The 1,153,433-nt window shown below is 42.1% G+C and overlaps 2 protein-coding genes across 4 annotated transcripts; one reads left to right on the forward strand and one right to left on the reverse strand.

Annotated features, from left to right (window-relative positions):
• Window positions 1-39,596: 39,596 nt before the first annotated feature.
• LYRM4 (LYR motif containing 4) lies at window positions 39,597-260,363 on the reverse strand. Of its 2 annotated transcripts, XM_073630999.1 has the most exons (5): window positions 260,206-260,361; window positions 258,599-258,768; window positions 255,929-256,074; window positions 216,520-216,640; window positions 39,597-42,509 (listed from the first exon to the last, which is right to left on the reverse strand). In XM_073630999.1, the coding sequence occupies exons 2-5, from the start codon at window positions 258,617-258,619 to the stop codon at window positions 42,447-42,449; spliced, it is 351 nt and encodes a 116-aa protein (XP_073487100.1). In that variant the 5' UTR covers window positions 258,620-258,768; window positions 260,206-260,361; the 3' UTR covers window positions 39,597-42,446. The 2 variants fall into 2 exon arrangements, with proteins under 2 accessions (XP_073487100.1, XP_073487101.1); XM_073631000.1 differs by lacking the exon at window positions 258,599-258,768 and having other exon boundaries at window positions 260,206-260,363.
• Window positions 260,364-260,737: 374 nt separating this feature from the next.
• On the forward strand, window positions 260,738-909,918 carry FARS2 (phenylalanyl-tRNA synthetase 2, mitochondrial). Of its 2 annotated transcripts, none has more exons than XM_073631001.1 (8): window positions 260,738-260,832; window positions 268,168-268,256; window positions 398,606-399,207; window positions 446,404-446,563; window positions 491,902-492,033; window positions 693,512-693,672; window positions 770,536-770,687; window positions 909,704-909,918. In XM_073631001.1, exons 1-8 carry the CDS (start codon window positions 260,810-260,812, stop codon window positions 909,840-909,842), a joined length of 1,458 nt encoding a protein of 485 aa, XP_073487102.1. In that variant the 5' UTR covers window positions 260,738-260,809; the 3' UTR covers window positions 909,843-909,918. The 2 variants fall into 2 exon arrangements, with proteins under 2 accessions (XP_073487102.1, XP_073487103.1); XM_073631002.1 differs by having other exon boundaries at window positions 260,795-260,832; window positions 268,171-268,256.
• The last annotated feature ends 243,515 nt before the right edge of the window (window positions 909,919-1,153,433 follow it).

Below are 1,153,433 nucleotides of genomic sequence, written 5' to 3' on the forward strand. Positions count from 1 at the left end.
GCATGGGGTCCCCTTTGACATTAGTACCAAAGATATGAGTCAGATATATGTTATTAGACTCTCATCCAAGTTATACAGGGAATCCCCAGTTGTTCATTTACAAACAAAAGTAAAGCGGCCGAAGCTGTGATTTTGTAATTTTTAAATGGTATTTTTTTTTGTCTGCAAGTGTCAGTTTTGTTGTAGTAGATGTGTACAGTGCCTTGAAAAAGTATTCATACCCCTTTACATTTTCTACATTTTGTCATGTTACAACCAAAAACATAAATGTATTTTATTGGGATTTTATGTGATAGACCAACACAAAGTGACATATAATTGTGAAGTGGAAGGAAAATGATAAATGATTTTCTAAAATTTTTACATATGTGAAAAGTGTGGCGTGCATTTGTATTCAGCCACCCTGAGTCAATACTTTGTATAATTACCTTTTGTTGTAATTACAGCTGCAAGCCTTTTTGGGTATGTCTCTATCAGCTTTGTACATCTAGAGAGTGACAATTGTCAGACTGGATGGAGAGCGTCTGAACAGCAATTTTCAAGTCTTGCCACAGATTCTCAATTGGATTTAAGACTGGACTTTGACTGGGCAATTCTAACACATGAATATGCTTTGATCTAAAACATTCCATTGTAGCTCTGGCTGTATGTTTAGAGTCCTTGTCCTGCTGGAAGGTGAACCACCTCCCCAGTCTCAAGTCTTTTGCAGACTTTAACAGGTTTTCTTCTAAGATTGCTCTGTATTTGGCTCCATCCATCTTCCAATCAATTCTGACCAGCTTCCCTGTCCCTGCTGAAGAAAAGCATCCCCACAACATGATGCTGCTGCCGCCATGTTTCACGGTGGGGATGTGTTCAGGGTGATGTGCAGTATTCGTTTTCCACCACACATAGCGTTTTGCTTTTAGGCCAAAAAGTTCAATGTTGGACTCATCTGGCCAGAGCACCTTCTTCTACATGTTTGCTGTGTCCCCCACATGGCTTTTCGCAAATTTCCTATGGCTTTCTTTCAACAATGACTTTCTTCTTGCCACTCTTCCATAAAGGCCAGATTTGTGGAGTGCACAATTAATAGTTGTCCTGTGGATAGATTCTCCCACCTGAGCTGTGGATCGCTGCGGCTCCCCCAGAGTTACCATGGGCCGCTTGGCTGCTTCTCTGATTAATGTTCTCCTTGCCCGGCTTATCAGTTTAGGTGGACAGCCATGTCTTGGTAGGTTTGCAGTTGTGCCATACTCTTTCCATTTTCGGATGATGGCTTAAACAGTGCTCCGTGAGATGTTCAAAGCTTGGGATGTTTTTTTTATAACCTAACCCTGCTTTAAACTTCTCCAAAACATTATCCCTGATTTGTCTGGTGTGTTCCTTGGCCTTCATGATGCTGTTTGTTCACAAAGGTTCTCTAACAAACCTGATTTGATTGTAGCCGTATTAGTCCAATTGTGACAGAGAAAATTGAGTACTGTCCGTGATACTTTTTTTATTTGCACTAACATACAATTTTTCACGACAAGCTTTCAGGGTATGTCCCCTTCTTCAAGGTCCAAGCAGTACTGATTCACAAATTTTTAGGCAGCATGTTAAAGAAAAAAAAAAAAAAAGGGAAAGCCAAACACATACAAATCAATGGTAATAAAGATAGCAGCAGAGTTAGTGAGATAAGACAGAGGGAGAGAGAGCTATAGAATGCAGAGGGGGATACTAGTAAAGAGGGGGTCGTAAAACTTTAGCATAATGTGTCAGGAAACCAATATCTAAATTCAGGCCGTTATTTTTCGTGTCAAAAAGAAGTATCATTCTTAGTTCAAACGTTTTCCTTTCCTGGATAGTTCTGAAATTCCCTTTAAGAACTAAAACATTGAGGTCTTCTAAAGTGTGGTCCGGCTGTGAGAAATGATGTCCCACAGGTGTGCAGAAACTGTCTTCTTTATGTTCTTTGATGGTATGTCTGTGCAAATTCATCCTCGCTTGCAACTTCTGTCCTGTTTCACCAACATAAGATCCTTTGCTGCACCTTTTGCATTGGATGAGGTACACAACATTACTGGAGGTACAGCAGTAAGATCCCATGATATTAAAGGTCCCATTTGTGTGTGTAACACTATTGGATGGATTGATCTGGCTGCATAGTTTGCAGCGTTTTTTATTGCAGGGTTTGCTTCCATTATTTGTGACTTCATAATCAGAGTGAAGTTTCCTGCTGATTAGTTTGTGTCTGAGGTTGGGTGGTTGTCTGAAAGCCAATAATGGGGGTTGTTGGAATATTCCTTTTAGAGTTTCATCCTCTGTTATAATGGGTTGTAAATCTTTGATTATCTTTTTGATCCCTTCTAGTGCTGGGTTGCATGTGGTGACTAGAGGTACTCGGTTATTTGTTTTTTTTCTCTGTGTATTGGAGGAGATTTTCTCTTCGGGTTTTCAAGGCTGTGTTTATGCTGTTGTTGATGGTTTTTTCTTTGTAACCTTTCTTATGGAAGGAGTCTGCCAGTGTTCTGAGATGTTTATCTCTGTCTTCTGGGTCTGAACAAATTCGGTGGTATCTGATAGCCTGGCTGTGTATGATGGCCCGTTTAGTGTGTTGGGGGTGAAAACTGGAACTATGAAGATAGCTGCATCGGTCAGTCGGTTTTCTGTATATCGACGTGTGAAGCTTGTCATCCCTGATGTATACTGTAGTGTCCAGGAAGTTGACATGTGTTTCCGAATAGTCCATTTTTAGTTTGATAGATGGGTGAAAAGTGTTGATAAATGAGAAGAATTGGTTTAGATTTTCTTCACCTTCAGTCCATATCATGAATATATCATCAATATAGCGATAATATCTGTATGGCTTTTGTTGTATGCTGTTCAGGAATTTGTCCTCCAGGTCAGCCATAAATAAATTTGCATATTGGGGTGCCATTTTGCTTCCCATAGCAGTACCCATACACTGGAGATAGATGTCATTATTGAAAGTGAAGTAGTTGTGTGTAAGAATGAATTCAATGAGCCGTGTCACATCCTCAGCAGTGTATTTGTGGTTTGGTGAGGATGATAAGAATCTGTGACATGACACCAACCCATCCTTGTGAGGGATGTTACTGTACAGAGATTCTACATCCATAGTGACTAGAAGTGTATTTGGTGGTAATTGTTGTATATTGTTAAGCTTGTTCAGAAAATCAGTGGTGTCTTGCAGGAAACTCGCAGTGTTCATGACTAAAGGTTTTAACATGTTTTCTACGAGGCCTGAGATATGTTCGGTAAGTGTATTCATACCTGTTATAATGGGTCTGCCTGGATTTCCTGGCTTGTGAATCTTGGGCAGCATGTAGAAGTCTCCAATTTCTGGATTATCCGGAATCTTATTGACGAGTTCTGAATGTAGGTGGCTTGGTATTGTCGCAATGAGACCTTTTAATTGTTTAGTAAAATCCTGGGTTGGATCAGAATCCAGTTTTTTGTAGTAAGTAGTATTTTCAAGCTGCCTCTGGCCCTCTTGTATATATTTGTCTGTATCCATCACAACGACTGCTCCCCCTTTATCTGCTGGTTTGATGGTTATGGTCTGATTATTGTGCAGATCATGTACAGCTCTTCGCTCCAGTGGTGAAAGGTTGTATAATATTTTCTTTTGCTGGGTGGATATCAGGGATGTAACTCGCAGCCTGAAGCTGTCAATATAGGTATCCAAAAATTATGAGTCTCCCCCGGCTCGGTCTTTTAAACGGGGGTGGTGGCAGTTAAAGGGTTAATTGTGTAATTAGCCCAGTGACAATCACTTTCAGGTTGCTCGCACCTAGATTGTGGTCCCGCAGGCTGGAAAATCTTTGTGCTGGGCGCAGCTGAGAGTGGCATTGTTACGTAAGTGACAGCGTGGTGTGAGGTTGGCCGGTCCTTTGTCGCAAGTTAGCGAGGAGGGCGGGGATCTGACACCCGCGTTCGTCACCAATCTGTCACGAATTCCCACGCCCATGGTGACTAACTAACCGTGACGTGCGTTCCGTGACCGGTGTATATGAGGAACTAAGGGAATAAGGGGGAACTTATACTGAGCATGTAAGACCGGCTGTGTTCCTTTCACAGCCTGCACTACCTTTGGCCACCACTAGAGGGAGACTCCACTCCAATCCAGCTAGCTGACCACACACAGGCAGATACGAATCTTACATACAATCTGGTGCACTCTAAGGGTTGGGGAGCAATCTAGCAATTACTACACACTTCTAGGATTCCTCCAGCTATCCTGCAAGCTTGAACCCTGGTGTTAATCACTCTTCCCACTGTCCCCACCCCCACACACCGGACACACAATAAACGATAGCCTGCCACCACCCAACAGTTTGTCCGCAGACTGGTCTGCTGAGCCACCACACACACAGATCTCTGTCTGGAAGATCTGTTAGCTTACAATCTGCATGCAATCTGCCAACACACAGTGCAATTGCATACCGATTGGTACGTAACTTAAACCGAGTACTTAGGCACTAAAATACAACAACCTCTCCAGAGATATGAGTCTTAGCTTAGTACACAGAAGTCACTTATTAATTTTATCATTTAATATCCCGAAAGTGGGCAGTGCATATAAGATATACAAAGAAAAAGGATTTACCAAAAAAGATACAAAAAATGCAGAAAGACACACAATTGGCAATTTGCTATGAAAATAAAAAGGGATAAAAACAGAAATAAACTTTACCCAAGTCTATTTGTTAGTAGAAGCATACTGGAACATGTGGGAACTCCCCAGTTTCGAACTGGCTTCGTGGAAGAACAAACCTCTAAGGGCTTCACATACCAGATGTATTTATACTGAGATTAAATTACACACAGGTGGACTCTATTTACTAATTACTGTAGGTGACTTCTGAAGGCAATTGGTTCTACTAGATTTTAGTTAGGGATATCGAAGTAAAGGGGGCTGAATACAAATGCACACCACACTTTTCACATATTGTTTTGTAAAAAAATGTTGAAAACCATTTATCATTTTTCTTCAGCTTCACAATTATATGCCACTTTGTCTTAGTCTATCACATAAAATCCCAATAAAATATATTTACGTTTCTGGTTTCAAGGCACTGTACATCGAACAAATGCACCACTTCAGAGGCAGGTTCATTTTTCTTTGTTTCATTTTTTTTTTTTTTTTTTACATCAGGTTATTTGATGGGCAATATGTTGGTGTCTTTTCTGTTGCCTTTTTAACTTTTGAAATGTTTTTAACATATCAGTGGAGATGTTTTCATGTATGCATTAGCTGCTCTTTTGGTGCAGGTGTTTTTGGATGTGCCCTAATTTAGGGTAGTGCCTTAAATAGCCTGCCTAGGATATCAGTTTGATGTTGTGATCAAGCAAGATACACTCTTGTGAAATGCGTCAACTGCATTCCCTGTCATTTGTCTGGCTTTGACAATAAAGTATTCATCAAGCAATCTAAGATGCTACTATTTCGTTTGGTGTTCTATTTTCTGTGGACGGTGGTGAGCCGTGGTGTGCACCTGGTACTTGTTTGCACCCGTGGTCAGCCTGGAGCAGTGTGTTCTCTCACTGTTTGGCTATAGCAGAGCAGATGCTTTGGAGGTCCCTCGGTTTACAGCCAACCATTAGGGATGAGCTTCGAGTTCGAGTCAAACTCATGTTCGACTCGAACATTGGCTGTTCGCAAGTTCACCGAACAGCGAACAATTTGGGGTGTTCGCGGCAAATTCGAATGCCGCGGAACACCCTTTAAAAGTCTATGGGAGAAATCAAAAGTGCTAATTTTAAAGGCTAATATGCAAGTTATTGTCATAAAAAGTGTTTGGGGACCTGGGTCCTGCCCCAGGGGACATGGATCAATGCAAAAAAAAGTTTTAAAAACGGCCGTTTTTTCAGGAGCAGTGATTTTAATAATGCTTAAAGTCAATCAATAAAAGTGTAATATCCCTTTAAATTTCGTACCTGGGGGGTGTCTATAGTGTGCCTGTAAAGGGGCGCATGTTTCCTGTGTTTAGAACAGTCTGACAGCAAAATGACATTTTGAAGGAAAAAACTCATTTAAAACTACTCGCGGCTATTGCATTGCCGACAATACACATAGAAGTTCATTGATAAAAACGGCATGGGAATTCCCCAAAGGGGAACCCCGAACCAAAATTAAAAAAAAAAAATGACGTGGGAGTCCCCCTAAATTCCATACCAGGCCCTTCAGGTCTGGTATGGATATTAAGGGGAACCCCGGCCAAAATTTAAAAAAAAAAATGACGTGGGGTTCCCCCTAAATTCCATACCAGACCCTTCAGGTCTGGTATGGATTTTAAGGGGAACCCCGCGCCAAAAAAAAAAAAAAAACGGCGTGGGGTCCCCCCAAAAATCCATACCAGACCCTTATCCGAGCACGCAACCTGGCAGGCCGCAGGAAAAGAGGGGGGGACGAGAGTGCGGCCCCCCCTCCCTCCTGAACCGTACCAGGCCACATGCCCTCAACATTGGGAGGGTGCTTTGGGGTAGCCCCCCAAAACACCTTGTCCCCATGTTGATGAGGACAAGGGCCTCATCCCCACAACCCTGGCCGGTGGTTGTGGGGGTCTGCGGGCGGAGGGCTTATCGGAATCTGGAAGCCCCCTTTAACAAGGTGACCCCCAGATCCCGGCCCCCCCCCTGTGTGAAATGGTAAGGGGGTACATAAGTACCCCTACCATTTCACGAAGAAAGTGTCAAAAATGTTAAAAATGACAAGAGACAGTTTTTGACAATTCCTTTATTTAAATGCTTCTTCTTTCTTCTATCTTCCTTCATCTTCTGGTTCTTCTGGTTCTTCTGGCTCTTCTGGTTCTTCCTCCGGCGTTCTCGTCCAGCATCTCCTCCGCGGCGTCTTCTATCTTCTTCTCCTCGGGCCGCTCCGCACCCATGGCATGGGGGGGAGGCTCCCGCTCTTCTCTTCTTCTTTTCTTCTCTTCTTCTCTTCTTCTTTTCTTCTTTTCTTCTCCGGGCCGCTCCGCAATCCATGCTGGCATGGAGGGAGGCTCCCGCTGTGTGACGGCGCTCCTCGTCTGACAGTTCTTAAATAACGGGGGGGGGCGGGGCCACCCGGTGACCCCGCCCCCCTCTGACGCACGGTGACTTGACGGGACTTCCCTGTGACGTCACGGGGAATGCCACAGGGAAGTCCCGTCAAGTCACCGTGCGTCAGAGGGGGGCGGGGTCACCGGGTGGCCCCGCCCCCCCCGTTATTTAAGAACTGTCAGACGAGGAGCGCCGTCACACAGCGGGAGCCTCCCTCCATGCCAGCATGGATTGCGGAGCGGCCCGGAGAAGAAAAGAAGAAGAGAAGAAGAGAAGAAGAGAAGAGCGGGAGCCTCCCCCCCATGCCATGGGTGCGGAGCGGCCCGAGGAGAAGAAGACAGAAGACGCCGCGGAGGAGATGCTGGACGAGAACGCCGGAGGAAGAACCAGAAGAGCCAGAAGAACCAGAAGAACCAGAAGATGAAGGAAGATAGAAGAAAGAAGAAGCATTTAAATAAAGGAATTGTCAAAAACTGTCTCTTGTCATTTTTAACATTTTTGACACTTTCTTCGTGAAATGGTAGGGGTACTTATGTACCCCCTTACCATTTCACACAGGGGGGGGCCGGGATCTGGGGGTCACCTTGTTAAAGGGGGCTTCCAGATTCCGATAAGCCCCCCGCCCGCAGACCCCCACAACCACCGGCCAGGGTTGTGGGGATGAGGCCCTTGTCCTCATCAACATGGGGACAAGGTGTTTTGGGGGGCTACCCCAAAGCACCCTCCCAATGTTGAGGGCATGTGGCCTGGTACGGTTCAGGAGGGAGGGGGGGCCGCACTCTCGTCCCCCCCTCTTTTCCTGCGGCCTGCCAGGTTGCGTGCTCGGATAAGGGTCTGGTATGGATTTTTGGGGGGACCCCACGCCGTTTTTTTTTTTTTTTTTTGGCGCGGGGTTCCCCTTAAAATCCATACCAGACCTGAAGGGTCTGGTATGGAATTTAGGGGGAACCCCACGTCATTTTTTTTTTTTAATTTTGGCCGGGGTTCCCCTTAATATCCATACCAGACCTGAAGGGCCTGGTATGGAATTTAGGAGGACTCCCACGTCATTTTTTTTTTTTAATTTTGGTTCGGGGTTCCCCTTTGGGGAATTCCCATGCCGTTTTTTATCAATGAACTTCTATGTGTATTGTCGGCAATGCAATAGTCGCGAGTAGTTTTAAATGAGTTTTTTCCTTCAAAATGTCATTTTGCTGTCAGACTGTTCTAAACACAGGAAACATGCACCCCTTTACAGGCATACTATAGACACCCCCCAGGTACGAAATTTAAAGGGATATTACACTTTTATTGTTTGACTTTAAGCATTATTAAAATCACTGCTCCTGAAAAAACGGCCGTTTTTAAAACTTTTTTTTGCATTGATCCATGTCCCCTGGGGCAGGACCCAGGTCCCCAAACACTTTTTATGACAATAACTTTCATATAAGCCTTTAAAATTAGCACTTTTGATTATTCATGTTCGTGTCCCATAGACTTTAACGGTGTTCGCATGTTCGAACGAACTTTTTTCCTGTTCGCATGTTCTGGTGCGAACCGAACAGGGGGGTGTTCGGCTCATCCCTACCAACCATATTGCTATTATGTGCTAAGAGTGAACATTTTTCTTGAAGCTAGTTCAATATATATGTGGAGTATTGTACCTCTTAGTACAAAATGGAGATTGCTATAACTGTTGCATATTGTCAGACTCCTCTAGATGGGGGAGAGAGAGAGGAGACAGAAATTATATTTGTCAGATATATCACACGGCCAGAGACTGTTGTTTTTATCCTCTGCATGATTATATGCCTGGACTTGGTCAGCATAACAGCATTTCCCAATCAGGGTATATTGCAATCATGAGCAACACAGGCAGTGTTACACAGTGATAAACATCCCCAGGATGGACATACACATACAGATAGCTGGCTGACATTAGATCTCTTAAAGTGGATGTAAACCCGGAAATTTTTTTTTTTTTTTTTATCATACTGTAGAGTATAAGATTTCCTATCATTTGAGCCCAGTCTTGCCACACAGAGTTAATCCATCTCTGAGCAATCCCCTTTTATTGTTCAGTGAGAAAAATCTTGACAAAGTGAGAAAAACTTTGTCAAATACTCCCCCTTGCTGTGAGTGACAGCCTAAGTGCCGGTTCACACTAGACGCGGCAACCGAGGCGACCTGCACACGACTGCCGGGGCGACTTGCAAGATGACTTCTGTATAGAAGTCTATGCAAGTCGCCCCCAAAGTAGTACAGGAACCTTTCTTCTAAGTCGGAGCGACTTGTGTCGCTCCGATTAGAATGGTTCCATTGTACAGAACGGGAGGCGACTTGTCAGGCGGCTAGGTCGCCTGACAAGTCACCCCCGTGTGAACCGGCTCTAAGACACATGCAGTATTTTTTTAATTCCCTCCCCCACTCCTTTCTTCAGCAGCTCTGCAAGGATTGGCTGTTCCACACCTCAGCATGATTTGGCATGCTGAAGTCATGTGGTTACTTTCCTGTCTTTTCACTGGATGTTAGAGATCATAGCAGACGTTCAGTGTTAGAAATATACAGGGGAGTGTAGAGGTGGGCGGGGAGTCTACTGACATCACAACTCCACCCACCGAGCTCCAGACAACAGACCCACCCACACAATCTGCAGTCTTTCGGCTCTCATAACAGACAGAGGGGAGACATTTGACAGGTAAAGATACATGCAGGAGGCATGTATATCCTTCTAGATAACCCCTATGGCAGTAGTTTAGAAAGGATCACATTGGGTTTACATCCACTTTAAGAGCACCTCCAGCTAGTTGAGGTCAATCAGCTGCTAAGTGCTATATTGGTACCCAAGCTATATCTGCATGGCAGGCTGGACCCAATAGGGCTGCGTAGGAGCTGAATAGGAGATATAAGTTTATAGGCCAACAGCCTGGTATGGTATGTTAGGTCCCCTGTCTGTGAGAGGACATATTTGGGGATTTTCACTTCACTTTGCTCAACTTGAGCCACCAAACATGCTCACTCTGAAATACAAGTGAGGACACTCATCACATATATCTAGTCAATAGTCACAGATACTGCACGTATCACTTTGGAAAATGCCGCTGCTTGCTTTTGTAGTCCAATAGCTGCTCTCAAAACCTATGTGTGATACACTGAATTAGTTGGCTGGACACAGCAGGTTTCGCAGGTGATTAGACCAGGTGATCGAGCAGCTTCATCCATCACCGGTACAAGGCTCATATATACAGGTGCATCTCAAAATATGTAAATATCATCAAAAAGTTTATTTCAGTAATTCAATTCAAAAAGTAAAACTCATATATTACAGTGCCTTGCAAAAGTATTCACCCCCTTGGCATTTTTCGTGTTTTGTTGCCTCACAACCTGGAATTAACATGGATTGTTTGAGGATTTGCATCATTTAACTTACAGCACATGCCCACGACTTTGAAGATTTTTTTTTTTTTATTGTGAAGCAAACAACAAATAGGACAAAATAACTGAAAAAGTCAATGTGCATAACTATTCACCCCCCTAAAGTCAAAGTTTCCCAGTCCCGACTGCTGAAAAACATCCCCACAGCATGATGCTTCCACCACCATGTTTCACTGTGGGGATGGTGTTCTTTGGGTGATGTGATGCGTTGGGTTTGCGCCAGACAGTGTTTTCTTTGATGGCCAAAAAGTTCAATTTTAGTCTCATCAGACCAGAGCACCTTCCTCCATACATTTTGGGAGTCTCCCACATACCTTTCTGCAAACTCAAAATGTGCGATTTTATTTTTTTGCTGAAAGTAATGGCTTTCTTCTTGCCACTCTGCCATAAAGCCCAACTCTATGGAGCGTACGGCTTATTGTCGTCCTATGTAGAGATACTCCAGTCTCTGCTGTGGAACTCTGCAGCTCCTCCAGGGTTACATTAGGTCTATGTGCTGCCTCTCTGATTAATGCCCTCTTTCCCCGGTCTGTGAGTTTTGGTGTACGGCCGTCTCTTGGCAGGTTTGCTGTTGTGCCATGTTCTTTCCATTTGGTTATGATAGATTTGATGGTGCTCCTAGGGATCATCAAAGATTTGGATTTTTTTTTTATAACCCAACCCTGACTTGTACTTCTCAACAACATTGTCCCTTACTTGTTTGGAGAGTTCCTTGGTCTTCATGGCAGTGTTTGGTTAGTGGTGCCTCTTGCTTATGTGTTGCAGCCTCTGGAGCCTTTCAAAAAGGTGCGTATATGTAATGACAGATCATGTGACACTTAGATTGCACACAGGTGGACATCATTTCACTAATTATGTGACTTCTGAAGGTAATTGGTTGCACCAGAGCTTTTTATGGGCTTCATAATAGGGGGTGAATACATACTACGCACATGCCAATTATCAGTTTTTTTTTATTTCTGAAAATAGTTTTATGTATATATTTTTCTAATTTTACTTCCCCCACTTAGACTATTGTGTTCTGATCCAGCACATATAATTCAGATTAAAAAAAAAACATTGAACTAAAGGCTGTAATGTAACAAAATAGGTAAAAAGCCAAGGGGGTGAATACTTTTGCAACGCACTGTATATAGATTCATTAAACACAGAGTGATATATTTCAAGGATTTCTTTCTTTTAATTTTGATGATTATGGCTTACAGCTAGTGAAAAGCCAAAATTCAGAATCTCAGAAAATTTGAATATTGTAAAAAAGTTAAATGTTGTAGAGTGTGAATTGAAAAAGAGTCCTGTCAGTTTTCTGAGCAGTGAGGTTTGGCTAAGGTGTGAATTCCGGCCCATTGACATCTATGGGAATGCTTCTGAATCGCACATATTCAGTTGTGAACAGGATAAAATCTTGACCTGATCCTGATGCAATCCTGACCTGATCCTGATGCAATCCTGACCTGATCCTGATGCAATCCTGTCCTGATGCAATCCTGACCTGATCCTGATTAAAGACTGACCTGAAACGCTGAACAACTACTTTGTCAATTAGCTGTGAAAACGGAGCTTCAATTTGCACTGCACATGTATGACTCCTGGGGCTGCATCCATTAACACAGACAGCAGGACTCGGCCCCGCCCCTGTGTCACTGGATTTGATTGACAGCAGCGGGAGCCAATGACTCCTGCTACTATCAATCTGTCCAATGAGGACCCGAGACAGCGGCTGGAGCTGCTGTGCTTATCCCCATTGCTGGAACGATCGGGTTCAGGTAAGTAAAAGGGGGGGCTCTGGGGGCCTGCTGCACTACCCACTTGCCGACCAGTCGCCACAGTTGTACTGCAGCAGAATGGCACGGCTGGGCGAAATGACGTTATGTAACGTCGCTTCGCCCTGTGGCCACATAAAATCTATGTAATAAAATTCTATATATATATATTTTTTTTTTTTGTAAATTTTGCTTTTGATTGATCTTTCTGCACCTTAGAACTCCAATTTTGTGCTCTTTGGGCATTTATCGTTTTGTCATATTTAAAGGAGGTGGTGCATTTATTAGAGTCTCCCAGCTCCAATACCAATCTGTTAATAAATAAACTTTTTTTTTTTTTTTTTTTTAATTGGTAGCTTTTGTAGGTGACGTTTCCTTTGTGAAGTTTGTGTATGGTATATTTTTGGAAGCATCTCTCCTTTTATTTAGGGTATAGGGCACCATTTCAAAATATCCATTCCCAGGATTCAAACAATTATGCGGGGGTTAGTTTTAAAGTTAGAGCAGCCTGAATCTGATCACCCCAAGATCTTTTGCATTTGATCCCTACAGCTACCCGAGCCTGCTAAGGTTTTTCATGTCCACTTGCTCTTAGAGCCTGTTCTATATGATAAATGGTCTTGCCCTGAAAATCTATTTACTCCTCCCAAAATGTTTTTCTGAGCAATGTTCTTAACTAGACATTTTCAGTCCCTGTAGGGATATTCTCGTGAATAAAAGGGGCCCTCTTTAAAGTGGTTGTAAAGGCTCAAGGTTTTTTACCTTCATGCAATGCATGAAGGTAAAAAACCTGTGTGCAGCAGCCTCCCCAGACCCCACTTAATACTTACCTGAGCCCCATCTCGAGAAATACAGGCAGATACTTATCTATTATGCCATACCATCAGGGAGGAGTGTGATTTGCCCCAAATTTATTCTGCAGGAGGGCAATGATCCCAAGCATACAGCCAATGTCATTAAGAACTATCTTCAGAGTAAAAAACAAGGAGTCCTGAAAGTAATGATTTGGCCCTGATAGAGCGCCCCGATCTTAACATCACCAAGTTTGTATAGGATTACATGAAGAGACAGAAGGATTCGAGGCAGCCTACATCTTCAGAAGATTGGTGGTTAGTTCTCCAAGGTGTTTGGAACAACCTACCTTCCAAGTTCCTTCAAAAACTTGCAAGTGTATATAGAAGAATTGATGCTGTTTTGAAAGCAAAGGGTGATCACGTCAAATATTGATTTGATTTGGATTTTTTTTGTTCAATTACTTAACATTTTGAAAATTAACAAAATGGAATAAAAAACAAACTATTAACACTTCTATTATTGAAAGTATTCTTAAAGCGGGATTCCGGCCACCTAAAAAAACATTTTAAAGTCAGCAGCTACAAACACTGTAGCTGCTGACTTTAAATAAGTAGACTTACCTGTCCTGGGTGCCCGCGATGTCGGCCGCCCGGGCCGACCCATCCCTCGGCTCTCGGGTCCCGGCACCGCCATGCTAGGTAAGGGAAACAGGCAGTGGAGCCTTGCGGCTTCACTGCCAGTTTCCTACTGCGCACGCGTGAGCGGCGTGGCGATCTTTGAATGGCCCCGTGGTGTTCTGGGAACACACACAGTTCCCAGAAGACAACGGGGCCACTCACCGAGGAGAAGAACATGCTGCGGAATAGGAAGAGGCAGATTAGGAAGACTGCCTAGCAACAAGGGTTTAGGTAAGTATAAATTTTTTTTTTTTTTTTCCAAATGTTTTTTTTTTTTTTAGGATTTTTGGTGGCATTTTTTTTCCAGGGTGGCCCTCCACTTTAACTTACAGCATTTTTTCACAACTGCCTAAAACTTTTGCACAGTACTGTATATCAAGAAGATCACAGGGGGTAAGAATACTCTTTCTCCCCAGAGAAAGAGGGTCCATGCTTCTACAAGTAGATCTTTTACTACTTCTGAGGTTAAGAAAGGTTCCTTTTGTCTCTCTCAGCCCTACCACTCCAAGCCAATGTCTGGAACAAACTTTCACAGAAGATGTGCTCCTCCAAAGCCACAAAGATGTGGAAAATTATGCCATCTTGTTGGGTAGAGGAGGAGTCCTAGATGTTCTTTGGGTGCAGAAACTTGGTCGCCGGAGCCCAGTTTCCCATCAACAGTTCCCTGGAAATTGGGGTGATCCAATTGTCCCTCTATCGCTGGAGTGCTCATTCAATATGAATCCAGTGGGACAATTCCATGGCTGTGGCTTGCAGCAATCATCAAGGAGGGACCAGAAGTTGCACCGCTCAAAGGGTAGTGAACTTGAGTCTCTTAGGCAGAACTAATCTAGGCACTGTCTAGACCTTCTGTCCCAAGGGCTGGTCCGCCAACCTGCTTCTTAGTCACTTTGCTGTTGAAGCCCAGGTCCCGAGGGACGGGCTTATTGGAGTCGGTCATCCCCGAATGGCTAGGAAATCAGCTTCTCAGAAAGTCTGAGAAGCTGACTTCCTTCCAAATGCAGCACCTCAAAAGCCTCTTTTGAGTGGTGCAAGGCTAAAAATTTCTGTCCTAGGAAGTACTCCATGAGAAGCATCTTGTTCTTTGTATGGTCTGGTCTAGATCAGCATCTGGCGTTATGTACCATCAAGGAACCAATCTTGGCCTTCGCTATTTTGTTTCAGAGACTGTTGGCTTCTCCTTTCTTAGTTAATGCATTTGTTCAGGGTGTTGCACACATCTCCCAAACACTCCCATGCATTCTCATGTAACTCTGTGGGACCTTAACCAGATTCCTTTGACCCTTCGGAGGCCACCATTTGAACTTATAGCATATACAATGGAGACACAAGCCATATTGACATTGAATTCTATAAAAAAAATTACCTTTTGTTTTCATTCTGCAGCGCTGTCATTTTCTGTAAAATTCAATACAATATGGTATCCTGGAGGCGCTTTGTACACAGCTCGTACACAGTTGGAGCGTTCCAAATACCAGAAGTGACGTGGCATCGACGATGGCATCTGAAATGTACGTTGTGCAAATCTGCCCGCAATTCAAAACGCCCAGGTGTGAATGCAGCCTCATGCACACTGGTTTCTTGTAAATGCTGTTTATCCTGGCAGGAGAAAATCGGCGTTATAAACTCACCAAAGCTGCATTATTTCAAACCAGTTTAGGTGAGCTTATCAGAGTTTAGCAGTGTTTGGAGTTTATTTCATTGACCAGAATTATAACTTATTTGCGTCTAGTGTTTGAGCGTTTATGCACGTTTAACAGTGTTCAGTGTTTTTTTGGTCAAAATTTCCTTTCCTGAGCACGATTTTAAGGCATTCAGAAAACATCCTCTAAACCAGTGTTTCTCATCTCCAGTCCTCAAGGCACCCCAACAGGTCATGTTTTCAGACTTTCCATTATTTTGCACAGATGATTTGATCAGTTTCATTGCCTTAGTAATTCCCACAGCTGTTTCATCTGAGGAAAATCCTGAAAACATGACCTGTTGGGGCGCCTTGAGGAGTGGAGTTGAGAAACACTGCTCTAAACTTCCCTGCTACTACGCTGCTAAAAATGTCCATGTGTGCATGTACACATACGATAATGTTAGGGGAGTTAAAGGGCAGAAAAAAATAAAGCCTAAACTCACAAAAACTTGAGTTTCACAGCAGCAGTGTGCATTAGGCCTTATACTACCGAGAGTTATACCTGTATTAACTTACAGGCGGTAGTCCCCACTGGTTTCCCCATTGTAGATAGCCATTTAAGGACTAAAAAAATGTTGATCCAGGTTGTGTGGATGCTGAGCTATTTACAATAAAGTTTAAACCTAATTATAAAAAATCCATTGTAAAACGTTCCACAAAGGAACTAGCCTTGCTGGAGGTGAATGTTTTTTTGCATGTGTGCGCTGTAAAATTTTCTTCTACTGTATGGTCTTATGGCTGCACCAGCTTTAATGAGAGGGTGTGCCCCCCTAATATCTTGTTTGATTATTGTATGGATTCTGACCAAATCCTTTTGGGATAGGAGCACCCCACTCCCTCATTAAGTACCTCTCATTAGTGTCCACTTGTGTCATAGGTGGAGTCCTCAAGATTCTCCCATTTAGAAGAGTGTAGCTCTCATGGTTCAGAGAAGCAGGATCTCCCAAATCTATGGATAGTGTAGGACCCACTAATCATGGGGTACTTTGTCGCAGTAAGTGGGCTTAGCACCATATAGCAATATGGTGTGACCAAATCCACATATTTTTGATAATGTATTTTTGAAAATGTTTAGGTGTTTTTAAACTAGCCTTGCTGGAGGTGAATGTTTTTTTGCATGTGTGCGCTGTAAAAAATGTTTCTACTGTATGGTCTTATGGCTGCACCAGCTTTAATGAGAGGGTGTGCCCCCCAAATATCTTGTTTGCTTATCATTACAAGGTCTTTGATGAGGAGTCCTGGATCAGAGGAGAGACTGTGGGGAATTGTGTCAAATCGATGTGGCCTGAGGGCGCAGGATTTGCAAGCTGGGCTAGCTGGGAACAGTAGTCCACCGCTCAACATTTGCTTTTAAACTACTAGGCCTCCAGGGAGAGGTGCTGCAGGCCTCTGGCCTAGTAGCAGCGAGCAGCCAAAGCCAGCTTGAGGAACTATTCAGAGTGGGTCCTTCTAGAAGATGTGACATACTTTATACTCACAACTACAGGATAAGTTTGTGCAGGAGGAGAGGGTTTCTGGGAACATCACCCTTACGCGGTCAAGAGTGATGTCCTCATCCTTATGAATGAAAGACTTGTATATCGCTGCAAATGCGAACTGAATCGCCTCAAGGCGATTACACGGTAATGGGTGAGGAAATTCTGGAAGCAATAGTCTGCGGGAGTTACACAGGGGAAGAGCAATAGTCTGCATGGTGATGCAGGAGAAAGATCATAGCTGTCAAAACATGCACATCTTTTCTTCTGGCTCAAACTATGTGCTAATCTGTAAAGCGACAAAAATATGATGGCGAAATGAGTTACTGTATGGGCATCCCATATACCCCTTTCCCCAACCAAGTTGTACCCCCCAATAAACAAAAACAAAACCAGCAAAGGACTGTTCATTGTCTCTGCTAGTGATATATGGGGGTCTGGTAGCAGGGTGAATTTTGTTACTAGCCGCAACTACACCGCTACACTACATTCCCACAGAAATAAAAAAGTTACTGACTGCAGTTTTAAAGATGTTAAGCCTCATTTTTTTCTGGAAGACTGGTTTTACTAAACATTTGAATGGTATAATGGCTTAGTGAGTATTACAGTAACTGCAGTTGAGCAGGAAATAGTCTCTATAGACCTGAAGTCATTTGGAGCCTGCCCAGTATTCAATATATATCAAAGTAAGATAGCAAGAGTTTTCTGTGAAGATCTTGCTGAAACCACAACTACATTAAAGCCTGATAGAAATGGTGGTCAGTGCCAGGTTTTTATTTACACGTTTTTATACGTAGAACAAAGTATAAATTGTATATTTTAAAATGTATTTTTATTGTTTTTAAAAAAGTAAAAAACTGTTTTTCTAGAGAGAGTGAAATATCGCTCCAGGTGAGTCTCCATCGTTTCCAATGTGAAGAAAGTCTGTCTGGCCGCACTTCCATAAAACCACCTTTATTGATGCAGAAAATTCACAATGACAATCCACAATGTACTAATGAGAGGTATAGCATACAGCTAACACATGTCACGCCATTCTTGGTGCTTAATCATGGAGCTATGATTAAGTGTCAAAAATGTCGTGACATGTGTTGGCTATCCCTCATTTGTACATTTGTGTATTGTCGTCGTGAATTTTCTGCATCAATAAAGGTGATTTTATGGAAGTCTGGCCAGACTTTCTTCACATTGAAATAGGTTTTTCTAGTCCTTCTGAGTGCTGAAAAGAAGTTCATAATTCATAATGACTCTTTAAATAGATGCAAGTACCAAGCAACAAGATGATTATGTTTAATAAAGCATATCTGTTGAAAAATATAGAACCGCATGGTAACAAGGCCATACGTGGTAAATTTTCATCTATCTATCCCATGATGTGCAGTGGTCAATTGTGTTCATAGATCGTGAACACCACCCTGCTTTTCCGGTCCTTCCCCCCAGCCTCTGCTGTTCTCCTCTTTACTGCAAAGGGGAAAGTGCGAGGCAGCACAGTACTGGATGGAGGATGGGAGCTGCCCCAGTTCACCTTTCAAGTTAACCAGCAGGTAATTGGTTGCTAGGATGCCGGGCAGTCCTAGCAAGGGGAGCAGAGGACACTGCTTTGGGGGGACCGAGAACAATGCCATTGGGGCAGAGGACACTACAGTGGGGGGGAGGTGATGTGAAGGGGCGGGGGACCCTACGGGGGGGAGTGATATGAACGTGGCAGGGCACACTACTGTGGGGGGGGGGGTAGATGGGAGCTGACCCAGTTCACCTTTCAAGTTAACCAGCAGGTAATTTGTTGCTAGGATGCCGGGCAGTCCTAGCAAGGGGAGCAGAGGACACTGATTTGGGGGGACCGAGAACAATGCCATTGGGGCAGAGGACACTACAGTGGGGGGAGGTGATGTGAAGGGGGCAGGGGACCCTACAGGGGGGAGTGATATGAAGGGAAGGGGGCAGGGGACATTACTGTAGGGGGGGTAGATGGGAGCTGCCCCAGTTCACCTTTCCAGATAACCAGCAGGTGATCCTAGCAACCAACCACCAGCTTGGTAATGTAAAAAGCTATCCCCATCTAGTACTGAGTCCTGCTCTGCACTCTGCAGTACACCTGTGTAAGGTGGGAGAGTGCTACCTACTCACCGGTGTGTTTGTGGAGGGGGTGTGTGATGTGAAGGGGACACTGCTATAGGGGTGGAGATGTGAAGGGGACACTACTGTGGGGGTCTGAGGACACTCCATGGTGGGTTGTGAAGGGGGCAGATGACACTACGGTGGGGATGATGTGAAGGGGCAGAGGGCACTGCTTTGGGGGCCTGCGATACTGCTATGGGGGGCAGAGGACGCTACAGTGGGGGTGATGTGAAGGGGGGGCAGAGGACACTACTGTGAGGTAGGAGGGAGAGAACAATGCTATTGGGGCAGAGAACATTATAGTGGAGGGGGGTGATGTGAAGGGGGCAAGGGACACTACTGTGTGTGGGGGCAGATAATGTGAAGGGGAGCAGAGGACACTACTGTAGGGGAGGAGGGAGAGGACAATGCGATTGGGGCAGAGAACATTATAGTGGAGGGGGTGATGTGAAGGGGGCAAGGGACACTACTGTGTGTGGGGGCAGATAATGTGAAGGGGAGCAGAGGACACTACTGTGGGTGGGGCTCAGGACACTACTGGGGAGGTGATGTGAAGGGGAGCAGAGGACACTACTGGGGAGGTGATGTGAAGGGGAGCACTACTGGGACACACTATGTGTTCTTCATGCGGTTTAATTATTGGGGGCTTCATAGTTTTTTTTTATAAAGAGCACCCCCCCCTCAGGGATTTTTTTATTTCCTCTATGCTGTCAAGGTAGATTTCAACCTCTGAAAGGTTGCCTACCCCTGACATATAGAATATGAATCATTATTATGTTAATGGGTCAGTCATCCTGAACCTGATTTTAGTTTTGGGAGGATATTAGAAAGTTCACTGATCAGTGTCATTAATTTCTTTGTGCTGCAGTGCATTATTAAAAAACAGCCTGCAGGAACTTTACTGTATCAGCATTTGTTTTTTGGTCAATAGAAATGCTATTATTCAGTAAAACATACTAAATTTACTATAGTCTATCATTTGATTAACAAACGTTATTTTTTTACTTTTTGTTTTCATATCAACATCCAAAATGATTGCAAGAAAGTAGCTAAACATAAATCAACCCACAAAACTCATGCCATAGTGCATGTTTTCACAATATAAAATGGGAATCCAGCCTGACAGTTTACCAAAAACTTTTGGGAAATCCAGCGCCAATGTTTTAGTGCTTGCAATGAGGTCCCCCTACCTGCCCTGGCTGTAATTGGTTAGTTTAGGAAAGGTCAATTCCCCAAGCTAAAGAAACAAACAGTGGAGACAAAACCTCTGCTCAGAACTCACTGCTGGAGTCCTGGAGGGGTTTAAAAGGCCAATGGAGGTTTCAGCCCACCACGGTGTTCACAAAATCAAACTATTCATTTTGGGTGAAAGGTAAAACAAGCAATGCTTGCCATGCTACCGGTGTGGCACTAGGCCCAGAGCAATTTCTCTGCCCAGGTGTTTACTCAGACCTTATCAGTGTGTGCCCTAGAATAGGAAAATAATTCTCAGGCCTCCTCTGTAGCTCTGTATCCCAGAAGCTGAGAAAACCTAAGAATGCACCACCCTCTTCACTTTGAGTTCCACTCTGATGAGATCAAAGACAGGGCTCACCATAGCACCATAAGCCAACTACAAGAACTGCTTCATTGCACTGTGGTACTTACACAACCAGAACCAGGAGTCAGGCTGGTGAAAGAAAAACATTAATTAAACTGGTTTCTTCTTGTTGAACCAACTCCTTTATTTATTTCACGTTTTCCTTTGCTGTTCATTAAAAAGCACATTCTCCTCTGCCAGTGACTATTTAATGAACTGTGTATTCAAAACAAGTGACTATATATACACAATAAGCAAAAAACAAAAAAGAAATAACCAGATATTGAGGTTTAGATACACTATATTACCAAAAGTATTGGGACACCTACTTTTATACGCACATTAACTTTAACCGCTTGCCGATCGGCTCACGCGATATACGGCGGCAGAAGGGCACATACAGGCATATTAACGTACCTGTACGTTGCTCTTTAAGAAGCGGTTTGCGGGCACGTGCCCACCGCGAGCTCCATGAACACGGGTCCCGCAGACTCGATGTCCGCGGGGATACCCGCGATTGTCTCACGGAGCGGAAGAACGGGGAAATGCTGATGTAAACAAGCATTTCCCCGTTCTGCCTAGTGACAGGACACTGATCGCCGCTCCCTGTAATCGGGAGCAGCGATCAGTGTCATGTCACACATAGCCCCTCCCCCCCACAGTTAGACTCACTCCCTAGGACACTTAACCCCTTCACTGCCAGTCACATTTACACAGTAATCAATGCATTTTTAATCGCACTGATCACTGTATAAATGTGAATGGCCCCAAAACAGTGCCAAAAGTGTCCGATCTGTCCGGCATAATGCCGCAGTCACGATAAAAATCGCAGATTGCTGCCATTACTAGTAAAAAAAAAAAAAAAATTATTAATAAAAATGCCATAAAACTATCCCCTATTTTGTAGACGCTATAACTTTTGCGCAAACCAATCAATAAACGCTTATTGCGATTTTTTTTTTTACCAAAAATATGTAGAAGAATACATATCGGCCTAAACTGAGGGAAAAAAATGTTTTTTTATATATTTTATGGGGATATTTATTATAGCAAAAAGTAAAAAATAATGTTTTTTTTTCAAAATTTTCGCTATTTTTTTGTTTATAGCGCAAAAAATAAAAACCGCAGAGATGATCAAATACCACCAAAAGAAATCTCTATTTGTGGGGAAAAAAGTGCATCAATTTTGTTTGGGAGCCACGTTGCACGACTGCACAATTGTCAGTTAAAGCGACGCAGTGCCGAATCACAAAAAGTGCTCTGGTCTTTGGCCAGCCAAAAGGTCCGGGGCTAAAGTGGTTAATGGCATCCCAGTCTCAGTCCATAGTATTCAATACTGAGTTGGCCCACACTTTGCAGCTATAACAGCTTCAACTCTTCTGGGAAGGCTGTCCACAAGGTTTAGACCATTCTTCCAGAAGCGCATTTGTGAGGTCAGGCACTGATGTGCATGAAAAGGCCTGGCTCGTAGCCTCCGCTCTAATTCATCCCAAAGATGTTCTATTGGGTTGAAGTCATGACATGTGCAGGCCAGTCAAGTTCCTCCACCCCAAACGCGCTCATCCATGTCTTTATGGACCTTGCTTTGTGCACTGGTCCAAATCATTTAGTGGAGGGGGGATTATGGTGTGGGGTTGTTTTTCAGGGGTTGGGCTTGGCCCCTTAGTTCCAGTCAAAGGAAATCTGAAGGCGTCAGCATGCTAATACATTTAGGACAATTTCATGTTCCAAACTTTGTGGGAACAGTTTGGGGATGGCCCCTTCCTGTTCCAACATGACTGCGCTTCAGAGCACAATGGTGAATAAATAAAAGCTGATCATTTTAATCACCCCTGCCAGTATTAAATTATTTGAGTCATCCATGTAAACTGATACATTCCGCTGGAGAGCTTGTACTTTTGAAAAACAACAGACATGCTGGCTGGATCACCAGGAAAATAGAGGAAAGAAAGCCTAAAAAAGGAAACGAATACAGCCATCACATCTAAGAATTGGCAGGCTACAATATAATAAAGGTTTGCTTTTGTGTTTAATACCACTTTAAGCCTACCATAAGGCAAGGTTGCACCTGCTGTGCTGTTTCTTAGGAAACCCATAGTGCTCTGGAAATCCTTGGTGTTTTAATTGTTGCTTTGTAAAACAAAGAATTACTGTAAACACATAGTAAAAAGATATAAAAAAATAGTTTATAGACTGAGTAAAACAAGATCAAATAAAATAGACCCACAACTGTTATAGTTTCCCTTTTATGTAATGTCAATCATAGCACACTTAGAAAATCAAGAAAGAGGAGAAATAAACCTTTTAAGTTCTCTCTTGTATAAATATGGCAGCTAAAAATGTTTTTGGTCTCTGTTGGCACAATAACTGCTGCATTAACTTGCATTATTGAATCACATGGAAGCATTCCAGAAGGCACCTTATAAAACAGTATTATAGACAACTGAAATCGAATTATATAGTACTGTACATTAGTGCAGTTTATTGTTACAGTGGGGCACAAGTTGGAAAGCTTGATGCACTTCATTGGTTGTTGCTAAAATTTAAATGCACTTAGAAAAAAGGAAGGAGTGCCCGGTGTCCAGAGAACTGTATCTTCTAAAGTACATGTCAAAAACAAGGCCCGCAGGCCAAATGCAGCCAACCAGACCATTTCATGAGGCCCTTGCATCTCTCCTGCAGCTGCGGAACCCCCCCTGGTCTCCGCCCCACCTTGTCTCAGCAGTTGGCAGCAAAGAGGACACAACTCCACGAGATTTTTAACCTCTCTGTGCAACCACAGCACCCCCTCGTCTCTGCCTCCCCTAGTCTCAGCATTCAGCAAACTCTGGCAGCTGACTCCAGCCCTACTTTGGTCCTCCTCCAAATCCTGCACTTTCTACTTCCCACCAGCTTCTTCCCAGCAGTGGGACAGGTTAAGGGGGTACAGTGTGATGTAAGGGAAGGTGGGGGACACTTGATTTCTAATGGTAGGGGGCTCTTGACATCTTTTGTAAGAGGGGGGGTTCTCTGGACAGATATAACTGGCCCTTTGAGGGCAACCATAATGCTGATACGGCCCGCAATGAAATGGAATATCTTTTGGACTCCCAAATATATATTACCAATACAACAAAAGTTCCACTGCAAATTGATGTTTACATTTTTTGTTGAAATGAAGTAAAGTTCAATCACAAATATTCACAGATGTTTGAACCTCCAATCTAGTCTTGGCTGTAAAGGGGAAGCTCCTGTTGTTATTTGGCTTACATGAGTTCTCTGGATATTCTTATAAAGAATGATTAAAATAACAACCAATGTGGGGAGTGGTCAAGCTGGCGACCTGAGCGGACGCGTGTAATCGGAGCTCCGCATCTACCTGCTTCATTTATCCGGCTATATCAGGATCTACCTCTGCTTGACCACTGTTTTTTCTGCCCGGTGTCTACCCGCTACTTTGCCTCCCAATGGCTTGACACTTGGCCTGGTGAAGGTAAATATACCTGCATACCTACACTTTTCTCCTCCAGTCGTCCTCCCCTCTAGGATGTGTTCTGCTCTACTCTCCCGCCATATTGAGGCCTAAAACCTGCACGTGGCTTACTTGACCCCCTAACTTTTTGACTATGGTTACTCATACTCTATGACTTGCCTTAACCACTTGCCTGACCGCCTCACGATGATATACGTCGGCAGAATGGCACGGGCAGGCAGAATCACGTACCTGTACCACTGTATCACTCTTCACTGCCTATCACAGTTTCGGAGACCATGGAATGCCCAGGTGGCACAAAACCACCCCAAATGACCCTATTTTGGAAAGTAGACACCCCAAACTATTTGCTGAGAGGTATAGTGAGTATTTTGCAGACCTCGCTTTTTGTCACAAAGTTTTAAAAATTGAAAAAAGAAAAAAAACATTTTTTTTTCTTGTCTTTCATTTTCAAAAACAAATGAGAGCTGCAAAATACTCACCATGCCTCTGAGCAAATAGCTCTTCAAGGTTATAGCTGTTAAGAGTAACTAAGATTGTGCCCTTAGCTTGTACTAGGTGTTTTTATATTTTTCATATTGCGTAGTCCCAAAACATAGTTACATAGTTACATAGTAGGTGAGGTTGAAAAAAGACACAAGTCCATCAAGTCCAACCTATGTGTGTGATTATGTGTCAGTATTACATTACATATCCCTGTATGTTGCGGTCATTCAGGTGATTATCTAATAGTTTCTTGCAGCTATCAATGCTCCCCGCTGAGACCACCGCCTGTGGAAGGGAATTCCACATCCTTGCCGCTCTTACAGTAAAGAAACCTCTTTTCTTCTAATTGTAATGAGTGGCCACGAGTCTTATTAAACTCTCTTCTGCGAAAAAGTTTTATCCCTATTGTGGGGTCACCAGTACAGTATTTGTAAATTGAAATCATATCCCCTCTCAAGCGTCTCTTCTCCAGAGAGAATAAGTTCAGCGCTTGCAACCTTTCCTCATAACTAAGATCCTCCAGACCCTTTATTAGCTTTGTTGCCCTTCTTTGTATTTGCTCCATTTCCAGTACATCCCTCCTGAGGACTGGTGCCCAGAACTGGACAGCATACTCCAGGTGCGGCCGGACCAGAGCCTTGTAGAGCGGGAGAATTATCGTTTTATCTCTGGAGTTGATCCCCCTTTTAATGCATGCCAATATTCTGTTTGCTTTATTAGCAGCAGCTTGGCATTGCATGCCATTGCTGAGCCTATCATCTACTAGGACCCCCAGGTCCTTTTCCATCCTAGATTCCCCCAGAGGTTCTCCCCCCAGTGTACAGATTGCATTCATATTTTTGCCACCCAAATGCATTATTTTACATTTTTCTACATTGAACCTCATTTGCCATGTAGTCGCCCACCCCATTAATTTGTTCAGGTCTTTTTGCAAGGTTTCCACATCCTGCGGAGAAGTTATTGCCCTGCTTAGCTTAGTATCGTCTGCAAATACAGAGATTGAACTGTTTATCCCATCCTCCAGGTTGTTTATAAACAAATTAAATAGGATTGGTCCCAGCACAGAACCCTGGGGAACCCCACTACCCACCCCTGACCATTCCGAGTACTCCCCATTTACCACCACCCTCTGAACACGCCCTTGTAGCCAGTTTTCAATCCATGTACTCACCCTATGGTCCATGCCAACGGACCTTATTTTGTACAGTAAACGTTTATGGGGAACTGTGTCAAATGCTTTTGCAAAATCCAGATACACCACGTCTACGGGCCTTCCTTTATCTAGATGGCAATTCACCTCCTCATAGAAGGTTAATAGATTGGTTTGGCAAGAACGATTCTTCATGAATCCATGCTGATTACTGCTAATGATATCGTTCTTATTACTAAAATCTTGTATATAGTCCCTTATCATCCCCTCGAAGAGTTTACATACTATTGATGTTAGGCTAACTGGTCTGTAATTCCCAGGGATGTTTTTTGGGCCCTTTTTAAATATTGGTGCTACATTGGCTTTTCTCCAATCAGCTGGTACCATTCCAGTCAATAGACTGTCTGTAAAAATTAGGAACAACGGTCTGGCAATCACCTGACTGAGTTCCCTAAGTACCCTCGGATGCAAGCCATCTGGTCCCGGTGATTTATTAATGTTAAGTTTCTCAAGTCTAATTTTAATTCCGTCCTCTGTTAACCATGGAGGTGCTTCCTGTGTTGTGTCATGAGGAAAACTCCTTCTGCTTTCTATAGTAATAGGGATGGAGGCACAATTGACTGGTTGGTCTGGATTCATTTGTTACTTTTTGATCAATTCATACTGGTGTATGATTTGGATGTTACTATACATTTTGTCCGCATATGCTGTTTTTTATTACTTCTACTGAGTCTAGTTTTTGGAATACACACATCCTTTATTCTATATTTAGTGAGTTTCTATTTTGTGGTTTTTGCCAGTCGGGCTGCGTATCTGTCTGTATACCCAGGAGCTGAGATGCATGTCAGGTGCCCTCCCTCTCTGCTGTGTTTCACATGGAGGGCGGGCGGGTTTCCTGATGTGCATCGGCTCCACAGCCTGCTCCATGTGTTGTGTGTCCTGTCAGATGTCATGATGCCAACGCGTTAAGCATCTAGCTAGTAAACGAGGGGAGTGGTTGGGTGCCATCAGCGGACGGTGTTGCCGCTGTGGCGAGGCCCTCTCTCTTCAATCTTCCATGCTTAGCGTGACGTTAGGAGGGCCCCGGGGAGTGTCGGGCGTTACTTACACCCCCCCTTGGGAGTCTTGTTCACACTCTGGTTTTCTCCTCACACATGCACATCATGTGTCAGAGCACATCTCTGTGCAATGTCACCAGGTAACTATCCTTGCAATTTTCCTTTTTATCACCTTTATCGCACACCTTTTTGTTTTTCCTCACCCTTCCTCTTTTTAGGAAACTGCATGATCTTCATGCGATTTTTCACCTTTTTATTCTCTTTTGTGGTATGTTTTCTTTCACTTTGTATCCACTATACTTTTTACTTTTCCAGGCAACAATGGGTGTTGGTTTCTTAACCATGATTATGTATTGGAGGAGGCCAGGGAGTGTCAGGTGTTACTTATACACTCACTGGGAGTCTTGTTCACACTCTGGCTTTTCTCCTCACACATGCACATCATGTCTCAGAGCGTGTCTCTTGCAATATCACCAGGTAACTTACCCTGTGATTTCCTCTCTATCACCAAGACTGCACACCTCCTTGTTTTTCTTCACCCTTTCCCCTTTGGGGTATTGCATGATTTTTCATGCGATTTTTCACTTTTTATTTTCTTTTCTCTTTATGTGATATATTATTCCCTTCACTTGGTATCTACTACGCTTTTCACTTCTTCAGGCAAAAATGGGTGTTGGTTTATAGTTCATGAATACTGTATGTATATACTGGTACAATTCACACATATTGGTCCAATATCATTTACTCTACAGACATATTTGGAATTTTTTCACCCTTGCCCGTGCTCCTGGGGTGTGTCGGTGCGCTCGCTTCTTCCTTGGGCTCATTCCCTCAGCTCATGAGACAGACTTGCCTCGCAGATCCTGACTTGCAACACTGCTTATCTAAAACAATTTATACATATGCTATGCGTTTGCTCCTGATGAGTGGCGACTGGCCACGAAACGTGTCGAGCCTATCAATGTCATTATGTTCCCAACACATAGCTTGACCTCAACTGTGATTAATTTGTGTCTTGTAACCCATTTGTATCCATTACTCTATAAGCATTTGTCTTTTTATGCTAAATACTTCCATGGGATACAATGTGATTTCAGATGCGTGCATGTGTGTGTGTGTGTATATATATATAATTTTTTGTATGCCATCGCCTTGTACATACAGTTGTGCTTATAAGTTTACATACCCTGGCAGAATTTATGATTTCTTGGCCATTTTTCAGAGAATATGAATGGTAACACAAAAACATTTCTTATACTCATGGTTAGTGTTTGGCTGATGCCATTTATTATTAATCAACTGTGGTTACTCTTTTTAAATCATAATCACAACAGAAACTACCCAAATGACCCTGATCAAAAGTTTACATATTCTGGTGATTTTGGCCTGATAACATGCACACAAGTTGACACAAAGGGGTTTGAATGGCTATTAAAGGTAACCATACTCACCTGTGATCTGTTTGCTTGCAATTAGTGTGTGTATAAAAGATCAATGCGTTTCTGGACTCATGACAGACCCTTGCATCTTTCATCCAGTGCTGCACTGACATTTCTGGATTCTGAGTCATGGGGAAAGCAAAAGAATTTTCAAAGGATCTACGGGAAAAGGTAGTTGAACTGTATAAAAGGAAAAGGAAAGGGACATAAAAAAGGGACAAAGGGACATAAAAAGATATCCAAGAAATTGAGAATGCCAATCAGCAGTGTTCAAACTAATCAAGAAGTGGAAAATGAGGAGTTCTGTTGAAACCAAACTACGGTCAGGTAGACCAACTAAAATTTCAGCCACAACTGCCAGGAAAATTGTTCGGGATGCAACTAAAAATCCACAAATAAACTTTAGGTGAAATACAGGACTCTCTGAAAACATGTGGTGTGGCTGTTTCAAGATGCAAAATAAGGAGGCACTTGAAGAAAGATGGGCTGCATGGTCGAGTCGCCAGAAGAAAGTCATTACTACGCAAATGCCACAAAGCATCCTGCTTACAATACGCCAAACAGTACTGAGACAAGCCTCAAACCTTCTGGCACAAAGTCATTTGGAGTGATGAGACCAAAATTGAGCCTTTTGGCCACAACCATAAACGCTACATTTGGAGAGGAGAAAACAAGGCCTATGATTAAAGGTACGGAGGTGGATCCTTGATGTTTTGGGGATGTGTGAGCTACAAAAGGCACAGGAAATTTGTTCAAAATTGTTGGCAAGATGAATGCAGTATGTTATAAAAAAATACTGGAGGAACATTTGCATTCATCAGCCAGTAAGCTGCGCCAAGTATGTCCACACATACTTGGACATTCCAACATGATAATGATCCAAAACACAAGGCCAAGTTGACCTGTCATTGGCTACAGCAGAATAAAGTGAAGGTTCTGGAGTGGCCCTCTCAGTCTTCTGACCTCAATATCATTAAGCCACTCTGGGGAGATCTCAAACGTGCAGATCATGCAAAACAGCCCAAGAATTTACAGGAACTGGAGGCTTTTTGCCAAGAGGAATGGGCAGCTTTACCATCTGAGAAGATAAAGAGCCTCATCCACAAATACCACAAAATACTTCAAGCTGTCATTGATGTTAAAGGGGGCACTACACGGTATTAGGAACTGGGTTATGTGCTTTTTTTTCAGGGTCATTTGGGTAGTTTCTGTTGCCAATGCCATTATGATTTAAAAACAGTAAACACAGTTGATTGATAATAAATGGTTTCAGCCAAAGAATAACCATGAGTGAAAAAAGTTTTTGTGTTATTCATATTCTCTGAAAAATGGCCAAGAAATCATAAATTCTGCCAGGGTATGTAAACTTATGAGCATAACTGTAGATAAAAATACTCATGTTTCATATGTTTATATGCCAATTAAACAATTTTACAGTTACTCCTACCACGTGTCTTGCGCTTCACTCAAAGTCCCACAAACCCCTTTCTTTTTTCATATTGCATAGATCCCTTCCATTTAAAAGTACTCTAGCTGTTGTCTGGGGACTGAACTGATCACATAATCCAGATATATGTTCAGTGCTTGCTAACTTTTCCACTTGCTCCCATAAGAGATTTTCCTATTGTGTGGGGTTTGTTAATTTTTGGTTTTGGGATTAAGCACTCCAAGTTCCCTATTGGCGTGCGGGGTGGAATGGGATGGGGATATATGTTTTTATATTTTTAGTTGGTTAAAGTGCAATACAGTGGTCTTCATTTTTGGAGGTGTAGCTTGCCCAAAGCACTGGTTGGTAGCTGAGTGACGAACGGAATCACTCGAGTTATGCATATACGGGATAATATGTGCCTATTCCGGGTTATAAGGACTGTTTCTCCCGTGGTGGTTCTACTTTGCAAATTCTATACGGCCCCCCATAAGATTCATGTCCTGGAATGTCAGGGGTTTAAACAACAAGATTAAGAGATTCTTGGTTTTTGCATACCTTTAAACATATAGCCTTCATGTGTATATATTACAGGAGACTCACCTGGTGGGTAGTAGGGTCCTCAGCCTAAAAAAGCCATGGGTAGGGCATTACCATCATGCTACATACTCTGAGTATGCCTGGGGGGTTAGTATATTGATCCACAAATCCCTAGTTTATGATCTGTTAGCTGTTAAAATTGACCCGGAGGGTAGGTATGTATTATTACACGTGGTTATTGATGCAGTTGAAATGTTGATTCTTGGATTATATATACCTCCACCTGCCACAGTTTCCTTGTTAAAATACTTGACCTGTCTCCTCTCTGAATTTGCAACTGATAATATCATTATTGCTAGAGACTTTAAAATGCTTCCGAACCCGTCTCTAGAGGCCGTCTCCTGGGGTCGCTACGGACTCTGCACTATCCCGGCGGGCATTTCTCTATGGCCTGAAGGATGTTTGGAGGTGGAAGCACCCTACTGAACGTGCTTTCACTTGCCACCCCGTCTCCTTTAAACATGCTGTCCTGTATTGATTTGTTCTATGCTAGTGGTGGTTTACTCCTTAGGGTACTCAAGGTTACAATGCTCCCACGATCATGCACCTATGCTTTGCTGTCTGCAAACTGTGACAACCCCTTCAGAGAGATTGTGGCAGCTGTCTCGCTACTGGATCTCTGATGTTACAATAGAATTTGAAATATCCAAGCTCATATCTGAAATCGGGTCTGTAAATGCTGGTTCTGCCTCCTGATACTGTATGGGATGCCTTCAAAGCATATATCAGAGGATGTTATTAATCCTCTATTTCCCGAGCCGGGCTGAAGGCTTATTTGTTTCAGTTTAAAAGTGAGTGCAACTATTGAAGTGTGCTTGGAGTGATTTTAATAAATTTGTTAAAACAGGATCACGCTATGTGGAGCACTTTATTCATTTGTCTTTCACATATGGAGCCGGCTTGATTGCAGTCACGGTTCATCATATGCAACCCAGGTGTGGCTCAATTGCTGTTTTGCCAAACACGAGAGTGGGAGGCTATACATTCTGGTGAGTGCGCTCTTCAGAGGGAGTGGTGTCACTATCACAGTGGTGTGGTGGAAGAGTAGAAGATCTATCACATAGGGAGATTGAAAAACTACTGTCGTGCTGGATTTTTTTCATGTGAACTTTTTCCATGGACTTTTCACAGTTTATGATTTTTGTATTGTTTTTATTTTTATACTGACACTTTTCACGGGGTGTTATATTTCTATCTTTATTACTGTTTTTTGTATAGAATCAGAGTGTCACCGGTATCATGCTGTTTTGACTCATATCTTTACAAATATATATTAGCACCCCAAGGAAATTGCTGAGAGGCATGTTGAGCCCATTGAATATTTCATTTTTTTGTCCCAAGTGATTGAATAATGACAAAAAAAAAAAAAAAAGTTGTCACTAAATGATATACTGCTCACACATGCCATGGTTATATGTGGAATTGAACCCCAAAATACATTTTGCTGCTTCTCCTGAGCACGGGGATACCACATGTGTGGGACTTTTTGGGAGCCTAGCCATGTACAGGGCCCCGAAAACCAATCACCGCCTTCAAAAATGTATGCCCTTAGAAATCCTGATTTCCCTCCTCACTACCTATCACAGTTTTGAAGGCCATAAAATGCCAAGATGGCAACCCCCCCCCCCCCCCAAATTACCCCATTTTGGAAAGTAGACACCCCAAGCTATTTGCTGAGAGGCATGTTGAGTCCATGGAATATTTTATATTTTGCCACAAGTTGCGGGAAAATGACAAACTTTTTTTTTTTTTTTGTTGTCACTAAATGATATATTGCTCACACATGCCATGGGCATATGTGGAATTACACCCCAAAATACATTTTGCTGTTTCTCGTGAGTAAGGGGATACCACATATGTGGGACTTTTTGGGAGCCTAGCCGCGTACGGGGCCCTGAAAGCCATGCACCGCCTTCAGGATTTCTAAGGGCGTAAATTTTTGATTTCACTCCTCACTACTTATCATAGTTTTGAAGGCCATAAAATGCCAAGATGGCACAACCCCCCCCCCCCCCCCAAATGACCCCATTTTGAAAAGTAGACACCCCAAGCAATATGCTGAGAGGCATGTGGAGTCCATGGAATATTTTATATTTTGCCACAAGTTGCGGGAAAATAACAAACTTTTTTTTTTTTTGCACAAAGTTGTTACTAAATGATATATTGCTCAAACATGCCTTGGGCATATGTGGAATTACACCCCAAAATACATTCTGCTGCATCTCCCGAGTATGGGGATACCACATGTGGGACTTTTTGGGAGCCTAGCCGCGTACGGGGCCCCGAAAACCAATCACCGATTTCTAAGGGTGTAAATTTTTGATTTCACTCCTCACTACCTATCAGAGTTTCGAAGGACATAAAATGCTAAGATAGCACAAACACCCCCCCTCCCCCCCAAATGACCCCATTTTGGAAAGTAGACACCCCAAGCTATTTGCTGAGAGGCATGGTGAGCATCTTGCAGCTCTCATTTGTGTTTGAAAATGAAGAAAGAAAAGAAAAATGTATTTTTTCTTTTTTTAATTTTCAAAACTTTGTGACAAAAAGCGAGGTCTGCAAAATACTCACCATACCTCTCAGCAAATATCTTGGGGCGTCTACTCTCCAAAATGGGTCATTTGGGTGGGGGGGGGGGGGTTGTGCCGTCTGGGCATTCCATGGCCTCCGAAACTGTGATAGGCAGTGAGGAGTGAAATAAAAAATTTACACCCTTAGAAAGCCTGAGGGCGGTGCTTGGTTTTTGGGGTCCCGTACGCGGCTAGGCTCCCAAAAAGTTTCACACATGTGGTATCCCTGTACTCAGGAGAAGCAACAGAATGTATTTTCGGGTGTAATTTCACATATGTCCATGGCATGTTTGAGCAATATATCATTTAGTGACAACCTTGTGCAAAAAAAAAAAAAATAAAAAATTGTCTTTTTCCCGCAACTTGTGTCAAAATATAAAATATTCCATGGACTCGACATGCCTCTCAGCAAATAGCTTGGGATGTCTACTTTCCAAAATGGAGTCATTTGGGGGGGAGGGGGGGTGTTTGTGCCATCTGGGTATTCCATGGCCTCCGAAACTGTGATAGACAGTGAGGAGTGAAATCAAAAATGTACATCCTTAGAAAGCCTGAAGGCGGTGCTTGGTTTTCGGGGTCCCGTACGCAGCTAGGCTCCCAAAAAGTCTCACATATGTGGTATTCCCGTACTCAGGAGAAGCAACAGAATGTATTTTGGGGTGTAATTTCACATATGCCCATGGCATGTTTGAGCAATATATCATTTAGTGACAACTTTGTGCAAGAAAAAAAAATTTTCTTTTTCCCGCAACTGTCAAAATATAAAATATTCCATGGACTTAACATGCCTCTCAGCAAATAGCTTGGGGTGTCTACTTTCCAAAATGGGGTCATTTGGGAGGGGGGGGGGGGGTGGAACTATCCTGGCATTTTATGCAAAACATTTAGAAGTTTATGTTGCACATCACCCACTCTTCTAACCACTTGAAGACAAAGCCCTTTCTGACACTTTGTTTACATGAAAAAATTATTTTTTTTTGCAAGAAAATTACTTTGAACCCCCAAACATTATATATATTTTTTTAAAGCAAAGGCCCTGCAGATTAAAATGGTGGGTGTTTCATTTTTTTTCACAGAGTATTTGCGCAGCGATTTTTCAAAACTTTTTTTTGGAAAGAACACACTTTTTTAAATTTTAATGCACTAAATAACTATATCGCCCAAATGTTTGATGAAATAAAAAAGATGATCTTAGGCCGAGTACATGGATACCAAACACGACATGCTTTAAAATTGCACACAAACGTGCAGCGGCGACAAACTACATACATTTTTTAAAAGCCTTTACAGGTTACCACTTTTGATTTACAGAGGAGTTCTACTGCTAAAATTACTGCCCTCGATCTGACCTTCGTGGTGATACCTCACTTTAAACTGTTCCTTTCATTTTTTTTATCATTTTTATTGTTAACTCAGGGAATGTAAATATCCCCTATGATAGCAATAGGTAGTGACAGGTACTCTTTTTTTGAAAAAATTGGGGTCTATTAGACCCTAGATCTCTCCTCTGCCCTCAAAGCATCTGACCACACCTAGATCGGTGTGATAAAATGCTTTCCCAATGGCACTGTTTACATCTGGCGGAATCTAAGTCATGAAATGCTCGTAGCTTCTGGTTTCTTAGGCCACAGAGATGATTGGAGCCGTTCTGGTCTCTGATCGGCTCTATGGTCAACTGGCGGAACCACCGGCTGCATTCTCAGGTTCCCTGTTGGGACAGGAGAGCCAGTGAAAACCATGGAAGATGGTGGTGGTGGGGCATTCCCTCCCACTGCTTGTAAAAGCAGTCTAGCGGGTAATTAGGATTGCTTTTACATGAAAGCCGACTGCTGGCTGAAATAAATGATACCAAGATGATACCTAAACCCGCAAACATCATTCTGGTATAACCACTTAAAGTCCAGCAACATACCAGTACGTTGCTGGTCCTTGTTGGGCATATATTGCAATCTTTTTTTTTTCATGCAGCCTGTGGGCTGAACGAAAAAAAGAGATTGATCGGTGGGTATGCCCACCATTAGAATACCTCCCTTCATCCACCCACTTCTAATGATGGGCATACATGCACCATTTTGTTTTTAACTGTGGTGGTGAAATCACCTCCTACAGCGCTGGAGTCACGGGCTTTATGTATCGTGGGAGCAAACAATGTTGCTGTCAAGATAAATAAATCCGTGCTGCAGCTGAATGGCCTAAAAAATATAGGCCGAAGCATGGGGGCATCCGCCCCAAAAGTTAGGAGCAAATTGCTCCTCCACCCCTGCTGCTCCCATACTTCGGCATATATGCTCTTTTTTTAAACTGTGGTGGTGAAAATAAATCCGCGCTGCAACTGAATGGCGTACCTGCTAAGCAAATGATGGTTAACAATAAAACAAAGTAACATTACAGTATAACAGTAAGACATACCATACCTGCAAAGCAAATACAAAAAAAAACAGTAAAAAATAAAACACTTTTTAATGCAATCTGTGCCTAAAATATATATACCAAAACATGGGGGCATCCGCCCCAAAAGTTAGGAGCAAATCACTCCTCCACCCCTGCTGCCCCCATGCTTCAGCATATATGCTCATTTTTTTTAACTGTGATGGTGAAATCACCTCCTACAGCGCTGGAGTCACAGCTTTATGTATCGTGGGAGCAAACACTGTTGCTGTCAAGATAGATAAATCTGCACTGCAGCTGAATGGCGTACCTGAAAACAAAAAAATGGTTAACAATAAAACACAGTAAACAGTAAAGTATAAAAAAAATTACATACCTGAAAAGCAAACATGATAAAACATAATAACAATAAAACATTGCAGAATATAATACAGTAAAAAACAGCAGAACAATAGAGAGACAATAGAGAGAAAGAGAACAATAAAACAACTGTTTTTGCTTTTTTTAATTTTATATATTTTTTGTATTTTTTTTTTTTGTTGTAACTGTAACGGTTCCAGGTTTGGGTCTCTCAAAATGCGATGGCATCTTGGGAGACTCTGTGAAAGTGTGTCCTCTGTGCAGTGCTATACCCTATGCTAATACTCAACTAGTGTATGGTAGCGTTCAAAACATTCACCAATGTAAAGGCCAGGATTGTTAGGACAGGAGGGACAATAATAGCGAGTGTCACGCCTATATCAGCGCTTGCTGCAGACACAACATCTTCTTTGAGGGGCTCATTGGGTAGGGGTACTCGGAAGGACATATGAAAAATGCCTCTCATGCAGCTGACTTACTGCATTTCGATTGGGAAGGTGAGGTGGAGCACCGTCTGGAAACAGAAGGGCTCTGACAATCTCTTCCTGGAATTTAAGGAAGGATCCAGTCTGTCCTGAAGCTCTGTATAGCACATGAGCGTTCAGCAAAGCCAATTGAAATAAACAGTCACTTTTTTGTACCAGCGCCTGGCCTTACGGGCAAATAGGTATGGCGCCAACAACTGGTCGTTGAGGTCTACCCCTCCCATATTTTGGTTATATTTGTGGACACAGAGGGGTTTCTCCACAACACCAGTCGCCGTAGGAATTTGGACCGTCGTGTCTGCATGAAGGGAGAAAAGAATGAAAACATTCTTATTATCCCTCCACTTCATAGCGAACAAGTTATTACACTTCAAGCAGGCTCTCTCCCCCAGCCTAAGACAGGAATCTACAAGCCGCTGGGGAAAGCCCAAGCGATCTGAAGATCAAACAAGTGACTAAAAAGTGGCACGCTCGTGTTATAATTGTCCACATACAAACGGTACCCCTTTCCGACTAAGGATGACCCCAAGTCCCACCCAATCTTTCCAGCGCTCCCTGTGTAATCTGGGCAGTTCGGCGGCTCTACTATCTCTTCCCTCATAAACCATAAAACTACATGTATAGCCTGTGGCCCTGTCACAGAGCTTATACATCTTGCCCCCATATCTGGCACGCTTGCTGGGAAGATACTGTTTGAAATACAAGTGGCCAGAAAACTTAATCAGGGACTCATCTACGCAGACAACTTGATGAGGAGTAAACAAGTCTGCAAAACGTTGGTTGAAGTGGTTTACGAGGAGCCGAATTTTGTAGAGCTGATCGTATCCAGGGTCTCCACGAGGATGACAGAGTTCATTGTTGTTGAAATGCATGAACCGCAAGATCTGCTCGTATCGTGCCCTGGTCATGGAGGCAGAGAACACGGGCATATGGTAAATTGGGTCAGGGGACCAATATGATCGCAACATACTCATTTTAACTATGCCCATGTCGAGGGATAGGCCCAGAAAGGTCTTAAATTCGGAAACTGTAATTGGTTTCCAATCTCTGGCAAGGGAGGACTGGGGATTAGCAGCGATGTATTGACCAGCATACAAACTACTTTGGTCCACAATAGATCTTCGGTGAAAAACAGCGAATAAAAATCAAGTGATGTAAAATCAACTGTTTACACGTGAATGCCGGGTTGCCAGTGAATAGGGGAAGTATGGGTGCTACAGAAGTGGTAGGTTCCCAATTAGGATTGCGAATGCAGCAGGAAGGGCACTATGGGCTCAAGGGACCTGTCTTTGTCTTCTTGGTGGCAGCGGGACACTACTTGTGCTTGCTACCTCGCCAGCTTGAACTGCACTTATGGGACTCGCCACGTCACCATGTGTTACTGCAGTGCTGGTTTGACTACGACCAGGGTGTACTAGGCCGCTGGTGCTTGCCAGTTCACCAGAAGAATGAGCGGCACTAGTACTTCTCTGCTCCATACGAGAGCCCTGCGGTTCTTGCACCTCAACAGCAGAAGAAGATCGGGGTCTGGTACGCCTGACCTTGGCAGGGACCACAACTCCGTCGTCAGAGCTATCTCTCATGGAGCCGCTGTCATCTACAGGATCGTATTCTGAGCCTGAATCTGACAGGCAAGTGACTTCCTCTTCACTATCTCTCATGCTCAGAAATGTGTAGGCTTCTTCACTAGTGTACCTTCGATTTGCCGTTTTGGGCTCTAAATTTACTGGTACACTAGTAAGACTCACAGGTAAAAAAAAGCTCCTAGGCTGTCAACAACTGTAACAAATGCTACCCAAAAAACTGTTAGCGATCGCAGGGATCAGGCCTGACTCTGCAAACGCTACAGTTATGTGTGTTGTGTTTTGTAAGTGACAGTGATCAATTGATACTGCACTTGGGTGGGCTGGGCGGAGGGGCAAAACGCAGGTGCTAGCAGGTATCTGGGCTGATCCCGCTAACACTGCGTTTTTTGGAACCCTAAACTGCTGGGGACGCTAGTATAGGTCTGATCAGATCAGATCAGATATTGATCCGCTCAGATACTATACCACTAAGGGAGGGAGGTGTATGCTGCGTGCGTGGGTGTTAGCGGTACTGGCACTAATCTGACGCTGCCTGGGGCGACGCAGACCCTAACTGACCCTGAAACCTAACTGATATCACCCGCCGGGCAATCAGGGGGTTAAACCTCTATTGGGTAATGAACGGCGGATATAAAAAAAACAAACTAACCGGCGTCACCCGTAACACTTTATAGGGTGATCACTGGTGAAAGGGTTAACTAGGGGGCAATCAGGGGGTTAAAACCTTTATTAGGTAGTATAGGGGGGTACCTGACGCTATAAAAAGCTGACAGTGAACCTAAATACCTACCTGGCTAACTAGCGTCACCTGTGACACTAATACGGCGATCAGAAAAAAGATCGCTTAGTGACACTGGCGACAGGATGAAAGGGTTAACTGAGGGGTGATCAAGAGTTTAAACCTTTATTAAGGCGGGTTAGGGGGTACCCTAGACCTAAAGGGGCCTACCACTAACTGCCCTAACACTTATAACAGTCACAAATGACACCAATGCAGTAATCAGTAAAAAAATAAAAACTGCTATTGGTGTCACTGTGATGGGGTGAAAGGGGGTGCGGGGGTTATGTGCCTATGTGTGCTAGTGTAGTGTTGGTGCAGACTCGCTGTGATGTCTTCTCTCCTCGGAAGCCGGAACGAAAAGGCTCCACGAGGAGAGATGACATCACTGTTAACAGTTCAGAAGCAGAGGAAGCTTCTCATTTTGCCAGGAGCGATCGTGAGGGAGAGGCCTCAGGATAGATCGCTCCTGGAATGATGGGGGGGCACCGGGGGGGGTGCGATAGTGCCCCCCCTCCCGCGGGAGGGGAGTAACGTACCCATACGTTACTCTGCCTGCCCGTGCCATTCTGCCAACCTATATCGTCCTGAGGTGGTCAGCAAGTGGTTAATGGGGCCCTTGTGGTTGACCCGAAAACTAAAGCTATTAATGCCAGTTTTGCCTCTTATTACAATACTCTATACTCTTCCAGGGCAACCTACTCAGGAGAAGAGCTGGACTCCTTCCCTAATCAGATCGCCCCATCGGCTCATGAACATCTAGACAGCCCTATTACTCTGGAGGAGGTGCAGCAAGCACTAAGCACCCAGCAGTCGGGGAAGACACCAGGGGTGGACGGCCTCCCTACATGACTTTTATAACTTTTTTTGATGATATTATTATTATTTTTGTTCTGATTAAGGTAATCCATATTTGACCGAAGTGAATGTACCACTGCCATGTGTTTATCTGTATTGAAACATGAATAAACTTTATGTTAAAAAAAAAAAAAAAAACCCCAAAAAAACCACAAAAGAGCTCAACCTCTCCTACCTCTAGAGTGCTAAATGCTGGGGGCTCCAGCCAGCAGTAATGATGTTTTGTGAAGACTCGTTCTTTACTTTAATGGATAATAAGGACTTCACAAAAGTGAATGTGGGTCACTGTTTGAGATCATGATCCTGAGGATGCAGAGATCATTGTTAATCTACAGCAAATTTCACTGTGCACTGTATAAACAAAATAATGGTCTGCAACAAAATAACATGAACAACATATAGTTAACAATTTTTAATTCATCATAGTTTATTATTATAACAAAAAGTATATAAATGCGATCAAAGTGCATTTTGAAACAGATATAAGGAAAAATAAAAGTAAAACTCTCCATATAATGATAAATGATTATCTAAAGAACAAGTGATTTAAGGCCATCTGTGGTTGATGATTTGATACACTATGTTGCTTTCTGAACTGACACATAAGGGCTCATTCACATAGGTGCTCAGCCCTGTGAAGCGCAGTTTATTTACTTTTTTTTTTTTTTTACTACCCCTAGGTGGCTAGCAGGCAACCCATAGAAAGTGAATAGGTACACATTGGCTGTAAAGACTTAAGGCAGTATTAAACTCAAAATCTAATATATTGCAATTACTAATCAGATGTGGTAGCTGCATTAGTTCTCTTTTTTTTAGTCTTTTTTCCCTCTGTTTTCACCTGGCGATCTGGCCAGTAGCACACCTTCTGTATTAGAGTGCCCCGACTGATGAAAGAACACAGGGGCAATATGGATAGAGGAATCGTCCCACTATTTTATTGTATTCTGACATCGGAGACTCCGTCACTGTCAGAATGCACAGATTAGTGCTGCAGACAATTGCCTTCAACACTGATCAAACCAAAATTTGGACAGCAGCATTGTTAGTCTGGGGGGGAAGGGAGTGTTAGAAACCAAACTCCACCTAGTACTTTGTAAGCAGTTACAGCAGTTTTTTTTCCTTTCAGGATAAAGGTTTTACATATATAAATAAAAGCTGATCATTGTAGGCACCCCTTCCAGTGTTAAATGGTTTGTCTCATCCCTGTAAACTGATACATCTGGAGGTAGAAGAGCTTGTTCTTTTAAAAAACAGACTTACTGGCCAGATCACCAAATGGAAAAAAAAAGCAAACCTGAAAAAGAAAATGAATGATGCAGCCATCACTGAGAATTGGTAAGCTGCAAAATGATAAAATGTTTGCTTTTGGGCTTAATACCTTAAATGCTTTAAGTTGCCCATAGATGGATCTGGCCAGTTCTGCAGGGACTGTCTGAATTTGAATCCATCTATGGCCGTTCCTGCTCATGAGAAGTTGATCTAATGATCAATTTCTCAGTCTTATTGGAAAATTTTGGTTTGATCAGCGTTGAAGGCAATTGTCTGCAGCACTAATCTGTGCATTCTGACAGTGACGGAGTCTCCGATGTCAGAATACAATAACATAGTGGGGACGATTCCTCTATCCATATTGCTTGTGCACATGGGGGAAGCAAATTGACCCATGTATGCCAAACTTCACCCACTTGACAGATAAACAGTGATGGGTGTATGTACCTGGAGGTAGAGCAGGTGTACCCTGTGTACCTGTCAAACTTAGCTGTGTGGGTAAGTGCATACATCCAATGAACACCAATTCACTTTCTATGGGTTGTATTCATGTAGGTCAACAGTATTTAAAAAAAAAAAAAAAGTAAACAAAACAGATCTGCATGCTCTAAGGGCCCATTTAAATGACCCCCAAAATGTAGGTGTTGTAAAGTTACTACTGTCTTGTAGTTAAAATAACATTTCAATTTCAAAAATGTTTTTTAAATTTTTTGTTTTTGAAGGATTTGAATTTCTCGGGTTGTTACTGTTGTCAGTGTCCCTGCTGGAGAGATTCACCGTTTTGATCTACTCCAGAACTAAAAGTGAGGGAAAATCTAAAATTTTGAGTTGTTGCCGGAACAAAAATAGAGGGGAGATCTTGCTGAGGTGACGTCTGACTGGGAGAGTCTTCCTAACCTTAAAGATAGATAGATAGATAGATAGATAGATAGATAGATAGATAGATAGATAGATAGATAGATAGATAGATAATATCACAAAAAGTATTGGGACACCTGCCTTTACACGCACATGAAATTTATTGGCATCCCAGTCTTAGTCCGTAGGGTTCAGTATTGAGTTTGCCCACCCATTGCAGCTATAACAGCTTCAACTCTTCTGGGAAGGCTGTCCACAAGGTTTAAGAGTGTGTCTATGGGAATGTTTGACCATTTTCCTCTCAAATTAATCAGCAAGGTCCATAAAGACATGAATGAGCGAGTTTGGGGTGGAGGAACTTGACTGGACTGCACAGAGTCCTGACCTCACCCCGATAGAACACCTTTGGGATGATTTAGAGCGGAGACTACGAGCCAGGCCTTCTCGTCCACATCAGTGCCTGACCTCAAAAATGCACTTATTTAAGAATGGTCAAACAATCCCATAGACACACTCCTAAACCTTGTGGACAGCCTTCCCAGAAGAGTTTAAGCTGCAAAGGGTGGGCCAACTCAACATTGAACCCTACGGACTAAGACTGGGATGTCATTAAAGTTCATTTGCGTGTAAAGGTAGGCGTCCCAATACTTTTGGTAATACAGTGTAGATAAGATAGATGGTTTTTACTATATGGAATACCTGCAACAGTCAGGAAACAGCCAATGTGAGATTTATAGAAACAGACCACTGGAGCGGTAAGCATACGCACTTTTCTTTTACAGATGTACAAAGTATACTTTAATGTCCATCAGCTTTTATTTTGACAGGAAGTAAGCTTTGCCTAGCACTTATATAGTCCTAATGTTATTTTACGCCAGTGAGCACATGAAGGACTGCATGTCATGTTTTTTGGATGCCCGAGTTGCCATCTGAATGTACAAGACCGTAAAGATGGGCTCTTGTTTGTTTAAACATTAGTACAAAGTAGCATTTCTCCCACCAAAAGTAGATTAGTTCAAATATAGCAGCTAGCAAAACAAGAGTCTCATTATACAATGTGAAGATTTGAGAAGACGCGGGCAGACACAACGGTTATTCAATACAGAAGTTCAAAGAACGATGAGAATTGGCATCACTGGCTTTCTGATGATTCAATGACCAACTTCTGATTGGCATATAGGTGTCCAATTGAAGTCTGCAATTACACAGAAAAAAAAGCATATCACAAAAAAAATCTAAAACTAAGCTTATTGACAACTACATAGACAAAGGATTAAATAGCAAGCATAAACATATCTATATAAACATAATTATAGTTTTCAAATACTATGCTGAGTTTTAAGGTAATATGGGAAAAAAATTGACACACAATGTAATGCAGCCATTTTCAACCTGGGTGCCTTCAGGTTTCTTCAAGGGTGACTTGGCAAAATACAAAAAATTGCCCAAAACTTGTATACAAGCCAGCGGGTGGATCAAGCCTGCCCAGGAGGACGTCGGGTGCCTGCCCAGTATCCCTGTCTGCCCTTCTCTATTAGCTCTGGGGTCACATTAACTGAGTGAGAGAAACTGAGGGAGAAGAGAAACACTGGAATACTAATCAGTACCAGTGTGCAAAGAAGTATTTGCTTTGGAAGAATAAATCACCTCTAACGTTGGGTGTATCCAATGTGCATGGATGTTGCTGCAATGTATGGGGGCGGCACAGTGGTGTAGTGGATAGCACTTTCGCCTAGCAGTAAAAAGGGTCGCTGGTTCGAATCCCAACCACTCCTGACAATACCTGCCTGGAGTTTGCATGTTCTCCCTGTGCCTGTGTGGGTTTCCTCCCACACTCCAAAAACATGTTGGTAGGTTAATTGGCTTCTGTCTAAATTGTCCCTAGTATATGAATGTGAGTTAGGGACATTAGATTGTAAGATCCTTGAGGGTAGGGACTGATGTGAATGTACAATATATGTGTAAAGCGCTGCGTAAATTGACGGCGCTATACAAGAAAAAAAAAGTGCTTTTTGTAAGCAGTCAGAACACTGTACTGTACACAAAGCTGATGAGAAAAAAATAAAGGGCTGATAAAAAAAATAAAGCAGAAACATTCATCATGCAGCAGCATGAATGGGCTGTAACACATCTCAGGTCAAGACGGTGCGCTGTTTAAGGATGCTAATGGGGGACATGTGGAGTCAGCTCTTGAAAAGCTCTCGCTGCCTCTGTATTCCATTTCACCACGATGGATTTGGTTTCTTTGGTGAGATGTGTAAGATGAGCTGCTGCGGTCACAAATTTAAGCACAAGCATCTGGTACCCTTTCATCCCTAGAAAGGCTTTTTTAAAAAAAAAAACAAAAAAAAAAACACTTGCTTGGGTGAACTTTTAGGCTGCATTCACACCGGAGCACATCATTTTCAAGTGTTTTTTTAGGGCATTTTTTTCAGGCGTTTTTGTACAGGCTTTTTGAGGTCACGAATGTAAAAAGCAGTAAAACGTCTGTAACCTGCCTAAAAAGAAGCTCATGTAATTTTTTGAGTTTCAGGCATTTTGCTTCAGCATCGACTCTCCTTCCTCATTGGCTGAGACAGCAGCGGGAGCCATTGGAAAACACAAACATTACACACATATTATATATATTATTATACGATATATTATCATATTATTATAATTAGATAGATAGATAGATAGATAGATAGATAGATAGATAGATAGATAGATAGATAGATAGATAGATAGATAGATAGATAGATAATATCACAAAAAGTATTGGGACACCTGCCTTTACACGCACATGAAATTTATTGGCATCCCAGTCTTAGTCCGTAGGGTTCAGTATTGAGTTTACCCACCCATTGCAGCTATAACAGCTTCAACTCTTCTGGGAAGGCTGTCCACAAGGTTTAAGAGTGTGTCTATGATAGATAGATAGATAGATAGATAGATAGATAGATAGATAGATAGATAGATAGATAGATAGATAGATAGATAGATAGATAGATAGATAGATAGATAGATAGATAGATAGATAGATAGATAGATAGATAGATAAGAATGACCCCCTTTTAAAATAATCACACTTTGTTGTAGAAGAAGACAGACAGTTTTTGTTTTATCCAGCTGTATTTACTCTGTGCAACTTATAGCATCCAAATGAAAAATATAACACCAACATGCCAGAATTTTTTTGTTTTCAAAAACAGAATCACTGAGTTGGAAAAAGAATCACCCCCGCCTAAAAATGACTCAATCAGGTGTAGCTAATCACCTTCTCATTGGCACACAAAGCCATTTGACTTTCAACTGTGATCAGCTGTGGTTTATGTGTATGTTTAGAAGAGTGGTGCAAGCATTGCGCTTGCACCACTCTTTTTGTTAATTCCCTCCCAAAGGGTCTTTTCTGTGTTAGACTGTAGTTACCCACACTTGCAATATACCCTATGAGCCTAATTAAAAGAAACACCACAAAAGTGGGTCAGAAAAATATAAAACCCTCGAGCCCCTCCCCATTTGTATGTGTAAAAACACACACATTTTTTAAAATATATACATATATAAATATAAAGAATCTTTCTAGTGAATCTGTGATTACGCACAGTCACTTATGTCAATGTTTTGGTGTTGAAGCAGCCACAAACAATATGCATTATGTGCCTAACAAAAATGGGTCGGGAAAGTTTATAAAATAAGAGTTTTGCCGCGTACACACGACCGGACTTTACGGCATACTTTGCCCGGCGGACTTTTCGGTGGGCTTTACGACGGACTTTCCGAATGAACGGACTTGCCTACACACGATCAACCAAAGTCCGACGGATTCATACGTGATGACGTACGACTGGACTAAAACAAGGAAGTTCATAGCCAGTAGCCAATAGCTGCCTTAGCGTCGTTTTTTGTCCGTCGGACTAGCATACAGACGAGCGGACTTTTCGACCGGACTCGAGTCCGTCGGATAGATTTGAAACATGTTTCAAATCTAAGTCCGTCAAACTTTTGAGAAAACAAAGTCCTCTGGAGCCCACACACGATCGAATTGTCCGACGAAATCTGGTACGCCGGACCAAGTATGCCGTAAAGTCCGATCGTGTGTACGCGGCATTTCTCTTTCACATGATTGGATTTTTCATAGATTAAACTCTACATGTTATTAGCAACAGACACAGATAGACCTAATTTATTCAAATACACACAAAGGCGTTTTAAAGCAGAACACTCAAAAAGTGAAGTCTTGCTGGTTTGTTCCATCACCCCTTTACAAGCCTCAAGCTGAAATTTCTCTTTCTATACAATCAATGTCTTCTTAAATATGTTCACTATCACGTATGAGTTATTTTAACCACATTCTCACAATAATTTTCTAATGAGAATGAACCATTGAAAATAATCTAATAGTGGAATCAGTATATTTTATTTTTCACAAGAATACAACTGTGTATATATAATCTTTTTATTTTTATACCACAGACATCCTTTATATCTCCTCGGTCAGCATTTTATCTTATAAATCTACATTTTACCTCAATCTCTGACTTCTTTTTCAGCTCTCCTCAATAAACACCTCATGTGACCATCACCACACTGATGCTAGTGTTATTTTAAATGGTAAGTACACATTCATGAAAAGTACACATACCGGACCTACATTAATGTACCCTTGCTGACACAACTGCAAACTTACCTACATTTTGCAAACTTGGCCCCCACATGGTTTACATCCTACTGTACTGAGTCTACTTCTACCCAATGCCCTTGGTCCCTACAGACCTCGCAGTGGTCATCAACCCTGTCCTCAGGGCCCACTAACAGGCCAGGTTTGCAAGATAACTGAAATACATCACAGGTGATATCATTTGCTGCTCAGTGATTGCAGTATTCTAGTCTGCATCTCCCCAAGGTAATACATTAAACCTGGCCTGTTAGTGGGCCCTGAGGACAGGGTTGATGACCACTGCTCTATGGAACTGTTTCCTGAGGCTGGAGACACTCAGAAGATGGTCCCATATAAATTGCACCCAGTGGTTGGCCCAAAGTATTGCAACCGGAGATGACATAACCAGCATTTTCAAGAGGCAACGGAGGCCTCCGTGTTTCATTACAGATTTCCTTTAGAGCAGGATTATGTCCAAAAAATAAAAAATAGATGTTGCAGTCTGTCACTAGCATTTACAAGGCAACTGTAACATAGATTTATTACATGTAGATCTGTGGATTTTCCACTTCATGTAACAGGGTGACGATATTGTTAGTCCTACAGTGAAATTACACAGCAGCATTGTCATCCTATGGACAGGGTTGTTGCAGGCCTCATGCAAACTGCAGCAAAAAATGCTGCTTTTAAGAATGTTTGACTTTTTATGTTCAGGCTCTAAACGCCCCTCTATGTTAGCCTATGTGACTATGCACACATAGGGTGTTTACAGGTATATTAAAGAGGAGGCTGAGGCTATCTGTAAACGCGTCTAAATGCACTTAAATGCTAGGAGCATTCAGTGTCTGAGCGTCCATTTATTTCAAAGGCCAGAATAAATTAATATTCTGGCCAATGGAATGAATGAACGCCTAAACACGTGTGCAAAACACGGCTTTAAGCGCATTTTTTTAAGCTGCTTTTCTCCTTCCTTCTTAGGTATGCAGGGATAGGTGCACAGCCCTAAAACACACACAACCTGCATACTCTACCAGTAGAGCTGCACAATTCTGGCCAAAATGAGAATCACAATTTTTTTGCTCAGAATAAAGATCACGATTCTCTCAAGATTCCTGCGGCGTAACATCATCTTTCACATTACACAAAAAAATTGGGCTAACTTTACGGTTTAGTTTTTTTTCAAAAATGTAAGTGTATTTTTTCCCCAAAAAAATGTGTTTGAAAGACCGCTGCGCAAATACAGTGTGCCATAAAATATTGCAACAACCATCATTTTATTCTCTAGAGTCTCTCTCTTTTCTAGCAAAAAATACAAATTTAAACTTGTAAGCAACAAGTGTCAGAAAAAGGTTAATGCCGCGTACACAGGAGCGGACTTTGCGGCAGACTTGGTCTGGCGTACTGGATTTCTTCGGACAATTCGATCGTGTGTGGGCTCCAGCGGACTTTGTTTGCTCAAAAGTTGGACGGACTTAGATTTGAAACATGTTTTAAATCAATCCGTCGAAATCGAGTCCGGTCGAAAAGTCCGCTCGTCTGTATGCTAGTTTGACGGACAAAAAGCCACGCTAGGGCAGCTATTGGCTACTGGCTATGAACTTCCTTGTTTTAGTCCGGTCATACGTCATCACATACGAATTTGACAGACTTTGGTGGATTGTGTGTAGGCAAGTCCGTTCATTCAGAAAGTCCGTTGTAAAGTACGTCGAAAAGTCTGCCGTAAAGTCCGCTCGTGTGTACGCGGCATTAGTCTTTAAAGTGGTTGTAAACTCTGTTACACGACTTTTACCTACAGGTAAGCCTATAACAAGGCTTACCTGTAGATACCTTGAATATCTCCCAAACTTGCACAGTTTAGGAGATATTCAGTATATGCGCTGCAGCCGATATCATCGGCACATGAGCACTAAAGAAACTTCTCACTGGTGCCATTTATTCAGGACTCGTGCCGTGACCGGCTCCCCCGCACGCATTCGCGGAAGTGACTTAATGACAGCGGCGGAGCCGCGACCCTGGAAGTAACTCCGGTGGAATATGTTGGCTGTGCTGACACCGATTCAGGACATTGTTCTGAGGTAAGTATTTTATAATGAGCTAGTATGCAATGCATACTAGCTCATTATGCCTGTGTCTTGCAGGGTTTTTTTTTTTTTTTTTGAGGTTTACAACCTCTTTAAGTGGTTAAACTGACCTCATTTACAGACCGAAGTTCATCTTAGAACAACAGGTTGCAATGTTTCTTTTTATCTCTATGAACTTGGCAGGCTGCCTGGATTTTTTTTTTTTGTCAGCTGTCAGAAGTGAATTCTCTGCACTTGTTATATAGAATTGGGGAAATGCTGTTTTAAGATTGGGAGGGGAGTAGAATAGCGATTTTGATTCTTTAATGATTAATCGTGCAGCTCTACCTACCATGTGAGTCTGTACAGCTGCTGTTTCTCCATTCCGTTATATAGGCTGCCTCCACACTACTCCAGCAGGATAAGCCATGATCGCGTGCCCTGGGGGGCGGCATGTCAGTCTGACACACTGCATTACGATCTCGGTAAAGAGCCTCTGACGGAGGCTCTTGACCACGCGATCAGCCGTGTTCAATCACGGTTGATCACAGTGTAAACAGGAAGAGCCATTTATCGGCTTTTCCTCACTTACGTCTGACAGAAGCGAGTAGAGGAGAGCCGATTGGCGGCTCTGACAGGGGGGTCTGCGCTAATTGTTTATCAGTGCAGCCTCCCCACAGATGCCCGCCCAGGACCACCAGGGATGCCCACCTGGTATACCACCCTGGACCACCAGGGATATGCCAATCAGTGCCCATCAGCAATGTCTGCCAGTGCCATCAGCGATGCCCATCAATGCCATCTATCAGTGCCACCCATAAGTACCCATCAGTGCAGCCTTTCAGTGCCCAGTGTCGTCTATCAGTGCCCACCAGTGCCACCTATGAGTGCCCATCAGTGCCGCCTATCAGTGCCACCTCATCGGTGCTCGTCAGTGCAGCCTCATCAGTGCCCATCAGTGAAGGAGAAAACTTACTTATTTACAAAATTTTCTAACAGAAACAATGAAAAATTTTTTTTTTCAAAATTTTTGGTCTTTTTTTATTTGTTTAGCAAAAAATAAAAACCGCAGAAGTGATCAAATACCACCAAAAGAAAGCTATATTTGTGGGAACAATATGATACAAATTTTGTTTGGGTACAGTGTAGCATGACCACGCAATTGTAATTTAAAAAGTGACAGCGCTGAAAGCTGGAAATTGGCTTGGGCAGGAAGGTTAAACAGTATAAACACAATATGACAACTTTGAAACACTGACAATACCCATAACAAATAATTTTCCTGGTTTACACTTAAAAAGTCAACATGACACGTCAAATTATCAGCACTTGATATTTACAGACAGTTGTAAAAATCACTGATATTTACAAACTGTCAGTAAATTTACTGACGGTTGGCAACCCTGGTCTAGTATGCCTCCTGCTGAGTCAGACCTATAGCTCACCAATCAGCAACTCTGTTTGCTTCCACTGCTGACCTGAAAAGGTAGATTGAAGCGGTCTTTAGCTCCATAATTTATTACACACCAATGACAAGCACACAGATCAGGAAAGCCAGAGTGAAGTCATTTGGGCTATTTACTAAAGAAGTTGATAATATTCACAAACTAAATGTTGTAAGTGATCAATTCAATTATCTAATCATGTCAAAAGCAAATCCCTCGTCACCTTGCATACTGAATCATGTGCAGATGAAATAAGTAAACAGGAGTTTGCTTTTCACATGAGTGGATAATCAAAGTAAAAATGTACACAATTTATTGAGTGAAGATTGTCAACTCTTTTAGCAAATCAGCCTCATTTGACTCAGAAATTACACTAGTTTTTAAATTAGCATAACAACCATTTTCAGATGGAGATGCCTTTAACCTATCACTAGATTGATTTCAATGTGCTGCAAAAAAAAAAAAAATGTAATTGAAGAGACAAACAGAATCTGAATAAATAAATACATAAATAAATAAATAATGACTTTCTTCCATGAGGCTAAACAGTTGTATGTATGTTTATAAATGAGAATAGCATCATATTTGGTTGGCTGCCATGTGACAGAGATCAAAGTTTGAACATTTCCATCACAGTTCAGTTGAAAACAAACTCTGCCTTGAAAATGTAACAAGTGAGTGTGTAGATGACATCTAGTGGCTGAAGTAACATATTACAGTCAAGTATTTGGCTATTGAAGCCAGCATCTTTAGCTCCTCCTTGCTCTGAGGAAGTTAGCTGTTATTGGCTAACGAAATGCGTCAGCACGTTCGTGACAACAGAAGGATCGTAGCGTCAACACGAACAGCACACTGAGGCAGTGGCGATGGAACAGCCAGAAGTTTGTTGGAAGCGGGGATGACACTCGATCCAGCATCTGGATTATTTCTCTGAGGTGTGAGCCCGGTAACCTTGAGAGTGGAGCTCGGCCCGGAGGGGTTAGACGGAGGTATGAGGAGACACATGCACGGGTGAGAGTACTTTGTATTGCTTTTGCTACTATTGAATTGAGCCTACTGATCAGCTGTGGGCTGATAACTGCAACTCCACCTACTGTGCTCCTCCATCCCCGCCCTACATCAGACGGATCAGTGAACTTCTGAAGTATACCTCCTAAGAAGTCTTTACCCCCGCTTACTTATCGGATACTGTCTGCATTTTAAGCCACTTTTTGCGTATTGTAGGTAAATGAGAGCCCCTAGTCTCAAGTATCTCAGATGAACTCTGGACTGTCAACTTCAATTTGGACCCAGGACATAGGATGACCCATGTAATACCTACCTGTTCTAACCTATACATCTACAGTTCAATCAGTTAACAGTTATATATCCTTCAAGGGGTAGCTACAATTCATTGCTCAATTAGGAAGTAGGATGGTAGTTTATTTAGTCTATTGCCAACCAATATTTAAACTATCCTTATGCTTGGAGCTGGTTGTATGTCTGGTTGAATGTGTGGATGTGTGCGCAGCTGCGATCTCTCCCTCTTTTTAATGACAACGTTGTCTTTTTAACTATCTTGGAAGGTAATTCTCAGACTGATTTTTTCTTGGCATTGTTGCTATATTTGATACTATGGTGTGTTTTTTCTATAATAAAATTTAATCTAATCAACCGTAGTGTCCTATTACTGTGACCCCCTTGGAAGGCCTTTTCCTTCCCCTTTTCTCATTGAAAATGTAACTAGACCAAGGAAGACCAAGGAAGGTAAAATCATTGCCCCAGCATTGATAATACTTATGTATATATTTTCAAAAATCATGCCTAAAAAATGTATTTGTCCTTTTTGTTTAAAGCAGAGCTCTGGCACAATGCAGCATTCCCCACACTGTAAGGGCACACACTAGCTTTGGTGTCTGAAAAACTATCTGTATTCGGATTGCTCTTCAGAGAGCATTTGACAGGTGGTGAGGAGGCATTGCATCACCTCCTCACTGCCTGCTTTAACCCTTTGATTTCTGTGCTAGTGGCCCGCAACCACAGGCATTGCATTGCAGTCTCACCTCCATTCACTTGAATGGGTTGCATTTGGCAGGCGCCAGGGGTAGAATTTTTGCCACAACCGCAAAGAAAAGCATTGTGACCATGGCATGTCTCTGCGGCCAAAGGGATTAGCAATTAAGGGGCTGTAAAAGTGAGGCTGAATTGTGGGCTTTTACCTCAAATGCGCTCTAAGGCCCATTTCACACACAGTGGATTCCGTTGTAATCATCAAGGGTTCTGTGAGCTGATTCCCTGCTGTTCAGAGTAGAGTGGGCAGAGGATACATCTGTGTCCGCTCAGTATCTACAGAGCAGACGGGAATAAATGGACTCCACTGTCTGTTTACACCTGTACCTCCTTTCTTGGGGCCCTAATCAGACCCAGAGGTAAACGGACACAAATCAGTTTATACACACCCATCCATACGGATGCATGGATCTTCCAATCAGGTCCACCTGAAAAACTGACAGGTGGACCTGATCAGAATGTTCGTCTGAAAGGGGCCTAAGGCTCATTAGCTCAGTCACAAACTGATGAATACTGATTCAAGTTACATCAGTTTGCACACTTGTCTTCAGTTCAGTTTGCAATCAGTTCAGTTCAATTGACATCATTCTATATCTGTTTTTGCATGCATCTATAGGGACAAAAATATTCCTGGCAATCCATGGAACAGACACTGATTGGCTGCCGCTGACTGGGAAGCGGTACCCGCTATTGACAAAGTCAGAAATAGCAAGGACTATCACACTGGTCCTGGGCAAGTAAATGACCACCTGCGTCTGTAAACCCTCAGTTCCTCTGTCTTTTCTGACACAATACAAATATGCAAATGCGATTAAAATCACCCCCCTCCAAAAAAAAACCTCTAAAATATCCATTTTCAACCAGGGTTCTGTGAAAACCTAGGGTTGCTCCAGAGCTTGTTAGGGGTTCCTAGTGCTGTGGCTGAATGACCTCTGATCTGATGGTGCCTGTAAAGATCCTAGTCTAAAAGCAATTGGCAGAGGCAGCAAAATGACAGCAATGAGCCTGATAGCTGTCTGTAAAGGCAAAAGAAATTTTTGACTACCACTGTAAGTGGTGCATTCTTCACACTGACCACCACTGTAAGGGACATTTCTCCAAAGATCAATTTCACAGGTTCCTCTGGGGCAATAATGATGAGAAAGGCTGCTCTAGAAAATGCTTTTTATCAATAGTATTTTGGGCACTCCTGCTCTTTTAGGCTAGCCATACACAGTGCAAATTTCTTTCCTGCATTTACACGATTCTCTCATCAACACAGACAGTGCTGACAGGGGAATCAGCAACAGTCTTCTCCCGGTGGGGGAGCGGGAGGGGAAGCCGTTCCTGCCGGGAGAAGCGGCTATAGCAAGAGATCCAGCAGGCTGGTTGTACCCAAGTTGATCAATGAACTTGGTACATTCAGCCTACCCATTAACGTTTCGAATCTCAGCCGGTTCAGCAGTAACCAGCCAAAATTTGAACCCTGTATGGCCGGCCTAACTCTGCAGGGTTCAGAGCGGCAAGCTTTACTACGCTGCAGTGCAACATATTGGTATGATGTGCTCAATGCAAGACCCGCTGTCAATCATGGTCCTAGAATAAATAGCAGACAAGCCTAGTTGAGACGTGATGCAGACATACTTACAGTAGGGTCAAAGAATTGTGTAAGCATGGCTTTTGGGATATCAATAACGGGAGTGTGCAACAACATTCAACAGGGAAAGTGCCTGTAGGTATTGTAGTCACACTGATGCAGAAAGATTCAAAAATTGATAGGATCAATGTGTATTTTATACTTTTAGTCCATGTATTTTGAAAAGCAAAAGGGAAAAATACAGTGAAGAATTTTAAATGGAGCCAATAGTACATATTTGTGTTTTGGGTGAGAGGTGGATATAAAGTCATGTGGCTTTAAGACTATATAACAAAGTAATACATAAATATGAAATACAATTAAAAGGAGTCAGCACAGCTCACATTTTTTAATCGAGGTATTATTCTTCAAATATTGCGTTAATGTCAAATTTACAGGCAAACTGTCCTTGAATTTCAGGTTATTTGTTCATGTTTGGCATGAATCAGATAACTTATTAACACACCCTTGTGTAAAATGTATGTGACACACCTGTGAAGTCTACATCACTATTACACTGCAGTTTAAGAAAAGGTTTGTAACCCTCTAGAAATGTTCTGGATTTCTGCATGAATGGTTTCAAATGTACAATCAGATCGTTATCCAAGTCAAAATAATGAGGTCTTGTTTAACAAACACACACATCTTTCTGATGTAAAATATCTTTATTGATCAAATGATTTGTACATTTAAGGTCATCTGCAATGGTTTTATTTCGTTTTTTTTTAGAAGAACTGCAAACAAATAGCGTGGATCATAGCATAACCAGTTTAGTTATGTAAGGGGGTTAACTGGGGGATTGGATGAGGAAACATGATGAGTAATGTAAATATTTCCTATTTGTAGGATAGATGTCGACATGTTTTCGGTACACTAGAATGAACTTGATATGTATCGGTGTTATAGGGAGAAAAGAGATGTAGAATGTATGGTATGTGGATGGTGAAAAGAGCTGGAAATGGGGATCGGACATGGTGAAATAAAGATGGGTAAGCTAAGATGCGGAAAGGGCCTCCTGGGGGTCCTTTGGGATTTAGAAAACAAGTTCTGCAGCATAGCTGTGAGCGTAACTTGCATAGAGCAGTGGTGATCAACTTAAAAATTAGAGAGGGCTTCAAGTGCTGCCCATAACACTTTCAAAGGGGGGCACAATAGCAGCTTAATGGACTATAACACACCTCAATGCCCCAACATTTGGCTCCTGCTGTATTTTTTTTACAGCATATCGCAAGCACACTGAAGAATGTAGAGTACAATAACCCCCCATTGTTGGGGTCAGGAATAATACCCCCCAGCATTGGTGTCAGTAAGTACAATAATAAATCCCAGCACTGGTGTCAGTGGATGCAATAATAAGGCGCAGCATTGATGTCAGTGAGTGCAATAATAGCCCCCAACATTGGTGTCAGTGGACCCAATAATAACCCCCAGCATTGGTGTCTGTAGATGCAAAAATAACCTCCAACCTTGATGTCAGTGGATGCAATAATAACTCAACACTGGTGTCAGTGAGTGCCATTACAATGACCAACATAGTTGTCAGTGGCCACAATATTAACCCCCAACATTGGTTTCAGTGGCTGCAATAATAACCCCCAGCATTGGTGTCAATAAATGCAATTATAACCCCCAACACTGGTGTCAGTGAAAGCAATAACCCCCAACATTGGTGTCACTGGCCACAATAATAGGTGTCAGGGAGTAAAATAACAACCCCCAACATTGGTGTCAGTGGATGCATTAATAACCCCCCAACATTAGTGTCGCAACAATAGTCCCCAGAACTGGTGTCAGTGGCAATAATATCCCCTAACAATTATGTCAGTGGCTACAATAATAGCCCCCTGCATAAGGTCTCAGAAATGTAATACACCCCCCCTCCCAGTTGGGCACCAGGGATGCACATGGTCCCACTAGTGGTTTGGGACAAAGTCCTTTAAGTGATTGTAGAGGCTCAAGGTTTTTTTTTCCCTTTTCTTTTTTTTTTTTTTTTAAACAAGGACAAAAAAACTTAAATGAACAATCTTTCCATAGCTTAACATTCCATTCCTGTGCATATACAGCACAAAATACAATAAATCAATACATTCGATTCCCTTTATACTCTATGGCTCAAGGTTTTTTTATACCTTCATGCATTATATGCATTTATAAGAGGCCCGGCTGTAAAGAGCTCGCTTCTTTCCTCTCCTCTGCCTCTCTCACGCAGCCAGCCCGCCTGCCACAGCAGCCGCAACCCGCTGGTTAGGCAGGGACCCTGCGGCAAGAGACTCTGGGCTATGGGCCCCAGATTCGAGGCTATAGCCGCAATAGCCACCCCCTAGCAATGCCCCTGCTAAGATGTATCACCAACTGGTTTCATATAATTGTCAGGGAATCTGGTGACAAGGCACCTGAGTTCACCAAATTTGTCTGTTTGCATAAAACCATTGCAAGAGATCTCCCTTTTCCCTGCTGAATGTTTCATTCACATTAAAATGGTTGTAAACCCTGTTACACCACTTGTACCTACAGGTAAGCCTATAATAAGAATTACCTGTAGGTACTACTACATACGCTTGCACTGTCGTGCCGTTTCATCACTAGCAAATGCCATGACTGATGGCTCCCGCGGCCCCAGAAGGAAGAGGGGGGAAGAATGATGCAGCCACCAGTGGGGACATGTGGGCTTCATTTGCATATAAGTGCCACATAATGGGCTAGTATGTGATGCATACTAGCCCATATTGCTTTTACTTTGCAGGGGAAAAAAGGGAAGTAAACCCCATTGTGGTTGGTCTTTGAAACACTTTTGAAAAGTACTATAAGCATTCCCTGACTAGGCCTTAAAAATTCTTACATAACTTCTTAACCACTTCAGCCCCGGAAGGATTTACCCCCTTCCTGACCAGAGCACTTTTTGCAATACAGCACTGCGTCGCTTTAACTGACAATTGCGCGGTCGTGCGATGTTGCATGCAAACAAAATTGATGTCTTTTTTCCCACAAATAGAGCTTTCTTTTGGTGGTATTTGATCACCTCTGCGGTTTTTATTTTTTGCGCTATAAACAAAAAAGGGCAACAATTTTGAAAAAAAGCAATATTTTTTACTTTTTGCTATAATAAATATCCCCAAAAAATATAAAAAATTTTTTTTTTTCTCAGTTTAGGTAGATATATATTCTTCTACATATTTTTGGTAAAAAATATTGCAATAAGCGTATTATACCAATATTGATTGGTTTGCACAAAAGTTATAGCGCCTACAAAATAGGGGATAGATTTATAGCATTATTATTATTATTTTTTTTTTTTATTAGTAATGGCGGTGATCTGCGATTTTTAGCATAACTGCGACATTATGGTGGACAGATCGGACACTTCTGACACCATTTTGGGACCATTGTCATTTATACAGCGACCAGTGCTATAAAAATGCACCGATTACTGTGTAAATGACAATAGCAGGTTAAATACTAGGGGGCGATCAAGGGTTAAGTGTGTCCTAGGGAGGTGTTTTAACTGTGGGGGGGATGGGCTTCCACTGACATGAGAGATCACTGCTCTCGATAACAGGGAGCAGTAGATCCCTGTCATGTCACTAGGCAGAACAGGGAAATGCCTTGTTTACAAAGGCATCGCCATCTCCCCGTTTTTCCGCTCCGTGACACGATCGCAGGCCCCTGGCGGACATCAAGTCTGCGGGACCCACGGGCACAGAGCACGCGGCGGGCGCTTGCATGCCCACAATGCTGTGATTGCCGTACCTGTACGCCCATTTGCCCAGCCGTGCCATTGTGCCGACGTACATCGTCGTGCGCTGGTCGGCTAGTGGTTACCTTACACAAATTTCACTCGCAAGAGTATCAACATCCAAGGAGGAAGGTCACAAGTTTTGCTCTTGCCTTTAACACTTTGACCCTAAAGGACATTAAAGAACATTACGCATCATGGCAGTTTAAACCGATTTTGAAAAAAATGAGCATGAGCATGGCCTGATCGTTGACTGCAAAAATAATCTTAAACAAACAAACACTTTTACACACTTAAAGAGGAACTGCAGTCTGCTCACATAACTTGTAAAAAAACATCTTTGCCATTCTGAAGCTTCCCTCCAACCACTTTGCATATTATTTTATATATATTGTGTACTTGCCAAATATGCTGCAGAAATCTCCCTCCACTGAGTATGGCTGCAACCATTTTTACTGTGGGCAGCTGTGGCTGCTGCCTGTTCAGTTCCTGGATTTAAACAGAGGCACACCTCCAGCTCTGCAGCTCTCATGGGCCCTCTTCTGACTCATCCTCCCTCCCTTCTTGGAAAACTCTTACCAGAGTGAGAGAGAGCTGTGCATGGTGTCATAAGCCTAGGCTTTTTACCAGACAAGAAACAGGAAGTGGGCTGTATAAGGTATTTACTGGCAGAAAAAAAAAGTTTTACTATCCAAAGTTAAAACAACACGGGCAGAAGATTTAATAGATGGAAAGATGAAAACATGACTGAAGGTCCGCTTTAACAAAAGGGAAACCCCCTACACCTCACCACTGGATGTCGGCACAAGAGGGAGATGAGTGAACAAAGCTCTCATATTTGCCAATCATGCTTTGGCTGTTAACCCATCTGGAGCACTTTGTGTCCTCATGACGCTGGGGAAATATAATAAAATAAAATAAATTCCTGCAAACACATAACGTACATAGGACAACACAAACATAAGAACCCCTTTTCATTACACATTTTAGGTATACATACACGGTGGTTTAAGAATCATTTTAGGGACATAATTCTAAGTATTAAATTAAATAGATTTGTATTTGTGTGCGCTAACAACGTTTTTATTATATTTTTGCGATAATGAAAAAATAGTTGATGAACACCCGCACATTTATCGTGGGAGGTGCAAATTCAACGTTAACATATTTTCATTCTATAGCTCCTGCGGTATTAGAAAATATTTGGTTTGTGGTCTTTTTCAAACTTTAACCCACTCATTTTTATGTGGAAAATAGCAAAATGATCCAGCCATCTGAGGTGAAAACTGGGAAGCAGTGGCCGGTAGTAAAGGGTTAACTCCCAAATGCCCATTAAGTTTTTAAGGCGTTAAAATCTTTTCGAGAAGCTCCACATCTCTAGTGGTTTTCAGATTTATGTGTCTTTATCAATGGCAAAAATAGAACAACTCCTCCTTGATAATGCCCCGATAATTGTGTTAGATTTGGAGCATGATCTGTTTGCAGAAGGAGTGTCATATTGTACACTTTCCATTAAAAAAACCTTGCTCCTATTTAATGGAGTCTGCTTCCAAGCATTTGCGGTGATATTCATTTGTACTAAGTAAATGTCACAGCCAATTTCATCATTCCTAATCTACTGAATGAACAGTTGGTTCTTCTGTCTTGTTCTGTTTGTAGGCTTATAGGGATACAATTCAGCGCACCCAAAATTGACTTTCATATTTTTTTTTTATCAGGTATTCCAGCAGTTACCCCCATAATGTTGTCTCACCCTTTCTAATGCACAAAGGAGAGTTTTATGTCTCCTATTGAAGTGTCTTTAACCAGTTGCTGACCAGCCGGCATCGTTTGACGGTGGCAGGTTGGCTCCCCTGTGCAAATTGCCATAGCTGTACGGCGGGAGCTTTGAGGGGTATAAGGGGGGCGCACGCGCCGCCGTGTGACGACCGCCAGGCACCCGCGTTCGCTCCTTACTGAGACAGAACGGAGATCTGTCAATGTCAACAGACAGATCTCCGTTCTGTCAGGGGTGAGGAGACAGATCTGTTGTTCCTAATGCTTAGGAACAGCGTTTGGTCACCTCCTCCAGGCAGTCCCCTCCCCCCACAGTTAGAAACACTCCCTAGGGAACACATTTAACCCCTTGATCGCCCCCTAGTGTTAACCCCTTCTCTGCCAATGACATTTATACAGTAACCAGTGGCTATTTTTTAGCTCTGATCACTGTATAAGTGTCAATGGTCCCAAAAAAGTGTCAAGTGTCCGATCTGTCCGCCGTAATGTCGCAGTCACTCTAAAAGTCACAGATCGCCGCCATTACTAGTAAAAAAATTATAAAAATGCCATAAATCTATCCCCTATTTTGTAGACGCTATAACTTTTGCGCAAACCAATAAATATTCGCTTAGTGCATTTTTTTTTTTAACCAAAAATATGTAGAAGAATACATATTGGCCTAAACTGATTTTTTGGGGGTATTTATTATAGCAAAAAGTAAAAAATGATGTCTTTTTTGTTTATAGCGCAAAAAGTAAAAACCACAGAGTTGATCAAATACCACTAAAAGACAGCTCTATTTGTGGGGAAAAAAAGGACATAAATTTTGTTTGTGTACAATGTCGCACGACCGCGCAATTGTCAGTTAAAGAGATGCAGTACTGTATCGCAAAATATGAATTCGTCAGGAAGTGGATAAATCCTTCCAGGGCTGAGGTGGTTAAAGGATTTCTAAAGGTTTTTTTTTTTTTTTTAAACAAACATGTCATGCTTACCACCTCTGTGCAGTTAGTTTTGCACAGAGTGGCCCCGATCCTCCTCTTCTGGGGTCCTGGATCCTCCCCTTCCCAATTCCCCCGTTGGAGAGCTGCTCTCCCTCGGGGCACTCATGCGGGCGTGCCCTTTAGTCCTGCTGCTGCATCTATTGACACAGACAGCAGTGCTCTGCCCTGCTCCCTGGCGTCCACGTCACTGGATTTGATTGACAGCAGCAGGAGCCAATGGCTGCACTGCTATCAATCTATCCATTCAGGACCTGAGACACCAGCTAGGGCTGGTGTGCTCGTCCCAGTCGCTGGAAAGACCGGGTTCAGGAGGTTTTTCACCTTAATGCATAGAATGCATTAAGGTGAAAAACTTTGAGGGTTTACAATCCCTTTAAAGAGTAAGTAAACCCTGATGCAGCCTTCTATTGTCAAACACTGCGTTTGCCAGTCCAACACACTTTTGTATTCGATTATCAAGTGCAGCGTTTCACAAGAATGTCTGTTGACATAAATGCTTTATCTATTTAGAGCAGTCACAAAAATAAAAAATGATTGCTTGCTGCAGTTGAAGGCACTTTGTACATTACAGAAATAATAGTCTTGTTGAGTTTGTTGTGAATGAAATTGTTTCCATCCACAAATGTATATGCAGCGATTATACGTATGGATATCTATGAATTATATGCAGTCTCAGTAAAACCTAGAAATGATTGGAACACAAAAAGAGGAACTAGCCTGAGATGTGAGCTCACAGTAGATGTTTCTACATTACTTCCTCTAATTCTTGCTTCTGTTTTAATTGGAAAGGATGTAGCTTATATTTTCAACCTTGAATTAAAACCTACTTTTGTTTTATGATAAACAGGAATTTGTGGTATAATGTGTGATGACTAGTTTAAGATTTAGAGTGGATCTTTACTGCATCTGAGCACCACAAACCAAAAACACTATTTGATTCATTTTTAACATTCAAAGCAAAATCCCCCATCCATCATCCATCCATGTATCTATGCTTTCTTTTAATTCGCTTTGAAAAACACCCACCTAGCATTTCAGGCTTTAGCCAACTTTATTAAGGGCAAATGATTCATGTAGCATTTATTTGCTGGAATCCATCTGCCCTTAGCTCAAGCATGCATGTAGGAGAGTGTGCTTTATTGATTATTTTTAATCCTCATGCTGCTAGCATTAGTAAAGTTCCACTTTAACGTGTATGTAAACCCTTATAAATCACTCTAGGCATACAACTAGAGAAAACTAATCATAAACAATCCAACCATAAACTGCAGCAATCAAAAAAGAAAAGCACAATTAATAGTGTTGATGTGGTTTTGGCTCTGTGACTATAGCTGTCCAGTTTTGGTCTATGAGACTGTGTGATCCTTGAGGAATAAGGACCTGTTGCAGGATATTTCCCTCCACCATCCAGATTACTATCCTCAATTTTCCCCAACCACCAATACAATCTTATCTCACTGTACATTCTGAGAGTGCATAGTCACACCATCAGAATTTACCTGCAGCTCAAATCACCTCACAAAAATGTAATGCAAAGCAGGTTAAAAGCAGCCTCTGAACTGCCATTTGTACTCCTCAATTAAAGTGCATGTATAGCCAAAGCTATTTTTAGGGAAGAGTTTAAAACCAATGCCGGTTTATTCTTTACGTCTTCCCCCTTCTGTCCCAGAGGCCCAACAGAAAGTTAGTGGAAATCTCCCAAAGTGAGGGCAAATTCCCCTTTTAGACAGTTGGCACCCAGAACAAGTGTGACTGTCACCTCTTTTTTTCTGGGGACAGCTCTTAACATTTTGCATTTCCTCTTTTTTGGGGGACACAGACGGCTAAAACTTGAGTGTCTAACCTTTCCCCAATCTATCTGCCTCACAGGGATTGCCCAAGCCTACAAGTTTAGGCTTATGTGTAAGAAGGCCTTTTTTTCAGCGGTAACGTGTGTGTGTGTGTGTGGGGGGGGGGGGGACATGTGGTTCTGGCACCTCCAGCACTGAATGTATGTAATGGTAAGGGGTGCCGGGGTGTGCTGGAGGGTCTATTGATGCTGGCTGCTGGGAGATCTATTATTGCTGGCGGGGTCTATTGTTGCTGGGGTGGATCTACAGTTGCTGGGGGGTATATTGTTGGGGTTCTATTGTTGCTGGGGATCAATCGTTGCTGCCTGCAGGGGATCCATTTTACGGCTTTTCTTGTTATTATTAACAAATCCCATACAAATTACTTTAAGGGGAGCTCCACCCAAAAGTGGAACTTCCGCTCATTTGTTTCCTCCCCCCCTCCGCTGCCACAATTGGCAGCTTTCGGGGGGGGGAAAGAGAAGATACTTGTCTTAGAAAGGTATCCTGTTCCCACTTTCAGGAGTCTGGGCCGCGGCCGTGTGACATCACCGCGGGGCTCCCTCCTCCTCTCCCTGTGGCCGGGCCAGTAGGAGGGAGGAGCGGGGCCTCGGGCATGCGCAGTAGGGTTCCTGGCGTGAAGCCGTAAGGCTACACTGCCGGGTACCCTTTCCCGCAATGGCAGCGGCAGCACCCGACAGCTGATGGTGCTGACATTGCGGGACTCCGGGACAGGTAAGTGTCCTATTATTAAAAGCCAGCAGCTGCAGTATGTATAGCTGCTGGCTTTAAATTGGTATTTTTTTACCGGAACACCGCTTTAAGACCACAAAATGATACTTGGTTCTCTATTCTCTAAAAGTATTGGACAGCAGGTACGGAATGGAACCAAGGGACAGTACTCAGAGGTGGGTAGGGGGGGCGGAGACAAGGGGTGACTCGGAAGGAGGGAGTACTTGCACCTAATCTCGAAGAAAAAAAACCTTGTGTGTAAGCCATTGAAAAGTCACACCATTCCTAGTTCTGGTTTATGCTTGAACATGCCAACAAAATCTGGCCTGGAAATTCCAAACTGGTTGACCGGTTGTTCATTAATGCCACATACACGCGATCGGAAATTCGGCCAGCAAAAGACTGATGAGAGCTTTTGGTCGGAAAATGCATCTGTGTGTATGCTCCATCGGACTTTTGCTGGCCAAATTCCAGCCAGCAAAAAACTGAGAGCATGTTCTCAATTTTTCGGTCGGAAAAAGTTCCTACCCGAAAATGCGATCGCCTGTAGCAGTTCCGACGTGCAAAATTCCTACACGTGCTCGTGAAACAATTCGACGTATGCTCGGAAGCATTGAACTTAATTTTCTCGGCTCATCGTAGTACGTCACCGCGTTCTTGACGGTCGAAAGTTCAGCAAACTTTTATGTGACGGTGTGTATGCAAGGCAAGCTTGAGCGGAATCCCGTCGGAAAAGCCATCATATCTTTTTCCAACCAAAATACCAATCGTGTATACGCGGCATAAGAGAAGTCTGGTGAAATCTCAGTGGTCACCACTGTTTCTCATTTGGCTGTAACCAGCCAGAATGGCTGACAATCATTTTATTTCTATGGCACCATGATGATTAGAACCAGTAGCACTCTACAAATATATGTACAGGACCCATATGTCATAGCCTTTTTCACTGAGTGAAAAACAGAAGGAAAAAAAAGGAATTGCAAAGGTAATTCTGCAGAAATTATTGGCATCAAAATTGCAAACATGATGATGATGCTAGAAGGCGAGGGGCAGCTGAAGAACTCGGTGAAAAGACAACACATCTTATTACCTGTATATACTTGCATACAAAGGGTTCTCAGAACCTCATTTTTTTTTTACAAAGTGCAGCAAACCTTGTGTTAACCCTATTACCCAAATATCACAAGCAGAATAATACCAATAGATTAACCTAATACCTTTAACCACTTGAAGACCAGGTTTTCTTTTTTTTTTTAAGTTTAAATCAGTATTTTGTGCTAGAAAATTACTTACAACCCTCAAACATTATATATCTTTTTTTTAGCAGAGACCCTAGAGAATAAAATGGGGATCATTGCAATATTTTATGTCACAGTATTTGCGCAGTGGTCTTACAAACACAATTTTTGGGGAAAAAATACACTTAATTTAAAAAACAAAACACAACATTTACCCCATTTTTTTGGTATAATGTGAAAAATGATGTAACGCTGAGTACATAGATACCTAACATGTCATGCTTTAAAATTGCACACTCTCGTGGAATAGCGACAAACTACAGTACTTAAAAATCTCCATAGGCAACGCTTTAAACATTTTTACAGGTTACCAGTTTAGAGTTACAGAGATCTTGCACTAAAATTATTGCTCTCACCCTAGTGTTCGTGGCAATACCTCACATGTGTGCTTTGAACACCATTTACATATGCTTGTCCAACTTACGTATGCATTCGCATCTGCACTTTTTTACACTCTCCTGTTATTTATTTTTTTTATCACTTTTATTTCTATCACAAGGAATGTAAACATCCCTTGTAATAGAAATACAAGGGAAGACAGGTCCTCTTTATTGAGAGATCTGGGGTCAAAAAGATCCCCAATTTCTAATTTACCTTTAACCACTTCAGCCCTGGAAGGATTTACCCCCTTAATTGCCAGGCAATTTCTTGCAATACGGAACTGCGTCGCTTTAACTGCCAATTGTGCAGTCGTGTGACGCTATACCCAAACATAATTGATGTGCTTTTTTCACGCAAATAGAGCTTTCTTTTGGTGGAATTTGATCACTTCTGCGGGTTTTATTTCTTGCGCTATAAACAAAAAAGGCAGACAATTTTGAAAAAAAAAAAATATTTTTTACTTTTTGCTATAATAGATATCCAAAAAAAATGTAAACAAACAAATTTCTTCATTGATTTTGTCAATATGTATTCTGCTGCATATTTTTGCTAAAAAAAAAATAGAAATCACAATAAGCGTATATTGATTGGTTTGCACAAAAGTTATAGCGTCTACAAAATAGGGGATAGATTTATGGCCTTTATTTTTTTTTTACTAGCGATTTTTAGTGGGACTGCGACATTGCGGCGGACAGATCGGACACTTATACAGCGATCAGTGCTATAAAAATGCACTGATTATTGTGTAAATGACACTGGCAGGGAAAGGGTTAACATTAGGGGGCGATCAAGATTTTAAGTGTGTCCTAGGGAGGTGTTTCTAACTGTGGGGGGGGGGGGGGGTGGAGAGAGAGATCGTTGTTCCTGATCACTAGGAACAGATGATCACACTGTACTCCCCTGACAGAGCGGGGATCTTGGTTTACACTGGCAGATCCCCATTCTACCTCTCTGTTGAGCAATCGCGGGTGGCCGGCGGACAGCGCAGCTGCCAGCCACGCACATCCGGGGCGCCCACTGTATATACTACACGAAATGCCATACCGTTACAGCGATTCGCACAATAGGGCCGCCCTACCACAGTATAACGGCGGCTGGACACCAAGTGGTTAAAAAAAACTTTTGCTTAAAAAAAAAAAAAAAAAAAATTATTATGGCCCGGGAACCGGAAGTGACATTAGACGTCACTCTGGACTTCCAGGAGCATAGAGACTCACTTGTCTCCGTACCCAGCTAACAGCTGCATCCAATTGTTTCCGGGCTTCACTGGTGGGTCAGATAAGCCCGGGAACGACCAGGAAGCGCCGTTGGGTGGGGGCGGGGGGTGCACCCCTCCCGCCACTTCTAAAAGTGATCCTGAATCCGCCCGCGGGACCACTTTTATTTAACTCAGAATCGGCCATAGTAAAGAAAAAATAAAAATACCAGGGTTATGGCAGCTGCTGACAGAACACCGGTATTTAACAACAAAGTAATGATGTATTTTTACTGTGGGCTGGTCGTCAAGTGGTTAATTAAATCTAATGTACTTTAAGTGACAGTTTCGTATTCTAATGGCAGATTTTATATACGTAAATACTGTAGCTCCTCTCCTTTCATAATGTTAATATGAATTTGATTATATTGTGGCTTATCTTTCTTCTTTGTGAAACAATTGGGTTAAAAGTTGCAGTCATAAATCAGACACTGTACTCTTCCTCGTGCCTTGTACAAATTACGGGATCAAGACCGGTGATGTGTAACAATGTACACATGACAATAGAGACAAAAATGTAATATCAGACCCCCCCCCCCCCCCCCGACACATTTATCAGTCACATCCTGACTCCTTGCCTTCACAATGGACTGAATGAGTCATCTCTTAGAACGCTGAGAATTAAAAATCAACAGTGAAATCTGCTCCAACACAATTTAACTTTCAATAGAAAAGGCTACGCTCTAAAATGCCAAGGTCACTTAATTCCTTGTGCAATTACAGGGCTAGAATTGGATTTTTATGCAAACAGGGTAAGCGATGGAATGACCTGAATTCTTGGCTACAGCAAGTCCTCTGCAACCTCTAGATGACATTTTCCCACTTTCTAAAGGTACAAAATGTGTGCATTCCACTTACAAATAGTTCTAATATAGATTAATAGTACAGTAGAATTTTAGAATATAGCATAAGACTTTCATTTGGATTCCAACACTAGACAAAAGTGTATATTTTTGGATGGAGCAAGGAAGATTCTTCCTATTGCTGTCTGCATTCCCTTTCAAGGGGAAGTCTCCTCTCTTTCTGTTAGTACAGGAAGTGAAAGAAAAAGCAAACACACATTTTTAGTAGAGTAGAGAAGGATTCGGACTTTTGAACATGTTCGTTCTTTTTGTGTCTACATATCCAGTGATAACTGCCCCCCATTGGATCTAGGAGTGTCACAGGCACTGGAAGTAGAGGCAATTCCCCAGTGGGGTCACAGAGAGAAATAAAATAATAACATTTTGGGGAGAGAAAAAAAAACTGTGGAAGCTGTACCTTAAAGCGGAGGTCCGCCAAAAAAAATATAATAGTATAAAAGCCAGCAGCTACACATACTGCAGCTGCTGGCTTTTAGTAATAAGACACTTACCTGTCCTGGAGTCCAGCGTCACCACAGCTAATGTTTCCATCAGCTGTCGGGTGCTGCCGCTGCCATTGCAGGTAAGGGAACCTGGCAGTGTAGCCTTACGGCTTCAGCCCGGGAACCCTACTGCGCATGCGCGAGGCCCCGCTCCTCTCTCCTACTGGCCTGGCGACAGGGGGAGGAGGAGGGAGCCCCGCGGTGACGTCAAGGGCCGCGAGGCGAACTCCCGGAAGTGGGAACAGGACATCTGTCAAAGACAGTATTGTCTGTTGTCTCTCTGAAGCTGATCCTTTCCCCATGGATGACTTACCATGTCACGTCAATGTGTGAAGGCAGCCAACTTAGTAAAGGCAGTTCTTTGCTTCCTCATGTCATAGCTGTTCTCCAATGATTGATGAAGTAATACTCAAGAAAGCAACAGAAGAGGAACAGGAAGCACAGAAACTCAGCATGAATGACACATAAGCAGATCCTTGCACTGAAAGTCCTTAACCACTTTGCATTCCCGCCAATTCTGACAATTTGCTCCTACATGTGAAAATCTACTTTTTTTGCTAGAAAGTAACTTAGAACCGGATATAGGTAGCTTGAGAAAGGAGCGTGCACCTTGTGTATTCCCCTGGTGCGCATGCTCAGAAACGCGTTGCTTTAAGGCAGTACAGTCACTCTACTGAACTCTGCACTCCAGCCCCCTCTGTGACCCTTCAGCTGCGCTCCAGGCCTCGCTTTGGATTCCGCCCGAATACCGGAAGTCTCCTGTGGAACAGGACGCCGGCTGCATGGATAGACAGAGCACACCACCATCCCGATTGCAGAGACTAGGTATCACTATACTGGACCCCCTGTGCCTGATAACAGATACCTACATGTGAGTGTTTTAATGCATTTTGCTATTCAATTCTAAACAGTCTTACTAAGAGGCGCCTGTTGCTTTGTTTTTTCTATCTACATATTTGGAGTGGCTTCAACTCCCTTCACAAGGCAGCCCTATTAAAATAGATTGCACATCTCACACAGAGTTGTATATGCTCAAAGGACTACTATATGAACTGCACTGCTTATCATTGCTTATCATCCTTCTACAACCTGTGCTACTACCCATTGTTGTTTTTTTCTATTAAGATAAGGCAATGACAATCATTGATAATCATTGAAAAGGACCAGTGGTCTAGTGGGTAGCACTCTCGCCTAGCAGTAAGAAGGGTCGCTGGTTTGAATCCCAACCACGACACTACCTGCCTGGAGTTTGCATGTTCTCCCTGTGCCTGTGTGGGTTTCCTCCGGGTACTCCGGTTTCCTCCCACACTCCAAAGACATGCTGGTAGGTTAATTGGATTCTGTCTAAATTGACCCTAGTATGTATGACTGAGTTAGGGACCTTAGATTGTAAGCTCATTGAGGGTAGGGACTGATGTGAATGTACAATGAATATGTAAAGCGCTGTGTAAATTGACGGCGCTATATAAGTACCAGAAATAAAAAAAATAAAAAATAAAATAAAGTTGTTAAACCATTGTTTCCCTTTGATTTCCTATGCAATTTTGTAGAAACTTGACAACATCTCTGTTAAAATATATCTAAAGTCACAACTTCTTTTTTTATAGTAGGGGAGGGTTAATGGTTGTCATTTGGTTTTTGTTATCTGTATCTAATTAGGGAGATTTCCCTTTGATTCCTGTCCTGCAGACTCAACATGAAGTGAGAGGATATTCCAAATTCAGGGAAATTCCCTCTTAGAGAGTTGTCACCAAAACAGGTGTCTTCATTCGAAGATTTCCCCTCCTTTTCTGGTGGCAACTCCAAACTATGGATTTACCCTTAATTACTGGTGATATAGGCAATTGTAATCAGAACTAAAAAAAACAGTGAATCCCTCTGATAAAAACATAGACAGCAATAAAAACCTGACAGTGGTTCTAACCCCTCACCACCCTATCCAAAAAGAAATAGGTGTGCTTTTAACTAGCAAAGTATATTAAATGTCACTTCAGGTGGCTATGGCTCAACAATATGCAGACTAAAATCCCAGACCTAACTGTAACTGTTTGCTTGAAAACTGCAATGGATTTGTAGAAGATGGCTATTTCCTGTCCTTTTTTCACAATTCATTTTGAGCAGAATTGCTTTATTTTTCAGGTCTAGCATAACTCTTATCTCTGGAACTGTTTGTTGTCTGTGTTTGCACAGTCTGCAAAACATTTTGCTCACTATGGTTATCCTGTATACACACTTCATATGTTTGTCAAGCACACAACCATTTATTTCAAAGACCAACCACTTTCACAAACTAACTGATTAAAAGTACACCAGTAAGGAACGTCTACAAAGCATTCACCAGCATCCAAATATTCAGAGTATAACCAATGAGTTTACAGTGCCCTAGGTAAAGTCCATTATCTGTAAACTGGTAGCCTTAATACAGTGCAGATATTTTCAGGTACCTGAAAGTGTCTTTTGAGGAAATCAAGGGCTGCCCTCTTCCTATAACTCTCTATTGGTCATTACCACAGCCCAACTGCTGTTGCGTTAAGCCTGCCACTTTAAGAGTACTACAACTCATAGCACAAACCAGTGTTTCTTAAACTTTTGGGTAGCAGCCATATTTGTACAGGTTCACCATTCGACTTTGTGTCCAAAAATGAAATCAGAGTATCACTGGCAAGTGACACGCATGGGGAGCCGAGTCTTTAGAACTTTAAAATTTTAGGCAGAATCAGTTTATAAGACAGTAGCTGTGGGTAGTTATCTAGCAAGCATAGCACCAGTTTAGACAATGTTCTTCAGGGGTTCTTATCTGCAGTTCATGCCACTCCCCCCAAACCCAAGAAGAATTATGAATACATATGCTACTTAACTTTGATGCTCATTTATCCAGGATATACATACTTACAAGCCCAGCGAATCCTACGTTGTCATTTTCTTCCCCAACCTTTTTCCACTGCATGTCCCATCCTGCACCGTCATCTTTGTTTTCTTCTTCATCAGCTGGCAGTCTTTTCTGGTTTTTGAAGCCAGGCCCCTGATAATGGGGTGCTAAATGCATCTTTCTGTGCTGTGGGGAAACCAATGCATCCTGAAATATGTGACATCAGTATCCCAGGAGGCCGCAGGAGAAGGCTGACAAGTCATCCTCGCCTAGGAGAACTGAGGCAGAAGAGTAGTTCGGGGGAAAAAAAAAAGGAATTTTGACTTACCTGTAAATTATTTATCTTGGAGTACACTACAGGACACAGGCTTGATATTCATAGACACAGAGTTATAGGCTGGTACCTACAGGTGATTTAAAAGGCCCCCTGGGCATCCCCTATAACCCTATCCCACTCTGAGTTCTCAGTTTTTAACAAGCACTGCAGAGTAGTACAGAAACAGAGGAGGGGGGGTGTCTTGTGTCTTAATCATGCAGTATAAGACACAGGTTTGATATTCAACAAGCCATAACTGTGTCAACAGGCTCAACAATAACATGAGTTAGTAGAGCCAACTCAGACTGCTGCTGCAAGAACCTTTCAGCCAAATGCTGCATTCACAGGGGATTGGATGTCCACCCGGTAGAACTTGGAAAAGGTATGAACAGAAAACCAGGGGATAGCCTTACAAAGCCAGGCAACAGGATTGATGCCTACCAACCTTGTTGACTGAGTGCATATTAGTGCTGGATGTGCTTTGTCCTTTAGAGTGCTTTAAAGTTCTTACAAGGAGTTGTCTTATCCAAGCGATGGAGGATACTGAAGCAGGATGTCCCTTGCAAGGTTCTGAGGGTATGAAAAATAGGGAGCCGACTTCCTGATAGAAGATGTAGCTTTTAGGTAAACTTTGATGGCTCAGACCACACTGAAGAACAATCTTCTTACGGTGCTTAGGAGAAGGGCACAAAGAAGGAATAAATGTGTCTTCATAGAGGTGGAAGGCTGACACCACTTTAGGGACACCACTTTAGGGAAAAAAAAAAAAAAAAGAGGGTCTTGGGCACAAAACTACTCTGTCATTGTGAAGAATGAGACACGGTTCCTTACAAGAGAGAGCCGCCGCTAACTCAGAGGCATGTCTGACTGACATGGTAGCAGCCATGTGTTAGCACCATAGCAGCTATCATGCAGTAGAAATCATCCAAGTGAAGTTTGATGGGTTCAAAAGTTGGCTTCTGCAGTGCAGGGAGAACTAAACTGAAGTTCTAAGAAAGCACAGGGTGCTACAATGGAGGTATGATCCAAGAAACACTTTGAATAAAGGGTTTTTTTTTTTACAAGTGAAAGCTAAGCCAGAGGTTTTTGGAAAAGAATGGAGAAGGTTGAAACCTGCCCCTTAAGAGTACTTAAAGTGGGAGTCCGGTGACCAATCTTTTTTTTTTTTTTTTTTTTAGGTCATTGAGACACTTTGCTAATCCCAAAATAATACTCACAGTTTGGGTGTAATATTTCCGCCTCTGTCTGTTTTCGTACTGAAGAATAACTTTAAAACTGTGATGCTGGCTGTTTCCATCTTGCTTGTGGGCATGTGAAGCCCACAAGCATTGATTTCCTGGATGCGGTGAATGCTGTTCATTCACAGCTTGTTCACAAGCATGATCATTGTTCCCGCACTGAATCTTGGGAAGCCTGACACTAAGCTCCCAGGAGACAGTGCGGCGCTGGGGAAAGGCAATAAACACGCCTACTCCCATGGGAGGAGAGACAGGAAGTGCCACAATAAAGTACAATATAAAGGTAATTGCAGCGATAAAAAAAATTTTCGTGCAGCATTTGAACATCTATGCAATTAACTGAAGGGGGTAAGATTAAGTTAAAAATTTGAGTGGAACCCCGCTTTAAGGCCCAATTGTAGGAAGGCCAGAAAGCAAGGCACAGAGTAATCTCTGGGTTTGAAGTGTTTGTGTTCACACCAGGCAAAGAAGGATTTACAGGTACAATAATAAATCTTTATGGAAGTGACCTTCCTTGCTTCTAGCAATGTGGAAATATCAAAATCTGACACCCCTCTGTCCCACAAGACCTGGGCTTCGCTGGACATGTCATAACGCCAGTGACAGAAGTAGGTTGGAACAAGAACATAAGACAGCAAGTCTAGCCTGCTTGGAAGAGATCAAGGGTTGTCTCCTAGAAGTCTGAATAGGTCTACATACCAGGTTGTTTTGGACCAGTTTGGTGCAATGGGAATCACTGGTTTCTTCTCATGTTCTATTTTGTGGCACAGACAAGGTAGCATTCACACTGGGGGAATGCCAAAACTAGCCTGAATTGAGTCCAGGGAATTATCAGAGCATCTATTACCATTGTTTGAGGGTCCTTGACTCTGTCCACAAACAAGTAATTTGTTGTACTTGGAGGGCAGGATATCAATGTCTGGCGTCCCCCATCTCAGACACATCAGGGTGAAGATTTTGGGGTGAAGGAGCCATTCCCCTTGGTCCAGACAGTGACAAGCAAGGTAATTCACCTTCTATAATATAATAGTGTTGGCGCAATACTAGTAAACTCCAATGTGATGTGACCAAAGAGGAGTATAAATATAGGGATAAAACAGGGGAGGGGTGAACACTAGAGATCAATGAAGGATAATAAAAGTGTCCATAAGTGGTAATAATATAGTCCATCCACAAATGGCAACTTCCTGGTTTGGAACCTGAAACAGGTTCCGGCAGCAGCTATAGATACAAGAGAAAGAAGTATTACCACCTTAATAGATTAATAACAATAATTGAAAACTCACATAGCAACTAAAACAATAGGCACATCAGAAGGTAGGCATCCTGTATGTGTAGCTGCTGACTTTTAATTTTTCCATGGGGTGCTGAAGCACCGCTTTAAAAAAAAAAAAAAAAAAAAAAAAACGACGTAGACCGTCATTGCTATTAAAAATCTGTAATCTTCATACACAAACTCTGTATGACTAAAGAATCTTCCACAGGGCTTGCGAACATTGTGAAGTGCATATGGCTATCCTAAGTAGAAATTCAAAGGAGTGTTGGAACAATAAAGTCAGATCATAGAACTGCACTGACGTCAGTCAGATAGCAGTTGATTCACCACCAAAAGCGGAGGCTTTTACATTTACATACTCCTGTATACACAGTCTGGAACACATTCTGTCTAACTAAAACTGCTGCATTGTGCTACAGTTTCTGAATTAAATCGTCATTCAACGTTACCAAGGAACAATCTGTACAATATGAGTGTTAGCTTAAAGGACCCACAGCCAGGATTATGACATTTGGGCACAGGCTTTCCGTGCAAGACTAACAGGAATTTCACTTTGAATGCTTATGCCACCCCAAATTATTACCTACCCCTAATATTCACTGGCTACCTAACACTTAATTTGTCCCTTTAAATGAAAGTGCATGTAAACCCTAACAACTTATTTTCTCCCTTTTGGTCAATAAATACCAATAAAAGCTGTTCACACCAGAGAACTGCACTGAATGCAGCGCCGCTAGTGTGTGCTCAGACAACAGTGCCGATATGCCAATCCTGGTGCATTGCATGGTTTAAATTTTTTCACATTTCAATACAGTTTTAGTCACTACAGCACCGTTTGTATCGCAACACGATGTGCTGAACATACTGCAATGCTGTAGTGTAAAAGACACCATAGAAAGCAAGGCATTTTGCCTTGCCTATGCACTGTGGTTGCAACGGAAATTGCTGCCAGTGCAGCCGCCACATTTGGCAGGAATAGTCCCTAAAAGTGCTATATGAGTTTGATAGGTGAAAAAAAAAAACTGTCGATTTTACCAGAAATTCAATATGTTCCTGATCTGACAACACAGTGGCAATAACATTGCCAGAGGTCTTTACAATGGTTAGCTTTAATTCATATTGTTAAAAAGATAATGCAACTGTAACTGCTTAAAAAGAGATAGCTGGGGTTTTATTTGTCTTAATGAAAGTCTGCTTAAAAATGCTGGCCATACACGCATCATATTTCAGGCGATCTTGGCCATGCCAAATCAGCCAAAATTGACCCTGTGGGTGGCACTGTTAGCAAAACTCAGATGGACAAGTTGATTTTGGAGCAGGTGAAAAAAAATCGGCAGCTAAACAGCACCTGAATCCAATCAAATGCCGGCATCCTTTGAGTATGCTGACAGCCGGTGGTGCCAGCTGTCAAAATGCAACATGAGATTCGTCCGTCTGTGCTGTTAGCAGCCTGAACGAAAGAAATCTATACATGCAAGACCACTGTTCTGTTTCAAGCTCCACTTTATGCATTGATACCTCGGTCCAACCGGTCAGTATGATCACCTGCTGAATAAGCACCCTCCACAGATAGCTCAACTTTCCAAAAAGACAGCAGTTTAATCCAATGTCGTTTTACTTGTGAAAATGCAGTACAGTACACCGGTCATTTACAAATGTAAATGGACAATGACCTTCTACATCTTGTGCCCACTATGAAGGCTGGAAACTAACTGAGGGAACAAGAAGAGGGGAACGTTCTAAGGACTGAACCAACTAATCCAAACATGCAGGAATACTTGTACCACCTTACAGGTATTAAAGCAGTATTAATCCCAAAGCATTTATTATTTTGCAGCTTACCAATTCTTAGATGTGATCAATGCATTTGTTTTCTTTTTTAGACATTCGTTCTTCTATTTTCATCTGGTAATCTGGCCAAGTCTGTTTTTCAAAAGAACAAGTCCTCTTCCAGATGTATCAGTTAACAGAGGTGAGACAAACCATTTAACGTGGATAGTTTATCTATTAATGTAAATCCTTTGCTGTAACATATTATAAAGTGTGAGCTGGAGTTTGGCGTCAATGTCTTAGTGTATTTAAATCTACTATTATATTTAACACTACCCTCCCCCAGACTGACCATGTTGCTGTCTGCTGTGTCCCCTGTGCTTATTCATCAAGATTGGGAGGGCTCTAATACAGAAGGTGTGTTACTGGCCAGATTACCATGTGAAAACAGAGGGGAAAAAAGCCTAAAAAAAAAAAAAAGAAAAGGAATGCAGCCACCACATCTAATGATTAGTAAGCTGCAATACAATGTTAGGTTTCTGTGATGTAAAAAACTTAGACAAAGATAAATAATTTCAGAACTTTTTCCACCTTTAATGTGACTTATAAACTGTACAACTCAGTTAAACATCAAACTGAAATCTTTTAGGTGGAGGGAAGTAAAAATAAAAAAATAAAATAATATGGTTGCATAAGTGTGCACACCCTTAAAATACTTTGTTAAAGCCCTTTTTTTATAGCACTCAGCCTTTTTGGGTATGAGTCTATCAGCATGGCACATCTTGACTTGGCAATATTTGCCCACTCTACTTTGCAAAAAAAAGAAAAAAAAAAAACTCCAAATCTGTCAGATTGTGAGGGCATCTCCTGTGCACAGCACTCTTCAGATCACCCCACATATTTTCAATGGGATTCAGGTCTGGGCTCTGGCTGGGCATTCCAAAACTTGAATCTTCTGGTGAAGCCATTCCTTTGTGATTTGGATGTATGCTTTGGGTCTTTGTCATGCTGAAAGATGAAGTTCCTCTTCATGTTCAGCTTTCTAGCAGGAGCCTGAAGGTTTTGTGCCAATATTTACTTGTATTTGCAACTGTTCATAATTCCTTCTACCTTGACTAAGACCCCTGTTCCAGGTGAAGAAAAACAGCCCCAAACCATGATGCTGCCACCACCACGTTTCACTGTGGGTATGGTTTTCTTTTGGTGATGTGCAGTGTTTTTGCGCCAAACATATCTTTTGGAATTATGGCCAAAAAGTTGAACCTTGGTTTAATCAGACCATAACACATTTTCCCACATGCTTTTGGGAGACTTCAGATGTGTTTTTGCAAAATTTAGCCAGGCTTGGATGTTTTTCTTCATAAGAAAAGGTTTCCGTCTTGCCACTCTACCCCATAGCCCAGACATATGAAGAATATGGGAGATTGTTGTCACATGTACCACACAGCCAGTACTTGCCAGATATTCCTGCAGCTCCTTTAATGTTGCTGTAGGCCTCTTGGCAGCCTCCCTGACCAGTTTTCTTCTCGTCTTTTTGAGGGGACGTCCAGTTCTTGGTAATGCTTTGGAAGTTCTCTGTGGACCATGGCTTTTGCTGTAGGATGTGACTAAGAAAATATCAGGAAAGACCTACTAGAACAGCTGAGCTTTATTTGGGGTTAATCAGAGGCACTTTAAATGATGACAGGTGTGTACTGACTCCTATTTAACATGAGTTTGAATGTGATTGATTAATTCTGAACATGGCTACATCCCCAGTTATAAGAGAATGTGCACATGCAAACATGTATTACTTCCCCCCCCCCCCCCCTAAACTATTTCAGTTTGTTTTTCAATTGAGTTGTACAGCTTATAGGTCACAATAAAGGTGTAAAAAGTTCTGAAACGATTTATCTTTGTGTCATTTTTTTTCCCATCACAGAAACCTGACATTTTAACAGGGGTGTATAGACTTTTTATATCCACTGTATATTACATTTTTGGGTTTAGCACTGCTTTAAATTTCAAGCTGTAGTTACACTGTGACTAGGTGTCAGCACAATGGTATTTATGCACAACATAAAGAATCAAATGTAAAGTGATAGTACATGAAAAGTGTTCCAGAACAAACATCCTGTTCCACAGGGTGACAATACTATGTGTATTTTCTGTGCAGAGTGAATAGCATTGTCACCTTAATAAAACAAGTGGAAAAATACCAGATCTACTGCCCAGATCAACAGGTGGTAAAAGCATGTTAGAGGGAGACTGAGAAGAAAAACCTGCTACATTATTGCAAGTGACAGATTGCATCATACATGGCATTTTTATTTATTTTTTTGCCCACAGTTTTAATCTCTCACTCCAGCTCTGCTGTACAGGGACTTCATGATACTAGGTCATATTTGGGTATTTTCACTGTTCGCATTAAAAAAAAAAAAAAAACACATTAAAGGATGTATTACTGATCACAAAGCTGCATTTGTTTGTGTCTTTTACATCTGCCCAGAGTTTAGCTTTAATCCCAAAACCTAAAGTCTAGGTATAATCTTTATTGCATAGTTACATTGGTACATACAGCTTGAACCAAGTATGCATATTCTCCTATCTCCTCATAATATACCTCAGGGAATGCTCTGAAAGGTAACAAGCACTGTCGTAGTCTTCGCTATTACAATGATCTTTTCAATCTTTTAGATCCTGTGCCGAGCGGCTTCCCTTCTGCAGAGCGACCACAGGGGGTCACTTGCTCAGCATTGCCATCATTCACAAAATGCCTTGCATCATTTCAATGAATACAAGGCATTTTCTGATTGGACAAGGTGAAAAATGTGACGTCAACACCCGCCTCTCCATTTCATCCAATCAGGGAATTTCAGTAAAAAAATCCAGGTTGTTTGGTGAATGGTGGCAGTGCCAAGCAAACAACCCCCCTGTGGTCACTATGGAGTTGATTTACTAAAACTGGAGTGTGCACAAGCTAGTACAGCTGTGCATGGTAGCCAATCAGCTTGTTCAATTAACCCCTTCCCGCCCTATAGCTGAAAGACAGCTACAGTGTGGGCTTAATTTGCCGGGAGGGCGTACACGGACGTCCTCCCGTGATCACGTGGGCGGAACGCTCTGTTCTTTGGGCTCAGCTGATCACAGACCAGGGTAAAGGGCCAATGACAGCTGATCACGGAAGTAGACACAAGCCGATTATTGGCTTTTTTTCCCTCATGCTGACAGCGTGAGGAGAGAAAAAAAGAGCTGATAACCGGCTTGTGTTAAAAGGGACATTGACATGATTATCAGTGCAGACCCACCAGTGCTGCAAATCATTGTCCACCAGTGCTGCCAATCAGTGCTCATCAATGCTGCTAATCAGTGCTGCCAATCAGTGCCTCCTCATCAGTGTCACCTACCAGTGCTTCCTCATCAGTGTCACCTATTGGTGCTTCCTCATCAGTGTCACCTATCAGTGCCGCCTCATCAACACACATCAGTGAAGGAGAAAAATTACCTGTTTGCAAAATTTTATGACAAACTGAAAAACAAATATTGTTTTTCAAAATGTTTGGTCTTTTTTCATTTGTTTAGCAAAAAAAATAAAAAAACCAGCAGAGATTAAATGCCACCAAAAGTAAGCTCTATTTGTGTGGAAAAAAAGGATAAAAATTGCATATGGGTACAGTGTTGCATGACCGCACGTGTCATTCAAAGTGTGACAGCGATAAAAGTGCCCAGTAGGCAGGTGCTTAAAGCCGAATTCCGAAAGAATTTTCTTTTGAAAATCGTAACTAAGAATTTTCGTTTGAATCTCGCACCATTAGTGGGCCGCAGCAATGGCCGAATTTCATGTGGCCATTGAATTTGAGTGATCGGCCATGTTGGAAATTTTGGGAAAAATGAAGGAATTTCTATTCAATGATGGGAAAATTGTGCAAGAAATATAATCGCAAAAGAAAGCGCATGAGGTGTGACTTGGAAAGAAAAGAAGACTCCCAGCCACAAAATGTCTTTTCTGTAGCAACAGGAGGTGAAATTAAAGGCTTGGTTGGTTGAATTTCCAAATCAATGGTGGCATCATCATATTACAAAACAGACAAAATTTCTGACTTTCAAAAGAAAATAATGTTCAGAATTCGACCCACATATGGCTTGCATAAGCTCTGACAAAAAAATAAAAATAAATAAATACTGGAAACTGATTGGTTACCATGCAGAGATGCACCAGATTTTGCACTCTCAGCAAATCAACCTCTATGAATCAAAGAGGCCGCTGAGCAAAGAATCCAAAGATTGCAGTCATCACTGTAGTAGTAGTGGTGACTACTACAGTGATCGTCATCTTTCATGGTGGTACCTCAGGTTTTAAATATGCATACTTACATTGGTCCAAGCTGCACCAACTTAACTATGCAATAAAAATCATACGTAGACTCCTTATTTCCCTCCCTTCCTTTACTCTAAACAATTGACCTGATCACCTAACACCTGACTGTAAACAAAACTAACTAAAAAGGTACATAAAGAGCAATTCCAGGCAATAAATAAAGGTGTTCATCTTAGTCAGATACTAATGTGTTCCAAAAATGCTGCAGTTGTTCTAATATTTCAGCAAAGGCAAGGGGGTAGGGACTTTAAGGACATCTGGCCTGGGGAGGCTGATAGTCCATCCCTTGGGACTTTAATTGCAGTTGTTCTAATGTCAGAAAGTTCACTCAATTTTCTTTAGTCCCAGTTTTGTGTAAGTCGCTGAGGAAGTCCTGCCCACTGAGAGGATACACGTGTGGGAGGACTCCGTGACGTCATCTGCAGCCACCTTTTATTTCATTGTCTTGCTGAGATGCCTATTGAATGCTTTGAATACAGACACTGGATCATCAGTGCCTTACTTGTAAGTGTAATTTTATTCAATAAATTATGTTCTTAGTCAATCAGAGAGCACCACGTATTTCTTATAGCTTTTGCATGGTGCAATGATTCCATCTGGCATTTATTGAGTGTGCTATCCAGCTGGTGATATGGAGTGGAAGGATTCCATTAATTGGATCCCCACAGAGGCAACGATCATCCATTATACCCATTTGGGAAGGCTTGTTTGACCTGTCTGTTAAGTCAGAGGTCCACAGTTTGTGGTGAGCGGCCCGCATTGTCTAAGGTGGAGGCACTGATACATATGCACATAGAAGATTCATTTCTGAGCACCCTAGTCACAACTCTGGAGGAACATACTTTCTGTCTGGTGTTCTGCTTCCGTGTGTTTTCTTCATTTCTTGAATTGATTACAAATCTCATATATGAGCTTGGACTCATGTCTATGGTTTCCTTGGCCATAGGAATTTTTATATAAATTTTTTAGCGCTGCACTGACTACTTATGATTTTATACCTAGGTAAAGATATATTGACCTTGAGTGCTTAGCTGCTTATGCTATTTTAGTGTCTGTTTTGCGCTGATTGAACCCCCCTTTTATTTTCTGATTGTGTAATTCCTGACCGAACAAACACTTAGCTCTATACAGGGTCACCAGAAGTAGTCTTCTGCAGTCATCAATCACACCCAAGCTCCCAAGTCAGGTTTTATCTGACAGGAGGATGTGAGAAACGCTTACAGCGGCTTTTTAATGTTTCTGGAGCAGCAAGAAAGGTGTTCCAGTATCATTGACAGGCATGTCCAGAATCACCGCATTACAAGTAAAAAGTAAGTGGGGTGGTCTGGTACAGTGCAGAGATATCTGGGTGTAAAATGGAACTACCCAGATTTGGTAATATATTCTACATGCTTCTTGTATGCATCTCAAAGTTTAAATTTCAATCGTTTTTAACCGGGAAAATGGAAGTATCACACTTTTATTTATTTCAGATACTTCTATAGCTTTGTCAGTTTAAGCAGTGCTTTACATATATATATATTGTACATTCACATCAATCCCTGCCCTGCAGGAACTTACAGTCTAAGGTCCCAAACTCATATTTATCCCCTTCCCGCCGACCGTACGCAGATATGCGTACTCGGCTTTCCGGGGTTATACCGGGATGATGCCCGCAGCTGCAGGCATCATCCCGGTACCGTTGTTTACAGCGGGCGATCGGCTACCCGTGTATAACAACCGATGCGGCTAAAAGCCGCTCGGCTGTTATACCGGAGGAGCGGGAGGGGACATCCCCCCCCCTCCCGCCGCTGTTACCGGGCCTCCCGTGCGATCGGGAGGCCCGGTGTCCGTTCGGCTGCCTTCGGCGGCTGGGGGCGGGCTGGAACGAAGCTGCGAGCGGCTTCGTTCCAGCCTTCTTGTTGTAAACGCGGAAGCGACGTCATGACGTCACTTCCCGTTTACTCGGCTGCCAATGGTGCCGAATTTTAAAAAGTACACAGTATTCAGAATCGCCGTTTTCGGCGATCTGAATACTTTGAAGTGTAAAGGAGGGATCGGGGGTCTTTTAGACCCCCGATCCCTCCATAAAGAGTACCTGTCACCACATATTACTGTCACAAGGGATGTTTACATTGCTTGTGACAGCAATAAAAGTAAAAAAAAAAAAAAAAAAATTTAAACACAATTTATAAAGTACAAAAATAAATAAAATAAATAAAAAAAAAATTTTTTTTAAAGTGCCCCTGTCCCCGCCAGCTCGCGCAGCGAAGAAAACGCATATGGAAGTCGCGCCCGCATATGTAAACGGTGTTCAAACCACACATGTGAGGTATCGCCGCGATCGTCAGAGCGAGAGCAATAATTCTAGCCCTAGACCTCCTCTGTAGCTCAAACCTGGTAACCGTAAAAAATTTTTAAAGCGTCACCTATGGAAATTCAAAGGTACCGTAGTTCGTCGCCATTCCACGAGTGCGTGCAATTATAAAGGGTGACATGTTTGGTATCTATTTACTCGGCGTAACATCATCTTTCACATTATACAAAAAAATTGGGGTAACTTTACTGTTTGGATTTTTTAAAATTCATGAAAGTGTCACTTTTCCAAAAATTTGCGTTTAAAACACCGCTGCACAAATACCGTGTGATAAAAAATATTGCAACAATCGCCATTTTATTCTCTAGATTCTCTGCTAAAAATATATATATATATATATAATGTTTGGGGGTTCTAAGTAATTTTCTAGCAAAAAATACGGATTTTAACTTGTAAACACCAAATTTCAAAAATAGGCTTAGTCATGAAAGGGATAACATCCACATACTAGGGCCAGTTTAGACCGGAGCCAATTCACTTACCTTTGGAGCATGGGAGGAAACTGAAGTAGCACACATACACAAGGAGAACATGCAAACTTTGTGCAGGTAGTGCCGTGGTTGGGATTCTAACCGACGATTCTTTACTTACCTTATAGGCAGATAGGATTGGTGTCCAAAATACCAGTGTTCCATCAAGTAGTATTAGCACTGAAGTCAAGGTGCCTATACTGTATAACTAACTCCTTGAATACCAAAAGTCACTAATGCCTGCCAAATATTTTATATTTGGTATACATACATTTAGTTTTGAAACAAAAATCCTACATACATATACTAAAATTAGCAAAATGATGAAAACAGTAGATTTGGTAATTTAATAAAAAAAAAATGTAAAGATGCATTAAAATTGTATTTATTTTTTAAGTATTATCCCATTTACACGGACCCCAAATATAAATCTGCTTTTGATCAAATAAATACTGGTATCTTGGTATGGTAAGAAAGAAAAAAAAACTGGCCATGTACCAATTCTTAAAAAAAGAAACTAAATGTATTTACACTTCTTGTTTGCTTTTGTGTGTTTTTTTTTTTTTTTTGGTGCTCTGCGTTAGGTGAGCCTTTTCATTTCCAATGGGCCCTGGAAACACATCTACAGTGAAAACAAACTTGGGAATAAAAAAAAAAAAAAAAACCTCCCTTTTTTTACAAATAGTTCACACTTCATATGTGGGATGCCAATGGTGAGCTGGTATTAAAGATGACTCTACTAGTTTACGGTATAGAAACGCCACTAAGCAAAAAAGGTCTGATTTTTGCACAGCTGGGGTTTATAAGAAAATAAAAATGAACCTTTCCACCTTTGCAATCAGTAAAAGCTATGTATTTTTCATGTAATTTACAACACAATTTATTCTATATAGAGCATTACACAAACCCCTCATTCAAACAGAGAAGCTTTATAAATTATTAAAATGCCCAAGGTCCACCAATATGTACAATATTTCATCTTTATGCATATTTATAATTACACTTCTGTGGCTTTAAAGTGAAAAAGGTATAATGAAATACCTGCATTGGATTTTTTTTATTTCTTTTATGCATTTTAACATATGACCACTAGATGGCAGTGGATTACCAAATGTAAGAGTATTATTCCAGTTAATACATGAAACTTTAGTAATCTACTAACGTGGATGACAAAAATTACCCTTTTTTCCAATTGTCTTGCAAAAATGACTTGAGATAACAAAGAAATACTTTTTTTTTTTCCAGGTACAAAATTAGGCTTTCTCCTGGAAATATTGTTTTGTAAAATTATTTTATTTTCGATGTAATCTATAGACAAAAATGAAAATAAAGCTTTTTTTTCTATTTTGACCAGTTAATGAAAAAAGTTGTAAATAAAAAGTATGCATGTTATTCTATAATCAGTCTCTAAAATGATGTTCTGGTACAAAACATGACAAAGTGATTTGAAAAAAAAATGTTGCACTTTTTTTTTTTTATACAACACTAAAAGATAAACTGAATGAGGACAAAAAGTGTAAATAATAATAGTTAAAAAACAAACAAAAAAACCCACTACAATTTAATAAATAATTAATAAAAATATTAATTAAATACATTAATAAAATATATTAAAGAGGAGCTCCAGGCTCCTTCAGAAAAAAATTAAAAGTCAGCAGCTTGCCTGTCCAGGGATCCTGCAATGTCCTCACCCAAGCTGATTCTTCAATCGGCTTTGGATGCAGGTGCAGAAATCTCTAGTAAAAATGTACATATTTGCCAGCACACCACGGATCGTCAACTACATCCAAATCTTTATTGAAGAATGATCACATCACAGAAGACATAGTGCAACATTTCAGAGCCTTGCAGGACCCCTTTGTCAGGCATATGATTAAAACTCTAGTAAGGGAAACAGGAAGTGATGCCTTGCGGCTTCACATCCTGTTTCCTATGGTTCATGCACGAGTCACGCTGCAACTTGTGAATGGTCCCGCAGTCTTCTGGGACCTGTGATGTGTCCCAGAAAACTGCGGAGGAGGGGGGCAAAGTTTGGGCTCAGTTCGCCGCAGCAATCTGAGACAAAAGTGGGAGCGGGTACCTGTCAAAACCAGTTACCTGCCCCCCCCGCTAAAAAGTGCCAAATGTGGCAGTAGAGGGGGGTTACAAACAAACAGAGCATCCCCTTTTAAGTGGAGCTCCGCTTTAAAAAAAAATCAAACTTTTAATTAACAAATTAAATTCATTAATAGATTCAATTAATAAATACATAAAAATAAATTGCTAGAAATTAATAAAAGCAAAATAATAAAAAAATTATAAAAAAGCTGAAAAAATACTGTAGGAGAAGGGAGTCAATAAAGGCTGATTAACTAATGAGTTAAAGGGTTAACTAATTAACTAATGAGTTAAAGGGTTAGTTTACTAAAAAAACTGCCTATGCATTCAAGGGGCACCTGTAGATAAAGGCAAACTGAAGCTCTGACTGTTGGATAATGCCCTTGCTATAGTTGAAGAATATTTACGTACTTACTGAAGCCTGACTGAAAAATTACCAGGATACTGCCTTTTTTGCTATGTGAAGTCTAGTCTTTACTGCTCATCTCTCCCATCACAGCAGTAAGCTTTTTCTCACCTTCCTTGAGTCCTTTTTATTATAGTCATCAGTAATGACCATCCTACCACAGGAGGACAAAAAACAAGGACAGACTCCCAAATGGAGATGAGGTTATCTTACGGGCTTATGGGAACTGCAAGATGGTCCTTCTCTCACTACAGACCAGATTTTTTTTTTCTTTTGCCTCATCCTGTCATGTGATTTCCACATCTGTGAATCTGTGGCTTTGGATTTTTCCAAATATCAATAGATTGAGAAAAGTTGAGTAGAATGAGAAAATGTATTACTCTTTTTTTTTTTTTTTTTTTTTACCGGAGATCAGATTTAACACCTTACACTTTTGCTCCACAGCGCACTGGTTAAATAGGATCAAGGGCAAGTTGTTTTCATAAACCAAAGTAAAATGATGATTTAATTATCATGTTAATAAAACACTCCTGTTACATTAAAGAGAGAGGCCAGTCCTCTATTGTTGTTTACAAGGAAAGGGATAAATGGGGATGTAAACTACAATGCAGCGCAATGCTCCGTCTTCCCTAGCCACCCTTTAAGTAAAGCTTCTAGATGGTGTAGTGGGCCAGCGTACAATAGTCCTTTCCATTCTATGCACGTACATTAGCTTGCTAACCACCTGTTCCAAAAATCCTTTGTGCTTTTATTAGAATTAGACCTGTGGCAAGGAAAGGGAGAGCAGAATTCATCTGCAATGACTTTTATTATTAGTAAAATGGTACTTCTATTAGAAATTCCAGCGCTATTAGATATTTAAAGGTGACCCATTCATTTCAGACTATCAGTAATCAGAGAGATGGAAGTAATTACATTTCTACTCCTTTACGTGGCTATTTTCAGAGCGATCATTTTTATCATAGGAACAGCTGGCATCATTCAGCTAAAAGTCTGGCCTACGATGTGTATTTTGGGACATCCCACTCACATGACATTTCACTCTTTTTCAGTCAGTGTGATGAATACATTGAACAATGTCAAGAGAGGAAAGAAGTGACTAAGCAGTAGTAGATGAGAAGCAGAAGGAAGTGGCTTTGCTAGCAAGGGACCTGGTAAAGAAGACTGATGATTGACACCAGAACACAGTACGTGAAAGGCGCATTCTGTGCGTGTTCCCTGCACTGCGCCCAAAAGCCACTGCCTTTTTTGCTGCAGGTGCTAATGTATTATTAACAATAAAGTGGTTGTAAATGTAATTTATTTTTATATTTTTTAAATAAACATCTCTATACTTACCTGCTTTGTGCAATAGAATTGCACAGATCAGCCCCTAACCTCCTCTTCTTGGCGCTCCTGGCTCCTCCTCTATGTCCAATGCCCCCACGGGAAGCCGCTTCCTATTGGAGCACTTGTGCGTGCTTCGCTCTTGAGCCCCGCTGCTGCATCCATTGACACAGACACCGAGACTTGGCCCTGCCTCCTCGTCACTGGCTTTGATTGACAGCAGTGGAAGCCAATGGCTCCAGGTGCCCAAGCAAAGCCAATGAGATCCGCAAGTGAGGCGAGGGGAGAGAAGAGCTGCAGACATGCACAAAGCTCAGGTAAGTAAATGGGGGTGGGGGGGGGAGTGAGAGGGGATACTGATGCCTAAATATTTTGTTACCTTAATACAAGGAATGCATTAAGGTAAAAGATGTTTAGGCTTTAGAACCACTGTAACATCCCAAATGCAGATCGCAAACACAGTGCGTTTGCAGACACCAAATCGCATTGGTACGCAATGTCGTGCGGTTTCATGTGGCACCTTTTTTAAAAATAGTGAATGGACTTTTTCCACATCCTGGTGCAACTTGCAGCCCATTTAAATGAACTTGCTGCTAAATTGCAAAACAGAAGAACCCGCTTTAATTTCACAGGAACATGTGCCACGTTCCTGTGCGATTCAGGTGTGAACTGGCTCCTAAAGAGGACACCATGTGCCTTTTTACTCTCAGCCAAATCCTACATCAACTGCTTGTAAGGCTGTAATGGCGCATTTGAAAAAAAACATTTTTTTATACTAGCTTAAAACAATCCAGCTCAATAGGGGACAGCTGACATTCTTGACTGCTCCTTCTTAAAATGCTAGTCGCTTGCCCGTCACGGTGCTCCAATGGTTTCAATAGGTACTAAAGTACTGACCTGACAAGTATGCAAATCAACAGTTCTAACTTCCACGCAAACATTTTGATCTGCATGCATACAGGCCAAGTACTCAGAAATGCTTGAAACCACACAAACTAGTATTTTTAGGGGCGAGTACTTAACAAAAGAGATGGCTGCCTTGAGTGTTTCAACGTGGGAAAGGGGGCTCAAAGAGGGCAGGAACTGCAACCTATGCTGCTGAAGAAGTTCACAGCTCATGAAGTGCATAGGCAGGCCTTTTCATGTGCTAAGGGACCTTGTCCTGACATTGTTAAGATGGGTAGCCAACTATCGGCAAAATAGATTTTTGGGGATATTTTCACCTAAGTTAAAATATGGTGAAAATAGGAGCACAAAATGTCCAAAACACCTTTATAAATTGGTGACACTATTGGGGATAATATTTCAAATGACACTATTGGCAAAATCACAATTTCTGGCTTTATAAATGGGCTACATAACAGGCTACTGAAAAACTTTCTTCAAAACAAATAGGTCTGTTTAAGGTGAAATCATTAGCCTGGTCAACAGAAATGTATAATTATTTAGGATGTTCCTCAGAACACTTTTTCCTCCAGCACACTACTTTACTGTCCAAGTCTAGTAATCCTGTCATGCCATCAGAACATGACTAGGCCTCACTCTGAGTAAGTCCCAGTGTATTTACTTGATGACCCTTTATGGGCTGGGGCCTGCAGTACCCCTTTTGTGGCAGCAACCGATTTACTTTAGAAGAATATATGGTGATGGACAACTGATCCCAGCAAGTCCGACTTACAAATCATGCCGCCCTCATGGCTGCATCGATTTGACACAAAACTCCCAGTGTCTCTCATTTTGGCTCTACATCCAGCTTCCCTGGCATGTCTCTTCCAGATCACTCCACTGTGCTCTCCACTCACCGACACCTGCCCTGGATCCTTCCTGAATGACTTTACTACGGACATGTGGATCAACTGTCTCCTCCAGCTCCTGTTCCAGGACACATCTCCATGACCGTGTAAGGAGAGGCTCCCTCCCAGCTTCCAAGCTCCCCGCCTGAGGTACACCCCCCAGAAAGGGTTCCATCCAGGTCACCCAGCTGACAACTGCTCCCCCAGCAGGCTGACCATGGGTATATGTAGGAGGCCTTCCCCCTGCCAATCCTAGTTGGAGATTGGTCAGAGCTCCTCACATGCACCCCATGTCACTCCAGCTCTCAGCCCTGCCCCTTTTCTAGAACATTCTCCCTGGAAAAAGAGGAGGCAACCAAGAGCTGAAGTACAGGCCAGTCACCTACTGCTATACTAAACCACTCCCCTGCCCCAGATCAAAACAAACATGTCCAGCTCACAGCATAGGCCTGCTTAAATGTACCTGTGCTGGCAGCTTACACAAAAATCCTTACACTTAGCACCTACCTAAGGTAGAGGGTGCTACACTTTTATGTTGTTTGCATCAAATTCTGACCCTACCATCTGAATGTCACAGCTGAAATCGAGACTCATCAGACCAGTCAACGTTTTTCCAATCTTCTATTGTCCAATTTTGGGGAGCCTGTGCGAATTGTAGCCTCAGTTTCCTGTTCTTAGCTGCAGGAATGGCACCCGGTGTGGTCTTCTGCTGCTGTTGTCCATTTGCTTCAAGGTTCGATGTGTTATGCATTCAAAGATAGTATTCTGCATACCTTGGTTGTAACTAGTGGTTATTTGAGTTCCTGTTGCCTTTCTATCATCTCAAACCAGTCTGCCCATTCTCTCCTCTGACCTCCTCTCACCTGAGATGGTTGTGCTTGAAAATCCCAGTATATCAGCAGTTTTTGAAATACTCAGACAGCCCGTCTGGCACCAACAACCATGCCATGTTCAAAGTCACTTACATTTCCCTTTCTTCCCCATCCTGAGGCGGTCTTCTGCACATCTAGATGCCTAAATGCATTGAGTTGCTGCTGTGATTGGCTGATTAACAATTTCTGTTACCAAGCAAATGAACAGGTGTATCTAATAAAGTGGCTGGTGAATGTATAGAGAAAGCAGCAGGAAATTTAAGAAGCTAACATGATTGATCAAGCCAGTGTACACCGAAAACTAAAAAAAAAAAAAATGGACTTGCCCCTTACAGGTAATAATAGCCATCTTATATTTTGTGTGTTGTTAAATTACAAGTGTATTACAAACGTGTTTTTAATTTCATCCTTGAATGAAAAATGAAGCCAGTGCTTCTACCTTTGTTCTTAGTCTCTCATTTTTCAAGATTCTAGCTATAACCGATGATTCAGGTCTTGTGCCATTTATCTAGCACGCCCTGATGTCAATCTCACATTCAGCTACAATTTTCTGTAACATCAACTTCATTTCTTCTTTGCTGATGTTAAATGATACTCTAAGTATAGAAGAAATAAGTCACAGTCGGTTTGTGTTAAACCATATTTCTGTGCTCAGCTCAGAGATGGGTACCAAAACAAGTATATTTTCTGCAAGTATTTTAAAATACCTGTGAAACCTGTTCTTGTGATTTCCCGTGGACCAAACTGAATTCTCAGAAAAGCTTTCTCAGATATCCTCCGAATTACAAAACTTTGTTCCTGCTTCTAATGATGAGAATGGGAGATATCTGTCATCCCAAGGTCAGTCAGGGAGCAGACTATGGGGTCCACAGATACAGTGCACTACATGTTCCCCTATGACAGGAAATGTGTTACTGGCAGAATCCCTAGGAGAAAATAAAGGGGAAAAATGAAAAATGAAATGAACGCAACCACTACATCTACAGTGGTAAGCTGCAATGTATTACTTTTCTGTTTTTGGGTTTAGATACACTTTAAATTTAAGCAAACCCAATTATATCCCTAGCTTGATGGCTTTAGACCAGGGGTCTCAAACTGGTGGCCCTCCAGCTGCTGCAGAACTACAAGTACCATCATGCCTTTGCCTGAGGGAGTCATGATTGTAACTGTCAGCCTTGCAAGGCCTCATGGGACTTGGACAGTTTTCCTGCTGAACAGGGAAAGCAAATAAGGCTACTTATAGGAAAAAGAAGCATGTAGACAGATCCAGGGAAACCATTATAAACCATAGGGCCCTGTAAAGCTCACATGACAAGGCCATTGATCACCTTCTGGAGAGCCCCTTCTTACCCCTAAACTATCCCACTCCGACAGGCTGTTTTTTGTTAGCTCAATTGTCCCACTGTTATTGGCTCTCATTGGACAGATACCATTTAGGATCACCCATTCTGTGTCAGCTCCTGGAGAGCAGCAGCTAACGCATTGTCATAGTGTAGGCACAGCCCAGTCCTACTGCTGACCTGATGGGGCTCAGGCCCACTATGGAAGAGTTGGCTTTACCCCCCTATTGATGACCTTGGTCCAAACAGAATCAAGTCCTAACCTTAAATGATAGCTAAGAGGTTTTATTATTTTTACTAGTAATATTCAATTGTGTGTTTACTTTGTTATTTCCTCAAATGAGAATTATGCGGATTTCAATTACACATCATTAAACAAAACAAAAACATTAAAATAATGAATTACAGACACTTCCTGGAACAAATCACACATCAATTCAAACGTTAAGTTATTTTTCTTGAATAGATTCTCCAGAATGCCTAAAACTCAATTAAACCAACCGTTTAAGAATAAATACATTCCAGGTGCATCAATAAAAAGCTGCTCAATGTCTAAGTTTGCTTTCTTTCTAAAGCAGCCACAGACTGAGTAGAAAGGTCTGTCACCTGCCAGAAGCTGCAGAGTAGGACCCTTGCTCTTTTTGGGGTACAATTGGTCTCACTGCAGAGGTTCGGCGCACCTCCTACTAAGTCAGACTAATATATTTCAGCAATCAGCAAAACATGCCTCCTGTTGATTGGAGAGCTCCGGCTCTGACTTAGCAGGAGGTGTGTTGGAAATCAGCATTGAGATGGCTGCTTCCACACAGAGGGCAATGGTCTCATTCTGCAGCATGCTTGTTGGAAACTGTGTTCCTACTCAGGCTGCGGCTGATTTTTAAAGAAAACAAACTTCAACTCCTTATAGACCTTTTGCTTTGTGGCAATTGAAATGCATTTAGCTGGTTTAAGCTTAAGATTCAATTAGGCTTTAAAATATAAATGCCAAGAACATTTGCTTTATGTAACTTATCCATAAATGTTAAACTATCCGATGATCACTAGGTATGACTGGATCAGCACAAATGCATTGCATGTGGCTGGCCCAAGTTTTCTATATTTTCTTTTTTGACAATCTTCAATTCAAAATAGAGAAAAATGCAGTGTAAGCTACCAAATAATACAACTCTATGTAAACTCTGATGATGAAATGGCATTCAGTTATTTCGTAACTGCTGTGCTAGCTGACATTCAATGATGCAATTTGGCTGTTTTGCTGCTCCAAATGAGCATTTCACAAAGTAATAAGAAAAACTAAAGCAAAAAAGTACAAACAACAGTTTATTCAATATAATGTGATTAGAAAAGGTCACCACCAAGGTATTACAAAGCACAGCACACGGCTTCACAAAGTCACCGACTGCTAGTTAAAACAACCACCCTTCAGCTATTGTACAGTTTGATTGACCATATATACCTCGGTGCAACACATTCCAACAAATGCATGATAGCATTTAAAGGTCTTCTAGCAGTCATAAAAAATTCATCTTAGGTCAGCACAATTTACTCTAGTCATATAAAGATTGCCCTTGCAGGAAAAGAATGACAGAGAGGAAGTAATGCTGTGGTTACATTCATTTGCTGGATGATCAGGGTAATAACAGCTGTCAATATTTCTCTCATTTACCTGCTGCAGAAAATATATACACATCATTTATCAAGTTCAACTGTTATGAGACATTTGTGTAAAAAAAATAAATAAATAAACAGACAGATTTAAGTGTGTTTTTGCTAAGAATTACAGGCCTACAATATAAAGTGCCAAGTTTCTATGCAAAACAATTGTACCGCTTTGAGACGCAAAAATCTGACATAATCATACCGCCAGGGTGGCTACCTTAGGTACAATTCGCCTGTTGGATTTTACATCCAATTATCGCCATTGGCTATTATAGCCACTAGCAGTAATCATCACTGTGTTCTCCCGTGGGAGGGATTCCCCCATCAACACTAACTGTGTAACTAACCCACAACCCGCTACATCTATGGCTGGCTTAACCGGTTCCCGACCAGCGCACGCCGATGTACGTCGGCAGAATGGCACGGCTGGGCAAATGGACTTACAGGTACGTCCATTTGAATTCCCCGCCGTGCCACTGCGTGCTCGCCGCCGCGCGCACGCGCCGGCCGGGAGCTCCGTGAGTCGGGTTGCGGGTTCTTGCGGACTCGATCGCCGTGGGGATACCCGCGATCGCCTCACGGAGAGAACGAACGGGGAGATGCTGATGTAAACAGCATCTCCCCGTTCTGCCTAGTGAAAGTGTCACTCGATCTCTGCTCCCTGTCATCGGAGCAGAGATCAGTGACGTCACACACACAGCCCATCCCCCTACAGTTAGAAATCACTCCCCTAGGGCATACTTAACCCCTCCCCACCCCCTAGTGGTTAACCCCTTCACTGCCAGTGTCATTTACACAGTAATCAGTGCATTTTTAATCGCACTGATCGCTGTATAAATGACAATGGTCCCAAAAATGTGTCAAAAACGTCCGACATGTCCGCTATAACGTCGCAGTCACAATAAAAATCGCTGATCGCCGCCATTACTAGCAAAAAAAAAAAGTTATTTATAAAAATGCCATAAAACTATCCCCTATTTAGTAAACACTATAACTTTTGCGCAAACCAAACGCTTATCGCGATTTTTTTTACCAAAAATATGTAGAAGAATACGATCAGCCTAAACTAAGGGAAAAAAATGTTTTTATATATTTTTGGGGGATATTTATTATAGCAAAATGTAAAAAATAATGCGTTTTTTTCAAAATTGTTGCTCTTATTTTGTTTATAGCGCAAAAAATAAAAATCGCAGAGGCGATCAAATACCGCCAAAAGAAAGCTCTATTTGCGGGAAAAAAAGGACGTCAAATTTGTTTGGGAGCCACGTCGCATGACCGCGCAATTGTCAGTTAAATCGACGCAGTGCCGAATCGCAAAAAACGCTCTGGCCAGGAAGGGGGTAAAATCTTCCGGGGCTGAAGCGGTTAAGCAAGTAGTGATGACATTAAATGTTTTCCTATAAAGTTTTGTCGAAACAGTTATAAATCACTCCTTTTCACCTAAAAAAAAAGAAAAGGCTGTGCTCCACCTTCAAACTGTGTAATGAAAGACACTGATGCTCTGGCTGGGGTTTCTGTGAACCACTTGCCGACCGCCTCACGTCTATATACATCAACAGAGCGGCACGGGCAGGCAAAATCACGTACCTGATACGTGATGCCTTCCCGCGGGCGGGGGGTCCAATCGGACCCCCCCCGGTGCCGTAGGCGGTCGGCTCTTGTTCGTGGGCGATGAGAGGTCAGGGGGAGGCCATCCATTGATGGCCACCCCCTCCCGATCTCTCCCAGCGAATCAAATGCTTCCTCTCCCTCTGTAATGTAAACAGAGGGAGAGGAAGTGATGTCATCCCTCCTCGAGCCGGTCTTTTTGATCCGGCGCCGAGGAGAGAAGACATCCAAGTAAGTGCACCAACACTACACTTCCAGTAGAACACGCAGGCACACTTTTCACCCCCCTGTCACCCCTCGATCACCCCCCTGTACCCCCTGTCACTCTGACACCAATAGCAGTGTTTTTTTTTTTTGCATTGGTGTCAGTTTGTGACAGTTATAAGTGTTAGGGCAGTTAGGTTAGCCCCCTTTAGGTCTAGGGTACCCCCCTTTAGGTCCAGGGTACCCCCCTAACCCCCCCTAATAAAGGTTAACCCCGTGATCACCCCCCGTCACCAGTGTCGCTAAGCGATCGTTTTTCTGATCGCTGTATTAGTGACACAGGTGACGCTAGTTTAGGGAGGTAAGTATATAGGTTCGCTGTCAGTGTTTTATAGCGACAGGGACCCCCATATACTACCTGCTAAAGGTTTTAACCCCCTGATTGCCCCCTAGTTAAACCTTTCACCAGCGATCACCGTATAAGTGTTACGGGTGACGCTGGTTAGATAGTTTGTTTTTTGTAGTTTATTATAGTTTATTATAGTTTTAGGGCACCCGCCGTTTATTACCTTATAAAGGTTTAACCCCCTAATTGCCCGGCGGTGATAGAAGTTAAGTTTTTAGGATCAGATAAGGTCTGCGTCGCCCCAGGCAGCGTCAGGTTAGCGCCAGTACCGCTAAAACCCACGCACGCAGCATACACCTCCCTTAGTGCTATAGTATCTGAACGGATCGATATCTGATCCGATCAGATCTATACTCCCCAGCAGTTTAGGGTTCCCTGAAACGCAGTGTTAGCGGGATCAGCCCAGATACCTGCTAGCACCTGCGTTTTGCTCCTCGGCCCAGCCCAGCCCAGCCCACCCAAGTGCAGTATCGATCGATAACTGTCACTTACAAAACACTAAGCACACATAACTGCAGCGTTCGCAGAGTCAGGCCTGATCCCTGCGATCGCTAACAGTTTTTTGGTAGCGTTTTGAATCAGTCGCTGACAGTCAGGAGCTTTTTTGCCTGTGAGTCTCACTAGTGTACCCCTAAATTTAGAGCCCAAAATGGCAAATCGAAGGTACACTAGTGAAGAGGCCTACAGGTTTCTGAGCATGACAGATAGTGAAGAGGAAGTCACTCATCTGTCAGATTCAGGCTCAGAATACGATCCTGTAGAGGACAGCGGCTCCATGACAGATAGCTCTGACGACGGAGTTGTGGTCCCTGCTAAGGTCAGGCGTACCAGACCCCGAACTTATTCTGTCCTTGAAGTGCAAGAACCGCAGGGCTCTCGTATGGAGCAGAGAAGTACTAGTGCCGCTATTCCTTCTGGTGAACTGGCAAGCACCAGCGGCCTAATACACCCTGGTCGTACATCCAGCACTGCAGTAACACTTGGTGACGTGGCGAGTCCCATAAGTGCAGTTCAAGCTGGCGAGGTGGCAAGCACAAGTAGTGTCCCGCTGCCACCAAGAAGACGAACACAGGCCCGTCGTGCCCATAGTGCCCTTCCTGCTGCATTCGCCAATCCGAATTGGGTACCCACCACTTCTGCAGCACCCGTACTTCCCACTTTCACTGGCCAACCCGGAATTCAGGTGGAAACAGTTGACTTTACGCCACTGGATTTTTATTCGCTGTTTTTCACCGAAGATCTCTATAGATCTATTGTGGACCAAAGCAATTTGTACGCTGGTCAACACATCGCCACTATTCCCCAGTCCTCCCTTGCCAGAGATTGGAAACCAATTACGGTTTCCGAATTTAAGATCTTTCTGGGCCTTTCCCTCCTCATGGGGTTGAATAAAAAGAGTGAGTTGCGGTCATATTGGTCCACTGACCCAATTTACCATTAGCCCTTGTTCTCTGCCTCCATGGCCAGGGCACGATACGAGCAGATTTTGCGGTTCATGCACTTCAACGACAATGAACTCTGTCGTCCTCGTGGAGACCCTGCATACGATCGGCTCTACAAAATTCGGTCCCTCGTAAACCACTTCAACCAACGTTTTGCAGACTTGTTTACTCCCCATCAAGTTGTCTGCGTTGATGAGTCCCTGGTTAAATTTTCTGGCCGCTTGTCATTCAAACAGTACCTTCCCAGCAAGCGTGCCAGATACGTCAAGATGTATAAGCTCTGTGACAGGGCCACAGGCTATACATGTAGTTTTATGGTTTACGAGGGCAAAGATAGTCACGTAGAGCCGACAAACTGCCCTGACTACATAGGAAGCGCTGGCAAGATAGTGTGGGACTTGTGTTTTATGTTTTATTATGTTTTTATCATGTTTGCTTTATAGGTATGCAATTTTTTTATACTTTGTTTTTTTATTGTTAACCACTTTTTTGTTTTCAGGTACGCCATTCAGCTGCAGAGCGGATTTATTTATCTTGACAGCAACAGCGTTTGCTCCCACGATACATAAAGCCGTGACTCCAGCGCTGTCGGAGGTGATTTCACCACCACAGTTACATACTTCAGCATATATGCCGAAGCGTGGGGGCAGCAGTGGGTGGAGGAGCGATTTGCTCCTGCCTTTTGCGGGAGGATGCCCCCATGCTTCGGCATATATATATTTTAGGTAGGCACAGGTTGCGTTAAATGTTTTATTTTTTACTATGTTTTTTTTGTATTTTGCTTTGCAGGTATGGTAAGTATTACTGTTATACTGTAATGTTACTTTGTTTTTTTGTTAACCATCATTTGCTTAGCAGGTACGCCATTCAGTTGCAGCACGGATTTATTTATCTTGACAGCAACAGCGTTTGCTCCCACGATACATAAAGCCGTGACTCCAGTGCTGTCGGAGGTGATTTCACCACCACAGTTACATACTTCAGCATATATGCCGAAGCGTGGGGGCAGCAGTGGGTGGAGGAGCGATTTGCTCCTGCCTTTTGCGGGAGGATGCCCCCATGCTTCGGCATATATATACGGTGCATGTATGCCCATCATTAGAAGTGGGTGGATGAAGGGAGGTATTCTAATGGTGGGCATACCCACCGATCAATATCTTTTTTTCGTTCAGCCCACAGGCTGCATGAAAAAAAAGTTTACAATGTATGCCCAACAAGGACCAGCAACGTACTGGTATGTTGCTGGACTTTGAGTGGTTATACCAGAATGATGCCTGCAGGTTTAGGTATCATCTTGGTATCATTCTTTTCAGCCAGTGGTCGGCTTTCATGTAAAAGCAATCCTAGCGGCTAATTAGCCTCTAGACTGCTTTTACAAGCAGTGGGAGGGAATGCCCCCCCCCCCACCACCGTCTTCCATGTTTTTCTCTGGCTCTCCTGTCCCAACAGGGAACTTGAGAATGCAGCCGGTGATTCAGCCAGCTGACCATAGAGCTGATCAGAGACCAGAATGGCTCCAAACATCTCTATGGCCTAAGAAACCAGAAGCTACGAGCATTTCATGACTTAGATTTCGCCGGATGTAAACAGCGCCATTGGGAAATTGGGAAAGCATTTTATCACACCGATCTTGGTGTGGTCAGATGCTTTGAGGGCAGAGGAGAGATCTAGGGTCTAATAGACCCCAATTTTTTCTAAAAAGAGTACCTGTCACTACCTATTGCTATCATAGGGGATATTTACATTCCCTGAGATAACAATAAAAATGATTAAAAAAAAAATAAAAATGAAAGGAACAGTTGAAAAATAAGATAAAAAAGCAAAAAAAAAAAAAAAAAAAAAAAGCACCCCTGCCCCCCCTGCTCTCGCACAAAGGCGAACGCAAGCGTCGGTCTGGCGTCAAATGTAAACAGCAATTGCACCATGCATGTGAGGTATCACCGCGAAGGTCAGATCGAGGGCAGTAATTTTAGCAGTAGACCTCCTCTGTAAATCTAAAGTGGTAACCTGTAAAGGCTTTTAAATATGTATTTAGTTTGTCGCCACTGCACGTTTGTGCGCAATTTTAAAGCATGTCATGTTTGGTATCCATGTACTCGGCCTAAGATCATCTTTTTTATTCCATCAAACATTTTGACAAAATAGTGTGTTTTAGTGTATTAAAATTTTAAAAAAGTGTGTTTTTTTCCCAAAAAATGCGTTTGAAAAATCGCTGCGCAAATACTGTGTGAAAAAAAAAAATTAAAACACCCACCATTTTAATCTGTAGGGCATTTGCTTTAAAAAAATATATAATGTTTGGGGGTTCAAAGTAATTTTTTTGCAAAAAAAAATAATTTTTTCATGTAAACAAAAAGTGTCAGAAAGGGCTTTGTCTTCAAGTGGTTAGAAGAGTGGGTGATGTGTGACATAAGCTTCTAAATGTTGTGCATAAAATGCCAGGACAGTTCAAAACCCCCCCCAAATGACCCCATTTTGGAAAGTAGACACCCCAAGCTATTTGCTGAGAGGCATGTCGAGTCCATGGAATATTTTATATTGTGACACAAATTGCGGGAAAAAGACAAATTTTTTTTTTTTTTTGCACAAAGTTGTCACTAAATGATATATTGCTCAAACATGCCATGGGAATATGTGAAATTACACCCCAAAATACATTCTGTTGCTTCTCCTGAGTACGGGGATACCACATGTGTGAGACTTTTTGGGAGCCTAGCCGCGTACGGGACCCCGAAAACCAAGCCCCGCCTTCAGGCTTTCTAAGGGCGTAAATTTTTGATTTCACTCTTCACTGCCTATCACAGTTTCGGAGGCCATGGAATGCCCAGATGGCACAAACCCCCCCCAAATGACCCCATTTTGGAAAATAGACACCCAAAGCTATTTGCTGAGAGGTATAGTGAGTATTTTGCAGACCTCACTTTTTGTCACAAACTTTTGAAAATTGAAAAAAGAAAAAAAAAAATACGTTTTTCTTGTCTTTCTTCATTTTCAAAAACAAATGAGAGCTGCAAAATACTCACCATGCCTCTCAGCAAATAGCTTGGGGTGTCTACTTTCCAAAATGGGGTCATTTGGGGGGGTTTTGTGCCATCTTGGCATTTTATGGCCTTCAAAACTGTGATAGGTAGTGAGGAGTGAAATCAAAAATGTATGCCCTTAGAAATCCTGAAGGCGGTGCTTGGTTTTCGGGGCCCCGTACGCGGCTAGGCTCCCAAAAAGTCCCACACATGTGGTATCCCGTACTCAGGAGAAGCAGCAGAATGTATTTTGGGGTGTAATTCCACATATGCCCATGGCATGTTTGAACAATATATCATTTAGTGACAACTTTGTGCAAAAAAAAAAAAAAAAATTGTCACTTTCCCGCAACTTGTGTCAAAATATAAAATATTCCATGGACTCAACATGCCTCTCAGCAAATAGCTTGGGGTGTCTACTTTCCAAAATGGGGTCAATTGGGGGGGGTTTGTGCCATCTGGGCATTTTATGGCCTTCAAAAATGTGATAGGTAGTGAGGAGTGAAATCACAACTTTACGCCCTTAGAAATCCTGAAGGCGGTGCTGGGTTTTCGGGGCCCCGTACGCAGCTAGGCTCCCAAAAAGTCCCACACATGTGGTATCCCCGTCCTCAGGAGAATCAGCAGAATGTATTTTGGGGTACAATTCCACATATGCCCATGGCCTGTGTGAGCAATATATCATTTAGTGGAAACTTTTTGTAAATTTTTTATTTTTTTATTTTTTTGTCATTATTCAATCACCTAGGACAAAAAAAATAAATATTCAATGGGTTCAACATGCCTCTCAGCAATTTCCTTGGGGTGTCTACTTTCCAAAATGGGGTCATTTGGGGGGGGTTTGTACTGCCCTGCCATTTTAGCACCTCAAGAAATGACATAGGCAGTCATAAACTAAAAGCTGTGTAAATTCCAGAAAATGTACCCTAGTTTGTAGACGCTATAACTTTTGCGCAAACCAATAAATATACGCTTATGGACATTTTTTTTACCAAAGACATGTGGCCGAATACATTTTGGCCTAAATGTATGACTAAAATTGAGTTTATTGGATTTTTTTTATAACAAAAAGTAGAAAATATCATTTTTTTTCAAAATTTTCGGTCTTTTTCCGTTTATAGCGCAAAAAATAAAAATGGCAGAGGTGATCAAATACCATCAAAAGAAAGCTCTATTTGTGGGAAGAAAAGGACGCAAATTTCGTTTGGGTACAGCATTGCATGACCGCACAATTAGCAGTTAAAGCGACGCAGTGCCAAATTGTAAAAAGTGCTCTGGTCAGGAAGGGGGTAAATCCTTCCGGGGCTGAAGTGGTTAAACTGTGCAACAATTAGGTCAACCACCTAACTAGGAAAATACATCACTACTTTGCAATTTAATACCAGGTTTATGGCTTCAGCTAGATACCATAACACCAGTAATAAAATTCTTTGGCAGTCGCAGCTCTTTCTGATAAAAGTGATCCGAGTAGCTGATTAGACCCTGGATCACTTTTAAATGTGGTGCTCCCCCCCGTTTTTCTGTGGTTCTCGGGAAGCCCGAGAACCAATCCGGCGGTTGTGGCTGCTGGCCTTAGAGATCAGCAGAGGAAAGGTGGCCTCTGCTCATCTCTATGATCTAGGAGACCCCGGAGCGACGTCACTTTTGGTTCACAGCCGATGTAAACAAGGCCATTTTTTTTTTTTTTTTTTTTTTTATACATTAGGTCAATGATTTCTTTTTTTTTTTTTGATCTGATGCTTTCCATTGTAGAGGAGAGATGTGGGGGTTTATTGACCCCAGATCTCTCCATAGAGAGGACCTGTCATGCCTTATTTCTATTTGTGATAGGAAGAAAAGTGATAAAAACAGGGACAGTGTAAAAATAGAAAAAAGTAATCAAATAAAATAATAAAATTTTATTTTTCAAGCATCTCCTTCCCCCCGCATAGTGGTAAACTCATACGTAGGTCACGTCCACATCAATGTTAATTTTGTTGACTAAAACATTTTAGTCGACTAAATTAATATTATTTTAGTCAACTAAAATACGACTAAAACTAAAACAATTGAGATGACTAAAACTAAAATGGCATTTCAGTGAAAAGACTAAAATGGGACTAAAACTAAAATGTAATTTTAGTCAAAAGACTAAGACCAAAACTAAATTGAAATTTGACTTCAAAATTAACACTGGTCTGTAGTGCATGTTCATACCTCAATAACATATAAGATTTTTCACTCCAGCAGTATATAATGAGTTTGGAAATTGTAGAGAAATGTTAACTAATGCATTACAATTTAATTACACCCATTAGATTTTAGATGACTAAAATTAGATTTAGTCGACTAAAATGTACTGGAGATTTAGTCGACGAAATACGACTAAAACTAAAATAATTGCAGAAGACTAAAATGGGACTAAAACTAAAATGCCATTTTAGTCCTAAGACTAAATCGAAATTTGCTGCCAAAATTAACACTGGTCCACATATGTAAACGGTGTTAATGCCACGCATGTGAAGTATCACTGTGAACGTCAGAGCGAGAGCAATAATTCTAGCACTAGATCTCCTCTGTAACTCTGAACTGGTAACCTGCAAAAAATTTTAAAGGGTAGCCTATGGAGATCTTTAACTTCTTCAGATCCAAATGACGGCTACAGTGCGGATCTACTTTGCCAGGGAGGCCGTCAAACGTCCTCCCCTTTGCACGCTCCCCGTGCGCACCCTGATCACCGAGTTAATGAGATCCTGGCCCCTTACCAAGTAATCAGCTGCCAATGACAGCTGATCACGTGATGTAAACAGAAAATCGGTAATAATTTTTTTTTCTCCTCACGATCACCGGCTTCAGTGCAAGGGAAATCAGTCCCGAAGAGGAAGAGGCGATGCCGCCTCATCTGTGCCCACCATTACCGCCTGCCAGTGCCCACAAAGTGCCACGAATCAGTGTCCACCAGTGCATAAGTGCCAGCAATCAGTGTCACTTATCAATGCCCACAAGTGCCACCTATTAATGCCAACCAGTGGTGCCAATCAGTGCCACCTAGCAGTGCTGCCTAGCAGTGTCACCTACTAGTGCCGATCAGTGCCCATTACTGCCACCCATCAGTGCCAGCTGTCAGTGCCACCCATTAATGCCAGCTGTCAGTGCCACCCATTAATGCTAGCTATCAGTGCCACCCATCAATGCCACCCATCAGTGCCCACCAATGCCACCTATCAGTGCCCATCAGTGTAGCCTATTAGTGCCAATCAGAGCCGCCTTATCAGTGCCCATCAGTGCAGCCTATCGGTGCAGCCTCATTAGTGTACATCAATGAAGGAGAATAATTACCTGTTTGCAAAAATTTTTTAACAAAATCTAAAACGGTTTTGTATTTTTTTTTTTTTTTTTTTTTTTAAATATTTGGTCTTTTTTCATTTTTTTAACAAAAATAAAAAACCCAGAGGTGATCAAAGACCACCAAAAGAAAGCTCTATTTGTGGGGGAAAAAAATGCTAAAATTTTATTTGGGTACAGTGTTGTATGACTGCAAAATTGTCGTTCAAAGAGTGACAGCGCTATAAGCTGAAAATTGGTCTGGGCAGGAGGGGGTTTAGGTGCCCAGTAAGCAAGTGGTTAACCGCTTCAGCTCCGGAAGATTTTACCCCCTTCCTGACCAGAGCACTTTTTGCGATTCTGCACTGCGTCGCTTTAACTGACAATTGTGCGGTTGTGCGACGTGGCTCTCAAACAAAATTGACGTCCTTTTTTCCCCCACAAATAGAGCTTTCTTTTGGTGGTATTTGATCACCTCTGCGATTTTTATTTTTTGCGCTATAAACAAAATAAGACCAACAATTTTGAAAAAAAAACCGCATGATTTTTTTCATTTTGCTTTAATAAATATCCCCCAAAAATAGGGGATAAACAGTTTAGGCCGATCGTATTCTTCTACATATTTTTGGTAAAAAAAAAAAATCGCAATAAGCGTTTATTGATTGGTTTGCGTTTACAAAACAGGGGATAGTTTTATGGCATTTTTATTAATAATTTTTTTTTTTACTAGTAATGGCGGCGATCAGCGATTTTTATTGTGACTGCGACGTTATGGCGGACATGTTGGACATTTTTGACACCATTGTCATTTTTACAGCGATCAGTGCGATTAAAAATGCACTGATTACTGTGTAAATGACACTGGCAGTGAAGGGGTTAACCACTAGGGGGTGGGGAGGGGTTAAGTATGTCCTAGGGGAGTGATTCTAACTGTAGGGGGGATGGGTTGTGTGTGTCAATACGCTGATCACTGCTCCCGATGACAGGGAGCAGTGATCAGTGACACTAGGCAGAACGGGGAGATGTTATTTACATCAGCATCTCCCCGTTCGTCCTCTCCGTGAGGCGATCGCGGGTATCGCCGCGGCGATCGAGTCCGCGGGACCCGCCTCAAGGAGCAATGGCACGGTGGGGAATTCAAATGGACGTACCTGTAAGTCCATTTGCCCAGCCGTGCCATTCTGCCGACGTACATCGGCGTGCACCAGTTGGGAAGTGGTTAAGTACCACAGTCTGGTGCCATTCCACAAGCGTATGCAATTTTAAAGCATGGCCTGTTAGGTATCTATTACTTGGCGTAACATCATATTTAAAAAAATAAAATGTGTTATATATTGTTTCTTTTTTTTTAAATGTAAACGCTATTTTATTCTCTAAGGGCCTCTGCTGAAAAAAATTATAATAAACATATAATGTTTGGGGGTTCTAAGTAATTTTCTAGCAAAAAAAAAAAAATCCCTGATTTTTACTTGTAAACAAAAAGTGTCAGAATAGGCCTTGTTCTTACACGGTTAAATGATGAAGCGAGTCAGCAACTCGCTATAATATTCTGTATCACATACTATTGGAACATGATTGATCAATAAATAGATATTTGTTAGAGGTGGATTCGCTTTCGGTTCAAGAGGAGAAGCTGTTAGCCATTTTTTCAGGAAGCCATTTTAACATATTTTAGAAACAGACAGATTTACTTTAACCGGTTCCCGACTGGCTCACGCAGATTTACTGCGGCCCAATGGCTCTCCTGGGGCGAAATCCCGTACATATACGGGTTTTCCTTTAACCTCCCTGGCGGTATGATTATGTCAGATTTTTGTGTCTCAAAGGGGTACATATGTTTTGCATAGAAATTTGGCACTTTATATTGTAGGCCTGTAATTTTTAGCAAAAACACACTTAAATCTGCCCAAACAAGAGTCTAGTAGACATCCCGAGTATGATAAAGTTTGAAACACAAAATCATAAAATTATAATATAATAAATAACTATAAATAATTATAAAAAATAATAATATAATAATAATAAAATGAATTTCCCCACGATTTACTATCGGTCAATTCTGCAAGTGTTCTAATTTTCTATCGCTGTTTTCTAGCTGGTCTAAAACCACTTTTGACGTAAAGGGACACTTTTTGGTTGCTATGGACAATCTCAAGTTTCCAGGCAGAAAGAACAGTATATATAATATAAAACTGCATGCAGGGCACTGGACAAACCACTAGGGACAAAAGGGTTGTGAAATAATTTCATACAGTAATGTAATCTGTAAGATTACACTGTACTGTATGCATTATAAATTTTCAACTTTTTGAATTTGCCGCCAGGCACCGCCCCTGTGTGCCGCAACGCTTGCAGGGAACAGAACCCGGCACAGAGGCATCGGGCGGAGGACACAGCAGGGGGACATTGCAGGATGCTGGGGACAAGGTAAGTACACTGCACCAGGATCCTGCAATGCAATCCTGAGTGTGGCTCGGGGGTTACTGCTAATGGCACTGAAATTTAACTCTGAGCCACACTCAGGAAAACCGCCAGGGAGGTTAAGAGCTGCCAGAGGGCACGCGCCCGCTGCACGGCGGGGGAACTGATGCGAGTGGCCACCGGCCATGCTCGATCGTGTGCATGAGTGCCAGCACGAGGATTTGTGTGTGTAAACACACAAATCCCTGTGCTGTCAGGGCAGAGAAGACATGTCGTTTGTTCCTACTAAGTAGGAACGACGATATGTCTCCTCCCCTAGTAAGTCACATCCCCATACAGTTAGAACACGTGGGAACACATATTTAACCCCTTCCCTGCCAGTGACATTTACACAGTAATCAGTGCATTTTTATATCACTGATCGCTGTATAAATGTCAATGGTCCCAAAAATGTGTCAAAAGTATCCAATCTGTCCGCCGCAATACTGATAAAAATCGCAGATCACCGCCATTACTACTAAAAAAAAAAATAATAATGCCATAAATCTTTCCCATAGTTTGTGGACGCTATAACTTTTGCGCAAACCAATCAATATACGCTTATTGCGATTTTTTTTTTACCAAAAATATGTAGAAGAATATATATCGGCCTAAACTGATGAAGACTTTTTTTTTCTTTTTTTAAATTTGTGGATATTTATTATAGCAAAAAGTAAAAAATAGGTTTTTTTCCCAAAAAATGTCGCTTTTTTTGTTTATAGCGCAAAAAATAAAAACCGCAGAGGTGATCAAATACCACCAAAACAAAGCTCTATTTGTGGGAAAAAAGGATGCAAATTTTGTTTGGGTGCAGCATTACATGACCGCGCAATTGTCAGTTAAAGCTACGCAGTGCCAAATTGTAAAAAGTGCTCTGGTCAGGAAGGGGGTAAAAACTTCCAGGGCTGAAGTGGTTAAATGGGTCCTGAAACGTAACAGAATTTTTACTCTGCTAAAGCCACTTAAAGAGAAAAAAAAAAAAAATTAAATGTCAGCAGCTACAAATACAGCAGCTGCTGATTTTTAAAATAAGGACACTTACCTGTCTCAGGGTCCAGCGATGTCGGCACCCGAGGCCGAACCGTCGCTCGGCTCTCGGGTGCTGCCACCGCCATCTTCTGTAAGGGAATCAGGAAATGAAGCCTTGTGGCTTCACTTCCCGGGTTCCCTACTGCGCATGCGCGAGTCGCGCTGCGCAATCAGAACGGTCCCTGCTGTCTCTGGGACCCGTGTGTGTCCCAGCAGACAGCGCGGGGGGACAGGAAGTGGTGTAGACTCCCATGGGAGTCTACGCCCGGAAGTGGGTGCAAATACCTGTATTAGACAGGTATCTGCACCCCCCTCCCCCCTGAAAGGTGCCAAATGTGACACCGGAGGGGGGGAGGGTTGTTTTGGAGCAGGATCCCCTGGAGTTTCAATGGTCGCTGCTTCGCTTTCTGTTTTGTGTGAAACAAAGGCTTTGATTGGCTGTTCAGACAGAGGCACATAATCTGAACCTCCACCCAAACAGATCTGATCTTCAGCTTTAAATTGGCAATAAATGAAATCCCCTTTTCAATAATCCACACACATCCACCACATAATGGTCCTGTAATCCATTTTTCATCAAATAATTTCTTATACCCTGTACACACGATCGGACTTTCAAACGGAAAATGTGCGATCAGAGTTGTCGAAAATTCCGACCATGTGTAGGCTCCATCGGACTTTTTCCATCAGAATTTCTGACACACAAAGTTTGAGAGCTGGATCTAAAATTTTCCGACAACAAAATCTGTTGCCGGAAATTCCGATCGTGTGTACACAATTCCGACACACAAAGTGCCACGCATGCTCATGATCAAGCAGAAGAGCAGCATTGGCTATTGAACTTCATTTTTCTCGGCTCGTCGTACGTGTTGTACGTCACAGCGTTCTTGTAGTTCGGAATTTCCCACCAACTTTGTGTGGCCGTGTGCATACAAGACAAGTTTGTGCAACTTGCGTCGGGAAAAATCTGATGGATTTTGTTGTTGGAATGTCCGATCGCGTGTACAGGGCATTACTGTGTTTTTCTGCCTGCTTGTAAATCTACAATTGATCTGCCAAGTAATGGTCAGACAATTCTGGCTGAATTATTATAGGGCAAGAATCCATCAGCTGAGCTGTATTTTCCCAGATGATAGCTATTGTTATCTTCCCCAAGGTAAGATGGTTCCAGGAGTATCTTTTTGCTCTCACCACCCTTTGCATAAGACAAAATCATGCACGACTGGCTGATATGATCATACATGTTGATGGAAACTGCTTTAATGGACATTTGTGATAGCAATGGTTTTGGGTTCTCATGCATAAAATGATATTTCTATTTATTTGCAGTCATTACTACCTGGTAATACAGGACCATTGATTGTGTTGTATTTCAGGCTACTTCTCCCTAGTCTATGCAGCAAAATAAAAACAAGTAATGAGCCTAGGGATGCACACACCAAGAACTCCCACTATGATTAGCCTTGTGTCTTGCCTTCTGCATCTGTTTGCAGTATATTTTTGTGGAGACATATAAAAGTAGTAAACATACTATATAATAATTGGGTATATAGTTACTGGGTAATGCAGCTGAAACCAAATATACCGATTCATAGTCTTCAGCCTTAATGATAGATAGTAACTTGGTTTAGCCACTCTAATGACATTTTGGTTGACATAATGATAAAGGGATATCTGAGAAAATGCCCTGGTCCACACTGCATTGTTATTGTGCATTATCTTTAACACTGCAATGTGGGAATCAACTTGGCGAGAATGCATTCACAAAAGAAATCATTTTAACCAATTCTATTAACTAATTTTAAAACAAAGCATTAAACATTTATAGGCCACCTGTTTTCTCATTTCTCACAATCTGCTGCTCAAATGGCAAAATATATAGCCAAGGGAAACAGTTACTTTAATTCTGGATGGATCCAATCTATTATCATATTTAATTCAATCGTAAAACAATGTAGTTACAATTTTTTTATACATGTTCCTCAGATCTTTTAGGAGATGGCCGTTAAAAATGTAAAACATTTTTGTGAAGTGAACCTCTGCTATAAAGCTGTGGAAAAAATTATGCGCTGAAGAAGGTTACCAGCCAATGTAGTAAGCCATGTTAAGATGATTTTTAAAAAATGGATGCCTTTGGATCTATGTGTCAACCAGCTTCTCTTGGATGAACAAAGTATTTTGGTGACAGTGGACGAGGAGTCACTGTACACCAACATACGACAAATGGATGCCATGAATGCAGTTACATGGGCATTAAATAAATATACCAACTTAAAATTAAAACAAAAACGGTTTATAGCGAATAGTTTAAAGTTGGCCATGACCAATGACTTATTTTGGTATGGAGGGCAACACTATAACCAAATATAAGGGAGTGTCTATGGGGGCTAAATATGTCCCCAGTGTTGATAACATCTTCCTTAACAAATGGGAGATTGAAGCAACACATGAAAAACATAGCCGCACCTTTGATTATATCGAAGGCATACAGACGATATTTTAATAATTTGGCAGGGAAAAGAAAGCACTCTTAATAACTTCATTGGCCATATTAATAACAAAGAATATGGTATAAAATTTACAGTTAATGCACATAAACAAATTGACTTTTTGGATTTAAATATCTTCAAGGATGGAGACAGACTTGACACCAAAACACACTTCAAAAGCACTGACAGGAATGGGTACATCTCTGTCAGAAGCTGTCACCATCCGAAGTGGAAGTTGGACATTCCAAAGGGTCAGTTTATGCGCATAAAAAAGAATGACTACATGGAACAAACTGATGTATTGATTAAAAGATTCACAAACAAAGGATACTCCAATGACAACCTACAAATGGTAAGAAAAACAGTAGGAGAAATGGACAGGAAAAAACTCTTGGAAGATAAAGTCAGAGAACAAAAATCTTATGATATGTCATTCATTACAGGTTTTATTAAACAGTTAAAGTATTTAGAAAAAAAAGTATTAGGAAACATTGGCCAATTTTAAAAAGAGACCCCACTTTGAGGGATCTCTTACCCGATAATCCTTTCTTTTATTTATCACAGGGCACCAGGATTAAGAACCAAAATGGTTCATAATATGAACCCCCCCAATCAAAACATTCCCTGCATCTATTACCTTTTGTACCACCACCCCTCCCTTTAGAATGTAAGCTCTACAAGCAGGGCCCTTCTGTATTGAATTGTACTGTAATTGTGCTGTCCTCCCTCTACATTGTAAAGCACTGCGCAAACTGTTGGCGCTATATAAATCGTGTATAATAATAATAATGTCCCTGACCTTCCAAAAAAGGAAAACAACCATGTTTGATTTTAAAGGCTTTTATCGTTGTGGCAGATGTGGTCCCTGTAGAAGTACTAAACCAGCACCCAGGAAGAGAACCACATTTTTCTCCCACCAGACATTCAAACAATACCCCATTAAAAATGTGGAACAGTACACATGTCATGGGATGTACCTGCGGGTACCAATATGTTGGAAGAACGTCCAGAACCCTGAGTAAACTAATTAGTGAGCACATAACGAATAGACGTAAATGGTTCCCAAAACATAGTGTCTCTAACCATTTTAGATAGACATAAAAAAACCCCTGCTGATATGACTTTTTACTCTATTGACAGTGTTAAAGGACACTGGAGGCAAGTGGTAAATTACGGTGATAGATTTATCTGCAGCTATTGGCGAATTTCACATTCGCTGCTTTTTAAATTACCCTTAAATTATATATTTGCAAGGTACTATGTAAATGATTATTAAGTAACTGATAATATCAATGAAAAGTCTCTTGCTGGTCCAGAAGCTTTAAAATGTTTTTTTCCTTTGAAATCCATTTACAGTAAATTACACTAAGAGGAGAAATCTTTTGAATCATTAATAGTTTGAAATCTTATGCGCCGTACACACGGTCGGAATTTCCGACAGAAAGAGTCTGATGTGGGCCTTTCATCGTATATTCCGACCGTGTGTATGCCCCATGAGACTTTTTCCGTCGAAAATTCAGACGGACTTAGATAGAGAACATGTTCTATATTTTTCCGACGGAAAAAAATACTATCGGTAAAACCGCTCGTCTGTATGCTGTTCCAACGCACCAAAAACGACGCATGCTCTGAAGCAAGTACAAGACAGAAGCGCTCGGTCTGGTAAAACTAGTGTTCGTAATGGAGATAGCACATTCCTCACGCTGCAAATTCTTCGATCTTTTAATGCGGACAAGAACGAACTGAAAAACAGATACGAACTGACTACACGCACTGAAGAAAAACTACAAAACCCACAAGCACAAACTGAAGAACAGTAACGGACTGAATAGCATGAAAGCTGAAAAGCGCAAATCGTCTCTCACCAAACTTCTACTAACAGGAGATAAACCCGAAATTAGCAAAAGGAGCCCAAAGGGTGGCGCACTGGCTATAGAACTTCCGTTTTCTAGTCCCGTCGTATGTGTACGTCACCGCGTTCTGGACGGACGAAATTTGGTGTGACCATGTGTATGCAAGACAGCTTGAGCGGAATTCCGTCAGAACTCCGTCGGAAAAACCTTCAGAGTTTATTCCGACGGGAAAACCGGTCGTGTGTACAGGGCATTAGGATGTATTTTGTCTCCTTGACATGCATTGTTCTTATTGTCCTGAAGGCTATAATTACATTCTTTTGGTCAATATTTAAAAAAAACAAAAACTTTTTTGGCAATAAAATTCTGTCCCTGTACTCTTAAAAATATATGTACATTTTTTCTTGTTCAATCTTTTTTTAAATTTTATTTAGGAATACAGAAGCTGTGGAGGTAAATCATAGAAAGTTTAAACAAGAGTAATGTAATGACAAATATTAATGCGTACATAAGGTCCACATGGGATATTGGGTAGCTCATTAAGTACAGGCAATTAAAGCAGAGACCAAAGTAGGAGAAAGAGGAGGGATAGGTAAAGGGGAGGGAAGTAGTGGGAGGAGATAAAAGGACAGGGTAAGGATGGGGGAGGGTGGGAAACTGACCAGGGCAGATTCTTGACTTCCATGCATGAAAGTAAAGCAGGTTACCAGCTTGGAAAGAAATTCAAGTCTTGAATAAGAATGAGCTCCGGCGTGTTCGCACAGCCCACGTGCAGAGCCCGCCAGGAAGTCGGCACTGCGCTGTGCTAATCACAGGCAGTGAGACATTGTCCCGATGCGCGGCTGCAGAGATCAGGAAATGTCTCACTGCCTGTGATTAGTGCAGCACAGTGCCGACTTCCTGGCAGGCTCTGCACGTGAGCTGTGCGCGCACGCCTGAGCTCATCCTTATTCAAGACCCATAGTTCCCAGATCTTAGAAAACTCAGACACGGTGTCTGGTAGTTTTGCTATTAGCTTCTTACAGAGTAACATCCAGAGTAGTCTAGATTTAACCTTAAAGATGGAGTTGCACCCAAAAATGGAACTTCCACTTTTTGGAGTCCTCCCGCCCTCCGGTGTCACATTTGGCACCTTTCAGGGGGGAGGAGGGAGCAGATACCTGTCTAATACAGGTATTTGCTCCCACTTCCTGGCATAGATCACCGCGGAGCTTGCGGTGACCTACGCCACTTCCGGCTCCTACGCTCTCCTCCACCGCTGTGTTCTGTGAGACACAGAACACAGCAGGGACCAGAGAGGACGTGCAGCGCGACTCGCGCATGCGCAGTAGGGAACCAGGAAGTGAAGCCACATGGCTTCACTTCCTTATTCCCTTACCGAGGATGGCGGTGGCAGCAGCCGAGAACCGAAGGACGGATCGGCTTCGGCTGCCGACATCGCGGGCTCCCTGGACAGGTAAGTGTCCATGTATTAAAAGTCAGCAGCTGCAGTATTTGTAGCTGCTGGCTTTTAATATTTTTTTTTTAGCGAACCTCCGCTTTAAATACATACAGAATGTCTGAAAGTCATACTTTAACTATTGTCTGTTTTGTGGCTGTCAGAAAAGGGGTAATGAGTGAAAACTGATACCTGAAAATAACAGTAGGCTTTAGATTAAGGAGCACTTTTACATGGTTTCCTAGGAGTAACTGGAAAAGAATACATAAAATCCTCTAGACCTGCGACCATAGCCTTTGAACAACAGGACAGATCCTTAAGGTGCGGAAAAATAGATCTGGTTCTGCCAAACAACTAGGTACCATATACCACCGAAATAACACTTTATAAATCATTTCTATTCTTAGGCATTTTATAATCATGGTTTGGTCTTTTTCTACATTTGAATCCATGCATCTTGTTGCAATTCAGTCCCTCGGACCTATTTCATACAAAATTCAAAGTCAATTGAGTGTAATTACACAGCAAAGTGCACTAAGAAAGGGAAATTAGCCCAGGGAAGTGTGGGTCATCTTTGCATTTGGATTCCAATGCACAAAATGCCAATCTATCACCAGGTAGATGAGCATGAGCTTTGGTTATTCCTGAGCCAATCCAACTCTTAAAAGGTGCCTGTTGAGTGGTGTCCCAATGGAATGAGGGGTTGCAGAGAATACACAAAAGGAGTATGTGTGGGGAGAGCAGGCTACCAAAGTATTTAGGTTCATCCCATAATCAGAGAGAGTATTGGGTAATAGGGTTAGTCAAAGAGTTCCTGTCCTTTAAGTGAAGCCAAAGCTAATTGTATGTAGACAGTGGATCATATTCAATTGCTTCCAGAGTAACCCAAAGTGGGTTCTCAATAGTGGCATGGTATTTTGGAAGTTAGGCTAACTGAATCACCTGGTAGTACTGTAACAATTACGAAACAGCTAGAACCCCTTTACGTTTAGTTTGAGTCATAATGTGTTGGGAAAGTCTCAGTTTATGATTCTGCCAGACAAAAACTTATTACCTGGGTCTGAAGTGTGCGCAGAGCCTAAGGTGGAATAGGAACCGGTAGGACATGAAACAGGTATAGAAGCTTATGGAGATGCTGTATGTCATCTTCACAGCGGAATTGCTTTTTAGCCATGAGAGAGTAAATTGACAAGGTTTGTAGAAGGCGTTTATGTTTTTGGAGGGGTAATTTGCTTGGTAAAATGTAGAATAAGAACCAGTAATATTATTATTAATTATATATATATATATATATATATATATATATATATATATATATATAATTTATTTAGGCAGGGAAGTTGCCTCTGCCATTGGTAGCTAAATATGCATTGTGGGAATTGGAGGGGGCTTTGTAGGTCAGAAGGGAAATATTAAGAGCTTTAGATTTCAAAGGATTTACATGTAATCCACTGTAGATATGTACCTGGCATATATGATAAAATACTGGTTCTTGATTTCATGCGGTTAGCTCACACAGTAGACAGATTGAAAGCATAATGCAATCACAAATTACATTGTGCTTTATTAAACAGTAAACACAAACGTCGTCATCCATAGTTGCCTTTTGTCAAGCTTACATGTGGTACGACGCTATTATACATGTGGTCTAATCTTTCAACAGATTGACTAATATCTCCCACTGGTTTATTGTTGGCGGTGCTTGGGGAAGCACTATGTAATTGCTGGTGGAAAATGCTACATATTCAAAACCATAGGGACTCTTGTTAAGGCAAGAAATGGCTAGGTCAATCAAGAAATACTGTACGCTGCATATATGATCAATATGTATATACACAAGAATGCTAATGCACCCAAATATGCCAACCTCCATGTAGGCACAAGTCACACTTGTCAGAAGTCCATGATGGGTGGGCTCTCACTGGTATTCCTTTCAGTTTCTGTGGGTGGTGCATATTGTGGACAGTATAGCAACGAATATAGCAACGAACTGTTGTTGCCTGTGGCAGGGTGTCAGATATATACCATGTACACCATGGATGACAGAGGCGGAAGGGGGCAGTATGTTTACATTTTCACAGGGCACAGAGCTACTCTGATTGGCTTACTGCATTTTGTCTGATCAAGCATAGTGCACTGGCCACCCATGCGTGTTTTCTGCAGCTCTATTTATAAATCTACGGAAAGCAAGTAAGGTGTTTGCACAAGCAATTTAGCAGACTGGACTAATGTTTCAAAATCATTCAACCACTGGTCATTTTTTAAACAGCATTTTGGAGTATAATATGTTCATATGAACATTCAATGTAGAAGATTTCTTATTCAAACTACACGTGTGCTAACGTGAAGCAAGAGATTTTATTATGTGTAACCACATTTCACAATACTTATGTGAAGGCTGTATGTTTGCAAACTCAGAAGTTAAGCCACTTAAATAGCATATCTGGAATGTTCAGGAAGGTATCAGTTTCACAAAAACAATGTCTGAAGAAGCGATCCGGCAGTCAGCTCTTTCTGTTACGTCTTTGGTACCTTCAGTGTTTAGTCAGTATTTATATTTATAAAAGATTCTCAGCTGCGGTTTTCCCACTTTGTTGATTCAATCTGCCATTGACACATTTATGTGCTACATTACAACCCTAAAAAAAAAATCTGTGTATTTGATATGTAAAAAAAACAAACAAAAAACCCATCAGGTATATACATGGAGGCACATACTTACCAAACACAAAAAATAAACTTAAGAATGAGAAATAAGATGAAATAAGATGAAAATTTGTTAATACCTTTGTAGCACCCTGATGTTTGGGCAGGGGGGCTATTAAATTTATCTGCCAAGTGATAGTTGCCTTGGCCAATTGATAGGAGGTCAATTGATTTCACCCCAATTATGGAATTGCTGCACTTCTCTTTTCTGTCACTAGATGGCCGGGTATCTGGTGGCATTAGATAAGACAAGGGCATTGCAAGGACAGATTAGGAATGAATGGGGTGTCTTAGCCAATGGGCAGGGATTTACTTGTGTCCCTTGGCCTGCTGGGAGAGCCTATTTATTTGGGTGGAGTCAGGTGACCGGGGTTCTGTGTCATCTGGACAGCAGACTTCTCGCCAGCCGGGGACAGGGAAGAAGTGGAAAAAATTTATCGGCAAGTGCCAAGTCAGGGACCCAGCGGGACAGCAGAGGCAACGCTTGTGGAGTGCCAAGCCAGGGACATAACGTGTCAGCAAGAGTGAAGCTTGAGGAGTATCTGTGAGTGCCAAGCCAAGGACTCAGCGGTGAAGCAGGGGTGATGCTTGAAGAAGATACTGAGTGCTAGATTGGAAGAGCTCAGGGGATCCAGTGGCAGTGGATCAGTAAATCTAGTGAAAGACTGAGGGCTCAGTGGAAGTGAAGTTCTAGAATAGGAGATTGTAGAAGAAGTGAAAGAGTTCATTGCAACCTGTTAGAAACTGTTACAAGACTGTTGCCATAGGAGACTGCGTTCCTACACATGCAGATGTGGTGTCTGGCTAGATCCCTTTCCCTGCATGGCTGTCTACCTATAGAAGTCTCAGAATCTGCCAATTAACATTGCATCTACTCAAGGGTGTTCTGGCCCCAACCCTCTCTCCCACTGTTCTGTTTAAGAGACAATAAATTTCTGCATTCAAGAAGTGTCTGGCGCCCATCAATCTACTTTGCATTACACCCACCATGCCTTGTACCCCACTCTACACAGAAAGATGTCGGCTGTCCCTAACTCTGTAGGTCACCATTAGGCCTAGAGAGGCCCGGGACTTAGCTACACCTTACATACGTCATTAAGTATGCAATCTCAACTCTCCCAAACTAGAAACCTCTTACAAATATATGACAAGGTGAACCCCTTCTATTAGATTCTCAGATGAGGAGTTACATATCTGCATGACTAAATGTAGTTGCAGTTGTGTCAGATAAACATCCATCTTGGAGAGGACAATCACACAAGTTAGGAAATCATTGGGTGACTGCATACTGAAATGCATTATGGTGAGCCTATCCAAACATAGCCTAATGCATGCTGAGTTAAACAGTGAAGCGAATGTCTTAGTGCCGGTTCACACAGGGGCGGCACGACTTGCAGGTCGCCTCAGCGAGGCGACCTGCAAACGACTTCTGAGGCGACTTGCAAAACGACTTCTGTATAGAAGTCTATGCAAGTCGCCCCAAGTCGCCCCCAAAGTAGTACAGGAACCTTTTTCTAAGTCGGAGCGACTTGCGTCGCTCCTATTAGAACGGTTCCGTAGCACAGAACGGGAGGCGACTTGTCAGGCGACTAGGTCGCCTGACAAGTCGCCCCTATGTGAACCGAGCCTAAGGGCTGAACTAAACCCGAGAGAACATTGGGAAGTAAATATGCCCTGGCTTAAAAATGTAACAAAAGTATTTAAAGTCTAGGTATAGCCAAATCAGTCCCATGAGTTTATTTTTTGCTTTCGCTATCCTTGTAGGGCGATTTCCTTTTTACCTTTGGCTCTGGTGACAACTCTAAATTATAAAAGATTATTAGAATACCAGTACAGAGAGGGTGATTCTCCCCACCAGGGATTATGCAAAAAATAAATAAATCTAAGAGGGGTTCTATAATCCTTTGTTCTCTGTCCAAACAATATAAAAAGTATTGGCTATACTTTCATTATATGTAAAAGCATCAGGTTAGTTTTCAAACTGATCACTAAAATCAAGTGTCCTCTCACTCTGCCATACTGTTGTCAGTAGGACGACTTAAAAAAAAAAAAAAAAAAAAAAAAGCCGCAGCCTTAGAGGTTAGTGGGAACCTCCTGTGTTGATGGTCAGTAAAAAAAACACCCCTGCTTCCGTTGTCAGTGAAATAAAAAACATGGCTTCTCTTCAATTCAAACTTATGCACTTATCCCTGTTAGCCCAATTTGGCCAGTTGAACTTCTAGCACTTGACAGATGACAGTCTTGATGAAACTTTATAAACGGTGGAGTGAGTCGTAATCTTGGCTTGATGGGAAATCATTTGTACAAACCTAGCAGACAAAAGGCTCCACAAGATACAAAGACTTATTATTTGCAAGTCAAGATTTATTTGGATGCAACAAAACATTCCTAAATTAACTTTTGTTTCCTAGGCACCTTGTTATGCCAAAACAGTATACCTGGCTTAATGCAATACCACTTTCATTAAAACTGTTATTGTTGATAAGGAAAGCAAGAATTTTCTGCCATAGTCTCTTTACGGAGCACTGTCAAACAAAAACAACGATAAAGGTGCTAAAGAAAAGTGCAGCGCTGGATATAAACAAACATTAAATAAAAGGAAAACCACAGTGCACAATGATTCACTAGTGACGAATTAAATCAAAATCATATATATTAACCATACATGTAATAACAAACTGGGGTGTTGAAAAAATTCCTGAGACCCATTCACTGAGGGGACAACATCCAAAGTGGAGGTTTTTCATGCCTTTTGTTAAGGGCTGTCTGGTAAGCCTTTAATCTTCGTATGGTGACGGGTCTATTGCGGTGGAAGTCACGGATTTACCTAAACAGGGATTCACTTATTTGTATCTATGGACACTATATGAATACTAAGCACGATATATTTAGTGTGACAGAGTTTTGCGGTGGGGATAGCCGCGCATCTATTTTCATAGGAATTTTTTCAACACCCCAGTTTGTTATTACATGTATGGTTAATATGTATGATTTTGATTTAATTCGTCACTAGTGAATCTTTGTGCACTGTGGTTTTCCTTTTATTTAATGTTTGTTTATATCCAGCGCTGCACTTTTCTTTACATATATTTAGTGTCGCCCCCTATCAGGGTTATAGTGTCCAGCTGCAGGATACCTTCCTCATAGGTTCTATTCACATTTTTATCTTTGCATACCTAGCGCATATTTTTTCCTTTAGAAACGATAAAGGTGCGAACAACCATGCAGTGAAGACTATGGTTATTCTATTAATGTGATTTAATATATTTTAGACAGTTCGGATTTGGCAACACTTCTATCAGATGGGTGCAACTACTCTATCTGAAGCTCACTGCTAGACTAAGAGTGAACGCAGCCATGTCTGATCCCTTTCTGATAAAGAGAGGCACTAGACAGGGATGTCCCCCATCGCCGCTGCTGTTTGCACTGGCGATAGAACCCCTGGCGGCGCTGATAAGATCCAGAGGGGAGGTTGTGGGACTGACGATTGGGGGTCTGGAGGAAAAGGTGTCTCTATACGCAGATGGCATGTTGATTTACTTGTCGGATCCTCAATCATCTCTCCCAGCCCTGCTGGAAATTATTCAGAGGTTTGGTCACTTCTCTGGGTTCCAGGGCAACTGGGACAAATCCCTTCTATTGTGATATGATAGACCAAGCAACATCGATAGTGCTACCTCCATCTTGTCCCCTACAAATAGTCAGCTCCTTCTAATATTTGGGGGTTATGATGCAACAACCAATCTACTCCTATATCAAAATTACCTAGATCCTCTTATTGGAAGACTGAGAACCACATTAAAGACGTGGACCAACCTCCCTCTAACATTACTAGGTAGGATAAATATTTTTAAAATGATCTTTTTACCACGATTTTTGTATATCCTGAGTAATTCACCGGTATATGTCACTAAGGTCAAATTTAAGGAAATAGATTCAATCCTTACCACTTTCATTTGGAAGGGGGCAGCAGTTAGGATTGCTAAAAACACCCTACAGTTGCCAGTAAGGGAGGGCGGGCTGGCTTTACCCTGCCTTCAAACCTATTATATCGCCTCGCAGTTGGCCCACGCGCACTGGTTGTTTTATCCTGAAGCCAACAATGCAGAAACTGCCCTGGAGGCAGCTATACTTACCTCCTATGAGTCCCTTCAAAACTAGATTCATCGTATCTCCCTTAGAGGGAGAGAGAGTACAACTATACTAACAATGACCTTACGGATTTTTAGGCTCACTAAAATGCTGTCATCCAATGAACGCAATATATACTCACCAAATACCCCACTATGGGGAAATCTGAATTTACAGGAATTCTCCCACAGAACTGATGGGGGATTCTGGTCTAAACGGGTGATGAAAACAATCATGCATCTATTTTCGGATAATATGTTTTGCCCTTTTGAGGAATTTCGCCTGGAATATAATCTACCAAGTACGGCCTACTTCCTATATTTGCAGATACGTCACACTGCAGCAACGCAGTTTGGCCTTCGTAACATAGTTGTTCAACTCTCTCTGCTAGAATGATTGCTGACTGACTCCTCTCACACCAAACTAGTTTCATCGTATTATAGATCCCTCTTGCATTCTACAACTCATAGGCTCAGCAGTACGGCCAATAAATGGAGTGCTGACATCCCCGAATTGACGGAGGACATCTGGCAGGAAGTTCTTCCCCTCCAGGTTCCCTCTGTCATTTCTTCCCGTGACAAGGTGATACAGACAAAATTACTGTATGAATTAAATAGATTACCCTCTGCATTATGCTCTCGATGCGGCACGGCTGATGGCATATTCTTTCATCTGATGTGGGAGTGCACTCCAATTAGGAAGTTCTGGTCGGAGGTCACGGCCTTCATCAGCTCCTTAATTCAGATACCCAATATCTGCAATCCTATACGGTGTTTACTGGGATATATTGATGATGAAGGTATATCTAAAAATGTACAAACCTTTATGTGCATAGTATTGTTCTATGCTTAAAAAAAAAAAAAAAAAAAAAAAAAAAATCGATAACCATCCATTGGAAGTCTCAATCCTCGCCCACTATAGCCTTTTGGCTCACTACCATTAATCATGCTATACCGTTATATAAGTTGACGTATGAAGCCAGAGGATGCCCGAAAAAATTCCTAAAGATTTGGGTTTCTTGGGTCAGCTCCGAAAGTACCATACCACCTGCTCCTTGAAAGACTAAATGAAGCCCCTGATCATTGATTGGTTCCAACTAAGCTAAATAGATATGTGACCTTTAGGTTGTTACGTATCCACTAAATATATACCAATTTACCAGATTTTGTAATGGTTAGAGCGATGCTCGCTCCATATACAGTTTTGTTTTCTTTGTTGTTTGTTGTGTATGGAAAATAAATAAATTTTACTTAAAAAAAATATTTTAGACAGTTCTTAAAGCAGCTGGATGGTTCAAAATCTAAATAACCCCAAGAAATGTACATAATAGTTTCCTCATCTGTGCAGAATTTTAATACCCTATATACTCAAGTATAAGCCGAGTTTTTCAGCACATTTTTTGTGCTGAAAGTGCCCCCCTCGGCTTATACTCGAGTCAAGCACTTTTCTGGTGCAAAGAATGACATTTTCCGAACGACATTGGGGCCCCCGTATCTCGGGACCACTTGGTGCTAGGAACCCCAAATTTGGTGTGCAAACCCAGTGGGACTAGCACTACAACATATAGCTGGGGTTCCTAGCACCAAGTGGCCTGAGATATGCGGCCCCAAATTCAGTTCAGAAAATGTCATTCTCTGCTGCAGAAAAGTGCTTGACATTTTACGAACTGACTTTGGGGCCCCGTATCTCTAAGCCACTTAGAGCTTGGAACCCCAGCTTTGGATATGTTGTAGTACTAGTTCCACTGGGTTTGCACACCAAATTTGGGGTTCCTAGCACAAAGTGGCCCTGAGATACGGGGCCCCAAATTCGGTCAACTGTGTCCATCTGCAGCAATGTCATTTCGGGACCCTTTGGGTCCAGAGACCCCAAATTTTGGCTTCACCTAGGGGGCATCCAGGAACCCTTAACTACCAAGTTTGAAGTTCGGGGGACCTATGGCTGCTAATGGGCACAGTGAGGCTGCAAATGGGCATTGTTGACCCTCTTTTCCACTTACAGTAGCTGCGCATTTCTCATCCTAGGCTTATACTCAAGTCAATAAGTTTTCCCAGTTTTTTGTGGTAAAATTAGGTGCCTCGGCTTATATTCGGGTTGGCTTATACTCGAGTATATACGGTAACTAGAAAAAAACGAAAGATAAACAGGCTCAAATTAAAAGATAAAAACACATGCAACAAGAGTTAAATATGGATTACACAGGCCCCAAAACTTGTTTGGTGAATATAAAAAGGCTTGTTTTAAAGCCTTAATGATCTGCTGAACATGCAGCAAAAAAACTAAAAAAAAAAAAAAATTGTTAACTAAAGTGATGTGCCTATAAATTCAATCCCAAGAATAAAAAATATTATATATATATATATATATATATATATATATATATATATATATATATATATATATATATATATATATATATATATATGGGACTGTTGTCGTCATATAGCTTACAACATCATATAGCGTGAATAAACACACATTTCATAAAATATAAATGATACAAAAGTGATCCATAAAGTGCTCGGGTGCATATAGGTCTGTGATACTCTGACCATCCAGGGTCAGTTTTCAGCGTCCTTAATCTAAAGATAATAAACGTGACTTGATAGGTGACTGTGAAAATAGCGATCTTCAATAGTGATTACACTCAGGTGCCCCCCACCCGAAGGTAATGGCCGCTCACCTCAGAGCGTGTGACCTCACAATTAAGTTTGGTCAGTACAGGCTTTTGAATCATCAAAACGGATTCCAGGTCAGGTTGCAAGGTCCAAATGCTGCTCAAAGATGTGGCATCCTCATATATAAATATCAAAAAGAGACTTCCATAGTGTAAAAAAGTTTTAAAAGATTTTATTTAACAAACAAAGCCATATTATAGGGTACTCACATGGGTGAACAATTCTTTAAATCGCAAAATTTTATAACAGGAACGAAGAAAAACACGTTTTTTTGTTTACATTTTGAGTCTTTTTTGTTTATTTAGCAAATAATTAAAAACTCAGTAGTGATTAAATACCACCAAAAGAAAGCACTATTCGTGTGAACAAAATTTAAAAAATTTAGTTTGGGTACAGTGTTGCATGACTGCGCAATTGTCAAAGTCCAACAGCTCTAAAAGCTGAAAATTGGCCTGGGGAAGGAAGGGGATAAAATTGCCCAGTAAGTGATTCAAAGAATAAAATATGAAGCTTTACAATCACTATTATGTCCATAGTCTAAACACAGATGCACTTTAAGGCACTGCTTTCTCTATTTAATAAGTGTATGTACAGTATATGTTTTGGACAAGTAAAAGTACAATTTTATGGAATCCTCCACAGTGCCACCTTTTCCTCTAGTAAAAAGATGGATTACATGACAGTAATTTTTTTATGTGCCAAAGCAGCGCATACAGTGTTAAAGAAGGAAGTATAATTAAGGTTTTCACGGTGTGCCTGGCATGTATTGCATGGGCTTATAGCTTCCGGGGACAAATACAAATTAACAAATAACTATGACAAATATCAATCACTGTAAGTGCATTATATGCTTTATGTTAAACACATATCGCAAGTCACTGAGCTGCAATATCTATTAAAGGAATGCTGTTTCAAACACACCAAATTTAGATACTGCTGTACGCAGTCATTTCTTCTAACAATTTTTTTTTTTTTTTTTTTAGAGTGGCTTTCTTTATAAATTGGGAGTGAGGTGCCAGAGCATACAGTATATGGAAAAATATAAACAGGCACGCACCTGCTCAAAAATAAATAAATACACACGTTACACAGTACTATATGGGCCCGTGGTATTTTAATAAAGATTAGTCAAATAATTTTTTTTTTTCTGCTACCCTTCACTCTCTTTTGTCACTAAAGTTTTCTACAAATTATAAAAGTAAGAAATGCAAGGATGCAATACCAAAGGGAAGTGAAAACAAAATGGAAAACCCACAACATTTTTAAGGAACCATAATAAACCTGAGAAAAAAAACCTCAGGCGCCATCTCAAAGAAGGTTCTATATCCTGCTTCCTTACATAAAAAATAATGGATTAAAGCACTGTGTAATGTAAAAAATTGCACTTGCAGTTGTAAAAGGGGTAAAAATGTAACGTCACTTTTTCCGAAGTATGCAAAATGTGGTTTTAGGTTTTCTGTACATTTTTTAAGTCTATTAAGGATGAGTATACAGGTACACTGGATTATGCTGCTGTCTTCAAGAGATTGGACACTGGCAAACAAAGCTGTAAGGACCACCCAGTATAATCCCTCCTATTCTCAGCTTACCCCAGTTTTGTCAACAGGCAATAGGAGTGGATGGTAAGAACAAAACACAGGGGAGGGACCTGTGCTCTGTAATGTGCTCCAATAAAAGAATTTTGCAGTGAGTAAAAAGTACACATCCAGGTACATTGGGATATCCAAGAGCAGTCCAAGGGGTGGGCAACAGAGAAAATAAAGATAAGAGGTCAACAAAAAAACAACAGTTTAACAGAGGTGGCTCAAAAGAGCCTACAGAGCCACTTGAAGAACCCTACGAACAAAGCTGCCATCAGCTGAGGTCTGAACAATCACTTGGTAAAACTTAAAAAAAACGTGTGCACAGAAGACCAGGTGTCAGTCTTCATGAAGCAATAAATGATCTAATGGAGTGTGCTTTGAATGGGAAAGGGGTAAACTTGCACCCTTGAGGTCATAAGCTTGAATGAGAAGCTGTCTAATCCACTTAGTGGAATCAGAAGCAGCCTGTAATTTAAATGGGATGACATCCAGACAATGGAGGAAAGTCTAGTTTGAATGTTTAGAAGCAGGACAGAGAGATTGTAGAACAATGTCCCAGTTACGGTTAAGGGAAGAAACCACCTCAGGAAGAAAAGAGGCACTGGACCCCAAAACAACTTTGTCCTTGTGTAGTACAAGAAGAGCTTCTTCGGGCCACCAACTCTGAAACTAACCGAAGTGATGGCGGCAAGAAGGGTAATCTTGCTAGTAAGGATAGACATATCCTCCCGCTGATGGAGATTTGTATACTAGGTTTGCTTGAAAATATTGTTCCAACCATAGCCAAACGCACGTTGACCAGTTTATTACTCTTCTATGCCAGGAAGTGCATCGCAATACAGTGGAAAAAACCTAACCCCCCATCAATCACACAGTGGAAACGTTTGGTCAATGAGAACCTCCCGCTATACAAAGACACATATGCTAACAGAGGTTGCCCTTTGAAATTCAACAGGGTCTGGTGCAAATGGATGGAGGTTCTGAATATCTCACATTGAACACAGATTCACAATAGTCCTTAGGTTAACAAACTGATTAAAATACTATGTCTTTGGGCCTCGATGTTTGAAATCTCAGGCGTAATTTGTTATGATACCTAACTAATTCAATTCCCTCTGAAGAGAACCTTATACATACCTTGATTGCTATCAATTAACCTGGCAACTCACGCTGTCATATGTCCTACCAAATGTTTTACTTATTCTGACACTGCCCTGATGTACTGTAGCAGCCATGTGTTATAGTGTTGTTTGTTGTTTGTCTTAAAATCTTAATAAAAATATTTGTAAAAAAAAAAAAAAAAAAAGGATAGACATATCCTCAATATACCCAATAGTTTCTAAAGGTGGTTCTTGAAGGGTTGACAGAAGCAGGTTGGGACTAACGCCGAGTTTTGACCCTTGATGGTATTTCAGGCCAAAAACTGATTCAGACCAGACTGGAGAAAAGACTGGATTTGTACAAAGGTGAACTTCCTGGGATGGGATTTACTTGTCTCACACCAATAAAAATATGCTTTACAAGTGCAATAGCACACTTTGAAGAAGGTGCAGCTTTTAATATCACAGGAAAGAACAAATCCATTAGACCATCTGTCCCTCAGAACCTAGGCTTCAACAGCCAAGCTGTTAAAGCCTGCAATTGTCATGTGCCTGGGATCAAACTTGTCTTTGGGCTGCGGCTCTGTTCGCTCTGCCATTGGGGAACCTGAGTCTTGCAGTATACACCTTGCAAAGCACCTCTGCTCCTAATACTCTCTAGCCCCACCTGTCTTTCAGCTGCAATCAATCCACAATCGGATCAGCTTAAATTGTAGAACTTCCTGTGGACTGTGCCTGTTTTTTTTTTCCCTGGTTTGTGATATACTGCTGATCTACTGAACTTCTGGACTTTGACTTCTGTTTGCTGGATTACTCTCTTTGCTTGACAAATCTACATTACTCTGCCAGCTTGTGTATGACCTTGCCTGCCTCTGCGCATGGTTTTGGATTCTGAATTTGTAACTTGCCACCGGTTGACCCGGTCTCCCTGACTATGCTAGATGCATCAAACCCCAGCCAAAGCTCCACTCTGGAGAAATTGAGAAGCAGGGTGGCAAACTAGCTCTTGGGACAGAAGATCCAGAAGGTCCCACAGAGAGTCTGCCAGGAGTCTGACAAGGTCTGGTCACCACATTATTTTGGGCCACTTTGGTGCAATGAGAATCACTAAAATGCCCTCCGCTTAGGAGAAGTAGAAGTGTAGATCAGGCAGAATCTGATCCCACTGAGTCACCAGAGCATCCACTGTGAATGCTATAGGATTCCAGGATCTGGAGGAAAACTATTTTCACAGGCAAAACTTAAAGTAGCCTGGGGTCCTTGGGGCTGGACCATGAGCTGAAGCTTTGTGCCTGTGAAGACCTCATCGGTGTGCAGCTTATCCTTTGCATTATAGTGACCTATGTGTGGAGGAGTTACAGGCTTCAAACCAAAGCAGAGAGAGAACAGGGGCTAGCACCTTTGTAAAGACCAGATTTGCAGTGGACAGGCCACATGAAAGGGCAACAAATTGGTAATGTTGCATGCCCACAGCAAAATGCAGGTAGCATTGAAGTGCTGAGAAGCTGGGGTCTTTAATGTCCACAGAGGGCAAAAGGTCTCCTGGATTGATAAAAGCAGTGACAGAATGAACGGAATCCATACAGAATTTTTATACTCAGGGGAAAGTGTCGAGAGCAGTGTGAAGGTCTGTCAATCTGTGGGGATGTTGGCAAGCTTGACAACACAAAGTGGGGTAGAGGCAGAGACTGAAAATCTGGTTTGTAACCCCTGAATACAGCAATTTGGATTCAAACACCTGAAATATACTGCGACCAGATGGACGTAAAGGCCAACAGACTACCTTCCACTATGTGGCGGTGCACCCTCATTGTGAAGAGGACTTTCTTGCAAAATTGGGGGTGCAGGGCATATTGTGGAACCTAATTAATCTCCTTTAGATCTACCAACCATCTATCACGCAGTGCAAGGACTTGCCTGGTTGGATCATTTTAGGTAGGTGTTCAAAATACAATGATTAGGTTTATTTAAAGTTGATTGTACAAAGAGTGTACAGTCAGACTGTAACATATATGATGATCCTAAGAGTAATGAAACGAAACTTGCTTTAACTTCAGGTGCAGAGGGTTTCCCAGATAGAGCTTTTTACCTTATTTTTCTGGGGCAAGGGGTACCCTTTCTCCTGGTAATTTTCTTAATTAGGTTGTCCAGAGAAATGCAAAAGAGGTATTTTTAATCAAAAGCTATATGCAAGAGGCTTTTCTAGCACTTATACTCCGCAGGCCAATGGGATGCTTTGCATAAGTAGTGAAAAGGAGGCCCTTAAAAGCCTTAAAAAAGGGGTAGTTATAGCCAGAAACATGTAGCAACGCTCCCCATGCTGTTACCCCCCTAGGTGTGACGTTACAGTCCTGCGCAGTCTTTGCACTCCAAGGTGGCTCCAGGAACTCCGTTTTTGTTTCTGGTGTCCTACATAGCTCCTGACAGCGGCACCTGCTTCCTGGCTCCTGAAGACACACCGAGGCTAAACAACAAACTGCACTGGGTGGATTACATGCTCTTATCTTTGTGCATCTTGGAAGTTGCAACTTGTGATTTTTAATAAAGTATTTTCCTATATAGTCCACTTAGTTGGCGTCCTCTGATGTTTCCTTTATAATGTGCAGAAGCAAGTGCAGTCTTAGGAAATTAGAGATGGACTCTGGAAGTGACAAATTAGCTGAGAATTCTTCCCTAACCAATATCTAGGAAGGGTTAATCCTGGAAAGGAAGACTCCACCAGGCTAGTACTGTGCCCCGTAATAGTTTTTACACTTATTTTAGTTCTGACTATAATTTAATAAAAAATACGTATAAACCTACCACCAAATATTCCCTTTTAAACTTAAAAGCAATCACAATTGTTTTAATATCTCTCCTGGCATCCATTCTTGAAAAGATATTCAATATTTTTTTAAGACACATTTCACATTTCCCAAATATCAGCAATCAAATGAATCTACAGGAACATGCAGAAAAATAATTTAAAGATATTTTCAGCTGTCTGTCCCCTTCCCCTCTTCAACAATATGAATTTGCAGGTATTAAAAATATAACACATTGTGCCATTTGCCACTACACATTCATAAATACTAACCTACTGTATAATTTAGGGGGTTGTAAACCCTTGAGGTTTTTCACCTTAATGCATTCTATGCATTAAGGTGAAAAACCCTTTTGTAGTGCAGCTGCCCCCCCAGAGCCCCCTTTAACTTACCTGAACCCGATTGTTCTAGTGACAGGGAGGAGCACAGCAGCTCCAGCCTCTGTCTCGGGTCCTCATTGGCTAGATTGATAGCAGCAGGAGCCATTGGCTCCCGCTGCTGTCAATCAAATCCAGTGACACAGAGGGCAGGGCTGAGTACTGCTGTCTGTGTCAATGGACACAGCAGCAGGACTAGGGAGCGCACCCACATGAGTGCCCTCATGGAATGCGGGTCTCCATGGGGGCACTCGAGAAGAGGAGAAGCCAGGAGCGCCGGTGAGGGACCACAGAAGAGGAGGATCAGGGCCACTCTGTGCAAAACCCTTGCACAGAGGAGGTAAGTATAACATGTTTGTGATTTAAAAAAAAAAAAAACCTTTAACCTATCATGAGAGTCACACTTTTTTTTTTTACCTCATAACCAAAAGAATATTTCTTTGCAATCTAAACCTCCATGTACAGGCTAACGAGAAAAAAAAAAGTGCCAAGCTAAAAACTGTACAATGAAAAGGCAAGTGGATGTGAACATTTTTATGTCCAGATACACCGGCAATTCAATTTGTATGTTAATCCAGAGCAGGGCTAAATCTAATCCCAAAACCCATCAGGGAGGTATTAAAATGAGGGGTTTTAAGTTCTTTAATTATTAGGCGGCATCCATGCTATTTCAGGGTGTTAATCTCCGTGTTAAACTCCTACAAAGTTACACTATGGTGGCAAGTCTGCTGCTAACCCTATTTGCAGTTAAATAGTAATAATTGAAGAGTACACTTAATTATATTTATTTGTTTACAAAAGCTTCATTGAAAAGGATTCAGTTACATGAAGATATACAACAGCAACATATATCCACATTGGGAGCAGTATACATAAGTAAGAACATACAAGGGACAGGGGGCGTGACTGGATGGGCGGGTGTGTGTGCGGTACTGTGTGATGGAGTGAGGAGGGACGCTGTGTTGCTCTCCCCACCCCCTGCTCTACTCCTCCGTGTAGCTTGGCGTGTACCTTGTTAGCGTTCCCCGACCTGGATGGAAGCTAACGGAAGCCTCGGGCACCCGGCTATCTTCTCCTCCTCCCCCTAGCCCCCCTGCTCCTGGCGGGCAGCGCAAAGGGAGGATGTCTGCCCTTCAGCTACAGGGTAAAGCTCGGGACCATCTGGAAATACAGAGCGGGGATGCTAGAGGCGTTCGGCCATACTCGGAACCATGCAGGTATCCTCAGCTGAGCACATCAGAAGATCAATACCCGGAGAACTACAGGTGGAGGGGTATAGTAAGTAGCCCAGAACATACAAACCCACGCTGCATACCAGGTAATATAAAGGCAAATAGGGGAAAAAACGGATTGTCAGCGGTGCTGCTCTGTATTTTTTTTTTTTTTTTTGCACCTTATATAAAGTTAAGAAGATTGTATTCTCTACGGCTATAGGAGGGGAAAAAAGGACTCTGTACTAAGCTACATGGCACAATAAGGAGGTCGGTGGACTGTGAGATTGTGGGCTTATATGTAGGGCCGTTTGGAGGGATGTTCAGTAACACTGGTATGCTGGTAGGCCTGGCCATCAGGGTGAAAATACCCCCCACGTAACATCCATGTTGAACTTGTAGCCCTATATTTCCATAGACCTCCCTCAGAGGACTCATTTATATCATGGCATCATTTACATCATAGCTATACTGCTCAAGGAAGGCTCGGTAGATTGGGGGACAGTAGGTGGACACGGCGGGTTGTTCAGTGATTCAGTGTTAACAGTATCAATAGGGCGCCCAGCCTATCAGGCAATAGATACCCCCCGTTGCAAATCCTGGAGTCCATGCTAACTGGGGAGAAAACTGCCTGGCGGAAACATCGTGTCACCGAGTAGGGGGCATATTGTGTGTGGCCCCACTCAGTGTAAATAGCGGAGCATATTGAGGAAATATTATTATTGAGGAAATAATATATAATACATATAGTACTTGCATCTTGGTTTCTTTTCTCCTTTGCACTCCACCTTCGAATAAGTGCGGGGTAGGTGCTTAGGCACAAGGTTAAGAAGCGCACAATGCAGAACCTGCGATCTGCTAAAGGCAAAAACCCACAACTCTCAGCAGCAGCGTCAGCAGCTGCAAAGCTAGAGCAATATGCTCATGCCTCAGCTGTGACTCCTCCAAAAAAGGGGACACAGTCAAAAACACATCAGGGGGGGGCCCCCGACAGGAAAGGCCAAGGTCAGCAACAAGCTACGTCATTAGGTGGGCCGCAGGCGACTCAACTATCCAAAACCCATAACCCAAAAGGATCAGGGTTAAATGACCAAAATATGAATACGGAGACTAGTACTGACGCAACATTGCCCACAGAGAAAGAACCAACCCTTACAGATGTATTTATGGCAGTAGGGGTGTGTAACTCCTCGCTTAAGGAACTCTGTGACCAGATGAGGGGAGTAAAAGCAGATCTTTTACTGGTCAGGCAAGACCTTCAAAAAACCGCCGAGAGAACAACAGCCCTGGAAGAAAGAGTAGGCCTGCTGGAGGATGATTTACATCCCTAGATCAAAGAAATGAAACTATTGAGGGAGCAGTTATCAAGACAAGCCTCCAAATTAGATGAAATGGAGAACAGGAGCCGAAGGGATAATGTGAGATTGGTGGGACTTCCGGAAAAAAGCGAGGGTTCTGACCCGTCTGAGTTTGTTGAAAAGTGGCTGGCGGATTTATTTGGGAGAGAAGTTTGCTTGAAAAAATTAACACAGAAAATCTACACACTGGTGGAAAACACCTGGGTTGGAACCAGGGATTCATATTTAGATATACACTTAGACACAATGACAGGAAACTGGCTCTTAAAAGTATCTTCACACATGTTTAAAGTTCACAATGTTATTAAGTTGGAATTATTATGGTTTTTTGGTTTTTATATGCGATACGCAATGTGCAAAACACACTTAATAGTAATTAAGTTAAATCCTGGTAGTGGGTTTTATATGGGCTATTTCCTGGTCCTCCATTACATCTTTTCAAATAATGGCGGATGCAGGCTAAAATGGTGAAAGTCGGTTCCTGGAATGTTAGGAGACTAGGGACCCCTCTTAAAAATAAGATGGAACTATTATGGTGTTATTTTTTGAACCTATGGGTAGTATGCACGGTGTGAAACTCACTAAATAGTAATTAAGTTTAGTCCTGGCAATAGGAAATGTATGGGTTGCTCTCAGTCCCTCCATCCTATTTCCTTAGTTAGCGATGGGTACAGGCTGAAATGTTGACAGTCGGTTCCTGGAATGTTAGAGGATTAGGGACCCCCCTTAAAAAACTGGAAGTGCTATCAGTGATGGAGAATTACGGGGTAGACCTGGTCTGCCTGCAGGAAACCCACCTCACCAGAGATACAATACAACTTTTACAGATGCATACATTTCAACATCAATACCACGCGATCCACTCCTCCTATAGTAGAGGGGTGAGTATTCTTGTGAGAACTGGGGTTAAATTTTCGTGCAGGCAAACCAGGATCGATGAAATGGGTCGATTCATTTTCTTATTTTGCTCTATTAAAAGCGCCATGTATGTTCTGGCAAATATATATATCCCCCCTCCCTTTAATCTAGATGTCATGCTCAAGTTGAATGAATTTTTGATAGATAAAAAGGAAGTCCCTATCATAGTAGTGGGAGACTTTAATGAAGTGTTAGACAGAAAATTGGACCGCTTCCCGTTGAGAACTGTATCGGAGTATACCGCTAAAAGCCGTCTGAGTCAGTTTATAGAGGAAGTGGGGCTGGTGGATCTATGGCGGGTGCGGAATCCGGGGGTGCTTCAATACTCCTGTAGTTCAGCATCACACTCAACCCTCTCGAGGATAGACATGGCCATGGGTAATGATAGAACATTCCAGTTAATAGGTGAGATTATCTATGGGCCAAGAGGGGTCTCAGACCATTCTCCCATAGTGATTTCACTGAAGGTAGGGGGGCATAGTCCACGAAAGGAATGGAGAATAAGTCCGCATTGGCTTGAGGTAATTAGAAAGGGGGACGGAATTTCATCTACACTGAGGGAGTTCGTTAGCTTTAACCAGGGAACAGTGTCACCTGTAGTACTTTGGGATACGTGCAAAGCCTTCCTTAGGGGGGTTTTAATACAACAGATGGCTAAATTCAATAAAGAAGAGAAATGGGAGGTAGAGAACTCATTAAGGGACGTAATGGAGGCTGAAAACAATTTTATAAGAGATCCAACCCCTGAAAAGGAAAAGATCTGGCAAGAGAAACAACGGGGCTATAAACAGATTACTATGCAGAAGGCTGAGACCAGGCGGCTCCTCCAGTGTCAGGTATCTTTAGTGGAGGGTGAGAGAGTGGGAAGAGTGCTAGCCCAGTTGGTGAAATCCAATAAGGCTCCTTCAATGGTCCTTGCTATTAGAGCGCAAGATGGAGAGATTCTCTCAAGCTCCCCAAAAATAGTGCAAACTTTTAGAGACTACTATAAAAAGCTGTACACTTCTCAGAAAAAAGGTAAAGAGACAGAGATGGAGGATTTTTTGGGGAAGCTATCAATTCCGTCCCTACCGCAGAAGGAAAGGGATTGGTTGGAATCCCCAATAACAATTACAGAATTACAACAAGCAATTAAAAGTATGGCATGTCTTAAATCGCCAGGCCCCGATGGAATACCAATCGAGGTCTACAGGCACTATGGGGAGGTGCTAGTCCCAGAACTACTGAAGGCCTTGGGGGATGCGTACAAGGGGGGGTGTCTGCCTGTATCAATGCTAGACGCAACAATCATAGTCCTGCAGAAAGAGGGGAAAGACCCCCTCGACATGGCGGCTTATAGGCCAATTTCCCTAATATGTACAGATGCTAAAATCCTGGCCAAGGTCCTGGCTGCCAGATTGAGCAGAGTCATACATAAATTAATACACAAGGACCAGGCGGGATATATGGCCAATAGATCCACAAGCTTAAACATTAGAAGGGCTTTCTTGAACTTGCAGTCTCCCACGGAGAATGAGAGTTCAAGAGCCCTGTTGACTTTGGATATTTCCAAAGCCTTCGACAGTGTGGAGTGGGAGTATATGTGGCACGTGTTGGGAAAGTTTGGTTCCGGTCCATCATTTACTGGATGGATTAAGATGCTCTATAATAGCCCTAAGGCAAGAGTAAAAATAAATAATGAATTTTCAGAATGGTTCCTATTAGAGAGGGGGACAAGACAGGGGTGTCCACTGTCCCCTCTGCTTTTTGCTCTGGTAATGGAGCCCCTGGCTATGTCCATTAGAGCGAGCCATGAGATACAGGGATTCCAGAGGGGGTTGATTGAGGAAAGAATTGCGTTATATGCAGACGACATCTTGCTGTTCTTAGATGATAATAAGAGCTCAGTGACAGGTGTAATGAGAATAGTGGAGGAATTTGGCAACTTTTCCGGTTTGGAAATAAACTGGGAGAAATCCGAGCTCCTACCGCTAGTCCCCTTGGGAGTACCAACTGTACCTGGATTACCCCAGGTGGCAATTGTGGAAGCGCTGAAGTACTTGGGGATTGTTTTAACGAAGGACCCCAACCAATATGCTAGTAAGAATTTAGCACCTCTCCTAGCTAAATTTAAACAAAAGACAAGCATATGGAGACGCCTCCCCTTGTCAGTAGCGGGAAGATGTAGTCTGATAAAAATGGTCTGGATGCCCCAACTGCTGTACATCTTACACAACTCCCCAGTTTGGATCAGTAAGAGCTGGTTTAGGAAAATAGAGACCCTATTTAGGGACTTGATATGGAAAGGGGGGCAGGCTAGGCTTCGGCTGCAAGTACTCCAGCTCCCTAATAAAGAGGGGGGGTTTGCTCTCCCTCATCCGGAGCGTTATTTCCTCGCATCCCAATTACAGCACTTAATGGGCTGTGGAGTATTGGTGGGTGGCACCCCGAATGGCAAGTTAATCCTGTTAAATGCTCGATATAGCATGCTTATTGAGGCTTTGGAGGCAGATATGTTCTACCATGAATTCCCGACATTCAGGCTGCTAATTAAGCTTTGGAAATCTGTTAAGAAATTAATGGGGTATGAGGGCTTTACAGAATACACCCCTATTTGGAATAACCGGAATCTACAGGAAGTTCTAAAAATTGGAAAGAGTAGAGGGTGGGAGGCTGGCGGTATTAAGATGCTGAGACAGCTCTACTCAGGTAACACTCTTAAAGAATTTCCTGAGTTGGTTAGGGAATTCAAGATCCCTCAGAGTTCCCTTTTTTTCTACAGACAGATAAAACATGCTCTTAGGGCCCAATTTGGTGATCAGACCCCGGGCTGGGTGGAAATGCCCTTAGCTCGCCAGTTGTTACAAGTAGTTCCCACTAGGGGGCTGATAACCAAAATTTATGAACAACTAAGCAACTCAGAGAATAGAATGAGGACACTTCAGAAGGTAAGAGCTAAATGGGAGGAGGAACTGGGGGTTATCTCTGAGGAACAATGGAGGAGAATATTTGAGATGGCGTCTCTAGTCTCAGTATCCCCTCCACAGAAGATTTCCCATCTGATGCTGCTTAATAGGGCCTACTATACCCCAAAGCGGCTCTTTAGGTTTGGTAGAAGGCATAATGATAGATGCCCTAGGTGCCAGGAGTCTGAGGATCTTATCCATTTACTTTGGAGATGCCCCAAGCTTTTCCGATATTGGGAGGGAGTAATTAGCACTCTGGGTGATATTTATTGTACGACAGTAAAAAGGGAAGCGGTGGAATGTATTTTGGGTTATAGAAGGGTAAGGGAAGAGAGGAGATGTATTACTCAAGCAATTCTGAGAAGCTTATTTCAGGCTAGAAAAATGATAATGCTAAGGTGGCAATCAAAGGACCCCCCGACAATGTACGACTGGATAGCTACATTGGACGCCTCTGTTGGTAGAGAGAGATTGGAGTACATTAAAAGGGGGAACCTCCAGGAATTTGAAAAAATGTGGAAGCCATGGCTGGATAGGGTGGTCGGATTAAGGGGTAAACTTGGAGTGTAAGGGACTAGATTAAAAACTCAGATATACACGCACTAGAGGAATATAGAACTGGTTGGATACACGAAGAAAATTAGAATCATCAGTGGTTAGAGGTAGTTAGGATTAAAAGGAATACTAAACGTTGTAGATGGGTAGGATTCTGCATGGGAAGATTATGGGAATGGAGGGGGGAGGGTGCAGGGGAAGGGGAAGGGGTGGGGGATTATTATAATATATTATAAAATACTTAACAGTCCACTACTAGCACTAACAAGGGGCTATGGGGGTGGGGACCCCATAAGCCCAGCTCCTTATAAGCGGTCTTCTGCTAGCTCTCTTTCTTTTGTTTTTTCTTGTTATTCCTTTTCCTTTATATGCAGGGCTGCGAGTGTGGATGCACCTTGGGTATCCCGGGGTGAGAGGAACAGGATCTATACAACCTGTTTGGCTTAAGGGGGGCTTTTTAAGTAGCTCGAGGATAATTAGGTTAAGAGCTACTTTGGGAGAGTACTCAATAAAGCTCTATATGTCTATTTGTGTAACAGTTGATAAAAGCAACAGGAAAAAAAAAAAAAAAGGGGGAAGAAAACCACAATGATAAAATCCAAGTCAGCGACAATAAATGATCATCACGCTGATTAGGCCAGGTGGCGGCGATTGCTGAAGTGGAAAAAAAAAAAATACATAAGTAAGAATACTGTAGATACTAACATTCCGCATAATGGAATGTTGAACTTCAAACTTATATAAGGAGCACCCACAGTTTTCAAGTTCTTGGAGTGCTGTAGATTTACTTTGTAACAAAGAACTAAAATAAATAAACTAAAAGAAATAAGTAAAACAACTTTTAAAATAATATTACATACTGCTACTGGTGCGACTGGTACCATATCATACTCGTCTTGTATCTCACATGTACAGGACATCAGCATACATTTCTGTAAAGTCATGGTACGATAGGTTCAAAATTGCAATGTACACAATCCTTGAATTGGACCCTCCTTTTGAGTCAAAAATATATTCTGAAACCCGTGGGATTAACAATCGCCCCGAGCCAGCTAGGAAGCTGGCCAGGAGTTCCATTTTCTTTCAAATATTCCCATAGTATCCCCAAGTATATGGTGAATATGTTCCATCAATTTTATAGATTCCATGCGAATAAGAACCTGGGACCATGGGACTAAGGGTTTACGCCAATTCAGGGCTATTGCCCACTGTATAGCGCTAAACAGTGTTTGGATCAGTTTTTGTTCTGAAGGAGCTACCAGTGGGAGGTCAGCAAACAGAATGCACATCTGATAAGTCAGGGTGATGCTAGATCCAGTTATTTGTAGTATTTTAGAAGCGGCCTGCTGCCAGAGAGACTCCAGAACCCTACAGCTCCAGAAAGTATGCAGGAGAGTACCCTTTTCTCCACAGTCTCTAAAACATCTGTCCGTGATTGTTGGGAACATTCTATGAATTCTAGATGGTGTATAGTACCATCTAGTATGCAGTTTTAGTACAGTTTCTTTAATAGCCACTGATCGGGTACATTTATGCATATTGGAGACCATATCGCTCCGGTCCTCTACCAAGAACTCCAGGCCTACCTCAGACTCCCAACCTAGCATTGCTTGAGATTTAGCGTCGGTGTGATGGTCGTTAAGGTACCTATATTGTAGAAATCGTCCCTCTATCTCTGGACCCCCCATGACATAGACCCTCAAAGGGTGTTCCAACTTCAGCTCCCAACTGGGAGATAGCTTTTTGGAAGAAATGGCGAATCTGTAAATATTTGTACAGATCCGAGTTGGGTATGGCAAAGTTTTGGGTTAAGTGTTCAAAAGAACAAAATGTGTTGCCTTGTAGCAGGGAGTGCAGCGTCACCAATCCTTGCGAGGACCAGTTTGCGAAATCTATTTCAGCATGAAACGCTGCAGGAAATTTAGGGTCACCCAAAAAGGATGCCAGACGAGAGGGCTTATTAAAAAGCTCAAATTTTTCATTATATAGGGTCCAGAGATATAGGGACTGCCCAACTATTTCGTTGAGCTGGGAGATACATCTATAGTTCACTGCATTTGTCCATAGAAGGCCCGGGAGATAATAGGGTCTAACGGAAGCTCTCTCGAATTGTAACCACGTAATGTGAGTCGGGGAGGAGTGCCATCGGGCCAATTGCACCATTCTTGCAGATAAATAGTACTTCCATATGTCTGGGCATCCCAGTCCCCCCCTATCTCGGGACCTAAACATCAATGACCTACCCATGCGTGGGTGTTTACCCTGCCAGATAAATTTTAACAAGGCATCCTGAATGTTTTGGATAGTAGATCTGGATACATATAGAGGTAGGGCTCTGAAATAAAACAGTAATTTTGGAAGGGCCGACATTTTCACCGCTTGTATGCGGCCTAAAAATGAGATCTGATATAGGGACCATTGGGCCAATAATTTCGTAATATTTGAGAACACCTGGGGGTAATTTTGAGTGTATATTTTTTTAAGGGAAGGTGCTGAACGTATTCCCAGGTATTGTAGAGAGTCCATATTCCAGGAGATATCAAAGCTACCCTTTAAGGAAGATATTAAGGAATGTGGTAAGTTAATGGGCATAGCCACACATTTGGAGGGGTTGACACCCAGACCTGACACCAGGGCAAAGTTATCTAATGCTGAAAATAGGTTGGGCAAGGAGATTAAGGGATCCGAAAGAAACATAAGGACATCATTGGCGTAGAGACTCAGTTTAATTTCTTGACTATTACTGATATATCCTTTAATATTGGGGTTGCTATTAATATGTCTAGCGAGGGGCTCTATCGCAAGGGCGAATAAGAGAGGGGAAAGAGGGCAGCCCTGCCTAGTACCTCTCCCCAGGGGAAAATATTCGGAGGAGCATCCTGGTAGTTTAATTCTGGTTTGAGGTAGATGGTAGAGAGCATGGAAACCATTAACAAACCCTCCCTAAATCCTGAATTTGGAAAGGATTGTGTCTAGATAAGGCCAGAGGACACTATCAAAGGCCTTGTTGATGTCAAGACTCATCGACAAGACCTTTCGGGAGTACAAGTCAGCGTTCTGTATAATATTAGTCGCAAGACGTATGTTATCTGTTATTTGCCTGGTGGGGATAAATCCCGTTTGGTCTGGGGCGATTAGTGTAGTGATAGTAGATGCTAGGCGATCTGCTAATATGCGGCTAAATATTTTTAAATCTTTATTGATGACTGAAATAGGTCTAAAGTTTTGAGGGAGAGAATGATCTTTTCCTGGCTTTGGGATCAGTGACATGTTAGCCATAAGCATATCCGTGGGGAATGAATCTCCAGCAAAACTTTGTTAAAAAATCTAGTTAATTTTGGGGCTAATAGACCTGAGAACTTTTTATAATACAGGGCTGTAAAGCCATCGGGTCCTGGGGCCTTGGAGGGTTTCAGGGTGGAAATAATTGAGGCCACCTCTTCTTCTGTGCAGGGAGCATTAAGGGCCTGCTGCTGTTCCTCAGACAGCTTAGGAAGGGGAATGACTTCCAACCAGGATTGTGCCGATGGGTTTCCAGGAACCCGTGGGTCAGCTAGCAGTGTTTGGTAGTATGTGGAAAAAAGTTGCAGCACTTCCTTAGGGTGGGAAGAGAGGTGGGCCTGCCTTATCCCGCAGTCTATATGTGTGTGTGGGTTGTAGTGATTGTTTCAATTTCCTTGCGAACATTGTCGAAGCCAAATTGCTATGAAGTAAGAAACGAGCCCATGACCATCGGAGAGCTTTTTCCGTATGCTCCGATACAAGAGTATCTAGTGCTTTCCTCTTCTGATTTATTTGTTCTAGCAATTCTTGCGTAGGGGTCCGACAATGTTGGTGATATAGTTTATCTAGGTCCGCCGATAAGGAGGTGATGTCTATGAGTTTTTGTCTTTTACGTTCCGAGCCTAGCTGCATAAGTCTTCCCCTCGGTACAGCCTTGTGTGCTGCCCACAAGGACGCCGGGAAAATCTCCCCAACATCATTGTGTGCAAAATATTCCGTAATGTAGCCTGTTATCTGGGATAGTGCTATAGGGTCTGTGAGCATGGAGTCATTAAGCCTCCAGGCCCCTACATCCCTGGAAAGACCAATGTGAGAAAAGACATGACAAAATATGATGGTCGGACCACGGACATACATGAATTCTAGCAGTGGTGGAGTTAGCAGTCAACACCGCTGTGGAGAATATGTAGTCCAGCCTGGAGTAGCTGTTGTGGGGGTGGGAGTAGAAAGTGTACTCCCTGACCCCCACATTATGAGCTCTCCAAGTGTCCAAAAGTTGGTGGGTTTTCAGTTGGTATTGTAGCGATTTTGGAAAGACACTTAATTATATTTAAATAACTATCATCTTCTATTTTGAAAAAGAAATAACCATTTTTTTTTTAACTTTCTCTACAGCCTGAATCATTAAAGGAGTTGTAAAGTCAGAAGGTGCATTAAGATAAAAAGCCTTCTGTGTGCAGCAGCCCCCCTAATATTTACCGGAGCCCCCTCTCTGTCAAGCGATGTCCACGAGTGTCTCATCTATCCGAGACTCTCCCTCCTGATTGGCCGAAACACAGCAGCGGCGCCATTGGCTCCCACTGCTGTCAATCAAAGTCAGTTAGCCAATCAGGGGAGAGAGGGAACGGGGCTTGGTCATGGCTCCGTGTCTGAATGGACACAGGGAGCTGTGTGACTCGGCTTGATTACCCCCCTAGCAAGCTGCTTGCTGTGGGGGCACGCAACAGGAGAAAGGGGCCAGGAGCACAGAAGAGGGACCCGAGAAGAGGAGGATTGGGGCTGCTCTGTGCAAAACCCCTGCACAGAGCAGGTAAGTATAATATGTTTGTTATTCTTATACAAAAAACAAAACAAGACTTTACAATCACTTTAAGGCTCCATGCACACTAGCGTTTTTTTAGGTTCCTAGAAGCTATTATGAGAATTTTTTCTGCTCCTAGAAGCTAACAAGGTTATCCTATGTGTCCATGCACACTATTTTATGCTAGTAGCACTAAGGAGCAGAAAGAAAATTGTTTTTGTAGAGTTTTTGTGAGTGTTTTCCCAGGAGAAAAACACTCCTAAAAGCTTCTAAACGCTAAAACACTAACGCTCCTAACAGCTTTTTTTTTAGTGTTTTTTTTTTTTCTTTGTGTACTGTAAAAACGCTAAAACGCTAACGCTCCTGAAAGCTACTACAAGCCGGCACAAAAAAACGCTATCATCAGCATTTTTTATCCAGCGTTTTTTGAGTTTATAAAAAAATGCTAGTGTGCATGGAACCTAAATACACTTAGATAAACATAGTGGGTACATCTGCCTGTTTCCCCACACTGATAATTAAATTGCCTCTTGTTTCCTGGGAAGAAACACTATATGCAGCTATGTATACTTATTCTCGCCCTGAAAAGCAAATAACAGTACTCACCCATCATGCAAGAACCATAAAGTCTGCCACTGTAAAAGTGGAGTTCCACACAAAAATGGAACTTCCGCTTTACGGAACCCTCCCCCCTTCGGTGTCACATTTGGCACCTTTCAGGGGGGTGCAGATACCTGTCTCAGACAGCTATTTGCACCCACTTCCTGGGGTAGTATCCCACGGGAGTCTTTGCCACTTCCCGTACCCCCGCGCTGTCTCCTGGGAAACACACAGCGACTCGCACATGCACAGTAGGGACCGGGAAGTGAAGCCGCAACGCTTCACTTCCCGATTCCCCCTCCTAGGATGGCAGCGGCAGCTATGGAGAGTCCAGCGAGTGATCGGCGTCAGCTGCCGACATCGCTGGACCCTGGGACATGTAAGTGTCCATTTATTAAAAGTCAGCAGCTGCAGTATTTGTAGCTGCTGGCTTTTAATATTTTTTTTTTTTTTTTTTTTAGGTGGACTCCCGCTTTAACCTTGCTTTCCAAAAATATTCCATGATTGGGCTGTCAAGCTTACCATTTGGCTTCAACACTGTTGAGTCACTAAGGGGGAGATTTACTAGAACTGGAGTGTACAAAATCTGGTGTAGCTCTTCACTGAAACTAATCAACTTCCAGGTTTTATTGTCAAAGCTTAATGGAACAAGCTGAAGTTAAAAGCTGATTGTCTACCATGCACAGCTGCACCAGAATCCTCCATTTTTAGTAAATCAACCCTTAAGTCTCAACAAGAATGCAAAATAAGGACTTCTGTATGTTTTCACCTACTTTCTTCTAAGCATACTAGTTTCGGGAACCCAGTTGGTCTGCACAACAGCAAGATTAGTTTAGTGGAAAGTATTTTAGTACAATTAGTATAATTAGTATTTGGAAAGTACTCAATGCTCAATGGCAGCTGCCATTCTTTTCTTATGACAGGTTTATTTTAAGTGGTAAAACCACAAAAAGGAATCACTGTGGGTTGGACGGCATCTGGGTCATAATGGTAAATTGGACTTTCAAGAACAAGCCCATGCTTCAGGTAATCTGCTTAACAACCAATGATTGAACATTGCTATTTATTTTGTACTAACAGTACAGGGTGCTACTTCTGGGAACACCGTTACACCGATTAAGAGTGGTTCTCAACCCTGTCCTCAAGTACCCCCCCAACAGGCTATGTTTGCAGGTTTTTCTTCATCTTGCACAGTTGCTTTAAATCAGAGTCAATAGCTTGGTATTTTGGACAGCTATTTTATCTAAGAGAAATTCCCAAAGCATGTTGGGGGTACTTGAGGACAGGGTTGAGAACCACTGATAAGTGATGCCTTTTTTTACTTTGCAACTTACTTGAACATCATAGGTAAGAACAATAAATGACAACTTATCATACTGTCAGACAAAGATGTTAACAATCAGGTCCTAAAACAATTCATAGTTTGCCTCATTTATGAAGATATATCAAAGTATAAAATGTCAATTAGGCCTAGTTTATACAGGCTTCAGCTTGTATAAGAGAAATGTTAAAAAAAAAATTGCACAAAGCATTTGCAGGGCTTTCAGCAAGCTTTGTTAAGGAAATCAATACAAGAACCTGCGCTATACCAATACCTCTTCCACCCCCACCCCCACAGCAGCTGGAACAATTCGTATCCCCCTGGATAGAAAAAACTAAAAATTCACTGTGTACCAGTGCTAAAGTCCCCAAAAAATACACAAATAAATCTAATAAATATACACTAATAAATCATGCACAAAACAAAAACATACAAAAAACAAATATAAATCAATAAAGTGTAGTATAATTAATGTCTTCCATACATGTAAAATGACATACAGTAGCTGCGCATATACAAAAAATCCACAAAAACTGCAATATGATCAATAGTAATGGATAATATAAATTGACACTAGTCCCACATTGGGTGTAAGAACTAATAGGTCCACATGTAATACAGTCCACTGTGCTCCAAAATAATAATAGTGCAGATTCTATAATTCCTTCTCCCTTAGGTACCACCTCATAGTCCAAAAATAGTGTGCACATCAGACTCTCACTGAATATACAGAATATAACCCCTTATTTCTAAGCAGGTCATATAAGCCAGAAGTGATATACAGGATGACCACCAAGAATCGTTATCCTCCAATCCAGGATCTCCAGATCCTCCATTCTACAAAAAAAAAAAAAAAAAAAAAAAAGCACAGTATCTGTAATATCTATAGTATATGACCTGCTTAGAAATAAGGGGATATATACTGTATATCTGGTGTGGACACTGGGGTGAGAAGGAATGATCAAAGCTACATTAGAAGTGAATCTAAGCTTTGTTGAAGCTTTTAATGTACTATTCATCTCCACTTTGGGAGCGTAAAACAGAGATCTTAAAAGTGCTCTCACTATAAACAAGCTGCTAGCAGGCTTCATTGTTACTTGTGTATTTGTGGGGAATTTAGCCCTGGTACACAACAAATTTAATTTGGGAATGATAAACACAGATCCTAAAGTGCTGTCATTTTAAACAAGCTGCTAACAGGCTTCAGCGCTACTTGAAGCTTGCTGAAAACCTGCTAGCAGCTTGTTAAAATCAAGAGTCAGCACTATAATTTAGACCTGTGTTTAACATTTCCAAACTGGACATAAAGGATACTTTAAAGGCTTCAAGAAAGCTGCTCGAAGCTTGCACTTCACACGGCTCTTATAAAACCTGAAGCATGTGTGATCTAGGCCTAAGTAATTCAAATCAGTTAAATACTCAATTTCAATTTTGAATCCAGTAAGGCACAACTATCTCATCCTTCCAACTTCGTGTGTTACAAAATTTTGGGCAGAATTCACAATGTGTAGAGAGATAGCAGAGAAAGCCACTACTCTCGTGCACATTGTTGGACTAAGATTGGGCTAAGGTAAGTACAAGAGGGGGAAGCACATAGTTTTTTTTACCTTAATGCAGAGAATGCTTTAGAACTACTTGCTGACCGCCCTATAGCAGTTTTACTGCTACAGGGAGGCATCCCTGCACAGGATCAGACCGCCAATGGGTTGCTTCTGCTGTGATTATTCACAGCAGAAGCAAATCTGGGGGTGGCGAGCACTCATTGTCCTCCTGGCACCCGCCGATCGTCGGTAAGCAACACAGAATGGGGATCTGCTTATGTAAACAAAGCAGATCTCCGTTTTGACAGGGGGAAGGAATGAATTCTGTGTTCCTGTAAAGCAGGGACTATAATCCATCTTTTCCCCTAGTAAAGGCAGCACATACAGTACACAAAAACACTGGCTAGGCACACAGTTAGCTTGAGGAAGGAGCGCGCCTGTCTTACACAGTACACATGCTCCGAAACGTTGTCGCATTGATAGTGACGTCACCGTGCCGGATGCCTGTGGTTCCAAGCTGAACAGAGCCAAGCCTTGGTCTCAGCTTCCTTAGAGACTGAATGAGGAAATCCTGCTAGACGGGATCCCCCACTCTCTCTCATGGATCGATCTTCCCCTCACAGGATAACTACGCTGGGTAGAAGCCACTAAAAAGAGGACTATCTGTGCTGTAATTCATCTTTATCACATGTAAGTGGATGTAATACACAAGGTTTCTGGTCTACTTGCTCAATATATTTTACTCCCTCCTCTCTTTGTTACAATATCATATGATTATTTTCCCAAGTGGACAGTTATATTTAATCTCTCTTAATTCAGCAACAGCACCACTAACCTCTGTTTTAGGCACACAGTTATCCCTTTGATCAACCTAGATGATTAACCCCCTCCCAGGCAGTGTCATTATTACAGTGACAGTGCATAGGGACCAGATAAGAGGAGGATCCAGGCTGCTCTGTGCAAATCCACTACACAGAGCAGGTAAGTATAACATGTTTGTTATTTTTATAGGAAACTTTACAATCACTTTAACCACTTCAGCCCGGAAGGATTTACCCCCACGCGCGCCCACAATGCAGCGATTTAAAGGGGACATACCTGTACGCCCATTTGCCCAGCCGTGCCATTGTGCCAACGTATACAGTCGTGCACTGGTGGGCATGTGGTTAAAATGGTTCTCTAGTCCTCCCCTGTCCGCCCCCCCCTCCCTAAATATTAAAAGTCAGCAGCTACAAATACTGTAGCTGCTAGCTATTAACCATTTTCCGCCATTGTACATCATATGACGTCCTGGACTTTGAGTGGGGATACCTGAATGATGCCTGCAGCTATCATCATTTTCCGCCAGCAAGTCCCCGCATCGTAAAAACAATCATAACGGCTGTTCGGAACATCCCCTCCCGCCGCCCTTCAGTGCTTCTACCAGCGAATCCGCCAGCAGCGGCAGTTCACCATACAGAATACCATGGACCAGATGGTCCCCAGCAGTCTCTATGACCTTCAAAGGTCAGGCGCAACATTGCAAACACTGCCGTGTATTCGACTGGAAAGGCTGAGATTTTTACATGTAGGAGAGGAGTGCCAGTTCCCCCCAAGTCCCAGTTCCCCCATCCCAAACAGTGCTAAATGTTAAAGAGGAGGGGAGGATGCAAAAAAGCAGAACTTCCAATATTGGGTAAAGTTCTGCTTTAATGCCCCTCCCTGTTTTTTGACAGTCAAATTGACATTTTATATATAAATACTATTGCGCAACTGCGAGTTAAGCTTTTCGCTTGGGTTTGGGGCTCGGCTTCATTCACTGGAATGAGTTGCATTTGATGCCGGTACTGCCTGTCAAAAGCAAGAGGGGGTATAATTTTTGCCACACTCGCAGTATGTGTACAGCCCTGAGAGGCTACATGCTCCTTCTTTGGGTGGGTGGAAAAACTGTGGTTCAACTGCCTGTTTTTACCACCCCCAGGCCACCAACGTGAATGAGGCCTAATACACTAGGGTCTATGCATAAAACTTTTCTTATGCAGCTGTGACAACACATGACCCCCAACAAATAATGAAAGCCTTTGAAACCTCAGTTCACATTAAGGGCTTGTTCACAACTGTGGCATCACTTACAACACCCCTGAAAAGCAATCAGTGGCGGATCATTTTTCAGAGGGCGGTGGAGCAGTGGCTTTTTTTTAAATTAATTAATTTTGTTACAGCTGAATGGACATTTTGTATTGAAATACCGTGGTGCCACCGTGAGCCAATTGTTTGAGTGGGTCTCATTTGGCAACAGTACTGCCCACTGAACATCACGTCACAATATAAGTTTTGCAGAGGGCATTGAAGCTGCAGCTCCACTGGCTGTGTTTACCTTCCCCAGCCAAATGGTGTAAACAAGGACTAAAAGGTGTTCATTTAAGCCCTGTACACACGGGCCGAATGTCAGGCAGCATTGACCAGTTCAATAGAAATCGGCTGACATTCGGCCCGTGTTTACTGCAGCCAGTCTGACAGAAACCGGCCGCTCGCCTGGTTTCTGTTGAAGGGGCATGACCAAAAAAGGTCTACCGACTGGCTCCCACTCAGCGTTTTCAGTCAATCACTGAGAACGGTGACCGGAGCGTTCTGGCAGGGAAGGGGGCGTCCCCCTGTCAAAACACAATAGAGTGTGTGTTGGGGTAGCTGTACTAACATCGGATTGTTAGTACAGCGGCTCCGACCTGAGCTGGCAGGTTTTTTTGTTCAGCCTGCTGGTTTAAATGAAAAAAAAAAAACTAGCAGTGTGTGTTAGGCTTTAATGAAACCGTAAATACAATTATAAACGCCAATATATTTAAATAGAATCAAACATAATCCAGTTTAGCAGCAAATCATATTTATTCAGCTATTTCAATGAAAAATTGAAATGTTCAAGCTTGTGGTTAAAATAACCAAAATAAAGGTGTCAGTTTGAAAAATAATATATTTTATGTAACATAGTAATTAACTTATGTGAAGTGTAAATTAACAAACATATGGCTCTATAACAGGGTGCGGGTTAAATTAACACCGTTTCCTTATATTCCAACCTTGGAATGCTTTCATTTTTTTTAATTTTACACAGGAACCTAACCTGACATTCTGCTTCTCACATAAAATGTAGCCATCTTAATTTCTTTTAAAACTGCATTTTAGAGCCAATAAAATTGTATCGTGTCAGCTGCAACAATATCAAGTAAATCTGTATATTGACTTAACTACTGAATAAACAGGAAATATACTATTATTTTTACATTAATTTAGTGAAACACCTGAAGTGGTTCTAAAGTTAAACTGTGTGTGTCTATGGATGCACAACGCCTGGCTCAAGAGTGCGCTCACACATACAGTAGCACGTCTTGTTAAAGCGGTTAAAGCGGACCTTCAGTCTCTTTTACAACTTGGATTTATCTGAATGGTCTCCCCCTCCTTTAACAGAAATAGAATTTAAAAAAAAAATGTAATATTTCTAAACTTAAATACCTTGTTTTTGTAGTTCCGCTGTTCATCCAAAGTCATTCGCCTAGGCGAATGATGTAGAATACTCCAGTTCCGTTGATACCTGGGATACTTCTGTCAGAGTTTTCTGTGTTTTTTTTTTTCCCCTCTTGTCAGTAAGAACAGAGTTTGAGGAGGGTGGCGGGAGCAGGAGGAGGGCTGGAGGGCGGAGAGTGTCGTGGAGGTTAGAGAGGCATGTGTCCTCAAAGCGCACTGCCTGCACCCTCATGCGCAGGTGTATAACCACACGGAACAACCGCTTCAGCTTTTATAATGGCAAACTTCGCACATGCGCAGTAGTAACGCCAAGCCACACGAATGCCATTATAGAAAGCGAAGGTGCAGCAAAAAGACCAGACCATTCCAGGCTACTTTTTGCATATGAAAAGAGCAGATTCTGCTATTTTAAGGGAATAAAAATCATAACTAACATTTTTCTATTCTGCTAGTATGTTTTCCAAAATGTATAAAGTTTAACTGAAGTTCCTCTCTAAAGTGGATGTAAACCCTCACATATACCCAGTGAAGTGAACAGCTTCAGATGATACACAGGGATGAAACAAATCTCCCTACATACGTTTTACAAGTATATCTGCTGTCTTCAGCTTTATATATTCTTTAGAAACTTTAGATCGTGTTAGGAGATTTTCTCTTCCTGTTTAGCACTGCAGTGAAGCCTGGGCATACAGCCAAGACAGCTGATTGGAGGAAAGGTATACACCCCCTCTCCTCATAGGTAGAGACTTTCAGAACTGTTCGTGGAATAGTTCAGCATGCTGCTAATCTATTTATAGCATCCTCCCCAACACAAAACTCCAGCTTCTTTTATCTCAGTTGACGGAGAACTTGTCAGAAGTTATAAGGCTGGTAACAAAAGAACGGAGCAGGAGAAAGTGACAGGACATAGGGCTTTGAAAAGAGATAAAGATAAGGATAAGAAAACACTGCAGATATATGTGCCCAGCTCAAATTTTATGAATCAGATTTACAACCATGTTAAAGGTGGCAGGGAAAAGTGGACAGCGCTGGTGGGGGACTTCCAGAAGAGGAGGTAAGGGTCCACTTGGTGCAATACCAATATCATTGCACAGAGCAGGTAAACATAACCACTTTTTTAAAATTTTAATGCAAAATAATTTAAGCCTTTAATACCTCTTAAAGGGTAACTTAACCCAAGAACAAAAATGCAATATACAGTCAGGTCCATAAATATTGGGACATCGACACAATTCTAATCTTCTTGGGTCTATAAACCACCACAATGGATTTGAAATGAAATGAACAAGATGTGCTTTAACTGCAGACTTTCAGCTTTAATTTGAGAGTATTTACATCCAAATCAGGTGAACGGTGTAGGAATTACAAGAGTTTGTATATGTGCCCCACACTTTTTTAAGGGACCAAAAGTAATGGGACAGATTAACAATCACCCATCAAACTTTCACTTTTTTCACTTTGCTTCTTCCCATCACTCTGGTACAAGTTGATCTTGGTCTCATCTGTCCATAGGATGTTGTTCCAGAACTGTGAAGGCTTTTTTAGATGATGTTTGGCAAACTCTAATCTGGCCTTCCTGTTTTTGAGGCTCACCAATGGTTTACATCTTGTGGTGAACCCTCTGTATTCACTCTGGTGAAGTCTTCTCTTGATTGTTGACTTTGACACACATACACCTACCTCCTGGAGAGTGTTCTTGATCTGGCCAACTGTTGTGAAGGGTGTTTTCTTCACCAGGGAAAGAATTCTTCGGTCATCCACCACAGTTGTTTTCCGTGGTCTCCCGGGTCTTTTGGTGCTGCTGAGCTCACCGGTGCATTCTTTCTTTTTAAGGATGTTCCAAACAGTTGATTTGGCCACACGTAATGTTTTTGCTATCTCTTTGATGGGTTTGTTTTGTTTTGTCAGCCTAATGATGGCTTGCTTCACTGATAGTGACAGTTCTTTGGATCTCATATTGAGAGTTGACAGCAACAGATAACAAATGCAAATAGCACACTTGAAATGAACTCTGGACCTTTTATCTGCTCCTTGTAAATGGGATAATGAGGGAATACCACACACCTGGCCATGGAACAGCTGAGCAGCCAATTGTCCCATTACTTTTGGTCCCTTAAAAAGTGGGAGGCACATATACAAACTCTTGTAATTCCTACACCGTTCACCTGATTTGGATGTAAATACCCTCAAATTAAAGCTGAAAGTCAAAGCAGTTAAAGCACATCTTGTTCGTTTCATTTCAAATCCATTGTGGTGGTGTATGGAGCCAAAAAGATTAGACTGGTGTCGATGTCCCAATATTTATGGACCTGACTGTATATCAGCTTAAAGTCCTTTCATGCGCTGGCTGACTTAGCTTTAAAAAAAGAAAAAAGAAAAAAAAAAGAAGAACATATTTAGCAAATTCAGAAAATACCTGCTGACCTTGCCAGATATGCAGTGTGCTTGTCCCTTCCTGTGAGCTAAAGCACAGAATATCTTCCTTCCTAGCTATCTTCGCTAAACCACTAAATACAGGTTCATCTCAAAAAATTGATTTCAGTAATTCAATTCAAAAAGTGAAACTCATATTATATAGATTCATTGCATACACAGAGTGATATATTTCGAAAAGGTCTTTCTTTTAGTTTTGATGATTATGGCTTATAGCTAGTGAAAACCCAAAATTCAGTATCTCTCTGAAATTTAGAATATTAGATAAGACCAAAAAAAAGGATTTTAGAATACAGAAATGGTGGCTCACTGAAAAGTATGTACAGTATAGTATGCACTCAATACTTGCCTGTGGCACTGCTGAGGTGTTATGGAAGCCCAGGTTGCTTTGACAGCGGCCTTCAGCTCGTCTGCATTGTTGGGTCTGGTGTCTCATCCTTCTCTTGACAATACCCCACAGATTCTCTATGGGGCTTAGGTCAGGCGAGTTTGCTGGCCAATCAAGCACAGTGATACCATGATCATTAAACCAGGTATTGGTACTTTTGGCAGTGTGGGCAGGTGCCAAGTCCTGCTGGAAAATTAAATCAGCATCTCCATAAAGCTGGTCAGCGAAGGGAAGCATGAAGTGCTCTAGAATTTCCTTGAAGAGGGCTGCGCTGACTTTGGACTTGATAAAACACAGTGGACCAACACCAGCAGATGACATGGCTCCCCAAATCATCACTGACTGTGGAAACTTCACATTGGACCTCATGCAACTTAGATTCTGTGCCACTCTTTCTCCAGACTCTGGGATCTTGATTTCCAAATTAATAGCAAAATTTACTTTCATCTGAAAAGAGGACTTTGGACCACTGAGCAACAGCCCAATTATTTTTTTCCTTAGCCCAGGTTGGACGCTTCTGAGGTCTCTGGTTAAGGAGTGGCTTGACACAAGGAATGTGACAGTTGTAGCCCATGTCCTGGATATGTCTGTGTGTGGTGGCTCTTGAAGCACTGACACCACTCCTTGTGAATTTCCCCCAAATTCTTCAATGGTCTTTGCTTCACAATCCTCTCAAAGCTGCGGTTACCCCTGTTTGTGCACCTTTTTCCTTCCACTCAACTTTCCATTGATATGCTTGGATATAGCACTCTGAACAGCCAGCTTCTTTAGCAATAACCTTTAGCAGTGACTTACCCTCCTTGTGGTGGGTGTCAATGACTGTCTTCTGGCCAACTGTCAAGTCAGCAGTCTTCCTCATGATTGTGTAACCTACTGAACCAGAAACCATTTAAAGGCTCAGGAAATCTTTACAGGTGTTTTGAGTTAATTAGTTGATTAGAGTGTGACACCATGAGACTGCAATATTGAATTTTTTCAAAATATTATAATTTTCTGAGATACAGAATTTTGGGTTTTCACTAGCTGTAAGCCATAATCAAAATTAAAAGAAAAAATGCTTGAAATATATCACTCTGTGTGTAATGAATCTTTATAATATATGAGTTTAACTTTTTGAATTGAATTACTGAAATAAACAAACTTTTTGATGATATTCACATTTTTTCAAACACACCTGTAGTTCTGACCCCAGCAACAGAAAGTGTGTTATTTGCAGGACTACCTGGAAAAAAACAAGGCACCAGACCAAGGACTAGTAAACTTCAACATATTACATTTTTGCTTTTGGATTTAGATACACTTTACAGCACAAGCTGTATGAAAACATAATATACAGAAAGTGCAGTATCTTATAAGCATTCTCCTGGTGGTGGGGAGTCAATAGGACTAATAACTATTCATAGTTCAAAAACAAAATAGAAGATCACATCACCCATAATGTGCAGAATTTTATAAGGCAATAAATCTTGACTGCAGTCCCTAAAACCAGGTAGCATTTGTTTTCAATGGAATCAGCAGTTTGCAAAACAAGCTTTGAAATCCAAGTCCAAATGATGTTAAATATTCATAGTCATGTACATTTATACTATTTTATAGCACCACCAACATGTTTTAGGTAGTTCTTAAGCTTCTTAATAAGACATTAATAATTAAGACCCCTTCCATAAAAGCACTCATACCAGTTCAACCGCAGACCATTATGACCTGGTTGTCTAGATCTTAGCATGTTTATCACTTGGCTCACCATCATTAAAGTGGACTTGCAACAAAACACACTACTAAAGCACACACTAATCCCACCGTTTGGAAATTTCGGTCTATAAAATGTGGAGAGGAGATGTTGCTGTTGTCAAGCATGAAACGACAAACCTCCATGGGGACTTTTTAGGTAACAACTATTCACAGAATTTCATAAAATGTGTATTTTTATATCATAAAAATAATCACAGTTAAAACCACATAGCTGACGACATATATTTTACATCACAACTTCTTTCATATTGTACACATTATGTACTATACACAAAGTTAACCCAGAAGGAACCGTGCATAGATTGCTATAATGCTTGATGTAACAGAATATCCCCAATCGCGTTTCCTAAAAAGTCCTCGTGGAGATTGTGATGTACAGTGCCTTGCAAAAGTATTCACCCCCTTGGCATTTTTCATGTTTTATTGCCTCACAACCTGGAATTAACATGGATTGTTTGAGGATTTGCATAATTTAATTTACAAAACATGCCCACAACTTTGAAGATGTTTTTTTTTGTATTATTGTGAAGCAAATAACAAATAGGACAAAATAACAGAAAAAGTCAATTTGCATAACTATTCACCCCCCTAAAGTCAATACTTTGTAAAGCCACCTTTTGCGGCTATCATAGCTCCAAGTCACTTTGGATAAGTCTATGAGCTTGCCACATCTTACCACTGGGACTGGGTCAGCGACAGGGTACTGTACATCTCGCGCTGGCTGCAATAGGAAAAACACATTTTCCTATTGCAGCGAGCATGAGAGGGAATTCCCCTCCAAGAGCATACCAGGCCCCTAGGTCTAGTATGGATTTTAAGGGGAACCCCCTACGCTGAAAAAACGGCGTGGGGGTCACCCCCAAAATCCTTACCAGACCCTTATCCGAGCACGCAGCCTGGCCGGTCAGGAAAGGGAGTGGGGACGAGCGAGTGCCCTCACCCCCGAACCGTACCAGGCTGCATGCCGTCAACATGGGGGGTGGGCGCTTTGGGGCAGGGGGGGAGCCCTGCGGCCCCCCACCCCAAAGCACCTTGTCCTCATGTTGATGAGGACAAGGGCCTCTTCCCGACAACCCTGGCCGCTGGTTGTCGGGGTCTGCGGGCGGAGGGCTTATCGAAATCCGGGAGCCCCCTTTAATAAGGGGGGCCCCCAGATCCCGGCCCCCCACCCTATGTGAATGAGTATGGGGTACATCGTACTCCTACTCATTCACCTGGGGAAATAAAGTGTCAATAAAAAAACACTAGACAGGTTTTTAAAGTAATTAGGCAGCTCCGGGGGTCTTCTTCCAATTTCGGGGGTCTCTTCCGACTTCTCCGCTCCCTCCGGTTCTTTTGCCGGGCTTCTCCGCTATCTTCTGCTCTTTTGCTAGAGATGGCCCGTCTTCTCTGTTGTCTTGTTCCCTCTTCTCTTCTTCTGATGTTGACACGAAGCTCTCCCCCGCTGTAATGCCGTGTGCGAGGTGCGCAATGACTTATATAGGCATGGGGCGTGGTCACCGATTGATGTCACCCGGTGACCCCGCCCCTTATGACGTGACAGTCCTGGGGCATGACAGGACTGTGACGTCATAAGGGGCGGGGTCACATCACCCAGTGACCACGCCCCCTGCCTATATAAGTCGTTGCGCACTGCGCACACAGCATTACAGCGGGAGAGAGCGTCGTGTCTAGATTGGAAGAAGAGAAGAGGGAAGAAGACGACGGTGAAGACCGGGCCACCACTAGCAAAAGAGCAGAAGATAGCGGAGGAACCCGGCAGAAGAAGCAGAGAGCGGGAGAAGAACCGGACACCGGGAGAAGAGGCCGGAAAGAGCGGAGAAGTCGGAAGAGACCCCTGGAGCTGCCTAATAAATTACTTTAAAAACCTGTCTAGTGTTTTTTATTGACACTTTTTTTCTCCAGGTGAATGAGCAGGGGTACGATGTACCCCTACTCATTCACATAGGGTGGGGGGCCGGGATCTGGGGGCCCCCTTAATAAAGGGGGCTCCCGGATTCTGATAAGCCCTCCGCCCGCAGACCCGACAACCAACCGCCAGGGTTGTCGGGAAGAGGCCCTTGTCCTCATGAACATGGGGACAAGGTGCTTTGGGGTGGGGAGGCCGCAGGGCGCCCCCCTGCCCCAAAGCGCCCACCCTCCATGTTGAGGGCATGCGGCCTGGTACGATTCGGTGGGGGGCGCTCGCTCGTCCCCACCCCCTTTCCTGACCGGCCGGGCTGCGTGCTTGGATAAGGGTCTGGTATGGACTTTGGGGGGACCCCCACGCAGTTTTTTCGGTGTAGGGGGTTCCCCTTAAAATCCATACCAGACCTAAGGGCCTGGTATGCTCTTTGAGGGGAACCCATGCTGGTTTATTTATAATTTGGTGTGGAATTCCCCCTCATGATTCATACCAAACACCTGTTGGCAATGCTTGTCGCTCATCGCGAAAGGAAAAAACACATTTTTCCTTTCCTGATGAGTGAGCCAGCTCGGCGCTGGCTCCCGCGACGGGGCTCGCAGGTGTCAAATCTTGCTGATAACAGCGGCGAGATTGGCACAATATCACGGTCACCTACTGTACAAACACGCATGCTCAGAACCAATGCAAAAAAATCAGACAACAATACAGAAGTTGACCAAAGGGTGGCTGTAAAGAGCTGAAAAACCACGTGATTTGGTGAAAGTTGGCTGAAAAAGTCCTGCCGTGGTTATGCTTAGTTTACGGTCAACGCCCTTTATACAAAAATCCACGGGAAAGTTTGTACAAAGTCCTAACATATGTATGAGGCTTTAGATTGCACCCAGGTGAACATCATTTCACTAATTATGTGACTTGTGAATGTAATTGGTTGCACCAGAGCTTTTTATGGGCTTCATAACAAAGGGGGTGAATACATACGCACATGCCAATTATCAGTTTTTTATTTCTGAAAAATAGTTTTATGTATATATTTTTCTAATTTTACTTCACCAACTTAGACTATTGTGTTCTGATCCATCACATATAATTCAGATTAAAAAACATTGAACTAAAGGCTGTAATGTAACAAAATAGGTAAAAAGCCAAGGGGCATGAATACTTTTGCAAGGCATTGTATGTTTGGTATGTATAGGGATGCTGGCAATGTTCAGTCCTGCACCTCCAACATATACCTCTCTATACCAATGGAAATAGTGGCATAATAAATGCCCAGTCCAACCTCATAACTACACATAGGAAGCACCTAGCAATATTATTCCATGGGGGCCAGAATAGTAGGAAAAGAAGATTTTTATGATGTATATTTAACAAGCACTGGAAAAGAACATCTGAATGTTTGGTTGCTTCTAGCAATATACAGAAAATTATAGAATATAAGCTATCTACCTTTCTGGCAGTGATTTAATTGGGCTATCAAACCAAGACACAGATACACTGCAACCTATGTCTATTATGGCAGCTCTTTCTTCTAGACATTTTTAAAAGTGTGTGTGATTGGGGTGAGGGGGAGACTACAAGGAAACCTATATTTAGAGAAATGGGGGGCCACCATTACCAACCATGTTCTGAAAATGCTATCTGTGTGGTGTGGCTGTCTTGCTGCTCCAATGACTTAAAGAGGTTATATACCCTCCTGTATACATTGTACCTATAGTTAAACCTAGAATAAGGCTTACCTATAGGTACTGTAAACATCTCCTAAAGCGTGCGCAGTTTAGGAGATATTTACTGTATACTGTGCCGATGATGTCATCCGCGCATGCGTTTTGCAGGAATGGCAGACCGTGGAGCGTGTGCCATGACCGGCGGCTCGCGTGTGAATGCGCGGGAGTGACAAACAAGATATTTTTTGAAAATGTTTAGGTGTTTTAAATAGCCTTACAGGAGGTAAATGTCTTTTTTTCATGTGTGCGCTGTAATATTTTGTTCTGTTTTATGGTCTTATGGCTGCACCATCTTTAATGCATCTTTTAGGGTGTGCCCCCCAAACATCTTGTTTGTCTATTGTATGGATTCTGACCAAATCCTTGTGGGCAGGAGCACCCCACTCCCTCATCATTGCCTCTCATTAGTGTCCACCTGTATCATAGGTTGAGTCCTTTAGTTCTCCCATGGTTCAGAGAAGCAGGATCTCTCATTGTATGGATAGTGTAGGACCCACTAACTATGGGGTACTTTGTCGCAGTAAGCGTGCTTAAGCACCATATAAAAATACGGTGTGACCAAATCCCCATATTTTTTGAAAATGTTTAGGTGTTTTAAATAGCCTTGCAGGAGGTAAATGTCTTTTTTGCATGTGTGCGCTGTAATATTTTCTTCTGCATGGGAGTGACGTCACGCGGCTCTGGCCAGTCACATAACCGGCGTCCAGGGCCCTGGAACGAAGATGGGTGAAGATAGATGCGACCCGCAGTGGGGACGATGCAGGCTTCGTTTGCAGGTAGGTGTTACATAATGTGCTAGTATGCGATGCATACTAGCACATTGAGTCTTTAATTTGTAGGGATGGTTAAAAAAATTGTTTTTGCAGAGTTTACTTGCACTTTAAATACTTTACGGGTCAGGTTTATTAGGGCCGGATAAATAAGCTTTTGTATTTTTGGATATCGCACAGCTTATTAAATTGTAGCCCATCATTTTTATTTTATATAGAACAGTAGCTGTTCTTTATAATCCTTTGCTAGACTGCAGGGGAAAAAAAAATAGCCTGCCATTTACCATTTGGAGACTGCAACATGTGCATACTAGAAAAATCCTGGCCCTAGTTTAGAAGCTTTATATATCCGAATGCTTTATAAACATAACAAAAAAACTGGCATACATTTGGATTTAATTCTGTTACAGGCCCAATGGAAGTTGGCTCCTGCAAAAATAATTTGATTGTGCAGCAGTGTCACTCGTGTCCCTTGGGAAGGAGTGAGGTCGGCAGTATGTTCTTCATGCTCAAAGCTGGCAAATGTGGTTGGAATAGGAAAAAGTGGCAGCTGTTGTATGGGCTAAAAACAATGTGTAGCAAACAAGTTTGGAAATGTCAGGTTGGTGTATACCTAGAACCAATTAACTGGAAAAATCTCTGAAAACATTATGATAAGCTTCAGCTTTACACTGACTGATCAAATATACATCACACACACAGGCACAGTAAACAAACCAAAATTAAGTAATTAAGACAGATTCTTTTCTATATACCACATAGCGTATCGGTGTTAATCATCTATAACCACAATTTTACAGTGGAACTTTGCAACAGGAGGTCAGGGGAAATCTTTCAATGGAAACACTTGTTCTGGTTACAACCATCTAAGGCTAGCCATAGATGAAACGATTTCAGGAAAGAAAATTGCTTGGTTCCCCCATCAACTCAGTCAGTGTTGATGGAGGAATTCCTCCCACAGAGCCATTGTGTTCTCCTGGCTGGGGGGGTGGGGAAGGAGGAGAACGCAGTGATTATTGCTGCCGCTAGCAATAATCGCAGGCAAAATCTGCCAGGCTTGTTGTTCTGTCAATCAACTTGGGTAGACTCAGTCTGCCCATACATGGTTCAAATCTCTGCCGCTTTAGCAGGATTCAAACCTTCTATGGCCGGCTTAGGCTGCATTCACACCTGAGCGTTTTCAGGTCATAAAACGCTCGAAAAAAAGGCTGAAAAACGGCCAACAAGCGAAATCCCATTTATTTCAATGGCACCTGTTCACATCTGAGCGTTTTGTGACCTGAAGCAAAATGTCTGAAAAACGACTTAAGCTCAAAAAAGAACATGAGCTTCTTTGGGGCAGATTACAAATGTTTTTCAGCTTTTTACATTGGTGACCTGTACAAAATCGTGGCAAAAACACAGTAAAAAAGCGCGACTTTGAAATGCTCAGGTGTGAATGCAGCCTCAAGAGGGGTGTTCTCACTTTGCAGAGATCTTATCCTACTTTCTATTGTTAGAAAATCGCTCAAATCCCTCACGCAGAGACATTGTGTTCTCCCGGGGGGGGGAAGCCATGCTCGCCAGAAGAACACAGTGATTATTGCTAACAGCTATAACAGCCGCTAGCAATAATCACATGTAAAATCTGAAAGGCTGGTTATACCTAAGTTGATAGATATATTCAGCCTGCTGAGCCGGCTGAAATTCAAAACATCTATGGCCGGCTTAAAGTGATATTAAAAGTAAAAAAAATAAAATAACAAACAAGACAATGGTTTTGCACAGAGTAGCCCCGATCCTCCTCTTCTGGGTTCCCCCGCCAGCACCTGGCCCTTCCCTCCTACCCCCAGAGCAAACAGCTTGCTGTGAGGGCTCCCAAGCCGCTGCTCTGCGTGTCTGTTCAGACACAGAGCCACAGCTCAGGCCCGCCCCCACTCTATTCTCGTTGGCTCACTGGCTGTGACTGACATCAGCGGGAGCCAATGAGGAGGAAGAGTCCCCGGAGAGCTGGGGCTCTCGTGCGCATCACTGGATTGAGATGGGGCTCAGGTAAGTATTAGGGAGGCTGCTGCACACAGAAGGTTTTTTACCTTCCTGCATAGGATGCAGGAACATAAAAAATACCTTTAGCCTTTAGCAGCACTTTAAGAGTAAGAGAAAGTGAAAAACAAAAACAAAAAACAAAAACTATTTAACTATTCACCAACTAATCCAAAACTAAAAGAAAAAGGATTTGCCTATGGATACACCTAACGGTAAGGGGAAATACACAATTAATTTAACCATTTCTTTTGTTTTTTAGGTTTGTTCATTTTTTTTTTTTTTTTTTTTTTTTTACAAATCTTGAGTCATGCTGTTACTGTTGCTGTTAGCACTGGCAGCAACTGTGTCACTTTAAGGCTTAATGTACACGGGATGTTTTGAAACCTCTCCTGAACGATTTAACTTGATAGATAGTAACCGACGTTTAAAGACATCTGTTTTGCCATGTTTACATGCCGCGTCTGCATTTAGAAGCGTTTTTTTTTCCTCTCAAATAGTCAAAAATGTATCTCAAGTAAAAATGCCTGTAAACGAAACATGGCTAAACGCGAGTGACCGCATTTACAAGCTGTTACAGGCATTTGGCGTTTCCGTCCTGAACGCATTTTTGTGCTTTACAAATAATGCTTCTAAGCAACTGCATAGAAACGACCCTGTGTATTGTGTACTGATAAGATAACAGAGGAGAGTTCAGGGGCAGCTGAAAAAAACACCCAACTGCTCCCAAACATCCGTTTACCAGCAGCAGTGTACATGAGGCCTAAAGCAGAACTCCGGGATCTGCAAAAAAAATCCCCCATTAGTACACCCCCCTACACAAAACACTAAACAGTTAATACATTTGTGAAATTCCTTGCCATTGAAGAGAAAAGTCTAATTGAATTTTCAGGAAGTCAGCTCTGTAATTTAAAAAATGCATCATGTATTCTGCTAAGGAGGAGGTGTTACACACCAGGGATTACATCATATCTTCTCCTCCCTCTCTACACTTTAATGAAACTACACTTCCCATCATGCTTTGGGAATGTGGGAGGGTACACTAGGCCTGTACATGTTGAATGTGATCATGCCAAATGAAAGGCACTCACTCCCCAGCAGCTATGGGGTTAAGTATGTACAGCTGCCCAGTTCCTTCCCCCTTCTCCTCGGCTTATACAGAAAGACTATAAAACTCTTCATCTCTCCCCTATGCGTCTTGGGTAAAGGGTGTAGTTAATACCGATCTCTGACGTCTGGGCTGTCACAGTGCCTTCTTAATGTCACTAGTGAGATCTGTACCACCTGCCTGCCTGTGTGATTGCCTGGCATGTATGGAGTTAAATGGTTTGAGGGAACTTGTCAGCTCCAACTGGGCTTGTGATGGGAGGAGAGGAACACTGCCTCGGTGGGAGGTTCAGACCGGGTATCTCAGACTTGCTGGTCCACCCACTGGAGTGAGCGGGAAATGTTGGCTGAACTAAAACTACAGGAGGGATGTAAGTAGAAGAGAACAAGAAGACCTGGACAGCCGCACACCGGAATGGATAAATCCGTCTTTTTATGCAAAATACAGGATCATGGGGTACACAAACAGGACTGTGGGGTGGTACAAGAATAGCTGACGCGTTTCAGACTTACACCAAGTGCTTACTTATCACTAGCTATGAGTAAGCACTTGGTGTAAGTGCGAAACATGTCAGGTATTCTTGTACCCCTCCACAGTCGTGTTTTGTGTACCCCATGATCCTGTATTTTGAATAAAAAGACGGATTTATCCATTCCGGGGTGCGGCTGTCCAGGTCTTCTTGTTCTCTTCTACTTGCATCAGCATTTAGCCAGCATCTGAGGCTCTTCTCTTCCTGGAGGTAATGAGACACAAGCACTCTGGTTTAAGCCCCTCTTTGAGCGGAGGATCCCACATCATCTCGTTTAATTACAGGAAGGATGTGACAAGACCAGTGGAATTGCAAGGCATAGCAGCCTGTGGTCTTGCAAACAGGAAACCACAGGGAATCAACCGCATTATTTTAAAAAATGCACAGGCGGTTTCTCAAAAACTACACAGTGACCTTAAGAAGATGGACAACATATTCTAGAAAGGTAGGAAAGCAGCATTAAAACTATGAAAAAAAGTTTTTTGCCCGAAGTTCTGCTTTAGGTGGAAATATAGTTGAAATCTTAAAAAATAGCTAGCAGCAGGGAATTTAGGGGCAAAAAAAAAAAGTCCTAGGGCCCTTATGCACGCTGGACCTTTTGCTGACTCTCCTAGACTCCTTTCCTCCTGGCAGCAGAGTCTTGGCATAAAAAAAACTCTTGAATCTTGTAAACGCGGGTAACTGAGCTGAGACTACCACACCCCAAAGAAGAGGAAAAGAGCACCAGTGACAAGCGAATGACATATTTACACATTATGGAAAGTACAGCTCCAAGGGGACCTTAAAAGTTCAGCTCCATTTAAAAAAAAAAATCCAATAAAAGCCTGCATCAGTGAATACCACTTTACTAAAAATGAATCCTCTACTGAAATCTCTCCCCTAAAATCGGACACTTCTGGGAATGTTGTTTTCCTACCTCCCCTGCTGAATTTTGGTTGCTCTCACTGACAGGAAAAAATAGAGATGCAGGGATCACTGGAAGGAACCACTTAATGCAGCAGGGGACACAGGAAAATGTCAGTTTTGAAAGTGTTAGTTTGAAAACAGACTTCAAAAGAGGATTTCTCTTCAATGGAACAGCAACAGTTGATTAAAAGCACTATACCTATGCCAGATTATTCAACAAAAGTTTAATGTTTGGTAGAAAAAAGTTCCTGAAGTGAAAACATGTGAAGACTTCCATGGCCTGACACACACTTTGATCTCTACCATCTGTTACTTGGATAACTGTGGTAATTCTAGAGCAAATACATGCCGATGAGCACTGACCTCCAGGGATGCATGCATTTATCAAAACAAAACCAATCCGGAGGCCTGGGGCCCCGGCCCCTTCCCAGGCAGCTTTGGTGACTCTAGATAACTTTGGGATGATTGCACGTCCCCGTGATGGCGACGATACATTCGGATGTCTGCCCTATCAACTTTGGATGGTACTTTCTGAGCCTACCATGGTGACCACAGGTAATGGGGAATCAGGGTTGGATTCCAGAGAGGAAGCCTGAGAAACGGCTACCACATCCAAGGAAGGCAGCAGGCGCACAAATTACCCACTCCTGAAGTAGCAATGAAAAAATAACAACATGTTGGAAAAAATATATACAGACAAATGCCAGTTATTTCCTTTTCAATAAATCTACATCTTCTATAATCTTGGAGAGATGCCTCTACATCCATTATACAGGTGCTTATACATATCTAAGTGTCTTTGGGCATAAATATCACCAAGCAAGTGCAGAAACACAATGACTTGACACAACTAAATGTCATCTTTATTCCTGTGGAGGTGGTAGAGCAGGAGGCGAGCAGGCAGATGCTGCCAGTGCAACTCATCAAAGGTGGGAACGCTAACTGTCGGGACAGGTTGTCAAAGCTGGTTGATCAATTATTCCACCCAGAGCTGTCATACTGCATTCAGCTGTGGGATCATAGACATGGGATTGTTGAAGGGAGGCCAGATCAAGAAACTGTTATCCCATGCCAATGGGCAGCTTAAATCTAATGATAGAGTCAAATAAATATTATAATTAATAATATAAATAATAATAAAAGAATCAATTGTTCAGTTAAAGTTCTCATCATTTTAAAGGTGAGAGATGCCTTTAAAAAGAGGAAGTAAACCCTAATGGGTTAACTTCTTTGTTTCCCTGCAAAGGTAAAGCATAATGGGCTTCTATGCATCGCATAGAAGCCCATTATGTGTCACTTACCTGACACAGGAGCCTGCAAAGTCCCTGCTGTCCCCTCTTACACGAAGCGTCCATCTTCCTTCCGGGTATCGCTGCCCAGTGCTGTGAGTGGCCGGAGCAGCGATGACGTCACTCCGGCGCATGCGCGTGGGAGTCGTCAGTGACGGCATGTTAGCCTTCACTAACGGCATGCTCAGTGCGCTTGCGCCATTGTCTACGGTGTGCCTGCGCCGTAGACATCGGTGCCCCTTTTTAGGAAAATATCTCCTTAACCGTGTAGGTTAAGGATATATTTCTTGCACCTACAGGTAAGCCTTAATCTAGGCTTACCTGTAGGTTAAAGTGGTCTGTAAGGGTTTACAATCACTTTAAAGTTCATTTACAAACACACACACACAGTATGTATATATACATACAGTGGATATAAAAAGTCTACACACCCCTGTTAAAATGTCAGGTTTCTGTGATGTAAAAAAATAAGACAAAGATAAATAATTTCAGAACTTTTTCCACCTTAAATGTGACCTATAAACTGTACAACTCAGTTGAACAACAAACTAAACTCTTTTAGGTGAAGGGAAGTAAAAATAAAAAATAAAATATGGTTGCATAAGTGTGCACACCCTTAAATTAATACTGTGTTGAAGCACCTTTTGATTTTATTACAGCACACGGTCTTTTTGGGTATGAATCTATCAGCATGGCACATCTTGACTTGGCAATATTTGCCCACTCTTCTTTGCAAAAACACTCTGAATCTGTTAGATTGTGAGGGCATCTCCTGTGCACAGCCCTCTTCAGATCACCCCACAGATTTTCAATCAAATTTAGGTCTGGGCTCTGGCTGGGCCATTCCAAAACTTTAATCTTCTTCTGGTGAAGCCATTCCTTTGTTGATTTGGATGTATGCTTTGGGTCGTTGTCATGCTGAAAGATAAAGTTACTCTTCATGTTCAGCTTTCTAGCAGAAGCCTGAAGGTTTTGTGCCAATATGGACTGGTATTTGGAACTGTTCATAATTCCCTCCACCTTGACTAAGGCCCCTGTTCCAGTTGAAGAAAAACAGCTCCTAAGCATGATGCTGCCATCACCATGCTTCACTGTGGGTATGGTTTTCTTTTGGTAATGTGCAGTGTTTTTGCACCAAACACATCTTTTGGACTTATGGCCAAAAAGTTCAACCTTGGTTTTATCAGACCACAACACATTGTCCCACATGCTTTTGGGAGACTTCAGATGTGTTTTTGCAAAATGTAGCCGGGCTGTGGATGTTTTGCTCTGTAAGAAAAGGCTTCCATCTTGCCACTCTACCCCATAGCTCAGACACATGAAGATTGTTGTCACATGTACCACACAGCCAGTACTTGCCAGATATTCCTGCAGCTCCTTTAATGTTGCTGTAGGCCTCTTGGCAGCCTCCCTTATCAGTTTTCTTTTCGTCTTTTCATCAATTTTTGGTTGATGTTAAGTTCTTGGTTGTGCCATATTTTCTCCACTTGATGACTGTCCTCACTGTGTTCCATGGTATATCTAATGCCTTGGAAATTCTTTTGTACCCTTCTCCTGGCTGATACTTTTTAACAATGAGATCCCTCAGATGCTTTGGAAGTTCTCTGTGGACCATGGCTTTTGCTGTAGGATGCGACTATAAAAATGTCAGGAAGGACCTACTAGAACAGCTGAACTTTATTTGGGGTTAATCAGAGGCACTTTAAATGATGGCAGGTGTGTACTGACTCCTATTTAACATGAGTTTGAATGTGATTGCTTAATTCTGAACACAGCTACAGCCCCCGTTATAAGAGGGTGTGCAACCACATTATTTTAGTTTATTTTTACCCCCCCCCAAAAAGATTTCAATTTGTTTTTCAACTGTGTTGTACAGTTTATAGGTCACATTAGGTGGAAAACGTTCTGAAATGATTTATCTTTGTCTAATTTTTTTACATCACAGAAACCTGACATTTTAGCAGGGGTGTGTAGACTTTTTATATCCACTGTACATATACACACTGGAGATCATTTACTAAACCTGGAGAGTGCAGAATCTGGTGCAGCTGTGCATGGGAGCCAATCAGCTTCTAACATCAGCTTTATCAATGAAGCTTTGATGATAAAACCTGGAAGCTGATTGGTTTCTTTGCAGAGCTGCACCAGATTTTGCACTCTCCAGTTTTAGTAAATAATCCCCACTGTGTGCACAATTATTAGGCAAGTTGTATTTTTGAGGGTTAATTTCATTATTGAACAAATACAGTGCTCTCGGTCAATCCAAAATGTTAATAAACCTCAAACCTAAATATTTAAGAAAGTAAAAGTTAGGTTTTGGCTTGCTTAGGAGAATATCTATTTGTGCACAATTATTGGGCAACTATCAGTGTGCAGAATTATTCTGCAACTAAATGAAATACAAACATTTTCCCATTTTACTTGTTTATTTGCATCTGTTAAAGTGAGAATAATAAACAAACAACTCAACATTTACAAATAAACATTTCTGACATTTAAAAAATAAAAATAAATCAGTGACCAATATGGCTACCCTTCTTTTAGTCATAAGCCTTCCATACATGGAGTCTGTCAGTTTATTGATCTGTTATCGATCAACTTTTTGTGCAGCAGCAACCACAGCCTCCCAGCCACTGTTCAGAGAGGTGTACGGTTTTCCTTCTACATAAATCTCCTGTTTAAAAAGGGCCCACAAGTTCTCAATAGGGTTTAGGTAAGGTGAGGAAGGGGGTCATGTCATTATTGTTTCATCTTTAAGGCCTTTACGGGCTAGCCACACAGTGGAGTACTTTGATGCATGTTATGGAGCATTGTCCTGCATAGATATCTAGGTCTTCTTGAAAGATGTAGCCTTTTTCCTGTACCCCTGCTTGAAGAAAATGTCTTCTAAAAACTGGCAGTAGGTTGGGAGTTGAGTCCATCTTTAACCTAAAAAGGTCCAACTAGCTCATCTTTAAATAATAGCAGCCCCAACCAGTACCCCACCTCAATCTTGTAGGCGTCTAAGTCGAAATGGAGCTCTGTGCCCATTACTGATCCAGTCACAGGCCCATCCATCAAGAGTCACTCTCATCTCATCAGTCCATAAAACCTTTGAAAAATCTGTAATCAGATATTTTTTGGCCCAGTCTTGATGTTTCAACCTATGTGTCTTGTTTAGTGGTGATCAGGTTTCAGCCGTCCTTACCTTGGCCATGTCTCTGCACACTGAACACCTAGTAGTTCTCAGCACTCCAGGTAGGTTACAGTTCTGGAATATTACAGCACTGGAGGATAATGTTTTCCTGGGAGCTTCACGTTTATTTCTTCTCAAATCTTTGGCAGTTAATTTGCGACTTTTTTTCTCAACGTTTGATGGTTTGATGGTTCTGCGATCACGTCTCCAAATCTTAGCAATTACAAGAGTGCTGCATCCCTCTGAAAGACTTTTTAAAATTTTTGACTTTTCAGAGTCTATTAAATTTCTTTTTGCCCATTTTGCCTGAGGAAAAGAAGCTGCCTAATTATTATGCACACCTTGACATAGGGTGCTAATCTCCTTAGGCCACACCCTCCCTCATTACGCAAATACACATCATCTGATATGCCTAAATCCCATAAGGCATTCAAGTTTATACAGCTTGGAGTTGGACAATATGCAGAAAAATGAGGATTTGGTCAAATTACTCAGTTGCCTAATAATTGTGCACACAGTGTATATTCTATATATATATATAAAACTTTTCATTAAACGTGAAATCTCATGTTTATTTCAGAAGATTGAAAACTAACATGTCTGTACCCTTCTCAGCAGCTCAAACTCTGCTTCCAATTTGAGATCCATGTGGATCTTAAAAACGCAGACAGTGTGAGTTCAGGGCATGCACCCACACCCAATTAGATTTCAAATTGAGAGCAACAGCTGTGTCCGTGCAACTGCTGCGACCCAAATAACATGAATGGGACTGCCTGCATGAGGATGCAAGGGACACCTATGCATCCAATGCAAGCAGAAGATGGCCACCACATGGGTGTATATTTAACCACTTCCGGACCAGATGACTGGGCAAATCGACATTACCTTACGTCGCTTTTCCTCTTGGCCACTAGGGGTGCACGCACACCCGCAGCGTGTGCCCGGGGCTGATGCGAGTGCCTGGCAGGCGCGATGACCACCGAGCACCAGCGATCACTCGTGATAGAGCGAGAAACGGTATCTGTGTGTACAAACACACAAATCCCTGTTCTTTCAGAGGAGTAGACACAGATCGTGTGTTCATACTAAGTATGAAAAACAATCTCTCTCTCTTCCTAGGCCGTCCCATCACCCTACAGATAGAACACAGTGAGGGAACACAGTTAACCCCTTGATCGCCCCCTAGTGTTAACCCCTTCCCTACCAGTGACATTTATACAGTAATCAGTGCATTTTTATAGCACTGATCGCTGTATAATTGTCAATGGTCCCAAAAATGTGTCAAAAGTGCCCAATTTGTCCACCGCAATATCGCAGTCCCGATAAAAATCGCAGATTGCCGCCATTACTAGTAAAAAAAATAATAAAAATGCCATAAATCTATCCCCTATTTTGTAGACGCTATAACTTTTGCGCAAACCAATCAATATAAGCTTATTGCGATTTTTTTACCAAAAATATGTAGAAGAATACATACCGGCCTAAACTGATGAAAAAATTATTATTTTTTTTTTTTTTAATGTGGGATATTTATTATAGCAAAAAGTAAAAGATATTCTGTTTTTTTCAAAATTGTCGCTCTTTTGTTTATAGCGCAAAAAACCCCCCAAAAAAACGCAGAGGTAAACAAATACCACCAAAAGAAAGCTCTATTTGTGGGAAAAAAGGATGTCAATTTTGTTTGAGTACAGCATCGCACGACCGCGCAATTGTCAGTTAAAGCGACACAGTGCCGTATCGCAAAAAATGGCCTGGTCATTGAGCAGCCAAATCTTCCGGGGCTGAAGTGGTTAAGTATGCCCCTGTGAACGAGCCCCATTTCTTTATTGTAATACAGAAAATGGGGTAACATGATAATTACAAAAGATTTACCACTATATTTTTTACTGTAATGAAGAAAATAATGTCAATCAGGTAAAACAGTTCACATAAAGGTCTTTCAACTGTGTATATAGCTGCTTGGCCAGAGATCAGCTGCAAGTATAGCAAACACGTTTACATCCTCCTACAACAGATGACTAAGCATATTTTAAAAAGGTAGTGCAGCTGAAAATATACCTACACCGCATTTACAGTTAAACTTGTGTGCTCCAAGAAAATACGTTTTTTTTTTTTTTTTTAAAGAAATAAGAGTGTACAAATAAGACTTTAATACTAAGAATAAAGTAGGGCCAGTGATTGAAATTTTGGCATTCAACCCATGATCTTACCACTTCATTGTGAGGATCCATTACTGTAAAAAGAGCTGAAGAGAAAAGCACTTGGCATTTATAAAGCCTTTCACTGCTGACTTTGTGGAGCAGACAGAAGGAAGGGGAGAAGAATAAAAGAACAGTGGCTGGCACTTCTGTGCTGTATTATTGCCAGCCTGCTGAGAGCAATTACCATAGCACAGACATCACTACCTTTATTGAGCTTTATTGAATTAAGCATGAAGGAAAAATGTGTTCAGTTCAGCGGGGAATTTATTAAGAAATTATAATGTAAAATGTAGATTGCTTCGAAAGCTTTCAATGTCACTCGTATATTTACACACTAGGAACACAAGTCGTGCCATTACTGAAAATTAATTGAGGTCCTTTTGTTTTTTTTTATTATAGTATAAAGCTACAAGTCATAATCAAAGGTCACTTAATGATGCGGATTTAAAAAGAAGGGAGCGTAGAGGTGTTGCCCCCAGCAACAAGATACCAGTTGCCTTTTGTTATGGGCAATCTTCTGTTTCCTTGTAACTGTTATTTATGAACTAGCTTGTTGTACTTGCAGGTTTTAAAGCAAAAAGAAGTTTCATAAAACAAAATATGCGTGTGGAATTACTGAAAAAAGAGAACTCCACGTTCATGGCACTGTTTACTTGAAATGTCCATAGTTCACACAAATACAAAAAAAAAAAATATAATATAGTTAACTGTTTAATTCAAAAGACAGAGGATATCTGCAGCTGTGGCATCACCCCGGTACCATTTTTTAGAGCCGATGGTCGGCTTTCTTGTAAGAACAACCGATGCAGCTAAGCAGCCGCTCAGCTGTTATTACAAGCAGCAGGCTGTCCCCCCCTCCACCCCCGCCACCTTCTACTGCACGCCCGGGCTCTCCCGAGACCTGTGCAACCAGCTAGCCGGAAACCCGAACAAAGCCGCAATCAGCTTCGATCGGGTGTCAGATATGGTAACCCAGAAGCAATGTCATGACATCACTTCCTGTTTACTGGAAACTTAACCACTTGTCGCCTGCCATATAGCAAAATGACTTCGGCAAAGTGGTTTCGTTATCCGGATCGGATGTCATATGATGTGATCAGGATAACTAGCCGGCAAGTGCCCGCGGGGGCACGCAGTGTTGCAATCTGTGGTGCGGCGTGTCAGTCTGACACACCGCAACTCCGATCTAGGTAAAGAGCCTCTGACGGAGACTCATTACCACGTGATCAGCTGTGTCCAATCACAGATAATCACGGTAATGCTGTGTATCGGCTTTTCCTTACTCGCGTCTGTTAGATGTGAGTAGAGGAGAGCCAATCGGCTGCTCCTCTGACGGGGGGGTCTGCGCTGATTGATCATCAGTGCAGCCCCCCCCGAGGATGCCCACCCAGGACCACCAGGGATGCCACCAGGACCACCAGGTATGCCCACCACTTGTGATCACCAGGTATGCCAATCAGTGCCAGTTTAGAAAAAAAAATTAAAGTATTAAAAAACGCTGATCTTGGCGTTTTGAATGATTTCAAGTGCAAAGGAGGGATTTATAGACCTCAGATTCCTCCATAAAGAGTACCTGTCATGTGCCTACTGCTGTCACGGGATGTTTACATTCAAGGTGACAGTAATAAAAGTGCTCTCGTCCCCCGTGCTAGCGCACAAAGGTGAACAACGCAGGCAAACACATGTGAGGTATCACCGCAAACATCAGATCATGAGCAGTAATTCCAGCACTAGACCTTCTTCCAATCTAAATTGGTAACCTGTAAAGGCTTTTAAAGCGTCGTCATTGTGCGAATGTGTGCAATTTTAAAGCATGACATGTTTGGTATCTATTTACTCGGTGTAAAAGATATTCTGCGCTGTCAGAAATACCTATGCTAAGGGACACTGCTGCAACACCTATGTGGCTGATCCAGACAAAAAAAAAAAAAAAGTGAAAAGTGAGTGATGGTTGCGCTGTGTTAAGGGTGGGTGGGGTGGGGGGGCAGCTGACTGATCGATGGAGAGGTGAAAACCACTTAGAATGAGTGTAGTCACATACACACTAAGTATTAATATACTAAAGGAACAAAGATGCTTGGCATATAAAAAAAAGTAGTACAGATGGCAAAATCAGTGTAGGTGAAATAATGAACAATATAAAAAATTATAAGTAGTGAATTAAAAGTCCACGTGTGTAAAAGCTAGTGTCCTACTAGCACAGAAGTGAAAATATAAGTAATAGCAGAAAAAAGTCCAAATGCATGGGAGCTAGTATCATACTAGCACATAAGTGGCAACTCAGCAAAATAATAAAAAAATAATAAAAAAGTGACTCCAGATAAATGAATAATTGACAGTCCCACCACCTAATACAGAGTATCGTCACGTCAGAGAATGAAGTCACGTGAGGTGACGATACGCGTCAGGAGCACGGGAAACTGTCACAGACTGACGGTCGGATACGAGCTCGGCGCTCATGGATGTTTTATACCACAGCTTTCTGTTAAATGTAAGTGTATCATGTTGTTTTTAATTTAATAGATTGACCTGTATATGGGATTACGCTATGTGCACTCTCTTTCAACATTCCACATATACTTATCCCATTGTGACGAGCATTTGAGGAACAGGGACGGATTGAAGACACCCTTTTGAGGTATACGAACTCGGCGTTCGTGGATTGACGCCCACACTCACTTTTATAAATGTGAGTGCATCTCTCTTTTGTGTCTTGTCCCCATTCCACTCTGGCCGCCACGGATTTATACCATTTATTGTCTGCTTATGTTTTTTATATACTACCCTGCATATTCACCACCGGAATCGCCTGAACTATTGGACTGGACCTATGCCTGCTAGTGAATTGTATTGAAATACAAGCTGTTATCTCACAGCAGTAGGGTGAGCTGCTTGCGAGCACAGAGGTGTCCCCACTGAAGACTTTTCTCTGAGCCTTTTGGAGTTATCTTTGTGGAACTGCTTACTCATTGTTTGAGCGCTCTGTATTAATTAGGTGGTGGGACTGTCAATTATTCATTTATCTGGAGTCACTTATTATTTTGCTGAGTTGCCACTTATGTGCTAGTATGATACTAGCTCCCATGCATTTGGACTTTTTTCTGCTATTACTTATATTTTCACTTCTGTGCTAGTAGGACACTAGCTTTTACACACGTGGACTTTTAATTCACTACTTATAATTTTTTATATTGTTCATTATTTCACCTACACTGATTTTGCCATCTGTTCTACTGTTTTGTATATGCCAAGCATCTGTCTTCCTTTAGCATATTAATACTTAGTGTGTATGTGACTACACTCATTCTAAGTGGTTTTCACCTCTCCATCGATCAGAGTCAGCTGCCCCCCCCCCCCCCCCCCCTTATCACAGCGCAACCACCACTCACTTTTCACTTATTTACTCTGTGTGACGTCATCTTTTATATTTTACAAAAAAAAAAAATGGGTTAAGCATTGTGTTTTCTTGCATTCAAACTTAAAAAAGTGTAACCACTGCACAAATACCGTGTGACATAAAAAATTGCAAAGCACACCAATTTATTTTCTAGGGCCTCTGCTTTAAAAAAATATATAATGTTTGGGGTTTCTAATTTTCTAGCAAAAAAAAAAAAAAAATGATTTTCACATGTAAATGAAAAGTGCTAGAAAACATCTGGTCTTCAACTGGTTAAAGGGTGGTGCAGGTATAAAGCTTGTGCTGCTTTCTAAACTGAGACAACAGATAAGATCCTGCTCCCAAATAACAAAGGAAGTTCAAGTGATCTGCCTGATTTCTTATACCATGTCTGTGCTTGACACGGGATAGAGAGCAGAAAAGTGGAGCTGTTTGCTATCTCAGAAAGGAATTTGATTTGTTAAAGTGGCGCACGCCACTCGGAATTATAATGGCACAGGAGGCTTTGATAATACCCACCACTGTTTGCACGTTCATAAACATATTACCTAGTGTCAATCTGAAAAGACCACCTAGTATAACCTCAGATGTGGTCTTAGCTAAGCAAAGATGGTGAAATAGTTGTGGTTTTGACCAAAAGTGGGTACATCTGAGGCGGGCTTGTGTAGACCATATACTTTAACGGATAAGTTCACCTTTTGTAACATGTTACACCCATATTCAGGGTGTAACATGTAACATTTTACAGATGCACCAACCCCTGCTACCCCGTTCTGAGAGCTAGCAGCCGCATCATCCATTCACAATGTTCTGTGAATGAAAAAACTACAAGGTCTGACAGCATTTGCGGCTGTTAGCTTGTAGTTTTTAATGAGCTACCATGGCGCTGTGGAGCGCCATGGTAGTTCATTCTCTCTTCCTGTCAGATTATATCTGCTTGCCCATACAGGATGTACGGGTAAGCAGATACACTGGTAGATTTGCTGGAGACCTGCATGGCACCAGCGATCTACTTTACATGCTCCAAAAAAAAAAAAAAAAAAGTGCATTTATTATTTTTTCCTAAAAAGTGGACTTATCCTTTAACCGCTTCAATACCGGGCCAATTCTGACACTTTGCTCCTACATGTAAAAATAATCATTTTTTTGCTAGAAAATTACATAGAACCCCCAAACATTATATATGTTTTTTTAGCAAAGACCCTAGAGAATACAATGGCGGTTGTTGCAACTTTTTATCTCACACAGTATTTGCGCAGGAATTTTTCGAACGCGTTTTTTTTAGGAAAAAAACTGTTTTGTGTTTAAAAAAAAAACCAAAACAGTAAAGTTAGCCCAATGTTTTTGCATTTTGTGAAAGATGAAGTTACGCCGAGTAAATAGATACCTAACATGTCACGCTTCAAAATTGCACACGCTCGTGGAATGGCGCCAATGTCCGGTATTTAAAAATCCCCATAGGCGACGCTTGAAATTTTTTTACTGGTTACATGTTTTGAGTTAGAGGAGGTCTAGTGCCAAAATTATTGCTCTCGCTCCAACGTTCGCATGTATGGTTTGAACACCGTTTTCATATGTGGGCGGGACTTACGTATGCGTTCGCTTCTGCGTGCGAGCACACAGGGACAGCGGCGCTTTAAAAAAAAAATTTTTTTTTTTTATTGTTAATTATATTTTTTTTTTTATTTTGACACTTTTTTGAAAAAAAAAAAAAATTGATCACTTTTATTCCTATTACAAGGAATGTAAACATCCCTTGTAATAGCAATATGACATGACAGGTCCTCTTAATAGTGAGATATGGGGTCAATAAGACCCCATATCTCACCACTAGGCTGGGAAGCCTGAAATAAAAAAAAAAAAATAAAACGATCGCCGCTTCCAAGCCGAAGCGGCGCCGTTTTTTTGAATGGAGAGGCCGGGCGTGACGTCATAACATCGCGCCCGGCCTCCGACGATCATAGAGACTCCGGGGACCATCTGGTCCGCCGGAAATCTCTATGATCTACATCCAGCGCCGACGGATCCACTCTCCGCCTCACCGATCGTAACGGTGAGTCGGAGCAGGCACCGGAGGGTGGCGGGAGGGGGGGTTGTCCCCTCTCGCCTCCCATAGGAACGATCAAGCGGCGGAACGGCCGCTATGATTGTTCCCATGGTGTAGAGATTCGCCGGCTGAAACCGGCAATATCTGAATGATATCTGTAACTACAGGCATCATTCAGATATACCTGCTCAAAGCCAAGGACGTCATATGACGTCCTTGGTATTGAAGTGGTTAAGTGCAACTGTGGTAAAGCTATGGACAATCAATATTCTTAACAAAAAGTCAATTAGCTTGAAACAAGTTATCTCTTACCCTTGTAGCTTCAGGTACTTTGGAGAATTTTATTCTCAAAATTCACATCAGTAGCACTAAAAGATGGCCATATATGACTTTTTTTTTATCAACCAGCAGGCTCATTAAAAATAAAAACAAATGGATTCCTCTGTCCACATAAATGAAGTGGATGGAGGAATCCTCCCCCCAGACATTTTATTCTGACAGCAGGATTCTTCCGCTGTCAGAACACACTGATTAGCTGCTGCAGCCACTGATTGGGAAGAGTTTTCCAACATTCCCGATCAACTTCTGTTGGCTGGCGACAGCCACACAAATCAAAATTTGGCCGGTCTCTGCTGAACCGGCCAAATTTCGATCCATCTATGGAAAGTCCTTATCCAAGCTCACCCAACTCCTCCATTCCAGTGATGCCTTGTCAGCCTTCTAGTCTCTAATGTAAACACAGCTCTGGGAGGATGAAAGCTGAACTGGTCCAGAGTGCCTACAGCAAAGAGTTTGTTTAAAATATGTACATATTATTATTATTATACAGGATTTCTATAGCGCCAACAGTTTGAGCACCCCATTGAAACACGAGGGCAGACTGTACAGTTGTAATGCAATTCATTTCAAAACAGGAGGAATCAGAGGTCCCTGCTCGTTAGAGCTTACACTCTAGGAGATTGTAATATATATGAATAGTGTGGCCAAAGGTTGACTTGAAAGCAAGTCTATACTATACTGAAAACAGAACCCATGTAATCATGAACAGAATTGTTGCCACTTCCTAAAACTAGAATGAATTAAATTGCCCTTTGTATTCTTCAGCATTCCTAAACTGATTGTAAAGTGTATTTTTTATTTAAATAACAAACATGTTATACTTACCTGCTATAGAATTGCACAGAGTGGCTCTAATCCTCCTGTTCTGGGGTCCCCCCGTCGGCACTCCTCCTCTTGTCAGCGTGTCACCATTCATAGAAAGCCGCTTCCTATTGTAGCACACCTGTGGGCTCAATCCCAAGCCGCGCTGCCTGCGTCCACACACAACATGGCTCGAACCCGATAACCCCCCCCCCCCACCTCAGCAAAACCAGGAAGTGAGGGGAGAGAATAGCTGCAGATGGGTAGAGCACTGGATTAAATGAGGGCTTAGGTGAGTATAAAAGAGGGAATGAGGGGGTAATACTAATACCTAAACATGTATAGGTTTAAGAACCACTTAAACTACTTCCCTAGTCCTGCTTAGACTTTGCTTTTTGTTTAAAGGAGGGCAGGGACATCACAAAACAGAGGATGAAGGGTGGGACTGAGAGGAGCTGCGATGATTTATGCAGCAAATGCTCTACTCCTTTTCCAGAGAGCCACGTATCCTGATGTACACAGAGCATGGTGGAGAAAGGCTCATGATCTCTATACTGGGAAGCCAGAAAAGATCAAAGCAGAGATCGGAGAAATTCAAGGTCCTGCCGCTGTACCTGCACACCACCTAGAACACATATACATGCAGCCACTGGGATAACACTTTTGTAAGAAAGCAGGAATGTACAATTCTTTCTTAGCAATTTAAAGTAGAACTATAGGCTCCTATATGACAGTCCAAACTAGTCCCAAATTCAGTTACCATGGGGCACAAAATCCTTACAAACTAAAATTTACTTTACCTTCCCTGATTGAAACAAATTCTCCTTATTTTGTGTCCCATATGCTCCCAGACAATGCAACTCACAGTAGGAAGGTTTCAGCAACAGGAGCAGTGCTGTTAATTCAGGGCAGGACTAGGTGTGGCCAGGTACTGACAGATAAGTTACAGGCTTGTGAATCTGCAGTGACAATCCTGATAGACATGCAACATTCTTTCAAGCCACTATAGCACAAGAAGGCACAGCCTATATGAGAGTGGCAACTCTGCTCTGACTTCAGGGGCAGTGCAGCATCATTGCCACACTATCACAGGAAGCTGAATTAGGTGGACTTCACTGACTGGCTCAGCCGCTATTTGCGAGACTTCACAGAGGGACTAAGAGAAAACTGTACACACACAGGCACTCATAATTAGGTGCTGGAGTACATTTTGTTTAATAGAAGACCATAGTTCAAATTTGAATGCATAATCCTCACTGCATAATGTGAGGCTACATTTGCACTTTAAAGTGGATGTAAACCCAATTAATGAAATTTGACCTAGGCACATATAGTGGGGACAGAAAGTATTCAGACCCCCTTACATTTTTCACTCTTTGTTATATTGCAGCCATTTGCTAAAATCATTTAAGTTCATTTTTTTCCTCATTAATGTACACACAGCGCCCCATATTGACAGAAAAACACAGAATTGTTGCCATTTTTGCAGATTTATTAAAAAAGAAAAACTGAAATATCACATGGTCCTAAGTATTCAGACCCTTTGCTGTGACACCCATATATTTAACTCAGGTGCTGTCCATTTCTTCTGATCATCCTTGAGATGGTTCTACACCTTCTTTTGAGTCCAGCTGTGTTTGATTATACTGATTGGACTTGATTAGGAAAGCCACACACCTGTCTATATAAGACCTTACAGCTCACAGTGCATGTCAGAGCAAATGAGAATCATGAGGTCAAAGGAACTGCCTGAAGAGCTCAGAGACAGAATTGTGGCAAGGCACTGATCTGGCCAAGGTTACAAAAAAATTTCTGCTGCACTTAAGGTTCCTAAGAGCACAGTGGCCTCCATAATCCTTAAATGGAAGACGTTTGGGACGACCAGAACGCTTCCTAGAGCTGGCCGTCCGGCCAAACTGAGCTATCGGGGGAGAAGACCCTTGGTGAGAGAGGTAAAGAAGAACCCAAAGATCACTGTAGCTGAGCTCCAGAGATGCAGTCGGGAGATGGAAGAAAGTTGTAGAAAGTCAACCATCACTGCAGCCCTCCACCAGTCTCTCTCCTCTCGCCTCTCCTCAGTGCAAAACACATGAAAGCCCGCATGGAGTTTTGCTAAAAAAAAAAAAAAAAACACAAGATAGAACTTTTTGGCCTTAATTCTAGACGGTATGTGTGGAGAAAACCAGGCACTGCTCATCACCCATCCAATACAGTCCCAACAGTGAAGCATGGTGGTGGCAGCATCATGCTGTGGGGGTGTTTTTCAGCTGCAGGGACAGGACGACTGGTTGCAATCGAGGAAAAGATGAATGCGGCCAAGTACATGGATATCCTGGACGAAAACCTTCTCCAGAGTGCTCAGGACCTCAGACTGGGCTGAAGGTTTACCTTCCAACAAGACAATGACCCTAAGCACACAGCTAAAACAATGAAGGAGTGGCTTCACAACAACTCCATGACTGTTCTTGAATGGCCCAGCCAGAGCCCTGACTTAAACCCAATTGAGCATCTCTGGAGAGACCTAAAAATGGCTGTCCACCAACGTTTACCATCCAACCTGACAGAACTGGAGAGGATCTGCAAGGAGGAATGGCAGAGGATCTCCAAATCCAGGTGTGAAAAACTTGTTGCATCTTTCATAAAAAAACTCATGGCTGTATTCATCAAAAGGGTGCTTCTACTAAACACTGAGCAAAGGGTCTGACTACTTAGGACCATGTGATATTTCAGTTTTTCTTTTTTAATAAATCTGCAAAAATGTCAACAATTCTGTGTTTTTCTGTCAATATGGGGTGCTGTGTGTACATTAATGAGGAAAAAAATGAACTTACATGATTTTAGCAAATGGCTGCAATATAACAAAGAGTGAAGAATTTAAGGGGGTCTGAACACTTTCCGTCCCCACTATATATCTGTAGTGTTTTCTTATCTCTGCAAAGCACTAAGTCCCGTGTATTTCTGCTGTTTCGTTCCTCTGTTATCAACATGTTAACTCTTCACAAGTTCTCCGAGACAGGAGATAAAAGCAGCTGAGAATGTGTGTCGGGGCAGGTGCTATTAATAGATTAGCAGAGAGCCTGTCTTGTCGCAGCACAGTTCTGAATGTATCTTTGTTCTTCTGTCTATGTGTGTGTGGGGGGGTGAATCTCCTCCAATTAGCAGTGTAAGCCCAGACTACACTCCCAGACCAGTGCTGAATGAGGAAATGAAAATTCTAACCCGATGTAAGAACTCTAAAGAATGCAGAAAGCTGAAGACAGCAGATATACATGTAAAACTTGTGTAGGGAGATTTGTTTCATCCCTATGTCTCTTCTGATGCTATTCACTTCACTGGGTAAATGTGAGGGTTTACATCCACTTTAAATGAATGTCAAAAATGTGCTATTTTTGAGGTTTGTTGGTAACTAGCTGCACTTTAATTTTGCTATAGTATTCATTACTCATATAGACATTAGGACTATATCTGGCTAAACAAGAAGCAATGCTATGCAAGGGTTTGCCATCAGGATCTAGACATTCAGTGAGATTAGTACAGATGAGGAAAAAAAACTAAATGCATAAATATAAACACATTATGGATGCTCTCAAAAAAACCCATAGAAGAACGAGAAAAAAATTATGCAGTTTTGAAGAGATCCATATTTATTGTTACGTTATAATAAAAAAAAATTCTAGTGCTTTTCTCTATAGTGCTAAAATAATTAGAGGTCGACCGATATATCGGCCGATATTTGGCTTTTTTTACTTAAATCGGCATCGGCTGATTGTGCTGATAAAAAAAAGCCGATTATAACTTCAGGACTTGCAAATGACTTCTGTAATAGAAGTCAATTGCAAGTTGTCTGAAGGTTTCTTCTCTCCTCCTCTGGGCAGCCTGCCAAGTCTGATAAGAAGATACATTTGTATCTCTTTGGGTTCTTTTATCAATAGACTGAACTCTGTGTGTAGAAGTTCTCAGTTTAACCATTTAAAGACTAAATCTTTTTTGACATTTGTTGCTTACAAGTAAAAATTCTGTATTTTCTGCTAGAAAATCACTTGGAACCCCCAAACATTATATATATTTTTTTTAGCAGAGACCCTAGGGAATAAAATAGCGGTTGTTGCAATATTTTATGTCACACGGTATTTGCGCAGCGGTCTTTCAAACGCAATTTTTTAAAATAAAATTAAAAAAAAAAAACTAAGCAGTAAAGTTAGCCCATTTTTTTCGTCCAAAAGTTTTGATTACCTGTTTTTGTGTATTTAATATTTAAGATATAGTTATTTTTTTTTAATCTAAATTATACATACAAGTGAACTGATTGGAGGTTTGTTTTGTTCAATAAATGTTTAAATGTAAAAAATTTTCTGTATCACTTATTACTTAAGGTTGCTTTCACACTGGAGCGGGCAGGCGTTGACGGTAAAACGCTGTTAGTTTTAGCGGCGCTTTACCGTCATTTTAGCGGCGCTATTCGGCTGCTAGTGGGGCGCTTATAACCCAGCTAGCGGCTGAGGAAGGGGTTAAATGCGCCCCTGAAGTGCTGCTGCCGAAACGCTTTGCAGCCGCTTCGGCAGCGGTGCGCATTCATTTCAATGGGCAGGAGTGGTGGAGGAGCGGTATACACCACTCCAAAGACATCCTGCCAGCGCATCGCCTCAGTGTGAAAGCACTCGGGATATCACACTGAGACTGTAGGGAAGCCGTTTTACAGGCACTTTACAGGCGCTATTTTTAGCCCAAAAGCGCCTAAAAAAACGCCCCAGTGTGAAAGGGGTCTAACTGTTAGATTTTATGAGATGAAGGGGGGGAAAAAAAAAAAAAAAAAAAAAAAAAAAAAATCGGCATCACATATCGGCCATAGGCCACCGCGATTTCTAAATATCGGCATCGGCCAGAGAAAAACCCATATCGGTCGACCTCTAAAAATAATCCTATAAATGTAATGGCCCTCCACACTTCAGCATTCTTGTAGTCTGTGTGCTAACATTTCATGGTCCAGAAGAGTCAGACACTGCTGCACACATCTTTGCTCTTAACACCATTTGCCCATTCTTCACATGAACAAGTCATGTTTCCATATCTTTTCTTAAAGGAAATTTATTGTCACAGCATATACTTTCATTTTACATAACGATAGTTATACAGTATTTGACAATCCAATATAAGTTTAATTTCCTGATTGCCTTCTCTTTCCACAACTTCTTGGATTCCCTGCATGCTTTGAAGATTCTCTGCTGTTAACTTTCCATTTTTAACCACTTCGCACCCAGCTTATAGTAAATTGAAGCCTGGGCGGGCCTCTCGTTAATCCGGGTGGACGTCATATGATGTCCTCCCATACTGTGGCATGATCTGTCACTTGCTGGGTCAACCAGACACAGCCGGTGACTGATCACTGTACCGACCCACTGCCGTTACCATGTGACTGCTGTACCAATTACAGCAGTTGACATACATTGTGTACAATTGTGTTGCTAGCTGTGATTAGGCACAGTAATCACATAATAAAGACTGGGCCAATCACAGCCCATGTGATCAGCTGTGGCCAATCACAGATAATCACAACAAAATAAACTGAATAAATTAATTTCTTTCAGTAAAACGTTTGGTTATAGCAATGAAAAAAAAATACTGATTACTTCCCCAGAGTAGTACTACTATGGCAACATTATAACATGCTCTGGTCAAAGTGTATTAAAAAGAAATTGTGAAAAACAAATAAAAAAAAAAAAAAAAAAACTGGAAATAAAAAATATTACTTTTTGACAACTTCAAAAAACTAGCCATACCTCTTACTAAATAACGTGGACTTTCTACATTCCAAAAATTTGGGGGATATCTGTATTGACCTGACATTTTTGGGCCTCAAGAAATGATAGGCCGTCAGTACATAAGGACTAATCAGTTTTCAGATATATACCATACTTTGTGGACTGTATAACTTTCCTACAGGCTAAAAAATATGTACTGATTTGGGTTATTTCCACCAAAGGTAGCAGAATACGTTTTGGCCGAAATTTATGAAGAACAATTATTTATTTGCAAAATGTTATAACAGAAATGAAGAAAAACATGTTTTTTCAAACTTGTCTGTCTTTTTTCATGTATTTAGCAAAAACATAAAACGCCCAGTGTTGATTAAATACCACTAAAAGAAAGCTCTAGTTGTGTGAACAAAATGCTAAAAATGTTGTTTGGGTACAGTGTTCCATGACTGCACAATTGTCATTCAAAGTGTGACAGCGCTGAAAGCTGAAAATTGGTCTAGGCAGGAAGGGGGTAAAAGTGTCCAGTATTGAAGTGGTTAAAGCAGTACATATCCCATGGTACTTTGCTGCCTGTGTCCTGTCAAATACTGCCTCCTGTCGAAAAATGCCTCCGATGGGTCTGCGTAGTTTTGTTCATAAAATTTTATAAGTATTAGCTTACTTGGTTAGAGATAAAAAATGTTTATTACATTATTACTTTTTTTTTTTTTTTGAAAATTATTTTTATTAATTTTCTTTACCAACAAAAATAAAATACATACAAAATTATAGGTACAACCTGGTATCAGATCTCACAGTGTTAGAAACCTCATAACATAGAAAACAAACTATGTATGAATACAATATTAGAACAAAAGAACAAAAATCCCCCCTTCCCTCCCATATGTGTAACGTTCCTTGAATATATAGGATAACTAAACAAGGACTAGTAGCCCTATCATCTATGTACATCATCATCAGTGTGTAATAACCATATGAAGCAGTAAGTATCCCCTGGTTAAAACCCTACAATGCTCTCATGAGAAAAACATGTCAGCAGTAATATAGCAGCACTAAAGCCAACAATTTAGTTCAACCAAGAGTGTTAGTGTCAGAAAGCCAACACTGCCATACCTTTTAAAACTTATTTGGACAATCCCTACTCAAGTATGTGGCCCTATACATATGCAAAACCATGTTAATAATGCCCTTCCAGTATGATAGCAAAGGGGTCTCCAGTTTCTTCCAGCTCAGTAAAATGGCTTTGAAAGCATAAAAAAGTGTAAGTGAGAGAAGAGTCCTCTGTGCCCTACGGGGTGCTACCTCCTCTACTAGGCCCAGCATACAAATTGATATAGTCAAGGGAACTGGAATAGTGAGTAGATCTTGAAGAGTGCGAGTGACCCCCATCCAGAACTCCCGTATTGGCTGACAGTGCCAAAAAATATGATTAAAATCAGCCAGAGAGGCACTCCACCGGGCCCACGCCGTAAATAGCGGCTACTCTTGCTGGAGTGTAATAAGCTCTATGGTGCAGTTTGAATCGAATGCAACGGTCCCGTGCCGACACCAGAGTCCTGAACGGATGGTCCCACATATCCTCCCAATCCTCCCCTTGGAAATTAGGAATTAATAGAATCCAGCTGTCCCTGCATTTAGTAAGTGCTTTTTGCCTCTCTGCAAACAGTTCTTTATACACCTCAGATAGGGGCTTCTTCAGAGAATCATCACACAAGAGTTGCTCCAAAGAGGAAGATCTAAGCTCTGGAGTTGCCGACCCAAATTGTGTTAAGAAGGCGTGTCAAAATTGTAAGTAATTGAAGAAATACCAGTTCTAGAGGTGGTATTTAGACTTTAGCTGATCAAATGTAAGGAGTCTCCCTCCCCACACAATATCTTGTAATTGTTTGATATCAACCCAAGCTCACACAACAGGGTCCAGAATGTCACCAAAGTGAGGAAATTTGGGGTTAAACCAAAGAAGGGCAGATGGCGAGGGGACCATCAGCACCAGCTCCCTGTCCCATGCACGCAAAGTATTATGCATATACCCAGTTAACGGTAAGGCCACCTGGGTACCTCTATAGACGAAATAGAACATTTTGTAGGATCCCAGAAGTGCAGCTTCTAAGGACAGTTGCAGAATCCCCATCATCACGTAGCAACCAACAACGAGCACCCACCATTTGGCCTGCTAAAAAATCATTTTAAAAGGTCAGGCAACGCCAGGCCTCCCTGTCCCAGAGGTTCCTGCAAGGTACGAAACCCTATCCTTGGATGAGAGGAAGACCAGATAAAGGAGCTACACAGACTATTTGCACGCTTAAAATATGAACAAGGAACCCATATCTGAGAATTAGGTAAGTAAAAAGATTGGTAAGATCTTCATCTTTAAAATAGTCTCAAGTCCAATCAATGAGAGTGATAAATGTTGCCACGAATCTAGCTGGGTCTCTACCTTAGTAAGAAGGGGAAGTAGATTAAGCGACATATAATCTCCCACCCTGGGAGGGAAATACAAACGCCAAGATATTTAAATCCAGAGACCCAGAGTATGGGAACATTTTGTACAATCTGTGCCTGGGCTTCAGCATCAATAGGCATTATGCTGGATTTCCAATTTACTCTCAGGCTTGAAAAAAAAAACGCTCAAAGTTACTCGACGGCCCAGGATCCTGCAAAAAAAAAAAAAGAAGGTGGTGGTCATCCGCATATAGTGCAATGCACTCACGGATACTTCCCACCTCTAAAGCTCTAACTGCCGATGATGACCGCAAGGCAATGGCAATAGGTTCCATTGCAAGTGCAAATAGAGAGAGGGAGAAAGCGAGCACCCCTGACGAGTACCTCTACCTACAGAGAACTGGGAAGAAACCGCCGTACCAAGACGTATGGCCGCCTTTGGACTACTGTAAAGCAAAGAGATCCAGGTAAAATATTGATTGCCAAAACCCATACATCTTAAAACCATGGACATATAGGTCTAGTCCACTGAATCGAAGGCTTTTGCCATACCAAGTGAGACCACCACCCTCACCCCAGGATTAGCACGTTCCATCTGTAAGTGTGCAAATAGCCTGCGAAGATTTGTGTCTGTGGCTTTTTGGGGAATGAATTCGATTTGGTCTATGTCAACCAAGGTAGTGATGACCCGCGACAGTCTAATGGCCAATACTTTGGTTAAGATCTTAAGGTCCTGGTCAAGAAGAGCAATGGATCTGTAGGAGGAACAGTCAAGAGGATCTTTCCCCAGCTTAGATAAAAGTACAACCTGAGCTTCCATAAGGGAGTCAAGAAGAACCTTGTTCTCTAAACAAAAGAAGGGACAAGAACCTCAATGTTTAGCCTATACCATTCAACACAAAAACCATCCGGTCCAGGTGACTTGAGGAGGAAATGCCAGTATAGTTAACTGTATCTCCTCCTAAGTAATAGCCGCATCAAGACAGTCTTTATCCTCGTCAGACAGGGCAGGGATAACCAAAGAAGAGAGCAGAGCCTCCAGTTCTTGCAGATTATAAGCAGGAATAGGAGAATAAAGGGTTTTGTAATATTCCACAAACGTATCCAGAATATCTGGGTTAGATCAGTAAGTTGCAATGTCAAATGGCGGCGGGCTTCCAACAAAGATACATAGGTGGTGTCAGAGGGAGCAGAGGCATGAGCCAGCTCACAACTTCTTTCTTTATCTTGTAGTTCCTGCAGAGAAGGATTGAAATCCCTATGAGCCTTTTTTATAGCCTATATGTAGTGACCCCTCATACACGTCTTAAAGGCGTCCCAGACAACAGGGAGGGAAGCTGGAGAGGTTGTCCTCCCAGTAGCCATTAAAAACAGGAGCCACCGGGGAAGACACTGACTCTACCTCCAACCACCCAGGGATCAACCTCCAAGCACCCCCCTCCAATCCGTGATGGGAGACCAATGTTAATTGATAAAGGTGTGTGGTCAGAGAGGCCCCCAGGCCTCACCAACTATAATAATGCGTCATTAGCGAAGGGTAGATCTATCCTCGAGGAGGATCTGTGCATTTTAGATGGGTAAGAAAATCGCCTGGTATTAGGGTCCTTCCAACACCATAGCTCCATCAGAGAAGCTGTTGCCACCCAGGAGGACAATTCTACAGATGATACCCTGTTTAGATTGGAAGAATCTAAAGCTGCATTCAGAATGGCATTAAAATCCCCTGCTGCAAGGAGTGGAAGATGCATGAAGGGAGCCAATTTACCCATCAATTCATACAACACCTGAACCTGGAACGGTGGAGGAACATAAATATTAACGAGAACCATCTTATTCCTGTATACATCAGCTATAACATTCAAGTAACGACCTCTCGGATCCAAAATGACTTGATGAATGGTGCAGGGAACAGCCTTATTGATAAGTATGGACCCCCCCCTGGAATAAGTAGAGTACGTAGCATGCAAGGCATACTGAATCAAAGAGCAACGTAAGGTCAGAACCCCGCTACCATCCAAGTGCATCTCCTGTAAAAAAAACAATATGAGGTTTTAAATATTGGAATATCAAGGCCCGACAGAATCTGTCATTCAGACCTCCAACATTCCAAGACACCACATTAATCTTAGACACTGACAATGGCAGACATCAAAATATGTACTCTATAGCAGGATAAGAAGGATAACCAAGAGATACCCCATAACCCCAGTAAATTCATGCTAGCAAAGGGCGAATAGGAAATATTGCACAAAAAAACAAAAACAGTCCCCAGATTAAAGTAACTCCCTGCGGCTGTGTAAAACTTAGAACAACCTATACATGCAGCTCCCAAAACCGCATCCTAATAGGTAGAAAAGCATGTCCTCAGAACAAACCAAAAAAATAAATAAAGTCATAGTAGCCAGTATTCAAAAAAGAGAAAAAAAATGGGAAACTTTCCAAATAGGTATTAGTTATTGGTCTTCCAAAAACCTGTCCAGTCGATTGTGACCCTGTGCCACAAAGTAAAATTGAGTAGGCCCTTATCAGGAGCAAGTCCCTTTCTGCTCCTAGGCAGGGACAGCGCCAGGACATAAGGATGAGGCTACGAGCACAGCATGCGGCCCAAACGGTAAAAATCTAGCCTGTTAGGGTATTCAAGGTCGATTGTCTAAGAAGACCTTCTGACATCTCTGTCAGAAAAAAAACTGCATAAGAACTGTAGAATAACAGCAACGGAAACACCTCGTGGCTCACCAGCCGACCAGAAACTCACAGATTGTCGATCCAGTCATTGGCTTCCATCGGGGTATCAAAGAACCGAACTGTGCCCAGAAGTGGAACCCTCAGCCGACTGGGATAAAGCATGCTGTAATTGATGTTTTTGTTGCAAAGTCGACCCCTGACCTCATTAAAGGACTCAAGGCGTTTCTGCACATCAGCAGAAAAATCTGGGAAGAGCATCACTCTGGTATTTTCATATGGTAATTCAGGGTGTTTCCTTGCTTCAGCCAAGATCAGATCTCGATCCCTCAAATTCCAAAAATGTACCAGGAACATTCTAGGCGATGCACCAGGAAGGCGATTTCCAGTAGGAACTCTGTGCGCCCTATCGACAACATAGGTAAGCGGCATGTCAGGTAGAGTCAGCAGGTGTTTAAAGAATGACTCTGCAAAAACAGTAGGGCATGTGCCTTCAGCCCCTTCAGGGAGACCCACCACACAGATATTCTTATGCCTCTGTCTGTTTTCTGCATCATCAACTTTATGAACCAGGGATTTCACTAGCGCTTGAAGATCTGCCAATTGCGCTGCATGGGAGCCCTGTTGATCCTCTGCCTCTATAAGCCGACCTCTGAACGGCGGTCTGCCTATGTAAACAAGGCAGATTGCCATTCTGTCAGGAGGGAAGGCATGGATCCTGTGTTGCTGCAAAGCAGGGGCATGCATCCATGTCTTTCCCTAGTAAAAGCATCTCCCACAGCACACAAAAACACAGGCTAAGCACACAGTTAACCCTTTGATCGCCCCTGATGTTAACCCCTTTCCCTGCCAATGTCAGTAGGACAGGGAGTGCATATTTTTTAGCACTGATCAGTGTACTAGTGTTACTGGTCCCCAAAAAGTGTCAAAAGTGTCTGTCAGTGCCAGAATGTCCGCCGCAATATCGCAGTCCCACTATAAGTCGCTGATTGCCACCATTACTAGTAAAAAAAATAAATAAAAAATATCCTATAGTTTGTAGACGCTATAACTTTTACCAAAAATATGTAGAATACATATTGCCCTAAACTGATGAAGAAATTTTATTTGTTATTTTTTTTTTATTGAATAAGTTTTATAGCAGAAATTGCCAGTCTTTTTTTATTTGTTTATAGTGCAAAAAATAAAAAAACGCAGAGGTGAACAAATACCACCGAAAGAAAGCTCTATTTTTGGGGAAAAAAGGACACAACTTTCATATAGGTACAGTGTAGCACGACTGCACAAGTGTCAGTTAAATTAACGCAGTGCCGTATCTTAAAAAATGACTTGGTCATGAAAGAAGAGGGGGGGGTTAAATATTCTGGAGGTCAAGTGGTTAAAGAATAGTTTTTCCCCTGGACTTTTCCAAGATGGCATCAGCATTTTGCCTGGGTTTAGTAGCCATATATTTGGTCTCCATTATTAACCCCTGGGCTTTTTTTCCGTGGGGTCGCATATATGCAAATCTCTCAGCACAGAGAACAGGGTCTAGCCTCGGGCCCGTACTAATGATCGGGACCTAAAACTCCTGATTCCAGGTCACCTGATTGCTGTGATAGCCTGATTGGCTACCACAGTGATCAGTCACTGTGAAACCCACCCCCATGTTTTCTCTCTCTGAGAATGGAGGAGAGAGCTACATCATATGTCTCTCTTTCCTTGCAGAAAGAGAAAAAAAAAAAAAGTGTGTAAAAAAAAAAATTAAAAAAAATACCTAGATCAGGGGTTAGGGTTTGGGTCAAGGTCAGTAATTTTTTTTTTGGACAGGATTTTTTTTTTTTAAATATTAGTATCAGTGTTAATGTGTTTTAGGAAGAAAAAAAAAAAAAAAAAAAAAGCAAAATGCGCACTATTGTTTCGGGGCAGTACTACGGGCACAAACAACAACTAGCATACACATATGTGATGGTCAGGAGCAGAAGAATTTATTTTGGGTTGCTCTTTGGTGGAAGGTTATGGTAGTAGCAAAAAAAAAAAAAAATTATATACCGTATTTATCGGCGTATAACACACACCGGCGTATAACACGCACCCCAATTTAGGAGGGAATTTTAAGGAAAAAAAAACTTTTAGGAGGGAAGTTGAAGGGAAAAAAACTTACATTTAAATGCCCATCATTGCAGCCTTCTCAGTGCAGGCCTTGCCCCAGTGCAGCCTTGTCAGTGCAGCCTTCCCCAGTGCAGCCATGTCAGTGCAGCCTTGTCAGTGCAGCCTTCCCCAGTGCAGCCTTGTCAGTGCAGCCTTCCCCAGTGCAGCCTTCCCCAGTGCAGCCTTCCCCAGTGCAGCCTTCCCCAGTGCAGCCTTCCCCAGTGCAGCCTTCCCCAGTGCAGCCTTCCCCAGTGCAGCCTTCCCCAGTGCAGCCTTCCCCAGTGCAGCCTTCCCCAGTGCAGCCTTCCCCAGTGCAGCCTTGTCAGTGCAGCCTTCGCTCAACGGTCCCTGCTCCCTGTGCTTCAAAATCGCCGACCGCGATTTGAAAATGGCGCCGCCGGCGCCGAAATACACAGAGCCGGTCCTCGGCTCTTTCCGGCGGCTCTCGTTTACTTTCGGCTCCACTCGTAGTCCCGAGCGGAGCTATCCGAGTAGGTCGTTTACTTTCGGCTCCACTCGTAGTCCCGAGCGGAGCTATCCGAGTAGGTTCGGATAGCTCCGCTCGGGACTACGAGTGGAGCCGAAAGTAAACGAGAGCCGCCGGAAAGAGCCGAGGACCGGCTCTGTGTATTTCGGCGCCGGCGGCGCCATTTTCAAATCGCGGTCGGCGATTTTGAAATTTTGACAGCTCAGGATCGCAGGGTATCGGCGTATAACACGCACCTGCGACTTTCCCCTGATTTTAAGGGGAAAAAAGTGCGTGTTATACGCTGATAAATACGGTATGTTTTTTTTTTTACTATTTTGGGCCAGTTTTACTTTGATAATAAATACCATTTACCACCAAATGAAAGCCCAATCTGGATGCACAAAGTAGCTGTGATGCTATGTACGTTTTTTACTAATACATGTCAAAGTTGTAAAATTGTGGTTAGGCATTAAGATTTGTTTTACTCTTAGGCACGAAGGGGGTTAAGATGACCCTAGCCATGTGCGTAGCGTTATTAACAATATGCTGGCAAAAACATATCCCCACATATGCCTAACAACCGGTGCCATGTTTTTGGCAGTATTATATACACTTGCCCCATATACAAATGCAGACTTCATATACATTGCCACTCCCACGCTCTGCAAAGCTTTCTTCAATATGGCAGCAAAATCTGCAAATGCTTGATAGCGACGAATCTATACTGTCACTATCGTGCATTCATGGGATGCCAGTGCCATACTGCTGCCAACACAAAATAGTAGCAGTACCGGATATAAAATTTCCAAGACATGATTATCTCCACAATTTAAGTTTTTGTATTGGGTTTAACATGAAATGACTTTAAATGAATCTCTCTCTGAAAAGCTCTAGTATATTTCAGCCTACCTGTTTAACGAGTTACCCTACAAAATCCATTGTTAAAGCCTGGCAATTAGGGGTTAAAATGTCAAAGTGGGTCAAAAAGAACCAATCGTAGTATTTTTTGGCACCACCTAACTTGACCAGGTTTGAGAAACTCTTTTTGACTGCATAAAGAGGTCGCAAGGTATAGGGGGCTTTAAATGAATTGCAAGTATGACACTGAGTGGTTGCCATTTAGATAAACCATCACATATAAAGCATAGGTTCAGGTAAAACTTAGAGCTGCTGGATAGTTCCATAGTTTTTTTTTTTTTTTTTAACAAGGACAGGCAGACTATTTTATTCTATGTACCTATGCTGCCAAGAATTTTCCGGGGGGGGGGGGGTTTGACAGTGGTGCATTTTATCCTAATGCTTTATATATAAAGAATTTCATTTATCAGTTTGAAGACAAACAAACCTAAGTTGCGATTTGTTCAGGAACATTTTTTTAAACGTCTTTTTGCTCAATGGTCAGCATTTTTTAGGTTCAGTAAAGTAGAAATATGCGAAAAAACGAAATCTACAGGGACAAGCAAGACAGTTTAAGCAGCATTATTAGGTAACCAATAGAACCTGGAATATAAAGCTTACACCGTCTCTGCAATGCAGCTATTTCTATTAGGCTCTTACGCCTCACACAGGGAAGGGGTTGCCTAGCAAACAGCACTGTAATGATTGCATGAAAATACTCTTCACATTTTTTCCTCTAATAAGAATTACTGTTTGGCTTAAAAAAATGCAGCCTAGCCAAAGTTTTGCAAATCAACACACTTAACTTTATATTCCTGCCTGAGCTGTTTCACATATACTGTACATATATCTTATGCATCAGCGTGCATGCTTTCTCTGCAGCGTTCAGCCAGTTTATGATTTATGCAGTTGCTATGTTTGTACTACATTTGTGGAATCAGAAATTATTGATCTGGATATTTCAGAAATTAGAGAAAAAAAAAAACTATTTTCGCCTGCAAAGGTACATGTGCATGAGCCCTAAGGCAATGTAACCTTTTATACTAAAGATCTTATGAACTTGCAAAAGGAACATTTTTATTTGCTTTGCAGAGAGACAGCAGTCATCATTTATTACAGAAGCTTGCTCTCGGGTACTAATGGATTTACGAATGGAATCATTTCCACTTCTGGTGACATGAACCTGTGTTTGCTTCAAACAACCAATCAGCGACTGGAGAATTTTCCAATTTGTCAACTTTCATAAACATGATTAAGTGTATAAAGTAAACAGTGATTTTGTTTCCTAAATGAAAAATGACTAATTTAATTGCGCTCTATTTGTCTGTGCCGACTGACGGTACATCTATCAAAGACTACTATGATCAACTTGTGCATGGTAATCGTCTGGTAACATTGAAAGTGTGCCTAAGTTTAAACGGTGAGTTAAAACTAATGACTGGACTCCCCTTCAGAGGATCCAAATGCCTAGGTTTTCGGTCACTTGACCAGCACTGTTGAAAGCCCAAATCTTAGTTTTATTCAGAAACAAAATAATATTTCTGCTTTATATTTATTCTTTTTTTTGTATGTCAGCAGAAGTGTAAACATAGGTTTGAACTGAAAATCGAATTGTTTTGGGTCAATTTTATTTTAAGTTTTGTCAGTATTTAAGTCGATATCTAAAATTATTACGATTTCTAGAAACATCCTATTTTAAAGTAAGCATTCAATACAGGATGCGCCCATTACACTGGTGCCACGGTGTCATTGCTCCGATTCTGTGTGTGTATTTTAGGCTTAAACTACTGAGCCCTGTAAACAAGTTTTTATTATCAGTTCTGAATAAAAAAATAAACATAAAAACACCATAAATTAAGCTTAAGTGATTGGAAGTCTTGTTGAAAAAAAAAAATAGCAATAATGTTAACTTGTCTGCTCTGTGCAGTTGGTTTTGCACAGATCAGCCCAGATCTTCCTCTTTTTGGGTCCCTCTTCCCTGCTCCTGGCCCCTCCCTCCTGTTGAGTGCCCCCACAGCAAGCAGCTTGCTATGGGGGCACCCGAGACGAGTCACTGCTCCGTGTCCATTCAGACACGGAGCCCTGGCCTGCCCCCGCCCCCTCTCTCCCCTGATTGGCTAACTGACTTTGATTGACAGCCATGGGAGCCAATGGCGCCACTGCTGTCTCCGCCAATCAGGGGGAGAGTCCCAGATGGCTAAGAATCTCATGGACATCGCTGGAGAGAGATGGGGCTCAGGTAAGTATAAGTGGTGTCGGGGAGGCTGCTGCACACAGAAGGCTTTTTATCTTAATGCATACAATGCATCTCCAGAGAGAATAAGTTCAGTGCTCACAACCTTTCTTCATAACGAATATCCTCCAGACCCTTTATTAGCTTTGTTGCCCTTCTCTGTACTCACTTCATTTCCAGTACATCCTTCCTGAGGACTGGTGCCCAGAACTGGACAGCATACTCCAGGTGCACCTGGACCAGAGTTTTGTAGAGTGGGAGAATTATTGCTTTATCCCTGTAGTTAATCCCTTTTTTAATGCATGCCAATATTCTGTTTGCTTTGTTAGCAGCAGCTTGGCATTGCATGCTAAGCTGAAGCATCTTCACATTTGCTATCAATTAGATCTCATACACACTTGGGGGTAGGCATGGTTGGACAAAGAAGGCAAAAAGGGCCTGCAAACTGACACAACTTAAAACCTTGATTGGAGAATTATTTGTACATTCAGGCATTTATCCCTAAATGCACAAAGCTTTAAACGCAGGTACAGCATTCAGCCCGGTCTAGTTGCAGCCTTTCACATTTAGACAAACACTGGGGCTGGATGCCCGTCCCTCCTGGGCATACTAAAATGCAGCAGCTAGATGCTGAAGTGCTATCTGCCGGAAAGCTGTATGAATACAACAAAACCAACATTTCTAAGATTAAAACATGTTTTAGGTTATTGCCTATAAGGATTTAGAAAAAAAAGGGATCAGCATACAATAAATCATACATCTATTTAATGCAATAGACTTGCCTGCCTATATAGATCAATTTTCAAGACTTATTTAGCCCCATAGTTTAATCTTTTATTGGGTTTACCATGTAAAGACTTAAAATGAATCTCTCTCTGCAAAGCTCTAGTATATTTCAGCCTACCTGTGAAATGATTTATCCTACAAAGTCCATTGTTAAAGCCTGGCAATTAGGAGATATTGATAAATCTAAGCACATTATTGATGCCAATTAAAAAAACACAAGATTGATTATTTACCCAGCAGTATACTGGCATAAGCAATGACCATCAATAACAATGCACTGCTGACTAATAAAAAGAAACACCTACAAAACAAGATTTCAGTTTAAAAAGGATTTCTTCAAGCTGAAAGAACACAAGCTGTGCTAGGCACAAAGTACCTGCATACATGCTGCCCGTCATAGTTATGGGACTAAAGTAATGTGTGGGTGTGGGGCGCAGTGGCAAGCTCCAATACTACCTGGAAGTGTCAGCCCATTGCCTGTCAAATACATCAGAATATGATGTTTTTCAGTAAAATGATCTCATTGGTAAATACTATTTTTTAAAAATAACCGCAAATACTCAGGAATTCTCAATATAAACACGGGACCCTCAGATTAGCTATACGCAAGCTGTGCTTCCTACCTAGTAGTACTGCACAATGACTGTTTTTTTACTGTCAATGCCACCCTATGGGTCCCAACCTAATCTATCTAGCCCTGTAAAGAAAAAAAATCGCTATACTTACCAGTTCTGCAGCAACACCAGTGCGGTCCCAGGCTGAGCTGTCAGCAGCGGCTTCAGTGCGTGGGAGTGTGTAGGAGAGGCAGCCAACAACGGAAGCACCAAAGTAACTCTATGGGTGGCGTCACTTCCCAGTTATTTCCCAGCTGCACAGAGGGAACCGCTGCAGACAAGACTAGAGCGGCTGCAGAATAGGTAAGCATAGCGATTTTTTTCGTTACAAGGTTAGATAGATAAGGCTTAGAATGTGGCTGAGAGTAGTTAGTTAGGTTTTGCCTTTACTTCCACTTTAGGTCCCCTTCATATGGGTGCCTCCGCTAAGAGGAATCCGCTTGCTCAGCGGGGGGGATCTCTCCACTAATCCCCGCTGAGCAGGCAGATAACAGGACCGTGTCCGCTCCGAAGAGATACAGTCCCACTCTCCTCTATGGGGCAATCAGATGGAAATGGACCGAATGTCCATTTCCATCCAATGCAAGCCTCTTGGCTGCTACTCTGAATAATGCTCTCCTTGCCAAGCCTGTCAGTTTAGGTGGACAGCCATGTCTTGGTAGGTTTGCAGTTGTGCCATACTCTTTCCATTTTCGGATGAATTGAACAGTGATCTGTGAGATGTTCAAATCTTGGGATATTTTTTTATAACCCTAACCCTGCTTTAAACTTCACAACTTTATCCCTGAACTGTCGGGTGTGTTCCTTGGCCTTAATTATGCTCTTTGTTTTCTAAAGGTTCTCTAACAAACCTCCGAGGGCTTCACAGAACATCTGTATTAATACTGAGATTAAATTACACACAGTTGGAATCCATTTACTAATTAGGTGACTTCTGAAGACAATTGGTTCCACTAAATTTTAGTTATGGGTATCAGAGTAAAGGGGGCCTAATACAAATGCACGCCACACTTTTCAGATATTTATTTGTAAAAAAAAAATTGAAAACCATTTATCATTTATCACCAGGACCAGGCAGCAATAGAAACACATTTTCTTGTACAATACCCATTTGCTGACCACCCTAGCAGATATACTGGCATATCTCACACGTGACCAGCACTTCCAGGTAAGGGGGGTGCGCGCACCCACCTCCCTGGCTGCGCTTTGTTACAGCACAAGCCAATCAGCGGGTGCTGGCCAATGATTGATTGCTGGCACCTGCTGATCCACTCCGTCATTCAGGAAAGGGAGCTGTGTTGTAAACAACACAGAACTCTGAACACTGACAGGTGATCTTGCGTTCTTTTTTAAATCCTGCAAGGCAGGAAAAAAACCCAGCAAAATCGCTTTGTAAAAGAAGCACACAACACACACAGTAAACATTGTTAGGCACCCATTTAACCCCTCAAACGCCCCTAGATGTAAACGCCTTCCCAGACAGTGTCATCAGTATAGTGTATAGTATTAGCACTGATCACTGCATTAGTGTCACTATGGATGTCAGTGTCAATTTTTGTACCCTCCAGCCAGCGTCAGCTAGTGAGAGATTGCCCACTATAAGTTGCTGATTACCGCCACTACTAGTATTGAAAATAAAAATAAAAAAAATTTATACCAGACGCTATAACTTTCACGCAAATCAAATATACACTTATTGGGATTTTTTTTTTTACTGAAGACATGTAGTAGAATACATTTTAGCCTACATTCATGAAGAAATGTGATTTTTCACATTTTTTTTATTGGATGTTTTATAACAAAAAAAAACGTCCCTTTTTGTTTATCTCACATTAAATTAAAAACCCAGTGCTGATTACCACCAAAAACAAGCTCTGTTTGAAAAAAAATATTAAAAATTTAATTTGCCTACAGTGTTGCATGACCGAGCAATTGCCTGTTAAAGTAGCGCAGTGCCACATAGCAAAAAATGCTCTGGTCATGTAAAATCTTCCGGAGGTTAGATGGATAAGGAAGTACAATAAGGAAGGAACCCTTTTTTGCTGCCTGGGTTACAGGTCTCTGGCCAACAAGAAGAGCACACAAAGAAGACTCAGGAGAAAAGTATAGGAAAAGGGCATGCCTGATTATATCACAAACTAAACTGAATTACAATTTACAGGTATCCACATGTTATATACAAGCTGCAGCAAATTTGCTGAAGCAACTTATTTTGAAGGCTGCCATACAACACAATTACACCAACTTATCAGTATAAATCGGAGCTGACATTGCCACCAATGACAGTTTTTACGTGTGAACTGGAGCAAATATGGATCAAATGGAATTTCTGTTCTGATTTCATTTCAAGGCTGTATGTTAGAGGTGCTCTAGAGCTTGCAGTGACTGAAATTACAAAGCTGGGGGGGAAATGCTAGAATGACACCAAAACCCTCCCTGGTACACAAGGACATTGTTGCATTGCAGATGTACACTTTCTCTAAACATGTTCAACGCCATGATCAGGGAGCTCTGAGGATCTGTATTCTGATGTGCTATTAATATTCTGCTGTCACACCTTCTGTAATTACTCACAGCTTTATAGCAGAGCTGTTCAATTTGTCTGTAACAAAAAAGTCACAGGTACGCAATCAATCAAATTATCAATCTAGAATGTTTTTCTGTGCCAGCTCCGTTCAATTATTGTTACAAAACACCAGGATCTTTATCAAGCTGTCGAGCACAGGTTTGTATGTCTTTATATGTGGATGGATAATTCGGAAAGAAATGCATTTTATAGAGCACTAATCATGAACAGCTGGAGCTACTGGTGGGTCATATTAGTCTGGGGGGTATTTTGCTAAAATCTGTACCCATCTTTAGTCACATTTTAACCAATATAATCGTGTCCTGATTTTTGTGGTCAATAATCTATTCATAAAGGCTTTTGGCAAGTATAAAGATTGCTCAGTTTCAGCTGGGAACTTTTGTTGTTTCCCTATATTCAAACTTGACTGTTAGGGCTCATTAATGCCTGTGATTAATGGGGTTGGTGGAGTAAAAATAGGCAGTTGAGCAGTGTTTTGTTGCCCCTCGACTGCATTCGGTGGGTAGTACTGCCGCTGAACAGGATTTAGTCAAATAAATGGGGGCGCAATGCAACCACAAACCAAACGCTAGGTTCCCAACTGTGACATAGTATCTCCTTTGAAAAACCCTGTTCAGCTTTAAAAAAAAAAAAAAAAAAAAAAAAGGCATTTAGGAGGTGGCAGTATTGTCCCCTGAATGTCTGTTAGCAGCACATTGCTATAAAAATGAAAAAGAAGAGATGGCGCCAACCAATAAATCCATGTGCAAATTACACATACATATATATATATACACACACACACACACACACACACACACACACACATTGTGTATAGTTAGGTCCATATATCTTTGGACACAGGCACAATTTTAGTTTAGTTTTCAGGTATTTACCAAAACACATTCAAGCTTTAGTTATATAATGGTTATGGGCTGAAAGTGCACACTCTCAGGTTTAATTTGAGGGTATGTACATTCAAATCGGAGGAAGGGTTTAGGAATTACAGCTCTTAAGAATAGCCATCCCCCCTCTTTCAAGGGACCCAAAGTAATTAGACAATTGAATCAACAGCAGTTTCATGGCCATGTGTGGGCTACTCCTTCGTCATTTCCTCATCAATTAAGCAGACAAAAGGTCTGGCGTTTATTCTAAGTGTGGTATTTGCAATTGTTATCTATTGCTGTGAACCTACATCATGTGTTCAAAGGAGCTGTCCATGCAAGTGAAAAAGGCCATTGTAAGGCTTCAAAAACAAAACAAATTCATCAGAGAGATAGCAGCAACATTAGGATTGGCCAAATCAACTGTTTGGTACATTTTGGAGGAAAGCCCAGCAACATAAAAAGGCCTGGACATCCACGGAAGACAACAGTGGTGGATGATCGCATCCTTTCTATGGTAAAGAAAAAAACATTCACAACATATCCAGACAAGTGAAGGTTACTCTCCATGAGGTGGGTGTATCATTGTCAAAGTCTACAATCAAGAGAAGATTTCACAAGAGCAAATACAGAGAGTTCACCACAAGGTGCAAACCATTCATAAGCCTGAAGAATAGAAAAGCCAGATAAGACTTTGCCAAAAACACCTAAAAAAGCATTCTTTGGACAGATGAAACTAAGATTATTCTGTACCAGAATTACAGGAAGAAAAAAGTGCGGTGAAGGCTTGGAACAGCTCATGATCCAAAGCACACATCATCTGTAAATCATGATGGAGGCAGTGTGATGGCATAGGCATGCAAAGCTTCCAGTGGCACTGGGTCATTGGTGTTTAAGGATGATGCGACAGAAGACAGAAGCAGCCAGATGAATTCTGCAGTGTTTAGAGATATACTGTCAGTCCATGATTCAGCTAAATGCAGCAAAGTTGATTGGACGCTTCACAATACAGATGAACAATGAGCCAAAACACACTGCAAAAGCAACCCAGGAGCTTTGAAAAAAAAGAAGTGAAATATTCTGCATGGGCCAAGTCAGCTGATCTCAACCCTATTAAGCATGCATTTCACTTGCTGAAGGCAAAACTAAAGGCAGAAAGACCCACAAACAAGAACAACTGATGACAGCTGCAGTTAGACCCTGGCAAAGCATCAGAAAGGAGGAAACCCAGTCTTTGGTAATGTCCATGGGTTCCAGACTTCAGGCAGTCATTGCCAGTAAAGGATTACTTTAACACTTTATTTATGATTATATTGTACTAGATGTTTATGGTCAACCCCCCGAATAAAGGCTAAAAGTCTGCACTTCAAATTCATATGGATTTTTTTTTTTATTTTTATTCTGGTGGCATACGGATACACACACACACACACACTTGTGATCATAAGTTTACATACCCTGGCAGAATTTATGATTTCTTGGCCATTTTTCAGAGAATATGAATGATAACACAAAAACATTTCTTTCACTTATGGTTAGTGTTTGGCTGAAGCCATTTATTATCAATCAACCATGTTTACTCTTTTTAAATCATAATGACAACAGAAACTACCCAAATGACATTGATCAAGAGTTTACATACCCTGGTGATTTTGGCCTGATAACATGTACACAAGTTGACACAAAGGGGTTTGAATGGCTAATAAAAGGTAACCATCCGTACCTGTGATCTGTTTTCTTGTAATTGGTGTGTGTGTATAAAAGGTCAATGAGTTTCTGGACTCCTGACAGGCATCTTTCATTCAGTGCTGCACTGACGTTTCTGGATTCTGAGTCATGGGGAAAACAAAAGAATTGTCAAAGGATCTTCGGGAAAAGGTAGTTGAACTGTATAAAACAGGGGAAAGGGTTATAAAAAGATATCCAAGAGATTGCCAATCAGCAGTGTTCAAACTCTAATCAAGAAGTGGAAAATGAGAGGTTCTGTTCAAACCAAACCACGGTCAGGTAGACCAACTAAAATTTCAGCCACAACTGCCAGGAAAATTGTTCTGGATGCAAAGAAAAACCCACAAATAACTTCATGTGAAATACAGGACTCTCTGAAAACATGTAGTGTGTTTCAAGATGCACAATAAGGAGGCACTTGAAGAAAGATGGGCTGCATGGTCAAGTCACCAGAAGAAAGCCATTACTACGCAAATGCCACAAAGTATCCCACTTACAATATGCCAAACAGCACAGAGACAAGCTTCAAACCTTCTGGCACAAAGTCATTTGGAGTGATGAGAACAAAATTGAGCTTTTTGGATACAACCATAAAAACTACATTTGGAGAGGAGTCAACAAGGCCTATGATGAAAGGTACACCATTCCTACTGCAAAACAAGGAGGTGTATCACTAATGTTTTGGGGATGTGTAAGCTACAAAGGCACAGGAAACTTAGTCAAAACTGATGGCAAGATGAATGCAGTATTTTATTAAAAAATACTGGAGGAACATTTGCATTCATCATGTGCTGGGTGTTCAGTGTGAACCTGTACCTTTTAGGAGGGGTGGCTCCTTCCAGGCTCACCTGTCCACTACCTATCCATTATAAATGTATGTGCTTCCAAGGTGGAGATTTTCAGTAGTTAGGGACTGTGGGAAACCGGGTGCCTTGGCGGGGCCTGCAGCTTACGCATGTATTTGCAAATGTGTGCAAATAAACCCCTGTTCTTAACGCATATCGTTAGACAGGTCAATTCAGCTGGTCGCTGGCAGGTTGGTAAGTTTGAGCTTGGAAATCTCTTTATATCGGTTTGACATATGCCATTCCAGTGCTCCTTGCTACAAAGACCAGTTAAAGGTGGGGCAGTGTTTTTTTTACATTTGCATTCAACAGCCAGGAAGCTGCGCATGGGACGTACTTGGACATTCCAACATAACAATAAATCAAAACACGAGGCCAAGTCGACCTGCCATTGGCTATAGTAGAATAAAGTGAAGGTTCTGGAGTGGCCATCTCAGTCTCCTGACCTCAATATCATTGAGCCACTTTGGGGAGATCTCAAATGTGCAGTTCATGCAAGACAGCCCAAGAATTTACAAGAACTGGAGGCTTTTTGCCAAGAGAAATGGGTAGCTTTACCATCTGAGAAGATAAAGAGCCTCATCCACAAATAACACAAAAGACTTCAAGCTGTCATTGATGTTAAAGGGGGGCAATACACGGTATTAAGAACTGGGGTATGTAAACTTTTGATCAGGGTCATTTGTGTAGTTTCTGTTGTCATTATGATTTAAAAAGAGTAAACACAGTTTAGCAGCCTCTTTAAGTGTAGGTAAAACAATTCTAAGCTGTCAAAATAGATTTAGAAGGGCGCTCGCCTCATACACATAAATCAATAAAAATTATATAAATATCTGTGGAACAGTTTTTTGGGATGCTGAATAAAGAATGGTCACCCTCGCTTTTCTCATTCTATAGGCACTTTGATTTGGTGATTTTCACCCATTAATGGACTTATTGAATAATATCATATGAGCACTTATTGTAAATAAGTTGTAACATTTACTTTGTAATACACTTATAAATTTATTATCTTGCATAAGGATAATTTTCTACTTGATCTCAGACGATCCCTTTTTTGTGCGCATGAGGTTGCGGTTTAACACACTGTCGAGTTTGTTATTCCATTCCATTATATTTATCATATCATTTTTATTGATCTATGTGTATGGGGTAAGCACCCTTCGAAAGCTAGTTACTATAGCAGTGAGTGATCTGTTGTTGCAGGAGGAGGCAGGAAAAGGGTGGATCAGTTCTGCCCTATTTTCCGGACTGAAACAAAGTGCCCTGCTGAGACCCACCAGTCTGGTTGCCATTTTAAAACAGCACAGGGAGGAATATCTGCTGTCTCAAGCCAGAGATTCAAGTAGTTAACCACTTGGCGTCCGGGCCATAGTAAAATGACGTCCTCATTTTGGGGGGGAGGATATCCGAATGATGCCTGTAGCTTAATGCATCATTCAGATATCATTATTTTCAGCAGGCGATTCTGTGCATGATAAGAATGATCATAGCGGCACTTCCGCCGCTTGATCGTTCTTATAGCGTCGGGAGGGGACGCGCCCCCCGCCGCCATCCGGTGCTTCTCCAGGCTCTCCCGTGCCATCGGGGACCCGGAGAAAGAATCACCCGCAGCCGGATGACGAGCATAGAGATTTCCGGTGACCAGATGGTCGCCAGTCATCTCTATGACCGTCGGAGGCCCGGGCGTGTCGTTATGACGTCACGCCCAGACCCCGCATTGTAAACAAAGCCGCGATCGCGGCTGCCAGCATGAGATTGGAGAATTTTTTTTCACGATCTTATGCTTTACAGCCTGGAGGAGAGATGTGGGGTCTTATTGACCCCGCATCTCTCCATAAAGAGGACCTGTCACGATAGATTCCTATTACGAGGGATGTTTACATTCCTTGTAATAGGAATAAAAGTGATCAAAAAAAATTTCATGTTAAAAAAAGTTTAAAAAAAAAAAAAAAAATGAAGTAAAATAAAAAAATAAATTAAAAAAATAATTTTAAAACGCCCCTGTCCCCGGTAGCTCGCGCTCAGAAGCAAACGCACACGTAAGCCCCGCCCACATATGTAAACATCGTTCAAACCACACATGTGAGGTATCGCCAGGTGCATTGGAGCGAGAGCAATGATTCTAGCCCTAGACCTCCTCTGTAATTCTAAACTGGTAACCTGTAAAAATTTTCAAAGCGGCGCCTATGGAGATTTTTAAGTACCGAAGTTTGGCGCCATTCCATGAGTGCGCACAATTTTAAAGCGTGACATGTTGGGCATCTATTTACTCAGCGCAACTTCATCTTTCACATTATGCAAAAACATTGGGCTAACTTTACTGTTTTGTTTTTTTTTTAAAAAAAAAAACACATTTGAAAAATTGCTGCGCAAATACCATGCGAGATAAAATGTTGCAATGACCGCCATTGTATTCTCGAGTGTTTTTGCTAAAAAAAAAAAAAAAAAACCATATATAATGTTTGGGGGTTCTATGTAATTTTCTAGCAAAAAAAATGATGATTTTTACATGTAGGAGAGAAATGTCAGAATTGGCCTGGTAGGCAAGTGAGTAAAAAGGTTCTTCACCCTGTTTGAAAAAAAAAAAAAAAAAGAAAAGTCAGCAGATACAAATCCTTTAAAAGGACACTTGCCTATACAGGAATCCAGTCAGGGGCGGATCCAGAGCCTAGTCTCGGGAGGGGCACTGCCAGAAAATTGTGCAATTTGTCAGGACAATGGCTGGTGTTGGCGCTTCAATCATCACAGCGCCATGGTTGATATGGTGTCAGGATGATTGAAGCGCATTATTTCTATTATTACATTGTAATATATAATTAAAAAGTTCAACTCACCACAATGCAGAATCAGTGGGAGCCCCGGGCGTGTCACTTGCTACCGTCACCTGCCACCAGATGCAGCGTGTCACTTGCCACTGTTGGCTGCCACCAAATGCGGATTGTCACTTGCCACATCCCCTGCCACCAGATGTGGATTATCACTTGCCAATGCCGCCTGCCACAAGATGCGGATTGTCACTTGCCAATGTCGCCTGTCACAAGACACGGATTGTCACTTGCCAGTGGCTGTGTCCCAGAGTGAGGGTGGGCAGTGAGAGATAATGTAATCTCTCTGCTGCCCACGCCTGCACAGTGATGGCGGTGTTCTGTCAGAAGCTGAGCTGTGGTGATGCAGGGTGAGAGATGATGGCAGAAAGCCACTACTCATCAGAATATGCAACCAAAGTGATGTTGCATTGCAGCCATCTTGTTACACCCCCACTTGTCAGCAGTAAGCCTATAGTCTTGCTTTTCGCAGTTATTTTTAACAGTAAACTCAGCTTATTTAGTGAAATATAAGTTGAGTTTACTGTTAAAAATAACTGTGAAAAGCAAGCCTCTGGTGGGTGTATAAAGATGTCCGCTTGCTGACTTATAACACTAGGCTTACTGTGGGCGAGTGCGGGAGTACCAAGATGAAAAGCAAGGAGAAGGGGCGCCTCTGAATATATATAAAAAATACTGTAATAGTAAAAAGAGTATCCACTCACATGTAAGACTGAGAAGCAGAGTTCTGGCACATCTCCAAGCAGAGGAGAGAGAGGAGGACTACAGGTCACAATAGGTCCTTGTGCTGGCATCACATCATGTCCATCAGGGATGAGTGGTAGCAAGGTCTGTAAGTAGTCTGATAAATTACACACCAACAAGGATGGAGTCACACGTAGGGCCGTCAAAGGATGGTGTGGGTTCCAAGAGGAGAGTGTAGAAGGGACGCCAGGGCCGGAGCCAAAACTTCAGCTGTGCAGCAAAATCGGCAACTCCTCGTATGGCATCCGTGATGGGAAGTAACCCGGCCGCGCAGTCGGAGCCAAACCGAGGCTTGGAAAGCAAACACAGAGTGGGCGCCGAGCGGTGACGTCACTAATGTGCGACGCGTTTCTGAGTCGGCTCGCTATGGATGGAGAGGATAGCGGCACTCCTTTTTCAAGCATGCTTGAAAAAGGAGTGCCGCTATCCTCTCCATCCATAGCGAGCCGACTCAGAAACGCGTCGCACATTAGTGACGTCACCGCTCGGCGCCCACTCTGTGTTTGCTTTCCAAGCCTCGGTTTGGCTCCGACTGCGCGGCCGTGTTACTTCCCATCACGGATGCCATACGAGGAGTTGCCGATTTTGCTGCACAGCTGAAGTTTTGGCTCCGGCCCTATTTTTTGCTCTCTGTGTCCAGTTGGGGAGTTTGTCCTTCACTTCTTGTAACAGAGATGCAACAGGAAGTGAGGGGAAATTTTTACAAAGTGGGAGGAAATCTCACCAGACAGTCAGCACCAGAAAAAAAGATTCCTATTAGAAGATCTCCCCTTACCTCCTGTGACAACTGTAACATTTTCCAACACTTTCTGTCTCTGTGATAATGATCAAGACAAATAGAGAAGACGGATCCCCCTAGCCAGTGTCACAGACAACATAACACCTAAGAGAGGTTCTACACTGTCATCATTCTATTCAAAACTAAAAAAAAATGCCTTTGGGTGTGCTTTAAATAAAAAAATTGTATTTGAAATCATAAATGCTGGATCCTAGAGTTGGCTACACACAATGCAACAGTTACCAACAAGAATTGTTGAAGTATTGTTGATCTACTACAAGCATAAAGTGGATTTTCATACCGTGGCAATTTGCTATGCCATGAGAGGCATAGGAACATAAATGAAAAATAGACTCCCAAACAAATCAAGGTTCTTAACTTATATAATAAGCATTCAGGCATAGGTAAGGTATATACAATCTAGAGAGCAATACCTAAAAGAAGCTTACTGATGCAATCCTGACATCCAGAGAACGTCTGACCTGGTGTTACCTTTGTAGAAAGCATCCCTACAATACTCTGATGACACCAAAACAGCCCAACTTTCTAAACAGGACCCTATTAGGTATCTGTTTTCATGACTGCATAAGCAAATGAGAACACATTAATTCAAATAGTGTCTCTTTCCCTGGTCCTTTACCAACTAGAAATATATTAAATGGGTGTTCCAAACTCTTTCTGCAAATCAGTTTAGAACTGTAAACTAATTGTGCAGTACAAACACAGCAAATGACTCATGTTCAGACTTGACCGTGTTATTTTTAAGCATTTGGATTAATAATACATTGCTCTGTATACCACCTTAAGGTTCCCAAACATGCTCTTTTAAAAACAATTAATAAAATGCAAAGGTTAATAATACTGTGGAGAGTCAGTTTGTTTAAGAATAAACAATCAGAACTTTAGGATGGTTTGTTATTTGAGTCTTTTGACTTTATACTCCAAAAAGAAAATGTGTAACAAATTTACAAAATGATCAAACAAGAATTAAAATGAATTGCAATGCAGTCTAAAATTAAACACGCTAATTCCAAATCAGCTACATTTAAAAATACATGTGATGTAAATGTTTTCCCATCAATGCAGATGGCAAGAAGCACACCTCACAGTGTGCAGTCAATGTTTGGCAGCTGCTATTTAAAAAAAAAATAAATAAAAAACAGCCACCGCTTAAAATAAAAATATGTTATGGTGTTGGTAAGAACTAAAGCTGCTAACCAGTATACAATACATAAATACAGTGCCTTGAAAGTATTCATACCCCTTGAAATTTTCCACATTTTGTCATGTTACAACCAAAAACGTAAATGTATGTTTTGGGGATTTTATGTGATAGACCAACACAAAGTGGCACATAATTGTGAAGTGGAAGGAAAATGATAAATGGTTTTCCAACATTTTTTATAATTAAATATCTGAAAAGTGTGGCGTGCATTTGTATTCAGCCCCCTTCACTCTTATACCCCTAACTAAAATCTAGTGGACCCAATTGCCTTCAGAAGTCAGCTAATTAGTAAATAAAGCCCACCTGTGTATAATTTAATATCTGTATAAATACAGCTGTTCTGTGAAGCCCTCGGAGGTTTGTTAGAGAACCTTAGTGAACAAACAGCATCATGAAGATCAAGGAACACACCAAACAGGTCAGGGATAAAATTGTGGAGAAGTTAAAAGCTAGGTCAGGTTATAAAAAAATATCTCAAGCTTTGAACAGCTCACAGAGCACTGTTCAATCCATCATCCGAAAATGGAAAGAGTATGGCACAACTGCAAACCTACCAAGACATGTCCGTCCAACTAAAATGACAGGCCGGACAAGAAGAGCAATAATCAGAGAAGCAGCCAAGAGGACCATGGTGACTCTGGAGGAGCTGCAGAGATCCACAGCTCAGGTGGGAGAATCTGTCCACAGGACAACTATTAGTTGTGCACTCCACAAATCTGGCATTTATGTAAGTGTGGCAAGAAGAAAGCCATTGTTGAAAGAAAGCCATAAGAAATCCCATTTGCAGTTTGCAAGAAGCCATGTGGGGGACACAGCAAATATGTTACAAAAGGTGAATGAATAAATGTGGAAAAAGGTGCTCTTGGTCAGATGAGACCAGTATTGAACTTATTGACTTAAAAGCACAACGCTATGTGTGGCAGAAAACAAACACTGCACATCACCCTGAACACACAATCCCCACCATGAAACATGGTGGTGGCAGCATCATTGTGGGGATGCTTTTTCTCAGCAGGGACATGTAAGCTGGCCAGAGTTGATGGGAAGATGGATTGAGCCGAATACAGGGCAATCTTAGAAGAAAACCAGTTAGAGTCTGCAAAAGACTTGAGAATGGGGCAGAGGTTCACCTTCCAGCAGGACAACGACTTCAATGCCTCACGTACACTGCTGCTGGTAAACGGACATTCAGAGGCAGTAGGATGCTTTTTTCAACTGCCCCTGAACTCATCCAATGTTATCTTATATGTACATGTACACAGGTTTGTTTAATGTCGCTTTTAGGCAGTTGTGTTTATAGGCTTTCTTTGAAGGCAAAAAAGTTTGACGTGTCAGACGTCAAATGCCGCTAAACGCGGTAAGACGTGTTTCGTTTACAGGCGTTTTTCATTTTTGACTATTTAAAAAAACAAAAATTTTTTTCAAATGGTTCTAAATGCAAACGTGGCATGTAAACGCAGCAAAACGGACGTTTTAAGCGTGGGCTACTATCTGTCAAGTTAAATCATTCAGGAGAGGGTGTAAAAACGCCCCGTGTACATTAAGCCTAAACAAGAAGCCAGATCTACAATGCAATGGTTTAGATCAAAGAATATTCATGTGTTAGAATGGCCCAGTCAAAGTCCAGACCTAAATCCAATTGAGAATCTGTGGCAAGATTTGAAAATTGCTGTTCACAGATGCTTTCCATCCAATCTGACAGAGCTTGAGTTATTTTGCAAAGAACAATGAGCAAAAATTTCACTCTCTAGCTGTGCAAAGCTGGTAGAGACATACCCAAAAAGACTTGCAGCTGTAATTGCAGTGAAAGGTGGTTCTACAAAGTATTCACTCAGGGGGGCTGAATACAAATGCATGCCACACTTTTCATATATTTATTTGTAAAAAAAAATTGAAAACCATTTATCACTTTCCAATTATGTGCCACTTTGTGTTGGTCTATCACATAAAATTCCAATAAAATATTTATGTTTTTGGTTGTAACATGACAAAATGTGGAAAATTTCAAGGGGTGTGAATACTTTTTCAAAGCACTGTATACCACCCTCCACCACCAAACTTCAAAATTAACCACCTTGAAAAAATGCTTCCCATTACAGACCAAACTTTTTTTTGTTCTGGATAACGTTAGCTGGCTATGAAAATCTATTCAATGAGGACAAAGACACCAATTAAGGAGCTTTTTATTATAAAAATGTATGAAAGCGAGTCTGTGGTCACTGGGGAGAAGGTTTACCTTCCAACATGACAATGACCCAAAGCACACAGCAAAATAACCACACAGTGGTTGAAGGAGAAAAAGGTGAATATCCTTGCATGGCTTAGTCAAAGCCCAGACTTAAACCCCATTAAAAATCTGTGGAATGACTTGAAGACTGCAGTCCACAGTCACCAAACTTAACTGAACTTGAGCAGTTCTGCAAAAAAGAGTGGGCAAATATTGCAAAATCTAGATGTGCAAAGTTAGTAGAGACATATCCTAACAGACTAAAGGCTGGAATTAAAAGCAAAAGGTGGCTCAACAAAATACTCATACAAGAGGGTGATCCTTTTTCAAACTCAATGATTCTGTTTTTTTTTTTTCCCTGACATGTTGGTGTTGTATCTTTTACTTGGTTGACATAAGTTGCACTGGGTAAATACAGCTGGATAAAACAAAAACTGTAAGACAAGGAAAAGGAGGCGCCTCTGGGTGCAGACTTTTAAAACAATTTATTAAAAAACAGCAACAGCTGGTAATACACTCACATTTAGGTAGAAAGTATCAAGCATTAAACATGTCCCAGGGCAATCCAGGGGATCCGTGGAGTCATCTCTCGGCTGGTAGGTGTAGAATAGCTCTGGGCAGTCTAAGAACGCTGGATGTGGACGGCCGAGACACACATCCGGAGACAGGCACCAAAGAGAGGCTTGGTTAGCAGCCGATCCAGACACGGGATGATGACGTCACACGATGTGCGACGCGTTTCCTGAGCTGGCACGCCGTGAGTGGCTAGATACTTTCTACCTAAATGTGAGTGTATTACCAGCTGTTGCTGTTTTTTAATAAATTGTTTTAAAAGTCTGCACCCAGAGGCGCCTCCTTTTCCTTGTCTTACAGTGCATTGGGATAATGGCTTTTACTCCCTTCGGAAGGCTGCCCTGAATGTGGATTCTACACATTACCCCTGCCTTTTCCACCTGCAGTTCTCATCTCGGACTTACCCTCCACTCATTGTTATTATGAACTGTTAACCCTTTCATTTATTATTATTTTTCTATGTGCATCATTGTATTATTGGAATCTGCTGTCCATCGTTGCGCCGATTACTTGTTATAAAACAAAAACTGTGTCTGTCCTCAAATATGTGTACGTCTGTGCAACCACAAAAAGAGACATCAATTTTGCTATCTATAGGAGATGCTTTAAGAGCCTTTACAGGTTACTAATTTAGATTTACACAGTAATCTGGTGCTAGAATTACTGCCCATGATCTGACATTAACGGTGATACCTCACATGTGTGGGACGATCTCTGTTTGTGTGCATGCAGGACTTGATGCGTGCGTTTGCCTTTGCGCACAAGCACGGGGCACTTTATTATTTTATTTTTTTTTACACTGTCAAAAGAAAAGTAAACATCACTTGTGACAGCAATAGGCATGTAATAGAAACTCTTTATGGAGAGATCTGGGGTCTATAAGATCCAAATCCCACCTCTGCACTTAAAAGAATTTGATCACATCAAGATCGGTTAGATCAAATGCTTTTGATATTTAAAAGTGGCACTGTTTACATCCGAGTAACCCGGAAGTGATGTGATGTCATTGCTTCTGGGTTACTATATTATATAGGCTCTATGATTAGCCGGTGGAAGCTCTGGCTGATCGACTGGGACTCTCGCTGGGAAGGGAGATCTCAGTACAGCCAAGGAGGGCGGCGGGGAGATAGTGGGGAGGGGGGGCGTCCCTTCCCTCTCTTTGTTAAAGCAATCCAGTGGCTAGTTAGCCACTAGGATTGCTTTTACAAGAGAGCCAACCATTGGCTCTAAAACACGGCATCAACCCAGTATAACCACTTCAAGTCCACTGACGTACGGGTATGTTGCTGGTCGGCAAGTGGATAAGTTACAACAAAAAACTGACAGAGGCTTCTAGCCTTCCATACTTTATTCAAAAATGAAAAAAGCTCTGGGCATAGTTGGGTGTAACCCAGCTCCAGCACAGCAATTTGCTCATACAATACAGGGTACAAAAACACTCTATTATTACTTGTGCACTCTTGCCTGAAAGTAAATAGAATATGCTCTATGTTGGTATGAGCTCTGGAAGTTTACGTAATACACAGAACTGCAAATGTCATCAGCATTAACCACTTTGGCTCTCAAACTCGTTTACACCCTATGGACCAGATCATATTTCACATTCCTACTATGTGTCTGTTCATGAGTCTATAACTTTGTAATTACTTATGATAAAGTATTGATGCATATGTTATTTTTTGGGGATCAAATAGGGCTTTCTCGTAACCTGAAAGTCCTCTGAGAATTTTTTTAATTTGATTGCATTATAAGGTAAAAAAAAAAAAAAAAAAAAAAAAAAAAAAAAAAAAAGAGTAAAAATCTGAATTTAAAATTTTTTTTTAAGTTTGATGAGTAATATTAATGTGAGTACCATTAATGTGAGTAAAAGTACTAGTTACTTACCGGTAACTGTCTTTCTGGGAAATCTTCCAGGACGGCACACCTGAGAGATGAGAGGCTCCTCCCCACAGGAAACACAATCAATCAACAGCTGTTTTAAGTCCACACCCTTCCCCTTGATCCTCAGTTTGTAGAGAAGTAACTCCTGAACCTGTTTCACAAGGGAAATCATTCCTCATAGGCACTCACCTTCTAGTGTTCTAAAATTTTCCCTCCTCCAACGGGTGGGAAGTAGGCCTGCCGTCCTGGAAGATTTCCCAGAAAGACAGTTACCGGTAAGTAACTAGTACTTTTCTCAAGTCATCTTCCAGGACGGCACACCTGAGAGGATAATCAAGTACCTCAGGCCTACCTTAGGGTGGGACCACTGCAAGACTCTTGGCGAACCTCGGTTCTGCAGTAAGCTTTACCTTTACTCCATATGCTTGATGAAGGTATCTTAGCTGGATCATGCGGCTGATCTGCCGGTCTACTCCACCGGTGTCCCTGCCTTCTCTGTTTCAGATGCAGGAGCTAGGTGGAGTGGGCTCTTAATGATGGAATCAGAAAACATGTTAAACTTGTAGGTTATCAATGTTGCCTGTCACACATCTAACAATGGCCTATTCTGCCTATAGGTGCTGTTTAGAACCACTAAAAAGATTAATCGGAGACCTGTGTTGTAAGACAAGGACACTACATTGATCCATAAGGGGGCCTTTCTTAACACAACCCTGTCCAGGGAAATAAAACTGCCAAAAAAGGGGGACAACCCCTTTTTGTTCATTTTTATCTTTACGTCAGCAAAGACCGAAGGGAAACCTACTTAAGGGAAATAGATTAACAAAAACTTAATCCCTGGGTTTAAGGCATGCCCAATCTATAGTTTTACTTACGCCTGAGTGCCTACTCAGGAGATTAACATCTATAGCAGGAGAAGAACACTCATATTGCTACATCTAGTTTTGCTAGAAGGGCAAAATGAAGGCCATGCACCGAGTTTTAACCTATTTGGTCGGGTATACATCTTTATACTTCATCTTCAGGCCATAAAACTCCTCTGAACCAAACTTCCTAAGTTCTTATTAAACAGGGCGATTCATTATCGCCTTCCTCCACTGACCCATAACTCTACTGGGCTTCAACCCTAGGAAATGGCTCTGGCATCCCTGAATGTAAGGGGTCGAGGCTTTCTGACATGTGACATGTGCAGCCAGAACTCCTGGCCCTTCCACGGAAGAGAAGGCTGAAATACAAAAAGGTGATACATGTATTATTAATATCACAAATAAAAAAATCATAGATTGTGGACATAGCACAATAGATTTAGACAGAAAGGACACAAGCATAGACAACAATGTTGTGTATCTGAGTGTGACTAGCTAAACCAAAATATCAAATATGGGAAGAGACCCAAATCTGAACCTCACAGTCTGGTTTTCTGATGTGCGGCCAATATGTAAGCATTAAGACACAAACACACCTTAAATGCTGCGCATTTCTGATGTGCAGCTAGCTAGGTCATAACTGGTAAATACAGAAAGGACGGGAACCCCCTTTTACAGTGGTTTTTTACTGATGTACAGCAAAACAAGGCTATAAAGAGAAGACAGAAAGACCCAAACTTCTATGTTGCGTATTTATGACGAACCACCAAGTCAAGTTATAAGACAATCCTTTCTGTTATGCAGTTCTGTAGTGCAGTTACATAGAACCAACAGAGAAAGAACACAAGCAACCTACAGCATTGTGTTTTTCTGAAGTGCCCTAAGGTAAGGCAATATGAAACAGAAAGCACCAACAAGCTTCAATGTTGAGTACTTCTGCTGTGCAGCAACATAAAAACAAAGAAACAGACAGCCTTTACAGCTGCGATCTTTCTGGTCTACTGCAAGATAAGGCAATAACTCCACAATGAGTATTCCTGCTGCGTTGCAAAACCTGAACCAGAAGGGACAGATAAGCTTAGGGTTCCCACACCCGTGCGACCCAACCTGCCACTTGGGACTGCAAGACGCATGAGAAGTCATATACTATGGCTTTCAAAGGGTACAATTCGTGACTGTGCGACTCCAGGTCGCAGCGTCTCCAGCAGTCCCTGCTTACGGAACCACAGACCTCAAGATTACACAGGTCGCAGGAAAAGCAGTTTTCAGGTCGAACAAACAAGGGGTCCCCATACTGTGGCTCCCTGGAGGAGTGCAGCCAACAACCCCCTACTGTGTATACCTAAGAAACAGCAAGGAAGATCAATGAGAAACACCACTTACTGCTGTGCCTTTCTGATATACGGACGATAAGGCAGTAAATAAAGGACATACAGGACACAAACAATGTTCAATCTTCGTGTATGTCTGATGTGTAGCATATACCAATACTGAGCAGAGATGTCATCACCCTCAATGTGTCTTCCTGCTGAGCAGCAAAAACAAATCAGAAAAAGACAAACAACCTTGACTGTTGTGTCCTTTCTGATATGCAGCCAATAAGGCAGTAAATGAAAGACATAAAAGGACAGACAACCTTCAATCTTGTATGTGTCTGATGTGCAACAACAATCTTGAATAGAGATAGCACATCCATATTCAAGTGATTTGGCATGTGACTCAACATGTCGAATCGCATGCCTAAAATCGGCAGCCATTGCCATTAATAGCACTGTCTGAATCAGCACGGGCCACTTTGTGGTGCTGTACTGATTACCAATGGCAGTATGTGTACTACCCCTGGCACAGGTTCAATTTTGTATTTTCCAACAAAATCAGGACCATCCATCATCACTGCTGCCTTTCTGATAAGCAACCAATAAGGCAGTAATACAGGACCCACAGACAGACCCCAATCGTGTATATCTCTGATGTGCAGCAATCTAACAATTCTGAATAGAGATAGCACATCCATGTTAAAGTGATTTGGCATGCGACTCACATGTCAAATCGCATGTCTAAAATCGGCAGCTATTGCCGTTAACAGCACTGTCTGAATCAGCACGACGCCACCTTATGGTGCTGTACCGATTACCAAAAGGCAGTATATGTACTACCCCTGACACAGGTTCAATTTGTACTTCTGTTATGGAGCCCGACAAATCAGGACCATCAATCTTTCCTGCTGCCTTTCTGATAAGCAACCAATAAGGCAGTAATATAGGACACAAACCCCACAGACATACCTCAATCTTGTGTATGTTTGATGTGCAGCAATATAACAATTATGAGCAGAAATGTCATCACCAGACTCAATGATGTGCGTTTCTGGCGTGCGGCACAAAACCAGAAAGTACAGACCACCTTCCCTGTTGTATTTTCTGATCTGTAGCCAAACAAAGCAGTACCTTTAGGATATAAAGGACACCTAACAAGCTTCAGCAGAGATGTCACAAATTTCAATGTGTACTTTCGTTGTGCCACCAAACACCCCAGCAAGGACAAACCTTCACTAATGAGGTCTACTGGTGAGCAGCCAAGAAGGAGTCATGGTGTATCCCTTTATGAAATAACCAAACAGGGGCAATTAATTTCATAGGCATAGCCTGGGCTGTAGATACTAATCCTTCACCACCAGTGAAGGAACCAATCCTAAAATGGTTGGACACCTTACTATAGTAGCTGTTGTCCTACCTTACCTCCGTAGATTGAGCAAACGCTAGCCAGCTCATACACGGGCGGGGCTGATCAGTAACTAAAGTCTCAATGAGCCCAGCCCTAGAGACCAATATAAGACCTCTAAAAAGGGTGGTTACCAATTTAGCCTGGAGGTAAATAGCCACCTGCAGCCCTTTAAAGAAGCAATCATATAGCCATCTAGCTCTTGCATATGTTTGCACAGAAAATCCTTAATCAAAGGATATAGGAAAACGATTTATGGTAAATCGCTTTTAGATCTGTCACTGAGTGGACTGTAGCCCAAACCAACAAAAAGGTTTTTCTTACCCCCTGCATTAAAATATAACCACAATGTAATAGTGGAGTGGGAGGTTGGAGCTTATGAAAAGTTACCCATAGCAAGCAACCCCCAAAAGGAGGATCTGTCACAAGGGAACCCCTACTGTGCCACACAGAAGCTTGGTCCCTGCCACATTGTTGAAAGTTAGGTCAGCTTTTAAGCATCTTGGAGCAACTTTAAGCAGATTCCTAGCAGCTGGGCTAATAGGGCCAGATAACCTAGTGCACCTGCTGAGCAAAGGAGCTTACTCCTGAATCCTTCAACCATTGCACCATTAATAACTTGTTCAGTGGTATACCTGGCCAGTAAGGAACTCTTTGTTCTACCAGGTCACCCTCTTTGCTGTATTCACCCCTACTAATGTACCACAACCGGGTATGTAGGGAGAGGCTGGCAACCTACTGTTGTGATAACCACAGTGTCTCTGCTATAAGAGGAAGCTGTGGATGGTGGTTTTTAGCAGTAGCTTCTGGGCTATTTTGTTATGGAGACCCCAGGTCCTGCACTGCACCACTCAGTAAACACAGGTGGAAGGGGAAAAAAATGCCTCACCTACCTCTTTCCCATCTGAGGTGGTTTAGGCACACTCGCTCCTCTGCACCACTTGTCCACCATACAGCATCTCTGATGTAAGAGGGAGCTGTGGCTGGTGTCTTTAGCAAAAGCTTCTGGGCTATTTGAATCCAGACCCCAGGGGAGATTATCTCAAATGCCCAGAAACCATCTGGCTGGGATTGGGGATTTTTGACTCACCGTTGTCATCTTCCCCTTTTGCCACAGCCACCGGGCTTGCTTTTCCATCCTTATGGTCCACACGCAAGGAGGATAGCCGCCAAAGTGCCCCCCCCCCAACTGCTGTCCCCTTAGGGAGCTGCAAGGTTAGGCTGTGTCCTGCACTGTCCAGTCAGTATATACACATGGGGGGGGGGGGGGGCAATGCCGTACATTCCTCATTCCCATCTGAGGTGGTTTAGGCAGACATTCACCATAGTAAATTGGTGCCTCCTCGAAAGGAGGATGTGGGCGCCTGCTCCTGCTAACTCTCAGCCTTCCCTTCTGGGTAAGAACGCGGGTCGTTCAGGCGGTACCCTCCCCAGCAGCCCACGCGAGCTACCAGGGACCCAGGAGTCAGGGGATACGATCCCCATGGAAAGAACCGACGGCCAGCGCCCCCGTCTGAACGGACGTCCGGACAGGTAAGGGGGGAGACAGAATAAAGGCCCCTGAAGTTCTGGGTACACCACTGTACCCAGGGGCCTTCAGCTCTCAGGGGGGCTTTCCCAGTTTCTGCTGCCCCCCCTGAAGAAAGGATAGGGGAACCCCCCGAGAAGGATAAATATACCCTGCCAGACCCAGAGGCTTCCCAGGCATTTGGTCCGGCTCCCAGGGGGAGACCACCAGCCCCAGGCTTCGGTCATTTTGGAAAAAAAACAAACAGTTTCGCCGTGTAGGTAGAAACACAATCAAAAACTGAGGATCAAGGGGAAGGGTGTGGACTTAAAACAGCTGTTGATTGATTGTGTTTCCTGTGGGGAGGAGCCTCTCATCTCTCAGGTGTGCCGTCCTGGAAGATGACTTGAGAAAACATGCATTTTATTCTGATGCTTTTTCTATTTACTGTAACATTAACCACCTAAGGACAGGGCCTATTTTTCAGACTCTGTGTTTACAAGTTAAAATCATTTTTTTTTTTTGCTGAGCAAATTACTTAGAACCCCCAAACATTATATATTTTGTTTCTAACACCCTAGACAATAAAATGGCAGTCGTTGCAATACTTTCTGTCACACCGTATTTGGGCAGCGGTCTTACAGGCGCACTTTTTTTGGAAAAAATACACTTTTTTGAATAGAAAAATAAGACAACAGTAAAGTTAGCCCCTTTTTTTTATATTGTGAAAGATAATGTTACGCTTAATAAATTGATACCCAATGTGTCACGCTTCAAATTTGCACCCTTAAAAATCTCCTTTTTATTTTGACACTGTCCTTTAAAAAAAAAACTTTTTGGGTCACAGTCATTCCTATTATAAAGGAATGTAAACATCCCTTGTGATAGAAAAAAAGCATGACAGGACCTCTTAAATATGAGATCTGGGGTCAAAAAGACCTCAGATCTCATATATACACTAAAATGCAATGAAAATAAAAAGGTCATTTGAAAAAAAAAAAAAAAAAAATTTTTTAAGAGCATTAGGCGGAAGTGACGTTTGACGGTGCTTCTGCCAGTCAATGCTATGGAGCTGAGTGGGGGCCATCTTTCCCTCACTCGGCAGCCAGCCAAACAGAAGAGAGGATCCGATTGTCTCCGCCGCTACCGGCAGCTCCAGTAAGCGGTGGAGACCACCAGAGCGCGGCGGGAGGGGGTCCCTCTCCCGCCCCCGATAAAAGTGATCTTGCGGCGAATCCGCTGCAGAGACCACTTTTATCTCAAAGAGGACTGCCCGCTAAAGAATAGAATACCGGGGTTTTGGCAGCTAGCTGCTGCCATAACAAAGATATTCCTCTTTAAAGTGCCGCCGTATAATGACAGCGATCGGTCCGTAAGTGGTTAAAATTACATTTTTGGTACAAAGCATGTTAAAGTTATTACAAAGAAAATAACTTTTTTTTTTTTTTTGCATACATTTCAGTTTTCTCATAATGCATCAGTAAGTTATAGTTCTTACTGATTTAAAATAAAACAAATATACCCTAAACCACGTATTTTTAACAGTAAATCCTTAAAGATAACAATGTATATATGTGCTTTATAAAAAAAATGTTTCCAGTAAATAATTTAAAATAGAAATATGGAACAGGAGATGAAACTGTTAAACAGTGATTATCCTGGTTAATTAAGAAATAACTCCCTGTGCACACAATAAAAATTTTCCTCTGTCAGCTGCAGCTCTCTCACTCACAAATCTGTCTGACAGGGAATGCAGGAGATAAGATAGCTACTATGTTACTTGTCTGTCAGAGTGATCATTCAATGGGGAAGACTTCTGACTAGCTCCCAGTCACAGGATCTCACCGGCTGTGCACTGTGTAGCTGAATGAATGAATGATTTGTAAAGCGCTGCAAATGCGAACTGAATCGCCTCAAGGCGCTGAGCAGAAGGAGATAAATGAGGATAAGAAAGTGCAAGGTGTACAAGCACGTCCTGTGTACAGAGGAGGGGGTTTTACGGACGTTTGCAAGATGCCCAAGGTAGGCAACTGGTTAATGGCATATTAAAAGTGATTGTAAAGTCTTGTTTAACCAGTTCCTGACCGCCTCACGCAGATATACTGTGGCACAATGGCTCTCCTGGGTGAAGTCCTGTATGTGTACGTCCTTCCCCTTAGTGGCTGCCAGAGGGCGCGCGCGGCCCCTGCACAACGGGGAGACCTGATGCGCGTGGTCAGCAGGCGCGATCGGGTGCACGAGTGCCAGCACGGGGACTTGTGTGTGTAAACACACAAATCCCTGTGCTGTCAGGGCAGAGGAGACATGGTTGTTCCTACTAAGTAGGAACAACCATGTCTCCTCACCTAGTAAGTCACATCCCCATACAGTTGGAACACGCTGAGGGAACACACATTTAACCCTTTGATCGCCCCCTAGTGTTAACCCCTTCCCTGCCAGTGACATTTACACAGTAATCAGTGCATTTTTATAGCACTGATCACAGTATAAATGTCAATGGTCCCAAAAATGTCCGATCTGTCCGCCGCAATGTCGCAATACTGCTAAAAAATTGCAGATCACCGCCATTACTAGTAAAAAAAGACACAAACTGCCATAAATCTTTCCCATAGATTGTAGACGCTATAACTTTTGCACAAACCAATCAATATATGCTTATTGCAATTTTTTTTAACCAAAAATATGTAAAAGAAAATATGTGCATAAGAACTGCTTTTCTCTTCAATCAACTCATTGGGAATGCAAAATCAGCTTCATGCAACTAAGGATGGCAAATCCAGGTCAAAAGGAGGCCAAATACACCTATGAATAAACTCAGAAGCATCTTAAACTGATCTCAAATGCAAGCTGAATGCTTCTGAGAGCATACTGCATTTAACCATTTACACAAGCCTCTAATTAACCATCTTCACAAATCCTTTAAAGTGCAACTTTAGGCAGAAAATGAAGTCCTACTAGATCACTTCAGGCTGGCTCTTTTTGCGGGTATAGCTATGTAATACATTAAAAATAAGTGTCTACATGGTTTAAAATCCAGTAATACACTGTCTCACCCTGCTCTGCACATGCTCAGTTGCTCTCTAATTTTAGGCACTGTGCCAAATTTGTAGAGGACGATCTTCTGACTGTTTAACCACTTACCAACCGGCCCATAGCCGAATGACGGCTGCAGGGCGGTTGGATAACTCTGGGAGGGCGTACTATGACGTCCTCCCGGAATTCCCCTCTCGAGCGCCCCCTGGGGCGCGCACCCGAACACATCCGTGACTGATCGCGGCCGTTTACCACGTGATCGCGGCCGTTTACCACGTGATCGCGCCGTCTAATGACGGCGCGATCACATGTAAACAGACCGGCGTCATCTGATGACGCCGGTTCCTCTCCTCCCCTCCTGTGTACCGATCGGTACACAGTGAGCGGGGAGGGGGATGGATGGATGTCTGCAGCGCTGTGGGCTGTATGTGTAGTGCCCATAGCGCTGCACAGAGACATCCAACCATCCATCCATGCTCAGCCATCCCTCACTACTCTGCAATGGCCTGCAATGCTGTGCAATACTCTGCAATACCCCCACAATACTCTGCAATGCTGTGCAATACCCCCACAATACTCTGCAATGCTGTGCAATACTCTGCAATGCCCCCACAATACTCTGCAATGCTGTGCAATACTCTGCAATGCCCCCACAATACTCTGCAATGCTGTGCCATGCCCCCGCCATACTCTGCCATGCCCCCCGCCATACTCTGCCATGCCCCCCGCCATACTCTGCCATGCCCCCCGCCATACTCTGCCATGCCCCCCGCCATACCCTGCCATGCTGAGCCATGCTCAGCTGTACTCGCCCTCTGTATGTGGCCAGGCTGTGGAAGTCTCACACATGTGGTATCGCCGTACTCAGGAGGAGCAGGAGAATCTATTTTGGGGTGTCATTTTTGGTATGTACATGTTATGTGGTAGAAATATTGTATAAATGGACAACTTTGTGTTAAAAAAAAAAAAAAAGCGTTTTAACCACTTCCCGCCCGCCGGCCGTCATACAACGTCCTTGACTTTGTGCGGGGATATCTGAATGATGCCTGCAGCTACAGGCATCATTCAGATATCAGCTTTTTCAGCCGGCGATTCCCTACACCATAAGAATGATCATAGCGGCTGTTCCACTGCTTGATCGTTCTTACGGGAGGCGAGAGGGGATGTCCCCCCCTCCCACGCTTCTACCGACTCACCGCTACGATCGAAGCCAGGAGCGTTTTTTTTTTTTATTTCAGGCTTCCCAGCCTAGAGGTGAGATGTGAGGTCTTACTGACCGCATATCTCACTGTAAAGAGGACCTGTCATGCCATATTCCTATTACAAGGATGTTTATATTCCTTGTAATAGGAATAAAAGTGGTCAAAATTTTTTTTTTTTTTGGAAAAAAGCATCAAACTAAAAATAAATAAAGTAAAATGAACAATAAAAAAAAAAAAAAAAAAAATTTTAAAGCGCCCCTGTCCCTGCGTGCTCGCATGCAGAAGCGAACGCATACGTAAGTCCCGCCCACATATGAAAACGGTGTTCAAACCACACATGTGAGGTATCGCTGCGATTGGTAGAGCGAGAGTAATAATTTTGGCCCTAGACCTCCTCTGTAACTCAAAACATGTAACCAGTAAAAAATTTTAAAGCGTCGCCTATGGGGATTTTTGAGTAGCAAAGTTTGGCGCCAGTCCACAAGTGCGTGCAATTTTGAAAGGTGACATGTTGGGTATCTATTTACTCGGCGTAACTTCATCTTTCACATTATGCAAAAACATTAGGCTAACTTTACTGTTTTGGTTTTTGTAAAGCACAAAACAGTTTTTTTTCCAAAAAAAAAGCGTTAAAAAAATTGCTGCGCAAATACCGTGCGAGATAAAAAGTTGCAACGACCGCCATTGTATTCTCTAGGGTCTTTGCTAAAAAAACATATATAATGTTTTGGGGTTCTATGTAATTTTCTAGCTAATAAATGATGATTTTTACATGTAGGAGAGAAATGTCAGAATTGGCCTGGGTGCTCCAGAACACCTGAAGGTGCTCCCCTGCATGTTGGGCCTCTGTATGTGGCCACGCTGTGTAAAAGTCTCACACATGTGGTATCGCCGTACTTGGGAGTAATAGCAGAATGTGTTTTGGGGTGTAATTTGTGGTATGCATATGCGGTGTGTGAGAAATAACCTGCTAATATGACAATTTTGTGGGGAAAAAAAAAGTAAAAAAAAAAACACCTTGATTTTGCAAAGAATTGTGGGAAAAAATGACAACTTCAAAAAACTCACCATGCATCTTTCTAAATACCTTGGAATGTCTTCTTTCCAAAAAGGGGTCATTTGGGGGGTATTTGTACTTTTCTGGAATGTTAGGGTCTCAAGAAATTAGATAGGCCGTCAGTACTTCAGGTGTGATCAATTTTCAGATATTCGCACCATAGCTTTTGGACGCTATAACTTTCACAAAGACCAAATAATATCCACCGATTTGGGTTAATTTTACCAAAGATATGTAGCGGTATAAATTTTGGCCAAAATATATGAAGAAAAATTACTAATTTGCAAAATATTATAACAGAAATGAAGAAAAATGTATTTTTTTACAGATTTTTCGGTATTTTTTCTTTTACGGCGCAAAAAATAAAGAACCCAGCGGTGATTAAATACCACCAAAAGAAAGCTCCATTTGTGTGAAAAAAAGGACAAAAATTTCATATAGATACAGTGTTGCATGACTGAGTAATTGTCATTCAAAATGTGAGAGCACCAAAAGCTGAAAATTGGTCTGGTTAGGAAGGGGGTTTAAGTGCCCAGTTGTCAAGTGGTTAAAGATGTATTGCTGCTCAGGACTCTGGGCTTCAGCAAAATGGCAGCCTCCAGCAAGAAAAAAACAGGAGCAATGCTGGAGGCAATTTATATCACACACTAATTTTGGTAGCGTAATTATTAATGTGGAATGTAAGTTCGTTGCTAAAGAACATTATTTATCAAGTTGTTATAGGTAAAGTTCTGCTTTAAGTTCAGTGATATATTTATGCAGACTTGAAAGACTAGATTATGTTCTATATTTTATCCTAGTAACTCAGTGTTTGATCCTGTAATTTCCCAAAAAGAAACTACTAGTAGTGCAAAAAACAATGTTATATCTGAAATAATGTCAAGAATTCACTAGTTTTTCTATACCAATCTGTGCACTGGAAGACAGGCAATCACACTTTAGTACCTGTATTTTCATTTGTCATATGACATAAAACAATAGGATTACCGAAAAAATGCTGGATGCTGTTGGGAACATCTCTTGATAAATGTGTCTATTAAATGATTGGTGGGTGTGAAGAATGCCAAGTCTTACCTGTCGCCGAATAATGTCCAGGTTTTCTTTAGCCTGGTAAACTAGGGTTTGCACTTCATGAAAGTCATCAATGTTCTTCTTTTCTCTGAAAGCATCTCTTATCCTTCTGATCGCATAGGTTCTAAGAAGGAAAACGTAATGTATCATGTAACACAATAATTAATAATTATTTTAGGAAAACAAAAACAATTTTTTATATATTAAAAACTACAAAAGCATAGAGCGCACATGGGGTCCCCATGCCGACTTTAGTGAGGAGAACAAGTCTGAATATATTTTTTTAGGCTAATATGCTACAAGTCCACCATTCCCTGTGTGTTTCATAAACTGCAAAGTCACTCCTCTGGTATCTTCTAAAACAGAGCAAAACCAACAGACCAAGTGGGCAGAGGCAGCTGAAAACAGTAAGCCAAATATTGGGACACTATGGAAATCATACTGTGCATAGGATATTATATACCGTATCTAACAAAAGTGAGTACATTTTTGTAAATATTTTATTATATCTTTTCATGTGACAACACTGAAGAATTTTAATTAAAATGAGTGTGTATTTCACTAGAGGATTTGAGCGCTGATCCAGTGGCACAATATTCTAAAGCATGGACACTGGTGATATAAGGATTATCTAAATGTACTAGAAATAACATTCTTCCTGAGGATGCTGGGTTGCGGAATGCGTTGAGGCTGCTGCTCATCCGTTTCCGGTGACATCACTTCTGGCAGATGATTTCCGGTCTGTGGAACGCACACCAGCTCTGTGGTAAAGGCTGCCTATCTTGGTGCCTTCACGGCACAGATAAATATGAGTGAATACATTTTAAGTGTATTATATGTGCTATTAAATAAACATAATGCACTATGAGATCCTTCATTTTTGGCATTTGTTGTTCATTGTCCATGAGGGAGAGGCATAATTGAAGTCCATGGTGGTATTGGAAATTGCTGAACCCTTCTGCCTTCTCTGTCTCGGATAAATATAAGTGCTTGTTAGGTCATTATTGACCATATTGGTCTGAGTTTGCATTTTTAGTCCACACGGTGGTACACGGATTGGAATAAGAGAAGACACACAGTCCATCAATTTTGTAGCATGGTGTTGGGATGTTATTTATTTATTGATGGACTGTATACAGACTTATAAGTTTGATCATGTGAAATGATTTTTATTTTTATCTTACATTAATTCACTTTCTATATGCAGTAGCATTTTCTTTTTTGCACATTGTTTACTTGTTTCACCACATCACAACATACTTACCTGATATGTGGTGTAGAGCCTTACATTTTATTTTCATGACACAATTATTTAAAGTGGAGTTCCACCCACTTTTACAACTCTTCAGCATCCCTCACTAAACTGCGCACTGTAAACAAATTGGATATTTAAATTTTTTTTTCTCAGCACCTACTGTATATCTGCTGTATTCATTTTTCACTTCCTCCTCCCTGGCCGCGGCCCATCGCATCATTTCCTGTTTGCAATGCCTTCTGGGAAAGGGCGGCAACTTCCTCTGAAACTGCTGTTGCTATGGAAACCTGACCTGAAACCTATTACACTGCTTGTGCTGCACTGAGCATGTGCGAGATCTGCAAGGATGAGATCCAAGAAGAAATACAGTCTGGCTTCAGATGCCCACACTTAAGATGGCCACGGCCTGCTGTAATTTTATAAAATAACAAACTACTGCTATAAACTAACAAAACAGACCTTAGTTTACAGACTAACTTTACTAGAATACTTTAAGCTTGTGTATTATAGGGGTATTTTTATTTAAAAAGTATCATTTTGGCCGGAACACCACTTTAATGTACATTGCTGGCACTGGATTATTTTTTTCACTCATTTGCTTGATGTATAGTATTCATGCGCTATATAATTATTATTATTTTACATCATTATCCCATTAATGGATGGTTTACATATGTGGTAAAGCTTGTATGCATAGGTTTAATAACACACAATTACCACTTGTTTTACAATTTTATTTCTGATTTATTGGTAGGTTATAAGAGCAGCACATCACAAAATATTGATAAAGCAGTTGAGTGATAGCAGCAGCTTGGCACACTTTATATGAAATTGGAGTGGCAGCGCAGGAGTAATCCTATTAATATGTGCATACTCTAAACGCACTTTTTGGCTCAATGGCGATTTAAAAAAAAAATCTTTATTTAAAAAAAAGACAAAAGGCATACAAACAGTCACTTTGTTTGAGGACCAGTTTACACCAAAACTCCATGCCGCAAACCTGCATTCTGTATGCATTTCCAGCACCTCATTCAAAACGCACTAAACTTGCGATATACAGCGAGTATCCGTGTTACCTTACTGACACCCCAAACACAAGTTGCAAACGCAGCACCAGATTGTATAGTACAGTAGTACCATGCGATACAGTAGCTGTGTGTTTTTCAAAGTAGTGCATGCACTACTTTTGGTGTGATCCAGTGCTGTTTCAGTCTATTCAATTAAATCATGTGAATTGCACAGCACATTCCTGTGTGATTTATGATGTGAACTGGCCCTGAAGCACCATTTGTCTGATTGGCCTGGTCTGACCTTGGCCTGAACGGTCTGACAAAGTTCTAAAAAAAAGTTTTTTTTTTTTTTTTTTTTTTTTTTAATCAATAAAACACATATAGAGCCAAAAAAGAACAAACAAAGCTCAACCCACTGGCTCAAAAATTGAATGCAAAATATTATAACTACTTTTTTTTTTTTTTACTTTTTTCCCCCCTTCCCTACCATATTAAAGAACATTATTACAAATAAAAATCTGCTACAAATATTGTATTCATTTTGTCTTATCATCAATAAAAGCAAACCATAGTACAGTACTGCTTCCAGATGATAAAAAATAAGTTCTTGTACAGTAGTACTCTTTCGATACAAGGAGAAGCGAAGCAAGCCACTCAAACACCGTGCAATTTAGTGGGTTTCCGGCCAGCAAATTATGGCACCGGATTAAACAATTATCACAAGATTATCTATAAGAAACTGAAAATGAACAGGAAATGAGGGCATTTCACATATTCTTTAATATTTTTTAATCAGAAAATGTAGCAACTTTAAAAAAAAAAAAAAAAAATTAAACTAGCATTTGGCATGGCAGGTAATGGCTGCATATAACCTATAAAGTTCTGCTAATATAACAAATGTAAAGGGGCACTTCATATGAACTACATAATCCTAACCACTGTAGAAGAGATTTAAAACTGAAATCCAGCCTTACAGCTGTATAAACTCCTTTCCTGTATTGAAAATATGGATTTCACTGCATACTGTAAGGTTCACATAGTATGCATTAGAAGCAACAGCAAGTCAACCAGAGCTCGTTTCTGAGCAGACGCATTATCTAGCGCTTTCCTTCCCAGCCAAACTATCCCCAGCCCTACCCTTTCACTCATTGGATTTCAGTTTTTCAATCGTAGAGGCTAAGCATGCTGGGTGGACATTATAAAAGGTGGTGTGCAGGGCTGATGGCTCTTGAGAAGAATTTGAGACAGGGTGTTATTTTTAAAAAGCCAGGTACAGCCTCTCCCACCATGAGCTTCCTACGTTGCATAGAGATGCACAGAGACCAAGTGATGACAGTACTGGGTCTAAAATAAGCTATGTAATACAAAAAAGATGTTTTGTTTAAATATTTCATTGGCATATTGATGAAGGGGTGATGAAGAAAGGCAAAACACAGTATAGGCCGACTAAACTGCAGTGCTCAACAAAGGACATACTGGATAGAGGAGAGAACAGTGATAAATAGATGAGCTCATCAGTCTACTGCTACTTCTTTCACTGTCCAATCACAGGCTGGAGACTAGGAATGGGAAATAAGGCACTTGTAAAGGTTACCGAACTGCAAGAGAGAAAAATCAAGTCTCCTGCCCTGCCATACTGGGCTGTGCTGTGTGTCAAAGCTGTGTAAATCTTAGGACTGGATGGCCAGACATACAAATCCTTTGGCAGGCAAAACAGCTTTCTTCTTTGTAATAGCTTGCCTGGAGCTCAATGTGACAGTGCTGACCAATCAGAATCCACCTGGTCTGTCCTTGAAGCACTGATGAAGAAGAAGAACAGCAGAGATGTCTATTCCCTGGACCACTGGAGTGGCTGTGGGGGTGCTGATAACTCAGCAACCCCCAGAGGTAAGTAGAGTGGGTGGTGGGCAGAAAGAGTTTCCGCTGTTCACCTTTAAAAAAAAATTCTGTAAAGGTGAACTAACCCTTTAAAGTGATTGTGTCTGAGCCAATGAGGAGGGAGAGAGCCTCTGCTCTCTTGCACATTGCTGGATTGAGATCAGGAAAGTATAAGGGGGGTGGGGGGAGCTGCAAGGTATTTTACCTTCATCATAGAATGAATGAAGGTAAAAAACCTTCTGCCTTTAGAACCACTTTAAAGTGATTGCAAACCCTTGCTTTTTTTTTAAATAAAGATAACAAACATGCCTATACTTACCTGCTCTGTGCTATAGTTTGGCACAGAGCAGTCACGATCCTCTTTTTCTGGGGTGCCCCACCAGCGCTCCAAGCCCCTCTTCTAGATCGGGTGCCCCCTCGGAAAGCTGCTTTCCATGGGGGCACTCGTACAGGCTTTCTCCCGAGTCCCGCTGCTACAGCCACTGACACAGAGGGACTCGGCCCCACCCCCCATATCACAGATTTTGATTGACAGCAGTGGGAGAGCCAATGGCTCCTGCTGCTATTAACCTGTCCAATGAGGCGAGCGACAGCGGCTGGAGCCGCTGCGCTCATGCACATCACTGGATCGTGCTCAGATAAGAAAAAACGGGGTGTCGGGGGGAGCTGCAGCACAGAAGGTTTTTCACCCTAATGCATAGAATGCATTAGGGTGAAAAAGCTTAAGGCTTTACAACCACTTTAAGGAAAAGCTATCCCAGTAGCAATGGCAGTCCAAGATTAAAAGAGTCACAAACATGCGCAACTTGTCATATGTAGAATATGATTGAACAATCAGTAGACCCACAGATTTCACAATAGAAACTGGATTATACATTTAGCAGCCTTTATCTTTGGATCTGTTCATTGTTGTGACAAGCACTGGTTGTTTTCACCTAAGCTATCACTGATTATGTGCTTTTGTTACTCCTATGATCAAGGAATTGTTCAGGTTTGAGACAGGTTTACTTTAAGATGTTTCTCGATAGAGCCATAAAAAAAATACCAACTGTCAGTCTTGACAACTCTAATTGTCACAGATACAAGCAAACAATTTATTACAAAGGGACTGTCTCTAGAAAGCAGAATAACTATTTTTTTAGTGGATATAGTCACCTGGCACCCAATTTTACAAGTTAGTAAAATTATACAAGTTAGTAGTTGGGAATGTTTGGTTAAAATGTTAAATATTTCGATGGGTTATTAAAACAAAACAGAAGAAAAAAAAAAAGTACTTGGGAATATAATTTTTCATCTTTTTTGAACAGCAAATAAAAAAATTAACAAAGAGGGATGACAAAGACGAATCCTTTCCTTCAAGTTTATCCAGTCAAATTATCTTTGATCCGGTGTATTAAAATAACATCAAAGACAGTCATTTTTATCTTGTAAAAAAAAGAAAGGGGGGGGGGTGACAGATGTGCCCATTAGATGGTGCTAAACAGCCTCCAAGATGTCTTCTATGGGATCGTTGACATTTTCCACACACAGCTCATAAATAATGCATATTTAGTCCCAGGGATCGTGCTGGCTGTGGTGTGCCACCCTGCTGCCATGCACCAACAGATGGTGTGTGCTTTTAATTAGGGCCCGTTCACCTAGAATGTGACATGGGGGTGTATTGTTAATAGAATTTATTAAATATGGAAGCTTACTCATTAAACAGCTGGTACCCTAGGATGATATTTATTGTTCTTGGGACGAGAAAAATTCTTAGCATCTATTGTGAAAGGTACTGGTGGTGCTAAGGCAAGTGTATTGTCTGCCTTTAATTGAAAGAAAACTGTGCTGGTAAGGAAAGGAAACAATCACGATTGACACAGAAAATAATAATTAACTTGGCTGATGTTGATGATCCGCATCATGTATCTAAGCACCACGTAATGATTTTCACTAATCAAAGTTGCATTTATCACTTCCATAAAGAGACAAAATTATCAAATGATTCATGCAATGTAAATTGCGGTTTAGTTAAAAACAAGCCATCTTTTTATGATCACTCTCTTGATTTTTGGCAGTTCACCACTAGAAAAATACCATTCTAATAAAATAAAAGATGCCTTAGAAGCTGTGTGATGGTAAACAGAGCTAGCTGGATTTCAATCCTCTGGCTATGCAAGCAGAGGTTCTGGATTCAGAAAGTCATCCAGGCCTATGTAAAAAATCCCTGAGTTGACCTCCATGTCAAAGAAGGGGATAGATCCTCCCAAGAGAGAAGAATAAATGAGGCTGGTATACAACAGCATGGAAAATAGATTGATTGATACATTCCAGGCTAGTGCTTTGGTTAAATGAAAGAAAGGGGAGGAAAAAAAAATAAAACATATGTTGATCAGAACGGCTCAATGCACAAATATACTTGGTGAAGCATTGGTTCTGTTACACAATATAATGTATCAAGCGAACAGCAAAGCTGACTGCAATGTCTATCTTCCCCTGGCATAGCATAAAATATATGATTAAGGGGTCTGTTTATAAAACTTTTGTTGACAAATGACAGAAGCATTTGTGCAAGTTGAATGAAATGTCACTGTAATTTTTCTAAGTGATTCATTTCTGTATCCTCAGCTCCATCTAGTTAGCAAAATACGGTATAATTTTCTCATGGTATTTCAAAAAACTATACTGCATTTTGGTCACCAGATGGAGCAAACAGCAGGCATTAAAAAGTGGTTGTAAGGCTGTAGGTTTTTTACCTTAATGCATTGTATGCATAAAAGGCAGAAAACCTGTGTGCTGCTCCCCCCTAGCCCCCCCTAATACTCACCTGAGCCCCCTCTCGATCCAGCGATGTGCATGGGAGCCTCCTCTGTCCCGGGTCTCCCTCCTGATTGGCTGAGACACAGCAGTGGGAGCCATTGGCTGGGCTGAGCTGTGGCTCTATGTGTCTTTAGGATGCACAGAGTGGGGCTCGGGAGAGCGCATGCACCAGTGCCCTCATATGAAGCAGCTTGCTATTGCGGGTACTGGTCAAGGGGGTGGAGCCAGGAGCGCTGGCGGGGGGACACAAGAAGAAGATTGGGGCTGCTCTGTGCAAAACCATTGCACAGAGCAGGTAAGTATAACATGTTTGTTATTAAAAAATAAAAAAAAAAAAAAAAAAAAAAAACTTTAAAGTGGTTGCAAAGGAAGAAGGTTTTTTTTTTTTTTTTTTTTTTTTTTTTTTTTTTATCTTAATGCATTCTATGACCCCAAATCCCTCCATTGCACTTAAAAGCACTCAAAACGCCAAGTTTGGCTGTTTTGAATACTGACATTTTTTAAAATTCTGGCACCTTTAAGGCTCCAGTAAACCGGAAGTGGTGTCGCTGCTGGGTTTCTAGATCCGAGACCCAATCAAAGCTGATTCAGGCGTGACTGCAGAGCCCGGGCAGAGTGGCAGGAGGGGTGATGTCCCATCCCACTGCTTGTGATAACGATCGAGCGACTGCTTAGCCGCACTGTCGGCTCTGGAGAAACGGTACCGGGGTGATCACCCTGGTACAACAACTTGTAGCAAAATGATGTAAAGCAGGGCCCAAAACTTCAAGTCCTGAGCTACTAGCCAGGCCTTAAGGGTTACTCGCCACCAGTTGCCCCACCCAACCCCTGCCACGCCCCTAATTCCGCCCCGAAACACGCCCTCATAAATTATCTCATGAAATGACACTTAAAATGTTTTATGCAGAATTAAGCAACTTAATCTGTGCCCAACAATGCAGCCTCACCCGTGTCCACCAACGCAGCCTCTCCCGTGTCCACCAATGGCGAGACCGGTTCTAAATGGAAACGGTCCTGTTAAACCGCTGTATGGTCTTGGCCTCTGTGCTGCAGCTCAGTTTAAGGGTCCTGGCAATCTTCTTATAGCCTAGCCATCTTTAGGTAGAGCAATAATTCTTTTTTTCAGAGAGTTCTTTGCCATGAGGTGCCATGTTGAACTTCCAGTGACCAGTATGAGAGTGTGAAAGCGATAACACCAAATTTAACACACCTGCTCCCCATTCATACCTGAGACCTTGTAACACTAATGAGTCACATGACACTGGGGAGGGAAAATGGCTAATTGGGCCCAATTTGAAAACTTTCACTTAGGGGTGTACTCACTTTTGTTGCCAAAGGTTTAGACATTAAGGGCTGTGTGTTGACTTATTTTGAGGGGACAGCAAATTTACACTGTTATACAAGCTGTACACTCACTACTTTACATTGTAGCAAAGTGTCATTTCTTCAGTGTTGTCACATGAAAAGATATAAAATATTTGCAAAAATGTGAGGTGAGTACTAACTATTGTGAGATACTGTGTGTGTTATTCTGATAGATCTTTAAAGTTTTGTAAGGATATTATATCTGCTTTTCATATAAAGAGCATATTTTGTTATTTGTATTTGATTTCATAAACTTTTATAAATACCTAATAAATGTTTTAAAGTTTAAAAAAAAAAAAAAAATTAAATGGCATTTTGCTTTGTGGTGCTCAGATGCAGTGTAGTTCAGCTTTAAAGATAATAGGTAGCAAGTTTCTACAAAATGTATGTGCTTATTACAGTAAAAAATAAAGATAAAATAATGGGTTTGTGATTGTAAATATGAAATATTGTAAATATTATGTAGTCTTTTATCCAGCTAACAGGTCTCCTTTGCATATCTTTAACAAATCATAGCCTGTTATTAAACCTTTTGTTTACAGGAGCCATAGCTCAGGCAGCAATTTATATAATGAAGTGGTTGACTAATTAACAGTTACTAATCCCCTAATCAGACAAGAAAGCCTCAAAGCAGACTTCATCATATTGACCCAAAACAATTGTAGTTTCTCTTTTGAAGGCCACTTTATTAAAGTTAAATATAAACTGTTCATTTTCGCATGCACATCCAAAATAAATGTAAAAGAATATAGCTTCCATTTAAATGTATGCACTGTTCTTTCTTTAATTAGTTATTGCCACATTAAAAGCTGCCCAGACATTGATTCCTAAATACAGGCCCCATTAGGCAACATTAAAAAGCTTCAATTCCAGGAATAAGAACATTGTTTAATTATTCCAAGAAAAATGTGGGAAGATGTTACATGCAAGTCATTAGAGGCAGAAACAAAGAAAGCATTCAATCAGCCACCTATTCGAGTGGGAGGGATAGTAATGTTAAAATAATGCTGAAAAATGGCTGAAGGTGAAAGATGGAGAGGCAGATGGATTTCCAATTTGTGACACGATAATCAGAGAACGTAACAGTGATCCTCCTGAATCATCAACGTCTATTACATGAGCCAGTAAAAGAAACAAGTTAATGGCTTTACGGATCAGGGGGGAAATATAAAAGCACTGGAAGGGCAAGGGGACAAGATGTGCTGAGCAGTAATAAACAATCAAGAGCAGCAGGAGGTCTTGCTATTCAAGTGCCTGTGCTGATTTGTTAAGTGTATGTCTTGAGTACTCAGGAGCATAACAGTATATATCCTATTACAAGGGCAAAACCTTGGGTTCAACTGCTTCGTTTATCTCCAATCACCATTTTTTTTCATTTAGCTAATAAACAATTTTATTAAAAAAAAAAATTAAAAGCTAATAAATTCAGGTTGATCCAATATCCAAATACTCATTCACAAAAATGATTAGTACTCACTAAGCTTTACAGAATGAGTAAATAATTCATGGCTTATAGACAAAATTTCTCTCTTTATTCAATACTTGGCTTGCAGTACTTCTTGCTACTGCCACCAAGATCTATAAAGAGGTTATAAGGTATGTCTGAACAGCCTGGGAGTATATCAACCTCGGAGTGTGCATTTGATGAATGGTGCAGTGACGTAGATTTGTGGCAGCCCTGTTCATTCTCACAAATTAGAATGTCATCAGATTTTCCAGGAGGAAATTAAGTTCACACCCTGAAATGCTTAAAAGGCCTGTTGCCATGAGTGAGCACAGCCTGAAAATCAGAGTGGATAAAAATTAATGATTAAAAAAAAAAAAATCAGATTTTGTTTGATTTTTATCAAATTTATTTTAATAAAATGCTTTTGGAGTAAAAATCTATCTAAAGATAGTTTTCTATTTAAGATACATTAATCATTTAGTTTATTCAGCATGAAATGGACCTTAGTTATGTAGCATGAGGCTGTATATTCTGCAATATTTACATTTTTGGTAAAATCATTCAATGAATCCAAGCTCTGCAAGCAGAGATAACATGCAATGCATTGATGCATTCACACAATTTCACAGCAACCATGAAATAAAACAAAGTTCAGGAATATTCCTTTATCCCATTGTTTTGTAAATCTATGTACACTACAAACTGTATGACTGAATTGGTTCCGATATCGCTATTTTACTAACCTGACAGCTTATCATTCTAAATAGGAAACCTTCATTTTCTTAGCAAATATTAATGTTTCTAACTACCAGCAAGAATAAGTCCTTACATTTAAAGGGCACCTGTCATTTCGGTTCCATCATGGCAGAGCTGTTAGCGGGCATCCACCCACCTGCTGCCACCACATCCCTCACCTTGTGCCACTGCTGCATCACCAGCCATCGCATTAAAGTGAATGGGACTGTCTGTTAGTCAACAGCGGGTCAGAGAAGAAGCCACTGCGGGACAGAGATGACAGTTGTTCTTTAAAAATTATGATTCAAATCAAATCCACCCTGCTAAAAATATATATTTTTTTAAATTCCAAGATCAGTGGATTTTAACCACTTCAGCGCCAAAAGATTTACACCCCACCCCCCGCCCCTTCATGACCAGGCCATTTTTTGCAATATGGAACTGCGTTACTTTAAGTGACAAGTGTCATTTCTGATCTGGACCATTTCTCTTGGCACACCCTAAACAGGAAGTTGCCTCCCTATATAACCCCTCCCATACAAGGAGAACCTCAGTTTTGTAGCAAAGCAATACACGTGTAAAATAGAAAGAGGGGCGGATCTCTGTGTCCCGTGATGTACTTCAAAAGAAAAGGATTTTACAGGTAAGCTGTTATAAAAATCCTATTTTCTTTAATCGTACATCACGGGCCACAGAGCCATAGTAATCACTATGTGGGATGTCCCATAGCAATGTCAACTCAGGGGAGGGAGACACAGAATTAAGGCAACATGAGACTAGAGGAGTTATACTGCTGCCTGCAGCACACTATGCCCAAAGGCGATATCCTCATACCTTTTTACATCCACCTAATAGAATCTGGTAAATGTATGGATTGAAGATTTGAAGAAGTTGCAGCCTTGCAGATTTCAGCCATGGAGGCTTAGTGATGCACTGCCCACGGAGTACTAACAGCCCTAGGGAAGGGCGTTTTGATTTGAAAGGGTGGAATCTACCTCTTTAAACCATAAGCTTGAACGATTACTTGTCAAATTCACTTAGAAATAGTAGATTTCGATACTGCCTGTCCTCTTTTAGGACCTTCAGGCAATATGAACAGAACATCAGTTTTCAGAATCTATTCAGTCGCCTTTAAGTAGACTTTGACTGCTCTCACCACATCAAGAGAATGTGGTGATTTTTCTTCCATAGAACAGAGTTCTGGAAAAATGAAGGTAGAACAATATCCTGGTTTAGATGAAAACCTGATACTACCTTCGGTAAAAAGTTAGAATGAGGACGCAATACTACCTTATCCTTGTGAACAATAATAATATGGCTCTTTACAAGAAAGAGCAGCCAATTCTGATACCCTTCTTGCAGCAGATATGGTTACCAGAAAAAAATAGTTTCCTTGTCAAAAGGGACCAAGGGAATATGTCGTATCGGCTCAAAAAAGGCTATTTTGTAATGCCAACAAAACTAAATTCAAGTCCCAAGGGTTCAGGGGTGACCTAACTGGAGATTAAGCCGTGTTACCCCTTGAATAAAGTTACAAACCAAAGCATGCGAAGCAAGTGGTCGTTGAAATAATACCGATAAGGCAGAGACCAGTCCTTAGAAAGTACTCAAGGCCAGCTTTATTACTCACCCTATCTGCAGAAAATCAAGGATTCTACCTCTGACCTATTTCCTGGGGTGCCAATCCCTGGTTTCACACCAGGAGACATATGCTTCCCAGACTCCATAATATATAATTATGGAGGCCGGCTTCCTTGCATTAACCAAGGTAGATACCACTGAACCTGACAATCCACGATACTTCAGAGTGTGGGTCTTGTAACGATATCACGTATGGGACATGAAAAGCTGTAGCTAGCTGCCATCTTGTGTGGAAGTAGCCATGACAGTTTTGCTAACCATGTAACCTCACAGAGAACTCTGAACTCCGTCTTCCCCACCTTAGGAATTCAAAGCTTTTTAAGTTCAACAGAAAAGGTTATCTCAACAGAGAAAACAGTTCAGGCCTGTCGTAAAACTGTCACCCTCCCCATTCAGAGACCAAACAGGCCTAGGTCGTAAAGTCTTCTGAATACACCTCATAAGAATAAGTATGAAATTTCAGCATGTTTCATAACTTCTGACTTAGTAATAGCACAGACATAATCTGGACATATTTAGCTTCCTCAGATAATAGGGAACGTTTCAAGTCCAGACACCCCTATGTCAGGTCATATGGGAAACCCCTGGGACCACTTATTCCTCCAAAACAGGCTATACGTTATAGATATGGCATGTTTAGACTTGTTTTGAAGGAAATCTCAAGTTGAATAATAATATGGATATTTGGAGTCTGTAAACCCTACAGATGCAGATATATGAACATGTATTACAAAATGTACCTGGGACGTGGTCATGAGTGTAGACACCTCCCAGCAACCAACCCCTACACCAGCTGATCAGATGATTGGTTACTGGTCGCTGTCAACACCCCCTTTGATTTGACAGAAAAGAGGAGATGCCAAGACAATGGTCAGTTCTCCTTTTACCATCCAAGAAGAAACATCTGCCAAGTCGAGAACCAATTACCTAGCTCATCGATCGAACTCTGATCAACCCTTGGACATTAATTGCAAGTATTCTTTCTTCCCAATTCTACCTTATTGCTTTGTGGCTGTATATTGTCTTTATCTTTTGAAACATCTTTTTTCTGTAAATATTTTATTTGCATCAACTTTGACCTTTTCATAATAAACCCTTATGTTGAAAAGTGTTAACCTTGTCTCTAAAGCTCTTAATGCAAGCTATAAACGAACCTGCCTCTTGAAGGGCGCTACTGTTGTAGAGTAAGACTCTGAGCAGACCTGTCTGTGGTGACAGTGTGTGTGGCAGACGCTTATTCTAAAATTATAATTGGTATTGCAAAATTACGAGTCTCCCCCGGCTCGGTCTTTTAAACGGGGGTGGTGGCAGTTAAAGGGTTAATTGTGTAATTAGCCCAGTGACAATCGCTCTCAGGCTGCTCGCACCTAGATTGTGGTCCTGCAAGCTGGAAAATCTTTGTGCTGGGCGCAGCTGAGAGTGGCATTGTTACATAAGTGACAGCGTGGTGTGAGGTTGGCCGGTCCTTTGTCGCGAGTTAGCGAGGAGGGAAGGGATCTGACACCCGCGTTCGTCACAGGTCTCAATAGCCAAACCGTTAAATTTAGCTTTTGTAAGGCAAGATGGAATACCGGACCTTGCAAGAGAAGGTCTGGATGAGCTGGTAGAGTCCATGGGACCCCCACCGCCATCATTATGATCTCTGCATACCAAGATCTTCTTGGACCCCCCCCCCCCCGGGCCACAAGGATCACCAACTTCCCTTCCTGCGAAGAAGTCGTGGATGCATGCAAAAAAGGAGGGAATGCATAAATCAGTAAAAACTGATTCCATGGGAACACCAAGGCACCTGTTCCGCATGCTAGCGGATCCTGTTTTTAACATAAAGATGTCGATCTTTCTGTTGAACCTGGACGCAAACAGATCTATGTCTGGGATCCCCCACCTTTGACCTATTGTCAGAAAGATATCGGGGTGACGAAACCATTCTCCCGGTAACAACTGCTGGCGACTCAAATAGACCGCCTGCCAATTTTCTATCCCTAGAATGAAAAAAACTGCCGATAGGCAAGGTATATTGTTTTCTGCCCAAGATAGGATATGATTCACCTTTCTCTGGGCCGAACAACTTCTTGTGCCCCCTAGGTGATTGATATTGGCCACTGCTGTGGCATTGTCGGATTGGATCCTGACAGGACAGCTCCATAAATTAACAGTTGCCTCTTCCAAGACTGCTCCCCAACCTAAAAAAGAAGGTTGGCGTATTTTGTTATCACTTCCCAGGTAACTGTAGGAAGGATTTTCCCCTTTGCAGATTTTGGTTATTAACCATAAACTGAGGCTCCGGCGCACCCTTGGAGTCAGGCACATTGGAAAATCTAGAGCTTGAATGCTCTTGTTCCAAGCCGATAAGATACTGTTTTGCAGCAGTCTCGAATGAAACTAAGCATAAGGAATGAAGCCACCATCTTTCCCTCGTGCAAGCTGAATAAAAGGATTCATCTTGCTTCAACCCCTTAATTCCTTTATGGTGCTGATCTTTGCCTGGGGCAAGAATACCCTTTTCTGGGTGTATCTATGAACAGTGTGTAAAAAATTATATATGTGAATATCGCGCTGTCATAGAAAACGTGAGCAGCTAGCACAAAAAAGTGATCTAAGCCTGTGGAAAATATATTGTAAGGAGGAAGTGCAGCGCTAGAAAGTAAGTGATAACTGACATTGATTCATGATATATAATATAAATATATATCCCAAAAGTGTACATGGGTTTGGTTAATAGATATACAAAATTAACATGGTTTGCAGATATTCTTAACCACTTCAGCCCCGGAAGGATTTACCCCCTTCCTGACCAGAGCACTTTTTACAATTCGGCACTGTGTCGCTTTAACTGCTAATTGCGCGGTCATGCAATGCTGTACCCAAACGAAATTTGCGTCCTTTTCTTCCCACAAATAGAGCTTTCTTTTGATAGTATTTGATCACCTCTGCCGTTTTTATTTTTTGCGCTATACACGGAAAAAGACCGAAAATTTTGAAAAAAAATGATATTTTCTACTTTTTGTTCTAAAAAAAATCCAATAAACTCAATTTTAGTCATACATTTAGGCCAAAATGTATTCGGCCACATGTCTTTGGTAAAAAAAATGTCAATAAGTGTATATTTATTGGTTTGCGCAAAAGTTATAGCGTCTACAAACTAGGGTACATTTTCTGGAATTTACACAGCCTTTAATTTATGACTGCCTATGTCGTTTCTTGAGGTGCTAAAATGGCAGGGCAGTACAAAACCCCCACAAATGACCCCATTTTGGAAAGTAGACACCCCAAGGAATTTGCTGAGAGGCATGTTGAGCCCATTGAATATTCATTTTTTTTGTCCCAAGTGATTGAACAATGACAAAAAAAAAAAAAAAAAAAAAAAATTACAAAAAGTTGTCACTAAATGATATATTGCTCACACAGGCCATGGGCATATGTGGAATTGCACCCCAAAATACATTTAGCTGCTTCTCCTGAGTATGGGGATACCACATGTGTGGGACTTTTTGGGAGCCTAGCCGCGTACGGGGCCCCGAAAACCAATCACTGCCTTCAGGATTTCTAAGGGCGTACATTTTTGATTTTACTCCTCACTACCTATCACAGTTTTGAAGGCCATAAAATGCCCAGATGACATAAAACCCCCCCAAATGACCCCATTTTGGAAAGTAGACACCCCAAGCTATTTGCTTTGAGGCATGTTGAGTCCATGGAATATTTTATATTTTGACACAAGTTGCGGGAAAGTGACAAATTTTTTTTTTTTTTTTTTTTTTTTGCACAAAGTTGTCACTAAATGATATATTGCTCACACAGGCCATGGGCATATGTGGAATTGCACCCCAAAATACATTTAGCTGCTTCTCCTGAGTACGGGGATACCACATGTGTGGGACTTTTTGGGAGCCTAGCCGCGTACGGGGCCCCGAAAACCAATCACTGCCTTCAGGATTTCTAAGGGCGTACATTTTTAATTTTACTCCTCACTGCCTATCACAGTTTCGGAGGCCATGGAATGCCCAGGTGGCACAAACCCCCCCCAAATGACCCCATTTTGGAAAGTAGACACCCCAAGCTATTTGCTGAGAGGCATGGTGAGTATTTTGCAGCTCTCATTTGTTTTTGAAAATAAAGAAAGACGAGAAAAAACATTTTTTTTTTTTCTTTTTTCAATTTTCAAAACTTTGTGACAAAAAGTGAGGTCTGCAAAATACTCACTATACCTCTCATCAAATAGCTTGGGGTGTCTACTTTCCAAAATGGGGTCATTTGGGGTTTTTTTTTGCCACCTGGGCATTCCATGGCCTCCGAAACTGTGATAGGCAGTGAAGAGTGAAATCAAAAATTTACGGCCTTAGAAAGCCTGAAGGCAGTGATTGGTTTTCGGGGTCCCGTACGCGGCTAGGCTCCCAAAAAGTCTCACACATGTGGTATCCCCGTACTCAGGAGAAGCAGCAGAATGTATTTTGGGGTGTAATTTCACATATTCCCATGGCATGTTTGAGCAATATATCATTTAGTGACAACTTTGCGCAAAAAAAAATTAAAAAAATAAAAAATTGTCTCTTTCCCGCAACTTGTGTCACAATATAAATTATTCCATGGACTCAACATGACTCTCAGCAAATAGCTTGGGGTGTCTACTTTCCAAAATGGGGTCATTTGGGGGGGTTTTGAACTGTCCTGGCATTTTATGCACAACATCTAGAAGCTTATGTCACACATCACCCACTCTTCTAACCACTTGAAGACAAAGCCCTTTCTGACACTTATTGTTTACATAAAAAAATAATTTTTTTTTGCAAGAAAATTACTTTGAACCCCCAAACATTATATATTTTTTTTAAAGCAAATGCCCTACAGATTAAAATGGTGGGTGTTTCATTTTTTTTTTTCACACAGTATTTGCGCAGCGATTTTTCAAACGCATTTTTTGGGGAAAAAACACACTTTTTTACATTTTAATGCACTAAAACACACTATATTGCCCAAATGTTTGATGGAATAAAAAAGATGATCTTAGGCCGAGTACATGGATACCAAACATGACATGCTTTAAAATTGCGCACAAACGTGCAGTGGCGACAAACTAAATACATTTTTAAAAGCCTTTAAAAGCCTTTACAGGTTACCACTTTAGATTTACAGAGGAGGTCTACTGCTAAAAATACTGCCCTCGATCTGACCTTCGCGGCGATACCTCACATGCATGGTGCAATTGCTGTTTACATTTGACGCCAGACCGACGCTTGCGTTCGCCTTAGCGCGAGAGCAGGGGGGACAGGGGTGCTTTTTTTTTTTTTTTTTTTTTTTTCCTTTATTATTATTATTTTTTTATCTTATTTTTAAACTGTTCCTTTCATTTTTTTTTTTTTAATCATTTTTATTGTTATCTCAGGGAATGTAAATATCCCCTATCATAGCAATAGGTAGTGACAGGTACTCTTTTTTGCAAAAATTGGGGTCTATTAGACCCTAGATTTCTCCTCTGCCCTCAAAGCATCTGACCACACCAAGATCGGTGTGATAAAATGCTTTCCCAATTTCCCAATGGCGCTGTTTACATCCGGCGAAATCTAAGTCATAAAATGCTCGTAGCTTCCGGTTTCTTAGGCCATAGAGATGTTTGGAGCCACTCTGGTCTCTGATCAGCTCTATGGTCAGCTGGCTGAATCACCGGCTGCATTTTCAGGTTCCCTGTTGAGACAGGAGAGCCAGAGAAAAACACGGAAGACGTTGGGGGGGGAGGGGCATTCCCTCCCACTGCTTGTAAAAGCAGTCTAGAGGCTAATTAGCCGCTAGGATTGCTTTTACATGAAAGCCGACCGCTGGCTGAAAAGAATGATACCAAGATGATACCTAAACCTGCAGGCATCATTCTGGTATAACCACTCAAAGTCGTGAATGGCGTACCTGAAGACAAAAAAATGGTTAACAATAAAGCACAGTAAACGGTAAGGTATAAAAAATTGCATACCTGAAAAGCAAACATGATAAAACATAACAACAATAAAACATTGCAGAATAGAATACAGTAAAAAAGAACAGAACAATAGAGAGAGAGAAAGAACAATAAAACGACAACTATTTTTTTTTTTATTTTATATTTTTGTATGTGTTTTTTTTTTTTTTTTTTTTTTTACACTTTTTTTTGTAACTAACTTTTATAACTGTAACCGGTTCCAGGTTCGGGTCTCTCAAAATGCGATGGCATCTTGGGAGACCCTGTGAAAGTGTGCCTAGTCTGTGCAATGCTGTACCCTACGCTAATACTCAACTAGTGAATGGTAGTGTTCAAAACATTCACCAATGCAAAGACCAGGATTGTCAGGACAGGAGGGACAATAATAGCGGGTGTCACGCCTATATCTGCGCTTGCTGCAGACACGACATCTTTTTTGGGGGGGTTCGTTGGGTAGGGGTACTCGGGAGGACATAAAGAAAATGCCTCTCATGCAGCCGACTGCATTTGGTTGGGGATGTGAATGGGGGAAGTACGGGCGCTGCAGAAGTGGTGGGTTCCCAATTAGGATTGGCGAATGCAGCAGGAAGGGCACTATGGACACGACGGGCCTGTGTTTGTCTTCTTGGTGGCAGCGGGACACTACTTGTGCTTGTCACCTCACCAGCTTGAACTGCACTTATGGGACTCGCCACGTCACCAAGTGTTACTGCAGTGCTGGTTTGACTACAACCGGGGTGTACTAGGCCGCTGGGGCTTGCCAGTTCACCAAAACGCTACCAAAAAAACTGTTAGCGATCGCAAGGATCAGGCCTGACTCTGCGAACGCTGCAGTTATGCGTTTAGTGTTTTGTAAGTGACAGTGATCGATCGATACTGCACTTGGGTGGGCTGGGCTGGGCCGGGTGGAGGGGCAAAACGCAGGTGCTAGCAGGTATCTGGGCTGATCCCGCTAACACTGCGTTTGTGGGAACCCTAAACTGCTGGGGACGCCAGTATAGATCTGATCGGATCAGATATTGATCCGATCAGATACTATACCACTAAGGGAGGCGTATGCTGCGTGCGTGGGTGTTAGCGGTACTGGCGCTAATCTGACGCTGCCTGGGGCTGGTGCTTGCCAGTTCACCAAAACGCTACCAAAAAAACTGTTAGCGATCGCAGGGATCAGGCCTGACTATGCGAACGCTGCAGTTATGCGTTTAGTGTTTTGTAAGTGACAGTGATCGATCGATACTGCACTTGGGTGGGCCGGGCAGAGGGGCAAAACGCAGGTGCTAGCGGGTATCTGGGCTGATCCCGCTAACACTGCGTTTTCGGGAACCCTAAACTGCTGGGGACGCTAGTATAGATCTGATTGGATCAGATATTGATCCGTACAGATACTATACCACTAAGGGAGGCGTATGCTGCGTGCGTGGGTGTTAGCGGTACTGGCGCTAATCTGACGCTGCCTGGGGCGACGCATATCACCGCCGGGCGACCGGGGGGCTAAACCTTTATTCGGTAATAAACGGCGGGTGCCCTGACACTATAAAAAATAAACAAACTAACCAGCGTCACCGTAACAGTTATACGGTGATCAGTGGTGAAAGGGTTAACTAGGGGGCAATCAAGGGGTTAAAACATTTATTAGGTAGTATATGGGGGTCCCTGTCGCTATAAAACGCTGACGGCGAACCTAAATATTTACGTTCCTAACTAGCGTCACCAGCGACACTAATACAGCGATCAGAAAAATGATCGCTTAGTGACACTGGTGACAGGGGGTGATCAAGGGGTTAAAACTTTATTAGGGGGGGTTAGGGGGGTATCCTAGACCTAAAGGGGGGTAATACTACCTGCCCTAACACTGTAACTGTCACAAACTGACACTATGCAGTAATCAGAAAAAAAAAAAAAAAAAAAAAAAAAAAAAATACTGCTAATGTCAGTTTGTGACAGGGGGGGGGGGTGATTGGGGGGGGATCGGGGGTGTAAGGTATGCCTGGCATGTTCTACTGTGTGTGTGTGTGTGTTGTGTGCACTTACATGTCTTCTCTCCTCGGCGCTGGACGGAAACTGCCGAGCCGAGGAGAGATGACATCACATCCTCTGCCTGTGTGAAACTACACACAGGCAGGGGAGGATTCCTATTGGCTGGGAGCGATCGCGAGGGGGGGGCCACGATCGGATGGTCTCCCCCTCGCCTCCCGACGCTCCCAGTCAGATGCCGACCGCCGATGGCACCGGGGGGGGGTCCGATCGGACCCCCCGCCCGCGGGAGGCAGATCACGTATATATACGTGATTCTGCCTGCCCGTGCCATTCTGCCGACGTATATCTACGTTAGGCGGTCGGCAAGTGGTTAAATGACACACTTATTGAAAATTGAGTCCAGAAGACATCCACTTAAATGTGTATATAACTAACACAAACTGGTGTGGAAAAATAAGTCCATAAAACATCCGCTGAGGTGTATGTATATCTAACACCAAGAAGTGTGGAAAGGTAGTATAGTGTTGATAGAAGGTCCACCACCGTATGTAAAAGTGGGGGGCTTACCAGAGCAATTGGACACAGATGGGTGTACACCCACGGTGTCAAATAGGCTTGTATAGATGAAGATCCCAGGAGATGTAATGAAGGTAACCAGGATACTTGTAAGTAGTATGCATGACAAGGGCAAATCCAATCAGATATCCAAAGCATGTATGGAAAAAATATGAGAGCACATAGCGTGATACTGTATAAAAAATTGTCAAAGCCTATTTATGGAAGGTAAAACAATCACATTTGAGAAGATAAAAAACAGCGCTGAATGTAGATAAAATATGGCAGTGTCAGTGGTATCGGCATGCGGTCCCGACGCGTTTCGTCCTACCGGACATCATCTGGGGTGCCTCACCACTCTGCACACTGCCCCTTATATACAGTAGATGACCCCCTTGTTACAATGTGGCTCCAATCAATGATATTGTTAGTCAGAAGCTACTTCCGGGTAGATGGAAGATGGCGCCGGCCGCGTGTGTTGCACGCCTCTCTCAGGCGGGTATGATGGAGCGCAAGTGTGCGCGTCGCTATAGCAACGTATCGCACTCGCTTCGAACCCGTACGTCCTAAGCTCTCAACTTCCGGGTAAATGGAAGATGGCGCCGGCCGGGTGCGTTGCACGCCTCTCTCAGGCAGGTATGGTGGAACACAAGTGTGCGCGTCGCTATGGCAATGTATCGCACTCGCTTCGAACCCGTACGTCCCAAGCCCTCAACGTGGAGCGGCAGCGGGGCACCAATCTAAGACGTAATGACGGCACGGTGCCGCGTGTCGGACCTCGTTCTGGATAGATGGTGGAACGCACCAGAGGAGGAAGCGAGAGTGTTCCATATTAATAGTATGTTACAAATCTGAATGTATGGCAAAAAGCAACATGAGGAAAAAAGTAATCTTATGATAGAAACACATTGCGTATATTTGAATAAAATTTTGCCCATGTATATATATATATATATATATATATATATATATATATATATATATATATATATATATATATATATATATATACACACACACACACACCGCAAGTGTGGGCATAAGTTTAACTATTGGTGGTATGACCGCACAATATATCTATATATACATAACTAAAGAAGGGGATAAATACATAAAAAAGGAAGAAATAAGGAGCCACAGTCTCACATGGGGGTCTAAAATCGCACAAATCAATCTATATAATGAATACCAGTATTTGTCTCAATCTAAGCAAAAATAAACTAGCTAGGCGTATGGGACTGGATTTCGTATATCCAATACGTTTCTAATTGAGATACACCACGGGTAGAAGCCCCTCCTCGCCAAGGGGGGACGTATCGGTCAATAATGAGAAATTGTGATCCAGAGGGGTCTCAGTTGTGATGCTGTCTGTAGTGTCTAGGGACAGTATGTTTGATGTCACCCCCTAGAATTTTTGCTACATGTTCACCGACCCGGGTGGAAAACGCCCTAGTAGTACGGCCCACATAGTGCTTTCCGCATGGGCAGGTGATAAGGTAGACTACATTTTTAGTTGCACAAGTACAGAACATCTTGATTGGATATGTGTTAATGGTTACATTAGACCGAAATTCTAATGTTTTATGTCTACCGCTGATATTGTAATGACACACAGTGCATTTCTTGCATGGAAAGTATCCCACTAGTTCATGAAAAAAAGTTTGGCGTTTAGGGAGATCAATTATATTAGGAGCAACCCTACCTTGTAGTGAAGGGGCCCCTCTGTAGATGACCTTGGGTCTTTCTCACCTAATATACGGTCATTTCTCAATATCCCCCAGTGACGTTCCACAATGGTTTTGATGTCTTTATGTTGAGTCGAAAAGGAGGTAAACATGGAATATTTGTAAGTATCATTGAAGGAATGAGAAATTTTAGGGGTTAGTAATGATCTCCTATCTATTTGTGTGGCATATTGTATTTCTGATTCCAAAGTAGCTGCATCGTACCCCTTATCCGTGAATTTTTGTTTCAAGGATAAAGCCTGTATTTGAAATGCCTCGATGGTAGTGTGCGAGTGCGATACGTTGCTATAGCGACGCGCACACTTGCGCTCCATCATACCCGCCTGAGAGAGGCGTGCAACGCACGCGGCCGGTGCCATCTTCCATCTACCCGGAAGTAGCTTCTGACTAACAATATCATTGATTGGAGCCACATTGTAACAAGGGGGTCATCTACTGTATATAAGGGGCAGAGTGGTGAGGCACCCCAGATGATGTCCGGTAGGATGAAACGCGTCGGGACTGCTTGCTGATACCACTGACACTGCCATATTTTATCTACATTAAGCGCTGTTTTTTATCTTCTCAAATGTGAGTGTTTTACCTTCAATAAATAGGCTTTGCAGCTTTTTTATACAGTATCACGCTATGTGCTCTCATATTTTTTCCATACATGCTTTGGATATCTGATTGGATTTGCCCTTGTCATACATACTACTTACAAGTATCCTGGTTACCTTCATTACATCTCCTGGGATCTTCTTCTATACAAGCCTATTTGACACAGTGGGTGTACACCCATCTGTGTCCAATTGCTCTGGTAAGCCCCCCACTTTTACATACGGTGGTGGACCTTCTATCAACACTATACTACCTTTCCACACTTCTTGGTGTTAGATATACATACACCTCAGCGGATGTTTTATGGACTTATTTTTCCACATCAGTTTGTGTTAGTTATATACACATTTAAGTGGATGTCTTCTGGACTCAATTTTCAATAAGTGTGTCATTTAAGAATATCTGCAAACCATGTTAATTTTGTATATCTATCAACCAAACCCATGTAAATTTTTGGGATATATATTTATATTATATGTCATGAATCAATGTCAGTTATCACTTACTTTCTAGCGCTGCACTTCCTCCTTACAGTATCTATGAACAGACCCAAGTATTTCAACCTCCTTAATGGTTTTAAGTAAGATTTCTCTAGGTTGAGAATCCAACCTAGGCATTCCAGTTAGTTGAATGTGGTGACCAAACTTTTGGTCTAAGCGGGCTACCGACTGGTCTGTCAAGAGCCGATCGTCTAGGTAAACTATAATCGTCTTACCTTGGGCCCTTAATTCGGCTAGAGGAAGGGCCAGAACCTCTGTACACACTCAAGATGCAGTAGCTAGACTGAAAAGCAGAGCTATAAACTGAAAATGAAAATTTTCTACCTTGAAGTAGATATTACAGGTGAGCGGGGAAATATGCCACGAAGGTATGCACCCTTGACGTTGATTGAAGTCAAAAGTTCTCCTCCTTATAGGATGGAGACAACTGATTGGATTGACTCCATGCGAAAAAGAGCGGATATCCAGAAACCGGTTTAGATTCTTGAGATCCAGAATGGGTTTGACATCTCCATTCGATTTTGCCGTGAAAAAAGGTTTGAACAAAAGCTCAACCCCAGCTCTTTCATGGGGACCACATGACCACTCTTTGCCAAAGGATGGTCCAATGCTAAAAAGAGAGACCTTTTTCTCTGGATCTCTAGGAACGTCTGATCTGAGAAAAACGAGGAGACGGGAACTCTTGAAATCCCAGATTGAACTCTAGAGCTATTGAAAAGCCACCCATCTGTCTCGACATTCTTTCTGCCAGACCCTGGCAGAAAGGCAAAAGTCCCCCCCCCCCAGCAAGCAGGGGCGCCCCCTAATAAGGAGGCTTTAGTATCTTGTTTGTAGGAATCTTTTGTCCCTGGGCTTGACCCTGAGGATTACCTCTTGAACTTGACGGCGGAAGCCGTCGTGACTGCCTGGAGGCTGATGCCCCTGGCACAGGAGAAGGAGCCTGTTTAAATGAAATATATTTACTCCTTTTCTTAAATGGGAAAGGGGTACCTTTCCACCAAAAATTCTTTGGATGAATTATCCAAGGTATCCCAAGCAGCCATTTCACCGCAAAAAAGGAAAAACAGCCAGGAGTTTTTTTTTCCCCTTTCATGACGCTTTGGCTGATCAATTTTTCAACCATAGTATTCTACCATATGTACCAGCCCAGCGAAAGGCGTGAGGCCTGAAGATAGAATCTCTCATAGCGTCTATTGCCGACATAAAGCTACTAGGAGCTTGCCAGATCCTGGGCCTGCTGAACAGGGATAACCTTGAGCACCTGTTTAAACTGGTCCTTCAAGGATTTGACATATACCAATTACTGTCAGCACAGGCTGAGACACTCAACCGGTCAGGAAAACAATATATGTGATATGTGTTTTTTTAATAGGAATTCCAACTCTTTATCAGTTGGATCCCTAAGTATTTAAGCATTGAGCATTGTTTGCCGGACAAGTCAAACTTTAATCAGAAGATATAGCAGCGTCAATTGCTGGTATCTTTCACCTTTAGTACGTTCCCCCCCACCCCATAGGATAAAGTGTAAAAAAACTTTTTAGAAGGGCGATTCCACTCAGAATACATATGCTTTCCCAACAATGAATGGACAGGAAAGGCATGCACAGCTTTTAGGAGGCTTTAGCGAACCCAAAACACGAAGTGGACACTCAGTTAAGGGTAGCATAAACTGTGGAGAGGACCAATTCAGTAAGAAATTGCACCCACAAACTCAGATTGTGAAGCTGATCTTTCCGCATATGACCCCTCAGAAGAGGAGTCATCAGCCTGTTCACGGTCCCCTGAAAAGTCCTGTTTACACCTTGCTTTTGCTTTGCAAAATTATACCCCATGTCGCTTTAGTGGTGTTTCAAAGCCTCCATAGAAGTCTATGAGAAAGCTCGCTTGAAGCACCACCAAAGCGCCTACCGTTTTCAACATGTTTTTTTGGTGTGTGCTTCGGTGGGGCTTTGGTAATGCTTCGATGATGCTTTGGTGATGCTTCAAGCGAGCTTTGTCATAGACTTCTATGGAGGCTTTGAAGACGCTTTGAAGCACCACTAAAGTGACATGGGTTATAATTTTTGAAGCAAAGCCAAAGCAAGGTGTAAACAGGACTGTAAGCTAACCATTTTATTTAGTGACAGGAGCTTTAACTGGCATTCAGAGAGCTTTAACAAAGCGTGTCCGAAGCCATGTTTTGAAGCAAGTGTAAACTAGAACTTAATGTGTGTTGAAGCCAAAAGTGTAAATGAGCCCTAAGTGTGTGACCTAAGCAGAGCCTCTTACCTAAGTTACAGAGGTCCTGTCCTGGCTCTCTCCAGCCTCGCTCTGTTCTGTGTGGCAGAAAAGCAGCTCACTGTCAGAGCCACACTTCCCTGTCCCAGGCTGCTCACGATCCTCTGGGGAAAATCGGACACACATGGCTTCTCTCCAGCCAATGAGAGCGAGGGAGGGGTGTGGACTGAGGTTCAGGGAGAAGACAAACTGGAAGCTTTGGACTGGATTACAGAGCTTGGCTGGGGCCCTGGGAGACACAGATTGTGTGAAAATGCAGCATATAAAATGACAGTACAATCCAATCCCGGCCAATGAGTGATTGCCAGCCACTGATCGGCTCCATCATTCATGGAAGAGAGCTCTGTGTTGGTAAACAACACAGAGCTGTGTACACTGACAGGCAATCTTGCTGTTTTTTTAAGATCACTAAGTAAAAGCAGCACTTGATACACATTGTTAAGCACACATTTAACCCCTCGATCGCTGCTAGATATTAACCCCTTCCCAGCCTTTGTCATTAGTACAGTGACAGTGTATAGTATTAGCACTGATCACTGTATTAGTGTCACTATTGATGTCAGTGGCAGTTAGTTAGTGTACCTCCCATCAACATCAGATAGAGTGGTAGGAAATCTGACACTATCACAGTCCCACTATAAGTTACTGATTGCTACCATTACTAGTATAAAAAAAACAAAATCCAGTATATATACACCATAGTTTGTGGAAGCTATAAAACTTTCACACAAACCAAATATACACTTATTGGGATTTTTTTTTTTTTTTTTACCAAAGAAATAGCAGAATACATTTTGGCCGAAATTCATGAAGAAATTAGATATTTTAATGGCTTATTAGATATGTTTTAAAGCAGAAAGTAAAAAATATTGTTTTTTTTTTAACATTTTTAGTCTTTTTTAGTTTACATAATAAAAAATAAAAAAAAACAGTGATGATAAAACCCCAAAAAAAAAGGCTCTACTTGTGTGGAAAAAAAAAGATATAAACTTCATTTACCTACAGTGTTGCATGACTGCGCAATTGTCAGTAAAAATAGCGCAATGCTGAATTGCAAAAAATGGCCTGGTCATGAAAGTGTTAAAACCTTTCAGAGGGCAAGTAGTTAAAAACTGACATTGTGAGCACATCTCAGTTTTGACAGATGTGCAAAAGCGGGTGAATGGCCCCAAACACACACACTGTTTGTGTTCAGGGACGCCCCTGCCTGTCTGTCAAATTAGAATGTAATATATAGGCTTTCTGCATGCAGCTCTAGGCGCTCCCAGCAACATGAATGGCTCATGCATGCTGTATGAGCCCGAGCGCCCATGTGAATGAAGGCTTAAAAGGACATACTTAATGATAGAATCAATGGCTGAAAACAAAGAGAAAAAAGCCTGAAAAAAAACAAAAAAGAAAAAAAAAACCAAAAACAAAAAAAAAAACCCATCAAATACAGTGACTACATTTAAGAACCAGTAAGCTATAATGTATTTGTTTTTTAGGTTTAATGTACTATTATACAGGATAAAATGAAGTTCTCAATATGACACTTTTACTTTAATATGCATTTTCAAATTTTATATTTTAGTAAAAAATACTGTATATTTAGGTCACATTACATTACATTACATTATAGGGGAAATATTCAATTTAGTGGTTTAAGAAGAATTTTGCCAGCAGAGCTTACATTCTTGCTAATCGAATATGTTCACAAAAATGCTTACAACATATATGTTAGAAGCCAAATACCTGTAAGCAACTTCCATTAAGACAAATATAAATTACTGACCCATGCAGTACAGTCCCATTTTCTCATTTGTTGCTACCCATGACACCTTTCAACAACTTTTTTTGACAGTCATTCAACAAGTTCCCTATTCTATAAGATACAATGGGGTTTATATACTAAAGCCAGAGAGGGCAAAATTAGTCACAATTCTGCAGAGAAACCAATCAGCTTCTAACCTCAGCTTGTTTAATTAAGCCTTAGCAATAAAAACTGGAAGCTAATCTAATATGTTCGCAAAAATGCTTACAACATATATGTTAGAAGCCAAATGCCTGTAAGCAACTTCCATTAAGACAAATATAAATTATTGACCCATGCAGTACAGTCCCATTTTCTCATTTGTTGCTACCCATGACACCTTTCAACAACTTTTTTTGACAGTCATTCAACAAGTTCCCTATTCTATAAGTTAAAAAGGGGTTTATATACTAAAGCTAGAGAGGGCAAAATTAGTCACAATTCTGCAGAGAAACCAATCAGCTTCTAACCTCAGCTTGTTTAATTAAGCTTTAGCAATAAAACCTGGAAGCTGATTAGTTTCTCTGCAGAATTGTGACTCATGTTGCCCTCTCTAGCTTTAGTAAATCAATCCCATAGTAAACATATGGATAAGGTCCAGCATTACTGCAGAAAGAAGACCCCAAATCACTCTCCAATGGAAACCTGAAGCCATTGATTTTTGCAGGCCAAGTCAGGAGGATCAAAATGTTGATATACTTGTTCGAAAAAAACTTGCTTGAAAAAAAAAAAAACTTTACTATTTCAGTTGATTGTACTAGACTTTTTGCAGTATTTTAGACCTGTTTGTCGGCAGACCTTAAAATTAGGCACATTATGGCAAAGATATTTATCATATTATTTAGAGTATCCATCACTGAAGTGGAACCTTTATGATTTCTACAAAAGTCTGAAAATCTTCCTTTTAGTTTAAATCAAATCCTGCATGAATTAGAGAATAGAGTTTCTCTTTTCACCTCTATACATACAAACATATAAGGCCATGTTGTTCCTTCTGGATGTTTGTTGTTGCTTAGACTGTCTTCAAGAATCCCTCAACAACTTCACAGAAAAACATTTCTGGGTGCTCCTTTCTTGTACGTCACAGAGAAAGGTGATGTTAACTTATAGGTGCTGTAAATGTCCACACTTATTGACCAACCAAAAAGGGGTTTCACCTAACCATACCTTGTCAAATAGAAGTATGCCTAATAGTCTCACCAAGCCACTCCAAGACCCCCTCCCGACAAGCACTGCCCTGAAAACCAGGAGTAAAAATTACCCTGACTGGGAAAATACACTACACTGTTAAGAGAAAAGAAAGTCTAGTCTGTTTCTGCCTTCACAATCAGAAGGTAATTGGCTTTCTTCTCTCCTTATTTGTAAAGAGAAACCAAATCTGAAGGGTCATAAGCCAAAAAGCAAGGATCTTCATTGCAGCCCATCAGCCCAGGCTCTAGGAAGCACTGCCATGGAAAACCTTGCTTGCTGTCATCAAAAATTTCCAGGGAAGGTTTAACGAATAGAGAGAGCCTGTATTTCACTGACTCTGTGTCCTGAAAGTAACCAGAAGAACCATCTTGAATGTGATATTGGCTGATAAAGTCCACTAGAAGGTTTAGATCTCATTTCAGACGAACTGTCAACTTTTCCTCGCAGGGACCTTGAGTCATCAGACTGGCCAGGTGAGGTTCCCAGCCCCTAAATAATAGTTCCTTTTTGAAAATCAGTAAAGAGCATAGAAACACTTTAGACACTTTTATATTGGTTTTGCCATAACCAAAGGCTTCTTTTGACCTGTACGGGTATCTGGAAATGTAGGTCAAGGAACAAATAGAATGGTCCCAGGTCCTAAGAAGGAAAGGTCGAAGTCTTGTGTAATGCAGCTGACTGTACTGTGTGAATTGATAAATAAATAATAAATAAAATTAAGGTGCAGGGAGGAGTGCAAGGGGGTGATGACACTAACGTAATGCTTTATGTTGCAAACCTTTCTAGCAAACCTTTCTTAATTTTCCACATCCATTGGTTTTTAAATTGCAGTTAGTGTCTGTGTATAAATAGTTAATGAGTTTGTTAGCTCTCATGTGGATGCACTGAGCAGGCTGGATACTGAGCCATGGGGAGCAGAAAAGACCTGCGTAACAAGGTAATGGAACTTTCTAAAGCTGAAAAAGGATATATAAAGATATCCAAAGCCTTGAATATGCCAGTCAAGACTGTTCAATCACTTATTAAGAAATTAAAAATTCCTTATTCCTCAGGGTGCAGGCAGAAGAGGACAGTTAGATAATATTAGGTAAATATAATAATATTAGGTAAAGCTTGGGTGAAGAATAGGCAACGGGTAGTAAATACAATGTGTGGGTAGCTAAAATGACAACCGTGATTCCACCTGTCTGTGGTAATGTTAGTCGTGAAGTTATTTCTCTTGCTGTATGCTGAATATCCTTAGTGTACTGCATGATTTAGAAGTCATGTCTTGTGTGCAAATGTTTACCCTTTCATTTATTGTTTGATCTAATAACATGTGCCGAGTACGTGAAATGTCTTGTTTTGCTACAAGCAGGTTTTTTGTAACTTTTTGTTTTTGTTTGTTTCTTAGAAATCTGGTTAATAAAAATTACCTGATTAAAAAAAAAAAAAAAAAAAAAGAAATGGAAAATTCGGGGATCTCTTGATACCAATCCAAGGTCAGGTAGACCGAGAAAGATTGCAGCCACGACTGCCAGAAGAATTGTTTGAAATACAAAGAAATCCCCACAGGTAACCGCAGGAGAAATACAGGCTGCTCTGGAAAAAGATGGTGCGGTTGTTTCAAGGAGCACAATACCACGATACTTAAACAAAAATGAGCTGCATGGTCGAGTTGCCAGAAAGAAACCTTTACTGCGACAATGCCACAGGAAAGCCCGGTTACAATGTGCCGACAACACCTTGACACACCTCACAGCTTCTGGCACACTGTAATCTGGAGCAATCATAAGCGCTATGTTTGGAGAAAGTTCAACAAGGCCTATAGCGACAAGAATATCATTCCCACTGTGAAGCATGGTGATGGCTCACTGATGTTTTGGGGGTGTGTGATCTCTAAAGGCACGGGGAATCTTGTGAAAATTGATGGCAAGATGAATGCAGCATGCTATCAGAAAATACTGGCAGACAATTTGCATTTTTCTGTACCAAAGCTGCACATGGACTTTCCAGCACAACAATAACCCTAAGCACAAGGCCAAGCTGCTCCTCCAATGATTACAGCAGAAAAAGGTGAAAGTTCTGGAGTGGCCATCACAATCTCATGACCTTAATATCATCAAGCCACTCTGGGGAGGTCTCAAACGTGCGGTTCATGCAAGATGACCAAAGCCTTTGCATGACCTGGAGGCATTTTGCCAAGACGAATAGGTAGCTATACCACTTGCAAGAATTTGGGGTCTCAAACAATTATTACTGCACGTTGCCATTGATGCTAAAGGGGACAATACACAGTATTAAGAACTAAGGGTATGCAGACTTTTGAACAGGGGTCAATTCATTTGTTTACCTGTTGCAATATTTTGTTTTATGATTGTGCCATTCTGTTATGACCTACAGTTGAATATTAATCCCATAAGAAATAAAAGAACTGTCTACTCAGGTTTTCTTTAAACCTCTTGTCTGGCACTTTCACCCCATTTCTGCCCAGGCCAATTTTCAGATTTCAGTGCTGTCACACTTTGAATGACAATTGCACTGTCATGCAACACTGTACCGAAACAAAATTGTAATAATTTTTTTGCGACAGATAGAGCTTTCTTTTGCTGGTATTTAATCACCACTGTGTTTTTTATTTTATGCTAAACAAAAAGACAGAAAATTCAGGAAAAAAAAAGAAAAAACCTTAGTTAGACTTACAGGTAACGGTATTTCTATGAGTCTTTCAGGACAGCACCTGGAGAGAGCGCAGCTCCACCCACTTTTCCCAGGAAACACTACAGTCAGTTTTCTTTAAAGACCGGACGCTTCCACCATGGCCTCAGTTGTTCATAGAGTACCTCCAGCCATGCTGAAATTAGATAAGCAGAACATAGCAATAACACCACATTTTGTAATACAATTAGGGCAGGTCATCGGCACTGTCCTAAAAGACTCGTAGAAATACCGTTACCGGTAAGTCTAAGGTTTTCTCCCTTCGTCTTTCAGGACAGCACCTGGAGATAAGAGAGTACTTACTCTAGGGTGGGACCACCGCCTGCAGGACCTTCCTGCTAAATGATTGTTCTGATGCTGATAGCAAGTCCAACCTGTAGTGGCGGGTGAAGGTGGAGAAACTTGTCCATGTGGGCGCTTTACAGATCCGATCCGGAGAAGCTCCTGCTCTTTCCACCCAGGACGTTGCTACTGCCTGTGTTGAATGGGCCACTACCCCTGTGGGAGGATCTGCCCCTGAAGCTCTATGGGCTTCACTGATGGCCATTCACAGCCATCTACCTATAGTATTTTTAGAAGCACTATACCCTTTATGTGGTCCTGAAAACAGAATAAATAGAAAATTTGATTTTCTAAACTCTCTTGTGATTTCTAGGTAGTGTAATAAACACCTTCTCACGTCCAGGCTATGGAAAGATTTCTCCCTAGAGCTGGATGGTGTAGGACAAAAGGTAGGGAGAATTATTTCTTGTGTCCTATGAAATGCTGTTGAAACTTTTGGCAGGAAACCCGAGTCAGTTTTTAGCACTACCAAGTCTGGAAATATAAAACAGAAAGGTTCTACTATAGATAGGGCTTGCAACTCGCTTACCCTTCTAGCTGATGTAACTGCCACTAAAAGAACTAATTTGAGCGACCATAGTTTGATTGTTGCTTCCTCTGGAGGTTCAAAAGGTCTTTTGATCAAACCTTGTAAAACCAATGATAGGTCCAATTTTGGAAAAAAACTTAAAAGGTATCGGCCTAGCTCTGGCCAATGCCTTAAAAAAAAAAAAAAATCGAATAATAAGCGGCTCCTGAAATAGTTGTCTCTCAAGGAAAACCGATAAACTGGCCACTTGGACCCTGAGAGTACTGGCCGCCAACCCCATCTCCATTCCTTCATGGAGGAATTCCAGAACTGAGAGCATTTCCTGTGGTGAAAACTTTTTAGTTGTTCTCCAGGAATTAAAACGCTTCCATGTCTTAAAATAAATTGCTCTAGTAACCTTTTTTTGGCTACTTAGAAGGGTTGAGACCAGTTTGTCTGAGAAGCCTTTATTTTTTAGGATCTGCTTCCTCAGTAACCACCCCGTCAGTTTGAGTTGTTGGATATTTGGATGTTGAAGGGGTCCCTGAGTTAGGAGATCTCTCCGTAGTGGAAGAATCCAGTGAGGTTCCACTGCCATCCTCTGCACAGCTGCAAACCAAGCTCTTTTGGGCCAAATGGGAGCCACTAGAATCATACTTGTGACTTCCTTTTGTAGCTTCTTCAATACCAAAGGGATCATTTGAAAGGAGGGAAAGGCGTAGCACAAGTGGAAGTTCCACGGTTGTGCCAGCGCATCCAATCGATTCGCTTGATCTTGCCTGTTTAGTGAAAAATAGGCCTTCACCTTTGTATTGTTCTGGGATGTGAACAGATCTATTTAAGGAGTTCCCCATTTTTCTATTAACCTTTGGAATACCTCTGCGTTCAGACTCCACTCTGACGCTAGTATCCTTTCTCTGCTCAGAAAGTCTGCTGCTAGATTCAAATCTCCCTTTAGGTGCACCACTGTTAGGGACCTCAAGTTGCTTTCTGCCCAGGACAGAATCTGAAGGGCTGTAGATAGCAATACCTTGCTTCTCGTGCCACCTTGTCTTGTTACATAGGCCACTGCTGTGGCGTTGTCCGACAGAACTTGAACATGGTGACCCTGGACCAATTGGAGGATCTCCTGGCTTCCTTCTTTGTCCAATTCCCTTGAGCCATCTGTCCTTCCAGGTTGGCGCTCCAACCCCAAGAACTTGCATCCGTTGTTAGCCTCCTCTCTACAGGAAAACTCCAGAGCAGGCCCCTGTCCAGGTTTGAGTGACTCCTCCACCACCAGAGTTTCCTCTGGACCTGATGGGGGATCCTGATCAATTTCTCCAGGGACTCTCCATAGGACCAATTTCTTAGAATCGCCTGCTGGAGATCCCTTGCGTGGAGACGTGCCCATTGTACTGCTGGTATTGATGCAGTAAGGAGTCCTAAGACTGACATAGCTGCCCTGATAGAAATTGGCAGGTTTGTCTGGGTCTTTTTTACGGCATTCTGAGCCTTCTCTATCTTTTCCTCTGGGAGAAAGATTCTTTCTTGTATGGAATCGATTGTATATCCCAGGAATTTTATTGTCTGAGATGGAATCATGTTTGATTTCTCCCTGTTTATTATCCAGCCAAGACCCTCCAAGTGTCTCTTTGTCCTTTCCAGATCCTTCTCTAATAGATGCCTTGTTTTGGCAAATATTAGAAGGTCGTCCAAAATGGGTCAATGGATATTCCCTCTACTCTGAGGGGGCCTAAGGCCTCTGCTACGATCTTTGTAAATATCCTCGGAGAGGAGGACAGCCCAAAAGGAAGGGCTCCCATATTGATCGCAAATCTTAGGTGTTTTTGCGATGCTGGTGCTATAGGCACATGGAGATATGCATCTCTCAGATCTCTGGTTGCCATAAAACAGCTTGGGGTCAGGAGACCCATCACTGAAAATATTGTGACCATTCTGAATTTCTTGTATCTGATCGATCTGCTTAGTATCTTCAGATTCAGAATTAATCTGAATTTGCCCGAAGGCTTCTTTACAAGAAATATGTGCGAATAGCACCCCTGTCCTTCTTTGGAGGGAACATTTATGATCACCCTCTGTTGAATCAATTCCTGTAGGATTGATGTCATTGTCACAGATTTCTCTGTCTCAGGGAGCCTGGGTTACGTAAAAACGAACAGGTGGGTGTTGAGAGAATTCCAGTCTGTAACCCTCCATTATTGTTTAGAGGATAAACGGACTGGCTCTTAAAGTCATCCACTGTGGAAAGAAGGTTTGCAACCTTGCTCCCACAGTCGGAGGACAGTCACTGGCTTTTTGTGTTTGGGGTAGGGGGGCGAAATAGTACTCCTGACTTGCCTCTCCCTCTCTGAGCCCTCTAGGGTTTTTTGTAACCTGTCTCTTTCTTGTCCGGGGTTTTTCCAAAAGCACAAACATTTTAATTGCCCTGCGGGATCACCTTTTTCTTTACTGGGAAGGCCTTTTTCTTGTCAGCCGTTCTATCCAGTATGGCTTCAAGATCAGGGCCAAAAACCAAATCTCCTTCAAAGGGTAAACCGCATAGTTTGGTTTTTGATGCTGTATCCCCGGTCAATGTCTTAACCCATAAAGCTCTACGAGTTGAGTTTATCAAAGCTGAGGATCTGGCTGACATTTTTATTGATTCAGTTGAAACATCTGCTATGTACCCTACTGCTTTCAGCAGTACCGGCAGTGTATCCAACAGGTCTTTACGGGGAGTTCCTGCCTCGATATGTGCTTTCAACTGTTCTAGCCAGTGCTCCAAATTCCTGGCAACTACTGTTGAGGCCATAGCTGGTTTCAAGTTTGCTAGGGTTGAATCCCATGCTTTTCTTAATAGGGAGTCTGCCCTCTTTTTATAGTATCCTTTAGGATACCCATATCCTCAAACGCAAGGTCAGTGTTCCTTAAAACCTGAGAAAACGCTGCATCAAGCTTTGTTCTTTTTGTTCCAGACTTGAGAGCTATCCTCTTCAAAGGGGAACCTCCGTTTGAGGGATTTGGAAAAGAAAGGGGCCCTCTCTGGGTCCTTCCATTCTTTTTTAATAGTTTCCGAATTTATGCACTGGAAATACCCTGATTTTTAACCTCACCCATGTCTTGAAACATCTTATCATGTAATGACAACTGGGCTTTATCCTCAGTGATGTTTAGAGTAGTGTGGATAGTTTTCAAAAAGTCATCCACTTCCTCTAAGGATAAGTTATACTGAGAAGAAGAAGAAGAAGAAGAAGACGACGACTTCTTTTCTTCATCCGCTTCTTCCTTGGAGCCTGGGGAAACACTACGCTCTTCATCCTCTGAGTCACTGCCCCCTCTGGATGCAGAAACAGATGAATGAGAACGGGGTACTGAGCTGCCACTTGCAGCTGGGTGTTTGTCCAGATAGGACCGGAACGACTCAAATGTGTCAGCCAGTTCCTTCCGGAAGAGGTTTAATAATTCTCCTTGCTGAGTCGCAGGTGTAGCAGGAGTGGTTTCCTCCTTAACTAAATCTGCTATGCAGGACCTGCATAACACCTTTGTCCAGGACTCTTTTAGTACATTTTTACATGACGGACATTTCTTTTTGGTAGGAGGGGAGGAATGTTTGGTCTTTTCTTTAACTTTCTGAAATACACCAAAAAATAACCATTTTCCTCAGTTTAGCATTGTATCTAAATCATAGACAAGACATAGCATGCTGCCAAAATAGAGAAGTTAACTCTTTAACCCCTGTGTTTTGCTACCACAGCCAGCGAATCCCCCCATAGATCCACTTAAGAAGGATAATCAAACATTCTTCCTGATTACAGCACACAGGAAGAGTGATTGCAGGCTTCCAAATTCCCCCATAGAATTTAGAAGGGATTTAGTAATACATGCCCATAGAGTAAAAGACAGAGACCACTGTCCCTGCTTACCTGGGCCTGGCTGACATGTGTGGCTCCTGCTCCTGCCACCGCCGCCTGTTCTTCCTCCATCGCTGCGAGGTCTACAGCGGCGTTGGCATGCTTTTTATTTGTATTTTCCGGTCCGCTCGCCGCTGCGAGGGCCGGAAATGACGTCAGCTACAAGAGACCGCCCCCTCCTCCTGCGTTCCAGCGTCCGGAACAGGAAGCCGCGTTGCGCCGTCAGAAGTCCCGCCCCCGGCCGTAATGATGCGCTCACCATCGGAACTCGCAAGGCATGAGGCTTTGGGGATGGAGGAGACGCCTTGCCGTTCCTCCTCGCCTGTGCCGCCGGTCTATAGGAGCGGGGACCTCCAGCAGCCTGGCTCTCGCCAAGCATAAAGAGGAGGGGACGCTGGAGCATCCGCCACAGGTGAGGGAGGAAGCTGGGCTGGCCTTGAGAAAAAGACACGAAATACCGGGATGCCCCATACTCTCCCCACCTGGAGAAAGCGTAGCACACCCCTGGTTCCCTGCAGCGCTTCCACCATGGTGGAGGAAACACTACAACTGAGGCCATGGTGGAAGCGTCCGGTCTTTAAAGAAAACTGACTGCAATGTTTCCTGGGAAAAGTGGGTGGAGCTGCGCTCTCTCCAGGTGCTGTCCTGAAAGACGAAGGGAGAAAGTTTTTTTTTAGTTTCTGTTGTAATAAAATTATTAGAATAAGTAATTTTTCTCCTTCATTGATGTGCGCTGATGAGGCTGCACTGAAATGCAGCACTGATTGGCAGCACTTGTGGGCACTGTTGGGGCTGCACTGACGATCAGTGCCCTGAGTGTTGATGACCCCTGTGTGGCTTTGCCAGTTATCGTCTCTCCTCCCCTCACTCGCTGTCAAAGTGGGGAGAGGACTGCTGATAACCGGCAAATACTGTTTACACTGTGATCAGCTGTGATTGGACACAGCTGGTCACATGGTAAAGAGCCGCTGTGATTGGCTCTTTACCCCAATCAGATCCACAGGGGGGCGTGTGGGAAGCGCAATCACTGGAGGACGTCCATGAACGCCCTCCCGGCAATGTGTGCCCGCGCTGTAGCTGTCTTTCGGCTATAATGTGTGTGGCAAGTGGTTAAAAATTGTACATACTGTATATTACCAATTTTAAAAGGGTATGCAAACTTTTGAGCACAACTGTATTTTCACCTGTAATCTAGTCTGTTTTTTTTTTTCCAACTTCCAAGCTGTCCAGGAAAATTGGCAGTTAGAGTGTTGAGACAAACCACTTAACACTGACAGGGGGCTTACAATTGTCATTGTTTTTTCCTTTGTGTAAAACCTTTATCCAAAAACGAAAAAAAAAAACAAAAACTGTTGCTTTAACTGCTCAAAAATTGTTAGCTGGAGTTTGGCTTTAATTAGATAGTCAAGTACATCTAAATCTGCTAATGCATATAAAACGACCCTCTCCCCAGATTGACAATTCTGCTGTCCAAGATTGTCTTTGCTGCGTGTCCATCCAAAGGGGGGAACCCTAAGGCTCGGTTCACACGGGGGCGACTTGTCAGGCGACCTAGCCGCCTGACAAGTCGCCTCCCGTTCTGTACAATGGAACCGTTCTAATCGGAGCGACGCAGAAGTCGTCTTGCAAGTCGCCCCGGCAGTCGTGTGCAGGTCGCCTCGGTGAGGCGACCTGCAAGTCGTGCCGCGTCTAGTGTGAACCGGCACTAAGACAAAATATTTAAGTATTTGTAAACAGCAAAATATACAATTTTTGTTTTGCAGTTTAACACTGCAGTAAGCAGCTTAACTTTCCATACAGCTGATTGCTAGGCAAAACCCAAAGAATCATCCCCAGTGATTTACTACACTGTCCATGAAGAACACTGAGGGAACCGAGTGCTCACTTACTAATGACCATAACATATGCCACCCTCTGACCTGACAAATACAAAATCAGATTTCTGTTCTGAGGACTTTAAAATGATATTAAAGGCTTGGCTTTAAAAAAAACAAACATGCCATACTCACCTGCTCTGTGCAGTGGTTTTGCACAGAGCAGCCCTGATCCTCCTATTCTTGGGTCCCCGCTGGCGCTCCTGGCTCCTCCTGCCTGCCGAGTGGCACCCAAGCAGGCTCTCTCCCAAGCCGCTGCCCTGTCTGTCCATTCACACACAGAGCTGCTGTTCAGCTCCACCCCCTCTCCCTCCTCATTGGCCCACTGGCTGTGATTGGGGCTCAGGGGAGTATTAGGGGGTCTGAGGGAGCTGCTGCACACAGAAGGTTTTCTGTGGCTATCACAGAGATTACTTGTGACTGGTGTGTATATTGGAGGTTTTCTAAAGTAGTATTAAACCCTTTAGGGTTTTTAGGGTTACACATTGAACATAATAAAACTACTATTTCCCAGTAAATTATTTATTAATTATAGATTATAATTATTATACTGGCACTTGCCATTTACAATGTTCAATGCTCCTGTTCTCTCATTGCTGCAAACCTGAACTTTTAGTCTTCAAAGAAAAGAGTTATAAGAGGACAGTGCATTCTGGAGCCACTATTTGTTTGGAGAAGGAGAAGCAGGGGAGTGCCTTGTCATCCTAGGGCCTAGGCCATGGGGCTGTGTATTTCTATAGATGCACACAGTGTAGGAAGATACAGCTCTAATCTTTGCATGCCAGAGTGGCTCCATAGGATGCAGCAAGAGAAAGGTAAAAAAACCTTCTGCATGCAGCTCCCACCCTGCAAATACATACCCGAGCCCAATTTTGATCCAGCAATGTGCATGAGAGCAGAGGCTCACTCAGCTCTCTCTCTCTTCATTGGCTCAGATACAGCAGTGGGAGCCATTGACTCCTGCTTGCTATCAATCACAGCCAGAGACAAGGGAGCAGGGGTCTTATGGACACACAGAGTGGGGTTTGGGAGTGAGCATGCATGAATGTTCCCATAGCAAGCAGATTGCTATGGGCACACTCAGCAGGGGGAGAGGAGCCAGGAGAGTTGGTGGGGGACGTAAGAAGAGGAGGACCGGGGCTGCTCTGTGCATAAGCATTGCACAGAGCAGGTAAGTATGAGAATTAGAGGTGGTGGAGGAATAAGAAGTGATGTGTAATTACCTAAGGCAGACAAGAAAATGAAAGCAAACACCTGACTGGTTGCTGCAGACTGTAGCTCTTTGTTTCACATCATTCTGAACATATATAAATCCTGTATAATAATAATAACAACAATAAACATATGCCATCAAGAGCTGTAAAAAATATTCTGCCTAACTTACCTGTAGTTGTAGGAACTAAACTTCTGGCTTTCTCTTAACATTATTTTATACAGATTTAACACCTGAGTCCGACTTGAAGATGCCATTTTCAGAAAACCCTTGCGTGCTTTGTTAAAATATGAGTATATAGGATCAGCAACGCTTTTCTGCACAAATACAAAGAAAATATTTAAGGAAGCAATATTTTGCTATTGACAAAATGAACTAAAACATTAATAATGCACTTGGAAGTAGAATAAATGTTTACATTAACAATGTTGTACTATGTTAGCCATCAATCACAGCAAACTGTTTGGAGTTTAAGTGATAGCCTTTACTGACCAGCTCAAGTTTTTAAGGTGTGAGCTTGCATTCCACAGTGATCCAAGCTCTTCTTTGCGGTGTCCTCTAAATTACAGAGACCTCCTGCCAGGCGCCCTACATCACATCCTATTGGCGTAGGTGCACCACGCAGAACTACATGTGCAAAGAGCCATCAGCCTACACAAACAATGTGTCAGGGCACTTACCAATTGAGCAGGGGTGACCGGGAGGGAGAGAACTTCCCTGTCATCACTGCGACAAATCCGCAAAACGTTTTGCCATTCTTGCCAAGTTTGAGGCTGCAATACAAATCGTGAACATTTCTATAGCCTAGAGCAGTGATGGTGAACCTTGGCACCTCAGATGTTTTGGAACTACATTTCCCATGATGCTCCACTACACTGCAGAGTGCATGAGCATCATGGGAAATGTAGTTCCAAAACATCTGGGGTGCCAAGGTACGCCATCACTGGCCTAGAGTGCAGCTTTAATGTAGTCAACAACACGTTTTGCCTTCATTCTAAACTATCTGCCAATGGGTGAACTGTTATTCTAATTTATATCCATGATGGAGAAGATTTAGCAGTCATTATGTAAGGCTGTGGGGTCTATTTATAACCTAGTGTTGCTTCCCCTCGAAGCACACTGCGGGACATAGCAAGAAAAACTCCACAATGTGCTGGCATTTTACATTTTATTCATAAAATGCAGAATGCATGGTGGATCCTTCAATGTCCTGCAGTATGTTTATTGTGTAATGCTGCAGGGAACACTTACAGATATAAGGAAAGCGTTTAGTGTCACTTAGACATTACTCTAAAGTGACACTAAACGCTAGTTTAAAAAAGAAAAATTCTATTCAAGTTTGCATTCTTAAAGTGGTTGTTTAGCCACTGTGATATCTTCTAATCCTCTGTGGTTAATAACGTTAGGTGCCCCAGTTTCTGTTTCTTTATAAAAAAAAAATGCCATTCTATACTTTATTTTAGAGCGCCGCTCGGCACTCACGTGACCGACCACCTCTCCTCTCTCTTGATCTGACAGCTGCAGTGGGAGGGGCAGAGAATCCCCCACTGACGTCAGTCAGGAGGAGAGAGGTGGCTGGTCACGTGAGTGCCCCTCTGAAATCAGGTATACAACTGCATTTTGTTTTTATAAAACACAGAGACACTGGGCACCTACCATTCATTATTAACCATCAAGGATTATATAAAAAATTAAAAGTAATTTCAGCAGCGGGGGGGGGGGGGGGCAGGCACTAGCTGACAGGCAGGGATGGAGGGGGGAAGAGGACAGAGGAGAGCTGCGGATGACGGAGGTACATAAACTGACCATGGTGTCAGGGCTCAGCAGCCATGATAAACCGTGGTCAATTTACAGGGGGGAAGGCAGAACAAGGCAGGATCAGCCAGGTATTTTAGGTGATAGAAAGGGCCAAACTACACAGCACAAGCACTGTCCTGTATAACATGCTTTAAAGGAACAGGATCCATTTTTTAAACGTAACAAACGCTTTAACTCAGAAAAGTACCTTCTATTGTTCGCAATCTCCTACAAATCTCCAAATTTCTTTTTTTTAATCCAGTTTCCTGTTAGAGGGTGGCTACATTCGTTCTCCATGGTCCCACTGTATGTAGTTATGTAGCCACCCTCTATTGTCCACTGCTCAGATGATCTAGGGACTGTGGGATATGTAATGAGCATAGAGCAGTGCACGTGACTACAACAAACGTTTACTGCTCATTCCAAACAAATGGAAGTGAGGAGGGAAAAGGGGAAGTTGGAAATCTCCAGCATTATATAAGGATATTATAAGGAGGCAGAAAAACACAGTAACAAACAATATCATGAAATATAGATTACAGCTCCATCAAGTAGTGGATGTGTATGGATTCATTTTGAAGAATAAAGATATTGTTTAGTGTCACTTAAAAGAGAAGTCCAGGCTAAGCTCATTTGGCTGGGCTTCTCTCATGGGTCACCGGAGTGCAATTCATTTTGAACTGAAGTCCGCTCTCTGCTGACATCACAGTAATCAGTCCAGGCACCTCATCATCCTGACAATAAGAGTCTGGATCTGCCAGGTGCCTGGACTGACACTGGTCTCAGCCTCTCAGCGAGCCGCTGAGAAGGCCGCTCCCCACCCCTCCACAGCTCAGCGCTCCATTGAGCGTGGAGGAGCAGAGCAGAGAGATGCTGATTGACAGTCAGCAGCTCTCTGCTCATGGAGCTTTGAGAACTGAGCCATCAGCGATGTTCGATCGCTTGGTTCTCAGTGTAGAGGTGCCAGGGCACAGATGCTGCATCGGACCGATGCTGCATCCACCTAGGCAAGTATGATGGAGGAAAAAAATCCCAAACCCATACTTCTCTTTTAAAACAGGTCATATGGCATCCTTTTTCCTCCTTGATTTTTTCCCTGCATTCATTAGAAGGACTGGAATGTTGTTTGCTTTGGATACTTAGGACAAACAAAGCCTGAGCCACATTTATAATGTGGACAGCAGTACTTTTTAAATGTGCCAGGGTAAGTTTTCCTAGAAAATAAAGTATATGGTCACAGTTAGTCCATATCACTGTTTTTAAAAAAAGGGGACCTTAACAATAACTTTATTCTTTCAACAGAACTACCTATTACATTGACTTTAAAATACTACCACATATGTCTTTGAGACTGCTGAAGTACCTACTACAAAAACAGTGTAGTCTCCCCCCCAACCAGTACAATGCCTACTGTACTGTACAGGCTCAAAACGGAACTAAACCCATAAATGTAATGGTTTCATAAGACAGTTACATTTCTTACCAACTGTCACATTTACTTTTGCTCTCAACCAAACTGTCAGACCATCAAATGGCTGGTGATATAACTGATGACATTTGCAGCACCAAGGCAGTTGCAGATCAAACAAAATTTGAGATGGCAGCTTCTATGGCTGAAAAAAAAGGAGGGTTTAGTTCCGCTTCAATTTATTATTTTTTTTTTTTACAGCTTTTATGACGGAACTGATGTAAAAGGACCCTGATGCTGAAGTTAGAAGCTGATTGGTTATTAATAGTGATGAGCATTTGTATTTGAGTCAAAACCTGCCTGAGCTATCCCACCAGGAAGCTGTTAAAAGCCGACAGCCAATCACAGGCAGCGGAGGCATTGTCTGACCCCCCCAAGAGCCTCATGTATACACGCCCCTTGTTTACCTGCAGCTGCAGAGTGGGGGATGCCCGCACTGCCTACGATTGGCTGTCGGCTTTTAACAGCTTCCTGGCAGGATAGCTCAAGCGGGTTCATGTCTGAACCCCCCTGAGCTCATCCCTAGTTACTATGCACAGCTGCTCCAGTTTTAGTAAGTTCCCTTATGATTAAGGGATCCGAGTGCAGCATTTTTTTTTTTTTTATGTCCGAGAGCATGAGCACTAATATAGTGTTAAAAAATGAGCTTGTGTATCCTCCAAAGTCATTTTGTGCCCTTTTTCTAGTCCAATAAGCCAGTCTCTTTACGTGATCTGCAAGGTGGGAACGGCAGAGTTTGGCTAGGGATGAGTATTAGATTGTAAGCTCTTCTGAGCAGGGCCTCTTAATCCTCTTGTAGTTTATTGTATTATAACTGTATTGTCTCCTTTTTACATTGTAAAGCGCGGCGTAAACTGTTGGCGTTATGTAAATCCTGTATAATAATAATCAGAGGTCGCTCAAGCTCATCTCTACTGGCGAAAACAATTTCCTGTATTGTATGATTTATATATATATATATATATATATATATATATATATATATATATATATATATATATATATATCCATATATAAACACACATGGTGCAAAAGTTATATTTTCTACTAGTCATGGGTTCCAACTCCTGTCTACAAACTCTGTTGGTTATTCTAGTAGATACATTCTACAGATATTTAGTGATTCTCCCATACACTAGGAGGGGATATGAAGAGCAGCATGTGCCCCCCCCCGATCACTCACACTGCCACCCGCTCCAGGATCAGATCAGGTGAACTGTCTGCACACCCCACACTCTCACTCCTCGCCGAACAACCGCACCAATCACAAGGCTCGCCAAGGTCATCCAACTACGGAATCCCTACGAGGACAAACACGGAGACTATCAACAACCACACAAGGACGTCAAAACATTTCTGCACACTAGACTACAATTGTGAAAAAGACTTCCGTCTTTTGATGCCTCAACTATCTCCCGTAGTTATCAGTGCAATATGAGCTTCGACAAAATGGCTTCCACCTTAGCGTTTATTAGAAGCCGTAGAGAAGACAGCTAACAGGGATGTCTTTGCACAATGTTCGGCCTCTAGTAGTCAAAGGGTGTTTCATAGCTCCAATGATTTTTTTGACATTAAAATAGTTAAAATATCCCCGAAATGTAATGAACATAAAAAAATATGGCATTTTATGAATGAAAGTGTGCCTTATGGAGTAAAGTTATAGAAAATACAAGGTTTTTATGTGCGTGTGTCCCTTCCGGGTTCCCGTAGCTGGCTGACATGCACGTGAAGTGATCAGAGGAAGGGGCACGAGGAAGACAGTATAGAGGTTCATTCACACAGCAATCATGAGCCTTACTTCATATCTCCCGTGAGTGTGCAGCCTCCTGTCACCATCTACTTATGAGGAAGTGTGTCTGCCTTCTACTAGGGACAAATCACCTAGGATCCCATCATACCACTTTGTTTTATAGGCTGCTGAGCTTATTTCCAGCCTGTCTCCAGGGGAAGTAAAAATCCCCCTTTAAACTGGGGCCACCCCTGTGGTTCAAGCCCCTGACTAAAAACAGGCAGCTGAGCCGTGGTTAATGCAGGTCGTACTGCGTCCTACACCTGTGAGGGGCGCGTTTGCCTGCGCGGTGTTCCGTGCAGGTGCTGCGTCCCAATTGACATGAATAGGATGGCATGCATGGAACACGTGTGCGTTCAAGCACAGCCCTCACCTAGGTGTATGCTGTAGTACACTTGTGTGAACGAGGCCTTGAGGCTGGGTTCACATTATGTGCAGCGCGGGCACAACAGGGGGTCCGGTGTGTCCTCGTTCACTGCTTCAGGTCCGAATTAGGTCTGACTTTTTTAACCTGAATTCAGACCTGAAACAGAGCCAAAGACACACAGGACCCTTCTGCTGTGCACTGCCCCAGAGATGTGTGAAGCGGCTCCATTGAGATGTGGTCACACTCCTGTCATGTAAACTGGATGCGGGGGAAACCCACATCCAATTCGCATGAGTGTGAACCCAGCCTAAAGGATAAGAAGTTCACCTTTGTAAAAAAATAAAATAAATGCACATCTTTTTTGCAGGTAAAAATATGTGCATTTAATTTTTTTTTTTTTACTAGGAGCCTGCAAAGCATTGCACTTGCAATTGGTGGGGTGCTATGCAGCACCCCTGCAGACTGTCTGTGTAATAAGCAGTCTCCTCGTACAAGCAGACAGTTACACACTTAAAGGAAGCATCAGTACCTAGAGGGCTCAACAGTGCCCTGGTAGTTAATTGAGAATGAGGATGAGCTTGGGCGTGTTCGCACAGCCCACGTGCAGAGCCCGCCAGGAAGTCGGCAATGAGCTGCGCTAATCACAGGCAGTGAGACGTTTCCCGATCTCTGCAGCTGCACATCGGGAAAATGTCTCACTGCCTGTGATTAGCACAGCGCCGTGCCGACTTCCTGGCAGGCTCTGCACGTGGGCTGTGTGAACACGCCCGAGCTCATCCTTAATTGAGAACTACAAGCTGACAGCTGCAAAGCGTGTCGGCACTTGTAGTTCTCATATTCACAGTACTCTATGAATGAATGACGTAGGGTTTTTGTTAAATTGTGACAGTGAGTGCAGTGAGAAGGTCCCCTGCTTGCTGTCACAATGGGTGGGGGGGGGGGGCAGGGGCTGGCGCAACAGTAACATGTTATACCCTGAATATGGGTGTAACATGTTACAAAAGGTGAACTTATCCTTGAACTACTGCCCACCTAAAAAGCTAATATACAGTCTGAGATGCTGAACACATGCCACAAATGCAATGCTTTGTGCCGTTACTGAGGCAAATGTAATGCAGCTTGTTGATGGTACCACCTGTCAAACTCATCCATTCCAGTCAATGTGACTTTATAGGCAGGCATTAGTACCCACCAAAAGCAATAGGGGGTGTAATTCCTGCTGCGGCATGTGTACATCTTTGGCTGCTGCCTCAGCAGCTAAAGGAGGGTAGGGATTGAGGGCGGTAAAACCGTGACTCAACCACAGTGTTTTACCAGCCACCAACTTTATGTGTGAATGAGCCCTAAGGGTGCTGCTGGCGAATGCAACTAAGGGCTCATTCACAAGTGCAGCATGGCACTGCTGCCCCTCTAAAAAGCAATCCAAGTGTGTTTGACAGGTGGTGAGGAGGCGATATGTTGCCTCCTCACCACCTGATTCAAACTCATGATTGCTGTGCAATGCACATGATTGCAACACGGTAGTATGGCAATTAGAGGTTTAAATCAGATGTGAGGGGGCGACACTGTGCCGGTGATCTGTGACTTCTCCCATGTTGTTCAGGTAGATTTCCAGCTCTTTAAAGCACTACAGGGAGCCTTCCTCTCTGCTTAGCTAGGCAGAAAGAGGAGGTAGTTTCTCCCTCCCACTGGTAGATATCCATACTTACACTTATCAGAGGCAGTCAGCCTGATGTGCAGATCTCCGTCTGGTTAAATCAGACTAATATCTGTGCCCCATTGTAGCACAGATAATAATCTATAGGGCTCAGAAACTGAGACATTTTGCAACTTTCCCCTTTCTACCGCACATGTTGTAAGTTCTCAACATAGGTGCATTATGTTGTTTGGCGCATGTCATGTGTGCATCATATGTATTCCAAAAAATGTCAGGAAAAGAAGTAGTTTTATATATCTATCTACATATCCACCTATATATACTGTACATATATATATGTATGTGTGTGTGAATTTTTCCGCAAACGTTTACTAATAAAAAAAAGAAAATATGTCCATCAAGCAATCTTGGGTGCCACTCACACAATAATAATTTGTACACATAAAAAAGCTAGTTAATTCTCAAGGCAATCATTGATCTCCTCTTAAAGCCGAACTTCAGGCTAACCCTGAGGCTGGGTTCACACTGATGCGAATTGGATATGGGTTTCTCCATATCCAATTTGCATGACAGGAGACTGTGACCGTCTCTCAATGAAGCCAGTTCAGGCAGCTCCAGAGGGGGCAAGGAGCGCATTCCACAGGGGTCTTGTGCGTCTTTGGCTCCGTTTCAGGTCCAAATTCAGGCTAAAATTCTGATTTGTCCCTGAAACAGAGAACAGGGTTGCACCGGACCCCTGTTGTGAGCCGTGTCCGCAGACAGTGTGAACCCAGCCTTAGTCTTGCATTGTTGTACAGGTTTTTCTCCAGGACTGAAAATGCATTTTCAAATTTTAGTGCACACTGTAAGCTCCTCACAGAATGGATAAGGCCTGCTGCTCCCCTCTCCAGCCTGACTGTCCCTGGCCTGCCCCTTTCATTAATGGCTTGCCGACCGCGCTATAGCCGAATGATGGCTACAGCGCGGCTCGATAACTCTGGGAGGGTGTACATTGACGTCCTCCCAGAATCGCGCCCCCTGGGGTGCACACCTGGGAATATCCGTGACCGCCGGGTCCACAGGACCCGGTGCATCATGGATCACAGTAAATGGTCGCTGACAGCGGCTGTTTACCACGTGATCGCTCCGTCAAATGACGGAACGATCACTTGTAAACATATGCTGTACTGTACTGCCCACAGCGCTGATTTGTGACAGTTTCTGCCTCATCCAGCCATCCATCTATCCATGCTCATCCATCCTCATCAATACTCAGCCATCCATGCTCAGCCATCCATCCTCATCAATACCCAGCCATCCATGCTCAGCCATCCATCCTCAGCAATACTCATTCATCCATTAATACTCATCCATACTCAGCCATCCATCCATCCTCAGCAATACTCATCCATCCATTAATACTCATCCATACTCAGTCATCCATCCATCCTCAGCAATACTCATCCAAACATCCATCCTTAGCAATACTCATCCATCCATCCTCAGCAATACTCATCCATCCATCCTCATCAATACTCAGCCATCCATGCTCAGCCATCCATCCATCCTCAGCAATACTCATCCATCAATACTCATCCATACTCAGTCATCCGTCCATCCTCAGCAATACTCATCCGTCCATCCTCAGCAATACTCATCCATCCATCCATCCTCAGCAATACTCATCCATCATCTATACTCAGCAATACTCATCCATCCATACTCAGCAATAGTCATCCATCCATCCATGCTCAGCCATCCCATCCACCCCCATCCATACCCAGCCGTACCCGGTCCTACTCAGCCATACTCATTCATGCTCAGCCATCCCCATCCACGGCTCATCCATCCCCATTCATACTCATCCATGCCACATCCATGCCACTACAGTGTCTCAAAGTGTAATAGGTAGTCAAATTAGATTTGAAACTTATGCCCCTAGAACACTTGATGCTTCTCCCTGCATGCTAGGCCTCTGTATGTGGCCAGGCTGTATAAAAGTCTCACACATGTGTTATCGCCGTACTCAGGAGGAGTAGGAGAATCTATTTTGGGGTGTAATTTTTGGTATGTACATGCTATGTGTTAGAAATATTGTATAAATGGACAACATTGTGTAAAAAAAAAAAAAAAAAATGTGTTTTCATTTTCTTTACACATATTCCAAAAACTTGTAGAAAAAAATGACATGTTCAAAAGACTCACTATGCCTCATAGATTATACGTTGGGTTGTTTTCTTTCCAAAATGGGGTCATTTTTGGGGCGTTTCCATTGTCCTGGTGCTCCAGGGCCTTTAAAAGTGTAAGGGGTAGTCAAGAAATTATATGTGTAATTTATGATCCAAGAACGCCTGATGGCGCTCCGTGCATGTTGGGCCTCTGTATGTGGCCAGGCTGTGTAAAAGTCTCACACATGTGGTATCACCGTACTCGAGAGTAATAGCAGAATGTGTTTTGGGGTGTAATTTGTGGTATGCATATGCTGTGTGTAAGAAATAACCTGATAATATAACAATTTTGTGGAAAAAAGACAAAAAATCTTGATTTTGCAAAGAATTGTGGGGAAAAAATTAAAACTTCAAATAACTCACCATGCCTCTAACTAAATACCTTGGAATGTCTACTTTCCAAAAAGGGGTCATTTGGGGGGTATTTGTACTTTCCTGGCTTGTTAGGGTCTCAAGAAATGAGGTCAATGCATCAGGTGTGATCAATTTTCAGAGATTGGCACCATAGCTTGTGGACTCTATAACTTTCACAAAGACCAAATAATATACACCGATTTGGGTTATTTTTACCAAAGATATGTAGCAATATAAATTTTGGCCAAAATGTATTAAGAAAAATTACTAATTTGCTAAATTTTATAACAGAAATAAAGAAAATTTTTTTACAGAATTTTCAGTCTTTTTTCTTATATATCGCAAAAAATAAAAAAATCAGCGGTGATTAAATACCACCAAAACAAAGCTCTATTTGTGTGAAAAAAAGAAAAAAATTTCATAGGGGCACAGTATTGTATGACTGAGTAATTGTCATTCAAAATTTGAGAGCACCGAAAACTGAAAATTGGTCTGGTTAGGAAGAGGGTTTAAGTTCCCATTAGGTAAGTGGTTAAATATATTTCATTTTTTTCAGTTTTTACATGCAAATTCAGTCTGCCTAATAACTGACATATACCCATCAAGGTTTATTTCCCTAACTTCTTCGAAGAGCCAGCCCACTGCATTAATCAGGGTGAGGGTGCTTAAAGAGGAACTACAGTCACATAATTTGTAATAAAAAACATCTTTGCCATTCTAAAGCTTCCCTCCAACCACTTTACATATTATTTTATATATACTGTGATTCTGTACTTGCCAAATATGCTGCAGAAATCTCCCTCCACTGAGTCTGGCTGCTACCATTTTAACTGTGGGCAGCTGAAGCGTTCACTTCACTTCACTGCCTGTTCACTTCCTAGATTTACAGAGGCACACCTCCAGCTCTGCAGCCCTGCAGCTCTCATTGGCCCTCTTATGACTCTCCCCCCTCCCTTCCTGGCAAACTCTCACGAGAGTGAGAGAGAGCTGTGCATGATGTCATAAGTCAAGGCTTTTTACCAGGCAATAAACAGGAAGTGGGCTGTATAAGGTTTTTACTGGCAGAAAAAAAAAACGTTTTACTATCCAAAGTTAAAACAACAAGAGCAGAAGATTTAATAGATGGAAAGTTAAAAAAAAATTACTGAGGGTCCCCTTTAAGGCCTCATGCACACAAGACGCTGTTAACGCGTGTTCAGAGGCAGTTGGACACTTTTTTCAACTGCCCCTGAACTCATTCAGTGTTATCCTATGTGTCCATGTACACAGTCTCGTTTTTTGGCATTTTTAGGCAGTTGTGTTTAACCTCGTTTTTCCAGAAGCAAAAAAAATGGGTTCAGATGCAAAAGTTTTCCACGTTTCAGATGCCAAACGTGGCTAAACGCGGGTACCGCGTTTGCGTTTATAAGTGTTTTTAAAGGAACCCTATTATTTTGGACCAGAAAACACAGAAATATGATGGTAAACTGCAGCAGAGAATATCTTTGGGGCCCCGTATCTCTGTGCCACTTGGTGCTAGGAACCCCAAATTTGGTGTGCAAACACAGAGGAACTAGCACTACAACATATCCTACACATCCATATCGCAAAATGTCAAGTACTTTCTGCAGCAGAGAAAGACATTTTGCGACCCGACTTTGGGGCCCCGTATCTCGGGGCCACTTGGTGCTAGGTACCCTAGCACCAAGTGGCCCTGAGAAACGGGGCCCCAAAGTTGGGTTGCAAAATGTCATTCTCTGCTCTGCAGACGCTTCTAGACGCAAAGGTGGTAACACGCGGCTAAACGCAGCACGCAAACACGGCAAAACGCTTCTAAACGCCGGTTTCAGCTTTTAAAAACGTGTTCAGCAGAGTTTGCATTGGCATCTCGTGTGCATGAAGCCTAAGTAGTGTATTGCATCAGAGTGTTGGGATATTATACTTACCTGTCCCACCACCAGCACCACTAAACTCTGTCTTTAGGCGCTATGATGCCTGTAAAATCATCTCCATACAACAAACTTTCAGGATTGTTCCTGGTCCCCTGTGAGCACTATGGTTACTTCTGCTGGCCCCACTACTGCATCTCACTCCGGCAAGTGTGTCGAACAAAGAAAATTCTCTAGGCATGTTTGCTTTAGAAGCTGCAATCAGTGTCATTGTGGCAAGCCATATAAGTATATTATGTATCTCTCTACAGGTGAACCGTCTTTTACAGGAACAAGTATGCAACTAATATTCTAAATAAATATATAGTACTTGAACTTTGTGGTTCATTGTACTGTTTATTATCTAAGGGGTATATTTATAAAGAATAAATAAAACTGAGTTATTCCCCACTGTGAAACTGCATGTAAATTTGTTCTGTGGGAATCAGGGCAGAATCAAATGTTATTAGGCTTTTTTTCTCTCCATGTAGAACATTCTTCATTCATACACAATAGAATTAAGGGAAATACTGCGTTATGGCCACTAGATGGAGCAGATGATCATGAATAATGACTTATTTACCATGATAATCAGCTTCATCCAGTAGCCATAATGCGTTTTTTTCCTGATTGATTTCATGAAGAACATTCCACCTGGGGAGAAAATAGCCGTATAACACTCATTTTAGCCCCCCCATTCAAACAGAACAAATGTTCATGCAGTTTCACAAGATGAAGAGCTCTACAGTTCTTTTAAATAATAATTTCAATACTGTAAATTTAGACCTTTCTCACTGTACAGAGCTCAGAAAAATAGTTTACTTGGAGTTGCTTGGATTTAAGGTATTTGTCTTATATTTTCAGAAGATGTTCGGAAGTCAGCAGATGTATCCTGACAGGAATCCATCGGTCTCATTGGATGTGGCATCCAAGAAGGGAAGGCAGACAGTCAGGTAACCTTAAAATTTAGAATTTCAATATTTATATACTGTTAAGGGGCATTTTCATCCTGTTTAAATTTGATTTGCTTTTAACAGTAGTAGAATCTTGTGTTATCCCTTGCTTAATACAGAAAGTTTGAGTTTAGGTGATGCCTGTTATTGGCTAACTTAAGTTATTAAGGCAGCCAGCTTTCAAGACCCAGTCGGTCCCTTATTTAGGCTCTATGCAATTCTGAAGATGGATCTGAAACCCACATGATAATACACAGCGCTACAAACTCTTTGTAAGTTTATCCCATAAACACCAAACGTACTTCTAGCCAAGCCGTTTTTTGGAAAATATGCAAATTATCCTTTTCGAAATTTGTTTCCATGATGGAGTTGACAAAACTCTTCCCGTTTGTGTTGTGAAAAGGTGGCTTGAAAATGTAACTCCACTTTTGTTGAAAAATCAAATCCTCACCAGGCCAAATATACGTATACATTGCAAGGACATTAGCAGATGACACTGCAGATTCTCACCTGATTCTGCTTTATGGATACCAAAGCTGACCATTTCATCAACTTCTTTAAACTGAAAGAAGTGGGATCAGTGATGAGCCAAATAATTAAACAGGGAATACAATTACTTTGTAAATTGTATCATAGCTGTTTGAAGAGGAATATTGTTATTAACAAAAACACAAGCCCACAACAACACGAGCCTGCTACTACATTTGTCTAAGAGAGAGACAAGTGTAGTAGAGTAGCTGCCAGTATCTGTTGTTGTGGGCTTGTGTTTTTGTGAATGATGACAAACCAGCTGCTCTTATTCACAACATAAGCTGCCAGCTAGTACTGTACACTTAAAACATTTTATATTTGCTCCTGCGCATTCCCCTGCAGTGTGATTTTAGGGCTTCATGCACACTGGACATTATAAAATCGCCAGTAGCATTAGCTGTAGAATGAGTTTTTCAGCAAAACTATACTCTCACAAAAGCTTATGGCTCAAAAACACTAATAAACGCAGAATAGCCACGTTTTTAAGCTTTTTTCAGAGTTAAAGTGTTTTTACAGCTGAGAAGCTCCTCTCAAAACCCAGTAGTTTTTTCCAGCCAGAAAATGCTCCTGCTAAAATACACTAATAACAGACTATGCTGGGGAGTTTACACCTGAAGCCAAAAACAGCAGCTGTAAAAACGTCCAGTGTGCATGAAGCCTAAAGCTCATTCATTTGAACAAAAAGTTGTGAATAATGTATTGGCATCCTCAGCAGATTTCAGAGGCAGTATGTTTTGATTGCAGTGTGGGAAATACGCATGGAATGGCCTTTCCTACATTGCGTTCTTGTGTGAACCGAGCCTTAAGCTCCATACACACTATCAGATTTTCTGCTGATTTTTGTCTTCAGATTTACCAAAACCATGTAGTGCAAGGGCCTGCCTGATTGCATGCAAATTGAAACTCCTAAGGTTTGACCTCATATTATATGGTTTTGGTAAATCTGAAGGAAAAAATCAGCAGAAAATCTGATAGTGTGTATGGGGCTTTAGGGAATGATTCCATACATATTTGTATGTCAATGATAATTGAGAATTTCTGAAACAAAAAAATATGGCTTAGAAATGAGAATAGGTGTTGCACCTACTGTCACGACTACTGCCCACACAGCCCCAAAGGCCAGATAAATGAAGGGGACTGTATGTTAGGGTGTAGTAGTATAAGGGGCTGCATAATAAAGAGGACCTTGCATTTTCAGCTGTAACCAAACTCCTAACTTAAAGTGTAACTAAAGGCAAAAACTTTATTTTCATGTTGGTAGAGTAAGGCCCCTTTTCACTTGGGGACGGATCTACTCAGCGAAGTCCGCCAGCCCAGTGGGAGACCGCTCCGTTGATCTCCGCTGAGCTGGCGGATGACAGGTCCATCTGTGCTCACTGAGTGGGGAGGGACCTGTCAGAGCCCCTCTGATTCCTATGGGGAGATCGGACGAACACGGACAGCTTGTCCGTTTTCATCAGATCTCATCCGATCCGACAGACAGATGGCTGAACGTATCTTAATACGTCTGTCTTGATCGGATGACAGGCGGGTTTCAGTGGACACCTCTCTGCTGACATCTGCCTTCCCATAGGAGTCAATGGGTGGCCCGCTTGGATCTGCCTGGAAAACGGACAGGTGGATCCGACCAGGTCTATCGTGTGAAAGGGGCCTAATGAAGCGTTATATCCCCTGTCAGTTTTTTTGCCATCTGTGTCCCATTGAGGAGATTTCCCTTCACTTCCTGTTCCATAGCACAAACAGAAAGTGAGAGAAAATTCCTTCAAAGTGAAGAAATCCCAGGGTGTCTAGAGAAACTTTTTTTTTTCCCTGTTTTTTTTTCCGGAAAAAAAATTGAAGTTTTGGAAACATTGAAAAAAATTCAGTGTGGAGTAGTTTTACAAATTGAAAGTCATTCTGTTACACTGGGAAGGTGAAATACATATAAAAGTATTATGCTTAAAAAAAAAAAAAAGTACAGCTTATTCAGTAAATAAACTAAACTTGCTTTTTAAAAATTACATTTTTATTACAAATTGAATAACAAGGATTGTATATGTTGGTTTGTAACATTTACATACCTTAAAGAAGCTGCTGGTGAAGAAACAATTTGTGATGATCCAGAAGCAGCAGAGAGTGTTTCTGGAATGAGAGCTTCCATGAAATATTTGTTGATGTCTTTAGGGCACCTCTGGCATACAAGGATGTGTTTTGTCATCCTTGTAGAATTTGGAAAAGAATATTTCTTCTCACAATATTTGCAATTTGCAGCCTTGCTCTCCACAGAAATTGCACTGTGGAAATGTTTCCAAACTCTAGATGTTGGTCTCACCATTTTACTGAGAGGAGAAAAAGAAAAAAAACAATTTACTGATTAGACTATAGGGAAACATTATGTTGTGATGGTGGACGACATTAATAGGAATCATTTAAAGGTTTGCAGATAAACTAATTTGTCAGTGTTTTGGCTGCGGGTGGTTGCGGTGCAGGTACAGCTGCGATTCCCTTATCAACCACCCACAATAGTGTTAACCTAGCTTACAGACCTTACATAAAGTCTCAGAAATCTTTCATTAAGGTCTCTATGTTACCGTATATACTCGTGTATAAGTCCAATTTTTCAGCCCCTTTTTTGGGGCTGAAAGTGCCCCCCTCGACTTATACGCGAGTCACCGCCGTCTGCCTACATGATCAGCGTGTCATGCAGGCAGACGGCGGCCAGCGTGTGCTGCATACTACTCGGCAGCGGCTCTCACAGTTCAAAAGCCGCGCCTCCTCGTCTGTGATAGGCAGTCAGTGTACAGCCTATCACGGACATTCTCTCATCCTCTTCCATGGTATGAGGATGAGAGAATGCCCTTGATAGGCTGACCGCTGACTGCTGGAAAATGGAGTTTTCTGCCTATCATGGACGACGAGGAGGCGTGGCTTTTGAACAGTGAATGGCCGCCGAATAGGAATAGCACACGCTGATTGGTGCAGAGTGGCACACGGAGGCATGCACAGGACACAGGTAGGATGCACACAGACACATACACAGGACCATATACACATGACACATGCACACATACACAGGACACAGGTACATATACACATGACACATGCACATATACACAGGACACAGGTAGAGGACACATGACACATATACACAGGACACAGGTACATGACACATGCACATATACACAGGACTCAGGTACATATACACATGACACAGGTACAGGACACATGCACATATACACAGGACACAGGTACAGGACACATGCACATATACACAGACACAGGTACATGACACATGCACATATACACAGGACACAGGTACAGGACAAATGACACATGCACATATACACAGGACACAGGAACATGACACATGCACATATACACAGGACACATGACACATGCACATATACACAGGACACAGGTACATGACATATACACATGACACATGCACAGGACACATGCACAGGACACAGGGAGGTAAACAGCCGCAGATGGGCATTGTTGACCCTCTTTTTCCACTTACAGTAGCTGCTGCATTTCTCACCCTCGTCTTATACTCGGGTCAACAATTTTTTCTTATTTTTTTGTTGGTAAATTAGGGCCTCGACTTATACTCGGATCGAGTATATACGGTATATAGTTTAAACACCATGTCATAGATATATGAATTATAAATGAACATGTTCCATGCCTTCTTTTTTTTTTTTTCCTTCAATCAATCTGCAAAAACAAAAAAATGACTTTGAAAAAAAAAAAAATTTCCCCCCAATGTTTCCATTTTTTTTCCAGGCCTTCCCATCTCTAGGTGTCACCAGAACTAGTGTCCCCCTGGAAAGATTTCCCCTCTATTACTGCTCTGATGTCAACCCACATATTTTTTTTTTACTGTCACTTTCAATGTCCCTAACGGAGGAACAGACAGCAATAGCCTAATAGGTATTGTAATCCCTCTTCACTCTACCCAAAACTAAAAAAAACAAACACAAAAAATGTTTTGCCTTCAGTTACACTTTAAGACCCCTTTCACACTGAGGCATTTTTCAGGCGCTTTAGTGCTAAAAATAGCGCATGTAAAGCGCCTGAAAGAAGCCTCGGGTGCAATCCCAGTGTGAAAGCGCGATTGCTTTCACACTGGGGCGCTGCACTGGCAGGACTTCACAAAATGTCATGCCAGCAGCTTCTTTGGAGCGGTGAAGGAGCGGTGACTACACCGCTCCTCCACCGCTCTTGCCCATTGGAATCAATGGGGCAGCGCTGACATAGCGCCGGCAAAGCGCTGCGGCATTTTGCGGCGGATTTAATTCTTTTTCGGCCGCTAGCGGGGGTCAAAATCGCCCCGCTAGCGGCTGAAGAGCTTCACTAAAACTACGGCAAAGCGGAGCTAAAAATATCGCCGCTTTACCGTCGACGCCTGGGCGCTGTGACTGTGAAAGCACTCTAAAGCTGAAGTTTAGGTATAATTTTATTAGGGGCTTGGACCAATGTATGCATATCTCATATGTGACCAAATACTTTAAATCATTATAGTATTTAACCCCTAGGCACTGACAGTACGCAAATATGTGGCCTTGGCACTGAGCAGCCGCATATTTGCGTACCAATTTGCAGACAGGACTGTGCCGAGAGCGCATGGTCACATGATCATAAACCCCTGCCCCGCCTCCCGGCATCTGAAACATCTTAAAGGGCCGGGTGGCGCCAGGACAAAGGGGTTAATTTGCAGCTACTAGCAGCAGTCTTCCAGGTTCAGTGATGAGCAGCTGCTCTTCTGCACCGTAACCACAGGGGTTCACTCACTCGCCAATCAGGCAGCATTCTCTAACTGGACGAGATGGTAAGGCACGGCAGTAACAGGAAAAAAATATTTTAGTGAGGTTTCCAGTCACCAACATCATACAATTTGATAGTCTCACATGCAGTGATACTTACTGTGTATGATGCTTACAAATTATTAGTATGTTATAAATTTTTACATTTCTTTGTCTCATAATTATTAATGCACTAAGTATACCTAGTGTTCCTTATTTTTTAACAGTTATACATTATTTAAGTGTGATTGAAATTGTCACAGATAATGGCAATATAGAGTTTGCAGAGGTTGCTGAGATGGGGAATGATTATAAACATGAAGTAGCAGCTATTTGTATTCGGTACATTCATTGCCTGGCACTCTCATCTAGTGACTATTAGAGAACAGTTCAGTTATCACAAGAAGAAGAATGAAGTTCGTAGCACTCACCATTTCAGGTTCAAGTGAATTTATTTTTCAATAGTTCTCATCTATGCCCGCAGTAGAAAAGTGACAGCAAAGAAAGAACTGAAAACTTATATTAGACAATACTTTCCCGAAGTGTGATCTAAAGCCACACCTTGCGCTATAGTCAGCTTTACCACCTGAAGTGGTGAGTTTCATAGATTTCCGTTCTTAAGTGCAATCAAATTATGTGCTGGAAAACATTATACTGTATGCCTAGCATAGGGACATGCCCGACAGTGACATTCAAGTGGTTTTAAAGGCTAAAGGTTTTTTTTCCTTCTATGCATTAAAGGTAAAAAACCTTTTGAGTGCAGTTCCCCCTTCCTCCTTTATACTTACCTGAGCCAGATCTTGATCCAGCGCTGTGCACGAGAGCAGCAGCTCTTTTGGCTCTCTTCCTCCTCATTGGCTCAGAGAAAGCAGCGGGAGCCAATCACAGCAGTCAATGAGGAAGTCACGCTTTGGCTCAAGAGTGTGCCCCCATAGCAGGTGGCTTGTAATGGCGGGCACTCGTCGGGGTGGATCAGCTCAGCTCAGTGCAAAACCATTGCACAGAGCAAGCAAGTATAACTTGTTTGTTATTTAAAAAAAAAAAGTGAAGGGTTTGCAGTAACTTTAAAGCATTTGTAAACACAAGAGCATAAATTAATAGATTGCAGCTTACCAGTCCTCCTATTTGGTGCCAGCATTGTTTTTCTTTTTTAGGTTTATTTTACTTTGATTTTCCCCTGGTGGTTATGCCTGTAACATACTTCTAGGGTGTTAATGTGTTATTTCTTTGGAGGAGTTGGCCAATGGATGGGGCCATATATTGTAAAATTTTGGATCTTTGAACCTTCTTCCCTCAGCTGGAACAATGAAGATGGGTCATGGATGGGTCTACCAGCATGACAATGACCCAAAACATACTGCCAAGGCAACAAAGGAGTAGATCAAGAAAAAGTATGTTAAGGTCATGGAGTGGCCTAGCCAGTCTCCAGACCTTAATCCTATAGAAAAATTATGGAGGGAGCTGAAACTTCAAGCGAGAGACTGCCAAGAAGCCTTAGAGATTTAGAGAAGATCTGTAAAAAGAAGAGTGGACTAAAATCCCAAAATATGTGCAAACTAACTACAAGAAACGTCCTACCTCTGTGCTTGCCAACAAAGGTTTTTCCGCCAAGTACTAAGCCATGTTTTGCTTGGGGATCAAATACTTATTTTATTCACTGAACAACAACTTAATTTATAGCATTGTTTTATGTGTTTTTTACTTGACTTTTGGTTGATATTCTGTCTCTATAATTTAAAATACACCTATGATAAAAATAATAGACCCTTCATTTCTTTATAAATGGGGATACTTAAAAAATCTGCAGGGGAAGATAATAATTAAATGTAGAAGGAGAATAATGAGTTATTAAGGCTGATTAGAGTAAATTAAGGGTTAATAAGGGGTTAAACAGAACAACTTGTTAAAAACTCCCAAAAATATATATTTTTTTTACTTGACAAGGTTGCTTTAAACTGACTTAAGTTGCAGACCAAAGTTCATCCCTTCAATCTGTAAATGAATAAACAGAAGGACAGATAAGATACAATATTTCTTTTTATCTGTCTCTTTCAGGCTGAGCAATGTTGTTGATAATCATTGCCGGCTCCTTTTTTTTTGACAGCTGTGAGTAGTGGAACTGCTATGTACTTTTTACATGAATCGTGGAAATGCTGTATTAAGATTGTGTGAGCGGTTAAATTGAGATTGCAATCTTTTAACGATTAATCGTGCAGCAATAGTCCTGCCTAAGAGCAGGAACCCTTAGGACACTACAATTGGACTGAGTATACAAGGTAGGTAAGACTTTGCTGCGTCTTTGGGGGGAGTTAAAAAGTTTAGCCCTTAATAACCACATGAATCAGGGATCATTGGAGAACACAAAGAAACCTTTTTCTATACAATATATGTAATAGACAAGTTGGCATTAAATGCATAAGGAAGGGCTCCTAAAATGAGTTACACTTTATAAAGAGTAGATAATAAACAGGATGGTTTACTGTTGTGAATGGTAATTGTTTGCTCATCTCTCTTTGCAATCATAGTGTTTGCTAACCAGGAAGTTATCTTTAAATGACCACCTGCATTATTTTGCAAATTACTCTACATAAATTGACCGAAGAGGCTCATTGGTGAAAGAAACTGTTAGCTCCTCATGTTGTCTTGTGACAGTAGTGAGGGAAATTGATCACATACCTTAAATTTTCTGTTTCATTGAACAAAAATAGTGTTGTGACATTGATTTCCAATCTGAGCCTCATTAGTGTTTGACACTGTTTGTTAGCTGCTTAGTAACAGATTACGGTGTGTCATTCATATGTCTTTTGAGACCGGTGTAAATTAATTGTTCACTGTCAGAAGTTTGATAGCAAAGCAATAAAATGCGAGTGTTATATTTCAACGTGTTAATTTCATGCTAATGACAACTTCAGCAGACTGAAACAGGAGCAGGGGACATTTAGCTTACAAAATCAAGTTTTCTGATGCTTCTTTCTATGATTCCAAAGCTGTCTAATGTTACATTTCTATATGCCCATTAGATGGTGCTGGCAACAATATCATTCGTTTTCTTTCTCAGGCATTATGTAATTTGAGGAAACTTTGGCTGGGGAAAAAGATTAACTTTATTGGCTTGATGTAAATATGATGTAAATATTGCAAGTGTTTGTGATCCCTCTATTCTTACAGCTGAGTGCATCATCATTAAAAATCTATCTGTAATAGACAAATCTATCTTACCTGACGATACTTATACTCCTATTGTCAGAGTGATATTCCAAGCATCTAAATTGATTGCCCAGAAGTGGTTGTCCCACATCCCCCTACTTGGGCAGAATGGAAACCTTAAATCAACAATACTTTATCTAGAGAAAAACTGGTATACCAACATAGGAACTACCCCACACGCTTTGATAAAATGTGGGACCTGCGGCTGGCTACACTGGGTTTAGCCGCAGCTTCACGTATTTTGAATAGATTGTTGTCATGTTGACCTCTTCTCTGGGTGGTGTGCCTGGTATGCAGATGCTAGTGTAATGGTCACCACCCCTTGTGGTCTATTTGCCCGTAAACTGGATGTGTTGGTGCTGCTCCCAATAAACGCACAAGCCACCTGGGTTGATATACTTATTACTTTATTGCTATCAGTCAGTCATGGAGAGCATTGTAGTTAGTTTATTCATTATCATAGCATGACCTGTGCCCTAAGTAGATGATAGGATGACAACTGCATGGTGTTGTCCATATATTTCTCATGTTGATTGAATGGATCGCTGTTCTGTATGGCTGTTTTTTCACCATGTGAGCTACCAATGGATCCTCTTTGGCAGTTGTAAGTTGCCATAAAAAGTTGTTTTGTTTGTGTTCACTTTAAAAAATTAAACTCAATAAAAAAAGTATCTGATTAAAAAAAAAAAAAAAAAAAAAATCTGTGTTTTCCATACATGGCTGATATAGAAGTAAAAGAAGGCTTCATAACTGCATGCATATTATTTTCCATTAATTAAATGTAAAAAAGATGGGGATTTAAAAATATATATATAGCATGAACTACTGACCTTCTGTAGTCGTATGGTGTAGGTGAACTACCTAAATAATATAAATGTAATTAGGTATAAAAATTGCCTCCAGAAAATGATCATTATATATATTTCCCTTCTTCACACACTCAACCTTTTTAGCTCTGTGGTTGATGTCAGACAGGAAACTTTGTTGGCAAATTGTTGAAATCGCCTGTGGTAGGGTCGCTAAGAGGCTGTAGGTTTGTGTCTATGTAATCACTCCCTCTACAGAGCGATAAAAATTCAGCAACGTTCAATCCAGTGATTTTGAATCAGAGTCAATATCAGAAAAATGTGTTGTGGTTTGCAATAAAAATCATAAAATGGAATGCAGATGCAACCCCTTCACAATAAAAGACATCACATACCTCACATGAAAACTAACTTCATAAATGCAACTCCTAGTGTACATCATATTAGGAATACATACTGCACATTTAATTTAACCCTAAAAACACTCCAGCAGTCAAAAACCATATGGACCGCGAAAAGAAGCTGTTTTGTAGCCTGAAGGTACGAGTGGAAATACTCCTAAATCGCATGCCAGAAGGCAACACTGTAAACAAGGCATTCATAGGATGGGATTCAGAATTATTAATAAGTACCTGAATGCACCTCCCCTCCCCTGGTTCTTCAATACATGGTAAATATGACCCTTTAATACTCTTCTGTGTTGTTTTTAATACCCTCTATAAGGCATTTCTGTCATGGACCGTGCACATTTCTTGCCACAGAGAGATGTGATAAGTCAGCATACTCTCAATGTCTACCTTTTAGAAGGTAGATGACATGCACCAAAAAAGCCTGCTCTTCACAGCTTTCTCAAGAAGTACAAATTCTTACCCACGAGACGGGATATGTGCCCTGTCCATGGAAGATCCTCCCTAATTGTTGTTCCCAAGAAACTGAACTCCGGTACCCTCTTGAACCCTGCCCCATCAATCACAACTGGCTCATAACTAGTCTCTCGGTTTCTTCTAAAATCTACAATTATTTCCTTGGTCTCATCCACATTACACTCTAAATTATTGTCTCTGCACCAACACACTAGGTTTCTTTTATCCTGCCGATATGCAGCCTCGTCACCATCCCTTGCTATTATGGTGTCATTTGCACAGTTAGTTGCAACCTCAAAGTGGGAGACGCAATTTTAAGTATACAAATTAACAAAAAGGGGCCCAGGACACATCCCTGTTGCACCCCACATCTTATTGTGTCTGCTTACAGTGGAAGCAATTCCATAGGGACACATAAATAGCCTCTACCATTAGCAATTTCTCTCTAGCCGCAGTATTGCCAATTTGTCATCAACCTATCTTTCTGTCTGTCTGTTAATCTACAGTTGTCTATTGGTTTATCTGTTGAGAGTGTGGCAAAATATTGTTTTTTATTGGCTGTAGTTTAACAGTAACAGGTTTTTGCAAGATAGGTTTTTTGGTAATAAAATGACACAGCACTGCAGCAGCAGCACCACCAAACTGTGGCAATGGGCATTTGTGACAGAAAATGACCAGCTGTTACAGTGGACAAATCTAGAAAAAAAGCATGGGCAATTGTTACTCTACATGGGTAGTTGTGGCAATACACTGGCATGTGTGTCACTACATGAAAAATTTGTAACCGAACACTGGCAGTTGTGGCAATACACAGGGGATTTGGGCACTACATAGGTAGCTGTAACAATACACTGCCAGCTGTGGCATTAGAATGTAGCTATATAGATGGAGAAGACAAAGGCATTCTTCCAGCTTTCTCTTCCTCTGACGTTGACATGCTGATAGCACACTTTTTCAACCTTGTTCTATCTAGTAGTGACACTGATGTCAGTGCCCAAAGAAATAATTTCAGTGCTGATCACTACATAACTAAAAATCTGGGTACTAAAAATATGAGAACCCCATTTACTGTCTCTGGCTTAGAGGTTGCCATTTAAAATGTAAGGAATGACAGAGGGTGTGTGTATATAAATAGCTGGTACCATACCTCCAAACAGTCCCAGATTTTGTGGGACTGTCCCACTGTTTCTGCTCAGTCCCATTGTCCCACGTACAGGGGCTTTGTCCTGCAAAGACTCTTCCCCTATACATTGTGCTCTCATGCATTCATATGCAAATTACCATGTACTACACCTACGCTGCCCACTCAACTGGTTTCTGAGGTACTACTGCCTCTGATTACATTCTTTAGGAGATTTGCAGTGAAATTTGCTGATATCACTACTGTGCTGCCCACTGTTTTCTAGCTGGAGGATCTGATGTGAGAAAGCAAGTCTCTCCCTTCATCATGGTGGCTGTCTCCACATTGATTGTGCAGGTAAAGTAAGTCAGTAAATGGGAAGTGTTCAGCTGCTGGGAGACCACATGCAATTCTGGAGAATAGTCATTTGCCCTATGCTTGCCTATTTTGGGGACAGCCCTAAATATTGTGTTTCTTTTTTTCTGGTCCCTATGAATTACCAATGAAGATTTTCCCTAGTACTTGATGCTGAACTTGGAGAATTGCTAGTGCCACATACCTCCCAACTCTGAAACTTGACAAAGAGGGGCAGCCTGCAAATGAGTAGAATGTGGCGCATGTAGCGTGCCGTGACAAAGTGGGTGTGGGCAGTGGAAAGTAGTCTTGACCATACGGGTATGGTTTAAATATACACTGGCAAACCCAATTGCTCTTTTAGAAAATACAATGAAAAACACACACTGCAAACACATTTAGCAGTAAATATTTAGAAAATTTCATTAGACGTTGACTTTTCTGCGTACTGAAACACTGTTGCGTCTATTCACTGTATAAACAGCACACACATGCTACAGTGCTTCCAATACAAAGGCTTTTCTACACACCACCCATCTTAACCACTTGCTTACTGGGCACTTATACCCCCTTTCTGCCCAGGCCAATTTTCAGCTTTCAGCGCTGTCTCACTTTGAATGACAATTGCACAGTCATGCAACACTGTACCCAAACACGATTTTGGTCATTTTTTTCACACAAATTAAGCTTTCTTTTGGTGGTATTTAACCACCACTGTTTTTTTATTTTTTGCCATCATACTTGATTTGATTGTAGCCGTATCCAGGAAAGGAAAACGTTTGAACTAAGAATGATACTTCTTTTTGACACAAAAATAACGGCCTGAATTTAGATATTGGTTTCCTTACACATTATGCTAAAGTTTTACGACCCCCTCTGTGACTAGTATCCCCCCCCTGCATTCTATAGCTCTCTCCTCTGTCTTATCTCACTAACTCTGCTGCTATCTTTATTACCATTGATTTGTATGTGTTTGGTTTTCCCTTTTTTTTTTTTTTTCTTTAACATGCTGCTTAAAAATTTGTGGATCAGTACTGCTTGGACCTTGAAGAAGGGGACATACCCCGAAAGCTTGTCCTGAAAAATTGTATGTTAGTACAAATAAAAAAAGTATCACGGACAGTACTCAATTTTCTCTTTATTTTTTGCTAAAGAAACAATAAAAGACCGAAAATGGTGAAAAAAAATTGTTGCAATATTTTATGTAACACTGTATTTGCGCAGCAGTCTTTCAAACGCAATTTTTTGGGAAAAAAAATACACTCCAATGAATTAAAAAAAATACTAAACAGCAAAGTTGGCCCAATTTTTATGTATAATGGGAAAGATGATGTTACGCCACGAGAATCGTGATCGTTATTGTAAGCAAAAAAATTGTGATTCTCATTTTAGCCAGAATGGTGCAGCTCTAATTGGTAGGCGGCACTAATAGGCAGCTCTGATAGCTGGCACTGATTGGTAGCACTGATAGGAGCCGCCGGTGGGCACCGATTGGCAGCAAGGGTGGGCACTGATTAACAGCACTGGTGGACACAGATTGGGACCGATGTTCCTGTAACCGAAGCCTGTTCCCGGCTTTCTTCTTTGCTCCGATAACTAGCTTCTGCTTACTTCTGTGATCAGCTGTCATTGGCTAACAGCTGATCACGTGGTAAAGGGCCGCTGTGATTGGCCCTTTACTCTGTTTTGTGATCAGCCGAGTCCGAAGGACTCAATGATCACAGCTCGCACGGCACACAGCGCAATCTGTACCTCAGCCCTCCTGGCACTGGAAGCCCACGCTGTAGTCGTCTTTCGATAATAGCACGGGCGGAAAGTGGTTATATAATGCAGTGCAGTGGTCAGGAGTATGAAATGTACAACATAGTGTCTATTGTTCAGGGCTCAGGAGTGCATAACGTTAATTTCTAGAGTGTGTAATACAGAGTGCAGTGGTCAGGAGTGCGTGACACAGATATTGCAGGGGTTAGAAGTACGTAATGTACAGAGTACAAACAAAAATGATCCTCTCCTCCCAGTACAAATCCCTCGCCCCTTAGATGTGGTGGCTGCATTCGTTTTGATTTTCAGGCTAAGAACTTTTTCAGAAAGTACATAAAATATCTGATATTACCAAAAATGCCTTGACACTTCCTGTGAGCTGAACTGAAAGTACAAACAATGTGATCTTCCCTGTGTAAAACAACTACTTCCCTCAACCCCCATGTAATCGCAATAAAGAGAGAAAGACGTGTTTGAAATCCAGCTAATACAGCCACCACATCTACAGACTGGTAAGCTGCAATTATTTAAAATTTTAGTGTTTGGGTTTCTTTATGCAAATTTTGACACAATGGAGAAAGAACCTGCTTGGTCAAATTCGATCAGATTTTCCTTAGGGAAAACTTTTTTTTTTTTTTTTAAACCAGTAGTTTATTGGTGAATAGCACATTAAGGCCCCTTCCAGACGGGGCGGATCCATTTAGCGGAGTCTGCCAGCTCAGCAGGAGATCGCTCTGTTGATCTCCGCTAAGCCGGCGGATGACAGGTCCGTCTCTGCTCACTGATCAGGGAGAGGCCTGTCAGAGTGCCACTGATTCCTATAGGGAAATCGGACGAAAACGGACATGTCCGTTTTCATCAGATCTCAGCCGATCCGCTAAGACGGATGGCAGACGTATCGCCATATGTCTGTCTTTGGCGGAACAGATGGCATGCGGGTTTCAGTGGACAGATCGCCGCTGACATCCGCCTGCCCATAGGGGTCAATGGATGGCGCGCTCAGATCCACCTGAAAAACTGACAGGCGGATCCAAGCAGGCTTGTTGTGTGAAAGGGGCCTTAGTGCTATAAATTTTAGTCAGATATGCTTTTGCGGTCAGTTTTTTGAGTGTACATAATTAGTCGCATATCTTTTTGAGAAATTTAGCCTTAAATGACAGTCATTTTTCCAAATCTTTAGACCAAGTGTTATCACAGTGGTTACAAATGTATCAACAGAGTTGATGTATTATTGCTCATGCTTACACTGGTGTCATCTTAGCACTTCTTCATTTAGCAATTATGGCTACAGTACAGAAAAGCACCCACCCTAAAGAAAACTGAAGAAGAAGAACCCATACCTGTGAATCTGACCCTCCAGTTCATATGTAAAGAAAAATGCTTGCTGTAAAAATGCAGAACATAAATCTCTTTATTTCATTAGAAATACTCTAAGACTTGGAAGGCTGAAGGTCAAGAAAATGATTAATTAGGTGGCTACAATCTCTCTTTAAACAAATTAAAGATAGCAGTTATGCCAGGGGCAAGAAACATAACACTAAGAAGAATCCCATCAGCATATAAAACTGGTTAGATCATCAAAAAAGAAATTGAGCAAGAACTTTTAATTACAGTGAATGGCTTCAGTCAAAATGCTTATTTCTAATTGTCACTAGGCAAAAATCCACTGAGGGCATGAAATGCATATCCTTCTTGGTGTTATGGGGAATCTTACAATTGCTTACAGCTCTGTAAAGTTATTTAAATTATCTTCATCTTTTGAGTGTTAAAAATCAGTGTTTAACGCAATGTACAGTGCCTTGCAAAAGTATTCACCCCCCCCATGGCATTTTTCATGTTTTGTTGCCTCACAACCTGGAATTAACATGGATTGTTTGTTTGAGGATTTGCATTATTTAATTTAGAGAACATGCCCACAACTTTGAAGATGTTTTTTTTGTATTGTGAAGCAAACAACAAATAGGACAAAATAACAGAAAAAGTCAATGTGCATAACTATAAGTAGTTAGTACTTACTTAATACTTTGTAGAGCCATCTTTTGCGGCTATCACAGCTCCAAGTCGCTTTGGATAAGTCTCTATGAGCTTGCCACATCTTACTACTGGAATTTTTGCCCATTCCTCCTTGCAAAACTGTTCCAGCTCCTTCAAGTTGGATGGTTTGTGCTTGTGAACAGCAATCTTTAAGTCCGACCACAGAATTTCTATTGGATTGAGGTCTGGGCTTTGACTAGGCCATTCCAACACATTTGCATGTTTCCCCTTAAACCACTCAAGTGTTGCTTTAGCTGTGTGTTTGGGGTGATATGTTAGCGTTTTCTTTGATGGCCAAAATGTTCAATTTTTGTCTTATCAGACCAGAGCACCTTCCTCCATACATTTTGGGAGTCTCCCACATGCCTTTTCGCAAACTCAAAATGTGCCATTTTGTTTTTTGCTGAAAGTAATAGCTTTCTTCTGGCCACTCTGCCATAAAGCCTAACTCTGTGGAGCCTACGGCTTATTGTCATCCTATGTACAGATACTCCAGTCTCTGCTTTGGAACTCTGCAGCTCCTCCAGGGTTACCTTATGTCTCTGTGCTGTCTCTCTGATTAATGCCCTTTTGCCCGGTGAGTTTTGGTGTGCGGCCGTCTCTTGGCAGGTTTGCTGTTGTGCCATGTTCTTTCCATTTGGTTATGATAGATTTGATGGTGCTCCTAGGGATCATCAAAGATTTGGATATTTTTTTTATAACCTAACCCTGACTTGTACTTCTCAACAACATTGTCCCTTACTTGTTTGGAGAGTTCCTTGGTCTTCATAGCAGTGTTTGGTTAGTGGTGCCTCTTGGTTAGGTGTTGCAGCCTCTGGGGCCTTTCAAAAAGGTGTGTATATGTAATGAGAGATCATGTGACACTTAGATTGCACACAGGTGGACATCATTTCACTAATTATGTGACTTCTGAAGGTAATTGGTTGCACCAGAGCTTTTTATGGGCTTCATAGCAAAGGGGATGAATACATACACACATGCCAATTATCAGTTTTTAATTTCTGAAAAATTGTTTTATGTATATATTTTCCTAATTTTACTTCACCAACTTAGACTATTGTGTTCTGATCCATCACATATAATTCAGATTAAAAAAAAAACATTGAACTAAAGGCTGTAATGTAACAAAATAGGTAAAAAGCCAAGGGGGGTGAATACTTTTGCAAGGCACTGTATATTTGTTTGTATATGTATGCATATTTCCTCCGGGTACTCTGGTTTCCTCCCACACTCCAAAGACATGCTGGTAGGTTAATTGGATCCTGTCTAAAAATTGGCCCTAGTATGTATATGTATGAATGTGAGTTATGCCGTGTACACACGGGCAGACTTTTCGGCATCAAAGGTCCGACGGTCTTTCTGACGGACTTTTGACGGATATCCGACGGACTTTCGAACTAACGGACTTGCCTACACACGATCACACCAAATTTCGATGGATTCATACATGATGACGTACGACCGGACTAAAATAAGGAAGTTGATAGCCAGTAGGCAATAGCTGCCCTAGCGTTGGTTTTCATCCGTCGGATTAGCATACAGACGAGCGGATTTTTTGAACGGGACTCGAGTCTGTCGGAAAGATTTGAAACGTGTTTCGAATTTAAAGTCCGTCTGATTTTCGCCCAAAAAAGCCCGCTGCAGGTCCGATGAAGCTCACACATGGTCAGATTGTCTGGCGGATTTGTCACGTCGGACCAGTCTAGTCGAAAAGTCCGCCCGTGTGTACACGGCATTAGGGACCTTAGATTGTAAGCTTCTTGAGGGTAGGGACTTATGTGAATGGATAATATATATGTAAAGTGTGTGTGTGTAAATTGATGGCGCTATATAAGTACCTGAAATATATATATATATATATATATATTACACACACACACACACTGTATTACCAAAAGTATTGTGACGCTTGCCTTTACACACACATGAACTTTAATGGCGTCTTAGTCTGGTTTAATATGGAGTTAGCCCATCTCTTGCAGCTATAACAGCTTCAACTCTTCTGGGAAGACTGTCCACAAGGTTTAGGAGTGTGTCTGTGGGAATGTTTGACCATTCTTCCAGAAGCGCATTTGTGAAGTCAGACACTGATGTTGGACGAGTAGGCCTGGCTCACAGTCTCTGCTCTAATTCATCCCAAATGTGTTCTATTGGGTTGAGGTCAGGCAAGTTCCTCCAACCCAAACTCGCTCATCCGTGTCTTTATGGACCTTGCTTTGGGCACTGGTGCGCAGTCATGTTAGAATAGGAAGGGGCCATCCCCAAACTGTTCCCACAAAGTTGGGAGCATGAAATTGTCCAAAATGTCTTGGTATACTGATGCCTTAAGAGTTCCTTCACTGGAACTAAGGGGCCAAGCCCAACCCCTGAAAAACAACCCCACACCATAATCCCACCCTACACCAAATGATTTGGACCAGTGCACAAAGCAAGGTCCATAAAGACCTGGATGAGCGAGTCTGTAATGGAGGACCTTGCCTGACCTCAACCCAATAGAAGAACTTTGGGCGGTCACGTGAGTGGCGACACTTTGAAATAAGGTATAGAATGGCATTTTTTAATAAAGCACATTCACTGAGCACATAGCATTATGGAACACAGGGGATTGCTTAAAAATTACCAAGTTATTTTAGCAGCAGGAGGGAAGGGCACTGACGTGAGTTGACAGGCAGGGAGGGAAGGGGAGAGAAGACAGAGGAGAGACAGCGGATGACGGAGGGACGTAAACTGACCATGGTGTCAGAGCTCAGCAGCCATGATAAATGTGGTCAGTTTACAGAGGGGAGGGCAGGATCAGCCAGGTATTTTAAATGATAGAAAGGGCCAAATTACACAGCACAAGCACTGTGCTGTTAGTCATACTAAGGATCAACTTTTTTTTTTTTTTTTAGGTAACAAACGATTTAACAAATACTCAGATCCCCATTGTGTGGTCATGTCTGAATATTGTCAATTAGGGGCTTTCATTGGTATCTGTGTATTATTATTATTATTATACAGGTTTTATGTAGCGCCAACAGTTTGCGCAGCGCTTAACAAAATAAAGGCAGACACTACAGTTACATTACAATTTGGTACAAGACGAATTAGAGGGCCCTGCTCATTAGAGCTTACAATCAGATGGATAATAAAGTTAGAACATGCTTATTCCATGGAATGTGTTGCCCAGTGTTGCTATTTCATATGTGTTTTGAAAAATAGGACAAATCAGAGTCAGTGGCACTTTTGTTTTCCTCTGATGATAATGCAAGGACTGATGGAAGTGTTCTTTAGTCTTTGGACTTGTGTAAATAGACACATCCAGCCTGCTTTCAGTTTGTATTGTGATCAGCTTGAGATACGTCTGAGCTTCTGACCTACATTTGAATGCCTCAAGCTACTTTTCCAATTCCATTGTCTTCCTTGGATAGTCTTTAAAGTGGAACTTCAGTCTCCCAATCAACATTGATTATTTTTACTTTCAATATTTTTTTATTAAAGTTTTACAGAGAACAAAATGGAACAGGTAAAGGTCATAATGAAGAGTGAATTAAATCTGTTTGTACATTGTAGCAAATTACAGGTGGTCATAAAGGTGAATACAACTGTTATAACACCGTGACAAACTGGAGTGTACAGTAGCATCTGCGCTGGTAATAAATATTGTCCAAAACTTTGACTCCCCATCTGGGATCAAACTGTGTCATATTGGGGGTGGGGGGGGGGGCAGGACAACACATCTTGCTATCATCATATTTTTTTTTTCCCCCACTCTGGTGGGGTAGAAAACCTGTTGTCAGGGGTGATCACTATTAATGTAGGTAAACATAGGATTGATATTAACAGAAACACCAGAAGGAATAATAAGAGAGTCCAAGTCAGATCCAAAAAACCCGCCACAACTTTTTATATATAAACCTTGAGTCCTCTGGGGGTATTAAAGGAGAAAAGCATTAAAAGGTTAGGGAGAACGTGAGGAGCAGATATGAAAGAGAGAAGGTGGAAACATTCAGAAAGTATAGTTAGGAGATCAGGGTAGAGAGAACCAGTCTTGGAAAATGGTAAGTCAACGGCTCTACAGGAAGAGCGGTATTTTCAAATATTTTGCTCATGGTTCCCATGTCATGTCAAACTTCTCAGAGGAATTTAAAAGCTTGCTGACCATCTTCTCCAGGAGATTTTTTTCTTAGCTCTATTGAAGGAAACAAATGGTTGCTTCCATGCGCCGGTGATGGTCCGTTTAGCTCCTGTTAATACGAATAAGATGAGTCTTTGTAGGGTTTTAGTGGCAGAGGTTATTGGGAAATTGAGCAGCGCAATATGAGGGGACTTTAGGATAGGAAGGCCCGAGATCTTTCAGGGCATGTAGAAAACTTTTTTCCAAAAGCTTCTCATTTTGGGACAGTCCCACCATACATGCAACATTTATCCAATATGTCCACAGCCTCGGAGGCAGATTGAGGAGGTGGAGGGTTAGAGTTTCACTAATCTCGTGGGGACCAGGTACCATCAGCCAATGCTATATTCAAAATACCTTTAGTGGCCCTGAGCAAATTCTTATTCAATTCCTCAAGATCCCAATCTTGAGCTAAGTCTCTTTCCCAAGCTAACATGTAGGGGGTCTTAAGGCCCGTACACACGATATGAAATTTGGAAGTAAAATTTTCATCTGACGAACAATCTGAGGATTTTCAGATCGTTAGTATGGTGCTTTTAACAGCCAATTCCGATTTTTCCTATGACAAAAGCTGGATGTGCAGCGAGGCCTTAATCTGGGCTGAAGAGAGTGAGCTGTATATCACTGAAATCCCCCCCCCCCCCCGCTCCATGGCTTGACTGCACCCACTGTTCATAGAGTGTGATAGTGGGTGGGTTAGGTTCTGTATTGCAGGGTTTACGGAGAAAATGCGAAATTTGGGAGAACCTAAACTTACCGGAGGCCTGCATGTCAAGTTTGCTAGCACAATATCCTTTAGATATTGGGCCAGATGGAAGAAAAAAAAGTGACCAATTCTATATAATCCTTTATCCAGCCACCATTTAAAGGCTTGAATTTCCATACCAGGAGGGAATTGCAGGTTCCTGAAAATATGAGACAATGGCCTGAGGGAGGATACCAGTAGAATGTGAGTTCTAAGGGTGTCCCATAGGGCAAAGGAGTGAGAGAGAGTTGGGACGAGGATTGGGGGTCTTAATTTAGGAGGGCACCAGAGTAAGTAATCTAAGGTATAGCATGGAACCGCCTGCTTCTCCATACCTATCCATTCAGGGAGTCCAGAACACAGGTATACCTCAGATATTTTGGCTAACTGAGCAGCCTGGTAGTACCAGTAGAGGTTAGGCAGGCCCAGGCTACCTTGCTTGTGGGAGCAGAAGAGCACCGTGTTAGAAAAGCGGTGTCCCTTCGATCCCCAGATAAATTTGAGAATTTTAGTATGCAGGCGTCTCAGGTGATCCTTGGGTATTGGAATAGGAAAAGACCTAAAAAAATATAGAATTTGAGGGAGCAGGGTCATCTTAATCTAACCTATCCGCCCCAGCCAAGATAGTTCCAGAGGGGCTCATTGAGCAAGTTCAGATTCTAATTTTCTCATCAGGGCAGGATGATTGGCTTCGTAAAGCTGATCTATTCTGGAAGCTAGATTAACTCCTAGATATGGATTGTCGTGTCACTCCAAGAAAATCCAAATTGTCCCTGAAGGGTTGTGACCAGGGGAAGTGGTAGGTAAAGCTTGCGATTTATTGTAATTCACATAGAGGCCTGAAGCCTTGGCAAATACCTTTAAGACATGGCAAATATTGGGGAGAGAAGTCAAAGGGGAATAGTAGGAGATCGTTGGCAAATAGAGAGCACTTATGGGTTTAAGGGGCCCAACTTATTCCATGTATGTCAGGATGCTCCCTGATAGCTATGGCTAGGGATTCTATTGCAATAGCAAAAATCAATGCACACAACCTTGCCTTGTACCTCTCGAGATGCAGAAAGATCCAGGGTAATAGCCCTGGAGACGTATCTAGGCCTCCGGGGCTGAATACACAGCCCCGATGATATTCAAAAATTACTCACTAAAGCCCCAGCGTTTCAAAATGGCAAAAAAGTAAGGCCATGAGACAGAGTCAAAACCTTTCAGAAGATCTAAAGAAAGTATAAAGTCTTCCTGAGCTAGACCACCTTCCCACTGTGAGTTCAAGAGGGAGATAATGTCAACTGCCCTGTAGATCTGATCTGGCCTTTGTCTCCCAGGGATGAAACCCACCTGATCTTTATGGATAACATTGATTATTTTTAATCCTCATGCTGGTAGCATTAGTAAATAGATAGGAAAGTACAGTATATCATATTTACTGGTTTTAAACCTTTTCTTTACATTTCTTCAGTAACTTTCTGGTTTCTTGCCTAGGCAAATTATGTCATTCCAAGAGTCTTCAGGAGGGGAGGAAAGATGGAAGGGTTTTCTCAGATAAGCACCCTCTCCTGCATGCTTGAGCTAAAGGCAGATGAATTTCAGGAAGTAAATGCTACATAAATCATTTGCCTTACTCTAGATGGCCACAGCTAGGAATGCTAGGGGTCATTTTTCAAAGTGATTTCTCAACAAAATAAAGCATGGAGACATGGATGGATGGGGAAGTTTGCATTGAATATTACAAATGATTTAAATAGTGTTTTTGGTTTGTGGTTCTCAGATGAAGTGAATATCCATTTTAAGACAAAACGATTCTTACAATAGGTGAGCAAAAGTCAGTGTGCATAAGGTCTAATATGCTAGCTAAAACTGACCCTTCTGTTGACCTAACAGTGGAGCTTGCAGTAAAAAGCACAAAAATTACCTCATCAGCTACTGTTCCATCACTACCCACAAAGAGTTTTGGATTAGAATGCTGGCTTAATAGAATTTCAATTTGTTTTGCCAGATAAAGCACACATGTGTATTTCAACTTTATGTTTAGCTTTTTCATTGTCTACACTTATGCTATGACTATACATTCTGTGTACCTTATATGTGGTTAGAATTTTTTTTCTGTTAGGAAAATCAAACTTATCATTAACCCTTTTATACTAACAAAAAGCATCTCATAGCACCCTCTGGTATGCTACAGTGAGACTGTTTTCTAAAATGCAAAAAAACATATTAAAGTGAACCTGTATGAGCAGAAACATAAAAACTGCCATTGCTAACATATTTTTAAAGGTTCAGACTCCAGTACCATATCTGACTCCTGGCACTACTATCTCCAAGATAGTAGGATCCAAGATAACAGCCATATAGTATGCACCTTGAAAGTACATGTATCAGTTTTTACATGTTGTTTTATAGTCCCCAGGACAGTTTTTTATACATCATTATATTTTTGTTCATAAATGAAATATTGCTTTAATATATTTATATATATTTTAAAGTGGTTCTAAAGGCTCAGGTTTTTTTTTTTTTTTTTTTTTTTTACCTTCATGCATTCTATGTGCACCAGCCTCCAGCCCCTCTGATACTTCTAATACTTACCTGAGCCCCATCTTGATCCAGCGATGTGCACGAGTGCCTCTGGGGACTCTGCCTCCTCATTGGCTGAGGCAGCAGCAGGAGCCATTGGTGCCCGCTGCTGTCAATCACAGCCACTAAGCCAGTCAGGAGAGAGAGGGGGTGGGGCAGAGCCACAGCTCGGTGTGAGTGCTTGCTCTGAGGGTGCTCAGCAGGAGGGAGGAGCCAGGAGAGCTGTTGGGGGACGAAGAGGAGGATCAGGGCTGCTCTGTGCAGAACCACTGCACAGAACAGGAAAGTATTACATGGTTTTTATTTTTTTTAAATAAACTTTAATATCACTTTAAATGTACCTTTCTAACCAACCAGTGAAGTTCCTGAAGAGACAAAAATTTGTCTCTTCTTAGCTGTTTAAAAATATTAATGTTTACAGAGCTCAGTAGTTCAAGCTCTTATTTACACAGCTGAATGAGTCACCCCCCCCCCTTTTTTCCCCCTATCCTGACAATGTTAGAATGAATCTGACATGCATGATGCTGCAATAGATACACCTCGGGGGGGGGGGGAGCATAGATGTGAATTTAGAAGTTTATTATTATTATTATTAACAATTTATATAGCGCCAACAGTTTACGCAGCGCTTTACAATGTAGAGGACAGCACAATTACAGTACAATACAGAAGGGACAGGGGGGCCCTGCTCGTGGAGCTTACATTCTAAAGGGGGAGGGGGTGGTGGTACAAAAGGTAATAGATGCGGGCAATGATTTGATGGGGTTGTTAGGTGGGTGTGGGATAGGCTTCCCTGACAAAGTGCGTCTTCAGGGATCTCCTAAAGGTGGACAGTTTAGGGGCTGATCGGATATACAGGGGCAGGGAATTCCAGAGGATGGGAGAGGCTCTGGAGAAGTCCTGAAGATGAGCATGAGAGGAGGTAACAAGGGAGCTAGAGAGAAGGAGGTCCTGGGAGGAGCGGAGGGGACGATGTGGGCAATATCTGCAGATGAGGTTGGTGATGTAGCTAGGGGTGACGTTGTGGGTGGCCTTGTATGTTGTGGTTAGCATTTTGAATTTTGTACGGTGGGGTAGGGGAAGCCAGTGAAGGGATTGGTAGAGAGGGGCAGCAGTCATAGGTCGATTAGTGGGGTGTATTAGTCTAGCAGCAGCATTCATAATAGACTGAAGGGGGATAGCCTGCGTAAGGGTAGGCCATTAAGGAGAGAGTTGCAGTAGTCAAGGCGGGAAATAATCAAGGAGTGAATACGTTGCTTTGTGGTGTCATTAGTCAGGAAGGGTCGAATTCTGGAGATGTTGTGGAGGTTAGGGCGGCAGGATTTAGCCAGTGATTGGATCTGGGGGCTGAAGGAGAGGTCAGAGTCAAGGATGACACACAGCACCCTGGCATGTGTGGAGGGACCAATGGTTGTGCTGTTGATCTTAATGGTAAAGTCATGGGGGTGACCGGGAAGGAGGAAATATTACAAGCTCAGTTTTAGAAAGATTGAGTTTGAGAAAGTGGTGTGACATCCATACCGAGATGTCATTCAGTAAGTTTGAGATCCGTAGATCGAGGGGGTGAGTTGAGGAGTGGAGAGATAGATCTGGGTGTCATCGGTGTAGAGGTGGTATTGGAAGCCATGGGAACTGGCCCAGGGAAGAGGTATAGAGTGAGAATAGGAGGGGCCCAAGGACAAAGCCATGCATTTTTGTTTGTGTAACACAACTTTTTTTCTTTATGAAATAAAGTATTCCACTTTTTTCTTTATAAAATAAAGTATTGCACTGTTATATTGAGAAACATGTGTGGCTTAAATAAGATGCCTGCAGTAAAGGTCATCCTACTACTTCAACAAAATAGACAAGCCATTCTGTGATCCCAGAGACTCCAGAATATACCAGATAAATGCCGTGAAAAATATGCCCTTTTAAAAAAAAGTATAGGAGTTTTAAAAGCTTTGTAAATACTGTTTGGCATGCTTCAGGGGTCAAATCAAGTTTATCTTAAACATACACTGCATAATTTATAATGAATGTTGAATGTTCATGAATGAACTCAGAACTGCCTGCCTGCATCCAGACAAAATATGACTAATACGGTGTGCCTAGAGTTTATTCTGCTCATTGATTAATGATTATATAATGAAAATAAGTACAGTAACCATCACATTACATGTTGAAGAGCATACATTAGTTTCCCTCTAGCTGCCATGTCACTTCAGTGATTTAGGCTTTATATGTAAAACACTTTAAACTTACGAACAAGTTCTCTGAATGAACTACAACTCTCCTGGGTGGAGGTACCTTTGTGGGCTGTAAAAATGACTGATTAGTCAGTGCTGGATGATATTGATGTCTTTGGTTGTTTTATAGTACAGTTATTTTTAATGTTTGCATATGCATGAAGGTAAAAAAAAGAAACTTCAGCATTTACAACCACTTTAAAAATTGTTATTCAAGACAAAAAAGAAAAACGAAAAACAAAAAAAAAAGACAAGACAAACAAAAAAAAAATCTTCCAAACAGGACTAATATAAACAGTACAAATACTAATATCTTACATCCCCTGACCCCAAGAGGATATTCCCTACATTCCAAAAGGAAAAAATGTGGAATCCATCTACCTCAACATCAGAATCTGAAAAAAAAATTAAAATTCCAGGTCCAGCTCATGTTGTAGAAAGTTCTTATATGAGTGCTCCAGATGGCACATATAGCATGTATCCATCCTTAAAATGTTCTGAATAATAGTGAAATGTGATTAGATGTTAACATGAATCTATTTCTAAAAGAAATATGCCATTGCTTCTGAAAATGTTTGTTGCCTGGCTGCTACAGTAATATGTTCCTGAAAAGGATTCCTTTAAAGATGGCTTAAAATCAGTGTTCTAACGCCATATTTTAAAAGCAGTACAATCCTCCAAATTAAAGCACACCTCCAAACCTTAAAAGGCTATTGCACACAGCCATTTATCAGTACGTATGGCTGTGCAGAATAAAATACATTTCTTTTCTCGGACATCACGGGACACAGAGCCACAGTAATTACTGATGGTTATAGGGTATCACTAGGTATTGGACACTGGTCACACCCTAATCAGGAAGTTCAACCCCCTATATAACCCCTCCCCTTCCAGGGATACCTCAGTTTTTACACCAGTGTCTTAGGTGTTGGACGTGCAAAGATGTCCTGTGCTGAAGCTCCAAAAGGAATATTCTAAGATCCTATACTGGGGCAAGCCAGGCGACCGGATCCATTCAAAGTGTCTTTTCATGGCCGAATTGGATGGTACCCGGGCCTCGTGTCCGAAGAAACGAGGTTTTACCTGTAACGCTTCTCTTTTTAGAGAGCTGGACCCGCGGATCAGAAAATGGCTTTAAACTTCCTAATTTCTGGCGAGGTGCTTTACAGGCCCAGAACTGAAGGATCTCCCTACTGATGGGGGCCCAAGTCTCTGACGGTTTTTCACAAACGGAGCCCACCGTGAGAGGCGAAGGCTGGGTCTGTGTAAACTGAACCCTGCGGCCTGGATAAGGTAAGAGGAGATTCCACAGAATTTTAATTCTAGTGGCTTTTCTCCTTTAAGGTGAATGCATGCTGTGCCTATTGTGACCACCGGGGGCGGCCAAGAGCACAAACCTTCTCATGTTTGATCTGTCTCAGCGTCCGCTGCACTGGCTCTTCCTCCAGCTCCAAAGGTAGATGGTGGGGGGTTTTCTCTGCTGGGATGGTCCCCCCAGGCTAGGGAAAGGCTCAGGTATGCTGTAAGGCAGGTGAGACCGCACTGTCACAGCCGCTACCGCCGCCGCCACCGAAGCCGCATTGCGATGCAGGGCCCATCACTGCCGGCCTCCGCCTTATTCCCCCAACCCCAGCCTCCCTTCAGGATTGTCAGAAAGGGTCGGCTCGCACGGGAAGCGCTCGTTTTTCAAAAACGAGGGGGGGAAGGGGGGGGCGGGGCGTCAGCACAGCGTCAGCGTGCCCAGACGCCCACAGTGCCAGAAAGCATGGCTATTTAAAGCACACTGTACAGGTGCTCTGAGCCTTGGAGGGACACAGAGCTGACAGTCACATGTAAGGTGGGACACAGGCATTCCCCTAGGCTGCATTCACTAAAGAACACCGGATTGGGCATTTGGTAGCAAGGCTTTTAGCCAGACTACATCGCTCAGCAGTCAGTGTTCGTTTTTGATACCTCACACCTTGTTGCTTTGCACTATGGGTAGAAGAGGTTCAAGCACCCCAAGAACCAGAGGCACTAGGGGGTCTCGTTCAGGTTCTGAGGACCCCCTGTCTGCTACACCATCCCCTCCTGAGGGACCAGGGGCAGCTGGACAGGGAGAGCCATTGGGGTTAGGGGCTACATCTGCTGCCGGCACTTCAGCCCCTGTGTATATTACACAAGAAGTTTTTTCCTCAACCATTTCTGGATTAGAGAAAAAACTAATGGCCGCGATTACATCTTCACTCAGTGAAAGAAAACGCACAAGGCCTTCCTCTGCTCCCCAAGACCCTCAGTCAGAGGAGCTCTGGGATAAAGGAGATGAATCCCTTTCAGAGGATCGGGATGGGACAGATGATTCCTCTTCGGAGGATTCAGGTGGAGAGCGACCCTCTGCGACTTCCCAAGAGGAGAAAGTCTTAGTGCAGATCCTCACTGGTTTGGTCCGTTCCACATTTAAGTTGCCCATACCTGAAACTACTACAGAAACCTCTTCTGCTTTGGGGTCACTGAAACCTTTCCAAGCAGCACATGCTTTTCCTGTTCATAATTTACTTGAAAAGCTGCTTTATTCTGAGTGGGATCACCCAGATAAGTGATTTCTTCCGCCGAGAAAGTTTTCTACACTTTATCCTATGGAAGAAAAGTTTATTAAGAGGTGGGGAATACCGGCCATTGATGCGGCCATTTCCTCTGTAAATAGTAATCTGACTTGTCCTGTAGACAACGCTCAGATGCTCAAAGATCCTGTGGATAAAAAGATGGACTTCTTATTGAAAGATATGTTCTCTTTAGCAGGATCAGTGGCCCAACCTGCAGTAGCAGCGATTGGAGTCTGTCAATACTTAAGAGACCATGTTAAACAGGTCATCAAAGTATTACCTGAACAGCAGGCCCAGGGGTTTGCTAACCTTCCTGCGGCTTTATGTTATGCTGTTGACGCCATTAGAGATTCTATCGTGCAAACCTCTCGCCTCTTGCTTGGGTTGGTGCATATACGTAGAATCTTATGGTTGAAAAACTGGTCAGCCGAAGCACCATGTAAGAAGCTTCTAGCTGGGTTTCCCTTCCGTGGTGAAAGGTTGTTTGGAGAGGACTTGGATAATTATATCAAGACGATCTCCTGTGGGAAAAGCACTCTCTTACCTGATAAGAAGAAGAGTAAGCGTCCCTCTTTTAAACGGACTCTTTCCCCAGCGCCAGGGGCATCAGCCTCCAGGCAGTCACGACGGTCTCCTCCGTCTGGGGCAAGAAACAAGAGTCAACCCCAGGGACACAAGAAATCCTGGGGGAAAAGGTCTTCTAAGCAAGACACTAAGACCTCTTCATGAAGGGGCGCCCCGCTCGCTCGAGTGGGGGGAAAGACTGCTGCAGCTCTCAGGGCCCTGGCAGAAGGACTTCCAGGACAGATGGGTGATCTCCACGGTAACCTTAGGGTACAGACTGGAGTTCCAAGAATGTCCCTCTCCTCGTTTCCTCAGATCAGGTGTTCCCAGAAAGCCAGAAGAGAAGCAGTCGCTCCTTCTAACGATAAAGCGACTTTTGTCGCAAGAGGTCATTGTGGTGGTTCCCACAAAGGATCAAGGATTGAGACTCTGTTCCAATCTTTCTATGGTCCGAAAACCAAATGGGGACGACAGACCCATTTTGGATTTGAGAGATCTGAAACGATTCCCAAGGATGCAGTCCTTTCGTTTGGAATCAATTCAGACAGTAATCTCCGTCCTGCAGGGAGGAGAATTTCTGATATCAATAGGCATCAGAGATGCAGGCCTATATGTGCCCAGTTTTCCTGCTTAACTGAAGTGTCTGCAGGCAAAGATCACTGCTCTAAGGGAGCTGATTCTGACAGTCAGGGCCAAGAAGGGTCTTTCTGTCCGCCTTTATATGAGGCTGCAGGGGAAGATGGTGGCTTCATTCGAAGCAGTTCCCTATGCCCAGTTCCAAGCAGAACTGTTGCAACACAGTATTCTGTTGACCTGGAACAGGAAGGTGCAGGCATTAAACTTTCCAATGCACCTATCGCATGCGATGCGTTAGAGCCTCAGTTGATGGCTCATACCCGAAAACCTACAGAAGGGGAAATCCTTCCTACCGGTTGCCTGGGATCCTCTTGCAGGCAGGACGGATGCGTTGGTGATTCCGTGGCATCGGTTCTCACCGATTTATGCATTCCCTCCCATTCTGCTACTGCCACGGCTCCTTCGCAGACTCAGGCAAGAAGGGAAGTCGGCACTTCTGGTGGCCCCCGTTTGGTCCAGAAGAACCTGATAAGCAGAAATAGCAGGGATGATGGTGGGTTCCCGGTGGACCCTACCGATACACCCAGACCTGTTAGCTCAAGGTCTGGTGTTCCAGCCTGCCTTACAAATGCTAGATTTGACGGGTGGGCTATTGAATCCCACGTTCTGAAAAATCGTGGGCTTTCAGGTCCTGTCATATCTATCTTGATCAATGCAAGGAAGCCAGCTTCCAGAATGATTTATCATAGAGTCTGGAAAGCTTATGTATCCTGGTGTGAATCCAGGGGTTGGCATCCCAGGAAATATGTCATAGGTAGAATTCTGAATTTTCTACAATTAGGATTAGAGATGAAGCTGGCCTTGAGTACCATCAAGGGCCAGGTGTCGGCCTTATCAGTGTTGTTTCAACGGCCGCTTGCTTCGCATTCTCTGATCCGAAACTTTATACAGGGGGTGATGCGTCTTAATCCTCTGGTTAAGGCGCCCCTAAACCCCTGGGACTTGAACTTGGTTCTATCGGTGTTACAAAAACAACCTTTTGAACCAATACGTCAGATTCCTTTGGTCTTACTGACGAGGAAACTAATTTTCCTGGTAGCTATCTCTTCTGCTAGAAGAGTATCAGAAATAGCAGCTCTTTCCTGTAAAGAGCCTTACTTGATTATACACAAGGATAGAGTGGTACTGCGCCCTCATCCTAGTTTTTTACCGAAGGTGGTTTCAGATTTTCATCTAAACCAAGACATTGTGCTACCTTCCTTTTTTCCAGAACCTTGTTCTTCGGAAGAAAGGTCATTACATTCTTTGGATGTAGTAAGAGCAGTCAAGACCTATCTGGAGGCAACTGCTCAGATTCGCAAGACGGATGTCTTGTTCGTGCTGCCGGAGGGTCCCAATAGAGGACAGGCAGCGTCAAAAGCGACCATTTCTAAATGGATTCGACAGTTGATTATTCAAGCTTACGGTTTGAAACGGAAGGTTCCCCCGTTTCAGATCAAGGCACATTCCACAAGGGCTATTGGTGCTTCTTGGGCAGTGCATCACCGGGCCTCTATGGCTCAGATCTGCAAGGCCGCAACCTGGTCTTCAGTTCATACATTCACCAGATTCTATCAGGTGGATGTGAGAAGGCATGAGGATATCGCCTTTGGGCGTAGTGTGCTGCAGACAGCGGTACAAGGTCCTCAGGTCTGATAGCACCCTACTTGGTTGTGATTCCCCCCCCTCAGTTGGCATTGCTTTGGGACATCCCATCAGTAATTACTGTGGCTCTGTGTCCCGTGATGTCCGAGAAAAGAAAATAGGATTTTTTATTACAGCTTACCTGTAAAATCCTTTTCTTTCGACGGACATCACGGGACACAGAGGTCCCGCCCCTCTTCTAATACACCTATACTGCTTTGCTACAAAACTGAGGTATCCCTGGAAGGGGAGGGGTTATATAGGGGGTTGAACTTCCTGATTAGGGTGTGACCAGTGTCCAATACCTAGTGATACCCTATAACCATCAGTAATTACTGTGGCTCTGTGTCCCGTGATGTCCGTCGAAAGAAAAGGATTTTACAGGTAAGCTGTAATAAAAAATCCTATTTTGTGGTGCCCAGGTGCTACGGGTGCTACATAATTTCGCACATAGACATGCATAACAGAATACGGCGTACGTAGCTATACACACATAATCGCCAGTACTTGAAATGAATGGGCACCGCTGCCAAAGCGCCCGCAAAGCGCTACACGGGCACATTTAACCCTTTCTTCGGCCGCTAGCAGGTTTTAAAAGTACCCCGCTAGCGGCCAAATGGCACCGCTAAAACAGCTGTAAAGTGCCGCTAAAACTAGTGGCGCTTTACCACTGACGCGGCTCAGTGTGAAAGGGCTTTTAAAGATTTTGGATAAGTCTCTTGGGTGCTCTCAAACATTTACATTTGTATCTGTTTTTTTTCTATTATTTTGCTGGTGTGTTGCCAATAGTTTGATATTTTTTACTTGAACATTGCTAGTTCTGCATTTAACTTTGGACATCAGCTGAGGTGTTTAGATAAAAATACCCTTACGCATTTAAGTAGACCTGCTGTCATTTAACAACAAAAATTATATGAGAGAAACATATTCTTACTGGTCACGTGTTATATTGAACCTAAAAGAATGTTTATCCTTGTTTTATAGATTTCACAAAACATAAGTGCTTCCCCTTCAGGCTAGGTTCACACTGCTGCCGGATACAGCTCACAGCAGGGGGTCTGGTGCGTCCCTGTTCTTAGTTTCAGGGACGAATCAGGGCCAAATTTTTGCCTAAATTCGGACCTGAAATGGAGCCAAAGATGCACAGGACCCTTGTGCAAACTGCTCCACAGCCGCAACAGAGATATGTGAACCGTCTCCATAGAGAGCCAATCACAATCTCCTGTCATGTTAATTTGGATATAGGGAAAGCCGCATCCAATTCGCACTAGTGTGAACCCAGCCTTAGACAGACGGTCCCTAGCATGAAAGGGCCTCATGATAAGAAGCTATTTTCCTTTGCTGAGAATAGCTAACCTTTGCTCTCTGCATGTACTGACTTTACAATCAGCAGATCCCTAAAACCAGGATCACTGTAAAATACAAATTTCTGTCTGTGCAGAGTGATTCTGAATGGGAGGTTGTGGGTCAATATAGTCACTTGGTGCACGCTCAGTGTTCTGGTGAGAAATGTTACAGGGTCTGCATCCATTTAAATGTAATTAATCCTTAGGGAGTTTCTTTCACAGAGGGAGCCTAAAATCTGGTTTGTATCTTAGGCCCCTTTCACACTGATGGACCGAGCAGGTCCATCTGTTAGTTCTTCAGACAGACTCGGTCGGACCATTTATTACTGTCTATGGAGCGGCAGACGTCAGCAGACGTTTGTCTGCTGACCCCCCGCCGGCATCTGATCCGGTCCGCTAAAAACAGACGGATGGGGATCTGTTCCCCATCCGCCTGGCAGATTCGATGACAGTCAGATGGAGATAGAAACTTCTGGCTCAGTTTGCCGCAGCGAACTGAGCCAGAAGTGGGAGTGGGTACCTGTCAAATCCAGGTACCGCTCCCCCCCAAAAGGTGGCCAAATGTGGCAGTGGAGGGAGGGAGGAGGCAGACAAGTGAAGCGTCCCCTTTTGGGTGGATCTCTGCTTTCATGTTGATTGAGAGAGTTTTGTTCTGCTTTAAAGTCTTTAACAAGGAGGATTGGTTTTGCTAGGATCAGAAAGTTAAGCTCTGTACACCCGAGTGCCCAAAGGGAGTGCCAACTGTAAATTTTTGCCAGGCAGTAAGTGGTTTCCTAATTCTCAATACACAAAATCTTCATTGAGCTACAGTGAGTGCATTTACATTATTGTGCTCTGTAACATTTTGTTGAACTTTAACTGCACTGTTCAATGTAATCCCAGAAGTGGTCCCCACCTTGAGAGGGTTTGAGCTCACACAAATGAAAAAGAGGAGCTTTATGCATGCCTGCATTCTTATGCTTGCTTAGCCTTAGATGAGAAATGTAGATAGAACAGAAATAGGTATGTGGGGACATTATAGACCCCACTCTCATGTTAGAGTCAGACCAGCTGTTTCTACGGTAGCCCAGCAGACAACTATTTGTGGAAAACAGCTGGTAGCACATTTTAAAACATAGGCTAATAGATGATTTATAAACGGACTGATAAAAAACTACAAGTATTTTTTTTTATTATTCATTGGGATGTGCAGATCCTCCTCTTTTTATACCAGCAAATGTGCCTACAACAACTAAACAACCATGCTGCAACTAATATTTGTATATTGGGGAACCTTCCCGATTTAGAAATAAAAAATGTTCTGGTTCTTTTACTCATTGAAAGGTTGACTTGCAGTATTAACCAAAACAATGCTTACCTCGAGTGAGATTAGTTAAAAAACAGCAGAGTGAGCAGGCACGCAATTCTTTTTTTTATTCTACTTGTCAAAACTGCTAGTCCTCTTGAGCATGATTGCACAGTTTTATCACTGAGAGACTTCTGTTCAAGAGATAAAGAGCTCTGTTTTCACTGCACTTTTGGGAAATAAGAATGGCTGTTGGCAATTTCACTGTTGAAAAGCTAATGAATATAATGTGCACCACTCCTCTTCCGAATGGCTGAAGGCCAAAGCCATTTTGTTCCGAAATCATCAGCATTGGACATTTGCTGAACCAGAGAATTCTAAGTGTTAAATTCCAATGAATTACAGTAAGTCAATGCTGCAACAGAAAAAATCTTGTATATACACCATCTAAAAAGCATTCAATAATATTCAGTCAGGTGGCTTCTGTACTGTCAAATGTAATCATGCTGTCAAGATGTAAGGAAATTGCCATTGGCTCTAAGGTGGCATGTTTGTGTTTGGTCACTGCAACTGGGCCAATAGATTTTTTTTGTGTGGTTGGATTGTTTCCTAAGAACTTTCCAAAATTGTATGTCTATAGACAATAATATAGCAGCTTCAAATTGTTAAATTCACTATTGAAAAACATATATCAGAATTGTTTTATTTGCCAAAAAAAACATTTGTCAAGTATTTAATATACTGTTGTGACCTCCCCACTTTGTAGAACCTGCAGTTCTGGGGATTCAGTGCCCCTAACCTCCTTCCTACTCTGGAGGCTATTGATGAACATTCATAGAAATAAACTCTCTCAGTCAACAGTAACTAATTTTAATCCTTATGCTGCGTAAATGCTACATGGATCATCTGCCCTTAACTCAAGGTGGCTTCACCTAGAAATGCTAGGGTTTTTTTTCAAAGTGTTTCCTCAATAACATAAAGTATGGACACATAGATGGATGTGTTTGCTATGAATATTGAAAACAAATGAAATAGCATTTTCAGTTTGTAGTGCTCAGATACAGTTTAGTTACGCTTTAACTCTAATGACAGCTTTATTAAGCTTTCTTGTTGTAAAAGGCCATGTTTGTACCTCCCACTCCCATCAGCTTATATTGTTGGGACTCCCACTGCAACTTAGATTTCATCTTTCAGACATTTTGTAACAACCCAGTGTGAAGATAGATTTTAGGTAAATAAAGTAGCTCTGTTGAAAACACCCTTTTTTACTTTGGAATGAATGCTGAAACTAAGGGTCCTTTCACACGGGACGGATCCGTGATGATCCACACCGTGAACATCCGCTTGCTCTGCTGGGATCGCTTCGTTGATCCCCACTGAGCCGGCGGATGACAGGAGGTCCCTGCACACTGTGGACCGCCTGTCAGATCTCCACTCTCCCCTATGGGGGGATCGGATGAACACGGACCATCTGTCCGTGTTCATCCGATCCACTCTACAGACGGATAGAAAAATAGGATTTTCCTCCGTCTGCAGCATCAGACCATAGCGGGGATGGATGATATCAGGTGTCAGCAGATATTCATCCGCTGACACCCGCTATCCCATAGGGATGCATGTATGTCCGTATTTCATCTGAAAATGCATGGATGAAATACGGACATACTGGCCTCACGTGTGAAAGGGGCCTAACAGTGATTTTATATATTCTTGGAAAGGATAGTGCACCTGGAACCTTATACTTTAGTTTCTGGTAGATGCTAGGGAATTAAACCTCATAGTATCTCTCATCTCTTGAGGATTTCTGCACTTGAGATCCTAAATTTACATACCAGCTCCGGGCCTTTTGAGAAGTCTTCTTTTTTCCTCCATTTGAATTTTTTTATTATTTTATATTGTTCAAAAATCCAAAAAGGTGTTGCAGGAACAGACAAAAGTAGCTGGGACCACCCTAAACTTGGAAACAAAGGCAAATAAGGAAATATGAAAAAGAAGATCTTACCACTAGAGATGCCAGGTGCTTTCTTAGCTCACCAGGCTCAACCTGTAAATTAAATTTCATTATTATGCAGACTGACCTTTTAAACTAATTATATGCAGTATTTTTAAATTTTGATTTGTAAAGTTTCCAAGCCTCGTTTTTGAGATGACATTTACTTGATTATATCTAAGAACCCCGAAGAGAGTGAGCATTTCCTCTCTTGCAGCAGATGGTAGGATCCCAGCATGATTGAGCATCTCATATTTTGGTTTCCTCAGGACCCATCAACACGTTTTAAACTTATTGTGATGGAATTATTTTTCCTTGCATTGGGGAACCATGTGTAAGGCCATTTCTTTGGTTGACTGACAAGTCACAGGGATTGAGTTACTAAAGGCAAATAGGCTTTTCTCTTTCCCTTACTTAGTGAATCAGAAGAGCTGCTGACTTCCATCATCCAATCATGTGCAAGAAAAAAAAAATACTTTTTTTTTTTCATTGCATGTGATTGGGTCTTCTTTGCGGAGTGGATTTTTACCAAAGTCACTGAATTAAGGGAAAGACCCCTGCAAAGTGAACAGCCTATTTGTTTTTAGTGAAATAATCCCACGAGTCCAGTTCTGCTTTATGTAGAGAGACAGTTGCTTTAAGAATACTAAAATCTGCTCACAGGCATGGTAGGGTTACCTGCATATACCTATGGCAGTTCACTGCTTGAGCTAAGCCCCACTCCCACACATTCCTATTGGCCCATCACTTTGACTGCCTCACTGGCGAATAGAGATATACATGCTTCAACACTGTTAGAATTGGAGCTTTGCCCAATACAAATGGCCTGGTGCTTGGGGAATCAAAAGATGCTGAAAGTTGCATGCAGGTATGTACAATTACCTTTGGGTGCCTGTAGGTCATACTTGTCAGAAACGTTTAATATATTTAAAGTGACATGATATCTTTAAATTTTCTTTTTTAATTTTTCCAAACTCACAAAATGTAGAATTGCTGTTATAATATGTTCCCATAAAAATAAAAAGTAGACATTAATGATCACAAATCTCTAATCTCATTTTGCATTGAATCCTGATTAAGTTACTTCATCAGCTTTATATTTGTTTTAGATGGCCACATTTCATTTATAAGAAAGTTGTTTATTATCACCAGGTAATGTGTGCAGACATAGTTAATGTAATTTAGAATAATTTACAACTTACATCATAAAGATATGCATGCGTACATTTACTTGTTAATGTGAAAAACGAAAATTAGTCAACATATTTTCTTAGAAATTAGACACTACATTAATTCCAGCTTTACATTAATTATTTGTAAATCACCAGTTACTTAACTTTGCTTATTAAAATAACATATTTGTTTTGAAGTGTACATCTCTGTGGTAGGTTTCCAGCCTGCAATTAATGTGACTCATTGGAGTAATACATCTTAGCAATAGGGCTGTGTGATGTTTTGAATTAATTATAATATAGAAAATCATGTCTTTTCTTTTTAACCCTGAGCACTGACCACAAACTGTGTTAGCTTATTATAGGAGGACTACAATCAAAGTGAAAAAATAAATAAATATATATATATATATATATATATATATATATATATATATATATATATATATATATATGTATATATATATATATATATGTATATATATATATATATATATATATATTTGCAATATCCCGCATCTTGGCATTACTTTTACGCAGTGATGTGCATTTTCATTGCATTTCCATGCTGGGCTCTAGGGGAAAGTTTCTTTCACCATGTGTTAAATGCTGACAAATATGGATGCAAGCATGTGTTTTGTCTGCTTACGCATATTCCTGTGGGCCCTGACTTGTACTAAAAAAATGCACCTGCATGCAAAAAAATACAAATTTACAAATGTGTTAATCCATTGTTAGGGCATTGATTAAACTGGGTTTTCAGCTGTAGAGTAGAACACACGTGTTGTGCTGCACAGGTATAAAAAGAGCCTATGGAGCATATAATACTCCTCTTTAACTCAAAAACACACTTTTCTGTATCAGATTTACAATCTCTATTACCTCAAAAGTTTTGTGCTGGGGTATGGTTCATTAAGAACAGGCTAATTTGCATTGCATAGCATTACATTTTTTCCTTAGGAATAAATAATAATGAATGGGGTTTACATTCACTTTAAAGCACAACGCCACCTTTGGTAAAGTTGTTCTGTAATACCCCCCCAGCACCACTGACTTTGCAAAGAAAATCTTTAGCTGGCCCCTCTTCATACTGGACATGTGCACCAAGGCCCCATTCTTTTCTATGTAATAACTGTACTTATGGCATCTTCCAGTGATCTTGTACTGCTGTGCCATAATAAACATGCAGGTTGTTATTCAGTAAATAGAGTTACATTGCAGGTTTAAATGCAGCTAGTATAATTATCTGAATCCCATTTTATATCAGCTTCAGTTTATCTCCTGCACAACAAATCACACTGACAGAGCAAGAATAAAATTATATTAAACCCCAAAGCAAACATTTAATATATTGCAGCTTACCAATTCTTGGATGTGATGGCCACATTGGTGTTCATTTTTAGGCTTTATTTCCCTTCTTTTCACCTGGTGATCTGGACAGCAAGTCTGTTTTATTTTTTATTTTTTTCAAAAGAACAAGCTGTCCTGCAGATGTAGGAGTCAGAGAGACAAGACAAACCGTTTACCACTGACAAGGGAATTTACAATGATCAACTTTTATTTATTTGTGTGGCGTATATGGAGTTTAGCTTCAATTTGTTAGTGATGTGTAAAGCCAGCCATAAATGATGCGATTCTTTCCTGCAACCAAGGGTTTCAGGAAAGAAAATCGCTCAATTCCATCATCAACACAGTCAGTGTTAATGGGGGAAACCCCCCTGCGGCACTATTGTGTTCTCCCGGAGGGGGTGCGGGGGGAAGCCATCCCTGCCGGGAGAATACACAGTGATTATTGCTAACGGCTATAGCCACTGGTAATAATCACCCAAGTACAATCAGCCTGCCCATAGTTGGTTTGAATCTCAGCCAGTCCCTGCTGATCCGGCCGAGATTTAGACCATTTATGGCCGGCTTTTCTAAACTGCTAGTACATCTAACACTCCCCTCCCCCCAGACTGACAATGCTGCTGCCAAAAGGTGCCCCCTGTGCTCATTCATCCAGAGTGGGGGCATTCTAATACAGGAGGTCTTACTAGGCAGATATCCAGGTGAAAACAGAGGGAAAAGAGACTAAAAAGAAAGAAAAGTAATGCAGCTATCACATCTAATGATAGCTAAGCTGCACTATATTACATTTTTGCTTTTGGGTTTAAATTATATTTTAACCACTCCAGGACCGCCCTATAGCAGATTTACTGCTACAGGGAAGCCCTCCTGTGCAGAATCATATATATATATGTAATTCTGCACTTCCGCCTACAGAATGGGCGCCGCTTTTGCTGTGATTAGTCACAGCAGAAGTTGATCTGCGGTGCCGGACACTGGTTGTCCACTGGCACCAGCTAATCATAGGTAAAACACACAGAATGGAGATCTACCTATGTAAACAAGGATAAATGATAAAACTAACAAGATCACAATGATGATGGTGGCTCCTAATGAACCCCGTAATATCATTACATGCCCTGACATTGTGATCTTGTGAGTTTTATCATTTATCCTTGGAATTAAATGTACTATCATTGCTGCACTTAGATGGCGCTGCTCTTTTTCTTTTCTGCATTTCTACAGAGTCCCTTCTAGCTCTCACCAGAGCCTACAGCCATCCAAAGTCAGCAAAAAAATCCATCTCTTCCCCTATTAAAAGCAGCACATACAGTACACAAAAACACTGGCTAGGCACACAATCAACCCTTTGATTGCCCTTGTTGTTTAACCCCTTCCCATCCAGTGTCATTAGTACAGTGACAGTGCATATTTTTAGCACTGATCACTGTATTAGTGTTAAAAGTGTCAGTTAGTGTCCGGTTTTCTGCTGCAATATCACAGTCCCTCTATAAATCGCTGATCTCTGTAATTGCTAGTATTAAAAAAAAAAAAATTTCCATAAATATATAGCATAGTTTGTGGACACTACAGTATAACGTTTGCATAAACCAATCATTATATGCTTATTAGGATTTTTTTAACAAAAACATGTAGCAGAATATGTATTAATCTAAATTTATGAAGATATCAGATTTTTTAAAATTTCTTTATTGGATATGATTTTATAGCAGAAAGTAAAAAATATAGTTTTTTTCCCCCAAATTGTCGGCCTTTTTTTTATAGCGCAAAAAATAAAAAATGCAGTGGTGGGCAAATACCACCAAAGAAAGCTCTATTTGTGGGATAAAAGAGGACATACATTTTATTTGTGTACAGTGTTACATGACTGTGCAATTGTCAGTTAAAGTAACACAGTGCAGCATTGCAAAAAATGGCCTGGTCAGGAAGGGAGGTAAATCTTCCAGAGGTCAAGTGGTTAAAGCAATGTAAGTCCATCCAAATTGGAAACATTGTTTTTTTTTTTGTTTTTTTTTTAAATACAGTTCTGCATTTAAGCCTATTCTAGCAAAATATATCTTTCTATGAACAGTAAGTATCATATTTATCCCAAGTGGAATTTGACCACTGCAGTTAATTAGATGTAGGGTTTTGCTTCCAAAATTATTTTCACCAGTTTATGGCTGAAAACAATACCGCATTAACCACTTGACCTCCGGAAGGTTTACCCATTTTCATGACCAGGCCATTTTTTGCAATACGGTACTACGTTACTGCGCGGCACTATACCCAAATAAAATGTATGTAATTTTTTTCCCAGAAATAGAGCTTTCTTTTGGTGGTATTTGATCACCACTGCTTTTTATTTTTTGTGCTATAAACAAAAAAACTTGAAAATTTGGAAAAAAAAAAACAAAACAATATTTTATACTTTCTGCTATAAAACGTATTCCAATAAAAAAGAATTAAAAAAACCTTATTTCTTTATAAATTTAAGCCAATATGTATTCTGCTACATGTTTTTGGTAAAAAAAAATTCCCAATAAGCATATAGTGATTGGTTTACGTGAACGTTTATAGAATCTACAAACTAAGGGATATATTTATGGATTTTTTTTTAAACTAGTAATGGCGGCGATCAGCGACTTATAGCGTGACTGCGATATTGTGGTGGACAAACTGACACTTTTGACACTTTGCGGGAATCAGTGATACTAATACAGTGTTCAGTTCTAAAAATATGCACTGTCACTGTAATAATGACACTGGCTGGGAAGGGGTTAAACATCTACGGCGAACAAAGGGTTAACTGTGTGCCTAGCCAGTGTATTTGTGTACACCGTGTGCTGCTTTAACTAGGGGAAGTGATGAATTCTAGTCCTGGCCTTGCAGAAACACAGGATTAATCGCTTACCCCCCATGTCAGAACTGGGGTATGCCTTGTTTACATAGGCATATCTCCGTACTCTGTGTATTGCCCACAATCGGAAGGTGCCGGAGGACATCTAGTGCTCGGCACACGCAGATCGGCTTCTGCTGTGAATGATCTCAGCAGAAGCGGCCCACCGGTAGCAGCAGGGGGAAGTCCGAAATCACGTATATATACGTGAATGGCGCACAGCTGCTGCCCTGTAGCAGTAAAACTACTATGGTCAGTAAGCAGTTCATTTTTAATGCACTGGAGACATTTTAAAAAATAAAAATAATTTCACTTTCATCACTCTTTCACTGTTAATTTTATATTCTACTTAGCTTTATGGTTCAGTATCTTCTCCATTTAATAAGGATTTGCAGCTTTGATGGAAAATTGCCTCTGTAGTTTTAGTAGCAATTGCTTTATTGTTGTCGCATAAACTGATAAAATACAGGCAACATCAGACATTTTGTCTTTTGGAGAATATTTATTTGGTGCACATGTTATACAGTTAGCGCTTTTTACTTTTACAGAAAAAGTATGCTCAGCAATTTATTCATACTCGTTTCAAATAATTCTTTGTAGAATACATCTTACTCCAGATAATATAGGAGAAGCATTTTAAGCAGGTAAAGGGAAAGTTGGAATTAAAATTTTGGTAGCTTTTTTTTTTTCAAGTAACTGAACTACATCCACCTCAGGGATTTTTTAAATCTTAGATCACTAGATTCTCTTATATGAGCTGTTGCTTCAGGCCACTTGAAATTTATGTAAAGTGAGAAAGCTGTCAGCTTTATTAGCTTCTAGGCAATCAAGTTCTGGATTTGATCTTTCTGGGGGTTTTCTAAGTTACTTAGTGTTTCCAACCTACTGCAGTGTAGCTGATCTGTTTAATAGATTATTCTCTTAGTTTTCCAACAGCCAGGGTAAGTGTATCCTTGGTAATTCATCTCAATAGTAAATTATTTTATCACAGCTGCTCAGCCACCCATTGTTCCAGGTAAACAAAGTCCACACCAGATTTGTTTAGACAGATATGACTAGAATATAGGCCCATGCACAGTGGACGTTTTTTACTACTGCTTCTAGGGGTGTCTTGCGTTTTTTTTTTCCCTGCCCTTAAACGCCCCTCCATGTTAGCCATGCACACATAGGCTTTTAGGCCTAATGTACACGGGACGCTGAGGCAACCTCTTCTGAACTATTTTTTTGACAGCTTGAAACCGGCGTTTAAAGACGCCTGTGTAGCTGTGTTTGTATGCCGCGTTTAGTCGCGTTTAGTCACGTTTAGCCGCGTTTGCGCCTAGGAGCATTTATTTAAGATAACATCATAAGACCCTCCCAAAGCACAAAAAACTGTATTATTTAACTATTTCAGTGATTCTGTGAGACCAGAGTGAGTAGCAGTAGTTGAGAGAGTATCAGTGTAGTTGTATCCACCTCAATTTCGGTGCTTTTACTATGGATCTCATAATGAGCATATGTGAGGAAATGCTCCTGACGTTGCTGTTGATGAGGCTGGAAAGACGTTGGAAATTGCACGCTAGGACCAGAGTTCATCGCTTGTGGACTCATCCATTGATTGCACAGCGCATGTCTGTAGGATATTTTTCCAACATGTATGTACAGCTGCGTAGTTTCCCTGATACATTTTTTAATTTTACTCGCATGTCCATTGCCACCTTTCTTCTTGAAAAAGTTTGGCCCAGTCTGACACGCATGGACACGAACATGAGGAAGAGTGTGTGTCAGGTCACCTGAGGCCATGTGGCAGATGCATTCCATAGGAGTCAGGAGTGCACCGCTAAGGTAGTGGACCCTAGGACTGACTGCTGCGGGTTGAACCCTGGGAGGTTCAGGAAGCAGGTCTACTAGATCACTAACACAGATCCCAGTGGGAGCTAGAGCATAGATTTCCCAGGACGCGGAGTCTAAGAGCCAGCAGGTGTTCACCAATATTTTGACCTCCATTCAGGTGATAACATCAATTTATTTGTATGTTAGTATTTATTCATTTATTGATTTCACATTATTATTTATTTAATTTAGCATTTATTGATATTCTATTTTTACAGGCACTATTTTTATTCACTTTAATGATTTTTTTAACTTATTGTAGTATATCCTCTGTTTACTTTGTGAGGATATGCAATTTTTACCTCACATCACTATTTAGTTAGCGCAGCTCCTTTTTTTGCTGTATCTTTGTCTGGTGTTGTATAACATTTTGAGCCGCTGCTTCAAGGTTTTAGTTAAATAGCGCAGTTTTTGTTTTTACCACAGGTGTTCACCAGAGCCTCTAGTGGTGAGGATTTACTGTGCTGCAGTCCCCCAGGGTCTCACAGCTCACGCTCACGGTAGACTACAGGAGATAGAGGAAGGAAGCAGCAGGCTGGAACAACAGGGATAGTAAGGGGATAAGCCAAAGTCAGGGCAACTAGCATACAAAGACAACAGAGTACACGCCAAAGTTTAAGGGTCACAGGCAAACAGGGATAGTTGTGGACACGCCAAAAGGTCAGGGTCATGAGCAGATAGGAATAGTCGAGAATACGCCAAGGTCGATAACAGAGACAAACGTAGAGCACACGGCAAGCAGGAAACAGGAAGCCAAACACACAATGGTTGATCAGCAAGGTTGACCTTGCAATGCACAGGTTAATATAGTGTTCCTAATTAGAGGCTGAGGTGGAGCTATGCTGAGGGAAGATAATATATGCAGTCAGGTGAGAGTGTCTGGCCTCTAAAGGAACACATTGAGAGAGGTAAGCTGACAGACACACATTAATGTATAACCATGACAGTGTGCCATCAGAGGAACGTCGGTTGGTGACTAGAAGACTTAACATGAGGGCAAAATGGAATAAAAAAGCCAGATATTAAATTTCACGCAACTGTGTTTGATTAAGTCGGGAGTCATGCTCAATGGTGGGGTCATCTGGTTCAAATCTAACAACATATAGGTCAAATTCCAATTCTACTTTGGCTAACAGCAAAGCTAGTGGTGTATTGGATTGGATCATGGGCTCATTAGGGGTATATAACTGATCTATGAAGCAATTACAAGTTTTAATTTTTTTGTGGTTTTTCATAATTTGCTATAAATTTCAAGTTTTGTAATTTAAAAAAAAAATAAGGCACCTTTAAAAACGCTTCTAAATGAAAATGGCGTTTAGCCGCATTTGGCGTCTAAAACGTCGGAAACTTTGACGTCTGAACTCATTTTTTTGCCTTCAAAGAAAAGCCCCTAAACGCAACTGCCTAAAAATGACATTAAACGAACCTGTGTACACATAAGATAACACTGGATGAGTTCAGGGGCAGCTGAAAAAAACATCCAACTGCCTCTGAACGTCTGTTTACCAGCAGCAGTGTACATGAGGCTTTAGAGGCAGGAAAAATAAAACCCTCTGCCAGTGCATCTAGGAGCAGCAGAGTTTGAGTAAAAAAAAAAAAAAAAAAACGCTTGACGCTACTAAAAGCTGATAAATAAGCCTAAATGTTAGTGCTTGAGCATTAATTAATTTCAATGGCCAGAATAAATTATTTATTCTGGCCAATAAAATGAATCCATGCCCAAGAATTTGACACCTGCAATAGCTCCTAGAAGCTTGTAAAAGCTTTAGACACTTTTACAAGCATTGGGCATCTTTTCTGGCTGCTGGCTTCTAGGAGAGTTAAACACTTCAGCACCGGAAGATTTGGCTGCTCAATGACCAGAGCACATTTTACATTTTGGCGCTGCGCTGCTTTAACTGGTAATTGCGCGGTCATGCAATGCTGTACCCAAACGAAATTTGTGTCTTTTTTTTCCCCACAAATAGAGCTTTTTTTTGATTGCCTCTGTGATTTTTATTTTGTGCAATATAAACGGAAAAACGAAAATTTTGAAAAAAAAAATGTTATTTTCTACTTTTTGTTAAAAAAAAATTCAACAAACTCAATTTTAGTCATACATTTAGGTCAAAATGTATTCAGCCACATGTCTTTGGTAAAAAAAGTCAATAAGCATATATTTATTGGTTTACGCAAAAGTTATAGCGTCTACAAACTAGGGCACATTTTCTGAAATTTACGCAGCTTTTAGTTTATGACTGCCTATCTTATTTCTTTGAGGTGCTAAAATAGCAGGGCAACCCCCCCCCCCCCCAAATGACCCCATTTTGGAAAGTCTTGACATTTCATGGCCTCTGAAACTGTGATAGGTAGTGAGGAGTGAAATCACCATTTTACGCCCTTAGAAAGCCTGAAGGCGCTGATTGGTTTTCGGGGTCCTGTACACGGCTGGGCTTCCAAAAAGTCTCACACATGTGGTATCTCTGTACTCAGGAGAAGCAGCAGAATGTATTTTGAGGTGAAATTCCACATATGCCCATGGCATGTTTTAGCAATATATCATTTGGCAACTTTGTGCAAAAAAAAAAAAAAAAAAAAAAAAAAAAGTTTGTAATTTTCCCAAAACTTGTGGCACAATATAAAAATTTCCATGGACTGGACTCAACATGTCTATCAGAAAATAGCTTGGGGTGTCTAATTTCCAAAAATGGGTCATTAAACATCCCCATCCACTGCCTATTGCTCAACTGTGTATTGGGTCAGTGGGGAGGTAAGCTATTGCTTGATACCCATATAAAATGACATTATATGACGGATTGGGACAGAGACCTCTTGGTGGATACAGCCCTAGATTAATGGCACAAATGTTACTGATGTTCCTTTTAGGGAATTTTAAATGTTCTCTTACTGGAAGCCAATCTTAAGTTCTGACAAGGTGGTACCTTGTTCCTTCTCAGCTGGCCAAGTTATATCCTGGTTCATCATCTTTATGCTTGAGAGAATGTAATCTACAGGGCACCATGCTTCATACGTAGTGGGAATGTCCTAAAATCAGGGGGATTTGGAACTGCAGTGCCTTACTTTACAGGATTGATTACCCTACTACATCCTCAAATGGCCCCACCTAAAGCAGAGGTCCACCCATTTAAAAGTCAGCAGCTACAAAAAGTGTAGCTGCTGACTTTTAATAATCAGACACTCACCTGTCCCACGGTCCAGCAATGCGGGCGCACAAAGCCTCGCTCCTCTCCCCCTCCTCTCCGCAGGGCGGCACTCTAACTGTGGGCGCCCAGGCTGTGACATGTCCCAGAAGATTGCATGGAGGGAGAGGGGGAAAGGTGAACTTCCTTCCGGCGCTGCTCGCCAGGGGAGGAAGTGGGAGCTAGGTGCCTGTAAAAACTGGATATCCGCCCCCCCCTAAAAAAAAAAAAATGACATGCCAAATGTGGCATGTCAGGGGGTCACCAACACTTAAGCAGAAGTTCCATTTTTGGGTGGAACTCCGCTTTAACTAACCTATTCTGAATATACCACATGCCTCACAAAAACAAATCTTTTTAATTTATTGCCAGCTAAAGATAAGGTTTCTTGGATTATGGTACATGAAATAATAGCTAGCATTGTGAATGATACTAAGAACTAATTTGAAAAACAAAATGGGGCCCTTGGGCTCAATATATGCATATCCATCCTTGTTACAGTTCATTTGGGTCTTGAAGCTTGTGGAGGCCCCCAGGGCGGGCTAGAGCTCTTCTTTTCTTCTTTCCTTTTCTTATTTGTCTCCTATTTGTGATTGGTCATATAGTTACATTAACCCTAAATAATTATTCAATTTTCAGTCTATCTAATATGTTTTTGCCTGTAATCATGAGGTTCAAACACTAAGCGTTTTTCCTATAGCACAATCTTTTCACGTCTTTTACAATTCTGTATTTTGAATTTAAACTTTATGTGTCTCTGTACAAACTCTGTGAGATATTGTACTTTTGTTACTTCCTGTTCCCAAAAAAGTTAATAAACACTGAACTTGAAATATTCCTGTAGAAAAATAATAAAAACATATTTAAAAGGTGTTATAATGATCTGTAATAAACTTATTTTGTTTTAACATGAAGCAAGTTATGGGTTTTGCAGTGTGATCTGTGGCCTGTGATGTGTTTGGCACCCGTCTACTGTGTTCTCTATCTCCGATAAAACTGAGAGTATTCTTGTGCTGGCTGCTAACCTTTAGGAAGAAGTCTATTAAGCAGCAGAATTGACAGGCGAAGGAGCAGCATCTAGTTCATTCTACTGAAGTCCTAGAGCTGCTCATATGGATTTAGGCTGTTTGCTTGTCAGTTTTGGTTCTTCACAAGTTTCTTTCTACAGACTTTTTGCTGAACAGGTACCAGGAGAAATATGGAGTTAACTCTTTAACTCTGGAATGTTAGTGTGCGTCCAGAGTCCTCTTTTTGAGATTAATATGAATTTAAAAAAAGCAATAACAATAACAACCATTTACAGAAATTTTAGCTTGTTTACTATGTCATATAGAAAATATCAGATTTTTATCCATATCACATTTGTGGCTTTTTAAATCACAATTAGTGTCTGTGTATAAATAGTCAATGAGTTTGTTAGCTCTCATTTGGATGCCCTAAACAGGCTAGACACTGAGCCATGAGGAGGTAGAAAAGAACAGTCAAAAGACTTGTGTAACAAAGTATTGGAACTTTATAAAGATGGAAAAGGATATAAAAAGATACCCAAAGCCTTGAATATGCGAGTCAGTACTGTTTAATCAAGGAGTATTTAACCTTAGCAAGAAAGAACTTAACGAACAAAAGCAATTAGTTCTCAATAGAGGTCTCAAATATGCGCCACCTAAAAAGTTGGACAAATTTGGCACCTTTATAGACATACATAAATATATCTGTAAATTAAACATCCAACGCTATCTCATTTCAAACCCAACTAGGACATGTACATATGCCATTCCATCTAACACCGTTCATTACGGTCTATCCAACCCATCTCTTTTTAACCCTCCAGGTCCTACGGCTCCGGCCATTACTTTCTTCAGAGATTTAGTTCTCAAAGATTTAGACACATTGCCTTTAAAAAAAACCTTTTGGTCAAACAAAAATTAATATTGGTTTAAAATCCTTATGTGAAAGGAAGGACCTTGTTTTCCTCCTAGCAGATAAAGGGGGCGGTATTGTAGTCTTAGACAAAGAGGATTACCAGAAAGAGATGAATAAATTCTTGAGTGATCGAGATACATATAGAGAATTGGCTATAAATCCCACTTCTCTATATAAAAGAGATTTAAGTGTTATTATCGATAGAGGTTTCAATTAACATATATTAAATAAAAAAGAAAAAGCATTTTTGGTGCCACTTGCCCCCAGAATACCAACCATGTATTATTCACCAAAAATCCACAAAGACCCGATGCATCCACCAGGCCGTCCCATAGTAAGTGGAATTGATTCCATTACCTCACGTATAGGGCAATATATAGATTTATATTTTCAACCGCTTGTTAAAAAAACTCCTTACCTCAAAGATACTAAGGCCACTATTCAAGAAGATTACTTAATGACCACAGCTTATGTAGCCTCCCTCTATTGTTGCATACCCCATCATTTAGGTATCGAGGCCGTGAAGTATTTTTTGGCTAAAGATGACTCACTATCTCAACGCCAACGTAAATATATTATAGAACTCCTGAACTTTGCCACCAAACAATTATTTCTGGTTCGATGGCTAAATTTGCCCCTAGCTTGGCCAACCTTTTTATGGCCAAGTGGGAGGAGGATGTCATCTATGTCTCAAATAGTTCCAATTTGTTTTTTTGGGCCAGATACATAGATAACATCCTCCTCCTATGGAATGGTACTTCTGACTCCCTTGACCAGTTTTTTATGTCACTGAACAGCAGTGACAGAGGCATCGTACTGACACATGAGTCTAGTAGGGAGCGAATAACTTCTTGGATCTGGATATCGGTTTGATTAATCGAGAATTTAAATTCAAAACCTATTTCAAGCTGACATCACAATGGCTTCATACCTGTTGATAGTTGCCATCATAAATCGTGGCTACAATCTATACCTCGTAGTCAATTTCTACGTTTTTGTCAGAATTGTACTGACACACAGGATTTCATCCAACAGGCCTCTATAATCAGACAAAGGTTTCTTGATAAGGGCTACATCCAGGCTGATATAGACTCAGAATTACATAGAATATGCAATGTGGATAGAAGCTCACTTTTAGAGGTTAAACCTCACTAAAATAAGGATGATACCTTTAAATGGTCCATGCTTACTATATTCTCCACCCAACATAGACAGATCCAACAGATTCTAGATAAACATTGGAATGTTATTAAAAATGATCAGGTCTTAGGTCCTCTCTTGCCAGATCGGGTCAAGATTATATATAGAAGTGATCTATCCCTACAAAGTAAAATTGCCCCTAATATTTTTAATCCTCCAATTAAACCCTAATTTTTTCACAAAAAATGCAATGTTTGCTTACATAACACATGTGGTAAAGTAAAAACAAAACAATTCAAATCTAAACCACAAATCAGGTTTACGATATAAAGAAATTTTTCACCTGTGCTTCTAAACATTTTGTATACTTAATTACCTGCCCATGCGGCAAACAATATGTTGGCAGAACCATCCGCTCGTTCTCTGTACTAGTTAATGAGCATATAGCCAATATTAAAAAGGGAGTAACTAATCATAGCGTTCCTAAAAATTACCGTAAATGCCACAATCGGGATCCCAGTGGTACCCAATTTAATCATTACACACCACCTTGGCGTGGAGGGGCATTTACCAGAGGTGTTTCAAGACTTGAAACATTCTGGATTTACCAATTGCGTTCCTACTCCCCGTTCGAGATGAACATGGAGTGGGATATCATTGCTTTTATCAATCAAGCATGATCTTTATAACCCTTTAAGAATATTAGATACATGGTATAGGGGGGCCTTTTGATTTAATTTTTTTTACAACAATATATTTATATTACTGCCATTTTTTTATTCTATTCAAAAAATGTATTATCAATTTTACTGTTTATACATATTATGTCACGATTGACTGTATGGCAAAGCTAGACTTGCAGCATTGGCGTTCATTTGGCCTTGCTTCCCAGACGAGGCTTGACCCGCTTTTTTGCCGTCGCCTGCTCTGCCTGGTCTCTCCGTATAGAGGCTTGAGTAGCATTAGGCCGGTTCCTGACACTACGTGGGCTGGTCTTGGCCTTTGTTTTAAGATCGAGGCTTGGCACGCACGCTATTGCGCTACCTCTAATGTCTTTCCTTGTTTTTACATCGAGGCCTAACATGCTTGCCTCGTTTTGCCATTTCGCCATTTTGCCTGTAATCTCGTAAGTGTTTGGGCAATTAGACGCCGCGCTAAGCAGCGTGGTTATATATTTGCGAGGGTTTATTGTCTAGAAAATAAGGATGGCGGAGGCATCAGGACACCTCAGATGATGTCTGACTGAGACAAAACGTGTTGGGTCTACTGTCCTGTCTATGCCACTACAACTTGATTTTTCTATGCATCATTCAATCCATTCCTTTTGATGCTTACTGAAATGTGAGTGTTTTACTTTTATTATATTTTATTTTATATACGTTTTTACTTTATGTTGAGTCTTCTATCCTTTTTCCTTGGATCTATATCCTAATGGAGTACTGATGAGAAGATTCCAGTTTTGACTCTGAAGGGCCCTATATGTCTACACACCATATTATACTGGCTCCAGTGGCTGTTGATAATTCCTCCTAACATCATCAAGATCCATTGGAGAAGATTCCAGCAAACCATCTATACTTAGGTGTTGAGACACCACTGCCTGTTTGACACATTTGGTATAAGCTGAATAGGGTCCATATGTTCCGGTAAGCCTGTCCGGTGTCAGAAGTCTTTCACAGCGGTGATTCCTTTTGTTTTTTTGGGTGACTGATCATCACTATTTGTCATCACGAAGTTTATGGACTCACTTATATGAACTGTTTAATAGTTCTCTTATCATTGTGTTATTATTTTTTTTTAATGATTCACCATCTTTATAACCATTTTTTTTTAATCAATCTTCTTTTTATTAAATTTAAAAAAAAGACAAGTAATATACATCATACCATCTTCAAAAATACATACATTAAAAGTTCCTTTTACATAATAAAAAATCTTAATGATACCCACTTCCACCTGTTTCTATAGAATCATCTAACTAAATTCCTATTACTCATTCATACTTCAAAACATTAATTTCCTATTGCTCATACATACATCTAAACATTAAAAAAAAAAAAAAAAAAATTCCCCCTTTCTTTTTTCCTCCCCTTTCTTCCTTTCTTTTCATCCCATATCCTTACCATTCCCCTCCAATTAGAAATACTCCATCAATCTATTCGAGGACCGAAATTCCTCCCATTTTTGCCATATTTCTGGCATCTGACCCCCTACATACCCTTCTTCTCTTATCTGTTTTTCCATATATTCAATTTTGTTCATTTCACATATCCATTCCTACACAGTTGGCTTATTTGTTTTTTTTTTCAATTTCACGCTATAATTGTTCTAGCTGCAGTTGTCATGTGGTGAAGAATATCTATTTTGGTTACCCTTATTGTATCTGATGTAAGGGAGAACAACGAGGTGCTTATATTTGGACTCCTTTCTACTCCTGACACTTTCTGATATATGGCAGAACTGGCAGAAGAATTGCCCACGATACAAAGAAAAACCCACAGGTAACCTCAGGAGAAATAAAGGGTGCTCTCCAAAAAGACGGTGTGGTTGTTTTTAAGGAGCACAATTAAACGTTACTTGAACATAAAAAATTGGCAAAGCCTACGAAGCGCTGGATTCCCTTCTTATCAGTAGGGGCTGGACAATCTAAAATTGCGGACACTTTCTGAGGATCCATTCTGATTCCCTCAGTGGAAATAATTAATCCAAGAAACTGGATGCACTTTCAGGTGTTCTCGGGGGAAAAAAAATTCAGATCTAATTACCTGACTACCTATCACAATTTTGGAGGCATTGGAGCACCAGAACAGTGGAAACACCTACAAAATGATCCCATTTTGGAAAGCAAACACCACAACATATTTTCTAAGAGGCATAACGAGTCTTTTCTAAACGAAAAAAAGTGCACTGTCCCTTTAAATAACTGAATTTATGATTAAGTGCCATGAAGCAAATAATAATAATAAAAAAAAATGCTAACATATAAAGTCACAAGTAAGTACAAATAAGCAAATGTGAACAAAAACAGTGTGTATACAATGTGCAAATAAGCAAATGTGAAACAAAGTCCAAATATAAAAAATTTGTGCAATGATTATTGGTAAAATAAAATCCACCACAGGCAACATCTAATACAATAAAACATGCATATACAGTTGATGGTTAAAAAAGTGCTCAGTGTTGAAAAAAAATTCTGCTTATCGATGTTCCAGTGCTCAAAAGTGCTCCTTTAAGGAAAAGAAGGGCGGGGGGCTGCTTACCGAATGGAAATGATCTCGAATTACAGAAATCAAGAGCGTACAGGCTCCATCTCCAGGTAAAATGCTCCCATTAGCAAATTTTCATCAATGAACTACAAGATCCAGCCCTTTTGATGTCAGAAAACCACTCTCTAAAAAAACCCATGTGAGATATAAATAGGGAAGAGCCTCAGTGCAATATAGCTAAGATGTCTTTATTAATAAAAGAGTTATAATCACATTTAGGCAGTATCAAAAGGCAGCAATTGTAAAAACAAGCCAGCCGTGATGTCTCCCAACCCTCTGGCACGTGATGACATCACACAAACTCCACATGACGCATTTCCCCACAAATGGCGTCCTCTGGGATTGGAGACTTTGAATTGTCCCTTTGAATAAAAAAAAAAAAAAGGGGATTTTTTTGTTTCCACCCAATACTGTTCAGGTCAAATACCAGCCTTATGGTCCATTTATGCCAATAAGGTAGCTTGTTCCACGTCTATCCCTGGTGGTCAATATTTACATACCTCCTTGTTTCCTGGATAATGAACTGCCTAATACCCAGGACTGCAGTGCAAACTGAAAGAAATCCCGTACAAAAGTCTACATCCTGGTGCACATCGCCCATCATATGACGTCCACCTGGCCGTCATTGTGCTATAGGCCGGACAGAAACTGGTTAAAAAAAACCCCTTTACGATCACTTTAAATAACAATTAAAACAGCAACCATCTACCTGAGATGTTGGAATATTGCTTTGAATAATTCAATTGTGTTAATTTTAAGACTGATTGAAAGTAGTTAAAATTGTTAGAAATTTGCAGTGTGTATGGTCAGTATTACTTTAAAGCGGACCTTCATCTGTAATGGGAAGTTCCCCCTTCCCCCCTCCTCTCCCACTTTTGAAGGTTACCCAGTTTCGACAGGTACACACTCTCGCCTAGGAGATCTAAGCGGAAGTTTAACCCCCTCCCACCCACAATCTCCTAGGACATGTCCCATGAGGCTGTGGGTCGATTCACAAAGCGTGCCGGGACTTCTGCATATGCAGTGGGAAGCCGGCTGTGAAGCTGCAGGAAGTCAAAGACACGCAAGGAGCCTGCCTGTGTGAGAACAGCGCTGGATCCCAGGACAGGTGAGTGTTTTTTTTATTTAAAGGCAGCAGCTACAGTATTTGTAGCTCTTGACTTTAATTTTTTTTTCAGACTGAGCGCCGGTTCACATTAGAAGCGGCGCGACCTGCACACGACTGCCGCGGCGACTTGCAAGACGACTTCTGTATAGAAGTCTATGCAAGTCGCCCCCAAAGTAGTACAGGAACCTTTCTTCTAAGTCTAAGATTAGAACGGTTCCATTGTACAGAACGGGAGGCGACTTGTCAGGCGGCTAGGTCGCCTGACAAGTCGCCCCCGTGTGAACCGGCTCTTAAGAACTGTAGTTGAGATTTTAATAAAAATATTTATATATATATATATATTCTCTCCTCCTTTTCTTTTCCTTACTATGGCAAGGGTTGATTTCTTCCTGTCATTTTGTGTAAACCTGACAGTTATTGAAGCAGGGCTGTGTGAGAATTAATGTCAGATTTGAAACCTTTAACAAGGCAGAAGCTCCATGAGCATGTTCACATCACATCTTTGCAAATGCCCCGCATCTTAAAACAACTTTGAAACGTGAGGATTATGGAAAATTGTATTAAAGTGGTGTCTTCATTTAATCTTTTATTAAATTGTCTGTAAATGCATACAATATAGAAAGTTTTCCAAGACCTTTTATTTTATGTTTCTGTAGACAAATTCAGTATACTCCTCTTCCAGATTAAATATTTAAAGTTAGAAATGTAGCTACAGTTACACAGGCAAAATGTTATCCCTTGCAGGACGTATTGATTAAATGTCACTGTGATGCTTTGCCCTTCCTGTCAGCTCAACCAATATAGAGCAATTTATTTAGTAGGTGTTACGTAAAACAAGTAATAACCACATTGTTAAAGCTGAACTCCAGGCAAATGGCTAATCACACATTTGAAACTACATATAACAAATCTGAACTGCTGTACCTGCCGGGGGAATTACTGTTTAATCATTCTTGTGATCCAGGGACGTGCAGTCAGGGGAGGCAGGTGAGGCAGGGCCTCACCTGCCATAAACATAAAAAAAAAAAAAAAAGGGTCGTAGCTCAGTGACCTGAGGTCACAGAGACAAATTTGGGGGGTATGTGGCCTAAGTCATACCCCACCACTGGTAAAAAATTGGGGGCTCCTATGACCTATTGTTTCAGAGATACAGGGTTTCTTGCGCAGCCTGTCAGAAGCTAAATACAGAGCGGCCTCTTTAAATATAGGCTGCCACATTGTTTGTAGCAGACTGAGAGTTTGAGCTCACAGTGCCTCTCACTTTTGTCAGAGGCACTGAGATCAATGAACAGCTTGGAGTCTTGGACCAATGGTAAAGCACCATTGGTTCCAGCTGTTCAATAAAATTGCTGCAGTGGAGGCACGCCTCTCACTGCAGTGTCATAGAAGGGGCATGTGTCTAAAAGACAAATGCTTCCTTCCAGCCCAGCCCTCCTAACTACAAGGAAAAAACATGTGTTTATGGGTATAAGATTTACCCACAATCCCATGTTTTTCTCACACAGGTAAGAGGGAGAAACTGATTTTGTTGAATAGGTACTGTTATATTTAAGCTAAATCATATATTTATATGCTATTTGTTATAACATAATAATTTGTTATTTTTCTATTTACTGTGAAATTACTGGTTGGAAGTTATAACTTCAAACTTCAGCAATTTGTCTGTTAAGCCACCTGCTTGAGTACAGATTTTGAAAATATAGTAAATTACCTTAAAAACAAAATATAATAATTATTTGTATATTACTTATGGTAATTAACCCCTGGCCACCGAGGCCAATTGTGACACTTTTCTCCTACATATAAAAATCATAATTTTTTTGCTATAAAATTAGTCAGAAACCTCAAATATTATATATATATATATATATATATATATATATATATATATATATATATATATATATATATATACACATACACTTTTAGCAGACACCCTAGGGAATAAAATGGTGGTCGTTGCAACTTTTTATTTCACACGGTATTTGCGCAGCAATTTTTTAAAACGCATTTTTTTGGGGAAAAAAAAACTGTTTCATGAATAAAAAAAAAGAAATCATTAACGTTAGCCCGATTTTTTTAGTATAATGTGAAAGATGATGTTACGCCGAGTAAATCGATACCTAACATGTCACACTTTAAAATTGCGCACACTTGTGGAATGGCGCCAAACTTCAGTACTTTTAAATCTCCATAGGTGACGCTTTACATTTTTTTACTGGTTACATGTTTAGAGTAAGGCCCCTTTCACACGATCGGACCATTCAGGTCCACCTTTCAGTTTTGACGGCAGACCTGAACGGGCGCTCCATGTTAGCCTATGGAGCGATGGATGTCAGCGGAGACATGTCCGCTGACATCCGACCCGGTCCGATCCGCAAAAAACAGACGGATGGCCCTACGTCCAGATCCGTTGCTGGCGGATCGGATCGGGTGAGATCTGATGAAAACGGACAGCATCCGATCCCTCCATAGGCAGCAGCGGCGCCTGACAAGCCCCTCCCCGCTCAGTGAACAGAGAGGGACCTGTCATCCGCCGGCTCAGCGGAGATCAACGGAGAGATCTCCCGCTAAGCCGGCGGACCGAGGCAGACTCCGTGGAAGCGGAGTCCGCCTCGTGTGAAAGGGGCCTTACAGAGGAGGTCTAGTGCTAGAATTATTGCCCTTGCTCTAACGATTGTGGCGTATGTAACCTGTGTGTATCTGGCTCTGATACGAGGCAGTGCCTCACCAGCCACTGACCTCACCACATGTCCCTGTTGTGATCCATGCTCTCCTATCAGAGAGCAAAGCCAGGTCCTTCAGTTCTTTAGATCAGCCTTTCTCCACTAGGGTTCTGTTGAACCCTAGTGTTTTTCCAGAGGCTGATAGGGGTTTCTTGAACAATGAGCAACTTCTGCCTCTTATGCCCCATACACACGGTCGGATTTTCCGACGGAAAATGTGTGATAGGACCTTGTTGTCGGAAATTCCGACCGTGTGTAGGCTCCATCACACATTTTCCATCGGATTTTCTGACACACAAAGTTTGAGAGCAGGATATGAAATTTTCCGACAACAAAATCCGTTGTCGGAAATACCGATCGTGTGTACACAAATCCGACGGACAAAGTGCCATGCATGCTCAGAATAAATAAAGAGATGAAAGCTATTGGCCACTACCCCGTTTATAGTCCCGACGTACGTGTTTTACGTCACTGCGTTTAGAACGATCGGATTTTCCGACAACTTTGTGTGACCATGTATATGCAAGACAAGTTTGAGCCAACATCCGTCGGAAAAAATCCTAGGATTTTGTTGTCGGAATGTCCAAACAAAGTCCGACCTTGTGTACGGGGCGTTAAATGAGTCACCACTGACACCAATGATCTTTTTACTTATCTGGAAGGCTTGGTTCGCATTAGCCCAATTCTAAAGTCATGCGACTTTAAGTGCAACTTTGGAATTTGACTTTGATGTAACTTTTTACACTCTGTGGCTTTGAAGTCATATCATAGTTAGACCAAAGTAGTGCAGGAACCTTTTCTAAAGTTGGACAGACTTGTGTAGTATCAGTTAAGATGACTCTCAAAGGGAAACATTGAATTCCCATGTCATCCGACTTTGGGTCTCACAAGTCGGATCCTTTGTCGCATCAGTGTGAACCGAGCCTAAGGGAGGAATTCCTCCCACTGACCACAAATGTAAGGAACATTTTTCCATTGACCTTCCCACTAATGTACTTTGAGCTATAAATATTGAATTATTAGCAGGGGTTCCTGAGGCAGGAACGTTAGCTTAAGGGTTCTTCTATGTTGAAAAGGTTGAGAGAGGCTGCCTTAGACATTTACAGTATACAGACTACACTGTGCTAGCTTTAAAGCCTGATTTAAAACATGCCCCAGCCTGTTATTGGACAATGATGCATAAGCACACTGATGAAATCATCATTCTGCTCTCTCCTTTCTGTCAGTGTTAGTTGGATAGCAGTATGCTTCTATTTACTACTTCTCTCTGTTTCTGATTGTGCGACTGTTGAATTCAACCCCTCGGCAACAGGGCAGGGTCTGCAATTATTATTATACAGGATTTATATAGTGCCGACAGTTTGCGCATCACTTTACAACATGAGGGCAGACAGTACACTTATAATACAGTTCAATACAGGAGGAATCAGAGGGCCCTGCTCGTTAGCGATTACAATATTTGCAATATACGAATATATATCTCACAATGGGGTTGTTTTTGTTACCTTTCTCGAGTAATTGTAAGAGACCAAAAATGGAAATTACACCTTTTATTTATTTTTGCTTTGTGAGACCCTGCTGGGGAGATTTAATTTTCTGTTTGTAATGTGGCCACTGTCATAGAGACAGGAAGACTAGATACATTTGAAAAATGTGAGTTGTCAGTGCAAGAAGTGAGGGGAAATCTTCCAGGGAGGACACCTTCCTACGTCAACTTTATTAAACGGAAATTCTTTTCACTTTGGAGAGATTTCTTTACATTTACCCCCAGCAGGGCACACATAGCAACACATAACTTCCTTACGCTATCTACACTTAAACTGACAGTAAACTCTGCTTTAAAACAAACGTTTTCTTAACTTAGACAAGTACCTTCCATTGCTCTCAGCCTACAGATCTACAAATTTCTTGTTTTTGCCACTGTAATCTGACTTCCAGTTAGAGGGTGGCTATGACGGTTCTACATGGTCCCACTGCCTCTTCCCTGCACAAGATGACCCATATATTAAAATAAGACAGCCGTGATGTGTTCATATGTGAAAATGCAGCAAGTGTGTATTTTTCTGCTATTACTAAAAGGTTGACAAAATTGAAATGTTGACATTATATAGTACTACCCCTTTTGTTATATGCTGTATATAATTCGCCAACCCCCGATGGGGTCACACTTAATCATTACAACCTATGTGAGGGGATTAAGACATGGCACCCCTCCCCTTGCCCCCCCCTTCTTTTCTTTTTTTTCTCCTTTTTTCTCCCCCCCCCCCTTCTTCTGCTGCACCAAAACCATTAACTGTGCATCTACCACAATCTTACGCCTGACTGTAACCTACCTTCTCCCAAACTCCAATGTGACCTTCTTTACACATCGGCATGTCTCACCTCCCAATCTATTCTAAATGACTTATCCTCACCCTGAGAACAGCACGCCAACATACCCCTGCAGCCAGCATTTATAGGCTTATACGTGGCTCTGGCTCTCCCGACACAACCACATGTTTAGGTTTTCGTCCTTGTGGCACAAAGGTCTACACGGACCACTGCTCTTATATCAAGGATTTGGGCGACCCCCTTATCTGGTTCTCTTATATTTCTTTGTTTCAGACCTAGATTCCTTGTCCATTGAGACGGGTTCACATCCACCCTTGCTGGTTTATACATGGCCAACTTGAATATACCTGTTATGCTACTCTGTTCTCTGTACTTCATTGTACGATTACTGTTTATACTTACTGTATGCTCTACTTTTATCCAAATAAAAATGTGTTGTGGAAAAAAAAATTCACAATTTTTGTTCCTTGTATGTAACTGACACATTACTGCTTCTGATCTTCTGTATTCTGGGTATGATTTTTAGTATCTGTTTTTATTCTGTTGGAATGCTGAACAAAATAATTTCTCTTGTTGTCTATGCTTGGTGTAAATCTTTGTGCCTGTTCTAGTTCTGTATGTATGGATGCTGCACATTGGCACTTCTTTTGACCTGTATTCTGGTTAATTCTCAGTTCTTTTTATTATTATTATTATTATTATTATTAATATTATACAGGATTTTTATAGCGCCAACAGTTTGTGCATCACTTTACAACGTGAGGGCAGACAGTACATTTACAATACAATTTGGTTTGGTTGATATTTTGAGACCAGGCTAGTGATGTAGCTGAGAGCCAAGTTGTGGATGGTTTTGTAAGTTATTTTTAGTATTTTGAATTGAATTTGTTGGGTGAGTGGCAGCCATGGAGGGATTGGCAGAGAGGGGTAGCAGACACTGTGCGGTTGGTAAGGTGCATGAGTATGGCAGCGGCATTGATGATGGACAGAAGGGGGAATAGCCTAAGTAAAGGTAAGCCAATGAGGAGGGAGTTGCAGTAGTCGAGAGATAACCAGGGAGTGAATTAGGAGCTTTGTGTTGTCATTGGCTAGGAAGGGGCATATCTTGGAGATGTTGAGGAGGCAAGCATTGTAAAGTGATTGGATGTGGGACCGAAAGGAGAGTTCAAAGTCCAGGATTACACCTTGCACCTTGGCATGTGGAAACTGGTTAATAGTTGAGCTGTCGATCTTGACAGAGAAGTCAGGGGAAAGGGGACATGGGGGAGGAAATATTATGTGCTTGGTTAGATAGATAGATTGAGTATGAGGAAATGGTGTGACATCCAGACTATGTCGGTCAGTAAATTAGCGATGCATGAGGAGACTGATGATGTGAGCTGAGGGGTAGAGAGATAGATTTAAGTGTCGACAGTGTAGGAATGATATTGAAAGCCATGGGATGCTGTCAGCTGACCCAAGGAGGTAGTGTAGTTTGAGAATAGGAGAGGTCCAAGAACAGAACCTTGGGGGACCCCAATGGTGAAAAGAAGAGGAGGGGAGGAAGTAGAATTGTAAGTGACACTGAAAGGTGAGATGACATAAGTAGGATGAGAACTATCGAAGAGCACAGAGTGACTAAAGCTGGGTTCACACTAGAGCGCGGAACGCCTCACAGCAGGGGGATCGGTGCGTCTCCATTCACCGGTTCAGGACCAATTTCAGCCTAAATTTTTGCCTGAATTTGGACCTGAAACGAACCAAAAGACGCACAGGACTCCTGTGCAATTCGCACCGGAGATGAATGAACCGTCTCCATAGAAAGCCGGTCACAATCTCCCGCTATGTGAACTGGAAAAGCCGCATCCAACTCGCAATAGTGTGAACCCAGCCTTAAGGAGCAAAGTTTTTTGAGTTCTGTTCCAATGATGTATGTATAAACATTGCAGTGCAGCACTTCTCTTGTCCTGTATATTGGATACAGATCTCAATGCCTGTTTTTATTTTTTATCTATTATGCTGCACACTAGCATTTTTCTTGTTCTGTATGCTGGATGAATTTCTTAGTATTGGGGTGCTTTCACACTTCTTCGATTAAAAAATGCATGAAAAGCAAATATGCGTTTTGGTGCATTTCCGGTGAGTTTTCTAGGCGCATTGGGACTCAAAAACGGTGCATTTTTTATTTTAATGGGGAGCTGCATTTTTGGTGTGGTTTTGAAAAATGCACCAAAAATGCAGCATTCAGTACTTTTCAAAATGCACCGCACCCACAGAGCAGTGGTGTGAAGAATCCCATAGGATTAACAGGAAAATATTTTTATTGCGTTTTTCTTGCTAAAAATGCAGCAAAAAGTCCCAAGGACACTTTCTAGCTGTTTGTCCTTTTACAATGGCTAGATTCAAAAATGTCTGCTGCTCGTTTTGGTAGCTTTACTGACATGTGTGGAAGATTCAGGTAGTTCTTAAAGCCTACATTTACCAAAAATAAAAAAAAAATCAGCACAAGAGACATTACTTATATTCAGTGAGATGCATCTCTTGTGCTGCTGTGTTCTCCTCCCGCCAAAATCTTCCTCCTCTAATGCCCCTGCCTCCATCCCTCCCCCCGTTGCTGTAAGCGTCTGGTGTAGTGGGGGTTGATAGAACTAAAGGACTGTGACAACCACTAAGTACTTGACTATGCATCCCCTTTCCGTCAAACTGCTTTTTTCATAGAAGTTGCATTACAACTTTGATGAATAAAACACAATATACAGTGTATGAAAGGAGAGGGTGGACCTTTCAGTCATCCAGAGGGAATCGCTGGCTGTGCTAAAGGCAAAAATGGCTGCAGACACTGACAGCCTGTCATTGCAGTGTAGGGGCTTAGCAGCAACTGCTAAATGCACACAGCTATCAATCCCAGCAGTAAGAATCAGTAGACCCTTGCCGCCTGGATTCACCTTATGGAAAAATTCTCTCGCAAATCTTGCCTTAAAGCCTCGTACACACGATCGGATTTTTGTGAGATTTTTTTGTGTGATGACAGGCTGTTGGCGAAAAATCCGATCGTTTGTACGCTCTATCGGACAATTGTTGTCGGATTTTCCACAGGCAAATGTTGGATGACTGGCTTTAAAATTTTCCGCGGACAAATGTCTGTTGTCGGATTTTCCGAGCGTGTGTACACAAGTCCGTCGGACAAAAGTCCAAAGTACAAACACGCATGCTTGGAAGTAAGGACGAGCCAGAAGCGGTTGGTCTTGTAAACTAGCGTTCGTAATGGAGAATTAACATTTGTGATGCGACAAATTATGAAATCTCGAAATGCAGCACACAATTCTCTTCTTCTTTAATGGGATAATAATGAAGCTGCTTTTCTGGTGATACTGATAGAGTTATTGCAAACAAATTTCCAAAGGCTTTTTTTTTCTAGTGATATCAAGAATAATATTATTATGCTTGTTATTTTTATTTTTTTGTTGGTGCAAGTTACCACAACACCATTATCACATAGTTTTTAAAATCAAAGATACAACTATGTTGGTGTCCCTTGTTAATTTTACATTGTATTTTTTAAAATATAACTGCCTACTCCCAAACTGTCATTTGAAGTAAAACACATAGCCAAGTATTATTCTCCACAATTTTTTTATTGTGCATTAAAAAAAAAGAAAACAAATAAAATTAGACATGCTATCTGCCAATAGAACTTAAAGCAGAGTTCCACCCATTTTTTAGTTTAATGAAAGTCAGCAGCCAAAAAAAGCATAGCTGCTGACTTTTAATAAACCGACACTTACCTGTCCCACGGTCCAGCGATGCGGCCGCCCAGAGCCTCGCTCCTCTCCCCCTCCTCATCGCCTCCATTGATACTGTAGGCACCCGGCCGTGACAGCATACGGCTTCACGGCCGGGCGCACACTGCGCATGTGCGAGTTGCGCTGCGCTCTGCTATTGGCCAGCCAATCTTCTGGGACCTCTGTTGTGTCCCAGAAGATCGCTGGCAGGGAGGGGCTGCCTAGGGCGAGAGGAGGAGTCGCCTAAGCGGGCGAGAACAGGAAGGAGAAGTGGGACAGGAAGTCCCACTAAAAAGAGGGTACACACTCCCCCCCCCCCCAAGAAAAAAAAAATTACATGCCAAATGTGGCATGTCAGGGGGCGAGAAGTGCTTGAAGCGGAAGTACCACTTTTTGGGTGGAACTCCGCTTTAACTAAAAAAGTGCATTCTGTGCATCCAAAAATATAGAAAATATACCAAATCAAATCATTGTTCAACCAAAAAATAAAATAAAAACCTCATGCATGTGTCCTGCTTCTTAATATAAAATAAAGAAAATAGGGAGGAACCAGTGTTTGAGTTTTTCCGGTGGTCTCTGCCACATCCCATATATAAGGAAGAAAGCCAAAAGAGGGTATGTGCCCCAAGGGCAGTACCACACCAGGAAATAATTATATGGTGCAAGAATAGAATACAGTAGTATTGTTTAAAAAGATTATCACAAAGTTTTTATTGTTTACAAAATATGCAAAATATCTACAAACATAGAATCAATATAAGATCAAAGAGATGGAGGAGACAACAATCAATTGTGATCTAACTGCTATAGTGTTGTAATAGATCATCCCAGTAGACCCAAGGGTCAGCTCACTGGAGTGAAAATAAAACAGCTCAGGACACTCTACATGTTTCGGAATAACATAGAAAGACTCAGTTCTTTCTATAGTGTATGTTTCCTTCCTCAGGAGTTTCAAAGAAGCAGTTTTGATGTGTTTCTAAAAAGGAAAAAAATATATAAATGTGTATGAGTAAGTGTATGGCACCAACATATAACATAAAAAAAAAAAATAAAAAATTAATCTGAGAATTTAAGAGACTGTTAACTTCCAACAAAGCACAAGGACATCATAGAATCTCAATCTGAACAAACATGTATGTATATATATACTCACAAAACATTTGTCTCTTCATTGTAAACATTGTACATAGACGTATTGAGAGATGGGCTCCCACAGCCTTGGGTCCAAGGGGTTAATTAGGTTTTCTAGTCACTGATACAAGCAGTAATTGTTATTGGAGAAGTAAGAAGAGAGATTTTGGGTACTATGCAGAGTTTGGCTTTGGCGTTGACCCCAAAAAAGACGGCAGGCCAGGGCTCACAAGAGCCACCACTGGTGGATGGACTTAGCATGTATCTAAAAAAATCAATAAAAGAAAATACCTAATCAGGGACACTGAGCTTTCAAGATTCCTTCTTCTTAAGATAGAAAGAGAAGGGAAAGGGTTTTGGTTCAAAGGCATGTGCCATCTTTGCATGTTTAAACAAACATGTTATACTTACCTCCACTGTGCAGTTCGTTTTGCACAGAGTGGCCCCGCTCCTCATCTTCTGGGGGCCCTCGGCGGCTGTCTCGGCTCCTCCCCACAAGAGCTAACCCCCCTCTGGGAAGCTCTCTCCCAAGGGGGTTAGCTTGCGGGCGTGCTTCCGTGTGATACAGTTGGTGGCCATAGCCGCCGAGTGTATCACTTGGCCCCGCCGCGTCATTGATTTCATCGACAGCAGCGGCAGCCAGTGGCTGCGCTGCTATCAATCATCCAATGAAGAGCCCACAGGAGCTGGGGGAAAGCAACGCAGGATCGCACCCATGGAGATTCGGGGCTCAGGTAAGTAAAACGGGGGCTCGGGGGGGCCGGAGAGTGCAAGGTGTTTTTTTCACCTTAATGCATAATATGCGTTAAGGTGAAAAGACACGAAGCTTTACAACCCCTTTAAGAGTGTTGTATATGCTCCTTAGGAATTCACATGATTATGTCTGTGTGCACACTGAATGTCACCACTTCTCTTGCATCCTGTAAGTGATTCTGTTCTTGTTTGCTAAGTGCAATACAGAACTTCCAGTGTCTGTTAAACATCAAATTTTTTACCATGTACATTTATACGTTCCCCTTTTAAGCTATGTTAAGTGATGTGTAAATTGACAGTGCTATACAAGTACCTGTAATAAATAAATAAACAATTTACACCTAGTTTTTTTGCATGCCACTTCCTCATCACACTCTAAATTATTCTGTTTGGTTCACATTTAAGTAAAGCTGGGCTCACACTGTTGCAGTGTGTTGCAATATTTCCTATGTTAACATGCATTGCAAAAATGCAGCCCAATTATTTAAATATTTTAATTATTATTACCAAAAAAGGTGCATATACTATTTTTGTAACAAAGCATGGTGCATTGAACGGTAGTGCATTGGGGTGCTTCAATGCAGGTGCATTGGCAAGGCACGTTAAGGTGCCTTGCCATAGGAATGAATGGTAATGCAGTGCGCCAATGTGAAAAATGCACATTTTTTTACTTTACACAGCATATAGTTTATTGCTGTGAAATCCACTTCTACAAAATACAGTTCAGTTGTAGTCACTTTGTATGTGTGTGTTTTAATGTGTAAAATGACACAAAGAGCACCTGGCAGGTGATTTTCGTAAATTAACTATCTCTGTTATCCTATCCAAATACAGTATATATGTTAATTCTTACTGCAGTAGAACATTTATCCAACTGCTTCTGTGCTTGAGCTGAGTTATAAACCAGTGGAGGTCAGTGTTGCAGAACTTATACAGAAACAATTTAGAACAAAGTAGCTGCAGAGGTAAGTATGCAATGCACAGATCAACTATCCCTTCATATCCCACCTAAATATAATGTTTTATTTAGTGTAACGCTAACCTTTAATTGAGCCAATTGTTTTTATATTTTAATATTTGGGAATAGCACAAAATAGCAAATTGCTGGCCTATATACACTATATTTAAGTGTGTATGTGTGTGTGTAGGAAATGCATGTTTACCCTAGGTATCTGTTGTTTTTGATTGCTGTACAAACAGATTCCGACAGTCTTATCCAGGCTATTGATCATTATTTAGCAAACCTTCCTTCTCCAGGGTCAAGAATTGAACTTTAAATGGAAAGAAATCAGCAACTGCTAAAATCAATGTAATTATTTTATTCTGCTTCCAAACAAAAGACCAATTGAAGAATAAAAAGAAAAGAAGGTATACTCTTGAGAAACCACTTAGAATGCATACACTGAAGTGCAGTAAATTAAATGTCAAAAATAAATGACATAACCTTCTAGGTTTCTTTTATCTTTTTAACAGTCTGCCTTCCTTATAGTATGATTCTCTCAGATTTGTTATAATTATGTCATGAAAATTGGAATGCAAGCATCCAGGATCATTTTTTTCAATTGGTTTAATAAATGTCACAGTCATAATTGTTTTGCGGTTTGCTAACATTTTGTTTTTATTTTTATTTTTCTTTATTTTTCAGAACAAAAAAACCCCACACATACTTAGGTTCCTTTCACATGGGTGGCAAGGGGGTGTTAAAAAACTACATCTGATCTATGTTTTTACTGCCCCTCCAACCATGCCCACCTACAAGCAGACATGATGCCACTCAGATGAGTGCACATAAGTGCGGTAGTTTTAATGCTACTTGCAGAGTTTAACAGGCAGCTCCCCCTGTTAAACTCTCCTATGTAAGTGAAAGGCTCTGCTCTCCAACCACGAGCCAATTGCTTCCCCTGCTGTTGCACCACAATTGCCAATACATAAAGTTAAAAAAGGAAATGGAAAAAAAAAACAGGTATTAGTAGGTGAAAGTATCGCCTTCAAAATGCCTGCAAACCTCCTTTCCCTGTTCCCTGAAAAGTGGTAAGCATTATGATTAGTGTGAAAGGAGCCTCAGAGGTATAGATGATCGTCTCTATATGCATTAACATGCAACATAACAATAGTACTTGTCAACTCAGCTGGTTGTGTTTTTTTTTGTTAGTTTTTTTTTTTTTTTTTTTTGAGAATTATTATTATACTTACTGCCTATCACCAATATATCTTGATTGTTCGTTTTACAATTAGGTGCACGATAGATAGTCATATATATATAGTGTGCATAATAAGATAGTTGTAAAGTATAAGTCAATTAAATCTTTTACTCAATTAAACTCAATTAAAGCCAATTAAACCTTAATTTTAAATCAGCTGAATACATTCAAAATAAATAATCAAAATAAAGATGCGAGATATATTACAGTTTGTCTTCCTTAGAAAGCAGCCACAACCTAAATAGAAAAGCCTGTCTCCTGCCTGCATGCTGTAAAAAAAAGATCCTTGCATTGTGTAGAAGCAGTTGTTTCTGACACCCCCCCCCCCCACCACTGCATCGGAGCATCAGAGCAAGAGCTGTCCAATCAACAGGGGGTATGATCTTTGCCTAATGCAGAGCTATAGTTCTGACTTAAACTATTTCTATTGAGCTTTATAGTAGACATATCACAAACCTGGGCTATTTTAACTGAGCATATGGAGAAAAACAGAACACTGCAGTTTATCAGAGTTTGCTTATCATCTCCATGTCTGCTAACAATAAACATCTGCCAAGGTTATTAGCTCTTCCCACTGAGAGAATTAGGATTAGCCACCGTAAAGCTGTAAAACATTTTAATTTTGCCATGCTTGGAACCTCGGGGTAATTATACCCATTAGGAGTACATCATGGCGTGCAATAAAATGTCTTACCCAGGACTAGTTGATATCGTAAAAGCCTTTAGTCATGACTTGATCTGAAAAAGACCCCCTTCTCCCATTCACACTTTCAAAAACTACACATAATGTTTAAAATCCGACATGATCAAGCTACATTACTATTGATTATATATTTAAATGTGGAAGAAAATACTGAACGGATCAAGATCACACATGACCGGTTATCATACACAGAAGGTGGGAAAGCTGTCTTCTACCTCCTGGGTGACAGTTCTGTACAATAAAATGTGGGTTGCCAGATCATGACATGGGGTACACTTGAAATATTAATATATTTAAAAAACTGTGTCTAAGACCCCTTTCACACTGGGGCGGTTTTCAGGCGCTTTAAAAAAAAATAAAGCGCCTGAAAACTGCCTCCCCTGCGGCCCCAGTGTGAAAGCCCATGTGCTTTCACACTGGGGTTGTCCGCTTGCAGGACGGGAAAAAAAGTCCTGCAAGCAGCATCTTTGGGGCCATGCGGGAGCGGTGTATACACCACTCCCGCACTGCCCTGCCCATTGAAATCAATGGGCAGCGCTGCCGAAGCGCCTGCAAAGCGCTTCGGCAGTGGCACTTTTCGGGCACTTTTAACCCCTTTTTAACCCCTTCTGGGGAGTTAAAAGCACCCCAGTAGTGGCGGCAAAGCGCCGCTTAAACAGTGGTAGAGCGCGGCTAAAACTAAAAGTGCGTGACAGCTAAATGATCATAAAGGCTGCAACATCCTATCGGTTTTGGGTGAACTTTTACTTTAACATCAAAAAAGGAACATTAGCTAAGATCTATGAGAGCCTCTGACCCATCTTATGCTCATTGATTGGACACACACACAATCAGGACTCTGTTAAGTATGGTCGTTCTTAAAACTTTTTTCTTTTGCTGTTGCATTATTGTCCCTTTTTTCTTTTTGTATTTTTTATGTACATATTTCAGTGTGCATTGTTTTATCTTTTCTATTATTAAACAGTATTCCAAAAAGTGTTAATATTGTCTCTAATGCACTAACACAGAACTTAAAGAATCCCTCTGAGGTGTCATTATTTACATAGTGTAACCTGGGGTAGCTCTGTAATAACCAGTTTATTGAGGACAGGACATGTAAATGTGGTACTGGCCTTTTTTTTTTTTAATTCTTTATTTAATTTTACAAAATATAAATACAAAGAAACCCTTCTATTTAGGGGAACAAGAAAAACATACAACAAAATATACCTATCTCACAGGATAGTAATAAGAAACTCCCCCCAAATATCCCTCTCCAACCCACCCTAACACCCCCCCCCACCTCCCGCAGACCTTTCACTTCCAATATGGGCATGGCGAATAGAAAGTGCAACTGTGCTTAAATTACTGCGTGATAGCTTCTGCAAAGTGCTCAGATTTTTTAAAGGCTTCCCATCTACCCCATCTACCCCTCCCCTCTACTTGATCCCTTTCTAAGTGTTCTACTACCTCAGATGTCTCTAAGTTATAAATTTCATTTATTCTTGAGATCCAATCCGTAATCTTCGGCTCCTCCACTTCCTGCCATTTCTTAGGGATTACGCTCTTTGCAGAGTTGAGCAACACCAGGATTAGTGAAGTTTTATACCATCTTTTTGCGCCCTCCGACCCGTGGAACAAACAGACCCATGGGTCAAACTGGATAGCCTTGCCAGTTATCACTTCTATTAACCTGATCACCTCCCGCCAAAATATTTAAATTTTTGGGCAATCCCACCATAGGTGCGCCATAGTTCCCAGGGCCGCACACCCTCTCCAACAATTTGGAGACCTATCCGGAAGAAATTTACTAACTTTAACAGGGGTCATATACCACCTGGCCAGACACTTATAATTGCTCTCCGTCGTTTTCATATCGGCTGCAGTTCCATGCGTCGCCCCCAAGATACTCCTCACCGCACCTCTATCGCAAATTACTCCCAATTCCTCCTCCCATTTTTTAATAAATGGCAGTATTTCCAGTCCCACACTACTTAGCAAAATTTTATAAAATGCTGAAATATTCCTTTTTGCTGTGTCCCTTCAAAATAATTTCGATCTATAACCAGCTTCATCCCTTAAGGGGCCAGGTAGACTTCTAACAAAATGCCTGAGCTGGTAAACCGCCACCCGTTTACCATCATTAAATCCCCATGTGATGCTATTTCCTGAAATGTGCGGATTTTCCCTCTATTAATAATATCTTTTAATTGTGCTTTCCTATCCAAAATCCAATTTCCTCCCACCTTCTCCAACCCCGGTGGAAAATAGGTATTATCTTTTAAAAAAATTAAGGGAGAATTATACTCCCACTTATTAGTGAGGTGAATCTGATCCCATATTTTAAATGTGAGGTGCGTTATATAATGTGTGTCTGGACCAAAATTCCTGTGATGGGGAGAGTTCCAAATCATGTGATTCAAACGTGAATTACTTAAACCTAATTCTAAATTAACCCACCTTTTTTTATTACTGCCTTTTGCCCAATCCAGTGCCCGTGATAGTACAATCGCTTTATAATATTTTCTAAAATCAGGGATAGCCAACCCACCCTGTGCTTTTTCTCTACTTAACACTGTGTACGCTATCCTGGGTTTCTTGTTATCCCATACGTATCTGCTTATTAAATCTGTCAACGTTCTAAAGTAGTTTTGAGGTAGGGGAATAGGGAGCATCTGCATCTTGTAGAACACCTTATGGGCGAACACCATTTTCACTATATTAATTCGGCCTATCCATGAGACGGGCTGATATAGTATTCTCTTAATTTCTGATTTAGTAGAGAAATGAAATTCAGCTTATATAGCTTCCTAATAGAACCTGTAAGCTTGACTCCCAGGTACTTTATATTATCTCTCCAGGGGAAGTGAAACACCTCGCTGAGTCTAACCACTTCCTGTTTGTTAATATTAATTTTTAACGCTTCTGATTTCTCAAAATTAATTTTGAAGTTTGCCTACTCACTAAATTTCCTCAGTGTGGACAATAAATTAGGTATCGTAATTCTAGGTTTGGAAATAATAAAAGAGAACATCGTCAGCGAAAGCAGCCAATTTGTGTTTTTCTTTTCCCACTGAACAGCCGCTTATATCTGTCAGATCGTAGCTAATAGGGGTTCTAAAGATAAAACGAATAAAAGCGGGGACAGCGGGCATCCTTGTCTGATCCCGTTTTCCATAACGAACTGTGCTGAGGGTAGATTATTAACCTTCACAAATGCAGTTGGTTGATTATACAATATTTTAATCCATTTAAGCATTTTTGGCCCCATTCCCATTGCTTCAAGTGTTTTAAACATGAATCCCCAGTCTACTCTGTCGAATGCCTTCTCGGCATCTATCGACAGAAGTAGACCGGGGGAACCACTTGATTTAATTGCGTCCACTATGAGCAGAGACCGCACCCCATTATCTCTTCCTTCTCTCCCTGGGATAAATCCCACCTGGTCCGGATGGACCAGATAGGCCATTTTCTCCCTGAGCCGAAGTGCCAACACCTTGGCATATAATTTAGTGTCCGCATTTAAGAGCGCAATTGGCCTATAGCTCGAGCATAGGGTGCGGTCTTTCCCCTCCTTAGGAATGAGTGTCACTGATGCAGTTAATGCACCCCTGCACATTTCTCCCTGCTTCCCCAGCCCGTTCCAGACCTGACATAGCCGTGGAACCAGGGAGTCTACATTTTTTGTAGAAGCTGGTTGTAAAACCGTCCGGCCCTGGACTCTTACCCGGGGGGGATGATTTTAGGGCCCTACAAACCTCCTCTTCAGTTATCAGACTCTCTAATACAGCACAGCACAGTGGTGTAGTGGATAGCACTCTCGCCTAGCAGTAAGAAGGGTCGCTGGTTCGAATCCCAACCACGATACTACCTGCCTCGAGTTTGCATGTTCTCCCTGTGCCTGCGTGGGTTTCCTCCGGGTACTCCGGTTTCCTCCCACACTCAAAAGACATGCTGGTCGGTTAATTGGCTTCTGTGCAAAATTGGCCCTAATATATGAATGTGAGTTTGGGGACCTTGGATTGTGGGCTCCTTGAGGGTAGGGATAGTGAGTGTGTGATGTATGTGTGGAGCGATGCGTAAAATTGACGGCGCTATATGGGTACCTTAAATAAATAGGGATAATTGTAGACACGCACACTCACTCAGGTTGAACTGGATGGACTGGTGTCTTTATTCAACCTTACTAACTATGTAACTATGTAACTATGTAACTCTGTAATTCTATTATATCATTATCAGACAGAGTCGGGAGACCCGCCCCTTTTAAGAAGTCTCTCACCTTCTCCTCCTTATTTCCACCGCATTTTTCCCTCTGCCTGACTGAGTAGAGGGAGGAGAAGTACTGTCTAAATTCTTCTCCTATCTCTCTAGAAGAATGTCTCATTTCACCTTTTTTATTTTTGATCTTCTCTATAAAGTTCTCATCCTTTTTTTTCCTTATAACTGATGCCAGATGTTTCCCTACTTTATTTCCCCTCCAATGGTTATCTTTTAAATGTTTATTCCTAATTTTAAATGACTCTTTTTCTAATAAATCCCTCAACTCCTCTCTTTTAATTGTCAATTCTTGAAATACGGACCTATCGTTTCCCATGGAGGCTTTATGAAATTGTTCCAACTGATGTATTTTAGCTATGAGACCTTCCTTCCTTTTAGTTCTCTCTCTCTTCTCCCCCGTGCCGATAGATATTAAAATCCCCCTTACATATGCCTTAAAGGCCTCCCAAATAACAGCCCCCGAGATCTCTCTAGATTCGTTAATCTGGAAAAACCCATCTATTTCCTGTTGGATCTTCTCGACTATCTTATCTTTCCCGAGGAGATTGTCATTTAAACGCCAAGTGAATGGGGCCCTTTGAAGCCCTTTAATCTTTACTCTCATCATAACAGGGGCGTGATCTGACAGAGTCATAATCTCTATCTTTGATTCCTCAATATAGTTCAGTAAACTATGGTCTACCATCATATAGTCCAGCCTTGAATAGGTCCCGTGCACTGGTGAGAAAAAAGTATAATCCCTCTCCTTGGGATGCTGCACCCTCCAAACGTCTATCAGTTGACTGTCATGTAACTTTCTCCCTAGGCTCATTAACAAGTTTTTACCAGCCTCCCGTGTTCCAGATGACCTATCCAAGGCTGGATCTAAACAGAAATTAAAATCTCCTGCCAAAATCACTTCCCTCTCTTTAAATTCCATCAGGTTCCGGGAGAGGTATTTAATCGGATCTCTGTTTGGGCAATAAACATTGGCCAATGTATAGATCCTTTCCCCTAATTTTACCTTTAAAAACAAAAAACGCCCCTCTGGGTCCACCCTCCTCTCTATCAGTGTGAATTTGGTCCGTTTTGAGAATCCGATAACCACTCCCTTTGCCCGTTTAATAGGTGTATCACAGTAAATCCAGACCGGGAAATTTCTTGAGTCCAGCTTAATACCTTCCTCCTGCACCAGGTGCGTCTCCTGCAAGAAAACAATATCTGCACCATAGAGCTGTAATTCTTTTAGCACTTTGCTCCTTTTCCCCGGAGAATTTAACCCTTTTATGTTATATGACAGACATTTAACTTCCATCCACCCGGATCATCAGTAATACTCCTGTTTCAATCGCATACGCCTCAACCTTTCCCCCAGTTTGGCCCAATAACAGAGCCAAGGAAAACATAGAAAAAACATAGAAAAAATCTGCGGGAACCCCTCTCCTCCACCTTCCCCCACCTTCTCCCTTCTTTTATTACATTTAATGCTAGAGGGTATGCCCAGCTATACTTCAAATTGGCCCCCCTCAGAGAGTCCAGCAAAGGTCTCAGTTGTCTTCTCCTTGCTAAGGTTCTAGCTGATAGGTCCGAAAAAATTTGTATTTCACCATTGTTGTATTTCACAGATTGAACGCCTCTCAATTTACTCCAGATCTTTGCCTTATCTTCATATTGGTGAAACATTACAATGACGTCTCTGGGTAAATCCTCTCTTACGCTTGGGAGTTTTCTTATCCTATGGACACGGTCCAATTTTAGTTCTTCTTCTATATTTCTTCGCAGGAGTGGGTTAAATAATTCTTTCATCTTGGAGAACAAGTCCTCCCCTCTCTGTTCTGGGATAGATCTGATCCTTAAATTTTGCCTCCTGTTTTGATTTTCCTGCTCCTCCAATTTGAGTAGCAACTCCCGCTGACCTGACTGTAATTTTTTAACTTGGTTTTTTAGGTCTAAGATCGCAAGCGCTTGCTGTTCTGATACCTCCTCCACTGTTTCCACACGCTTCAGGAGGTGCCCCATATCTGTCCTTACGTTAAGGATCTCTGCCTTTAAGGCGGTCTCTAATTTAGAAAACATGTCCTGCATCTCTATTTTTGTTGGTAGTGCATCCATATTTGCTTCTGTACTTAGATCTAGGTCAACTTTCGGGAGTGTCTCACCTCTCGGGGATACCCCTAGGGCTCCTTTATGTTTTGTGGAATCCTTCTTATCTTTACTGCTTTGTTGCCTATTGTCCATAACCGGGCTTTTAGATTGTACTTCTTTTAGATATTTTTGAATAGAGCTTGAATTTAAACTGTCTCTGGGTTTTTTAGCTTCAGCTGCCTTATTTGTGCGTCCTTTCATATTCTTCACCCCCCGCTCAGCGCCTCTCCCTCAGTTCTTGCTTGCTTTAGGATCTTTAGGCCAATGCGCTACTCATCCTAAAAAGTTCTCTTTTTTTTTTTTTTTTTTCCTTTTCGGTTCTACTGAACCCCCGTGCTATTCGTCACTACAGCAATACCTCTAAATCGATGGTGATTTTTTATTTAAAGGCAGCAAAAAAACCTCTGAGGTACATTGGCATATACTATTTGAAATGGAGTTCAGCTTCTGCTGATGCTACCTGGGGCCGTCCGTTCATCAGTGCATCTTTATAGCATCTTTCAACCAGTGCTGCACTGACGTTTCTGAATTCTGAGTCATGGGGAAAGCAAAAGAATTGTCAAAGGATCTGTGGGAAAAGGTAGTTGAACTGTATAAAACAGGAAAGGGATATAAAAAGATGTCCAAGGAATTGAGAATGCCAATCAGCAGTGTTCAAACATCCCATTGACGTCAGTGCAGAACAAATTATTCTCGTTTCCATTGACTTCAATGGGAAAACTCGTTTTCATATGCGAGTACTTTGGATTACGAGCATACTAGCAATGGATTATGCTCGTAATCCGAGGTTCCACCATAGTGTGGCTGTTTCAAGATGCACAGTAAGGAGGCACTTGAAGAAAGATGGGCTGCATGGTCGAGTCGCCAGAAGAAAGCCATTACTATGCAAATGCCACAAAGTATCCCGCTTACAATACTCCAAACAGCACAGAGACAAGCCTCAAACCTTCTGGCACAAAGTCATTTGGAGTGATGAGACCAAAATTTTGCTTTTTGGCCACAACCACAAACGCTTCATTTGGAGAGGAGTCAACAAGGCCTATGATGAAAGGTACACCGTTCCTACTGTGAAACACGGGGGTGGATCGCTGATGTTTTGGGGATGTGTGAGCCACAAAGGCACAGGAAATTTGGTCAAAATTGATGGCAGTATGTTATCATAAAATACTGGAGGAACATTTGCATTCATCAGCCAGGAAGCTGCGCATGGGACGTACTTTGACATTCCAACATGAAAATGATCCAAAATACAAAGCCAAGTTGATCTGTCATTGGCTACAGCAGAATAAACTAAAGGTTCTGGAGTGGCCATCTGAGTCTCCTGACGTCAATATCATTGAGCCACTCTGGGGAGATCTCAAATGTGCAGTTCATGCAAGACAGCCCAAGAATTTAAAGAAACTGGCTTTTTACCAAGAGGAATGGGCAGCTTTACCATCTGAGAAGATAATGAGACTCATCCACCAATTCCACAAAAGACTTCAAGCTGTCATTGATGTTAAAGGGGGCAATACACCGTATTAAGAACTGGGTATGTAAACTTTTAATCAGGATCATTTGAGTAGTTTCTGTTGTGATTACGATTTAAAAAGAGTAAACATTTGATTTATAATAAATGGCTTCAGCCAAACACTAACCATGAGTGAAAGAAAAGTTTTTGTGTTATCATTCATATTCTCTGAAAAATGTCCAAGAAATCATAAATTCTGTAAACTTATGAGCACAACTGTATAAAGATTTTTCAGAAAAGTGGGTGACAAAAGCCTTGCAAAGATCAATAAAGAAGGATAGACCTCATCTACAATTTCCTTGAAATAAAAATGAAAAAACGAACAAAAAATGTTTTAGTCCTGAACACAATTAAACAGAAAATACATATAATTTGTCATATTTTCTTTAATTATACTTTTGATTTTCATAAAGGAATATAATGATTCTATTATCAGACAGTATTGCATAATATTACTAGGCAAGGATTATTATGGTGTAAATATTTGTGGCTATCTTACTGCTTAGAAAGACAAACGGAAGAAATACTGGGTTTTAGGAACCAGGCAGAATCCTATTACCTCTGAGCAAATCCAATTAACCCCCATCATCTTAAATAATTATTCCTTTACTTTTGATTTATTTAAGGTCAGCGCGATCTTGCAGAGATAAATTGCTAACATAATGACTGATTGTTGTCTTTTTTGACAAAATGCATATGAGTAGTTCTACAAATTTGCATGTTTAAGAAGAATAAGATAATTTATGCACTTGCATGGTTTGCATAGTCAAATGTGTACCTAGAAGGTCTTTTCTTACTGTACTAATCCACAGCTACATCAACGTGAATGATGGGATACCATGAATGGTAATTGGAATGTTGAATTTAAGTTCGGACCATTTTTAAAAAGGATGCATGGCCTAGGTCCAGCAACACTAATAGTCTACCATAATGACTAACCTAAGATGGATATTTCACTTTTGGGTAGACACTGGTTATCTATCAGAGATTCTGGCAAATTGGTTACACAGAACTATAATGAAAATATTTCACTAATACAACTGTACTCCCATTTAATTTACTTTATATTGTGAATTATTATTGAGGTAATGTGCTAGCAAAAAAAAAAAAAACGTAACAGGGTGACAATGCTGTTTATTTTGCAGTGAATTCACTGCATTGTCATACTGTAGACAGGGAATTCTTAGATAGGAATGGGCCTGAGGGGTCTAATTATAAATGCGTTATTGGGAAATTTCACCAATTAATCTATTACTGAGATTCTCCCAAGTGTGATTCAACTGCAATACCCATGGATTCCACAGTCACGTTCATCCAATTTACTATATAACTGAACTCAAGGTAATGCAAATATATTCCCTTGCAGTGGAGCTGTCCCTGCACTGCAAGAGTGGTCTAGGTGCTGGAAAAAACAGGTTTACTTACCCAGTCCTTCTTTACCACAGGCTTCCTCCAGGCTTTAAGACCAGTGCTAACAGCCTTTTCTTCCATACGCTCCAACGGTTGCAGGTCCTCTGACATCCAATGGAGAGCCCTTAGCCTTGCAATGGACGTAAGAAAACCCTCTATGCTGGAGCATAGAGTAGAGGAAAGCAGAGGATTGGATAAGTAAAACTGCTTTTTGCAGCCTCCAGACCTAAATGAGCATGTAACCCTTGCGATGTGAATGCATTCCCACTGCAAGGAAGGATTTTTCCTTTCCCTGGAGATGGGTTTTAAATGTGCACGAGATGAATGTGCCTATGAATAGCTATCAAATCTCACTTGTAAAGTAGACTTAAAGAATAGTTATTACCAAGTAGTCTACTTTGAGAGGGGTTTCCTCAGAAATGGGGGTCTCTTTCCTGAAACATCGGTATCCAGTGCTAAGGGGAATTGAGCTTTTAGGCCCCTTGCACACGGGCGTCATAATTTACTGTGACGCCCGTGTGCAAGTGGCCAAAAACTGTGTGTAAAGATGTGAGTGATGTTGAGTATAGGCGATTAAAAGTGTGGTAACATATAGATGAGTATAGACAAGTAAAATTATTTTTCATTACCAGTTTTGTAATATACCCACTAATAGTCACATAAACATTGACCACTTCCCGAAATGGAAGGCGCGCACACCTCGTTCATTACCAAAGATAATGTAATAAAAAAAGTTTTATATAAAAGTTGGTACTCACAGAATGCAACCGGCAAAAGGCCATAATAACAATGCATGGACATGCACAGAACACGGGGTACAGCTAACGTGTTTCGGGGGCGCACCCCCTTCCTCAGAGCTAGGCCAGTTGTTTTTCTTGTAGTTCTTTCGGATTACCCCATCTGAGGAAGGCAGCATTTGGATACCATATATACCTTTCACACCACCATTTCATCTAACAACTGTTACGACACACCTTGCAAGACCTATTAGCGCTGGAAGTGACTGGGTTTTTTGTATTAACCACTTCCCGTCTGGCCTATAGCAGAATGACGGCTGGGCGGTGGTTCTGTTATCCTAACTGGGCGTCATATGACATCCAACAGGATAAGCCACGGTCGCCTGCCCGTGGGAGGCGCGCAGCGCGACGATCGGTGTTGAGGTGTGTCACTCTGACAAACTGCAACTCCGATCTAGATAAAGTGCCTCTGACGTAGGCTCTTTACCATGTGATCTGCTGTGACCAATCACAGCTAATCAAAGGGTGTAACCAGGAAGTGCTGTTAAACGGCTTTCCTTGGTTCACACTGACAGGGAGAGCCGATCAGCGGCTCTCCTGTCAGAGGGGGGGTTAAGAACTGATAATCAGTGCATTGATTATCAGCTCAGTCCCCATCAGAGGTGCCACCACAGCTGCCAATAAGTGCTCAACTGCCAGTCAGTGCACAACAAAGTGCCAGTCAGTGCCCATCAAAGTGCCAATCATTGCCCCTCAGTAACGCCTGTCAGTGCCCATGTCAGAGGCCAATCAGTACCTCATCATCAGTGCTGCCTATCAGTGCCATCTATTAGTGTCCATCAGTGCCGCCTGTCACCACCCGTCAGTGCCCATCAGTGCTGCATATCAGTGCCACCTATCGGTGCCCATCAGTGCTGCATATCAGTGATGCCTGTCAGTTCCCGTCAGTGCAGCCTCATCAGTGCCTGTCAGTGAAGGAGAAAACTACATTTTATAACAGAATCTAAGAATTTTTTTTTTCAACAATTTCAGTCTTTTTTAGTTTGTTTAGCAAAAAATAAAACCCCAGTGGTGATCAAATACCACCAAAAGAAAGCTCTATTTGTGGGAAGAAAATTATAGAAAATTTGTTTGGGTACAGTGTTGCATGACTGCACAATTGCCATTCAAAGTGTGACAGCGCTGAAAGCTGAAAATTGTCCTGGGCAGGAAGGGGGTAAAGTGCCCTGTATTGAAGTGGTTAAACAAGTAAGCACACAAATAAATTACTGAACTCAAACTTAACCTTTTCTATTTTTGTTTTACTGCTCTGTGCTCAGGCTCCATGCAGACTAGCAGCAGAAAAAACGTCAAAGTTTTTAACTTAAGATCAAAGTACAGAAAGTTCCCCTAAGTGGACTTTAAAGGCACTCAATTGGTGTTGTGTAGTAAAAGTATATAGTAAAGTATGCGGAAATGTATAAAATTACATAAATTTTATTTATAGGAATACATTAAAAACATTTGTAAGGAGACATTGATTAAGCTATACAGTGCATATAGAATGCCATAGAAAAGTATATAACGAGACCTCCTCACAACCAACGCGTTTCGGTAAGTATATATAATCCTTCAGGGGTGTAGAAAATTAGGAGGGGTTCATCTAAGATGAAATTAAAGATATACAATCAATTAGAGGAGCCTAAGACATATAGGATCATAGAGAATTGTAAATTTAAAACATTGATATTATGGCACTTACATACAGTACGTTTGATTGATAGAATGGTTTAACAATGTTTCGTTGATTCACATAAAAGCTTGCAATTAGAGTAGCACCAAATAATTAGGGTGGTGGGATGGCTGTCTTGGGATAAACAATGGAGCATCAGAGTGGTATCTGCAAAAAGGGGGATGAATCTGTATCCTTAGGAGAGGGGGGAGGTCCCTCCTGCACTCCACAGCAGCAGTACGGCCCAAGGAATAAAGGCAAAAAGGGGATCCTGGGAGTAAAAAGAAAGTGAACTAAATGTAAGGATTTCCTTAATAAAGAATAATTGATGTGTGGTAGAGGAATAGGATTGAGTTAGATTGTAGAAAGACAGATGAGGAGGGTATATTTATCTATAGGTATAGGTATGTATAAATGTCTATTAGTTATATACATGTTCTGATAATAGTATTAGAAATAGAAATGAGATTTATAGAATAAGCTTAAGGCTAATTAGAGAGGGTACCCGGATGTACAAATATTTACATATAGGGACTATGGATTAATCTCAATATTCTTAGGTAATGGAATGTTGAATTCATATAGATAAAATAAATGGTAAGGTAAAGTAGATAACTACATGGACAAAAAATGAAATATTGCATTTTATAGCAAGTGGGAATTTAAATCTACATGTATAGAAGAATAAACGAGGAAGTAGGAAAGTATATGGGTATATAAGGGGATAAATAAATACAAAAAGGCATATATTCAGGATATAGCTCTATTTTGTTGTCAGTAAGACTTGATGAAACATTGCTTAGTCTCCTTATGAGCCAATGCTCAATATAGAGGTCAGCAGTGAGTAAATGAACAAACAGTACCTTTGTTAAAGTAGAGTAGGGACAGACCATCCACACAACCCAAATCCAGCAAAATGATGCCTGGTTTGGGAGTGGTGTGGTCAGGATATTTAAAGGGTGATTAATGAGTAATTGATCCCGGTCAGCTGGCGCGCGAGGTTCGCACAGCTGATAACCGGCATCGTTTCCAGGGAAACCTACGAAGCTGAGTAGGCACCTAGACCTTTATCGCAGATTTGAAGTATGCAGTAATTAGTTGAGTACTGATTGGGAGTACCAATCCTGTTTACATACAATTATAGTATATTGGCAAATAAGCTATGCGGTGGTAGCAGCCAGTGTCTGAAGTTTGCTCGACATGTTGCACGCCGCAGGCGCTTCTTCAAGAGCACAGACCTGAATACTGTAATAGATAGAACATTCAATAAAATAGTGTATTATACACAAATTTATCTAGGTAGATATAGTTAATAATATCATAAGTTACACAGTATTGCCAACAGTGCCCATCAGAGGGTGCTAGTCCCACAAGGTCCGGGTGTAATTCGTATACTATGGGGACGTGTGCAACATAATATGCACAAAGGTCGCCATATAATTATGTGATATATTAGTCTCCAAAGGTAAGGTTGCTCCTAACATACACAATGAAATAGGGAGAAGGAGGGGGAGGGACATTGGATAATGATTAAATACATATTGTAGATGTAGGGTGGGAGTACTATTAATAATATAGTACTAATAGTTTAAACAATAAACACACCCATTTGTAGTGTCCTGTGGGGCTAGGTATTTCTGGTATTTAACTAGTCTAATCACTAACCGTATATATTAAACCCATTAAGGTATAGCACTCATAGTTTAATCGAAGTGTGCATCTGTTTATAGTGTCACACAGGACTAGGTGAATCGCATGGGTATTATATGCATATGAATTTGAGATTTGAAAGGTATGTATACCTAGCTGGTTTAAATAAACGGTAAGTTAGCCCTATTTGGAGGGCTAACCTAAAATGACATAGGGAAATATCTGTGGATGTTAGTGGATATTATCTAAAAAGGTTCCCCCTATATATTACTGCATCTATTACATAATTAAATACAAATGTAATTGACTTACCATGATGTTTTTATTTATAATTATGTATATAGACTGTGAAGATAGAAATGAAACCAGCAGCCTCTTAACTAGATATTTAAAGCATCCAGCAATTTGCTAGGGTAGTCTCATAGGATCGTCTGTCTGAAGAGAATCCAATCTCAGTTTAACAATCAGTCAGGAGAAATGGTAAGATTGGGTAGGTCTTGCCTGTATGAGAGGTTATTGTAGATAGGTAATCAAGCTGCAGCGCCAGAGGTGTAGACCCAGAAAGAGAGGGAGATAAGTTATGGTCAGCATAAGAGTAAGTGTTTGTATATAGGAATCCTTTGTAGTTGTGGAGGTTGTATATTGGCTTACCTTTTAGGAGACCAGGCTAATAAGGGCTGGGCGTCAGCGGAGTAACTCCACACAGCCGCTCAATTCAGAGCGACTAGTTGTGTGGAATGTAACACGAGAGACGCCGCAGGCGTCTCTTGTGCGCACGCCCCGCTTGTAGTCACCAATCGGAGGAGCCGATGTGACGTCATTCAAGCCGGCCGCTGATGCGCACTGCGCATGTCCCGATCCAGTGCGTCGGCAGGACAACCGCCAACGCATCGGAGGGGGAAAGAGCAGTCGCATCTACGTATCCTGGATACCAGGATTACCATGATGCGCCAATCACCCTAGCTGAAGGCGTGGCGCTGGGCGGCCGCATAGTAACGATGATACACTCGGACGTAGTAGGTTGCACTTACCATTGTCACAGAGGCGGTGGGCTCATACAGACCATGTATGAGATGAAATGTAATATCTAAGTAGATAAATAAGGAAATATAGAAAACATAGTATTAGTATTAAAAGCGACTAATTTTTACATGACAATAATCAGGATATGGTTGTTGGCAGAATAGATAGAATGTGGTTGAGTACATGTAAACAAGCAGTGGGGGCCATCATTGATAATGAATGCCAATTATTCAAGTACATAGTTATTGAGTGACTATACAGGAGGAGGGAAGGGGGGGGGGGAAGAGAAAGGGGAGGAGAAGGGAAAAAGGGGAGGGAGGAAAGGGGGTTAACTGGAAGGGAAGAAAGGGGGGGAGAGCTCCAAGGACCAACAATAGGGGTAATGGAAAGGGGGGACTAGTATAGGAGGGAGGGAGGGGGGGGGGGGAACCTCAGAAGTCACATAATGCGTAATGCAATTCAGATATATGTCATAGAAAGGGCTTGTAGGTTTGAGTCTCGTTAATGCCAGGAAAGTGTGTGGCATTGAGGCATTCTATCCACATGGTTTCTCTTTGGCATACTTTTTTATCCCAATCTCCACCCCTGGGATCCTTGGGGACCACTGCCAAGACAATAAAAGAGATCAGGGAAGTATCAAATCTGTGATAAAGGTCTATATGCCTACTCACTGCTGTAACCATTTTTCCTTCTCCTGAATAGTATACGTGGTCTTTGATTCTGCATCGTAGGTGTCTAATGGTTTTGCCCACGTAAAAAGCGCCACATTGGCATAACATGAGGTATACTACTCCATCAGTGTCGCAGTTTGCATGAAATTTTGGGGTGAAAGTTTCTCCATTTGGTAGTATAAATGTCTTTCCTACTTTGACCCATGGGCAAAAAGGGCATTTGCCACAACGAGAAATCCCTTGTTTAGATGATTTTTGTTTTGCTGGCCTGGTCATTGAACAGCCAAATCTTCCGGGGCTGAAGTGGTTAAAATTGTAACTAATATTGTCTGTCCACTAAAATGTATTGTTTTTATTTTCTTCCATTTAGTTTATCAGAAAGCCTACTGTGTTGATGAGGTTTTGTGCTTTTAATGTGCACATTTGAACTCACTATGCATTTTTACCCTGAAATCAATGATCACCATGACTACGTCTATTCAGGCTCATCTTTCTAATCCTTGTATGCATTGTCTGTCTGTGTTTTACTACAGTAGCTGTATATGCACAGTTTATTTTTTATTTAAAAGAACAACTGTAAGAAAAAACATGAAAATGCATTTTAATTTTAATATGTATTCTTTTTAAAGTCATTTCTTTTTAACTCTACCTATAATATTATAATCTATACCATCTGAAAGTAGTCAGCTAGATAGGGATATTATATATTTTAATAGATCCACGCTTAGGTGTAGGTTAGGCTGCAGCCTCCCCAATTAAGGAGCTCCATTTGTACGTGTGAGTTAGGAGTGAGTGGCGCTGCCTGTAAATTAAAAAGTGATCTTAAAAAGTAAATTAAAAAGTGATCTTAGTGAATTACTCTTGTCATACTGTATGAGAGTGCACTCAGGTGAATTAACACCAAGTGTAAAAATTTGGTGTGCTCAAATACTCCACCTTCTAAGGATAATAGAACCTTGTGTAAAAAATGTGCATTCATCAAAATCCCATTATATATATTGACAACAAAATTGAATATTCCTAGAGTGTCCTCTTAGACATAAATTGTAAACTGATAAAAAACAGCACACTTTTAGCTACACTCAAAGTGGTAAGTGTGACCTTTTTAAAAAAACAAAAAGTTCAACTAAACACAGTGCAAAAACAAAACCAAAAAAGAAGAAATTCAATGTATATATCAATGTTAAAAGGCAGTCCAATCTTATATGATCGCTGATAACACTATTTTCAAGTGACTTGTGCAATATTCAGAGTGACTTGTGCTGGAATTTGTTTCCAATCCTTGGGCAAAGTGATGGGTGACTTTTGCGCTCTATTGAATCCCTACTCACCAGATCCCAGCACCCCTGCAGGGGTAAACCGCATGTAGTGAGTATGTGGTGGTTGCCGGACCAATCACTCCCTCCTTCCACGCGTCCTGAGAAATCCAAAGCTTCCAGCCTCTCAACGGATCATTGGAACGTTCTTTTCACCCTGGGTTAGAGTGTAGCAGTCTCCTTCCCTATACCCCTGATATTGTATCCTCATACTTCCACACTACACTCTTATCTCACCTCTCCTGTCTGCTTAGCAGTCAGGTGGGAGTGTCTCTGCAGACAGGCAGTTTAACAGCTTAACACACATGTAGGTCGTAGACAACATATAACATAAATTCAAACAACGTCCGGATGCCTGGTAGTTTGGGACCTGTTGTCTACACTCGGACAATGCCGATATTTCAACAACTACTGTATGTGGCACAAACCTGTACCAACCCCCTGGAGGCTCGAGCCATAAGGGAGGAAAATTTTGAAAATGAGAGGGCAAAGAAAAATTATATTTGCCTAAAGGGAGCTCCAATGATGGAATTATTGGTGGTCCAATATATGTAGGGTCTTCTGGTTCATGTACAGGCAACCACCAAAGTCTATAACGTTGCCTCCAAAAACAGGCTTGTGTTAAACGATTGTCCTGGGGTGAGACCTCTACATATAATTTGCCTTGTATACAGGTTGTTCGCTCTTAAAAGCAAAAATATGGAGGGCACATACGATGTCAGCATAGAACATATGTTACCATCGCTGACGGTTTATGAGTCCAGGTGAGCTTTAGCTTATCCTCTTCAGACCCTACATATATTCCAAACTACCATGTGTCCGGACGTTGTTTGAATTTATGTTATATGTTGTCTATGTCCTACATGTGTGTTAAACTGTTTGGCTTTTCCATTGAGATCAGTTATGCTGTGTACACACGACCGGACCTTCAACGGACTGAATCACGTCGGACTTTTCGACGGACTTCCGTCGAATCGGAGTTGTCTACACACAATCACACCAAAGTCCGAAGGATTCGACCGTGATGACGTACGACCAGACTAGAATAAGGAAGTTCATAGCCAGTAGCCAATAGTTGCCCTAGCATCGGTTTTCGTCCATCGGACTAGCATACAGATGAACGGATTTTTGGACCGGACTCGAGTCCCTCGGAAAGATTTGAAACATGTTCTAAATCTAAAGTCTGTCACATTTTCGACAGAAAAGGTCCGCTGCAGGTCCGATGAAGCCCACACACAGTCGAATTGTCCGTCGGACAAGTTTGGTCGAAAAGTTCGGCCGTGTGTACACGGCATTAGATTATATATTAGCAAAAAGATGGTGGGTGGTGTGTCCTAATAGATACGGCACCTCATCCCGATTGAAAGAATTCTCAAAATGGGAAAAGGGGGAGGGATTATAGCGGTGCCACCAATAAGATAGAACAATTGTTATATTTATACACTTCCCTGATGAAGCCAATGTTTTGGCGAAACTAGTTGGGAACTAAAGACTACGATCACCCTTCAACATCATTGGTGACGGTCTATTATCTGAACTGCACTTTTGTCTCTGTTTTTTGTATTTTTGTGACTTTTCTATATGTCTAATGTACCATTTTAGCTGTTTTTTGAAATAAACAAGATGATTTTATAACACAATTGTTCTATCTTACTGGTGGCACCGCAATAATCCCTTCCCCTTTTCCCATTTTGAGATATATATATATTCACAGTTCTATGTCAGTAACCTTTAGCCAAATAACCATGTTTTAATACCTATAATAAAAAGTTTATTCTTTGTTTACAAGCTACCTATTTCTGTTATTTCTATAAGCTCTCTCTCTCTTTCCCATCCTGTTTGTGAACACTTTTTCTGATACCAGAACAGTTATAGGGGGAAAATGCTCCAATGAGGATACTTATTGCACAATAATTTTATATGTTGTAGTTGCAGAGAAGTATTTGAGATCAAATGGTTAAGTTCCTAGAAGGGAATCCTAAAGTGATTGTAAACTCAACTTTTTTTTTTTTTTAAATAGAAAAAAAAAAGGTTTATACTTACATGCTCTGTGCGATGGAAGCGGGCCTGAACCTCCTTTTCTCGGGTTCCTTGCTGGTGATCCCTCTTTTTGGAGTGCCATCATAGGAAGGTGCTTCCTATCGTAGCACAGCTGCAGGCTTAATCCCGAGCGGCCCTACCTGTGTCCATAAACACTTGGCCCTTGCTCCCCCCCCAGTGGCTCCCGCTGCCACAGCAAGGCCTGTAAGAACAGAAAGTGAGAGAGCCAATGCAGATGGGCACAGTGCTGGTTTGAGAGGATCGAGGAGGTAAGTATATTTAGGGGGGTGAGGGGCAATACTTTTACCTTACACATTTTTTTATCTTAAAGCAAGGCTTCAGGCTTTAGAACCACTTTATATTTTCCATGAAACACAGTGCACAAAGTGTCATTGGGGGTAGAATATCTTGATAATACCTCACTCTGAAAGGGACTGAAGTTTGCTCCTTCTGAATTATCTGGTAAGGATATGTTCTGACTCACTAATATTTAATTCACACCTATACTGGATCCCATAACAACAACTCTTTTTGATATTGAAAAACAAAACCGATAGGGAGGCAGGAACCTCTGAGCCACTGAAGGTATATGGCCCCGGAAACACAAACTGGGGTGCCTTAGAATCATAATATACCGTTTGGTGATTTAACTATCCAATATTTGCAAAAAAATGAAATAGCAGTTTGATTGTTTTTGGGTTGTCTGATTCTTTATAGCACAAGTGAAGTCTCACAGCTTTTTATCTCTATAGTGCTGTAAACCTATAAGTTTCATAATTTGTAACTTATTTTTGCTTGGAAATACAATGCATTCTGGTACTGTCAAGTAACAGCCATATTTCTCAGCACAAGTGTCGCAGCACTGCCTTGTGTTGTGAAGATGGGGAAGGGGTTTGTCAGACTCTGGTGCCCACTGGACTGCACAATTATATGTAGATACCCTGCTCAACTGCTGTAATAGGAATGTGGTGATAAGCTTATGAAGGTTGTTATTAACATGTCTACCTGACTGCATATGTGTTGTATTTATTCATATATTGAAAGAGTAAATCCACGTTAGTTGAGAAAAAACTTCTATGTACATTGCAGGGGTTTTAACAAACTTTGTTGCAGATTCCTACATTTTGGTATTCTGTCAAAATAGCTGTTTGTTTGTCTGTGCAAAGTGAATGTGAATGGGAGTGATTTTATAAATATGAATCAGCTGCTGCACTTGCAAGGCTTCGATGAAGAAACTGACAGGGTCTGTATCCTTTTAGATGGAATTTTTACTTTGGGAGTATCTCACCAAAAATGCCATTTTTTTTGCAGGAGATACCCAAAATCTGACATATATCTTAGTGTAGACTTCTGAGAAAATCAGTAAGCCAATCACACAAGCAAGAAATTAAATTTCTGGGGGGCATTCTGCATACCATGTTTGTACAGAATGCCCCAGATTTCCATATTGCATTTCTTTTTACAGAAAATTACAGAGCCACTGATTGAAAAGTACATTTTTAATAACATTCAAGTTATCTTGAACTATTGATGATATTTAAATAAAAACATTGTATCTATTTGTCCAACTAGGTTTGAAAACCTTTAGCAGGGATCATTATCTATCTATTTATCTATCTATCTATCTATCTATCTATCTATCTATCTATCTATCTATCTATCTATCTATCTATCTATCTATCTATCTATCTATCTATCTATCTATCCCAGGATATACAATAATCGTGAATAGGATTTACTGTATGTCGCAACCAGATTTTAGCATTTCCTGAAGAATTCCCTCTGGGGTTCTGATACGTGACTAGTGGACTAAATGTAATTGATTGGAAGTGGGCTTTCTCAGCATTTAATTTGCTAAGCTGGCAGACGTGCACACGCAAAGACCTGGCTGGTTGAACACAACACACCTTTGGACGATTTTTTATGTGTTCCACACCTTTTTTATATTGCAAAAAATAGCACCTCTCAAGCCTCCCCAATGTGCTTTCACACTGGGGCGGTGCGCTTTCAGGACAGGAAAAAATGTCCTGCAAGCAGCATCTTTGTGGCGGTGCGGGAGCGGTATATACACCGCTCCCAAAACGCCCTGCCCATTAAAATGAATGGGCAGTGCTGCCGAAGTGCCTGTAAAGTGCTTCGGCAGCGCCGCAACATGGGCACTTTTAACTCTTTCTTAAAATCGCCTTGCTAGCGGCCAAAAAGCGCCACTAAAATCATGGTAAAGCACTGCTAAACTAGCGGCGCTTTAACGCCAGCACCCCCGCCCCAGTATGAAAGTACTCTTATGTTTGCCTTTTTTGATTTACTTTATGAGGGAACATTTTCTTCTATTACTATTTTTGTTATTACCACAGTGGTAAGAAACCCTTGAAAAAACCAACACATTGCCTGTGGACTTATCGCACCGTTCCTCTCTTCACATTGGGCTTGGACTGTTACCAGGACTGCTGCAATTTGATGCATATTTGACTATATAAAAATAGTTTAAATATTTGTATGCTGTATTATATTATAAACTATCCTTTTATTTAATTGCAAACAATACATACAGTATGTGAGACTTAAACAGTAAAGATCTAGCTGTGTTAGATGTTCTGTACTGTAGTGTGTTGGGATATTGAAATCTTATTTTTTGTGTGTCTCCTAAATTTTGTAATTTAAATTAAGATTTATGAGCATATTACAAATCACTGCTCGGTGTCACCCCAAATAAGGTGTGTAGCAGTATATCCCTCTTTTTAAGAGACAAATTCATTTTGACATAGCACCTTCTTGGCATTCCTCTCACAGTGTTCTTTTATCAATGAATGGATTCTTTCATGTTTTCTCTCCTTTTAAATAATGAAACATGCAGTGGCAGACAGACTCCCTCCTGATTTATAAACAAGATAGTATTTTTACCATCTCAAAATGACTATTGATGATATTCATGGCCTCATTAGACCACAGAATCAAAAGCTGACTCAGAGTGTCAGAGAGAATAGCTTAACTCCAGTTAATTTCATGAAATTCTTGATGTTGCATGTAACTGGTTTATAAATAAATAAAGTGGATAAGAAATATCTTCAAAAGTCTTAGCTGACTACCAGGCCCAGCAAGTCAAGATGCTTTTAACATCTTCCTTCTCTGCTCAGATCAGAATTGCCTTGGCATTGTATGTTCTGTTGCTGATCCCTTTGTGCAACTACTAAACTCTTCTGCATAATCTTCCTGACAAATAGTTCTCATTAATATTAAAGCCATGCTCTCATATGCTGTGGCTGTGGACTCTAGGCAGAGTGTTAGAGTTCCATTTAGATGAGAATGTTCTTAACTTTCAAATGCTTTGTCAGGACCGATGACATCTCAAGTTCACTTACATAAGTAATTGCAGAGCGGAATCCTGAATACAGACCATGTTGTATGCATTAAGATCTCTGTTTTCAATTTCTTCTGAACAAAAGTAATTTATTTTTACTTAAAGAAGAACCCAGGAAGCATTGTTAGTATCTAAACTGCCCTTGATTAAGGTTATAGGGAAACAGCCACTGTATGGAAGTACTTACTGTTTATGGGATCTACATGTCTCCAACAATCAGTGAGATGCAATCTAGTTACGAATCTAGCTTTTATTTGTGGCTTCTCCTCTATTTTGTTAAAGTGTTACTAAACCCATGACCCTGTGTTCACTAGATCTGGTCTTTCACAGTACACAGAACATGGACATGCAATTATTTTAGTAAATAAAAACTGCAGTATATAGCAGTCATATGACTTTTTATCAGTTAAAGTTGCAAGAGGAGTTTTCATTCTACTCTGATTGTTCTATGAGGCTGCAGGACGCCTGACCCTCTCTCTGGACAGCGCTGATTGGCCCTGTGCTGATCACATGCACCCTCCCAAGAAAAAAAAAAAAAAACTCTAGCAATACACACCAAACTGAGCATGCACAGAGTGTCCCGAAGGCTCTGTAGTGTCAGGAGATGGATTGGGGATAGTAAAAGAAGGAAAGAATCAAAGAAGACAGGATCAAGCAGCCTTTTTACACAATATGCAGGATTAACCCCCTTAGGTTCCACAGTGAGTATAACAAGCATGCTTTACTGCATATACAGACTGGTTTTACTTTTGTGGGTTTAGTAACACTTTAATTTCATTGTTGGCAGCTCATTAAAAAAATGTGAAAGCCTGCATCACAGTCCATATGTCCTACCTGAGTAGGATATACTTCTCCCCTGCATAAAGCAAGGATAGGATAATGTTTACAAAACATTTTTTTATGCATTCTGAGGGGATTGGTGAGCCATATCGTGATGAGGAATTATTGTGTGGTGAGTTGCAGTATATAAGGATAATAAATTATTGTGGTTGTGCAAAGGGAACTCATTTTATTTCAGGACGTAGCCTTTTCGAGCAGTATTAAACCCAAAAACAAAAAATTATATATTGCAGTATTACCAATCTTTAACCACTTAAGCCCCGGACCATTTGGCTGCCTAAAGACCAGAGCACTTTTTGCGATTCGGCACTTCGACGCTTTAACTGACAATTGCGCGATCATGTGACGTGGCTCCCAAACAAAATTGACGTCCTTTTGTCCCCACAAATAGAGCTTTCTTTTGATGGTATTTGATCACCTCTGCAGCTTTTATTTTTTGCGCTATAAATAAAAAAATAGCGTGAATTTTGAAAAAAGGGCATTATTTTTTACTTTTTTGCTATAATAAATATCCCCAAAAAAATATATATAAAAAACATTTTTTTTCCTCAGTTTAGGCCGATACGTATTCTACATATTTTTGGTAAAAAAAATCGCATTAAGCGTTTATTGATTGGTTTGCACAAAAGTTATAGCGTCTACAAAATAGGGGATAGTTTTATGGCATTTTTATTATTTTTTATTTTTTTTACTAGTAATGGCGGCGATCTGCGATTTTTTTTATCGTGACTGTGACATTATGACGGACAGATCGGACACTTTTGGCGTGATTTTGGGACCATTCACATTTATACAGCGATCAATACAATTAAAATGCATTGATTACTGTGTAAATGTGACTGGCAGTGAAGGGGTTAACCACTAGGTGGCGCTGTAGGGGTTAAGTGTGTCCTAGGGAGTGATTCTAACTGTAACTGCGGGGGGGAGGGGCTATGTGTGACATGACACTGATCACTGCTCCCGATTACAGGGAGCTGTGATCAGTGTCAGTGTCACTAGGCAGAACGGGGAAATGCTTGTTTACATTAGCATTTCCCTGTTCTTCCTCTCCGCGAGACGATCGCAGGTATCCCTGCGGACATCAAGTCTACGGGACCCACGATCACACTCACAGGGGTCGCGCGCGCTCGCAAAATGCTTCGTAAAGGGCAACGTACAGGTACGTTAATCTGCCTGTACGTGCCCTTCTGCCGACGTATATCGGCGTGAGCCGGTCGGCAAGCGGTTAATGGAGTTCTATGGACACAGCATACTCTTTCATTTTATAACATCAGAATTTGTCGTGAATAGTTTATTACTTATAAAGACTTCTTCCCACTCCTTTTTGAAAGTGTAAACTAAATTATTTTTTTATCGTTTTGTGTCTTCTCTTGTAACTAGTTGGTTTGTGATTGTCTGCAACTGAATGATTACTTTTTATTTTATTTTTTAATTTTTTTACATGTTCAAAATAAAGTAATAGCAACATAAATCAATATTTTTGACAGTCCATTATAATCTTGCTTGAAAAATGTTTTTATATATTGTGAGTTCTGCTGGTCATCTCTTTCCACAACTCCCTGAATTCCCTGCATGCTTTGCAGCTTTATAAATCATAAAAAAGGGATATGCTTGAAACAAATATAACTCATAAAAAACAGAGCTGCTAGCCTGATATTCTGGTAAAACAAACAACATCCAAACAAACTATTAAAGGCAATGCTAAATCTTCCAAATATACAATGAATGTTCAGTAACCAATCATACTGATTGTATGACAATCATAAGGGTGAACACGTAACAGTGAATATATAAACACAAAAATTTGAATAATGTACATAAACCAAAGTGCATATGCCTTTACATTCCAATAATATTTCAATTAGTGCACAGAGAAAGTCCAAAAACACTGATACAAAAGTCCAATGTGGTAATAATGTGAACCAATTATCACAGTTCACACTCAATCTTCCACCATTTCACCATGCCCCAATAATAGGTAAAAGGCTTGCCAAAACACCATTCTCCTTGAAAGATTAAATTTTTAAAATTTTGATTATAGATACTCTTTAATTGTAGTGACTGCATTTACTTTTTGTGATGATCTGGCTAGTAACACACTTCTGTTGTAGGCTGTCGCCGCTCCACTGGAGGAGAGGGTAGTGTTAAGGCCCTGTACACATGATTAGAAAATGGGATGAAAAATACAGTTTTCTAAGTGATCGTACAATAATCTGATGGTTAGTACACAGCTTTCGAGAGCTGATCACAACAGTTCATCCAGTATTATCCAAAGGAGCAAAACACTAAATTTTTTCTCGTACAATACCAGATCGTAGGATTTTCATTCAATCAGTACAGTCTTCGGCCAAAAATACATTGCAAATACTATACATGACATCACTTTTTTTTTTAATTTTTTTTATGGGATTGCAGGCAGCCAACACCCCAAACTGTAAAAACCTTCCCCCAATACAGCCATAAAGAAAGACACTTTATTGGCTTGCAATTAACATTCAAAAATCACAAATATTTTATATTTATTATTCAATCGTTTATAAAGTAAAAGTTAATATCTATAAATATATAAGCTCAGTTATTAGAACTTGAGCCATAATAAACGAAAGAACAATAAATGTCCCCACAAGCCGGTATTTGAAAAACAAAAACCAGCCTAACCCAAAACCACGGCCAACTCAATACAATTTTGCAAACCAAGATTAAAAATATAATTTTCTATATCTGAAAAGTGCACTCCATTTTGATGATATAATCCCTGAATTCCACCCTCCACATCTATATGCCTGTATGAAAAACCATTATTGAGCCGTAAAAACTTTGAAATTGCTCTATTAATTTAATTCCTAATCTTTTCACTATCCTACTATTATCAGAATATCTAGGTACTATCTCAGAAAATATGATGGCTGTAATGGGGGAAATCAACTGGAATCACTGTAGATCCCTTTTAATCAGAAAAAGCAAATCTAATGTTCTCATTCGACCCACATCATTCCCTCCTAAATGAACAATTAACTAGTCTGGTAGCGGCCAAGCTTCACATAAATGAACTAACACTTCATATAGCTGACACCACCTGAGACCTTAAATGCTTTTCCATAACACAATAAAATCATCCGGGGGCATTGATAAATCCTCCATATATGAACGTTGTGTTGCTCATTTACTTGCCCAATAGACGTAGGAATGTCCCATGATCCACAGACATTTCTTTGCCCCTAAAGAAATTAAAGGAATAGATTAGGTCGAATGTACGTCTAAAACAATCGGAACCCCACCTACCTATTTTCTTTATTTCGTCATTAGACAATCCACTCTGTGCTGCTACCGATGCCGCTCCAATCCAAAAAGAATGGGAAGTAAACTTAGATTTTTGAAAACTCAAGCAAGCAAGACATTTTTTTAAAAACAGCTTCAAACTGGAATTTTGTAAGTGGACTACCATCCACATGAATCAAAAAATTACCTGCAATCGCAGGTTGCCTGTCTACATATAGACGCAGTGTGAACACCGGGCAGATAAAACTTTTTGCAGAAGGGGATAAAATTATCCACTGACCTCTACCTAACTGGTCAGTTTTTGATCTATTTATGCAAATCCGAACCTCAATGCTATCCAACAACATGTGCTCGATCTGAAGACCAGAAACTTTTTGTTTATTGGCAGGAATTAATTCGGAAATCCTTAATGCTCCAAAGAATGCTAGCACAAAAGCTGCCCTGAAAAGTAATGCTTCATATTGAGAAAAACAAACTGAAGAGGTACTGTGACAAATACTTTCAAGCATTTCCAACAATATGGGGCCTGGTACCAGGAGTATACTTTTGTTTTCTATAACCTTTTAGAGCCTGTTTGACAGAAAAATAACTAGTTCAAGCAGGAAGGTTCTGCAGGCGAAAGAAGAAATAAATACCAAAATCTTAATGATGTGACTAGGCGCAAAACGCTGTTCCATTAATGATGCCAAAAATGATAATATATAGTCTTCCAAAGGAGCAAAGGATAACCTCCCCTTGCAAAATGTTTCCCATCTACCCCAAGCTTTGGAATATTCTTTCCAAGTTTGTGGAGTCACTGAATTCTTAATGGCTTGAACAGCTAAAGTCAGATCCGGTCAAGCATGACCTTCCAAATTGGCATTGAGTAGTAATTGACGAAAATGACTCATTTGAAATCGAGAAAGTGAGGCAGCGATGACATTATCAACACCAGGAGTAAATTTTGCTTTTAACCATATGTTCCATTTTAAGCATAAGAAAACCAAGTGACGTAGCAGCTTAAAGAGGGATTCCACCCACATTTTGAACAATATCTGTATGTATTCTCTTCCTTGCCTAGATGCTGACATGCCGTTTAAAAAAATTTAAATCGCCGTAATTACTTTTTATTTTTCTATTCTTCTTTGCACTTCCTGGTTCTCCTCCCGTGGGAGTAGGTGTGTTTCTAGCCTCTCCCAGACTCCTGGGAGCTAGTCTCAGGCTTCCCAGGATGCCACTGAGCATGTGCGGGAATGAGCGGTGAATGCTGGGAGCACAGCATTCACCACATCCAGGAAATAAATGCTTGTGGGCTTCAAATGCCCACAATGATGATGGAAACCGCCTGCAGTGAATAATATAAGTTATTCTTTCCGACGAAATCTGACACAGGCGGACATATTACACACAATATGTGAGTATGTAATGCTGAGAAGAAAAGTTTGTGAATGAACTCAAAAAAAAAAAAAAACGATAGATAGGTGGACCCCCGCTTTAATGACTGGCAATGATTTTGCAGACAGACAATTGATTGTGAAAAGCACACCCTTATTATCTGTTTGAATAAGGATACGCTTATTCACAAAAAACTGTCCCGACAACTCAATAGCAACCACTACCGGAAAGAGTTTCAGCAATACAATATTTTTGTTAAATGTGTTCACTACCCAGTGTTACAACACCAGTGTAGCTTCCAAATTGCTGCAAACCCTTTGGAACCAGCAGCGTCCATAAAAAGATGAAAATCAGCTGAAAATATAAACCTGTCTTGGAAGAAGGAACGACTGTTATATTCTTCCAGAATTCTAGCCCAGACTAATAAATCTTCCTTAAGGGACTCTATTAGTCTAATATGCGAAAAAGGTGATTTTAATCCCGCAGTAGCAAGGTTATAATCGCCTAGAAAATATACGGCCTATAGGCATAACATGTGAGGTAAATGCTAGCAGACTAAGTAATGACTGCATTTCTTCCAGCAATACTTTCTTTTTTCTTAGAAAAACATAAATCATGTTTTTTAACCTCACAAATTTTGTAACTGGTAATCTAAACTCTAATAAAGATGTATCTATAATAATACCTAAAAATTAAATCACAGTGCACGCATACACTGTTTTTTCTTTGGCTAGGGGAACCCCAAACAACTCTAACATCTCCATAAATTTATTCAACAAATCTAAACAAAATCCAGACTCTTTAGGACCAATAAATAAGAAATCATCTAAATAATGAACAATTCCCTCCCAACCCGACTGCTGTGAAATAACCCAATGTAAAAAAGTTGAAAATTCCTCAAAGTAAGCACACGAAAGGGCACATCCCATAGGGAGGCACTTATCAAAAAAATAAAATCCGTCAAAGAAAAAACCTAAAGAATTAAATGCCTCAGGGGAAATTGGTAAAAGTCTAAAAGCCGATTTAATATTGTCTTTTGCCAATAAAGCTCCCTGTCCTAAATCCCTTATTTTGTCAATAGCAGATTCAAACGAAGCATAAGATACTGAACAAAGGGAATCATCTATTTCATCATTTAAGGATTTTCCAACAGGAAAGGATAAATGATGTATAATTCGATAGGTCTTGGGTTCTTTTTTTGAGAATGGGACCTAAAGGAGACATCTTAAAATTTTCAAAAGGAGGGCCTGCTACTTGATCTTCTGCTATTTCCCAAACTATCTGGGGGGCCGTATCAACAGACTTAAGATTCGAAACTAAAGAACAACCATTATCTTGGGAAACCGGTAAGGGGAAGCCAGAAGAAAATCCTCTAATCAAAAAACTAGCTTTCTCCTTGTTTGGGTATTTGCCCAACCATTGGAGCATATTTATTAGCCTCACTGGTGTGCAGGCTTTTTGGAAAGTTATCCCCTTTGGATTGTTTTTACATATTTCTTTTATAGCATTTGACCACTGGGTTTGCATCTGTGCAAAAGGAGCATTCATGCTTGTATCTGCATTAGGGATGAGCTTCTAGTTAGAGCCGAACTCATGTTCGACTCAAACATTGGCTGTTCGCAAGTTCGCCGAACAGCGAACAATTTGGGGTGTTCGCGGCAAATTCGAAAAGCGCAGAACACCCTTTAAAAGTCTATGGGAGAAATCAAAAGTGCTAATTTTAAAGGCTTATATGCATGGTACTGTCATAAAAAGTGTTTGGGGACCTGGGTCCTGCCCCAGGGGACATGGATCAATGCAAAAAAAGTTTTAAAAACATCCGTTTTTTCGGGAGCAGTGATTTTAATAATGCTTAAAGTGAAACAATAAAAGTGTAATATTCCTTTAAATTTCGTACCTGGGTGGTGTCTATAGTATGCCTGTAAAGGGGCGCATGTTTCCCGTGTTTAGGACAGTCTGACAGCAAAATGACATTTCAAAGGAAAAAAGTCATTTAAAAGTACTCGCGGCTATAATGAATTGTCGGCCCGACAATACACATAAAAGTTAATTGATAAAAACAGCATGGGATTTCCCCACAGGGGAACCCCGAACCAAAAAAAAAATGGCGTGAGGGTCCCCCTAAATTCCATACCAGGCCCTTCAGGTCTGGTATGCATATTAAGGGGAAACCCGCGCCAAAATAAAAAAAAAAAAGGTGTGGGAGTCCCCCTCAAAATCCATACCAGACCCGATTTTAAGGGGAACCCCGCGCCAAACTTTTTTTTTTAAAAATGGCGTGGGGTCCCCCCAAAAATCCATACCAGACCCTTATCCGAGCACGCAACCTGGCAGGCTGTAGGAAAAGAGGGGGGGACGAGAGAGCACCCCCCCTCCTGAACCGTACCAGGCCACATGCCCTAAACATTGGAAGGGTGCGTTGGAGTCACCCCAAAGCACCTTGTCCCCATGTTGATGAGGACAAGGGCCTCATCCCCACAACCCTTGCCTGGTGGTTGTTGGGGTCTGCGGGCGGGGGTCTTATTGGAATCTGGAAGCCCCCTTTAACAAGGGGACCCCCAGATCCCGGCCCCCCCCCGTGTGAAATGGTAAGGGTTTTGTACCCTTACCATTTCACTAAAAAAGTATTAAAAATTTTAAAAATGACAAGAGACAGTTTTTGACAATTCCTTTATGTAAATGCTTCTTCTTTCCATCTTCTTTCTTCTGTCTTCTTTCTTCTATCTTCTATCTTCCTTCAGTTTCTTCCTCCATCTTCTTCTGCTTCCTCCGATCCTCTGCTTCTTGCTCTGCTGTTCTCGTTCGGCATCTTCCTCCGCAGCATCTTCTTCCCTTCTTCGTTCTCGGGCCGCTCCACATCTATGATTCCATTGGTTCACCGGCGTGGCGTTGGCGGCATATATCCACATTCCCCGGTGGGGTGAGCTGTCCCAGGACCGGTCTCCCTCTGGGGGTTACTGCACACCAGCGACATCAATCTGCTTTTTGTGCCTTGCTGCGGCATCAGGTTAGGTCCTTTTCTTGGCTTGAACCCTTTTTCTTTTTTCTTTTTTCTTATTTCCTTGGTGGATCAGTTGTTCAGTTTACCACTCGTTCATCTTTCTCACTTGATACCCTTATAGGTTTCTACACCGTTTTGGATCTATTACCTATCCATTACTTTATATACACACTGGTACATTCTTTGGCACCATTCGTGCCACTTGTTTCCTTCCTTGGTGGAGTTGCACTGGGTTCATTCACAAGTATCACTACGAATATATACAATATGTTATCATCAATATCATTTATACAAATACCCAATATTGTGTACCCAGATACTCTTTCTTCACGATAGCATACACCACTTCCTCTGCCTATGGAGCTCTTACTTTCATTTTTTATGCTTTTGGACTGTCTGATGTTGCATCCCTGTGCTATGCCGCCTCAGCTCCCGTGGCGAGGTTGTGTTCTCGACCGACCCTGTGCCGACTATCCCTCGTTGCATTTTATGTCCGGTTTGGTGAGTGTTGTTGGTTTACCATCTACATACATATATAATAATTTTTGAAAGTTTTTCATCTCTAGAAGTATGGTTCTACAAATCTTTTTTATATTTATATACCATAAGAATGTCTGTTCTGCTCCTGACGAATGGGAATACCCACGAAACGCGTAGAGATTTACTCGATGCCACAGTTACACCCCATACGGACTGATAGATATCTATTTACTACTATTATATTTTTACTACTATTATATTTTAGGATGTTTTTATATCATTTGGTTGGACACATGTACACCATGTGGATGCATATGCTGGTACCAGGGCATGTTATCATTGGCACGTGCACGCCATTTTTATACACATCCAGCACTTTGATCATGGGTTGTTGTGCATGTATTTTTCCATTTACCAAGCTTAGCCTTTGTGCACGTTTTCTTGTATGTATTGAAATGAACTACGCTTTTATGTCTCTAGACTTATGCCATCAAATAAACAATTTTTATTGTTATTCACCTCCACTATTCCACTGCTTCATTTAAAGTCCCAACTTCCCTCTTTTTTCTGTATACAGTACCGGGATGGAGGCACCTTAGGGTGCTTCATTCAAAGTCCCAACTCCCCTTCAATATATACGCATCCATGATGTGTGACGCTTCTTGTCTTCTGACGGTTCTTAAATAACTGAGGGCAGGCCACCCAGTGACCCCTCCCCCCTCTGACGCACGGGGACTTCCCTGCCCGCCCCCTCTGATGTCATGGGGAAAGCTTCGGGGAAGTCCCCGTGTGTCACCGGGTCCCAATGTTGAGGGCATGTGGCCTGGTACGGTTCAGGAGGGGGGGCGCTCTCTCGTCCCCCCTCTTTTCCTGCAGCCTGCCAGGTTGTGTGCTCGGATAAGAGTCTGGTATTGATTTTTGGGGGGACCCCACGCCATTTTTTAAATTTTGGCGCGGAGTTCCCCTTATGGATTTTGAGGGGGACCCCCACGCCTTTTTTAAAAAAAAAAATTTGGCGCGGGGTTCCCCTTAATATCCATACCAGACCTGAAGGGCCTGGTGTGGAATTTAGGGGGACCCCCGCGCCATTTTTTAAAACATTTTGGTTCTGGGTTCCCCTGTGGGGAAATCCCATGCCGTTTTTATCAATAAACTTTTATGTGCATTGTCGGACCGACAATTCATATAGCCACTATATGAATTGTCGGTCCGACAATACACATAAAAGTTCATTGATAAAAACGGCATGGGATTTCCCCACAGAGGAACCCCGAACCAAAATGAAAAAAAAAAATGGCGTGGGGGTCCCCCTAAATTCCACACCAGGCCCTTCAGGTCTGGTATGGATATTAAGGCCGCGCCAAAATTAAAAAAAAAAAGGCATGGGGGTCCCCCTCAAAATCCATACCAGACCCTTCAGGTCTGGTATGGATTTTAAGGGGAACCCCGCGCCAAATTTTTTTTTAAAATGGCGTAGGGTGCCCCCAAAAATCCATACCAGACCCTTATCCGAGCACGCAACCTGGCAGGCCGCAGGAAAAGAGGGGGGGACGAGAGAGTGCCCCCCCTCCTGAACCGTAACAGGCCACATGGCCTCAACATTGGGAGGGTGCTTTGGGGTAGCCCCCCAAAACACCTTGTCCCCATGTTGATGAGGACAAGGGCCTCATCCTCACAACCCTTGCCCGGTGGTTGTGGGGTTCTGCTGGCAGGAATCTGGAAGCCCCCTTTAACAAGGAGACCCCCAGATCTCCCACGTGTGAAATGGTAAGGGGGTACAAATGTAGCCCTACCATTTCACAAAAAAAGTGTCAAAAATGTTAAAAATGACAAGAGACAGTTTTTGACAATTCCTTTATTTAAATGCTTCTTCTTTCCATCTTCTTTCTTCTACCTTCTTTCTTCTATCTTCCTTCGGTTTCTTCCTCCATCATCATCTTCTTCCTCCGATCCTCTGCTTCTTGCTCTGGTGTTCTCGTCCGGCATCTTCCTCCGTTCTTCCCTTGTTCGTTCTCGGGCCGCTCCGCATCCATGATGGGAGGCTCCCGCTGTGTGACGCTTCTCGTCTTCTAATGGTTCTTAAATAACGGAGGGTGGGGCCACCCGGTGACCCGCCCCCTCTGACGCACAGGGACTTCCCCGAGGCTTTCCCCGTGACATCAGAGGGAGCGGACAGGGAAGTCCCCGTGAGTCAGAGGGGGCGGGGTCACTGGGTGGCCGCCCTCCGTTATCTAAGACCCGTCAGAAGACGAGAAGTGTCACACAGCGGGAGCCTCCCATCATGGATGCGGAGTGGCCCGAGAACGAAGAAGGGAAGAAGACGCCCTGTTTGAAGATGCCGGACGAGAACACCGGAGAAAAAAGAAGAGGATTGGAGGAAGAAGATGATGGAGGAAGAAACCGAAGGAAGATAGAAGAAAGATGATAGAAGAAAGAAGATGGAAAGAAGAAGCATTTAAATAAAGGAATTGTCAAGAACTCTCTCTTGTCATTTGTAACATTTTTGACACTTTTTTGTGAAATGGTAGGGGTCCCTTACCATTTCTCATGGGGGGGCAGGATCTGGGGGTCCCCTTGTTAAAGATCCGGTCCAGATTCCAATAAGCCCCCCCGCAGACCCCCACAACCACTGGGCAAGGTTTGTGGGGATGAGGCCCTTGTCCTCATCAACATGGGGACAAGGTGCTTTGGGGGGACCCCAAAGCACCCTCCCAATTTTGAGGGCATGTGGCCTGGTATGGTTCAGGAGGGGGAGCGCTCTCTCACCCCCCCATTTCCTGCGGCCTGCCAGGTTGCGTGCTCGGATAAGGGTCTGGTATGGATTTTTGGGGGGACCCCACGCCATTTTTTTTTTATTTTGGTGTGGGGTTCCCCTTAAAATCCAAATCAGGTCTGGTATGGATTTTGAGGGGGACCCCCACGCCTTTTTTTTTTAAATTTTGGCGCGGGGTACCCCTTAATACCCATACCAGACCTGAAGCGACTGGTATGGAATTTAGGGGGACCCCCACGCCATTTTTTTAAATTTGTTTCAGGGTTCCCCTGTGGGGAAATCCCATGCCGTTTTTATCAATGAACTTTTATGTGTATTGTCGGACCGACAATTCATATAGCCGCAAGTACTTTTAAATGACTTTTTTTCTTTTGAAATGTAATTTTGCTGTCAGACTGTTCTAAACACGGGAAACATGCGCCCCTTTACAGGCATACTATAGACACCCCCCAGGTATGAAATTTAAAGAAATATTACACTTTTATTGTTTCACTTTAAGCATTATTAAAATCACTGCTCCCGAAAAAACGGCCGTTTTTAAAACTTTTTTTTTAATTGATCCATGTCCCCTGGGGCAGGACCCAAGTCCCCAAACACTTTTTATGACAATAACTTGCATATAAGCCTTTAAAATTAGCACTTTTGATTATTCATGTTTGAGTCCCATAGACTTTAACAGTGTTCGCGTGTTTGAACAAATGTTTTGCCTGTTTGCATGTTCTGATGCGAACCGAACAGGGGGGTGTTCGGCTCATCCCTGATCTGCATGAATTATTCCATTTACACTGTGATTCATTGTAAGCAAAACAAAATCCATTTTTATAGGCTGCTGACAAATTATTAATAACATTTTGTATAGGCGTGGGAGGTTTCTGTGGAACAATTAAATTTAACCATAATCCCACGTCTTTCATCCCCCATTTAAGTGAGGGATGAATAGATCATTTTTGATGGAATGACTCGTTATACTGAAACCATTCCATAACTCCGAAATTTCTATACACTTCTAGCACCTGTTCCAAATGCTGAAATAACCCACCGCATAACTCCGGTTTCTTTTCAGCCAATACACTGGAGAATATACAGTAGGCCTGTAACCAATTAAAAAATGTTTTGGGAATATACTTACAGTCTTCAGCTTTGTCATCAGATTTTTTTATCATGCCTAAACGTAAAATTCCTTAGCGTAAGGGTGAAGGGAAAGGACGTCAATATAATCTCCTTTCCAATTTTTTTCTTTTATTACCAACGGTAAATGAAATTCTAAAGGGGAAACTTCACATGGCATGACTTCTTTAAAACATGTCTCAGGTATTGTATTTTTACCCGCCATATTCACCACAGGTACATTGGTAACTGATTGTGATTCGGAAACAGTATTAAAAGAATTGGTATTTACATGAGGCACTGTATCAGAAACAACATTATGTGAATTAAAAACTAACTGATTAACTGAAGGAGGAGAAACTAAATTTGGATTAGAAGATAACATATGAACTAAAGAAGATAAAGAACCTATTAATTTTGATAATATGTTCCCATCATTATACTCACCAGTTTTAGCAGATGCATAAATGTCAGCAGCCTTTGAGGTATTCTGAAGAACAGCGCTACTTACTGTAGGTGGCGCCAAAGCTCCTCTGCTGAAGTCCACACTCACCGCTGTTGTCTTGTGCCTCATATCTGACAAGGGAGCATCTGCTTCTGTCTGCCCAGTGACTGCCATGGGTGGAGTTGGCCTGACAGCCCGACCTTCTGGGAGGCGTAGTCTAGCCCGCCTACCTCTGCTGCTTGATTATGTAGGGGAGTGGCTTCTGCGCTTCTTCCCAGTGCGATGACTTGGTCCCGCCTCCTGCCCTTCATGAGCGTCACTCCCTGCGAGACTCTGCGTCTCTTCCTCTTGCCTCGACAACATCACATACTTCCTCTCCAGCGGCCTGCTCATCTGTCTCCGGCTAGGTCTGCTTCTTTCTTCTGTGGTGGATTCTTGAACATGCTGCCCTGGTGAATCTTCTCCCAGCATCTTTTCCGCTTCATCCATCCTTTCGGCACCATCCTCTTCTGCCAGAGCTAGCCCTCTTCTCAGCCATTCATCTCCCTTGCCGCTCTCCGCTCTTTCCAGGATCCGCCTGAGAAGGGTCTTCATGGTCAAGCCTTTAAAGAGGGGTATAGCTCTTTTGCCAGGCTTGACCAACTGCGGAATGACTGGCATCTCTTCCCTATTTATAGGGCTCCCAGGAATTCTAGAAAATTCCATTAATCCTGATTGGATAAATAATTCATCTCAGGGATTTAAAGAGACAGTAACCTATTTTAATAAACTACTAATAAATTCCTATTTAAATGAGCGGAGAGGGGCATGGCTGCCGCAAGCCCATGTAGGCGGGCCCAAATACCTGTGCCCTTCCTTTTCATTCTATCGTACAAGAATTTTCGTAAGTTTAGTAACCTCTTTATTTTCGATATGGAGACTAGTATTATTTATCCAGTCAGGATTAATGGCATTTTCTAGAATTCCTGGGAACCCTATAAATAGGGAAGAGCTCCCAGTCTTTCCAGAAAATTCCATGAATTCTGATTGGATAAATAATTCACCTCAGGGATTTAAAGAGACAGCAACCTCTTTTAATAAACTACTAATAAATTCCTATTTAAATGAGCGGAGAGGGGCGGGGCTGCCGCAAGCCCATGTAGGCAGGCCCAACTACCTGTGCCCTTCCTTTTCAATCTATCGTACGAGAATTTTCCTAACTTTAGTAACTTCTTTATTTTCGATATGGAGACTAGTATGGAAAAAAAAATGGACGGTAATCCGTCCAATAATCTCATCGTGTGTACGAGGCATTAGCAATGCTCAGATTTACATGCACTTGAAGGCTGATCTTTGTAATCACATCTCTCAGTAATAAACAATTTGTTTCAGCCCTCTAATTGCCACTTTTGTTGGAAAGCTTGGTCTATTAACCGCTTGCCGACCAGCTCATGTCATTATACTGTGGCAGATCAGTTCGTTTCCACAAATCGTTGCAGCTGTACTTCGGTCCCTTTACTAGCTTAAGCAAGAGCGCGCATGCCGCCGCACGGCGGGGGAGCTGATGCATGTGGCCAGTGGCCACCCGTGTTCGCTTCACAGAGAGCCAGAACGGGGATCTGTCAATGTAAACAAACAGATACAGAGAAGTACAGAGTGATCGTCTGTTCCTAGTGATTAGGAACAGCCTTATCTCTGTACTCCCAGTTAGAAACACCTCCCAGGGAACATATTTAACCCATTGATCACTCCCTAGTGTTAACCCTTTCTCTGCCAGTGTCATTTATACTGTATTCAGTGCATTTTATAGCACTGATCGCTGTATAAATGTCACCGGTCCCAAAAAAGTGTCTGATCTGTCTGCCGAAATAATACAGTCCCACTAAAATCGCTGATCACCGCCATTACTAGTAAAAAACGAAATTAATAATAAAAAAGCCATAAATCTATCCCCTATTTTGTAGGTGCTATAACTTTTGCACAAATCAATCAATATACGCTTATTGCAATTATTTCAATTTTTTTTTTACCAAAAATATATAGAAGAATACATATTGGCCTAAAATGATGAAGACATTCTTTTTTTTTTTTTTTATTTATTATAGCAAAAGTAAAACTTTTTTTTTTTTTTTTTTTTTTCAAAATTGTCAGTCTTTTTTTGTTTATAGCTCAAAAGATAAAAACTGCAGAGGTGATCAAATACCACGAAAAGAAAGCTCTATTTGTGGGGAAAAAAGGACGTCAATTTTGTTTGTGTGCACGACCGCGCAATTGTCAGTTAAATCGACACAGTGCTGTATTGCAAAAAATAGCCTGGTCATTAAGGGGGAAAATCTTCTGGGGCTGAAGTGGTTAAAGAAAGTTAAAAAGTAATATACTTACTGGCCAGATTATTAGGTGAAATAAAGGCAAAAACACCTTACAAAAACAAAAAAACTCCAGCAGCTCCAGCCCCTGTCTCGGGTCCTCATTGGATAGACTGATAGCAGCAGGAGCCATTGGCTCCCACTGCTGTCAATCAAATCCAGTGACATGGGAGCTGGGGGGGTGGGGCCGAGTCAATGGACACAGCAGCAGTACTCGGGAGTGCGCCTGCACAAGTGCCCCCATTGAAAGCGGCTCTCTGTGGGGGCACTCGAGAAGAGGAGGAGCCAGGACCACCACTGAGAGACCTCAGAAGAGGAGGATCGGGGCCGATCTGTGCAAAACCCTTGCACAGAGGAGGTAAGTATAACATGTTTGTTATTTAGAAAAAATAACAACCTTTACAACACCTTTAATCCAACCAGCCATTAGGTAGAGCTTTCTCATGTGTTCAAGTTTTACCTTTTGGATCTTTTTTGTAAATTTTGTAACAGAGCTCAGTAACTCAGGGTAAAATGTACACATTTTGATTTAAAACATTGATTCATCCTCACCTGTTACCCTTCATCAGTACGTCTTCATCAGAGGTTTCACTCAGAGACATAAGGAAGATAACCTATGCACTTTCTTTTTAGAAAAAAAATTTAAAAAATCAAAACCATAATGCTCTCAGAACCCTTTGTCATGAATGAAATGTTTATTTTTAAAACAGAGATTGTATACACACTAATAAATATACAAGGCATCGGTTTAAAACCATGTAAATATTTCTTTAAAAAAATAAATAAATAAAGGGGGCTTACTGGATTGGGTGACAGTTCAGCTGTGCTTATGCCTGGTACACACTACTAGTTTTTTTTTTTTTTCAACCCAGCGGGTTGAGCTGTTGTGTTCTGTAATAGCTTTCCACATTATAAACCAGTGTGGCACTTTTGATGAAGAGGGTAAAGGGGATATAGGATTTTTGCCATGTGCATGTATATGCTTCAAAGACTATGTTAGCAGACACCTCATCTTTTTCTCCACTTCTGAGCATTTTTAATGAGGGCAGATAGAAGCTGGCTACAGAGAATACATCTAGCGCCTTGAGGCGATTCAGTTCGCAATTGCAGCGCTTTACAAATCATTCATTCATTCATTCATTCATTCATTCATATCAGGGCCTCATCAAACTTGCCTCAAATATATCTTGGCTGAGCAGTCTGAAATTGTGAATTATACTTTTGTGTAAGTGCAGAAAACATGATTAAGGATAGATAATTTGGCAGGATTAAATGTCGGCTTTAGAAAATATGTTATATTTTACTTAATTAGGTTTCAAATTATATTTAAGGGTATTATATACATGTACTGTTTTGCTAGAACTAATATTCTTGGCATTTATTATACATTTGTTGTTTGATGTTTTTTTACAGTTTTCTATACCTACATAAAAATTCTAGAATTTAGAGAATGCATGGTTACCACTGACTTCCAATGAACAAAGGTACTGCCAGAGTTGTACATTGTTATTATTTACACTAAAGTAGTACTAAAGGCAAACATTTTTTTCATTATGGATCGAGTAAGGGAGGGCTTTAACTGTCAAGTTTTTTGTGCCATCTGTGTCCTATTCAGAAACTTTCACTTCCTGTCATATAGTCTAAACAGAAAGTGAGAGGAAAGACTTCCACAGTGAGGTTATCTGGTTGTCACATTGAACCTATAACCCAAAAACAAATGGACGTGGGCTCTACCCCTCCTATACTTGTTTGGGTATAATATCGCAAACAAATACCCAAAAGAGTGTGATACTTAGTCTAAAATATGCTGACAGCTCCCAATTGAAAAAACACCAATATCTGTATTCTTCATAAAATACATGAATTTATACACATATGACACTTGGACACACACAATTATATTAATAACAGCCAGCTGCCCAAACTTCAAGAATAAAGATATTGGTGTTTTTTTTTTAATTGGTAGCTGTCAGCATTTATTTTTTTCTCTCTATTTTGGGTATTTTTTGAGATATTATACAATTAAAGGAGAAGTCCAGCCTGAGGTGGTTTGGGTGGTCTTCTCCTATGGGTCACAGGAGTGCAATTTGTTTTACACTCCTGTGACTCGTTTTTAGCAGTGAGTGGTCTGAAGTCCACTCTCTGCTGACATCACTGGAATCTGTCCAGTCATCGCCACAATAAGGTCTGGATCTGCCAGGTGCCTGGACTGATATCCATCTCAGCCTCTTAGTGAGCTGCTGAGAGCCTGAGACAGCCGCTCCCTGCCCCTCCACAGCTCAGCGCTCCAGTGAGCGTGGAGGAGCAGAGCAGAGAGCTTCTGACTGACAAACAGCAGCTCTCCGATCGGGGAACTGAGAGAACCGAGCCATCAGCGATGTTTGATCGCTCAGTTCTCTGTAGAGGCGCTGGGGGACAGATGCAGCGTCGGTCTGATGCTGCATCCACCTAGGTAAGTATGATGGGTGAAAAAAAAAACCCATATTTCTTTATCGTACATCACGGGACACAGAGCCACAGTAATTACTGTATGGGTTATATGGCACCTTCAGGTGATGGATACTGGCTCACCCTAGACAGGAAGTTCAATTCCCCATATAACCCCTCCCCTTACCGGGAGTACCTCCGTTTTTTAGCCAGTGTCTTAGGTGTTGGTCACGAGTAAAGATGTGCTGTGCTGAGCTCCACTGGAGAAATCTTTGCTGGGCCAAGCCATGCAATCTGATCCATTCAAAGTGTCTTTTCAGGCCGAATTGAATGGTACCTGGGCCTTGTGGTGGAAGAAACAAGGTTTTGCCTGTAATGCTTCTCTTTTTAGAGAGCTGGACTCCGGTATCCAGTGGTTTGGTTTTTTTCAGCCATATTTCCTGGCGGGGTGCTTTACAGGTCCAGGGGTGTGGAACCCCCAATAAAAAAGGGGCCCCAGTTCCTGAAGGTTTTTTAAATGGAGCCCACCGTGAGTGGTGAAGATTGGGTCTGTCTGGTTTTACCACAGAACACTGAAGCTGGATAAGATAAGGGAGATTCCTAAGGAATTTTTTCGAAACCTTGTGGATTTCCTCCGTTAAATAAATGTTGTCATGCCTAAAGTCGCCACCGAGGGCTGTCAAGAGCACGTACCTGTTCCATGCTTGTCAGTCTCGCTCTGTGTCCATACAAGCTGCACGCTTCCTCCAGCCCAAGCCCCAGGTAGGATGTGAGAAGGGTTTTTTTTCTTTCAAATGTCCCCCAAATGGACAGAGGTACCTTTTCTTTCCAGGAAGCAGATAGAGCATGGGCCAGTCGGCGGTATGCCGCGCAGCTGCCGCCGCCATTACGGTGGTTCTCCGTCCATCAAGCTCTCCTCCCCTCTTCCACCCCCACCCTCTCCACATGCGATCCGGTTGTATCAGAGCCCGCTCGTGCGGGAAAACAATTTTTTAAAAAAAAGGGGGGGGCGTGGTGGGAAGTCTGAGAAAGGGGGCGGGGCTTAGCACAGCACTGACGCGCCTCAGACATTCACAAATGCAGTGCTGTGTCTGCTATAAAGTGCACCTTTTCTCAGATGCATTCAGCTGACAGAGGGACACAGAGCAGATGGGGGCATGTGAGTGTTGGTGACAGAGGCATTTCCAGGTCACATTTATTTAGCATCAGGCTGAGCATTAATAGCAGCGGCAGTTGCTGGACTATTTGCTCAGCAATGGGTGCATTTTTGGTAGTACCTCTGCAATTGTGCTTGACACTATGACCAGAGGGAGAGGTACAAATACCTCAAAAGACAAGGGCACAGAGGGGTCGCCCTCAGGCTTTAAGGACTCTCCCTCTGCAACACCATCTCCCCGAAAGGCCTAGGGAGGCTGGTCAGAGTGAGCCATCGGGGTCGTCAGGGGTTGCAATTGCTTCCGACAGTTCAGCCCCTGTCTATATTACTGAGGAGGTTTTTTCCTCAGCCATGATTGGATTGGAGGAAAGATTAATGGCTTTAATCGGATGTTCACAGAGTGAAAGAAAACGCATTAGGTCACCTTCTACTACCCAGGATCCTCAAACAGAGGAACTGTGGGAGAGGGAAGATGAATCCCCCACAGGGGACCGTGAAGAGGATGATGACTTCTCTTCCGAGGGCTCAAGTGGGGAAGGATCTTCTTCAGTTTCACAAGCTCAGAAATTGCTGGTGCATTCTCTTACTGAAATGGTCCGCTCCACATTTAAGCTACCCTTAACTGAGTCAGTTGAAAAGCCCACTTCTTGTTTGGGTTCACTAAAACCTCCTCAGGCTTTGCGTGCCTTTCCTGTACATTCATTGCTGGAAAAGCTTATGTATTCTGAGTGGGATCACCCAGATAAACATTTTTTCCCCCCTAAAAAGTTTTCAACACTTTATCCTATGGAGGAAAAACTTATTAAGATGTGGAGCATACAAGCAATTGACGCTGCTATATCCTCCGTGAATAAAAGTTTGACTTGTCCTGTTGACAGAGCGCAAATGCTTAGGGATCCAACTGATAAAATTGGAATTCCTGTTAAAAACATTTTTTCCTTGGCAGGTTCAGTGGCTCAACCTGCAGTGGTGGCAATTGGGGTATGTCAATCCTTGAGAGACCATTTGAAACAGGTGCTCAAGGTTCTCCCTGAACAGCAGACCCAAGATTTAGCTGAGCTGCCAGCGGCTTTGTGTTTTGCGATTGACGCAATCAGAGATTCTATTCTTCAAACCTCTCGCCTTACGCTTGGGTTGGTGCATATGCGTAGAATCTTATGGTTGAAAAGTTGGTCAGCCGAAGCACCATGCAAAAAGCTCCTGGTTGGTTTTCCTTTCTGCAGTGAAAAGCTGTTTGGGGATGATTTAGACAAATATATCCAAAAGATATCAAGTGGGAAAAGTACCCTTTTGCCAGTTAAGAAAAAGAGTAAAACTCCCTCATTTAAACGGGCTCTTTCTCCAGTGCCTCCAGGCAGTCGAGTGGGGGGAAGACTTCTGCAGTTCTCAAGGGTTTGGCAGGAGGAATTTCGAGACAGATGGGTGGTCTCCACATTAGCTCTAGGTTACAAACTAGAGTTCTGAGAATTCCCGTCTCCTCGTTTCCTCAGTTCAAATGTCCCCAAAGATCCAGAGAGAAAGAAGTCTCTCTTTCAAGCGTTAGAACGACTTTTGTTGCAAAAAGTAATCATGGTGGTCCCCATGGAAGAGCAGGGGTTGGGGTTTTATTCAAAACTTTTCACTGTGCCAAAACGAAATGGAGATGTCAGACCCATTCTAAATCTCAAAGATCTAAACTGGTTCCTGAAAATCTGGTCTTTTCGCATGGAATCAATCCGATCAGTAGTCTCCATCCTACAAAGAGGAGAACTTCTGGCATCAATCGACATCAAGAATGCATACCTGCATGTACCTATTTTCCCCGCTCACCAGAAATAATTGCGTTTCAAAGTAGAAAAACTTAATTTTCAGTTTGTAGCCTTGCCTTTCGGTCTAGCTACTGCACCTCGAGTGTTTACAAAGCTTCTGGCCCTTCCTCTGGCCAGATTAAGGACTCAAGGTATAACAATGATAGCATATCTAGACGACCTGCTCTTGATAAACCGGTCGGTAGCCGCTTGGACCAAAGCATGGTCACCACAGTCAACTACCTGGAATACCTAGGTTGGGTCCTCGACCTAGAGAAATCTTCTTTAAAGTGTAAGTAAACCCTCCTATCGTTTTCAGCCAAGGAAGGTGCCATCTTTGCCTCTGTTTAATCTACAACTGCCATGATGCTGCACATTTGATCAGTTATGACACCAGCCATTGGATGGCTTGACAGTTTGGTTGAGAGCACAACCAATGAGAGCGTTACATTTCCGGCACGTGCTGGAAATGAAACAGTTTTATGGATGGGTTTACTTCCGCTTTAAAGCCAGTAAGAAGATTAGAGTACTTGGGTCTGGCTATAGATACAGCCCAGAAGAAGGTGTTTTTACCTCAGGCAAAGATCAGCACCATAAAGGGGCTGGTTCAGGTGGTCAGGGCAAAGAAGGGTCCTTCCATTTGCCTTTGTATGAGGTTGTTGGGGAAGATGGTGGCTTCATTCGAAGCAGTTCCCTATGCTCAGTTTCATTTGAGACTGCTGCAAAACAGTATCCTGTCTGCCTGGAACAAGAAGGTCCAAGCTCTAGATTTTCCAATGCATTTGTCGCCTAAAGTGCACCAGAGCCTCAGTTGGTGGAGGATATCCGAGAATCTGAAGAAGGGGAAATCCTTCTTACCAGTTACCTGGAAGGTGGTAACAACACATGCCAGCCTTTCAGGTTTTGGAGCAGTCTTGGAAGAGGCGTCTGTCCAAGGAGAATGGTCCAGAACTGAAAGGACCTTGCCCATCAACATTCTAGAGATTCGTGCAGCACTCCTAGCCCTAAAGGCCTGGACATTCAGGTTGCAGGGTTGTCCTGTCAGGATCCAATCCAACAATGCCACAGCAGTGGCTTATATAAATCACCAAGGGGGCACCAGGAGTCGTGCAGCCCCCAGGGAGAAGTAAACCAGATCCTAACATGGGCAAAAAAGCATGTGCCATGCATATCGGCAATCTTCATTCCAGGGGTAGAGAACTGGCAGGCGGACTACTTAAGTCGCCAGCAGTTGTTCCCAGGGGAATTGTCTCTTCACCCTGACATCTTCCTGGCTAAATGCCAAAGATGGGGGATCCCATGGATGTTTGCATCCAGGTTCAACAACAAAGTCAACAACTTTATGTCAAGAACAAGGGATCCACTCGCATGCGGAACAGATGCGTTGGTATCCCCGTGGGATCAGTTCTCACTGATTTATGCATTCCCTCCTATTCTGCTGCTACCTTGACTTCTTCACAGGATCAAGCGGGAAAGGAAGTCGGTAGTTCCTGTGGCCCCAGCGTGGCCCAGAAGATCTTGGTATGCAGAAATAGTAACGATGGTGGTGGAGGCCCCTTGGACCCTACCACCATGTCCAGACCTGCTATCTTGGGACCAGTGTTCCATTCTACTTTACAAACGCCAAATTTAACTGTTTGGCTATTGAAAACCACATTCTGAACAATCGTAGGCTTTCAGGCTCAGTGATATCTACCTTGATTAATGCAAGGAAGCCAGCTTCCAGAGTCATTTATTATAGAGTCTGGAAGGCATATGTTTCCTGGTGTGAATCCAAGGGTTGGCATCCCAGAAAGTATGTCATAGGTAGAATTCTTGCCTTTCTGCAAATGGGGTTAGAGAAGAAAATGGCCTTGAGTACTATCAAGGACCAGGTCTCGGCCTTATCAGTATTGTTTCAACGTCTGCTTGCTTCGCATTCTTTGGCTTTATACAGGGGGTAGCACGGCTTAATCCACCGGTTAGAACACCCCTGAACCCTTGGGACTTGAATTTAGTTCTGTCGGCATTATAGAAACAGCCTTTTGAGCCAATACAACATATCCCTTGGTCCTTTTGACAAGGAAGCTAGTTTTTCTGGTAGCCATTTCTTCTGCAAGAAGGGTATCAGAATTGGTGGCTCTTTCTTGTAAAGAGCCATATTTAATCATTCACAAGGATAGAGTAGTATTGCGTCCTCATCCTAGCTTTCTACCAAAGGTGATTTCAGGTTTTCACCTAAACCAGGATATTGTTCTACCTTCATTTTTTCCAGAACCCTGTTCTACGGAAGAAAAGTCACTACATTCTCTGGATGTAGTGAGAGCGGTCAAAATCTATTTGAAGGTGACTGCTCAGATTCGGAAAACAGATGTTTTGTTTGTGTTGTCTGAAAAACCTAGAAAGGGACAGGCAGAGTCAAAATCTAATATTGCCAAATGGATTTGGCAAGTAATTATTCAAGCTTATGGTTTGAAGAGGAAAGTTCCACCTTTTCAAATCAAAGCGCACTCCACCAGGGCTATTAGTGCTTCATGGGTAGTGCATCACCAAGCCTCCATGGCTCAAATCTGCAAGGCCGCAACTTGGTCTTCAGTCCATACATTCACCAGATTTTATCAGGTGGATGTAAGAAGGCATGAGGATATCGCCTTTGGATGCAATGTGCTGCAGGCAACAGTGTAGGCCCTCAGGTCTGATTGCACCCTAATTTTGTTTTTGTCTCCCTCCCCTCAGATAGCGTTGCCCTGGGACATCCCATACAGTAATTACTGTGGCTCTGTGTCCCGTGATGTACGATAAAGAAAATAGGATTTTTATAACACTTTACCTGTAAGATCCTTTTCTTGGAGTACATCACGGGACACAGAGGTCCCTCCCCTCTTTCTGGTTACACATGTATTGCTTTGCTACAAAACTGAGGTACTCCCGGTAAGGGGAGGGGTTATATGGGGAATTGAATTTCCTGTCTAGGGTGTGCCAGTGTCCATCACCTGAAGTTGCCGTATAACCCATACAGTAATTATTGTGGCTCTGTGTCCCGTGATGTATTCCAAGAAAAGGATTTTACAGGTAAGTTGTTATAAAAATCCTATTTTCTCTTTTAAAGTAGAGGAGGGGTAGAGCCCACAGCCATTTGGTTTTGGGGCTCCCCCACCATACAAAAATATGTAAAATACAGACCTAGCAGAGGTTTGGGTTTGGGTTTCTTTTTCATTATCTGGTTGTCACCAGAAATAGTATCTGCTTCGGAAGATTTTTTTCTCTATGCCTGATCTGGTGACCGTTAATTTCTGGTGATGGTGGTAAACAGGACAAACACAGAAGGAGAATCTCCCCAACAGAGGCACAAACAGCAATAAAAACTGACTGGTGTTCTAATAGCCTTTAGGTAAACTTTAAAGAGTCATTAAACCGACATCATAAAAAAATATGTATACCAATAAATGCTGTATTACATACTGTTCATACTCACTGAGTCACTATGAGATTTTCTGTATTCTGCAAAAGAAAAAACTGGTTGATCCTGCTGCTCTCTATCCCCTCTTCTGTCCAAGTCCACAATACAGCTAGGGATTTTGCAGAGCAGTGTTGAAAGCTCTGCACATGCTCAGTTTTCAGTGTGTTTCTATGGTGAGCATTTCCTCCCTATCACATCTGAGCAGCCCATGTGACTTTAGAGTCACACATGTGAGTGTATAGACAGTGGTAAATGGCTCCCTCCTCCTCCTTGCCCACTAACCAGCTAAACACAAATTGGAGCGGGATATTGCATCTAGGTTGATGGAGGCTTCACCTCCCTCTTATTCTAAGACACAGGCTGGAGGGGCGTGACACAATTTAAAACCATTTATTGATATTAATTATCAATTTTTACTCTGTATGCAAATGCTGTTTTTTTTTTTTTTTGAACATGTGACCTGCAGTAGAGGACTTGAAGTTACCCTGCCTATGTTTTCCTGCAGATATACGGGGAAGACCTGGGTCATGTGAAAGCTCTATATCGATTAGGCAAAAGGTATCTAGATGGGATTTTTTAATTAAATGCCAATTAAATTAAAATTAATTTAAATGCCATCATCCATATACAGAAAGAGAAGGGACAATGTAAATTAAACAGTGTGTGTTTGTATCACTTTAACATCACTTTGTACATTACTTTCTTATTTAATAATTTTGCAGAATATTTACCTCATGGAAATTTGCTCAGTAATTGGAAGCAATAAAGAAACATATTAGACAGGTGAAATATTTGATTTTCATTTTGTTCAGTGCTTTTTGCCTTCTCTCTTCCAGTATTGTTTGATACAATTAGATATTACATTACGGAATGGTAATCAAAGAGAGTATCATAAAACTGCAGTAATACCCACATGATGGCCATCCTGTGGCATTTCCGTCTTGGCAAATTTTGTTGGCAGATTTCACCAGAGTGAGAGTAGCAGTTTGGCCATCTTGACAGTGGTAATAGTGCAATAGGGTGAACACACAGGGGTTGATTTACTGGTTACATGGTAACCAATCTATTAAGCTAACTTCAGCTTGTTCAATTAAGCTTTGACAAAAAAAACAAAAAAATCTGGAAGCTGATGGGTTTCTTTGAAAATTGACAATTTTTATTAAGTTTTTCATAATAGAACACATATAGAAAATTAAAGTACAAGGTGATACATAATAAGGTGCCATAGTCGTTTCCAGAGAAGAGCCCAGCTCTAGTAACAGTCGTAACATGGAGTAAGAGCCATTGTACATATCTTGTCTGAATGTTAGATAAGAAGAGAGAAAAATGATAACAGGTGGACTGACTCTATATTTATACCACTGGTTGTATACCTTGTACAACAGAAGAAGGGAAAAAAAAGGGAAAAAAAAGAATAAGAATTAATAGAAAAAAGTGTAGAAATAAAAATTAATGAGAAGAATTGAGAAGAAGGGGGGTTAGTGGAAAGTCCAGGGTGGGATAAGTAGAGTTGGGTAGGGAAAGTAGGAAAAGAAGATGAAAGCAGTGGGATCATACCCCACCCCAGGAGCCCAGTGCCCACTCACCAGAGGGAAAGACCAAACCTCCCGAGGCCGTCCCAAGGCATATTAAGTTATGGGGTTTTCAAAGAGGACCCATAATTCCCATATTTGGTTATGTTTTTCAAGTTTGTCGTTTAAGGAGGCCGTGAGATACTCCATCCTTTTGACCTCCCTGATCCTAGAGTGCAGTTCCGACGTCGAAGGTGGTTCCCTCTGTTTCCATTTTAATGCCACCAGACAACGTGCGGCTGTTAATATATGTGATAGAAGTTTTTTGGATCTTTTAGAGAGGGAGATTGGTGGGAGACCTAGTACGAAAACCTTCGGGTCGAAAGGCACCCCCGGACCAAGGATGGCCTCCAGGAGGGAGTGCACCAACTCCCAGTATGGTACAATCAGGGGGCATGTCCAATAAATGTGGTATAGCGTTCCCCTGTCCTTATGGCACCGCCAGCAGCGAGAGTCAGTCAATGGATACATGGAGTGGAGCAAGTCAGGGGTCCTATACCAATGGAACAAAATCTTGTATTGGTTCTCTTTATATAGCGTACACATAGAGCTTTTGGTGGCTTGAGACCAAATGAGTTGCCATATGTGGAGAGGAAGGTCTACACCCAAGGCTCGCTCCCATTTACCCATGTATGCGTGTCGGGGTCCCTCTGGTGAGAAATCACGCGTTAGGAGCTGATAAGTTTGTGAAATCATGCCTTTAGGGGATGAGCTCTCCAAGCACAGCTTTTCAAAATCAGTTAGCGGGGAGAAATGGAGGTCAGGGACTAAAGATTGTGCATAGTGTCGTATTTGTAAGTAGCTGAAGAAGGCCTGTTTGGGAATGTCAAATTCTTTTTGCAAGTCTTGAAATGTCCTTAAAACGCGGGTCTTAGGGTCTATCAGTTGGCCATAGCGGAATAGGTTCCTTTCCATCCAGAAATGGGACATCTGGGAGGTCAAACTATCCGGGATGTTGGGGGTAAATAAGAAGGACGTGACCGGTGAGGAAGGGGTGGTAAGGGGATGTGCCGATTTTGCTCGCCTCCATAGCTGACGTAGGAGGGACATTGGTCCCAGCAACTGCAAGTTTTCAGAAGCCACATCAGAACTCCACAATAGTGAGTTCGGATGTATGGGGGCTAACCATAGCTTTTCAGTTTGTGTCCAACGATTGAAGGCGTGCAAGGTACACCAAGAGGCTACAGGGCGAAGTTGAGCTGCCAGGTGATATTTGATTATATTAGGGAACGCCAAGCCTCCTTGGTTACGGGGGGCATAGAGAACCGATTTAGCAACCCGGTGTCCCTTGTAGTTCCAGAAAAAATTAATCAGGTCGCCCTGCAGTCTCTTTAGGTGTGTGGCTGGGATAGGTATCGGAAGTGTCTCAAATAAGTATAGCAGTTGAGGTAGGATCATCATTTTAAGGGTAGCCAATCGTCCAAAAAGGGACAATTTTAGGGGTTTCCATTTATTCAGTGAGGCTCTAATAGTGGTGTATATGTGGGGGAAGTTGGCTTTGTATAAGGAATCGTATGTGGTCGTGAGGTGGACTCCTAGGTATTTTAAGGAGGAAGTTTTCCAGGAGTAAGTAAATGCTTGCGCAAGGGCCGTTTGTGTTTGAGAAGGCATATTAATAGGGAGAGCCTCTGTTTTAGAGTTGTTTATCTTATATCCCGATAAGTCACTGTATCTATCTAGTTCCTTATGTAGATTCGGCAGGGAGATGTGGGGTTGCGTGAGTGTAAGGAGGACGTCATCGGTGTATAGGGAGATTTTAAAGTCTCTGGTTCGAACTGGGATGCCATGTATGTTTGAGTTTTCCCTGATGTGGGCAGCTAAGGGTTCTATGCAAAGGGCATAAAGGAGCGGTGAGAGCGGGCATCCTTGCCGCGTCCCATTTGAAATCGAAAAGGTGTTGGAAGTTGCGTGTTGAGTACGCACCATGGCGGATGGGGATGAATATAAATGATAAATGGCTCGCAAAAAGGGCCCCGTAATTCCGGCTCGCCATAGGGTAGCAGACAGGAAAGGCCAACTTAGCCTGTCAAAAGCTTTTTCTGCATCGAGGCTGAGCAGTAGTGCCTCTACTTTGGTCCTGTTTGCTACCTCTACCAGGTCAATAACCTTGCGGGTATTGTCCCCTGCTTGCCTCATGGGTATAAAGCCTACCTGGTCTTTATGGATCAGTGATGGCATGAAATTGTTTAATCTATTAGCTAATAATTTCGTAAAGATTTTAAGATCAGCGTTAAGTAGCGCAATAGGTCTATAATTTGAAGGCAAGCTGTGATCTTTGCCAGGTTTGGGGATCAGCGTGAGGTAGGAGTTTTGCATGTCTCGTGGTATGGGTGTCTCAGACAGAAATGCATTAAACAGTGTTGTCATATGGGGGAGTAGGTGCGATAAGAAAGTTTTGTAGTACTGATATGGAAGCCCATCAGGGCCTGGGGCTTTGTTGTTTGGGAGTGATTTAATTGTGTCTGTCATCTCTTCCTTTGTAATGGGGGGAGTTTAGTGTGGTCAAGGCGGAGGGGGTGAGTCTCGGTGTGTCAGACTCTTCTAAATAGGAATAGATTCTTTGGGATAGATCTTGTGGGGGAGGGTTATGTGGAACGTCCGGATTATTATACAGGGTCGAATAGTAATCATGGAAGATCTGAGCAATCTTGGTGGGATGTGTTTGGGGAGTGCCCATTCGATCGTTAAGATGGGTGATGGAGGTAGTCGCGAGTTTGTCTCGCAATTGTTTAGCTAATAGTGTATGTGGCTTGTTTGCTTTGTCATAGTAGGTTTGTCGTAATCGTATTAGCGCCGTCTCGATTTTACCCACGTCTATATCACTAAGACCGGCCCGTACCTGTACAATCTCTCTAAGGGTTTTTAAGGATGGAGAGGTGAGCAACCTTGTTTCCAGTTGTTTAAGCTTAGCCAATAGGGCTATGCGGGCCGTGTTAGCATTCCTCTTTAGTGCCGTGGATAACGAGATACATTGGCCCCTAAGGACCGCTTTGTGACCCTCCCAGAGAGTAGCGATGGAGATCTCTGGTAAACTGTTTTCCGCAAAATATAGTTTCATTGTTTTTTCCAGGTCCTCCCTGGAAGGGTCATGTTTAAGCAGGAAATCATTCAATCACAAGTGACATGTACGGAGGGTTCCCGGGGACAATGCCAGAGACAGGGATATTGGGGCATGATCCGACCATGAGATGGCCTGAATGTCTGAGTTCTCATGAGCTCTCAGGGTTGGGGCGTTTACAAAAAAATAATCTATGCGCGAGTGGGATTTATGCGGGTGGGAGTAAAAAGTGAATTGTTTAGCTGAAGGGTTTGCAGTTCTCCAACAGTCAAACAGGGCGTATTTCCTGGTCAATTGGCGGAAGAGAGAGCACCGTCTCTCGAGGGCCTTGGGGACCTGTCTCTGTCCGAGAGAGTGTCTATCTAGGCAAGAGGAGAAGGTCAGGTTAAAGTCTCCGCCAATGACCAGGTACTGATGGGGAAATGCAAATAGTCGTTTGTACACTTTAGATAGGAAGGAGGTTTGGTTAGTGTTAGGGGCGTATATATTACAAAGTGTAAGGTCAGCATTTTTCCACGTGCCTCTCAGGATGATATAGTGTCCTAGGGGGTCCGAAATTAGTGATTGTAATTTAAAAGGGGAGTCTTTTTTGAATAAAATAGCCACACCTGCTCGTTTACGGGGATTAGAAGCCAGATATATCTGGGAGTAATACTTAGTGGCGAATGCCATATTATCAGTCTTAGTGAGATGTGTTTCCTGGGTGAAAATAATGTCAGCTTTAGATCTTCTAAATTCCCTTAGGGCTAAGCTTCGTTTGGTATTGGAATTGAGACCTTTCACATTTAATGATAATATGTCAATCATTGGGTGGTAAAAATATAAGAAGCATTAGCTTACCTAGATGAGTGGAATACGCTTGGATGCAGGGGATGATAATCAAGTGGACTTTCATATAAGGTACATACCCAACCAGGAACACGCTCTTTCGGGCCAGGTCTGGGCTCCAGAGGCAGGGGGCACCCACAGTACACCAAATTACAGGGAGACAGAAAGGAGAGAAGCCAGGGGTGAAAGAATAGAAGGAGAAGTGGACGACAAAGAAGAAAAAAACAGAGGTTAGTGTAAAAACGCGTTGTAACCAAATGAAGTTTGACCCACTCAAACAGAGTGGTGGGTTGGAAACCCTCGGAGGGTCCCCCCCCACGTGGGGAATGAAAACATTACTCTCCACAGGGGTTATAGGGGAAGCCATTCGAAGGTCTCCCGGGGGAGGATAGGACAGTCCCAAAATGGCCGCTATCCCCTCCCAGATCCGCCTGCAGTTAAGTAATTATTCAGCACACCGTAATGAAGCAGCAAAATAAGGAAGAACTTTCTTTTAACAGTTAGTAAGCAGATAACCATGTGATGTAGACCAAGGCAGCAGATAAACTCAACTAATGCTGTTTATGCTCAGTGATGGGCCTACTGCCCCAATATTGAAAATGTTGGTAGGGTACAAACCCATCAGCCCTGTCCAGTAATTCTTTAGAAGCCCTGGGATGGGTAAGGGCCATTAGGTACCTATGTTAACACATTCTAGTGGGGTGAAGGATGGGAGGACAGGGAAGGGAAGGAGGGGGTGGGAAAGGGTAAGTGTGGGGTGAGGGGGGGGGGGAGGGCCAGGATAACGGGATGGAGGGAAAGGGGGAAAAGGGGAGAGGGGGAGGACCCCATCGATAATTTGTGAGAAGTGGAGCATAACCATAGCATATCAGCAATAATCCTGTACCTTAAAGTTGCATAAGTGCTAAATCTTTAACCCGTATTTCCACCTAGTGGAATTGAAAAAGTAAGAATTAGGGGCTAGCCCTCTGTGAAAAAGAAAAACAAGAAAAACAGCTTATTTCCTGAGCTTTCAGCATGCTAAGTAGTATTCGTAACATCTCTGCTAGGAACTTATCCTGATCTGGGGCTTTTTGGTCAGCAAAACGAAAAAGCAAAAAAAAGGGAAAAGGAAAGTCATCTCTGGTAAGTATTTGCCAAGGGGCTGTTGGGATGTGGCCTCTGTCGCTTTCTCCCGTTCACCTGAACCCAGGGCTCCGGACGGGGTGGTGGAGTGGGTAGGGGGTCCCACCCAGGTGTGGGGGGAACCGGAATGTCCAAGTCCTTGCAGAACGAATGGAGATCTGCCGGGTATCGCAGTGTGGTGGATCTCCCATCTTTCTTTGCTGTGAGGCTAAAGGGGAAACCCCAGTGGTAGCGAAAGTCATGTTCCTTTAGTGTTGTGAGGAGTGGCTGTAGGGAGCGTCTTTGCTGAAGGGTGATCCAGGACAAGTCCGGGTACAGCTGTATGGAGGCTCCATCAAAATCAATGGTGCGCATGTTGCGCGCTTTTCTCATTATATCTTCCTTTAGGGCATAGTTATGGACCCTGCAAATTACATCTCTTGGTCTTGGGCCTGGCCCTCGGGGGCGAAGAGCGCGATGGGCTCTGTCCAGCTTGACTCTTTGATTTTCCGGGCGACCCAGAACGTTGTTGAAGATGGCTTGCAGTGTGACTTGCAAGTCCTCGTCATGGGTCGCTTCTGGGAGGCCACGGACTCTAATGTTGTTACGTCTGCCTCTGTTGTCAAGATCCTCGAGATGGCGTTGAAACTCTCTAAGAGCTGAAACTTGCGTGGATAATCGATCGATGTATATGAGAGACTTCCATCTTTGTATCGTATGCTTCTTCTTCTATAGAATGGACTTTAGCAGACAGGTGGTGTAGATCCGTGCGGAGCATGTTGATTTCAGATCTACATGTGTCACGTACCTCTTGAATGAGCATACGAAAATCCTGTTTCGTGGGCATGCAGCGGACATAATCCCTCCAGGAGGTACATGCATCAGGTTCAGGGTCAGGGTCCATTGTGATATGGGCATGTGGATCCCTCATAGTAATGGAAGAAGTATCCAGTGGGGAAGGCCCCCTCTGTAGTGCATGTGGAGGGGTCTTGAATGTAGACTGACCCGTCGGATCCCTGGCATGTATTTGAGCTGCGTGAGCTACATGTGAATAAGCCCCCTGCAGCTCTTCAGGCCGCTGCGGTGAGGGAGGCCTTGCCGCTATATTAGCTTCCTTGTGCTGCAGGGATGAGGATGATGACTTGTCCCTTGTAGCCTGGGGTCTCTGTGGCAGGGAGTTTGGGTCCCATTCCTGGACTGAGGATTCCCACAGAGGAGAGGCTTGGCCTGCGCTCGGTGTTGGTGTAGGCCCCAGTAGGCAGGGAGGAAACGGCTGAGACAGGCTGCCTAGTGTGTCACCCATGTGGGATAGCGTAGGGCCGGCCTGGGTGTCAATAGGTGGGAGCGGTGGGCGATCGGGTATCAAGTCCCCCTCAGAGGCATACCTGTCCGTTCGCTGTCCCGGAGAATGCCGCGGAGGAGAGGAGGAGAGGGTCGCTGCATATGACGGTGGAGCCGGCGCCGGCGCCATCTTGGCCTCATGGTGTCCCGCCGGAGCTCCGAGGCCAAAGTACTCCGTAATGAGGGGCGGGGGAGCCGAAGCAGATCTTGTGGCATGTCCCCTGGGTTCCGGGTCTTTAGCCTTGCGAGGTTTACCCATGTTTTCGGTGCTTTTTAGCTGCTTTTAGCTGTTTGCAGGCGGATCTGGTCAGGAGCTCTAAGGAGACACGTCCGCTCCGGAAGCCATCCAAGCCACGCCCCCAGCTGATGGGTTTCTATGCAGAGCTGCACCAGATTTTGCACTCTCCAGTTTTAGTAAATCAATCCTATAGAGTAGCTATCCTGGAGTCTGTTTTATAAAAAAATAAGAAATGCAAATCCATGCACATAGCCCAGGAACAGACCAGAGATCAAGTATTGGAGAAAGTTTCCAGATAAGCTAAGGTCAGTGCCAAATCTATACGAGACCAGAACATAGCATGAAAAAACAGACCTAGGTTATCAATAAACTACTGGAGCTGCTGTGCTTGTCCCCGTCGCTGGAAAGATCAGGTTCAGGTAAGTAAAAGGGGGGCTCTGAGGGGGAGCTGCACTACAGAAGGTTTTTCACCTTAATGCATAGAATACATTAAGGTGAAAAACCTAGAGGGTTTACAACCCCCTTAAATAACTCATGGAACGTTCTTCGCTTATGTTTTGTCACATTGATGAAATTACCTAAGAAACATATAAGGATTAACATGTTAGAATAAACAGAGTCAGGCACTAAGGAGCATAATAGCACTGTAAAGCTTAAAAGTAATGATAGTAATAATAATTTTCAAGTATCAATATCCATATTACTCCATTCCGTTTTGTCTCATCATTTTCCAACAAAGGACATTGTGTTCCTATTTCTAGGTCAGTGTAGTGACATTGGCAGTACCTTATGAATTGGCTTAAGGGTGCTATTTCTGTGATGTGCAGACCTGTATAATACCATTTACACTGAGCTTAATTTACATACTATTTTAAGCTAAAATTTTGCAAGAAATGTCACACATCATGCACAGCTGAATTAATCAGACGTGCTGCTTTTCAGAATCTCTTAAAGCCCAGAGGAGTCAGCATTTTTGAACAAACCATACACCTAAAATAAACATATACAATAAACGCAAAGTAAATACATTTAACATTCATGCACTGTATGATGTAAAAATATGTTGACGTAAATGTTTTATTTTAGTGTTGCTATCTTAAAACAGAACTTTATAATCTCTTCTTTACAAATAAAAAGAAGGGCACCACTGACAATAATATGTAGTAATTCTAGTTTTATATTGTGCACTTAACACTGAAAAGTTCAAAATGTATGTACTCACTATTTAAGCATTGGGATGCTTATGAGGTGACTTGAATGCCACCTTAGATGTATTCGATTTGATCAATTATTGTTGAGTCATACCACAGTTTTCAAACTTTTATAGGTGTCACCCCTGGCAGGTGACATGGGCTCCCCCAAGGCACAAAGGCTAAGTGCCAGCTGATCTTCACCATAGCTCCTAATGGTGGAGATGGGCCAAGAGCCCAAGTGGCCCTGGACTACTTTGCTGGCATCCTATACCAGATGTAGTCCTGGGATTTGCCACACCATGGTTACAATGTGGAGAAAGAAGACTAGAATTTAGTCAGGATCAAGTGAGGGGTCTTGGCAGGTGGAGAGCAGGGGGTAGTCAGATAGTTGGGGTTGGCAGTGAATAGCAGTAAACTAGGTTGGAGAGGAGATAGTAGTTGTTCAGGCAGAGACCTTGGCAGGCAATGCGCAAAGAGTAGTCAGGAGATTAGGGTCAGCAGTAAAGGAGACAGTAGAAAAGGCAGAATACAAGAGAATGATGAGGACATCTGGGTCAGCAACACAGGTACTGTCTTTAGTATTATAGCTCTTGCTCATAGGTAGCTGTTTTTTTAGACACAGCACCAGCCACTTTAGAGGCTGGAGCTTAAATACCCTTTTGGTCAAAGGACACCATTTCAAGGAACTATGGATGTCCTGCCAGGGATTCTGGAAGTCTTGGCAGGGATTCTGAAAGTGTTGTAACACCAACAGTTTGCAAAGAATTTTAGAAATTAAGACTTCAGCTCAAAACTTTATGGAATGCTCCCAATATTTCTACATCATTGTGCCACTCTAGTTGTGTGTTTTTACAGAAGGCATTTTAGATGGATGTGAAGAAACAAGTTTTAGGATTTGTTCTTGTAATAGATCAATACACTACACAACTGATTAAACAATATGATGGTGTCATTTTGTAATCATGGGTTGCTGAAGATTTGCAACATGACAGTAAATAACTATATAAATGTGCCATAAATTGTGCAAATTTGTTTGTATAATACATCTGTTTTGTATAAGTACAGCCCTTTAATGCTTGATACCTAAGCAAATAGTTTTTTTTTCTGCAAGGTCTGACAATTTTTTACAGTAAAAAATCAAGTGAAACAAGTAAGGTTATCTGGAATTGTTATTAAAGTATCATAATTCATATGATACAAAATGTCAACATTGTTGATATTTTTTAACGGTAAACCATTTTGTAATCATCGCCTCCAATGTAGCTGGCTTTCAGATGCTGTTCCTGGTATCATTGTGATTAATGGTTCTCCATTGGAGTGAAAAAAACACTGTTTGAAAAATCCTTGAGCTACTTTGATAATCTTGTGAAACAACTTACTCTTTGAACTACACTGTAGCTGATATTAGCTAAGTTTTAATTAGGTAGTGAGTAATAAATCATATTAATAGTTTATTTTATGTATCAGAGTCAGCCAGTCCACTTTTATTGACGTAATGGAGTATTGTTAAAATACGTATTTTAACACTGCTTCTGTAGGTCTAGCAAGGTAGCTTGTAGATTGTTTAGTTTGTAGAGTACATATTTTGTCCCACAGATCAATTGAATATATTGTATGTGCATTAAAGAGAAGTATTGAAAAAGTTTTTTTGGTTATACATCTCTTTTGAGTCCCAGGATTACACTTACTTTTGTTCTTCTGTGACCCAGAGTTAGCATAATGCGGTCTATTATCTGCTATCAGCTGATGGGGCAAAGCTAAGCCAGGCTCTGGAAGGATCCTGACAATATTGTTGGGATCCAGCCAACTGTCTGACTGACAGCTGACTCCTCCTTTCAGATTGACAGTCTGAGTCAGCTGCTCCTGCCCCCTCCCTAACCCAGCACTCCAGTCAGTGATGGGGGAGCAGGGCAAAGAGCGGCGACAGACAGTCACTGCTTTCTTCTCAGAGCAGACCAAGAACTAAGCTATCAATCTTAGTCTTAGGCTGGCCATACATTATACAATTTTCTTATACAATTTTCCTTTAGATTTAGCAAAACCATATAATATAAAATCAAATCTAAAAATCTAAACACTTTCAATTTGTATGCAATCAGGCAGACCCTTGTACTACATAGTTGAAGGTAAATCTAAACGAAATTAAATAAGAAAATTGTATATTGTATGGCCATCCTTAGACCCCATACACACTATACAACTTTTGTTGTCTGATTTTCTTTAGATTTACCAAAACCATGTAGTGCAAGGGCCTGCCTGATTGCATACAAATTGAAACTCTTAAGGTTTGACCTAAATTATATGGTTTTGGTAAGTCTGAAGGAAAAAAAAATCTACAGAAAATTGTATAGCGTGTATGCAGCTTTAGAGTCTTAGAGCCAGAATAGATCAGCTGCATCGTGAAACTGATACTGCAATATTGAGGTAAGTAGGAAGGTTTGCTTTTTTTTTTTAACTTATCCCATACTTTTTCCATTTAAAACCATATTTTCAAAGATTACTGCATGGGTTACAGAGTTAATTTGAGGAACTGTAAATTGTCTTTTGTGATATAACTTACCATGTCATGAGGCTTACAAAGCAGCTGCTGCTAATTGCATGGTAATGGCTTTGCATTATCTGCAACAGGAAGTTCTGTTAACTGCAGGATCTCAAAATAAAGTCTGCAACAGATTAATAAAACATTATTTTCTTAAAGTGATATTAAACCTTTATTTGTTTTTAATAACAAACATGTTATACTTACCTGCTCTGTGCAATGGATTTGCACAGAGCATCCCCCATCATCCTTTTCTCGCGTCCCCTTCTGTAGCTCCTGGCTCCTCCCCCCCCTTCTGAGTACCCCCCCTAGCAAGCTGCTCCCCAAGCCCCCCTGCCTGCATCCATAGACACAGACAGCAGGGCTTTGCCTCGCTGCCTGCTTCTGTGTCACAGAATTTGATTGATAGCAGCAGGAGCCAGTGGTTCCTGCTGCTAACAATCTGCCCTGTGAGGAGGAAGAGAGCAGAGAGAACCTCTTCTCTTGTGCACATCGCTGGATCAATATCAGGGTCAGGTAAATAAAAGGGGGGTGAGGGGGGAACGGATGGGGAGAAAAAGCTGCCAATAGAGTAGTACTGTGTATTAAGTAATTACCATTAAAAACATAAGTAATGCACTCACAAGGTATCCAAGGTGACAGGCAAGGTGATTAGATGGATTTCTCTAATCCAATCCAGGGGTTCTGGTCTGTGCTGTGGCCACTGTGAAGTTGAATCCACTGCGGGAGGAGAGGCAGGGAGCCTGGGAGAACTGCTGCAATGACACGGAGCTGTTAGACCTGGGAGAAAAATGGCCAATCAGAACTCATTTCAGAGGCAGGGCCACACCTCCTTCATTAGCCACAAAAACCTTAAGTCTTTTGAACCACTTTAATAAAACTGTATGCAGTTTGTGAGACACAAACTTAGGCCCTTTTACAAGATCGGTCCACTCAGGACCCCCTGTCTGTTTTTCAGGCAGATCCAAGCGGACCACCCATTGACTTCTATGGGCAGGCGGATATCAGCGGAGATGTGTCCACTGACACCTGCCTGCCATCTGATCCGACAAGATCCGCTCAAAACAGACAGATGGGGATACATTCACCATCCATCCAGCGGATCAGACCGAATGAGATCTGATGAAAACGGATAAGGTGTCCGTTTTCATCCGATCTCACCATAGAGAAAAGCGTGGCTCTGACAGGTCCCACTCTGCACAGTGTACAGAGAGGGACCTGTCATTCGCCTGCTCAGTGGGGATCAACGGAGCTGGCGGAGTCCGTCCAGCGGATCTGCTCCATGTGAAAGGGGCCCACCGATAAATAAAATGATGTGACTAAGTAACTATTTCATGTCAAAAAAAGATTCTAAGTATTGTTTATGCTTGTTTTAAAGAGAGAATGATTGTGATAAAATATCAAATGCAGGTACATTTTCTTATGGAGAATATTGAGTTATATTAAAACAGATTTGTTATGGGTTTATAATTTATTTCTTATTATGGAACCAACCAAAACATTAATTTTAGTTAGAGTGGGGGACTTTTTGTTTCTGTCTTTGTTGGGGAGATTTGTTTTAATTTCTGTACCAGTTACCTTACAGGTAATGAGGAATCTTCCTATTAGGGACAATGATCTCATTGAAAACACAACAAAGGTTCTAATCATATTTACATTGTTACGTATATTTTCATAGTTGGTATAGTTGAATAAAGACAATAGTCCATCCAGTTCAACCTGTGTGGGTGTACTTGTGTTAATGTCAATAATTATTTCCCATATCCCTGTATGTTGTGTTCACTAAGTTACACGTCCAAGAGTCTTCTAAAAATATCAATACTCCCCTCTGATAGCACCATTTGTGGAAGAGAATTCCACATCCTGGGAACACCATTGAGGTATTTGTAAATTGTTATCATGTCCCCTCTCAAGCGTCGCTTCTCCAGCGAGAATACATTTAGAATAAATAATCCTTCCCTAATTAACTAAGGCTGCATTACCCTTCTCTTTTTTTTAAGGCAGATATTTTCCAATGTATTCAATGCATGAAGGTGGATGTTGTAGCCTGCATTGCAAAGCACTTTGCATTGTTCATCAGCGCATAAAAAAAAAACTCGTCAGTGCACATGCTGGTTACATCATGTGTTGTTATACATTTCTAATTATCTTAATAGAAACACATGTGCATTAAAAGAAAGGCGTAAATGGGCCTTTAAAGAAAATGGGCTTTTATTGCTGTCTTGAACTCCTTTAGAGGTTTCTGTCTACCTGTCCCAGCAATCAAACTGGAAGTAAGAGGAAATCTTAAACATGTGTGTGTTAACCGCTTCCGGACCAGCCGCTGCAGTTTTACTCCCCTGCACGAAACCATGTTACTGTACGTGATAACGCCGGTCACGAGTGATCGTGACCAGGAGACACAGAACAGGGACGAGTGTGTGTAAACGCACACTTCCCTGTTCTGTTCTGACAGGAGTGACAGATCATGTGTTCCTATTAGCTAGGAACCACGATCTGTCACTTCCTGTAGTTAGTCCCTCCCCCTTCAGTTAGAATCACCCCCCAGGGAACACAGTTAACCCCTTCACCGCCCCCTAGTGTTAAGCCCTTCACTGCCAGTGACATTTTTACAGTAATCAATGCATTTTTAATCGCACTGATAGCTGTATTAATGCCAGTGGTTCCAAAAATATGTCAAAATTGTCCGATTTGTCCGTCATAATGTCGCAGTCACGATAAAAATCGCAGATCACCGCCATTACTAGTAAAAAAAAAATAATAAAAGTGCTATAAATCTATCCCCTATTTTGTAGACGCTATAACTTTTGTGCAAACCAATCAATATACGCTTATTGCGATTTTTTTAACCTAAAATATGTAGAAGAATACATATCGGCCTAAACTGAGGAAAAAAATTGTTTTTTTTATATATTTTTGGGGGATATTTATTATAGCAAAAAGTAAAAAAAAATGCGTTTTTTTCAAAATTGTCGCTCTTTTTTTTGTTTATAGCGCAAAAAATAAAAAACGCAGAGGCGATCAAATACCACCAAAAGAAAGCTCTATTTGTGGGAAAAAAAGGACATCAATTTTGTTTGGGTACAGCATCGCACGACCGCGCAATTGTCAGTTAAAGCGACGCAGTGCCGAATCGCAAAAAGTGCTTTGGTCAGGAAGGGGGTAAATTCTTCATGGGCTGAAGCGGTTAATAAATGTTTGATCATTTATATTGACTGCAAATATACCTATTTAGGTTAGACTGTTTCTTATATCTTGTGATGGAAACATGGCAGTGGGTAATTTGACTATTCTAAGCATTATATTACTGAATAAGACAAACAACTGCTATGCTATAATATACATACAGTAGGTATATGCAACTTTTAACTGCTGAACCCTCAAACTTTTCCCACTTTCACCTTTTGTGTCCTTTTAATGAATGCACATTAATTTCTAAAATGTATTATTTTAACCCAGTCAATACAGAAAAGCACCCTATTGAGTGACCTCAATTGGATAGATGAACTAATGTTAATTTAATGCCTCCAAAGGTGAAGAATGAAACCGTTTCATCTGATGAGTTTTCTTCCATTATGTTCATTACAGCTCTTAATATGTTAGTATTTGTCACTTATGGTATTGCAGTTTGTAATCTGTTAGTGGCAGTAGATTATTTGTTCTTTAACCTGTTTTTGGAAATGAAATATCTAATAAGTATTTGATAATTTTAATTGTATAGTAGGTTTAAAGCACAAATACATAATTTCATTCTATAGCAGGGACTAAGTCCTTTTTTACAAACACCAGTGAGCTAAGTGTGTGTCCATAAATGTTGGCCTATTAGTACAGATATAATCAAATATGTAAAGCCATAAGATTCAGTACTAGTGCAAATTCAGATGCGACTTGAGTTGCACAGAATCGCATGACAAGGTAAATCACATTATATCCAGTGATGCCTGTTCACATCAAAAGCGACTCAACATAGAACAATTTTGAAAAAGGTTTCTGTACTACTTTGATGCAATTCCAGTGCAATTTTAGCCTCATAAAGTATAAAAAATCAAAGTTGCTTCGGAGTAATACTACAACCGCACTGAAAGTTGGACCAAAATCTTATCGCGGAGGTATGAACCTTGCCTTAATTCAAGTAATATGCAGCTTTTAAACTCAGTAAGTGTGACATGTGGAAGTAGGGTTTATAAGGATACAGAAAAAACCCTTTGTTGCAGATAAATAATATAAATTGCAAAATAAGATGTTTTTAAATTTGTAGTATAAAACATGTGTTTTTGTATATGTAGTTACAAATTGTTATATAGATAGACAATATATATTGGTTAAAACACCTAAATTATGTATAAACTGTTTCTAGTCAAAACTGATTTGAATTAGGATTTCAAGACAAGCATGGCAGTCGGTCCTTCTCGCAGTTTACTATTCACCTATGAAAGTTTAATGCCCCGTACACACGGTCGGAATTTCCGACAGAAAAAGTCCGATGGGAGCTTTTCATCGTATATGTGTGCCCCATCTGACATCGAAAATTCAGACGGACTTAAATAGAGAACATGTTCTATATTTTTCCAACGGAACTAATTACTATCGGGAAAAACGCTCGTCTGTATGCTGTTCCAACGTAGCAAAAATGACGCATGCTCTGAAGCAAGTACGAGACATCATACGTGTTGTACGTCACCGCGTTCTTGACGGTCGGAATTTGGTGTGACCGTGTGTATGCAAGACAGCTTGAGCAGAATTCCGTCGGAAAAACCTTCAGAGTTTATTCCGACGGCAAAACCGGTCATGTGTACAGGGCATTAGGGTATAAAGGATAAAGGACAGACTGTGTTCTCACTTCTGCAGCCCACAAGATAACATTTAGGTGCTTTAGTATACCAATTTCTATCTTGGTTTAATTCTAAGGTATTACTCAACTCAAAACTAGAGAGGATCAGGGTATGTTTTTTTTGTTGTTGTTTGTTTTTCAGATGCAAGCACAATATAAACTAGCAATATACTAAAAAGTGCATATTCCCCTGTGTTTTTTTTTTTTTTGTTTTGTTTTGGTTTTTTTTTTGGCAGGACTGAGCAAAACTGAAATGTGCATATTCAGGTAAAAGAAGAGGCTTGCCTCTGTATTGATTAGGATCAGTCACAAGAGGAGTTGGGGCAACAGCTGTATACTCAGGATCTGTTGGGAACAGAAAAATAGGGTTTTCAGTAAAATCATTCAGTTATTTTTTAAACTTGGTAATTTAATGAATACTATTAGAATTGAATAATTACTAACTAATTAATAATTAATTATATTATTATAATATCTGTATGGCTGAAAATATGGTTATAGTATATATTTTTGTGGGTCAGTTATTGAAACAAGGAAAGTAAATATTTAATTATTTGTATGTGTGGCATGCTGTTGTTGTGTTACCTTTGTTTGTCCATCGTATAGGTCAAGATTTGCCTTCGTAATTTTTACATCCACCCTTAAGGTAAAAGCGTGTTTAAAAGTGATCTTAAATTAAGACTTATAGATTTTTTTATTTTGTTTTTAGGCTCTGCACTGCAAATAATTCTTCAGTATTCAACATTATCAAGATATGCAGAGGCTCATAATCTTAGGATTACATCGTGTTTGAAGCATGAAAGTTTAAGATCAGTAACCTCTAGAACATCTACAGATATTCCTAGTTCAGTGGAACTCCTCGGTAGACAGTTCCCTCGAGATGATTTCACAAATATTAGTAGTAAAATCATGTCTTTGGTTGGACGGAATTTACACAACCAGAGTTATCATCCATTGTGGCTGATCAAAGAAAGAATCAAGGAACATTTTTACAAGCAGTATATAGGACGGCATCAAAACCCTCTGTTTTCTGTCTATGATAATTTATGTCCCATTGTCACAACAGAGCAAAATTTTGACAGCCTTCTTGTTCCTTTGGACCATCCAAGTAGAAAGAAAGGAGACAATTACTATTTAAACCATTCTCACATGCTTCGTGCTCATACCTCAGCTCATCAGTGGGATTTGATGCACTCTGGACTGGATGCATTCCTGGTTGCGGGAGATGTTTATCGCCGCGATGAGATTGATAGGACCCATTATCCAGTTTTTCATCAGATGGAAGGTGTCCGCCTGTTCTCATACTATGAGGTAATGATACACCATTTTTTAAATTATTTATTTATTTATTACAGTTACTTATTCAGCGCCATAAATGAATGCAACACTAGTATTGGGACGCCTGCCTTTACACACACACGAACTTTAATGGCATCCCAGTCTTAGTCCGTAGGGTTCAATATTGAGTTGGCCCACCCTTTGTAGCTATAAAAGCTTCAACTCTTCTGGGAAGGCTGTCCACAAAGTTTAGGAGTGTGTCTGTGGAAATGTTTGACCTTTCATCAGAAGCGCATTTGTCAGGTCAGGCACTGATGTGGACAAGTAGGCCTGGCTCACAGTCTCCGCTCTAGATCATCCCAAAGGTGTACTGTCAGGTTGAGGTCAGGACTCTGTGCAGGCCAGTCAAGTTCCTCCACCTCAAACTCGCTTATCCATGTCTTTATAGACCTTTTTTGTGCACTGGTGCATAGTCATGTTGGAACAGGAAGGGGTCATCCCCAAACTGTTCCCACAAAGTTGGGATCATGAAATTGTCCAAAATGTCTTGGTATGCTGATAATTTAAGAGTTCCCTTCACTGGAACTAAAGGGCCAAGCCCAATCCCTGAAAGACAACCTCACACCATAATCCCCCCTCAACCAAATGATTTGGACCAGCGCACAAAGCAAGGTCCATAAAGACATGGATGAGCGAGTTTGGGGTGGGGGAACTTGAGCGGAGATTGCGAGCCAGGCCTACTCATCCACATCAGTGCCTGACCTAACAAATGTGCTTCTGATGAAAGGTCAAACATTTCCACAGACACACTCCTAACCCTTGTGGACAGCCTTCCCAGAAGAGTTGAAGCTGTTATAGCTGCAAAGGGTGGGCTCAACTCAATATTTAACCCTAAGGACTAAGACTGGGATGCCATTAACGTTCATGTGCGTGGAAAGGCAGGTGTCACAATACTTTTGGTAATATAGTATATATATTGTACATTTACATCAATCCCTGCCCTCAAGGAGCTTAAAATCTAAGGTCCCTATCTGACATTCTACATAGCTGAAGGAAACCCATGCAGGCACAGGGAGAACATGTAAACTCCAGGCAATTGACATAGAAAATAATATTACCACTCAAATTTGCTTGCCTTAAAGTAGAACTGTGCTATGGCTCAGGACATTAAATATTTACATTTTCTTAAAAAGCAGTAAATATGCTTTAAAACAAGCCCCCGCTGGTCTCTGTAGCTCCAGGCACTATGGAGCAATTCATCCTAATGGCTCATTCACCTGGGCGCAGAAGACCATACAGCGTGTGTTTATGCTTATGTTTATACACCTCGAAGTTTGTTTATGCATCTATAGCCTGACCACAGTGCATCTGTGTCCAGGGCCATATATCTGCATCCAGGGCCATATATCTGCATCCAGGGCCATGCATCTGCCCCATATATGGATGTAAACACTCAAATGTGTGGGAAGATTCGTACAGCTGGTGGATATGGCAGCCTGTTTTTTTAATATGCTTTTGGCTGCATGGAACATATGTGCCTCTCGGGTACATAAATAAATGCTGTTATGGGCCCCTATGCCCATTTGATTGGGTCCTAAAAGTTTACAACAGAAAGCACTTTCAGTTTTACTTCCAGCAGTGATTAGCTTACTAATCTTTAAAGTGGAAATAAACTTTCTCAAGCAACATTACCAATTTTAAATTTTTATGCTGCTATCATTAGTAAATAGGTAGGAAGGTATATGATACAGTGGGGATCGGAAGTTTGGGCACCCCAGGTAAAAATGTGTATTAATGTGCATAACGAAGCCAAGGAAAGATGGAAAAATCTCCAAATGGCATCAAATTACAGATTAGACATTCTTATAATATGTCAAAAAAAGTTAGATTTTATTTCCATGATTTACACTTTCAAAATTACAGAAAACAAAAAAATGGCGTCTGCAAAAGTTTGGGCACCCTGCAGAGTTAATATCTTGTACTGCCCCCTTTGGCAAGTATCACAGCTTGTAAACGCTTTTTGTAGCCAGCCAAGAGTCTTTCAATTCTTGTTTGAGGTATCTTTGCCCATTCTTCCTTACAAAAGTCTTCCAGTTCTTTGAGATTTCTGGGCTATCTGTCACGCACTGCTCTTTTAAGGTCTATCCATAGATTTTCAATAATGTTGAGGTCAGGAGATTGTGAAGGCCATGGCAAAACCTTCAGTTTACGCTTCTTGATGTAATCCCCCGTGGATTTTGAGGTGTGTTTAGGATCATTATCCATTTGTAGAAGCCATCCTCTCTTTAACGTCAGCTTTTTCACAGATGGCATCAAGTTACAATCCAAAATTTGCTGAAATTTTATTGAATCCATTTTTCCTTCTACTCGTGAAATGTTCCCTGTGCCACTGGCTGCAATACAACCCCAAAGCATGATTGATCCACCCCCATGCTTAACAGTTGGACAGAGGTTCTTTTCATTAAATTCTGTGCCCTTTCTTCTCCAAACGTACCTTTGCTCATTCCGGCCAAAAAGTTCTATTTTAACCTCATCGGTCCACAGGACTTGTTTCCAAAATGCCTCAGGCTTGTCTATATGTTCATTTGCAAAGTTCAAACGCTGATTTTTGTGGTGAGGACGTAGAAGAGGTTTTCTTCTGATGACTCTTCCATGAAGACAATATTTGTACAAGTATCTCTTTATAGTGGAATAATGTACCACAACTCCAGTGTCTGCCAGATCTTTCTGGAGGGATCGTGCAGTCAAACGTGGGTTTTGAATTGCTTTTCTCACAATCCTGCGAGCTGTTCTGTCTGATATTTTTCTTGGTCTTCCAGATCTTGCTTTAACTTCCACTGTTCCTGATGACTGCCATTTCTTAATTACATTCCGAACAGAGGATATTGACATCTGAAAACGCTTTGCTATCTTCTTATAGTAAAGATTTTTCTCGCCTGAATGCCTAAATTTACACAGAAAGACCGCCCCCTCTAGCGGCTGAATAGCGCAGCTAAAACGACGGTAAAGCGGCGCTAAAAATAGCGCCGCTTTACCGCCGACGCCCCCCGCAGCTCGGTGTGAAAGGGCTCTAAGGGTCTGATCAGGTCCGCCTGATAAACTGACAGGCGAACCTGGTCAGACAGCCCGTGTGAAAGGGGCAAAGCAGGGAGATAACAAATACATTCATTTTAATTAAGAAAAAAATAAACAGTTTTTACTTTAAAAAAAATAAATAAATAAAAATAAAAGCTATTACGAAAAAAAAAAAAAAAAAGCTATCCCCACATTCACTTTCTTCTCTTCTCCACTCTGGGAAGGAGATAGGCGGGCAGTGAAAACAGGCAGGGAAAGCTCCATTAGCATTGCATTAGCATTGCTGGTTGTGTTGCCATACCAACGGCCACCACAAGATGGCACCCGTAATTGAGGCCGTGGCTTTGCGGCCTTCTGCAGTACTTCTGGAATCTGGCGCTAACTTGCTAGGGGCACATGGATTCCACAAAATAAATGCTACTTGAGTCATTTGCCCTTACTCAAGATGGCCACAGCTAGAACTGCTAGGGGGTGTTTTTCTAAGTGATTTCTCAACAAAACAAAGCACAAAGACATTGGTGTATGGTTAGTTTGCTTTGAATATTAAAAAATGTATTAAATAGCAATTTCAGTTTGTGGTGCTCAGATACAGTTTAATTTCACTTTAATGAGAACATTGAGCAGGTGCTCAGGAAGAGAGGAAAGCAGAGTGCTGACATCTGAAGGACTTCACTGCTTCCCTTGTAGGCTTTTAGGGGAACTTGCTTAACAGTGTCTGCAGCTACAGAGGTCAGGTGAGTCTTTGTTTTAATGTCTAATTAATATTCAAATATTTGAATGTATATAGTTGTGTAGTTACCTAGTCAATTTGTAAAAAAAAAAAAAATCCAGTCCATCTAATTAGCCTGCTCACAGTTCAACTGTAATGTACTGAATGACAATACGAGGGTGTGTGTTAAGAGCTCTGGTCGATTAGAAAGATCTCTTATACAGCGGACAACTGCTTGTTCAGACAAGGTTTAGTACAGCCGGTAATAACATGCCGGACAGCACTGGCTTCTTATATGTCTGCGTGCATAGGACTGTCATATGTATGTTTTAAATGTGCAATATCTCTTCTCTGAAAATTTGATCCCACAGAAGATTATTAATCATCATTTGAAAATCACATGAACATCCCTCTCACGTAAATGTTTGAATGATTTCAAAGTGATTGATATATTTTTGAACAAGTATTGACTAATTGTTGGCAACAATATTAATATTTTTCTGCTGCTTTTAATAAATATGAACAATATACACAGCACAAAAAAAGCTTGATCCAAAACAGTTTTTAGTTTGTTTCTTAATAGAATAGCGTAGAAAATGACTAGACTCTAATCATTTTTCTAGTGAGAGGGGTTCTCTCCAAAGTTGGGGAGGGGGAGGGGGGTCCCTTCTCAGTGATTTGTCACAGGAACCTGTTGTTCTGGAGGCAACAATAACATTTTGAATTTTCAAGAACATATGGAGAGGGTGAACCACCAATCCAGGACAGAGACAGCAATAAAAATACATGCCATCCAAAATCGAAGACAAGGTGGCAGCCAGGGCCAAGTGCGTAGGGACAGTTTCTCCAGGACAGGTGATTTATTGGGGGTGGGGGGGGGGCGTGGTGAGTTCTGTCTACTACAGGCTAACAGGAGTAGTGGCAGCAGCATCACTACTTCTGACAGCTGAGTGCTGAAGGGGTGATGGGGGTTAGAGTCAGAAGGAGGTGCAGGCTGTGCTATCTCTCCCCCTCTAGCTCTTCTTTCCTGCCAGTGCAGAGCTTCTGTATTTTTGTAAACATCACTGCTTAATACAATAGCGCTGTCAGATCGGGTTTGCTTACCCACTCCCAACTGACATCTTTCTTCTGTCATTTTACACACCTTGTTACCTTCTCTCAAGACTGCTCCTGCTACAGCAGCAGAAATTGCAGGTATGAGGGAAAGTATGCAAACCCTGCAAAGTCCAGATCTGACAGTCCTTCTGTAATAACAAGCTAGCAGCTCTGTCCCAAGTGATGTCCTGATCTAACAGCACTTATCTCCAACTCCAACTTCTCCAACAGAAACCTCTGGGGACCATTGGTATGAATGGGTTTGAAGGTAAAAAAAGTAATTCATACCAATGTGGAGACCTGAAGTGAAGGACAATAGTGACTCACCACTGTACCCACTTCAGAGATCAGAACTGCAAATGGATTTGTTTACAAACCCAAAACCATTCATATGTGTAAAATAAAAATAATATGAACACAGAAACATAAAATACCTTTTTTTTGCATTTTATTATTTAGTTTCTCCCAAATCGCCTTTCTGGACAGCCTTGGAGAAAGCACAGCTCCGCCCATTTTCCAGGAAACACTTGCAGCCGTTAAAACCTTTAAAGCAATTGACCTCTGGTCACATGACCTTAAACTTATGGTTAAGTTAATGGGTAGACTGCCAATTACAGCCTTTAGTGCAAGATTTACCTAGTTACTTAAACAATACTAAACAATTGCTCAATCTAATGTTCTAATATGACCTGGGAAGATGATAACATATGGATTACATGTGATGTGTCCAGCTTGTACTCATCTATACCACATATATTGGGACTTACAGTGGTGGAATTTTTCTTGGCCCATTACAGTAAATATATTTCTATCCATAGAGAGTACATTTTTTAATGTTTAGATTATTTACTAACTCTTTCTTTTGATTTAATAAAAAGAAAAAAACTCCAAAAAAAGTAACCTAAAATTAAAAAAAAAAAAACATCAAGACAAACATGCACCCAGTGTTAAAACTGCAAAAGCTGCTTTTTAACCATTTTTTTCCCTAATATATTAGGGAAAGGAGACCAGCAGAGGCAGAGAGCACACAGCAGGAAGGTTCCACAATGTTATTATGCACTTCCGGGGTTATGTGTAACCTGATAAGCAGATCCGAAGCAGCCCAGTAATGCTAAGACAAGCAGGTGGCTGCTGGGAATGGGATCCCAGTTGCAGAAGACAATTCATCTCACAAATGGTTCGGGGGAGTGCAGTTTAGCAACTTTGTTTTGAGAAATGGATTACCTTGTCCTTGTATTGTGGCAGCATTGCAAATCAGAAAAAAAGTTGCCTGATGCCAAAAGGCCCAAGAGCCACTCACAGATCTAGTAGCATGAGCTTAAACAATAAAGGGTAGACCTGGATCTTTGAAACCTTAAAGTGGTGTTCCACCCTAAAAAAAAAAAAAAAATGCATGAATGTGCCTAAAACAAAATTAAAAAAAAATTTGGATTTTTTTTTTTTAACTTACCTCTAAATGCCTGTTGCTAGGGGGTCCCTCGTATTCTGTCTCTTTCAGTGCCTGAGCTGGTGACATCACTTCCCCTCGGCACAGGAAGGGCTCAGCTCTGCTCCCTCCCTCTTGTCAATCATCTGGGACCCATTACAGGTCCCAGATGACTGAGCGGCTAATCACGGCACGCGGCGCCGCTCGCGCATGCGCAGTGGGTGCCTGGCTTTGAAGCCACAGCCCGGCACCCACAGTTGCAATGCTGGCGCCGCCGAACGGAGGGGGAGACGAGCGGTGCTTCGATCCCCCGCATTGCTGGACCCTGGGACAGGTAAGTGTCCAATTAAAAGTCAGCATCTGCAGTATTTGTAGCTGCTGACTTTTAATTTTTTTTTTTTTTTAAATGGGAACTCCTCTTTAAGCTTCAATAATGATTTGCCTAAGTCATGACAAAAATGGTGGAGTGAGATGCTGGTTCTGCTTTATGGGAACAAAGTCAGTCTTTCTAATGTTAGCAGCGACTGGGAAATAAACCTGCATAACATGAACTACGTCCAGACAGTGAAGGGAAATTCCATTTAGATGTACTCGAGTCAGACAGAGAGACAAAACAAAAATGTCTTGGTTGAGGTGATAGGCCAAAACTGCCTTAGGAAGAAAGGAAGCTCTAATGCAGCGTACACACGGTCAGACTTTTCAACCGGACTGGTCCGATGGACGCCGACGGACCAAATCCGGCGGACAATCCGATTGTGTGTGGGCTTCACCGGACCTTCAGCTGACTTTTCCAGTCACAAATCTGACAGACTTTAGATTTGGAACATGCTTCAAATCTTTACGTTGTAACTCCGCTGGACCCAGAAATCCGCTCGTCTGTATGCTAGTCCGACGGACAAAAACCCACGCTAGGGCAGCTATTGGCTACTGGCTATCAACTTCCTTATTTTAGTCTGGTGTACGTCATTACGTACGAATCTGTCGGACTTTGGTGTGATCGTGTGTAGGCTAATCCATTTGTTAAAAAGTCCGCCAAAAGTCTGTCGGACTTTTGTTGCTGAAAAGTCCGACCGTGTGTACACGGCATAAGTCCCATCAGCATCTTGAAAAAAGAAAAAGCGCTACTACCCAAGTTATCCAAAAATCCTCCTGAGCTGTCGGGTACAGGATAAGCAGTCGCACAGTTGCCAATACAATTAGTAGAAGAAGATGATCCGCAACTCCATACATGCTCTTAAATATCTCAGAATTTATTGATACTCAATAAAAGACAAATAGGGTACAGCAGCTGTAAATGCGTTTCAGCCATGACGGCTCTTATTTCTTTCTCTCTCTGCTTCCACTTTGTTCTGGACATGTTGTTTTATTAGTTCATCATCACTATTTTTATTTAGAATTCTTTATGTATTTTATTGATCATGATTATTGTCAGTTTTTTTGGCTTGATTTTTTGTCATCTCTCACCCCTTTGAATTGTTTAATTGTTCCATCCTGTTAACTATTAATGAGCTAATTGAAAGTTCCTGTGATGAATAGGAGGGGTAGCATTTTCATACTATATATATTGTGTTGTTTTTGTACATATCTGTTGTGAACAAGGCTGTCATGGCTGAAACGTGTTAACATCTGCTGTACGCTATTTGTCTTTTATGGAGTATCAATAAATTTGAAGATATTTAAGAGCATGTATGGAGTTGCAGATCATCTTCCTCTACCCATCAGCATCTTGTCTTGTGTATGACCAGGTAGCATTCTTTACAGGACAGGACTTCCAGTTTAGACACACGCCTCACAGAGGTGATAGCAACAAGGAAACAACCCTATGGGTGAGGGATCAAAGTGGAATGTCCGTGATAGCTTCAAAGAGTGGGCGATCTTTAAAGTTCTGGCAGAACAAGATTCAAATGCCATTAATTTACAGGTGGTTGCATGGGAGGAGAGACATGATAAACATCCTGTTAAAATGTCTTCACCTATGAAAGAGAGGTGAGCGGTCTTTGGAATAAGAGCGCAAGGGCTGAGATTTGCTCTTTGATGCTTTGATGCTTTGATGCTGATCCAGGCCTGAATGCAAAAAAGTCAGGATTCTTCCTATGGACTGTTTCCTGGGATAAAGTTTTTTTTTTTCTTGCACCAGGCTAGTTATGTCCTTCATATGCAATAGTAGACCTTGAAGGAGGTAGACTTCCTGGCTTTAAATAATGTTGGAATTAGAAGTTTAGAAAGACCCCTGTCTCTCAAGACCTTCGCTTCAACAGCTATGCCATTAAAGCCAGCAACCTTGGAGGAGGGTGGTAAACAGGTCTTTGGGATAGGAGATCTGGTTGCTCTTGGTTTCTTCCAGTGGTTTGATCAGGATCAAGTTTAATCAGGTGAGAGTATCGTATCCACCTGGGCCAGTCCAGATCTATGGGAATCACCGGAATGCCTTTCAGCTCAATCCTGCAGAGTAAAAGAGGAAGTTGGTTCATAGAAGAAAAGGTATAGATCAGGGTATACTGGTCCCATGTTGCTATCAGAGCTATGCCATCCGAGCATCCACCTCTTCCACCAGTGAATCTGAATACAAACCTTTCCAGTTTGTTGTTGAACTTGGAAGTCAGGAAGTCCACATCCAGCATCCCCCCCCCCCCCCCCCCCCGCCAATTGTTCACACCTGGAATGTAAATGACTGTCAATGCTGGAATGTAGAGTTCTGCTCAGACTAGAATAAGTTTTAAAGTTTTACTTGTCCTGCCTCAGCAAGATTTCTAGTTCCTTCTGATTATTTCCTCCATAATGATTGATGTAAGCCACTTGTGTGGTGTTGTCCAACTGAATCCTGATCCAGCATTGCAGGGAAAACTAAACTGCTTGGAGCTCCAAAATGTTGATTGAAAAACAATATTCCTTTTGAGACCCCTGTACCGAAAAGCTGGTATTTGGGCTGAAATCCATTGTTGGGACAGTCCAAGACAATGAGCTGAAAGATTTCTCCAACACCAGTGCTTGATACCTGAGCCAATGAGTTTGCTATCAAGCCCAGAACTCTGATACAGAGTCACAGAGACCAGAGAGTGCGGGAGCCCTAGTGAATAATCCTAAAGGCTCAATTGGGCGCTTTATAATCTGAGGTTCATTAATGTCCGGTAAGTGGTTTGGCTTTTTCAATGCCGGAGCTACGTGAATCCATTTATGCACAGTGGACAGTTTTGGAACTCTTCTGGAAATTGGGATATTTACTTTCGCTTCACTTTCTCCCTAGGACTATTTATATGGATATTTAAATGAACTATTCATTTTTATTTTAGGGATGCATGTATGCTTATTGCATAACAAGACCACTTACTGTTATCTCACATATATATTATTATTCTTATTATAGCCAAATTTACCACCCTAACTCCTCCCACAGTTTTTACACTACATAGACAAGTTATATACCGAAACGTGCGGATTGTTCCCGATTGGTGTGCTATTACTTTGTGGAATGTTTCGCCAAATGGTTCACGAAATATCGGCAAAATTGGTCCCATAGAATGAATGGGAAAATGTTCAAAACTAGAGTGGGAGGTGACAAAAGCTGAAAAATTAGGACGTGATTTCTAAACTGCCGCCACTCCCTCATTTTCAAGCCCACCTACACAAATCTTATATCAAAACGTTCAGCTATCCCTGCTGCCACTAAACATGTCCACGGCTAAGCCATAGTCCTGATAGTTTTCACAGTATGACCATTTGTTTGCAACCCACGCCGTCCATTGACATTCATTGAAACTACACTCTAGCCCCTTCACACTATGCATCAAAATCTAGGTCTGGGTCTTGTGATTCTCACAATATAAAGATCTTCACTGTAGGATTTATAGTTTTTAAAATACGACCATTTGAAGTACTGCATGCACAGTTATTACATCTCTCATGATCCTGTGTATTGAGCAGTGGTTTTGAAGCATAAACAGGGCATGAGCGTTGCTAGGAAACAGTGGTTGTAAACACAAGATGCTGAGACCCCCCCAAATGCATGTGGTCATACCTTCATCTGATAGGCTTGATAATGCTTGTAGACTACTGGTGGAGGCAAGAACACTTGACACAATTTCCCCAGAAATTGTAGCTTTTCTAGTATTAGTTATGGAATCACAGAGTTGGATGGCTCCTGGACTGTAGACGTTTTCCATGGAATAGAAAATGTATGTGTATAGGATAAGATACTCCGAGCAATGTGTCTGTTCCAGCGCTGATTTCTGAAGATTCAGGATGCAGCAAAATGTTTTTTTTGTTTTGTTTTTTTTTAATCAAATGGGTTTTATTGCAAAAGAAAAACAAATCAAATCAAAACATACATCACATTACACTTCAATTTGTCAGTGAAAGAACATTGACATAACCATTAGTCATTCACTTTAATACTCGAGTAGCAGTGAGTATTCAGTGTGTGGCACATATAATGTTTATATTTGTATATTGATACTCTGCGATCCCTTGTCATGGTACTGGCAGCCTCAACATCCCTGCTTTTTTCTCTACAATGTTACTTTATTTTTAAAAAAGCTAGCATTTTCCCGGGCATCCATGATGTTTATGGGCATCTGAGCAGCCTCATCTGTACCAGTTCCCTGGGACTAATTCCGGGTGTATCAAGCCATGTGGCCCATAATCTGTCAAATTTCTCAGGGTTCCCCCTATGCCGATATATGTATTTTTCCATGGTAAGGGTATTACCCATGTGCTGAATCCAGGATTTAACCGACAGCGGAGTGGCGGATTTCCAGCTCATAAGTATTGTTTTCCTAGTTGCAAAAAGTTTTTTAAGATTGGGGCTGTCTGCATAGCTTCATCGCTCAGAATTTGTGCCAACTCTTACCTCAACAGGAGATTATCTAGATATCCCACAACGAAAATATGCTGGGAGCATCGTAAGGCTAGCATGGGTGCCAATACATTGGTGAATACTGGGTGCAGAAAACAGACCAAATGATAGAACTACAAACTGATAGCTTTGACAGCCTACGGCACAATGTAGGTAGAATTGATGAACTGCAAAAGATGCTGAAATGCAAGTACATATCCTTGATGTCCACTGAGGCTAGAAAATTTCCCTGATGGATAAGAGGATATGACATACCGGTTGGAAATGCAAAACTTTTGGACTCAGATGAAGACATTTAAAACCCTCAGAATAAAGATGGGGAAAATGTCCCCTTTTGGTTTTGGAACAGTGAAAAGGTTGGAGTAAAAACATTGAAGCTCTTCACTAATTGAACAATGGGGTTCACTATTTGGTTCAAAAGATATGCAGCAGCAGCATGGTGGTGTGGAGACTTGGTTGGGTGTGGAGATCTGTGTGGAATCCTGGTTGGATAGCATGCAGTGGGATGGTAAAGAGAGTTTAACTCTAGCTTATAGCCCCTAGAAACCACACCTCTTACCCAGGCATCAGAGATGGTTGTTAATCAGGTGTCCTCAAAGGCCAACAGACACCTGCCTATGGTGGAAAGTGGGGTATCTCTTTATGTCAAAGAGGACTTATCTGCAAGCTTGAGGGATTTAAAAGCCCAAGGTTTGCGATTGAACTGTGTCCCTAGCTTAAGTCTGGCCTTGGAGATTGAAGCTTGTTCGTAATGAATTGAGCTCTTCTGGGCCTTAAGCTGGATACACACTATACAATTTTCTGTAGATGTTTTCCTTCAGATTTACCAAAACCATATAACATGAGGTCAAACCTTAACAGTTTCAATGTGTATGCAATCAGGCAGACCCTTGTACTACATGGTTTTGGTAAATCTAAAGGAAATCAGACAACAAAAGTTGTATAGTGTCTATGAGGTCTAAGAGGCGGAAGTAGTCTTCCCAGTTTAAGTCATAGGCTTCAGCTGGGGCAAATTAGCACTTTTACCCTTAGTGGCATTTTTATTAGGGTGTCCACAGAAGCACTGAAGAGATGTTTTCCATAAAAAGTTATGTGCAGCAAAGATTTCCCTGCATATTCGCAGACAGAAGAAATTTGGGAGATAAGACAATATTAACTAACCCATGTATGCATTAGTGGGGCTCACAGCATAAGATCATAAGCACTCTACAAAGAAAGGATCAGTAAAGATAGTAGCTGAATCATTTGACATACAGTATCTCAAAAAAGTGAGTACACCCCTCACATTTTTGTAAATATTTTATTATATCTTTTCATGTGTCAACACTGAAGAAATGACACTTTGCTACAATGTAAAGCAGTGAGTGTACAGCTTGTATAACAGTGTAAATTTGCTGTCCCCTCAAAATAACTCAACACACAGCCATTAATGTCTAAACTGCTGGCAACAAAAGTGATTACACCCCTAAGTGAAAATGTCCAAATTGGGCCAAATTAGTCATTTTCCCTCCCCCCGATGTCATGCGACTCATTAGTGTTACAAGCTCTCACTTTCTTATACTGGTCACTGGAAGTTCAACATGGCACCTCATGGCAAATAACTCTCTGAGGATCTGAAAAAAAGAATTGTTGCTCTACATAAAGATGGCCTAGGCTATAGGAAGCTTGCCAAGGCCATGAAACTGAGCTGCAGCACAGTGGCCAAGACCACACAGTGGTTTAACAGGACAGGTTCTACTCAGAACAGGCCTCGCCATTGTCGACCAAAGAAGTTGCGTGCACGTGCTCAGCGTCACATTCAGAGGTTGTCTTTGGTAAATAGACGTATGAGTGCTGCCAGCATTGCTACAGAGGTTGAAGGGGTGGGGGGTCAGCCTGTCAGTGCTCAGACCATACACCATACCACACACTGCATCAAATTGGTCTGCATGGCTGTCGTCCCAGAAGGAAGCCTCTTCTAAAGATGATGCACAAGAAAGCCCACAAACAGTTTTCTGAAGACAAGCAGACTAAGGACATGGATTACTGGAACCATGTCCTGTGGTCTGATGAGACCAAGATAAACTTATTTGGTTGAGATGGTGTCAAGCGTGTGTGGCGGCAACCAGGTGGGGAGTACAAAGACAAGTGTGTCTTGCCTACAGTCAAGCATGGTGGTTTGAGTGTCATGGTCTCAGGCTGCATGAGTGCTGCCGACACTGGGGAGCTACAGTTCATTGTGGGAACCATGAATGCCAGCATACTGAAGCAGAGAATGATCCCCTCCCTTCGGATTCTGGGCTGAAAGGCAGTATTCCAACATAACGACCCCAAACACACCTCCAAGACAACCACTGCCTTGCTAAAGAAGCTGAGGATAAAGGATATGGACTGGTCAAGCATGTCTCCAGACCTAAACCCTATCGAGCATCTGTGGGTCATCTTCAAATGGAAGGTGGAGGAGTGCAAGGTCTCCAACATCCAATGGTGGCCACACAAAATATTGACACTTTGGGCCCAATTTGGACATTTTCACTTAGGGGTGTGCTCACTTTTGTTGTCAGCGGTTTAGACATAATGGCTGTGTGTTGAGTTATTTTGAGGGGACAGCAAATTTACACTGTTATACAAGCTGTACACTCACTACTTGTTGTCACATGAATATAATAAAATATTTACAAAAATGCGAGGGGTGTACTCACTTTTGTGAGATATTGTACATTTAGTCTATTCCTCTAATGCAGGGATATGCAATTAGCGGACCTCCAGCTGTTGCAGAACTACAAATGCCATTAGGCATAGCCAGACTGTGACAGCCACAAGCATGACACCCAGAGGCATGATGGGACTTGTAATTTTGCAACAGCTGGAGGTCCGCTAATTGCATATCCCTGCTCTAATGCATTGGTTCTAAACTCCTGTCCTCAGGGCCCACTAACAGGCCAGGTTTGCAAGAAAACTGAAATACATCACAGGTGATATCATTTGCTACTCAGTGATTGCAGTCTTCTAGTCTGCATCTCTCCAAGGTAATACTTAAAATCTGGCCTGTTAAGCCTCGTACACACGATCAGATTTTCAGACGACCAAACGTCCGTTTTTTTTGCATGCTAGTCTCATGTCGAAAGTGAAGAGGTTACTCGCCATAAGAAAATTCTCGTATGACAGAATACAACTTCAGAAGTGACGTAATGTGTTGACTAGTTTTGTATGTATTTTTTAGTTTCTGAGCATGCATAGTCTTCCGCTTACGATTTTTTTTTCATATGAAAACCGTACAAATTAAACGAAAATCAGATGTTGAGTTCACGTATGACAAAAATGTTACAGTCTGCACATCCAGCTTTTGTCTGACAAAAGAACGGAATCGGCTGTCGAAAACACCATACTAACGATCCGAAAATCGGCAGATCGTTCGTCGGACAAAATTTTACTTCCGATTTTTGTATCGTGTATATGGGCCTTTAGTAGGTCCTGAGGACAGGAATTGAGAACCACTGCTCTAATGATTGACAGACTGACATTACAGCTATGGCAGGTTACAAAACAGGGCCTGCTGACAAAACAATGATTTGGAAAGGGTTTCTATATGTTTGTTAGTAGGAGCCTTAAACACTATTGCATCTTTAATAGGTTTGGTCAGTGTTTTATTAAAGCAGAGTTCCGCCTAATTTTTTTTTTTTTTTAAAGTCAGCAGCTACAAATACTGCAGCTGCTGACTTTTAAAATAAGGACACTTACCTGTCCAGGGCGCCGCAATGTTGGCACCCGAAGCTGACCCGTCGCTCAGCTCTGGGGTGGAGGCGCCGCCATCTTCGGTAAGGAAATCAGGAAGTGAAGCCTTGCAGCTTCACTTCCTGGTTTCCTACTGCGCATGCGCAACTCGCGCTGCGCAATCCCACTGGTTCCTGCTGTCTTCTGGGACCTGTGTGTCTCCCAGAAATCAGCGGGGGGGGGACGGAGAAGGCGCCAGAAGTGGCATAGATACCCGCAGGTGGCTCGGCTATCTATGCCCGGAAGTGGGAGCAAAATACCTGTATTAGACAGGTATCTGCTCCCCCCTCCCCCCTTAAGGGGCCAAATATGATACCGGAGGGGGGGAGGATTCCGAAAAGCGAAAGTGCCATTTTTGGGTGGAACTCCGCTTTAAGGTGGGATATCACTGGATCCACAGTGGGACTGGCCCACTTCTTGATAAAGGCCTCCTCAAACTGGCATCCCATCTGTAAAATATTTTGCTCATAAAGGCCTTCAGGTAAGACTGCGTAGGTCAAGCATTTTAATAAATAAATAAATAAATAGTAAATAGTTTATCTGGAGTTTTCCAGCCTCTGTACATAACACCTTTGAGTAAGGTACTGGAAAAAGTTTTTCTAGTCTTAGGGCCTCTCAGGGATCTCAGACAAGTGAGAGCACTAGTAGAGACTACAGGCTGTTTCTATTTTTATGGTGGCATACACCTCGTAAATAAAAACCAATATGGTATATTTAAGCATGGAGAGTATGGCCCTGCATTAACAAAATCAATTATCAAAGATTTGTGAGACTCTTTGTCAGAATGAGTTTCTGCAGCAGAACGCTCAGTGGCTTCCACAGCTGCAGGTATGTCAGAAAATGTCTCTGGAGGGAAGGAGTAAAAGTACACTTACAACATCTGCCTTCCAAATGAACAATCATAGCAGTATGGCCCATTAGATTGAGCATTGCTGTAGAGAACTCCTTGCTGGATAGGCTAGAGGAGGGGGCTGATAGAGCTAAGGGATACTCCGTGGAGCGTATGGACCCAAGCACAAGACAGTTATTTAGGCTGCCTGTGTCCGTTCCTTGACGAGGGATACTGCAGGCTCCCCCAGAACTGATAGTGAAACTTCAGCTGTAGATGACTGCTTCAGCAGAATTGTTCCCCTTGTGTAGGGATCTGACTTGTTACACTGCTTAACAGGGAGAACTTAATTGAAAACACGAAGTCAAAACCATGGGCACGCTCAAACCAGCTACTAAAAGCAGAAGAGGTTCAAATGGCCGGAGGTCACTGTAGACACCAGAAAGGACTAACCAAAGTGAAACTACATTTCTCATATTACAGACAGGTCCCACAATCTTCAACCCAGTGGGAGCCAGGTACATCCTCCAAATGTACTGCTGATGATTTGCCAATCTCTATAGCTGTATAATATAGCTTAGCAGCATGTAAATGCAGTCTTGATTGAAATAAAAACAATCTTGGAAAAAGCAATAATGTATAGTAAAATTGTTAAACTTTGCTCTAAGTGAAAAGTCACTCATCCCAGGACATCCCAGCAAAAAAGTAACAGAAACGTGCTGGGTGTGGGTTATACATGTCTGGCCACTGTTTTTTGGCAGTGTCCAAATCCTTTTGTAGGCAGCAGTATAACCCACGTGTCTCTAAATAAACTAATCTTCTGTCCTTTAATAAAGGAGAAAGAATTATATACTTTAGCTCTGCTTTTGCATGCTAGTCATATAACGAAAATTAAGAGTTTACTAAAGTGGCGAAGATTCTCCTACGGCAGAATAAAAAATTGAAAGTGATTCATTGTGTTGTAGTTTATTTGTATTGTATTTTCGAGCGACAACTATACTCAAGCCAAAATTGTTTGATCTGGTAACTTCAGAGAAAATTTTTTGTGCTTGTCCCAACGGATAATATCAGATGAGCTGTCATGATTGGCTCTCTAGGGCTGTGTACTAACAATCGAATTATCATACGATCGCTTGAAAAGTGATATTTTTCGTACGATTTTCTGATTGTGTGTACGGGCCATAAGGGACTCAGATCAGCCAATCAGCCAATGTTATCAAGTGCCTAGACCTTTAGAAATAGCATAATCAAACATTTTTTCTGTAGTTATAGTAGTAGTCGTTTTTCAGCATATTCCCCACCCCAGCAAAATCCATGATGCTGTTCGGAGAAATGTTGCAAAATATGCTTGCCTTGAAAGAAATGATAACAATTATATAAAAAGTTGTAAAATGCATCTAATGCACAATTAATCAACCTTGTTAAAAAATGCAGGAAAATATTTTCCCTTAAAATGTAGCACATTCAAATGGCACAAATTAAAAAATAAAGACATTACAGTTATACTGTTGTGCATTAAAAACACTTGTAATATGTGCATACCCTTAATGCTATTCTGAACAGAGATACAGTATTGTACTTTGTACAAGAACTGCTGTAATGTAATGTATAGTGTTCAAGTGATTGTAAAGGCTCATTTTTTTTTTACTATAAAAATAACAAACATATTATACTTACCTCCTCTGTGCAGTGGATTTGCACAGAGCAGATACAATCCTCCTCTTCTCGGGTCCCTCTTCTGTGATCCTGGCCCCTCCCTCCTGTTCAGTCCCCCCACTGCAAGCAGCTTGCTGTGGGGGCCCCTGAGCTGAGTCACAGCTCCCTGTGTCCATTCAGGCACGGAGCCCCAACCTGGTCCTGACCCCTCTCTCCCCTGATTGGCTAGCTGACTTCGATTGACAGACGCGGGAGCTGATGGTGCCACTGCTGTTTCTCAGCAAATCAGAAAGGAGAATATCGGACGGATGAACAGAAAGGGACCTCAGGTAAGTGCTGGGGGGGGGGGGGTGCGTCTGAGGGGGGCTGAAGGTTTTTTATCTTACTGCATAGAATGCATTAGGATAAAAAAACCTTCTGCCTTTACAACCCCTTTAGGCTTTTAAGCAGTGAATAAAAAGGGTAATGCACTAAGGCAAAAGGATATACGCTTATTAAGTTGCATGTAAAAAATAAAACTCTTAGGGCCTGTTGTCGACTGGCTTTTGTTTGCCTCAGAACTGCTTCTCTCCTGATGCAAGTCAATGAGAATGCAAAAGCAGCTTGAAGCAGCCCAATCTCCTATCCTAAGCTTAACATCAGTAACCTTCAGGCATATACTGCGGCCTACAGTAAGGGTCAATTCATACCAGATGCAGTTGGGTGCATTTTTGAACTGTATTTTAACTGCATAGACAGTCCAAAATGCAGGTTATCCTATGGGCAAAGTTTACACCAGTACAGTGCAGTGAAAAAAAGTACAGCAAGCTGCATTTTTTTCTGCATTTCAAAAACACAAAACATGCACAAATGCATGTAAATGCATGCAAATATGCAGCAACGCATCACAGTGCACATAAAAGCGCAAAGGAAGAAAGAAGGATGTGATCTCACAGGACAAACGCGGATGCAAATTTGCACGTCCTGCATGTAAGCGCTCATAAATCTGTGCTTTAAATGCATGCAAATGCGCAGTGGATGCATAGTTTCTGGTGTAAATGTGCCCTTATGCTGGTATGAGGCTAAACATGATTTGGCATTGCCCCTATTTTAACAATGCTTAAATATGACATATTGCACCTTAGCAAGGTATCCCTGTAGGTGTGCTTTTTGCTTACTTTACTGGTGAACCAATATGGAGGTAAGCACCATCCTCCATTCACACCAGATCTTGGCTAGGCATTGCAAGACATTGCTTTTTTGTTGTGAAACTGTTTCACTTCCTACAGTAGTTACTTAGGGCACACAGTGCAACATGTTTTGCATTATGTGATTTTGTTTTTTTCAAAAAACTGTATAAGATTAAGTAAAATAAAAACAATATTAACTCTGTTTTATTTTGAGCAAAATATGACATTGTCTCTAATTAGAATAAAACTTTGGCTACTGTAGCAGAATACCCAACAAAGGTAATGAAAACAAAAGATGTGACAGCAAGTATATAAAAGCAGAATATTTTACCACTTTTTCACATCTGTGTTGACTGTTGATTTCTGTTATAAGAGCCTTAGAAACTACTTGCAGGAATTTTGAAGAGGTTGCAACAAAGGTTTGGATATCCAGCATAAAAAAAGACTAATTAGATATGATTTGTGGTAAAGCAGTGTCTTCAGTAAGAAAAGAACATTTTCTGAAGATAATTAGTAGAGAAGAGCTTGCAAATGATGTTTTATTACTTTAATGTTCTTTCTAAATTCTTTAGCTCATTTCCCTACAATGGGATCATATACAGTTGTGCTCATAATAGTAATATAACCTGACACAGCCTAATCATAGCAGTGGCAAACCTCCATCCCTGATATATGTTAGACAAAAAAAAAGAGGAAGGAATGGGACTTTGTGTGAGGCATGTCACTGAATTAATACCTTGTTCATATTAATCACTGAATTATTTATTGATTACAAATCAAGTTAAAACCGTCTTTGTCCCCCGTCCTCCCTTGGACATAGGTTGTAACTTGATTTGTAATCAATAAATAATTCAATGATTAATATGAACAAGGTATTAATTCAGTGACATGCCTCACACAAAGTCCCATTCCTTCCTCTCTTTTTTTTGCTCATAAGTTTACATACCCTGGCAGAATTTTTTTGCATACCCTGGCAGAATATTAATGATAACACAAAAACTTTTCTTTCACTCATGGTTAGTGTTTGGCTGAAGCCATTTATTATCATTCAACTGTGTTTACTCTTTTTAAATCATAATGCCAACATAAACTACCCAAATGACCCTGATCAAAAGTTTACATACCCCAGTTCTTAATACCGTGTATTGCCCCCTTTAACATCAATGACAGCTTGAAGTCTTTTGTGGTATTTGTGGATGAGGCTCTCTATCTTCTCAGATGGTAAAGCTGCCCATTCCTCTTGGCAAATAGCCTCCAGTTCCTGTAAATTCTTGGGCTGTCTTGCATGAACTGAACTTTTGAGGTCTCCCCAGAGTGGCTCAATGATATTGAGGTCAGGAGACTGAGATGGCCACTCCAGAACCTTCACCTTATTCTGCTGTAGCCAAAGACAGGTCGACTTGGCCTTGTGTTTTGGATCATTGTCATGTTGGAATGCCTAAGTAGTCCCATGCGCAGCTTTCTGGCTGATGTTGAAATGTTCCTCCAGTATTTTTTTATAACATACTGCATTCATCTTGCCATCAATTTTGACCAAATTTCCTGTGCCTTTGTAGCTCACACATCCCCAAAACATCAGTGATCCACCTCCGTACCTTTCATCATAAGCCTTGTTGACTCCTCTCCAAATGTAGCGTTTATTGTTGTGGCCAAAAAGCTCAATTTTGGTCTCATCACTCCAAATGACTTTGTGCCAGAAGGTTTGAGACTTGTCTCTATGCTGTTTGGCATATTGTAAGCGGGATACTTTGTGGCATTTGCATAGTAATCACTTTCTTCTGGCAATTCGACCATGCAGCCCATCTTTCTTCCAGTGCCTCCTTATTGTGCATCTTGAAACAGCCACACCACATGTTTTCAGAGAGTCCTGTATTTCACCTGAAGTTATTTGTAGGTTTTTCTTTGAATCCCGAACAATTTTTCTGGCAGTTGTGACTGAAATTTGAGTTGGTCTATCTGACTGTGGTTTGGTTTCAACAGAACCCTTCATTTTCCACTTCTTGATTAGAGTTTGAACACTGCTGATTGGCATTCTCAATTCCTTGGATTTCTTTTTATATCCCTTTCCTCTTTTTTTTTTTACAGTTCAACTACCTTTTCCCGCAGATCCTTTGACAATTCTTTTGCTTTCCCCAATCCAGAAACATCAGTGCAGCACTGGATGAAAGATGCAAGGGTCTGTCAGGAGTCCATAAATGCATTGAGCTTTTATACACACACACCAATTACAAGCAAATAGATCACAGGTGAGGATGGTTACCTTTAATAGCCATTCCAACCCCTTTGTGTCAACTTGTATGCATGTTATCAGGCCAAAATCACCAGGGTATGTAAACTTTTGATCAGGGTAATTTGGGTAGTTTCTGTTGCCATTATGATTTAAAAAGAGTAAACACAGTCGATTGATAATAAATAGCTTCAGCCAAACAGTAATCATGAGTGAAAGAAATGTTTTTGTGTTATCATTCATATTCTCTGAAAAATGGCCAAGAAATCATCAATTCTGTCAGGGTATGTAAACTTATGAGCACAACTGTATATAACACCTATTAAGTGATGTATTTCATTTTAGTCTAAAATAAGTCCACACAAAATTCATGCCATCACTACATACACTAAACTTGTGACTACCAGGACCGTTGTGAATGGCCTGTGATGTCTGGTAATATTTACCTAAATGAAAAACAGACTTGAAAGACCACAATTAAGCTCATCCTAACAAATTGATGACAAAGCATAGAACACATCCTTTTAAAAGCATATCTAAAGCAGCAAGCATCTATAATGAATAAAACCAACTTCATTTGTCAGGAGCCAGATCTGAACCTGCAAACTCTGCTGTGTCTGGCGGTGCCTCTTCTTGCTGAGCCACCTGGGATGCTGGACAGCTACCTGGACAATTGAATTGAACATTGTTTCTCTTGAACCTTGAATCCTTTGCTCCTCCCATTAACTCCCTATTTTAACCATGCCTCTGCACTTCCTGTTTGCCAGATTGTTGTGCTCTCTCCAGCCAATATCTCGCTCTTGTCACTCATGCTGCCATTCGTATCTCCACTATCACTCATTAACGACCTTTGGCTTGTTACTCTTCTTCTTGATCCCAACCTGCACCCACTTAGGTAACCACTGTTACCAATCTTTGGCTTGTTTACCGACTATGCTTTGGTTTCATCCCTACCTGCCAATTTGCTCAAGCAGGGGAAAAAAATTCTTCTTGATCAGAGGCAAGAGGCAATTGGATATTCCCTGGATCACCTTTACCTATACATATTAGTATCCAGTTATATTATGTACATTCAGGAAAGAATCCAGGCCTGGTTCTTAGCTAGCCAGAACCAGCTCGTGAGGGAGTACTGTATATTCCACATTTTCACAGCTCTTACTGTGAAGTAGCCTTTTCGTATTTGGAGATGAAATTTCTTTTGCCCCAGATGTAAAGAGTGCCCCCTTGTCCCCTTATACTGATGACCTTATACCCCCCCCCCCCCACAAGTATATATAATGCATGCATATTATTAGCCCCCAACTGCATAACCTTACATTTATCAACATTAAACCTGTTAGGAATATTCTTCTCCTGTGATCAGTCAAACGCCAGATGTATTGAAAAGCATACAATTTATTTCAAATGTGTGACACAAAAGGATGGTATCTTACACGTTTGAGTGAAAATGCAGAAGTCATCCAGAATACAGGATGTAACTTTCTTTTGTGAGATCAACAAAAAGAATCCTATTGGCTAGAAGCTCACTGGTGGCTCATGACACATAACAGCTTTATTTGCCATTTCCCAGTGAGCATCTTACAATCTTATTCCCTTATATAGCAAAGTCTGTATTTTTCTGTCCTTAGGCAGTTAGTTAAAACAATAGATAAAAATACAATAGATAAAAAATAAAGCAATGTGTCCTTAGATGTTTTAGAATTATCAGTCTCCATTTTAGATAAAATAGTCACACGATAAACATTAAAACTTTTCCAACATTCCCTCCTCTTGTGCGGCTATTTTCTCTCAACACATCTCAATGATAGTCCCTGTGTTTTATGCACTTTCGGACTGTGTGTTATTAAGTTGAGCTTCAATGTCCACACAGGTCTCCTCAGAGGCAGGAAGGGCTTGATACATTGTTCTTGTAACTGCGGTTTCAATCAATTTTTGTGAAAGTCCTCGAATACAGGGAATGCAGCAGCATCCAGAAATAACCAAGATGGCTAAAGCCACTGCAATAATGATCAAACATGAGGTGATAAGTCTAGTCTATTTCCCGTACCAACCTTCAAGCCAGTTTGTGAATGGATCATTAATACCTGAGTTTTCCGCTAATTCATTTGACAGAGCAGTCAATCCTTCTAGGGCCTTGGTCACAGTCCCTCCAGGAGCTGTATTGTTAGGGATAAAAGTGCAACACATAGTACCAAATATTTTGCATACCCCTCCTCTTTCAACTAGGACCATATCTAAGGCCATTCGGTTCTGCCATGCCATTAGAGATGTGGGAGCCAAATGTTCTGCTAGGACCTTCACAGCGTTCCTAGTATAGTTTACAAATTGTTGTTGGTTATAGTGTATATAGTTAATTCAGTCAACATTTTTATTTATAGTCATCCACCAGAGAAGAGACTCAAACACAGCTGTCACCTGATTCCTGGCCTTAAACTTATCCGGCACCCGGAGCTCATCTGTGTAGACCCGAGAGTCATATGACCCCTAGGGAGAGGTGTCCCTTCGATACTGTTGATAACTCTAGTCCACGGGTGTTCTAACAGGATCCTCAGGGGCATAGCCAGCTGGACCATAGAACAATCCCCTTGGGCATTGGCCGGTATCCTAGCTTGCAGTTTCTCATCCCCACACATCCACCAGACATCATCTCTCTGAATGTCATGTTCAAGCCAGTTACCACTGCCCGTGTTAATCCTCTCCTTACAGTAGTCATCGGGTAGTGACCCAAGATCTACCCTGCTACCGTTCGAGTACAAAACAAGTAAAGTTGCCTGGATAAGTAGTAACCGCTGGAGGTACCTAAGGTCTCTGTACTGGGGGAAAGAACAAACTCAACGTCTGACAGGTAGAATTTGTTTCAGGTTTTTTTATAGCTCTGGATCTGTATTGTAATCTAGAGGAAAAGGGATCTTTGCTAAATGTGGTCTGGCGCCGGCACAAACTAAACAATTTTCTCTTTTTTAAGGTTTTAACTGTATATCTCAACCAATTCTAGCCATTCATTTTTTCTTGATATCCTTTCTCTAGGGCTATGACATCCTCTACAGTTAAGTTAGTGAATCTCACGGTTTTATTCAACATTTCTATTTTAGTGTGGCCCTCCTCTTTTTCCCTCGTGTCTACCTTCTCCTGTTGTCTAGTTTTATTAGGTGGTAATACTTCGAGGAAAAATTTGCCTGAGGGGTCAGTTCCTGACACCCATGCTCCCACAGAGTACAACCGCCGATCTTCCTTCCTCAGCTCCTTTAATGTAATCAATAACTGGTTACAGTTCTCACTATGTGTGCAGGGGGAGTTGGCCGCTTTTGTAATTGTGAGTCTTTCTTTTATTCCACTCTCTTTAATCCCTGGTAGATTATACCCCCAATCTTGATGCGCTGTGGTCCCTTAGGGCCTGATCCCATGCTTGACATCGTGCTCTATTCCAGAGCCAGAAAATGTATTTATCTGCCCTTAGAAGTCACCTAGCCCCAGCTGTATCCCCACAATCTGCAATCTAACAAAAGTCAACTAAAATGGTACTAGTTATTCCTTCTATGAAGGTTAAATTCAATGCTTTCCCTGTTCTTTCCCAATCCAAAGCTTCCTCTGCCCTTCCATAACGTATACCCCCTCTTATGGATGCCTATCCTAGAGGCACCAGTAAGCCAAGGATAATTACTGTCCCTTTCATCCTACCCAGCTACAGAATTTCCAGCGGATAGGGTAGGGGAGTTGGAAGGAGACTTCACCGGTTTGAAATAAGTCCCACCTTGTGTGAGACCTCCCTTTGTAGCCGGATTTTCTGTATCTCTTGCAGCCAACTGGCCCTACTCTGCCTGTAAAACCTTTTTGCAATGGGACTGGTGAGTCCAAGTAGACCTCTCTGCAATCCTTATAGCCGTGGGAGTGGTCAAAAGAAACTGATACGGCCCCTACCACTTGGGTGAGTGCCAGTGGTTTCTTTTTATTACTTTTACCAGACAATATTTTTCCTTTCACGTTTGTCCAGTTCAATAAAATCCATGCAAATGTGTTGGAATGGATAGTGCGGTGTGGGGAACTTCCCTTTCCGTGGCTTTATGCCTCCCTGAGCATTGTCTCTTGCACATATAATGCATTGAGAACAAAAAGCTTTTGAGTAGTTTGTGAAGCCGTAGGCTGTACATACCTTATTTAACATCTCAGTCATCCCCCTGTTTGACACATGAGTTACTCCATGTGTCAATACTGCTGCATACCTAAATAAGGATTTTAGCAATACCGGCTTTCCTTCAGGTGATGTGTAGATGTTATCTATTATTGTGCAACCTTTTGTTTTCCAATATTGTTTCTCCCCAGGGGATGCATTCTGCTGCATATCAATAAGGACTGTATGATCTATCTCTATGATTTCCTGTTCTGTCATTATTTAATGTCTTTCTTGTGCCGCTATTTTAGCTGCTTCATCTGCCCTTTTATTTCCTTCCGAGATGGGGTCTGTATGTTTTGTGTGTGCTTGACATTTGCAGATGGCAAGCTCTTTTGGTAACTGTATTGCATCTAGGAGTTCTAGAATAAAGTCCGTGTGTGAAATTGGCTTACCACTGGAGGTGACCATCCCTCTGTTTTTCCATTGTTGTGCAAAAACATGTAATGTTGAAAATGCATATTGACTGTCAGTGTATATGGTTACAGATTTTCCTTTTGATAGTATGCATGCTCTTGTCAGTGCTACAAGTTCTGCTACTTGTGCTGAATAATGTTTTGGTAATGGCCTATCTTCTAAGATGTCATGCTGTGTCACTACTGCATATCCAGTTACATTTGTGCCATCTGGATTTTTCTTACTGGAGCCATCAACAAAAAGTGTCATGTCAGGGTTAGATAACGGTACATCTTTCAAATCACTTTGTGGCAGTGCCTTTTCAGCGATGGCAGCAGTACAGTCATGTTTATGACCATCAGTAGGAAGTGGTAGTAGTGTAGATAGGTTTAATGTAGTACATCTCTGTATCGTTAAGTGATGTTATGTCAAAAGTATTGTCATCCAGGAAAGGTGTCGTGCTGGGCTCAAATTTGATATCTTTTGTTGTAAAAGGATAACAGACACTGCATGTGGTACTTTGAGTGTCAGCGGGTGATATAGCACTATACTGTAGATGCTGAGGCCTTAACTGCTTCAGCTGCAGCTACCACTGCCTGTACACAGGGTGGAAGTACTCTAGTTACACTGTCTAGTTTTGTAGAATAGTAAGCAATCAGCCTCTGACGCCCGCCATGTGACTGTGTAAGTACTGATGTCATGTGACCTTCCCTTGAGCCTACTGTTTGTTCGAAAGGTTTGTCATAGTTTGGTAAGGCTAGTACTGATGAGCTAGAAAGGACTTGTTAAGCCAGTAAAGGCTGTCTCTGTTTCCTCACTCAATTTTTTAGCATCCTGTGGGGCCATGGGGTTCCCATGTATGGCATGGACCAACGAGGCAGTCATTATTGAATACCCAGGGATCCAAGCCCTGCAAAAATTTATCATGCCCAAAAAGACATCATTTTTTTCTTTGTTTCTGGCTTCGGGACCTGGAGGAGGGCTCGAATTCTCTCCTCATCCAGATGTCGACCTTCTTTTGAGATATTATACCCTAAGTATTTGACCTGATGTTGTCACAACTGGAGTTTAGTTTTATTTACCTTATGCCCTTGGTCATGGAGGAAATACAACAGAGCCATTGTGTCAGTCCTACAAACCTCCTCTGAGGAAGACACCACTAGGATGTCGTCTACATAGAGGAGGAGCTGGCTTCCCCCTGGGGGTACAAATTGAGCCAAGTTTGAGGACATTGCCTGTGAAAAGATGGTGGTGGACTCACAATAGCCCTGGGGCAACCTGGTGAAGGTATACCTTTTTCCCCGGTAGGTGAAGGCAAACCAATATTGATGGTCGGGGTGCACCGGAATACTAAAGAAGGCGATACTGATATCAATCACAGAAAGTCATTAATTTCCTGCATCTAAGTCAATAGTGTGTGTGGATCTGGTACCACAGGAGCTCTTGGTATAACTGTCTGGTTAACAGCTTGTAAATCCTGTACCATTTTCCAACCTGTGGAAGGCGGAGCCTTCTTAACAAGAAAAGAGGGGTATTGCAGGGGCCATGCCCTCCTCTGCTTCCTTCTTAAGGGGGTATCTTCTTCATCACCTTGCACAAAAACCTTTACGTTCACATTCTTTTTTTTCTATCGTTTTCAAATACGTCTCAGAATGCTTAACATATTGCAAAACATCTAAAACCGATGATATTCGGTAAGTAACCATGTTTTTAACAATGTAATCCTTATGATCCTGTTTTAATCCATTAACAAAAGCTATCTTTAGCTGTTGCTGATATGCACTATTCATATCCTCTGCTTCGGGGAGCCCGGAGAAAACACTAAAAAAACTTCTCGTAGTTTATTCAGTTAATCACTGACACTTTCCTTGTCTTCTTGTAAAGTCATATTAATCTTTTGCCAGTCAGTTTGTTGTACCCATTGGAGATTGCATCTCTGATAGGAGGCAGTCAATCTGTCTGTCAAATCTTGGCTATCATGGGCCAGTGGTTCCCCTCTTTGTTGAGGAGGCACTGGGGCTACACAGGGGTCCCAATTTCCCTTTACTGATGCCTAATCTGATCCTAGAACCCTCCTTAAGGCCCTTTCCACTTCGACCCTGTTTAGCCTATAACTGTTCCTGAGACCTTCCATATTTTCAATGAATTCTGGGGCCCCAAACTTAGGATGTTTAATATGCTCGGTAGCCTTCTGAACGTTACTTTCAGTCCATGGTCTAAAAACAGTCATAGTTAGGGGCCGACCGTTTTGTTCACCTCTAGGGTTTGGAACTTCTATTAGGGATACCCTTCACCATCCTCCATGTCCTCCTTGCCATAATCTACAGCTTTTTCTGGGTCTCTTTGTTCCCTCGGGAACTCCCCATCCCCAGGACCATGCGTCAGTCAACATCTCTAATGAAGATCTGCTCATCGCACAGAGCTGACTGTCATCTGCGGAGATTGGGGAAAAGGGGTTGAGGTTTTGTTTAGAGGCGGTTCCTCTGACAGGGGTGGATGTCACAGGGAGGGTGGTACTCTGGGCGGTGGCCTGCACCTGAGGGGGAGGACCATTATAAGGAGGTGGTCTCTGGGTGTTACAAATGAGATCATCCTCTTTGTCCATTAGGGGCAGTTGGGCTTGGCATTTTTCTATTTTCTCCTTCCTTCTAATGGCGCATTAGGAACACAACAGCAGCATAAGGCAGAAGACATTCTTTTACAGAACCTATTCTCCATGTCTCTGTTTTTTTTTTTTTCTCTTGAGTTTAGAATACAAGACTGGTAATTCTACTCTTGAACCATGCCAAAATCTATATAAAACAGCAAAGTCTAAACTCTCCAAACAGGAAATAAACACACATAAATATATATATATATATATATATATATATATATATATATATATATACAGAGAGAGAGAGATACATACATACATACATATAAAAACAACTTATACCTTTACCTTATTTGCCACAAAGTACAGTTGGTCAAAACAAACAGTATTATTAGTCTTCTGATCAGAAATTTTTCACACACACACACACACACACACACACACACACACACACACACACACACACAAAAGAGGAAGTGCACTTAGATGTCCGTGGGGGGTGGGGAGGGTGAGTGAGTCCAGTTTTTAAACCACATGTTTACAGGCAGACAGATCATATAACTGCCTTAGCAGACAAATTCCTCACCGTTAGCATTAAGTGGGCCTTTTATCAACTTGTAAACCACCGGACTAGAACAACAAGAAAAGAAAACCTGTCTCTGCAGTACTGTTGTTCAGTGAAGTTGTAAAGTTAGCCGTAAGGTTAAACATGAGAAAGAAGAGACTAAACACCCAGAAGAAAATTAGCCTTGCGATCTTTCTGGATCACTTAGCTACTTTTAGCGCTTTTAGATCGTCAGGCAATCAACCTCTGACGTTCGGTATACCCTTCAACAAATCTTTTTGTTATCTGTCCTGGACAGCAGGGAGTCCATTTTTCTGTAGGCAACACCCCTAATGCCTCTGACTTTGACTGTTGGGACTATTGAAATGTTATACAATCAGTCCCAATGTCGGCAATTACAACTCATTTAATCAAACAGAAAGAGAAAAAGAGACTTAGAATGGAATTAAGAATATTTTAAATTGTCTTACCTCTCAAACATCTTGGAGGACTGGATCCCGCAGGTTCAGAGCCAGATGGTGGTTCCAGGTCCCGGTACCGACTAGCCCCAATTTTGCCACTAATGTTAAGTGGGGGGACTTTTATTCTCAGTGAACTTTGAAGTCCAATACTCACCGAGGTGTTGGTTGGGACCATCCGACTCGGGATGTACTCGTTGGTTCCGGCTCCAAGGACCAAAATGTTAGGAATATTCTTCTCCCGTGACCAGTCAAACTCCAGATGTATTGAAAAGCATACAATTTATTTCAATTGTATGACACAAAAGGATGGCTTCTTACACGTTTGAGTGAAAATGCAAAAGTCATCCAGAATACAGGATGTATAGTCAGGTCCATAAATATTGGGACATCGACACAATTCTAATCTTTTTGGATCTATACACCACCACAATGAATTTGAAATGAAACGAACAAGATGTGCTTTAACTGCAGAGTTTCAACTTAAATTTGAGGGTATTTACATCCAAATCAGGTGAGCGGTGTAGGAATTACAACAATTTGCATATGTGCCTTTCACTTTTTAAGGGACCAAAAGCAATGGGATAGATTAACAATCATCCATCAAACTTTCACTTTTTAATACTTGGTTGCAAATCTTTTGCCGTCAATTACAGCCTGAAGTCTGGAACGCATAGACATCACCAGACGCTGGGTTTCATCCCTGGTGATGCTCTGCCAGGCCTCTACTGCAACTGTCTTCAGTTCCTGCTTGTTCTTGGGGCATTTTCCCTTCAGTTTTGTCTTCAGCAAGTGAAATGCATGCTCAATCGGATTCAGATCGGGTGATTGACTTGGCCATTGCATAACATTCCACTTCTTTCCCTTAAAAAACTCTTAGGTTGCTTTTGCAGTATGCTTCAGGTCATTGTCCATCTGCACTGTGAAGCGCCGTCCAATGAGTTCTGAAGCATTTTGCTGAATATGAGCAGATAATATTGCCCGAAACACTTCAGAATTCATCCTGCTGCTTTTGTCAGCATTCACATCATCAATAAATACAAGAGAACCAGTTCCATTGGCAGCCATACATGCCCATGCCATGATACTACCACCACCATGCTTCACTGATGAGGTGGTATGTTTTGGATCATGAGCAGTTCCTTTCTTTCTCCATACTCTTCTCCCGTCACTCTGGTACAAGTTGATCTTGGTCTTATCTGTCCATAGGATGTTGTTCCAGAACTGTGAAGGCTTTTTTTGATGTTGTTTGGCAAACTCTAATCTGGCCTTCCTGTTTTTGAGGCTCACCAATGGTTTACATCTTGTGGTGAACCCTCTGTATTCACTCTGGTGAAGTCTTCTCTTGATTGTTGACTTTGACACACATACACCTACCTCCTGGAGAGTGTTCTTGATCTAGCTAACTGTTGTGAAGGGTGTTTTCTTCACCAGGGAAAGAATTCTTCGGTCATCCACCACAGTTGTTTTCCGTGGTCTTCCGGGTCTTTTGGTGTTGTTGAGCTCACCGGTGCATTCTTTCTTTTTAAGGATGTTCCAAACAGTTGATTTGGCCACACCTAATGTTTTGCTATCTCTCTGAAGGTTTGTTTTGTTTTTTCAGCCTAATGATGGCTTGTTTTACTGATAGTGACAGCTCTTTGGATCTCATATTGAGAGTTGACAGCAACAGATTCCAAATGCAAATAGCACACCTGAAATGAACTCTGGGACTTTTATCTGCTCCTTGTAAATGGGATAATGAGGGAATAACACACATCTGGCCATGGAACAGCTGAGCAGCCAATTGTCCCATTACTTTTGGTCCCCTAAAAAGTGGGAGGCACATATACAAACTGTTGTAATTCCTACACCGTTCACCTGATTTGGATGTAAATACCCTCTGTGGTGGTGTATAGAGCCAAAAAGATTAGAATTGTGTCAATGTCCCAATTTGTATGGACCTATCTGTAACTTTCTTTTGTGAGATCAACAAAAAGAATCCTATTGGCTAGAAGCTCACTGGTGGCTCATGACGCATAACAGCTTTATTTGCCAATTCACAGTGAGCTTTTTACAATCTTATTCTCTTATATAGCAAAGCCTGGGGTTTTCTGGTCTTAGGCAGTTAGTTAAAACAATAGATAAACAAGTTAAAGCAACGTGTCCTTAGACGCCATTTTAGAATTATTAGTCTCCATCCTAGATAAAATAGTCACACGATAAACATTAAAACTTTTCCAGCAAAACCTCATTCACCACATAGTTGCATTGAGGTTGGCTTGTAAGTTGGAGACATCCTGTGGCTGAATTAAAACAATTCTACAACGAGTGGGCCAAAATTCCTTCACAGCGATGTCAAAGAATCATTGCCAGTTATCACAAACGCTTAAATGAAGTTGTTGCTGCCAAGGTAGGCACAGCCAGTTATTAGGTTTAGGCTGCAATTACTTTTCCACATAGGGTCAGGCAGGTTTGGACAGCTTTTTTCCCTTAACAGCTTCAATACAGGGCACTTTGACCCATTGGTGTCACCTGGTGCAGTAAAACATGGTGTTGCCCTCCCCCCTCAGGCACTAAGTAGGCTAGTGCATCGGTGCGCTCTCCCCCTTAACCTGCCACAGTGGATGGAGTCGAGATGGGATTGGGGTGGTGGATAGAACCGGAAAGGGATCAGGGGATGGATGGAGCTGGAATGGGATTGGGGGGATGGATGGAGCCAGGATGGGACCCAGGGGATGGATGAAGCCGGGATGGGATCGAGGGAATTAATGAAGCTGGGATGGGAGAAATAGATAGAGCCAGGATGGGGTGGTGGATGGAACCGGGATGGGATCATTGTGGTGGATGGAGCCAGGATGGCGGGTGGATAGAGCTGGGATGGGATCGAGGGACTGGATGGAGCCAGGATGGGATTGGGGTGGTAGATGGAGCCAGGATGGGATCAGGGGAAAGGATGGACCCGGAATGTGATCGGGGTGCTGGATGGAGGCAGCATGGGATCGGGGGAATGGATGAAGCTGGGATGGGATCGGTGTAGTGGTTGAAGCCAGGCTGGGATCGGGGGAATGGATGGAGCCGGGATGGGATCGGGGGAATGGATGGAGCCCGGATGGTGGTGGAAGATGAAGCCAATATGGGATTGGGGTGGTGGATGGAGCCGGGATGGGGGAATGGATGGAGCCGGGATAGGATCGGGGAGGCAGAGGGAGCCAGGATGGGATTGGTGGAATGGATGGAGCCAGGATGGGATCAAGGGAATTGATGGATTTGGGATGGTGGATGTAGCCGGGATGGGATTGGGGGATGGATGGAGCCGGGATGGGGGAATGGGTGGAGCCGGGATAGGATCGGGGAGGCGGATGGAACCAGGATGGGATCGGGGTGGTGGATGGAGCGGGGATGGGATCAAGGGAATGGATGGAATCGGGGGAATGGATGGAGCTGGGATGCAATCGGGGGGGAATAGATGGAGCCAGGATGGTGGTGGTGGATGGAGCCAAGATGGGATCGGGGGAATGAATGGAGCCGGGATGGGAACGGGGGGATGTATGGACCTGGGACGGGATCTTTGATTTGGGGGCGGTGTTTAGAGTGTATGTGCTAAGGTGTGCTTTGGGAGGGGAGAGGAATTGTACTGGGGGGGTCAAACTTCAAATATGCCCCCCTCCTTCTACTTCTAGCACAAGTCCTTTCTAAGCCAAAACAAAGCACCTCCTAGCACATATCCTCTAACCTCCCCCCCTCCCTAAAATCACTCCTGGCAGCATAGATGTTACCTGCCAATGCTTCCACCCCCCCCCCCAATCACCAAGTCCCCCTCCTCTGCAATACTCCTGTTATTACATACCTTGGCCCCGGGCAGATGCTGTAGAGCAGTGTCCTCTTCCTCCCAGCCTGTGTACTTGAAACGTCAGAGCCGAGGAGGAAGCGGCTATAGTCCAGTCTGCAGTGAGTGCAGCCGGCGGGGATTGAGATATGATTGCGGCGTATGGGACGGTCGGACCCCGGGCACCCTCTCTGTGTCTCTGCCTTACTCCATCCCTCTTCCCCCACTCTCTCCGCACATCGCGTCCAGCTGAGGAGATCCCAGAAGGGAAAGAGGGAGCCATGGCACCGATGCCAGCCTGAGCCTGGTGTCACCCTCTGACGGGTGTCACCCGGGTGTGGGCCGCACCATCATAGCCATGGATCAAAAAAGAAAAAAATTTGCGCTAATCAACATGTGTAAGCAAGCAGCCAGCAAAGTCACATAAAAAATATATTGTGGCGCAAAAAACAGTCCAAAAAAGCCTGAAGAGTAGGAGAAGTCCAATCACCAGATAAGTGCAGATGTGAAAGGGCACTCGTCACCATGTGATAATGTAGTCTGCTTACCAGAAGGCTGTACTAATTAAGCATGTATGGATATTCCTCAGTAACATCCAGCAAGTCCAGCTCCCTGGAACCCCTCGTCATCACAAACAGCAACCTCCGTGTAACTTCCTTCACAGATCTACAACTCTCAGTAATCGCATAGAGGTGGGACTTTCCAATATGTGGTCATCAAATACCCAGGAAGAGAAATGAAGGACCCATAGTGAAGCCCGTAATAATAATAACACAACTTTATTGTAGTAACTTACAGTTAGAAGTTCAAATTTGCATGCATCAGAAAAAGGACAATCAGCTGCAGCGTTCAGCGTGCTGGTGTCAACCTGCACGGTGGAGCTGCTGGTTTAAGCGGGTCTGTTACCTTCACTTTGCTTCCCTCTGTTTCACCGGCACCGGGTCTAGGGGTTCCGTTGAGTTTACTGCTGGACGACACACGCACCAGCACTGGAGTGCATTTTCAATGCTTTATTGAACAGTCAAACTTTAGGAAGTAGCAGGAAAGAGACGGAAAAGGAAACTCCCAGGAGAAACTCAAATATCTTCTTGCAAAAATCTTAGCGACAAATGTCCCGGTAGGATTCAGATAATTATGTGGAATGTGTTCCCCTCATGGGACACACTCTTTGCTCGTCTGGATACACCTCTCTCACCAGTCTAGCAGGCAGCACGCAGCACGAATCGAAAGTCTCTGCCACAGACTTATTTGGGGGGGGTAAATCTGCACGATCCTCTGCCACAGGATTTATCAGATCTTCTGCAGTGAACAGTCAGTCACAGTGCCTGAACCTTCAAGCCGAACCGGCGACACTATGCTGTATGGTTACTTCTTTTGGATACATCCTCCAGCCGAGTCACCAGGCCCCTCTATAGACCAGCACGCTGCGTGATCTCTCCAAGACGGGTCCTCCCCTATGATCTCCTCGGCTGTCCAGCTGTCCAGCTTCGTCACACAGGACCGATAGCTCAGAACCATTCCTCGGCCACGGTGGTAGGCCCCAGACTAGCTTCTGGACCCACCCCTGCGCCGTAGCATCATGGGCCTCCCAATCGGAGGACCACGAGGTAGCTCCTTAACGCATACCTGTCGGCCAGGAGGGCCAACAGGTGGCTGCAAAAACGACCTTAGAACATGGCGTCTGTCCCATAAATACCCTCGCCCACAATGCAACTCGAAGGACCACCTCCACCGAGCTTGCCTCCGAGACAGAGGAGCATCTATACACTTCGACACATTGCCCTTCCAACACTGACTAATGGTAACAGCGACACCCACCAGTCAGCACGGAAGCACACACAACGTCAGCCAAGCTGGAACAGAGGCAAACTTTTAACCTTCCTAACACACAATTTACTAAAATGTACCTAATCTGCGGTAGATTGTAAATAACATAAGTTATCAGTTATATGTTAAATCTGGTGGTTGGATTAACTGCTTTCTTTTGTATCTTGTATGTAGATTTTTAGCTGTGAAATATCTCTGCCATGGATCTAGGCTTCTGTTTCCCACCTGACAAACATGTGTACAATGTATCACTCAGAGGAAGGAGTCCAAAACTTTCTGCTGCATCTTCCGTGTTGTAAAATGTTGTACATTTAATGAAAATGTAAACTGGCAGTGTTACAGTGAAATAATATATGGCTATGAATGGAAGATGGAAATCAAGGTACAGAGTGAAGCACTGTGGACAGCTTATCTTCTTTCTTTTCCAGACCTAACAGCTAATATTTCAGATTTTTCTTCCAGTGCTTGCTCTAGGGGTATATGGTATTCCAGCTTGACCAGTAAGGTATACAGTGCCTTGAAAAAGTATTTATACCCCTTGAAGTTTTCCACATTTTATCATGTTACAACCAAAAATGTAAATGTATTTTATTGGGATTTTATGTGATAGACCAACACAAAGTGGCACATAATTGTTAAGTGGAACGAAAATGATAAATGGTTTTCAATTTTTTTTTTACAAATAAATATATGAAAAGTGTGGCGTGCATTTGTATTTAGCCCCTTTTACTCTGAAACCCTCAACTAAAATCAAGTGGATCCAATTGCCTTCATAAGTTACCTAATTAGTAAATAGAGTCCAACGGTGTGTAATTTAATCTCAGTATAAATACAGCTGTTCTGTGAAGCTCTCAGAGGTTTGTTAGAGAACCTTAGTGAACAAACAGCATCATGAAGGCCAAGGAACTCACCAGACAGGTCAAGAATAAAGTTGTGGAGAAGTTTAAAGCAGGGTTAGGTTATAAAAAAATATCCCAAGCTTTGACCATCTCATGGAGCGCTGTTCAATCCATTATTCGAAAATGGAACACTTTTCATATATTTATTTGTAAAAAAACTTTGAAAACCATTTATCATTTTCCTTCCACTTCACAATTATGTGCCCCTTTGTGTTGGTCTATCACATAAAATCCCAATAAAATACATTAACGGTTTTGTTTGTAACATGACAAAATGTAGAAAATTTCAAGGGGTATGAATACTTTTTCAAGGCACTGTAAACACGCCATATGAGAGCTCTATCTAAAATGTTATGCCAAAGGTATTTGACAATTTTTGGGGGTGAGATGGGGCACCCAAACCTATGTTTGACGTCATATGATAGATCTAATTTAAAACTGAAATAACACCCAGGAGAACCCAACTGAATAAATATAATGGATAATAATTTAGAAATTCAACTTGTCAGATTGGTTACACAGGTTTTATACTTCTGGGCAAGATGAACTATACTAATTAAACCTAAACAACAACTGTTCTGGATTCCTGTGCTGTACGCAAGGGTGTGTAGGAAGCAGCAGCTAATACGGCCATAGGAAAATATAAATTTTGCGAAAACCCCCTTTAAGTTGTGAATAAATTATGAAAGAATGTGAAAAAATAGCGATTTCCTTTTCACTGTTTTAATATTTTCCTTGTCAAAAGAAGTTTATTGAGTATACAATGTTATAAAGATACATAAAGTAAGTTTACAAGGATCTATAAAGTAAGCTCATTGTTTTACAGTAGGGTTTATATAGGTAAATATCATGAAATTTCAAATATTAAACATTGGGTTCACGTAAACCTAAATTAAAGATATATATCATTTCCTTAGTTACTTTTGTAGGTATTTAAATGATTTATACCTACTATACATATTGTTTACAAGTAGAGTGTATATAGGTCAAATAAATTCTGATAATGAGCTTTAATCGTAAGGTGGAGAAAAGGAAAGAGAAAGAAGAAAAAGGGTTGAAAGGTAGAGGTATGGTCCACAAGGTTGTCCCGCTCGTCAGTTTATTATTCTTTTTAGTTCTCTTTGAAGCCTTAGAATGGGTGTCTCTGTAAGTCATTTAATCTGTTACCATGGCAACAGGACAGAGTCATTGAAGTTTGACAGGAACTGTTGTTTTATCCAAGGATGCCAAAGTTTTTCAAATTTTGGAATTTGATTTTGATCGATGGCTACCATCTTAGCATGGGACATTGTATTATTCATTCTGTGAATTGTTTCTGCTAGTACCAATGTAGGAGATTTCCATGCCTTGGCCACTGTTTGTTTTGCAGCCGTTATTAGTTGAATCATAAGTTTGAATTGAGAGAGTGTTAACCATTCTGGTTTTAGATTAAGTAAAGTTAAATATGGATCTGGTTGTATTATTTTTTTAAATATTTTAGATGCAATCACGAAGACTTCCTTCCAGAAGGTTTGGATTACTGGGCACGTCCACCATATGTGTAAATATGTGCCTATTTCTGGGCATCCTCGAAAACAAAGAGCTGAGGTATTAGGTGAATATTTTGCCACTCTAGCGGGTACAAGGTACCAGCGAGTTAGGACTTTATAATTTGTCTCCAGTGCTAAGATGTTGGGTGAAGATGACTTAGATGTGAGCCATATGTTAGACCAGTCCGTGTCTTCTAAAGTTCGTCCCAGGTCCTCCTCCCACCTCTGAACGTAAGAGGGTCTATTAAGATTTGCTACTCCATATAATTGATTATAAAGTGATGAAATTGTACCTTTAGCAAATGGATCTTTTGTACAGATTGATTCAAAAATGGATAATTGGGATAATGGTGTATCCCCCTTTAGGAATTGTGTATAGAAATTTTTGATTTGGAGATATCTAAATATCTCAGAGTTTGGTAGATCATATTTTTCTCTAAGCGATGGGAATGAAAGGAATGATTTAGATGCTATGAAGTCATTTAGTGTCTGAATGCCTGATGTTGTCCAAGCTTTAAAAGAATTTGGGTAGATCCATGCCGGATAAAAGGCCGGATTTCTGATAAAAGAAAGGAGAGGATTGTGTGGAGATTGTAACTGATATTTGGTTTTTAGTTTATCCCAGAGAGATAAGAAGTGTTTAGTTATGGGATTATGAATTTTAAAGCGGTCTTTAGGATCAAGCCATAATAAATTTGATATTAATAGAGGGTCATTTTCTGAAGCCTCTATAAATACCCATAATGGGATTTCCTGTTTTGCATGGTATTTGGACAGACTGGCCAAATGTGCTGCTCTGTAGTAGTTAGTAAAATTAGGGTATCCCAGGCCTCCTTTATTTTTGGGAAGATGTAGTGTGTGTATAGGTATACGTGGTTTAGAAGAGCCCCATATAAACGAAGTTGCTCTTTTTTGTACTATTCTCAAAAAATAGGAAGGAATTGGAATAGGGAGGACTCTGAATAGATAAAGCAATTTGGTTAGAATAGTCATTTTGATTGCATTAATCTTCCCTATCCAGGATAAAGGAAGTTGCGACCATTGTTTTATTAGATTTGTGATCTGTCTTAATACAGGAGGATAATTGGTTGAGAATAAGTCAGAATGAGATGCTGTTAAATGAATTCCAAGATATGGGATTGATTTTTCTGCCCATGTGAATGGGAGTGCAGCCCTAGTCGGGATCAATTCCATGTTTGTGAGTGAAATATTAAGCACTAGGCATTTCTTAGGATTAATCATAAGGCCGGATAGGGCTGCAAATCCATCAAGAGCTGGTATTAAGTTAGGACCAGAGACCTGTGGTGATGATAGAAACAGTAATATATCGTCTGCAAATATACATAATTTGTGTGTAATACCTCCTACTTCAATGCCAGTTATAGTTTGGTTTGTTCTGATGTATTGGGCCATGGGTTCGAGTATAAGGGCAAATAATAAGGGAGATAATGGGCAACCCTGTCGGGTACCTCTTTCGATATTAAAGGCTTCAGATTTGTATCCAGCATATTTTATATAGGCTTTGGGTTTATTATATAATGCTTTGATCCATGTTAAAAAGTGGGGTCCAAAACCCCATTTTTGTAATGAATATTGCATATATTGCCAGGATACTGTGTCAAATGCCCTCTTAATATCGAGAGATAGAAAACATAAAGGGATTTTCCGTTTTTTAGCAATATGTGCCAATAACACTGCCCTGCGTATATTATCGCCTGCCTGTCTATTTGGCATGAAGCCTACTTGATCTCTATGTATTAATTTTCCTATAATGCTATTGAGGCGTTTTGCTATTATTTTTGCTAATAATTTAATATCGAGGTTTAACAGAGAGATAGGCCGATAATTCACACAGGAAGTATCATCAGAAAGGGGTTTTGGGATCATACAAACAATTGCCATTAGTGTTTCTTGCCGAAAAGAATGTCCATCTAGAAGTTTGTTAAAAGTTTCAGTGAGAATGGGAGAGAGTATTTCTGAGAATGTTTTATAGTATAAAGCCGAGTAGCCGTCTGGGCCTGGTCTTTTGTTAAGTTTTAGGTCATTTATGGTGTTAGCAACTTCATCTATAGTTATAGGCTCATCCAAACTGCTTTTTTGATTCTGAGATAACTCAGGTAAGGTTATTTTTGAGAAGAAGGATTCAGCCTCTGTAGGATTAAATTCATTGTTTGTCTTGTATAAAGTTGTGAGATGTGAGTGAAATTTATGGACTATTTTAACTGGATTACAAGTGTAAACATTTTTTGATAATTTCAAACGTATTGGTTTGAAAGATTTGTTAGTTGAATTTAATGCCCGAGCCAAATATGTACCTGGTTTGTTTGTATTCATGTAGAAATTGTGTTTGGAGCGTTTGAGGGATTTATCAACTGACTCAGTGAGAAATAGATCGTATTCCAATCTAGATTTTTCCAGATGAGATTTTGTACTCTGGGATGGATTATCTTGAAATGATATGTAGGCTGCATTAAAATTGAGTTCTAGTTTTTTTGCTAGATTTTTGCGTTCCCGTTTAAATAGTGCCATTTGTCTTTGTATTGTACCACGCAAGACAGGCTTATGAGCTTCCCACAGTGTTATTGGGGAGATGTCTGTTGTATTATTAATTGATATGTATTCCTTTAAAGCTTGTTCAATGGCCATCTGATGTAGTGGGTGTTTGAGCATTATGTCCGGTAAGTACCACGTTGGGTCATGCGCTTTTGGTATGGCTGAGGCTATAGTAGTGTATACTGCATTATGGTCAGACCAAGGAATCGGAATTATATCTGATGCAATAATTTCTGGTATCATTCCTATTGTTAGAAAAATATGATCTATTCTGGTGAAGGTTTGATGAGGGTGCGAGAAATAAGTGAATTTCTTTTTCATTGGGTTACTTTCTCTCCACGAATCTACCAGATTGTATTTGGAAAGAAGTTGAGAAAAAGGTAATCTAGAGGTTATTTTGGATGGTGTAAAAGGTGATTTATCTAGAAATGGGAGGAGGACCTGGTTCGAATCCCCACACATTATCACTGTTCCTATTTTGTGTGTATTAATCACTTGTAATATATGTGAGAGGAATGGTGTAGGTTGTTTGTTAGGAGCGTAGTAGGAAATCACCGTGATTGCTGTATCCATTATATAACCCATGAGTATCAGGTATCTACCTTCTGGGTCTTTAATTTCTGATGATAAGGTGAATGGTGTGGATCGGTGAAATGTAATTAGAGTTCCCCTTTGCTTGGTACAGGCAGAAGCCGTGTAAATTTGTTGATAAAAAGGAGAAATATATTTTGGAGTAGAATCTTTGGTGAAGTGTGTTTCTTGGAGGCATACTATGTGAGCCTTCTTGTTATGGAAAGTACGGAAGGCTTTGGTCCTTTTTTGAGGGACATTTATTCCCTGAACATTCAGGGAAAGTATATTCAGTGGTGCCATGGCAATAGATCAAATAGTTTTGACTTACTTTTTGTTATGCAGAGCTGACTGCGCAGATCAACCTGTGTGGACTGAAGAGATGAATAGATAGAAAAGAAACCAGTGAATTCTGGAGTAAAGAGTAAACAAAAAACATATGAGATTAGATGATACATTGTATAAATTATTTTTTGCAAGTAATCACAATTTACCCGTGAAAGAGAATAAATATCTCTCTCAGGGGTGTTTTAATATTTTCAAGCGTTATTTTTCTCTTATGGTTTTCACATGTAAGTGGTTCTTCCTGCTGAAATCAATAGATCTGTGGTGTCACCTATATCCTTCCTGTAAACAATAGCTTCTCAAATGATCAGGATGGGGTTTTTTTTGGTTTGTGGTGTGGTGGATAAGAAAATCCCAATGCATGTCAAGTTTAATGATCTTCACTTTTGCAGAAATGACTTTTCTACATAACCTACGTGTGCCTTGCCATTATATTTCAAAAGATGTTAATACTTTATATCTTTTCTAGAACACCGTGTAAAGTTTTCACATAGTAATTATATTTGCTTAGCGCAGCAGGGAGGAAGGAATGAAGCAAGAGTGAAATATTCTGCAAGCTGATAGCAACTGTCTTTTTTTTTTTCAATGATTGTGTCTGTTAACCACTTAAGGACCAGCCTCGTTTTGCATTTTAGGTGTTTACATGTTTAAAACAGGTTTTTTTTTTTTGCTATAAAATTACTTAGAACCCTCAAACATTATATATTGTTTTTTTTCTAACACCCTGGAGAATAAAATGGCTGTCATTGCAATACTTTTTTTCACACCATATTTGCACAGCGGTCTTACAAGCGCGTTTTTTGGGGAAAAAAAATCACTTTTTTGAATAAAAAAATAAGACAACAGTAAAGTTAGCCCAATTTTTTTTATACTGTGAAAGATAATGTTACGCCGAGTAAATTGATACCCAACATGTCACGCTTCAAAATTGCGCCCGCTCGTGGAATGGCGTCAAACTTTTACCCTCAAAAATCTCCATAGGCGACGTTTAAAAAATTCTACAGGTTGCATGTTTTGCATTACAGAGGAGGTCTAGGGCTAAAATTATTGCTCTCGCTCTAACGATTGTGGCGATGCCTCACATGTGTGGTTTGACCACTGTTTTCATATGTGGGCGCTACTCACGTATGCGTTCGCTTCTGCGCGCAAGCTCGTCGGGACGGGGGGTTTTTACATTTTTTTTTTATTATTATTATTTATTTTACATGATTTTATTTTTTTTACACTGTTTAAAAAAAAAAAAAAAAGTGTCACTTTTATTCCTATTACAAGGAATGTAAACATCCCTTGTAATAGAAAAAAGCATGACAGGACCTCTTAAATATGAGATCTGGGGTCAAAAAGACCTCAGATCTCATATTTACACGAAAATGCAATAAAAAAAAAAAAGTCATTTAAAAAAATGACATTGAAAAAAATGTGCCTTTAACGTTTTGACGTCGCTTCCGCCCAGCAGTGTCATGGAGACGAGTGGGCGCCATCTTAGCCTCACTTATCTCCAGGCACAGTAGGGAGACAGACGCGATCGCCTCCGCCGCTACCGACGGCTCCAGTAAGCGGCAGAGGGCACCAGATGGCGGCGGGGGGGCGCCCCTCTCCCGCCACCGATAAAAGTGATCTCGCGGCGAATCCGCCGCAGAGACCACTTTTATCTGAAAGCCGACCGCCGCACGAAAATGGGGATACCGGGGTTATGGCAGCTAGCTGCTGCCATAACAACTATATCCGTCGACAAACGTTGGACGTACATCGGCGTGCGGGGGTCGGCAAGTGGTTAATATTGAGACAGGTACACAGAGGTAATCATCTAAATACAAGGCTGCTGATAATGATGATACTATTTGGACACGTCATAGTCACACAAGGCAAGCTGGGGTGGGGCAGAGAGGACAAAAGTTACAGTTTGCGTGCTGTGTGTTAATACATCTAGAACCGATAACTAGAAGATTGGGCAAATTGTGTCCTTGCTTTGCTAGTATATAGCTCCCAACTGTCCCCGATTTGGAACAATGTCCCTCTGTCCTCATTTGTCCCTCATTTTGGTCTGATCTGTATAGATGTATATAAAATGCACCATTCATCTTTCAAAAGTGTTTCATGGTGCTAAACCTTTCATCCAATTTCTAAATTGCTGCATTTGTAAATGTGGTTAAAAAAAGCACTTGTGGGTTTAACTAATCTTTTTTTTTTTTTTTTTTTTTTGTATAATTCTCCTTTAAGAGGGCATGACAAGGGGTGTGTCCTATACCTTCATAGTTTTGCTAATAGTTGTCTCTTGTTTCCATCTCAAAAAGTTGGGAGGTATGCTAGTAGTTTCGTTCAAGATGTATGGGTCTGGAGTGGGTGAACTGGTAGTACACAGTAATGGATACCACCAACAAAAAGGCACAATCTGTTAGGCCCCTTTCACACTGGGGCGGTTTGCAGGCGTTATTGCGCTAAAAATACCGCCTGCAAACCGCCCCAAAACAGCCTCCGCTGTTTGTTCAGTGTGAAAGCAGAAGAAAAAATCTCCTGTCAGCCGCATCTTTGGAGTGGTGAAGGAGCGGTGTATAAACCGCTCCTGCCCATTGAAATCAATGGGACAGCGCGGCTATGCCGCGCTATACGAGTGGTTTTAACCCTTTTTTGACCGCCAGCGGGGGGTTAAAACCACACCGCTAGCGGCTGAATACCGTGGTAAAACAGCGCTAAAAATAGCGCTGTTTTACCGCCGACGCCCCCTACCGCCCCAGTGTGAAAGGGGCCTTAGGATAAGGACCATGAGAACAATGCCTGATGGCACTGAGAAGCAGCCTTGAACCTCTTATTATAAAGAAGAAGGTGATAATGAGTAAAATGGTGTGTGCGTTGTCCCTAATAGCCCTGCTTCCCTAGGCTGTGGCCTATGTTGGCTATGTGGAATTCTGACCCTGATCATAATGCCACATAACCTCCAAAGTTCTGCACAATCTTGAGGCACCCCAGGAGGTGTGGCCAAGCATGCTTGTGCATTTTTGCCCTATCCCTCGTGGCACATTTTTCAATGGGCTGCCCTGTGCGTGTGAAATACGCAAAAAAGGTGGTGCCACAATTTTCCAAATCCTGCCACACCAAAAATCAAGGTATTGCGGTACCATGCATTTTAGCGGACATAAACGCATATGCATTTGCTTGATGCATGGGGGTACCATGACGAATTATGGCACCCGTGCACATCTGCAAAATGCAGCACATTTTTGTGTGGTGTGGGAAAACTCAGTTTTGCGTGCATTACCACACCACACTTGGTGTGAACAAGTGCTAAAATGTAGTCTGTGAGGCAGAGTTCAGTGGTCAGTAGGTTGTGACAGAGTTGCCCTGTACATGTAGAAATTAGTGAGCAGTATGTACTGGCAGGATAGGGTAGTATACAGTGGTAGAGCAGTCAGTGAGCAGTATGATAGTGGCAGTCAGTGAGCAGTATGTATTATCAGTCAGTGAACAGTACTGTAGTGCCAGTCAGTGAGCGGCATGTGGTGTCAGTCAGTGACAAGTATGTAGTTGCAGCCAGTGAGCAAAAGCATGGAATTCCTGATTGAGAAAGCTCTGTCCTCAGCCACTTATCGAACCACTGGAAAGGGAGACTTGCAGGGCTGCTATCTCTGCTCTTCCATCTTCTGCTGCTGGATCAGCCATAGCACCCACCTGTGTGAGAAGGAAAAAAGGTGGCCCCACCACCTCCAGATGCATCGGAAGAAGTTGGGGAAACAGAATTCCATATAAACTCTGAAAAGAGAATGTTACATCCCCCACCCTCTGCTGACAACTAACTCCCTATGAGCTGTGGAGGCGAGTGAGAGAAAACAAAGTATGCTGGATGGCCTCCCGATATGCTCCTGCGCAGTAGAGAATCCCACAGGAGGTTACATGCCAGTTTAAAAGACACACAACTGGCAGTGCAGTTTTTTACGCTTTTGCTTTGGCACCTCTGTGGACTCTATTGCAGCACATTTAATGAAGAGTGCTACATTTCCCGTGGAAAAAGTGAATAGTCTTTTATGTGTTAATGTGATTTTTCAAAATGGAAAGCCTCTGCAAATTTTACCAACTTGTGAAAAGAACTGAAACTTGCGAATTATTAGCCATGTGGGAAGGGCTGGATGCTCATATTTCTGCATGGAAATCTTGTTTTTGAGTAATTTAGCAAATTAATCACTTCAGCTCCGGAAGGTTTTACCCCCTTCCTGACCAGGCCATTTTTTACGATACGGCACTGCGTCACTTTAACTGACAATTGCGTGGCCGTGTGATGCTGTACCCAAATAAAATTGATGACCTTTTTTTCCCACAAATAGGGTTTTCTTTTGGTGGTATTTGATCACCGCTGCAGTTTTTATTTTTTGCACTATAAATAAAAAAAGACAGACAATTGTGAAAAAAACTATATTTTTTACTTTCTGCTATAAATCATATCCAATAAAAAAATTTAAAAAATCAAATTTCTTCATCAAATGTATTCTGCTACATATTTTTGGTAAAAAAAGTCGATATATTGATTGGTTTGTGCAAAAGTTATAGCGTCTACAAACTATGGGATATATTTATGGACTTTTTATTTTATTTATTGTTTTTACTAGTAATGGCGGCGTTCAGCGATTTTTAGCGGGACTGTGAAATTGCTGCAGACAAATCTGACACCAAGTGACAGTTTTTGGGGACCAGTGACACCAATACAGTGATCAGTGCTAAAAAAAATGCATTTTCACTGTATAAATACACTGGCAGGGAAGGGGTTAACATCAGGGTCGATCAAAGGGTTAAGTGTGCTCCTAGGCAGTGATTTCTGACTGTGTGGGGGTTGGACTGACTGGAGGAAGAGAGACATCACATCTGTGTTCTTGATTAGTGGGAACATAAGATCTCTCTCCCTCTCTGACAGAACAGCGGTCTGCCACGTTTACATAGGCAGCCCGCCGTTCTGCCTCTCCTACGAACGATCGGTGGGTCCCGGCGACCATCGCGGCCATCGGACCCGCTGATTGGCTCACACTGTGTCCAGTTACAGTGGGAGAGTGGCTCCATCGGCGTGCGTGCCCCAGAGCCAATCCAAAGAATCATGTACAGGTATCATGTACAGGTACGTGGGGGGGTCCTTAAGTGGTTAAAGTGTTTGTAAAGACAGAAGATTAATTGGTTAAACTAGATTGACTAGTGTCTTTTTTTCAAGCAGACTAACTATGTAACTAACCTTACTGCATTCTGAAGCCCACATGAGTGCCCTCATAGCAAGTGGCTTGCTATGGGTGAATTTGCTGAGGAGGTGGAGCCAGGAGCACTGATGGGGAATACGCAAAGAGGAGGTTCTGGGCTGCTCTGACTGTGCAAAACCATTCCACAGAGCAGGTAAGTATAACATGTTTGTTGTTTTAAGAAAGAAAGTAGCACAGGGGCTGAAGTTCTTAATGTTGAACTTAACTACTGTATATCTGAGCACCACCAACTGAAAATGCTGTTTAATTAATTTTCAATATTCAAAGCAAACTCTGCCATCCTTCCATGTCTCCATGCATTTTTTTTTAGAAATCACTTTGAAAAACACCCCCCTAACATTTCTAGCCATGGACATCTTGAGTAAGGGCAGATGATTCATATAGCATTTACTTCCTGGAATTCATCTGCCCCTAGCTCTGGCATGGAAGCAAGAAAGTGTGCCCCTGCCCCCCTCCACCCAATGAAAGAAAAAAAATGCACATTAAGACTCCTAGAATGTGTGACATCATTTTTGCCTGGGCCAAAAACCAGGAAGAAACTGAACAAATGTAAAAAAAAAAGTTTAAAGCAAGCAAGTATACACTACCTTCCTACCTATTTGCTAATTCCAGCAACATAAGGATTAAAAATAGTTAATTTTGATTTAGAGAGAGTTTAGTTTGCTTCAACTTTGCTGGCGAAAATGCTCTTTAAGGCTTCCTTTAATGCTGGCCCGGTGAAAAAGGGGAGGACCAGATCAGCCTCAGCTTGGATCCTCCTCATCAACAGAGACCACTTGCGAAGCCCCCCCCCCGCATTACTCCTTGTTTACTCATCCCAGCTAGACTTATCATAGTTTTTATGTTAAAATATGAAAATTCTATTTGGAGTTGGCCTTTATCAATATCGGCTTTAATTCTGCATAAATCAGTAGTAGTAGTAAGACCACTGAGGTTTTATCTCAAGGTTAAAGCTTAATCTTTACTCTCCAAAAGCAGCACAATTAAACACTGATTTCCTGTATATTCCCATTTGCATTTCTAACTCTAAAAGGAATGTTATGTTCCTTTTCACATGTGAATTTACAGAAAAGAGGTTGCATAAATCACTCAGCTTTTCTGTTTAAATTAGTATAACAGAATGCATTCTAATTTAAACCGCTCATACATACAAATGGGAAACATAATGGAATCTATTCAACAGTTATCTGTCACTGAGCTTTGTGGCATTAGATATAGATATATACATATATCTATATCTATCGCTTACAATTTATATATTTAAATAAGCCTATACAAATAGGACCTGTAAACCCATGAACCCATGTGTTCCTTGTTCTGGAGGATTATGATTATACTAATAAACATCTGTGCATTATTTCAGATAGCGAGTACTAGCACCAATAATTATACATAATATCTATGCTCATTTTTAGGTTAACATTTATTTACATGATTGCGCACAAGTTGTTATATCAGATCTTCCTCCTATAATGTTTCTTTTATTTTTTTAGTTGTTTGCTGAAGTAAAAAATATGGATACTTGCCAGCTGTTTGAGCAGGGAATTCGTACACCAAACAAGCAAGAAGCCCACACTTTGGAAGCTGTGAAATTGGTGGAGTTTCAGCTGAAGCAAGCCCTTTCTAAACTAATAATGCATCTTTTTGGAGAAGGTATGTGTTCTTCCACGAAAACGAACAGTGCTTATAAACAGTTGATGATGATTAAACAAAACGGGGCCTCCATCATAACAAGTGTAGAGTATGGTGGTCCCATCACTTACATAGTAGACCATAGAAAAAAGAATCCCCCTTGGATTGGGACTTTGACAGACCACCAACTCTTGGAATAAGATATGTTTTATTGATATGCTTAAAAAAGACGTGAAAGCGTCTATAACATACAGAATAAAAAATCATTCCATACAAAATTGATACAGGATCAAAACAGAGAATATATACAAGGTGAAAATGGTGGATGTACTCTCATGGGGGTAGTATACCCCAATACCTGACGCGTTTCCGGTATTCTGGTACCTTCATCAGGGGTTTGAGAGTTGTAAGTATTTTATACATGTATGGATTCCCATGGAATGACTTTGTGTTCAGGTAGCACTCATGGCCCCTAAGATCAAATAGCGTATTTTCATATGTGCCAGTCCAAGGTCATATAAGAATAGTACGTATATTATATTGCCGATATCAAGGAACAGTAAGTGAGCCAACGTTAGAACCTGTAACATGCCGGCTGCATGCCGAAAGGATCAATATCCAAAGACAGTGCCATAATGGTTGGCTCCTAAGTGTAACCCTTAGAGTATTCGGGTCCAGTGAGGGGTGCCTTCCCCTATTAGTGCTCACTAGTAATAGTAATATACGTACTATTCTTGGTCTGGTGCATATGAAAATACGCTATTTGATCTTAGGGGCTATGGGTGCTACCTGAACACAAAGTCATTCCATGGGAATCCATACATGTATAAAATACTTAAAACTCTCAAATCCCTGATGAAGGTACCAGAATACCCCCATGAGAGTACATCCACCATTTTCACCTTGTATATATTCTCTGTTTTGATTCTGTATCAATTTTGTATGGAATGATTTTTTATTCTGTATGTTATAGACGCTTTCACGTCTTTTTTAAGCATATCAATAAAACATATCTTTTATTCCAAGAGTTGGTGGTCTGTCAAAGTCCCAATCCAAGGGGGATTCTTTTTTCTATGGTCTACAGTTGATGATGATTGGACAGACTAACCGGTGTATGATTGTTCTTTCATTAGAACGTGTATATACTGTAGACCCATAAACATGCTTGCTGAATATCATATGTCTGCAGGTTAAGACACTGTACAGAGAACACCAAAATAATCAACCTTTATTCCCAAAATCTATCAGCTGATCATCTGAGTACCTGTTACAGTCTCTAGGTCCCTACGGACATTTTAGTCATCTCCCTGTCTAACCAATCACTTTATGTCTGTAAACAAGTGAGTTGTGTATACCAGTTACAGCCGACCTCTACTTAAGATCTAATTTATTAACACAATTTAATGTGGTAAAGCAATTATTTAAAAAAAATACTTTTGTAATGTTTTTACATGTGCAGAAATGCTTTGTAGCTTTTTATCAGGAATTACACTCTAAAAGTACTTTTTTAAATAATTGCTTTACCACATTAAATTGTGTTAATAAATTAGATCTTAAGTAGAGGTCAGCTGTGCCTACATTTTTATAGCATAACATAGCTTTGAGCTCTTTTTACCTCATTAAATGCCTATGATCGCTGGATAACAGTGATGGCATTATCAGGGAGTTAGGTATGGGTTGGTAACAGGTAGAGCTGCACAGCTTGTGCTTTCACTAATATCTTGGTTGCCTGACTAACTAGTCAGTTTCTTTGAGAGTTATAACAGACACTAAAATTCAATAATTCATGTCCTTATTGGCAGAGCATTAATGATAACTGCACTCTGTTGCCTGCTGACTCTAAAGATATCATGCATTGTACACACACAGGAAGTGAAGTTACTGATTTCCTGTAAACAAAGAAAATAAAGTGCACAAGGGGAATTAAGTTAGTTACCCCACAGCACACACAACTCACTGTCTAGTATCCATAGCTCTAGTCAGATCTGTGGTACATAATACTTACCTTACCCCTCCATGTGCCATCAGTTAGATCTGTGAACCAGTACACAAAACTCAATCCCTAAAATTAACACCTCCAGTAGTCACCAATTACGTTAGTTAGAGATTCTGTATGCCGGTGAGATATGTCGCCCTGTACTGTACACGCAGCTCACTGCATGGTAACAGAGGTAGAGGGTTGGTGGTAAATTTCTTAAGTTTTACCAGGTGGATGTTAAAACCTTAGCTGATGTGGGCTCTGATTGTAAAGTTCTTCAGGTGACCCTTTAAGTTCCCTTGAGTCGTCCTGTTGGTTGTTCCTTGTGGTCCTGTTAGTTTTTGCTTGCTGTTCCCAACCCCTCAGTTAGATTGCAGATAGGCATGCTGGTGGGGAGGATTTATACTGGGATGTCCTAACAGCTTTGCTTTGCCAGTGTCCAATTCTTGACAGTGTCCTAAAGGGGGTGGCAGTAAAGCCCAGTGTTTCAGGATATTATCCTGTGCCTCATAATGCACTCCAAGAAAATGATTTTTCAGTTTAGACAAACATTGTTTTTCTTTGAGTTCATTAAAGTGAATGTAAACCTTCACATATACCCAGTGAAGTGAACAGCCTCAGATGATACAGAGATGAAACAAATCTCCCTACATAAGTTTAACATGTATATCTGCTGTCTTCAGCTTTATATAGCCTTTAGAAAGTGCACATCGTGTTACAGATTTTCTCTTCCTGTTTAGCACTGGGAGTGGATTATTAGATGATAGGAGGAAAGGCACACACCCCCACTCCACATTGGCAAAGGATAGAAGTAATGTGCAGAGCTCTGCTGTGAGAAGTCAAGCTCCCTGCTAATCTATTTATAGCAACCGCCCATGACACAAACTTCAGGCTGGTTTTATCTCCTGTCTTGGAGAACTTGTCAGAAGTTATGAGGCTGATAACAGAGCTACTGAACAGAATAAACACACAGGACTTAATGCTTTGGAGAGAGATAAGAAAACACTACAGATATATGTATCCAGCTCAAATTTCATGAATCAGGTTTACATCCACTTTAAGGTACACAGGATTTAGAGACAGTTGGGTTATCTGCCTACTGAAGGAGGATTTGGACACTGACAAACAAAATAACAGTGACCAGCCTGGTGTAATTCCTCCCGTTTCCAACATGCTTTCGTTTTGTTACGAACAATACAGAGAGCAGGACTATAAACACTATAATCATAAAGATAAACACTCATCCTTGTTATAGCAATAGCCTATTGAAGTTCATTCAGACATACAAAGTTGTTGGATGTGTAAACATTAACAAAGAAAACAAAAGTGGGAGATTATTAACCCACTCTATTAGGCGTCAACATACTAAAACCTACATTCCAAAGATTTATTTCCCATCTGGTATAGTCTACAACACTAAGTGGATAAAAACAAAACAAAAAGAGGCGACTCTAAGTGCAGCATTAAAAAGACCTTAATAGTCCAAAGGGTTAAAAACAGTTACAAGACATCAGATGAAAGAGGGCTCATAATCGTAATGTATAGGGATGGTGGTCCGGCATCAGGGTGGTCCCAGTGGTGGAGGTCCCAGAAGTGGTCCAATCTGCAAAAGGGAGTCCCAACCTGGCCAGTAGAGGGAAGCCGCAGCAGTAGAAACACCAAGGGATCAGTCACGCTGCTGGGATCAGCATGGAATGCAAGACCCAGAGGTGACGTCAGCAGAAGGAGACCGACAACCAGCATGGACCGCAAACCGGAAGTGATGTAAAGGGGTTCCTTCTTCATGCCAGTAACTAGAAGCTGAAGGATGTGGCTTCTTATAGTCTGGGGGCGAGGCTGTGGGTGGGTTTGTGGGCAGGAAAGGGAGGAGGCAGCCTGAACCCAGTATTGCAATGTGCTATACCAGCACTGAGAAGGAAGACAATAGGAATTGCATGACAAAAAACATACACAGCAACAGGAGGACGGGTAAACAAATGGGAGGGAACTACAAACAGAGGCGGATCCAGAGTCTAGTCTCGGGAGGGGCACTGCCAGAAAACATATTTTTTTGGGGTACATCTATTGGGGAAATGGCTGGTGTTGGCGCTTCAATCACCACGGCACCATGGTTGTTATGGTGTCAGGATGATTGAAGCGCATTATTACTATTATTACATTGTTATAAAAAATTAAATAGTTTAACCCACCATAATGCAGAATCAGTGGGAGCCCCGAGTGTGTCACTTGCCACGTCACCTGTCACCAGATGCAGATTGTCACTTGCCACGTCGCCTGCCACATGTTGCGGATTGTCTCTTGCCACGTCGCCTGTCACCAGATGAAGATTGTCACTTGCCACCTGCTAAGGTGGTCTCTTGTGTCCCAGAGACAGGCAGCAGAGAGATGTTGTAATCCCCATTAGTATAGAATCCCCCCTCAGTGCAGAGCCCCCATTAGTATAGAATCCCCCCTCAGTGCAGAGCCCCCATTAGTATAGAATCCCCCCTCAGTACAGAGCCCCCCATTAGTATAGAATCCCCCCTCAGTACAGAGCCCTCCATTAGTATAGAATCCCCCCTCAGTGCAGAGCCCCCCATTAGTATAGAATCCCCCCTCAGTGCAGAGCCCCCATTAGCATAGAATCCCCCTCAGTGCAGAGCCCCCCATTAGTATAGAATCCCCCCTCAGTGCAGAGCCCCCATTAGTATAGAATCCCCCTCAGTGCTGAACCCCCATTAATATAGAATCCCCCTCAGTGCAGAGCCCCCCATTGGTATAGAATCCCCCTCAGTGCAGAGCCCCCATTAGTATAGAATCCCCCTCAGTGCAGAGCCCCCATTAGCATAGAATCCCCCCTCAGTGCAGAGCCCCCCATTGGTATAGAATCCCCCTCAGTGCAGAGCCCCCATTAGCATAGAATCCCCCCTCAGTGCAGAGCCCCCATTAGTATAGAATCCCCCCTCAGTACAGAGCCCCCCATTAGTATAGAATCCCCCCTCAGTACAGAGCCCCCCCATTAGTATAGAATCCCCCCTCAGTGCAGAGCCCCCATTAGCATAGAATCCCCCTCAGTGCAGAGCCCCCCATTAGTATAGAATCCCCCTCAGTGCAGAGCCCCCATTAGTATAGAATCCCCCTCAGTGCTGAACCCCCATTAATATAGAATCCCCCTCAGTGCAGAGCCCCCCATTGGTATAGAATCCACCTCAGTGCAGAGCCCCCATTAGTATAGAATCTCCCTCAGTGCAGAGCCCCCATTAGCATAGAATCCCCCCTCAGTGCAGAGCCCCCCATTGGTATAGAATCCCCCTCAGTGCAGAGCCCTCATTAGTATAGAATCCCCCCTCAGTGCAGAGCCCCCCATTGGTATAGAATCCCCCCTCAGTGCAGAGCCCCCCATTAGTATAGAATCCCCCTCAGTGCAGAGCCCCCATTAGTATAGAATCCCCCCTCAGTGCAGAGCCCCCCATTAGTATAGAATCCCCCCTGCACATGTCAACCCACATATACATAAATGTTACAGACCTCAGAACAGCGCGGACGATACACACAGCCGTGTGTGTCCCTCGGGCTCCTCCTCCTCCTGTGTGGATGTAAATAGAGAGGAGGGGGAGGCGGCTACAGCGCAAGACCTGAGGAGCAGATCAGGTCAGCGGGCGGTGTTAGCGGTGCGTGCCGCTACCTACGGGTGTCACCCCTCTGGCGGGTGTCACCGCACCCCCCCCCCGCACCCACCTAACAACGCCGCTGTCTCTCTCTCCGGAGCCGTCCGGTGGCTCTTTCACCTATGGAGCCGCCTGGCGGCTCTCTCACTTACAGAGCCGCCCGCCACCTCACTCACCCGCATTACTCGGAGGGGGCAATTGCCCTGTTGCCCCCCCTGGATCCGCCCATGACTACAAATGCCAGCATAAACACCTGGTGGGGAAGACAATGAACATGTATATAACAAATGGGTATAACAAATACATACACATATATATATATATATATATATATATATATATATATATATATATATATATATATATATATATATATATATATATATATATAAAACTACATACACATATATTTACATACACATCAAGAACACCATATTTATGAAGAATAATGTAGATTGATGCATCATATGGCAAAAATGCCTTCATGCACTTAAAAGAAGAAACAAAACAAATAAAATAATAATTATTATCTAGAGGCTAAAGAACCCACATAACCAGGTGTGGGTGACATATATACACACATATTATACACAAGCCCATACAGAGATGAACAATGCATGCCCAATCATAGAAAAACAAGTGCATATTGTTATGTTGTCCAGCAGGGGGCATCCATGAATGGAGGATGTAACAGGTGTATTAAATCTTCTGTATATGCTGGATGTGATACTATATAACATGATATATAAAGACGGGTTATACAAGCTGTACACTTACTACTTTACATTGTAGCAAAGTGTCATTTCTTCAGTGTTGTCACATGAAAAGATATATTAAAATATTTACAAAAATGTGAGGGGTGTACTCACTTTTGTGAGATACTGTAAGTATTCACAGCCCTTGCCATGACATTGAAAATTGAGCTCAGGTGCATACTGTTTACACTAATCATCCTTGAGATTTTTCTACTACTTGATTGGAGTCCGCCTGTGGTAAATTCAGTTGATTGGACATGATTTGAAAAGGCACACACACCTATCCATATAAGGTCCCACAGTTAACAGTGCATGTCAGAGCACAAACCGAGCCATGAAATTCAAGGAATTGTCTGTAGACCTCCAAGACAGGATTTTAACAAGGCACAGATCTGGGAAAGGGGACAGAAAAATTTCTGCAGCATTTAGGATCCCAATGAGCACAGTGGCCTCCATCTGTAAATGGAAGAAGTTTGGAGCCACCAGGACTCTTCCTAGAGAGGGCCGCCTGGCCAAACTGAGCGATCAGGGGAGAAGAACCTTAGTCAGGGAGGTGACCAAGAACTCAGTGGTCCCTCTGACAAACCATCCAGCATTTCTCTGTGGAGAGAGGAGAACCTTCCAGAAGAGCAACCATCTCAGCATCACTCCACCAATCAGGCCTGTATGGTAAAGTGGCCAGATGGAAGCCACTTCTCAAAGGCATGACAGCCTGTCTGGAGTTTGCCAAAAAGCACCTGAAAGACCCTCAGACCATGAGAAACAAAATTCTATTGTCTGATGAAACAAATATTGAACTCTTTGGCCTGATTGGCAAGCGTCATGTTTGGAGGAAACCAGACACCGCTCATCAACCTGGCTAATACCATGTCAACAGTGAAGCATGGTGTTGGCAGCATCATGCTGTGGGGATGTTTTTCAACGACAGGAACTGTTAGACTTGTCAGGATTGAGGTGAATGTAGATGGATGCAGTAATGTACATAGACATCCATGAGTTAAAACATGCTCCAGAGCGCTCTGAACCTCAGACTGAGGTGAAGGTTCATCTTCCAATAGGACAACGATCCTAAGCACAGAGCCAAGATATCAAAGGAGTGGTCTACAGGACAACTCTGTGAATGTCCTTGAGTGGCCCAGCAAGAGTCTGGACTTGAACACGATTGAACATCTCTGGAGAGACCTGAAAATGGCTGTGCACTAACGCTCCCCATCTGACCTGATCGAGCTTTAGAGGTCCTGCAAAGAACAAAGGGAGAAACTGCCCAAAAATAGGTGTGCCAAGCTTGTAGCATCATACTCAAAAATACTTGAGGCTGTAATTGGTGGAAAAGGTGCTTCAACAAACTATTGAGCAAAGGCTGTGAATACTTATGTACATATGATTTTTTTTTGTTTTTTATTTAATACATTTACAAAGATCTCAAAACAAAACTTCTTTCATGTTATCATTATGGGGTATTGTTTGTATAATTATGAGGAAAATAATGAATGTATTCGATTTTGGAATAAGGCTGTAACATAACAAAATGTGGAAAAAGTGAAGTGCTGTGAATACTTTCTAGATGTACTGTATAGCAAAACTTTTTTTTTTTTTTTTTGGATAGATTGGGGAAGAGTTGGAACCACTTTATTTCTCTTTATGTTTTGTTCTGGGGACAGAATTTTATCACACAGGAAGTGAGCAAAAATCTGCAAGAGAAACAGACAATAAAAAAGTGTCAAAGATCCTAGCGTTCCTCTAACTTAACATAAAAAAGAAAATTTACCATTTGTCTGTTACTCCTCACTTCCTGTCCTAGAGACAACCTTTATACTTGAGCAAAAATGGAGGAATCTCCCCGGTGGCGCTTCTGATGGCAGTCAAACCTGACAGGAGTTCTAATCTTTCCCCACTCTGTCAAAAAAACAAACAAAAGACATTTGGTTATACAGTAGATACTCTTTAAGACTGCATTGTTCTTTCATGTTTAATAAAGTGTTCTGTTTTGCACAGCTCAGAAACAGGGTGGTTGGCTCCCTGCTGTTGGTAGAAAAGGATTCAGAGACATTCTATAACTTGAAGCCACAAGACCTTTGTGGCTGCTCCGTATTCCCTGTAAATGTTGATGATCCTATTCCATCCTTGGACTGTTAATTTTTCCTATCTCAAAAAATCTGCCAGAGGATGAAATAAAAAATAGTAAATGGGATATAGCTTTAGTATAGTGAGGTAAAAAATAGATCTTCACATTTAACCTAATGTAAAAAAGAAAATAGCCCAGTGAGGCAGCTGCCAGTGAATCTCAAGTTGGGAGAAAATAATATCACGACCCTGCCAGCGGTATTCAGATTAATTCTTTGTACCCAGAATATAATAATGGTAAAAGTGTTGCTACTTCTGTATTCCAATGTGTTTATAATGAAGGACAAAATCTACAATATATTAAAAATATTCTCACCACGTACAACCAAGATACATTAATAGTGTGTAACTTAAAGTGGATGTAAACCCAAAAAAAAAATTTTTTTTTTATATCATACTGTAGAGTATACGATTTCCTATAATTTGAGCCCAGTCTTGCCACACAGAGTTAATCCATCTCTGAGCAATCCTCTTTTATTGTTCAGTGAGATAATTCTTGACAAACTGAGAAACACTTTGTCAAATCCTCCCCCTTGCTGTGAGTGACAGGTGATTTACATCTCGTGCACGAGCCTAAGACACATGCAGTATTTTTTAATTCCCTCCCCTACTCCTTTCTTCAGCAGCTCTGCAAGGATTGGCTGTTCCACACCTCAGCATGATTTGGCAAGCTGAAGTCATGTGGTTACTTTCCTGTCTTTTCACTGGATGTTAGAGATCATAGCAGAAGTTCAGTGTTAGAAATACACAGGGGAGTGTAGAGGTGGGCGGGGAGTCTACTGACATCACGACTCCACCCACCGAGCTCCAGACAACAGACCCACCCACAGAATATGCAGTTTTCAGCTCTCATAACAGACAGAGGGGAGACATTTGACAGGTAAAGATACATGCAGGAGGCATGTATATCCTTATAGATAACCCCTATGGCAGTAGTTTAGAAAGGATGACATTGGGTTTTCTTCCACTTTAATCCTATCCTTCCTATCCTATATTCCATCAGTGGCGGCCTGTCCATAAGGGGCACATGGGCAACTCCCCCCATCCATGCGTCCAGCCCCCTAATCTACATTCAGGACACTGGATGCATGGATTGCAATGGGGGGGGGGGGTTGAAGCACATGATTAGAGTCAGAGGCTCTAATAGGCTTCAAAAAAAGTGTGGGCTCGGGGCGCAGAGCACTGTGCTCTGAGCCCACCCAGTTTTGTGACAATAGCAAATTAATATTTGCTGTTGTAACACTGATTCTGCCTCCCAGCTGCCGAAGCACTGCCCATTCATTTCAATGGGCAGGAGCGGTGGAGGAGCACTGTATACACCACTCCATACCGCCCCAAAGATGCTGCTTGCAGGACTTTTTTCCTGTCCCGCAAGCGCTCTGTTCCAGTGTGAAAGCACTTGGGCTTTCACACTGGGAAGGCATGAGAGGCGCTCTACAGGCACTATTTGTAGCACTAAAATGCCTGAAAAGTGCCTCAGTTTGAAAGGGGTCTAATACGTGTGCGTTATTGTGCCAGATCACCAGGTGAAAACAGAGGGGAACCACTTGCCAACATGCCACAGTACATATGCTGTGGCGGGGTGGCACGTGCAGGCACAATCATGTATATAAAACAAAACCAGAGAAATTCCCTGCTCAGCCATTTGTTTGTACTCTTGAAATATTGGTGAGGAGATGTACTGGACACCTTTGTGCCATGATGCTGTATGCTGGGTGTCCAGTGTGTCCCTGTGCCTTTAAGGAGGGGTGGGCCCTTTCCAGGTTCACCTGCCCTCTGCCTATCAAGTATAATGCATGTGCTTCTACTATGGAGGCTCTCAAAATTAAGAGTTGGTACTACAGAAAATACCGGGGTGCCGTGACAGGGCTCTGTAGCTTACATATGGATTTGCAAATGTGTGCAGACTAAACCCCTGTTTTCAGCGCATGCTATTATGTTGCGTACACATGACCGGACTTTCCGTCAGAAAAGGTCCGACGGAATCATTCCGTCGGACATTCCGATCTTCTGTGGGCTTCATCTGACTTTTTCTTTCTAAAATTCTGACGGACCTAGAAATAGAACACGTTTCAAATCTTTCCGACAGAATCAGTTCCTATCGGGAAAACCGTTCGTCTGTATGCTATTCCGACGCACTAAAAACGACGCAAGGGCAGCTATTGACTACTGGCTATTGAACTTCCTTTTTCTAGCCCCGTCGTATATCATTGCATTCTAAACAATCAGACTTTGTTGTGATCGTGTGTAGGCAAGTCAGTTTCAGCGGAACTCCGTCGGAAAGACCGACGGAGTCTATTCTGACGGAAAGTCCGGGCATGTGTACGCGGCATTAGACAGGTTAATTTGGTTGTTTTCCAGACTGGTCAGTAAGTTGAACTGGGAATTTCTCTGGTTTTGTTTTGCAGGCGTTGCCCTTCCATGTGTCCCTTGCTGCAAAGGCCAGTTAATGGTGAGGGCAGTGGCCATTTGTTTGTACAATCATGTATATAAACGTCATGCGCCAACTCCATTTTAGCCAATAACAGATCACATCATAGTGATAACAGCTGTCATGAATGTAATCTTTTAGAGCCCTTTCACACTGAAAGCGCCCAGACTTTTTGTGACGCCCTACCAGCGCAGCGCCACAGTGTGAAAGCACTTGGGCTTTCACACTAGGATTGTAGCTGAGGCTTTTTTCAGGCGCTATTTTTAGCGCTAAAGCGCCTGAAAAACGCCTCCAGTGTGAAAGGGGCCTTCATGACAGTTGAAAACATTGCTGTTACAGTGATCTTCAAGTGTAAAAAAAAAAAAATAAAAATAAAAAAAAATAATAATAATATTTCCTTATCACCCCCTCAGAGTAGTACAGTGTTACTATGGTGATAGTAAGTATTTAAAAAAAATATATAATAAAAAATGAAAAAAAATGTTTAAAAAAAAATTATATACATATATAAATTTTTTTTTTAAACATACTGTCACCAGTCTCCAGTCTGTGCCTTTGATGACCTCCACTTCAGTCATATGCTGACATTATACTGCGCTGGTGACAGTATGTAAAAAAAAAAATGTGAAAAAAACAAAGGATGTTATTTCATTTCTTAATTTTCCCCCCAAAAATTGATAAAATTACAACTTCAAAAACTTGCCATGCCTCTTACTAAATTTTTCAGTCTACTTTCCAAAAATGGGTTATTTGGGGGGAATTCGTGCTGTTCTAGCATTTTAGGGCCTTAAGGAATGAGGCTGTCAGTACATCAGAATTGATCAATTTTTCTTGTTCAATATTTTTGATTGAAGTTTATCAGAAACAATATAAATGTGAACAGTATCTGCCATACAATAGAACATAGGAAGTAGACCTGTGTGAGTGGGTACAAATGTCAGAGCAAAATTAACCAACATGCTTAAACAATGTACCTTCTTTTAAGACCTTAATATAAGGAAAGGAGTATTGTCCGTCCGACCCCAGACACCCCTTCTGGGAACAAACCGTGTCATGAGGTGTTTTGCTTGCATCTATCTAGCAAGGTTACTCTGCGGTATAAGCAAGGAAGCTGAGATTTCTGCAGTGTGTAAATGTGCTTTTACTATACAAAGATGCTGTACATACAAAACTATTACAATATTAGGAATACAATACAAGCATTTGTTGGAGAAATCTACTCAAGCCAAAAAACTGACAGTAATCTGACCAACTCACTATTGTAATATTGTCCCATTTATCTTATGTCTGATTAATATAGAAAAATCATATTTTTAACAAACGCAACACATTCCGCCCTAGATTTTTTTTTTCCTTTCAGACTCCATACAGAAAATCACTTCTTTAATATGAAAAACTCATTTTAAACATTCATTTCCCTTGAATGCAACACCTCCCATATTTCTGTCATTGAGAAGGTGTCTAAAAAGTTCATTAGAAAGTCCATTCTAAAGTTCTTTAGAAAGTCCAGGCTTGTAATTCATCAAAGGCCTTGCTCTCCACAGCTCTTGCAATCTTCTGTCATTCTTTCCATCATATCCTATGGATCAAATCAGAGACAGCCTGTGGAGTGGAAAACAAAGCGGATTATCTGTTCCTTCTAATAATACATAAACAGTAGATCCAAGCCCTTCAGCTACAATCTCTCCTCTAAATGGCTTTTTTGCCTGGCTATCTGACTAACACTTTGCCCCCTGCCTGTACCCACTTCTGACTCTCCAAAAGAACATCAATAGGGAGGAGAGGAAATATACTGATATTTCCCAGAAGATCACTGCTGTTTATTTTGGAAGGTATGCTGTTATGTAGCCTCACTTTCCACTCTTGCTGAGAAGTATCCACTAACCAGTCAGAGTCCCACCCACTGTCTTGAAGTTCATCTGTCAATGCAAATGTAACTTCAAACCTTCCTGCCAGATTCCCTCTCATTCCTAGATAGGCTTCAGCTCCATATATACGTCACTCTTGGTTTCTATGTCATGGGAAGCAGTAACATGGTATCTGTTAAGCCCTGTTCTTTCAGGAACCTTACGTAAATACTGAACTCTGCACTCCAGCTGTGGAATCTGTGCCCCAGCCCCTACCATCCTCTCATATGGTGTGCTTTTGGCTATTGGCCTAGAATTTAACAACATGACTGCCTGTGTGAGGACCCGATCCCACCCCCTTAGTGTATGTGTGGGTGTAATTTTGCGTATATGGTCCTTCAATAGCCCGTTGTATCTTTCAATCAAACCAGCTGCCTGTGGATGGTATGGGATGTGGCACAACCAGTACACTCCAGAATCTTTGACCCACTGCTGTACTGTTGATCCAGTGAAGTGTGAGCCGTAATCACTTTGGACTTGTTTGGGACAACCATAAGCAACGACAAGTTTCTGGAGCAGTTGAAGCGTTGCGGCTGGATCTGCACGTTTGCAGGGATTAACAAGCATAAGTCCTGAATAGGTGTCCACTGCAGTGCAACAATATCTCAGTCCATTATTTCTCTGGGGCAGGGTACCAATGAAATCGATCTGCCAGATCTCTGCAGGCCTCTCACCCCTCTTAATCGACCCAGTGGAGTACTTTTGCAATGGCCATTGTTGCACTTCTCCACACACTGTACAGTTCCCTATTACAGTCTTTATCATGTCCATGGATATAGGCAGTCCTCTCTGCTGTGCCCATTTATATGTTGCTTTCTGCCCCAAATGTCCAGATTGCTTGTGGGCCCAGTTGGCCAAGTTCATCAAGACAGGATCAATTGGCACAACTGCCTTCACTTTGGCGATTTCATCTGCAACTCTGTTATAGTTTTCAAAGTCTGGGACTAGGGGAACATGTGCATCAACATGCCCCACTTTTATGGTGCGGGAGTGAGCTTCCTTCCAGATGTAGTCCCAGACCTCCTTGCCTCCCCACACCACCTTTCCATGAATCATCCATTCATTGGACTTCCACGTGGGCATCCAAGTTGTCAGTCCTTTAAAAACCGCCCAGCTGTCAGTGTAGATAGTGACATGGGAAGAAGGATCCTCCTGAAGAGTCATCACCACAGCTTTCAACTCTGCATACTGACTGGACCCTCCAATTCCAGTCTCCTGCAGGACTGTGTCTGTACTTGGGTTGAAAGCTGCTGCTGTCCATTTACGTCCAGACAAGGTGACTACGGCTGAACTATCAGTGAACTACGCTGACTCCTTCATGTCTTCTGACAAAGGCTCAAAGGGTGGAGCCTCTTGAATGGGGGATGACTGCAGTACAGGAATTTCTTCTTCTGGCCGGGTGCTGGTAAAAGTGACAAGCCCAGCCAACTGTTTTGAAATGTCTCTAACATCCCCAGCTGCAATACCCCCTCTTTCTTGAAGGTACCACTTCCATTTCATCAGTGTCTGGTTCTGGGCTACAGCTGCCCTAGTGGTCAGTCCATTATCTCTCACCCATCCTGCTATTGGCAATGCAGTATGGATGGTGACTGTGTTCTTTCCAGTAATGGTCTCTACATGTTGAAGTGCTGTGTAGGCCCCAAACAGGTACTTCTCTAGGGGCGTGTATCTCTTCTGTGCCCCTGTCAGTTGTTTGGACCAAAATCCAATGGGTATTGCTCTCAGTCCTTTCTTTTCATTTGGCTGCCACAGACTCCAAGATATGGTACCATTCTGTTCCACTACATCCAGCTGAAATGTTACTCCTTGTCTCACGGGTCCTAATCCCTGATGCTGCAAAATAGCTTCTTTAGCAGCCAGGAATGCAGTCTGCTGCTCTGAACCCCATGAGAACTCAGTTTTTTTTCTGGTGACATTATATATAGGCCTCAGAATCAGTCCAAGATGTGGGATGAACAATCTTTAGAACCCCACAACTCCAATGAACTTCTGCACCTCCTTTTTGGTAGTAGGGGGCGACAGCGCCTGGATAGTTTGCACAACTGTCTCTGTAATTTTTCTCTGCGGCCCAGTCCACATCATTCCCAGGAATTTCATTTCTGTGGCAGGTCCTTGGACTTTGTCTCTGTTGATAGCCCACCCTCTGTTCTCCAAGTGCTCTATCAGCAGGTGCAGTGCTTCGGTTACATCTTCTTTTGTCTCAGAGATCATGATGTCATCAATGTAGTGAAACATAGCGACTTTCAAATTCAGGGTACTTAAATCTCGGGCAATCAGTCCATGACAAATCATTGGAGAATGAAGATAGGCTTGCGGAAGGACAGTGAAAGTGTACTGGCGGCTGTCCCACACCATAGCAAACTGGTCTTGGCACTCTGGGTCTATTAAAATCGAAAAGAAAGCATTAGCCAGGTCTATCACAGCATGATATTCTCCTGCATTTTTAGCAATCTTCTCAACAATTGAGATCATATCTGGTACAGCTGACTTCAATGGAGGTGCCACTTTGTTTAGACCTCTGTAATCCACAGTCATTCTATATGTCCCATCAGGTTTTTTTTACTGGGAACACCAGAGACGAGAAAGGACTTACAACAGGTCTAAGGATCCCTACTCTCAACAGTTGTTGAATAATCTCCCCAATTTCTTTGTAGCCTCCAGGAAGTCTGTACTGCTTGAGACAGACTGGCTTCTCTGGTGGAGGAATGTAGACAGGCGTCCATTTCGCATGACCTCTGACCACAGCCTTCACCGCCCTAACCAGATACGTTTATCAGGATACCTGAATGTGAATGTACCTCTTTCAGTCTGAATTGACTGAACTTGAAGTACATCCATCCCAAGAATATTTTCGGGTAACCCTGATACCAAAACATTTGTCATAAATCCTGATCCCTTGACAATAGCCAATTTCACCCGTATCCTCACTGCTGGTGTGGTTTGCCCTCCCAAACCTTCTACATAAATCAATTCTCCTTTGTGATGGGAAGGATTACCTTGCAAAAGTGTAACTTCAGCTCCACTATCAACTAAAGCCATTACATGTGTAGGAGAAGATGACTTCCCCCACCATACAATGACAGGTGCATATGGGCATCTGTCTCCTGCTGTCACTGCCCTCATGGCTATTACAGGAGACTCACCTTCCCTTCATAAAGGATAAGGAACCTCCCAATCTCCTTTTCTGATTCTCTCTAATTCCTCCCCAGGATAAAGGGATTTGGGTTTGTGTTCATATTCAGTTGTGGAAATTGGTTTGGGGCTAACAGGAGGGGTCTGTTCTGTTTCCTCTAAGTCTAGGCTGTTATCTTCACTAGGAGTAGTGTTTCTAACCCTGACAGTTTTCCCTACTAAATGTTTCCACCTCTTCAGCATTTCTGCAGTAGAAATCCCATCTATCTCATCTTTAGGTACTCCTGCCTTTAATAGGTCCACTCACATTTCTTTACTAGAAATAACAAGCCTGGTTTTCTCTTCACCTCTTGTCTTCTCTACCCCATTCCCTTTCTTCTCTGTTCTTTTCTGCTTGTATTCTTCTTGTCTGGCCTTGACCTTATCTACTGCCCTGACAGGTTTTGTTTTAGTCTCCTCTAGCTCCCCCAACTGGCTTAAAAGGGTTGTGGCTTCATGAATCTTGCTGTTTAATCCCAGGTCTCCCAACAAGGACAATAATGGAGCCCTGAAATTAAATGGCGCAGACTTCATCAGCTTAGAACGCAGAGCAGATGTAAAGAGTTCCATATCTGGACCCATCCATTCTGGAAACGTATTTAATCCGGTTATACAGCCCATCTCACGTAACCTGGAAATAACCTCTCTTATTGCTCTCCATGAGTGGGTATTTTCCAGGTCAGTAGGACTAGCGTATACTCAGACTATTCCATCTCTCATGAGGTCTAACAGTGAAAAATTCACGCTAAACTCTTGGGCTTTTCGCATTGCCTGACGCCATTGTGGATCATGGGTTAACACTCCCATAGTCACTGCTTCCTTACCTGACAAAACAACACTGTCCGCCCCTTCATCCCATAATCGTAGGAGCCAGGTCAATAGGGGCTCCCAGACCTTTGTTTGTATTGTTTTGCCAGCTCATGGAGTTCAGTTTGTGTAAACCCCCGTACTTCTTCAAATTCAACATCTCTGGGGTTGCGATAATGCACCTCTCCATCTGCCATATCCTCTCTATCATGTTGCCATTTCCTATGCTTAGTAATGAGAGGTCTGGCATACTTTTTCTTTCGCACTAGCAGATCATCATGCGAAATATCAAAATCTATCCCCTCATCCTCACTATCATTTGAGGAGAGCACATCCTCACAATCCCAATTTTAGGATGTGACAATGGCACATACCCTGGCTTTACTAACAGGTTTACAGCCCTTCCTTTTCCTTAAGGCATTAATTGATTTGGTCATGAGGGCTGCAGTTGAACGCACACACTCTGAAGCAACTGCTAGCTGGTCTTTTAATACCTTAACCTCTGCCTTCTGCCTTCTCTGTGATTCAGTGTAAATAGCATTAAGGAAATACCAGCCCACTGTGGACACTGTCCTCTTCTCTTTTTTTACTTAAATCCAACCCCTTAAGGCTAAAATCTACAAAATGATCTGAGGCTTTATCACCCTAAGTCAGCTTCAAGGAAGAAGCATACGTCACAAAGTCTTTAGCAAGAGGCTCTCACTCATTGTCTCTGGCCCAGATAGGTAAGCTGCACACTTCCTTCTGGCCACCAGAACCCGCTGCAGCCTTGCTTTTCCTAAACAGCTTACGCAGCATTTTACCTAGCACAAGCTACACAACACACTACATAAAAACAGATCTGCTTCAATTGAATTATAGCACAGATCATGGCACGAGCCCCCAAATGTTTTGCTTGCGTCTGTCTAGCAAGGTTACTCTGTGGTATAAGCAGGGAAGCTGAGATTTCTGCAGTGTGTTAATGTGCTTTTACACACTTCAGATGTTGCAGCATGATGGTGTGTGTGTGTGTCTTTGTCTCTACTCACCCCTTTTATGTGTCAGGCTGTTTACCATAGTTACCAAATGACAGAAAACATACCTGTTTACTGTAGCTGTAGAAACAATGGACTGTTGAAAACTGTCAATTGAATACAAAAATGGTATCAATGTACCATTGTCTACTCAAACCAAGACAGTAATTTAACAGTCATTCTTTCAGTTTGAAAGCTGAAATAATCTCAAACAGGTAATGTCTTACTTGTTTACTGCAGCTATAGAGACAATAGCCTGTTAATTGAACTGTCAATTGAATACAACAATGATATCTACCCCCATTGTATAAAACAGCATTTGTTGGAGAAATCTACTCAAGCCAAAAAACTGACAGTAATCTGACCAACTCACTATTGTAATATTGTCCCATTTATCTTATGTCTGATTAATATAAAAAAATCATATTTTTAACAAACTATATATATATATATATATATATATATATATATATATATATATATATATATATATATATATATATATACCATAGTTTGTAGAAGCTATAACTGTCACATAAACCAATCAATATACACTTATTGGAATTTTCTTTTTCGTACATCACGGGACACAGAGCCGCAGTATTTACTGAATGGGTTATATAGGCATCTAGTTGATGGACACAGGAAGTTTAGCTCCCTTACTGGGAGTACCTCAGTTTTTTCGCCAGTGTCTTAGGTGTTGGTCACGAGTAAAGATGTGCTGTGCTGAGCTCCGCTGGAATATTCCTTGCTGAGGCAAGCCATGCAACCGGATCCATTCAAAGTGTCTTTTCCAGGCCGAATTGAATGGTACCCGGGCCTAGTGGCCGAAGAAACAAGGTTTTACCTGTAACGCTTCTCTTTTTAGAGAGCTGGACCCCAGGATCCAGTATTTGTTTTTTTCAGCCATATTCCAGGCGGGGTGCTTTTTACAGGCCCAGGGATGTGGATCCCCTGATAAAAAGGTGGCCCCAGTCCCTGAAGGTTTTTTAACGGAGCCCACCGTGAGCGGTGAAGATTGGGTCTGTTTGGTTTACCACAGAACCCTGCAGCCGGAAAATTTAAGGGAGATTCCTAAGGAAATTTTCTAATTATTGTGGGTTTTCTCCTTTAAGTAAATGTTGCTATGCCTAAAGTCGCCACCGGGGGCTGTCAAGAGCACGTACCTGTTCCATGCTTGTCAGTCTTGCTCAGTGTCACAAGCTGCATGCTTCCTCCCAGCCCAAGCTTCAGGTAGGATGTGGGAAGGGTTTTTTTTTCTTTTTTAGGAATGTCCCCGCACAGCTTCTCTTCCAAGCTAGAGGCCATGGGGCAGTCGGCAGTACCGCTCCCGCTGCCACGCCATTACGGCGGCTCCCCATCCACCTACCCTCCTCTCTACTCCGCCCCAGACCCCCCCCCCCTCCACGTGCGATCCGGTCGGAACAGAGCAGTCTTTTTTTTTTAAAAAGATGAGGGGGGGGCTGAAGGGGTGGTCGGAGGGGGGGGCAGAGCATCAGCGCGGCGTCAGCATGGTTCAGTGCCCACAAACACGGGCCATGCTTAGCTATAAAGGTGCACTTTTTGCAGGTGCACACAGCTAAAGGAGGGGACACAGAACAGATGGATGGCATGTGAGTGTGGGTGACTCAAGCATTCCCAGGCACATTTACTTAGCACCAGACTGAGCCTTGATAGCAGCGGCAGTTGCTGAACTATTTTGCTCAGCAGTGGGTGCATTTCTGGTAGTACCTCTGCATTTGTGCTTTGCACTATGGGCAGAAGGGGAGGTACAAATACCCCAAAAAATAGGGGCTCAAAGGGATCTCCCTTTGGGGCTTTGAGGACCCCCCCCTCTGCAACGCCATCTCCCCTTGAAAGACCTTGGGAGGCTGGCCAGAGTGAGCTGTCGGGGTCAGGGGCTGCAATTGATTCTGGCATTTCAGCCCCTGTATATATATATTACTCAGGAGATTTTTTCCTCATCCATAAGTGGATTAGAGGAAAGATTAGTGGCCTTAATCACATTTTCACAAAGTGGAAGAAAACGCATTAGGTCTCCTTCTACCACTCAGGACCCTCAAACAGAGGAACACTGGGAAAGGTGAGACAAAGCCCCCTCAGAGGACCGGATGAGACTGATGACTCCTCTTCTCAGGAATTAGTGAGGAAGGACCCTCTTCAGCTTCACAGGCTGAGAAATTGCTGGTGCATTCTCTTACTGAAATGGTCCGCTCCACATTTAAGTTACCTGTAACTGAGTCGGTTGAAAAGCCCACTTCTTTGGGTTCACTGAAGCCTCCTCAAGCTGTGCATGCTTTTCCTGTTCATTCATTGCTGGAAAAGCTTATTTATTCTGAGTGGGATCACCCAGATAAACATTTTTTCCTTCCTAAAAAGTTTTTAACACTATGGAGGAAAAATGTACAAAGATGTGGGGTATACCGGAAATTGACGCTGCTATATTCTCTGTAAATAAAAGTTTGACTTGTCCTGTTGACAATGCTCAAATTCTTAGGGATCCAACCGATAAAAAATTGGAATTCCTGTTAAAAAAATTTTTTTCCTTGGCAGGTTCAGCAGCTCAATCTGCAGTGGTGGCAATTGGGGTATGTCAATCCTTGAGAGATCACTTGAAACAGGTGCTCAAGGTTTTCCCTGAACATTAGGCCCAGGAGTTAGCCGAGCTGCCAGCGGCTTTGTGATTTGCAATTGAGGCAATCAGAGATTCTATCCTTCAGACCTCTCGCCTTACGCTTGAGTTGGTGCATATGCATAGAATCTTATGGTTGAAAAATTGGCCAGCTGAAGTGCCATGCAAAAAGCTCCTGGCTGTTTTTCCCTTCCGTGGTGTAAGACTGTTTGGGGATGATTTGGACAATTATATCCAAAAAATCTCAAGTGGGAAAAGTACCCTTTTGCCATTTAAGAAAAGGAGTAAACATCCCTCATTTAAACGGGCTCTTTCTCCAGTGCCAGGGGCATCAGCCTCCACCGTCAGGTTCAAGAGGTAAAACTCAGAGTCAACTCCAGGGACAAAAGAAGTCCTGAGGGAGGAAATCTATAAGACCGAATGCTAAAACCTCTTTATGAAGGGGCGCCCCCGCTCGTTCGAGTGGGGGGAAGACTGCTACAGTTCTCAAGGGTCTGGCAGGAGGATTTTCAGGACAGATGGGTGGTGTTAAGTAACCTTTTCAGTTAGCCTTGTATTAGCCTTTTGAAATTAAGGACAAAAGCATTCTCTCGCAATAGCAGGTTTACTTCAGAGTAGTTGTCATAAACATATGGATACAGGCTACAGGATTACAGTGTACATCGGTCCATGACTCAAAAGTGTGTGGCAGTTACAAATATATTTCTTCAGCTTTTTATACAGATACAGTTAAAAATGGCAGCCTATGTATGACACGTCACCAACAAACAGGTCACCTCCTACAAATCATCTTTAACTAATTATTTCTACATTACATATGGTCATACTGACCTCTAGATTATATTGTCATACTTAATCAATCTTATAGTGACACATATGGTGCTTTCCAACTAGGGCTGTTATTGCATTTTGTTCTTTCCCAGAAAAAGGGTCAATGATGTACCGCCAAGCTGTCCAGACATCACTTGGCAGGACACTGTCTTTCGCAATATTTTGCAATATTTCCTAATACACAAAAACAGTTTGGAACATATGAGAGGGGGAACTCCAGACTCCTAAGAACCAATGAAGTATATATAGTTCAATAATAAGGGGAACTCCGGACTCCAGATATTCAATATCTTAACAATCCCTCCTGAAGTTCCAACTTTTTCGGTATTAGGCTCCCTCTGTGTCTTTAAACTTCCTCTATGTCCCTCCGGGATACGAAGTATACAAGCTACCATCTCATATGCAGTCATCATGTGCGACCTTGAAGGCTCAGAAGGACGGGTATTAGTACACATTTTTGCAATTATTTTCAAACAACATTTGCACATCATTGGTGCACATTTGATTACAAGGATAATAAGTACAATAAATACCACTATATATAATATGCCATGTAATATGCCAGAAAGTCATCCAGTTGAGGGGATTGAGCCACGAGAGCCAGTTCTGTCCGTTTCCTTCATCCCAAGGGGTTTCAGTATGTTCTTTCCTAAAACCTAGTTTTAACTGTTGCACTCTTTCTATATGGGAAATGATGGCATCCTCAGCCTTTGTATCATTTCCGATGAAATTGCAACATGCTGTTCCCACTATAGCGCACATTCCACCTTGGCTGGCTGTGAGATAGTCCAACACCAAGCGGTGTTGGACTAACTCCTTTTTTATCATTCTTAGTTCAGTAGCAAGAACTACAAAGTTTCTGTCATTTAAAGCAGTAATATTATCCATCAGTTCTGCAAACTTGATGATAAAACTGAAGGATTTCTCAATGCAACGCCTGTTTACCCATGGTATAGAGAACAGAGGTTTAATTACTTTATCATGCGATGTGACATCACTTCTCTCACCATCATTAGTCTCGGGATTCTCTGGTATGTTAGTGGGTAACTGAACAACCTCCGTCTCATCATCATCTGCCACTTCGTCATCCTCACTGGTCTCCTCTACAGCGCCAGTGTCAGATTGAATAGGCAAATCTCTCTCTTTTGCTGGAAGTGTATGGGTATTTTATGTACCTGTGTTTCCTTAAATTCATTATCCTCCATGTACCACGTAGTGGGTATGACTCTACCAAAGTAACACACTCCCATTGAATTTAATGGAACCCAAGTATAAGCCTTTTTACCACAGATAAAGTAATACCCTGGTGGCACAGTACATGCTTTCTTGCAAATTATACCCTTGTAAACACAGCAGTAACTTCAAATAGTTTTGCCTGGAGTGTTGACGTTGGGTTAAATTCTGTAGTAGCTTGTATCTGTCTGTACTCAAAGCGATATCCTTTCCATCAAAGCAATATCTTATGGCAGCGTCCTCTATACAATTAGAGTTACCAATGTTCCTGGTGGTGCTTTGGAAACCTTTTTCTAGCATTTTAGTCGAGTATATTTGTGTAAAGTTAATGCATACTGCGGGGGGCTTCATAGGGACATTAGTGTATAACAGAAGAGAAATGGATCTGTCTGTTAGTGAGACACCGACATCACAGAAGTGTGCATTGTCTTCTTTGTCCTGCAACCCGCTAGGGACACCCAATAATAGCAAAGTCTGAGAGATGGGGACATGTGTGCCTGCAGGTGCATAGATACAAATGAGAAAAGGTTCAGCAAACCGCCCATTGTACTCATTTAGTTCTCTTCTTACACGATGCCCAGGGTTAGATTCAGCATATGCCATTTGTTCCAACATGGTTGTATTTACTACGAAAGTATCAAGTATCTTACCCTGTTCATCCTGTTGGATCCATTCATATGCCATAACTGTAATCCATACCACTGTTCCACCACAGAGAATGATACTCCAGAGACCTACATCAAGCCCTAGAAGATACATGCTGTCGTCTTGCCTGGGCACGGGTCAGTGGGGGTGATCTTTAAGGTAAAAGAACAGAGCAATACTTGCCCACCAAGGCCTGGACCCTATTGTCCACGGGATCTACAGTTTTTTTACAATGCGAACCATGCACCCAGTATTTGTAGTCCTTCAACTTCACTGCAGTAGGGGACACAAGGCTATCTGAAAAGGTTAACTTAACAGTGGTGTTTTGCAATATTTCCTAATACACAAAAACTGTTTGGAACATATGAGAGGGGGAACTCCAGACTCCTAAGAACCAATGAAGTATATATAGTTCAATAATAAGGGGAACTTCGGACTCCAGATATTCGATATCTTAACAGTGGTCTCCACAATAACTCTAGGTTACAAACTAGAGTTCCAAGAATTTCTGTCTACTCAGATCAAATGTTTCCAAGGACCCAGAGAAAAAGAAGTCTCTCTTTCAAGCGTTGGAGCGACTTTTGTCCAAAAAAGTAATCATGGTGGTTCCCATGGAAGAGCAGGGGTTGGGGTTTTATTCAAATCTTTTCACGTACCAAAGCCAAATGATCTAAACCGGTTCCTAAAAATTTGATATTTTCGCATGGAATCAATCCAATCAGTAATCTCCATCCTACAAGGAGATGAACTTCTGACATCAATAGACATCAAGGATGCATACCTGCATGTGCCTATTTTCCGCACTCATATGAAATATCTGCGTTTTGAAGTGGAAAGACTTAATTTTCAGTTTGTAGCTCTACCTTTCGGTCTAGCTACTGCACCTCGGGTGTTTACAAAGGTCCCGGCCCCTCCTCTGGCCAGATTAAGAGCCTAGGGTATAACGATTATAGCATACCTAGATGACCTGCTCTTAATAGACTGGTCGGTAGCCCGCTTAGACCAAAGTTTGGTCACCACAGTCAACTACCTGGAACACCTAGGTTGGGTCCTCAACCTAGAGAAGTCTTCTTTAAAACCAGTAAGAAGACTAGAATACTTGGGTCTGGTTATAGATACAACCCAGAAGAGGGTGTTTTTACCCCAGGCAAAAATCAGCGCCATAAAGGAGCTGGTTCAGGTAGTCAGGGCAAAGAAGGGTCCTTCTATTCGCCTTTGTATGAGGTTGTTGGGAAAGCTGGTGGCTTCATTCAAAGTGGTTTCCTATGCTCAGTTTCATTCGAGACTGCTGCAAAACAGTATCCTGTCTACCTGGAAAAAGACGGTCCAGGCGTTAGATTTTCTGCATTTGTCGCCAATAGTGCGTCGGAGCCTCAGTTGGTGTTTGGTACCCGAACATCTGCGAGAAGGGAAATCCTTTTTATCAGTTACCTGGAAGGTGGTAACAACAGATGCCAGACTTTCGGGTTGCGGAGCAGTTCTGGAAGAGACAACTGTCCAAGGGAAATGATCCAAAATCAAGAGGTCCTTATCCATCAACATTCTAGAGATTTGGGCAGCTTACCTAGCCCTAAAGGCCTGGACATTCAGGTTGCAGGGTTGTCCTGTCAGGATCCAATCCAACAATGCCACAGCAGTGGCTTATATCAATCACCAAGGGGGCACCAGGAGTCGTGCAGCCCAGGGAGAAGTCAACCAGATCTTAACCTGAGCAGAAAAGCATTTGCTGTGCATATCGGCAATCTTCATTCCAGGGGTAGAGAACTGGCAGGCGGATTACTTAAGTCGCCAGCAGTGATTCCCGGGGGAATGGTCTCTTCACCCTGACATCGTCCTGGCTTTATGCCAAAAATGGGGGATCCCGGACGTAGATCTGTTTGCGTCCAGGTTCAACAACAAGATCGACAACTTTGTGTCAAGAACAAGGGATCCACTCGCATGCGGAACAGATGCATTGGTGACCCCGTCGGATCAGTTCTCACTGATTTATGCATTCCCTCCTATTCTTCTGCTACCAAGACTTCTTCGCATGATCAAGCAGGAAAAGAAGTTGGTACTTCCGGTGGCCCCAGCGTGGCCCAGAAGATCTTGGTATGCAGAAATAGTAAAGATGGAGGTAATGCCCCCATGGACCCTACCACCACTTCCAGACCTGCTATCGCAGGGACCAGTGTTCCACCCTACCTTACAAACGCTAACTTTAACGGTTTGGCTATTGAAACCCACATTCTGAAAAATCACAGGCTTTCAGGCTTAGTGATATCTACCTTGATTAATGCAAGGAAGCCAGCTTCCAGAGTCATTTATTATAGAGTCTGGAAGGCATATGTTTCCTGGTGTGAATCCAGGGGTTGGCATCCCCGAAAGTATGTCATAGATAGAATGCTTGCTTTTCTGCAAATGGGGTTAGAGATAAAGCTGGCCTTGAGTACTATCAAGGGCCAGGTCTCGGCCTTATCGATATTGTTTCATTGTCCGCTTGCTTCACATACTTTGGTCCGAAGCTTTATACAGGGGGTAAAGCGACTCAATCCTCCGGTTAGAGCACCCCTGAACCCTTGGGACTTGAATTTAGATCTGTTGGCATTACAAAAACAGCCTTTTGAGCCGATACGACATATTCCCTTGGTCCTTTTGACAAGGAAGCTAGTTTTTCTGGTAGCCATTTCCTCTGCAAGAAGGATATCAGAATTGGCGGCTCTTTCATGTAAAGAGCCATATTTAATCATTCACAAGGATAGAGTAGTATTGCGCCCTCATCCTAGCTTTCTACTTAAGGTGGTTTCAGGTTTTCATCTAAACCAGGATATTGTTCTGCCTTCATTTTTTCCAGAACCCTGTTCTACGGAAGAAAAGTCACTATATTCCCTGGATGTAGTGAGAGCGGTCAAAATCTATTTGGAGGCGACTGCTCAGGTTTGGAAAACGGTTGTTTTGTTTATGTTGCCTGAAGGTCCTAGAAAAGGACAGGCAGCGTCGAAATCTACTATTGCTAAGTGGATTCGGCAAGTAATTATTCAAGCTTATGGTTTGAAGAGGAAAGTTCCACCTTTTCAAATCAAAGCGCACTCCACCAGGGCTGTTAGTGCTTCATGGGCAGTGCATCACCAGGCCTCCATGGCTCAAATCTGCAAGGCCGCAACTTGGTCTTCAGTCCATACATTCACCAGATTCTATCAGGTGGATGTGAGAAGGCATAAGGATATCGCCTTTGGGCGCAGTGTGCTGTAGGCAGCAGTATAAGGTCCTCAGGTCTGATTGTACCCTACCGTTTGTTTATGTCTACCTCCCCTCAGATAGCATTTCTCTGGGACATCCCATTCAGTAAATACTGTGGCTCTGTGTCCCGTGATGTACGAAAAAGAAAATAGGGTTTTTATAACAGCTTACCTGTAAAATCCTTTTCTTCGAGTATATCACGGGACACAGAGGTCCCTCCCCTCTTCTAATACTCTTATATTGCTTTGCCACAAAACTGAGGTACTCCCAGTAAGAGGAGGGGTTATATAGGGAGCTAAACTTCCAGTCTAGGGTGTGCCAGTGTGCATCACCTAGAGGTGCCTATATAACCCATTCAGTAAATACTGTGGCTCTGTGTCCCCTGATATACACGAAGAAAAGGATTTTACAGGTAAGCTGTTATAAAAATCCTATTTTTTTTTTACCAAAGACATGTAGCAGAATACATTTTGGCCCAAATATATGACAACATTTGGTTTTATTGGATATGTTTTATAACAAAGTATGAAATATATTTTTTTTTGTTTATATCACAAAAAATTAAAAACCCAATGGTGATCAAATGCCACCAACAGAAAGCTCTATTTGTGCAAAAAAAAAATGTCATTTGGCTATAGTACTGCATGACCGTGCAATTGCCAGTTAAAGTAGCGCAGTGCTGAATAACAAAAAATGCCTTGGTCATGAAGGAGGGTAAAGCAAGCCTTCCAGAGCTGAGGTGGTTACTGTAGTTTACAGTATTATTTTTTTTTTGTTTTGGATTTAAATAAATGTTTTAACACAGTCTGCTTTCCTTTTTTCTCAATGGATGAATATATATACATACTGGATACCAGGAAGAACCCTCAAGCTGGTCAGCATACAAGGCAGGGACCGCCAAACCCATCAATCCCAGATCACAAGTATAAGTAGATGTGGATGATATTCAGATGCATCCAACAATGCCCAGCGCAATATATCCCAGGATCAGCACCACAAAGATAATGCAGCACAAGACATCTGTACAATGCCTGTTTCCGATGGGTCCTTTAAGCTTTGGATCAAACTTCCTTGGTTCACCTTAGATGACTTCATACAATAGGAATGTCATTACGAACTGACCAACTGACCAAGCCCCTGTCGTCAGAGTATTGATATAATGTGCGGGAAGCTTCTTGTTTGCAGCATACAGCTTTATTTTTATGGAGGATATCCTCCATATAATGTGCGGATATGTCATTACGAACTGACCAAGCCCCTGTCGTCAGAGTATTGATATAATGTGCGGGAAGCTTCTTGTTTGCAGCATACAGCTTTATTTTTATGGAGGATATCCTCCATAAAAATAAAGCTGTATGCTGCAACAAGAAGCTTCCCGCACATTATATCAATTCTCTGACGACGGGGGCTTGGTCAGTTGGTCAGTTCGTAATGACATTCCTATTGTATGAAGTCATCTAAGGTGAACCAAGGAAGTGTGATCCAAAGCTTAAAGGACCCATCGGAAACAGGCATTGTACAGATGTCTTGTGCTGCATTATCTTTGTGGTGCTGATCCTGGGATATATTGCGCTGGGCATTGTTGGATGCATCTGAATATCATCCACATCTACTTATACTTGTGATCTGGGATTGATGAGTTTGGCGGTCCCTGCCTTGTATGCTGACCAGTTTGAGGGTTCTTCCTGGTATCCATTCGTTTGTCTTCTCACTGGATAAAGACCCTGGCTGGGTATAGGTCGCAAGCTCTCACAGCTTGCCGTCTGGTAAGCGAGCATTTTGTGTGTTCAGCACTGGTGGTGCGGTGGAGGATGAAAATTGAACCTTCCGATCACAATCCAAGTCCGATTTAACTGTTTGAGCACTGTTGATTTATGAAGATGGACTTTTAGTTTAATCCATTCACTTTTTCACTTATTGTTCACTATTATGTTGGTTTGTACTGTATAATTTTGGTGGGTTTAGCGCTGCTACTTCTTGGTTTATTTATTGTTGTGTGTATCTCACTTTTAGCAGCAGCTTTTTTTTGTTTTTTTGTTTTTCATCACAGCGCGGTATTTTTGTTTAATTATTTTATATATATATATATATATATATATATATATATATATATATATATATATATATACGTACACACACAGTGCCTTAAAAAAGTATTCATACCCCTTGAAATTTTCCACATTTTGTCATGTCACAACCAGAGACGTAAATGTATTTTGTTGGGATTTTATGTGATAGACCAACACAAAGTGGTACATAATTGTAAAGTGGAAGGAAAATGATTAATGGAAAATTGTGGTGTGCATTTGTATTCAGCCCCCCTGAGTCAATACTTTGTAGAACCACCTTTTGCTGCAATTACAGCTGCAAGTCTTTTTGGGTATGTCTCTACCAGCTTTGCACATCTAGAGAGTGACATTTTTGCATATTTGCAGAATAGCTCAAGCTCTGTTAGTTTGGATGGAGAGTGTCTGTGAACAGCAATTTTCAAGTCTTGCCACAGATTATCAATTGGATTTAGGTCTGGACTTTGACTGGGCCATTCTAACACATGAATTTGCTTTAAATCAGGCATGTCCAAAGTCCGGCCGGCGGGCCAACTGCAGCCTGTGTTCCGGTTTAATGTTGCCCCTCCTGGTAGTTTGGATAGATAGATAGATAGATAGATATATATATATATATATATATATATATATATATATATATATATATATATATATATCTTTTGTGGCCCTGAGGCGCTGCCTCAGAGGGGACAGGGAGGAGGCGGGACGAGTGCTGTCAGATTACATACAGGAGAATCCCGTTTACTGGGCGGCGTTTGTAATAGGAAGTCCCGTCTCCTGGGCTGGCATTGGACGACTGTTCTGTCTATCATAGGAGGTGGGACTTTGTATTAAAGAGGTTGCCGAGTAAACAGGAGATTCTCCTGTATGTAATCTGTTGGCGCTCATCCCACCCCCCTCTCTGTCCCCTCTGAGGCTGCAGATGGGCATGGATCAGGCTGCACTGATGGCAATGGTAAGGCTGCATTCATGGCAATGGTAAGACTGCATTCATTGCAATGGTGAAGCTGCATTCATAGCAATGGTAAGGCTGCTTTCATGGCAATGGTAAGGCTGCATTCATGGCAATGATAAGGCTGAATTCATGCAATGGTGATGTTGCAATCATGACAATGGTGAGACTGCATTCATGGCACTGGTGAGGCTGCATTCATGGCACTGATGAGACTGCATTCATGGCGCTGGTGAGGCTGCATTCATGGCAAAGGTGAGGATGCATTCATGGCAATGGTGAGGCTGCCTTCATGGCAATGGTGAGGCTGCAGATGGGCACTGATTAGGCTGCATTGATGGGCACTGACCCTTATTTTGCCTCACAGTTCTTTATTTAAAATTTTATTTTTTTCCTGAAACTTTCCTCTTAAAGTGAAGGTGCGTGTTATACGCCGATAAGTACAATATATCCAAATAACACGCCCGAGAATGCAGCCTCACCATTGCCATGAATGCAGCCTCACCATTGCCATGAATGCAGCCTCACCATTGCCATGAATGCAGCCTTACCATTGCCATGAATGCAGCCTTACCATTGCCATTTGCCATGAATGCAGTCTTACGATTGCCATCAGTGCAGCCTGATCCATCCAAGGCTGCATTGATTGCAATGGTGAGGCTGCATTCATGGCAATATTGAGGCTGCAGATGGGCACTGATTAGGCTGCATTGATGGGCACTGACCCTTATTTTGCCTCACAGTTCAATATTTAAAAATTAATTTTTTTCCTGAAACTCACCTGTGTGTGTTATATACCCCTGTGCGTGTTATACGCCGATAAATACGGTATATTCAAATAACACGCCCAAGCTCATCCTTTGGCCTGAGCGGTGCTCTGGGATTCGTTTGGGCCACAAAGATAGATAGATATATATATATATATATATATATATATATATATATATATATATATATATATCCAAATAACATGCCCAAGCTCATCTCTTCACCACACACAGCCACAAAGGCAAGAAAATTCTTGTTGGGCAGTGTATTAGTGCTTGGACAAACCCACTTAGACCAAATTTTAATGGTTCAAAGAATGTCAGGCAAAATGGTCGGCCCTCATGCATGTTCACTTAATCAAATCTGGCCTTCTTTGAAAAAAGTTTGGACACCCTGATCTAAACTATTCCATTGTAACTCTGGCTTTATCTTTAGGGTCATTGTCCTGCTGGAAGGTGAACCTCCCTCCCAGTCTCAAGTCTTTTGCAGACTCTAACAGGTTTTCTTCTAATGCCGCGTACACACGGTCGGACTTTTCGTCTACAAAAGTCCAACGGACGCTGACGGACTAAAGCTGGCTGGTAATCCGATCGTGTGTGGGCTTCTCCGGACTTTCAACGTACTTTTTTAGCCTCAAATCCGACGGACTTTAGATTTGAAGCATGCTTCAAATCTTTACGTCGTAACTACGACGGACCCCGAAGTCCGCTCGTCTGTATGCTAGTCCGACGGACAAAAAAACGACGCATGCTCATAAGCAAAAACTAAACGGAAGCACTCGGTCTAGTAAAACTAGTGTTCGTATTGTAGGTAGCACATTCATCACGCTGCAAAATCTGTGATCGTTGAATGCAGCGCATTTTATTTCTTCTTTACGAGTGCTCTAAAGAACGAAGGTGTTTTGCTGTTCATAATCAGAGTTCTCCCAAACTGATTTCTGGATTCTTTTTCTCTTTGATCTCATGAATGATATAGTATGCATTTTCAAAACAATGTTTCCATACTAATAATACTTTTTCCCCCTTTTTTTTTTTTTTTTTTTTAGGTTTGTAAAGTTACCACAAAGAACCCATTATTCTTTTTTTTTTATAGTGATTATTTTTTAGTTTTTAGATAAAGTTAACCCAAAGCACCGTTTTTGGTTATGTAAATTTTTTTATTTTCAAGACTTACCACTTGAACATTATTAACATTAGTAATGTATTTTTGGTGTGTTTTTTCCAAACTCAATGAGATTGTTGTCCCTTGTTAATTTAACATTGTGTGTAAAATCAATGATTTCAAAGAAAACACATAAAGTCTTTTGCTAAACTCAAAAAAGATCCATTTATTCATGGTCAAAATAAAATAAAGAGGAAGTCAACGCTGGAAAAAGTCGGTGTACCAGAAAATTGGGATCTTGCGGAGTCCATATAAGAGGGAGCACAATCTGGTCCAAGAATCCCAGAGATCAACAGCACCAGCAGATGATCTAGATGTCCCCAGACTGTGGTCCTACAACAGCCTGCGTCTTCTGTCAGACCAGACTGAACCCAGGTCATCACTTTCTTCTCTTCCCTGCAGCCTTTCCTCCACGCTGCCCTGCAGCCTTCCCTGTAGCCTTCTTTTGAGGCTGTGGCTCTGGTGTTTCAGTTGTGGCAGGAGGAGGAGGAGGAGGAGGAGGAGGAGGAGGGGGGGCTGCCTCATGTAGTTGGGTGTTTTGTGTTAGCGTGCCCTGCAGCCCCTTATGGATTGTTTCCCCAAATAGGCACTCACAAATGAGGCGCTGCTCCCAATCCATCTGAAGAAGCCTGCTGGCTAAGTAGCAGCCATAGGATTCTTCCGCTTCGGGGGGGCTCCTTAAAAAACGGGTGGCCTCTTGCATGAGGCGCAGGGATGCGTCCTGTGTGACCATCCCCTTCCTGGCCCTTTTTTTGGGAAGGTGGAGGGGAGGCACTTGGGATTCGGTCAGGCTCCTACTGGGCCCAGCCACCTCACTTGGCCCAGCCACCTCACTGGGAGCAGCCACCTCACTGGGAGCAGCCACCTCCTGCCTGACACTGGGCCCAGCCTCCTCCAGGATGATGGTGAATCCGGCCTCCTCCAGGCTGTCCATGGGCCCGGTCTCCTCCTGCCTGCCACTTTCCCCACATTCCTCCTGGATGGACTCATCCTGTGTATAAAAAAAGGACAATAGTTTGAGTATATTTTTTTGGGTTCATCAATGACACACAGTTTGCTTCTCATGAATAGCAAATTCAATGTGAATACATCTCTTTAATAAAAGAGTCTAATCAGACACCCTAATTATTTCAAGCAGGTGCCAAACATATTTAGCCACTACTGTCAATTGATATGTATACACAATTTTGAGTGCAAAATTATTTTAGACAATTATAACATCCAGTTAACATCATTAATATTAGTACAGTAAATATTTGTTAAAATAATTTACCTGACTCCAGATGGTCATATCTGGTTCATCCAGGATGGAAGACCCAGCTTGCTCCTCATCAGCCTCTGCTGGGGTGGAGGGAAGGGTGGAGGGAAGGGTGGAGGGAAGGGTTGAAAGTGATGGCCTGGCTTCATTCTGGTCATCCAGAAAACGGAGTTGATTGTAGTACCACAGCCTGGGTACATAAACATCATCTGCTGATGCTCCTGATCTCCTTGATTCCTGGATCTTCTTATGCTCCCTCTTATACATGTTCCTCAAGACCCCAGTTTTCTTGAGCAATGTCTCCATTGTTGCTTCCGGGATGGTCGCCTGGACAAAGGCCAGAAGTCTCTCCAGCGTTGACTTCCTCACATGCTTTGCATAATACTGAGGGTGTTTCACCTCCCACAAATTCCTCATCTCTCGATATTTCGAAATAAAAGCTGTAAGGAACTCTGGATCCTTAAATAGGGGATTCATTATATCTGGAAAAGATGAAGTCACAAGACAAAAAACACTTTTATTATAGGTTTCTGCTAACCCCTCATCATCTTCTCCCTATGTAGGCCTCATCAATCTATCAAGCCATATAGGCCGCTTGCTACAAAGTCATGACCATAAAACCCCAAAAAATATATATCTAAAATTACCTTCGTTTTGTAACGTCCTGGTCCACTATCACCTACCACAGAACGTACGTACGACACGTGCGCAAGGCCCCTCTTTATACACTACGCATGTGTGAAACTCCGCCTGTGTCGCCCACCCCTGACGTTCGAAATTAACTCATGTTCTCCGCCCCCTAATTCGACGCACAGAACGTACGTACGACACGTGCGCAAGGCTCTTTATACACTACGCATGTGTGAAACTCCGCCTGCGTCGCCCGCCCCTGACGTTCGAAATTAACTCATGTTCTCCGCCCCCTAATTCGACGCACAGAACGTACGTACGACACGTGCGCAAGGGCCCTCTTCATACACTACGCATGTGTGAAACTCCGCCTGCGTCGCCCGCCCCTGACGTTCGAAATTAACTCATGTTCTCCGCCCCCTAATTCGACGCACAGAACGTACGTACGACACGTGCGCAAGGCCCCTCTTTATACACTACGCATGTGTGAAACTCCGCCTGCGTCGCCCGCCCCTGACGTTCGATTTTAACTCATGTTCTCCGCCCATTTTTTGTTACAGCGCGTAGTGGAGTTAAAGAATGGCGGAGACACCTGAAATGTTGACGACCTCAGGTAGTGGAGACAGCCCGGAGGCTGGAACGTCAACTAAATCTATGAGGCCTAGATTTAAGGCCTCTAATATGAGTTTTAAAGAGATGGTGGAGATGGTGGCCATTCTTCACAAAGACGACTATGATGGGAATTATGGGCCGTACGCACGGCTAAATTTGTGCAAGGCCAAAATAATGGCGAAGGTCGTGGAGACTTTGCAGGCATCTTTTGGGGTCCAGCGCTCCAAAGATCAATTGAGAAAAAGATGGTCTGACCTGAAACTCAGGGAGCCGGATCAATACCGACGTATCCGGAAAGTTCTTAAAAAAAAGTAAGTACTTGTCGTGTTTTTCTCTTGTGTTTATTACCTTGTATACTGCTCCATGTGCTTTTCCTTCCTATACGATTTTTTGTTCATCGTTTTAAACGATCTTTTAATAAACCTCGTTACATATCTATAGATAGATCTATATATATAGATATCTATATCTATATCTATATATATAGATATCTATATCTATAGATATATCTATATCTATATCTATATCTATAGATATAGATATAGAGAGAGAGAGAGAGAGAGAGAGAGAAATATATAGAGAGAAATATAGAGATAGGTAGATAGATAGATATAGAAATGTAAAACATTCTTTTGGAATATTTTAAGTTATCTTAATTTTTTTTCTTTACATTTAGTTAGATATTTAGAGATTTTGTTCCAGATATAGAGAGAGATCAAAAGATTATTAACTATATTTTGAGATATTGATATCTATCTATCCGATATGTCTTTATAATTTTAAATATTGAGGTAAAATAGGAACTCTACACAAACCACTTCACTACAAATGTTGCAAAATTACTATGTACTAAAATATCTGTGTGCTAAGTAGATTAATAATTTTTTGTTTCACATAGGGGAAAAATCACTCAGCCAACAAGAAGACAGTCCACCCCAAGCAAAACCTGATTGGGAAATCAGCCCAAGTCCCACTGAGGATGTGGAGGAAGGAGAGGTGGGCGACATGGGCACCCCACCAGGTGAGTGTCTGACACACCAGCTTACGTTAATCTATGCATGGCTGCCTTTTGTTTAATGTAATTTGTCTACTCTATTTTAGGGGATCTGGTTGTGCTTCATTCAAGCAACAGTGCCACCCCCGAGGATGTGGAGGAATTAGGCTACATGGGCACCCCACCAGGTCAGTGTCTGAGACAACAGCTTTATTTATGGTAAGGTAAACTATGTATGTGTGCATATTTCTAAAGACATTTTTTGGTTTCATTCCACTTTAGGTACAACAAGAAGTGACTATTTCACCTCTGAAAGTGCCCAACGGCTAATTGGTCAAATAATGGCCTGGAATAAAGACATCGATGAAATGCGTAATCGGCTGGATCGTATGCAGCAGGAAATGAAGGACATGATTGATGTTTTGGGTCGAATCTAAATGCCCTTTTTTAAACCCCAAAACATCAATCATGTCCTTCATTTCCTGTTTTACTGACCCCATTCTGGGCCTTCTCTTTCTTTTTTTGGCAGAACATAAATGGCTGTTTAACCTAATGTAAAAAAGGAGGGCTGTTTCTCGTAAATACCTCAAAAATCCACAAAAAAATAAAACTTGATTTTCTCAAAAACCCAAAAAAAAAATAAATAATTGATTTTAAAAAACCAAAAAAAACTAAAAAAACTTGATTTTAAAAAACCAAAAAAAACTAAAAAAATAGATTTTAAAAAACCAAAAAAAACTAAAAAAAAACTTGATTTTAAAAAACCAAAAAAAAACTAAAAAAACTTGATTTTAAAAAACCAAAAAAAACTAAAAAAACTTGATTTTAAAAAACCAAAAAAAACTAAAAAAAAACTTGATTTTAAAAAACCAAAAAAAACTAAAAAAACTTGATTTTAAAAAACCTAAAAAAACTAAAAAAACTTGATTTTAAAAAACCAAAAAAAACTAAAAAAAACTTGATTTTATAAAACCAAAAAAAACTAAAAAAACTTGATTTTAAAAAAACAAAAAAAACTAAAAAAATAGATTTTAAAAAACCAAAAAAAACTAAAAAAAACTTGATTTTAAAAAACCAAAAAAAACTAAAAAAACTTGATTTTAAAAAACCAAAAAAAACTAAAAAAATAGATTTTAAAAAACCAAAAAAAACTAAAAAAAACTAGATTTTAAAAAACCAAAAAAAACTAAAAAAAACTTGATTAAAAAAAAAAAAAAAAAAAAATAACAAAACTTGATTTTCAAAAAAAATAAATAAAAAAGCCTGTTTGCGAAAATCAAAAAGCCAAAAATATTTTTTTGTGGATTAGGTAGAAATATTTAAATATAATTATATTTTTCTACATTATTAAGATATCATTATATTTTTGTCTATGAACATTTTATACTAAATGCAGAACTGAATGCATAACAACCATTAATAAAAACATCTCCTTATAGGAATTAAATAAATGTGTGGTTTGTTATTTCAAGGCTCAGTATCAGTTTGGTTATAATTGTAAAAAAGTTGTTTACAGTGGCAATTGAGCTTATTTAGACATTTAAAATTAAAATACAGTTGGCACTACAACTGCTCGACCATAACCTAGGAGACAGCCCAAAAGAAAGGCAAGCAATAAATATAATGCAAGATTTCCTCAATATTTTTTTATTGTAAAAAATTATATATCCTGGCCCATTGCAATGGCCCCCCTACCCATAAAATAATTAACATATTGCTGTCTAACTTGACGGGCACTTTGGGGGGCCAAGCCAGTACGGACAGTATCCAGGCCTGTAAGGTTGGCTTCTATTTGTCCGGCCTCAGGCCCAACTGTGCCTATATAATTGGGAGAATGCTTGTTTAAAAAGTTGTGCAGAATGCAGCACGATAAAATGATAAAATTAAGTTTGTATTCCGCCAAATTAATGGCTGTTTGAAACAGGCGGAACCGGCTGGCCAGAATTCCAAACGCATTCTCAACCACTCTTCTAGCTCTGGCCAGCCGGTAATTAAAAACCCTCCTCTCCGGGGTGAGGGTTCTTTGGGGGAATGGCCTCATGAGGTGCTTGCTGAGAGCGAAGGCTTCATCGGCAATGAAGACAAAGGGGAGTCCTTCCACGTTATCCTCATCAGGTGGCAATCCCAGGCCACCACTCTGGAGACGCTGGCAGAACTCCGTCTGGGCAAATACTCCTCCATCCGACATCCGGCCATTCTTCCCCACGTCCACATATAAAAAAATCATAGTGTGCCGACACCACCGCCATTAAAACAATACTGTGGAACCCCTTATAATTAAAATAATATGACCCCGAATGGGGTGGTGGCACAATGTGGACATGTTTCCCATCTATAGCCCCTCCACAATTGGGAAAGTCCCAACGGCTGGCAAAATGGGATGCCACAGTCTGCTATTCCTGTGGCGTTGAAGGAAACTGGGGAATCAAACAAGAAAACCAAAATCAATTAATTTGGAAGCTAACATTGCAAGAAAATTAGACAATTAAAAACATTATTCCCCAGCATCAGTATAACATTAAATAATTTAATTCTTCTGGAATAACTAATATGGAAAGGCACACTTATCAGATTGCTCACCCCCTCTGATGGAACATTGATTACATTTTAGGGGGTTGTGAAATCCCTAAAAAAGATTACTTTTAGGACACGCAGGAATTTAGGGACTAAAAAGGCTACAAGACTGCAGTTGTCGCACTCTGCAGGTGCAGTTGCTAACCAGCTTACAGTAAATGAGGTAATGTAAAAAGGCATTCATGTTGCAAGGAGTACACAATCACAGGCAAGGGCAATTAATGAAAACACTTTGAGGCTTGCATATGATTTGATGATGGAAATCAGCAGAGCTTCTGCTCATTTACTAAAGCACTGGAACAAATGCACTTGTAGAGTGCACATGCATTTTGCAAACTGCAACATATATTTGCTTTAGACAAATCAACACCACAGAACATTCAAGCAAATTTTAACGAGGGGGGGGGGGGGGGGGTTGTGAAATCTAGATAATTGCTCATTAGCAGCACACTATTTGGAGTGAGTTTAAGTGGGGGGGGGGTGGGGGGGTTGTGAAATCTAGATAATTGCTCATTAGCAGCACACTATTTGGAGTGAGTTTAGGTGGGGGGGGTGGGGGGGTTGTGAAATCTAGATAATTGCTCATTAGCAGCACACTATTTGGAGTGAGTTTAGGTGGGGGGGGTGGGGGGGTGTGAAATCTAGATAATTGCTCATTAGCAGCACACTATTTGGAGTGAGTTTAGGTGGGGGGGTGGGGGGGTTGTGAAATCTAGATAATTGCTCATTAGCAGCACACTATTTGGAGTGAGTTTAGGTGGGGGGGTGGGGGGGGTTGTGAAATCTAGATAATTGCTCATTAGCAGCACACTATTTGGAGTGAGTTTAGGTGGGGGGGGTTGTGAAATCTAGATAATTGCTCATTAGCAGCACACTATTTGGAGTGAGTTTAGGTGGGGGGGGTGGGGGGGTTGTGAAATCTAGATAATTGCTCATTAGCAGCACACTATTTGGAGTGAGTTTAGGTGGGGGGGTGGGGGAGTTGTGAAATCTAGATAATTGCTAATTATAAGCACACTAAATACACTCAAACAAAATACATTCAAAATGAGTAGACTAGGTGGATATGTTCCCATCACTTCATGCTGGGAAGGTTATTGAAGGAAAATATACATGCATGACAAAAAATAACAGGAAAAAATTCCAGCATGTGTGAGGATAAAAAGGGGACATTCACACTATATTGCAATGATGGTAAGTAGTGTTTGAAGCAAGAAATACATTACATTATCAAAGATTACATAAAAGAACATGTGATGCTAATAAAAGAAAAATATCTTACCTTAATATAGTCCTTCTGCAGGACCTGTATGATGGCAGAACAGGTCTCTGGGATAATGATCCCCAGAGCCTGGGGGGAGATGCCTGTCGAGAACTTAAGGTCCTGCAGGCTTCTCCCTGTGGCCAAATACCGCAAGGTAGCGACCAGCCTCTGCTCCGGAGTGATGGCTTGCCTCATGCAGGTATCCTGCCTGCTGATATAGGGGGTCAGCAAAGCCAACAAACGGTCAAAAACGGGGTCCGTCATCCGGAGAAAGTTCCTGAAATCCTCAGGATTATTCTCACGGATCTCACGGAGCAAAGGCATGTGACAGAACTGGTCACGCTGAAGCAACCAATTCTTGGTCCATGAACTCCTCCTCGCCCTGTTCATGGACTGGTCTTGGGCTGAAGAATAAACTACAGCACCAAGCACATACAATGCACGAGCTCTACGACGAGTACGTACAGGTAACATGGCTTCAAAACGGTCGGCTGGTCAGAACGCACTAAACAGAACGCACTGAAGAACAGCAAGGCCTGTGAAGAACGACCTGAAAATCAGGAACGAGCGGCCAATAAAACAAAGATTTCTCAATGCCAACTGACCAAACGCACTGAAAAGCAGATACAAACCTCACAAGCACAGACTGAACAACAGTTAAAACGAACTGAAAAATACGAGTCTCACAAGCGCGAATCGTCTCTCACCAAACTTCTACTAACACGAGATAAACACGAGATTAGCAGAAGGAGCCCAAAGGGTGTCGTACGGGCTATTGAACTTCCGTTTTATAGTCTCGTCGGACTTGGTGTACGTCACCGCGTACTAGGCTGTCGTACTTTTGTGTGGTCGTGTGTAGGCAAGTCCGTTCGTAAGAAAGTCTGCCGCAAGTCCGCCGAAGGTACGTCGGAAGTATGTCGGACAGGCTGTCGGACTTTTGTAGACGAAAAGTCCGACCGTGTGTACGCGGCATAAGATTTCCCTGTATTTGGCTCCATCTATCTTCCCATCAACTCTGAACAGCTTCTTAATTAGGTAACTTCTGAAGGCAATTGGTTCCACTGGATTTTAATTAGGGGTATCGGAGTAATGGGGGCTGAATACAAATGCACGCTGCACTTTTCAGATATTTATCTGTAAAACATTTTGAAAACCATTTATCATTTTCCTTTCACTTCATACATATGTGCCACTTTGTGTTGGTCTATCACATAAAATAAATGGTTGTAACATTGCAAAATGTGGAAAATTTAAAAAAATGAATACTTTTTATGTCAGAGTTATAGTGTATAGGAAGCCCGCCCCCTCCTATATTCCAAGCGCTGTGCTAATGGAAATAAAGCCTGATACTGAGCTGCTGCTTACAGTGTATATAACTATATGTGCAAAAAAATTAGATTCACCAAAAACTAGCCCCAACCAATAGTGAATTCAAATAGCAGTGCTAAATCAATTTAACTCAATAAACTGGTGAAAATAATAAAAATTGAAAAATAATATTTCACAATCCAGTGCATCAAAACAATGTGAACTATATCCACAAAAATGTGAGCATAATCAATTAAGTGAATAAAACATCTGTGCAAACTGAAAAAAAATATATAATAAAGACTTTTAAATAAACAAATAAAAAAAGTCCAAAGGTATGTGATAAATTAATATCCAATAATGTTAATCCGTGACGTGATACAGTGTAGATCTTCACTCAATCAATCTTCCACCGCACCCCTGTGAATCCACTCCCCTTAGGTAAACAAACTCACCAGCTCCTCTTGCCTCACACTCTCATGTTAGGCTTTAAAGCTTTATCCCACACAGAAGGGGGAAAATAGTGGCCTCCAATGATTCAACTTTACACATCCAGAGTATTATAATGAGGTGCTCTCTCCACATGAAAAAAAGAAAGTGATCCAATAGTGCAATAACGTAATGAAATTTAGTAAAATAACACTCTCCTCCTCCACTGAACTTACATCTTAAAAATCACTTCAAGCAAAGAAGCACAGCACAGCAGACTATCACAGCAATAACTCCAAACAGTAGAACCAGCGTATGGTGGTCACGGTGGACCCAGGTACTGCACCCTCTGATGACAGTCTCACCCGTCCCCTAGTATTCCCTGGAGCCGCTTCCCCACTTCCTCGTATGGCGCTCTCCGTCACAGCGTCCTAAGTCATACATATTCGATTGCCGTATAGCCACGCCCCGACATGGTTTATCACGAGGACTTAATCATGGGATTGGCTATAGGGCTCGGCAATCATCCCTTTATACCCTCCGCTCGTATTCCGGGCAGAATAGACATTACTGTGCCTGCGCCCTCCCTGTGTCCCCGCTCGCACCATACACCAGTGTTACACTGTAGTCGAACGCTTTAGACCCAGATAACCATAATGGCAATATATATATATCAAAACATTTATTCAAAAAACAATAATCTGTCATATATTGGAGATTTCTCCCCCAAAATAATTAAAAAGCGGGCATAACTCCCTCATGAAAAATAAAAAATGATTTAAAACTACAAGATGTCACTCTCTTAAAACAAGTGGTTGGATATAAATAAAATTCAAGAAATAGCTAACATATCGCAAGATAAATCTACATCATCAGCCCAATGAATGATACTAAAACGAGACTGCAAAAAATACAGAAGCCAAAAAAATTTTTTCTTCTATAATCAAGGAGAAGAAAATTTTATGGTCCCTAATATCAAACATTAATATCTTTATAAATAGATTATAGATTCTCTTCAATTATAAGAATTCATTATTAGATTAATTTGACTATTTCTAAATGAAAATTTACCTGAATACTTAGGGGGTATGGACAGTGGCGTGTCACTGAACGTGTTATAAATGACTATGTCCACATCCTGATTTCATCACCTTCTCCTACTCAATACATCAAAATCACAGGACATCCTACTTTTGATCACTCACCAAAGACCAATTCATCTTAATCCTTTTATTAGGAGGTTATTATAGAATAGGACTCCACTGCATACCTAAGGGGGGGGGGGGTTAATAGTTATTAATAAAGCAGTTAAGGTCCAACTCTATATTTAAGCCTCTTGGAAAAAGACATTCCTTCCTGCAGAAGGGATACTCGGAAAATTTCTTGAATGAAGTTATAGAGCAGGTGGCCAATATCCCAAGGGAGGAATGTTTAAAGAAAAAAGAAATCATCACCTCCAATGAACAACACCAGTGGGGATTTATTTCGAGCTACCATTGTCAGTATAAAGAGATTGAGGATATCTTCAAGAAATATTGGTATATCCTCTGTAGGGATCGACATTTGGGTGAAGTTTTGCCAGAACTCCCCAAATTCATTTATAGAAGAGCTCCTAGTTTTGGAGACAGGGTGGTGAAAAAGATCCTTGACCCACCTGGTCGCCCCTCAATAAAAATAGATCTAAACGTTTTTTTTTTCCGTGCAGGAAGTGTGTATGCTGTAGAACAGTGAGGACCAGCAATAGAGGCATGAATAGCATCACTAACTATGAAAATGAAACCTTTGAAATAAGAGAGCACATCACCTGCAATTCATCGTATGTGGTGTATCTGATGTGGTGCCCCTGCGGTCTATTTTATGTGGGGCGCACCAAGCGACTTCTAAAGATGCACATTTCTGAACATATATCCAATATCAAAAGTGGATTCAAACACCACAGTGTGTCCCTCCATTTTAAAGAAAAACACGATCAGGACCCTAGTCTTCTCCAGTTTTGTGGTATTAATATTGTATATCCGACCTGGAGGGGCTCAAATCGGGTGAGAGACTTATCCCAACGAGAGACTCAATGGATTTTTCTGTTAAAATGTCTTTTTCCGAGAGGCTTAAATATAGAGTTGGACCTTAACTGCTTTATTAGTAACTATTAACCCCCCCCCCCCCCCCCCCCTTAGGTATGCAGTGGAGTCCTATTCTATAATAACCTCCTAATAAAAGGATTAAGATGAATTGGTCTTTGGTGAGTGATCAAAAGTAGGATGTCCTGTGATTTTGATGTATTGAGTAGGAGAAGGTGATGAAATTGCGATATGTTAGCTATTTCTTGAATTTTATTTATATCCAACAACTTGTTTTAAGAGAGTGACATCTCGTAGTTTTAAATCATTTTTTATTTTTCATGAGGGAGTTATGCCTGCTTTTTAATTATTTTGGGGGAGTAATCTCCAATATATGACAGATTATTGTTTTTTGAATAAATGTTTCAATATATATATTGCCATTATGGTTATCTGGGTCTAAAGCATTCGACTACAGTGTAACACTGGTGTATGGTGCGAGCGGGGACACAGGGAAGTGCGCAGGCGCAATAATGTCAATTCTGCCTGGAATACGAGCGGAGAGTATAAAGGGATGATTGCCGAGCCGTATAGCCAATCCCATGATTAAGTCCTCGTGACGAAACATGTCGGGGCGTGGCTATACGGCAATCGAATACGTATGACTGTCATCAGAGAGTGCAGTACCTGGGTCCGCCGAGACCACCATACGCTGGTTCTACTGTTTGGAGTTATTGCTGTGATAGTCTGCTGTGCTGTGCTTCTTTGTTTGAAGTGATTTTTAAGATGTGAGTTCAATGGTGGAGGAGAGTGTTATTTTAATAAATTTCATTACTTTGTTGCACTATTGGATCACTTTCTTTTTTTCATGTGAAGAGAGCACCTCATTATAATACTCTGGATGTGTAAAGTTGAACCATTGGAGGCCACTATTTTCCCCCTTCTGTGTGGGATAAAGCTTTAAAGCCTAACACGAGAGTGTGAGGCAAGAGGAGCTGGTGAGTTTATTTACCTAAGGGGAGTGGATTCACAGTCACAGGGGTGCGGTGGAAGATTGATTGAGTGAAGATCTACATTGTATCACGTCACGGATTAACATTATTGGATATTGATTTATCACATATCTTTGGACTTTTTTTATTTGTTTATTTAAAAGTCTTTATTATATATTTTTTCAGTTTGCACAGATGTTTTATTCACTTAATTGATTATGCTCACATTTTTGTGGATATAGTTCATATTTTTAATATTTTCACCAGTTTATTGAGTTAAATTGATTTAGGGCTGCTATTTGAATTCACTATTGGTTGGGGCTAGTTTTTGGTGAATCAAATTTTTTTTGCACATATGAATACTTTTTGTATATATCGAGTAAAATAGGTATTGAACACGTAACCATATTACTAGCACCACATTAACATAATATCTATGCTTATTTTTAGATTAACATTTATTTAAATGATTTTGCACAAGTTGTTATATCAGACCATCCTCCTATAATGTTTCTTTTATTTTTTAGCTGTTTGCTCAAGTACAAAAAATGTATACTTGCCAGCTGTTTGAGCAGGGGATTTGTACCAAGTATTAAATAAATTTCAGCATGTTCAATACTTTATTCCTGTGTCATTCCATTTTATTACACATAACTTAATTTATGAACTTATTTATTTTGGTTTCTTTGTATGTATGGATTGCATGAGATGTTACCGACGTGTGATGAAAATTTCATGTCAATAGCATCATATCGGATAAACTGTTGTGATCAGCTCTCGAAAGCTCTGTACTAACGATCCGATTATTGTTCGATCGCTTCGAAAGCGTTATTTTTCGTCCGATTTTTCAGAACGTGTGTACAGCCCATTAGGCTGTGCTCACATTAGAGATCACAGTGGCTCACAGCAGGAGTCCAGTGTGTCTCCATTCACCATTTCAGGTTCGGTTTCAATTTGGGCTGAATTCGGACCTGAAACGGACCAAAAAACGCACAGGACTCCTGTGCAATTCACGCCGGAGCCACTGCGGAGATGTGTGAACCGGCTCCATTGAGAGCCCATCACAATCTCTTGCTATGCGAATTGGATGTGGGGAAAACCGCATCCACTTCGCAATATTGTGAACCCAGCCTCAGAAATATATTTACCTAGAAAAATGGTGACATGTTCAATACTTATTTTACTCGCTGTATGCGATATATATAATTTTTTTTTTGCATAATCTAAATTCAAAAGATGAGCACATATATAGTGAAGGGATTGTATATTTATTTATCTTCACTAAGACAGACTGATGCTTTCATTACTTTCGACAATTATATTTATTTGTAAACTGAATATATATATATATATGTTTTTGTACCCTCGCTTCAAGTATAATATTGATGCAGAATAAGAAGCAGTATATATTTGGTTATTTCTGTGGTTTCAAAGAATGCTGTAGATGCACAATGACATTTTAGACAACTGTGTTTTTATTAAGAATGACTTAGTTATCCTGATACCAAAGTATGGAGCATAATAAATGCCTACAGTGCAGGTAAAGTCTGTAAAGACAGCATATTCTGTCATGTGCAGCTCTAAATACAAGAATACTCTTAGTGGTTACCAGTCGTTCCCATTTACTGAGAATGACAGAACTTCCTGCTATCTTCATGATCTTTCCTTATTTTCCACCCTGTCTGGTAGCTGCAAAAACCTGACACATGATTGATTTGCTTCCACAGACTGTCTGCATTTCATAAAATGTTTTTCCGATTACAGTAGACTGGGGCATTTTTTCATGTATCAAGAATTATCAGCTAGGAAAAAAAGCGATTAAACTTTTATGCTGTTTGTTTTCTTAGATATCCCATGTTGGAGAAAAACCTTTAAATAATGGATTTTATATTCTTCCTTAGGACTGGAGATTAGATGGGTAGACTGCTACTTCCCATTTACACACCCATCTTTCGAGATGGAGATCAAGTTTCAGGGGAAATGGATGGAAGTTCTAGGATGTGGTGTCATGGAACAGAAGCTGGTGAATTCAGGTAACAAAAAAAAAAAAAAATATATATATATATATTTCTAAATAATCACTTTAAGCTTAATACACAGCTGAAATACATATGATTCAGGGTCAGGCTGATGAATAGGCTGTAAAGGCAACCTGCTTCCTATGCTGCTGAGGACGTTTTTAGCTCGTGTTATCCTATAGCCATTCAACAAGAGAAAGCAGGACTGCACACTGAGTATCAGCCTAATAAGTCATGTGTCTCTATGATTAAGCTAAACTAAAGGGAAGGGGAAACTGGAACAAGTTACACCTGGGTGTGGTCAAATAATTAAGTGACCTACTAATGGTAATTAAATATAGTACCTGTTACTGTAACCATAATCAGCATATAAGAAAGAGAGGGCACCCAGTTATAGATGTCCGGGTAAGAGGTTACTATAGCAACAATATTAGTTGGTGGTTTTCAAGAATGCTGACTGTATTACCAAAAAGTATAAATCTATTTATTATTTCATAATGATACAATTAATCACAAATAGAACAACAACCTTAGATAAAAATGTGAGGTAAATTAAAGCTGGTTCGGTCCAGTAGAACCCAATTATTGCATGCATTAAAATGACAATATGATTAAACCCGTGGGAGGGTGAAAGGCATCAGCGGGAATGGCATATGGGAGGAGACTAGCTGAAGTCAATCCCCACATGACTTATTAGGCTGATACACCGTGTGCGACTCCACTTTTTGTTGTTGGATGGCTGTGCTATGGAGGCTCATCTTGGAGTACCAGTGATTGGTTATAGTTTTGGAGTCCAGGTTGATATATATAGTGGCTTTGAGCGGTACATTTTTTGTATGGGATTATATTATCCAGTGTTTTACACTTACTAGCCAACAAACAATTCAGTCTGCAGCCCGTAACCAGCTTTAAATGTCCACAGTGTGTAGCGCTGCATTGTTTACTATTAATATGTTTCTATGTTAAATTTGAAATTTGGGGTATAAAAAATCATGCTCACCTCTGTGCTGCATCATTGATGTGATTCTGCAGCTTTCCTATGTCGGCTCTAAGAGCGAGAACTGAGCGATCACATGAATGCTGATCACCTAGTTCTCTGTCTTTTTGGAACGGAGAGCTGTGACTGTCAGTCACTGCTCTCTACTCTGCTCCTCCAGTGATCACTGGAGCTCTGGGCTAAGAAGAGGCGGACGCTGCTGGCTTTGGCTCTCAACGATTCACTGAGCGGTTACTAGGTCCTTATACCCAGCCTAAACATTGCAGTAATTCTCAGATGCACAACATTGCTCCAAACCTACACCTCTTAACGTCCACAGACCATCTGGGAGCCAGCTCCTGTAGCCTGTCTCCACCCTAACTTGAATAAATAGGAGTTAGCTAATTTTTTGATACTTTATTCTGTTAACGATAAAGTGGCTGCATAGATATAGTTGCTACCCAAAATAAAAACTCACTCCCTATACACGTTTCACCCAGTGGGCTTGCTCAGAAGGATATCCTTGGAGCTGAGTGTGATTCTCATCTTATATTACAAGAGCTTTATTAAAGATGTGGATCTTTGGATTATGGATGACTGCCAGGTCCATTGGAGGATGGCACAAGAAGTATGCTCTACTCAAGAAAGAAGAATGAAAGCACATTGCAAAGCAAGAGTCCTAAATGACTCAGAGCCATGCCCCTCTGTCTCCCTCAAAGGCCTGCTGTTTAGATGGGCTTTTGCACTGCAAGATTCAGAAATAAAACGCTTTATTGGTTGCTCTTTTAAAAATTGGTATTTGTGTAACATCTGTCAGAAAGAATTTTTTCTGAGTCACTTAAAATGGGAAAGTGGTGCGGAATCCATTCAGCAAATATATTTGCAGGCCTTTTGGATTTTTTATGGGGATTTGTGCAAAAAAAACATAATTTAAAGACTTAATATACTTTTTTACTAGTGTACAAATTTTTAAATAATCATGGTCCTCCAAATATCATACTGGCAGCTTCATTTACATTCACACAAAGTTAACATACTGTAAATGTGTGTACTCATGTTGATGGTCATGATTGTGGCATATACCTTTTTCTTGGGGGTAGCGACTGATGTAGTTTTATATTGTTTGTAAAAACTTCTACAGAGAAGTGTCAGTACTGTATAAATGCCTGTAATAAAATAATATAGTAATGGAAACAGCATGTTTACCAGAGCAAAAAATCATTAAAAACTCACAATAAATCAGAACTCCAGCTATTTACTATTTATTTTTGGAAGTGGGTGTTAAAAAATAAATTATTTAATTAAACATGAAGTTCTACTTTAATTGGATCCAAGAATTCTTGTAAACAAGTTTTTTTTTTCTACGCAGTGAATTAAGGTGTCACTTTGACCTGCAATGCAATGTTGCCCAATGAAAAGGGATTTCAGTGAATCCCTGAACAGCAGTGTTTGAAGTTTATTCAATGTTAATGAAGATACATTCTGAAAACTTTGGCCTACAACATATTTCAGTTCACAGACAGGCAGATAGTTTTCAAAGGGAAGAAAGGAATTGGAATTAAAGCTGTTTCTATTTACATTACCTCTCCTACAGCAATACAATGTCCACAAACTTAGTCGCCAGTGCCATTCATTTTTCCTTGTTTTCTTCCGGGTTCAGCATCTTTGGCCATCTTGTTTGGCTGGCCTGGCATGGCATAACTCTCGCTCATCTACATGGGAGTCAATTCATATCATCACTGAGGCACCCCAGAGTGTTTGTCAGTGATGCAGAAGCTAGGCTAGTGTAACCTGTAAGCTGCAGGAGCCGCACAGTCAAACATTGTATAATGATACATCAGTTCTGGCCAGGCCTTGGGAAAGTGGGCAATGTTAGGAGGGAGGGACTTTTGAGGCAGCTTCAGCTGCCCATTGGCTGAGGCAGCAGGGGATGGTGCATCACCTCCCGCTGCCTCTTCGGCCAACAGGTACAAACAATGCACTGTCCATTGCTGCAAATAGATCTTTAGGGACTTCCTGTCAGTGCGGGTGAGGGATGGAGTGGCAGCTCTGATGCAAGAGGAAGCCTGCCCACAAGCTCATGAACTGAATGCAGTGAAGGTGAGGGAGGAGAGAGCAAGAAAGGGTTTTACCTCCGTGAAGGAAAAATGGGGAACTGTTGAATGTACAACCTGTACATTGCATGACCTGTGCCACCCTTTAAAGGAGAAGTCCAGCCAAAGCTCAGTTGGCTAGGCTTCTCCTATGGATCACAGAAGTGCAATTCATTATGCACTCCTGTGACCCGTTTTTAGTAGAGAGCGGGCTAAATTCTGCTCTCTACTGACGTCATAGAAATCAGTCCAGGCACCGCAACATTGCGACAATAAAGGCTGTATCGGCCTGGTGCCTGGACTGACACCCCAGCCACTGAGAGCCTGAGATGGCTGCTCTGCCCCCTCCACAGCTCAGCGCTCCAATGAGTGCGGAAGGGAGAAGAGCAGAGAACTGTGACTGACAGTCTGCAGCTCTCTGCTCATGAAGCTCTGAAAACTGAGCTCGGTTTTCAGTTTAGAGGCTCCGGGGGACAGATGCAGCATCTGACCCATGCTGCATCCACCTAGGTAAGTATGAATGTGCAAAAAAAGCATACTTCTCTTTTAATAACACTCATAATGCCACTCATATTCCTGTCTTTTTTAACAGGGTGACATCCACCTGATACCTTTGCACTGTACTACATAGGTGTCAGCTTACTGTCACAATGTTAAAAGGACAGAATTATGGGTGGCATTACAATGAGTGTCATTAGGCTGTGTTCACACTAGCCAAAGCTCTGAAAAGCGATCTGCGGTGGATTGCAGGAGTGCAGCTAAGCGGTTGCTGTAAGTTGTTCAGGAGGCCAAATGGAAGTTTATAATGGTGTTAATGCACCACAACCATGAGTCAAATGTTTGGCTTATAGTTGTAGTGCGATGCAATTGACTTGAATGGCTGAGTTTGATAGATAACTCAAAATGCCAGTTTTCTGTGGTCGTGAAGTCAAGTGCCATGGCATGTGAACAACCTCCTCCAGTTGTATTTTAGATTTTAGGTGGGTGGTTACTTCCATAAAAACACCTTTTCATAAAATATCAAAAGATCCAGAAATATATGCATTTAATCCATATCATAAGCAGTAAAACTGAGATTGGCCTGCCCCAATACTGTCTCCTCCCTAGTAGTCTTTTAATGGGATTGGCATTTTCACAGGTCTACAGGAAGGCTCAGTAAATGTAAACGTTGATTTTTGCATAAAACTTCATCTGTTTCTGAGAATCTTTACAATGTATGTAAAGCTTCAACTTTTTGGGGGATAGAGTTGGGAAAGGTTAACTGTTTTGTCAGTTTTTGGTTGCTATCCGTGTCCCTCCTTGGAAGAAGAATCACTGTTTCTATCTGTCCAATATCTTCATGGCTAATAGTAAAATTTTAAGTTTTTACCAGAATGGGAATTCAGGGGAAGTTTCCAATGGGGACCTTTGCTCCAGTGACAAATGTCTAAGAGGGGATTTCCCTCACCTCAGATGGCAAAAACATAGTATTTATAGTTCATAAATCCAGTCCTATCTTTGAAGGGATAACTACTTTGGACCCTGATGTCTGACCAGGTGCTATCTCTAGACATACTGACATAGGCACACAATTAGATAATAGCACCTTTACCAGTTCTAGTTCACTTGTTTCACAATTGATTTAGAATCATAAAGGATTAAAAATACCAATTAAAATTTTAATCAGTCTAATGCATTTACACAGTTCTTGACTTTCCAACAGTTTTGTGCGGTTTATTGTCCATAATAAATGTCACCATGTGCCTTTATCTGTGTTTGCTTATGAAAGGTACTGATTGATCTCAAACATGGACATATAAGCTTTGTAGTTCTAACATTTTCTGTGGATCATGTCATGATTTGCATTAAATGCTGGGACAACTAATCGTCCAGGTGTTTCGTAGGCACAGATTTACTCTTTAATATATGCAAATATTTAAATGAAATATAAGTTGTGGGTTTGAAATTGACTTTACAATTTATGAAGTATACATATGCATGTGCACATATCTTTTTTTTCTTCTAAACAGAATAAACTGTTGAACAGATGGTGATAGGAAATTATTTGTATATTTTTGCCATACCTAAAAAAATGCACTGTATGCCATTTCATTTTATTCTGTGGCCAAACTATGCTACTGCTTAAGTTCACGATCACCCTGCAGTCAAAAAAAATGATCTCATGTCTTATTCATGTTGTGACCCAAGTCAGTGTGGGATACCATCTATTTCCACTTGCCTTGACCTGTAGAGGTTCCCTGTTTTCACACCTGGCTACTACTTCTGGTTGGCATCATTCTCCTTCAACCAGAAAGCCAAAACAGTAAATGCAACAGAGACAAGCTGCAGGATCATCAAATGCTAAGTATAAATTCTACTTAACGTGGGAGTAAACTCCCATGCACAATTCTAACCTATAGGTAAGCCTATGTTAAGGCTTGGCTATAGGTGCTGTAAATATCTCCTAAACATGCACCATTTAGGAGATATTTACTGTACACACAGCCGGTGACATCACTGCCGCATGTGCTCTGAAGGAACGGCATGCCCGTGCCGTTCCTTCAGAGTCCTGCACTGTAAATGGCAAGTCCGCAAACCCGGAAGGAAGACCAGGTGAAGATGCAAGTGCAATTAGTGCTGACAGCGCGTCGCTGGAGGGCTTCGTTCTAAGGTAAGTTTTACATAATGTGCTAGTATGCAATGCATACTAGCACATTATGCCATTGCCTTTGCAGGTTAAAAAAACAAAACAGTTTACTACCGCCTAAATGCAGTGGGACAATACCTAATCAAAAATTATTTCTCCATGTCCATTTTGGCAGTTTAGTATTTGATCTGTAACAAGTATATTTCTTACTCATGTTTGTGTTCTTAATATTACCAGCCTGTTTTGCTTCATTCTGGTTGTTTGCTGCCAGCCCTGATTTTTGTCTGTGCTTTAATTTAATTTGCCCTGACCATTGTTAGTTTAATGCAATATGTTTCTGCATATTGACTGTTGCTCTTAACAATGGGACAAAGAATAAGGCCATGAATTGGGAACATCAAACAGAAATCCATACCTCCTTGCAGTTTCCTGATAAAAGCTGGCTTTTCCTTGTGCTCAGCACTTCAGGGCAAACCAAGTTTATCATTGTTAGTACATAGAGTCCATGCTATAGCTATGACAGTCATGCTGCTTTGCCCTATTTAGCACTTTTATCATGTTAACACTTTTTTATAGCCTCCTATTGTCTAAAGTACCTGGAAACTGGTATTATTCCTTCCACTCTTCTGCTATAATACATCATGTATTTGCATTAAAACAAAGCTGTCGTAAAATACTACTATACAATTTATCTTATCCTCCAAAATTAACTGCCTTTCTAAAGTCTTTGCTGCCTTTGATGGAGTTTATAGAATACCAGTCTATCTTAACCACTTATTCATTACTAAGGTGTACTTGAAATATTTGTTTTTAAAGGGCTGTTCTTATTTTGTCTGCACCATCTATTTCTGGGGGCACTTTTAGTTCTATTTTATGTTTAGTTTATTCTTTTTAGGACTATAACTTTTTTTTTCAATTTTTCCTCCTCTGCATGGGTGACATGCTGTGTACATCTAGTCTCTACGTTAGAGTTGTTATCTTAATGCTTTCCTGTAACTCATACTGCTTTAAAAAAAAATAGTAGGCCACATAAATAATTATCTAAACTGAAATGTACTAACATGTCCTGTTACCACCATCTCTTTTGTGATCTCCGTTCTATTTTATTCTCTTATTATTGCATATTAACCACTTGCCGACCGCCTAACGTAGATATACGTCAGCAGAATGGCACGGGCAGGCAGAATCACGTACCTGTACGTGATCTGCCTCCCGCGGGCGGGGGGTCAGATCGGACCCCCCCCCGGTGCCAGCAGCGGTCGGCATTTCACTGGGAGCGTTGGGAGGCGAGGGGGAGACCATCCGATCGTGGCCCCCCCCCTCGCGATCGCTCCCAGCCAATCGGAAGAGGATGTGATGTCATCTCTCCTCGGCTTGGCAGTTTCCGTTCCAGCGCCGAGGAGAGAAGACATGTGAGTGCACAAAACACTACACAAACACAGTAGAACATGCCAGGCACATAAAACACCCCCGTCCCCCCCCCCCCCCGATCGCCCCTGATCCCCCCCAACCACCCCCCCCCCCCCCCCCCCGTCACAAACTGATACCAAGCAGTATTTTTTTTTTTTTTTTCTGATTACTGATTGGTGTCAGTTTGTGACAGTTACAGTGTTAGGGCAGTGAGTGGTAGCCCCCTTTAGGTCTAGGGTACCCCCCTAACCCCCCCTAATAAAGTTTTAACCCCTTGATCACCCCCTGTCACCAGTGTCACTAAGCGATCATTTTTCTGATCGCTGTATTAGTGTCGCTGGTGACGCTAGTTAGGGAGGTAAATATTTAGCTTCGCCGTCAGCATTTTATAGCGTCAGGGACCCCCATATACTACCTAATAAATGTTTTAACCCCTTGATTGCCCCCTAGTTAACCCTTTCACCACTGATCACCGTATAAGTGTTACGGGTGACGCTGGTTAGTTCGTTTATTTTTTATAGTGTCAGGGCACCCGCCGTTTATTACCAAATAAAGGTTTAGCCCCCTGATCGCCCGGCGGTGATATGCGTCGCCCCAGGCAGCGTCAGATTAGCGCCAGTACCGCTAACACCCACGCACGCAGCATACGCCTCCCTTAGTGGTATAGTATCTGATCGGATCAATATCTGATCCGATCAGATCTATACTAGCGTCCCCAGCAGTTTAGTGTTCCCAAAAACGCAGTGTTAGCGGGATCAGCCCAGATATCCGCTAGCACCTGCGTTTTTTCCCTCCGCCCGGCCCAGCCCAGCCCACCCAAGTGCAGTATCGATCGATCACTGTCACTTACAAAACACTAAACAAATAACTGCAGCGTTCGCAGAGTCAGGCCTGATCCCTGCCATCGCTAACAATTTTCTTGGTAGCGTTTTGGTGAACTGGCAAGCACCAGCCCCAGGCAGCGTCAGGTTAGCGCCAGTACCGCTAACACCCAAGCACGCACCGTACACCTCCCTTAGTGGTATAGTATCTGAACGGTTTAATATCTGATCCGATCAGATCTATACTAGCGTCCCCAGCAGTTTAGGGTTCCCAAACACGCAGTGTTAGCGGGATCAGCCCAGATACCTGTTAGCACCTGCGTTTTGCCCCTCCGCCCAGCCCAGCCCAGCCCACCCAAGTGCAGTATCAATAGATCACTGTCACTTACAAAACACTAAACGCATAACTGCAGCGTTCGCAGAGTCAGGCCTGATCCCTGCGATCGCTAACAGTTTTTTTGGTAGCGTTTTGGTGAACTGGCAAGCACCAGCCCCAGGCAGCGTCAGGTTAGCGCCAGTACCGCTAACACCCACGCACGCACCGTACACCTCCCTTGGTGGTATAGTATCTGATCGGATCAATATCTGATCTGATCAGATCTATACTAGCATCCCCAGCAGTTTAGGGTTCCCACAAACGCAGTGTTAGTGGGATCAGCCCAGATACCTGCTAGCACCTGCGTTTTGCCCCTCCGCCCGGCCCAGCCCAGCCCACCCAAGTGCAGTATCGATCGATCACTGACACTTACAAAACACTAAACGCATAACTGCAGCGTTCGCAGAGTCAGGCCTGATCCCTGTGATCGCTAACAGTTTTTTTTGTAGCGTTTTGGTGAACTGGCAAGCACCAGCGGCCTAGTACACCCCGGTCGTAGTCAAACCCGCACTGCAGTAACACTTGGTGACGTGGCGAGTCCCATAAGTGCAGTTCAAGCTGGTGAGGTGGCAAGCACAAGTAGTGTCCCGCTGCCACCAAAAAGACAAACACAGGCCCGTCGTGCCCATAATGCCCTTCCTGCTGCATTCGCCAATCCTAATTGGGAACCCACCACTTCTGCAGCGCCCCAGGCAGCGTCAGATTAGCGCCAGTACCGCTAACACCCATGCACGCAGCATACGCCTCCCTTAGTGGTATAGTATCTGAACGGTTCAATATCTGATCCGATCAGATCTATACTAGCGTCCCCAGCAGTTTAGGGTTCCCAAACACGCAGTGCTAGCGGGATCAGCCCAGATACCTGTTAGCACCTGCGTTTTGCCCCTCCGCCCGGCCCAGCCCAGCCCACCCAAGTGCAGTATCAATCGATCACTGTCACTTACAAAACACTAAACGCATAACTGCAGCGTTCGCAGAGTCAGGCCTGATCCCTGCGATCGCTAACAGTTTTTTTGGTAGCGTTTTGGTGAACTGGCAAGCACCAGCCCCAGGCAGCGTCAGGTTAGCGCCAGTACCGCTAACACCCACGCACGCACCGTACACCTCCCTTGGTGGTATAGTATCTGATCGGATCAATATCTGATCTGATCAGATCTATACTAGCGTCCCCAGCAGTTTAGGGTTCCCACAAACGCAGTGTTAGTGGGATCAGCCCAGATACCTGCTAGCACCTGCATTTTGCCCCTCCGCCCGGCCCAGCCCAGCCCACCCAAGTGCAGTATCGATCGATCACTGACACCTACAAAACACTAAACGCATAACTGCAGCGTTCGCAGAGTCAGGCCTGATCCCTGCGATCGCTAACAGTTTTTTTTGTAGCGTTTTGGTGAACTGGCAAGCACCAGCGGCCTAGTACACCCCGGTCGTAGTCAAACCCGCACTGCAGTAACACTTGGTGACGTGGCGAGTCCCATAAGTGCAGTTCATGCTGGTGAGGTGGCAAGCACAAGTAGTGTCCCGCTGCCACCAAAAAGACAAACACAGGCCCGTCGTGCCCATAATGCCCTTCCTGCTGCATTCGCCAATCCTAATTGGGAACCCACCACTTCTGCAGCGCCCCAGGCAGCGTCAGATTAGCGCCAGTACCGCTAACACCCACGCACGCAGCATACGCCTCCCTTAGTGGTATAGTATCTGTACGGATCAATATCTGATCCGATCAGATCTATACTAGCGTCCCCAGCAGTTTAGGGTTCCCAAAAACGCAGTGTTAGCGGGATCAGCCCAGATACCTGCTAGCACCTGCGTTTTTCCCCTCCGCCCGGCCCAGCCCAGCCCACCCAAGTGCAGTATCGATCGATCACTGTCACTTACAAAACACTAAACAAATAACTGCAGCGTTCGCAGAGTCAGGCCTGATCCCTGCCATCGCTAACAGTTTTCTTGGTAGCGTTTTGGTGAACTGGCAAGCACCAGCCCCAGGCAGCGTCAGGTTAGCGCCAGTACCGCTAACACCCAAGCACGCACCGTACACCTCCCTTAGTGGTATAGTATCTGAACGGTTCAATATCTGATCCGATCAGATCTATACTAGCGTCCCCAGCAGTTTAGGGTTCCCAAACACGCAGTGCTAGCGGGATCAGCCCAGATACCTGTTAGCACCTGCGTTTTGCCCCTCCGCCCGGCCCAGCCCAGCCCACCCAAGTGCAGTATCAATCGATCACTGTCACTTACAAAACACTAAACGCATAACTGCAGCGTTCGCAGAGTCAGGCCTGATCCCTGCGATCGCTAACAGTTTTTTTGGTAGCGTTTTGGTGAACTGGCAAGCACCAGCCCCAGGCAGCGTCAGGTTAGCGCCAGTACCGCTAACACCCACGCACGCACCGTACACCTCCCTTGGTGGTATAGTATCTGATCGGATCAATATCTGATCTGATCAGATCTATACTAGCGTCCCCAGCAGTTTAGGGTTCCCACAAACGCAGTGTTAGTGGGATCAGCCCAGATACCTGCTAGCACCTGCATTTTGCCCCTCCGCCCGGCCCAGCCCAGCCCACCCAAGTGCAGTATCGATCGATCACTGACACCTACAAAACACTAAACGCATAACTGCAGCGTTCGCAGAGTCAGGCCTGATCCCTGCGATCGCTAACAGTTTTTTTTGTAGCGTTTTGGTGAACTGGCAAGCACCAGCGGCCTAGTACACCCCGGTCGTAGTCAAACCAGCACTGCAGTAACACTTGGTGACGTGGCGAGTCCCATAAGTGCAGTTCATGCTGGTGAGGTGGCAAGCACAAGTAGTGTCCCACTGCCACCAAGAAGACAAACACAGGCCCATCGTGCCCATAGTGCCCTTCCTGCTGCATTCGCCAATCCTAATTGGGAACCCACCACTTCTGCAGCGCCCGTACTTCCCCCATTCACATCCCCAACCAAATGCAGTCGGCTGCATGAGAGGCATTTTCTTTATGTCTTCCCGAGTACCCCTACCCAACGAACCCCCCCAAAAAAGATGTCGTGTCTGCAGCAAGCGCGGATATAGGCGTGACACCCGCTATTATTGTCTCTCCTGTCCTGACAATCCTGGTCTTTGCATTGGTGAATGTTTTGAACGCTACCATTTACTAGTTGAGTATTAGCGTAGGGTACAGCATTGTACAGACTAGGCACACTTTCACAGGGTCTCCCAAGATGCCATCGCATTTTGAGAGACCCGAACCTGGAACCGGTTACAGTTATAAAAGTTAGTTACAAAAAAAAGTGTAAAAAAAAAAAAAAAACCACAAACAAAAATATAAAATAAAAAATAATAGTTGTCGTTTTATTGTTCTTTCTCTCTCTATTCTCTCTATTGTTCTGCTCTTTTTTACTGTATTCTATTCTGCAATGTTTTAGTGTTATTATGTTTTATCATGTTTGCTTTTCAGGTATGCAATTTTTTATACTTTACCGTTTACTGTGCTTTATTGTTAACCATTTTTTTGTCTTCAGGTACGCCATTCACGACTTTGAATGGTTATACCAGAATGATGCCTGCATGTTTAGGTATCATCTTGGTATCATTCTTTTCAGCCAGCGGTCGGCTTTCATGTAAAAGCAATCCTAGCGGCTAATTAGCCTCTAGACTGCTTTTACAAGCAGTGGGAGGGAATGCCCCCCCCCCCCAACGTCTTCCGTGTTTTTCTCTGGCTCTCCTGTCTCAACAGGGAACCTGAGAATGCAGCCGGTGATTCAGCCAGCTGACCATAGAGCTGATCAGAGACCAGAGTGGCTCCAATCATCTCTATGGCCTAAGAAACCGGAAGCTACGAGCATTTTATGACTTAGATTTCGCCGGATGTAAACAGCGCCATTGGGAAATTGGGAAAGCATTTTATCACACCGATCTTGGTGTGGTCAGATGCTTTGAGGGCAGAGGAGAAATCTAGGGTCTAATAGACCCCAATTTTTTCAAAAAAGAGTACCTGTCACTACCTATTGCTATGATAGGGGATATTTACATTCCCTGAGATAACAATAAAAATGATTTAAAAAAAAAAAAAATGAAAGGAACAGTTTTAAAATAAGATAAAAAAAATAATAATAATAAAGAAAAAAAAAAAAAAAAAAAAAAAAAAGCACCCCTGTCCCCCCTGCTCTCGCGCTAAGGCGAACGCAAGCGTCGGTCTGGCGTCAAATGTAAACAGCAATTGCACCATGCATGTGAGGTATCACCGCGAATGTCAGATCGAGGGCAGTAATTTTAGCAGTAGACCTCCTCTGTAAATCTAAAGTGGTAACCTGTAAAGGCTTTTAAAGGCTTTTAAAAATGTATTTCGTTTGTCGCCACTGCATGTTTGTGCACAATTTTAAAGCACGTCATGTTTGGTATCCATGTACTCGGCCTAAGATCATCTTTTTTATTTCATCAAACATTTGGGCAATATAGTGTGTTTTAGTGCATTAAAATTTTAAAAAGTGTGTTTTTTTCCCAAAAAATGCGTTTGAAAAATCGCTGCGCAAATACTGTGTGAAAAAAAAAAATGAAACACCCACCATTTTAATCTGTAGGGCATTTGCTTTAAAAAATATATATAATGTTTGGGGGTTCAAAGTAATTTTCTTGTAAAAAAAAATTATTTTTTTATGTAATCAAAAAGTGTCAGAAAGGGCTTTGTCTTCAAGTGGTTAGAAGAGTGGGTGATGTGTGACATAAGCTTCTAAATGTTGTGCATAAAATGCCAGGACAGTTCAAAACCCCCCCAAATGACCCCATTTTGGAAAGTAGACACCCCAAGCTATTTGCTGAGAGGCATGTCGAGTCCATGGAATATTTTATATTGTGACACAAGTTGCGGGAAAGAGACAATTTTTTATTTTTTTTATTTTTTTTTGCGCAAAGTTGTCACTAAATGATATATTGCTCAAACATGCCATGGGAATATGTGAAATTACACCCCAAAATGCATTCTGTTGCTTCTCCTGAGTACGGGGATACCACATGTGTGAGACTTTTTGGGAGCCTAGCCGCGTACGGGACCCCAAAAACCAAGCACCGCCTTCAGGCTTTCTAAGGCCGTAAATTTTTGATTTCACTCTTCACTGCCTATCACAGTTTCGAAGGCCATGGAATGCCCAGGTGGCAAAAAACCCCCCCAAATGACCCCATTTTGGAAAGTAGACACCCCAAGCTATTTGATGAGAGGTATAGTGAGTATTTTGCAGGCCTCACTTTTTGTCACAAAGTTTTGAAAATTGAAAAAAGAAAAAAAAAAATGTTTTTATCTCGTCTTTCTTTATTTTCAAAAACAAATGAGAGCTGCAAAATACTCACCATGCCTCTCAGCAAATAGCTTGGGGTGTCTACTTTCCAAAATGGGGTCATTTGGGGGGGGTTTGTGCCACCTGGGCATTCCATGGCCTCCGAAACTGTGATAGGCAGTGAAGAGTGAAATCAAAAATTTACACCCTTAGAAATCCTGAAGGCGGTGATTGGTTTTCGGGGCCCCGTACGCGGCTAGGCTCCCAAAAAGTCCCACACATGTGGTATCCCCGTACTCAGGAGAAGTAGCTAAATGTATTTTGGGGTGCAATTCCACATATGCCCATGGCCTGTGTGAGCAATATATCATTTAGTGACAACTTTGTGCAAAAAAAAAAAAAATAAAAAATTTGTCACTTTCCCGCAACTTGTGTCAAAATATAAAACATTCCATGGACTCAACATGCCTCAAAGCAAATAGCTTGGGGTGTCTACTTATCAAAATGGGGTCATTTGGGGGGGTTTTATGCCATCTGGGCATTTTATGGCCTTCAAAACTGTGATAGGTAGTGAGGAGTAAAATCAAAAATGTACGCCCTTAGAAATCCTGAAGGCAGTGATTGGTTTTCGGGGCCCCGTACGCGGCTAGGCTCCCAAAAAGTCCCACACATGTGGTATCCCCGTACTCAGGAGAAGCAGCTAAATGTATTTTGGGGTGCAATTCCACATATGCCCATGGCCTGTGTGAGCAATATATCATTTAGTGACAACTTTTTATAATTTTTTTTTTTTGTCATTATTCAATCACTTGGGACAAAAAAAATGAATATTCAATGGGCTCAACATGCCTCTCAGCAATTTCCTTGGGGTGTCTACTTTCCAAAATGGGGTCATTTGTGGGGGTTTTGTACTGCCCTGCCATTTTAGCACCTCAAGAAACGACATAAGCAGTCATAAATTAAAGGCTGTGTAAATTCCAGAAAATGTACCCTAGTTTGTAGGCGCTATAACTTTTGCACAAACCAATAAATATACACTTATTGACATTTTTTTTACCAAAGACATGTGGCCGAATACATTTTGGCCTAAATGTATGACTAAAATTGAGTTTATTGGATTTTTTTTATAACAAAAAGTAGAAAATATCATTTTTTTTCATAATTTTCGGTCTTTTTCCGTCTATAGCGCAAAAAATAAAAACGGCAAAGGTGATCAAATACCATCAAAAGAAAGCTCTATTTGTGGGAAGAAAAGGACGCAAATTTCTTTTGGGTACAGCATTGCATGACCGCGCAATTAGCAGTTAAAGCGACGCAGTGCCGAATTGTAAAAAGTGCTCTGGTCAGGAAGGGGGTAAAACCTTCCGGGGCTGAAGTGGTTAAAGGCTAAATGAAGAATATGTAAGAAACAAAGCCCAGTTTTGTCTTTGTGTCAGACATCTGTGGTAGTGAGCCATTGTAGATCACCAACTCGGGGTTCCCCAGGGCACGGAGTCTAAAGCCGCATACACACGATCTGATTTTCTGACGGGAATTGTGTGATGATAGGCTGTTACCGAAAAATCCAACTGTTTGTATGCTCCATCGGACAATTGTTGTCGGATTTTACGCGGACAAATGGTGGATGGCAGGCTTTAAAATTTTCTGCAGACAAATGTCTGTTGTCGGATTTTCCGGGCGTGTGTACGCAAGTCCGTCGGACAAAAGTTTAAAGTACAAACATGCATGCTCGGAAGCAGAAGCGGTCGGTCTTTGACTTTTGTACCGTTTGTATGCAACACAAAATCCAGGCACGCCACTTTGGACAAAAGTCCGAGGTTTTGTCTGCAGAAAATCTGATCGTGTGTATGAGGCTTAAGCCCCAGCCTGCTTATTTAACAGAGCCCCTGATGGCGGGGATAGACTTGCAGTGAGCTGGAACCAGGTCATGGCCCCCAGGTACGCTCAGCTGAGGATGTGGAGACCAACCGCATGTGTAAAGACAATCCGAGGTCAGGGCGGGTAGCAAACAAGCACAGTCGGTAAACAAAGCCGGGGTTAGTACATGGGTAGCCAGATACAGTATAACAAGTGACACGCAATGGGAGCTTAGAGAATTGTGAAGTTGCTCAGGCAATCCGGGTTACACTGAGCATGTCTTATATAAACAAGCAAACTAGGAGGTGGGCCAGGAAGTGATGGAAGGGAAGGAAATGAAAGCCCATAGGTGAGCACAGCCAAACCACACATTTGAAAGGAAACAGGGTAGAGAAGCACGGAGGTAAGAGTACACAAGTAGGAAACTGCAGGCTAACTTGTGACACTTTGTATAAGCTGGATCAACCCTTAGTCCATAAAGCTTCATGTACAAAGGGTCTAATTTATAAAGAGGCAGTATGAACTTGCCATGGCAATACTATTGCTTAAAAAAATGGTACTTTTATAAACCACAGTGATATGCTTTATAGATGTTCTTAGTGTTCCACAATATTTGGGACTCTAAAGTGGTAAATGGAGAATGGGAATGAAAAAAGTGGTAAATGGAGTGAAAAAAGCGAAAAGGAGAGCCAAGAGAGAGGCTAGTCACTTGACCTAAGTCTCATAACCAGCTTTCCTTAAATTCTCCTATGAATTATGTTAGCAGAGAGAACCCTATTGGGTATACATAAGACAGTTTCTCAATGTGCAGGCTGCGGTAAGTAGTAATCCTGTGAATTACATTTTCATCATAAATGAGCACCTTAAGTGTCATACACTATATGTTAGGCTATATCCCTGCTCTATAAATCATGCCTAATATAATGTCCACCACACACACTGGGGCACATCACTCCACGCTAAGACTGCAATTCATATTTTATTTAGAAAATGCCTGTGGTGTGTTCCCTGTATATCACTGCACAAAAAACTCTCAGATAGGAGGAGAACCATATCATGTGACCTGTCAAAGTTATGTAGGAGATTTCTTCCTACTAGCATTTTTTTCCCCTTTTCAATAAAAAAGGGGAAAAAATGGGGCTTGGCTTCTTTTCGTTTAGGCTAGGTTCACACCTAGTGTATTTTGAACACATATTTTCTAGCTCTTTTTTTGTGTGCACTTTTGTGCCATATGCACTATGCCCTATATGTCCATTTTTGATAGGCTGCCTTATGCATGATAACCATGCCAAAGAAGCTCATGTACCTTTTTGGGCATCAAGCGGTCCAAAAAATTTTAACTACGCACTTTAGTGCATCTATCATGCATTAAAACGCACGTCTGCATGCTGCATTTGGGGTGTCATAAACAATGATGTGTTCTGTGAATGCACACAAAAATTTGGAATTTTTCATGCATTCTTGGAACATTGAGATGTGAATGGAACTTAAGAGTAGTGGAGTAAAGGAAGCTTAGGGCAAATTTGTAAAATGGACATCCATGCTTTTTATATGGCAGAGTTTTTTATAAATCAGATTTACAGTTTACAGAATGCATGTGAGCCAGCTTTGTCACCGTGTGTAGGATCACGGTTCTCAAAGGGATGCTGGAACTGATACTTGGAAGGTAATAGCCCAGCTTGTTTATCAGCCAGTTTAAATTGCTTACCTTCCCTCATTTGGAGTGATTGTTTCTCATTAGTAACAATAAAAGCCTCCCTTCCCTTTTCCCCTCAGTTGTCCCACTTTTTGGACAGATGTGTAGGCCTCTATAGTACTTAACTACAAAAAGTGTTACAACATTCATCTAAATCCTTTTATTACCACATTTGTTATTTTAGAAAAGCCAGTTTAAAGGAAACATAATACGTTTTGCATTTCTATGTTGTAAAATTAATAAAGGTTACATAACTTCTGAAGTCCAAGACTTGGTAAATACTCCAGAAGCCTGCTTCAAGTTCTACTTTGTTTTCTGTAATTTAATGGAAAAGTAAAATGATTGGTTTTGTTTTACTTTCGTGCCAGGTAGAAGGCTACATTCTCATGATACTAAGCCTTGCAGTTAATGCAGGAAATTACAGCCCCCCCCTTTCACAGTCACCTAAGTGTTATAACTAATTGTGATGCCATAACTGTTCAGCTCTCATGAAAGACATTGTTTTACTTTAACTCTATATTAACTTCCTTTCATGGTATGTACGTCAAAATAGATGCTAAATGTTGATCACATGGCTCGGGGCAGTTTGTGACTAGGAGGAGCATCTTTACACCCCTGGTACTTTCCTTGTGAATTACAGAAAATCACATTCAGTAAGACATAATGTAGATTCAGCTAAATTGCTGAATGTACAGCTTCTACTAGGCAAAGTGAAAGTCAATTGAGCTTATTGCCTTTAAAGTGGAAGTCCAAGTTCTAACTAATTAAGCTTAAATCCCCCCCCACCCCCTTTTCTAACCCCTATTCGAACTACTCTGTAGAGGGAAGATGCTTATACTTACCTATTCTCAGAGTGCTCTGGTCTTGGCGCTTGATTGGCTCCCAACGGGGGCCTCAGGGGATAGTAGGAACAGTAGGGACAGCCAACAACAGATTTTGGAAGGCAGACGCGCTGACGTCATTGTTTCTATCCCACTGTGAACGGGTGCATGCAGGCCGGCCGGCTGTTATACAATACATGCTGTTTTATTCCATACTTCTATGTAAGTGTGCTACTTTTACTTTTATTTATTAAATTGTTTATGCGGATTCACACTATGGAGGATGTGTCTTTCATTTCCCTGGGTTCCTTTTGCTGAGTTTTGGCCTCTATGACGGAGAGTTCCGGGTGATCCTCCCTCTATGCTGAGACCGATGGTGGTATCCCCGCAGAGTGGATTTCAAACATAAGCTTTAATAAAGCTTACCTCTGGTAAGCGTACATCATTATAGGTGGTGGATCCTTCTCACGAGGTGTTTTTGTTCATTAAGCCTTCAATCACTACTGGTGGAATTATCTACATTAAGGACTGTTTCCATTTGAAGTCACTATCAGTCACAGACTCATTTTTTCTTTTTTTATCACTTCTTATTTTTTAATACAGTCACAATATTCATTAACTATTTAATTAATCACAATCATGTTGTGTTGATATTTGGGTTTAGAATATAATATGTTGTTTTGATTATAACACAATATTTGATATTTGGTTGATGGGAATTTTACTTATTATAGATTTTTAGCGCGGTTCTGTTAATTGTTCAGCCAACAACAGATGCCCCATGGTAAGCCTAGGGTTACATCACCGCCCAGGCATTCCATTTTTTTTCAGTGCTCTCTCCTCTTTCTAGAAGCTGGCCATTGGGAAGATCACATGACTGGACCAGAATAGGTTCCTTCTACACGGTAGTTAGAATAGGAGTTAGAAGGGGAGTGGGAGCCATTTTAGGCTTAGTTAGTGCCTGGAATTCCACTTTAAATGAGAAGTACAGCTAAAGCTTGTTTGGCTGTACTTCTCCTGTGGATCACAGCAGTGCTGCCCCTTCTCCACTACTGTGGAGCATTTTCAGCAGACAGTGGGCTGAAGCCCACAGGCGGCTGACGTCACAGAGCTGTTCTAGAATGGGTAAAGATCGTGACTGTATGCTTGGGATCCACCCAGATGCCTGGACCAGCACCCAGCTCAGCCATTTCCCAACCCCTCCATAGCCCAGCTCTCCAGTGAGCACTGGAGGGGTAGAGCTTAGAGCCGGTGACTGATGGTCACCACCTCTCTGCTCACGGAGAACTGAGAACAGAGTGGTCAGCGGTGTTTGATCGCTCAGTTCTCAGTCTTAGAGCCAGCGGAGGCATCCCAGTTTTAGTCCGTAGGGTTCGATGTTGAGTTGGCCCGCTCTTTGCAGCTATAACAGCTTCAACTTTTCTGGGAAGGATGTCCACAAGGTTTAGGAATGTGTCTATGGAAATGTTTGACTATTCTTCCAAAAGTGCATTTGTGAGCTCGGACACTGATGTGGACGAGAAGGCCCGGCTCACCAGTCTCCGCTCTAATTCATCCCAAAGGTGTTCTATCGGGTTGAGGTCAGGACTGGTCCAAATCATTTGGGGTTGGGCTTGACCCCTCAGTTCCAATGAAGGAAAAACTTAAGGCGTCAGCATACCAAGACATTTTGGACAATTTTATGCTCCCAACTATGTGGGAATAGTTTGGGGATAGTCCCTTCCTGTTCCAACATGACTGTGCACCAGTGCACAAAGCAAGGTCGATAAAGACGTGGATGAGTGAGTTTGGGGTGGAGGAACTTGACTGGCCTGACCTCAACCCGATAGAACAAATTTGGGATGAATTAGAGCAGAGAATGCAAGCCAAGCCTTCTCGTCCACATCAGTGTCTGACCTCAGAAATGCTCTTCCTTAGAAAGAATGGTCCAAAATTCCCATAAACACACTCCTAAACTTTGTGGACAGCCTTCCCAGAAGAGTTGAACCCTACGGACTAAGACTGGGATGCCATTAAAGTTCATGTGTGTGTAAAGGCAGGTGTCCCAATACTTTTGAAAATATAGTGTGTGTGTATGTATGTATGTATATATATATATATATATATATATATATATATATATATATATATATATATATATATATATATATATATTGTATATATAAAATGTTTGGGGGTTCTAAGTAATAAAAAAATACAGATTTTTACTTGTAAACAAAAAAGAAGAAGGCCTGGTCTTTAAGTGGTGAGAGCATGGAATAAACATGGAACACATTTCGAATGAGAGCTCTGTTTCTTAGTGTTGGATACAGTAGAGAAGGGATGCAACATTTGTTTTTTATTGCTGTCTGTGTCCCTGCTGGAGACATTCACCTGAGAGGGGATTGTCCTCACTTTGGAGAGATTTCCTCTCACTTCCTGTTGTCTTTAGGGCTGGAAGTTAAGATAAATCTCCCAAAAATATTACTTGTCCAACTTTTTATATATTTTCGGTTTAATCTTTTAGTGATTTTGGCTACTTCATAGAACTTAAAGCAGAGCTAAACTTACCTTTCCTTCAACGGTCCCTGTCCCTGGCCAGCGTCAGCATCTTTTCCTGGGTGCTGGTTTTTGGCCATCTTCAGTGGCTGGCTTGGGATGATGTCACTACCGTGCATGCACAAGACACTGCCAACCCAGCACACAGGGACCGTGTCAGTGATGTATGCTGAGCTGTGCATGCGCAACTCCATTTACATTTTATTGCAGAATAGACATTGCATAGCTCTTCTGCAATAGGAAACCCTGCCTGCTGGCTGTTTGTAACAGTGGAACTTTAGTTTGCTTTAATTGTACTACTAACACTTATTGATTCTGACTCTCAACACTACAAGCATACTGCAATTGTGTTTCTGATGGAGGTGGTAAGAAGTTAATGAGGATACATAAAGGAAGTCCACATTGTAAACAAGGTGAATGAATAAATTAAAGCTGTCAAAGTTATGTGAATATTTATTTGAGAATATTCTTTCTCATGCATAACAGCTAACGGCAATACATAATTAATAGTCTTTGATGTGATGTCTCATTTTTTATGAACTCTTCAGACACAATTAGGTTATGAGAAGACATGTTTATATAAGACAGCGGTAAACTCTACTTAAAGAATTTCACACAATAATTTAAATGTTAAACAGAATTTGTTTATAAAAAGACCACATTCTACAACATTGCATTGTTATTTTCTTGCGCTGTGCATTTTATTTGTAGTAGTTTACCTTCAATAATTACATTATCAACTGTGATCCATCTGACAACAGATTTTTTTCAAATGAAAACATATCTGAATAAAATGATTGGCTAAGCTTTTTTATCACTATATTACCATTACACTGACTTTTTAAAATAATAACGTGATAGTAAAAAAGGTTTGTGTGAAAAGTTTAGTGTAGCGTGACACTTTTGGTAATTAAAGTGTAAAGCTACATTCACACCGGTGTTTTTGGCGGTGTGAATTGTATCGGCAAGAATATGATGATTCCTGCTGCGGCTCTGAGCAGCTAGGTGCGGCCGCTGACCTCATTCATTATAATTGCAGCAGCAGGTATTTGTGGCTGTTCTCACGAATACCTGCAGCTATGTGCTGGACGTACACAGAGTAGCGATCACCGCAGGTAATCGATGAATGTGCAGAGAGCCATGAATAGCTTTCAGTGTAAATGTGAAAAGGTTCTTGCTTTTTCAATCTGACTATTTAGACTGCTGCAGGATTTATCACATATCAGTTACTTACACACTATTGCCCCGTACACATGGTCGGACATTGATCGGACATTCCGACAACAAAATCCTAGGATTTTTTCTGACGGATGTTGGCTCAAACTTGTCTTGCATACACACGGTCACACAAAGTTGTCGGAAAATCCGATCATTCTGAGCGCGGTGACGTAAAACACGTACGTCGGGACTATAAACGGGGCAGTAGCCAATAGCTTTCATCTCTTCATTTATTCTGAGCATGCGTGGCACTTTGTGCGTCAGATTTGTGTACACACGATCGGAAATTCCAGCAACGGATTTTGTTGTCGGAAAATTTTATAGCCTGCTCTCAAACTTTGTGTGTGGGAAAATCCGATGGAAAATGTGTGATGGAGCCTACACCTTGTTTTCCGAAACAAGGTCCTATCACACATTTTCCGTCGGAAAATCCGACCGTGTGTACAGGGCATTAGGCTTAGGGAATGAGCAGATAGATATACTAGTAGCTGGTTAGCCAAGTGCCTGCACAAGAGCAGCCACTCTTTAGCCTTAGATAAATGTAAGTGATGGTAGGACAACCCAATACCACAGAAAATAAATGGGACTTTAATTATGCCTCTAGTAATGAAAACAACAAGCCATTTAAAATTATACACAATTTTTATTACTAGTTTCCATGTTTAAAAAGCCCATAAAAACACAATGAGTTCAATATACTGGTCGACATGTTTCACAGGATTTCCCGGTTCATCGGGACCCTTAGAAATCTGTTCATATTGCTTTGTGAAGATGTGTATTGGACTGTAAGAGGACAGAAAAATTAACGTAGCAGTCATAGTGATAAATAAAATACTCATTACATACAAGGTGTAACACATGACAGTTAAAAAAAAATAATGTGTATGTCAATTACCTCCCTTTAGTTCACCCAGCGACATGTGCACATTCCAATGCTTGGGGGTAAATATCAGTTCCCACCCCACCCATTGGAGGAACCCTCAGACACATCACATATAAACTAAAAAGAGAAAAAAGGAACAAAGAGGACAAGGGAATAGGAAAAAGAGACAGAAATGAAGAAAAGGGGAAGGCATGATAAGGATACTAAATGAATAAATGAATATACCATTGAACTCCCCAACATTCCTCCCCTTCTTCCACCCAGCACCCTTAGCCACTTCCCTACCGTGTATAGTCATATGACGGTGGCAGGAACCCTTTGTCCCTCTGGGCCGCCGTCATATGACGTCTTTTCTTCCTGAGCCTCTTCTGCTGTGTCACTAGGCACCCGATGAGCGTGCCTGGCAGCCACGATTTCCGCCGGGCACTTGCGATGGCCCGTGAACATAGCAGGACCGTGGATCTTTGTGTGTAAACACACAGATCCACGTCCTGTCAGAGGAGAGGAGACCGATGGTGTGTTCCCAGTACAGAGGAACACCGATCGGTCTCCTCCCCTTGTGAGTCCCCGCCCCCTACAGTTAGAATCACTTCCTAGGAAACATAATTAACCCCTCGGTCACCCCCTAGTGTTAACCCCTTCCCTGCCAGTCACATTTACACAGTAATCAGTGCATTTTTTATAGCACTGATCGCTGCATAAATGTGAATGGTCCCATAATAGTGTCAAAAGTGTCTGAAGTGTCCGCCGCAATATCGCAGTCACAATAAAAATCACAGATCCCTGCCATTACTAGTTAAAAAAAAAAAAAAAAACAATAAAAATGCCATAAATTTATCCCCTATTTTGTAGACACGTTTTTTTTTTTACCAAAAATATGTATAAGAATACGTATTGGCCTAAACTGAGGAAAAAAAAAATTTTTTTTTAATGGGATATTTATTATAGCAAACAGTAAAAAATATAGTTTTTTTTCAAAATTGTCGCTCTTTTTTTGTTTATAGCGCAAAAAATAAAAACCGCAAAGGTGATCAAATACCACCAAAAGAAAGCTCTATTTGTGTGGAAAAAAATTATCAAAATGTCATATGGGTACAGTATTGCATTACCGCGCAATTGTCATTCAAATTGTAACAGCGCTGAAAGCTGAAAATTGGTCTGGGCAGTAAGGGGGTGAAAATGCCCTTTATTGAAGTGGTTAAACTTAGCAAAAAAAGACAATATATGTATCTACCTTGTCCTCCTGATTAAACCACAACGTAACAATAGTAAAACTGTATTTCAATGACCCAAAGTATAAGAACTCTAGAAACAGTAGCAAAGAATGAATATAAGATTGAGGGTGAACAACTGTTTTTTCCAGAGACAGGGCAAGTGAAGAAGATCACAAGCACTGCAATTTCAGCACCCGTTGAGTTACTGTGGTCCAGTGGCTTAGACCCCTGTGAGTACAAGTTCCCGCCATTGTGTTGTCAACAACTTTGATACAATGATGAGAAGCTAGAGAATTCAGAGGTGGACCCTTAGCAAATGAAATGGACCCTTTCAGAGCTGAAAGACAATAAAATGTATGTTTCCAAAGCTGTGCACTGTCGTCTGGACACCTTTTAATGGACTTCATATTAAGACAGATCTGTTAGGGAGTGTAGGAATCTGAACCTGAAGTTCCTGAAGAGGTGGGGTGAAACGTGTAGAACGCAGGTTCCATTGATGTAACATATGACCCACGGATCGCACGCTGCGGCAGCATTTCCGGGTCTAGAGTCTGATACTGATTTGGTTCACTGGACAACAAGTGAGTGCAATTTTAATGACGTGTTTTTTTAATAAACCATACACTATATCAAGTCCTTGATGATGGTACGGTTGATTGAAGGTGGAAGCCAAGTACATGGAGTTAGAACCAGAGGAGAGTTCCAGGAGGACCCATGAGGTGTAGCACACAAAGCTGTTGGGACTCTTAAAGCTGTATAGCTATACAAGTCAAAACTCTCTGGTGATTGGGGAGGCACTTCAGGGGGGCACAATCCTCCAGTGTAAAAAGGTATGAAGAGAAAGCGGTGGATCCGTAGAAGCCACAGTTTTACACACAGAGCACGTTATATATTATATGAATGATTTGAGATTGTTTTCACAAGGACTGGACTTTATATGTATTGAGTATTTCTGGTGAAAGTGCAAAGCGGAATGGGATGATCCCCTAGGACACTTGTTTGAATACACAGCACTTTATGCTTCATGAATAATAATTATTGGTGCACAGATTTTACTTACATATATTCACTTATATATTTATGCACATAAGCGTGAGGACATCGCTGTTTCAGTTGAAAAATTATGTTTTACATTTAATAACAGCAGCAGTCCCATTTATGTATGTTATACATAGCGTGGGTTTTCTTGTAATAGTTATTGAAGTACATTGCCTGGGCAAAATGGTTTCCTGCTATTTGTGATTTTCAGTATGATGATCTGTGATTTCTGCGTTGTTACAAGTCACAACCCCAGCCTATGTTCTAGATTCCACTGTTCACTTGTCTTCTCCTTGCCCTTACTTTTGGCTTTGTCTGATTGTTGCCTATGATGAAACATGTGTTGCATTTTTTCTCTAACCACAGATTGTTTATAGACTATACACTTTACTTCCAGTTTGGTACTTTGCTTTGGTTATATGTTTGCACATCAGCTGCTGCCACTAGGACAAACAGAAAACTCCAATTTGGAAACATTATGTAAGTGAACCCAAGCCTCCTAAATTCCAAGGGGAGGATGTTTTCTGCACCTTTGCATTGTGAAGAGTAACCATTCATATAATAAAATGTGTTATGTTGCATTGTTCTAGTTTAGAAACAGTTTAGTTTAGTCTAGAAACAGGAATATATAAAAAACACAACAGTGTGGATAGTATACAATTATACACAACTGAAAATGCAGAACAATAGCTTAGCGCTGATATAATCTAAAAAGTTGTTAGATGGAAAATTGTTAGACGAACAGCGACTGTATCCAATCAGAAGTAGTTACTGTTGGGTCATTCAGACTACCTCTGATGCTGTGGCTGTCTGAATACAATCAGCCAGCTTAATTGAGTTTTTTCTAAGTGATTGTTTCTAATTAGGTTTTTAATGACTGGCATAGTAACAAGGGATTGGGGTAAAATACATTTGGTACCTTCAGTTCCTCTGCATGGAAAATATTTGAGGGTGTTGTAAGACACCACATACAAGACAGTTTTATAAAAAGTAAATACATAAAGTATAGCCAGCATGAATTTATAATTGACAGATGTTGTAAAATTATGCATATGCTGTTGTGACGGAACCGTCCCACACTCCGCTTGAGTACTTCCGTCATTATACCGCTTCCTTCAGTCAGAACATAGATATCAGATATAGCCGCATATTACAACCAGGAACTAGACGGGACTAGCTCAGCTGCAAAACTGGAACTGTTTATTGAACAAGAATACAGGCTTTTTATACCCTTGAAAAGTAGGTTAGTCCCCACATGATCAATAACCCAAATATTTACCCAAAACATCAGACAATGGTTTAGATAATGAGGTAGGGCTGACTCATGGCTAATCCCCCTCTAGCAACTACTAGCTGACAATGATATATTTAACATGCTAATTAACTCAGCACTTGCCCAGACTGCCCAGCAACAAGGCTAAAACAAAGTACATTACACATTATCCTAAATATAAACACAGAACACCTTATTAAACAGACAATAGCAGAAGACCCCAGTTGCAGACTGTCTGACTCCTACATTGGATGTTTCTTGAGGGATATTGTTGATAAATATTACTGTCCCATTTGAAGTAATCCAAACCACATTTTTGCATCCATTAACCGCCTGCCGACCACCGGCCGTCAATTGACGGCCAGGCGGCGCAGCTCTCGTTGCGGGAGGGCGTCATATGACGTCCTCGCTTTCTTAGGCCACCAGGGGGCGCACGCGCGCCGTGTCACTAGGCACCCGGTGCGCGTGCCCGGCGGCCGCGATGTCCGCCGGGCACCCGCGATTACCGGTATCACAGCAGGACCGTGGATCTGTGTGTGTAAACACACAGATCCACGGTCCTGTTAGAGGAGAGGAGACCGATGGTATGTTCCCAGTACAGCGGAACACCGATCGGTCTCCTCCCCTAGTGAGTCCCCGCCCCCTACAGTTAGAATCACTCCCTAGCAACACAGTTAACCCCTCGATCACCACCTAGTGTTAACCCCTTCCCTGCCTGTCACATTTATACAGTAATCAATGCATTTTTATAGCACGGATCGCTGTATAAATGTGAATGGTCCCAAATATGTGTCAAAAGTGTCCGATGTGTCCGCCATAATGTCGCAGTCACGATAAAAATCGCAGATCGCCGCCATTACTAGTAAAAAAATAAAAAAAAAATAAAAATGTTATAAAACTATCCCCTATTTTGTAGACGCTATAACTTTTGCGCAAACCAATCTATATACGCTTATTGCGATTTTTTTTTTTAACAAAAATATGTACAAGAATACATATCGGCCTAAACTGAGAGAAAATTTGTTTTAAAGAAAAAAAAATTGGATATTTATTATCGCAAAAGGTAAAAATTATTGTGTTTTTTTTTAAAACTTGTCACTCTTCTTTTGTTTATAGCGCAAAAAGTAAAAACCGCAGAGGTGATCAAATACCACTAAAAGAAAGCTCTATTTGTGGGGAAAAATTATAACAATTTCATTTGGGTACAGTCTTGTATGACCGCGCAATTGTCATTCAAAGTGCGACAGCGCTGAAAGCTGAAAAATGGCTTGGGCAGGAAGGGGGCGAAAATGCCCAGTATTGAGGTGGTTAAGTAGTTGTTCATTATTTGCTCGGTCACCCTGTGCCCCTAATAGAAACAGGGTAAGTTACACATAAGAGGGGTATGGGGAGCCAAGACAGGGGCTTCTCAACCCCTCTAAGCCCCCCCCCCCCGCCCAAAGTGAATCCCGTCACAGTGGTCGATGCGCTTTTGGGGCCTGTTTTCCAGTGTGTTTTTATCATTTTTTCATGCATGTTTTTAATGCGTTTTGGGATATGTTAATGTTGCTAGGATGATAAGCTGTGAATATGTAGAATGCAGCTTCTACACACTACACCTTGTATAAATTCCACCTGTGTAAAAAATTAAAAAGATCCTCAAACATAAAGAAATAGGGGATTTCCAAGAATATTGAAAACATGAGGCTGCGAGCAAACACAATAAATATATATATATATATATATATATAATTTTTTAAAAAAATCTATTAGATTTTTAATTTACTATATTACACACATATAACAATATTTGCTAAGAAAAAGGGAAATTGTTTTTAGTATACGGTGAAAAAAAAAGGACTCAAAGGTTTCATGTACATATAGCTTACTTTAACCGCCGGCCGTGGGAAAATGCAAAATGCGGCAAAAACTTTCCTATCCTGAATGTGATTCTTCCGTGTTCAGGAGAGGAAGGTTTAAGCTCCCCTAACCGCAGCAGCTCCTAAACTCTGCTAAAAGCCTATTTGTACATGGACTCATAAGCTTTTATGGACTTGAATTTAGGAGCTTTGGCAAAAAAACACCAAAAGCTGCTAAACTCAAGTTTAGGAGTGTTAGTGTACACAAGCCCTTAGCATAACTGATCTGTCTAATTCCTGGTAATGCTGCAAAAAAGAAAGATGATGAACAGACTGCAATAGCCACAACGGCCTCCGGATCGAGCATTCACATTTTACCCTTTATTAGACTTAAAGTGTTTGTTAACCCTAGAAAAAAAAAAAAACAGATCCTGTTCCCTTAAAGCATGTTATACAGCATAGTGCTTGTGCTGTGTCATTTGGCCCCCTGTGTACCCTAAAAAACCTGTCTGATCCTGCCTGGCTATACCATCCCTTCTGCAAACAGACCACGGTAATCATGGCTGCTGAGTCTTGACATTGTGGTCCGTTTGCGTGCCTCCGTCATCTGCAGGCCTTCTATCTGCAGCTCTCCTGTGTCTGTCTCCTCTGTCCTCCTCCCTCATCTCCTCTACCTGCGCCTGCACCCCCCCTCTTCTGCTCCTCTCGTATCTATCATAAATCTTCTTATCCGCTCTGTATCATGTGTCCCTGTCCCTGTGTAATGTAAAAACTCTGCCAATCCTTACCCGTAGAAACGGCTCCCGGCACCCAGCTTATTGCCGGCGCTCTCTCTCTTTTCTCTCTCCCTCCTCCCCAGCTGATGTCAGCTGGACTGCTCGGCCCCACCCACTGCAGCTGTGAGCTGGAGAAACAAGGGCGCTGACATGTCAGCTGAGCGCCTGGAGCGCAGCTTATACAGGTACAGATCGGCAGATTTTTTACATTACACAGGCACAGGGACACATGTTATGATACAGAGGAGATAAGAAGATTTTATTACAGTGGGTTAACAACCACTTTAACAACACCCTTGACCTTGTATTCTCCTACCTATGCACTCCATGCAACTTCTCAAACAATCCTTTTCCTCTCTCCGACCACCACCTTATTAGTTTCTCTCTCCCCCTGTCTTCCACCACCTTTCCCTCCAATCGCCTAACCATCACCCGTAGAAACTTTCGCAACTTCAACTCCTGTCTCCTCTATTCTGCTACTGACCACCTCTATGACAAAATCTCTCCCCTGTCCTGCCCCAACCAAGCCATGTCCATCTACAATAAATCTCTGTCCTCCACCCTGGACAAGCTCGCTCCCCTCACTACAAGCAGAATCAGGCCTCGACCCCTACAACCCTGGCAAACAGATGACACTAAAACTCTCAAAAAACGTAGTTGCGCTCTTGAGCGTCTGTGGCACAAGACTAAGTCTCTCAAAGACTTCAACCAATACAAATCTGCCCTCCAAATATACTATTCTTTCCTCCACACTGCCAAGCAAACCTATTTTACAACTCTTATTAACACTTTCTCATCCAATCCCCGTAAACTCTTCTCTACCTTCAACTCTCTACTTTGTCCTCCACCCACTGACTTACTCACTGCCCAGGAAATCGCTAATCACTTCAAAAACAAGATTGATACAATCCGTGATGAAATCTCCATTCTACAGGTATCTCCCCCAGCTAAGACCCCATGTCAACAGGTACAACTGACACTCCCCCTATTCAAATCTACTACTACAGATGAAGTTGCTAAACTCCTTTCTATCGCCCACCTAACCACCTGTCCCCTGGACCCTATTCCCTCTCAAATGCTATGGTCACCCTCTGACCCCATCCTACACTCTCTAACCCACATCTTCAATCTCTCCCTCACCTCTGGCATCTTCCCCGATGCTCTAAAACATGCACTGGTCACCCCCATACTCAAAAAGCCGTCCTTGGACCCTACCAATCTTAACAACCTACGCCCAATCTCCTTGCTCCCCTTTTCCTCTAAACTCCTTGAACGCCTGGTTTACAACCAACTGAGTGACCACCTCATTAAAAACAACCTTCTTGATCCCCTTCAATCTGGATTTCGCCCTCAACACTCCACAGAAACTGCTCTTTTAAAACTCACAAATGACCTACTAACTGCAAAAACCAACGGACACTATTCTGTACTCCTACTTCTGGATCTTTCAGCTGCCTTTGACACGGTTGACCACCCCCTCATCCTCAAAAAACTTTACTCTCTCGGTCTCCGTGACTGTGCTCTTCAGTGGCTCTCATCCTACCTATCCCAACGCACCTTCAGTGTCACTTACAATTCTACTTCCTCCACTCCTCTTCCCTTCTCTGTCGGGGTCCCCCAAGGTTCTGTTCTTGGACCTCTTTTATTTTCAATCTACACCTCTTCCCTGGGTCAGCCTCTCACGGCTTTCAATATAATTTCTATGCTGATGACACACAAATCTATCTCTCCACCCCTCAACTCACTCCATCAGTCTCCTCACGCATCACTAACTTACTAACCGACATATCTGTATGGATGTCACACCACTTCCTCAAACTCAACTTGTCCAAAACCGAGCTTATAATATTTCCTCCCCCACGTTCCTCTTCCCCCGACTTCTCTGTCAAGAGCAATGGCAAAACCATCCACCCGTCCCCACATGTCAGGGTACTAGGTGTTATCCTGGACTCTGAACTCTCCTTTCAGCCCCACATCCAATCACTTTCCAAAGCTTGCCGCCTCAACCTCCGCAACATCTCTAAACTACGTCCCTTTCTAACCAATGAAACCACAAAGCTCCTGATTCACTCCCTGGTTATCTCTCGCCTTGACTACTGCAACTCACTCCTCATTGGCTTACCTTTAAACAGATTATCCCCCCTTCAGTCCATCATGAATGCTGCTGCCAGACTCATCCACCTTTACAAACCGCTCAGTGTCTGCTACCCCTCTCTGCCAATCCCTCCATTGGCTACCACTCGCCCAACGAATTAAATTCAAAATACTAACAATAAGTTACAAAGCCATCCACAACTCTGCCCCCAGCTACATCACTAACCTAGTCTCAAAATACCAACCTAATCGCCATCTCCGTTCCTCCCAAGACCTCCTGCTCTCTAGCTCCCTCATCACCTCCTCCCATATCCGCCTCCAGGACTTCTCCCGAGCCTCACCCATCCTCTGGAATTCCCTACCCCAATCTGTCAGACTGTCTCCAACTTTATCCACTTTTAGGCGATCCCTGAAAACTTTCCTCTTCAGAGAAGCCTATCCTGCCTCCATCTAACAACTGCACTATTTTCTCCATTAGCTCATTCCCCACAGCTATTACCCTTTGTATAACTTGACCCTCCCTCCTAGATTGTAAGCTCTAACGAGCAGGGCCCTCTGATTCCTCCTGTATTGAATTGTATTGTACTTGTACTGTCTGCCCTAATGTTGTAAAGCGCTGGGTAAACTGTCGGCGCTATATAAATCCTGTATAATAATAATAATAATAATAATTACAGTGGGTTAACAACCACTTTAATGTTTTAGGAAGAATGAAAGATGATGGCCTAAGCAAGCTCACAATAAAGATCAAAAAAATCCAGTTTAGTCTGCAGCTATGCATTTAATGAGTATATTTATGCACCTAATGCTACGAAAATGGATTAAAGTATTGTTTTGAATATGATTGCACTGTTCTGTTTGTGATGTGATCTTTCTTCAATAAAAAAAACATTTGGACTTATTCTGAAGATCCGTCGTATGCTGGCAATTATTTACACTGGACCAGTAGGAACCAAGGTTCCACCATTTGAGACTGGAAGATCCTGTTCGCATAGATGGATGTATTTTTATCCCAGTCCCTCACATGTCATGACAGACTACCTAAAATGCAGTATATTGGTGGAGATTAGGTAATTAGCTCCTAGATACAGTTTGGGTAGTTGAAGATTTTGCAAGGCAGTTCTAGGTCACTCGCCTTTCCATATGAAAGAGGAGAAAGCCATGTGGAGTCTTTGAATATCCTTATGTCTCAATAGAATTGGAACAGTCTGTAAAGGGTAAAGGAATTTATAAAAACATATTTTAATTATGTGGTGCCTTCCTAACACCCATATGGGAAGGTCGCTTCGGGACTGTAATTCAATGTAAACTGCAAGTAAATACATATATATTATCTATGTTCTTAGGTATAAGAAGCCGATATGGTCCTGCCTATTCAAGTTCTGCCAAAGGATGAGGGGGTGGGGTGTTTAGGTTAAAAATAGGTTTACCCTTATCTAGGTTTATGGGAATACCAGAAACAATTTCTAAGTTGTTCTATATGCTTCAATATTGTTAGGTCTTGGTTCCTGGGGCTAGATAGAAACAGAACAATGTCATCAACAAACACAGGTAAACTTTTTTCGCACTGGCCCACCCCCAGACCCCAAAACAGGGTTGAGGATTCAGGGGAATGAACCAGTGGCTCTATGGATAACTTAAGAATAGAGGAGATTAGGGTACTTCTTGTTGTGTCCCGTTTTGTACTGTAGTCTAAAAGGAGAAAACAGGGATCCGCTCATATACAGTGGGGCAAAAAAGTATTTAGTCAGCAACCAATTGTGCAACAGAGGCCTGTAATTGTCATCATAGGTATACCTCAACTATGAGAGACAAAATGTGGAAATAAATCCAGACAATCACATTGTCTGATATTTGAAAGAATTTATTTGCAAATTATGGTGGAATAAGGAAAATTGTTGTCCATACTTACCGTAATTTTACTTTCCTGGATCCTCCCCATGTCAGCCTACTACGGGTCAGCTCCACCCCCTCTGACCCCTCCAGGACCACCTCTTTTCTAGCCCATAAAAGGGCCCACACCAGTGTTCAAAAAAACCCCACCTTGCGACGGATAAACGGGTGGGAATCCTCCGGCTGACATGGGGGGGATCGAGGAAGGGAAAATTACGGTAAGTATGGACAACAATTTTCCTTATTCCTGGACCTCCCCATGTCAGCCTACTATGGGATGTACCAAGCAATATTAAGAAGGGAGGGAAGACAAAAAATAAAAAAATAAGCCAAACCCTCAATGCAATGCTACTCAAAATTTTTAATGGGCAACACCCACCGTAATACTGTAGAGCCAAATGTTTCCTCAGGCGGACAAGCCATATTAAGCTTGTAATGCCTAATAAAAAGGTGTTGGGCACGCTCCAGCTTGCTGCTCTGCAAACTACCTCAGGGGCGACCTTCGCATATGCCCAGGATGCTGCCATACCCCTCGTTGAATGTGCTTTGATCTCTGAAGGATGAGGAAGGCCCAGCGTTTTGTATGCAATATGCATGGTCTTGACAACCAGGAAGACCCAACTCTGGATGTTGCTGGCATACCCTTTTTAGGCTCCATTGGGAAAACCTACAGCTGATCTTGTTTGCCAAAGCTTTTAGTCCATTTCAGGTAGGTTGAAACCGCAGAGACCAGGTCTAACCTACTCCACTCATCATCAGCTGTATCCGCCGGAAAGGCTGGGAGAATGACCTCCCAGTTCATACGAAATTATGTGGCCACCTTAGGTAGATAGCTCGGTATCGGCCTAAGGACTATCTTGTCTGGGAGCACCAAACAATATGGTTCTTTAGATGAGAAGGCGCACAACTAAGAGTCTCTTCTGGCCGAGGCCACGGCTAGTAAAAAACCAAACTGTTAAAAGAAATAATGAACAAGAGAAAGCTTGATCAAATGGAGGAACCAGCAATGTTCCCAAGACTAGTGTTAAGTCCTCTTTTGGAAAAAACGATTTCAATGGAGGTCTGATATCTATGGCTGCCCCTAAAAAATCAGATCACCAACGGATGTAGAGCATATCTTGTACGCGACAAGGCAGGGATTTGACCCTTCAGGGAATTATAAGCTAACCCTTGGAGACTACTCTGCAGAAACTCCAAAATGTTAGATACTGAAGGAGATCCAAGGTCCCAACCCCTTTCCGTAGTATTCCAGATCCGGTGATAGGTTACATTCGTTTTGACGATCCTGTAATAATGTCAACTTTATCCTCCTGCGGTTCGGGTGTCAGACCCCACTCTGCAGAAGGAGATTTTGACAAGGAGGCAGAGGGATTGGTGAGCCCAACTTTATCCTCCAAGCCAGAGGGAACCACAGCTCCCTGAGCCAATAAGGTAGGACTACTATTGCTATGACCCTTTCTCGCTGAATCTTCAGCAGAATTTTGAGAGCCAATGGAAGCAGCGGGAACACATACACCAAGGGGAAGTTCCAAGACCTGGACAGAGCCCTCTGACCCAATGCCTGTGGATGCTAGGTCCGGGTGAAGAAGTAAGGCAGTTGACAATTCTCCAATGCTATAAGATCTATCAAAGACGTCCCCCAGACCCTGAAGATATTGTGTAGGTACTTGGGGTTGAGGCCCCATTTGTTGTGATCCCCAAAGCCTCGACTCAAGCGATCTGCTAAAACATTGCCAGGCCCTGGGAGTTAAGATGCTGTAAGAGAGCTGAGATTCTTCTCTGTGCAGAGGAAGATTGACATGCCACCTGAAGGAGAGGGTGACTTCTTGTGCCCCCTTGATGAGACACATAAGCCACCGTAGTTTTGTTGTCCAAAAGAATCTTGACAGCTCGACCTTGCAACATAGGTTGGAACACTAAGAGCGTGTCTGACAGCATCCAATCTCAGGAAATATGAACTCTTCGCCCCATAAAGGTACCATTGGCCTTGAACCTGCTGTCCCAGGCAGTGTTCACTGCAGCCTGCCAGACTGGCATTGGTCACACCACTATTGGTTCTGAGGCCTTCAACGGAACTCCGCTGGAAAGATTGCGAGCTACTGACCACCAACCAGGGACCAGATTATCGGAATTGGCAGATGATCCCACTGAAGAAGAAAGTTGCATTGAAACCTCCTTCTGCGCCACTTGACCCACGGGACTACTGGACCTGTGGCTGATAAAACCCCCAGATACTGCATGGATCCCTTGACCCTGAGAGTCGCAACAACAGCAGACAGTAGCTTTAAAAAACATTCTCGGAGTCGTGCAGAGATCGAATGGGAGAGATTAAAAATGAAAATGAAAGCCTTCCATGGAAGGCCTGAGAAAGCGATGGTGAGATGCGTCTATAGAGACATGAAGATACGCATCTGCCAGATCGATGGAAACCATCCAGTCTCCTGACTCCACAACCGAAACAATCGTTTCCAATGACTCCATTTTGAATGGTGGAACCTTCATGTAAGAATTCAGGAGGGGGAACATACTCTTTGACCCAATTCGTGCCTTGGAACCAGAAGGATGGCCCTTGCTGCCAACAGCTCCCCTATATATCCTTGCAAACATTGCCTCCTTTCAAAATCTATAAGAAGTCCAGTTTCTATAAACAAGGTCTGAGGGGGCCTTGTTCTGAACTCGAGACGATAACGTGATCGAATGACGGCTACAATCCAGGCATCATGTAATTTGTCCGCCCAAACCCCCCCTGAATTGGGCTAGTCTTGCTCCTACTTGAAGGGGTTAAGCGGAGACAGCTTCAGAAGGACTTATTTGAAGCCTTAGGCTCTGTCTCCACTACTGCGAGTTGTTGTGCGACCTGACACATGCGAAGTCGCATGACAAGTCAAAACCCATGTATTTCAATGGTCCCCGTTCTAATTGGTGCGACTTAAGTCGCAGCAACTCCAAAAAAGGTTTTTGCACTACTTTGTTCCGATATCTGTGCGATTTGTTTTCACGTGATTTTCACAGGTCGAATGACATCGCATCACAAATCGCACAGCAAAGTTGCAGTGTAAATCGCGCGACTCTGGGGACGCAGCAGTGGAAACAGCCCCAGGAGCTTTGTTGGCCCTGGGCTTGGAAGGTTTCTGGAAGGTTGAACCAGCTCCCCTCCACTGTCTGAAAAACTGTCTGTAAGCCCTGGCCTCTCTGAATCCTCTTGGGATCTCTTGTTAAACCTAAAAGGCTGCTGTGTCTTAAAGAGCCATTATCTTTGATGTCATCTTGACCTGGTCGACAGCCACTTCAGCCACAACTCTACAGCAGTCTGCAAAGGAGAAGAACTGCCACTTCCCAGAGTTTCATCCAAACATCCATCCACCAGCTCCGCTACCCACACTCTAAGGCTGGATTCACACCCATGCACTCCCAGCGCATTCCATAGAACGTGTTCCATAGGAGACCATGATAAACGGACGGTAGTGCAAATCCGCAGAAAGCACCAAAAAACGCAGAGGTGCGAACCCAGCCCAAGTGCTGCTGCAACAGGAGTGAGTTCTACCACTGGTCTGCAGGCTGCTGTCCAAACTATACAACCTTTTTAGGTCTGCGTTTATTTTGCGATCCATAGGATCCTTAAAAGAGACCGAATACTCCAGCGGAAGCGTAATATGGCGGGCGAATATACACAATGAAGCATCCACCTTAGGCGTAGTGTCCTAAGGGGTACAGCTTCGATACTCCATTATGCACATTGAGCTTCTTCTCAGGCCCCCCCCCCTCCACTCATCGTCAATTACTTTTTTAATTTCAGAAATGAAATGGGAAGGAGGGTAACGATTTCTTTAAATACGGATAGTATCTTTGCTGTTTCTTTGGAGGCGATGTTTCTTTCCTTAACAGCCTCCACCAAGGGGGGAAGCAGTGCAAAAATCAAACTTATGCGATTCTGAGACCATCTCAGCCCCAGATGGATCCGAATCGCTATTGACTTCAGAGTTAAAACTCACTGAAAACACATGATCTGAATCTGCAGATGGTAAAGATACAGCAGGATGAGCAGGATTCCTTGAAACACTCTTTAACCCTTCCTTGACTGCATGCTTAATGTAGGATTTAACCTGGCGTGCTTTCGCAGCATTGTCCTGAGCTGTCTGATGTCTTGACCTCTCTTGGCTTGGGTCCGAGCGACTAAAGTAAGGTAAGAGCGAGGGAGATCTGGAATGCTGTAACAACAGGCATCTATCCAGCTGCATGCGACTCTGCGATTTGTCATGTCTAGTCCCTTCTTTACTCTTTTGAGGCTGGAGTGCTGATTTGGAACCTCTTTGCGGGAGTTTATCTCGCAGTGGGCCCTTCTCTCTGTAAAACACAGAGGATGTGCTCTCTTTTAAAAAAATAAATAAATAACTACAATTAAAATAAACTTCTCCATCCAAATCTTCAGTGCTTAAGGCAGCTAGGCAGGCAGGTAAAATTCCCCAGTCCTAGAAGGTACAGGATAATAAAAATACTCTGACAGACAGGTAACAGCAGAAGTAATGAGAGACCTGCAAGGAGGCTTACCAGAGCAGAGCAGCAGATTGGAATGGGCCAACATACCAGCAACAGTGTGTGACAACCTTGTAAAGACTAACAGAAAACGTTTGACCTCTGTCATTGCCAACAAAGGATATTTAACAAAGTATTGAGATGAACTTTTGATATTGACAAAATAGTTATTTTCCACCATAATTTTCAAATAAATTCTTTAAAAAATCAGACAATGTGATTGTCTGGATTTGTTTCCACATTTTGTCTCTCATAGTTGAGGTATACCTATGATGACAATTACAGGCCTCTCTCATCTTTTTAAGTGGGAGAACTTGCGCAATTGGTGGCTGACTAAATACTTTTTTGCCCCACTGTAGATGTAGCCTCCCTAGCGGTTTTCCTGAGTGTGGCTCGGGGTTAAATTTCAGCACCATTAGCGGTAACCCCGAGCCACACTCGGGATTACATCTCAGGATCCTGGTGCAGTGTTCTTACCTTGTCCCCAGCAGAAGGGAGCGGTGCGACCGAGAAGTCGTGGAAGGCCTTCTGGGTAATCTGCCATGTTTCCCCCATCGTGGGATGATTCAATATCCGGTGTGGCAAGGGCTTCTGGCACCAGGGCAGTGACTCCAACCGGACCCCCGTAAGGGTGTGCTCTATTTGTACCCATTGCTTCAGAGTTCCGTGTTGACACAGTCCATAATTCGAGTTAGGTGGCACACCATATGATAAAGTTTGGCATCCAGCAAGGTGATACGGCCCCTCAACTTGGGAAGTCGAAGGTTGGTCTGCGCCAGCCGGGGTGGGGGCTGTGCCCAGACAAATGCGACAGAAGCTCTGTTCACCGCCCTGGGGAAAGAGACAGGGATCCGTATAGGGAGTGCCTGGAAGTGATTCAGCAGCCGAGGCGTGATGTTCATTTTCACTATGCCACAGCGCCCAGACCAGGAGAACAACCCATGCTGCCGATCCTGAAGGTCTTTTTTTATGGCTGTCAAGAGGGGGTGGGGAGAGGGGAAAGATTTCCTCCACCCTACTGGGCATAAGGATGCCTAAATACTTAATGTGGGACGAGGCCCTTTTAAAGGGGAAGTCCACCCGCATCAGTGCAGCTAAGGAAAGCGACAACTCCTCGTATGTCCTCAGTTCCGCAAGCAGGTTCGGGATAGACACCAGGGGGTTGGTCAAGAAAAATAAAAGTTTGTCTGCAAATGCCGGATTTTCGTGGAAAGGGTGGCATCCAATTGTAGGCCCAAGATGTTCGGTTTAAAGAGTCTCATAAAGGGTTTGAGGGTCAGGATAAATATCAGAGGCGACAGAGGGCACCCCTATCTCATCCCATTCGTTATCTGAAATGATGATGAGAGGTGGCCATTAACCTTAACCCGTGCCAATGGGCAAGAATAGATAGCTTGGACCCAGTTCATCATTCGTTCCCTCAGACCTATGCACCTAAGAGTCTCGAACAGAAAGGGCCAGCTCACCCTGTTGAACACTTTTTCGGCGTCAGTCGACAGGAGCAACATTGGGGTCTTCCGTGACCGCGCTGCATGAATCAGATTGATTGCACTTGGTCGGAGTGGATCAATTGTGGAATCAGATCCATCAGCCGTTGGAAAGAATTTTGGTGAATATTTTTAGATCCACATTTAATAGGGAAATTGGCCGGTAATTTCGGCAAAATAGATCCTTACCCTCCTTCAGGATCACTGCAATGTATGCACGGAGTGTGTCTCCCGGGAGGGTGGTCCCTTCCCCCACAGCATTATAAGCAGAGAGAAAATGTGGGGTCAGAAGCTTGCCAAAGGTCTTGTAATATAGAAGGGAATAGCCATCTGAACCCGGGGCTTTTCCCAGTTGCATGCATACCATCTCCAGGGCCACCTCGTCTGCAGAGATGGGTTTCCCTAGTTCTGTTAATCGATTACTCAAATTTGAAAATGGGCTGTTGCTGCAGCCCACTAATGGTGTAAAATTCGAACGAAAATTCTTAGATAAGATTTTCAAAATAATTATTTTGAAATTTGACCCATGTACATAATTGTGGCAAAAGCATGTGAACCTTTGCTTTTTAGTAACTGGTCTACTTTACGTGAAACTACCTGAGCATCAGAGAGCTTACTTGACATACTTAGATGTATTTATCAAAACTGAGGCCTGTACCTATAAAATGTTGCTTGTGCAATACTCAAGATTTAATTTCCAAGCACCATGAAATGTTTATGTCCAGACTAGCATGGACTAAGTAGAGATATATATATATATATATATATATATATATATATATATATATATATATATATATATATATATATATATCTCTACTTAGTCCATGCTATATATATATATATCATCTAAGCTGAAAAAAGTATCATCTAAAAAGAGAATCAGTCAAATGGAAATTAAGGCACCACTTCTTCTCAGAACCCCTATTAAAGGATTCTTATATCTGCCAGACCATATATTTTAAATTGTTGCAAATTCCCTACAGACCTCAAAATAACTCATCCGCCTGTGGTTCTTACAGTTTAAATTCTTTTTTTTAAAAAGCACGGATTGGTGGGAGTCTATTTGCTGTATGTCTGTGTGCAGTAGATGTCACTATCCGGATACATATTCACGTATGCACTAGTGAAGAAAGTAGCTTCTATGGCCCTGATATAGGCAGGAAATCAGATTGAGATGTGCATAAAATGATTTTATGGGAATGTATACCAGACAACAGTATGATTACTATACAGTAAATAGCACCGATAGTGACCATTTGAGCCATTTAGAGACTTGTCACAAACTGACTAGACTACCACACTGTAGTAGATAGTAAAACATAACAAACACAGTTGTGGACGCAGTTGTATTGTTTATGTACAAAAAATGGTTTTATATATTTATAACAAATATATGGGTGCTATAGAATGGCAGTTGTCACAATTAGCATTCACTTGCCAAAAAATCATGCAAGCCGGCTGTCATAAAATGATTGAAATCCTTGCATTTTGCATGTCAGTGTTCCACAGTTATTGAGTCTTCTGGACCTGGACTTTTATTTTTAAATAGTTGCCTAGCTCTTTTGCTTGAAGACATTAAACACACTGGCTTGAAGACAATAAACAAGTATTCTGAAAGTCACAAAGAAATCGCAACTCATTATATGCATACTTGTTCTGGGCTAAGTGACCCAAAACGCCATGATACAAAAGGATCAACATGAAAAGCTAGGCAGCTAGCATCTTCTGAAGCTATATACTGTGTATCTATAGTGTCAGATTTCCGTTAAAGATCTGGGTGTGGCAGATAACTAATTAGGAAAAATATTATGCCTGTTAGTGCCTAGATTTTTATTTAACCACTTCAGCCCCGGAAGATTTGGCTGCTCAATGACAAGGCCATTTTTTGCGATACGGCACTGCGTTGCTTTAACTGACAGTTGCGCGGTCGTGCAACGTTGTACCCAAACAAAATTGACGTCCTTTTTTCCCCACAAATAGAGCTTTCTTTTGGTGGTATTTTTTTTGCACTATAAACAAAACAAAAACCCACAATTTTGAAAAAAAACACAGTATTTTGTACTTTTTGCTATAATAAATATCCCAAATTTTTATTTAAAAAAGCTAATTTTTTCCTCAGTTTAGGCCGATATGCATTCTTCTACATATTTTTAGTAATAAAAATCGCAATAAGCGTATATTGATTGGTTTGCGCAAAAGTTTTATTATTTTTTATTTTTTTTACTAGTAATGGCTATGAACAACAGATCGCTCTCATCACCCCTGACATCTTGGAGATCTGTCTGTTTACATAGACAGATGTCCGTTCTGTCTCTGGAGCAATCGCGGGTGCCCGGTGGTCATTGGGACCGCCGGGCACGTGAATGGGCTCAGTGCACGCGCCCCCTAGTGGTCAAAAGGCAAACCGACGTACAGTTAGGGTAGTTCGCCCAGGGGAGCCAACCTGCCGCAGTACAACTCCGGCGGCTGGTCGGGAAGGGGTTAACTATTTCAGCTAATGCACCAGTATACCCATTATGGACTATTGCAATTTTTATATTTTTGATCTGAGCCTGTTTAATTGGTGATAACTTCGCCATTACTTAAAGGATAAGTTCACCTTTGGGAACATGTTACATGTTCCACCTGTTTTTTAGGGTGAGACATGTAACATGTTCCCACTCCTGCAGCTGCTCCCTGATCCATGCTGTCACTTTTTGAAAACAACACGACTGTGCAGGGCTCCACCCACAAGGCTGTGTCATTCATTCACAGAGTTCTGTGAATGAAAGAAACTACAAGTACTGACACCCTCTGCAGCTACCAGGGTGCTGTTTAGCACTCCAGGTAGATCATTGATTCTTTCTGTCTTTGAGAAACTGCTTACACTGACAGTCTGTAGGAGTCCTGCTTTGCACCAGCTATCTGCTGATCACGGGTGCAATGATTTACAGGCTCCTACAAAAAAAAAAGTAAATGCACATTCTTTTTACCTGCATAAAAATGTGCATTTTATATATTTTTTTAAGTAAACTTATCCTTTAAAGTGGTAATATAGGCTTTTCTTTTTTTTACTTTTTACCTACAGGTAAGCCTATAATTAGGCTTACCTGTAGGTACAGTAAATATCTCCTGATATTTACTTTAGCAGCGCTGGTGATGTCACTGGCGTGTGCGCACTGCTTTCTCAATGCCGCGCCTGTGGCTCCCGTGCACATGTACGGGAGTGACATCGTTGTGGCTCCGCCAGTGAAACGGCGGGTATCCGCGAAACTGGAAGCAAGATCGGGTGAAGCTGGTAGCCCTGTCAGCAGTGACAGCGCACTGCTAAAGGGCTTAGTTGTCAGGTAAGTCTCTCATAATGTAACATTAATTTGCAGGGGGAAGATGTTTTTTGTTTTTTTTTGTTTTTGTTTTTTTGAGGTTAACTACCGCTTTAGGAAAACAAAGTAATACAGGTACAGTATTGTTTTTGAGGACATAATTGCATAGTAGGCAAGGTTGAAAAAAGACACAAGTCTATCAAGTCCAACCTATGTGTGTGATTATATGTCAGTATTACATTGTATATCCCTGTATGTTGTGGTCGTTCAGGTGTTTATCTAATAGTTTTTTTTAAATTATCGATGCTCCCCGCTGAAACCACTGCCCGTGGAAGGGAATTCCACAAGGACAAGCAAAGCTTACGCTTCATTATATTTTCCAATCCATAAACAAAAGACTAAACAAGAAAAGTGGTACTGTAGATAAAAAGTATACATTATATTGTTTAACCGCATGCCGCCTGCCGGCCGTCATATGTCGGCCAGGCGGCGCGGCACTCGTTCTGGGCGGGCGTCATATGACGTCCGTCCATTTAAACAGGGCATGCGTCACCAAGGGGGGTGAACAGCCATTGGACATGGCTGTTTACCACGTGATCGGCCGTGATGAAGTCATGGCCGATCACAGATGGTAGCTCCCCACTTTTCATGGCGCATGCGTGCGAGCACGTCGGTGGCAGCATGTTTCTGGGAACACTGCTCATCACCGACGCTGGTAAACAGCCATTGGCCATCGGCTGTTTACCACGTGATTGGCTGTGTACCCGAGTACCTGTCACCAGGCCATCAGAGTACCCGAGTACCTGTCACCAACTCATCAGTGTACCCGAGTACCTGTCACCAGCCCAACAGAGTAACCGAGTACCTGTCACCAGCCTATCAGAGTACCCGAGTACCTATCAGCAGTCCATGCCTCCATAGAATATTCGTTGGGGTGTTAGCTTTCCAAAATGGGGTCATTATGTGGGTGATTCCACTGTCCTGGAGCTCAAGGACCTTCAAAAGTGTAATAGGTAGGAATGAAATGAGGTGTAATTTATGCTCCTAGAATGCCTGAAGGTACTGCTTCAATGTTGGGCCTCTGTATGTGGCCAGGCTGTGTAAAAGTCTCACACATGTGGTATTGCCATACTCAGGATGAGTAGCAGAATGTGTTTTGGGGTGTAATGTTTGCTATATACATGCTATGCGTTAGAAATATCTTATAAATTGACAACTTTGTGTAAAAAAAAATGCCTTTATTTCTTATCGTACATCACGGGACACAGAGCCAAAGTAGTTGCTATGTGGGTTATAGGCCACCTTCAGGTGATGGACACTGACACGCCCTAAGACAAAAAGTGCACTCCCTATATAACCCCTCCCACTACTGGGAGTACCTTTTTTCGCCATTGTCTAAGGTGTTGGTCACGGGTAAAGATGTGCTGTGCTGAGCTCCACTGGAGCAATCCTTGCTGGGGCTAGCCATGCAGCCGGATCCATTCAAAGTATCTTTTTGGCCGAATTGACTGGTACCTGGGCCTCGTGTCCGAAGAAACGAGGTCTTGCCTGTAAACGCTTTTCCTTTAGAGAGCTGGACCCCGGGATCCAGTACTTTTGGTAGTAAGGCCATAAAATTTTACTGGTGGTGGTGCTATTACAGGTCCAGAATTGTGGGTTTCCCTGAGGATTCCCAGCTCCTGAAGGTTTAACAGAACCCACCGTGAAGGGTGAAGATTGGGTCTGTTGGTTTTACCACAGAAAACCCTGCGGCGGGAAAGGTAAGTGTAGTTTTCTAAGAACTTTTTTTTTTTAATTTTCTTATGAATGCCTCCTTTAAATTTAGTAAATGTTGTCATGCCTATGTGTCACCACTGGGGGGCTGTATAGAGCACTTACCATCTCTTGCTTCTCTGAGAGCCCACGATGTGTCCAGAAACAGCAGTTTCATTTCCTCCAGCCAGCAGCGGACCACCGGTAAGTCAGAAGGGGGTTTTTCCTCCCCACCAGATGCCCTACCTGTGCTGTTTTTTCTCCCCGTCTTTACGGGGAAGAAGCGCCAAAAAGAAAAAAAAGCGCGAACGGCACGCCACCATACTCGGTGACTTCTAGACCCCCCCCTTCACCATTTTCTTTCCCCTCACTGCTGATCCCATAGGATCGGAAGTCCGCTCCCGCTCGGGAAAGGCTCTTTTTTCAAAAGGAAAGGAGAGGGGCCGTAGGTGACGGAGGGGGGCTTAGCGCGGCGTTGGCGTCCTCTAACGTCCAGTGCGGGAAAGTGTGTTTAAAAGGCACCATTGTTACTGCTGCAAGCTGCGGAGGGACACAAGAGCAAAGGTGGCATGAAAGAGGTTTGGTGACACAGGCATTCCTTTTGACACATTTACTACTGCATCAGGCTGAGCATTAATAGCAGCGGCAGGGCTGAACTATTGCTCAAGTAGTGGATGCATTCCTTCTGGTAGCACCTCTGCTTTGTGCATCAGGCTATGGTCAGAAAGGGGGGGTAAAAACACCTCAAAAAAGGGCTCTAGAAAGACTTCTACAGTCACACAGAAGCCTAGAACCATCTAAAAAAAGATGGCATCCTCCCCTGAGAGTAATATGGCTGGTCAGAGTGAGCCATCGGGAGTGACGGGTGTTGCAGCTGCTCTTAACACTGCAGCCCCTGTATATATTACTATGGAGGTTTTTTCTTCAACCATTTTAGGATTGGAGCAAAAAATTGATGCTTTAATCGCATCCCAGAGTGGGACTAAGCGTAACAGGTCCCCGTCCATTGCTCAGAACCCTCATGCTGAGGAACAAGGGGCGAGAGATGACAAATTTCTCTCAGGGGACCAAGAAGATGCTGGTGACTCCTCTTCCGAAGAACCTAATACTAAAGGATCAGGTTCGCAAGAAAGATTGTTGGTATAGTCTCTCACTGAATTGGTCCACTCCACATTCTTGCTGCCAGTAGCGGAGTCAGTCGATGAGCCCACTTTTGGTTTGGGGTCACTAAAGCCTCCCTGTTCATGCTTTTTCTATCCATTCATGGCTAAAAAAGCTTATGTATTCTGAGTGGGAGCACCCAGATAAACAGTTTTTTCCTCCAAAAAAAGTTTTCAACACTTTATCCTATGGAGGAAGAGTTTAATAAGAAATGGGAAATTCCAGCAATTGACGCTGCTATATCCTCTGTGAACAAAAACTGACTTGTTCAGTAGACAATGCTTAAATGCTGAAGGATCCAACAGATTAGAAGTTGGAATTCCTTTTTAAAAACTATATTTTGCCCGCAGGTTCAGTGGTTCAGCCTGCTCTGGCAGCGATCGGGGTATCTCAGTCCTTAAAGGACCAGTTTATAGAGGTACTCAAGGTTATTCCTGATCAGCAGGCCCAAGATTTGGCCAGGATATCAGAGGCATTGTGTTTTACAGTAGACGCTAGGAAAGATTCTATTCTACAGGCCTCACGGCTTATGCTAGGGCTGGTACATGTGCGTAGAATCTTATGGTTGAAAAATTGGTCAGCCGAAGCGCCATGCAAAAAGCTCTTGGCCAGTTTCCCATTTCACGGTGAACGGTTATTTGGAGACGATCTGGATAAATACATCCAAAGAATTTCTAATGGGAAAAGTTCCCTTTTACCGGTTAAGAAGAAGTTTAAGCATTTTTCTTATAGACGAGCTTCTTCTCCAGTGCCAGGAGCATCAGCCTCCAGGCAGGCATGACGGCCTCCACCGTCTGGTTCAAAAGGTAAACCTCAGGGTCAGTCCCAGGGTCAAAAGAGGCCCTGGGGGAGGAAGCCCTCAAAACAAAATACTAAAACCTCCTTATGAAGGGGCGCCCCCATTCGCTCAAGTGGAGGGAAGACGTCTGCAGTTTTCAAGGGTCTGGCAGGAACAATGTCAAGACAGATGGGTGGCTTCCTCAATATCTCTAGGTTACAAACTAGAGTTCCGAGAATTCCCGTCTCCTCGTTTTCTCAGATCAAATGTTCCCAGAGTTCCAGTAAAAAAGAAGTCTCTCTTTCTAGCTTTGGATCATCTCTTGTCTCAAAGAGTGATATAGGTGGTCCCCTTGGTAGAGCGAGGATTAGGGTTTTATTCAAACCATTTTAGGTCTCAAAGATCTAAACCGGTTTCTGAATATCCTTTCTTTTCGCATGGAGTCAATCCGATCAGTAGTCTCCATCCTACAAGGTGGAGAACTTCTGGTGTCAATCGACATCAAGGATGCTTATCTCCATGTCCCGATTTTCCCCGCTCACCAGAAATATTTACGCTTCGAGGTAGAAAATCTTTATTTTCAGTTCGTAGCTTTGCCCTTCGGTCTAGCTACTGCACCTCAAGTGTTTACAAAGGTCCTGGCTCCTCCTTTAGCCAGATTAAGGGCTCAAGGTATAACGATACTAGCCTACTTGGACAATCTACTCTTGATAGATCAGTCGGTAGCCCGCTTAAACCAGAGTTTGGTCACCGCAGTCAGCTACCTGGAATACCTAGGTTGGATTCTCAACCTAGAGAAATCCTCCTTAAAACCATCAAGGAGATTGCAGTACTTGGGGCTGATCATAGATACAGTTCAAAAGAGGGTGTTTTTGCCCCAGGAAAGGATCAGTTCCATAAGGGAACTGATTCGGTTGTTTAAAACAAAGAAGAATCCTTCTATTCGACTTTGCATGAAATTGTTGGGAAATATGGTGGCTTCTTTCCAGGCCGTTCCTTATGCGCAGTTTCATTCAAGACTGCTGCAAAACAGTATCCTGTCAACTTGGAACAAGAAGGTCCAAGCTCTGGACTTCCCAATGCGTTTATCCCCCAAAGTGCGTGAGAGCCTCAATTGGTGGTTGATATCCAAGATTCTTCAAAAAGGAAAATCCTTTCTACCAGTTACCTGGAAGGTGGTAACAACAGATGCCAGCCTTCTGGGCTGGGGAGCAGTCCTGGAAGAAGCATCTGTCCAAGGGAAATGGTACAAATCAGAAATGACCTTGCCCATCAATATTCTAGAAATTTGGGCAGTACGCCTGGCCCTGAAAGCCAGACTATGGGATTGTCCTGTCAGAATCCAACCCGACAATGCCACAGCAGTGGCCTATATCAATCACCAAGGGGGCACGAGAAGTCGTGCGGGCCAAAGAGAGGTAAATCATATCCTATCCTGGGCAGAAGACAACATTCCTTGTCTGTCAGCAATCTTCATTCCAGGGATAGAGAATTGGCAGGTGGACTACTTGAGTCGCCAACAGTTGTTCGTGGGAGAATGGTCTCTTCACCCCGACATCTTTCTGTCAATATATCAAAGATGGGGAATTCCGGACATGGATCTGTTTGCGTCCAGGTTCAACAACAAGATCGACAACTTTCTGTCAAGGACAAGGGATCCGATGGCATGCGGAACAGATGCCTAGGTTTTTCCGTGGGATCAGTTTTTAACTGATCTATGCGTTCCCTCCTGTTCTGCTGCTTCTGCGCCTTCTTCGCAGGAAAAAGCAGGAAGGGAAGGAGGTGATTCTTGTGGCCCAGGAGATCTTGGTTTGCAGAGATTGTAAAGATGGAGGTAGGGGACCCATGGACTCTACCACTATGGCCAGACCTTCTCTTGCAAGGTCTGGTATTCCATCCTACCTTACAAACGCTAAATTTAACGGTCTGGCTATTGAGACCCACATTCTGAAAGACCGTGGGCTGTCAGCTTCAGTAGTTTCTACTTTGGTTAATGCTAGGAATCCGGCCTCCAGAGTCATATACTATAAAATCTGCAAGACATATGTCTCTTGGTGTGAATCCAGGGGTTGGCACCCCAGGAAATATGTCATAGGTAGGATCCTTGAATTTCTGCAGATGGGATTGGAAATGAAGCTGGCCTTGAGTACTATCAAAGGCCAGGTGTCGCCTTTATCTGTGTTTTTTCAACGACCACTTACTTCACACTCTCTGGTTCGTAACTGTATTCAGGGGGTAACTTGGATTAATCCTCCAGTTAGGTCACCCCTGAACCCTTGGGACTTGAATTTAGTCCTGTCGGCATTACAGAAACAGCCTTTTGAGCCAATACGAGATTTTCCCTTGGTCCTCTTGACGAGAAAAATAATTTTCTTGGTTGCCATATCTTCTGCAAGAAGAGCATTGTATTGCGGCTTCATCCTAATTTCCTACCAAAGGTAGTGTCACGTTTTCATTTAAACCAGGATATTGTTCTGCCTTAATTTTTTCCAGAACCTCATTCTGTGGAAGAAAGGTCACTACGTTCTCTTGATGTGGTGAGAGCGGTCAAGGTCTATTTGAAGGTGACCGCTCAGATTCGTAAAACAGATGTTTTGTTTGTGTTGCCAGACGGTCCTACAAGAGGACAGGCAGCGTTGAAATCTACTATTTCTAAATGGATTTGTCAAGTGATTGTTAAAGCTTAATGTTTAAAAAGGAAAATTCCACCTTTTCATATTAAAGTGCACTCCACTAGGGCTGTTAGTGCTTCTTGGGCAGTGCATCAGCAAGCCTCCATGGCTCAGATCTGCAAGGCCGCAACTTGGTCTTCAGCCCATACATTTACCAGATTCTATCAAGTAGATGTAAAAGGTCATGAGGATATCGCCTTTGAGCGCAGTGTACTGCAGGCTGCAGTATAAGTCCTCTAGTGTCTTAGTGCCCTACTTTTGTTGTGTCTCCCTCCCTTCAGTTGGCATTGCTATGGGACATACCACATAGTAACTACTATGGCTCTGTGTCCCGTGATGTACGATAAGAGGATTTTTAAAACAGCTTACCTGTAAAATCCTTTTCTGTGAAGTACATCACGGGACACAGAGGTCCCTCCCTTCTTTGGTATACACGTGTATTGCTTTGCTACAAAACTGAGGTACTCCCAGTAGTGGGAGGGGTTATATAGGGAGTGCACTTTTTGTCTTAGGGGGTGCCAGTGTCCATCACCTGAAGGTGGCCTATAACCCACATAGTAACTACTATGGCTCTGTGTCCTGTGATGTACTTTGAAGAAAAGTATTTTACAGGTAAGCTGTTTTAAAAATCCTATTTTTTTCCCCCACATTTTCCAAAAACTTCTGGAAAAAAATTGAACCATTCAAAAGACTCATTATGCCTCATAGATTATACGTTGGGGTGTTTGCTTTCCAAAATAGGGTCATTTTGTGGGCAATTCCATTGTCCTGGTGCTCCAGGGCCTTCAAAAGTGTAATAGGTGGTTGAGAAATGAGATGTGTAACCACTTCAGCCCCGGACAATTTGGCTGGCAAAAGACCAGAGCACTTTTTGCGATTCAGCACTGCGTGGCTTTAACTGACAATTGCGCGGTCATGCGACGTGGCTCCCAAACAAAATTGACGCCCTTTTTGCCCCACAAATAGAGCTTTCTTTTGGTGGTATTTGATGACCTCTGCGGTTTTTATTTTTTGCGCTATAAACAAAAAATTAGCGTCAATTTCTACATATTTTTGGTAAAAAAAATCGCAATAAGCGTTTATTGATTGGTTTGCACAAAATAGGGGATAGTATTGGCGGCGATCATCGATTTTTATCGTGACTGCGACATTATGGCGGACATATCGGACATTTTTGGGGCTATTTTGGAACCATTCACATTTATGCAGCAATCAGTGCGATTAAAAATGCACAAATTACTGTGTAAATGTGACTGGCAGTGAAGGGGTTAACCACTGGGTGGCACTGTAGGGTTTAAGTGTGTCCTAGGGAGTGATTCTAACTGTGGGGGGGAGGGGCCATGTGTGACATGACACTGATCATCGCTCCCGATTACAGGGAGCTGTGATCAGTGTCACTAGGCAGAACAGGGAAATTCTTGTTTACATCAGCATTTCCCCGTTTTTCCTCTCCGTGAGACGATTGCGGGTATCCCTGCGGACGTTGAGTCCACGGGACCCGCGATCACACTCACGGAGCTCGTGGCGGGTGCGTCCGCAAACCGCTTCTTAAAGGGCAACATACAGGTGCGCTAATATGCCTGTACGTGCCCTTCTGCCGACGTATATTGGCGTGAGACGGTCGGCAAGCGGTTAATTTATGCTCGTAGAACGCCTGAATGTGCTACTTCAATGTTGGGCCTCTGTATGTGGCCAGGCTGTGTAAAAGTCTCACACATGTGGTATCGCCATACTCTGGAAGAGTAGCAGAATGTATTTTGGGGTGTAATTTGTTGTATGCATATGCTCTGTGAGAGAAATAACCTGTTAATATGACAATTTTGGAAAAAAAAATGTTCATTTTGCAAAGAATTGTGGGAAAAAAATTACAACTTAAAAAAACTCACCATGCTACTCAATACCTTGGAATGTCTACTTTCTAAAAATGGGTCATTTGGGAGGTATTTGTACTTTCCTGACTTGTTAGTGTCTCAAGAAATGAGATAGGCCGTCAGTGCATCAGGTGTGATCAGAAGTGATCAATTTTCAGTGATTGGCACCATAGTTTGTAGACTCTATAACTTTCACAAAGACCAAATAATATACACTAATTTGGGTTATTTTTACCAAAATTATGTAGAAGTATAAATTTTGACCAAAATTTATGAAGAAAAATTACTAATTTGCAAAATTGTATGACAGAAACGAAGAAAAAGGCATTTTTTTCACAAAATTTACGGTCTTTTTTTTATTTATAGCACAAAAAAATTAAAAACCCACTAGTGATTAAATACCACCAAAAGAAAGCTCTATTTGCGTGAAAAAAAGGGTGCAAATTTCATATGGGTACAGTGTTGCATGACTAATTGTCATTCAAAATGTGAGAGCGTTGAAAGTTGAAAATTGGTCTGGGCAGGAAGGGGGTGTAAGTGCCCTGTATTGAGGTGGTTAATGTTTCCCTTTTATAATGACACTAATTGCAATTATGATACAAGGCATTGCAAAGTTTTTTTACTAATTAAATTAAAGTGTTCTTCAATTTTACACTTCTTTTTTTAATGTCACACTTAACCACTTCAATACCAGGCATTTTACCCCCTTCCTACCCAGGCCAATTTTCGGCTTTCAGTGCTGGCACACTTTGACAGTTGCACAGTCATACAACACTGTACCCAAACAACATTTTTATAATTTTGTGCACACAAATAGAGCTTTCTTATGGTGGTATTTTATCACCACTGGGTTGTTTATTTTTCACTAAATAAACAAAACGGTTTTAAAATAGATTTTTTTTTGTTTCTGTTATGAAATTTTGCAAATAAATAATTGTTCTTCATAAATTTAGCTCAAAATCTATTTCTGTTTCACCATTTGTTTGGTGAAAATAACCCAAATCAGTGTATATTATTTAGTCTGTAGGAAAGTTATAGAGTCCAGTGGTATATATCTGAAAGTTGATCAATCCTGATGTACTGACAGCTCATTTCTTGAGGCCCTAATGACTCCATTATAGAAAGAAGACAAGATTTTTGACATTGTAATTTTTTGTCATAATTTTTTGGAAAATTAAGAAATTAAAAAAATAAACACATATACGGTGATCAGGAACACTGACTTGAAAGATTGGTTTACCTGACATTAAAGTGTTTGTTAACCTAAAAAAAAAAAAAAAATAAATAGACATCCTGTTCCCTTAACCATTTCAGCCCCGGAAGAATTAACCCCCTTCCTGACCAGGCCATTTTTTTGTGATACGACACTGTGTCGCTTTAACTGACAATTGCGTGGTCGTGTGACATTGTACCCAAACAACATTTACATCCTTTTTTCCCCCCACAAATAGAGCTTTCTTTTGGTGGTATTTGATCACCTCTGCGCTTTTTATTTTTTGTGCTAAAAACAAAAGCGCAACAATATTTTTTACTTTTTGCTATAATAAATATCCCAATTAAAAAAAAAATGCTTCATCAGTTTAGGGCAATATGTATTCTACTACATATTTTTGGTAAAAAAAATTGCAGTAAGGGTATATTGAGTGGTTTGCGCAAAGGTTATAGTGTCTACAAAATAGGGGATAGATTTATGGCATCTTTATTCTTTTTTAATTTTTTTTTACTAGTAAAGGTGGTGATCAGCGATTTTTATCGGGACTGTGACATTGCGGTGGACAGATTGGACACTTTTGACACTTTTTTGGGACCATTGACCATTTATACAGCAATCAGAGCTAAAAATAGCCACTGATTGCTATATAAATGTCACTTGCAGGGAAGGGGTTAACACTAGGGGGCGATCAAGGGGTCAAATGTGTGTTCCCTAGGTGTGTTCTAACTGTGAGGGGATTGGACTAACTGGGGAGAAGACAGATCGTTGTTCCTACTTAGTAGGAAGACACGATCTGTTTCTCCTCCGCTGACGGGTCAGGAATTTGTGTGTTTACACACACAAATCCCCGTTCCTTCTCTCATGTACGCGATCACGGGTGGCTGGCGGGGATTGCACCTGCCGGCCACGCGCATCGGGTCCCCCACATACTGGCCGGCTCTTAAAGGAGCAGCAGTATATATACTGCGATTCGCGCAGCAGAGCCACTCTGCTGCCGTATATATACAGGAGCCGGTTGTGAAGTGGTTAAAGCATGTTATACATTACAGTGCTTGTGCTGTGTAATCTGCCCCTCTCTAAACTGTAAAAAAACTGACTGATCCTGCCACTTCCTGTGTCCCCCTCTCTTTGCTGACCACGATAATCAGGGCCCACCGTGGTCAGTGTACATCCCTCCGCCATCTGCAGCTCTCCTCTCTGCTCTCCTCTCTCCCCCTCACCCCCTCCTCCTTGCCTGTCAGCTCCGTGTCTCTGTCTCCCCTCCCCCGCCGCAATTAGTACAAATAAAATATTAGAGATTGTCACTCTCCAGCCCCTCTATTATAGCCAGGCATAGCACATTGTATATGTGTTATATTAAAACGAGGCATGTAAATACCTTTTTAGAGCTATCTTCAGGCTGATCACATGGCTCGTGGACACTTTACTTCTCCGATACAGGGCTACTGCGGTAGGGGCTAAGCGTCCATGTGACCTCCCCGACTGACGTCAGAGGGAGATCTCGGCCCCTCCTGCAGTAGCCATGTAATAGAGGGGCTGGCAGTGATTTCAAATTTTGGGTTAACAAACACTTTGTGCCCCTTTCACACATGCTGTCCGTTTTTCATCCATCTGTTGGCGGATGAAAAACAGACATCAATGCATCTCTATGGAAAAACTGATGTAAATGGATGATCATACATTTAGATCAGTTTATATCTGTATCCGTCATCATCTGTTTTTTAAGGCCTCTTTCAGACGAACGATTCGTTCAGGTCCGCCTGTCAGTTCTTTAGGCGGACCTGAGCGGACCCTCCATAGACCTCTATGAAGCATCGGATGTCAGCGGTGACATGTCCGCTGACATCCGACCCGCTCCGATCCGAAAAAGTGTAACGGAGGAAAAACCTACTTTTCCATCCATTATCGGATCGGGTGACGGCAGACTCTACGGTCCGTCGTCATCTGATCCCCCATAGAGGAGAGCGGCACTGTGACAGGTCCGTCGCTGCACAGTGTGCAGCGACGGACCTGTCATCTGCCTGCTCAGCGGGGATCCACGGGTGCGATCCCTGCTGAGCAAGCGGATGTTCACGGGGCGGATCATCTCGGATCCGTCCCGTGTGTAAGGACCCTTAAACCGATCAAAGCTCTGTTTTTCTTTAATTAATGGTCCCTTCACACGGGACGGATCCGAGATGATCCGCCCCGTGAACATCTGCTTGCTCAACGGGGATCGCTCCGTGGATCCCCGCTGAGCAGGCAGATGACAGGTCCGTCGCTACACACTGTGCAGCGACGGACCTGTCATAGCGCCGCTCTCCCCTATGGGGGATCGGATGACGATGGACCGTAGAGTCCGTCGTCACCCGATCCGAAAACGGATGGAAAAGTAGGATTTTCCTCCGTTATACTTTTTCGGATCGGAGCGGGTCGGATGTCAGTGGACATGTCACCGCTGACATCAGACGCTCCATAGATGTCTATGGAGGGTCCGCTCAGGTCCGCCTAAAAAACTGACAGGCGGACCTGAACGGATCGTTCGTCTGAAAGAGGCATAAAAAAACAGATCAGACGAAAAAGGGATGTAAACTGACAAATGGTCAGTTTTTCATCCATTTTTGCATTGGTAGTGGATGTAAAAAAAAAAAAACGGATGAAAAACTGGTGAGCACTGATGAAAAACTGGTGAGCACAGATGAAAAACTGGTGAGCACTGATGAAAAACAGATGAAAAACGGATGAGCACAGATGAAAAACTGGTGAGCACGGATGAAAAACAGATGAAAAACGGATGAGCACAGATGAAAAACTGGTGAGCACGGATGAAAAACTGGTGAGCATGGATGAAAAACTGATGAGCACTGATGAAAAACGGATGAAAAACTGGTGAGCATGGATGAAAAACTGATGAGCACTGATGAAAAACGGATGAAAAACTGGTGAGCATTGATGAAAAACTGATGAGCACAGATGAAAAACTGGTGAGCATGGATGAAAAACTGATGAGCACTGTTGAAAAACAGATGAAAAAGTGATGAGCATGGATGAAAAACCAATGAGCACAGATGAAAAACTGGTGAGCACTGATGAAAAACCAATGAGCACGGATGAAAAACTGGTGAGCACTGATGAAAAACGGATGAAAAACTGATGAGCACAGATTAAAAACTGGTGAGCATGGATGAAAAACTGGTGAGCACTGATGAAAAACTGATGAGCACAGATGAAAAACTGGTGAGCATGGATGAAAAACTGGTGAGCACTGATGAAAAACAGATGAAAAACGGATGAGCACAGATGAAAAACTGGTGAGCACGGATGAAAAACTGGTGAGCATGGATGAAAAACTGATGAGCACTGATGAAAAACGGATGAAAAACTGGTGAGCATGGATGAAAAACTGATGAGCACTGATGAAAAACGGATGAGCACTGATGAAAAACGGATGAAAAACTGGTGAGCACTGATGAAAAACTGATGAGCACTGATGAAAATCTGGTAAGCACGGATGAAAAACTGGTGAGCATGGATGAAAAACTGGTAAGCTCGGATGACAACCTGGTGAGCATCGATGAAAAACTGATGAGCACTGTTGAAAAACAGATGAAAAACTGATGAGCATGGATGAAAAACCAATGAGCACAGATGAAAAACCGGTGAGCACTGATGAAAAACCAATGAGCACGGATGAAAAACTGGTGAGCACTGATGAAAAACGGATGAAAAACTGATGAGCACAGATTAAAAACTGGTGAGCATGGATGAAAAACTGGTGAGCACTGATGAAAAACTGATGAGCACAGATGAAAAACTGATGAGCACAGATGAAAAACTGGTGAGCATGGATGAAAAACTGATGAGCACTGATGAAAAACGGATGAAAAACTGGTGAGCATGGATGAAAAACTGATGAGCACTGATGAAAAACGGATGAAAAACTGGTGAGCACAGATGAAAAACTGGTGAGCATGGATGAAAAACTGGTGAGCACTGATGAAAAACGGATGAAAAACGGATGAGCACAGATGAAAAACTGGTGAGCATGGATGAAAAACTGATGAGCACTGATTAAAAAACGGATGAAAAACTGGTGAGCACGGATGAAAAACTGGTGTGCACGGATGAAAAACTGATGAACACTGATGAAAAACTGATGAGCACTGATGAAAAACGGATGAATAACTGATGAAAAACGGATGAGCACTGATGAAAAATGGATGAATACTTCATCCGTTTTGACGTGACTGAACTGATGAAATGAACATGTGTGAAAGGGGCAACTCTGAGCAAAATCACAATACAGTGTGTTGTGCTCAGATTACTTTTCTCACCAGTGTTGTTTGTAAATGGTGCAGGCATCTTGTTTGTGCATAGCTGAACTTGCACATAGTTCAGCCCATTGAATCACATGGGCTGCCCTAAACATGACTTGCATAAACGCATGAAAAAGTCTGTGCTTGGCCGCACCTTCATGGTATGAATAGAGTCTAAGGCCCCTTTCACACGGAATGACTGTATGTCCGTTTTTCATCCATCCGTTTTCGGATAAAAAACGGACATACCTGTATCCCTATGGGGTAGTGGATGAACATCCGCTGACATCAGTCTCTGCTATGCTCCGTTTCTGATGACAGAGGAAAACCCCACTTTTCCATCCATCTGCAGATGGGATCGGATGAAAAGGGACTCTACGGTCCGTCTTCATCCGATCTCCCATAGTGTGCAGTGACAGACCTGTCATCTGCTTGCTGAGCGGGAATCAACAGAGCGATCCCCCGCTGAGCAAAGCGGAGCCCGTACACGGGCACGTCCGTGTGAGAGGGCCCTTAGGGCTAAGCATATGTAAATGATCGTTTATTGAAAATATCTTTAGTATGTTGCTTGGGTGTGCTCTTCTTTTGTCTTGTTCTTAGGTGGAAATAAGTGCTCAGAAACCTTGGCAATGACTTGCTTTCTGTTAATGTCAAACATAAATGACAGCACTTGATACTTGTCATGAGCCATTACATTCACTTAATCTTATACATTGAAATAATAATATGATAGATATTAATTAAGTGATTATCATCGAGTAAACTCTGTAGGCAGACAATTCACAGTGCTGTATGCTGTCTTAAACAAATGAAAAATTGAATACCATAACAAAATGTAATGGATTTGCTTAACAACTTACAGACCGGAAGATTTGCCTGCTTAATGACCAGGCCATTTTTTGTGATACGGCACTGTGCCGCTTTAACTGACAAATGCGCGGTCATGCAACGCTGTACCCAAACAAAATTTTTTCCCCACAAATAGAGCTTTCTTTTGGTGGTATTTGATCACCTCTGCAGTTTTTATTTTTTTGCGCTAAACAAAAAAAGAGTGACAATTTTGAAAAAAAAAATATATTTTTTACTTTTTGCTGTAATAAATATCCCCAAAAATGTTTATAAAAATCAAATTTCTTCATCAGTTTTGGCCAATATATATTCTTCTACATATTTTTGTTAAAAAAAATTTGCAATAAGCGTATATTGATTGGTTTGCGCAAAAGTTATAGCGTCTACAAACTATGAGATAAATTTATGGCATTTTTATTATTATTTATTTTTACTTGTAATGGCAGTGATGGGATCGATTTTTAGCGGTACTGCAATATTGCGGTGGACAGATCAGACACTTTTGACACATTTTTGGGACCACTGACATTTATTCAGCGATCAGTGCTATAAAAAATGCACTGATTACTGTATAAATGTCACTGGCAGGGAAGGGGTTAACGCTAGGGGGCGATCAAGGGATTAAATGTGTTCCCTCATTTGTGTTTCTAACTGAGGGGGGATGGAACTGACTAGAGGAGGAGAAAGATCGCTGTTCTTAGCTAGTAGGAGCAGACTATCTGTCTCTCCTCTCCTCACAGAACAGGGATTTGTGTGTTTATGCACATGTCCCTGTTCTGGCTCTTGTGCCCACGATCGTGTGTGGCCGGTGGTCATCGCGACCGCCGGCCATGCGCATCGGCTTCCCTGCCGTGCGCCTGCTATAGGCATATAAAGGGCCGACGTACAGCTACAACGGTTTGCCGGATCGTGCTGACCTGCCGCAGTATAATGATGGCGGCTGGTCAGCAAGTGGGTAAAGTGGATGTATACCCTCACCTATACCCAGTGAAGTGAACAGCCTCAGATAATACACAGGGATGAAACAAAACTCTCTCTACATAAGTTTTACATGTATATCTGCTGTCTTCAGCTTTAGATACTGTTTAGAAAGTGCACATCGTGTTAGGAGATTTTCTCTTCCTGGTTAGCACTGCAGTGAAGCCTGGGCATGCAGCCAAGACAGCTGATTGGAGGAAAGGCACATACCCCCTCTCCTAATAGGTAGAGACTTTCAGTTCTGTTTGTTGAATCGCTCAGCACTCTGCTAATCTATTTAGAGCAACAGCAAGTGTGTAACTGGCCAGATCACCAGGTGAAAATAAAAGAATTAAAAAAAAAAAGCAAAAAAAAAAAAAAAACATATGTGTCCACCACATTTAAGGATTGGTAAGCTGCAATATTTAGATTTTTTTGTTTTTTGTGTTTAATACTGCTGTATGTACTGCAAAACATATTTTTATGGGAGGCCATAGAACTACATTTATCAAAGTATTAAAGGTGCACTTGTATGGCCTGCCCCCACTATCCCACTCTGTTTAAAGGCTAAGTTCACCTAGTTATTTCTAAATTCCATCCCCCCTATGTACCGATATAGCATTAATGTACTTCTTCTGCAAAAAAAAAAACAGCTTTCCATTTATTCTACACACATTTACTTCCCTGTCTTTATGGATGTTTCAAAACACTGCTCGATTACTCCTGCCTTACTTCCTGGACAGACTTTAGGTCATGACACAGGAAGGAGCTGTAGAAAAAAAGAAAAGAAACTGCGCTAAGGTAAGTGTAATCACAAAAATAACTGTAAAAAAATAGAAGCAGCGATTCTCCTGTGTAACATCAAACAGTGAAAAGCATGGGAAAAATATCAAACCGCGCTAAATCTGAACACATCCAAATGAACTTGAACACAGTGCTGTGTAAGTCCAAAACTAAGTGATAAACCTAAACAAACAAGTATATAATCACACAGTGCCAAAAACAATATCAGAAGCAGTATGAAAAACCCAATATAAATTAAAAATTGTAAATGAAGACCCAATAATGCCCCATACACACGGTAGGACATTGATCGGACATTCCAACAACAAAATCCTAGGATTTTTTCCGACGGATGTTGGCTCAAACTTGTCTTGCATACACACGGTCACACAAAGTTGTCTGAAAATCCGATCATTCTGAACGTGGTGACGTAAAACACGTAGTCGGGACTATAAACGGGGCAGTAGCCAATAGCTTTCATTTCTTTATTTATTCTGAGCATGCGTGGCACTTTGTGCGTCGGATTTGTGTACACATGATCGGAAATTCCGACAACGGATTTTGTTGTCGGAAAATTTTATAGCCTGCTCTCAAACTTTGTGTGTCGGAAAATCCGATGGAAAATGTGTGATGGAGCCTACACATGGTCGGAATTTCCGACAACAAGGTCCTATCACACATTTTCCGTCGGAAAATCCGACCGTGTGTACGGGGCATAAGAGTAATTAAATATTGGGAACTAGTGTGCAAACAAAAAAGCAAATAGTGAAGTGTGACATCCACCCGTGCCAAATCAAAAATAAAGTCCATCCATAGATAACATCTTGAATCTCTGATGAACAAAATAAAACTGTGTTGAATCCACCACCACTTTAGAAAGAATCACTTCTTACCAAATAGCCATGATCCCCCATTACAGAGGATCAAGGAAAGCATGTAGTATATAGTGTAGATACAGCTTGCTTCAGGGTACATCAGATTCACCTATTATCTTCCGGGTGTTCTCATCGATAATCAAGCCCGTGAATTGATACCCATGGCATGTAAAAGATGTAAAAGGCTCCAATAGTGTAAAAACCTCACTCAGCAAGATGCACGACGTTCACCAACCTCTCTCAGCTCCCAAAGTGTCCACCTAGTGTCAGCACGAACTGCGCATGACCTCAGCGTCACTGCTATGCCATTATACGCCATGATATTGTTTTTGGCACTGTGTGATTATACTAATCACGGACATATACTTGTTTGTTTAGGTTTATCACTTAGTTTTGGACTTACACAGCACTGTGTTCAAGTTCATTTGGATGTGTTCAGATTTAGCACATGAAGGAGTTGACCAGGTGACGGTAGATAATGCAGAGTGTGTGCTAATGAGATCAGCTGGTCAACTCCTTCCTGTGGCATGATCTAAAGTCTGTCCAGGAAGTAAGGCAGAAGTAATTGAGCACTGTTTTGAAACATCCATTAAGATGGTGAGGTAAGTGTGTGTAGAACAAATGGAAAGCTGTTTTATTTTTGTAAAAGAAGTACATTAATGCTATATTGATACATAGGGGCTGGTAATTAGAAAAAAAAAAAGTGAACTTAGCCTTTAAGTATATCGCCTCTCAGCTGCTTGTCAACCGCCCTCTGAAAAGTGATATACCGCTGATTATTCTGCTGCCACTAATATAAAGAAGCCCTTAAAGTTGTTTTAAAACTATTCTTATTCATATGAAGATTTAGCTAGAGTTGCCTAAAAGTGAAAACCTATACAGTGGGGCAAAAAAGTATTTAGTCAGTCACCAATTGTGCAAGTTCTCCCACTTAAAAAGATGAGAGAGGCCTGTAATTGTCATCATAGGTATACCTCAACTATGAGAGATAAGCTATGAGTAAGCATCTCTGAATGTGAAACGCCTTAGATATTTTATACCTGCTTTGTCCACCTTTTGTTTTGTTTGCCTTTTTGGATTTTAACAATTTTTCAAATAAAGATGTTTTTGCATGGAGTGCGGCAGTCCAGGACCTTTTTCTTCTCGCAGACTTGAGCACAGCCAGCACCCAGCATTGTGCAGTAGGACGGGATTCACACAAGTGATCACAGAGGCTTATTGAAGCGGCCTTCCCATTTATGAGAGACAAAATGTGGAAACAAATCCAGACAATCACATTGTCTGATTTTTTAAAAGAATTTATTTGCAAATTATGGTGGAAAATAAGTATTTGGTCACCTACAAATAAGCAAGATTTCTGGCTCTCACAGACTTGTATCTTCTTCTTTAAGAGGCTCCTCTGTCCTCCACTCATTACCTGTATTAATGGCACCTGTTTGAACTTGTTATCAGTATAAAAGACACCTGTCCACAACCTCAAACAGTCACACTCCAAACTCCACTATGGTGAAGACCAAAGAGCTGTCGAAGGACACCAGAAACAAAATTGTAGACCTGCACCAGGCTGGGAAGACTGAATCTGCAATAGGCAAGCAGCTTGGTGTGAAGAAATCAACTTTGGGAGCAATAATTAGAAAATGGAAAACATACAAGACCACTGATAATCTCCCTCGATCTGGGGCTCCACGCAAGATCTCACCCAGTGGGGTGAAAATGATCACAAGAACGGTGAGCAAAAATCCCAGAACCACACAGGGGGGACCTAGTAAATGACCTGCAGAGAGTTGGGACCAACGTATTAAAGGCTACCATCAGTAACACACTACGCCACCAGGGACTCAGATCCTGCAGTGCCAGACGTCTCCCCCTGCTTAAGCCAGTACATGTCCGGGCCCGTCTGAGGTTTGCTAGAGAGCATTTGTATGATCCAGAAGAGGATTGGGAGAATGTCATATGGTCAGATGAAACCAAAGTAGAACTGTTTGGTAGAAACACAATTCGTCATGTTTGGAGGAGAGAGAATGCTGAGTTGCAACCAAAGAACACCATACCTACTATGAAGCATGGGGGTGGCAATCATGCTTTGGGGCTGTTTCTCTGCAAAGGGAACAGGACGACTGATCCGTGTACATGAAAGAATGAATGGGGCCATGTATCGTGAGATTTTGAGTGCAAACCTCCTCCCATCAGCAAGGGCATTGAAGATGAAACGTGGCTAGGTCTTTCAGCATGACAATGATCCCAAACACACCGCCCTTGCAACGAAGGAGTGGCTTCGTAAGAAGCATTTCAAGGTCCTGGAGTGGCCTAGCCAGTCTCCAGATCTCAACCTCATAGAAAACCTTTGGAGGGAGTTGACAGGCTGTGTTGCCCAGCGACAGCCCCAAAACATCACTGCTCTAGAGGAGATCTGCATGGAGGAATGGACCAACATACCAGCAACAGTGTGTGACAACCTTGTAAAGACTTACAGAAAACGTTTGACCTCTGACCTCAAAACGTCACTTCCACCCATAGCTCTTAAAGGGCCTTGTTTTTTTTGTCTTGCATTTTAGTGTAAATATGAGATCTGAGGTCTTTTTGACCCCGGATCTCATATTTAAGAGGTCCTGTCATGCTTTTTTTTATTACAAGGAATGTTTAGATTAATTGTAATAGGAATAAAAGTGACACTTTTTTTTTTTTTTAAACAGTGTAAAAGATAAAATGTAAAATAAATAATAAAAAAAATAACCATTTTTAAACGCGCCCGTCCCGCCGAGCTCGTGTGCAGAAGCGAATGCATACGTGAGCAGCGCCCGCATATGAAAACGGTGTTCAAACCACTTATGTGAGGTATCGCTGCAATCGGTAGAGCAAGAGCAATAATTCTAGCTCTAGATCTCCTCTGTACATCTAAACATGCAACCCGTAGAATTTTTTTAATGTCGCCTAGGGAGATTTTTAAGGGTAAAAGTTGTTTGTCGCCACGAGCGGGCGCAATTTTGAAGTGTGACATGTTGGCTATCAATTTACTTGGCGTAACATCATCTTTCACAATATTAAAAAAAATAGGGCTAACTTTACTGTTGTCTTATTTTTTAATTCAAAAGAGTGTATTTTTTCCAAAAAGTGCACTTGTAAGACCGCTGCGCAAATACGGTGTGACAGAAAGTATTGCAACAACTGCCATTTTATTCTCTATGGTGTTAGAAAAATATATGTTTGGGGGTTCTAAATAATTTTATAGCAAAAAAACCCTGTTTTTTAACTTGTAAACACCAAATCTCAGAAAGAGGCTCGGTCCTTAAGAGGTAAATATGGCCCGGTTTAAAAGCATTATAAACCTTCCTACCTGCGTCTTGTGTTTTACCTGCATAAGATGAGCATTGATCATGTATTTTCATGGTGTCATTTGTTGGCCTGTTGGCCTGTTAATCCTTGGATCTGCCAATCTAGTGTTCTGCAGGTGAGAGCTAATAGTAATAAGATCTGAAATAGACACAAACAGTCAGAGTAAATAACAGAGAGCTTACCATGCAGTGTTTTATATTGCACTCCGATATTTGTGATGCAACACAGAGAAAATGGCCAGTCATGCACTGATGTGAGCCAGAACAAGAAGCTGCTTGTCCCTTTACCAAATAGAGACAGGCTATCTGTAGTAACGTGTTAATATATGGAGACAGTGAAATCAGTCAGCCATGACAATACAGACTGCAGCCCTAACAGGCGAGCCCATCATTACAAGGTAAGGCAAACAAATACAAGGAATAAAAACTAGACTAACACTTAGCTAAAACATTTGAAAATGTACAGTGCCTTTAAATATGTATATATTACCAAATTTATGTTTCAGAGCAGAATGCTCTGGGGATTTTAGTCACTCATTTGTAGTTGTTGCAGTCCTCAAGAGATCTTTTCTTGAATAACTCATACAGTATTCAAGGCATAACTTATCAGTACCCCAGAGGCTCTAACCACAGAATTAGTTCTACCCCAACATGCCAGATCAACTTTCCTTCTGTCTTGTATCTTCTGTACCCTTTGATTGTTATATGAAGGTTTAAGATATAGTACATAATTTGGCATTTCCCGATAAACTTCTTTTCATGTTAAAAGCAGATTATGGTTGCAAGCTGTGATGATATTGTTCTTCTCTCTCAGGAAGTATAAAAGGGCAAAATTGTATGTCAATGCAGAGCTGTGATTGTAATGTTTGTGTGCCTGTAAGATTAGTTTTATTGATATTACTGTGCAGTGTTTTGTCCTAACCTCTCTCAGTTTTACTGGACAGCATGGTCTGCATATAAATCATATGCAGTCTGCATAAAATGCTTTTTTGTTCTATCATATCCTTCCCTACATACACTATATTATCAAAAGTATTGGGACGCCCACCTTTACACGCACTTGAATTTTAATGGCATCCCAGTCTTAGTCTGTAGGGTTCAATATTGAGTTAGCCCACCCATTGCAGCTATACCAGCTTCAACTCTTTTGGGAAGGCTGTCCACAAGGTTTAGGAGTGTGTCTATGGGAATGTTTGACTATTCTTCCAAAAGCTAATTTGTGAGGTCAGGCACTGATGGGGACAAGAAGGCCTGGCTTGCAGTCTCCACTCTAATTCATCCCAAAGGTGTTCTGTTGGGTTGAGGTCAGGACTCTGTGCAGGCCAGTCAAGTTCATCCATCCCAAACTCTCTCATTCATGTCTTTATGAACCTTACTTTGTGCACCGGTGCGCAGTCATATTGGAACAGGAAGGGGCCACCCCCAAACTGTTGCCACAAAGTTGGGAGCATTAGATTGCCCAAAATGTCTTGGTATACTGACACCTTAAGTGTCCCCTTCACTGGAACTAAGGGGCCAAGCCCAACCCCTGAATAACAACCCCAAACCATAATCCCCCTTCCAACAAATGATTTGGGCCAGTGCACAAAATAAGGTCCATAAAGACATGGATGAGCGAGTTTGGAGGAACTTGACTGGCCTGCACAGAGTGCTGACCTCAACCCAATAGAACACCTTTGTGCCTGACCTCACAAATGCGCTTCTGTAAGAATATGGGGTCAGATATGGGGTCAAAAAGTATAAGCTCTTTGACAGGTCAACAAGCTATACACGTAGTTTCCGGATTTACAAGGAAAAAGATTGTCTTATGGAGCCCCCCGACTGCCCAGACTACATAGGGAGCAGCAGCAAGATTGTTTGCGACTTGGTGTCACCCTTATTCCCGAAAGGGGTACCACTTGTACGTGGACAATTATTACACAAGCGTGCCACTTTGTAGACACCTTTTTGAATTTGGAATTGGCGCAGGTGGCAACATGCAATCTAATCACCGGGGCTTCCCCCAACGGCTTGTAAATTCCCAAATTAGGTGGGGGGAAGAGAGCCTGCTTGAGAAGCAGGGTGGATTTGATTTAAATCAAGTTGATTTAAATCATGATTTAAATCACTAGTAAAAAGGCTTGATTTAAATCATAATTTTTAAAGAGCAGCTGTCATCTCTGTCCCACAGCGGCTCCTCCTCTGACCTACTGTTGACTCACCGACCGTCCCATTCACTTTAATGGAACAGGTGGTGATGCGGCAGTGACACAACAAGGTGAGGGGCGTAGTGGCAGCAGGTGAGTGGATGTCCGCTAACAGGCACTGCCATGATGGATCTGAAATGACAGGTGCTCTTTAAATGTAAGGACTTATTCTTGCTGGTAGTTAGACTCATTAATATTTGCAAACAAAATGAATATTTAGAATAATAAGCTGTCAGGTTAGTAAAACAGCGATATCAGAACCGATTCAATCATACCGTTTGTAGTGTACATAGATATGCAAAACAATGGGATAAAGGAATATTTCTGAACTTTCTTTTATTTCATGGTTACTGTGAAATTGTGTGAATGCAGTTATCTCAGCTTGCAGAGCTTGGATTCATTAAATGAGTTTACCAAAAATGTAAATATTGCAGAATATACAGCCTCATGCTACATAACTAAGCTCCATTTCATGCTGAATAAACTAAATTATTAATGTATATTAAATGAAAAAGCTATCTTTAAATAGATTTTTACTCCAAAAGCATTTTATTAAAATACATTTGGAAAAAATATGGTTTAAATCAAAGAAATATGATTTAAATTAAAAAAAAAATAGATTTTTTTTTAAAAAAATCATTGATGTTTATCCACCCTGTTGAGAATAGTGAATTGCTTGCAACGAGGTGGAAGGATAAATTGAACGTCTTCGTTCTGTCTTCCATTCACGCAGATGCGACAGTCCAAACTGCAACGGCGAATGGTGTTGTTGAGAAGCCCCTCTGTGTCCACCAATACAACCTTAAAATGGAAGGGGTGGACTTCAACTACCGGATGATGGGGCCGTACTTAGTTGCCCGTAAGGTCAGCTGCAGGTACAAGAAAGCGTCTGTATATTTATTCCAATTGGCTCTGTTCAATGCTTATGTACTGTACAAAGCATCAAGAAAAAGCTTATCCTTCCTTAAATTCCAGGAAGAGATCATCACAGCCATTTTGTATCCAGAAGGTGCTGTGCCCCAATTTCCCAATCCAGATTCAGTGAGTCGGCTGCATGAGGGGCATTTTCCGGATATCCTCCCTGGTACCCCTACCCAAAGAGCACCCAAAAAAAAGATGTGTCTGTAGCAAATGCGGATATAGGCGTGACACCCGCTATTTTTGTCCCTCCTTCCCTGGCAAACCTGGTCTCTGCATCCAGGACTATTTCCGTCACTACCACACATACTAGTGGATTAGTATAGGATACAGCAAATATAGGCTTATTACGTTTTTTTTAAAGACATGTAGCTGAATACACTTAGGCCTAAATGTATGACAAAAATTGAGTTTATTGCATATTTTTATAACAAAAAGTAAAAAAAATCATTTTTTTTAAAAAAACATTTCGATCTTTTTTTCGTTTATATCGCAAAAAAATAAAAATTCCAGTGGTGATCGAATACCACCAAAAGAAAGCTCCATTTGTGGGGAAAAAAAGGACATACATTTTGTTTGGGTACAGCATTGCATGACTGCGGAATTACCAGTTAAAATAGCGCCGTGCCAAATTGCAAAAAATGCTTTGGTCAGGAACGGGGTGAAACCTTCCGGAGGTCAAGTGGTTATAGACTATACATTTTCTCTCCATGCTCATTGATGTCTTAGACTCAAACATACAGTATGCACAATATCCTACTGCTGTAAAAAAAAATCTACTTTCATAGGGCTTCTGCGGAAGTTCCAATATATGTTTATAGAAAAGAAAGAAAAACAAAAAAATTCTGACTCTTATGCAGCTAACTATTTGTAGCCCCCTGTTCCTAAAATTGGGGCTATAGTGTAAATTTAGTATTTGGCTGAGCTGTAAACAGCTCAGATTTGATTGTATTTTTTGTTTTCGTTCTGCTCTAAACTTAACTGAGTTGTGCATTTCTCACTGTTGCCAGTAGGTGTCAGTGGTACCACAGGCCAGTATAAGAATTACAACTAGGTTGAGCTATTTAATGAATAGTCTTTTTCAAGAACAGCCCAGTAGGGGGTTCCTGGCCACTGTGCATTCTGGGAAGAGGGTATTTATTGGGCAGAGCCATGTGCTCTTGTGTTTTCTATTACCTCGGGCCTTCCTGGCCTGAGGATGTGTTGCAAGTTCTGCAAGTAGGCCCAGAAGCGTGTTTGGGGCCTACTAATTCTAAGATGGTCCTTAGGCTGTCTTGCCTGTGTGGAAGAAGCCGAGCCAAGCTGAGGAGATCCAGGGGAGGACCCTTGCTGCAGAGAGCCAGGATGAAGGCTGGTCTCTAAGGAGGGCCGGGTAACTCATTTGGAGGACGAACCTATACCTAAACTACTCTTACAGTGTTGCCGGATGGCTTAAAGGTTCTGACACTGTGAAGCTGAATCCTATTCTACAATCTAAACTGTGGTAACTGGCTCCTGGCTGCTAAGTCTGTGAGAGAAGGTTATTCCAAGAGTTCTACTGGCTGCTAGGCCTGTGAGAGAGGCTTGTCCAGAAATTCTACTGGCTGCTAGGTCTGTGTGAGAGGCCTATCCAGGTAGTCAAGGTCTGCTAAAGAGAAAGCTGCTTTACTTTTTAATTCAAGGAGTCTGTAAGTGATCTGCAAATGGTATCTGAAACCTCCCCTAACCCTCTCTCCTACTACTTCTTTCATGTTTCATATTAAAGCACTGCATATATGTAAAGTGTCTGGCGCTCAAATTCTGTTCTAACTTCCCATTATAGCCATGGACTCAGCCCTGGGGTGAATGTAAGTTTGCCCCCTGCCTCTGGAGGTACCTCCTTGCTCCTAGTAGACCCAGGGGGGCGCTACATGTTTAACAAGCATTAAAGACATTACGAAGGCTCAAAACCCAGGTTTACCTACTGTTTTTAAACTGTGTTTTGTGTCTTTATAATTTCTTTATCTGTAATAAAATATATTTGTTAAACAACTGCTACATAAGGCCCCTTTCACACTAGTAGTCCAATCAGGTTAGCCTGTTAGTTTTTTAGGCACATCCGATTGGACCCTCCATTCTCCTTTTCTCTGTTTACACCCACCTTGCAAAAGTATTCACCCCCTTCGCATTTTTCATGTTTTGTTGCCTCACAACCTGGAATAAATATGGATTGTTTGAGGATTTGCATCATTTAATTTACAGAACATGCCCAAAACTTTGAAGATGTTTTTTTTTTTCGTTTTTTTTTTTTTACTGTAAAGCAAACAACAAATAGGACAAAATAACAGAAAAAGTCAATGTGCATAACCATTCACCACCCTAAAGTCAATACTTTGTAGAGCCACCATTTGCGGCTATCACAGTTCCAAGTCACTTTGGATAAGTCTCTATGAGCTTGCTACATCTTACCACTGGGATTTTTGCCCATTCCTCCTTGTAAAACTGCTCCAGCTCCTTCAAGTTGGATGGTTGAACAGCAATCTTTAAGTCTGACCACAGATTTTCTATTGGATTGAGGTCTGGGCTTTGACTAGGCCATTCCAACACATTTACATGTTTCCCCTTAAACCACTCAAATGTTGCTTTAGCAGTGTGTTTGGGGTCATTGTCCTGCTGGAAGGTGAACCTCCATCCTAGCCTCAAATCACACACACAGTGGTACAGGTTTTGCTCAAGAATATCCCTGTATTTAGCACTATCTATCTTTCCAACTCTGACCAGTTTCCAGGTCCAGACTGCTGAAAAACATCCCCACAGCATGATGCTGCCACCACCATGTTTCACTGATGGTGTTCTTTGGGTGATGTGATGGATTTGCTCCAGACATAGCGTTTTCTTTGATGGCCAAAAAATTCAATTTTAGTCTCATCAGACCAGAGCACCTTCCTCCATACATTTTGAGAGTCTCCCACATGCCTTTTCGCAAACTCGAAACATGCCATTTATTTTTTTACTGAAAGTAATGGCTTTCTTCTGGCCACTCTCCCATAAAGCCCAACTCTATGGAGCATACTGCTTATGGTCGTCCTATGTACAGATACTCCATTCTCTGCTGTGGAGCTCTGCAGCTCCTTCAGAGTTACCTTAGGTCTCTGTGCTGCCTCTCTGATTAATGCCCTCCTTGCCCAGTCCGTGAGTTTTAGTGTGCTGCTGTCTCCTGGCAGGTTTGCTGTTGTGCCATGTTCTTTCCATTTGGTTATGATAGATTTGATTGTGCTCCTAGGGATCATCAAAGATTTGGATATTTTTTTTATAACCTAACCCTGACTTGTACTTCTCAACAACATTGTCTCTTACTTATTTGGAGAGTTCCTTGGTCTTCATGGCAGTGTATGGTTAGTGGTGCCTCTTGCTTAGGTGTTACAGCCTCTGGGGCCTTTCAAAAAGGTGTGTATATGTAATGACAGATCATGCGACATTTAGATTGCACACAGGTGGACATCATTTCACTAATTATGTGACTTCTGAAGGTAATTGGTTGCACCAGAGCTTTTTATGGGCTTCATAACAAAGGGGGTGAATACATACGCACATGCCAATTATCAGTTTTTTATTTCTGAAAAATAGTTTTATGTATATATTTTACAGACAAATGGGGATCAGTTCCCCTTCCATCTAGCGTATCAGATGGCAGTTGGGTGTAAACAGACATGCAGTCCGTTTACATCCGACCGCCCAGAGAGAGGAGAGTGGGCTGTGTCTGTGTTTGCTCTGCATAAGCGGAGTGGACACAGACCAGCCATCCTCCTGCGGAATGGGAATCAGAGGACAGACCTCCTGCTGAGCAAGCGGACTCCTGGCAGAGTCTGCCCCATGAAAAAGGGGCATACGAGTGAGATATATTATTTTACATATATTTGAACTTCTGTAGAAGCCCTATGAAAGTAGATATTTTTCCAGCAGTAGCGTCTTGATGTTTTCTGCTATGGGCTCTAAATTTGTTGCTAATTATTTTTGGTAAATTTTGTAAGGTGTAGGGCTTCGAGGTCTGTTCACAAGTTTGGTTGCCATTATGCACAACACCACGTAATAATTCAGTCTCCAAAGTTGCCATTATCCTTAGTGACCGCATTCAGAGTATATGCATTAACTCTTCAATGTCTGATCTCCAGAATATGTGTTAACTCCTCATTAACCAGCACATACTGGCTCATGTCATATCCCCTGCTTCCTCTACTGCCCACTGTCTCATCCACCATTTCTCTCCTGCCCATATTACATACTAAAACACTTATTCAGTTGTGGGATGTCTCTTTTCTGTGATGGGCACACTTTTGCTAGTGTGTTAATAAATATAAATAAGGTTATGTGAAAGAAAAAAAAAGGTTATATACTGAATTACATGTATTACCCACATAATGGAATCAAATACACGTGTTTCAAAGTAGTGCTTCTTCAAAATTTTACTTAAGTCAGAATTGCAAATCAGGCCTTGAAATGCATGCAGGAATCAGCCAATCTGCTCACTATATTGGTTTTGCATCCCAACATACCTGTTCTGCTCCACTCCTATTGCCAGTTTTATGGTGATCTTAAAAACCCTTTTGCTCACCTGTTTATTGACTACCCAATCTCCCAAATAGGGGCAAAAACAAGTTCTAACTCAAATTGTTACATTAAAATTGGATAAAAAACACCTGTGTGGAAAAAAAGCTTAAAAATATGTATCTCCCTTCTCGCTTTCATCTGTACTTAGGTGAGTTCCTGAGAACAACGAGGATTTTAATCTTGTGAGAAGATTCTCCTGCACTGTGCTGGAGCATCTTCTCATTGGATTTAGAATTATGACCATTCCTATGAGCTCAGAAGGATTGCGATATTTCAGGAATTCAGACACTTTGATAAATGTGCTGGCATATCATGAGTTTTGTCCAATGTGGTGCATGCCACCTCCTAGACCTATCTCCATTATTTGCATCTCACAGGTATATAGTGCTCCCGGAGGAGACACTCAAGGTTTTTAGAGGAGAGAAGTGCACACACAACAGCTATGCTAAGCCCTATTCACAGAGGGGTTTGTATTTTGTTAATGAGTTCACATATTACAAAGGCTTCTGTGAATGGGCAGGAGGAGGGAAGGTGTGGGAATAGCAGCTGCATCAACTCTGCACTTAAAGGAGCAAGGTCCAATGTTGGAGCTCCAAAAGCTATCTTCCTGGAGTGCAATAAACCTGTCAGATGTGAGTTAAATAGATGTTCACAAGTAGCATGCACCGTTTGGACTTAACATGGAATGCCTGTACTTTATTTTACAAAGTAGATGAAGTCACGGAGTTTAGCTTTAAATGGACATTTCTTAAAACAGATGCTGAGGTTTGGTGTAGTCCTCTTTTTCCAGCATTTATTTAGCTTTTACCTGCAAGAGTATATTTATGTGTTCTTGCTTTTAGTTATGATGTTCTGTTGCTCAAAACAATGAATATTAATTTCAAAGGTACAGTACATTACATTTTATGTATTGGTATTATTTTGACAGTGGTGTACCCCTAGGCTGATAACACAGGGGCAACTTTGCTGCTGGCGATCCTGCCACTGACAAATTGTCAAATTTGCCAGCAGCAGGATCACAAAGAGGCAGCTTTTTTGTCCTTATGCAATTGTTCCTTTTGTAACTAAGGCAGCAGGATGTTGCTCCCATCGCTAGCGATCAAGACTCAGCAGCATTTGGGCCAGTAAAAGAACCACATCTCGCTGATGTGGCTGCAGGGGGAACAATTCCATAGGGACACACAGGCAGCCTTTTTAGCGAACCTGCCACTGGTAAGAATTGTCAGAATCGTCCTACATGTCATCAGCCTTAAGAATCATGCATACACATGTTAATGCTTTATTGATAAACTTACATAGAAATGTTTTCATCAACATACTAATGACTCAGTATTACAAATAAACGTTAGAGAAATCATCAAGTGTTCCTGAATAATGTAAACATGCGTCCTGAGTGTTCAGAAAGGGAGGCATGTCACTTTCCTGTAGTTAGTCCAAGACACTGATCGTCTCAGAGGAGAGTGTTACTTTTTAGACTACATTTCATTACTTACCACCTCCTTTCCAACCTTCAAAATTCAGGAATTACCTGCTAATTAATACAGTTGTGACTCACACGCCATCTGCCAGTGCTAGGAACTTTCTGAAGTCAGTACTAGGAAATTTCAGTCCCCTACTGCAAGTCACCCCCACTAAGCAGGTGGTGTTATCGTCTTAATGACACTGACTGAGTGAAGGAGGGTAATAGTACTGACACAGATAGACGTATACAAATGCATAGTTTAAATATGCCCCTGGAATCTAGAGCAGGCAAGAATATTAAGTGCTTCATCTTAGCATTTGTGAAGTCAGAATATGTTATTCAAAAAGAAAATCTGCTTAAAAATTGCTTTATATGTCCATACGTACCATACGATGCTTGTCATTTCACACAATAACCTGTTCAGCAAGGTTATCCTATAAGCATTGCATGATTGTACTTCACCTTATATCATGTTTTTACTGGCAGGGCCAATAACCTCAATAAATGCCCCTCTAATTTCCCTGGAGCTTAACTCCCTGAAGTATATGTAAATACCTTTGTGGTTTTGGCTAGACTAGGGGATCATTACATTGCCTGTCAGAGTATATTTGTTGTCTGTGTCCACTGGAGAAATTTCTGCACACTTGCAGTTTTACAACAGGACACAACAGGAAGTGAAAGTGGAGTTCCACCCAAAAATGGAACTTCTGCTTATCCGGTTCCTCCCCCCTTCCAGTGTCACATTTGGCACCTTTTAGGGGGAGGGGGGAGCTCCCACTTCCGGCGATAAATTGCCAAAGAATCCGCGGCGAACTACGCCATGTCCAGCCCCTCCTCCGCCCCGCTGTCTTCTGGGAGAGACCCAGGTCCCAGAAGACAGCAGGGACCAGTCAGGATGCACAGCGAGACTCGCACATGCGCAGCAGGGAACCGGATCGTGAAGCCGCAAGGCTTCACTTCCTGATTCCCTTACCAAAGATGGCGGCGCCTCCACCCGCGAGCTGAGGAACAGGTCGGCTTCGGATGAGGACATCGCAGGCGCCCTGGACAGGTAAGTGTCCATATTTTAAAAGTCAGCAGCTGCAACATTTGTAGCTAATAAAACTTTTCAGATTGTGAAAATGATCTATGCTGCCAGAACTGCCCGTCACCCCCTTCTTTTGCTATCTACGGATGCAGAAAATACTTTTGATAGGGTCAGCTGATAGTTCATGCGTGCCACCTTGGAACATATTGGGCTGCGGTCTTCCATGCTGAGCTGGATCTCTTCTCTTGCCCCTCGGCCTCTGTCAAGGTCAATGAAACGCGTTCTGATTTTTTAATGATCACGAATGGAACGGGCCAAGGCTGTCCTCTATCGCCCTTCAGTTTTATAATTTCCTTTTCTTTGTACAGTATGGGCAGACTCCGGAATTACAGGCTACCAGAAGACTTCCGGGGGTTCACAAGGGGTCGCTTTCAAAGACAATTTGATCTTTTTGACTGACCTGCTGATGTCGCTGCCAAAGTTGCTTCAATCGTTGCGTACATACAGTGCCTTAAAAAATTATTTATACCCCTTTAAATTTTCCAGATTTTGTCATGTTAAAACCAAAAACGTAAATTTATTTTATTGGGATTTTTTGTGATAGACCAACAGAAAGTGGCACATAATTGTAATACTGTAATAATACAGCAATACGGGGCATTTTTACCCCCTTCCTGCCCGGGCCAATTTTCTGCTTTCAGCACTGTAACATTTTGAATGACAATTGCGTGGTCATGCAACAATATACCCAAATGACATTTTGATCATTTTTTTTTTTTACCACAAATAGAGCTTTCTTTTGGTGCTATTTGATCACCTCTGCAATTTTTATTTTTTTGCGCTATAAACAAACATAAGTGACAAATTTGGAAAAAAAAACAATATTTTTAACTTTTTGCTATAATAAATACCCTCAGTTTAGGCCGATATATATCCTTCTACATATTTCTGGTAAAAAAATATCAATAAGTGTATATTAATTGGTTTGCGCAAAAGTTATAGCATCTACAAAATAGGGGAAAGATTTATGGCATTTTTATTTTTTTTTACTAGTAATGACGGCGATCTGCGATTTTTGTTAGGACTGTGATGTTGCGTCGGACATATCGGACGCTTTTGACACTTTTTTTGGGACCATTGACAATTATACAGCGATCAGTGCTATAAAAATGTACTGATTACTGTATAAATGTCACTTGCAGGGAAAGGGTTGACACTGGGGGGCAATCAACGGGGTTAAATGTGTTACCTAGGGAGTGATTCTAACTGTGGGGGGAGGGAATTGACTGGGGGAGGTGAGCGATCGGTGTCCCTATATACAAGGGACACATGGTCTGTCTCCTCTCCCCTGACAGGATTTGGATCTGTGTGTTTACACACACACAGATCCACGTCCCTGCTCTGTGACAAGCAGTCGGGGGTGCCCGGCGAACATTGCGGCCACCGGGCACGCACATCAGCTCCCAAGTGACGTGGCGAGCACACCCCCTAGACGACCGGGAAGCCGAGGACATCATATGACGGCCGCCCGGGATAGCAGAGCCACCTTGCGGCCCTCATATTACTATGCGCGGGATGGGAAGTGGGTTAAACAATGATAAGAACATGGTATTGAATTGGTTAATTAACCTGCTGACACCCCCACGGGGGAGAATATGGCTAGGTATAAATTACCAGTTCATTGATGAAACAAATGGGCTTTGATAAAGCACAATTTTTGTGCAAAACATGTAAGCCATTCCTCTCTTGCTTGTACGTGTAGTGCTCCTCTTGGTTTTATGTGAATAAAGGCATTTGGATCTCAGTTTGGTGTGCAGCCAACCGGACTTTCCTTTCATTAGCAAATTTCAAGTCTTGCCACAGATTCTCAAATGGATTTAGCTCTGAACTTTGACTGGGCCAGTCTAACACATGAATATGCTTTGATCTAAACCATTTCATTGTAGCTCTGGCTGTATGTTTAGGGTCATTGTCCTGCTGAAAGGTGAACCTCCACCCCAGTCTCAAGTCTTTTGCAGACTCTAACGGGTTTTCTTGTAAGATTGCCCTGTATTTGGCTCCATCCATCTTCCCATCAACTCTGACCAGCTTCCCTGTCCCTGCTGAAGAAAAATATCCCCACAACATGATGCTGCCACCACCATGTTTCACAGTGGGGGTGGTATGTTCAGAGTGATGTGCAGTGTTAAGCCCCATACACACTTTTCAGTTCTCTGCAGATTTGTGTCTTAAGATTTACCAAAACCATATAATGAGGTCAAACCTTAAGAGTTTCAATTTGTATGTAATTAGGCAGGCCCTTGCACTACATGGTTTTGCTAAATCTGGAGACAGAAATCTGCAGAAAATCTAATAGTGTGTATGGGGCTTTAGTTTTCTGCCACACATAGGGGTTCATTTACTATAGCGCCGCAGCGCTAATTATCACAAATTAGTGCTTAAACGGTATTTACTATAGCGTTGGTAAAAAAAATACTCCCAAAATCGTATTTATTGTAGTTCCCTGAAACCAAATAACGGCCAAACCCTTACTCTGCTAAAACCTGGAGTACTGCACATGAAAATAATGTTTAGAGCATGATATAATTGCCTAAATTGTACTGATATATGCGCTATATTATTGAAAGATAATCTGCTTTTAAACTGTGTCAAAAAGTGATTCCTACACTGAAATATCTTTAAAAGTCTGAGAAGAGATAAATTCCCCTTTCTTGTACAACTAGGTGCCAACACAACTGAGCATGCTCAGACCTGCAAATAGCTCTCGTTTTAGCTCCAATGTCTTTTTTACAAGGCGCTATAGTAAATACCAAAATGAGCACTGTGTTAAAGAGCATTTTTTGGGAGTGAAAATCGGCGCTATTATAGTCCAATGCAAGTTTTAGCCATTGATTCTAATGGTACAATTGTAACTTCCCCAAATAAATCCTTTTAATGTTCTCTGAAATAAATTTTACTTTGCAACATTGTTGCTTCTACTTCAACTATTGTGTTTTTAGGAATGTGGAACGTTTTGGTAAAATATTTTTTTTCTCTGTCACTTTCACTTGTTACTCTCCATCTTATAACAATCTTTACCCCAAACTCACACAGGTGTCTTTACAATCCACAAACAATACTATTGCTGATGCAAATTTAAAATGAGTCACAATTTTTTGTGCATTTTATTATTTCCAAATAATCATAATTTGAGCCCAAAAAAATGTGATATGTGTACCAACATCAGAAATCAAAATGTAATTCCCCAAAAATTGAAGGCAATATCACTATTCTACACTCAGCCACAAAGAACCACCAAATATCACAGAATAAATCAAGAAGAAAAACTCTTGAGTAATGTAATTCCATCACCTGTATGTCCAATGAAATGCAGTACTTATGTGTAGGAGGTTTCCACATGTGGCAGCTGCATGGGTTAGAGGTTAGAACTTCTCCTTAGCATCCCTGAGCGTCTGGGTTCAAATCCCAAACATTCCGCTTCATGTAGAGAAGTTGTCTCATCTCCCAGGTCCTAAAACTGTCTAAATGTAGTATTTATGTGCAGGAGGGTGCCACCACCATTGTAAATCTTGCCAGATAGAAGCCAAAAGTATTGGGACGCCTGCCTTTACACACACACATGAACTTTAATGGCAGCCCAGCCTTAGTCCGTAGGGTTAAAATTGATTTGGCCCACCCTTTGCAGTTAGAACAGCTTCTGGGAAGGCTGTCCACAAGGTTTAGTGTGTCTATGGGAATGTTTGACCATTCTTCCAGAAGTGCATTTGTGAGGCCAGGCACTGATGTTGGATGAGAAGGCCTGGCTCGCAGTCTGTGCTCTAATTCAGCCAAAAGGTGTTCCATAGGGATGGGGTCAGGACTCTGTGCAGTTAAGTTCCTTCACCCCAAACTTGCTCATCCATGTCTTTATGGACCTTGCTTTGTGCACTGGTGTGCAGTCATGTTGGAACAGGAAGGGGCCATCCCCAAACTGTTCCCACAAAGTTGGGAGCATGAAATTGTCCAAAATGTCTTGCCTTAAGAGTTCCCTTCACTGGAACTCAGAGGCCAAGCCCAACCCTTGAAAAACAATCCCACATCACAATCCCCCACCACCAAATGATTTGGATCAGTGCACAAAGCAAGGTCCATAAAGACATGAATGAGTGAGTTTTGGGTGGAGGAACTTGACTGGCCTGCACAGAGTCCTGACCTCAACACAACAGAACACCTTTGTTTGGCCTGAGAAGGTCAGGTTTTTTGCTGTGATTTGTGGGGGAGAAGGAATGATATTGTGCCTATTGACAAATGCCCAACTAGGGCTGTTTGCTGAAATTCTTGTGCATTTTTTTTCAAAAGTGGGTTTATGTGGCCATGCTGTCAATGTTGCGTGTGTGCATTGTTCCTGTCTGACCATGCAAACGTGGTTTGGGAGCATGTGCTGACTTTCTACTCTTTGATCTCAATGCTTAATCATGTACACAGAAATGCAGCTTCCAGCAGAACATGGTCACCAATGTATGTATGTGTGTGGATTTGTGGGGTGGTGGTGGGTGTTCTATTTTGAACGTGTGCCTTTTTTAATATTATGTTGGAATGCTTTGTAATAATGACTGTTAAGTATGTTTCTATAATCTTGCAGATAAAAATGTGATGTGTTGCCCATTATACACTGAAAGTAAAGCTGTGTCCACTCTAAGGTTTAGACAAATTTTAGATTGTAAGCTCACATGAACAGGGCCCTTAAAACCGAATTACTAACTGTTTTGCTAAATGTAGCACCATATATCCTGTAGAAAATTTTTTGAAGCTAGTAAATGTACATAATTTTGTTTCTGCTGGCAAAATAAAAGTACATGATTGAGCTTATTTGTTTTATTTTTGTTTTTGTTTCTTTTTTTCTTTTCTTTCTTTTTAATTCGTTTTGGGGAAGTGCAATATATTTTATATCTTATAATTTCGATATGTATTTGTGCACCAAAAACGAGTCTCTTCAGTGGAATCGTTATATATAACAGCTGTGGAGAATTGCAGGTAATGAATTCAGCTGGTGGATAGGCAGTGTTGTATGTGCCAGCCCTGGTTCACATTGGTGTGATTTGACATGTCAAATCGGTGGCAATTGCACCGTTCTAATTGGTGCGGCGCTGCAATTTCCAAAAGTAGTTTCTCTAGTACTTTTTGGCGACTTCGGGGTGCAATTTTTTTATTGACATCAGTGCAGAAACCTGCACAGATGTCTCTGAAATTCCCCCCGCAGTCGGGACTCACATGCGGGAATGAAATTGTGAGTTCAGCTGAACTCGCATGATTTCTTCCCGCTGTCAGTGTGAACCAGGGCTCAAACTGGGCCTTTTGGCTTTGTAATTCACCTGCTGCTATCCCAGGGACACCATTTCTTATTGAACTCCCTTAAGTTTACCTTCAGATATTATATGTAGAAATACAGATTTGCATATCTGCAAATAAACAAAAATAAAAAAATTCTAATTGTTGTTGCGAACAAATATCCAAACAGCGTGGTTTCACCTTCTGACCCAGAAATGAGTCATTGTAATCACCTGGAAGTTCCTTTGCTGGTCAGAATCTCCATCTAGGTGGACATGGCGAGGTCCCTCTTTAGCAAAGAGGAGGTGCCGCTCATTTGCTGGGTAAGTGTAGGATATGTACTTGTGCTTACTCAATGTGGGGGTGGATGTGGTAGTTAGATTTGGTGTGGATGGGGTTTATAGATTTGTTTGGCTTCACCACACATTTACTTCTGGCCCATGTGCACACATCACTTCATGCATTTGTTCTGCTGATGTAAATCAGTAAGGACTATGCAAATATAAATGAGAGCTCCTTTCTATTAAAATATATATGACTTGTTTCACAGTTGGGTGACTTTTCCAGCAAATTTGGACCTCTGAGTTGCATGACAAGTTGTACCCCATGATTCTCAATGATAACTATTCATATCCGTGCTACTTCAAGTTGCAACAACTTCAAAGTAGTCCCTGTACTACTTTGGTGTGACTTTCATGTGACTTGAGGTACATAGGGCCCAATATTACACAGACATTCCCAGAAGTTGGGGCCAAGTTGCAGCAGCAAAGTGGCAGCAAAATAGTGTGACTTTCAGGTCGCAGCAATGTGAATGAGATTCATGGATAATACCTTTTGTAGCGCTGGTAGATTTGCAATCTACTGCATGTTAGGTAAATTTAGTAAATTGTGTGTTAGGAAGGTTAAAAGTTCGCCTCTGTTCCAGCTTGGCTGACGTTGTGAGTGTTTCCGTGCTGACCAGTGGGTGTCGCTGTTACCACTGGTCAGGGTTGGAAAGGCGACGTGTTGAAGCGTATGGATGTTCCTCTGTCCCGGAGGCACGCTCGGTGGAGGTGGAACTCCGAGTTGCATTCTGGGCGAGGGTATTTATGGGACAGACGCCATATTTTGGGGTTTGTTTTACAACCACCTGCTGGCCCTCCTGGCCAACAGGTATGCATTAAGGAGCTACCTCGTGGTCCTCCGATCGGGAGGCCCACGATACAACGGCGCAGGGGTGGGTCCAGAGGCTTGTCTGGAGCCTGCCACCGCGGCCGAGGAATGGTCCTGAGCTGTCGGTCCTGTGTGACGAAGCTGGACAACCGAGGAGATCCCAGGGGAGGACCCATCTTGGAGAGATCACGCTGCATGCTGGTCTATAGAGGGGCCTGGTGACTCGGTTGGAGGACGTATCCAAAAGTGACTATACAGCATAGTGTTGCCGGCTCAGCTTAAAGGTTCAAGCACTTTGACTGAGTTTCACTACAGCAAATCTATACATCCTGTGGCAGAGGATCGTACGGATTTTATTCCATGACAAGTCTGTGGCAGAGACTTTGATTTGTGTTGCGTGCTGGCTGCTGGACCGGTGGGAGAGGCCTATACAGACGAGCAGGGAGTGTGTCCCATGAGGGGAGTGCATTTCAAATAGTATTTGAATTATACCAAGACCTTTTGCCAAGAGAACCCTAACAGAGAATATTTGAGTTTCTTCTGCGAGTTTCCTTTCTACCTCTTTCCTGCTACTTCCTAAGTTGTTTGTTTAACAAAGCATTGAAAACGTACTCCAGTGTTGGTGCGTGTGTCGTCCAGAAGTAAACTCAACGGAACCCCTAGACCCGGTGCCGGTGAAACAGAGGGAAGCAGAGTGAAGGTAACAGACCCGCTTAAACCAGCAGCTCCACCGTGAGTTAGTGCTACACTTTGAATTAGGCCCTATTCTCACTTGTGCATTCTGCAAGTGGGTCAGATTCGTTCCTGCATGACTTTGGTTTGACTTTGATGCAACTTGAGGTCCATATACAGCAAGATTACACAGGCATTGGTCACACAAGTGCAAATGGGGCCTAATTCAAAGGTGTTATTAATGAATCTCATTAGGTCCCTTTCACACTTGGCTGACTTTTCATGAAACTTGAGGTCCATAAGGACCCTTTCACACTTGAGCGACCTGAAAGTCCTGCGATTTTGCAGCACTTTTTGCGGCAAATTTTATATGATTTGAAGCAATGCCAGTGTAATCTTGAGGTCTATGGATGCAGGACAAGTCGCACAAGTGTGAAAGGGGCCTTAGGGCCGGTTCATACTGCTGTGCTGTCTGACATCGGATGTGATTTGCCTCGTACAAATCACATGCAATGTCTGTGTGATGCAAACTCAGCCATACAGGTTGTATGGTTGAATTTGCATCGCATTTGGACCTAACTCGCACAGGCCCCTTTTTTTGGTCTGCAGGAGAATCGGATCGCATGGGTTTTGTCTGAATTTGCAGTTCGCTCTGCGATATGTGAACTGATTTGAGGGTGTCATTAGCTTTCTACTGACACTCCCAGCAGTTTGCATATGGCAGTGAGAACTGCCTACGAGATGTATGCGATGTGTGTTTTGCAGTTTTCAGAAACACTCTACATTCCATTTACATGGCTTCCTATGGTGCTAGTTCACATCTATGTGTTTTGCGGCCAGTGCGTTTTTGGAAATGGTCGGGGACTTTTTTCACACAATTTGGGAGTAATAGATTTCAATGGAACCGCACCAGAAACGCAACTGTTGTGTTTGTGATGTGATTTTTGAAGTGTTTTGCGGTTATTATTTTGACACTGTATATAGCTGGTTGCTAACCGGGGGGCTGGGAAGCCAGGTGCCGCGTCCTTAACAACCAATGGCTTCCCCACTAAAAGTAAAAAAAAATGCCAGTCAAATGAATTGCAAAAAAACTGCATGGGGTACCCACCCCCAGGTCTATACCAGGCCCTTCGGGTTTAGTATGGATTCGGAGGTCCCCCCAAAATCCATACCAGACCCTTATCTGAGCACGCAACCTGGCAGGCCGCAGGAAAAGAGGGGGGCGAGAGAGCGGCCCCCCTCTTCCTGAACTGTACCGGCCACATGCCCTGCCCCCCAAAACACCTTGTCCCCATGTTGATGGGGGCAAGGGCCTCTTCCCCGTAACCCTGTGGTTGTGGGGGTCTGCGGGTAGGGGGCTTATCGGAATCTGGAAGCCCCCTTTTATAAGGTGGCCCCCAGATCCTGCCCCCCATGTGAATGGGTAGGGGGTACATTGTACCCCTACCCATTCACCAAAAAAAAACAGTGAAATGTGATAAAAAAAACACGGCGAGGAAGAACACAGCGGTGAGGAAGAACACGGCAACGAGTAAGAACACAACAGTGGGAGAAGTAGGTGGTGTCGGGAGAGACAGCAACAGGAGAAGATGACGGCGGGAGACACAGCTCAGGGGGAGAAGATCACTCAGGGCTATTTTACAAAAAAGGAATTGTCAAAAACTGGCTATTGTTTTTGTAACATTTCACTGCTTTTTTTTGTGAATGGGTAGGGGTACAGTGTGCCTGATACCCATTCACATGGGGGGGGGTGCTGAGGCCACCGGGCAAGGGTTGTGGGGATGAGGCCCTTGTCCCCATCAACATGGGGACAAGGTGTTTTGGGGGGACCCCAAAGCACCCTCCCCATGTTGAGGGCATGTGGCCTGGTACGGTTCAGGAGGAGGGGGGCGCTCTCTCGCCCCCCCTCTTTTCCTGCAGCCTGCCAGGTTGCGTGCTCGGATAAGGGTCTGGTATGGATTTTGGGGGGGTTCCCACGCCAATTTTTTTCACATTTTTGGCGCAGGGTTCCCCTTAATATCCATACCAGACCTGAAGGGCCTGGTATGGATTTTGGGGGGACCCCATGCATTTTTTTAAATTTTGATGTGGGGTTGCCCTTAATATTCTTACCAGACCCAAAGGGCCTGGTAATGGACTGGGGGGGCTGACGCCATTTTTTTTCAATAATTTTTATCTATTTTGCCAGTATCCAACAATACATTACAGCCGCGAGCAGTTTTAAATGAAATGTTTTTTCTTTAGGAATGTCATTTTGCTGTGGTACTGTTCTAAACATGGGAAAGATGTGCTACTTTACAGGCATACTAAGGACACCCCTCCCCCCGGCACAATATTTAAAGGAATATTTCATGTTTATTGTTTCACTTTAAGCAATATTAAACTCACTGCTCCTGGAAAAAAAATGCTTTTTTTTGCATTGATACATGTCCCCTGGAGCAGGACCCGGGTCCTCATACACTTTTTATGGCCATAACTTGCATATAAGCCTTTAAAATTAGCACTTTTGATTTTTCATGTATGTGTCCCATAGACTTTTAACGATGTTCGCACAAATTTTTGGCTTGTTCGCAAGTTCTGGTGCGAATCGAATCGGGGGTGTGTGGCTCACCCCTACCCAATGGCACATGAGCATGGTTGGTACCATATTAGTAATGCCTCAAATGCAAAACATTATTGTATACAAGGAAAAGAATCAAATATTAGTAATAGTAATTTTTATGTATGATTGTGTTCAGCTCTATAGCGTAGTGGTATGCCCTGCTACCTTCAATTGTTCAAGCCATGGGTTTAAATCCCACTAATGGTATCACCTCATGAAACATTGTACTCAGCAGTATAATTAGCAAATGCACATCATTTTGGTTATTGCATCATTTTAACTCTTCAAATGCATGTAATGGTATGTAATTATGCAATAATATTATGGTGTGGTATTAAAAAAAACAGCTATTCAAAATCAAGGAAAAAAACGGCTTAGGCCCTTGTCCCCTTGTTGATGGGGACAAGGGCCTCATTCCCACAACCCTTGCCCGGTGGTTGTGGGGGTCTGCGGGCAGGGGACTTATCGGAATCTGGAAGCCCCCTTTAATAAGGGGGCCCCCAGATCCCGCCCCCCCATGTGAATGGGTATCCAGTACATTGCACCCCTACACATTCACCAAAAAAAGCAGTGAATTGTGACAAAAAAAACAATAGCTGGTTTTGGACAATTCCTTTATTAAAAATGTCTTCTTCTTTCCCTGCTCCTTCCTCCGGTTTTCTCTTTCTTCCTCCAGCTTCTTCTTCCTCCGCTTCATCTTCCATCTTCCTCCGCTTCTTCCTCCGGTCTTCTCCATCTTCCTCCAGCTTCTTCTTCCCTGGCTTCGTCCTCCGATTTTTCTCCTCCGCCACTCCCACCACTGACCTGCTGAACATGAAAACAATGAACCTGCTCCAACACTGCAGCCAGCCGATCTGTCCGCTTCCGTAGCGCACATATCATATATAACTATGGGGCGTGGCCACCAGATGACGTCATCAGGAGACTTCACCCCCTTGTGACATCACTGACCCATCATGCCCCATGCGATAAAGTCACAAGGGGCGGGGTCTCGGAGTGACATCATCCGCCACATCGCAGCATCGGAGGAGGTTCGCTTTTTTGAATGTTCAGCGGGAGCGGCGGAGGAGAAAGACCGGAGGATGGACCGGGGGGGAAGAAGCCGTAGGAAGATGGAGAAGACCGGAGGAAGAAGCGGGGAAAGTAGAAGCTGGAGGAAGATGGAGAAGACTGGAGGAAGAAGTGAAGGAAGATGGAGGAAGAAGCAGCTGGAGGCAGATGGAGAAGACCGGAGGAAGAAGTGGGGAAAGAAGAAGACATTTTTAATAAAGGAATTGTCAAAAACCGGCTATTGTCTTTTGTCACATTTCACTGCTTTTTTTGGTGAATGTATAGGGGTACAATGTACCCGATACCCATTCACATGGGGGGGGCGGAATCCGGGGGGTGTCGTGTTAAAGAGGGCTTCCAGATTCCGATAAACCCCCTGCCCGCAGACCCCCACAACCACCGGGCAAGGGTTGTGGGGATGAGGCCCTTGTCCCCATCAACATGGGGACAAGGTGTTTTGGGGGGACCCCAAATTACCCTCCCAATGTTGAGGGCATGTGGCCCATACGGTTCAGGAGGAGGGGGGGCACTCTCTCGCCCCTCCTCTTTTCCTGCGGCCTGCTGGGTTGCATGCTCAGATAAGGGTCTGGTATGGATTTTCGGGGGGGACCCCTACGCCATTTTTAAAAAAAAATTGTCCTGGTGTTCCCCTTCATATCCATACCAAACTTGAAGGACCTAGTATGGACTGGGGGGGGGGGGCTACGCCGTTTTTCTCTTTGATTTTAACGCCAGCAATTCATTACAGCCGCAAGCAATTTTGAATGAAATGTTTTCCTTTAGAAATGTCATTTTGCTGCAGCACTGTAATAAACATGGGAAAGGTGCGCCACTTTACAGGCATACTATAGACACCCCCAGGCACAATATTTAAAGGAATTTTGATTTTTTATTGTTTCACTTTAAGCGTTATTAAAATCACTGCTCCTGAAAAAATGTCTGTTTGAAAACATTTTTCCTAATTGATACATGTCCCCTGGGGCAGGACCCGGGTCCTCATACAGGGGCTGAAGTGGTTAAGTAGTGGATATGCATGGATTATTTTTGGAGAATAAGGATATTTTTAGTGGTCCTTTGACCAGAGAGTCCTGGCTATCACAGCACGGTGGAGATGGATGGAGAGATCTCACTGTTTGAGTCACAAACAGCAGAAAAAAATCAGAATGAGTTAATAAAAGCATGCACACGTCTTCTCATTTCATTGTATTTCATTGTATTTCATTATGTAAGGTTATCTTTGAAAGAACATGTACTGAAACTGCAAAGCAAAGAGGTCACAGGATTTTAGGCAAAAGGCTGTTAATTAAAAGGTTTCCTTGGCATTCTAGGTTTGAAACCAGGGTGTGAAAATTGTTAACTGCAGTTAAGGAAGAATAGTGTAGATAAAGACTGAAAGTGGTGCACTCAGAATCTGGTGCAGTTGTGAATAGTAGCCAATCAGCTTCCAACTTCAGCTCGTTCAATTAAAGTGGGTGTAAACCCACTTTAAAAAAAACAAAAAACTAACACCTGCAAGAGAAAGGCATAATGAGCTAGTATGCATAGCATACTATGCGGCTCTGCTGCTGTGATTGGCCAGAGCCGCGATGACGTCACTCCAGCGCATGCGCGCGTTAACGGCACACTCACTGAAGCAACGGCACATGTGTGCCATTGCTTCAGTTTGTGTCAGTGCGCATGTGCCGATGACGTTGGCACATGCAAATACAGGGGATATCTCCTAAACCATGCAGGTTTAGGAGGTATCCGGGGTACATACAGGTAAGCCTTATTATAGGCTTACCTGTAGCACAATGTGTTCTGTAAGGGTTTACGACCACTTTAAGCTTTGGTGATAAAACCTGGAAGCTGATTGATTTCTTGGCAGAGCTGCACCAGATTTTGCGCTCTGCAGTTTTAGTAAATAACCCCTATAGTGATGATATAATTATATTCAAAAACGAAAATAAACTTTGTATACATTTGTGTTCTTATTTTTTTTTATTGTTATTGTTGCTAGCATTAGTATTATCCATCCACAGCTGCAGGGCTTATAGGGAAGGATCAGAACCTCTATCAGTGGAAAAGTGTTTTTTTTTCTTTGTAGAATGAGGAATAGAGAAAACTATTGTCAAGCTTTTATTGCTGTTTGTGCCCCTGTTGGCAGGAAATGCTTGTTCCCATGCTTGGGCCCCAGGACAAGAAATGTGGGGCAATTTTCCCTGCAGTGATACATATGGCAAAACCAGAGAGGGCCTAACTTCTTCCCCCTTTTAGGGCCAGTTCACACCTGATGCAGTTCTGTGTGCTTTTTTTTCTGCACTAAAAATGCATGCACAGTGTTTGTGCCCCTGTTGGCAGGAAATGCCTGTTCCCATGCTTGGGCCCCAGGACAAGAAATGTGGGGCAATTTTCCCTGCAGTGATACATATGGCAAAACCAGAGAGGGCCTAACTTCTTCCCCCTTTTAGGGCCAGTTCACACCTGATGCAGTTCTGTGTGCTTTTTTTCTGCACTAAAAATGCATGCACAGTGTTTTCCGTGTATTCCAATGGCTCTAGTTCACACCAGTGCAGTCAGTTTCCGGTGCAGAAACTGACCGGAACTGACTGTATTGGTGCAGAAAAAACGGAACTACATGGAACTCCATTTGGTGTGAACTGGCCCTTAGTCAAAACCTGGAGTTAGGTTTTAACTGCAGTCATTAATGGTAGATGTTACATTCCTATGAGGCTGATGCAGGGTTAATTGTATTTGACTACTTCCTACATATTTGCTTTTGCTATCATTAATGTAGGTGGGTTTGTTTTTAATACCATATAACACCATTTAAACAGTGTAAACTTTGAAATGACTCACAAGTGTTACATAATGAATAAACTATGAGAAATAGAACCAGCAAGCTACTGAAAGATTAAAAGATTAAATAAAGCATCAAAATGATGGTTTCCTTTTATCTCCCATCCTTTTTTCCCCATTAAATATACTTATTGTGTTCTGTCATGCAGTGGATACTGTGGTGAGAAGCTAGAGCCTATTCATCCACAGAGCACAACAATGGCATTTGTTTCAGGTTAAAATAAGAATACAAAGTGCACCTGTCAATACTGTTAAATACAGTGCAGAGGGATATTGAATATGAATTTTGACCAAACTTCAGTAGTGGTTCTAATGAAAGCAATGCTGGTTGTCCAGATTCTCTTCTACAGAATACAGAAAGTAGAAAAGGTGACCATTATAAAATCCTCAGAGGTAGCAACTGGTGCTAAGAAAGATACTTCCACAGCATGTTAAAAGAAAAGGGAATAAAAACACAATATAGCTGAGATAAGTAAAGAATCGTTCCAGTAAATTATAATTAGTGGAGGGGATATTGTTAGTATGGTCTATGAATAATACTTTTTTGTTAACCCTTCGGCACAGAAGCATCAGTTGTCCATAAACACATATGTGCGGATATGGGAATTAACGACAACCCTCTTTGCCCCAGCATATATGCGTTACATTGGCGGCAAGAGGTTAATAAAAGGTAGTAAGGAACCTATCAAGGTAAATCTAGAGAGCTTCCATTACTTACTTGCTTTTAAATAGAATGGCTCTACAGCTGTCATCCATATTCTTCCTTCACTATTTATTTAGCCACTGACCTGGAACAAGCAGGTGCATATTAGGTGTCAGTAATTTTGATTTGCGCGTGCTTATTGCAGGCAGTTGACTAATTAACCCTTTCCTGCTCCCTTAAATTTGAAATTAGCTTCTCCCAAGGCAGTTCCTTTGCCAAGAATGTGTAAGACTCTTTTTTCTTCAGCTGCAGCACCTTCTGGAGATTGTTCTGATCTCCAGGGGTGGGCAGCACTGTGGGGGAAACCAGACACTTCACTGGATAACACTCTGAGAGTTAAGTGATTAGCATGATTGAACCTTTCATTGCTACCGGTGTCGCTGTGTTATGGCAGGGCAGTCAGAGGAAGGAATCAAAATCACAGGTTTGTTTTCTATCAAGTTAATATAAAGAAAGAAAATTATTGCACAGGTAGAAAATTAAAAATTAAATCAAAAAATGAATATAAGCTGCTGGCAACAACACAACAGGACAGTTGGTGATAGAAACAAATATAACATAAGTTGCCGCGCTAAACAATCAAAATAATAAAAATATTGATTATCGATGCAGGCAGGCCCGGGAGAGGGTCACTCCCTTCTTGGGTCTATCCTCTCCTCCCCCCCGGGGATCTCTGAATGGCTCCCTACTCCATCTTCTCTGACGGTGGCATTCCTACCTCCTATGTCAGAGGGGGTCCTTCGGAGTTTCCCAACTTGCCACCTCATGTAGGTGGGTTATACTGTGAATGGTTAACTAGTTTTAATTTTGTACTAATTTTTGTGAGGGGTTTTTTGTATCTCCTTCTCTACCTCTCCCCTACCGGATTTTTTTCCTCTCTCTTCCCTCTCCCTCTCAACCCCTCTTGGATGCCATCCGTCTCTGGGGCCTGGTTCTCGCTTGGGGGGTCGCGGACCTCCAAACCGAATCCGCCTTGGGGATTCGATCCGTGGATCTCCTATATACCTGGGCTCTACCAAACCCACTAGGTAAGCTACTATTCCCCCCCCCCCCAATTTACCCACCATGATTGACATACTTTCACTAAACGTGAAGGGTCTTAACTCTAGTATTAAGAGAAGCCTAGCATTACAAGAGTTTAAGCGGTCTAAGGCTGACATCATTTTCATTCAGGAGACACATCTTGCTAAAACAGGCACCATGACATTTGTGCGAAGACACTTTCCTCAAATATACAGACCTCCGGTCCGCATAAATGAGCAGGGGTAGCAATCCTTTTTAAGCAAGGTTCCCCCTTCCAGTTACAATCTCTATATTCAGATCCACTAGGACATTACCTCATCCTCCGAGGCCTATGGAAAGGCACTAATATCACTATATGCAATGTCTATGCCCCAAATCTCCTTTCTGTCCAAAGCCTTTAATCGCCTTTTTGCGGCCCCTCACCAGTATCTGGTGATTGGAGGGGACTTTAACCTGATTCACTCCCCAAGTCTTGATAAACATTCCATGGGTCAGGGGAAAACCCAAGTAAATACCGATAGAAAAGCCACCCTATTTCGCCAACTAACTAGAAAATATGCCCTGTTTGACACCTGGCGTACCACTTATCCATCAGCTAAACAATTTACTTTCTATTCCCATCCCCACAAGTCCCACTCGTGACTAGATTACTTTTTTGTTAATGCTCCGACCCTGAGAACATGCATGGACTCAGATATTCAGGCTATCTCATGGTCGGATCATGCCCCGATTACACTCTCCCTGGCACTTTCCCCAGGCTCCTTTCGTAAATGTCATTGGCGTTTGAATGACTTCCCACTTAAACACGACCCATCTAGAGTGGAATTGGAACAAACCCTGAAGCTGTACTTTGCAGAAAACTGTTCCCCTGAGGTTTCCACTTCATCTTTGTGGGAGGGCCATAAGGCGGTCTTCAGAGGTCAATGGATATCGATCTCCACTGCCCTGAAGCGGAACGCCAATGCAACACGCCGCACCCTCTTAGACAAACTTAAACACTTAGAAGCACGCTTGCTCTCCTCCCCGTCCCTAGCTACCCTTAAGGAACTCGTCAGTGTCAGGGTTGAACTGAGAGACATAGACTTGGGTAAGATAGAAAAGGCACTAATCAGGCTAAGACAGACTTATGATAAGGCAAATAAGCCGCATACGCTCTTGGCGAAACAACTTCGTGACAGGGCGGCGACTACAGCTATTACTCACCTTAGAGATGCAAATGGTGTCCTTCAGTCTCATCCTACCAAAATAGCCCAGCTTTTCCATGACTACTACTCAGCTCTGTATAATGACCCAAGTGTTCCGCACAACCCATCTCCCCCTGACCTATCCCAGGCCATCTACACCTATTTAGTGGACTCTGATACACCTAGGCTCTCCTCGTCTGCCCTGGAGTCTCTTAATGCCTACATTACAGAAGAAGAAGTGACAGAAACGATTAAATTGTTACCAAATAACAAAGCCCCTGGACCTGATGGACTACCGTACCTTTACTACAAGACGTTCCTACCACTTCTACTCCCCCACATGACAAATCTCTTTAATTTATTTCTCTCTGATACATCTATCCCTAGAGATATGCAAAATTCTTACCTGACACTAATCCCAAAACCAGGAAAAGATCACACTCTCCCATCCAATTACAGACCAGTAGCACTCCTCAATACAGACTTAAAAATTTTCACAAAACTGTTGGCGAATAGATTAAACAACTTTATGCCGTCTTTGATCCATAAAGACCAAGTAGGATTTATTCCTCTTCGACAGGCTGGAGATAACACCCGGAGGGTCATCGACCTGGTGGAGGTTGCAAACAGGAACAAATTGGAGGCAGTACTGCTCAGTCTAGATGCCGAAAAAGCCTTCAATAGGCTAAGTTGGCCTTTCCTGTTTGCGACTCTCAATCGGGCTGGTATCGAGGGCCCATTCCTTCGAGCTATTTCCCACCTATATTCGGCCCCTACTGCCCAGGTTCGCACTCAATTCGCCACCTCCCATACTTTTCAGATCTCTAACGGGACTCGTCAGGGCTGCCCACTCTCCCCTCTTCTATATGCCCTATGTATTGAACCTTTAGCAGCCCATATCAGAAACAACCCAAGTATACATGGTATCCCAGTTCGTACTAGTGATTTTAAGATTTCCTTATGTGCGGATGATGTCCTTCTCACTCTCACGCAACCTCATATCTCTCTTCCGAATTTACAGGCTGAGTTAGATTGGTATAGTACCCTCTCGGGTTATAAAATTAATGGAGGTCCTCCCTCTCAATTTATCCCATCAAACACTTTCAGCAAACACATCAGCACTTTCGCAAACATTCAACTACTCTTGGCAGTCCTCTTTCTTAAAATACCTTGGGGTACATATTACACCCACATACGACACTCTATATAAAACTAACTTTGCCCAACTGTTTACCTCTATTAGAGCCTCCCTGACCAAATGGAAATCTTTGAAATTATCCCTTTTCGACAGACTTGCAACCCTAAAGATGACGATATTACCTAAACTATTATATCTTTTTGAGATGCTCCCTATCCCCATTCCATCCTCACACCTAAAGAGACTCCAGGGCGACCTGATAAATTTTTTCTGGAACTATAAAAAACACTGAATTGCTAGATCGGTTCTATATGCTCCTCGTAATCAAGGCAGACTGGCATTTCCCAACATAGCTAAGTATTATCTAGCTGCCCAGTTAAGACCTGTAGTCTCTTGGTGTACTCTACATGCCTATAATCGGTGGACACAGATTGAAAAGTTATGGTTAGCCCCCATCCATCCGAACTCCATGCTTTGGAGTTCTGATGTACCACCAAGCAGCGTACAACTGCTAGGACCAATGGCCCTCTTACGCACACTATGGCGACGTGCCAAATCGGCATACCCGTTTTCTACCACCTCTTCCCCAGTCACCTCATTCCTATTTACACCCAACATTCCTGACAACTTAACCTCACAGATGTCTCATTTCTGGATGGATAAGGCCTTATTCCGCTATGGTCAGTTAATTGATCCTAAAACCAGATTACTAAGATCCTTCCGAGAACTGCAAAACGCCTTTGACATTCCCAAACAGGCTTTTTTCAGTTACTTACAAATACGTCACTACGCACAATCACTAGTGCCGAATTTGCGATTCTCTCCCCTAACCGACTTCGAAAAGCTATGTTTAGAGGGTTCATCCCCTAAGGGCATGATCTCCCGCACCTATCAGATTCTGATCACAGATTTTTCACCAGATGGACCGCGGCATACCTATATGGATAAGTGGGAGCAGGCCTTGGGCACAGATATATCCTTGAAGACCTGGCAATCCATATGGATTCAGGCCTCTAAGAGCTCCATATGCACGCTCTATAAAGAGAATCAATATAAGATCCTATTCCACTGGTACCAGACCCCTGACCTGCTCCACTCCATATACCCTTCGGTGGATCCCCATTGTTGGCGATGTTATAAAGATAGGGGGACGTTATTTCATGTCTATTATTATTATTATTATTCAGGATTTATATAGCACCAACAGTTTATGCAGCGCTTTACAATATAAAAGGGAGACAATACAGTTATAATACAATAAAATACAAGAGGATTAAGAGGGCCCTGCTCAGAAGAGCTTACAATCTAATAGGGTGGGGCAGGTGGTACAAAAGGTTGTAACTGTGGGGAATGAGCTGGTGGAAGTGGTAGGAGATTAGTTGGAGACGTGATAGGCTTTCCTGAAGAGATGAGTTTTCAGGGATCGCCTAAGGGTAGTAAGAGTAGGGGATAGCCGGATAGATGGAGGTAGCGAGTTCCAGAGGATGGGAGAGGCTCTGGAGAAATCCTGGAGACGAGCATGGGAGGAGGAGATGAGAGAGCTTGAAAGCAGGAGGTCTTGAGAGGAGTGGAGAGGTCGATTTGGATGATATTTGGAGACAAGATTAGTGATGTAGCTCGGGGCAGAGTTGTGAATGGCTTTGTATGTTGTGGTTAGTATTTTGAATTTAATTCACTGGGTGATTGGGAGCCAGTGCAGGGATTGGAGTAGAGGGTTGGCAGACACTGAGCGGTTGGTAAGGTGGATAAGTCTGGCAGCAGCATTCATGATAGACTGAAGAGGGGATAGCCTATGGAGAGGTAAGCCAATGAGAAGGGAGTTGCAATAGTCAAGGCGAGAGATAACAAGGGAGTGAATGAGGAGCTTGGTGGTTTCATTTGTTAAAAAGGGGCGAATTTTAGAGATGTTACGGAGGTGAATTCTACAAACTTTTGACAACGATTGGATTTGAGGCTGAAATGACAAGTCAGAGTCTAGGATTACACCTAGTACCCTGGCGTGAGGAGAGGGACTGATGGTTGTATTGTTGATTTTGATGGAAAAGTCATGGAGGGGTGCACGGGCGGGGGGGGGGAATATTAATAGCTTAGTTTTAGAGAGATTTAGTTTAAGGAAGTGGTGCCACATCCATGCTGATATGTCAGTTAGTAAGTTAGTTATGTGAGAGGAGACTGAAGGAGTGAGGTGAGGAGTAGACAGATAGATTTGGGTGTCATCAGCGTATAAGTGGTATTGGAAGCCGTGGGCAGTTATTAAGTGACCGAGGGAGGAGGTGTAGATAGAGAAGAGAAGGGGTCCAAGAACCGAGCCTTGGGGGACCCCCACAGAAAGGGGCAATGGAGAGGAGGAGACAGAGTTGTAGGTGACACTGAAGGAGCGCTGTGATAAATAGGCAGAGAACCAGGAGAGAGCAGAATCTCGGAGGCCAAGGGAATGTAGCTTATTGAGAAGGAGCGGGTGGTCAACAGTATCAAAGGCCGCAGAGAGGTCAAGTAGTAGGAGTATGGAGTACTGGCTGTTGATTTTAGAAAATCGTTAGTGAGTTTTAGTAAGGCAGTTTCCGTGGAGTGCTGCGAGCGAAGGCTAGACTGTAAGGGGTCAAGAAGGTTATTTTCATTGAGGTAGGAGCTAAGACGGTTGTAGACTAAGCGTTCTAGAAGTTTAGAGGTGAATGGGAGCAATGAGATGGGTCTTAAGTTGTTCAGGTTGGTAGGGTCCAGTGAGGGCTTTTTAAGAATGGGAGTGATCTGCGCATGTTTTAGAGGGGAGGGAAAGATGCCGCTAGAGAGGGAGAGATTGAAGATGTGGGTGAGGGAGAGTAGGATAGAAGAAGAGGGTGACCGTAGTAGTTGTGAGGGAACAGGATCCAAAGGACAATTGGTTAGGTGGGCATCCGAGAAAATTTTTGTAACCTCTTCTGTAGTAGCCAATTCAAAAGAGGAGAGTGTTGAATGTGCTGCTAGGCAAGGTATGTTGGGTGGGGAAGACATACGCACAGTGGAGATGTCCTCACGAATTGCATCGATCTTGTCTTTGAAGTGATTGGCAATCTCTTGGGCAGTGAGTGAGTTAGTGGGTAGAGGGGGTGGTGGACGAAGCAGAGAGTTAAAGGTTGAGAAGAGCCGACGGGGACTGGATGACAAGGAATTAATAAGAGACACAAAGTAGGCTTGTTTGGCAGCATGGAGGCATGAATTGTATTTTGGACCTGCTCTCTAATCATCCCTTATTGATGTATGGTGCAATCCCTGCTCCAATCCATCTTTGATACTGGGGTGCTCCTCGATCCGAAGATCTTTCTTTTAGGTCTCCCACCTGCCACCTTCTCTAAATGATCAAAAAAACTATTAGCCCATGTACTTACTGCAGCATGATGTCTGGTGGCCCTAAAGTGGAAAAAGAGGGAATCCCCCTCACTGTCTGAACTGCACTCCAGGATCAGAGATGTTAAAAGAATGGAATATCTCACGGCCTCATTAAATGACACCCTTGATAAACATAACCGTATATGGGAACCTTGGGTCCTGTTGGAGACTCCTGCGACCTAATGCTCCGCGCTTCTTGAGTACCTTTGGCTCGCTCCCTCTCGGGCTGTCCTGGGCTCTGGAGCGGATGGTTGTCCTCTCTTTTTCTTTCTTCTTATCTACTCTTTTATTTTCTCCACCTCTCCATTCTAACTTTCTCCCCCCTTTTTTACATGTTTGTGCACCTATGCAAAGGGTAATATTGGATGTAATATCATAGATGTATGATGATCCAGCATACTCCTTTTGATCAATCACTATATGTTTACATTGAATTGTCCCCATCGATCAAAGGTCAGTTGATTGTTTGCCAGACTCGCCTGTAATACTACAAATTGTATTTTCTGTACCCTTTGCTGCAGATTTGAATATTTTCTTGAAAAAATAATAAAAAATTTGTGAGTTTAAAAAAAATAAATAAATAAATAAAAATAGTCAAAACAGTGTCCATATATATATATAAGCATGATGCCCCCGAGGATGTCAACTCTGACGAAATGCGTAGGCTGGTGTGTCCATGTCTGTGATGTTAGTCGCAAGTTGAGCCTGTCTACATGTGGACTAGTTCCTGGGAACCATTTATTTTTTACATGCTTGATTCATCTGGAGTTCTGTGAGTTCTTAGTATCGTTTTTTTTTTTTTTTTTTTTTTTTAATGATATACCATACAGTTTTACACTATGTGGACCATTTTTCTTTTCTCTATGGTTTGTGAGTTGGAGCGATTTTCATTGTCAGCCATGACACTATCCTATTCAGCCTAAACAGAGGGAACTGAATAGATCTTCTGTGTGTCACTCACGCTTTTCTAGACTCTTATAATTTGGAGTCTAGTCCTCTGGTAAGCAAGCATTCTACATGATTCAAGGTGGGGGTGCACCTGGGTGAAAATTTCACTAATTATTTGTTCACTTACATTGGATATTCACTTCAAGAGACTGTTCACTTACTTATGTTATGTAATGTTACTTTTCACTTATGTTATATTTGTTTTCTATCAATCATGTTGCTTTTGAGATTGATGTAGAATCACGTAGAAGTGACTTTGGTGGCTGTAGAGCAACCCAGTCATTTCTACATGTCTCCAGTGCTGCACCCCCATCACGTTCGATTCCCAGACTCACCTGGATCCTCCTTGAACATGAGACCGAAATTCGGAATTTTGAGTGATAAACTTACCCATCTCCTCAACTTAGAATGATTCCAGAAGTGTTCAACTCTGAACACCTCCATGTTCAGAGCTGTCAAAATGCAGAACAACCGATCAATGAATCTTTGTCCCCAGTCTGCGTAAACTACAGGCAGAGGAAGTATTAGGGGCCTGATAGGCCCTTCATGTCTACATAAAAATAATATTCCACCTATAAATTACTTATTAGGCCCCCCATGTTATTTACCCTGATTATGACAGCCCAGCTATAGTATATCTATACCCAAGAACAAAAATCTAATATATTGCAGCTTATCAGTTCTTGTGGTGCCTGTATGTGTTTTGTGCACTAAACTGAAATCCCCAAAGTTTTTTGCTTGATTTATTATTATAACTACAGGACTTATATAGCGCTAACAGTCTGTGCAGTGCTTTACAACATGAAGGCAGACAGTACAGTTACAATACAATTCAATACAGGAGGAATCAGAGGGCCCTGCTCATTAGATCTTACAATCTAAAAGAGAGATGTTGGAGTTCTCTGATGGCTTGTTATATGGGTGTATATTTACTATATTGTGGCTAATGATTAGCACTCCCGTTTCATTCATATGTCCAGAGATTGATTTCCACCTGGCTCATTGTCTGGTGTATAGTTACTATATTGTGGCTAATGATTAGCACTCCCCTTTCATTCATATGTCCAGAGATTGATTTCCACCTGACTCATTGTCTGCATGGAGTTTGTATGCTAATCTAGAGTGTACACATTTAGGAAGTGCTCTGCTGATTCTTTTGCCTGAAGACAGTTGAATAATGCCTGCAAAGTCAACTACCCTCTCAAACCTAACTTAACCACTTAAGGACCAGGCCTCTTTTTCAAACTTTTTGTTTACAAGTTAAAATCTTTTTTTTTTTGCTAGAAAATTACTTAGAACCCCCAAACATTATATATTTTTTTCGAACACCCTGGAGAATAAAATTACGGTCATTGCAATACTTTTTGTCACACCATATTTGCACAGCTGTCTTACAAGCACACTTTTTTGGAAAAGATACACTTTTTTGAATTAAAAAATAAGACAACAGTAAAGTTAGCCAACATGTCACGCTTCAATGTTGCGCCCGCTAGTGGAATGGCGACAAACTTTTACCTTTAAAAATCTCCATATGCGACCTTTAAACAATTCTACAGATTGCATGTTTTGAGTTACAGAGGAAGTCTAGGGCTAGAATTATTGCTCTCGTTCTAATGATCACGGTAATACCTCACGTGTAGTTTTAACACCGTTTTCATATGCGGCGTTCGCTTCTGCATGCAAGCTCGGCAGGATGGGGCGCGTTTAATTTTTTTTTTTTTTCATATTTATTTTACCTTTTATTTTTTATTTTTACACTGTTGTTTAAAAAAAAATGTGTCACTTTTATTCCTATTACAAGGAATGTAAACATCCCTTGTAATAGAAAAAAAAGCATGTCAGGACCTCTTAAATATGAGATCTGGGGTCAAAAAGACATCAGATCTCATATTTACACTAAAATGCAAAAAAAAAAAAAAAAAATCTTTGAAAAAAAAATGTCTCTTTAAGAGCTATGGGCGGAAGTGACGTTTTGACGTCGCTTCCACCCTGCAATGTTATGGAGCCGGGTGGGGGCCATCTTCCCCTCACTCAGCTCCATACCACACTGGAGCGTGGCTGGAGGGCCACCTCCCATTGCCGATAAAAGTGATCTTGCAGAGAATCCGCCGCAGAGACCACTTTTATCAGAAAGCGAACCCCCCCTCTGAAGAAGAGGATACCAGGGTTATGGTAGCTAGCTGCTGCCATAACAAGGATACCCCTCTTCAAGTGCCGACATATAACGACAGCGGGCGGTCCGTAAGTGGTTAACAACTTCAATACAGGGCACTTAAACACCCTTCCTGCCCAGACCAATTTTCAGCTTTCAGCTCTCTCGCACTTTGAATGTCAATTACTCAGTCATGCAACACTGTACCCAAACAAAATTCTTATCATTTGTTTCACACAAATAGAGCTTTCTTTTGGTGGTATTTAATCACCACTGGGTATTTATTTTTTTGCGATATAAGTGAAAAAAAATTGCGAAAATTAAAAAAAAACTTTTTTTTAGTTTCTATAATAAAATTTAGCAAATAAGTAATTGTTGTTCATAAATTTGGGCCAAAGTTTATACTGCTACATATCTTTGGTAAAAATAACCCAAATAATTGTATATTATTTGGTCTGTGTGAAAGTTATAGAGTCTACAAACTATGGTGCAAATTATTGAAAATTGATCACACCTGATGCACTGACGGCCTATCTCATCTCTTGAGGCCCTGAAATGTCAGGAAAGTACAAATACCCCCCAAATGACCCCTTTTTGGAAAGTAAACAGTCCAATGTATTTAGTAAGAGGCATAGTGAGTTTTTTGAAGTTGTAATTTTTCCCACAATTCTTGGGAAAATAAAGAAATTATTATTATTTTTTTACACAAAATTTTCATAATAACAAGTTATTTCTCACACACAGCATATGCATACTTTCAGTTACTGCCCAAAATACATTCAGCTACTCCTCCCGAGTATGGCAATACCACATGTGTGGGACTTTTTCACAGCCTGATCACATAGAGAGGTCCAACATGCAGGGAGTGCCATCAGGTGTTATAGGAGCACCAGGACAATGGAATTACCCACAAAATTACCCCATTTTGGAAAGCCAACACCCCAAAGTATATTCTATGAGGCATAATGAGTCTTTTGAACGGTTCATTTTTTTCCACATGTCTTCGGAAAACGTGGAAAGAAAATGAAAACTTATTTTTTTTTTACAGAATGTGGTCAATTTATAAGATATCTCTAACACACAGCATGTACATAGCAAACATTACACCCCAAAATACATTCTGCTACTCCTCCCGAGTATGGCGACACCACATGTGTGAGACTTTTACACAGCCTGGCCACATGGAGAGGTCCACCATTGAAGTAGAACCTTCAGGCGTGCTAGGAGCATAAATTACACATATAATTTCATTCCTACCTATCACACTTTTGAAGGTCCTGGAGCACCAGGACAGCAAAATTACTCACAAAATAACTCCATTTTGGAAAGCTAACACCCCAACGTATATTCTATGAGGCATGGGCTGCAGATAGTCCTTAGGTACTCTATTGGGGTGGTGACAGGTACTTGGGTACACTGATGGGCTGGTGACAGGTACTCGGGTACACTGATGGGCTGGTGACAGGTACTCGGGTACTCTGATGGGCTGGTGACAGGTACTCGGATACTCTGATGGGCTGGTGACAGGTACTCGGGTATTCTTATGGGCTGGTGGCTGGTACTCGGGTACTCTTATGGGCTGGTGTCAGATACTCAGGTACTCTGATGGATTGGTGACAGGTACTCGGGTACTCTGATGGGCTGTGACAGGTGCTTTCATGGGTGGAGACAGGTGCTTTGATGGGCTGCTGACAGGTGCTTTTATGGGTAGTGACAGGCCCTCTTTATTTGCTTGGTGTATACTTTAGGCGGTAACGAGCTGTTACCACAATATCCTCCTCACACACAATCACTGTGTGAGGAGGAGAGCCTGGTAACAGCTTGTTACTGCGGATTGTTGACATTCTATGACCGGCTGTGATTGGACACAGCCAGTCACGTGGTAAAGAGCCAATTTCATTGGCTCTTTACCATGATCAAGGATGGGCTGTGTCAGTGTGACAAGCCTTGTCCCCGTTCGCCGCTCGTGCGCCCTCCTAGGGCGTGCACGAGCACAATGCATGTGACCGGCTGTGATTGGACACAGCCGGTCACGTGGTAAGGAGCCGATTTTTAGGACCGATGTCGCAGGGCAAAGTAGGATGACAGTCATACAACAGTTGTGTTGTACCAGTGTGAAGCCGGCCTGACTCATTAGTGCCCTGCAGCTGCCACAGCTGACTGATAATTATGAAACCACTCCCATTACACTCACTCAGCCAAGAGGCACAGAGAAACACATGGATTTCTTCAGAATAAAAAAAGGTTTGAATCTGCAACAAAGGTCGTTATCCTTGCAATGTACATAGATCACCCAGAGGAGAATGTTTTTGTTTTTTGTTTTTTTTTTCAACAAAAGTGGAGTTACACTTTAAAGAAAGCACAAAACAGTCATGTTGAGCACTTTACATGCTGTGATTTTAGTGCAGTACTGTAATAATTACTGTGGTGTTACTTGAGCATAGTTACAAGTCAACACTACAGAGTCCTTCATAATAAACAAGGATACTCTTCTGTAAATTTGTTTATCATAGACATAAACGGACATTGACCTTCCATATACTGACCTGCGTTATACCACTGAGTCTCTGAATGGATGTCAAATCCATAGGACCTTGAACATTTTACTGTGCCAGTACCATAATAAATAAATAGTAATTATAAAACGATACAATTAAATATACGTTATTATTTGTTTATATTTACATGTGTTCCAGTTAATTGTTGCTTTTGTTTATTCAACGCTTCATTAAATTTCACAGTTTAGTTATTCCAGATTTGCGCAATGCATATATAAAGGTTTTAAAGATGACAAAATATTTTTTTTTTTTTTAAACTAAAGTGACAACATGTGCCAGCTGAATATTTTTGCTCACCCCCTCCCCCAGTCTGCTACAAAGCATCTGCAGACATCTATAATTCCTAGAACATGAAATAGAGGAAACTCAATTTTTATGTGATCTTATTCACATAATATGAGGTGATTAGAGCAGGGTTTCAATCAGTTAAAGGATTCCCTTAGGCAAGGTCTTGTCCCACCAGCACATATAGCATGCTCTGTCTGACACAGAGGTGACTCCAGAATTCAGTAGAAGGGACTGCAGTATGATGCAGCAGATGAGCACCAGCAGTTGCCATGGAGATCTCGAATACAGCTGAATTTCAAAGAAAAGCCACTTGCAGAAGCACGGGAGCACAAATGAAATTTAATGAAAACAACCAGAATGTAGAAAAGCCCCCCGAAAAAAAAAAAAAAGTCCCAGGTGGAGTTTTTTGATGGTCCTGTTTGATTTTCTGGGCTGCATATATTTAAACTAATAAAACATATTAAGGCAGGCCAAGTGGGACAGAAAGGTCATAAATGCATATTAATGGAGACATCAGGGGAAGCCTGTGTGCATTAAAAAGCCAGAGGGCTGTATGTTGGTCCGTTATTCATACTGGCTTATGTCCCCTGGGTTTGGCAAGTGTCTTGGGATTTGTTGGAAACATATGCGCTGCTGTTAATGATTGAAAAATTACCACCACAATTAGTCATGGATGGCTGCAGGCAGGACCCCAAACGCTGTGGACAATGTGATTAAACCCATGTATGTGACAATTAACTTTCCTGCGGGTTTATTCACAGAGGGTGTTGTTTTATGAAGAAAGGGAGGGGGGTAGGTGAGAGTGAAAGGACAGCATAATGCAGCAGAATGGATATGATACAGCTGGCTCAATCAATTCTCATCTGACACTGAATTAATCACACTCAGATTAAACCCTTTTCGCATAGTACCATCTCTGCAGTCTGTTCTGAGTTTTTAAGATTTTTTTTCTTACTGAGGACATAAAAGCATGACAGATTTGATTCTTACCCAGTGTAAGTTTTTTTGAAAGAAAGGAAATGCCACAAGTAAATATTTTCCCCTGCCTTTTGGTGGCCTTAGAACCAATTAGTCAGTGTAAAATAAGCATGCATCATGTTCCGTTGTCCTGAATTCCCATTTGTATCACAGTTGAGTAAGTCAGGATTTGTCCAGTTACCAGCATAAGGGTCAGTGATCCGTAGCGGTTTGCCTGTGTTGGGCTGGCAGCTTTCTTTGGCACAGAAGCAAACCCAGGAAATAGATTTTTATCATTTCTGTTTTGCCATTGCAAACCTTTCAGTGTATTATTTTGTCTGCTAAATTATTTCAGCAGGAATTATTACAACTCTCAAAGGGAGTGTAAAAGAAAAAATCAGTTTTCATACAAATATCTGTGTGATCTGCAGAAATATGGTCTGTATAATTATTTTTAGTTACTTTTGCCATTAGCTCAAGTGACTTAAAGTGGAACTTTATCCATAACAACTTAATAAAAATTCTTGTTCTTTAGCAAGAGACATACATTCCACATCAATAATTATGCTACCAAAAATTAGTCTGTGCTGTAAATTTCCTCCAGCATTGCTCCTGTTTCTATTTGCTGGAAGCTGCCATTTTGCTGAAGCCCAGAGCCCCAACAGTAAGGGCTCGTTCACACCATCGCATCAGTTTTCATGCGTGTCAGTTATGTGCCCTATTCACACCAATGTTGATGTCATGTCAGTTTTTTTCTGCGCAGAAAAAATCTGCACATGATACCAGTGTTGTGGTGTGAACAGGGCACATAGAGAACCATTGTTTTTTTGTTTTTTTTTTGTGCCCTTGTAGAAAGCGCGCAGAAAAACTGATGTCTCCGCACCATGGTGTGAACGAGGCCTTAATCATAAAGCGGAACTAAACCTATCGATTTAACGGTTTAAAAAACAGTTACATTATTGGAATGCCAGGATTGCTAACTGTCACATTTGCTTGTGTCCTCAAGCAAACTGTCAAACCATCAATTGGTTGGTGTCATAACTTATCACATGTGCAGCACCATGGTAGTTGCAAATCAAACAGAAGCAGCTTCCTTGGCTGTAAAGCATAGGAGGGTTAACCATTTCAATACTAGGCACTTCCCCCCTTCCTGCCCAAGCCAATTTTCAGCTTTCAGCGCTGTAATTTTTTAAATGACAATTGCGCTGTCATGCTACGCTGTACCCAAACAAAATTTTTTGAATTTTGTTCCCACAAATAGAGGTTTCTTTTGGTGGTATAAAGACCAAAAATGTGGGAAAGAAAAGGTTTTTCTTTGTTTCTGTTATAAAATGTAAATAAGTAAGTTTTCTCCTACACTGATAGGCACTGATGAGGGTGCACTGATAAGGTTGCACCGATGGGGTGGCCTAGGGTGAGTGATCACGGCTTATCCTGCTGGACATCATATGATGCCCAGTAAGGATAACTGAACCACCGCCCGGCCTTCATTTTGCTATAGGCCAGGCGGCAAGTTGTGCACGCATTCTGCAAGGGCACAAAAAACAATTGTTCTCTATGTGCCCTATTCACACCACAATGTACGGATTTATTCTGCGCAGGAAGTTGCAATGTGTATGCAGTTTTCTGCACGGGAAAAAAACTGACATGACATCAAAATGACATCAAAATTGGTGTAAGTAGGGCACATAACTGACACCCATGAAAACTGAAGTCAACTTGCATGAAAACTAATGTGAAACTGATGTCTCTTCAAGTGAAATCTGCGCGATTTTCCCTTCATCACCCATCAGTTCTCATGCACGTATGGTGTTGAATGAGCCCTAAAATTAGTCTGTATATGCAGTAAAGCATGTTTGTTATACTCACTGTGGAACCGAAGAGTTAATTCTGCGCATTCTGTAAAAAGGGTGTTTGATCCTTTCTTCTCTTGGTGGCACTCTGCACATGCTCAGTTTGGTGGTGTATTGCTAAAGAGTTTTTTTTTTGTTCTTGGGAGGGTGCATGTGATCAGCACAGGGCCAATAAGCACTGTCCAGACGGTGGGTCAGGGGTCCTGCAGCCTAGTAGGACAGTCAGATTAGAATGAAAACTCCTACAAGCTTTAACCAGACACTGATAGAAGTCATAAGACTGCTATATACTGCTGATGAAAAAAGGTATTTAGCAGTTTATGTTTACTAAAGTAATTGCATTTCCATGTTCTGTGTACGGTGGGAGACCAGATATAGTGAATGCAGGGTCCTGGGTTTAGTAACATTTTAAGGTTGTCAGCAGATCGGCAAATGCGGCAGTGCCTAAAAATAAAGAGCAACTGAGCATGTGCAGGGTGAAATGGTGTATTACTGAATTTTAAACAGTATAGACACTTATTTTTAATGTTTTACATAGCTATTCCTGGCAATAGGGGCCAGTCTGACATGATCTAGCAGGACTACAATTTCTGACTAAAGTTTCACTTTAATTAGTAAGTAGTTTGACCATATTTTAAAAATAGATGATACAGTGGTACATTATATTGTTAGGGCTCTGCCACTATATTAATATAGGAACACAATTTTTGTTGATCTCTGTGCAGAAAAGGTGCAAATAAGGTTGAATTTATATGGTTTTCAGGGCTTAGGCTAGGCTATTAGCATGGTATTACCTTAGGTTAAGTTAGTGTTGAAGCCAGGATTTTGGAAGGGGATAAGGTTAGGTTTCAAATTAGAGTTTAGTAAGTGCTTTCATGTTAAATAAGGGGTTGAATTTTGAGTTCAGTGTAAAGTCCAACTCCGGGCTCCCTTCATCCATTTCCAATGTTCACCCCGGAGTCCTCCTTGGCTGTATTTTATGCTTTTTTGTATTAGGTTCCTTTTTAGATTTCTTTAAACCAACCATGTGACTCTTTGACTCTTCCTTTTTTGGATCTTCTCCAAATGGAGGGCAGTCCTCAGTGATGCTGCTCTCTTTATACTTGTTAGCAAGTACATGGCTCCATGGTGACATTCTCTTTGGGGAGGGATCATTACACCCTGCACTCACTGTCTTCAGCCCCAAGGCCATCTAGTGGTGAAAATGATTTACTGTGCTGGACTGGCAGTAAGTACTGCAGCCAGAGCTGCTTTTTTGTTTTACACCCCTACGGAGGGACTATTTTTTATTGCCCAGAGTTGGGCTTAAAATGTCCATTTTATTTTGGTGGAATTCTCCCCCTGCTCTTTTTTGAGGGGAATATTTCTCAAATCCATTAAGACAATACAAGGTCCAGGCTTCTGCAAAGAAATCTTTTTAATCCATTCTACTAAGTTCCCTCTCTAGTAGAGCTGCACGATTCTGGCTAAAATGAGAATCACTATTTTTTTGCTTGGAATAAAGATTATAATTCTCTCACGATTCTCGTAGCGTAACATCATTTTTCACATTATACAAAAAATTGGACTAACTTTACTCTTTAGTTTTTTTTAAATTCATTAAAGTGTATTTTTTAAAAGAAAATTGTGTTTGAAAGACCTTTGTGCAAATACAATGTGACATAAAAGATTGCAACAGCCTCCATTTTATTCTCTAGGGTCTCTGCTAAAAACAAATATATAATGTTTGGGGGTTCCAAGTAATTTTCTTTCAAACAAAAATATTTTTAGGCTTCACGGAACACGGGACGTTTTTACAACCTATCCTGAACGACTTAATCTGAAAGATAGTAACTGACGTTTAAAACTTCTATTTTGCCGCATTTGAGTTTAGAAGCGTTTTAAAAAATAAATATTATTTTATGTTTATTTTTTTTAAATGGCAAAAACGAAAAATGCCTCTAAACGAAAAGCGGCTAAACGTGAGTTACTGCGTTTACAAGCTCATACAGGCATTTGGCGTTTCAAATGCCTCTGAACATTCAACCTGAACGCATTTATTTGTGCTCCAAAAAATGCTTATAAACTCAACTGCCTAGAAATGACTATAAACTACCCTGTGTACATGTACTGATAAGATAGCATTGAGGAGAGTTCAGGGGCAGCTGAAAAAAATACCCAACTGCTCCTAAACGTCCGTTTACCAGCATCCATGTACACAAGGCCTAACTTGTAAGCAACAAGTGTCAGAAAATGGTTTAGTCTTTAAGTGGTTAAACTGACCTCATTTACAAACAGAAGTTCATTCCTTTGATCCAAAAGAACTACATGTTACAATGTTTCTCTTTATCTCTACCTAAGATGTTGTGATAAAACTTGGCAGACTGCCTGGATTTTTTTGTTGTTGTCAGCTGTCAGAAGTGAGCAAAGAGCTCTCTGCACTTGTTACATAAAATCGGGAAAATACTTTTTTAAGATCCTGAGGAGATTCTTTAACAAGATTAATCGTGCAGCTCTACTCTCTAGTATTCAAAGTTATTCTATTTCTGTATTTTGTATTGGCTGCTAGGGTTGCATTTCCACACCACTGGAAAGAAGAGTCTACTCCCTTAGTAGCTGAATAGATATTTGGTTCTAATGACATTGTTTATATATAGAGACTCTAGTGGCAATGGATAATGGAGGGTCTGATCATGTGTGGGCAAGTTGGTGGTCATGAAGAAAATTTGACTCTTTATAGCAGGAGGTTGGGGAGCAGTGAATGGTCATAAGAATTGTTGATTAAAACTATACTAGTAAATATATGTTTTGACATTAATAGATGAATGGAAATATATGTACATATATAACTTTTTTCCTCTGGTTTTTTTATTTAATTGGAAAAAAAAAAAATGGAATAAGAGTACACCAAGGGAGGGATGGGCAGCACTGCCAGCCAGCCAGGATCTCTTCAGTACACAGTGCTATCAGTTTTACATACAGAGGCAGCTTGGAAATAGGAGTGGAGATCATGAGTTCATCCGTGTACTTCTGCTTCCAATTCGCAATCTGGAGGTGTCTGTGACAAGTGTTATTGCTTAACTATCCTAAATAAAAGTAAAATTAAGGATGCCTGCATCATGAGACTGGCTGAACAGAAACAACTCCTCTGTATTCAGCACAGAAAATGTCTTTAGGGTATTTCTTGTGATGGTCAAATGTTTTCTGTTGGTTTAAAAAATAAAATACTGCATTTAGCCACTAGATGCCACTATGTATCATGAGAATTTCCACCCAAATATAAATTCCTGGGAAATATGTAAATATACATTTTTTCCGGGTCACTTTCCCGGGTCACTTATAAATATAAGTGACCCGGGAAAGTGCCAGAGTAAGGATGAGCTCAGGTGTGTTTGCAACTCCCCCTGCCCGCGCCCACCAGGAAGCTGACACTCCGCAGCGCTAATCACAGGTAGTGAGACATTTCCCGATCCGCGGCTGCACAGATCAGGAAATGTCTCACTACCTGTGATTAACGCTGCAGAGTGTCAGCTTCCTGGCAACCGCGGGCACGTGGAGTTGCAAACACGCCTGAGCCCGTCCTTATGCCAGATTAACAAGGTACCTCTCTGTCCTTTGCGAACGTTAGTGATGTAATGGCAGTTCTTATTGCCATTATTATTCTGACTTATCCATCTTCTGGGCCATCATCATTCATGTGGCTGCTACATGTCCTTAACTTCGTATGTTTTACTGTTTCTGGTTGTCTAGCATCAACTGCGACCTTTCCTGTGCCACAGCTTTGCCTGAATGCCACTTGTACCACCTTATCTTTGTCTTTGGGTTACTTTTCTGCTTGATAGACAAATAATTTCACTAAATCGATGCACCTAAATTTTCATGTGTGGTCCTGGCAAAGCTAATGTTACAACTGCTTTCAGTAATTAACGCATCATCTTCACAAAAGTAACCAATGATTCCCTGTAAACTGTCAAATTCTGGCCAAAACTAAATGTACTAGTGTTGGACAGAAATCTTCTAAAACCGTATACAATTTTCAAAAATGTTCTCAAATAAACAAACTAGTTTATTAATGAGATGTAAAAAGAGATTAATTTCTAAAACATGTAATACAATGCATGAAACTAATAGTGACTCTATTTATTGATTATTGTGGTTCATGGAGGACAAAAAAATTAGGCTCTTGCTTTTTTTTTTTTTTTTTTAACATTGACAGCTAAATTATTATCGTACATCAACATGTCTTTCCAATTCCCTTTCTGCCCTTATATATAATCATGTTAGATTTATATCACATTAACATATATACTATCAACACTATCTTGCTGAAAGCTAGAATCACAGATGTGGCTCAGTATCCCATGGGAGGTTAGGATGACATTAATTGCTGATGCAGTGACAAGGATCGCATAGAGTGATTCAAAATTATTTCCATTTTTCTGACATAGTGAAGTTGACACCAGGGCGATTTGTTGTTCTGGTCTCTTTGTGCAAAGATCACTAAGTTCTTGAAGCGGTAGAGGAACCTTCAAATCATTCTCATGTCCATAATACTGCAAGGTGTTAGGGATCAGTTCTTGATTAATAATCCATTAATATACCTGAGTAAGTTTTCACAGGAGAAGCTGGAGGCACTGGGAGCTTCCTTTGTAGGAGCCTTTTTTGTAGTTGTAGAAGTAAAAATGTTTTGTACTAAAGTATTAATTCATGGTATGTTTTAGCATTGCATATGCTTGTATGTAAAATAAATCTGTTATTTTACATTCAACATGTTTTAATTAATAACCCTATACAATGTGCCTGCAAACCCTAAATATTTAAGCGCAGTCCCTGTGTGTTTTTCTTTAATACAGTGCATGTGTTTTGGTGCAGGACATGCATTTCATGCACAAAACCATTCAAGCTAAAATCCAGGTACATATAATAAACACCAATTATAAAAAAACAGCAAGAGGAATGCAGGTGGACTGAAGGCTGACACGCCCCTCTCTCTGCATTCCTCGTGCCAGCGCTTGTCTTGGGCAAGCACTTGGAGATGGAAATAAGCACCAACTATCAGTGCATCTTCTTGCTAGCAGTGTTGTCAGATGGCCATGTGGGGAGGAGGGGGGGTTGGGGGGCACCGCCCTGTACAGCCATGTAGGTAGCCTTGCACAGCATGTAGAATGATGGGATAAAGTACTACATGTACTTTGTCACCATGAGGAACAGAACACTGTAATAAAAAGAGAAAAGAGACATTTCTTGGTGGAGTAGGTATCCAGTTACATGTCAAGTAAACTTTTGATAGGTTGATTTAATTGTTGGGGGTGGTTAAAGTGTTCATAAATCTTAACAATGAACTTCTCTTTTTGCTCCTTTTTGGTATATGTTATTAAATATACAATTTAAATTGTTTTGCTGCATCTGTTTGATAGGTACATGAATTACCTGTAGACCCTGCCAGAAATCCAGGGATTTCCCTTGTTCTGTGCACTCTGCTGTTTTTGGTAACCACCTTTATTAGAAAGTACAGTATGTTAAGACTACACCTCCCTATTATCTGGAGAGGCAGGTGTGTTTTGTAGTAAAAACACATCTTCATAGAGTACAGTACATTGGCACATCACCAAGGGGAAAGTAAAGGATAAAAAGCCTGAAGAAAAAGAAAACGAATGCAGCCATCTAAGAACAGGTAAGTTTCAATAAATTTCATTTTTATTCTTGGTTTTACACACACTTTATAAGTTATTGGTTAATTATTACAGTTAGGATAGATATTAGAGTGCATGTTGATGGTAGAGGTAAGTGTTAGAAGCTAGCATTTTTCAATTGTTTGTTTTATTTATTTGAAGCAGAGGCATAGCTTGAAGCTTTTGGGCCCTGATGCCATAGTTGACCTTGGGGCCCCCACCACCACCCGCTGCTTCCACTACCACCTGGGGTACCCTCCACCACCAAGCAGAGTTCCATTACTACTTCCCCACCTAGAGTGGGCGAGCCCTTTGACTTTCAGGTTCACATACAAACCACCCCACAGCTTTCACCTGACAGCACATGCACGGTTGAGCAGGGCTGATCAGGGCAAGGAGGGAGACGCTGTACTTGGCTGGGCGGGGGAGGGACTGAGCAGAGAGTGTGCTGCTGGGGGGAAAGGGCTTGCTCCGTCACCCTATGTAGGTGAAATCGGAAACTCAGGGGGTGTGGGTGGGCCCCTGCCCCACCAGCCTATGCCTTCTGAGTTTAATAAATGAACTACGCAGGATGACACGGCAAGTATTTTCCCCCAGTGACACAGTGAAAAACAGGGGTAGACAACCTTTGAGGGGTGGAGATCTACCTGAACAACATAATCAAAAGATCAAAGATCACCAAGATTTGGAGCCCTTTTTTCTAAGGAAATAAACTAGCAAGGCCTAACTAATTGGTAAGAAAAACTATAATAGAACAAATGTCACTGTAAAAATATAAACTTAGCCTACCTTAAAATTGGAGAGTGTCAGTCAGTAGAGCAGTGGACAGTATCAGTGGACGGTGTGTGGATAGTGTCAGTCAGTAGAGCAGTGGATGGCGTCAGTAGGGCAGAGGATGGTGTCAGTAGTTTATTATTTTTTACAATTTTTTTAGCAGCCCTGTTGGGGGCTGTGGTAAAATATCAGGGGTCTAAAGAGACCCTTGATGCCTCACTTTTAAGAGGAGGGCACAGGCCTCAATCTCCAAATCTGCAGCCCCAGCTGCACAGAATAAAAGAAAGGTAAGAACTCTGCACAGTCACCTTGTTCATTTACAAACTGAGGCATAGTAAACACAGTTTATTATGCTTCAATTATGAATGAACACTGTAAGTTATTGGTGTCAATAACTCACTTTGTTCATTCAGAAATGGAAAGACCTGTAAATTACATATACACTGGTCCCTCCCCTGCTCTCCATCCTGAAATGATCCCTGCAGCAGCTAGAGGGAGAGAAGATGAGGGGAAGCCGGTAGTGCTGCGACGGGGGGGGGGACCAGGGCAGCCAAACCAGAAGAAGGAAGGGGAACCTGGACAGGAAGGGCGCCATTTACTGTAACTGATCCCCTCTATTTTCCTCAGCAGCTGAATGATGGCAGAAGAGAGCGGAGGAGAGGATGGCTTTCAGCTGCTTCAGTAGGAAAATAGAGGGGATTGGTTCCAGTAAATGCTGTCCCTCCTGTCCAGGTTCCAAGGAAAGGATGTGATCTACCCATCACCTGTCCACGATCGACAGGTTGCCGACCCCCAGTGTAAAACCTAATGTGACAGAAATTCTGCACAAGCCCCCTGGATTATGGGGGGGGGGGGTCGCCATTGCAACCCCTGCAACCCCTCAAGCTCCGCCATTGATTTTGGGGGGGGGGGGGTATGCTTGGACCTAGCTTTCATACTTTCGAAGCACAAAAAACCTATGGGGAGAGATTTGTCTCATATAAATTATTATTAGTGATAATGTAATTTTAATATTTACACGCACATAGACACAATTCTGTTTTTGTCACCTTATGCACAGTTATTTATTTTAATAGTTCATTTTTTTCAGAGGAACCCTGCAGCATTTATCATTCTGTTAATATATTTATTCAACATAGATGAGCTCTTTTTAAAGAATAAGTGCACATTTGTAGAGCCCAATGTCCTGTAGCATCCCTGGGAAGCAACATACTCATCTGCTTAGTGAAAACCCTCCCTTGTTAATTCCTGCTCCTACTACACATGCTTGCTGTCATCTTCATTCAATCTAGTGGAAAGTCAGTTCTCCACCAGGGACAAGAAAGTATGTGGCTTGTCAGAGATGCTGTGGGAGGGCATCAGGGCATAAGTAAATGCACTAAAATTATACCTATCCTTTAAACACCCATGTGTTGAATACTTTTTTTTTGCAAACATATTTTCATTTTGTTTCATGTTTCATTTCAACGAACAGGCAACCTTTTTGCTTTTGCCTAAGCATTTCAAAGAGCAGCTGTCTCCCACATAGTGTCCCACATAGTGGAGGCAGACATTCTGTAGGCTAAATCAGTATTCGTGCAATTATTGTACTGAACATAACAACAAACTCATTATATTGCCTAAGTGTGGGCTCATGCTGTAGGTACCAAAAAAAATTTAAAAAAAGATTTAAATTGCTTTGCTTACATATTTAAGACAACTGTTACTAGTCTTAGCAAGATAAAATTAAATGAGCTGATCATGAAGATTTTTTAAAGGACAGATGCTATTTTGTTAGCACCATGAGACCATGCACCATCCACCCAATGGGCTCAATTCACTAATGGATATATTATGTGACTCATTTAATCCAAATATCGCAAAAAAATAAACACACGGTAAATACATTATCAATTGTCAATAAAGACAATTAACTAAATAAATACATACATTTGTTCAATGGTCTAGCCACATGTTATTTATTATTATTTTTCATGATTTATATAGCGCCAACATTTGCAAAGTGCTTTACGATATAAAGGTAGATAGTACCGTTACAGTACAAAATAATACAAGAGGGATGAGCTGATGGAAGAATTAAAGTTCAGTTGTTGGGTGGAGGCAGGATAGGCTTCCTTGAAGAGATGAGTTTCAAGGGATTGCCTAAAGGCAGCCAAAGTAGGAGATAGCTGAACAAATCTAGGTAGAGAGTTCCAAAGCACAGGAGAGGCTCAAGAGAAGTCCTGAAGACGAGCATGTAAGGAGGAGACAAGGAAGCTAGAAAGCAGGAGGCCTTGGGAGGAGCGGGGAACACGGTTTGGGTGATATTTTGAGACAAGATTGGTGATGTAGCTTGGGGCAGATTTGTGAATGGCTTTGTATGTTGTTAGTATTTTGAACAGTCGGAAGCCAGTGGAGGAATTGGCAGAGAAGCGTGGTAGATGAGTCTGGCAGCAGCATTCATGATAGAGGGAATAGTCTGTGTAGAGGTTGGCCTATGAGAATGGAGTTGCAATAGTCAAGGCGAAATATAAGAGAGTGAATAAGTAGCTTGGTTGTTTCACTGGGGTGAATTTTAGAGATATTACAGCAGGGAATTCTACAAACTTTTTGACAGTAATTGGATTTGGGACTGAAAAGCCAGGTCGGAGTCTAGGATTACATCTAGTACCCTGGCATAAAGGGAGGGAATGATGATTGTATTATTGATGAGGTCAGGGAGGAGGGCACTGGCAGGGAAGAACTTTACAAGCTCTATTGTAAGAAAGAAGGGAAGAGGAGGATATAGAGTTGTAGGTAACACTGAAATAGCACTGTGAGAGATAAGAAGAGAACCAGGAAAGAGCAGAATCCTGGAGGCCAAGGGAGTGGAGGTTATTAAGGATAAGCGGGTGGTCAACAATATCAATGACGGCAGAAAGGTCTAGTAGTATGGAGTAGTGGCCATTGGTTTTATCCGTTAGTAAATCATTAGTAAGTTTTAGTAAGGCATATTCTGTGGAGTGCTGCAAGCGAAGGCCAGTCTATAAACGGTCATTGTTTTTCAATGGGGTATGAGCTCAGATGGTTGTAGACTAAGTAAGCGTTCTAAAAGTTTGGAAGTAAATAGGAGCAAGGAGTTAAGTTGTACAGGTTGATGGGATCCAGTGAGGGCTTTTTAAAGTGGTAGTAAAGTCTGTTCTACCACTTATACCTACAGGCAAGCATATAGTAAGGCTTACCTGTAATTACTGTGAATATCTCCTAAACTTGCACAGTTTAGGAGATATTCAGAGTGCATGCAGCTGTTGACGTTACCGACGCATGCGCTCTGAAGATCCGGCATACAGTGCCGGACCTTCAGAGCCCATGCCATAAACGGCTCCTGTGCGCATGTGCGGGAGTGACGTCATCGCGCCCCTGGCCACTTATGTATCTGGAGGACGCAAATCCGAAAGGGAGACCTGGGGAAGATATCAGCCCTCTCAGCAGTGACATTGCCACTGTGAACAAGCACTGTATACCCATGTGGAACGTTAACATTGGTCCTGTATTGTCTGTCTGGCATGCGACAATAAAGATTCCTTCTAAGCAAACATCCCTTTAAAGTGTGTGGCCACTCTCTTCTTTTTACTACACAGTGACATTGCGGCCCAGGAGGGTTTTGTTCTAAGGTAAGTCTCTCATAATGTGCTAGTATGCAATGCATACTAGCACATTATGCCAATGCCTTGCAGGAGATATTTTTTTTTCGTCAGTGCGTTTACTACCGCTTTAAGTATGGGGGTGATCTGTGCGTGCTTTAGAGGGGAAGGAAAAGCATCAGTAGAGAGGGAGAGTGAAGATGTTGGTGAGATAGCAGGATAGAAGAGAAGGGTGACAGTAGTAGCTGTGAAGTAGCAGGATCCAGGGGACAATTGGTCAGGTTCACTCCTGAGAAAAATGTGGTAACCCCTTCTTTAGAAGCCAGGCCAAAAAGGAAAGTATTGAATGTGCTATTAAACAGGGTAAGTTAAGTGGGAAAGATATCTGTAAAGTGGAGTTGTCCTCATGAATTGCATCAGTCTTGTTTTTAAAGTGATTGACAATCTCTTGATCAGTGAGTGAGTGAGTTAGTGAGTGGAGGTGGTGGGGGACAAAGTAGAGAGTTAAAAGTAGAGAAGAGCTGATGAGGACCGGATGTCAACGTATTATTAAGACTGACAAAGTAGGTTTGTTTGGTAAGTAAAGGTAAATAAATTCTGCGCTCGTCTCTAAAAGGTGAAAATATAAAATATAAATGCTGCACACTTATAAGATTAAATACTTAATCCAAACAATATTACTAAACACAAAAAGTTGCACAAATACAAATGGTAAACACGTGTGTGTAAAAACACCATTGAAATATTTAATGTAATTTTTTAAAAATTGTGATAAACAGTCTTGTTTTTAAAGTGATTGACAATCTCTTGATCAGTGAGTGAGTGAGTTAGTGAGTGGAGGTGGTGGGGGACAAAGTAGATTGCAAAAAAGATTTGTGTGTAAAAATTCAAAAAATCTATACAAAAATTAAAGAGATTATGTGAAGAAAATAAAAAAAATAGGTAAGGATGGGTCATATATGTTGCATGTGAAATAATGACAGTAAAAAAGCTTCTGAAACACACCAACCTACAGACAAAAATAAATGATCAACAATTCAACACACAAGTGCATATGAAAATGTGTATATATGGGGGCGTGGCCTGACCTCGGGAGAAGATGGCAGCTTAATTCCCTTGCTCCCGCTGACTGAGAGGTGAATCTGACTACAACGGAGGTTTTTTCCTGTCTGATCAACTGGTAATCATGGGGACTTCTTCACGCAGCTCCTCCACGTCCAGATCCAGGTCACCCCGAGACCTGACTGGTAGGATCAGCCAAAACATTCCAGAAATGTTCCGGACCCACACTGGCAACATGGCGCCCACACGAGGCTCGCCTCAGACAGCAGGCCCTGAGGCAGGGGCCATCTCATCCCCAACGACGGGAGCAGTAATTCTTACGCCGCACTCACAACCCAGTCTCCAGGATCTTCACTCTGTGGCCATGGACATTAAAAACACCCTTACGGCGGCTCTAACAGCCGCAATTACGGACCTTAAAATTGACATACAAGCCATCGCAGGCAGGGTCCAAGAGGTAGAGAAGACGACTAATACTCATTCCACTGTAATCCGCCGTACGTGTCAGGTTCTTGACACACACACATTACAGCTACGGGACCTGAACCGACACGTGGAGGATTTGGACAACCGCGGCAGACGCCATAATCTCCGAGTGCGAGGCCTGCCGGAATCTATTGAGGCAGATAGGCTAACGGCTGAAGTGACCTGCTTCTTCAACAACCTTCTAGATAAACCCCCCGCTACACCGATAGGTATGGAACGTATCCTTCGTGCCCTACGCCCACGGGGAAGAGATGTGGACCCGCCTAGGGACGTGATTTGCCATATCATCGATTATCAATTGAAAGAAGAGCTCCTGCGTAAGGCTCGAAGCACCACAAAGCTGACACATAATGGCGCTGACATTCGCCTTTTTCAGGACCTTTCAACAATAACACTGCAGCGTCGCAGGGAACTGCGCCCCCTGCTGGATGTGCTCCGGACCAAGGGAATTCCATACAGGTGGAAGTTTCCCTTCTGCCTGTCAGCCTCGTCGCAGGGACGATCCGCACTGCTCAGAGTGCCGGAGGATCTACGCTATTTTTGCGATACCCTGGACATACCCTTCACGGAGGTCCCCGAATGGTATGCGGAATTTCGCCCACCGACTCCCAGAAAGATGCCACCGGACTTTGAGCCAATGGAAACTCAACAACACCGCTACAGGAGGCACCGCTCCCCTTCGGAATCCAGAAGCCGCCTACCAGCACAAGGCACCGAGAACGGCTCCAGCCCGCTGAACGCCCCGCAAACTAGGAGAACCCGCCGAGACCGCCACTGACGGCAACAGCTCCAGCACTGCTAGTCAAAACCTTCTCCTTACTGTCATTCGTTCCCGTGGATTCCTCAGACAATTTTCATGTTCTTCCATACAGAATACGTCTACCATACAGTTCTTCCACTAGCTCACCCTGTGTTTCTGGTTTGTGAAACTGTCGCTTCCCCCCTACTCAGGTCATCAAGAAAAGAAGAGCTTGTGTGCTATAACACTACGCACCATGGACACTTGAAAACAAAAGCAGCGGTCCGAATCCTTTCTCCATCAAGAGCGGTGACAATCACGTTGATAAGGTCTGTCACCTATGTTTCACCTACTCTGACTTTGATGAACCTGTTCTGGCTACCCCCGTATCCTTTCTAGAGCTGATAATGTACCCACCCTGTTTTAATAAGGGGGGGAGGACTCGATCTCAATATATTCTCCATAGATCCCTTTACTGCTTTCTTGATGCTCATATAAGTATTATTTAGCCTATGTTTAATATGCACTATATAATTTTACCTTTACTTTCCCAGTGCTATATGTGCTTTGGTCATGACGCTGCGATGGCGGTGGGGGAAATGATCCTCGGGAGTACACAGGGCTGCCATGAACGCCTAGTAACCACGCATAAGTGAACAGTAACTGACAATCTAAACAAACATGCTCGCTTAGGGCATTTAGAATAATGCACAATTCGATGAGGCTAGTGCAGCTTTTTCCAGACACATGACTCCTTTCTAACAAAACTACCCGTCCAACTGATACACTTATCCCATCTACAAACCAGGCTATCACTTTCCGTATTTGATAATAGGTGGGGTCTGCTCCCATGGATCACTGTCCTCATCGTATCCACTGTCTATTTTACTGTATATGGAGATTGCAGTATTCATGCTTAAGTGTTAGAGATTTACCACTGCACCACGGGTTAACTACAGACACTCTCATACTGCCATTGGTCGGCCCCCACCTATTCTATAACCGCGTACGCTGGGGGGTACTATACGTGTGCCACAATGATCATAATGACCATATTGAACGGCACCCTTATGCAACGCTTTGAGGTATACAGCCTGTAGAAATGATTGTAACATCACTAGTGTCTCTGAAACTCCCCATACAAGCTCTAGTTGTGTTGCATTACCCCACTCCAGGGAGATACTTCCCATTGGAGGCTGAGAGTCCCGCTATCCACACCATGATGGCCCAACACCACCTGACTTCCTTCCTTCAAAGGGTTACACCCCTTTCGATATGAGTTACCCCCCAGACGCTTCTCATACCTTAAGCAACATCTCCATACACCAAAACGAGTATTGAACATCGTGAATAGCAGACTCTATATGTTACTCCCCCACCACTGATCGAAAACAATTGCTTCGGCACCAAATGCAAACATATCATATCCCCATGTCATAATAGATATTTGACTCTCAACCAGCTTCTACATATACCGGATAATACTTACTAGCCAGGAAAATTCCTAGTCATGTATCGCTCACGCATGCTTCAGAACTCTAGAACATAACCTCCCCAGTTAACTCTTGGCCTTACCGCTCACTTGGCCTCAGAATAGGTTCAAGCTGTATTACCACAAGGCGTACTTTGACATGGGGATCAGACTGTCTTACCCTAAACACAGGAAGGTAGCTACTTTAACCCAACTGGGTTAAGCCAATGTTTTAAACATGACCTGCATGTGTTGTTACTGTTTTGAACTTTTTCTAACAATGTTAATAGCTCTAAGTTCAGCCTTACGGCTTGTTTAAGTTCCTCTGTTACACCTTGCCACTGCAAACTATATATTAATGATCGAATGCTATTCAATTGAGCTCGTGCCTAGTTGACATAATGACACTAATCATACACCGTAAGGGTACAATGAATGAACACCCTGATTAATCTGGTAATCCGAAAATGGATTCCTCCCTTTGCAAAAATCAATGCCCCCACTCCCCCCCATAATATTTCTACAGCACCCTATGACGGATACACCAGGCATCTTATCATACGCCCCCCCAAGCTGCAAATCAGCTTCAGTATAGTACCATTCTCAACCTCCTCACTTAGCTTACATCTCCTCTCTGCCTAGCGGATAGCCAACCCTCTGTATATCTTCACTCTCTCAACCGATCTCAGCCACTCCTCACCTCTGTGGCAAAAACTACCTCCTTTTCTGACCTACATACTAGACTCCACCTCACGCCACAGACTCATTCCGGTCATACCTAATTACAGGTATACACTGGATTTGGACCAGCGAGCGGGCTCTCGCTTGTCACCGGAAGCTTTCTCACACTTACACAAGTCCCCTTACTATCTTCACTCATAACCACACCAGATAGAAATACGAAAGTATCACTCCATCCTACCCACATACCCACCCTTGTCCCCCAACCACTACTGCCGCTCCCCTCCGAAAAACTCAAAGTCTTTACTCTATCTTCCTGCCTCCCCTACCTGAGTTCTCCTCCGACGACGACGACGAATACTCATAGCAATACGAAAACCCCCTACATTCTTAGACTGAATCGTCTAGGGCTTCGTCTACTCTCCCACCATGACGCAAGCATTTTCCACCAAAAACAAAAGAATCAAAATCCTGTCCCTTAACATAAAGGGCCTTAACATCCCTGAAAGACGCTCTCAGCTATTGCTTTCCCTACAAAAAAATAAAGCTGACATTATCTTTCTCCAAGAAACCCATTTTAAAACGAGCTCCATTCCAAAACTCTCTAACTACCGCTACTCAACATGCCTCCACGCTACTAATATATCTGCAAAATCCAAAGGAGTCTCCATCCTACTCGCTAAAAACTGCCCGTTTCACATCAAAGACACCTGCATAGACACAGAAGCACGTTACCTTTTTGTCAAAGGTACACTATATGGTAGGCGAATCACCCTGGCCAACATATATGCACCCAACACGAAACAAGTCCCTTTTTTCCGGTCCACCTTACAAAAACTCACTCTATTCCAAGAAGGCCTTCTGATCCTAGGTGGGGATTTCAACGTCCCCCTAAATCCCCTACAGGACACCTCGAATGGTTCCACAACCCTACCTTTTAGCGCTTTACGCGCAATTAAATCACAACTCAAAGAACTGTCTTTACATGACTCCTGGCGAACACTCCACCCGAACGAGAAAGACTTCACGTTTTATTCAACTCCACATAACAGACACTCCAGACTAGATTACTTATTCCTCTCTCAAAGAGATCTATCAATGCTGTCCTCAGCCACAATTGACCCCATGTATCTGTCGGATCATCACCCAATCTCCATGACATTAGAATTCCCAAACACTAACACCAGTCCCCTAATATGGCGTCTGGACCCCTCGCTTCTCACGGATACTGCCATAATGACTAACATACAAGAACGTCTTTCACTGTACTTCTCTGAAAACGACTCACCGGATATATCACCCAAGATCCGTTGGGAAGCACATAAAAGCACCATACGGGGAGAATTAATAGCACTCTCGGCTAAACGTAGGAAAGACAGACAGGCACACATAAATACACTGACTACACGAATACAAACACTGGAAAGAGCACACAAAACCTCCCAAGCACTGACATCTCTCCCTGAACTGCTCCAAGCCAGGAATGACCTATTAGAAGCCTTAAACAAGCAAGTGAAACGAAACTATATTCTTTCCCAAAAAATATTCTATGAATACGGCAATAAATCTGGCAAAATATTAGCAAGAGCGCTCAGAGCCAAAAGAGCCCACAACACGATACACTCGATAATAGATGCTAAGGGGACAAAAATAGTTTCCAATGAGCAAATAGCCGCACATTTTGTAACCTACTATTCACAGCTGTACAACTTGCATCCCCCCAACCTACAAAGGGTAGACACTCACAGAACGAAAGCCATTCAAGATTTCCTCACACAATATAGCCCCACATGCATTTCTACTACATCAGCTGCAGATCTGGAACGACCCATATCTTCTGATGAAGTGAATGTGGTCCTCAAACAACTGAAAGCCGGCAAAAGTCCCGGACCTGACGGCCTAACAACCGGTTATTATAAAACTTTTATGGATACCCTCAAACCACACTTCTTGGCTGCATTCAACTCCCTATCCTCTGACAATCCCCCACCTAGAGACCTACTGACAGCACACATAGCTGTAATACCTAAGCCTAATAAAGATACATCAAAAGTGTCAAACTACCGCCCAATATCATTATTGAATGTTGATCTCAAAATATACGCCAAGATCTTGGCTAATCGTCTTTTGCCTCTCCTGCCTAACCTTGTCTCACTAGACCAGGTGGGCTTTATACCAGGCCGGGAGGCTAGAGACAACACAACCAAGGCGATCAATATTCACAAATGGTTAACTTCCACCCAACAACAAGGCTTCTTTTTGTCTTTGGATGCGGAGAAGGCATTCGACAGGGTGGCATGGGACTATATGTCAGAAGTACTTAAAATGATTGGTATACGAGACCGTATGTTGCAATTTATAACGGCCCTCTATGCCTCTCCTACTGCACAGGTCCGTGTCAACGGCCACCTGTCGAATGCCTTCTCCATGTCAAATGGAACACGCCAGGGATGCCCGCTTTCACCGTTGATATTTGTCCTTACCTTAGAACCTCTTCTTCAACGCATACGATCTAATCCTGATATCAAAGGAGTCGCTGTGTCAGGGAATACATACAAGCTATCTGCCTTCGCAGACGACATCCTCTTGTTTCTAACTGAACCCCACATTACACTACCCAATCTACTAAAAGATCTTGACACATTTAAATTCTTAACCAATTTACAAATTAACTACACAAAATCCGAAGCCCTCAACATATCCTTAAGGAAGGAAACCCTTGCATCCTGTCAAGCTAACTTCCCCTTCAAGTGGACCCAAGATGTAATTACATACCTCGGGATCCGCCTACCGGCCCACCTATCGGATCTCTATCTCAAAAATTATATACCTATCCTCCAACAAATTCAACAAGATCTTAAGTCCTGGTCAACGGGCCTTTTTTCTTGGTTTGGAAGGGCAGCGATAATTAAAATGAACATTCTCCCTAGAATACTCTATGTCATGCAAACAATACCCATAAGATTACCACAAGCCTTTTTCGCTTCCTATCGCAGGGCATGCAGCGATTTCATTTGGGGCAAGAACCGCCCCAGAATCAGTTTCGACAGACTCACACTACCCAAATTAAAAGGAGGCATTGCCCTCCCCGACATCGCCAAATATCACATGGCATGCCAACTGTCGAGAATAGTGGATTGGAATGTCCACTCACACTCTAAAGCCTGGACACAAATTGAAAATGAATTTTCCTCACTCCCACTTAAACAACTGCCTTGGACTCCATCACAACAGATACCTCTGGCATGCACACAACATCCCTTGATCTCCTCCACACTTTCTTCGTTTAAGATGGCATGCCAAAAATATCGCATTTCCTCCAGCCCAGGCCCCATGACCCCGATACGAAATAACCCAGATTTCCCCCCAGGTATATCCGCTACATTCCTTAAGGGATATTGGCCCCATGATGATATACGTGCAAAGCAATTCTTTCCCGGAAACACCTTCATACCTATTGCTAACATACCCACACATACATCCGGAAGATCCTTTCCCCCATGGACATACAATCAAATAAGCCACTTTCTCAATCACCCCCCCAGGAAAACCGCATATTCCAGACATCTCACACCCTTTGAAGAAATGTGTTCCATGACGGAACCGCAAAGACATGTAATCTCAGAAATGTACATACTTCTTTTCTCTGAACACACTCCCAAATCCAATATAGCCACTCGCAGCTGGGAGAGAGACTTAGCATTGGAACTGTCAGACCTAGAGTGGGAAAACATATATTCCTTCATTCATAAAGGTTCAATTAACGTGTCAACACAAGAAAACAATTTCAAGATCTTCTCTAAATGGTACAAAACTCCAACAAAACTACATAAAATCTCCCCCTCCATCCCTTCCACTTGCTGCAGATGCTCAGAAGGAGAAGGCTCAATGATCCACATATGGTGGTCTTGTCCACTCATCCAACCATATTGGAAGAAGTCCACCGTCTTACAACTAAAATTACCACCTACCAGATTGCACTTACTCCTGCCCAAATGCTCCTACACCACTCATCCATCCCAAAAAAAGACTATCACCGCTCTCTTGCCCTACATATGATTAACGCAGCAAAACAGTGCATCCCGACGCTCTGGAAATCCTCCAAGCCCCCTACTATAGCTGAATGGTTCAAACGAATCAATAGAATAGCCGAAATGGAGGAACTGATTCACCAAGCCAGGGATACGCCCTCCAAATTCAGATATGTTTGGTCATGCTGGCAACATTTCCAAACGACAACCGAATACACAGATCTGTTAGCCTGAGATTATACTCAGGCATATGACTCCTTGTCGGAGGAGAACTCATTATAGTCCTTCTTACTCTCCTACCTTACTTTTTCCCCTTCCACCTTATATCTCAACTTATCCTACAACCACCACCTTCCTTATTCCGATCCTATATAGTGATAATAATAACTTGTTTATGACCTCATGCCCTAAACATACCATCCTTAGACGTCTACCATCTCCAAACCTTTGATCATCTCCCCCCTTTTTCTCTCCATACAGACATCCTTTCCTTCATGATTAACTAAGAGTAGGATTGCTAGTGGTCCGATGACCGCAACCCTACCACACACCATCATAACCAGAAACAATGTACAATATAAAGTAATACTACATTTATAGAGAAGTCCAGGACCTCTAACAAATCGGGACGTGGAAGTCCTAGTTCGAAGGTTTAATTCTGGTTTATGACCATTTACGGTTATATGTTATCTCTTATTTCATGCTTCTGTTCATTGTCAGACAGGCCTATCATGGCATACAGTGTTAAGTAGCTACCCATTGTAATATGTGTAATACAACACATTGTTATACGATTTCTTGTGTATTGCCAATTTGCAACGATATTGTAAAACATGACTTTTACTGACAATAAAAATCTATTCTGGGAAAAAAAAAAGAAAATGTGTATATATGATGATAAAAGTCCAAAAACATACAAAAAATATATAAATATTAAAAAATGATATACAGTATCTCACAAAAGTGAGTACACTCCTCACATTTTTGTAAATATTTTATTATATCTTTTCATGTGACAACAATGAAGAAATTACACTTTGCTACAATGTAAAGTAGTGAGTGTACAGTGTGTATAACAGTGGAAATTTGCTGTCCCCTCAAAATAACTCAACACACAGCCATTAATGTCTAAACCACTGGCAACAAAAGTGAGTACACCCCTAAGTGAAAATGTCCAAATTGGGCCCAAAGTGTCAATATTTTGTGTGGCCACCATTATTTTCCAGCTCTGCCTTAACCCTCCTGGGCATGGAGTTCACCAGAGATTCACAGGTTTGACTCCTCTTCCACTCCTCCATGACGACATCATGGAGCTGGTGGATGATAGAGACATTGCGCTCCTCCACCTTCTGTTTGAGCATGCTCCACAGATGCTCAATAGGGTTTAGGTCTGGATACATGCTTGGCCAGTCCATTACCTTTTCCCTCAGCTTCCTTAGCAAGGCAGTGGTCGTCTTGGAGGTGTGTTTGGGGTCGTTATCATGTTGGAATACTGCCCTGTAGCCCAGTCTCTGAAGGGAGGGGATCATGCTCTGCTTCAGTAGGTCACAGTACATGTTGATATTCATGGTTCCCTCAATGAACTGTAGCTCCCCAGTTCCGGCAGCACTCATACAGCCCCAGACCATGACATTCCCACCACCATGCTTGACTGTAGGCAAGACACACTTGTCTTTGTACTCCTCACCTGTTGCCGCCACACACGCTTGACACCATCTAAACTAAATAAGTTTATCTTGGTCTCATCAGACCAAAGGACATGGTTCCAGTAATCCATGACCTTAGTCTGCTTGTCTTCAGCAAACTGTTTGTGGGCTTTCTTGTGCATCATCTTTAGAAGAGGCTTCCTTCTGGGACGACAGCCATGCAGAAGAATTAGATGCAGTGTGCGGCGTATGGTCTGAGCACTGACAGGCTGACCCCCTACCCCTTCAACCTCTGCAGAAATGCAGGCAGCACTCATATGTCTACTTCCCAAAGACAACCTCTGGATATGATGGTGGGCACGTGCGCTCAACTTCTTTGGACAACCATGGCAAGGCCTGTTCTGAGTGGAACCTGTCCTGTTAAACCGCTGTATGGTCTTGGCCACTGTGCTGCAGCTCAGTTTCAGGATCTTGGCAATCTTTTTATAGCCTAGGCCATCTGTATGTAGATCAATTCTTTTTTTCAGATCCTCAGGGAGTTCTTTGCCATGAGGTGCCATGTTGAACTTTCAGTGACCAGTATGAGAGAGTGTGAGCAAATTTACACTGTTATACAAGCTGAACACTCACTACTTTACATTGTAGCAAAGTGTTATTTCTTCAGTGTTGTCACATGAAAAGATATAATAAAATATTTACAAAAATGTGAGGGTTGTACTCACTTTTGTGAGATACTGTATATATGTATATAGAAAAAAGTCCAGAGCGGGGAGATGAAAACAGATTACAAACTCTGTGGCCGTATCAAATTCATCCTACACAGGTATATTGGATATTGCACATCAATCCTTGCGGGGGGACAAAACAAGCAGCCAGATGGCTTCTTACCAGATCTGATGGACTCCTAATTACGGGAGTCGTTCTCGCAAGAGTGACTGAAGGAATCAGGTCTCTCACGGTCTTGTTACACAACTATTTCCATAGTGTGTTTTAGCAAAAAAAATAAAGCGGTTCTTTATTTTATCAGCTCAGCTCAGAGATTCCATTCAGATTTTTTTAAAAGGAGAAAAAACAGAGGGGAACTCATGTGCTTTAAATTTTTTAGGAGTTTATTCCAATGATAAAAACTTTTCCAAGCATATTTAAAAGGATAATATAAAAAAAACTCAGCAGCAACAAAAATTCATTCACATTGCCTCCTGGTGTGTGGTGACATCACGGACAGCTCTCCTACTGACCAGTTTCCTTGTAAAAAGCATCGACTGGGAATGGAGATCTCCATTCCATTCCCGGAACGAAAACTGCCGATAGGCAAGGAATGTTGTCTTCTGCCCAGGATAGGATATGATTTACCTCTCTCTGAGTCACATGGCTTCTCGTGCCCCCTTGGTGATTGATATAGGTCACTGTTGTGGCATTGTCGGATTGGATCCTGACAGGACAATTCCGTAATCTGAGCATCCAGGCCTTCAGGGCCAGGCGTGCTGCCCGAATCTCTAGAATATTGATGGGCAAGGTCATTTCTGTTTTGGACCATTTTCCTTGGACAGATGCTTCTTCCAGGACTGCTCCCCAGCCCAGAAGGCTGGCATCTGTTGTCACCACCTTCCAGGTAACTGGTAGGAAGGACTTTCCTTTCTGAGGATTCTTGGATATCAACCACCAACTGAGGCTTTGACACACTTTGGGGAATAAACGCATTGGGAAGTCTAGAGCTTGGACCTTCTTGTTTCAAGTTAACAGGATACTGTTTTGCAGCAGTCTCTAATGAAACTGCGCATAAGGAATAGCCTCGAATGAAGCTACCATCTTTCCCAACAATCTCATGCAAAGTCGAATAGAAGGATTCTTCTTTGCTCTGACCACCTGAATCAGTTCCCTTATGGAACTGATCTTTGTCTGGGGCAAAAAACACCCTCTTCTGAGCTGTATCTATGATCAGGCCCAAGTACTGCAATCTCCTTGATGGTTTTAAGGAGGATTTCTCTAGGTTGAGAACCCAACCTAGGTATTCCAGGTAGCTGACTGTGGTGACCAAACTCTGGTTTAAGCAGGCTACCGACTGATCTATCAAGAGTAGATCATCTAAATAAGCTAGAATCGTTATACCCTGAGCCCTTAATCTGGCTAAAGTGGGAGCCAGAACCTTTGTAAACACGCGAGGTGCAGTAGCTACCGAAAGGCAGAGCTACAAACAAATGAAGATTTTCTATCTCGAAGTGTAGATATTTCTGGTAAGCGGGGAAAATAGGTACATGCAGATAAGTATCCTTGATGTCGATTGACGCTAGCAGTTCTCCACCTTGTAGAATGGAGACCACTGATCGAATTGACTCCATTCGAAAAGAGCGGATATTCAAAAACCGGTTTAGATCTTTGAGATCTAAAATGGGTCTGACATCCCCGTTTGGTTTTGGTACCGTAAAAATGTTTGAATAAAACCCTAACCCTCGTTCTTCCATGGGGACCACCGATATCACTTTTTGAGATAAGATATGATCCAAAGCCAGAAAGAGAGACTTCTTTTTTCTGGGTCTCTGGGAATGTTTGATCTGAGAAAAGGAGGAGACGGGAACTCTTGGAACTCTAGTCTGTACCCTAAAGATATTGAGAAAGCCACCTATTTGTCTCAACACTGTTCCTGCCAGACCCTTGAGAACTGCAGAAGTCTTCCCCCCACTCAAGTGAGCGGAAGCACCCCTTCATAAGGAGGTTTTAGTATTTTGTTTAGTGGCTTTCCACCCCCAGGGCCTCTTTTGACCCTGGGGTTGACCTTGAGGTTTACCTCTTGAATTTGACGGTGGAAGCCATTGTGACTGCCTGGAGGCAGATGCTCCTGGCACTGGAGAAGAAGCTTGTTTAAAAGAAAAATGCTTAAACTTCTTAACTGGTAAAAAGGACCTTTTCCATTAGAAATTCTTTGGATGTATTTATCCAGATCGTCTCCAATCAACCGTTCACCATGAAATGGAAAACTAGCCAAGAGCTTTTTGCATGGCGCTTCGGCTGACCAGTTTTTCAACCATAGAACTCTACGCACATGTACCAGCCCGAGTATAAGCTGTGAGCCTTGGAGAATAGAATCTTTCATAGCGTCTACTGTAAAACATAACGCCTCTTATATCCCGGCCCAATCTTGGGCCTGCTGGTCAGGAATAATCTTGAGCACCTCTTTAAACTGGTCTTTTAAGGACTGAAATTCCCCGTTCGCTGCCAGTACAGGCTGAACCACTGAACCTGCCAGAGAAACTCAAAATACATAAGCTTTTTCAGTAATGAATGGATAGGAAAAGCATGAATAGGCTGGGGAGGCTTTAGTGAACCCAAACAAGAAGTGGGCTCATCGACTGACTCCGCTACTGGCAGCAAAAATGTGGAGCGGACCAGTTCAGTGGGAGATTGTACCAGCAACCTTTCTTTGTGAACCCTATCCTTCTGTATTGGACTCTTCAGAAGAGGAGTCATCAGCCTCTTCCTGGTCCCCTGAGAGGAAAGCTTCATCTCTCTCCCACTGTTCCGGACGCACGGGGACCTATTACGCTTAGTCCCACTCTGGGATGCGATTAAGGCATCAATTTTTTGTTCCAAGCCTAAAATGGTTGAGGAAAAAACCTCTTCAGTAATATATACAGAGGCTGCAGTGCTAAAAGCAGCTGCAACACCCGACGTCCCTGATGGCTCACTCTGACCAGCTTTATCACTCTCAGGGGAGGATGCCATCTTTTTTAGATGGTTTTAGGCTTCCTAGTGGCTGTAGAAGTCTTTCTAGAGCCCTTTTTTGAGGTGTTTTTACCCCCCCCTTCTGACCATAGCCCGATGCACAAAGCAGTGGTACTACCAGAGGGAACGCATCCACTGCTTGAGCAATAGTCCAGCCCTGCCGCTGCTATTAATGCTCAACCTGATGCAATAGCAAATGTGTCAAAAGGAATGCCTGTGTCACCAAACCTCTTATTTATTTATTTATTTATTTCAGGTACTTATATAGCGCCGTCAATTTACACAGCGCTTTACATATACATTGTACATTCACATCAGTCCCTACCCTCAAGGAGCTTACAATCTAAGGTCCCTAACTCACATTCATACATACTAGGGACAATTTAGACAGGATCCAATTAACCTACCAGCATGTCTTTGGAGTGTGGGAGGAAACCGGAGTACCCGGAGGAAACCCACGCAGGCACAGGGAGAACATGCAAACTCCAGGCAGGTAGTGTCGTGGCTGGGATTCGAACCAGCGACCCTTCTTACTGCTAGGCGAGAGTGCTACCACCACACCACTGTGCCGCCCTACTCTTTCATGCTTTTGTTGTTGTGTCCCTCCGTCAGCTTGCAGCAGTAAAAATGGTGCTTAAAAACACACATTCCCTCACTGGACGTTGGAGGACGCCAACGCCGTGCGGGACTCTGATCCTATGGGATCACTCTGAGAGGGGGGAAAAAAAATGGCGAGGAGAGAGCCTGGAAGCCGCCGAGTAGGGTGGCGTGCTGATCATTTTTTTTTCCTTTTTCTCCTGATGCCTTGAGAAGAGGGGGAGAATACAGCAGAGGTGGGGGTGTCTAGTGAGGAGGAACCCCCCCCCAGACTTACCGGAGGTCTGCTGCTGGCTGGAGAGAAAGGAAGCCTGCTGCTCCAGACACATCGTGATCTTTTGAGCAAAGCATGAGAAGGTATGTGCTCCATACAGCCCCCAGTGGTGACACATAGGCATGACAACATTTACAAATCTAGAGGAGACATTCATAAGAAAATTCAAAAATTTCTTAGAAAACTCCACTTACCTTTCCCCCGCAGGGTTTTCTGTGGTTAAACCAACAGACCCAATCTTCACCCTTCACGGTGGGTTCTGTTAATAAACCTTCAGGAGCTGGGGACCCTCTGGGAACCCACAATCCTGGGCCTGTAATAGCACCTCCGCCAGTAAAACTTTATGGCCTTAATACCAAAAGTACTGGATCCCTGGGTCCAGCTCTCTAAAAAGAGAAGCGTTTACAGGCAAAACCTTGTTTCTTCGGACACGAGGCCCGGGTACCATTCAATTCGGCCTAAAAGACACTTTGAATGGATCCGGCTGCATAGCTAGCCCTAGCAAGGATTGCTCAAGTGGAGCTCAGCACAGCACATCTTCACTCATGACCAACACCTTAGACACTGGCGAAAAAACTGAGGTACTTTCAGTAGTGGGAGGTGTTATATAGGGAGTGGACTTCTTGTCTTAGGGTGTGCCAGTGTCCATCACCTGAAGGTGGCCTATAACCCACATTGTAACTACTATGGCTTTATGTCCCGTGATGTACGATAAGAACCACGCTAGATTTTTTCCTTTAGATTTGCCAAAACCATATAATATGAGGTCAAACTTTAAGGCTCGTTTCATACTGGAAACGGCTACGGATCGCACAGGAACACTGTGCGTCCCTGTTCTCCATTTCAGGAACGAATCAGGGCCTAATCTTTGCCTAAAATCGGCCCTGAAACTGAGCCAAAGATGCACAGCGTTTCTGTGCAAGCTGCTCCACAGCCACCCCAGAGATACGAGAGCCGGTCACATTCTCCTGCTATGCGAATTGAATGCGGAGAAACCTGCATCAAATTCGGATAGGTGTGAACCCAGCCTAACAGTTTCAATTTGTATGCAATCAGTCAGGCCCTTGCACTACATGGTATTGGTAAAGGAAATTAAACAAAAAAAGTTGTATAGTGTATATCCAAAAAATTCCCTATCAGCAACTTGCCCCTGTCTGTGACTTTTCCCATAAGCTTATATACATTTATAGGAAGATGGGGCAGGGAAACATTTGATCAATACTGATAAGAAACACTTGAACAGAAGGGGAAGTTTTTAAAAAAACAGACCAGACACAGGTCAGAGTCATAAAAGGTAATCAATTCTTTGATTACTAAAGGCATAACTAGGTGAGAATCAATCAACCAAAAATACAGAAATGTTTAAAGGATATTAGAGCATTTGCCATAAAGCAATAGCACAGTGTCAGTTATCAATCATACATAGCATGGAGGTGGTTAAATATGTATGTTCCAGTTAGCAGTCACTTACCGTAGAACAATAGCACAGTTCAGTTACAGTTGTGTGAAAAAGTATTTGCCCCCTTCCTGATTTTTATTTTTTTTGCATATTTCTCACACTTAAATGATTCAGATCATCAAACACATTTTAATATTACACAAAGATAACCCGAGTAAATCCAAGATGCAGTTTTTTAATTGCTATTTAATTTATTAAGGGAAAAAGCTGTTCAAACCTGCCTGGCCCTATATGAAATAGTAATTGCCCCCTCCCATGCTGAATCATGAATGAACTGTGATTTAAGTACAATTTTTTGGAAAGCTGAGTTAAATTTCACTTGCCACACGCAGGCCTAATACTGCCAGACCTGTTGAATCAAGAAATCACATAAATAGAAGCTGTCTCACAAAGTTAAGCACACTAACAGATCACAAAAAGCCACACATCATGCCACAATCTAAAAAAATTCAAGAACAGATTAGAAACAAAGTAATGTACATGTATCGGTCTAGGTAGGGATACAAAGCCATTTCTAAGGCTCTGAAACTCCAGTGAACCACGGGGATAGCCATTATCCACAAATAGAGATAACTTAGAACAGTGGTGAACCTTCCCAGGAGTGGCCTGCCAACAAAAATTACTCCAAGAGCATGACAATGACTCATCCAGGAGGTCATAAAAGAACCCAGAACAACATCTAAAGAACTGCAGAGCTCACTTGCCTCAGGTAAGATCAGTGTTCATGATTCAACAATAAGAAAGAGACTGGGCAAAAATGGCATCCATGGGAGGGTTTCAAGGCCAAAGCCACTGCTGACCAAAAAGAACATAAGGGCTCATCTCACATTTACCAAAAAACATCTTGATTATCCCCAAGACTTTTAGGCAAATATTCTGTGGACTGAGACAAAAACTTTACTTTTTGGAAGGTGTGCATCCCGTTACATCTGGCATAAAACTAATACAGCATTTCATAACAAGAACATTATACCAACAGTCAGACATGGTGGTGGGAGCGTGATGGTCTAGGCTTGCTTTGCAGCCTCACGACCTGGACGACTTATCATAATTGACAGAACCATGAATTCTGAGCTCTACCAGAAAATCCTAAAGGAGAATGTCCGGCCCTCAGTTCGTGACCTCAAGCTCAAGTGCACTTGGGTTATGCAGCAGGACAGTGATCTGAAACACAACAGCAAGACCATCTCCAAATGGTTCAAACAAAGCAAAATTTAGGTTTTGGAGTGGCCTAATTAAGCCTGGACTTAAATCCAATTGAGATGCTGTATCATGACCTTACACAGGCCGGTCATGCTTGAAAACCCTCCAATGTGGCTGAATTAAAACAATTCTGCAAAGAAGAGTTGGACAAAATTGCTCCACAGCAATGTGAAAGACTCATTGCCAGTTATTGCAAATGCTTGATTGCAGTTGTTGTCGCCAAATGGTGGCACAACCAGTTATGAGGTTTAGGGGACAATTACTTTTTCACATAAAGTCAGGCAGGTTTGAACAGCTTTTTTGCCTTAGTAAATGAAACCATCATTTAAAAACTGCATTTTGTATTTACTCGGGTTATCTTTGTGTAATAATACAATTTGTTTGATGATCTGAGTCATTTAAGTGTGGCAAATATGCAAAAAAATAAAAAATCAGAAAGGGGCAAATACTTTTTCACACAACTGTATTTATTATACATAGCATGGAGGTGGTTAAACATGGATATTCCAAGAGGCAGTCATTTACCAAAAAGTAATAGCACAGTGTCATTTATTGAATGTATGAAAGTAATAGAGCTGGTTGTTAACCACCGAGCCTGTCCGTGCCACCCCGCAGCAGTATCTTTGCAGGAGCTGGGCGGCACGGACCGGCTCAGTCACAAATATATATGTGATCAGGCCTCTTCTGGCTTAGGAGTATTGCAGCTTACTTCTGCTGTGAGCGCTGTGTACGCCACTGTCACTGGTAATCGGTAACTGGGTTATCACGTGATCAATATGATTGGTCATAGCAATAACATGATATTAATGTAAACAACCTGTCATAAATGGCTTTCCATTCATGAACAGCTTGCTTACTGTTGTGATCTATGATGAGCCCAAAGCTATCACACGGTACCTGGCTACCTGTACCATATGATTAGCTTAGCCAATCACAGATCAAAACCAAAAGCAAGCAGTTCATTAATAGTTAACCCATTTATGACAGCGAAAACTATTGCTTTTACAGTTTTCATCACTGTATAAGCAATATTAGTGTAAAAAAGAAAACAAAATCACCAGTCAGTATCCCAAATCACCGCCACACTAGTCATACAATGATGCTGCACTGCACTGTTGACAGTATGAAAAATAAATTGTATTTCTTAATTTTCCAAAACATTTTGACAAATAATTACATTGTTACATAGTCAGGTTGAAAAAAGACACAAGTCCATCTGGTTGAACCAAAAAAAAAAATACAATCCCATATACACAATCCTTCACCCACAGTTGATCTAGACTAGAGGAAGACGAAAAATCACAGCAAACCATGATCCAATTTGCTACAGCAGGCAAAACAATTCCTTCTTGATCCTCCGAGAGGCAATCAATTTCCCTAGATCAACTTTATCTAAAAAAAGTTAGTACCCAGTTATATTGTGTACATTTAGGAAATAATCCAGGCCTTTTTTAAAGTAATTTGCTGAGCTTGCCAGAACCACCTCTGGAGGGAGTCTATTTCACATTTTCCACAGCTCTTACTGTGAGGAAACCTTTCCGTATTTGGAGATGAAATCTTTTTTTCCTCTTCAAAAATCTTGCATGCCTCTTACTAAATGACTGTCTACTCTTCGCAAAGGGGTAATTTGGGGGATATTTGTACTGTCCTGGCATTTTGGGGCCTCAAGAAATGAGAGTCTGTCAGTACATCAGGATTGATCAATTTTCAAACATATTCAGTATCTCACAAAAGTGAGTACACCAATCACATTTTTGTAAATATTTTATTATATCTTTTCATGTGACAACACTGAAGGAATACCACTTTTGCTACAATGTAAAGTAGTGAGTGCACAGCTTGTATAACAGTGTAAATTTGGTTGGTTGGGTGAGTACACCCCTAAGTGAAAATGTACAAATTAGGCCCAATTAGCCATTTTCCCTTCCTGGTGTCATGTGACTTGTTAATGTTACAATATCTCAGGTGTGTTAAATTTGGTGTTATCACTCTCATTCTCTCCTACTGGTCACTGGAAGTTCAACATGGCACCTAATGGCAAATAACTCTCTGAGGATCTGAAAAAAATAAGTGTTGCTCTACATAAAGATGGCCTAGGCTATAAGAAGATTGCCAAGACCCTGAAATTGAGCTGCAGCACAGTTGTCAAGACCATACAGTGGTTTAACAGGACAGATTCCACTCAGAACAGGCCACGCCATGGTCGAACAAAGGAGTTGAGTGCACATGCTCAACATCATATCCAGAGGTTGTTATTGGGAAATCGATGTATTAGTGCTGCCAGCATTGCTGCAGAGGTTGAAGGGATGGAGGGTTAGCCTGTCAGTGCTCAGACCATACGTCGCACACTGCATCAAATTGGTCTGCATAGCTGTTGTTCCAGAAGGAAGCCTCTTCTAAAGATGATGCACAAGAAAGCCCGCAAACAGTTTGCTGAAGACAAGCAGACTAAGGACATTGATTACTGGAACCACGTCCTGTGGTCTGACGAGACTAAGATAAACTTATTTGGTTCAGATGGTGTCAAGCGTGTGTGGTTTCAACCAGGTGAGGAGTACAAAGACAAGTGTGTCTTGTCTACAGTAAAGCATGTTGGTGGGAGTGTTATGTCTGGGGCTGCATGAGTGCTGCTGGCACTGGGGAGCTACAGTTCATTGAGGGCCATTGTACTGTGACATACTGAAGCAGAGCATGTTCCCCTCCCTTTAGAGACTGGGCTGCAGGGCAGTATTCCAACATGATAACGACCCCAAGCACACCTCAAAGACAACCACTGCGTTGCTAAAGAAGATGAGAGTAAAGGTGATGGACTGGCCAAGCATGTCTCCAGACCTCAACCCTATTGAGCATCTGTGGGGCATCCTCAAACAGAAGGTGGAGGAGCGCAAAGTCTCTAACATCCACCAGCTCTGTGATGTCATCATGGAGGAGTGAAAAGCCCCATACACGCTATCAAATTTTCTGCTGATTTTTGTCTTCAGATTTACCAAAACCATGTAGTGCAAGGGCCTGCCTGATTGCATACAAATTGAAACTCCTAAGGTTTGACCTCATATTATATGGTTTTGGTAAATCTGAAGACAAAAATCAGCAGAAAATCTGAGTGTGTATAGGGCTTAAGAGGACTTCAGTAGCAACCTGTGAAGCTCTGGTGAACTCCATGCCCAAGAGGGTTAAGGCAGTGCTGGAAAATAATGGTGGTCACACAAAATATTGACACTTTGGGCCCATTTTAGACATTTTCACTTAGGGGTGTACTAACTTTTGTTGCCAGTGGTTTAGACATTGATGGCTGTGTGTTGAGTTATTTTGAGGGGACAGCAAATTTACACTGTTATACAAGAAATACACTCACTACATTACATTGTAACAAAGTGTAATTTTTTCAGTGTTGTCACATGAAAAGATATAACAAAATATTTACAAAAATGAGAGGGGTGTACTCACTTTTTGTGAGATAATGTATATATACTTTTTTGGGCATATCCGCTAACAGATAATGCTTGAGGTGTGGTCATGGATACCTTCTGTGATACGCCGGCAAATATAACTTGCTGCATACCAATTCCTGTTCCTAATAGTACTTTTTTGCCTATGGTAAAAACACTGTAAGAGTTAACTCTATGTTAAAGATTTATATTTATATAAAGATTACTGAATATAGTCAACTAAGATGTTAAAGCGATTGTAAACGATCACCTTGTAAAACAACCCATTCAGTATAAAATAGAAATGAAAGGCGAAACAATTGTGTATAGATTTAAAAAAAAACATTATAAATACCTTTTTTTTTCCTTTTTTTTATAAATTATCAGATTCCCTCTGTTCATAGCTGCATGAGAGCTGGGGGGAGAAGAAGTAACAGTCCACTGAGCTTTCCAGTGAATGGCTGTGCAGCGCGGGCCTGTCAGGATAAGCCTGATTATTGGAGGAGAGTACACTGAGTTCCCAGCATAGCTAGAGAACTGACAACGATGTGTTCTCCTGCTTAGTGTGGTCAGTATTTAATAGAAATACAAGGGGACTAGCAGGAACACCAGGGATTTCACACAAAGGAAGCAATACAAAGAGAACAGGATACTTTCTCATACAAATACATAGTACAGCAGACACTTATCAGGAATGTGAATTGCTGGGGTAAAAAACGCTTTAAGTAGAGTACAGTATATAACTAGGGAAATTTCAAATAATTCTGACAACTGCTGATGTACATTAAGAAAGGGTGAATAAAAGACAGCAGCAGGAGGCAGCAACAATAAACACTACAGATTTAGATTTGTTAAAAGGTTGTAAAGTCAGAAGGATTTTTTATCTTAATGCATTCTATGCATTAAGATAAAAAGCCTTCTGTGTGCAGCAGCCCCCCTAATACTTACTGTAGCCCTATCTCTGTCCATCGATATCCACAAATGTCTCGGCCATCCGTGACTCTCCCTCCTGTTTGGCTGAGACACAGCAGCGAAGCCATTGGCTCCCGCTGCTGTCAATCAAAGTCAGTTAGCCAATCAGGAGAGAGAGGGGGGGGCCAAACCACAGCTCCGTGTCTGAATGGACACACGGAGCTGCAGCTTGGCTTGGTTGCCCCCTGCTGCTGAGGGGGCACTCAACAGAAGGGAGGGGCCAGGAAGCACAGAAGAGGCACATGAGAAGAGGAGGATCTGGGCTGCTCTGTGCTAATCCACTGCAACAGAGCAGGTATTTATAACATGTTTTTTATTTTTATAGAAAAAAAATAAGGCTTTACAATCACTTTAAAGTGTAAGTTCACCCTTACAGAAAATCTGTAATTCCATGTACAAACGGGCGGAATTTTCGACCGAACTGGTCCGACAGGACGAATCCTTCGGACAATCCGACCGTGTGTGGGCTTCATCAGACCTGCAGCGGACTTTTTCGTTCAAAAATCAGACGGACTTTAGATTTGGAACATGTTTCAAATCTTTCTGATGGACTCGAGTCCGGTCGAAAAATCCGCTCATCTGTATGCAAGTCCGATGGGCGAAAACCGACGCTAGGGCAGCTATTGGCTACTGGCTATCAAGTTCCTTATTTTAGTCCGGTCGTACATCATCACGTACGAATCCGTCGGACCTTGGTGTGATCGTGTGTAGGCAAGTCTGTTCATTCGAAAGTCCATCGGAAGTCCGTCGAAAGTCCGTCTGAAAGACCTTTGGACCTTTGATTCCGAAAAGTCCGCCCGTGTGTACACAGCATAAGATGAACTTACACTGGACCACCTCCCCATCGCACCCAGTCCCGCTGACCTGGAGTCCCGCGATCTCCTGTTCTGACACATCGTATAGCCGCTTTACCAGTCCGGGGATTTGAAATCCCCACGGATTTCTCTCCTCTTCCCCAGCGCTGACAGGACGGGCTACGCGGGCTCTGATTGGTTGGCGCCGCCCATGTGACAGCGCCAACCAATTAGAATGCCTCTTATACGTACCTTTACGAAGTACATTTAGGAGATTAAGCCGAGGGGATTATTAAGCCTCGGACCGGTATCGGTAGCGGCTATCTGATGGGTCAGAGAGGGTGACCACTGGACTCCAGGTCAGTGGGACCGGGGGGGTGAGAAGGGGGTCCAGTGTAAGCTCACATTTCAGATTTTTTTGTAAAGAGGAACTTACCCTTTAAGTTGTATTTGACCTTGGGAAAGTAATTTTTTTTTTTTAAGTATAAAGTTGCTGTTTCCTAATTGGTACATTCTAACATTCATACAGTAGCTAATTATTACACCACTTCATAGTCAACCTAGCTGTGTGTTTGGTTCTTAACGCTGTCTTATCACAGCCATTGTCACGTCGCCCACAGCATGCTGCCAAGTGAAGTGTGTTTTATACCTTACACAGTATCAACTATTCAGACAGTAGGTTACACTATAAGTCTGCATGTGACACAGTGATAACGAAGGATGTGCTGTTTGTAATGGAACAAAGAAATATTTCCTATCTTGCCAATGTGCTTGTAATAGAGGTGAGGGTATATCACATCACTGTTAAAACATAAAAAAAATGGACTGAAGCAGGAAATGAAGGTTGAAAGCACTAGGGAGATGTCCTAACTTCTCCAGTTTCAGAAGTGCTGCTGTTTTTAGCCCTGTTTAGAAAAGGGTTCACATTTACAAGCGTATTGATTCTTTGTGTGCCTTGTGTGCCCTTGGTTGCTAAGCAGCAGACCTACCATTTGTTGTTTTTTTTTTTATTCATTTTTTTATGGGGTGGGTAGAAAGTTTATCTATAGGCATATTCAAGCCGTATAGATTTTTCTGCCAGCTGGACATTGCTTTAAAGCGTGTCCCGTGCTCCATAAATCAGGTTTAATTATTTCTTCAGTTAAATTACACTTTGATTTTTGTTGACTTTTGTGTCTCAAGAGTGGCTTTCCTGTCTTTACTGTTGATTGAATATCGTTGACCTCTACAAAGAGAAACTCTACTTAGAGAAAAAGAATATAGATATTAAAAGTGACATCCAAAATGCTCAGTCTTAGACATGATATATCTTTGAGTTGCAGGCATCTTTCTCTTGTCCATCTGCCAGTTTTAAAGCAGAAATTTCCCATGTCAAGCTGATTTTCTTTTAACCACTTGAGCCCCGGACCATTATGCTGCCTAAGGACCAGAGGTCTTTTTCCAATTTGGCACTGCGTCGCTTTAACTGCTAATTACGCGGTCATGCAATGCTGTACCCAAACGAAATTTGCGTCCTTTTCTTCCCACAAATAGAGCTTTCTTTTGATGGTATTTGATCACCTCTGCGGTTTTTATTTTTTGCGCTATAAACGGAAAAAGACCGAAAATTTTGAAAAAAAATGATATTTTCTACTTTTTGTTATAAAAAAAATCCAATAAACTCAATTTTAGTCATACATTTAGGCCAAAATGTATTCGGCCACATGTCTTTGGTAAAAAAAATGTCAATAAGCGTATATTTATTGGTTTGCGCAAAAGTTATAGCGTCTACAAACTAGGGTACATTTTCTGGAATTTACACAGCTTTTAGTTTATGACTGCCTATGTCATTTCTTGAGGTGCTAAAATGGCAGGGCAGTACAAAACCCCCACAAATGACCCCATTTTGGAAAGTAGACACCCCAAGGAAATTGCTGAGAGGCATGTTGAACCCATTGAATATTTATTTTTTTTGTCCCAAGTGATTGAAAAATGACAAAAAAAAAAAAATATTTACAAAAAGTTGTCACTAAATGATATATTGCTCACACAGGCCATGGGCCTATGTGGAATTGCACCCCAAAATACATTCAGCTGCTTCTCCTGAGTATGGGGATACCACATGTGTGGGACTTTTTGGGAGCCTAGCCGCGTACGGGGCCCCGAAAACCAATCACCGCCTTCAGGATTTCTAAGGGTGTAAATTTTTGCTTTCACTCTTCACTGCCTATCACAGTTTCGGAGGCCATGGAATGCCCAGGTGGCACAAAACCCCCCAAAATGACCCCATTTTGGAAAGTAGACACCCCAAGCTATTTGCTGAGAGGCATATTGAGTCCATGGAATATTTTATATTTTGACACAAGTTGCGGGAAAGTGACACTTTTTTTTTTTTTTTCATAAAGTTGTCACTAAATGATATATTGCTCACACAGGCCATGGGCATATGTGGAATTGCACCCCAAAATACATTTAGCTGCTTCTCCTGAGTATGGGGATACCACATGTGTGGGACTTTTTGGGAGCCTAGCCGCGTACAGGGCCCCGAAAACCAATCACCGCCTTCAGGATTTCTAAGGGTGAAAATTTTTGATTTCACTCTTTACTGCCTATCACAGTTTCGGAGGCCATGGAATGCCCAGGTGGCATAAAACCCCCCCAAATGACCCCATTTTGGAAAGTAGACACCCCAAGCTATTTGCTGAGAGGCATGGTGAGTATTTTGCAGCTCTCATTTGTTTTTGAAAATGAAGAAAGACAAGAAAAAACATTTTTTTTTTTCTTTTTTCAATTTTCAAAACTTTGTGACAAAAAGTGAGGTCTGCAAAATACTCACTATACCTCTCAGCAAATAGCTTGGGGTGTCTACTTTCCAAAATGGGGTCATTTGGGGGGGTTTTGTGCCACCTGGGCATTCCATGGCCTCCGAAACTGTGATAGGCAGTGAAGAGTGAAATCAAAAATTCACGCCCTTAGAAAGCCTGAAGGCGGTGCTTGGTTTTCGGGGTCCCGTACGCGGCTAGGCTCCCAAAAAGTCTCACACATGTGGTATCCCCGTACTCAGGAGAAGCAGCAGAATGTATTTTGGGGTGTAATTTCACATATTCCCATGGCATGTTTGAGCAATATATCATTTAGTGACAACTTTGTGCAAAAAAAAAAAAAAAAAAAAAAAATTTGTCTCTTTCCCGCAACTTGTGTCGCAATATAAAATATTCCATGGACTCGACATGCCTCTCAGCAAATAGCTTGGGGTGTCTACTTTCCAAAATGGGGTCATTTGGGGGGGTTTTGAACTGTCCTGGCATTTTATGCACAACATTTAGAAGCTTATGTCACACATCACCCACTCTTCTAACCACTTGAAGACAAAGCCCTTTCTGACACTTATTGTTTACATGAAAAAGTTTTTTTTTTTTGCAAAAAAATTACTTTGAACCCCCAAACATTATATATTTTTTTAAAGCAAATGCCCTACAGATTAAAATGGTGGGTGTTTCATTTTTTTTTTTCACACAGTAATTGCGCAGCGATTTTTCAAACGCATTTTTTGGGGAAAAAACACACTTTTTTAAATTTTAATGCACTAAAACACACTATATTGCCCAAATGTTTGATGAAATAAAAAAGATGATCTTAGGCCGAGTACATGGATACCAAACATGACATGCTTTAAAACTGCGCACAAACGTGCAGTGGCAACAAAATAAATACATGTTTAAAAGCCTTCAAAAGCCTTTACAGGTTACCACTTTAGATTTACAGAGGAGGTCTACTGGAAAAATTACTGCACTCGATCTGGCCTTCGCGGTGATACCTCACATGCATGGTGCAATTGCTGTTTACATATGACGCCAGACCGCCGCTTGCGTTCGCCTTAGCGCGAGAGCAGGGGGCGACAGGGGTGCTTTTTTTTTTTTTTTTTTTTTTTCTTTATTATTTTTTTGCTTTTTTAATCTTACTTTTAAACTGTTCCTTTCATATTTTTTTTTTTAATCATTTTTATTGTTATCTCGGGGAATGTAAATATCCCCTATGATAGCAATAGGTAGTGACAGGTACTCTTTTTTGAAAAAATTGTGGTCTATTAGACCCTAGATCTCTCCTCTGCCCTCAAAGCATCTGACCACACCAAGATCGGTGTGATAAAATGCTTCCCCAATTTCCCAATGGCGCTATTAACATCCGGCGAAATCTAAGTCATGAAATACTCGTAGCTTCCGGTTTCTTAGGCCATAGAGATGTTTGGAGCCACTCTGGTCTCTGATCAGCTCTATGGTCAGCTGGCTGAATCACCGGCTGCATTCTCAGGTTCCCTGTTGAGACAGGAGAGCCAGAGAAAAACACGGAAGACGGTGGGGGTGGGGGGGGCATTCCCTCCCACGGCTTGTAAAGGCAGTCTAGAGGCTAATTAGCCGCTAGGATTGCTTTTACATGAAAGCCGACCGCTGGCTGAAAAGAATGATACCAAGATGATACCTAAACCTGCAAGCATCATTCTGGTATAACCACTCAAAGTCGTGAATGGCGTACCTGAAGACAAAAAAATGGTTAACAATGGTTAACAATAAAGCACAGTAAACAGTAAAGTATAAATAATTACACACCTGAAAAACAAACATGATAAAACATAATAACAATAAAACATTGCAGAATAGAATACAGTAAAAAAGAGCAGAACAATAGAGAGAGAGAATAGAGAGAGAGAGAACAATAAAACGACAACTATTTTTTTTTTATTTCATATTTTTTTTTTTTTTTTACACTTTTTTTGTAACTAACTTTTATAACGGTAACCGGTTCCAGGTTCGGGTCTCTCAAAATGCGATGGCATCTTGGGAGACCCTGTGAAAGTGTGCCTAGTCTGTGCAATGCTGTACCCTACGCTAATACTCAACTAGTGAATGGTAGCGTTCAAAACATTCACCAATGCAAAGACCAGGATTGTCAGGACAGGAGGGACAATAATAGCGGGTGTCACGCCTATATCCGCGCTTGCTGCAGACACGACATCTTTTTTGGGGGGGTTCGTTGGGTAGGGGTACTCGGGAGGACATAAAGAAAATGCCTCTCATGCAGCCGACTGCATTTGGTTGGGGATGTGAATGGGGGAAGTACGGGCGCTGCAGAAGCGGTGGGTTCCCAATTAGGATTGGCGAATGCAGCAGGAAGGGCATTATGGGCACGACGGGCCTGTGTTTGTCTTTTTGGTGGCAGCGGGACACTACTTGTGCTTGCCACCTCACCAGCTTGAACTGCACTTATGGGACTCGCCACGTCACCAAGTCTTACTGCAGTGCTGGTTTGACTACGACCGGGGTGTACTAGGCCGCTGGCGCTTGCCAGTTCCCCAAAACGCTACCAAAAAACTGTTAGCGATCGCAGGGATCAGGCCTGACTCTGCGAACGCTGCAGTTATGCGTTTAGTGTTTTGTAAGTGACAGTGATCGATCGATACTGCACTTGGGTGGGCTGGGCCGGGCGGAGGGGCAAAACGCAGGTGCTAGCAGGTATCTGGGCTGATCCCGCTAACACTGCGTTTTTGGGAACCCTAAACTGCTGGTGACGCTAGTATAGATCTGATCGGATCAGATATTGATCCGTTCAGATACTATACCACTAAGGGAGGTGTACGGTGCGTGTGTGGGTGTTAGCGGTACTGGCGCTAACCTGACGCTGCCTGGGGCTGGTGCTTGCCAGTTCACCAAAACGCTACAAAAAAAACTGTTAGCGATCGCAGGGATCAGGCCTGACTCTGCGAACGCTGCAGTTATGCGTTTAGTGTTCTGTAAGTGACAGTGATCGATCGATACTGCACTTGGGTGCGCTGGGCTGGGCCGGGCGGAGGGGCAAAACGCAGGTGCTAGCAGGTATCTGGGCTGATCCCACTAACACTGCATTTTTGGGAACCCTAAACTGCTGGGGACGCCAGTATAGATCTGATCGGATCAGATATTGATCCGTTCAGATACTATACCACTAAGGGAGGTGTACGGTGCGTGCGTGGGTGTTAGCGGTACTGGCGCTAACCTGACGCTGCCTGGGGCTGGTGCTTGCCAGTTCACCAAAATGCTACCAAAAAAACTGTTAGCAATCGCAGGGATCAGGCCTGACTCTGCGAACGCTGCAGTTATGCGTTTAGTGCCTTGTAAGTGACAGTGATCGATCGATACTGCACTTGGGTGGGCTGGGCGGAGGGGCAAAACGCAGGTGCTAGCAGGTATCTGGGCTGATCCCGCTAACACTGCGTTTTTGGGAACCCTAAACTGCTGGGGACGCTAGTATAGATCTGATCGGATCAGATATTGATCCGATCAGATACTATACCACTAAGGGAGGCGTATGCTGCGTGCGTGGGTGTTAGCGGTACTGGCGCTAATCTGACGCTGCCTGGGGCGACGCATATCACCGCCGGGCGATCGGGGGGCTAAACCTTTATTCGGTAATAAACGGCGGGTGCCCTGACACTATAAAAAAAAAAAAAACTAACCAGCGTCAACCGTAACGGTTATACAGTGATCAGTGGTGAAAGGGTTAACTAGGGGGCAATCAAGGGGTTAAAACATTTATTAGGTAGTATATGGGGGTCCCTGACGCTATAAAACGCTGACGGCGAACCTAAATATTTACCTCACTAACTAGCGTCACCAGCGACACTAATACAGCGATCAGAAAAATGATCGCTTAGCGACACTGGTGACAGGGGGTGATCAAGGGGTTAAAACTTTATTAGGGGGGGTTAGGGGGGTACCCTAGACCTACAGGGGGGTAACAGTAACTGTGCTAACACAGTAACTGTCACAAACTGACACCAATGCAGTAATCAGAAAAAAAAAAAAAAACTGCTGGTGTCAGTTTGTGACAGGGGGGGGGGTGATTGGGGGGGGATCGGGGGGCGATCGGGGGGGGGATCGGGGTGTAATGTGTGCCTGGCATGTTCTACTGTGTGTGTGTGTGTTGGTGCACTTACTCACATGTCGTCTCTCCTCGGGCCGGAACGGAAACTACCGACCCGAGGGGAGATTACATCACTTCCTTTGCTGCTGTTTAGCATACAGCAGCAAAGGAGTGTTCCCATTGGCCGGCGGCGATCGCGAGGGGGGGGCCACGAACGGATGGCCTCCCCCTCGTCTCTGATCGCCGGGGGACAGAACGGGACCGCCTCGGGCGGCGGGGGGGGGTCCGATCGGACCCCCCACCCGCGGAAGGCAAATCACGTACATGTACGTGATTTTGCCTGTCCGTGCCGCCTTGCCGACGTACATCGGCGTGAGGCGGTCGTCAAGTGGTTAAACATATGTAATGGGGTTTTCAATGTTTTCTCTCTTAAAGCATATGTGAACCCTCAGCATGTAAAACAACCATTTAGTTTAAAATAGTAATAAAAAGCAAAACTTCTGTGTATACATATAAAAAACATTATAAATATATGTTTTTCTTTTTTTAGAAGTGATCACCTCAGTTCTCAACTGCATAAGGAGCTCAGAGAGCTAGGGGAGGAGAAAAAGCAGCACACTGGTCTTCCCAGCACAGCTAGAAAACTAACCACCTGTGCTTTAATGGCTAGTGTGGTGAGTTTTTGATAGGGCAGCTGAGAAGGACTGGCAGGAACACCAACAAATCAAATTTCCTCATCAATTTATGCCAGGGATTTCCAAACTGCAGGCCTCCAGCTGTTGCGGAACTACACGTCCCATGATGCATTGTAAAAACTCTGACATTCACAGACATGACTAGGCATGATGGGAATTGTAGCACTGTCATACTAATGACACTGGCTGGAAAGGGGTTAAACATCAGGACCAATCAAAGGGTTAACTGTGTGCCTTACCAGTGTTTTAGTGCACTGTGGGGGGGGGGGGGGGCTTTTGCCAGGGGAAGGCATTGTCCCTGCTTTGCCTAAACACAGGATCCATGACTTCCCTACTGACAGAATGTCGATCTGCCTTGTTTACATAGACAGACCGGCGTTTTGCCTCTCTGCTGGATTATTGGAGGGTACCGACTCCGTGGTTCCTGCAGATCAGCTCCCGCTATGTATAATCACATCGAGAGTGGGGCCCCCAGGTGTCGCGCATGTGTGCCCCAGACCTATAAGTGTTGGATCACGTAGCAGTACCACCTTGCCACCTTATAAGTAAGTTAGAAGTAAGTTAATGAGCATTGCTTCATTCTTCATAATCAACACACCTGTGAATGGGCCCTTAAAGCTGAAGAAGTACATTAAAGAAGTCCTGTGGAGAGCATCCTGTCATTCATCCACATTTCTCCCATTCACAGACAGTATGGCATTCTGTGAAACAGTACAAGGACCTTTCTGAAATAGAAGGGGTAGACAATGAACTGCTAGGAACTCATATTCCAGAACAAAATAAATACATTTCAGCTATAAGAGCAAAAAAATGAATAGAATGCATTTACATGCTGAATATATAACCATCCCTTTTACAATCATTTTATCCTAGACTCATCTTTTTATTTCCTATAAATTTTTATTTGTATTAAAGTTTATTGGTAGTTCAGTAAGGACAAACACAAAGATAGGTAAAAAAAAAAAGAGCAGTTTTAATACAGAAAATTGAAAAGACATTCTGGGCTTGTGGAAGGTAAATGGTAATTCCCATGTCTATTTATTAGACATTTAACTGCATTCAGTGTATGTCATGCAAAACAGCATTTTATAAGTATTTGTAGAAACTTGAGCCTTGTATAAAAAGATTTGTTTCTGGATTGTTTTCAGTTCAATATTGACTTTAGAATTAAATTTTAATAGTTTAAACCAGAAAAAAATGTGCTGATCCAACAGATGTAAACCATTGCTGAAATCTCTGGAAGTATATTACAGAACTGTATAGAGACTTGTGGATGATTTTATATGACTTTCATACCTTCCAAATTTAGAACTTGAGAATAAAGGACACCTAAGATTGAGCGGCAAAAGTGGGCATGGTTAACCACTTAAGGACCGGAAGGATTTGCTCCCCTAATGACCAGGCCATTTTTTGCAATACGGCACTGCGTCATTTTGACTGACAACTGCGTGGTCGTGCGACACTGTACCCAAACAAAATTGACATCCTTTTTTTCCCCACAAATAGAGCTTTCTTTTGGTGGTATTTGATCACCTCTGCTTTTTTTTTTTTTTTTTTTTTTGCGCTATAAACAAAAAACAGCAACAAGTTTAAAAAAAAAACAATTTTTTACTTTTTGCTATAATAAATATCCCCCCCCCCAAAAAAAAAAAAACGAGAAAAAAAGGAATTTCTTCATCAGTTTAGACCGATATATATTCTTGTTCATATTTTTGGTAAAAAAATCGCAATAAGCGTATATTGATTGCTTTGCGCAAAAGTTATAATGTCTACAAAATAGGAGATAGATTTATGGCATTTTTATTATTATTATTTTTTTTTATTAGTAATGGCGAAGATCAGTGATTTTTAGCGGGACTGCGACTATGCGGCATATCGGACACTTTTGACAGTTTTTGGGGACCGTTGACATTTATACAGCGATCAAAGCTAAAAATAGCCACTGATTACTGTATAAATGTCACTGTCAGGGAAGGGGTTAACACTAGGGGCGATCAAGGGGTTAAATGCGTTCCCTCATTTGTGTTATAACAGGAGGGATGGGACTGCTTAGAGGAGACCGATCTCTGTTCCTAATCTTTAGGAGCAGCAGATCTGTTTCTCCTCCTCTGACAGAATGGAGATCTGTCTGTTTATATTGACAGATCTCTGTTCTGTCTCTGTCAGGAGTGTTCGGCGACCGACGGTCATGAGCATCGGCTCCGGCGACACGCGCGCACCGCCCCCTGCAGCTCTTGGAGCAGCTGACGTACCGTAACGGTGATACAGCTGCCGCAGTATAACTGTGGCGGCTGGTCCAATGAATATTTGGTGTCGCTTAATAGAGTGATTAGCAACAACAAACAAAGTTTACGTGGGAATTAGTCCCAATTAACCACTTGAAGACTAGCATATTAAACTCTCTTGCTGTCCAGGCCATTTTCAGTTTTCAGTACTGTGGTACTTTGACAATTACTTGGTCATGAAACACTGTACCAAAATGTATATGTTTTTTTAGACATATAGAGATTCCATTGGTGGTATTTAATCACCGCTGGGTTTTTTATTTGTTACCGTATAAAAAAAAAAAATAGACTGAAAATGTTGAAAAAAAAACTTGTTTCACATAGTTTCTGCTAAAAAACTTCACAAATAAATAATATTTCTTAATTTATCAACCCTGATGTTCTGACTTCCTGTCTTAATTTTTTGAAGCTCTAAAATGCCAGGACAATACAAACACCTTTAAAATGGCCATTTTAGTAAACATAGTGAGCTTTTCAAAGTTGTAATTTTTTGGCACATTTTTTGGGAAAATTAAGAAAGTAAATAAAAATTGATTTTATTTCACAGTTTTTATTTTAACACGTTACAGTATTTCTCACTCGTGGCATAGGCCTACCCAAAACATTTTCTTGTACTCCTCTTGAGTATCCAAAATCCAATGCGAACCTTCAAGGGACATACATTTTGCATCAGATTTCCTGGCTACCTATCACATTTTTTGAGGTCCTGAAGTGCCAGGAAAGCAGACACCCAGTGTATTTTTAACCATCTCAATACAGGGCATTTTAACCCCCTTCCTGCCAAAGCCATTTTTCAGCTTTCAGCGCTGTCACACTTTGAATGACAATTGCGCGGTCATGCAACACTGTACCCAAATTAAATTTTTATTATTTTTTCCCCACAAATAGAGCTTTCTTTTGGTAGCATTTGATCACATCTGCGGTTTTCATTTTTTGCGCTATAAACAAAAGAAGAGGGACAAGTTTGAAAAAAACACAATATTTTTTACTTTTTGTTATAATAAATATCCATTATTTCTTTAAACAAATTTTTTCCTCAGTTTAGGCCGATACCTATTCTTCTACATATTTTGGGTAAAAAAAATCGCAATAAGCGTAAATTGATTGGTTTGCGCAAAAGTTATAGCGTCTACAAAATAGGGGATAGATTTATAGCATTTTTATTTTTTATTTTTTTTTTTTTACTAGTCATGGCGGCGATCTGCTTTTTTTTATTGTGACTGCGATATTGCAGCGGACACATCGGACACTTTTGACACATTTTTGGGAGTATTCACATTTATACAGCGATCCGTGCTATAAAAATGCACTGATTACTGTATAAATGTGACTGGCAGGGAAGGGGGTTAACACTAGGAGGTGATCAAGGGGTTAACTGTGTTCCTAGGGAATATTTCTAACTGAAGGGGGAGGGGACTCACAAGGGGAGGAGACCGATCTGTGTTGCTCTGTACTGAGAACACAGCATCGGTCTCCTCTCCTCTCTGACAGGACATGGATCTGTGTGTTTACACACACAGATCCACGTCCAGCCGTGTTACTGGACAATCGCGTGTGCCCGGCGGACATCGCGGCTGCCTGGCACGCGCATCAGGTGCCCAGTGACACGGCGGGCATGCGCGATTGCCGTCGGTGGCACGCCCGTGCCCCCTGGTGGGTAGGGAAGGTGTCATATGACGCCCTCCCAGAACAAGAGCCGCGCCGCCTGGCCGTCATATGACAGCCGGCGGGCGGCAAGCGGTTAAGAGGAATATACAATACAGTATAGTGCAGTGCAGCGCAGCTTAGTGATGGTATTGTCCTTCAAAAAATCCAAAGCCAAAGTCCCATAAATAATAGGAAAAGTCCATAAAGCAACAAAGGATCCCTGTGAGGATGTTCTCAATCATGTTACCATGGCACCAGATGGCTTTATCTGGTATCGGGTGACTCTGTAGCTCCACCCCACTGACTGAGTCCTGTTGGAAGTAATGAGTCAAATAGTCAAAAATGAAAAACGCTTGTACACTAAGCGCGAGTTACCGTGTTTACAAGCTGTTACAGGCATTTTGCATTTCAAATGCCCCTGAACATCCGTTCTGAACGCATTTTTTTGCTTTCCAAAAAATTCTTCTGAACTCAACTGCCTGGAAACGACTTTAAATAACGCTGTGTACATGTACTGATCAGATAACATAGAGGAGAGTTGAGGGGCAGCTGAAAAAAACCCTGACTGCTCTTAAACGTCCGTTTACAAGCAGCATTGTACATGAAGCCTTAAGAGGTATGGTAAGTCTTTTAAACACCAGTATAAGGTAGATATACGTTGCAACACCCATCTTCTGTTGAGCTTTAGCTGGTGGACAGATGGCCTTAAGTTCTCCTGCAAAATGTCTTGATAAACTTGGGAATTCATTTTTCCTTCGATGATAGCAATCTGTTCAGGCCCTGACGCAGCAAAGCAGCCCCAAACCATGATGCCCCCACCACCATACTTTACTGTTGGGATGAGGTTTTGATGTTGGTGTGCTGTGCCTCTTTTTCTCCACACATAGTGTTGCGTGTTTCTTCCAAATAAAACTCAACTTTGGTTTCATCTGTCCACAGAATATTTTGCCAGTACTGCTGTGGAACATCCAGGTGCTCTTGTGCAAACTGTAAACGTGCAGCAATGGTTTTTTTGGACAACAGTGGCTTCCTCTGTGGTATCCTCCCATGAAATCCATTCTTGTTTAGTGTTTTATGTATCGTAGATTCGCTAACAGGGATGCTAGCATATGCCAGAGACTTTTGTAAGTCTTTAGCTGACACTCTAGGATTCTTCTTCACCTCATTGAGCAGTCTGTGCTGTGCTCTTGCAGTCATCTTTACAGGACACCCACTCCTAGGGAGAGTAGCAGCAGTGCTGAACTTTCTCCATTTATAGACAATTTGTCTTACCGTGGACTGATGAACAGCAAGGCTTTTGGAGATACTTTTATAAACCTTTCCAGCTTCATTCTTAATCGTAGGTCTACTGAGAGCTATTTTCAGGCAATGCTTCTTGTGAAAAGCAAACCCAGAACTGGTGTGTGTTTTTTATAGGGCAGGGCAGCTGTAACCACCTCCAATCTCATCTCATTGATTGGACTCCAGTTGGCTGACACCTCACTCCAATTAGCTCTTGGAGATCTCATAGTCTACGGGTTCACATACTTTTTCCACCTGCACTGTGAATGTTTACATGGTGTGTTCAATAAAAACATGGTAACATTTAATTCTTTGTGTGTTATTAGTTTAAGCAGACTGATTGTCTATTGTTGTGACGTAGATGAAGATCAGATCACATTTTATGACCAATTTGTACAGAAATCCATATCATTCCAAAGGGGTTCACATACTTTTTATTGCAACTGTAAATTGTCACCCTATGTTTGTAAAATATTGATCCCCGTGGCAACTATTGTTTACTCTTGGCACAAAGTCAATTCCCTCTTGAGTAGGGATCCTAAACCTTACCATGGAGGACCCCGTCCCAAATGTTTTCTAATCAAATCAATTTTTTGGGAATTTTGCAAAAGACATATTATTATGTTATAAAACAGATACTGTGTGGTGGTCCTCAAAGGGGTTGAGTATCTAAAAGACATTTTTCTAATCCATGTTTTTGTGGATCTGCAGTCTTTGAAGGTGGGTAAGATGATTGCGCATAGGGATTTCTTTAAATAATCCTGAGACATGCCATTATGAAACAATTTGACCTCTCAGAGTAAATCTTGTGCTTAGTCCTCCTGAATCACTCCTGCATATTCAGGGCCATGCGAAGGTGGTTACTGATATATAGGTTCTTCTACAGTCAACTGCAGCTCTGCCTTTTTCCATGGCCTGTTACAGATGGAAACCATGTCTTCAACTCTGGATGACTCAAAATCCTAGTTTTACATTGCCATTAGTACTGCAAATGAACTGACATAGTTTAAGTTAATTTATAATCTCTATTGGACTCCAGAGCGGATTGCCGAAATGGGAGTCTTGCCTCATGCCAGGTTCCCACAATGCGTTATGGGCCCAGCAGGATTGTTTCACGTGTTCTGGTTGTGTCCTCATTTCCACCCCTACTGGTCCCATATATATTATTTTCTTCAATCACACTTGGCCTTTTCAGAATCATACTTCCCTAGAAACATTGCTCCTGAATTTTATGAATAAATATATCTCTGCAAATTGTGCTAGAGTTCTGTTCCACTTCATCTGTTATATTATGTTATACTATGCTCAGAAAGCTATACTTTTAAACTAAAGAGATTCTCAACCTCCCTGCATTCTTGAAACTGATCATTGATGCACTTACAAAGTATACATTTATTTATTCTAGCCATGCTTGTCCTAAGATATTTGACAAAATCTGGAAGCCATGACTGGAAGCAATGAATAACCCCTACTCTTAATAACTTGGTTAATGAGGCCCTTTTTTAATTGGGTACTTGAGCCTTGTAGTGACAATCACAAACATCCTAATCCAAGAAGTGGATCAGAATGTCCACATTGTACCATTGCTCCTGGGATCAAGCGATGCATTGCATTTCTACCTAATGTCATATGAAAATATGTAGCTGAATGTGTATCCTTACTCTATGTACACCCTGTATTTCACTATTCTAGGGCTGTGTCCCTTCTTTCGGAATTGATGTTGACTTATGCCGCATAATATAAACCTTAAAAATAAACACCTCAAAAAATATAGCGGAATCGGTGTCCTAATTTGTTTGGCATATTGCTAGAATATAGTTTTACTGGGAAAGGCAGTTAAAGAGGACCTCCCCCTATTGTGTAAACCTGGCAATAATATACTGTATACATTGCTGTTCGTTTTGTATTTATACACATATTGCTCTTTATTTCATGTATATTGCTGTCTATTTCTAATGTAATAGTTATAAAGGCTCTAGGGTTTAAGATTATTTTTTATTAATGTATTATTTTTTTTATTTTGTGTTTATATACTTATACCTTTGGAATAATAAGTGACATCTTATATTATTATCCAGAGATGTGGTTATCTCGATTTATAATGTTGTGCATGATATAACTGTAAAGCCTCGTACACACAATTCGATTTTCCGATGGGAAATGTGTGATGACAGGCTGTTGGTGGAAAATCCGATCATGTGTATGCTCCATTGGACAATTGTTGTCGGATTTTCCGTGGACAAATGTTGGATAGCAGGTTTTAAAATTTTCCGCGGACAAATGTCTGTTGTCGGACTTTCCGATCGTGTGTACACAGGTCCGTCAGACAAAAGTCCAAAGTACAAACACGCATGCCCGGAAGCAAGGACGAGCCAGAAGCGGTCGGTCTTGTAAACTAGCAATCGTAATTAACATTCGTGAGAATTAACATTTGTGACGTGGCAAATTATGAAATCTTGAAATGCAGCGCACAATTCTCTTCTTCTTTAATGGGATAATAATGAAGCTGCTTTGCTGGTGATACTGATGGAGTTATTGCAAATTAATTTTCAAAGGCTTTTTTTTTCTAGTAATATCAAGAATAATATTTTTATGCTTTTTTTTTTATTTTTATTTGGGCAAATTACTACAACACCATTATCCCGTATAGGGGGGGAGGTGCTGCACTAACCAGAAGAAAGCTGTAAATCTCTGTGGTCAATTAATAAAATGACATAAAATCGCTTGCGATGGGAGCTAAATTTGCCCCAAGCGTGGCAGGCCTCTTCATGGCCCAGTGGGAGGAACAGAATGTTTTTAGAGACAGTTATCTCCCTATTGAAAGCTGCCACCACAGGAATTGGCTGTTCAATGTCCCTAAAGTAAACTTATGAGGGTAAGACGGAACTGTACCCACCTTAAAGGGGTTGTAAAGTTATTTTTTTTTTTTTTTTTAAATAACAAACATGTTATACTTACCTTCACTGTGCAGCTCGTTCTGCACAGAGTGGCCCCGAACCTGGTCTTCTGGGGTCCCTCGGCGGCTGTTTCAGCTCCTCCCCGCAAGCATTTACCACCTTCATGCGAGCTCCCTCGCACGGTGGTGAGTGCTTGCGGGCGCGCTCCCGTGATACAGCCGGCGGCTATAGCCGCTCGCTGTATCACTCGGCCCCGCCCCCCGGCGCGCCGCGTCATCGGATGTGATTGACAGCAGCGCGAGCCAATGGCTGCGCTGCTTTCAATCCATCCACTGCAGCCAATCAGCGACCAGGCTGAGCTGCAATGAAGCTGAGGAGGACGAGGAGCGAAGATTCGAGGCGTCAGGTAAGTAAAACGGGGGGCCTGGGGGCGGCGGTACTGTCAAAAGTTTTTTCACCTTAATGCATAGAATGCATTAAGGTGAAAAAATTTTTACCTTTACAACCCCTTTAATATTTATCTAGAACAAGCAGAACTGATTGCGCAGAGGTTCGCCAAGAAAGGCTACGACCAACAATTCATAAGAGACAAAATACTGGAAGTCAAGGAAATGGACCGAAAAGAATTAACCAGAGATAAAACCAGAAATGAAACGACATTAGCGGTAGCACCGATAATCTTGGACTTCAACGCCCAACACAAGAGAATTGAGAAGATTATCAAGAGACACTGGCATATACTTCTGGCAGATAAGGAATTACAGGATAAGTTACCCCCCAATCCCAGGTTCATTTACAAGAAAGCACCTACCCTTAGAGACAAAATTGTGAAAAACATAATTGATCCACCAAAGTAATCTCCTTCTTTACCCGGAATGGTTTATTCCCTTGCAAAAGGTGCTTTGCATGTTTGAGAACTAGGCGCCCCAATGAGAAGAAGTCCCACTTTACGTCGACTAGTACAGGGGAGACATATGAAATAAAAGAATTTATCTCTTGTAACACGGAAGGAGCGGTATACGCCCTAGAATGCAGTTGCGGCCTACGGTATATAGGCCGCACAAAAAGACCCCTTCGAGTTAGGATCAAAGAACACGTGAAGAATATTTTGAATGGGTATGACAAACATAGTGTTTCTAAACACTTCCTGCTGTGTCACAACAAAGACCCCACACAATTAAAATTTTGGGGAATTGAACCATATGTCAGACACTGGCGGGGGGGACATAAGGTTAGGACCCTCAGCCAGCTCGAATCTAAGTGGATTTTCACCCTAGATACTTTTGCACCCAGAGGTTTGAACATCGAATTTGATTTGAACTGCTTTTTAAGGGATTTTTAATAGGAGTGTACATTACCAGCTCTCTTTTTTCTCTCACCAGTATTTTAAGAATATGCTTTGGCCCTCCCTCTCTCTCTTCTTATGCCCTTGGATATTGTTATTATTAGTACATGTTGTGATTTATCATTATAGATTTATTCGCTACCCCCCCGCCCCCCCCTCCTTCCATTACCTCTTCACGTCTCCCCCCTCCTTTTCCCCCTCCCTTCCCCGTCCCCCCTCTCCCTTTCCCCTCTCCCCCCACCACCTCTTCCCTCCCCCCCCCCCGGTTTACCTCCCCTCCCTTTCCTTATGATTGCACTGTAGTTGAGATTGTAGGTATTCCACGTGATATTTATACGAGTGTACATGATATGAAATAGCCCATTCCATCATCCCTCCGCGGCTATTTTAATTTGAATTTTACTGGATATTCCATCTATTTGCACCTTAACCCCGCATATATTTTAATCATATTTCATTAAATAATTTAATTTTAGCCTTTTTATTACCTTTCAATATATTTTACGAATTAAAATTTCCATGTATGCACTTTTAGTGGTAGCCTCCGACCATTTGGCATTTTTTAGCTTCCAATACAGCGGGATCTCTCTCTCTTTTTTAATATATGCCCACCTATGCGTTCGTCTCTGGCCAATTAGCCCCTCTGTATATCATTAAGCCATATTTATGAGCAACGCAATATATCGTTACATAAACATACAGCCAATTCGGTATCTATTTGCCTTGGTATGAGTATAAAGTCTTCTCTAACCTATAAAATGGCCGCGCCCATCAGACACCTAGTTATTAGCTTTGTTATGATCAGGTAGTCATTTCTAACCTACAAAATGGCCACGCCCATGTGAGACCTAGTAATGGCTGGCGTGGCTACGAGAAAATGGCCGCCCATTAATCACTATGGGAGAGACTATTTAAGACCACAATAAGCCTATTTTGCTCATTCCCTGAAGAAGTCACGTGATCGGTGATGTCACGCGTAGGGACGGAATAGGCTGTTTCACATTGCTAGACAGAGAACGAGTTCGCTGCTCGTAGGAGAGAGGTTTGCTCTGCATTGTTTTTATGTGAGTACATCTACTTAAAGATTTTTAATAAAGCATTAACTGGTTAATACATACTTCACTATCAAGTACCTTTGTCCTGCATATTCCTGTACATACATACCTGAGATGTGGAGGCTGAGCTAGGATCCGCGCTGGTCCAGGACCCCTGATAGGACCATAGCCACTTGTAATCAGCTGCCATTAGGATAACCCCACACCGGCAAGCGTGGATATAGGGACGCAATTGAGGCTCAGGACCTGGCGTTTTCGCTACAATTCATGCGGTTGACCTAGCACCGCTAGGTAAGGGGCCACTGCTTACATTAGTGTTTTATGCACGAAGAGGACACTGAGTGAATTGCATCCCAGACACCCCACTGTTGTTTTGTTGAATACACCAGAACTTGCTTTTGCACCTTCAATGACTTTTACACTGGCACTTTAAGTTTGCTGCACTTACTGGCATGTCATTGGTCATTTGTTTCGCAGGCCAGCACAATATATTTTATATCACTATTATTGGGACATTTATTTATATTATTTATTATCCATATTGTGTTGGATTGATGTGTTTTATTTGCGATATCTAGATCACCTTTAAGCACTGGCACTTTGTACGTTTTGCACCATTTATAAGGATATGTTTTTGATGGTTATTTCTGATTTATTCTATGTATTTTTATTTAGAATTATTCACATGAAGTAGTGTTTATATCCCTTTGTGCACCAACACATGATTATCTAGCTTTATATGTTTTTAGTGTCAACACTTATTTATGCGATTTAACATGCAATTTTTTTGTCATTTAGTATATACCAATTGAAAAGGATTTTTTATGCACTTTTTTTCACATTTTTCATTGTATTTTTTTTAAATGTAATTGCCTACTCCCAAACTGTCATTTGAAGTAAAACACATAGCCAAGTATTATTCTCCACAATTTTTTTATTGTGCATTGAAAAAAGAAAACAAATAAAATTAGACATACTATTTATGCAATAGAACTTAACCAAAAAGTGCATTCTATGCATCCAAAAATATAGAAAATATACCAAATCAAATCATTATTCAACCAAAAAAATGATGTCAAAGCAATAACTCCAAGGCCACTAGCCGATTCCGCAACATGGCTAGTTGACGATCGGCCGTTCAGAAACAAACTGAAAAGGGCGAAAGGAAAAGTGCGAAATGAAAAGTGCAAAATGAAAAGTGCGCATCAACACACATCAAACTTCTACTAAAACGAAATTAGTAGAAGGAACCCAAAGGGTGGTGCAAAGAGCTGAAACACAATGTAGTACGTCACTACGTTCGTAATTGTTGGCCAACAATTGTGTGGCCGTGTGTATGCAAGACAAGTTTGGGCTAACGCCCTTCGGACAAAAGTCCACGGTTTTGTTGGCCAACAATCAGATCGTGTACAAGGCTTAAGTCCCCCAGGAGGCAGATTGTATGGTCTGATCATTTCGTATGTGGGATCTCTAGAACATGTATCTTATGAGTTTGATGCCTTTCCGAGAGGAGGAGCGCATGTCAGCATATCCCTTTATATTGAAGTTAGCTGTCAGTGTATCCTTGATAAAGTCCAGTTCGACAAAACGCATAGGAATGAGCTGATTAGGTTGACGTCATACAATGTTGTCTCATGGTAAGCAGCAGTATTTCTCCAAGGCCGTTTTTCAGGCGATTTTGGGCTAAAAATAGCGCCTGTAAAGTGCCTGAAAAATGCCTCCTCTGCAGCCCCAATGTGAGAGCCCGAGTGCTTTCACACCCTGGGAGGTACACTTGCAGGACGTTGGAAAAAGTCCTGCAAGCAGCATCTTTCGGGCAGTGCGGGTGCGCCCCTGCCATTTTTAATCAATGGGCACCACTACCGAAGCGCCTGCAAAGCGATTTGGCAGCGGTGCTTTGCGGGTGCTTTTTAACGCTTTATTTGGCCGCTAGCGGGGGTTAAAAGTGCCCCACTATTGGCCGAAAAGCGCCACTGTAACAGCGGTAAAGCGCCGCTAAAATTAGGGAGATTTTGACATTTGATCCCACTGAGCCTCTTATGCCTTTGTGTGTCTGGGAAATTCACTACTTGCTCTTAGGTAACAGGTCTCTCACTGGAGAAATTCCTAAGATGATGGGACTTTGAGGAACATGATTTAGTGATTTTTTCACAATGTTCGGATTTTTACTTCATTCATTCTATTATATATGATTATTGTGGCTTGATTACTGGGTATTATGCACAGTTTTTTGGAGTTTACAATAGTTTGGGCACTACAATTACACATATAGTTTTCATTTGGGGTTCCTATATATCATTCTTTATTGCCAGCAGCCTTGGTACTAACATGGACATTGGGATAGATTTACTAAAGGCAAATAGACTGTGTGTTTTGCAAGTGCAGTTGCACTCATTTTTCCCAGAGCTTAGTAAATGTGGCAAAGCTCTGATGATTTCCATCTTCCAATCATGTGCAAGCATGTTTTTTTTTTTTTTAAGTAAGTCTTCCTTGCACCAGATTGGGTATTCTTTACAAAGTTAAACTTTACCACATTTACTAAGCTCTCAGGAAAATAAATGAAAGTTCATGGTCTATTTGGGTTTAGTAAATCCACACCATTGCCTTTTTGATAAACCATATTGGTCCTAATATACTTAAAGTGGTTGTAAACCCTTTGCTACCACTTTAACCTACAGGTAAACCTATATAAAGGCTTACCTGTAGGTACTGGAAATATCTCCTAAACCTGCATGGTTTAGGAGATATTCACCATATACGCTTGCGACAACGTCATTGGCGCATGCGCACTGAAGAGAGGGTACGATCGTGCCATTTCTAAAGGACCCGTGCCATGACCGGTGGCTCCAGCGCGCATGCGCGGGAGGGACATCACGTGACTCCGGCCAGTCACAGAGCCAGAGTCCACGGCTCTGGCTCTGTGACTGGAAGGAAGAGGGGTGAAGATAAATGTGGCCACCAGTGGGGACATCATGGGCTTCGTTTGCAGGTTAGTGCAACATAATGGGCTAGTATGTGATGCATACTACTAGCCCATTATGCTTTTACTTTTAAGGGGAAAAAAGAGGAAGCAAAACCCATCAGGGTTTACTTCCTCTTTAAGGAGCACAGCATAAAGCTTGCCATACTCTAGTTGATTTTTAAGCAAACATTCTACGAAAATTCTCATCAATACATTTGATGACATGACAAATGTCATTCGAAAGGACTTCAAAAAACGTTGTGCTTAATGCTTAATTTTGGAGTGAATGGACGTTCTGGAATGAAAACCACATTCACTGTTAGAAATCCATTTGCTAAAGAAATTATTTCTATCTGTTCAAGAAAGAATTTTCATTCTGCTACTTCGAATTTTCTTGTAATTGTGGTCGGAAACAAAGATTGATTTGATCTCGTTAACAATCATAAAATCAGATGAACGTTCTTAAAATTAAAATTCTACTAGTGTATGACCAGCTTTGCTTGTTTAACTCTGTAGCCTGTTCTTTGGTCATTGTAACATAAACAGGATCACATTAAGCCCCTTTTTATTGTTGTATGTGGCTTGTCCAAAGCAATTCTAGCTATGGCTATAGACCACCTAAAGCAATGCCCCAGGCTTTCTTGTCTCACCAGTTTTTTGTAACAACTGGAATTTTTTTGTCATGTTCTATTGCTTTAGCTGTATATATTAGTGAGGCTGTTGAAAGGGAAGTCTGCAGAAAATTCCTTTGATGACAATATATACTTTATATATCTATATAAACAATGATATCATTCAAATAATCTTGGAAATCTTATTAAATTTAAACTTGTATAGCATATCTAATAAAGGGGATTACTCAAACTACATAGGCTAGGCATAGGTTAGTACTTTGTACCCGATAATTTGCTTCAAGTGATACTAAAGTCTCTTTTTTTTTTTTTTTTTTTTTAATTGTTTTTTACATGTTATACTTACCTTAATAAATAAAGGATCTTGCGAGCTACCGATAATATATTAAGCTGAAAGCCTTAAAGAAGCATCCTGTTGATGCAAAGAGATGTAATAATGCCTTTGAGCTGCTGACACCAATCACACTCCCCCATATGTTGTGTTGAACTAAACAAGTATATATAAATATTGTGCCGCGCTGTAAGAATAATATTGCAAAATTAATGCTCAAACATGATTCCAATCCATAAAGTGCAAATGCAAGTAATAGTTGTAGGTCTAAAAAAAATATATATTTACAGGCATATCCCACTTTTAAGTACGCAATGGGGTTTATTTACTAAAGCTAGAAAGTGCAAAATCAGGCTCACTTCTGCATAGAAATCAATGAGTTTGTAACCCCAGCTTGTTCAATTCAAAGTGGAGGTCCACCCTGAAAAAAAAAATTGCACAAATAAATACCTAGAAAAATGAAGGAAAAGGAAAAAAAAATGTTTTTACTTACGTGAAATGGCTGTTGCTAGGCAGTGCTTCTAATCTGCCTCTTCCTACGCCACGGTGATGTTGTCTCTTCTCCTCCCCGCGTTGTCTTCTGGGGAACGGGGCACGGTGTGTTATGGGAATTATGTGTGTCCCACAACACATCGCGTCCCATTCACAAAGTGCTGCGCGACTCGCGCATGCGCAGTAGGAAACGGGCAGTGAAGCCGTAAGGCTCCACTGCCTGTTTCCCTTAGTTAGGATGGCGGTGTCGGGACCCGAGAGCCGAGGGACGGGTCGGCCTCGGGCGGCTGACATCGTGGGCACCCAGGACAGGTAATTCCTTATTTAAAGTCAGCAACTGCAGTGTTTGTAGCTGCTGACTTTTAATTACTTTTTTTTTACGGCCGGAATCTCGCTTTAACTTTGGTAATAAAACCTGGAAGCTCATTGGTTTCTATACAGAAGTGAGTCTGATTTTGCCATTTCCAGCTTTAGTAAATAAACCCCATTGTGTACTTAAAAGTGGGGTATGCCTGTATTGTGCCATGAATTAATCTACTTTAATATTTCATAATGCACATTCAAACATGATTCTAATCCATAAAGTGCAGATGCAAAGAATATATACTGTAAATAATATTGGTATTAAAGTGAAATAAACCAATATCAACAATTGATTTTACATATATAGATATAATCAGTCCTTAATTGATCAATTGATCTATATACAGTGCTCCAAAAGTGACTTGGTGATAGTGCTTTAGGGTAAAAACTCTTGGTGACTTCACACACCTGCTCCACGTGATTGCGCTCATTTGAGGTGATGCGACCGCACAGCAAAGTTTGGTCAGGCAAGCAGTAGAACCATCACTGGGCTCAAGGTTAATGGACTCTGCGAATCCTCAGATGCTTCAATCAAGATGTCCTTGATTCATATATATATAAAAAAATACACTGTAGGTGCTACCAGCGCACCACTCTATACAGGGCTGGCCCAAGACATTGTGCTGCCTGGGACCAAGAATGAAATGCTGCCCCCCCCCCCCCCCCAAAAAAAAAAAAAAAAAATCACGTCCACCAAAAGGCCCCCACATTCATTATTTTATATCATGATAACTAAAGGGGACCAGTCATGGCGGTCTACATGTATAGGAGTATAAAGAGGACCTGTCATGGCTCTATAATGTATATAGAAGTATACAAGTATCTGTCAGGGCTCTATACATGTGTATAGGAGTGTAAAAGGACGTGTCATGGCTCAATACATGTATATAGGAATATAAAAAGAGGACCGGTCATGGCGGTCTACATGTATAGGAGTATAAAGAGGACCTGTTATGGCACTATACATGTATATAGGAGTATAAAAGGACCTGTCAGGGCTCTATACATGTGCAAAGGAATATAAAAGGACGTGTCATGGCTCAATACATGTATGTAGGAGTATAAAGAGGACCTGTCATGGCACTATACATGTATATAGGGGTAGAAAGAGAACATGTCATGGCTCCATACATGTAAAGGAATATAAAGAGGACCTATCATGGCTCTACACATGTTTATAGGAGTATAAAGAGGACCTGTCATGGCTCTATACACGTGTATAGGAGTGTAAAAGGATGTGTCATGGCTCTATACATGTGTATAGGAGTATAAAGAGGACCTGTCATGGCACTATACATGTATATAGGAGTAAAAAGGGGACCAGTCATGGCGGTCTACATGTATAGGAGTATAAAGAGGACCTGTCATGGCTCTATACATGTATATAGTAGTATAAAGAGGACCTGTCATGGCTCTATACATGTATGTAGGAGTATAAAGAGGACCTACTATGGCACTATACAAGTATATAGGAGTATAAAGAGGACCCGTCCTGGTTGTTTACATGTATAGGAGTATAAAGAGGACCTGTCATGGCTCTATACATGTGTAAAATAGTATAAAGAGGACCTGTCATGGCTCAATACATGTATATAGGAATATAAAAAGAGGACCTGTCATGGCGGTCTACATGTATAGGAGTATAAAGAGGACCTATCATGGCTCTATACATGTATATAGGAGTATAAAGAGGACCTGTCGTGGTTGTTTACATGTATAGGAGTATAAAGAGGACCTGTCATGGCACTATATGTGTATATAGGAGTATAAAGAGGACCTGTTTACATATACAGGAGTATAAAGAGAACCTGTCATGGCTCTAAACATGTATATAGGGATAGAAAGAGAACCTGTCATGGCTCTGTACATGTATGTAGACGTATTAAGAGGACCTGTTATGGCTCTATACATGTATATAGGAGTATAAAGAGGATCTGTCATGGCTATATACATGTATATAAGAGTATAAAAGGACCTGTCAGGGCTCTACACATGTATATAAGAGTATAAAGGGACCTGTGCGTGGCCGGCGGCCGCGATGTCCGCCGGCCACCCCTGTGATCGCTCCACAGAGAGCCAGAACAGGGATCTCTCAATGTAAACAGACACATCCCCATTCTGATTAGGAACAACAATCTCTCTCTCTCCTCCTCCTCCAGTCAGTCCCATCCCTCCACAGTTAGAAACACCTCCCAGGGAACACATTTAACCCCTTGATCGCCCCCTAGTGTTAACCCCTTCCCTGCCAGTGACATTTACACAATAATCAGTGCATTTTTATAGCACTGATCACTTTATAAATGTCAGTGGTCCAAAAATGTGTCAAAAGTGTCCGATCTGTCTGCCGCAATGTCGCAGTCCCGCTAAAAATTGCAGATCACCGTCATTATTAGTAAAAAAAAATAATAATAAAAATGCCATAAATGTATCCCCTATTTTGTAGACACTATAACTTTTGTGCAAACTAATCAATGTAGGCTAATTGTAGAATATGTAGAAGAATACATATTGGCCTAAACTGATGAAGAAATGTTTTTCTTTGGATATTTATTATAGCAAAAAGTAAAAAATGTTGTTTTTTTTCAAAATTGTCACTCTTTTTTTTGTTTATTGCGCAAAAAATAAAAACTGCAGAGGTGATCAAATACGACCAAAAGAAAGCTCTATTTGTGGGACAAAAAGGGCATCAATTTTGTTTGGGTACAACGTCGCACAGCTGCCCAGTTGTCAGTTAAACTGACGCAGTGCCGTATCGCAAAAAATGGCCTGGTCATTAAGAGGACAAATCCTTCCGGTCCTTAAGTGGTTAATCAGGGCTGGGCAAGGCAAGTCCCTCTCAGGTTCTCGTGTCTCATACAACTTGTGATGTGTGTTTGTACTTACAGTTTTGATTCAAACTCTACCACCAGATGCGGATTGTCACCTGCCACACGTTGCGGATTGTCACTTGCCACAATGTCACCTGCCACACGAGAGCCTGAGAGGGACTTGCCTTGCCCAGCCCTGATTAAACACTTAGGGCTCTTTCACACGGGGGATCCCTATGTCCGTTTTTCATCCTTCCGTTTTCGGATGAAAAACGGACATACATGTATCCCTATGGAGCGTCGGATGTCAGCGGTGACATGTCCGCTGACATCCGACCCGCTCCGATCTGAAAAGTGTAACGGAGGAAAACCCTACTTTTCCATCCGTTATCGGATCGGGTGACGACGGACTCTACGGTGTGCAGCGACGGACCTGTCATTTTCCTGCTCAGCGGGGATAGGCGGAGCGATCCCCACTGAGCAAGTGGATATTCACGGGGCGGATCATCACTGATCCGCCCCGTGTGAAAGAGCCCTTAAGGACCGGAAGGATTTGCCCTCTTAATGGCCAGGCCATTTTTTGCGATATGGCACTGCGTCGCTTTAACTGACAACTGCGCGGTCATGCGACGTTGTACCCAAACAAAATTGATGTCCTTTTTTCCCACAAATAGAGCTTTCTTTTGGTTGGTATTTTACAACCCACAACATGTGACAGGTGACGTGGCAAGTGACAATCCGTAATGCATGGCAGGTGGCATCGTGGCAAGTGTCAATCTGCAAAGTGTGGCAGGTGACATTGTGGCAAGTGACAATCCGCAACGTATGGCAGGTGACGTCATGGCAAGTGATGTTGCAAGTGACAATCCGAAACATGTGGCAGGTAACGGGGCAAGTGACAATCTGCAACTCGTGGCAGGTGACATTGTGGGACGTGAAAATCCGCAACGTGTGGCAGGTGACATCATTGCAAGTGACAATCCGCAATGTGTGGCAGGTGATGTCATGGCAAGTGATGTGGCAAGTGACAATCCGAAACATGTGGCAGGTGACGGGGCAAGTGACAATCCACAACGTGTGGCAGGTGACATTGTGGCAAGTGACAATCCGCAACGTGTGGCAGGTGACGTGGCAAGTGACGTGGCAAGTGACAATCTGCAATGTGTGGCAGGTAACATCATGGCAAGTAACAATCCGCAACGTGTGGCAAGTGGCAATCCTCAACGTGTGGCAAGTGACAATCCGCAGAGCGTGGCAAGTGACAACCCGCAACGTGTGGCAGGTGACGTGGCAAGTGACAATCCGCAACATGTGGCAGGTGACAATCCGCATCTGGTGGTGGAGTTTGAGTCAAAACATCACAAGTGCCCCCATGGAAAGCAGCTTCCTATGGGGGCACATGCAGGAGGGGAGGAGCCAGAAGCACAGGTGTCTCCCAGCAGCTGCAAATCCCTGTAATGAGCCTTCACCTAATGCTGGCTGCTGGGAGGTTATTTAGTCCCTCTTGCTTCAGTGTTCTGCCTGCTAGCCAGATAAATGCTTGCTGACCCTAAATCCTGCTCCTGCTCTGTGCCTGTACCTGTATTCTGCTACCTCATGTCTGCACAACTTGCTCCTGATCCCATTCCTGGTTTCCCCTTTGTGACTGATCCTTGCAACCCCAGTCTTACCCTGTTTATCTGTGTTCCCTATTTTGTATATATTGTATTATAGTTGATTTGCTAGTTAGGATTTATGTCTCTTGGTTAGTTAGGCTGCTTGTTGGGTACAGTGTATCAATTTTTTAAAAATTAAACTTGTTGGGTACAGTGCCTTGCAAAATTATTCACCCCCCCACCCCTTTGGCTTTTTACCTATTTTGTTACATTACAGCCTTTAGTTCTATTTTTTTTAATCTGAATTATATGTGATGGATCAGAACACAATAGTCTAAGTTTGTGAAGTAAAATTAGAAAAATATATACATAAAACTATTTTTCAAAAATAAAAAAAATTATAATTGGCATGTGCGTATGTATTCACCCCCTTTGTTATAAAGCCCAAAGAAAGCTCTGGTGCAACCAATTACCTTCAGAAGTCACATAATTAGTGAAATCAAATCCACCTGTGTGCAATCTAAGTTTCACATGATCTGTCATTACATATACACACCGTTTTGAAAGGCCACAGAGGCTGCAACACCTAAGCAAGAGGCACCACTAACCATACACTGCCATGAAGACCAAGGAACTCTTCAAACAAGTAAAGAACAATGTTGTTGAGAAGTACAAGTCAGGGTTAGGTTATAAAAAAAAATCTAATTTTTTGATGATCCCTAGGAGCACCATCAAATCTATCATAACCAAATGGAAAGAACATGGCACAACAGCACACCTGCCAAGAGATGGCCGCACACCAAAATTCACGGACTGGGCAAAGAGGGCATAAATCAGAGAGGCAGCACAGAGACCTAAGGTAACCCTGGAGGAGCTGCAGAGTTCCACAGCAGAGACTGGAGTATCTGTACATAGGACGACAATAAGCCGTACGCTCCATAGAGTTGGGCCAGAAGAAAGTCATTACTTTCAGCAAAAAACAAAATGTCACCTTTTGAGTTTGCGAAAAGGCACGTGGGAGACTCCCAAAATGTATGGAGGAAGGTGCTCTGGTCTGATGAGACTAAAATTGAACTTTTTGGCTATCAAAGAAAACGCTATGTCTGGAGCAAACCCAACACATCACATCACCCAAAGAACACCATCCCAACAGTAAAACATGGTGGTGGCAGCATCATGCTGTGGGGATGTTTTTCAGCAGTCGGGACTGGGAAACTGGTCAGAGTTGAGGGAAAGATGGATGGTGCTAAACAGGCTAGGAGGCTAGGACTGAGGTTCACCTTCCAGTAGGACAATGACCCCAAACACACTGCTAAAGCAACACTTGAATGATTTAAGGGGAAACATGTAAATGTGTTGGAATGGCCTAGTCAAAGCCCAGACCTCAATCCAATAGAAAATCTGTGGTCAGACTTAAAGATTGCTCTTCACAAGCGCAAACCATCCAACTTGAAGGAGCTGGAGCAGTTTTGCAAGGAGGAATGGGCAAAAATCCCAGTGGTAAGATGTGGCAAGCTCATAGAGACTTATCCAAAGCGACTTGGAGCTGTGACAGCCGCAAAAGGTGGCTCTACAAAGTATTGACTTTAGGGGGGGTGAATAGATATGCACATTGACTTTTTCTGTTATTTTGTCCTATTTGTTGTTTGCTTCAGAATAAAAAAAAAAACATTTTCAAATCTGTGGGCATGTTCTGTAAATTAAATGATGCAAATCCTCAAACAATCAATGTTAATTCCAGGTTGTATGGCAACAAAACAAGAAAAATGCCAAGGGGTGTGAATACTTTTGCAAGGCACTGTATTTTGTCACTTGATTTATGGTTCACAAACAGTATATCTTCATTTTTGCTGTGTATTCTGTGTGCTGGTGTTTAGATGGGTTATTTTTCACTATTAATAAACTTACTTTAATCATATACTATCAGTTTCAGTTTCCTTAGTGCAGCTACAGTTGGTATCCCTGACACCTAGTAAATCCAAAGCAGCGAATGCATATGGATTCAGCCCATTTAAGACCTTTCTAACTCTGACCCATAATATTCATTATGATTTTTATTATTTCTATTATGTGCTTTCTAATATTGACATGTACTTTTTATGATAAATTAAATCTCCTTATCATTTAGTCTTGACCTAATAAAAAGTGCTTTAGAAAGTGAATGACTTCTTTATTGGTAATGGATAATTTTATTTAATACAGGTAAAGAGAATGGCTTTTCTGAAATTAGGTTTACACTTAAAGAAAATCTCGGGACTCCTTAAAATGTCCTTAAATTAAACAAATTGCTCACCTTTTTAAAAAATGTGTAACTTTTTTTATGTAGGCTCCTTCATTCTCAAGAAATCTTTGCTAGAAAGTTGCCTGTTAGCGTCCTTGTGCCTCCAATTCCTGTTGAGGGGACCGGACAACCTAGCCTAGTTTCTGTGCAATGGATGACTGCTCCCCTAAAATCCTCTTTTAGATCTACTTCAGACAGCATTGACTGTTTCAAACAGTGCATCTGGAAAGTATTCACAGCGCTTCACTTTTTCCACAATTTGTTATGTTACAGCCTTATTCCAAAATGGATTAAATGTATTATTTAATCCTCAATACTTTGTGAAAAGCACCTTTGGCACCAATTACAGCCTCAAGTCTTTTTGAGTATGATGCTACAAGCTTGGCACACCTTTTTTGGGCAGTTTCTCCCATTCTTCTTTTCAGGAACTCTCAAGCTCCATCAGGTTGGATGGGGAGCATCGGTGCACAGCCATTTTCAGATCTCTCCAGAGATGATCAATCGAGTTCAAGTCTGAGCTCTGGCTGGGTGACTCAAGGACATTCACAGAGTTGTCCCATAGCCACTACTTTGTTATCTTTGTACATAGGGTCGCTGTCCTGTTGGAAGATAAACCTTCGCTACAGTCTGAGGTCCAGAGCGCTCTGGAGCAGGTTTTTTATCAAGTATGTCTCTGTACATTGCTGCATTCATCTTTCCCTCGATCCTGACTAGTCTCCCAGTTCCTGCCGCTGAAAAACTTCCGCACAGCATGATGCTGCCACCATGCTTCACTGTAGGGATGGTATTGGCCAGGTGATGGTCGGTGTCTGGTTTCCTCCACACATGAGGCTTGCCATTCAGGCCAAAGTGTTCAATCTTTGTTTCATCACACCAGAGAATTTTGTTTCTCATGGTCTGAGAGTCCTTCTGGTGCCTTTTGGAAAACTCCTGGCAGGCTGTCATGTGCCTTTTACTGAGAAGTGGCTTCCGTTTGGCCACTCTACCATACAGGCCTGATTGGCGGAGTGCTCCAGAATTGGTTGTTCTTCTGGAAGGTTCTCCTCTCGCCACAGAGAAACGCTGGAGCGTTCTGGCAGGATGTCTGTTCTGCTGTCCAGGCCTATCGTAAAACTATGACTAAATCCATTAATAATACATAGCATGCCATAAAAGGATACCCAGAACTAATGGGGCTCCTAAAAGGCATTCAGAATCAGAAGTAACCCTTCAAAGACCTCTGCCCAATTCAAAACTTAACAAATCAACACACAAGACAGGAACATGAAACGTTAATAAAAAGTATATCTTTGAATGGGGAATGTCATACTGAATGAATCAAGGTCATACATGAATAGGCTAGTACCTACAGAAGGGAAGATAGCTGTCAGATATCCCCTGGGTGACAAGTTTATCTGAGCTACCCTGTTTTTAGTATCCCTGGACACGAAATTCAATGCTTAACAAGAATCTATCAGTTTCAAGAATTCAACCTGTACATATTGGGAGATATGAATAGTGGTATAAAAATGTGTGTAAGGTATTGCCATTATACTGACATAAACCCAGACATTTTATTGGTCAGGGGCATCTATCAACACCCCTTTAACTTCCGGTTTCGGCGCTGCATGGAGTAGCTGCTCTTCACCTCAGCTCCCGCAGCTCGACTCCAAAAACCGGCTTATAAAGCCCGCAAACCCGACACACTCACCGGCATTACCTCCACCTACCATCCGGCCACGAGATGGACCGATTCATAGAAAAAAACGGCCCACGATCGTACGAGGCCGCAATGGCGCGAATGGCACAGCCGCAAATCGAGGCCCCGGCTTCGGCCTACATGGAGCCCCTCACATAAACGGAGCCCAACATGGAAGTTAGCGGCGCTTCGGCCCCCTCCTCCTCACTAGCTGACACTCCAATTCAGCACATAGGGGCCCATAACACAGACCTGATTGCACAAGCTGTGGCAGCTTTCCTCTCCCCAATGAGTGATAACAGCCTCTATGGAGAAAGCTGTCAGCGCAGGCATGCAACAGCTCCAGGCCCAGCTAGGGGAACATGCCTCCAGGCTGAATGAGGCTGAACATCCCATTGCTAATATAGAGGAAGAATTGTACCAGTCACAATCCACACAGCAGGCCCAAGACAAGATGAACAAATACATTCTAGAGAAACTGGACGATTTGGAAAATAGATCCAGAAGGAGTAATCTGCGATTTGTGGGCATTCCAGAATAGCTGCAGCCTTCAGCCCTCATGGACTTTTGTGCAAGGCGCATTCCTGAAGCATTAGGCCTTCCAGGCCCTTGCACAGTAGAACGTGTCCACCGCATGGGAACCTTTAACTCCGATCGCAAATCGCCCCGACCTATAATCGCCAAATACCTCAACTACTCAGACAAAGCTTTCATCTTACAGAAATTCAGGCAATCCAGATTTCTCCAAATCGATAAAGATCCTGATGTTCGCGGATTACTCCATTGAAGTATCCAAGAAAAGGAAAGCCTTCCAACAAATTTGCCTGGAACTACACCAGCAACAAATCAAATTTACCTTAGCTTTCCCAGCTACCCTCCGACTCAAAGCTCCTAATGGCGACCAGCTCTCCTTTCATGATCCATCCGAGGCAGAGGCCTTCCTAAGATCACTTCACACAGGTCCCCACCTCAGCCCCTCTTCCAGAGCAGCTCCTGTCAACCGTGCTCTAGACCAAAGACTCTCCAAAACGGTTTAGAGCCTCTGACCCAGACCAACTTCGCTCCACACCTCGTTGATGAGCACTCTCACAGCTCTATTCTGGCTTCACTCACTATTGCTCTTCAACCGGCCATGCCGGATCAATCCTAACCGAGATGACTCTCACTAAAATTTCTATTACTCTCTCAGTTTTGTTCTCTCCTCTTCCCCAGGTACCTCAACTACAGGTAGGACGAGTTGTTTCTAATGTTCTACATACTGCTGAATTGTTAAATTGGTTTATTGTTTTATCTTATACAGTGATTTTCTCCCCTGGCTTCCCTGCGTAGCTCAGACCACTCTCCCTGTGCATAACCCAAGCTGCCAGCATGCATCACCCCCTTAAACATGGGTTTAAGTACAGCAGTCAACGGGTCTTGCAATGGGAGCTGGCCTACACAGTGACTCCATTCGGAAAAAAGTGAAGTTTCTCGAATATGTTTTATTGTTTCTCTCTTTTACCTCCCTCCTTCTAAACCGCTCCCTTCCTTATGCACCCCCATCCTATAATACATATACACCAAATGGCATTAAGTCCATACTTTCAGACAGCCTAAACTACCCCATATCCCTGCATGTACTTGCAGCTCACCACCACATAGTAGCGCACGCAACTTTTATAACAACAGCACATACCCCCCTTATGACCCCCCCAATATGAAACTAGTCTCCTGGAATGTGAAAGGGCTTCGTTCCCCCAATAAGAGAATGAAAATCCTTTGCCACTTTAAAAGACTGAAGACTGACATTGCCCTACTCCAGGAAACTCACCTTTCCACCCCAGACTTCCACCGTATGAAAAAACTATGGGTGGGCACGATCCTAGGCTCCGATTCAAATGGACGCAAAGCAGGGGTTTTGATACTCATACACAAAAACCTCCCCTGCACGGTCCTATCTGTTGAATCAGATTCCCAGGGACGCCTTATTTCAGCCCACATTCAATTAGGGACCATAGATTTGATAGTCTCAAACATCTACGCACCCAATAACCCCACTAAACAGTTTTTTTGTGAACTTTCGACCTGGCTCCTTTGTGACCCACACCTCCCACATATCATCGGCGGGGACTTCAATTCCACAGTTCATCTGATCGATGATAGATCTACTTCCAAACGCCCACACTCCCCCCCAGACCCTGATACTCAAACTCTTTTGGCCTCCACGATAGACTCCCTCCATCTACACGACATATGGCGCCTCCGTTACCCAGCTGATAGAGAATTCACTTTCTACTCCAACCCCCATAATGTTTTCACCAGGATTGACTACCTCTTCTGCTCAGACGACCTTATCCCACTGATATCTGACGCTGACAAATACACAACATTGCTATATCTGATCACGCACCTGTCTCGACAATGATCGACAACCCTGATCTACACCCGAATCCCAAAATATGGCGATTCCCATCCTACCTTCACAATAACTCTAACTTAAGACAATACATGGAAAATGCTTGGTCTGAATACACCTCAACCAATGCATTGCACTCTGAAAACCCTAATCTATTCTGGGAAGCAAGCAAAGCCTTCCTCAGAGGAGGTGTAATCTCCTATGCTGCTTCTTTTAAGAGAAACACCCTCAAAAATTACAAACTAACCAGCTCCCGACTGCATCAAGCCCAACAATCCCTATACATAGACAACTCCCCTGACAATAGGAAGACATGGCTGTCAGCAAAGCAATCTTTTGACACTTGGGCTGAAACTCTTGAACTGACCAACACCCCTTTGATTCCAGAGAAAAAGGGAGATGCCAAGACAGTTAGGAGTTCTCCTTTACCATCAAATGAGGAACATGTGTCAAGTTTTAGAACCGATAACACCTGGCTCATTGACAACTCTGATAATACCCAGGACATTGATTGCAAGTATAATTCCTCCTCAATTCTACCTTATTTCTCTGTTGCTGTGTTATGTCTTTATTTGAAACACTTTTTTCTGTAAATGTTTCATTTGCACCAATTTTGACCTTTTTTGATTATTAAAACCTTATTTTGAAAAGTGTTAACCTTGTCCCTAAGCTCTTAATGCAAGCTAAAAAAAACCTGTCTCTTGAAGAGTGCTACTGAACAATACATCTATAATTATACCTGTTGGTGGTGACAGTGTGTGTTACAGTCATTTACTTTTCACAGTAGTTCTTGCTAATATTGTAAAGGGTTGATAGGCCCAAAAGCTATTTGGTGGCAGTTTGAAGTTTAAAGTGTTAATTGCTTAATTAGCCCAGTGACAATCGCGCTCAGGCTGCTGGCACCTAGATTGTGCTCCCGCAATCTGGAAAATCTTTGTGCAGGGTGCAGCTGAGAGGGGCATTGTTACATAAATTACAGTACGGTGTGAGATTGGCTGGTCCTTTGTCACGAGTTAGTGAGGAGGGCAGGGATCTGATACGCGCGTTCATCACACCCAGAGTCTGCTACTGGTTAAGTTGCCACAGACAGTGTTCTGCAATATATATGTACACAAACACTTTTTCTAGAAGACATTCAGTGTTTTGAATATACAGTATTCCATTTTAAACTCTGGCTAATATTTTGTTTAATGGTGTGGATAACTGTAAATATTCACAACTGTATAGATTTATGTCAGACTAATATAGATGGATCACAGTTAATGTTAAGCATTACAAACCATTCGGTAGAGTTGCTGCATGCCCCGGAGGGGATTTTATTCATCTATGCCTGGGTTCTATACTATAGTGTTTGTATAAAGTATTTGTTCAAATATGAAGGTTTTTTTGCAAAGTACTTTGTATGGAAATAATATCTGGGAACATTTTCATGAAATGTTCCCAGACAAATATTTCCGGCAGTACCGGTATGTTTTGCAATACTGAATTACTTATCTAGATATTACTGTACTCAAATGCTTATTAACATGGCACCAACTACAAGGACTTGTTTAATTCCTTCCTCAACCCCCTTACCATGGAGCAACCGTTAAAATAATTTAGGGTCTCGGGGAAACCCTGCTAAAAATTATTATACCAACAACTCCATGGTACGTGTGTGATCAAGTTGTGGGAAGTTTTGAATTAGATAATTAAGATTGTGGCATTCCTAGAGTATTTGACTCCCAGGGCAGATGATTTTTTTTAACACTGCCTGCTATATAAAACAAAAATATTTTCAGTAGTAATCTTGAAATGAAATGAATTAACAACTTCAAGGTCAAACTGTTTCACCCCCTTCCAGCCTAGGCCTATTTTCAGCGCTGTCACAGTTGGAATGACCATTACTCAGTCATGCAATGCTGTACCAAAATTAATTTTATATACATTTTTTTTAGCTAGATAGATAGAGCTTTCTTTTGGTGGTATTTAACCTCTTCCCGTCTGCGCTATATCTAAAAGATGGCTACAGCGTAGACCTACTTTGCCGCGAGGGCGTCTATATATGTCCCCCCGTGCTCGAGCGGCCTGCACGCCCCCTGTAGGGCGCATGCGGCGTTCTCTGTGATCAGCAAGTCTATGAGACTCGGCTGATCACAGATCGGAGTAAGGGGTCGATTTTACCATGTGATCAGCTGTCAGCCAATGACAGCTGATCATGTGATGTAAACAGAGCCGGTAATCGGCTATTTTTTCTCCTCACGCTGGTAGCATGAGGAGAAAAAAATAAAGCCGATCACCGGCGGCTGCGAGAGGGACATCAGTCCCGATCGTGGAGTGCCTCTGCAGAGGCTTCTGTGCCCACCTGTGCCACCTACCAGTGCACAATAGTGCCGCTTACCAGTGCCCACCAGCGCCACCTACCAGTGCCCACAGTACCACCTATCAGTGCCCACAGTGCCACCTATAAATGTCACCAATCAGTGCCTCATCACCAGTTCTGCCTATCAATACCACCTACCAGTGCCCATCAGTGGCACCTACCAGTGTCCATCAGTGCCACCTACCAGTGCCCATCAGTGACATCTATCAGAGCCACCCATCAGGGCCCATCGGTGCCGTCTTATCAGTGCCCATCAGTGTTGCCTTATCTTTGCCTATCAGTGCAGCTCATCAGTGTCCATCAGTGCAGCCCATCTGTGTTCATCAGCGAATATCAATGAAGGAGAAAAATTACCCGTTAGCAAAATTTTATAACAAACTATGAAACATGTTTGTTTTTTTTTTTTGTTTGTTTAGCAAAAAATAAAAACCCAAGTGGTGATTAAATACCACCAAAAGAAAGCTCCATTTGTGTGAAAAAAAATGATAAAAATTTCATTTGAGTACAGTGTAGCATGACCGCGCAATTGTCATTCAAAGTGTGACAGCTCTGAAAGCTAAAAATTGGTCTGGGCAGGAGGGGGGTTTAAGTGCCCAGTAAGCAAGCGGTTAAAGCAGTAGTAAAGCACAGTTGAAGAAAAAAAAAAAACAATTCCCTGCAAGGCAATGTCATAATGTGCTAGTTGCATCGCCTACTAGCACATTATGAGAGTCTTACTTTAAAACAAAGTCCTCCAGCGGCACACTGTCCCTGCTGAGAGGGCTTTCTTTTTCACCCGGTCTTCCTTCCTTCCAGCTACACGAGTGGCGGGGGGCGGGATGATGTCACACCTACACCTGTGCGCAGGAGCAGCCCTTTACGGCACGGGCTCTGAAAGGTCCAACATGATATGCCAGACTTTTAGAGCGCATGCACCAGTGATGTTACTGGCTGCATTCAGGTTGAATATCTCCTAAACAGTTCAAGTTTAGGAGATATTCACAGTACAATATAATGCATAATATATTTGGGATGGGACTTTGTGTATACCCCCAGAAGTAATAAAACCTTTGTTTTATTAAAAAAATCAGATTTTTATTATATATCAGAAAAGATACAGAGGTACAAAAACATTTTATATCTTATAAAACTACTGCATATCACGTGCATGTACTCGGCCATAAATGCCTGGAAACCCTTCCTAGGACAGGTAGGATCCTACCGAAGGTGTCTCAGATACATAGAAGATAAGGTCAACGCGTTTTGTGGGAATATCGCTTCCTCAGGACCTCTTTAGCCTTTCTTTTGTTTCACATATAGCACAGAGCAGTATTTAGACATATATATTCTATCCTAGATTTTTTATCCATATATGTCATATGGCAACCACATGAAACCAAGGAGCAGTGCTGTTTTTCCAGATGTGGGGTCTGGGGCAACCCGTTGGGGAGGAGTATGGACAAGAGATTCCACAGATAATACCCAAGTTCAATTGAGCAGACCCAAACTTAAGTTAATGTTCAATTGAGAAGCAAGTGTTTTTGAGAGACGGATGTTGGCTCAAACTTGTCTTGCATACACACGGTCATACAAATCTTGTCGGAAATTCTGAACGTCAAGAATGCGGTGATGTACAGCACGTACGACGAGCCAAGAAAAATGAAGTTCAGTAGCCAGTGCGGCTCTTCTGCTTGATTCCGAGCATGCGTGGAGCTTACACACGGTTGGAATTTTCCGACAACAAACTCCCATCGAACATTTTGCTCCGGAAAATCAGACCGTGTGTACGGGGCATTACAATACAAATTAATACAGGAGGGATCAGAGGGCCCTGCTCGTTAGAGCTTACAATCTAGAAGGGAGGGTCAAGTGGAACAAAAGGTATTAACTGTGGGGGATGAGCTGATGAAGAAAATGTAAGGTGGATGAGTCTGGCAGCGGCATTCATGATGGATTAAAGGGGGGGGTAGACTATGTAGAGGTAAGCCAATGAGAAGGGAGTTGCAGTAGTCAAGGAGAGAGATGACCAGGGAGTGAATTAAGAGCTTTGTTGTGTCATTGGTTAGAAAGGGGCATATTTTGGAGATGTTGTGGAGGTTGAGGCGGCAACATTTGGACAGTGATTGGGTCTTAAAGGAGAGTTCAGAGTCCAGGACTACACCTAGAACCTTGGCATGCGGGGGATGCGCTTATAGTTGTGGCATCAATTTTGACAGAGAGATCAGGGGAAGGGGCACGTGGGGGAGGAAGAATTATAAGTTTGGTTTTGGATAAATTGAGTTTGCAGAAGTCGTGTAACATCCAGACTGATATATCTGTTAGTAAATTAGTGATATGTGAGGAGACGGAGGGAGTGAGCTGAGGGGTAGAGAAATAGATTTGAGTGTCGTCAGCGTAGAGGTGGTATTGGAAGCCATGGCAGGCTATTAGCTGACCCAGGTAGGAGGTGTAGATTGAAAATAGGAGAGGTCTAAGAACAGAACCTTTGGTGACCCCAACAGAGAAAGGAAAAGGAGAGGAGGAAGTAGAGTTGTAAGAAACGCTAAAGGTGCGGTTGGATAAGTAGGAAGAGACCCAGCGAAAAGTACAGTCACGGAGACGAAAGGCATAGAGTTTTTCCTGTGGAGTGTTGAGGACGAAATCCAGCCTGAAGGGGATTAAGAAGGCTATTATCAGCAAGGTGGTCGCTCAGTTGGTTGTAGACCAGATGTTCAAGGAGTTTGGATAAAAAGGGGGGCAAGGAGATGGGGCATAGGTTGTTAAGATTGGATGGGTCCAGTGAGGGCTTTTTAAGTATGGGGCTGACAAGCGTATGTTTTAGAGAGTTGGGGAAGATGCCAGAAGAGAGGGAGAGATTGAATATGTGGGTTAGAGAGTGTAGAATAGAGCCAGAGGGTGAACATAGCATTTACAAGAGAACAGGATCCAGAGAATAGGTGGTATAATGGACGTTAGCAAGTAGTTTAGCAACTTTGTCTATAGTGGTGGGGTTGAAAGAGGGAAGTAATGATTGTACCTGTGGGCATGAAGTGTAAAGCATGGAGGGCATCTGACCAGTAGAGATATCCTCGCAAATTGCATCAATCTTCTGTTTGAAGTGATTGACTATCTCCTGGGCAGTGAGTGAGTTGGTGGGTGAAGGCAGTGGAGGACAAATTAGAGAGTTGAAGGTAGAGAAGAGTTGACGGGGACGGGATGATAAGTTCCTAATGAGAGTGATAAAATAAATCTTCTTGGCAGTGAGGCTAGAATTGTATTTTTGGAGGGCAGATTTATATTGGTTGAAATCTTTCTGAGACTAATGCCCTGCACACACGATTGCACATTCCGACAACAAAATCCATCAGATTTTTTCCGGCGTATGTTGGCTCAAACTTGCCTTGCATACATACTGTCACACAAAGTTCAAGAATGCTGTGACGTACAACACGTATGACGAGCCGAGAAAAATTAAGTTCAATAGCCAGTGCGGCTCTTCTGCTTGATTCTGAGCATGCGTGGCACTTTGTGCGTCGGAATTGTCTACACACGAACGGAATTTATGCGAACGGATTTTGTTGTTTGAAAATTTTAGATCCAGCTCTCAAACTTTGTGTGTCGGAAATTCCTGTGGAAAAAGTCCGATGGAGCCCACACACGCTCGGAATTTCCAACAACAAGCTCCGATCGCACATTTTCCTTCGGAAAGTCTGATCGTGTGTACAGGGCATTAGTCTTACGCCGCAGGCACTCATGAGCACGACCGGGGGGTTACCTTGTGGGCGCGCTCCCGAGTCCAGAATTTGCATCCATAGACACTAATCCACATATGGATGTCTATGGACTCGGCCCGCCCCCCTGAGCCCGTGTCATTGGATTTGATTGACAGCAGTTGGAGCCAATGGCTGCACTGCTATCAATCTATCCAATCAAGATCCGGGACCCCATGCAGAGAGGGAGAACACGTCTCCGCCGAGGGGATGAAGGGGCTCAGGTAAGTAAAATGGGGGGGGGGGCTGGTCACTGGCAGAAGTTTTTTCACCTTAATGCATAGGATGCAACCCCTTTCGGGGTTGCCAACCTCCCACAACTTTTTTTTACTGACAGAACATGGGAAATTTACTGACAGAGCGCAATTTTTTTGCTGACAGCCTGAAAAAAATGATAGAACTATTAGAAACTAAAACAAATGATATTTAAGCAGTATAAACACAATTTGTAAACACTGACAATACCCATAACAGATAATTGGCCTGGTTTACATTTAAAAAGTCAACACAGCATGACAAATTATCAACCACCCTGCTGAGATTCAATTGAAAAATAAGTTCTGTTATGCATGCCAAAGAGAGCAATGGTTATGACCAGATTGCATCTAATCGTGGGATTGACCTAAAAGAGAATAAATAAATAGAACCTTCCCTGACCATCTACCTCTAAATGAACATAGCAGCTGCTTGACTGAGTACACATTGCCATGGCCTGGATGTTTAGGTTCATAGTGCAGCAATTTTAATTTGACATGTCAAGCTTCAGAGGCGGCACTGCCTGTTGAGCTCTGTCAGGCTGCCACAAACCAAATGCTTGGTTTGCGACACCATTTTTTAATGCAAAGTTCCCATTCGGCAAAAAAAAAGTACATTCAGGAGGCAGCAGTTTCACCTCCTGCACAAACAGTGGTGGGGGGGGGGGGGTGTCTTAAAGAGGCATTAAGTACAGAGTGTAGGGTACAGGTGTGCACTACATACAGAGTGCAGAGTACAGGGTGCCCCCTTTTCCCTCAAATCGCCCGTGAGGGAGCACAGATGAGATTACTCTGCAGCCAGAACTAGAGGAGCAGGGTCTGCAAATGTGGCCGTCTGCCCCATCCACCACTGGCTCCAGCCTTCTTCTATTTATAAATGATCCCAACTGGCTCCAAACTCTGTCTAAATAATTGGCTGCCGGTGCTGCTTTAAACTGTCGAGGGGTTTTTTTCTTACACTAAGACCCCTTTCACACCGAGGGCGTTTTGCAGGCGCTATAGCGTTAAAAATAGCGATTGCAATCCACCCTCAAACAGCTGCTCCGAGGGCTTTCACACCGGAGCCGTGCACTGGCAGGACGTCAGGAAAAGTCCTTACTGAGCAAACAACCGATGCAGGCTTTAGCTGTAGATGCAGCAGTCAGGGGTGTACACATGCCATGGCTGCGATACTTTGCTAGGCAGTCATTGCAGAAAATATATCCTTGTTGCTTTCCTTACAAGTATGACTTATTTGAGTGAGTGAGGGCACTTGTACAGGGTCCAAGGGGTTAAAGCAGGCGATGAGGTGGTGATATAATGCCTCCTCACCCCTTGTCAAATGGATTGCTCTTCAGAGAGCACTGCACATGTGAACGAGGCCTTATGGTGACACTGAGACTGGTGTGGAGGTCACTGAGGACACTGTGACTGGCTGCACTATTAGGGATTGTTAGTGTGCTAGGTTGGGGGGGGGGGGGGGCAGTAAAACTTCACAGTTGGGCCATGGTTTACCTCCCCCCAACAACTCCCCCCTTTAGCTATAGAGGCAGTGGCCAAAGTGTACACATGCCAAAACCCCCGTTGCTTTCAGTAGACATAGCGCCCGCTGAACTTGAACCATTCCAGCAGCCAGAGTCGCTGATCAATAGAGAGAGCAGTACAGTGTCACAGTCCTAATCACTGTAAGAGTCATTTAGTACCCTCTCACAGCCGATTGCTATGAGAGGGAATGGCTCAAAGACTGCAGGCATGCAGCCTTTGTTTACACCAGTGATTGCTGTGATTGTTCACTACGATCACATGGTACAAGGCCATTTTCATTGGCCATGTACCCCGTTCTGTGATCTGCTGTGTCCAAGGAACACAGTGGTCACAGAATGAGCCACTCAGAAGTGACCGATGCGGGAGGGCATATGAGTAGTTAAAGTGGAATTGAACTCAAAAAATGTAAAAACTGCTAATGTATATGGTTTTTACAACAGAATAACCAATCGGTCTCTTTTACCAAAAATACTTCTACCTGTCTGACAGCAGTAATGCACACACAATTGCTCTGTGCCTTGATGATGTGACTCCCAAATGCATTCATGGAAGTGACATCATCACGGCCTGGCCAATCATGTAGCCAAACTGAGCAAACCCGCAAAGAACACTAGGAGAAAATGCACCTGTGATAAATGGGAGCACTGACAGCGCATCACTGGAGGGCATAGTTTGACAGGTAAGTCTGCCATAATGTGCTAACATGCCGTACATACTAGCACACTGTGGCATTAATCTCCTGGAGGGCCCACTTATTTAAAAAACAATATATAATATATAGATCAATTTACCCCAGAAACCTCAGGAGGAAAGATATCTGAGAAAGGACAGTTTTAAACCATAATATTAACTTACATATAAACTTACATTAATTAGGCAAAATATTGAATGCAAATAAGTTATTTGTTGTTATGCGTTAATTAACATTATTGCTTTTTTAGTCTTCAATAATAAATCAAAAAGGGTTTTGTTTATTCTAGAAAGAGAGATGGCATGTAGTACTTTGTTTGTATAGACCATCCATTGTGCACATTCCTGGTTATAAATTGGTTAAATGCATACTATTTTCTTTTTTGTTTTTGATGGGTACAAATGTAGGATAAAGTAACCAGATATTCAAAATGGAATCCTGGAACACCCTACTGATCATACCCACTTTTAGGCACACCCCTATTTGTAGCCACATACACAAAATCATGCCCCCATTTTAATAGGCTCTCAAACAATTGGTCACAAACTTTTGAAAGAGGCAGGTATTCAAGGTATAAGGACAAAATAAACATATTTCAAATAAGGGACACCAAGATATGCATGCAAACATAGCAGGGACACCTTTAAAGTATCCAGAAGAATGCACACACATAACACGCTGTCCATTGCACACCTGGAGGCCTGGCCAATAAGATGAGTGTTGTTTTCTGGTGTGTGGCTTTTATTGTGGGAGTAAAATAAACCCCAGAACTTAAAAAACATTTTGACCGTAAGGCTGATCCTAATGTCAACACGGACACATACAATCTTGATCAAGCCCCTGATCTAGTATTTTATCCTTATCATTTTCTAACATACTGTTTTTTACTACTGCCTTCACAAAGAAACATTTTATTTTTTTCTCCTCACAGAGGAGAAGGTGATACAGGGAAAGCGTCACAATTGATTATCATGATTGGTTATCACAGTGATCACGTGACTGTGAGCTGGCCCTCCAGGCTTCTGATACTTTAAGACAGTAGCTGTTGGTGACAGCTCGGTCTCCGTGTTTGGGGGGGCACACTCAAAAGCATTTCTAGCACAGACATGGTATGCATGTCCAGTATCTGACAAAAGTTAGTAGACTCCTCACATTTTTGTAAATATTTTATTCTATCTTTTCATGTGGCAACACTGAAGAAATGACACTTTGCTACAATGTAAATTAGTGAGTGTACAGCTTGTATAACAGTGTAAATTTGCTGTCCCCTCAAAATAACTCAACACACAGCCATTAATGTCTAAACCGCTGGGAACAAAAGTGAGTACACCCCTAAGTGAAAATGTCCAAATTGGGCCTAAAAGTGTCAATATTTTGTGTGGCCACCATTATCTTCCAACACTGCCTTAACCCTCTTGGGCATGGAGTTCAGCAGAGCTTCACAGGTTGCCACTGGAGTCCTCTTCCACCCCTCCATGACGACATAACAGAGTTGGTGGAAGTTTGAGACCTTGCGCTCCTCCACCTTCCGTTTGAGGATGCCCCACAAATGCTCAATAGAGTTTAGGTCTAAAGACATGCTGGACCAGTCCATCACCTTTACCCTCAGCTTCTTTAGCAAGGCAGTGGTCATCTTGAAGGTGTGTTTGGGGTCGTTATCATGTTGGAATACTGCCCTGCGGCCCAGTCTCCAAAGGGAGGGGATCATGCTCTGCTTCAGTATGTCACAGTACATGTTGGTATTCATGGTTCCCTCAATGAACTGTAGGCAAGACACACTTGTCTTTGTACTCCTCACCTGGTTGCCGCCACACACGCTTGACACCATCTGAACCAAATAAGTTTATTTTGGTCTCATCAGACCACTGGACATGGTTCCAGTAATTCATGTCCTTAGTCTGCTTGTCTTCAGCAAACTGTTTGTGGGCTTTCTTGTGCATCATCTTTAGAAGAGGCTTCTTTCTGGGACGACAGTAATGCAGATCAATTTGATGCAGTGTGCGGCATATGGTCTGAGCACTGACAGGCTGACCCCCTACCCCTTCAACCTCTGCAGCAATGCTGGCAGCACTCATACCTCTGTTTCTCAAAGAAAATCTCTGGATATGACGCTGAGCACGTGCACTCAACTTCTTTGGTCGACCATGGTGAGGCCTGTTCTGAGTGGAACCTGTTTTGTTAAACCGCTGTATCATCTTGGCCACCGTGCTGCAGCTCAGTTTCTGGGTCTTGGCAATCTCCCTATAGCCTAGGCCATCTTTATGTAGAGCAACAATTCTTTTTTTCAGATCCTCAGAGAGTTGTTTGCCATGAGGTGCCATGTGGTGCCATGTTGAACGTCCAGTGACCAGTATGAGAGAGTGAGAGCAACAACACCAAATTTAACACACCTGCTCCCCATTCACACCTGAGACCTTGTAACACTAACGAGTCACATGACACCAAGAATGGAAAATCGCTAATTGGGTCCAATTTGGACATTTTCACTTAGGGGTGTACTCATTTTTGTTGCCAGCGGTTTAGTCATTAATAGCTGTGTGTTGACTTATTTTGAGGGGACAGCAAATTTACACTGTTATACAAGCTTTACACTGACTACTTTACATTGTAGCAAAGTGTCGTTTCTTCAGTGTTGTCACATGAAAAGATAGAATAAAATATTTACAAAAATGTGAAGGGTGTACTTACTTTTGTGACATACTGTATGTGGCAGCACAGCTGTCTTCCCAGTCCATGATCCCAGATACAATATATATGTACAGCCAGTGGGAAGGGATTACTTTTGGACTCCCAAAATGTATGGAGGAAGGTGCTCTGGTCTGACGAGACTAAAATTTAACTTTTTGGCCATCAAAGAAAACGCTATGTCTGGCGCAAACTCAACACATCACATCACCCAAAGACCACCATCCCCACAATGAAACATGGTGGTGGCAGCATCATGCTGTGGGGATGTTTTTCAGCAGTCGGGACTGGAAAACTGGTCAGAGTTGAGGGAAAGATGGATGGTGCTAAATACAGGGATATTCTTGAGCAAAACCTGTACCACTGCATGTGTGATTTGAGGCTAGGACAGAGGTTCACCTTCCAGCAGGACAATGACCCCAAACACACTGCTAAAGCAACACTTGAGTGGTTTAAGGGGAAACATATAAATGTGTTGGAATGGCCTAGTCCTCAATCTAATAGAAAATCTGTGATCAGACTTAAAGATTGCTGTTCACAAGTGCAAACCATCCAACTTAAAGGAGCTAGAGCAGTTTTGCAAGGAGGAATGGGCAAAAATCCCAGTGGTAAGATGTGGCAAGCTCATAGAGACTTATCCAAAGCGACTTGGAGCTGTGATAGCCGCAAAAGGTGGCTCTACAAAGTATTGACTTTAGGGGGGTGAATAGTTATGCACATTGACTTTTTCTGTTATTTTGTCCTATTTGTTGTTTGCTTCACAATAAAAAAAATCTTCAAAGTTGTGGGCATGTTCTGTAAATTAAATGATGCGAATCCTCAAACAATCCATGTTAATTCCAGGTTGTGAGGCAACAAAACAAGAAAAATGCCAAGAAGGGGTGAATACTTTTGCAAGACACTGTATCAGGACATATAGTGATATGTTTTTACTAAGTGATATACATATTGTTTTGGTGTGATATAATTTGTTACCCTGGTGGAATATGTTCTTATGACTGTTGATGGATCTCAGGATTAGTGCCACTCAAAAGCCTCTTGTGCTTTTCTGGTTTGTAAAGGCCAAGGTGCCGGGTTCAGAGAGCTCGTCCCCACTCATCATGCTGCACACTGATACAGTCACAACCATTGATAATTTATTCAGCCACACTGGCTTCCTGAATAGTTCCCACCCTTGGCCACGCCCCACTGATGTGTTTCATCCCTATTGTGCTTAATCGTAGCCCAATGGGGTGAAATGTGACAGAAGGGTGTGGGCACAGTCCAGTATACCAGTGTGGCTAAATAAATGGTTGTGATGTCACCAGTGTTTGGCTTTTATTCTATGTATGCTGCAATATGTTGTTACAGTTTACAGTTATGGCACAATAGGGTATAATGGGCTGTATTACAGCTCTGTTATAATTGCTATGTAGAATACTTGTGTGATAAGACAGTTAGGCTCACATCACTTACATAGATGAGTTTTTTAACCTCCAATTATTGTTTCATTTTATGATAATTTTCTCCTAAAAATGTTCAATTACATGACATAGGCATCTAGCTCAATCTGGTTGTTTCCACTTCTTGGATCCTCAGGCTTTTCTGTTTTCGTCTTCTTTTTTAAGAAATATCTAAACCCAAAAGCAAAATATAATATATTGCAACTTACAGGTTCCTAAATGATTTGGTGCAGATCTCTTTTTTTGGCCCTTTAGCTTCATCTGGTGATACTGCCAGTAACACATTTAATGTCCTAGGGTGACAACGCTCACGCACTGCTCTGTATCTACGGAGGAGCAGTGTTGTCACCCTAGGACAAGAAGAAACAAAAGAACTGGGAAGGGAGATAAAACATTTCAAACTACATCTAGTGTTGTATAAAAAAAACTTCACACGCAAATTATGCGTGTGTGGAGTATGTATGTAGGCTACACTTTTCATAAAAAATTGTTGAGAGTTTCTTAATGTTACGCTAGATGTGGGTTGCACAGTCTTGTCCTCCTTTCCTCTTCTTTTGTTTCTTACATTATATAGTTGCTCTTACTTCAGGCGCCCTGACTGTAGGACCAGCTTTCTAGTGTTAGTGTTGTTTTTCATGAGATAAATGGACTACCTGCAGTTTTAGCTAATGTCTGTTTATGTCATTTCTTTTCAGTTGTGGTGTACACTTTTACCTGCACATTACGGTGGGCCCCTTTTAGCATCCCTTCATAGAATCCGTATAGGACATTCACTTCTCTTTTCTCTGTTTTATATTATATCCATGCCTTGCATCCCTTGCCATACGCATAAGCAGTTTCATTCAGGTGGCAGTGTGTATGTTAACACTACAGAACCCCTCCCCTCTCTTCATCTCCATAACATAAGAGGAAGGTGTCTGTAATTTACAGAGGAGAACTGGACAGAGTTGATATCAGTGCTAAATAACAGCAGTCAACAGAATCAGAAGGCAGAAAGTTATCAGCTAACGGAATTTCGGGCAGGATTAAAAAGCTATTTTTTTGCACTTATACAACAAAAAAACTTTTAATGGTATACTTAACATTTTTTTTTCTTGGAAAGAAGGAGCAAACTTATGTTTTTGCAAACCTATCTATACCTGTTCTTCTTTGATTTGATGTGGGATGCTCCTATGTTTTTTTCCTTTTTTTTTTTAACTTATTTTGTGATCAATACAATTCCTTTTAAAATAAATGAAAGTTACCTCTGTGGCTTTTTGCCTCTGAAAATAGTTTTTAATTAACTGCATCTAATGAGCTGTCAAAACTGTATAGTTCATTAGAAATAATGGTGTATTTTAAGAACTAAGTACATTTGGGTGGATATTTTATCGTCATGTCTTCTTAAAGACCCAATTACTTTGAACATAATTCGAATCTCTGGATACAGTTGAGCATGCATCTTAACAACTGGCATAGAACTGTTTATATTATGCACATATGTAGAACCTAATATTTTGAATGCCAATTAAATTAGTAGTGTCTAAAATAAGATCAAGTAAAATTACTTTGATAAAACAATAGCCTTCTTCATGCCTCATTAAATTCTAGTTATTTTTCCCTACAGTTTTCTTTATTATGTCATTTCTTTCTTTCAGATGTTTTTTTATTTTTTTTATTTTGGCACAGTAGTTAAAAATATCTTAACTAGAATAATACAACAGTTACCTCTGTATAGGAATGGATTAATTAGATTTCTAGGCATAAATGCTGAACTACCACAGAATGTCAGCTCGTGGGTATCTTAATTGGAATATTCTACAGCAATACAATGCTGGAGTTACAATTTTTGACTAAAGTGGTTCCTCCTTAGGTTTGAAGCAATAATTATTTGATTGCTGTGAGTGCTATGGCTTTATAAATGCTTCCCAGTAGAGAAAAGTAATATAAAGGCCAATAAATTAAATGTTAAAAAGGCATGTATATATTTTTGTGTTCCAGTGTGTTTGCTGATTTGCAGCTCAAAATGTAAGAAATCTTTTACAACCAGAGCATGCTTCTATAGAAAAGGCCAATCCATTTTGCCTTTGCAGATGTGCATGTCTCTTGAGGTGTCACACTTAAAGACATCTTGTCGGTTTCATATTATTCAGTCTTTGAAGCTCAAATTAAGTCTTTGTATACTTGTAATACATTCAGGCCACATAGCCGGTAAAAAATATGACTTTTTTTAATTATTATGTGTTCTTGAATAAAATAGGAATGTCCCTGTGCCTGCTTACACAGAGCCCGATGGTCTGGTTCTCCAGCTGACACATTCCCTATAATAGTATTCCAATCAACAGTGCTTAGGCAGCCTGCATAACAGGTATAAAAAGCAAGATTAGAATTAGACTTTTGTAATTATTATACAATGGCTAAAATAATTATTTGGTCCCCTGCAGATTTTGTAAGTTTGCCCACTTACAAAGAAATGAAGGGTCTATAATTGTTATCATAGGTGTTTTTTAAATGATAGAGACAGATTATCAACCAAAAATCTAGAAAAAACACATGATACAAATGTTATAAATTGAGTTGCAATTTAGTGAGTAAAATAAGTATTTGATCCCCTTCCAACCAACAATAATTTTGGCTTCCACACACTGGCTACCGTATGTGCTCATGTGGTACACAGATTAGTCCTGTCAATTTAAGAAGGTGCTCCTAACAACAACCCGTTACAGTAAAACCTTGGATTGCTAGCATAATTCCTTCCGGAAACATGCTTGTAATCCAAAGCACTTGTCTATCAAAGCAAATCTTCCCATAAGAAATAATGGAAACTCAGATGATTTGTTCCACAACCATTTATTCATAGGTCTTTATAGTCCATATAAAAAGATCATAGCAGTGTGATAGGTTGTGTAACCATAAAATGTCCATTTATAAATGACAGCCTCCACAAGGGGATTAGAAGCAAAATTCAGCAGGAACTACAGAGTATAAAAGAGAAGAGAGGTGCATTTAAGTGTAGCAATATGGTTACATTTAATGAAGGCACAACATTTAGCAACTCACATGGTTGATTACTAAAACAGGCACATCTAAGTATGCAGGCGTCCGGGGTAAAGCTGTGAGCTGTGACTTGACACTACTTGTATATCAAGACATCGCTTGTATATCAAGTCAAAATTTATGAAAAAACTTTGCTTGTTTTGCAAAACGCTCTTAAACCAAGTTACTCTCAAACCAAGGTTTTACTGTATGTGTTTAAAAGACACCTGTCCACATAATCTCTTTCTTCCGTTCAAGCCTCACCATCATAGGCAAGACCAAAGAGCTGTCAAAGGACGTCAGGGACAAGATTGTAGACCTGCCCAAGGCTGGAATGGGCTACAAGACCATCAACAAGAAGCTTGGTGAGAAGGAGACAACTGTTGGAGCTATTGTTTGCAAATGGAAGAAATACAAAATAACCATGAATTGCCCTCAGTCTGAAGTGCCATGCAAGATTTCGCCTCATGGGGTAAGGATGTTCATGAGGAAAGTGAGGGATCAGCCCACAACTACAGGGGAGGAGCTTGTGAATGATCTCAAGGCAGTTTGGATCACAGTCACCAAACAAACCATTGGTAACACAATACGCCACAATGGATTGAAATCCTGCAGCGCCCGCAAGGTCCCCCTCCCCAAGAAGGCACATGTACAGGTCTGTCTGCAATTTGAACATCTAAATGATTCAGAGAAGGATTGGGGGAATGCTGTGGCCAGGTGAGACCAAAATTGAGCTCTTTGGCATTAACTCGACTTGTGTTTGGAGTGAGAAAAATGCTGACTATGACCCTAAGAACACTATCCCTACAGTCAAGCACAGAGATGGAAACATTATGCTTTGGAGCTGTTTCTCTGCTAAAGGTAGAGGATGACTTTGCCGCATTGAGGGCCCAATGAATGGGGCCATGTATTGTAAAGATTCGGATGAGAACCTTTTTCTTTCAGCCAAAAAACTGGTGATGGGTATTCCAGCATTACAATGACCCAAAACATACCGCCAAGGCAACAAAGGAGTAGCTCAAGAACAAGCACATTAAGGTCATGGAGTGGCCTAGCCAGTGTCCAGACCTTAATCCTATAAAAAATGTATGGCGGGAGCTGAAACTTTGAGTTATTAAGCGACAGCCAAGAAACCGTAAGGATTTAGAGAAGTTCTGTAAGAGCAGTGGACCAAAATTCCTCCTGAGATGTGTGCAAACCTGGTAACCAACTACAAGAAACGTCTTACCTCTGTCCTTGCCAACAAGGGTTTCTCCACCAAGTACTATGTCATGTTTTGCTTTGGAATCACATACAGTGGGGACGGAAAGTATTCAGACCCCCTTAAATTTTTCACTCTTTGTTATATTGCAGCCATTTGCTAAAATCATTTAAGTTCATTTTTTTTCCTCATTAATGTACACACAGCACCCCATATTGACAGAAAAACACAGAATTGTTGACATTTTTGCAGATTTATTGAAAAAGAAAAACTGAAATATCACATGGTCCTAAGTATTCAGACCCTTTGCTCAGTATTTAGTAGAAGCACCCTTCTGATCTAATACGGACATGAGTCTTTTTGGGAAAGATGCAACAAGTTTGTCACACCTGGATTTGGGGATCCTCTGCCATTCCTCCTTGCAGATCCTCTCCAGTTCTGTCAGGTTGGATGGTAAACGTTGGTGGACAGCCATTTTTAGGTCTCTCCAGAGATGCTCAATTGGGTTTAAGTCAGGGCTCTGGCTGGGCCATTCAAGAACAGTCACAGAGTTGTTGTGAAGTCACTCCTTTGTTATTTTAGCCGTGTGCTTAGGGTCATTGTCTTGTTGGAAGGTAAACCTTCGGCCCAGTCTGAGGTCCTGAGCACTCTGGAGAAGGTTTTCGTCCAGGATATCCCTGTACTTGGCCGCATTCATCTTTCCCTCGATTGCAACCAGTCGTCCTGTCCCTGCAGCTGAAAAACACCCCCACAGCATGATGCTGCCACCACCATGCTTCACTGTTGGGACTGTATTGGACAGGTGATGAGCAGTGCCTGGTTTTCTCCACGCATACCGCTTAGAATTAAGGCCAAAAAGTTCTATCTTGGTCTCATCAGACCAAAGAATCTTATTTCTCACCATCTTGAAATCCTTCAGGTTTTTTTTAGCAAACTCCATGCAGGCTTTTATGTGTCTTACACTGAGGAGAAGCTTCCGTCGGGCCACTCTGCCATAAAGCCCCGACTAGTGGAGGGCTGCAGTGATGGTTGACTTTCTACAACTTTCTCCCATCTCCCGACTGCATCTCTGGAACTCAGCCACAGTGATCTTTGGGTTCTTCTTTACCTCTCTCACCAAGGCTCTTCTCCCCCGATAGCTCAGTTTGGCTGGACGGCCAGCTCTAGGAAGGGTTATGGTCATCCGAAACGTCTTCCATTTAAGGATTATGGAGGCCACTGTGCTCTTAGGAACCTTAAGTGCAGCAGAAATGTTTTTGTAACCTTGGCCAGATCTGTGCCTTGCCACAATTCTGTCTCTGAATTGAGGCAGTTCCTTTGACCTCATGATTCTCATTTGCTCTGACATGCACTGTGAGCTGTAAGGTCTTATATAGACAGGTGCGTGGCTTTCCTAATCAAGTCCAATCAGTATAATCAAACACAGCTGGACTTAAATGAAGGTGTAGAACCATCTCAAGGATGATCAGAAGAAATGGACAGCACCTGAGTTAAATATATGAGTGTGACAGCAAAGGGTCTGAATACTTAGGACCATGTGATATTTCAGTTTTTCTTTTTTAATAATTCTGCAAAAATGTCAACAATTCTGTGTTTTTCTGTCAATATGGGGTGCTGTGTGTACATTGAGGAAAAAAATGAACTTAAATGATTTTAGCAAATGGCTGCAATATAACAAAGAGTGAAACATTTAAGGGGGTTTGAATACTTTCTGTCACCACTGTACTTATTTTACTCACTGAACTGCAACTCAATTAATAACATCTGTATTGTGTGTTTTTTTCTGGATTTTTGGTTGATATTCTGTTTCTATCATTTAAAATACATCTGCAGGGGATCAAATAATTATTTTCTACACTGTAACTGTGCCGGCCAATTAATGATAAAAAAAAAAAGAATATATGTATATACAGTATCTCACAAAAGTGTGTACACCCCTCACACTTTTGTAAATATTTTATTCTATCTTTTCATGTGACAACACTGAAGAAATGACACTTTGCTACAATGTAAACAAGTCAGTGTACAGCTTGTATAACAGTGTAAATTTGCTGTTCCCTCAAAATAACTCAACACATAGCCATTAATGTCTAAACTGCTGGCAAAAAAAGTGAGTACACCCCTACGTGAAAATGTCCAAATTGGGTCCAATTAAACATTTTCCCTCCCCAGTGTCATGTGACTCGTTAGTGTTACAAGGTCTCAGGTGTGAATGGGGAGCAGGTGTGTTTAATTTGGTGTTATCGCTCTCACTCTCTCAGTCACTGGAAGTTCAACATGGCACCTCATGGCAAAGAACTCTCTGAGGATCTGAAAAAAAGAATTGCTGCTCTACATAAAGATGGCATAGGCTATAAGAAGATTGCCAAGTCCCTGAAACTGAGCTGCAGCACAGTGGCCAAGACCATACAGTGGTTTAACAGGACAGGTTCCACTCAGCATCATATCCAGAGGTTGTCTTTGAGAAATAGACGTATGAGTGCTGCCAGCATTGCTGCAGAGGTTGAAGGGGTGGGGGGTCAGCCTATCAGTGCTCAGACCATATGCCGCACACTGCATCTATTTGGTCTGCATGGCTGTCGTCCCAGAAGGAAGCCTCTTCTAAAGATGATGCACAAGAAAGACCGCAAACAGTTTGCTGAAGACAAGCAGACTAAGGACATGGATTACTGGAACCATGTCCTGTGGTCAAATGAGACCAAGATAAACTTATTTGGTTCAGATGGTGTCAAGCGTGTGTGGCGGCAACCAGGTGAGGAGTACAAAGACAAGTGTGTCTTGCCTACAGTCAAACATGGTGGTGGGAGTGTCATGGTCTGGGGTTGCATGAGTGCTGCCACCAATGGGGAACTGCAGTTCATTGAGGGAACCATGGATGTCAATATTTACTGTGACATACTGAAGCAGAGCATGACCCCCTCCCTTTGGAGACTGGGCCAAAGGGCAGTATTCCAAAATGATAATGACCCCAAACACACCTCCAAGATGACCACTGCCTTGCTAAAGAAGCTGAGGGTAAAGGTGATGGACTGGCCAAGCATATCTCCAGACCTAAACCCTATTGAGCATCTGTGGGGCATCCTCAAACGGAAGGTGGATGAGTGCAAGGTCTCGAACATCCACCAGCTCCGTGATGTCATCATGGAGGGGTTTTAAACAAAAACCCGAAGATTAACCCTGCGCTAGAAATAAAAAGATATATATTGAAAATAAATAAATAAAAGCAGCCAGCACCAAAAAGTCCAATACAAAAACTCAAAAACACTGTGATAAATAAAGATGCAGTGCTAATATAGTGAATTTGAAAATATTGATCAAGAGGTAATGGTGAAAAAACTCTCAACTAGAAAAACTAAGGCAAATACAACACAGAAATTGCTAAAAGGTGATAAACCAAGAAGTGAAACCAAAATCAATTGAAACAACTGATGCATGAAAATATTGGTGAAAAGAACTCTCACTTAAAAAACTAAGGCAGATATCACAAAGAATTGGTAAAATTAATATGTGATAAACAACAAGATAAAATCACAATACTGACACATAAGTGGAAGTGAATGCGGAAAGAATTATTAAACAAATGATTATTGTAAATAATATGTAAACTCAGTCCCATTCCAATACAAGCCGTGCATTAAAAAGTCATTAAAAAATCCATATAGGGTGTAAAGATGATACTCCAGAGTAAAGATAGTGAAAAAAGATCCAATATCCAAGATGCTTCACACCTAGGTGAGTATTAATGCTCCTTACCGACTATAGATGACCACCCTAAGGTAGTCTCACCAGGCACAGGGAAATTCAGGTCTCCCAAAAACCTATACCGATGTCCACATTTTGAGGCTATGATCGTGGTACTCGAAAAACAAAAACAAAAAATGCTCCCATAGTGTAGTGGTTCATAAACAGTAATTTAATAAGCCAAACGAATTGCACTTACAAATTATCTCATCCTTCGTGAGCGTAACACAATGCAGATCAAAGATAAAAATTGTGGCATCTCCACAGGCTTCCTGCTGCTTTCTGTTTGCTTCCCATCAATCACTTATGAGAAACGTAATGATGTCATTGTCACAGATTCCACCCTACCCGTTTTGTCACGATAGGACGTCGTCTGGGGATTGGCCGAGTGACGCTGTCATTATGTTTGGGGTTTAAGTAGATACTGGCCGTTCAGGGTAGGAGGATGGGAACGGAAAAGACGCCACCATATTAACTACTGGCTGCCTATGCAGACTTTAATAGACAAAAACAGAGATAAGCCAAAGAGGGAAACAATGAAAATTTTGCCATCTTGTGGCCGAAAGATATGCATATATTATACTGATGGGTTGCAAACCAGCAAGCGAGAAGTCTGGAAAAAGTTGCATAATATACAAATGACCAATAGGATGTGTACAAATGAAAACAATAACAATTGATTAAAATAACATTGTGCAATTCATAAAAATATAAAAAATAATATTTAATAATACTAATGAAATTAGTAAAATTCATTAGATATTACCTAAACATTTATTGAAAAATTAAATAAAAAGTATGAAATTATTAGGAATTATTAATAAAAGAATTAATATCCCAATCTACATTTAAGCCATAGGGCACATAGGATTTTATGTCAAAAATCCATCTAGTTTCAAGCCGGGAAATGGCTCTAACTTTATTTATGCCTCCCCAATGAGGTTGGAGTTTATCCAAGGCCAAAAAAAGAGTCCCTTTGAGTTTTTTGTCGTGATGTTTAGCGTAGTTTCTGGACAAATTATGTTTGCTGAAGCCACGCTTAATATTCCCTTCATGCTCAGACAAATGTATATGTAGAGCTCTCTTCGTGTCTCCAATGTACTGTTTGGAGCTTGGACACTATCATATACACCACATACTCCGTAGAGCATGTAATGAATGACTCTATATTGTATGATTTGTTTGTCTGGGTCGATTGAAAGGTTTCACATCTCCGCCCTCTAAAGGAATTAATTTAGCAAATATCACATCTTCTACAAGGATAGAAGCCTTTCATGGTTTGAAAAAATTAGACAGTTTTAGGAGGGTCTACCACATTGGGAGCAATCCTATGACGGAGAGAGGGTGCTCCTCTGAAAATAACCACAGGGCGATCTGGAAGGGTGGGACCAAGCACCTTGTCATTCTTTGGTAAATTCCAATATTTATTGAAAATCTTTCTAACAGAAAAATGTTGATTGGAATATCCTGTCACCAAAGAACAACCAAACTTGTTATCAGGGGCTTGATTAACCCTTCTGGGTCCATTCAGGATTTTTAAAGGGTATTGGCCATTTATAACTTTAAAAGCAACGGGGTCACTTTAAGTAAACCTGTTGTTTTGCCCTGATACTGATACACATCTATTTTTGATAGGTGCTGCCTTCAACTGTAACATCTTTTTTTGTATTTTTGTTGCATTGGCAATAAACGTAATCATACAGTATATTTTAAGGTATGTCTGGGCCTTATGTATCATCATATTTTTGTTAATTTAGCTGTTTTACAAGGTTGAATTTCTTGTGAAGTTGTCTGTCTTGGTAGAGAAGTTCTGTTCAGCAGACTTCAGAATGAGTTCCTGAATCGTGAATTCTATATACTGGTTTGTGTCTTTAGGTTAAGCTCCTGTGTGTTCTCTTTGGTCTTTTCATTGAGTTCTGCATCTTCTTTTATCACTCCACACATTTCATGTCATTTACAGCAATTTAACAGACAAGTGCCAGCACATTTTACTGAAAAGATTCTTTCCTTTACTCTTTACTATGAAAAACCCAATTAATGAAAGAAAACTTTCAGCGATGACACATCCTTGCCTTCAGTATTCTTGTGCCTCCCTGTTCGCTTTACAAAAAATGTCATGAAGTACAAATGGTATTGCTTTATCTTTTGAAAAGTTTTTGAGCTTTTGCTGGTATTATCTAAGAATCACCAGGATTCCCAAGATACTTATTAAAAGCTCAAGAACAACAAAACTAAGATTTATTTACCAGTCAGATGTTTATATTGTAATGTATATTTTTCAGTATAGACTTGTATACCTAAAAGCTCATTTGATTTCATGCAATATAACTGCTATCTATAAAATATAATGAGTTGGTTCTGTTATGGAAACATTGGCTGTATGATAAGATGCCTACTGCCAAAGGTTTCCTCTGTACTCACATATACCTGTAGTACATGAACACTCATATGCTTCAGCTTGTTATGTTTGTGTGGCAGATAGTCGCAGCTAGCATGATTCCTAGCTCAATACTGTGCCTTTTAATCTCTTTTCACTGCTGGCTGCGGCTTGAGGGTGTCTACCTTGCTATACTATACCACATAGGCAGCACAGGTTTTTGTACTATCCTATCAAAATCAATGTAGGTTGGCAGGTTTCTAAAGTATCTGGGAAGGTGAAAGTGAAGTTAAAGGGTCAGTGCTGTCATGCTTATAAGCTGATTTGTGGACTCCGCTTATAAGCATTGCTCTAGCGTAGATGAGCAGTACTGCAGCTCTGCACTCATTCTTGTGATCAATGTGCTCATCTGTCCTAGCTTATATGCTGGATGGGGCCAATCACTCAGAATGCTATTTTTATGGCTAGGCCTTTCAAAAGCTGGAGTTGACCTACAGGTATGTAACTTAAAGGAACCTGAATTTCCTCTATACTGCACTATCATTTTTAACCTATTGGGGCCCCTTGGTTGCACTTCAAAAAGGTGAACTAAAAATAAAAAGGTCACCTTTAAAAATGATTACTCTGAATTACTGATCTGTACAAGTATACAAGTCAGGGCTTCTGACTTTTCAAATCCACATACAGGTTCTTGGTCAACTCACAAAGTATTGAAACCGGAGACTTTTTCATGGGTAGAGAGTGAGACCAATAGGCCCTGGTGTGTTTTATATGTAGTTAAGTGAAAGAACCCCATAGCAGGATAGAGTCCCTACAGTATGCTATTAGGAACGTTGCCCTTAATTCAGAAGAGCCTTCTGGGAATGAGCAGGACACAATTTACACCCTTTTTAAGAGACTAACTGAGAATCTGTGACACTGTAAGTGCATGAGCTCTAGCATTTCTGAAAATTGTTTGCTCCATTGAAACTTGCCTTAAGCCACCATGTTGGAAATGCTTCTTTGTGAAGAAAAGAGTGTTTGCTATCAAGCTATGTTAAAGTTGTTAAATCTGAACCGAACTGCACATTTTGTGTCTGAAATGGGCTGGAAGGTGCTTGACACCATTGTGGGGCTTTGGTTTGGAACAGGGTAGGTGGTTTGCCAATAGGTCTCCACCACTGTGTTGTTGGGTATGTGGGTTCCCCTTTTCTCTAAATGTATACCTAAACCATGTACCCTGCTGTCTCAAGAGCTTCTGTGTTGCAGTGGGACCCAGGAGGCAGATGCTTGAAGCTACCAGTGTGAAGAGAGGCCTCTTCAAGTAAATATTTTCCTGACAACACTGAAGCTATGTAGAATTATGTGCCTTGGATTGCCTGATAAGGAAGATAGCCATCCAGAAAGAACTGGCTTAACAACCTGCTGGAAGGGTCAGGAACATGTTGGTATAGTCATATTCCAGCCACTGGGAGGGAGCTACCCTAACTGCTTGCTCTGCATAAAAAAATGGACCTTTCTCGTTATTTCTTTGGAGCTCATTAGGCAGCTTGATTTGGTTGTTTGTGTCGGTGGCAGTAATGGTAACATTAGCCATAATATTAACTCCCAGCGCCGGTGTCAATAATTGCAATAATACTTTCCAGTATGTGTCACTGACCACTATAATAACCTCTAGCATTGATGTCAGTGACCACAATAATAAACCCCAGCATTTGAGTCAGTGACTGCAATATTAACCCTAGCATCTTTGTCAGTGGCAATGTTATGAACTCCCCTCCCTCCTTCACTGGTGGTCAGTGGCAATGCTCATAACCCACACATTGTATTGTTGGTCAGTGGCACTGCTGTTAATCCCTCAGCCCCCCCCCCCCCCCCCCCCAATGCATTGCTGATCAGTACAGGTAATCCCCTAGATTGGTGGTCAATGGCAGTGCTGTTAAGCCCCTGCCTGCATTGGTGGTCAGTGGCGATGATGTTAATGCCCCCTTCCAACCTTGTATTGGTGGTAAGCGGCAGTGCTGTTTCCTCCCTTTACATTGCTAGTCAGTGGCAGTCCTGTTACTGTTTCTATGTCCCCTTCATTGGTAGGCAGCGGCAGTGCTGTCAACCACCTTCTTCCTTCTCTGCATTGGTGATCAGTGACAAATAGTGTCAGCCCCCCCTGTATTGGTAGTCAGTGGCTGTGTTGTTAACCCTCTCACTCCCTCCCCTAGCATTGGTAGTCAATGCTTACTTATCTTATCACACGTTCCTGTGCCACTCTCCCTCTCCCTTCCTCCAGACAGCACTTTATATGTTCTGTCGGGCAGAGATCACTCCACCTGACAGTACTTCAGTTGTCAGTGCCACGTTCTGGTATGCAGGGAGCGCCCCACCACCCCACTGGCAAAGCCCAGGACACAGCAGGCTTTGTGTTGGGCACCAGGCCCTTGACTTTTTTTTTATATTTCTAGCAAAATGATCCTACTTAAAACATAAAACTTACTTTATCATTTTTTTTCTTTTCTCTTGAAAGAAACTTTTGGTCAGGGCACATTAAAGCAATACATAAAGCAAAACCAAAGCTAAATTAAAAAATGCGAGCCAGCAGTATCTTTATTGAAGGAGAGACAAGCTATTTGTTTCCTGCAATAAAACAAACTTACTTGCCTGTTCCTAATCTTATTTTCAGTATTCTCGGCACACCTCAGTAATGGAAAGAATTAATTTGTGTGTGTATGGCCGAAGACCCAACACCCGGAAAATGCCGGGGAGAAAATGTTAGCACTAGCGAGGGATTTTTGCGGACGCTTTGTTGAAATGGAGATAGGTATTTGTGGAGTTTGGTTCTGATTTAAGCCAGAGCCATATTTATATATTACGACCTAGGCATGCCTTAATGATAATGCCCATTTGTACAGGCTTCACCCCCTGCATTGTAAATATTGCAGTAAAGACTACCAGCCACTCTATTGGAAACAGCTATCTGCTTTATATGCAGAGCTATATTTCATCTGTACAGATCATTAGATTAGTGGACAAAGAAATGACATATGGTTTATTATTTGCTGAACAATAGAGAGTCCTTTGACTCCTCTCAATATCCACTGTACCCTCTTCCCTCTACAGTTTAGCCACTGATGTCCAGGAGAGGGAAATGAAATTAGTGCTGCCCCCATTACCCTGCTACCCAGGGTACTGGCCCACTAGTGCCATTACAGTACATAAATACTGATCAGATCTGACAATAGCAATGTGTTTGCTGTATATGTATACATTTTTTCCTTAAAAGTCTACATTTCTTGTTCAAATATTTTGTTAAGGTATAACAAAGTGCAAATCATTACACTTGTCAAGCAGACAACACAACAAAGAAGAAAAATCTACATTTATTAGAAAAAAAAAATGCAACATAAGCACAAGCTACGTTATTTACCTTCAGTGTGATGTGTCCCTTGTGCTTCCTTTCTCCAGCTCAGAAGTAATTTTCCTCCTCCAATGCACCACCATCACCCACCAGACTTTCTGGTGCAGCAGGGGTTAATAGAACTGAGGAGTTGTCATAGGCACTAATCATACCTGGCTGATTCCGCCCAGCTCCTACTAGAGCTGTACTAGAGCTTCTATGAGTTAAAAAAATGATCTACAAATGGACGGTGGGGGGAGGGGGGGGGGGGTGATTGAAAGGTTCTTTTCTCCATTCATAGAAGCTGTAGTATGCCTTCATTGAATGGAGGATGTTGAGAGAGCCCATGAAAGCTTCTCAGTTCTATTAACCCTCATCGCACCAGCAGATTATGGAGGGGGGGGAGGGAACATTATTACTGAATGAGAAGCACAAGGGCCACATCAGACTTAAAGTGGAGTTCCACCCACCTTTAGAACTATTTCTTACAAATCATTATTGCAGCATATAGATCAAGCAATGGATTTTTATTTTTTTTTTATATATAAGAGCTTACCTGGATAGCAGTGTTTTCTATCTTTTCTGGCCTCTCCCATCCGCGGATATGTCCGTCATATCCGGCAGCGCACTGTTTCCTGGGAGCTATGTGTCTTATTTCCTAGGAGTCAGTGTGGATGGCCACCGTTCGGGTTGCCATCACAACGGGGCGGGCACTTCCGGCGGCGCCGCCCGTTGTGATGGTAACGTCATAAGTTTCCAGTGCTGCGATCATTTCCTACTGCGCATGCACGAGGACGGGAAGACAATCCTGGAAGACAATGCTTGTGGGCTTTATATGCCCACAAGCATAATGGGAAGTTACAACAAAGCGGAATAAAAGTTATTTTTCAATCTAACATGTTTATTATTGGGGCGAATGTTATTAAAATCAGTGGTATTAATGTATGGCATGATCCAAAGTTAAGCTTATAAAAAAAATTAAAAATTTGGCGGAACTCCACTTTAAGGTAAGCAATGCTCCCTGTGCTTATTTTTTTTTTTTAAACTTAGGCTTTAATTACCTCTAGCACAAAAGCTAGATTGCTGTTGCATTAATCAATGATTATGTAAAGTAATGCTTGCTTATGCTACCCTGTTCTCTATACTTAAGCTGGATAAAAAATATACAATTTTCTTCAGATTTTTTCCTTTTAGATTTACCAAACCCATATAATATGAGGTCAGACCTTAAGAATTTCAATTTGTATGCAATCAGGCAGGCCCTTGCACTACATGGTTTTGGTAAATCTAAAGGAAATCAGACAACCAAAGTTGTATAGTGTGTATGGGGTCTTAGATTCTATCATCTTGTTCTGAAAATCCTTTTTTAAATGCCGCCTTCCTGAATTTATAATACCTCTGATATATTTGAAGGTTCCTGTCATTTCACAGAGAAAGACAAGGACAAGAACACTTTTTTGAATGAAAAGGTGTTAAAAGTAAATGTCTGGGCTGTGTAAAGTCTAAATCACTATTCATATATTCACCCTATCACACAAACCTGTGTCCTTATTTCACCTTTTTCATGTAAGGTTCTGCTACCAAACAGCATGAAACCCCAATTAAGAGGAATAAAATCAATCGGAGAAGCTTAAAATGGGAACATTATGCTTTCAGCATGAATCTATTTGTTCACCATAAACTAATTATGATGGGTCTTTGTGTATACAACAACACTGTGAAAAGAAGGACAACATGAAATATGCAAACTAAAACGCATTTGGGGAGATTTACTAAAACTGGTGCATTCAGAATCTGGTGCAGCTGTGCATAGTAGCCAATCAGCTTCTAAGATCTGCACCAGATTATGCATGAGCCAGTTTTAGTAAATAACCCCCATTGTGCCTAAAACTGACAAAACTTAAGGTGCTACTCTAGTCAAACCTTTTTCCCATATCGTCTTTCAGGACAGCCACCTATGAGAGACCTTGGCTCCTCCCTTCTTAGGAAACAATGCCCAGCCTAGATTTAAAAGGCATGCTTCCCCGCCGGCTCCTCAGTTTTGGTGTTTCCTCCGGCAGGAGACACTGCGAGGAGCCATGGCTAAAGACAGCCAGGGAGGCTGAAGCCTGTATTTCCAGGACGGAGACAGAGGTCTCTGGGAACTAGTGGTGCTATGCCTCGGAGAGAGGTTACCTGGCAGCCACACTGTTTTTCTGTTGCCACCCCAGCTTTCTGAAAGTCGTGGGATGCTCCAGGGGCCCACTTTCAGGTTCTCAGTGGAGACTCAGGAGGCGGCACTGTTCCTTTCCCCCTCGCATTCTGGTGCGAGCCGCGATGGAGCTCACAGCTGGGCCGTGTGGCGGGTGACGTCACTTCCGGCAAACTGTTTGCAGGCTTTCTTGTGCATCATCTTTGGAAGAGGCTTCCTTCTGGGATGACAGCCATGCAGACCAATTTGATGCAGTGTGCAGCGTATGGTCTGAGCACTGACAGGCTGACCCCCCACCCCTTCAACCTCTGCAGCAATGCTGGCAGCACTCATGCGTCTGTAGCACTGACCCCCGAAGGAGCTGCTGAGTTATTTGGGCCTGTTCTCTGCCTTATAACCCTTTGAATATCTCAGTCCCCCTGACACAGCTGTGGTGTAATAGTGTGCAGTTAGAATGAAATCACAAAGGCAAGTTCACAATACTCAATATAATATACCTGTCTGTAGTTACCTTACCCTCCTCTGGGCTGGTGACGAAGAGGAAAACAACACTCACACAGTTATACTTAAATAGTAACCCTATTTACTGTAGTTGTATTAGAAGGGTTAAACTACAATGGTTGTACTGTCAGACCAACATAGTCTGACAGACAACTAAACTTTACAAAAGGTACAATACAGGTGTATAATGTCTGAAGTAATATATGAGAGGTATAACAAAGTAAATAGGATACCATCAGAGTGAGTGTATCTCACTCTAAGCACTGTCCTATTTCCTGCACGCTTAAAGCTGTACTAAATCAAATGTTGACCTGATTAAGTACAATACAACACTAGGGAGCTCCCTCCTATAATATCACACCACCCTGATATAGTAAAATAACCCAAGGCCTTATGTGTTACTGAACAGTCCTCCTTTATCTTCTTTTCTTCTGCTAGCAACAAGGTAATTTTGTAATCCAAGGGTTTATGATTCCTTTTCAAAGTATGCTGAAAAGATGAAAACCCGGCTTTGGTGCCGTGGTACTTTAACTAATTTTGATGCCAAGGACTCAGTACAAATTCCTCTTGAATCTGCTTGTGGGACTATGGGTCCCAGCAACTCTGTCTTGTGTACACGTGTGTATAAAAGTGCATCAAGGAACTTGTGGGCAACAGCCCTCTCACCCAACCAGGACAGTGTTGTCAGAAGACTCCGTTCTGATGTGCAGGGTTCTGTCTCCGGCCGGCCGGCACTGCTGCGATGCTCCGCTCCTCTCCACAAGACGCTCCGGAACTCCCAGACAACTACGTCAGGCTCCTCTGGCTCCTTCCCAGTCTTGCCCCGTCGTCAGTCCAGCTCTGTGGGATGTCACAATACCGCTGCTCGGATCGGTGTTCCGTGGAGGTAAGCCGCGCTGTGCTGGAGACCTCACACAGATCCTCCCAGGCTGGCCATGTGTGTCCAAGAGCCCTAAGATGGCCGCTCCCAGCCCTTTTATAATCTTCCCACAATGCAGTTCTGTTCCCTGAGGTTCATGGGAGTCACTGAGCATTGTGGGTGGGTTAAGTTAATGTCCAGATATAAACAAACAAAAGACTTCCAGGTCAACTTGAATAATCATAATAGAAATAAAACAAAGATTCAGTCCTTGTATATTTTGGCCGCTAGATGGCGCCAGAGGATAAGATATAACATAACATAAAACTATTAGGCATTATTAAGCAAATAAGTGACCGCTACACATCTATTTCCCAAAGACAACCTCTGGATATGACACTGAACACGTGCACTCAACTTCTTTGGTCGACCATGGTGAGGCCTTTTCTGAGTGCAGCCTGTCTTGTTGAAGATATGTATGGTCTTGGCCAATGTGCTGCAGCTCAGTTTCAGGGTCTTGGCAATCTTCTTATAGCCTAGGCCATCTTTATGTAGAGCAACACTTCTTTTTTTCACATCCTCAGAGTGTTCTTTGCCATGATGTTGAACTTCCAGTGACCAGTATGAGAGAGTTAGAGCAATAACACCAAATGTAACACACCTGCTCCCCATTCACATGCGAGACCTTGTAAAACTAACAAGTCACATGACACCGGGGAGGGAAAATGGCTAATTGGAACCAATTTGGACATTTTCACTTAGGGGTGTACTTACTTTTGTTGCCAGCAGTTTAGACATTAATGGCTGTGTGTTGAGTTATTTTGAGGGGGACAGCAAATTTACACTGTTATACAAGCTGTACGCTCATTACTTTACATTGTAGCAAAGTGTAATTTCTTCAGTGTTGTCACATGAAAAGATATAATAAAATATTTACAAAAATGTGAGGGGTGAACTCACTTTTGTGAGATACTGTATGTGATATAAGCATTTTATTATTTTTAATAAAGGTTTTATGAAGGCGTTACATGATGCATGTGCATTTTCTGGACAGACAGAAATAGAGAGCATTTGGCAGGCAAAACAGTTCATATTTATGTCTTTCGTCTGTGTAATTAGCTGTTTGCCTGTTCAGCTTTAAAGCTGAAGTTTAATTTGCTTTATTTTTCCTTCCTTGATTCCCCTCTTCATCAATATGAGACGTGAAAGTTTTTTAGTGGCAGATTACCTTACAGGTTACAGAAGAACTCCAGGAATATGTTTTTCCTAAAATGTGCTGTTACAACTGCTTTATTCCCATGAGATGTATGCTCCCTCCAGGATAGCTGCTGTTTCTGTATTATTTGCCATTTCAATGATGGCAGATTGTGCAGCTCTGGCTATACCTCCAGCGCTGTGACGAGAAGGGCTGTGGTTCTCCTACACACAAGCCGCACTGCCATTTGCTCTCCCCTCCTCTCCCCTTGTCCAGTCACAGAATGTTTTATATTTTTTGAATGGTTAACAGAATACAAAGTGTTCTGTGAATGGACAAGGGAAGAGGAGAAGCAGACAAGTAACAGTATGACTTGTGTATAGGAGAGCCACAGCTCTCATTGTTGGAGAGCCATAAGTATAGATACACTATCTAACATTGGTGATACTCCAAATAATACAAAAAATGCAGCAATCCTGGAGGTGGTATACACCTCAGGGACTTAACTAGTTGTAACACAGCACATTTTTAAGAAAAACTGTTCTTTTTTAAGTTACTCTGGTTCAGGATTTCCAACTCATCATCACTGATACAAACAAATAACACATGAATGGTGTCCTAAAACATATTCACGAAACTACAACCCTTAAAAGAAAAAAAAAAGACATGCTCCTGTCCCTTTAAGGCACGAGATATAGCACAGTGCTTTTGCCATGTTTGCCGTATGTGCCAATTGTCCCTTTCTTTGTTCTACAATACCTGGTTGATCCTACCTGTTCCTCTCTTTCCCTCTGTAAACTGACCACGTTTATAGCTCTCTCCTCGGCATCTCTGCATCTCCCGCTCCCTCTTCCCCTGTCTCTTCCATAGTCTGTGTGAGAGCTGATCTCCTCCTCGCCCCTCCCCTCTTCTCTTCTCTCCTCTCCCCTCTCCACTCCTCTCTGTGTAAATCTATTCCCTGCAGCTGCTCCAGTGCTTGTAAAGTAAAGAAACATATATTAATTCATTTGATCCTCTTTATTTTAGGTCCCTGTTCTGTTCAGTGTGTGTGTTTTCCTAAAATTATAATGCTAAATACCTTCTTTGCAGAGCCCTGCTGTGCAGAAATGTAACCTCCCTCTGATAGCTTGCATTCATCAGAGGGGAATCTCAGCCCCTCCCACTATCCTAACTCAGGAAGGGAAGCAGAGGGAGGTCACATGACAGTGCAGCAGGGCTCTATAAAGAAGGTATTTAGCATTATAATTTTAGGAAAACACACACACTGTACTGAACAGGGACCTAAAATAGAGACAATCAAAGTAATTAATACATGTGACTTCACAACCACTTTAATAATGATGTCATGTTGTAAGGAAACACAGACATAAATGTTGTGTTTTTAGACTTAGAAATTCCTTTGAAGGAATAACATGCTCATGCGATTAGTAATATTTCTTAAAAGATTGGGAAAACACTGGACAATTATTATTGTGCAAGCCTTCTCTGTTGATTGGCTTCACAGCCTTTTGTTTGCATATCTTTTAGAATCATCAGATGGCAATTACTGACAGATTTTGCTATCTCTTCAGTTCATCCACTAGAGACGCAATAAATATTTTATTTGATATCTTTCAAACTAAGCTCCTGGATTTTCTTCTTGTTTTTGATTGCAGCTGGTGCTCATGATAAAATTGGATGGGCATTTGGTCTCGGATTAGAGAGGCTGGCCATGATTCTTTATGGTATTCCTGACATCCGCATGTTCTGGAGTCAAAACAAGCTCTTCCTGAAGCAGTTCTACGTGTCTGACATCAACCAGCAAGTACAATTTCAGGTAATCAGTGCCAGCAAGGCTGTCACAAGAAATGAGAATGCTTCAAAAATATTTGTTCAAACTAAAATGCAAGTTGTTTGAGAAAAAATTTGAATAATGATTGTAGCATACATTTCCATGATGTTGTATGCAAAGTGTGTTGAACATTGAGCAGTAAAAGGGAAATAAAGAAAGCTATGTTAAGGACTGACTGCAATCAAAGTGATAAATCAACATGGAAAATGGGGTATAATATTGAAAAATGTAAAGCAATGCACTTGGGGGCAAAAAATATAGCCGCAAAGTACACACTAGGGGGAGAACCTCTGGGGGAATCCAGGATGGAGAAAGATCTGGGATCCTAGTAGAAGACAGACTGAGCAATAGCATGAAATGGCAAGCCGCAGCAAGTAAAGCTAGCAGACAATTGGCAAAAAGGGATTTTACTCCAGAGATAAAACCATAATCCTGCAACTTTATAAACTCTGGTTCGACCACATCTGGAGTGTTTCGTCCAGTTCTGGTCACCAATCCTCAGGAAGGATGTGCTGGAACTGGAGAGAGTCCAGAAAAGGGCAACAAAATTAATAAGGGGACTGGACCTCAATTACAAGGAACGAATACAAGCACTAAACTTATTCTCCCTGGAAAAGAGATGCTTGAGAGGAGATATGATAGCGATATACAAATACCTCAATGGTGATCCCAGCATAGGTAGGAAACTATTCAGTCTCAGGTAGTGTAAGAAGACACGGGGTCACTCAATGAGATTGGAGGAGAAGCAGTTTAACTTTAAGCTGCGTATGGGGTTTTTCACTGTCAGGGCGATAAGGATGTGGAACCTCTTCCACAATCTGTGGTGTCAGCAGGAAGTATTAATAGTTTTAACCACTTACAAGGCACTTTACCCCCTACCTGCCCAGGCCAGTTTTCAGCTTTCAGCGCTGTCACACTTTGAATGACAATTGCGCAACACTGTACCCAAATTACATTTTTATAATTTTTTTTCCACAAATAGAGCTTTTTTTTGGTGGTATTTGATCACCACTGGGTTTTTTTATTTTATGTTATTTTTTATTTTTTTGCTAAACAAATTTAAAAAAGACTGACATTTTTGAAAAAATAAAAAGTTTTTCTTTGTTTCTGTTATAAAATTTTGTAAGTATGTTTTCTCCTTCACTGAGGCTGCACTGACAGGCACTGATGAGGTTGATTTACCTATATAATGGTAATAGTACTGGGTTTCTGGAGGTACAGACACAACAATAATATTAAATATTACCTACCCTGTTATATTAGTTCATTTTTAATCGTGAAAATTTTGATGTGAGACATTTGGGCTCACCCAGTCCCAACACACCTAAATGAGACCTGGAAAAAAACACACCCTGGATCTTGTATTGCAAAACTCAACTGCTATAGTAACTAAACAAGTAGTTATCCAAAACACAGTCTTTATGCCTAAACTTGAGAGTAACTCTGTACCTCAACTGAACTCTTTAGCTGGCCATACACTAATCGAAATCTGGGTGTTTCAGAAGGGACCAGCTGAATTTCAATCAGTGTGTGGCCTTCCCTGCTTGACAGAACTTGATTATTTAATCCACTTCAGTCAAATAAATAAAAAAGCTGGAAAACCGTGGTTGCAGCTAATCATCAGTGTACTTTGACAGCAGCAGGTCCCGCTGTTGGAGACAATATCCCAGTTGGGGGATTCCTCCGTCCACCTTGTTTGTTTATGGGCAGCTTTAACTTGTGTGGAACTAAATGCACTTTTTTTAAATGAATTGAATAAGGAGGATTATAACCCTCATCAGTTTTTTTGTTTTTTTTTGTCATATGTTCTATTGGGGAGATTTCTGTTCACTTTCCTGTCCCATAGCCAAAACAGGAAGTGAGAGGAAATCCCTCCAAAGTGAGGGAATCTTGAGGTGGCATCAGGGTCACCAGAACTAGTGTCCCATTGGAAGATTTCTGCTCTATAAGTGTTCTGATGTCGACCCAAATTTTGAGAATTTCTTTTACTTTCACTTTAGTTGGTCAAGGTCTCAGGTGTGAATGGGGAGCAGGTGTGTTAAATTTGGTGTTATCGCCCTCACTCTCTCATACTGGTCACTGGAAGTTAAAAATGGCACCTCATGGCAAAGAACTCTTTGAGGATCTGAAAAAAAGAACTGTTACTCTACATAAAGGTGGCCTAGGCTATATGAAGATTGCCAAAACCCTGAAACTGAGCTGCAGCATGGTGACCAAGACTGTACAGTGGTTTAACAAGACAGGTTCCACTCAGAACAGGCCTCACCATGGTCGACCAAAGAAGTTAAGTGCACGTGCTCAGTGTCATATCCAGAGGTTGTCTTTGGGAAATGGATGTATGAGTGCTGCCAGCATTTCTGCAGAGGTTGAAGGGGTGGGGGGTCTGCCTGTCAGTGCTCAGACCTTACACTGCGCACTGCATCAAATTGGTCTGCATGGCTGTCATCCCAGAAGGAAGCCTCTTCTAAAGATGATGCACAGGAAAGCCCGCAAACAGTTTGCTGAAGACAAGCAGACTAAGGACGTGAGTCTGACTTCAGAAAGGGCCACGCTCGAAACGCGTTGTCAAGACAACAGCCACGTTCTCTCCTTGCTCTCCTCGGCTTTCTCTCCACCATCTTGAGTACCAAGCTTCATTTTGGATTTGGTGTCCCTGAGCGTTTGACGTCACGCCCCGGAAGTCATTCGCTCACTGATTTCTATTGGAGGTTGTTCCGGCTGTCTTCCGGCCCCTTCTCCACCTACGGCTGGCTAGTCGTGCTGCCGTTCACCATCCGGGACTCGGTCGAGGCTCTACATCGTCTCCCGGTCCCTACACGAGTTGGGTTCACCCTTTCCATTCCCCGCTTTTGTGGATTTCATAGGGGTGCATGAGGGTTCCACCACTGCAGCAATTCTTCAAAAAGCCAGTCCATCTCTGGCTGCCGCCATAAGGTACCACTACAGCAGTGAACAAGTTGATTGTCATCTATTTGTGTGAGGAGATTTTTAACTGTTTTTTAATTCATCATATGGTAACAATAAGTCAATATATGGTTTATCTTACTGATTTTTGCCTGGTTATCTGTCCGCACAAGACTGTCTTGAATAGCGCTTTTTATGGTTGCCATTGACTGTTTAGACTAAGGACATGGATTACTGAAACCATGTCCTGTGCTCTGATGAGACCAAGATAAACTTATTTGGTTCAGATGGTGTCAAGCGTGTGTGGCAGCAACCAGGTCAGGAGTATAAAGACAAGTGTGTCAGTCAAGCATGGTGGTGGGAGTGTCATGGTCGGGGGCTGCATAAGTGCTGCCGGCACTGGGGAGCTACAGTTTATTGAGGGAACCATGAATGCCAACATGTACTGTGACATACTGAAGCCAAGCATGATCCCCTCCCCTCTGAGACTGGGCCGAAGGGCAGTATTCGAACATGATAACGACCCCAAACATCCTTCCAAGACGACCACTGCCTTGCTAAAGAAGCTGAGGGTAAAGGTGATGGACTGGCCAAGCATGTCTCCAGACTCAAACCCTATTGAGCATCTGTGAGGCATCCTCAAACGTAAGGTGGAGTAGCGCAAGGTCTCTGACATCCGCCAGCTCTGTGATGTCATCATGGAGGAGTGGAAGAGGACTCCAGTGGCAACTTGTGAAGCTCTGGTGAACTTCATGCCCAAGAGGGTTAAGGCAGTACTGGAAAGAAAAATGGTTGTCACATAAAATATTGACACTTTTGGCCCAATTTGAACATTTTCACTTAGGGGTGTACTCACTTTTGTTGCCAGTGGTTTACATATGAATGGCTGTGTGTTGAGTTATTTTGAGGGGAAAGCAAATTTACACTGTTATACAAGCTGTACACTGACTTGTTTACATTGTAGCAAAGTGTCATTTCTTCAGTGTTGTCACATGAAAAGATATAATAAAATATTTACAAAAATGTGAGGGGTGTACTCACTTTTGTGAGATAGTGTAGTGAGTCAGTCAAATGTAAGTGGATTCAAACATGCCTAAGACACGCATAGATCTATGCTGAGATAAAATACGTTTAAAAAAAAAACAACCATAAATTTAAAAAAACTTGATTTGTTCTGCCTTTTGATTCTTCTATGGTCTTTTTTTACTGCTCTGTGTTTCTATATTTCTCACTGATAGCAGTGGTGGAAACACAGTGCGAGGTAGCCACAGCAAAAACTTGGTCAAACACTTGCTCTGCCAAAGCTTAACAAAAAGAACATTTAGAGTGAAGATGTTTCTCTTGCACCAGAGCAGGACCTATTTTAACACAAGTCTCTGCATTCTAGCTCTATCTCAGGCATGCAACAAGTGACATATCCTACCAAGGCAGCTTTCCCTGTTACTATGAAAAACATTCTAAGACAGCTAAAAGCCTGCAATTCAGCCATTATTTTCCAGAGCTCAAAGCCACTAGACTTCTTCTTCATCCTCACCTTTTCTAGCTGAGTTGGATGTAGATCTACCTGCTTTAATAGTAGAAACAAAGGAGAGCACCCAGAGAGGATGTTAGAGGAAACTGCAGAATATTTCTCATCCCCAGGCTCCTATACACCTGATACTAGGGTTTCACACAAAATATCCAGTGGAAAAAGAATTTACAAAGAAATTGACTATTCTGGTAGTAGGCCCTACCATCTCAGTCTTAAATAAATATCTTTTTGTCCTTTTAGAAGCTGTTCCATCGTTTAAGATTTCTGCAGAGAGAAAATTGAAACCACTCTTACAGAACAATCCCAGGTATGGATAGTTTATACCTAGTTGCATTGGTCCAGCTTGTACTAATGTAAATATGTATATACCATACCTGGCTGATGCCCCTGGAAGCTGGAAATCACTGACGCAGGAACAGTTGCTCCAGTGATTTCCACATGTGCCCGGGTCCCATGCTAAGCCAGGTGCATTTTTGGTTTGGTAGACTGTAGAGATTTAGATAAAAGCTATTTTGATGTAACTGTAAACTCAGTGTCTTGGAGTACAGTACAGGCCACAGGCTACCCTCCTCTCTGTTCTTGGGTTACTCAGCATGGCTTGCTAAAAAAACTGGGAAAGAAAAATATAATCTGAGGCATACAAAGAGACATGTCTCCATCCCTAAATATACATACAAAAACATAGCAATGGTCATGGGACTTTAAATGAGGAAGGTCACTGATTGATTTTGCAACACACACTGTATTTAAACTGTTATGTATCATATTGTAATGTAGGATTTGGCAAATTGTGGTACCGACTGCTGTGCTAATCTTTGTATTCCTTTCTTCTAACAATGTTCTACTGTTACTATCATTATATGTGTATCTGCCTAGGGCCGGTTGTTTGTATCTTTCCTAAAACCCAATAAAGAGTTAATGACAAAAAAAAAAAAAAAATGAGGCAGGTCACATTAGTAGGTACAAATTTATTAAAATGAATAATTATAACACATACTATGATAAGCATAAGTACACACAATCAATTTACAAATATATTACAAACATATGTTAAAAAAGGAGCTGATATAACTGAGGACTCATTGAGTGAGGCTGGGTTATAGGAGTACGCCCGAGGGGCATGAGGAGTAAAGGTTTGCCAGTGTCCAATCACTTGAAGATAGCATCCCACATCCTAGGGTCTATAAATATCCAGCCTGTGTCCTGTACTGTATGCCATGATATAGAATTTTCATTCAAATTGAATTTCCTTTTTTTGTGAATGGAATCATATTTTGATATTGGCTCAGTGGTAAAAAGCATTTGTAGTGAGAACATGTCAGTCAAAACTGTAGTTTTAAGGCTTGCCAGCCCACTGTTCAACAGAAAACAATTACTCACACAGGGTTTTCACCATCAAAAGCAGTAACAAAAATAATGCCAGGCTAGCTGGCTCTATTTTCAAGTAATCCGCTGCTTAAGTTTTAACCTTGGCTTTTGGCTGGTCCCCCCCAGACCATCTTACACAGTACCTCTGTGTTCGTTTAGCTTTCCTGGCTCTCTTAGCCTTTTTGGTTGCAGCACTCATGCTTCATGGGTCCACTCCCTGGCGTATTAATAGGGGTTCTCCTGACACTCAGACTCTCTCATGCCTTCAAGACCTCCAGATTCCTTCAATCCACTGGACTTGCCTAGTTGTCCTGTCTCTCTCAGTCTCCCAGACTCACTTCACCATCTCGCGTCTATGGACACAGGATCTCTCCTCCAGCATGGAGTGCTGTCACTTGGCTGCAGCACACCTGCCTCCATAATGGGAGCTATGAACTATGCCCAAGTCCTTCATTATAAGGGCTGTGTGCACCTGCACTCTCAGACGGCCGTTCTCCTGCAAGACCTGGACACTGAGTTACAGATTTCTTCCCTTCCAAAACTCTTTCAAATTCCCAAACTCCTCAACCCAATATGGGAATATCAAAACTCTGAAAAAGTTAAAAAAATAAACACCTTTCTCAATTCAGAATCACTATTCCAGATCCTTGCACTCTGCATATGTGCGAACTTTGTGTCATATCTATTTCCCTTTTCACAGTGGCAGGGCCTCGCACTGTCACAATATGTAAAATATTTATTTTTGTCCCCTGTTTAAAGTACAAAACTTTTGTACTAAATTCCCAGCTCATTTTGTAGTCTTTCATGTGTGTTGGGAAATTTCTGCAGAGGCAAAGATGTCACTAAAAAGGCTTTTCACATTGTTATAGTTGGTTATTAATATTTATATCTCCCTAGAACATTGTCATCCAAGTGTGTCCTTAGCCTTACCACGTTTATGCCGTTTATGCCTTGTGCCCGTCAATCCAGGCATCTAAATTGCACCGTTGAGACAATAATTACTCCACCCATTCATCTGTAAGGGTTTTTTGCAAAACATACTGTACATGGGAGACACAGTCCTAGACTACTGTAATGTTATATACATGTAGAAAAAAGGTAAGTACACAGTAAAAGGCATGTCATAGCTGTAGTGCCGTCTTTGAAGAGATACCATATGTGCTGTGATGCCTTGGCTTCTAGGAATATTATGTGAAATATCCACTTTAATATTAACTATGTGAAAAGAATTTCCAAGAACTAGTAATTTTTCTGTTCAAAAACAGAGGGTTTGCTACCTCACAAGCCTTCTAGCTAACAGTGAGAACTCTATCCTACCATTTAAATGACTGATAATGCAGCCACAAAAATAAAATTGTTTCTATATGTTATACTTAAATACTAGATTTCACCAGCAGGTACAATCATTTATTGCAGCTTTTTATCTTTGAGAAAACCCAGCATCTGTTTAAAAAGGGAACCCCGTCTACATTTCTGAATATAAATCACCTTTAACGAAGAAGTAACTGCAAATTATTTGTTCCTCCCCATTCATTGCATTTTGTATGTATAGCACAAATACTTCTGTAAAAGCACAGAATAGATATGTAAATATGTGGTGTATTCCACTCTCAAAGCCCCAGTGTTTCATATAGAAACAACGTTTATGTAGATATTATTCTTGAATGCCAACAGGGCTACAATATTTTTGCTTCCCTTTTTATAGGAATATTTTTCTGTATATGTTTGCTGAATGTAATTAATCGAGTTCCTGTTATAGTATGAAATGGATTTATTGCCACACTCTCTGTTTGTAAATTATGAAGGAACCTAATATTCCACATTGAACTATGTGTTACTTATAAATTGTCAAAAAATCTATAGAGGATCTGTAAAAGAGAGGAAATTATATAAATTCGGTCTCCATGGGCTCAGAAGTGTTAAAGTGATTGCAAATGCAATTCTTTTTTTCTTCCTTTAATAACAAACAGGTTTATACTTACCTGCTCTGAACAAAGTGGTTCCTGAACCTCCTCCTCTCGGGTTCCCCGTTGGCGATTCTGCCTTCTCCTCTCTGGTGTGGGCCCCCATTAGAAGCCTCTTCTTATGGGGCACTTATAGTCACAGAAAGCGGGGCATGCCCCCCCACCATGTTCCCTCGGTTACAGCCAATGGTTGCTGCTGGCTCAGCAAAGCCTGAGAGACCAGAAGGTGAGGGGAGAGTGCCTCTGCAGACAGGCACAAGCTGTATCGAATGAGGGCTCAGGTAAGTGTAGGAATGGGTGAGGAGGGATACAACTACTTAAACATTTTTTACCTTCTTGCAAGGAGTGCATAATGTAAAAAATGTTTAGGCTTTATAACCATTTTAAAAGTTAGTTACCTCTCTGCTGATCAGAAGCGGGAGACAACATGGAAGGCAGGTTAGTTCCCCCAAAGCCACTGGGCCCTATGCCGGTGCTTAAAGGAGAAGTATTTAAAAAATATACTCACCTAGGTAGGTGCAACATCCACCCGATGCTACATCAGTTCTCAGTCTTCAGTGTCACTGGGGTGCCAGGCTGTACAGGGGCGGGAGCGGCTGGCTCAGTCTCCCAGAGTCTTGCTGAGAGGCTAAGCCAGCTTCCTGTCACGCCATCTGGGTTGATCCTGACTGTTAAAGCGGTAGTAAACAACTGTTTTTTTTTTTTAAACCTGAAAGGCAATGTCATAATGTGAAACTTACCTAAAAACGAAGTCCTACAGCGGCGCGCTGTCACAGCTGAAGGTGCTTCCATCTTTACCTGGTCTTCCTTTCGGGTTCGCGGACTCCGGCTTGGTGAGTGGCCAGAGCTGCAATGACGTCACTCTCGCGCATGTGCGGGAGCCGCCATTTGCGGCACCAAGACTCTGAAGGAACGGCACGTGTATGCTGTTCCTTCAGAGCGCATGTGCCGGAGATGTCCCTGGCTGCATCTACAGTATATATCTCCTAAATGGGGCACGTTTAAGAGATAGTTACAGTACATATATGTAAGACTTATTACGGGTAAAATTCCTGCATGGGAGTTTACTCCGACTTTAAGTCAGAATCTTTCCATAGCCTGTACTGGCCGAGTGATGTCAGCTGACAGTGGGCTTTAGCTCGCTGTCAGCTGAAAACGGATCACAGGAGTGCAGAACAAACTGCACTCCTGTGATCCATAGGAGAAGTAGGGCTAAAAAAGCTTTGGCCCTACTTCTCCGTTAAATTACCTTGCCAGTAATCCAGCTCTAAAAAAGAGGGATCGATCTTTAAGTGGAACAGAGAGTGGATTTGGAACAAGGAACAAAGTAATGGATGTTTACACAATGCAGAAATATGGAAAATACTTTACATGACATGTTAGTTAAATAAATTAATGTTTTAACTTCAAGTTTTAATGTACTTTTTGATGGGTGATTAAAATAACGTTTTTTTTCTTTCTCATAGACATTACAGATAAGATACAGTTGGGTGGATTTGAACTAAAAAATATTCTAGATAAAGCAGCTTAAAAGGTGCTTATTGGGATAAAAAGAGGAGGTAAAATAGCAAAATATTCTTTTTTCTTTTTGTGCAAAATTTTCCATACATGTGCTATACACTGGACTTACAAGGGTATTCTGTACATATAAAATATATACCATTAACTGACCTATCCCAGATGAAGTGATCTTTTTCAGAAAATGAGTAGCAGAGGGAGCTTTGTATGATGTTTGTTCTTCAGAGACTTGTCCTTAAAATTCTGTTGATAGCACATTTATAAAAATCATACTGATCTTCAGAAAGACAGCTTAGCAGAAATAAAGGTCAGTTTATTTTCTGCAACTGCTGCACATGACAGCATCATTTTTGCTGGTTCTTTTTATATGTAATGGGAACCTATGCATTGTTCACCTATAGAGCAGAAAACAAGCACTTAGCTGGCTTGCTGTACCCCAGCAAAGCATGATCCAAAGGCCACACAGGGATACAGTGTGCGTTCCCCTGCAGTGCGATTTTCTGCCCATTCATTCAAATGGGCTGAAATAGCATCGGATCACACAAAAATTATTGCATTCATTACTTTTGAAAAATGGGTTGCATCAAATGCATGGTACTGTAGTACCCACACTACATTTGCAATTTGCATTTGGGGTGCCGTATTGTATAATGTGAAGACAGTGCGCTTTGAACGAGATGTGGGTGTGAACAGGCCCCCATGTTTTAAACTGCCTCTCACTGCTCTTATATTTGCTGCATCCTCTGTATTGTGTAAAAAGGCTCTTTGATCCTGTATGTACAGATCCTCCCCCTCCTGCACAGTCACTCTGGTCAAGGCCAGATAAGACACAGTCAGAGTAGTCCTCCTGCACATGCTCAGTTTGGTCTCTATTGCTATAGAGAACATTTTCTTGCTGAGTTGAGCTTTTCAGGTCACATGGTATTGACATCACACATGTGGGTGTGTATACAGATCCCAAATGACAGCCCAGTCCCTCCCTCTTCCTCCATACCCAGTAACTAAAAAAGACCACAGTGTGTGGGATGCAGTGTTAATTTTGGCAGCAAATTTTGATTTAGTTTTAGTCTTGCATTTTATTTTAGTCCCATTTTAGTTTATTTTAGTCCCATTCTAGTCTTTTGCAATTGTTTTTTGCAATTGTTTTTGTTTTAGTCATATTTATTCGACAAAATCTCCAGTACATTTTAGTCGACGAAAATCATTTTTGTCGTCTACAATCTAATGGGTGTAGTTAAATTGTAATGCATCATTTAAGCACTTCTTTACAATTCCCAAACTTATTATATACTACTGGAGTAAATTATTTATGGTATTTAGGTTTGAACATGCACTACAGACCATTGTTAATTTTGACGTCAAATTTCAATTTAATTTTAGTCATACTCTTTTGACTAAAATGCCATTTTTAATTTTAATGGTATTTTAGTAATCTCATTTCTTTTAGTTGTATTTTAGTAGACTCATTTAGTATTGATTTAAACTACGAAAATGTTTTAGTCAACAAAATTAACACCGGTGGGATGTCACGTCTTGATTGATGGATGATTTGCCTCCCATAACAGCATGAGGACACAGGTTGTAATGGAAATCTCCTCCTACCTGAGCACTCAGCACTTGGACCCTGCAGTTTATCATGTGACCGTGGTATACAGATCAGCCAAAAAGATATATAATGGCAGTATTTTAATGTAAAAGGAAGATTTATAAGCTGTGGTCCCTGCGGGGGGAAGAACAATTTTCATATTACTGGGTTTAATAACACTTTAGGTTTCATATTAGGCCCTTTCACACATCCATTGTCCGTTTTCCTGGTTAAAGCCTGAGAAGCACTATGGCTGATACACCACACCCTTTTGAAGAGCTGCTCATGGAGAAAACCTATATAAGAATCCAGACCAGGACACAACATTGTCTGAGGAAAGCCTATTGGTAGAGCTATTAATTTACTTTGGGATTGTATGACTCTTTGACAATTGATAAGGCTATGCATGGTGATGAACAGATTTAGGAGGAATGGCCATTTCTGGATCTACATAATATCAGGTTATTTGTTCAGGCTCACCTATGTTCAACAGTTACAGTTTGAATTTGTGACCAGATTATGCTGTTAAAAGCAAAGTTATTTGATATATGCTTGGATTGTTAATGCATGGTGGTTTTTGTGCATGAAAATACATCTACTGATTATATTGGAAGTTGAGCCTAATAAACCTTGCCCTGAATTGGCATCAAAAATTAAATTTCCTGGGTAAATACCTCTATAACTCTAGGTAACAAATAGCACTTGGGATGACCACGTGCTTTATGTGGCTTTATCATACCACAGATACAAGTGTTATTTTAGTATTATGTGTCCAGGTTAGGAATAATTAGTATTGTGAATAACAAAGTAAATCAGTATCCTATTTACGTGCCTGAATGGATATTTTAGTTTTATTTTAAGATGGAGATAAAAAATGGTGTGCCTTTCATATACCTTGAGATGTTTAACTGTTTTTAGGACTGTGCTTTATGTGAAGTAAGTGTATCTACTTTCATACAATTACACAGTTGTATTGAGTAGATGTTCATGACAGTTGCTGGTATTAAAGACCAAAATGTTATAAACAAAAGTAATATTTGTCCGGTCGTTGGAAGCTTATCTTAAGAAATATTTTGCATGATATGAAGATAGTCACCTAGAAAGAACACAACTTATTTTCTATACAGAAATCTGTTAAGAGCATACAGTTTGGCTATATGTGAAGAACTATCTATGAATTGGGCAGAGCTTCTTATCTTTCCCAGACTAGACTGATATGTCACCTTTATGCTCAGCTCAATGCTTCTTGCTTTCCAAGCAGCTTTGACATTCTAGAGAAAAGAGGCTTTTGAAAGTGATCTCCCTACCTCCTCCTTGTGCAGGCATGACACTGACATTTGGAGAGAAGCTCTCTCCTTTCTGATCTAATGTCAAACATACACTTTCTCTTCATCTCCTTTTTTCACATGTCCTCATTAGCTGCACAACACAATTCCCTAAGATCATGTTGCGTGAGCATATACAAGCCTATTGTCCATTATTTGATGCACATTTTATTTTTATTTTGTATGTATATATTTGACCATGCTAACACAGCTTATATGATTGTTTATGAGTTGCATTGCATTTGTTGCAATATCAATGAGCAAGACTTGTTTCTTTTTCCTTTTTTTTTGAATACATTATTTATGATCACATTTTTTTCAATGGGAGAAAAAATCTATTATTTACAGGACTTTAAGAATTGGAAATGCTGAGTTATGATGAAATAACTTTCATTCTGTGCTGAAATGCAATATAACGGGTTACTATAGCAACCAGTCCTGTGGTTAAAAGAGACTATGCCAGAAATGAAAAAAAAAAAGATGAATATGCTTATGCTATATGTGCACTTTTTGGGGCTTTCTAGTGTGATACCTAGTTTGATCTTTATTTACATTTGAACTAAACCTATTAAACCTATTTTGATATTGAAATAGATTGTAAGCACAGGGCCTTTAATATTGTAGTTTTACACTAACTTTCTGGTCTACACAAGTTACATTATGTACTTCAAAATGATTAATGTGATTGGGGACCTTCTTTTTGCCAAAAGGTTGCCAATTATTGGCTATCCTGTTTACAGCAGGTGGAGCTCTTACCTCTGGAGCTGTGTATCCTCTCCTTAGGTAATACTTTCCTTAGTGTGAAGAAAATGAAGGCCCCATTTACAAATATAAGCAGCATTTTTTTCTGCCACAATTTGGCAAAAAAATGCCTCTAATGTTACAATAAGCATATGGCATTTCGGCATAAATGCATTCTCCTGCATTTATTCCTGTCTGGCTATTTATTTCTGCCTGTAAACGCCCCCAGATACTCCTGTAAATGTCTGTGTGTGCCACATACAGTGCCTTGAAAAAGTATTCAAACTCTTTGAAATTTTCCACATTTTGTCATGTTATTACCAAAAACGTAAATGTATTTTATTGGGATTTTATGTGATAGACCAACATAAAGTGGCACATAATTGTGAAGTGGAAGGAAAATGATAAATGATTTTTTTTTCAAATAAATATCTGATGAGTGTGGCCTGCATTTGTATTCAGCCCCCTTTTATTCTGATGCCCCTAAATAAAATGTAGTGGAACCAATTGCCTTTAGAAGTCACTTAATTAGTAAATAGAGTCCACCTGTGTGTAATTTCATCTCAGTATAAGTACAGCTGTTCTGTGAAGCCCTCAGAGAACCTTAGTAAACAAACAGGATCGTGAAGGCCAAGGAACACACCAGACAGTTAAGGGATTAAGTTGTGGAGAAGTTTAAAGCAGGGTTAGGTTATAAAAAAATATCCCAAGCTTTGAACATCTCATGGAACACTGTTCAATCCATCATCTGAAATGGAAAAAGTATGGCACAACTGCAAACCTACCAAGACATCGCCGCCCACCTAAACTGACAGACCAGGCAAGGAGAGCTTTATTTAGAGAAGCAGCCAATGGTAACTCTGAAGGAGCTGCAGACATCCACAACTCAGGTGGGAGAATCTGTTCACAAGGCAACTATTAGACACGCACTCCACAAATCTGGCCTTTATGGAAGAGTGGCAAGAAGAAAGCCATTGCTAAATTTGCACTTTGCGAGAAGCCATGTGGGGGGGACAGCAAACATATGGAAGAAGGTGCTGTGGTCAGATGAGACCAAAATTTAATTTATTGGCCTAAAAGCAAAGCGCTATGTGTGGCGGAAAACTAACAATGCACATTACCATCCCCACCATGAAACATGGTAGTAGCAGCATTATGTTGTGGGGATTCTTTTCTTCAGCAGGGACAGGGAAACTGGTCAGAGTTGATGGGAAGATGAATGGAGCCAAATACAGGGCAATATTAGCAGAAAGCCAGTTAGAGTCTGCCAAAGACTTGAGACTGGGGTGATAGTTCACTTTCCAGCAGCACAACAACCCTAAACAAACAGCCAGAGCTACAATGGAATGGTTTAGATCAAAGCATATTCATGTGTTAGAATGACCAATCAAAGTCCAGACCTAAATCCAATTGAGAATCTGTGGCAAGACTTGAAAATTGCTCTTCACATACGCTGTCCATCCAATCTGACAGAGCTTGAACTATTTTGCAAAGAAGAATGGGCAAAAATGTCACTTTTTAGATGTGCAAAGCTGGTAGAGACATACCTAAAGGGACTTACAGCTGTAATTGCAGTGAAAGGTGGTTCTAGAAAGTATTGACTCAGGGGGGCTGAATACAAATGCATGCCACACTTTTCACATATTTATTTCTAAAAAAAAATTGAAAATCATTATCATTTTCCTTGCACTTCACAATTATGTGCCACCAATAAAATACATTTACGTTTTTGGTTGTAACATGACAAAATGGGGAAAATGTCAAGGGGTATGAATACTTTTTCTAGGCACTGTAGGCTATCATAGAGGAACTCTTACATGCATTAAAAAAAAAAAAAAAACTGAACACCTGTATAAGCGGTATTTATAAAGCTCAGTGTGCATGGCCCAAAAAATGTTGCCAGGCCTATTTTTTTTTTTTTTGACCAACAGAAGAAATGGGGGGCGGGGGGAGTAGTTGTCACTGGGACAGGAAGGCTGTTTTCACACCTTTGATTTTTTGCTTGATGTGTTGTCCATTGAAATCAATGGAAATGCATCAAAATGCATGGCAAAGCTTGCACATGAATACACCATGATGATCATCAGTAAATGCTGACCTTCCATACAAAGCGCATTGCAATATACTGTACGTTTGTTGCTCTTCCTTTGGTTTTAATGTAGTAACAGCGCTGATGCATTTTTCAGTGAATGTAGCAATACAAGTGAATGTTTTTATAGTAGATCAGCACTAATTCCCTTTTATTAAAAAAAAAAGTCTATCTGGTTTGCTTAAGACTGAACTCTGACATCTCAAAATGCTAATTTTGTCTAGGTGGGCTCCTACCTTATATTTTCTTTTGTAGGCTGTCTCCTATCCATACATCTAGCCCCCTGAAGCCACTCTTCTTTGCTACTTGGCCAGCCGCAGCTCAGTCCACTTGTACATGTGGACTCAGAGGGCCTGCCCACAATGTGGACACGTGGAGAGCACAGAAGAGCATTGGATGCTTCGGGAGTGGGGAATAAGGTAAGTACCGTACTTAGTCTAAAGCCGGCCATAGATTAATTTAATCCCCACCGCCTAAACAGGAAATGGCCGAGATTTAAACCATGTTTGGGCAGGCTGATTGTACCCAAGTCGAATAGATCGACTTGGGTACAACAGGATGTCGGATTTTTTGGATGCCATTATTGCCAGCAGCTATAGCCGCTAGCAATAGTCTCCTGGCAGGGATGGCTCCCCTCAACCCCCCCCTTCCCGCCAGAAGAACACAATAGCACCAGAGGAATTCCCCCATCAGCATGGACTATGTTGATGGGGGAATCTAGTGATTTTCTTTCTTGCAACCACAATTGTATCATCAGTGGGCTGCCTAATACACTTAAACAAAATGAACATTCAACCTTGGTAGTTTGGGTAATGCACGCTGCAAGGTGAAATTTTAGAGATACCAGGAGTTCAGCTTTGGGACACACTTCCACATTGTGTAACACGTGTTGCAGTGCCATTCATTATGAGTGGCATCCCAAGCACTAAGGCAATACACCGGCATTGTAGCAAGTTGCAATGCACCTTATCAGAAAATAAGGGTCCTGTCTTATTTTAAGCACGTTAGGTTAATTTTTAATGCAACGTGTTAACGTGTTAACATACATGCATTAATGCACCACAAAGATGTAAATGGGCCGTAAAGGAGATGTTGACACAATACTGGTACAAGTAATTATGTGAGTGCTAATTAGAATACATGCATAAAAAATGCACTGTCCCCACAGGGTGGCACTGTGTACAGTGCCATAAAGTATACTATGCTATGTCCTATTAGATAATCAAAACCATTGGATATTTGAAAATAATGGACTTTATGGGCATATTTAAAAGAGGTTTACAATTTGATTTGTGAAAATTTTTAAAAGCATAGACAAATTAAAAAACATAAATCAGTCTGTGAAAACAACTAAAATTGTGTCCTGGTGATGGCCCAGAGTCCAGATGGACTCAATAGACTCAGCTAAAAGGCCCCAAGGAAACAGGTTATACCAATACCCCAGTGAAATAGTACATATAGTAACCTTAATGGGTACAATACTATAATAATGAAACAGATTATTGGAGCCAGTTCAAGAAATGTTGGTTCTGCTTTTCAAGAGTTCAGAAGACTTGCTTAACTAGTTTCGCACTTAAAAAATGCTTCTTCTGGAGCTAGGTAGGTAAGAGTATCATACGTATTATACTTCAAAGAGGCAGAACAGGTAGCTGGACAGAAGCTCCAGGGGGATCACCACGTCAAAGGGGGCAGACATAGGGGGTGCACAAACAAGAGGCAGGCAGCGGGGTACAGTGGATACAAGGCTATGATAGTGATAAATGGCGTGAGTGTCCTCACAAATCCAAAGTTGCCAAATAAATAGTCACTCCCTCACAGCGTCTGATACATCATTCTACAATTAGCCATTCACTTAAAAGACATCCCCTTATAATGAGTAGTATGAAAAGAATATGTTAGGGCATGTACAAATATAGTAATAATGTAAAGATGCGCTTGTATGGAGTTATTCCAGCAGGTGCCATTGTAGCAGCGGGGCCAATTCGTCATCTGATGTGAGTGCTATCATGGATCTGCTGTAACAGTTAGAGCAGAAGCAATGGTATAGGGGAAATGTATAATTAGCTTCTAGTAAAGGTAACAATGGCTATAATTGTAAAGATCTGTGTTGGATAATATGATCTTATCTATAATTTATCAAAAATACACACACTATGCCATTGATTGGTTTTAAACAAAAATGATTTAATTAAAATTATTCTGATCAGTCTGAATGGAAAAGTCGATCGTAGGAATATAGGTAATTCAGTATGACTGTTAAGTGTCTGATGCATTGAATGATCTTATAGATCTTCTGATGGCATTTCCAATTGGTACAATACATCTATTGAAAATATCATTGTGTATAAACTTGTTTAATCTATGGCTACCATTAAACCTGGGAGTTATTCACAGTTCAGACCTTTTAAGAAAAACATTTAAAAAGAAAAATCCCATTGAAGGTGAAAGTTAAAGTTTAGAAGAAAAAACCTCTACAGCTTTAGTCATATCACTTACCCATAATAAAACATGTTCCACATTTAGCGGGCAGCTGGATCTGGAGAAGTCCTCACTGCAGGGATGCCCTGTCCTCTTCCTGGCTCTGAACCGCTGGTGGTGCAATGGTTAACACACACACTCCTTCATCCTCCTCCATTAAGAAAAGTTATTTCTTTGATTATACGCTTAGATCTCGATCAGTGAATGAGGGAGAGTCTAATAAGAGTAGCAGAATTCTCTTCTCCATTTACAGATCGTGTTACAAACAATGTATTCAATGAAAGAACTTTTCTCAATAAAGAAGGAAGGAGATTGTGTGTTAACCATTGCAGTGCCAGAAGTTCAGAGCCAGGAAGAGGACAGGGCATCCCTACAGTGAGGATTTTTCCAGAAGGAAGAACTTTTCTTAATGAAGGAGGAGGAAGAGGGGGACGTGCCCCAGTCAAACTATTTGAATCTCTGTTCTGCCCGAATACCCAAGGCTGTCAACCACTGCAGTGCCAAAAGTTCAGGGACAGGAAGAGGTTAGGGCATCCCTCCAGTGAAGAATTCTCCAAGCACCAGCTGCTTGCATACATATGTGGGGTATACTTTAATATAGGTAAGTAATGTGACTAACTCTGCAACGTTGTTTGTTGAACTAAACATTGACAGCTGTTCAGTATGTAAATGTATCCTCACCTTTACATCCTATAGCTATAGATACAGTGGTGTGAAGCTCCCTTTGTAGGTTTCCAACATTTGTAATTTATTTGCCCCCCTTGACTTTATTAAATAATCCTTTAACAACCAGAAAGGTTAGAAGGAGCAAGGTGATCACCAGATGTAGCTTTATTTCCTGGAAGTTTCAGATTACTCTTATATTGTGACTCTGAGGATCGTGTTATTATGCATTGTGAGTATTCTGCAGATGTATGTACGTGTATGAATATGAAGACTGTTATGTGTGCAATCTATCATGCCAGTCCTTGCTTGTTCCAAAACTGTCTACCTCATTTTTATACAACAGAAGTGGCCATGAGAAATATTGTTTCCCCTTTGTATAGTTACAAATGAAGAATTGTGGACTTATTAAATAACATAGTATGAAGAGAAACAATGTGCTGTAACTCAGCAATCATCGCATTCAGGAGTGTACCCAAGCTAATGAAAACTGATTTCAGAAGGCTTGTCAAGGGATAATGCACATTCTTTGCACATTATTATTAAATAAAGCCTTTACTGTTATTTTCAATTACTCTGATGAAGTCAGAGCAAAAGACTCCATTGAGTTTGCTCATTGTACTGTAAGGGCAGCAGGCAAAAGTGCATTGTTTTGATAGGGTAAGTACAACGTATTTCTGATAATTTTTCTTAAAGCTTATCTTTGGTCAACATGTAAAATCATATATTTATTGCCACATTGTATTTCAATTATTTCTAGCCTGTTCCTATTAATCTGAACGATCTTGAAGTTTGCAATCTTACTTTGTGGAGATCACCAAACATTTAATTCCTTGAATTCTCTAACACGTATTCACCATGCCCTGTGAGTAGGTACAACTGTGTCACAGAATTCTCAGAGCCTGTCTTCTGAACTACAGAGGTGCTTAGAGCAGGAGTTTCAAGAGGTGGAGCCAGTACAGGAATTATTGCTTGCAGGCAGCAAGGTACCATGGAATATGTGGTCCTTAGCAATTCAAAGTAAACAGCAGAGGAGGAGCTGCAAAGCATACAGGGAGTCCAGGAAGTTGTGGAATGAGATGGTCAGCAGACAGGCAACATAAAAGAAGATTTATCAAATAAGCTTATATTGGATTGTCAATAATTATTGTTTGTATTGTTATTACAGTGCCAATGTATACAATGAAAGACTATGCTGTTGCTATAGATTTCCTTTAATTTGCTTACTTATTTAACTTTGGTATATGATTGTTATTTGGTGGTGGTTGTAATTGGTGCTTGTTTAGAAATGGTGTTACTACTAGTGGAATGTTTTATTGCTATCTAAAGCTGGTTATACACGTTAAGGAACCTTTCACACTGGAGGCATTTTTCAAGCTCTAAAGGGCTAAAAATAGCGCCTGTAAAGTGCCTGAAAAATGCCTCCCCTGCAGCCCCAGTGTGAAAGCCCAAGTGCGCTTGCAGAACGTTGTAAAAAGTCCTGCAAGCAGCATCCTTGGAGCAGTTTAGGAGTGGTGTATACGCCGCTCCTCCACCGCCCCTGCCCATTGAAATGAATGGGCACCGCGCCTGCAAAGCGATTCGGCAGTGGTGCAATTAACCCTTTGTTTGTCTGCTAGCGGGCGAAAAGCACCCCCGCTAGCGGCCGAAAAGCGCCACTAAAACAACGGTAAAGACTAGTTTTAGTGGCGCTTTACTGTTAATGTGGAGCGGTGCCATTGTGAAAGGTGTCTAAAGCTTTTGTCGCTTAGCCACACAAGCTAGACAAGAGAAATAACTTGATTCTCCCATCAACCCTAAACCGCATGGATGGAGGGATCTTTTTTTTCTGACTGCTGGTAACCATGGCTACTATAATTTTTTTGTTATTTCTCTCAGCCCGGGTTCACACTGATTCGATGCATGCAGTTCGCACAGGAATTGCAGCACATTTCTGTGCAAATCACATTCGGTGTCTTTGGGGTGTGATTTGAGCCATAGATTTGTATGGCTCAAATCGCATCAAACTCGTGCAGGACCCTTTTTTTGTTCACAGCAGTTCACACCCATGCGATCCGATTTTGCAAATAGCACTGCATTTTGCAAACCGATTTCGGAGTGTCGTTACGTTAACATACACTCTGCAATTAGTTTGCATGAAAGGATTGCGATTTTGATGCGGTGCGAAACCTGCAGAAAATTTGCACCGGTTCAGGTGTGAACCGAGGCTCAAACCTGTTTGGGTATTCTAATGCCGTGTACACACGGGTGGACTTTTCGGCATCAAAGGTCCAACGGTCTTTCCGACAGACTTTCGACAGACTTCCGACGGACTTTCGAACAAACTGACTTGCCTACACATGATCACACCAAAGTCCAACGGATTCGTACGTGATGACGTACAACAAAACTAAAATAAGGAAGTTGATAACCAGTAGCCAATAGCTGCCCTAGCATCAGTTTTCGTCCATCGGACTAGCATACAGACGAGCGGATTTTTCGACTGGACTCGAATCCGTCGGAAAGATTTGAAACATGTTTTAAATCTAAAGTCCGTCTGATTTTCGACCGAAAAAGTCCGCTGCAGGTCCGATGAAGCCCACACACAGTCAGATTGTCCGACGGATTCATTTCGTCGGACCAGTCTGGTCCAGAAGTTGCCCGTGTGTACACGGCATTAGTGAACACAGCTTCACCTTGTTTGCTAACATTCACTTTAAAAAGTGTTTTGACAAGTGAACAGCCTCTACTCATTTAGTAAATTATCCTGTTTGTTTTGTTTTACTCTGTCCTACATTAGGCTGGATTCACACTTATGCTAATTGGCACTACAGGAGAGTGTGACTGGCTCTCAATGGACCTGGTTCACACAGCTCCGGGGCGGCTGCCTTCTGCACTGGAAAAGGGTCCTGTGCGTCTTTGGCTCAGTTTCAGGTCCAAATTCAGGCAAATTCAGACCTGATTCGCCCCTGAAATGAAAAAAAAAATTTGATTGTTTGCTACTGCCAACATCTCTACGTTGGCTCTAGTTTTTATAAATCAGCCCCTATTTATGCCCTGATATGTCTACCTAATGTTAGACAATGGAAATTACTTTAATCAAATCCTTGAAAACTTGATGAATGGGAAAACATGCATTTTGTATTTGTTTTTTTTTTTTTAATAGCACACACACTTCTCTTTCATTTGCACTCAGGGCTCCACACTGTATACTTCTTTCCCTGCCAGGTACATGGTTATTTCATGTCTTTAATGCATTTTGCCTGAAACAGTTATGGGACTGGGAATAATTCCCTTTTGCATCTATCTAAATATAGTCTTCCAAATGAAATAGTGTGTCCTAGACCATACAATTTTAGTTCACGCTGCTTCTTTTTATTCAGCCAGTATTCTGCTACACTTCACACTGGTTAGAAAAATATCTCTGCTTAGCAAACTGACTTATTTTGAAAAAAAACAGAAGGGGACAGATCCCCTTCTGTTTTTTTTTAAGGAGATCGGATTGCAGGTAGGTGGGTGTAAACAGACACGAGTCCGTTTACATCTGCCGCTCTATAGAGGTGAATGGAGAGTCCGTTTGAGGTCACCTGAAAAACAGACAGGCGGACCTGATTGGACCGATCATGTGAAAGGGGCCTAAGGCTGCTTTCACACTGATGCACAGCGGTTTACCTGCTCCTCAACTGACCTCAATCTTCACTTCTTCCTCAGGATTCCTGCAGCTGGCTGGTACTGCTGGCTGGTACTGCCGGTGGGTACTGCTGACAGGTGCTGATACTGTTGGCTGGAACTGGTACTGCTGGCTGGTACTGCTGACTGGTACTGCTGGCTAATACTGCTGGCGGGTACTGGTACTGCTGGCTGCTACTGGCATTGCTGGTGGGTACTACTGGCTAGTACAGCTGGTGGGTACTGTTACTGCTGGCTGGTACTGGTACTACTGGCTGGTACTGGTACCGCTGGTGGGTACTGGTACTGCTGGCTGGTACTGGTACTGCTGGTTTATACTGCTGGCTGGTACTGATGACTGGTACGGATGGTGGGTACTGGTACTGCTGGCGGGTACTTCTGGCTGGTACTGCTGGTTTATACTGCTGGCTGGTACGAATGGTGGGTACTGGTACTGCTGGCAGGTACTTCTGGCTGGTACTGGTACTGCTGTTTTATACTGCTGGCTGGTACGGATGGTGGGTACTGGTATTGCTGGCGGGTACTTCTGGCGGGTACTGGTACTGATGACTGGTACTACTGGTTGGTACTGCTCATTGTTACTGGTACTGTTGGTGCTGGTACTACTGGCTGGTACTGGTACAGCTGGTTGTTACTGGTACTGTTGGTTGGTACTGGTACTGTTGGTTGTTACTGGTACTGCTGGCTGGTACTGATAATGCTGGTTGGTGCTGGTACTGGTACTGCTGGCTGGTACTGATACTGGTGGATGGTACTGATACTGGTGGCTGGTACTGGTGGCTGCTGTCCAAAATCGCGAGTTCCTGTGTCCCGACCCACCATCCCCGAGCATAATTGTGACAGAAGCATGCAGCTGCAGTAGAGAGCAGAGCCGATGCTTCCTGTCACTCCATCTTGGAAGGAGCTGGCGCTATACAGGAAGCATCAGCTCTGCTTCCTCTAGTGGCGGCTCTGTTCTTCGCACTAATGCTCAGAGAAGGCGGGTGGGGAACCCGCGATCTGGGTTTGCCAACCCGCCATCTCAGAGCAAGACATGGCAGCCCACGTCGGAGGGCGCCACGGGCCACATGTGGCCCGCGGGCCAGTGGTTGGGCACCCCTGCTATAGGGTTTATGCATTGTCACACCAAAAGCTATTTTTTTTTTTTGTCCACAGGCTTCACTTCCCGATCCAACAGTTGTCCATACTGCCCTTCTCCTGCACAGTCTTTGAAGAAGAGGTGGCTTTTTGCAGGGCAGCTAAACAGAACATATTGGCTTAGAACACCTCCTGATCTCAGCTTTCAAAACGGCCACAAAAAACAAACGCCAAACAACTATTGCACTGAACTAAACCAGACATTTAAAAAAAGATTTACCTAAATTCAAACACAGATACTAACCAAAGATAGTTGTCTGTCTCCAAACTCCTGCTGTTCAAAACTGTGCAATTTTATCCTGCTGAACTTCGAGGGAGCAAAGTGTACGGAGTAAGCTCTACAGAGTTGCTACCCTTACCAAATACAGTGCCTTGAAAAAGTATTTATACCTCTTGAAATGTTCCACATTTTTGCCATGTTACAACCAAAAAACATAAATGTATTTTATTAGGATTTTATGTGATAGACCAGGGGTAGGCAACCTTTTGAGCACAGTGTGCCGAAAAATGTTTTCAAAGAAATTGAGCGTGCTGATTTTATAACAAAAAAATGTCAACTTCACACTCTCAATCACGAAAAGGATTTTTTATAAAGTAAATGCTGTAACCTACTTGAGTAGTGAGAAATTAACATTCTTTACTCACGCCTCAGATCAGCCCCTCTTCATCCACCTTCACTCTCCCCCCTGCACGTCTGCCCCACCACTGTAACCCCCTGCACATCTGCCCCACCACTGTAACCCCCTGCACATATGCCCCACCACTGTACTACCCTGCACATCTGCCCCACCACTGTACCACCCTGCTCTTCTGTCCCACCACTGTAATCCCCTGCTCATCTGCCCCACCAATGTACCCCCTTTCTCATCTGCCCCACCACTGTAACCCCGTGCACATCTGCCCCACCACTGTAACCCCCTGCACATCTGCCTCACCACTGTACTACCCTGCACATCTGCCCCATCAATGTTCCCCCTTTCTCATCTGCCCCATCACTGCACCGCCCTGCACATCTGCTCCACCGCCGTACCCCCATGCTTTTCTGTCTCACTGCTGAACCATCTTCTCATCTGTCCTAACACTGAACTTATCTGCTCATCTGCCCCACCACTGTAACCCCCTTTCTCATCTGCCCCACCACTGTACCTCCTGCGCATCTGTCCCACCTCTGTACCCCCTGCTCATGTGTTCCACCGATGTACCATCTTTCTCCTCTGCACCACTCTGCACATCTGCCCCACTTCTGTACCCCCCTACTCCTCTGCCCCACTGCTGTAACCCCCTGCTCATCTGTCCCACCAATGTACCTAATTTCCTCCTCTGCCCCACCACTCTACCCCGCTGTACATCTGCTCCACCTCTGTACCCCCTGCTCTTCTGCCCAACCACTGTAACCCCCTGCTCATCTGTCCCACCAATGCACTTCCTTTCACATCTGCCCCACGGCTGTACCCCCTTCTCATCCCTCCCACCACTATACCTCCCTGCACATCTGCTCCACCGCCATATCCCCATGCTCTTCTGTCTCACTACTAAATCACCTTCTCATCTGTCCTAACACGGAACTTATCTGCTCATCTACCCCAACACTGTAACTCCCTTTCTCATCTGCCCCACCAATGTACCTCCTGCTCATCTGTTTCACCTCTGTACCCCCTGTTCTTCTGCCCCACCACTGTTACCCCCTGCTCATCTGTCCCACAATACACCTCCTTTCACATCTGTCCCATTGCTCTACCCCCTGCTTTTCTGTCCCACCACTAAACCCCCTTCTCATCTGCCCCACCGCTGTACCCTCCTTCTCCTTCTGTCCCACCTCTGAACCCCCCTGCTCATCTATGATATGTGTGATATGCAGAGTGGTGAAAGGAAGCAGAGATGAGACACCTCTACCTTTCCTGGCACACTCATCCTGCTGATCCACCTCTTGCATCCAACCCACGTGCTTGTATGTGATGTATGTGAGTACCGGGGTTCAGTAGTAAGTGACGCAAAGGTTCAGAAATAATTTCAACAAAGTTCCCAGAAGCACAACAGTTATTCCACAAACTGTCGCCTGGTTGTGGTTTTCTCAGTCACAGTGAAATCCCTTCATTCTGAGACTGGTAGTGGCAACCAAGCGAGTTATCTTCCTTCAGATGGCGGACGGGTTTGCCGGACTGTGATTGGCTTTAGCAAGGGCCAATGACAGTTCTCCTACTCCTGGAAACAGGGACCGCCCCCCCAGTAGAACTGCACCCAATCTCTTCCCCATCACAAAAGCTGAAGATCGCAGCTACAACAGAGTTAGAGAAGCAAACAATGTTTCCAATCTTTTACAGTGTGTGGGGGCACAGTGCCTCCCCCCCTCAGCGCAGGTGCGACGTGGGGAACTCTGAAATTGGAATGCATTAGTGTCTCACTGACACTTCCCTGTGCTGCTCTACTGATGGGGAGGGAGTCGAGTGCCGGCAAAAGAGGCTTTGCGTGTAGCTTGCGGCACCTGTGCTGGGGGTTGCCTACCCCTGTGATAGACGAACGCAAAGTGGCACATAATTGTGAAGTGGAGGGAATATGATGAATGATTTTCTATTTTTTTTTACAAATGTCTGAAAAGTGTGGCATGCATTTGTATTCAGCCCCCTTTACTATGATACCCCTAACTGAAATCTAGTTGAATCAATTGCCTTCAGAAGTCACCTAATTAGTAAACAGAGTCCACCTGTGTGTAATTTAATCTCAGTATAAATACAGCTATTCTGTGAAGCCCTAAGAGGTTTGTTAGAGAACCTTAGTGGTGAACAAACATCATCATAAATGCCAAGGAACACACCAGACAGGCCAGGGATAAAGTTGTGGAGAAGTTTAAAGCAGGGTTAGGTTATAAAAAAATATCCCAAGCTTTGAACATCACAGAGCACTGTTCAATCCATCATTTGAAAATGGAAAGAGTATGGCACAACTGCGAACCTACCAATATATGACCATCCACCTAAACTGACAGGCCGGGCAAGGAGAGCATTAATCAGAGAAGCAGTCAAGAGGCCCATGGTAACTCTGGAGGAGCTGCAGAGATGCACAGCTCAGGTGGGAGAATCTTTCCACAGGACAACTATTATGCCGCATACAGACGATCGGAATTTCCGATAACCAAATCATGGATTTATTTCCGATGGTGTTGGCTGAAACTTGTCTTGCATACACACGGTCACACAAATGTTGTCGGAAATTCCGAACGTCAAGAACGCAGTGACATACAACACGTACGACGGGACTAGTAAAAGGAAGTTCAATAGCCAGTGCGGTTCTTCTGCTTGATTCCGAGCATGCGTGGAATTTTGTGTGTCGGAATTGTGTACACACGATCGGAATTTACGGCAACGGATTTTGTTGTCGGAAAATTTGAGAACCAGCTCTCAAATTTTGTTAACAATTTCTTGGAAAAGTAGCCACAAGGATGCCTAGTGCTCTCAGAGGTGGGACGTTGAGACAGAAGGGAGCCAACACCAGTCTCAGAAGCATCAACCTCAAGGATAAAAGGTAATGTAGGACCAGGATGTGCCAACACAGGAGCATAAACAAAGGCAGCCTTGAGACTCTCAAAGGCCTTAATGGACTCAGGAGACCAACTCTGTGGGTTACCGTCCTTTCTGGTCATATCAGTCAGGGGCTTGACCAGAGACGAGAAGTTACGAATAAACTTCCGATAATAGTTGGCAAAGCCCAGGAAAAGCTGCAGAGGATGTAAACCCACGGGTCGAGACCACTGTAGGACTGCCGAAAGTTTCTCTGGGTCCATCAAAAAACCAGCAGTGGAAATGACAGGAATTTAACCTGTTCACGATGGAACTCGCACTTCTCCAGTTTACAACAGAGATTGTTCTCTCTTAGTTTCTGAAGCACATGACAGACATCTGTGTCGTGGCTCTTCAGGGACTTGGAAAATATGAGGATATCATCGAGATAAACCACCACACATAACTGCAACAAATCTCGGAAGACATTGTTAATAAATTCCTGGAAAACTGCTGGGGCGTTACAAAGGCCAAAAGGCATTACGAGGTACTCATAATGGCCTGTTCTGGTATTAAATGCAGTTTTCCACTCGTTGCCCTCCTTAATCCTCATAAGGTTGTATGCCCCTCTCAAATCAAGCTTCGTGAAAACCGTTGCTCCCTTGAGGCGGTCAAATAACTCTGTAATCAACGGAATCGGATAGGCATTCTTAATTATGAAATGATTGAGACCCCTATAATCAATACAAGGTCTCGGTTCACCACTCTTCTTCTTCACAAAGAAGAAACCAGCATCAGCAGAAAATGAGGATTTGCGGATAAAACCTCTAGAAAGTGCATCTGCAACATACTCCTCCATGGCCTTATCCTCCAAGACCTACAAAGGGTAAACCCGGCCACGTGGGGGTATGGCACCAGGTTGAAGGTCAATTGCGCAATCATACGGCTGGTGTGGAGGCAAACTACCAGTGTGACCTTTGTCAAAGACATCGCTAAAATTGCGGTACTCCTCCGGCAGGGAGGAGAGTGAAGAGGTGCACAGAACCTTGGCGACCTACTGAAAGCATGTCTCACTGCATTGTGGTGACCAGGAGAGAACCTCAGCATGGAGCCAATCAAAAGAGGGGTTGTGCCTCTGTAACCAAGGATAACCAATAACCAAAGGAAACTTAGGTGAGGAAATAACTTGGAATTGGATTATCTCGTGGTGAAGAGCCCCTACGGGCAGGCTGTAGAGGTCTCCCGTCAAGAGCCTCAATGGCAAGTGGAGTGTCTCGCAGCTGCAGTGGAATTGAGTGCTTCGATACAAAGGCAGCATCAATGAACAGGCCTGCAGCCCTAGAGTCGATTAGAGCCTCTATCTTCATGGACGACTCAGTCCAAGAAAAGGTGACCGAAACCAGAGGCTTTTCCTTCTGCATAACTGGGGATGAAACAACGCCACCTAAGGTCTGTCCGTGACAGGACCTCAAGGTTCGGGCGTTTCCTGGACGGGTAGGACAGAACTTCAAAAAGTGACCTGCCTGGCCACAATAAAGGCACAATCTCTCCCTCTCTTAAAGGCTCTCTCATCCGCAGAGAGACGCGTGAAACCCAAGTGCATGGGTTCACCTTCACTGCCTGACTCTGTACCAGGAGGCATGGAAGGTAAGGGAGGCACGGGTGGGACTGCAAAGCTCGGAGACAAACGTACAGGATGCCTCCGCAAGCGCTCCTTAAAAGAGAGTCTTTCTCTGAGTCTGGAGTCAATGAAGATGGCTAACGTGATCAACCTCTCAAGTTCAGTGGGTATATCTCTGGCTGCTATCTCATCCTTGATGGTATCCAAGAGACCATGAGAAAAAGCAGCCACAAGGGCCTCATTGTTCCACACAAATCTGCTGCCAGAGTATGGAATTCAATGGCGTAGTCGGCAACAGTTCCCGTACTCTGTTCGATGGACATGAGGCACTTGGCAGCAGAAGTGGAGCGTGCTGGATCGTCAAATACCCTTTTAAACGAAGCCACAAACTCAGGGTAACTCAAGACAACAGGTTTTTGCATCTCCCATAGAGGGTTTGCCCAGGCCAAGGCTCTCTCAGTAAGCAAAGATATCACGAAACCTACTTTGCTTCTGTCCATGGGAAACGACTGGGGCAGCATCCCAAAGTATATCTCAACCTGGTTGATAAACCCTCTGCATTGGACTGGATCGCCCCCAAATCGCTGGGGAAGCGGAGCAGAACCAGACATACCTCTAATAGAGGTAATACTTGAGGCGGGTGCCTGCACAGAAACTGGAGCAGCAGCAGAGTCGGCCTGCAACATAGATTGTATGGGACGACCACAGTGGGAGATTCCAGGTGAGCCGTGCGACTCAGGAGTGTTTGTAACGCCATAGCGAACATATCCATCCACATGCGGTGATCCAGTTTATCCAATTTGGAAAAAATATTACCAACAAGTGGATTGACTGCATCTTCTGAATTCATGGCCTTCGCCTACAGTCAGAAACCATGAAATCAGACCGAGACAGAAGTACAATTAAATCACACTGGTTTAATAATAAAAGTAAAAAGAACAAATATAGTCAAAACAAAGTTCAGTAACCAGAAAGGATAGTCGGCCAAGGCAGAAGTCTGGGATCAAGGTAGTGGAACAGCAAGAAGGATCTGGAGCCAGAAGGGATGTCAGAAAAGCCAGTCTTTAAACAGAAACAGGATCAACAACAGCTGATTAACTGTGGAGAGAGATGGGAGCTGGCAATTAGCCGACAGCTGAATGGCCAGCTCAGAGAAGGAAGGGCTAAGCCAACCCTGAAACCACAGTTGATTGGGCGACAGTGAGTGAGAGTTAGGCTAGGTTCACACTGCTGCGAATTTTATTGCGAATTTGAGCCGCTGCGATCGCTCAAATTCGCAAGTCATTTTAATAACATTGTTTTCCATGAGTGCTGTTCACATCAATGCGTTGCGAATTTAACCTGCGTAAAAAAAGGGTCCTGTCCGAGTTTGATCCGTGTGCAATGCGAATTCAGCTCCATAGATTGCAAAATTTGCAGTAGAATCGCAAGAACACACAAAGAATTCGCAATGCAAATTTGCAACGCAATCGGATCAAAATCGCGCTAAATTCGCACTGCAGCAGTGTGAACCTAGCCTTACTCCTTCCTTCACTCCAAACCCAAGTTCAGACCAAACCCTAGCTCATCCTAATCTTTAGTGGTAGCTCTTTCTTATTTTCTTTTAAAGGTGCATCCTAGTTATCAATGACCGTTTCCAGATATATGTTTGGGTACCATCTGGGAAGATGAAAAATACAGTGTTTATTCTTCCCAAAATCTATAATTGCCACTTCCACAATTCATTTGGAAATGATTGTTATATTCAGAAATAATTCTTTGTTTTAGATGCTCTTAAAAGCTATGTAAATGAGTGTCTGTATTCTTGTGCACAAGAGGCATGTGCTTTACATCAAACAAAGACTTGTACTTAATTTGATGTTCCTCAACAATCAAGGGAGAGTTAGTGAACAGCAGTCAAAATATGCTTTTGGTTCATAAATCATCTTAAAAAAACATTGGGATAATGGAATTCCATATTTGCAGTTATTTTTAAACAATTAAACTGTCTTATTTATACTGCTTCATTGTAGATTATAATCATGTGGTAAACAATTAGTGAAAGACTTTAATATATTTAATGAATATTTTGTTACTTGCTGCTGAATGTTCTGATACTGTTTCTCAATGTATCTGGGTATCTAAACATTAGTGATAAGTCAGCTACAATTCTATATACAAAAATTTGAACAGTCTATTGATAGGAAAGAACCAACAGATTTATTGCTTCTTTTATACATTATGCTGTATAAATTAGTGATGCTCATCCTATTTATGCTGTGGAACCAAGTATATTTTTTTTCACTGAAACCTGTAGCCTTTGGGGTCCATAGCAATATTCCCCCCCCCCCCCCCCCCCGGATCACCCCTTTTACAAAAGGATTTTCTTTCATTCACAATATGACCATCTTTCTAAAAGTTTTTTTGTCTTTGAAAAATGTCACACAATAAAACTAGGATTATAGACAAACAATTCCAGTTTCTTTTCTGTTGTACAATATACGTACTTTGACAAATATGCAGTTGCCCTCCTGGAGGTGGGATACACCAGAATAAGAGGAGCAGCAATGGCCAGATTGGCCATAGAATCAAAGGGGGGGGCATAGTGGGGAACAAAAGAGAAAACTCAAAGCCAGTAATAACAGGAAATAACTTCAGCTGATGAGCTTCTGTAGCGGAGTAAAATAGGTACGATGGGGAGGGCATTTTGTATGCTTTATTGAACATACAGGGTGAATACCCCTAAGATCCATTAACTTCCACCCCAAAGAAAGAGTGAGACTATGAAACAGAAATACATCAGGACCCTGTATCAGGTCCAGAAGGATTATGATGAATCCAGGTAGCCCAAAGTCATTAAAATGTCTTGTATTAATTTCTAGATTCCATAAATTACCAACCATTGTTCTGTTTCCCTCGCCTCATTCAGTTTTCTAATCCAATCAGATCTTGATGGTTCCCTAACCTGTCTCAGGAAAACAAGAATCAGACAGTTAACAACATTCAAGAGGTAGAGAAATGCACATTTCTACTTAGTGAGCATAGAAGGCAAATAGGGCAGAAAAGGGCCTTGGGCATCAAGCAATTCTGTATCTAGAATCTTTTTAATTTGCAAGCCAATATCAAAAATGACAAGTTAGGGGAACTCCCAGCAAATATACAGTAGGGATCCAACCCAGGCACAACCTCTCTAGAAAAGCAGTGACATAGATGGGGAAATTTCCTGACCGGGCTTATAATGTTATAATATTGTAAATGTGTGTAAATTTAAAAGAGTATGGGAAAAAGAAAACTAAACCATATTTACCTAGGTGGATGCAGTATCTGTCCGATGCTGCATCTGTCCCCACACTGGCTCTAACACTGAGAACCGAGCGTTCAAACACCACTGATCACTTGATTCTCAGAGCTCCTTGAGTAGAGTGCTGGTGACTGTCAGTCACTGGATCTGTGCTCTGCCCCCCCCCCCCCCCCCCCGGGCTCACTAGAGCATTGGACTGTGGAGGGGGCAAAAGCGGCCAGCTAAGGCTCTCAGCGACTCGCTGAGAGGATGAGCCAGGTGCCAGTCCAGGCATGTGGGCGGATCTCGACCATATGGTCGGAAACTTTGCCGAGCCTGGACCAGCTCTGTGACGTCAGTCGACATCGGGTCACAGGAGTGCAGAACCAATTGAACTCCTATAATCCACAGGAGAAGTACAGCCAAATGAGCTCCTTTAATTTACAGTATATGGTGTGAATGCTGATGTAAACAATGTGTAGCCGATAACTGCTTAGGCCACCTGTAATTACAAGCCCAGTGTGCCAAGTGTTCAATGCTACCCTGCCTCTGTAAGCTATAGTCCTGGTATATGGAAAAGGACTTTTACTATAGATATGCATCAAATGAATGTAATTTCGAGCAAACCTAAACATTTGATATCATTTGGATTTTCAACTTACTAGTTGTATGACCTGATTACTTCTTAATGATACTGAGTACCTGCATAACAACAGTGGCTATGCTTTAAAGTGATTGTACACAATCACTTTGTGAAACAACCCATTCAGTGTAAAATATAAATGAAAGGCAAAACATTTTTGTATAGATAAAAAAAAAAAAACATTATAAATACCCCTTTTCTCTTTTTTATTAATGATTACATTCTCTCTGACCTCAGCTGCATAATAGCTGGTGAGGAGAAACAGCAGCACCCTGATCTTCCCAGAGAAAGGCTGTGAGGGGGTGGCTTGTCAGAACAAGTTTGATCATTGGAGGAGAGCAGGCTGTGTTCTCAGCACAGCAAGTAAACTGACCACGCTCTGCTCTCCTGCCTAGTGTTGTCAGTTTTTAATAGGAAATCAGAGGAGCAATACAAAGGGAACAGAATACTTTCTCATATAAGTACATGGTACAGCAGCCACATATCAGGAGTATAAAAATGTTGGGGTAACACCGTTTAAGATGTCAGCAGTAAAGTTTATGATATGGCACTAAAGAAAAATGTTACATAGATACAAACATTTTGTATGGATTAGCCTAGTACAAGAAAACAATGCTGAATAGAAAGATAATGCAGAGGAAACTATAGCTACAACGCAATATGCAAAAACAGAAGAGCACTCTTCTGTTTTTTTATATTTATGATAAACCACTAATGTAATGTATCCAGTTCTGTCAGGAGAGGCTGCTTGGTTTTAGATAACTAGACAATATCTTGTGTCCCTCTAGCACTGCCCTTCCTTTGAATTTTGAGACTTTCTTCAGTCTGGAATTCCACGCTGGCTAGTACTGAGTAGTTTGGCAATAGAAGTTTGTTTTTTGTCATCTCAGAAAGTCTAGTTCCATCCAGAATGAATTTTTGGAAGAAATCAAATGAAATGGGCAGAGTAAGTCAGTGCTGTAGTTTGTAGTTTCTAATGCTGGATTCCTGAAATTGATTCCTAGCAGAGCACGGTCTCTATAGAGTTTGTATGTTCTTGGGTTTCCTCACAATGCTTCCTTTTTTCTTCCACAATCCAAGATTATATTTCTAACTTAACTGGCTTTGAAGCTGCAGACAAAAAAGAATAGAGGCTGTATTATTAATCTGCCTTTCTTACATTTTTCAATATGCTACGCTATTTTTCATAGCCTTAGAAAGACAGAGGTTATATTCTAGTTTTCTTTAAAATTCTGGATTCAGACGATAGAAAGGTGACTTTGCTCTCCCCTATAACAGTGTGTGTTGCAGCCATGCTGAAATAACTGATGAGAATTTTTTCATTAGGAATCATATAACACGCTCTATGAAGATACTTCTTAAGGTCCCGAAAAGTACTATTCTGATTTCTTATTGTGATTGCTGGCCTCTCTTTCCACATGTACTGTGTTTTATTTTGCTATGGTTTTTGTTTTACAAAACTTTTTTTATTGTTTTTAATTACAAGAGTATACAGAGGTGCACACGGTAAGAATGCAGTTGCAAAATAGAAGTATGTTGGGAATATCAGGCAATAAAACCATTCCTAAAATGGGGGGGGGATTGGGGACAAATGTGGGAAAGTTAAAGTCAAGAGATGGGAAGGAAAGAGAATGTTGAAAATAAGAAGGTAGGGAGGGGGAGTTTGCTAGGAAAGGAATTAGTAGGGGGAGAGGATTCTTGGGGGGGGGGGGGGGGTATGGATGAGGAGGCTTCTGGGGTCAGGCCCATGGTCACCCTATTGCTTTGGTAAATAAATTCAAGTCAAAGGAGAGAATGGTCCAGATTCATATGGCTGTTATATTCTATCAATGGATCCCATATTTTCAGAAATGTAGGGTGGGTATCATTTGCAGTGAGTTTCTCATGCACCATGGTGCTCAACATCCATTGTATCACCTCTGCAAAATTGAGTTTCCAAGATTTAAGTCAACGTTTGCCTGCCAGCAAAAAATACGAACTCGGCTAGTTTTCTTTTGTGTTCGTAAAAGTCAGAGACTGTTCTGTCTAGCAGGGCTTCCCAAGGATTCTAGGTCAGAGTGCAGTTCAGGACTGTCAGAAACCATGGATCAGACTGAGACGGAAGTACAGTTAAATCACACTTGTTTAATAATAATAAAAAAAGGTAAACAGAGTAATTGTAGTCAAAACTTAGCCAGAGTTCAGGAACCGGAATGGATAGTCAGACAAGCCACAACGTCATGGAGCTAGAGAACAGCGTAGTAGAACAGCAAGCAGGATCTGGAGCCAGAAGGAATGTCAGCCAAGCAGGTCTTTAACAGGAACACAGGAGAGCGTCTCTAGAGATGTGACCAAGGCGAAAGCAGAGATCATCTGGACTGGAACGGCTTGAGTATGCAGGACTGACCAGCAAGATATCATCAACAGGTGAGTCACTGTGGAGAGATAGGAGCTGGCCATTAGCCGACAGCTGAGCGGCCAGCTCAGAGGAGGAAGGGCTGAGCCCAGCCCTGACAAGGACTAACCTGATTATATTATATATGTGGATCCACAATTGACTTTTGGGCAATGCCACCATATATATACCATATTACATAACATATCGGGATGCCTGCCTTTATACACACATGAATTTTAATGGCATCCCAGTCTTAGTCTGTAGAGTTCAATATTGAGTTGGACAAACTTTTGTAGCTATAACAGCTTCAACTCTTCTGGGAAGGCTGTCCACAAGGTTTAGGAGTGTGTCTATGGAAGTGTTTGAATGTTCTTCCAGAAGTGCATTTGTGAGGTCAGGCACTGATGTTGGACGAGAAGGCCTGGCTCGCAGTCACCACTCTTAATTTATCCAAAAAGGCATTCTATCAGGTTGAGGTCATGACCTTGTGCAGGTCAGTCAAGTTCCTCCACTCCAAACTCACTCATCCATGTCTTTATGGACCTTGCTTTGTGCACTGGTCCAAATAATTTGGTGGAGGGAGGATTTTGGTGTGGGGTGGTGTATCAGGGGTTGGGCTTGGCCCCTTAGTTCCAGTGAAGGGAACTCTTAAGGTGACAGCATACCAAGACATTTTGGACAATTTCATAGTGCCAACTTTGTGGGAACAGTTTGGGGATGGCCCCTTCCTGTTCCAACATGATTGTGCACCAGTGCACAAAGCATGGTCCATAAAGACATGGATGAGCATGTTTGGGATGGAGGAACTTGACTGGTCTGCACAGAGTCCTGACCTCAACCCAATAGAATACCTTTGGGATGAATTAGAGCAGAGACTGCAAGCCAGGCCTTCTCGTCCAACATCACTACCTGACCTCACAAATGCGCTTCTGGAGGAATGGTCAAACATTCCCATAGACACACTCCTAAACCTTGTGGACAGCCTTCCCAGAAGAGTTGAAGCTGTTATAGCTGCAAAGGGTGGGCCAACTCAATATTGAACCCTACGGACTAAGACTTGGATGTCATTAAACATCATGTATATGAAAAGGCAGGTGTCCCAATACTTTTGGTAATTTAGTGTATATGAAATACCACTCTCCCCACAACCTCACAATTTGCTTTATTTTTTTGTTTGTGTTCAGATTGCTCAAGTGTCCATGTTGTTGCTATCCTATGTAACAGTGTCTGTGCATAGAGGTTATTGTTACTCCCTTTCTAATATTACAACTCTCTAGCAATTTAGATAGAACAAGGAAGATGAGAAGGCGGAGCAGCAGCCGCAGTTGCTGCTACTGTCAGCTAGTGTCTCCACCCCCACTATAAGAAGAAAGGGGGGACTATTACGGTACTCGATAATGATATACAATGATAAGTGTGAAACAGAAAAGTATAAAATATTTTGTAAAAATTCACTTTTAATAGAAAAATATTTATAAAAGTATACAATTTCACATGTAATTGCGATTATACACAACAGCACTACAGGAGACCATAAAAAAGGAGGTACCACATAGTCTGAGCCAGTGGATTCCGCTCAATTTTAAATGGCGAGTGTGTATCGACTTTTATTCTCGACCGGTTTCGCGGTTAACACCGCTTCTTCAGGAGAACCATATCTACAGCGTGACATAAAATAGTAGTTTTAATTTTTACATAGATCTATGCATATACCAGATTATTGCAGCAACATATTTAACAGAGTATCAAAAACATTACATACAAACATATAGAAATAAGGACAAGCTCACCCGTTCAGGAGATTCCTGTTGGCATACAGGACCCCATAAAATTCCCCCTGCGGCGGACACAGGGGATGGTAGAACAGCTTCTGATAGATAAATATATTGGATTAGATGATTATAAGTATCACCATCTTGTGACATCCCAGGGGGGGAGTGTGCCCTAAAACATACAGATAAGATACCCCCAAGATGGTGGAGGTATGTGGAGTGGAGTGAAGTTCCGTAGAAGGAGGTTCGGGTGGGAAAACAGGAAGGGGGAAAAGAGAGGGGAGAACCGGAGGAAACAGGGGGGGAAAGGAAAGAAGTGGAGGGAACATCTGGGGGGCGAGAGGACAGGGGTAGGGGTGGTAAGAGAGAGAAGGAGGGGGGAAAGGAAGGGCAACAAGGGAGGAGAATTGAACGGGTGACCAAGAGGAACAGAGGGGTTGGAAGGGTACCAAGGAAGGGGAAGAGGAGGACGGGGAAAGGAGGGGAACGAGCTAGTGGCGGAGGAAAGGGGGCCACTGGGAAGACAAGGGGGGAGGGGGAAAAGGAGGGGGGAGGAAAGGGAGGGAGGAAAGATGGGGGGGGGAGGGAAGAGAAGGGGAAGGAATAAGGGGGGGAGGGGGGTGGGCGGGACTAGGGAAGGACGGAGAAGATAGGGAAGGGGAAGGGGGGGGAAGGAGGGGGAAGGACAATCTCCCCCGCTTCCATCAGGACCTGTTGCGGTTGTCAGATCCCGGTTCTTCTCCTTGCGGCGGACGCATGTTTACCCTGGCAGCTGTTCGCTGCTTGTGTCTCCGTGTCTGGGAACTTGTTTCCCCTTGACAGGAGGCGCGCGCTTGCGCAGGAGCACAATTGTGTGCACCTGCGCAGTGCGGGCAAACAGACCCGGTGACATCAGGGACCGCCTACTTTGGCGTGGCCTGACTTCCTTGTTGGGGAGCTCTTATAGCGGCCAGTCATGGCCGCTATGTGAGCCGGACAGCTGCCTGACGTGGAGCCAGCTCGGGATCACTAGACACCAGGTGAGCGCTTCTCCCCCCCTCTGCATACTATTGAGTCTGTGCATCGGCATGGACTGTGGCTCCTGACGCCCACCCAGTACCCTGTATACCTACACCCTCTGACACATAACCCACTCTATCCAGGGTGTGCAATCCTTAATCACCCATGGATGAGTCTGTTTGTGGTTATGCATGATGATGGTGCCTAAAACCCCCCCTGCATTATCTTATATGCTTACAACTCCTGTTATTTAATTTACTCCATTCTGGGCTGGGTAATTTCTAATACTCTACAGATGTACCCTCCTAGTCTTGTGAGGGAATCCCTTTATGTACCTGGCTGATTCCTATGACTCCCTCCCCTATTGTTTATTTTTTACATTAGCATCCTGGTTTAACATGAGATCATTTCTGTCAGTATATGTCCGTTGCATTACTGACATCTGCAGTATAATTCTTCTTACTTTATTATGACAAGTAATTCTTATCTATTAATTTTTCCTCTGGTTATAGAGATCTCTTTGGGACGCACTCACGGCCCTAGCGATAGAGATACTAAAAATCTCCTGCTCCTCATGATCCTGTTGACCCTTGGGTCTTATAGGACAATCCCAGCTCTTACGTCACACATGTTGCTAAGTCTCAGTTGTTGAGTGTTAGCCCTCTGCCACTATCAGTGTGCAGTCTCCTGTTTCAATCTCTACAACCCTTAATACTTGGCATGGATGGTGGTTCTGGGGTTTCTCTTCCCCTTTTCTCCCCCTTTCTTCCCCCCCCTCTCTTCCCACCTCCCCATTGTTCCCGCCCGTCCCCCTTCCTTCCCCCCCCCCTTCTTCCCCCTCCTTCCCCCACTCCCCTTCCCCTATCTTCTCCGTCCTTCCCCTAGTCCCCGCCCACCCCCCCTTTCCCCCCTCCCCGCTTATTCCTTCCCCTTCTCTTCCCTCCTCCCCCCCATCTTCCTCCCTCCCCTTTCCTCCCCCCCCTTTTCCTCTTCCCCCTTTCCCCCTCCCCCCCCCCTTGTCTTCCGAGTGGCCCCCCTTTACTCCCCCACTAGCTCGTTCCCCTCCTTTCCCCCGTCCTCCTCTTTCCCTTCCTTGGTACCCCTTCCAACCCCTCTGTTCCTCTTGGTCACCCGTTCAATTCTACTCCCTTGTTGCCCTTCCTTCCCCCCCCCTCTTCCCCCCCCTCCTTCTCTCTCTACCACCCCTACCCCTGTCCTCTCGCCCACCCAGATGTTCCCTCCACTTCTTTCCTTTCCCCCCCTGTTTCCTCCCGGTTCTTTCCCCTCCCCTCTCTTTTCCCCCCTTCCTGTTTTCCCACCCGAACCTCCTTCTACGGAACTTCACTCCACTCCACATACCACCACCATCTTGGGGTATCTTATCTGTATGTTTTAGGCACACTCCCCCCCTGATGTCCACAAGATGGTAATACTTATAATCATCTAATACAATATTTATCTATCAGAAGCTGTCTACCTTCCCCTGTGTCCACCGCAGGGGGAATTTTATGGGGTCCTGTATGCCCACAGGAATCTCCTGAACGGGGTGAGCTTGGTCCTTATTTCTATATGTTTGTATGTAATGTTTTTGATACTCTGTTAAATATGTTGCTGCAATAATCTGTATACGCATAGATCTATGTAAAAATTAAAACTACTAGTTTATGTCACGCTGTAGATATGGTTCTCCTGAAGAAGCGGTGTTAACCGCGAAACCGGTCGAGAATAAAAGTCGATACACACTCGCCATTTAAAATTGAGCGGAATCCACTGGCTCAGACTATGTGGTACCCTCCTTTTTTATGGTCTCCTGTAGTGCTGTTGTGTATAATCGCAATTACATGTGAAATTGTATACTTTTATAAATATTTTTCTATAAAAGTGAATTTTTACAAAATATTTTATACTTTTCTGTTTCACACTTATCATTGTATATCATTATCGAGTACCCTAATAGTCCCCCCTTTCTTCTTATAGTGGGGGTGGAGACACTAGCTGACAGTAGCAGCAACTGCGGCTGCTGCTCCGCCTTCTCATCTTCCTTGTTCTTGATACTTTGGGATGATGGTACTGATACCTATTTAAACCTTTATGATATTATAGGCATCTCTTGTTGCAATTTAGATAGAAGCCTGTCCAACTCAGTGTAAAATCCACTTTATCAACTTCTATTTTCACTTTCCCTTCCTTAACACCTTTTTCCCCATTGGCTAAACAGTGTGGTTGGACAAATCTCCTCTGCCAGCTATTGTACTGTGGCAGCCAACACCCATGCCTGTCAGAATACCTGAACTGTGGCATGCATCCTGACTGGAAGCAGCTGCTGTTTTTCCACCTGACTCCCTTTCATTTTCACAGTATTGGTACTCCCTGCTAGCCCTCCTCCTGGATCGATCCCTCCCCTGGATACCGAACCCAGAAGCAGACGGACGACCTGTGACGTCATGCACGCTCCATGTGCGCTCCAACGCCCGGCCCTAGTCTCTTCCTGATGGCCACAGAAGGAGCTCCCGGCTGGTAATCCACCTTCTGCAGCCAGCATCCCTGCAGCGTCACCACCACAGATCAGAGGGAACACCGAGGACCACATACCTATACAGATGACGCTTTTATATGTTTTTATCCTGTAAGTGTATTTTTACCTGGTGTCATTAAACATCATTTGTTAATACTACACTCAGGTGGCGCTTCCTTCTCTAACCCTCTCCCTTTCATTTTCAGATTGAAGGCTATCAGGCAGGATAGTGCCAACAGGACCGCCCAGTTCATCAGCAACCATCTGAAACGTGTTTCCTCTATATGGCCTACTTGAGCTTAATGCATTCTTACTTTGTTTTGTGTTAGGGGTTATATATAGGTTATTAACCTTTTCAAATATTGGGGCTCCAGGTTTTGGTATGACTTTCTTGAGACCTCGGATTGTTTTTGTTGACTCTAAATTGAATCCCACTAAAAAAGGCACAATTTGTAATCAGTCTGAAGTCATAGGAAAAAGAGGTTGTATTCCATAGATACTGCACCTAGAATCTAGATCAGCCTTTTTCAACCAGGATGCCTAGAGGTTTCTTCAGGGGTGTCTTGGCAAAATGCCTAAAAATTGCCCCAAAATTCTATATAAGCCGTTGGGTGGATGAAACCTGCTTTTAGTTACACAAAACTTCAGGTTTTCATTGTAACGACCAATGGACATCATCAGTTCATAAGGAGGATGTCAGTCACCTGCATAGCATCCTTGTTTGACCCTCCCTTGCCTCTCTTATCAGGTTTGGGGGTCTCATTAGCTAAGTGATGGAGAAAAACTGAGGGAGAAGAGAAACATTGGAGTACTCATCAGTACCAGTTTTGCAAAAATGTATTTGCTTTGGAAGAATAAATCACCTTTAACGTTGGGTGTCCTACATGTATTGATGTTGCTGCATTATGTAAAACTATTAGAATAGCTTTTACATTTTAGAATGAGGCGCCTCAAGACTGTCCATAATTTTGGAGGGTGCCTCCAAATTGTCCATAATTTTAAAGGTTGCCTTGACTGAAAAAAGTTTGAGAAACACTGATCTAGACTAATGAAAGAGTGATAATTAGTGGAAAAGTTCACTCCAAATGCCTTTTTAGCTTTGGAAGGGGAGACAGTGGGGAAGGGTTAGAACCATTGTCAGATATGTATTGCTCTCTCTTGGTGTTCCTGTTGGGTAGATTACACTCACATCACATTCCAGGAATGCCTCTTGCACACTGGACGTTTTTTGTTTTTTTTTTGCCGCCCCACAGGGGTTTTGGGCATTTTTTCCCTGCCTCTAGATGCCACTGTTTGTTAGCTTATGTGTGAATGCACACATCTGCGTTTAGAGGCAGAAAGAAAACCCCACTGCCAGTGCATCCAGGAGCAGTAACATTTTGGCAGAAAAAACGCTTGCCGCGCCTAAACATGTCTAAACACTTGTTAATGCTAGGTGCATTTAGCACATGAATATTAATTCATTTCAGTGGCCAGAACAAGATTATTATTCTGGCCAATGAAAGGAATTTCTGCCCAAGCTCTTGACACACCTAAACGCGCCTAAGCGCATTGCCTGCATTTAAAAACGTAAAACTTTTTTTTTCTGCCAAAGCGCTGCTGCCAGGGGAAAAAGAATCCAGGAGATTTAGCAAAATGTCCAGTGTACATGAGGCCTAAAAGCGGTCACTTAAGCAGCCTCTCCAATAGCGACATGATAATAAAAGACTTTTAATGGAGTACAGAAGCGTTACAACCCCCAAAGTACTGTAGATGACAGAAATAAAGACTTAACAAAAGTTTAATTGCCTTCCCACTATTGAAAACTGAAAAAAGAGGTTTCGGGTGTAGTGGCACTTTAAAGCAAACTCCAACACTGCTGTACTGAGAAATAGGGGTTGTTTTACTAAAACTGGAGCACTGGAATCTGGAATCTGGTGCAGCTCTGCACGGTAACCAATCAGCTTCTAATGTCAGCTTGTTCAATTAAGCTGAAAAGCTTAAAACCTGGAAGCTGATTGGTTGCTATGCACAGCTGCACCAGGTGTTGCACTCTCCAGTTTTAGTAAATCTCCCCCATAGTATTAATAAATGCATTATGCCACAGATTGTTTTTATTTGTTACTGCAGAGGTGAAACACTGTGAAGAAATAAGGACAGCTGGCACCTTGTTGCCATCCCAGTAAGCAGAAGAAGCTATTAATCAACTGTAAAATTGTTACAGATATTATGCATTATATATACTGTTTGTTCAGGAGCCTCAATGGTCACTGGCAACTAGCCTTGTTTACTGGAAAGTTTGCAAAAGAGGTGAGAAGGACTCGGGTAGAAGGGGAGTGACTCTGTGGGCATATTGGCAGTAGAGAAGTGATTTAGGGTAAAAGGGGTCAAGCCTCATCTTTTAGATCATTAGCTTTTAACATTACTATTTGGGCACAGGCAGTTCCCAAGTTGAACTGTTAGCTCCAGGCTTCTGTCAACCTAAAATAAAAAAAAAATTATTAACGCCAAAGTAATAGATTATCTCAGACTTTCAGGACAATTTCCCTTTCTACTCTACAAGCACATGTACTTGATTTATGGACTTTAGACTGGGAACATGTATATTATAAGTGAGCCTCTCTAAGGCTATATATTAAAAGTGAGCCTAATGCTGCATACACACGATCGGAAATTCGGCCAGCAAAAGACTGATGAGAGCTTTTGGTCAGAAAATGCGTCTGTGTGTATGCTCCATCGGACTTTTGCTGGCTGAATTCCCTCCAGCAAAAGATTGAGAGCAGGTTCTCAATTTTTTGATCGGAAATTCCGATAGTCTATACCAATTCCGATGCACAAAATTCCTACGCATGCTCAGAAACAATTCAATGCCCGCCTCGAAAGTATTGAACTTCATTTTCTCGACTCGTCGTAGTATTGTACGTCACCGCGTGCTTGACGTTCGAAAGTTCAGAAAATTTTTGTGTGACCGTGTGTATGCAAGCCAAGCTTGAGTGGAATTCCGTCGGAAAAACCATCCAAGATTTTTCCAACGGAAAATCTGCTTGTGTGTATGGGGCATTAGACTTCATGTACACTAGCCTACATTGGCAGCTCCTTAACTTGAGTTTAGGCACTTTTTGTGTTTTTTTTTTTGCCAAAGCTCCTAAACGCAACTCCATAAAAGCCTATTTCTCAATGTACACATAGGCTTTTGGCAGAGTTTAGAAGCTGCCACGTTTAGGTGAGCTTCAACCTCCCTCTCCTGAACGTGGAAGAATTGCGTTCAGGATAGGAATGTTTTGACCACCAGGCACGGGAAAGTGCAAAATCTCAATGCGATTTTGCCTCATTTTGCTTTTTCCTGCGACTGTGGTAAATGTAGGCCAGTGTACATGAAGCCTTAGGCCAGTTGCACACGTACAATAATAATTTACTGATGTTTATCCTCAGGATCTTGTTGACAGAAAGATCCTAAGTAAAATGTTCTGTAAAGATCTTGCGTGAAGACGCATATGGGCATTTAAACATATATGAGTAAAATTCTTTTTCATTGCCAGTGTTGCAATATACTCATTTATATGCAACTAAACCTACGTATGCATGTAAATTACTGCACTCCAATATAACATTTTCTATGTTTGTTTTACGACTCTGTACCCAACGCTGTATTACTGGTCTTTCCATAGGCATCAATGCATCTACTGTACTTTCAAATCAATGTTAAAAAAGGTGTTTTTTATTCCCGTGTGCAAGAGTATTAGCATGAAAACCCTCCTCTGCGCACTTGCCTGATTTAGTGGTGCTTTGATGCTGAGATCCTGACTTGTGGGATAAAGCCTACTCACATCCACCCCTGAAGTGGTCAAACTGTACAACAAGATGTCTTTTGGAAGGGCTTAACCAAAAAAAAAATCTGAATCAAAAGTCAAGATTTTATTTACAAAAAGAAAAGTATTCAGAAGAGGGTTTTCTGGCTAAAAAAGCAATAGCATACACCATGCACTGACAAGACCTTTCTTTTTAAATATTTAAAATGGTTGACAACTTTCTTTAAGGCCCATGGCACACTAAGAATTCTATCGCCACCAACAGCAGCAGCAGCAGAATTTCTAGCAGTTTATTCACATTAATCACTGGCATTCTCTCACTGGCCAAAGCAAAGAGTTGTTGCTCCATCACTGCTCCCTCGCTAGTGATCAAGATTCCCTAGCAATTCAGCCAGCAAGGGAATGACTTTTATTAGGAAAAAGTGACACTTGCCCTTTGATTTTCTGTGCTTGCTAATATTATCACTCTTGCCTCACATTATCCTGACACTTTCCAACCAAGATAAGGTTATTTTTTGTGAATTTTTGTGCAATTTAATGAGGAACAGAAGATGAACAGCTAAATATACCGTAAAAAATCTGTCTATATATATATATATATATATATATATATATATATATATATATATATATATATATAATGATATTGCTGTACATAAATGGCATTCATTTCAGTCTTCTGTTACTCGTCAGTTCTGGACCTACCTAATATATAGAAAATACACAATAGGAATTACAGCACCACTGTGATACTTTTATTTAACATTTCATATTATACAGTAAATGCAATGGCATCAGTTTCAAGCACCTTACTTTTTCACAAGCGAGTGAAAAGCAGATCTGATACAATGTAACTTTCAGCATGCAGCACAGTGACTGGCTCACCTGGATATGTGCATCACAAACTACTCAACAGATTTACAAATCTGTTGGCAAATTACAATCCAACTCCAGTAAGAGTAAAAACCCCACTGCATAGGTTAAATGCTTGTTTACGTCTAGGAGATAGAAAAAGGATTTTTACTTACTTGATCATCTCCTCTCCTGGCAGATGGTGCCCCATACTCCAGTGATAGACTGTTCCTCTGAGTCCTAATGTCCAGTGCAGGGATGTTGGCCTTAAATCAGTCTTAAAGACATCAGAGAGCATCAGATCACTGGAATGCAGGGAAGAAGTGGCTGTCAGGACTAGTCTAGCAGCACAGGTGAGCCTGCGGGAGTGGAGGATCAGGTAAGTAAAACTGCTCATCTATGTCCCCTAAACATAGACAAGTATTTTATTCCATGCAGTTAAAGTGCAGCCCCACTGCAAAGGAGGGTTTTTGTAGTTAAACAGTGTGAGAATTTTTTTCTAGAGTTCCTCTTTAATTCTCAGAATATATAGCTGTACAAATATGTTTGTAAAGTCAAGTGTTTAATAATCTGCAAGAGCTGTTTAACTCTTTCACTATATTTCTTGAAACATCTCTTAGCTGTCCTTTAATTCAGTTTTGTTTTAATATCTTATTTTATGAAATCTTCAACAATTTTGACATTAATACCTATAAACTGATTAAGTAATCAATGCAATATTAACATTGCAGAATGTGTCATGGTCTGTTTCATCATGCTTGTAACCAGCTTTGACATTCTTTGATTTTCATGAGATTTTTGTTTTATATATTTACCACCACAGTACCTGTTCTCCATGCTGAGCAGCTAAAGTATTTGTCCAGCTTCAAAGGTTACTCCACCTGTAAACAAAAAGTACTATACCTTGCTTATAGATGTAAGCAGGTAACATCACAATAATTGGAAATAAAAATTAGATTTCCTTTTCAAAATACAATATGCAGCTTGGTTTACCTACCAAAATATTTCTAATTTTCCCCAGACAATGCTGTAATTCATTCATTCATTTCTGTCATGCTATACAGCCAGATAATGCCTATATAGTTAGATGAGGGTGAACCTGCTGCTCATAAATGTACTTTTTTGTTATCCCTCCAACTCCAGGCCTGCTCACAGGGCTATAATTACACTATTGCCTAGCAGCTATGAGTCAGTTTTTCAGAACCCGCTATGGACCTTATCTGCCCATTTGTGCATGACTTCTCCTGTAGTGCTCCATATTCCAAAGACATACAGTACTGGTAGTTTTTTCCCATAAATTTGGCCCTGGTTTGTTACTGTGGTAGGAGCACTAGATGTAAGCTCCTTTTGAGGACAGGGTCTAAAAATGAGTACAGTTTGTTATGCAATATGAATATGTCATTGCTAAATAAATACTGGAAATCAATGTCTATATTGTCACTAGAAGGTGACCCTGCTACTCAGAGCTGCAATTTTTATGCATTCAAATATAAATGCACACCATTGCACTGGTGTATGCTAAACCCTGGGAACACAAAAGATATCCCTTGCACTAAGACTCACCTCGGACTGAAAGGGTTAAATGCTCATTCACCTACCTCATCCCTCACTCCCCCAGCAGCCAGTGCTCTCCTCTTCTCCTTGACATTCCAGCTTATGGGCAGTCCCTCTGCATCCTCACATAAAAGGCAGGACTATTGGCCCTGCAAATTTCAGAGTGTCTTAGAGAAGAGATTGCGGGGGCCAGTCCTATAGTGTTGAGGGAGTAAGGGATAAGGTAAGTAAGGATCCTTTTTACTTCTACCCTGGGCAGAAACAAGCAGATAATCCCTGCAGTGCAGGGGAAGCCTCACTGCAAGGGAAGATTTTACTTCTCCCTGGAGTTCAGCTTGAAGTTAGTATCTAAATTCTTCCCTCTTTCACAACAGTGGGTGTGACCAAAAAGTGGGTGCTTCTTTATGGTCAAGTGCTTGTAGTGCGCCACCTTTCCCCCTTTGTTTAGACAAAATAGGGCCTTGGGATAAAATAAGCTCAAATGGGATCAGCAACGATAACCCCTAGTAAGTGTCAAGGCCAGCAATAACTTCCAGCAAGTGTCAGGCCCAGCAATAATAACCCCCAGCACGGCACACAAATTATCCCAAGCAAAGTGCAATAATTAACCCCCAGCAGGCAGAATAAGTAATCCCCAACATTGCACAATAATTACCCCTTAGCATTGCACAACAAATAACCACTGGAATTGCAGATTAATAAACCCCCAGCACATACGGTAATTAACTCCCAGCACATCACAGTAGTAAACCCCAGCACTGAACATATTTTAATCCCCAACAATGCACAATAATAAACTCCCAAAGTTGCATAATAATTATGGCAGCAGTATAGCAGTTAGTGTGCCCCCTTCATTGTGAAACATACCATATAGCATATAGAGTGTGGGGTCAGGACTGTGTACAACTTTCTCAGTGCCCCCCTTTACAGTGGTGGTCAGTGTGCACTTTTACAATGTTGGTCAGTGTGCTCCCTATATAATGGTGGTCAGTCCCCAGTACAATAATGATCAAAGCCCCCCTGTATACTGGTGACTAGTGTGCTGATGTATATTGGTGGTAAAATTGCCCCTTGAACACTGGTGGTCAGTGTGTCCCTTGTGCAGTGGTGGTCAGTGTGCCGCCTGAACACTGGTGTTCCATGTACCTCCGTGTATATTCATGATCAGTGTGCCTTCTGTATACTGGTGGCCAGTGTGCCTCCCTCTGGGGACTTCTGCATGCCCCTCCATCCACTGGTCACGTCTGCACACCTTCCCTCCATGGACTGGTTACCTCTGCACCCCCCCTCCATCCACTGGTCATCTCTGCACCCCCGCCATCCACTGGTCACCTCTGCACCACCTTGACCCTCTGCCTCCCTTCATCCACTTGTATTCTCTGCACACCCCTCCATCTACTTGTCACCTCTATTTCCCTCATCCACTTGTCACTCCTACAACTTCTTCCATCCACTGGTCACCTCTGCCTTCCCCCCTCCTTTTAGCCACAGGTGATCTCTTCACCCCCCTGCCATCCACTGGTCCCCTCTGTAGTCCCAATCCACTGGTCAATTCTGCCCCCTGCCCTTCATCCACTGGTCACCTCTGCACCCCATCCCTCCCTCCACTAGTTACTTCTGCACCCACCTCCATCCACAGATCACCTCTGCACCAACCTCCATCTGCTGGTCACCTCTGCATCCCCTTCCCTCCATCCACTGGTCACCTCTGTACCAACCTCCATCTATTGGTTACCTCTGCATCCCCCTCCCTCTTTACACTGGTCACCTCTGCACCCCCGTCCATCCACTGGTCACCTCTGCCATCCGCCTACTTCCAGTTACAGGTGATCTTTGCACCCCTTCAATCAAATGATCTCCTCTGCACTCCACAATCCACTGGTCAGTTCTGCACTTCTTTCCTTCATCCACTGGTCACCTTTTCATCCTTCCCTCCACTGGTCACCTCTGCACTGTCTCCCTCCCTCCTCTGGTCACCTCTGCACCCATCTCCATGCAAAGGTCACTACTGCATCAACCTCCATCTCCTGGCCACCTCTGCACCCACCTCCATCCACTGGTCTCCTTCTCTGCACACCCTCCCTACACTGATCTCCTCTGCACCCCTGCTATCCACTGATTACCTCTGCACCCCTCTCCATCCTATAACCCCCCCTGCACTTCCTCCCTCCTCCACTGGTCACCTTTGCACACCAAAAACAACAAAAAAAATTTCCAGATCATTAGCCAGCCATCAACAAACCGAATTGACATTGTCTAACAGTTCACATTAAAACCAAGGGGCTTAGTTTGCACACAATTGCAAATACATGCGGAAGCTGCAGCGGCCACGTCATGGCACCCCAGTGTACTACAGTCCTAACTCTATAATTTTGAGAGTCTCCTGAATGGGAGCACATATGTAATAATGGATAGATTAAAGTGTTTGTTATAACAAAAAATAATAATTCAGATTCTGGTCCCTTAAAGCAAATTACACAGCACAGTGCTTGTGCTGTGTAATGTGCTGTTCTTTAAACTGTAAAAAAAAAACACCCTGATCCTGCCACTTCCTGTATGCCCTCTCTATACTGACCACCGTGGTCAGAGTACGTCCCTCCATCATACGTGGCTGTCCTCTCTGCTCTCCTCTCTCACCCTCACCCCCTCCTGCCTGCCTGTCAGTGCCTTCTCTGTGTCTCTGTCTCCGCCCCCCCCGCCACTACTATTAAAAATAAAAACCCTACATTGGTCACTGCCAGCCCAGAGGCTGGCATACCACACTATTCAAGTCCTTTGTAAAAACCAGCGTCCTAAATACCTCTTTAGAGCTGTCTTCTGGCTGGTCACTTGGCTCGCGGACGCTTTACAGCTCCGAGACTTTGCTTCTGCGGGAAGTCACTTGATCTCCCCGGCTGATGTCAGATGGAGGTCATGGCCCCTCCCACAGAAGCAATGTCTTGGAGCTGTAAAGCAGCCGCGAGTCATGTGACTGGCCTGAAGACAGCTATAAAGAGGTATTTAGAACACTCGTTTTTACAAAGGACTTGCATAGTGTGGTATGCCAGCCTCTAATAGAGGGGCTGGCAGTGAATAAAATAATAGACTTAATATCTTTAAAGGTAGGTATGCCTGGAGGGAACCCACCCCTCCTTAAAGGTACAGGGATGTACTGGACACCCAGCAATAGCATAATGGCAGTGAAGGTGTCCAGTGCATCACCTCACCAATTACTAACAGTACAAACAAATGAACCACCCCAACCCTTTAACTGGCCTTTGCAACAAGGAGCACATGGAAGGGTGACACAAGTCCAAAAACAACAAACAAAATTAACCAGCTCACTTACTAGCCAGGTGACTGCAGTACACTGGGGTAAATATTATAATATATTTTGCGCAATAATATAAATAATTCAAAATCAAAATAGTGAAACAGTAAAATAAAACAAATGAATTAGTGACAGTGGTGATAATAGTGGATGTAGCTTTCACTGCAGGGACCAATTGTCTCTATATTGCAGTTAATTGCTATGGCCACTATCTCCTAATGGTGACAATGTATAATACAATAAAGTGTATCCAAAGTGAACGTGTTAAATATTTAAAATAAATTTGTGAAACAATAATTTACCAGGACCTATTGTCTCTGTTTAGAATATATTCCTGTGGTCACTAATATCAAATAGTAGTGGTAGTGCAAAGGGTGCAATCAAGGTGCTATCAAAAAATGGATACCATAATATCCTGCGGTCATTAATAACAAATTATTAATGATGAGTGCAAATGGCGCAGTAGATAATATCATAAAACACCAAAATCATATGAAATATAGACATAATAATAGACATAATAATTAGTAAATCCATAAAATACACCTTAGTGTCAAATTATAGTGCAGGTAAGTAGGATAAAAGTCCTCTGGAGAAATAGATGGGGTAAAAATAACAGCCAAAGAGTCTATGGATATGTAGAGGTTTCTTCTAATCAATACTGGCACATGTAGTATAATGAGTATGTGACCCTGCTGATGGTGTCTCCTGTGTGTGGTCTCACAGAACCCTCACCTTCAAAATGTAGTAAAGAGGCATTATGGGGCTGTGGATTTCTGGTGTAGACGCTATCAATGGAGTCCTTGCATTCTTTTCTTTTAATCCTTCATCGCTCTATACACCTCCGGTCTTGTTGTCTCAGCGGTGGGGGAGAGGAAACAAATGAGGGGAGGGAGAGAAAAGAAGGCTCCACTAGCGTGATAACGTTTAAAAAAGGGGGGGAATATTTATTCTTTCTCTAGGTAATGCTCTTACATGTTAAACATTAAAAATAGGCAGAGTAATGAGAAAACAGTTCTGGCGTTCTCAGCGCCCTCTCACTTGTGCTTCTATCCTATGTATCGCTCCAGCCAATCCCTACGCGTTACGACACTGTCACGTGTCTTCATCTGGGGAACCGGATTGGCTATTCAATGCTGGCTTAAATACTATAAGACCGGAAATTCTCGAGCCGCCATCTTACTTGTGGTTTGTATCTATTAGTTATCGCGGCCATTTTTCCTAAGGCTAGTGGAGTTAGGTATCCTCCATTTTATTGTGGATATTTATTGTTACTCCTCTATTTTATGTTAATCCATGGGCGCGGCCATTTTTTCGGTGGCAAACTTACTTAGATAATATGACGTTATTTATCTGCGGTCTATTAAGAGTCATACTATATTAAGAGAATTAATATTTAAGCTGAATACAATAAATTATAATAATAGTTTGGTTAAAATATTCACTTGTTAAAAAATTAATTATAAATTCATGAAATATAATTAAAGCATCACAATATTTAGTAATTCATCATAAATATAATCTGGGATTGCTATTCTGTATTGGTGTGAATGCAATATTCTCATTTATTATTTTTTATGGGATTTTCAAGCTTTCACTTTACAGTAGTATAGAGAATATTTACATATTCCTTACGCCTACCATCCGACGAGCACGAAGGATACTTTTCATTAACACCAAGTACACTGGAGTGACATGACGTGGCCACTGCAGCTTACGCATGTATTTGCAAATGTGTGCAAACTAAACCCCTTGGTTTTTAACGTGACTTGTTAGACAAGATCAATTTGGTTTGTTGCAGGCTGGCTGGTAAGTGAGCTGGGAATTTTTGTTTGTTGCTTTTTGACATGCGTCGCCTTTCCATGTGCTCCTTGCTGCAAAGGCCAGTTATAGGTTAGGGTGGTTGCAATTTATTTGTCACCTTTGCACACCTCTTCATCCACTGGTTACCTCTGCACCTTTCTCATCCTTCCAGCCACATCACCTCTGCAACCCCCCCCCCCCCGCCCCTCCATTGGTCAGCTGTGCACTATTGTTCACTATGTTCCTGCATCCAGGGAATCCATGCAGACACTGGTGGTGCTTGCCTGCATATCCTAAAGCAGGGGTCTTCAAACTATGGCCCTCCAGTTGTTCAGGAATTACAATTCCCATCATGCCTAGTCATGTCTGTGAATGTCAGAGTTTTACAAAGCCTCATGGGATGTGTAGTTCCACAACAGCTGGAGGGCCGTAGTTTGAAGATCCCTGTCCTAAAGGAACAAGCCACGGGGATAGAGGTGCTTTGGGATGCTAGCAATATTTTTGGGGTTGTTTTGGAACAACCAAGTACTCCCCAGACACCGCCACTGCAGATCATTTTTATTGGAGGCCGGAACAGGTATAACATATTTTGAGATTATTACACAATCATCTATATGTAAAATGGATAAGCACAGTAAAGCATTAGATCAGTAATGAACAATTACCAGTATGTCTTGTTTTTTTCTCTTATATTTATAGTGAACTGCTGGATAATAAAAGGTACAGTATGTATAGAATGTGTGCAATTCCTTACAGAAACAGAAAAAAAAAAATTAAGTGGATTTTCTTCTAACCCAACATTACTTTTCCTGCAGTGCTTCATAAAACAAGATGATGAATGAACAGTCTTAAGAAATCTCATCTTAAAACAGCTTATTGTTGCCCTCTGTTTAACTGTCTTCTCTACATAGACTGCAGTGTCTTCCTGCAGCCTTCTCCATCTCTCCCTAGAAATCTGTTACACAGTCTCATTGCATGCATCAAAGATATCAGGGTGTGAGTCTAGTAATTGACGTGTTTAAAGCTCTGTTAACAGTAGGAAATAACAGCACACATAAGTGAATCATGCCTCTTTTGCATTAGGGCCCATTTATACTTTTGCAGTGCACAATATGTAGTGCCAATTTATTTTGAATGGCACACCACTGCACCTGCACTGTAGCGTACAATAAAACATGGCTACGCACTGCCATGCATTGTAGTGCGCTGTGTTGAAGAAAGTGGTGCATTCAGTGTTTGGTCCATTGTGGTGCATTAGGCAACCCATTTAAATCAATGTGTCAAAATCAAAAGTCTTAAAGTGTCATTAAACCCACATTATTAAACACTATCAACAAATGCTAAAATATAGAGATTGCTAAACTCTGCGCCACAGAAAAAATAAATAAATACTCCCTATGTGTAAAAATAAATTAAATCCATTACTGCCAGCAAATAGCTTAGGGTGTCTACTTTCCAAAATGGGGTCATTTGGGGGGGGGGGTTGTGCCACCTGGGCATTCCATGGCCTCCGAAACTGTGATAGGCAGTGAAGAGTGAAATCAAAAATTCACGCCCTTAGAAAGCCTGAAGGCGGTACTTGGTTTTCGGGGTCCTGAACGCGACTAGGCTCCCAAAAAGTCCCACAAATGTGGTATCCCAATACTCAGGAGAAGCAACAGAATGTATTTTGGGGTGTAATTTCACATATTCCCATGGCATGTTTGAGCAATATATCATTTAGTGACAACTTTGTGCAAAAAAAAAAAAAAAAAAAAAAATTTGTCTCATTCCCGCAACTTGTGTCACAATATAAAATATTCCATGGACTCGACATGCTTCTCAGCAAATAGCTTGGGGTGTCTACTTTCCAAAATGGGGTCATTTGGGGGGGTTTTGAACTGTCCTGGCATTTTATGCACAACATTTAGAAGCTTATGTCACACATCACCCACTCTTCTAACCACTTGAAGACAAAGCCCTTTCTGACACTTTTTGATTACATGAAAAAGTTATTTTTTTTTGCAAGAAAATTACTTTGAACCCCCAAACATTATATATTTTTTTAAAGCAAATGCCCTATAGATTAAAATGGTGGGTGTTTCATTATTTTTTTCACACAGTATTTGCGCAGCGATTTTTCAAACGCATTTTTTGGGGAAAAAACACACTTTTTTAAATTTTAATGCACTAAAACACACTATATTGCCCAAATGTTTGATGAAATAAAAAAGATGATCTTAGGCCGAGTACATGGATACCAAACATGACATGCTTTACAATTGCGCACAAACGTGCAGTGGCAACAAAATAAATACATTTTTAAAAGCCTTTAAAAGCCTTTACAGGTTACCACTTTAGATTTACAGAGGAGGTCTACTGCTAAAATTACTGCCCTCGATCTGACCTTCGCGGTGATACCTCACATGCATGGTGCAATTGCTGTTTACGTTTGACGACAGACCGCCACTTGCGTTCGCCTTAGCGCAAGAGCAGGGGGCGACAGGGGTGCTTTTTTTTTTTTTTTTTTTTTTCTCTTTATTATTTTTTTGCTTTTTTATCTTATTGTTAAACTGTTCCTTTCATTTTTTTTTTTTTTTAATCATTTTTATTGTTATCTCGGGGAATGTAAATATCCCCTATGATAGCAATAGGTAGTGACAGGTACTCTTTTTTGAAAAAATTGGAGTCTATTAGACCCTAGATCTCTCCTCTGCCCTCAAAGCATCTGACCACACCAAGATCGGTGTGATAAAATGCTTCCCCAATTTCCCAATGGCGCTATTTACATCCGGCGAAATCTAAGTCATAAAATGCTCGTAGCTTCCGGTTTCTTAGGCCATAGAGATGTTTGGAGCCACTCTGGTCTCTGATCAGCTCTATGGTCAGCTGGCTGAATCACCGGCTGCATTCTCAGGTTCCCTGTTGAGACAAGAGAGCCAGAGAAAAACACGGAAGACGGTGGGGGGGGCATTCCCTCCCACGGCTTGTAAAGGCAGTCTAGAGGCTAATTAGCCGCTAGGATTGCTTTTACATGAAAGCCGACCGCTGGCTGAAAAGAATGATACCAAGATGATACCTAAACCTGCAGGCATCATTCTGGTATAACCACTCAAAGTCGTGAATGGCGTACCTGAAGACAAAAAAATGGTTAACAATAAAGCACAGTAAACGGTAAAGTATAAAAAATTGCATACCTGAAAAGCAAACATGATAAAACATAATAACAATAAAACATTGCAGAATAGAATACAGTAAAAAAGAGCAGAACAATAGAGAGAGAGAATAGAGAGAGAGAGAGAACAATAAAACGACAACAATTTTTTTTTATTTTATATATTTTATTTTTTTTTACACTTTTTTTGTAACTAACTTTTATAACTGTAACCGGTTCCAGGTTCGGGTCTCTCAAAATGCGATGGCATCTTGGGAGACCCTCTGAAAGTGTGCCTAGTCTGTGCAATGCTGTACCCTACGCTAATACTCAACTAGTGCATGGTAGCGTTCAAAACATTCACCAATGCAAAGACCAGGATTGTCAGGACAGGAGAGACAATAATAGCGGGTGTCACGCCTATATCCGCGCTTGCTGCAGACATGACATCTTTTTTGGGGGGGTTCGCTGGGTAGGGGTACTCGGGAGGACATAAAAATGCCTCTCATGCAGCCGACTGCATTTGGTTGGGGGTGTGAATGGGGGAAGTACGGGCGCTGCAGAAGTGGTGGGTTCCCAATTAGGATTGGCGAATGCAGCAGGAAGGGCATTATGGGCACGACGGGCCTGTGTTTGTCTTCTTGGTGGCAGCGGGACACTACTTGTGCTTGCCACCTCACCAGCTTGAACTGCACTTATGGGACTCGCCACGTCACCAAGTGTTACTGCAGTGCTGGTTTGACTACGACCGGGGTGTACTAGGCCGCTGGTGCTTGCCAGTTCAATAAAAAGCTTCCAAAAAAACTGTTAGCGATCGCAGGGATCAGGCCGGACTCTGTGAACGCTGCAGTTATGCGTTTAGTGTTTTGTAAGTGACAGTGATCGATCGATACTGCACTTGGGTGGGCTGGGCCGGGCGGAGGGGCAAAACGCAGGTGCTAGCAGGTATCTGGGCTGATCCCGCTAACACTGCGTTTTTGGGAACCCTAAACTGCTGGGGACACTAGTATAGATCTGATCGGACCAGATATTGATCCGTTCAGATACTATACCACTAAGGGAGGTGTACGGTACGTGCGTGGGTGTTAGCGGCACTGGCGCTAACCTGATGCTGCCTGGGGCTGGTGCTTGCTAGTTCACCAAAATGCTAGCAAAAAAACTGTTAGCGATCGCAGGGATCAGGCCTGACTCTGCAAACGCTGCAGTTATGCGTTTAGTGCCTTGTAAGTGACAGTGATCGATCGATACTGCACTTGGGCTGGGCCAGGCGGAGGGACAAAACGCAGGTGCTAGCAGGTATCTGGGCTGATCCCGCTAACACTGCGTTTTTGGGAACCCTAAACTGCTGGGGACGCTAGTATAGATCTGATCGGATCAGATATTGATCCGTTCAGATACTATACCACTAAGGGAGGCGTATGCCGCGTGCGTGGGTGTTAGCGGTACTGGCACTAATCTGACGCTGCCTGGGGCGACGCATATCACCGCCGGGCGATCGGGGGGCTAAACCTTTATTCGGTAATAAACGGCGGGTGCCCTGACACTATACAAAATAAACGAACTAACCAGCATCACCCGTAACGGTTATACGGTGATCAGTGGTGAAAGGGTTAACTAGGGGGCAATCAAGGGGTTAAAACATTTATTAGGTAGTATATGGGGGTCCCTGTCGCTATAAAACGCTGACGGCGAACCTAAATATTTACCTCACTAACTAGCGTCACCAGCGACACTAATACAGCGATCAGAAAAATGATCGCTTAGTGACACTGGCGACAGGGGGTGATCAAGGGGTTAAAACTTTATTAGGGGGGGTTAGGGGGGTATCCTAGACCTAAAGGGGGCTAATACTCACTGTCCCAACACTGTAACTGTCACAAACTGACACCAATGCAGTAATCAGAAAAAAAAAAAAAAAAACTGCTGGTGTCAGTTTGTGACAGGGGGGGGGGGGGGGCGATGGGGGGGGATCGGGGGGCGATCGGGGGGGGGATCGGGGTGTTTTGTGTGCCTGGCATGTTCTACTGTGTGTGTAGTGTTGTGCACTCACAGTGAAGTCTTCTCTCCTCGGCGCTGCAATGGAAAATACCGAGCCGAGGAGAGATGACATCATTTCCTTTGCTGCTGTTTAGCATACAGCAGCAAAGGAAGTGATCTGATTGGCCGGCGGCGATCGCGAGGGGGGGGGCCACGAACGGATGGCCTCCCCCTCACCTCCGATCGCCGGGGGACAAAACAGGACCGCCTCGGGCACCGGGGGGGGACCCCCCACCCGCGGGAGGCAAATCACGTACATGTACGTGATTTTGCCTGCCCGTGCCGCCTTGCCGACGTACATCGGCGTGAGGCGGTCCTTAAGTGGTTAAGCAAATAGTCCAAAAGAAAATGTTCCCAAAAATGAATTTTCATAAAGTACATTTTTCTTCTTAAAGCGGAGTTCCAATCCCCCAAATATTTTTTTTTAAAGACTGCTCTGTAACTGTCTCAACCTGTAAATGAACATTTCTAACATGTCATATTTTTTGTGCTCTTACTTTCTTTAAAAATAGTTAGTTACTTACTGATCTCGGAAGCAGGCGGGTTCCATTTTAGTTGTGGGCATCTGAAGCCCTCTCGTGTTAATTTCCTGGATTTCTGTGTAACTGTCTACTCATCATGCACCACTAACACCAAATCTCACACATGCTCAGTAATGCATCTATAGATTATATATATATATATATATATATATATATATATATATATACTTGATATAGTGATAATGTGTAGTCTGCGCTGCGACAGTATAACATTGAGCAGACTTGTAATGTTGTGTGAGAGAGTGGAGCTGTCAGAATTCATCGGTGATGTCAAGGGTGGGAGGGACAGAGCAGCTATTGAACACCAGCCAATAGGATGGGGTCAGGGTGGGCAGCTATGTGTATGCGGTTCCGCCCCCTTTCCTAAGAAGCCCAATAATTGGCTGGTGTTCGATAGCTGCTCGGTCCCGCCCACCCCCGACATCACCGATGAATTCTGACAGCTCTTCTCTCTCCCGGCACACATTACAAGTCTGCTCAATGTTATACGGTCTCAGCGCGGGCTACACATTATCACTATATATATATATATATATATATATATGTATATATATATATATATATATATATATATTTGATATAGTGATAATGTGTACCCGCATGGTAGCTGGAGCTGTCAGAATTCGTCGGTGATGTCGGGGATGGGCGGGACCGAGCAGCTATCGAAAACTAGCCAATTACTGGGCTTCTTAAGAAAGGGGGCAGACCTGCATACACATAGCGGCCCACTCTGATCCCATCCTATTGGCTGGTGTTCGATAGCTGCTCAGTGCATACGTGAGATTTTGGCAGTAGGCGATTCGCAAAGAGTCATGGGATACATGACACTGCTATCCCAGGAACACTTGCGAATCTCCTAGTGATGCAATTGCCCAAGCGATCGCAAGGAGGAAGTAATGTTAAAATATAAAAAACAGGTATTTAACAGCAAAAAAGATAATGGCTATTGTGAAAACTAGGAGTTAAGGGCATGCAGCACAGCCAAAGAGAAAAAAATGGGTGGAACTCCACTTTAACATCCACCAAGTACATCTTTCAACCGCCACATGACTGAAATGAACACACCATAAACAAATAATGAAAATGCACTCACATATAATAGGTGCCAATAGGGCAACAACACAACCAGCTTGATTGTTCCTATTTCCTGCACAGCCACTCATGTTACTGGAGTCGGCTTGCATTCCAAGGGGCCGGATGTTACGTGGGTGAAAGATTGGATGTGACATCAGTGGCTCAGCTTCTATGCTTTCTGCACGCAGCGCGTCCTGAGGAGCTTTTAACCACTTGTCACCCAAGCCAATTCTAGGATTTCTCTCCTACATGTAAGAATTATCATTTTTTGCTAGAAAATTACTCAGAACCCCTAAACATTGTAAAAAAAAGTATATATTTTTTAGCAGAGACCCTAGGGCAGTGAACCTTGGCACCCCAGATGTTTTGGAACTACATTTTCCATAATACTCATGCACTCTGCAGTGTAGTTGAGCATCATGGAAATGTAGTTCCAAAACATCTGGGGGGCCAAGGTTCGCCATCACTGCCCTAGGAATAAAATGGGGGCCGTTGCAATCTTGTTACATGCTATTTTCACAGCAATTTTTTTAACACAATTTTTGGGGAAAAAATACACTTTAATGATTTTAATGCAAGAAAACACCATAAATAACCCAATTGTTTGGTAATACATAAATAATGTTACGTGGAGTAAATAGATACCAAACATGTCATCTTGCGCACCCTTGTGGAATGGTGCCAAACTACAGTACTTAAAAATCTCCATAGGTGACGCTTACCAGTTTAGAGTTACAGAGGAGTCCTAGTGCTGAAAATATTGCTATTGTTCTAACGATCGCAACGTACAGTACCTCACAAAAGTGAGTACACCCCTCACATTTTTGTACTTTATTATACAGTGGATATAAAAAGTCTACACACCCCTGGTAAAATGTCAGTTTTTTGTGATGTAAAAAAATGAGACAAATATAAATAATTTCAAAACTTGTCCCACCTTTAATGTGACCTATCAACTGTCCAACTCAGTTGAAAAACAAACTGAAATCTTTTAGGGTTGGGAAGCAAAAATAAAAAACTAAAATAATGTGGTTGCATAAGTGTGCACACCCTCTTATAACTGGGGATGTAGCTGCGTTCAGAATTAAGCAATCACATTCAAACTCCTGTTAAATAGGAGTCAGCCCACACTGCCATCATTTAAAGTGCCTTTGATTAACCCCAAATAAAGTTCAGCTGTTCTAATAGGTCTTTTCTGACATTTTCTTAGTCGCATCTTAAAGCAAAAGCCATAGACCGCAGAGAGCATCCAAAGCATTAGAGGTATCTCATTGTTAAAAGGTATCAATCAGGAGAAGGGTAAAAAAGTAATTCCAAGGCATTAGATATACCATGGAACACAGTGAAGACAGTCATCATTGAGGGGAGAAAATATGGCACAACAGTGACATTACCAAAAACTGGACGTCCCTCCAAAATTGATGAAAAGACGAGAAGAAAACTAGTCAGGGAGGCTGCCAAGAGGCCTACAGCAACATTAACCACTTAAGGACCGAGCCTCTTTTTTAGATTTGTTGTTTACAAGTTAAAAAACAGTTTTTTTTTGCTAGAAAATTACTTAGAACCCCCAAACATTATAATTTTTTTTTCTAACACCCTAGAGAAAAAATTGGCAGTTGTTGCAATACTTTCTGTCACACCGTATTTGCGCAGCAGTCTTACAAGCACACTTTTTTTGGAAAAAATACACTTTTTTTTAATTAAAAAATAAGACAACAGTAAAGTTAGCTCAATATTTTATTATATTGTGAAAGATAATGTTACGCCGAGTAAATTAATACCCAACATGTCACGCTCCAAAATTGCGCCCGCTCGAGGAATGGTGACAAACTTTTACCCTTAAAAATCTCCATAGGCGATGTTTAAAAAATTCTACAGGTTGCATGTTTTGAGTTACAGAGGAGGTCCATATGCAGGCACTACTCAAGTTTGCTTCTGCACGCAAGCTCAGCAGGACGAGGCCTGTTTAAATTAATTTTTTTTTTCTTATTTATTTTACCTTTTATTTTTTATTTTTACACTGTTCTTTAAAAAAAAAAAAAATGTGTCACTTTTATTCCTATTACAAGGAATGTAAACATCCCTTGTAATAGAAAGAAAGCATGACAGGACCTCTAAAATATGAGATCTGGGGTCAAAAAGACCTCAGACCTCATATTTACATTAAAATGCAATAAAAAATATTGTCATTTAAAAGAAATGGCCCTTTAAGAGCTATGGGCGGCAGTTTTGACGTTGCTCCCACTCTGCAATGTTATGGAGACGGTTGGGGCCATCTTCCCCTCACTCGTCACCATACCCCGCAAGGGGAAACATCCAGTCGCCTCCGCCACTGCCGACAGATCCGGTAAGCAGTGGAGGGCACCGGAGCATGGCGGAAAGGGGGCCCCACTCCTTCCGCTGATAAAAGTGATCTCGCTGTGAATCTGCCACAGAGACTACTTTTATCTGAAAGCGGACCGCCGGCCGAAGAAGAGGATACCAGGGTTAATGGCAGCTGGCTGCTGCCATAACAACAGTATTCCTCTTCAAATTTATAACGTATATCGACATGCGGCGGTCCGTAAGTGGTTAAAGGAGCTGCAGGAATATCTGGCAAGTACTGGCTGTGTAGTACATGTGACAACAATCTCCAGTATTTTTCATATGTCTGGGTTATGGGGTAGAGTGGCAAGACAAAAGCCTTTTCTCACAAAGAAGAACATCCAGACCCGGCTAAATTTTGCAAAAACACATCTGAAGTCTCCCAAAAGAATGTGGGAAAATGTGTTATGATTTGATGAAAACCAAGGTTGAACTTTTTGCCCATAATTCCAAAAAGATAGGTTTGGCACAAAAACAACACTGCATATCACCAAAAGAACACCATACCCACCATGAAGCATGGTGGTGGCATCATCATGCTTTGGGGCTGTTTTTTCTTCAGCTGGAACAGGGGCCTTAGTCAAGGTAGAGGGAATTATGAACAGTTCCAAATACCAGTCAATATTGGCACAAAACCTTCAGGCTTTTGCTAGAAAGCTGAACATAAAGAGGAACTTCATCTTTTAGCATGACAACGACCCAAAGCATACATCCAAATCAACAAAGGAATGTCTTCACCAGAAGAAGATTAAAGTTTTGGAATGGCCCAGCCAGAGCTCAAACCTGAATCCGATTGAAAATCTGTGGGGTGATCTGAAGAGGGCTGTGCACAGGAGATGCCCTTGCAATCTGACAGATTTGGAGTGTTTTTGCAAAGAGTGGGCAAATATTGCCAAGTCAAGATGTGCCATGCTGATAGACTCATACCCAAAAAAGAGTGCTGTAATAAAATCAAACAAAGTATTAGTTTAAGGGTGTGCACACTTATGCAACCATATTATTTTAGTTTTTTATTTTTACTTCCCTCCGCCTAAAAGATTTCAGTTTGTTTTTCAACTGAGTTGGACAGTTTATAGGTCACATTAAAGGTGGAAAAAGTTCTTAAATTATTTATCTTTGTCTCATTTTTTTACATCACAGAAACCTGACAACAGGGGTGTGTAGAATTTTTATATCCACTCTATCTTTTCATGTAACAACACTGAAGAAATTACACTTTGCTACAATGTAAAGTAGTGAGTGTACAGCTTGTATAATAGTGTAAATTTAGTATCCCCTCAAAATAACTCAACACACAGCCATTAATGTCTAAACTTCTGGCAACAAAAGTGAGTACACCCATAAGTGAAAATGTCCAAATTGGGTCCAAAATGTCAATATTTTGTGTGGCCACCATTATTTTCCAGCACTGCCTTAACCCTCTTGGGCATGGAGTTCTCCATAGCTTCAAAAGTTGCCACTGGGGTCCTCTTCCACTCCTCCATGACAACATCATGGAGCTGGTGGATGTTAGAGACCTTGCACTCCTCCACCTTCCGTTTGAACATGCCCCACAGATGCTCAATAGGGTTTAGGTCTGGAGTCATGCTTGGCCAGTCCATCACCTTTACCCTCAGCTTCTTAAGCACGGCAGTGGTCATCTTGGAGGTGTGTTTGGGGTCGTTATCATGTTGGAATACTGCCCTGCGGCCCAGTCTCAGTCATGGGAGGGGATCATGATCTGCTTCAGTATGTCACAGTACATGTTGGCATTCATGGTTTCCTCAATGAACTGCAGCTCCGCAGTGCTGGCAGCACTCATGCAGCCCCAGACCATGACACTCCCACCACCTTGCTTGACTGTAGGCAAGACATACTTCTCTTTGTACTCCTCACCTGGTTTCAGCCCCACACTCTTGACACTATCTGAAGCAAACAAGTTTATCTTGGTCTCATCAGACCACAGGACATGGTTCCAGTAATCCATGTCCTTAGCTTGCTTGTCTTAAGCAAACTGCTTGTGGGCTTTCTTGTACATCATCTTTAGAAGAGGCTTCCTTCTGGGACAACAGCCATGCAGGCCAATTTAATGCAGTGTGTGGCGTATGGTCTGAGCACTGACAGGCTGACCTCCCACGCCTTCAACCTCTGCAGCAATGCTGGCAGCACTCATATGTCTATTTCCCAAAGACAAACTCTGGATATTACGCTGAGCACTCAACTTCTTTTGGTCGACCATTGTGAGGCCTGTTCTGAGTGGAACCTGTCCTGTTAAACTGCTTTATGGTCTTGGTTACCATGCTGCAGCTCAGTTTCAGATTTTTGGCAATCTTCTTATAGCCTAGGCCATCTTTATGTAGAGCAACAATTATTTTTCTATTTGCCATGAGGTGCTATATTGAACTTCCAGTGACCAGTATGAGAGAGTGAGAGCGATAACACCAAATTTAACACACCCAGTCCCCATTCACACCTGAGACCTTGTAACACTAACTAATCACATGACGTCGGGGAGGGAAAATGGCTAACGGGCCCCAATTGGGATATTTTCACTTAGGGGTGTACTCTGAGGGGACAGAAAATTGACACTGTTATACAAGCTGTACGCTCACTACTTTACATTGTAGCAGAGTGTCATTTCTTCCACGTTGTCACATGAAAAGATATAAAAAAAAAAATTTACAAAATACTTACAAAAATGTGAGGGGTGCTCACTTTTGTGAGATACTGTATGTAAATGTAATGTAATGTTATATTTTTATTTTTACACTTTTCCTTTATTTTGTATTTTTTGATTACTTTTATTCCTATTACAAGGAATATAAACATCCCTTGTAATTGGAATAGGGTATGACAGTTCCTCTTTATGGAGAGATCTGGGCTCTAAAAGTCCCCACATCTCTTTTCTATGCTGAATAGCCTGAGAAAAAAAAATCAATCTCAGGTTTTCCAGCAAAAATTGCACTGTTTACATCTGCCAGAGCTAGACGTGACGTTAGGTTGCTTCCGGCCTCCGTGGGTCATAGCTTTATGATAAACCGCCACCACTGGTGGATCCTTTCTCCGGCTTCCTGATTGCATGGGAGAGATCCGGGAAGCACCGGAGGGTGGTGAGGGGGGATGTCCCCTCAGGCCACCTATAAAAGCAATCAAGCAGCTAAACAACCACTAAGATGGCTTTTACAATGTAGCGAATCACCCGCTGAAAAAAAAGATATCTGGGTGATGCCTGTAGCTGCAGGCATCATCCAGATATCTCCACTCAAAGTAAATGACGTCTACTTGGGGGGAAGTGGTTAACTAGATTCATTGGGGAGGACACAGAATGTAATACTGCTGATTTTGTGTGTCCCGAAAGATAAGATGCGTCAGGCTCATCAGAGCCATTATATCTGTCTGGTATTGTGGCTACTGCACGGGCATCTGCTTCAACTTATGTCACAAAAGAGGACTTGGCTTCCACTTGGTTGGTTTGAAGGGAAAGACTGCTGATATGCTTACCTCCATTAGACATAGTGTCAAGAAATGGGAGTGATCCCCCTTGTCTGTCCCCTGTCCAGTTAGAAAGGAGGAATGTATGGGCATAGATGAAGAGGCAGTGGAGGTGGAATTTGAGGATAGTTAGGAAGCAGATTCCACATCTGAAGAATCTGAGCCTGAGGAAACTCAGGGGTTGTCTGTTTCTCAGGTACAGAGAATATTAATAAATTCCCTCACTGAGATGGTTTGGTCTGATTTCAGATTGCCACCTTCTGAGTCCTTGGTTAAGTATTCCTCTCTAGGATTGTTGCGTCCTCCATAGAGTTCTCAGGCAAGAGATGTTGTATGCTGTGTGGAGTTACCCAGACCGGGTGTTTGTGCTGCCAAAGAGATTTTCTAAACTTTATCCAATGGATGGAAAGTTTATTAAAAAATTGAGTGCACCTTTGGTAGACACGGCAGTGTTGTATCTCCATAAGAATTTGACTTGCCCAGTTAATGATGTCCTGGTCTTTAGAACCTGGCTGATAAAATATAAGAGACGCTGTTGAAAGCCTCTTTTTTTTCTTTGGCTGGATCCGCTATGCAGCCAGTGGTGGCAGCCATTGGGGTATGTCAAGATCTTAAGGATTGCATTAAACAATTGCTTAAAAAGAATTTGGGACATGTCGAGGGGACACCGCAAAGGGGCTAATGGAGTCGCCCCAGTCTCTGTGTTTTGTGATAGATGACTTTAAGTACTCTATTCAGCAAATCTCTTGGTTCGTTCTGGTGCCCATTAATATGCGAAGGGTTCTGTGGTTGATAAGCTGGTCCACTGAGTTACCATGCAAAATTGTTTTAGCTGGATTCCCTTTTCATGGGAACATTTGTTTGGGGTCACTTGGATGAGTACATGCAAAAAATTTCTGGAGGTAAAAGTTCCCTCTTGCCTCTCAGAAAGAAAAGTAAACGTCCAGCTTATAGGGCATCCATTTCTCCAGTGGCTGGTTCTAACTAATTTGGGCAGCCATTTCAGTGCTCCTAGGCTGTTCCAGAGTAAGGATGAGCTCTGGCGTGTTCGCACAGCCCACGTGCCGAGCCCGCCAGGAAGTCTGCACTGCACTAATCACAGGCAATGAGACATTGTCCCGATGTGTGGCTGCAGTGATAGAGAAATATCTCACTGCCTGTGATTAGCGCAGCGCCGACTTCCTGGCAGGCTCTGCACGTGGGCTGTGCGAACACGCTGGAGCTCATCCTTATTCCAGAGGAATGTCCCGGGGCCAAGGTCAGAAATAGGCTTGGTCAGCCAAGTCAGTGAAACCAGAGTCCAAGTCCTCTTCACAATGAAGGGCACCCGGAGGCTGTTGGCTTTTTTAGAAACCTGGTCAAAGGTGATTTCAGACAGCCGGGTCCTTTCTACAAACACTCACTGGTACAGATTGGAGTTTCAGGAGTTCCCTCCTCTATGGTTTATGAGATCAAATATTTAAGCAAACCAGGAGAGGAGGGCATTAATGCTTCAGGTGTTAGATCGTCTTCTGGTGCAAGGGGTAATCAGATCGGTTCTGGAAACCAGAAAGTTACTCAGTTTTTACTCCAATCTGTTTACAGTCCTAAAGCCAAACAGCAATATTTGGCCAATTCTGGACCTCAAAAGTCTGAACAAGTTTCTCAGGGTTGGGCCTTTTTGTATAGTTGGTTTGTTCAGTGGTAGTAGTGCTCAAGCAGGGAGATTTCCTGGTGTCTGTGGACATAAGAGATGCCTATCTTCATGTCTCAATATTTCCTGCACATCAGAGGTTCTTGCATTTTGCGATAGAGAACCAGCACTGCCAGTTTGTGGCTTTACCTTTCTGGTTGGCTACAGCTCCCCAAGTATTCACAGTGCTGGCTCCAGTTCTTGGCCTGGTAAAGAGGTTGTAAAGGCAGAAGGTTTTTTTTTTATCCTAATGCATTCTATGCATTAAGATAAAAAGCCTTCTTTGTGCAGCAGCCACTCTGAGCCCCACTAATACTTACCTGAGCACTATCTCTATCCAACGATTTACACGAGTGCCTTGGCTGTCTGGGACTCTCCCTCCTGATTGACTGAGACACAGCAGCGGCGCCATTGGCTCCCACTGCTGTCAATAAAATTCAGTTAGCCAACCAAGAGAGAGAAAGGCAGCTGCTTGCTGTGGGGGCACTGGACAGGTGGGAGGGGCCAGGAGCACCGAAGAGGGACCCGAGAAGAGGAGGATTCAGGTTGCCCTGTGCAAAAACCACTGCACAGAGTAGGTAAGTATAACATGTTTGTAAAGTCTTTTTTTCACTTTAAGGACCAAATAAATACCTATTCTAGGGTACCTGGACAATCTGTTGCTCAAGAAACAGTCCACTTATTGGTTGAGGCAAAATGTGTCCTTCACGGTACATAATTTGGAAAGTTTGTATTCAGTTCTCAATATGCAGAAATCAGCACTGGAACCAGCACAGACTCTGGAGTATCTGGGTCTCACCCTGGACAAAGTCCAAGCAAAGGTGTTTCTGCCTCCAGAGAAGTGTTTTTTGCTGAGAAAGCAGGTGTCTGTACTGAGAAATTGCAAGTTTGAGTCTCCGTATGAGACAGCTAGGGAAGATGATTGCCACTTTTGAGGCAGTTTCATACTCTCAGTTCCATTCCAGGTCATTGCAGAGGAATATTCTGTCAGATTGGAGCAATAGGATTTAGTGGCTGGATTGTCCAATGTCTCTATGTCCCAATACGCACATTGGACTGGTGAATGGCTCCTTTGAAGACGGAGGCAAGAAAGTAATTTCTTATGGTTGCCTGGAAGGTACTGATAACCGATGCTAACAGCATGGGGAGTTGTTCTGGGGTATCACATTAGTGATAAAAATGAGGAAAATTGTTTTCCAGAGTTGAGTCTGCAAATTATAATTATGGCTTTCTCCCCAGTAGTGGAGTAATCCTATAACCACACTCTATATATAAAACTGATGGGATAGACCATCAAAAAGATAATGGTAATCAGGATTAACGGAGCTTGAAAAAGTATGTTCAATATATTTCAGACAACGTTGTCTTTCATTTTAATGCAGTGAAGAGTGAAGGAGGTGTAAGCTGTTCTGGGGTCCCTTTCAGTTCATAGGACTTGGTCTCCTCAGGAAATGTTGTTACCTTTCAACATCTTGGAGCTTCAAGCGGTCCATCTCGCTCTGTTGCATTACACAGTTGAAGGGGATTCTGGTCAGGGTCCAGTCGGACAATGCCATGGCTGTGGCATATATCACTATTAGGAGGCACCAGAAGCCGGGCTGCCCAGGAAGAGGTGGACCAAACTCTGTCGTGGGCAGAGCTTTATGTTCTAGCTTTGTCAGCAGTTCATATCCCAGGGGTGAAAAATTAGCAGGCAGTCTTCCTAAGTCGCTAGCGTTTGGCACTCTGAAAGTAGTCTCTTCATCCCGAGGTGTTCATTGCACATTGCCAGTGGTGGGGCACACCCGATGTGGATCTTTTGGCGTCTGGATTCAATGCAAAACTGGACAGGTTTGTTTCCAGGAAAAGGGGCACGCAGGTAGTTGCAATAGCTGCCCTAGTGACACCATGGGGCTGGTTCTCTCTAATATATGCATTTCTGCCAATTCAGCATCTGTTACGCAGGTGGAGGGAAAGGCAGTGATTCTGATCACACCAGCTGGGCCGAGAAAAACATTTTATGCTGACACGGTGAACAATTCCAGCTCAACCAGACCTCCTGTCACAGGGGCCAATCTTCCATCCTGCTTTACAGTCTCTGGGATTAACGGCTTGGCTATAGAAACCCATATCCTGAAAGATTTTGGATGTGATCCTTCTCACGTTATTGAGAGCCTGGTAGGCCACCCACAGATATCTCTGTGACATAAGCAATTGGTTTACCTCTTTAACATCTACCGAAAAATGAACTACCAGTTTTGGATGGACTGGCCCATAATCTTTAAGGGCTCATTCACATCAGAACCCGGTCGTCAGGCTATGGACATCTAAATATTTACATAACAAGCCGTAAATACGTTTTACGATGCGCTCTAGGCAGAAATAAAAGACACTAATTAAGCAGCTCTGTAATCAATAGCACATCATTACATTTATTTATCTTAATTGTGCAGTACAGGACACACAAGTTGATCCTTAGACCATGAGTTATATGCTGCCACTTTCAGGTAAATGGACTCTGGCAAAAGCTTTGCTGGGAACCGCCTTCCAATGTACCCATATAATTCCTTGGGCACCATACTTGGACCTCGTAACAGCGGGGCTAGCTTGTAATGCTTGCTTAGGGCACTGGATCTTGCATTCAGTGCTTACCTTGGTATGTGGTGCAATCAGTGAGTTAACCACAGGATGTTATACAGGTCCAGGGCCATGGTCCATCCCTATTGCACCCAGACCCTGACAACCAGTTCAGGTATATGCACACCATGTTGGGCAAAGCCTGGACCCTAAACAGGACCAGCAACATGGACAAGACAAAACAGCTATGCACACAAGCTGTTTGGAGGGCACAGGTTATGGGGCAAGCTATAGGGTGTGTTTTTACCCTGATTATTATTGTCTCATATACTCGACCTTATAGGCAATGCTGTTATAACATTTACCTATTTAAAAAGTGGCAGTCTTGTCTTCCACCTATCGTAATTTCCTCTCTGGCTACTGACATAGTTCTCATATGACTCCTAACACACACTGTTGCTTGATACTCAAGGCACAGCCACGAGAACTCAGTTAGTGCTTGGGTTATTGCAATTTCTTGGATTGGACAAATAGTGGTAATTTCACTGCAGGCCCTGAGGAAACTCCAAGTACCTCTCAGGCTGATATATTAAATATGGAATGTATATTTAGAATATAGAACATTTTGTTTTTGGTTTAAGAGAGGACTGGCTAAACCCACTGATAATTTAGAAAGCCTGTTTCAGAAAGCACCATTTAATTTGTGACTCCTAAAAAAAATGCTAGTATGTTTCTGTATGGCAGACATCCAAAAATAGGCTTTCATTTTGAATGTGCATAATCATATAATAAAATCTTAATCCCTGCAAAATACTACAACATTTTTACTAGTTCTGTATTACACAGCTTTTACGACCATGAATTAAAACTAAAGAGAGCAGCTGAAAATTATTGGCACCAATACCAGCATTCAGATGAAAGCTATGTAGATCAGTTGCTCAGTTAGGTGATAAATGGGTAAAAATATTTGCTTCCCTGAAGACAGGTTTTTCCTCTGCAGCTTGGCATAATGTACATTTATTTCAAGCTTTTTCTATCTGCTGTGTCAATTTTTTTTTCTTTTTAAGAAAAATTGTCAGAGACGACACTTGCTGCAAAAATATAAAACAATTAATCCAAGATATATTTTTTGTGTTTGTGCGAATGGCAGCATTTGTAATTACTTACAGGGGGACCATGGTGTGGAGCATTTTATTGCAAGAGAGCAGTTTAAAGTAATATATGCCACTCATCTATGTATTCTGATAGATCCTTCATATAGTTTTGCTTCTCCTTTGCAGAAAATAATTCATTTGACAGGTTTATTCATATAACAGGCTGTGAAAAACCCTTTGATTTCACAGCTCATTCACTGAGGGTTTTATTAGTCCAAATGAATCATAGACACCGTTTGTAGCTGGTGTGTGTACAAGCCATTTTCACAATTAGGATGCTTTGAAGAAACCACATGATACACCATCTAGGGTAAATGAGAAAGTATATAGTTGTCACCTGCAATGTATGCTTGCTAGCAGCATGCGCAAACAGATGTGCCTATCTGTGTTAGAATTAAAGTGGAACCCCAAACAAATACAAAAAGTTCATTAAGCTCATCTTTGAAGTAACTTACATTTACCTAAACCATGCCATGGGTTGTCTGTAATTCTATCTTGCATTAAAACTGAAAGCTGTGGGGGGGGCGTGGCCTGGACCGGCATGGCTTAGGAAGCAAAGAACGAGAGCTCCACTTGCCTACCATCCGCACTACCAAATCCTGGAGTTAATCCTGCATATCTAACAACCACGCTTGGGCTTCCTGTCCTGCCTGACCCTTGTGGAGCATGTCGCCGCCGAAACAAAAGACGGATCCAGCGGCAAAACTGGCGAAATACAGGAATACTGAAAAGGACGCCGGAGGTGAAAATGGCGCCGGCCCTTCGCCCTATGCTGACTCGGCGGCGGAAGACACGGCGCGGGTGCTCGAAGCAATCTCGGACTGCAAAAGCACTTTGACCAGTAAGATTGAGGAGGTTAAAGTGGACGTATCGTTAATACGCCAAGACCTGCAAAAATTGAGAGAGCGTGTCACGGAAACTGAAACCCACCTAAGCCGAGTGGAAGATGAGATTCCGCCATTACAAGTCCACGGCGAACAACTGCAGCACCAACTTAACATGGTGTCAGCCAAACAAGACGACATGGAAAACCGCTTAAGGAGGTGTAACCTGCGATTTGTCGGCCTGCCAGAGGGCTCAGAGGGCTCTGACCCCCCCTCGTTTCTGGAGAACCTACTGATAAACACATTTGGGAGAGCTGAGTTTTCTACTACCTTTGTGATCGAGCGGGCACACAGGTTGGCGGCTAAACCCCCCCTCAGGGGGCTCCTCCGAGGACATTCATTGCCAAACTACTTAATTTCCGTGACCGGGATGCAGTACTCCGACTAACCAGATTGAAAGGCAACATACCCTTTCAGAACACAGAGGTTAAGGTATTACCAGACTTCTCGGCGGAAGTCCAGAAGAAGAGGGCCACATTCACAGAAGCTAAACGCCAGCTGCGGGCCCGCCATTACTCCTATGCGATGCTCTTTCCGGCACGGCTGCGGGTTGTCGGTGACGACAGAACACACTTCTTTGACACACCCGAAGCTGTTCTTCAGTGGCTGGAGCATAAGGCAACTCCACATTGTGACCCGGCCTGAAACCACCACACGACCTTCTTCTGAGATGGACTCTGGGTGACGTGGATCTATGTGTCCCGAAGTCCTGTTACCCTGCAGGTACTGTAATAAGAATCTGTTGCGAGCAACATATCCTCCCTGATTTACCCCGATTGCACACACATTTTCCGAGCAGGGGGGACAGGGTGATTGGCGGAACATTTGGATCAATTTGGATATATCCTTTGTGCGATAAATAACTCTATGCCAATATGCCTACCTATAGGCTTACTGTGCGTTCCCCGGGGGCTGGGCAAGGACAGGAGCCCACCTGAAACATATACAATACGACTCACATTCCTTAATGCTAAAGGCGAGCTGCTAAGTATAGTGATACTCGAATTTTGGGGAGTATGTTTATGTCCCTGAATTTGGTACAATCGCTCCTGTTGTCTATGCTTGTTTTACAGCGAATTATCGCTCCCCTAGTCACGGGTGTCCCCTCAGACCCCGTCTGTTTTTTTTTCTTGTTTTATTGTCTCAGTAACAGTTGCCCTAGGGCACAAGAGAGGTTTCCCTGGCATGCCTGGCAACAGCAAACTGCATATATGTATAAATGGATGCATTGCCTACCCAGGTATGCCAGTGTGTTGAAGCAATTAAGCTTAGAATGTTCAGACTGGTTATATGCTTGGTTTATGCATCACATGCTGAAAAGTGATAAAATATGGTGTTTACTCATTGCTAAGACGTTCTTTCCTAACAACCAATATATTGGGTTTTTATACGCAAATGATACTGGGAGTCCCCGTCTGCTTGACCTTACACACTTGGGTGGGAGGTTGGGGAGGAGGGATGAGCGGTCCCTCACATATGGCGAAGTCAATGTAGGAATAGATATTGAATATGCAGCACACATAGAAGCAAATAAGCCCCCATGCAGGATGTTAAATGCTTGACTTGGAATGTGAGAGGTCTCAGGGCTAAGCCCAAACGTAATGCAGCATTGGCATACCTTAAAACATTACATGTGGACATTATAGTTTTGGTTGAGACCCATCTCACAGGCCAACTTCAAATGGCACTCAAGAAACCGTGGGTGGGTTGGCTCTATCAAGCCCCCTACTCTGCTAACTCAAGAGGCGTGGCTATACTTGTGTCGAAGACAGTACAGTTTGTGTTACTCACGCTTAAATCTGACCCGCAGGGTAGATTTATATTCCTACATGCTAAAGTGAATGGGCTAGAATTGTTAATTTTGGCTTTCTCTGTCCCACCTCCTTTTCAACTTAACGTTATACACGAGGGGATAGCGTACACGTCTTAAGTTCCTACTGTTCCTGCGATGTGGCTAGGCGATTTCAACAATATACTGCATAGGGAACTAGACCGTATATCATTGACACCCCAAGACGTACCTACTCAACCCCACACGAGATTTGGCAAGATAATAACTGATTTGGCCCTCATAGACACATGGAGACACCGCCATCCATTGGAGAAGGCATATTCCTGTTTTTCCACTTCTCACAATACCATGTCATGTATCGACCTCATCCTCATCTCCAGCACCATTGCCCCCCTACTTCGACAGGTAGAATTCAACCCGCGTATTCTATCTGACCATGCCCCTTACTGGATTATGCTCAGGATCGACTCTTCCTCCAGGTCATACAATTGGAAGCTTAACCCATTTTGGCTGACAGTTGTTCCTGACCTGGAGGAAGCAGCCAGTGAATGGGAATTTTTCTTCCAGACAAACAAGGGCACAGCACCCCCCGAAGTCATTTGGGACACTTTCAAATCTCATGCACGCATGATCCTGTCGCAACGCATTTCCCGCTACCGCAAAACTTCCTCCCGGGTTCTCAGACAAGCAGAGCAATCCCTTATAGAGGCAGAGCAGAAATTCACAGCTGACCCATCTGCGACAACGGCAGATCAATTAAAACTACAAACCAGAATAGTAAATAACTTATACTTCGAAAAAGCGGATAGGAAAATTTATTATAATAAACAGAGACACTACGAATGCAGAGAACGGGCGGGTCGACTCCTGGCCTACTTAGCACATCTAGATCACAGACCTCCCACGGTGGTCGCACTTCGGGATGCAGACGGTAAGCTGCTGACTGAACCTGATGCAGTGGCTGGGGAGTTCCGCTCCTTCTTCGCATCCATATACTCCTCTAATACTAATACTTCCGTCGAGGAGACAATATCACTGCTATCCAACATAGAACTGCCCCGCCTTACTCAATCCCAGATAGACCAGCTGGAGGCCACCATCACTGAGAGCGAGATAACGAAAGCCATCTCCCTGCTTAACCCAGCGAAGGCGCCGGGGTCCGACGGACTACCCCTAGAATTTTACAAAACATATAGTGAGACGTTGATTCCCAAGCTGTGTGAGTTATTTTCCCACATTTTTAAATCTGAGTCCCTACCATCGTCCATGCGCAAAGCAAATATAGTCCTGATACCTAAACCCCGGAAAAATCTTGAATTACCAGAGTCCTATCGCCCGATATCCCTCCTCCAACTAGACGTAAAGATATTGGCCAAGGTCCTGGCGCTCCGTCTAAATGCGGTGATCCTGTCATTGATCCATCCGGATCAAACCGGATTTATGCCGGCTAAAAACACGGCATATAACTTGCGTAGGCTCCACATGGATGTCCAAGCTGAACACAACACCATGGGCTCTAGAGTGGAGGTGTCCTTGGACACCGCCAAGGCGTTCGACTCAGTAGAGTGGACATACTTGTGGGAATGCCTCGCAAAATTCGGATTTGGGCCCCGTTTTATTAAATGGATCCAATTACTATATCAGGGTCCCTGCGCCAGGATCTTGGTCAATGGGAGGGTTTCCGACCCGTTTCCTCTCTCCAGGGGCACTCGGCAGGGGTGCCCACTTTCCCCCCTGTTGTATGCACTGGCGGTGGAACCCCTTGCTGCGTCCCTCAGAGCGCACCCAGGCATTATAGGACTATCCCACGAGAATCTGTCAGAAAAGGTAAGCCTCTATGCTGACGATATGCTTCTATACCTAGCAGATGCAGGCTTGTCCTTACAGGTGGCCCTAGAGGTAATCCAAAACTTTGGAAGACACTCGGGACTGAAGATTAATTGGGATAAATCCCAAATCCTCCCCATCGATATTAGCGCTCCAACCAAAGAACAATCCAAATCCCCACTCCTTAGGGTCAGTGCTATGACATACTTAGGGATTGTAATAACTCGATCACCAGAAGACTACGTCTGCCTCAATCTAGAACCCTTGATAGCAATTCTGAAGCATAAAACACAGACCTGGGCTAGACTACCCCTTGGAGTGCTGGGACGGATTAATTTAATTAAAATGGTTCTTCTCCCTAAATTTTTATATGTGCTATGGCACACCCCGATTTACCTTCCGTTACGGATTTTTAAATCTATCGAGGCCATCCTTAACTCATTCGTCTGGGGATCTAGCCGTCATAAATTATCCTGGCAAACGTTGAGGTGTCCGACAGACTTGGGAGGTGCGGCCCTACCCGATTTTAACTTGTACTACCTAGCGGCACAACTGTCCCACTTTTTTCACTTGGATAAATATGACAAACTCCGTAGTCTATCCCTGCTATGTACCCCGCAAGGATGCAGAGTTTCACATCCCTTCCAGGCCCTTTTTAAAGGCACCTATAAACTAGACAATAGAAAAGGACTACTGTATCATTACTGTAGAATCTGGGAGGTAGTTAAAAACAAACTCAAAATACCAACCACACATTCCCATGCACCCCTATGGGATAATCCAGACTTGGAAGAACTCCTAAAAGTGCCAAATCCCGAACTATGGCTCCACTACGGGGTAGGATTGCTATCAGATGCCTACCACGATAATGTCCTAAAATCATTCCAACAACTCAAAACAGACTTTGACCTACCAAATAGTATGCTCTTTCGTTATTTCCAGCTCCGCCATGCTCTCAATACTCAATTCAGAGGGGTTCCCCCCAATTTAGAGCAAACGGATGTTCTGTATATCATGATGGGGTCTGACCATCGCAAACTAATTTCTGGATTCTACAACTCACTGCTCAGACCCACGGCAGTGGCAATAGCATACAAACTGAAAGACAGATGGTCAGGGGACGTGGGGGAGCTGGAGGATGATGAATGGGAGGATGCCCTTGAAACCTGTAAAAAAGTCTCCACCAAACTGTCAGATCGTCTTACACATCTGTACATTCTACACAGATCCTATTTGACACCTCACCGCATAACCAAATACAAGCCCAATCAAAATCCAAATTGCCCCCGCTGTGATAACCCCTCCAGCACTTTCTTTCATCTCCTCTGGCTATGTCCAGTAATACAAGACTATTGGGCCCAAATAGTAAAATTCATCCATGATGAAATGGGTTCTCCACTGACACTATGTCCTAAACAATGCTTATTGGGGGTATTCCCAGACCCTGACTCAGATAAATACCATAAGATATTTCTTCAAGAATCGTTATTCATAGCCAGACTGCTAATAGCTAGAAGATGGATGCAAACTGCTCCCCCAACACTGGGCGAGTGGATAGCTAATGTTAACGGTGTACTTCCATACAAAAAAGAAATCTATGCCCACAGGGGATGCCCGAACAAATATGGCAAAGTGTGGGATAACTGGTTGGAAAATGCCTCTACTTGTAACACGCCCTCAGAATAATCTATGCATGAGCATAGAAGTCCCATTGCAACATACAAACCAAATGAATGTGGTCCCCTTTAATGTGCCGTTGATTATATGTTGGTCTCATGCAGAAAGGTGCAGGAGGGCACGACATGACACCCTGGGTGTGCTGAGAGTGTATAATGTGCTTTCGCCTCATACTAGCTATGTATCTTCACCATGTACCCTATTGACTTCATCTTCAGTTGTATCCCAACTACTTTATCAATGTACCACGAATGTCTATACTCTGTATGTATTTTACCCTTTTCAATAAAAAACACCATGTCAATTGTAAAAAAAAACAAAAAAAACTGAAAGCTGCATGGTGGGAAAGATCTTCTGATCCGGTTGATGGTCCATCCTGATGGTCCATCCTGATGATGTGGATGCCACCTATTTGATTGGCTTAAATTAATTCAAATAGTCTTGCACTGATAAATGTGCCGACTTAATGATGTGGGTGTGAAGCAACAAGACCTGTTGACTGGTTACAGGGCTATGTAAGATGTATGTAGACTTTGTATCATCTTTTTCAACATTTATCCATAATATTTACGTACAGAAAATAAAAAATAAGAATTGATAAAATTGTGTGCAATCGGATACACACATTACTTAAAATAAAAGGCTTTAATTAAAGCAAAAGTTGGTTCAACAAAACACTGACACAAGAGGGTGATCCTTTTGCCAACTCTGTGATTCTGTTTTTGTTTTTTTTTTCCTGATATGTTGATGTTATGTCTTTCATTTGGATGTTATAAGTTGCACTAAGTAAATACAGCTGGATAAAACAAAAAACTGTGTCTCTCTTCATTTCAGGTTGCAAAGCAACAAATTGTGATTATTTCAAAGGGGGTGATTTCTTTCTATATCCACTGAACATAGTATAAGGTTTTTGGGTGTAATAAGTTTGTTTTTGGGTGGTAAATTCTAAGCTAGTTGGCACTTAAACAAAATGTCCCATTTCTTTACAACAAAACTAGTTTCCTGGTTATATATGAATCAGCATAAAGTCAAATGTTTTCTCTTGCCAACCTAAATACAAAATCTAAACATTATTATAGCTGTATAGGTTTACTTCCTAAACATCCGAAAAAAGGTGATATGGTGAAGCGTTTTCTTTGTTTTGTCTGCTCAAAATGAATGTGCTTTTGATTTCTTTTTTTTCTATTAAGCTGACATTGGGTAGACACAACCTCTGTTTTTCCTGATGACTTTTCAAATGATCCCCTCTCACAGGACAGAATGTAAAGAAAAATTTCCACAATGGGGTATATACAAAATATTCCTGACACAGGTTTTAATGATTCATTTCTGTATCCAAAATGTAAAAAAGGTTTGACTTCGAAGATACTGTAGTGGCATGGTGCTGCACATGTGATCAGTTATGACACCAGCCCAATGATGACTTGACTATTCAGTTGAGAGCAAAATCAAATGTAACAGTTACCCTGTTTCCTGGAAAATAAGCCCTACCCCAAAAATAAGAATTAGCGTTATTATTATTAAGTACTAGCGATGGATTTAGTTCTGCTTTAGGTTTATTCTAGGGGTGAGATCTTTATTCCTGAATTGTCAAAATACTCCTAAAATGAGTTTCACTTTTTATTAACCTTTTTACCCATTGTTAATACTTCTGCATTTATGTTTGTCTATCTGCAGGAAATAAAACAATTATTTTCTTTTTCTAGCCAATAAGCAAGTTTCCATTCTTGACCAATGACATGTCGTTCTGGCTTCCCAGTGAAGGATATTTGGAGAATGATTTTTTTGATCTAGTCCGAAGTATTGCAGGAGACATTGTTGAAGAAGTGACTTTGATTGATCAATATACTGATCCGAAGTAAGTGTATTTTACTATATACATCATTTGTTTCTGCTCACCAGCCTTCAGCAAATTCTATTTTTTTTTTTGCATGTGGATAATCCCAAATGTAGGAAGTCATTTGTAGGAAGAAAAAGCCTGTGTGTACTTTGAAATAACTATGACCTTGGTGATAGCTGGACATATAAAGTATTTCTCTAAGTCTGGCAGGCTTAGAGATTGCCTTTTTCTTGAATGAGCTGCCTGAATTCCTTGACCTGCTGTTGCTGTTTGCCCAATGGTGCACAGGCCATACTTTGATTTTCCCCTGGTCCACTCACAAGGCCTTCAAACAGGTTGGAAAGTCTCACTATTTGGTAATAAGCACCTCCAATTACTACCCCTAGAAGGTTCAGAAATGGCCAGTGAATTACAAACTATGCTCAAAATACAGTTACATTTTATTCTGGGAACTTTTGATATATTGTGCATATTGTTAGCATTCTAATATATAATACAAAGACATAACCCTTATATATCATATCATAAACACTTAGAGCCCTTTATATTCTGGTATGCGGTGGGAGCAGGCTTCAGATCTAACTTACGTTAGTGTTACTCATACTGCTGGTGCCCTTGGTTTTAGGGGAGAGAAGTTAATGGTACCTATTGCTTCATAATAGCTTCTTTCACATCATGAGTTTGCCTGAAAGAGAATACTGCTGAAACCCAACTCTCTTACAGACCTCCAAGCACCACTGCTTGTCCTGCACTTTCTAGTGTTTAGATTTTAGTTCCTATTGCCAAACCCTTAGTCACCAGTGTTTCCTGTAGTAACATAGGAGTCTTCAGGAGGAACCATAGTGAGCAGTGGGGAACATGCTATTTGGATGTGCTAGATAACAGCAGCGCTTGGAGCTTTGCAAGAGAGTTTCAACATATCTCCCTCCGTAAAGGTGGGTAAACATCAGGAATTTTACACTAGGAATATAAAATTCCTAGAAAAAACTTCAGCATGGCATCATTCCCCTTTTTTCTGCACCACTATCTCTGAAAATCATATGCGTGTGCAAATTTGCCGCAGGTATCTGCCCTATGTCTGCACATGTATGGGGGGGGGGGTCGGCACATATGCTTAGATGCTGTTAGTTTCTGGCATCGGGGGGAATGACCTGCAACATCTGTGCACATGCATCCCTCGCATGTGTGCAGGAATGCTAAGAAGAATGATATGTCTATGCATGCACTGAATCTTGCAATTTTCATGCACCCTCAGTAAAATACTGCCTCCTAGTATGTATGATGTGGCAGTCCCTCAACTGCCTTTTTTTACCACCCCCAACCACAGCTATTTGCATGCCCTTTAGCATTGCATTTACTGAATAGAATTATTAGGTCATTGAATGTTTTCACTTGTTCTCTGCTATAAATTTTTTGTTATCTAGGAAATTGTTGAATATTGTGGAAAAAATGATCCGCACTCCGGTTGTTGCTCTTAAAATTTCTTCATTTTATTGAAAAGCCCTAGTGGACAAATGCAGATTAAGTCAGTAGACGCGTTTCAGCCTATAAGGCCTTAGTCATAACTAATGGTTATGACTAAGGCCTTATTGGTTGAAAAGCATCAACTGACTTAATCTGCATTTGTCCACTGTGGCTTTTCAATAAAATGAAGAAATTGTAAGAGCAACAACCGGAGTGCAGATCATTTTTTCTACATTACTCTACTGAGCCAGCAACTGTGGATCGAGCACCTGGGAGCTCTGCTATCTATGTGTTGTATGGGTAGTAGCACTGACTTTTCTGTTTATAAATTGTTGAATATTACTGTAGATTGAATACTGTTGTATATAATGAGGATAATACAAATAGCAAGCAGGTTTTTTTTTTTCTTTTCAGTTTGTTAATATACCTTTGCTACATTCTCTCACTGTTGTTCCCATAAATTCCTGCCTGTACCACCCACTGTTGATTGGATTAAAGGCAAGCTGATTTCTATTTTGTGTGGTTGCTGGCAAGATCCCGGCATGACGAATTCCATCCTGGCTTGTTATTTTCTGCAAAACCAGCAATGAGATCCCCCCCACTAGTGTTTCCAGTTCATTACCAACTGCTGAGCCATTACAATCTGTCTGATAATGTCATGCTGATCTCCCTCAATCCTAATGCTTCAGCTAGGTGTCATATAGGGGCAATAAAAAACATTGTGAATCCTGAACATGACAAAAAAAAATATTGATATAATGATAAACCTGCACTCAGCCCTTGTTGACTTAACAGATACAATCCTATTCAATTGTATCCACTGAAATCTGGCCATGGATGTAAGGGCACCATGAAAAAATGATTGCAAGTTGTCTTATTTGTTGCAGGCTATCTGATATTGCACTAAAGTTCAATTAGCTGCTCAGGTTGGAAGCAGGAGCGACATAAAATGAAGCTTCACCCAGACAGTGAAAGTGGCAGATGTGAAAACATACCAGGGTTCAATAAATGGATTATGTATTATACAGAAATTTTAAGATCTTGTCTTAGGCCTGGTTTACACTATTGCAGATGCAGGAATCACACCTGTTCCCACACCTGCAACCACCCACAGCCAAAATGTGCTGCACTTTAAAAACGCACAAGGCTGGCATTCATTCTTAATGACACCCCCTCGCATCTAAAAACGCAGTGCGTTTTCGGGTTGGAGAATTGCCGCTGCATTTTAAAAATAGTGCAGGAACCCTTTTTCCTGCATGAATCTCAGGCACAGCAGCCCAAATGAATGGGCTGCCATGCCCGTGCAAATGCAGCTTACAGAACCACAATAGTGTGAGCCAGACCTTAAAGTGGATGTAAACCCTCTCAAATACCCAGTGAAGTGAACAGCCTCAGATGATACACAGAGATGAAACAAATCTCCCTACATAAATTTTACATGTATATCTGCTTTCTTTACCTGTATATACTGTTTAGAATGTGCACATTGTTCACTTCCTCATTCAGCAGTAGCAGTGTAGTGTTGGATTACACTGAGAGACTGCTGATTGGAGGAAAGCCACATACCCCCCCTCCAGATAGGCAGACTTTCAGAGCTGTGCTGTGAGTGGAGCAGCTTTCTGCTAATCTATTTATAGCACCCACCCTGACACAAAATTCTGGCTGATTTTATCATGTGTCGGAGAACTTGTCAGAAGTTATCATGCTGATCTCAGAAGAATGGAGCAGGAGAAAGCCACAGGATTTAGTGCTTTGAAGAGGGATAAGAAAACACTGCAGACATATGTGCCTAGCTCAAATTTCATAATTCGGGTTTACATCCTCTTTAAAGCAGAACTAAAAGAAAAATTGTTTTTTTTTTTCATTTTAGTAAGAGAGGGTTGTAAACCCTGTCAGTTTTAGCAATAAAGTCACCAATAAAAACTGACAGGTCTGCTAATCCATCTTCACTTTATCAAAGTCTAAAAAAAAGTTTTTCCTGTACTGGAGACAGTTCTGTAAGTGTCAGTAGTCTCTGAGAATTATTTATTTAATGTCTAACCTGACTAAATGTTAGTGGTGTAAATACAAAATGAATATGTCTAATTCAATATGCTAAATAATGCCATCACTTTTTTGGGATTTTCCCCATGATAGACATATGTGGTACTGTAGGGGATATTTAACATAATAACTGAAACTGCAGTCAAAAATCACCTTCTGCAGGGAGCCTAGAGCCGAAATGCCTTCTATTTTATCTAGTGACAATGTGTTCTTGTTTATGAGAGCTCCCAGGATGTGTCACCAGTAATACAGACATCCCCTGTACACCAGATGCAGACTTAAAGTGTGATTTGGAAATTTCACATCATAGGTGGTGACAGCAGCATCAGACTTAAATAGCAGCATCTGATACTAGAAAAGCAGTAGGATTTTGTAAACCAAAATGAAAAGAAAGGAAATATAATTCAGCCTTTACAATATCTAGTATCCTTATATTTTTTGTTACTAAGTGTGCATCAAATATTCTCTTTAATATCTTCATGCATTTAACCCTTTTGCTGCCAGATCTGTTTTGTGTATTTTGAGCACATGTTAAAATTAACATTTTAGGCCTGAAGATTAGTTTAACCCCTAATATATGTTTTCTGAAAGGAAAAACCCTGGAGAATAAAATGGTGGTTGTTTAATCTTTGTCACACAATATTAGCGCACAGGTTTATCAAATCCATATTTTCAGTAAAAACGGCTCTAGAGTTAGTTTTCTTGATTATACAGTACAGGACATAGTCTTATTCATAGACAACTGGGTTATTAACCACTTCCAGACCAGCCGCCGCAGTTTTACTGCGGCAGGTTGGCTCGGCTGGGCAAATCAATGTTGCCTTACGTCGTTTCGCCTTTTGGCCACTAGCGGCGCACGTGCATCGCTGATGGCCAGAAGGGGAGAGGCGACAGATCGTGTACAAAGTATGAACACCGATCTCTCTCTTCCCCTAGTCAGTCTCATCCCCCCTACAGTTGGAACACACAGTCAAGGAACACAGTTAACCCCTTGATCGCCCCCTAGTGTTAACCCTTTCCCTGCCAGTGACATTTATACAGTAATCAGTGCATTTTTATAGCACTGATTGCTGTATGATTGTCAATGGTCCCAAAAATGTGTCAAAAGTGTCCAATTTGTCCGCCACAATATCACAGTCCTGATAAAAATCGCAGATCGCCGCTAGTAAAAAAAAAAAATGATATTAATAAAAATGCCATAAATCTATCCCCTATTTTGTAGACGTTATAACTTTTGCGTAAACCAATCAATATACACTTATTACGTTTTTTTTTACCAAAAATATGTAGAAGAATACATATTGGCCTAAACTGAGGAAAAAAATAATTTTTTTTTTAAATGTGGGAAATTTATTATAGCAAAAAGTAAAAGATATTGTGTTTATTTCAAAATTGTTGCTCTTCTTTTGTTTATAGTGCAAAAAATAAAAACCGCAGAGGTGATCAAATACCACCAAAAGAAAACTATATTTGTGTGAAAAAAAGGACCTCAATCTTGTTTGGGCACAGTGTCACACCACTGGGCAATTGTCAGTTAAAGCGACGCAGTGGCGAATCGCAAAAAAATGGCCTGGTTATTGAGCAGTCAAATCTTCCGGGGCTGAAGTGATTAAGAGATTACTTTTTCTGATTCATTTTATTTTTCAGATTTCTGCTCCAACTATTATTGCTTCGGGTACAGGATCCTAAGTTAGGTGCTCCTCCTTGGCACATTTTGCAGTGTGTAGAATAAGTGGCAGGGTGCTATTCATGTCCAGGGCAGTTGCAATCCATGCTGGTGTTATCCAGTCTCTGAAGACCCTTTTGGGGAGGGGGGGAATTTGTGAAGCGAATGATGTGGAGGGTCCACATTCCCCATTAAATGTTGTGGCCATGTGTTTGCTGGTTTGTAAGTAAAGGACCTGTTTTGTTTAAAATCCAACCCTTTGTATGTCCCATTGCCAATCATGCCTTCGTTTTTTTGGGGGGATACCAGGAATGATTATATATTTTTCTTATGTTGAAGCTGAATAAAAAATAAAAAAAATGGTGCAGTGAAATTGAAACATCTTTCTTTACAGGGAAAGGGATATATCAGGGGAGCATTGAGGTACTGATGCTTGGTATACTCCTCTTCTGCTGCAGTAATGCTCGGGCCTGCCAATGTTTTTCCTTAAGATGCATCTTCTTTTGCCTGTACCAACCTGGGTCCAGACTTGCACTACCAGTGTTTACTATGGCTTTAGTGGTTGGCTGTCATTTGGTGCCTTCCCTCTCTCTTCCAAGTGCCACCCACCTGCAGCCAAAGAATGAAGCTAATTTTCTGAGGATAATAGAACACAGCGCTCTATGTTGTCAGTGGTTTATATTTAACCAGTTTTTTTAACCTGAAGGAGAGACTTGTTGTTGGAACACCATCCAGTGTTGCCAACCGCCCATATTTTTACGGGCAGCCCATAAAAACGGGCACTTTTTTCCCCGCCCGTAAATGTCCGTAGTAGCGGGAATGTGCCAGTAAAAAATAGCCTAGATCGGATCGGCTTGGAACTGCACATGCGCAGTTCCGGAGCTTGCCGAGCAGATCCTCTATTTGGCCGGTGGGGGGCGGATCTCACAGAGGCTGGGCGGCGCTGGCGCGCTTTACTGGTGGCGAGGCGAGTGATATATTAGCACATCCGCCAGGCGCGCCGACATTTAAAATCTGTAACACTAACCTTGAGCACTGGAGCAGCAGGACTCGGAGGCTGAGCAGCACGCGCCGGCAGAATGGAGGAGCCCTGCATCCAGGACCAGGCTATCCAGAGTCTACGGGGACCGGGAGGAGTCTGGGACAGAGTGACAGCCCAGCCGACGGTGACAGAAGGTGATGGTGGCAGAGGGGGATGGACTGGAGCAGGTGGTGTTGGTGGCAGAGGGGGATGGTAGCAGAGGGGGATGGTGGCAGAGGAGGGTGGTGGCAGAGGGGGGTGGAGCAGGTGGTGATGGTGGCAGAGGGGGATAGTGGCAGAGGGGGATGGAGGCAGGGTGTGATGGAGGCAGTCTGCCAGAGGGGGGATGGTGGCAGAGGGGGATGGAGGCAGGGTATGATGGTGGCAGTGGAGGATTGTGGCAGGGGGTGATGGTGGCAGAGGGGGTGAAGGCAGGGTATGATAGTGGCAGAGGGGGATTGTGGCAGGGTATGATGGTGGCAGAGGGGATGGTGGCAGGGGGTGATGATGGCAGAGGGCGATGGAGCAGGTGGCGATGGTGGCAGAGGGGGATAGTAGCAGAGGGGGATGGAGGCAGAGTGTGATGGAGGCAGTCTGGCAGAGGGGGGGTGGTGGCAGAGGGGGATGGAGGCAGGGTGTGATGGTGGCAGAGGGGGGGGTTGAGACATGGTATGATGGTGGCAGAGGGGGTCGGTGGCAGAAGAGGATGGTGGCAGAGGGGGATGGACTGGAGCAGGTGGTGTTGGTGGCAGAGGGGTATGGTGGCAGAGGGGGATGGAGGCAGTCTGGCAGAGGGGGATGATGGCAGAGGGGGGGTGGTGGCAGGGGGTGATGGTGGCAGAGGATGATGGTGGCAGAGGGGGGTGGAGGCAGGGTATTATGGTGGCAGAGGGGGATTGTGGCAGGGTATGATGGTGGCAGAGGGGATGGTGGCAGGGGGTGATGATGGCAGAGGGGGATGGAGCAGGTGGTGATGGTGGCAGAGGGGGATAGTGGCAGAGGGGGATGGAGGCAGGGTGTGATGGAGGCAGTCTGGCAGAGGGGGGATGGTGGCAGGGGGTGATGGTGGCAGAGGGGGATGTAGGCAGGGTGTGATGGTGGCAGAGGGGGGGTGGAGACATGGTATGATGGTGGCAGAGGGGGTCGGTGGCAGAAGGGGATGGTGGCAGAGGGGGATGGACTGGAGCAGGTGGTGTTGGTGGCAGAGGGGGATGGTGGCAGAGGGGGATGGAGGCAGTCTGGCAGAGGGGGATGGTGGCAAAGGGGGGTGGTGGCAGGGGGTGATGGTAGCAGAGGGTGATGGTGGCAGAGGGGGGTGGAGGCAGGGTATGATGGTGGCAGAGGGGAATTGTGGCAGGGGGTGATGGTGGCAGAGGGGGTGAAGGCAGGGTATGATGGTGGCAGAGGGGGATTGTGGCAGGGTATGATTGTGGCAGAGGGGATGGTGGCAGGGGGTGATGATGGCAGAGGGGGATGGAGCAGGTGGTGATGGTGGCAGAGGGGGATGGAGGTAGGGTGTTATGGAGGCAGTCTGGCAGAGGGGGGATGGTGGCAGGGGGTGATGGTTTCAGAGGGGGATGGAGGCAGGGTGTGATGGTGGCAGAGGGGAATTGTGGCAGGGGGTGATGGTGGCAGAGGGGGTGAAGGCAGGGTATGATGGTGGCAGAGGGGGATTGTGGCAGGGTATGATGGTGGCAGAGGGGATGGTGGCAGGGGGTGATGATGGCAGAGGGGGATGGAGCAGGTGGTGATGGTGGCAGAGGTGGATAGTGGCAGAGGGGGATGGAGGTAGGGTGTGATGGAGGCAGTCTGGCAGAGGGGGGGTGGTGGCAGGGGGTGATGGTGGCAGAGGGGGATGGAGGCAGGGTGTGATGGTGGCAGAGGGGGGGTGGAGACATGGTATGATGGTGGCAGAGGGGGATGGTGGCAGAGGGGGATGGACTGGAGCAGGTGGTGTTGGTGGCAGAGGGGGATGGTGGCAGAGGGGGATGGAGGCAGTCTGGCAGAGGGGGATGGTGGCAAAGGGGGGTGGTGGCAGGGGGCGATGGTAGCAGAGGGTGATGGTGGCAGAGGGGGGTGGAGGCAGGGTATGATATTGGCAGAGGGGAATTGTGGCAGAGGGTGATGGTGGCAGAGGGGGTGAAGGTAGGGTATGATGGTGGCAGAGGGGGATTGTGGCAGGGTATGATGGTGGCAGAGGGGGATGGTGGCAGAGGAGGATGGTGGCAGAGGGGGGTAGTGGCAGTCTGGCAGAGGGGTATGGTGGCAGAGGGGGATGGACTGGAGCAGGTGGTGTTGGTGGCAGAGGGGGATGGTGGCAGAGGGGGGTGGTGACAGTCTGGCAGAGGGTGATGGTGGCAGAGGGGGATGGAGGCAGTCTGGCAGAGGGGGATGGTGGCAGAGGGGGGTGGTGGCAGGGGGTGATGGTGACAGGTGATGGAGGCAGGAGGTGATTGGACTAGATAATTCCTTATTATGTCGAAAATAACAAAAATATGTTTTTTTACCTTAATATCTACCTTAGATCACATTGCTATTTGCCTAGCGTACTTGTTTGTAGCCTAAATACTGAAATTTACACCTAAAAATGTAATTTTGGAACTATTGTGAAATGCCAGTAAAAACTTGGTGGTGCCAGTAAATTTTGGGTGTTGTGCCAGTAAATTTCAATCTGGTAGGTTGGCAACACTGACACCATCTTAGTTTCCCTATTGAACTGTTTGACCCCTACTATTATTTAAATGACTCATCCTCATCTCTAAGGTCTGAAGTCCCTGGTACAAATTAATAATAAACCTTGCAAACAGTTTTGACTTAATTAATGCAAAGATATATTAATAATAACCAGAAGACTGAAGAGTAATCACCTTTAATGCACTGTTTATTCATACTAAATAAAAACGCATACAATGCTCAGCATAAATGAGTACACCTCTTTTGAAAAGTAAGATTTTAATCAATATCTCAACGAACACTAGAACAATTTCCAAAATTTTGACAAAACTGACTTTTTTAGAACATTTGTATAGCTCAATACATGAAAGTAAGGTTAATAATATAACTTAGATTACAATATCTTCAGTTTTACTCAAATTAGTTGGTGCAAAAATGAATACATCTATTTTTTTGTATGACCTCCATGATTTGAAAGGACAAAAACAAGTCTTCTGGGCATGGAATGAACAAGTTGGCAGCATATTGTAACATGTATTTTTTTCCATTCTTCAAGAACGACCTATTAGAGCCTGGATGCTGGATGGAGAGTGATGCTCAACTTGTCTCTTCAGAATTCCCCATAGATGTTTGATTGGGTTCAGATCAGGAGACATATAGTACTTGACCCTGTGGCCTTAGATATATTTTTTGGATCATTGTCATGTTCATTGTCATGTTCGAAAAGTGCATGTCGACCAAGGGCACGGACTGATGGTAGCATCTTCTCTTTCAATATAGAGCAGTACATCTGTGAACTCATGATGCCATCATTGAAATGCAGCTTCCCGACACCAGCAGCAGGGGGCAGGGCTGAGTCCTGCTTTCTGTGTCAATAGACGCAGAAGCAGGACATGGGAGCGCGCCCGCACGGGTGTCCCAAAGGAGAGAGCTTCTCTGACGAGACACTTGAGAAGAGGAGGAGCCAGAAGTGCCACTGAGGGACCTCAGAAGAGGAGGATCAGGGCCACTCTGTGCAAAACCAACTACACAGCGAAGGTAAGTATGACACGTTTGTTGTTGTTTTTTTAAAACCCTGAACCTTTGCAACCCCTTAAAACAATGCCCTTTTATAATCAACTGTCTGCTGGACACCTGTAATTAATTAATGAATAATTAGACTCACCTGTAGCTGAATTCTTGTTAATTATGATTTTGTTGTCTAAGACTTTCATTGGAGTGTATTCATTTTTGCAACATGGTCTTGAATGAATTTATTAGGAAAAATACTTTTTTGTGTGTGAAAATTAACAAATCTTGGTTGCAATCAATGGCCCGCATTCGTGGGAGTATTTTGTAGTATAGTGTCCCATATAAAATGTTGATTCTGAAAGGAAAGTAAAGGTTTTCTGACAAATCTGTTTGGATGTACTCATTTATGCTGAGTACTGTATATACCATGGTACTATTGTACCTTTTAAAAAATAGGTAAAGTTTCACCCAACCATACTACACTGTAGTGAGTATCCTTAAGGGTTTTTTCCCACCGTTATGGAGGATAATAAATGGAAGGAGGATTGAATTAAGGGGCTTTCAGGCAAACTGTCTGCCAGTGAGACCCATCTTCGGACAGCATGATTATTTCTGCCTCTTCTTACTCTTTAGTTTTTTAGGCGTTTCCCCATTCCTCCTGTTTGAGCAGAGAGGAATTTTCTGCCTTTATGGCATAATATTTGGACAAACTCCTTGCCATTCTAGAAACTTTAAGCCGTAAGAGACACCATCTGGTTTTTTCACCTTGTTCTCTCTCAAGCTCCAAATTGGGTCCTGTCCTGCTGCAGAACAAAGAGGAGGAGGTGGAGGTTTTGTTACCCAATTAAAGGGAAGAGGGAGCATTTTCTTCTGATTCAGAGGAATCTACGCAAGATGAAATAATTTTGGCTGTTCTCTCCCTCCAAAACCCAAATACCATATCTGTGCTGGTGGATGAGGTGTGCTACTGTTTAACGTTGGAGCATCCAAACTCCATCCAACAAAAAGTTACCTGTATCAGCTCTAAGAAGGCATCCTATGCACTCTGTGGTGAAGGAGGCTTTATACAGTGACTGGTCACATCCTGAAAAGGCTTTTATACCTCTAAAACACTTTTTGCAACAATACTATATGGAAGAGGAGTTTTATGAAAAATGGGAGGTTTCTTCTGTGGATCCTTGCATTACCTGCTTCAGTTTGTTCCTTACGGTTCCCCTTGATGATTTCCCAATCTTTAAGGACACAGAGGACAAGAAATTCGAGTCCCTCTTTAAGGTTTCTTGTGCGCTGGTAGGCCCTGCCATGCCGCCTGTTGTTGCCTCCATGGAGATGTGGGAGAGCCTTGTGATCTGGTCTAATTGTATGGCCTGTGACCCCAGTTCTATTTTCATGGACCCTTCTGTCCTCCAGCAGCTGGAATTTTTTCCAAATTTTTGCCTTACGGTATTCCATTAATCAGCAAGTAAAAAGTGCTTGACACATATGCCCTTTGCCGGTCAATGTCTCCTTGGAGACATTCTTTTATCAAGGATGTCGTTGGTGGTAACAGCATGTTTTTGCCTCCCAGGCCTCCTTTCAAATCTAAGCCCGGCACCCCTTTCGCCATGAGCACTGGATTCCCAAGCCAGCAAAGCACAGCTCCAAGCCCATTTCTTAGTGATGGGGCACCCCAATTTCTTTAAGTGTGGTAATGTCTGTCAGGCCTTCTCAGATTCCTGGGTTCAAGATAATATCTGGGATAGTGATGTCATCTTTAGGCTGTACAGGCTGAAGTTTTGCTCTCTCCCTGCACAACATTCCATGCAGAGTTACTTCCTCATAAGTTATCACCAGATGAAGGGCTAACTGCTTTAAATGCTGTGCAGTTTTGGATCCATAATGATAGAATATATAGTATAATCCTAAAAAGGGTGTGATGTATTTCTGGGTGATTTTTTGACTAATAGTATGAAAATATGCACTAAGCACCTGCTGAGCTGCCACTAATCATTTATCTGATCAGTTTTTAGGCTTGTCCTTGTTTCTTGAAATCAATGCATGTGCACCACTCTTGTTTAAACAGTGATTTGTTTCACATCCTACGTGTGCACATAAACCCCTTAGCTATTATCTGGGTCTACTACTTATGCTTAATCTGTGGACCCAGACAGAAATTGCAGGTACATTGTTCACTTGCCTCTAGTTTTTTACACATGGGTGACCAACCTAGCGTGCAAGCACTGCTCCTGCACAGATAAACAATGAGTAAGAGCACACAGGATTTGAAAGTGTGTTACTGGCAGGATCTCTAGCTAAAAATTAAGTTGTAAAAAGCTGGAAAAAAACATTTGCTGGTGACTAGAATAAAGGCCAAGTTATTATCAGTTTAAACAAAAAAGGAAGAGGAAAGAATGAGACTTTATATGAGGCATGTCACTGAATAAATATCTAGTTTATATTGATGATTAACCACTCCCTGCCCGCGTTATAGCCGAAAGACGGCTACAGCGCGGGGCTTAATTGCCGAGAGGACATCCATGGATGTCCTCCTGCTTCCCTGTTCCCTGCGTGCCGCCGAGGGCTCGCATCGGGGGGAAATCTGTGTTGGCCGTGTACCTTGGACACAGCCAATCACAGATCGTGGTAAATGGCCAATCACAGTGGCCATTTACCACTCGATCAGAATGTCCAATGAGAGATAATCTCAAATGTAAACACATGAGATCATCTATCAGTGCCAGCTCTCCCTCCTTATACAGAGACTGCGTGTGAGGAGGGAGAGCTTCGTAGCTGCAGATCTGTGAGTGCCAACCGTTTTCAAAGTACAGTACAGTAAAAACACAGTAAACCAGAGCCCAAATAGTGCCCATACAGTGCCACATCAGTGCCATTGGTTGTCACAGTGCTCATCACTGTTAATGTCACAGTGCCATCTGTCATCAGTGCCATCTGTCAGTGCCATCTGTCATCCGTGCCATCTGTCAGCGCCATCTTTCACCAGTGCCACCTGTCAGTGTCACCTGCCACATCAGTGCCATGTTTCATCAGTGTCACGTGACATCTTTCCTCAGTGTCACGTGTAATCAGTGCCATCTGTCATCAGTGTCACGTGTAATCAGTGCCATTTGTCATCGATTTCACGTGTCATCAGTGCCTTTTGTCATCAGTGTCACCAGTGCCCATCAACAATGGCTAGAAAATCATTTACAGCTGAGGAGGAGTACAATATTCTTGCGAGAGCAACGGGGAGCTCTCCGCTTCTGATTCCTCAAATTCAGATTCTGAGTCTGACGTGGACTACGAGCCTGTCCTAAGCAGTGGAACACTGACAGCCTCAGAGGAGGATGAGAGCCCGCCTGCCAGACGAAGGCGTTCTGGTGAGGAGGAAGTACCATCCACCAGCACTGCAGCGCCATCCACCAGCACCAGTACCTCGGCAAGAAAGGCCAAGTACCAGTGGGATGTCACCTCAGTCCCAAAGGGTTAGGTCCCATGCCAGCCTTCCCTATGAGATGAGAGCCCGCCTGCCAGACGAAGGCGTTCTGGTGAGGAGGAAGTACCATCCACCAGCACTGCAGCGCCATCCACCAGCACCAGTACCTCGGCAAGAAAGGCCAAGTACCAGTGGGGTGTCACCTCAGTCCCAAAGGGTTAGGTCCCATGCCAGCCTTCCCTATTCCCTTCAGAACCCCTTGTGGCTTCCTCCTAATTCAGGAGAAGCTAACATTCCCCCTTTCACTGCCCAGCCAGGAGTCCAGGTGGACACAGAAAATTTTTCACCAAAAGATTTTTTCCACCTTATTTTTACTGAGGTCATGCTTGCATAGATTGTGGCCCAGTGCAACCTATATGCCCAACAATTCATAACAAGTAACCCAGCGTCCTATTATGCCCGTCCCTATGAGTGGAGAGCCCTAATAGTGGAGGAGTTTAAGATTTTTTTGGGCCTCACATTCTGTATGTCCGAAAAAATGTCGGCTGTGCACTAAAGGAGGAGTGAGAAGAGACACCATTTATTCTTGTCCCCAATGTCCTTCAGAACCAGGCCTCTGCATAGTTGACTGTTTCCGCCGTTACCATACTTCAGTAAATTATTAGTGAAGTATGGTAACCATAACCCTCACTTCCAGCCATTTACCTTTACACCCCTTATGCCTCTGCTTGCTCTGTAACTGACCCTGGCTTGTTATTCGATCACATTTCTGCCTACCAATTCTGTAAATACCTCTGCCTGATCTGGAACTGACCCTGGCTTGTTATTCGACCATGCTTCTGTCTACCGATTCTGTACATACCTCTGCCTGATCTGGAACTGACCCTGGCTTGTTATTCGACCACACTTCCTCCTACCGATTCTGTACATACCTCTGATCTGGAACTGACCCTGGACTGTTTGACCATGCCTCTTGCCTGCCTCTTGGACTGATCTTGTACCCTGCTACTGGACTAGTGGGATCCATAACACAGGGGTCTCACATATGTGAGGGGCTCCAGAAATGTTTTTCTGGATGAAGAAAACATTTTTTTTTTTGTTTTCTCATTCCTAGATCAGGGTCTGGAGACTCAGAGGCTTCAAAGAGATTTGGGTGGGAGAAGCCTCTACCCCTGTCCCCATTCTGTCCTGAACGAGGCCCGACTTCTGCCTGCTGCTTGTAGGACTTCTGCCATCATGCCTCTGCCTGTCTCATAAACTGACCACACCACATGGACCATGTTCCTGCCTACTACCAGGACCAATATTTTGGCACTGCTGACAATCTCTGCCTGCACTGACCCTGGATGGATATGGACAGTATACCTGCCTGATGCCCTTTACTGACTATGAACAGTATTCCTGCCTGTTGCCTGGACAATTGCGTTCACTTTTGCTGACCAAGTCCCTGCCTGCTGCCTGGACCAGTGCTATCCTCCTGTGGACAACTGCAATACTAAAACCACAGGTAATCTTTTGTTTACCCTTTACGCAGCAGAATGTATTTTGGGGTGTAATTCTTGGTATGTGCATGCTATGTTTCCCCTAGAACACCTGACGGTGTTCCTTGCATTTTGGGCCTCTGTATGTGCCCATTGCCCTGGTTCAAAAGTGTAATAGGTGGTTGAGAAATGAGATGTGTAATTTATGCTCCTAGAATGCCTGATGGTGTTCCTTGCATATTGGGCCTCTGTATGTGGCCAGGCTGTGTAAAAGTCTCACACATGTGGTATCACCATACTCAGGATGAGTAGCAGAATGTATTTGGGGGTGTCATTTTAGCTATGTACATGCTATGCGTTGGAAATATCTTTTAAATGGACAACTTTGTGTAAAAAAATGCGTTTTCATTTTTTTTTTCCACATTTTCCAAAAACTTCTGGAAAAAAATGAACCGTTCAGAAGACTCATTATGCCTCATAGATTATACATTGGGGTGTTAGCTTTCCAAAATGGGGTCAATTTGTGGGGGTTTCCATTGTCCTGGTGCTCCAGGGCCTTCAAAAGTGTAATAGGTAGTCAACAAGTTAGATGTGTAATTTATGCTCCTAGAACACCTGATGGTGCTCCCTGCATGTTGGCCCTCTCTGTGGCTAAGCTGTGAAAAAGTCCCACACATGTGGTATTGCTATACTCAGGAGGAGTAGCAGAATGTATTTTGGGGTGTCATTTTTTTTCCAAATAACATTTTTATTAATATGTTTGTATTACAGGAATACAAAATATGTAGAAAACAATAAAAGACAGTTGCAAATCACATCGTATAACATTTCTCTATTTACTAGAGGCTACATATATTAAATTCTAAGACAGTAATGGTCACGTGTCTGAAGATGGTGTATGTGTGTTAATATCTTACAATCTCAAGAAGCAACTTCTTTTTAAAGTAGTGAGAGTCACAAGAGTACTCAAGGTAGAGAAAAAGGAAAAGGAAAGAAGGAAGAGAGAGGGAGAGGTCATCGTAATAGCTCGTTTACCTGGTCATGGTGGATCCTCCCGAAGATGCCACAGCTCCCACACCTTATCATGAGCCTCCAATCTGTCCTGCATCCTGGCCGTCATCTTCTCCATCAACTCCACATCCTTAATTCTGGCGTATAAGGCTTCAGGAGTAGGGGGGAGACTTTTTTTCCAGTTTAGGGCAATAAGACAGCGTGCCACTGTGAGGATGTGGCGTGTTAATTTTTTATAAGGTGTGGGAATCTTTAGCTGTAAAACTCCTAAGAGGAAAAACTTGGAGGCCATGGGGATCTGTAACTCTAGAAGACGGGCCAGCAACTGCTAGACCATATTCCAGAAAGAAGTAATCAGTGGGCAACTCCAGTAAAGATGGAGGAGGGTACCTCTATCTTTTTGACATCGCCAGCAGCGGTCAGAGCTAGTGGAGTATATAGTGTGGAGGATATCTGGAGTCATATACCAGAAGAGGAGGATTGTATAGGTGTTTTCTTTGTATAGAGTACAGAGGGAGCTTTTTGCCGATTGGGTCCATATCGTCTGCCATTGTTCCTTAGGAAGTTCCTCATTGAGGGCTTTCTCCCTTTTGATCATATAGGCATGTTTACCTTTGGTTTCTAGTGGGAAGGCATTTGGTATTTTGTAGATGTTGGAAATTAAACCTTTTTGGCCAGTGCCCGCCAGGATTAGATTTTCAAAAGGTGTTGGGGGGGAGAAATGCAGGTCAGGCGATATGGACAAGGGCATAGTGGCGTATTTGCAGGTAACCATAAAATGCTTGATGAGGTAGGTCAAATTTGGTCTGAAGGTCAGAGTAGGGCAGTAGCTTGCGTGATCTAGGGTCCACTAGGTTTCCATAATGGAACAGATTCCGTGACGTCCATGAATAGGACATTTGGTGAGTGAGACTATCTGGGATTTTGGGGTTACAGACAAATGACGTCAGAAGTGACCTTTCTGAGGACAGTTCATGTGAATGGGATAGCTTGAACCAGAGGCGGCGAAGCTGGGACATGGGTCCCAATAAGCGCTCGGGAGGTACCCCCTCATTCGCACTCCACAGTAGGCTATTTGGGTGAATCGGGGCTAACCAGATTTTTTCAATTTCTGTCCATTTATTATAGGACCGTTTCAGTGAACCACGAGGCTATTGCACGTAGTTGGGTGGCTTGGTAGGGGAATGGAGTTTTCTCAGGTGTTTGTGTGGGACAGGAATAGGTAGTGTTTGGAAGAGATAAAGTAGCTTTGGGAGGATCGTCATCTTAACCGAAGCGATCTGACCTAGTAGGGAGATGTGGTGTTTTTTCCAGTTTAAGAGCAGAGTTCTAATGGAGCGGAAAAGGGGAGGGAAGTTTTCCTGATATAAAGTATTGAATTTTGGGGTGATGTGTATTCCCAGATATTTCAAGGAAGTGGTTTTCCAGTGGTAGGAGAAGTTGGCCTTCAGATGTGCAGTTTCTGTATCCGTGATATTGATTGGGAGGGCCTCCGACTTGGATGTATTCATTTTATAACCCGAGAGGGCTCCGTATCGATCAAGTTCTGCATGTAAATTTGGAAGGGAGATTCTGGGCTGAGTCAGGGTGAGGATCATGTTGTCAGCGAATAATGCGATCTTAAACTCCCTTCCCCTGACCTTGAATATCTTGGTTGCTTCGAATGGAGGCCGCCAAGTGTTCAACACAAAGCGCAAATAGCAGGGGCGATAGTGGGCACCCCTGTCGGGTACCATTAGTTACGGAGAAGGTGGGGGAGAGGGCAAAGGGAGTCCTGACCTGGGAGGAGGGATTAGAATAGAGGTGCTGTATAGCCTGCAGGAAAGGTCCCTGAAACCCAGCATATTGTAGCGTGGCGAACAGGAAGGGCCACCCAAGGCGGTGAAAGGCCTTTTCGGCATCCAAGCTAAGTAGCAAGGACGCCGAGTTCTCCCTGTTCACCACGTCCACTAAGTCAATGATGAATGATTGTTGCATGTCTGATGGGATGGGAGAGTCCCGAAAGAAAGCATTAAAAAGTTTGCACATATGGGGCAGTAGGAGGGGGAGGAAGGATTTATAGTATTCATAAGGCAGTCCATCCGGGCCTGGAGACTTGTGGGACGGAAGAGATTTAATAGTCTGCTCTATTTCCTCCTCAGTGATCGGTGTGTTTAGGGTTGTCAGATCAGAGGCTTGGAGCTGGGGGACTCCGCTCCGTGCGAGGTACTGTTGCATGCACTGGAGGAGGTCAGGGGGGAGGGGGTTACTGGGAATGTTAGGATTGTTGTAAAGATCTTTGTAGTATTCTGCAAAGGTATGGGCAATGTCTTTGGGGTGGGATAGTAGGGAGCCTGACTTGTTCTCAATCTGGTGGGGCGTGGTCATGTGGGAGATGTCTCGTAGTTTCCTCGCCAGTAAGGAGTGTGCCTTATTGCCCTTATCATAATATACTTGTCTTAACCTGAAGGAGGGCCTTTTCTACCCGGCCCATAGCTAAATCGCTTAGGGTCGTTCGCAGGTTTGTAATTTTCTTAAGAAGGGATAGGGTAGGGGACCGTTGCAGTTAGCATTCTAAAGCTCTAAGCTCCTTCTCAGTTTGGAGTTTTGTGGTCAGGGCATCTTTTTTCATGGCAGAGGATAGTGCCATACATCTGCCTCGAAGTACTGCCTTGTGGGCTTCCCAGAGTGTAGGAAGGGATATGTCGGGGGTGTTATTTTCAGCAAAATAATATTTTAAAGTGGAGGTTAACTCCGTTTTCGATGGGAGGTGCTGGAGGAGAAATGTATTTAAAGCGGGGGTCCACCTATCTATCATTTTTTTTTTTTTTTTGAGTTCATTCACAAACTTTTCTTCTCAGCATTACATACTGACATATTGTGTGTAATATGTCCGCCTGTGTCAGATTTCGTCGGAAAGAATAACTTATATTATTCACTGCAGGCGGTTTCCATCTTCATTGTGGGCATTTGAAGCCCACAAGCATTTATTTCCTGGATGTGGTGAATGCTGTGCCGCCCAGGAGTCTGAGAGAGGCTAGAAACACGCCTACTCCCACGGGAGGAGAATCAGGAAGTGCAAAGAAGAATAGAAAAATAAAAGGTAATTACGGCTATTTAAATTTTTTTAAACGGCATGTCAGCATCTAGGCAAGGAAGAGAATACATACAGATATTGTTCAAAATTTGGGTGGAACCCCGCTTTAATTTCCAATTGTAGGGTCTACAGTTGGGGGAGTCTAGGTCCAGTGTAAGTAAAATAGGTGCATGGTCAGACCATGAGATCGGGAGAATCTGTGCTTCACGTGTAATTCTAAGCGTGGAGTTGTTGACAAAGTAGTCGATGCGAGAGTGTGTTTGGTGGGGAGCTGAGTAAAACGTGTACTGCCGGTCGCCTGGGTGGAGAGCCCTCCAGGCATCGAAGAGAGCATATCGTCTAGAGAGCTGGCGAAAAAACTTTGAGTCCCTGAGGGCTCGTGCCGATGACGTCCGGGGGATCACCACGTGGCAGTCCGCAGTTGCTGAGTAGGTTAAATTAAAGTCGCCTCCCACCACCAGTAACCCGTGTTCAGATTTAAAGAGGCGAGTAAACATTTTAGACAGGAATCTATATTGTTTGACATTCGGGGGAATAAAGGACACAGAGAGTGATTGCCTGTGTTTGCCACTGGCCCTGAAGGGTGACAAAGTGTCCATGAGTATCACTGTAGTGATCCGTGCAAGTAAAGGGAGACCCGTGTTTAATGAGTATGGCAACCCCTGCTCGTTTATGGGGACCTGAGGAGTGGTATATTTGGGGAAATTGTTTAGAGGCGAATGCAAAGGGAACCCCCTTTATCAAAGTGTGTCTCTTGGACAAAAATAATGTCCGCTCCAGACTGTCTAAACTCCCTCAGTGCCAGATGTCTCTTTTTATTGGAGTTTAGGCCGTTGACGTTTAGAGATAGAATCTTAGCCATGATGTCAAGTGAGAGGAGGAGGGTGCCTTACCTGATGTGGAGAAGATGTTCCGAGAGCCAGGGACCAGGAGTGGGCATACCTCGGGAGGAGAGCCAGGCAGATTCCATGAGCTTCGTGGTGAAACATACGATGATGAAGAAGAAAAGGGGAGAAAGAAAAGTGGAAAGAGAAAAAGGTAGTTAGCACACAGTAAACACATAGAAACTCGAACAAGTGTTGTCTCACGACCTTGGGAGGCTGTGAGGCCTAGGTCGGTACGGGTTTCCAGGGATCCTCCCAAATTAGATCCTAAGGGACCGGTCGGGTGGATGCAGGGGAGCCCAAAATTGGTCATATAAAACATAAACTGTAAAACAGCGATAACCGTTGTCATTTAACCAGGAGGGGGGTGAGTGAGCATGAGAATTCCTACTCTCTCGAGTCTCCACAGAGACATGCCCATAAGATAGACTGAAAAGTAAAACTAGGGTGCAAGGGGGGGACTGGATATGCCGTAGTGTCCAGGGCAGAGTCACCAGTATTATCGGATGGTAGAATAGTCCAACAACAGGTAACACATGGAGGGGTTGCGGATAGTTCAGCCATTTCTGTGTTTGGTGCTCTTGCAAGACGCGTCCCTGTTCTGGGACCTGTTAGATGAAGGGACCTTCTGCCAAGTTGTGGGCGGTGTTGGTGGTGTGATCACAAGATCCCAATCCGGGAGTCGGGGAACAGAGATTCCTAGGTCGTCGCAAAAGGCTTGCAGATCTTCCGGGTATCGCAAAGTGTCAGATTTTCCTTGGTTTTTAGCTGTGAGGCTAAAGGGGAATCCCCAGCGGTAGGTAATGTTTTCGTCTTGCAGGGTGCGCAGTAAGGGTTGAAGGAGTCTGCGTTTTGTAAGGTGATCCATGAAAGATCCGGGTACAGTTGCACTTGGGCATCTTTGAAAGTCACTTTGCGTGCTAGTCGAGCCTGCCGCATAATCTCCTCTTTCAGGGGATAGGAACTGATCCTACAAATGATGTCCCTTGGTTGTGAGGTGGCGTTCTTAGGACGGAGGACTCGGTGGGCTCTGTCCATTTCAATGTGTTTGGTGGTGGGTTCGCCTAGGAGATTGTTAAACACATCCTGTAGGGTATTCTGTATGTCTTCAGGACCTTCGGCTTCTGGGATCCCCCTCACTCGAATGTTGTTTCTGCGTCCCCTATTGTCTAGGTCCTCCACATGACGTTGCATATCTCTCAACATGGTGTGGTGGTCTGCTCCCTGGAGTTGGGCCCTGTGGACCGCTAGCTTAGTTTCTTGAATTTCTTCTTCGGCCATTTCCACTCTATCTGCTAAGTGTTTAAGGCCTGACTGGAGCACTTTTATTTCTGAGCGACATGTGGACTTTACGTCCTCTATCAGTTGTCTAAAGTCCTCTTTAGTGGGGATCGCCTGCAAGTATGTTTGCCATTGTGGGGGTGCAGGGTGGGGGTGGGCTGGCTCTGAGGTCTGCTGTGCTGGGGATGTGCTGGGTGGTAAGGGTTGAGGGCTAAGGGTAGCGAGGCCCTGAGCCTGATGTGTTGGTCTTGGCGGTGAGTCCCATGGTTCTGCCCAGGTTGGTGCCTGAGCAAGCGGGGGGACCCCTAATGTCCCGACTCCCTGAAGGTGGGGATCGGGGGGGCACACTTTCTGTGCATAGGTGGCCGGCGATACTGCCCGTTCTCTGGGGAAGCCGGGGGCCAGTCTCTGGGCCTTGGAGGGTGGTGATTTAAGCTCTGCATGGCAGAGGGGTGCTGGACTCATTACAGGCTCTTGTAGCATCTGGCTGGCTGGGTACATAGGACCTGGCAGGGCCGGAAAGTCCACAGAGAGGTCTGAGAGAGTTGGGGAACCGGGATCAGTTCCGTGGGAGCAGGGGTCTGGTGCCGTCCTCAGCAAGCGAGGGAATGCATCGGAGCATTGTGTGTATTGTTGGAGGGGGGGTCGTCATGGCGCTCTGTAAGCCATGCGGTGCTGCCTCATAAGAAGCAGATCCATAGGGAGGACTCATCGCTCCAGATAGGGAGGACATGACTGAGGCACCCATCGGATCTGGCGCATAGTCCGTGGATGTCAGGTGCGGTGGATGAGGCGGCGGGGAGAGCCGAGCGGAGGTCCGGGAGTGGGCCGCGGAGGTGTCCGGCACCATTTTGTCTATTCCACTGTGAGGCATATCCGTCGGCAGAAAGAAGGACCGGAGGTCCGTGGAGGGTAAAGATGATCGAAGTATAGGTTTCTTGCGAGCCACAAATGGACTAATGCCTCTACGGAGTAAACTAATATTAATTAAGCTGCAAGCACTAAACCACGTTTCATTCCGTGTAATTTAATGCGTAAATAGTAATTGTGCCCGCGCTAATACAATGTCACATATAAAAAAAGAGATGCCGTGTAAAAATATTTAAATTAAACCATAATAAATATGCTAATGAAACCGTACATGTATAAATATAAAGTGCAAATTTTTTATATAATAAATCTCCAAGTGCATATGAAAAAAGTGCAATCGTGGTAATACTTTTGAAAAGTGCACCGTGCTAAAATAAATATAAATGCCAAACACTTTCCTGTGACATTTAAGTGTTCAACATAATCAGCAAATACAAATCACAGAAAAAAAAAACGTGAATAAATAGTGTCCATAAAATAAGTGTTCATCATGCTTCTCCTGATGGGTGTCTGAATCACAACAAGCAAGATGTGCTCTCCCGTGACACCCCACATGTGCTTGCGCTCACCTTTAATCATGTGACACAGTAATTAAACGGTGTCAGAATACGCATTGGGGCCACTCCTGGGCTCACTCAGGATACAATGATGCAAAACACTCCTCACAGGTAAAGCCAAGATCCACATTCATAGAAGAAACAAACAGAAGAACTCCATGGTGTAATATAGCAAGGACATTTATTGGATAAAAGAAAGTCCTCCAGGAGGGTACTCACATTAGATGGGTGCTACAGTGCACCAAACTGCAGTGGTCTCTTCCTCTTCAGCTTTCTGGCCGGGTCTGCTGGGTGTGTATCGTTGAGTTCTCAGTCCGGCAATCTCACACTGTTGTTGTCACCCCTTTCAGATTCTCTCTTTTGATTCCACACGGTAAAGAGAGGAACATATGTTGGTACCATGTATGGTGGACACTGTCACGTCTGGATATCTCCCTGTGACCTCTTTATGCCCTAACTGCAGCCTGGACGGCACTCACTGCGTCTTCAGAAGGTGATGAAAGCATGGCAAACTCCGCAAGTAAAAAGTGGAAGTAAAGATGATCCCCTCACTGTTGTGGATCTGGTGGTCCTGGATTTGCCCATGTGAAAGCAGCGAAACGTCCCCAATACGCTCATGTTTCACGGGCTGAGAGAGAGCAGGAGAATCAAGCTGCCATCCAGAGCGGCTTCCCTGGGGTGTCATTTTTGATATGTACATGCTATGCATTGGAAATATCTTATAAATTGACAACTTTGTGTAAAAAAAATGCGTTTTCATTTTCCCCCCACATTTTCCAAAAACTTCTGGAAAAAAATGAATCGTTCAAAAGACTCATTATGCCTCATAGATTATTCGTTGGGGTGTTAGCTTTCCAAAATGGGGTCATTTTGTGGGTGTTTCCATTGTCCTGGTGCTCCAGGGCCTTCAAAATTGTAATAGTTAGTCAACAAGTTACATGTGTAATTTATGCTCCTAGAACACCTGATGGTGATCCCTGCATGTTGGGCCTCTTTATGTGGCTAGGCTGTGCAAAAGTCCAACACATGTGGTATTGCCATACTCAGGAGGAGTAGCAGAATGTATTTTGGGGTGTCATTTGTGTTATACACATGCCATGTGAGAGAAATAACCTATTACAATGACAATTTTGTGGAAAAAAAAAATTACAAATCCTAATTTTGCAAAGAATTGGGGGAAAAATTACAACATCAAAAACCTCACCATGCATCTTGCTAAATACCTTGGATTATCTACTTTCAAAAATTGGGTCATTTGGGGGTATTTGTACTTTCCTGACTTGTTGGGGTCGCAAGAAATGAGATAGGCCACCAGTACATCAGATGTGATCATTGTTTTATGATTTGCACCACAGCTTGTAGACTCTCTAACGTTCACACAGACCAAATAATATCCACTAATTTGGGTTATTTTTACCAAAGATATGTAGCAGTATAAATTGTGTCCAAAATTTATAAAGATAAATTAATAATTTGCAAAATTTTATCACAGAAACAAAGAAAAATGTGTTTTTTTTCAAAATTTTAGGACTTTTTTCATTTATAGCGCACAAAATAAAAACCCAGAGGTGATCAAATACCACCAAAAGAAAGCTCTATTTTCATGAAAAAAAGGACAAAAAATTTGTTTGGGTACAGTATTACATGACTGAGTAATTGTCATTCAAAGTGTGAGAGCACTGAAAGCTGAAAATTGGTCTGGGCAGGAGGGGGGTTTAAGTACCCAGTAGGCAAGTGGTTAAATTGTTTATTAATTCCAAATCAAGTTAAAAAGTATCAATCTTTGATAAAAGACATGATATACTGTAAATAACAGTTCGGTTGTATACACACACAATTATTATACAAAGTAAAATACAACATGATTAGCAGTACAATTTCATAGATCATTCATCCATTAATAATAAACATGAGCAAGTGCTCTTAGTGAGCCAAACTTGTTTGGGCATCAATTCAAAGTGTACTCGACGCACGTTTCATGGCTCACGCCACTCATCAGGAGTAAAATGCTCTGAAATTAAATCAATAACATATCTATAAATATAGGATACTCTATAGGGATGATGATCTCCCCTGGAGCTGAGGTGAGGAATCCCATCCAAACTGGGGACAGCAGCCAGGTGAAGACCAGGTGACCATATCAGAACTATGTGAATCTTGTGTGTGCTTGACAACCCACACTGCTCTGCAAGGATATGTAAATGAGACCATGTGAAATGAATGAATTGCTGATAAGGTATACCTATACCAGTGACTAAATGAAAGTGATATGTCAATATGGGGTGGTGGTGCGATGTTGTTCTATTGAGTGAGGTGGACCCACATCCCAAAATTCAGGGAGAAATGGAAATTTGATCCTCTTACGGGACTTTAATGGGGACACCTACTCATAAGTAATGGAGTATAAAAAGGAGTGTCGTAAATATAGGTTTGATTGCAAAAGTTTAGGTATTTATTAGGGTAAGGATTCGGGTAAGTTTAGGGTACAACAGATGAGTTGGCATAGAGTACAGGATACAAGTTACAAACATGGAAACATGGCAATACAACATGCAAAAGATCCACAATCATAGGACTCCAGGTGTGTATGGAGCACACACACAGAGAGTACCCGACGCGTTTCGAGATAAACTCTTCCTCAGGGGTGTCTGATAGGGATCAGCAAGCACAGAGGTATGTCATATTATGTTGCTTGGAAGGCATGTATTGCTGCATTGTATCCAAAGAAGCACTCAAAATATGGTTTGGTTTGTAGGGGGGATAAAAAGCAAACCACTGGACTTCCACAGTATGGGAGCAGTGGAGATGAGTGCTCCAACAGGGGGTCCAGGCCAGGAGGTCCAACCTGGTGTGTGTAGCAACGGCATCAGCGATGTAGGGCGGAAGGCCGTCCGCCCTACATAGGGAACTGGAGGAATACAGTCTGGGACAGCACACAGGACCATTGCACCTGCCCACCAGGCCGGACCTCAAGGGGAAAAAAAACCCCTCTCTTTGGAGACCTGCAGTCTCCTGCCTGCATGGGCCCTCTCTCGGCCCTCTCCAGATTGGAGCATACTTAGGATTACTCTTCTCCACGGTGGCTCTGTGGCGCCCTTTGCTGGGGAGCTCTCTCTCAGGCCGCCCCGCCGGGTTCTGGGTGTCACGGGCCTGACGTGGACTGGGGGCGAGCGGTCCGCGGAAGTCCAGTGGTGTGCTTTTAATCCCCCCTACAAACCAAACCCCCCCTTCCTTTTGAGTGCTTCTTTGGATACAATGCAGCAATACATGCCTTCCAAGCAACATAATATGACATACCTCTGTGCTTGCTGATCCCTATCAGACACCCCTGAGGAAGAGTTTATCTCGAAATGCGTCGGGTACTCTCTGTGTGTGTGCTCCATACACACCTGGAGTCCTATGATTGTGGATCTTTTGCATGTTGTATTGCCATGTTTCCATGTTTGTAACTTGTATCCTGTACTCTATGCCAACTCATCTGTTGTACCCTAAACTTACCCGAATCCTTACCCTAATAAATACCTAAACTTTTGCAATCAAACCTATATTTACAACACTCCTTTTTATACTCCATTACTTATGAGTAGGTGTCCCCGTTAAAGTCCCGTAAGAGGATCAAATTTCCATTTCTCCCAAATGAAAGTGATATATGGTGTGTGATTGCTGCAGTGAACCAAAGTGTGCTAACTAAAAGGACTGCTACCAAAAAATGTGTGTGCATGTACCCCACAAAATGAAATCCTAAGTATAGATCCATCCTGCCTTCTATCAACCGTTCAGGCTGGTGATGGTGGTGTAATGGTGTGGGGAATAATTTCTTGCAACACTTTGGGACTCTTAGTACCAACTGAGTATCGTTTAAAGGAGAAGTCCAGCCTGAGCTTTTTAGGCTGGGCTTCTTCTAAGGGTCACAAGAGTGCAATTCATTTTCCACTCCTGTGACCCGTTTTCAGCGAAGAGCGGTCTGAAGTCTGCTCTCCGCTGACGTCACTGCCATCAGTCGAGGCAGCAAATCATCCCGACTTCCCACGTCAGGATCCACCAGCTGCCTTGATTAAAGGCAGTCTCAGTGAGCCGCTGAGATGGCCGCTCCCTGCCCCTCCACAGCTCATTGCTCCAATGAGCGTGGAGAAGCAGACCAGGATCGGTGGCTCGGTTCTCAGTGCAGAGACGCCGGGGGACAGCTGCAGCATCGGTCTGATGTTGCATCCACCGAGGTACTGTACGTATGATTAGAAAAAAAATTCTCTTTTAACCACTTCAGCCCCGGAAGGTTTTACCCCCTTCCTGACCAGAGCACTTTTTACAATTCGGCACTGCGTCGCTTTAACTGCTAATTGCGCGGTCATGCAATGCTGTACCCAAACGAAATTTGCGTCCTTTTCTTCCCACAAATAGAGCTTTCTTATGATGGTATTTGATCACCTCTGCCGTTTTTATTTTTTGCGCTATACACGGAAAAAGACCGAAAATTTTGAAAAAAAATGATATTTTCTACTTTTTGTTCTAAAAAAAATCCAATAAATTCAATTTTAGTCATACATTTAGGCCAAAATGTATTCGGCCACATGTCTTTGGTAAAAAAAATGTCAATAAGTGTATATTTATTGGTTTGCGCAAAAGTTATAGCGCCTACAAACTAGGGTACATTTTCTGGAATTTACACAGCCTTTAATTTATGACTGCCTATGTCGTTTCTTGAGGTGCTAAAATGACAGGGCAGTACAAAACCCCCACAAATGACATTTTGGAAAGTAGACACCCCAAGGAAATTGTTGAGCCCATTGAATATTCATTTTTTTTGTCCCAAGTGATTGAATAATGACAAAAAAAAAAAAAATTACAAAAAGTTGTCACTAAATGATATATTGCTCACACAGGCCATGGGCATATGTGGAATTGCACCCCAAAATACATTTAGCTGCTTCTCCTGAGTATGGGGATACCACATGTGTGGGACTTTTTGGGAGCCTAGCCGCGTACGGGGCCCCGAAAACCAATCACTGCCTTCAGGATTTCTAAGGGCGTACATTTTTGATTTTACTCCTCACTACCTATCACAGTTTTGAAGGCCATAAAATGCCCAGATGGCATAAAACCCCCCCAAATGACCCCATTTTGGAAAGTAGACACCCCAAGCTATTTGCTTTGAGGCATGTTGAGTCCATGGAATGTTTTATATTTTGACACAAGTTGCGGGAAAGTGACACATTTTTTTTTTTTTTTTGCACAAAATTGTCACTAAATGATATATTGCTCACACAGGCCATGGGCATATGTGGAATTGCACCCCAAAATACATTTAGCTACTTCTCCTGAGTACGGGGATACCACATGTGTGGGACTTTTTGGGAGCCTAGCCGCGTACGGGGCCCCGAAAACCAATCACCGCCTTCAGGATTTCGAAGGGTGTAAATTTTTGATTTCACTCTTCACTGCCTATCACAGTTTCGGAGGCCATGGAATGCCCAGGTGGCACAACCCCCCCCCCCCCCAAATGACCCCATTTTGGAAAGTAGACACCCCAAGCTATTTGCTGAGAGGCATGGTGAGTATTTTGCAGCTCTCATTTGTTTTTGAAAATAAAGACGAGAAAAAACATTTTTTTTTTCTTTTTTCAATTTTCAAAACTTTGTGACAAAAAGTGAGGTCTGCAAAATACTCACTATACCTCTCATCAAATAGCTTGGGGTGTCTACTTTCCAAAATGGGGTCATTTGGGGGGGTTTTTTGCCACCTGGGCATTCCATGGCCTCCGAAACTGTGATAGGCAGTGAAGAGTGAAATCAAAAATTTACGGCCTTAGAAAGCCTGAAGGCGGTGCTTGGTTTTTGGGGTCCCGTACGCGGCTAGGCTCCCAAAAAGTCTCACACATGTGGTATCCCCGTACTCAGGAGAAGCAACAGAATGCATTTTGGGGTGTAATTTTCACATATTCCCATGGCATGTTTGAGCAATATATCATTTAGTGACAACTTTGCGCAAAAAAAATAAAAAAAATAAAAAATTGTCTCTTTCCCGCAACTTGTGTCACAATATAAAATATTCCATGGACTCGACATGCCTCTCAGCAAATAGCTTGGGGTGTCTACTTTCCAAAATGGGGTCATTTGGGGGGGGTTTGAACTGTCCTGGCATTTTATGCACAACATTTAGAAGCTTATGTCACACATCACCCACTCTTCTAACCACTTGAAGACAAAGCCCTTTCTGACACTTTTTGATTACATAAAAAAATAATTTTTTTTTGCAAGAAAATTACTTTGAACCCCCAAACATTATATATTTTTTTAAAGCAAATGCCCTACAGATTAAAATGGTGGGTGTTTCATTTTTTTTTTTCACACAGTATTTGCGCAGCGATTTTTCAAACGCATTTTTTGGGGAAAAAACACACTTTTTTAAATTTGAATGCACTAAAACACACTATATTGCCCAAATGTTTGATGAAATAAAAAAGATGATCTTAGGCCGAGTACATGGATACCAAACATGACATGCTTTAAAATTGCGCACAAACGTGCAGTGGCGACAAACTAAATACATTTTTAAAAGCCTTTAAAAGCCTTTACAGGTTACCACTTTAGATTTACAGAGGAGGTCTACTGCTAAAATTACTGCCCTCAATCTGACGTTCGCGGTGATACCTCACATGCATGGTGCAATTGCTGTTTACATTTGACCCCAGACCGACGCTTGCGTTCGCCTTAGCGCGAGAGCAGGGGGGACAGGGGTGCTTTTTTTTTTTTTTTTTTTCTTTATTATTATTTTTTTTTTTATCTTATTTCAAAACTGTTCCTTTCATTTTTTTTTTAAATCATTTTTATTGTTATCTCAGGGAATGTAAATATCCCCTATCATAGCAATAGGTAGTGACAGGTACTCTTTTTTGAAAAAATTGGGGTCTATTAGACCCCAGATTTCTCCTCTGCCCTCAAAGCATCTGACCACACCAAGATCGGTGTGATAAAATGCTTTCCCAATTTCCCAATGGCGCTGTTTACATCCGGCGAAATCTAAGTCATAAAATGCTCGTAGCTTCCGGTTTCTTAGGCCATAGAGATGATTGGAGCCACTCTGGTCTGTGATCAGCTCTATGGTCAGCTGGCTGAATCACCGGCTGCATTCTCAGGTTCCCTGTTGAGACAGGAGAGCCAGAGAAAAACACGGAAGACATTGGGGGGGGGGGCATTCCCTCCCACTGCTTGTAAAAGCAGTCTAGAGGCTAATTAGCCTCTAGGATTGCTTTTACATGAAAGCCGACCGCTGGCTGAAAAGAATGATAGCAAGATGATACCTAAACCTGCAGGCATTATTCTGGTATAACCACTCAAAGTCGTGAATGGCGTACCTGAAGACAAAAAAATGGTTAACAATAAAGCACAGTAAACGGTAAAGTATAAAAAATTGCATACCTGAAAAGCAAACATGATAAAACATAATAACAATAAAACATTGCAGAATAGAATATAGTAAAAAAGAGCAGAACAATAGAGAGAATAGAGAGAGAGAACAATAAAACGACAACTATTATTTTTTATTTTATATTTTTGTTTGTGTTTTTTTTTTTTTTTTTTACACTTTTTTTTGTAACTAACTTTTATAACTGTAACCGGTTCCAGGTTCGGGTCTCTCAAAATGCGATGGCATCTTGGGAGACCCTGTGAAAGTGTGCCTAGTCTGTGCAATGCTGTACCCTACGCTAATACTCAACTAGTGAATGATAGCATTCAAAACATTCACCAATGCAAAGACCAGGATTGTCAGGACAGGAGAGACAATAATAGCGGGTGTCACGCCTATATCCGCGCTTGCTGCAGACACGACATCTTTTTTGGGGGGGTTCGTTGGGTAGGGGTACTCGGGAGGACATAAAGAAAATGCCTCTCATGCAGCCGACTGCATTTGGTTGGGGATGTGAATGGGGGAAGTACGGGCGCTGCAGAAGTGGTGGGTTCCCAATTAGGATTGGCGAATGCAGCAGGAAGGGCATTATGGGCACGACGGGCCTGTGTTTGTCTTTTTGGTGGCAGCGGGACACTACTTGTGCTTGCCACCTCACCAGCTTGAACTGCACTTATGGGACTCGCCACGTCACCAAGTGTTACTGCAGTGCGGGTTTGACTATGACCGGGGTGTACTAGGCCGCTGGTGCTTGCCAGTTCACCAAAACGCTACAAAAAAAACTGTTAGCGATCGCAGGGATCAGGCCTGACTCTGCGAACGCTGCAGTTATGCGTTTAGTGTTTTGTAAGTGTCAGTGATCGATCGATACTGCACTTGGGTGGGCTGGGCTGGGCCGGGCGGAGGGGCAAAACGCAGGTGCTAGCAGGTATCTGGGCTGATCCCGCTAACACTGCGTTTGTGGGAACCCTAAACTGCTGGGGACGCTAGTATAGATCTGATCGGATCAGATATTGATCCGTTCAGATACTATACCACTAAGGGAGGTGTACGGTGCGTGCTTGGGTGTTAGCGGTACTGGCGCTAACCTGACGCTGCCTGGGGCTGGTGCTTGCCAGTTCACCAAAACGCTACCAAGAAAACTGTTAGCGATCGCAGGGATCAGGCCTGACTCTGCGAACGCTGCAGTTATTTGTTTAGTGTTTTGTAAGTGACAGTGATCGATCGATACTGCACTTGGGTGGGCTGGGCTGGGCCGGGCGGAGGGGAAAAACGCAGGTGCTAGCGGGTATCTGGGCTGATCCCGCTAACACTGCATTTTTGGGAACCCTAAACTGCTGGGGACGCTAGTATAGATCTGATTGGATCAGATATTGATCCGTACAGATACTATACCACTAAGGGAGGCATATGCTGCGTGCGTGGGTGTTAGCGGGCGATCAGGGGGCTAAACCTTTATTCGGTAATAAACGGTGGGTGCCCTGACACTATAAAAAATAAACGAACTAACCAGCGTCACCCGTAACACTTATACGGTGATCAGTGGTGAAAGGGTTAACTAGGGGGCAATCAAGGGGTTAAAACATTTATTAGATAGTATATGGGGGTCCCTGACGCTATAAAACACTGACGGTGAACCTAAATATTTACCTCCCTAACTAGCGTCACCAGCGACACTAATACAGCGATCAGAAAAATGATCGCTTAGTGACACTGGTGACAGGGGGTGATCAAGGGGTTAAAACTTTATTAGGGGGGGTTAGGGGGTACCCTAGACCTAAAGGGGGCTACCACTCACTGCCCTAACACTGTAACTGTCACAAACTGACACCAATCAGTAATCAGAAAAAAAAAAAATACTGCTTGGTGTCAGTTTGTGACGGGGGGGGGGTGGTTGGGGGGGGATCGGGGAGGGGTCGGGGGTGTTTTATGTGCCTGGCATGTTCTACTGTGTGTGTTTGTGTTTTGTGCACTTACATGTCTTCTCTCCTCGGCGCTGGAACGGAAACTGCCAAGCCGAGGAGAGATGACATCACATCCTCTGCCTGTGTGAAACTACACACAGGCAGGGGAGGATTCCGATTGGCTGGGAGCGATCGCGAGGGGGGGGCCACGATCGGATGGTCTCCCCCTCGCCTCCCAACGCTCCCAGTGAAATGCCGACCGCCGCTGGCACTGGGGGGGGTCCGATCGGACCCCCCGCCCGCGGGAGGCAGATCACGTACAGGTACGTGATTCTGCCTGCCCGTGCCATTCTGCCGACGTATATTTACGCTAGGCGGTCGGCAAGTGGTTAAAAGCCACTGCCTACCTGAGTATTGTTGCTGATCATGTCCATCCCATGACTACTGCATGACTACAGTGTACCCATCTTCTGATGGCTACTTCCAGGAGGATAATGCACCATGTCACAAAGCTCAAATCATCTCACCACCGCTTTCTTGAACATGATGAGTTCACTGTACTCCAATGGCCTCCACAATCACCAGATCTCAATCCAATAGACCACCTTTGGGATGTGGCAGAGAAATCTGCAGCAACTGCATAATGCTACCATGTCAATATGGACCAAAATCTCTGAGAAATATTTACAACTTGTTGAATCTATGCCATGAAGAATCAATGAAGGCAGTTGTCAAGGCACCAACCTGGTACTAGCAAGGTGTACCTAACAAAGTGGCTGGTGAGTGTGTGTGTGTGTGTGTATATATATATATATATATATATATATATATATATATATATATATATATATACTGTATGCACTCACAAACCACATTGTATTTAAAGCTGAATTCCAGCCACTAAAGCTGAATTTAGTCACTTTCATAAATGTATAAATGTGAGGCATACTATGACGCCTCCTGGACTTATCTTTATTATCTAAATCTGACAGGTTTATGGTGCTCCCAGAGGAGACACTCAAGGCTCTGAGAAGAGAGAAGCACACAGCAGTTCTGTCCACCCCTCCATCTCTCCTGCCCATTTGCAGAAACCTTTGTATTTTGTATTCTGTAATTGGGCGGAAGTAGGGAGGGGCAGGCATAGCAGCTGCACCGACTGCTGCTAAAGCTGTTAAGACCAGAAGGTCCAGCATCAGAGCTCCTGGAACTTTAGTGACACAATAGCGATAGCGGTCTTCCAGGGGTTCCATAAATCTGTCAGATATAAATAATAGAGGTGAGTCGAGAAGGGGGCATGCTCCCCATTGCCCTTAACTCATAGTATGCTTGCACTTTTTACTGAATTCCTGAAGTTCAGCTTTAATACAGTCTTCCACGTGCTTACTTTATAAATAAAAAGAAGTAGTATGATTGAAATATAACTTTTCTTTTTTTTCATGGTTTGTGTAGATTTCTCATGTACACATTTTACGTGTAGTGTTCACATAAAGTACGCCAATAAAATAGAGGCCTACAGCTGTGACTCAGATCCCTTTAGGCAGGTAAATGGCAGACCTTAACCTGCACATTATCATTTTTACCGTTTTACAGTTAGGTTAGAGTTTAATTCTGAAAAATAAATGTGATAAATTAAGCAAGTTTAAACGCAACACGGCATCAGATAATTGAAATTCTTTTAATATATGATAATGTTTTACTGCTGAATAGGCAGAATAACTGATGGTTTTGTTATTGAAAAACTGCGAATGGTTTGACAACAGCTGTCAGTGCAGAGAATCGTCCATTATTAATGAGATGATTTTCTTCAGCTTTTAGCTGTGAAGTGTTTTACCTCACTGGGTCAGCTAAATACTGGATTTCCCGAGCACATTTTTTATTACTTTAATAATTGATGTAGTGTATTTGGTTCACACTACTAAATCCTTTGTTTAAAGTTTGCCTTTCTGGCATGCATGCATAGTTTTTACTTAGTAGGTTTTCGCAGTGAAAGCCTACTTTGTAGGGAGAGTGCATACACACATGCGCACTTACACATTTGCACATATAATTCATTATTTTCAACCAACACATCTAGATTCCAAAATACAGTAAAGAAATCTGGAATACCCGAAAACATAATATTAATTGGCTTCTGCAGTTACTAACTTTTTTTTACTACAGCGGCAAAGTTAAAGCCTTATGCACCCTGAGAACAATATTTCATCTTATTTCCCAAAATAGTGACTTAAAAGAACTTAGTCCTGTGGCTAGTCTACTGCTATGGCATCCCTATGAACAGAAACACTATGGTTTGGATTTACTAAACCTGGTGCAGGCAGAATCTGGTGCAGCTGTGCATGGTAGCCAAAGAGCTTCTAACTTCAGCTTGTTCAGTTAAGCCTTGACAATAAAACCTGGAAGCTGATTGTTTTCTATGCAGAGCTGTACCAGATTTTGCACTCTCCAGCTTTAGTAAATAACCCCCTATGTAACTTAGATACTTAGGGAAAATAATTTCAAATTGTGATGACAAGGTAAAAACATTCTTAAAAGTCAAAAGAGTGCCAGATAATAGGCTAAGTGGTGCAAAAAGGTAAGAATATAATAAAAATGGCACTACCTTAACCATAAACAATTCCAACATTCATTGTATTAGTGTTATGATAATACAAAATATTTGTATATTCAAATATATTCAAATCGGTTCAAATAGTTATGTCTGTCATACTTGGAATTAATGCAACACTTACTGCAAAGGGCAACCATAAAAAGTAGAAGAACTGGGGCACATATCTTGGGTCCAATGGTCTAGTGTGAATGCTATATAATATCCCATTTAGCATTTTGTTTCAGATTTTATGTTATCTGTGGAGTGTTGTTAAATATGGAATATTAATAGGTTATACTGTACAGCTTTTGACACATTTGTGAATAACATGTAAGATTCAAAATTAGTGGTAGGAATCGTGTGTGTTTTGATAAGAACACAGCCCTATTGCAAATTTATTTTGTCAAATCCTTAAAGGGAAAGCTAGCAACAGAAGCCGACGATTTTTGTTTTTACTGGAAGGTATAATTTTTGGAAGCCTATTCATTACTGAAGTCTCCCTCCACTACAATCACTTAACTGGTCATGGCAACAACACTGTTTGTAATTGCCAACTGCTGGACCACTTAAAGTGTTACTAAACCCAGGACCCTGCATTCACTATATATGGTCTCCCACAGTACACAGAACTTGAAAATGCAATTATTTTAGTAAAACTAAACTGCTAAATACCTTTTCTCATCAGCAGTTAGAGCAGTAGCGGCTGGTGGGTTCTTATTTGGGGGGAGCAGCAAACAACCGAACCCCCCACGGCAACTCAGTCCCCCCCGACTCTGTCTGTCGGACGGTCCAAGCACTTACCCCATCTAGACGTCCAAGGACCGGCGGGGATCAAGCATCCAAGGCACAGCGGCGGGGACCAGGCATCCATGCATTGGCTCTTCTCCTCCCCTCCTCCTAGGCGTCCAATAGGAGCGCCTGTCTTTTCAGCCGATCAGGTGATGGGTATCAGACTTGCTACCCGATTGGCCGGGAGGAGGATCAGTGTTGCGACAGCAAATATTCATTTGCTGTTGTAACACACCTCGGTGGGATCGGAGCGCACTCTCTGTGACCCGATCACATTCTATTTCTATCAAGTGCTTCAAAAAAAAAAAAAAAAAACCTGGCCGCTTAGATTCATGCGACTGGGTGACCTGAAAGGGGCCGGACACATGAAGAGGTGGTGGCCACGGCAGCAAGGGTTAGATTCATGCTATGCATCAATTTGTCCATTGCATATACGGGGTGGCGAGGAGAAAGGGGGCGGCACACCTAATGAATGGGCCGCCCCTGAGTAAGAGCAGTCTTATGACTTCTATCAGTACCCAGCAGAGCACTGGGTAAAGCTTGTAGGAGGAGTTTTCATTCTACTCTGACTGTCCTATAAGGCAGCAGGACCCCTGACCCTCTGTCTGGACAGTGCTGATTGGCCCTGTGCAGATCACATGCAGTCTCCCAAGAAAAAAAAACTCTCTAGCAGTACACACCAAACTAAGAATGTGCAGAGTGACTCCATAGACTTTGTTCTATCAGGAGATGGATTGGGGATCAGTGGAGGAAGGGGAGGATCAGAGAAGACAGGATCAATAATCCTTTTACACAATGCACAGGGTTTACCCCTTAGGTTCCACAGTGAGTATAACCAGCATGCTTTACTGCATTCACAGACTGATTTTGCTGTTGTGGGTTTAGTAAGACTTTAATGTTTGTTTTGCCCCTATATAACACCTTTGCCTTTAACTGCCTTTAACTATGCTGGAGGAACTTCTTTCTGGAGGAGATAAAATCTTTAGTGTTGCCCCTCCCTATCCTGCCAGCATATTCCTCAAGCTACTCAGTGATGTTCAGGAAGCTTTGACATATTTGTGTGTTTTAGTAAGACTTTGAGAGAAGATGGTGAGGACCATTACAAAAACATGGATGTTGATTTACCAGCTTCAGCAGTCTGGGTTCACTTTTAATATATGCAGTAAAACACATTTGATAGGAAGTGACAGCGATGTCTCTTAATAATTCAGTCAAATTTGGTCGGGAGCTTATTAACCAAACATGTAGGTTCAACAGGAAAATGAGCTGTATGACCTTCATCAGGTCAGACCATTAGACTTGACAGGTGGGTCGTCTTGTCTTCTTCTGGATACTAAAATTGGACATTAGTCCTTTCTCGTATCTTCAGGACTGGAAGGAAAGGAAGCAGTAATATATCCACCTTGAGACTATTGCTCTGGAACCTCTATAGGTTATCAGTAACTAAGCACCAATACCAAGCCAAAAGGGACCCTGAAGACTGTACATTTTAAGATATTATAAAATATATCCTCTTAAAAGTTATAAAAGTGAAAGCATTTTTCAGCGTTTGTTTTAATTTGTGTAATCCATTTGTTTTAAACTCGTTTTTTAGGAGGTGATGGATGTGCTGATAGTTGTTATAGATTGCAACATTCAGTAGAAACGGTAATGTAATCTCGCTACTCATATATCACCGCAAAGGTAAAATTGAAACAATACACAGACACATTAAATCCAACATGCTGAAAAAAAGGAACAAACATTTTTCAAGCGTGAGTTTAAAATGGCAGCATAAAGCTGCTCAAAAAACATACGCAAAGCCAAATGGAAAATATATTGGGATCCTGACAAATTGTCTGTAGCAATTACAGGTTGGTTCAGCTTTTTATGTATTAATGAAACAATCTCATTTATCTGTATTAAATGTGTGTTCATAAAGTGTATTCTATGAAATAATGAAAATGAATCACCCCATACAGTACCCCTAGGTGAATCTTTTGTCACACAGCTGCTTTGACATTTATGTATGCTTTCATTTAGAAAGCATATTTTGGACAACGTCCACTCCAAACTGAAATCTTACTTTTTGGTGGAAGTTGGTGGTTTTGATGAGAAATATAGGAGGCTGAATGAACACCAAATAATCTTTCTAGAGTGCAGACTTCATAGGTCGTAGTATCTTAAAAAAACACCTTTTCCCCCCTCATGTTTCTCAACAAAATTTGCAATGGCAGAGACCTCAGATGCACCCAACTAGATTTTGTTTTCTATGGCCAAACCAGCATATGAGTTCTTTGTTTTGTTTATATTTAATCTCCTTTATATAGTATGGAATGGTGGCATCATTGTATCTTGTAAGATTATGCTTATGTCTTGACAAAAGCTGAGTTAGCACAGACCAACGCATATGCCATCAGCCTAAGAATGCTCTTGACAAACATACAGATGCCTAGGATTCTGACAACTAAAGGGACCCGGTGGGTGTTAAAGCACACATAATGCACAGTACTTGCTTTCCTTTTTCTAAACATTATTTTGACACTTTATTTAAAGCGGAGCACCACTCAAAAGAGGAAGCTACGCTTGTTTGCACCCTCCACTGCCACATTTGGTACTTTTTTGGGGAAGGGGGGATCTACGAGGAAGTTCAGCCCCTCCTCCTTCCCCCTGCAGTCTTCCGGGACACACACAGGTCCCAGAAGACTGCGGGATCATTCACAAAGCGCAGTGCAACTCATGCATGCACAGTAGGACAACCAGTTTCCCTTACCCAACATGCTCGGCGCCTGCACCTAAAGCGGATTGAAAAATCGGCCCGGGTGCCGACATCGCTGGATCACTGGACAGGTAAGTGTCCTTATAGTAAAGAAATAAAGAAAAAATGTTGCACTGTCAAAATAGTGATATATTATAAAGTCTTTCCTTAATGTATTATCAGAGGATAAATCCTTCACATAATCCAAAACACATTAAACGTTTAAAGTGATGAAAGTGTCCAAACACCAGTTAATCCTTAGATGAAAAAAGAGTGATGTCCTTCCGATTAATGACAGGTATTTCACCTCGTGCTCCCCAAGGGATAGATAAGACAAAAATATCTTCTTACCAGATAATAAGACCTTTCAAGGCCTATACACGCATTAGTGAGTATTCACCCCTCACTTCAGGTATAAGCCAGCTCAACTGTTCAGCCTGTTAAGGGACGCCAGTGATGCATAGATCGACCTCATAAGAGCCTCAGACCCAATTATGCAGTAAACCAGAAGGAAGAGGAAACAGACTCATTGCGCAGCATTCAATTAAAAGCACAATATTTTTAGAGGGGCGTGGCCGGCGCGTGGACAAGATGGACGTGTGAGTAGTGAGCTCCACATACAGGACCACACACACCACGTCTACCTGCTTTCCAGCGGCAAAATCCCACATACCAGAGCCGCGACTGTACACCCCTTGCCACCGTGGATCATGGCACGGAAGAGAAAAGACAGCCGGCTCCCGTGAAAACTCATGGAGTTCTCGTACCAACCGGTCGTGAGGAGCGGGCAAAATGGCACCGCGGGAGGAACATCCATGGCAGCTCTAGCAGCGTCTATCTCTCCTCCACAGCCTGGGCAATTGGAAAGCTTTCACTTCAACCCTGAAGTGCCCCCACACTGCAGGAAGGGACCACAGCTATCCCCACCACGTTCTCCTGCTTCCAGCAGCCCAGCTAAAGCACGTATGAGACTGGATCCCTCTGCTGAGCACAGTGAGGTAAGCCATACTCCTCACATGCCCATCACACTGCTGCAACAGAATCTGCAAAATGACTCAATTGCTGCTTTCCCCACTATGGGGCAAACAGTAGTAGATACCACCTTAAAGGACACGTTGGTGTCCCTGAGGAGCTCCCTTCAACCTGACATGCTGTCTATAATGCAAAATCTGGGCCACAGTTTAACTCTCATGGAGGATAGAATCATTCATATTAAAACCAATGTCAGTGGCATTACTTCCACAGTAAATGACATAATTGAAATACAAGATACCAAGTGGCTAAAAGACAAGTTGGCGGACAATGAGGACAGATCTCTTCGAAATAACATTAAAATTTGCGGGATATCGGAATCAGTGCAGCCCTCTGACCTACTCTCGTATGCGTGCAGCCTGATTAAATCTCTCATGGCTGAATGAAAAACATAGAATTGGTCATTGACCGCATACACAGGCTCCCCAAACCATCCTTCTTATCTGTGGCTGTACCTAGAGATGTGATCCTCTGCATCCACTTCTATCATGTGAAGGAGCAGCTCACGCAAAAAATGAAAGTCTTGGGAAATCTGCCAGACCCATACGGTCAGCTACAAATTTTCGCAGATCTCTCCCAACACACACTAAGCCGCCGCAGGCAACCTGTCATCATCACTAAGGCACTACGCAATTACAGCATCCAATACCAATGGATAGCGCCAGCAAAAATGTCTGTACCTCACAATGGGTCTAAACATATCGTGACCACACTCCAAGAAGGTCTACACCTCCTACAGAGATGGCATATCATTCCAGATCCACCTGCCACATCACCTATGGATCAGAGCAATGCAGAGAGTCAACAGAACCAGCCATTGCCTCAGAGATCCAACGGTCATCACCCGCACTAAACAGCGACCGCAGGAACACCCACCTCTACATGGTTCTGTGTCCTATGAGTCCACGTTCGGCCTCAGAAACTTTTCACCCCAAATCTTTTGACTTCCCTGGCACCGGTTGTGCCCAAACTCAGTAAATCTTTTCTAGTCTATTGACCTAGCCTTTATGTTATAACTCATTATTTTCCTTTTCTCTTTTGTTCTCTTTCTTTTCAACATCTCATAACAACTACAACTAGTTACCAGCCACAACTCCTAACGCGTCTCATAGAAGTGATAAAGTCCAGCAGAACATACTGCTATTTCTACCAAGATATTTCCTCACGGAACATTGTAAATCCCTTAAACTCACCAAACCACAACCTTTCCATATAATCTACTACCACAATGACCATCAAAATCCTAACCATCAATGCCAAAGGTCTCAACAATCCTGCAAAACGATCCTCACCGGGCGTGGCTTGAGCATGGCGGAGTAAGGACGTGCTTTGCTAGAACTCCCGACCAGACTAACAAGGTTGATATGCCCTAGCTCAGCAGTCTTCTCACCGGTCATGAGATATCATAAGGGTCGGAAGAGCAGGGGATCATCCACGGCGGCTCCGGCAGATCAGATCAACCGTTATTTCAGAGAGTTGCCCCGACCCGCTCCAGCAGATGATACCAGAGGGACACGTGGCGCCCTCAGGCTTTATTCGGCCCTCTCTCCCCAAATGGCGGCCTCACAAGGCTCATTACCGAACTCGTTGGCAGGTTTACCGCTTCTTTTGGACTCCTCACCTGGCACTTCGAGCAGCCAAGGGCTGTCTACCCGCCTTTCAAGAGACGAAGATGACATCAGGACGCTGCTAAGGGATCTCCCCACCAAATCAGACTTGGAAACCATTGTGCAGCGGGTAGAGGAACAGCACCGCCGCCGGGCTTCCAACAAGTGAGAGCGGAGGTCAGCGGGCTTGATGTGAGACTGACCAGCGGCGAGGATAACCTGAGTGCCCTAGAGACTCATATCACCCAACTGGAGCGGGCACAGATACAAAGCCAAGACCAACTGGCAGAGGTGCAGCTCCACACTGAGGACCTGGAGAACCGGAGCTGCAGGAACAACCTGCGGCTCCAGGGGATAACGGAGACTGTGGGCCCTGAGAATTTGCCGGAGATTGTGCGGGCGATCCTGCACAGGCTTATGGAGCCAGACCCACCTGCGGCCTGATCATGAGAGCGGCCTGGCAGAAAGGAACGGTGGACATTGACAGGGCGTCTATATCCATCTATCCTGACATCTCCCGGGTAACCTTACAGAGGAGAGCCATGCTTAAACCCCTGTTGGAGTTCCTGCGTATAGGCCAGCTGCAGTATAGATGGGGTTTTCCTCTCCAGTTGACGGTCCGCAAAGAAAGGCTCTTCCTACACCTTGAGACGCTACACGGATCTACCGGACCTATTCGAGTTCCTAGGGATGGAGGCAATCTGCCTTCAGGACTGGCTGCGCCCTCTGCCTGGCAGGGATCCCCACGCGGTGCCATGGGCACCTCACCCAGCTCTGCCGCGCCGCTCCTCAAGACGCAGACGGAGGGAACCTACGCCAATCAGAGCCCAGGAGCCTGCACCGTAAGCCAGCAGATCATCACATGTAAGTAATCCCGGGGACTGTGCTGCCGGCAGCCTGACTGATTGACTTTGCCCCCCCTTGCCTGTTACACCCTGGGCCCCTTTTGGCAGCCCCCCCGAGACCTTCCGGGGCGGAGCTGCTCCCCCCTGTGTTGGGCCCCCTTCCCCCCACCGGACACGGGAGTCTGCATTAAATACCCCGGCATGTGCTTTCTTTTCACCTCTCCCCCAGGAGATGCGGTGACCCATAGAGACCCTGTATCAGGCTCCACAAGGTTCTCCAAGGTATTTGGCACCCACTCGGGCTTACGATCCTTTGGCGGCCACAATGGAATCACCTAGATGGAAATAGACTGCCGGAGTTCCTGTGGGGGTTCATTGCCCGGTAAGAGAGTTTTTGGGGTTGGGTGCCAGGGGTTAGTGATACAATTGCTTGAGCACATGAACTCTATTGAAGCTCAGTTGTTAGGGGCCGTAGCTAAGCTGTGGCTGGACATGTCAGCCATTGTTATATATTGCTCCTACATATATTACAGGTGGGGATAGGGAGTCTCTGTACACTGTTGTGCACAACCACTTTCCCCACATAGGGTTACACCTGTTAAGCGACTTCGTATTTGAGGTCACTAGGGTGTATTGAGACTAGGTCTCACATATGCGCATAGCGTATTAGTTGTTTTTTGAACTTGTTCTTCTTGACTGTCCTTGAAGGTCTCCGGTCTTCGCCAGATCTCACCATGACCACAGGTAGCAAAGAACCAGTTCGTCTGCTCTCTATTAATGTGAAGGGGCTGAACACCCCAGAGAGGCGCAACATTGCTCTGACTACTCTGAAACGTGTGAAAGCTCACATTTGTTTTCTGCAGGAGACACATTTTCGTGCCAATAAAAGACCAAGTCTCAGGAATCGCTTTTTCCCGATGGCATGGGTGCTCGTCGGACTCCAGGTCCAGGGGGGTATGCACTCTGATTAGCAATACAATCCCATGGCTGGAGAGGGATAAGTGGAAAGACACAGAGGGCAGGGCGCTGTTCGTAAAGGGAACACGAGGGGGTCCTTTGGTCATGCTAGTGAACCTATACCTCCCAAACACCAATCAGATCACTTTCCTAGATCCAATCCTGACCAAGCTTGGAGAGTTTGCGGAAGGGGCAGTGATTCTGGGAGGCGACATGAACTTCACCATGGACCCTGTTCTAGATTCATCCAAGAAAACCTCCCAGCTCTCCTATGCGGCGCTGAAACGCCTAAAGAAAAGCTTCTATGCTTTCCACCTAGTAGATGTGTGGCGGATTCTCCACCCGAATCATAGGGATTACACCTTCTACTCACACCCTCATGACTCCTACACCCGAATTGACCTCATCATGACGCCCCAATCTCTCCTGTCTAAGGTTACATTGGCATCTATCGGATCCATAACATTTTCGGATCACGCACCGGCTCTAGTGGATATAGATCTCCTAACACCCATATCTAAACAGTGGACGTGGAAGATCAATGACTCTTTGATCCAAAGGCCAGAGGTAGTCACAGAAGTGTCTAGGGAACTAAGGCAGTTTTTTGCCAAAAACGTAAACTCGGAGACAGCCCCAACAATGGTATGAGAGGCTACATCAGGTTCCTCTTAATAAAACTAGGGTCTTGATTCAAGAAAGCTAGAGAGCAACAGATTTTTGAACTTATAGACAAGATCCAGTCCTTGGAGGCCACACATAAACAATCACTAGCTACCCGAGCTCTGACAGATCTAACCGCCTTGAGGAACCAGTTGTGTACCCTGGCTCTACACAGAACAAAAGAAGTAATATCTAAATGCAGGAAAATGTTTTACATGCACAGCAACAAGTGTGGCAAACTGCTGGCATGGGCTCTAAGAGCTCAGCAAGCTCGAACGTTTATCCCTGAAATATACACTGAAAACCACAATAAGGTCCACATTGCAGAAGCCATTGCAGACCAGTTTCAAAAGTATTACACCATGCTTTACAACCTCTCACACCCAACTTCCGATAGGGCATCGCCCTCAGAACAGGGCAATATACAAGAATACCTTCGTAGATCGGGCCTCCCCCACCTCTCCAATGAGGAATTAACTGAATTACAGAAACCCATCTCGGCAGACAAAGTAGCCCTAGCGATGGCGCGCATGCAATTGGGTAAAGCCCCGGGCCCAGATGTATATTCCCTTTTATATTACAGGACCTTTGGGGAGCTTCTGACCCCACACTTCCTCTCAGCATACAACGCTGCGGGCGAAGGATCAATCTTCCCTAGAGATACGCTGTGAGCACACATCGCAGTGATCCTGAAGGAGGGTAAAGATCCCCTATTATGCCAAAACTATAGGCCGATCTCACTCTTAAACATAGATCTAGAAATTTTCATGAAAATTCTCTCCCTCCGGCTCATGGATCTTATCCCTAATTTACGCAGCACGGAAACGGAAAACTCCAATGGTGCTCCTGTCCACAGATGCTGAAAAAGCATTCGACAGGGTGAGTTGACCCTTTCTTTTTAAAACCCTTCGGAGCGAATGATGAACTGGGTGCAAGGAATCTATTCCGGCCCATCGGCAGAGGTTAAAATGAATGGTCATCTATCATTATCTTTTCCGATAACAAATGGGACAAGATAGGGGTGTCCCCTATCGCTTCTGATATTTATTCTGACACTCAAACCCTTTCTAAGACTCATTAGGGATAACCTGAATATTTCGGGGCTTAGATTAAATGCCACCCTTTCCCCAAAAATAGCGACATTTGCGTATGATCTGTTATTCTTCTTGACCAGTCCATTTGTGTCCATCCCAAATCTGCTTGCGGAACTGAAAAGGTATGAAAAGCTGTCGTTCTTCTGCATTAATTACCAGAAATCTGAGGCATTGGAGATCGCACTGCCAACATCCCTAACTGCGCTGATTAGAGTGTATTTCCCCTTTAAATGGGCCTCCTCTCACATTAAATACTTAGGCATACGTCTGCCCAACAGAATAGAAGATATTTTCCCTCTCAACTCCCCCCCCCCCCCCCCCCTTGACGGCTATAAAAAAAGACCTACAGTCCGAAGTCAGAATGGGATGTTCTCTTGCTCTCTTGGTTCGGAAGGTGTGGCATAGTAAAAATGAACGTCATGCCTCGGATACTATACCACTTCCAGGCACTCCCTATCCGAATTCCTGCCTCTTTCCTCAAAACGGTTAACAGTACCTTTATCAGGTTTGTCTGGGCCCAAAAACCCCCTCGCTTGGCCCAGACCATCCTTCAACTCCCCAAGTTGAGGGGAGGTATTGCATTGCCAGATGCTAACCTCTACCTGATGGCATGCCACCTGACTTGGGTTCTGGACTGGTGTCGCCATGGAGCCCAAAAGCAGTGGGTACAAATAGAAAACACCCTAACAAAGACCAGGTTGGATTCGCTGCCTTGGTGCCAAAAGCCCCTGCCAAACTGAATAACACACCACCCTACAGTGGGGGAAACATGGCAAATGGCCCGCAAAGCTTTCCGCGAATTCTTGGTCGCACCGCTTCCATCTCCGCTCACTTCCATTGTCCGAAATCTGGCCTTTGTCCCGGGACTCGAGGACCCTAGATTCCTAGAGCTGCTGGAGGTTGAAAGATTACAGGCGAGAAACTTCCTTATCAATGGTCAGTGGAAAAACAGGCAACAAATCACGGACGATCCAACCCTGGCGGGACTGTCGTTCTGGCAAAAGATACAGTTAGCCCATTTAATTGGCTCCCTGCACTCACCAGAGGCTTTGGGAGGCAATTAACCTCCTTCGAACAGTTGAGCCAGGAACGAACTCCGCTGAAACACGCTATTTCCCAGACCTACCAACTACTAGTAGCCCAACCCCCAGACTTCAGACCTCCCTACATATCCAGGTGGGAAAGTGACCTAGGAGTGCAATTCACAGAGAAACAAATAGATCGGCTCTTCCTTTTTGCACATAAAACTTCTATTTGTGCCAGACACCAGGAAGCGGGATACAAGCTACTATCCCAGTGGTACTATACCCCGGAAAGATTACACAAGATGTTCCCCCAGAGCTCGGACCTTTGTTGGAGATGTGGGGAGGAACCCGGTTCGCTCCAGCATGTCTTCTGGTCCTGTACAGCCCTCCGGCCTTTTTGGACGAAAGTGCACCACATAGTTAAAAAGTTTACAGACCAAGAGGTGCCAGAGACACCTGAATTCTTCCTTCTTCACCATCACAAGATCCCCACTAAAGCCTACAGGAAATCCATTATCCCTCTCCTGCTTACAGCAGCGAAGAGCTGCATCCCCTTGGTTTGGAAGCAGACACAGCCCTCATCGGTGGCCATATGGTTGAAAAAAGTATCAGAGATAAAGGCAATGGAAGACTTGACGGCCACGGAGAAAGGCCTTAGTGAGCAATTCTCAAAAAAATGGTTTTACTGGCACAAATTCGTCTATTCCAAGGAATATACCGAGCTGTTGGTCTAACTTTTCAGTGCTGAGATGTTTTTATGTCACCAGAGGGGGTGGGTGAACCTGGACGCAGACTAGGACATCCTCCCCAAGCCTTCTTCCCTCATGGAGGGGAGAACCCCTTCTTTCTTTTTTTTTCCCCCTGTTTGCCATTCTCCCCTGCCCTACTCTCTGTTTCTCTACCTAAGCTACTAATCTTCTTTTAATTATTTTGGGTCGTTTGACCCCGGGACCACTGTGTTCCCTGTTATTTTTTCTCTTTTTTACATAAAATACGGTGATTGCCATTTAAAGGTGGACATGTGGGATGCAGAGCCTCCCTTTTCTTCTATAACCTGATGATAACCCACAGGGGGTGTTAGTTTACTATATGCTTACACTGTTTGTATTATTGAATGCCCTTGGGGAGTCTACAGTTATTTTTGTACATTTCATTGGGATTGTATCTGTGTTTTCACATGTATGCCTTTCTAAAAATAAAGAATTAAAAAAAAAACAACCATCCTCACTATGGAAACTTGCAGAAGAATCCAAATGTGACATTCTTTGTGTACAAGAGACCCACTTCCAGGCTTCCAATCCGCCGCGCTGCACGCACAAGAATTTCATTACTACCTTCTCCACTTGGGCCTCAACCAAAAAGAAAGGCGTCCTTGTTGCTATTAAAAACACATTTACCTTTCAGCTCCATACCTGTACAACGGACCAAGATGGAAGATAAATCATCCTCGTTTGCTCCATTAATGACGCTGTATACACCATAGTTACAGTATATACGCCTAATACACATCAGCTACGCTTCTTACGTAAGCGCCACAAGAAAGTCAGTACTGTGCAACAAGAAGCAACCATATGGTGCAGCGCTTTTAACATCACCCCGGACCCCATCGTAGATTCCTCTTCCTCCTCTGTACAATGTAAACCCTCCCTGGGTTCACTGCTACCCGTTTTCCAACTATACGATGTATGAAGATGTCAACACGCAGAAGAGAGGGACTATGCCTTTTTCTCACCCAGCCATAATTCCTACTCTCGCATCGATTTCTTCCTTCTCGACCAATGGACTTTACAGAAAATATCAGCATCCACCATCCTACCCACCACATGGTCTGACCACTCACTGGTAAGCATTACCATAGAGGACATTGCCAGCCCTTCTCCGGCATATATATGGCGAATGAACACATGGATACTCCAATCTCCTGAATACTCACCGCTCCTCTACCGAGAACTTGAACCCTTTTTTCTAACAAACAATGACTCAGTATCTGATGGAATGGGGAAAGCTGTGCTAAAAATAAAGTCCAAAAAGTGATGCACTTACAGATAGGAGGCGATAATATCGCATGTAAAAGAGCCGGCCAGCATACATAAAAAAAGGAGCTCGTCCTTCTACCCCGCTCTCGTGGTGACGTCACCACGTGCCTTCCTCCGGACGCGTTTCGTCATCAGCAGACGTCAATGGGTTCCCCATTGACAACGTCTGCTGATGACGAAGCGCGTCTGGAGGAAGGCACATAGTGACATCACCACGCGAGCGGAGTAGGACGGGTTCCCCATTGACAACGTCTGCTGATGACGAAACGCGTCTGGAAGAAGGCATGTAGTGATGTCACCACGCGAGCGGAGTAGGAGGACGGGCTCCGTTTTTATGTATGCCGGCCGGCTCTTTTATATGTGATATTATTGCCTCCTATCTGTAAGTGCATTACTTCATTTTTATTAAAACGCTTGGAATTTATTACACTATGGCCAGTTCTTTTCTCTTCTGGGCAATGTGCTAATTATGTGGATGCCGGACGTGAGTCCTGGGGAGCAGTGTTCACCATCTGAACACAGTTCCTATTGTGGTCATCAGCAAACTTAAAGGCCTAGGCTGGGTTAATGCCACCTGCCCTTTGAAGCTTGCGTCCGGTAAGCCTAATCTACAGCTACGGTGGTTGGGCACTTTTGTAGATGCACACTATGGTGTTATTATGACCCTTCTTATCTTAAAAGTACACTCATTTGTCTTGATGTCAACTGTTTTGGACTTTATTTATTTTTAGCGCAGCTTTCCCTATTCCATAGACTTTTTGTGTTATCGCACTGTATGCTGCTGCTGTTTGCTATTATTTGTTATCGCGTTTTTTTGCATTTTCTAATCAGTATCTGATAGCTCGATATTGTGGGCTTCCCACAAAGCTTTTATGAGAGGCATGTTTATTCAACTTGGTGCGAGGGACAGGAGGCGAAGGAGACAGCGGGTTGATGAATTGCTAAAAGACATTTAAAGCACTGACTTGCTAAATAAACAACAACCACACCCTGATCATAAATCCACACTAATTCAACAATGTCTAGAACTGAAATGGCTACTTCTAGAAAAATTTGACAAAGTCCAAAAATGCTGCAAAATGCACTTTTACAGCTCTGGCAACAAAGCTGGAAAACTCCTAGCCCAACAAATCAAAGGGCAACGTGTTAAAGTCCACATACCCTTCATCTACCACCCTACCACAAATGAAAAATTAAGGAACCCACAAGATATGGCTGATGCATTCAGCGCCTATTACAGTGCCCTGCATAATCTAAAAAATTATCCTTCCCTAACACAACCAAATCACACCTCCATTCAAGCGTTTTTGGACAACTTCCACACTTAACTGACAGACAAATAGAAACACTAAACATACCTTTCACCATTTCGGAAGTCGACAGAGCCATAGACAGCCTACCAAACAACAAATCCCTGGGCCCAGATGGCTTTATAGGGGAATACTACAAACAATTCAAATCTATCCTGAATGAGTATCTAGTTCAGCTGTTCAATGATGCTGCTTCCTCTGCCTCCTTTCCTGAAGACATGTTAAAAGCCATCATTGTGACATTACCGAAACCAGGGAAGGATCCTAATACCCCGCAAAATTTCCATCCCACATCTTTAATAAACCACGACATTAAACTATATGCAAAGATCATAGCGAACAGATTGATTGACCTTCTTCCAACCCTTATTCACCGCGATCAATTGGGCTTCACAAAAGGTCATCAAATGGAGGATGGTTAACATCCTACATCACAATGAGACACACAAAATGCCTTTTCTGCTCCTGTCTTTGGATGCAGAGAAGGCATTTGATCTAGTACACTGGCACTATCTAGACATGGCCACCCCTCAGCTCAAGTCTGTTGTTCTTCCATGTTATCCAAAACATTTGACATAAGTAACGGCACCAGGCAGAGATGCCCTCTTTCTCCCCTTCTCTTTATTATAGTTCTGGAGCCATTAGCAGAGAAAATAAGAACCCAAAGTACCATCTCAGGTTTTCAAATCGGAACAACTGAACACAAAATCAATTTGTTCGCAGATGACATTATTCTCTTACTGACTAACCCCGCAACCTCCCTTGCATCGGTACAAAAAAATCTGATTTCAGCGAGGTCTTATATTATAAAGTAAACAACTCTAATGCCCTGTACACACGATAGGATTTTCCGATGGAAAATGTGTGATAGGACCTTGTTGTCGGAAATTCCGACCATGTGTAGGCTCCATCACACATTTTCCATAGGAATTTATGACACACAAAGTTTGAGAGCTTGCCATAAAATTTTCCGACAACAAAATCCGTTGTCGGAAATTCCGATCGTGTATACACAAATCCGATGCACAAAGTGCCACGCATGCTCAGAATAAATTAAGAGAGGAAAGCTATTGGCTATTGCCCCGTTTATAGTCCCGACGTAAGTGTTTTACGTCACCGCGTTCAGAAAGATCGGATTTTCCGAGAACTTTATGTGACCGTGCGTATGCAAGACAAGTTTGACCCAACATCCGTCGGAAAAAATCCATGGATTTTGTTGTCAGAATGTCTGATCAATGTCCGACCGTGTGTACAGGGCATAAGTCATTTATTCTGCCACTAGGAATTCCTACCGCACACCAGTCAGAATTGGAAGTCCAATATCCGTACACATGGCTAAGGAGTCCATCTCCTACTTAGGTTTAAAACTAACCAACAAAACATCCTACCTCTACCGAGCCAATTTTACTCCCTTCCTGAACAACCTCCCAAAAGATTTGGTACAATTCCCCAAATTTGCCTTATCATGGTCCGGTAGATTAGCAGCATTTAAAATGCTTAAATTACCACAATTACTCTACCTATTCAGGTCACTACCAATCCGGATTCCTAGCTCATTCTACTTCTTTACAAAAAATACTTGGACACTACATATGACAAAAAAAAGAGCGAGATGCTCCTGCGCCACTCTCATAAAACCTAAACTGGTAGGACTCATCAACTTCAGAGATTACTATAATGCTGCACTACTTGCCCAAATTAAAACGTGGTTCACACCCGATTACACCAGTCCCTGGTTAGACATCAAAGCATGCCAAGTCCCTGGTAGGGCCCTCAGTATCTGGCTACTCAGTTCACTTCGTAGGAACATATGGAAAATGTATTTTTCACCCACCTTTGTTGCCTCCAGATTAGCATTTAAATACCAACTAAACAATGCTTCCAAGGGAACCTCCCCCTATAGAATACAGTTGTCGATTTCTGTGTTCTCCATACTCATACCCAATCTCTCCACAAAAACATGGCAGGACAAAGGCATTTGTTTTGTCTCAGACCTCTATTCTAACAATCTCCTACGACCCTTCACATCACTACAAAACTCTTTCCACCTCACTCCGCTGAACTACTATAAATACACACAAATAACACACTGTCTACTTCGCAATCCGTACCTACATACTGATGTACACCCCCTCGTCTGGACATGTCTCTCCTCACCCACAGCAAACACGAAAGGTATATCCCTGTTCTACAATATGCTAGGGGATGAGACATCATTCAGTAAATCCCTTTCATTATTAAAATGGGAAAGAGATCTTGGATGCTCATTCACCGAATCCCAATGGCGAACAGCACTCAAAACTAACTACAAAGCCTCTAGATCTTCAAACCTCTGGGAACTAGTTCACAAAATTAACCTTAGATGGTACATTACTCCCTCTATGATCCACACATATGACCCCACCACACAACCACCCTGCTGGAGAAACTGTGGATAAATAGGAAGTCTATTCCACCTTCTCTGGCAATGTACACATACAACTACACTCTGGCAAGAAGTGTTCCAAATCATCACTGAAGTGACAGGGTTATCGCTTTTTCCTTCCCCAGAGCTAGCCCTCCTGAACATCGATATGGAAAACATACCTTACTGATTCCACACTATAATAACCCACATTCTTTTGGCCACCAGACTCATCATTGTCTGCCACTAGAGAACCTCAGATGGCTTGAGTAAAAACGAAGTAATAACCCTGGTACACACCCATGGGGCTTATGAAAAAATGTTTGCTACATGCGGAGGCCACTTGTCTTCAATCTCCAAACAATGGTCACACTGGTTAGAGTGGCATGTAAAAACAAGCACCCCCTGACATATGTTGTTAATGTTTCTTCAAGTTCTTCAGTTTTATTCTTAAAGGTTCACTGGATCTACAGGAGAGATGTGTTCCAGGCCCCCCATGACACAGTTTGCGCTCAAATGGGGTGTCTGGGGGCATTGGACTACACAGCTCACCTTACATTCAGCACTTGTTATGGATACTATGTTTGACCATGATTGGTAACTTTATTCTAACATATGCATTCTTTCATATATACTTCATCTTAAGTTTTACTGTATAACAAAGATTATTAACTATCATTACTACTAAAACCTCAATAAAAATATTGAACATAAAAGCACAATATTTTAATAGCAAATCTATGTTCCAGTTTAAGCTGGTGCAAGGACTACTACACTCCTTGCAACAGCTTAAACTGGAACATAGATTTGCTATTAAACTTTTTTTTTGTGAAAGCTTTATTGAACAAGCTTAAAATTAACCACTTCTTGACGATGGCCAAATGACAGCTACTGTGCGGTCATCCAGTTCTTAGAGGGTGTCTGTTGAAGTCCTCCCAGAACCATGCCCCCCACGCTCTTCGGACACAGCTAATCACAGATCAAGGTAAAAGGCCAATCAAAGCGCAGCCCTTTGCCATGTGATCAGCTATGTCCAATCACAGCTGACCACAATGTAAACACACTTGCCGGTTATAGGCATTCCTTTCCTCACATGCTGTCACAGAATGAGGAGAGCTGGTAACTTTCAAGTATGACAGGGGACATCTACACTGATAATCGGGGCACTGATTATCAATGTCCTGATTATCAGTGCAGCTCCAACAGTGCCTATCCATACCCATCAGTGCAGCCTATCAATGCACAACAGAGCAGCATATCCGTACCACCTCATCAGCGAACATCAGTGAAGGAAATTCGTGAAGCAAAATTACTTATTTGCAAAATTTTATAACAGAAACTAAGAAATGTATTTTTTTTTCAAATTTTTTGGTATTTTTTGTTTGCTTAGCAAGAAATAAAAAACCCAATGTTGATTAAATACCACCAAAAGAAAGCTCTATTTGTGTGAAGAAGATGTTAAAAATTTCATATGAGTACAGTGCTGCATTTCCACTCAAAATGCACTATCACTGAAAGCTGAAAATAGGCCTGGACAGGAAGGGGGTGAAAGTGCCCAGTAGGCAAGTGGTTAAACTAACATCACTCCTACCTCCTATTGTCATATTCATGTAAAATTGTAACATATGTTTGGACACCAGGGACGTGCGGTGAGGTCAGTGGCGGGTGAGGCACTGGCTAGTATCAGAGCCAGATACACACAGGTTACATACGCAGCGATCGTTAGAGCGAGAGCAATAATTCTAGCACTCTGTAACTCTAAACATGCAACCTGCAAAAAAATGTAAAGCCTCATCTATGGAGATTTATAAGTACTGAAGTTTGGCGCCATTCCACAAGTGTGCACAATTTTAAAGTGTGACATGTTAGTTATCTATTTACTCGGCGTAACATCATCTCTCACATTATACAAAAAAATCGGGCTAATGTTCGTGTTTTTTTTATTTTTTTATTCATGAAACAAAAAAAAGTGTTTAAAAAAATTGCTGCGCAAATACCATGTGACATGAAAAGTTGCAACGGGCACCATTTTATTTCCTAGGGTGTCTGCTAAAAGAATATATATAATGTTTGGGGGTTCTGAGTAATTTTCTAGAAAAAAAATATGATTTTTACATGTAGGAGAAAAGTGTCAGAATTGGCCTGGGTGGCAAGGGGTTAATTACCATAAGTAAGTAATATACAAATAATTATTATATATTGTTTTTAAGGTAATTTACTATATTTTCAAAAACTGTACTCAAGCAGGTGGCTTAACGGACAAATTACTGAAGTTATAACTTCCAACCAGTAATTTCACAGTAAATAGATAAATAATAAATTATTATGTTATAAAATATAGCATATAAATATATGATTTAGCTGAATATAACAGTACCTTTTCAACAGAATCAGTTTCTCCTTCTTAACTGTGTGAGAAAAACATGGGATTGTGGGTAAATCTTATACCCATAAACACATGTTTTTTTCCTTGTAGATAAGAGGGCTGGGCTGGAAGGGAGCATTTGTCTTTTAGACACATGCCCCTTCTATGACACTGCAGTGAGAGGCGTGCCTCCACTGCAGCATTTTTATTGGACAGCTGGGACCAATGGTACTTTACCATTGGTCCAAGACTCCAAGCTGTTCATTGAGCTCAGTGCCTCTGACAAGAAGTGAGGAGAGGCACTGTGGAAACAATACAGCATAAAATAAGACATGTACTAACAGTCTGACCTCCCTGTCAGCCAAGTGGATTCATCAAGGACTAAAAATTTACCAAGTCTCTGTCCAAGGCTGAGCTGTGTTCCATTGGATATCTGACACCCACAGAATACTTCTAAGGATCCATGCACAATAAAATTAAAATACAGGCGTCCAGGTGTGTTTGGGGTATATTTCTACAATGCACCTGGAAGCCTGTTTATACCTTTCTATGGTTGAATGCACACCTAGATGTTCAGCAGTAACTAGGTGCATTTCGTTTAGCTGTGTTTACACATATAATTTTCTGTGTCCTGGGACTGTTTAGCCTTGTAAAACTAGTTTAAATGGTCCAGGGATGCAGACGTTTCAATTTGTAAGTCAGTAAATGCACCTAGAATGTACCTAACATCTAAGTGTGTATCTAGCCATAGCAAAGCATTTGCATGTAAATAAGCATAAAGGCAACTAAACACAGTAAAAAGTGATTTGGAAAGCATCAAAGATGTTTATACTTCCCAGATAACACTGCCTGTGTTAGGTTACGTGTCCCATGTGCATGAGGTCTAATTTTTCTGCATTTCTTGCTTAACCACATGCCGCCCGCCATATAGCAATATGACGTCGGCAAAGTGGTTGCGATATCCTGACCGGGCGTCATATGATGTCACCAGGATATCAAGCCGCTGCGCACCCCTGGGGGCGCGCATCGAGGCGATCTTTGTTGCTGATACACCACAACTCCGATCTAGGTAAAGAGTCCTCTTTACCATGTGATCAGCCGTGTCCAATCATGGCTGATCATGATGTAAACAGGAAGAGCCGTTGATCGGCTTTTCCTCACTCGCGTCTGACAAATGAGAGTAGAGGAGAGCCTTTCAGCTGCTCTCCTGACAGGAAGGGTCTGTGCTGATTGTTTATCAGCGCAGCCCCCCCCCCTCGGATGCCCGCCCAGGACCACCAGAATGCTGCCCAGGACCACCAGGGATGGCCACCACACTGGACCACCAGGTATGCCATCCTAGACCACCAGGGAAATGCCAATCAGTGCCCAGGCAGCTGCCAATCAGTGCCATTGAAAAATATCTGCCAGTGATGCCTACTGTATCAGTGAAATCCAGTGCCAGCCATCAATGCCCATCAGTGCTGCCTATCAGTGCCCAGCAGTGCATTCTATCAGTACCACCCATAAGTACCCATCAGTGCAGCCTTTCCGTGCCCATCAGTGTCACCTATCAGTGCCCATCAGTGCCGCCTATCAATACCCATCAGTGCCAACTATCAGTGCTGCCTATCAGTGCCACCTCATTGGTGCCACCTCAACAGTGCCCATCAGTGCAGCTTATCAGTGCTCATCAGTGAAGGAGAAAACTTACTTATTTACAATATTTAATAACAAAAGCAAAGAAAAACTTTTTTTTTTTCAAAAAATTCAGTCTTTTTTATTCGTTTAGCAAAAAACAAAAACTGCAGAGGTGATCAATTACCACCAAAAGAAAGCTCTAATTGTGGGAACAAAATGATAAAAAATTTTAGTGGGTACAGTGTAGCATGACCGCGCAATTGTCATTTAAAAAGTGACAGCACTTAAAGCTGAAAATTGGCCTGGGCAGGAAGGTGCGAAAGTGCCCTGTATTGAAGTGGTTAAGCAAAGCCCTTCTTCATGTTGAATGTCCTTTGAGTTTATGCACTTTTCATAACCTCAGAAAGGAGTATGCTATCCAGACTATCTTTGCAATCAGGTAAACAAATTCAAATTACTTGGCTGATTTACTAAAGAACTTGAGAATCTTTAATGAAAACCTTTGTGAATATTCACTATATTTACAATTTTTCGTGTTATGCAATAAGCAATAACTTTAACCACTTCAATATTGGGCACTTTTACCCCCTTCCTGCCCAATCCTTTTTTCAGCTTTCAGTGCTGAGACAGATCAAGCTTTCTTTTGGTGTATTTAATCACGACTGGGTTTCATATTTTTTGCTAAACAAACAGGAAACCAAAAATTTTGAAAAGAAAAAAAATGAATACGTCATTTTTCTTCTTCACTGATTTGCGCTGATGAGGTTGCACTGATGTGCACTGATGAGGCTGCATTAATGTGCACTAATGAGGCAGCAATGATGGGCACAGACAGGTGGCACTGATAATTACTGTAAACAGTGTGCTGACAGGCTTGCCAGTTATCGGCTTTCCTTTCCTCACACAGTCACAGCGCGTGAGAAAGGACTGCCAATAACCGGCAAGTCTGTTAATGTGATCAGCTGTGATTGGACACAGCTGTGATTGGACACAGCTAATCACATGGTACACAGTCATTGTGATTGGCCCTTTACCCCAATCTGTAATCAGCTGTGCACAAAGGACACAGCAGTCACAGAGCACTTCTGATGCACGCCGCAGGGGGCAGGTTCTTGGAGGACATCTATGAATGCCCTCCCAGAAATATAGTACTGCGATGTAGCCATCTTTTGGCTATAGCACAGTTCTAAAGTGGTTACATTTCTAATCATGTGCAGGTGCTTTAAACGTGTTTAGATCATTTTAGTGAATATTCATACAGTTCATAAATTTTCAGTGGGTCAATAGTACATGCATGAAAAAATATACATGACCGTTATTTCTAATGCAACACCCCAGAGTGCAATGTGCCACAAATGTGACACATTGCCTACTACTTTTATAGTGTGTTAGGGTGCCATTCAAAATGAATGCCACTGCAGCACACTATGCAAGTGCTAGTGTGTTAACATACTTGTGATAACCTGTGGTAAAACATGCAATTTACCTCATGTCCCACAACACAAAGATGTTATTATGCCCTCAGAGTGCTTACATTATTAACCACTTGTCCTCCGAAAGATTTACCCCCTTCATGACAGGCCATTTTTTGCTTTTTGGCACTGCGTTACTTTACCTGACAATTGCGCAGTTATGCAACTCTGTACACAAATGAAATCATTTTTTCACACAAATGGAGCTTTCTTTTGATGGTATTTGATCACCACTGGGTTTTTTTGATTGTTTGCTCTATAAACAAACAAAAGACTGACTTTTTTTTTAAAAAAACAATACTTTTTACTTTTTGCTATAAAACATATACAATAAAAAAAAAAAAAAATCATATTTCTTCATAAATGTAGGCCAGTACTGTATGTATTCTAATATACTGTATATATGTGTATTTGGTAAAATAAAAACCCAATCCAATAAGCGTATATTGATTGATTTGCACAAAAGTTATAGTGTCTACAAACTATGGTATATATACTGATTTTTTTTTTTTTTTAAATGTTATACTAGTAATGGCAGTGATCAGTGACTTATAGCAGGACTGCAATAGTATAACAATCTGACGCTAACTTACACTTTTGACACTTTGTGGAAACCAGTGACACTAATACAGTGATCAGTGCTAAAAATATACAATGACACTGGTTAAGAATGGGTTAAACATCTAGGGCGATCAAAGTGCTAAATTTGTGCCTAAGCAGTGTTTATGTGTTTACTTTGAGGTGCTTTCACTAAGGGAAGTGCCGGTTTTTATTCCCTGCTTCGCAGGGAAACAAAAACAGGCACATTCCCGCTGACAGGACAGAGCTCTGTATTGTTTACATTGATAGAGCTCTGTCCTGTCTCCCTCCTCACTGATCAGCGGGTGACAATGGTCAGTCAATGACTGACACCCACTGATTGGCACCTGAAGGTGCCAGATCACGTACTAGGAGAGCCGCTCTGCTGCCGTGCTCCTACATCAGTCGGTCGGCAAGCAGTTAATATTTAATTTCAACAAGTACTTTTTTAGTAAACAGTTTTTAAACAGTTACCTTGTATAACCCACATTCACTTTATACCAATGAAATATATGGATAACATTTGGCCAACACTGTTGAGATTGTCTATTTTTATAGCATGCATCAAGCAGCACATTGTTTTTAGAAGTATAAAGAAACAAGTTTTATCTGTAGTACGCCAATATTATTGCTGTCTCTAAAGGCACTTGCTCTCCCTTCTCAGTTATTACATTACTGCTCTGCTAACTTCAAAGCCTTGCCATTGATTTTATTTTATGATTTGGTAAAATCTGTTCATTCCAGTAGTTTATGTGCCTATGTGGAATACTAGATTCTTGTTGCCCTTTACTTCACATGATTTGAAAAAGCAGACTCTTGACCTATTAAAATAGATATTAGAGTAAACTCAGTATTAATCCATCTACTGTACTGTCTCTATATTGTAAGGATGGGAGCCTCAATTGGTAGTGGGAGCAGTATACTAGACAGGGATACCCAGGAACTGTCCAAGTAGTCCTGCACTTTTAACCACTTCTTTCCCGGCCTATAACAGAATGACGGGCGGGCGGTGGTTCCATTATCCTGACTGGGCGTCATATGATGTCTTTCAGGATAACAAGCCAGCGTGCGCCCATGGGTGTGGTGTGTCACTCTGACACACCTCATCTCCGACCGTGGTAAGGAGCCTCTGATGGAGACTCTTTACCACGCGATCAGCTGTGACCAATCACAGCATGAACCAGAAAGTGCAGGTAATCAGCTTTTCCTTGGTTCGCGCTGACAGGGAGAGCTGATCTGTGGCTTTCCTGTCGGGGGGGGGGGTGTGCGCTGATAATCAGCACATTGATTAGCAGTGCAGCCCCCATCAGGGGTGCCCACCTCAGCTGCCAATCAGTGCCCATCAGCTGCCAATCAGTGCCCATCAAAGTGCCAATCAGTGCCCCATCAGTAACGCCTGTCAGTGCCCTTCAAATGCCCATCAGTAATGCCTGTCAGTACCTCATCATCAGTGCCGCCTATCAGTGCCACCTATTAGTGCCCATCAGTGCCGCCTGTCATTGCCCATCAGTGCCACCTACCAGTGCCGTCTATCAGTGCCCATCAGTGCTGCATGTCAGTGTAGCCTATTTGTGCCCATCAGTGCTGCATATCAGTGCCCATCAATTCTAAATATTAGTGCTTCCCCATCAGTGCTGCCTCATCAGTGCCCATTAGTGCAGCTTCATCAGTGCTCATCAGTGAAGGAGAAAACAAAATTTTATAACAGAAACAAAGAAAAATAAATTTTGGTGTTTTTTAGTTTGTTTAGCAAAAAAAACCCAGTGATGATCAAATACCACCAAAAGAAAGTTCTATTTGTATGAAAAAAATGATAAAAATTTCGTTTGGGTACAGCGTTGTATGACCGCGCAATTTTCAATTAAAGTGTGATAGCGCTGAAAGCTGAAAATTGTCCTGGGCAGGAAAGAGGGGAATGTGCTCTGTATTGAAGTGGGTAAACTGCACAAACATAGGTCAATGCAGGTGGGTTTTGTTCAGCAAGTCCATAGCATAAAACTAAAAATCTGCTTATCTAAACTTGTGTCAGTTCCTGACTAACAGAATGCCCCCCAAATGAGCTGCCCAATGTATCAGTTACAGAAATGAGACAAGCCATTTAACACTAGCAGGGGTTCTTACAATGATCAGTTGTTATTTATTTATGTATAACCTTTATTCAAAAAAGGGGAAAACAACTGTTTGCTGTAACTGCTTATAACATACAGTATCTCACAACAGTGAGTACACCCCTGACATTTTTGTAAATATTTTATTATACAGTGTGGACGGAAAGTATTCAGACCCCCTTAAATTTTTCACTCTTTGTTATATTGCAGCCATTTTCCAAAATCATTTAAGTTCATTTTTTTTCCTCATTAATGTACACACAGCACCCCATATTGACAGAAAAACACAGACTTGTTGACACTTTTTCAGATTTATTAAAAAAGAAAAACTGAAATATCACATGGTCCTAAGTATTCAGACCCTTTGCTCAGTATATAGTAGAAGCACCTTTTTGATCTAATACAGCCATGAGTCTTTTTGGGAAAGATGCAAAAAGTTTTTCACAACTGGATTTGGGGATTCTCTGCCATTTCTCCCAGTTCTGTCAGGTTGGATGGTAAACGTTGGTGGACAGCCATTTTTAGGTCTCTCCAGAGATGCTCAATTGGGTTTAAGTCAGGGCTCTGGCTGGGCCATTCAAGAACAGTCACGGAGTTGTTGTGAAGCCACGCCTTCGTTATTTTAGCTGTGTTCTTAGGGTCATTGTCTTGTTGGAAGGTAAACCTTCGGCCCAGTCTGATGTCCTTCGCACTCTGGAGAAGGTTTTCGTCCAGGATATCCCTGTACTTGGCCGCATTCATCCTTCTCTCTCTTGCAACCAGTCGTCCTGTCCCTGCAGCTGAAAAACACCCCCACAGCATGATGCTGCCAACACCATGCTTCACTGTTAGGACTGTATTGGACAGGTGATGAGCAGTGCCTGGTTTTCTCCACAGATACCGCTTAGAATTAAGGCCAAAAAGTTCTATCTTGGTCTCATCAGACCAGAGAATCTTATTTCTCATCATCTTGGAGTCCTTCAAGTGTTTTTTAGCAAACTCCATGTGGGCTTTCATGTGTCTTGCACTGAGGAGAGACTTCCATCGGGCCACTCTGCCATAAAGCCCCGACTAGTGGAGGGCTGCAGTGATGGTTGACTTTCTATAACTTTCTCCCATTTCCCGAATACATCTCTGGAGCTCAGCTACAGTGATCTTTGGGTTCTTTACCTTTCTCACCAGGGCTCTTCTCCCCCGATAGCTCAGTTTGGCCGGACTGCCAGCTCTAGGAAGGGTTCTGGTCATCCCAAACATCTACCATTTAAGGATTATGGAGGCCACTCTGCTCTTAGGAACCTTAAGTGCAGCATACATTTTTTTGTAACCTTGGCCAGATGTGTGCCTTGCCACAATTCTGTCTCTGAGCTCTTCAGGCAGTTCCTTTGGCCTCATGATTCTCATTTGCTCTGACATGCACAGTATAACAGTGTCAATTTGCTGTCCCTTCAAAATAACTCATCACACAGCCATTAATGTCTAAACTGCTGGCAACAAAAGTGAGTAAACACCTAAGGGAAAATGTCCACATTGGGCCCAATTAGCCATTTTCCCTCCCCGGTGTCACGTGACTCGTTAGTGTTACAAGATCTCAGGTGTGAATGGGGAGCAGGTGTGTTAAATTTGGTTTTATCGCTTTCACTCTCTCATACTGGTCACTGGAAGTTCAACATGGCACCTCATGGCAAAGAAGTCCCTGAGAATCTGAAAAGAAAATTGATGCTTTACATAAAGATGGCCTAGGCTATAAGAAGATTGCCAAGACCCTGAAACTGAACTGCATCACGTTGGCCAAGCCCATACAGTAGTTTAACAGGACAGGTTCCACTCAGAACAGACCTCTCCATGGTCGACCAAAGAAGTTGAGTGCACGTGCTCAGCGTCATATCCGGAGTCTTGGGAAATAGACATATGAGTGCTGCCAGCATTGCTGCAGAGGTTGAAGAGGTGGGGAGTCAGCCTGTCAGTGCTCAGACCATACGCTGCACACTGCATCATAGTGGTCTGCATGGCTGTCGTCCCAGAAGGAAGCCTCTTCTAAAGATGATGCACAAGAAAGCCCACAAACAGTTTGCTGACAACAAGCAGACTAAGGACATGAATTACTGGAACCATGTCCTGTGGTCTGATGAGACCAAGATAAACTTATTTGGTTCAGATGGTGTCAAGCGTGTGTGTCGGCACCCAGGTGAGGAGTACAAAGAAGTGTGTCTTGCCTACAGTCAAGTATGGTGATGGGAGTGTCATGGTCTGGGGCTGCATGAGTGCTGCCAGGACTGGGGAGCTACAGTTTATTTAGGGAACCATGAATACCAACATGTACTGTGACATACTGAACCAGAGCATGATACCCTCCCTTCGGAGACTGGGCCGCAGGGCAGTATTCCAACATGATGACACCAAACACACCTCCAATACGACCATTGTCTTGCTAAAGAAGCCGAGGGTAAAGGTGATGGACTGGCCAAGCATGTCTCCAGACCTAAACCCTATTGAGCATCTGTGGGGCATCCTCAAACGGAAGGTGGAGGAGCGCAAGGTCTCTAACATCCACCAGCTCTGTGATGTCGTCATGGTGGAGTGGAAGAGGACTTCAGTGGCAACTTGAGAAGCTCTGGTGAACTCCATGCCCAAGAGGTTTAAGGCAGTGCTGGAAAATAATGGTGGCCACACAAAATATTGACACTTTGGGCCCAATTTGGACATTTTAGCTTAGGGGTATACTCACTTTTGTTGCCAGCAGTTTAGACATTATTGGCTGTGTGTTGAGTTATTTTGAGGGGACAGCAAATGTACACCGTTATACAAGCTGTACACTCACTACGTTACATTGTAGCAAAGTGTTATTTCTTCAGTGTCGTCACATGAAAATACATAATAAAATATTTACAAAAATGTGAGGGGTGTACTCACTTTTGTGAGATACTGTATTAGCCGGAGTTTGGCTTCAATTTGTTAGTATATTTAAACCTGCTAGTACGTCTTATGCCCCGTACACACGGTCGGATTTTCCGACGGAAAATGTGTGATAGGACCTTGTTGTCGGAAATTCCGACCGTGTGTAGGCTCCATCACACATTTTCCATCGGATTTTCCGACACACAAAGTTTGAGAGCAGGCTATAAAATTTTCCGACAACAAAATCCGTTGTCGGAATTTCCGATTGTGTGTACACAAATCCAACGCACAAAGTGCCACGCATGCTCAGAATAAATAAAGAAATGAAAGCTATTGGCTACTGCCCCGTTTAGAGTCCCGACATACGTGTTTTACGTCACCGCGTTCAGAACGATCGGATTTTCCGACAACTTTGTGTGACCGTGTGTATGCAAGACAAGTTTGAGCCAACATCCGTCGGAAAAAATCCTAGGATTTTGTTGTCGGAATGTCCGATCAATGTCCGACCGTGTGTACGGGGCATAACACTCACCTCCCTCCAGACTGACAATGCTGCTATCCAAAGGTGCCTGATGTGCTCCTTCATCCAGAGTGGGGATACTCTAATACAGTGGACAGATCACTAGGTGAAAACAGAGGGAAAAGAGACTAAAAAAAAAAAAACAAATGCAGCCATCACATCTAACAATTGGTAAGCTGCAATATATTAAATTTTTGGTTTTAGGTTTCATAGCACTGTAAGTATGATCAAGAAAAGGGGACTAGAGTTCAACTTTCTGGCTAAATAGAAGGCTACATATCATTAATATGCGATTTGTTTATATATTTTTTTAAAAATTACATTTTATTTTTTGTAAACCTAACCATAATATCGATAGAAAGAGAAAAAGATCAAAACCATTATATATTCCTTTTAAAGTAAATTGATTTCCAACTCTTTTTAAAGGTTAGAAGAGACAATATATGCCTGCATTTAAATTTTAGCCATTCTCATTAAGGAGTCATAACAAGAAGCTTGAGGCAGAAACTAGCTACCATGATTACTGTCAGCAAATCCATATATAATTATGAATATTCATCAGTGGAAGTTCTTTCCTAGATTGCAAGGTGTTAAAATAGGTCTTAAAGTGAAAGTCCAGGCACCACAATTAAAACAATGTTCAGTAGAGAAACCCCTGGTACATGTAGTGTAAACAATTACTTTCAAAAACAAATAGTGAAAGTTCCATAAAATCATCATCTTACATGATTCTGATGTCCCTTTTCCTATTTCAAAGATCCAGCCTAAGTGAAGGGATTGCTGCAGAGGTTCTGACTGGCAGTATGATGCGGGAGGGATTGCTCTGCAATACCTTAAATAGACTTAACAAAGGGATGTTATATGCTGGCAGTCTCTGTGGACAGAGGCATTGTTGCTTCTATTATTATTATACAGGGTTTATATAGCTCCAACAGTTTGCGCAGCGCTTTACAACATGGGGGCAAACAGTACAATTATAATACAATTCAATACAGTAGGGATACAGTATATCTGAAAAGTCTAAAAAAATCTCAAAAGATAGGATGCACTAAATAGGGTAAGGATTGTTAAAAAAAATGTCTGTAGTGTGATGATAATGCGGACTGGACGCACTAAAAGGCTGTGTTAGAGGGCCAGACACCTATGTTGTTCAGAATTCCTAAGTCAGCCATGACATTTATGTAGAATAAGGACACATAACAGCAGTGAATTCCTTTCCACAATCCCAGGAGTGCATCTCCATGAACTCCTAACTAATAAACAGGAATTTGCTAAAGTCATAAATACAAGGAGGTCAGGATTAACAGGAGGTCTGGACAGAACATTGCAGAATGTCAGGGTTTGCTTATCATCTCCATGTCTGTTAACAGTAAATATGTAGAACAGGGATATGCAATTAGCGGACCTCCTGCTGTTGCAGAACTGCAAGTCCCATGAGGCATAGCAGGACTCTGACAGCCACAAGCATGACACCCAGAGACAGAGGCATGATGGGACTTGTAGTTTTGCAACAGCTGGAGGTCCGCTAATTGCATATCTCTGATCTAGAAGGTTATCACTTTCCTCTAGGAGAATCTGGATTGACCTACTGAAAAACTATAAACAATATTTCAGCTCTGTCATGCATGGTCTGCAGGGTAATTAAACCCAGTAGGAGTACAACCCTAATTCCAAAAAAAGTTGGGATGCTATGTATCGTCTACGTAAAAAAGGAATGCAGTGATTTGCAAATCTCATAAACCCATATTTTACTCACAATAGAAAACAGGAAACATAAAAGTGTTTAAACTGACAAAATGTACTTTTTAAAGAAAAAAATAGAGCAGTTTTGAAATTGATGACAGCCACACATCTCAAAAACCTGGGGACAGGGCAACAAAAAGCTGGCAAAGTAAGTGGTACTAGCAAGGAAGCTGGAAAAACATTTTTCAACTAATTAGGTTAATTGACAACAGGTCAGTAACATGATTGGGTAAAAAAAAATGTTAGAGAGTCAGTGTCTCAGAAGTAAAGATAAGCAGAGGTTCACCAATGTGTGAAAAGTTGCATCTAAAAATTGTCTAACAATTTCTAAATAATGTTCCTCAGCATACAATTGCAAAGACTTAAGATTTTTTATCATCTACAGTACATAATATCTTCAAAAGATTCCAAGAATCTAGAGAAATCTCTGTGTGCAAGGGACAAGCCAAAATGCATTATTGGACGATCATGATTTTTGGGTCATTGCATGGGCTCGGGAATACTTCTAAAAATCACTGTCTGTGAATACAGTTCGCTGTGCCATCCAAAAATGCAAGATAAAGCTAGCTCTATCATAGAAAAAAGAAGCCAAACCAGAAACACTGCTGTCTTTCTGGGCCAGAGCTCATTTAAAATGGTCTGTTGCAAAGTGGAAAACTGTGCTGTGGTCAGACTAATAGAAATGTAACATTCTTTTTGGCAACCATGGGCACCGTTTCCTCCAGACTAAGGGATAATTTCACCTTTTGTTCACCTTTTTTTTTTCTAAATTCCAGCTCCTCTATGTACCAATATAGCATTCATGTACTTTTTTTGCAAAAATAGCAAAGCTTTTCATAAAATCTACAGACACGTACCTTACTGTCCTCCATCCATGTTTCCAAATGTATCTATTGCTTCTGTCTTACGTCCTTTCAGACTGTAGGTCATGACTCAGGAAGGAGTTGACCAGCTGACCTCATTAGCGCACACCCTGCATCACCCACCCGCCCCAATCCCAGCTCCATGTTTTTTAAATGAAATGCAATCAGTGATCACCCTTCTCACTAAATACACAATATACAATCAGACTGCATAGTGGATGGCCATCTTTCTACAAGTACATAGAAGGGAGTGGACAGAAATACTCAGCTGCCAAGCCCCGTTCACATCTCTGCATAGCGGGTACTCGCATTCCCACGTGCTTTTTTTTTTTTTTTTTTTTTTAGTGAGGGGGGAGCGTTTTCACTCATCACACATAGGGCAGCCCATCCCCCTGAATGGGCTGTCCTACACACAGCAATCGCCGCAAAGAAGCTTCAGAACTTTTTTCAGAGCGGAGCGTTGTGCATTTTTATACTGTGACTTTTGGTGCAGTGCATTACTGAAATGCAAGGAAATGCACAGATGTGAATGGAGTCTCATTGTTCTTGTGTTACCGCACCAATTTCACTTTCAGGCCCCATTCACATCTAGCATAGTGGGAGCGAATGTTTTGTGGCTCATTTTTTCTGTGACACGCATAGGACAGTCCATTGATTTAAATGGGTTGTGCTATATGTGGCTTATGGAACATGCTGGTGTTTTGTGGGTTATGTGTTTTTTACTGTGCGTTTTGCAGTATTTGCCATTCGTTTTTTCACATGGCACAATGTGTGTTTGCTTCTGTGTTTGGTGTGTTGTTAACAATTAATGGCACTGAAAGCGCAACTAGTAATTTTAGGTCTATAACGATGGCCATACACTGAACAATCTGATTGTACAATCTCCTTTAGATCTCCACTCTACAGATATCTCCCTCACTTTACACTCTTTGTCCTCCTGTACAATCGATACTTTTGTTTAACCCAGCTACTACTGAAGAAGTCAATAAACGTTTTTCTAATACCCACCTAACCTCCTGCCCGCTGGACCCTGTTCCTTCTCAAATACTAAGGTCACCCTCTGACTCTATGCTACGCTCTTTAACTCATACCTTCAATCTCTCCCTCTCTACTGGCATCTTCCCCAACTCTCTGAAACATGCACTAGTCACTCCCATACCAAAAAAGGCCTCACTGGACCCCACCAATCTTAACAACCTAAGACCTATCTCCTTACTCCCTTTTGCCTCCAAACTCCAAACTCCTTGAACGTTTAGTCTAGAAGCGACTGAGCGACCACCTCATTGAGAATAATCTTCTTGATCCCCTTCAGGCTGGATTTCGTCCACAGCACTCCACAGAAGCTGCTCTCCTAAAACTCACAAACGACTTATTAACAGCTAAAACCAACGGTCATTATTTCGTACTCTTACTCTTGGACCTCTCTGCTGCCTTTGATACAGTTAATCACCCCCTCCTCCTCAAAAAACTCAATTTGCTTGGTATCCATGGCTGTGCTCTCCGTTGGTTCGAATTTTACCTATCTCACCACACCTTCCATATCACTTACAACTCCACTTCCTCCTCTCCAACACCTCTTATCGTTGGGGTCCCCCAAGGTTCAGTCCTTGGACCTCTACTATTCTCGATCTACAGGTCCTCCCTGGGTCAGCTGATAGCCTCCCATGGCTTCCGCTACCATTTATATGCTGATGACACCCAAATCTATCTCTCTACCCCCCAGTTCACCCCATCAGTCTCCTCACACATCACTGGTTTACTAACAGTCATGTCAGCCTGGATGTCACACCACTTCCTCAAACTGAATCTATCTAAAACCAAGCTCATAATATTTCCTCCCCCTCGTGCCACTTCCCCTGACTTCTCTGTCAAGATCAATGCAACTATCAGTCCGTCCCCACATGCCAGGGTGCTAGGGGTAACCTTAGACTCTGAACTGTCCTTTCAGGCCCACATCCAATCCCTGTCCAAATCATGCCACCTTAGCCTCCGCAACATCTCTAGAATACGCCCCTTTTTAACCAGTGACACCACCAAGCTTCTAATTCACTCCCTGGTTATCTCTCACCTCAACTACTGCAACTCACTCCTCATTGGATTACCTTTACATACTCTATCCCCCTTCAGTCCATATTGAATGCTGCTGCAAAACTCATCCACATTACCAACCGTCCAGTGTCCTCCACCCCTCTCTGTCAATCTCTGCACTGGCTTCCATTTACCCAACTAATAAAATTCAACCATAATTCAACCATAATTTTTTTTCATAATTTTATTTTCCAGCTACATCACTAACCTAGTCTCAAAATACCAACCGCTCTCTTTGGTCCTCCCAAGACCTCCTGCTCTCTAGCTCCATTGTCACATTCCCCCATGCTTGCCTCCAGGATTTCTCCAGAGCTTCTCCCATCATTTAGAACTCCCTTCCCCAATCTGTCCGACTGTTCCCTAATCTATCCATCTTTAGACGATCCCTGAAAACCTTTCTCTTTAAAGAAGCTTCTCTATCAGCTCATCCCCCACAGCTATTACCTTTTAAATCAATTGACCCTCCCTCCTAGAGTGTAAGCTCTAACGAGCAGGGTCCTCTGATTCCTTTTTTACCAAATTGTAATGTAACTGTAATGTCTGCCTTCATTTTGTTAAGTGCTGCACAAACTGTTGGCACTATATAAAACCTGTATAATAATAATAATAATAATCTGCCATCTATTCTGTAATGCAAGGCCCTGCCTGATTGGATGTAGAGTGATTGGCTAGATAGGTGTTTCCTCCTATTACATAAATTTGATAAATCTAAAGGAGATTGTACAATCAGATTGTATAGCATATGGGCCACCTTTATACACCTAAAAATTACTAGTTGCCCTTTCAGTTCCATTATTTGTTAACTCACATTTTGCCATGTGAAAAAATGAGTGGCAAATGCTGCAAATCGCACAATAAAAAACACGCAACCCACAACTCTTTTCTGTGTCATGACCTACAGACTGTAAGGAAGTAGGACAGAAGCAATAGATACGCGTGGAAACATGGATGGAGGACCGTAAGGTACATGTCTGTAGATTTTATGGAAAGCTTTGATATTTTTGCAAAAAAAGCACATGAATGCTATATTGGTACATAGGGGAGCTGGAATTTAGAAAAAAATAAATAAAAGTGAACAAAGGTGAACTTATCCTTAAAGAGGAAAGGAACCTTATGGCTTGTTATCAGTGCTCAGTTTAAAAGCCTGCATCTCTGATGGTATGGGGGTGTATTAGTGTGTATGGAATGGGCAGCTTGCACATCAATGTTGAAAGATATTGCCAGGTTTTAGAGCAGCATATTCTCCTATCCAGACAATGTCTTTTATAGGGAAGGCCTTGCAAATTTCAGCTGGACAATGCTAAACCACATACTGCATCTATGGCAACAGTATGGCTTAATAGTAGAAGAGTTTGGGAACTTAACTGGTCTGCCAGCAGTCCAGACTTTTCACCAATTTAAAATATTTGACGCATCTTGAAATGAAAAATACGACAAAAAAGACCCAGGGTTGTTGAGCATTTACAATACTATATCAGGCAAAAATGGTACAACATTCCTCTCCCAAAACTCCAGCAACTGGTCTCCACAGTTCTTAGAGGTTTACAGTATTGTTAAAAGAAAATGGCCACAATGGTAAACATGGCCCTTTCCCTACTTTTTTGAGGTTTGTTGCTGCCATCAATTTCAAAATGACCTTATTTTTTTCTTAAAATGGTACATTTTCTCAGTTTAAACATTTGATATGTTTTCTATTTTCTGTTGTGAATAAACTAAGGGTTTTTGAGATTTGCAAATCGTATTGTGTTTTTTTGCAAACTTTACACAGTGTCACAACTTTTTTGGAATTTGGGTTGCACATGGCATGCAAATAAATGTCTTACCCAGGGCTAAATGATATAGCAATAGCATTTAGGTTTGATCTCTGCTGAATGGTGTCTTATTTTGGCAAAATACCCCTTCTCCAATTCACAGTTTCAAAATCTACACATAATTCATAAAATCAGACATGATAAAGCTAAATCCCTATTGATTATATATTTGACTGTGGTACTACTACCACATTCAAATACTGAACATATGAAGATCACATATGACTAGATTATTGTATACAGAAGGTGAGATAGCTGCCTACCACCTCCTGGGTGACAGACCAATCCGAAGGATATAATGTTTAGTACCTCTGAAATGGAAATCCCATGCTGGAAAATAATATACACGTTACCAGAATGCAACCTGTAAGTGTCGGAAGATAATAATATTTGTATAAAACTGTATAACACCTTGTCATTGGACAGATCATTTCTGTCCACACCCTCCTTAAGGACCAGAAAAGATAGAATGTTCACTAGTCTGTAGCTCTCCCTTTACCATCAATTCAGATAAATCAGTCAAGAATTATGAGAGCCACTGATCCATCTTGTTCATTGATTGGACTTTGCCAATCCTGCAACAACAGGATTATGAGTCATAATTAGTGTGAACATTTGATATTTTCAATAAAAATATCTGTTTACACAATACAAGAAAATAGGGTTTTTAAAGGTGCCATAATCCATACTCATACAGGTAACATTTACAGTAGGTATATAATAAAAACAGTTCTATTGAATTTAAAAGATGTTAAAATACCATCAATATCCAAATATTAAAACCATCACAGAAGAGCATGCTCTACATGTTTCACCACAATATGGCTTCTTCAGGAGTCTTATGAGTGCAGTGTAAATGGGGTGCTCAGAAGAGTCACATAGACTAGACACTTTGTGCATCAAAGCATATTGATGACTATAGGAGGGACAGGTGCCATACTTCCTTTTTGTTTTTGCTAGATACAGTATATTTTATTACATTTTTGCACAAGAAATACAAAAAGAAATAACCAACAACAAAGAGCTAGGTAACGATGAGCCTAAACGTGATGACATGTAACCAAGCTTGTAGTTACTGAGAGTATAATGCATTTTGCAAGGAGCTGGGTAGAGTAGGGTAGCATCCCATACTGGTGTTGAAATAATAATAGTGTGGAATACTAGTTGGAGACAACGTAGGAGAGCCCCCCCCCCCCCGATGGAAACTCACATGTAGGTGTATGCGGACGATAATAAAAAGCAAGAGGGGGCGAGTGTGCCTGACTGGAGGGTGCTTAGCTATATAGGAGACATGGGTACCCTGCAAGGTGAACCACCGTAGACGTACAGAAATCGGACCATTGCAGAGTTTGCCAGCAAAGATCCAACCCCCATCTAATTTGATGCCTTAAATTAGATGGGGCACTTTAAGATTTCAAAAGCTTTAGGATTAGTTGCTGGTTTATAGCATGTGAAAATGATGGTGTCTCTTTATCATTCATATAGAGTGAGACCAGAGAGAGGAGAAGGAAACAAAACAGGCCCCAAGATGGTAAATCCACTCAGTTATGGCACAAATCTAAGATCACAGTAACTCATCCACCTAACAGGGGAGAGGGATACACAAGCCAGTGCTTACTCACAGAAAGGAACGCATGTCCAAAGTCATATTGCAGACCATTCAGGAACTGTCCCCATACATGGTAGAGCCGCACTTTGATGCACAATGTGTCTAGTCTATGCAACTTTTTCTGAACACCCCACTTACGCACCACTCATAAGACTCCCAAAGAAGCCATATTGTGGTGAAACATGTAGAGCCGAAGTTGCTGCTGTAAAGCCTAAGCTGCACGCTCTTCTGTGATAGTTTTAATATTTGTGTCTTGATGGTATTTTAACATCTTGTCAATTCAATAAAACAGTTTCCATTATATACCTAAATGTTTCTTGTATGAATACTGATTGTAAGATACTTTAAAATCTCTGTTTTCTTGTATGTTGTAAATTGATAGCTTTCTATGAGACGCAGTGCCCTTGATTCCTTGACACCTTTTAGCCTTAATATTAATAAAAATTTCCGCTTTGCGGTGATTGATTGTGTATGAAGGGCTAATTGCTTGGTTAACCAAATCCAGCAACGATCACTCTGTCTGCTGGCACTCAATTGTGGTCCCATAAGCTGAAAAATCTTTGCACAGGGTAAGGCTGTGTGTCATTTTCGTGTATCAGTGACAGCATGGTGAGTTTACCAGCCATTTGTCACATGTTGGTGGCCAGGGTCTGACACTGCGTCCGTCATATATAGTTCCACTTAAGGGCCAGTCATAAATTGATATATGGCTTATATCCAAATGCATTCCTTGCTGTACCATAATCTTGTGCAATACTTTCCATAAATTGGCTTATGTCAATGTGGCAAATGAGAGTTCCAATCACTATTAGATAATGGTAATTCGGATGCCTGTTATTGCCACTCCTACATGGCTTACTAGTTTACCAGGTCTTTCTGTACATTGTATCACTTGCAACCATCATCCTGTCTATAGGTACCCTTAGAACAAGCAGTTTCAATGAAACATGCTAAAAACTAATATCAGCATTTCAAATGTAAATTGTCATGAGACACACATTTTTTTTGAAGGGTGTCAGTACGTCAACAGCTCTGCTTGCTGAATTGCTTGTTGTTAAGTAATTCCAATATTTTTATGGCATTCGGTATGTACAACATACATAAACTGCATGCTGTCTTATGATATTTATGTACTTGGGGTATAGATCTAAGTTTTTGCCTGTGCTTTCGCATTGTCTGTGAAAGAAGTAATATGTAAGCTATATGCTTACTTCATCTACTGCAGACTGCAATGCAGACAAAACCCTACAAGAAAAACTTGCATGACAAACAGCTGTTGTAGGGAGTCTGCATCCAGCTTTAGTTGCAGTTAAAGCCCACTGCATAAATGAAAAACAAAAAAAAAAAAAAATATATATATATATATATATATATATATATATATATATATATAGCATATCTTTGGTCCAAGCCTAGACTACTTTATTATTTTATAAATGCATCTAGATTATGTCATGCTTATATAGAAAATATAGTTTTTCATTCTTTAAAGGAATAGCCTGAAGATGAAACCTTTAAATGCATGCAGGAAGCATTATACCTACCAAGCCTTCTTTTTTTCCACCAGACATTACTCTATTGCCCATTGTTTAAAATCCTCTTGCTGCAAGTGCTGTAAATGTGTTTCAGGCCAGCTATTCTTAGCTTCCCAACATTTAGTGGGAGACTGCAAAGCTGTATAGCTCAATATCAAGCAATAGGAAGCTGCATTCCCCTCTATAATAGCATATGCAATATTCTTGCAAAATATTGGCTAAAGTAGATTGCATTAAAATCAGGTTTAGGTAGACTAAGTGAACTTTTAATTTATTTTCTGGATAGTATTAGCACATAAAGTGTATCGCAGAAGCTGAAGGGTTTCAATGTTAGCCCCTCTTCCTCAGAACTCTGAGTAAGAGGGAATATCCTCGAAATGCATCAGCATCTGCGATACATTATATGATGCCATCTATGCCAACCTGGGGCCCTTCCTTCTCTGAGCTGGCCGCTCAGCTGTCGGCTAATTGCCAGCTCCCATCTCCCTGCACAGTTACCCAGCTGTTGTTGATTCTGCTTGTCAGTCCTAGATATAAAATAATATTACTAAATTATATTCCAATCCAAATAGAAATAATGGTGAATCCTTTAACTAAATAACCATATATTCCAGTCCAAGTAGAACTAATGGTGAATCATTTAACCAAATAACCATATAATGAACACAAAGTCAATGGGCTAATAAGCAAATGGGTGAGGGGTGTAATGTCCCGCTGCATAAGAACATGGATGTAATCCCCGAGGAAGATGGCATTCCAACAGTTGGCAGAAAGCTGTATGGATCTGTGGGGAGAAAACACATCAACCAGAAAAGGGCATCAAGGAGAAGATGATAAGTATAGACTCCTACCAGATCCTATGGACTCCCCTGTCAGCGACAGGGAGTCTGGAAAGCAATGTGCCACCCAGGACATAAGGAAGGATTTCCCGGCAGTCGAACCCTCAAGATTGGACTCTGCGTAGATTCCAGGGATCGCCAAGTAGGTCCTCGCAGTAGGTAGCCAAAATATGGATCTGGAGGATGGAATATCCCTCATGAAGCTGGAGTAGACACTCACTCCCATTCGGATAGTATGTGAATAGAAAAAATGTGCTTCCACATAGTGCAGGTAAAAGGGGTGTTTTTTATTGCTAAAAAAAGGTACAATAAAAACGTGATCACAACAAGAGAGCCACTTTACCATGCTCCATGTTGCCTACTATTTCATTTTGTTGTGATCACTTTTTTATTGTATTGTTTTTTTAGCAATAAAAAACACCCCTTTTACCTGCACTATGTGGAAGCACATTTTTTCATTTCACATACTATCCGAATGGGAGTGAGTGTTTACTCCAGCTCCATGAGGGATATTCCATCCTCCGGATCCATATTTTGGCTACCTACTGCGAGGACCTACTTGGCGATCCCTGGAATCTACGCAGAGTCCAATCTTGAGGGTTCGACTGCCGGGAAATCCTTCCTTATGCCCTGGGTGGCACATTGCTTTCCAGACTCCCTGTCGCTGATAGGGGAGTCCATAGGATCTGGTAAGAGTCTATACTTATCATCTTCTCCTTGATGCCCTTTTCTGGTTGATGTGTTTTCTCCCCACGGATCCATACAGTTTTCTGCCAACTATTGGAATGCCATCTTCCTCGGGGATTACATCCATGTTCTTATGCAGCGGGACATTACACCCCTCACCCATTTGCTTATTAGCCCGTTGACTTTGTGTTCATTATATGGTTATTTGGTTAAAGGATTCACCATTAGTTCTACTTGGACTGGAATATATGGTTATTTAGTTAAAGGATTCACCATGATTTCTATTTGGATTGGAATATAATTTAGTAATACTATTTTATATCTTGGTTTGTATATTATGCGCTACATTTTTACTATTATCTATTCATTGTTTTTGTCACACCGTATGTAGCTGCTCCCTTTCTTTACTAGTTAGCGCAGTGTTTTCTTACACCTTTTGCTTGTCAGTCCTGCCTACTTAAAGCTGTCCAGCTCACTTGATCTCTGCCTTCGGCTTTGTCAACATCACAGAGACTGAAGACAGGAGGAACAGGTCATGTCCCTTTAGAAAGACTCATTTAGCCTGGTTTATAGAGAACTGGTCATTAACCACATATATATGGATTTTAGATTGAGTAGGCAATGCTAGATGAAAAGCATATCTTAAAATGTTATATTGTGTATAGTGATATGTGTGCTGTTGCTTGAACAAATCAGTAGACCTATCGTTTTTGTGTCATGGCACACTACATATATGATTGTACAAATAGCATATACAGTACATTGTGTTAAAGTGTCTGTGACTATGACAGCTGTATATTTTATTACATAATCTCAGTGATGCTATCATCTATGCATTTATTAATGTCTGAACACCACATTTACTGACCAAGGGCATTCTTGCTGCAATTGTGAGCTCCATGATCGGAAATGGAAAATGTCCCAGCATGAACTGTATAACCCCAAATCCTCTAATCATAGTACGTACACTGTACATGGCTGTGATTGCCCAGTGGGGCCAGAGCCCCCATGTACAGAACTGCTTGAATGTGTGCATCAGTGGAAATATGGGGGTTGATTTACTAAAACTGGAAAGTGCAAAATCTGGTGCAGCTTTGCATGGTAGCCAATCAGCTTGTTCAAGTAAGCTTTGACAAAAAAACCCGGAAGCTGATTGGTTTCTATGCAGAGCTGCACCAGATTTTGCACTCTCCAGTTTTAGTAAATCAGACCCGTGTTGTCAGGGACCATCTGTATCTCAAGGACACAGGGCTCGTTTAAATGGGGTCCCAGGCAGAGATTAAAGTAGGGCACCCAATGTACATAAATTATTAATAGCATAGTGATATACGGAATGCATATACCTACATACTGTACATAAATTGTTGGTGGCATCATGGTGAATGAATATGTATGTATAAACATCAACTAAAACTGATGGAGGTACAGTAGATATTGAAGTACCTGCGATCCCACTTCAGACCTGTCAGCATAGCACCTTGCAAAATTTCTGTTTAATATTTTTATTGAAGGTTTTCACAAAGAGTAGAAAACAAATGACAGTAAAGATTTCAAGCATTACACAAATTCCACAATATGAAGCGCTCATATATCAACAATAGAAAAAAATATGTGTTATCAAGCAAAACAAGAACAGAAGGTGTGTAGCCCCCAAGCACCATGTTAACTAAAAAGTACTCCCTCTAAAATGCCATTCTTTGGCATTTCCATGGCTCTTAATTGCGGGCATTTGAATCATTCTCAAACATTGTCGGTCCAACAATTACGGTATATCTTACAAAGAGGCTTCAAATACCGTCAACTCAATATGGCATATTATTTACATCAAAAAATTAGAATTGATGGGGTTTGGGATTCGCCCTCCAATATGGAAGAATCGGTTCCCCCCTCCAATGGGAGGGGACGTTCTATTTTACATTACTGGAATTGCGTGTGCAGAATATTTCAAACACATAAATAAGAAATGAGCGAGAAGAGCGAGAAAATGAGGGGGAAGGAAAGAAGGGGGGTGGGGGAAGACCCCGCACTCTAGCATGCATCACCCAAAGGCATTTTAGTCAGGGATCATTAGTCAAGTATCTGATCCACAGACCCCAGACTTTTTCAAACACTTTTATTTTGTCATTCAGAACTACCAAGAGCTTTTAATTGATCATGAGTCAGGAAAGTTTGTGCTTAAAGTTGATGTAAACCTGATTCATGAAATTTGACCTAAGCACATATATCTGTAGTGTTTACTTATCTCTCTCCAAAGTCCCGTGTCTTTCTGCTGCTCCGTTTACCTGTTATCAGCATGATAACTTCTATCAAGCTCTCCGACAACTGAGATGAAACCAGCCTGAAATTTGTGTCGGGGAGGTTGCTATAAATAGATTAGCAGAGAGCTGGTCTATTCACTGCACAGCTCTGCATATTCCTTCCTTTCTCTGCCTATGTGGAGTGGGTGTGTGTGCCTTTCCTCCAATCAGCTGTCACACAGTGTATGCCAAGACTTCACTCCCAGTGCTGAACAGGAAGAAAAACATTCTAACACGATGTGCACTTTATAAAGAATATAGCAAGCTGAAGACAGCAGATATACATGTAAAACATATGTAGGGAGATTTGTTTCATCTCTGTGAATCATCTCAGGCAGTTCACTTCACTGGGTCTATGTGAGGGTTTACATCCACTTTAAGCTGCTCAACTGAAATAGCAGCTGACTTCCAGTTTCTAGCTAAGGTAATTTTAGCAGATACAAATATGAAAGTGCGGAATCGTCTCCGGTTTTTCGAGGCTTCATCCACCTTGCAACCCAATGGGGCATGTTTGGGAGATTTGGTTAGATTGGTTTGAGTGAGGGTAGAAATTGATTTGTAAACTGATCCAAAATTGCCTTACCTTGGGACATTGCCACCATATATGGTATGCCGTTCCTTCCTGAACACAGCCTTGGAAACACTTTGGAGAAGCTGCCGTGACATAGGTAGCCAATCTGGCCGGCACCATGTACCATCTCAAGAGTACCTTATAGTTTGCTTCAATAATCGATGTATTGATGAGTGATCTCAATGCTGTCTATGCAATCGAGTGCCACGCCTCAATTTTAAAGCTTTCCTAGATGTCTTGCTGCCATTTGACCATGTAATCCTGTTTGGCTGAGGTACATGTTAGAATAGTTTCAGATATATGACCCCGAAACCTTATCATAACTATGACATAGATATTCCATGGGCAACATAGTTGCAGGAGAAAGTATGGAAATAGTGCTGTAATTGAGTGCATCAAAAGTGTTCAGAATCTGGTAGGTGCTTATCTATTAGGATCTGCTTGGTCAATAAGTCCTTATGATTGCCAAGGTCTGCTAAAAATTTAAAAAATAAGGGCACAAAATTAGAGTCCTGTCTCGCGCTGGCAACCACATGGCATTGGAAATTGGCCTGGATAAACAGGAGTATGATTACACTTGCATCCACAGTGAGTTGGGCTGGTGTGAATGAAATCTAATAATGGGCCAACTGTATGGCATAGATATATTTGAGCAAATCAGGGACTTCCAGGCCTCCCTTTTGTTTTGGAGTATACAATGTGTCCTTATTAACCCTAGGCCTCTTGTCCCCCCAAATAAATAGAAAGTCAGACCCAACCAAAGCGACTGGTATAGTACGAAAGAAATACAGAATCCTTGGGAGAATATTCATTTTTATAGAGTACAGTTAGCTAGCCATATCTGCCTTTAAACTTATATAGTGCAGGATAATTCCAGGAGTATAGGGTGTGTAAAGAGGGTGTAAGGTCTAAGTGCCTAAGTAAGGGAGAGCCTCAGGTTCCCAAACAAACTTATACGAGAGTTTAAGGGCTTCTAATGTGCTGTCCTGTAAGGAGATATTTAATGGCCGTGACTTTTCATGGTTTATTGTAAGGCCAGAAATCATTGAGAAGGGCTAAAGTATTGCATAAAGGTTAGGGAGGGTGGTGAGAGGCGTTGAGATAACCATTAGGATATTGTCTGCAAATAGTGCTCATTTATGCTCCCTATCTCCACACTCTACCCCCTTTACGTCCAGACAATTGCAAATTTTGATTACAAGTGGTTCTAAAGCCAACACAAACAGTAAAGAAGACAAAGGACAGCCCTGACGAGTCCCTTTTTGAATTGCAAGGGGATGTGAAGAGTATACCTTGATCATAAGGACTCAGTGGGTGAGCTGTACAATACTTGTAATGTGGACAAGAATTTAGGACCAAAGTCAAGCTGAGACAAAACATAGAATAGGTAGTCCCAGTACAGGGAGTCAAAGACCTTACATATATCTAGAGACAGCAACATACTCTGTCGGTATCCTTTTCCATCCCAGTCAAAATGAATAGCCAAAATAATATTAATAATTCTCCTGGTCTGATGCTTGCAAATTAGGAACGAATCCCGCTTGATCGGGATGAATATAATGTATAAGGAAGGAGTTCAATCTAAAGGCTAGTACGTTTGACATTATTTTTAAGTCCACATTATCAGTGAGATTGGACGATAATTAGAGCAATCACCGTGGTCCCTTCCCAATTCTGGTAAGACATGTATATACGCAGTATTCGCGTGTTCTGAGATGCAATTACCTCATCGGAAATCATTAAAATAGGAGCTTAGAAAAGGAAACAGATTTTCATGATATTTTATATAATAATGACCTGAGAAGCCGTATGGGCCTGGGGCTTTGAATGGATGTAAGGACTTTATGGCCATTCTAATTTCTTGCTCAGAAAGTTCCTTGTCCGTAAGCTCCAGTATGAGCTAGCTGAAACTGTGGTAGAGAAATATCGTGAAAAAAGGCACCTTGCAAAATGTCAAGAAAATTTCTAACTATAGACTTTCCTTGTTGCTCTGTCATGTGACAAATCATATGACAGCTGCAAAAAAAAGCCACAGGAACTGCATAGACATTGAGGTCTGAGTAGAGGATCAAGTTCACAGTATTACAGCTATACTCAGTCACTGAAGGGCTGCTGTTGGAAAGGGGCTTTAGACTGTTACCCAATATGACCCCCCCCCTTTCAGTGGTGAATTTGCATGGACTATATAGTGTTTTAACATGTTCAGTTCATAATATTAGAAATCTTTGCCGTGATTTCAGTGTTTATTATTCACAATACAACAAAGTGATTATTACTATTATTACCATACAGGATTTATAGTGTGCAACAGTTTGTGCATCGTTTTACAGTATAAAGGGAGACAGTACTACAGTTACAATAAGCTTCAATGCAATAGAGGAGTTGGCAGGTTCAAAAAATAATACAATTATGTATTTTAGTTCAGGAATAATGACCTTGTCACACTTGAAACTTTGTAGCAAAGATTTGTACAGGTACATTTCTCTGATTTAGTTTTTTTTTGTGATTCATTTCTATCTAAAGACTTGTGTCTGTAGCTGTCTATGGTGCCTGTTTATGCAATGTGTATGCCATGATCACTAGCAGCTACATTGAATAAGGTGAGTAGCTACAGTATATTGTGATTTTGTAGCTAATTGCAAATACTGTATAAAGTAAATTACTCAGAGACTGAGCTACAAATTGCTGTAATCGCTGCTACTTCTTTCATTGACTGCAATTCAATATTTCCCAGCAACAAAGATGCTAAGGAGAGTGATTCTGGAGCTGTTAAAATCTTTTCTACAAATTCACTTGTGTGACCTAACCCTTCCTTCTGTTGAATGAAATCTTGAAAGGCAAATTCCAGTAAAAAAAATATTTTTTTCAACCACTGTTTGCATCATACAGACAATCCTTGGTTTGTTCAGGATATGTTGGTATTGTGACTACATGGGTGACAGTAACTTGGTACTGCAGTCTTTTCTCTTTTTTACAGTATCTGAACTCAAGGTCTTGCATCAAGGTCTTCTGCCATCAGAATGTGTTTTTATTATCTTAAATTCAGACATTTTACATCTTTTGTTATTTGTATAAAACTATTGCCATACCTCCCAGTATAAGGCATATAAGTAAATGACACAACCCTGCAATGCACTTACATAGACAATCCAGAATTGAAAATCAAAAAATGATTGGTTAAACCCACAAGTGTTTTTTTTTTTTCCTCTCATTACTACTTTTTCATCATACCTGCATTTCAAGTGAACAATTGCAATGATTTAGTGGTTAAATATACAGTTTATTGCAGTATATCTAAATAGTTTCTAAAAACGAGAAAGGTTCCCTATGGGGTTTTTAAAGCAGCAATTGAGAGTCTCAACAAGTGGTTATAAAAGTTTAGTAATTTTTATTATTAAAGAACAAATGGACAATACCATACAAATAGTTAAAACATGAGCTCTGGTTTACATTATGCGAGACTATAGGATTAGAATAGAAGGGAAGAAAGATTGACAATACCAAAAGGGTATACGTTCAAAATGTTAACTTATATTGATTAAATGGTAGTAGTACTGTCACAATTGACTGGAGAAAAAAGCCCTAATGCATTTCGACCTAACTGTATTGCGGTCTTCCTCAGGGTGTTCTGATATTTCTATAAGTACATAAAGGACAGATTTAGATCATCTACAGTGTGATATACTATACAATCATAGTTATTTATACATAGATGTAAAGAAATGGTAGTCACTCCATATTTACCCTCTCCATCAAATAGGCTCGCTGAACCAGAGACTTCTTATTAAAAAACTCACATAAGGATTGCAGTAGATTTCCCCATTAATGATCCTGGAAAGTGCTGAGAGGTCATGCTTATCTCCACCCTGAAGGGGGCCACACCCAGCCAAAAGGCTTACAAGTGGTCACGAATATTTAGGCACCCAAAAGGAGAGAAGCAGTGGGAGGCAGGCATAACTAAACATTTATCACATTTGATATAATTACTATATGGTTATTTAAATTTGTGTGATAATTCTATTCGAAAAAAAGGGGAGTGGTTGTCAAAAAGAAAAAAGAAAAATAAGAAAAAAGAAAAAAATTATTGTTCTTTAAACAACACATAATGTGTATATTAAAGGAAAAAGGGAATACTATTCTCTTGGGAGGTATTTGAGTGAGCCTGTTTGTGTGGGGGTCACTAAATTACTATGTATGTTGTGGTAAATATTACCTTCAGAAGGTGCGGTGATTAAAAAATTATTGTAGTGCGCTTGAGAATTAATTAATAAATATTTTTGGGTGAATGAGTGATAGACTATATTGCTGCTGAAATGAAATTAACGAAGGAGTGTGGGAAATTAGTAAGTTAATATTGGGAATTTGTTGGTACGTGTTAGACTACGTGAGTGAAAATTGGTGGGGTAATTGGGATGATCCTAAAAATGGGACAGTTGAACAGGTGAATGGGAAAAGATGAACATGCGTGATAGTATACACAAGAAAGACATGAGGAAGAAAAAGGAACTGAGGCTTTTGGTTCCAAAAGGGACAGTCTGCAAATCAGGGACATTTGGGAGCTATACTATTGCTATCTTTTCAGGCAGACCTCTCAATGATAACAAGGGGGACCTGCTAGCACATGTATACTAAATTGATGACTGTAGCACCATTGGTATTGTAAAAAGTACACAATAAATGGGTCCTACAAGTGGCTGATATGTTGCTTTTAATGCAGTTTATTATTTCCTGTTCTCCTGTGATGATATATTATGGTAGATGAGAGAAATCTGCCTATCCTCACTAAAAGTTTGCATTATGCTGTAAATTGTGTAGCGGTGCCCCCGTGGGGTCGCTGTGTGTTTCAGCATCCACACATCACCCTGCTTGGTCAGACATCCATTTTAGGCACACTTTCTCCAGTCAATGAACAGTCTCTTGCTTTGCTTGTTTTTGTTGTTTTTATTAGGGGATTAAACTTGGATGGGGATAAGGGACATGGGATGCTCAATTGATGAATCTTTCTTAGTGGAAATAAATGTAGTTGAATCTAAATTAACAGTCTCTGCTACTTCACATCTCCTCCAGCACACTACTTGAGATCACTTGCTTTCCTCTACTGTCCAAATCTAGATTCCTGTGACCGTTAGCACATGGCTAGGCCTCACTCTGAATAAGTCCTAAAGTTTTACTAGTAGCCATTTGCAGGCGGGGTCTGCAGCCCCCTCTGTGGTAGAAACCATTTTAGATGAAAATGATAATTGTGGCAACTGATACTTGGTTGACTACTGCTCCCAACAAGTCCAGTGCAAATCCTGTCAACCCTCCTGGCTGCAGCGACTCGACTTCAACAACACCACAGTCTCTCCCTCTGGCTTCACATCCAATCCTGGCATATCTCTCCCGGAGCTTCTCACTGTGCTTCTCACTCACCAACCCCGGCATGGATCCCACCTGAATGACCCGGCAGTGCTCCCAACTGTGATCCTCCTGCTCCTGTTCCAAGACACCTCTCAATGACTGTGTAGAGAGAGGCTCCCTCCCAGCTCCTGAGCTCCAGGCCTGAGTTCACCCCCCCTCCAGAAAAGGGGTTTCCTCAGGCTCACAACAGTCTAACACTCCATCATCTCAATTCTTCCCCCTGACAACTCCTCACACAACAGGCTGACCATGGGTATATATAGGAGGCCTGCCCCCTGCCAATCCTAGTTGGGGATTGGTCAGGGCTCCCAAATACACCCCATGTCACTCCAACCCCCTGCCCTACCTCTTTTCCAGAACCTTCTCACTGGAAACAGAGGAGGCCCCAGAGAGCTGAACACGTCAGCCACTTGCTGCTACACTAAACCACTCCCCTGCCCCAGATCAAAAACAAACAGGCCTAGCTCAAAGCTAGGCCTGCCTAAATTTACCTGCAGTAAAAACACTAGCACCTACCTAAGGTAGAGGGTGCTACATTTGTTTATCCAAACTCAGCTTACATTCTTTGACAGCACACAAAATGTTGATCCATTTTTGTAAAATGATGTAAGATTTCTGCATTAACTAAAGCCTCGTATACACGATCAGATTTTCGGACGGCGGTTCATCTGTTTTTTGTTGCATACTAGTCTCATGGCGAAAGTGAAGAGGTTACTCACCATACAAAAATTCTTGTATGACAGAATTCAACTTCAGAAGTGACATCACGTGTTGAACAGTTTTGTATGTATTCTTTCATTTCTGAGCATGCGTTGTCTTGCTCTTACATTTTTTTTTCGGAAGAAAACCGTACTAATTAAACAAAAATTGGATGTTGTGTTCACATCCGACAAAAATTTTATAGTCTGCACATCCAGCTTTTGTTGTATGAAAAATCGGAATCGTCTGTCGAAAGCACCATACTAACGATCTGAAAATCACCAGATCGTTCGTCGAACCAAATTTTTCTTCTGATTTTCGTATTGTATGTACGAGCCTTAACACTCACAAGTGCTAATTATCACTTGAAAGAATGCCTCCACATTAACTCTTTATGAAACTTAATCTTCAAATCCATTATATATTTTCAAAATCTGCAAATATGGCAGTTTAAAACAGTGTGCTCTTTAATAAAACAAAAGAGTTGTCAGCTACGACCATCATCATATAATAAAATGATGGCCACAATGCATCTTTCAGTATTTCCTATTCAAATGTTAAATTCATTTTTTAACTTTATTAACCACTTAAAGCGGAGTTCCACCCAAAAGTGGAACTTCCGCTTTCAGCACTCCTCGCCCCCTTACATGCCACATTTTGCATGTCATTTTTTTGGGGGGGGAGTGGCTAACTTCTTTTTAGTGGGACTCCCTGTCCCACTTCCTTCTTCCTCTTCTCGCCCGCCTAGGCAAATCCTCCTCTTGCCCTAGGCGGCCCATCCTTGCCAGCAATCTTCTGGGACATGTCACAGGTCCCAGAAGATTGCCTGGCTAATAGCAGAGAGCAGCTTGACATGCGCAGTGCCCGCCCGGCCGTGAAGCCGTAAGCTGTTATGGCCGGGTTCCCACATTTGCTATGATAGTGCCGCGGAGAGGAGAGGGAGAGGAGTGAGGCTCCGGGCGGCCCCAACGCTGGACCGCAGGACAGGTAAGTGTCTGTTTATTAAAAGTCAGTAGCTACACTTTTTGAAAAAATGGGTGGAACTCCGCTTTATGGACCGGAAGGATTTACCCCCTTAATGACCAGGCTACTTTTTGCAATATGGCACTGCATCGCTTTACCTGACAATTGGGTGCTCGTACGACGACGTACCCAAACAAAATTTATGTCCTTTTTTTTCCCACAAATAGAGCTTTCTTTTGGTGGTATTTGATCACCTCTGTGTTTTTTGTTTGGGTTTTTTTTTTGCACTATAAACAAAAGAAGGGCGTCAATCTTGAAAAAAAAAGCAATATTTTTTACTTTTTGCTATAATAAATATCCCCCCAAAAAATATATAAAAAAAAATTCTCATAAGTTTAGGCCAATATGTATTCTTCTAATTATTTTTGGTAAAAAAAAATCGCAATAAGCGTATATTGATTGGTTTGCGCAAGAGTTATAGCATCTAAAAAATAGGGGATAGATTTTTGGCATTTTTATTATCATTATTTTTTTTACTAGTAATGGCAGTGATCAGCGATTTTTAGCGGGACTGCAACATCGCGGCAGACAGATTTTTTGGGACTAGTGACATTTATACAGCGATCAGTGCTATAAAAATGCACTGATTACTGTATAAATTATACTGGCATGGAAATTGGTTATTTATTTACTATCCATTTTGAAATTAGTGTGGTGTACCACTTGGAATGTTTAACAGCTGTGCACGTTTATTATTAGGTTATCTTATTTAAACATCACAATTTTTTACTTGCAGCGCTGATTGTTTCATCTTATAATTAACACTAGGAGGCGATCAAGGGGTTAACTGTGTTCGTTTCTAACTGCAGGGGGAGGGGACTGACCTAGAGGAAATGACAGATCGTGGTTCCTAGCTATTAGGAACTCACGATCTGTCTCTCCTCACAGAACAGGGATTTGTGTGTTTACACACACACGTCCCTGTTCTGCCTCTCGTGCCTGCGATCGCTCATGGCCGGTGGTCATCGTGACCATCGACCACAAGCATCGGCACCCCCCGAGTGCAGCGGGAGGGTGCGCACGACCGCTATCCCACTTAAAGGAGCCGACGCATAGCTACAACTGCTCGTGGGATCGTGTCGACCTGCCGCAGTATAATGACGGTGGCTGGTCGGCAAGCAGTTAATTTCTCTTTACCCCAGCACGATGCAATGCAGTTGCTTGTGTCACACCATGCTGTACTGAAAAAAACCACTGCAAGTCATACTTTTATTCAGTGAACACCACCACAGCATAGTGAGAACAAGGCTTATTGCCTTGTCTATGTGCATCTGATGTAACTGGGCCCTTAACTAGGTATTAGTATAGTTATAATCCCTGTATTGTTGTTTGTGTGCCTTACCTTATAATGATGGACTCGTGTGGTAGCTGCAGTTTATAGTATCATGGATTTATTCCCTTATGTCCATTTATTACTTCATCTAGCTTGTCCCTATTCGCTAAAGGGACAGGCAAATTTTTTGGGTCATGTAGGGTTCAATATATGCCTTGCCATTTTCTCTGTGTTGCATCACAAATACGGAAGTGTTAATGTGATGAAAACACATCTTTCCCAGCATGGTGAGATCTCTGCTTGTTGGTGGCTGTGTCAGATCTAATTACTGCACCTGCAGGAGTGCTAGACTGAGAGACGCAGAGATTGTGGGATATGTAGTATCTTCGCAGGAAGTGTCAATTCTTGGACTACAGACAGAGGTCATGCATTACCTGTGCAGTGCCATGCTACTCATGTTTGAACACAAACAGAAAATCCTGACACAGGAATGGGAAGATTTACTCTACCATAGGGTGCGTGTACAAAGCAACAAATTGTGCCATGAAACAACGCAATTGATGCTCTTCTTATGCAGATGAAAATCACAAGGTGCAGGCAAAGAAGGTCTATAATGTCTTTAATGGCTAAGTTCACCTTTGTTCTCCTTTTTTTCTAAATGCCAGCTCCGCATGTACTAATATATCATTAATGTACTACTTTTGCAAAAATAAAGCAGCTTTCCATTTATTCTACACACGCATACTGCACTGTCTTATGGCTGTTTAAAAACGCTGATCTATTACTTCTGCCTTACTTCCTCAACAGACTTTAGGTCATGACACAGGAAGGAGTTGCCCAGCTGATCTCATTAGCACACACCCTGCATCATCTATTTTCCACCTTTTAGCATTTAGCACTTTATTTTGGACTATTGTGGATTGTATCATTGTATTTCTGCACCTTTTGCGATAATTTGCACGTTTTATCATAGTTTAATGATATATTCAATATTTTTATATCATTTTTTTTATGTACCTATTTTTTTGCATTGCTTGCACAGATTGCATATTTGCACTATATTTTTATTTTATTTTAGTTTTGGGGATTTTATTCATCTATTTAGGAATTATTTACCCTCTTATAAGGGGTTAACCGACTATTTATTTTTGGAGTGGTTTATCCTTTACTCATTAATTGTTGTAACATTGGTTTTGGTAATCTCTGGCTACACAATTTGATGATAGATTAACTGTTAAGACGCATCATCCACATCATCATCTCTTTTTGAATCTCCAAAGATTTTATTTCTATACATTTATTTATTTATTTTTTTAGTAAGCGCCACATAATTATTATTTTATCATGGCATATTAATTGGTGTGCGAACACCCTTATGTTGGCAGCTACGTTGCTAGGTTTTTTATAGTAATGTCTTTTCCTCTTGTGGTTTGCGCATTAGTTTTCCATTGTTTTTGTTATTTGAGACGTAATTCATTATATATTTATAAAATGTATAGTTTTACATTTCATAGACAAAGTGCAACTTCATGCTAAATACAGTATCTTATTTGTTTACTGTCCTTTAGTGCTATGATTCTCACAACTATAGACTTCACTGCTAGTTCACTGTCAGTTTATATGTTCCTGGTTCAGCTTGTTGCCCTGTTTACAGTGAGTGCCTGCTTCCCAGATACCTAAATGACTTGTATATCTTTACTTGAGGCTATAAAAATAAATACATTTCTGTTTAAAAAAAAAAAAAAAAAAACATCTTTTAGTTGTCTAATTTTATGTAATTAAAAACATAGTATATGTGTTATACAGCAAAAGGAACTCTAAAATACAAGTCTAACAACATGCCAGAGACTGATTGCTTATTTGTTGTGTACAGGGCAATAGTTACACCACTGGAATCTGTAAACAGGAGAATTTGTGCTCCAAAAGTTTCCTATATATTAGGGATTCTGATCATTCTACCTGAAATAATTAGACCCACAAAAGATTGCTGTTTAGCTTGACATGCACATCTTTAAGACAGTATGTGGTGAGTGAGCTTTCCACAGGAGACATAACAGCTTATCTATCAGAGAAATTAATCCAGAATGTTCCAGGCTGCCCAGCAGCGGCCCCAGCTTTTAATAATGGTCTGATGTTATGTTTTATTTTTTCATACATTTTCGAAGTGTGACTTAATTTTGTCAGGATCCTAAGAACTGTGCAACAATGCATTTATGTACAATGCGTTTATTCACATTCTACAACCTTGAAGAATAGATTGACGTTAACTTGTACACTTTGATTTTTTTGTTACTCATTTATAGTCTTTTTCATTGGTTTATAAAGAAGTTTACTTTATCAATACACTTAAAAAAAATGACCTGTGTGAACCATGGCTGAACCTAGGCATAAGGAGCTTTTGAATTTAAATCAGGGTAGTGCACTTTGTGCAGCAACTGAAATGAACCAATCACAGCTTAGCTTTAATTAGTTTGACCCAGTTTTCTCAATTTATGTCTTAAAGACAAGCTGTAAACTTTACAGAACAAAGATATACAGCATCTCACAAAAGTGAGTATACCCCTCACATTTTTGTAAATATTTTATTCTATCTTTTCATGTGACAACACTGAAGAAATGACACTTTGCTACAATGTAAAGTAGTGAGTGTACAGCTTGTATAACAGTGTAAATTTGCTGTCCACTCAAAATAACTCACAGCCATTAATGTCTAAACCACTGGCAACAAAAGTGAGTACACTCCTAAGCGAAAATGTCCAAATTGGGTCCAAAGTGTCAATATTTTGTGTGGCCACCATTATTTTCCAGCACTGTCTTAACCCTTTTGGGCATGGAGTTCACCAAGGCTTCCAGCCTTTTGGTACAAGTCACTGCTCCACAGTATTGTTTGCAGAGTACTGCACTATAGAAGCATTTTCTTTTATATCTTTTGAGTGTTATCAGCCTAGCTGTGGTTCCAGACACCATTAAGGATCCTGGGGAGACCGATTTCCCTGTGCTGGGTGAGACTACTGTTTTAGTGGTCACGGATAGCTGGTAAGCAGGCTACTTACTCACTTGGGTGTTGAACTAGATGCACATTCTTTGAAGGATCTTTCACAGTTTCCATCTCTGCAATCTGCCACTGATATTTCACACGGATGGATGTTGTTCAACTCTTTATTCATGGACTGAAATTTTCACTGGGACTTTGCTTTAGTCTCTCTTTTTCTTTTTCTTTTTCATCTGAAAATTTTGCAATGTTGTTATTCCATTAGCGCTGCACTTATTTTGTACATATTTATCTATTTTGAGTTTTTGTATTAGACTTTATGGTGCTGGCAGCTTAGTCTATCCACTATATTTTACGTATAGTTTTTTTTCCTTAGTTAAATTGTTTCTAGCGCAGCATTAGCGTTTGGGCTTCTTTTTTCACATTTTCCATTGGAGTGCTCTTCCACTCCTCCATGACAACATCACGGAGCTGGGGGGTGTTAGAGAGCTTGCTCACCTTCACCTTCCATTTGAGGAAGCCACACAGATGCTCAATAGGGTTTAGGTCTGGAGACATGCTTGGCCAGTCCATCACCTTTGCCCTCAGCTTCTTTAGCAAGGCAGTGGTCATCTTGGAGGTATGTTTGCGGTCGTTATCATGTTTGAATACTGCCCCGCGGCCCAGTCTCTGTAGGGAGCAGCTCATGCTCTGCATCAGTATGTCACAGTACATGTTGAAATTCTCGGTTCCCTCAATGAACTGTAGCTCCCCAGTGCCGACAGCAGTTATGCAGCCACAGACCATGACACTCCCGCCACCATACTTGACTGTAGGCAAGACACACTTGTCTTTGTACTCCTCACCTGGTTGCCGCCACACACGCTTTACACCATCTGAACCAGCTAAGTTTATCTTGGTCTCATCAGACCACAGGACATGGTTCCAATAATTCATGTCCTTAGTCTGTTTGTTTTTTAGCAAACTGTTTGCAGGCTTTCTTGTGCATCATCTTTAGAAGAGGCTTCCTTCTGGGATGACAGCCATGCAGACCAATTTGATGCAGTGTGCGGCATATGGTCTGAGCACTGAGAGGCTGATCCCCCACCCCTTCAACCTCTGCAGCAATGCTGGCAGCACTTATGCATCTATTTCCCAAAGACAACCTCTAGATAGGACGCTGAGCACATGCACTCAACTTCTTTGGTCGACCATGGCGAGGCTTGTTCTGAGTGGAACCTGTCCTGTTAAACCGCTCTATGGTCTTGGCCACTGTGCTGCAGCTCAGTTTCAGGGTCTTGGCAATCTTCTTACAGCCTAGGCCATCTTTATGTAGAGCAACAATTCTTTTCTTTTTTTTTTTTAGATTCTCAGAGAGTTCTTTGCCATGAGGTGACATGTTGAACTTCCAGTGACCAGTATGAGAGAGTGAGAGTGCTAACACCAAATTTAGCACACCTGCTCCCCATTCACACCTGAGACTTTGTAACACTAACAAGTCACATGAAACCGGGGAGGGAAAATAGCTAATTGGGCCCAATTTGAACATTTTCACCTAGGGGTGTACTCACTTTGGTTTCCGGCGGTTTAGACATTAATGGGTGTGTGTTGAGTTATTTTGAGTGGACAGCAAATTTATTACACTGTTATACAAGCTGTACACTCACTACTTTACATTGTAGCAAAGTTTAATTTCTTCAGTGTTGTCACATGAAAAGATATAATAAAATATTTACAAAAATGTGAGGGGTGTACTCAATTTTTTGAGATACAGTATATATAGTGCTTAGCATAATGCAATCACACCCCAACCAAAAATAACACTGCTTCCAGAGTTTGGTAAGTGTTAACGCTTTGAAACTGCCTCCGTTCACTTCTATTGAAACTTACCACAAATGCACTGTAAACAAGCCTACAGCATTTACATGCGTTTAAGGTGTGGTTGCAAAGCATCAAAAGTGATCATTTCCCATTCTAGCCTTGTATAAAATAAAAAAACACATCTCACATGGTATTTGAGGAGTGTTGTCTGGCACACTTTGAATTCCTGTACACATCCAAAATGCTTCTTAATGCTATAGTTGCGTTAACACGCTTTAGGGCTGTTTTTGAATTCAACACCTGTGTGAAAGATCCCTTAGTATGATCGTTTATCGGGACTTGCGTATTCAAGTAGACACATCTAATATTCAAAGCAGTGGAGAAATTATGAAAAAAGCCCACGTGATCTTGATGTATAATATGCAAAACTACTTTTTCAGTCTATTCGAAAATATTTTAGCCAAGATTTTAATATCATTAGAAAGTAGAGAGATGGGTCTATATGATTCTAGATATAGGGGTTCTTTATCCTTCTTAGGTATGATCACTATAACTGCCTGATACATTAATGGAGGGCGCCAACCATTGCAGATAATGCAACAGCATTGTGGTGGGATATGCTTCCATCCAGACAATGTTTTTTCAATGAAGATGAAATTAAATATTTCAACAGGCAATGCTAAACTGCATACTGCATCTATCTATGTCAACAGCATGGCTTCGTAGTAGATGAGTCCGGGTGCCTAACTGACCTGCCTGCAGTCCAGACCTTTTACCATTTGAAAATAATTAATACATCTTGAAATAAAAAATACAACTAAGACCCAGGATTGTTTAGCATTTAGAATCCTGTATGACGCAAGAGTGGTGAAATGTTCCTCTCTTGAAACAGAGAACAGAGTATTGTTAAAAGAAGAGGGGATGCTGCACCGTAGTAAACATGGCCCTGTCCCAACTTTTTTGACACGTGTAGCTGCCATCAATCTCAAAATGACCTTCATTTTTTCTTAAAACGGTACACTTTCTCAATTTGATATGTTTTCTATTACCTATTGTGAATAAAATATGAGTTTATGAGATTTGAAAGTCATTGCATTCTGTTTTTATGTAGAATTTACACAGTGTCCCAACTTCTTGGATTGTAAAACACTTGATAGCACTAATCTGTTTAACCACTTACAGACCGTAAGATTTGACCCCTTAATGACCAGGCCATTTTTTGCGATATGGCACTGCGTCACTTTAACTGACAATTGCGTGGTCATGCGACGTTGTACCCAAACAAAATTGATGTCCTTTTTTCCAACAAATAGAGCTTTCTTTTGGTGGTAGTTGATCACTTCGGCGGTTTTTATTTTTTGCTATAAACAAAAACAGAGAGACAATTTTGAAAAAAAAACAGAACTTTTTGCTATAATAAATATCCCCAAAAATGTTTTTAAAAAACAAATTTCTTCCTCAGTTTAGGCCAATATGTATTCTTCTACATATTTTTGGTAAAAAAAATCTCAATAAGCGTTTATTGATTGGTTTGCACAAAAGTTATAGCGTCTACAAACGATGGGAAAGATTTATGGAATTTTTTTTCTTATAATGGCAGTGATCTGCGATTTTTAGCAGTACTGTGACATTGCGGCGGACAGATCGGACACTTTTGACACATTTTTGGGACCATTGACATTTATACAGTGATCAGTGCTATAAAAATGCACTGATTACTGTGTAAATGTCACTGGCAGGGAAGGGGTTAACACTAGGGGGCGATCAAGGGGTTAAATGTGTTCCCTCGTGAGTGTTTCTTACTGTGGGGGGATGGGACTTACTGGGGGAGGAGACATATCGCTGTTCCTATTTACTAGGAACAAACGATCGTTCTCCTCTCCCCTGTCAGAACAAGGATTTGTGTGATTACACACACAAATCCCCGTTCTGGCTCTCGTGCCTGCGATCGTGGGTGGCTGGCGATGGTCACACCCGCCTGCCACGCACATCGGGTCCCCCACCTTGCAGCAGGCGTGCGCCTGCTATGGCTCTTAAAGGGGAAGACGTACCTATACGTCGTTTTGCGGGAACGTGCCACTTTGCCTACGTATATCGGCGTGAGCTGGTCGGCAAGTGGTTAATAAGTAAGAAGAAAAGCTTTAAGGGTATCTCAAATTAAACAATGGTAGGCCGAATAAACGCTGTGAACCAAAAAGGTCTCAGTAGAGGACTCTACCTCATCAGATCGCAGGAAAAGCACTAACCAAAATGGATTGGGACACCATGGGGTACAAGGGCCTTTATGCCCCCCAAAGCTATAGTAACAACTAGAGGAGAGTGGTCTGAAATCCCCCAGGGTTCAGTGGCAATCACGATAAATTCAGAAGTATTTAAGGCCAGATCTATCTTAGATAACAAATTGTGCGTTTTTGAATGACATGTAAAACATAGGTCGTTGGAATGCTTCAATCTCCATAAATCTTGTAAAATCTGGATCTCAGCATAACTTCCCCAGAGGAGACAAAATGTCCATGGGGGAGAATGTAGAGTTAAGTACTTATCCCTAATTAGATTGATAAACGTGGTTTAAATTGCCTACTACCAGCATTGGTATGGGAAGCAGGTCTTTTACAAATAAGGCAAGCTGTCGTAACACATCAGAATTATAGGGAGGAGGAATATAAATATTAGCAATAATCATTTCCACATCACATAAACTACAATGCAGGAATATATACCTACTCCCTCTGTCAACTACGACCCGATCACAGGAAAACGCCATATCACGCTAAACTAAAACATACACCCCACGAGAACACAAGGAGTATACCGAATGATAGGCGATATGAATTAATCTGATTTAAGGCCTCATGCACACAGGATGTTTTGCAAGCTCTCCTAGAAGCCTTTTCTCCTAAAAGCAGCATTTAGGCAGAAAAATAGTCTGACGCTTGTAAACGTATCTAAAGTGTTTTAGGTGCGTTTACAGGAATCAAGAGCTTGGTTTTAATTCATTTCATTAGCCTGGCCATTGAAATTAATTAAAGCCCCAACGGCTAAATGCTCATAGCGTTTAGGCGCGTTTAGATGCATTCAACGATGTCAAGAGGTTTTTTTTTGCCAAAACTCTGTTGCTTCTGGACGTACTGGCAGTGGGGTTTTTTTTCCTGCCTCTAAAAGCCCCTGCCACTAAACGCTGCTAACATTCTTGGGAGTTTAGAGGCAAGAGAAAAATGCCTGACGCTCCTAGAAGCAGCTGCAAAAATGTCCAGTGTGCATGAGGCCTAAGAAGATGAGAAGTATCTGTAGTAGCATGCATTTCCTGCCAGCAGATCAAAGAAGGGTGGAAGGAGGACACACGGTCAAAAACAGACTGCCTTTTCAATGGATCATTTATCCACCTAACATTCCATTAAATTAATTTAACCAACTGTTCTGCCATAGTTCCTGGTTAGACACAATGAGATCTATCATATAAAGAAGAGAAAAAAAATTTAAAAAAGGAAAAACATAGGTCTCTTTCACAGCATAGCATATACTATAGTCGCTCTGGATTATCACAGATAAAGATAGAAAAAACATTAAAACATAATACACAAAAACATAATGAGTGGAGCAACCAGAACTCACTCTCATACATTGAGACACAAAGAGTTCCTCGCAGGATGGCAAAAGGGAGTCCATATACTGGCTACTCACTGATGTATTTTCCAGTATAACAGAAGAACTTTAACCCCCCCCGCACCCGGCCTATTGTAATATGATGGCCAAGCGGGAGGCCTGTTATCCTGAGAGGACATCATATGACATCCCACGGGCCGTGTTTCAGGGTGATCTCACCAGCTGTGTCCACTGGACACAGCTGATGACAGATCACTGTTCCAGCCCGCTGCCGGTACCATGTGATCGATGTGGCCAATCACAGCAGAGCACATGACAATTGTACACAATGAAAGGCTTGATTCATGTCTCTTATGGTGTACTATTGTGACGAGCTCTGCGATTGGTCACAGTGATCACGTGGTACAGACAGGGCCAATCGCAGCCTATCTGTGCCATGTGATTAGCTGTGGCCAATTACAGCTAATCACAATAGTAAACACTGAATGAATAGTTTTCATTCAGAAAAAAAAATGGTTGCTTATAACTGTAAAATTCACAGTTATTAGCAATCATAGTGTGTAAAAAAGAAAATCTGGATCACCTCCACAGAGTAATACAGTATTACGCTGGTAACACTGTATTGGTATGGTCACTGTATGTAAAAAAGTTTGATAAAAAAGAAAAAAATATTTAAAAAATGTAAAAAAATATATAATTTTTTTTTACATACTGTCATCAGTCAGTGTCCCTAATCTGCACTGGTGACAGTAGGTAACTATTTCAAAAAATTGTGAACATTTTTATTTTTAATTTCTTCGATTTCCCCAAAAATTGTGATAAAAAATTTACAACTTCAAAAAACTCACCATGCCTTTTTTTTACTATATACCTTGGACTGTCTACTTTCCTAAAAGCAGTCATTTGGGGGATATTTGTACTCTCCTGGCATTTTCAGGCATGAAGAAATGAGGCCTCAGTACATCAGGAATGATCGCTTTTCAGATATATATACACAATAGTTTGTGGACTCTATTGCTTTCCTACAAACAAAATAATGTAAACTGATTTGGGTTATTGTCACCAAAGAAAAGTAGCAGTATACATTTTGACCTAAATTTATGAAGAAAGATTACTTATTTGCAAAATGTTATAATAAAAAAAGCGTTTTCTTTGTTTTGTTTTTTCATTTTTGGCCTTTTTTTGTTTGTTTAGCAAAAAATTTAAACCCCAGCGGTGATTTAATACCACCAGAAGAAAGCTCTATTTGTGTGAAAGAAATGAAAATAACTTCATTTGGGTACAGCGTTACATGACCGCACAATTGTCATTCAAAGTATGACAGCACTAAAAAGCTGAAAATTGGCTTGGGCGTAAAAGTGTCTGGTACTGAAGTGGGTAAAGTGTAAAAATAAAACTAGAGCCTGTAAAAACAATCATGTGGCCTCTATACCCCAACAAAAAGGGAAAAAAAGGGAATGGAGTGAGACAAAAAAAAACAAAAAAAAAAACGAATAATACTAACATCTAAGGGTCAGTGCATATTACAAAATAGAAAATCACCAAAAAACACTAAGATTAATAGGGCCCAAAACAGGGCCACACAATATATGATAAATAACATACTGTATTGCACCCCTTGGGAAGAGTAAAAGAACTGTGCTTTGCTCCCGCTTACCACCCATGGCTGAGCTGGGTATGCCATAGAATATTCCAAGTGTAAACATTGTAGATATTTCTTGTCTTCTTCAAAATGGGCTCTATGTTTCTGTACCTCTGGGGAGAAATCAGTAAAGCGCTTAATTCAAAAGCCACTGAAAAAGTTCTCTGACTTCTTATTTGAATAATTCAGCAATTACCAGAAAACAGAGAACAGATGGGGACCCTGTATGACCCTGCAAAGAGGAGAGAAGGATGTTTATTTCCAAATATCTCCAGAATCCAGCATTCTGCAAATTCATGCGAGTTTATTACCTCGATTTTTTAAGAGAGGCCTACTATCAACACGTTGTTCTAACACAACCTATTCTCAAGGTCTTCTGCTTTTAAGATGTGGACATCAATCCTGTGCATTACTACTTTCATATCAGTATGGAATGGAGAAAAAGCATCTTCTAAATCACTAACACGGCTTTTAAGTGCAGATGGGCTTTCTCACACTTTTTGCAAGTTATGGTGGATCAAGGAGACACCTTTAGCTTGCCTGAAATGTGTAGATATAGATGCAGTGCCCTGCTGATCATCACCAAACACATCTATTAATGTGGGTTCAGCTCCTCCCCCTTCCCCAACTCTTCTAGGAACAGCAGTAGCTGAAGCTGTACCACAACAAGCTGTACACCTCCAGTCTCTGTTCTAAATGCTCTCTGCCTGTGCAGCAGTAGCAGAGTCGACAGCTTCAGCTGGTGCCAAGAATCCAGCTGTAGGATTCATTTTCCTGGGCTCTGAGCGGCCTCTCATGTCTCAAACCACTCCAAGTAAGCGGCCACCAACTTCTATGTTTTCTCCCTGGTGGATCTAGCTGGATGGGAAAACAGTGTGGTGCTGCCTGCACCCTCATGGATCACTAGGTCTGCTGCCCCCTGCTGTTTTCTTTTGCCAAATTTTTATAATAACAAGAAGCCAAGTGAGGGAGAGAGAAAGACACATGCAAGTGACTTTGTGGGAATATTCAAACTTCCACCAGAGTAAAAGATGGCCGCTTACCTCACTGATTGGACCCTTTAGTTATAGAGGTACTAATACGCCTTCCCACTTGGGGTATCAAATGATGAAAATGGCACATATGTCTCAGACAATCCCCTCTTGGATGGATATGATACTCAGCACTGTCTGCTCCAGAGTCACATATATCAAAGGAATAAAAAGCAATACATGCTCTCTGCATAATGGTGATAAAATGAATAAAAAAACTCACAAGAATAGCACTTAAACCAAGTGCCAGGTTAAAGGCATGTTAGCAAGGAATCTGCGATGGCTGCGGTGACGTCACGTGACCTGCAGAACTCTGCTACCCGCGTCCTTTCACATGCATGGCAGCCACGCCTCCCGAAAGGCTTACCACCACTTCCTTTTAGGATTTTTTAATGCATGAACTTCATTATTGAACTGTCTAATTTGACTCCATAATTTCTTCTTAAACTGAATAAACGCTAAGAATTTCTTATAGTGAAATGTTATTGAAACAATAGTTTCCAGGTAGCTTCTCTCCTTGTGGAATGTTTTGGTTTCCATTAATTTTCCATTTTGGTTGAATTTATATCACTGCCGTATGACGCAAGTACTTCAGTGTTAAACTTTTACAGCAAAGCCATGTTTTTCCACAGCTAATTTAATCAGAGTTTGCTGACTGGATCATCCTGTAGTGGTTTTATACTAACTGTGGGGAATCTGTGTATAATTATTAAAACAGGTAACAGGTCTCATCATTAATCTACTTCAGGAACTGCATGGTGCAAGTCTAACAGACAGCTTAAGTAGAATAATTTCTATCTCAGCCAGCAAAATCCCTGCCATAAAAAGTGCCACATCAAATATCTATCTGCAGCCTCTTTGTTTAGATACTTCTTCTCAGCTGATTGGGTACCCAAGCTATTGCCAGGAAAAACAAAACCACCCCATCAGCTGGTGTGATTCAAAATTCATTGGATGTAACAGCCTCCTGTTCCTACTGCATTGAACTGTATTGTGATTGTACTGTCCCACCTCTACATTGTAAAGCACTGCGCAAACTGCTGGCACTATATAAATCCTGTATAATAATAATAATAAATTCATTTATCCACAAACAAGGAACAAAGCAGCAAAGTACACCCCAAAAGATGGCAGCCATAAACAGAAAGGGGGTAAGTTCAACCATCTGATGGATTTGCTGAGGCTAGCTTCATGTAGCAGATGATGTAATGCTGCAGCAGTGTACTTTCTCACCTGTCACTGTGCCTATACACTGCTCTGCCTTGAGCCTCATAGCTACATCTAAAGCCTAGTACATGCTATTATTATTTTTTTTATTTAACCCAGTGGGCTGGGTTAGAGGGGGGAGGAGCCGCTGTACTAACTATGCAATGTAAGTACATCAATCTCCCCCACTGAGCTATTGTGTTCTGACCCCCCTCCCCCCCCCCCCCGACAGAACACACCGGTCAGTGCTCTCAGCCATTGCCTGAGAGTGCTGATCGGATGCCGGTTGGCAGACATTTTTCGGTCATGACTCTTCGACAGAAGCTGGGAGAATAGCCAGCTTCTGTCGGACCGGCTGCCATACACAGGGGCCGAATGTCTTTGTAAGCCCAGACCCAAAAGTGATGGAATCAGTTTTCCATTTATACTTTGAGTGGAATGCAAGTAAAAGTTTTATATTTATTATATTTCATGTGTACTTTGAACGTCTGTATTTATGTTCCCTTTATTTCCACTTACAGATTGTGATCGTTTTCTTAATCTGCTGTCTAGAATAATAAATCTTACTGGAAAGTATGAAAATGAACAGTTTTTTGTGACATATAACCTTAATAAGTATTTGATAAAATACTGCTCACAAAGACAATTTTACTAATCCTCTTGATATACATGCCTATGAGTATTTCATTATTACTTTTAGGAATGCATTAAACTCCATGGCTACATTTAATATATGATCTGATATTTACTGCAGTTTGCAAGGGCATGAAATGCTTCTTAATTGCATCTTGCTCACAAAAATTACATAGATTTTATGTGTTTCAAAATTGTATTTTTCAGATCTTTTAAAAGAGCCTCCCAGCAGTTGAAAACTCCCTTATCAGCATATTTATATATCCAAAATGTCCAAGTGTGCTCCACAATGATAATATAACTTAGATCATTAGAAAACATTTAGCATCTATATTATATGCCGTGTCACACAACCCTGGAGCATGTTAATAGATGCCATCATAAAATGTGTGCTAATAGACCGTTGTGTCAGAGCTGCTGGTTTTTAAATTGCTTTTTTATTTTGCCTGTTTGCCATTTTCTTGACCTTCACAATACTAGACTGCTAAAGGTACACTTGAGTCAGAAGGGAGAAAAAGCCTTCAGATGCTTATAGGAAACACAGCCTCCCAGCTTAGGGCTTCATAGCTGTAGTTCACCTGTCTGCTCCCTTTTGTTGGTTAACTGGTGAGCTGTGAAATTCTGGCCCCTTCCTGGCTTTCCTGTACAGAAAGTATTTTAGCCCTCATGCACACTGGACACTTTTACAGCTGCTTCTAGGGGCGCCAGGCATTTTTTCCCCCCTGCCTTTAAACTCCTCTTCATGTTTTGCTATGTGCCTATGCACACATAGGCTGTTAGCAGCATTTAGTGGCAGGGGCTTTAAGAGGCAGAAAAAAAACATTTGCCAGTGCGTCCAGGAGCAGCGGCATTTTGGCAGAAAAAGCTCTTGAAGCTAGACACGTTTAACACTTGAACATTCATTTCACTGGCCAGAAGAAATATTTCTTTTGGCCAGTGAAATTAATTAACACCCAAACGCTTGACGCCTGCAAACATGCCTAAATGCCGTCAGGCGTTTTTTCTGACAAAACGCTGCTGCCAGGAGGAAAGGATTCGAGCAGAGTATGCAAAACGTCCTGCATGAATGAGACTAATGTATTGAGGTATCAGTACTAATAAGCGTTACATAGTTATCAATCTAATCAAAACTTGCTTGGGAGTGTTTTTCGGGGATGCAAGTGCATCCATTTTTGGTTTACTTTGTAGGAAATGCATGTTCACTGGTGAATGCAAATGAATGCAACTCAACATGCACACTGATGTTTGTACAAATACATAAAGTGAAGTACAGAAATGCTTAAAGATGAAAGTAAGTTTGAGCATAGTATGAAAAAAATGGGAAAGAAAAATGTATCTTCAGTAAGAACCACGTGCCAAAGTGATATAATTCAAAGATATACAGTAAGCAGTTTATTATGTATGCTTTTCCTGTAAAAGTGGAATTTGGTCCAGCCCTCTCATGCCTCCTTAAAATCATTAACCACTTCATGCAAATCGCCGTACCCCTCTCTTTCAGATAAAAGTGGTCTCTGCGGTGGATTTTATCCCCCGCCGCGCTACGGCCATCTCCGACGCTTACCGAAGCCGGCAGTAGTGGCAGAGATGACGATGTCCGCTTTCCTCACTGCCTGGATGCTGAGTGAGGGGAAGATGGCCCCCCACTCAACTTCTTAGCATTGGAAGGCGTAAGCGACGTCAAATGTCACTTCTGCTCAATGCTCTTAAAGGAGAATTTTTTTTTTTTTAAATGACATTTTTTTTTTTTTTTTTGCATTTTTGTGTAAATCTGAGATCTATTAAAAGGGATGTTTACATTCCTTGTAATAGGAATAAAAGTGACCCAAAACATTTTTTTTTAAAAGGACTGTGTCAAAATAAAAAATTAAAATAAATAAGAAAAAAAAATAAACAAATTTAAAGCACCCCATCCCGACACATACGTGAGTAGCGCCCACATATGAAAATAGTGTTCAAACCACACATGTGAGGTATCGCTGCGATTGTTAGAACAAGAGCAATAATTCTAGCCCTAGACCTCCTCTGTAACGCGAAACTGGTAACCTGTAGAAATTTTTAAACGTCGCCTATGGAGATTTTTAAGGGTAAAAGTTTGTTGCCATTCCCCAAGCGGGCGCAAATTTGAAGCATGACATGTTGGGTATCAATTTACTCAGCATAACATTATCTTTCACAATATAAAAAAAATGTGCTAACTTTACTGTTGTCTTATTTTCTAATTCAAAAAAGTGTATTTTTTCCAAAAGAAAGTCTGCTTGTAAGACCGCTGTACAAATACAGATTGACAGAAAGTATTGCAATGACCGCTATTTTATTCTCTAGGGTGTTAGAAAAAAAGATATATAATGTTTGGGGGTTCTAAGTCATTTTCTTGCAAAAAAAAATTATTTTAACTTGTAAACACCGAGTCTGAAAAATAGGCCCGGTCCTTAAGTGGTTAAAGCAGAACTCTAGGCTACAAAATAAATATACAAATAACATATATATGAATTGTCTTCTCTGTCAGAAGTGAAACCTTGTTTTGTCCAGGGATCAACTAGCAAAGCCAGGAACATTAGCACATTGATGAGGTCATCCCTATTCTAGGGACTGTGCAATGTACAGACCATTTTTGATTGTCTAAGAGTGCTGACAATAGCTCTACCAGTGTGCCAAATATTAGAATAAGCTAAAGTAAATACAGAAATGTGATATATATATATACAGCCTCTTTTCAAAATAACATTTAATGGTTTAATTGGTGTGTGTGGGGGGGGGGGGGGGGGGGAATAATTAGCTTAAAGTAAATTTTTAAGGTGCAATTCTATCCTAACCTTTTTTCCATAGCTGCTTAGTTTTCCCAGAGCATGAAGCTTTTAGATATTTTGGGACAGAGTGCAGAGCAGAGCTGATGACAGGAGACTTTTCTATCTGGAGTTCTCCTCTAAAACTGCTGTATGCATTTTAATTATTATTTATTAATACTTGTTACAAGTTTGTACCTATAGCACAAGGGATAAATGAAGACATTCTTTATCCAATTCAACAGCCCCAAACCCTTTGTATAGTCCACCATTGGGTGTGCAATATATCCATGATACTATTTGAATTTTGGCTTTCCCAGTTCAAGTAGTAATTAAGTTTGCTAAATTAAAAGTCATGCATTATTCAAATATCAATCTAAATATGTAACCCCAGCTCATAAATAAATCAATGAAAGCAGATTTAAAAAGAGCGGAAATCATAGCAGAAGCCTCTACATATTACTTTGCAGAAATGGGCAGTCAGAATAGTTTGTGCCAATAAGTTTGTACTTTTATACAGAAAACATATATGTAAAGGAATGATTATTATTGTTATTCTACAGGATTTATATAGCGCCAGCAGTTATAATTAAGTAGATTGGGACATTTATAATCTAGGAATGACCTGTCTAACGCGATGATGCAACAATCTGTGATCAGGACTCATTTGTGAACATTTATGACATTTCAGATTAGTCCTGGGAGTCTTATAATTTCTGTTAGGGCTGCCAAAATGGAGCTGTATCATGGTGTGCACATGTTGTGAAATACTATATTTATGTGTTATGCCCCATACACACGGTCGGATTTTCCGACTGAAATTGTGTGATAGGACCTTGTTGTCGGAAATTTCGACCGTGTGTAGGCTCCATCACACATTTTCCATCGGATTTTCCAATACACAAAGTTTGAGAGCAGGATATAAAATTTTCCGACAACAAAATCCCTTGTCGGAAATTCCGATCGTGTGTACACAAATCCGATGCACAAAGTGCCACGCATGCTCAGAATAAATAAAGAGATGAAAGCTATTGGCCACTGCCCCGTTTATAGTCCCGACGTACGTGTTTTACGTCACTGCGTTCAGAACGATCGGATTTTCCGACAACTTTGTGTGACCGTGTGTATGCAAGACAAGTTTGAGCCAACATCCGTCGGAAAAAATCCTAGGATTTTGTTGTCGGAATGTCCGAACAAAGTCCGACCGTGTGTACGGGGCATTAGACTATACCCAGGGTCAGCAACCCATCAATTGCGATCTACCCGGCGATTTCTGACAAGTGACAGCAGATCGTATCCCTTGATTGCCGACCCCAGAACCTGGAGAGGAGGGGTGTACAGAGATAACAAACTTTCTGTTTCTTATCACTACAAAGAAGAGATGAGAAGCTTAGAGATCTTGTAGTAAAAGCAGCTCACATTACACATAGTTAGGCACACATTTAACCCCTTGATCGCCCTAGATGTTAACCCATTTCCAGACAGTGTTATTAGTATGGTGACAGTGAATAATATTATCATTGATTATTGTATTAAGCTATTTTCACACTGAGGCGCTTTACTGGCGCTATAACGCTAAAAATAGTGCCTTGAAAGAGCCTCTCCTCTCACTTCAATGTGAAAACCCGAGGGCTTTCACACTGGAGCAGTGTGCTGCCAGGATGGTAAAAAAAGTCCTGCAAGCCACATCTTTGCAGCGCTGTAGGAGTGGTGTATACACCGCTCCTAAAGTGCCCCTGCCTATTGAAATCAATAGGCAGTGACATTGCAGCTGCGCTTTGCCGGTGGTTTTAACCTTTTTTTGGCCGCTAGCGTGGGTTGAAAGCGCCCCGCTAGCGGCTGAAAACCTCTGCAAAAACGACAGTAAAGCGTGGCTAAATATAGCAGCGCTTTACCGCCAACGCCCCAGTGTGAAAGTAGCCTTAATGTCAGTGGCAGTTAGTCATTTCCCCCCATCACCAGTTAGTGTCAGATTGTCCGCTGCACTGTTGCAGTCCCATTATAAATCACAATTTACCGCCATTAGTGGTATTAGAAAAAAAAAAAATAACAAACAGTATATATACTATAGTTTGTAGTTGCTATAAATTTCACATAAACCAATCAATATACACTTATTGGAATTTCATTTTTTATCAAAAAAAGTAGCAAAATACATTTTGGCCAAAATTTATGACGAAATTTGATTTAAAAAATTTGTTTTATTGGATATGGTTTATAGTAGAAAGTAAAAAATATTTTTTTTTTTTCAAAATCTTTTTTCATTTATATTTTAAAAAATAAAAAACACAGTGATGGGCTAATATCACCAAAAGAAAGTTATATTTGTGTGGAAAAAAATTGGATAAATTTAATTTGCCTACAGCATTGCATGACCATGCAATTACCAGTTAAAAAAGCGCAGTGCTAAATAGCAAAAAATGGACTGGTTATGAAGGGGTAAAATATTCCAGAGGTCAAGGGGTTAAAGGATGAAACAAAACAGCTCAAAACTGTAATAGCTTAGTTAAGTGTTTCATTATATAGCAACTGGCTTCACTTTGGTTAGTCAGGAGATCATCCTTAGTATGCAGTGGACTTACTGGTTTTCATTAAAAGAAAAGTGCGAGCAAATTTGCTTTGATTTTAAAAGGCAAAAAACAACAAATCTACTGGGTGCAAGAACAGTTTGACTGGTACAGATTTCTAGAGTCCTTAACATTGTTTACAATTCAGTGTGACATGCCAGACTATTTTGCTGCCTTGAATGACTTTGGATGGCCAGAGCACCAGGAGACTTCATCTTGGCAGCCTTGAGCAACCCTTTACAGTAATGGGACAAAAAAAAAAAACATACATTACCTGCAATGTACTTGGTATCGGTCGTATCATTTTTTCTGAAGTTGTTTTACAGATTGTTCTTCTCTAAGGGCTTATACCAGCATTGTACCCACTCATTTCAAAGTTGAAAATATATATCATGTAAGGTGTCTAAAATCTTTTGTCAGTTTACTGAAGGCAAAAACAAAAGACATTCATTTGCCTCCAATATTTTCCTGCTTAGTCACTAAGACATGGTAGCTGCCACTACTGAAATACATAGCATACAAACCATTACACTAGAGTACCTGTAGTAAATAGAAAGTGGCATTTCTCATTATGTAACACCCAGGACAAAGGTACTGGCATATGTTTTCTACCATTACAGAAGTTATTTTGCAAGTATGCCTATTAGGATCTGGAGTATTAACATAAAAATTGTAATGGTATCCCACAAACATTTGAATAAATTAATTCATAGCAAAGGTCATTACTCCTTGGTTAGAATTAAAAAAATTATAAATGGCTGTGTTTAAAGGGACAGATTTTTTTTTTTAAATAACAAACATTTCATACTTACCTGCTCTGTGCAGTGGTTTTGCACAGAGCAGCCCCAATCCTCCTCTTCTCGGGTTCCCCCACTGTCACTCCTGACTCCTCCCTCTTGACCAGTGCCCTCAATAGCAAACTGCCTGCTATAGGAGCACTGGTGCTTGCTCACTGCCAGCCCAGCTCTATGCGCAAATAGAGCCACGGCTCGGCCTGCCTCTGGTCTCTCCTCATTGGCTCACTGGCTGTGATTGACAGCAGTGGGAGCAAATGGTGCTCGCTGCTGTCTCAGTCAACGAGGAGAGGGAGTCCCAAGACAGCCGAGCTTCTCGTGCACATCGCTGGATCGAGAGGAAGCTCAGGTGAGTATTAGGGGCCTGTGGGGGGAGCAGCATACACAGAGGGTTTTTTACCTTCATGCATAGTATGCATGAAGGTAAATAACCTTCAGCTTTACAACCACTTTAAAGTGGTTGTAATGGTAGAAGGATTTTTGCTTTTATGTATATATATTAAGATAAAAAATCTTCTGCATGCAACTCTCCCCCCCCCCCCCCCCCATATTTTCAGCTGCCATTATACTTACCTGAGCCCGATCTCTATCCAGCAATGTGCAGGAGAGCAGAGGCTCTCTCTCTCTCCCCATTGGCTCTGACACAACTGCAGGAGCCATTGGCAAAAATGGTTCCTGCTGCTGTGAAGAAGCTGATTCCAGGTCAAACTCAGAAAATTATGCTTTTTCTATTGAAAACAAAAAATACATTCAGTGATGTGTTAATAGATAAAGAGTTGTGATAATGCATATGTGCTAATGCAGACTATTTATTTAGAATGGGCCCTCAACACTCTTGAGCACATACAAAACAGCACATGAGCTGTTTTTGACAGGCTATTGCAATGCACGGAGCATTCGAATAGCATACTGAATATATTGTTGGTATGCAGTTAAGAATGAATGGCAATGCACTCCAACTTACATATAAATATACAGTCATGTGAACATTTACGTACACTCTGGTAATTGTTGACTTTTTCAGTAAACTGTGCATACAGGTAAAGGTGATATAAGAACACAAGAAAAAATGCCTTTTCAACAATTTATTTAATAAAAATATTAATAGATGTGATAGTATATACCTTTTATCTCAGAAACCCGTATTGCCTGCTGTAGCCTAAATCATTTCTTGTAGGCATGTTGTGTAACTGCCCAGTGCCCACCAGTATCTAACATTGAATATTTGGACCAGTTCTCTATGCAAATGTCCTTCTGTTGCAAGATGTTTGGGGGTTTGCTTACATCAGAGGTCAGCAACCTTTTTCCACTTAAGGGCCGGATTCAATGTATGTTTATGCACGGAGGCCCGCATTCACCTGCTAATAAATGAAGATAATAAAATCCTAACACAGTAATAATAACAGTACAGGTTTACCTCACTTTTAGGTGCTTCACTAATACAAAGCCAGTACACCCTGAGGGAGCATGTAGCTGGGCTTTTGGATTTTATTGCCCCGCTCCCCCACCCTGGCACTCAATGGTGGCTGACACCAGTCCTGCTAGCCAGCATGGTCTGGAGATGGGGTTCCTGTCCTTTGGGAAAATAGGGTTCCTGCTGTTAGGGGAAATGGGGGTCCCATCCCCAGGAGAGATGGAGGCCTCGTCCCCAGGGGAGATGGGTACCCCGTCCCCAGGGGTGATGGGTACCCTGTCCCCAGGGGAGATGGGGTTTTTGTCTCCAGGAGTGATGGGGTCCCTGTCCCCAAGTGAGAAGGGGTCCCTGTCCCCAGGGGTGATGGGGTCCTTCATAGGGTCCCCCCTTTTTCAGTGTCCTCTGTACCCCTATAGCAGTGTCCCCTCCCCCCCACTGTTGGGTCCCCTGTCCCCTGCACCCCTCCACTGTAGTGTTCTCTGTTCCCTGCATCCCCCCCACTGTAGTGTCCTCTGTGCCCTGCCCCCCCACTGTAGTGTCCTTTGTCCCCTGCACCCCCCCCCCCACTGTAGAGTTTTCTGTCCCCTGAACTTCCCCCTCTGTAGTGTTTTCTGTCCCCTGCACCGCCCACTGTAGTGTTCTCTGTCCCCTGCACCCCCCCCCACTGTAGTGTCCTCTGTCCCTGCACCCCCCCACTGTAGAGTTTTCTGTCCCCTGAACTTCCCCCTCTGTAGTGTTTTCTGTCCCCTGCACCGCCCACTGTAGTGTTCTCTGTCCCCTGCACCCCCCCCCCCACTGTAGTGCCCTCTGACCCCTGCACCCCCCCCCCCCCACTGTAGTGTCCTCTGTCCCCCACCCCACAAACACACACTGTGTAGGTAGAACTCTCCTACCTTACACAGGTATAGAGCAAGCAGAGCAGCAGAGATCGATATCACAGAGCTGGATAGGGGCAGGAACTGCTGAAGTTAACTTTTCGCATTAACAGGCTGGTGATTGGTTGCTAGGATCGCCCGGCAACCAATCACCTGTTATTTAATGAAAAAGTAAACTCCAGCAGTTCCCATCCCCATCCAGCCCTGTGATAACGGCCGCTCGCTGCTGTCCAATGAAGAGGACAGCAGCGAAAATGTCCGCGGGTTGCCGACCCTGGCTTACATGAACTGTCTGTTTCAAAATCCCTGTATAAAATTTTAATTGGAATTAAACCAGGGCCTTTTTTACTGGAGCAGTCCGAAAACCCCTTATTCCTTGTCTTTGAGCCATTCCTTGGTGAATTTGTTAGTGTATTTTGAACTACTATGATCTTGAAAGACTCAATTCCAACTTTTGGACACGTTCTTATCACACGCTTATGATGAAGACTGTATAGTTAACCGACTGAATGTATAGTATGACAGACCCTGATGTAGCAATTGGACCAACCCATTACATTTTCACCACCGTGCACCACGTGCTTCACAGATGTTATTAGGTTCTTCTCCTGAAATACTGTTGTTTTGTGGCAAACATGTCTAATGGAACTCTGACCAAACAAACTGGCTGAATTGGTACAATCTTTCCGATTGTGAATATATGCACTTTGAACCCAACTGTTGCAAGACTTATCTGACTACCATGCAATGCAATTTTGGTGGCAATTTTGGTGTTCTTGGAGACTTTCTTTAACATTAATTGGTCAGCTCTTGTGTTGATTTGCTGGTCCAGCCAGTACTGGAGAAATTAACAGTTGTTTGATATCTATTCCACTTACAGATTCTTTATCCTCCAGTGGAATAATCGATTTAACATTCTTTGTAATACCTTTTTTTTAGATTTATGCCCCGTACACACGGTCAGACTTTGTTCGGACATTCCGACAACAAAATCCTAGGATTTTTTCAGACGGATGTTGGCTCAAACTTGTCTTGCATACACATGGTCACACAAAGTTGGCGGAAAATCCGATCGTCCTAAACGCGGTGACGTAAAACACGTACGTCGGGACTATAAACGGGGCAGTGGCCAATAGCTTTCATCTCTTTATTTATTCTGAGCATGCGTGGCACTTTGTCCGTCGGATTTGTGTACACACGATCGGAATTTCCGACAACGGATTTTGTTGTCGGAAAATTTTATAGCCTGCTCTCAAACTTTGTGTGTCGGAAAATCCCATGGAAAATGTCCGATGGAGCCCACACATGGTCGGAATTTCCGACAACACGCTCCGATCGGACATTTTCCATTGGAAAATCCGACCGTGTGTACGGGGCATTACAGGTATCTGCAACTTTCTTTCTGGGGGCTTTAGTGAGTGTTAAATCTAGGAGTGTACTTACTTATTCCACATTACAAATCTAAATTTTTGTTATGAGCATGAAAAAAATACACCATATCAATGTATGTGTGTCTTTTAGTCAGGTACTGTATATCACCTTTATCTGTAGGCACTATTTGAATCAAGATCTAAGGTTTCCCTGTTCAAATTTGCTGAAAAAGTCAACCATTTTGTTGGGGTGTACTTACGTTTATCACATGACTGTAGCATGTTAATGTGCATTGGGGTTATCATATATTCTGTGCTGCAAATAAACTGTTGTTTTGCATTAAAACCCAGCATATGTAAAAGTAATTAATCTGTTAAATCTGTTAAAACCAACCAAACACTGTTTTTAAAATTAAAAATGTTGATGCAGCCAAGAGTACTAATTACAGTACATATACACAGTTGTGAATATTTTAAAACAATTACAAGTGACACTTTGCTGTTGATTTGTATAATAGCTTTTTATGCACGATTCTGCACCATGGAATGTTTTACACCTATTTACAACTATTACATTGGAAAATAAATACAAATTTTTGCCTGCATTTTTAATCTCGCTTTTCATCAAATAATTATAAAGTTCAAAAATGTTAATAGATTGTGAAAGTAAAAAGATGGATTTTATGGAAAATTTTGTAAAGAAAGCCAAAGGCTTTCTGCAAAGAAAATTTACAAGGGACCAAATGTCAAATTTTAAACTATCTCTGGAAATCAGGGCAGCTACAGCCTTTACTGTTAACCTGGAAGTTATGGTATTTGTCAGAAGGGCTCACCAATGTGAGAATATTTGTGGGCTGCTACTAGTATTTGTGAGCTGCTTAAGATGTTACTAAACCCACAACAAGTCTGTATATGCAGTAAAGCATGCTTGTTATACCCACTGTGGAACCTAAGGGGTTAATCCTCTGCATTGTGTAAAAATGCTGCTTGATACTGTTTGCACAGATCCTCCTCTTCTTCCACTGACTCCAAAATAGGTCATGGATAAGACAGTTATTGGAGTCAGGCTGCACATGCTCAGTTTGGTGTGTATTGCTAGAGAGTTTATTTTTTCTTGGGAGGGTGCATGTGATCAGCACAGGGCCAATCAGCAGTGTCCAGACAGAGGGTCAGGGGTGCTGCATCCTAATAGGATAGTATGAAAACTCCTCCTCAAAGCTTTAACCAGGCACTGGTAGAAGTCACAAGACCGCTATATACTGCTGATGAGAAAAGGTACTTAGCAGTTTATATTTACTAAAATAATTGCATTTCCATGTTCTCTGTACCATGGGAGACCAGATATAGTGAATGTGGGGTCCTGGGTTTAGTAACACTTTAACCTAAATAAGACTTTTTGTTTGCTATAGTCTGTATGGATTTTGTTGTGGCTGATGCTAAAATGGCACAAATAAGCTCTATCGGGCTTCGCAAAGGTTGTATATTTTGGCAAATGTAGTGTGATATGTCAGGACAGTACCTTAACCACTTCAGCCCCGGAAGGATTTGCCCCCTTAATGACCAGGCCATTTTTTGTGATTCGGCACTGCGTCGCTTTAACTGACAATTGCGCAGTCGTGCGACGCTGTACCCAAACAAAATTGACGTCCTTTTTTTTCCCACAAATAGAGCTTTCTTTTATTGGTATTTGATCACCTCTGCGGTTTTTATTTTTTGCGCTATAAACAAAAAAATATTTTTTACTTTTTGCTATAATAAATACCCCCCCCCCCCAAAAAAAATATATAAAAACTAATTTCTTCCTCAGTTTACGCTGATATGTATTCTTCTACATATTTTTGATTAAAAAATCGCAATAAGCTTATATTGATTGGTTTGCACAAAAGTTATAATGTCTACAAAATAGGGAATAGATTTATGGCATTTTTATGGCATATTTATTATTATTATTTTTTTTACTAGTAATGGCAGCGATCTGCGATTTTTAGCAGGACTGCGACATTGCGGCGGACAGATCGGACACTTTTGACACATTTTTGCGACAATTGACATTTATACAGTGATCAGTGTAATAAAAATGCACTGATTACTGTGTAAATGTCACTGGTAGAGAAGGGGTTAACACTAGGGGGTGATCAAGTGGTTAATGAAACACATGAGTGTTTCTAACCATGGGGGGATGTGACTGACTAGAGGAGGGGCCAGATCGCTTTTTCTAACTAATATTAACAGACGATCTGTCTCTCCTCTCCTGTCAGCATAGGGATGTGTGTGTGTTTACACACACACATCCTCTTTCTGGCTCTTGTGCCCACGATTGCATGTGGCCGGCGGACATCGCGCCTGCCGGCCACGCGTATCGGGTCCCCCGCTGTGCAGTCGACACACATGCCTGCTATAGCTATTTAAAGGGTCGACTTACAGCTATGGCGATTTGCACAGGAGAGCCGACCTGCCACAATATATTGACGGCGGCTGCTCAGCTAGTGGTTAAATTAGATCTATAATCACAGCATACACTTTCATTTTATAACATCAGCATTGTAATACCAATACCGACCAATAGTTATTTCTGACAATCTAATATAATCTTACTTGAAAATCTCCTTTAATGCTGTGAATTCTGCCTGCCTGCAGGCCATCTCATTGCACAACTTCCTGGATTACTTGCATGCATTGCAGTTACTTCTCTGCTGTTTACCTTCAGTTTACAAGAACTACATATCCCATGATACCTTACTGTCTGCAAACGGTGATTCCTGTACTGACTCTGCCTCCTGAAACTCCTCTTCTCAGCACCTCTGTAGTTCAGAATGTAGTTAATTGCTGTGAAATGTATGACACAGCCATAGGTGTGCGCAGCCTATTGCATTAGGGTGTGTACCCCAAAGCTCAAACACGCATGCCTTTCTCTGCATCCTCAGCTGCTTTGGGCAGTGAATGAATGGAAAGTGCTCTGTGTGGCTTCCTGTTTATTCAAAAACCCTTTTCCCCGCTCTCCATCCTGAAACATCCTCCGCAGAAGCCAGGTGGAGAGGGGGAATCCAGCAGCACTGCAGGGCGGGGCCAACGGGGGGGGTGGCCTGGGCAGTAGGGGGAATCGGCACCGCAAATAGGGATTCAGGCATGCCCAGGCATACCTGGCACAACGCTTGCGCACGCCTATGGACACAGCAGTGCATATTCACAGGGCATAGTGAATACATGTCACAGAATTTAAGGAATTAAATGTGTGAGATTCTTCACAAAGTACATTTACAAACTTCAAGACCATTCAGATTAATAGAAGTAGGATGGAAATTATTGAAATTAAATGTGGAATTAAATATATGATTTAAAATTTTGACCTATAGATACGCTTCAAGCAACTATGTTGCTTTTATAAAGTTCCTGCAAAAAGCTCACCCTGTAAAAAAATATATATTTACTACTACCTGTGCCACTGGGCACTATTCCTTTAGAGAGAAATCTTCTGCTTAACCTCTTCCGGACTGCCCAATGCATATACTGCGGCAGGGCGGCCCTCCTGGGCAAAATCACATACCTGTATGCGATTTCAAGTTCTGGGGCAGGCACACGCGCCACTGGCGACCCACTTCAGTTGTGATTGGGCACAGCGGGAACCAATCAGCGGGTCCAGCATGTTCACCGGCACCCTGCGACATTCCGAGAGAGATGTAAAACAAGGCAGATTGCTTTTCTGTGAGGGGAAGATGGAGATCTTGTGTTTCTGCTAAGCGTCTTCCATATCCCATAGTTTGTACACGCTATAACCTTTGCGCAAATTGGGATTTTTTTTACCAAAATTATGTAGCAGACTACATATTGACCTAAATTGATGAAGACATTTGATTTTTTACATTATTTTATTGGGTATGTTTTATAGCATAAAGTAAAAAATATAGTTTTGTTTTTTTTCAAAATTGTCGTTTTTTTTTTGGTTTATAGCGCAAAAAATAAAACCACAGAGATGGTCAAATACCACCAAAAGAGCCCATGAACTTTGTTATCCTTTGTGTCCATGCACACATGGACCTTTTTGGACATTTATTAGCAGTGGAGTTTATAGGCTGTTATCTGAACGCCCTAAAATCGCATTCAAAAGCTTTTTTTCTGACCACAAAAAATGCTTAAAAACGTTAAACGCTGGTAAACGTTGATAAATGCTCAAAAATTTGGCTCACAAGCTTCTTTTATTGTTTTTGATCCATTTAAAAAAAAAAAAAAAAAAGCTAACGTGGAAAAACGCTAATAAACTCTATTGCAAAAACATTGATAGACTCACTGCAAAGCTACTAGCGTTTTTATAACATTATTTTAACGTTCAGTGTGCATGGAGCCTTAACCACTTCCCACCCGGCCACTGCACATAAACAGCCGGGTGGGCTATCTCTCCTTCTGAGTGGACGTTCAGGCACGATCCCGATGCGCTCGTGTCACCCGGACACGGCGCATCTCCGATCGGCAGGAGGGCTCTGCGATTGGCCCTCCTGATCACATGACGGCCATGTCGAATCACAGCTGTCATGTGATGTAAACACAGAGCCGGTTGCTAGGCAATCGGCTCTCCTCTCCTCACACGGAAGTTGTCAGTGAGGAGAGGATCGCTGCAGCCGGCTGGTGATCAGTGAGTATGAGCTGTTTTTTACAGCTTTTTACTCACTGATCACCAGTCTAGTGACCCCACACATGTAAAAACACAAAGTAAACACACAATGTCCCCAAAACACACGTCCCCAAAACACATGTCCCCACATAGTAAAAACACATGTCCCCCACATATGTCCCAGTAAAATCACATGTCCCAATGATTATCTGCACACATCTGTCACCTGCGCACATCTGTACATGATCATTTGCGCACATGTGTCCGTGATCACACGAACCAATTATTATACACTTAATGGGATTTTTTTTACCAAAAACATGTAGCAGAATACATTTTGGCTTAAATTTATGACAAAATTTGATTTTATTGGATTTGTTTTAAAATAGAAAGAAAATATTGTTTTTTTTTCCAAATTTCCGCTCTTTTTTCACTTATATCGCAAAAAATAAAAAACGGAGTCCTGTATAAATACCACCAAAAGAAAGCTCTATTTGTGTGAACAAAATGATAAAGATTTAATTTGGGTACAGCATTGCATGACCGTGCAATTGCCATTGAAAGTGTGAGAGTGCTGAAAACTGAAAATTGGTCTGGGAAGGAAGGGGGCAAAAGTGCCCTGTATTGAGGTGGTTAAAGAGTAACTCCAAGCAACTAGTAAATTCAATAAATGGCTGTTAATGCGGTTCTAGAATAATAGAAACATGTTTTAAGGAAACTTGGAGTAAGATCAACATGGACATTTCTGTCACCTAATCCCTTTTTAAAATATTCATTTTCTGGCAGTCAGGCTGATCAAATGGCTTCCAGAGCTGGATCTACACCACTGGAGTCTATGGGCATGCAAGGATCATCTTTTCTACCTAGAACATTTACTTGATTGATAGGTTCTAATCATAGACAGTTTGTAAATAAGATATTATTGGAGGAGTTTATTTGTGTTAGTAATGGGAAAATGAATCTGTAGGCAACAACTACACAGGGAAAGGCCACCTCTTTGTGTCTGTTGTCTGTAAGCAAAGGCCTACTGTGGCTAGTGGAAAATATGCCCCTGATGTCTTCACTTTCTGACCTGGAAAAGTAGGCAAATTAGTAAAGTTGGAGCTCCTGATCTGCACACTTGTAGGCAGATCAGGTAAAAGTAAGTTATATAAAGATGTTGGAATTGTTTTTGGTAGCTAATTTCTTGCTAACTTGATTATGATGATATTTTGTTGTCATCGGTTTATAAGAATGACACTCTTTTATAATAGTATGCTGTAGTTGAGCCATTTTCTTTTAATTTTCTTTTGTCTACTGACAGCTACTGACAGCAGTTTGAGATTTGATATTAGCCTTTTCATTAGTCGAATATGTCATAAGTTAAGTCTCTAAAGACACAGACTTAGCTGTTGTATAGATGGAACACATTTTAATACACTGGATACACAAAGCTTGCAAATACAGGTAAGCATTATTGCTGCTTCAGTCTACTTTCACCTTTGTATGTAAGGTTCCTTGATATGTGCCGTTAATGTTTTATTTCAAGTTTTGTGTTAAAACAACTGAACTGAATGACCTGGCATAAATATAATGATCATTATAGCTATAGCCAGTGTCACTAAAATGTACTGAATAGAATATGTGTAACCGGCTCAACCTTTCCAGTCCAATGTTTGCAGGGCTTCCATTCACCCAGATAATACTTACAGTAACGGTTCCTGCACACGTCTTTGAGTTACTGCACTTTATTCATCTTCAGACATACAACTAAGAAACAGAGTCCTATTATGCATTTCAGCCACAAAGGGCCCTAATTATAGCTGTTTTCCTGAAGATTAATAAAGTGCGCCAACTTAAATGGATTGTCAGTAACATGCCCTTATGCCCCGTACACACGAGCGGAATTTCCGTCACAAAAAACTTGGATGGTTTTTCCGACGGAATTCTGCTCAAGCTTGCCTTGCATACACACGGTCACACAAAAGTTCTCTGTCAAGAACTCTGTGACGTACAACACTACGACGAGCTGAGAAAATGAAGTTCAATGCTTCCGAGCATGCGTCGAATTGTTTCCGAGCATGCGTTGTTTTTTGCGCATCGGAATTGCATACAGAGGATCGCATTTCGGATAGGAACTTTTTCCGACCGAAAAATAGAGAACCTGCTCTCAATCTTTTGCTGGCTGGAATTCCGCCAGCAAAAGTCCAATGGAGCATACACACGGTCGCATTTTCCGACCAAAAGCTCTCATCGGAGTTTGGCTAGCAGCATTTCCGATCATGTGTACGGGGCATAAGAATTGTCTTACGACTGTGGCTTTTTTGTTGGAGGCAGTAAGGATGTTTTTCAATATCTTAAATAGTTCAGTTATGCACATTGTATTTCTGTGGACATGTTTGTTTATGTCTCTGCTTTTGGAAATACTCTAGAGAGGTCATTCAGGGCTCGTTGGTCTAGGGGTATGATTCTCGCTTAGGGTGCGTGAGGTCCCGGGTTCATATCCCGGACGAGCCCATTGTGGCAAAAGTTTGATCAGCTTACAATTCAATCCCTAGGAACAAAGGATTTGCTTGTCTTCAGGGCAGCACAGTGGTGTAGTGGGTAGCACTCTCACCTAGCAGTAAGAAGGGTCGCTGGTTCAAATCGCAACCACGATACTACCTGCCTGGAGTTTGCATGTTCTCCCTGTGCCTGCGTGGGTTTCCTCCGGGTACTCCGGTTTCCTCCCACACTCCAAAGACATGCTGGTAGGTTAATTGGCTTCTGTCCAAAATTGGCCCTAATATATGAATGTGAGTTTGGGGACCTTGGATTGTGGGCTCCTTGAGGGTAGGGATCGTGAGTGTGCGATGTATGTGTGGAGCGATGTGTAAAATTGACGGTGCTATATGGGTACCTTAAATAAATAGGGATAATTGTAGACATACACACTCACTCAGGTTGAACTGGATGGACTGGTGTCTTTATTCAACCTTACTAACTATGTAACTATGTAATCATTGCCATATCATAAAATTTAAACAGGGTGGGTGAAAAGTTCCCCAGAAATGTCATTTCATCAAGCTTCCTCTGTTTTAGGTGCACAAGAAGAAATCTTTTACACAGCCCCGTATCTCTCATCCCTTAGGTCCATGTTTTCCTGATGTTTGCACTGCTCAAATGCATACATAATCCACCAAGAAGGAGATAGAATATTGCCAGTAATGGTGCATAAGCCAGAGAAGTATTTTCTTAGGCGCAAAGGCTAAATTATGCAGTATACTATTTTTTGTTGAAATCAAGAGCTTTTCTTGCATAATACAATATTTGTTAATAAAAATTTGCATGCATGATCCATTACTTTTAAGATGCAAAGTATCAAAGAAGGTGACAGCCCTTGGAACCAATAAGGAGGGTATAAGTTTAAGCACAGTTTGCCAAGCAGTAAAATGGGAGGCAAATTTGTCCACTGAGTTTGGAGACCTGTGGAAGCAGAAACCACTTATTTGCACTGTGGTGTGAAGCATGGAGGAGTATTAGTTAATTTTGCACTATAAATGAAGACTAATCGACACTTTATCATACTGGCTATATGAACTTTATTATTTGTTGAACACCTTCACTTGCACTGGGTGATTTTATATGTTTGTTCATTGAAAACACTGCACTGCCTATTGAGGAATTGTAGATTTTTCTATGTGTTTTTTTGGCTTTTTAAACTCCCCTCTCCTCCAATGGTCCCATCCTTTGACAGTGCCGGCATCTATTTCTGTGTCAGTTTTGGCCATCTTCATTGTCTGGTGTGGGTTGACGTCGCTCCTGCACATGCGTAGGAAGCTGGCATTCCTTCATACTAGGGATTGAGCCAGCCTCTATAAGCTGAGCTGTGCATGCACAGCTCCATTTACATGGCAGGGGGTGTGGTGAGCAGGCAGAGAAGTGTCTCTTCTGCAATAAAAACAACTGCCTGATCTTTACAACAGTGGAACTTAGTTCCGCCTTAATACCAAAATAAAATAATGGTATAGTTGTCTTTGGAACCCAAGTACATTATGTTTACTTGAGCAGCAGGTGCATAATTACAGAAACATTTCAGATTTGTTTTTATTGAGAGAGAGAGAGCGCTGAGATGAATGAAAGGTTTCAAAAAGTTTGGGGAAATGTAATTATTTTTATTGCTAGCAACCTTAACTGTTTTGTCAGTTGTTTTTGTGAATATAGAATGCTAATGCTTCCATTAGGCATGTAAAGAGTGTCTGCAAGAGCAGGAAAACCTGCCTTGGGTCCCATTAAATAGTTATCGAAAGTAGGTAAGAAGCAAGATCATTTTAGGTACACTGAGGCTGGTAGCCCACGATTATGTTTTTGCTGAAGTGTTTTCTACTGAAATCAAAGAAAACGCACATCAACGCTTATTAAAAAGCATGTCCGCGCCCGTCAATGTGTGGTATCTTTTATATCAAGGCATGTCAATGCAACACAGAGTGTTTTCCAACATGCTTTAAAACACCTAGCAGCATGCAGTCGTACATGTTTATGCATTTTTACTGATGTCAGTGGATTGTGAAACTAATTAATTTTCAAGATATGCCAAATTTGGAAAAATAATAAATGAGACTAGTTTAGACTGCTGTATCCAATGCATGCTGATCATGGCTGGTGGGAAGCCCTGGCAAGGTGCAGTACATAGCTTCCTGAAAACATTACAGTACCCTGCCTGAATACTCACCTCAAAGGCCTACAGCCTTCCTTGCCTTGGTGCAAGCAGTGGATCAGTTTTTGAGAGGAAGTATGCAAATATCAAAATGCTGAGCTTCCATGATTAAAAAGAGACTGGAATCCAATGAATGAAGGTGACAGCCCAAGGACTGGACAACTGGGGAGAAAAGGCCATGCTTCTGCCAGGAAACAAGATGGTCTTTATCTGACTTGCCGCAGCTTCTAATGCACACTGTGAGAAGCTCAGTACAGATACTCCTCGTTTAACGACTTACCCATTTAATGACCGGCTCTCCCCACTCTAACGTCACGTATATACATCATTGTATTGTACAGTACAGAATTTTAATTTTTCTTCTGTACTTATGCAAATTAAAACAATTTTATTGAGCTGGAGTATAGTGCTTAGACCGTTTTATCACAATACAGTACAGTAGTTAAGAATGCTTAAAATACTGATTTTTTGTGATTCCTTGTTTAACGACCAATTCGTTTAACAAACTCCTCGCTGGAACAGAACACGGTTGTTAAGTGAGGAGTACCTTACACAGTTTCTGTACAAGAGAAGAGTCTGTACAACTGTGCAAGATGGAACGTAAAGGTAAATTTCAGTTCTAATGCCATGTACACACAAGCGGAATGTCCGACAGAAAAAGTCAGACGGGAGCTTTTCATCATATATTCCGATCGCGTGTATTCACCATCGGGCTTTCTACGTCGAAAATTCTGACGGACCTAGAAAGAGAACATGTTCTAAATTTTTCCGACTGAACCAATTCCTATCGGGAAAACCGCTCGCCTGTATGCTGTTCCGACGTACCAAAAACGACACATGCTCTGAAGCAAGTACGAGATGGAAGCTATTGGCTACTGGCTATTGAACTTCCATTTTCTAGTCCCGTCGTACGTGTTGTACGTCACCGCGTTCTGGACGGTTGAAATTTGGTGTGACCATGTGTATGCAAGACAGCTTGAGCTGAAAAACATTCAGAGTTTATTCTGACGGGAAAACCAGTCGTGTGTACAGGGCATTAGTGTTGCTCAAAAGTTCTGTTCCTTGCCCCTATATTCTCCTTATTACTCTGATGTGCATGTGATTTGAAGCCTTGTTTCTATATGTCATCTTTATAGCAATTTGTAAAAAAATAATAAAATGCTATTTCGTAACCACTTCAGCCTCTACAATGTACCTGAACGTCACTAGGGCTGTACCAGGATGATGTATGCTGCTACAGTTGTGTCATCACAGTATCATTTTTTCAGCTGGCAATGGGCTTTAAATGTAAAAGCGATCCTAATTAGCCAGCGTAAAAATTAGACAGTGTAAAAATTAAATAGTGCCCCCTTACCCCTGTGCTTGCATGCAAAGGCAAACGCATAGGCAGGTCACACATGCATATGTAAGCGGTGTTCACACCACATGTGAGGTATTGCTGTGAAAGGTATAGCAAGAGCAATAATTCTAGCACCATACCTCCTGTGTAACTCTAAACTGGTAACCTGTACAGGTCTATAAAACGTCACCTATGGAGGTTTTTAATCACCGTAGTTTGGCGCCTTTCCATGAGCAAGTGCAATTTTAAAGTGTGACATGTTAGGTATCTATTTACTCTGTGTAACATCATCTTTTATATTTTACCAAACAATTGTTTATTATATTGTGTTTTTGTTAATTAAAATCCACTAAATAGAAAAATTAAAACTCCTATTATAGGCAGACCAAGTATGTAAGTAAAAAAGTAAAATTTATTCAAATACATATAGACATAGATAAATATAAGAACAATGGTAACTTCATATAAAAACAAAGTACATGGTACCCAATATCGCAACTGTATGTGAACCAACTGCCCTTGGAATAGGCGGGCTAGTGGTGATGCATACTGACGTAGACACCTTACATGTTACGGACAAATTACACTCCTTCCTTAGAGGTTTTTTATGTCAAATGGGTACAAGATTTCTACAAAGCAAAATGCAAAAATGTACAAAATTAGTATTGTATAAACAATTTACAAAAAATTCAAAAAGGTAGAAACAGTAAATATATACATACAGGTCTCATCATATATAAAATAGATAATATAGCTGTACTTACAAAGTCACACATACTTCTAATAAAATCCCATTGGATTTATATTTACCATTGTAACAGCTCACAATCTACTTCTTATCTGTAAACCATTTGTCTGATGAATGGCAGTGCTGTCTGATCCGGCCATTAAATCTAAATTCCTCACTTCTCCTGTCTTGGCATACATATTTTCCACGCACATCACTTTTTCCTTAGCTGTAAATTAGACAGGTTAAGACATTAAAAGCAAGCTGTAAGCATTTCAGCATGAAAATAAAAGTGTTACCAACTCTTTTGATTGGTAAATAAGAGAGTTTATCATTCATTTTATTGGTTTGTCAAGTATGCACAGGTGCATTTTTGTTGGCACAATGTTTTGTATTTTATTGACCAGTCCAATAAATTAAAGTTCTATGTCGTAATGGGATTCACTCTGCTGAATTCCACAGTAGCCGCATGACTGAAGAATTCCTATTGTGATGCTGCAGGTGTGCAGTGATAAGTCTGTATTTATGACACAAATTACATTTTGTCGGAGCAGTAGCCGGCAGTGATGAGCGAGAACTGGGCTGCTGTGTGGAGTAGCGGTGCTTCTAGGCATACTGAAGACCCTTGCTTAGATTTACTAAGCCTGTATTTTTTTTCCCTGGTTATTTCAAAATGTCATGCTTCTCCACAAACAGCAATGCAGACGGAAAGGAGTAGAATTTTTAATGATGGTGTCATTTTCTTATCTTCCACTGAACATTAAACTGTCTCAATAGTACAATTTTGGGCGTAATTAAAGCTGAACTCCAGGATAAGCAAGTCTTGTCCTAATGAACGAGGGATGTGTAGCTTTACTTGAATCTTGGCGTGCTTTGTCTATTTCTTCTAGAAATCTAAAAATCCAGCATGAAATGTTCGTCTGTTAAAGTGTTTATCCAGCCTCTCTTTCCTCTCCACTAAGTTTACCTATGTTGGCCTTCTCACACCGATTCTCAGTAACCCGGAATTTCCACTGGGTTTATACTGTAGTGGTTTCCTATGCTAGATGTAATCTTCCCCCTCCTCAATTAGGCAGGCAGCTAGTTCTTCAGGTCTTAGACCCCTCGTTAAGATTGCTGCTGTAGAAGCTCCACAACAGTGCAGGTGGTTTCACATTTTACAACTATGGTATTTCTATTTAAAGCTCTCTAAAGCTACTCAACTCAATAGGAACCTGAAGGCCTTTGCACAGTGCATCCAGAAAGTATTTAATCCATTTTGGAATAACGCCTTACCGTGAAGCACTGTGAATTCTTTCCAGATGCACTGTATGCACAACCAGGACTGCCTTCGTATAATATCTGAGGTTTATAATATTCTTCTAACCCATGCCTTTCCTAAATAATGCTTTTATATGAGAGACTGTAAGAAGGAATTGGGACATTCCATCTTTGAAGAAGACAGGGACAAATCTTTCCTCTTAACCTTTAAGACGAGTATTGCTAGCCAAACTCAAGAGTGGAATTTTAAGCTTCTGACAAGATGGATGGTAAGTCTGCCTACATTATATAAGATTATGCAATCAATCCCTGATCGGTACTGGGGGTGGAGAAAATTGAGGGGTGGGGTTCACTATCGCATATATGGTGGGTCTGCTCTCATATCCGGGCCTTTTTGAAATCTATATTTCAGCTTTGTCACTTGATCATTGAACAAACTTACCCAGAAAACTCAGAGATGGCACTTCTCTTAATCATACCTGAGTTGATTGCAAAGAGGAAAGGGGGCATGCTCTCATTCCCTAGACACTGGAAAAGGACTTAAATTCCTACAGTTATAGAATGGGTTCTGTATATGGAGGAATTAGGTGTCAACCACCACGAAAGGTATCCAAAAATTCTGGCAGTGTGGTACACCTGGATCCTCTTTTCTAAATCATTCAAATTTTAACCCTTTCTCTATATATCACACAGTACTTAGGCCTTGGTGTTGACAACTCAGGCATTCTTCCAGTTGGACCATCCCTTTTTTTAATGTCTCCTCTTTTCTTTATGCTCTTTACATTCCAATACTTTTCTTTATTTTTTCTTCTTACATCTTCCTCTTGGAGGTACCAGTAACTTGCTTTTATGGGACTTCGGTTCCCCCACATGTTGGATTGGTACATTAGAGTGACAATGTTAAAGTTTTAACTATCTTACGTTAAACCCAGATTGCTTTGGTCTTTTTTTAAAAGAAAAAACACAGTACCAATTTGAGAAAAATGTCTTTCCATCTATTAAAGCGGTAGTAAAGCGTTGAAAAAAAAAACAACCTGCAAGACAATGGCATAATGTGCTAGTATGCATTGCATACTAGCACATTATGAAATACGTACCTTAGAACTAAGCCCTTCCAGCAGCGCCCGGTCACCACTGAGAGGGCTGACATGTTCCCCCGGTGTTCCTTCCAGGTTCATGGGCTCTGGTGCTGTGAGTGGTCGGAGCCGCGATGATGTCACTCCCACACATGCGCGCGGGAGCCCTCGGTTCTGGCAAGAAGCTCTGAAGGTCTGGCACGGTATGCCAGGTCTTTAAAGAGCATATGTATAAACAGGTAGGATTCAGCGCAAACAAGTAGGTGAAATGAATGGATGCAAGCTGAACACTATAGGTAATCACAAAGCCATTGTTGAAAGAAAGCCATGAGAAGTCCCGTTTGCAGTTTGCAAGAAGCCATGTGGGGGACACAGCAAACATGTGGAAGAAGGTGCTCTGGTCAGATGAGACCAAAATTGAACTTTTTGGCCTAAAAGCAAAGCTCTATGTGGGGAGGAAAACTAACACTGCACATCACCCTGAACACACCATCCCCACCGTGAAACATAGTGGTGGCAGCATAATATTGTGGGGATGCTTTTCTTCAGCAGGGACAGGGAAGCTGATCAGAGTTGATGGGAAGATAGATGATGCCAAATACAGGGCAAATTTTAGAAGAAAACCTGTTAGAGTCTGCAAAAGACTTGAGACTAGGGTGGAGCATCACTTTTCAGCAGGATAATGACCCTAAACATACAGCCAGAGCTTCAAAGGAATGGATTAGCTCAAAGCATATTCATGTGTTAGAATTACCCAGTCTAATTGAGAATCTGTGGCCAGACTTGAAAATTACTGTTCACAGACGCTCTCCATCCAAGCTTGAACTATTTTGCAAAGAAGAATGGGCAAAAATGTCACTCTCTAGATGTTCCAAGCTGGTAGAGACATCCCCAAAAAGACTTGCAGCTGTAATTGCAGCGAAAGGTGGTTCTACAAAGTATTGACTCAGGTAGACTAAATACAAATGCATACCACACTTTTCACATATTTATTTGTAAAAAATGTTGAAAACCATTTATCATTTCCCTTCCACTTCACATTTATGTGCCACTTTGTGTTGGTCTATCACATAAAATCCCAATAAAATGCATTTACGTTTTTGGTTGTAACATGAAAAAATGTGGAAAATTTCAAGGAGTATGAATATTTTTTCAAGGCACTGTAAATGCAAGACTTGAAATCTTGATTAATCAGAAAGAGGTAGTTAAACTGTGCTATTATATAAAAAATAGATTTGTCATCACTTTGTTCGTATCAGATAAGTAACAATTGCTCATTTTATGTATCCAGAAAGTAGTTAAACTCTACTTGTCTTTGCTGAATCCCCTTAAAAAATTAATTTGTGCCCTTTGACTCGAGATTTAGAGGACACAATTGTGTTAGATAACCTTGCTGTAGAAATGCACGTTTTCTAAAAGTCTAGGGCCTTAGGGAATTATTCTGGTTGAGGCTTTGACCAGCCATATGATATTTTGTCTGTTACAAATTTCCCAGTGTGTGGGGACTGTACCATCTGAATGAGTCAATCTATGTGCCTTACCTTGACTTTAATCAAACCAATGTACTTTTTCTTGAGGTCATTGCTCTGAATAACACTGTATTTTGATATGATCATTGTATGGTGTGAGAGAATGTTTTGTGCTTTCTTTCACCTTATTGTACTTTACAAAACCCATTTTGTGTACATTACTCTATGTGTTATCATCACACTGCATAGCACAGCTTGTAAAGTGCAGCAGCCAGGGATATATGATGTGCAGCATAGCTTAGAGTGCTGCAGTCAGGAGTGGTCAGCGTAGTGCCCTCGTACATTGGCATCCTTCTATATTGGTGGTCAGAGAAGAAGTGCCCCTTTACATTAAAAGGCAGTGCAATGCTCCCTTACATAGCTGGTCAGTGTAGAAATTGGTGGTCAACAAAGTGCCCCTTATTTAAGAGGTTAGTGGAGAACCACGCCTTACATTGGTGATCAAAACAGTACCCACTTACATGAGTGTTCAACAACTTGTCAGAAAAAGGAGATCTAAAGTGGGTGACATTTGGCTTCCTAAGGCCCCTTTCATACTGCAACTACCTCTAGACTGAAACCCTCTGGATACTAATCCATAGAGCTAGATCCTATGAAAAAATGTATATATAACCTGTGACACAATATTCAACATATATTAACCATATTCTTTAACCATCAGTCTGTGGGTGGGAGTCAATGATGTAGAAGTTATCAAATAAAATTGAAAATAAAAAATATTTACAAAAGATGACCTTTACCAATGCCACATCCAAAAAATTGTAAGAAAAAAAGAAGGGGGTTGCAGGGACACACCCTGCGAATACTGGACTTTAATGGCATACCATGAGATGATGATAAATTTGAATAAAAAGGATTTTTTAATTCAAAAAGATTTTTAAAGCATAGAGCATAATAAAAAACATGAAGATGTCGTGCTTCAGTATAACATAATGAACCTCCTAACACCTTCTAGTATACGTATAATTTGTAAGCTTGAGGTGTTCAGGCTACTCTTCCAGGGGTCGATGCGTTTCGCTAGATTGCATAGCTTCTTCAACACCCGTAAGGTTGAGTGCTATATTCTGCATGATAGAACGTAAATACACATCAATATTCATATGGTAAAACAAAATAAAATTTTTCATTTCAGTGCATAATTAGATTAGGCCCTAATACACTTACAGCGGAATGTTAGAGGCATCAAAAAATGTCTGGGGGGTGGACACAGGGGCTATAGCTCCTCTCAAACAACCTCAGACTTGTAGACTAGAAATAAGCCTTAAGTGCAATAAGTGCTGCTGATCCCCTCCAGACTTATTGCAACCATTTTTTGTCCATGTACTATTTCTAGCAGAGTCATGTAATAACGGAGGATGGTGACAGCGACAGAACAAGACTGCACAATGAGTGTTGGCACTGCTGTTTTTCTGGAATTGCATGTGACAATGCAGGAGTACAGTTTGAAAACAGGTACAGAATGTTGCCACCTCGCAGCAGGAAGAGCCCTGACTAGGTCTTTCATGACAGGTTCAGCCGTTTTCCTATGCGGACGCTACTCACGTATGCTTTCGCTTCTGCACGCGAGCTCGGCGGGACGGGGCACGTTTAAAACATTTTTTTTTATTTCCTTTTTATTTTACCTTTTATTTTTACACTGTTTTTTAAAAAAAAAATTGTGTCACTTTTATTCCTATTACAAGGGATGTAAACATCCCTTGTAATAGAAAAAAGCATGACAGGTCCTCTTAAATATGAGATCTGGGGGTCAAAAAGACCTCAGATCTCATATTTACACTAAAATGCAATAAAAAAAAATAAATTTTTGTCATTTTGAAAAAATGACATAAAAAAATGTGCCTTTAAGAAGTATGGGCAGAAGTAACGTTTTGACATCGCTTCCGCTCAGCTATGGTATGGAGACGGGTGGGGGCCATCTTCCCCTCACTCGTCTCCATTACTAGCAAGGAGACACGCGTGATCGCCTCCACCCCTGCCGACAGCTCCGGTAAGTGGCGGAGGGCATTGGATCACGGTGGGGGGGCCTCTCCTGCCACCGATAAAAGTGATCTTGCGGTGAATCCGCTGCAGAGATTACTTTTATCTTGTAGCCGACTGACGGCTGAACACGGGGATACTGGGGTTGTGGCAGCTAGCTGCTGCCATAACAACGATATCCGTCCCCAAAGCAGGGATGTACATCGGCGTGCGGCAGTCAAAAAAAAAAGTGAAAAGTTGAAGTTTTAAAAATTACTGTAAAATAAGATCTGTAAATCAGATATTTTTTAAATCAGTTGCAATATTATGGTAATACTGAGAATATATTTACAAATGTCTTAAAATGGAACAGACTGACACAATATGGAATAAAGTATTAAACCCCATGTTAGTGTTACTGAACATTAATGAGAGGCTTTGGTGCATCCACTTTTGTTTCACACACATTTCTGTAAATGAGTTCCTTTGCTAACATAATGTGTGCAGGCAGTCACTAAGCTGTTTCCACTTTGTCAGGGTACAGGGAAATGATTTATTACATTTTTAGAGCATTAGCATAGGAATTCAGATAATGAAAGAATGAGGCGCGCTCTCTCACCTCCTTACTGCAGCTCCGCTCGGGCTGAAGAACGGAGCTGACAACGTCACTTCCGGCTTTCGTCCGTTTCAGAATACCCGGCCGGAAGTGACCTCTAGATTTGTAACAACAATGCTCCCACCCGTAGAATCACAGTGATTTTATGGGCGGGAGCTACTCAGCGTTCTGCATTGCGCCCCAAGGCGGGTTAAAGGCCCACAAATGAAGCACCATGTCTGCAATCTCGTGATTGCATTGACATCGCGCTTCCCACAGTGCACTATGTTAAAGGATTTTTTTCTTAAAGGGCAGCCACTGGTCCATTTCCAACTGACTTTTCTTGATATAGCACTTTGTGGTGATCCTCCCTTACTGTGATTTAAATAAAATGCAATAAATCTTCCTTTTTTGTAGAAAGAGTCTTTTTGAATACAAACAATAATAAAAAAAGTTATTTGGGAAAAGATAAAAACAGTAGGCAGCAATCAGCCATATACAGTATGTGTGTTTTCTTCATGAGACGGTGGCAGAACATCCAGGTATAGCACGTTGGTGGGAAAATGGATTATCATTATACTATGATCCCATTGCTTAGTTCATCTATTTATTTGAGTCCCTAAAAACTAATGCTTGCCATTTCAAATAAAGTGGGTTGTAATAATAAATCATTTTTAGATATGTAGTTACTGATCATTGTTTAAGAATTCTGACTATACTTAGACTATGTGGGGTTGATTGACTAAAATTGGAGGGTATAAAATCTGGTGCACCTCCGCATAGAAACCAATCAGCTTTCAGTTTTCTTGTAAAAGCTTAATTGAGCAAGCTGAAGTTAGAAGCATGGCTACCATGTAGAGCTGCACCAGATTTTGCCCTCTCCAGTTTTAGTAAATCAACCCCTATGTCTTTTCCCATAGACGACCACATTTTGTTGACATTGCAGAGAAACTGATTTCATAGAGTGAAAAAGTATACATATTTATGCTTTACCATTTTATCTCTTGCACTTTTATTGAATGGTATTATTAGTCAGTTTTTAGCATGTTTAGGCTGAAGCTATCAGTTTTATCTTGCTGTCAACTGTCATTTTTCATGAGGCAAGTATGCAGAGGTTCCTCAAGTAGCAGACATTCTCCAAGGTAAAAAAATCAATCTTCGTACTGTAGGATAAACCTTGCTTTATGCAGCTGGGATTTGTTGCTATTAAAGACATATATGGGCTAAATTCTTTCCATGCCTAATTGGATTTATAGCAGTAGTGCTAAAGGGCTGGAATTATATGCTTTCTGACAGGTCGTTTTGTCAGCATTACAGAGCTCAGAGAATCTACAAGGAGAATGTTCATTTTAAACAAAATTAATAAATAATTAGGGAACATGTTTTCTCTTGCACCCATCTAATTGAAGCATATAATGATATCTTAAGTGCCGTCACGTTAACGCAATAAGATGTACAAATATTTATTAACGGTAAATGTGAATTGATAAGGGAGCCCTTGAGTGATACACACCAGCAGGTTTTAGTATGTGCTGCAATTTCTGGACATAACTGAAAGGTTAGAGAGCACTCTAGGGAACATCATATTCTTTCTTACTAGTTATTTGGTGTTACAGGAATAGAATAATTTCATATTTTAGGCTGTTGCGCTGTGGTTCACCAGAAAAAAGAATAATACAGACACATGAATGTATACAGCTTTTTGATGTATCTGCTGATAGGTAGAGTATTAAAGTTAAAAACTTTGAGTTTTGTAAAATGCAGACCCTGTAGGCATAGCATGTAGAGGTCTTTTCCCAATGTGTATTATACAGAGGTACTTCCCTGCGATTTTGCCATAATATGCAGAAGCCTTTTTTCCCAGTGGTCATTGTCATATACAAAGATACATTTTCTGGTGGATAGCATAATAAGCATAGGACTTCCCCCAGTGGTCATTGTAATATACAGATTAACTTTTTCTTAGCATTTAACATAGTATGTAGAAGACTTTTTGCCTGTGGACATTGTATTATACAAAAGTATTCTCTTTGATGGTCAGCCTTTTTTGTATTAGTTTTTCTCAGCAAACATTGTAGTACCGGTATACATAAATACCTGTTGTTCAATATAATATGCAGATGTATTTCTGCCAGTGGTCAGCATAGTACATAGAAGTATTTTACCAAGTGTGTATTGTAATATACAGATGCCATTTTCTTGTGAAAAAGCATACTATGTAAATGTATATCAGCAAGTGGGCACTGCAATATGCAGAAGTACTTCACTTGATGGTCAGCATAATGTGTATAGGCCATTGTAATATGCAGGGGTATTTCTTCAGTGGTCAGTATAATATACAGAGGTCTTTCCCCAGTGACCATTGTAATGTGCATACGTTTTTCCCTGTTTATATATTACATTCCTTCTCCGGGTTGATAAGTGATGTACTGAGGTTTTTCCTCAGGTAGCTAGTGTATCAGTTAAGTATTGGTTCCATGTTAAAATGTATATAAACCTAAAAAAAAAGTAACATTGTAACTTACTAGTTCTTAGATGTGATGACTGCTTTGGTTTTTTTATTTTTCAGGTTAAGAACATTTTATTTTAGCTTTAGATATGCTTTAACAATTATAATACAGTGGGGATGGAAAGTATTCAGACCCCCTTAAATTTTTCACTCTTTGTTATATTGCAGACATTTGCTAAAATCATTTAAATTCATTTTTTTCCTCAATAATGTACACCCAGCACCCCATATTGACAGAAAAACACAGAATTGTTGACATTTTTGCACATTTATTAAAAAAGAAAAACTGAAATATCACATGGTCCTAAGTATTTAGACCCTTTGCTGTGACACTGATATATTTAACTTGGGTGCTGTCCATTTCTTCTGATCATCCTTGAGATGGTTCTACACCTTCATTTGAGTCCATCTGTGTTTGATTAGACTGATTGGACTTGATTAGGAAAGCCACACACCTGTCTATATAAGACCTTACAGCTCACAGTGCATGTCAGAGCAAATGATAATCATGAAGTCAAAGGAACTGCCTGAAGAGCTCAGAGACAGAATTGTGGCAAGGCACAGATCTGGCCAAGGTTACAAAAAAAAATTCTGCTGCACTTAAGGTTCCTAAGAGCACAGTGGCCTCCATAATCCTTAAATGGAAGATGTTTGGGATGACCAGAACCCTTCCTTGAGCTGGCCGTCTGAGCTATCGGGGGAGAAGAGCCTTGGTGAGAGAGGTAAAGAAGAACCCAAAGATCACTGTGGCTGAGCTCCAGAGATGCAGTCGGGAGATGGGAGAAAGTTGTAGAAAATCAACCATCACTGCAGCCCTCCACCAGTCGGGGCTTTATGGCAGAGTGGCCCGACGGAAGCCTCTCCTCAGTGCAAAACACATGAAAGCCCGCATGGAGTTTGCTAAAATACACCTGAAGGACTCCAAGATGGTAAGAAATAAGATTCTCTGGTCTAATGAGACCAAGATAGAACTTTTTGGCCTTAATTCTAAGCGGTATCTGTGGAGAAAACCAGGCACTGCTCATCACCTGTCCAATACAGTCCCAACAGTGAAGCATGGTGGTGGCAGCATCATGCTGTAGGCCTGTTTTTCAGCTGCAGGGACAGGACGACCAGTTGCAATCGAGGAAAAAATGAATGCGGCCAAGTACAGGGATATCCTGGACGAAAACCTTCTCCAGAGTGCTCAGGACCTCAGACTGGGCCGAAGGTTTTCCTTCCAACAAGACAATGACCCTAAGCACACAGCTAAAATAACAAAGGAGTGGCTTCACAACAACTCCGTGACTGTTCTTGAATGGCCCAACCAGAGCCCTGACTTAAACCCAATTGAGCATCTCTGGAGAGACCTAAAAATGGCTGTCCACCAACGTTCACCATCCAACCTGACAGAACTAGAGAGGATCTGCAAAGAGGAATGGCAGAGGATCCCCAAATCCAGGTGTGAAAAACTTGTTGCATCTTTCCCAAAAAGACTGATGGCTGTATTAGATCAAAAGGATGCTTCTACTAAATACTGAGCAAAGGGTCTGAATACTTAGGACCATGTGATATTTCAGTTTTTCTTTTTTAATAAATCTGCAAAAATGTCAACAATTCTGTGTTTTTCTGTCAATATGGGGTGCTGTGTGTACATTAATGAGGAAAAAAATGGACTTAAACTATTTTAGCAAATGGCTGAAATATAACAAAGAGTCAAAAATGTAAGGGGGTCTGAATACTTGCCATCCCCACTGTATATAGGGCTTTAATTTGGTACAGCTGTACATGGTAGCCCATCAGCTTCTAACTTCAGCTTGTTCAATTAAGCTTTGACAAAAAAAAAAAAAAAAAAAAACTGGAAGGTTATTGGTTTCTATACAGAGCAGATTTTGCTATCTCCAGTTTTAGTACTTAAAGAGGAACTGCAGTCTGCTCACATAATTTGTAATACAAACATCTTTGCCATTCTGAAGCTTCCCTCCCACCACATAGTTTATATATACTGTTATTCTGTACTTGTCAAATATGCTGCAGAAATCTCCCTCCACTAATTCTGGCTGCAACCATTTTAACTGTGGGCAGCTGAAGCTGCTGCTTGTTCACTTCCTGGATTTACACAGACACTCAGAGGCACAGCTCCAGCTCTGCAGCTCTCATTGGCGCTCTTATAACTCATCCCCCCTCCCTTCCTGGCAAACGCTCATGAGAGTGAGAGAGAGAGCTGTGCATGATGTCATAAGCCTAGGCTTTTTACCAGACAAGAAACTGGAAGTGGGCTGTATAAGGTATTTACTGGCAGAAAATACCTATCCAAAGTTAAAACAACTTTGGATAGTAAGGGCAGAAGATTTAATAGATAGAAAGATGAAAAAATAACTGAAGTTCCGCCTTAATCAACCCCATAGTATCCTTTCCAGGGCTGTACCTATCTTAAGAGCATTTCACACTGCACGTTGTAATAACTTTTTTTCTTGATTGTTTCTTTCTTTTGTCCACCTCGAAATATGTATAGCTGAAATTAGCAAGAGAACTAAGAAGGGTGCAGCAGATATTCAGATGATACAGATGGCTCTTTATATTTGAAATCATCTTTCCTTTCTTGTTTTATAGTCTGTACATATGAAACGTGGTTCTTCATAGAAAGACCATATGCAACTTCCACTTATGCATTTTTTTTTATTAAAATCATCATATGACACATAAATGGTGCTTGCATAGGTCAGGAAACAAAAAGGAAGCTGTAGGTCAGCCTCTTCTCTAAGCAAACCCACTGATCATGTCACACGTGGATAGTAAGATTTCATAACTATGTACATGTAACATACTTTAAAAAATGGTATGACTTTGAAATTCTCTTATATTATTACATTTGTGGTTCCTGAAATGTGGTCTGTAGGCCATATGTGGTTCTTTGCTTGCATTTAAAATCGGAGCTAAACCCATCGATTTAACAGTTTAAAAAAATAGTTCTGGGAATGTAGCTGTCACATTTGGTTGTGCTTTCAACCAAAATGCCAAACCATCAAATGGCTGGTGTCATAATTGATCACATGTACAGCATAATGGCAGTTGAAGATCAAACAAGGCCAATCTGGCAGCTTCCTTGGATGAAAGCAATAGGAGAGTTTACTTCTGCTTTAACTTGACTTTGTGGGAACTATACCTCCCATTGACAATGAAGGGGCATTATGTCTTCCACTGAAACCAATGATGTGGCACTATTCCTCCCACTGTAAGCAATAATGGGGCACTGTTTTTACCACTGACACCAACAATGGCACACTATGCTTCCCACTTATACCAATGATGGGGCACTTTCCCTTCCACTGACACCAACAATATTCCATCTCCACTAACCACAAAACCTGGGCATTGTGTACTCCCATTGACACAGGGGTATTTTTCTACTCTAACTATCCACAGTCTAGCCACCTGAGCCTCATTCACATGGATGCTAAGAGCCATAGTCCATGAATGGGCCAGGTGTTATGGTGGCTTGAGCATTCACAGATAAAGCTGCTTGTCTAATTTTGACAGTCATGTGGGTTCAGGTGTGTGGCTCTGAATGCACACTGTCTGCTTCCCTGCACAGCTGTCAAATTGATATGAGTGGCTGTGTTTATGCAGACACTGTGTCCTCATAAAAGTGGATGTCCTGCCTGAAAACAGCACATGGCCAATCATAGAATATGTGTTTCAGTGCCCATGTGAATTAAGCCGTAAAGTATTAAAGTGGTTGTTAAGCCACTTTCACACCTTCATACCATCCCCTCTGTGTTCTAATCCTGTGTGAGTGATTTATTAAAAAAAAGCCTGCTATACCTTATTTCAGAGCTTTTCTCAGCGATCACATGATCGGTTGGCTTTCTTCTCTCCCCGTCTGATAGATGCAGTAGACGGGGCTCCGTATTCCCTGCTTAATCACTCTGGAGAGCCAGCCGATCATGTGATTGCTAAGAAGAGCTGTGAAATGAGGTATAGCAGACTTTTTTTTAATAAATCACTCACAGAGGGGCACACAGGATTAGAACACAGATGGGATGGTATGAAGATGTGAAAGTTATTTGAGCTGCAGGAGTTGAGGGGGCAGGCACTGTCACAAGCTGACAGGCAAAAAGGGGAGTGGGAGAGAGCACAGAGGAGATAGATAGAAGGCTGCGGATGACGGAGACACATACGGATGACTCTGGTGTCAGGGCTCAGCAACTCTGATATATCGGAGTTAGCGTACAGGGGGGAGAGTAAAACCAGGCAGGATCAGCCAGGTATTACAGGTGATACAGGGGGCCAAATGACACAGCACAAGCACTGTGCTGTATAAAATGCTTTTTTTTTTTTTTTTTTTGGGGGGGGGGGTTAATAAACGCTTTAAGGACAGTGGCTCTTTGTTTAGAACGTTTTAAAACCCCTTACATATAGTGATGATTTTCTAGTATGTATCCTAAATATACTGTAAAATCTTGGTTTGAGAGTAACTTGGTTTGAGAGCGTTTTGCAAGACATGTAAAATCTTTTCATAAATTTTGACTTAATATACAAGCGATGTCTTGATATACAAGTAGCGTCAAGTCACAACTGAGTATAAAAGAGAGGAGCGGCGCCTCTGAGTGTGGCAATATGGTTACATTTAATGAAGGTACAACATTTAGAAACTCACATGGTTGATGATTAAAACAAGCATATCTAAGTATGCAGGCATCTGGCGTAAATCTGCCCACATAGACTATCCTCCACACCGCCATTGATGTCATCCCTGCCACACTGTGCTCCACAAGCTCTTCAAGCCTCGCTTTCATATCGCTCTACTGCAAGGTAGTCTTCCTGGTCACTATTGCAGATTGACGGAGGTGAGAGCCGGTGGTGCGGAGTATGGTCTATGTGGACAGCTTTACCCCGGATGCCTGCATACTTAGATGTGCGGGTTTTAATCATCAACCACGTGAGTTGCTAAATGTTGGACTTTCATTAATTGTAACCATATTGCTACACCTAAAGGCACCTCTCTTCTCTTTTATGCACTGTAGCTCTTGCTGGATTTTGCTTCTAATCCCCTTGTAGAGGCTGCCATTTGTAAATGGACATTTTACACACATTGCTATGATCTTTTTATATGGGCTATAAACTGAAAGACCTACGAATAAATGGTTGTGGAACGAATCATCTAAGTTTTCATTATTTCTTATGGGGAAATTCGCTTTGATATACAAGTGCTTTGGATTACAAGCATGTTTCCGGAACTAATTATGCTCGCAATCCAAGGTTTTACTGTACTGCTGTAAAGTTTTAGCAGGCACATATGGTAACCATTTTTAACAATCACTGATACATAGCCATGGCCACCTCAAAAGTAAAAGATAGAGGAAGCGGGGTTTGCTATATGTTAATTTCCTATGGTTGTCAGCTTTAGTGGCCGTAGTGTGTTTTTTTTTATGGAACCTCAATCAGGAAAAATACTGCATTATGGCCACTAAATGGTGCTAAAAATTATAGAAAATTTAAATAATAATCAAAGTACAGTCAGATTTCATGATGGCTGGCAGATGTCTCCGACAATGTTTTTTTTTTTTTTTTAATGAACAAATCCCTATGTCTTAAATACACATTGCATGGTAAACAAGCCTAACATTGCTCCAAATCAGGTGCAAAACTGTTAGTGTTGATCATGTCTAGTTGCCATTTCATTTAAGTAAAGATTTCATGGCGTCTCTTTTACACTTTTTTCCCCTTGGTCTTCTGTTTTAACCTCTATTCCACTGATACAGTATTTGCTTTTCTCTGTGTGCCTTTTACAAACAAATTGTCAGAAAAGTAAATCGTATCATGCTACCATAGAACCAGCCAGTTATGTAACATACTCATTACTGGACCTTAGTTTTTGGAGAGCAGAGCTTGCTAAAACTAAAGATTCTAAAGCTCATGGAGAGAGTAAGGTTATCTCTGTCATCCCCTTTTTAAGATGAACAACATACACTATTAGTAACCTTAATAAAGGGCTTCAGTAGACCAAAGGGTTGCTGTATTTCAACTGAGTAGAACAAATTCTTAAGAATACAAGACTGGAGGTGCAACTGACCTTCTGTTCTTTACAGTAAATTTAACTGACACACTTTCAGCGATTTCCTGCTTAATTTGCAACATGTGTTATGTTTTTGACTTAGAAAAAGGAAGGTAGGTTGCCCTTTTGTAAAGGTACAGAGTAGGTTTTAAAACATGGCAAATCATTTGAGGTTCATGCTGCACACATTTATTATGTCTGCAGAAGTATCTATCTAATCAATAGAAATATATAAAACAAAATGCAAGCATCAGGAAATATCTGGAAGACATCAAAATCGCCAATTTCATATGACAGTTCACGTATCTGTAGCACTAATCTCTTTCATGCTGTCTTCATACATACACACTCATGTGTATTTCATTTCAGTTGTATCTGTTCCAGTAGACCACTCAGACAATTTATCAGTTCAGTACTCCAGGGAGTCTGCTCAGAGGTTTCTTTATAAAACAGCAGCATGTATACACCAAGTTTTCACTCATCATTACTACCAATAAATGCAAATCACTATACTATACCTTTTAAAAATACGGTTCTCAGTATTTAAAGATTGAGGTATTTGATATTATATTTTACATATAACATTGTACACAGCCTATTTTTATTTTGCTGTTCATTTTAGATTAACCACTTGCTTACTGGGCACCTAAACCCCCCTCCTGCCCAGATCAATTTTCAGCTTTCAGCTCTGTCACTCTTTGAACGACAGTTGCGCAGTCATACAACGCTGTACCCAAATGAAATTTTTATCATTTTTTTCCCACAAATAGAGCTTTCTTTTGGTGGTATTTGATCACCTCTGAGTTTTTTATTTTTTGTTAAAAAAAATTAAAAAAGACTGATCTAAAAAAATAAATACAAAACCGTTTTATATTTTATTAATACATTTTGCAAACAGGTCATTTTTCTCCTTCGTTGATGTACGCTGATGAGGCTACACTGATGGGCACTAATAGGCTGCACTGATGAGCACCGATAGGCTGCACTGATGGGCAATAATAGGCGGCACTGGTGGCACTGATGGACGGCACTGAAGGGCACTAATAGGTGGCACTGATAGCTGGCACTGATGGGTGGCAGTGATGGGCACTGATCGGCACTGGTATGTGATACTGATAGGCAGCACTGCTGGGTGGCACTGATGAGGCACTGATTGGCACCACTGGTGGGCATTGATAGGTGGCACTTGTGAGCACTGATAGGTGGCACTGATTGCTGGCACTTACTACTGTGGGCACTGATTGGGGGCACTGGCAGGTGGCACTGGCAGGTGGAACTTGTGAGCCCATATAAGGCAGATTCGCCTCTTCCTCTTTGGGACCGATGTCCCTTCAAAGAGAAGCCGGGGATCGGCTATTTTTCTTCTCACGCTGTCAACGTGAGAAGAAAAGAAAAACAATTACCGATCCTCTGTTTACATCATGTGTCAGCTGTCATTGGCTGATCATATGGTAAGGAGCCGGGATCTGTGATCACCCGAGTCTCATTGAGTCGGGTGATCATAGCACGCACCGCACGCCCCCTTCAGGTGGCATGGCCAGCTTTGAAAGGGGAGGACGTCAGTAGACGTACTCCTGGCAAAATAGATCCGCGCTGTAGCCGTCATTCGGCTATAGCGCGGATCTGAAAAAGTTAAGGAAGGCGAAGGCTGCCCGTAGATGGGAAGATCTTTCACTGCGATTGACAGGGTGATTAAACATTTTACTGTGGCTTTTAACAATCCTAGTCTTTTGCATTGACTGTAAATCTGTGCAATCAATAGTGAGCACGCTTGCTCCCATTTGTTTATTTCTTGTCATTAATACTGCTTAAAGTGGTTGTAAAGTCAGAGAGTAGGATTACTACCAGCCCCCTCTAATAAGGTATACTACACAGTGTAAATGTTTTTTTAAAATGATGCCGCTAAATATGTTATTTCAGATCACCTCTGAGTGGTCACGTGACTTGCCGCCGCACTCCTCCCCCAATCTAAGGGCTACAGCGTGAGTGGTTGAGATTCCCCTCGGACGTCTGCCTGGAGGTCATGTGACCGCTGTGCTGTCCGCTGCCACTGTAATCCTTAGATCAGGGGAGGAGAACAGTGGGAGGTCACTTAGCTTTAAAGGAACACAATCTTTTTTTTTTTTTTTTTTTAGGGTTACAATCACTTTAACCACTTCAGCCCCGGAAGATTTGGCTGCTCAATGACCAGGCCATTTTTTGCGATACGGCACTGCATCGCTTTAACTGACAATTGCGCGGTTATGTGACGTTGTACCCAAACAAAATTGACGTCCTTTATTTCCCACAAATAGAGCTTTCTTTTGGTGGTATTTGATAATCTCTGCGGTTTTTATTTTTTGCGCTATAAACAAAAAAAGAGTGACAATTTTGAAAAAAACACAATATTTTGTACTTTTTGCTATAATAAATATCCCCAATTTTTCCTCAGTTTAGGCCAATATGTATTCTACATATTTTTGGTAATAAAAAGCGCAATAAGCATATATTGATTAATTTGTGCAAAAGTTATAGCCTCTACAAAATAGGGGAAAGACTTTTGGCATATTTATTATTATTATTTTTTTTTACTAGTAATGGCAGTGATAAGTAATTTTTATCAGTGGACAGATCGGACACTTTTGACACATTTTTGGGACCATTGGCATTTAAGCAGCGATCAGTGCTATAAAAATGCACTGATTACTGTGTAAATGTCACTGGCAGGGAAGGGGTTAACAGTAGGGGGCAATCAAGGGGTTAACTGTGTTACCTGAGGAATGATTCTAACTGTGGGGGATTGGACTGCCTGGGTGAGGAGACCAATCGTTGTTCATACTTAGTATGAACAACAGATCGCTCTCCTCACCCCTGACAGCTTGGAGATCTGTCTGTTTACATTGACAGATCTCTGTTCTGTCTCTATGTGTCATCGCAACCGCCGGGCATGCGCATCGGCTTCGCGTTGCGGCGTGCCCTCTAGTGGTAAAAAGGCGAGCCTATGTATAACTACGATGGTTCGCCAAGGGGAGCCAACCTGCTGCAGTATAACTGTGGCGGCTGCTCAGGAAGGGGTTAATCTTATAAGTGATATTTCTAATTCTTCTATGTCTTATAAATGGGATGAGTGGGGATTAATAGAGAAAGTATCAGTTTGCCTGAACTGACGTTTCCACCAGCTTGGGAGGATCAATGGTGAGCAAACGTTCATCATGGACTAACAATTTGTTCAGCTAAGATAATTATTATTATTATTGTTATTATTATACAGGATTTATATAGCGCCAACAGTTTGCGCAGCGCTTTACAACATGGGGCAGACAGTACACTTACAATACAAATCAATACAGGAGGGATCAAAGGGCCCTGCTCGTTAGAGCTTACAATCTAGAAGGGAGGGTCAAGTGGAGACAAAAGGTAATAACTGTGGGGGATGCGCTGATGGGAAAAAAAAAAAAAAAAGTACAGTTGTTAGGTGTGGGCAGGATAGGCTTTTCTGAAGAGAAGGGTTTTCAGGGATCTTCTGAAAGCTAATAAAGTAGGAGATAAGCGGACAGATTGGGGTAAGGAGTTCCATAGGATTGGAGAGGCTTTGGAAAAGGCCTGGAGGCGAGCATGGGAGGAGGTGACAAGGGAGCTAGAGAGCAGGAGGTCTTGAGAGGAACGAAGAGAACGAGTAGGTTGGTATTTAGAGACTAAGCAAGTGATGTAGCTGGGGGCGAAATTGTGGATGGCTTTGTACGTAGTTGTTAGAATTTTGAATTTAATTCTTTGGCCGAGCGGAAGCCAGTGGAGGGATTGACAGAGAGGAGTGGCAGACACAGAGTGATTGGTAAGGTGGATGAGTCTGGCAGCGGCATTCATAATGGATTGAAGAGGTGATAGACTATGTAGAGGTAAGCCAATGAGAAGGGAGTTGCAGTAGTCAAGGCGAGAGATGACCAGCGAGTGAATTAAGAGCTTTGTTGTGTCATTGGTTAGAAAGGGGCGTATTTTGGAGATGTTGCGGAGGTTGAGGCAGCAAGATTTGGACAGTGATTGGATGTGTTGCTTGAAGGAGAGTTCAGAGTCTAGGACTACACCTAGAACCTTGGCATGTGGGGATGGGCTTATAGTTGTGCCATCGATTTTGACAGAGAGATCAGGGGAAGAGGCATGGGGAGGGAAATTAAAAGTTCGGTTTTGGCTAGATTGAGTTTAAGGAAGTGGTGAGACATCCAGACTGATATATCTGAGAGTAAATTACTGATACGTGAGGAGACAGAGGGAGTCAGCTGAGGGGTAGAGAAATAGATTTGGGTGTCATCAGCGTAGAGGTGGTATTGGAAGCCATGGGAGGCTATCAGTTGACCCAGGGAGGCAGTGTAGATTGAAAATAGTATAATCTATTATAAGATAATCTGTTCTTATGTAAATTGCTTAAGGGATCCTCTGGAACCTTTACTTATCCACTTGCTAGGCCTCTAGTTAGAATTATGTGGGCCCAATGGGAATCCCACTTCTTTTAAAAGCAGTAGACACACAAGATTATAGGAGAGAGATTTCCCCTTTGATGTCATTGTTTTAATAAGGAAGTATTAGCTCTTCTGCACCAGCTTAAGTCATGATAGTAAAGCCCACACTCCTGGTTTGCATTCTTGGTCTGGGTCAGTGATATATAAGCCACTGGAGCCTGATGGTAAGTAATACATATGGGGCTCCTTGTTTTTTTTTAAGGGCTGCAGCAAGAGTTAAAATACCCTGTGTCGACCATGGCTGTGACACAAATCATCCACTGGGCTCTCTAGTGGTCTCTCATGCCCCCCCTAAACACTGCTCTAATCAACAGCTCAGCTAGAGGATTGGGAACACTGTTTATTAGAGCAGTGTTCAAGGGAAAATGCCAGTTAGAGCACTGGAGAACAGGGCAACTGCTTTCTGTGAGATAGCATCAGTCACACTTTTCTGTGTGCTGCCAGCACAAGGTTTTTAAGATTTTCTGAAGCACAGTTAAAAAAAGTAAAAGCCCCATATTAAATACTGTATAGGCAGCCTGACTGTGTTACCGTAGCAAGGGTTCAATCGATCTTAAAATACTGTAATACACTGAAATATTGAATTCATTGTAGATTTTTTATTTTATTTTTTACAAATGGTATGCATAGCTGCACATTGTTGAATTTATAAAAAATCCTTTTTATTTTTTGATGTAATTAATACTATGCTTATTGTTTTCCCAGGACCCTGAGAGTTAGTCATTGCTACCGCATTAAATATCGACACATGGAGCGCACTCTGACACAAGATGAAGTCAGCATATTACATAAGAAAATTGGACAATCAGCAATAGAAGAGCTCAGTGTGGAAGGAAGATTTTAAATCAACTTATAAATAATGTAAACTGTTAATCAAGACTTTCTTGCTTTATAATGTATTAAACAATTGATTTAGTCTGTGGGTATTTGTTTTTTTAACAGTGTCTTTATGTCTGTTTGTCTTCCTTCTTAGTCTCTAGATAAATAGATGTTTTACCTTTTGAATACAAAATGACTTTTTTAAGTAGTTATTGTATACAGATGCCGTAGAGCTTAAAGACACAACTTTATAAGTTTGATCTGTGTCCTTGAATAGCATTGTCTTGACTTTCTGCAATACGATACCGAGTTTGGCTATCTTACACATTTATTACTAGTGCTGTTCATGGTTACCTGCTTAATATGGTGTTTGGGCTTATGGGCGCCTTCCAGCTTTTGGCCTGCCTTCAAAGCCCCTTAGCAAATCCCTTGTGTGATCTTAAGTATGGAATTATACAGTCTAGTAAAATGCCTGTCCTAAACAAACCATTTACTGGTTATAAAAGGCCAGTATGAACGCAGTGTGAAAACGTAATTCACAAATGGCTTTGAAGCCCTTTGGCGGCACAGATGATGCTGAGAATGTTTACAGTCTGTCTCTCTTAAAGACAACATGTCTAGCAAGGCCAAAACAATCTGCCAAAGGACAAAAGAGGGAATGAAATCAAAGAATGTTTATTAAACCAAAAACATTACTTCTGTTTTTAAACAATATACATTCCGAATGACTCATTTTCCATCCATGATGTATATTCATTCAGTGAACAAAATGAGTGATGCTTATTATGTCATTTGGGTAGTTAATTAATGGCTAATATATTAAAGTAATTTTTTTGTGAAATTGGATGATTGGACCATCTGTCAGGGATGGGCCTCAAGCAACACCAGAGATTATATTGTTTTTTTTTTAAACAAACACTTTGAGCTGTTAAAGAAACCTGTAGTAGGGATATCTAGAGGCAGCCATTCCTGACTTCTCTTCCTGCAAATATTAGGTCCTTGGCTGCTATGCTGATCTAATGAATTTAGTACTTTCTAAGTTACCGTGATTGCACTCTTTGTTCGAAATGTTTCATTTTAAGAGGGTTGGTTTGATTTTCAATTCATTAGTGGGGTCAAATTGATGTTCATTTTTGACTGCAATGATGAGAAATTTCAAAGGAGCACGATGGTAATTTTTTTCAGATACATTTCTTACAGTGTATATGCTTTCCAGTGACTTCCGTCCAGCTGTAAAATGAGAATTTGTGTGCAAATTTTTATTCAAAAGTCTAATAGTGTAAAGCCAGCTTAAGTCGCTGACACACAGCTTAGAAGATTAGGTATTATGACTTCAATGTGACCTTGCTGATACGGTAAGTAGTCAAGTGTCTCAAAGTTTTGATGCCAGAGACATACAGTGAACCAACATTTTGGGATGGAATTCAGCACTGGAAGCATTTTTATTTCTCTAAGTACAGTTTCCTTTACCAATATGTCTCAGTTTCTTAAGCTGGGAGGCCTTTTACAGTACACATCAGCTTCTCTTTACATCCTGCTTTAAAGAGACCCTGTCATATGAGAATCATAAATGCTTCCAGTTCTGAACTCTCCTGAGAATTTTAGTTCTCTGGCTGCAATGCTGAGGCTTTAGCGCTTTCTTACTCATGATTCAAAACAAATATATAGAGAAATAATTCTTAAACTTTTCTAACACTCATATACTGCATGCCCATTTCAGATCTGTGACTCAAAATTACAGACACTGCCAGGCAAGTAGAATTGTTCTGATTCCTCTTGTATTGAATTCTATTGTAACTGTACTGTCTGCCCTCATGTTGTAAAGCGCTGTGCAAACTGTTGGCGCTATATATACAGTGCTCAGCATAAATGAGTACACCCCCCTTTGAAAGGTAAGGTTTTAATCAATATCTCATTGAATACAAGAACAATTTCTGAAATTTTGCCAAAACTGAGTTTTATAGAACATTTTTTTAGCTCATCACATGAAAGTAAGGTCAATATTATAACTTAGATTACAAAATCTTTAGTTTTACAATTTGTTGATGCAGAAATGAATACACCTTACAACAAAAACTATTCCATCTAGTATTTTGTATGACCTCCATGATTTGTAAGGACAGCACCAAGTCTTCTAGGCATGGAATGAACAGGTTGGTGACATATTGCAACATTTATTTTTTTTCATTCTTTAAGAACAACCTCTTTTAGAGCCTGGATGGAGACTGATGCTCAACTTGTCTCTTCAGAATTCCCCATAGGTGTTCGATTGGGTTCAGATCAGGCGACATACATGGCCACTGAATCACTTTCACCCTGTTCTTCTTCAGAAATGCAACAATTGCCTTAGATGTGTGTTTTGGATCATTGTCATACTGGAAAAGTGCACAACGACCAAGTGCACGGAGTGATGGTAGCATCTTCTCTTTCAATATAGAGCAGTACATCTGTGAATTCATGATACTATCAATAAAATGCAGCTCCCAGACACTAGCAGCACTCATGCAGTCCCACAGAATGACACTGTCACCATCACGTTTCACTGTAGGCACCATGCATTTTTCTTTGTACTCCTCACTTTGCAATTCCATACAGTTGTGAAGCCATCAGTTCCAAAAACATTTATCTTGGTCTAATTACTACAGAGTACAGTAGTCTTCTTCTTTTTCAGCATGGGCCCTGGCAAATTCTAGGTAGGCTTTTTTGTGCAAGGGCTTTAGAAGAGGCTTCTTTCGTGGATGACACCCATGCATGCCATTTCTCTGCAGTGTACACTGTTGTGTACGTATCGTGTCACAGGAAACAATCACTCCAGTTTGGCTTTCTACTTTTTTAGATAACTGCAGTGAAATTGCATGGCAATTTTCTTCAACCCTTCCCATGAGAAGATGCTCCTGTCGAGGTGTTAACTTCTGTGGACGGCCTGGGTGTCTCTGTGAAATGGTTGCTGTTCCATCTTTGTTAAATCTTGGAAAGGGTTTTTTTTTTGTTAAGTAATGAGCTTCAGGCTTGTGTCAATAGGATCAGTTTGAGAGGTTTCTGAGATCATTTAGAATGCATTGGCAGGTGCTTTACACCTACAGTTGACCTCCTTCTTACCTGCATTTCATCTGCATTAAGTGGGTTTTAGATAGACTTGTATGCAAAAAAACTCCATCAACACAGCCCCTAATAATGGAAAGTATGGAAGGTGATGCCTCCAAAACCCTTTGACACTTGAATGAATTCTTGACTTTGGCTGTATTCTTGAACTAAAATGGACCATCAACTGTGTGTGTGGTACTTTCCTCATTCCTTTACACTTTAAGATCATTGGGAGGCACTGTGAGCCAGGCTGTGTCTGTACCCATTCCTATTGTAACATGCTGAAGTGCAGGAAGATGAGTTGCACACGCCTAAAATGCTTTTCATCTATGTGTGAAAGACAGGAGACTCCCTAACTAGTAAATATTTTTTACAGAAAAGATTGCAGCTTTCTTTTTTAAATGGCTTTGGAGTTATGTTATATGGCCATACTTATTGCTTAGCAGAGCTTTTTTTTACATGTGGAATAAGGCAAGCTGAGGAAATAAAAATCAAGTAATGTTCCCCTATCAAACAGAATATAGAACACTTTTTCTGCTAAGGTCACAAAGTGCAAATTAGCCTTGTTTAATGCAGACAGTCTCTTAACTTAAAAGAAAAAAAAATATGCTCTTTTTAGTGCCACTTACCCGGTGATAAACAATAACGGTGTCATCTTAAAATTACACCATCAGGGTGGATAAACACTATGAATGTCAAGGAGGTGAAACTCTCACATGAACTTTAATTTCTGCTGGGCTCATGGCAAATCTCGGTGTATTCTTGCTGAAATCTAGATCGCCTTAGGCTTTGTGTTTCCCAGCAGTAATTCAGAAAATGGTATTTATTGCTAAAGTCATAACCTTGTAGAGAAAAATATGCAGTGTCTTTTCTCTTAGTATTTATAATTACAGGAAACCTTTCTTGAGATTACAATGTGAGCTGCCATTTCTGAAATTACTTGCATCCCTGTATTTCTCCCCCACCCCACACACACACTGGTGCATTAGGGAACATGTTTATCTTGGCAACAGTAGCAGGCAACATACCCACAGTTCAGCAAACCAAGCTGCACATGGCATGCAGTGCGATGCACTGCATCAGAAAAAAAGATACACAAACACATGGGGGTTGATTTACTAAAGGCACAAAGACTGTTTAACCACTTGCTGCCCCGCCAGAGTACATACAGTATACTGCGGCGAAGGCTGCATGTGCAGGCACAAGCACGGACATTTACGGCATGGCAGGCCCCCCATTTTTTTGATACCAAAGACATGAAGCAGAATACATTTTGGCCTAACTTTATGACGAAATTTGATATTATTGGATATGTTTTATAACAGAAAGTAGAAAATATCTGTTTTTATTTTTTTTCCAAATTTTCAGTCTCTTTTCGTTTATATCACAATTTCTTTTTTAAAAACCCAGTAGGGATCAAGTACCACCAGAAAAAAGCTCTATCTTTGTGAAAAAAAACGATAAAAAATTTAATTTGAGTACACCGTTGCATGAAAGCGCAGTTGCCAGTTAAAATAGCGCAGTGCTGAAAAAATGGCCTGGTGATGAAGGGGGTAGAGCTTAGGAAATGAGTTGACACTCTGCTGGCTTCCATCAATCGATCAAGCAGAAGTGCTGTTTTTTTTTTTTTTTCCTTGCACATGATTTGGTACTCTTTATAAAGTGAAATTCGACCATAATGCACTAAACTCTGGAGAAAATTTTCTTGCAAAGTAAACCTTGTCTTTAGTAAATAAACCCCCATACTGTGAAGGGGCCCTTTAAGAATGACAGCGATAAATTTTCCTTGTCAAAAGAAGTTTATTGAGTATACAATGTTATAAAGATACATAAAGTAAGTTTACAAGGATCTATAAAGTAAGCTCATTGTTTTACAGTAGGGTTTATATAGGTAAATATCATGAAATTTCAAATATTAAACATTGGGTTCACGTAAACCTAAATTAAAGATATATATAATTTCCTTAGTTACTTTTGTAGGTATTTAAATGATTTATACCTACTATACATATTGTTTACAAGTAGAGTGTATATAGGTCAAATAAATTCTGATAATGAGCTTTAATCGTAAGGTGGAGAAAAGGAAAGAGAAAGAAGAAAAAGGGTTGAAAGGTAGAGGTATGGTCCACAAGGTTGTCCCGCTCGTCAGTTTATTATTCTTTTTAGTTCTCTTTAAAGCCTTAGAATGGGTGTCTCTGTAAGTCATTTAATCTGTTACCATGGCAACAGGACAGAGTCATTGAAGTTTGACAGGAACTGTTGTTTTATCCAAGGATGCCAAAGTTTTTCAAATTTTGGAATTTGATTTTGATCGATGGCTACCATCTTAGCATGGGACATTGTATTATTCATTCTGTGAATTGTTTCTGCTAGTGCCAATGTAGGAGATTTCCATGCCTTGGCCACTGTTTGTTTTGCAGCCGTTATTAGTTGGATCATAAGTTTGAATTGAGAGAGTGTTAACCATTCCGGTTTTAGATTAAGTAAAGTTATATATGGATCTGGTTGTATTATTTTTTTAAATATTTTAGATGCAATCACGAAGACTTCCTTCCAGAAGGTTTGGATTACTGGGCACGTCCACCATATGTGTAAATATGTGCCTATTTCTGGGCATTCTCGAAAACAAAGAGCTGAGGTATTAGGTGAATATTTTGCCACTCTAGCGGGTACAAGGTACCAGCGAGTTAGGACTTTATAATTTGTCTCCAGTGCTAAGATGTTGGGTGAAGATGACTTAGATGTGAGCCATATGTTAGACCAGTCCGTGTCTTCTAAAGTTCGTCCCGGGTCCTCCTCCCACCTCTGAACGTAAGAGGGTCTATTAAGATTTGCTACTCCATATAATTGATTATAAAGTGATGAAATTGTACCTTTAGCAAATGGATCTTTTGAACAGATTGATTCAAAAATGGATAATTGGGATAATGGTCCCTTTAGGAATGGTGTATAGAAATTTTTGATTTGGAGATATCTAAATATCTCAGAGTTTGGTAGATCATATTTTTCTCTAAGCGATGGGAATGAAAGGAATGATTTAGATGCTATGAAGTCATTTAGTGTCTGAATGCCTGACGTTGTCCAAGCTTTAAAAGAATTTGGGTAGATCCATGCCGGATAAAAGGCCGGATTTCTGATAAAAGAAAGGAGAGGATTGTGTGGAGATTGTAACTGATATTTGGTTTTTAGTTTATCCCAGAGAGATAAGAAGTGTTTAGTTATGGGATTATGAATTTTAAAGCGGTCTTTAGGATCAAGCCATAATAAATTTGATATTAATAGAGGGTCATTTTCTGAAGCCTCTATAAATACCCATAATGGGATTTCCTGTTTTGCATGGTATTTGGACAGACTGGCCAAATGTGCTGCTCTGTAGTAGTTAGTAAAATTAGGGTATCCCAGGCCTCCTTTATTTTTGGGAAGATGTAGTGTGTGTATAGGTATACGTGGTTTAGAAGAGCCCCATATAAACGAAGTTGCTCTTTTTTGTACTATTCTCAAAAAATAGGAAGGAATTGGAATAGGGAGGACTCTGAATAGATAAAGCAATTTGGGTAGAATAGTCATTTTGATTGCATTAATCTTCCCTATCCAGGATAAAGGAAGTTGCGACCATTGTTTTATTAGATTTGTGATCTGTCTTAATACAGGAGGATAATTGGTTGAGAATAAGTCAGAATGAGATGCTGTTAAATGAATTCCAAGATATGGGATTGATTTTTCTGCCCATGTGAATGGGAGTGCAGCCCTAGCCGGGATCAATTCCATGTTTGTGAGTGAAATATTAAGCACTAGGCATTTCTTAGGATTAATCATAAGGCCGGATAGGGCTGCAAATCCATCAAGAGCTGGTATTAAGTTAGGACCAGAGACCTGTGGTGATGATAGAAAAAGTAATATATCGTCTGCAAATATACATAATTTGTGTGTAATACCTCCTACTTCAATGCCAGTTATAGTTTGGTTTGTTCTGATGTATTGGGCCATGGGTTCGAGTATAAGGGCAAATAATAAGGGAGATAATGGGCAACCCTGTCGGGTACCTCTTTCGATATTAAAGGCTTCAGATTTGTATCCAGCATATTTTATATAGGCTTTGGGTTTATATATAATGCTTTGATCCATGTTAAAAAGTGGGGTCCAAAACCCCATTTTTGCAATGAATATTGCATATATTGCCAGGATACTGTGTCAAATGCCCTCTTAATATCGAGAGATAGAAAACATAAAGGGTTTTTCCGTTTTTTAGCAATATGTGCCAATAACACTGCCCTGCGTATATTATCGCCTGCCTGTCTATTTTGCATGAAGCCTACTTGATCTCTATGTATTAATTTTCCTATAATGCTATTGAGGCGTTTTGCTATTATTTTTGCTAATAATTTAATATCGAGGTTTAACAGAGAGATAGGCCGATAATTCACACAGGAAGTATCATCAGAAAGGGGTTTTGGGATCATACAAACAATTGCCATTAGTGTTTCTTGCCGAAAAGAATGTCCATCTAGAAGTTTGTTAAAAGTTTCAGTGAGAATGGGAGAGAGTATTTCTGAGAATGTTTTATAGTATAAAGCCGAGTAGCCGTCTGGGCCTGGTCTTTTGTTAAGTTTTAGGTCTTTTATGGCGTTAGCAACTTCATCTATAGTTATAGGCTCATCCAAACTGCTTTTTTGATTCTGAGATAACTCAGGTAAGGTTATTTTTGAGAAGAAGGATTCAGCCTCTGTAGGATTAAATTCATTGTTTGTCTTGTATAAAGTTGCGAGATGTGAGTGAAATTTATGGACTATTTTAACTGGATTACAAGTGTAAACATTTTTTGATAATTTCAAACGTATTGGTTTGAAAGATTTGTTAGTTGAATTTAATGCCCGAGCCAAATATGTACCTGGTTTGTTTGTATTCATGTAGAAATTGTGTTTGGAGCGTTTGAGGGATTTATCAACTGACTCAGTGAGAAATAGATCGTATTCCAATCTAGATTTTTCCAGATGAGATTTTGTACTCTGAGATGGATTATCTTGAAATGATATGTAGGCTGCATTAAAATTGAGTTCTAGTTTTTTTGCTAGATTTTTGCGTTCCCATTTAAATAGTGCCATTTGTCTTTGTATTGTACCACGCAAGACAGGCTTATGAGTTTCCCACAGTGTTATTGGGGAGATGTCTGTTGTATTATTAATTGATATGTATTCCTTTAAAGCTTGTTCAATGGCCATCTGATGTAGTGGGTGTTTGAGCATTATGTCCGGTAAGTACCACGTTGGGTCATGCGCTTTTGGTATGGCTGAGGCTATAGTAGTGTATACTGCATTATGGTCAGACCACGGAATCGGAATTATATCTGATGCAATAATTTCTGGTATCATTCCTATTGTTAGAAAAATATGATCTATTCTGGTGAAGGTTTGATGAGGGTGCGAGAAATAAGTGAATTTCTTTTTCATTGGGTTACTTTCTCTCCACGAATCTACCAGATTGTATTTGGAAAGAAGTTGAGAAAAAGGTAATCTAGAGGTTATTTTGGATGGTGTAAAAGGTGATTTATCTAGAAATGGGAGGAGGACCTGGTTCGAATCCCCACACATTATCACTGTTCCTATTTTGTGTGTATTAATCACTTGTAATATATGTGAGAGGAATGGTGTAGGTTGTTTGTTAGGAGCGTAGTAGGAAATCACCGTGATTGCTGTATCCATTATATAACCCATGAGTATCAGGTATCTACCTTCTGGGTCTTTAATTTCTGATGATAAGGTGAATGGTGTGGATCAGTGAAATGCAATTAGAGTTCCCCTTTGCTTGGTACAGGCAGAAGCCATGTAAATTTGTTGATAAAAAGGAGAAATATATTTTGGAGTAGAATCTTTGGTGAAGTGTGTTTCTTGGAGGCATACTATGTGAGCCTTCTTGTTATGGAAAGTACGGAAGGCTTTGGTCCTTTTTTGAGGGACATTTATTCCCTGAACATTCAGGGAAAGTATATTCAGTGGTGCCATGGCAACAGATCAAATAGTTTTGACTTACTTTTTGTTATGCAGAGCTGACTGCGCAGATCAACCTGTGTGGACTGAAGAGATGAATAGATAGAAAAGAAACCAGTGAATTCTGGAGTAAAGAGTAAACAAAAAACATATGAGATTAGATGATACATTGTATAAATTATTTTTTGCAAGTAATCACAATTTACCCGTGAAAGAGAATAAATATCTCTCACAGGGGAATAAGTGCCTTCGTCACACTCCCACATAATATGGTTGGGAGAATGAGGAGGGCTAATGGGGGTACACGGATCTTCCGCTTACAGGAGAGAAGTGCTATGTCAAAAGACATCAAAATGATGTTTCATTAATTGGAGTGCAGAATATAGTTTTTGTTGAAATTATTTATTCCAGGGTGGTTGTATATGGTTAGTCTTGCCCTAGGCTAAATAATTCAGTTAGAAAGGTACTGTTAATAACTTTGGTAATGATGAAGATAGTTTGAATTATTTTGGGATTTTAACCCTTTTAGAGTAAACAATTACATATTTTATTCATATGTAACTGTTTAGATATGTTAACTCATAAAATTGAGGTTGTATTGCTTCAGATTAGAATAAACAAAAACATAATTCTAGGAACTAGTTAGGTAATAATATATTTGTTTTAAGAAAAGAAAGAAAAAGCTTCCATTACTTCTGGATTATTGAACACATTTGTCCTAAAAAGTAATAAATCTATTGTTATTACCTGATAATATATAACTGAACAAGAATTTCCTTATTTCACTTATATAGTCTAAGGCTATATGAATCAGAAGTAATAAGAAATATAACTGGAATGTAACATGATCCCACACAGTGTGTGACTATCAGAATGCAGTTACATTCAGTTATAAATACAGGTTTTTTATAGAGAACCATCTCTTAGTATAATAAATGAAGAGATATCAGGAATTAGGATGTCAGTCCATTGAATCTTCTTGGTCCATGGATGATGTGGCATAACGGCCTCTTTTGTGAGAATGATGATTCCCATTTTGTTCTGAAATTTTCTGAGTGCTGCCTGAAGGTGAAGATGATGCCATTCTTCTGCGTGTGGGAGAGTTGCTGCTTGTGGGTTCTGTCAGATTTAATTTTAAAAGGGTTTGTTGTAGTTCATCTGCTGATCTGCTTCTGTAAATTGTACCTTGGTAGTTAAATCTGACTGAAAAGGGGAAGCCCCATTGATACATAATGTTGTGGCGTTGCAGTTCCATTAGTTGGGGTTTCATGGATCGTCTTTTAGTAATAGTAAGTTGGGATAGGTCAGCAAAAATTTGATAATTGTGTCCTTGAAAATTAAGTTCCTTTTTTTCTCTTGCAGCAATTAGTATTTGTTCTTTCGTTCTGTAATAATGAAATTTTGTGATTATATCACGTGGGGGTCCATCTTTCTTTTTGACTGTGAGGGCTCTGTGTACTCTGTCCAGTTCTAAACGTTCAATAGGGATATCTGGCTTTAGTTCTTGTAATAGAGCAGTAATAGTAGATTGCAGGTCTGTCACAGTTTCAGGTATTCCCCTTATGCGCAAGTTTGAACGTCTGGCTCTATTTTCGTAATCTTCGAGCTTAGTTTGAAGTATTAAATTCTCTTCTTTTAATTGTTCCAATTCTGTTATATTTACTTGGGTTGTAATTTCAATTTCATCCATTTTTATTTCTAGGGCTGCGGAGCGGTTTCCCAGCTCTCTTATTTCTTTGGTTAGGCTTTTTGTTATTTGGTCTGAGGTTTGTTTTAAAGCCTTATGAAGCATCTTTTCAAATTGTAATAATATTACTGGGGATGCTGAGGAGGCTTGTGGAGAAGTTTGTGAGAGGATTTGTTCTGTATCTGACTCAAATGGAGAGTCTGGCTGTGACATTTTCTGTCTGTGAGAGCGCCCTGATGCTGTATCTTGTGAGGTGACTGGAGCTGCTTTAGTTGCAGTGAGTGCCTGTGAGCTCTTTGTGAGGTGATTTTTATTTCTGCCACGGTTTCCTCCCAGTACCATATTTCCTGCCCAAACTTTCACAGTTTGTTCCCTGGGGCAAAAAGGTTCAAATGGATACCTTTTGAGCCTGCAGGCTCCGCTTTGTCCTTCTCTTCTCTCCTCAGCGGTGCGGAGCTCTAACAATGCATGTCTGCTCCGCTAGGCTCCGCCCATCTCCCCCCCGACAGCGATAAATTTTAAATGTAGAACTCCAACCACAACATTTTTTCTTTATTTTAGTAGAATCTGGAAGTTCTGTCAGGCTTTGTTGCTGCCTTTTTTAACCTTTGGGGAGATTTCTTCTTTTTTTATGCCTCAGTAACACTGGTCAGAAAAACAAGAATAAAAGAAAAATTTCTTTTGGGAGCAGAGGCAGAAATAAAAAACACTTTGTTTACTAGAGTGGGGAAGGGTTAGTACCCATGTCAGGTTTTTATTTTGCTGTCTGTATCCTTGATGGAGAGATTTATTTCATGTCCTTTTCTGGAGACTGCGATCTCCAGGAAATAAATTAATTAAAGTTCTTTAAACAACTCTTTAAAGCTAAAAATGTCTTTAAAGGGGAATATCCACAGTGGGTACTACTCCATATTTGGAAGAGAATGACATATATGTCATTTTGGTGGGTGGGGGGGTTGCGGGTACCTAGTTTTAACCACTCCCACTTCCACTCAGATTGCCTAGGCCAGGCGTGCTCAACCTTTTGAAGAGCAAGGGTGTGGGCCATAATAAAATGGTTCAGAATTTAATTTATTTTATTTTGAATAGCATAATAAACATTTTCCTCCTGCAGCTGCTGAATTCTGGCAGGAAGGAGAAGAGGAGAAGCTGGCTTTCAGTGGTTGCAGGAGAAAAATGGAGAGGATCATTTCCTGTACTGCATATGCTGCCCCCTTCGCCTTCTGTCAGAATGTGACAGGAGGGCCACATGGGCTCCCTGAAGCATGGGGAGGGGTCGCCATTGCTTCCTCTGAGGCTACACCAGTTATATTCCAGAATATTCGGTAGGCCTGGCTTCCTGGTCTCTTGCTGTGCACTATGGTTCCTCCTACTGGCCACTATGTCGGTATTGTGTACTGTAGTGACTAAGGCTAGCTTAACCGCTTGCCGTCCGGCTCACGCCGATATACGTTAGCAGAAGGGTACGTACAGGCAGCTTGACGTACCTGTACATTGCCCTTTAAGAAGCGGTTTGCAGGCACGCGCCCGCCGTGACCTCCGTGAGAGTGATCGTGGGTCCCGTCCGTGGGGATACCCACAATCATCTCACAGAGAGGAAGAACGGGGAAATGCTGATGTAAAGAAGCATTTCGCCATTCTGCCTAGTGACAGGACACTGATCACCGCTCCCTGTAATCGGGAGCGGTGATTAGTGTTGTGTCACACATAGCCCCTCCCCCCCCCCCACAGTTAGAATCACTCCCTAGGACACACTTAACCCCTACAGCGCCATCTAGTGGTTAACCCCTTCACTGCCAGTCACATTTACACAGTAATCAATGCATTTTTAATTGCACTGATCGCTGTATAAATGTGAATGGTCCCCAAATCACGCCAAAAGTGTCCGATCTATCCACCATAATATAGCAATCACGATAAAAAACGTTGATCGCCGCCATTACTATTAAAAAAAAATTATGGTCTGGGCTTAAGTGGTTAGCACTCTAGGATTTCTATTGATTCCCCATCCATGATAAAGAACGCAAATGGCAGTATCTTCCTTGCTGGCTATTGTAATTTGACAGTCAGCACCCATGTCTTTTAAAATATCAGGACAGTGGCTGCTTCTAATTGCATGTAGTAAGTGTTGTCAATGGCTGACAATTTTCAACCAGGCTCCTTTGCTTTTCAGATCATAGGATGTTGGGGGGAAGGGACTGACAGGGCCACTTATGTCTGAAATCTGGTCTATTTGTGATGTGTATTAGCTGTGTCGTTCTAGGAGGATGCACAGGTACGTCTTCCCACTTGTGTGCATTGTGTGTGCCCTGGAGGGTGCACAGCAGCATGATCTATGGTTGCCCTGGACACAGCAGATCACAGATCAAGGTGCATGGCCACTGTGATTGGCTAATGCTTGAACAATCACAGCGATCGCATTAACAGTGGTAGACAAAGGCTGTAATTCATACAGCCATTGTTTCCTACTGTGATTGGTCACAGTGATCATATGGTACAGGGCCAGTCACAGTGGCCCCCTACCATGTAAACGCTGAGACAAATCACAGTAGTTAAAGAGGAGGTTCGCCCAACCCTGCAAAAATTAAAAGCCAACAGCTACACATACTGCAGCTGCTGACTTTTTTTTTACAAATAACGTGTTTTTTATTCGAGAAGAGTACATGCTTACAGGGCATTGACAATGGTATTACAATCACTAAGCATATGCAAAATGAGGAAGATAACATACACTGGAGGACATATGTGGTTCTAGTGTTATTGCACAAACATAAAAGTTCTAACCAAAACAGTGCATATTCCAACCCCCTGGATACATTATAATGAGAAGTTGTTTATCTTGCGGTGCACTCAAATTAGGCAGGCTTGTCAGCTATCTCATTGCATGTGGAAGCAGTCTCCAACCAAGTGTCCTAAATCTTCCCATATTTGGTCGGGCAGCCCCTATGGGCATAGAGTTCTTTTTTATAGGGTAACATGCTATTAACTGCAGATATCCACTCTTGAAGTATTGGTGGTAGTGCCCGGAGCCATTTACGCGCTATGAGCAATTTAGCTGTGAATAACGTTTTTTGTAGAAATATGTAGTGAAATTTGTCTGGGTCTGGGAATACTCCCAGTAGGCATGGTTTAGGGGATAATGTAAGGGGGGACCCCATCTCATGTATGAATTTCACTATATGGGACCAGTAGTCCTGTATTCTTGGGCATGACCAGATGATATGAAAGAAGTTACTGGATGGGCTACCACATCTGGGACACAGTGAGCTGTGATTGGTTCTATATTTGGCTAGGCGTAGGGGGGTCAGGTAAGACCTGTGTATGATATATAATTGTGTGAGACGGTCTGAGAGTTTGGGAGAAACCTTCTTGCATGCATCCAACGCTTCCTCCCATTCGTCATCCTACTCCCCCACGTCCCCAGTCCATCTGTCTTTTGTTGATAAGCGAGAGCTGCAGCAGTTGGGTGAAGGAGAGAGTTATAAAATATTGAGATTAGTTTTAGAGAGTCTGGCCCAGTTATTACATTGAGAATGTCCAATTGTTCCAGGTTAGGGGAAGTGTCTCGAAATTGGGTCTTGAAAGCCGCAGCTAGAGGTAACATCTGCATAGAATTAGGAAGGCCAAAGTCATCTTTGAGTTGCAGTTGCTGACGTTTAATAATAAGACACTTACCTGTCCTGGAGTCCAGCGATGTCGGCACCGCTGCTGATGTTTCCATCAGCTGTCAGGTGCTGCCACCGCCATTGCAAGTAAGGGTACCCGGTAGTGAAGCATTACGGCTTCACGCCGGGTCCCTACTGTGCATGCGTGAGGCACCACTGCACTCTCCTACTGGGCCGGCGGCGGGGGAAAGAAGAGGGAGCCGACGTAATTCTCAGCGGCCCAGACTCCCGGAAGTGGGGACAGGATATCGGGTATCCGCTCCCCCCCCCGAAAAGTGCCAAATGTGGCAATGGAGGGGGGAGGAGACAAATGAGCGCAAGTTCCACTTTTGGGTGGAACTCCGCTTTAACAAAGAGTGCATGAATAATAGTGTTAGGGAATAGATTGCTTACAGCTGTCATCATGTCAAAAAACAGCTGTCAAAAAAAAACAGCCATTGTACATGATCACCACCACTGCAGTATAATGTCAAAAGAGCAAATGCAGTTTCACTATGGTGGCACTGTACTGCTGTTGTAGAAATCATGTACAATGGCTGGCTGCTCTTATATTACTATGTGTCGGTGCCAGCAGCCATTGTCTCTGATCATCGCTACAGCAGTACAATGTAAAAAGACAAGTGCTGCCAGTCACCACAGTGTCCCTAATCATCACTGCACAACATCTCTTACCACCACTGCACCAGTCACAGTGTCCCTAATCTCTGCCACACCAATCACAGTGTTTCTAATCACCGCCACAGTGTCCTTAACCACTTCAATACCAGGCACTTAGACACCTTCCTGCCCAGGCCAATTTTCAGCTTTCAGTGCTGTCGCAATTTGAATAACAATTGCGCGGTCATGCTACACTGTACCCAAACAAATTTTTTGTCATTTTGTTCCCACAAATAGAGCTTTATTTTGGTGGTATTTGATCACCTCTGCAATTTTTATTTTTTGCGCAACAAATAAAAAAAAGACCGAAAATTTTGAAAAAAAACAAGTTTTTCTTTGTTTCTGTTACTTTTTTGTAAATAAGTACGTTTTCTTCTTCAATGAAGGGCACTGATATGGCTGCACTGACCGGCACTGATAAGGCGGCACTGATAGGCACTGATGAGGTGGCACCAATGAGGTGGCACTGATGGTCACTGATGATGGGCACTGATAGGCGGCACTGATAGGAACTGATAGGTGGCACTGATAGGTGGCACTGGTATGCGGCACAGATGGGCACTCGTAGGCAGCACTGATGGGCACTCGTAGGCAGCACTGATGGGCACTCGTAGGCGCCACTGATAGGCACTCATAGGCGGCACTAATTGGGAACTTATGGGTGGCACTGATGACACTGATGGGTAGCATTGCTGGGCAATCCCTGTTTTGTAAATTGCCACAAAGGTGCCAGTCAGTGCCCATTTGTGGGCACTGATTGGCATATTTTGGGCATATTTTTTACATGTGGATACCCATGGGGGATGTACCTGGCCATCCACATGCTGGGGGCTTCCCTGGTGGTCCTGGGGGCTTCCCTGGTGGTCTAGTGTGGGCATCTGAGGGGGGCTGCCCTGATAAACAATCAGTGCAGACCCCCCTGTCAGGAGAGCCGCTGAACAGCTCTCCTCTACTCGCATCTGTCAGACGCGAGTGAGGAAAAGCCGATCAACGGCTCTTCCTGTCAACATCGTGATCAGCCGTGACTGGACACGGCTGATCTCATGGTAAAGAGCCTCCGCTGGAGGCTCTTTACGAAGATCGGTGTAGTGGTGTGTCAGCCTGACACATCGCAACCCCGATTTCCGCGATGCATGCACCCACGGGCGCGCAGCGGCTGTTATCCTGCTGGGCATCATATGACGCCCAGTCAGGATAACTGAACCACCGCCCGGCCGTCATTCTGCTATAGGCCAGGCGGGAAGTGGTTAATCACTGCTGCACCAGTCAGTGTCCCTAATTGGCGCCACACCAGTGCCAGTGTCCCTAATCACTGCCACGCCAGTCATGGTGTCACCAAAAGGACTCATTCACATGTGCAGTGCTCCCTGAATAGCGACTCAAACACGCGGTGAGTTTGTGTTGTATCGCCTCCTCACCACCTGCTTTAACGCCTTGGACTCCACACAATCACCTGTATTCACTTGAATGGATCATGATTGACAGAGATACATGGGGTACAGTTGCTGCATGTGTTTACCCCAACTGTTGCCTCTGCAGCTAAATGAAGTAGCGGGTGAGAAGTGGTGAAACTCTGGCTCAACTGCAAGGTTCTACCAACCCGCAACTTCATTTGAGAATGAGAGCAGCTGGTCACAGTGTCTCTGATCATCACCACACCAATCATGGTGTCACCAGACCAGTGTAGCTTGAATAAGTGTTCCTGATTGCCTTTACACCAGTCCCAGTGTTACTGGACCAGTGTATGCCAGCAACAGTGTTCCTTATCACCACCACACCAGTGGCAGTGTCCACCAGACCAGTGTAAGCCAGGTTTAGCTTGTATAGAATGTTATACAATTGGTTAATTTGTGAGTCACAAAATAAAATATCCAGTACATAATCAGTCCAAACAGTGGAAAAGTCTCACACATGGTATTCCCAACGAGGAGTAGCAGATTGTGTTGTGGATTGTAATTGTAAGTATGCCCATGCTGTGTGTGTGAAAAATATCTTATTAATCACTTGACCTCCGGAAGGTTTCACCCCCTTCATGACCACATCATTTTTTGCTTTTGCTTTTCAGCACTGCGCTACTTTACCTGGCAATTGCGCAGTCATGCAACACTGCATGTAAATTAAATTAATTTTATATATATATATATATATATATATATATATATATTTTACACAAATAAAGATTTGCAGTTTTTGATCACAACTGGGTTTTTTATTTTTTATTATATAAAAGAAAAAAGACCGAAATTTTTGAAAAAAACAAACACATTTTCTACTTTGTTATATATCATATCCAATAAAAAAAAAATCTTCATAAATTTAGGCCAAAATGTATTCTGCTATATGTCTTTGGTAAAAAAAAATCCCAATAAGTGTATATTAACACGTTTGTATGGAAGTTATAGCATCTACAAACTATGGTATATATACTGGAATTCACGCAGCTATAGACACTATACTGTAATGGAGGTGATCAGCGACTTATAGTGGACCTGTGATAGGGTGGCGGGCAATCTGGCGCTAACAGACACTATCTGAAATGCTCACTGACACTGAAACTAATACAGTGATCAATGTTAATACTGGACACTGTACTGATGACACTGTCTGCGAAGGGGTTAACATCAAGGTCTTAACTGTGTGCCTAACAATGTGTAATGTGTGCTGTTTTACTAGCAGATCTGGTTGTTTTTTCTCCCAACAATCAGATCCCTGATCTGTGTACAGATGCCCTGTGTGTATTGTGATAGTGTGGTACCCCACCAGTGTATTGGTCCAGGATTCTCAACCAGGCAGGTTGAGGGGCTCCAGGGTGTTTGCTTGTTTGAGAGGAAACTGGCTTTTCAGTTTCCTCATTATTTAGTAAGGTCCATTTTGGGACCTGGAGCCTGGGGATTTCTTAGAGATCCGGGTGGGATAAAATCCCCAGTCCTGGGTTCAGGTTTTAGGACTCACCGGCACACTGATTGTTCAGGTGTGTGTGGGCCTGATAGCAGAGTCAGGACAATGGTTTTGGGCTCCACCCAGAGAGACAGGAGGTCTCCAGGAGTCCAGGCTTGCAAGGGAGAACCCAGAGAGTGCAGGTGTGCACTGAAGTATCCAGAGAGTGCAGGTGTGCACTGAAGTATCCAGAGAGTGCAGGCTGTAAGGTAAAAGCCAGAGACCTGAGTCTGAGGTCGCTGACAGTAGTCAGGAGAGCTCCATGTGGGAGCCTGAGCAGTGGTGTATCTGCTGCTGAAGAGAGCCAGGTGGCTCGTATTTTGTTTGCAATGCTGCATGTGTAAGCCAGGAGGCTAAATATACTTTTATTTAAAGCTGATGGTGAAAACCCCCTACTAGGGAAACTACTTTTGTTTTCATTTCTGGAACTTTGATTTTCTTTAATAAAAGTGTTTTCATTAGCCAGAAGGAGCTCCTTAGATTTTGGACCTCTCTGGGTGATTTTGCTGTAAAAAAAGTCTCAAACATGTGGTATCCTCATACTCAGTAGAAGTATGCATATGCTGTATGTTTAATAATATCTTGGATTTTTTTACACATAGGTGTAAATTAAATGGTAATTTCTAACACGCATTTTCATTTTCTTTCCTGCATTTTCCAAATACTTGTGGCAAAAAAATGAAATTTTAAAAGGTTCACTGTGCCTTTCAGAAAATACATTGGAATGTTTGTTTTCTAAAATGTGGTCATTATGTGGGTGTTTCTCCTGTCTTGGCACTTCAGGGACTCAGAATACGATAGTTAGTCAGGAAATTAGACACGTAATTTCTGCTCTTTGAAAGCCCAAAGGCGTTCTTTGGATTTTGGGCCCCTCTATGCATTTCTGCTGTGAAAGTACGTCTATGCTGTGTGTGAGAAATAACTTTTTAAAAGTGTTTAAAGTTACAACTTTGTAAGAGCAAAAAAAAAAAAAAACTTTTATTTATTTCCTTAATTTTCCATAAATTGTTACAAAAAAATTACAACTCCAATAAACTCATCATGACTCTTACATTGGACTGCCTACTTTCCAAAAAGGGGTCATTTGGGGGATATTTCTACTTTCCTGGTATTTTAGGGCCTCAAGAATTGACATAGGCAGTCAGTACATCAGGATTGTTCAATTTTCAAATATACAGTGCCTTGCAAAAGTATTCACCCCCTTGGCATTTTTCATGTTTTGTTGCCTCACAACCTGGAATTAAAATGGATTGTTTTAGGATTTGCATCATTTAATTTACAGAACATGCCCACAACTTTAAAGATTTTTTTTTTATTGTGAAGCAAACAAAAAAAAAGGACAAAATAACAGTTAATGTGCATAACTATTCACCCCCTCAAAGTCAATACTTTGTAGAGCCACCTTTTGGGGCTATCACAGCTCCAAGTCGCTTTGGATAAGTCTCTATGAGCTTGTCACATCTTACCACTGGGATTTTTGCCCATTCCTCCTTGCAAAACTACTTACTCCAGCTCCTTCAAGTTGAATGGTTTGCGCTTGTGAACAGCAATCTTTAAGTCTGACCACAGATTTTCTATTGGATTGAGGTCTGGGCTTTGATATTTACATGTTTCCCCTTAAACCACTCAAGTGTTGCTTTAGCAGTGTGTTTAGTGTCATTGTCCTGCTGGAAGGTGAACCTCCATTCTAGCCTCAAATCACACACAGAGTGGTACGGGTTTTGCTCAAGAATATCCCTGTATTTAGCACCATCCATCTTTCTCTCAACTCTGACCAGTTTCCCAGTCCCGACTGCTGAAAAACATCCCCACAGCATGATGCTGCCACCATCATGTTTCACTGTGGGGATGCTGTTCTTTGGGTGATGTGATGTGTTGGGTTTGCGCCAGACATAGCGTTTTCTTTGATGGCCAAAAAATGCAAATTTAGTCTCATCAGACCAGAGTACCTTCCTCCATACATTTTGGGAGTCTCCCACATGCCTTTTCGCAAACTCAAAACGGGCCATTTTGTTTTTTGCTGAAAGTAATTGCTTTCTTCTGGCTACTCTGCCATAAAGCCCAACGCTATGGAGCGTACAGCTTATTGTTGTCCTATGTACATATACTCCAGTCTCTGCTGTGGAACTCTGCAGCTTCTCCAGGGTTACCTTAGGTCTCTGTGCTGCCTCTCTGATTAATGCCCTCCTTGCCTGGTCTGTGAGTTTTGGTGTGCGGCCGTCTCTTGGCAGGTTTGCTGTTGTGCCATGTTTTTTCCATTTGGTTATGATAGATTTGATGGTGCTCCTAGGGATCATCAAAGATGTGGATATTTTTTTATAACCTAACCCTGACTTGTACTTCTCAACAACATTGTCCCTTACTTGTTTGGCGAGTTCCTTGGTCTTCATGGCAGTATTTGGTTAGTGTTTCCTCTTGCTTAGGTGTTGCAGCCTCTGGGGCCTTTCAAAAAGGTGTGTATATGTAATGACAGCTCATGTGACAGATTGCACACAGGTGGACAACATTTCACTAATTATGTGACTTCTGAAGGTAATTTGTTGCACCAGAGCTTTTTATGGGCTTCATAACAAAGGGGATGAAAACATTCGCACATGCCAATTATCATTTTTTTATTTCTGAAAATTAGTTCTATGTATATATTTTTCTAATTTTACTTCACCAACTTAGACTATTGTGTTCTGATCCATCACATATAATTCAGATTAGAAAAAACATTGAACTAAAGGCTGTAATGTAACAAAATATTTAAAAAGCCAAGGGGGGTGAATACTTTTGCAAGGCACTGTATATGTCATAGTTTATAGACTATAATATTAATATTTTCACACAGACTAAATAATACACACCAATTTTGGTTATTTTTTTTACCAAAGATATGGGGCAGAATACATTTTGGCCTAAATTAACCACTTGACGACTGCCTCACGCCGATTTACGTCGGCAAGGTGGCACGGACAGGCAAAATCACGTATATATACGTGATTTGCCTTCCGCGGGTGGGGGGTCCGATCGGACCCCCCCCGTGCCCGAGGCGGTCGTCTTTTGTCCAGCGGCGATCAGAGGTGAGGGGGAGACCATCCGTTCGTGGCCCCCCCCTCGCGATCGCCGCCGGCCAATCAGATCACTTCCTTTGCTGCTGTATGCTAAACAGCAGCAAAGGAAATGATGTAATCTCTCCTCGGCTCGGTATTCCGTTGCAGCGCCGAGGAGAGAAGACTTCACTGTGAGTGCACCAACACTACACAACACAGTAGAACATGCCAGGCACACAAAACACCCCGATCCCCCCCCCCGATCGCCCCCCGATCCCCCCCCCCAATCACCCCCCCCCTCCCTGTCACAAACTGACACCAGCAGTTTTTTTTTTTTTCTGATTACTGCATTGGTGTCAGTTTGTGACAGTTACAGTGTTGGGACAGTGAATATTAGCCCCCTTTAGGTCTAGGATACCCCCCTAACCCCCCCTAATAAAGTTTTAACCCCTTGATCACCCCCGTCACCAGTGTCGCTAAGCGATCATTTTTCTGATCGCTGTATTAGTGTCGCTGGTGATGCTAGTTAGGGACCTAAATATTTAGGTTCGCCGTCAGCGTTTTATAGCGACAGGGACCCCCATATACTACCTAATAAATGTTTTAACCCCTTGATGGCCCCCTAGTTAACCCTTTCACCACTGATCACCGTATAAGTGTTACGGGTGACGCTGGTTAGTTTGTTTATTTTTTTTAGTGTCAGGGCACCCGCCGTTTATTACCGAATAAAGGTTTAGCCCCCTGATCGCCCGGCGGTGATATGCGTCGCCCCAGGCAGCGTCAGATTAGCGCCAGTACCGCTAACACCCACGCACGCAGCATACGCCTCCCTTAGTGGTATAGTATCTGATCGGATCAATATCTGATCCGATCAGATCTATACTAGCGTCCCCAGCAGTTTTCGGGTTCCCAAAAACACAGTGTTAGCAGGATCAGCTCAGATACCTGCTAGCACCTGCGTTTTGCCCCTCCGCCCGGCCCACCCAAGTGCAGTATCGATCGATCACTGTCACTTACAAAACACTAAACGCATAATTGCAGCATTCGCAGAGTCAGGCCTGATCCCTGCGATCGCTAACATTTTTTTGGTAGCATTTTGGTGAACTGGCAAGCACCATCCCCAGGCAGCGTCAGGTTAGCGCCAGTAGCGCTAACACCCACGCACGCACCGTACACCTCCCTTAGTGGTATAGTATCTGAACGGATCAATATCTGATCCGATCAGATCTATACTAGCGTCCCCAGCAGTTTAAGGTTCCCAAAAACGCAGTGTTAGCGGGATCAGCCCAGATACCTGCTAGCACCTGCGTTTTGCCCCTCCGCCCGGCCCAGCCCAGCCCACCCAAGTGCAGTATCGATCGATCACTGACACTTACAAAACACTAAATGCATAACTGCAGCGTTCGCAGAGTCAGGCCTGATCCCTGCGATCGCTAACAGTTTTTTTGGTAGTATTTTGGTGAACTGGCAAGCACCAGCCCCAAGCAGCGTCAGATTAGCGCCAGTACCGCTAACACCCACGCACGCACCGTACACCTCCCTTAGTGGTATAGTATCTGAACGGATCAATATCTGATCCGATCAGATCTATACTAGCGTCCCCAGCAGTTTAGGGTTCCCAAAAACGCAGTGTTAGCGGGATCAGCCCAGATACCTGCTAGCACCTGCATTTTGCCCCTCCGCCCGGCCCAGCTCAGCCCACCCAAGTGCAGTATCGATCGATCACTGTCACTTACAAAACACTAAACGCATAACTGCAGTGTTCGCAGAGTCAGGCCTGATCCTTGCGATCGCTAACAGTTTTTTTGGTAGCTTTTTATTGAACTGGCAAGCGCCAGCGGCCTAGTACACCCTGGTCGTAGTCAAACCAGCACTGCAGTAACACTTGGTGAAGTGGCGAGTCCCATAAGTGCAGTTCAAGCTGGTGAGGTGGCAAGCACAAGTAGTGTCCCGCTGCCACCAAAAAGACAAACACAGGCCTGTCGTGCCCATAGTGCCCTTCCTGCTGCATTCGCCAATCCTAATTGGGAACCCACCACTTCTGCAGCACCCGTACTTCCCCCATTCACATCCCCAACCAAATGCAGTCGGCTGCATGAGAGGCATTTTCTTTATGTCCTCCCGAGTACCCCTACCCAACGAACCCCCAAAAAAGATGTCGTGTCTGCAGCAAGCGCGGATATAGGCGTGACACCCGCTATTATTGTCCCTCCTGTCCTGACAATCCTGGTCTTTGCATTGGTGAATGTTTTGAACGCTACCATTCATTAGTTGAGTATTAGCGTAGGGTACAGCATTGCACAGACTAGGCACACTTTCACAGGGTCTCCCAAGATGCCATCGCATTTTGAGAGACCCAAACCTGGAACCGGTTACCGTTATAAAAGTTAGTTACAAAAAAAGTATAAAAAAAAAATATATATATATATAAAATTTAAAAAAATAGTTGTCGTTTTATTGTTCTCTCTCTCTCTATTCTCTCTCTCTTGTTCTGCTCTTTTTTACTGTATTCTATTCTGCAATGTTTTATTGTTATTATGTTTTATCATGTTTGCTTTTCAGGTATGCAATTTTTTATACTTTACCGTTTACTGTGCTTTATTGTTAACCATTTTTTTGTCTTCATTCACGACTTTGAATGGTTATACCAGAATGATGCCTGCAGGTTTAGGTATCATCTTGGTATCATTCTTTTCAGCCAGTGGTCGGCTTTCATGTAAAAGCAATCCTAGCGGCTAATTAGCCTCTAGACTGCTTTTACAAGCCGTGGGAGGGAATGCCCCCCCCACCGTCTTCCGTGTTTTTCTCTGGCTCTCCTGTCTCAACAGGGAACCTGAGAATGCAGCCGGTGATTCAGCCAGCTGACCATAGAGCTGATCAGAGACCAGAGTGGCTCCAAACATCTCTATGGCCTAAGAAACCGGAAGCTACGAGCATTTTATGACTTAGATTTCGCCAGATGTAAATAGCGCCATTGGGAAATTGGGGAAGCATTTTATCACACCGATCTTGGTGTCATCAGATGCTTTGAGGGCAGAGGAGAGATCTAGGGTCTAATAGACCCCAATTTTTTCAAAAAAGAGTACCTGTCACTACCTATTGCTATCATAGGGGATATTTACATTCCCCGAGATAACAATAAAAAATGATTAAAAAAAAAAAATGGAAGGAACAGTTTAAAAATAAGATAAAAAAGCAAAAAAATAATAAAGAAAAAAAAAAAAAAAAAAAGCACCCCTGTCGCCCCCTGCTCACGCGCTAAGGCGAACGCAAGCGGCGGTCTGTCGTCAAACGTAAACAGCAATTGCACCATGCATGTGAGGTATCGCCGCGAAGGTCAGATCGAGGGCAGTAATTTTTGCAGTAGTCCTCCTCTGTAAATCTAAAGTGGTAACCTGTAAAGGCTTTTCAAGGCTTTTAAAAATGTATTTATTTTGTTGCCACTGCACGTTTGTGCGCAATTTTAAAGCATGTCATGTTTGGTATCCATGTACTCGGCCTAAGATCATCTTTTTTATTTCATCAAACATTTGGGCAATATAATGTGTTTTAGTGCATTAAAATTTAAAAAAGTGTGTTTTTTCCCCAAAAAATGCGTTTGAAAAATCGCTGCACAAATATTGTGTGAAAAAAAAAAATGAAACACCCACCATTTTAATCTGTAGGGCATTTGCTTTAAAAAAATATATAATGTTTGGGGGTTCAAAGTAATTTTTTTGCAAAAAAAAATAACTTTTTCATGTAAACAAAAAGTGTCAGAAAGGGCTTTGTCTTCAAGTGGTTAGAAGAGTGAGTGATGTGTGACATAAGCTTCTAAATGTTGTGCATAAAATGCCAGGACAGTTCAAAACCCCCCCAAATGACCCCATTTTGGAAAGTAGACACCCCAAGCTATTTGCTGAGAGGCATGTCGAGTCCATGGAATATTTTATATTGCGACACAAGTTGTGGGAAAGAGACACATTTTTTTTTTTTTTTTTTGCACAAAGTTGTCACTAAATGATATATTGCTCAAACATGCCATGGGAATATGTGAAATTACACCCCAAAATACATTCTGCTGCTTCTCCTGAGTACGGGGATACCACATGTGTGAGACTTTTTGGGAGCCTAGCCGCGTACGGGACCCCGAAAACCAAGCACTGCCTTCAGGCTTTCTAAGGGCGTGAATTTTTGATTTAACTCTTCACTGCCTATCACAGTTTCGGAGGCCATGGAAAGCCCAGGTGGCACAAAACTCCCCCAAATGACCCCATTTTGGAAAGTAGACACCCCAAGCTATTTGCTGAGAGGTATAGTGAGTATTTTGCAGACCTCACTTTTTGTCACAAAGTTTTGAAAATTGAAAAAAGAAAAAAAAAAATTTTTTTCTTGTCTTTCTTCATTTTCAAAAACAAATGAGAGCTGCAAAATACTCACCATGCCTCTCAGCAAATAGCTTGGGGTGTCTACTTTTCAAAATGGGGTCATTTGGGGGGGTTTTGTGCCACCTGGGCATTCCATGGCCTCCGAAACTGTGATAGTCAGTGAAGAGTGAAATCAAAAATTTACACCCTTAGAAATCCTGAAGGCGGTGCTTGGTTTTCGGGGCCCCGTACGCGGCTAAGCTCCCAAAAAGTCCCACACATGTGGTATCCCCATACTCAGGAGAAGCAGCTGAATGTATTTTGGGGTGCAATTCCACATAGGCCCATGGCCTGTGTGAGCAATATATCATTTAGTGACAACTTTTTGTAAATATTTTTTTTTTTTTTTTGTCATTATTCAATCACTTGGGACAAAAAAAATAAATATTCAATGGGTTCAACATGCCTCTCAGCAATTTCCTTGGGGTGTCTACTTTCCAAAATGGGGTCATTTGGGGGGTTTTGTACTGCCCTGCCATTTTAGCACCTGAAGAAATGACATAGGCAGTCATAAACTAAAAGCTGTGTAAATTACAGAAAATGTACCCTAGTTTGTAGACGCTATAACTTTTGCGCAAACCAATAAATATATGCTTATTGACATTTTTTTTACTAAAGACATGTGGCCGAATACATTTTGGCCTAAATGTATGACTAAAATTTAGTTTATTGGATTTTTTTTATAACAAAAAGTAGAAAATATCATTTTTTTTCAAAATTTTCGGTCTTTTTCCCGTTTATAGCGCAAAAAATAAAAACTGCAGAGGTGATCAAATACCATCAAAAGAAAGCTCTATTTGTGGGAAGAAAAGGACGCAAATTTCGTTTGGGTACAGCATTGCATGACCGCGCAATTAGCAGTTAAAGCGACGCAGTGCCAAATTGGAAAAAGACCTCTGGTCCTTAGACAGCATAATGGTCCGGGGCTCAAGTGGTTAATGAATAAAAATATATATTTGCAAATTTTGGAACATAAACTAAGACCATTTTTTTTTTTATTTTCCTTTTTTATTTACCTTTTATATAGCAAAAATAAAAACCCCAGTGGTGATTAAATACCACCAAAAGAACATTCTATCTGTCTCAAAAAGAGATATAAAATAAATTGCATTACTGAGTAATTGTCATTTAAAATGTGCCAACACTGAAAAATGGCCTGAGCAAGAAAGGGGTGGAACAGTCTGGACTTGAAGTTGTTAAATGTCTTTATTGCAAGCAACACTTTTTTAGACTTTTTAATTTAGCAGCAGAGTTGCATTAAATTATAAACCATTTATTTTACGACCATGCTCTTTTGAAAAAATTATTACGTATTTTAAACATTATAGTATCTGATTAAAGCATTCTGTGGCACAATATTGCTGTTAGGCTGTTCCTGGCTCTGGGGAGAGTGACAATATCTTGTTCTGGGGATGAATGGGAACCCCACAGGATGGGTAGAAGGATTGTCCATACCAAGAGCCGGTTATACATACATAAATGTATACACTCTTTTTACCTATTAAATGAAAACATGCAGTGGTATAATAATTGCAGACCCATCAATTATATATATATATATATATAGATATATATATATATATATATATATATCTATATATATGAAATAGAACAACACATACAGTATACAGTGATTAAAAAAAACACTTGAAAAAATAAAACCCTTAGTTGGGTAGTATTCAAATATCCTAGTGCACAACAAACACCCACAAATGTGATAAGTACGTGTATAAACCAGTGTTATATACACTCAATTAGGGTCTTTAAAATTCAATATCCATCAACAATGTGATTCCACTTATGCACCAGCACAATCTCTCCCTCCTCTTCCAAAAGCACTATACAGGCAGTCCCTGGGTTAGGGTCTGTAGGTTTGTTCATAAGTTAAATTTGTATGCAAATCAGAACACATACCGTATATACTCGACTATAAGCCAAGTTTTTCAGCATTTTTTTGTGCTGAAAATGCCCCCTTGGCTTATACTCAAGTCAGGCACATTCTCTGCTGCAGGCACTCTGCAGCAGAGAATGACATTTTCCAAACCGACTTTGGGGCCCCGTATCTTGGGGCCACTTGGCGCTAGGAACCCCAGCTTGGATATGTTGTAGTACTAGTTCCACTGGGTTTGCACACCAAATTTGGGGTTCCTAGCTCCAAGTGGCCCCAAGATACAGGGCCCCAAAGTCGGTCAACTGTGTCCATCTGCAGCAATGTCATTTCAGGACCCTTAACCCTTAACTACCGAGTTTGAAGTTCGGGGGACCTATGGCTGCAAATGGGCACAGTGAGGCATGCAAATGGGCACAGTGAGGCTGCAAATGGGCATTGTTGACCCTCGTTTCCACTTACAGTAGCTGTGCATTTCTCACCCTAGGCTTATACTCGAGTCAATACGTTTTCCCAGTTTGATCGGGTCGCTTATACTCAAGTATATACGGTAGGCTTCAAAAATGATTTTTAAGCTTTTTGGATAGCATAGGAAAGGGTTAAAACCCCTGTAACATTTGTTTTGCTGTCTGTGCCCCTGTTCAGAAGATTTCACCTCACTTTCTGTCCCAATGACAACTGGATTTTGAAAATTTTGGGTTGTTGTGGAAACAAGGATTAGTGATAAACCTTCAGTGGAGTCACCTTTTTCCCATGAAGAAGTGAATTTCCCTTCCTAGGGGTAATTTCCTCTCACTTCCTGCTGTCTCCCTCCGTTTGTAAGTAGGAGTCATTTGTAAGTCAGATGTTTGTAACCCGGGGGCCGCCTGTTGTGCTCAATTTGTCTTTGCATAGTTCAAAACTGCAATGCAATTCCACTTGTGCTCTTTTTTCTATTAATGCTACAATGCACCTCCTTCCTTGTGCTCATTAAATGCCCCAGTGTATAAAGCACTCACCAGAAATTGTGGACCTGTTAAATTAATAAGTGGGTCTACAAGCCCTTTATTTAATATATCCTGGGTTTCTCTTCTGCTCTCCTCCAGTTCCACATCAAGACCACAGACTTCTAAAATTGATGGGCTGGATACTCTCTACTTTACCCGCAAATAGTAAAATTTCCACTGTTCTCTTCCTCTTTCTCACCAATAGTACTCAACCGTCTTCATCAAAAATATATTTCAAGACATAACAGGCATAGTTGAAACCAGTGAGAGTCTAGATGCAGGGAAATCCAAGAATATGGCTTCTCTGTAGTAAAAGCAGGAAAATCCTTATCTCAGAACACAGCTGAGTCTATGTTGTGTCTTAAGCCTGGTACACACTGTGGGTTGAACGAAAAATACTGTCAGCTCCGGTCAGAGCCGCTGTACTAACTATGCAAAGTTAGTGCAGCGATCTCCCCCCGCTGAGCCGTCGTGTCCTGGCAGGGGGGCGGCCCCCCGCCTTTACACTCCGATTAGCGCTCTCTGCCATTGGCTGAGAGCGCTGATCAGGAGTCGGTCAGCTGCTGGTATTCCAGCATGCTCGTCCGACAGACGGATGTACACACAGGCCGAATGTCAGCCGTTTTTTTTTTACCTGCAAATGTCTCCCGACATTCGACCCGTGTGTACCCGGCTTTAGTATACTCTTTTTTTTTTTTTACCTGCTTGTATTATTTATCCTGTGAAAGTTATTGATTTACATGGAACAATTTCTGCATGAGTCTGCAAATATAGCATCATTTACTCCTGGTATACTTACCATGGTGTCTAATTTTTAAAGTATCTTTCATGGCTGCATTTCAGCCACTTATCAAGAAATACATTATTATGCGGTGCATAAATGCTAAAGAACGGCAGTTGCTGCATTATTTTTCAGCCAGTTGCTCTCTGTTGTCTGTCTGGCTATTTGAAATTCCAGACATAAATCGCCTCTGCAGATCTATCTAATCACTTTACAAAATATAGCAAATTACATTAATGGGTACAGCGTTATCACATTTACTCAAGTCTGATATGCAGAAAATGTTCCTGCTCTTGTAGAATAGCTATTAGTATAACTGTTACTGCACTTATTGTTTATAAGGAAACCTATTTTGAAACAGTAGCATTATGCACATTAGAAAATGATGAGATATTGTTCACTGTAACACAATAAAGATTGCTGAGAGAGATATACAAGATCATAAGACTGCTGATGATTGCCCCTCACAGTCCAAAATTAGTAAATGTACCTGCATGTAGATTTGCCTTAGTATGTTTGATTATGTTTTCCTTTTTTTTTTTTTTTTTTTGCTTAAGGATAGAAAAAAAAAAAAGATCAGATTTAAAGAATGTGGCAATTTTTATTATTTAAATTAATAGAAATAAGGTATCCAGTCTGTAGAGATCAATCAGGTGACTGTTAACAGTAAGGCAGCTAAACATTATACCAGAGCCCCCAAAGCCAATGAACCTTCAATAACACATTTTTTATCATTGCTCATGGACTAGAGGCTTTAAAGTACTGGGATAAGCCTCCATGGTTATGTAATAAGTAAGTGTACCAGCTTACCACCGTGCGTTTGAGTAAAATATGCTTAGGACACACAATGGGATACGCATTGTGGACCATGTCATATCCATTGCAACACAGAACACATCGAAATAAATGTAATAAAATAGTAAAAAAAAATATACAGATTATTATTAAATTATATGGGAATAGTTATAACACAATACATGAAAATAATACAAAAATTAAAAGAACTATAACCATAATAAAGTTTTTGTCAACCAGCATTTATGTCCAATGTAACAGAATTTTAGCAATAGTAACATTAGTGGGGAGAAAGTATGAAAGAACGCCTGAAGCAATATAGCAACGCCAGTGCATGTTTATGTAACACCTTCTGTGCTGTCTTGAAAGGAGCTTGTCAAGTATTTTTGAGCAATGGCAGTCCCATTGTGTCTTCAGTTTTCCTCCACACTGATAGTGGGATAACAGTCTGCAATGTCTGGTTCCAAATATCTTCTTACAGATGACCATGTCCAGGTGGACATTATACATTCATACATTGTACATTGACATTGAACATTTACTTACACAAGAAAGTAGCAATATTTTTTTCAAACACTATATCACATGTGATAGTGGTAGGGGGCGCTAGTGAGTTAATTAAATAACTGTCAAATAACAAGTGGTACTTTTCAACCATACAGTGCCTTGCAAAAGTGTTCACCCCCCACCCTAAGAAAACCCTGGAGGAGATGCAGCGTTCCACAGCAGAGACTGGAGTATCTGTACATAGGACGACAATAAGCTGTACGCTCCATAGAGTTGGGCTTTATGGCAGAGTGGCCAAAAGAAAGCCATTACTTTCAGCAAAATGGCACGTTTTGAGTTTGCGAAAAGGCATGTGGGAGGAAGGTGCTCTGGTCTGATGAGGATAAAATTTAACTTTTTGGCCATCAAAGAAAATTATATGTCTGGCGCAAACCCAACACATCACCCAAAGAATACCATCCCCACAGTGAAACGTGGTGGCAGCATCATGCTGTGAGGATGTTTTTCAGTAGTGGGAAACTGGTCAGAGTTGAGGGAAAGATGGATGGTGCTGAATACAGGGATATCCTTGAGCAAAACCTGTACCACTCTGTGTCTGCCAAAGCAACACTTGAGTGGTTTAAGGGGAAACATGTAAATGTATTGGAATGGCCTAGTCAAAGCCCAGACCTCAATCCAATAGAAAATCTGTGGTCCGACTTAAATATTGCTGTTCACAAGTGCAAACTATCCAACTTGAAGGAGCTGGAGCAGTTTTGCAAGGAGGAATAGGCAAAAATCCCAGTGGTAAGATGTGGCAAGAGACTTATCTAAAGCGACTTGGAGCTGTGATAGCCACAAAAGGTGTCTCTACAAAGTATTGACTATAGGGGGGTAAATAGTTATGCACATTAACTTTTTCTGTTATTTTGTCCTATTTGTTGTTTGTTTCACGATAAAAAAACATCTTTAAAGTTGTGGGAATGTTCTGTAAATGAAATAATGCAAATCCTCAAAAAATCCATGTTAATTCCAGGTTGTGAAGCAACAAAACACGGAAAATGCCAAAAGGGGTGAATACTTTTGCAAGGCACTATATGCACCTAATATGCTTAATAAAGTGCTCTGTGTCAAAAATGAACATATATAACAATGTACAAATCATAAATTAATACAGTGATTCAAAGTCCATAGGTTCTTCTGTGATATTTTCAAAGCTCAACACCATCACCATTTGCAGACACTTGACAGTTGCACCCGATGTGTGTGATTAGATTTCCTACTCACCAGAAGACCATGACCTCTTTAACCAGTTGCCAACCGCCGCACGCCGATGTATGTCGGCACAATGGCACGGGCAGGCATAAGGGCTTACCTGTACGTCCCTGCCTGCCCACGGGCGGGGGGTCCAATCTGACCCCCCGGTGCCTGCGGCGGTCAGATTCATGTCAGGAGCGATCCAAGGTGAGGGAGAGGCCACTGATTCATGGCCACCCCCTCACGATCGCTCCTGGCGAATGAAAGGCTTCCTCTGCTGCTGTAATGTAAACAGCGGCAGAGGAAGTGATGTCATCTCTCCTTGGGAAGCCTTTTCGTTCCAACTCCCGAGGAGAGAAGACATCAAGTAAGTTTGCACCAATACTACACTTACAGTAGAACACTCTAGGCACACATATCACCGCCCTGTACCCCCTATCACAGTGACACCAATGGCAGTTTTTTTTTTCTGAAGTTTGCATTGGTGTCAGTTTGTGACAGTTATAAATGGTAGGGCAGTTAGTGTTAGGCCTCTTTAGGTCTAGGGTACACCCCTAACCCCCCTAATAAATTTTTAACCCCGTGATCACCCCCTCGTCGCCAGTGTCACTAAGGGATCGTTTTTCTGATCGCTGTATTAGTGTCACAGGTATTGTTAGGGAGGTAAGTATTTAGGTTTGCCGTCAGCTTTTTATAGCGTCAGGGACCCCCATATGCTACCTAGTAAAGGTTTTAATCCCGTGATTGCCCCCTAGTTAACCCTTTCACCAGTGATCATCATTAGGGATGAGCTGAACACCCCCTGTTCGGTTCACACCAGAACACGCGAACAGGAAAAAAGTTCGTTCGAACACGCGAAATGAAATAATGCGCGAACACCGTTAAAGTCTATGGGACACGAACATGAATAATCAAAAGTGCTAATTTTAAAGGCTTATATGCAAGTTATTGCCATAAAAAGTGTTTGGGGACCTGGGTCCTGCCCCAGGGGACATAGATCAATGCAAAAAAAAGTTTTAAAAACAACCGTTTTTTCAGGAGCAGTGATTTTAATAATGCCTAAGTCAAACAATAAAAGTGTAATATCCCTTTAAATTTCGTAGCTGGGGGGTGTCTATAGTATGCCTGTAAAGGGGCGCATGTTTCCCGTGTTTAGAACAGTCTGACAGCAAAATGACATTTCAAAGAAAAAAAGTCATTTAAAACTACTCGCGGCTATTGCATTGCCAGTCCGACAATACACATAAAAGTTCATTGATAAAAACGGCATGGGAATTCCCCACAGGGGAACCCCAAACCAAAATTAAAAAAAGAAAATGACGTGGGGGTCCCTCTAAATTCCATACCAGACCCTTCAGGTCTGGTATGGATTTTAAGGGGAACCCCGTGCCAAAATTTAAAAAAACGGCGTGGGGTCCCCCCAAAAATCCATACCAGACCCTTATCCGAGCACGCAACCTAACAGGCCACAGGAAAAGAGGGGGGACAAGAGAGCGGCCCCCCTCCTGAACCATGCCAGGCCACATGCCCTCAACATTGGGAGGGTGCTTTGGGGTAGCCCCCCAAAACACCTTGTCCCCATGTTGATGAGGACAAGGGCCTCATCCCCACAACCCTGGCCGATGGTTGTGGGGGTCTGCGGGCGGGGGGCTTATCGGAATCTGGAAGCCCCCTTTAACAAGGGGACCCCCAGATCCCAGCCCCCACCTGTGTGAAATGGTAAGGGGGTACCCCTACCATTTCACTAAAAAACTTAAAAATGACAAGAGACAGTTTTTGACAATTCCTTTATTTAAATGCTTCTTCTATCTTCCTTCATCTTCTTCTTCTGGTTCTTCCTCCGGTGTTCTCGTCCAGCATCTCTTCCGCTGCATCTTCTATCTTCTTCTCCTCGGGCTGCTCCGCACTCATGGCATGGGGGGAGGCTCCCGCTCTTCTCTTCATCATCTTCTTCTCTTCATCTTCTTCTCTTCTTCATCTTCTTCTCCGGGCCGCTCCGCATCCATGATGGCATGGAGGGAGGCTCCCGCTGTGTGACGCATCTCCTCTTCTGACGGTTCTTAAATAACGGGGGCGGGGCCACCCGGTGACCCCGCCCCCTCTGACGCATGGTGACTTGACGGGACTTCCCTGTGACATCACGGGGAATGCCACAGGGAAGTCCCGTCATGTCCCGTGCGTCAGAGGGGGGCAGGGTCACTGGGTGGCCCCGCCCCCCGTTATTTAAGAACCATCAGAAGAGGAGACGCGTCACACAGCGGGAGCCTCCCACCATGCCAGCATGGATGCGGAGCGGCCCGGAGAAGAAGATGAAGAAGAGATGAAGATGAGAAGAAGATGAAGGGAAGAGCAGGAGCCTCCCCCCATGCCATGGGTGCGGAGCGGCCCGAGGAGAAGAAGATAGAAGACGCCGCGGAGGAGATGCTGGATGAGAACACTGGAGGAAGAACCAGAAGAACCAGAAGAAGATGAAGGAAGATAGAAGAAAGAAGAAGCATTTAAATAAAGGAATTGTCAAAAACTGTCTCTTGTCATTTTTGACAGTTTTTTAGTGAAATGGTAGGGGTACTTTTGTACCCCCTTACCATTTCACACAGGGGGGAGGGCCGGGATCTGGGGGTCCCCTTGTTAAAGGGGGCTTCCAGATTCCGATAAGCCCCCCGCCCGCAGACCCCCACAACCACTGGCCAGGGTTGTGGGGATGAGGCTCTTGTCCTCATCAACATGGGGACAAGGTGTTTTGGGGGGCTACCCCAAAGCACCCTCCCAATGTTGAGGGCATGTGGCCTGGTACGGTTCAGGAGGGAGGGCGCTCTCTCGTCCCCCCCCTCTTTTCCTGCGGCCTGCCAGGTTGCGTGCTCGGATAAGGGTCTGGTATGGATTTTTGGGGGGACCCCACGCCATTTTTTAAAAAATTTTGGCACGGGGTTCCCCTTAAAATCCATACCAGACCTGAAGGGTCTGGTATGGAATTTAGGGGGACCCCCACGTCATTTTTTTTTTTTTAATTTTGGTTCGGGGTTCCCCTGTGGGGAATTCCCATGCCGTTTTTATCAATGAAGATTTATGTGTATTGTCGGACCGGCAATGCAATAGCCGCGAGTAGTTTTAAATGACTTTTTTTCCTTTGAAATGTAATTTTGCTGTCAGACTGTTCTAAACATGGGAAACATGCGCCCCTTTACAGGCATACTATAGACACCCCCCAGGTACGAAATTTAAAGGGATATTACACTTTTATTGTTTGACTTTAAGCATTATTAAAATCACTACTCCTGAAAAAACGTCCGTTTTTAAAACTTTTTTTTTGCATTGATCCATGTCCCCTGGGGCAGGACCCAGGTCCCCAAACACTTTTTATGACAATAGCGGGAAAAAGAAAATTTTTTTTATTTTTTTTGCACAAAGTTGTCACTAAATGATAGATTGCTCAAACATACCATGGACATATGTGAAATTACACCCCAAAATACATTCTGTTGCTTCTCCTGAGTACAGGGATACCACATGTGTGAGACTTTTTGGGAGCCTAGCCGCATACGGGACCCCGAAAACCAAGCACCACCTTCAGGGTTTCTAAGGGTGTAAATTTTTCATTTCACTCCTCACTGCCTATCACAGTTTCGGAGGCCATGGAATGCCCAGATGGCACAGCCCCCCCCCCCCAAATGACCCAATTTTGGAAAGTAGACACCCCAAGCTATTTGCTGAGAGGTATGGTGAGTATTTTGCAGACCTCGCTTTTTGTCACAAAGTTTTGAAAATTGAAAAAAAGAAAAAAAAAACATTTTCTTTACTTCATTTTCAAAAACAAATGAGAGCTGCAAAATACTCACCATGCCTCTCAGCAAATAGCTTGGGGTGTCTACTTTCCAAAATGGGGTCATTTGGGGGGGTTTAGTGCCATCTTAGCATTTTATGGCCTTCAAAGCTGTGATAGGTAGTGAGGAGTGAAATCAAAAATTTACGCTCTTAGAAATCCTGAAGGCGGTGTTTGGATTTTTGGGGTCCCGTACACGGCTATGCTCCCAAGAAGTCCCACACATGTGGTATCCCCATACTCAGGAGAAGCAGCAGAATGTATTTTGGGGTGTAATTCCACATATGCCCATGGCATGTTTGAGCAATGTATCATTTAGTGACAACTTGGTGCAAAAAAAAAAAAAAAAAGTTTGTAATTTTCCCGCAACTTGTGGCAAAATATAAAATATTCCATGGACTCGACATGCCTCTCAGCAAATAGCTTGGGGTGTCTACTTTCCAAAATGGGGTCATTGGGGGGGGGGGTTGTGCCATCTTAGCATTTTATGGCATATATTTATTTTTTTTTTTTTCATTATTCAATCACTTGGGACAAAAAAATAAAATATTCAATGGGCTCAAAATGCCTCTCAGCAATTTCCTTGGGGTGTCTGCTTTCCAAAATGGGGTCATTTGGAGGGGGGTTGTACTGCCCTGCCATTTTAGCACCTCAATAAATGAGATAGGCAGTCATGAACTAAAAGCTGTGTAAATTCCAGAAAATGTACCCTAGTTTGTAGACACTATAACTTTTTGCGCAAACCAATAAATATACGCTTATTTACTTTTCTTTTACCAAAGACATGTGGCCGAATACATTTTGGCCTAAATGTATGACTAAAATTGAGTTTATTGGATTTTTTTTATAATATATTTTTCTGTTTATAGCTCAAAAAATAAAAACTGCAGACGTGATCGAATACCATTAAAAGAAAGCTCTATTTGTGAGAAACGAAAAATTTCGTTTGGATACAACATTACATGACCGCGCAATTAGCAGCTAAAGCGACGCAGTGCCAAGTTGTAAAAAGTGCTCTGGTCAGGAAGGGGGTAAAACCTTCCGGGGCTGAAGTGGTTAACTAAAAAGAAGGTGGGCAATGGGCTTTTGTTTGTGGATCTTTAAACTTGCTTCTGTGGTAGCTGGAGATGAACCATGGTATCTTTCAAACTACAACCTCCTCTCCACTGAGGTAACCTATCAAAAATAAAATGGAAAAAGTGCCATAGTGTAAAACCATTTATTAAAAAGTAACATACATAACAGATGCCAATTGGCTACTTACATTTTAAAGTGCCTTCTCCCGGCACTAAGGACACTTGCATATGGTACTATGGCAGGAATTGTAAGCTGTCCTGGACTCATGGGCTGGCGTGCGTTCCACCGCCGCAGTACGATAAACCAGAATTTCGGGACCTGTAAATGACGTGACCGGAATGCACCTCGACATACGTTTTGTCTTACAACGTCATAAGGAAGTGATACCAGTCACTAGGCAGATTACATTAAATAGCCTGATCAAGCAATGTGATTGGCGGTGTTTTAACTCTCCGCCTACCTCTTCACTTAGACCATAGGACGTCCCGTTTTCATTATACAGGCAGAGAGTGACTACAAGTTAACATTACTAAAAACTGAAGTGTTTATAATCATCACATTCTGACATTGCTGGATAATTGAACATATAAAGAGAGGTTATATGAATGAAAAAAAAAAACATAAAATAGAGAATGAAATAAATACAAATAAAACAAAAATACAAAAAATTAAAAAAAAATAAATGATAAAGGTAAAAAATTATAGAAAAGAAGATGTACATAAATAAAATAATATAAAAAAGATAAAAATAAAAAAATGTAATTAAAAATCCAAATAAAAAAATTGAATTACATTAAATAGAAATAGAAATGAAGAAAAAATAATAAACGTAAAGAATGAAAAATATACAATTTAATAATAAAACTAACTATATAGAAAGAGTGTAATCAGTAATCACATGTGTTGTCAGGGTATTTATACTGAAATATTAAACAATATTATATTTATGTAAATAAGCAAAAATCTATGTTTCAGGAGATTTCCACTTGTTTACATAAATCAACAAATAACTCAAATTAGTTTATCTGCACTAATTTGAAGACACAAAGGAATACAAAAAGATATGCAAAAATATATATATTTATTTACCAAAAATCAGTGCAAAATAATATCAAAATAACAAAATATTACTGGTGATAAACACAGAATATAAATCCAAATATCAACAATATGGGTAATACAGATGATGAGACAATAACCACAAGCTCTAGTTTTAAAATACCAATGTCTGAAAACTTATCAACTGCTTTGTAAATAGTTAACAGGTTTTTAGTGTCTCCGCAAATTAGGAAAACAACCAAGGTGTTGATTTAACACGTGACCTCTCTCCGACAAACAGACCTTGCAAGCTAAAACTTTAAAAGCACACGGACAAAATGTTATACCATGCACAGAGCTTGGTGATTTAACCAAGACTTATTTTTCAGGTAAAGATTGATCTCAAATGCATTTCCTGTTTAACCGCTTCCCGACCAGCGCACGCTGATGTACATCAGCAGAATTTTACGGGTGCACAAAATGGCGTATCCTACGTCCCTTCATAGTCCAGAGGTAACGGACGTGCGCGCGTCATGGGAGCGTGTCCGGGGGACCCACGGACTTGATGTCCGCTGGTGTATCGCGACGAGGAGAGGCAGAACAGAGAAATGCTTATGTAAACAAGGCATTTCCCTGTTCTGCCTAGTGACATGACAGGGATCTACTGCTCCCTGTTATCGGGAGCAGTGATCTCTGTCATGTCCTAGATAGCCCATCCCCCTACAGTTAGAACACGCTAAGGGAACACATTTAACCCCTTGATCGCCCCTAGTGTTTAACCCCTTCCCTGCCAGTGACATTTATACAGTAATCAGTGGCTATTTTTAGCACTGATCACTGTATAAATGTCAGGGGTCCCAAAATAGTGTCAAAAGTGTCCGATCTGTTTGAGGATATTAATTATAGCAAAAAGTAAAAATATTGCTTTTTTTTTCAAAATTGACACATTTTTTTGTTTATAGCGCAAAAAATAAAAACTGCAGATGTGATCAAATACCACCAAAAGAAAGCTCTATTTGTGGGGGAAAAAAGGGCATCAATTTTGTTTGGGTACAATGTCGCACGACTGCGCAATTGTCAGTTAAAGCGACGCAGCACCGAATCGCAAAAAATGCTCTGGTCAGGAAGGGGGTCAAATCTTCCGGGCTGAAGTGGTTAAGTATACCTCATAACTAAGCCATACACTAAAACTGAAATTAGTTTTGTGATATATATATATATATATATATATATTTGTATATATTTTTTCTCTTTAATTGAACAAGAAAAATCTCATACTGCAGGCAGAAATCTCTCAAGTCCAATTAATACTACCAAGATTGAATGGCCCAGTCAGGTATATGTTTAAACAATCTATTCCATATACTAAAATAGGATCTATACTTTACCAAAACTTTTGAGCTCTTTTGTTTGAGAGATGTCAGCTGTATTTCCTTCTTGACCTATTACAGTCTGGCTTTCGCTCGCAGCACTCCACGGAAACTGCCTTACTAAAACTCACTAACGATTTACTGTCTGCTAAAACCAACAGCCAGTACTCCATACTCCTACTACTTGACCTCTCTTTGGCCTTTGATACTGTTGACCACCCGCTCCTTCTCAATAGACTACATTCCCTTGGCCTTCGAGATTTTGCTCTATCCTGGTTCTCTGCCTATTTATCACAGCTCTCCTTCAGTGTCACCTACAACTCTGTCTCCTCCTCTCCATTGCCCCTTTCTGTGGGGGTCCCCCAAGGCTCTGTTCTTGGACCCCCTTCTCTTCTCTACACCTCATCCCTTGGTCACTTGATAACCGCCCACGGCTTCCAATACCACTTATACGCTGATGACACCCAAATCTATCTGGCTACTCCACACCTCACTCCCTCAGTCTCCTCTCACATTACTAACTTACTAACTGACATATCAGCATGGATTTCGCACCATTTCCTTAAACTAAATCTCTAAACGGAGCTATTAATATCCCCGCTGCCCGTGCCCCCCTCCATGACTTTTCCATCAAAATCAACAATGCAACCATCCGTCCTTCCCTTCACGCCAGGGTACTAGGTGTAATCCTAGATTCTGACTTGTCATTTCAGCCTCAAATCCAATCATCAAAAGTTTGTAGAATTCACCTCCGTAACATCTCTAAAATTCGCCCCTTTTTAGCAAATGAAACCACCAAGCTCCTCATTCACTCAGTTGTTATCTCTCGCCTTGACTATTGCAACTCCCTTCTCATTGGTCTGCCTCTCCATAGGCTATCCCCTCTTCAGTCTATCATGAATGCTGCTGCCAGACTTATACACCTTACCAACCGCTCAGTGTCTGCCAACCCTCTCCTCCAATCCCTACACTGGCTCCCAATCACCCAGCGAATTACATTCAAAATACTAACCACAACATACAAAGCCACTCACAATTCTGCCCCAAGCTACATCACCAAACTTGTCTCCAAATATCACCCAAATCGTCCTCTCCGCTCTTCTCAAGACCTCCCACTCTCAAGCTCTTTCATCTCCTCCTCTCATGCTCATCTCCAGGATTTCTTCGGAGCCTCTCCCATCCTCTGGAACTCTCTACCTCCACCTGTCCGAGTATTCTCTACTCTTGCTACCTTCAGGCGATCCCTGAAAACTCATCTCTTCAGTAAAGCCTATCACATCTCTAACTAATCTTTTACCACTTCCATCAGCTCATTCCCCACAGTTACAACCTTTTGTACTGTGGGGAATTCCCGTGCCCCTGGAAGATGTCAACTTTGACGAAACGGCATAGGGAGGAGCAGCGTGCTGAGGTCACCACTTACCACGCTGATCCCGGAAGCGACGGGCAGCAGTCTGAAGCCGGTTGGCCATTGTTTTTAAATGAGCCTTTTTATACAACGATATTGTAAGTGCATTTCTTTATTATCTTAATAAATTTGATAAAACGTGTTACGCTAAGGAAGCCTCCATATTCTTTCATGGGGGATGAGTGCCCATCTACCATCTAGAGGATTCTCGGTGAGGAGACATATTGGGATCCGTCCTCATAAAAGACCCGAGGCTGGGGTAGATAGCCACATGCCTATACGATCTCCCTAACAAGAGATCAAAGGAGCTGGTAAGGGGCAGCATTTTTAATGGTGGAGGAACCCTTCTGTCATCACGCTCTCCTGGGTGATATGGTCGCATGTTTCACACCGCATGGATGCTTGTCATTTCGTCCTTATGAAAGATTGCTCTGCCAGTGAAGTTTTTTTCTATACTCTTTGGAATTGGACTTATTTATTTATTTATCCATGGTTTATTTTATTATATTTTATTTATGATGACAACCAAGCTTTTTTCTTCACCGTTAGTCACGCTATAATGGGTGCATAATCTGTATGTACAGAGGTGATTATATTGTTTCATTCTTCTATTATTTTAAAATTCGCAGCGCAGCTAGTTTTCCTTTTTTTTTTTTTGTACCACCTGCCCCACCCTATTAGATTGAAAATAAATAAGTGCAGTGCTATGATTGCAAAAAAAAGGGAAAAATTGTATGTGATTCAAACATATATGTGACAAAATGACACAAACTCTAACATAATAGATGTGAATGGATATTAAGCAATGTGCTAATATAGTGACTGCACTACACACAAATGTCCAAGTTGAACGAAATGATGAAATACAGTCCAATTAGGTTTGTGATCCAATACACATGTGAGATGTTCCTGGCATTCCTGGGAACCTTGGAGTGAAAAAATGGAAGCAAACACCACCACCGTGAAAAAGGGAGGAGGCTTACCAGATAATATTGACTTGGCGGGGCATATACCACCCAAGTCAACAAGGCTTGTTGGGTTCAAACCACCCAATGGGGGACAGCAGATCCTGGAACTCCTTCAGTAAATCAGCCTAAGACAGTCATGAGATGTTAGCTGGAGGCTCCAGGAGTCTCTGGGAGCATGAAAACTTATTGTCACAGGAAGGGTATCATGTAATAGAAAAAGGGGGCTGACATAGCGTGATACCGTTTAAAAAGGAGGTGGTTTATTAAAAATATAAATTCAACACTCACATTTGGAAGAAATTGATACAGTATATAAAATCATGAGGCGATGTTAGCGGAAGGGGTTGACTTCCTCTAGACCCTGCACGTTCTGCTTTCCAGCTCTGCCCCCAGCTCCAGGGTGCACTGTGATGTAAGGGATGATGGGGGACTCTTGAGTTCTGATGGCGGGGATGCTCTATACATCTAGCCTTACAAATACAACTAGGCCTTTGAGGGCAACCATAATTCTGATGCGGCCCACAATGAAATTGAGTTTGACATCCTTGCACTAGACCTTGTACTAGATGAACAACTAAATTTGTTTCCACATTAAGCTTGTTACTGATACCATATCCTGGTTTACAGAAGTCACATATAGCAACATAATTATATCATGGTTCTTCCATTTCACGGTCTAATAACAATGCCAAAAACTAAGTCGTTTAAAAAGATGGTCATACCTGGTGGAAAGAATGGTCAGACCATTAAACCCCCCCCCCCCCCCCCTGTTTCAAGCCAGCCATTCATGGATCAAAATTTTGCTGGATTAACATGAACTAGATGAATTTTGCAGATTGGTTGTACAGAAGTCGATCTACCTATTGACTTTTGTACAACCAGCCTGTCAGATTTTCCCCACTCGTCCAGCACCACAGGCTATAGCCGGCAGCGCTGATCAGTGTATTGTGACAGCAAGAAACTCTCTGTCAGAATACAATATGCCAGCAGGGAGGATTCCCTCATCCACATTTAGTGTGTGGATGGTGGAATTGAACCTTTTTTTATTCAACCCACTGGTAGAATGAATAAGAAAAAAATTATGTATGGGCTGCCTTACTCTATCCAGGAAACATTTTACTTTGGATAGTTTACATTAAGTGTTATTATCCACCTTGATATTATTGGATTTATTGATTATTATTTAATTATTATTAAAGGGAAAATATTATGCTCCCATATTGTGCTCCCATATCTTTATACAGAACTGAAAGTCAATGGTCACAAAAGTGTACATCAGTGTAATTTGTTCTTTCATAATGTTTACATTACTTTGTTTGAAATGGTCTTTGTGGTCTGTTTATAGTAAAGATTATAAGAAGTTAATTTACCTTTCAGTTTCAGATTGAATTTTAATTTTGTGTGCCAAGATGAGTTCCTTAATGCTTTACATTCATTAATTTACATCAGTGGTTTCAGTTCCCTTGTCATCAAACTGGGGAACAGCAGAGATAATTTGTTGCATGCTACAGGCTACCTTTTCAGCAGGCTATCAGCAAATTTACAGCTTAATTTACTTTATCAGACTTTTTCTGCCCTAATAGGAGGCTGTTGTGTAACAAATTGATGGACAATTAGTTTTGTACAGCAGCTGACCTTTGTGATCAGATAGTATTATGGGTTAAGGATTCAACTAGATTGCCATCAAAGAACACTCAATGAAGATCTGTCCAATTTACCTTGTTTGGTGTTCACTCCTTTTGCTGTTTATCCTATCTAAAGCACACATCTTTGTATTTTGTAGAATTGATTCTGGCATTTCGGTTATTTTCAATGTATTTTTTCTCCCATAAAGGTTTTCTACTGTAAGTGACTGATCCAATCCAGTATTGATTTTTGTTTAGGGAGTGTTTGCAGCTAAAAAGAACAATACAGCAAGAAAGGCTGAAAATATTTTAAAGACCGATAGTTAATAGATAACAGACAATAGACACCCGAGAGGTTAAATAGACATGTACAAATAATTGTATGTAATTATCATATCAAAGGAGGGTTCCTTTCTCAGATTGATGGGAATAATAACTCTTTACAGACTGGAGTTATCCTTACTTTAAGTGACAGTAAAGCTGGAAATTCATGGATCAAAATGTGGCCACTTTGAGCAAGGACCAGTTACATTTTGATCTATGTATGAGCAGGATGGTTGTATGGGCTACTTTAGGCTTTTTAACAGATTTGACAATAGTTGATGCCGATTTGGGCGTGGCCACTGTAGCACTGAGGGTTAAAGTACATATAGATCCAAAATACATTTTTCAGTATAAAACTATAGACACAAATATACTCTGTGCTCCTTTCTATCTCTCTGTTGTTCAGCTATAGTAAACCTGTAGTCAGTTCCCAAATTTCAGCTCCACAGCATAAAATTATATTTATAGAAAAAATAAACTAACCCATGCAATATCCACAATATACTCCAAACTGTATCTCTCATATAATGAGAAATTGTGTGCCCATCTACTGAACTATTGTGTGCCTATCTCTAGTACTAATCACATGGAAATGTTGTTCTTTGTTCACAAGCAGCAACAATCTCCTGCTGTCACACACTCTGCTTCATCTTCAACCCTTACTTGGGGCGGGGGGTTCCACAATTTATTCAGGGAGTAAAACACACAGTGCATCTCCTTATGCAATGAAACAGCTTTATTAAAAAATAAATAAAAGCTACTCATAGGCATTTAGTATAAAGCATATAAAGGGACAAACTCGCTAGAATAAACTACTATTCTGGCTAATGAAATGAATTAACACCCAAGCAATTAACATGCCTAAATGCGTTACACAAGCTTACAAGCATCATGCATTTTTTCTGACAATACTCTGCTGCCAGAAGGAAAGTAGTCTGGTAGAGTTAGAAAACCATCCAGTGTGCATGAGGCCTAATACATATCACAAACATGGCATCACATTGTGTTGATATTAAATCAAACAGCAATAGTGGGAGACCTGAATTGGCAGCAAAAGTTAACCTAAAATACCTATAATACCACCAATAAAATATCATGCATTACCATTCCATAGCATACTTGCATTAAAGTCTCATATGGGTGTACTTACAAAATCAATAAAAGGTTATCTATCTGTCTCACTGTGTTGGCTGTCACTCCTATCATGGACAGAGAGGGGGCACTGCAGGGGGCCATCAAGGAGAACATATTGGTCCCACTAAAGCAAGAACTGGCAAAGATTTGAACTGTTAAGGGGCAGGCTGAATGTAATTGATCGATCAACTTGGGTACAACCAGCCTGCTGGATTCTCTTGTGATTGTCGCTAGTGGCTGCTATAGCTGTTAGCGATAATCACAGTCTTCTCCTAGCGGGGATGCCTCCCTCCCGCCCACCGGAAGAAGACAATGGCCCGGCAGGAGGGATTCCCATATCAGCACTGTCTGTGTTCATGGGGGAATCAAGCAAATTTCTTTCCTGCAATTCGTGGTTGCAAATTTGCTCCCTGTATGGCCGGCCCAGCCAGTCTCGTGTGTGTGTATATATATATATATATATATATATATATATATATATGTACTCTGTATCCAGTGTAGCCTATATCTACAGTGCATTCTGTGTTCTGTGGTGTACTATTTCTAATACACTTCAGGCGGTGTAGACAGTATCTAATACAGTGTACAGTGTCTACCACACTTCTGGTGGTGTACACAGTACACAATACAGTGCAGCCGTAGTACAGTTGCTAATACAGTGCAGGTGGTGTACACAAAATCTAATACAGTGTGTACAGTTTCTACTACATTTCTGGTGGTGTACACAGTACAAAATACAGTGCAACTGTAGTACAGTTGCTAATACAGTGCGTGTACACAGTATCTAATACAGTTTGTAAAGTTTCTACTACACTTCTGGTGGTGTACACAGTACACAATACAGTGTAGTGCGGTGTTGCAAAACAAAATATACATCTTTTCAGGAAGGCCACCAAGGAGAGGCAGACGCTCACAGGCCACTAAAAGAGAGTGAGGAGCCTCTGTGTCTGCAGTCAACAGTGCTGGTCGTGGACATGGTGCATCCTCTGCAGGTGGCCGTGGGGCACGCTTGTCCTTTTTTTCTGCTGCTGGCCGTGGTATTGAGCCAGAACATGCAGAAGAGTTGGTGGAGTAGATAATAAATCTGTCCTCATCCTCCTCATCCTCTGTCACCCAGGCTCAGAGTAGTTTGCCTTCCAACGCAGCTGCCAAAGTGGCCTATTCCACTGGCTCCTTGTCCACAGTCACTCCTTCCGTAGCCCCACTATCATGCACGGAGGAGTCCCCAGAATTATTTGACCACAGTGTTTGGTACATGCTGCTGGAGGATGCGCAGTGATTTGAAGGCTCCGATGTTGGTTCCCAGGTTGAGGAAGGGAGTAACGTGAGCCTAGAGAGGGGGTGCCCAAGAAGGACAAGAAACTGGCAGTCATGTTCCCCCAGCTGCAGCATACTGCAAAGTTTTCTCCAGTGACGAGGAGGGAGGGGATGATGAGGTAACTGACTGTACTTGGGTGCCTGAGAGGAGGAGGAGGCACAACTCCAATGAGGCAGGATGTCCTCTAGGGGGCAGCTTAAGGGCAGCCACCCTATTGCATCACACCGCAGAGCTCCGCATGTGCAGGGCGCTGCTGACTCCCCGCTGACTTTTAAAAGTTCCTTGGTGTGGGCCTTTTTCGACACGTGTGCAGCAGATCGAACCATTGCTATTTGCAACCTATGTCTGAAGCGGATCAAGCGTGGCCAGAACAGCAGCCGCTTGGGCACCACATGCTTGACCAGACATATGACGACCTGCCATGAAGTCTGTTGGCAACAGCACTTGAAAGACCCACATCAAAGAAAAAGGCGGACTTCTCCTTGCTCCTCATTTGGGATCTCCAACCCTACTATACCTCCAGTCCTCTCAAAAACCTGCACTGAGAGGAATGAAGGTATAGCATCAGGTGTCCCAAATACTTGCAGCCAATCTGCTAGCAGTACACCACCATCTGATTTTAGCAGGCAAATTTCCCTACCCCAGTTGCTGAACCGTAAAAAGAAATTTGGTTCCAGCCATCCACATGCTCAGCGTCTAAATGCTAGCTTGGCCAAGTTGCTAGCGCTGCAACTGCTGCCTTTTCAGCTGGTAGACTCTGCCCCCTTTCGTGAATTTGTGGAATGTGCTGTACTTCAGTGGCAGGTTCCAAAATGCCATTTCTTTTCACGGAAGGCCATTCAGTCTCTCTACCGTCATGCGGAAGGCAATGTTTTGGCCTCGTTGGAACAGGGCGGTCAGCAGTAAGGTGCATATTACCGCTGACGTTACCTTTCCTTCACGGCACACTGGGTAACTCTGCTGGCAGCTGGGAAGGATGCAGGACAGGGTTCAGTATTGTTGGAGCTTGTCTTGCCCCATGCCTCCAAAATGCTAGTGGTGATTCTGTCACAGCTCTCTCCTTCACACCCTCCTCTTCTTCTTCCTCTATGGCCTCCTCTGCAGGTTTGTCCTCTGAACCAGCAGTGCTCTGTAAGTGTTCAAGGGGCTACGCAAGCAGTCAGGCAAAAAGATGCAATGCGGTGCTTGAGTTGATCTGCTTAGGGGACAGGAGCCACAGGACAGGAGCTGATTCTGTCAGCTCTGCAAGGGCAGGCTCAGAGGTGGTTGACACCACGCCAGCTTCAGCCAGGAATAGTTGTATGCGACAATGGCACCAACTTTCTCTCTGCTCTCCGACAGGGACACTTGACCCATGTTCCATGTTTGGCACACATCCTGAATTTGGTGGTGCAGCGGTTCTTGAGCAGGTACCCAGGCTTACAGGATCTCCTGAGGCAGGCCAGAAAACTCTGTGGTAATTTCCACTAGCCATACAATGCCAGTGTTCGGCTGGCTGACATTCAAAGGGAATGCAACCTGCCCATCAACCGTGACATGCCCACCAGGTGGAACTCAACGTCGGCAATGCTACAGCCACTGCACATACAGCAGAGGGCCATCAATGAGTACCTGTGTGAGTATGGCACCAGGACAGGGTCAGGGGAGCTTGGCTTCTTTTTTGCCATACCAGTGGCTACTGATCAAGGATACATGCACTGTCCTGTCACTATTTGAGGAAGCCACAAGGATAGCGAGCAGCGACAATGCATGCATCAGTGACACTCTCCCTCTAGTCTTCCTGTTGGAGCACACGTTTCGATAGAATCATGGACAGGGCACTTGAGGCAGAAAAGCACGAGCAAGAGGAGGATTTCCTTACCTCTCAAGGCCCCCTCTATCCAGATAGCATTCCTGCGGGCCCGCCAAACACACTGGAAGAAGAGGAGGAGGAGGATTGTGTCAGCATGGATGTAGAGGATAACACTCTGCAGCAGTCTTCAAGGGATGGTTTTCAGTCCCCAGAAACCCAAGGAGTTGTACGTGGCTGGGAGGAGGTAGTTACGGATCACGTGACCCTTAGTGACCCAGAGGACTCAGAATCAAATGCCTCTACAAACTTACGCTGCATGGCCTCCCTGATTCTGCAAAGCCTGCAAAAGGACCCTAGGATTCGTTGTATCAAGGAGAGGGATCATTACTGGCTGGCAACCCTTCATGATCCATGTTACAAGGGTAAGGTTGCAGAACTCATCCTGCCTTCGTAGAGGGAGCAGAGGCCTTGAGAACATCTTCATGAGGCCTTGAAGAAAGGTTTGTGCAATGCATTTCCAGACCCTGGGAGGTTACAAATTTCTGGTGCTAGACAACATGTTGCTGAGGCTTCGTTCAGTCAGAGGAAGAGCGGTGGAGAAGGTGGCTGGCTGACCAATGCCTTTAAACAATTTTTCAGTCCTCAGCACAGGTCTGATTGGTTCAAGCAACCATCGCCAAAGTCTGCATTACCTGGTGCAGGAATATCTAGGGCCAATAGCAGACTTGTAGACCTTTCCAACAGAGCATCCACTGGGTTACTGGGTCTGGAGGATGGACCACTGGCCAGAACTTGCTCAAAATGCAATTGAGCTACTGGCCTGTCCTGCATCCAGGGGGGTTTCTGAACGCACATTCAGTGCTGCTGGAGGGTTTGTAACGGATCAAAGAGTGCTCCGTTGATAGGCTCACATTCATAAAAATGAATCAGTCTTGGATCAGCAGCTATTAAATACCTGATGCTGATGTAACTGATTGAATTTGCTATGGATGTGGGATCCCTTGAAGACTGGCTATGCTGAATATCCTATTCCTCCTCAATTTTGATGATGCTAGCTTCCAACAATATTTTTGGTTTAGGGTACCACCACCCAAGGCCCAATTTTTCTGCCCCAGTTTAACAGGGGCATGTAATTACAATTTTTGATCTAATTTTTCACAGCAGGGCCCGTTCCTGTGCCCAACAAGAGTATCTGTGAAGGGTTACAGTGTTTTGGCAGCACCACCACCCAAGGCCCAATTTTTCTGCCCCTGTTTAACAGGGGCATGTAATTACAATTCTTGATATAATATTTCACAGCAGGGCCCGTTCCTGTGCCCAACAAGATTAACTGTGAGGGCTTACAGTTTTGTGACACCACCACCCAAGGCCCAATTTTTCTGCCCCTGTTTAACAGGGGCATGTAATTACAATTTTTGATCTAATATTTCACAGCAGGGCCCGTTCCTGTGCCCAACAAGAGTATCTGTGAGGGGTTACAGTGTTGTGGCACCACCACCACCACCCAAAGCTCAATTTTTCTGCCCTTGTTTAACAGGGGCATGTAATTACAATTTTTGATCTAAAATTTCACAGCAGGGCCCGTTCCTGTGCGCAACAAGAGTATCTGTGAGGGGATACAGTATTGTGGCACCACCACCCAAGTCCCAAATTTTCTGCCCCTTTTTATGAGGGGCAATTTTTCTACCCCTGTTTAAAAGGGGCATGTAATTACAATTCTTGATATAATATTTCACAGCAGGGCCCGTTCCTGCACCCAATAAGATTAACTGTGAGGGCTTACAGTGTTCTTGTACCACCACCACCACCAAAGGCCCAATTTTTCTGCCCCTGTTTAACAGGGGCATGTAATTACAATTTTTGATATAGTATTTCACAGCAGGGCCCATTCTTGCGCTCACCAAGAGTAACTGTGAGGGCTTACAGTGTTCTGGTACCACCAACACCAATTTTCCCAATTTTCTGCAGAGTATATAGGGCAGGCCATATAGTATAAATACTGCTGTTCAGAGTATATAGGGCCTGGGGGACCCCCACGCCATTTTTCTTTAAATTTTGGTTCCCCTTAATATCCATACCAGACCCATGCCGTTTTTTTCAATGATTTTAATCTATATTGCTGGGACCTGACAATACATTACAACTGCGAGTAGTTTTAAATGACATTTTTTCCTTTAGAAATATCATTTTGCTGTGCTATTGTTCTAAACATGGGAAAAATGCACTATTTTACAGGCATACTAAGGACAACCACCCAGGCACAATATTTAAAGGAATATTTCATTTTTATTGTTTCACTTTAAGCATTAATAAAATCACTGCTCTCGAAAAAACGTCAGTTTTTAAAACTTTTTTTTGCATTGATACATGTCTCCTGGGGCAGGACCCAGGTCTCCAAACACTTTTTATAGCATTAACTTGCATATAAGCCTTTAAAATTAGCACTTTTGATTTTTCACGTTCATGTCCCATAGACTTTATCATAAATTCTGCCAGGGTATGTAAACTTATGAGCACAACTGTATGTAATAGCCCTTCCCTTGCACAATAGGTCCTATTAGCATCCCTTCCCTTTAAAGGCTGGCTGCAAAACCACCATTCCCCTATCTCCACATGTATGTAGGCAGAGATACTGTATATTCTTTAAAGAGAAAAATAATAATGCTTTCTGTTTAAAACGTTTATTTAAAATAAAAATATAAAATATGCACTCACATTAAAAGGTGCACAGAGCCTGTTCCTGCTCCTTCCGTGTTGTCAGCAGCTCTCATAGAACTTCCTGGTCACAATATGATGACACGAAAATGAAGTGTTCTGTGGTCAGCCTACTAAGTTTATAGAAAGCGACATATATGATTATTATACAGGATTTATTTAGCGCCAACAGTTTATGCAGCGCTTTACAATATAAAAGGGAGACAGTACAGTTACAATTCAATAAAATACAAGAGGGTTAAGAGGGCCCTGCTCATAAGAGCTTACAATCTAAAAGGGTGGGGCAAGTGGTAGAAAAGGTTATAATTGTGGGGGATGAGCTGATGGCAGTGATAAAAGATTAGTTGTAGGCATAATCGGCTTCCCTGAAGTGATGAGTTTTCAGGGATCGCGTAAAGGCAGTCAGAGTAGGAGATAGCCGGACAGATTGCAGTAAAGAGTTCCAGAGGGTGGGAGAGGCTCTGCAGAAGTCCTGGAGACGAGCATGGGAGGAGGAGACAAGGGAGCTTGAGAGTAGGAGATCTTGATATTAGATTGCAAATCTACCTGGCACACAACTATTAGCTCAACATGGTGTCAGAAGTTATGGCTGCCTTTAGGAACGGCCTGCATTGTTCTCTGTCATTGCTCGGAGCCCACCATATCTGGATTCCTATCTTTCTCTGATCCTAATGATTTAATCTTTCCATTGTGCTCAGTGCAGCCAGTGTCTCTTTCCACTTAACCGGACTTCCTGAATTTCTTCCTCAAGTCATTTTATTTATTGTCTCCAGACAATTTTAGATGAGCAATGTGTATTGTTGCTGATAGCTTCATCTTTATCTCGTCCATAAAGCCCATTATTATTATATCCTGATCTCCACATTGCATTTAAAAGTACTATTCCATAAATCCCCTAAGAATCTTCCTTTCAAATGCGTCAAGCATTGGCATACAGTGCATCAAAATAGGTACTGGCTTGTTTAATAATACATGGTGAAGTATATACAAATATGCCTTTAAGGCAAAGCTTCACACACATACACTATCTGTCTAACAAAAAAAAATATAAAGATGCATATCTGCCTGGCAGGCAACACATCAGCATTCATTTTATCAGTGCAGAAGACTAAACACTTCTTCCTCACAGGTAGGGTCCCATCTCTCAGGCAGGAAATTCATCAACAAACATAGGACTGGAAGGCAGTGTTCAAGTATACTTGCTTGCCAATGCAGTACATTACTATATTAATTTGTCCTTAAGGACTTACAATACATCCTAATAAACTGCATTGCTTGAAAAAAGTACTTTAAAGTTCATAAACCTGAGCAGTCTTCTGAAGCACTTGGACGAAAGTAACTAAAACTATGTTTTTTTCTATGGCAGTGTACATTCCTTTATATTGGTTAAAGCTGATGTTTAGTGATTTGTTTATTTTATTAAATCAGCGCTAGGGGCGGTAATTACATGCTGAAAGTTCCGTGTGCTGATGACTGCACTATTCCTTGAAATATTCAGTCCTTTGCCCCCTGGGATACCCCCACAGCTGTCAAAGGCACCCATCAAAAGTACATTGTCTTTTCAGCCCTTCTGCTTCATTCACAGAAGTTGTACTATCAGTTCCTGCAATGAAAAGCGGTCTATGAATGGAGAAGCCGACCCTGTTATTCATCTGTCCATACTAGTGAGCTTTTCATTGTGGGTACAGCATCTTTGAATGGAGCAGGGAGGCAGAAAGGGACATGAATGACACTAACATGGCTATGGACATTATATTATATTATTATTAATGTACCACCCTTGTCCTAAACAGGGCTGCTAGTAAATTTAGTTGTGCTAGGTGGTAACTAGTCTGGCTAATTTGTAGTCTTTGATCAAATGGGTTTTGCAGATTCAGGTGTTGCATGTTCAAAGTTTAATCTGCTCCCAGCTGAAGAGTTCTCTACAGAGTCAGATTCTGATGTCCTGTCTAATCGGATCTCTGAATTGTTTTCTGACACTGTGTCTTCGCCTGAGAGATGGTCTGAAAGTGATGCTGAGCAACAGTGTGAGTCTGCAGAGGAGGAAGTTCTCTCTATTACCCAAACCTCCAGTGTTAGGCCTGAGTTGTCTGCATCTACATCTCCTGTTCTCTATCCTGCAAGTTCTCTGGAAAAGGAGCGGTGGGCTCACCATGTTAAAACCCCTAATGCTACGGGGCAAGTGTCCTCTTAATCTGCAAGTGTATCTCAAAAGCCTGACAAAATTGCAGGCTATCGTGTCAAATGTGCAAATGCGTTGTAAATAATAATAAGAGAAATACATGCACTCAAAAAAGTAAAATATAACCAATATATAAATGTGCGTAATATTGGCGTGAGTAAACAAAATTGCAAGAGAAACGCACAAAAATGTCTAAAAAATACACAAATAGCATCAATGGTGTAATAAATAATTAATGTGATGGTGCACCAAAATTTTCAAAAATCAAGTCCAAATGGTGTAAGTGTCCAAGCAAAATTAAAATTCTACATCAAGAAGAAAAGAAAAACGGTGAAAAGTGCCTTGGCAAAAAAATCCCATGTAAATTATTGTGATCGTTGTGTAAACTTTTCTTCTGGAACCCCCCTAAGGCGTGGTCACGTTGGTACGCAAACTTCGCTGTACAGTCTATTGTTGGTTCGCTTCCGGTTTTTGGCAGATCGGCTGTGGAACGCACGCCGCTACCTCGCTACTGTCTCCATTATCGGCTCTCCATTAGCCGGCGGAGCAGTGCTAATGGAGTGGTTATATTTTACTTTTTTGAGTGCATGTATTTCTCTTATTATTATTTACAACGCATTTGCACTTTTGTTTTTTATACTATGTGACATTTTATATTTATGGTATACACATGACATGCTTCATTTAACATCTGTTCATAGTTTTTCTCACATATTGTCACCACACATTCCTTATTAATATACACTTTTGAACAGCGCCATATTCCCCATTAGAGTTTTTTAATTTTTTGGATTTCACCTCGGTGTTTTTCCATTTTCTGGGGGGGCTGCAGTTCTCTTTTAAATATTGTCCTAAGCGCGGAACATTTTAGTTTATATCGTGTCAAATGTGCCTTAGATGCTCAAGTGTTATCCGGTTGTGGGGATCATAAATTGTTGCCAAGATTGTCCAAGTTGCAACAAATTGTTATGACAAAAGTGGCTGAGGAGTATGGCTACTTGTACCCATATGTGGCAGAAAGTCTGGAAGCAGTAATTCAATGCAAACGGGCACAGTGGGTTAATGCTGCTATTTGAGAGCACCTGAAAATTCCTGCTTACTGTGATGTATAGAAGTTGTCACCTAGACATGCAGGAAAGTACACTAATGTCTTACAAACCTGAGACTATGGTCGTCATATCTACCCAGACTGTGTCATTATTCGGAGGTCTAATCAAGCCGATGTGCAGCATTACATTACCACCATTAGATCATCTGGAAAGCCTGTTCAACCACCTGATCCTCGTCACTACTGGTGATGCAATCCGGCTATTGAAGTCTTGTTCTCAATTTAGCGTAGAACACAGCGATGTGCTCAGCTCAGCTGTGTTAGTTCCATGAAAAGCTGCTTTTCATTTGAAATGTGTTGTTGTGGGGACCAGTATGCCAGGATTGCCAGTATGTCTTTCTACGGAAAGTAATCTCAGTCACCTGCCATTACAAAAGGCTGAGATATGTTTCCATGTGCAAGGGGACTTTGTTGCTCCAGAAGATGGATCAAAAGAGTTCATCACGATCACAGTCCCTTGAATGCTTGTGTGGCTATAGTGCTTGCTTGAAAGTAGCCATGCACACAGTTCAAGTGTCTGTTCCTGGGAACAAGGGAACCAACTGGAATGTTTGCTGACTATGTTTGTTACAGTTCAAAGAAAAGTACCTATTGGACTTTGAGATACCAAGGACAATGGGATGTTTAGATAGCTAGTTAGGTAGGCGGTGCTATGGCAAACGTTCAGGTCTTCACCTACAATTTAAATCATATGGACTACAATGTCTTCATGCGAACTGTTCTCTGTCCACTGGCCACCAGATGGCGTGATTGTGCCATCGTGCCAGAGAGTGAGCAATAAGTTCTTATCTCAAATGTAGTTTGGTAAGTGAACTTTATTCTTTAATATGCCAAAATGCTTTTGAAAGGATGTGTCACTCTCTAAGGAGTGAGGCCTTCTTCATATATTAATATTTCTAGGTACAGTTATTTACTACGATTGTAAATATATAGGAATATATTGCTGTGTCATTCTACACCTTCTTGTCACTGTCAGATGAGGGTAGACAATGCTCTAGGTGTGTATATAAAGGTTTGTTTTGCACAGATATTGCTATACTAGTAGATTATACTATAGGGTGTTGCTAAATGCCATATTATTAATCTTGCATAGTCCAATGCTTTTGTGTGTTCCAATACACCCTGTGTCTTGCTCAGATGAGGAGAGAAAGTATCTCCGTCTTGTACAGTAATATTTATCTTTAATTACCCTAGCGTGTAAATATTAGATAGATAGTTATGCTATAAGGTTGTTGCTTATTTCATCTCCTACTTGCTATCATGTGGAATGCCACATGTAGTTGTAAATAAAGTCTCATTTTTATCTGTTCTTGAGTGGAATGCCACTCGTAATTGTACATAAGTTATTTTCACCTATTTTCATGTGGAATGCCGCTCGTATTTATTATTACAATGTTCATCCTTCCCTGTTACCCTTCCCCATCCACATTTTACCAGGACATCCGCTCTCAGGATTGAGAGTATATGTTTTTTTTTTGCAGTCTTCTGGGACGTAGTCTCATTGGCAGGGGGAGATTGTAGCACCTTTGTCCTAAACAGAGCTGCTAGTAAATTTAGTTGTGTTAGGTGGTAACTAGCCTGGATAATTTGTAGTCTTTGATCAAATTGGTTTCTCCTAAGCTTGGGTTTAACTGTTGTTTCTCCCTTTTGTCAATAGGTGGCACTGTTACCTTTGGCATTAGTATGATGAATTACAGTGAATTCAGGTTATGAGTGAGTATACTTTTCTCAGCCAATCAGCAGGAGTTTATTTGGCCGCTGAGACTGCTGGGTAAAGGTTTTTATTCGGAGAGGGTCAGGTGATCGGGGTTCTTTCCACATGGGCTTGCGGCCTGGGTGGGTGTGTGTGGAGCAGCATCAGAGGTGTAGGCCTGAAGCCTGAGGCCTAACCACGTGTAACGGGGCTCAACCTGAGGGGAGCCTGATCATTGCTGGGAAGCAAGGGAGAAGAAGTTACCAGAGTGTCAACCACTCTTGTTGTCATAGGTCAGTGGTGGCTTGTAATGTTTATTCACTGCTTGCTAAGAATATGCAAGTATTTGAATGTCCAAAGTCCTACTCTAACCACTTAAAGTGGAGTTCCACCCAAAAGTGGAACTTCCGCTCATCTGACAGGTACCCTGTCCCCACTTTCGTCGGACCTCACCACGGCGAGGTATGTCAGAGGTCCAGCTCCCTCCTCCTTCCCCCACTGCCAGGCCAGTAAGAGAGTGCAGCATGCTTTCCACAGGCACAGTAGGGTCCCTGGCTGTGAAACTGCAGTGCTTCACTGCCGGGTTCCCTTACTGGCAATGGCAGCGGCAGCACCCGACAGCTGATGGAAACATCAGCTGCGGTGCCAACATTTCTGGACTCCAGGACAGGTAAATGTCCTAATATTTAAAGTAAGCAGCTACAGTAAGTGTAGCTGCTGGCTTTTAATTTTTGAAGGGGAGGGCGGAACTCCACTTTAAAGTTTATGTAAACCCTTACCTTGTAAAACAACCTATTCAGTTTAAAATAGAAATGAGAGGCAAAACATTTGTTCTTAGCTGCATAACAGTTGGTGGAGGAGAAGCAGCAGCAGCACACTGACCTTTCCATTGAATGGCTGTGCAGGGGGAAGGGGGGGTCAAGTCTGATCATTGGAGGGGAGCAGGCTGATTTCCCAGCACAGATAGAAACCTTATCACAGTGTGTTCTGCTTAGTGTGGTCAGTTTTCAATAGGAAAGCAGAGGGACTGGCAGGAACACCAGGGATTTCACATAAAGGAAGCAATACAAAGGGAACAGGTTACTTTTTCATACTGATACAGCAGGCAGGTATCAGGAATATGAAATGTTGGGGTAACATATTCTTTAAGCCATTGGTAGTGTTTTAAAGTGGCACTGAGACAGTGGCTATTTGTCCCAACACATTTTTAAAATGGCACTGGAACCAAAGCTGTCAAAATTTTGCCATTCTACTAATTTGTTTCCAAAAGTAGGTGTAGTGGTAGCAAAGGGTGCTATGTGCAATTAGCATGGCTAACAACATACTTGCATATGCAATGCATTTACCTGTACCATACAGATTAATGAGTGTAGCACCCTCCTAGATAGGCTGCTAGGATGATTGGTATTTTTTTTTTCTTTTTGGTTCTTCTGCAATCATTGGAGCAGCTGTTGAATTCTTTGGGCTGTTTTGGGATTCACAGGCTACATGTTTGGTTGTCCCCCCTGCATTCTAGAGGCTTCTAGAACATAGAGGGCTGGAAAGTCAAATAATCAGCCTCAATATTTATGGTGCATTAGCCAACCCCTGGGGAGTTGTGCCCAGTAGGCGGCTGGGGAAGGACATAAATAGCCTGAGGCTAAGCTGGGGAGAAGCTGCTGTTAATTGAGGCCCTAGTTGTGGCAGAGCTGGGGGGCCTATTCTTACTTCTTTCTGGAGCTTACTAAGCAGTCTCACCTAAGGACCTAGTCTACAGGACTCACAGAAGAGTGCCGGTGGAAGCTGAAAAGTGTGGATCTGTCCTGTGGCATTGTGAATGTTAACGACTTCCTCACTGAAGAGTGTCTGATGGAAGTTAGAAATTGCGTAGTTGTTCTGAAGCACAGAGATGTCTGAAGGAAAATGGGGAGTTCAGCTGTCATGGAGATACATTGTGAGAATAGACCTGAGCTCAAGATCCAAGTGACTGTCTGTGGTTCTGAGCGATAAGTGCCAGCAGTAGCTCTTTCTGAGACAGCTCTTAAACGGTCTCAGTTTTGGCCATTGCTATTAACCCTTGGAATAAAGACTGTTCAGAAGAGCCTATTTAAGAGTGCCCTCCTGCTACTATTATGCATGCCTTAAATATCCCATTCCACCCTTACCCATCTCCCATCCCAACCTCTACAAGCCATAAACTACACAAAGACAACCCCTAGACTGTTTACTGAGCCCGAGTGATTGGACTGTTACTTGTGTGACTTGGCCTCTGCACTGCCTGGGAAAGGACCAGGTAAAATCTGTGATCCTTGCGGTATGTGCATTTTCAGTCAGTTTGTTTTGTTGGAAACGCATCTGAACTGATTAGGTAAACTGATAATAACTAATGTAAAAGCTACAGACTGGAGTAGAAAAATGCAGTGAGGTAAAATGAAAAACACCAGATTGCTATGTTCTTTAATGTACTGAGGAAAATTTTCAAGTACAACAAAACAAAAGGTTGAAAGTCTTATGCCCCGTACACATGATCAGATTTTCTGACAACAAATGTTGGATGTGAGCTTGTTGGCTGACAGTCCGACCGTGTGTATGCTCCATCGAACATTTGTTGTTGGACTTTCCGCCAACAAATGTTGGCTAGCAGGTTCTCAAACTTTCCACCAACAAAACTTTGTTGTCAGAATTTCCGATCGTGTGTACACAAGTCCGACGCAAAACAGTTCACAAACGCTCGTAATCAAGCAGTCCCCTGTCTGTAGAGTAGGAACCTTGCTCTCTGTGGGGAATCAGAGATCTCATTGCAGAGATCTGACACTTCTTCTTTCTACTTAGTCAGACCTATAGCTCTTAATTTGCAAAGCTATGTGTTTTTTAAAGAACGTTAACTGTACAGGCCCATTCTATATGCATTTTGCTGTACTGGGCAGTGTTGCCCAACGCAGTCCCAACATATAGATATGGCAATCTGCCTTAGGTGCTATTGTTTTTATTTACCAACACTTGGCTGAAGAATGGTATATTTTTAAGCAGCACAGCATCACAGGGCGCTACTGTGCATAACATTAAATGAAATGTAATTTTGTAACATTTCAATAAAGTTACAAAAAAAAAAAGGAAAAAGTTAAACGATGCATAAAACCACTCCACAAAAAGCACGCTGGTGGGAACATGTTATTCCAAATATATTGGTCGCCCACTGTGAATACCTTTTGTACGCTTAAGCACACTAATTTAAATGAGGTCTTAGGACTCAAACACACTGAGTGTTTAGCCGTGGTGCATGAGAATCTAGTGTTTAGGTGCGAGTGGAAGGCACAGACGGCATCCAGCCCTGCTGCCGGTAGCACCTAAACCATGGCTGCTCAACCTGTGGCCCTCCAGGTGTTGCGGAACCACAAGTCCCATCATGCCTCAGCCTTTGGGAGTCATGCATGTAACTGTCAGCCTTGTCAGCCTTGGAATGCGTCATGGGACTTGTAGTTCCGCAATAGCTGGAGGGCCACAGGTTGAGCACCCATGACGATGAAGTCTTATGCACCAGGTCTCAATAAACAGTGTGCTTGAGGCCTTAAAGGAAGATAAAGATATGGCTAGGTCATAGCGTAAAGTTTAAACAAGGTATAAAAATTACACATCATCCAAACTAAAATGAACATCCAATCCCCAGAGGCTTGTAGCAAGTGATGCCTCAAAGTCCACTTCTATCTGGATGCCTGTTATTTAGCATGATACACAATACACATAGTATATAGCATTGGTATATAATTCTTTCTGGCCAGCAGGTCTCCATATTACATATGGCAGGAAATGCATCATGATATGTATTTATGTGGCAGGCACTGCATTAAGGGACACACTATTCTACCAGGCAATGCACTTCTGTCTGGGTGATATACAGATCTCCAAGCAGACAATGCATACACAACTTATTGAAATGTACAGTATGTATGCCTAGCAGATGATAAAATGCATATTACTAGCAAATATACTAATATACCTACTCATCTGCTTTGTAGGCAAGGCTTTCCAATACACATCTGCAGGCAATGCATTGGTAAGCATGCGTGTATCTTTATAAAGACAATTAAAAACAGAGCTATAATTAAAGCTTATAAATCGAACTAATATGGGAATATAATTAAATATAATGTAATTTGCTGTAAACACAATGAAATAAGAGGTATCAGACCATTATAAGGTGGTCGCAGTCACTGAGCTTATGCTTATAAAAGGAGAAATGTTGAAGCTCTGCTGTACAGAGACACAAGGGATAGATTTAAAATGAGATAGGTGAAAATTAATCCATGCATATGTCACAGATTACTAAACCATGCTGCCCAAAGGAGCTACAAGAATTCTCATAGCTCAGACCATAATGATGGTATTCACTGGTATTATGTTGCTTAGTGGAAACATTTTGTAAAATGATAATAGAGTAGATTTTACAACTAAAATGACTCCCTTGCTTATTATAAGCAGATATACATTTGTTTACATAGTTTCAATGAAAATTCAACAGGTTATCTCTGAACATCCATAAAATCAGAGAACTGGTTGATGTAGCAAGATAGTAGTTTTATTTTAATACTGTTTTTAAAATGGTATGACTGCTATGCAAGTCGGAGATTGCATTCTGTGCAATTATGATGCTATAGGTATGTCAGTGTTGTTGTCACATGAAAAGATATAATAAAATATTTTCAAAAGTTTGAGGGGTGTACTCACTTTTGTGAGATAGTGTATATACAATGTACAAACAGGTATCAGCAAAGGGCCCAGCCGGAGTCCTGGTGGAACTGTGCACATACAATATACCTGAGTATATATAGTTATTAATACAGTAGCACACCCTTAGCTATCTGGCACTGTGCATGTGAGATAATAAAAATAGGACAGAGATACGTCTGTCATCAGTCTTTAGGTATGTACAGTGTATATACATCCTGAAGCTATGTATGACAATTGTAAACTAACATAGGAGCACTTGCCTAATAATCCCGGTTTCCTTTTAAAGAGAACTTAGCCCAAGCCCGGGAATTTTGGTATTGTTCCACTGATTGTCCTGCACATACGTATGTAACGTATGTAACAGTCCATACATCAGCAGAATACAGCATGTGTCCCATTAATTATCCAAACATGGTATTAGATGCAAAACATCACTATTAAATAGATCCAAATTCTGGGTCAAAGATGAACAGTGTACTAGAAGTGGTCCTATTACACACTAAGTTGAAGGAAGGGTGCTGTAGTGTACTCACTCAGTGTCCCATTGAAAATCAGTCCCAGGCTTGAGGCCTCCTATGTTCCATAGCCTCCTGCCAAGGCTCCAGGGGGAGCTCTCCCACTTTAGACAGGCGTTTTTCCCTGTTGTTGCTGTTATTCCAAGAGAATGAATTAACTCCTCCTCCCAAATATAAAGGGAGAGGGCAGTGCAATGGCTACCAGCCCACTTACTATTGGGAGAGACTAAAGTTAAAGGGGAACGCTCACTTCCACTTGCCTACAGATGGAACCACAGCATATGACTTGCAGATATGTCAAATGCCAAAGACACTGAAGGAGATTGAAAGAATAGAAAGGAGGTAGGAGACACAGGCCACCCGGGAAGGGAGTATAATCCCTTTTCTTTTACAAGCAAGTGCTGGTTTATTATATTTGGTGACCTGACAAGATCTTTTAGAGGCTTCTATGTATACTGTAGTCCTGCTGTAATCTAAAAGAGTGTAAACTGTTGAATATAACATAGGATAGATTGTGGGCAGGTTCCCCCTTTTTTCCTTCCCTTCAAGTATGGTGACTTTGCTCTTTATTCAAATTAAGATGTGAAAAATAGATCAGAGAAATGTGTAAAATCTTTCTCATCTGTTTTGATTGGCTGTTTTTAATCAGTGATGCCAATTTGAACATAGCTATACAAAAACTCTTCCTATACGTTACCAAATTAGCATTTTGAGAAATACGTTATCGCTTTTTTAAGGTCTTACAGTTAACAAAAGAAAACTGGACCATTTTTAAGAAAGTTGGGAGTGGAAGTGTTACACTTCCTACAATTTAATGAACATGTTAGTTGATATTAATGAAATCAACACTAGACCTTCATGAGGCTGCACCATTAGAGAGACACATGATTAATGAATGCACATAGTAAGTTGTGATGATAGGAGCAGAAATTGGATTATCTTTTCTTGCTTGAAGCTGGCACTGGAAAAAAATATCGGAAAGCATTTTTCAACTTAAAGATGAAAACCGTGAGCTGGCCCAGACATTAATCAAGGAGGACCTTGAAACGTGGCTGCAGGAAACTGAAGTGAAAGCAACAGTCGCCCCCTGAACTCCAGCCAATTAGTAACCCACCTTGAGCTGTAAATTGCATTTGAATTGGATCAATAAACTGCACACGAACAATACATATTCACTTCTGCTGTACACATATTGTCAGCAGGTGATTTACGCTAAACCTTTCAAACAAAACAGTTGTTTACAGGGATAAAATATGCATAGATACAATAAATTATGACTTGAAAGGGTTCTCCAAATTAAAGAAAAATGCCCCATCTCACATGCCTCTGTTTAAGCTGTAATACTACTTTTAATAATCATAAAGGTTAATGTCATGATTGGTGTGCAAGAACCTAAATTATATATATTCAATGATCTGGACCAGTGTTTAGGTTAGAAGGGTAACTGGGGGCAGAATCAATTCTTATGTGCACATGATGGTAATATTTTTTTTTGTTTCCCTCGTCTGTCTACCTCTGGTCATTTCTAGCTTAATTCAACATAAGTACTGTATTGCCTGCACCACTGAACATCACTGCAATGTGAAGATATCTTCTTCAGAAATGTGCTATGAAACCAACAGTTCCAAGAATATCAGTTTGTTGTGTCCTGTGCAGCACTCAGTAATCATTGAGCCGATCTCTACATCACTACAGGACACAGGATGTCTGCGGGAGTAACCACTGAGTGCTGCAGTGGACACAGGAGATTGACACCCCTAGAACTATCTGTTTCGGTAGACACATCAGAAGAGGATTTCTTCACAATGGAGCATCATTCAGCATCACTGGCAGCAGGAGAGGTAACTTTATATTTTTTTACCTTTTTAAGCAAATAAAGCCGCAGAGTCACTTTATTAGCATATAAGTAAACATGAAATAATCTGTCCTTTCTCTTGTTTGATGATCTGTACAGATTTATAAGTAGTTCTGCCCATAAAGCAGCGAGCATGCTACTTCCAAAGGCAATATCAATTATATGATACAAAAGGTATCATCCTTTTGGTGTGTCTAGGACCTAAATACAACCCTGCCTGTCATGGTCATGTAAATCAAATAATAACCACTATGAGAAAATGCTAACTGCCTGGCTGTTATGCTAACCCTCTAACTACAATACATTCTGAGGCACTGCCCTGGAGCAATTATGCAGATTATTCAGATCAGTCAGAGAAAATGCAGAAGTATTGCAGATCAGTGAGACAATCAACCAAACAGCATTTTTAAAAGATTAAGTCAGTAACGGCAGCCTCTATGTTTTCTCATGACTAGCTTCTACTTTGAGGCACAATTGACAGTCTATCGTGGACACTCAGGAACAGTAGATGTTCCCATTGGCAAGTGTTAGCATTTAATATCAGTACGGGTTTAAAAATAAAAAAAAAAGGGTACAGTGCTGCCTCTTTTGTTCAGTCCACGGATGGTATTTGAAGTAGAACTATAGGCAAAACTTTTTCTTTTATTTTGGATGGAGCAAGAGAGGGTTATAAGCCCTGCAAGGTTTATTTTTGCCACCTTTGTCCCATTGGGGAGGCTTGCCTTCAAGTGCGAGTAAATTCTTGAAAATTAAGTAAATCTTTTGGGGACACCCATGCCACCAGAACTAGTTTCCCCATTGGAAGATTTTCCCTGTATTACTTTTCTAGGGACAACCCAAAATTGGGGTTTACTTTTACTTTCACTTTCAATGATAATGGTAAACAGGACACATAGAAAAGGTAAATCTCCTTAACCACTTCCCGCCCGGCCCATAGCAGATGACGGCCGGGCAGTGGTTCCGTTATCCTGACTGGGCATCATATGACGTCCAGCAGGACAACATGCCATCGCGCGCCCGCGGGGGCGCGCATTGCGGCGATCAGTGGAGCGGTGTGTCAGCCTGACACACCGCTCCATCGATCTTGGTAAAGAGCCTCCGGCAGAGGCTCTTTATCATGTGATCAGCCATGTCCAATCACGGCTGATCATGATGTCAATAGGAAGAGCCGTTGATCGGCTTTTCCTCACTCGCGTCTGTCAGACGCGAGTAGAGGAGAGCCGATCGGCAGCTCTCCTGACAGGGGGGTCTGTGCTGATTGTTTATCAGCGCAGCCCCCCTCAGATCACCACACTGGACCACCAGGGATCGCCACTAGGACCACCAGTGAAGGGGCAACATGTGGATGGCCAGGTATGTACCCCATGGCCACCCACATGTGCCCAATGTGCCCAATCTGTGCTAATCAGTGCCCACAAATGAGCACTGATTGGCACCATTATGTTTCAGTTCTGCCCAGCAATGCCACCAATCAGTTTTATCAGTGCCTCCAATCAGTGTCATCAGTGCCACCTGTCAGTGCCCATTGGGTCCACCTGTCTGTGCCCATCAGTGCCCACCTATCAGTGCCCATCAGTGCCACCTATCAGTGCCACCAATAAGTACCCATCAGTGCCACCCATAAGTACCAATCAATGCCACCTATGAGTGCCCATCAGTGCCGCCTATGAGTGCCCATTGGTGCCACCTATGAGTGCCCATCAGTGCCGCATACCAGTGCCACTTATCAGTGCCCATCAGTGCCGCCTATCAGTGCCCATCATCAGTGCCCGTCAGTGCCACCTCATCAGTGCCACCTCATTGGTGACCATCAGTGCCGCCATATCAGTGCCCGTCAGTGCAGCCATATCAGTGCCCGTCATTGAAGAAGAAAACATACTTATTTACAAAAAAATTTAACAGAAACAAAGAAAAACTATTTTTTTTCAAAATTTTTGCTTTTTTTTTATTTGTTGCGCAAAAAATAAAAACCGCAGAGGTGATCAAATACCACCAAAATAAAGCTTTATTTGTGGGAACAAAATGATAAAAAATGTGTTTGGGTACAGTGTTCTATGACCGCGCAATTGTCATTCACATTGCAACAGCGCTGAAAGCTGAAAATTGGCCTGGGCGGGAAGGTGTCTAAGTGCCTGGTATTGAAGTTGTTAATGAGGGCACTGAAAGCAGTAAAAACCTAATACTGTAGGTGTTTTAATACCTCTTCATCCTATCCAAAACTAAAAAAATGTTTTGCCTTATACTTTAATATATGCATGTGTATATTACTAAACAAAAAAAAGTACCTCCAGAAAAAGATGACAACTTTCCACTATTCCGTGGATGTGACTTGTCTGTATAATGTATATTTCTTTAACTTTCTTGCTAAAGTAAAAGTAATAACAGATACAGTTATTAGTGACTTCGATTTAAGTCATAGAAATTCATATTTCTATTTGAAAACATCTCTATTTCTTTTCACACTCTTATCAACAGTAATGGACAAATTCTGCTGTACTGGTATAAAAGGCTTACATCTTGATATTCCGCAGGAATCACACAGAATTCAGAGGTTTCCTTTGGTATGTGCAATGACATGCTGTTTAAAGGTCATAACTTTAACGGTTGAAAACCTACCATTGTGCAGAACTAAAGTTTTTCCTGCTTGAGAGTTTATATTGTACAAAATTGGACTCTAAAGCACATTAGGTCAGTTGGTACGGGTTTCCAAAAGAACAAGTATGTATTACATGACTTCTGTCTATTCTTAGAATTTGATAGAAATTCTGGGTCTCTCCTTCTACTTTAGAATAGTTTGGCATCCCATAAAACAGCTCCCATTGTGTGTCTAGTTTAAAACTTCATAGTCTCTCTTAGTAGTTTAAAGGCTAAGTTCACCTTTAACATAAACTGGCCCATGCAGACAAGAGGCCCCAGTAGTCTAAACTACACTTAGCCTTTTGGAAATGGGTTTAAAGCAGATATTCACCCTCCTTCCCTCATTTTTTTCAAACCCCTGCATACCTTGTTGAGAAGTTCTCAATTCAGATACTTATAGGCCAATGGACCCAGCATTGTCCTGCAGAATCCTCCCAAAATGTTGGCTCCGCTCGGTCCCGTGCTGCCATCTTCTTGTGTGATGTTATTGGGAAGCTTCCAGGCTCTTCTGGGTTCAGTTGGCAGGCCTCCTAATGATGCGCTGCTAGGCCCAACCTCTTCCTCCTTTATCAGTGAAGGACTATGCCTTCTGGGATATGTGATGTGCGTATGCCAGGAGGCATAGCAAGCATAATGGAAGTCATGCAACTTACCTTCACATTCATACTATGCATGCACGTTCACTCCTGTGATACTGGGGACACCCACCCAAAGACTACTGTGTCTTGGAAATAAAGCAGCACATAGCCAATGACCTACACTTGGATCAGGAAGCACGCAGAGTGCCCAGTGACTGCTGGGTCCTGGAAATAAGTCTTGCCAAGCCAATGAGCTTATTGGAAGATATCTTACATTGGACTGTTTTAATAAGCATTGGGATTCCCGGAGCCTCTCAAAAAAATGTTTTATGGAATAATGTGCTAATACGCAACGCTGTATCCTGGCCTAGGCAAACAAGGCCCAGGCCTAGGGCAGCACTTTGCAGGGGGCAGCACATAAAGAGATCCCAACCAGCTTGCGCTATACTGTTAGTGTAGCGCCAGTCTTATGGGGCGGACTGGGCTTAGAGGCAAATTAGTCTAGCGCCCCCATAAAGCGGCCGCACTGCTTCTGGTATGCGGGCAGCTGGCATTCCGCAACTGTGGGGGGGGGTGCCGCTTCTAATTTTGACTGTCCTATCATCCTGGACCACAAACCTTCCTCACTGTGCTATGTGTTTTCTGCTGCACCATTGACATGGTTATATCTTCTTAGTGCTCTCCATAAAATTATCAGAAATGTGTACTTAAAGTAGAACTATAGGCAACACTTTTTTCTCATTTTGGATAGAGTAAGGGAGGGTTATAGCCCCTGTCAGTTTATTTTTTACCATCCCTGTCCCATTGCAGAGATTTCCCTTCACTTCCTGCCCCATAGCCAAACAGAAAGTGAGAGGAAATTTATGCAAATTAAGGGAATCCATTGATTCCCCCCTAGGCCCTCAGAACTGGTGTCCCCACTCGAAAATTTCAGGGGGGGTGGCCTTGATAGGAAGGGGTGGGTCATATTTAAATTAGGGGGTGCACGAGTTTAGTCAGGCCTAGGGCAGCACAAAACCTAAATACACTACTACTAATACATTGTGCATACTAGCATAATAAGGTGAAAATCTAGCAAGGACACAAAATAATTATTTTGTTTTGGTGGTTTCTTTCTTCTGAACCATCAGGCAGTTCATTACATCTAGCACTAAGAAACAATGGAAAAAGGGCGCAACAGCCTGGCGTATTACCTTTTACCACAATTTTTAGATTCAGAAAAGCAATTATTATTCTCACACACAAATTAGTTCACAAGTGCATAAATATATTCAAAGTCACAGACACCAAATCTGTAGCACTTGCTCATCAGCATAGGATGAAGCCATCCAGGTCCAAGATGGCTGACTCATTTGTTTGTGAGTATAATAATTGCTTTTATGAATCAATAAATAGTGTTAAAAGGCAATGCGCCAGGCTGGTGCACCCTCTTTCTGTTATTTTTCAGTGCTGTGCATAATGGGACACCCTAAGTGTGGTGGGGCCATTTAACTTGGAATTTGAAGAGTAGAAACCTTCAGTTTTTGAGTACCAAGAGGTTGTTGTTTTTAAAGTTTCTTATATCTCTCAGAGAATCTACTGATGTTTTATCTGTGTTTGCTCATAGGTCTGGGCAACTGTTGTGACCATTATGGGAGTCCCACTTTTTCTTTCAAACTTTTATATTTTTTTTAAATGCTGTATGGAATGCAACAAGAGGTATTGTATGGCAGGGGGATTCCATTGTTGCAATATGCAAAAAAGGGTTGAAGGGACACTTTAAGGATTCAGAATAATGTTCTTGGGGTGGAGATATTAGAAACTCTTCCTATTTAACATAACCCATTCCTCAGCTCTTTGAATGATTGACCGTTATACAATTTATTTATCTCATGTCTGAATCATAAAATAAAAAGTAGAATGTATTTCTGTCAGTACTTAAGTATTCTTCACACTGCTGGGCTAATAAAGAGCTAAAATGGTCCTTTTTGTGACAGCATAATGGATGGGATTTTTTTGTGTGTGTATTTTTGTTAGAGTTTTGTCGATGTTGATTTTAATGGCAAACTTAAAATGGACAGATGTGTTTGCTGACAGTACATTTGCAGGCCTTTGTTGTTCTCTGGAAGCACCCTCGCTATTCCTTGTGCTGTGGATTTCTACCTGCAAAGAAAAGCAATTTCTTTGATTCGGCAGAAGAAAATGCCGCCTGAGGACTTGGATTCATCTTTTAAGTAAAAAGAAAAAAAATCAGAGAAAACAGTTTACTGCAGATGCAACAGAAACTACATTTTCTAGGTAGTTAAATATCTCATCTGCCACTTGGTCATTAGAATATCTATGTTTTATTGATTTGAACATTTATTCTGTTAAGTTAATCTTCCATTTTGTTTTAACCTACAGCTGAAATCTGTGCAGACAGCTTTGTAAAACTTTTTTTAAAACTACAAATTTTTAACAATTTGCCTGTTCTTACAAAATATAAAAAAATTTAACCTCACTAAACATTGTGTTGGAAACAGCACCAACTTTAGAAGCATGACAAGTGTAGCAACGTAAATCGGAAATGATAGATGATGGCGTCATTGGATCCATGTGACCTGATGACATTACACAAACGCGGTGACACATGGGCAGTTTGCTAAATGATGTGCATGATCCTAATGCTCTTGCACGAACATGACGTATTATAAATGAGAAGAGCAAAATTACGCCTGCCATTAACACACGTGGCTTGTATTGGGCACATTTTTATTCACTATGTTACTATGTTATATACACCCCTGACAAAGCCTTTTTTTAGGCGAAACCCAGTTTTTGGGATTGGGTTGTTTAATATTTGTTTTGTTGTTATCGTTGAGTGTGCAGATTTTGGTCTTTTCAAAATTTTACTTAGACAAGGGCATAGGTGATGAATTGGACAGTTACATCTCCAATATTGCCAGTTAGACCAGTCAATATAATCCTTCTTTTTCATTTTATTTCCCTGCATTTCGATGTTGGAAACACTGCTCTCAGCCACAGGAGCTAATTTCATATTCACCTTATTTTATCTTGGTTATAAAAAAAGTTTTAGAATCTAGTGAGGTTGAAGTGTGGTGTGAGGAGCACATCACTCTTGCGTTACAAGTCAATGTATAAACTTTTGCCTGACACACAGCCTGGAGGGTAGCATTATTTTCACTGTTAAGCATTGTTAAGCCACTCAGTCTTCTTTCTACCATCCCCTCTGTAATAGTAACTGATGTGCCGAGTTTATGTGTTTTTAAAAAAATAAGCTGCTATATACCTTATATGCCTGTTACCTTATGCTGACGTCAGCCAGAAGGAGGAGAGGAAAGAAAGAGAGAGGCGGTGGGTCATGTGAGTGTTGAGCGATGCTATGAAAAAGGAATATAGCGGCTTATTTAAAAAAAAAAAAAACACATACACTGGGGCACATCATTTACTATAGCAAAGGGAATGGTAGAAAGAACATTGAGTTATGATAGCAGCAGGAGGGGAGGGCTGGGGAGCAGACAGAACTGACAGGCAGGAAGGGAGTGGGGAAAGAGGACAGAGGAGAGTTGCGGATGACTGAGGCACGTAAACTGACCATGGTATCAGGGCTCAGCAGGCACGATAAGCCATGGTCAGTTTACAAGGGGGAGGGCAGAACCAGGCGGGATCAACCATTGTATTTTTTATGATACAAGGGGCCAAATGACACAGCACAAGCACTGTGCTGTTGTTCATGCTTTAAAGGAATAGGATCCATTTTTAATTCTTTTAGGGTTACAAACACTTTAAGCCATTCGGTACAATCACCTCCCCATATGCACTCCTCATATACACTTCAACAAATGAAAATAAATTAATTTCCCTCACAGGGGTTTTCAGCAATTCCATCCAAAGAAAATACACGTTCAGCCTCCTGGCTTACACATACCGCAGTGCTGCTCAGGCCTTCCACTTTAGGCCCTGGTCTGTCCCCTACAGACCATCTCCTTGCTCCTTGCTCCTTGCCCATATAGACAGCAGCCTCTCGCTACTCTGACCCTCAGGCTTGGGTTTCAGTCTGTCCCAGTGCACACATGCACTCCCTTGCACTCCTGGACTGCTCGGCAGGGTGGAGCCCAGAACCATGGTCAGATGTCTATTAATAGTCCAACACACACCTGACCAGTCAGTTTGCTGGTGGTTCTCAAAATCTGGACCCAGGACCGGGGACTTCATCCCACCAGATCACTAAGAAATCTCTGGGCTCCAGGTCTCAAAACTGATTTTTCTAAACCACGAGGAAACTGAAAAGCCAGTTTCCTCCTAATTAAGCAAAGCCCCTGGAGCCCATCAACCAGCCTGGTTGGGAATCCTGCATCAACATTACCCTGGAGGGGTATCACACTGCCACAATATATATATACACACATATATATATATATATATATATATATATATATATATATATATACACTCATTGTTATATTGCAGCCATTTGCTAAAATATTTAAGTTCATTTTTTTTCCTCATTAATGTACACACAGCACTCCATATTGACAGAAAAACACAGAATTGTTCACTTTTTTGCAGATTTATTAAAAAAGAAAAACAGAAATATCACATGGTCCTAAGTATACAGACCCTTTGCTCAGTATTTAGTAGAAGCACCCTTTTGATCTAATACAGCCATGAGTCTTTTTGGGAAAGATGCAACAAGTTTTTCACACCTGGATGTGGGGATCCTCTGCCATTCCTCCTTGCAGATCCTCTCCAGTTCTGTCAGGTTGGATGGTAAACGTTGTTGGACATCCATTTTTAGGTCTCTCTAGAGATGCTCAATTGGGTTTAAGTCAGAGCTCTGGCTGGGCCATTCAAGAGTTGTTGTGAAGCCACTCCTTCATTATTTTAGCTGTGTGCTTAGGGTCATTGTCTTGTTGGAAGGTAAACCTTTGGTCCAGTCTATGGTCCTGAGCACTCTGGAGAAGGTTTTCATCCAGGATATCCCTGTACTTGGCCGCATTCATCTTTCCCTCGATTGCAACCAGTCGTCCCCTCCCTGCAGCTGAAAAACACCCCCACAGTATGATGCTGCCACCACCATGCTTCACTGTTGGGACTGTATTGGACAGGTGATGAGCAGTGCCTGGTTTTCTCCACACATACCGCTTAGAATTAAGGCCAAAAAGTTCTATCTTGGTCTCATCAGACCAAAGAATCTTATTTCTCACCATCTTGGAGTCCTTCAGGTGTTTTTTAGCAAACTCCATGCGGGCTTTCATGTGTCTTGCACTGAGGAGAGGCTTCCGTCGGGCCATTCTGCCATAAAGCCCCAATTGGTGGAGGGCTGCAGTGATGGTTGACTTTCTACAACTTTCTCCCATCTCCTGACTGCATCTCTGGAGCTCAGCCACAGTGATCTTTGGGTTCTTCTTTACCTCACTCACCAAGGCTCTTCTCCCCCGATAGCTCAGTTTGGCCGGACAGCCAGCTCTAGGAAGGGTTCTGGTCATCCCAAACGTCTTCCATTTAATGATTATGGAGGCCACTGTGCTCTTAGGAACCTTAAGTGCAGCAGAAATTTTTTTGTAACCTTGGCCAGATCTGTGCCTTGCCACAATTCTGTCTCTGAGCTCTTCAGGCTGTTCCTTTGACCTTATGATTCTCATTTGCTCTGACATGCACTGTGATCTGTAAGGTCTTATATAGACAGGTGTGTGGCTTTTCTAATCAAGTCCAATCAGTATAATCAAACACAGCTGGACTCAAATGAAGGTGTAGAACCATCTCAAGGATGATCAGAAGAAATGAACAGCATCTGAGTTAAATATATAAGTGTCACAGCAAAGGGTCTGAATACTTAGGATCATGTAATATTTAAGTTTTTCTTTTTTAATAAATCTGCAAAAATGTCAACAATTCTGTGTTTTTCTGTCAATATGGGGTGCTGTGTGTACATTAGCGAGGAAAAAAAATGAACTTAAATGATTTTAGCAAATGGCTGATATAACAAAGATTGAAAAATTTAAGGGGGTCTGAATACTTTCCGTCCCCACTGTATATATATATATATATATAAGAATTTGAGCGCACATGCTCAGCGTCATTTTCAGAGGTTGTCTTTGGGAAATAGACATAAGAGTGCTGCCAGCATTGCTTCAGAGGTTAAAGGGGTGAGGGGTCAGCCTGTCAGTGCTCAGACTATACGCCGCATACTGCATCAAATTGGTCTGCATGGCTGTCGTCCCAGAAGGAAGCCTCTTCTAAAGATTATGCCCAAGAAAGCCTGCAAACAGTTTGCTGAAGACAAGCAGACTAAGGACATGGATTACTGGTCTGATGAGACCAAGATAAACTTATTTGGTTCAGATGGTGTCAAGCATGTATGGCGGCAACCAGGTAAGGAGTACAAAGAAAAGTGTGTCTTGCCTACAGTCAAGCATGGTGGTGGGAGTGTCATGGTCTGGGGCTGCATGAGTGCGGCCGACACTGGGGAGCTACAGTTCATTGAGAGAACCATGAAAGCCAACATGTACTGTGACATACTAAAGCCGAGCATGATCCCCTCCCTTCGGAGACTGGGCCACAGGGCAGTATTTCAACATGATAAAGACACCTCCAAGATGACCACGGCCTCGCTAAAGAAGCTGAAGGTAAAGGTGATGGACTGGCCAAGCATGTCTCCAGACCTAAACCCTATTGAGAATCTGTGGGGTATCCTCAAATGGAAGGTGGAGGAGCGCAAGGTCTCTAACATCCACCAGCTCCGTGATGTCGTCATGGAGGAGTGGATGCCCAAGAGGGTTAAGGCAGTGCTGGAAAATAATGGTGGCCACACAAAATATTGACACTTTGGACCCAATTTGGAGATTTTCACTTAGGGGTGTACTCACTTTTGTTGCCAGCGGTTTAGACATTAATGGCTGTGTGTTGAGTTATTTTGAGGGGACAACACATTTACACTGTTATACAAGCTGTACACTCACTACTTTACATTGTAGCAAAGTGTATTTTCTTCAGTGTTGTCACATGCCCCATTTTGGAAAGTAGACACCCAAAACTATTTGCTGAGAGGCATGTTGAGTCCATGGAATATTTTATATTTTGCCACAAGTTGCGGGAAAATTACCAACTTTTTTTTTTTGCACAAAGTTGTCACTAAATGATATATTGCTCAAACATGCCATGGGCATATGTGGAATTACACCCCAAAATACATTTTCCTGCTTCTGCTGAGTATGGGGATACCACATGTGTGAGACTTTTTGGGAGCCTATCCGTGTACAGGACCCCGAAAATCAATCACTGCCTTCAGGCTTTCTAAGGGCGTAAATTTTTGATTTCACTTCTCACTGCCTATCACAGTTTTGGAGGCCATGAAATGAGGCCAGCTCTCATTTGTTTTTGAAAATGAAGAAAGAAAAGAAAAATGTATTTTTCTTTTCTCTTTTCAATTGTCCAAACTTTGTGACAAAAAGCGATATCTGCAAAATACTCAACACGCCTCTCAACAAATAGTTTGAGGTGTCTACTTTCTTTGGGGTCATTTGGGGGGGGGGGTTATGCTTTCTGGGCATTTCATGGCCTCCAAAACTGTGATAGACAGTGAGGAGTGAAATCAAAAAATGACGGCCATAGAAAGCCTGAAGGGGGTGTTTGGTTTTCGGGGTCCTGTACGCGGTTAGGCTCCCAAAAAGTCTCACACGTGTGGTATCCCCATACTCAGGAGAAGCAACATAATGTATTTTGGGGTAAAATTTCACATATGAGAAAAAAGAAAAGGGGGCAAGAGGAGGCCTCCTAAAAAAGATGGTCCGCTCAAGAACAAACTGTTGTGAACCTGAAAAAACTTTATTGTGTCAATTTACTAAATAGAAACATAATCCACTAACCATGTATATTTAAAAAATAGGGCAAAGGAAGTCCTATTGTGTGCTGGTGGCCACCACAGACATTACACATACATCAAAATTTCATGCACTCCCACTCATCAAATTAAAGTCACTGAAGACCCGGGTCTGTACAATTTTCATGGGATTCCAGAGCAAGGAGATGGCTTCATGAATAATAGACATTCGGTCCTTCTAGGATAAAGTGCAAGTGCTGGTGAAAAACAAGGGTCCCATACAGATGTGAGCCAATAGCTGATTGGGCATATATGTGTGTCAACCGACAAGGAGAACAGGGGGGAAGAGCGTCCTGATTGATTAGTGAACGACTGCAACTCCAAGGGGGGGAGGAGGAGGAATGGTGGAGAAGGAGCAGCCTCACATGTATAGCATTGAAGATAGACGGAGGATAGCCATAGATAAAGTGCCTCCTATATGTAAGGGTACATTTTTAGCTCACCGTCTGACGTCTTCAGTAAAGTCAAGGGCTGCTGATGACCGCACTCATGTGGGTAAAAGACACGTTCATGCGGCATATAAGTTTATTGTAGACGTGAGCTGTTACTTCCAGGTATCCTCCAGCAAGATGTGCGGTGAGTCACAAGGTTCAAACATACTGACATTTCATACCTAGTAGATTAAGCAGTCATAGGGAACACTCAGAGTCAATGTTCACCACAAAGGCTCCGTCTGATGTCCAAGATCAGGTTGAGACAGTTAAAATGTTCACATCCAATTTCGGGAATATCCTTGTTGATGTGTGAAAGTCTGTGTGCCACCTGCACATAAGTCAGATGCTGAGCGCTTTCGCTTGTTTCCAAGCTTCCTCAGAGCTAGTGTGGTATCAGTAGCTGAGTGTTTAAATAGCCTTGTGGCTAATGTTCCATTTCCTTTTCCTTATAATCAGCACCTGAATACCCTGGCCTGACCTTAATTACAATCACCAAAATGTGCCAAACACACTCATACACACATCTATACAGACAAACCATTAATGGTAATGGATATATAGGGATTCAATCTGATCGGCTTGTGTATGTGATCAGATTTGAATATTACATCTCCCACCATATATCATAAGATAAGAAAGGACTTGTCAAACAGTTACTATTAATACACAGGACCCACGATCAGGAAGTGCTGCCTTGTTGATCAAGCCTGTGCATAAGTGGCCGTGTATTAAACAACAGTGGGATGATGATGATAATATCATATAAGGGTGAGAGGGAACAGTCTATTGTTCCAATTAAATTAAATTGCATCTCACATACAAAAAATAATAGATAAATAAATCATCAGTCAAAAGGTAAATATCCCCGCAGTTAGTTCACGGCCACATAGTGGACAGAAAAAAAAAAAAAAAAAAAAAAAAAATGGAACAATAAAAGTAAAAAACGCAGCAAGCTTTGATTCTGAATAAAATGAATTACAGCTACATCCTGTGTATTGTCATCACTACATGAGATAGGGATATTATTGCTGGTAAAGTCGCACATAATGACTAAATATAGAGTGATTCCAAATGGTCTAAAAGTGCAGTTACGTTTGAACATTCCAGTGTCCCTATCCCCACATAGGGCAACAATAAAGTATATTGTGCAGGTTATTATTTTAAATATGAATGTCCATAGTGAAAGACATTACAGCTTTAATCTACTCAGTTAGTATATAACCTGTTGATTAACCACTTGAGCCCCGGACCATTATGCTGCCTAAGGACCAGAGGTCTTTTTCCAATTTGGCACTGCGTCGCTTTAACTGCTAATTGCGCGGTTATGCAATGCTGTACCCAAACGAAATTTGCGTCCTTTTCTTCCCACAAATAGAGCTTTCTTTTGATGGTATTTGATCACTTCTGCAGTTTTTATTTTTTGCGCTATAAACGGAAAAAGACCGAAAATTTTGAAAAAAAATGATATTTTCTACTTTTTGTTATAAAAAAAATCCAATAAACTCAATTTTAGTCATACATTTAGGCCAAAATGTATTCGGCCACATGTCTTTGGTAAAAAAAATGTCAATAAGCGTATATTTATTGGTTTGCGCAAAAGTTATAGCGTCTACAAACTAGGGTACATTTTCTGGAATTTACACAGCTTTTAGTTTATGACTGCCTATGTCATTTCTTGAGGTGCTAAAATGGCAGGGCAGTACAAAACCCCCCCAAATGACCCCATTTTGGAAAGTAGACACCCCAAGGAAATTGCTGATAGGCATGTTGAACCCATTGAATATTTATTTTTTTTTGTCCCAAGTGATTGAATAATGACAAAAAAAAAAAAAAAAAAAAATATTTACAAAAAGTTGTCACTAAATGATATATTGCTCACACAGGCCATGGGCCTATGTGGAATTGCACCCCAAAATATATTCAGCTACTTCTCCTGAGTACGGGGATACCACATGTGTGGGACTTTTTGGGAGCCTAGCCGCGTACGGGACCCCGAAAACCAATCACCGCCTTCAGGATTTCTAAGGGTGTAACTTTTTGATTTCACTCTTCACTGCCTATCACAGTTTCGGAGGCCATGGAATGCCCAGGTGGCACAACCCCCCCCCCAAATGACCCCATTTTGGAAAGTAGACACCCCAAGCTATTTGCTGAGAGGCATATTGAGTCCATGGAATATTTTATATTTTGACACAAGTTGCGGGAAAGTGACACTTTTTTTTTTTTTTTTTTTTTTTTTTGCACAAAGTTGTCACTAAATGATATATTGCTCACACAGGCCATGGGCCTATGTGGAATTGCACCCCAAAATACATTTAGCTGCTTCTCCTGAGTATGGGGATACCACATGTGTGGGACTTTTTGGGAGCCTAGCCGCGTACGGGGCCCCGAAATCCAATCACCGCCTTCAGCGTTTTTAAGGGCGTGAATTTTTGATTTTACTCTTCACTGCCTAACACCGTTTCAGAGGCCATGGAATGCCCAGGTGGCACAAACCCCCCCCAAATGACCCCATTTTGGAAAGTAGACACCCCAAGCTATTTGCTGAGAGGCATGGTGAGTATTTTGAAGCTCTCATTTGTTTTTGAAAATGAAGAAAGACAAGAAAAAACTTTTTTTTTTTTTCTTTTTTCAAATTTCAAAACTTTGTGACAAAAAGTGAGGTCTGCAAAATACTCACTATACCTCTCAGCAAATAGCTTGGGGTGTCTACTTTCCAAAATGGGGTCATTTGGGGGGGTTTTGTGCCACCTGGGCATTCCATGGCCTCCGAAACTGTGATAGGCAGTGAAGAGTGAAATCAAAAATTCACGCCCCTTAGAAAGCCTGAAGGCGGTGCTTGGTTTTCGGGGTCCCGTACACGGCTAGGCTCCCAAAAAGTCTCACACATGTGGTATCCCCGTACTCAGGAGAAGCAGCAGAATGTATTTTGGGGTGTAATTTCACATATTCCCATGGCATGTTTGAGCAATATATCATTTAGTGACAACTTTGTGCAAAAAAAAAAAAAAAAAAAAAAAAATTTGTCTCTTTCCCGCAACTTGTGTCGCAATATAAAATATTCCATGGACTCGACATGCCTCTCAGCAAATAGCTTGGGGTGTCTACTTTCCAAAATGGGGTCATTTGGGGGGGTTTTGAACTGTCCTGGCATTTTATGCACAACATTTAGAAGCTTATGTCACACATCACTCACTCTTCTAACCACTTGAAGACAAAGCCCTTTCTGACACTTATTTTTTACATGAAAAAGTTTTTTTTTTTTTGCAAGAAAATTACTTTGAACCCCCAAACATTATATATTTTTTTAAAGCAAATGCCCTACAGATTAAAATGGTGGGTGTTTCATTTTTTTTTTTCACACAGTATTTGCGCAGCGATTTTTCAAACGCATTTTTTGGGGAAAAAACACACTTTTTTAAATTTTAATGCACTAAAACACACTATATTGCCCAAATGTTTGATGAAATAAAAAAGATGATCTTAGACCGAGTACATGGATACCAAACATGACATGCTTTACAATTGCGCACAAACGTGCAGTGGCAACAAAATAAATACATTTTTAAAAGCCTTTAAAAGCCTTTACAGGTTACCACTTTAGATCTACAGAGGAGGTCTACTGCAAAAATTACTGCCCTCGATCTGACCTTCGCGGCGATACCTCACATGCATGGTGCAATTGCTGTTTACGTTTGACGACAGACCGCCGCTTGCGTTCGCCTTAGCGCAAGAGCAGGGGGCGACAGGGGTGCTTTTTTTTTTTTTTTTTTTTTTCTTTATTATTTTTTTGCTTTTTTATCTTATTTTTAAACTGTTCCTTTCATTTTTTTTTTTTTTAAATCATTTTTATTGTTATCTCGGGGAATGTAAATATCCCCTATGATAGCAATAGGTAGTGACAGGTACTCTTTTTTGAAAAAATTGGGGTCTATTAGACCCTAGATCTCTCCTCTGCCCTCAAAGCATCTGACCACACCAAGATCGGTGTGATAAAATGCTTCCCCAATTTCCCAATGGCGCTATTTACATCCGGCGAAATCTAAGTCATAAAATGCTCGTAGCTTCCGGTTTCTTAGGCCATAGAGATGTTTGGAGCCACTCTTGTCTCTGATCAGCTCTATGGTCAGCTGGCTGAATCACCGGCTGCATTCTCAGGTTCCCTGTTGAGACAGGAGAGCCAGAGAAAAACACGGAAGACGGTGGGGGGGGGGGGGGCATTCCCTCCCACGGCTTGTAAAGGCAGTCTAGAGGCTAATTAGCCGCTAGGATTGCTTTTACATGAAAGCCGACCGCTGGCTGAAAAGAATGATACCAAGATGATACCTAAACCTGCAGGCATCATTCTGGTATAACCACTCAAAGTTGTGAATGGCGTACCTGAAGACAAAAAAATGGTTAACAATAAAGCACAGTAAACAATAAAGTATAAATAATTACATACCTGAAAAACAAACATGATAAAACATAATAACAATAACAATAACAATAAAACACTGCAGAATAGAATACAGTAAAAAAAGAGCAGAACAATAGAGAGAGAGAATAGAGAGAGAGAACAATAAAACGACAACTATTTTTTTTTATTTTATATATATATTTTTTTTTTTTACACTTTTTTTGTAACTAACTTTTATAACTGTAACCGGTTCCAGGTTCGGGTCTCTCAAAATGCGATGGCATCTTGGGAGACCCTGTGAAAGTGTGCCTAGTCTGTGCAATGCTGTACCCTACGCTAATACTCAACTAGTGAATGGTAGCGTTCAAAACATTCACCAATGCAAAGACCAGGATTGTCAGGACAGAAGGGACAATAATAGCGGGTGTCACGCCTATATCCGCGTTTGCTGCAGACACAACATCTTTTTTGGGGGGGTTCGTTGGGTAGGGGTACTCGGGAGCACATAAAAATGCCTCTCATGCAGCCGACTGCATTTCGTTGGGGGATGTGAATGGGGGAAGTACGGGCGCTGCAGAAGTGGTGGGTTCCCAATTAGGATTGGCGAATGCAGCAGGAAGGGCACTATGGGCACGACGGGCCTGTGTTTGTCTTTTTGGTGGCAGCGGGACACTACTTGTGCTTGTCACCTCACCAGCTTGAACTGCACTTATGGGACTCGCCACGTCACCAAGTGTTACTGCAGTGCTGGTTTGACTACGACCGGGGTGTACTAGGCCGCTGGTGCTTGCCAGTTCAATAAAAAGCTTCCAAAAAAACTGTTAGCGATCGCAGGGATCAGGCCTGACTCTGCGAACGCTGCAGTTATGCGTTTAGTGTTTTGTAAGTGACAGTGATCGATCGATACTGCACTTGGGTGGGCTGGACTGGGCCGGGCGGAGGGGCAAAACGCAGGTGCTAGCAGGTATCTGGGTTGATCCCGCTAACACTGCGTTTTTGGGAACCCTAAACTGCTGGGGACGCTAGTATAGATCTGATCTGATCGGATCAGATATTGATCCGTTCAGATACTATACCACTAAAGGAGGCGTATGCTGCGTGCGTGGGTGTTAGCGGTACTGGCGCTAACCTGACGCTGCCTGGGGCCGGTGCTTGCTAGTTCACCAAAATGCTACCAAAAAAACTGTTAGCGATCGCAGGGATCAGGCCTGACTCTGCGAACGCTGCAGTTATGCGTTTAGTGCCTTGTAAGTGACAGTGATCGATCGATACTGCACTTGGGTGGGCTGGGCTGGGCCGGGCGGAGGGGCACAACGCAGGTGCTAGCAGGTATCTGGGCTGATCCCGCTAACACTGCGTTTTTGGGAACCCTAAACTGCTGGGGACGCTAGTATAGATCTGATCGGATCAGATATTGATCCGATCAGATACTATACCACTAAGGGAGGTGTACGGTGCGTGCGTGGGTGTTAGCGGTACTGGCGCTAACCTGACGCTGCCTGGTGCTTGCTTGCCAGTTCACCAAAATGCTACCAAAAAAACTGTTAGCGATCGCAGGGATCAGGCCTGACTCTGCGAACGCTGCAGTTATGCGTTTAGTGTTTTGTAAGTGACAGTGATCGATCGATACTGCACTTGGGTGGGCTGGGCGGAGGGGCAAAACGCAGGTGCTAGCGGGTATCTGGGCTGATCCCGCTAACACTGTGTTTTTGGGAACCCTAAACTGCTGGGGACGCTAGTATAGATCTGATCAGATCAGATATCGATCCGTTCAGATACTATACCACTAAGGGAGGCGCATGCTGCGTGCGTGGGTGTTAGCGGTACTGGCGCTAATCTGACGCTGCCTGGGGCGACGCATATCACCGCCGGGCGATCAGGGGGCTAAACCTTTATTAGGTAATAAACGGCGGGTGCCCTGACACTATAAAAAATAAACGAACTAACCTGCGTCACCCGTAACGGTTATACGGTGATCAGTGGTGAAAGGGTTAACTAGGGGGCAATCAAGGGGTTAAAACATTTATTAGGTAGTATATGGGGGTCCCTGTCACTATAAAACGCTGACGGCGAACCTAAATATTTACCTCACTAACTAGCGTCACCAGCGACACTAATACAGCGATCAGAAAAATGATCGCTTAGCAACACTGGTGACAGGGGGTGATCAAGGGGTTAAAACTTTATTAGGGGGGGTTAGGGGGGTACCCTAGACCTAAAGGGGGGTAATACTCACTGTCCCAACACTGTAACTGTCACAAACTGACACTATGCAGTAATCAGAAAAAAAAAAAAAAAAAAAAAAAAAAAACCTGCTGGTGTCAGTTTGTGACAGGGGGGGGGGGTGATTGGGGGGGGATCGGGGGGCGATCGGGGGGGGGATCGGGGTGTTTTGTATGCCTGGCATGTTCTACTGTGTGTGTAGTGTGTTGTGCACTCACATTGATGTCTTCTCCCCTCGGCGCTGGAACGGAAAATACCGAGCCGAGGGGAGATGACATCATTTCCTTTGCTGCTGTTTAGCATACAGCAGCAAAGGAGTGTTCCCATTGGCCGGCGGCGATCGCGAGGGGGGGGCCACGAACGGATGGCCTCCCCCTCATCTCGGATCGCCGGGGAACAGAACGGGACCGCTTCGGGCACCGGGGGGGGGTCCGATCGGACCCCCCACCCGCGAGAGGCAAATCACGTACATGTACGTGATTTTGCCTGCCCGTGCCGCCTTGCCGACGTAAATCGGCGTTAGGCGGTCCTTAAGTGGTTAACATGAACTGAAATGAGATAAAATCGCAAATGACCATTTCTTATAAATTGCATCTCACACACTAGGTATTATCATCCATGTGGTAGTCAAGGATATAATTATAGATCAAATTGCATACAATCTATTTTTCTTAAAAATTATTATCGGTCAACAGTCAGGAGAAGATGTGGATCCCCAAGCCAATCAGGCTTCGGACAAGAGCAATTAGATTATTTCTTATTGAATCATTGTTCCAAAAAAGGGGACAAATTGAATTCATTATTTAACCCAGAAGGCTGCATACTGTTTAAATAGAAGATCCACATCTTCTCCTTCTGATATAGGATCTTATCGAAATCTCCACGTCTATGGGGTAAGTTAAGTCTGTATATACCCTTGACCTTAAGGCCATCTGGTTTGCCCTCATGTTTTTCTAGGAAATGCAATGACAGGGGCCGGTCATCATCCTTGTTGAGGATACTCTGGATGTGTTCGCCAGTCCTGATTTTTAGTTCTCTTTTGGTTTTACCAACATAAATAAGGCCACACGGGCAAGTCAACATGTAAATTACCCGTGTGGTTGTACAGTTAATAAAACTGTTGATTCTAAACCGTCTTTTATTGTCAGAACTGGCGAACACATCCGTCCTGTCCACATACCTACACACAGGGCATCTGCCACAACTGTACATACCTCTCAAGGGTGGAAGGTCAGTAAGCCAGCTGCGTTTTTTAGGGCGGGTATACTCAGAATGCACCAAGCGGTCCCTCAGATTGGTTGCTCTACGAGCAGTGAGCAGGGGTTTTTGGCTGACAAGTCTTCCCAAGATGGGAGCCTCAGACAGGATATGCCAATGACGGCCCAAAATTTCTTTAATTTGGTCCCACTGGGTACCAAATTTGGTAATAATTCTTAGGGGAGGGTGATCTGAGGTTTTTCTCTTTTCTTTGGTGGAGTTCATCAACAAGGACGATCTATTTGTCTGCAGTGCTCTTTTTTTAGCACGTCTAATACATGTGTGCGAATAGCCCCTGTCGCGAAATCTCCCATGTAAATCATGCATTTCTCTATGGAAATCCCCTTCCTCTGAGCAGTTCCTTCTTGCGCGGAGGAACTGTCCCACGGGGATACCCCGTTTTAGGGATGTGGGATGATGGCTAGACGCCAGCAGCAAAGTATTTGCCGCTGTGTCTTTTCGAAAGGTTTTTGTATGTATCTTATCATCCTTTACAAACACAGTGAGGTCCAAAAACGACAGTTCATTGGCGTCATATGTATATGTTAACTTGATGTTACGATCATTGTCATTAAGTTCCTCTATGAATTGTGTCAATTCAGATGGCAGGCCATCCCAGATCATAATAACATCATCGATGTACCTCAGCCACAGGCGACAGTGGCTGAGGTACATCGACGAGGGGTACACACATTCAGATTCCCAAAAGCCCAGATGCAGGCATGCGTATGATGGGGCCCATGGGGCACCCATCGATGTGCCTCTAATTTGTTTGTAATATGTCCCAAGAAATTGGAAGTAGTTATTTTCTAACATAAATAACAAAAGTTCAATGATAAATTCGTTTTGCCCAGCTAATAATGGGTATTTTTTATCCAAAAAGAATTGTGTCGCTGCTAGTCCCCATCTGTGCGGGATCGATGTGTATAGCGACTCTACATCGATTCCGACCAGTAACATGCCCTTAGGTAGCGATATATCTGCCAGATGCCCCAAAACATCTCGTGTGTCCTGAACATACGATGGTAGTTCATGTACGAGTTCTTTAATCAGTAAGTCCACATACTTCCCGACCCTTTCAAGGGGACCCTTCACAGCTGACACTATCGGTCTTCCCGGGGGGTCGGTGATGGACTTATGTAGTTTGGGGATGGTGTATAAAGTGGGGATGTTGAATTCACTGACACTGAGGTATTCGCATTCTTTTTTGATAATTAGACCTGCCTCAAGGGCTAGTTCAAGTTTAAAGTTTAAATCTGAAACCATTTGAGGAAATGGATTCTGGTGTAGCACAGGCATCCAACCAACTACATCCATGACCAAAACCCAGACTCAAACCAACAGAGGAAAGTGGGGAAAAGGAAAAGAAGGAAGGGAAAATCAAAGGGAACTCAGATCAGGGTCACGCAAACTCTAGATAAAGAAGAAAAAAATCTACCTAGTGACCCTTCAGAAAAACTACAACCAGATCTGAAGGTTGTCAACCTATCAGATTTCCCCCTAAATCACCATCATATTTCCCTGTTACAAAAAGGCCTAACATTCTCTCCCACCACAACGATGAGTGAATTTGAGGTTTTTAAAGATATCAATTTGTTTCTGAGGAAACTAATTTTTAGGTACTGGCACGCAAAGAGGGACATTCAAGATACAGACATGGACCAGCTAGACAAACAAGAACGTGATTCTCTTGAGGCCCTGATCGCCCTTCTTGATGAAAATCAAGAATGGAACTCAGAAGGGGAAATCACCCAGTCATCACGTAGCTGCCCTCGTCCACCCCAATTGACGATTAAATCTCAAAAAATGCCCCCCCTGTCCAAACATAGACATATTCAGTTCTTTTTGGAACAGGTAAAAAGGGATCTTGCGGGTGTCAACTGGGAGTATAAAGGATATGATAATCTCAGTCGTGAAGAGAGGAGGGCCCTACGGGAATTAGAGAAAGCAAAAGATATTGTCATCAAAGCAAGTGACAAGGGAGGTAATACGGTCCTTATGTCCCATACCCTATATGAGGAACAAACCATGCGTCTCCTCCGTGATGAGTCCACATATTTACGGCTACACCAGAATCCATTTCCTCAAATGGTTTCAGATTTAAACTTTAAACTTGAACTAGCCCTTGAGGCAGGTCTAATTATCAAAAAAGAATGCGAATACCTCAGTGTCAGTGAATTCAACATCCCCACTTTATACACCATCCCCAAACTACATAAGTCCATCACCGACCCCCCGGGAAGACCGATAGTGTCAGCTGTGAAGGGTCCCCTTGAAAGGGTCGGGAAGTATGTGGACTTACTGATTAAAGAACTCGTACATGAACTACCATCGTATGTTCAGGACACACGAGATGTTTTGGGGCATCTGGCAGATATATCGCTACCTAAGGGCATGTTACTGGTCGGAATCGATGTAGAGTCGCTATACACATCGATCCCGCACAGATGGGGACTAGCAGCGACACAATTCTTTTTGGATAAAAAATACCCATTATTAGCTGGGCAAAACGAATTTATCATTGAACTTTTGTTATTTATGTTAGAAAATAACTACTTCCAATTTCTTGGGACATATTACAAACAAATTAGAGGCACATCGATGGGTGCCCCATGGGCCCCATCATACGCATGCCTGCATCTGGGCTTTTGGGAATCTGAATGTGTGTACCCCTCGTCGATGTACCTCAGCCACTGTCGCCTGTGGCTGAGGTACATCGATGATGTTATTATGATCTGGGATGGCCTGCCATCTGAATTGACACAATTCATAGAGGAACTTAATGACAATGATCGTAACATCAAGTTAACATATACATATGACGCCAATGAACTGTCGTTTTTGGACCTCACTGTGTTTGTAAAGGATGATAAGATACATACAAAAACCTTTCGAAAAGACACAGCGGCAAATACTTTGCTGCTGGCGTCTAGCCATCATCCCACATCCCTAAAACGGGGTATCCCCGTGGGACAGTTCCTCCACGCAAGAAGGAACTGCTCAGAGGAAGGGGATTTCCATAGAGAAATGCATGATTTACATGGGAGATTTCGCGACAGGGGCTATTCGCACACATGTATTAGACGTGCTAAAAAAAGAGCACTGCAGACAAATAGATCGTCCTTGTTGATGAACTCCACCAAAGAAAAGAGAAAAACCTCAGATCACCCTCCCCTAAGAATTATTACCAAATTTGGTACCCAGTGGGACCAAATTAAAGAAATTTTGGGCCGTCATTGGCATATCCTGTCTGAGGCTCCCATCTTGGGAAGACTTGTCAGCCAAAAACCCCTGCTCACTGCTCGTAGAGCAACCAATCTGAGGGACCGCTTGGTGCATTCTGAGTATACCCGCCCTAAAAAACGCAGCTGGCTTACTGACCTTCCACCCTTGAGAGGTATGTACAGTTGTGGCAGATGCCCTGTGTGTAGGTATGTGGACAGGACGGATGTGTTCGCCAGTTCTGACAATAAAAGACGGTTTAGAATCAACAGTTTTATTAACTGTACAACCACACGGGTAATTTACATGTTGACTTGCCCGTGTGGCCTTATTTATGTTGGTAAAACCAAAAGAGAACTAAAAATCAGGACTGGCGAACACATCCAGAGTATCCTCAACAAGGATGATGACCGGCCCCTGTCATTGCATTTCCTAGAAAAACATGAGGGCAAACCAGATGGCCTTAAGGTCAAGGGTATATACAGACTTAACTTACCCCATAGACGTGGAGATTTCGATAAGATCCTATATCAGAAGGAGAAGATGTGGATCTTCTATTTAAACAGTATGCAGCCTTCTGGTTTAAATAATGAATTCAATTTGTCCCCTTTTTTGGAACAATGATTCAATAAGAAATAATCTAATTGCTCTTGTCCGAAGCCTGATTGGCTTGGGGATCCACATCTTCTCCTGACTGTTGACCGATAATAATTTTTAAGAAAAATAGATTGTATGCAATTTGATCTATAATTATATCCTTGACTACCACATGGATGATAATACCTAGTGTGTGAGATGCAATTTATAAGAAATGGTCATTTGCGATTTTATCTCATTTCAGTTCATGTTAATCAACAGGTTATATACTAACTGAGTAGATTAAAGCTGTAATGTCTTTCACTATGGACATTCATATTTAAAATAATAACCTGCACAATATACTTTATTGTTGCCCTATGTGGGGATAGGGACACTGGAATGTTCAAACGTAACTGCACTTTTAGACCATTTGGAATCACTCTATATTTAGTCATTATGTGCGACTTTACCAGCAATAATATCCCTATCTCACGTAGTGATGACAATACACAGGATGTAGCTGTAATTCATTTTATTCAGAATCAAAGCTTGCTGCGTTTTTTACTTTTATTGTTCCATTTTTTTTTTTTTTTTTTTTTTTTCTGTCCACTATGTGGCCGTGAACTAACTGCGGGGATATTTACCTTTTGACTGATGATTTATTTATCTATTATTTTTTGTATGTGAGATGCAATTTAATTTAATTGGAACAATAGACTGTTCCCTCTCACCCTTATATGATATTATCATCATCATCCCACTGTTGTTTAATACACGGCCACTTATGCACAGGCTTGATCAACAAGGCAGCACTTCCTGATCGTGGGTCCTGTGTATTAATAGTAACTGTTTGACAAGTCCTTTCTTATCTTATGATATATGGTGGGAGATGTAATATTCAAATCTGATCACATACACAAGCCGATCAGATTGAATCCCTATATATCCATTACCATTAATGGTTTGTCTGTATAGATGTGTGTATGAGTGTGTTTGGCACATTTTGGTGATTGTAATTAAGGTCAGGCCAGGGTATTCAGGTGCTGATTATAAGGAAAAGGAAATGGAACATTAGCCACAAGGCTATTTAAACACTCAGCTACTGATACCACACTAGCTCTGAGGAAGCTTGGAAACAAGCGAAAGCGCTCAGCATCTGACTTATGTGCAGGTGGCACACAGACTTTCACACATCAACAAGGATATTCCCGAAATTGGATGTGAACATTTTAACTGTCTCAACCTGATCTTGGACATCAGACGGAGCCTTTGTGGTGAACATTGACTCTGAGTGTTCCCTATGACTGCTTAATCTACAAGGTATGAAATGTCAGTATGTTTGAACCTTGTGACTCACCGCACATCTTGCTGGAGGATACCTGGAAGTAACAGCTCACGTCTACAATAAACTTATATGCCGCATGAACGTGTCTTTTACCCACATGAGTGCGGTCATCAGCAGCCCTTGACTTTACTGAAGACGTCAGACGGTGAGCTAAAAATGTACCCTTACATATAGGAGGCACTTTATCTATGGCTATCCTCCGTCTATCTTCAATGCTATACATGTGAGGCTGCTCCTTCTCCACCATTCCTCCTCCTCCCCCCCTTGGAGTTGCAGTCGTTCACTAATCAATCAGGACGCTCTTCCCCCCTGTTCTCCTTGTCGGTTGACACACATATATGCCCAATCAGCTATTGGCTCACAGCTGTATGGGACCCTTGTTTTTCACCAGCACTTGCACTTTATCCTAGAAGGACCGAATGTCTATTATTCATGAAGCCATCTCCTTGCTCTGGAATCCCATGAAAATTGTACAGACCCGGGTCTTCAGTGACTTTATTTGATGAGTGGGAGTGCATGAAATTTTGATGTATGTGTAATGTCTGTGGTGGCCACCAGCACACAATAGGACTTCCTTTGCCCTATTTTTTAAATATACATGGTTAGTGGATTATGTTTCTATTTAGTAAATTGACACAATAAAGTTTTTTCAGGTTCACAACAGTTTGTTCTTGAGCGGACCATCTTTTTTAGGAGGCCTCCTCTTGCCCCCTTTTCTTTTTTCTCATATATATCTTTATGGTCCATTGAACAACTATCTGATAGCTTGTTAGCTACACACCATTGAGTTAATTGACAAATGATTTGGGTAACCTTAGGGGTATAATTAATTTGATTAATTGTTTCATTGGGTGGTAAATCCCCCTTTCCCCTATCCGTCTTCCCCTGAACCTATTCTTGGATGAATTAAGGTGTCCTCCCCTCTTTTTTCCCCAAAATTTCACATATGCCCATGTTTGAACAATGAACAATAGATATAGAACAATAGTGAGCGAACAGTAGAGTGGACAGTAGAAAGCGAACATAAGCGAGAGAACAATAGAGAGAGAGAAGAAGAATAAAACCACAACTATTTTTGGCTTTTTTTTTTTTTTTTCACTTTCTTCACTTTTATAAAAACTGTAAAAAAATCTGTAAACTGAACGTTACAGATTAGGGCCATCACATCTTTTGAGACCCTGTGTTAGTGTGCCCTAGGACTGTGCAGTGCTGTACCCTACGCTAATACTCAACTAGTGTGTGGTAGCGTTTGAAACAGTCACTTGATGCAGAGACCAGGTTGGTCAGGACAGGAGGGACAATAAAAGCAGGTGTCACGCCTAAATCTGCGTTTTCTGCAGACATCTTCTTTGGGGTATTCTTTGGGTAGGGGTACCAGGGAGGGCAAACGGAAAATGCCTCTCATGCAGCTGGCTCACTGCATTTGCGTTGGGAAGGTAGGCCATAGCACATCTGGAAACAGAAGGGCTGTGACGATCTCTTCCTGGAATTTAAGGAAGGAAACAGTCCGTCCTGAAGCTTTGTATAGCACAAAAGTGTTCAGCAGAGCCAATTGAAATAAATATACAGACACTTTTTTGTACCAGCATCTGGCCCTATGGGCAATTAGGTACGGCACCAACAACTGGTCGTTGAGGTCCACCCCTCCCATATAAAGGTTGTATTCGTGGACACAGAGGGGTTTCTCCACAACACCAGTCGCCGTAGAAATTTGGGCTGTCGTATCTGCGTGAAGGGAGGACAGAACTAAAACATTCTGTGAATCCCTCCACTTCACTGCTAACAAATTATTACACTTCAAGCAGGCTCTCTCCCCCCATCTAAGTCTGGATTTTACAAGCCGTTGGGGGAAGCCCTGGCGATTAGATCGCACGGTACCACGTGCACCAATTCCATAATCAAAAAGGTGACTAAAAAGTGGCACGCTCGTGTAATAATTGTCCACGTACAAGTGGTACCCCTTTCCGAATAAGGGTGACACCAAGTCCCACTCAATCTTACCAGCGCTCCCTATGTAGTCTGGGCAGTTCTCTTGCTCTATGTGACTATCTTTTCCCTCGTAAACCATAAAACTATATGCATAGCCTGTTGCCCTGTCGCAGAGCTTATACATCTCTTTATTATTATATTATATTATTATACGTGATTTACGCAGCGCTTTACAATGTATAGGGGGTACAACACAATTACAGTACAGTAGAATTCAATACAAAAGGTACAGGAGGGCCCTGCTCGTAGAGTGTACATTCTAAAGGGAGAGGGTGGTGGTACAAAAGGTAATAGCTGCAGAGAAGGATTTGATGGACTCATCAACACAGACAACTTGATCGGGAGTAAACAAGGCTGCAAACTGTTGGTTAAAGTGGTTTACGAGGGGCTGAATTTTGTAGAGCCGATCAAATCCAGGGTCACCTCAAGGATGACAGAGTTCATTGTCGTTGAAGTGCATGAACCGCAAGATCTGTTCGTATCGTGTCCTGGTCATGGAGGCAGAGAACACGGGCATATGGTGAATTGGGTCAGTGGACCAATATGACCGCAAGTTACTCTTTTTAGTTATGTCCATGAGGAGGGATAGGCCTAGGAAGGTCTTAAATTTGGAGACAGTAAAAGATCTCCAATGGCAAGGATCAACTGGGGATTAGCGGCGATGAATTGACCAGCACACAAACTGCTTTGGTTCATAATAGATCTATGGAGATCTTCCGTGATAAACAGCGAATAAAAATCAAGTGACATAAAATCAACTGTTTCCACCTGAATTCTGGTACGGGTGCTGCAGGAGTGGTGGGCTCCCAATTAGGATTGGCGAATGCAGCAGGAAAGGCACTATCTGCTCAACGGCCTGTGTTTGTCTTCTTCTTGGTGGCAGTGGGACACTACTTGTGCTAGCCACCTCGCCAGCTTGAACTGCACTTATGGGACTCGCCATGTCACCAAGTGTTACTGCATTGCTGGATGTACGACCAGCATGTACTAGGCCGCTGGTGCTTGCCAGTTCACCAGAAGGATGAGCGGCACTAGTACTGGCTCTCTGCTCCATACGAGAGCCCTGCGGTTCTTGCACCTCAACGACAGCAAAAGAACAGGGTCTACATTGTCTACATCTTCAGAGCTATCTGTCAGGGTGCCGCTGCTGTCTACTGGTTTGTATTCTGAGCCTGAATCTGACAGATGAGTGACTTCCTCTTCACTATCTGTCATGCTCAGAAACATGTAGGCCTCTTCACTACTGTACCTTCGATTTGACATTTTGGTCTCTAAATTTACTGGTACAGTAAAGTGAGACAGGAAAAAAAGCTCCTGACTGTCAGCGACTGCTTCCAACGCTGCAAAAAAAAACTGTTAGCGTTCACATGGGTCAGGCCTGACTCTGCGAACACTGCAGGTATGTGTGCTGTGTTTTGTAAGTGACAGTGATCGATTGATACTGCACTTGGGTGGGCTGGGCGGAGGGGCTAAATGCAGGTGCTAGCAAGTATCTGTGCTGAACCTGCTAATACTGTGTTTTTGGGAACCCTAAACTGCTAGGGACGCTAGTATAAATCTGATCAGATCAGATATTGATCCGTTCAGACACTATACTACTAAGGGATGTGTATGGTGCGTGCGTGGGTGTTAGCGCTACTGGCACTAATCTGACGCTGCCTGGGGCGACGCAGACCCTATCTGACACTAAAACCAAACTGATATCACAGGCCGGGTGATCAGGGGGTTAAACCTTTATTTAGCTAAATACGGCGGGTGCCCTGATGCTATAAAAAAATAATCTAGCTAACCAGCGTCACCCGTGACACTTATACAGTGATCACTGGTGACAGGGGGTGATCAAGGGGTTAAACCTTTATTAGGGGGGTCCCTAGACCTATCTGGGCCTAGACTAAGTACCCTAACGCTGATTTTGTCACTAATGACACCAGTACAGTGATCAAAAAAAATATGAACACTGCACTGGGTGACACAGTGACAGGGGGTGAAGGGATTAACTGGGGGGGTGAACGGGGGTGGCAAGTGTACCTACGTGAACTGGTGTCAGTGTAGTGTTGGTGCACTTACTGTGAGATGTCTTCTCTCCTCTCTCTGGAACGAAAAGACTTCCACGAGGAGAGATGACATAACTTCCCCTGCTGTGTTTACACTTACACATGCAGGGGAAGGATCTCATTTGCCAGGAGCAATCATGAGGTCCAGGCCAGATACCATTGGCCTGGGCCTGGGGATTGATCGGTTCTGGATCAAATCCGATCACCGCAGCCTCCAAGGGGGCGCTCACGCCCCCCCGTAGGCTACGCGCGCGATGTATAGCTACGACACTTCGCGCAGTATAACTGCGGCGGCTTGTCCGGAACCGGTTAATGAAAGTATTAAAGTCTTGGGATTGCAGTGGAAAAGTTAATAAAACTTACCACTTCTAGGGCCAGGTAGAGCTCACATCTAGAAACCTAGGGACACTGTGTCTGTAGGTAAAATCCATTACAGAAAGTAAATTACTATGCTATTGATGTGTCTGATACAGTTGAGAGACAAGATACGCAGGAGTAAAATTTAGTTTTAAAAACAGGAAGTAACATTACAGAGCTTTTAGAGGTTTAAAGGGACATTGGAAAACATTAATGGCGAAGCGTGCCAATCCTGGCAAAGTGTCCATGTTTGCTGTAGCATCGCAGGAAAATTAATTTTCATGTATTTATTGATTATGAAGAGTATTTCAACCAAAGGAGGGTCAGGCAAGAACTGTCTAGATTGAAAAAATTATAGCTGGATTAATATGAGGAAGTTAATTTTTTGCAGCCTGAAATTTCGAGATGTGTGTAAGCCCATGTATTAATATAGAAAAAAAAAGGGAACTTGGCATTCAGCATAATATTGTTACTTGTTTTAAATGATTAGCCAAATACAGACCAAGTGTTTTAACACATATAACATTGCCACCTTTGTTCTGATAATTCAATAATAAAGGTTGGAACAGAAAGGTAAGAGTTAAGAGGTTAACCCAACCGTAGCTTAAATGTAAGAAGTATTGTATAGCAGAGCTTTGGAGTGTGTATGTGTGCAGGGCACACACAAGTGGTATCACTGGTAGCATTTTTTGAAGCTCGCGAACTACTGGTGAATTACTGGTTATTAGGTAAGGGAAAGTTGTTGTTAATAGAGAGAAATGCTTCATTTTATGTATATGTGAATTTTTGTCTCGTCTAGGAATTCCAATATAGAGTATAAATTGTTTTTTCTTCTAAATGCAAATGGATTGTTAGGTAGTTGATATATGTCCTATGATCCTGCCAAGACAGAGAGTGTTGCTAAAGTGGGCAGGTGAGAGGGACAGAGTAGGGTATTCATCTGTGTGAGGTCTTTAAGAGGATTGATTCACAGATTTGGACAAGGACAAGTTACTATTTGAGCGATTCCTCCTATCCGAAGTATTGTTTAGCACAATACACAGAGGCACATATCTGCTTGCACTATGTTGCTTCAAGTGAAAAAAGGGGATCAAACCGCCAACCATTCCTTCGTCACCGATTTTTCATTTCATATTCAGTGAGTCCGAGAGACGTGCTAAGGTGGAAAGTGAATGTTAATGAAGGATTTAATTCAGAAAAGTTATCTATAAAAATACATGTTTATTGTTAAAATGTTGCAAACATTGTCAGTCTATTCATGAAATGTGTTGGGCACATATTAAGCCCATGCCCAATGCATAGTTAATTGGGAACATTAAAAGGGGAATGTGACACGTCAACGATAAATTACATGTATGCGCTGGTACCCAATAGGTTTTTTTTGGAATCTGATCAGATATCAATTTTTAAAAATAGCATTTCAATTTATGTATAAGGTATTTTGATTATTTCAGTTGGGGTCTGACTTTAAGGACTGTTTTAGTTGTAATTGCCTATCCTTACATTATTGAAGTTAAAAGGTGTTTTTTTTCAATATCCCCAAATGTGCTATATTTGTGCAAATGGTTTTAATTGTGCTTGGGCTATATTAACAATGATTGGGGATTTTAAAATGTTTGCTTTTATCTTTTTTTGGTTAAATACAAGTTTAAGAATATTATAATTAAGAAGTATATATCTATCCTATGGAAAGAATAAGGAAGTTGTGTATTCCCGACTCTACGCCAGAGGAATTGTGGTTAGTGAAGAAAAAGAGAAGTAACTGTGTTGTGTAATCCTATGCACTAGGGAAAATATATACTTCGGGTGAGATAAGGATTTAAAAATATGGAAAAAGGTGTTTAAAGGTGTTCATATTGTGTTTTCGTGCTTTGGGAGTAGAGGTTACTAGGCCCATGTTCCTGATAATATGTATTTCCCTAAAAGTTTTGGGGGTTAAATTAAAATTGATAATGGTATTTTGGTAAAAAATGGTGAAACTATAAATGTTTGAAGAGTTACTGAAATTAAGTGACCAGGACCAAAATAAATTTCTGCATGTATTGAGTCCATGTGATACTAACGTATTGAGGGGAAATTTTGTTTGAATAACAGCCAGAGTGACTATTCTGGATATATTTACCATTTGAATTTCCAGAGTGTCAGTCGTAAAGTGTTAAATGATGTTATGTTGTTTATCCATCAATGTTTTGTTTGTTGCTGATGATCAGATATATGTGCAAAGTTGGGAGGCTGACTTCTGAGTCAGAATATGTTTTTGGGTAAAATGTTCTGTTCGGAGACCCTCGGGTCCACTTGGGTCCTGGGGGTAGAAGGAACTAAAGGTGCTTAAGTTTTGTTGAAATCCTGCTGTAATATTGGATTTGAAGGGGAAAAATATATATATATATATAAACACATTGAATCTATATAATGTAAACTCTTGCTGAGAAACATTTTTATTTCTGCATGCTTTACTTATGTTTGAGTCAATGAGGAATATTATTTTTAATACCTCAAATGGTTAAGGCCTGAATTGATCAGGTAGATTCTGTGGTTATTCATGTTGGATGAGGAGTATCCGCCCCAGTCAGCCAGCATTCACCCCTAGCCCCATGCACATGAAGAAATGCCCACCCCATTCATACCCTACACCCCATTCATACCCTGCCCTATACCCTATCCAGATGAAGAGATGACCACAGCTTTTACGTGGAAATCTTTGTTGTTCATCTTTGTTGTTCGAATACCATGGGAGGTGCTGAGATGAGTAAAGGTGGACTCCTGCTGGAAAATGTTCCTGGGAATGACACCTTGAGGGTTAGCCAATGATGCGCGCCCAAGGTCTACGGAATTCCAGTGAGCATCACAGGGGAGAGATCTAGCCCAATGCATCAGTTCCAGTCTGTCTGTGGATATGGAGTTCTATCCTTACAAAGAGAAACAGGGTTTTTGAGGTGGAAGATTTCTGTAAAATATGGATGAGCACAGAATCGAACCAATGTTTTGGGAAAAGTTTGGGAGAATGAGAATTATAATGTGGACATTTCCTTTTCCTTCCTTTTTATGAATTTAATAGACATTCAGAAGCCATACAAGAGACTTTTTTTGTGCTTTTCTTTGGGACTATTTTTATTTGGCCTAAAGGCTGTCATGCCCCTCCCACTTGCTTTTATGGACTGTCATTCCCCTTTATATTTCATGAACAATTGCTATGCAGCTGAGATTATGTGTTTTCTATTTTTACATGCTTAGGATGGGGGTAAATTTGTGGGAAAGTAGTCCAGGTGAATGTCGGGGGCATATTTTCGTTTGTGATTGTCACGTTCATGACAAAAGAAAGGATTGTAATAATATGCCCAAACCATTGTGACTCCATTTTAGATTTTAGCACAAGAAAACTGCTTGCACAGCACTATACTATATATATATATATATATATATATATATATATATATATATATATATATATATATATATATAAATCATTGTGGTTTGGTTTGTCCTTTCCTGTTCCCTGTTCTGTATGCCATGGGACAGGATGCATGACTTATGACTCATAACCAGATGGTTGACCAGTGTTAACTCATGATAATGTATCTTAAAAGGTCACTGACTTGTATAATCATATAACTATATATTTCTATACAAATATATTATTTACTAACCACCCCCCCCTCCCCTCTTTTGATTGGTAAGCTGAACCATATATAAGCTGTATACGCACCTAATAAAAGTAGACATTTTACAAATACACAACCTGCTTCTCATTTCATTCGGTGTCTCCAGATATCTGAGGGCCCTGTTGGTGTACCTATAGACAGGTGGTCATCCAGAATACCTACTATTTCCTTTCACCTCAGTGGCAGGTTCCAAAACACCATTTCTTTTCACAGAGGGCCATTCCAGCTCTCTACCGGCATCTGGAAGGAAATGTTTTGGCCTTGTTGGACCGGGCAGGCAGCAGTAAGGTTCATATTACCGCTGATTCGTTGTCCAGCAGGCATGGACAGGGACGTTACCTTTTCTTCACGGCGCACTGGGTAACTCTACTGGCAGCTGGGAAGGATGTAGGACAGGGTTCAGTGTTGTTGGAGCTTGTTCTGACACCACGCCTCCAAAATGCTAGTGGTGATTCTGCCACAGCCCTCTCCTCCACCCCCTCCTTTTCTTCTTCCTCTATGGCCTCTTCTGCAGATTTGTCCTCTGAAAAAGCAGTGCTCCGTAAGCATTCAAGGACCTACGCAAGCAGTCAGGCTAAAAGATACCATGCAGTGCTTGAGTCGGGCTGCCTATGGGACAGGAGCCACACTGGGGCAGAGATTCTGTCAGATCTGCAGGGGCAGGCTCAGAGGTGGTTGACGCCACACCAGCTTCAGCCAGGAATGTATGCAACAATGGCACCAACCTTCTCTCTGCCCTCTGACAGGGACACTTGACTCATGTTCCATGTTTGGCACACGTCCCGAATTTGATGGTGCAGCGGTTCTTGAGCAGGTACCCAGGCTTACAGGATCTCCTGAGGCAGGCCAGAAAAGTCTGTGGTCATTTCCGCCGGTCATACAATGCCAGTGCTTGGCTGGCTGACATTCAAAGGTAAAGCAACCTGCCCACCAACCACCTCATTTGTGACATGCCCACCAGGTGAAACTCAATGTTGGCAATGCTGCAGCAGCTGCACACACAGCAAAGGGCAATCAATGAGTACATGTGCGAGTATGGCACCAGGACAGGGTCAGGGGAGCCTGGCTTCTTTTCTCCACGCCAGTGGCTACTGATCAAGGATGCATGCACTGTCCTGTCACTATTTGAGGAGGCCACAAGGATGGTTAGCAGTGACAATGCATGCATCAGTGACACTGTCCCTCTAGTCTTACTGCTGGAGCATACACTTTGTGGAATCATGGAGAGGGCACTTGAAACAGAACAGGGGGAGGAAGAGGAGGACTTCCTTTCCTCTCAAGGCCCCCTTTATCCAGATAGCATTCCTGCGGGCCCACCAAAAACACAGGAAGAAGAGGAGTAGGAGGAGGAGAAGGAGGAGGATTGTGTCAGCATGGATGTAGAGGTTAACACTCAGCAGCAGTCTTCAAGGGATGGTTTTCAGTCCCCAGAAACCCAAGGAGTTGTACGTGGCTGGGAGGAGGTAGTTATGGATCATTTGATCCTTAGTGACCCAGAGGACTCAGAATTGAATGCCTCTGCAAACGTACGCTGCATGGCCCCCCTGATTCTGCAAAGCCTGCGAAAGCACCCTAAGATTTGTGGTATCAAGGAGAGGGATCATTACTGGCTGGCAACCTTTCTTGATCCACGTTACAAGGGTAAGGTTGCAGAACTCATCCTGCCTTCACAGAGGGAGAAGAGGATGAAACATCTTCAGGAGGCCTTGAAGGAAGGTTTGTGCAATGCATTTCCAGACCCTGGGAGGTTACCATTTCCTGGTGCTGGACAACATTGCTCAGCCTTTAAACAATTTTTCAGTCCTCGGCGCCAAGGTCTTATTGGTTCAAGCAACTATCACCAGCGTCTGCATTATATGGTACAAGAATATCTAGGGGCAAGAGTAGACTTGGAGACCTTTCCAACAGAGCATCCGCTGGGTTACTGGGTGTCATGGTTATGCAGTAATGTGTGTCTGTCAGCTTACCTCTCTCCATGTGTTCCTTTAGAGGCCAGCCACTCTCACCTGACTGAATATATAATCTTTCCTCAGCATAGCCCCACCTCAGCCTCTAATTAGGAACACTATATTAACCTGTGCATTGCCAGCCAAACTTGCTGATCAACCATTGTTGATTTGGCTTCCTGTTTCCTGCTTGCCGTGTGCTCTACGTTTGTCTCTGTTACCGACCTTAGCGTGTTCTTGACTATTCCTGTTTGCTTGTGACCCTGACCTTTTGGCGTGTCCCCGACTATCCCTGTTTGCCTGTGACCCTGAACCTTTGGCATGTACTCTGTTGTAACAAAGTATTCTAAATAAATAAAATAGTGGCGCTATGACTAAGATATCCTAAAGTGTTAATAAATCATAAAGTAGTGATACCTACTGATATATACCATTAACCTAAAGTGCTAGTATTAAACAATAAGCAATACGTGATAATTCAAATAATATTAATAATGATATAATAATGAAAATAAATAACTTCCATCATAAAACAGTCTGTGCAGTGTTTAAACTGTTACATAAAGTCCAAGCCAAATAAGTGTGTTGAACAAGTGAATCAAAAATTAAAAATTGTGATCTTCTTCTGCCATACAAAAATCTCCCCCACCACACCGATCGTGATTGTGTTCCACTCTAATGGAGTCGCACTCACCAAATACATGTGCCTTGCATTCTCATGCGTGGCATGTAAGCATTATAATCATCCCTCCAGGGGGTCACTCAGGTTGGATGGAGCTGGCTCCACAGCAACTGGAGCTCTTTATTAAACAGCACCTCTCAGCAGACAAAGATGTATCACCATGCAAGAAAAATAATGCCTCCAATGGTGTGATAACGTTTTAAAAACATTTATTAAATAAAATGAGTGAAAACTTCTAACATTGTACTCACATTTCTAAAACATTAAAACAGCATATACAAGACACTCCTTGTGATAGGTAAGAACAATGCACTAGTGGTCACGGCAGACCCGGGATGCAGCCTGAGAACTCTCACCACTTCCCTCGCTGGATCCACACCACTACGAGGAAGTATCAGCCGGCCACAACAGATCACAGTGTGACATACATCATACGCTGTTGCTAGGTTGCCGTACAGCCACGCCTCTGACATGTTTCGTCATATCGACTTCTTCATAGGATTGGCTGTACGGCACGGCAACCCCTCCCTTATATTCCCTGCACAGGAGACTGGCAAACGCAATCCACATCACACAGACTCCTGGCGGAAGTGTTGTTAGAGCACCTGCGCGCATCCCGTGTCCCCGTGAGTGTAATGCACCGTTCCCATGGCACATACAGCACAGGCAGCAGCTATGAACATCTAGCCAGTGGTAATTGATAATGATAAACATATCCTTTATGGCAGCATGCAGTTAAGAATAATAAAACACCATACAATCGCAGCATATAATATAAAAATGTAGTGCACATCCTCCCACATGACAACTGCGAATTCATTGGTGTAAATTAAGTGCTTAGGTAAAAGGTAAAACGAAAAAAAAAGAGAGAATAAAAAAGGTGAGACATGAAAGGAGAATATGTCAGTCTCACTTTCCTTTCTATATTTAACCCCTTATAAATGCACACACAGTGCAAAAGAGGTCAAGAAAATATATAAAAATAAAAAAACTTGAATCAAAAGGAATTCCTCTAAAATAAAAATAAGAAGTATATCACCTAACACGCTCATAATTTTTAAGTGTGCGTGAGCATGGATGGGCTCATGATAAGCCTGTCACAGAGTGTTATATGTGACACAAAAATTAACCCCAGAAAATTTAAGAGATACTAAAAAATGACTTTGATTGAGTTTATATACTTCCCTAACCACATTAGTGAAGCTTAAAAATTACTGATAAAGCAGTTAAGGTCCAGCTCTATATTCCACCCTTTCGGCTGAAGACTTTTCAAGAGAAAGATCCACTTAGTCTCTCTCTGCGAAAGGTCCCTAACCCGGTTTGAGCCCCTCCATGCCGGGAAGACCTGATCAATTCCACAGAATTGCAATCCAGTCGGATCCTGACCATGTTTCTCTCTAAAATGTAATGATACGCTGTGAAATTTAAAGCCATTCTTTATGTTGGTTATATGTTCAGCTATGCGGACTTTTAGTTGCCGCTTCGTTCCTCCAACATAATATAACCCACATGGGCACCAGAGTAAGTAAACCACGAATGACGAGTCGCAGGTGATAAACTTGTCGATATGAAATGTTTTGCGGTCTACATTTGTCACACTGGTTACCCCCCTGTTTACTACATCCACAGTCCTGCAACAGATGCATTTCCTGCAAGAGAAGAAACCATCATAAATTATTAATGGGCCTGATCTATTTGGTGGATCCAAATCTTCTTTACTATCTGATCCCCAAAATTAGGTGCTCTTCTGTAAATAAACCTTGGATTACTGGGCAAAACATCACCCAGATGTCTGTCTCTGCCAAGGATGTGCCAATGCTTTCTAAAGATATCTTCAATCTCTCTGTATTGGTAGTGGAAATTTGAAATAAATCCCCATTGGTGTGTCTCATTAGCTGGTCTATTCTCCCTCTTAGTTATACATGATTCTCTAGGTATATTTGCCTTTTCAGATATTGTTTTGTCCAATCCTATCTCATAACCCTTTTGTAAGAATTTTTCTTTCAGAGTGTCTGCCTGTTCAAGGTAATCTTTGAGACCCATACAGTTACGCCTAACCCTTAAGAATTGGCCTTTAGGGATATTCCTAATCCGGGAGCGGTGATGGCCACTCCTAATAGATAAGTTGTTTGTTTCTGTCAGTAGGTTTCAGATATACCTTGGTATTTAATTTAGTGCCACTCTTGGTAATGGTTAAATCCAGGAAATTCACCTGCTTATCACTAATCACATGGTCTAACACTATATTATTCATGTTGTTGTTGAGATGTTGTAAGAATTGAGTTACCGAGTCCATAGATCCCTCCCAAATAAATAAGAGGTCATCTATGAATATCCGATAAAGTTTTAATTGTGGCCTGTTGCAGTTAAAGATCTGTCGGTCTTCCCACTCTGCCATAAACAGGTTAGCTAGGCTAGGGGCATATTTCGCTCCCATAGCCATGCCAACCTGTTGGGAGTAGAAGTGATCCTGATACCAAAAGTAGTTATGTGCCATACAGAAATCTAGGGCCTTGCCCAGGAAACATTTCTGCATATGTGGGACATCATCTCGCTTACTCAGGGCCCAATTCAAGGCCAAGAGGGCATCATCATGCTGTATGATGGTATATAGTGACCGAACATCTGCAGTAACTAAATAGGTCTCTACCGACGGGTTGAGTATGATCCCATCCAACAGCTGTAGCGCAACTGTAGTATCTTTAAGATATGCTCTAGTTGCCACAACACTAGGCTGAAGAAATTTGTCCAAATACTCCCCAAGACGAGCAGTCACTGAGCTGATGCCATTAACAATTGGCTGTGCTGGTGGATTTTCAATATTTTTATGGACCTTAGGTAATGTGTATATTACCGGTATTCTGCACACACTAGGTTTCAAGTATTTCCTTTCTTTAAGGTTTAGGGCATTGTATCTAAAACCCCATTCAATCAATAGGTCCAATTATTCTTTATATAAGTCGGTAGGATCCGATCGTAATTTTCTATATGTGTTCTGATCCCCCAAAAGTTCGAGTAATTGGTTGTGATAAAAGGACTTATCCATAACTACAACGCCCCCCCCCTTGTCCGCTGGCCTAATTATAATATCACATCTTTCTTCCAAAGACTTAATTCCATCTCTTATATAGTCAGGGTTGACTCGTTTTTTTAGGGGCAGGTCTTCAATGTCCTTTAATACCAAATTTTTAAATACCTCGATATAATGATTGTTAGATATCTGGGGGTTAAAGATAGATTTGTTCCTCAGACCGCTATCTACCCTACCTGTAGGTACAGTGGTCCTATTGGAGGTGTCAGTGGGGTGACTCAAAAAATATTTTTTCATGTTTAGAGTACGAATAAATTTGTGTGTGTCTATATACACATCAAATCTATTCATACTTTTCCTGGGTGCACACTTAAGGCCCAAATTTAAGATATTCATCTCATTAGTGTTCAGTACTGCTTTACTTAAATTATACATACCGGTGCCTACACTGCTCTCATTCTTTTTCTGGGATTGTTTTCATCTCCCTGCCCTACACCCTCTTCTTCTCTTCGAGCAGGTATTGTATCCCTGTTCGTGTAATGGGGGGTTGGGTTCCTCCCCCCTCCTCATTTGTTCAAGGGGTAGGGGTTCCCTCGTGGTATTCCTCCTCCTCTTCCCTTGTTCCCTCTCTGTCCTAAAAAAGGCTCCCTCTGTTGATGGTATTCATTATAGTCCTTATAGGCTAAAGCTTGATACCTATTTTGCATGGGGATGGAGTATCTAGGATCAGGATAGTGATTTGGAGGGTAAAAATTCCCTTGTTGGTAAGATGACTGGGTATCGTGAGGATACCCCTCCCTGTTTGATTGTTGCTGTCTAGGAGTTGCGTATCTCCCCTCATACTGATTGGCATCATGATACACTCTGGGAGTCGTAGGTATGCCACCATATTGGTTAGAGTTTTGATAATTTTCCCTATAGTTCTCATTGGTGTTACTACGGTGAGTGTTCGGGTTAATATTTCTTTCTCTCAGAGGTAGATTTTTATCACTATTAGTCTTATTGGGATTTCTCCTCTGGGGGACATTTTCTCCACTATTAGTCTTACTGGGGTTTTTCCTCTGGGGGGGTATTCTCTTCACCGGGTTCACTTCCCTGTACGCCACCAGTGCTATCAGGGGTGCCAGAGTTATTACTCTGCCAGAGGTAAATATGATTACTTTTAAAATCATTGGAGTCCGTATTATATTTTTTTACTTTTTTCCTTTGTGTGTCCCTATCGACCTTCTCCAGTTTCTTCCTTATATGGGTGTTAAACTCCTTAAATTGGTTAGAATCTTTAATAGGGTCCAATCTAGTCTGTAATGCACTAATATTTTCATTTATTTTGTGCATTTTCAGCCTTTTTCTATTTAAGACCAAAGCTTGGCGTTCCCTTCCAGCTTTGTTATAGAATTCCAACCAATCATCCATATGTGTTTGTTCAGTTAGACCATCCTGGGGGGATACCTCCCACTTCAAGCTTCTAAAGATCAAACCTTCTTTCTCATAATGCTCAAATGTGAATATGTCCCACCAGGTCTTTGCTTGTTTTTCTAAAAGGCCTTCTAAGGATTTCAACATGCCTGTATAATCCTCATCGGGGTCCGTCATCTCCTGATTAGAGGAAAACACAATCTCCGGGTCCATCTGTCTATTAGACAGAAAGTTAAATGCTTCCATGGCTGCAGGTGGTTAAAAAACTACAAATAATAATAATAACGTGATCAAGTATCGCGCATAAAAAAACTTGATACCCCACCACTGCGCTATGGTGTAAAATGTATGGTGATTTTATCTGCCAACTTAAAAAGAAAAAACTGTAACAAAGTATTCTAAATAAATAAAATAGTGGCGCTATGACTAAGATATCCTAAAGTGTTAATAAATCATAAAGTAGTGATACCTACTGATATATACCATTAACCTAAAGTGCTAGTATTAAACAATAAGCAATATATGATAATTCAAATAATATTAATAATGATATAATAATGAAAATAAATAACTTCCATCATAAAACAGTCCGTGCAGTGTTTAAACTGTTACATAAAGTCCAAGCCAAATAAGTGTGTTGAACAAATGAATCAAAAATTAAAAATTGTGATCTTCCTCTGCCATACAAAAAATCTCCCCCACCACACCGATCGTGATTGTGTTCCACCCTAATGGAGCCGCACTCACCAAATACGTGTGCTTTGCATTCTCATGCGTGACGTGTAAGCATTATAATAATCATGAGCCCATCCATGCTCACACACACTTAAAAATTATGAGCGTGGTAGGTGATATACTTCTTATTTTTAGTTTAGAGGAATTCTTTTTGATTAAAGTTTTCTTGTATATGCTGTTTTAATTCTTTGGAAATGTGAGTACAATGTTAGAAGGTTTCACTCATTTTATTTAATAAATGTTTTTTAAATGTTATCACACCATTGGAGGCATTATTTTTCTTGCATGGTGATACATCTTTGCCTGCTGAGAGGTGCTGTTTAATAAAGAGCTCCAGTTGCTGTGGATCCAGCTCCTTCCAACCTGAGTGACCCCCTGGAGGGATGATTATAATGCTTACATGCCGCGCATGAGAATGCAAGGCACATGTATTTGGTGAGTGTGGCTCCATTATAGTGGAACACAATCACGATCGGTGTGGTGGGGGAGATTTTTTGTATGGCAGAGGAAGATCACAATTTTTAATTTTTGATTCACTTGTTTAACACACTTATTTGGCTTGGACTTTAAGTAACAGTTTAAACACTGCACGGACTGTTTTATGATGGAAGTTATTTATTTTCATTATTATATCATTATTAATATTATTTGAATTATCACGTATTGCTTATTATTTAATACTAGCACTTTAGGTTAATGGTATATATCAGTAGGTATCACTACTTTATGATTTATTAACACTTTAGGATATCTTAGTCATAGCGCCACTATTTTATTTATTTAGAATACTTTGTTACAGTTTTTTTCTTTTTAAGTTGGCAGCTAAAATCACCATACATTTTACACCATAGCGCAGTGGTGGGGTATCATGTACTCTGTTGTCCTTGTCTGCTAGTTGCCCCGACCTTGCCTTATCCCCTTACTATACTTCCAGCCTTCTGCTTCCTTCCTCTATCTCCTGTAGTCTACCATGAGCGTGAGCTGTGAGACCCTGGGGGACCTGTTGCCAGACTGCAACGCAGTCAATCCTCACCACTAGAGGCTCTGGTGAACACCTGCTGGCTCTTAGACTCCGTGACCTGGGGAATCTATGCTCTAGCTCCCACTGGGATCTGTGTTAGTGATCTAGTAGACCTGCTTCCTGAACCTCCCAGGGTTCAAACCGCAGCAGTCAGTCCTAGGGTCCACTACCTTAGCGGTGTACTCCTGACTCCTACGGAGTGCATCTGTCATCTGGTCTCAGGTGACCTGACAGTTTGACCAGCCATGGACCCGGCTGACATGCTGCTTCCTGCAGCTGATCCATTGCAAGGCATAGTCTGCAGACTTGAGACCCAGGAATCTAATCAGACCCAGGTGATACGATTCCTTCAGGATCTGGCCTCCCATTTTGAACAGGTTCAGGCCACATTAGGACCCCCAGTTCAACAACCTCAACTGCTATCTGCTGCTGCATCTATCGCACCAGTTGCAGCCACACATTCATTACAACTGCCAGCTTCAGGCCGCTTCTGTGGGGACTCCAAGGCCTGCAGGGGGTTCTTTAGCCAGTGCATAATTCATTTTTAATTAATTTACGTCTCCGTCAAGACAATACGCTCTTCATTTTCATACTTTGACTGCTGAGCTGAGCTGGAATAATGGGGCCCTAGTTGCAACCTTTTTACATGGCCTCTCTGATAGAGTGAAGGATGAATTAGCAGGAAGATCCCTCCCTGCTGATCTGGATGGTGTCATCACCTTGTGTAACCAGATCGATATTCGCTTTCAGGAGAGGGCCCTGGAAAAAAGACGCCAGCACTCCCCGTTCTTTAGGCAGCCTGAGCTCCCTGTTCCTTCTCTTCGACCTGAGGAGCTCCCCCTGCCTGCTGAGGAACCTATGCAGCTGGGTAGGTCCAAGTTATCTCCCGAAGAACGCGCTAGGCGCAGAACTCTGGACCTGTGCCTCTGCTGTGGGGTCAAAGGTAATTTTCGTGACGCTTGTTCTCTTCATCCGGAAAAACGCTCAGGGCTAATACATCTGGAAGGTGGAGTATTCGACCCTGAAATATCACCTTCTCGTCTTCTCCTTTCTGTGTTCCTTCATGACGGTGCTTTCTCTCGTTCGGTCTTGGCACATCTGGATTCCGGAGCCGCTGGCAATTTCATGGATTGGGAAACTGCATCTTCCATGAGACTTATCCTTTTGCCTCTCACAATGCCATTTGTGGTCTTGGCGATTGATGGCACCGTTCTCACAGGGGGGCCTATCCGCTTCCAGACCCTCCCTGTTAAGATGTCGATAGGGACACTCCACCAGGAGTGGATATCCTTCCTTGTCTTACCTAAGGCTTCATCTCCTATCATATTAGGTTTTCCTTGGTTACAGCTCCATTCCCCACACGTTGACTGGACTGCTGGACAGATCCTGGCTTGGGGTTCCTCCTGTTCCTCTACTTGTCTACTCAAGGTCGCCCAAAAGGAGAAACTTCCTGTTGCCACCATCCTGGTATCTTCTGCTCTTCCTGCTGTATATAGCAATTTCTGGGATTTGTCCTGCAATAGTCGGACTGATACACTCTCTAGGTCATGTGGCACTGTGGATGAGGAGCCCATCTATGAACCTGAGCCGATCATTCACTCCAGTTTGCATAACCACTTACCTTTTCCTGTCCCTAAACTCCTTTGGATGCACACCCAGGTTAACTCGTCCACCAGTTCCACAGTTGCTACGCCCTGCGATATGATTGTGGTAGTTGCTGCACGTGACGATGCTATTCAATCGGCCTCTGCACCAGTTATGCCAGTCCAGCCTATGCCCAGTGAGCTTCCTGCTTCTTCTTATTCAGGACCTTCTGTAACCTGGCCTCACCCTACTACTACTACGTCCATTCAAACCTGTTTAAGAGGCCCAATCCATCCTTTGGATAGACTGCCTCATTCGGCCAGGTGGGGTTTTCAATCTTTCTTTCTGGGTTCTCTGCATTCTGCTTGTGTTTCAGCTATCCAGCTTGACTCTTGTGACACATCACCTTCTAATCAACCTGGCCTCAGGGATCCACTGACCTCTGCCCGGTCTGATGGTCCTGTGCTGGATGTCCAGCTCATCTTTAAGGGTCTGGGGGACCCTGCTCAGACTCCTGATGGTCTTCTTATGCCCTTACCCATTCCTAAGAAGCCTTTAGTCCTCAATAAGTCCTCTCGTCCTCTCCCTACCTCAGTTTCGGTCTCTGAGGATAATCTAAGGTACGAGGTTAGTCAAGTTCTGGATTTCCAGCTCCGTAGAGGCATTCTTCAGTACCTCGTACATTGGAAAGGGTTTGGTCCTGAGGGGAGGTCTTGGATCACTGCATCTGAGATCTTTGCGCCTCGTCTGTTGGGGAGGTTTCATCTGGAGTTTCCCTTTAAGCCTGGGCCCAGGTGGGGGAGGGGGAGGCCTCATAAGAGGGGTGGTACTGTCATGGTTATGCAGTAATGTGTGTCTGTCAGCTTACCTCTCTTCTTGTGTTCCTTTAGAGGCCAGCCACTCTCACCTGACTGCATATATAATCTTCCCTCAGCATAGCTCCACCTCAGCCTCTAATTAGGAACACTATATTAACCTGTGCATTGCAAGCCAACCTTGCTGATCAACCATTGTGTGTTTGGCTTCCTCTTTCCTGCTTGCCTTCTGCTCTACATTTGTCTCTGTTACTGACCTTGGCGTATTCTCGACTATTCCTGTTTGCTTGTGACCCTGACCTTTTGGCGAGTCCCCGACTATCCCTGTTTGCCTGTGACCCTGAACCTTTGGCGTGTACTCTGTTGTCCTTGTCTGCTATTTGCCCCGACCTTGGCTTATCCCCTTACTATCCTTGTCTTTCCAGCCTTCTGCTTCCTTCCTCTATCTCCTGTAGTGTACCATGATTGTGAGCTGTGAGACCCTGGGGGCCGCAACCTGGAGCCAGGCTGCAGCGCAGTCCATCCTCACCACTAGAGGCTCTGGTGAACACCTGCTGGCTCTTAGACTCCACGCCCTGGGGAATCTATGCTCTAGCTCCCACTGGGATCTGTGTTAGTGATCTAGTAGACCTGCTTCCTGAACCTCCCAGGGTTCAATCCGCAGCAGTCAGTCCTAGGGTCCACTACCTTAATGGTGCACTCCTGACTCCTACGGAGTGCATCTGTCACCTGGTCTCAGGTGACCTGACACTGGGTCTTAAGGATGGACCACTGGCCAGAACTTGCTCAATATGCAATTGAGCTACTGGCCTGTCCTGCATCCAGCATGCTTTCTGAACGCACATTCAGTGCTGCTGGAGGGTTTGTAACAGATAAAGGAGTGCGCCTGTCCACAGACTCTGTTGATAGGCTCACATTCATAAAAATGCATACATACAAAGGATTCGCCCTGGGACTTAAAATGAGGTGAGTATGGTTAGCCAAAAAACATATTATGAGTATATGAAAGTACATTTATCGCAAATTGTTGTGCATGTGCAACACAACAGCAGTAAATTAAAGTAGTTTAAAGTCCCAGGGCAAATCCTTTGTATATATGTATTGTTTTAGGGGTGTAGGTGGTGTTGGGGTGACACCAGACCTTTTATTTTATTATGTTTCCATATAACTTGGGTGCAAGACACCCATTCAGCCCAAACCTGGTCATCTGCCACGAATAGGCAGTATTCATTCATATTGGCACACTTTGATGATTGGCTGTGTTGAACACACATGGGCAGGGGGTGTTTCTGGTTCGGCCTCATTCCCTCTCGCTGCTCCCTGTCAGTGGCGGATTTCTTTTGTCCAGCCTGGGAAATGCGATGTGTGTTAAGGGGGATCTTCAAATCTCCTGTTGTCCCCTCCCATCTGTACCGGATGGGCGGGGCCACCCACACATCAATGTCATGTTTTCCATGCCCATTGGGTGGCGCCCTTTTGTCATCACGTTGGGGCTGTGTGGACCATCTCGAGCAATCAGGGATACTGTGCCTGCGCGGCCCCAGCGGCAACGAGTCGCTCGCACTCCCCATTGCTTATACATGATGTGGGGAGCGGAGCATCTGTTTCCCCTGGGGGCACAAATTGGAGCCTGACATGGCAGTGTTTCACAGCTTGACCACGCACACAACATTTGCACCTCCATGAGGGGAAGACATCATCCTCCGGTTTTCACACTAAAGTCAGGTAATTACTGTTGCTTTTTAGTTTAGCTCACACTCGAGTATATTTGTCCTTCATACCTCACATTATCTTCATTCATATTGCACTTTTACACTACTTGCCAATATCCTTTCACATTTTTGCAACAAGATACTTTACTGTCCCTTCAGTCTCCCTAGTTGTCACGTACCTGATCGTAGAGCCCAGTATGCAGGGAAAGGCCTCTCTTACACCTCTGACTCGAGAACCCCTGATAGAGCAGGGTGCTCAGGAGTGCAGAGTGGCACAAGTGCCTGGCAGGATCACTGATCTGGAGCTGGTCAGAACTGTGGGGAGGCTGTGGAGAGACCCTCAGCAAGTAAGATGGCTGGAACGGCAGGCAGGCTGGAGACAGATTTCAGCAGTCAGCGAAGAGGTGTTCTGTAGATTAGAACACAGACAGGTACAGGCAAGCCGGGTCATACACTAGCAGACAGATCAGGAACAAGTGCGGTAGCTGGAGCAGAGTCAAGGTACAGGCCGAGTCGGTAACAGGCGGGCAGCTGGGTGACCAAGGTAGAGACAGGAGCAAAGTCAGGACAAGCCGGGATCAGAGGCAAGCAGAAGCAGGAGTAGTCAGGAACAAGCCAAAAGTCTACTGGAAAAGGTTTTCAAGATCAACGGGTAGCAGGGGCCACAGGGAACGCTGTAGACCAGACAGCAAAGAACCTGGGCATCAGTCTCCTTTAAATAGTGCATCTGGCGCCAATAACTGTCACGTGTGCGCGCGCATCCCCGTGCGGCTCTTCTTACTGGAAATCCAAGCACAGATGTTCTTCTGACATTTTGGTCACTGGCTTACCCTTCCTGACACTAGTCCATACCAGCATTTACCCCATGCTGGTTTATGTATACTTATATGCATACCAATTTTCTGCATTAGGTTTAACTGCACTTACAGGGTCCTTTTGACACACACATATACTTTTTTGAATACTTTTCAGCAGTCATTCATCATGGACAATGTAAGACTTCTAGGGAAACTTTCACCTATTAAAACCATGTCGGTTCACCGCTTGTTTCCCCATTGGGGTTGCCGGTGGCTCCGCCCCCTCAGCTCCCGTGCTGGATGTCTGTTGCTGCCGCCGCCTGTTTAGTCAGTGATTATTGACCTGGCCCAGCCCATTGGTGAGTATAGGGTCCAACACCCAGACCCCGACGGTCACTCACCTCTTCGCAAATTTTGTGCAACATACATTTTTTAGTTTACTACTTGTATTGCAGCTATATTAAAGCATCTACCCCTGAAGAGCGAGCTTGGTCTCCTGAAACGCATTGGGTACTACTGATGCCTGCATATAATTCTGATACCTGTATACTGATTTCATATACGATTTATTTATTAATGTATGTGGATTGTTCTCTTTTCATACTGTTTTGTATACCTGATCAGCCTGCATCTACTGCTGTTGTGTTGCACATGATATGGATATGAATGATATGGATTTCTGCACAAATTGGTAATAAAATGTGATCTGATCTTCATCTAAGTCACAACAATAGACAATCACAGTCTGCTTAAACTAATAGCACACAAAGAATTAAATGTTACCATGTTTTTATTGAACACACCATGTAAACATTCACAGTGCAGGTGGAAAAAGTATGTAAACCCTTGGATTTAATAACTGGTTAAACCTCCTTTGGCAGCAATAACTTCAACCAAACATTTCCTGTAGTTGTAGATCAGACGTGCACAGCGGTCAGGAGTAATTCTTGATCATTCCTCCTTACAGAACTGTTTCAGTTCAGCAATATTCTTGGGATGTCTGGTGTGAATCGCTTTCTTGAGGTCATGCCACAGCATCTCAATCGCGTTGAGGTCAGGACTCTGACTGGGCCACTCCAGAAGGCGTATTTTCTTCTGTTTAAGCCATTCTGTTGTTGATTTACTTCTATGCTTTGGGTTGTTGTCCTGTTGCAACACCCATCTTCTGTTGAGCTTCAGCTGGTGGACAGATGGTCTTAAGTTCTCCTGCAAAATGTCTTGATAAATTTGGAAATTCATTTTTCCTTCGATGATAGTAATCCGTCCAGGCCCTAACCCAGCAAAACAGCCCCAAACCATGATGCCCCCACCACCATACTTAACGGTTGGGATGAGGTTTTTATGTTGGTGTGCTGTGCCTCTTTTTCTCCACACATAGTGTTGTGTGTTTCTTCCAAACAACTCAACTTTGGTTTCATCTGTCCACAGAATATTTTGCCAGTACTGCTGTGGAACATCCAGGTGCTCTTGTGCAAACTGTAAACGTGCAGCAATGTTTTTTTTGGACAGCAGTGGCTTCCTCTGTGGTATCCTCCCATGAAATCCATTCTTGTTTAGTGTTTTGCATATCGTAGATTCGCTAACAGGGATGTTAGCATATGCCAGAGACTTTTGTAAGTCTTTAGCTGACACTCTAGGATTCTTCTTCACCTCATTGAGCAGTCTATGCTGTGCTCTTGCAGTCATCTTTACAGGACGCCCACCCCTAGGGAGAGTAGCAGCAGTGCTAAACTTTCTCCATTTATAGACAATTTGTCTTACCATGGACTGATGAACAGCAAGGCTTTTGGAGATACTTTTATAACCCTTTCCAGCTTTATGCAAGTCAACAATACTTAATCATAGGTCTTCTGAGAGCTCTTTTGTGCGAGGCATCATTCACATCAGGCAATGCTTCTTGTGAAAAGCAAACCCAGAAATGGTGTGTGTTTTTTATAGGGCAGGGCAGCTGTAACCAACACCTCCAATCTCATCTCATTAATTGGACTCCAGTTGGCTGACACCTCACTCCAATTAGCTCTTGGAGATCTCATTAGTCTAGCGGTTCACATACTTTTTCCACCTGCACTGTGAATGTTTACATGGTGTGTTCAATAAAAACATGGTAACATTTAATTCTTTGTCTGTTATTAGTTTAAGCAGACTGTAATTGTCTATTGTTGTGACTTAGATGAGATCAGATCACATTTTATGACCAATTTGTGCAGAAATCCATATCATTCCAAAAGGGTTCACATACGTTTTATTGCAACTGCATGTATTGTATTGGGGATGGAGGTGGTGTTGGGGTGACACCAAACCTTTTTTTTTAGTATGTTTACATTCATAAAAATAAATCAGTCTTGGATGAGCAGCTATCAAGCACCTGATGCTGATGTAACTGATTGAATTTGCTATGGATGTGGGATCCCTTAAAGACTGCCTATGCTGACTATCCTATTCCCCCTTAATCTTGATGATGCTAGCTTCCAACAATATTTTTGGTTTAGGGCACCACCACCACCACCCAAGGCCCAATCTTTCTGCCCCTTTTTAACAGGGGCATGTAATTACAATTTTTGGTCTAATATTTCACAGCAGGGCCCTTTCCTGCGCCCAACAAGAGTAATTGTGAGGGCTTACAGTGTTCTGGCACCACCAAAACCAAAGGCCCAATTTTTCTGCCCCTGTTTAACAGGAGCATGTAATTACAATTTTTGATATAATATTTCAACGCAGGGCCCGTTCCTGTGCCCAACAAGAGTATCTGTGAGGGGTTACAGTGTTATGGCACCACCACCACCCAAGGCCCAATTTTTCTGCCCCTGTTAATCAGGGGCATGTAATTACAATTTTTGATCTAATATTTCACAGCAGGGCCCGTTCCTGTGCCCAACAAGAGTATCTGTGAGGGTTTACAGTGTTGTGGCACCACCACCATCACCCAAGGCCCATTTTTTCTGCCCCTGTTTAACAGGGGCATGTAATTACTATTATTGACCTAATTTTTCACAGCAGGGCCCGTTCCTGTGCCCAACAAGGGTATCTGTGAGGGGCTACAGTGGTGGAGACACCACCACCCAAGGCCCAATTTTTCTGCCCCTATTTAACAGGGGCATGTAATTACAATTCTTGATATAATATTTCTCAGCAGGGCCTGTTCCAGCACCCAACAAGAGTAACTGTGAGGGCTTACAGTGTTCTGATACCATCAACACCTAAGGCCCAATTTTCTGCAGAGGATATAGGGCAGGCTGTATAGTATATATATACTGCTGTTCAGAGTATAGGGGGCCTGGGGGACCCCCACGCCATTTTTAAAAAAATTTTAGTGCAGGGTTCCCCTTAATTCCATACCAGACCTGAAGGGCCTGGTGTGGATTTTGGGGGGGACATCCACACCATTTTTTAAATATTTTTATCTGTATTGCTGGGATCCGACAATACATTACAGCCGCAAGCAGTTTTAAAAGACATTTTTTTTCCTTTAGAAATGCCATTTTGCTGTGGCACTGTTATAAACATGGGAAAGATGCTCTACTTTACAGGCATACTAAGGACACCCCCAAGGCATGATATTCAACCACTTGCTGCCCCAATATAGCAATATGACAGTGGCAAAGGGGTTTAGTTATCCTGATCGGACCTCATATGATATAATCATGATAACAAGCCGGAGTGCACCCGTGGGGGCACGCAGCGCGGTGATCAGAGGTGCTGTGTGTCAGTCTGATCGGAGGTGCTCAACTCTGATCATGGTGTGGAGCCTCTGACAGAGGCTTCTTACCATGTGATCAGCTGTGACCAATCACAGCTGATTATTGCATGAACTAGGAAGTGCTTTCTTCGGTTCACGCTGACAGGGAGAGCCTGTCAGAGGGGGGTCTGTGCTGATAATCAGCACATTGATTATCAGTGCAGCCATCATTAGATCAGATGTGCCCATCCAGCTGCCAATAAGTGCCCATTACCTGCCAGCCTTTGCCCCATAATAAATGCCTGCCAGTGCCCATAAAAGTGGCAAACAGTGCCCACAACAGTGCCAATCAGTGCCCATAAAAGTGCCAATCAGTGCCCTATCAGTAATGCCTGTCAGTGCCCTTCAGATGCCACTCAGTCATGCCTTTCAGTAGCTCCTCATCAGTGCTGCCTATCCAGTGCCACCTATCTGTGCCCATCAGTGCCCATCAGCGCCGCCTATCAGTGCCCATCAGTGCCATCAGTGCTGCCAATTTGTGCCGGCTATCAGTGCCGTCTAATAGTTCCCATCAGTTTTTTTTTTCAAAATTGTCGGTCTTTTTTTGTTTATAGTGCAAAAAATAAAAAACGCAGAGGTGATCAAATACCACCAAAAGAAAGCTCTATTTGTGGGAAGAAAATTATAAAAATTGAGTTTGGGTACAGTGTTGCATGACCATGCAACTGCCATTCAAAGCGCGACAGCGCTGAAAGCTGAAAATTGTCCTGTGCAGGAAGGGGCGAAAGTGGATGGTATTGAAGTGGTTAAAGGAATATTTCATTTTTATTGTTTCACTTTAAGCATTATTAAAATCACTACTCCCGAAAAAAAACAGCTGTTTTTGAAACTTTTTTTGCATTAATACATGTCCCCGTGGGGCAGGACCTGGGTCCCCAAACACTTTTTATGGCAATAACTTACATATAAGCCTTTAAAATGAGCACTTTTGATTTTTCATGTTCGCGTTCCATAGACTTTAACGGTGTTCGCACAAATTTTTTGCCTGTTCACATGTTCTGCTGAAAACCGAACCGGGGGGGTGTTCGGCTCATCCCTATTAATCAGTTTCAGATGCTTTGGTGTTAATGAAATGAACAACAGGTGCACTAGATGGGCAACAATGAGACAACCTCCAAAACAGGCATGGTTTTACAGGTGGGGGCCACTGACATTTTTTTCCCCTACTCATCTTTTCCAACTGTTTTTCACTGGTTTTGCATTTGGCTAGGGATAATGTCACTACTGGTAATATAAGGCGATACCTGGACCCTATTGAGGTTGCACAGGCAGTCCAACTCCTCCAGGATGGCACATCAATACGTGCTATTGCTAGAATGTTTGCTGTGTCTCCCAGCACAGACTCAAAGAGCATAGAGGAGATTCCAGGAGACAGGCAGCTACTCTAGACAGGGCCGTAGAAGGTCCTTAACCCATCAACAGGACTGATATCTGCTCCTTTGTGCAAGGAGGAATAGGATGAGCACTGCCAGAGCCCTACAAAATGACCTCCAGCAGGCTGCTGGTAAAAATGTCCCTGACCAAACAATAAGAAACAGATTTCATTGAGGATGGCCTGAGGGCCTGACATCCTAGTGGGCCCTGTGCTCACTGCCCAGCACCGTGGAGCTTGATTGGCATTTGCCATTGAACACCAGAATTGGCACGTCCCCCACTGGCGCCCTGTGCTTTTCACAGATGAGAGCAGGTTCACCCTGAGCACACGTGACAGACATGAAAGGGTCTTGAAAAGCCGTGGACAGAACATTAAGCATGACCGATTTGATGGTGGGTCAGTAATGGTCTGTGGAGGCATATCCATGGAGGGACACACAGACCTCTACAGGCTAGACAATGGCACCCTGACTGCCATTAGGTATCGGGATGAAATCCTTGGACCCATTGTCAGACCCTATGCTGGTGCAGTGGGTCCTAGGTTCCTCCTGTTGCATGACAATGCCCAGCCTCATGTGGCGAGAGTAAGCAGTCAGTTCCTGGAGGATGAAGGAATTGATACCCATGAATGGCCCCAATGCTTACCTGACCTAAATCCAATAGAACACCTCTGGGACATTAAGTTTCGGTTCATCCAATGCTGCCAGGTTGCATCTGCAGTCTGTTGTAGAGCTCAGTGATGCCCTGGTCCAGATCTAGGAGGAAATACTCCAGGACACCATCCGTCGCCTCATTAGGGCAGTGGTTCTCAACCTTCTAGTGCCGTGACCCTTTGATAAAATTTCCAAGTTGTGGGGACCCCTAACAGTAAAATTATTTTCGTAGCGTGGGTTGTCAGCACCCAAGGTAAGACATTTGTGACCCTAACCCATTAACTTTTAGCGCTCCTCGAGTCCCTTCCACTCATACATTAAAACCCCTTATGGTACATTTTAGGATGTACCACTGTTTCTCTTTGTTCTCCTTTCTTTCCCTTTTATCTCTCTATCCTAATTTCTCTTTTTTCCCCCCCATCCCTCTCTCTAGCCTTCTTTCTTGTTCTTTTGCTTATTCTTTCTCTCCCTTTTTCTTTGTTCCTCCCCCTCTTTTCCACTCCCTTCCATATATTCTCTATTTTTATTCCTTCTCTTACTCCTTGGTGGGGGGGGGGGGATGGGATGAGTGTCAGTGCTGGTGGGGAGCTGGGATGAGTACTAGTGCTGGTGGAGGGTGGGATCAGTGGCAGTGCTGGGGGAGTTCTTATCAGCCAACTTGAGTGCTCTTGCTCAAGGTCATCTGCTGATCTGAGAACTGTAGTGTGGACTTTTAATGGCAACTATAATCACAGGTAGTGTTACTCACTATATCTCTGACTTTGTGGTGTCTCGCAGCAGTGACACCTATGCAGAAATCAGGAGATAGGGTCTCCTTTATCCCCTCCCACTTGACATTCCTCATCAGTCATCTGACCTCTAGTCTCTGCCCCCCAGCCATGCTGTGAACTGAATGGGTGGCTGCGAAGAGGCTGAGTGGGCGGCCATGGGCTCCAGGAACAGCCCAGGTGAAGGCGGCTGCAAAAAGCCTGGGAGAGCGGTGTGGGATTCAGGAACAGCCCAGGATTTGGTGACCCCCGACAAATCGTCATTCGACCCCCAGGTTGAGAACCACTGCATTAGGGGAATGCCCTGACGTTGTCAGGCATGCATACAAGCACATGGGGGCCATACAAACTACTGAGTACCACTTTGAGTTGCTGCAATTAAATTTCAGCAAAATGGACTAGCCTGCTGTATCATTTTTTCACTTTGATTTTCAGGGTATTTGAATTCAGCCCTCTGTAAGTTGAAAATTTTCATTTTCTTTAAATGATGTGGCATCCTTTCATTTCTAACACATTACCCAGTCCACATCAGTATAGATATCCAGCATGATATTTTTTCCATATTGAGATCTGATGTGTTTTCAAAGTGGTCCTTTAATTTTTTGAGCAGTGTATATATATATATATATATATATATATATATATATATATATATGTATACAGTAGGGACTGAAAGTATTCAGACCCCCTTAAATTTTTCACTCTTTGTTATATTGCAGCAATTTGCTAAAATCATTTAAGTTCATTTTTTCCTCATTAATGTACACGCAGCACCCCATATTGACATTTTTGCAGATTTATTAAAAAAGAAAAACTGAAATATCACATGGTCCTAAGTATTCAGACCCTTTGCTCAGTATTTAGTAGAAGCACCCTTTTGATCTAATACAGCCATTCGTCTTTTTGAGAAAGATGTAACAAATTTTTCACACTTGGATTTGGGGATCCTCTGCCATTCCTCCTTGCAGATCCTCTCCAGTTCTGTCAAGCTGGATGGTAAACGTTGGTGGACAGCCATTTTTAGGTCTCTCCAGAGATGCTCAATTGGGTTTAAGTCAGGGCTCAGGCTGGGCCATTCAAGAACAGTCATGGAGTTGTTGTGAAGCCACTCCTTTGTTATTTTAGCTGTGTGCTTGGGGTCATTGTCTTGTTGGAAGGTAAACCTTCGGCCCAGTCTGAGGTCCTGAGCACTCTGGAGAAGGTTTTCGTCCAGGATATCCCTGTACTTGGCCGCATTCATATTTCCCTCGATTGCAACCAGTCGTCCTGTCCCTGCAGCTGAAATACACCCCCACAGCATGATGCTGCCACCACCATGCTTCACTGTTGGGACTGTATTGGACAGGTGATGAGCAGTGCCTGGTTTTCTCCACACATACTACTTAGAATTAAGGCCAAAAAGTTCTATCTTGGTCTCATCAGACCAGAGAATCTTATTTCTCACCATCTTGGAGTCCTTCAGGTGTTTTTTAGCAAACTCCATGTGGGCTTTCATGTGTCTTGGAAAGGCTTCCATCGGGACACTCTGCCATAAAGCTCCGACTGGTGGAGGGCTGTAGTGATGGTTGACTTTCAGCAGAATCCCTCCCGCAGAGCCATTGTGTTCTCCTCTTGAAAAAGTATAAAAATGACATGCAATTTCAACACTCTGGGGGATGTGATGGGGTGCAATAACAAATGCCTCCACCCAAGAAAATACTGCCGCTTACCGGCTCCTTAGATCAGACTGTGAGTTCACCTGCCAGCAGGCTAATGCACAAGCGCTTCTGATCTCTATCATTTGAGATCCAACAGATCTGGTGAATGAATACACATCTGCCACATGAGATGACATCTTACGCGGAGAGTCTGAGGTGCCCCTTTAGCTTTGAAAGACCCGAGGCTGGGGTTAAGAGCCACAGGCCTGCATGATCTCCTTAAACAAGAGATCTAAGGAGCTGGTAAGCGGCAGTATTTTCGTCAGTGGATGCACTTGTTATTGCACCCCATCACATCCCCCAGAGTGTTGAAATTGCATGTCATCGCTGGCAGGAAGATTGCAGAACCACCATTTAGAAAACTATTTATCTAGTGGGCTTTTTTCAACTAGCCTATCTGAGTGGACTTGATTCCGTTGTGTGTGCATCCTGCTATGTAGCTTATTTTCACAATTTTTTGCAGTTATCACTGGTGACAATATAAATGCTGATGTGATATCATATTGCATGAACTTTTTATACTTTTTTAATTGTATGATTTAAATTTTGCAATATTTTTTCTTATAATCACAAACTATTTCACAGCGCAGCTTTCCTTTTTATGATATTTGTAGTGTGCGTGTCTCACATTGTTAGTTGCAGCTTTTTTTTACTTTATTTAAGGTTTAATCCTATATACACGATTACTTTTGGGATAGCGCAGTAAAATATTCTTTCTGATTGTGTTCTCCTGCCAGAAGCACACAGTGATTTTTGCTAGCGCCTATAAAAGCCGCTAGCAATAATCACATGTAAAATTGATCAATCAACTTGGGTACATTCAGCCTGCCCATACATGGTTCAAATCTTCAAACCGTCTATGGCTGGCTTAAAATGTTACTAAACCCAGGACCCTGCATACCTTAAATACCTTTTCTTATCAGCAGTATATACAGTAGCAGTCTTATGACTTTTATCAGTGTCTGGCTGAGCACTGGTTAAAGCTTGTAGGATTGTAGGAGGAGTTTTCATTCTTCTCTGACTGTCCTATGAGGCCACCTGATATTCTTCAGTGCATGCTGCAAGGAGTAATGGACTTTACAGTGGATAGCTTCCAGGCTGTAGCCTTTCAGACCTGAACTTGCAACAGTTGACAGCAGCAAGATGAGGTACTAGGCATACAAGGAATTCAAAAATTCAGACAGAATTGGGGTCAGTGGCAAGTTAGGATGTCAACAGGAACTGGAAACAGGAGCAGGGTGACAGGTATAGGAGCTTGGGAATCGAGTCTTGGGGAGAGGTCTTTGCTCAGACTTGCTTCTGAATGCAGCCAAGTTTTGAATTAGCAACAGGAGCTAGCACATCATTGTTCTCTCAATTTTCTAGTCCAGCCATAGTCATGTAATAACACACACACACACACACACACATATATAGATATATATATATATATATATATATATATATATATATATACACACACAGTATACTGTATATAAAATCATTGCTTTACAAATAAACATTTAATACATGGCAAAATAATCCTAGAGCACTATGGGTTCACCAAAGAGACAGAACTAAGCCCTATGATAAAGAATGATTCAATGGGAATTGCAGCTTGAGCTACTGAGCCTGTGAATGAAAGGTTTTTTTTTAGTTTTGTTTTTTTTTTCTTTTAAAAGGTTGTTAATAACATATTTACACTAAACAATTTTTATTGAAGAAGGAAATAATGGATGAATGCGGACTAAGTTTTAGATTTATCATAAAGGGAAATGTACCCATGCCTATGGAGATCTAAGGCCAGATTCAGTTCTTTGTGTTGCACTACTACTTGCATGTCAATATGAAATGTGTGTTAAAGTAGTGTTAAACCTTCATTTTTAAAAATGTACTAAGTAATGCTATGCAGTGCAACATTAACTAGAACATTTTTCCTTATATCTGTGCATAGACATGTTAATTGGTCTCCTTACTCATTGCCACTGACCCCAGCCCTGAACTTCTGGGTGGTGAAGCATGCTCCCTTTGCCCTTTACAGGCACAATACAGCAGGGGCGGAGCAGGCTCCAGTCACTGTCAATCAGCAGTTGGAGAGAGCAGCAGGGGCATGGCTTTCCACTGGGGCTATAAGCTTCTGTGAATGTAAAGAGACTTATCCACAGAGCTGACCAGGAGCACACATGCAGAGGTGGCTCCATGGGTCTTTCTAAGCGGAAGGAGCCACCTGAATACTGGAGCTGAAGTGGGCAGGATTTTCAACAGAGGGCTGGAAAGCAGGCACAGCAAGAAAGGAAAAACAGACCTGAAAACAAGGTAAGTGCATGCAGTGCTGGATTTATAAGGGGCAAAGGGGGCAATTGCCCCTGTTAGAAAGGGCACCAGATTTCTTTTATAAAGAAATGAAACCTATTTCGCTTTGCGACTTCAGTAATGTGTTTGTTGAGGAAACTGTCCAGTTTTTAGCCTTGGCCAATCTTCGGTCATGTCTCACTCTCAACAGGCAGTTGTTGAAGGGCTTTCCGATACCTTTCCAGGTGTTAATGTAGGTCATTTAGCAAATCGTCCCTATTAAAGAATTATCTGAGACCCATGATGACCCATTAAAGACTAAGGCCTGACATTCTCTGTGTGGATTTCTGTGGTTGCAGGAAAGAAATTTGCTTGATTCCCCCATCAACACAGAAAGCAATGATGTGGAAATCCCACCTGCCACTGTCTTCTCCCTGGGGGAGGGCGGGGGAGGCGTCCCCGCCAGTAGAAGACAGTGATTATTGCTAGTTACAAATAGAGCTGCACTGAAATGTCAATACAAAATATAATATATCAATCAAGAGTCCAAATTATGGAAAAAAAGTCCTCATGTGAAATGACCAGCCCTAATGGGCAATCATTAGTTGCTAAATCACCTGTGCAGTAGTGCACTTATCATAATTTGGACTTCATATCTTTTTTTTAATTATTTTTCACTATTTGCACTAGTGATTTAGCAACCAATGATTGCCCATTAGGGCTGGTCATTTCACATGAGGACTTTTTTTCCATAATTTAATTTTTCCCATCATTTCAGCTATTCGTTGAGTCATATATTATAATTTGTATTGGCATTTCAGTGCAGCTCGATTTGTAACTGTTTAACCACTTCAATACCAGACACTTTCGCCCCTTCCTGCCCAGGACAATTTTGAGCTTTCAGCGCTGTCACACTTTGAATGACAATTGCGCGGTCATGTAGCACTGTACCCAAAATAAATTTTTATCATTTTCTTCCCACAAATGGAGCTTTCTTTTGGTGGTATTTGATCACCTCTGCGGTTTTTATTTTTTGCTAAACAAACTAAAAAAGACCATCATTTAAAAAAAAAAAGTTTTTCTTCGTTTCTGTTATAAAATTTTGTTTTCTCCTTCACTGACGGGCACTGATGAGTCGGCACTGATAGGCACTGATGAGGTGGCACCGATGGGCACTGATGAGTTGGCACTGATAAGGTGGCAATGATGGGCACTGATGAGGAGGCACTGATAAGTAGAATTGATGGGCACTGATAGGCGGCGCTGATATACAGCACTGATGGGCACCGATAGGTGGCACTGATATGCAGCACTGATGGGCACTGACAGGCAGCACTGATGGGCACTGACAGGCGGCATTGATGGGCACTGACAGGTGGCACTGATGGGCACTGACCTGTGGCACTGATTGGCACTAATAGGCTGCACTGATGGGCACTGACAGGTGGCATTGATGGACACTAATAGATGGCACTGATGGGCAGCACTGATTGGGCAGGTACTGAAAGGTGTTAATGCTGGGCACTGATTGGCACTGTGATGGACACTGATTGGCATTATGGTGGGCACTGATTTGCACTGTGATGGGCACTGATTGGCACTTTATTGGGCACTGGCAGGGGGTTATGATAGGGCACTGACTGGGCACCGATTGGCAGCTTATTGGTACATTTGATGGGGGCTGTGCTGATAATCAGTGTGCTTATACTTTGTGTAAATATTGTGTAAATATTGTAGTGTGATGCATAACGGTGATGTATGACTTGTCAGTTCCATTTACCTGTTTATTGTGTATTCTTACAATAAAATTGAGAGAAAAAAAACAGGCAAGAGTCTTCTTCAGAACCTAACTTATATATATATTTTTAGAACAAATGTGGTTTATCATTCATTTTAGTTCACTTGTTATCCGTCATAAAATTTGACTTCCGGGCCCACCTCACGTCAGCACACAATGAGTTAACACCTCCTCTGGAGTCCCACATGACCACTTGTATCTAGCTCAATAAAAGACAGCCTCTCCCCCAACTAAGATGTTCTTCTTTTTTGGTCTGCTCCAGGCCACCTGTTGATTGCAGTTGGTAAGTCATTTGTTTGCTGCATCCCCCCCCCGACCTACCCTCCATGTTCAGCCTTTCATGGAGTTGGAAGACCCTGAATGCTGAAGGTAAATCTTTCTAAAAACTGGGTGCCTTGTGCCAAGGCTGCAGGCAAAATGATGCCTAAACAGAATTGATATTGTATAGGTGTGGTATTATAAGAGCTCTGCAATGTCATCATTGCCTCTCCCTTTGGGTTATTTTTTCTCCTTTCTTTTTATATGCAGTGCACCGCACTGCTCTCCTGGCTTTATTGTCAGTCTGAGAGCGGCTTTGAATGGTGTCACATGGAGCAGGGAGATGGACAGCACAGGATGGGAACCGCCAGGTGCCATGCAATGGTGTAAATGATTTTGGAGGTCTGCAGTTGGGAGGGCTTCTCTCCCTTTCACTCTGCAGTCCTGCCAGGTAAAGGACTTACCTTAGATTCTGACTGGGGCTCCTGCCTGTCTTTGGATGTGCTGCCCTGGCTCCCTTGTTATGCTGTGTACTTCTGTGGGTTTGACAGTCTGACTGGTTTTTGTCTCAGACTCTAAAGCCTCGTACACACGATCGGATTTTCCGGAGACAAAACCTCGGACTTTTGGGCTCCTTCTGCTAATTTCGTGTTAGTAGAAGTTTGGTGAGTGTTGATTCGCGCTTTTCATTTCGCGATTTTCAGTTCGTGCTTTTCATTTCGTGCTTTTCAGTTCGATTCTGAACCAGACATGTTGCTGAATCGGAGGAGATAACATGTTTTTTATGATTGGCCTTAGAGTTATTGCTTTGACCCAAGTCCAGTCCAGGAACAGGAGGAGGAGGATTTCTTGGACCAAAAATTGGTTGCTTTATTAATCGTGACCAATTATGTCATATGCCTTTGCTGCGGGAGCTCCAGGAGAATAATCCAGATGATTTTCGGAATTATCTCCAGATGATGGACCCCTGCTTTCTTCAACTCTTGGCCTTGTTGACCCCCTATATTAAGAAGCAGGAAGCATGCATGAGGCTTTTATTTTATTTTTTGGTTAAATAATAATGATTTGATTTGTTATATTTTCTATATTTTTGGATGCATAGAATGCACTTTTTGGTTAAGTTCTATTGGCAATAGCATGTCTAATTTTATTTGTTTTCTTTTTTTAATGCACAATAAAAAAATTGTGGAGAATAATACTTGGCTATGTGTGTTACTTCAACTGACAGTTTGGGAGTAGGCAGTTACATTTAAAAAAAATACAATGTAAAATTGACAAGGGACACCAACATAGCTGTATCTTTGATCTTAAAAACTACAGCATAATGGTGTTGTGGTAACTTGCCCAAAAAAAAAAAAAAAAAAAAAGCATAATAATATTATTCTTGATATCACTAAAAAAAAAAGCCTTTGAAAATTCATTTGCAATAACTCCATCGGTATCACCAGCAAAGCAGCTTCATTATTATCCCATTAAAGAAGAAGAGAATGTGCGCTGCATTTCGAGATTTCATAATCGGCCACGTCACGAATGTTAATTCTCCATTACGCACGCTAGTTTAGAAGACCGACCGCTTCTGACTCGCCCTTGGTTACGAGAATGCGTGTTTGTACTTTGGACTTTTGTCCAATGGACTTGTGTACACACGCTCGAAAAAATCCGACAACAGACATTTGTCCATGGAAAAGTTTAAAACCTGCCATCCAACATTTGTCTGTGGAAAATACGACAACAATTGTCCGATGGAGTGTACAAACGGTCGGATTTTCTGACAGGCTTGTCATCACACATTTCCCGTCGGAAAATCCGATCATGTGCACATGGCTTAACTGTGTCTGCTGCCTGCCTTTGGAAATGCTGTCCGAAGCTCACCTGCTGATGCTTTAAAGTGAGTGGATGATGGCAGATATGTCTTAAAGAGACAGGGTTCCATGTTTTTTGGTGAGAGGTAATATGCTTTCTCCATATCTTTTGTGCAAATATGAGCTTGCAACACCTGTTAGTGGCACAGAGGATTAGCAAAGGTAGGAGGGGGCGACGTAGTTCTTAAAATAGTGCCCAAGGAAAATATGCAAATTAAGGTGTTTTGCATTATTTTAGGATCAGAAACCCTGAACGCAAATGCTCCAAAAAACATAAGACCCGTCAACGATCACAGGATGACGACACCTAACAGTTTGTCACATTGGTTAAGGATGTGGTCAATACACTCTAAAGGAGTTGTTTCCACTTACCCTGTGAAGGGACAGAATCCAGGAAATTGACACATTCGTTTATGCCAGCATGATAGAAGATGCCCTGCCAAGCTAAGGGTGCATTTTGGGCCTGCATGCAGTCTGCAGTGGCAGAGCAATGAAATTGCACAGGTTGCCTCACAAGGATGTGGTTGTGCAAAATTCTAAGACCTATTAAGGCGGATAAAGCAGAAAGTATGCTGCAAATATCCACTCCACAAGCGACACCCATAATTATAGAGCGTAAAGCGCTCATTGATGAAGGATAATCCTTTCCCATAATGGCAGAGCGTAAATCGCTCATGATGGAGGATGGTCTTTTTCCATAATGGCAGAGCGTAAATCGTTGGTTGATGAAGGATGACAGAGACCTCGTCAAAAGACCAATTTACAGTAACAGGTTCTCTGAACTTTATCCAAATAGGATGGCTGATGTGTGTTTATTAAAAGGAAAAGAAGAAAACTGCGCTAGAAACCTAAACGTGAAGCTGCAGCTATAAGTGAACTACACCAATAAAGCAAATATATAAAAAAAAGCCGCGCATAGAAAATGATCATTCAAATAAATTGTGAAATAGTCCTTGTGATTAAATGTCCGACACAAAATTAAGGTGAACACAAATTGAATGGTGAAAAAAATCCCTGAAAATGTTGTTTTCAATGATCAATAGCTGATGTCACACTTCCTGTTAGATGGAATGCTTACCAGATAGCAAGCCAAATAAGACAGGTGGCTATGAACCCAGCCTGGACCTTTGGGGAACCTATCCGGATACGTCCTGGACAAATTTCACTAACAGATCGGATCGGATCCACGAAGGTTGTACCCCAAAAAAAATTTTTAGGATAACATAGCGTAATACTGACATAAATAGGTATTGTTTAAGATTTTATGTAAAAATAAATGTGACACTCCACCAGTGATAAATCATATAATTCATATAATATCCATTGCCATAGGCACAAAATTTTTTTTTTAAGTGAATGACACGTTTCGTCATAGGCTGACGTTCTCAATGGGGCTGGGCCATTGAGAACGTCAGCCTATGACGAAATGGGGCTGGGCCATTGAGAACGTCAGCCTATGACGAAACGTGTTTGGGAGGGATGTGCTGATGTCACCACACTGTCTTACTTACTCACCATCTTCTCAATGGGGCTGGGCCATTGAGAACGTCAGCCTATGACGAAACGCGTTTGGGAGGGACATGCTGACGTCACCACGCTGTCTTACTGAGGACGGGAGTTTGTTCGTATGCCGGCCGGCGTTGTGCTTTTTATCTTGTTACACTGTAAGTGTTATTCCTTTATTTTAATAAACAGTTTTTACGTATTACACTATTGCCATCATTTCTCATATATGTGCACTGCGGAGTCCGAGCTATGGATGGCCTAATGGATCCCCGCAGCCCTATGCCAGGAAGCCGGTTCTGTGAATAAATCAATCTGCCATTATAGAGTCTGCTGTCTGGTAAGCAGGACTTTCATGCGGTTTGCTGCACCTTGGTATTCCTTTCATCTTTTCTGCTGACTAGTTATATTTTTATAATAAATCTGGTAAGCGGCCTCAGATCCCTTCCCCTTTTTTTTTTTTTTTCCATTTGTCATCTGGTGGTCAATCACATGCCTCTTTGGTTTCATCTCTGGTAAGCGGCTTTTTTGGATGGATTTCTGCACTAGCTCTTCACACATGAGATTTTTCACTATTTTGCATGGTTGATGTCACTCACTTAAAAAAATTTTTTTGTGCCTATGGCACTGGATATTATATGAATTATATGATTTATCACTGGTGGAGTGTCACATTTATTTTTACATAAAATCTTAAACAATACCTATTTATGTCAGTATTACGCTATGTTATCCTAAAAAATTTTTTTTGGGTACAACCTTCGTGGATCCGATCCGATCTGTGAGTGAAATTTTTCCAGGACGTATCCGGATAGGTTCCCCAAAGGTCCAGGCTGGGTTCATAGCCGCCTGTCTTATTTGCCTTGCTATCTGGTAAGCATTCCATCTAACAGGAAGTGTTATATCTGAACTCTTACCATCAGCTATTGATCATTGAAAACAACATTTTCAGGGATTTTTTTCACCATTCAATTTGTGTTCACCTTAATTTTGTGTCGGACATTTAATCACAAGGACTATTGAGAAAGTGGACTTGTTCACACCAGATGCAGTCCAGTGCGTTTTTATTCTGCATCAAGAACGCATGGACAGTGTCTAACTTTGATTCCAATTACTTAGTTCACACCAGTACAGCGCATTCTAGTGCAGTCAACAAAAGTAGAATGTTGCATTGTTTCTGTATGGGACACATCTGTAAAGTGGCAAAACGCATTGAGAATGCATCAAAAACACTCATACAGAAACACATCTGGAACACAGAAATTGTGGCGAACTGGCTATCAGACTTGCACAGAATCTATACAGTGACAGATTTTGCCTGCCAATCAGCAACAGAGTTAACTTCGCTATATAAACTTCAGAAATGGTATTACATTCAACACAGGAAGCTACAAGATTTGGCATAGTTTCTGGAAAGAGTGGAACCTAGCAACTGACTTTTGGTTGATGCTTTTGATAGACTTAGTACAAGCACTGACGTACGAAGTCACTGCTATGAAAGCATTATGGTTATGCCACTGGAGGGCAGGCGGAATGTCTACACAAGCCTTTGACATTTCCTATAATGGGAGGTTATTGTTTGGCCAAACACTGAACAATGCAATTAAGGAAATGACAGGAGGAAAAGTCTGGACGGTGGCCACAGACTAGTAAGAGGAAGCCACCATCCTTCACTCAAGCCTACTGAACTTCAGAAGGTGCAGGAGGCCAAACCTTATAGGACAGGCTGCAGATTTAACAAATCACAGTGGATGTGTCTCAAAGTCACTTTTGACATGAAATCAAGTCCAGAGCAAGCTGCCAAGATGGCTGGAAAGTCTTTTGAAGGTTCGTCCAACCAGTCTCTTCCGGTTGGGACCAGGGGGCCTAAGTGAAATTGATGGTTGCAACCTCCTTCTGAAGGGTTTGGACAACAATCATCAAAGACCAGTGGGTCCAGAAACATAGAAACATAGAATCATCTGTGGGCCTTTCTCCCCAGTTTTTCTAGTACTTAAAGGGGTTTTAAAGGTAAGTGTTTTACCACCTTAATACATCCTATGCATTAAGATGAAAAAACACCTGGCAGTGACCAGCCCCCAGCCCCCCGTTTTACTTACCTGAACCCTCGAATTTGTCCCACGAGGACGCGCCATCTATCGGCTAGGAGGTTCTCGGCTGTTGATTGGATAGATTGATAGCAGCGGAGCCATTGGCTCCTGCTGCTGTCAATCAAATCCAATGACGTGGCCGCTGTGGGGCGGGGCCGAGTCCTGCATTCGGCGTCTATGGACGCCGAATGCTGGACTCAGGAGCGCGTCCGCAAGGTAACCTCCCGGGAGAGTTCTTCTCCCAGGGGGTTATCTAATGCGGAGAGGAGCCGAGGGACCCCAGAAGAGCAGGTTTGGGGCCACTCTGTGCAAAACGAGCTGCACAGTGGAGGTAAGTATGACATGTTTGTTATTTTTTTTTTTTAAAAAAAGGATCCTGTAGTATCACTTTAAGGCTGGAGCCTTCTGGCCTGTTTCAGTTTGAAAGAATCAAATGTGTTCATACACACCAAGAGGTTTAAGATGGAGTCAATGCAGACAGTCACAGGGACAGTTCAGCAGGAGGACCAGTTGGTATCAATCGACCGGCTGACTCATACTTCCATGTACCGATCAATGCCGAGCACCAGAGGCGTGTGAGATTTGCAGTTTCCCAATGTCATTTCCAGTTCAGGTGTCTGCCTTTTACAGAATTTGCACAGCCCCAGGAATCTTTTTCAAGATCTTGTTGGCAGTGGTGGTACCTTGGGCCAGGTGGCACATGAAGGTGTTTTCAAGTTGCCTTCTTTCACCTATGAGCTGGGCTGTCTATGGATCAGAAAATCTTTGTGCCTTTACAAATTTAACAAGAATTTTGAACATCGGCACTGTGCTTCTCTCAGAGGCATGCCTCTCAGCCCAGGAGAATGTGCAAGGCCATTGAAACGCTGTGAAACGCAGACTCCCCAAGTATCTTGAATGGAAGGAAGTCTTTTCTAGCCTTTCAGGATCTTCCAGGGGGCTGAGTAAGGTTGACAACAAGACTGTAGTAGCCTACATTGCTTGACAAGAGGACACCAAAAGTCTTTTCTTGTTACATCTTGCAAATAAACTTTTCGTGGGGCAGAGAACCACTTAGTCGGTTAAGGTTGGTCTTCTTGCCAGGGAAGCAAAATCAAAATTATTGGTTCGGTTAGGCAGAATATTTTTTCTACAAGTGTCTCAAACCAATATTGGCCCTATGTAGCATCCCTGCTGTAGTTCTCAGGGAGACTTCACTGAACATGCAGCTTTTGATATTTGCAACAGGATACCAATGCAGAGACTCCGTCATACAAGATACGTTCACAGTGCCATGGAATTTTCCGTCTGATCTTTGTCTCTGGTTGAATGAAATCTTTTATGGCATGACTGCAGATGGGTGCAAAAGCCAGTGACCAGATGCTTCTTCCAGACGACAATCTATATATGACCTTAAAGGAAATCCTTGTTCCCTCTTTGGGACTTGGGCTTGGATCTGAGAACACTCGTTGCTCCAATAGGTTTCATTTCCATTGAAGTACCTCACGGCAAAACTAGTTCTCCTGACAGCAACTACAGAAGGATGTTGAAGATTGCAACACTTTCCTGCAAGGGCCCTTTGGTGTCCTCCTTTTTTTTTTTTTTCTGTTCTTTTTTACAAGAGATAGGGATACCATATCTATCTCCAAAGTTCAATTTTAAAGTGGTATCCAGTCTCCAGGAAAACTTGGCAGTAGTCCCTCCGAGTTTTACACGAGAGTCACTGAGTGCACAGCAGGAAGACTTCAGTTTTCTTACACATGGTCGAGTTATTAACAGTGTACTTGGTCAGAAGAGGAAATTGTACAATCCTTTTCATTTAGCCATCAGGCCCTCAAGAGTCATCCACTCTTGGGTTACCAGCATAGCTCCCAACTGTCCCTGATTTCGAGGGACTGTCCCTGATTTGGAACAATGTCCCTCTGTCCCTCTTTCCTCATTTGTCCCTCATTTTGGTCTGCTCTATATATATGTCTATAAAATGCACTTTTTATCTATCAAAAAGTGTTTTCCAGCACTAAACCTTTTATCCAATTGCTGCATTTGTAAATTCCAAAAGCCAATATAAAGGAATAGTAGTGGTAAAAAAAAAAAAAAGCACTTGTGGGTTTAACCAATCTTGTTTTTTTGTACAATTCTCCTTTAAGGGGGCATGGCAAGGGGTGTCTCCTACGCCTGTATACTTTTGCTGATGGATGTCCCTCATTCCCATCTCAAAACATTGGGCGGTATGGTTACCAGGGTGATTAGATTGGCATGCAGGAAGTACGCTTTTCTGCTCTGAAACAATTGCAAGCCTATTTGACTAGAGGGGTAGCAGCCTTTGGGGCAGTTATGCCAGGATTGCTTGGAAGATATAAGTAAGGGCTAGCTTGAAGGTCTGGTGCTACCTTCATTCAACCTTACAAGCTAAATATGCGACCAGCAAGTTTGAGACAAGAGAGAACTGTTCTTTCTGGCTTTAGCAGGTTTTCTTTGATTGTCAGTGTCTCTTTTCATTTGTTCTCTCCCACCCTATATTAGCTGTGGTATATCCCGTTGTGTGCTGATGTGAGGTGGGCCAGGAAAAGGGAAAATTGTTATCAAATACTTACTGTAATTTTTCCTTTCCTGGCCCATCCTCATGTCAGCACAGGACTCCCTCCCTAGTGGCGTGTCGCAGGCTAAGTTATCGAACATCTTAGTTGGGGAAGGGGCTGTGTTTTATTGAGCTAGATACAAGTGGTCATGTGGGGCTCCGGAGGAGGTGTTAACCCTTTGTGTGACATGAGGATGGGCCAGGAAAGGAAAACTACAGTATTTGATAACAATTTTCCCTTTTCTGTGTTGAAGGGCCCCCAAACATTAAGTGCCCCGGGCCCCCTAAGGTTTTAACCTGGCACTGAGTGCTGGGGTCTACAGCATGTAGTTTGTTTTAATCCGTTTTTTCCATCTGTGCATTGCATTGCTTTAAACTCATGTCCAGTGTACTGAAGTGCATTAAGTCGTAAAACGAATGGCACTACAGTTCACCACACCATGGTTTGTGTGGTACTGTGTGTGGTTGCAATGTAAAAATGGGAATCTCCCCTAAATGTGTACTAAGCTCACGACCAAACACATTGATATGTCAAACCATTTGTTAACCTAATATATTTTTTGACATACAAAAACTGAACCCTGTTAAAAACAAATGCAAATACACAGTGTTACAGCATTGATGTACTATGTATCTGACAGTCTAGTTCATTAAAGCAGTGCGGTGTGCAGTGATGGTATGCAAATTTCAATATTCCATGACAACCAAATTTTACTATACTGAAATCAGTTCAGTGGTTGCCAGTGGCTATTTGCTTAGGGCTGCACATCTTTCTTTGCTTCACTTAATTAACCTGAAAATAGATTTAGCAACTCTAAAATACTTTACCAGCTGTATTTTTTAGGTTTAATATTTTGAATACGTGGCAGTGCCTATGTCCTGCCATGAAAGTATGATATTAGTATACAGTATACAGTATATCAGTCAGTTACAGATTTACAATGATTGAAATATGGAGAATTCAGAGTGAGTCATCTTAAGCTGAACCATGTTGTTCTATGAACTTAAAAGGTTTCTTTGCTTTGACACCCACACATCACAGGCAATTCAGCAGTGACTTCACATGTGCTAATTCACGTCAGGAGAATTCCCGCATCTCAGCTTGAAGAGTATGACTTCACATTGTGCTTGATAGCAGGTAGATTACTATAAAAGGTAAAAATCTGACTTATGGTAATGGAATGCCTATTTTTTGCACCTACATTATTACATTTAAAATAAACCTGTCGTGAGACAAATATAAAGGCTGCAGTTACTGACCTTACTAGGTATGTGCCTGCCTTCCATGCTGATCCTCTTGCTTTAAAACTTTAGGTCATGTATGCAGATAAGGAATACTTTCTTTCAAAATCTGAATGTTATTCTGGGTCAGTGGTTTAAACATTATTTAGGATTAGCATAACAGCTAGGCAACTTGTCTTTTCAGGAGGAATTTAGCCATAGCAGCAGGTTTACACAATACAGTTGTGTGTGGACCTACTAGATTGCAGATTTGCTGCAGGAGTGGCTGAAGACTGAGATGCTGCAGGAGATGGTCAGAGATTACTTACATGTTATAGAGATTGGTAGAAAGAGGAGAAATGGGACTTTGAATGAGGCACGTGTATAACGGCTGGTGATTTGCTTAAAAGTAAAAAATGTTTAATAATTCATACATATACATTTATAAAATGGTAACAAGATGGCATAGTACTTTTAATGCATAGTGTTAAAAAGAGCCGATATGTATTTGGCTATTTTTATACAATTAATAAAGAAGTAGTACATAGTTAAAAAATACATATAGAGCAAAAATGTAAACACATAGTGTGGCACACATGCATCAAATGGCTCAACGTGTTTCGTGGAGAACATTCCACTTCCTCAGGAGCAAGTGCATTATGTATAGATGTGTATCTGTAAAATATGCATATAGACATCAAAAATATGATGGTTAACCAAAAACTGAAGGTAGGGATCCCCATAAAAAGATCCCTCCCTATTTTACTCACAGGTCGGCTCTAGATTCAACATGTGATACTGTGGGCCAAGGAAAGTTGGGGACATCAGCACTGGGAGCTGTGGCAGTATTATCTGTGACCAAGCGAAGCACAAATGGATGAACTTCAAAAGAAAGATAGTAAATCTCCATTCCATAAGGATGTTGATGCAACTAGCAATTCCAGAGATTGTCTATAAAAGATTATATATATAAATATATATATATATATATATATATATATATATATATATATATATATATATATATATATATATATATATTCTCAAATATTTGTGATAAGTATTACATTTTTTAAAACAAAAATTGTAATCAGTTACTGCTAGTTATGTCCAAATAAAAAAAAAATCAGTTGTAAAATAAAAATAATAGTACTAAAAATAAGACTAATAAACCTTATCTCCAGGGAGGAGAAAATAAAAATAGGATGAAATAAATCATAAAGTGACTGGGATGAGGACAAAAAAAGAAGTGAAGTGAGGGTGCAGTAGTGAATCTGCCACCCAAGTGAGAAAGGGAAAATAAAAATAAATATAAAAATAGAAACAACCACATAGTGGGTGTCCCCCAAAGAGGGGATTTATAATAATATAGGTGAAGATCAATGAGCAAAAAAATCCATAAGTGAACAAAGGAAAAAGTTATAGTGCATCAGAGAAGTAGATACCTTGTCCCATTAGTGTAAGCCAAAAATAGAGCACGGTGCATAGCGTCCCCGCTGGAGAAGCAACCAAGAGAATGACCCATACTGAGTCAAGTGCCATTTTTGCTAGACACAAGGCCAAGGACACCTACCAGCGCCACAGCGGTGTTGTCGGTGAGGGAGGGCATCAACCCTTAAACGGCGGATGCCGCCCAGGTTATTGGCTCCAAAAACACTCGTGGAACAAACGGCGGATGGAAGAGAACGTGCCTAGCAGCATGTGAATGACGTCACACACGCGGCACGGGGCATGACGCTGATGCGCATTGAGCTAACACCCGCCTGGTCCCCATTTAAGAGGAGGAGGGCTCTGAGTGCACATCACATCTCTCCTGTAGGTGCTGGTCACATGTTAATCAAAGGGCATAATATAAATCATGCATGTATAACATATATGAATATCAAATTGTAGGAATCCACATAATGTATATACAATATATATTAACACAGACCACATGTATGGGGGTATGTCGCTATATGGTGGATTACCAAAAAGTAATGATCCAGAGCAACAGCTGTATTAACATGCCTCCATCCCTCAATAGTGCATTTAAGAGAGGGGAAAGGTTTGGGACTTTAGATGAAACACAGGCCATGCTGTAGCCATGTGTTTTCATCCCTAAATATGATATTAGAAAGAGGAGAAATGGGACTTTGAATAAGGCATGTGTATACACGTGTTCAAAAATGTAATACTTATCACAAATATTTGATACATACAGTATCTCACAAAAGTGAGTACACCATTCACATTTTTGTAAATATTTTATTTTGTCTTTTTATATGACAACACTGAAGAAATTACACTTTGCTACAATGTAGCAGTATGTCACAGAACATGTTGGCTTTCATGGTTCCTTCAATGAACTGTAGTTCCCCAGTGCCAGCAGCATTTATGCAGCCCCAGACCTTGGCACTCCCACCCACCATGCTTGACTGTAGGCAGGATGCACTTGTCTTTGTACTTCTCACCTGGTTAATGCTACACACGCTTGACACCGTCTGAACCAAATAAGTTTATCTTGGTCTTATCCGACCACAGGACATGGTTCCAGTAATCCCTGTCCTTAGTCTGCTTGTCTTCAGCAAACTGTTTGCGGGCTTTCTTGTGCATCATCTTCAGAAGTGGCGTCCTTCTGGGACAACAGGCAAACAGACCAATTTTATGCAGTGTATGGCGTATGGTCTGAGCACTGGCAGGCTGATCCCCCCCCCACCCCTTCAACCTCTGCAGCAATGCTGACAGCACTCATACGTCTATTTCCCAAAGACAACCTCTGGATATGATGCTGAACACGTGCACTCAACTTCTTTAGTCAACGATGTCGTGGCCTGTTCTGAGTGGAACCTGTCCAGTTAAACCGCTATATGGTCTTGGCCACCGTGCTGCAGCTCAGTTTCAGGGTCTTGGCAAACTTATTATAGCCTAGGCCATCTTTATGTAGAGCAACAATTCTTTTTTTCAGATCCTCAGAGTTCTTTGCCATGAGGTGCCATGTTGAACTCCCAGTGATAAGTATGAAAGAGTGAGAGTGATAACACCAAATTTAACACACCTGCTCCCAATTCACACCTGAGACCTTGTAACACTAACGAATCACATGCCACCGGGGAGGGAAAATGGCTAATCGGGTACTCACTTTTGTTGCCAGCGGTTTAGACATTAATGGCTGTGTGTTGAGTTATTTTAAGGGAACAGCACATTTACACTGTTATACAAGTTGTGCACTCACGACTTTACATTGTAGCAAAGTGCAATTTCTTCAGTGTTGTCACTTGAAAAGATATAATAAAATATTTACATAGATACATGTGAGAGGTGTACTCATTTTTGTTAGATACTATATACATACATATCTTTTATAGACAATCTCTGGAATTGCTAGTTGCATCAATATTCATTATGGAATGGAAATTTACTATCTTACTTTTGAAGTTCATCCATTTGTGCTTTGCCTGGTCACAGATAATACTGCCACAGCTCCCTGTGGTATATAGTATCACATGTTGAATCTAGAGCTGACCTGTGAGTAAAATGGGGAGGGATCTTTTTTTTTTTTTTTTTTTTCTTAAACAGGTTTTTATTGAAATTTTCAAACAAAAATTAACAGGTACAAAAAGAGGTAGTCGAAATCACATGAAGATGTAGGAGTGCGGGCGCAGCCGCTGTGATTGTAAGATGAAGCAATACAGTTACGTAGGTGTATTTGTATTAAAGAGCATAGAACTGGCATAACTTTTATTACACGTTGTATGGAAAAATTAATGTATAATTCTAAAGTTAATTATTGTATATTTACTGTAGGACAGAAATATATGTTAAATCTTTGTACTTTGCTTAGACAAGTAATGAGGGTTAAATGTAATATTTGCAAGGCAGACTGTATCTTATTCATTGATGTGGTGTCAGGTGTTGAGGGTGGAGAATGGAAAATGGGAAGTTGTGGGTGTGGGGTATGAGAGGTAAGTATTGGTGGGAGAGATAGTATGGTAAACCCAGAAGATATCGCATGTTTTTGTAGTTAGTCTAATATTTTTAGGTATCTAGTGCGTATGATTGGGACGGAGAGGCAACATTGGTATATATGAAGAAGGTGAAAGAATGGGGGGAGAAGTAAGGGAATATATTGGGACAGAGATATAAAGAATCATCTTTTGTTCTTGCCAGTACCCATGGAAGAAAATCAGGTTATGTATTTTTTGTATTCGGCTGTTGTGATGAAGTGTATCCAACATGACCATGTCTTTGTAAACTTAGCCTGTGTGTCTTTGGATTGATGAATGAGGTCTTCCATGATCTTTGTCTGGTGAATACGATGAAACCAGTCTTTTATGTTAGGGGGTTTTGTGGATCGCCATTTAGGGGGTATACACATTCTTGCAGCGTTTACTAAGTGCATAGCTAAAGAATGATGGTAAGCAGGAATACGTGTATTAGAGTGATGTAGCAGGAACATTTGGGGGTCAAAGTCCAGGGAGTATGTGGTGATTTGTGTGATCAATTCGTGGACTTCTTTCCAGAAAGGTTGGAATTTGGTGCATGACCACCAGATATGCAACAGAGAGCCTGTGTCTGCGTTACATCTCCAGCATGTTAGGGGGATTGTTTGGTTGAGGTTGAGGGGAGGGATCTTTTATGGGGATTCCCCCCCCTCCCTACAGATACACATCTATACATAATACACTTGCTCCTGAGGAAGTGGAATGTTCTCCACAAAACACGTTCAGCCATTTGATGCATTTGTGCCACACTATGCGTTTACATGTTTGCTCTATATGCATTTTTTAACTATGTACTATTTCTTTATTAATTGTATAGAAATACCCAAATACATATCGGCTCTTTTTATTACTATGCATTAAATGTACTATGCCATCTTGTTACCATTTTATCAATGTATATAATACAGTGCAGTGTAGTGTATATAGTGCAGTTCAGAGTATATACTGCAGTGCAGAGAATATAATGGTGTATTGAAGTGGTTAAGGGGAACCTTATGACAGAATTAAGAAAAAAAACTCCATGGGTCCCCCCCCCCCCCCAAAATCCATACCAGGCCCTCCGGGTCTGGAATAGATTTTAAGGAGAATTTAAAAAAAAAAAAAAAAAAATTTTTTAAAAATGGCGTGGAGGTCCCCCCAAAATCCATACCAGACCCTTATCCAAGCATGCAGCCTGGCAGGCCAGGAAAGGAGGGGGGACAAGTGAGTGCCCCCCTCCTGAACCATACCAGGTTGCACCTTGTCCCCATCTTGATGGGGACAAGGGCCTCTTCCTGACAACCCTGGAGTGTGGTTGTTGGCGTTTGCGGGTGGGGAGGCTTATTGGAATCTGGAAACCCTCTTTAACAAGGGGGCACCCAGATCCTGGCACTGACAAGAGGCAGGTTAGTGTATTTTATTGCAGAAGAGACATGCAGAGACAGGTGATCCCAATCCCTTCTTACATCACATGACATCAGAAGGGGGCAGGGCCACCCAGTTATGCCCTTGCCTATATAAGAGCTGTCAAAATGGAGAGAGAGCAGTCAGCAGCAGGCCTCCCTTGGACGCATAGATTTCATTTTTGCTATTTTTTGGGTCCGTCGGGCAGCGTGATTGATGGTGGATTTACAACGCATGGTTTTTACTTTTTCACACTTTTTGAGAGACTTTTGCCTGTTTGAGATGTTTTGGTGCGAACCGAACCGGGGGGTGTTTGGCCCTTCATTAGTGACCGTTTGTGGACTGCAGTTTTCAAGTATTCCACAGATTTTCTATGGGGTTTAAGTCTGGACTCTGACTAGGTCATGTAAGGCAGAGTGTGCCTGGCAGAGGGCAGCAGATTTTCCTCAAGAATTTGATGGTATTTTGCCCCATCCATTTTTCCTTCTATCCTGACAAGTGCTCCAGTCCCTGCTGCAGAGAAACACCCCCATAACAGGATATTACCACCTCCATGCTTTAGTGTAGGAATGGTGTTATTTGTATGGTGAGCTGTATTGGATTTCCACCATAAATATTGTTTGGTGTTGGGGCCAAATAATTACATTTTAGTCTCAACTGACTATAACACATTTTTCCATGTGGCCTCAGAATCTTCAAGGTGTGCTTTGGCAAAGTTCAGTCATGACTGCATGCAGTGCTGGGACAAGGTTATCTAGAGCCCAGGGCAAACATGTCAAATTGCGCCCCCCCATTATGTATGAGCATTATGTGTCAGCAAAAATCTCCACCCCTAAAAAAAAATTGATCGCTAATCCGCATGCTCACCCCCTAAGCACCCAGCTCAAATCCTCTTTCTCCCCATATGCCCCCAGCACAAATCCCCTTCCCCCCAAAAAATAAATATTCCCCCTCCTAGCACAAATCCTCTACCCCTCAACTTTCCCCTCCAAACACAACCCCCCCCACTCTACCCCCCCTTTCCAGCACAAATTCCCCTCCCCCGATTCCCTATCCTAGCACAATGCTCCCCCCACAAACTTCCCCTCCTAGCACAAATACCCAAATACCCCCAATCACTCATACTAGCACCCCCCCAAAAAAATACCCTCAAGCATATTACTTCTATAGCACAAACCCCCCCAAATCCCCTCTCTTTGCACAAATCATCTTCCCGTATTCCCCCTCCCAAAACAAATCCCACCAAATTAGCATTCCTAGTACATCTCACCAAATCTGCCCTTCAAGAACAGTTCTTAACCCTTACCACCCCCCTAAATTCCCCCACCCAACACAAATCCCCTCCTCCTAATCTCCTTGTGGTGCCCCCCTACCCCACATAATACCACAGTGCCCAGGGCAGTCGCCCCTCCTGCCCACCCCTTGTCCCGGCCCTGACTGCATGTGGCTTCCACATTTGTGGAGAATTTGTGATATTGTTATGCACACAATGACCACTCTTTGTCAAAAATGCCTGCAACTGCTTCAGAGTTGCTGTAGGCCTCTTGATAGCCTCTCTATGATCATTTTTTTCCTGGCTCTTTCATCCAGTTTGGAGTGACCACCTGATCCAGGGAGGGTCTGTGTTGTACCACCTACCTACCACTTCTTAATAATCAACTTCACTGTGCGTCTAGGCATTGATAAAGCCTTTGAATTTTTTTGTATCCATCTACAGATTTGTGCCTGTCCAGAACTTTATCCTGAAGATCTTTTGACAGTGCCTTGCAACTCATAATTGATTGCTTCAGTTGCACTACCAGGGACTGAAATGCTCCAGGAAAGCTCTTTTCATGCTGAGCTAATTAAAATGACCACAGCTGATCACAGTTGAAAGTCAAATGTCTTTGTGTGCCATTAAGACGGGGATAAGCTACACTTGATTGTGTTTACATGTCATTTTTAGGAGGGGGTCATCCTTTTTCCAACTCAGTGATTCTGTTTTTGAATTTTTTGAATTTTTTTCTGACATGTTGGTGTTATACACAAGTTTCAAATACAAGGCCTGCGGGCCGAATCTGGCCCTCAGTGGCCCCTAGCCACCACCTACGGTCCCTAGCTGCCACCTACGGTCCCTAGCCGCCACCTACGGCTCTCACCTGCTCTTCCTGCTGTCACTTGTAAACACAGGAACTTCTGTGTTTAGAGTGACAGCTATGGTTTCGGCAACTCCCGATCCCTGCAGGCACAGACGGCATCACTCACAGTGGAGCACAGAGAGGTAGGGGGGCCAGACCCAACAGAAGGATCTCCCTGTTACTGTTACTGGAGCCAAATGTCGTATACACAGGTCCGTCTACACAGGTAATAGAGCTCAATGCACAGGGAGGCAACTGCCTAGAAGAGATGTGAGGAAGCTTTGGGAAGGGAGTTGGGGGGAATGTGGGCTGTGGAGGTGTGGGGGCAGATCTATGCAGAGATGGGGGGATGGGGGGAAAGTGGTGAGTGCAGACTCAGAGGTCAAAACCCAGGAGGAGCGGTGGAAATGAGAAGTTGCACACTGTGCATACTGCACCCCTGAACCCTGCACTCTCTACGTAGTGCACCCTTGAGCCTGGGACTCTGTATGTACTGCACTCCTGAGCCCAGCACTCTGTGCGTAGCACACCCCTGAACGCTGCACTCTGTGTGTAGCGCACCCTTAAACGCGGCATATGGCTCAACCATGAACTCTGCACTCTGTACGTAGCGCAACTCCTGAACTATGCACTCTGTACGTAGCGCAGCTCCTGAACTCTGCACTCTGTACATATAGAAGCTCCTGAACTCTGCACTCTGTAAGTAGCACAACTCTTGAACTCTGTACGTAGGGCAACTCCTGAACTCTGCACTCTGTACGTAGTGCAACTCCTGAACTCTACATTCTGTACGTAGCGCAGCTCCCAAACCCTGCCCTCTGCATGCAGCACACCCCTTAACTATGAGCTAGTTATTACTTAACTTAAAAACCAGTAATAATTAAATGCAGAGGCAATTATTTTATATGATAAAAAGTAGATACATACAAGAGCAGATACAACCGGCCCCTTGAGAACAACCATATTGCTGATGCGGCCCCCCGGTGAATTTGAGTTTGACACTTCCGGAGTTATATTTTTAACTTGAACGTTTAAAGTTGCAAGAGTAAATATAGCTCGATAAAACCAAAAATGTGTCTGTCTTCATTTCAGGCTGAAAAGCAATAAAATTTGATTATTTTAAATGGGGATGATTATTTTATATACCCACTGTATGCAGCTATGGGGACTCTCAAAGTTTAGAGTTAGGACTGCACTATATAGAAGGGCATTGATAAGCAGTGTGGCTTCCACATACGGTATATTTGCAAATGTTGTGCCATTAAAACCTCTTTTTTTTAAAGTGGTTCTAAAGTCACAAGGTTTTTCTTTTTAACCCTAATGTATTACCTGCAGGTAAAAAACGTTTCACTAGCTGTTCGCTTCCCTCGCTAAATACTTAAGTCCTGTATATAACCAGCACTGTGGCCATCTGAAACAACGCTGCTCTTTCTCCCTGATCTCACAGTTCAGATTGATAGCAGCCATTGGCTCCCGCTGCAGTCAATCAAATCCAGTAAGGAGGGAGTGGGAGCAGTGCGGAGCCACGCTGGGTGTGTCTATGGACACACACAGCCTGGCATGGGAGAAAGCCCCCATGTCTGCCCCAATAGCAATTGGCTTGTTATGGGGGCAGTCACAGATAGAGGAGAGGCCCCAGAGTGCTGGTAGGGAACCCCAGTAGAGGAGAGCAGAGCAGGTAAGTATAACATCTTTTTTTTAATTTTAGGTTAAAAAAGGAGCCTTTAGAATCAGTGTGGTGTGCTAGTAAACTAAAGCATGCTTGATTTTTTTTTTTGGTACATTGGAGTGTAAAATTGCACACTATAAAAGAATGAATAATGCTCTACAATGTGCATTGATGTGCCCAAAAAATGCATGCTAACACATACATGAAAAAGTGACCAAAGGAAAGAATGGGTCCTAAAAGAAAGAAACACTCCAAAATTATTGAATTAAATTATTTGGAGTATGAACACCAACTGATAACAAAGTTGTAGGATCCAGACATATGTTCATCTCTATTGTCTGTCCAACAGCACACAGCATTAGCGCACACACACAGTATTACGCTGAAGTGTATCAGGAACCATGATCTTCTCACAGTGGGATCTGCAGTAAGTCATGATGTGCAGCAGCTGTGCTGCTATGTAGTCAAAGGACACACTTTTGATCTTTGAGCAAGAAAAGAAATCAAAAGCATAAAATAAAATGCGAAGGTCTTATAAAAGTAAACAATACAGTGGGAACTGAAGATGAGTAGAGCTTTTCTTCTCTTCTAAATTTAACCTCGTGTTTGTCTTATTTCCCATAGAGAATATTACCTGCCTTACTCTGAATTATTGTTTCTGTACATTTTTTGATAACCCTCTCTTTAAATGAGCTAGGAAAGCCCAGTGGACTAGGAAAATGGAGCACAATGAAGCATCTGTGAAACACAGAATCATCAAGTGCGGAAAAATTAAGACAGCACAAGTAAAAGGGGGGAATGAAAGTTAGTGCACTGCCAGGGTTACATGCATGCAGCATTGGGAAGATTAGACTCGGGGTGTGATGAAACACAGCAGCCTATGCTAATGAAATATTTATGAATGGGGAAATGATACTACATTCTGCAGTGCAGCAGAGGAAAGGGAAGTTTCAACCTTCTGTAATAGCAAAACCCTCCATTAATTATTGGAAGCAAGCTGTAATGCCAGTTTCCATGGAAACGCTATCCCATATGTATTACATTTTTTTTGTTGTTTTTGCTCAAGTTTACAATGCTTTTGTGTTTGCTATTGTTATTATTTTTGTGTTTCTTAATCATCTTTTAGCCTCTACAGTAGTGCAGCAGGGGGGCGCTTACAGATTTTCTTTTTAAGCCATGGTTGCAAATATCGATTTCATTTCTTAAAAGAAAACACTTAGAATGGCATAGGGAATAATTGATTTATTTTGTCAGACACTTTTGATTTGCCTAGTGTTGTCAGTAACTCGTAGCAATGAATTTACCTTTTTAGTGATCACACTGTAATAAGCTGATATAGGATTGGCTGCTCTGGCTTCCTGTGCTTTACACTGCATGCCCTCCTTGAGCTAGTCTGTGGGTGTTTATTGTAAAATGAAGGCTAATAAATAGCATCTGATATACTGCCCCCTCATTACAATTGTACTGACAATAAACACGTTACAGAGTGCAGAGGAGGGCAACCAAACTGATATTAGGCATAGAGGAGCTCAGCTATGAGGAAAGACTAGAGCAGGGATAAGCAATTAGCGGACCTCCAGCTGTTGCAAAACTACAAGTTCCATCATGCCTCTGCCTCTGGGTGTCATGCTTGTGGCTGTTGGAGTCTTGCTATGCCTCATGGGACTTGTAGTTCTGCAACAGCTGGAGGTCCGCTAATTGCATATCACTGGACTAGAGGAACTGAATTTATTCTCTCTTGAGAAGAGAAGATTAGGGGGGATATGATCAACATGCATAAATACATAAGTGGTCCATATAGTGAACTTGGTGTGGACTTTTCACGTTAATGTCATCACAGAGGACAAAGGGGCAATCCTAACGTCTGGAGGAAAATAAATTTAACCCTCCAAATATGGAAAAGTTTCTTCACAGTAAGAGCTGTGAAAATATGAAATAGAATCCCTTATGAGCTAGTTCTAGCCAGCTCAATTTATATTAAAAAAAAGGCTTGGATTCTTTCCTAAATGCACAAAATTTAGCTGGATACTACTATTTATAGGTAAAGTTGGTCCGGGGAATATCCAATTGCCTCTTTGGGGGTCAGGAAGGATTCCCCCTCCCCCCCCACTGAAGCACATTGGACCATGCTTTATTGTTTTTTTTTTTGTTTTTGTTTTTTTCCTCCCTATGGATCAGCTGTGGGTATAGGATTGTGTATAGGGAGGTTTTTGATTTGTGTGTATGTGTTTTTTTTCTGTGGGTTGAACTGGATAGATTGTGTCCTTTTTCAACCAGACTAACTATGTAACTTGCAATGTTATCAGCCAAACCTGTAACACAAACTATAGCACTAGCTATTTCAGTATTAATAATATATACAGAAAGGTTTATAATATATCAACAATTACATGAGCTTTGGATAGCTTGTATGCCTTATTCTGATATTTATGGTACATGTATGGGGTGTAGTGCAATGTATTTTATTTTGTGGGTCTGGGTATTGAGGGCAGTATACCTTATAGCTGTCTAGAACAGCTGGAAACTTGTTCTCATCTGATGCTAGTAATAGGCAAACTAATAGCATATTCAAAGGGAATGTTATGGTGTATTTTTTGTTGAGGAAAGTGTGTTAGAGTTTCAATTTTTATATATGTCACATACTTCAATGAAATTGTTTCTGTGAATTTGAGTGAGATCACCTCTAGCTCTCCTCTTCCATGTTTTGGCATGTAGTAGTTGTGGATAAATATAGCAGCAGAAATTAAGGGATGCAATGTATAATTGTACATTTTAATAAAAACACTGAACCTCCATTCACATTTACTCATGTAGCACCCTTTACTGTGCTACTAGTGTCAGAGTAGGTAAAACATAAAAACATATTTTGACTCATGTTTAAACCCTGTGAGTCTTAATTGGGTCAGGGTTATTAGAGTTCAGGGCAGCATGACTCATACAGTTGGAGAACATTTTGGAAACTAGAGTGCGGAGGCTAGGAGGGGCTGTACTGCATAATTAGGAGCCCTTAGTCAATCCCCAGGAGATGGGCCTGGCAGGAGACTAAGTGAGCCCTTAAATAGCAATGAGTCATGCTGGGAAGGGAGTCAGGGGGAAGATGGAGATGGAGTGCTGAGGCGCCTGTCGGTGGCCCTTAAGGCGAACCCCCTAGGCTGGGGGGGGTGCTCTGCCTCAGGCTGGGGCTCAGGAGCTGGCCTGAGAGGATTCTTACAGCAGGACCTTCCTTCTCAATTCTGGCCACTCAGCTATCGGCTAATTGCCAGCTCCTTCCTGGTTCCCGAACTCTGGCTATGTTTTGACTACAATTACTCTGTTTACCTTTTTATTATTATTATTATTAAACAAGTGTGATTTAACTGTACTTCTGTCTCAGTCTGATTCATGGTTTCTGACACAGTGTGAGTACTGCAGCACAGTACAGAGACCTACAAGGGGAGAGACTGCCACATGTAGCAGATCTCTCTGGAAGATAGTGGTGTGCTTAAATGTACCCTACCTTCCCCTAGGAGATCTCCAGAGAGTCAGTGGAGTAAACTGGTGAAGAGTCCATATGGTAGACTGGTGAAGAAGCAGTCTGGTGAGCTGGCATTTCCTGCAGTGGTAGAATTGGGACCAGTGTGTACAAGGGAGTTGAAGGTACTCCAGGATGCAGTTCACAACACATTGAGCTACTTTCTAAGGGACTGAGAGTTCTCAGCCTGTAAGGGGCTGTTGCTGATCTAACAGAGGCTGTTAGCCAGAGGAATCAATTGGAGTTGTACAGAGGAATCAATTGGAGTTGTACAGAGGAATCAATTGGAGCTGTATATAGGGAGGAAGTTGTCCCTGTTTTGTCACTATCTTAAGTTGGACATATAATTCCAATCCCCATCCAAGTTATTACCCCCTAATGAAAACACAAAACAAAAGCTCAAGGACTGTTTACGTTGGATACATGCTGCAGATACAAGCCATGGTGTGCCTGGCTGTGCAGCAGTGGGGAACCCTGTCATCTGCAACCCCTATGGGGTAGTGTTACACTCACGTATACTCTCCAAATACAATCCACCTTTAGAGCATGAACAGCATTCAACTGAGAATTTGGGAAATCTGAGAAATTAATTTATAGCGAAAGAACAAAAATATAACCCTGTCTGTGAAGTCTCCTATTTATCCAGGTCATGATATAACTGGTAGTAGTTAATCACATTTGATTGGACTTGTTCTGTAATGCTGAAAACATTTCATCACTCATCCAAGTGACTTTCCCTACTCTAATGAGTGTCAGGAACATATACCAGCATTTATAGCAACGCAGGTAACTCAGTGACCTTAATCCAGTTACAATGGCAGGTGTTAAGGTTAATTGTCCATGAATATGAAGGGAGGTGTAAAAGTTTGTGAACATACATAATGCAATCACTATGGTGCTGTAATTACATGGTTTACGATTTGAACTTTTTGAAATTCCCAGTGTAGAGATTTTATAATGGCATTTTATGAAGGTGGCAGATGTTGTTGATGGTCCCCACCCCTGTATAGGGGTGGTTGTTCCAGTTTAATGTAGATGGTCTCCTTTATACCTCTTTTGATTGGATTATATAAATAGAACAGAGTGGGTTCACAACCTTTCGCACCTCCCATCATATTCCCTTGACATATTCCATGGTGATTGGATGAAGGTGACTGAGCTATCCGTGTAAATATAAATGCTAAGGTTTGTGCTTGGCACTCATTAGAACTAAATAAGCTGCTTGAAAAAAACAGCAAAATGTCTATACCATTACAGAAAAAGTTTCAATGACAGGACCTGACATAAACCATGTAAAAAATATAGCTAAAGATAGGCCGGTTTAACTTCTTTACTCACATCTCATTAGGTTCCTTGGTATGTCCATGGAGTATACATTCCTCAATTTGCCCCAATCAGAAGCTCAAATAGGCCACACCTGAGGAGGCAAAAGTAGCTGAGCAAGTGACTTGCAAATAAGTGAGAGGTCCTCCACTATCAGAACCTGTGTGTGAGTAACCCAGTGCCTAATAGCACGCAGCTTCTACAGAAGACCCAATTACTCTGAGGAGCATCTCCCTGATTACTACCAAAGTATTCCTGTTCCAGTAGGGTAAACCTTTGTCCTTAGGCCCTGTATCCCCCCAGCTGTTTACCTGTGTTACCAGAGCTACCCTGTTCTTTACTGTCAGTAATGCTATTTATTAGGATAATTGCAAGCAGCTGTTTGTGTTTTAAACTGTTTTACTGAAGGAGTGATTGCCAGCTAGACTCTGTTATCTCAGACCAAGGGTCTCCACTCCACAGCTGGCCAGCAACAACAATTTATTCGGTTGGCTGCAATTCTAATGTGATGGGAAACTCTGATGTGAAGGAGGGGGCTCTGATATAATGGGGGGACTTCTGATGAGATAGGGAGGACTCTGATGTAAATGGGGGCTTCTGATGTGATGGAAACTTCTGATGTGAAAGAGGTGCCCTGATGTGATGGTGGGGGGGCTTCTGTTGTGAAAGGGGGGCTCTGATGTGATGGGGGACTTCTGCTGTGACATGTTACCATGACATGACTAATATAATTAACATAGCCAACAGCCAACATAAACACAATCTCCGTAAGCTAATAAACATAACCATATAACATCCCACAATGGTTCGATAACAAGGTACAGTTGTCCCAATATTAATCACACCTCCAAGAGATGATCAGTCAGACAGAAACAATATGTGATTTAATTAACAATGGGAATGCGCACCTAGGAGGCACACAATGGGTCAAAGACACACATAACAAACAGTGATCCCAACCCCACCTCAGACTGTCCGCAAAAAGTCTACAACAGTCTAGGAGACAAACTCATATAATGTTCCAGCAGTCTGAAAAGGTGGAATTAATAGATCTATTGAGGGATATTGATGATAAATATTTCTGTCCCACATGAAGGAACCTCTCCAACCCAGTCTGCGGGAGGGCCACCATATTCCCTCTGACCATTAACCTGTACAAGATTAATATTATACCTTTCCATCCACTCCAGAAGGGAAGCTTTATTGTCCTTGTTCAGAGAAGTAATCCAAGCCTCGCTCTCAGAATACATTACGTGGTTGTCCATCATTAGAGAGTGACATGCTCTCTCCATGGGCCATAATCAGTGGGTAGGAGGCTTACCCCTAGTCATCTCCAAAAGCCCCTGTCCTAGTTGGGTCTGTCACAGTACTTTTTTTGGTAAATTATGCAGCCTAGTCAATTAAATGGGATGCCTTGACACAGTACACAGATGACATAACACACGTTAATGTTCATGCGTTAATGCACTACAACAGTGTGAATATAGCCTAAAAGGTACTTTTGGTTTAATTTACTTTTTCATGTTGGAAAACTGTTTTTAAAACTGTACAAAGATGCACGGCAAGTTTATTATATATGAATTAGAGAACAATTCAGCCTGGACACAGTGCGATCTACTGATTGCATAAGAGGAACACAAGGGTGCACCAACTCATTTCAGTATCAATGGATTTATTTCGATTAAAAAGCCAAATGCAAACTCACAGAAATATAAAATCAAAGAGCTTATCTGCAGCCATGCCACATTGGATGGAAGTCATCCAATAGAAGAGCCACTTGTGACAGCAAACAGCGTGTTTTCAGTCAGAAAACCAAGTCTAATGTCCCAGGAAGTGAGGAGAGCCACTGTGGGACACAAGGCAGGATATGATGTCACACCTGGGATGGGCTGGTTGCTATGGTAATGTGTTTCGGAACTTCTATTGGCTCCTTTCTCAAACCATTGAAAACCATAGAGAGGCAAGCTCCATTTAAGAGAGGGGGTTGGGGGTGGGTATCCCAGGCTCAGCCAATCAATAAAACACTTAGCAATAAAGAGGCAGTTCAAAAGTGGAAAGAGAGGAAAGCAAAAGACAAACACAAAACCACATCTCTTGCATATAAGGCCACTGTGAAACTACAGAGCCCAGTGGACCGACGCCACTTGCAACCAATTAATAATAACAGAAAAAAAGGCTATAACAAAACTATGTAGCAAGTACATATAGAATACATATGTATATATAAAAAATGCATATAAAAGAAATGCATTCATGAAAACGTCTCCAGATTCCCAAAATATATGAGAGAAAGAGCCTATTGAGTTGTATCCTCTAAAGCATGTATTTGGTGATGTAGGAAACATTGCATGCAGTTTTGTGGGTGTATAACACTCTGGTAAACAGTTTAGTGGCCGTCTCTCTAACTGCGAGTGACCTTGTGCACTTACGGAGTTTATTATACAGTTGTTCCAGTCTTCTATAGATAGAGATATATCACATTCTAATTCCCACTTTAGCATGTATGGTAATTTATCATTTTTGTCGAAGTTTACCAGACTGCTATAGATTTTGGAAATCTAGGGTATTTCTGACAAAGTTTTTCATAAAATGAGGGGGGATTGGTATTTAAAGTTTGGAAATGTGTTGTGAAGAAGTTTCTGATTTGAAAAAATCTGTACGGCTTGTTGTTGGGGATTTGGAATTTGGCTTGTAGGGCTGAAAAAGAGGAAAAATTTGAGTTTTCAATAAAACTAGATAAGGTGTTAATGTTGATTTTTAACCACCAATTAAATTCTGAGGGAATAATATCCCCTGAATGGAATTTGGAATCTCCTTCATGTTATACAAGTTCCATAATTGATATGATTGGGGCACTAGTAGATTTTTTTTTTGTTTTTGTGTTTGTGTTTGTTGAGGTATCTTATTTCCCCGCAGTATTCCTAAAATTGAAATGAGGAATATTGAGTCCATCTCAAACCTGACCCAGGGGACATTCGGTTTATGTACATGCCATTGGGCTATTTGTGAAAATCGTGAGGCTAGATAATATAACCAGAAATCCGGTACACCCAATCCTCCTCCGCTTTGCAATTTATGAAGCACAGTTTTTGAGAGGCGAGCATGTGAGCCAAGCCAAATAAATTTGTTGATCTTTGATTGAAATTTTGTAACTACCATTTTATTAACCTAACTGGTAGAGCTCTAAATAGGTATAATAATTTAGGGAGAACTGACATTTTTATGGCCGTTATTCTACCCAAAAAGTATATATGGTAGGATCTCCATAATTTAATCAGGCCTCTTCATTTTTGTATTAGTGGTATATCGTTTTTGGTGAATAAATCCTTAATGTCTGGTGTTAAAACGATACCCAGATATGTAAGAGCGTCCATGGACCATATAAAAGGGAAAGAGTCACATATTGTGTTGAATTGTGTGGAAAGAATATTAATTGTCATTCCTATTGATTTTGAAATATTAAACGAAGAAATCTGTGCGAAGAGCTGTAAAGACTAAAACAGGGTAGGTAAGGTGGTAATTGGTTGGGTGAGAAATAGAAGCATATCATCCACATACATGCTTAATTTGTATGTGGTGTTTCCAACTGTAGCCTTTGATATCCAGATGTGAGAGTATTGCAATGGCTAAGGGTTCTATAGCTAACGCAAAGAGGAGAGGTAAGAGGGGGCATCCTTGTCTGGTCCCCCTCTCTACCTCAAAGAAATCAGAATTGCAGCCTGGTATTCTAATTCTAGCGTAGGGTTTATGATATAAAGCATGAAAAGCATGTAGAAATTCCCCATTGAAACCATATCTTCTTAGAATATCTTCGTAGAATACAATCCATATATTTCCATGAAACACTATCGAAAGCCTTATTAATATCTAGGCTTAAAAGCAGTACAGCTCTACATCTGAGGTTCGCATCTTGGACTATGTTATACGCAAGTCTGATATTGTCAGTAATTTGGCGACCTGGTATAAATCCATATTGGTATGGGGAAATAAGAGAAGGAATTTTAGTGGATAGTCTGTTTGCTAATAATCTACCAACATTTTTTAGGTCATTATTCATTACCGAGATTGGCCTATAATTTTGGGATAAGTATGGTCTTTATGTGCCACAATTTCAATTGTTGTTTGATCTACTGATTGGCATTTCAGAGTACATCAAGAGCGCGAGTATGCATGGAAAGAATATATCATTAAAAAATAACCTGGTCATTCACCTTTGACTAGGGATGCACCGATACTGGTATTGGTGCCGAAACTTGCCATTTTCTGGGGTATCGGTACTCGTGAAAATGCACCGATACCAGAATACCGGAAATAACGTCAGCTTGCGCGGAGCTTGGGAACCATATAAGGTTGTGGCCTCTCCACACGGCGGTGAGTGCTGTTTCCCTCATAACATGTGTTTTGCTGCTGCACCTGCTACATGGCTGCCCCACATGGCGAGCGTCCTCCTTACACCATGTCCCCTCATGGCGGCCGGTGAGTGCTCTTCTCTATTTCTAACTGTTGCTTGCTTTCTTCTTATGTGTCCCACGGTCCATGATTGCTGTACAGTACTACTAGCTTATATCACTTGCATAACATGGCGGCCAGCCTGTGTTATACTTAGTTTAGTTTGTCCCACATTGTGTCTCTCTCTCACTTGCCTAACATGGTGGACAGCCTGTATTATACTTAAGTTAGTTTTGTCCCACATTGTCTCTCTCTCTCTATTTCCTAACATGGCGGACGGCCTGTGTTGTACTTAAGTTAGTTTTGTCCCACATTGTCTCTCTCTCTTGCCTAACATGGCGGACGGCCTGTGTTATACTTAAGTTCGTTTTGTCTCACATTGTCTCTCTCTCACTTGCCTAACGTGGCGGACGACCTGTGTTATACTTAAGTTAGTTTTGTCCCACATTATCTCTCTCTTGCCTAACATGGCAGCCGGCCTGTGTTACACTTAGTTTGTCCCACATTGTCTCTCTCTCTTGCCTAACATAATGCCCACTGTTCAGCATGGTGGCTGGCCTGTGTATGTGTGTTACATAACTTAATGTCCCACATTGTCTCTGTTGCCTAACGTGTCCATCATGGCGGCAAATGTCTGCTGCTGTTACATAAATCATCATTGTCTCTTGCCTAACATTTTCCTGCATGTGCCTTTCTGAGACCAACCTCTGCTTTTTGTATTGTAGAGATACCGACCGATGTACCCGACAAATGGATTTCATCATCCCTGCTGGTTTACTTGGCCATACCAAGATGCTTGATGCAGCAGGAACAAACAACAAGCACTGGTGAGAGAAGCTTTGTTATTCTAAAAAATATTAGGTGTCATCATGTGTGAAAAAATCAGAAAACAAAACATTTGGGCTCAAAATTTTTTCCCCATTTTGCTCATTTTTTCCCCCTTAAGGTGGAAAGACTTACTTATTTCTGGCTTTAAGTGCAATGCAAACGGATGCCACTGCCAGCAAAATGTCAGCTGTCTGGAAGTTTTTTAAAATTGATGAAACCAACAAACGCATTGCAGACTGAAAACTCTGTTCTGCCAAAATATCCAGAGGAGGTTCAAAAGTTCTTATAATAGTTCGTATAATACCAGTAATCTCATAAAACACCTCAAAATGAAACACAAGACTGAGCATGGCGAATTTACAGCTGTCACTAGCTCTTGCACTCAGCAGCTGACACTGCAGAAAACCCTTGCCAGACGTGAAAAATTTTCAATGGATAACCCAAGAGCTAAAAAAATTTCTGAAGTAGTTACCCAATTCATCGTTCTTGATGATCAGCCACTATCAATAGTTGACAATGTGGGTTTTCGGCGACTTATGAATCTTTTGGAGCCAAAGTACGAAATTCCCATCCGCCATCATGTCACAGATGTCATGTTTTACAAAGTAAGATGCAGCGCTAAAGAAATAATAATAAAATAAAAATAAACTTCAAAGGGATAAAATACGGAGATATCAATGGAACAAATAGTCCTACAAAGTGACATAACAAGCAGTCTTTGTAATTAATGAATGAAGCACTAAAAAAATGTCCAAAAATATTCAGTGAGTAACCATCACACGTGACAGCATGCCAAAAGGAGTGATTGATGAATGTGCCCAACACCGATACACAGAATGGCCTCTCACCTGATGACCAGGACCCTTAAATTATAGAGGGTCAATATAGCGTTCCCATAAGGGTCAATCAACAAGAAATCCTTTTGCAGGATGAAGATAATCCGTCAGGAAACACTAAGGCTGTGGGTCAAGATGACTCTGGGCTGGGCTGTAGGTGAGGGTGGCTCTTATTCCTCGCCCCCCTGGCTGCCAGCTCCTCTCCTCCTGCTCAAGAACTGGAGTGTAGATGTGCACTTAAAGTCCTGATGTACAATGTGAGTCCACTAGATCTGCATTATAAGTGGTGATGTCAGTGGGGGGGGCCACACGACCTGTGAAGAGGAGCACCTTCAGAGGATTGCTTGTCCAGTGGGTGGGAAGCCTTGCAGAGTGTGTGCTCTCCTCCTGTCGGTGCTCGCACTGTATGAGGCTCTCCAATGGTGTCTGCTCAGCCCTTCAATGGCTCATCTGCTCTCCATGACACAGACAAGGATCCTCGCCCCCCTGGCTGCCAGCTCCTCTCCTCCTGCTCAAGAACTGGAGTGTAGATGTGCACTTAAAGTCCTGATGTACAATGTGAGTCCACTAGATCTGCATTATAAGTGGTGATGTCAGTGGGGGGGGGGCCACACGACCTGTGAAGAGGAGCACCTTCAGAGGATTGCTTGTCCAGTGGGTGGGAAGCCTTGCAGAGTGTGTGCTCTCCTCCTGTCGGTGCTCGCACTGTATGAGGCTCTCCAATGGTGTCTGCTCAGCCCTTCAATGGCTCATCTGCTCTCCATGACACAGACAAGGATCCTTGTCTGTGTCATGGAGAGCAGATGAGCCATTGAAGGGCTGAGCAGACACCATTGGAGAGCCTCATACAGTGCGAGCACCGACAGGAGGAGAGCACACACTCTGCAAGGCTTCCCACCCACTGGACAAGCAATCCTCTGAAGGTGCTCCTCTTCACAGGTCGTGTGGCCCCCCCCCCCACTGACATCATCACTTATAATGCAGATCTAGTGGACTCACATTGTACATCAGGACTTTAAGTGCACATCTACACTCCAGTTCTTGAGCAGGAGGAGAGGAGCTGGCAGCCAGGGGGGCGAGGAATAAGAGCCACCCTCACCTACAGCCCAGCCCAGAGTCATCTTGACCCACAGCCTTAGTGTTTCCTGACGGATTATCTTCATCCTGCAAAAGGATTTCTTGTTGATTGACCCTTATGGGAACGCTATATTGACCCTCTATAATTTAAGGGTCCTGGTCATCAGGTGAGAGGCCATTCTGTGTATCGGTGTTGGGCACATTCATCAATCACTCCTTTTGGCATGCTGTCACGTGTGATGGTTACTCACTGAATATTTTTGGACATTTTTTTAGTGCTTCATTCATTAATTACAAAGACTGCTTGTTATGTCACTTTGTAGGACTATTTGTTCCATTTAAATCTCCGTATTTTATCCCTTTGAAGTTTATTTTTATTTTATTATTATTTCTTTAGCGCTGCATCTTACTTTGTAAATTTTGATTGAGGGATTTGATTGTGTTGACCCTGGTGTACAGCTGCTTTGTAGTGTTTTGCATATATGCGCTGATTTATTTATCTCATTTTACAGATGTCATGTTGCCACAATTACACAACACAGTGAAAAGACACATTACCAACATGCTACAGGAGGACATAAAGGCTATCAGTTTCACCACGGACATTTAAAGCAGTAGTGTGAGTCCCGTGTATGTAATTAGCTTAACTGCACAGTGGATTGATGCCAATTTCACTCTGCACCAAGTCATGCTGCACGCAAAGAAATTTCAAGGCTCTCACACAGGCCAAGCTATAGAAGCATACTAGAAGAAATGCTTGACACTTGGGCAATTCCCAAAAGTTCTGTCCATGTGGTAGTCCATGATAATGGCAGAAACATGATAAAAGGTGTACAAGATGCTGTTCTTCAGAGTCTTTCATGTGTGGCACATACACTGCAGCTGGCTGTCTCAGAGGGGCTTTTATCACAGCGCAGCATTACGGAGGCTGTGGCAGTTGGGCGCAAAATAGTTGGGCACTTTAAACATTCAAACCTGGCATATTCTCGGCTGCAAGATATTCAGATCCAGCTTGGTCAACCCATTAAAAGACTTCAACAAGATGTTCAGACTCGCTGGAACAGCACTTTTTACATTTTGCAGTCTCTGATAGATCAAATATGGGCCATTGGAGTATATGTGTCAGAACATGAGCTGCCTGCAACGATCAATGCAAATCAGTGGAATCTCATGGAGAAGATTATCAACATCTTGGCTCCCTTTAAAGAGTTTACTTGGCATGTGAGTTGTTCAGATTCTTTTGCCTCAGATGTAATTCCTGCAGTGACTGTGCTACAGCGATTATTATCTAAAGAAGTGGATGAGGACCACGGTGTTAAAACAATGAAGAACACATTGCTTGGTGCTTTGCAGAAACGGTTCTCTGACGTGGAGCAAAATCCACTTTACTGCATTGCTAGCTTACTCGATCCAAGGTAATTAATTATTTATTGCTGGCTGCTATTTTGCATTGTTTTTATTTGAATATTGATGATATGATTTTGTTTTTTGGATGAAGGCGATATTTTAGTGTTATCACTTGCTTGCATTAAAAAAAATGTTTGTAATGCAAGTGATAACACTGTAAATCTCACCTTCATAAAAAAACACAAAACAAAATTGATAATGACAAACACTTACCTGCTCTGCCTCTGTGTTATGGTTTCGCACAGAGCAGGCCAGACAACTGTTTTTGCCATGTCCCTCGCCGTCAGCTTTCCTTCTAGCAGTGCCCCCACAGCAAGCTTCCACAGTTGTTGCTTTACTTGCATGACGTTGTTTAATGTCTTGTATTTTTCTTCTTCTAGTTATAAAGATCGGTTCTTCTCAAATGCAGATGCTGGCACGCAGGCCAAAGGGATGTTCGTGCTGGAAATGCAACAAATATCTTCGGTACAGGTACTACAGGCACAGGCAGCTACACCTGAGGTGCTTGAGAAACCAGCTACCAAAAGGCCTCGCACTGAACAACAGCCAGGTACTGAAGTAGAATAGTAAAGTATCGAACCAGGCAGGACTTCAGCAATGCAGGTTTATTAACAGCTGATAACATACAGGTTTATGTTCAAAATATTACAAGATACAGATCTAATTTATACAGTTTCTTACAATGCAAGCATATTAGATATAATATTCTTATCCTCTAACCAAATTTAAACAATTGTGAATTGTTCTCACCTTGAACCAGAATGGGTCTTTACTGCCAATTCTTGGGAACCCGTCACCCGATAGGGACCAGTCGATCAACCAGTGGTCTGGTCCCCCCACAGAGTTCTGGGTTCCAGCTCGACCAAGTTCTTGAGGGAAATTCACCTGAGACCACATTCTGGAACAAGTTAAGAAGTCTTCTCTGACTTGTACGAGGAGACAAGTTGTGGACAGATACTTGCCCATTGGTTCTGACCTCTATGACCCGTGCAATAGGGCAGCATACATACAGTTCAGCCTTATGAGCTCCTATCTGACTTGTCCAAGGGGACAAGTTAGGACAGATACTTGCCCATTGGTTCTGACCTCTATGACCCGTGCAATAGGGCAGCATACATAGAGTTCAGCCTTATGATCTCCTATCTGACTTGTCCGTCTAACAATTGCAGAGCTTGCATTTATATACACTTTTACAAGTCTTATCTTAACATATCTCTTACATATGATTGGTCGCTAAGATCTACGTCAAAGTAACCAACCATAAATCTGACACCTGTTCTACAACCAGATAAACTTAATTATTCCCAAAATTCCTATATGTTCATTAAAGTGATTTATAACTGTTTTGTCCAATTAAAAACACCTGTATAGAGACAGTCTGGCACCCAGCTGTGTTATCAAACTCTCCTTATCTTGATAAGATTTAACTAGCTTCAAGGATTTGCAGATTTACAACTTTGAGACAATTAACTTTCAATAACCCCACCAGATGTTTTATATGTTTCACTATATGCATGTATTTTAACAGTTTTAATGAGGGCACAAGCAGACCTTTGTTTGACCCTGTCAAACTTAATTAATGTTCTGTACATAACTTTCCTGTATTCCACCTAATTATTTTAACCACCTGTTTTCTTATCTGTCTGAGACAATTCTACATAACTTGAATCTATTCTAATGAACTTTCATCCAGTAGACTATCTTAATACATTTTCGAGAACACCTGTTTACAAGTACTTGTCATAAAGCAGAGGTCATTTAAAGTTCAACACTTAAAAATGAAGACTTTCTAAATCTGGAAAACACAGTATACATTATTAAAGATTATTAATTTTTGCTTTACTTATTGAATAATAATATTGATAAAACCACTACTATATAATAATATAAATAATAATAATAATAATAATTATCAATAAAATATATGCAAATCAATATATACAATATGAAATACATTGGCTAATATGAGATTCCACAACATTTCCCCCCTGTTGAGGCATAAGCCTCACAGCAATTACAGTACAGATCACCCACCATGCTCTTCAGAGACCCCATGCACCCAACACTGATCACATAAATTGTCCAAAAAAAAAAATAAAAATAAATCAGTCCAAAAAATAAAAAATAAATAAATCAGTCCAATCAAAAACACACTGCATCTTCTGTAGCTGCAAAGTCCTTCTCCATATGTGGCACGGAAAACATAGTTGTCAGTCTCAGTGGCATTGTGATCATTCTTGCCACAAACTTCTTGCAACAGGCAACAGTTACTTAGCAACATCACATCAAGGATAACAAGGAAGAGGAACAATTCGTTTAGCTAGTGAATGAAAGCCAAGTATGTGGTCCCAAGGAGCATTCAGCAGACTCAGTCCCATAAGGCTCTGCCTTTTCCTGCATAGGTCTTTTCAGCTTAGCCAAGTACTTGATGTTTTTTGGAGAGATCTCCTTCTTCATCATCAGTTGCTGGTCCAGTATCATAGCACAAGCTGCTTTGGATGCTGTAAGACACAAGTTCAGTGCATACCTGTTCTGCAAAGATACAAGTCTCAGATTTTCCAGTTCCTCCTTTTATGCATGAAATCCTTCCTTTGTAGCAATGAACATTTGTAACAAGTTACATCATGTCTTCTGCGATCACCGAATATTTGTCTGGATATAAAATACACTTCAAAAATATAGTTATAAAAAATAAAAATAAAGTCAGTGTCAGGATACAATAGGTCTCTGGCAAACATTTCAGGGCAACCTACAAAGCAATGGCTCCTCCACTCTCATCTTATCTAATAACTTAATTTAGTGGCTTCCTTTTACTTCTACAACATCCGCTAAAATAATATACATAACTCTATATAGTTTTATCATAATACAATACTTTTACAATATTAATAATAATTGTTAGTATAAATCCCTTGAAGTACATAATTTCACTACAAAGTATTTTATATAGACTATTCTTTTACATTTCCCAACCTATACTATTTCCCATACAATAATTGTAAAATTCTTATCATTTCTTAACCTTGACTCCACCTATTAGTTACTATTACCCTGGTCATGTCATACTGTCAATATAGTTAGTCCAGAAATTTCATTAGTTTTAATTTTGTAGTCTTCCCACAAAGTTTACTAAACTCAAAACCATTTCACTTTTTGTCCATCCCTGCACATACTATACTGCAGAATATTATACAATAACAGTCAGCATGGGTCTCTTCTGTCAGTCACTGCTATACTGTCTAAGTTAGTAGCCTACCTCTCCTATGTCTTAAAACATGAATTATAAAACAATATCAAGATAAATATCATAACGTATCTTATAAAGCATCAATATCATACAGTCTTTAGCGAAAATGTCATACTCATTACATTACACCTCCCCACTTTTTTTTTTTCAAAAAATGATAAAACTTTTTGTTTATAATGATTGAACATTTACTCAAAGTGGAACTCTACTCACAAAAATGTGATAAAATAAGGTTCATTAGCAAGAAAAATACATTCCACATTAATTATTATGCTACCATTTTACTGATGCCCAGAACCTTTGAGCAGCAGTAGAATTTCAGGCTGTCAGCAGACTGGCCTCTAGATTTTAATCAGTGCAAAAAATAGAGCACAACTGAGCCTGTGTAGAGCAGGGTGGAACAGTGGATTTTAAACAGTATATGCACTTATTTTTTACTGTGTTTCATAGCTACACCTGCAAAAGAGGTCAACCTCAAGTGACCCAGCAGGAATGAATTTTCTGACCAAAGTTCCACTTTAAGGTGTTCACAATAACAATACTTATAACATATATAACAAACAAAACAACAATAAGTCTCTACATACAAAATATCACATATAATTAATTAGAATTGTCCATTACTGAAATACTTCCAATGTCTTTGTCTGCAACAGTCTCTTGTATGTATTTCACTTGCACTTGTGTGAATAACACTCTTGGTAATCTCACTCAGACTTTGACTACTATAGAAATGGAAAATGTCACTGTCACAAATGTGGATTTAAATGGACACTGGAATTGTGAATTCTTCCACTTCCTTTTATGATCTTTAATGTACTTGCAGTCATCAAGAGTTACTGACATACATTCCTTTAGTGGCTTTGACTGGAACACGAGATCACATCTAAAACAAGGATCTGTTTAGAAACAAAACTACACCAATTTGGTTAATTATTTTAAACACATGAACATTTTATCTCCCACTGTACAGCATGAAGCCTAAGCAACTATCATTTGCCTCTAGAACTCCTAAATTTAGTGACAAATCTATTCAAAGTTTCATATGGCCCAGCAAATTGTATTTAATTTTGTCTACAACAGCCCATACAACCTATCCACCAATGAATATGAGTGTGGACACAAGGTTCTATCGTCTATGCCAAGCATAGAGCAAAATGGAACTGATTTTTCATAAAATTGGGTACAATTATCTGATATCAGTGCTGAATACACTCCAATCCTGGGAAAAATTTCCCACATCAGACACTTAGCTGTTGTCTCATACATTTGCATGACCATATGAAAAACTGTGATTTACTTTTAAAAGGAGCAGACATTTATTAAACTATATCTATATCTACAGCTTTGTTCTTTCATTGCAATAAAGTCTATATACAGGCACACAAAATAGACTTTGAAGAACTACATTTTGTGAAACTACATTGTGATTGTTCATAATTAAAAAGAAATCAAAATAAAATTACATGGTCACTTGCACAGTCTGTTAAATCTAAAGAGGTCAAGAAAATGTGCATTACTATGTCCCTTCCTTAAGAATAATTATATACAAATTTTATTGTTAATTAGATCATATTAATGCAGAGTGACCCTAATCAAAAAACTGACTTTGCCACCTGTAGTAGCATAACTAGGAACTTGAATAATAAAAAATCAAAAGGAGTGAAATTTTACAAAGTATAACTTTACATATGAAAACGTGCTGGCTGCTCCTGGAATAAAGAAACAAATTATTTATTTAGGCAAACTAATAATCAACCTGATAATTACTAAATATTGTAATCAGGTAGGACAAAATAAGTTATAGCCAATACCAATAAGGGACCTTGCTCACCAGAGCTTACAAGCTAATATTAAAAATTAAGACTCTAATTATCTAATTCACCCCCCTGTATGTGCTACATATAGCACATATAATAAGATGGTAGCACTGTTACCATGCATCACTCTTCACTATTCTTTTTAGAAAATAATAAACAAATATAAATTTGGAGTTCCCTGTTACCAAATAAATAAATCCCATTGCTATCTTTGTGAATACTACTAAATAGGCAAATATATAAAGATGACAGTATACATAATACTGTACAATAAGATAGAGACATGACAAAATAAACAAAAGCTACAAGGGAGAATAAGCACCCTACTTATAAGAGTGATACACTAAACATAAAATGCACCTTTCACTACTACAGTCCATAATATAAAAGACAAAATACCTATTATAATCTACAGTTTATATTCTAATAAAAAATCAACAAATGTTTGAGAATAAGAACGTATTCTGAGATTTTATTTATTTTCTGGTCAGCTCATCCAGTTTCTGTCTAAAGGCACCTAAACGTGCCCCTTTATCTCAGTACAGAGCACTGAGATGAGCTGTCACAAAAAGTGATTTAATGTAGTTGTTGCACGTACGTGCAGACAGCTATTTCTAAAATGGTGACTATACTTTTCTGCTCTCCTACACTCATACTGAAAGAAATACATTATCTTGCTTAACATGTAAAACCTACAACTGTAAAATGTTTTTAAGCATGACAATAATTACATTAGCAACATTGAATTTATCTACAGATATTTTCCTTCCAAAAGCAGTATGCTGGATACAAAAAAAATATGGGAGAACTTTGTGTCGTAAATTACTTAAAACAAACAACTTTCTTTTTTCTACAGTTTAAATAACTTCTAACTCCCTCAGCTCATTAATGGTGCTATCTAGCTGAGGTACATATTCAAAAGAATATAAAAAAATAAAAAAATAAAAAATGAATCGTGCCTTCCACACACACACTCACTCACTTGCCAATAACATTTAGAACTTTGACGCTAAAGTCAATCAGTCACCATAGATGTATCAATCCCTAGCCTCTCAACGAAAGACACATACAATCAATCACATAGGGATTCATTTTACACCTCATACAAAAAAAAAAAAAAAACACACACACACATTTAACTCATATAAATATAAATCCTTCTATCAAATACTAATAACAAGTGTCACGAAATCAAAGATATGACACAGAAAGTTCTAATTGTATTTGTATGGAAGATACATACCATTTCCACATTCATCATACACTATGCAGAATTCAGCATCAGTTACATACTTCTTACAATTCACTCATAGAACTAACACATAGGGTCCTTTCACACCAACGTTTTTACAACCACTACAGACTTATTCTAACCTAATTTGGGAGATGATCAGTCTCCCTCACACATACAATATTCCCTAACATTCTACAAACATTACAAATAAATTAACTTACATTTGTGAACATTCATTAACAAAATGTCATTATCTTCTGTTTTCTATATAGCAATACACAGTCACTCCACCTAGCAAAGTATGCATACATATGAACACAAATTCCTGACTATATATAAATATACAAATATTCACAGAATATTAAAACTGACAGCTTAGTTAGTAATTACTTATGGACAGCAGTGCTCAGAGTAAAGCCAATAGGTACCGTACGCGCATACGTCTCCTTACCAAAACGCTTGTCTCAAGACATGAAAAACCGCCAAGCCCTGCTTGCCACGGCGATCAGGAATGTCTCAACCTGATCTTAACTCAGACCGTTATAACAGATACATATAAACACATACACTTATAGCACAAAGACGATACATACCTTTTAACTTTGTTAACAAATGGAGCTCCAAAACCTTCACCTTATTTACCTGTCAGGACTTACCTTTCCTGACATTAACCTTCTAAACTCATGAGTATTATTTTACACCACAAAGGTACCTTTTTCTACTAGTAGCTACATATCAGTACTGTTTTTGTTTTTAACTTAGGCTTTCCAGGGGTCTGATAACCCCAAAGCCTCCTCCAGATTGATTGCCAATCCAGGATACCAACATGCATGTAAATTTAGGCAACTCAAGAACCTCTTCCAAACTGGACTTACCAGTCTAGGATACCAATTCTTCCAGAACTCTTGTAGGGCTAGCATACCAATCGAAAGTAAACCTCTTCTAGACCGATTTACTCAGTCTAGGATACCAACATGCATGTTAAAGGTAGGTTCTCCAGGGGTCAAAACATTTACCCCAAAACCTCATCCAGACCTCTTGTAGGTCTAGGATACCAATCAAAATAACCTCTTCTAGACTGATTTACTCAGTCTAGGATACCAACATGCATGTTAAAGGTAGGTTCTCCAGGGGTCAAAACATTTACCCCAAAACCTCGTCCAGACCTTTTGTAGGTCTAGGATACCAATCAAAATATACCTCTTCTAGACTGATTTATTCAGTCTAGGATACCAACATGCATGTTAAAGGTAGGTTCACACAGAGAGTAGCTAGCCTTCTACAGGGGTACCCCTCTGGAAAAATTTTTCCTTATTTTTTTTTTTTTACCCAGGGTATTTCATCCTGTACAATACATTTTAAGGCATTCACAGTTGAGAAAACCCAACCTACCATCACAGAGATCTGCCTGGTGGACAGCGATACCCCAACAACAACCACCTGCCCCTCCTAGCGCTAGCAAAACACGGCACAACACAATGCAGAACTAATAATAGGTGTCTGCTAACCTGATATATTGCGCAATATTGTGTTGAGCTCAGTGCCTCACCAGCATGGAGTTAGGCAAGATCGGAGTTGAGGTTATGCTGTCCCCGTACGGGCCACCAAATGAAGTAGAATAGTAAAGTATCGAACCAGGCAGAACTTCAGCAATGCAGGTTTATTAACAGCTGATAACATACAGGTTTATGTTCAAAATATTACAAGATACAGATCTAATTTATACAGTTTCTTACAATGCAAGCATATTAGATATAATATTCTTATCCTCTAACCAAATTTAAACAATTGTGAATTGTTCTCACCTTGAACCAGAATGGGTCTTTACTGCCAATTCTTGGGAACCCGTCACCCGATAGGGACCAGTCGATCGACCAGTGGTCTGGTCCCCCCACAGAGTTCTGGGTTCTAGCTCGACCAAGTTCTTGAGGGAAATTCACCTGAGACCACATTCTGGAACAAGTTAAGAAGTCTTCTCTGACTCGTACGAGGAGACAAGTTGTGGACAGATACTTGCCCATTGGTTCTGACCTCTATGACCCGTGCAATAGGGCAGCATACATAGAGTTCAGCCTTATGAGCTCCTATCTGACTTGTCCAAGGGGACAAGTTAGGACAGATACTTGCCCATTGGTTCTGACCTCTATGACCCGTGCAATAGGGCAGCATACATAGAGTTCAGCCTTATGAGCTCCTATCTGACTTGTCCGTCTAACAATTGCAGAGCTTGCATTTATATACACTTTTACAAGTCTTATCTTAACATATCTCTTACATATGATTGGTCGCTAAGATCTACGTCAAAGTAACCAACCATAAATCTGACACCTGTTCTACAACCAGATAAACTTAATTATTCCCAAAATTCCCATATGTTCATTAAAGTGATTTATAACTGTTTTTGTCCAATTAAAAACACCTGTATAGAGACAGTCTGGCACCCAGCTGTGTTATCAAACTCTCCTTATCTTGATAAGATTTAACTAGCTTCAAGGATTTGCAGATTTACAACTTTGAGACAATTAACTTTCAATAACTCCACCAGATGTTTTATATGTTTCACTATATGCATGTATTTTAACAGTTTTAATGAGGGCACAAGCAGACCTTTGTTTGACCCTGTCAAACTTAATTAATGTTCTGTACATAACTTTCCTGTATTCCACCTAATTATTTTAACCACCTGTTTTCTTATCTGTCTGAGACAATTCTACATAACTTGAATCTATTCTAATGAACTTTCATCCAGTAGACTATCTTAATACATTTTCGAGAACACCTGTTTACAAGTACTTGTCATAAAGCAGAGGTCATTTAAAGTTCAACACTTAAAAATGAAGACTTTCTAAATCTGGAAAACACAGTATACATTATTAAAGATTATTAATTGTTGCTTTACTTATTGAATAATAATATTGATAAAACCACTACTATATAATAATATAAATAATAATAATAATAATTATCAATAAAATATATGCAAATCAATATATACAATATGAAATACATTGGCTAATATGAGATTCCACAACAGTACCAGTGTGACTTTGGACAGTGTTTTCCAAGAAATTGCTTATTCATCTAAATTTGAGAACAGTGCTCCCACAGCTGCTACCATACAACTAGAAGCATATCTTGGAGAGGTCACTGTGCCTTCTTCGGACAAACCTCTTGAGTATTGGGCAGTCAATAAACTGCGATTTCCCACTCTAGCCCAAATGGCACAAAAATATCTTTCAGCTCCTTGCAGTAGTGTGAAAAATGAGAGATTGTTCAGTGCAGCGTCACACATTCTGACTGACACCAGAAACCAACTTCTAACTGAACATGCAGAGATTCTTCTGTTTCTTAAAAAAAAACTTGCCGCTTGCGTTTGAATTGGAAAAGTAATCTACCGCCTGTTACTGTCCAACTGTAAGGCATCATGCACAGTTGCACGCTGCAGCTCAAAGCAACTGCTCCACCTGGCATTTGAGCGTTTTTTTTTAGTGTTTCCTCTGCCTGTTAACTCCCCTCCATGTTGGCCTTTAAAAAAAAAAAGAAATTTGCCTTTTTAACTCCATGCCACAAACTTTTTCCTTAAGTGAAAAAGTGAATCACCTATGGTGTACACATTGCACACTATAAGTGAGTCAACGTGCAATGCATGGGGGACACATAGCCTAATATGGAGCGGCGTAGAGTTAACACTACAGGCAAATGAAAGGCTCAAAAACAGGGAGCTCAAACGCCTGTAGGAGCAGCTACTTTGAGCTTTATTGTGCATATGGCCTTACTGCTGCTAAGTCCTTGGCTCCTTGGCCTTGCCATTCTGGAATGAACCTAATTTTGGTCTGTGAAAAATGTTTTTTCACGAGTTTCATAAGAAGTTGAACTAGAAGCTAGCACTTTTTTTTTTTTTATTTAAAAAAAGTTTACAAAATAATGTTAGTTTTGAGGTACTGTTCAGTTGCTCCTCCTCAGGCCTAACATTATTTAACTGTATTGCACTTGGGTTGGTTGATGTGATGACATGAACTTATGATGTTTGTTTTATACGTGGCGTCATCAACATTGATGATATTTCATGTTCTGTGTGACATTTAAGCTTTTCATTTTCAAGGCATAATGCCTATACAATGCAGCTAAAAGCATCTGCTCCTCAAGGAGTTTTAGCTTTTTTCCTGCCTGTTAACGCCTCCCCTCCATGTCAGCCCATTGCACACTAGTTTCAGGAGTTTAGTGGCAGGAAAGTTTACACGCAGAAAAAAAATCCAAAGTTTCCATTTCCAATTTCTTTGGATTTTTTTTTCTTCCTGCTGCCTGTAAGCTGCCCTGCCACTAAACTTCTGAAACCGCATAGTGTTCCTTGGCCAATGGCCGTGAATGAACACATAGGCTAACATGGAGGGGAAGAGGTAACAGGTAGAGAAAAAAAAAGCTCAAAAGAGCTAAAACACCTGGAGAAGCAGCTGCTTTGAGCTGTGCATGAGGCCCTACTGCAGCCTACATGCCAACCTAACACACATCCTTGCCACCCTGGAATGTTCTGTCTGTGAAATGTGTTTCTCTTACACATGTGTAAGAAGTTGAACTGGAAACAAACACATGTTTTTTTTGTTTTTTAAAATGTTATAATGTCTTGTGTTGTAAGTTGACTGAGGTACTGTACTGTTCTTGCTTCTCCTCATGCCTAGACATTGTGAACTTGCAATGTACATGTCATTGATGACATTGACATTATTTTTTATATAACATGTTCTGTGCAATTTGCGCTTTAACAGCTTTGTGACCAACAAATAAACATGTTTTCTTTCATAATGTTTTTTGACTGCGTTTCATTGCCTCAATTTATGGCGAAATTGTGTAATTTTTCATTATTTAAAAAAAAAAATCAGGTATCGGTAATTGTTATCGGCGAGTACATGATGTCAAGTATCGGTACTCGTACCCGGTGTCAAAAAAAGTGGTATCGGTGCATCCCTACCTTTGACTATAAATTAGCTCTATGAGGTAGATATCTGAATGTCTTTGTCCTCTGCAATCTTCCTTTTATGTTGCAAAGGCATTACAAAATAATAAACGCATCCTATGCTTTTTAACTTTCACGCTTGAATATGCTTTTTTTTATTTGATCAGAACTACAGCTTACTTAAAAATATATATACAAGTTTTAACTACTGGTACTTATACCCTTTTAGACAACTATCCTGTCAAAATAGTTTTATTGAGTACGAAAATTATGTATAGATAACATTGAATAATAACATACATTCAATGTAAGGAAGCTCATTTACAATTATAGAATAGTTAATTCATTAATAATATTGTAAAACAAGACAATATATTCTAACACAAGACAATATATTTTAAAAGGAAATAAAGAAATAGGAGAGAAAAAGAACTTTGGAGTCCTTGTCCATTTCAAAAGAATAGAGTTAAAGGAGTTATGTAAGCTCTGCTACATCGTTTGCCTTGTTTTATTTCTATTTCTAGACAGTAATTGAGATTATTATTTAAATTTCAATTAGAGCTTCACTATCATAGAATAATATAGTATAAGGAAAAGAAAGGAAAGAAAGTATAGTAGGAAGGGGAGAAGAGAAGAAGGTTAAGGGAAAGAATCCGCGAGGTCAGGCCGAAAGCTACCATAACAACTAGGGCTGAAATATAGCCTATGTCTTGTTATCACAACTACCATGGCTGTAGAACACTCTTGTCTAGGGTTGGCATGGCATATGTAATCCAAGGCTGCCATATTGCCTCAAATCTGGGGATCGTGTCCAATTCTATAGCTATCATCTTGGCATGAGTCATATAGTAATTCATTTTAGCTTTTGCTTCATTTATATCTAATGTTGGTGATTTCCAAGATTTTGCTAAAGTCTGTTTAGCTGCTGTGAAGAGATATACCAACAATTTGAATTGGGTATGCATTATGATTTCAGGTTTTAAGTTTAGAAGGGCCATTGCTGGATGGAAAGGGATTGTTTTCCCAATAAGGTTAGCTGCAATGTTAAAAATTCCCTTCCAGAATATTTGAGCTAATGGACATGACCACCAGATATGAAGGTATGTGCCAGGGTCCAAACAACCTCAAAAACATTGCGCCGAATAATTTTGCACATATTTTGCTACTCTAGTAGGTTCTAGATACCAGCATGTTAAAACGTTATAATTAGCCTCAACCGCCAATTTATTAGGGGAAGCTGTTTTTGTTGTTGACCATATTTGTTTCCAATCTGAATTATCAAAAGTACGCTCAAGGTCCTCCTCCCATTTCTGGACATAGGATAATTTGTCTTTACTGGAATGAACCAGCAGGTGAGAATATATAGTAGAAATTGTGCCTCTAGCGTACGGTTCTTTTTTACAAACTACTTCGAAACTAGTCATATTTGTTAATGGGGATGTGGTAGACACTGGTGCGAAGAAATTTTTAATTTGGAAGTATCTAAATAATTCAGACTGCGGTAGACCATATCTCTCACAAAGGGTTGAAAAAGGGATGAATGATGAGGAATGTACAAATTTATACATACACAGTACGTCTCTAGATACCCATTCTTTAAAGGAATTAGGGAATATCCATGCTGGATAGAAAGCAGGATTTTTATAGAATGACAACATCGGGTTATGAGATGATTGTAAATGGTTATTCTTTTTGAATCTATCCCAAAGGGAAATGCAGTGTTTAGTAATTGGATTCTTTAGGTCTATGCGATCTTTTGGAGTGATCCATAGTAGGTTTGATATTGGAATAGGATCACATTCTGTGGCTTCAATATGTACCCATAACGGGGTCTCCTGATAAGCATGATATTTAGCCAGGCTTGCAATGTGTGCAGCCCTATAGTAATAAGCAAAATTAGGGCAACCTAGGCCTCCGTTTAATTTTGGGAGATATAGTGTATGTAGTTGTATGCGTGGTTTGGAGGAACCCCATATGTATGACGATGTTTTCCTTTGTAATATTCTTAGGTGATAAGCTGGAATAGGAATTGGTAATACTCTGAATAAGTACAGTAATTTCGGTAGTATCGTCATTTTTACCACGTTGATTCTTCCAAACCACGATAATGGAAGATGTGATAGACAACTATCTAGCCAAAGCATAACCTTTTAACTTTGTCAGGTACAGCTACGATCATTGATAGCTGATTGCTTTTGTGGATTTAGAAAACAGCTAGCCATGGTACAGCATGTTATGAAACCCAGTTCAGTAAATCACTGATATCTGTCTATCTCTATTCACTTGTTTTTATGTTTTCGCCCAACATAAACAATACTGCACTCCTATCACAGTTTTAAAAGGTTCTACACAATTTTCATAAGGCTGCCTATAGACATTAAAGGACAGTAGGACATGCAGGCATTATCTGACTACTTTCAGAGCAACACATTTTGCAAGGGCTGCATTGAGCTTCAACCCTTGAAAGGATGGCTCTCTGGACAATGTAGATGGGAGGTAGGAAGAGATAAGCTTCAAAAGCAGACATTACCATTCCTTATCCCAGGGGAGAACAGTAGTGACAGGGCATAGTTTCAGGAGGCTCCCTCCCAAAGGAAGGGGGCTTTCTCTGTGACTTTAGATGATAAATGAGCACCTGGTTGCTTAAGAAATAATTCATTTTTTGTTTTGTTAAAGTTTCCAAAAATTATTTGTGTAAGTGTAACCCAATATCATGATGATGAAGCAGCAATAGCAATAAAAAGTCATAGAACATGAACACAAAAAAACAGAAAACGACAATACCCACTCTGCACAAATTGGATAAAAACATATCTATATAAGCCCCTAGTGAACAAAATGATAATCATAAAATATGTAAAACACCAACAACCTAATTTTCATCTCTACTTAACCACTTCAATACTGAGCACTTTTACTCCCTTCCCACGCAGGCCAATTTTCAGCTTTCAGTGCTGTCGCACTTTGAATGGCAATGGTGCGGTCATGCAACACTGCACTCATCTTACATTTTTATCTTTTTTTTCACACAAATAGAGATTTCTTTTGATGGTATTTAATCACCACTGGGTTTTTTTATTTTTTGCTAAATAAACAAAAAAAGACATTGAAAAAAAAAATGTTTTCTTTGTTTCTGTTATAAAATTTTGCAAATAAATAATCTGTTGTCATACATTTAGGCCAAACTGTATTCTGCTACATTTCTTTGATGAAAATAACCCAAATCAGTGTTTTTTATTTTGTCTGTAGGAAAGTTATAGAGTCCATAAACTATGGTGTATATATACAGTTAGGTCCATATATATTTGGACACAGGCACGGTTTTCATACTTCTGGCTCTGTATGCCACCAGATTAAAACAAAACAATCCAAATGAATTTGAAGTGCAGACTTTAAGCTTTAATTTAAGGGGTTGAACATAAATATCAAGTACAAATTTTAGAAACTGCAACCATTTTTATACACAGTCCCCCCATTTTCAGGGGCTCAAATGTAATTGGACACATAAATATAATCATAAATAAAATGTTAATTTTTAATATTTTGTTGAGAATCATTTACTGGCAATGACTGCCTGAAGTCTCAAACCCATGGACATTACCAAAGACTGGGTTTCCTCCTTTCTGATGCTTTGCCAGGCTCTAATTGCAGCTGTCTTTAGTTCTTTGTTTGTGGGTCTTTTTGCCTTTTGTTTTGCCTTCAGCAAGTGAAATGCATGCTCAATTGCTCTTTTCCTTCAAAAGTACCTGGGTTGCTCTTGCAGGGTATCTGTACTGTGAAGCGCCGCCCAATCAACTTTGCTACATTTGTCTGAATCATTCATCCGGCTGCTTCTGTCTTCTGTCACATCATCAATAAACACCAATGACCCAGTGCCACAGTGTTTTACAGATGACATTGTGTGCTTTGGATCATGAGCTGTTCCAAGCCCTCTCCACTGTTTTTTATTCCTGTCATCCTGGTACAAATTAATCTTAGTTTCATCCATCTAAAGAATGCTTTTTCAGAACTGGTCTGGCTTTTTTAATTTTTTTTTTTGCAAAGTCTAATCTGGCTTTTCTATTCTTCAGGCTTATGAATGGTTTGCACCTTGTGGTGAACCATCTGTATTTTCTCTTGTGAAGTCTTCTCTTGATTGTAGACTTTGACAATGATACACCCACCTCCTGGAGAGTGTCCTTCACTTGTCTGGATGTTGTGAATGGGTTTTTCTTTACCATAGAGAGGATCCTGCGAACATCCACCACTGTTGTCTTTGGTGGACGTCCAGGCCTTTTTATGTTGCTGAGCTCACCAGTGTGTTTTTCTTTCCTCAGAATGTACCAAACTGTTGATTTGGCCACTTCTAATGTTGATGCTATCTCTCTGATGGATTTGTTTAGTTTTTGAAGCCTTACAATGTTTCACTTGCATGGACAGCTCCTTTTAATGCATGAAGTAGGTTCACCGCAATAGATTCCAAATGCAAATACAAGGCAAGTCAATGTCCCACTGTGTCTAAACAGAAAAAAGCAGCCACCAAATGGTGTAAATCCCAGAATGATGGAGGTGGGTATGCGGATCCGTCCATGGTAATAACATTGTGGAGGAATAAACATCAACAACTGGATGGTATTTATATGCTCTTACCAGATCTGGTGGACTCATGAAGTAGGTTCACCGCAATAGATTCCAAATGTAAATACACTTAGAATCAATTACAGTGTAAAAATAGGGAAACACTGCGCTAGCTACAATAAAGAAAAAAGTGGAGCAGCTACATATAGTGTGACAAATACAGTAAACAAAATAGCGGAAAATGTAGCGCATAACAAACTGTACATAAATATCATGCTATTAATCTGAAAAAATAAAATTCATTTAAAAGTCAATCAACCAAATCAATCTTGAACAAACATAGTTCCCTGTATCCAAAATAGAAAAAGGCAAGTGAATGTCCCACTGTGTCTAAACAGAAAAAAGCAGCCACCAAATGGTGTAAATTCCAGAATGATGGAGATGGGTATGCGGATCCGTCCGTGTTAATAACGTTGTGGAGGAAAAAACATCAACAACTGGATGGTAGGTATATGCTCTTACCAGATCTGGTGGACTCTATTGTCGGCGACATAGAGTCTTCAAGTCAGTGTGCCACACATGGCAGGTGTATAGATGTCCAGGTGGATAAGACCTCTAAGACGGATTCCAGGGATACTCCAAGGACCTTCCAAATCCACCGCCACTTCAGGAACTCCGGAATGGAATCTTGGAGGGTGGGTATAGCCAGGTAGAATGTTCGCTCGTACCAGGAAGTTATGTGGAGAAAAATATTGCTTCCACATAGTGCAGGTAAAAAAGGGAGGTATTTTATTTATAAAAAACCAATAACAATAAAACATGATCACAATAAAATGGAGGGCAACATGGAGAGTGATAAAGCATCCCTACGCGTTTCGACCTAAGGGTCTTCTACTGGGGCATAAATCACCTCTTCACATTGCCTATATATATAGATAGAATAAATAATAAGGACCAATCAGCAGGAGAAACATAATACTTCATCTCATTGGAGTGAAATGATCATCTGACTAGCAAACCCAAAACCTAGCCACATGAACCAATGGTATATGTAAAATGTAAGACATGTGGACCCAGTAGCCAACCAGTAAGCAAACCGGAAGATCGAACCTCCATGACCACGGGCCCACATGGCATACAAAGGGAAATGACGTCATGACAAAAAGCCAGCGAAAACATAGGTCTCAAGTCACGTGACAAGTGAGGACCATAACATGTGACCGCACAAGGGGAATGTCTGAAAACCACACAAGGCGGCCAGATAGTTAAACAATACATCCTAACACGTGATCAGACTTAACCCACATGACCAGGATCAAAGGTCATGGAGAAAGATATTGTTAAAGGGAATAATACTCTATTCTATAATGATAGCCCTAGCGATCCACCAAAGAATAATTGTTAGTGTTCAAAGTGTGTAAAAACTATGTAAGGTAATAAAGGAGGAGACAAGCTCCATGGTATGGAAACACGACCGGAAATAGGGGACAAAACAACAGTTGCCTAACCGGAAGTGACTCCAGACCTAGAAATCAAATCATAATCAAAGAAGCAAAAAGAAAATGAATTATAAAATAGATTAAAAAAAAGGGGATTATGGAATGTCCAGGGGCCACAACAGGAAGTGGGAGACAGCACAAAAGATGCATAAGTCGCCCAACCAGAAGTGGTCACGGACAGAGAAAAACTGTAAAATATTGAAACTGTATAGAGTGGAGAAAATCTTTAGGACTGATTAATAAACGAGTTGAGGTCCCACTCCACGTTCAACCCAAACGGAAAGTGGGACCTCAACTCATGGATCCAATACGTCTCTAGGCGTGAGACCCCGCGAAGGCGGGACTCACCCCTCCAATGAGGGACAAATTTGTCAATCACTTGGAATAACGTACCAGTGGGATCTTTGTTGTGAAACTGTAAATAGTGACGTGGTACTGTATGTTTGCTTTTCCCACCCTTAATCCCAGCAATATGTTCATTGACTCTAGTAGAAAAGGTCCTGAAGGTACGGGCAACGTATTGCTTATGGGAAGGGCAGGTAATCAAATATACGATATATTGGGAAGCACAGGTGTTAAAATGCCTCATGGAATAAATGCGTGAAGTAACGGTAGATCTAAAAGTGTCAGTTTTATGTCTCCCCCCAATGTTGTGAAGACACACGTTACATTTGCGGCAAATATAGTAACCTTTACACTGCTGGAAGAAGGATACTTTCTCAAGGGGGTCAATCACATTCGGGGCAACTTGCCCCTGAATGGACCGTGCACCCCTAAAAATTACACCGACTTGTTCAGGAAGAACTGGACCAAGCAGTCTGTCGTTCTGAAGCACCTTCCAATGTTTTTTGAAAATCTCCCTAATCTGTTTAGACTTGGTGGAATAAGTAGTGAAAATGGACCATGTAGTCTGAAGTCCTTGTACAGTTACTGTACGGCGTAACCTCAAGAACTGACTACGAGGAATTGACTTCAACCATTGGGCCTGATGGCAACTGTCAACTGGAATATATCCATTATGGTCGGTAGGTTTGAAGTATGTCCTAAACTCCAAATGTTGCTCAACTACCATAATCTCAAGGTCTAGAAAATGAACTGAGGTGGTACTAGCCTCATAGCTCAACACAATTCCACGATCATTGAAATTAAGTGCAGCCATGAAACTATCCAGTGATGTATGATCTCCATCCCATAGGAGGAGGATGTTGTCAATGTACCTGGCCCAGAGAATCAACTCAGATCTCTGGGCGGCATAGACAACATCCTCCTCCCACTGGGCCATGAAGAGGTTGGCAAGACTGGGGGTGAACTTCGCCCCCATGGCCACACCTCTTTTTTGTAGATAGAATTGGTTTTGAAACCCAAAATAGCCAGGTGGCAAATTTGAGAAGCTGCATAATAAAGTTCTGTTGTAATAGAGGGAGCCTGGCATCCTTCAACAGATAATTCTCTACAGCAAGCCCAAACTATGAGGTATACACGTACAAAGTGCAGCTACGTCAGCTGTAACTAAAATCATCCCTTCTCGAAATTCAACCGACTCAAACAATTTGATAGTATCTCTAGTATCCTTCAAATATGAAGAAGTAGAGCGAACCAGAGGTTGGAGATAGAAGTCAACATATCTTCCTATGCGAGCTGTAACGGAGTCGATCCCGCTGACTATAGGTCGGCCAGGGGGATTGACAGGGTCCTTGTGGACCTTGGGGAGGTAATAGATTGCAGGAATACATGGAACTTGGGGAACTAAAAAACTTTTCTCTTTCTTATCTAGAATCCCCAATGAGAAACCTTCATCAATTAATTCCACTAAAGATTTTTTGTAACGGACAGTAGGATCCATAGGAATGGGGCTATATGTACAGGAATCATTCAGAATCCTGTTCATTTCTTTTAGGTAATCCTCTTTGTCTAAAATAACAATCCCCCCGCCTTTATCAGCGGGACGGATTGCAAGGTTTTTCCTCTCACATAGTAGCTTTAATCCAACTTTGATGCTGGGATTAATATAAACTTTTTTCTTTGGATTGGATAATTTGTCTAAATCCTGTAAAACGAGACTTTTGAAAACTTGAATAGACGGTGCTATAGTATCGGGAGGGTTGAATAGGGAAGGATTCAGTTGGCTACTGGGTCCACATGTCTCACATTTTCCATATACCATTGGTTCATATGACTAGGTTTTGGGTTTGCTAGTCAGATGATCATTTCACTCCAGTGAGATGAAGTATTATGTTTCTCCTGCTGATTGGTCCTTATTATTTATTCTATCTATATATAGGCAATGTGAAGAGGTGATTTATGCCCCAGGTAGAAGACCCTTAAGTCAAAACGCCTAGGGCTGCTTTATCACTCTCCATGTTGCCCTCCATTTTATTGTGATCATGTTTTATTGTTATTGGTTTTTTATATATAAAATACCTCCCTTTTTCACCTGCACTATGTGGAAGCAATATTTTTTCTCCACATAACTTCCTAGTACGAGCGAACATTCTACCTGGCTATACCCACCCTCCAAGATTCCATTCCGGAGTTCCTGAAGTGGCGGTGGATTTGGAAGGTCCTTGGAGTATCCCTGGAATCTGTCTTAGAGGTCTTATTCACCCGGACATCTATACACCTGCCATGTGTGGCACACTGACTTGAAGACTCTATGTCGCCGACAATAGAGTCCACCAGATCTGGTAAGAGCATATACCTACCATCCAGTTGTTGATGTTTTTCCCTCTATGTTGTTGTTTTTACGGACGGATCCGCATACCCATCTCCATCTTTCTGGGATTCACACCATTTGGTGGTTTAGACACAGTGGGACATTCACTTGCCTTTTTCTATTTTGGATACAGAGAACTATTTTTGTTCAACATTGATTTGGTTGATTGACTTTCATATGAATTTTATTTTTTCACATTAATATCACTATATTTATGTACAGTTTGTTATGCGCTACATTTTCCACTATTTAGAATCAATTACAGACCTTTTACCTGCTTATTTGATGAAGAAATAACAAAGGAGTAGCCCACACCTGGCCATGAAACAGCTTTTAATTAAATTGTCCAATTACTTTTGGTCCCTTGAAAATGGGGGGGCTAATCTTAAGAGCTGTAATTCCTAAACCCTTCCTCTGATTTGGATCTACATACCCTCAAGTTAAACCTGGGAGTGTGAACTTTTAGCCCATATCCATAATATAACCATAGCTTGAATATGTTTTGGTAAATACCTGAAAAATATAGAATTGTCTGAACACTTACATCATATCCAAGATAAAAAAACACCTATCATATTATCTAGCAGGGGGTCGACATCTAGAATGCAGTGGCCTGAATAGCACTGAATTTGACGTGTTTCGTCTACTAAGACATCATCTGAGGTATATACCCCAGATGATATCTTAGTAAATGAAACACATCGGATTTTACATCTTGGATATGATGTAAGTGTTCTTTCTACCTTTTTAATAAATTTCACTGCTACAGTTTTACACTATGTGGAGGCTTTTTGTATTTTTAGGGTCCAATGAAATACACGACATGTTAAAGTGAGAAGAGACTCTATCATGAGATGTGAGACCCTCAGAATTTCCCTCCAAGCACCATACTCCTGATTTACACAAGTGTGGTTGACTCAGTACTACGGTATCACGGTACCACCCGTTCCGGTAAGCACAACATCTCCTTTGGTGGTGTTTGTTCACACATGGGTAAATGATATATGAACTGTTATTGCCATTATTCATAACCATCGTGATTGAATCTTCTTTCTTTTTTGCCTGTTTTTGGATTCTGCTTTTCAATTTACGATCTGGACTTTTAAAAAAATATATATATTTTGCATTTTGCACAATGCACTTTATTGTTTACATTGATATATACACATGTGAGATGCATTAAGCATTTACAATTTATACATTTTTGAAACAGTGCACTGTTATAATATATTACTTCGCAACGGGTTGTCAATTGTAGTGTGATCAGCTATACTTTTGTTTTATTGAATTTGCGTGGTATTTTCTACTTTATATAAATGTACAGACATGAGCCTCAACCTGCCTGAAGTATCCTGCTGGGAAGCTGTCAAAGGCAGCAGAGGCATTCCCCACCCTGCAGCATGTCCCTTGCATACATGCAACTGCCGCTGTGGGGAATGCCTTTGCCACCTATGATTGGCTGTCAGCTTTGACACCTCCCTTTGGGGAACACTCCTGTGCTTAGGCCTAATCACCACCACACCAGTTCCAGTTTCACCAGACCAGTGTGTATCAGCAACAGTGTTTTTGATTGCTGTCACACCAATTCCAGTTTCACTAGACCAGTGTAAGCCAACAACAAGGTTCCTGATCATCGCTGATGAAGTCCTGCCTACGGACGTAACGCATACGGGTGTTCGGGTGTTCGCATGACGTCACCCGCGGCCATCTCGTTCACTATCAGTTTCGTTTGTCCGCCGCCACTCGGACCTGAGTGCCGTTATATGTAAGTGCAACTTATCTTTTTTACCTTAATAAATGATTGAACATACAGAGAGCATTAGATCGCTTTGTTATCTCTTTCCACATGCCATATTATGTTGACTGAGACGCATCCTGGAGCGGCTATGTCCGGAGTGTTTGCCTGGTTTGCTGTGTCAGCTACACTGACTCTCGCTGTGTGACTTGTTTCAGGTCGAATTTGGGAGGTGAGAGGCCATCTGGGTGCGGTGGAGGGATCACTGACACCCCTCTTTGAGATTTGTTTCCTGCGTGTCACTTGCACTTCAATTTGCTCGTTTATCTACACCAACACCACTTGTGTTTTTATCAATTTATGGACTCTTATGAATTGCGCAGCACTTTATTTACTGATGCAGTGTAAACCAGCAACAGTATTCCTGATGGTCATCACACACCAGTCTCAGTGTCACCAGACTAGTGTAAGTCATCAGCAGTTTTCCTGAATGCTGCCACACCGGCGGCAATGTCACCAGACCATTGCAGCCAGAAACAGTGTTCCTGATCGTTAGCCTTAGTGGTGCCAGTGTCAACAGAGTCAGTGTAAACCATCAATAGTGTTTCTGATCGCTGCCACACCAGTGGCAATGTCACCAGGCAGTGTAGGCAGTAGGGATGAGCCGAACACCCCCCTGTTCGGTTCGCACCAGAACTTGCGAACAGGCAAAAAATTTGTTCGAACACGCGAACACCGTTAAAGTCTATGGGACACGAACATGAAAAATCAAAAGTGCTAATTTTAAAGGCTTATATGCAAGGTATTGTCATAAAAAGTGTTTGGGGACCTGGGTCCTGCCCCAGGGGACATGGATCAATGCAAAAAAAAAGTTTTAAATATGGCCATTTTTTCAGGAGCAGTGATTTTAATAATGCTTAAAGTGAAACAATAAAAGTGTAATATCCCTTTAAATTTCTTGCGGCTATTAATGAATTGCCGGTCCAACAATACACATAAAAGTTCATTGATAAGACAAGACAAGAAGATGAAGAGAAGAAGATGAAGAGAGAAGCATCACACAGCGGGAGCCTCCCTCCATGCCATCATGGATGCGGAGCGGCCCGAGGAGAAGAAGGGAAGAAGACGCCGCTGCCGCGGAGGAAGATGCCAGACGAGAACACCGGAGGAAGAACCAGAAGAACCAGAACCAGAAGAAGAAGAAGATGGAGGAAGAAACTGAAGGAAGATAGAAGATAGAAGAAAGAAAAAGAATAAAGAAGATAGAAGAAAGAAGAAGCATTTAAATAAAGGAATTGTCAAAAACTGTCTCTTGTCATTTTAAACATTTTTGACAGTTTTTTTGTGAAATGGTAGGTAGCCCCTTACCATTTCACACAGGGGGGAGGGCCGGGATCTGGGGGTCCCTTTGTTAAAGCCCCCCGCCCGCAGACCCCCACAACCACCGGCTAAGGGTTGTGGGGATGAGGCCCTTTTCCCCATCAACATGAGGACAAGGTGTTTTGGGGGCATGTGGCCTAATACGGTTCAGGAGGGGGGGGCGCTCTCTCGTCCCCCCCCCTCTTTTCCTGTGGCCTGCCAGGTTGCATGCTCGGATAAGGGTCTGGTATGGATTTTTGGGGGGACCCCACGCCGTTTTAAAAAAAAATTTTGACGCGGGGTTCCCCTTAAAATCCATACCAGACCTGAAGGGTCTGGTATAGATTTTGAGGGGGACCCCACGCCATTTTTTTAAAAAAATTTGGCCGGGGTTACCCTTAATATCCATACCAGACCTGAAGGGCCTGGTATGGAATTTAGGGGGACCCCCACGTCATTTTTTTTTTTTAAATATTGGTTCGGGGTTCCCCTGTGGGGAATTCCCATGCCGTTTTTATCAATGAACTTTTATGTGTATTGTTGGACCGGCAATTCATTAATAGCCGCGAGTAGTTTAAATGACTTTTTTCCTTTGAAATGTCATTTTGCTGTTAGACTGTTCTAAACACGGGAAACATGCACCCCTTTACAGGCATACAATAGACACCCCCCAGGTACGAAATTAAAGGGATATTACACTTTTATTGTTTCACTTTAAGCATTATTAAAATAAAAACGGCCGTTTTTAAAACTTTTTTTTTATTGATCCATGTCCCCTGGAGCAGGACCCAGGTCCCCAAAAACTTTTTATGACAATACCATGAATATAAGCAAAAATAAAGTAAAATAAGCACTTTTGATTTCTCCCATAGACTTTTAAAGGGTGTTTCGCGGCATTTGAATTTGCCGCGAACACCCCAAATTGTTCGCTGTTCGGCGAACTGCCGAACAGCCGATGTTCGAGTCGAACATGAGTTTGACTCGAACTCGAAGCTCATCCCTAGTAGCCAGCAACAATGTTCCTGATCGCTGGCCAAGCCAATGCCAGCATCACAAAGCCAGTGCAGCCATCAACAGTACACAGTCACCAGAGCTAGTGTAGCCAGCAACAGTGTACCTGATAATTGCCACACCAGTGTAGTTTTGCTTTGCCTGCAAAACCTGACCCTGGCTTTTTAAAGACCATGTCTCTGTCTGCCACCTAAACTGACTATGTTCCTGTGAGACATCAGTCCCAGCCATCCCCTGTGGACAACTGCACTCCTGGAATAATAGGAACTCCTTTGTCAGCCTTCTGTACTTCCTGACCAGTAAACATGGCATTCCTGGGGCCAGCAACGTACTAATAGGCTAGGCTTGCTTGGCTTATAGGTATGGGGACTGCTATAGGTGATGCTACACTAAGCTTAATTGCCTGACCATTTGTGCAGAGACAAGTATTACAGTATACTGTTTTTGATACAGTGTTTTTTGATTTTTGCTATACACAAGATGCAATTTCTGTTAGATAAATCGGTCCAAACATTGAAAAAATCACACACATTTGGTATCCCCGTACTTGAGAGGAGATGCAGAATGTGTTTTGGTGTGAACTGCTAAGTATGCCCATGCTGTGTGTTAGAAATATCTTCATAAATAAATAACTTTGCATAAAAAATATGTTTTAATTTTCTCTTTGCATTTTCCAAAAACTTGTGGAAAACAAATGACATTTTCAAAAGTGGTAGTTTAGTGGTGCTCCAGGGCCTCAAAGTGTGATCGGTAGTCAGAAAATTAGAATTTAATTTATGACTCTTGAAAGCCTGAAGGTGCTCCTTGGATTTTTGACCACTCTATGTGGCTAGGCTGTGAAAGAAAAGTATACTAATATTGCATGTTAGGAATATCTTATTGACAACTTTGTGTAAAAAAAAATGTGTTTGTTTTCAAAAACATGTGGCAAAAATGAAATCTTCAAAAGACTCACAGTGCCTCTTAAAAATACCTTTAAGTGTTTGCTTTCCAAAATTTGGTCATTTTATGGGTGTTTCTACTGTTATACACTTGTTTAGTAATAATAATAAGGTAAACGTAATTAAGCGTAGTCGAAACAAGCCAGAGTTCAGTAACCGGATCGGGTAGTCAGCCAAGCAAATGTCAGAGAGCCAGAGATAAACGTAGTAGTACAGCAAGCAGGATCAGGAGCCAGAAGGAAGGTCAGCCGAGCAAGTCTTTAACAGGAACGCAGGAGAAAGTCTCTGTGATGTTGACAAAGGCGAAGCCAGAGATCAAGTGAGCTGGACGACTTTAAGTAGGCAGGACTGACGAGCAGAATCAACATCAGCTGGGTAACTGTGGAGAGAGATGGGAGCTGGCAATTAGCTGATAGCTTGAGCGGCCAGCTCAGAGAAGGAAGGGCTGATCCCAGCCCTGACAGTATCCCCTCTTTAACAACCCTTCCCCCTCAGCGGGCCACTGGGTTTGAGGGGAAAACGTCTATGGAAATCATGGAGGACAGGGGCATGTACGTCCGAGGATGAGACCCAAGAGCATTCCTCCGGACCGTACCCCTTCCAATGCACCAGGTTTGTATGCGCCCATGGAACCTACAGGAGTCAACAAAGGATTGTACTTCATACTCCTCATGGTTCTCAACCTGTATTGGGTGAGGACGTGGCACTGAGGTGGTAAAGCGATTGCAGAACAAAGGTTTCAATAAGGAGACATGAAACACATTTGAGATGAAAGTCCAAGGCATAAACCACTGAGTTAATCCTGCAAAGGATACGGAAAGGCCAAATAAAAAGAGGTGCGAACTTCAAAGAAGGAACACGAAGTCGGAGGTTGCGAGATGACAGCCAGACTCTGTCTCCAACCTGGTAGGAAGGTGCAGGCAGGCGTCTGCTGTCAGCATGGAGTGTGTACCAATCGTTAGCATGTTGCAAAGCCTCCTGAACTTGTGCCCAAGTGGAACGAAGACCATGGAGATGCTCCTCTAATGCAGGAATACTGCGGAACAAACGAGTCAGGCAACACGGAAGGTTGGAAGCCATAATTTGCCATAAACGGGGACAATCGGGAAGCAGAATTCAAGGCACTGTTGTGAGCAAACTCTGCCCACAGTAATAGGTCTGACCAGTTGATGGTCACAAATATAGCAACGTAAGAATTGCTCCAAGGACTGACTGGCTCGTTCTGCGGCCCCATTAGACTGCAGGTGATACGCAGAGGAGAAAGCAAGCTGAATTCCCAACTGTGCACAAAAGGCTCGCCAGAACTGGGGACAAACTGACTACCCCTGTCCGAGACAATCACCTTGGGTAGTCCATGTAAGTGAAAGATCTCCCGAGCAAAAATGGAAGCCAGTTCCTTAGAAGTGGGCAGCTTTTTAAGTGGAATACAATGACACATCTTTGAGAACCGGTCAACCACCATAAGGATAACAGTGTTGCCTTGGAAGTTGGGTAACTCCACAATGAAATCCATAGAAAAGTGGGTCCAGGGCCTCTCTCTATTGGGTATGGGTTGTAGGAGGCCCACTGGAAGGTGTCGTGGAGTCTTACTCTGAGCACACACGGAACAGACAGCTACGAAGGCAGTTACATCAGCCCATAGACTAGGGCACCAGAATTGTTGGGAAATGGCCCAAACGAGTTGATTCTTCCCAGGGTGTCCAGCTGCCTTGGGAGAATGGTAAGTCTGGAGCACGGCAGTACGGAGACTCTCTGGGACAAAGCAGCGGTCACACGGTTTCTCAGGAGGAGCATGGACCTGAACAGCAAGAATTTTGTCACCTAAAGGAGAAGTAAGACTGATGCGAACCGTAGCCAGGATATGATCAGGAAGAATCACAGGAACTGGAACCGACTCCAACTTTGAAGTGGAGGAAAATTGTTGTGACAAGGCGTCAGCCTTACATTTTTAGTACCGGGTAAGAATGAGACAATCTAATTAAAACTCGACAAGAAAAGAGCCCATCGCACCCTTCTGAAAGAGTGGCGCTTAGCCTCAGACAAGAATGTGAGATTCTTATGGTCAGTAAGAATGAGAACCGGCACAGTGGTATCTTCAAGGAGATGTTTCCATTCTTTCAGGGCTAAAATGATTGCCAACAGCTCTCTGTCACCAATCTCGTAAGGTGACAATTTCTTGGAAAAGTAGCCACACGGATGCATAGCGCTCTCAGAGTTAGGACGTTGAGATAGAAGGGAGCCAACTCCAGTCTCAGAAGCATCAACTTCTAGGATAAAAGGCAATGTAGGATCAGGATGTGCCAACACAGGAGCAGAAACAAAGGCAGCCTTGAGACTCTCAAGGCCTTAATGGACTCCGGAGACCAACTCTGTGGGTTACCGTCCTTGACCAGAGATGAGAAGGGGCTTGACCAGAGATGAGAAGTTACGAATAAACTTCCGATAATAGTTGTCAAAGCCCAGGAAACGCTGCAGAGGACGTAAACCCACGGGTCAGGGCCACTGTAGGACTGCCGAAAGTTTCTCTGGGTCCATCAAAAACCAGCAATGGGAATTACATAGTCCAGGAATTTAACCTGTTCACGATGGAACTCGCGATTCTCCAGTTTACAATAGAGATTGTTCTCTCTTAGTTTCTGAAACACATGACAGACATCTGTGTGGTGGCTCTCCAGGGACTTGGAAAATATGAGGATATCATCGAGATAAACCACCACACATAACTGCAACAAATCTCAGAGGACATCATTAATAAATTCCTGGAAAACTGCCGGGGCGTTACAAAGACCAAAAGGCATTACAAGGTATTCATAATGGCCTGTTCTGGTATTAAACGCAGTTTTCCACTCGTCGCCCTCCTTAATCCACACGAGATTGTATGCCCCTCTCAAATCAAACTTCGTGAAAACTGTTGCTCCCTTGAGGCGGTCAAATAACTCTGTAACCAACGGAATCGGGTAGGCATTCTTAATCGTGAAACGATTGAGACTCCTATAATCAATACAAGGTATCAGTTCACCGCTCTTCTTCACAAAGAAGAAACCAGCACCAGCAGTAGACGAGGATTTGAGGATGAAACCTCGAGAAAGTGCATCTGCAACATACTCCTCCATGGCCTTATCCTCCAAGACCGACAAAGGGTAAACCCGGCCACGAGGGGGTATGGCACCAGGTTGAAGGTCAGTTGCACAATTATAAGGCCAGTGTGGAGGCAAACTACCGTCTTGACCTCTGTCAAAGACATTGCGGTACTCCTCCGGCAGGGAGGAGAGTGAAGAGGTGCACAGGACCTTGGCTACCTTCTGGAAGCATATCTCACTGCATTGTGGTGACCAGGAGAGAACCTCAGCATGGAGCCAATCAAAAGAGGGGTTGTGCCTCTGTAACCAAGGATAACCAATAACCAGTGGAAACCTAGGTGAGGAAATAACTTGGAATTGGATTATCTCATGGTAAAGAGCCCCTACGGCCATGGACAATGGAACCGTCTCGTGAGTCACATGGGCAGGCTGTAGAGGTCTCCTGTCAAGAGCCTCAATGGCAAGTGGAGTGTCACATAGCTGCAGTGGAATCGAGTGCTGCGATACAGGCCTGCAGCCCCAGAGTTGATTAGAGCCTGTATCTCGATGGACGACTCGGCCCAAGAAAGGGTGACCGAAACCAGGGGCTTATCCTTCTGGATAACTGGGAACAAAACAACGCCACCGAAGGTCTGTTCATGACAGGACCTCAATGTTCGGGCATTCCCTGGATGGGTAGGACAAGACTTCAAAAAGTGACCTGCCTGGCCACAATAAAGGCACAATCTCTTCCTAAAAGCTCTCTCATCCGCAGAGAGATGCGTGAAGCCCAAGTGCATGGGTTCATCTTCACTGATCGACTCGGTACCAGGAGGCATGGGAGGTGAGGGAGGCACGCGTGGGACTGCAAAGCTCCGAAGCAAACGTACAGGAGGCTTCCGCAAACACTCCTTAAAAGACAGTCTTTCTCTGAGTCTGGAGTCCCTTTGCTAAAGGGGGCTTCCAGATTCCGATAAGCCCCCCGCCCGCAGACCCCCACAACCACCGGGCAAGGGTTGTGGGGATGAGGCCTTTGTCCCCATCAACATGGGGACAAGGTGTTTTGGGGGGCTACCAAAGTTAGGTGTAGTGTATTTAATATATATATTTATATATATACAGTCAGTCTCGTGTATATATATTTATATATATATATATATATATATATATATATATATATATATATATATATATATATACAGATAGTCTCATATATATACATACCTCCCAACATTTTGAGATGAAAATGAGGGACACCTGCTAGCAAACTGTATGTAGGCATAGGACACGCCCCCTGCCACACCCCCTTAAAAGAGAATAAACCAAAAAAAGGTTCATTAAATCCACAAGGGTTTTTTTTACCACTACTATTCCTTTATATTGGCTTTTAAAATTTACAAATGCAGCAATTTAGGAACTGGGAAACACTTTTTAAAGATAAAAAGCGCATTTTATATACAAGTATATAGACCAAAATGAGGGACAAATGAGGAGGAAAGAGGGACAGAGGGACATTTCTCCAAATCAGGGACAGTCCCTCGAAATCAGGGACAGTTGGGAGCTATGTATATACAGGGCTTTTTTTCTCAAGGAATAGGTGCAGGAACTCCCTCCTTTTCGAATCACCCCTTGTCTCCGCCCCTACACACCTCTGAGCACTGACCTTGGGTTCCACCCCCTACCCACCTCCCAGTACCCTCCCTTCCAGAGAATACAGAACCAAGTAATTTGTATAGAATTTGATACTGATAACAAGAAAAGCAATAAAATAAATCCCCTGCAGCCAACAACAATAGACAACCCCCATTCAATAACATACTCCCAGCAACAATAGACCCCCACTAGCAATAATATCTTTCCCAACCGCCAGCAACAATAGACCCCTCCCTCAACAGTAGATCCCTTCCAGCAACAATTAACCTCCCTCCCACAACAATAGATCCTCCACCAGCAAAAATATACCTCCCCAGCAACACTAGACCCCCACAACAATAGATCCCCCCAGCGACCATAGATCCCCCAGCAGCCAGCATCAGTAATCCCTCCAGCATACTAAAGTACCCCTTGCCATTACATATATTCTGTGCTGGTGGTGCCGGAACTGCGTTCCCCCGCGTTCCCGCTGAAAATGAGCCCTGTGTATATATATATCCACTGCATACAATTTAGCTAGATCTCACTGCAGGCCTTTCCTATTGTACTCTCTCTAGTATACTTCTGGCAGGCAGGTGATTCAGTTAGCTGCAGTGTATTTAATATATATATATATATATATATATATATATATATCCACTGTATCCAGTTTAGCTAGATCTGACTGCTGTCCGTTCCTGGTGTACTGTTTCTAATATACTTCAGGCAGGCAGGTGATTCAGTTAGCTGCAGTGTATTTAATTTTAGTCTCTCTGTTTCTGTATAATAAATATATATATATATATATATATATATATATATATATATATATATATCCACTGCATACCGTTTAGCTAGATCTCACTGCAGGCCGTTCCTGGTGTACTGTTTCTATTATACTTTAGGTAGGCAGGTGATTTAGTTAAATGAAGAATCCTCACATGTTTGACGAACTGGCAGGCACTCAAGGGTTTGGTCGGAAAAGGTAGTAGGGGACTAGAGTTTGACTGTTCCAGTAGGAGTGACAGTAGGCGGTTGAGTATGGTTCCGGACACCAGACATTGTTTGTTTTATAGAGGTGAATGTCTACCCTGGAGCCTGATTGCTGGGTTTTAGATACTGCAAGGTGAAGGATGAAATGGTCTTGGTAGCGAGCCAGGTGGCATCTACGCAAAACTTGGTTGGCGGGGTTGCTGTGAGTAAACTTGCTAGGCCGCAAGAACCCATAGTAAGCTAGGCAGATGGCCGTTTGTACGACCAGGCTGGGTAGAAGGCCAAATGGCGAACTAGCAAGGATAGTAGACATATCCCAGAAGATGGCATTTGTTATAGGCGGACGTTTGGCCTTGCTCATGGATTGTCGTTTTGGATGCTGCGTAAGATGGCTCGGATCATATGGGATGCGACTAAAGATGGTTTTGGGGATCTGGTAAGGCCAGAAAGTGCTAGAAACCGGCTAAGTATATTTAGGGGTATCTCTGGAGGCCATAGTCCTGTAAACCAATGGTGGCCAAAAATTGCAGCGAAGCCTGTGGAGGCTGCGGCATCTGCCACTACCTGGGGTGATAGGAGTGATATTGATGGTATAAACATTGATATACCGTTCCACAGAGTACGGAACCTTCCCACATTGATAGGTCCGCTACTGCAACGGTGTCTAAATAAGGATCTGATCGGGGTCCTGTGTCTGGGAGAGGAAGACCAAGAGGCGTGACACAAAGATCAACCCTGGGGAATGACCCATATTTACAGAATTGAGCATTCTCAAGAGAGACTGAAGCTGCTTCTTAGTACACCCCCGTGTATGGGTGAAGTCTTGGAGAACTGACCTGATGGGGGTTGGCTTGTCAAGGGGGAGGCTGGCCTGCATGGAGTTGTTAGATCGAAAGAGGTTAATGTAGACCTCGGGTCCGGATTGTTTGAGTTTTGGAGACCGCAAGCTGAAGGATGTAATGGTTTTAGAAGCGAGTCAGGTGATGTCTATATAGTACCTGGCTGCCAGTTCCACTAAAGGTGCATTCGCTAGGCCACAAAAACCGTAACGGGCCAGGTAGATGGCCGCTTGGATGATTAGACTGGGGAACGTGCGAGGATTTTTGACATGTCCCTAAAGATGGCAGTTGTGATGGGCAAGCGTTTGCCGTTGGCTATGGGTTGATGCTTCTGGATGCCACGTAGAAGGGATTTTACTGTATGGGCCATAAACACAGACGGCTCTCCGGGGTCCTGTAAGGACAGGAAATGCTTGACGCTGGCTAGGTATAGCCTAATAATGTTATGAGAAGAAGCCAGCTGCGTGTGGCAATGCGATACCTGGTGCAGAACAGAAGCTGAACTCAACTGTCCTAAGGGAGAAATGACAGATAGGAAACGGTGAGTGTCTCATATGAAAATGCCACTGGAGACAAGTGGTCAATTAAGTGCCACTGAAAATGATGTGTGGCTGTTTGTGTGCCACTGGGAATGTGCTTGCAATGATTGCAAGAAGTTATGCTAAGTTGCGTGCCTTGCAACGATTGCAAGAGCTGTGCTTAAATGTATGCTTGCAATGATTGCAAGGGAGTTTATGTCACTGGAGATGTGTTTGTAGTGACTGTGAGAAGTTCGTATTACTGCATGTGCTTGTGAAGATTGCAAGAGTTGTTCTTGAATGTGTATTTGCAATGATTGCAAGAAGTTTATGCTTGGATGTGTGCTTGGAAGGGTTGCAAGAAGTTATGCTTGGATGCGTGCTTGCAACTATTGCAGGGAGTTTATGCTTGGATGTATGCTTGTCACTATTGCAAGAAGTTATGCTTGGATGCGTGCTTGTAATGACTGTGAGAAGTTGTGCTTGGATGTGTGCTTGCGACGACTGCAAGCAGTTATGCTTGGATGCGTGCTTGCAACGACTGCAGGGAGTTATGCATGGATACGTGCTTGCAACGACTGCAGAGAGTTATGCTTGGATGCGTGCTTGCAATGATTGCAAGAAGTTGTGCTTGGATGTGTATGAAATGAATCCGATATGAATCAGTTGTTAGTATGAAATGAATCCTATACGAATCGGTTGTATGAAATGAATCTGATACGAACCGGTTGTAGAGTGTATGAAATTAATCTGAAATAAATCGGACTGTGGAGAGTATGAAATGGATACGAATCGCTGTGCCGCCGATGCGACTGGATTTGAATCGGGCTGTGGCGTGTATGAAATGAAACCGATACGAATCTTTTGTGAAATGTATGTAATGAATCCTGATACGAATCGGTTGTAAAGTGTATGAAGTGAAATCTACATGAATCGGATTGTGCGACTATAAGGGGAAGTAGCAGTGAGGCGAAGGTTTTTAATTAATGAATCGAGACCCTGACTGAACTTCGAAGGAAGACGGGGTGTGGTGTTTTTTTTTTTGTGTCACAGAGGCGTCAGAGGTCGAACATCCGTGGAGTCGTGTTTACGAAAATAGAAAATGCACGAAGGATTTGATATGAAATGACTGCCGGACTTGGGGGGAATGACAGGCAACATGCGAACGATACCTGTAAGGCTGAAATGATGGGTGCGAATCGATGCGTTGTTGGTTTGAGTGGATTCGACTTAAGCGACAAGCGTGTGAAATGAAATGAGTGAAATGTTTTGCCGTGATATAGGCACGAATCGGTATTTCGCAACTACAATAAACGATGAGTCGGATGACAAGCTACGAGTTTAACTGTGGAGCATGGAATGAAATGAAACCAAGCCAACTGGGGCATACCGGGACGAATCGATGCATTGCAAATGCCATCAGATTCGAATCAGAGTGTGGTATGTGACAGTGAAATGAACGAAATGTTTTGCCATGGAGTGAAATGAATGAAATGTTTTGCCATGACCGAGGCACAAATCGGTTGTGCCGCAACTGTGACTGACAACAGAACGGTCTCCGGAGCATGTACTGAAATGAGGCAAAAAACAACTAGTGCACACCGGAACAAATCGGTGCATTGCGGATGCAACTGGATTCGAATCGGAGCGCGATACGTAACAGTGAAATGAATGAAATGTTTGCCATGACAGAGGCACAAATCTGTCATGCCGCAACTGCGACTGACAACGAACGGAACTCCGGAGCATGTACTGAAATGAGGCCAAAAACACCTAGGGCACGTCAGAACGAATTGGTGCATCGTAGATGCGACCGGATTCGTATCAGAACGTGATACGTGACAGTGGAATGATATGCCATGACAGAGGCATGAATTGGTGAGCCGCAACCTGTGACTGACAACGAACGGGACTCTGGAGCATGTACTGAAATGAGGCTGAAAAAACAACTGGGGCACACCGGAACGAATCGGTGCATCGTGGATGCGACTGGATTCGAATCGGAGCGCAGTACGTGAGAGTGAAATGATTGAAATGATTGAAATGGTTTGAAATTTTTTGAAATGTTTTGAAATGGTTTAGCCTAGATATGGCACCGATAGGTGTACAGTAAATTCGCGAGTGACATTGATTTGTCTGTGGAGCATAAAACAGTGAGACGCGCCTAAACACAGCGGTGTCTTTGCGTCGGAGTGAGGTACGTAAAAATGAAGAAATGTTTGGTATGATAACGTTGCGAGTGATTGGCAGACGTTGTAGCTATGTGTAGGGTTTTACAAATGATTTGTAAGCTTGATATTGAGGTTTAGTGACAAGATATCTAACAATGCATGAAATGAAAAAGTCAACCAAAAACCCCACCTGCGACAGCCAAGCCAGACGCGTTGTACGTAAACTGCGAACGGAAATGAGAGCCTCGAAAAACTTTGAACAGGGGTACTCACAGACGCTAATGAGTTTTCGAAGAGTCGGCCTAGTGACGTCGTATCACGCACAGGAAATCGACCGTATTGCACACAGGAAACTGACAAAGACCACAGGCGAGCGGGCTGGTTAAATACTCCCTGTGCTTCTCCCATAAATTCAGGCCACCATGATATATATATCCACTGCATACAGTTTAGCTAGATCTCACTGCAGGCTGTTCCTGGTGTACTGTTTCTAATATACTTCAGGCGGTGTACACAGTACACAGTACCGTGCACTCCTAGTGCAGTTGCTACTACTTTTCTGGTGGTGTACACACTACACAATACATACAGTGCACCCATAGTTGCTATTAGACTTCTGGTGGTGAAACCAATACCGTGCACCCATAGTACAGTTGCTACTACTTTTCTGGTCGTGTACACAATACAGTACACCCATAGTTGTAATTACACTTCTGTTGGTGTAAACAGTACCGTGCACCCATAATGCAGTTGTAACTACTTTTCTGGTGGTGTACACAGTACACAATACATACAGTGCACCCATAGTTACTATTAGACTTCTGGTGGTGTACACAATACCGTGCACCCATAGTGCAGTTGCTACTACTTTTCTGGTGGTGTACACAATACAGTATACCCATAGTTGTTATTACACTTCTGTTGGTTTACACAGTACCGTGCACCCAAAGTGCAGTTGCTACTACTTTTCTGGTGGTGTACACAATACAGTACACCCATAGTTGTTATTACACTTCTGTTGGTGTACACAGTACCGTGCACCCATAATGCAGTTGCTACTACTTTTCTGGTGGTATACACAGTGCACAATACATACAGTGCACCCATAGTTGCAATTAGACTTCTGGTGTTGTACATAATACCGTGCACCCATAGTGCAGTTGCTACTACTTTTCTGGTGGTGTACACAGTACACAATACATACAGTGCACCCATAGTTGCTATTAGACTTCCGGTGGTGTACACAATACCGTGCACCCATTGTGCAGTTGCTACTACTTTTCTGGTATTGTACACAGTACACAATACATACAGTGCCCCCATAGTTGCTATTAGACTTCTGGTGTTGTACTTAATACCGTGCACCCATAGTGCAGTTGCTACTACTTTTCTGGTGGTGTACACAGTACACAATACATACAGTGCACCCATAGTTGCTATTAGACTTCTGGTGATGTACACAATACCATGCACCCATAGTGCAGTTGCTACTACTTTTCTGGTAGTACACAATACAGTGTAATGTGGTGTTGCAAAACAAAATCCCCATCATGTCCGGAAGGCCACCAAGGAGAGGCAGACGCTCACAGGTCACTAAAAGAGGGCATGCAGGCTCTATGTATACAGTCCACAGTGCTAGTCATGGACATGGTGCATCTTCTGCAAGTGACCTTGGGGCATACTTGTCCTTTTTTTCTGCTGCTGGGACAGGGGCAGAAAAATTGGGGCTTTGGTGGTGGTGCCACAACACTGTAACTCCTCACAGATACTCTTGGGCACAGGGATGGGCAGGGAAACAGGGACAGAAAAATTGGGCCTTAGGCAGTGGTGGTGGTGCCCTAAACCAAAAATATTGTTGGAAGCTAGCATCATCAAGATTGAGGAGGAATAGGATAGTCACTCAGCATAGGCAGTCTTCAAGGGATCCCACATCCATAGAAAAATCAATCAGTTACATCCGCATCAGGTGCTTGATAACTGCATCTGATCCAAGACTGATTCATTTTTATGAATGTGAGCCTATCAAGGGAGTCTGTGGACAGGCGCACTCTGTGATCCATTACAAGCCCTCCAGCAGCACTGAATGTGTGTTCAGAAAGAACGCTGGATGCAGGACAGGCCAGTAGATCAATTGCATATTGAGTAAGTGCTGGCCAGTGGTCCATCCCCAAGACCCAGTAACCCAGTGGATGCTCTGTTGGAAAGGTCTCCAAGTCTGCTCTTGCCCCTAGATATTCCTGCACCATGTAATGCAGACACTGGCGATGGTTGCTTGAACCAATCAGACCTTGGTGCTGAGGACTGAAAAATTGTCTAAAGGCATCGGTCAGCCGGCCACCTTCTCTACTGCTCTTCCTCTGACTGAACGAATGGTTATGCAATAATCTTTGTCTGTCAGCTTACCTCTCCTCCATGTGTTCACCTTTAGAGGCCAGCCACTCTCACCTGGCTACTTAAATAATTTCTCCTTAAAGCATGGCTCTACCCCAGCCACTATCAGGGAACTCTATATTAACCTGTTTACTGCAAGCCTGCCTTGCTGATCAACCTTTGTGTGTTTAGCTTCCATGTGCATCTTGCTGTGTCTTCTACGTCTGATTCCAGTTACCAATCTAGGCTTGTTCTCGAATATCCCTGTCTGCTTGTGACCCTGACCTTTGGCGTGTTCTATGTTTATCCTTGTCTGCTAGTCACCCCAACCTTTGGCTTATTCCCTTACTATCTCTGTCCTCCTGTAGCCTACTGTGGGCATGAGCTGGGAGTCCCTGGGGGTCGCGACCTGGAGCCAGTTGCAGCCCAGTCCATCCTCACCACTAGAGGCTCTGGTGAACACCTGCTGGCTCTTAGACTCCGCGCCCTGGGGAATCTTACGCTCTAGCCCCTGTGGGATCCGTGTTGGTGTTCCATCGGACCTGCCTTCCTTAACCACCTAGACTCCCATCCGCAGCAGTCAGCCGTAGGATCCACTACCTTTGCGGTGCACTCCTGACCCTAATGGTGTGCATCTGTCACCTGGCCTCAGGTGACCTGACAGAAGCCTCAGCAACACGTTGTCCAGCACTAGGAAATTATAACCTCACAGGGTCTGGACATGCATTGCACAAACCTTTCTTCAAGGCCTCCTGAAGATGTGTCATCCTCTGCTCCCTCTGCGAAGGCAGGATGAGTTCTGCAACCTTACCCTTGTAACGTGGATCAAGAAGGGTTGCCAGCCAGTAATGATTCCTTCTCTTTAATACCACAAATCCTAGGGTCCTTACGCTGCATGGCCTCCCTGATTCTGCAAAGCCTGCGAAAGTTTGCAGAGGCATTTGATTCTGAGTCCTCTGGGTCACTAAGGATCACATGATCCGTAACAACCTCCTCCCAGACACGTACAACTCCTTGGGTTTCTGGGGACTGAAAAAGATCCCTTGACGACTGCTGCTGAGTGTTATACTCCACGTCCATGCTGACACAATCCTTCTCCTCTTCTTCCTGTGTGTTTGGCAGGCCTGCAAGAACATTATCTGGATAAAGGGGGCCTTGAGAGGTAAGGAAGTCCTCCTCTTCCTCACACTGTTCTGCCTCAAGTGCCCTGTCTATTATTCCATGAAGCGTGTGCTCCAACAGGAAGACAAGAGGGACAGTATCACTGATGCATGCATTGTCGCTGCTCACCAGCCTTGTGGCCTCATCAAATGGTGACAGGACAGTGCATGCATCCTTGATCAGTAGCCACTGCCGTGGCAAAAAGAAGCCAAGCTCCCCTGACCCTGTCCTGGTGCCATACTCACACAGGTACTCATTGATGGCCCTCTGCTGCATGTACAGCCGTTGCAGCATTGCCAACGTTGACTTCCACCTGGTGGACATGTCACAAATGAGGCGGTTGGTGGGCAGGTTGCATTCCCTTTGAATGTCAGCCAGCCGAGCACTGGCATTGTATGACCGTTGGAAATGACCAGATTTTTCTGGCCTGCCTCAAGAGATCTTGTAAGCCTGGGTACCTGCTCAAGAACCACTACACCACCAAATTCAGGATGTGTGCCAAACATGGAACATGGGTCCAGTGTTCCTGTCGGAGGGCGGAGAGAAGGTTGATGCCATTGTCGCATACAACCATTCCTGGCTGAAGCTGGCATGGCGTAAACCACCTCTGAGCCTGCCCCTGCAGAGCTGACAGAATCTCGGCCCCAGTGTGGCTCCTGTCCCTTAAGCAGTGGTTTAACCTTAAACTACGTAGAGGGTTCTTTACTGTAAGAGCAGCAAGGATGTGGAATTCCCTTCCACAGGCGGTGGTCTCAGCGGGGGGGCATCGATAGTTTCAAGAAACTATTAGATAAACACCTGAATGACTGAAACATATATACAATGTAATACTGACATATAATCACACACATAGGTTGGACTTGATGGACTTGTGTCTTTTTTCAACCTCACCTACTATGTAACTATGTAACTCATGCACCGCATGGCATCTTTTTGCCTGAGTGCTTGCATAGCCCCTTGAACGCTTACGGAGCACCGCTGGTTCAGAAAACAAATCTGCAGAAGAGGCCATAGAGGAAGAAGAAGAGGAGGGGGTGGAGGAGAGAGCTGTGGCAGAATCACTGCTAGCATTTTGGAGGTGTGGTGGCGGGAACAAGCTCCAAAAATACTGAACCCTATCCTGCATCCTTCCCAGTTGCCAGCAGAGTTACCCAGTGCGCCGTGAAGGAAAGGTAGCATCCCTGCCCATGCCTGCTAGACCATGAGTCTGTGGTAATTTACACCTTACTGTTGACCGCCCTGTCCAACAAGACAAAAACATTGCCTTCCACATGCCGGTAGAGAGCTGGAATGGCCTTCCATGAAAAGAAATGGCGTTTTGGAACCTGCAACTGAGGTACAGCATATCCCACAAATTCACAAAAGGGGGAAGAGTCTACCAGCTGAAAAGGCAGTAGTTGCAGTGCTATCAATTTGACCAAGCTGGCATTCAAGCTAGCATTCAGACTGTGAGCATGTGGATGGCTGGGGCTGAATTTCTTTTCTATGGTTTAGCAACTGAGGTTTTTGCCTGCTAAAATCAGATGGTAGTGTACTGCTAGCAGATTGGCTGCAAGTACTTGGGACTCCTATTGCTATACCTTCATTCCTCTCAGTGCAGGTTTTCAAGAGGATTGGAGTAGGGTTGGAGATCCCAGATGAGGAGCAAGGAGAAGTCTGCCTTTTTCTTTGATGTGGGTCTACGGACTTGTTGCCTTATGAATTTATGTGAAATCGACAATAATAGCTGACTTATGCATAGTATAGGGATTGGAGATGTAGCCAGTCCTTAACCAGGAATAGGGAAGCTCACCAATCAGAGCCACGCTATGCCAACCAATGAGGCATCAGCATGTAATGATATACACAGACTAGATGGGAGGGAAACACATTCTTTTATGGGAGAGCAACCATCAGAATGGAACCTTGGTGCAAAGGGTCATTATGGGAAAGGTCTGCATTTTACTTGTAACTAAATATGTTTGCAGATTAACGTTTTCAGGAATATACTCTGTATTCCTTCATGTAATTCTCTTATTTTAACCTAATATTTTCTTCCTTGGTGTAGACTATAGATAGATGGTTGTGTATTAGATAGACTTTCAACTACTCACCAATAAATGTTGTTATTGTGTTAAAAGTTTCACTCATGGTCAAAGAACTCTCATTTAACCCAAATCATATCTGAGATATATTAAATCTCAAATATAGTATACGGGAAAAAGACTGCATGGGAGGTCGTCATATGTCTGGCCAAGCATGTGGTGCCCAAGCGGCTGCTGTCGTGGCCATGCTTGATCCGCTTCAGACATAGGTTGCAAACAGCAACGGTGCGATCTGCTGCACATGTGTCCAAAAAGGCCCACACCAAGGAACTTTTCAAAATCAGAGCTGAGTCAGCAGCGCCCTGCACCTGCGGAGCTCTGAGGTGTGATGTAGTAGGGTGGCTGCCCTTAAGCTGCCCCCTAGAGGACATCCTGCCTCGTTGGAGTTGTGCCTCCTCCTCTATTCTATCAGGCACCCAAGTAGAGTCAGTGACCTCATCATCCCCTCCCTCCTCGTCACTGGAGAAAACTTGGCACTATGCTGCAGCTGGGGGAACATGACTGCCAGTTTCTTGTCCTTCTTGGGCACCCCCTCTCTCTAGGCTCACGTTACTCCCTTCCTCAACTGAGAACCAACATTGGAGCCTTCAAATCGCTGTGCATCCCCCAGGCAGCATGTACCCGACACTGTGGTTGAATAGTTCGGGGACTCCTCCATGCATGATGGTTGGGCTACGGAAGAGTGACTGTGGACAAGGAGTCGGTGGACAAGGCTGCTTTGGCAGCTGCATAGGAAGGAAAACTACTCTGAGCCTGGGTGACAGAGGATGAGGACGGCTTTGTTATCCACTCCACCAACTCTTCTGCATGTTCTGGCTCAATAACATGGCCAGCAGCAGAAAAAAAGGACACGTGTGCCCCACTGCCACCAGCAGAGGATGCACCACATCCATGACCAGCACTGTTGACTGTGGACACAGAGCCTGCTTGCCCTCTTATAGTGGCCTGTGAGCATCTGCCTCTCCTTGGTGGCCTTCTGGACATGATGTATATTTTGTTTTGCAACACCGCACTACACTGTATTGTGTACTGTGTACACCACCAGAAAAGTAGTAGCAACTGCACTACGGCTGCACTGTATTGTAATTACAATTGTTGATCTAATATTTCACAGCAGGGCCCGTTCCTGCGCTCAACAAGAGTATCTGTGAGGCTTTACAGTGTTGTGCCACCACCACCACCGCCTAAGGCCCAATTTTTCTGCCCTGTTTAACAGGGCATGTAATTACAATTTTTGATCTAATATTTCACAGCAGGGCCTGTTCCTGCACTCAACAAAAAGAATCTGTGAGGGCTTTTACAGTGTTGTGCCACCACCACCTAATGCCCAATTTTTCTGCCCCTGTTTAACAGGGGCATGTAATTACAATTCTTGATATAATATTTCACAGCAGGGCCCGTTCAGCGCCACCAAGAATAGCTGTGAGGGCTTACAGTGTTCTGGTACCACCAACACCTAAGGCTCAATTTTCTGCAGAGTGTATAGGGCAGGCCGTTTAGTACAGTATATACAGGTGGTCCCCTGTTTTCAAACATCAGACTTACAAACAACTCCTACTTATAAACGGAGGGAGACAACAGGAAGTGAGAGGAAATCTACCCCTAGGAAGGGAAATTCTCTCCTGTAAGAGTTAATATGGGAAAAAGGTGTCTCCACTAATGCTTTATCACCAATCCTTATTTCCCTAATAACCCAAAGTTTTCTAAATCCAATTGTCTTTGGGGACAGAAAGTGAGGTGAAAATCTTCTAAACAGGGGCACAGACATCTTCTAAACAGGGGCAGGCGTTATTATCCAAAAAGCTTAAAACTAGATTTTTTGGCTGGAGCTACACTTAAAAAATATACCTGTTCCAAATTACAAACAGATTCAACTTAACAAACCTACAGTCCCTATCTTGTTTGTAACCCGGGGACCGCCTGTATACTGCTGTTCAGAGTATATAGGGCCTGGGGGCCCCAGGCCTTTTTTTTTATTTGGGTGCGGGGTTCCCCTTAATATCCATACCAGACTCAAAGGGCCTGGTAATGGGCTGGGGGGGGGGGGACATTACATTACAGCCGCAAGCAGTTTTAATGACTTTTTATCCATTAGAAATGTCTTTTTGTGCAGGGACTGTTCTAAACACAGGAAAAATGCGCCACTTTACAGGCATACTATAAACACCCCCAGGCATGATATTTAAAGGAATAATACACTTTTATTGTTTCACTTTAAGCATTATTAAAATCACTGCTCCAAAAAAAACGAACGTTTTTAAAACTTTTTTTTGCATTGATACATGTCCCCTGGGGCAGGACCTGGGTCCCCAAACACTTTTTATGACAATAACTTGCATATTAGCCTTAAAAAATTAGCACTTTTGATTTTTCACATTCGAGTCCTATAGACTTTAATAGGGTTTGCGTGTTCGCACAAATTTTTGGCTGTTTGCATGTTCTGCCACGAACCGAACCGGGGGATGTTCAGCTCATCCCTACTCAAAATGTGTTTATAAACTAATTTGGGAGATCCCTGCATTATTCGTTCTCCATTTGATTCTTTCTTTGTGTCTTTAACTTATGGTGGAAGACATGCAAAAGTCTTTAAGGCAGAAACATTTAGGAAGTCAGTACTTTAGATCAGTGGTTCTCAACCTTTGTGAGACCAGGGCCAGTAAATTCTGTCCAAAAAGCTTTCATACCTCAACATTAAAATAAAAGTTTATATGACACCCCCTACACCCCCATCCCGACATTGATTCCTTCTTATCGCTGACCTGCAGCTTGACAGCACTGGATTGTCTTGTGTCTTAAGTACAGAGTAACTCATATTGTAGCTAGCTAATGCTGTCCAGCATGAAACCAATGCCAAATTAAAGCAGGATCTGACACACCAGTAACAGGTTTGGCAATAGGCTATGATAACTCAACAACAAGCTCCTGTTTGCTAGCAGGATCTAAACCCTGGGGTCGGCAACTACCTGTCGATCACGGGAAGCCAACAGGTAGAACACGAGCCGGGCTGTGCCAATGCTTCCTCACAGCCTCCGCCGCTCTCCTTTTAATAGCACAGTGGAGTGAGAGGCAAAACAGTGCTGAATGGATGGCAGGAGCTGCTTTAGTTAACATCAGCTTGTTAACATGAAAAGTTAATTCTGGCAGCTCCCACCCTCCATCCAGCACTTTGCTGCCTCTCACTCTGCTCTGATGTATAGCCACTGTAAGGTAGGAGAGAGCTATCTATACACGGCTGTGTGTTGTGAAGAGGGCAAATGTCTCTACTTGTGGGGGGGACTGAGAACACAGCTGTGGGGGGAGCAGAGGGGCAGAGGACTCTACTGTGGGGAGATAGCAGAGGACACGGCAAAGAGGGGGGGAAGATGGCACCACAGTGGAGGGATAATGGGCACAGAACATTGCTTTGGGGGGTCACAAGATACTACCACGGGGAGGCAGAGGACACTGCTATGGGGGGCATATCAGTGTGCATGGGGCAGTGCAGAAGGGCAAAGGACACTACAGTGGGGGCTGGGCAGAGGATACAACTGCGGGTGATGCTGCTGCTCCAGCCCCCCCCAGGATCTTTGATTTCCTCCATGTCGTCCAGGTAGATCTCAACTTCTGAATTCTGAAAGGCTGCCTACCCTGATGTAAACAGACTTCTGTCCAGTCAGGTGGAAATCCATGGATGCCTAGATTGCAGGTTTGGCCATGGCAGCAGAACAAAAATTGGCAAACCCTAGCTGAAGTGGCACAACATCTTTCTGCATAAAATTGGGATGCATGCAATTGACTGCAGAGTCAATTGTGGCAGCACTGCATCAATCAGGGCAGGTAATAAAAAAACCTCACAAACACTCTGAAAATGCCTTCTCTCTTTATGTAACAAAAAATGTACATATAATGCATACATACTTATAATGTAATGTATATTTGGTTACATTGGAACATTGTTGTATTAAGTCCAGTGAAAAAAACTAGAATGGACACAATGAGATAGAAACGTAGCAAAGTTCTTCATAAATCATTTGTACTTGTGTTTTTTAAAAGTCTGCAAGCGCTTCTAATGTGATACAAGCAGATGCTGTAAACATTTCAGTTCGTACAAACTATGTGAACTGAAATTAGTAGCACGTAAAGTAATCTCATCAGGAAACATTTATTTGTGGACTTTTTTAGATGCACAAAACTTGGCATATTTTTTAGATAGGTAATTTACGTTAAAGCAGGGATGTGCAGTAAAGAGGAAAATGCAGATTTACTGCTGGGATCATTATAGCATAAAAAAGTTAAACAAGGACAAAGTACAGACTGCACATTTACTGGAAATTCAATAACTATTTTTTTTATTATGAAAAGGTCAATTAAGACATTTGGTTTTGGTTAAAGAGAAAATGCAGTCTATACAAAAAGTGTTTATACTCTCTAATAACAGAGGTATATTAAAACTCTACATTAAAAACATTAACAATATTGTTTCAATTTCCAAAACTGGAAAGGTCCCCTAATATCCAATTAGCCAAACTATTCACCCACAATCATTTTGTGGGGTATGAAGTCAAACTTCTGCTTTTGTGGATTTCCACGCTGATTATCAATTGAGCTTGATTTCTGCACCATATAAAGGATTCACTAAATCAATGAACTCACCCTGAAACATTTTTTTCCCCTAACTAATGATGTTTTATTTACATTTTTCATAAGGTAAGTCCATAAATACTACAGAACTGATAGTGAAAAAATGTCTTAATTATTACATAGAAATTAAAATTCCACTTGTTATATCTTATAATAAATGACCATTAACAATACTCATACTCTTGGATCTTTCTGCTGCCTTCAACACAGTTGACCACCTACACTTCCTCAACAAACTCCACTCCCTTGGCCTCTGTGATTCTGCTCTTTCATGGTTCTCCTCCTACCTACCTCAGTGCACCTTCAGTGTTACATACAACACCATCTCCTCTTCTTCTTTCTGTTGGGGTACTCCAAGGCTCCGTCCTTGGGCCCCTCCTATTCTCTCTCTATACCTCCTGCCTAGGTCAGTTGACCTCCCATGGCTTCCAATACCAAAACTGAGCTTGTAATATTTCCTCCTTCTCGATCCCTTCCCCATGACTTTACCACTGAGATCAATGGCACAACCATTGGTCCCTCTACACATGCCATGGTGCTGGGTGTAATCCTAGACTCTGACCTCTCCTTCAGCCCCCACATCCAATCATTGGCTACATCTTGCCGCCTTAACCTCTGCAACATTTCCAGAACTTGCCCTTCCTGACTAATGATACCACAAAACAAGTTATTCACTCCTTGGTTATTTCCTGCCTTGACTGCTGCAACTCTCTCCTCGCTGGTCTACCTTTACACAGGATATCTCACCTTCACTCTATTATGAATGCTGCTGCTAGACTCATCATACACCTTACTAACTGATCCGTGACTGCTGCCCCTCTATGCCAATCCCTATACTGGCTTCCCCTACCCCACCATATAAAATGTAAAATGCTTACCACAACATACAAGACCATCCACAACATCGCCCCCAGCTACATCACCAACCTCATCTGCAGATATTGCCCAAATTGTCCTCTCCGCTTCTCTTAAGACCTCCTGATCTCTAGCTCCCTTGTTACCTCCTCCCATGCTTGCCTTCAGGACTTCTACAGAGCCTCTCCCATTCTCTGGAACTCCCTGCCCCAGTATGTCCTGTACATTAATAATAATAATTAACGGGGGGAGGGGCCAAGACAAGCATGTGAGAGGACATGTGTCTCACAGCTCCCCCACATCACAGTCTACCGATCCTCTCCCAGCAGTGATCTGACGGTGAGAAACCTCTTTCCAGCTGGCTACTGACAAGGGCAACCTCCCCGTTCACCCACTGGCCCTCTGCACCCGTGGAAAGGCAAAGAAAAAAGAGGATTCCATGAGCTTGGAAATCCAAGATGGTGCCGCCGCGGCCCAGGCTCAGTGCACGCTGAGAGGAGCTGAGAAATCCAAGGAGGGATCCAGCAAAAGAGCACAAAAGACTCAGGGTAAGGAATACCCGAGAGACATGCTTTATTATACCGAAAATCTGGGGGGTCCCCTGGATCAGATTATGGGGGGGCTTCAGAACAGCCCCATGTGGCAGCACAGGGCTCAAGGGGACAGTGTGCAGGAGAGGCAGAGGGACATGGAGAGCAGCATTATACAGCCAAGCAGCCTCTTCTTTGCACACAGATACAGAAGCAGATGACACTGAGCAACCAACTCTGGCTTAGATTACCCAGATCGGTGCATGTCTGCACAGCCTCAGTGAATACCCTTAAGGAGCAGTTTGAGGGACTAAGAGAGGACGTTTCCCTGCTGAGACAGGATATGCAAAAAATCCGGGAGCGCACAACTGCAGTGGAAAGCAGGATGAGCAATGTTAAAGATAAAGGGTATAGGTGTAGTGCTATTGAAGATAAACTGCCACCAGTTGCTGGAGAGGCCCATGTAGCACATCAGCTTGCTAAAGATACTAATAACAGAGCAGATGACATGGAAAACCGTCTGTGATGGAACAATATACGCATTGTGGGGTTACCGGAGAAAACTGAGGGGAGAGACCCCACCACCTTTGTTGAAGGGTGACTGCTGGAAGTTTTTGGAAAAGAGGCTTTTTTCCCGTTCTTTACTGTTGAGAGGGCTCACCCCACACAGGGCCGCCCACCACAACCAGGTGCCCCCCCCCCAGGCCCATCCTTGCTCGCCTTCTACACTACAGAGACAGGGAAGCTGTGCTGAGACAAGCCAGAGAAAAGGCCAATGTTCAGGTGAATGGGGTCCAGGTGTCCTTTTATCCGGACTTTTCTGCGGAGGTGCAAAGATGCCGGGCCAAGTTCTCGGATGTAAAAAGGCATCTGAGAACATTGCAATTACCCTATGCCATGTTGTACCCCGCCAAATTGAGAGTTACTGCTAACCGACAAAGCCACTTTTTTGAATCGGCTCAAGATGCTGCAATATGGCTGGATCATAAAATGAATGAATCCACGTTATGCAAAAAAAAACAAAAAAACAAAACAAAAACAAGCTTGTGTGATATCTTCAGACAACCTCCATGAACGGAGTGCTCCAACCACCTCATGCAATGCTCACTCACCTCCTTTAAACGACTCTGCAAGGGGTCAAACATGCCTTGCACCCTGTGCAAACATTCCCTCCCAGGGATCGTCAGTGAATCTTGGTGGCTCAAAGGATGAAATTAATCAAAAGCAGGTAGGTACTCCTTCTACTGTGCTGCTTCAAACTTTAAATCCACAATGATCAGGCTCCACTACTACTACTGATCATTGTGGATTTAAAGTTTGAAGCAGCACAGTGGAAGGAGTACCTACCTGCTTTTGATTACTTTCATCCTGGGCTGGGGTCAAACCTGGCTGATACTGGGCCGGCCCAATTCCCCACATGGGGCTACCTAACCTTATTTAGCTTGATGACCATTTCCTGTATTTTTTTTACATACCCCAGTGTTCCCAAATATTATGGTTCCAAATGGCTGAAGTATATATAGTATCCTGGAATGTTAGGGGGCTAAGCTCCCCACTTAAACGAATGATGATCTCCACTTGCTTAAAAAAGTTTCATAAAAAATATATATTGCGGCGCTAGAAATAGTCCAAAGAAGTCTGAAGAATGGGAGTAGTCAAATCACCAGATACAGTGTAGATATGAAAAGGGCACTCGTCACCACGTGATAATGTAGTCTGCTTACCAGAAGGTAATATGGTTTAAGCATGTATGGATATATCTCAATAGCATCCAGCAGATCCAGCTCCCTGGAACCCCTCGTCACCATAAACAGCAGCCTCCATATAGCTTCCTTCACAAATCCACAACTCCCAGCAATCGCTTCAGAGACTGAGCTTTCCAATATATGGTCATCAAGTACTCGGGAAGAGAAATGAAACACCCATAGTGAAGCCCGTAATAATAATAAAACAACTTAATGTAGTAACTTACAATTAGAAGTCCAAATTAGCATGCATCAGAAAAAGGACAATCGGCTGTAGCAATCAGCGTGCTGGTGTCAACCTGCCTGACATGTTTCTTCCTAATGGATGTCTTCAGAGGCGTGGCTTTAATGATCACCGCACGCTATATATATGTAAAACTTAGTGGGTGGGTCAGAGGGAAAATGATCCATCCAAACGCTATCAGCTGTGCAGAGTGTGTATCTGTCGTACAGCGTGCGATGCGCACACGCACTAGATACAAACACCGGCATGTAACGTGAGGAGACGACATCACATCGCTCCACACGTAGCTGAGAAGTAAACAGCGCACTGCGCATGTCTACTTCTAAAAACTTAATTGGATGGACATGGCCGGCAACAGCTGATGCGGCCTCACGTCGCCGGCGGAAAAAGCACAAAGCAAATAGGGGGATGGCCATAACAACAGGTGACGCAGTGCTGCATCATTGGCCAATCATCCATCCAATAGAAAAAAAGGTATAAAAATATCAGATGAGTGCGAACGTGCAGCCCACAGACGCCTACCATGGTAAACTGGCCCTAAAGGGGAATTAAAAAACGCTATGCATATTCACTAGGTCTGACACTAAAACAAAAAGACATGCAATTCAATACATATTCTAAGTAAAAGAAATACATATATTACAATGTACGATGTATGCAAATTCAGAATAAAAAATACATATATTACGATGTATTAATTAGAAAAAATAAAAAATATAAATAAAAATCGATAAATCATTAAAAAAACATACTTCCATTAGTCAAAAAGAGTTGAGGATGTGTAAAAAAGAGAAAAAAGAAAATGTTGATAAAGCAACCCTAAACGGAAACAAAGAGGGTGGAATATGTTAAAGCTAGCTGTTATTAATGAAGCTATTAACATCCCACTCCACATTCAACCCATGGGGCATTTCAGGGTATGTATCCATCGGGTTTCCAACCTCGAAATTTCTCTCTTGGTGTAGCTACCTCTCCAATGAGGTGTGAAACGGTCAATGGCGATAATAATAGTCCCTGTCGGGTTTTTATTGTGGCATTCCAGATAGTGACGTGAGACTGTGTGTTTAGGGAAACCCTTCTTTATGTTGGTTAGATGTTCCTTAACTCGCACATTCATGGCTCTCATAGTGCGGCCCACATATTGTAGACCGCATGGACAGGTCAATAAGTACACAACGTTTTTAGATGTACAGGTGATAAAGGTGTCTATATCATAAACCTTTGTAGTGGAATTTGACTTGAACAGACAGATCTTTTTTATTTTTATTGTTATTAATGCGACACACTTTGCATTTACGACACGGGGAAAAAGCCTTTAGAGTTCTTAAAGAAGGAGACCCTATTAGGGGCATCAAGAACATTAGGGGCAACCTGCAATCTCAAGGGAGGTACTCCTCTATAGATAACCTGTGGATGTTCAGGTAAAGATGGGCCCAGAACTTTATCATTTTTTAACACAGCCCAATGTTTTTTGAGGATTTTCTTTATGTCATAATGTTGTCGTGAGTAGGTGGTCAGGAGAGAGAACTCGTGAGTGTTATTACTTTTGATAGCTCTATCTCGTCCCTTCAACATAATGGCCCTATCCATAAGGGCAACCTCTTCAATAGTTCTATCAAAGACGGCAATGGGGTACCCTTTTTCCAAAAACTTGGTTTTAAGGTTAGAGGCCTGGGTCAGAAAGTCTTCCTTGAAAGTGCAGTTACGCCTTAAACTGATAAACTGACTTTTAGGAACGGCCTTTAGCCAGGAGGGGTGGTGGCAACTCCCCTGTCCAATGTAGCTATTCCGATCTGTCTCTTTAAAAAAAGTTGTGGTTCTAAATTTATTATTAAAAATCTGTATATTCAAATCCAAAAAATGGATGGCAACCTTACTCATTTCAAAATGTAGGGATATACCAAGACTGTTCTGTTTTAATTCCTGCATATAATTAGTCAATGATGTTTCATTACCGTCCCATAGGAGGAGGATGTCGTCTATATATCTGCCCCAGTACACCAATTCTGGCCGCCTGTCAGCATAGACGACATCCTCCTCCCATTTGGCCATGAACAAATTAGCCATGCTGGGTGCAAATTTTGCGCCCATGGCTACCCCTCTGTTTTGGAGGTAATAGGAACCTCCAAACCAGAAGTAATTGTGCGTCATGGCGAACCTAAGGAGGAGTAGAAGGAATTCCTTCTGTGAGGGGGCCAGCTGATTATCTCTTTTGAGGAAGGAGTCCACTGCATATAAACCATCAGAATGAGAGATGATGGTGTATAATGAAGATACATCGGCAGTGGCCATGATGTATCCATCCTTCCACTTAACAGTGTCCAATATTTGTAAAACCTGAGAGGAATCCTTCAGAAAAGAGGGGGTCTGAAATACCAAAGGTTGTAAGAACCCATCAATATATTTCCAGATACGGGAAGTGACAGAATCCAACCCACTAATGATGGGCCTCCCTGGCGGGTTAACTAAACTTTTGTGAATTTTTGGTAGAAAATAAATAACTGGAATTCAAGGGGCCATGGGAACCAAAAAAGCTTTTCCTTTTTTATTAATCAAATGTTTATTAAAACCCTTGAGTTTCTCCAGCTCTCTTTTATATTTAGCAGTGGGATCATGAAGGAGAAGGAGATAAGTTTCGGTATCAGACAAAATTCTCCTCATTTCAGAAGTATAAGCATCTTTGTCTAAAATAACGATCCCCCAATCGATTGGCCAATGATGCGTCACCTGTTGTTATGGCCATCCCCCTATTTGCTTTGTGCTTTTTCCGCCGGCGTCGTGAGGCCGCATCAGCTGTTGCTGGCCATGTCCATCCAATTAAGTTTTTGGAAGTAGACATGCGCAGTGCGCTGTTTACTTCTCAGCTATGTGTGGAGCGACGTGATGTCGTCTCCTCACGTTACATGCCGGTGTTTGTATCTAGTGCGCGTGCGCATCGTGCGCTGCACGACAGATACACACTCTGCACAGCTGATAGCGTTTGGATGGATCATTTTCCCTCTGATCCACTAACTAATTTTTACATATATATAGCGTGCGGTGATCATTAAAGCCACGCCTCTGAAGACATCCGTTAGGAAGAAACATGTCAGGCAGGTTGACACCAGCACGCTGATTGCTGCAGCCGATTGTCCTTTTTCTGATGCATGCTAATTTTGGACTTCTAATTGTAAGTTACTACATTAAAGTTGTTTTATTATTATTATGGGCTTCACTATGGGTGCTTCATTTCTCTTCCCAAGTACTTGACCATATATTGAAAAGCTCCGTCTCTGAAGCGATTGCTGGGAGTTGTAGATTTCAGTTCCAGGGAGCTGGATGCTATTGAGATATATCCATACATGCGTAAACCATATTACCTTCTGGTAAGCAGACTACATTATCACGTGGTGACGAGTGCCCTTTTCATATCTACACTGTATCTGGTGATTTGACTACTCCCATTCTTCAGACTTCTTTGGACTATTTCTACCACCGCAATATATATTTTTTATGTGAATTTTTGTTTGATATCAATGAACTTTTGCTGGCTGCTTGCTTATACATTTGGTTCAGCATAATTTTTTTTCTTTTTTGATTCCATTGTTTTTGATATATTTATTTGCTGCTGTTCTTTTATGCATTTTTCATTTAATGTAAATCTCTAAGGTGATTATTATGGATATCTTTGATTTTCGAAGCTCTAGATGTATTGATCTCAAAGGTGCCTTTAATGACGCTGTTGATCAACAGAATAATGATTTGGGAGGGCTTTTTATGCGTTTGAAAAACCTCATGATTGCTGAAGTACATGGCAACTGGGATGTTGCCTTTTTAGAAAAATATTTGGATGATCAAATGGTCCCCAGGAGCCTCAGGTTTGAAATTTCACCCCAAGAAAGGGAGATGGGCGGAGCCTAGCGGAGCAGACATGCATTGTTAGAGCTCCGCACCGCTGAGGAGAGAAGAGAAGGACAAAGCGGAGCCTGCAGGCTCAAAAGGTATCCATTTGAACCTTTTTGCCCCAGGGAACAAACTGTGAAAGTTTGGGCAGGAAATATGGTACTGGGAGGAAACCGTGGCAGAAATAAAAATCACCTCACAAAGAGCTCACAGGCACTCACTGCAACTAAAGCAGCTCCAGTCACCTCACAAGATACAGCATCAGGGCGCTCTCACAGACAGAAAATGTCACAGCAAGACTCTCCATTTGAGTCAGATACAGAACGAATCCTCTCACAAACTTCTCCACAAGCCTCCTCGGCATCCCCAGTAATATTATTACAATTTGAAAAGATGCTTCATAAGGCTTTAAAACAAACCTCAGATCAAATAACAAAAAGCCTAACCAAAGAAATAAGAGAGCTGGGAAACCGCACCGCAGCCTTAGAAATAAAAATGGATGAAATTGAAATTACAACCCAAGTAAATATAACAGAATTGGAACAATTAAAAGAAGAGAATTTAATACTTCAAACTAAGCTCGAAGATTACGAAAATAGAGCCAGACGTTCAAACTTGCGCATAAGGGGAATACCTGAAACTGTGACAGACCTGCAATCTACTATTACTGCTCTATTACAAGAACTAAAGCCAGATATGCCTATTGAACGTTTAGAACTGGACAGAGTACACAGAGCCCTCACAGCCAAAAAGAAAGATGGACCCCCACGTGATATAATCACAAAATTTCATTATTACAGAACGAAAGAACAAATACTAATTGCTGCAAGAGAAAAAAAGGAACTTAATTTTCAAGGACACAATTATCAAATTTTTGCTGACCTATCCCAACTTACTATTACTAAAAGACGATCCATGAAACCCCAACTAATGGAACTGCAACGCCACAACATTATGTATCAATGGGGCTTCCCCTTTTCAGTCAGATTTAACTACCAAGGTACAATTTACAGAAGCAGATCAGCAGATGAACTACAACAAACTTTTTTAAAATTAAATCTGACAGAACCCACAAGCAGCAACTCTCCCACACGCAGAAGAATCATCTTCACCTTCAGGCAGCACTCAGAAATTTTCAGAACAAAATGGGAATCATCATTCTCACAAAAGAGGCCGTTATGCCACATCATCCATGGACCAAGAAGATTCAATGGACTGACATCCTAATTCCTGATATCTCTTCATTTATTATACTAAGAGATGGTTCTCTATAAAAAACCTGTATTTATAACTGAATGTAACTGCATTCTGATAGTCACACACTGTGTGGGATCATGTTACATTTCAGTTATATTTCTTATTACTTCTGATTCATATAGCCTTAGAATATATAAGTGAAATAAGGAAATTCTTGTTCAGTTATATATTATCAGGTAATAACAATAGATTTATTACTTTTTAGGACAAATGTGTTCAATAATCCAGAAGTAATGGAAGCTTTTTCTTTCTTTTCTTAAAACAAATATATTATTACCTAACTAGTTCCTAGAATTATGTTTTCGTTTATTCTAATCTGAAGCAATACAACCTCAATTTTATGAGTTAACATATCTAAACAGTTACATATGAATAAAATATGTAATTGTTTACTCTAAAAGGGTTAAAATCCCAAAATAATTCAAACTATCTTCATCAATACCAAAGTTATTAACAGTACCTTTCTAACTGAATTATTTAGCCTAGGGCAAGACTAACCATATACAACCACCCTGGAATAAATAATTTCAACAAAAACTATATTCTGCACTCCAATTAATGAAACATCATTTTGATGTCTTTTGACATAGCACTTCTCTCCTGTAAGCGGAAGATCCGTGTACCCCCATTAGCCCTCCACATTCTCCCAACCATATTATGTGGGAGTGTGACGAAGGCACTTATTCCCCTGAGAGAGATATTTATTCTCTTTCACGGGTAAATTGTGATTACTTGCAAAAAATAATTTATACAATGTATCATCTAATCTCATATGTTTTTTGTTTACTCTTTACTCCAGAATTCACTGGTTTCTTTTCTATCTATTCATCTCTTCAGTCCACACAGGTTGATCTGCGCAGTCAGCTCTGCATAACAAAAAGTAAGTCAAAACTATTTGATCTGTTGCCATGGCACCACTGAATATACTTTCCCTGAATGTTCAGGGAATAAATGTCCCTCAAAAAAGGACCAAAGCCTTCCGTACTTTCCATAACAAGAAGGCTCACATAGTATGCCTCCAAGAAACACACTTCACCAAAGATTCTACTCCAAAATATATTTCTCCTTTTTATCAACAGATTTACACGGCTTCTGCCTGTGCCAAGCAAAGGGGAACTCTAATTGCATTTCACCGATCCACACCATTCACCTTATCATCAGAAATTAAAGACCCAGAAGGTAGATACCTGATACTCATGGGTTATATAATGGATACAGCAATCACGGTGATTTCCTACTATGCTCCTAACAAACAACCTACACCATTCCTCTCACATATATTACAAGTGATTAATACACACAAAATAGGAACAGTGATAATGTGTGGGGATTCGAACCAGGTCCTCCTCCCATTTCTAGATAAATCACCTTTTACACCATCCAAAATAACCTCTAGATTACCTTTTTCTCAACTTCTTTCCAAATACAATCTGGTAGATTCGTGGAGAGAAAGTAACCCAATGAAAAAGAAATTCACTTATTTCTCACACCCTCATCAAACCTTCACCAGAATAGATCATATTTATCTAACAATAGGAATGATACCAGAAATTATTGCATCAGATATAATTCCGATTCTGTGGTCTGACCATAATGCAGTATACACTACTATAGCCTCAACCATACCAAAAGCGCATAACCCAACGTGGTACTTACCGGACATAATGCTCAAACACCCACTACATCAGATGGCCATTGAACAAGCTTTAAAGGAATACATATCAATTAATAATACAACAGACATCTCCCCAATAACACTGTGGGAAGCTCATAAGCCTGTCTTGCATGGTACAATACAAAGACAAATGGCACTATTTAAACGGGAACGCAAAAATCTAGCAAAAAAACTAGAACTCAATTTTAATGCAGCCTACATATCATTTCAAGATAATCCATCTCAGAGTACAAAATCTCATCTGGAAAAATCTAGATTGGAATACGATCTATTTCTCACTGAGTCAGTTGATAAATCCCTCAAATGCTCCAAACACAATTTCTACATGAATACAAACAAACCAGGTACATATTTGGCTCGGGCATTAAATTCAACTAACAAATCTTTCAAAGCAATACGTTTGAAATTATCAAAAAATGTTTACACTTGTAATCCAGTTTAAATAGTCCATAAATTTCACTCACATCTCGCAACTTTATACAAGACAAACAATGAATTTAATCCTACAGAGGCTGAATCCTTCTTCTCAAAAATAACCTTACCTGAGTTATCTCAGAATCAAAAAAGCAGTTTGGATGAGCCTATAACTATAGATGAAGTTGCTAACGCCATAAAAGACCTAAAACTTAACAAAAGACCATGCCCAGACGGCTACTCGGCTTTATACTATAAAACATTCTCAGAAATACTCTCTCCCATTCTCACTGAAACTTTTAACAAACTTCTAGATGGACATTCTTTTCGGCAAGAAACACTAATGGCAATTGTTTGTATGATCCCAAAACCCCTTTCTGATGATACTTCCTGTGTGAATTATCGGCCTATCTCTCTGTTAATCCTCGATATTAAATTATTAGCAAAAATAATAGCAAAATGCCTCAATAGCATTATAGGAAAATTAATAGATAGAGATCAAGTAGGCTTCATGCCAAATAGACAGGCAGGCGATAATATACGCAGGGCAGTGTTATTGGCAAATATTGCTAAAAAACGGAAAATCCCTTTATGTTTTCTATCTCTCGATATTAAGAGGGCATTTGACACAGTATCCTGGCAATATATGCAATATTCATTACAAAAATGGGGTTTTGGACCCCACTTTTTAACATGGATCAAAGCATTATATAATAAACCCAAAGCCTATATAAAATATGCTGGATACAAATCTGAAGCCTTTAATATCGAAAGAGGTACCCGACAGGGTTGCCCATTATCTCCCTTATTACTTGCCCTTATACTCGAACCCATGGCCCAATACATCAGAACAAACCAAACTATAACTGGCATTGAAGTAGGAGGTATTACACACAAATTATGTATATTTGCAGACGATATATTACTTTTTCTATCATCACCACAGGTCTCTGGTCCTAACTTAATACCAGCTCTTGATGGATTTGCAGCCCTATCCGGCCTTATGATTAATCCTAAGAAATGCCTAGTGCTTAATATTTCACTCACAAACATGGAATTGATCCCAGCTAGGGCTGCACTCCCATTCACTTGGAATTCATTTAACAGCATCTCATTCTTACTTATTCTCAACCAATTATCCTCCTGTATTAAGACAGATCACAAATCTAATAAAACAATGATCACAACTTCCTTTATCCTGGATAGGGAAGATTAATGGAATCAAAATGACTATTCTACCCAAATTGCTTTATCTATTCAGAGTCCTCCCTATTCCAATTCCTTCCTATTTTTTGAGAATAGTACAAAAAAGAGCAACTTCGTTTATATGGGGCTCTTCTAAACCACGTATACCTATACACACACTACATCTTCCCAAAAATAAAGGAGGCCTGGGATACCCTAATTTTACTAACTACTACAGAGCAGCACATTTGGCCAGTCTGTCCAAATACCATGCAAAACAGGAAATCCCATTATGGGTATTTATAGAGGCTTCAGAAAATGACCCTCTATTAATATCAAATTTATTATGGCTTGATCCTAAAGACCGCTTTAAAAATCATAATCCCATAACTAAACACTTCTTATCTCTCTGGGATAAACTAAAAACCAAATATCAGTTACAATCTCCACACAATCCTCTCCTTTCTTTTATCAGAAATCCGGCCTTTTATCCGGCATGGATCTACCCAAATTCTTTTAAAGCTTGGACAACATCAGGCATTCAGACACTAAATGAATTCATAGCATCTAAATCATTCCTTTCATTCCCATCGCTTAGAGAAAAATATGATCTACCAAACTCTGAGATATTTAGATATCTCCAAATCAAAAATTTCTATACACCATTCCTAAAGGGGGATACACCATTATCCCAATTATCCATTTTTGAATCAATCTGTACAAAAGATCCATTTGCTAAAGGTACAATTTCATCACTTTATAATCAATTATATGGAGTAGCAAATCTTAATAGACCCTCTTACGTTCAGAGGTGGGAGGAGGACCTGGGACGAACTTTAGAAGACACGGACTGGTCTAACATATGGCTCACATCTAAGTCATCTTCACCCAACATCTTAGCACTGGAGACAAATTATAAAGTCCTAACTCGCTGGTACCTTGTACCCGCTAGAGTGGCAAAATATTCACCTAATACCTCAGCTCTTTGTTTTCGAGGATGCCCAGAAATAGGCACATATTTACACATATGGTGGACGTGCCCAGTAATCCAAACCTTCTGGAAGGAAGTCTTCGTGATTGCATCTAAAATATTTAAAAAAATAATACAACCAGATCCATATTTAACTTTACTTAATCTAAAACCGGAATGGTTAACACTCTCTCAATTCAAACTTATGATCCAACTAATAACGGCTGCAAAACAAACAGTGGCCGAGGCATGGAAATCTCCTACATTGGTACTAGCAGAAACAATTCACAGAATGAATAATACAATGTCCCATGCTAAGATGGTAGCCATCGATCAAAATCAAATTCCAAAATTTGAAAAACTTTGGCATCCTTGGATAAAACAACAGTTCCTGTCAAACTTCAATGACTCTGTCCTGTTGCCATGGTAACAGATTAAATGACTTACAGAGACACCCATTCTAAGGCTTCAAAGAGAACTAAAAAGAATAATAAACTGACGAGCGGGACAACCTTGTGGACCATACCTCTACCTTTCAACCCTTTTTCTTCTTTCTCTTTCCTTTTCTCCACCTTACGATTAAAGCTCATTATTAGAATGTATTTGACCTATATACACTCTACTTGTAAACAATATGTATAGTAGGTATAAATCATTTAAATACCTACAAAAGTAACTAAGGAAATGATATATATCTTTAATTTAGGTTTACGTGAACCCAATGTTTAATATTTGAAATTTCATGATATTTACCTATATAAACCCTACTGTAAAACAATGAGCTTACGTTATAGATCCTTGTAAACTTACTTTATGTATCTTTATAACATTGTATACTCAATAAACTTCTTTTGACAAGGAAATTTCACCCCAAGAAGATGACACCGATATTCCCGGGTGGTACAAATATTTCAATGAGGTAGGGCTTAATCTCTTACGTTTTCTAATAGGTAGAAAGAGAAGAAAACTTGATAAATTAGATGAAGAGATTAGAGAGGTTAAAACTAGGCTAATACCCTATAAGGAACTTGATGAATATAAAAATAAATCTGACAGTCTTAAAAAGACTTTGGAAAAAGAGGATATTGATCAGAAAATAAAGAAAAAAAAGAAGTATTCTAGAGACCAGGATGATTATAGAACTAATCAGGTTTTTAAATGGCAAATTAGAAGAGCCGCTGTGGCTAATGGGAATAATGAGATAGTAAATAGACCACCCATAGAATCCACCTCTGTGTCTGTGAGTTCTTCCCATCATATGGGAAATAGTCGGGGGAATAAGCCCAGGAATGGCTGGAAAAAAGTGGGTCCCAAAAAGGGACTTAAACCCAGACATCCGCGGACTAGGACCCATGATGGAAGGGATGGTTATATTCAGCATAACCACCCACCAAGGAATAACCCTGTACATATTCCGACCAACAATTATTATGAACCCTTGAATAGGGACTACACTGATTGCTATGATGGATATGACAACAGAATAATTATGGATCATCCGTCACAGCACACTCCAAGAGCAGGCTATCACACTAGAGAACGTTCAGATTGGGATACCCCTGGTTTTTATCCACCGAGCAGATCCCAGTACCCACCCAGAGGTCCTCCACCTCCCCCTGGTCCGCCTTCCACCCTTTTTTTTCCGAGGGGTTCCCAAAAGAACAAAAGGGATGGCGAACCAAAAGAGGGTCCAGAGGGGGGAGGAGACACAGAACAAAAAAGACAGAGACTGTAAGTGATGTCGGGATCTTTAACCTCAGCAGGGCCACTCTAAGTGATAATGAAAAGTTTATATTAAATCATGGGCTTAAATATGCACCTGATAGACCGTTGAGTAAATTCAGCGCCTTCATAGACGTGCAAAAATTCATTAGGAAAATGAGTATAAAAAGGTACTTTTTGTCTCAACCTAATGCCAGAGCTGGGCACACAGTTAATGAAATCAGACATTCTGGCCTTGCAAACGCCTCACTATTCAACCCCCTGGGTTTTGTTCCACCATCTATTTCAGTTTTTAAGGATCTAGTTTTGAATGATCTGGAAAAACTGAAAATTCGTAAAGATCCCAGTAATCAGAAATTTTAAGATGGAATGAAAGCCCTTAAAGATAGAGATGACATAATTGTCTGACCAGCTGACAAAGGGGGGGGGATCGTTATTTTAGACAAAGATGCTTATACTTCTGAAATGAGGAGAATTTTGTCTGATACCGAAACTTATCAACCCCCCTCCTTCATGATCCCACTGCAAAATATAAAAGAGAGCTGGAGAAACTCGTTGAGAAGGGTTTTAATAAACATTTGACTCCTTCCTCAATAGAGATAATCAGCTGGCCCCCTCACAGAAGGAATTCATTCTACTCCTCCTCAGGTTCGCCATGACGCAAAATTACTTCTGGTTTGGAGGTTCCTACTACCTCCAAAACAGAGGAGTAGCCATGGGTGCAAAATTTGCACCCAGCATGGCTAATTTGTTCATGGCCAAATGGGAGGAGGATGTCGTCTATGCTGACAGGCGGACAGAATTGGTGTACTGGGGCAGATATATAGACGACATCCTCCTCCTATGGGACGGTGATGAAACATCATTGACTAATTATATTCAGGAATTAAATCAGAACAGTCTTGGTATATCCCTACATTTTGAAATGAGTAAGGTTGCCATCCATTTTTTGGATTTGAATATACAGATTCAAATATACAATTTTTTTTCTTTTTTGATTCCTTAAAAAAGTTTCACCCAGCCATATTGTGTTTCCAGGAAACTAGGGGGGTGAGTGTGCTGGTGCACAGTTCTATAGACTTCCATGAGTTTGACGCTTGTATAGATTCTGAAGGGCGATATATTTTCTTGCATTGTTGCATTGGGTCGCTGCACTGTATTTTGGCATGCACATATATTCCTCCTCTGTTTGTGGTGGTGGTGCTCCGGACTCTGTTGACCGATTTGGCGAGTAGGGCGGATCTTCCACTACTGATAGTTGGAGATTTCAATTACTGGCAGAGTCTCTCAATGTACAGGCACCCAAGTTTGGGGGCGTCTGCCTAATGGAGGGAGTCGCCATTGCTGAGGTTACTCAATGAGGTGGATTGGGTAGATGTTTGGAGACATAGGAATCCCTTGGGGAAGCAGTTCTCCTGTTTCTCCAAAACACATGGAACGCTATCCAGGATTGATTTAGCAGTCTGTAACCCTGCCATTCTCCCATCCGTCTCGGAGGCGATATACAAACCTCGCAGTGTGCCTGACCACTCCCACATGGTGATTAGCTTGATCATGGCTCCACTGTCCGGGTCGCCCAGGGCGCCCCGGAAATTTAATGCCTTCAGGCTGAAGCTATTCCTGTCTCCTATAGAGCTGGAGTGGAGCATGCGGGAGTTCCAAGCCAGGCAGGAATTTATTGATTCCCTCTTGACCCAATGGGAAGCTTTTAAGGCCCATTTGAGAGGACTATTAATTGCAGAAATTACTAAGGTTAAAAGGCAGTCATCAGGGCAGAGGGGGGAGCTTGAGAAGCTGGTGCAGGACTTGGAGGAACAGTATTTTCAGGACCCCACAGACTCTGCCAGGGAGTCATGGCAATCGGCTCAATCAGCTTATGAGTGTCTGTTGTCCTCCACAGCAGAGAAGAAGAGATTCTTCTCAAAGGCAGCATTCTTTGAGGAGGGTGAAACCACGGGCCACCTTTTGGCCAGGATAGCAGACTCACAGCAATGCTCCCCGGTAATTGGAGCAATCATAACATCGGAGGGAAAACTAGTGAGCTCCCCAGACCTAATCTTGCAGGAACTGGCAGGATTCTATGAAAAACTGTATCTCCCTACTGGGGAGTATAGCGTGGAGGAACTTATGAGATATCTACAGGGCATTAATTTCCCACAAATCACAAATGAGCATAGGAGGGCCGTAGATGCTCCACTTACAGTGGAGGAGTTACAAACAGAGCTAGCAGAATTCCTTAACGGTAAGGCCCCTGGGTCGGACGGGCTCCCCATGGAAATTTATAAGCAATATGCTGATATCCTATATCCTTCTCCCTAAACTAATAGCAGTGTTTAATGCAGCCAGGGAAAATCGGACCCTACCCCCCTCTATGTCCACAGCTAACATTGTTCTAATACTAAACCCTGGGAAAGATCCTGTAGACCCAGGATCATATAGGCTCATCTCTCTGCTGCAGAGCGATATAAAACTGCTGGTCAAAATTCTAGCAATTAGACTGAATAAGGTCATTACATCTATAGTACACCCAGATCAGGTGGGGTTCATGTCCACGGCAGTGAACCTCAGGAGACTCTATTTGAATATTCAGTCCCAGGCAGATAACATGGGACAGAGGGCCCTGCTCTCGTTGGATGCTATGAAGGCCTTAGATAGCATCGAATGGAAGTATCTATGGGGAGTTCTCCAGAGGTTTGGATTTGGGGAAACGTACATCTCCTGGGTCCCATACCTTTGTCCCATACCTTTGTGCTGGGCCGGGGCACGAGACAGAGGTGCCCTCTGTCTCCCCTGCTCTTTGTGCTAGCTATTGAGCCCTTGGCAATCACAATTAGAGATCACCTGCGTATTATTGTCTTCCGTTATGGTGAAAGACAAGAGAAGTTGATGTTCTACACGGATGATACTATGATTCTGCTTGGGGACGTCGAAGGTTCCCTTCGGGAAACCATGTCAGCCATAACAGAATTTGGCACTTATTCAGGGCTCCAGATCAACTGGACAAAATCCTCCCTAATGCTCATTGATGAAGGGGGTAAGCCTCCCAACAATAACTCCATACCCTTGACCACATCCTTTAGGTATCTAGGAGTCCAGGTGATGCCTACGGTGAGAGATTATGGAAGATTGAACATCTCCCTACTCCTGCAAAGATTCCGATACCGGATTAAGACATGGAACTCACTCTGCCTGTCGATAGCTGGTAGGGTGAATTCGATCAACATGATCCTCATGCCCCAGCTGCTTTATGTACTCCACAATTCTCCAGCAGTGGCCCCTCTGAAAACATTTAGAATTGTGAACTCTCTATTCCGCCTGCTAATCTGGAAGAATTGCCCCCCCAGGATCAAACTTGAATACTTGCAGCGCCCTAAAGATGAGGGGGGACTAGCCCTGCCGAATCCATGGTTATACTATTTTACGGCGCAGCTTCAACATCTAATAGGCGTTATGGGTGGGGAAGCTGACAGGATGAGTAATAACCACAGCTCTTCAGAGGCTGTGATGTTACACACAGTAAAAAGAGATTTGGTGCCGGCAGCATTTGAAGCTTTAGCCTTTGGGAAACCAAATAAGACATACCCGACCTATAATCCTCTCCAGAAAGTTTGGAACAAAATCAGATACCTACAGGAAGTGACGAGATACACAGAGTTTAGACAGATATGATCCAATGGGACTTACCCTGAAATAGCACAGTTACAACATGGGGCCTTATGGAAGAGATATGGGGTGATATACATTTGAGATATTTTTCAAAACTATATTTTATTGCCTTTTGAAGCTCTGCAGGAAAGACACGGCTTTCCGTCCTCTATGCGGTTCAATTATATGCAACTGAGACATGCTGTGAAGGCTCAGAGCAGTGCTTCTGAATGGTCTCCTTCACCGACACCATTATTTAACTTAGTCCTGAGAGCATCCAGCACCAAAGGGCTCATCTCCCAATGTTATAATATGCTCCTACAGAGCTTTCTGAACAAACATCCCTTGAGAATGATGGATAAATGGGAGAGAGATGTGGGACAGATAGATGGAGACCAGTGGGGTGAGATTCTACAGGCGGTGTCCACAAGCTCACTGAATGTATCACAGAGGCTAACACAACTGTATCTTATCTTGACAGTGTATTATACCCCTCATAGATTACACAAAATGGGTCTCAGACCTAACCCGATGTGCACTAGATGCAAAAGAGATCATGGCGATCTGATCTACTGTGTAGGTGCCCGAAGCTTCACTCCTATTGGAGCGGAGTGGTGGATACCATAAACAGGGTATTTCAAATCTCTATGCCCACCGACCCAAAACACGGTTTACTAAATGTATTGGAGGTCTTTGAATGGGAGGAATGTGTCAGAATAGCAGTTACCAGAAACCTACTGTCAGCACGTAAGATGATAATGCTCCACTGGAAATCAGAGGACCCTCCCACAGTTAAGGAATGGATTTCTGCAGTTGGGAACATGATTAGAATGGAGAAAATGGTATATCAACACAGGGGGTGTACCCGAAAGTTTGAGAAACTTTGGGGCCCATGGCTAGATGTACCTGGACTTGTCCCGGTGGATCTGGTGATGGGTAGATTACTGGGTCTCAATGCAGGTTAATTACATTTGTACAGATTATTGGTCTGACTAAAAAAGCGAAGTGACATAGGGTGGCACGAGAGGGGTAAGGATTTGAGGGCAGGAATAGATCTTGATGGGCCTAACCCGTGATGGGATTACAGCCGATTTGTACTGAGAATTTGTAAAATATGCTATGTAAATGTGTATTGCTGAAGCCTGGTTCTGTTTGTTTATGTTAAACTCAAAAAACTTTTCTTTGGTTTAAAAAAAATAATAATAATTAACAAATCCCATATTAAAATACCAGGCACTTCAATAATCTGAAACACATGAGACTTCCATTTGAACTAGTGAGATCTATGATCTAATGACATAATGACAAAATGCAGTTTACACATCAGTTTTGTTAACAGCCAAAGGATTTTCACACATCTGTTGAACTACACTAATGAATGCATTGTCCTTACAACATGGACTTAAAATTTTAATATATGGTTCCACCTATCTGCCAATCTTCATTTAACAACATTTTATAAGCCTCTTTCTTAAATTAATTGTTAATAAACATCTTATAATTCGCTCCGTAAACTTAATACAAAAAAGTTCACTTTTTATAGTACTTCCTAGAAGTTGCATTATTCAAACCTGCTCTGTCATTTGCAGTGTTAAACAAGTACCAGCATCAGAAAATGTGCATGCCACTGCCTTACTTCAAAACAAATATTAACATAGGCACTGCCAAGGCCAGTTCGAGGTTTGCAAAATTACCTGTAAAGAATAGCAAAAATATGCATTGACATAACTGTGAAGTCAATTGGGTTAATTTACTAAAAGCAAATAGTCTGTTTACTAGGTATAGGAAGTTGCACTTTTCAAGGTAATTCCCCCAGAGCGTAGTGAATGTTGTGAAATTTCACTTAGCAAATAATACCCAATCATGGAAAATAAAAAAAATACTGTATTTTCGCTTGCACATGATTGGATGATGAAAGTCAGCAAAGCTTCACATCATTCACCAAGCTCTGGGGAAAAATCCCATGTAGAGTTTAACTTCCCTTGAAAAGTGAACAGCCTATTTGCCTTTAGCAAATTAACCCCAGTGTCTTCATTATTTTATCCTCTGACTAGTATGATAGCTTTTGTTAGCTATGTAGTCACACAAGGCACCATCTGGAGGTGAGGTAACCCGACCTGAATTTTCAGTGCTTTTTACCACATAATATCATTTTTCTACAGAGACACAGCTTGATGATATTTATGCAACCTAGGAATGTTCAAAAGCAGTCCTAACAGTGGGGCAGGCACACCAATACAAACAAAGGTGAACCAGCCCAACAAGAGAAAGGTCAAAAGAAAACCAAGGGCATTTAACGGAGACTTGCAGAATCTTTCAGGCTGGGTTCACACCATCACCGTATTCGGCTCCCAGTAGGAGTCCGGTGCGTCCTGGTTCACCATTTCAGGTCCGATTTCAGCCCAAATTTTGGGTTGAATTGAGACCTGAAATGGACCAAAAGACGCACAGCATTTTTGTGCAAAACGCACAGGACCCGCTGCTGAGATATGTGAACCAGCTCCATAGCGAGCCGGTCAAAATCTTCTGCTATTGCGAAATGGAATGCGGAACCCAGCCCTAAACAAAGTTAGCATCTGCCAAGGCAGAGACAAAGACCACATAGGCCTTAGAGGAAGAATGTACATAAGACTAGATCTTAGTCATAAGTCTGAAACACCTGATTACGAAAAGTTTAAAAGGTAACCATTGCTTTAGCGGAGTGGGTTTTAATGGGAAAAGGAGGTACTTTTTCTTGAAACTCACAGACCCACACAGCAACTAGTTAAATCTTGGATTTGGAAGCTGGGGAACTTAATACCTGCCAGAATAACAATAGGGAATCCATGTATTCAATGGCACAGCGGCTGAATCCTAACAGTTCTCACCACATCCAGGCAAAGGAGTTACAGTGCCTTGAAAAAGTACTAATACTCCTTGAAATTTTCCACATTTTGTCATCTTACAACCAAAAATGTATTTTTTGGGGAGATTTTTTGTGATAGACCAACACAAAGCGGCACATAATTGTGAAGTGGAAGGAAAATAATAAATGGTTTTCAATTTTTTTACAAATAAATATTTGAAAAGTGTGGTGTGCATTTGCATTTCAGCCCCCCTGAGTCAGTACTTTGTAGAACCATCTTTCACTGCATTTAGACCTGCAAGTCTTTTTAGGTAAGTCTCTACCAGCTTTGCACATCTAGAGAGTGAAATTTTTGGCCATTCTTCTTTGCAAAATAGCTCAAGTTCTGTCAGATTGTATGAAGAACGTCTGTGAACAGCAATTTTCAAGTCTTGCCACAGATTCTCAATTGGATTTAGGTCTGGACTTTTACTGGGCCATTCTAACACATGAATATGCTTTGATTTAAACCATTCCATTTTAGCTCTGGCTGTATGTTTAGATTTGTTGTCCTGCTGGAAGGTGAACCTCCGTCCAAGTCTCAAGTCTGTTGCAGACTCTAATGCCTCGTTTCCACTGAGTGGAACGGTTCGGTACGGTACGCTATTTTGAGTGTTTCCATTATGAAAGCGGCCCATACAACCGAACCAAACCGCACCATTCTGGGACCTGCTTCAGATGTGGGGCCATAGAAAATGGTATGGTTCGGTTAGGGCGGGCCCCTGGCAGTCTGACTTGCAGTGGAAACGCTCACCTGAATAGGCCGGACCATTTTAGGCCTTTCAAACTGTACCGATCCGAACCGATCCGCTCAGGGGAAACGAGGCATAACAGATTTTCTTCTAAGATTGTGTTGTATTTGGCTCTATCCATCTTCCCATCAACCAATGGTGGCCCATCCATAGGGGGCGCATGGGCGGCGCCACCCCCCCCCCCCCACCCCCACCCAGCAGTCACCAAAAAAATTAAAAAAATTTTTTTTTTAAAAAAGGCCCCTTTAAAAAAAGAAAAACAGAAAAAATGTTCTTTAAGTGCACTGTGTTCAGGCGCCGGACACAGTGCACTATGGGAAGCACCACGTCAATGCAATCACGAGATTGCAGATGAGGTGCTTCATTTTCAGGCTTTTGACCTGCTTTGCTGTGCAATCCAAAGCGCTGAGCAGCTTCTGCCCGTAGTATTACTACAGGTGGGAGCTTTGTTGTTCTCCAGAGGGAAGCCGGAAGTGACGTCAGCAGCTCGGTGGAATGCACAACCTGAGCGGAGCTGCCTGTAAGGTAAGTGAGGCTGCATTTGATGGGGCACAGTGAGGCTGCATATGATGGAACACAGTGAGGCAGTGAGGCTGCATATGATGGGACACAGTGAGGCTGCATATGATGGGACACAGTGAGGCAGTGAGGCTGCATATGATGGGACACAGTGAGGCTGCATATGATGGGGCACAGTGAGGCTACATATGATGGGTACAGTGACTGCATCCGATGCTGCACAGTGGCTTCATCTGATGGGGCACAGTGGCTGCATAAGATGGGCACAGTGGATGCATAAGATGGGCACAGTAGCTGTATTTGATGGGGCACAGTGGCAGCATTTGATGGCACAGTGGCAGCATTTGATGGCACAGTGGGAGCATTTCATATGGCACAGTGGCTGCGTTTAAATGGGCACAGTGGCTGCATTTGATGGCACAGTGGCTGCATTTGATGGCACAGTGACTGCAATTGATGGCACAGTGGCTGCGTTTGATGGGCACAGTGGCTGCATTTGATGGCACAGTGGCGGCAATTGATGGGCACAGTGGCTGCGTTTGATGGCACAGTGGCTGTGTTTGATGGCACAGTGGCTGCAATTGATGTGACAGTGAGGCTGCAATTGATGGGTTTTTTTTTTCAGAATTTTTCAGTTTGTTTTTGCACCAAAAATTTTGAGCACCAGCCGCCACTGCCATCAACTCTAACCAGCTTCCCTGTCTCTGCTGAAGGAAAGCATCCCCACAACATGATGCTGCCACCACCATGTTTCACGGTGGTGATGGTGTGTTCAGGGTGATGTGCAGTATTAGTTTTCCACTATAGCGATTTGCTTTTAGGCCAAAAAGTTAAATTTGTTGTTCTCATCTGTACAAAGCACCTTCTTCTACATGTTTGCTGTGTCCCCACTTGGCTTCTCACAAACTGCAAACAGGACTTCTTATGGCTTTCTTTGAACAATGGCTTTCTTCTTGACACTCTTCCATAAAGGCCAGATTTGTGAAGTGCACGACTAATAGTTGTCTTGTGGACAGATTCTCCCACCTGAGCTATGGATCTCTGCAGCTCCTCAAGAGTTATCATGGGCCTCTTGACTACTTCTCTGATTAAAGTGTTACTAAACCAACAACAGTAAAATCCGTCTGTATATGCAGTAAAGCATGCTTGTTATACTCACTGTGGAACCTAAGGGGTTAATCCTTTGCATTGTGTATAAAGGCTGTTTGATCCTTTCTCTCTGATCCTCCTCTTCTTCCACTGTCTACAAAAAATAACCTGATATTTACAGAGCCATGGGACAGGCTGCACATGCTCAATTTGGTGTGTATAGATAGAGAGTTTTCTTTCATTTGCAGGCTTTTGACCTGCTTTGCGGCGCAATCCAAAGCGCCGAGAAGCTTTGTTGTTGAAGTTAAGAGGTTACTTCTGGCTTCCCTGTTCCAGAGGGAAGCCAGAAGTGATGTCGGCAGCTCAGTGGAACGCACGGCCCGAGCGGAGCTGCCTGTAAGGTAAGTGAGGCTGCATTTGATGGGTCACAGTGAGGCTGAATATGATAGGACACAGTGAGGCAGTGAGGCTGCATATGATGAGACACAGTGAGGTTGCATATGATGGGACACAGTGAGGCTGCACATGATGGAACACAGTTAGGCCGCATATGATGGGACACAGTGAGGCTGCATATGATGGGTCACAGTGAGGTTGCAAATGATGGGACCCAGTGAGGCTGCATATGATGGGCACAGTGGCTGCATAAGATGGACACAGTAGCTGTATTTGATGGGGCACAGTGGCAGCATTTGATGGCACAGTGGGAGCATTTGATATGGCACAGTGGCTGCGTTTGATGGGCACAGTGGCTGCGTTTGATGGGCACAGTGGCTGCATTTGATGGCACAGTGGCGGCAATTGATGGGCACAGTGGCTGCCTTGATGGGCACAGTGGCTGCGTTTGATGGCACAGTGGTGGCAATTGATGGGCACAGTGGCTGCGTTTGATGGTACAGTGGCTGCAATTGATGGGCACAGTGGCTGCAATTGATGGGCACAGTGGCTGCGTTTGATGGCACAGTGGCTGCGTTTGATGGCACAGTGGCTGCGTTTGATGGCACAGTGGCAGCAATTGATGGGCACAGTGGCTGCGTTTGATGGGCACAGTGGCTGCGTATGATGGCACAGTAGCTGCAATTGATGGGCACAGTGGCTGCGTTTGATGGCACAGTGGCTGCGTTTGATGGCACAGTGGCTGCGTTTGATGGCACAGTGGCAGCAATTGATGGGCACAGTGGCTGCGTTTGATGGGCACAGTGGCTGCGTATGATGGCACAGTAGCTGCAATTGATGGGCACAGTGGCTGCGTTTGATGGCACAGTGGCTGCGTTTGATGGCACAGTAGCTGCGTTTGATGGCACAGTGACTGTGATTGATGGGCACAGTGGCTGTGTTTGATGGGCACAGTGACTGCGTTTGATGGCACAGTGGCAGCAATTGATGGGCACAGTGGCTGCGTTTGATGGCACAGTGGCTGCGATTGATGTGACAGTGAGGCTGCAATTAATGAGGTTCTTTTTCAGAATTTTTCAGTTTGTTTGCACCCCCCAAAAATTTTGAGCACCAGCCGCCACTGCCATCAACTCTAACCAGCTTCCCTGTCTCTGCTGAAGGAAAGCATCCCCACAACATGATGCTGCCACCACCATGTTTCACGGTGGTGATGGTGTGTTTAGGGCGATGTGCAGTATTAGTTTTCCACCATAGCGATTTGCTTTTAGGCCAAAAAGTTAAATTTGTTCTCATCTGTACAGAACACCTTCTTCCTCATGTTTGCTGTGTCCCCCACTTGGCTTCTCACAAACTACAAACAGGACTTCTTATGGCTTTCTTTCAACAATGGCTTTCTTCTTGACACTCTTCCGTAAAGGCCAGAATTGTGAAGTGCGCTACTAATGCCGCGTACACACGATTGGACATTCCGACAACAAAATCCTGGATTCATTTCCGACTGATGTTTGCTCAAACTTGTCTTGCATACACACGGTCGCACAAATGTTGTCGGAAATTCCAAACGTCAAGAACTCGGTGACGTACAACATGTACGTCGAGCCGAGAAAGATGAAGTTCAATAGCCAGTGCGGCTCTTCTACTTGATTCCGAGCATGTGTGGAATTTTGTGCATCAGAATTGTCTACACACGCTCGGAATTTACAACAACAGATTTTGTTGTAAACCGAACCAGCTCTAAAATTTTTGTTATCGGAAATTCCGACAACAAATGTCCGCTGGAGCCTACACATGGTCGGAATTTCCGACAACAAGCTCACATTGAAGATTTGTTGTCGGAAACTCTGACCATGTGTACGCGGCATAATACTGTAGTTGTCTTGTGGACAGATTCTCCCACCTGAGCTATGGATCTCTGCAGCTCCTCAAGAGTTATCATGGGCCTCTTGGCTGCTTCTCTGATTAAAGTGTTACTAAACCCACAACAGTAAAATCAAGTCTGTATATGCAGTAAAGTATGCTTCTTATACTAACTGTGGAACCTAAAGGGTTAATCCTTTGCATTGTGTACAAAGGCTGCTTGATGTTGTCTCTCTGATCCTCCTCTTCTTCCACTGTCTCCAAAAAATAACCTGATATTTACAGAGCCATGGGACAGGCTGCACATGCTCAGTTTGGTGTGTATTGCTAGAGAGTTTTTTTTTTTTCTTGGGAGGGTGCATGCGATCAGCACAGGGCCAATCAGCACTGCCCAGACATGTCCAGACAGAGGATCAGGGGAGAATGAAAACTCCTCCTGCAAGATTTACTAGGAACTGATGGAAGTCACAAGGCTGCTTTATACTGCTGATGAGAAAAGGTATTTATCAGTGTATATTTACTAAAATAATTGCATTTTCATGTTTTGTGTACTGTAGGAGACCAGATATAGTGAATACAGGTTCTGGGTTTAGTAACACTTTAATGCTGTCCTTGCCCAGCCTGTCAGTTTAGGTAGATGGCCATGTCTTGGTAGGTTTGCAGTTGTGCCATACGCTTTCCATTTTCGTATGATGGATTGCACAGTGATCTGTGAGATGTTCAAAGCTTGGGATTTTTTTTATAACCTAACCCTGCTTTAAACTTCTCCACAACTTTATCCCTGAATTGTCTTGTGTGTTACTTGGCCTTCATGATGCTGTTTGTTCACTAATGCCGCGTACACACGGTCGGACTTTTCGACCGGACTTGTCTGACGGACGCCGATGGACCAAATCCGGCGAACAATCCGATCGTGTGTGGGCTTCACCGGACCTTCAGCGGACTTTTCCAGTCACAAATCAGATGGACTTTAGATTTGGAACATGCTTTAAATCTTTACATCGTAACTCCGCTCGTCTGTATGCTAGTCCGACGGACAAAAACTGACGCTAGGGCAGCTATTGGCTACTGGCTATCAACTTCCTTATTTTAGTCCAGTGTACGGACTTTGGTGTGCTCGTGTGTAGGCAAGTCTGCCAAAAGTCCGTCGAAAGTCTATCGAAAGTTTGTCGGACGGGCTGTCAGACTTTTGTAGCTGAAAAGTCTGACCATGTGTACGCAGCATTAGGTTCTCTAACAAACCTCTGAGGACTTCACAGAACAGCTGTATTTTTATTTAGATTAAATCACACACAGGTGGACTCTATTTACTAATTAGGTGACTTCTGAAGGCAATTGGTTGCACTAGATTTTAGTTAGGGATATCAGAGTAAAGGGGGCTGGATACAAATGCACACCACACTTTTCAGATATTTATTTGTAAAAAATTTGGAAAACTATTTATAATTTTCCTTCCACTTCACAATTATGTGCTATTTTGTGTTGGTCTATCACATAAAAACCCAATAAAATACATTTACCTTCTTGGTTGTAACATGACAAAATGTGAAAAATTTCAAGGGGTATGAATACTTTTTCAAGGCACTGTATATGCTGGGGAGGTTGGGGTCATGACATAGTTGCAGAGTCACATCAGGATTCAATTTGCTAGATTTCACTAATGCCCCGTACACACGATCAGACATTGATCGGTTTCCGACAACAAAATCCTAGGATTTTTTCCGACGGATGTTGGCTCAAACTTGTCTTGCATACACACGGTCAAACAAAGTTGTCGGAAAATCCGATCATTCTGAACGCGGTGACGTAAAACACGTACGTCGGGACTATAAACGGGGCAGTAGCCAATAGCTTTCATCTCTTTATTTATCTCTTTATTTATTCTGAGCATGCGTGGCATGCGCGGATTTGTGTACACACGATCGGAAATTCCGACAATTTTCGGATTTTGTTGTCGGAAAATTTTATAGCCTGCTCTCAAACTTTGTGTGTCGGAAAATCCGATGGAAAATGTGTGATGGAGCCCACACACGGTCGGAATTTCCGACAACAAGGTCCTATCACGCATTTTCTGTCGGAAAATCCGACCGTGTGTACGGGGCATTAGACTGTCTCCTCTTAGGATCAACAAGTTTTATCTTCACATTTTTTGTGGTTTGTAAATTATTCCAGTGTTAATAGCTCGTCCATTAAATCAAACACCCGTGATAATAAAACATACATTGTCAGTATAACCACAGTGCTTGCTTTTTTCCAGAAGTGCTGGTTACTTTATTATACTTTATAATCATTTCCTTTTTTTAGGAGACTTCATTAATCCTTCTTCAAATACTTCCTCTGCAGCTTATTAATGGACTCTTGGAGGTAGGACTGAAACGCATTAGTGCTTCAGAAATGTTTTCTGTCTTCCACACTGTCTACATTCATCTTACTTACATGCAAATGTATCTGGGGAATACAGAATGCAGCTACTTGTCAGCCTCTATACTAGAACTTGAAATGTACCAGCATGTACCAGCATTTCAATGTTGGTTGTCCCAAATGATATCCTGAAAATATTGCTCACTGAAGCTTTGATTTTATAGGCTAGATAAGATATTCAGGTTATGATGCAGGGGAAATTATATCTATGACACCTTGTTCATTGCTAGGGTCTAGGACTGGAATCACTAAATGGAGGACTGGGGCATGGGTCTGGACCCAATCACTGTCCCACCCAGACCACAGTGGTCTCCTGCGCAGATCCCACTGAGTGCCAGACAGGAACAAGGGAGATACAGAACAGGTGCACCCTAGGTGGTCTTCATTTTTTCCCTGGTGACCAATTGTTGATGCTCCTACTGCATGATCTCCCTTGCAAGTAACTGTAGTATAGTATAGTATGCTGGGAGGTACTATAGCTGGATAGGTGCTTCAACTTAATATTGCAACAAAGGTAAGACATATGACAGATGGTGGTGCTTTTAAGGAGGGGGGGAAGATGAGGTCAGTGGAGGGAGGGGTTGTATGCAGAGGGAAGAGCAACTATTTGATGCCATTTGGCAGGTATGTGTGTGTGGTGGGCATGGTTGAGTTCCTGCACCTTTACTCTGAGAAAAAAAGCCCTGGTGGGATGTATTAATAGAGAATATCTAAACCAAATTACACATTTCTAATATATTTCAGCTTATACAGCTGTATTCTTTTTTTTTTTTTTCAGCCTTCTTTCCCTTTATTTTCACCTAGTAATCCTGGGAATAAAACACTTCCTGTGCCTTTGTAGATACACTTATTTCTCCACTGTATATACAAAAGAGCCATGGTTGTCACACAGGTTGGATTTTAGGGAGTATCATATACCATAAATCCATATCATCATATAAACATATAAAACAATATATTCATTTCCACATTGTATTTCAAGTATTTCTAGCCTACTCCAATTTATCTGAACAATCCTGGAGTTTGTAAATGTACTTCGTGAAGATCTCCACACATTTCTCCACACATTTATTTTCTTGATTTCTACAACACATATTCTCTATGTCTTTTGAGTAGGCACTGATGTGTCTGATAGGAGGTGCTGTTAGGAGTTTCAGGAGGTGGAGTCAGTACAGGAATTACAGCTTGCAGGCAGTGAGGTACCATGGGATATGTAGCCCTTAGAAATCAAAAGTAAACAGTAGAGGAGAAGCTGCAAAGCATGCAAGGGATTCAAGAAGTAGTGGAAAGTGATGTCAGAAAATCTTTGTTCTTTGCCTGAAAAATGAAGATTAGTGCAGCCACCACAGCTAAGGACTAGTAAGCTACAATATATTCAATTTTTGTTTTAGGTTTAGATATGAATTAAATACTCTAAATTAGCGATAGGCTATCCCAGGAATGTAAGTTTTCTACCCCTAAATGCAGTCCTTTTTGGTCAAAAAACACTATGGCCTTTAGGTTTGTGTGTGATGTGCACACAAAGTTTGCAGAAGTACACATAGCCTAGCTCAGAAATACATTTGCTGTATGTCTGCTACAGACTATATGTGAGTGGTGGCTGATGGTGGTCAATAGGGACAAATTGTGGAGGACTAAGAGCTGCTGAAGATGACAAAGCATAAGGGCTAAAGAGGTTAGGGGAATAGTATGTGAATACAAGGTTTTTTGGCACAAACTGGAAATCTCAAATGGGATATGTCCATGGATTAACACAAATATAGGGGACCTGAATTTTCCTAAGAATTGAGAGATATAAAATCCATACAAAAAGACATAACAGTCTAAAAATGGTGGTAAAGAGTCCATCCACAAATGGCAGCCTCCTGAATCAGAACCTGAAGCAGATTCCAGTAGCATCTACAAGGAGAGAGGCACCTCTTTAGCCCCGTACACACGATCAGACTTTCTGACTGGAAATGTTGGATGTGAGGTTGTTGGCGGACAATCCGACCGTGTGTATGCTCCATTGGACAATTGTTGTCGGACTTTCCGCCAACAAATGTTGGCTAGCATGTTCTCAAATTTTCCACCAACAAATGTGTGTTGTCGGACTTTCTGATCGTGTGTACACAAGTCTGTCCAAAGTACAAACATGCGTGCTCGGAAGCAGAAGCGGTCGGTCTTGTAAACTAGCGTTCGTAATGGACAATTAACATTCGTGACGTGGAAAATTATGAAATCTCCAAATGCAGAGCACAATTCTCTTCTTCTTTAATGGGATAATAATGAAGCTGCTTTGCTGGTGATACTGATGGAGTTATTGAAAACAAATTTTCAAAGGCTTTTTTTTTCTAGTGATATTATATAATATATATATCATATATATTATTATGTTTTTTTTTTTTATTTGTGCAAGTTACCACAACGCCATTATCCCCTGGTTTTTAAGAACAAAGATACAACTATGTTGGTGTCCCTTGTCAATTTTACATTGTATTTTTTAAAATGTAACTGCCTACTCCCAAACTGTCATTTGAAGTAAAACATATAGCCAAGTATTATTCTCCACAATTTTTTTATTGTGCATTAAAAAAAAAAAAAAAATAGTCATGCTATCTGCCAAATAGGGATGAGCTTTATGTTTGGGTCGAACATGAGTTCGACTCAAACATTGGCTGTTCGCCCGTTCATCGAAAACCAAACATTATGGGGCATTCGCGCCAAATTCGAGCGCCGCTTAACACCCCATGATGCACTGCAGGAACACAGTGCATTGCTGTATGATGATTGGCCAAAGCATGCACCATGACCTGCATGCTTTGGCCAATCCCAGCACCTTCAGCTAAGAGAGCCATAATTGGCCAAAGACAGGGTGTCTGTGACCAATCATGGCTCAAGTCCATGCCCCACACTATATAAGGCTGCCTGCACGTCGGCCCTCTGTAGTGTGTTGTTGGCATGTACGGAGAGAGAGTGTCATTTAGATTGAGCAGGCAGGCAGGTTTTTCAGTTAGCTGCAGTGTATATATATATATATATATATATATATATATATATATATATATATATATATATACACTGCATCCAGTGTAGCCAAGCCTATGTCTGACTGTAGGCCATTCCTGGTGTACTTTTTCTAATATATCTCAGGTGGTATACACAGTACACAATACTGTGCACCCCTAGTGCAGTTGCTACTACTTTTCTGGTGGTGTACACAATACAGTACACCCATAGTTGTTATTACACTTCTGTTGGTGTACACAGTACCGTGCACCCCTAGTGCAGTTGCTACTGCTTTTCTGGTGATGTACACAGTACACAATACATACAGTGCACCCATAGTTGCTATTAGACTTCTGGTGGTGTACACAATACAGTGCACCCCTAGTGCAGTTGCTACTACTTTTCTGGTGGTGTACACAGTACACAATACAGTGTAGTGTGATCTTGCTAAACAAAATTTACAGCATGTCCGGCCACCAAGGAGAGGCAGACACTCACAGGCCACTAAAAGAGGGCAAGCAGGCTCTGTGTCTACAGTCCACAGTGCTGGTTGTGGACACGGTGCATCCTCAGCACGTGGCCACGGGGCACGCTTGTCCTTTTTTTTCTGCAACTGGCCATGTTATTGAACCACAACATGCAGAAGAGTTGGTGGAATAGATAACAAAGCCGTCCTCATCCTCCTCATCCTCTGTCACCCAGGCTCAGAGTAGTTTGCCTACCAATGCAGCTGCCAAAGTGGCCTATTCCATCGGCTCCATGTCAACAGTCACTCCTTCCCTAGTCCCACTATCATTCACGGAGGAGTCCCCCGAACTATTCGACCACAGTGTGGGGTACATGCTGCAGGAGGATGTGCAGCGATTGGAAGGCTCCGATGATGGTACCCAGGTTGAGGAAGGGAGTAACGTGAGCCTAGAGAGAGGGGGTGCCCAAGAAGGTCAAGAAACTGACAGTCATGTTCCCCCAGCTGCAGCATAGTGCCAAGTTTGCTCCAGTGACGAGGAGGGAGGGGATGATGAGGTCACTGACTCTACTTGGGTGCCTGATAGAAGAGAGGAGGAGGAGGAGGCACATCACGAGGCAGGAGGAGGCAGGATGCCTTCATGGGGCAACTTTAGGGTAGCCACCCTATTGCATCCCACCGCAGCGCTAAGCAGGTGCAGGGCGCTGCTGACTCCCTGCATATTTTGAAAAGTTCTTTGGTGTGGGCCTTTTTTGATACATGTGCAGCAGATTGCACCGTTGCTGTTTGCAACATATGTCTGAAGCGTATCAAGCATGGCCAAAACAGCAGCCGCTTGGGCACCACATGCTTGACCAGACATATGACGACCTCCCTTGCAGTCCATTGGCAACAGCACTTAAAAGACCCACATCAAAGAACAAGGCAGGCCTCTCCTTGCTCCTCATCAGCTGGGATCTCCAACCCCACTATACCTCCAGACCTCTCAGAAACCTGCATTGAGGGTAATGAAGGTATAGAAATAGGTGTCCCAAGTACTTGCGGCCAACCTGTTAGCGGTACACCAACATCTGATTTAGCAGGCAAATTTCCCTACCCCAGTTGGTAAACCATCAAAAGAAATTTGATCCCAGCCATCCACATGCTCAGCATCTGAATGCTAGCTTGGCCAAATTTCTAGCACTGCAACTGCTGCCTTTTCAGCTGGTAGACTCTGCCCCCTTTTGTGAATTTGTGGAATGCGCGGTACCTTAGTGGCACGTTCCTAAACGCCATTTCTTTTCACGGAAGGCCATGTGGAAGGCAATGTCTTGGCCTCGTTGGACAGGGCGGTCAGCAGTAAGGTGCATATTACCGCTGACTCATAGTCCAGCAGGCATGGACAGGGATATTACCTTTCTTTCACTGCGCACTGGGTAACTCTGCTGGCAGCTGGGAAGGATGCAGGACAGGGTTCAGTATTGTTGGAGCTTGTTTCACCACCATGCCTCCAAAATGCTGGTAGTGGTGATTCTGCCACAGCTCTCTCCTCCATCCCTCCTCTTCTTCTTCCTCTATCGCCTCTTCCTCTGTAGATTTGTCCTCTGAACCACCGGTGATCCATAGGCATTCAAGGGGCTACGCAAGCACTCAGGCAAAAAGATGCCATGCGGTGCTTGAGTTGGTCTTCTTAGGGGACAGGAGCCACACTGGGGCAGAGATTCTGTCAGCTCTGCAGGGGCAGGCCCAGAGGTGGTTGACACCACACCAGCTTTAGCCAGGAATGGTTGTATGCGACAATGGCATCGACCTTCTCTCCGCCCTCCGACAGGGGCACTTGACCCATGTTCCCTGTTTGGCTCACATCCTGAATTTGGTGGTGCAGCAGTTCTTGAGCAGGTACCCGGGCTTACAGGACTCCTGAGGCAGGCCAGGAAAGTCTGTGGTCATTTCCGCCGGTCATATAATGCCAGTGCTCGGCTGGCTGACATTCAAAGAGAATGCAACCTGCCCAAGAACCGCCTCATTTGTGACATGCCCACAGGTGGAACTCAATGTTGGCAATGCTGCAGCGGCTGCACATGCAGCAGAGGGCCATCAATGAGTACTTGTGTGAGTATGACACAAGGACAGGGTCAGGGAAGCTTGGCTTCTTTTTGCCATGCTAGTGGCTAATGATCAAGGATGCATGCACTGTCCTGTCACCATTTGAGGAGGCCATGAGGATGGTGAGCAGTGACAGTGCATGCATCAGTGATACTGTCCCTCTTGTCTTCCTGTTGGAGCACACGCTTCATGGAATAATGGTCAGGGCATTTGAGGCAGAAAAGCAGGAGGAAGAGGAGGACCTCCTTACCTCTCAAGGCCCCCTTTATCCAGATAGTATTCCTATGGGCCCGCCGATCACACAGGAAGAAGAAGAGGAGGAGGATTTTGTCAGCATGTTTCAGCATGGAGGTGGAGGATAACACTCAGCTTCAGCAGCAGTCTTCAAGGGATCGTTTTCAGTCCCCAGAAACCCATGGATTTGTACGTGGCTGGAGGGAGGTGGTTGAGGATCATGTGATCCTTAGTGACCCAGAGGACTCAGGATCGAATGCCTCTGCAAACTGACGCTGCATGGCCTCCCTGATCCTGCAAAGACTGCGAAAGGACCCTAGGATTCGTGGTATCAAGGAGAGGAATCATTACTGGATGGCAAGCCTTCTTGTTCCACGCTACAAGGGTAAAGTTGCAGAACTTATCCAGCCTTCACAGAGGAAGCAGATGAAACATCTTCGGGAAGGCCTTGCAGAAAGGTTTGTGCAATGTGTTTCCAGAGCCTGGGAGGTTACAATCTTCTGGTGCTGGACAACATGTTGCTTTGTTCAGTCACAGAAAGAGCGGTGGAGAAGGTGGCTGGCTGACCGATCCCTTTAGACAATTCTTCAGTCCTCAGTGCCAAGGTCTGATCGGCTCCAGCAACCATCGCCAGTGTCTGAATTACATGATGCAGGAATATCTAGGGGCAAGATCAGACTTGGAGACCTTTACAACAGAACTTCCACTGTGTTACTGGGTCTTGAGGACAGACCATTGGCCAGAGCTTGCCCAAGATGCAATTGAGCTATTGGCCTGTCCTGCATCCAGCATTCTTTCTGAACGCACATTCAGTGCTGCTGGAAGCTTTGTAACCAATCACAGAGTACGCCTGTCCACAGACTCTGTTGATCGGCTCACATTCATAAAAATGAATCAGTCTTGGATCACCAGCTACCAAGCACTTGATGCTGATGTACCCGATTGATTTTTCTATGGATGTGGGATCCCTTGAAGACTGCATATGCTTAGTGACTATGCTATTATGCTGAGTGACTATCCTATTCCTCCTCAATCTTCATGATGATAGCTTCTAAGATTATTTTTGGTTCAGGGCACCATCACCGCTGCCCAAGGCCCAATTTTTCTGCCCCTGTTTAACAGGGGCATATAATTACAATTTTTGATCAAATATTTAACAGCAGGGCTCCATCACCACTGCCCAAGGCCCAATTTTTCTGCCCCTGTTTAACAGGGGCATGTAATTACAATTTTTGATCAAATATTTAACAGCAGGGCTCGTTCCTGCACTCAACAAGAGTATCTGTGAGGAGTTGCAGTGTTGTGGCACCACTACTACTGCCTAAGGCCCAATTATTCTGCCCCTGTTTAACAGGAGCTCGTAATTACAATTTTTGATCCAATATTTCACAGCAGGGCCCATTCCTGCACTCAACAAAAGCATCTGTGAGGCTTTACAGTGTTGTGCCACCACCACCACCTCCTAAGGCCCAATTTGTCTGCCCCTGTTTAACAGGGACACATAATTACAATTCTTGATCTAATATTTCACAGCAGGGCCTGTTCCTGCGCTCAACAAGAGTATTTGTGAGGCTTTACAGTGTTGTGCCACCACCACCACCACCGCCTAAGGCCCAATTTTTCTGCCCCTGTTTAACTTTGTCTTGATATAATATTTCACAGCAGGGCCCGTTCCAGCACCCACCAAGAGTAATGCTCTGTACACACTGTCGGATTTTACGGCGGAAAATGTGTGATAGGACCTAGTTGTCAGAAATTCCGACCGTGTGTGGGCTCCATCACACATTTTTCATCAGAATTTACGACACACAAAGTTTGAGAGCTTGCTATAAAATTTTCCATCAACACAATCCGTTGTCGGAAATTCCGATTGTGTGTACACAAATCCGACGCACAAAGTGCCACGCATGCTCAGAATAAATTAAGAGACAAAAGCTATTGGCTACCGCCCAGTTTATAGTCCCGACGTATGTGTTTCACGTCACCACGTTCAGAACGATCCGATTTTCCAACAACTTTGTGTGACCGTGTGTATGCAAGACAAGTTTGAGCCAACATCCATCGGAAAAAATCCATGGATTTTGTTGTCGAAATGTCCGATCAATGTCCGACCGTGTGTACAGGGCATAACTGTGAGGGCTTACGGTGTTCTGGTACCACCAACACCTAAGGCCCAATTTTCCACAGAGTGTATAGGGCAGGCTGTATAGTATATACAGGCGGTCCCCTATTTTCAAACATCTGACTTACAAACGACTCCTACTTGCAAACGGAGGGAGCAACAGGAAGTGAGAGGAAATCTACCCCTAGCAAGGGAAAATTTTCTCCTGTAAGAGTTAATATAGGAAAAAGGTGTCTCCACTGATGCTTTATCACCAATCATAGTTTCCCTAATAACCCAAAATTTTCAATTGTCATTGGGCAAAACAAATGTTACAGGGGTGATAACCCTTCCCTATGTTATCCAAAAAGCTTAAAAATAGATTTTTTGGCTGGAGCTACACTTTACAAATGTACCTGTTCCAAATTACAAAAAGATTCAACTTAAGAACAAACCTACAGTCCCTATCTTGTTTGTAACCCGGGGACTGCCTGTATACTGCTGTTCAGAGTATATAGGGCCTGGGGGCCCCACACCTTTTTTTTTGTAATTTGGGTGCGGGGTTCCCCTTAATATCCATACCAGACCCAAAGGGCCTGGTAATGGGCTGGTGGGGGGCACCCATGCCGTTTTTCTCAATGATTTTCATCTATATTGCCGGGACCCGACATTACTGCCGCAAGCAGTTTTAAATGACTTATATTCCTTTAGAAATGTCATTTTGTGCAGGGACTATTCTAAACATGGGAGAAATGCGCCACTTTACAAGCATACTATAGTCACCCCCCAGACACGATATTTAAAGGAATATATTTCACTTTTATTATTTCACTTTAAGCATTGTTAAAATCACTGCTCGCGAAAAAACGGCCGTTTTTAAAACTTTTTTTTGCATTGATACATGTCCTCTGGGGCAGGACCCGGGTCCCCAAACTCTTTTTATGACAATAACTTGCATATTAGCCTTTAAAATTAGCACTTTTGATTTTTCACATTCGAGTCCCATAGATTTTAATGGTGTTCGCACAAATTTTTTGCCTGTTTGCATGTTCTGCTGCGAACCGAACTGGGGGGTGTTTGGCTCATCCCTACTGCCAATAGAAAATAACCAAAAAGTGCATTCTATGCATCCAAAAATATAGGAAATTTACCAAATCAAATCATTATTCAACCAAAAAAATAATGTGAAAGCAATAACTCCAAGGCCAATAATAAATAACACGTTATCTCCTCCGATTCCGCAACATGTCTGGTTGAATGGCCATTCAGAAAGGAACTGAAAAGCACGAAATGAAAAGTGATAAATGAAAAACGCGAAAAGAAAAGCGCGAATCAACACTCACCAAACTTCTACTAACACGAAATTAGCAGAAGGAGCCCAAAGGGTGGCGCTAAAGAGCTGAAAAAACGCATAATACGTCTAGTACGTCACTACCTTCGTAATTGTTGGCCAACATTTGTGTGACCGTGTGTATGCAAGACAAGTTTGAGCCAACACCCTTCGGACAGAATTCCACGGTTTTGTTGGTGGAAAGTCCGATCGTGTGTACGAAGCTTAAGTGTATGAGTATAGTACCATTTTAATAGGATAAAAACAATTGGCAACTCACATAGCAAGTAGTAAAAAAGGCACATCAGAGTGAAGGCATCCTAAGCAAGCTGTCTTCAGTGTCCATCGGTCATAGCGCTGGCTCCAACTTCCAGCTAGTGAAGGAAAGATCATCACAGCATAAGCCGGTGTTATGGTCGACGGACACTGTTGACAGCTTGCTTAGGATGCCTCCACTCTGATGTGCCTTTTTACTATTTGCTAAGTGAGTTGCCAATTGCTTTTATCTTATTAAAGTGGTACTATAATTCTACACTTAGAGATGCCTCTCTCCTTGTATAGGATAGTATGTGAAGACTGAGCATTGTTGGAGGTGACAAGGTAAAGGGGATTACGAGCTTAGGGAGCAGTATGTAGAGGCTACAGAGTACCCTTAAAGACAGTATGTGCAGGCTGAAGAATTGCATGGGGGGTATAAAATGTTGGAACTAAGTGGCTGCTGTGGAAAATAAAACATGGGGAAGGGTTGTTAAGCAACAACTATGAAGATAAGAAGAACTTGTGCGACAGTAGAAAATGAATGTGTTGCTGGCACAATTAGAAACAAAGTAGTTGAGAATGGGTCAAACTACATGATGAGCAGGTACCATCAGTGGTGACAGGCAACAGATGTTGTAAAAAAAGACATACTTCATTTGGACATGGACCTTAGAAAAATTATACTTTTCTGCCTTGAATATTCTTTTTTATCTTTGGTTTGTTTTCTATTATGGGTACACATCTGCCTAATAGAACAGTGCACAAATTTTAATTGGTTTGTTAAAGCTTCACATATTGTTTTTTGTTTTGTTTTTTTTTGCACATGAAGCCCCATTCTAAACTTTCTATCTGACACACAATCATTGTTAACTTCTGTGCTGAACACAATCTGGCCGTAGAGACCAAAGGGCCATACGCATAAAGTGAATGTTGGGTGGCATTAGCAGGTTCAATAGAAACCTGCTGACATGTGTACGGCAGCCGGTCCGACAGAAGCCGGCCGTTCAGCTAGCTTTTGTTGAGGGAGCATGATCAAAAAAAGTCTGCTGATTGGCACCCAATCAGCGCTCTCAGCCATTGACCGGTGTGTTCTGGTGGGGGTCCATCCTCTAGTCAGAACACAATAGCTCAGCGGGGTAATTTGCTGTACTAACAACGGATTGTTAGCACAGCGGCTGCTTCCAAGCGCTTGGTTAAACAACAAAAAACTGTAATGCCCTGTACACACGGTCGGACTTTGTTCGGACATTCCGACAACAAAATCCTAGGATTTTTTCCGACGGATTTTGGCTCAAACTTGTTTTGCGTACACACGGTCGCACAAAGTTGTCGGAATTTCCGATCGCCAACAACGCGGTGACGTCAACCACGTACAACGAGACTAGAAAAGGCCAGTTCAGAACCAAGCGCGGCACCCTTTGGGCTCCTTTTGGTAATCTCGTGTTAGTAAAAGTTTGGTGAGAGACGATTCGCGCTTTTTTAGACTCGTGGCTTTCAGATCATTTTCTGCCTTTCAGTTTGTGCTTGTGGGTTTGTATCTGCCCTTCAGTGCATGCAAGCAAGTTCCGCGTGACTTTAAGTAGTCATTGTGTTCTTGTTCGTTCGTTACTGTTTTTCAGGTCGCTCTTCACAGGCCTTGCTGTTCTTCAGTGAGTTCTGTTACTTCGTTCTGAGCAGCCGACCGTTTTCTAGCCATGTTTCGTATACGTACTCCTCGTAGAGTTCGTGCTGTGTGGGGGCTTGGTGTTGGGGTCCTGATCTTGACACAAGTCCAGTCCATGAACAGGGTGGGGAGGAGTTCATGGACCAAGAATTGGTTGCTTCAGCGTGACCAGTTCTCTCATATGCCTTTGCTCCGTGAGATCCGTGAGAATAATCCTGATGATTTCAGGAACTTTCTCCGGATGACGGACCCCGTATTTCACCATTTGTTGGCTTTGCTGACCCCCTATATCAGCAGGCAGGATACCTGCATGAGGCAAGCCATCACTCCGGAGCAGAGGCTCGTCGCTACCCTGCGGTACTTGGCGACAGGGAGAAGCCTGCAGGACCTCAAGTTCTCGACAGGCATCTCCCCCCAGGCTCTGGGGATCATTATCCCAGAGACCTGTTCTGCCATCATCCAGGTCCTGCAGAAGGAGTATATGAAGGTAAGATTTTTATCCTTTAATCTCACATTTTATTGTATGTAATGTTTGATAATATGTTGTATTTCTTTCCTCATTCCCTAATTACCATGATTGTAATATGCTGTGAATGTCCCCTTTGTCCTCATTCATGCTGGATTTTTAGGTAATTATTTTTTTACTCCTTCATACATATTTGCCTTCACTTACCTCCCCAACATGCTCTCCTGCCCCTATAGTCACCTCATGTAGTCACTTAACAATGTATTTTGTCAGCTCCATAGTAGTGCTTTACCCCAAACACCCCCTAAAATGTTTAGAAATATGATTTTTGCTTTAAATTTAGGCAGAGTGCCAGAGGCTTTTTTTTTGTGGTGTCCCCAAATCATTTTTAGTAACCCTCCCTCCCCCCAACTGTTAAGTCAGCTGATCCCAATTCTCTATCTATCCTCAATCATCTATCTGCTGACTTTGCCAAACCCATATACACTACACCCATCTCTTTACTGGTCAGATGTATGGCTGTATTCCCCAAAGCATGTAGTGCAAGGGCCTGCCTGTATACTTTCCAATGGTAGTGTTTAAAGTTTTTTATTCTATTATTATCTTGATAGGTAATATCATAATGTCCAAATGTCCTCAAATGTGTACAGTGTGTATTTATATCTTTGTATTATGACACTTCTTACCTGTCCAGTGGGCTGCCAATAGTGTAACTAAGGAGGGGCTGTTCCAAGTAATACCCTGTATTTAGGCATTCATCTCTCAATGAAGTGAAGAGGGTTACCTGTCCAAGATTCCACACCCCCCTATAATGTTAGAAATGGCCCATGAGGGGGGGGGGGATATATGATAGGTGTACCTTATACTTTGGTGTTAATTTTCCCTTAATAAATGCTATCTGGAGGATGGCCAAGAATGTTTGTGCCTAATCTGCTTGCCATGTTTATGTGCAAAAATAGTAATTTATTTTTGTTTTCCTCAACAGTTTCCTACCACGCCACAGGAATGGCAGACTGTGGCCTCCCACTTTGCCCAGCGGTGGGACTTTCCTAACTGCGGAGGGGCAATTGATGGGAAACACGTCCACATTGTCCCACCACCCAACTCGGGGTCATACTATTTAAACTATAAGGGGTTCAATAGTATTGTGATGTTGGCAGTGGTGTCGGCTAATTACGACTTCTTGTATGTGGACGTGGGGAAGAATGGCCGGATGTCCGATGGTGGAGTCATCACCCAGAGGGAGTTCTACAGGCATCTCCAGAATGGCAGCTTGGACTTGCCACCTCCAGAGGACAATGTGGAAGGACTCCCATTTGTCTTCGTTGCGGATGAAGCGTTTGCGCTGGGGGACCATCTTATGCGGCCATTCCCGATGAGGACCCTCACCCCGGAACAGAGGGTTTTTAATTACTGGCTGGCCAGAGCCAGAAGAGTGGTGGAGAACACATTTGGAATCATGGCCAGCCGGTTCCGCCTATTTCTGACACCCATCCATATGGCAGAGTATAGACTTAATCATCTAATCCTGGCATGCTGTGTTCTCCATAACTTTTTACACCAACATTCTGCCAACTATGCTGGCTCAGTTGGGCCTGAGGCCGGAAATCTACATGATACAACCCTGACGGGGCTTGAAAGTGGCCGTCCTGGCTTGCCCTCCCTGAGTGCCCGTGATGTCCGGTTAAGATACCTTGAGTTCTTTGTTTGTAGGGGGCCATCAATATGCCAGACAATTTGTGAAGCATTTATCAAATAAAAAAAAAAAATTAATCTTTGGTGACATTTACTGCTTGTGTTTGTTTTAGCTGACAGCAATGTGTGGAGTCGTGAAAATGGCGTGATTGTGTAACCTTATACAAAGCACTGTTGGCTGTTATTTACTAAAGGCGTAGACACTTTTTATACTACAAGTGCACTTGACACTGCACTGAAACTGCACTTGTAGTGCAAAGAGGATTTGCCCTTAGGAAATAACCACCATTTTCTCAGAAAACAGCAATTACATCACCACAAAAGTGTTGTAGCGTTGAGACAATAATCCACACATTCTTGATTAACAAACTTTTTAATACCTGCACAATCACATGTGCATTTAGAAACGGTTTTTAAAACAAACCAACATGTTTGTTGTATAACAATTTTTGGGGTGGCATTATCAAAAATAGAAATGTCCATTTACAATAAAACAGGCCTGTGTAAAACCAACAAGAACCACAAAAAACTTGAACTTACAAAGTTCACATATGGTAAAACTTGAAGGCAATATCAGACATGAGTATTTAGGAACTGTGTTTGATATTGCGTTCAGATGGGGTGAAGTCACCCCTTGAAAAGCCAAATTTGGAAGATGCACACCAATTTACGAATGTCAACATGTGCTAGCTGCCATCACGGGGGATCAAGGGACGTGTTTTGGGGGAGCAACCCCTTCCTCACAGCTACTTTATTATTGAGGAAGGGGTTGCACCCCCAAAACGCGTCCATTGATCTCCCGTGATGGCAGATAGCACATGTTGGCACACTGTGTGCATCCTCCAAATTTGGCTTTTCAAAACATCGTTCAAAAATTTAAAAGATTGTAGCACACAAAAAAAGATATTGATTTTGTGGGGTTTTAAATTCGCCCCAAAACATCAATGATGTTATTATTTTTTTGAATCACATCATTTTTTTCTTGAGGTTTTCCAATTCTAAATTACACCCCATGATCTCCCCGATCAGGATCTGGGCACTTTCTGATGTGAAAGGATCTCGATCCACAACATCACGATCACCTAAAAAGAGAGAAACCAAACAAAAACAGGTATCAAAAAACTGCCAGCATCCATCTCTTACCTGAGTCTGTGGTCGCAGACACTCACCTGTTGTGGAGCCAATTTCCACCACATCTTCTTCCTCCTCCTGCTCAGCTTGGGTTGGGGGTATTTCACCTTCTTCCAGAGGTGGGGGGTCTGTGGTCTCCTCGCATGAGGGGTGTCCTCCGAGTCTTTTCTCCCCTATGTAAAACAAAAAGGGTATAATTAGCACACAGATATTTGATGGCAGAACTATAAATAGGAAACATTGCTTGGAAGTGGGGTACAATTGTCAATTTTAGCAGAGTTCCAAGATGTAGGTTTTTTAGTGACCTTTGTCAACCTGCAATACTTTACCTGTTTTGTACAAGCTTCACAGATGGAGACCCCCCTATAGTATACACTGGAGCACCTGTGTGCCCCCCCTAATAAAAAGGGTGTTCTTGTGTCCCACACTAGTGCTCCAGTGTCCAGATGTGAAAACAGCTGCTGAGTGTCCTCTCCTTACACAGAATCTAGTTTGCATTTCATTCTAGTAACAAACCCATCTACACAAGCAAATATTTTGCATCCAAGTAGGCCCTAAAAAATGTAGGAAAATGCATATGGCCTAAACAATGGTGTTTTATAGGCCGAAAGAAAAATGTTTGATACGAACGAATAATGGGCCCATGAACATTAAAATTGACATTTTAAACTGTACAACACTTAAGAAAAGCATATGGAGCAGCACGAACGTAATAAAGACAAAAAGAATAGGAACACAGCACAACTACTTACTTTTTTGCAGCACTCTCCGGATCTTTCTGTACTGCTCGGGCTCTCTTAATTTCAGGTCCGACCACCGCTTCCTGAGCTGATCTTTCGATCGTCGTACCCCGAAATTCCTGTGCAGACTTTTGACCACTTTCGCAATGATCTTGGCCTTTCTGATATTGGGGTTGGGGTAAGGTCCATACTTTCCATCATAGTCGGCCTTCTTCAGGATGTCGACCATCTCCAACATCTTCCCAAAGGACATATTTGTGGCCTTAAATCTTCTCCTTCTGGATCGGGACGTGTCCGGATCCGGGCTTTCCTCCTCCTCCTCCTTGTTCCTGTAATTAGCACGCACCTGCTCTGATTCCGCCATGTGCTCTTCACCCACTGCGCCGAACGAAAAGGGGCGGGGAATAGACTAGAAAGAACGTCAGGGGCGGGCGGAGTTACACGCATGCGCAGTGTGTATAAAGCGTACCACACGTGCGTATTACGTACGATCTGTGAGCGGAGGAAGGAGCATTGGAGGCGCCGATCGTAAGAACGAAGGTAAGAGACATACTTGTGCCTATACTGTTTCTACATTGAGGCCTATATTGTAACAAGATTAGTAGAGTTTGGCCTGACATTAGGGTTTGTCTTGTGTTGTGTCTTGCAGTGAAAATAGAGATCTTGAATGATACAGACTTCATGGCAATATTCATTGACATGTTCAGGGAGCTGCCTTGTCTGTGGGAGATCAACCACCCACATTAGAGGAACCAAACAAAGAGGAAGGCAGCGCTGGATCAATTGTTGGAAATTGTTCAGCAGGTGATCCCCACAGCAGACATCACACATTTGAAGATCTTAATTGGTGGCCTGAGGAGCACATATGTAAGGGAGCGCCAGAAAGTCCAGGATTCGCAGAGATCCAGAGCAGCAGATGACATCTATGTCCCCAGGATGTGGTACTATGACAGGCTGCATTTTCTGGCAGGCCAGACTGAACCCAGGTCATCACTCTCCAGTCTTCCTTCCACGCTTCCTTCCCCCCCAGCTGAGGCTTCTGACGCCCAACCTGGGCCTTCCAGGCAACAACATGTGGAGGAGCCCAGCTTGAGCCAGGTATAACATTCCTCTAAATATTGCTGGTTGTCCAATCAATGATGTTAACTAGATGTTAGTTTGGAGTACTAATTTATGATTGTGATTGATGATGCAAAAACTAAAACCATGTCCATTTTTCATACACAGGGAAGTCTCAGCCAGGAGGTGGCCGGGCCGAGCAGGCTGCCTGATCTGCAGGTCCCTCCCCAACACCTGGAAAGAGAAAGTGGTAGGAGGAGGAGTGCCCTAGAGGAGGCTGCCATAGGCCTCTTTTGGAGGGCTACAGAGGCCCTGAGAGCACCACACACCGTGGAGGATGACTTCGCTGCCATCATTGCCTCTAAAATGCAGAGGATGGAGGAGGGACAACAACTCATGTGTGAGTCGTTAATATTGGAGGCTCTTAATAAGGGGATGAGGGCCCAAATTACATCTGATACACACCTTTGTGAACTCACACATGGTCCTTTTCCTCCTCCTGCAGGTCCTCCTCCTCCTCCTCCTTCTCCTCCAGGTCCTCCTAGTCCTCCTCCTCCTCCAGGTCCTACTCCTCCTCCTGCCACATCTCCAACAGCAGAGCCACAGCCCGGAATGAAGCATGGAAGGAAGACCAGAAAGTGAGGACCCTGGATCCAGTCTGGTCGGCCAAAAGATGCAGCCTCTTGTGGTACCACAGCCTGGGGACACAGATGTCATCTGCTGCTTTCCGGATCTCTGGGACTTCTGGATCAGACTGCCCTCCCTTACATATGGACTCCTCAGGCCACCAATCTTGATGTTCAAGAATTGATGTCTGCCCTGGGGGTCCCAGGCTTTGCTAATTTCTCCTGTTTATCCAGCGTTGCCTCCCTCTTTGTTTGGTTCTGAGCCCTTAATAAAGGATTTTTGGTTTGAATTATACTTGCCTATGTGTGTTTTACTTCAAAAAGGACAATTTGTTTGTGAGGATTCAGGTACATTTCAAATATACAATGTGAAATTAAAAAGGGACACCAACAACAAACAATCTCCTTGAGATTAAATAATAAAAGATAATAATGGTGTTGTGGTAACTTGACACACAAAACACACACAAAAATAGTCTGGAGTAAAACTAAAAATAACATTAAACAAAGATCAGCCTTTGAAAAACTACTAACATAAAATCGAAAAGAAAAATGGCTTTAAATCCAAAAAAAAAAAAAAAATTTTTGTACGATGTGACAAATAACAATATATTCAGGGAATCCCAAGGAAAAAAAAAAATAAGTTTGTGAGAAGTGTGTGTGAATATGAGCAGCAAAACTACTTAATTCTTGTCACATTATAAAGAAGAAGAGAGTGCGCTGTATTAAACCATTTTTAACATTGCAGCGTGATGAAAGTGTTGTATCCATTGCGAACGCTAATTTTACCAGACCGAGCTGTTCCGTGTCGGAATTTCTTTTGAGCATGCATGGCACTTTGTGCGTCGGAACAGGCCACACACGGTCGGAATTGACGCGATCGGATTTTGTTGTCGGAAAATTTTATATCCTGCTCTCAAACTTTGTGTGTCGGAAAATCCGATGGAAAATGTCCGATGGAGCCCACACACGGTCGGAATTTCCGACAACACGCTCCGATCGGACATTTTCCATCGGAAAATCCGACCGTGTGTATGGGGCATTAGTGTGTACCAGGCTTCAAGTGGTAGTAAACTGCAGCCATTTAATTTTTTAACCTGCAAGGTAAAGGCATAATGTGCTAGTATGAATCGCATACTTACACATAATGAAATGCTTACCTCAAAATGAAGCACTCCAGCAGCCAGCTGTCACCACAGACAGGGCTTACATCTT

This window comes from Aquarana catesbeiana, linkage group LG05 (genome assembly GCF_042186555.1).
Source record: "Aquarana catesbeiana isolate 2022-GZ linkage group LG05, ASM4218655v1, whole genome shotgun sequence".
Lineage (NCBI taxonomy): Eukaryota > Metazoa > Chordata > Amphibia > Anura > Ranidae > Aquarana > Aquarana catesbeiana.

Bases quoted from the DNA above. Each gene is read 5' to 3' on its own strand.
- LYRM4 (XM_073630999.1), bottom strand. From the start codon at position 258,619: ATGACCTGTTTTAAAAGAGAA. The intron at 216,641-255,928 runs GTAAGTTAGGCA...TTTCCTTCTTAG, and splicing joins TTTAGTTCCTACAACTACAG to AACCTATGCGATCAGAAGGA. The intron at 42,510-216,519 runs GTAAGACTTGGC...GTGTAATTGCAG, and splicing joins TGGACATTATTCGGCGACAG to ACTTCAATTGGACACCTATA.
- FARS2 (XM_073631001.1), top strand. From the start codon at position 260,810: ATGAGCCTTACTTCATATCTCCC. The intron at 268,257-398,605 runs GTAACCTTAAAA...TTTTGTTTTTAG, and splicing joins AAGGGAAGGCAGACAGTCAG to GCTCTGCACTGCAAATAATT. The intron at 693,673-770,535 runs GTAATCAGTGCC...TTCTTTTTCTAG, and splicing joins ACCAGCAAGTACAATTTCAG to CCAATAAGCAAGTTTCCATT.